Raw genomic sequence first — 1,031,706 nt, 5'->3', positions numbered from 1 at the left:
CATTGCGTGTAAAATGGGCAGGGGCTCCATCATGCTGGTAGATAAGCCGTAGTCGTGTTGCAAGGGGGACGTCCTGCAAAAGCTCAGGCAACTGATTTTGTAAAAAATCGAGATACGCTGCACCGTTCAGCCGAGGAGGCAAAAACACGGGACCAATCTACAAATCAAGTAAGTCGAAGAGTTGATATTAAAACGTAAATTAATCCTAATCAGATTTTTTTAATTCTCAAAAAATTAAGAAGTAAAATGGTAATAAGTACTTACGACGATATTTCCTATGATTCCACCCCAAACATTTATGCTCCATCGATACTGGAAACTCGTCGCCCGCGTGAGGTGAGGATTTTCATGAGCCCAGAAATGATACTTATGTTGATTGAGCATGCCATTTCTAGTAAATGTACACTCATCAGTCCACAAGATCGTATTAATGAAATGAGCATCAGCACGTGCTTGGGCCGAAAAACCGCCACAAAAATTTACACGGCTCTGGTGATCACGAAGCAGCAACTCTTGCACGCGCCGATAGTGGTAAGGGTGCTTCCCGTTATCCGCTATAACAGCGTGGACTCTGCTAGGGGTAACATTCAGCTGGCGTCCGACAGCACGAACTGATGTTCGAGGGTCATTTTCGAACATGTCCTCAATCAACTCTTCCATTTCTGGCACTAAAACCTCACGTGGGCGACCAGCATCCCCGCGAAATGGTAAAACGTTGCCCGTTTCCATGAAACGACGGTGCCAAGCACCAATCGTTTCTGGATTCGGATGACGACGAAGAGACCAACGAGCACGGTATTGGCGAGCAGCTTCTTCAAGATTTCCTCCGGCAAGATAAAAAAATGAACCATCTGCGTGTAACCCTTGATTGCGTAGTTTTGCACAGCACGATTCATCACGACACTCACAAACGATTACAACAGACCAAGGCAACCTCCTTGCGCGGAATGATAAACAAGAGGACGATCGTTTTTTCATGAAAAACAATGCCCTAATGAGCCTAGCGGATTCTTAAGAAAGTTATTTTTTGTAAGCAAGTCAGTCTGACCTGCACGAACATGAACGCCCGCTTACAGGATAATTTGAATGCAGGCACTTCGTGTACCGAATAAAAAAAATTGACATCCGACGGATTCGACCATAAGATATAGAAATCCAGAGTTTTCAACTTACCAATGTAGCTAAACCATGGTCTTCATTCGATTCCACAAAATACAAGCATAACTAACTTCTTAATAACAAATTTAATGTAATAATTAATTTAAAACCTCCTCTTCCTTCGATAATAAAAAATCTTATCTAACACGCTAACCATGCTGAACCTTGCCGCCTACATTATTTTTTAATGCTGAGGACGTTGGAGAAATTTAGAATAATTACGTTGTCATCTTAGATAATAATGCGATCAACGTAAGAGCTTTGCGATGAATGAACAAGCTCGATGCACGGTATTTAAAATTTTTTTTTCATTCATTTGTCATGTGGTACTACATTTACCAAGAGGTTCAAGACCTATCGAAACGCTGATTAAAAAACAAGCATAATCATCCGCGCTAAGCCATCGCGCTCAACACGTGAGATTTTATTACGTTTCTAAATTACTTTTAATTTTTTGGTTGATAGAGCTTTGTATTGATTAAATGCTGATCCATTTTCAGTATAACGTTACACGTTAAAGAGGTGTGCTGCATAAACGCACTTGACAAGTTTATTCTTGTTTTTATTTATTAATTTTTATTTATTGCAGTTAATAAAACTATAACGTTTGAGGAAATAAATAAATAAGACCAAGTAAATGCATGAGATGCGCTTCTCTTTTCTAAATATTTTATTTTTATCTTAAAGCAGTATCGAAATTTAGTAGATGTTGCTTGAGAGATTAAAAAGAAAGGTAAACAAAAATAAAAATTGGGGCTTCTGCCTATCTAACACGCTTACCATGCTGAACCTTACCGCCTACTTTAACTTTTAATGCTGAGGACGTTGGAGAAATTTAGAATAATTACGTTGTCATCTTAGATAATAATGCGATCAACGTAAGAGCTTTGCGATGAATAAACAAGCTCGATAAACGGTATTTTGAATTTTTTTTTCATTTATTTGTCATGTGGTACGACACTTACCAAGAGGTTCAAGACCTATCGAAACGCTGATTGAAAAACAAGCATAATCATCAGCGCTGAGCCATCGCGCTCAACGCGTGAGATCTTCTTGCGTTTCTAAAAATACTTTTAATTTTTTGGTTGATAGAGCTTTGTATGGATTAAATGCTGATCCTTTTTCAGTAAAATGTTACACGTTAAAGAGGTGTGCCACATAAAAGCACTTGACGCGATTAATCTTGTTTTTATTCATTAATTTTTATTCATTATAATTAATAAAACTATAACGTTTTAAAAATGAAATAAATTAGACCAAGTAAATGCATGAGATGCGCTCCTTTTTTCTGAAAATTTTATCTTTATCTTAAAGTAGTATGAAAATTTAGTAGATGTTGCTTTATAGATAAAAAAAAAAGGTAAACAAAAATAAAAATTGGGGGTCTGCCTATCCAACACGCTTACCATGCCAAACCTTACCGCCTACTTTAACTTTTAATGCTGAGGACGTTGGAGGGATTTAGAATAATTACGTTGTCATCTTAGATAATAATGCGATCAACGTAAGAGCTTCGCGATGAATAAACAAGCTCGATGCACGATATTTTGAATTTTTTTTTCATTCATTCGTCATGTGGTACTACACTGACCAAGAGGTTTAAGACCTATCGAAACGCTGATTGAAAAACAAGCATAATCATTTGCGCTGAGCCATCGCGCTCAACGCGTGAAATTTTCTTGCGTTTTCTTATTACTTTTAATTTTTTAGACGATATAGCTTTGTATGGATTAAATGCTGATCCTTTTTCAGTAAAATCTCACACGTTAGAAAGGTTTGCTGCATAAACGCACTTGACGCGTTTAATCGTAATTTTATTTATTATTTTTTATTTTTTTTTTTTCCGTAAATCAGACTAAAAAGTTTGATGAAATAAAAAAATTTGTTCAAGTAAATGCGTGAAATAAGCTTCTTTTACAGTATTTAAAAAATTAAAATTTTAATTCCAAGTAGTTTAACGTTAAAAGATCAAGTGTTTTACTGAGTATTCGAGCTTAACGCATGAGACCCTCTCACATTGTGGTTTTTTTTATCAGGCGATGCATGTTCAAAAAAATTTGAATTAAATTGTTTTTCTGTGAAATTTACTGAAAAAAAATATGCACTGTATAAGCGTAGTGGACGTGCGTAATCATTCCTTAAAAATCAGATCTCCGGTTAAAAGACTTTGGCCTTGCTATTTGAATTTTGCGCTGGTACGGTAACTGATCAAATCTCTGCAATCGGTAACCTTGTCTCTTGGCATACCTATTACTACCTTCCCGGTTAAAGAGTTTATGCGTAGTCGCCCCTCCACAATGCTTAGGCCCCGTTTCCTGAGGCTAAGTGCTCTGTGATTGGAGGAATCGATCGAGTATTAAATTAACAATATCTCGTTAATTATCTATCGAATCCAAATTTTGTAAATAGCTTTTTGTAAGCTTTTGATGAGCTTTATCTCGTGATATAGTTTTCCGGGCTCAAAATCAGAACGCCCTGTATATAGCTTCAGATCCTAGTGAGCAAAATGCAAAAGCTGAATAGGAGGAGGAAGGAGGTCAGTGGTTTCCCCAAATGTGACCGGCAAAATTGCGAGAAATTCAAATTAGCTATATGGAGCAAGACGCAAATCCCTAGATTACTCGACACAATTTCATGCACCATAACTTAATAAACTAATTCCGAGCTATTCAACCCAATAACCCAATCTGCCAGTAAGCAGCCTCATAAGTTTGAATGACTAATGAAATTTACTAATCAACAAAGCAATCGCCAATCCCCACAAGACCCAAGGCACTTACTGGTTTCTTTGATTATTTATGATGAATAAAATAATACCGCAAGTGCCTATCCCCCTCACAACTAGGGGCGTGTACTGGTCGCTTACTTCATTTACTATGAATAAAATAATAACACAAGCGCCTATATCTACACAACCGGGGGAGCTTACTGGTTGCTTCAATTATTTATGATTAATAAAATAATTACGCAAGCGCCTATCATCACACAACCCCGGGTACTTACTAGTCACTAACTTAAATTACTATAAATAAAATAATAACGCAAGCGCCTATCCTCACACAACCAGGGGCGTTTAATGGTCGCTTACTTAATTTACTATAAATAAAATAATAACGCAAGCGCCTATTCGTATTCAACCTGAGGCACTTACTGGTCGTTTTAATTATTTATAATTAATAAAATAATAACGCAAGTGACTATCCCCACACAACCAGGGGCGTTTAATGGTCGCTTACTTAATTTACTATAAATAAAATAATAACGCAAGAGCCTATCCCCACACAACCAGGGGCGCTTACTGGTCGCTTACTTAAATTACTATAAATGAAATAACGCAAGCGCCTATCCCCACATAACCAGGGGAGCTTACTGGTTGCTTATACTATTTATGATTAATAAAATAATAACGCAAGCGCCTATACCCACACAACCCGGGGCGCTTACTGGTCCCTTACTTAAATTACAATAAATAAAATGATAATGCAAGCGCCTATCCCCACACAAGCAGGGGTGGTTACTGGTCACTATAATTATTTGAAATCGATTGAATAATGCAAGTCTCCCGGGCCATGTGGGGATTAGCGTTCACATTATTGTATTTATTGTAAATAATCAAAGCAACCAGTAGGCTCCCCGGGTTGTATGGAAATAGGTGCTTGCGTTATTATTTTATTTATAGTTAAATGAGTAAGCGATTAATAAGCGCCCTCGGGTTGTGTGGGGATAGGCGCTTGCGTTATTATTTTATCAATCATAAATAATTAAAACGACCAGTAAGCGTCCTGGGTTGTATAGGGATATAGGCGCTTGCGTAATTATTTTATTCATCATAAATAATCAAAGCAACTAGTAAGTGCCTTGGGTCATGTGGGCATGGGCGCTTGCTTTGTTAGTTAATTAATTTTATTAGTCATTCAAACTTATGAGGCTGCTTATTGGCCCGATGGATTATCGGGTTAAATAGCTTGGGATTAGTTTATAAAGTTATTATGCATGAAATTGATTCGAGTTATCTGGGTATTTGCGTCTTGCACCTCATAGCCAATTTGAATTTCCCGCAAGTTTGCCAGTCACATTTGGGGAGAACCACTGTCTTCCTCTTTACTTCTATTCAGCTTTTGTATTTTTCTCACTAGGATTTGTAGCTATATGTATGTAGGTCGTAGTGACAAAAATGCAAAATCTTATCGTCCTCACCCAACACTGTTTGGCAAAGGCAAAGAGGATCTTCGCATACCCCCCCCCCGCTATCAGATCTTTCCGTTGGTAAAGTTCCAAAGCCCATCAGAGCAGAGCTACAGCAAAAGTATAGAGGAAGACTTATTTCTCTTGTGAATAAAAATGCAAGCGCCTATCCCCACACAACCCTGGGCAATTACTCGTTGCTTTAATTATTCATAAGACATAAAATAATAATGTTACGCCAATCCGCACACAATCCAGAGCGCTTACTGATCGCTTTGATTATTCGTAATATATAAAATAATAGTGCAAGCGCCTATCCCCACATAACCCGGGGCGCTTACTAATCACTTTAATTATTCATAAAATATAAAATAATAACGCAAGCGCCTATCCCTACACAACCCAGGGTGCTTATTGGTCGCTTACTCAATTTACTATAAATAAAATATTAACGCAACCGCCTATCCCCACACAACCTGCGGCCCTTACTGGTTGCTTTAATTATTGATAAAATAAATATAATAACGCAAGACCAATCACCGCGCAACCCGGGGCACTGACTAGTTACTTTGATTTTTCATAATAAATAAAATAATAACACAAGCCCCTATCCCCACATAACCCACGCAGTGTGCCGAGATCGTGCTGAGAACTCGCGCACACTTGTGCGCAGCCGGCCTCCGATTGGCCGAGCGACTGCGCGTCTTCTGAACGTCCGAAACTCAAAGACACAGCGCTCAAAGCCCGAACACATGAAACCCAAATGCCTAATCTCCAACGACCCAGTGCGCTTACTTGGCCTTACTTTTATTTTATTAATAATTACTAAAATTCCAAGCATCTAATCCCCAACGACCCAATGGGATCACATACCACGATTTATTATTAATTTTAATATCAAATCGATTTCGGTTGATATAAAAAATTAATAACAAAGAAAAGAAAGTCTCAGCATAATCTGGAGTAGGCCGAACTTACAGAATCATAACGACTCTGCACACTTAAAAGCTTTGCTTCCTAAGGGAAAGAAGAGTTAAACATCTGAGTAAGTACGATTTATACTAAATTGAGAATAAAATTTAAATAACACAAGTAAAGGGTAAACTACGGTTGATACTATCAACATATGGAAGTTTGTAATTCCTTATGTCGTGTAGTGCACTAGCTCAGTTGTTTACGAAGTATATTTGGGAACCAGAAATTGTGAGTTCGAGACTTAAAAATTTTTTTTTTTCTTCTTCATTTTTTTCTGTGTTCATAAATACATTCAGATATTTATTTATATATTAGTAACTATATACAAGCATGCATGCATAATAATCTAATTCGAGTAACGCAATAACTTCTGTTCGCACATTTAAAAAAAAAATTTTTTTTTATCTAAACTTGAAGGAATTTAATCATCGCTAGCTGACCAATACGTTCATTGCCTTCACTTTTGTTTATTTAATAAATAAACAAAGCTTTAAGCAGCTAATACCCAATGACTCAAAGCTATCGCTTGGCCAAACATTCATTTATTTATTTATTAATCATTTAACATTTTAAGAGTCTTAGCCTTAGTAAGTTGAAGCGCTCGCTTGTGTGCGCTTTCATTTATTTGCGAAATATGTTACATTTCGAGAGCGTATTCTACTGTCAAGTAATTCGAAGTGCTTCCCTGGCCACAGTATTAGTTATTTATTAAGTATTGATTCGATCGTTTCAGAGCCTTCTCCCAAGAAATTTGAATTGCTCGATTGTGTGCGCTTTTATTTATTAAGTAAATACACTCATTTATATAATAAACTTAACAATTATAATAACTGAATATAAAAAGCCTTATAAAGTTATAATATAATTTAAGAACTGTTCTTATGTTTGCTTATGTTTCTTTTTGGTTGCTACTTTTTTAATTTTTTTCTTTATTACACAGGTTTCTACCCCACCGAAGAGGTACCGTCTATAGCGCGTTGGATTTTTTATTGAAACTATTGTGTTTTTTGCCAAAGTGTCTAAAGAATAATAATATTTTGACATTTTTTTAGAATACATAACATGTCATATTTTTAGTTTAAAAAAAATGTAATTCAGTTTACTTACACATTAGTTTCAACTGTGGACTTCCCTCGCCAAGAGACCTTTTTTTGACTTATCCATCTTATTTCTAATTCTTTGGTAATGTTAACTTTCATATGTTGATAGTATCAACCGTAGCTTACCTTTTACTTGTGTTATTTAAATGTTATTCTCAATTTAGTATAAATCGTACTTACTCAGATGTTTATCTTTTCTTTTATTTAGGAAGCAAAGCTTTTAAGTGTGCAGAGTCGTTATGATTCTGTAAGTTCGGCCTATTCCAGATTATGCTGAGACTTCCTTTTCTTTGTTATTAATTTTTTATATCAACCGAAATCAATTTGATATTAAAATTAATAATAAATCGTGGTATGTGATCCCATTAGGTCGTTAGGGATTAGCCGCTTGGAATTTTGGTAATTAATAAAAAAAATAAAAGTGCGGCCAAGTAAGCACACTGGGTCGTTGGGGATTAGCCGCTTTGAATTTTGCTTACCAATAAATAAAATAAAAGTGCGGCCAAGTAAGCGCACTGGGTCGTTGGGGATTAGCCGCTTGAGATTTTGCTTACTAATAAATAAAAAAAAGTGAGGCCAAGTAAGCGCACTGGGTCGTTGGGGATTAGCCGCTTGGAATTTTGGTAATTAATAAATAAAAAAAAAGTGCGGCCAAGTAAGCGCACTGGGTCGTTGGGGATTAGCCGCTTGAGATTTTGCTTACCAATAAATAAAAAAAAGTGAGGCCAAGTAAGCGCACTGGGTCGTTGGGGATTAGCCGCTTGGAATTTTGCTTACCAATAAATAAAATAAAAGTGCGGCCAAGTAAGCGCACTGGGTCGTTGGAGATTAGCCGCTTGAGATTTTGCTTACCAATAAATAAAAAAAAGTGAGGCCAAGTAAGCGCACTGGGTCGTTGGGGATTAGCCGCTTGGAATTTTGCTTACCAATAAATAAAATAAAAGTGCGGCCAAGTAAGCGCACTGGGTCGTTGGAGATTAGCCACTTGGAACTTTGCTTACCAATAAATAAAATAAAAGTGCGGCCAAGTAAGCGCACTGGGTCGTTGGAGATTAGCCGTTTGGAATTTTGTTTACCAATAAATAAAATAAAAGTGCGGCCAAGTAAGCGCACTGGGTCGTTGGAGATTAGCCGCTTGAGATTTTGCTTACCAATAAAAAAAAAAAGTGAGGCCAAGTAAGCGCACTGGGTCGTTGGGGATTAGCCGCTTGGAATTTTGCTTACCAATAAATAAAATAAAAGTGCGGCCAAGTAAGCGCACTGGGTCGTTGGAGATTAGCCGCTTGAGATTTTGCTTACCAATAAAAAAAAAAAAGTGAGGCCAAGTAAGCGCACTGGGTCGTTGGGGATTAGCCGCTTGGAATTTTGCTTACCAATAAATAAAATAAAAGTGCGGCCAAGTAAGCGCACTGGGTCGTTGGAGATTAGCCGCTTGAGATTTTGCTTACTAATAAAAAAAAAAGTGCGGCCAAGTAAGCGCACTGGGTCGTTGGAGATTAGCCGCTTGAGATTTTGCTTACCAATAAAAAAAAAAAAGTGAGGCCAAGTAAGCGCACTGGGTCGTTGGGGATTAGCCGCTGGGAATTTTGCTTACCAATAAATAAAATAAAAGTGCGGCCAAGTAAGCGCACTGGGTCGTTGGAGATTAGCTGCTTGAGATTTTGCTTACCAATAAATAAAAAAAAGTGCGGCCAAGTAAGCGCACTGGGTCGTTGGGGATTACGCATTTGGGTTTCATGTGTTCGGGCTTTGAGCGCTGTGTCTTTGAGTTTCGGACGTTCAAACGACGCGCAGTCGCTCGGCCAATCGAAGGCCGGCTGCGCACAAGTATGCGCGAGTTCTTAGCACGATCTCGGCACACTGAACCTACGGCGCTTAGTGGCTGCTTTATACCCCAGCGGAAATTTGAAAACGTAACAAAATGTTAGAAACAGTGAACATATGTAATAATATGCCGTAACCTGCAAGAAAATATAAGGAAACTGTAATAGTCTTATGAATTTCGGACGTTTCTTACACTTTATTATGTTGTGTTACGTTTTCTTACATTTACTTACGTTTTAATATGATTTTTCACATGCTGTTACACTTAGACTTTTTTATAATAGTTACTTAAGTTTTCTTCATTTAAGGCAAATTTTATTCGAAAATGTAAGGAAATGTGTCTAAAAGTTGTCAATGATAATAAAATTTAAAAAAGTGTAATAAACTGCAAAAAACTGTAAGCTGTTATAAAACATTACAGATGACAACACTTCCTTACAGTTTATTAGAGCTTACTACAGTTGCTTTTTCACGAGATTCATATGTCTTTTTAGAATTATAATTAAATGTAACGAATCGTAAGACAATATGTTGAGTTCTAGTTGACTATAATAAAACGTAACAAAACGTAACAAACTGTAACTGTGGTCCGAAATCCAACCAAACTGTACATTACATTACAGAGAGTCACGATTTGCTACGTTTTTTCACACTAACTTTTTCCGTTGGGGTATATTGGTAAAATGAATATAATAACGCAAGAGCCAATTACCACAACACTCCATGTGCTTACGAGTCACTTTGAGTATTAATAATAAATAAAATAACAACTTTTTTTTTTTTTTTTTTTTTTGAAGGAGCGTGGAGGGAAAAATTTCCAGAGACACCCCGGCCATTCTGGCGGTAGTGTCGGATTTACCCGGTGTGCCTACCGACTAAAAACTAACCTCCCCGCATGGGACAGGTCCGTAGGACCACTCCCCTAGAAGACGAAAGGGCATAAGAGGAGAAAGAAGAAGGAAAATAACGGAGAATTTCGGAGGCCCGCTCTCAAAGGGATGAGAGGAGGGGCACTTACACACTTGGGCGAAGCTCGAAAATTGGCTTGCGCCGGAATAGAGTTGAAGGAAATTAAATTTTGTGTTATTGTATATGCGTGTAATGTGTGTGTGTGTGTGAGTTTTTAAGTGTGTTTGTGTGAGTCCGCTGTGTATTGAGTGAATGGGAGCGTACTTGTGTTTGGTGTAAATGTTGTTAGTGTTTAAGGCCGTAGAGGATACGGCGGGCAGAATGGGTGCTCCTGAAGGGAGCGTGCGAAAGTTGAAGTCGCGAGTTTCAGCGGATTATGGAGATGCATCCGAAGGAAGCATGGGGGATTGAAGACCTAGAGTATTCTGGGGATCCTCAGGGTTCTGAACGAGAGCGCATGGACGTCTTATAAGGTCGAAACGACCGGGTTGGATGTTTGCTAGTGCGGCGATGGTGGGGTTTGGGTGGTCCGTAATGGCGGTGCGGATTCTAGTCGCGAGGGCAGGGGCTGCTTTGATTGGAGAGACGATGTTGAACTCCTTACAGATTTGAGTATTCCTGATGTACCACGGAATACCCAGGACCGACCTCAGTATCTTCGTGAAAGGGCCTTGGATGCCCTTTAGTCGGTTTTCCTTTACAGCGCCCCACGTAGGGATCGCGTAGGTGATGATGCTCTTGATGATGGCGTTGAAGGTGCGCAGCTTGGTCTTCTGGGAGATTGCTTTGTTGTTAAAGAAAGACTCTAGCTGCACAAAGGCTCCGTATGCCTTGCCGCGGGTACAGTTGATGTGACGACCGCATGTGAGTCGCCAGTCTAGCGTGACGCTGAGGTACTACTAGCTCCAGTCGACATCTACTCCGTTGACCCTTATCTTCTGCAATTTCTTCCTGGGATTTTTCCAGGAGACGAACATGACTATAGTCTTTGCCTCATTGACGACCAGTTTCCAAAGACTATACCAGTTGAGTAGAGTGATGATGTGCTCGATTAGAAGGGTGGTGCACCGAGAGTGTTGTTTTGACGTACAGCTGACCGCGACGTCGTCTGCGTAGACGTACGTGTTAATGTTTTCGCGCTGGGGCAGGTCGTGGCAAAATATGTTGAAAAAGGCGGGTGAGAGTTTGGAGCCTTGGGGGACTCTGGAGATTATTGGGCGGGGTTCGGAGAAGGAGTCGCCTACTTTAACGCGGATGCATCTGTCCGAGAGATAGGATTTGACGGTGCCGATGAGGTAGTATGGAAAACCTAACTGTATAAACTCGTACAGGAGGCCCTCGTGCCAAACTCTGTCGAAGGCCTGCTGTACATCTAGAAAAGCTATCGCGGTGAAGTTTTTGTGAATGAGGTTATCGGAGAGGTCTTTGGTGACTCTCAGAAGCTGGTGAACTGCCAAATGTCTGGCTCTGAAACCGTACTGCACATCAGGAAGGATGTTTTTTTCCGTGGCGTGCTTGTTAAGGCGGGCGAGGATCACGCTTTCGGTGATTTTACTGGGTGAGGAGAGTAAACTAATGGATCTGTGGCTAAAGGGGTTGCTGAGAGCTTTTCTCGGCTTCGGGAGGCAGATGACCGTAGCCTCCTTCCACGCGATTGGGAAGTAACGAAGGCGCATCACGGCGTGTGTGATGTTGAAAATCACCATGATGAATTTTTGAGGGAGGATTTTCAGAACGCTGTTGGAGATTCCATCTCTGCCAGGGGCTTTCCGGGTTTTAGGGAGTGAATGATGCATTTGATTTCGAAAGGTGTGCAGTGTTCGAAATCGGGGTTGTCGAGGACTTGATGCTGCACCGTGTGGGTGATTCTCGCGTGTTCCTGAGCTAACTCTTCAGGGCTAAGGTTGGGGGAGCATTGATTTTGCAGCGAATCTGCAAAGATCTCTGCTTTATCTGAATCTAACAAGTAGAGTTTGTTCCCTTGTTGAAGGGGACGGGGGACGGAAGGCCGTTTGTTTCGAAGTTTTTTAACGATCTTCCAAGCATTTCTTGGGTGGGACTCGAAAACTTGGGACTTGACTTCCCTTTCAAGGGAGTTAAGGTGAGCTTTTAGTTCGGGGATTCTCTGTTTCTGCCAGAGTTTCTGAACTCTTTTCTTTTCTTTAATGAGAAGCCTAAGGTCGTGTGGGAGTTTAAGTACGTGTTGGGGATCTGTGGTTGTTGTAGTGGCGTCTTGAGTGCACCTATTTAGTTCGTCCGTAAGTTCGTCAACTGCTATTTCGAGTTCCGTTTTGGATGTGATGGGCCGGCATTTGAATGGAGAGGATTCTAGGTTGTAGGCAAGATGGACCCAGTCTATGCGGCTAGTGGTAACGGGAAAGGTGAGAAGCAATCTAGGGAGATCTAGGTAGAATGAATTATGGTGACAGGTGAGGTCAGGACAGGTTCTTGGTTCCGTAAGGATGGTCAAGTTTTTCCTTAGAGAATACATACATGGAGGAAGCATTGTATGCTCCAACCGCGAGACGAGATGAGAGAGACAAAAGACAAAAAGCAGTACAACCTTTCTCTCTCTTACACGCCTCTGATTGGTTGGCCCCCTTCCGTATATATAGGTATAGTCGTATCCCAACCAATCAGAGGCGTGTAAGAGAGAGAAGGCTGTACTGCTATTTGTCTTTTGTCTCTCTCATCTCGTCTCGCGGTTGGAGCATACAATGCTTCCTCCATGTATATATTCTCTAAGAGTTTTTCGTTAGGAATATGTTTAGGATGTCGGGGTCCTGGTCTGGGGAGCTTGGATAGTGAGTTGCTTCGCTCGGAACCTCAATATTGATGTTGAGGTTACGCAAGTGTTTGAGAAGGGAGCGTCCTTTGAGATTCTCGTGTTTGCACCCCCACGATTTGTGCTTGGCGTTCAAGTCGCCAGCCACGATCGTAGGGATATTGGAGTCAAACTGCGAGTTTATGCATTGGAGGGTAGCATTAACCGTGGGAGGGGAATAGAGGCAGATGATTCTAATGGAAAAGGATGTAGTGGTATATACTTCGACTCCAATTGCTTCGCAGTTGGCAGCGTCCGTACTGATGACTCGATGGCGGATGCCCTTGCGGACAAGAATAGCCACTCTGACATGTGATTGATCGCGTCTGTCTCTTCTGTGGACCGTGTAGTTGTGTATGTAAAGTAACTTTGTGTTGTCTAGGTGTGTCTCGGTTATGCATGCAACGTCGATGTCTTTTGTCTGGAGTATGTGTGTGAGTTCAGTCGTTTTGTGTGTAATGCTGTTCACGTTCCAGTTGAGTAGTGTGAAGTCTCTATCTATCGTGCTACTGTTCTGTTTCCCTCTAGTTTGGACACCCTTTGGTCGAGGCATGTCAGCAGAGTCACTATGGAGTGGAGGATGGTCTCGGTTGTGTGGGGTGTGTTGAGCAGAGGAGTTTGGGGTTGTGCTCTGGTCTGCTGTTGAGAGGATGTCGCGTTCGCGTAAGACATCCCCTGGCGGGTGGTGGAAGAGTCATGGGCTGTTGAATGGAGGTTGGGTTTCTCAAAAGGGGGAGGAGGCGAAGTGTTTTTTTTAGGGGCATGGGCTCCTTTGTGAGAAATTTTGGGGCAACCCTGGAAAAAGGCGCGGTGCTCACCGTTGCAGTTTGCGCAGCGAGGAGTAGCTTGGGTGATGTCCTTTTTTGGGCAGGTTGCGGTGGCGGGGTTTGCGCTGCAGAAATCACAGACAAAGGCAACGTGGCAGTAGGAAGCCGTGTGGTTAAATTTCTGGCAGCGACGGCATTGGGGTATGTCGTTGGACTTGCGCTTCTCTCCCATTCGGACGGAAGTGCCCCCGAGTGACCTGAGGTTGTAGATGGCACGGGAGTTCGGGTTCGACGCGTCATGGTACACGGTGACCAAGGACCAGGTTCGGTCACCCTTTGTCATGCGTTAGACGCAACGGGCAGAGGGTACTTTGTCCTGGATCATGTCCAAGATTTCTGCTTCCGTGTAGCCAATAGTAACTCCACGGATGACGACCGCCATTTCACGGTCCTCGTGAAGCTGGTGTGTGGTGAACTCGACCTTTTTCTCGTTAAGGTCGAGGACGATACGATGTAAGCTGTCGACGTCATCGGGGTACACGCAAGTACCCTGGGATGTGGTAATAACGCGGCGGATAGGGATTTTCTGCTCGGTGAGGGCTTTGTTGATTTTGGGCCTGAGTCTTTGGTCCAAGATCGTAATGGGAGGCAGGGCCTTTTTTAGGGGATACTAGCAGTCTCCTGTGTTTCCGCATGCTCTGGGTGACCGTTGAGCGCATTTTTCCCTGCTTGGGAGGAGCTTAATGGGGGTTGGGATTCGCGAGACTCTTCAAACTCCATATCGGAGAGTTCGAAACGAGAGAGTGACACGTTGGTCACTAGTTTTGTACGCCTTCCCTTTGCGGCGGGTTTCTTGACGGTCGAATTTGTGGCGATATTTTCCATCGGCCTAGGGCTGGTCATGGGAGGGGGCTGCTTTGTTTCTGAAGTGAAGGGATTTAGCAGGTTAAATGGGTCGCGGTTTGCGGGTGACGGAAATATGAAATCCGGAACTTTTACCGGGGTATTTTTCGCTGCACGGGGGGACTTAGCATAAATAGCCGCGATAATGTTGTCCTTCTCCTTGTTGGATTGGACAAGCTTAGCAATTTGCTGGTTGGATTGTTCCAGCTGGATAAAGTAGTCCCTCGTAATTTTCTCCAGGTACTCGTTCCGCTGCCGGAGTTTGGCGAGTTTGGCTGCGATTTTGGCCAGTGTATCACCACGGGAGAGCGGGCTGTTTTCCCGTTGATTGATTTGTCGGTTGACGCGGGGGTCTTGTCTATTTGGCTCGAGGGATTACAGATCTGCTGGCCAGCTGTCAGTCCTGCTGGACATCAGAGGAAAATGGAGGGTACTGTTGACACTCGCTCTAGCACTGTCACTTGCACTATGGAGCGCGGGCAATTCGGAAGATGAGTCTGTTTCGGATAACAGGGCATCAAAAGAGTTGGTCATATTGACCTTGGATTGTGGACTAGCCACCGCAGTATTTGTTTGACTATACCCATGAGAAAGGCAAGTCATACGGGCCACCCCTAGGGGCGGCGTGTACGCGGGTGATAGATGTAGAGGAAAAATAGTCGAGAGGCACGAAGAAGTCGCAGTTAACGAAAGAGAGAGAGAGAGAGAGGGCCCTGAGAAGGGCCGAATGGAGAGAGCTCAAATCTGAGTAAGAGCGATCCGTAACGGGCGTGCGCAGAAAGCGTGTGTTCGGTACAAGCGCTCGAGCAAGACTGAAAAATAACCACGCAAGCGCCGATTTCCACTTAACCAGGGGCGGTTACTGGTCGCTTTAATTATTAATAATAAATGAAATAATCCTAGTGCCAATAATTTGCGCTTGCGTTATTATTTTACCTATTATAAATAATCAAGGCGACCAGTAAGCGCCCTGGGTTATGTGGTGATAGGCTCTTGCGTTAATATATTTATTATATCAATAATTAAAGCAGCCGCTAAGAGGCCTGGGTTGTGTGGTGATCGGCGCTTGTGGAGATTGGCTGCTTTAATTATTTACTATCAATAAAATGATAAAATCAAGAGCCTATCCTAACACAACCCTTTCAATATTCATAATAAATAGAATAATAACACAAGCGCAAATACCCACACAACCCAAGGCGCTTACTAGTCCCTTTGATTATCCATTGTATATAAAATTATGACAGAAGTGCCAACATCACACAACCCGGGGCTATTACTCGTCGCTTTAATTATTTATAATAAATAAAATAATAACGCAAGCGTCAATCCACACACAACCCGGGGCATTTAGTGGTCGCTTTGATTATTTATTGTAAATAAAGTAATCCAAGCGCCAATAATTTGCGCATGCGTTATTATTTTATCCATCATAAATAATCCAGGCGACCAGTAAGCGCCCCCGGTTGCGTGGGGATAGGCGCTTGTGTTATTATCTCATTTATTATATATAATTAAAGCAGCCAGTAAGCGCTCCAGGTTGTGTGGGGATTGATCCTTGTGTTATTATTTCATATATTATGAGTAATCAATGCGACCAGTAAACACCCCTGGTTGTGTACGGATTGGCTCGTGCGTTATTCTTTTATACATCATAAATAATTAAAGCGACGAGTAATTGCCTCGGGTTGTGTGAGGATTGACGCTTGTGTTATTATTTTATTTATTATGAATAATTAAAGTGACTAGTAAGCACCCAGGGTTGTGTGGAAATAGGCGCTTGCGTTATTATTTTATATATTATGAATAATTAAAGCGACACTAAGCGCCCCGGGTTGTGTGGGGATATGCGCTTGCATTATTATTCACAGGAGAAATAAGTTTTATCTTACACTCCTGCTGTAGCTCTGCTCTGATTAGCTTCGGACGAACGTTTTCCAACGAAAAGTTGAGCGCCGGAAGGATGCGGAGATCCTCTTTGCCAACACTGCTGTGGGGAATTTAGCTTTAAGGCCGTGGACGCGTCAATACATGGGTGCGGAACTAGCCAACGGAACGTCACTGCGTCTGAAAAAGAGGTTTTCCCACCATCGGTTTTGCAAGTGACGTTTCCGTTTCCGTTAAACAAAAAGCGCATCGTGCACATGGATGTGGAACTCGACGTAACGTACCGACGGAAGTTAGCGTAATATTAATTTAACATAACATTTACCATACTTTTTTGATGCTTTCGCGTTTGATTGTACTCATAGTAGTGTTAGCTGTCAGTAAATGCCAAAAAAAGACAGTCTTCTGATAATCATTTTTATTAAATACACCATATTCAACTATACTTGCTTGAATCCTTCATGACCATTGGCTGCTACTCTGACGCAACGTATTGTTCCGCGTCCATGTACACGATGCACTTTTTGTCTGACGGAAACGGAAGTGTCACTTGCTTAATCACCGATGGTGGGGAAACCTTTTTTTCTGACACAGTGACGTTCCGTTGGCTACTTCCGCAGCTATGTAACTGCGGCCTAACTTAAGTAACTTGCATGAGTGGAAGTCAATCCTTAGTCGACACTATATATATACTTAAGGAGATTAGGGAATATCATTCAGAGAAGCGAGGAACGGGTCGTGCCTCCTGCTGGGGCTTGCATCTATATACAGTAGGGACTTCAATCCCTACATTGGTGACCCCGACGTGATCATCGTCGTTGCAAGTCGCAGGGCTCCAGCTGCGTGACACAGGAGACGGAGGTTCCCGATTTCCCTCCGTGAGCACTCTCCACAACCATCTCTTCGACGCTTTGCAGCAGAGATGGAGAGTCTTGGCAATTACACAAGCCAGCATCACAACGAAGCCACGCGAAAAGCGTGCCCCGTCACGTGAGTACGATTTGCCCTGCCACCAGGTACCACTTCCACCAGAATTACAACCTTAGCAAAGCCACGCGTGAAGCGTGCCACACTGTTCAGGGTCGCTCCTTCTCGTCTGTTCCCCTACGACGACATCATGCTTGAGGCGTGTATCATTGGGCAGTCCAGCCTCGTCTCGCTATTGCTGAGAGGCAGCATTCGGGCAAATTAGCAACCATGTTCTCGTTAAAACTACCTTGCTTCCAGTCGTCGTAATCAAGCATGTGTTTGCCAAATTTCCAGGCTAGTGGTCAATCTACGAAGGCCCTGCTGGCCAGGTAGTTAGTGAAATGTTCGTCCTGAATTACAATTTTTTAATAATATTTAGTTATTTTCAACAAAAGTTTTTTGGGCTTGCTTTGTAAATATGTACGTACTCTTACTCCAGCTTTTTAGCTCATGTCTTTTTAAATATATTTTAGCTTGCGTTTTCTTGTTACGTAATTTTGCGATAAGTGACGAGTATTTTGTGGAGTGTGAAGTTATTTCCTTTTGACCGAGACTTCTTATGAATTATACTGCACCTGCGTGTGCAATGTTAGATACGTTGTGTTTGTCCTTCACACTCTCCACCTCGATGGCTATAGAAAATCAAAATCAACAGCTCGAGACTGACCTTGCGGCTGCTAGAACAGAAGTTGCGCGTTTACAGGCTTCTCGGAAAAATACGGGCGTTGATCGTCAAAACCCTAAAAACTCAGACGTAGGGGTTGCTGCCCTGTATCGACAGCCTAAAATCCCGAATTTTTGTCGAGATAACCCCCAGACGTGATTTTTGCAGGCCGAAATCACTCTGCGAAATGCTGGCGTTCGGAACTCAGAGACTGAGGCCGATTGTATTGCTGATAAGCTGGACCTGATAGCCCTTCAGGTGATTCAGGAGATCATGACACGGGAGCACGCGCTCGCTGATATTTTCGATTTAGTAAAAAATAAATTTATTTCTACCATTGGGTCCTCAGTGGAGGAACGTTTGCGTAGACTTGTTAAAGACCAGGTTCATAGTGACGGTAAACCATGTTTGGCGCTTAATGCGTTGCGAGCTCTTTACGTTAAATGCGATGTTAAAATATTAAAAACGATATTTTTAGAGCAACTTCCTGCAAAATGTAAAGCCGCCTTGTCACTTTCGGAAGTTGTTGATCTTGATAAACTGGCCGCTTTAGCTGATAAGTTGTGGGGGCTTGAGGTACAGAATTGCAGGTGAGTGCCGTGGCATCACAGGCGACGTTTGAAAAGCTCAAGGCTCAAATTTCTCGTTTAGTTTCGGAAATTAAAACCTTCAAAGCGCACCGGAACAGGTTCAAGTCGTGTTGTCGATTCAAGTCAGTTACAAGGTCGATTCCTATTGGTGGTAACGAAAAGGCCGGATTCGAATCAAAGTTTTCTTGGTTACATGAAAAGTACGGTTCGAAGTCTCATCGTTGCTTTTCGCCGTGTTCTTGGCAGAGTTCGGAAAACTGAGGAGTCCTCGCCACGTCTGAACAGTGCGCGAGGATCGACCTTCTCAGAGGCTTCATAAACGTAATGGCGGATCAGGTCTTATTTTCCTCATCGATACTGGTGCTGATCGAGGTGTCGTTGGTACCCAGAGATTCTTCGTAGTCATTAAGGCCTATACTGATCTCAAGTTTTTTGCTGCTAATAATATAATACATCAATTTAAACCTCCGGAGAGGTGCAGCTAACCGTAGACTTGCGTCTTAAAAATCCGTTTTGTTGAACATTTTGTGCTGCCACGGTTCCTTATCCGATTATAGGCCCGGATTTGCTTCATTATTTTAGTCCTCTTGTAGATGTTCGTAGATGTAGACTTATGGATCCAAGTAGTAATACATCCTCTTGTGGTTTTTTTAAACAGGTACATCTTTTTTGTTGGTGTTACGACTTCTGATGAAGTTGCTAAGTTGCTGTTCGAGTTCCCAAAGGTTACAGGACACAAACCAGCAAAAAAAATTAGCTCTCCGGATGTTTTCCACCATATTATTACAAAGGGTCCTTCTATCACGGAGCGCATCAGAAAGCTGACCCCGGATAAATACTAGGCCGTTGAACAGGAGTTTGAGCATCTTGTTTGGTTATTGTCGCCATTTAAGTAGCCCATGGGCTAATCCGTAACACCTAACAAAAAAAATGACGGTTCATGGCGAGTCTGCGGCGATTTTTGAAAGTTATTATAGCGTCAGAGAACCCGATTTACGAAACGTATTGTTAACGTTTCACAAAATTTATCTTTGTAGCGCTTGTATACATTTATAAATTTACAACTTAAGTTGTAATGTATTATACAAATCAGTTAATCGATAGACCAAATATATTGTAAATGAGGGTGCTGTGTAAAAGCTTTATGTATTATAAGAACTTAATTAATCGATAGACTGTTCGACTGTGATTACACAATGTAGAAGTCATGCGTTCCTACGACTGCTCCCATTAATTGCTTAAAACATTGAATGTTTAAAAAAAAGTTACTGTCATAACTTGGGGAGAGTACTGTGGGGAATTTAGCCTTAGCATTAGCGGAAGTGAATCCCTAGTCGACACTATTTACTTAACTGCGTACAGCACCATATCCAGTGCTTGTTCTATCGCCTACCCAGGTGGTTCTCGTGTATAATACTTTTTGAATAAATATGTGGTTCATAATTAACCAGGACAGTTATAAGTCTTATAATGGTACCCCGTAACAAAATTTCTGCGCGATATCCTGCAAGATATCCTACATGATATCTTACAAAATATCCTACACGTAATCTTATAGGATGTCGTGTAGGACTTCTTGCACGATAGTCTACATGATATCCTACACGATACTAACTAAGATTTTCGGCAACTAAAAAATAAAAAAGTATACATTGTAACCCATGTAATTATAAATTTTTTCTGCTAAAAATCTGTTAGAAAAGCTAATATAATATGTAAAAAAAAAAGCATCTCTTTGCTCCAGCTAGAGGATATAAACCTGGTCCGGAGGACTCGTTATCCAGGGTCTTACCCACTTTGCCAGAGCAGATTAGACACTCGGAAAAGAACTTACGTTCTTATCAGGTACATTTGAAACTTATGTTTATTACTTTATCATTTCGTAAATAATATTTGCCATCTTGGTTACCTAATCGATAATTAACATTTTATAAATTTATAATTTACACCGTTCCGTGTCTCGTACCACGTTCGTCAACAATAAATCTAGTAATTGATCTTACAACTACTTTTTGTTTACGGAATTTACTTATACTTTACTAATCCCACCTGGAAAAGAAAGACGGAATTCCATGTGTGATTACTTCTGTAATACCTTCAGGAAAGCCCTGTGGCATTACATAAGTAAATACACTCATTTATATAATAAACTTAACAATTATAATAACTGAATATAAAAAGCCTTATAAAGTTATAATATAATTTAAGAACTGTTCTTATGTTTGCTTATGTTTCTTTTTGGTTGCTACTTTTTTAATTTTTTTCTTTATTACACAGGTTTCTACCCCACCGAAGAGGTACCGTCTATAGCGCGTTGGATTTTTTATTGAAACTATTGTGTTTTTTGCCAAAGTGTCTAAAGAATAATAATATTTTGACATTTTTTTAGAATACATAACATGTCATATTTTTAGTTTAAAAAAAATGTAATTCAGTTTACTTACACATTAGTTTCAACTGTGGACTTCCCTCGCCAAGAGACCTTTTTTTGACTTATCCATCTTATTTCTAATTCTTTGGTAATGTTAACTTTCATATGTTGATAGTATCAACCGTAGCTTACCTTTTACTTGTGTTATTTAAATGTTATTCTCAATTTAGTATAAATCGTACTTACTCAGATGTTTATCTTTTCTTTTATTTAGGAAGCAAAGCTTTTAAGTGTGCAGAGTCGTTATGATTCTGTAAGTTCGGCCTATTCCAGATTATGCTGAGACTTCCTTTTCTTTGTTATTAATTTTTTATATCAACCGAAATCAATTTGATATTAAAATTAATAATAAATCGTGGTATGTGATCCCATTAGGTCGTTAGGGATTAGCCGCTTGGAATTTTGGTAATTAATAAAAAAAATAAAAGTGCGGCCAAGTAAGCACACTGGGTCGTTGGGGATTAGCCGCTTTGAATTTTGCTTACCAATAAATAAAATAAAAGTGCGGCCAAGTAAGCGCACTGGGTCGTTGGGGATTAGCCGCTTGAGATTTTGCTTACTAATAAATAAAAAAAAGTGAGGCCAAGTAAGCGCACTGGGTCGTTGGGGATTAGCCGCTTGGAATTTTGGTAATTAATAAATAAAAAAAAAGTGCGGCCAAGTAAGCGCACTGGGTCGTTGGGGATTAGCCGCTTGAGATTTTGCTTACCAATAAATAAAAAAAAGTGAGGCCAAGTAAGCGCACTGGGTCGTTGGGGATTAGCCGCTTGGAATTTTGCTTACCAATAAATAAAATAAAAGTGCGGCCAAGTAAGCGCACTGGGTCGTTGGAGATTAGCCGCTTGAGATTTTGCTTACCAATAAATAAAAAAAAGTGAGGCCAAGTAAGCGCACTGGGTCGTTGGGGATTAGCCGCTTGGAATTTTGCTTACCAATAAATAAAATAAAAGTGCGGCCAAGTAAGCGCACTGGGTCGTTGGAGATTAGCCACTTGGAACTTTGCTTACCAATAAATAAAATAAAAGTGCGGCCAAGTAAGCGCACTGGGTCGTTGGAGATTAGCCGTTTGGAATTTTGTTTACCAATAAATAAAATAAAAGTGCGGCCAAGTAAGCGCACTGGGTCGTTGGAGATTAGCCGCTTGAGATTTTGCTTACCAATAAAAAAAAAAAGTGAGGCCAAGTAAGCGCACTGGGTCGTTGGGGATTAGCCGCTTGGAATTTTGCTTACCAATAAATAAAATAAAAGTGCGGCCAAGTAAGCGCACTGGGTCGTTGGAGATTAGCCGCTTGAGATTTTGCTTACCAATAAAAAAAAAAAAGTGAGGCCAAGTAAGCGCACTGGGTCGTTGGGGATTAGCCGCTTGGAATTTTGCTTACCAATAAATAAAATAAAAGTGCGGCCAAGTAAGCGCACTGGGTCGTTGGAGATTAGCCGCTTGAGATTTTGCTTACTAATAAAAAAAAAAGTGCGGCCAAGTAAGCGCACTGGGTCGTTGGAGATTAGCCGCTTGAGATTTTGCTTACCAATAAAAAAAAAAAAGTGAGGCCAAGTAAGCGCACTGGGTCGTTGGGGATTAGCCGCTGGGAATTTTGCTTACCAATAAATAAAATAAAAGTGCGGCCAAGTAAGCGCACTGGGTCGTTGGAGATTAGCTGCTTGAGATTTTGCTTACCAATAAATAAAAAAAAGTGCGGCCAAGTAAGCGCACTGGGTCGTTGGGGATTACGCATTTGGGTTTCATGTGTTCGGGCTTTGAGCGCTGTGTCTTTGAGTTTCGGACGTTCAAACGACGCGCAGTCGCTCGGCCAATCGAAGGCCGGCTGCGCACAAGTATGCGCGAGTTCTTAGCACGATCTCGGCACACTGAACCTACGGCGCTTAGTGGCTGCTTTATACCCCAGCGGAAATTTGAAAACGTAACAAAATGTTAGAAACAGTGAACATATGTAATAATATGCCGTAACCTGCAAGAAAATATAAGGAAACTGTAATAGTCTTATGAATTTCGGACGTTTCTTACACTTTATTATGTTGTGTTACGTTTTCTTACATTTACTTACGTTTTAATATGATTTTTCACATGCTGTTACACTTAGACTTTTTTATAATAGTTACTTAAGTTTTCTTCATTTAAGGCAAATTTTATTCGAAAATGTAAGGAAATGTGTCTAAAAGTTGTCAATGATAATAAAATTTAAAAAAGTGTAATAAACTGCAAAAAACTGTAAGCTGTTATAAAACATTACAGATGACAACACTTCCTTACAGTTTATTAGAGCTTACTACAGTTGCTTTTTCACGAGATTCATATGTCTTTTTAGAATTATAATTAAATGTAACGAATCGTAAGACAATATGTTGAGTTCTAGTTGACTATAATAAAACGTAACAAAACGTAACAAACTGTAACTGTGGTCCGAAATCCAACCAAACTGTACATTACATTACAGAGAGTCACGATTTGCTACGTTTTTTCACACTAACTTTTTCCGTTGGGGTATATTGGTAAAATGAATATAATAACGCAAGAGCCAATTACCACAACACTCCATGTGCTTACGAGTCACTTTGAGTATTAATAATAAATAAAATAACAACTTTTTTTTTTTTTTTTTTTTTTGAAGGAGCGTGGAGGGAAAAATTTCCAGAGACACCCCGGCCATTCTGGCGGTAGTGTCGGATTTACCCGGTGTGCCTACCGACTAAAAACTAACCTCCCCGCATGGGACAGGTCCGTAGGACCACTCCCCTAGAAGACGAAAGGGCATAAGAGGAGAAAGAAGAAGGAAAATAACGGAGAATTTCGGAGGCCCGCTCTCAAAGGGATGAGAGGAGGGGCACTTACACACTTGGGCGAAGCTCGAAAATTGGCTTGCGCCGGAATAGAGTTGAAGGAAATTAAATTTTGTGTTATTGTATATGCGTGTAATGTGTGTGTGTGTGTGAGTTTTTAAGTGTGTTTGTGTGAGTCCGCTGTGTATTGAGTGAATGGGAGCGTACTTGTGTTTGGTGTAAATGTTGTTAGTGTTTAAGGCCGTAGAGGATACGGCGGGCAGAATGGGTGCTCCTGAAGGGAGCGTGCGAAAGTTGAAGTCGCGAGTTTCAGCGGATTATGGAGATGCATCCGAAGGAAGCATGGGGGATTGAAGACCTAGAGTATTCTGGGGATCCTCAGGGTTCTGAACGAGAGCGCATGGACGTCTTATAAGGTCGAAACGACCGGGTTGGATGTTTGCTAGTGCGGCGATGGTGGGGTTTGGGTGGTCCGTAATGGCGGTGCGGATTCTAGTCGCGAGGGCAGGGGCTGCTTTGATTGGAGAGACGATGTTGAACTCCTTACAGATTTGAGTATTCCTGATGTACCACGGAATACCCAGGACCGACCTCAGTATCTTCGTGAAAGGGCCTTGGATGCCCTTTAGTCGGTTTTCCTTTACAGCGCCCCACGTAGGGATCGCGTAGGTGATGATGCTCTTGATGATGGCGTTGAAGGTGCGCAGCTTGGTCTTCTGGGAGATTGCTTTGTTGTTAAAGAAAGACTCTAGCTGCACAAAGGCTCCGTATGCCTTGCCGCGGGTACAGTTGATGTGACGACCGCATGTGAGTCGCCAGTCTAGCGTGACGCTGAGGTACTACTAGCTCCAGTCGACATCTACTCCGTTGACCCTTATCTTCTGCAATTTCTTCCTGGGATTTTTCCAGGAGACGAACATGACTATAGTCTTTGCCTCATTGACGACCAGTTTCCAAAGACTATACCAGTTGAGTAGAGTGATGATGTGCTCGATTAGAAGGGTGGTGCACCGAGAGTGTTGTTTTGACGTACAGCTGACCGCGACGTCGTCTGCGTAGACGTACGTGTTAATGTTTTCGCGCTGGGGCAGGTCGTGGCAAAATATGTTGAAAAAGGCGGGTGAGAGTTTGGAGCCTTGGGGGACTCTGGAGATTATTGGGCGGGGTTCGGAGAAGGAGTCGCCTACTTTAACGCGGATGCATCTGTCCGAGAGATAGGATTTGACGGTGCCGATGAGGTAGTATGGAAAACCTAACTGTATAAACTCGTACAGGAGGCCCTCGTGCCAAACTCTGTCGAAGGCCTGCTGTACATCTAGAAAAGCTATCGCGGTGAAGTTTTTGTGAATGAGGTTATCGGAGAGGTCTTTGGTGACTCTCAGAAGCTGGTGAACTGCCAAATGTCTGGCTCTGAAACCGTACTGCACATCAGGAAGGATGTTTTTTTCCGTGGCGTGCTTGTTAAGGCGGGCGAGGATCACGCTTTCGGTGATTTTACTGGGTGAGGAGAGTAAACTAATGGATCTGTGGCTAAAGGGGTTGCTGAGAGCTTTTCTCGGCTTCGGGAGGCAGATGACCGTAGCCTCCTTCCACGCGATTGGGAAGTAACGAAGGCGCATCACGGCGTGTGTGATGTTGAAAATCACCATGATGAATTTTTGAGGGAGGATTTTCAGAACGCTGTTGGAGATTCCATCTCTGCCAGGGGCTTTCCGGGTTTTAGGGAGTGAATGATGCATTTGATTTCGAAAGGTGTGCAGTGTTCGAAATCGGGGTTGTCGAGGACTTGATGCTGCACCGTGTGGGTGATTCTCGCGTGTTCCTGAGCTAACTCTTCAGGGCTAAGGTTGGGGGAGCATTGATTTTGCAGCGAATCTGCAAAGATCTCTGCTTTATCTGAATCTAACAAGTAGAGTTTGTTCCCTTGTTGAAGGGGACGGGGGACGGAAGGCCGTTTGTTTCGAAGTTTTTTAACGATCTTCCAAGCATTTCTTGGGTGGGACTCGAAAACTTGGGACTTGACTTCCCTTTCAAGGGAGTTAAGGTGAGCTTTTAGTTCGGGGATTCTCTGTTTCTGCCAGAGTTTCTGAACTCTTTTCTTTTCTTTAATGAGAAGCCTAAGGTCGTGTGGGAGTTTAAGTACGTGTTGGGGATCTGTGGTTGTTGTAGTGGCGTCTTGAGTGCACCTATTTAGTTCGTCCGTAAGTTCGTCAACTGCTATTTCGAGTTCCGTTTTGGATGTGATGGGCCGGCATTTGAATGGAGAGGATTCTAGGTTGTAGGCAAGATGGACCCAGTCTATGCGGCTAGTGGTAACGGGAAAGGTGAGAAGCAATCTAGGGAGATCTAGGTAGAATGAATTATGGTGACAGGTGAGGTCAGGACAGGTTCTTGGTTCCGTAAGGATGGTCAAGTTTTTCCTTAGAGAATACATACATGGAGGAAGCATTGTATGCTCCAACCGCGAGACGAGATGAGAGAGACAAAAGACAAAAAGCAGTACAACCTTTCTCTCTCTTACACGCCTCTGATTGGTTGGCCCCCTTCCGTATATATAGGTATAGTCGTATCCCAACCAATCAGAGGCGTGTAAGAGAGAGAAGGCTGTACTGCTATTTGTCTTTTGTCTCTCTCATCTCGTCTCGCGGTTGGAGCATACAATGCTTCCTCCATGTATATATTCTCTAAGAGTTTTTCGTTAGGAATATGTTTAGGATGTCGGGGTCCTGGTCTGGGGAGCTTGGATAGTGAGTTGCTTCGCTCGGAACCTCAATATTGATGTTGAGGTTACGCAAGTGTTTGAGAAGGGAGCGTCCTTTGAGATTCTCGTGTTTGCACCCCCACGATTTGTGCTTGGCGTTCAAGTCGCCAGCCACGATCGTAGGGATATTGGAGTCAAACTGCGAGTTTATGCATTGGAGGGTAGCATTAACCGTGGGAGGGGAATAGAGGCAGATGATTCTAATGGAAAAGGATGTAGTGGTATATACTTCGACTCCAATTGCTTCGCAGTTGGCAGCGTCCGTACTGATGACTCGATGGCGGATGCCCTTGCGGACAAGAATAGCCACTCTGACATGTGATTGATCGCGTCTGTCTCTTCTGTGGACCGTGTAGTTGTGTATGTAAAGTAACTTTGTGTTGTCTAGGTGTGTCTCGGTTATGCATGCAACGTCGATGTCTTTTGTCTGGAGTATGTGTGTGAGTTCAGTCGTTTTGTGTGTAATGCTGTTCACGTTCCAGTTGAGTAGTGTGAAGTCTCTATCTATCGTGCTACTGTTCTGTTTCCCTCTAGTTTGGACACCCTTTGGTCGAGGCATGTCAGCAGAGTCACTATGGAGTGGAGGATGGTCTCGGTTGTGTGGGGTGTGTTGAGCAGAGGAGTTTGGGGTTGTGCTCTGGTCTGCTGTTGAGAGGATGTCGCGTTCGCGTAAGACATCCCCTGGCGGGTGGTGGAAGAGTCATGGGCTGTTGAATGGAGGTTGGGTTTCTCAAAAGGGGGAGGAGGCGAAGTGTTTTTTTTAGGGGCATGGGCTCCTTTGTGAGAAATTTTGGGGCAACCCTGGAAAAAGGCGCGGTGCTCACCGTTGCAGTTTGCGCAGCGAGGAGTAGCTTGGGTGATGTCCTTTTTTGGGCAGGTTGCGGTGGCGGGGTTTGCGCTGCAGAAATCACAGACAAAGGCAACGTGGCAGTAGGAAGCCGTGTGGTTAAATTTCTGGCAGCGACGGCATTGGGGTATGTCGTTGGACTTGCGCTTCTCTCCCATTCGGACGGAAGTGCCCCCGAGTGACCTGAGGTTGTAGATGGCACGGGAGTTCGGGTTCGACGCGTCATGGTACACGGTGACCAAGGACCAGGTTCGGTCACCCTTTGTCATGCGTTAGACGCAACGGGCAGAGGGTACTTTGTCCTGGATCATGTCCAAGATTTCTGCTTCCGTGTAGCCAATAGTAACTCCACGGATGACGACCGCCATTTCACGGTCCTCGTGAAGCTGGTGTGTGGTGAACTCGACCTTTTTCTCGTTAAGGTCGAGGACGATACGATGTAAGCTGTCGACGTCATCGGGGTACACGCAAGTACCCTGGGATGTGGTAATAACGCGGCGGATAGGGATTTTCTGCTCGGTGAGGGCTTTGTTGATTTTGGGCCTGAGTCTTTGGTCCAAGATCGTAATGGGAGGCAGGGCCTTTTTTAGGGGATACTAGCAGTCTCCTGTGTTTCCGCATGCTCTGGGTGACCGTTGAGCGCATTTTTCCCTGCTTGGGAGGAGCTTAATGGGGGTTGGGATTCGCGAGACTCTTCAAACTCCATATCGGAGAGTTCGAAACGAGAGAGTGACACGTTGGTCACTAGTTTTGTACGCCTTCCCTTTGCGGCGGGTTTCTTGACGGTCGAATTTGTGGCGATATTTTCCATCGGCCTAGGGCTGGTCATGGGAGGGGGCTGCTTTGTTTCTGAAGTGAAGGGATTTAGCAGGTTAAATGGGTCGCGGTTTGCGGGTGACGGAAATATGAAATCCGGAACTTTTACCGGGGTATTTTTCGCTGCACGGGGGGACTTAGCATAAATAGCCGCGATAATGTTGTCCTTCTCCTTGTTGGATTGGACAAGCTTAGCAATTTGCTGGTTGGATTGTTCCAGCTGGATAAAGTAGTCCCTCGTAATTTTCTCCAGGTACTCGTTCCGCTGCCGGAGTTTGGCGAGTTTGGCTGCGATTTTGGCCAGTGTATCACCACGGGAGAGCGGGCTGTTTTCCCGTTGATTGATTTGTCGGTTGACGCGGGGGTCTTGTCTATTTGGCTCGAGGGATTACAGATCTGCTGGCCAGCTGTCAGTCCTGCTGGACATCAGAGGAAAATGGAGGGTACTGTTGACACTCGCTCTAGCACTGTCACTTGCACTATGGAGCGCGGGCAATTCGGAAGATGAGTCTGTTTCGGATAACAGGGCATCAAAAGAGTTGGTCATATTGACCTTGGATTGTGGACTAGCCACCGCAGTATTTGTTTGACTATACCCATGAGAAAGGCAAGTCATACGGGCCACCCCTAGGGGCGGCGTGTACGCGGGTGATAGATGTAGAGGAAAAATAGTCGAGAGGCACGAAGAAGTCGCAGTTAACGAAAGAGAGAGAGAGAGAGAGGGCCCTGAGAAGGGCCGAATGGAGAGAGCTCAAATCTGAGTAAGAGCGATCCGTAACGGGCGTGCGCAGAAAGCGTGTGTTCGGTACAAGCGCTCGAGCAAGACTGAAAAATAACCACGCAAGCGCCGATTTCCACTTAACCAGGGGCGGTTACTGGTCGCTTTAATTATTAATAATAAATGAAATAATCCTAGTGCCAATAATTTGCGCTTGCGTTATTATTTTACCTATTATAAATAATCAAGGCGACCAGTAAGCGCCCTGGGTTATGTGGTGATAGGCTCTTGCGTTAATATATTTATTATATCAATAATTAAAGCAGCCGCTAAGAGGCCTGGGTTGTGTGGTGATCGGCGCTTGTGGAGATTGGCTGCTTTAATTATTTACTATCAATAAAATGATAAAATCAAGAGCCTATCCTAACACAACCCTTTCAATATTCATAATAAATAGAATAATAACACAAGCGCAAATACCCACACAACCCAAGGCGCTTACTAGTCCCTTTGATTATCCATTGTATATAAAATTATGACAGAAGTGCCAACATCACACAACCCGGGGCTATTACTCGTCGCTTTAATTATTTATAATAAATAAAATAATAACGCAAGCGTCAATCCACACACAACCCGGGGCATTTAGTGGTCGCTTTGATTATTTATTGTAAATAAAGTAATCCAAGCGCCAATAATTTGCGCATGCGTTATTATTTTATCCATCATAAATAATCCAGGCGACCAGTAAGCGCCCCCGGTTGCGTGGGGATAGGCGCTTGTGTTATTATCTCATTTATTATATATAATTAAAGCAGCCAGTAAGCGCTCCAGGTTGTGTGGGGATTGATCCTTGTGTTATTATTTCATATATTATGAGTAATCAATGCGACCAGTAAACACCCCTGGTTGTGTACGGATTGGCTCGTGCGTTATTCTTTTATACATCATAAATAATTAAAGCGACGAGTAATTGCCTCGGGTTGTGTGAGGATTGACGCTTGTGTTATTATTTTATTTATTATGAATAATTAAAGTGACTAGTAAGCACCCAGGGTTGTGTGGAAATAGGCGCTTGCGTTATTATTTTATATATTATGAATAATTAAAGCGACACTAAGCGCCCCGGGTTGTGTGGGGATATGCGCTTGCATTATTATTCACAGGAGAAATAAGTTTTATCTTACACTCCTGCTGTAGCTCTGCTCTGATTAGCTTCGGACGAACGTTTTCCAACGAAAAGTTGAGCGCCGGAAGGATGCGGAGATCCTCTTTGCCAACACTGCTGTGGGGAATTTAGCTTTAAGGCCGTGGACGCGTCAATACATGGGTGCGGAACTAGCCAACGGAACGTCACTGCGTCTGAAAAAGAGGTTTTCCCACCATCGGTTTTGCAAGTGACGTTTCCGTTTCCGTTAAACAAAAAGCGCATCGTGCACATGGATGTGGAACTCGACGTAACGTACCGACGGAAGTTAGCGTAATATTAATTTAACATAACATTTACCATACTTTTTTGATGCTTTCGCGTTTGATTGTACTCATAGTAGTGTTAGCTGTCAGTAAATGCCAAAAAAAGACAGTCTTCTGATAATCATTTTTATTAAATACACCATATTCAACTATACTTGCTTGAATCCTTCATGACCATTGGCTGCTACTCTGACGCAACGTATTGTTCCGCGTCCATGTACACGATGCACTTTTTGTCTGACGGAAACGGAAGTGTCACTTGCTTAATCACCGATGGTGGGGAAACCTTTTTTTCTGACACAGTGACGTTCCGTTGGCTACTTCCGCAGCTATGTAACTGCGGCCTAACTTAAGTAACTTGCATGAGTGGAAGTCAATCCTTAGTCGACACTATATATATACTTAAGGAGATTAGGGAATATCATTCAGAGAAGCGAGGAACGGGTCGTGCCTCCTGCTGGGGCTTGCATCTATATACAGTAGGGACTTCAATCCCTACATTGGTGACCCCGACGTGATCATCGTCGTTGCAAGTCGCAGGGCTCCAGCTGCGTGACACAGGAGACGGAGGTTCCCGATTTCCCTCCGTGAGCACTCTCCACAACCATCTCTTCGACGCTTTGCAGCAGAGATGGAGAGTCTTGGCAATTACACAAGCCAGCATCACAACGAAGCCACGCGAAAAGCGTGCCCCGTCACGTGAGTACGATTTGCCCTGCCACCAGGTACCACTTCCACCAGAATTACAACCTTAGCAAAGCCACGCGTGAAGCGTGCCACACTGTTCAGGGTCGCTCCTTCTCGTCTGTTCCCCTACGACGACATCATGCTTGAGGCGTGTATCATTGGGCAGTCCAGCCTCGTCTCGCTATTGCTGAGAGGCAGCATTCGGGCAAATTAGCAACCATGTTCTCGTTAAAACTACCTTGCTTCCAGTCGTCGTAATCAAGCATGTGTTTGCCAAATTTCCAGGCTAGTGGTCAATCTACGAAGGCCCTGCTGGCCAGGTAGTTAGTGAAATGTTCGTCCTGAATTACAATTTTTTAATAATATTTAGTTATTTTCAACAAAAGTTTTTTGGGCTTGCTTTGTAAATATGTACGTACTCTTACTCCAGCTTTTTAGCTCATGTCTTTTTAAATATATTTTAGCTTGCGTTTTCTTGTTACGTAATTTTGCGATAAGTGACGAGTATTTTGTGGAGTGTGAAGTTATTTCCTTTTGACCGAGACTTCTTATGAATTATACTGCACCTGCGTGTGCAATGTTAGATACGTTGTGTTTGTCCTTCACACTCTCCACCTCGATGGCTATAGAAAATCAAAATCAACAGCTCGAGACTGACCTTGCGGCTGCTAGAACAGAAGTTGCGCGTTTACAGGCTTCTCGGAAAAATACGGGCGTTGATCGTCAAAACCCTAAAAACTCAGACGTAGGGGTTGCTGCCCTGTATCGACAGCCTAAAATCCCGAATTTTTGTCGAGATAACCCCCAGACGTGATTTTTGCAGGCCGAAATCACTCTGCGAAATGCTGGCGTTCGGAACTCAGAGACTGAGGCCGATTGTATTGCTGATAAGCTGGACCTGATAGCCCTTCAGGTGATTCAGGAGATCATGACACGGGAGCACGCGCTCGCTGATATTTTCGATTTAGTAAAAAATAAATTTATTTCTACCATTGGGTCCTCAGTGGAGGAACGTTTGCGTAGACTTGTTAAAGACCAGGTTCATAGTGACGGTAAACCATGTTTGGCGCTTAATGCGTTGCGAGCTCTTTACGTTAAATGCGATGTTAAAATATTAAAAACGATATTTTTAGAGCAACTTCCTGCAAAATGTAAAGCCGCCTTGTCACTTTCGGAAGTTGTTGATCTTGATAAACTGGCCGCTTTAGCTGATAAGTTGTGGGGGCTTGAGGTACAGAATTGCAGGTGAGTGCCGTGGCATCACAGGCGACGTTTGAAAAGCTCAAGGCTCAAATTTCTCGTTTAGTTTCGGAAATTAAAACCTTCAAAGCGCACCGGAACAGGTTCAAGTCGTGTTGTCGATTCAAGTCAGTTACAAGGTCGATTCCTATTGGTGGTAACGAAAAGGCCGGATTCGAATCAAAGTTTTCTTGGTTACATGAAAAGTACGGTTCGAAGTCTCATCGTTGCTTTTCGCCGTGTTCTTGGCAGAGTTCGGAAAACTGAGGAGTCCTCGCCACGTCTGAACAGTGCGCGAGGATCGACCTTCTCAGAGGCTTCATAAACGTAATGGCGGATCAGGTCTTATTTTCCTCATCGATACTGGTGCTGATCGAGGTGTCGTTGGTACCCAGAGATTCTTCGTAGTCATTAAGGCCTATACTGATCTCAAGTTTTTTGCTGCTAATAATATAATACATCAATTTAAACCTCCGGAGAGGTGCAGCTAACCGTAGACTTGCGTCTTAAAAATCCGTTTTGTTGAACATTTTGTGCTGCCACGGTTCCTTATCCGATTATAGGCCCGGATTTGCTTCATTATTTTAGTCCTCTTGTAGATGTTCGTAGATGTAGACTTATGGATCCAAGTAGTAATACATCCTCTTGTGGTTTTTTTAAACAGGTACATCTTTTTTGTTGGTGTTACGACTTCTGATGAAGTTGCTAAGTTGCTGTTCGAGTTCCCAAAGGTTACAGGACACAAACCAGCAAAAAAAATTAGCTCTCCGGATGTTTTCCACCATATTATTACAAAGGGTCCTTCTATCACGGAGCGCATCAGAAAGCTGACCCCGGATAAATACTAGGCCGTTGAACAGGAGTTTGAGCATCTTGTTTGGTTATTGTCGCCATTTAAGTAGCCCATGGGCTAATCCGTAACACCTAACAAAAAAAATGACGGTTCATGGCGAGTCTGCGGCGATTTTTGAAAGTTATTATAGCGTCAGAGAACCCGATTTACGAAACGTATTGTTAACGTTTCACAAAATTTATCTTTGTAGCGCTTGTATACATTTATAAATTTACAACTTAAGTTGTAATGTATTATACAAATCAGTTAATCGATAGACCAAATATATTGTAAATGAGGGTGCTGTGTAAAAGCTTTATGTATTATAAGAACTTAATTAATCGATAGACTGTTCGACTGTGATTACACAATGTAGAAGTCATGCGTTCCTACGACTGCTCCCATTAATTGCTTAAAACATTGAATGTTTAAAAAAAAGTTACTGTCATAACTTGGGGAGAGTACTGTGGGGAATTTAGCCTTAGCATTAGCGGAAGTGAATCCCTAGTCGACACTATTTACTTAACTGCGTACAGCACCATATCCAGTGCTTGTTCTATCGCCTACCCAGGTGGTTCTCGTGTATAATACTTTTTGAATAAATATGTGGTTCATAATTAACCAGGACAGTTATAAGTCTTATAATGGTACCCCGTAACAAAATTTCTGCGCGATATCCTGCAAGATATCCTACATGATATCTTACAAAATATCCTACACGTAATCTTATAGGATGTCGTGTAGGACTTCTTGCACGATAGTCTACATGATATCCTACACGATACTAACTAAGATTTTCGGCAACTAAAAAATAAAAAAGTATACATTGTAACCCATGTAATTATAAATTTTTTCTGCTAAAAATCTGTTAGAAAAGCTAATATAATATGTAAAAAAAAAAGCATCTCTTTGCTCCAGCTAGAGGATATAAACCTGGTCCGGAGGACTCGTTATCCAGGGTCTTACCCACTTTGCCAGAGCAGATTAGACACTCGGAAAAGAACTTACGTTCTTATCAGGTACATTTGAAACTTATGTTTATTACTTTATCATTTCGTAAATAATATTTGCCATCTTGGTTACCTAATCGATAATTAACATTTTATAAATTTATAATTTACACCGTTCCGTGTCTCGTACCACGTTCGTCAACAATAAATCTAGTAATTGATCTTACAACTACTTTTTGTTTACGGAATTTACTTATACTTTACTAATCCCACCTGGAAAAGAAAGACGGAATTCCATGTGTGATTACTTCTGTAATACCTTCAGGAAAGCCCTGTGGCATTACATATGGTTTTCCGTATGGCATTACATAAGGAGTTTTAGCTTGGTTATGCCATATGTAATTTCATTTTAAAAAACACATAGAATTACAAATTGGAAAAAGGAAAAAAATTTTGTCATCTAGAAATAGCTGCAGAATACTGCAATGCGTCATTTACTATAAGAAATAAATGTTACCATCAGGATGATAACTCAAAAACAAGGGGATTCAAGTTATATTTCAGGAATAAAAAAAAAATTTTTTAATTAAATTTCTTTATAAAGAAGTAAAATCAGCTGAACCCCCTTGTTTTAGAGTTATCATTCAGATGGTAAGATAAATTGATAACCGCAAATAACTTATTATGGTATTTTGCAGTTATTTCTAGATGATAGAAATTTCTTCTTTTTCCAATTAGTAATTCCATGTGTTTTTCCATATGGAATTACATATGGCATCACCAAGCTAAAACCCTTTATGTAATGCCATATGTAAAAACATGTGCAGTGCCATATGGCTTTCCGGAAAGTCCCACAGAAGTAATTCTACATAGAATTCCGACATTTTTTTTCAAGTGGGGGAAGTAGTCAACGGAGCGTCACTGCGTCAGAGAAAAAGGTTTCCCCACCAACGGAAAAAAATATCGGAATTCGATGCAGAATGACTTCTGTAATACTTTCAGGGGTGTAATCCACAATCGCCGCCAGCAGTTACATATGTAAGACGTGACAACGTTGCGTGGTTAAGGGCGCTACTGTCGATTTACTGGTGATGTGATCCGCAATCCGGCCAGCAGTAAAGCAGACGACGTCAGTCTACTTGGTCTTTTTCGTGACATTTTTGCTGTGATCCCGCGCAATTCCGCCAGCAGTAAAGCTGTTATTTTTATTTTTGTTTTTGGCACTTGAAACTATTTTTTTTTGGTCTGCGTGTTTGCTTACGTCTAGCACAATATGCTTTGTTTACAATCAGAAAATGTCACGAAAAAGAGCAAGTAGACCGACGTCGTCTGCTTTACTGCTGGCGGGATTGTGGACCACATCACCAGTAAATCGACAGTAGCGCTCCCAACTACGCAACGTTGTCACGTCTTACATATGTAACTGCTGGCGGCAATTGCGGATTACACCCCAGGAAAGCCATATGGCATAAGACTTGGTTTTATATATGGCATTACATAAAGGGTTTTAGCTTGGTGATGCCATATGTAATTCCATATGGAAAACACACATAGAATTACTAATTAAAAAAAGAAAAAATTTCTATCATCTAGAAATAACTGCAAAATACCATAATAAGTTATTTGCGGTTAACAATTTATCTTACCATCCAGATGATAACTCCACAACAAGGAGGTACAGCTAATTTTACTTCTATATGAAAATGAAAACATGGAATTTTTCAATTTTTTTTTTATTCCTGAAACATAGCTTGAATCCCCTTGTTTTGGAGTTATCATCCCGATGGTAACATTTATTGCTTACAGTTAATGACGCATTACAAAATTCTGCAGTTATTTCTAGATGCAAAAAATTTTTTTCCTTCTTCCAATTTGTAATTCTATGTGTTTTTTCAAATAAAATTACATATTGCATTACCAAGCTAAAACCCCTAATGTAATGCTATACTTAAAACCATATGTAATGCCACATGGCTTTTTTGAAGATATTACAGAAGTAATCACACATGGAATTCCGTCTTTTTTTTCAGGTGGGCTGTTGTTCATAAGTCTATTGCGCAGGGCAATAGGGCTATATCCTGCAGCGCAATAGACTTAACTCAGCCGCTTATGGAGAAATTCCTGTCCTGCTCGCTCTGTTGCGCTTCATGTGACTGCAGCCTTGGGTGTAATCCGCAATCGCCACCAGCAGTTACATATGTAAGACGTGACAACGTTGCGTGGGTGGGGGCGCTACTGTCGATTTGCTGGTGATGTGATCCGCAATCCCGCAAGCAGTAAGCAGACGACGTCAGTCTACTTGCTCTTTTTCATGACATTTTCTGATAGTAAACATAGCATATTGTGCTAGACGTAAACAAACACGCAAACCAAAAAAAATCGTTTCAAGTGCCAAAAACAAAAATGGAAATAACAGCTTTACTGCTGGTGGAATTGCGCGGGATCACAGCAAAAACAGAAATAACAGCTTTACTGCTGGCGGGATTGCGCGGAATCACAGCAAAAATGTTCAGCGTTGGGTTAGGCGGATTCAAAATCGGAACTTTTTCCCTAAATAGTATATATAGGTATACGATCTAGGGAGAATGTTCCGTCGAGCAGACAGCACAGCAGTGAAAGGGCATTGCCAAAGACACGCGGAAATTAAAAATTGTAATATTAATAACAGAAGTGCCTATCACCCAGTGACCCGGGGCGCTAACTGGCCACTCTTTTAAATAAATAATTAATAATAACACAAGCGCCTATCACCCAATGACCCGGGGCGCTTACTGGCAACTCTGTTAAACAAATAATTATTAGTAAATAACACAAGCGCCTATCACCTGATGACCCAGCGCGCTTACTGGCCACTCTTTTAAACAAATAATTATTAATAAATTACACAAGCGCCTATCACCTGATGACCCAGGGTGCTTACTGGCAACTCTGTTAAATAAATAATTATTAATAAATAACACAAGCGCCTATCACCTGATGACCCAGGGCGCTTACTGGCCACTCTTTTAAATAAATAATTATTATTAACACAAGCGCCTATCATCTAGTAACCCGGGGCGCTTACTGGAAACTCTGTTAAATAAATAATTAATAATAAATAACACAATAATTATTCATAAATATGTCAAGCACCTTCTTCCTGATGATCCAGGACACGTATTTGCAACACTCTTAAATGATAAAAAGTTGATCGATAACATATTAAACATATCACAATTTTGATTGCTTATCTAGTACGACAAAGATCTTTTTAATTGGCGCTCTTGTAATTACTTGATAATTTAGTATTCAAAAGTAGCCAGTAAGTAGCCCGGGTCATTAGGTAGATAGGCTCTTGTGTTATTATAATAATTATTTATATAACTGAGTGGCCAGTAAGCGCCCCGGGGTATAAGGTGATAGGCGCTTGTGTTATAAATAATTATTTATGTAACAGAGTGGCCAGTAAGCGCCCCGGGTCATCAGATGATAGGCGCTTGTGTTATTTACTAATAATTATTTATTTAAAAGAGTGGCCAGTAAGCGCCCCGGGTTATTGGGTGATAGGCGCTTGTGTAATTAGACCTTATTTGAATCTCGTGCGTCACTTTCATTACTATTGTTTTTTTGATCTAGTGATTTCCCACGTCAGAGAGGTTGGGTCCTAGAGAATTCCCAAATCTCGCTGGAACTATATCCCATCGCTGCATTAGACAACCTTAATCACCTACCTTTATCTTACTTTACAAATCGTACATACACGGAAAAAGAAATCAAGCATCTGTAGCATGAATACCATCCATATATCGACAGTGTGAGATAAGTATTGGTTAAACGCATCGGTTCACATAGCAACACTGTGCGATACAGGTAGGCATGTAAACAAATATTGCTTTTCAGATTCAGACGGTACGAAACATTTTAGATGTTTCCTACATCTGATTCAAAGTAAGCTATATACTGTGATTAGGGTCCCATTACAGTACTCCATTTTAGTGACACATTAGAAGGAACATAGACGTACAAAATATAGACTGCTTATTGATTACCCCAAACTAGTAAAGTATATGTATCTGAGCCTTCGGGGGCTACGGGTGATATTAAATAAAAAAAAAAAAAAAGTATGTCTATTGCATATAGTCTACTGTATATAGAGGTATAATCAGAGATAAGTAGAGAGATTGCCAGTGCCTATGTTAAACAGTGTGCCTACGTCAGCGTTGGGTTAAGAGGATTCCTGCAGCAAAAATTACGGTCAGTAACATAAAAGTTACTGTCACTAACGTACAAATCTATAGAGTGTTGAAAAAGCGAAAAGGCAAAGAAGGAGGAGGCATTCCAAAGGTTCTCGCCAGTGCTCCCAAATGTGACTGGCAAACATGTAAGAAATAAAACAAGCGCCAATCCCCAAACAACCCGGAGCGCTTACTGGTCCCTTTACTTATGTAAAATAAATTAAATAACACAAGCCCAAATCCCCCAACAACCTGGAGTGTGGACTGGTAGCTTTGTTCAATAATTAAATAAATTAAAAAACACAATCGCCAATTCCCACACAACCCGGAGCGTTTACTGGTCCCTTCATTTATTTAAAATAAATTAAATAACACAAGGGCCCATCCCTGCAAAACTTGAAGCGTTTACTGGAAGCTTAGTTTATCAATTAAATAAATTAAATAACTCAAGCGTCAATCCCCACACAACCAGGGGTCTGATCGGGGCATTTGATATCTCGCAAAAGTAAGCATTTTTGTCGATTATCGGCAAAAATTCCTAAACTGCGCATGCGCATTATTGTTATTTTTGGTTGTTTTATAGGGATTATCGAAAATAATACTAACTTTTGCAAGGTATCGAATGCCCCGATCAGACCCCCGGAGCGCTTACTGGTCCCTTCATTTATTTGAAATAACTTAAATAACTTAAGCGCCAATCCCCACACACCCCGGAGCATTTACTGGCAGCTTTGTTTATTAATTAAATAAATTAAATAATACAAGCGCCAATTTCCACACAACCCAAAGCGCTTACTGGTCCCTTTATTTATTTAAAATAAATTAAATAACACAAGTGCCAATCCTCACACAACCCAGAGTGCTTTCTGGTCGCTAAAATAATAAATAAAATTTATTAGGTAACAACGCAAGTGCTTATCACCTGACTATTAGGGATACTCACCGGTCACCACTGGTTGCAGTTAAATTATTATTTAATGCTTTTTAATACTAATTAAAGCTACGAGTAAGCGCCCAGGCTTCAGTAGTGATTGTCGCTTGCCTTATTACTTTATTAATTGTAAAATAAGTATGCGACTAAAGGGATGAATAAATGAAGGGACCAGTAAACACTCCGGGTAGTGTGGGGATTGGCGCTTGTGTTATTTAATTTATTTTAAATAAATAAAAAGACCAGTAAGCGCTCTAGAATGTGTGGGGATTGGCGCTTGTATTATTTAATTCATTTAATTAAAAAAAAAAGCGGCCAGTAAACGCTGCGGGTTCTGTGGGGATTGGCGCTTGTGATATTTAATTTACTTAATTAATAAACAAAGCTGCCAGTAAACGCTCCAGGTTGTGTGGGAATTGACTCTTGTAATATTTAATTTAGTTAATTAATTAACAAAGCTGCCAGTAAGCGCTCCGGGTTGTGCGGGGATTCGCGCTTGTATTATTTAATTTATTTAATTAATAAACAAAAATGCCAGTAAACACTTCAGGTTGTGTTAGGATTGGCAATCGTGATATTAAAATTATTTTAGATAAAAAAAGTGACCAGTAAGCACTCCTGGTTGTGTGGGGATTGGCGCTTGTGTTACTTATTTTATTTTGAATAAATGAAGGAACCAGTAAGCGCTTTAGGTTATGTGGGGGTTGGCGCTTGTATTATTTGATTTATTTAATTAATAAACAAAGCTGCCAGTAAACATTCTGGGTTGTAAGGGCATTGGCACTTCTATTATTTAATTTATGTTTAATAAACAAAGCTGCCAGTAAATGCTCCGGGTTGTGCGGGAATTCACGCTTGTATTATTTAATTTATTTAATTAATAAACAAAGCTGCCAGTAAACACTCTGGGTTGTGTGGAGATTGGTACTTTTGTGGTTAATTTATTTAATATAAATAAAGGGACTAGTAAGCTCTCTGGGTTGTGTAGGGATTGGCGCTTGTGTTATTTAATTTATTTTAAATAAATAAAGGGTATAGTAAGCGTTCCAGGTTGAGTGGAGATTGGTGCTTGTGTTATTTAATTTATTTCAAATAAATACAGGGACCAGTGAGCGCTCTTGGTTATGTGGGGATTGGCGATTGTGTTATTTAAGTTATTTTAAATAAATAATGGGACCACTAAGCTCTCTGGGTTGCTCGTATATTGGCGCTTGTATTATGTAATTCATTTAATTAATAAACAAAGCTGCCAGTAAACACTTCAGGTTGTGTGGGGATTGGCGCTTCCGTAGTTTAATTTATTTTAAATAAATAAAGGGACCAGTAAGCGCTATAGGTTGTGTGGAGATTGGCGCTTGTATTATTCAATTTATTTAATTAATAAACAAAGCTGCAAGTTATCGCTCCAGATTGTGTAAGGAATGGCGCTTTTGTTGTTTATATGAATTTAAATAAATAAAAGGACCAGTAAGCACTCCGAAGTGTGTGGGGATTGGTGCTTGTGTTATTTAATCTTTTCAATTAATAATCAAAGCTGCCAGTAAACACTCCGGGTTGTGTTGGGATTAGCAATTGTGTTATTTGATTTATTTAATTAACTAACAAAGCTACTAGTAAACACTCTGAAATGTGTGAGGATTGGCGCTTGTATTATTTTTTGATTCAATTAATAAACAAAGGTGTCAGTAAACGCTCCGGGTTGCGTAAGGATTGGCGCTTGTATTATTTAATGTATAAAATTAATAAACAAAGCTGTTAGTAAGCACTCCGGGTTGTGTGGCGATTGGCGATTGTGTTATTTAATTTATTTTAAATAAAGAAAGGGACCAGTAAGCGCTCCTGGTTGTGTGGGGATTGGCTCTCGTGTTATTTAATTCAATTTGAATGGATGAAAGAACCAGTAAGCGCTTTAGATTGTGTGGGAATTGGCGCTTGTATTGTTTAATTTATTTAATTAATTTACAAAGCTGCTAGCAAACACTCTGAAATGTGTGGGGATTGGTGCTTGTATTGTTTAATTTATTTAATTAATAAACAAAGCTGCCAGTAAACGCTCCGGGTTGTGTGGTGATATGCGCTTGTGTTATTTTTTTTATTTTAAATAAATAAAGGGACCAGTAAGCGCTCAGGGTTGTGTGGGGATTGGCGCTTGTATTATTTACTTCATTCAATTAACAAACAAAGCTGCCAGTAAACGGTATGGGTTGTGTGGGGATTGGCGCTTGTGTTATTAAATTTATTTTAAATAAGTAAAGGAACCAGTTAGCGCTCCTGGGTGTGTAGGGATTGGCGGTTGTATTATTTAATTTATTCAATTAATAAAACAAAGCTGCTAGTAAACGTTTCTGGTTGTGTGGGGATTGGCGCTTGTGTTATTTAATTTATTCTAAATAAATTAAGGGACCAGTAAGCGCTTCTGGTTGTGTGGGGATTGGCGGTTGTGTTATTTAATTTATGTTAAATAAATAGAGGGACCAGTAAGTGTTCCGTGTTGTGTGGGGATTGGCGCTTGTATTGTTTAATTAATTTAATTATCAAACAAAGCTGCCAGTAAATGCTCCAAGTTGTGTGGGGATTGACGTTTGGATTGGTGTTTGTGTTATTTCTCACTAGTTTGCCAGTCACATTTGGGAGCACTGGTAAGAACCTCTGGAATGCCTTTTTTTCTTTTCTGCCTATTCGCTTCTCCAACACTCTATGGAGTAGTATGTTAGTGACATTCATTTTTATGTTACTAACCGTAATTTTTACTGCGGTAGTCCTCTTAATTTAATCATGGCCAATGTTCCGGCGCTGATTTAAGTGCCAATCAATCGTGTTCAGCAGAGAAACTATGCAGACGTCTTCCACTGGCTTGCAGCTTATTGGCTCGGCTCGCGAGGAGAGGTAAGGGGAGATGAGTGAGAGAGATTCTTCGGACCAGGTTTAAATCACCTCAGTGGAGGTAAAAGATGCCTTTTTTTGTATTTACCTATTTATATTAGCTTTTTTAACAGTTTTTAAGCAGGAAAAGTTTAAAAATTCACCATGTATGTACGTAGATAGTAATTAAATACGTTTAAACGACTGATACACCGACTCTTATAAGAACTTAAATAACAAATTACATGCGATTTTGTGTAAGTTCTTGGTTTATAGGCAAATGTCAGATCGTGTAGAAGTTCTGACATAAATTCTATTTAAAGAACTTATATGAAAACTTACATAAAAACATATGTAAGAAATTATGTAAGAAATTACATAAGAAATAACATAAGAACTTGTGTAAGAATTTTATGACAAATTTTTAGCTGGGTTGGCTGGCGGCTTGTTGGCTTGGCTTGCGGGGAGAGGTAAGGGGAGATTAGTGAGGGAGACATGAGAATCTAAATGTGTGTCCATCGGTGATGGAGAGAGCAGAAGCTAAACCTATATGTATATGCATACAACGGGCTATATATCTATAGCTATAGTTGTACACACTGCTCGTACGGAAAAGAGCTGCGCGTAATAATTTTCTCGCTTTTCCTCCCTGAAAGAAAGATGAGCTTTTTAAATGCAGTTAATCATTCGTTTAACTAATAGAATAAAAACATAATTGTCAGGTTATTAACAATTTTTTTTTTATTTTTAAAAAAATGACAAGCTCGACGCAATTAGTATATTATTTTGCTTTATTAATAAATGAGTGCCTTTACCCCAATAACCTAGTGCGCTAAATTGTTCTTCACTGTTATGATAAGTAAAATTATTAAATAATAAATAAAGGCATTCACTACAACGACAAGGTACGCTTAAATATTTTTTGTACTAAGTAATATTACTTACAAATAGACTGAACACCTTTACCCGAACGCCCTATTCCACTGACATCTTTATTTGTCAATTTATATTTTTTTACCATTAATACATAGCTTAACGGCAATAATACAATAATCCTTAAACTAAATCTGAAGCTTCGAAACTTTACGATAAACTAATGTAACTTTTAGTCTTATTAAACCCTAAGCGTTAATAGCTCAGATGGCTAGAGCAGGAGGGTGAACTTTAGTTTTGCGGCTCCGGGTTCTAATCTCACTCGGTGCAAATTTTTTTTTTTTCATTATTACAACACTGCTTTAAATGTTTCACACTTCTTTTTAATGATTACTTACGTAATTTGTTTTACCAGTGACCAAAAACGTTTTTTTCAATTACTTTTAAACTACAGAGAAAACGTGATTTTTTTCATAATAACCTATTACAGGTATAACCACAAATAAAAATGTAACGACTTTCTTTTTTGATAATTACTTCTTTATGAAAAGTAATTAAAAAAAATGTTTTTGGTCACTGGTAAAAAAAAATACGTAACTAACCATAAAAAAGGAGTGTGAAACATTTAGAGAAGTGTTGTAATACTAAGAAAAAATGTGAGATTAGAACCCGGAGCCGCAAAACTAAAGTTCACCCTCCTGCTCTAGCCATCTGAGCTATTAACAACGCTTAGGTTACAATAAGACTAAAAGTTACATATTTTATCGAAAAGTTTCGAAGCTTGAGATTTAGTTTAAGCTTCATCGTATTATTGCCGTTAAGCTAAGTATTAATGGTGAAAAAATATAAATTACCAAATAAAGATGTCAGTGGAATAGGGCGTTCATGTAAAGGTGTTCAGTATATTAGTAAGTAATGTTACTTAGTACAAAAAATATTTGAGCGTACCTTGTCGTTGTGGTGAATGCCTTCATTTATTATTCAATAATTTTACTTATCATAACATTAAAGAACAATTGAGCGCACTGGATTATTGAGATAAAAGCGCTCGTTTATTAATAAAGCAAAATAATATACTAATTGCGTTAAGCTTGTCACTTTTGCAGTGACCCGGGGGGACAGCAAGTTAATAATTAATTGATTAAATGAATTATTAAATGAATAACAACACACCCTAAAACCCAAGCTATTCAACCCAGTAACCTAGGGCACAATAAGTTAATAATTTGTTGAATAAATAAATAAATAAACAAATAACCACATAACCTAAGACCCAAGCTATTAAACCTAATGACCCGGGAGCAGAAAACTAATAACATACTAATTAAATAAGTTAATAAATAAATAACCACATAACCTAAAACCCAAGCTATTTAACCCAGTGAACCAGAGGGCAGAAAACTAATAACGTATTAATTTTATAGGTCAATAAACACACAACCTGATAACCTAAAACCCAAGCTATTTAACCCAGGGTCCCGGGGGGGCAGAGAATTAATAACATACTAATTAAATAAGCCAATAAACAGATAACCTCATAATCTAAAACCCAAGCTAATTAACCCAGTAAACCAGAGGGCAGAAACCTATTAACGAATTAATTTTATAGGTCAATAAAACAATAACCTCATAACCTAAAACCCAAGCTATTTAACCCAATGACCCGGGGGGCAGAAAATTAATAACATACTAATTAAATAAGACAATAAACAAATAACCACATAACCTAAAACCCAAACTATTTAACTCAGTGAACCAGAGGGCAGAAAACTAACAACATATTAATTTTATAGGTCTATAAACAAATAAGCTTATAACCTAAAACCCAAGCTACTTAACCCAGTGAACCATGGGGCAGGAAATTAATAACATACTTATTAAATAAGTCAATAAACAAATAACCACATTACCTAAAACCCAAGCTATTTAACCCAGTAAACCAGAGGGCAGCAAATTAATAACATAATAATTATATAGGTCAATAAACAAATAACCACATAACCTATAACCCAAGCTATTTAACCCAGTGACCCGGGGGGCAGAAAATTAATAACATAAAAATTACATAGGTCAATAAACAGATAACCACATAACCTAAAACCCAAGCTTTTTAACCCAGTGACCCGGGGGACAGCAAGTTAATGATTAATTGATTAAATAAATCATTAAATGAATAACAACACACCCTAAGACCCAAACTATTCAACCCAGTAACCTAGGGCACAGTGAGCTAATAATAGTTTAAATAAATAAATTAATAAACAAATAACCACATATTCTTAATCCTAAGCTACTTTACCTAATGGCCTGGAATGCAGCAATTAAATAATACATTGATTGGATAAGTTATTATTATAAAAAGCTTGAGTTTTAGGTTTTGTTGTTATTTAGTTACATATTTATTTATTAAATAAATTATTTACTTGCTGTCCTCCGGGTCACTGAGTTAAAAAGCTTGGGTTTTAGGTAATATTTTTATATATTTAATAATTTATTTAACCATCATATTATTATTATATATATTTAATATGTTATTCATTTGCTGCCCCCCGAGTCATTGGGTTAAATAGCTTGTGTTTTAGGTTATGAGGTTATATGTTTATTAATTTATTTATTCAACAAATTATTAACTCATTGTGCCCTAGGTTACTGGGTTGAATAGCTTGGGTTTAAGGGTGTGTTGTTATTCATTTAATAGTTTATTTAATCAATTAATTATTAACTTGCTGTCCCCTGGGTCACTGGGTTAAAAAGCTTGGGTCTCAGGTTATGTGGTTATCTTTTTATTGACCTATATAATTATTATGTTAATAATGTGCTGCCCTCTGGTTCACTGGGTTAAATATCTTGGGTCTTAGGTTGTGAGGTTATTTGTTTATTGACCTATAAAATTAATGTGTTATTAGTTTTCTGCCCCTGGGTCACTGGGTTAAAGAGCTTGGGTTTTAGGTTATGTTGCTATTTATTTAATAAATTATTTAATCATTATATTATTATTATTATATATATTCAATGTGTTATTAATTTGCTGCCCCCCGGGTCATTAGGTTAAATAGCTTGGGTGTTAGGTTATGTGGTTATTTGTTTATTGACCTATATAATTATTATGTTATCAATTTTTTGCCCCCCCCCCCGGTCACTGGGTTGAATAGCTTGGGTTTTAGTTAACTGGTTTTTGTGGATTTGCCCATATAGCCAATTTGAATTCCACGCGCTGTTCCGTCGCTGCTTTTGAGATCACTGCTTGAAAGCTGTGAGAAGAGCTAATATAAATAGGTAAATACAAAAAAAAGGCATCTTTTACCTCAACTAAGGTGATTTGAACTTGGTCCGGAGAATCTTCCTCACTCATCTCCCCTTACCTCTCCTCGCGAGCCGAGCCAACAAGCCGCCAGCCAATAGAAAACGTGTGCATAGTTCCTCTGCAGGCCACGATTGATTGGCGCTTAAATCAGCGCCGAAACATTGGCACACTCTTTAACATAGGCACTGGCAATCTCCCTACTTAACTCTGATAATACTCCTCTATACCGTAGACTATGTGCAATACATATATTTTTTTTTTTTTTTTTTATTCATCATTACCCGTAGCACGTAGGCTCAGTCAGATACATATACCTCACTAGTTTGGGTTTATCAATAAGCAGTCTATTTTTTGTACGTCTATGTTCCTTCTAATGTGTCACTAAAATGGAGTACTTTAATGGGACCCTAATAACAGTATATAGCTCACTTTGAATCTGATGTAGGAAACATCTAAAACGTTTCATACCGTCTGAATCTGATAAGCAATGTTCGTTTACATGCCTGGATACAGGTATAGACGGTATAAGATGCGCTCAAACGAATGTAGTATGGTCTGCTAGCGTATACATCGTGACACACACGGTCGTAGACAGAGATTAGTAGAGAGATTGCTGACTGCAATGCTACGGTGCGAGTTCACTTTTGGCCACTGTTTCGAGCGCCCCGTCGCGGCCAAGCGGTCGAACCAGGCACACATATTTTTTTTTTTATTTGAGAAGCGTGGAGGGGGTATACCGAGTGTGTGCCTACGGATTCGCGTGGAAATGGGCATGTAGGCACATACTTTGGAGACGCGTGGAAGGGGTATACTGAATATGTGCTACGGAGAGAGGAGTGGTGTGTGGTGCATGGAAATGCCGACTACAGCTATATAACTATATATTTATACCCGCGTAAATCATAGCGAAAGAAAGCGACGAGTCTTTCTTGCTATATACATACTAACTTCTTAAATAAGGTCTTAGAAATTAAGGGGAAATAGAGAAGAAAAAAAGATTTCACATCTAATATTTGTAAAATAAAAAAACCTGTTTTAATTTACAATTCTCTATAACATATTAAAGTATAAGAGAGGCTAGCCATATTATTTTTCGAAAATTAAATCATACAAATAAATGTTTACGCAATTGGAAGCTCAGACTTTCAAGGCATTTATTTTTTAGTTCTTCTTATATACTTTGGATTTTCGTTTAGTACTTCGTATCAAAGTACGTTGAAAAAATATTTAGCTTGAAATATTTTTTGAGGTTGATAGTATGGCTATAAGCACCTTAAATATAAATTATTATTTTTACTTATCATAATCGCTATGAACTGTAGGCCAAGCTCCGGAGGGTATCACTGAACATATGTGACTTTAGGTTATATAAGGTCTGAAGCTTGTATAGCTGAGATGGCTAGGGTTTATGCCTTCGACGGCATATTTTGGCGATTTGGGGTTCAATTCTGATTGCCTTTGGATTTTTTTTTTTTTTAATATAATTCAGTATTCTATTTAAATTTCTTATTGCAACTTTCATTTTAATTTATGAATATTGTCAACACTTTTTTTCGGACACGTTAAAAAAATTTTATTTTTAATACTGTGTCACGTACATAGAATCCTACGCAACAACTGACTATTAAATAATTTATTACGTTAATAGTTATAGCTGGCAAGGCTAATTCATAATTTTAAAGGTAATAATTTGAATGATAGTTACATTGATAACTAACTAAATACTTGGTAGATTATATAAATCTTTATGTGCGTATTCGTATGCTTGCATGTGTTTGATCTCAGACTTTTTGACCGATGTCAATGATTCAGGACTCAGAAGGATTACTTTTTCATATTGTTACGATGGCTTGGGAAAAACAATCGTCATAGCTTTTTAAAGTTGTCATACCTCTTGACGATTTCTTGATTTTTTTAAGCAGATTGTTGTATTATTCAGGTGAAAAAAATATTCTTATACATATTTTAGTTTTAATAAGGGAAAATTCAAACAATTACATTTTTTTTAATCTCTCCATACGTTATACAGTTTCATTTTGAACAATAAAACAATTTTTTTTCTTTCGATTCATGCATTCAAGATTAGTATTTCAATGAGATTTATAGAACAATTCCCTAATTTGTAATTTTAATTACATTCTTAACAAGATCTTATTTCATACAGTACGAAAAAACCACATTTTCTATTTTCGCACACTCCATAAGAGTTTTTTTTATAGGATAATTTTACTTTAATGTGATAAATATTATGATTTCATTGACAGGTTTTACACATCTGAGCTTGTAATTTATATATGTACATTTTAATACTTACTGTAGCTAAAAAAAATAAATGTAGTTTGGTTTGTTCTTAAATATCTTGTACGATTGTTTCATTACAAAAAACTTTAGATTGCAATAAATGACTAAAACTTTTAATTTGCTACTCAACATAATTTAATATTGTTAAATAAATTTCTACCTGCAGAGAAAATACTGAAACATTTAACGATATCAATAATTTTATGATACCAAACAAATGATTTTTAAGGTTATGAATAAAATTTAAATGGTTTCAAACTTTCCAAAAATTATAAACATCCAGTTTTTAACAGAAAATAGCCAAAGGCCCAAAAAATTTACTTTCGTTTTTATAATTTTCTCAACAATTATTACCAGTAAATTTCTACAATAAAATTTTTTCAATCAAAAAAATGGGTGCTTAATATTTTTATGCTGTGAGCACATAGATATTAAAATTATATCAAATCCTACAATCTAAATTGCACTAGTGGCTTTGATAAATTCATGCAAACTTTACATATTATTAAAATTGATACAACAATTTTCTTGTTTGTAATATCAATTTAATTTTCGAAATAATTTTATTTTATAGAGCTCGAATTGCTTAATTTTTATTTTTTTTTTTTTTCCATAAAGTGTTTAGATCTTTTATTTTTTTTTTCATCAAATAATAATTTTATTTTAATAAAATAAATACTATGCTTTCCTCAAAAAATTTAACTAGTCTAACGTTTTATTTATATGTACTTTTAAACGCTTATTTGATTATTTTTTCGATTTTTTTTATTGCTGAGAAAGCAGTAATATGTTTTTCGGTAGCGATTTACAGTGTTAGATAATTGTGTGAATTCTTCCCAAATTTTGCACTGAAAATTTGTTTATTGGTAACATTTTACCCTCTAATAAAAGAAATTATGTGAAACAATAAGCTTAGATTTTTTTTTTTTAATATAGAAATTTGTATAAAAAAATTAAAATTTTTGATTAACAAGTCATTGGAAGCTATTGAGAAATACAGAGTAAAAGCGGAGTGCTTTCTGGCATATAATCACATAAATAAAGCAATAATTTGTATTGATATAGTAGATCGTACATACTCCGTATGATGTGGTAATACGCTTTTCTATTGTTAATAAATGTTGTATTAATTATTCAACAACGTGGCCAGTAAGTGACCTATGTTACATAGAGATTGACCACAGTGTTATTAAGTTATGCTTAATTATTATTTTCATATAAACATACATACTTCTATTGCCAACTTGAAGTTAAAGGAAAAAAAATTTACTCAAAGAAACCCTTTTTTTCCTCTTGATTTAAAAAAGCTCTTTCATGTCTTCTACTCTGAAAAGACTATTTCTTGCGCTGACCCACCGACATTATTCAGCGATTCAGAAAATTGTAAGACTAAAAAAAAAAATTGAACCACATCCTAAATTATGAATAAAAATCGGGCCTTACTTTCAATAAACAAATTTTTAGTGCAAAATCTTCAAAAATCCACTCAGTTTTCTGACACTCTAAAAAGCTACCGTTAAATGTTTCAGTATTTTCTCTGCAGGTAGAAATTTATTTAACAATATTAAATTGTGTTGAGTAGCAAATTAAAAGTTTTAGTCATTTATTGCAATCTAAAGTTTTTTGTAATGAAACAATCGTACAAGATATTTAAGAACAAACCAAACTACATTTATTTTTTTTAGCTACAGTAAGTATTAAAATGTACATATATAAATTACAAGCTCAGATGTGTAAAACCTGTCAATGAAATCATAATATTTATCACATTAAAGTAAAATTATCCTATAAAAAAAACTCTTATGGAGTGTGCGAAAATAGAAAATGTGGTTTTTTCGTACTGTATGAAATAAGATCTTGTTAAGAATGTAATTAAAATTACAAATTAGGGAATTGTTCTATAAATCTCATTGAAATACTAATCTTGAATGCATGAATCGAAAGAAAAAAAATTGTTTTATTGTTCAAAATGAAACTGTATAACGTATGGAGAGATTAAAAAAAATGTAATTGTTTGAATTTTCCCTTATTAAAACTAAAATATGTATAAGAATATTTTTTTCACCTGAATAATACAACAATCTGCTTAAAAAAATCAAGAAATCGTCAAGAGGTATGACAACCTTAAAAAGCTATGACGATTGTTTTTCCCAAGCCATCGTAACAATATGAAAAAGTAATCCTTCTGAGTCCTGAATCATTGACATCAGTCAAAAAGTCTGAGATCAAACACATGCAAGCATACGAATACGCACATAAAGATTTATATAATCTACCAAGTATTTAGTTAGTTATCAATGTAACTATCATTCAAATTATTACCTTTAAAATTATGAATTAGCCTTGCCAGCTATAACTATTAACGTAATAAATTATTTAATAGTCAGTTGTTGCGTAGGATTCTATGTACGTGACACAGTATTAAAAATAAAATTTTTTTAACGTGTCCGAAAAAAAGTGTTGACAATATTCATAAATTAAAATGAAAGTTGCAATAAGAAATTTAAATAGAATACTGAATTATATTAAAAAAAAAAAAAATCCAAAGGCAATCAGAATTGAACCCCAAATCGCCAAAATATGCCGTCGAAGGCATAAACCCTAGCCATCTCAGCTATACAAGCTTCAGACCTTATATAACCTAAAGTCACATATGTTCAGTGATACCCTCCGGAGCTTGGCCTACAGTTCATAGCGATTATGATAAGTAAAAATAATAATTTATATTTAAGGTGCTTATAGCCATACTATCAACCTCAAAAAATATTTCAAGCTAAATATTTTTTTAACGTACTTTGATACGCAGTACTAAACGAAAATCCAAAGTATATAAGAAGAACTAAAAAATAAATGCCTTGAAAGTCTGAGCTTCCAATTGCGTAAACATTTATTTGTATGATTTAATTTTCGAAAAATAATATGGCTAGCCTCTCTTATACTTTCATATGTTATAGAGAATTGTAAATTAAAACAGGTTTTTTTATTTTACAAATATTAGATGTGAAATCTTTTTTTCTTCTCTATTTCCCCTTAATTTCTAAGACCTTATTTAAGAAGTTAGTAAGTATATAGCGAGAAAGACTCGTCGCTTTCTTTCGCTATGATTTACGCGGGTATAAATATATAGTTATATAGCTGTAGTCGGCATTTCCATGCACCACACACCACTCCTCTCTCCGTAGGCACATATTCAGTATACCCCTTCCACGCGTCTCCAAAGTATGTGCCTACATGCCCATTTCCACGCGAATCCGTAGGCACACACTCGGTATACCCCCTCCACGCTTCTCAAATAAAAAAAAAAATATGTGTGCCTGGTTCGACCGCTTGGCCGCGACGGGGCGCTCGAAACAGTGGCCAAAAGTGAACTCGCGCCGTAGCATTGCAGTCAGCAATCTCTCTACTAATCTCTGGTCGTAGAGTGTGGAGCCCATGCGCAAAGTGTTTCGTGTGTACTCATACTGATTTTGAATGAGAGACATGCATGAGATGCACAGGCATCTCAGGTATCCTACTTGCCTATCATGGGGTTGGTCTTTTTCACTGTGCTTACTAAGGTATACTTAATCTATTAGAATACACATTACTGTAAATTCAAGGGCTGTCCTATGATAAAATATTACGTAAAAAAAATTTTTTATATATTTATATGGCAGAAAAATCTTAATAATTTGATGTAATCAAGACTTAATAATTGACAATTCTTTGGATATAAATACGTAGTTCCAACTTCTACTGATATTAACTGATGTGATTGCTATCATAGTACATAATTAGTTGAATCCATCATTTTAACACATAGTGGTAACAAAAAATGATTTTTGTATTTACCTAAAGTAATTTTAAAAAATTTTACAAATACTATGAGGAATATTTCTATTGACTTTGTCATACTGTTTAATCTTTTCGCGCTGGCACGGGTGTTTATTAATTTACCTTTTGCCGTATAACCTTCAAAATTGTAACGTATACTGATGTTGTTTCGGTGATTCTCCGCTCTCTCTCTTTCTCTCTCTCTCTCTCTCTCTATATATATATATATATATATATATAAATATATAATGCACTCAGCGCAGGGTGTTGACAAATAAAGTTGAGCACAATTCACATGCAGTACACTTGAACAAAATATTAGTAATTAATGATGAACAATCGCCACACTAATTTAGTACTCATTAAAGAAATAACTATTACCTTGGTTATTCATCATTTTACACATAAAATCACACGAGCATCACACATATCACATCAGTATATCAGCTGTAATGAATGCGTATTGCAGACCGCGTATGTTATGTATAGGGTATGCCTATATAGCTCCCACTCGAATTCAGCGTGCGTACACGCGAAACACTTTGCGCGTGGGCTCCACGCGCTACGACCGTGTGTGTCATAGTGTATACGCTAGCAGACCATACTATATTACTTTGAGTGCATCTCATACGATCTATACTTGAAATCCAAGCATTGCACACGTGAATCGATAGTCACACTAACGCAGTATAAATTCTCATGCTACAGCTGCTTGATTTTTTTTTTAGTGTAGAGTTGTATCAGCTACAGTTGCAGTGTAAATATAAATAATAAACTATAGCGTAAAATTATACATAGGTACACAAGTTATGAGTGTTTTCCATCAAGTCCTATTTAAATAATGAGTATTCTTATCAGTGTTTCTAACTACCCAAGCGTTTTCGCGCACACTTGTGCGCAGGTTTACTCTCTCTCTCACACACTGACCAGGAGTAGGGGAGCGCCTTCTCCTCAACTTTAACTTAAGCCCCACCTCTTTCTAACAGCTTAAATATAACATTTCATGATTAGATCCCAAGTCCACGATGGGGCAATTGGATAAGCATTTTGCCCACACGAGACTCTGCACAGCCAAGTCTTCGATTCCTGGCCAATGCAACTTTTTTTTTTTTTTTTTTTTTTTGAAAATATAAATAAATGATAAAATGGAGAAACATTATGGCATTCAAAAACACGCTGGATAAATTTCTGCTTTATTTTATAAGAAAAATTATTTATCATAAGATTACATTAATTATTCGTTTAAAAGCGCCTGACAAAAAATAATAAATAAGCAGAGTACGATGTGTTAATTATCCTGCTTTATATCAAACAACTACTAAAATTGTAAGTATGAATACTGTATTTTTCGTGCATGACATGCGTAAATTCGAAATATCGCAAACCAGACCAGCTTGATATAAATGTACATAATAAGCAATAACATACAAATAAACAAAAGGTATAATGCGCGCTTTTTTCTATTAATGAGTGAACTGTGTGAGGAGAAAATTATGTAGTCAATTTTATGTATTAAGTGATAGGGCGTGACAAGTCGGTTAGCGGACGATAATGCGCTTTCGGCGCGGAGATGTTTGTTTTGATTCAGCGGCTTCTGCACGCCGTTTTTTTGGGAAGACGCATAAAAATAAGACATAACGATACTGTTTCCACACCACCTAGCGGTAAGTATCTCGGCGCGTTTTTTTTTTAAGAAAAAATTAAAAAATGTTGATATAAATATGGCGAAAAAATCTCGTTACGTAAGAAGTTCAATTTACAGTGAATTTATATTTAGCTAAAGAATTATAAATGAAGTTTTAATTTTTTCTTTGAGTGGTTTCCCTCATAGGCCTAGTCCACTCTTGATCAGATATTAAAATAATATTTTAATTGATGAATTGAAGCGGCAAAAAATAATTTATCTTTGAAGTACTAAATGAAATAGATAATTATATACATTACACAAATTCCGATATTTTTATACAGGCAAATAAATTTCTAACTCATGCAATAACAGTAACAACCAACACCATCCCCAGTTATTAATTACTAAACGAATAGATCATATACTAATCGCAAAATGACTAGGTAAATAAGGTACACGTTTACAACATACAATACTATATTACAGAAATGTACATAATACTGTTGGTTACTAAAGTAGAAAGTAAATAATTGTATTAATATTTAAATTATTATTAATTATGAACGTCTTATTTTTGAGTGACTTTCGTTTTGTGCTTATACATTTTTGCATTAAATAAATTAAGGTGACTACTGGAAATTTTAAAATTTATTGAATTAATACCGGCGAGTGGAAAATAAGATCTTATAAAACATATTGCATTTAATACATCAACATCCATTTTATTTCGTTTTTTAGTTTTAACATCAGTAACAATGGAAAAAATTCTTTCAGCCTCGGCATTAGAATGTGGCAAAGTTAAAACACTATCAATTAAAATTTTTAAATTTTTAAACAATAAATTTCCTTTTTTGCAACGCGTATCAACTACTTTTTTCCAAAATTCGTCAATATTTAAATTACATAATTCATCCTCAATATGGCCAAAACATTTTGGTAATAACTCGAATTCGTCTTTTAATACATCAAAATTAATATCAGTGTATGGAAAGAATTTTTGAAGATCATTTACTATATTAGGATATTCGTTCCAAAACTCTTCACTCAAAGCATTTACAGGTTCTAAAAAATTAAGCGTAATCAAAACGTCGTCATTCTTAAAAAAAGTTTTTTGAATTTCTTGTAATGCTGTCACATAAAATTTTAAACAGTTTCTTCGAACTTCTAACTCATCTTCTTTTGAAATACCTTTTAAAATTGAAGCGCACACTGTACCAACATTAATATCTTCCAAGGATTTGAAGTCTTCATCATTTACTTTACTACTTTTGTCTTTAACAATTCTTTTCACTGCATTTTCATTCAGAAAATTAGAGCAAACCGTGTGTAAAATTTCTGAACATGAACTACTTAATTTATGAATAATTGTACTTTTTGTTTGAAATTTTGCGTTAAATGTATTAAAGTGAATCAGACTATAATGCAAAAAATGTAAGTAAGCTAAGACCTTTTGATCAGTTAATAATCTGTAAATATTTTTCGGTGAGCTCGATTTTTCTTCATCATTTTTGCAGGGTTGATTTTCGTGACACTCGAGCATAAAAAAATACTCTAAAGCTGGTAAATTTTCGACAACACGGTCGGTGCAATTAAAAAGGGAGAGCCATCTAGTATTAGCTAATTTGAGAATTTTTTTTGTTGAAACTTCATAAAAAATTTGAAAATCTTTAAAATTTTGTGACCTTTTAGAACTATTCGAAAAATACTTTGAAATCGCCTTAAGCAATGATTGGCACTCCGCAGGAATATTCGCGCAACTCTTTTTCGCAACTAAAGCAGAACTGTGACAAATACACGGTAGCAAAATTAAGTTTGGAGATTTTTGTTTAAGCAAAGTGTAAAAAGAATTCTTAGAACCGGTCATTATACTCGCATTGTCGCAGCCTAAACTAGTAATATTACTAAGAGGAATTTCATTATCATTAAAAAATTTTTCAAACGAATTAAAAACTTCCTTCGCGCCGCACTCTCTTGCATCTAATTCAATCAAAGTTAAAAGATGTGACATAACTTTACCGTTGTCTGGACTAACGTAATTTACTACTATACATAAAATTTTTTTTAAAGAAATTTCCGTGGATTCATCAACCAAAACCGAGAACCGTTGTTTTCTCAATATATCGAGAATTTTTGTAAGCTCGTGTGCACTCAAAACATTTTTAATTATGCTTGTGCATTTATCTTTTTTCATTCCCATTTTTTCAACTATGTGAGGTTTTTTGCACATTTTTTGAATAAAGGGAATGAAATCGTCAACAAGTTGAATCGGTACGTTGTGTTCTGCCAAAAAAAGAGCAGTCATTAACTCAAACTCTTTGACTTGTGTGTCGATATCTACATACTCTTTATCTTTAAGGGTTCCATTTTCCCTTGCAACAATAAGATTATCTCTGTGAGTTTGAGTCCCAGCGTGCCTAATCAAATCTTGTCGGTTATAACAGGTAATGTTAACACAACAAACAAAGCAACGAGCAGGTTTATCAATATTTGAAGGATCTTTGCAAAGCCAATTGAATTCATTTTCTTGTAGCCATGCATCTACAAAAATACAAATTTTTTTTCGTTTTTTTGCTGTGTCATCATTACTAGAACTTTCGGGCTTTCGCTTTAAAGTCTTTTTTTCAACTGAAGACATTTTTTAAATATTATTAGTATATCAAAAATACTCAGAAAAATTATTTTTGAATAATTTGAAAAAAAAAAACTACGTTAAAAAATGATCAGTACAAACTAACAGAATTTATAATGTAAAAATTTTTGTTTAAAAAAATTTAAAAAAAATTAAAAGAACGCCATTAACAAGACTCTTGAGCTCCAACCAAAACTTTAAAAGTATGAATAACAGGTAAAATAAAAAAATCACGTTGATTTTCTGGGAAATTTTCATAAAGCTATTTGCATTATATTGAATACTTAAAATAAAATCAGTTTTCTTATTAATTTGATAACAGTATGTTATAAAAAAAAATTTTTTTACGTAATTTAATATCACTTATAGTATCACAGAAAGTTTTATCAACATAAGCTTATATTAATTAATTTATATTTATGTCTACAAAAAAAGGTCTAATTTCAAAAATATTCTTAAAAATATATTACTTTCTTGCTCAATTAATAACATGAAAAATAAATCTCTCACCTGCAAAAAGTTAAAATTATAAAAGTACACTAATAAAATAGAATCAATATATCTTCAGGTAAGACCAAACGAAGTGCGTTGAAGGTAAAAGTAACTTAAAATAATTTTTTGTATTAATAAAAGATAGAAAATTCACCAGACATCAACTCAATTGCACATGAATATACCCCAGAATCCTTGAATGCACTGCATGCTATTATCAAGGTGTCCAAGCATTACCTTACATATTTTTATCACATGCACCAACACGTTCACAAGTTACAAAATACACACTATGTTAAAATTCAGCCGATGCAAGCACTATGTTTTACTATATATAATTTCACTTCTTAATAATATTCAGAAATCGAGAAAATACACGTCATTTATAAAGCACATGCACTTAGATACTTATAAACAATAATAATCACGTAATACAGCGACAGTACATGCACTACACAATGCATCGTGTACGCTGCATTAACAATCTTAAAAAAGTATTTAGGTTGAACGTCACAAATAAAACATCACCATGCACCAACTATATACCTACAATATTGCAGCCAACACAATACTTAAACAATTTACTTAAGAACTGCTAATTTTCCAGCTCGAAGCAACTATCAACACAATTCTATGATAAATATCAAGCTATAAACATTAAAAAACCGTTGAACTACCCAAGCAATCTAAACCAAGAAAACATGCTTTCTTGAGAGCTACACGACAACTGACGAACTGACGTAATGAAAACAAAAAGCAACAGTCTGCATGCACGAGCGCGTCTTCCCAAAAAAAACGGCGTGCAGAAGCCGCGGAATCAAAACAAACATCTCCGCGCCGAAAGCGCATTATCGTCCGCTAACCGACTTGTCACGCCCTATCACTTAATACATAAAATTGACTACATAATTTTCTCCTCACACAGTTCACTCATTAATAGAAAAAAGCGCGCATTATACCTTTTGTTTATTTGTATGTTATTGCTTATTATGTACATTTATATCAAGCTGGTCTGGTTTGCGATATTTCGAATTTACGCATGTCATGCACGAAAAATACAGTATTCATACTTACAATTTTAGTAGTTGTTTGATATAAAGCAGGATAATTAACACATCGTACTCTGCTTATTTATTATTTTTTGTCAGGCGCTTTTAAACGAATAATTAATGTAATCTTATGATAAATAATTTTTCTTATAAAATAAAGCAGAAATTTATCCAGCGTGTTTTTGAATGCCATAATGTTTCTCCATTTTATCATTTATTTATATTTTCAAAAAAAAAAAAAAAAAAAAAAAGTTGCATTGGCCAGGAATCGAAGACTTGGCTGTGCAGAGTCTCGTGTGGGCAAAATGCTTATCCAATTGCCCCATCGTGGACTTGGGATCTAATCATGAAATGTTATATTTAAGCTGTTAGAAAGAGGTGGGGCTTAAGTTAAAGTTGAGGAGAAGGCGCTCCCCTACTCCTGGTCAGTGTGTGAGAGAGAGAGTAAACCTGCGCACAAGTGTGCGCGAAAACGCTTGGGTAGTTAGAAACACTGATTCTTATACATATGAGACTGACAAAATCAATCGACATTAAATTTCTTGTCAACTATAAACAAAGTTTCGAAAGTACTTAAAGTACAACAAAGTACGGATTTAGAAATAATGATTGTTGCTTTAAAAAATTTCAAAACAAATAAAAACTATTTAAAAACCGTACTAAAATTTTAATCCAACAGCTTGTACACTGTCATTTAGATGTCCACCGTCAAATCAATTTCATCTATCATTTAATTGAGTCAACATGTTTTTTTAAGAAAGAAAAGTAAACTTTAATGTGAGCACTTAATTTGTATTCATTTCTTGGTTATTATATAATAGTTCCTCAGAATTAACTCGGGAGTCACATGTTCATGTTGTGAACTTGATATCAATTGAATGAGAGATATTTTCAAGGTTAAATTTATATATCTTTATTTATATAAAATTTCTATTTATCTGAGGGTTATATTTTGTAACTATACACGTGATCAATAATGCCGTAATAAAAAATTTTCGTGAAAATTAAGTATAATCCGTTTGAAATGAAGCATGACTTTTGTTTAATTAGAATATACAATTTTGTGTCACGTACCCATATGTGTCCGTATTCTCATATGTACATATTTATACCTATCGATTAAAAGGTGGTTATGTTATGTCAATAGAGACAGCCTACTTAGGGCCTACTGATCGTCTACTTACAATTTCTGTTCGGGTTGTACCTGAAAATCGCCTTTCAAAAATATAGATATTGTAATCTTATCTATAATTTTATCTATAATACCTCATCTATTGTCTTAGATGAGTATTATAGACAAGGTTATAGCGTTGGATAACCGTTAGATCATCAGTACGGGAAGGTCATTTTCTCACATTTATTATTGAATTCAAAAATTTCCGGAAATTTTAATTTCGGAATAAATTATTGGGTACATTTTTTTTGTAGTCGGTCAGTCGATCAATCGGTCTGATTCCTCTAGAATGTACATCTGTACACATAGTGAGTATAGGTATACTTTCTTGGGGAATTGGACCGACTGATCGACCGACCGGCTATAAAAAAAACGTACCTATTGTAAAGAAAGTTAACTGGCAAAGTTGAGGCTTGGTTCTGTTTTTTTTTTTTAAGGTCGATATTTGGGTACAATAACATGCATTTTTAATCTTCTGCAAAAAGCACTTCCAGTTTTGACTTTCTATGTATTGATATTTGAGTCTTTCTCGCCCTCCATATAATATATATAAGTTTATTTCGTTGATCTTCTGGGGCAAATGAAAACACTTAGTTTAAGCGACGTTTCGTCGACTGGTGTGTCGACCATTTCAGGCTTTATTAACAATAATAAATTATTACAATGACTAATATAAACAACAAATACATATAAAGTAGATAAATAAATTACCTTAATTTAAACCGTGAAAGACAATTTGTTTAACGTATCGAGCAAATGGCTCACACGCAAGTCAAACTGGCAAAGGCCCCAATGTACCCCGCTTTTATAACAAACACACACACACACACACACACACACAAGCATATACAAGTTTTGCAGTGCGATGACCCGAGCCCTCAGTTCACATATCACATTATCAGTATACAATTCTGAGAACGTACATAGTCTTTAAAAACGTACAGAATTAAAGAAACATCGATAAGTGCGACTTTTATTATAAACATCTTCTTTCTTATTTATATTATGAATGTTGGAGGTAATGTGTAACATTTCAGAGATCAAACGTTTACCATAATTCGGCTCTTTGTCTAATATTTTTATATTGTCCCACTCAAAATTATGGTTATTAGAAATTTGGTGTAAAGTAGCTACCGATTCCGGTTTGTAGTTGTTTTGGTGTTCTCGTTTTCTCTCTTTTAAAGCTCTCTTCATTTTACCTGTATATTTTGCTGTACAGTCACTGCATGAGATTTCATATACGACGTTAGTATTATCCAAAGTATCAGTAGTATCTCTTCCCAACTGTACAATATGATTCAATTTTTTGTTTATTCTTGGAATTACTTGTATATTGAATTTTTTTTAAAAACGTATCTTACCAAAATTATTTGGAAAAAATGGTAAGCTTATAATGGTTGTATTTAAAGGTAATTGCTCTGGAATTTTCTCTGTAACATCATTATTGATCTTACAAAGTCTTTTCTTAATATGTTTATTAATATAATGCTTAGGATGACCATTCTCAAGCAGCATGTTTCTTACAATTTTCACGTTTTCATTATGGAATAAACTGTCAAAGAGTGAAAGAGTCTTATGGACTCCCGAAAATACATAAAAAAAGATATTCCTCTTACACCAATTATTTCATTAACTAATACCACAACCTAGCCGACTGAGCCACCGTGCGGCGCGTGCGCTCGCATATATAGATATCATGCAAGAAGAATCTAGATTTGTTCAAGTCCATTTCAGTTCGGTTCGATTCTCTTAACAAAACATACCTATATATGGGTGATTCTGCCGTAAGTTGCTCGGATCGACTTGAAAAATTTTTTAAAAAGATGTTGTAGAAAAAAAATTTTTTTACGGTATTTCTACAGTACAGAACATGAGGAACAAATATATAAGGTAATGCAACTATAAAGTTTGCTGGTAAAAAGTACGACTTCCCTTTCCTTGAGTATAACCCCTGTTAATTTGTGATGGTAACAATCGGCTAAGAATATTATCTGTACCGAGGAAACTCTAAGATTAGGAACCAACACACAAACAATGATTGTGTTTATATGTTGGAGGGCGGGTTTGTTGCCCTGTGTAAAGGAGCGAAATTGCTCAGATTGCCGATTATATACAATACTTAAAAAATAATTATTATCAAGTTTCAAAATTTATCTGTTGAATAATTAATTAATTCCTGCACCATATACAGCAATTGTTTATTAATTATTACTTTATTGAATTTTCCTGAATATTCCCTTAATTTAATTAATTTAATAATTTAACATCTTTTCCAACTTATACAACATTTTTCTAATCTAATATCTTTTTTATTTTATTCCTGTCCCTTTTTGGGATCCAGATAATATTCTCAGTTTATATAAACGATTTCAAATCTTAACAGCTATTTTTCTAGTTTTTATCTTAAACTATAAAAAGGAACTCGCAATCTTACGTGGAGGGGAAGGTTTGCTTAAATAAGTACAATCAATTTATTTTTAATTATCTTATATTTATTCAATCATAAAAATATAATGTTAATGTTAATAATAAAAAAATATATAATATACTCGATAATTTACTTAAAATTTATCCGCCCTTTTAATAGAGAATTTGACATAAATGACAATTTGAATTTTCCCTCCTTAATATCTCTGCTTAAACACGTTAAGTTAGACTAATACGAATTTTTATTACAACCGCGGAAAGTTAGTGTTAGGTTACTACCTATCCGACCAAGTCACGTAAGGTTAGGTCGTTCTCAGGGCCCTTGGGTGTCTTGAGCACTGCTCAAGTCGTCGACCCAGGAACTTCGCCTAAGAACGTGGTCGCTAACCCTAGTGCCTCGACTTCTTGGGGATGCGTCGTCTCCACGCTTAAAGCGGTCGAGCACCGAAAGTCCAAGTAGGTACCGGTTAGTGGAAGTGTTACCTGTTGGTGGTGTACATACTTACTTTTCAGCTATCGGCCTTCGTATTTCGTCTCTTTCTCTCCCTTCGTGCTCGTCGCGGTATTGTACCGGTGCACGGGAAAGTTCCAAGTCTGGGTGAGCAACGGATATACCGCGTCCCAGGCTCGCTGGAAGAGGAACTGCTTTTGCATTGCGCACTGGTGCCTTTTATGCTAACGTTTTTTCCTTTTGAGTAGCAGGTTTTCCCTTCTTTGGGTGAACGCGCTCTAGCGTTTTCTTAACGTACTAGACGCACATTCCCCGCGCGCGGCGTTCAAATTTGAATTTTCGTGTTTCAAATAGAAATGAAATATATGTATAAAAAAAAATGTGTACTGTTGAATTGTCTATGAGACGGATTTTTTATTACAAGAAAATATAATAAATAGAAAAATATAAATGTAAAGCGTGTATTATAAATTCTAGGTGATGGAAGTGCCCCCTTGCAAAAGTTATACGAAATTTTATAAAAGTCAGTTTTCATCGATTTTCAAAAAATTTTATCACTCTCTAGCACGTGTAGCTAATCTCCTTTCACAGTTCGAGTGCTCTAACTAAACTCAAATAAAAGCTCGATTTAAGACCTATTGATTACAAAAAATTTTGTTCGATTATGTGCCTCCATTCAAAAGTTATAGCTATTTCAATTAAAGCGTAAATATCGCTAATAATGTGATTTTGGCTAAAATTAAATATTTTTCATAGAATCTCTACAACTTTTCGTTCGGGGCATAAAATTCAAGTTTTTTGTTTTAATAATTAGGACTATGTTTTTGTTTTCGTTTAAGCCCAGATAAATCCACCTCATAGAGTGCACCACTTGGCTACCAACGTTGGAAGTAACACCACCGTTTTTGCATTAATGTAGCAAAAACGGGCAATTGGACTTAACCCCGAGACGTATGTCTCGTCTTTTAGCTCAGCAGTGATGAAAAAGAAGTTTGGCTGGGATTGATTGCTCTATGAATCGAAAAAAACGACACTTTGGGGTGAAGTAGGGTCGGAATGAAAAAGTTCGGAATGGAATTTTTAAAGTTTGTAGTGCTCGTACGAGTCATGGACACATTCCATGACTTGTCCACGCATAATTTATTAAGTAGCCTCAAATGCAATAAAAAAACTGTAGTTAGCGTCCCTGTACGTGCTCACCAAGTGGTTATTGGTAGAATCGTAGAACTCGCGAACGAAAGTAGATAGATTGATAATTCTTTTTGGATGTTTTAGTTCACTTAATGCAAAATATAGGAAAATTATAGGGGAGTATAACATACATTGTTCTAACCTCAAAAAAAAGTCCGATTCTTGGTTATTTTCCAGAATAATCAAGAAACAGGCTCAAAAAAAAACGTAAAAACTGAAAAACATGTAAAAGTAAATACATTGATGCCATTTTACCCGAATATTAATTTTACAGAGATTTTATTTCTTATACTGACTCAACATAAACTCAATACACGCATGAAATGAAAATATGCTACTTTGTTAAAAAAATCATTGTAAATCGTCCTAAAAAAATTAACATATGAATTGTTTTTCCAGATACAAACATAAATCCCAGAACAAACCACTGTAGAATCGGAATTTATATTATTTTCCTGTTTTATAACCTAAAAATTTATTAAATCTTATGTTAGGAAAAAAAGGAAATTTTCTTCTATATTTAAAAATATTGCCTTACTGTAAAAAAATTTGTGTTAAACAATACCTATTTATGTAGCAAAGAAGAGAACTATATCTACAACAATAGTGAAAGTGACGTCGATGAATTAGAATCATTTAACGAGTGTGATGAGAGTTATGATGACATGTGTATATAATAAAAACGCTGGATAATTAGATAATTAAAAACCTGTTTTTTAATAATTTTTGAGTCCTCGTTTTTGGTGAACGAACGTCCAAGTATTACGTCATATGTTTGCGCAGAATCGGGGACTATACGTAATGCTTGTCTACGTGGCTTCAAATTTTCGTAACGCATGATCTCAGTGACTGTACCGGGCGACTGAATTTTTCCTCCTCCAAACGCTTCTAACACTGAACAGAGATTAGTACGTCTAAAGCATGCATTATTCACAGCTGATTCGCGTATAGTACAGACAGCTGAACCCACATCTACTTGCGCGGTAAAATGGTGATCGCCAAGCTGAATTTTTCGAATAAATTTATCTCGCGAATCGTTTTTATTCCCCGTATTTAAAATAGTCACTTCGGTAATTTCAACAGTGGAACGTTTATCCTTAGAGTTTAAAATTTTGTTTGGGCATCGCGACGCAATATGTCCCGCTCGTTTACAAACAAAACAAGAAATCTCGCGCTTCGCTTGAATACAATTTCGTGCTATATGTCCTACATTACCACAGTTGAAACACTTAACGTTGGTTCTGCGTACAGACTGCTTAACCGCCTTTACTGCTTGGCATCCAATAGCTCCACCATATGGCTGGTTTCCCGCAGCTGTTGAAGTTGCGCCGCCTTAAGTCGGCGTCTTCCAAGAAATGGCAGGCACTTCCGCGTTTCCGAACTGCTGTGGCTTGGCGACGTTCTTCTGAACGCGTGTTTCGGCGATTCTTCCTCGTCGCCCCTCCGAAATCTGTTCGACTCTTACTAAGTCCTGCAGCATTTCGTCAGTTGACTTATACGTTTGCCCAACGGTGTGTTGAGCTAATGCTTGGGACCAAAGTCCCACTGCCACCTCATCGCGAATTTCTTCCACCGAGAAATTTAGTCCATCGCACAGCCACACTTTATCCAAAAAGTAATCTTGCAACTTTTCATTCTTACCTTACGTTCTGACCATCATTAGCTTTAACTTATCACTGTGCGAGCGTTTATACGTGAAAGCACCAGTGAAAGCTGTCTCGAACGACATAAAATTTACTACGGCATCTCCCTTCGTCATTAGCCACTTGAGTGCATCACTTCTCAATCGTGATTTTGCGGCGCAATAAGCCATCTCATTAGTCCAGCCATACAACTGTTTCGCGTTGACGACGTCCCTTAGCCAGACGCGTGCTCGCTCCAGTCCTTCGCTTTCGTGGAACTCGACAATTACGTTCTGAGCACTCGCGAGAGATAGCAGCTGCCCAGTTCCGCCCCCATCTTGGCGCGAACTCGTGATTTGCGACTGATTTTACAGAACCCTACACAGTCGCGACATCACCTGGGACAAATTTTCCGATGTATCTCCTCCCGATCGTTCTGACTGCTGAGATCCATCCCCTGGATTTCGTAACTTTTCCTCCAGTTCTCTGATTCTTGCTTCGTAGGCACTCCTCTGTTTTTGCAGCTCGGCCTCTAACACCTTTACGTTCATCTTTTTGTTTCACACACAACATCTTCTATTTCACTAGTCCTGCGTTCCTCTCACCACTTACTTTCCGAACGAAACCTGGTGGTATCCCACTTCTGATTTTGTTATGAACTACACAAAGCCGCACCAGGGTTGTCGGAAAAGGTCCAGGTTTCGATCCCATCCCTGGGTCCAGGTGATAAAATAACTTACATAAACGCGTTGTTGTGAATGCTTGAGTAATATATTAGTTTAAAATCATAAAAGAAAAAGGTTTTACAAAGATTAGAAAACGTTATAGAATCGCCAACCGTCATTTACCATCTCATCCGCACACCCGCTCATGTCTCGCGCTCCTACCTTCCACTCCGCACACACTTCGTCGAGCTACCATTCTCAATCGCACCGCAGCGCCACCGTCGGGAGCTAGGTTCTCTCACTCTCTCTCTTACTTACATATTCAGACTCGTTCACTCTATCCTTAACAGATTGTACTTATTTGCCTTGGTAGCATCAGCGCCAGCATTATTATCAGCTGGATGAGAAAACATAGGGGCTAGAATAAAAGTACACAGCAAAGAATTTAGTTCTATTTAAACTCTGCTTCACGAAACGACATATAAGTATGTGCTTTACTTTTCACATACACTCACCGTCTTCCTACGGTCGGAATTTGTTCTGATTTATTCTGTTACCATATCAAATTAAATTAAAAAACGTTATTTTACTCTGTCTACCTTATACTCACTTACGTTTTACCCTAGCACCTATTTTTACCCTTCCGGCCAATAGCGGCGCTGGCGCTGATGCTACCAAAGCGAATATGAAGCACTATGTACAGTTATACACAGCGTTGGGTTAGGCGAATTCAATATCAGAACTTTCAACCTAAATCGTAAATATAGCTATACGATCTAGGAAAAATGTTCCGTCAAGCAGACAGCACAGCAGTGAAGGGGCATTGCCAAAGAAACGCGGAGTTTAAAAATTGTAATATTAATAACACAAGTGCCTATCACCCAATGACCCGGGGTGCTTACTGGCCATTCTGTTAAATGAAAAAATATCAATTGTTAACACAAGCGCCTACCACCCGATGTCCCGGGGCGCTTACTAGTCACTTTATTGAATAATAAAGTATTAAACAATAGCACAAGCGCCTATCTTCCGATGACCCGGGGTGCTTACTGGCCTCTCTATTGAATAATAAAGTATTAATTATTAACACAAGCGCCTATCACCCGATGACCCAAAGTGCTTACTGGCCACTCTATTAAACAGAAAAATATTAATTATCAACACAAACGACTATCACCTTGTGACCCGGGGCACTCACTGGCCTCTCTATTAAATAATAAAGTATTAATTATCAACACAAGCGCCTATCACGCGATGTCCCAAGGCGCTTACTGGTCGTTTTATTAAATAATAAAGTATTATTCAATAGCACAAGCGCCAATCACCCGATGATCCGGGGTGCTTACTGGCCTCTCTATTAAATAACAAAGTATTTATTATTAACACAAGCGCCTATCACCCGATGACCCAAAGTGCTTACTGGCCACTCGATTAAATAAAAAAATATTTATTATTACCGCAAGCGCCTATCACCCGATATTCTAGGGCGCTTACTGGTCGCTTTATTAAATAATAAGGTATTGATTAATAACACAAACGCCTATCACCTGATGACAATGCGTGCTTACTGGCCACTCTGTTAAATAATAAAGTTTTAATTATTAACATGAGCGCCTATCACCTGATGACCCGAAGTGCTTACGGGTCGCTTTAGTAAACGATATATATTATTAATAAATAGCACAACCGCCTAATACCCGATGACCTGGGGCACTAACTGGTCTCTCTATTAAATAATAAAGTATTAATTATAAACACAAGCGCCTATCACCTGATGACCCGGGGCGCTTGCTGGTCGCTTTATTAAGCGATATATATTATTAATTAATAGCACAACGGTCATTAGGTGATAGGTGCTTGTGTTGTTAAGTAATATTTTATTATTTTATAGAGTGACCAGTAAGCACCCTGGGTCATCGGAAGATAGGCGCTTGTGCTATTAATTAATAGTTTATTATTTAATAGAGAGGCCAGTTAGCGCCCCAGGTCATCGGGTGATAGGCGCTTGTGTTGATAATGAATACTTTATTATTTAATAGAGGCCAGTTAGTGCCTTGGGTCGTTGGGTGATGGGCGCTTTTGTTATAATATTACAATTTTTAATTTTCGCGCGTCTTTGGCAATGCCCCTTTACAGCCGTGCTGTCTGCTCGACGTTACATTCTTCCTAGATCGAAAAAAGTTCTTATATTGAATCCACCTAACATAACGCTGGTTTTACATAAAGATATAAGAAATAAAAACTGCTTGTTCCCATGTACGACGCTGAAGCACAAGTAGAAGGAGACACAACATCGAAGGTGTGTATCTGTCTCTCTCGTGCACTCCCACTTTTGGCCACCAGTGAGAGAGGCAGATACCCACATTCGATGTTGTCTTTTATTTCATACGTGCTTTAGTACCGTACAATGTACATAAGAACGAGCAGTCTATACTTCTTATGTCTATGCAGTTACACTTGAACCGGCGAACCCATATCCCTATGTAGGTCGAATCGTCGAATGTCGACCTTAGATTTAGAGACATTGGAATATAGTTTATAGAGTGTTATGACCTGGCTCGCTGTCATAGACAATGGAGATGTAAATGGGACTCTCCATTTTTCAAATGGTCTTAGATGATAGGTCCGTTACACGATTAGGCACGGAAGTGCCAGGTCGATCGGATTTTTCTAGGTCGGTCGCTGGATGCCTGGGCAGCCTGGGTCCTCGATAATTTGAATGAGTACAGTCCCGATGGGGAGAACACCGAATTTTTCCCTGGAGATGATTTCCAGGTATCCTGAGTACACTTCGGAATGCGATTACTCACTTGATCTGTCCTGATCGATGGCGAAACAACTACAGAGAAAACACTCACTGTAGGTTCTTGGAGGGAGGCCTAGGAGGCGCCAAAATAGAGCGTCGCAAGCTTAGCCTGGGACAGAATTTCAATTTCAACTCTCTTACTGCGGGAAAATCCAATGCCTTTTATACCCTGTGAGTCATGCCAAAAGTCACTTAGGCCTCTTGTTTGTCCTAATTTGTCCTTTAATTCCTGTGATTAAAGCTATTGTTGTGAGAATCTCTTCAAAGGTATAAGTGTGTGTAGGCTCAAGACCAAGCTTATTTTGGCTGAGGTGAGTCATGCTGGTAGTCACTTGTTTACTCAAAAATCCCGTTAGTCTAAAGGTCAGGCTTGTTTACGTTTGGGACGGGTCGTAACATCAGTCACGCAAGCCACTTATTCACGTTAAGCCGGTTAAGCGCCTAGTATTTTGAAGGCCAAGCCAAATAGAGTGAGGTTCCGCGCCAGGCCGAAAGAAAGCGCTAGTGTATCTAGCGCATTTTATAGCCTTTTTAGAATTTATTTACAGGCACATGCTCGCTAGGTTTGTGAAGCCTCTTCGACGCAGTCTTATAAAGAAATAAGCTTTTTTTTTTGCATAAATTAATCTGGAAAACGGTTAGGCAACTTTATTTCACACAATCCGCAGTTTGGGGCTCTTTTCTGCAGATGTGTGATTCCGGCCTAACGCTGCAGTCACATTGAGTGAGCACAATACAGCGTGCAGGATAGTTGTCTCCATAAGCGACTGTGTTAAGTCTATTGCGCCGCAGAATCGGGCTATCCTGCAGCGCAATAGACTTAACACAGCCGCTTATAGGGTGTAATCCGCAATCGCTGCCAGCAGTTACATTTGTAAGACTCGACAACGTCGCGTGGTTGGGGGCGCTACTGTTGATTTACTGGTGATGTGATCCGCAATCCCGCCAGCAGTAAGGCAGACGACGTCAGTCTACTTGCTTTTTTTCGTGACATTTTTGCTGTGATCCCGCGCAATCCCGCCAGCAGTAAAGCTGTTATTTCCATTTTTGTTTTTTTCACTTAAAACTATTTTTTTTGGTCTGCGTGTTTGTTAACGTCTAGCACAATATGCTTTGTTTACAATTAGAAAATGTCACGAAAAAGAGCACGTAGACTGACGTCGTCTGCTTTACTGCTGGCGGGATTGCGGATCACATAACCAGAAAATTGACAGTAGTGCCCCCAACCACGCAACGTTGTCACGTCTTACATAATATGTAACTGCTGGCGGCGATTGCGGATTACACCCATAGTTATCGGGACAATTCTATCCTTCATGCTCTATTGCGCTCTGTGTGACTGCAGCCTAAGAACAAGTAGGATACATTCTTCTACGCACAATGGTGTTAATGGTACTGACACAAGATAGTCGTGGGCATAGAGTTATAGTCGTAGGCATAGAGGTATAGGGTGTAATCCGTAATCGCCGCCAGCAGTTACATATGTACGACGTGACAACGTTGCGTGGTTGGGGGCGCTACTGTCGATTTACTGGTGATGTGATCCGCAATCTCACCAGCAGTAAAGCAGACGACGTCGGTCTACTTGCTCTTTTTCGTGACATTTTCTCATATGTAAACAAAGCAAAGCAGACGATAGAATGTCGGAAAATGTCACGAAAAGAGCAAGTAGACCGACGTCGTCTGCTTTACTAATGGTGAGATTGCGGATCACATCATCAGTAAATCGACAGTAGCGCCCCCAACCACGCAACAATGTCACGTCGTACATATGTAACTGCTGGCGGCGATTGCGGATTACACCCATAAGAATAGAGCACGCAAGCGGTATGTCAGCCTGTAAGCTGTAAGTGGCAGCGAGATCAGCTTAGAGAGAGATAGCTGCACATAAGAGGAATCGTGTCATTGTTTAGCCAAGCGCTGTGATTGGTTGACTCTCTCTCCTGCTCTCCCGATCACGCAAGGTACTAAGGTAGAGCAGACGGTCAGAGAGGGATAAAGCTCCCCTTATTCAGTCTTTTTTTTCTTAGCTGATCACGTGCAATTCGCAAATCGCCAGCGATGGGATATAGTTCCGGCCAGATTTGGGAATTCTCTAGGACCCAACCTCTCTGACGTGGGAAATCACTAGATTAAAAAAAAAACAGTACCGAAGGTGACGCGCGAGATTCAAATAAGGTCCAATAACACAAGCATCCATCACCTGATGACCCAGTGTGCTTACTGGCCACTCTGTTAAATAAATAATTATTGATAACACAAGCGCCTATCACCTGATAACCCAGGGCGCTTACTGGCCACTCTGTTAAATAAATAATTATTAATAACACAAGCGCCTATCACCCAATGACCTGGTGCGCTTACTGGCCACTCTTTTAAATAAATAATTATTAGTAAATAAAACAAGTGCCTATCACCTAATGACCCGGGGCACTTACTGGCCACTCTTTTAAATAAATAATTATTAATAAATAACACAAGTACCTATCACCTAATGACTCGGGGTACTTACTAGCTACTATTGAAAAATAAATTATCAAGTAATTACAAGAGCGCCAATTAAGAGGATCTTTGTCGTCTTAGATAAGATATCAAAATTGTGATATGTTTAATATGTTATCGATCAACTTTTTATCATTTAATAGTGTTGCAAATAAGTGTCCTGGATCATCAGGAAGGAGGTGCTTGACATATTTATGAATAATTATTGTGTTATTTATTAATAATTATTTACTTAAAAGAGTGGCCAGTAAGCGCCCCAGGTCATCAGGTGATAGGCGCTTCTGTTATTTATCAACAATTATTTATTTAAAAGAGTGGCCAGTAAGCGCCCTGGGTTATTACGTGATAGGCGCTTGTGTTGTTAATAATTATTTATTTAACTGAGTGGTCAGTAAGCGCCCCGGGGTATTAGATGATAGGCGCTTGTGTTATTAATAACCTTTTATTTAACAGAGTGGCCAGTAAGCGCCCTGGGTCATCAGGTGATAGGTGCTTGTGTTATTTATTAATAATTATTTGTTTAAAAGAGTGGCCAGTAAGCGCCCTGGGTCATCAGGTAATAGGCGCTTGTGTTATTTTTTAATAATTATTTGTTCAAAAGAGTGGCCAGTAAGCGCCCCGCGTCATTGGGTGATAGGCGCATGTGTTATTCTAATAATTATTTATTTAACAGAGTGGCCAGTAAGCGCCATGGGTCATCAGGTGATTGGTGCTTGTGTTATTTACTAATAATTATTTATTTAAAAGAGTGGCCAGTAAGCACCCTGGGTCATCAGGTGATAGGCGCTTGTGTTATTTACTAATAATTATCTATTTAAAAGAGTTGCCAGTAAGCGCCCCGGGTTATTGGGTGATAGGCGCTTGTGTTATTGGACCTTATTTGAATCTCGGGCGTCACCTTCGGTAGTATTTTTTTTTTGATCTAGTGATTTCCCACGTCAGAGAGGTTGGGTCCTAGAGAATTCCCAAATCTGGCCGGAACTATATCCACTCGCTGCAAATCGCTCACTTGCGTGCTCTATTCTTATACCTCTATGGTCGTAGGTCGTAGGTCGTAGGCAAGGTTTAAGATAAGACAGGGCACAAAAAGTACCATCTTTGCCGAGTAACAATTTTGTAGCACTACCAAGTTTTCCACCAGGTGGATCAGTGTCGAAAAGGTATTATCATATATACATGTGTATATATATTACTATATAAATATAACTGCAGTTTCAATACGTATGTACATATGTACACTGGCCGGACATTGATTCGTTACGCGCGAAATTTAAGAAGTTTTTAGAAAATTTTGAGCACCAATGTCCCGTAAATACTATAAGTATTACCTATTAGGTAATGGTAATGCTCTACTAAGTTCGTACGGTAATGCAATTATCCATGGTACAGACGAAAACGCCTTACCTACTTCATGTGGTAATCTGGTAATTTGTCTTGATACGAAATTTGTATGTATACTGCATGGTGACTTTTGTTTTTGTTGGCATTGCTTTGGAGTTTTGGAGTAGAATAACAAATGTCGTGAATTATGGGATTGCTCTAGCTAAAATTATTTGATTGTCTAATTTTGTCTTAATGTGCGATATATTTTTTTCTTATTCAATTACAATTTCAACACTTGTCTTGTACCTTGTATGACTGATCCTGAAATAAAACACTGTACACAAAGAATTTGTCCTTTAAATTATGACACTCTGTACTTAATAAATTATGTAAAATTTTTACTTATCTGAGAGTGTTTCAAAGTTCAGTGGGTTGATCATTATCCGCTCCCACTCAAACGTTCAATTAGGTATACTCTGTTATTAGCTAGAGCAATCCCATAATTCAGTATATACATAAATTTCGTATCAAGACAAATTACCACATGAAGTAGGTAAGGCGTTTTCTTCTGTACCATGGATAATTGCATTACCGTACGAACTTAGTGGAGCATTACCATTACCCAGTAGGTAATACTTATAGTATTTACGGGACAGCGGTGCTCAAAATTTTCTAAACACTTTTTGAATTTCGCGCGTAACGAATCAATAGATTCGTTCACCTTACAATCCAGGGACGGTCGGGGACGGTGTGAGCGAGTCGGAGACGAAAGTGAACAAGTGCTCTTCTCCGATCGTCCGCGATCGTCCCTGACCGTACGCGATGCGTAGTTGTACACGTTAGGTTAGATTAATGCTGTATGTAAACAATAGTTTGTAAATAAAGAAGTGCAAATACAAACAAGTTTGTTTACTTTTTGCATTAATCTAACCTAACGTGTACAACTGCGCATCGCGTACGGTCAGGGACGATCAGGGACGCTCGGAGAAGAGCACTTGTTCACTTTCGTCTCCGACTCGCTCACACCGTCCCCGACCGTCCCTGGATTGTAAGGTGAACGAATCTAATGTCCCGCCAGTGTACTACCTGAACAGAAATTGAGTTCAGGCACTGAACAGGTCCTGGACAGGTGCTTAAGCTGCCTGCGCAGGACCTGCTCAGGCTGCTGCACAGGCAGCCTTAGCTCAGGCAACCTGGAAAAATATTATCCAGCCCTGAACTGACTTTTACGCAATTAAATAGTTAAGTTATGTTACATAAAAAAAAGTTTTATAAACAGAGAAGTTGATTTTAGTTAAGTTTTATATGAAACAGGTGAGCTGGGAATGTGATGTTGCAATATTGTTAAAAGTTTATCCATGTGGCTATTTGCAATAAAACACTCTCTTTTCCATTTCTGCAGTTGTACACACAAATCACGAACTTCATCAATATTAACACTTGTTTTTTTTTTTTTTTTTTCTTACTCTGTCATTAGTTGTGTTTAATTCTTTAAAATTTTCTTGCTGAATATCGCTCTGAATATCTTGCTTATCAAACTGTACAGCTGAGTTATCACTTATATAATCTGTAAGTATAGCTTTTTTTCATTATTTCCGTTAAATCCGTTTGGTTTTTTTTTTTCCGCAATTTTTCTTTTACAAATAATTTGCATTCTATATCTATTTCGCATCTTTCGTTGAGAATAATGGTTTTGCTCCATATTTTAGATTAATTGAAAAAAAAGTTAAGACTGTACTGTAGTAGCAGACAGTTGATGTCAGTTCAGGCAATAGCACTGGACCCATAGAGATATTAGAATAGAGTGCGCAAGATATACTGCTGCCAGTAAGTTAGCCCGTCTGACGGTGCGAGAGAGACAGATGCGATAATCTCTCTCCATCTCTCTCTAGCCGATCGCTGTGATTGGCTCTACTCCCTCTCCAAGCGCTGAATGGCTGGAAAACAGAGAGAGACGGAGGGAAATTCTCGCATCTGTCTCTCTCGCACCGTTTGACGCAGTTTTCAGGCATTAGCGCCATAGAGGTATAAGAATAGAGGAGAAAAGGGGGCGTGATATGCGACAGCAGAATTCGCTACGTAACGAGGCATCTGTCTTTGTCTGGCAGTTATGTTATTGGTCGAGTCATACATGAGATTGAATTCACTGTAGGATTCAGGACGAAGAAGTAGCCAATAACGTGGCTTTGGCAACAAGGACAGATGCCCCGTTACACTTAGTTATGCTGTCGCTGCCGCTAATGGGCTAGTATAGCGCTTTTCCCCTCTATTCTTATACCTCTATGATTAGCGCACTCTATTCTAATATCTCTATGACCGGACCTGTACAGGAACTGTGCACAGCCTGAACTCACATATGCAGAAAATGCCTATCTTGCCTGTGCAGGACCTTCACAGGCAGTCAGGCAAGCTACGGCACATTTCTATTCGGGTACCTTTTTGACACTAATCCACCTAGTGGAGAACTTGGTACTGCTGCAAAATTGCGACAGACCGCACAAAGCATAGAGGTCTCACACTCACACCACCTGCTTTATTTTGTACCGTGGTCGTGGGTGCTAAATGAGTATAGAATATAGATGATACATGAATGAGAGGAGTCAACGTGATCGAATTTGTATGGTTCTAACTTTTAAGTAATTTTAGAAGTGATTCACAATTTTGAATATTTTTTCTTTCAGTACACAAAATTTTTAACTCAACAGAAAAATGCATTATGACTTGAATAATAATTTTATTAATTATTTGGCTCTGTTGTGAGGTACCTTATTGTAAAAATATTAAGATTTTGCCAATGAAATTTAGTTGAGGTGGTCATCTTACACGTACTTTTGGTATTAGAAAATTAAAAAAGAAATGTTTTCCCTTATAAGTATTTTGTTTTATTAACGTAAACTAACCAATTGTGCTTAAACGAAGTAATGGCAAATGTTACACAGAAATCGGTTACATAGTATACAAGGGTATTTGAGGCACCTTTTGGCACAGGTTGGTTTCATAACAACATTTTACATTAATCTATCATGTAAAGCTGATGCAAACCATGTAAAATTACGTGTTAATTGATAATATTGGAGAAATGAATATTCAATGATTCACTTATTGCTTGTTACTTTTAGTCGTTCATTCATACAAATTAAAATTAGCACTTTGATTGCATTGACTCACTATTACTTTTCAAGTCGATGTAGAAATAAATGTTTCATTTTGAAACAAATAGTCCATACTAAGCGAATTCGTGCAATAAATTATTGAATAAATAATACAGCTCTGTACTTGAAATTGTCTGCAAAATGACCATACCAACAGAGGAATTAATATTTTTACAAGTATCAATCTTCGAGTCAGCTCAACAAAGAGCCTTTTCCGAGGCAGTAGCAAAAGAGAGCCATTCTAACTTATTGGCAGGAAAGACCTTCTCAAACTTAGGCGGCGGTCACATGGAAAGCGTAACGCGTACCACGTAACCATTTGAGCCCATAAGAAAGAGAGAGAGAGGTAAAATACGCAAACCTCTCTCGCTCATGGGTTCAAATGTTCTTTCTAAACTTTAGGGCAAGAAAGAGGCTTTTCAAAAAAAAGTTTTCTTACAGAGGATATCCGGAACCAGCGGTTCTCAATCCAAATTGATGTAAGTTGAGAATCTCTTTTTCGTTGCATGAGCAGACGATGCGAAGACACATAAGAAACTTGGTGACACTGATGCAACTATGCAACATGTAGCCACCGATCTTACTATATATATGTACTCTGGCCGGTAGGGTAAGGTGCCGCGAGGCGAGTATAGAGACTTTCTGCATTTGTGTTTACATTTACAATCAGGTTATGTATACGACAACACAAATGCCGGGATGATTCCGATTTCTGTGGCGCTAAGCTATATATAGATATATTTGGTTATTGGATAGTAAAAGACAGAAATATCAGGCGCCACAGAAATCGGAATCATGCCGAAATGCCGAATAAAGTAAGAAATTTTAAAATGTTTAAAATGCGCCGTATCCCAGAACAAAGGTAAAAGTGAAAACTATTTGGATATTTGAAAATTTATGCGTAAATGCAATACTTAAACAAATTATTTAATATAAAGTTTTTCTATCATTTTTGTTTTTAATTTTATTTTGGCTCTGTTCGGAAATGATGGGTTGGTTAAGTATTAAGTTGGAACCTACCCCCACCCTAGCTTAACTAACCGACCGTGTGTTCGCACATGTAAACAATAGTTGATCAGCTGATCACGTATTGGCGCACTTTAAGCGCTTTTGTGGTTAAAGAAAGGACTTAAGGGGGCTTGGGCGTTTGGTGTCGTATCTATTGAGGGGCCCCTGTGGGGTATTTGTCATACAAATGATCCTTTGTAATATTTTTTTTATAATCATTTTGATTATACACATGTGTTAACAAAATAGCAATAATACGCGGAAAAGTCATTGGGAAAATCGATATTAAAAAATTTATTAGTTTTCCCGAGGTACCTTGTGTAAAGATGACGGCCCTGCCACGACAAAGCTGACAGCACTGTACTCTCTTGCTCTCATCTGCTATTATATACCTATACTTGTGTTAGACTCAAATTTTCATGCTTGTATGTTTATGAATGTACAGCGCATGCGTACTTAAAGTACCTGAACAAAACAATTCTCATGTTCGATGTTTTCCTCGCTATTTTCTCAAAATTTAACGTGTTGATCCTATTCTTTTTTTTAAATAATAGATTCTTTATACTTTCAAGTACATGTACCAATTTAATGTGTGGGCCCACAGCTTTTTATTGCGGTAAGGTAGTCTATTGAATTTCGGGTTCCGTTAGGTTGCGTGTTGAAATGACGAATTTTCACAAGCGATTTTCTCGAAAATAAATGTGTTGACCTACCTATTTTGTTTTCCTAAAAAAATCTAGCAAACTTTATCTATATAATCTCTGAATTTCAGACCTAGCCAGCATTTAATTCAAAATCGCCCAAGCCTCCTTAAAAGCGCTCAAAGTGCGCCAAAACGTGATCAGCTGATTAAGGGGGCTCCAGCGGGAGGAGTTAGGAGGTCACAGGTAGCCTAATTGATAGATAAAAACACACTGATTCCAACGGTGTCCTTATTTACCCCTCTAACCCTGGAAAATTTTAAGATATTTGCTCTCAAAGTTCGTACATTATACATAGCCTCTCATAGAGCAACGTGAAAACATCGGTATTTTCTAACAATAATTGAGGAGTTACATGTCAGGACTGTAACTGTGTTATAGAAAAACATCTCAGCTTTCAGATGGTACCTTCAAAAATATAGGTAACCCTGGAAATATTTGAGATATTTTGTAAAGTATTGATCAAGTCATTGAATTAGCAGGGTCATGCCGGGATGCCATCTTGTTGTTGGTAAGGCGCGCGCTTTTGAATATTTCAGAATTACACTGCAAGTACTTACATAAGTTTCATGTCATTTGTAACTCTTTTTTAATCGTGTTCTCCTATGGATTACTTACACATTTTTTTTTTTTAAATAAAATAGAACATTGAAAAATTTTAACTGCAATTATTTTTTATATTATCAAAAATTGCGTCAATAATTTTTTTATTTGAAATAACTCTTACTTAATTATTTACACTCATAGATAATAATGAGGTGATGCCATTTGTAGGATCTTTTTTATATGTATCTACTAATACTTCTATTGATATCGATTCTTTGGCCATTTTATAAATTATCTTATCATTAATAATACATTTTAATACAATGAATTTTTGTTTGTTATCATCAATTACTTTTTTATTTCTTTTTTGCTGTTGCAAAATTATTTCAGCATCCTGAAAGTCTTGATGACTCTTACAGTGATGTGTGATTTCTTTCATTTTTTATAACACAAAAAAACTAATTCTAAATAAAACGCTCTGTACGTGACAGAAGCTGCTGTTTGTTTACCATAGGTACGGACACATCATATATATATGGGTAATTCTTTTACAAATCGAACGGATTTTGATAATAATTAATCGGCACCTCTTCGATTTGGCTGAAACTTTTTTTACGGATTCTATGTCGAAAAAAAAGAGATACGTGTCAGAGGAATTTTGTTTTCTTTGCATATTTTCGATAATAGAAGTGATCGAACATTTGAGAATGGCAAGTTTTTTAGCTCGGAGACTTATTTTCTTAAATTCATAGTTCCGAATCTTTAAGAGCTACAAAATTATCACCAATTGCACTTTTGTAGCTGATGGATTAAACTTTAAGAAAAAATTTTTGTTTACAAAAAATACTAACAAATTTAAATTGTTATTAACAATTTAATTGTTAAAACCGATTTTTAACAAACGCCCCCAAAAAGAATCAAGTTTTTAGTAGTTTCATCGCATTTTCTATCAAATTTTACGTCAAAAACATGTTTTTAAAATATGGTACCATTCCAAATATTATTGTTAAAGTATTAATTTATGTAGCGCGTAACGGCCAAAAAACGATTTTTTGCTAATAAATTGAAATCTGTTCATCGTATAAAAAAAAGTTAAATGTAAAAATTGTAGATAATTGACAGATCTACAACTTTCGTGAAAAATTTTTTTTGACATAATCTCAAAATTTCAAATTAAATTGCAAAAAATGTAAAAAATCAGCTTTGTAATAATTATTTTTTGGCAATTTGTATAGAAAATAATTTATGTGTAATTTATTTTGAATCAAATCTCCTGACATGTTAGAAAACCTATCTTGATTGAAAACAAAATTATTATTAAGCTTTGAAAAAAAAATCTATCCAGTGCGTTTGAAACAAATAATATATCCAGCGCGTCAAGTAATATCTCCCTGTTTGTTGTATTAGCCACCACTGCCATGAAAGACTTTGATAAATAATAATCGATGATAAAAAAATATTTTAGTAAATTAAAAAAATCACGTAATAAAAAATAATGTAATACTTCTTAATATATAATATGTACTTTATTGAAATAACGACATTTATATAGTAAAATTAGCACTCTCCTTGACAGTTTAATAGTATATTTTACTTGAAAATTTTCACAACATTTTTTTTTTCATGCAATGAAAATATCTTAGCTTCTAATTCTTGACAAGATATTGGAATCATGCAATGATATTTTAGGGTTCCCTTTATTGTTTTAGCTATTGTAAATCGTTCTGATAGTAATTTTCTTTCTTCTTCGTGCTCATCATTTGTAGAATAGCGACAAGTAATGTTTGGCAGTGATTCTGTCGCCCAATTGAATAGTTCTCGTGGCGTTCGAATGGGATTGTTTATCCTCTGAAGACTCGCTCTGGAGGCTAGTCGTTTTAAAGTTCCACCTATCCCGTCACAGGGTCCTTTACCATGTGAAGTGGGAAAAAAATGCCACTCTGCAGCTATTTTGAAGTCTTCCATGTGATACGTAAGATTAATAAAGTTCTTCCTATTTTTATATTGTCCACTTGCTCCATCGGACATATATATTATTTTTTGTACACCTGGCAAATTACTTTTGATGAATTCAATCAGTTGTCTTTGGTAGAGATGAACGGCAACAGTATCATGATTTAAGCATTCAGAAATGCAAACAAAACTTATTATTTTTAAACTTATTATTAAACCAAAAAACCATGCAAGAAACAATTATGAATGCTAAAAAACGAAGTTCCAAAAACAAAAATAATTTTAAAATATGAAGTAAATCCTACATGTCAAAGTTACGCACTGGATAGATTTTTTTTCAACGCTTGATAATAATTTTGTTTTCAATCAAGATTGGTTTTCTAACATGTCAGGAGATTCGATTCAAAATAAATTACCCATAAATTATTGTCTGTGCAAATTGCTAAGAAATAATTGTTGCAAAGCTGATTTTTTACATTTTTTGCAATTTAATTTGAAATTTTGAGGTTATATCAAAAAAAATTTTTCACAAAAGTTGTAGATCTGTCAATTATCTACAACTTTTACATTTAACTTTTTTTTATACGATGAACAGATTTCAATTTATTAGCAAAAAATCGTTTTTTGGCCGTTACGCGCTACATAAATTAATATTTTAACAATAATAATTGGAATGGTACCATATTTTAAAAACATGTTTTTGACGTAAAATTTGACAGAGAATGCGATGAAACTACTAAAAACTTGATTCTTTTTGGGGGCGTTTGTTAAAAATCGGTTTTAACAATTAAGTTGTTAATAACAATTTAAATTTGTTAGTATTTTTTGTAAAAAAAATTTTTTTCTTAAAGTTTAATCCGTCAGCTACAAAAGTGCAATTGGTAATAATTTTGTAGCTCTTAAAGATTCGGAACTATGAATTTAAGAAAATAAGTCTCCGAGCCAAAAAACTTGCCATTCTCAAATGTTTGATCACTTCTATTATCGAAAATATGCAAAGAAAACAAATTTCCTCTGACACGCATCTCTTTTTTTTCGACATAGAATCCGTAAAAAAAGTTTCAGCCAAATCGAAGAGGTGTCGATCAGACAGGTGTTCGATTTGTAAAAGAATTACCCATATAGATGATGGTGCTCGCTTATATATACACGTATGTATAGATATATACTCACAGAAGTGATACCAACTAACCGAATAGTTTTCGGGTTGGTACCAGTGCTCGCTGGAGCCCCCTTAACTATTGTTTACATGTGCGAACACACGTTCAGTTAGTTAAGTCGGGGTGGGGGTAGGTACCAACCAAAAACTTAACCAACGTATCATTTCCGAACAGAGCCTATTTAAAGATAATTGTAGTCTTCCTTAAGTATTTAAAAGTTAAAGAATTTCACCGAAACCATGTTCTATTAAATTATTGAATTTTCAAAAATAGAACAACAATTATCGTACATGCATATTGATTTATCATAGAAGTTGATGACCCCTACTAACAAAATACCAACACGATTTTTTTGCCATATAATTATTTATTTATTAGCATGTATTTATTATTTTATTTATTTACTTATAAATGAAAATTTACTTGGGCAAATTTGAGCTGGGCTTTTTTTCGTGACCGCCGTCTGACTGTTCTGTACTCAGTGAGGAACAGAATGTTGTAGTGTTGCCAAGTTGCTTGGGACGTCTGCTTCTCTCTCGGTGGAGGCCAGATGAGGTGTTATTAAAATTATCGTTACTCAATAATTAATATGGAAAGGCCTATAAGACTTGTACTCATTTTTTTCCTTAGGAATTTGTTTATTACATAAAATTTTTTAGGGAAAATACTGCGAAAATTCGGCAAGTTATGCTCAAAAGTGTGCGTTTTTTTTCGCAAAGATTATGGCTATAGATATACTGCACTGTTGAATCGACAATCTTTAAAACTGAATAGTTCGCAATTTGGTAAGGAAACACCTGTTGAAATTTTGCACACGTGTGAATAACACTTTCGTTTCACACATACTTCAATTTTAGCAAATTCTTATAAAAACTACTATACCCGGAGATCGTCCTTAACTTGAGTGTAAGTTGCTAATACATTAAATATACATATAATACAAACCGCTTTTAACGTAATATGTATATTATTGACTCGACGTGCTTCTCGACTGATAAACGTATTATTAAATGATTTTGAGCACAAGGAGATCAAGTACATGTACTTATAGAGTTCAAATCATTTTAAATTCCTACTACACAAGTATTTGGACTACCTAAGATCAAAGACTGTCTTACAATAGTTCCAATGTGCAGTGAACTCGTAAAGCACAAACATGAGAGCCACGCTGTCTATAGTTTGTGTGCGCACACTACGGCCAGAGATAAGTAGGGAGATTGCCAGTGCGGCACTGGCAGTGCCTATGTCAAAAAGTGTGCCGATGTTTCGGCGCTGATTTGGGCGCCAATCCATTATGGCCAGCAGAGGAACTATGCACACGTTTTCTATTAGCTGGCGGCTTGTAGGCTCGGCTTGCGGGGAGAGGTAAGGGGAGATAAGTGAAGGAGACATGAGAATCTAAATGTGGGCATCGGTGATGGAGCTAAACCTATATGTATATGCATACAACGGGCTATATATCTATAGCCATAGTTGTACACTGCTCATACGGAAAAGAGCTGCGCGTATTACTTTTCTCGCTTTTTCTCCCTGAAAAAAGATAAGCTTTTCATATGTAGTTGATCATTCGTTCAACTTTAAAAACAAAAACATAATAGTCAGGTTATCAACAATTTTTTTTTTTCATTTTTCAAAAAATGACAAGCTCAACGCAATTAACACATTATTTTGCTTTATTAGTGAACGAGTGCCTTTATCCCAATAATTCAGTGCGCTCAATTGTTCTTCACTTTTATGATAAGTGAAATTATTGAATGACAAATGAAGGCACTCACCACAACGACACTGTGCGCTCAAATATTTTTTGTACTAAGTAATATTATTTAGCAATATGCTAAACGCCTCGACCTACACTCCCCATTGCGCTGATATCTTTATTTGTCAATTTATATTTTTTCACTATTAATACATAGCTTAACGGCAATAATACGATAAAGCTCAAATTAAATCTCAAGCTTCGAAACTTTACGATAAACATATGTAACTTTTAGATTCCTCTTACCCTCAGCTTTGATAGCTCAGGTGGCTAGAGCCGGTGGGTAGATTTTAGCTTTTTTCTTTTTTTTCATTACAACATTACTTTTAATGTTTCACACTTTTTTTTATGATTACTTAGGTATTTTGTTTTACTAGTGACCAAAATTATTTTTTTAATTACTTTTTATGAAAAAGTAATTATAAAAAAAAAAGTCATTACAGCTTTGGTTGTGGTAATACTTGTAATAGTTTATTATGAAAAAATGAACGCTCTCTCTGTAGTTTTTCCGGGCTTGAGACCGGCACACTAAATGTGGGCAAATTATGCGCGCATTTTTTTTTTTTTTTTTTAATATTTGTTGAGTGCTCGACGAATTTATTGAAAATACTACTTTCAGACAAATTTAATAATAAAAACTACTGATTCAGTACTACAACGAATTAATAAATACTCCGAATTTTTGTAACTCTTACAATTTGAAGTACTGATTTGTTTGTTGAGTTGTTTTCCGAAAGCACTATAATTATTTCGTTAAGCGATTATTTTACGACTCGAATTTAAAAGTATACTACAATTCTCAGTGATGCATACACTATGTACATAATCATAAAAATAATAGATATCGTGTAGTGAACAATATTTTTACAGAAATTTTAATTCATGACTCCTATCACACACACCAGCGCATCCTATCTCGTTTCATCCTATTTAGAGTGAGAAATTATTTCAATTTATTTCGGCTAAGAATTATAATAATGATGAAAATAATAATAATAATAATAATAATAATAATAATAGTAATAATACTAATAATAATAATAATAATAATAATAATAATAATAATAATAATAGGAATAATAATAATAATGTCTAGTAAATTTTTTAGATAACACAAAAACAGTCTACATTCTTTGCCAATGAAACAAGTAGCATTTTCTACTTGACTTTCTAAGACATACTAATCAATCATTTTTAATGTACAAAAGATGAAAAAAAAGTGTTTTGTTTATAATTTTTAAAAAAAGTTTGAAATCACTTATTAGGATACTTTCGAGCAATTCAAGAATTCGTTAACGTCTTTAATTGTAATGCAAACTAAAATATGAAATTAAAATGATCAACTTCACTTGAAAAGCTTTTACTCCGTGCGTCAAATTATTTTTGTAGCCATGAATGGAAAAAAAAATTTTGTTTTTGAAAAAGAAAAAAAATCTTGTCACTGGTAAACCAAAATACGTAAGTAATCTTTAAAAAAAAGGATGAAACATTTAAAGTAATGTTGTAATAAAAAAAATATAAAATCGGCTTCGAGTGAGATTAGAACCCGAAGTCGCAAAACTAAAATCTACCCTCCTGCTCTAGCCACCTGAGCTATCAAAGCTTAGGGTAAGAGGAGTCCAAAAGTTACATATGTTCATCGTAAAGTTTCGAAGCTTGAGATTTAATTTAAGCTTTATCGTATTATTGCCGTTAAGCTATGTATTAATGATGGAAAAATATAAATTAACAAATAAAGATATCAGCGCAATGGGGCGTTTGGGTAAAGGCGTTCAGCGTATTAGTAAATAATATTACTAAGTACAAAAAATATTTGAGCGTACTGTGTCGTTGTGGTAAATGCCTTCATTTATTATTCAATAATTTCACTTATCATAAAAGTGAAGAACGATTGAGCGCATTAAATTGTTGGGATAAAGGCGCTCGTTTATTAATAAAGCAAAATAATATGGTGATTGCGTTGAGCTTGTCATTTTTTGAAAAATGAAAAAAAAATTTTTAATAACTTGACAATTATGTTTTGTTTTTATAGTTGAACGAATGATCATTAAGATATAAAAAGCTTATCTTTCTTTCAGGGAGGAAACGTGAGAAAAGTAATACGCGCAGCTTTTTTCCGTATGAGCAGTGTACAACTATGGCTATATATATATAAGGTAAATTCAGGTAATTCGGGACACTTTTCAGTAGCAAAATTTTCATCTCCACTTTTTTTAATGTCCCTTATTTTTTAGAATTTTTTAAAAAGATTTTACCTGTAGTCGGACGTTATTTTAAGTAAAAAAAAAAAAAAAATCTTGTAGTGCTTTTCTAAATGTTGAAAAATATGTTATTTTAAATTTTTTTGTAATTAAGCCTTTGCGGGACATATGTACGCCAGATTTCAGCTTATTCTGGACACCTATTAAGTTAAATCGGGACACATGTAAGATCTTTGTTTTAAGAGAGTGTATTTTATATTTTGATCAGTTTTAAAATTATTGAGTAGTCTAACAAATCGACTTTTTTCAAGAAATATAAAAACCAACGAAAAGTCATTTTGTACAAGATTTTAATCTTAATTTTATTCACTTAAACGTCCAATAAGTGACAAAATATGAAAAAAAATTAGTTAGGCAAAACTTCTTGTTATATTTTAAGTTTTGATTGTAAAACTTTCATTTCGTGAATAACCAAGGTTCGTCCTATTTCATCAACTTGTTTTTCGTAATTATGTATATCTGTTCTCAACTTTTGTCTGTTTTCTTCATTTTCTTCCAATTTTATTGCGTTCTTAATTTCTTTTATTTTTTTAAAAATGTCTTTTTTTTTGTTTGATTAGAGACTTTTTTTTTTCTTGTAAACTTTTATTTAAAATTGATTCTTTTTTTTTTTTCATATTTCTAGCTTTTGCTCTTTTTTGTTTATTCTGTAATACTTTTTGTTCCTTTTATTTCTTTTCCGTTTCTTTCTTTTCTAATTATTAGTTTCTCTAATTTCTAATTTTCTTATTAGTCTGTAGCAAATACTTTTGTACAGAATCCAACAGCAAACCTTTGGTTACTGAAAATCCTGTAGTAGCACAATAAATAATCCAGTTAACAATTTGATCTTCGTCATCTTTTGAAAAAAAAAATTGGATGTCCTGCTTTACTGTCTATTGGTGATAAGCCCTTATATATTTTGCAAACAACGTTGATTTTGGAATATCAAAAACCCTAGAAGCCTCCCTCACTGTGAATTCCCTTACAATAAGTAAATACTTATATAAGTTGAGATTACTTACTGTTTACAGTAGTATTAAGGTTATGATGTTTGTTTACATGTCGCATATACCTTCAATTGACTAAGTACACTTGAATTTTACGTGAAAACTGTTCCCCTTGATCTAATAATACACTTAACTGTTTAATTAAAGTGAAAAAAGTTAATTAACTAGTACTTTTTTACTGTATTGACTAAAAAATGAAAGTTGTGCCTAGCGAAGATATGATGTGTCCAATAATACCTTAAGGAGTGAAAAACGTTAAGGTAAGTCGGGACACACCGTCCAGAATTGGCTCATCAGTATCTTACTTGTGAGGTAATGTGGGACGCGCAATTTTAAATTATCAAAGTTGTTTTCATGACACTATTTATGAATAAATTATTTCAGGAAACACTACACTAATCGTTGGAACATTTTCCGCCTACTTTCCATCTTATAAATCTTTTTTTAATCATATATGAGTATACACGGTCATCTCCCCGGCACGGAAGAAAACTTGGTTGTTTACGGCTGCCGTCAGAACACCTTACAACATTTTTTTTCGCATTACTCTTTGCTATTAATTATTTTACTTTTTCGTTGCTTTAGATAAATAAAGGCTTGAAGAATATTGGGATTTTTTTTTTTTTCTTTAAGACTTGTTTATCATTTATAAATACAGTTTTTAGTCTGTGTCCCGAATTAGCTTAAGAATTTGAAGTGTCCCGAATTACCTGAATTTACCTTATAGCCCGTTGTATGCATATACATATAGGTTTAGCTTCTTCTCTCTCCATCACCGATGCCCACATTTGGATTCTCATGTCTCCTTCACTCATCTCCCCTTACCTCTCCCCGCGAGCCGAGCCTACAAGCTGCTAGCCAATAGAAAGCGTGTGCATAGTTCCTCTGCTGGCCACGATGGATTGGTGCTTAAATCAGCGATTGGTGCTTAAAACATCGGTACACTTTTTAACATAGGCACTGGTAATCTTCCTACTTATCTCTGCTGCGGTGCAGCATTGAACTATAGAAGCTTGTGGATTTATTTCAAAGGACAATTCCCTCGGGAGAAATGTCCATAGCAACGGATCGCTTGCTATGTTTGAATTTGTATTTGTCAATTTGAATTTCATTTAAGTGACAGCTTTGTTTTTATGTCACACTGAGCCACAAAAATATGATAAAACACGCGATTTTGTCATAAGAGCACGTAATCAAAGCAAAAACGGAAAGTTTTTTCACGTTTGAAAATTCTTAATACAGTAGAAGCTTCGCATACATGATCGTTCCGTATGGCGTTCTTCTCATATCTATAATATTATTATATATGATTCTGGAATGCACCGAGCATGTACGACGGGTTACCGAAAACGAACCTTACAGTTGTAGAGTTTTAAAGAGTGGGTACTTGGTTGTATATCGGCTTTCGTTTTCCTACAGCCCCGAGGAGGTCGATATGTGTATCTTCTACGTTATGTCCGTTTATGATAACTTGTGACAGTCTGGGAAATAATTAGCAGCCATGATGTATTGTTATTTGACGCTTACTGACATTTTTATTTAATTGGTCAACATTTATTTTCTGATATACAGTCATAGTTTTTTTTTCTTACTCAAAGGGAAACCTTTGTTACAGTGAAAATGTTCAAGTAGCTATTTTTTATTTCTCTCATTATTTTTGAAGTCCCTAAATACGAAAAATATGTTTTTAAGAGGATATCTATAAGTGTGTTGGTATGTGACACTTTGTAGTGACGTTATAACTCTCGAAGGATGGCAATTATTGTGCTGAAATTTTGTATAAGTACACTTGTTCCACTGGAAATAAGAGCTGCACACGTTTTTGTGCAAATAAGTATTTAATGAGCAAAAAATAGGCTAGAAAAAAACATTGATTTCTAGTATATATTTCAATATTGGGGCGATCCGACTGAGCTTACAAGTTTGAAGAAAATTGAGATATTGGTAGTGGGAAACATTAAAAAAAAATTTAGAAACGATTGATTTTTTTTTTATAGATAATCGAAAATACAAAATTTTATTAAGATATCTTTGGAAATGAGATAACAATTCATTTGTTTTTTTTTTACGAGATAAGTTGAACAACTTATAATAATTTAATAAATTTATTGATTACACAACAATAATAATAATAACAACAATTAATACACAAGCTTATTATCGTATTAACATGGTATATGTACAAAATTTTACAATCTTAAATAAAACAATTGTGTTTTAAAACATTTTTAAATCAGTTCGTGATTACTAACGTTAAAAAGTATAATCTTTGTTAAATAAGGAGGAAAACAACTCTCAAGAGACAAATAAAAAAAATTAGGAATTTTTTTCCAATAGAACTGAAAAAACACAAAAAATCGGTAAAAGGCTCTGTATGTCTTCAGCAAACATAAATTACCTAACGTATTGTAGAAACTATAGATTTGAATACATATTAAATATTTTAATTTAATCAAACGAAAAAATTTCGAGATATCGATTCGGCCTAGAAAGAAAAAAAATTTGGACAGAATGCTGGAAAGTCGTCATTTTGTTATATACAGTACTAAGAATGTTACAAATACTCTGTAATGCTTGTACAATACACAGCCTTTTACCAATTTTTTATTTTTTTTTCGATTTTTTTTTAATTATAAACTTTATTTCTCCTATCATTTTTTTTTCTACACAAAAAAATTTAAGCTGGGACAGCTTAATTATACGCGTTGTGGCAGCATGAACAGTATGAACTGCAAAGACATAACATAGGTATTGGTGCAGGAAACATGGAAGAAGAACCGCACGAGCTGCCATGAGATCATGATTGCTTAGGCTGATAAGGGATTTCTCACAAGTTTCGAGCTCATGTGGTTCTTCTTCCATACCGCTTACGCTAATACAACACGTATAATTATAAATTATAAGCTGTCCCAGCTTAAAATTTTTTCGTATGGTATACCCTTTAAAACAAAAAAAACTTTTAGTACGTCCTTTCAGTTAAGTATAAATGTAATCGTCATCCATTTTTTTTTTCTTATTCTTTATGTTTTTAGATCTTTTGCTTAAGTTTTTCTTTTCGTCTTTTTTCTCCCTTTGACTTCGTCACAGCAACATTTTTCTTTTTCTTTTCCGGTGCACTGATTCGCTTCATTGGTTTGGGATCAGCCTGTCCGCTTTTTTCCTTAAATCGATAACACACAACAACGTCATAATAATCATTAATTAATATTTATCTATTATATAATGTAAAATACAAAAAAAAGTTCAGGCATGAAATTTTTTTATAGTTTTACGAATTCAGTCTGGGAGCCTTTTATTTGAAAAAAATATTTAAGATTAAAGAGACTCTGTGCAATAATACTGTCAATATCAGTCAATTAGTGTACTTTCTATTAAATCTCTCAGAACCCTCCTCATTTTCATCATCCCAATCTTCTTGATTTTTGTAGCTATCTATGAATACATCTCTTTTTATTCAGTTTATATTATATGAATCAATTACATTATATTGATTAAATTTTATATAATTACTGCGTAGTCTATTAAGTGCAGTCGGAGTCCAACTATGAAAAAACTTTAAGAATTTAGAAAACATTGATATAAAATTAAGGAAATAGGAAAAGTTGTACTTAAGTCCTCAAGATCGCGATCTTTTTAACAGTAAAAAGATGTAACTGCTATAACACGCATTCTTCTTTTGAACGTTTATAAAAAGTTTTGCCTATTTTTTTAGTATTCGTTATTAAAAAAAAAAAAAAAAAAAAAAAAAAAAAAAAAAAAAAAAAAAAAAAAAAAAAAAAAAAAAACGAAAAAACGAAAAAACGAAAAAACGAAAAAAAAAAAGAAAAAAAAACAAAGAAAATGTCAAAACGCCGTTAGACGTACAATCGTCTCAATAATTAAACGTTATAAGAATTTATTTCTGAAAAAATGTTCTCTTCCGCCTTTTTTTCTTTGGTCAACAGAAGTCTTCAAAATACTTTTAACGAGGAGGGACCACTTCTACACCTGGAAACTCTACACATTGCGTTTAACACAATGATGTTCTGCACAACACAAAAAAAAAAGTTAGTACACTCCAATCTTATTGTGTAAAAGTCACATTAAGTTACTGCACAAGTGTATAAAGGTGATTTAAAATATCATTTTTCTACACAATGCATTCTACACAAAAAATTCTACACAGACTACGTTCAACACATCAACTTCTTCTATAACAACACAAGTGTGGAAACGTGGTGTGTGTTCAACACGCGTGTAGGACATAAAGTAGTGTATATTGTACTCGTGTAGACTCTATATCACAGGGGTGTAGATATACTCTACACAAAATTAAAACGGGTGCATGTATTCTACACAAGTGTAGAAAAAATAACTTTGTTCAGCACAAGCTTAAAATCAAAACTAAAGAACATCCAAATACACACTGTGTGGCAGTGATGGAAGTTTCTGTAGGCTATGTATTTCATATTAAATTATTTTGGTATCATTTTTAACCCATTTTTGTCACCAGCGTTATTAAATTAGTTTTTGTATAGGAACTGTAATACTTATAGTTTAATAAGATACACTATAATGATCCATTGCTTCCAAATTATAGGAAGGTATTAGCGAGTTATATATTTCAAAACTGGTCAACACAGATTATTTATTTTACATTATGTTTACTTGTAATCTGAGGTAAGTCTAACATGAAACTATAAATACTCTTGAAAGCTGTGTGAGGTCATAAGGTAATTTCAAAACAAATGAGGTTCTACAACTTTAAGTAAAGTTGTATGAAAATCAACTCGTTTAGCATGATGTCTATATAAAAAGTAACAATTCTTAATAATAAGCATACATCTCTTTTTGGCATACTACGGATGACGTATCTACTATCATTAAAAGACAAAAAAAAAACCTCAATAATGCTTTCGCACAGTGGTACGAAAAACCGTATACGCACTACGGCCAGAATTAAAATGCCTATGATCACCGTTTTATGTTGATGTGTCTTAGTGTCTGAGTAGCAGAAAAAATTATATTCATACTTTGAAAACATAGTTTATTGCGTAACGCGTTCAGAAGACTCCAATCTACGTACCGAGTGGTTTGCGGCACAAGCCTAGTGAGAGTGCTGGAACGAGGTTTGCAAAAAAGCTCTTTCGAACGAGTTACGTATACTACTTTTTTGCCTGATAACCCAAAATGAAGAGAGGAAGGTGCTAGTTTTAGGTTAGAATGCGGAAAAATATATATTCATAATCTCATTTTGATAGAAAAATTGTTTGCTTAGTACCTACTGAGATAGTGTTAGAGAAATACCTTTTTGAGACCTCGTTTAAAAAACTCACAGATACTGCAGGATAAAAAATATTTTTATATGTGATTAACCTAGACTTTTAAATATCCGTCTTCAGGAACAGCTAAATTTTTTTGAAACATTGTTTAAAAAATTTGTAAAGTGAAAAAAATTGGTTTTTTGGAAATAGCATAAAATGTATATACCGTACGAAAAATTGGTCTACATGTAAAATGTAGCTTTGAAAAAGATCGACAAAATAAATAAAAATGATTGCAATAGGTCATTCTGTTGGTCCGCAAAATTAAAAAAATCACTAAACTTAGTATATACTTCGATTGTTAATAACAAATAACCCCTTCACTCAAATATTTCCAAAACAATTGGAAGTTTTGTATCTTGATGGCATTAATCAACGCTCAAAATTTCAAATTGATATACATAACAGATATCGTGAACAGTCATTTGCTTACAACAAAGATGCTTCCGTAAAATAATAAAATAATACTCGCAAGTAGTAGAGCTGAAATGGAAGGATCAGAAGGCCAATTGGAAATAGCTATAAATTACGAGGAAGAGGAAGAAATAGATAATTAATTATTTATAAAACAACACTTTCTTACAATTAATAACAGCAATGTATATATCACTCATATATCACAGGAAGTTGCATATATATGTATCTACATATTTTATACACCCTACGTAACATTTTATAAAAATAATTTTCACAATGGACTACATTTCATATGCTCAATAATATAATGATAAGGTATGGTATTATTATAGTAGTCTTATGGACGTACCGTATAAGGGACCGCGCCCGCCACCGAACTAATTTTTCTTTTTCATAATAATTAAAATATAACGGTACTTTTAAATTAGAGCAATTCGGTCATTCTGGGAGCCAATAATACGTTACATAAGAAAATTTTGCAATCAATATGGGAATAAATAAAACACTAATAGATAAATTATAATATTTATTTATTATTTCAAACTAGCAAATCGAATAAATGTAACTAGAAACAATTTTAATTACTAATTGACATAAATTCTCGTAGGAGCCTTTGTAATGGGTTCCCTACAAATAGGGCAACACTTTCTTCTTTCTGATTGGGTCATCATTTTGGCAGTGCAGTGTTGACAAAGGCACATATGTCCACACTGAAGAGCATGGGTCACTCTCCGACCAACACATACGGAGCATTTTCCTGTATCTAAAATAAGGGGGCGTTAGTATATTTTATAATAATAATAATATTAATTTTAAGAATTGTATGGAGGAACGTTCTATGTAACATTATCTATATTAAATATTTTTGTATAGGCAGTACTAATATATCATTCCCATGATTATTAAGATTTCATGATCCACAAAACTTATTTTTAAAATTACGATATTAAACCAAATGTAGTGTTCCAATTTTCATTGTTTTGAATTATCGAAAAACTGCATAAGTACATAAAATAACAGTAATAATAATAACGATTAATTAAAACTACAAATTATTATAATATTAAACAATATTTATAGTAATAAATAACATGTGTACAATGGTAGCCCACTTTTCCAGATGGTTATTTGTGCAGAAATGGTACCTCCCTCGTTATATTTTCTACTTTCAACCACATGTTCATATTTGCGAAATCATTATTTTCTGCGATTATTTCTTTTCCGTCATTGCACAACTGTCTAAGCAAAAATTTTGTCGTTTTTTAGGGACCGTTCCCTGCTATGTAATACATCTAATATTAGTTGTAAAGATCGAAAATGTTTTCTAGTACGTTAAAGAACTTCAGATAGTTGACTTTTCAGCAGAAACGATATTTTTTTATATTTTTAGTTATTACTGGGTTTTTTTTTTTTTTTTTTTTTTTTTTTTTTTTTTTTTTTTCAGGTTTCACGTTAGATTGAAAAAGGAAAATATTGACCGAAAGGTTGAATTTTAAGACAAATAATTCATTGAAACGCATACTAATTTTAAATAATTTTTCACCGGGATTCAAAACAATCGGGCAAATATGGGCTACCTTAGCTTATAGAGTACAACGAGATACTGATCGATAAAACAAATGTTATAAAGCATATCTTTTTATACCGGTTTTTAGAAGTATATTATCGAATATCGAAAGTTTCAGTTATAATATATACAGATTTATTATAATTAAAGTTGAACGTGGCTAGGCCTTTAAAGGAAGTAACTACATTGCTCGTTTGAATACTATTGGCCTCATTATTCATTTAATGTTACTAAATTCTTATAATGTATGTGGCATTACTTTCCCTTACATTAGACTTAAATTTTCATAAAATTTATTCCATACTTATAAATTTAATTACATTTGCAAACAAGTACTAAAATACTTCTAACAATTTTTTTTAACAAAAAATAGTACTGTGTATAATGTACCTTCATTACCTAACCCACATTAATATACTAAATTCAACAAAAAAGTAATGAAAGTGCAAAATTGATCGTGCACTTTTTCCCCTCAACAGTAGCATTACTATGTAACGACACGTGCAGTAAGAAACGCACGTGGGTACTGACAGTTTGCTTATCTGGAATTAAAATAATTCCAAAAATGCAATACTTTCCCCTTACGGTTGGCGTTAATAACGACGCGAGCAGCAAGAAGCGCTCGCGGGTACTGTAATGCGATCGGTCATAATTTAATAGGGAAAATAATATTTTTGGTAAATTTTTCAAATGTTGTCTTTAATTCATGAGAGCTAGAAGAATATTTGCAATTGTTAATATAACTTTAAAATAATAATAATTTGTAAGTTTGAGTAAATTTTACCATTTTTACTTTTTCTATAAAACAGATTAATTAAATATTAACGCGTTTACATACATTCAATTAGACATTGGGGGTGTAGGACATATAATATGAACAAATTTACCTTATTGGGTACCCTAAACACTTGTTAACATCCTACTTTCATCAAAATATTCACATATACTGTTTTGAAATGAGCTTTTTGTTGGATTTAAGAAAAAATAGTCATTTACTTTAGTATAGTGGTGGATCATTACAAAAATTATTAATATATTTAGCCTGATGCGAAAAAAAAAGTTTTTTTATGTAGATTAGAAAGGTTTCTTTAACTTTTGGAAATATACAGTAAAATCAATGTTTATTATTTTTTTCAAACTTATTGTTGATTATGTAAATAAGGACTTCCGATGCTTACTGCTATGTATTATTGTTATATATATAATTGATTTTTTATTACGAGCTCGACTTATTCATTTTTGACATTATTTGTAGGGCCCTTACAAATTATGTATTGTATGACTAAGTCGATTTTGGACATAAAATTCATATAAGCTATAATATTTGCGTATAGTACATACTTTTACTATTATTTACGTAATTATTAGTGTAAGTTTTATTATATATATATTATTATTTATATTATGAATGTCATAGTTGGTGTCATTAACCGAAACTAATCTTATTGATACTTAAATGTTGCAAAATAGTTAGAGCTGCGATATATTTTTCGTAGGAAGGTTAAACAAAGTATTATGCCAATAATGTTCTTTTTCCCCTCAACGTTGGAACAATCGATTGATAGCTACGCATGCAGTCAGAAACGCACGCGGGTACCAGCAAAGTCTCTTATAAACATTAAAATAATGTTAATAATGCCTTGCTTTCCCCTCAACGTTGGCGTTTACAACGACGCAAGCAGTCAGAGACGCTCGCGGGTACTAAAGTCCAATTCAGAAGCATAATATTCATCAACAAATAGTTAATTTTTGAAAATTATGAAATTTATATAATTGTTTATTTATCATTATTACATAAAAATTTTTATCATAATTGTGACATTACATACTTTGAGAAAAATTTACAGTAAAGAAGTTAACATGTGTATTATTTTTAATTATTATAGGACTATGTTTTACATTGAGTTTAGTTTTTAATTGTATCATAAGACACTTTAAGGAAATAATATTCGTACACTAAATTTAAGTTAAGGCATGATCAATATAGTCCAACCACGATTAACCGTAATCGCCACAAAAAATGTGATAACTTTAATATATATTTTATATTGATACAATATGCTGTTGTACCGTATCGACATGAAAAAAGTAAGATTTTCCATTTTTAGATGATTTTGTCACAGAATATAGAGAATAATAAAAATAAAGTTATTGACAACCATGGCAATGACAGCTAGTAATTGCTTACATTTTTGTGCTATGGAATGTTGAGTAAATGTTAAGTAATATTATAAGTGTATATATTAGATAATAATATAAAAAATCGAAAATTATATATTTGATGAATACTAGTTTTTAAGAATTTAACTATTCATAAAATAAACTAACTTGTAATTGCACGGAAGTTTCAGCGTTCTTACGACTTTATTTAAATTAATGTTTGAACTTCGATTAAAAGCTTATAGTAAGGTTTACTATCGCAGTCCCCTTTTGTTAGTTACTTTAATTAAAAATAAAATATAGTCAAAACGTTAATGATTTACAAAGCTATTTTTAAATTAGATAATAATTTACAGTTGTATAGTTGGTGAAAATTGGAATTTTTATAAAATTAGAATTTGTTGAAGAATATATTAATAATCGCAGTTACTGATTTGTTATATTTCGTCTCATACTAATGTGGCAAAAAAATTAATTGACGCAGTAATTTTTTTTTGTGCTTTTTATTGAGTGGAATGTAGCAAATGTCAATTTTTGTTGAACGACTTAAATTCTTAACTTCATGTTTAGATACGAAACGATGTTAATTGTGCGTAATCAATGTAGTAAGAACGCTGAAACTTATGCTGTGGCATGCAATTACCTTTTTTTTTCCTCTTCTCGTCTTCTTTCGGCGTTTAACCGGTCGCTCCTCAGTGTTTTTCTCTTTATTTTTATTTTTCGATCTTCTTCGCTTTCTTTTATTTTTTGAATGAGCTGCTGCGCCTGCTAATGAGAAACAAATTATTGACTGACATACTTAATCAAAATAAGATGGTGAAAAAATGCACTTGTCCTTTTGGATCTTTGAAAGGTTAACATAACGACGCCCCTTACGCAGACTATCACAACTCAAATATTTTGAATGTTACTTTGAATGAAATAAATATGATTTGTGCTAGTCTTCATAGGGAGCGTCATAAAAAAATCTAATTATAATATGCCTTATGGCGTAGTGCATCACAAAATGTTTTTGCCATTTTCACCATTTATTAATCCATCCCCTATTATTTTCAGAGGTTTTATTTCAATGTAATTAATTTTAAATAGCTCACTATTTTCAATTTATTTGTCTATTTATCAAAGAAAACGTATTGGTATAATCACTTCATTCTATTCTTATCTTAAAAAAAGAGAATGTCACGTGTCGTGATCGATGCCTTTTGTTCGTTACATAATTGGCCGAGACTAATCGAGAGCGGGAAAATTTTGAAAGTGAAATTATTTGAATAAAATAAAAATCAATTTAAATTACTAAATATTATTAAGTTTAAAAATCATGAAAATAAATTGACATTAAGACTTTAGGGGTTGGCTCATGAAGCGTGCAGTGGAGGGGCCCTCAGTTACATCAAAAGGAGTAACATTATTTGTAAAAATAACGTTTGTAATTACCAGTTACTCCTGGTCCCACATCATGGTCATGATTACTACTCCCAGTATTCAATACTTCATTTCCATCTCTGTGATTTCGGGCATTATTGGCGTTCTCTGTAAAATGAACCCTCTTATAATTATCGTTTTACTACTTCAGAGGTAATGTATATAATGTAATTCAGGCATTGATAGTCAAATCTGTATTGAGTAATAATATTGTGAGATGCTAATTTTCAAATATCGTTATAGTTTTTCCATGATGAAAATATTTGACACTTACGTGCCGTACTTGCATCAGCATAGCTCTGTTCTACATAAAGCATACTATAATATACGCAAACATAATATTACCTAAGACATTATCACCATTTAAACGAATCATATCTTCACCATTCTCATCATCATCACTGTCATCATCTGGAATTCCATATTCGTTATGGTACACTCTACGAATTTCCGCACTATCAGAACTGTGTAGAGATATGTTGTCAACATCTATATCATCATTTTCATCTACAGCGATCACACTATCCTCCCCTTGACGAAGTTGACGGGGTGAAGTATTACCTGAAGATTGGGCTTCATCTCCTTCAGATGCCTCAGCAACTTCCTCCTGAACTTCATCCAAGTTTTGTGTCACTTCTACCTCTACTTCCGATGAACTTTCGACGTCCTCATTAAAATTAGCTTGCTGACGTACATGTAAGCCCACCTGCTGCGGAATTACTACTGGCCCTTCTTGTACAGGTGGTGCCACTGACTCTGCAGCATCTAATTCGACCTGTTCCCCTGCAAACGGCTGGGGAAGTTCTTCCCCATCTTCTTCGACATCTTGCAATGCTAGAGGTGGCTGAATTTCTTCAGCATTTTCGTTTTCTTGCTGCTGCGGAGGTTCAATATCCTGTGGAGCCGGAAGTTCATCTTCTTCGCCTGAGATATGTACACATATATATATATATATATACATTGCAAATAACATTACAGTTTGAGTATTTTTTTAGAAATATGAATTACAACCTACCTAAATTCTGAATATCCCTTTCATGATTTTGACCTCGCCCACGTCTTCCTCCACGCACTTGTCCACGCCCACGTCTTTCTCCACGCCCTCGTCTACCTATGCGTCCTCCTCTCGGACGTTGAGCTTGTCCACGTGCACGACCTCGCCCGCGCCCGCGGCCACCTCGTCTACCCCTAAACCGGCGATCTCCTACGCGTTCTTCGATAGGTATTTCTTCTTCATTTTCATTCGGAGGGCGGATGAGCATAGCATTTTTAATACGTACTGCCCTATCCTCAGCTATATTTTGTACCAATGCGCCATTGTTTTCGAAGAAAGCTCCTTTAAAATGTTCGAAAAAAAAAAACAACAGAAAACTTTTAGAGCATTTGAATTGCGCTAATAACTGATAAATTCTAACGTTTCCTGCATTCTACTATGTCGTATGCAATCTTTATGTAAATAAATAAAAAAAAATTCCTTTTAAATAGTAGGATTGACAATATTCGTAGAAATTGGCGTATATTTATTACAATAAATCTTGTTTTGGTTTGTGAAAAAAAACGCATTATTATTTACTAAGCCGTTTTCGTTTTCATTTCTTGAATATTATAATAATGTTTGCATATCAATAGATTTACTACGTGTATTTTTATACATACTATATATGTCCGTGACGTATTGACTATTTAAGGCATTTAGAGAATAATTGCTACGGTTTCCAGGAGATAAGGTGATGCTGAATGGGGTTACAAGGTGGGAGCAAGTAATGGGATTTTTTGTAATATAAATTATTCATGTATACATATTAGTGCAAAACCCTACTATACCTTCACCCGGATCACAAACAAAAACTTGCTGCAAACTCTGCACAAACTGTTGGGCTTCGCGGATCTCGTCATTCAAATCCATCGCTTGGTATGCAGCCAACTGTTCCTCGAACGGCACTAGATATAGTATGAAATGATTGGTTTCTGATGTTATGCAATAATTTCATATAGATACATACATCTGGGATGATACTGAAGCCTCCTCATAGCTACTAACGAAGTTAAAAACGTCTCTACACTGATTCTGTAAAAGGATACACGATCATTATTGATATTACGCGTTTAAAATGTAATATGTTTCTTGCTTAATTAACTTTGAAAACAACTTGGTACAATTCTAGTTATCATATATAATTGTAAGAAATGTTTCTGCTGTCTGCAATTGTTATAAATATTATATTTTATACTATCAATAATAAATTTACCTTCCATTTTTCACTCGAGCTTGCAAATTTAAAACGGCACGATCATTTAAGACGTTCAGCTCTGGTTGATTGTCCCCGAGAAACAGACCATTTCTGACTCGATCGTAGTTTACATTCGTGTCAACCATGATTTCAAGTAAATAGTCTGAAAATAAAATTGTTGAAATACCATAATTTAAATCAAACAAACAAATATAAGTGAGGCGAAGAAATATCTCACAACGAAACTCAAGTATAACTCATATAATCGTTTTTCTAATCAATAACTTTTTTTAACTTTATTACCGTATTTATTGATAAAATATTAAAGTGATAAAATAAGTACACGAATATGACACGTGTACTTCGTTCCCAGTCAAGTACAATCAATATTTTAAATTTGCATACAAAAAAAAAAAAATTACTACGATTACGGCATGGCATTTTATGTATAGTATTTATGTAAATACTATACAGTGAAACTATCCGTGATAATATTAATAGTGAAGGTATAATCATTTTATACTGTAAATCTTTACGAAATGATACGAACCGGTTTGAAGACATTAACAGAATTTTATGAATCACAGAACAATATTTTTTTTGTAAATTATATTTTATTTGTCTTTTGAGAAAAACATTTATACCGTGGGCGTTTTAAAAAGACTGAGGTGCCCTTGATAAAAAAAATCGGATTTGCCAAAAACGTGCAACCGGCTACAATGCTAGGCAATGTACCGTAGGCACTTCTTTGCAAACGCACTTGGACCTAGGGGCCGCGCTGGAAAGATACACACATACGACAACTACTATTTTTAAAAGTGTGAAGTATGATAAACAAACAAACGTAGTAAGGTTATCGGTAAGGATATTGTTTATCCAATGACATATTATATTTTGCCTCCAAATTCCCCTATTTCACTCAAATTTACGAGTAATAGTTGTTTTTTAGAAACAATAATTAGGTTACCCCCCTCCCTCTAACGACAAAAATTGTTCAAACGCAGTCTGAATGAATATTTATTTAATTTGAATCTGATTACGCTTTATTGAATTTGAGCCTGAAATATCACTTTCTTAATGATATGTTGCAAGTTGTTGGTTTTTGAAATTGAAATACAAAATTTTATTAACACATCAGAAATGCCATTTATAATCCCCAAAAACAATTTTGAAAGAATTTCAATTTTCACGTTTATGTTGGAATCGTTATTGTAATTGAATCTAATACAGAAGTAAATACAACCGTTTCAAAAATTTTCGCATATCATGTCATTTGTACTAATAATTCCCTTGGCATTGAAATAAAAAATTGTTAAGTTGTGAAGTTTTGTGTCATTCAACATTTTACGTATCAGAAGGTCTTTGTAATATTATATCGTTAAATCCTTTTTTTGATAGCTACAAGACAAAGGAATGTTTCAAATGCATAGATTTAAGAAAGTCATTTTCATATCTATATAACATTTAATAACCTATTTATTTCAAAATTTATGATAGCTGTGCTGTTGATTATTTACAACAATAACATGGTTTGTTATAGTCAAGTTCTTATCTCAATAAATAAAACACTAGTAATAATCCTACCTATAAACAGAAATAGTCTGGGGTGATCATGGCACTTTCGATGCATGAGCCGGTGAAAGGTTTCACACAGATTTGTCGTTCTCACTGCCAACGCATAGATTGAAAATACAGGAGCGAGAGGTTCCCAAGTTCTTCTTAAATACCGAAGAAATCGTGTAACTCGTTCATACACAACTTCGTGGTTAGGAGCTTGCCTATCTTCCTCAGCCTTATTTTCGAGCACAGTGATGCCAAGTGGGATAAGCTCTTCCGGAAGAAAGGGCAGAGCAAGTGCCGATTCAAAAAAATCCACGTACACAGCGTCTGGCATGCGGAGAGTATTGCACCAGTACTTGATTAAACACTACAAAAAATGGGCAATCATTATTAATTACTTTTATCTTTTATTATTCGAATTCTGTATCACATAAGTGTGAAGTTAAGAGTAAGATTTGTTTAATTAAAATTGTATATCATGACTACAAATACTACTTTTTTTTTTAATATAAAATATTTCATGATTTGAATGGATGTTTTAGTCACCGAAGAATGGATACCACTAAGTGCCTCAATCTCGGCTGTGATTCTATTATCATTATGGTGGTATAAGATACTGTAATGGATACATGGATACAATTAGATCTGTTCTTTTCATTATTATTTTTGTATCATAACAAGACAATGGTGTACTTGATAACATGATACCTACAGTGTAATTATTAAAACGTATATTTTAAGTTTCAAGAAATATAAGGTCGTATCTCAATTATCTTCAGTATTATAATCAAGCAACGTTTCATACTTCACATTTACAATAATGCTTCGTTTCATCACACACTGTTTTCATACCTGTTTTAAGTGAAAAAGGCATCCAGATATGCGTGCATTTGGGAACTTCTGCCGGACAGAATTTAAAGCTGCAATTTCAAAGTCAAGTAAAAAGCTATTAACTCTTGATATTTCCGGAATGATTTGAAAAATCATGTCCCACATAGCGTTATACAACGCAGTCGTACGTCTACTGCACAGGACGAAAATTCCTGGAAACCTCTATAAATAATAATTTTGTATTACAAAATAATACACAGATTTTTTTCTACTTAATGCTTATAGAGTGAGGTTCGTAATAGACAAAATAATTGTACATCAATATAAGTTGTTAGAAATACGTATAGATACTTGTTAATGGCCTATGATTTTTTTACGTAGTGAAAAAAAAGTGTTGAATCCATTGCGTTGGTTTTTAATTATATCGATTTTATCGAATTTCAAAAGTTATTCTTTTTTTAAATTTTTGTTTTGATGTTTTCTGCTATTTATTTTTTTTTTTTTGATAAACAAACAATTTTTAACTTACTAAAAAATAATGTATTTGAAAAAAGAAAAATCATATTGGGAGTGTGTAGGAGTGTATCAGTGCGTATCTTTAGAATCAATTGCATCTGAAAATCCCTTTGCTCAATGTGATTGTATTAATTTTTTGTTTGTTATAAGGGTTACATCATCAAGAACACGAAATTCATGTAATTATTGATTTTATTATTTTGATTTAATCGATTTTCAAAAATTGATTTAATATTATTTCATGATTTATTGCTGTTGTAAGTTGTTTTATATGACATTTTTGCATCGTAAAAAATTTTCTACAAAGAGATGTTATGTTCGGATATAAATGAAATACATAATGCATTGTGTGCGAGTGGGGGATTCAGTAAATTCGATTTAACAGAAATACGTAGGATTCCTTTGAAATATTTAGATGGAACAAAGTTAATTATTATTATAATTGAAGTAACTTTTTACTAGCCTAGTGCCAAAGTAACTTCATCGGGGCCCTAAAGATGAGGCAACTTTGTCATGAGGCTCGTTCCAGCTCCATACGATTATTGGTTAAATGTTCTTGCGTTTATATATATATGCGTAGAAGTACACGCTGAGACTAAGTCGATAATCGAAAAAGTATATACAATGACAAAAAAAGTTGTTACACGTTAGTTATGTTTTTTGATTCGGAAACTGTCAACTATTTTTTTTTTTTTAATGATAATAGAAATTTCAACTGTAAAACTAATCTAATAAATCTAGATCTTACATGATCCAAGCGACGAAAGTGTATTGTATACAGCTGAGACATGTCATTCGGATGCCTTGGCAAAATCTGTTAAAGGTAATACAATTTATTATTTGATTTACAGTAAATTACTATCTGCAATGAACATTACCTTAAAAGTTCCATCAGCATATAACTGGGTGCAACGCCTTAAAGGTTCTTCCATTTCGGGGTTAATAAATATGAGAGCACAACCACCATCAGCTGAAGTGGCCATACCTCTATATATACCGGCGACTGGTGGATAATTCCTCAAAGTCACATCTAGGTCACGTACAGTCGCTGGCGTTACCGGAACATTCTTCTGCCTTTTCCTTTTCATTTGCGTCAGTAAAGTCTTGATTCTAAAATGGCCAGCTGCATTTCTAAACCTGACTCTAAACATATTTTGTACCATGAAAAAGTAACTTATTCAGTATTTAGGAATATTCGTTTTTCAATTTTCAACTTTCAAAATAATTCAGCAATTTTTATGCGCCTAAATATTGCTACGAATATTAGATAACAAAGAAGCGAATCAATTATTAACGCTTAAAGAAATTTGAGGTACAGAATGTTACTTAATACAGTTTAATTGTAATGAAAATAAACAAATTTATTAAATTCAATTTTTTAGATTTGTCATTCGATGAGATTTCCATTTTTTGCAAAGATAGTCAAGTTTTGTAATTCAAAATGAGATGGTTGAAACAATTTTCTTCTTCAAATCTAATTTTAAAGCTCTTCGAAGAGACGAATGAAAGACATGAAACACTAATCTCAAAACAAAATTGGTCTAAATTACATTTTTATCATTGAAAACATTCCATAAAAAAAAGGAGATTTAATGCCATTGACAGCAAAAATGTAGTATTGTATGTTGCCTTTTGAATTTCCTTGAAGCTATTTGAAGAAGTACACGTAAGAAATTAAAATTTATCAAGTAAATCATTACTTCTTCCAGCTACTATGCAAAAATAAAATTATAATTCATTATTTTTAAAGCTCAAATCATTAAATGGGTTTGCCTGCTATAACATATTGAACTTTGTTTTTTAATTATGGATAACATGATAAAATTTAATTTTTTACATATACTTTTTCGACTAGCGTCGAGGACCTTCGAAGAGCATCATAAAATACTACATTTAAAATTTGCGTCAAAGGGCTTTAAAATTAGTTTCGAAAAAGATAAATAATTTTTTTAACCGTCATATTTCGAATTATACATCTTATCTATCTTTAGAACATTTTGAAATCTCATCGAATGATAAATACGAAAAATCGAATATTAATAATTTTTTTTTTTTTCATCAAAATTAAACTGTTTTGAGTAACGTGTTGTTCCTCAAACCCTTCGAAAAATAATAATTAATTCGTTTCTTAGATACTCTTCACAGCAAAATTATAGTATTGTATGATACCCTTCGAAGCTTATCGAAGGTATTCAAAATACATGTTACAAATTCAATTCTACCTAACAATTCGTCAGTAAAAAAATTGAAATAAAATGTATTTAAATACGCGATAGCAGCCAAACTCACATAATGCATTTAGATCTAAAAATAAATAATTAAAATAATTACTTTTGGATAGTATAGCTAGGAGAAGAAAAAATTTGTGCATTTGATCGTACGGTTCTTTAATGCAAGCTTGAAGAGTATCACAACAAATATGTCTACTGAACTCTATTTACTAAACGACATGGATACTTTGGCAACCACATAAGCAAGATAGATTAAACCTCATTACTTTCCCGTTACCCGATCGGAAGAAAGAGAAGAAGATATAACGAAAGAGAAAGCTATATTCTGCAGTGGACATTGGGATGTTGTAGTCCTATAGTATATTTTAGGTTAGTTTCATCAGTACACGACGCACGTGTGTATTACAGTGTATCATTAAAAATTATTATGCCCTATGATACTTTGTTTTCCTTTGCTTCTTCCAATTTCCATCAGAGCAGGAGTACGCGAAATTGTAGTACCCCTCAAAGTTGAACATTGACGGATTTGAACGATCTTACGGTTTCAAAACATTTTGTAATACTCATAGTACAATTAAACATCATTTTAAGTTAAAAAAAATATATATATATATAATTTGCTTATAACAATTATTTGTTCATTAGGTTTATGTTGTTAATATGCTTATTGTTAATATCATTCCACGCTACCCTAAATTAAAAAAAGAAACATCAAAATCGGCTGGAAAATAACAGAGTTATGACAAATTTTTCTCGCTGCCCTAATTTGAAACTCGTTTGATAAAAAAATCAACTGTCCTCTAGGCTAAACAATGAGGTTGTATCACAAACAGCTTACGGCCAGTAGAGGCGCTGCCGGTCACAGTCAAGATGGCGACTTAATGTGTACAAGTGTACATATAGATGCTTGTTATAATAAGTTATATGTAAAATATGTATATGTATACTTGTACACATGAAGTCGCCATCTTGACTGTGACCGGCAGCGCCTCTACTGGCCGTAGGCTGTCTGCGATACAACCTCATTTGAAGACGCACTGAAATTAGTACTCGTTAAATATTGTATTTTGACAGCAAAAACGGGCCCATTTGAATTAGGACTTGATGAATTTACGAAATTTGATATTTTTAAAACACAGTTTCAATTTCCGCCATAAATAAGTATAAATAAATATTTAGTGCATTAAACAATTTAAAAATTATCTTGGCTTCGAAATGTCCCAGAACAACTTTTTCTTTTTTAATTTGTCTTAAATTACCAGAAACTCAAATATTAAAGAATCATGCTGATATGTTTATTTGTTGTAAAGTTATTGGCAAAACACGCAGCTCGAGAAAGTAGCAACATTGTTAACGCCATTTTAACGGTCAAAATTATTTAAAAGTGATTTGCCCACAAAAGATTCGTTAAATATACGTCTGACGTCTAAGGAAAAAAATGAGCCTGGTTAGAATTTTTTTTGGATAATGTTAATAGGTCAATGAACAACCTCTTTAATTAATTAATAAAATTCCTGAAAAAGTATGAAATATTTTTTCATGAAAATTTTTTTGTAAGTTGAGAGTAATGAGTTACATATTTTTCTAAAATTTCAAAAGTCTACTTTTTGCTCTCTTAGAATAAAAAATAATTCAAATTGCCGAAAATTTCGGCATTTTTTTGCAATTCATTTGAATAAATAATGAATGAAATTCAATCGACCAGGTCCCAAATTAACCAGTTTTAAAGTACCTACAATTTCACATAGGGAAAAAAAAAATTCTATTAACTGTTTTTGAGTTATTTGAAAGAAACTCCGATTTTCACGTTTTTTCTACTTAAAAGTGACTATTTAATGATGTTCGGTTTATCCAATTAGGGAGGAGCGTTAGGGTTGTTTTCCTTAATGGTAAATACATCAATTTTTCACCATACTGCGCAGGGAGAAGGAACTTTCGTCCCACTTCGCGGGACGAAAATTCTTTCTCCCGGCGCAGGCTTGGTGAAAAGTCATATACGCACCACGTTCGGAAGTTAAGAAATGTCCTAGATTTCACGTTAACCACCCTCGGCTTCGCCTCCGGCGTTAATTCACGTGAAATCTGCGACATTCGTAACCTCACTCACTAGGTGCGTAATATACTATTTATGCATGGTTATCTGAAATGAATTATTTCCGTTTGACGTAATAATTTGTCTAATTATCCTGGGCTCATAATCTTATGTGCCAAAGGCAAGGCTGCTCATGTATTTATAGCATCACGAGTCTATGTGCGAGAGAAGCATACAAATACAAACTATGGATTTAATGGATTGAGTACATATATTGTATATTAGCAACGCAGCGACATTATGCCTTGATCGCATCAACTATATATATATGGAACAAACGCATAGCGCTGATGGAGTTTTCTCAGGTGCTGCGTACTTGCGTCTACATAAGTGTCGCGCGCGCGTGTGTGTTACCTATACCTATATGTGTACATACCTGTATCCTGTTTACACTGTTGACAGTGTACGTATATATATATAGGTACTAGCATTCGGCATTTGGCCATCGTGACTGACGGCATCTGCTCTAAGTTTGTTAATTTAGTGTATTAAAAATTAACGAATAAACATTTATGACGAAAAATACTACTTCATAAATATATGTTTAGGATAATATTGTTTTATTTATTTCTCTTGTTCGATACATCTCAACTACAAATGACTATGTTGCAAAAATAGTATTATGATAATTTTAGCTTGTTCATCATTAAAAAAAAAAAAAAATCAGAATATACAATATTATATACAATATATGTACTCAATCCATTAAATCCATAGTTTGTATTTGTATGCTTCTCTCGCACACAGACTCGTGATGCTATAAATACATGAGCAGCCTTGCCCTTACGCATAAGATTATGGAATTAACGCATGCGCAGGTGGTATGGGCTCACCACATAGGTGATTTGATGCTATACCATTTTTTTCTCTCCGTGTTTAAGCGTTCACTAACGAGAGAGTATATCATATATTATTATACGCATGTTGGCTGCTATCGCATCCATATACATTTATATATAATGTGTCAACGTGTTGACGGAAAGAAGTCAGCTGAGTAGCTACGAGGTGCCAGTATCGCCAGCCCTATACCTATGCCGGTGCCCGTGGCACTGGCGTACGAGCTGCCTTGGCACCTCGTATTGCCGTACCTGAACATCATCATCCAATTGTGCAGAAGAGAGTAAGCGACAAATACATAGGGGTATAGTTAGTCTGTAATACATCGTTAAATATATACATATTTAGTGTGTATTGGTGAATAGGATTTTTTTTATTGGGATGTATTAGGTGTAAGTTCTTGAGCACGCGGTCATGCACTCGCGCGGGTGCTAGGTATGTATACTAGGTATGTAGGTACACAAATGTATATAGGTACACACTAGTATACCCGTAAGTATACGGTATACGTGCGTGACGCGTAGGTGCATACTTAAAACTTATATTAATATTCGTGTACCTCTCGCACAGTTAAAAGATAGCGTTATGGCGCCCGTACGCCAGCGACCGAGGCACCAGCATCAGGTATATGAATTATAAGAAATACTGGCACCTCGTACCTATAATAAGATATAGCCATAGGTGCAGTTGACCACTTTTCTCCGCACTACTCAGTCGTCAGTAACGAGTCGTCATACGTCTATGTCGCTACTAGATGCTAACCGAAAAAATATGTAAACGGTGCAGTTCTTAACCCCCTGATAGTGATTGACCGCCACGTATATTTTCAAATGGCACGTGTATATAAAAATATACAAATTACACAGTGGATCAATCACTCCAAAGGTGTCAATAACTGCAACGTTTACCCCATGTATACCATGACGGACCAGCGCTGAGCTAGACGAAACTTGTCATGAGTATTTCGAGGCCGAGACATATGGAGAGAGTTGTTTTTGCGTCGAGCAGCACAACCGAAGTGACTCTCGCTAGCCGGCCCATGCTCTTGACTCGGCCACCCGATGGCGCACCCGAGCGTCACGCCGTGTCGTCCAACCGAAGCCGATGCGCTGTTAGAGGGGGAAGGCAATGCTGGTAGGGCAGAGAGAAGTTCTCTCTTACTATTGCGAGGTAGCGAAATTCTGAGAAAAAACTCGACGCGCCTGGCGATGCTTGACAGATCGTGTCTCTACAAAACAATGCTGTACTTTTTGAAAAACAATTATCACGTGCAGCCATTATACACAGATTACTGCAAAATAAAAGCCACGAGAAAAAAAATACCTCAACCACTTAAACACATAGGGATACCAAAAAAATTTTGTCAATATGTAGATAGTTGATCAGGCATACACGTTTCTGGCAAAGTAGAGAAAAAATTGAAAGTTTTCATGTACTTACTCTCGACTTGTGCGATTAAAAATGTCGACAAACGTATCATGCGTGGTCCTGCACTGCTCGAAGATAGCTGCCTTAAATTCATCTTTCTCTATTGTCAAAACATCCGGTACATGCCCCACATGTTCCACACGGTATTCGACGGATCGATCTTCGCGTAAATATATCATTCCAGGACAGCCAAGAGAAGAACGTGAAGCACAGCGAAGGTATCGCGGATTCCTAGTATCCGCATGGTACAAAAATCCATTATTAAAAAATCGAACGGAATCGATCCGTCGACCAGGAAACTCCTGGATCTCTTCCATGAAGGGATATAAAATCGCAAAATCGCAAAATCACAGGCAAATAATACGACTGAGGATACGATGTCAGCCCGCCTAATGAGACTGAACTCTATACTACCGGAACACTTGTGTCTCATACGAGAGATGAACTCGCACTGACCGCCTCGCGCAAACTGTTTTTTCAACTAATAACCAAGAATACTACCAACATAATTGTGTGTGTGTGTATACCGCGGTGTAAACGTTTTTCACATGAACCATATGCGTTATAGAAAAAAAGAGAATGCGCAAACAAAAATAGCAGGTGAAAAAAAAAGAAAATTATTAGAATATATGGGGCTGTTCTTATCTTTTGATGGGGTGCAACTTATGAGTTTCAACTTCAAACTCAGTAGCTATAGAAATAATGCCATGTGATTGGCCATCATTCGTCGTTACAGTTAGTAACTTAGTAGTGAAAGTGTATATATATAGATATATATATATATACACGTAACTTTGTATACCTATATAGTTGCGACTGTTACGATTCACGAGCGTTGCGGTGGCGAAGCGGTCTCTTTATACCTATACATACCAAATACAAAAAAAATTTTCAATAGATATATATTATACAATAACTCTCATGTTATAGGTAATCTGAAACGAAGCTTTTATCGAGCAGATTACATATGCTATTGTTATATGTTGTTATATGTTATATACTACTTTGCACGTTTTTTTTTAATTATTAATGTTTAATTTATTTATACATATATACGTGTGTAATAATTCTTTTAACAATTTATTATTTTAAAGGCCACTGAGTTTGAAACATATGAATTTTTTGTCCATAAATATACACGCATAAACAAAAAACAAAGAAAATATTTTATATATACGAGTGAGTAGCGTGAAAAGAAGTAATCAGCTGTACCTACTTATAGGTACTAGGTGCCGGTAATCCTTATTCGCTGTGTGCAAGTTGAGTGCTACCCCCATTTTGCCGGATTTTTCATGTTAATTTAAATGGGAGAAAATTAGTTGACGCGGCCACCACTGGCGGATTTGCCGGACGATTCCATTATACTGCATGTAAAAGTGACAAGTGGCGCTAGCCCTCCCCTCCACCAACTGGCACACAGCGAATAGGTGCCAATGTTTCTTATAGGTATATACCTATGCCGGTGCCTTGGACAGCGACATACGAGCGCCCTAATGTTATCTTTCAATTATGATAGAAAGTTTCATTAATTGATAAAAATTTAATTATGCCAAGGACAATTGTCCGTATGGCAAAAAAAGTGTTGTAAATGTTGTACATTGTAATTTAAGTTAACATAATCGAGCATGACAGTTTCTTAAGTTATATCGTAGATAATATTTTGCAGTGGTGACTTGAGAGTGAGCGATACATACATAGGTGTAGGGGAGATACGGGTGCGGCTGGCAGGGCGGGTAGACTTGGCACCGCTAATTTTTCCTTGATAATAAAAATTTTTTTCTTAATTAACACAAAAACTGTCATTCCAAACATTTTTTGTATTCCTCACTCACTGAGAAATCACGAAATCTAATAGAAAATTTTAAAGATAATTTCAAAATTTAAAGTAAGAAAATAACGATCCATTGATTTCTTTTTATTGGAAAAATAAAAATAAAAATGTTTAAGCTTATAAAACACAATTTATCTTTTACATTAGGTCTTCAGCTTTAATTTGCGATTTTATGCAATGTTATTGGATGCAAAGGGAAAAAGTTCCATTAGTTTTAAATAAATATGTCAGGTGGGACAGTACCTGGTACCTATTTGCTTTGTGCAGCAATTTAAAATAGCGCCACCTTCAGGGAAAAATGTGTCGATACTAACTAACAAGAATACACCGTCTTTTGAGGACAATGATCTGTTACAAGCGTTTATTGCAACAATAATATATCTTTAACAACTGACGTAATTTCTTTAAGTGTTGAGTATACTTTTGAGCTGAAAAATTCCTATTTGACATTACCCAGGAAAAAATAATTCATAAGAACTTATATAAGATCTTAGGTAAGATCTTATGTCAATTCTTATATACGAACTTATATAAGATCTTCTTTAAGAACTTACAATTGATTATCGACCAAGAACTGACATAAGAACTTACATAAGATCTTATGTCAGTCCTTATGGAAAAAAAAACTCAATAAGAATTAAAAAAAAAAAATCTAAAAATGAAATTTTTACACGGTATAACCGCTTCCTACGGGCTTACCATCCGTATGATAACACCAAAAATGGGGTTTTGAAGAACTTTCCATAAATTTTCAAAAGAATAAATAAATAAATATAATTTACAAGTTTTTCAAAAAAGCATTAAAAATACTTCAAAACCCCATTTTTGGTGTTATCATACAGATGGTAACACCGTAGAAGGCGGTTATACCGTGTAAAAATCTCATTCTTAGATTTTTTTTTTTTAATTTTTATTGAGTTTTTTTTCCATAAGGACTGACATAAGATCTTATGTAAGTTCTTATGTCAGTTCTTGGTCGATAATCAATTGTAAGTTCTTAAAGAAGATCTTATATAAGTTTATATATAAGAAGTGACATAAGATCTTACCTAAGATCTTATATAAGTTCTTATAAATTATTTTTTCCTGGGTACATTAGTAAACAAAATTTTCCTCCCCACATGCTTGTATTTTGTGAGTGTATTGCAGTTTGCCTTGAATATCAATTCATTTCGTATGTAGAGTACTTTCAAGCCAGCACTTTAAAAAATGTTTACTGTGCTCACTCGTACATTATAATGCATTTCATACGAGAATTTTTTTTTTCACGTATTATGAAAAAAAGCATTTTTTACTATTAACTTGGTATTTGGGACTGAAAAAATTTATTTTAGTTGTTAAAGATAATTTTATTGTTGAAATAAACGCTTGTAGTAGATCATTGTCTATGAAAGGCTGTGTATTCTTGTTAGTTAGTATCGAAATATTTTCCCCTGCAGGTGGCGCTATTTCAAATTGCTGCACGAAGCGAATAACGGGAAACGACTGGCGCGAGCAGCGCTTTGCTCGCTGCAGACGAAAAGTAGTAGTAAGTAGGCATACTAACCTAATCTAAAATGTAAGTAAAGCACAAGTCATAGTTTTAGTGAGTCATAAGTTTTAGGTTATGGCAGTTTGACTATGCTAGTTCTGATCCACTAGTGGGCACAACTGGTAGTTTCCTGTCATTTTGTTAGTCTTTTAATAAAGAAAAGAAGAGTTCCATTATTGTTGATTTCACGATTCCATTACTTTCTGTAGATGCTAATCTGTAAAATGCATTTTTTATAATTTCGAAAAATTATAATATAAAAAAACAGTAATCTGTTAAAGTAAGAGTGCCAGCCACACCCGCTTCTCACCTATTGTGGATAGATACGTAAAAAATATATAGGGTACCTATGTTCGTTTGGTGTACTCTGGTTTACTCTGCCCAGTAAGGCCGCGGTTACATGCGGCGAAAATTGCCAGCGGGACGTCACAGCGGAATCACTAAGCCCACGAAAGTGAGAGAGACATCAGAGTATTTACTATTCCGCTGTGACGTTCCGCTGGCTATTTCCGCCCCATGTAACCGCGGCCTAAGTCGGAGTTCACGTGACCAGTGTACGGAATATCGTTCGGATGGCGAACAGCTGATTTTTTCAGTAAAATCACGTGATCTCCAACTACTGCGTAGTTATTGGACACATCAAACGAACATCCCCATAGAATTGAAAAAAAAGTGTAAGGGCGCGTTCGAAAAGTACCGTTCGTTACCTGGATCGTTCGTTCCAAAATAAAAAATGAATGTTAATTGATTATGGATCGTGTACTCTGTTGTTTCCACAACTCATAGAATTTTCGATACATTTTTGGAACGAACGATCCAGGTAACGAACGGTACTTTTCGAACGCGCCCTATGAATATAGTATTCATAGGATATAGGAATATGTTTTCAAGTACGTACGACGCAGTCACGTACGTATACCGTATACGAACGGGTATACTAGTGTATACCTATTTACATTTGTGCGCCTATATAACTATATATTCACATATTAGTAGACCAGATTACCAGTGTTTACGCGCGTGCCCACGTGAGTGCGTGCATAGGTATGGGGCTGGGGGCTGGGGATACTGGCACCTCGTACCTATTCGCTGTGAAAGTGAAGACAGCCAGCGCTTGAGTCGGCGATTTTTTGCAACGCTGGCTGGATAGCGGACTATTTCTACCATGCAAAATCTAGAAAAAATATTCATTACATTTAATAAAATTTTTGTAAGGTTGAGCAAGTACTATTAAAAGATCATGTGAACAATCTTCTTGACTACAAAAGATATGTGAAGTGATTTTAGTGCTTGTATAACTCATATGCCTGTAACAAAGTCGAGCAAAATAGTTCGATGCGACTACTAGAAGAAAACGTGACGTCAAATTTGATGTATGTGACTGTCAAAAAATACAAAAAGATTAGTACTTACTCAACCATACAGAAATTTCATTAATTGTAATAAATATTTTTCCTAGATTTGGTATGGTAGAAATAGTCCGATATCCAGCCAGCGTTTCAAAAAATCGCCAACTCGAGCGCTGGCTATTTTCACACTCACAGCGAATCACGGAATAACCCAATGTGTAAATAAACAAAAATTTCTGTGCCCTGTGTTTACTCTCGCTCTTTCTTTTTTTACTATGGTTTATGTTACAAACGATTCAAAGTACGGCTACCGTAAGAACCTGTCGCCATCTCTTGTTCACCAAGATAAATAGAGTATGCACCGTTGTGTCCGTTGCCATTTAGAGATTTAGGACAAGTGCCGGGAAGTAATCATGTTCACTTGGGTGTACTACCTTAATGTACTTAACAAAAGGACATAATAATAGTTTTTACGCTGTAAAGTTTTAATTTATTTTTCGGTTACGCCTTCAGCTGCGCTCAAGTTTTAGTTTTCGGTTAAATGGCTTCAAATTCGCACGCCAAAGAAAATCGTCGTATCTCCGTCATTTATTGCAAACATTTTCATTGAAACTTGGGGTAGCGCGACGAAATATTAACAACTAACACATCAACGTTGTTGATCGATTACTAATAACATTATTATAAACAAATTAAACAAACAATTATGGGGCGGTTCTTGTATGCGATCTAAAAAAATGTAATTACAGCACAACGTGTACGAATCCATAGTTTGATGAAACTTTTCTATCACTTTGCGATAGCTTATGTTTTGATTGCGCTTCCTCTTTTTTTTTAAACCTTACTGTTACGTAACGATCATTAAAGACCAGTTCTTCAAGCTGGGTAGTCTCTTATAAACAGGTTACTAAGCGCACATCTTTGGAAGCATCGTATATCTCACTTAAAAAAATCCCCCACAATCACGTTAGTAGTATTGTTTGTTTGTAGTCAGAAAGAAATTTGGCGCGAGGGTGTCAGCAAAAGTTTTTTTCGGTAATACATATGGTAAATTTTCTAACAAGGAGGGAAAGTGAAACTTCCGCTGGCATCTTATGGCTACTGTATCCCCATGTGAGAAATAGTATTTTTCTCCATTTCCGGTCGAAAGAACGTTAAATAATCGGCCAAGAGAAAATGAAAATCATGCTTGCTGCTTGCAGGTTAAAATTTGTAAGGATATTATAATAGTCATTTACTTGTTTTTGATGCGTGCCTTCAGGTAGTGTCGAGGCCTATTCAACATTTGCGGCACGAGCGCAGCGAGCACTGCTGGTTGGAGGCGGGCATAGAAAATACATGAACAAGCAAATTACATGTAATTTTTTTTTTTATTTCAGAATAAAAGTTAAATTAGTGAATAAAGTATTTGAATTTATTACCGTTTTATATGAATTCAGATTCTTTGTCGAAATCTTTGATCACTTCTTCTTCATCTGTAGAACCGTCCTCATCAGACATCGCAGATTGATTCTTCATTTTAATAGTGTAAAGAGCTTCTTGAATCTGACGTACCTCTGTATCGTATGTGTGGTTAGGCTATTATAAATATTGCTGACAAAGCTTTCTCCCCTTCGGTCGCGCGAAAAAATTGACGCACGCACTGGAAAGGAAAAACTATACTTACGCTTGTATGCTCACGCACTTTCCCTAGAAAAAAAACCATCAGTGCGTTTACATGCTATATATGTAGGTGGTTGCACTTACACTTTTCTTAGTTTGAAATCCGAGTGCTTGTTGGCTGACTTTGCTCAGAAAAAACGACGTAAGTGCCCTTACGGTTGGCCTCCCCTTGCGTTATTTTACAAGTTTGTGTCACTTACGCCTTTTTTTGACCAGTGAAAAGGATTTTTAATCGATTTCATAGATCTTATTTAATTATTTTTAATAATTAATATAAAATATACAATTTTTTAAAACGCCATTACATGCAAAATTTGTGACGAATTAATTGTTATCGTACGCTTTTTTTCCGTGGGACGGCAGCAGCAGCTTTGTCTTCGTACAATACTATTTGCATACTATTAGATACATTATTAGACTTATAAAAAAAATATAATCACTTGTCCAACCTGGTAAGCTCTCGGAGTAAATTTATTCGCTAGTAATTTTCTAAGTAGCACTGTCCTGTATGAAGCCTCTATCCTAAGAATACGAAACGGGAGATGCCATAACGTTTCTGTAATATTCACAAAGACTGAAATCTATACGAAGTCCAATTTCCCCGGCTAGTTAATTGGAAAGGTTGCTGAAATATTTCTAGCGTTAAGTACCTTCGCAACTGAAGTTTGTAAAGGGGAAACTCCCTTAATCGACTGAATGTAAAACAATGTAAACCAAACAAACGTTTGCCCGTACGAGATTTGACTCCCAAAGCGAAGCCGAGAAGAGGTATTAATGAAAGTTGTTACTTAACCTAAAAAAAAAAAAAAAAAAAAAAAGTAAACTGCTGCTATCTCTTAGGTCCAATATTTTCATGTATACATCATTATTTTGCACTGCTACACCTTTTTTTTTATGTATTGCTGACTTTTGACACGTTATTGCTTTTGAAAAATATTTATTTTTAATATATAACACGTGTTTGTCCCTTAAGGTTTTGATTGTTAGTTTAAAATTTTTATTGTAAAAACTGCATGACTAACCAAGTTTCCACACAAACTGTAACAAATTACATAAGTACTATGAGTATCTGCAAATAATTTGAGCCTGATTTATGTAGACGTGAAGTATTTTTGTTATACTGACGCGTTGAACGTAAGCAACAATCATTTAAAAAGCTTTAAAATAGTATATTACGTACCTAGGCCAGAAAGTGGTAGTATTACTGACAGCATTGGATTACCAGCTGAGCTGAATGCGAAGTTATATTTATGTCACGAAATTGCAGCAGAATGCACGAACTTTTGGTGGGAGTGTAAAAAATATTAATGTAAAAATCAAAATTAAAAGATAGTGGAGGCAAAATATTTATCAAACGGTGACAAGAATCTTATGAGAAAAATAGTAAGCCTTGTTGAATTAAAACATGTCTAGGTAGTCATCCCTAATAGCACAGGACTTTTTAAAACGTTTTTAACAACATTTTAGAAACATTTTTCCGACTTCACAACGTTTTCAAAACATTTTTTAAACATCATGTGCTATTAGGGATATGTCATAAAAAATGTACTTAAATGTCACGGACACCTTCCCCCTCACACACGCACACACAATTATATTTATTTTTACGTGAATATGCTGTTTATGATGCGTGTTCTCTTGGGTACATTAGAGCCAATCCAAGAAACGAACCCGCACATCAAGGACAAGTTAAAATGATATAAGGACAAATATAGCTTCAAATGATAAATATCTTTCGATTCAATCTTACATTTCGAGCAACATGATAAAATAACTTTTAGGTATATGCGAAAATCAAGGAAGAAATAAATACGAATGAACTATGAGTTAAGATGAAACAAAAAAAGTAATATTTTATTCAAAGGAATTATAATAAGTAGATAATAATAATAACACGGATAAACGAAGGTAATAATTGTTTAAACACTACTTGGGGAAATCAAAGTATTCGAAAAGGTTTCAGTATTTAATTCAACACAGAATCATTGCAAAAACGATCAACCCCATTTTAGTTGCAAAATGAAAAAAGGCGACTTAAAACAAATTTCTAGAGAGCCAGGCAACTTGCACGGGAAGCGTGCAAGACTCGAAAATTCAAAAGGGTACCAGGGCGGGGAGACACACACATAACATATGCTTCTTTGGTGAAAATATAGCGGTATTTTAGCCTCTCTAAGAAATTTAATGGTAAAACGTTAATAAATAAAAAAAAAACTAACTAACGAAAAAAAAAACAGGTTTCCAAAATCGGGAAAATCCTTAAAAAAAAAAAAACACTGAAATCTAAAAATTTTCCCTAGCCATATTTGATATGCAAAAGAAAAAAAAATACAAGAAAAATTAAATTCAGTCCAATAAAAATTAGTCAGAATATCTGCATGGAATGTTGAACTCCTAAAAACATCCTTCGAACATTACAAGCTCTTGAGTTTTTTCGGAATTCCCATTTATATATGGATCTTTTCCATATTCACGACTTTTTTTTTCTTTCCCGTAGACTTTACGATCATCTGGGGTCTGATTGGGGCTTTCGATATCTCGCTTAAATGAGAAATTTGTCAATAATCCTTAGACTGCGCATGCGCTCCAAAATTATTTTTATCAGACCCCGATCAGACCCCTGCTATGAATGATATAGACATCGAAATTGTATCTTTCGCGCATTCACAAACGGTCTCAAATGCATTCCGCGAAGATAAGTATTTCTCGCACTCTACATTGCAATTGCATCATACATTATGATATACATTAAATACACGCCTGCTTTCCTGCGAACATATAGATACACCTAACATTGATTGTCTAAAAAAAATTTCTCGGTATATCTTTCGATGGGGTTCGAACTCACGTCTCTCAAAGTTGCTCTCAAGGTAAACAGCATCTCAGTAGGTACTAAGCAAACAATTTTTCTATCAAAATGAGATTATGAATATATATTTTTCCGCATTCTAACCTAAAACTAGCACCTTCCTCTCTTCATTTTGGGTTATCAGGCAAAAAAGTAGTATACGTAACTCGTTCGAAAGAGCTTTTTTGCAAACCTCGTTCCAGCACTCTCACTAGGCTTGTGCCGCAAACCACTCGGTACGTAGATTGGAGTCTTCTGAACGCGTTACGCAATAAACTATGTTTTCAAAGTATGAATATAATTTTTTCTGCTACTCAGACACTAAGACACATCAACATAAAACGGTGATCATAGGCATTTTAATTCTGGCCGTAGTGCGTATACGGTTTTTCGTACCACTGTGCGAAAGCATTATTGAGGTTTTTTTTTTGTCTTTTAATGATAGTAGATACGTCATCCGTAGTATGCCAAAAAGAGATGTATGCTTATTATTAAGAATTGTTACTTTTTATATAGACATCATGCTAAACGAGTTGATTTTCATACAACTTTACTTAAAGTTGTAGAACCTCATTTGTTTTGAAATTACCTTATGACCTCACACAGCTTTCAAGAGTATTTATAGTTTCATGTTAGACTTACCTCAGATTACAAGTAAACATAATGTAAAATAAATAATCTGTGTTGACCAGTTTTGAAATATATAACTCGCTAATACCTTCCTATAATTTGGAAGCAATGGATCATTATAGTGTATCTTATTAAACTATAAGTATTACAGTTCCTATACAAAAACTAATTTAATAACGCTGGTGACAAAAATGGGTTAAAAATGATACCAAAATAATTTAATATGAAATACATAGCCTACAGAAACTTCCATCACTGCCACACAGTGTGTATTTGGATGTTCTTTAGTTTTGATTTTAAGCTTGTGCTGAACAAAGTTATTTTTTCTACACTTGTGTAGAATACATGCACCCGTTTTAATTTTGTGTAGAGTATATCTACACCCCTGTGATATAGAGTCTACACGAGTACAATATACACTACTTTATGTCCTACACGCGTGTTGAACACACACCACGTTTCCACACTTGTGTTGTTATAGAAGAAGTTGATGTGTTGAACGTAGTCTGTGTAGAATTTTTTGTGTAGAATGCATTGTGTAGAAAAATGATATTTTAAATCACCTTTATACACTTGTGCAGTAACTTAATGTGACTTTTACACAATAAGATTGGAGTGTACTAACTTTTTTTTTTGTGTTGTGCAGAACATCATTGTGTTAAACGCAATGTGTAGAGTTTCCGGGTGTAGAAGTGGTCCCTTCTCCTTTTAACGTGTGTTAATTGTAAGCACATACTAATTTTTATCTCTTCGAAAATGTCATCGTCATTGTATCCAGTGACTTCATTAAAAAACTTCTTGGCAGTCCACGGTGGATTCGACTCGAGTTGCTTCCAAGCGTTTCCTATGACTTCGTAACGAAACTTTTGTTTTGCTGTTTGTGTTGATGTGATCCTCATGTTCTTAGCCCGTTCTAAGTCTCGACCTTTCCTTGATTTTTATAAATTCTTCAACAATATCGAAAATATTATTTCATACATCTTTTACTATTTTTGACGATCTATTCGATGTATGCGTAATGCGTATATACTGTTTTTAATGAAAAACTGATTTAAGTAATTTCACATCAATATTGCAAAAAAAATTTTTATTTAACTCATGCGTATGCGTTGTCGCATTCGTGCAATTTTTATGTTCTCTTTTATATAGACTGGGCGCGTGTAAACGCCAGCGCTGCCAGGTGTTTGAAATTCGAGTCAAGGTGGTAACTTAAATACATAGTGTGCATAAACAACGAAGGAAGATTGTAAGATGATGAAGAAGATGACCTTTTAGGAACAATTTTTTTTAAGTGCAAAATAATGCTTCAGTGAATAACGAACGTTTGTTTTTTATGTCCACTGCATTTCTGTAAGAGTTGTATTGAATGTGTAAGTGTCGCAATTATATCCCGTCACAGCTCACTTGTGGACATGCGGTGGACGTGGAAAATATGACAACGTTGTGTCTGCAAAGTAAAATTCGAAAATAAGGCCACACGAACGAGTGCATCGATCGCACGAGTTGTATACAATACATTGTGTGGTGAATGTTATTCGTAATGTAAATTTATAAATATAAGAATGAAAATCGGTAATGCTTTTTTTTCGCAGTTTGGTGCGTAAAATTCCATTTTAAATACTAATTTTAGTTCGTAAAATGAAATTTTACCGCACTGAGTACGTAAAATGAGTGTGTAGAATAAAAATAAGTGGGTATAATGAAGTAAGTGCGTAAAATAAAAATTAGTGTGTAGAATAGTAATTTCCAGAGTTTGAACAATTTCTTCCAGTTTTTGAATAGTAGTAGTTTTTCCAAACAAACAAATGGGTTTTAGAAATTTAACACCCTCATTGCAAAAAGTATCGTATGCAACCCGTAAAACGCATTCTTGCACTCGTGCGATCGACGAACACTTGTCTGTGTGGCCTCGCCTTTGACTCTTGTCCTGCGATCGTCACTCGTGTGCTACGCGCACTCGTATAACGGTTGATGGGCACTGATCAACGGTTTGGTCGCGATTCGTGCACGGCGGTCGAACTCGATGCGTGAAATCGCGTTTTACGACCTAGTTGCATAATATACTATAAAGTGATTGTAAATGAAAAAAATGTGAAAAATAAATAGTGTTTCAATTGAAAAATAATGTGCGTATACATCGTTTCACAGAACTGTTTCAGAATTCACGCTGTTTTACATAAAATATCAAATACTCACGGATGAATGTGAATCCACTTGGGTTTGTCCGTAGAATAGCATTTAAAATTTTGTGGTAGCTCTCCAAGTAATTGTTAGTGCGATCTATCACTTTGTAAACCGTAAAAGTTTTTGGGCCAACTTTATTTACCGAAAAGCCTTTGTTGTAGTTTTTTTACATAGCTTTTTCACATTTTCAAATTGCGGGGATCGTCAGCAAATAGTTTTTCAGCTTGTTCTTCGATAGCTGTTACAGCTGCGTTGACTTGATCGGACGGTAACAAGGCGACACTGATTAGTTTTTTTATAATCAGAAGATTTAGGATTTTTGTCCTTGTTATTCTTGCTTAAGAAAAGTCTATAGTTTTTAGACTTGGCTTTTCTGACTAAGGCCTAAAATTAAATTTTATGTATTTTAGTATTAAGATGATTTTTAAGCAGGGACTTACAAAAAACAAAACTTTCGCTTCGTTTGGTTTCCCAAGACGGAATCAAAATTTATATTTCTTTTCGTTTCGTTTCTTGTACTTAACGAAACGAAAGTTGAAAAAAATTTCGTTTTGTTTATGACTCACATTACTATAAAAGTGAATAGTCAAGTTTTTTGAAGTTGTTTAGTAATGAAATGAAAATTAAAACGAAACATGATTCATCTTGTTATTTTGTTTTGCAAACATAAATCTGATTCTGAAAAATTTTATTTAGTTAATTTAAAAGAAAATTTGTTCTGAGTACGGGTGTCAACAGAATGAAAAATAAAAATTCTATGGCTTTCCTAGAGGCGAAAATGTCGAAAAGTTATTTTAATTAACGCTTAAAAATCGTTCTTGTAATGGATACAGAGCTAGGGGAACAAATTTTTTCGTCTTCTTAACTGCTTACGGGTCATATTCGATGTCTCTTTTATGTAAAAAAATTATGTTAAGGGATAAAAAACCCAAACTACATAGTTGTTACGGCTATTTACTGCCCCATTACAGGAAAAATTAAAAAACCACGATCTTAAAAACTTGATCGCGTGAGTGGAAAACATTGATATACGCAGTTTGGGTTGGGCGCAAATATCTTCTTAGGGGCCGTCCATATATTACGTCACGCTATTTTTGCCACTTTTTGAACCCCCCCTCCCCTCCCACCTTGTCACACTCTGTCACGCAGGTCTCATACCCCCCCTCCCTCTTGTCACGTCACGATAACGTTTATATTTTTAGTAATAGTTGGATATTTTTTCAAACTTTAGTTTATAAAAGCATTTTCAGAACAATTTAAGCTAATTAAGTGATTTAGTTTCTTAGAGTTTACAAAAATAAAATCAGACTTAGATAATAAAACGCAATCCACTTTTGAAAAAAAATCGTTATCAATCATCGAACTGTCAATTTTGCATAAATAAAAAAAAAGGAACATTGTCAGGACGGAAAAGGAAAAAAGTCTCCGGCAGTTCGTGTATTGTCACCCGAAGTAAAAACAATGTGAACTTAATTTATTTCACCCCATAAAGTGAATACGTTATTTTCTTTTATGACTAAAAGGAAGAACATCAGATTAACTTTACATAAATCTTACTGGCATCAAAATATGAAGATCTGTAGCATCTTAGGATCTAACGCTTCATATTTCTTATGGTACAGCTGATTTTAGATGATTTAAAACAAATAAAGGTACCACTTGTATCGCGTAAATTTTACTTAGGTAATACAGTGGAGACCTTTGATTAAGCTTAAACAAAATCTGAGTTCAAATACTATCGTTTCAAAAAAAATTTGTCCAAATCGATGCTAAAAATAAAAAGTTATGGAGGTTTTGCGTTGAATAATGAGATTTTTAAACAAAATGATAAAATAGATATTTCATGGAAATCTCATTGCTTAATTTGGAACCACTGTAACTTGTGGGTTTTAACATCAATTTCGACAAACTTTTTTTTTAATTGATTAGATTTGTGTTCAACTTTTATTTATGCTCAACCAGGAGTCACCAGTTTTCATAATTCTGTCCAGCTGAGCTATACGCAATACAAGTGGTACCTTTATTTTTCAGAAATCATCCAAAAATGGCTATAACTTAAGAAATATGCAGCGTTAGAGTCCAAGACTCTATAGATCTTCATATTTTGATGCCAGGATTATTTCTGTAAAGTTTCAGCCAAATCTTTGACCCGAAGGTCCAACACTTTCCTTGTAAGTTGGCATTTCATTTGGACCCAGGTGTAAAAAATTCTTTATTTGAATAAAAATTATTTTTCATTTTCTTTAAATTATTCGAAAAATACATTTTGAGTCTGTACAGTACTATAAACTCTTATAGTCCTCTGATCAATTTTTTTTTTTTTTTTTTTTTATTAATAATGAAATAATTTTTTTAATTGTTACGTCGAAGAGATAGTAGTAGTATAAAAAGAATTCTTTCTTTTTGCATATATTGCCATTCGACGTCAAACTAAAAAACAAAACAAATGGACAAACGCTGTTTTTAATAATAAATATCATATGTATGACAAAATACGTGAAAAAATTTTCATGCGAACTTCATAGTTATACCGACGAAGGAAGGTTGCAATTTTTTTACCTGTGTCAAGTAACAACTTTCGGCAATCTGCCTAGCATTCGGGTGCATTTCGATTGGAGCAAAAGCAGAACCTACGCTGGTTGTCACGTTTGCTGTATTCTGCCGGAGCGCATCATTGTTGCACGGGTCAACAGGGACATGAATAATGTTAAACTGTATCAAACAATGGTCGAAAATTATAACCATAAAACGCATAAAAATTTATGTGTTACTCAAATGCAAAATTAATCTGCAATTTTTTTTTATTCTATAATTGTCGCTTCATTATTACACTTGTGATTTCTTACCTTTAAATAACTACATATTTAAGGTCAGCAGCTCTCTATTACAGAAAATAAGTTAAAACGTGAATTATTATCGGGTTCGTGATTATGTACAAAAATTTATTTTCAAACGTGAAAAAACTTTCCGTTATTGCTTTTTTTACGTGCTCTTATGAGAAAATCAAGTGTTTTATCGTGTTGTTGTGGCTCAGTGTGACATAAAAACAAAGCTGTCACTTAAATAAAATTCGAATTGATAAATACAAATTCGAACATAGCAACCGATCTGTTGCTATGGACGTTTCTCCCGGGAGAATTGTCCTTTGTGAGAAATGTCCATATCTCCAGTGATCGTGCTCTCACAGCACAAAGTCTGGGCTCATCTCATGTGGATAGTATAGGTGTATACTAACGTGCTTTTGCAGTGCAAGTCTTTTGTTACTTTTGTGTTTACATTAATATATAGTGTAGTAAGACAGTCCACTACGGTTAGTGATAAAAAATGATCATTTTGTAGCGACCAGATACGGTATTTAAATTGAAAAAAAGCAACTTAAACTGTATATTTTAAATAAACTAGGGGGCTTTGCCCCCTATGCGCTTCGTGCGCCAACCCCACCAAACTTTTTTGATTATACATATTTCTAATAACTATTTAATCTAAATCGAATGATTAAATTTTTAAAAATAAATTTAAGTTGAAACGAATAAAACGACCTCAGATAGCCAGCGCTTGTCTACCTAATCTCATATGTACATTTAAATGTACCGTCTTTCGTCACTCACGACCAATCAGATCACGACGTATTCTGTCAACAGTCACGTGATACTCATTCTTTTAGGATAGATTATTCATTACACAAGAAAACATTATTTCGACCCCACCGCCCTCAAATTTTTTTATTCGTGTCACCATTTAATAAAATATCACGTTTATGAATTATTTAGTTAACTAGCTGTTCAAAAGGATCTAAGACTCGAAGAAAAATATCTATTAGATCCATTTACTATACTAGTGTATTGAAGAACAAAATTTATATTAGTAGTTGTGTTGTTCGAACAACTTTGGTTAAACTCATTAGATCTTGTTTTGCCCAGCACAGCTCTCTCAACTAACATAAATTGTGGTCTAAGGTATGTCTTGTATAAATAAATACAATATAATTAAAATTTTTTTCAATAATTTTTTGAAAGAAGTTATTGAATAGAATTGTAAATCTGTTTGTACATACAAAATTACTTAAATTTTGAATACTCCTTTTTGTTGTATACTAAGTTTTATCTACAAATTACGTTTGGAAAACGTAGTTCCACGAAAGTTTTTTGATAAAATTTATTGATATTATAGTTAAAACGATTCGAATGAAAATGTACTTTAATAACTAAATGTAGTCAATCTTTTGATGATTTTTAAAAAACATATCGAACACCCGTTATTGTTGCACTAAAGTATTTTCAAATACTGTAAAAACTTACGCGATGTAATCTGAATAAATAACTATTTTGTTGAAATAAAACATTTTTTAAATCTTCGTTAAAAAACTATTTCCGTTTTATATATACATATACTCACTGTGGTCATTGGCCGAAGAGGTATATGCACGATTTTGCTTTCTCAGCCCAAAATACGGCATTGCAGAGCTTAACGAAGCTTTGAACGCGCAGAGCCCAGACTTTGTGCTGTGAGAGCACACTCGCTGAGCTCTAGGGGCTTCCCTCCACAAGCTTCTACAGTTCAATGCTGTGCCGTACTGTGGACGCACAAACTATAGGCAGCGTGGCTCTCATGCTTGTGATCTTTCTCAAATCTTGACTCTCAAATCTTTGATCTTAGGTAGTCCAAATACTTGTGTAGTAGGAATTCAAAATGATTTGAACTCTGTAAGCCCACGTACTTGATCTCCTTATGCTCAAAATTATTTTCCGTGTACTAAAGCGCCTCGGATCAATAAATCTAAGACTTGACTTGCATCTTAAATATTAGGTAAATTAATTTATGTTGGTAATTATTTAAAAAACACCTCGAAACTCATGAAGAGACGCACTTTTTGGTAGATGAAAAGATTATTAATAAAAAAAGGAATTTTAAATTTTAATTCAATATTAAGACAACAATCGTGAGGAAAAATAAAATTTTTACTGTTTTAGCGGGTTCTATAGCGTTTAGTAAATAGCATGTGTGTGTAAATATATGTATAATAGTAGTTAGTGGAACTAGAAGCACAATTGGTGTAGGCTCTTTACAGGTTGAGATGTATCTGAGTTTGATAGTAGTAATAGCGGATAATTATTATTATTGTTAGATGTGTGTAAATGTATAAAGTTTATCGTTATCAAAAGTATTTACAAAATCTATTGACTGGCATGTACAGTTGTTTAAGCGCGATCGAACAGCTACAGAAAACGAGATGAAAGCAAACATAGATTTAAGTGGTGGTATTTTATCTGCATGTTACGGAAAAAAATCACCCTTAGATTTTAATGAAGAAAAAGAGATCTTAATGATATTATAAAGCAAGGAATAATCTCAGATGACTACCTTGATTTTTATAATGGCATGTTAAATATTTAACGAATAAATTTTTTAGTATCATACATAACAAATTAATAGTATTTTTTAAGAACATATATGTAATATAGGGTACTGCTGCTTGTCTGTACAGTTCTATCCGGTTTTATCTGTCATCTGAATTATTGTTAAAATAGTAGATTTCTTACCTAGCGTAGAAAGTACAATTTGCGCCGCAGCTGTTGTATGTTTGTGCCCGAGGTGAAAACGACATTTTTTGTATTGAAGGCTTACTTTCAGCCCGCCGATTACTTTCCGCCCTAGGGTGGGAGCGAATGTTTCTTCCTGCGGTCGAGTAATTGGTGGTCGGAAAGTGTGCCCTAGGGATCAAAGCACTGTGCCTGAGGAACGAAATAGTATACTACGCACCTATAGTGAGCGAGGTTAAAAATGTCGCAGATTTCACGTGAATAAATGCCCAAGGTGAAACTGACGGCGGATAACGTGAAATTTAGGACATTTCTTAACCTCTGAACGTTGTGCGTATACTATTTTTCTGCATACCTTCGCCAAAAGGGCCGATTATCTGTTTTGGAGCAAGTCAGATACAAAGCACTTTTTATGGGGATATGAGGAAAAAAATTTTTTCTGACCTCGGGTGTTTTTTAGGGTCGGTTGTGCCCTTGGTAGGATGAATAGGATTCGCCACATAAGTACCATCGCTCCGCGGCTACCTTACGTCTCTCGGGTCGCAAAATATCCCCAGAGAGGACGGCACTTATCCGATTAAAACTACTATTTCTATTTTGGGCTACTTTGAGGGTTGGGTGTGCCCGCGATAAGAAAAATAGGGTTCGCACCTGGTGCACATCCAACCAGGGCAACAAGGATTTTCTCGGGCCTGCTGCTTGCCCTGGCGACATGCGCCACCAGGTACGAAAACTACTATTAAAAAAAAAAAGAATATGACTATGTAGGGGTAAGTGTACCTATCTCCGTGCTCTGCCCTATTACCGTGGATTTTGAAAAACTGATGATTACTTGCTCAAAATAAGAAATGTTTCATATAAAATAATTTTTCAATTTTAATAATCTAAAATGACGTTAATGTAGATGCAATTCAAACAGAAATATTTGTGTATATTTTGAGTAAATAATTATTTTCCACGGTATTCGGTACAATGCGCTCATTAACTGATTATGTACGTATTTCCGCGGTGAGCGTACGTAAACATAACCCTATACTTACAGAACGCACGACAGTTAACACGTATAAACAATTAGTAGGTAAAAGCACGTCGATCTAACGTAACCAAGATGAAGAAAACTAAAAAAGGCAAGAAAGGCAAGAAATCGATCGAAATAAAGAAAAACAAAAAGTGTTACTCTCCAGAGACATAAAAATCAGCTTTGAAAAGTATCTATTCTGGAAAATCTATTGCTGAGTGCTCAAAAATGTATAAGATTCCTACTAAATGAATAAGCAAGTACAAAAAAAAGTAACATTTTTTTAAAACAATAAATAAGTCATGTAGAAAATGCAGGTAAAATTTGCATTTTTTTTGATATTCCGCAAATACAACTTTCTTCACCCACGGTAATACGGACACGGTGATTGGGACATCCGCGGTAATACGTACACGGTAATAGGTACACAACCACGGTAATACCAGCATACCGTTTTTATTCGTTTTAAAAATATTCTACTGCAGTCTTAGCTTCATAAATTTTTTTTAAATATTCCGTAAGAGATTATGTAAGATTTAAAAAAAAAAATATTCCAAAAAATTTTAGTATACCATTTTTTATGGTGCATTTAAGTTGGAATTTTCAGTACGTGCCACGGAGATAGGTACACTTACCCCTATACAGTTATTTACTGCAATTGACATCAAAGTAGTGCTTAAAATCATATTTAATATACTTCAGGAACAATGATAGTAACTATTCTAATTTAGAGCAAATAACGCTTTATTAGTTATTAATTTTTTCATCTGCCAAGAAGTGCGTCGCTTCATGAGTTTAGAGGTGTTTTTTTTAATTACCTACATATTTCACCTATAAGTTCGTCAATCGAGAAGCAAATTGGTTCAATAATACACATAATACGTTAAGGTTTGTATATCTATATTAATTGTATTATTAACTTAAAATCAAATTAAAAAAACTTTTTTTTGAAAATGCTCTTTCTTGCCAGCAAGTTTGAAAAGGCTTTCGCTTGCTCAAAACTTTGAAAAGGCTCTTTCTTGCCAATAAATTTGAAAAGGCTCTCTCTTGCCATTGCCTCGGAAAAGGCTTTTTTTTTGCGCTGACCCGACGCAATAGAAAATATCCTATTTTTTCATTATGAGTTTTGAATGTAAGAATGTTCCAGAAATAATTTTTTTCTCAAAAACAATCTAGTACAAACAGATGACAAGTTTTTTACAGCATTTCGTTATGAAGGAAAAAAAATTTTTTTAAAAGCACAACAGATTGCTACCCTTTTTTTTCGATAACATCCTTCTTATTGGTTCTGTTCATTTTAGGATTATAAATTAGGAGGCGACTGCAAATTTTCCGGGCTATGACTAGGAGGAGGAAAAGTGTGTAGGCAGGTATATTATAACAAAAGAAACTTAAAACTATTGTACTGTTGGGGTCAAATTCACTGCGTTTTTAGCGTAAAATGCGTTTCACCAAAAGTATATGTACCGACAAGCACCGAGAAACATACAAAGCTGTAATCTAGTACCGGTAAGGTAGAAACTCTGACACGTTTTTACTTATTTAACGTTAAAAAGTAATCTACGCTGTACACGTGGGAAAAGCAACGTGCATAAGTAATATAAGTTATTACATTGTTTTATAGTTTACCAACAATAATTAATGAACGAGCAATAATTATAATTGCTTTTACCGCATGTAGCCGAAGACCTAAACCCAAAATACTTTTTCAAATAAGCCGTAAATTTGTACTCCAAAGTTATGTTGCACTTTTCTGCATAAAATTATGAAAAGGTCGTATAAGTGTCTCGAAAAAGAAAACTGCATCAAGTCTCAGGTATATGCCTTTGACTTGGGTGACAACGTACGCCCGGGAAGAAATGCCATACTTTCTATACTTGTGGCGTAATAAAATATCGGCATTCTCTACAAGGAAATTGCCTTCCAAGCCAAAGGCAAGGGTGTCACTTACGCAGACGATAGCAAAATACTTTTCCTGTAAGCAGTACATGCGATTTTTCACTTGGGAGAAATATGTCACGTTGCTTCCTGAAACAGAGAACAAAGTTGTAGTTTCCACGGTGGTATGAGAAAAAAGTATTTTAACATAATCTGCGTGGAAATGCGAGAGCTTCTGGTAAATGAATTCTGGTAAGCAGAAAATGTGAGTTTCACCTAAGAAGTTATGATGCCCTTTAGACCCCAAAATCATGGAAAAACGTTATGTTTTGACGGATATGGGTGAAAAATCGTACTTATTTGTTACATGGTACGAATCTACGGCATCAAATTCCAAGTATTTGATTCCTTCCCTGTCCTCCTTCCTTATTACTGTTAGAGCATTAAAAAATGTTTTTTGCAATAAAAAAAAAAAAAAAAAAAAATTAGCATTGATTTATAAGGTGAACTTTTAATGACTCTAAAGAAATTTTTTCATTAAAAAAATACATTCATGTCTAATCAACCTTGCGTAATTATTTTAACGATCCTCTCTACCCTTAACGTCAGGTATGCGTAAGACACCTCCCTTTCAAAAGCCTCACATACCATAGTTATGGCCCCAGAATTACGAGTGGGAGCAAACAATTTTAGAATGGAAGAACGGACGAATATAGCGCTGATTTGGCTCTATTTCGGTGCAAATAACTTTAGCGTAAGAAATTACCTGACTGGCCTAAATGTCAAGTTAATGGAGGACCCACAAAAATGGTACTAGTCGCTTCTCTGGCAAACGTTTTTTATCAATTATGTATGCTAGAAACCTGAGTGGCGGAAATTTTAAGATCATCTAAGGGGGATAATTTACCGTTTATGCATCGGCAATAAGATATGATAATTAGCGTTGCACCCGAAAATCAGGGAGAAAGTCCCTCATTTTCGACGTGAAAGTGGTAGTTTTTGTATGTGATGGTGCATGTCATCAGAGTAGAGTGGGTGTAAGAGAGTGTGGCTCAAGTGTCTGAAAGTCACTAATTGGCTCCGCCATTTTCGGGATTAACTGGGAAATACCTAGCCAGTCGGGTACGTGTATATTTATGCGTGTAAATCTGTGTTTCCCTCTTCACTACTTCTCTCAGCTATGCGGTCCCTAAACTGGCGTCTTCAGTTACACTCCCTTGTACCCACTCTACATTAGGAGAAGCATCAGGACTCTTTGTGTCTGCCTTGGTTGGGTGCCCACTAGGTGCTAACCCTATTTTTTGTAACAAAGGCACACCCAACCCTCAAAAACGCCCGAGATAAAAAAAGGTAATTTTTTCCTTCTTGGATGATTTTCAAATTACCGTCATTCTAGTTTTGAGCATATGTTATTTTCAAAAAACTTTTGCTCAAATAACGGCTGGTACCATTTTGGTAGGGGTCCTGCATTAACTTGACGTGTAACTTTCATTACGTGAAATTAACGTAATGATCACGTGATATTTTTAAATTTAATTTCTTTGTATACATAAATAATGCACTAGTATATACAATGCTTTACTTTTTTATTTTTAATTTTTTTTTTTCTACCGCCGTAACAGCCTATTGACCTAGTCACGTGCTTTTAGTTATTATTATACTCATAATTACAATAACTCTTGTTGTTTGACGATGGTAGCAAAAGTAACGGATATCAAAAGCCTATAGAGATGAATCATCGTAGATTTCGTCTACCTGTCGAGGCTTGCGGTTGTGTACGTACAGATCGAGAGTAGTGCTGGCTTGGATCTCTTTCTGTATATGAGTTCTTTTGTCTTTATCAAACCTTATTTACATTTAAACGTCTGTGGTGCTTACTCCCCACAATCTACAAAATTATTCCTATCATATTATTAATTATGTTAATTGCATACCCATAATGTTAAGAGAAAAAGTTGAGTATTATATACTAGTAAATATCGATTAACTGTAGAACTGTACAATCCGTTTATTAATATATACATATACATGTAAGTTTCAAGTCTTATTTTTAGGCTGAAACTTCGAGTATTTAGAAAGTCAGCTGAATAACTCAAAATCAGACACACGTTGACGCAAAATAACTGTAATTTTAATAATATCAATAATTGTAACCGTCAATACACAATATTTGAATGAAAATAACGTTTAATTGTTGATTACCTGAATCAACAATTGTGTCGGGTTTTCGTATTCAAAACTTATAAATAACATTATTCACAATTCAGATATCTGTAACATATCTAATGTTAACATCTGAAGCGCTTGTCGCTAACTGACTGAAGTTTGCAGACAAAGCGAGGCAATAGCAGTGATGGTGGTTTTGCTCGGCTTTCGAAAACGACTTGTAGGAATTATGAGTCAAGCAAGCGATTAAGTTTGTGTATTCTCAATTCAACTAAAGGCCCCTTTCTTCAAGAACAGTAGGCAGGAGAAGGTCAGTAAGGTATCATTTTACTCTTATGAAAATTATTCAAGTTTTTCTTTTTCTGACCAACATCTATTTTGTAAATGCAATCAGAAACTTTTTTCATTATTTTGAACGGACCTGTCCGAATTGGGTCTAAATTTTTTCTGTTAATTTTATTACCATTCTGAATATAAACCAAATCATTTTCTTTGTATTCTGTGTTTGTTGTATGTTTATCATAATATCGTTTATTTGTGTTATGGTATCTGTTAGCATTTTTCAATGCTACCGATCTATTAAAGCTAAGATCTCTATTCAAACGTTTATTTAAATGTTTTGGAACCATTGAGTCAACCTCCCCCGTAGACAAATAATTCAGCGAGAAACCTGTTGATCTGTGTCTGGTATGATTACATTCTTGAATACATTGTTCTGCAATGGTAGACCACGGTTTATTTTCATTTTCATATATTCTGAAACGGATTCTATTTATTAAAGTTTAATTTGTTCTATCATTCTGTCCGTTGAAAATCAACTGTATATTTTTCTGCTTTCAATAATTTTCAAATTCTACGGACATCATCTCCAGATATTGATCTTTTAAAATCATTTCAATATTTCCTTTTGTTTCAACCGTTTTTACAAGATTAATAAAATCCTGTGCTACTTGTGTTTTTGACGTTAAAATGAATGCGTACCGAGTTAATTGATCCATTAAGTGTAAATATTTTTTTGGGGATCTGTTTCCACTGAAACCTCCTATCGTATCCAATGATAGTATTTCTAACGGATATGATGCTGAGCCTAATTGTAACAATGGTGCTTTAAAGTTACCAAACCTCGTTTTATTTTTTATGTACGTTTCACAATTCCTGAAAATAATTTTAATATGCTTTTGTATATTCTTGAAGTAAATGAACGGTGTGATCGTTAATGACATTTGTTTTACACCAATATGTCCTTGCGAATCATGCAGTTTTTTTTAGTGTTGTTAAACCAAATTTTTCTGTTAAGTATATTTTCTCTGTATCATTTAGGATCTTATCAATAATGTTATCTTTTATTTTTCACTATTCATCACGAATCAACTCTTTTTAATCATCCATGTTATTTTCTTATGTTAAAAAATTTACCATCTCTATTTTTGATGCATTATCGTTACTGTCATCAGATAAGACTGGATTTCTTGAAAGACAATCAGCCTCCGAATTATTTTTACCTGGATTATACTGAACATCAAATTCGAATTGTGAGACATTATAATTTAGAATGTGTAAGAGGTCTGTGTCTGCAGTTTTTTATATTAAAATTTTGTAAGGGCTTGTGATTTGTGTACACTTTAAAAAGTTGGCCTATTAAATAATACTGCCAATATAAAATGGCCTCTTGCATTGCTAAAAATTCAATGTAAATTGCTCCTTTTATTTTTGCGATGAATTTAGTTTTCCTGAAAAATAAAATACTGGTTTAATAGATCCGTCTTCTTGGGGTTGTTTTAAAATTGCACTGACTCCTTCTAAACTAGCATCTGTATAACTATACATTGGTTTACTTGGATTAAGTATTGCTAAAATTGGTGAAGTACACAGATATAATCTTTTATTTTTGTAAAGTTTTCCTTACATTTGTTTGACCATATGAAATTAACATCTTTTCTCAGAAGATTATGTAAAGGTTCCAGTATAATTTCCGATTGTGGAATATATTTTAAATAGAAATTTACTTTTCCCAAAAACTGTCTGAAATGCTTTTTGGTTTTTGGCATGGGAAAATTTTTTATCGCAATTATATTGCCGTTAATTGGCTTTATGTTATTGTTCGATATTAGGTTTCCTAAGTATGTCACTTTTTTTTGTGCAAAACGGCATTTATCCTTATGTAATTTAAAACCGTGTTCTTGTAAAACTTTCAATGTTATTTGAATATGTTTCAAATAATCCGAATAGTTTTTAAAAAAAACCAGAATATCATTTATATAATTCATGGCAAAAAAATCGAAATCATTATTTCTTATTACATTCGGAAGAATCCGTTGAAATATAGCTGGAAATGATTTCTACCCAAAAGGTAAACATTTCCACCGGCAATGACCATAGTGAGTCACGAAGGCCGTCTTGTGTTTATCTTTAGCTCGTAAATAAATAGTCCAGACGGCTGAATTGATATCTAGTTTTTAAAAGTGAATACACTTTTCTACACGTACCATGAGATGATCAATTCTAGAAAAAGGTTGGCCTTCAGGAATAATTATTTAATTTAATTTATGATAGTCAGTACACAATCGCGACTTTTTCCCCTCATCTTTTTTATAAGTCAAAGCGACTGGCGCGGCATATGGACTATACGATTCTTTCACGAGTCCTACGTTTAACAAATTTCTTGTTTGTGCTTCTATTTCTATTTTATCTGAGATATAGTATTTATATGGTTTCTTTAAAATATATTTAGATTCAGTTAACTTGACCGTCGCCTCGAAATTTTTTATTGTACCAATATTGAATTTTTCCTAAGCAAATATTGCTGCATGGTTTCTTAAGAGATTGTGTAAATCATTATTATTACTTTCATGTTTCAGCATTACGTTCCAACTTTGGTAGTCTGTGACATTTACATTTTCGAAAATTGAATCCAAGCTCTGAATAATTTTTAAATTCCCATTCTAACATAAATTGAACTCCTTGATACGATCCAAACCTATCAATAAATGATCCTCAAATAAGTTGTTTTGAATAATAATAAACGAAAATTTTTTCTTCGTATTAAAAAGCTTTAAATCTACTGTGACTGTTCCATTGGCATGTATTAAACCATTTAATGTTTTCATCATTTTGATCCCACTTATTTCGTTTTTTAACTGTAACTTCTTATAAAAATCGTAATTCATCAATGACACATTGTCTCCAGAATCGTCCAGCGCTATTGCCTTGGTATCGTTAACGAGTAAATTTAATTTTATAAGTGGGATCGAATTTAGTTTTTGTTTCTGCTGATTTTTTCATTGGATTTGTTTTGTTTTGACATATGTTTTCCGGGTGGTATCTATTCGCGTAACCAATTTTTTCGCAAATACGACAAGGTATATGTATTTTTGTTTTTGTTCATGTTCTTCCAACGCGGGCTTTCTCTTATCTACGTCTGTGTTTATAGTTGGCTCGAGTGTGGGTAATATTGACATTAAGTTTTCGATCGTTAGGAAGTCTTTCTTATTTTCTTATTTAAATGTGTTCTAATGGATTTTGATAAAGCCAGTACGATAAATTGGTTTGAGACTTTATACTAAGATCTGGAACAACGTTTATTAAAAGATTTCTCTTTTTTAACACAAAATCTAAGTGATACCTACCCAGCCAACAGAAAAAGAACAGCGTTAATTGAAAGATTTCTCTTTTTTAACACAAAATTTAAGTGATACCCACCCAGCCAACAGAAAAAATAAGCTTTTTCAATTTCGTACCGAGATATCTCACCGAATGTATCCAGAAAAAACGTTGCCCAATAATTTCAAGGTTTTATCAAAACGCGAGTTTTAAATTAAATTGAAAACCAATCCAAGGCAAGCCCTTCCAAACATGTTTTTAAAGCCTCTGGAAATTGTGATTCGACGATGTTCAATCTTTGGCACTCAAGAATAAATAAATCTAACCGTGACTTTATATTTTAATCTGTACTTGAAAATTTTTAAAGTATCATATTGTTTGCGATAGATTTTATTGGATTATCGTTCGTAGGAGTAGGCAATGGGTTGTTCATGGAAGAGGGGATCATCAGCTACCTCCAAATAATAACCGTCAAACACCACATAACCTTCCTCATACAAAGATTCCTCTTTCAATTTCCCTGTTAACATGATTCTACTGAATTTCCCTCTTGCATTGAGGCTCTTCATCGCCTCCACTATCACCGAAGATTTTACCAATTCTTAGTGTTGAAAGATTGGCTGAATTTCTGGTAGGGAAAAAAAAACTCTTCTTGTCCCAGGATTTGAATGATCTTTACTTTCACGATAGTAATTTTACCATCCTCAGCTTCTGAAGTAGGGAGAAATTTTACTTTGACTTTTTCTCCCACAATTATTTGTCATATGACACCTAAATCTACTCTAAACAATTTTGATAATCTATTTTCCAGTTATTTATTTGTATGGGTAATTCTTTTACAAATCGAACGGATTTTGACCTTCACCTCTCTGGTTCAGCTGAAAAATTTTCTCCAGTTTCTGTATGAAAAAATAAGAGATACGTGTCCGAGAAATTTTTTTTTATCGCCTATTTCCCATTTTATAAGTTATAACAAATTTCATATAAGTGGTTGGAGACTCATTTTAAACAATGTATAGCTCCGAGTCCTTAAGAACTACAAAAATTTTACCAATGGCACTTTTGTAGCTAAAAAGTTGAACTTTAAGAAAAAAAATGAAAAAAAAAATTATCAACAAATTAACATTGCTAATAAACATTTAATTGTTTTAATCGACTTTTAACAATTGCCTCCAGAATGAATCGAGTTTTCATTATTACCGTCGTATTTTGCGTCAAATTTTACGTAAAAATCACGTTTTTAAAATATGGAGACCTGTCAAGTGTTATTGTTAAATTATTAATTTATGTAGCGCGTAATGGTAAAAAAACTGTTTTTTGAGTAAAAAATGATAACTGTACTTTGTTTCGAAAACAGTTAAAAGTAAAACTTGTAGATAATTGAAATATCTACAACTTTTGTAATCACCAATTGTCAGTATAACCTCAAAATTTTGTATAACATGCAAAAAGCGAGAAATCACCATTTTATCACTTAGTAAGTATAAATTTTCAGTGTAATTGAATCATGAGTGATGTGTTTTTTAATCTAATCTTCTGAATGATGAAAAACGAATTTTCATTAAAGAAAAAAAAAAAATCACCAGTAGACAAAAAATAATAATAACAATGATCGGCGTAACAGCAACAAGTAAACTGTTTTTTGTTTTTCAAATTTTTTAAATGCTCTTTTGTTTTTTATTGTTTTATCAATATTCTGCGTTTATATAAAAAGTAGATTTTTTATCTCTTTGATTTTTTGAAATTTTAAAATTTCACGGGTAAGCCTGCCTACAGTACGATCTATGATTCAAAGTATTACCCACGCAACTCGCGAACATTCCCCGTAATTCAAGTTTATTTTGGTCTGCTACCACGGCATATTCTCACTCGTTGTAATTTAAAGTTAAATAACTTTAATTTTGTAACAATGCCATGGAAAGAGGCACGTAAAATGCATGATACTAGTTATCGATGAGACAAATGTTTTAATCCTTCTAATCTCGAACATCCAACAGCAAACACCTCTGATTTGAAGACAGTAAATCAAAACCAACTTTTGAAACTGGACTTGGTAATTTTTTTTCATTTGCATTACAACAAAAAATTAGTTCATTTTGCCGCTTAAAGTTATCAAAGTTGAAAAAAAAGATACAAAAGAGAGTGAAAATGAACTATTAGAATTGGTGCGTACAATGTTTTGATTATTGTATTGAGTTCAGACATACCTTACCTCTCGTAGAATTTTATGTCGATGTTTTAGTCTAATTTTTTTCTAGACCCTACAATAGAAGGATTCTTCAAGTAAAGAATCTGATATAAAAGTTGGGAACAGTAACGGTACATCTGGATTTCCGGGAGAAATCCATCTTTGTAAAGTAAACGAGTGGATTTTTTCAACAAATGATTCAGCTTCTTAGAATCTTTGCCCATCAAAAATCACAAACTGTCGTCGAAAAGGTATTTGAAAGAAAAATCATAACAAATATCGTCCGTAATTGATAAAAAAAATTCTAATAGAAGCCGAGATGATCCAGATAATCTTGAAGCAGATGACGACGAGTCCTCAATAATAAGTGTTTTGCAAGAAAGTTCCAATACTTTGACTGACCGCGTTCATTAAATTAAAATTTTGACTATTTTTGATCGTGGTCTCATATCAATTGAGGACACATTTTCTTCCACAACTCGTCACATGATAAGCATAGCAAAAAATATTGCTCGAGATCAGGGATTCATTGGGGATCCAAACACAAAACAACATCCATCTCTAGATGATAATGTTATTGAACAATTGTTAGCTTGTACCAGTCTAACGACTGCACTCAATGTATCTAATTATTACTAGTACGTATCCGACTAAGAAATGTAGTGTCTCAAAGTTTGCTAGCTTAAAGCCAAAATATTGTGTTTTGGCAGGTGCTTCTAATACTCACTCTGTTTGTGTATGTCCTATACATGAAAATGTTAGTGTATTAGTGAGTGGTTCCAATTTTAAATCACTTACTTTCGGTTCTGAGCTGCCTTTGATCAATTTTAAGGGTTGTTTGGATCATATGGTATGCAAAAAAAAGACTGATAGTTATTTAATTTCTCGTAGGAAGTGCCCAGGCGTGACAAGTGTTATTGAGCAACTGGAGGAAATTTTTGAAGAAAAATTCATTGAAATTGTTACCTACAAACAATGGGTTACGGTTGAAAAAACCTCATCTCAGACCCTAGTATCTCCAGTTGATGAATTTTTACAGAAGTTGAGTGAAGGTTTGCAAAAGTTGTTGATTCATTCATCTTTTGTTAACAAACAAAGGAATTTTTTATGAAAAATAAACTGAGAGAAAACGAGTGTATCGTAATTTGCGACTTCTCAGAAAATTATGCTTTTATAATTCAAAATTCGGTTCAGGGTATGCATTAAAACAATGATCAGGCAACCGTACACTCATTTTCAATTTGTTATAGAAATGACTTGGATAAATTAAAAATGTCGTATCAGTTTTGCATTTCTGAATGCCTAAATCACGACACTATTGCCGTACATCTATATCAAAAGCAGTTGATTAAATTTATTAAAATAAATTTACTGCGTGTTAATAAAATAATATACATGTCTGACGGTGCGAGTGGACAGTATAAAATAAAAAAGAACTTTCTCAATCTCACTTATCACTTTAAAGACTTTAAAATAGCAACAGAGTGGCATTTTTTTCCCACTTTACATAAAAAGGGGCCATGTGACGGAATAGGCAGGACTGTAAAACGACTAGCTGCCAGAGCAAGTCTTCAGACAATTAACAATACTATTCGAACGCCGCGAGAACTTTTTGATTGGGCCACAGAATCACTGTCAAATATCATTTGTCGTTATTCTACACATGATGATTACGAAGAAGAAAGACAATTAGTGTCAGAGAGATTTTTGAGAGCAACAACGATTAAGGGAACACTAAAATACTATAGCATGGTTTTACTATCTCGTCAAGAATTAGAAGCGAGGCTGTTTTCTTTGCACGAAAAAACAAATATTGTAAAAATTTCTAAGTGACATAATTTTGTTCTGAAACTGTAAAAAAAGTTTTACTTGTACATGAAAATTTTGTTACATCTATAAATAAATATTAAGCAATCATAATGTTTACTTGGTTATTATAAGACATTTTTATCAATTCGATAAAATATAATTTCTTCAGTTATTATTGCTCATCTCCGTTTTACAAATAAGAAATTACTTTTAATAAATGATAAAATGATGATCTCTCGCTTTTTTGCATTATAATACAAAATTTTGAGGTTATACTGACAATTGGTAAATACAAAAGTTGTAGATCTTTCAATTATCTACAATGTTCACTTTTGCTTTCTTTTAATACGAGGTACAGTTATCATTTCATACTCAAAAAACAGTTTTCTTACCATTACGCGCTGCAAAAATTAATAATTTAACAATAACAATTGACAGGTCTCCATATTTTAAAAACGTGATTTTTACGTAAAATTTGACGTAAAATATGGCGGTAATAATAAAAACTCGATTCATTCTGGGGGCAATTGTTAAAAGTCAATTAAAACAATTAAATGTTTATTAGCAATGTTAATTTGTTGATAATTTTTTTTTTTCATTTTTTTCTTAAAGTTCAACTTTTTAGCTACAAAAGTGCCATTGGTAAAATTTTTGTAGTTCTTAAGGACTCGGAGCTATACATTGTTTAAAATGAGTCTCCAACCACTTATATGAAATTTGTTATAACTTATAAAATCGAAAATAGGCGATGAAAAAAAATTTCTCGGACACGTATCTCTTATTTTTTCATACAGAAACTGGAGAAAATTTTTAAGCTGAACCAGAGAGGTGAAGGTTAAAATCCGTTCGATTTGTAAAAGAATTACCCATACAAATAAATAACTGGAAAATAGATTATCAAAATTGTTTAGAGTAGATTTAGGTGTCATATGACAAATAATTGTGGGAAAAAAAGTCAATGTAAAATTTTTACAAAATTCGTTCGCAGTTTGGAAAATAATGACTTATATAAATGACGACGACGACGACGACGACTACGACGGACTTCACTTCTGTAGAAAATCGTTAAAAGTCAAACCCAAGGTTATCTAAGCATTATATTAAAATACTATTACAAATTAATATGCAAATACTTAAATCAAATTTATATTCAAAAAAATACAAGTATTTTAATAAAATTGCTGTTATTAAACTTCTTTAAAACTACAAAATTAACTTTTTAAGAACACATAGCAATGAAAATTATTAGTACAATAAACTTGTAACAGGAGTATTTGGAGCTATGATCATTTTAAAATCAGAGAATATTGGGGATTAACAGTTAAAAGTGTATACAAAAGATATACGAAGTAGTAAACTAAGTATTTAGATAAAATATTACAGTATGTTGATCAAATGGTTTTTCCTTTACTTTTTTCATCAAGAGAACTAGAATGGAGCATTTGCTATAAGCGAAAAAATTGCATTCGAACGATAAATTATCTAGTACTACAGATATTGACAATCATATTTAGGCAAAAACTGTACTTAATTCGTACACGAACATTTATACAAAGTTATCCATCACTAACCATACTTTTATAAGGAATATGCCCTTATTGACAAAAAATAGTAAATAAATAGTAAATACCAATGTGAATTTTAAGAACTCACAATGTATTATAATAATAAACCACATAATTCCTTTCTTTAGAAATTTTCTTTAAGAAATAAATAAGAATGACAAAAGTACCCTCCTGGTGTGGACTGAACAAGCTCAAATGGTAGAGCAACTGACAAGTAAACAGGAGGTTGTGTCTTTGATCCGCGCCCGGGAAGGATATTTTTATTATTCTTCTTTATTTCTTAAAGTAAATTTCTTGAAAAAGAAATTATGTGGTTTAGTATTATGAATCTTAAGAATATTGCACACTGAGAAAAAGGCATGTATGGAGGATATAGAGTCCTTGTCTAGTATCATATACCTACAAATGTATCATGTTAATTAAATAATTATCTAAATGATAAATTCATTATGTACTGTTAGGTATTTTTGTCATGTAGTCATAAATTATGATTAAGCATTTGATATCAACCAGTACCGTGAAGTGTATGGTATGGAAGGGAGGAGGCTGAAGGGTCTAGGGGCCACTTAAAATGTAAGGTTATGAGGGGGGTCTTTATTTCCATAGGATATGTGCTATTTGGTTAGTTAAAGGCGTTAATTTCGAGTTTTTCCCTTATTTTAGGGGGGGGGGTGGCTCAAGAAAGTGTTTAAAATTTTTCGGGTTAACGATAGATGTGAGGGGGGGGTTTGGAGAAATGGGTTGTCGAGTGAAAGAAGATGTTGAGCCTTACGACGCTGGAGGACCTGCAGAGGCAGGATGAGAAATAACTGTGCAAGAAGGTCGAGGTTCACGCTTCCCAGCGCATCCAGTATTTGAGAGGAGGACGGCAGCAGTGCTCTAGAAAAGGTGAGTTTCGCCGCCAGGACGAGCTCAGTTGTGACGAAGAGTTCACTTAGCGGCACCGGTCATCGAGACCCATTTTTGGGTCACTATTAGGAGAACAATAGAATATTTGTTCGTTCGTACACTGAGAGAACGTTGGTGACGTTAAAGTGCTAACTGTAGTTACAATAGCATACTAACGTCGAGGTCCGCACGCTTCACCAATTTTGGGAGCGCTCCGCACCCAAACGGTAGTGTACGTGTACCAACACGCGGGTCAAGACCTATACCTTTTTGTTCGCACAGAAATTACGCCACACAAGATAAAGGACTCGTACTTCCGTTTTAGTGCTAGTACTTTCTGATTTTTTACACAATGACACTCTTATTACGTGAAGTATTTGCGGTACGTCTCTAATGATATTGCACATATAGAAGCATAGATGTAAAGGGCTATATAACTTTGTATAATTTGAGAGTAAGAACACAGGACTCCATCGATTAATTTTGATCTGAAATGGCTTTTTCTATTTAATCAGAAGCTCATAACTGCAGAAGCAGAAAAAAATATTTAATCCTTTTTTTTAAATAAATTTTTTTGATCTTAAGGTTGCTCCCTACCGCTACATAGCACACAATGTATATAGATTTATCAAGATGCCTGATTAAATACAATAATAAAGAGACAGTATAATATGAAATAGGGGTACTTGTAAAGATAGAGAAAAATTATTTTATAAAATTATCAATATTTAATTAAAGTAACATCAGTAATTTGAGAATCATACTTACAAAAGACAGGAATCGTTTTCTTTCTTTATCTGATTTCAATTTTTATTAAGCTTGCTCTACTCCTAACATAAGGTGCTAAAAACAATTGCATCTATGTCATTACGCATTAAGTATTTTAAAAAAATTTTTATGATGACAGTGATTGTTTTTAATGCCAAAAATTCCACAAATATTTCTGGTGTATCTTCTTGCAACGTATTATGAGTTTTGTAACATATTTTTAATGGTTTTGTTGAAGAAATAAAATGAACATAGATACGTCCTATTTTCAATAGTCATTTACACGTGCTATAAATTTTCCAACATTGATTTACCTTCATTCGAACGAGAAACATCGAAAAAACTAAAAATAGAGGGAACAGTTTCACATTTATTAACAGTTTTTTTTTTCATTGCAACAATGTTTTGTTAAATGTGAGGAAGTGAACAAAAATTGTTATTTCTAGTCTTCCTTGCTTCCTTCTAAAGGTAATGCAAATTTTCTTAGATTCAGAGGTTGTGTGCACACATGACCATGGAACACCTGTCCTGTTTTATTTGTAATCTTTACCAATCATAGCGTATTTTTTAATGAAATTAATACCGTAAATTACATGAAGATACATCTTGAATACTCAAATTTAAGGTTATGTTCTTACGCAACTAAAATTCTTTATTTTTCCGCCACAAAGTTTTTTTTGGAAACATGTAGAATTGTTATTTTTAGTTTATCAAGCTTTCTTTTCAAGATACAGCGTATTTTTTTAATGCATGGAGGTTAACTAATATTTAAAAAATCCGTTAAATATTAGGATGTAAGGAGGATATGCAAGAAACGTTCAGTTATTAAAAAATTTTTTCTGTATTTCACTAATTACAATAATAAGATTGATATAATGTACATTTGTTAAACACACAAATGATATGACATTAGGACTGCGATGAATACAGACATATTTCGAAGGCTGATGATGCATTCCGATCTATTTTTTTCTATGGCTTGAGCTTAATCTCAAAGAACAAAACAGATCCTGACAGAAAAAATGCTATCATTATTAAAATCTAAAAACACAACAGGAGAAAACCTATCTCTGGTCGAAGGAATTGATTGTTCGTCGATGGATGATGAATGTCGAGATGACATGACGACGGATTATGCACCGGGTGGAGATGAAATATATACTAATAGTGATACTACTGATAATGATGATAATTGTGATGATGATAATGATGATAGTGATAAATAAAGTTTGTAATATTAGATTTAAAAATGTGTAAAAATAAATTTACAACTAAAATGCATGAGAATCGTTTCTTTTTTAAATTAACAAATAAACTGATAAGAATTTTAATAAATACGTTAAATCTTCTACCGTATATAAATATATATATATATATATATATATATATATATATATATATGCACTGAATTAAATAAATGTATATGGGACATGCCACGTCAACACAAACGCTCAAAAAATAGATTTTGCTTCTATCTAGCGCAATCAATATTACTCATTGAGAAAACAATCCCCTAATTTTTTCAGATTTTTTGACCCACATCATGACCGTCAGTGACGGTCACAAAATCGGAATTTTCCTCTCTGGACCGAAAATCATTATTTTTTCTCTGGAAAATTAAAAAAAAAATGTACAATAAAGGGCTGGTTTTCAATGTATTTTTTCTCGTAGATTAAGATAAAAATATCGAAAAAATGTTTGGGGTGGTTTACACCCCTAAATTGCCATTTTCAAGTTTAAAATCGAAATTTCGAAAGCTATGCCATGATTTTTTTTACTTTTTATTTTTCATTTTTTAACTTTTTTGATCCCCTTTTAACTCGTCAAAGTCGCATACTGGGCGTCACCCGTTAACTACTCCCAAAACAATGGTTGAGGGCAAAACTCTATGAATTTACCATTATATCTTGTTGAATAACACAAAAACAATCAAATTTGGTATGTATTCCTACGTTTTTGAGGTCGCTGATTACGAATCAAGGGTTAAATTTTCAAAAAACAAAATGGCAAATCTAATATGGTGGCAAATTTTTGTAAAATTCAAAAATTTTTAGATTCTAAAAATACCACTGTAATCTAAATTGAATTCTACGTAAAGAATGTATTTTGTATATTTTTTATTAAAGTCGCCATTACAGAAAAAAAAATTCATTCAATTTTCTTCAATAATAGTTAATGTATTCATGATTTACAAATTTCAGTTTTGTTTATGACATGTTAGGATTCATTTTTATAATTGATTAATAACTTTGTCATTTTTGACACTGGTATTTCTCAATTCTCTAATATTATTAAAGATCCAATCGACCGGTAATAATGTATTGTGATGTGTCGTGTCCTGCTTGCCTAGCCGTCAGCAGCAAGACACGGTACATCTAATATTTATTAACAATTATTCTTAAGGGCCATTAGGAGAGGTGGATAGCTGGCATTCAAACACATACAATGAAGGAAAACACATCTATTTATATATAAAGATAATGTGTTTATTCTGACAATGACTATGCATGACGTACAGAAGAATCTCAACGTCCAGCCATCCGACAAGACCTATCAACTAACAACTCGGCCCTGTAAGTCCGGCAGTTGCTGTTCGGCACAGTGCTTTCACGATAGGGACAGGATTAAGGGAAACAGGCCTACCGTTAACACTCCTGTGGCGAGGTACACCGCAACTTGACCACGGGCACTGGGAGATCCGTCTGGCAGGCGTCAGCACTCGGATGGCACGAGTCCCAGCAGAAGCCGCGTGTATACGCCTGCAACCGGTTGGGTCAGCAACAGGTAGCCGTGGCTGCGTCTCCTGTTGTCGCCTGATACGCAGCTCGCCTCACTCGCTTACGCAAAACGCAACCGACGTATATGAAAGTACGACTCTACGGCAAGCAGACAAGAGTGAGAGTGTCTCTCCTCCCGGCCTGCTGATCCGTGCTGCCTTGGCACCTCAGCCACTTACACAGGTATTTGTTGCGTTGTTATACACACACACACACCAGGTGTTACCCACAGTCGGGAATCGGTTGTGTTGCCCATAGTAGGGATGGATACCTATGTATGGGTTTGGGATAAGGTAGGGGTAGTGCGCACTGTACTGCCTCTCCTCCTGTCTGCTATCACAAAACCGGTATTCTGACTGTGACGGTGACTCGTCACGTCACAAATTCCCCTTCGCAAACCCTGGTTTCATCCTGATTTTTATGTCCTATAGGGTGTGCGTTCGAATCTAGCTAAATGCCCTATCCGGATGGATGTGTAGGATGACGTAGAGTATTTGTTTGCGTATAGTGTAGCAGATCGTCTACTTCTTCAGGATTTAGCAGGAAATACTGGTCGGCCTAAATTAGCGGCCTTGTTGGTGTAACGAGCGGTGTACTGTCACGGTATTGTGTGTGGTGTCAGTGGAAACACTAGTTATTAGCACTCCCTACTGTCGGATGGCATGGTGCAGGTGCACTCGCTTGTGCTTACAATTGAACTTAAAAGTAGCTTACGACAACCAGTATCGATACATTCCTGGCTGTCGGATATAAAAACAAATAAAAGAACTGACTGCAGCAATAGATAACAGTGCCTAAACTCAACCAAATTATAAATCAAACAACAAAAAAAACTTTTTTTGAAACAGGAAATTAAGAATGCAGTGAAAATTGCGTGATATTATAATCAACAAAAAAAACTACGTGCCTATTCGGTGGGGCAGGATTATTTGTTTATCTCATCATGTACATGTATTACAAAAATTAAATTAATAAAAACTTTACTCTTTTTTTTTTTTTTATTTTTACGAATCCATAACTCAAAAAAAAATGACTTCGTCCTTTTTGATTAGATAGAGCCGTAAGGGCTCTTTCCTGCTTTCACCGTCAGTGCTCTAGTGCTATTCGCACTTAACAATTTCACTTACCTGCCCTTCGGTACCTCCCCGTGCCCAAACTCAGCCAATACCTTGGCTGGTAACATAAAAAACGGGGAAAGAGTGCAAAAAAAAAATTTTCAACTGGCAGTGGCAGGAAAGTAAAGAAACAGGTAGGCAAACGTAAGGGAACAGAAAGATTCCTTGCTATACTAGGTAAGGAAGCCAATGTTGTATGCCGCTGTCTGTTTTAATCACAATAATTAGACATAAATTCGTTGCGTGATACCGTGCTACTCAGTGCGCTTAAAAATAATATTAAAATTTACATAAAATAAAGGTTTATTGTTCGTTCATTTACTTTTGTGTAGATAAATAATATGCGAAGCCTTTATCTTCAGGTTAAAGGACTATATTTAAAGAAAAATACAGAATAAAAAAAAAAAAGTAATAGCAATTCGTAGAAGTAAAATAAAATAAATCCTCCATTTGGGATTGGAATCGGAAAGCAAAAAGAATAAGAAAAAGATACAAAAAGAAAAAAAAAAAATTTTCTCCGTAGGGGTAGTCATTGTACGCTCCTCAGCGTGGCATGTTGGTGCCCGCCTGCCTTGCCTGGCTCGCCTTTCTGCTGCCCAGAGCTCACGACAATGTGTACAGTTTGTGATGCTCACACCTTTTTTTCCACATTTGTGGCAAAACTTTTTCGCTGGTTCGCGCGTCGTACACTGTACATAACGATGCTCCAGATCCCCGCAATTCCAACATCCCAGATTCGGAACCGATATGGCCTCCGGAGTCTGCACCGTCTCCTCTCCCAGGAGGTCAGCTTCTGGGATAAACGGTGGGGGTCCAGGCATTCCCCTTGGCCAAGTTACCCGCATGTCCATGAGTCGTGGAATCCCCGCCGTTTCTGGAATCACCTGCAGGGATGGCGGTACTGCTCGTCGGGGTGGGCAGGCCGGCGCCAATTCTGTCAGGGGCACGTATCCTCGCTGTGCTAGGTGGATCTGTCTGAGCACCGACTGGATCGTCTCCATGTCCTCTACTGGCCGAGGTCCCTCCGCCGGGGTGTTGGCGATCTCCAAGAGCTGCTCCAGCCTCTTGGGGCTCAGTTTATCTACCGGCTCCGGGTCGGGGCGGATCTGGCGTGTAGTGATTCTTGTGGGCGCTTGAGTCGGGATCAGTGGTGGCAAGTCATACCCTGGGGGGGAGGGAACCACATCTGCCTCCATTGGTGTGGGTGGCCCCTCGGCTCTGGGACCTGGTAACTGGCCGTCGATCTGGATCGGTGCCCTGGGTTGTGGTCTCCTTTCCACAGGTGGCCTTGATTGGATGCCCAATCGTGTTTGATGGATGACTCTGCTTGGTTGTCTCCGCTCCTCTCCGCTTGGCTCGTGGTACAGGTCGTCGAGCCGGGGATCCCGTCCTCGCCTCGATGCTTCTGCCCATGCCTTGCGCCTAGTTGGTTGGCGCCGGATTCGCTGCCTCTTATGATTGGGGTCTGTAAGGATATAGCTCACTTTAGATTCATTGTCCAATGAATGGCGTAGGGGTGTGTACCGCTTGAGGTCATTAATATGAGTTTTTACTACTTTTCCTGTCGCGATGTCCCTCACTTCCACTACTACGTCCGAGAGCAATTGAGTTACTATACAGGGACCCACAAATTTGGGTGCGAGTTTCGCGGCAAATCCCTTAGTTCTTGAGGATAGTACGTGTTTTCGCCGCATTACACTGTCCCCCAATGCAAATGATTCTGCCCTTCGCCCCTGATTATAATATTTCGCCTGCTTCTCTCGCGCTAACTCAAGGTGCTTCCCTACCAAATCCCTAATCACTTCTAAGTGGCTTACCCTATCGGCCCATAAGGAGGTATTTGTTAGGTCTAATGGCGCAGTTGGTGTGTCGCGTTTCGGAAGGGCTACAGGTGGAGGATTTCGGCCAAAGTTCAGGAACGTCGGGGTGAGTTTCGTGGACGCTTGCTCCATCGTGTTCATTGCAAATGCAAACTCTTGCAGGTGTATATCACACAGCCGGTGATCCTTATCCAAAAATGAGTTTATCATCGGGTTCAAGGTGCGAATTACACGCTCTGCCGGGTTGGCCTGTGCGTGGTATGGTGGGATGGTTGAGTGTTCAATGCCATAGTTTGTAGAACGAACGGTTGCGTAAAGTCGGGCCTCGATAGGACAGGGGCTTCGGTTAGGGCTTGTTTGAGGCTCTCAAATGCTGACTGCTGCTCCTCAGCCCATTGCCATTTCATGTCTTTGGACATTAGCTTCGTTAGGGGCGATTTCTTTTCGGCGAGATCGGGGATAAACCTGGAATACCATCCAATCATTCCTATAAATCTCTTAAGTTGTTTGAGGGTGGTAGGTGTGGGATATTCTAAGATTAGCCGGACTTTGTCAACATCCGTCCTAAGTCCTTTCCCGTCCACCACGTATCCAAGGTACTTAACCTCTCCACACCCGAATTCTGATTTTTCTCGGTTAATCACGAAATTCGCCTCCTTTAATGCCTTTAATACAATTCTCAGCCACTTGACGTGCTCTTTGAACGTTTCTGTGACGATGATAATGTCGTCCATGTATGTGTACACGTATGGTTCCCACTCCGGTTTAATAATTTGGTCCATGATGGTCTGGAATGTAGCTGGGGCGTTTGTCAGTCCGTAGGGCATGCGCATGTATTGATATAACCCTCTACCGGGTACAGCAAAGGCTGTGTATTCCTTGCTGTTCTCATCCAAGAGGATTTGATGATAGGCCTCACTGAGGTCGATTTTTGATATATACCTTGCCCGGCGCAATTTGTCCAGAATATCATCCATAAGTCGCATGGGGTACGCGTTTTTTCGCGTAATTTCATTAAGTTTCCGGTAATCTATACAAAACCGAAACTTTTCGTTGGCTTTTGGCGCCAAAAGCGGACAGCTGCACCACGCGCTTTCCGATTCCTCGATGATATTTTCATGCAACAAACGGTCTATCTCATCGTACGCAATCTGCAGGACTTTAGGTGCATACCGTCAAGGACGTTGTTTAATTGGGGGGTGACCTTGTACGTCAATGCTATGTTTAGCTACGGTAGTTGCGCCAAGCTTGTCTGGTCGAGGGATTATCAATTCATCTAGGATTTTCTCTAGCTCGTGCTCCTCAGTAGAGGTCATCGTTACCAATCCCCCCGCAGCAGCAATCGCTGCTGAACGTATGTGATCGCCATCTTTACCCTTAAATTCTTGCCAGGGACTTGTGGGGGTACGCCATACATCCTTACCATAATCGACGGTAACTTTGAAAGTTCGTAGGAAATCTATCCCAAAAATGGCTTCGTACTCTAATTCGTCCACTAACCCCAACGTTATTGTCTCGGTAGTTCGCCCGATGGTTAATGGAATGCTTACAGTGCCTTGAACAGCCAGTACTTTGCCGTTTGCAACAGAAATTGTTGCACGACAGGGTTGAAAATTCCTCACTCGCCTAGTGATTTCTTTTCCCAGGTAACAGTGCACTGCGCCACTATCCACGAGGGCTTGCATTTTAATACCTGCGACATCAAGCGGTAAATAGTAACGAGGGTCCTCAGCAAGTGCCAAAACTTCTATCGCCCTTTCAGTTCCATATGTCCCCCACCCAAGTCCTCGACTTGTGGCGGACACCTCATCTACGGTCGACGATAGGAACCTCGGCCATTGCCGCTCCTTCCGTCCTTTGCTTCGGAGATGGGTGTTCTTTTTAAACTTCCAACTTCCTAGGCCCCATTTGTACATACTGTTGGCTATGGAACTGATTCTATTCATCGCTTCGTTTGTCCAGTATATTATCGTTGTTATAACTTTGGCCCCATAACTCATGAAACCCAACAGAGCCATTTGGAAAAATTTTCCCAGTCGATATACCTGCCGATTACTACACCTCTGTACATCGCCTAGTTTCCCTACTAGCCATGTCATAAATGTCAGCACCGCAAGTCCTATTGCTAAAGAAATTTTCGAAGTCACCTGTTGGTCTGTATGGTTAGCTGCCTTAATTACTACTATTTCTATTTCATTTGGAGTCGCGTATTGTTCCGGTGGGGCAGCACCGACTCCTACTGCCCCCCTCCTCTGGCGTTTCCCGTTCTTTTCGTATTACATTTGGGGCACTTGTAGTGCTTATCCCCTATCTTGCCGCATTTGGTACAATATTCTCGGTAGGGGCAATCATTATGCCAGTGTCCCACATTTCGGCAAATAAAGCACGATCGGTCCCTGTTATCTGTAGTGGTATTTTCACCAGGGGTTTTCGCGTTATTGCCAGTTGACTTCTTCTCTTTAAAAGCTGAAGCCTGCGCATCCTGGTGCCGTTCAGCTGCTTCTTGTCTTTCTTGCATCATATCTTTCAACGGAGCTAGCATTTCTTCAAGCTGCTGTTGCACAGTTTTATGCTGCTTCTCTGTCTTATCCTCTCCGCTCAGTGGGGTATTGGTTGTTGCCGTTGACGCTTTTATATCCTCGACGTTAGGGGTGAGGGTACTTGATACTGCCGCTATCTTCTTTGGTGTAGTCTGTTTTCGGGGAATGAAAGATGTTGCGGGGAACAAACTATCCTCGGGTAGCAAGGGTGGGCGGTATTCTCTATCCTGTTGCTGGGTTAATTCAACATTTTTGCTCAACAGCAAAAAATCGTTAAAGTTGTTTATCTGTGCCCTTGAAATTTTACCGCGATAATAAGGATGAAGATTCCTGTATGCCCGATTAATTTGTTCGTAGAGCGGCAGGGGTGGGTAAATTTTATCTAATACGGTTCGCAGATTGGATGGGTAACTTGCTATATCCTCATGCGGCGCCTGTGTGCGTCTTTCAGCTTCTTTATTCACCCTACCCTGTAAATCATTTATCCCATATTGTAGTTAGAAAGCGGTTATGAATTCGCCTATAGAACGCCAGTTGTATTTTTCCCGTTGGAACCAGTTGTTTGTTTCTGCGTCAAACACTGCTGGTAACACCCTTAATAATTCCTCTAGTAACAAGTTGTACGTCATCACGCATTCCCATAGTTGGGTCAAAAAATCCTCAGGATCATCTTTATCACGTCCGCGAAATTCAACATTCCAGTGGGTCAACAAATCTAGCGTGTACCTTTCGCACCTAATTTGTGATTCGCGCTGGTGTGCTGATATTCCCACGCCTGCTAAAGTTAAATTATGTTGACTATACCCTGCGTTAGTGCTGGGAATATCTCCATAAGTGCCTCTGCTTTGTCCACCTTGGTTAGCTGAGGTCGAATTGCAGTGATCTTGAGGCCCCGTGGTAAATCGATGTTCGTGAGGAAAATTATTTGGGCTATGACTTTGTATCTCTACGCGTGGATGACTGATGCTGTCAGTTATCGGTAACTGCATACTCGCGTAATTAAGGAACGAATGTAAAGGTACATTTTGCGTTTGGGCTGTGGGTGTTTGAGTCTGCGGCGGCAGCGAGTGTACCGTTGAGTGCGCTTGGGGCACGTTTGACATATCGTGGGGTACGTGTTGTTGTGTGTGGCTATTCGTTTTACGCATTGCTTCCGCGTACCCCATTTGTGCGCTTGTGTTGTGATCTCGAGATGCCAAGCCTTCATAGTTATGGTCGGTAGGGTGTCCGTCTGACCACTTTACCCGACGTTCGTTTGCAGCACTACACTCTCTATCCTCAGATACCAAAGCTGCTTGACGGTTATTACAACTGAGTGCCATAAGTGTATTTTCGCCCATCCTTAGATCTGTTCTTTGTTCCTTGTGCCCAGTCCCTATGTTTTCTCTGGCAGCTCTATTTGCCCCCAAGTTACGTACAGTACCTGCTGCTAATACTCGTGACGGTCTACTCGTAGGTTCCCGAAGTATCTCTTGTGGGGGCCACTCATACGACCCTCTGTAGGGTTGTGATGCTCTGTGTGTATGTGATGGTACGTTTTGTTTATCTCGTACTACCGATTCCATATTCAATTGATCACTTTGCTCCCTCACGGAATTGTTGAGTTGCAGGTGACGATGTGGTGGCTCGATCCTCTCGTGTGACACTTGCGTCTGCCTCCGACGATTCGTCGTATCTGAATTGTGTTTCGCGGCGTTCCGGCCTATACTCCATGTCTGAAAAGTCTATAGTCGAACTTTTTTTCTCTACCCGTGTGACTTCATCTATTTCCTTAGTCCATGTTGCAGCTGTTGGTCCTATATATTTTCTGTTCAAGAAACGTTGTAATCTATCTCTAACTTCCGGCGTGGTTCCATTACTTTTTAACCCTAGCAATAATAAATACTGGAATATTTTCCCGTCCGTGTATTGTTTAATTGTGTCCTTGATTACTTTATTTATTGTCTCATGGCTCAGCGCTTGAAGTTCGTCCCCCCCTGTTACGCTCGCGCTGAAGGAGAACTCTAAATCCTCTAGTGAGACTGTCATACTTTGTGTGTAGAACGCTAGGGGTCACGAAATAAACAAAGCCGAATGGTCGAGTATACACGATAAGGTCGTATTAAATCGCTTGTATGGGTTGATGTTATGCTGTGTATTTACAAGTAGCTTAAAATTATTAAGCTACTGTAGGGATTATCCCGAACAAATTCTTTACAACATAATATATTGGTGTTGGTACGCTGCTAACTAAATGTAAACACTACCGTCTTCAACTTTCCCTTGTTATTAACTTTTCGATTGGTATATCACATACAATCTACACTACACAGTAGTTAATCCTGTACAAGACCGCACTTGAAAAATAAAAGAAAACACCTTGTTTTTATTTCACCACGCGCTAGCAAAGGTAAACGGTAGGGAAAAATAAATGATCAAATTTTAATTTGATAAATACACAAATTATTATCAAGTAATGAGTACTGTTAAAATTTAAACTTTGTTAAAGGAGTAGCACAAACAATGCGCTGGCAACCAATTTATATATATATCTATTAAAATGTTAAAAAAAAAAAAAAAAAAATTTAGCGTGAAAATAATATTCAATATAGCGTGCACACAAAACGGCCGTATAAGAGCACCGTGCCGGACAATTGCCTAAACAACTAGTCGAGCGCCATGTAATGTGTCGTGTCCTGCTCGCCTAGCCGTCAGCAGCAAGACACGGTACATCTAATATTTACTAACAATTATTCTTAAGGGCCATTAGGAGAGGTGGATAGCTGGCATTCAAATACATTCAATTAAGGAAAACACATCTATTTATATATAAAGATAATGTGTTTATTCTGACAATGACTATGCATGACGTACAAAAGAATCTCAACGTCCAGCCATCCGACAAGACCTATCAACTAACAACTTGGCCCTGTGGGTCCGGCAGTTGCTGTTCGGCACAGTGCTTTCACGATAGGAACAGGATTAAGGGAAACAGGCCTACCGTTAACACTCCTTTGGCGAGGTACACCGCAACTTGACCACGGGCACTGGGAGATCCGGCTGGCAGGCGTCAGCACTCGGATGGCACGAGTCCCAGCAGAAGCCGCGTGTATACGCCTGCAACCGGTTGGGTCAGCAACAGGTAGCCGTGGCTGCGTCTCCTGTTGTCGCCTGATACGCAGCTCGCCTCACTCGCTTACGCAAAACGCAACCGACGTATATGAAAGTACGACTCTACGGCAAGCAGACAAGAGTGAGAGTGTCTCTCCTCCCGGCCCGCTGATCCGTGCTGCCTTGGCACCTCAGCCACTTACACAGGTATTTGTTGCGTTGTTATACACACACACACACCAGGTGTTACCCACAGTCGGGAATCGGTTGTGTTGCCCATAGTAGGGATGGATACCTATGTATGGGTTTGGGATAAGGTAGGGGTAGTGCGCACTGTACCGCCTCTCCTCCTGTCTGCTATCACAAAACTGGTATTCTGACTGTGACGGTGACTTGTCACGTCACAGTGTGTATTATAAAAATAAATTCTTATTAATTTTTTTCTATGTAACGGCAACTTTAATAAAAAATACACAAAATACATTCTTCACGTAGAATTTAATGTAGATTACAGTAGTATTTTTAGAATGAAAAAATTTTTGAGTTTTACAAAAATTGGCCGCCATATTAGATTTGCCATTTTGTTTTTTGAAAATCTAACCCTTGATTCGTAATCAGCGTTCTCAAAAACGTAGGAATACATACCAAATTTGATTATTTTTGTGTTATGCAACAAGATATAATGGTAAATTCATAGAGTTTTGCCCCCAACCTTTGTTTTGGGAGTAGTTAACGGGTGACGCCCAGTATAGACGTTGACGAGTTGAAAGGGGATCAAAAAAGTTAAAAAATGAAAAATAAAAAATAAAAAAAATCATGGCATAGCTTTCGAAATTTCGATTTTAAACTTGAAAATGGCAATTTAGGGGTGTAAACCACCCCAAACATTTTTTCGATATTTTTATCTTAATCTACGAGAAAAAATACATTGAAAACCTGCCCTTTATTGTACATTTTTTTTTAATTTTCCAGAGAAAAAATAATGATTTTCGGTCCAGAGAGGAAAATTCCGATTTTGTGACCGTCACTGACGGTCATGATGTGGGTCAAAAAATCTGAAAAAATTAGGGGATTGTTTTCTCGAAGAGTACTATCGATTGCGCTAGATAGAAACAAAATCTATTTTTTGAGCGTTCGCGTTGACGTGGAATGTCCCATATTTATACAAACATGTAGACAATTCAGATAAGCGTTTGGAAGTCAGTATTGCTTAATGCTGAATAAGAAATTAAAACTCCAATCACATTGTATATAATCTATCTCGAACCAAATAAAATAAAAAGAAGGGAACAGAAATACGGAGTCTAAACACTAATATCAATTGCTAGAATTCGTTGAATAATTCGCCAGTATTTTCAAGTCTCTAATGTGAATGATAAAAATCTGTTTTGATTTAACTTGGATAAGTTAGTAGTTGTATGTAGAATAGTACCCAAAGTATAGTTTTGGTTTTTTTTAGTTGTCTTTAAAATATAACTTTAAAAAAGATAGCATCGAATCAGACACTGACATTGTGTCGTTGCTATTAAAATAAGATAAGTTAATTTTGAAATTCAATTTCTAAGAAAAATCCGGTCTCATTACACCTTATCAAAGTAGCTAATCTAGTTGAGTTTAAAAATGAATTGTTTCCCACTACAGTTACTGTGTAAGGCCAAATGTATGTGCATATAAAGCTTTGCATCAATATATGAAAAAGTATAAATTCGTCATTCAATTAGATGTATCGTGCTTTCAATGTTAAGGGCTATAGAAATAAGATCTAAAAAGTTTTTTTAAATTCATCCGTCCTAAAAACAATCAAAACGTTCTAAAGGGAGAGGAGGGGCGATCTGTAAGATACTAAACGAAAATTATTCATCGATTTAACGAAAGGAAATATAAGATATGTATTTTAGTCTGATACGTTTTTCTTATAATCAAATAGACTATAGATTTTAATAAATTTTATTTGCTGTGCGATGAATAGGGAGAAATGCTCCAAATACCGAAATACAATATTTTTTCAGATTTTTGACAGACAAAAAAATGAAAAGTGCTTTTATAAGTAAAATTCAACAGAAAAAAGCCAAAATATGGATGTACTCATTACATTCTGTCTTTATCGATAGAAAACCAGTAGATTTTCCGACCTAACCATAATAATGTATATATATGTACATACACCTCATTTGCATGTACTGAACAGATTTTTTTAACCCTGAGAGTTGGATCCTTGTAGCCTATTATCTAAGGAACAAAACAAGCCTAAAATGAGGTGGATGGAGTGAAAATTCGTAAAAAGTAGGAACTTTAGCCGTTCTGGGGCTTTGTGGAATAAAGTGGATTGAATCTTACTGCAATTTGTACAAATTGGTTGATTTCTTATGATATTCGCCGCCATCTTGGATCCAACGTTTTAAACTTGGCTAATAGGACCCTGGATTCGTAATTAGCGATTCATAATCACCTTGTCAATCAAATTTGACACAAATCAGTTGATTTTTGATAATTTTTGCCGCCATTTCGTATTTGGCTAACCTGACTCCGAATTCGTGATCAGCGACCCGAAAAACCCCTGAATACTGAATTTGGTACAAATTGATTGATTTTTGATAATTTTGGCCGCTATCTTGGATCCGCCACCTTGAATTTGGTCAACCTGACCCCGAATTCGTGATCAGCGACCCGAAAAATCCCTGAGTACCAAATTTGGTACAAATCAGTTGATGTTTGATAATTTTCGCTGCCATCTTGGATCTGCCATCTCGAATTTGGCTAACCTGACCCCTAATTCGTAATCAGCGACTTGAAAAGCCCCTGAATACCAAATGTGGTGCAAATTCATTTATTTCAACCATGTTTTTATGTACCCTGAGTAATCGGACTACCGAAATTTAACATATGTATACCATTTTCACATATATATATCGAATTTTTTAACCTCTAAGGGAAACTGATCCTTGGAGCCTATCTTCTCACGAACAAAATGAGACCAAAATCAGGAGGATCCAAGAAGTCAGGGGAAGCAAGAATTTCGATTGCTTTTTGGGCTTTCTGGACCACTGTGCAACGCAAGGTATGGTAGCCGTTCCGTTCGGGACTGCAGCGTCACCAATGTTCTTTCAGTGTACATATCGTCCTAAAATTGTTGATCTTGTTTTCGTATTTCGTATTCTTGGTTATTTGAATTTTATGGCGATAAAACATTAAATTTTCAAAATAGGCGTACACACGATTATTCGAAAAAAGCCTTCTACAATATATATATACCAAAACACGGGCTTTGTGGAAAGTTATTCTCCTCATCTCACGTGATTTGAGACGACACTTTTGAGTGTATAATGATAATAGTGCATTAGCGTCTTGAAAAGTGAATTTCATGAGCCTAACAAATGTAAAAATGTGTATTCAAAAATAAAAAATAAAAAAACTAGGCGTGAGGGGTATATGGACCCCTGGTCGGAACGAAGTTCCACTTACTTTTTTGTAGACGTTGGCTATGTACAGTCATAATGTGTAGGATAAAAGTCAAGTTGAGGAAATGAAAAATTTAATGTAAAATATATTTATCATGTATATGATGAATAACGATAACTTACAGAAACAGCTAAAAAAAACACATTATTAAGAGTGAATCAGCTTAGTAAATCAGCCAATTGACGTATGTATTAAGTTAAACTACAGTAATGAATTTTTTTTTGTGTTCGCACATATCCTACGAAATCAGGAAAAAAAAAAAAACATAAATTGACCAACAAGTAGGTTTGTAAAAACACATTATTTAAACAATTATTTGACAAAAACTAACAATCTAATTTAAAAAATTTTTTATTGTGCAACGTTATATCTATGTTTTCTTACGGTTACTTTTAAATTAGGATAGTAGTTTTTTTTTCTACGCTGATCGAAAGTTTTTGGTTCAAATAATTTTTTTACGCTTGTTACCATTTGTGTATTATACACTCTTAATCAAAAGTACAAAAATGAATTTGGTTAAGAGTGTAATAATACATAATAAATTTACAAAGACTATTCAGTTGAAAACTTGATGACAAAAAGATTGGTGGTCGTAAAATTACTCTACGAACAATAGAAGGAGAGGTGAAAGCAAAAATCTAAATAAAAAGTTGGCAAGAAATCATACATTTTTAAATGAATAAATGAAGTTAACTTTTGATTAGGACAAAACTGTTTTTCTTGTATTCCTGGAAAAATTCTGTAGGGAAATGAACAACTTTTTCTTTACTAAAAAACATGAGATTGAATCGTATTTTTATATGCATGTGTAGGTAGTGCCGACAGTACGGGGTGGGGGGAGGAGGAGCTACTGGCCGAGTACAACCGAAGGAGGCTAAACCAAAGAGAGCCGTTCGGTCCTTCGGTGCGCGCGCACAAAGAGAGAGACAGAGAGAGCTGCGTGCGGCAATGTACATAGATTTATACACGGCTGTATTTCTATAGCGGGGTCAGAAAAAAATCTTGTTACACTTTTTTTGGTCTAGCCCCCTTGCGCCCAAAACTCATAATGCTAAAAAAGGAACTTCGTTCTAAAAAAAAGTGGTATGGCGTCTTGACATGGCTTGTTTGTTTTCGTTTATGTGTATGTGAGTGTTACATCCCGAGTTGATACAGATTATATTAGAACTAAAAACTATCCGTCCGTTAAAATTCAGATAAGACATGTTGTGAATATAAAGCAAGCTCATATGACAAGAGGAGCTCGTACATCATTTATGTGTGCGCGTGTGTGTATAAGCTTTAAGGTGAATGCTTCATAGTATGCTGACATAGAATACGGCCAGCCTCGTTGTAAAAATGCATGTATGTATGAATGAATAGGTACTTGCTCATTAATTGTTTGATTCTGATAATGTATACTAAATTAAAATTTGTTATTTACAAATTACTTCATTATATTCAAAATTAATTGTAAAATCCTCGGAAGGATTAATTTCAAAATTTGTAAACTTACTGTCACAATTGAACTTGTATTTGGTGTTCTTATATTGCTGATGCAAGTATTCATCATTACTGACGCAAAAACTCAATTGCACTTGTCAAAAAATGCGATTGGTACTGTTGTATGGTTATTTTCTAATATGTAACATCATCGTACGACTGTCAACGCAGTCTGCAAGAACATCGCTCATTGGTTGACCTAATTCAACCAAAGTCCTCTTTTACTCTCTCTGATGCTATAAAAACGCACCATCAAGAGGAAAACAGGCTCTTTTTACGTCTGTCACCTGTCCTCTGAAGTTTTAGTCAAGTCTTGACTCTCGCAACTCGAGAGTACCTTATACACGGAAGGCATAACTCGTTGGCTGAGGCAACTCAAGTGCGTATCGAGAAAATCAAAAGTATCGGACTACGCTAAGGAGTGAGGTACAGCAAAGGAGGCCCGCTGAAAGTGATTCCGGCGATAGCAGAGAAAGCAGAAATCGCAACATCCTACTGGCCACGAACTCGTTCGTGTAGTTTAAGGAAACACTGACAGTTACAGCACGAAGCAATAGGGAACTTCGAAGCAGCAGTAACAACAATCAGTGGTAGATGTAAGTTGCTTATCAGTAATAAAATTTACACTGAACCTTGTTAAAGTGACCCGATGAAATTGTATTTAAAATAACAAATTATTATTAAATTACTTTCATAAAGAAATACATCAATTTCTCATATTATTTAAATAAAGATTTTTATTTAATACAAAAAAAGAACATATAAAGCTCACGAGCTGAATTGTAAGAATCCCACGAATGACACTTAAATAAAATAGTTGAGACCATTCTCTGAACAAGCCCGGTCATAGCATGAGTATGCTTGTGTTCAGTTGCTTATATATAGATGCGTGTGCTTGGCCAACCGCATGAGTGAAACAACTTATATTTAGAGCAGGAGTTATCCGGATAACGCCATTTTGGCAGACACTATAGTCCGTTTTACGTTATAATACCTAGATATATGTATTCGAGTAAATAGAAGTGGCGCGTGCGGTTTTGTTTGGTAACATGCGTGTGTATATATGTATATATATATATCAAAATAGATATGTTTTACACTTAATTTTTAATTAAATTCTAGTGCTAGTGAGATGAATTTTCAAAACAAATCAAATAAATAAATTGAATATTTAATTTACAGACGAACTAGTTTTCAATTCCTTTACTCAATTTGCCAACTAGTCTTTGAATTTGAGTAAAACTCATAAATAAGAGGTTGTAAAAATGTCAGAGGACAACAAGAACATTGCGTTAACCACGTTAAGTGGAACAATGTACAGGCTAGATCTGCATTTTTATAATATAAGTAATACAAGGTTGACCGATTGAATATGCCGCCGCAGTATAATACTAGTATTTGTGTAATTCTTAATTTAAACTAATTTGTCCTTTTAGTGCTTGAAAAAATTATTTAATTATTTTTAAGTGACATGATTTTTTTAACAAATATGCCGTGTGTGAATACTGTGTTTGTGTTTATTCAGCAATCAAATTAAGCAATCAAAAACTACCAAACATGTGTTCCATCGCTCAGCTGAGATTACATTTACAAATAAAATTTGAACCAAAATTAATAAATTCTCTTGATATTTTCATTTTTAAAATTGATTCTGGTTTATCAACAAAGGAATTTTTAGCAGTATCAGATACATTTGGAAACGCTCATGGCACCTTGCCTGTAGTTTTTAATACAGGAATGAAGAAACAAATCGGCAGCGGTTAAGTTTGTCATGGAAATCTGCCCGGGCAAATTAAAAATATAATCGAAATCGGAGTCTTCCAAATCGATAAGAACAGTTTGATTATCAATTCGAAGGCTGACGCATTTAAGCTAGATTTTACGGGTCTTAAGTTTAAGCTGCGAATCATATCTGACGTAATAATTAAACCTGGTACCAGTGCCGTCTTTATCCCACTTATTTGGTGTGAGGATGAAGATCAGCAGCACTTCAGCTAATTTTTTCCAAGACCTGAACGCGTCGTAAGCCAATTGTGGTGCCATGGTACAAACGGACTCGGTGACGTAAATGTTCATTTCAATTAATTGAGAGCTCGTGGTACTCTGCACTTTTAATTTCTGAAAATTTGTGTAATAAGTTATCTATAAAAATTGTTTTATCCCATCTCAGTGCTGTGCATCGCCAACAAATATAAAGGGCAAAGCCAAGAAACAGGCGAGCTAGATGTATATACACGGATGCCCAAGCAGAAAAGGTTATGGGTATATACATGTGTATATATACGTGTGTATCTCTCTGTGTGTGGTTTTCGACTGTAGCCATTGTGCCGACGACCGTAACGGTGACGACTGCACACAGTGTACACTTTTCTTTTTGTAACTAAAGCAAATACATACTAGAGTTATTGTCAGCCAATCATCAAATTTTGCATGAATAACTAATTGCACTAACATTCATATATAAAAAGGGTAGAGTACCACGAGCTCTCAATAAATTGCAATGAATATTTGTGTCACCGAGTCTGTATGTACCATGGCACAACAATTGGCTCACGACACGTTTAGGTCTTGAAAAAAATTCGCTGGAGCGTTGCTAGTCTTCACCCTCACAGCCAATACGTATAGAGGATGTTAAGTTGATAAATTTAAAATTGATTAAATCAAATGCAGACATAGAAACTCATGAGAAGAAAACCAAAATGTTTTAAACAACTATAAATAACAATGTTGTAGATCTTGGGCAAAGTCGACTGAATAAATCAAATCGAATCAAATCGATCAATCGAATAAATCAAATGATTGCAATTTTTGTAGCACCTGTTCGCAAACATTGCGAATAGAACAAATTGTTTATAGAATCGATGTTCCAACACATTATTTCCACCATTATTTCCAACACAAGTATATATTTATAATACAATTAAATTATAATTCATTTTAATTTTAGCTTTTCGTTTTTCTCCGTTGTTTTAAACATTACCTTTCGCGGCATCGGTAACTGAGCTGTGAAATTTACGGGCGGACACTGATGGATATAAGACTTAATTCACCTCTTTATTTATGCTATAAGGAATAAGTTAATCAAAACTAGAACTTAAAACCTCTTAAAACACTTTTTAAAAGCTTATGTAAAAATTGCTTTCTTTTTTTTTTTTAAAGTGAAAAAACAACAAATCTTCAACGAGCTGCCACTTATATCCTAACTGTCAAAATAAACCAAATACAAATCAAAATACTCTAAGAATGTACGAATTTTGAAAATAAATAGAAACCACCATCTTAACCAATGGAATATTAAAAAACAAAAATAAAAACAAATATTTGTTTAAACAGACTCATGCCACTTTATCATTCACAACTAATAAGAAAACAAGTTTACTATTGCCGTAACAACAGGTTTTGACCTTCTTGGATGAATAATGGTTGAAAACAGTTAATTTAACTATTTGATAATAAGACTCTGTAATGATCATTAGAATTTGCGACAAAAAATTTTTTGATTTATGTCGTGCTAGAATGATTTTTCAGACCACTGTGCGACGCGATTCGATGAATCTATCCTGTATAGCAAGTTCTGCTTGGTTTCTAAAATCATTAGGTTGCCCTTTCAATCGATTCTAAATAGATTGACTCAACCCTTGCAAGAAATTCATTTCAATCTTATGGGTACTATAAAGTCTCAAGACATTGCTGAAAGGATATCGTTTTGTCTCGGTTATTATTCATGACTTCTGTTGATTGGCCATGGCATACCCAATGAAATCAAAAGATGAAACTGGTTCGTGTCTTGAATCATTTGTAAAGATCAAATATGAAATGTGTCTATCAGAGTCCTGAAGGTACCTACCGCCATTTGTAACAGGTAACATTTGTAAAGTCTGTCTGGAATATTCTAGGTTATGACACTAAAGTTTGCTATCTGCGATCTGATTAAGTCACCGAGCTTACTAGAGAATACACCGTTGAGTTTCTGACTGAACTAGGTGCAGAATTGTATCTTGCAAGCCTAGGCACTCTGAAATTCAATCGTGGAGCTGAGAGATTTAATCGAACAATTTAAGGAAAAACAAGATCTCTCATGTTTGACTTAGGTTTACCTGAGAATATGTGGAACTCAGGTCTTAGCACCGCCGTATACACCTATAATCGAACCCCTCACAAAAAAAATAAAATTATAAGTCCGTGAGAGAAATTTGCCCCAAATAATAGTTTCAATATTAACCGATAAAAAGATTCGAATGTCTTTCATATATTATGATCCAGAGAAAAATCGGCCCCAAATTTGCATGCATGGGTCGACGAGTCATCTTGATTGTTTACACTAAAATGGGATGTATATTTCTCAGACTGGAACATAGTAAATACTATAAAAGTCGTGACGTTAGATTCAATGAGAAACTAGTGTATTGCGATTTTCATTAAAGAAGTAGTATTTAAAACTGGGAAATGGTGGTAAAATTGATAAACAAAGAGAAATGGGTAGTAGAAGTTAAAAATTTGGTAATCAAAAAATGGAGAGAGTAGAAGGAAAAAGAGGCAGACCCAAATTCTTGATAACACATTTTTATTCTGCTCCAGTATGCCATACGAGTTTTGCGAATATATTTGAATTGATGCAATAAAAACTAAAGACAATGATGATCTTAATCAAATTTTATTTTCTGAGATCGACACAAGTATTGGCCTTTGCAATCAAATATATTATGCTCTCTTGGCTGATATTAATCAAGTTACAGTTTCCTACAAAGAAGCCATATCTTGGGCCGAAAAAGACCCATAGGAAAAAGCAATAAAGGAGGAGCTCGATTCGATGTCTAAAAAACAGGTTTGGACCTTATTTGATCGACTGCATTTGTCTACGGGAGGAAAACGGCCAAATTTGATGTACTCTAAATGGGTCTTCAAACACAAAGTCAACCAGGATAGTTTGGCCAAATTCAAGGCTGTCGTATTGATAAACTGTATGAAGTCTATTCTACTTAGCTAACCCTACTCGTCTAAATGTAGCCTATTCAGTGCAAGTCCCAAGTCGTCACCAAGTCAATCCCACTGAGGAAGATTGGAAGTCAGTGAAACGAGTTTTTAATTATTTTAAGAGTACTGGATATCTTAGTTTAAACCTCCGAGCTCATCTTGACAATTTAGAGGTTTATTCAGATGCTAGCTTTGCGGGCTGCAAGGGATCTTTGACTACAAGTGGATATGTCATTCGACTTTTCAGAGATTCGATAGGCTGAAAGATCTATAAACAGTCTTTTGTTGTACTTTTCACCTGTCAGGTGGAGTATATATTTATGAGTAAAGCCTGTCAGGAGCTCATTGCAAGAAACATTTCAACTAACTTAATTCGAAACTTTTGCTTTGTCCCCATGTGTATCTAGTGTTATAATCAGGCTGCAATTTCGGCAACTAAAACTGGGAAGGGGAGGACAAATTGTGACACATGACTGAAGTTTGCGAGCAGCATGTAGTAGAATGCGTCGGGAGAAGTTTAGTCGAAATTTAATGGTTTCAGTCAAAGTCTCCAATTGCTGAGCTTACTTGATTTGAATTTGACTTGTATTCGTAAAATAGATTATCTTTCATATCTAAGATTGATAAATACACAGACAGGAGGAGGTGAAAGGATTGTATAGTATATACGTCTATGCGTCTATAGCTACAACATATACATATATCGTCCGATACTATATAGTTATTTTGGTGGGGCGGTCCACGCATTCCCCAAGATCCCTATTGCCCCTCCACAGCCACTCTTCCCCATAGCCCCTCTTAACCCTCTTACAATACAAGGAAAATTATTTTTATTTCTCTGTGAATTCAATCCAACAAATTTGTGTGAACCCCCACACTCTCACTACCCGTCTACTTCCCACCACGTAAATTAAATACCCCCCACAGGAACTTGGAATTGTTAGAATACATATAAATTTATATTGTTTAGAGTTGACATCCACAATAAAACACCGCTTGGTTTTCTTGAGCAAAAATTTTTTTATTTATGTAATAGTCAATATTTCGTCTCGTCATGAAGACCTTCTCAAGACTCTAAACACATTGACACATATATTGGCTTATTATGCATAAAATATAGAATAAAATAAGAGTAAAAATATTATACGTGTAGTACCTCTCATTTTTTTTGACTTCTCTCAGTTTCTACTTCAACATTAACATAAATAACAAAAATATTAAAGTAATAGGTACTGAAAAAAATCAATTACAAAGAAAAATCATAGAAATGTTAAACATTTTTTCCTTGGACCATAACATCAATAGAAAAGAGGACTTAGATAAATTATCTAATACATACAAATATACCATGCCTCAGTTTAAAAAGAAACAACAAAATAATAGTACCTTAAGTCGAAACTAACACAAGTGTATTAATCCGTATTTATATATTCCTTGTAACTATATCTACGCTAGATGAGCGCACGGTGGCTCAGTCGGCTAGGTCGTGGATTGGTACGTGGGGAAACCGTGGTTCGATTCCCGACCAGTGCGACTTTTCGGGCAAGTATCCCTGAGATCTTTCACATGTGCTTTTTCACCACGCAATGCTCCTCGAGGAAGGTTTAGGCGACCTTCTTGCAGCAAAAATTGCCTAATTTCCCCCTACCCTCTTCCCAGTAATGGGAGGCCTCCCATGCCTTTCCTTGTCCCTTTCCCAAGTGCTAAGTGCCCATAGTAGCGCCCTTATTAAAGGAGTTGGACGTAGAGCACTATAATATAAAAAAAACTATATCTACGCTCACACATTTATACACAGCCCTCACTAACAGCTAGATAATCAAACTCGACCGTTAATGTATACATGTGTATGAAGACTGCGTACCTTGTAATCTCATTCCCTGTTTGTCCATCAGTGTGAACAGTCTACCTACAGTTTATTATCATAAAAGGTTCTCTCCTTTATTTATAACATGGTTTCTGTGTAAAATAAAACTGTTGATCTATAGTGCATGAGGTTTTCGTGCAAAAAAGTGATAGGTGCTACATGTATTATACCTTTATTCTTATTTTATTTCATATTTAATGTACGATAAGCTAATGTATATGTCAATGAGTTAACAGTCTTGAAAAAATCTCCATGACGTCTCCATAGTGACATCTACTGTACGGCATAGATACGACTCGTATAGGACACGGTGAGAGCAAGAGTATGTATAGTAAAGAGGTATTAGACTGATTATGGCCGTTGCTTAGTACGTAGGCTCGCGTCTTGTCTACCTCAGTGTCGTGAGTGTAACTGTAGGAATCGTTATTAATCTTTATTCGTTATGTTAAATAAACTTATTTGTTAGCTAATCCGTTCTCTTCCTTGTGTTTGCTACTTCACCATACATTGATTTTATTAACAAGAATATTTTGAGAAAATGTTATGATAATCCTGTTTTAATAAAAATATTTAAAATGTGGATACATACGGAGCAATTTGTCTACACAACAGCCCTCCCCTACATCTTCTCACAAAAACTTAGACTGTATGATAAAGATACTTTATAATAAGGATATAATGGAATTCTTACCCCTATAGCTCCTCGATATCCCCTCAATCAACTTTTAATTTACTGTGATATTACTTTACGATAGGGACAAGAGAAGCTAATTTGCCACCCCCTTCATGAAAAATTAAAATTTTTTTTAGTTATCTGTTTTTTTAAATATTTCTCGACTCCTCTCCTACACTGTATATCAACTCCAATTTTTGTTTTTTGCATTTCATCAGTTTATGTCTAAAAACAATGAATTTGATCAATATCAATCGAAATTTTTTAAACAAATGTATTTGATAAGGTGAACAGTCTTAAATGTATATCGAATTCTGTTAATTCACTCGACACAATTCTTTGTCATAGGATTCGTAGAGCGCGCAAAGGCCGTGCGCTTGCATTAAATAATTATTTTTCCAAAAGTATTGCTAAAATTATAAAAATTGCCATGTCTTAATATTTTATTTTGTAATTTTACGCGCTAATATTTTTAATGAAATAACTTATAACTTTTCGATGAAAGATTGTAAAATAAGAAAAAAAATAGTAACTTTTTAATGTTACTTATCAATTTCAAACTGAAAATAAGGGGTTGGTGCACGGAGTGCACAGGCACGTAGCTTCAGTATTATACATATACTACTAGTGGCCCCCCGTCTCGGCTTCGCCCGAAACTTACTAAATAGGACACCGTAGTGTGTTGACATGTAATGTGGAATGTTTTCAGTTAAAAATTTTACATATATTCCTGACACTTATCAGAACAAAAATCTTCTTATTAAAAACATATTTGTTTGGAATCTATACAGTTTATTTGGTCAAATAATAAGCTGTAAAAAATAAAAACAAATATAATTGTGCTGAAAAGTACGGTGCATTCTTTATTTCATAAAATAATCGTTGGTCATGAGGAGCCGTTGATTTGCAGTTTTTCCCGTATAATTTACGAAAAGGGCTATTTTTTAAAGCTGTTAAGGTTTTAAACTCCCAAAAAATGTATGTTAAAAAAAACTTTTTTTTCTCTTATCTCACAACTTTATTACCATAGCAACAAAGTCCTGGAGCTTAATCCCTACATATTTTATTACCTTAAAAACACAAATGCATTTTCTACTTATTTAAAACTCTGAATTCGGATCTTTAAAGATTTAAGAGATTACTGTCAGGGTACAATAAAAAGCTGATCTCCCAAGTAATGAATTCTTTATTTGTCGATTTTGATGGTGCTGTTCCAATCTCGATAAATTTTCTGCGTCAGTTTTTTGAAGCCTGAAATTGTATTTATTAAATACATTTGAAGTTTTTTCTTCCAATTCACCCTCTTATGACTTTTGTCATGCATAAGACTTTTGTGACCCCTGAAGGCTGTTTTCTGTAAACTTTGTTAAGTTCTAATATATTTGTTGGCAAGATAGTTTGACGTCCGATGGCCCTAAAAAAGGCCGGTGAGCTTCTTAAGTAAACTCTTTCTTGACTAAAGTTTGCAGCAATTGTGACTGCCTGGATACCTCGGGGTGATCTTCTCAAGCCTGCTGTTGAAGCCCCAGAGTGATCAGGAAAAATATTACTAATTCTGAAGCGTTGGAGCAATTTGTCATGACCTGACTTGTTCAGAGTTTGGTCTTAACTGTTTTATTTAACTGTTCAATTGTGACAGTAAGTTTACAATTTCTAAATCAATCCTTCTGAGGATTTTACAATCAATTTTTAATATAATGAAGTAATGTATGAATAACAAATTTTCCATTTGTATACATTATCAGAATTAAACAATTAATGAGCAAGTAACTATTTATTTAATCATACATGCATTTTTACAATGAGGCCGGCCGTATTCTATGTCAGCGTATTATGAAGCATTCACCTTAAAGCTAAAACACACACCCGCACACATAAACGACGTACAAGCTCTTCTTGTCATATGAGCTTTCTTTATATTCACAATACGTCTCATCTGAATTTTGATGGACGGATAGTTTTTAGTTATAATATAATTCGTATCAACTCGGGATGTAACACCCCCCCCCCTAGATTGTTGCTGCCCTCGGCAACTACATATCGATCGAGAATTCACACGAGCTGACGAGACGAATTATTATAATAGATATAAATTTATGTTTTGCTTTCATTTTATTTTCTACATCTTTTTTTTTTTTTTTTTTTTAGAAAAATTAATGATCAATTATATTATACTCTTGCTTTCATCGTAAAGCGGTGCAGGTATGAAGTTGTTGAGTTAACATGCGTGCGTTAGGTATTAATCAAGCTTTGTGTTTTATCCATATATTTGTGTTTTGTTAGTTAATTGACTAAAGTATTATATTTATGGTGTATGTAGAATGTTTTCCAGCGTCATGCAGTGAATATAGTGGTGATAACGTTTATTGATACTGTAGGATAGTGGTTTGGCATTACCGAAGATTAGGTAAAGGAATAGAAGAGGAGCCATGTGATTTAATTTTTATTGCTGATTTTCTTTTAGACTTTCTTGGCTTGAGATCAAACATTCAAAGTTTTTCTGGAAATCAAATTTAATGTTAGTAATGTCTAATTATTGAATTCATGAGTAAAATATTTTATTATATACATATTTTTTTTTTAATTTGTTTTTTTTTCCGACATTTAATAAATTAATAATGGCCTTGTATCGGCAAATAATCATCTCTCGTTCTGTCGGGAATTTGTGGTGTTGGATTATTTACGATTTTTCATACTTTTTTCGGAGTATTATGTTGTGTTATAAAAATTTGAGGCTCATTTGATCCACTCGGTTGAGCTCTATATACAAATTGTGGTAAATAAGTGGATTTTTCTTTTAATTTAAAAATACATCTTAATAAAATTGAGGCAACGACTGCTGTAACAATTATGTTTACCATTAGGCTTCCAAAATCTATTGCTGTATTTCGATAGATAACTTGTTTTTTTATCGCTATATCATCTAAGGTTTTCTCCATTCTAGTTAACGCTATTGCATCATTTGACTCTGTCCATTTATTTATTTCAGTTTTTTCCTCCTCTTGTAGATCAAGAGTGAAGTCATTATTGCCGATTTTGACTGTTTTAATATCAGGGAGGTTCAATAAATTTGCTAAACTGTGGGGAAGCTCTGATCTATTGCAGTAAGTCTCTGTCAGTTCTAGTGTTGTGACTCCATGTAGGGTGTAGCTGGGAGCATGAGCAATACAATTACTGTTGATCGTTAGTATTCCCGTACAGTGTAATTTTATTTTAGTTTATTGTTTAATTTAAGGATTACTTCCCCAAAATACTTGTATTGTGGTAGTATTTTGTGCAGACTGTAACCATTGTTTGGTGGTTTTTAGTCTTATCCAATAAATTGCTGTTGACTTATACAATGCTATTTGACGAAATTTTATTGCGTTTGTTGATGGGTTCATAAACAAAGAGAACTCACAAGGATTATTTATATTATCTTCAAAAATGGGCATATCTAGTCGGCAATATAAAATCTTTTTATCTTTAATGCAATTTTTAAGAATTCTTTATCGGTAAGGAAACAATTTTGAAGATTATTGCTTACAATCACGTTACTATGGCGGGCCTCAATGCTGACATATCCTTTTAAATCTAAGTGTAAATTTCTTGAAACTGAAATCGAGTGCATGGCATAATTATTGAATTGTTATTTACCTATTAGTGAAAAACTAAGTTTAACTGCTAATCTACCTTCTGTTATCACTGTGTTTGTCGTGGAAATTGCGTTTAGGCGTTCAAGTGTTACGGTTAAATCGTCCCATGGTAGCCTATGCTCTTTTTTGTATGAATTGATTTCATTACAAATTTTTGATAGTTCGTTTTGTATTAATAGTGGATGTAGGTGTCCTTGTGACGTGCTTTCCACTGCACTGATAAGCGTTTTGTAAGAATTTAGTACAAAAAAAAAGGATTTTTTAAAAGAGTTAGTCCGTTCTAATACTTCTATTTTATACTTAATTTTTATACTATCATTATCTTACCGGCATACTTATTTGATTAAACTTTCCAAATTTTTTTATAACTTTTTTATTATGTCTTCTATTTTTTCTAATTTTATATGTAATTTTTTAAGATTTGAGCGTACAAGTCTGAGCGTATGAGTCTGTTTTGCTTTTAAATATGATATTGTTTTTCTAGAGTTGTAAAGATTATTTATATCTGTATTTATTTTATCTCGATCATCCGCATCCATAGATCTGAGAATTTTTTTCGAAATCCACCCCACAAATTCTAGTAGTGCTCGTTTCATTATTATTTGGCTAGGAATAACTTTTACTATATTGCTGGAGTTAGTTTTTTTATGATGTATTTGTATTTCAGGAGCAAAAAATAGCTTTAAATCTTTGTATGTTAATTTTGTTAATTAAATCATATTATTTAACATGTATCTAAGTATTGAATGTTTGCATTCTTGATTTTCAAGCTCTCTAGTATACTGTTTAAAGACTATGTCAAGCTTTTAATGGTATAGTCCAGTTTGGTCTTGAACGCTACGAAAATCTAACGTTATACTAACGTGCCATTTGGTACGAATTGGTCTGTTACGACTTCGTTAGTGTATATGAAATACATACCTGGATCATTTGCTAAATGCATGTTGTCGTTATGTTTTTCAGGTATCTCTTTCTTACTTTTTATAATATCAGGCCTTAGCGTTAGCGAAAGCAGAAAGGCAATGTTTTTACTTAACATGTTGATGAGATCAATCTGCAACAACAAAATAATTAAATTTTTTTTTTTTATCCGTAGCGGTCTTTTAATTTGTCAATATGTTTTTTTATTATTCTTTTGTTTCATAATTGTAATATGACGTTATTATCACTATGTGGTTTCTAGTTTTGGAGATTTGGTTATAAAATCTATCTAATTTTTGTTTTCGCAGTTTTTTGAGCCCATAGACTGTCATTTCAACTTCCAAGTTTTGTGGCTTTGACTTATTGTCATATCATGTTTTTGTATTTTGTTTTGATATTTCAAGTCTGTCACAAGCAATTTCTTGTATTGCACGTAAATAGTGGGCAAGCTCACTTGCATATAAGCTGTATGTTTCTAATTTGAATGTGTCTGGAAGTTGATTTTGGGAACATGGCTGTCTACCAAAGACAAGTTCGAAAGGTGTAAAACCTGTTGCTGGATGAACTGAAGTGCTATACTCATAAATTGTGAAGGGAACAATTCTATCCCCGTTATTTTTGTCTTTAGCGTTAGTTCTCAAAAAATCATTTGATATAGCGTGACTTCTTTCTAATAAACCATTTGATTGTGGGTGATATGCACTACTAAGAGCTACGCGGAATCCATTAATTTTTGATACTTCTGTCAATACTTGAATAATAAAACCAGAGTTTCTACAAATCTGATGATTTAAAATTCCCTGATTTTTCCTGGATTTCCAGGCGTAAAATTCAAAATTGTTAAGGATTCTTAATCGAATTTGTTTTGTATGTAAAATGATAATTTGAAAAGTATCGTTAGTTGTAATGAATAAAAGTTATATTAAGTTATAGCAATAATAAATGAATAACTAATAAATAAATCATTATTAATCAACTTGATTCAAATATATTTATTAAGAATTATTACAGATATTCGTAATTATATTACGATTGCTTTTTTAAATAATACAGCTCTTCTTCGATTTTTTGAACTTCTCTGGCACTGTCTTCCGCTATCTTCTGTTTCTTTTCCTCTAAACTATCAATTATTTGCTTCTTTCTTTTCTTTTTATTCTCTTCTGATAATTCATTTTCTTTTTTTTGTCTTTGTTTTCTGAGATCTTCCTCCCACAAATTTCTTGAATTTCGAACAGAATGTATCATTTTTTTTGAAATTATAATGTTTTCAATGCCACCAAAATCGTGAACGCCATGCCAAACGTGCCTCAAAGCAACAATTGACTTTTCTTTTTGATTGTCATACAAGCATTCTTTGTTGACAGAAAAGCCTCGTTCAGGCGTGGCATTGCTGTGAAACAAAATGAAAGTTATCTGTAAAACTTTAGCTAAATCCTCAACACCCTCAGTATGGCCTAGTACTGTCATCCAAAAGGTGTCAAGTTGGTCTTTTTTTCGGTCGAGCACATTAACAGCCTCTTGAAAATTGTGAGTATTTATTACTTCTTTGAACGTTCTTTCAGCTTTATCAGCTTTTAATTCAGTTATCCTATTGCATTCAACGAATATAGCTCATGCCTTATTTAGTCTGGTAATACTTATGGACTTATTTCTAGTAACTAACTCAGGATCGCAGAAACTAGCGTATCTAACTAAAGGAAACTTCCGAGGTGATTTTTCTAAAATTTTTTTAACTATACTGATTAAAATTAAACGACATTTTTTTTGGAATACTGCATGATTTTCTTGACTCAATCCTTTACAACTGCGTATTGCTGCTCTAGTCTTATGTCCTAGATTTAATTTACCTAGCGGAATAAAATTGTCTTCCTTATTTAAGTCACTATTCCCCAAGTTATTTTCAGACTCAATCACTTCACGTTTCACAAATCTATCCAATAAATTGCTAACTATATTTTTTAGATCTGAATACAGATACGGAAACATAGGCTTGTCAGCTTGAAAGTCACATAAAAATCCTTCTAAATCAGCAGCAATAGTAGCAAAAAAAGCTAACTTGGGCTTCAGTAATGGGTCGTTTAAATGCTCTGACATAACTGTAAAATTCTCATTAGTTTTAACGCTGTTTTGACATTTGTCTTTGGAATTTTCAACGTCTTCTTCATATTTTAGCAAACTACAAAGTTCTTCTTCAGCCTTTTTAGCTGTGATTACATTTTCAACCCAACGAGTACTACAGAATTTGTGGGGTCCACTTGATTTAGAGTACTCCATGTAATCTCCTCTTTGACCAGATGAATGGCTAAATAAGTAGTAAATGGAAGTCAAGAACTCGTGAATTTCCCACTGGCTGGCAATAAATTAAGTCTTGAACGCGTTATGAACAATGTGTAAGCCACACGAACCAACTTCAAACAATCTGTGATCACTTCCTTTAATAAGCTCACCTTGAAAATCGTTAAAAAATTTCCAATTCACATTAGGTCCGTCCATAGATATTTCTGTTTATTTTGCAAAGTTGAGATTTCCTATGTGCCTTTGAGTTCGTTCATTAAATCAACTGCTTTCGTGTGAGTAAGAAACGCTGATCCTACGTATTTTGTTTCTACTTGCATAATTGCATTTTTCCAATACCTCGCATGCATATCCATTTGTTCTTTCTTCGTTACTTTGTTGAAGCATTCATCAAACGAAACAGTATAAAAATCTCTACTTTGAATTTGACTTTTAGTTATCTTTATAAAATATGGTCTTAAACCATAATAAATATTATACGCTAATTTATCTTTTGCTAAACTTATTTTGTTGGAGAAGTCCTCATTGAATTCTTTCATCATCCTTTTCATTGCTTTTACAGACTCTGCACCTTTGTTTAAGGAAATGTGATTATAAATTACGTTTCTTATCCAAATGATCTCAGCTTTTGTTAAACTGTCTTTTGAAAAATATCCAACAATACTATTAGAATGATTAACTGACGGTAATGATGATTGGCTTGTTTTCGAGACTTGTGGCGTACTTACATTTTTTGAAACTGACGTACTGGATGCATCATTTTTTGAAAAAAAGTCCTGAATATTCCTGGTTTTGCTTGCAGTTTCTTTTTCTGTATGTTTAATACCTATTTCGTGACTTTTAACGGCAGCTATTCCCATATTACTCAACTCGAAAGTTTTTTTGCATAAATTGCAGTAAGCTTGGTATTTACTTATTTCTGATGGTCTTACCCATTTATAATCTTTTGTCCACTCTGGATTTAACATAACTTTAGACTGACCAGATATTTTAATAGTTTCAATACTGTAGAGTCTTGCAATTTATAGTTCATTCATGTTGTAGCCAAAATAAACACTTTTATACATATATAAACCTACGAAGATCAAATAAAAGAGTCTTATTCGAAACATAGTAGAAATTATGTGTTATTGACAAATAATTTAACTCACCTTCTTTAAAAATCTTGACTAGCTCACTTTTTTTAGCTCACTTTTAAATCCGTTTCTCATTCCTTTTTTAACAATGCAGTAACCTAAGAACAATTTAAAATTCTCAATAAACGAATGTCTAGTAACACAAAAAAACTACAATAAACTTTCCTTGTATAAGATTGTTAAAATAATTTAAGAGAAGAAAAAATCTCATAGGCGTGTATTATCTTATGATTATTTTTTACACAACAGTATAGGCAGATAAATTAATTAAAAAAATACAAGATTTTGCACAGGAAGTATTACTGTTAAACGTACGTAAGGATTTTATATTTTTACCTAAAAATATTATTTAGTTACGAAAATCAACATAGATTTTTATAATGTTTAATACTTCTAGTAGTAAGTTATATACGTATGATATATACGTACTGCCCACTTAGTTGCTAACCTGCAAAAATGCAGGACAAGAGAGTAGTAATGCTAAAATCTCTTTTTTATACATTTTTTCTAGATAACAGCAATAACACTTTTTTTCGGACAAAGTAAAAAAAGTTAACAATGCAGCAAATATTTCTTACAGACTACCTAGATTAGTCAGATAGAAAATAAAGTAAAATAAAGTAATTCTAAATAAGTAATAAAGCATGTTATTTTTAATTTACTTCTATCACCCATTGACATTTAACGTCTGAAACCGACCATAACCTACAATTGTTTCTTATAATGACAACACAACACCCACCGCTACAGCCAACGATTTATCTTGTTGCTTTTCTTTTTTTTCTCTCGTACGTAAAGATCACAGCATTCTATTGAACTTGGCGTTAAGCCATCGTTGATCTCAAGGTACAACATATAATGAGGACTCGAATACTTAGATTAGATAGTCACATGTTGTTTGTTTTGACAGTCGACGTAACTTGAGCGGTGAAGCTGCGGTCACATAGAGTACGGAGACCGTAAACGGAACTTATACAAGCCTATCAGAGATCAGAGGGAGAGAGAGGAGTGCGCTGTGCAGAAGCTATCTCCTTATCAATTTTATAGATTTAGGCTGCTCTTACATAAGAACGTGCGGACGCGTGCACCCACGTTTTCGTACGCTTCGTACACATCGAGACATTCGATATTCGTCGATATTCTAGTAATAATATGGTAAATTGTAGTACTATACTAAAATTTTACTGTAGTGTCGATCAGTGTCGACTTGGCGAGTGTCTCGACGTGTGCTACACGCATGCGAACGCGGATGCACGCGCTTATGTAGGTACGGCCTTAATAGATAAGTTCCGTATGAAGGCCCTACGATCTGACAGATAGCGTACCGTAGCTAAGAGAAAATCTCCAACATGCCTGTCTATACATATTAGTCGTGTATATATAACTTGTAGATATGGATATACTTGTTGTAGGTGATTTTCTCTTAGCTACAGTGCGCCATCTGTCAAATCGTAGGGCCCTCATACGGATTTAGTACTCCGCGTGACCGCAGTGCAAGCACACCATAAGTCAGAGGCGCCAACATCAAACAAAGCTCAAATTTTTGAATCCATTTACAAATAATTAGATCTAATTGATAAATGCATGTACCTTATAAATAATTCAAACAATTCCAAATCTTTTTTCTAGGCAAACACATAAGACAAAAAGTTGACACAAGTGAATACGAAAAGAAAAAGTTTTTTATCTATAAATACTTTGTTAATTTATATATGACTAGGTGTTAAACTTTTGAAAAATTACTTTTCCAGGATACCACAGTTAATTCCCTGAGTTTTCCCGGTTTCCATGATATAAAAAAAAAATCCCTAAGAATTCCCGGATTTCCAGATTTTCCAGGATCCGTAGAAACCCTGGAAACGTTTTGATTTGTCACTGAGAATAATTCTAGGAATGTCGAAAGTTGAAATAAAATATGGTGACAAAACATCGGCAGTAATTATTGCTTGTATATAAGGAACAGGAACCACAATAAAAAATTTTTTAAGTAAGCATTACATTGTTAAAATGTGCTTATTTCCGGATGTACTCCGCAAAAAAGAGCCTACTGTATCTATTGTGACTGTATAAAATACTTGTGATGGTGTGTCTGTGATAACCATAGGTTCTCTGGTTTTTGTGTGGACTAATTTTTGTTCCTGGTAAATTTTACATTTTTGTATGCATTTACCAATGTCTTTGCTCATTCCCTTCCAATAACATTTTATCTCTCATTCGTCTATAAGTTTTTTCTACTCCTCTATGACCTCTGAATAAGCTAGTATGACATTTAATTAATTCTTCCTTTCTGTCTTCAAGGGTTACATAAAAACATGCGTTAAAACTAATTTTTACTGTAAAGGTAAGAGGATGTAATTCTTCATATAAAATTGATGGCGATTCTTTTCTAGGGAGATTATTGGTGAGTTTACCTTTTCTGGAAATACAAGTAGTGTTAACTCCCTTTAATGATACAGCATTTGCAAGGTTTTTAAAGCAGGTTTCTAAAATGCTAGTTTTTATTTCATCACTAAAGTTTGTGTTCACGACAAGTAAAAATGCGATTTTGGTTTTTCGTAGTCATTAAGTTTCCCGATTTTGGTTGATTATCTTAAAACTCTTTTTTAGATATAGCTCTTATATCTGATAGTAGTTTAATGTTTATTGATTTTAAATCTGCAGTTTCAGGAATGAAACGGATGTTATAATCCTTGCTGTAAGTTAAATTTTCATGAGTGCTAGAAAATTTTAATTTATTTGTTTTATAAGTTATATTAAATGGACTTCCATAAGTACTTATATTTCTTGTTACTTTTTCGCTACGAGCCAAGTTTCAATTCTGATGTATGGGTTTTAACGCTGCAATATGGTTTACTTGCAGTAAAAAAATTTGATTAAAAGTGCTTTTGGTAACGTTGTCTGTTTTGTTTTTTATATTTTTTGATTGAGATAAAATTTTGGCTTTTTCTTTACCCTTATTTTGTTTAATAGGTAATAAAGTTTTTCTGTATAGTTCATCATTAGAGTTTTGTAATTTATTTTTGGTAGGACTATTTTTGTGTGACTTAATTCGATATTTGGCTCTTATGGGATATTTGTTTTAATAAATTTGTTCATTATTCCATAGATCCATGTATGTACTATAGTAGGAGAAATTGAATTTTGAGGTGACGATAGAAGTGAATTAGTTTGTTCTTGATTTAAGTAACTGCCATTACGACGTTCGGTAGGATATTTAGGTAAAGATTGTATTTTTTCAAGAACGCTGTTACTTATTACTTCATTTTCCTTACTGTAACTATCCCACCACTATGAGTTTTGATTCTATTCTTTAATAAATCTTTTGCTGTTGCAATTTTTAGTACTGTAAGTATTAATTCTTGAATCTAATAACTGCTCTTTATTTTTATTTATATAGTTAACTTAATCTTGTACAGAGCGTCGAAAAGTAGATAAAATTTTGGTTTTATTGTAGTTAAATTTAAGTTATTAAAGTCATTGGCTCGGGATGTACTGGTTTTGACTGGAATATTAGTTTCTCTTGGTGAAAAATCTACATTTTTTTCGAGTATTTCTTTAATTTCGCTGACCCCCAAGTTTTCATTACTAGAGTTTTCCATTATATTCTGAGGGGTCTCTTCTGCAAGTGCATTTATGAAGCTTGGCATAAATGATCGTTCTTGTAATGGAATTGGCGCGTCGGATTGTGGGTCACTAAACTGCGAAGTAGACGTGGTTTTGGGTTTAGATGTCGAGTCTTTTATTTGAGCGCTTGGTATTTTTTTTCTTCGTTCCGCTTTCATTTTTTTTGCTATTGTAGGTGCTCTTAATCAACCTTGTCCGCCTTCCATACCCCGAGGTATTTTCAATAGTGTATCTCTAGGTTTATTTTTTCTTACTCTAGGTGCTGATTGTATGCTTTCAGTGGTATCGGAAGCTTGTCGAGCTATTGAAGGTTTAGTTTGTTTATGTTTTATAGGTAGCAAAAGAGCTTTTAATGATATTTCTTCGTCCGAAGAATTATTTTTATCACTTTCGTCTTCAATTCATTCTTTTGAATTTCTTGATAAGGCGTTTGCATTTGTATTTAGTCTACCAGGTTTGTACTTATAAGTATAGATATAACCTGGAAGTCTTGCTCTCCATTTATTTAGCCTACTCATAGGATCTTTGACAGACTCAATCCAGGATTGTGGCTCATGATCTCCGTAAACCGTAAATTTCCTGCCGTATAAGTTATATCGAAAATATTGAATTGCTATAACTACCGCTAAGCATTCTTTTTCTGTTGTAGAATAATTTCTTTCAGCTTTATTTAGAGTTTTAAACATATACGCATTTGGCCGGTATTTACCTGGTTCTCCTTGGCATTATGAGGCCCCAACAGTTATATTAGATGCGTCTGTTAATATGAATGGCTTATTTAAATTAACGCAAGCTAACACAGGTGCTTTGCGTAATATTTTTCTCAACTTGCCAAAGCTTTTTCGTTGAGTATCTGTCCACTCAGATTTTTGTCCTTTCTTTAACAAGAAAGTTAAGGGCTCTGCAATTTCTGCAAAACTATTAAAAAAACGGTGGTAACAGTTTGCTAACCTTAAAAATTGTCTAACATTCGTTTGATTTTTTTATTTCGGAAATTTTTCAACAACTTCCAATTTTTTTGAATTTGTTTGATTCCGTAACTTCCTTTTTTATATCATAAATAAGATACTTCTGGCATTAACAATTTACATTCATCAAGTAATTTAAAATCTGATTTCGAAAGTTTTTCAAATAAATAAGTAATTTTTGTCACGTGATCTTTTGAAGTTTTTGAACATACAATCATGTCATCATTAAAGATGAAATTTTTAATGCTTTGCGGTCGTGATAAAATTACGTCCATTATTCGTTAAAATATTGCAGGTGCATTGCACAGTCTAAATGTCAATCTTACATATTTATAATGACTATTAGGTGTGCTAAAAGCAGTTTTATGTCTATCTGCAGGGTCAACTTCTATTAGATGGAACTTTCATTTTCTTTAATATTGCAGTAATGTTTGGTAGTGGATAGGCATCAGGGATGATTTTTTCATTTAGTTAACGGTAATCTATTACGTATGTGTATTTTTTTGTTTCATCAGGTCCTTGTTTTTTAAGCACTATCCAGAGAGGACTACTGTAAGAGCTGTTTGATTTTATGATCATACTGTCTGCTAAAAATTTTTCAACTTGAGTTTTGATTTCTTGGTGTAATGATAAGGGGTAGCGGTATTGTTTGACATATACAGGATGGTCGTCTGTCGTAGGTATTTTATATTTTATAATAGAAGTACGAGGAGCCGGGTCGCCTGAAATGTAACACAAGTGAGCGTAATTTCCTACAATGTTTCTTATTTGTGATAGACTAGCTTTTGAGAGATAAGGTCTTTGTAGCTTATCCATTATAAATTCAATGCAATCTTTTATAATGTTTATATCGTTGTATAGTCAGTGTCAAAAAAGTCTATAGATTCCATGAAATTAAAAGGCTTGAGTTTGTGTGCAGGTATATCTATTTTTATCGGCTCATCTTTTGGGCTTATAGCTATTGTAAAACAGTGACTTTTTTGCTATCTACTTTCGCCTCGCCTACATAAACTTCGGGTTCGGTAGTAATTCTACGAAGATAAATAAGGCTGTTGATCTTGTTTCTAGTCGGTAATTTAGTAGCTACTCTTGTTCTGGCTGGTAAATTATAACTTCTGTTTTATTTGCTTGAAATCCTTGAGAATTATGATAAATAGTATTGCGTGGGGGTGCGTGTATTTTATCCTCGTCGTGAAATAGAAAAACAAACTTTTCAAAAGTCGATTCAAAATTTTGTTGAGTTATCAGTCTTAAGAGTTTATCTTGTTTTTTAATTAATTTTATAGAGTTGATTTTATTATCTCGGTATAGAAAAGGTATAGGTATAATTGAGTTCAATACTATCAATGCATTTGATCCATAATTGATTCTAGCGTTTTCTTGTATAAATAATGGATCTCCTTAAATACATATATTGCATATTGGAGGTTCTGGACTTTTAACGTGAAATTCCTGATCTATATCGAATAAATTTACCGCTATGGTACCTAAAGTATCTATTTGCTGTGGAGCTGTTCATTCTATTTCAATTAAGTTATTACAATTTGTTTCTGAACCATTCTTTAATGCGTTATAACTGATGTTATTTACTTCTGCACCTAAATCTAATATAAAAATTTCCAAATCTTTCCAAAATGTTTCGCATCGTAACTCAACTGCTGGTGAATTTCTATTGTTCTTGCTCGGAAGGCTCTGTAGTTTTCTTTGTTATTATTGATTTCGAACGCGTCATGAGATTCAAACTCACAGTCGCGTCCAACCGGCTAGTCTCGCTCTCGTTTGTGGGAGAGTTAGGGCAAGAGTCTTGGTATCGTTCTTGATTATAATTTTGGTATTGTTTTTGGTTGTAGTATTCAAATGGAGTTTGTTGATGGCAAGTGTAGCCTTGAGTATAAGGATGAAGATAATACATTTGTGGGTTGTGAGGTGGATAAAAGGTGGTTGTTGAAGATATGGAAGTTCTTGGATATTGGGAGGGTAATAATAGTGATATGGTTGATTATTCCAGGATGGTGGTGGTGAACGGCTTGGTTGCAGAGTTCTTGATTGAAATGTAGGTGCGTACCTAAGTACGGGATATACAGTTTTAGACTATACTCATCGAATTTATGTTAAGTTATCTTGACATAATTTTTATCGTAATTATGTGGGAAAGAATTTTAATTGTTTGTTAATGGGTCATTAAAACTGACAAATTTTTTCTGGTTGTCGAACTGAGTAAAGACAGGAACATAAATTTCGGTAATTTTCGGTACTGTAGATTTAGAAGTCGTAGAAATAAAGGTCGGGATTACGGCCTTGTAAACGTACTTGGCCTAATTTTATACTGGTGGGCAAGTGCGTTTCTTAAGTAAATTAGCTTCTAAAGCTTTGTGGACATCTTTGGGTTTCAAAAGTGTGGTAGTTGATTTTCACGAGTCAGGTAATTAATATACGTTTGTAGTGCTAATTTTACAAGTTGTGATTTTTGTGTTGTCTTGACTTTGTCAGCAGTCAATTTAGTCAAAAGGGCTGTTGAGGTAGTTTTTGTAAGAGGAATTATTCTGTGATAAAAATCTCGAACTGTTTTGTTTTGTATTATTGTAGTATTTCAAAATTCTGTCATGTATTCATGATACAATTTGGTTGGTGAAAATTCTTGTTTTAGATGTATTTCAACTGTTCAATTGATGCAAAAGTAGAACCTACTAAACTCTCTCGAGCTTTGCCTTTGAGTCTAGAAATAACTGTGCAAATGTATATAGGTTCTTGAGCGGCTGTTATTAGAGTTCATCCATTTTCTACATTTTGTAAAAAGTCTTTTAAGGGAGTCGAGTATCCATCATAAAAAGGTATGTGTTAAGATGCTTGATTCATGCACATTAATAAATTAGTCGTACTTAATCCTTGTCAAACATTTACAAACTGTTGTTTAAGAGAGTCGTCCACTGATAAGGTTTGTCCTCTGTCTTCGGGCGTTTTTTTTATTGTTTTTTTTATATTCATTCATATATAATTCATGTAAATAATTATAATTTTTTTTTTTTTTTTCAACAAAACTAAGATGTAAAGAACACACAAGGAATGCCAATTTGTTATGACCTGACTTGTTTAAAGTATGGTTTTAACCGTTTTATTTTGGTGTTATCCGTGGGTTTTTTACAATTAAGCCCTTGAGCTTTATATGTTTTCATGAGTCAAGTAAAAATAATCATTTACATAATATAAATGATTTAAAATAATTTTTAATTTTATTTCTTTTATTGAAACAATTCAAGATAGTTATTATCTTAGCTACAGTCCATTCAGATCACTTTAACAAGATTTTGATGTCAATTATATTACTGATGAATAACTTACATTTATCGCTGATTGCTGTTACTGCTACTTTGGAGTTCCCTAATGCTTCGTGCGGTAACCTTCAGTGTTTCCTTAAACTACACGGCCTTTAAGATGTTGCGGTTTCTGCTTTCCTTGCTATCGCCGGAATCACTTTCGGCGGACCACCTTCATTGTAGCGCGCTTCTTGGCGTAGGCCGATATTATTGATGCTCTCTAATTGCACCTGAGTTGACTCAGCTAATACGTTATAAGGTACTCGCGAGTCGTGGGAGGCAAAAGTAGACTAAAACCTTAGAGGACAGGTGACATACGTAAAAAGAGCAGTTTTTTCTTTAGATGGTGAGTTTTTATAGCGTCAGAGTGAGGAAAAGAGACCTTTAGTTGAATTAGGTCAACCAGTGAGCGATGTTCTTGCAGATGATTTTATTTATTAGGAAGTAATAATGCAACAGTACCAATCGCATTTTCTGCCAAGTATGATTGAGTTTTCAGCATCAGTGACGATGAAAGTTCGCATCAGTAACAATAGAATACCAAATGCAAGTTCAAGTGTGACATAAGCTTACAAATTTTGCAATTATTCCTTCTGGGAAGTTTACAATTAATTTTGAATATAATAAAATAATGTGTTGATTACAAATTTTAAAATCGGCATACGTTATAAGAAGTGGACAATCAATGCGCAAGTAAATTATTTATTCATACATACGATACGATTTACGGATTTATACATATAACCTGCAATTTCAATACATACGTGCCTTCTTACAAAGAGGCTGGCTCTATTGTATGTTAGCATATTATGGAACATTCACCGTAAGGCTATTACACACATACACCTATAAGTGACGTATCAGCTCCTCTTCTTATATGAGCTTTGCTCTCAGTCCTCACGAGAACTCCTATTCCACCTCTGCCGCCTTATATCATCACTAATAAACGGTTTGAAGATTCTTTAGTGTTTATTATCACAAGTCTTTTTGTTACATATTTTTCAATGAAATTTTTGCTTTTATTGTAATATTTTAAACAATCTCAGAAATATATTTATTTCTACAAGCTACTGAGTCATCAACGTATGCGATGAAGAAGAGTCGGTCTTACCGCATGCGTTTTGTAAACTTTTCTATCAAAAATTTACTAAATTGTTTAGTACTAAATATATAAAAAAATGAGTGATTATTGGTGACCCCACGGGTGTGCCAAATATTTGAAGATCAATTTTATTGTCAAGGGTGATAAACGTATTATTAAACAAGCATTCTGTCATGCTATTACTATTCGCGAAAAAAAGGTTTTATGCTTGAAGAATGTATACGACATGCACGACTTTCAAAACTCTTAAATCCATGGTCGCATGCAACATTCGTGAACAAGAACACAATATCCACCGTCTCTAACACATAATCACTAGGACTTTCTACTATTTTAATTCTATTAACAAAATTTGCACTATTATTTACATTGTATTTTGATTTTAGTATACAGTATTTTAAACTATCTTAGATTATTTTGGCAAGATTATAAGTTGGATAACTAGGTAAAGAGATGATCGTTTTAGTAGGATACCATTCTAACGTATTTTTGGGAGACCTTAAGCTTCCCTTGTTTATATGTCTGTTTGTGTAATCTAAGAGTTCCTGTATCTGTGATGTGAGTATTTGTTTCTATTCATATATTGTAATCGATTGTTTACATCTTTCTGAAGTGCGCACACCTTTTTTTAGTAGATTTTCTTGAATTTTTAGTTATTTTTAAACTTTGTAAGAAAATATTCCCAATTGCAAAAAAAATTAATAGCATGTTTTTAATAATATGTTTTTTTCTTTCATTAAAATCTGCTCTGAATGACAATGTTCTTATGATGTATACTGGTGTATACATTTGTGTCAAATTCACAATATTTGTTGGTCGATTCAATAGTGTTATTATATTTTTTAGTGCTGCGGAGTAAGGGAGAAAGAAGGCTGAGGGTAACGCTATGCCATTTAGACGAGGCGAGGCGAGTGATAGAGAGAGAGAAAGAGAGAATTGAAGTTTATTAAGATTGACGGCTTATGCCCTGTACAACTATCATACATTACAATATTTTATTACAGAGTGCAGCATAAATATGCCGTATAAATATAGCTATAAAATAAATATACCTATAAAAAAATAGGTAATGTCCAATTCATATGTTCATCTCTTTCCAATTCCCATTTTTTTTTCTCTCTCCACTATCTAGGACTAAACGCAAATAAGAGTAACAGTACAAATTAACGGCGTAGAACAATAAAAATAAAATTCTTGATATAAAATAGTGCATTTAACATCACATGTGTTGGGACATAGTGCGCTACATAGCTATAACATAACTGTTGTTTAGCGTTATTCGGATTGTCGTAATGCGTTCCACATTACCGCTTCCGCGATATGAAATTCTCTGCTGTGTCTAAACGTACGCGATTAATATTAAGTTTATAAGGTGCGCGCTGCAGCGAAAGGGTATGATTTTGAGTTTTGATTCTTAGACAAGTAATCTGGTTTGGTGCTCGTAAGGATTCTCGCAATATGTCTGAGTGTTCAGTATCAAACCATGGTTTAATATGGCGTACTCCTACACCTCAAGTATTCAGGTGGAATATTTTCCCACCTTTTCTTGCCTGCGACGAATCGTATGGCCACATTTAGCAATTTACGCATTTTTGTCTTTAATTCGCCCGATCAACCTATAAACAGTGGTGCGCATTAGCTAAAATATGGCAAGATAAGAAACTTGACCAGCATTAGTCTCATGTCAAAGGATAACGCTGGACTACATCTTTTGAATCTGTTTAGAGCCCCGTACACCTTTCCCGAAGTCTTTATGCTCTGCTCCATAAAATTCAGGGTGCTATCGAAAGTAATGCCGAAGAGGCTCAAGCTAGGGGTTGTTCTAATTGCAACGCCCATCGAACAACAGATCTGGCAGATTTTTCTCTCCCTATATAAGCACAACTCCCCGACCACATCGCCCTCATTTTGCCTGCATTTCTTGAGAAAATTTCTTAAAATAAAGAAATTATGTGGTTTAGTATTATGAATCTTTAGTATATTGGATATTGAGAAAAGGGCATGTATGGAGGATATAGAGTGTTTGTTTAAAAAGTGCCACCATCTATGCAAATGCGCCTCTTGATACAGTAATTCAAGATGTAACAACAATTACTTGTATACCTACTGGTCGTACAGAACTTATACTAAAATAAATGGTTTGCTAATCGCCGTTGCTTGTTTAGGCAAAGGTACATTTTATTAGAGAATAATACCTACACCAGTACGTTTGCCAAGACGGGGAGCCAATTGCTTTGTAAATTATATTAATAAAAAAGTTGGGTTGCTAATCGCGAACACTTGCTTACTTAAATATACGTTTCATCGACTACCAAACTACCCTAAAAGAATTTAAACTTCCAATCGCCGATGCTTGCTTGGCTAAGGGAAAATTTTTGTATAATAAATCTCTAACAAACTGTAAGATCGCTGATCGCTGATGTTAGATTGATCGAAGGTAGTCTTTGTTTTCAAATAATTTGAAAATTTAATTAGCTTTTTCATCGGTTACACTTGCTTACCTAAGGAGAAACTATTATAATAACAAATGCTTCAAAATAGTTATGTCGCTAATCAACAATACTGGCTTGCCTAAGAGCATATATTATTTGTTATTAATTTTGTTTATAATTAATATTAAAATACTATTGAGTTCTGAATCGCCATTGCATACTTTCCTGATATCGTATTTTATTTATCAACAATACTAAAAAACTGTTGGATTTTTGACTGCCGATATTTACTTATTTGATAACACATTACATTAATTATTAATAATAAAAAGCTATTAGATTCCTAATTACCGTTACTCACTCGCCTAAGAGCGAATTTAATTTTTAATAATACTAAAAAACTATTATGTTTCTAATCACCAATGCTCACACTCCTAAGAGCGTATTTTATTTATTAATAATCTTAAAACCTGTTCGAATTTTCATTGCCAACGCTTTCACCCTAAAATTGTCTTTTATTTCACAATACTACTTATAAACTATTGAGTTTCTCGTCGCCGTTGCTTACTTCCCTAAAAGCGTATTTAATTTATTTATTATACTAAAGAACTATTGGGTTTCTGGTCATCGACGCTCACTCGCCTAAGATTGTATTTTATTTTTTAACTATACTAAAAAACCTTTTGGTTAGTAATCGCTGATGCTTACTCGCCTAACACCATATTTTATTAATAAACATTACAGAAAAACTGTTGAGTTTCTCATCACGGATGCTTACTTGTATAAGGGCGTATTTTGTTTATTGGGTCTTGGGTAGTTCTTAACTTTTACTTATATTTATTCGATTACAATTAATTTTTCTTATTTAAACTTTATACTTACTTACTCGTTGTTCTTTAAACTGCTTAATTTATAATTAGTTTTATCATTACAATAACTATCATTGTTATTATTCTTTGGTTTTATTACATCTTCCATAGTTGTTTTGTGAATTCGTACATCTTCCTCTTTCCTTTTTTTTTACATGGAATCTTTTACATAAGATAATAAAAATTTCCCACCCAATTTTCGAATTATTATTACATATGTATTTATTCTAATCTATGTATAAACTAACTAGTTCTCCACCTATTTATTTACTCATTTTTCTACATACACATGTAAATGTTTGTTGAGAAAGGCACTTTTCATCTTTTTTTAGTTTTTGTTGTTGTTTTTTTTTCTGTTTACAAAAGCCCTATTTATGCTTTGATATTGAAGTGAAGCGATTTACTTAGCTTAATTATAATTATTTATTTTGATGGTAGTTCATTACTACTGGCCGGTTAATCACTCTATGGCCGTTCACCCCGTACTCCAATGAGTGTAGGTTGCAGCGCCATAGGATTAATTGCATTTTCGTTTCTTACGACGTTGTTTCTGTTTTTTCTACCTGTAAATATTTTGGACAAGTATAGTATTTTTGTGGTTCCCCACTTCAAAAAGGATACAGGATGAGCGACAATGTAATAAAGAAAGAGAAAGTGTGTAGAGTAACTACTTAACTTTTTCATCCAACGTACCAGGGTAAACATGATCTGTGGATTACTTATCATGTTAATAGATGTTTTTTATGAAATAATTATGTTTTGCGACTTTTTATCTCATATTTTTGCTTTACATATATCAAAATTTTATTTTTCTGTCACCGACTTCCCACAATGCTTATAATATTGTTCTCAATACACATCATTGTAATGTCCTCATTCAAATTACATACTTTTGCGGACCATAAAGGATGTCTTAGTTACGTAAGTACAGTCACATTTGTTTTTGTTTTGCTTAATATTAATTGACGGTGCTCTCATATCTATTTTAATTATTTTTTTTTTTATCTGAGGCTGTGTGTATTTTTAGATAGGGAATTTATAGGCATGTCGTTAGAATTTTGAGTAAAAAATCTATTGGTTTTTTGTTTTCGTTCTAGGATGAATGGCACATGTTTAGCACCTCTTTCGTTTTTTTGTTTTGTTCAATAAGACTTTAATATTTGTGTTCTTGATTTTCTTTAACGTTATCATTCAACCAGCTGGTTTTTGCACTAGTTTGTGTATGTTTTTTTTCTCAGCCATGGTAGGGCTGAAATTAGCCGATGACGGAATCTGCTGTTTTAATAGTAGGGTGCTAAATTATTCCGGCAACTTATGCCTTATGACTATTATGGATTTTGAGAAATCATACCACAGTTGTATCTGCTTAGGTTGTAATGACTTCGCTTATGAGAAAGATATACTGTTTTCTTGAGTACCGTTCTTTTCCATAAATACACGTATATATGTGTACATATGTATTTTTTGTTAAGAGTTATTCTCGTCTCATTGTATAAAATGAATTTCTTTTTTTCCAGAAGTTTCAGTAGTTTTTATTTGTTAATCACTCTTTAGTTTAATATCATGAGTAATTAGGCAATCTTACTTTTTTTTCTGCGATCGTAAGTCAAACGATTGCTTAAGTTAAACAATAATACATTATTTTATCTGCTGATGGTGTTGGTAGGTAGAAAATATTAGGCTCTAGAAATGAAGCAATTGAGAATCTGTGGCTGAGTGCCCAGATAATTGTAATTTTCAATTGCAACTGCATTTTTTCATAATTGGAATCAAAATAGCTTGAAAATATTTTTTTTCTTCAAATTCATCTCATATTTTTTAAAATCTACTCATTACACAGATCTAAACTGGGTTGAATTTACCCGTAAGTGTATTTGTAAATATATTGTTGTTTGTTTTTTTTTTGTACTGTTACTTTCGTTTTTCTCTTATTTCTTGTTATTTTTTTCAATTTTTTTTTGTTTGTATGGAAAGACAATAGTTTTTTTTTTTTTATAAAAACATTTAATTTTTTTAAATATAAATAATGTCCCTTATTGATTATAACAATTCATTATATACAGTTCCAAAATATGATAGACTAATTATCTGTCCAGAAACTTGTCCTTCGGAATGTTGGGTGCACAGCCATTTGCCGTATAAAAGTTTTTATCTTAAATATTTCTATCTTTTTTCTCTTCTGATATGCATAGTCATTTTATTATATTTTTCTATACTACAATTATTAATTATAATGTTTACCTTTTCTATGTGTGTTATAAATAGTCTGGAATTTTATTTTACTTTTGTTTTACTTTACGTGGCGCGTCTAGGGGCTGCAGATAATAAACGGTAAGTTACACACATACATATGCGCTGTTTTTTTATGACTCTTATTTTTCTAAGTTAATTACCAAATTTCGCGGTGTATCTGGAGGCCACGAAAGATAAAAAAGTTCCCAAGAGAGAAAGTGCTCGTTTTCACCTCTGTTTTTTCTTTATATTCGTCTATAATACTATTATTTGTAAGTAGACGTCGAAGTAGGGAGGGAGTAAGTTGGTCTTAGTCGGTCCTAATGCCTCTTAGTCCCTTTCATTTTTCTTTCTCATCTCTTGATGTAATCTCGCTTTCTCTCAGGCGCGGAGCTTTCAGTACACATGCTTTCTTTGTTTTGTCCACAAGTAAAATTCATATTTTTTTGTTTCCTTGTAATTCAACATTGTGGTTTTTGTAATCAATGCTGACTATTTCGTACGGTCTCTCGTATTGATCGTCAAATTTCTCTTAAGACGATTCCTTTAGTACATATACCACTTCACCTTCCATTAAAAAGTTTGTGTTTAGCGTTCTATCATAGTAGTACTTTGACCGGTATTTTTTTGTGTATGGGTCATTGCTGCCAACGTTCAGGACTGCGCGAGCAAACCCGTTAATTGTTGCAGTAACTCTGTATACGTTTGGCTTCTTAAGGCTTGACGGGGGGTTTGCATGCTGGCCGAATATAAGTTCGTAAGATGTGTAGTCCGTGCTCTCATGCTTTAACGTATTGTAAGCGAAATACACAATGGCAGAAGCTTGTCCTATTTCTTGGTCTCGCTAACGTAAGTTTTCAAGTATTCTGTTAGAACGTGGTGCATGCGTATATTTGTACCATTGCTCTGAGGATGCAATGCCGTGCTTCTAAGTCTTTTAATTTTGAATAATCGCTTTAGCTCATCCATCGTTTTATTTATAAAATGCGCCCCTCGGTATGATAATAATAATTTTTCTGGCGCTCCAAAGTATGCTAAAAATGTATCCGTTAAGGATTTTACCGTTTCATCAACTCTTGTTCTTTGTACCAGTGTTAGTACAATAAACCTGGTCAGCCAATCCTGTATTGACAGGATATGTGTACAGCCGTTTGTTGAATGCTTATTAATTGGTCCGTAATAGTCAATCGGGATTTTCTCAAACAGTCTGCTGGGCGTGTCCGTAATGAGCATAGCTTGCTTTGTTTTTACACGTATTAGTTTCTTAATCTGATAGGACCTGCATCCAAGTATAAATTTTCTTACTTCGGCCCTCATGTGTTTTCAATAATTGTCCCTCACTATCTTATTGTAGGTCTTGTTCATCCCTTTATGACCTCCGATTGTTGATTCGTGGTGCTTCTTAATAATCTTACATCTTTGATTCACTGGTGGTACAACTAAGGTGTTCATGTAAAAGGTCGCTATGACCTTGAGGTTCTTGAAAATTTCCCCAAATTGCTCCATAAAGTAGGTCCATTGGCTTATGTTGAGTATTACTAAGTCTCGTATGACGCCTGTCAATATTATTTTATTAATAATTACGAGTGCCTTAACTAACGTGATGCAGTTCTTAATTCAATCCAATTTTAGCGCAGTCTCTTCAAAATACGATTTAATATACATTTGCATTACTGTGACCTTTCTCACATCTCTTGTTATGATGTCACTAACCGTCTTTTTTTATTATTTAGGACTAGTGGGTCTATGTATCCGCGTTTATAAAGGGTGTCTATCGTTTCTGTATCAGGCAGGCTTTCTGTTATCGTTACGAATACTAGATTATCTTAATAATAAAATCGGTGATATTTTGCCTGATGCATTCTTTAAAATGGCTGTATACCTGAGTCCTTTGCCGATGGCCACAGTGGTTTTTCATGTGGTAACTGTTTTCTGAAGACTATACTTCTTGAGCTGTTAAAAGTTCGATAATGTTTTTTCTTCGAGGCTTGCTTTTTCTGGTTTGCTTTCCGATTTCAGTCCTTCCTTGTTCAAGCCGGCCTTTCTTTACTTTTATTATTTAGAAAGTTTGAGCTACTTAATGAGTTGGACGGTGATGGTAGATCGGGTGGTGGCGTGTTGCCATCTTCATGAACCCTCTAATTCATGGAGTCATTTTCATTATGCTTCGTTTCTTTATCTCCTTTTTCTTTTTCCTCCAGTGGCTCATTTGCCTCACTTTTCCAATTCATATCGGTGTTTGATTCGTCACTGATGATTAGCGATCCCGTTTCCAGTGGATTTCGTTCCTCTTTGCTTTGCTTATTTGACCTGAAGTGGTTATTAAGGAGATGCAAGTGTACATACTTCTTATTATCGTTTATCGTGAAACTTTCAAAAATTTCACACTTCATTCCCTTCTCAGTGCCCTGAAGATGTATACAAACGGTCATCCTGAATTCTGGCCTGAACCGAAACATGTAGTTATCATTACCATATTCTGTCTCAAATTACAGGATTTTTTCTACCTCGTTTGGCTCAACATATCTATTTTTCCACTTTGAGCACCGTAGGACATTACTGAGTTTTCGTGCTGTCAAAAAATAAGTGAGTTGAATAGGCAGTTACCTGGTTTTTTAACTAGAAGCTTCTCAATAAGTTTAAAATTTTTATTTGGCTCCACGCAGTTCTTTTCTGAACTACGTTTGCTTATATTTTCACCTCCTGTTTTAATTTCAATTTTATGATATTTATCCATGCAATAGCTCATTATCGCTTTCGTTTTATTATTATTACCCGATGAGTTTTTATTTATTTGTGGTGATCCATGCAAAGTGCCTTCCTTGCTAAAGTAGTTATCTCTATCTCTCGAGCCCGTTGCCTCCTTCAAGGGCTGTTAAGGTATTATTACATTAATACTGGTTCTTTTTGTCAGACTGCTTGGAGGTCGATCAGTGGTAGTATCGGATTTCCACGCATTTACTCTGGTGCTTGGCTTACCTTTAAAATTTCGGTACTTGATATATAGTCTAATTTTTGCTTAGAAGTAATTTATTTAGTGATCAAGTATCGCTCTAATTTTTTGATTAATCCAGTGCCTTCTCCTGGACTTCCTTTTGTTAGTGTACGCCGTTGAGATTCTCTTATTTTTTAATTACTTTTCTATTCAGCATTCCACTCTACGCTCTTTTTTTCGGTATCTGTTGGCTCCATTCGATTGTACGTAATACAGTTGGCTGTTGCCGGTTATTCTCTTGGAGCTTATCTTGCGCATAAGCCTGGATCTTTCGGTCACTCTTCTCGTCTCTTTTATTCTTATTTTAGGTCGACATACCTGCGTCCGTACATGTATTCTCTAGGGTATCTACAGGGTCGAGGATTGTCTTTCTCTTTTATATCAACTCTGCATCCAGACCTGTCTGTGCTTGTTGGTGACCCTGGGGCTTATCATTATTCTCATTTACTTCTGCTTACTAAATTATGCTTTATAATATCTTACATTACGCAAAAATTATTTTAACTTATAAAGGTATGATTTGATATTTATTTGACAGTTTAATTACCCTACTCTCTTACTTAAACAAATTTATTAGTAGTGATTAACAATTATTCTACAAATTATTGAATATACTTCTGAGAAAACTCAATTATTTATAAAAAAAATCGAAATAACATTTTCTTTTACGTAAGTATTTAGGGTTCCTGCTGCAAAATCCATTCGATTATTATCAATTCATGTCGAGGACTCTAACCGAATTTATTAAAAAATGATAATAAGCCTACATCAGACGTAAATTGTCAAAGTTCTTTAATAAATTTTTTCTCACTCCTCAGTATCTGTTGTAGTAAAATTTAAAACGAATATTTTCATGACAAATTGCATGATTTTCAGAATTTCCAGCTTAAGGAATACCTGTATTATCGTGTAATAAACTTTATAATTTATTATTCATAATATGCATTATGAAGAGATAAAAATGTTATCATATGTATTATCATAGCCCACATAATTATGTAAATGCCATAATTTTATATTACTAGAATTTAAATAAAAATATAATTCCTAGTTTTAAGTTTTCATTTCTGTTAGCAGTCCAACTGCCCACTGTTTTTTTCTTTGTGCATGTAAGCTAATTTATTATCGGTCAGACCCTGCGATAAGATTTTTTCTCCACCATTGCTTGAAGGTCCTATTTAAGTATTTATTTCTCTGATCTTTTTTTGCGATCTGAACTACTTGTTTACGTGGCTTATCTTTTTTCTCTTGTTTCTTATTTAGTAATGCTGTTTTACTCTTCATAGTTTTACTAGTTACTGGTCTCTCTGATCCTGAATCTGCATCGCTGTGCTCACTGATTTTTAACATATTTGATTTAATAACCTTACATGGCTTCTTTCCTTCTACCATCTTGTTTGAATCGTTTGAATAGGATATTTCTATCTGCCCCTTTTTATATTTTCTAATTATGTTTTTTTCTCTTCTTTTCCGTACTTTAAATATTCGTGTGGGTGTCGCGTTTATGTCACCATGATCTTCTTTTTTCTACTCTCTGGCAAGTTCATATTACTCTCCTTGTGGCAGTTTGGGGTTTTTCTCCATCTTATATAATCAGTTTTGGGATGATGCGCTCGGTACCTTATTGGTTTTGCCTGGTCTATAAATAACGTTAAACCCAGCCCCTTAACTCTGTCTTTAAAATATTAAATTTTATATTGGGTTGTTTTTGAGTGTTCTAAGGGCTCATGATCAATAATGACCATAAATTTTCGTCCAAATAAATATGGTCTAAGCTCTTCTTTTGCGAATAATTTAGCTAATTGCTCTTTATCATTGGCCTGATAAGGCAGTTTACTCCCTTGAAGGCACCGTGATATGTACTCATACGGTTTCTCCCTTTCAGTTTTTCTGAGATTTAGTATCGCTCTTCTTGCCTTAATAGAGGCATCTGTTGTTAATCTTCTGTAATATCTAAAGAATCTAAAAAATTATTATTTGCATTTGTAAACCTTGGATATTTTATGCAGCTTGTATCGTTTTTTACATCCTAACCTAACTCTTTATTTTCTCCAAGGGTCTGTGCTGTTTCAAACATCTGTATAAAGGCTCTCCCTAATGCTCCCACGTCATCTCTATTAATATCGGATGAGTCAGCTTTTCTTGTGGTCTCGTACTCCAACAAGTCTACCCCTGAGATTGGTACATTGATTGTTTTGTTTGATATGTTTAAACACTCCTCACACCTCACCATTACAGTTTGTTGCAATAAAATTACCGAACAAAATGCCCTCTCTAAGTTTCTATATCGCAATCCAGCCAATTTTTATTTTACTGTGCGACTTTTTTATACATGCAGTTATTATATATTACTTGCCTTGTTTTTAACACAATTTAAAAACTTTCTGTTTCTTGTAGTGAAATTTCGATTTAATTTAGTTAAAGTGCCGAGGGCATTTTGTTCGGTAATGCAGTGTTTTCGGTATTTATCTGGCTATTATAAAACATAAAAATATCCCATCCTATGATGCCTTCTGCCTCTGTGAGAGAATTATGAAGGAGCACATATAGAGTACGCATAAAGTTTTTGAGAGGTAATCTTATGGATCCCAAATTTTGGCGAGCTCTTATAGCCTTACGGCTTATTTTTTATTTTTTTCCTACTGTCTAACGCTACTCAAACATCGAGACAATTTCTCTTTAATTATTAAGATTTCCGCGCTGTCAGCATATTATGTCGCACTTTTGTTTACATAAAGATTTTTAAGAATTACTGTAGGTGGTTTATGTCTTATCTTAGATAAATTTGTTTTTACCGTGCGAAATAGCTGATGCTCATCTTTCCTCTTAGCCTTGGAATTTTCTTCCATACCCTTAAGTTATTTCATTATGGCTTTTGCGTTGCGTTCAGGTTTCAAAGATATTTTTGTGTGTGTTCTATGTGACGTAATACATAGTACTTGCCGTCTCCTCTGCTTCCTGACTGAGCATCAATCGATTCTTAGTTGGCGACTGTTCTTTCTATACACGTCGTAGCTCTCCGATACCATATGCTTACTATTATCTACGCCTTTGTCGAACGCCCTTAATTTTCTCTCGTTAATTTCTTCATTTATTGTGCTGTTGCGTTTGGCGATTGGGGAACATATCGATTTCTTTATTCCCTCGGTCAGTTTTTAGTTCTTAATGAATCCATTTTCCGCGTCCCGCCCTAGTTGTTCGCACCTGATAGTAGAATGTGTATTGAACTCTCGGCAATATAAGCACCAATATTTGCGGATATCACTTCGTTCATCTGCATCCGCTTTTCCTACAGGCGATTCGCTATTTACAAAGCCTACATTACATTTCGTTGTCTTGTAAAGTCACTTCCATTATATTTTTTTTTCTAATGGACTATTGTTTTCCTATTTCATTGTCAATAGTAATAGCCGCTTCAATGGCTTCTTCAAATTTTTCCGGCTCACAGCCTGCTACATTCCAGCTGTAGGGAGTACTTAAGCCATAGATAAAGTGACTTAACGCTTTTTTGTCTGACTTAATTTTTGCCGCATCTTTCTCTTTCTCGGTTTGTGACATATAGGGGGCTGCCTGGTGTCACATCATAATTCTGTCATGAAGCCGTTGGATGCGTCCGCAATTATTTATAACTGACTCATTATCACCCTGCGTTATTGCTTTAAGTTAAGACCATAAGTTTTCGATTCCTCCTGTGTTGCCGAATTTTCTGGAAAGGGCTGACAAAAATTCGTCTGTAGAATTGAATAGAGATAAGCGTATGTCGAATTGATCAGCTGCTGACCTTCTGATCTGCTTTGTAAAATTCCGATAAAATATTTTTGTAATAATAGAAGACCGTCGATTTTGTTACATTAATTATTTATTCGAATAATAAAAAACGTGAAGGGACTCCGTTAATTACAGGCATACTGTTTACTCTGTTGTTTAGGTAGTATATTAAAATTCGACCTTAGAGCCAATGGTATATATATTTGATGCCTAGCACTAGGAGAAAATGGCATAGTTAGACATTGTGTATGATTCCGTATGTTACTTTTAATCCTCTGAAAAATTCTGATTGATTATCTATCGGCTGGTCGTTTAGTAGGTCAAACAAAGAAGAAGGGTATGCTACATTTGCACACGTGTTACCGCAGTTTTCCTTGTATCCAAACTTTTGCCTATCCGTCCTATTGTTTGATGTATGGTAGTTTTAAATTCTGTCATTTGAATACAGAGGTGACCAGTCATAGAATGGGATAAAAGGTTGTTCAACATTCGTAGTTTCTTGTTCTAATATTTTGGTATGCTTTTCATTATAACTCGTTTTGTCAAGCCCTTACATATTTACTTGATTTTATTTTCTGTCTACAACTATTTTCTCTTTAATCGCACTCTCCTTTTATTCTAATTTTTTTGGTCCAGTTTCCAACACCTTTATTCCTACTGTTTCAGTTGTTGCCTCTGCTAATTTTGTATCAAGATTTTTCTTAAATGAAATTTTTGGTTTTGTGTTTTCATATATCCTACGTAAGGATTTAATTTTTTATATCTATTTTTTTCCAGAGTGTAAGCCATTCGGGGTCGTGCTTAAGCATAACCGTCATTGTATCTGATTCTACCTGTATCATGGAAAACGTATTCTCAACACCGCTCTGCATTGTCTAATTCATCCCCGGGGTGAAACATTATTATTATTATTATTTTTTTTTTTTCATGGGTAGAGTGATGTACGCTTGGTTATATTAGTCAGTATCAGTTTACGCACAAAGAAAGGCAAGAAAGAAAGAAAAATTCCTATTTTATTCTCTATTTATTATTTTTATTTTATTGGCTACTAGAACGAGTGAAACTAGCCGTATTCAGTTTATTTATTATCACATTTTTTTGTACGTCGTTTCCTTTCCGAAACAACACTGAGAGGCAATAAATACATGTATTCAGGAAGATAGAAATAATTATCACTAACTTTGAGGCAAGGGACAAAATAATGAGCGTCAATATAACACCAGTCATCCTTTTAATGATGGGCCCTGTTGAGAATGGTCGTTGACCCTTGTCTTTCCTTACTTGCCAGTGAATACAGATAATCTCCTTAGTTTTTCTATGCCTATTGTTGCACTGCACTAAATGTGCTTCCTGATGGTCACCAAAAATTTTGAAGTATTACGTGTAACACAAGTAAAAAAAAAAACCGACCAAGCCTACTCCACACTTAGCACTAAAACTTACGTGGGAGTCCAAAGGATTAGGATGCTTTATAACAAGACGACAGTTAAACTTGATTCACCAATTAAATGCTGTATTCCCTTAAGGTAAGGCATTTGGCGGTCTTGAGTTACTTATCACGACTATCCTCTTTCTATCCACGTTCTCAAGCCCTGTGGCCACTGCTACGGGCTTTTTTATGCTCTTTCCTTTCCCACTCGAGCTCCTTCTTTCTACTAATAGCTGTGGTCCATCCCAGACAAGGAAAATGAGACTTTAAGAATAATCAATAAAATTTGCATGTACGTTGAAAGGTCTTGCAAAGATTTTAGTTTACCAGAGCCAACCAGTTAAAATTTTTAAATGTTTTCTAAAAATCAATGAGAAAACTATAAAATTTCATTAAAAAAAAAAAATTTAGCTTATTGTTTCTGTCATTAAATGACAATTCAATAGAAGGTTCTAAAAAATTGATGGCAAATGAAAAATGAAATGCTTCATTAATGGACCAGGATGTTCTGGTAAAACATATTGACACAAGACACTAATTCACTATTTTATATCAATTGAAAAAAAAGTTTGATTCATAGCTTTGATAGGTATAGCTTTAATATTATCACCAAAAAGAATGACGAGTCACAGAACGTTTAGATTAAGTACTATTAAATTTTTCTTCAACATTGAGAATCTAATAAAATAAGCTATGCCGAAGGATAACAGTATTTAAAATATATTGCAAAGGATGTAACAAAAAAAAATAAAGAACAACTTTATTGAGTTATAATAACGGAAAAATCTGTGAAATTATTCCTTATATTGGGAAGGGTGCTAGGACGGTAAAATTTTTTTTAATATAGAGGTGGGCTGTAGGGGGTGGCAGAGGGGTTGCTGGGGGCACTTAAAAATGTGCAGGGCCGTAAAAGGATGGTGTTACCAAAGAAAAGGAGATTCTTAATGTATTAAAATAACGGTCGGATCAGAGGACTTTTTCTTCATATTGAATAGGAGCTGTGGACCGGCTGTGGGTGGGTCATAGGGGGTCTTAAAAATTGTGTGGGGGGGGGGGAAGAGGACGGGGTAGGCTTAATGGGCTCTGGAAAATGTTTTATTAGAATAAAATAACATTTACGTAGATCGAACTTTTTGTTTTGTGGTTGGTAGGGGAGGGAGGCGTGGATTTAGCTATAACTAGCAGACAAATTCTAGCAGCAATACCGTTAACTAACAAATTCCACTTGGAGTACGCTTAAATAAGACCAGGTACTATTCTGGTTTAGTTCAATAAAAAGGTACATATTTCTAGTCTTAAGTGTAGCCCAATGAAAATTTTTCATTTGACGGTATGTTTACTGTAATTTGTTTATGAATGTACTTGGTGCTAAGTGGCCAACATATGATTATCGTGCGTATTGGTATGTGTGCACATGTAAAGCTTCCTATGAAATATTCCCTGAATAAAATGCATTCTGTAAAGAAATGATGTTTGGATCTCTATATATCGTTTCTTGAGACTTCACAAAATATTTTTATTTTCAAACGTAAATCATTTTTTCTAATATTAATTCATTTTTATTGTTATCTTAATACAAACAGACTTAATACTTCGACTACTACCGTTTGACATTGCATCAAAAGATAGATACGACGCTCAGATTGTTACTTTTATAAAAAAGTTTACCTACGTAAAACACGGAATCTAAAAATTAACTGGTTTTTTTGCAGATGTGTAGTGACGTCGGTGTATTTAGTTGAATATTTTCTGTCAAAATGTATATTAAGGTGTGTGGCTTATACAAGTCTTATTATATTCATAATAAGTAATTATCATTTAATGTGTTTTTTTATTTGTTTGCATATTATCTGCGTAATGTTTAAGTATCAAACGTTACTTACTAACAGAACTATGTCATAAATGTGGAATGTACATGGCAAAGTGACGGTAATCATGAAGGTATTCTGCGTGGTGAGTTCACTCTTCCGTAGAAGTAGAAAATCATATTTAAAATGTACAAAATTATATTCAATGTTATCAGTTCTGATATTGTTAATTCAACCAACTTTACTTTTGAAGTGAAACTTCTTTAAGCGTGCGTTATATGGGGAGTTAAGCCGTGAAACGAGCGAGCGAATGGCTGTGCACATATATATCAATGTATATATATGTACGTATACCAGCTGCGCTGCAGGCAAGAAATCTGTTTGCCTGTCTTCATTCCTCTCTCTCCCTCCCACTCGTATGCGCACAATAGTGCGCCACAATTATTCTATTTATATATATTATATAACTTCTCTCTATCTCTATGTATAAAATAGACAGTCGATCCGAAAAATCACCAGCACAAGCAAATGGATTAATAATTAAGCGGTCAGCCATCCGACTACCAATCACGGCCAACTCTGTTTAACTTTTCAGATCGACGAGACTGAGACTCTACCGCTGCGCCACCGTGTCGGTAGTACATGGAAAGATCGAGTTCATTGAAAATCTCCTACTACAATATTTGATCGTAAGAAATACTAAACCAACGTTATATATGTTGCTTACTAACACAAGAATTTTTAGTGTCACCTTATGTGGTCTTAAATTTCGTACCGAGTATATAGGTTTTAAGATATCAGTACAAGTATTTAGTGTCAGTGGTACGGTTTTTTCTCTTGCCAACAGTAGCTATAAAAAATAGATGTATCCAATAGGTGTTTACGAAGTACTATAGTGCGCAGAGCAGTATATTTTTTCTTGCGGTATGCATTTTTAATATACCTGCAAGTATATGAAAAATTATAATTAAAAATTATCCATATTAATTGTAATATTATTTTTATGACAGTAAATGTACCAGTGTTAAAAAAATAAGTGACAGTAATTAGGACACTGGTACAGTGATAAATTGTTAATGCTGTTACTATAAAAATCAAAAGTAACCTCAAAGTGGATCATGGATGACTTTGTTAAAAATATTCTAGTGAGTTGAAAATTACAACATCGTACTAATATTTTTTCGTGTGAGTAAAATTATTTAATCACTTACTTATTTACATGAGATAATACTGTACCCAGTATTCATATAAACTTACCTACAGTAGAAAAAGATTTTACATGGCTAACGTATTTGAGCGTAGGTTTTAGACGGATGTGGTACGGGAAAAAACCGTACCAAGCTATGAAAAACTCATAACTAAGTGTAGTAGGGTATTTTCAATGAACTTGGTCTTTCCGTGTGGATATACCTACTGCTGCATGGTAGAAATCGTAATGTGGTTGTGATACGGGCGAAACTGGGCCTCCGTTACAGGAGAGAGGCTGTCAGGTAAATGAAGTCTGACACAAAACATCGCTTGATCTCTTTGAAGTCTTCGAAAAATACAGTAAAAATCTTTTTTTTCCTATTTATCTTTTCGTGTATATACATGTATGTATAAGAACGTACGTAAAATATTAAATATGTACAATACGACAACCTGACTTTTAAAAACAAGAAAAAAATGCTGTATCTCGAAAGGGAAGCTAAATTGGCTAAAAATAACGATTTCTACGGGTTTCCTAAAGGGGATCTACATGATCGAGGTGCACAAGTAGAGAGGGGTTAGACTATAACAAACATAACCTTAATTTTTTTATTTTCTGACTGTATCTTGAAAAGAACAAGTCAAAAAAAAATTTTTTGTTTAGCATGGCATGTTTGGGTAATTAATACGGACGTTGACATAATCTTCGAAAAACTTTTGATACAATATAACCTCTCGGAATTAGAAAAACAGTCGTATCTTGAAAAGAAAGCCAGAAAGGCCAATAATAATTCCACGTATAAGAAATAACTATTGAGGTGCAATCGTAATAGTCCTGAAAATAATAAGTCATATCCCAAAGGCAAAGCTACAACCTTGATATCCTACCTATGAATTAATTTATTTTCCTGTTCTCGATAATGTATTATAAGAAAATTTTTTACGTGACCAAAACCGATATTTTTTTATTAACTTCGAAATCAGTAGAAGTTAGTTAGGCACGGGTGAATTTTAATATTGAATTATAAGTTATTATAGAAAACGAATGGAATGAAAAATTACAATTTTGCAATAGAAAATAGCTATATGTCTATTGTTTTTTTTTAATCTTCATAAGAGATAGTGGACTATTTTACTTTTCTAGTAGCCAAAATTTTAAAAAATTAGTATTTGTCGTATACAATAATTCCAAAAAGAATTTGTTGTACACATAAAATGTCATATCAAATGTACGAAACTTAATTTTGAATAAAAGTAATTTTAGTTCCGCGTTATAGAACTAAAGTACTTTCTTTCGGCGCGTTATAGTAAAAATTTTTGTTTTATTCTGCATTACATGACCCACAATTCGTACATGTATTACGTATATCATAGCAAACATGGAGGTACTTAGAATTGGCGAGTTGTAACATAAGTAACTTAAGGTATATGTATTCTATGCACGCGCGAGCTCGAATATGTAATAATATTAAAAATTTTACTATTTTAATATGGGATTCTTAAAGATCTATTGAAATAAGGTGTACTCTAATTTTCTCAGTTTTTATCAATCCGAGTTTAATAACATTTAAGTTGGAAGTTTCACTTCTGCTGGTAATCCCGAAATCTACACCTGGTTTTTGAAAATATCTCACAGGACTTCAAATAATGTGCATTATTTTAAAACAGTATCAGATTTAAAATATTTTTGAATTTTATCCTTTTCACTATTTTTTTTTTTTTTTTTTAAATAAGCGTGTGTGTAGTAAAATAACACATCACCTAACTTGTTCCTTTGGAATTCTGTGGGAATGTAAGCAAGTTGTTATTATTAACTACAGTTACTTACTATTACTGAAAACCTTCGCTTTAATGACGTCTTCTTTGACAATGAACACTAAAGCATTTATTCGTTCTTCGACCGACTACTAGGTTTCTTTAATTTTTCTATCCAAAAAATCATATCCATTCTTAATTGCCTAGTCACGTTTTATTTGCTATTTTTGTAGTACAAATCGTTTCCATCTTTATTTAGTCGAATGTCGTGCCTTCTTCTCTTACTTCGAGTTTCTATTTGTATTTGCATAGTTTGAACTGAAATTTTTAGGATTATTCAAATATAAACGTCATTTTTGCGCTTTCTTGGTTGATAATAATTTATACACATCTCGATTTTGCGTTAACATTAAAGGGATTCACCAATGTGCGTAAAAATCAATAAATGAAACATTACAAAACATAAAAAAACCAATGTTTGACAGATTTGTTACAATATATATTTATTTTGAAAGAACATTCATCTTATAGAATAAATTAACTCTGGAGAAAATTACGGATTTTATGCATTTATTGTACAATGACCCAGGATGAGAAAATTCCTTGAACGAGCAATGCAGGTTTTGACATATTTTTTTGACTTTTTATTTCTGGATAAAATTAAGAATAACAACTATCAGTATGACAAATAGCTTCCTCAAACTACATTTTTCAGCTTGTTAGTCTAATTTTAAATCATAAGTTCTTATTTGTAATAATAAAAATAAGTAACCCTTTTTCAATCTTTCATAAACTATTTTATTTGATTTCAAATAATAACTATAATAACTACTGTTTTAGACAGAAGCAAAAATGTTAGTCATATATTTTTCGTGAGTTTTATTACAGGGTGAATGTGGCTACTACTGGTGTTTTTTCCAACTTACTCGAAACGAATAAATCCATTAATTAATTAATTAATTAATTAATGGACATTCATTAATGCTCAGAATAATTAATCATTAATTAATGGAAAATACATCATAATTTATATGAAAGTAAATATTTTTATTAGGCAATATGCATCTGATACTGGCAGCCTGCTTTAATTACTGGCACGTTTAATTACTAGCCCCCTAATACAGTCAAACCATATTTTATCCAAAAAAATCACATGTAATCAGAAGTGACGATATGAAAGTATGTTGATCAAGTTTATAATAATAAACACAAGAAAAAAATTAATACTTTTATTTGTTTATTAATTTATAGAGAGAACGTGCTGCAGGTCCAATTACGAATTAAATAAAAAAAGTGTGTTTTCGAGTGCAGTACGTACATTGATATTTACAAGGATTTGATCTCAAATTCATTATAGATAAATTAAGATGTAAGATAAAATCGTAAATAATTGTGTGTAACTTTATAACACACATAAATGTGTAAGAGTATGTAAATGAATTGTAACAGAAGCTGTACGAAAATAAAAAGATCAGGCGAATGTTTGTTAATGAGCATAGTTTTCGTCAAATGTGCAGGTAAGTTGACTAGTAAATAGATGTAAGCTAAGAAATAATTAAATACATACTGTAAACTCAACATCAGTGAGGAACAATACAAAGGTGGGAGAGTAGTAGGATAGGGTGAAACAGTCTATTGCTGTGGTAGTAAGATTTGACAGAGATATAGTATGAATACATGTATTCTATGTGTTTTAGGTAAATTTTGGATAATGTCGTTGAATGAACGTCAGAGGTGGGGAATACGGGAGTAAAAAAGGTAGTTTATAGTATAGGTTTGTTCTATCATGTGTCAAGAATTTCTGAGGTCGTGTTGGGTATTTCTAACAGAAAAGAGTGCAAGCAACACAAGATCGAAACAGTCAATGAAGTTATAGGTAAGTTGATAAATAAAAATTGCGTCGTAGTAAATTTATAAATCTTTACTGTTGAGTAGTGAGTAATAAGATAAATAAGGAAGATAATTGTGGTTAATGTATGCCATAGGAGCGTTTGTTTTGTAGTAAGCAAGTCTGAGACTGCGATGAAGTATACTGTCAAGTTAAGAAAAGTTTTGCTAAGTACATGGGGACCAGATATAATTAATGCATAAGTTAAATATGTAAGTATTGAAAACTTAAACACGTGCACGATGGACTCTGCTAATAACAAATCACACGTGGTTCTTTGTATAAAGCCCAGAAGCTTGTAGCATTTAGAAATAACTTTACTGATGTGGTCTTCAAACGGCTCTGAGGTAAGAGTTACACCAAAATCAGCCAGTGAATCGATCCGTTTTAATTTGTTATCGTCAACTGAATATTTTATTAACTGATAAAACATTGCACTTATCATTACGAACCGATAGTTCACTGCTAAAGCACCACAATACCGCATTTGAGGGATTGAAATGTAGAAGTAGAGAATCCGAATGTAAAGGAATACATTTAAAATTTTGTCTGCGTAGATTAGGCAACATGATTCAGTGGAGTGCTATAGGAAGGCTATTCATGACCAATGTAAATAATAGTGGACCGATGAGCAAGCTCCGTGGTATCTTAGAGACACACTCATTTGATAAGGTGCCAAGAAGGCCAACTTTCAAAGCTCTGCCTGTAAGAAACGAGGCCAGCCATCAGTATAGAGTATCACTGACGCCAAAAGAGTTAGCTTGAGAAAGAAGTATATTTTGGGAAACGCTATCAAAAGCTTGAGGCATATTAAAGAAAATGATGTCAACCTGTGTACCTAACTTGAATGCAGATAAGACAAAATGGCTAAGCGTTAATAGGTTTGTGATAGCTGAGTGATCCTCAGAAATCCCGGGCTGTTATTATGAGATATGTGATAAAAGAAGAGCAGAAAGTTTATTGTACTAAGTCATCCAGCAATTTTGTCATGAGAGTCGGAAAAACGATAGATCTGTAATTATTAGCCAGTCGTGCTCTTAGAGATGTATACGGAAATTTTATATGCCGGTTTCCCAGGATGTGGAAAGACGCCTTCAGCCAGAGATTAAGAGAAAAGTGCAAGAGGGGTGACAAATACTTGAAGAATAATCAATAATAAAAGAAGATGGAATAAGGTATGGACCTGATTCATTTAAATTTTCTAATTGTTAGAAAGCAGCAAGAATATTTAAAGGATTTAAAGTGATTAATGATTAAAGTAGGAATAGAGAAAAGATACTTTAAACAGAAGAGAAATGTTTAGCGATCAAGTTGACTTAGCATCTGGAAATTAATTATATTTAGATTGAGCCTTGATGAACTTCTAAAATTGCCGAATGCTAGATTTAACGCCCAATTCAGATTTCACTAAGAATTTTTTATGTAATGTTTGAGAAATTATTAGGTTTTTAACTGTTAGTCTCTTAAATGTAATTAAGTTTGCCAAAACATTGGTATGCTTCCAAACCTGATGAGCACGTCTTTTATGATAGATCAGGTCAAGCAGGTCCTGTGTAAGCCGTATGGGTAACCTGAAATGTGTAGGACATTGAACAGAATCGATATTATCGATGAAACCGTATAAAATATTGCAAAATAACTAAACACAATCCTTAATAGGTATCTCGTGGAACAGTTGTGGCAAAATTACTTCATCAAGTTTTGCACAAATGGTTTGGTAATTACAGTTCTGAAACTCCTTGTGGCTTGTAGTTTGGTTAGTTTTAGAAGTATTGTAAGCTAAGTAGATAAATAATGTGCTGGTTGAATTATATTGGTCAGGTAGAATAATTGTTTCAGTGATGTAGGTGGTAGTAACGAGGCCGTCGGGTGCAAATAGAAGAACCAACAATAAGTCATCACCAGAAATAGGATTAAAAATTCATTGACTGTCTAGAGTGTTATAAATGTTGAAAATATGGAAAGTGTCTCGAAGTCCATCCAAGGGAGTTCAGTCTGTAAGATGCAGAGAAAATGAATAAGTAATTAGTCCAAGAACATTTGGCCAAATAAAGGTCACCACAAGGAAAAAATTTTCAGGGGGAACATAATCTCATAAGTGATTCTACATGGTCATGAAGTTTAGTGTAGGCTGCTACAGCAGAGTCTGAAGAAATTGAGACCGGTTTTTGAATGTAGTTTAACGCAGCACTCCGTATACGTATGGTCAGGCACTGGGTGGTTATTTCTAACGGAATTCGATTTCATGCCTGTCCCGTCTGTAGATATTGTAGTTGGGTAGAGACATTTTTTCAGACAAACCGTCAGGTTAATGTTGGTAATTCAAATATTCAATAATAAGTTTTTAGCAATAACCTCACTCTCTGTACCTTTACTTTAACTAGTTTGAGATTTAAATATATTATTCAGAATGGCATTTGAATATCTGTTAAGTCCACCCTCCATTTCTGTGGCATTGCTGTCCAAAGTTGCAATATTGAAAAGGAAAGAGCGACTCCTTACTGTGGCCGATTTATCTCGAATATCCTTGAAACTCTGAGTAGCAGGACAAAATTGGTCTAAAGCCTTTAGTCTTTTTCTCATATTTATTACAGAGGTGAGTTTCCAATGTTTTAGTGCGTTCTTAGCTTATTGACTTAAGTCTTGATGGAGGTGTTGCTATCATTAACCTTGTGTCTTACGTATGTAATTTTAAGAAGTATAGAGTTTATAAAGCTTTTTATATTGTCAAGCGTAGTGTCTTCTACATCATCCGTTTAATGTGGCATGTTAGCAGAAATTCTTCATAGTTGACAGTAGCTAAGGAGCTCTGGATATGAGGACACTGTTTCTACGACTGACGTAAGACTGGAGGTGATCCGTCAGAGCACAAGTATATATCACGGAAACAGCGGTACACTTTCGTAGGATTAGTCACGACACAAGCTGCACAAAAAATGTGGTAACCCTTGCTGCAGTACTGACAGCGGAAACCAATGATCTCCAACTTTTTGCAGCAGCCACAATCTTGGCAAAAACCAGCACAAAAGGCAGATTGAGGTAAGGAGTGAACTGTGTGCAGTTAAAGCATTTGAATCTAGTAATGGACAAGTTAGTGATTATATGTGCTGTGCACAACGTTTTTCTAACTCAGCTTTGAAATCAGCAATCTTTGTTTGCAAATGATTTTCTTTTTTGTTTTTTACTTTTAGTAAAGCTCTCTCTTTTAAACTATTTTTTTGTTTATTCTTACATATCTTTTTCGTCAAATAAGTTTTACTTTTTACTTTCCAATTTATCTCTGCTTTTTCAGGTAAGCTTGTTGTTACTTTTGCAATTAATCATCTTTTTTTTTACACAATTTTTATTTTTCTTGCTGGTTCTTTTTCTTATGTTTCTTCATTTTTTTAATGTTTATTTTTATAGTTTTTCTTGATTTAGTTGTTACCACAAAGGATTTTTAATGACTATTAAAATTTGTAACCTAAATTTACATTTATGAATCATTCTTAATGCACCTTCAGAAGGCTGATAGAGATTATCAGCAAGAGATTTGAACAGTTGAATAAATTTTGGGTTTGTCCAATCTTGCAAAGAACTTTGAGCCTCTTGCAGTGGACTTTCAAGTATCAATAGAGAAAAATAAAAAAAGGAATAATATTAAGCTGGGAAGGATTCTCTTTTAAGGTACACAGCGTCAAGATCGAGAGATAATACGCTTATACAGAACGTAGTGTAACTAATAACGAGAGGTCATGTTAGATTAGCCAGTAATTGGAGTAGTTCCTATTATTCCCACATCCACCCTATAAGATTTATTAGGTCGTTACAAGAGTAATTTAAATTCTTCCATGTTTTGCAATGTGTATTTAGTTATATGAATTATCACCAATAATTAACGACATATGTAGCGTTTTGATTAATGACTTTTTGCCACTTTCTGGTAGAACCATAATTTCGTGAGTGTAGAACTTATTGAATGATAATTTTCTGCGTTTCACTTTACCTTTAATCTAAAACTGAGGGTTATGGAATGTAATCCTACACTTCCTTACAGGCTGCAAGATCAGCTGAAAGTCCAGCTACTTATCAGTCTATAGGTAAAAAGAGAGAGAAGATATTGTGTTTGTGAAATTTATCATGATACTTTTATTTTTATTTTCTTACGTTGGGTCTCTGTCTCTAATGCCATCAATCAACTCGTAACTCCATGCAATATGTGACTGCAACTTCTGACGTGCCATCAAATTACAATTTCAGCACTTTAACTCTGTACGACCCTTCGGTATGACAATTTCTTTGGTATTATTAATTTTTTCAAAGAGGCATTCTGTGCAATTTCATTATACTTATATTTTTATTGAAATATTACAATTGTAATTTTAACAGGTTCCTTCATATTTGAATAGTGTATCTGAGGATTGAATTAATCAATTAAAAACTACACTCGATGAGCAGCAGAAAGCTACCAACTAAAACGCTGAGTGAAGAAATGCACCTTGTGTGGAGCCTTAGTTAAAACTTCTTTGTCTTACATGCTATGGGGCTGGTACTTGCTGACTTCATGTGTCTAGGCTTTACTGCTTGCTCCGGTTGTCTCTTGACACTTCCGATAGCCAAGAAGTACACAGTCAGCTTTGTTAAGAGACGACTTCCGTTAAGTTTGACTCTTTTAAAAGTATTAGTATTTGTATCATCGAGGAAGAAAATAAATATAATATAAAATAGAATAAAATAAAAAATTAATTTTTTCGCGCTAGTCGTTACTTAATAGCCACCCTTTCTTAAAACTATCGCCGTCGTCGGTGAATATATAAGTATAGTTATTTTACATAATGTTATGGTTCAACCAATTTTAATCTCTAAGCATTATGCAAACAAGGTTATAAACTTAATTACAAATATAAATATATATAATGCTAGTAACCTATTTCTAAAAAGATAATATGATTTATATTGGGTTGATAATTTGGGCATTGTATAATGAAATGATTGTATTAGGTTTAATGATAGGTATGTGAGTTAAGGTATCTTTATACTCCCGTAGAAAGGAAGGTTTCACTTTTTTTTTATATTCTATCTTTATCGTTTGTCTTTTTTTTTTTGATGTTTTTTTATTTGCATTACCTCTCAACGTTAGTTCGCGTAAACGTTCGAGAATAGTGTTGTGCCCTGTTATACAACACAGTTTATGGTGCCAGTCATATTTGACGAGGCTGTCATTCTTATTACACATATTGCATCTTATTTTTATTTCAATTTGGATCGTACGCAATATACTATGCAATTGTAAATTGCATTTATATACATTATTTCCACATGTGTGTATTGTTACGCTTTGTTCTTGGTTGCGTGTCCGTTGACTATGGATAAACTGAACTCCGTGATTCCGACGTTCGTTATATGCCCTAATGTTTGCTCCTTCTAGGCAAAATGTGGCAAATGCCATGTATAAATCCTACCCATCATCTCTCGTGGCTATGATTTTCATATAACTAATATCATTGAGTGGGCCAAAAGTCATCAATTACTTGGTCCACTCGTCAGTTGCAATTACGACCTGTACCTTCATCACTAGCCTTGGTGGTAATTTTTCGGTCGTGCCGCTTCAAGTGTCCACAACTAGAGGCATATTCGTTGTTGTTGTGGTTGTAGTTAATTTGGCAATAGCGTTAGGCTCTTTTTGTTAGGTTGTAATGCAATGCATATCTATCTTTCGCATTGCCTTAGCTTCATTATCCTTATCATATTTAATATGAACTGATACAATGTTTTTCCCGCTTTAAGGTTTGTGAAAAAAATAAATATCTTGTATATACCGCGTGGATATTTAAAGAACTCCGTCAGGTATTTGGTGTTATAAGGTTTCTTTATTAGGACATGTAATTTCCCATTTGTACGTTTTCTAGTACGAAGTGAAGAATAGATATTTCTTTCTCTTTGTCGTATGCTTTGACCGTAGTATTTTTATATAATCTAGACGTTCATGGTGTAGATATAGGTGGTTCTTGCACTGGGCTGCTCTTATAAGGCTTAAACTGGGCCGTATACTTGTAAAAACTGTTTTAGTTCTAGTTTGTTTATAGAACCCTTGATCACAAGGTTTAGGATCGTTCTGCAACGTTGGAATAGCGCTTTTAGGATTTATGTATCTTACTTATCCTTGAGATAATCTTACCCGCCAATTTCCAACGGCATAATAATATTCTAGGGTACCAAATTGAAAAAAATGGTTAAAAAAATCTACTTCCCTTTTTGTTTCTTGTATATCCCACGGTAGAAGACACATAAGAGTTTTTGGATCGATGTTTGGTATATCATTGTGGCTTTTTAGTGATGTTGGTAAAAAAATTTTTTCTACTTGATAAGTAATGGATTTCATCTTACAAGTAGAAAGTGTCTAAACTTCTTGTCTGATATTGAGTGTTTCATCAGGTTTTTGATTAAGTAAAACACTATTGTAATGTACATGGTGGTTATAGTTCGATGTGCGTAACTATGTGAATTTGGAAGTATGTGCATTTCCTTGATGTTTTTCTTATTCTCTTATTGTTCAATAACTACATGTGAAGGATGATCTATGTTGACTTTGTCTTTATTGTTATTTTAGAGTTGGGGTGTATCGTTAAGCCTGGAAAGAAAATAGTATCAAATTACTATTGATTTATGAGTCCATTTCCAATACTTTAGACGTATGACGTGAGAGTATCAAACTCCGTGTCTTCATTACAGGTCTAGTTTTGGATGATTTAGATATTTTTTGTTTCTCATCAACTTTCGACATAAAATTTTATAGTTACTTAGGGTTCTATGTTCAGTGGGTTGATGGTGCATTTTATAAATTTTCTTAAGACACTACGTTTTATAGTCTTCTTAAAACAACTTTATGTTTTGCTGATGAGTATTGCTACTATAAATATAAAAATCCTAGCTTTAATGACATTACGTCTTGAAATTAGAAAAAATGTTTGGTCCTCCTTTAACATTGAGGTACGCGTTTTCTCCATTTAACTTATTATATTTCGTACATTTAATTCTAAATCTGTCGATACTTGTTCATGAAAGTTAAGTTCTCAAATTGATTTTATAGTTATATGGAAGGCATTAGTGTCTTTTAAGGATTCATTTTATACAGTTATGTTCAACTTCACTTCTACTTGATAGGTATATTGTATCTGAGTGATAATCTTATGTTCACCAGCTAAGATTAGTTTGTGTGTTTCCCGTATACTCATTATCTTTTTGTAAAAAAGCTATACCTTATAGCCTCTCTAAGTTATCCATTTAATAAGGGCAGATTTTATAAGGGCAAGTTCTTTTAACGATTTTATAGCAGAGCACATATAACCATCTACTCTTCTATCACATAGGTTCAATGTAACTTCGTTTAATCGTAAATACAAATTATGGTCTGCTGCTACTACTGCTAAGTAAGGATACCATGGTTTTATGTAGTATCTTTGGCCGCGGTTATACTGATCACGAGAACCGTTCCCATCGTCCTTCTGGCGCAGGAGCGCAGAGCCAGATTTTTGGCTGCTGGGACAACATCATACAGGAAGAGAGAGTGCAACGCTGACAGCAAGGAAAAGCATTAAGCATTAGTGGTGCTTGCATAGACTGCAGCCTACAAAGAAGAAGGACTTAGTGGATACGGATGGTCTAATAAAAACATCCACCAAGTCCCACACTACTGCTGTCCCTGCAGTGTATCTCAATGCATTTTTCCTCCCATCACTAAAAAAAACACCAGATGTGGGTCTTGGGACCTTCGGCAGTAGTGGACCTTCCAACTCGTATGTTAAACTTAAAATAATAGGTAACGATACTAAACTTAAAATAATAGGAACTAAGCAAACTGAGAAAATCAAAGTATATCTAATTCCAATAGGTCTTCAAGAATCAGATATTAAAATAGTGAAAATTTTAATATCATTACGTATTCGTATTCGAGTACGCGCGTTTATATATACAGACTGAAATTGAGTAGAAATGTTGTTTGGGAAGGAATTTTCGATTAAGATGAAGTACACTTTTTGAGAAGGAAAATAAATTAACGAATAGGAAGTCATCACATAAATTAAAATAACATTATTCAGTAGTAGCATATGACATGACATTATTATATTTCATTATGTTACAATTTTTTTAAAAATCATTGAAGTTGAAATTTTGATTCAGGATAACTATTAATAACATTTACCTAAATAAGATCATTCCTTCAATGTTCTGAAGCAAAACTGGTTTATTTTTGTGTTTACTTCGAATGGGTTCTGAAAAACAATAATTCAAAAGAGTCAAATCTTAAGATTCTGTACTAAAAATCTTATGAAAATAAGAGTTATGTATAAAATAATCAGTTCTACGTATTATATAGTTGTTTCTTAATTCGTATACATAAAAAGTAATAGGTTTGAAACAGACGGGTTTTGAAAGAAAAAAAAATGACTAGTAATTGCATAGAAGTATAAATAATTTATGATTGAATTGCTGTATCTATTAATGATTATTTTTTTCCTTCAAATCGGGCATCAGGGAGTTCTGTCTCTTTGTGGTTTTATAAGACTACTGGCGATGACCACCACGGTTTCTATTATTTTTTTATTATTCGAGTTTCAATAAATCTGTGTGATCGTATCATATCATACGATTACACGTATTTATTTAAAACTCAATGTAACAACCAAAAAAAGGTCAACGTGCCTCAGATTTTATACTCATAAATATTTATACAAAGTAATATATATATATATATATATTTTCGATGTTTTTCGTACTCGCTGTTGATAAGTATAAAATTAATCTATTTGCCTCCTCGGTGGTACGTAACGTTAGATTTAATCGATTCCCTTGAACGAGTTTTCTGGAATCATTATACATTTTGTTTATTTTTGTCGATTTGGATTTCACATGCTAAAGAATTTGGAAGCTTTATTCGAAAAATGTTTTTAAGGTTATAACATTAAAAATTATACACGGGTAGGTGTACGTATGTATGCATACGTATATAATTGATTATGTGGCAGGATTTTCTTAACTGGTTATCTTAAGCCTTGTTCTACATTTTCTATTACTCGATTGGAATTGAAAAAAATTTAGATTTAATTAACGACAGCTTTTAACATGGTTGAGTCTGCTTATTAAGGTTCACGAACATCGCTAAAAAGTTATTTATAGTTTAGTTATTAAAAATAATTAGAAATTGACGTTATAATGTGCAGAAATTGTTAAAACCGAAATGTACTTCATTTTTTTAAGGCTGTTGCCATAAGATAGATTCAGTTTGTTCTTATGCGTGGGTATCAAAATTTGGTACACCTATTATTTGTAAAGTTTATTGTAGTCAATTATTTATTTAAATGGTTCAAAAGCATTGCTGAAGTTTGAAAAATTTTGATTTTTTTTTATTCTGCGAAAAAATGTTTGCATGTTTTTAAATATTGAAAACTATGTTTGTAACAGTGCTTGAGACACCAATAAGATTTTTTGTAAAAATATATTACTTAGTTAAGAGCAATTGCATTTGTTAATAAAAAAATCGAATATTTAACGATACTTTGTTTTTTGCAGTCGACAAAACGTGAATAATTCATCATGTGCAAGAGTTTTTTTGACTTAGATTTATTGAGTGACATGGAATACTTTATTGTCTTTGTAAAAGTTGGATACTGTTCAATGAAGCTAGCATATGTAAAATAAGAAATTTAACAGGATGATGAGAAAGCTTCGTGCCGAAAAATCAACAGGGGTTTATTCTCAAAACTACACTTGAATTAGGATAGTATAAAACTATTTGTTTAAATCAACTAAGCACTCATCAAAGTCGTATTAATATTATAAAGTATTTTTTAATTGTGATACACATTAGCTTCATTAAGTTAACAGAGTTTGTTTGCACCTACTACTTCTTCATAAGATTATTTAATTTGCTTCACCTATATAAGATTAATCTAAACAAGTAGTATCGTTTGGAAAAGTAAAAAAGTCTCTGTATAAACTACTTGAAAATAAGTATAAATCGTACATTACGTCACTAGTTCACAAAGTACAAACATGAGCGCCCGAAGGGCGTGCTTATTGTCGGTTGGTGCCCGAGACGCGTATAATGTTTTTCTTACCGAGAGCGCAAAGTTCAATTTTGCGCTGGTGGGTACACTTTGCGCCCAGTAAATCACTTTGGGCCTGGAGGGGGCAAAAAGCTCTTCTGCCCGTAGTCCCAAAGTAATTACGAGGTCGCAAAGTGTGACCCGAGGGTGCAAAGTGGCAGTTGCACTTTGTGCCCATGGTAAGAAAAGATCAGATAAGTTTGAAGTGTTAAATTGAAAATTTTCCAATTAACTGTCAGTCTATAAAAGTTGTAAAATGAAATTTTATGAAAACTGAAGTTTGGGTTTTTTTAAGCAGCACACTTTTTTTTTTACAATTAATAGTATTATAATGTTTAGTTACAGTTATATACCAAAGCCAGACCGAGTCATTTTTATTTTGGATTAGTAAAATATGTGAACCTCTTTATTATATACATGAACGTCATCTTATATGTTAAGTATATAAAAATTTTAAAGCAGTAGATTAATATAATTGATATGATATTCATATACACCACTAGTCGAACGTCAAAATTAATATCATTTCACTGATTTCAATTCTATGAGTTACATAGGAAATACACGAAGCACAAAAAATACGAGCACTTGATAATTTCTAGAACTTAATTACTCGACTTAGCTTCATCATGCTTTTTTAAAAAATTTCTTTTATCAACATATCAAACTTACCTAATCCTACATATTTATTAAAAGGTAATTTTCACCGAGCTACATTGGACCTAAAACTTGAAAAACTATTAATTTTTTTAGGTTTCAACGAGCTCATTCTTAATAAAATTAAGAAATGTTAAATTTGATGAATATTCATAAGGTGTGTGGAGTAAAAACTTTGCTGCAACTGCTAAAACAATTCGTAAAGTTAAATTTAAACTTTAAAGTTCTGCCTTATAAGTTAGACATCAACAATTCAACAGTTCTTAATGCATACTCTAAATAATTAAAAAAAAGTCAATCATAAAATAAAAAAATTTGCGATAATTTGATCCACTAATTAATCATTTTCAGTAATCTCTTCAGTGGTTTCTGCTTCAAAGTTCATTGGTTGTATTACTGTTACCTTTATAAGTGATTAACATTTCGAACTATGAAGATCAGAGAACTTGATATGAAATTACAGACATTATCAACGTTTGAAAAACCAAAAATCTATTTGGAACAGTATTCCACTAGTTCACACATAGCTTCAAGAATGTTATATGTAGCTCAAACTCAGTTTTGTGATATTGAAAATCAGTGTGTTGCTGATTTAGGAACTGGCTGCGGAATTTTATCATTAGGAGCCTCTCTCTTGGGAGCTGCATACGTCATGGGATTCGATATCGACGAAAGTGCAATAAAAATTTGGCATAAGAATCGTCAGAAATTGAAAATGCCCATAGAATCTATTTGCTGTGATATAATGTCTTTCTTACCAGGTATGCTACATATACAATGAAAATTATATGTAACTGTAAGAATTAATAAAAATAAATGTTCATTGTTCAAATTGTTTATTCAGAAAAACAGAGATATTTATTAAAACGATAGTAGTCATGAAAAAAAGATTGCTATGTAAGCTATCCTCTCTATGCAAGCATATCTGATCACAAAATCCCTTAACGCAAAGAGTGTAAGCTCTTGTTCTAACAATAAAACTTTTTCTTATATCGAATAAAATTATGTTTTTTAAATAAGAACCTAAGCCTAGAATAATCAGTTGCACTTATTTTTTATATTTTAATCAGCGTTTGGAGCGAATATTACTACAAACAAAATATTTATCAGGTAGTTGAAGTGCAACGATAGAAAATTTTCGTTTGACAATCACAGCAAATATACTATTGTCTTAAACAATAACCGTGGCTTTTTTTGGAAGAAACATCAAGCTTAAAAAAAAAATTATGACTCTGGTTCACGAGAAGTTGTCAATTATAGTGATGCCTGTGCTCTATAAGTGTTTGTTGACTACTGAATAAAAATGCTGCATGGGGTAGTAAACTTAAAGTCGGAGTTCCTATATCTATATCCTATTTCGCCATAATACACATTTTGCAGCATTTATTTTGATATTATATGACTGCATATACAATTTACATATATGACAATATCAATTCAATCAACATCTAATAATTTTTCGCGCAGTGCATCAAGGTAACAAGACATGGCATAATTAATTACACCTATAGCTCTCATTCAAAATTTCTGTGAGAACACACAATACCTTTTGAACTTGGGCTTTGTTTTAAAACATTCTTTTAGTTATTAATAGATAAATTACTATCGTGCACGTAGAAAAAATAAACTAGACGAGTAGAATAAACTAAAAACTTTTTGTTAATTTTAATAAGAAAACTGCTTGGAAGAACACATATTTTAAACTAATTGTTTTGAAAAAGACAAGTTTCTTTTATGATACACACAAATTATGATTCTAACATGAATTCAAAAAAAGATATACGAGATGTTTTTAAATTTTGTGGGCAATACACATTTGATCATTAATTTTTTTTGTATTGATACATTCGTCACGAACATATGTTCACAGTTTAAACTATACTGTATGTTAAGTTTGTTTGTGAGAGGCATAATGGTTAGGCGTATTTTGCGTGCTAGGCGACTTTTTACTGTCAAAAAAATGGATCAAAGAATTTTCATCTAATTTTGTGTGAAAATGAAATTAAGCGCTCCAAAACACTTTAAATGTTAAGAGTTTCATATGCTGAAACTGTTCTGAACAAACAAAATTTTTCCAAGTGGTACAAACTCTTCCAAGATGTCCGGGAAAATGCCAATGACAATCATCGCTTTGGACACCCAGTCACATTAACAACTGATAAAAACGTTCAAGCTGTGGCGAAAGTTTTTTTTAAAATCGTTGAATTATTATCAGAGAAATCGCTTAGGATGTTGGCATATTGGTTGGCTTGTGCCATGAAATTTTTTCGAACTTTTTGGGCATGACATGTGTGTCAGCAACGTTTGTTCCAAAACTGTTAAATTTCGGTCAAAAAAACCATCGGATGATCATCGTTTATGAGCTGTTAAACGTTAGTGATGATTCTGGTTTGCCCAAAACGCTTATACTGGGTGATGAATTATATGATTCATCAGTATATGGTTATGATATTGACACCCAACCCCAATTGCTCCAATAGAAGAGCCCAGGTTAGTTAATACCAAAAAAAGATGCCAAGTTCGATCAAATGTCAAAGTTTTCTTACTGTTTTCTTTGATTACCGATGTGTAAACCACTCCCATGAGTATCAGGAATTCTTAGCGTATGGCCGTGCGGTCAACAAAGAGTATTATCTTGAAGTTATGTGCTGCTGGCGAGAAGCAATTTTAGGGACACGTCTGGAGTTGTGAAAAACAATTAATGGCATCTGCATCACGATAATGCCACTGCTCCCTCATCCTTGTTTGTAAGAGATTTTTGGTAAAAAAAGATACCACAACTACACCTCAGCCATGATATTTACTGGATTTGCCTCTCTGATTTCTTTTTGTTTCCAAAACTGAAAGACCTATGAAAGAGTGAAGATTTGCAATGATTGAGGAGATCAAGACTTCATCGCTGGAAGAGCTCTGGGCTATACCAAAATATGTTTATGAGAAGTACTTCGAGGATTGGAAAAAGTGTTGGCACAAGTGTATGCTATCTAAGGGAGATTACTTTGAAGTGGAGAACATAAACATTGATGAATAAATAAGTTTTTTTTTTTTTTTTTTTTTTTTTTATACAAGTCATCTTAATTTTTGAATTCACTTCATACATGCAATTAACACCTATGTTCCACTGCTTAATAAACTTTAAAATGCAGTAAGTTTAATGATAGTAGTTAACATAAATACGTTTTTAAATTAGTTTCTATGTTAGCTGATCATGCAACCGTTACCGTGACATCTATGACTTGTATGGTGTTTACCATGGAGATATGATCTTATTAAAGAATATCTGCTTCTTGAGGTACTTATTCCATTTTTTACTACAAATGTATACAATTTGTGTATAAACAATGATCGTCTCAGTGTGTTTTAATCTATTTCTCATTTTTTTTTATCCATTCTGATAAAGCTGGCACATCGAACAAGCGAACTATAGCGTAAAATTGCTCATAACAACGGAACAAAAGAAAATCTTACTATTTTGAGTAATTATTCATAGTTTAGCCACCTACGGATCGCTCGATTAGTTTGGCAACAAAAATAACGTTTATTGTGTAGGGTCAGAAAAAATTAACCAAAATTATTAAAAAAATAATCTGTGGTTTTAAAATATTTTCTTTAACTTTAGTAGAACATATAAATCTTTTTAACCTTTCCTTTTCTTGTTGTAGTAAGGTTCACGTTCTGATCCAGTTCTAGTGAATACATATTTAAAGCACGCATATCTGAGATACTTGACCTTAGATAAGGTGATATTTATCTCCTGAGCTTTTTCCTAGTCTTATTTTTTGTGCTCCGATTTGAGAAGATGCTCAATTCAGTAAGTTATGTATTTTCAAGGGCCTAGTTAGTAACATTCATAGGCCAGACCTCTTAATGCATGTCATCTAAACGAGACTAAAATTTTTTTACAGTTTTTGTGTATCGAGGTAGTTTTTATTTAGGTTTGATACAGAATTACGTTTTATTGAAGACAATAGTTCAAAATGTTACTTTGACGCCTGCTGTAAGCAACAGTATCACGTTCTCAGCTGGTGTTTTTGGATTTCCCAAATAATAAACTTTGGCTGTTATGGCTGCTTAGACGAACAGTGCTGCTACATACAAGTTAAATTAGTAAGTTATAAGGCAGTATTAACTATAAGGGGCATAGCAACAGTATATGTCAGTTTGAGTACACTAAAAATAATTTCGTACTATGAGAACACCAGAGTTTAAATTCTAAGAATTTAAAAGTACCCTGGGTTATTACAGTATAAGTATCTGTCTCATCAAACGTCAAAATTAGTACTCTAGAGAACAAAACAGTTCAAAATTTTACAAACCAAGCATTGTTTATTTCAGAGTCGAATGTTTGAATGTGCTCATATTGTTTGTCACTGCGGTGCAGTAGACTGTAAGAGCCTACACGGAGAGAACTCTGACACTACGTTAGTATAGGACTCTGCGTACCGCGTTTGTATACAGCAGTGCATACTGTAGTAGGCTCATACTGTACTCATGTTGCATCTTGCCGTGCTATGTTTGCTCGGGAGTCATACCAAATTGGTATAACTCCCAAGCAAACGCAGCACGGCAAGATGCTATAGTAGTACAGTACGAGTCTACTACAGTGCGCGCTGCTGCATACTCACGTAGTACACAGAGTTCTATACTATCGTAGTGTCAGAGTTCTCTCCGTGTAAGGAGTAGGGTGCCATGCCACAGCTGGATCGTTTGTAATGTTAGACATTGATCGCTAAAGCAAAGCTCACCGCAACTTGCAGTTCCTTGTATGTATACATATATACACGTGTGCGAAAACATATACCTATCAAATCGCCCACAGTTAGTTGTTAATAAAATAATTCGATAAAATTTCTGAACAAATATACACATAACGAATTTTACGAGCAGTTCAGGCAAAAGCACCGTAGAACAGAAACTTGAATATTATATCTTATTGCACGGTAAAAATTTTTGAAAATTTCGACCATCAGACACAAATTGATTTTGAGTAATATTTTTGCATCGTACGTTGCTATTGATTTTTTATTAACTGTAACCTTAAATTCAAAAGTGTGGTATCAAAAACTTATATTATTGCATGCACAAGAAATACGTCTCTTTATTTATTTTATAAATTTTTCTTATCAAGCAAAAACGTACTTCTTTATTATCAAAATGACAAACTGCTACGGTATCAGGTGTATTGCCTTTGTGGTTTATTCGTTAAAGGTACAGTAAGTTGCGGTACGCTGAGCTGTAGCATTTTAGTGTCTAATAGTACAAACGATTGAGCTGTTGCGACATACTCCTTAGGCTGTCACAGCCTTCCGCAGTTCCAAACCGTATCGACACAAACATTAGACCTTATGAAAAGCAATGCTTTATTCGTAACAGCTCAAGCTGTTTCGTATTCGAAGACTTCGATTTTTTGAGCGCTGTCAGAATCCTGTACCCATTGGGTCTGTATAAAATCAAAGCGTTTTTTTTTTGTAGCAGATGATGTTTGACAACGTGTTTTGATGCACTTTTTATTTCGAGTTGCATATTTTTTAAATTCAAAATAAAATATATGTTCTATTAAAACCTTAACATTTTGACGTTATTAGGTATCAATAACGCTGAGCTACAGCTTGTATTAATAATTGTGAAAAAAAACTCTATTAAAGTAGTTTTCTAAGGTATGGAATGTCAATGTATGCTCATTTTAAGATTTCTAATTTTACTCCCGAAAAGTTGCACAGACTCCTCAATTAACCGCCAGTCAATGTAATTAAATCGCGTATATTCGCTATGCGCCTATGTCAGGTAGCGCCGTTGAGTGAGAAAAATTATCCCTTGCTAAGATCACCAGAATGCACGGAGCCTTGTAAGAAAATTTCTTAATAAATTAAAAAAAAAGGTTATTAAGAGTGAATTTACCTAAATCAGTGATTTAAGTGTGTATTATATTAGTGTGCAGTAATAAATTTTGTTTGATGTAGTCATGTGTACTACAATAGCAGAAAAAATTAAAACGTGGATTGTGACTGTAATAACACAGCATATCTGTATCAGCTTGATGAGCTGACTTCTGTATTACTTAATGGAATAAATTAGCTCTATTCTTTCTCCATTAATAAAATGTGTTTTTGGCTAATTTGAACATAGTGTCTCTAGCTAATCGATAAAAAATCTCATTTAATCTTATCTGATCCCTCTCTGATGGCTTGTCACTATGTTATTTTGGTACATCTTTGCCCCTGAGCATCTTATCTGGTTAATATGTTCAACTTGTTATCTAAGACCTGTACACATCCATCCATGTGAAAATATTCGATCATTATTTCCGTGTTGAAAATACCCAAGCCGATTCTACTGATAAACGAGCGTCTAGTTGCTAACCTTTCGTGCTTTTCTAAGATTTTTGATCACTTGATGACAGGAAAAATTTATGATTTGCTTGAAGACCGCTTCTTCCTTTCTAAGCTACAATCAGGGTTTACACGTGGATATAGCACTTAGTCTGCCCTGTTGAAGGTTACTGATGATATGCATGCAGGGTTTGATCGTGATCTTGTGACTTCAACGGTATATTTCGATTTTTTTTGGGTCATCAATAGTATAGGATATGCAGCTTTACTGCGTGCACTTGGTGAATCCCGAATTTCAGGTCATGTAGTTCATTTCATCCATTTATATGGCAGCGATAATTCCTTGTCCATGTTACGTCTTTATACTACGTTAACAGATAGATTGCCGAGGATGTCAGAGGTACCACAAGTATGTTCGGCTAGGCCTATGTTATTTTTGGTTTTTACTAATTATGTACTGTCAGTCTTGCGTTATAGTAAGGCTTCGCTTTTAGCAGATGATTTGAAAGTATAGATCCAGTGCGCACTGTCAGAGTTGGGTCGTAACGTGAAGTTTCTTGCGAGCAATATGAGAGCAGTGGTTGATGGGTCGAGAGAATGGGGGCTGCCTTTGAATGATGATAAGCTCATTGTGATCCTGTTTGCATCATTACAGCAACACATGCTTCAAGATAATGCCTTATTGCCGCCTTAAATGATGGGTTTTACTGTAACTCCCTTATCTTCTACTGTGTAGAGCCTTGAGTAACTTTTCTTGAAGATCTTTCATAGAATAGCCATGTGTAGCGTGTTTGTTTGAGAGTTTATGAGGTACTTCACTGATTACGATTCAAAGAGGGTTTTTTTCGACTTAGATTCCGAAAACTGTAAGCTTGGGCTTTAGTGCAAATAAGAAAGTCTTTAACCAGAACTGAGATTTATTGGCATCAAGATCGATACTGTCGAGGTGTTTCAGACGCTCTCTGTAAAGATTGTTACGTTGCTTGAGCTGGACAAGCTTTGTGATGGTATTCTTAAAATTAGTAAGATAGTATCTAAAGAAAATTCTGCTGTAGGTAAAATCAGTCCTGGCACTTTAGAAAATTCTGAAGATTCTTTCTTGGAATCCCTTACGACGTTTATTGTCTGTTTTAAATTTACATTTATTTGTAACCATGTTCTAAATGTTTCACATAAATTTGGGGACCTTGAGTACACAAAAATAGACCTAACTGCTGACACTATCATAATTCTTAAGTTTTGCAAAAATTTATTAGACAATAAGTATAAACTTTTTATTTAACTTGAAAAAGGTAAATTAGATTGGTTGTAAAAATGTTTGGAACAAAAATGGTACCATTTATGTCTGAAAAAAAGATTATTCAAACAGAATAGTAATAATACACAGTGAGACAAACTAATCAAGATTAAATTGACTACAATATCTGCCGTCGGATATCAAATGTTGAACGGGAGGTAGCCTTTGTATTCCACATCTTAACGCGAACTTAATAGGTGATCATTACTACAATACAGTAGCATTCTTAACAAAACACAGCGTCGATATAGTAATGTCGACATTATGATGTCATGGGATCCAGACTTGTGCGAAATAGCGGGGGCTGCTTTCTAAAACAGGAATTCGTAGGTATATAACCGGTGGTGGAGTGGTTTGCTATTGAAAGACTGTTCTTTTCAAATATTAAAAATTTTAAAAAGTGTACACATAAACGTGATCAAACATATGATACTGGAAGTCTCCAATGCTTCAGGCAAAAAATTACTTATTGCTTCAGTCTACCGGCGCGCGGCGTCCTGGTATTTCGTGAGATTTTTTAATGTCTTTCATCGTTTTGTCCAGTCATATTGCAATTTCATCATTTTAGGTGATTTAAATGTGAACTCTTCGTTAATAATTCTTTCAACATCAAAGAGTCTTGGTAACTGAGCACTCGCTATATTTGGTGTCGTTTGAGGCAATGCATCACATAGCGAACACGTATCCATGGCTTGACACTTATTACTGATTCAGCTGGTAAGATAAATTATCACCTGTAGTTTCTTTTAACGTTTGCGTAGAGGAATGGATAGCGTTTCATTGCAACTTCACGTCATTGATGATTACGCTTCTATCTTGGCTTTTTGTGTACGGGTCCTTAAGGTACTTTTCAGAGTCAAAAACATCTGCAAAGTGTCTGTGCCGTGGAAAACGGTTGAAATTAAGGCTGAATTCAGAAGGTGCGACATAATATATTAAAGCTCTAGGAGATCGTGGGACCCACGAAATATGGATGAGTATAAGGAGTTGCGTAAGAAAATTAAAGTCGATATAAGGAGGGCTCAGAATGCCTACCTCCGAGATAGACTGAACAGAGAGTGCGATAAACCTAACTTCTGAAGAATTTTTAGTCTTTTCGGGATTTCTGCTTGTAGGCCACAATTATCCTTAGCATTTTTGCTGGTCTCCTCACTGTTTGACTTTTTTTTATTAGTTGCAAGTGCAAGCCCTTTTTAGTTTTTGCCGGAGCTCAATGAAATACTTCTCCTAGTGACCGACCTCCCGGACGGGTATGACAGTTGCTTATGTATTGTGCGAATTTATCTTAGGGTCGTGGTAGTTATGGTATCTCCCTAGACTATTTTTCTGGTGCTTTTCCAAATCCTGCAGTGTATCTTAAGCATGTTTTGAATTTTTCAAGATTAAAAGTTTGTACTCTTTTTTACTGTTACTACTCTTGAACGAGTGCTCAAGAAACTCGTCTTGTAGTAAATCTCTATTATATTTCTAAAGTTTTTGATTATATTAGCTCCCAACAAACGTATTATTATGTGGAAACAAAGTCGTTACTTTTATCACTTTAATTGAATCTTAGGTGTAGTTATAGTACCCGATTAGCTCTTATTAGAATATTTGACAATATTAGTCCTGGTATACATTTAGCACTAGTAACGCTTTTAATGTATTTTAATTTTTATTGGCTGTTTGACATTATTAGACATGCGATATTGCTTTGTTTGTTGCTAGATTTCTACTTCTTAGCCAGTGCCGTTAGATGGTTACACTCGTGTTTAAGTCATCGCACGGAGGTGGTTTTGCAGCTGGATGGTACACTGACTGATGTACGTTCTATAACTTCACGTGCACTGCAAGGCTCCTCTTCGAGCCCAGTATTATTTTTAATAATTATTGTAATGTATCGCGAATGCGTATACGTAGTGGTTGTGTTCGAGCGTTGACGAGTTCACGATTTTGTAACTACGAGCTTGTTGTCAGGACGTAGCAGCGTATGACTGCTGTGAGACTGCCGACCCGGCAGATGTACCAAGTACGGTGCTGTGTAGTACAATGCCTCTTATCTTGATTGAAAACACTTAATTATTTATTAACCTTGTGTTTTTACTTAGATGCAGCCCCAATACATTACAAATTGTGATGAGGAAAATTTTGAAAAAAATCCTCGTAATGTAAGTGGCTGCAAAGTGCGTAGTATATATAGTGAAAAGGCTTATGGCGGCAAGTTGCTTACAGAGATAAGAATATTTTGTTTCAGGATTTCGTTATAAAATAAAGTATATGAAGTCGAAAAATAACAAATATTGTAATGCTCTTTCTTGATTACCAATCAAAGACTAAATCGAGATCTTTGATAACGATTTTTTTCCTTTATATTTTATTAAAATCGGAATTTTAATGTAGATTGGAAAATGGAGCGTTCAGAGACTTTAAAAGATGAAATCTAAATAAAGTTGTATTACACACTAAAGTTAGCTAACCTAACTCAACCTAAGATGAACTAAAAAGTTTTGCAAATAAAAAACATGAATTAAACGTTGAGAACGATTGTCTATTCTGGAAATGTTGCATTGTTATTTCAAGCAAACTTGGACCAAATATCTTGAAGTTGTTACATGCGTCACACATCGGCGTCGTAAACATGAAAATGTTTGCGAGATCATACGTCTGGTGGCTGTGGTTGGATTATGGTGTCGAAGAATCAGTCAAATAGTACTAAATATGTTCGAAAAACCAAAAAAATCCTGGCAAAGCACTGCTCATATCATGGCCTTGTTTAAAGAATGCATGGTCGAGCATTCATATGGACTTTTTAGGTTCTTTTCGTAACAATGTATATCTATAAATCATAAACGCACATTCAAAATAACTGAAAATGATAAATTTTGATAGCAATACAAAATCGCAACGTGATATTAAAAAATGTAAAATGCTTTTCACAAGACACTGACTACCAATACGCATCCTGAACGATAACAAGAGACAATTTGCTAGCTCAAAATCCAGGATTTGTTAACAAACTGGAAATTCAGCATACGTTCTCACCACCTTATCAACCAACTACAAATGGTACTGCGGAGAATTTTGTCAATTCGATAAAATATAAAGAAAATAAAAATATAAAAGGGAGAGAGAGTCTGAATGATGCTATCGATTTGTTTTTTTTCGATGACTGAAATTTCATGCACTGCAGCACAGGCAAAAGTCTAGCGTGGTTAATGTATTGATGTAAACTGCGTACACGTTTGGATGTACTATGCTCAGGGGTAACTGAAAGTTTTAATGAAAAAAGTCAGCGTGCCCAAAGCAATTCACACGGATCTTGTAATGTTGACTTTGTATTGTATCAAAATAAAACGATCACGAACTACAGTGTAGACAGGAAAAAGTGTGTGCCAGGAGTGATTGAAAAACAATTGTCCCCATTGACTAACATTGTCACAGGTGAGCCAGAAACCGTGTAAAAGCGAGACAAAAACCAAATCGTACATGCAGAGCCTGCATACTAGTTGTGTCGTTCCACGCCCGTTGCTGCTAAGTTAAAGGGCAGAGAAGTGTAATGTATTGCAAATGCGTATACTTATGTCCGAACGTTGACGAGCTCAACTGATCATGTAATTACGTTCTCGTCATTACGATGTCGCAGTATGTGACTACCTTGGGACTGCCCACTTAGCAGATGCACCAAGCATGGCACTGTTAAGTACAATGCCTTTATCTTTATTAAAACCACTCAATCATGAACCTGTGATCTTATGTGCATGCCATCCCAATACATTATACTTATAAACTTAGTTTTGTCTGTATTACTATTTTCTAGTGCAATGCTTTTTGCAGACGATCTTTCAATTTATATCAAATATAGGCCAGTGGATCTAAATATAGGTATAGAGCAGATAAACTCCGATATCGGCCTGTTGAGGAGTGGTCGAGGAAATAGGGCCTCGTCCCAAACGATGGAAAAAATTCATGCTGTGCTTTTCGATTCCATTAAACTCCACTGACGTCTGTCGTATTTTTCATAAGCTAAAAAGTTTTTGGAGCATGTTGGATATTTTACTGGCTCTTCAAGCAGACTCTAGTGGGAGGATGGCATAGGATGCGCTCCCCGACTAAGCTTGTGGTTCGTGTCTCTTTTGCTTGGAATTCTAGACCTCAGCCTCAATCTCTAATATCTAATAAAAAAAATTTATAAAAAAATCTAATCATCAATAAACTTTTACTTTTTAAATGTTTGCATGATAATTAAACTTTTTTAACATTATTTACAAGTAGTGTTGAATGAAATTTTTTATATACTAAAAAAAAAATATATATTAATATTAACAACACTCAGTAATAAGTCTTTTATGGTGAGGAAAAGAAATGGTGGTACAATTTATAAATCAGTAGTTTTAAAGTGTTTTATTAATATACGTAGAATTTGCTTGTTTGATATAATCATTATTTCACCATTTTTATCTTTTCTGGTACATAATCAAATAACACTCTCATCTTCTTCCCTCTTATGAAGCTGCAAAAGTGACTGATAAGTAACATCTTGTTTGACAATATTTTTTGCATTTTAATCGTAATAACTCCGTTTAACTCATTCGAAAACACCATGTTTGCCTTAATTTAATTGTCGCTTCATTTTTTATTGAATTTTCTTAGAATATTTTTGAAAGTTTCAATAAATTGTCTTTAGCATTAAAGACATTTACGAGCTTTCTTAAAATTATAACATCACAAATGGCGTTGTGTAACACTAGCCCTTCTTCTGATTTTAAAAAATCGGTAGCAAGATTTTTTAATTTAAATTTCGCACGACCTATTCAATCATCGAGTAATTCTCTAAATATCCTGAGAGTCTCTGCAAAATCAGAAATAATTTGAAAATTTTTAAGTAAACCATGCTTTCTAATGTGTGGTCATAAAGTCGCTTATCAAAACTTGCTTTATGAGCAACTAACTACACTTTCTTTGATTCTGCAGATAAATCTAAGAAATATTCAAAAGATGACAATACTTCAGTGATTGTTAAATTTCGAATTGATGTATTACAGAGGTATAACTCATCATTAATTTTGTTGAAACCCGTAACTTTTATTGCTCCATAACTAATTTCTTATACCAGATTGATACATACGTTAAAAATGTTGTGATTACATTTCATCACAATTTGAATAATATCCACGTCAGCTTTGAATCTAGTAGATTCTAAATCGAAATAAACAACTTTGTCTGAACAAGTAACTTAATCACATATTTCCTCTTCTGAACTTCTTTCGGCTTCAAAATTACATTGACTCGTGTATGTCACACCTTCTGACTTTTCCTTATTTTTCTTTAAATTTTCAAGTTCTTGCTATAACTTTAATCTCCGTTCTTTACTCGAAACTAATTTACTTTTTACTTTTCTTGAAACTCTTTTTTTTTTTTTTAAGGAATAACAGCTTTAGTAGTATTTTCTCCTACAGATAATCCGACCGCTTTTTTATAATTTATAATGCAGTTTTCACCTTAATTCAAAACGTACACGCTATCAGGAAATCTAAATCATTAGCCACGCTTGTACAAAGATATTCATTTTTTTTTACCTTATGAGTAACGATATTATTAAAAACTTCATTAATTTGACTAGATGCCGATATTGAAAATGTATGAGAAGTTAAAGCATATTTCAAAAAAAAGTTCACTAACTTATTGTACAAATCGTTATCTAACAATAAAACTGTATGCTTGATTCTAGACTTGCACCAAGAACTACAATTTTTATAACGACCGTATAAAAATATTTCTGTTTAGTCGAAAGCGACTTAAATTCATAGGCTGCCTCGTGAACGATAGAGGATCAACCTCGCAGCATGCCAAAAGTGGCAGCACACCGAGTTCACAGAAAATTGATCACATATTCACACATGCAAGCGCCTGTTAATTCCTTTCTTACCTTTATCCTTTTCCTACTTTTGTTTCAGTCGGTACATTTAATTGCTCTATTGCTAACTCTCATTCTGTCTCTCTCGCTATTCTCTCATTAGCTAGACATTTCTCTCTTCTTTAATCGTTCTCCACCAATCTATCATGCATACTAGAGCTCCATATCTCTTGTTATCTTTATGCATTCTCAGGTCATAGGCCCCTCCCCCTGTCGTAGTTGATTTATATCATTCTCTCTCTGTCTTCCATGGATTTTCTTTATTTACAGGTCCTGATGACTGCAGCGGGTTGGAGAATTAAGAGGGAAGGAGGGTCTTGCTACTACTTAGGGTGGTCGTGCCGGGTCAGTTCCGAACTATCTGTCTATACAGAGTGGTCTACAGTTGTCAACTGCGATCTCGAGTATTTGGCATAGTTGGGTAAAATATTCATCCTATTGGCTTCTTCATTTTTATCATTATCATCACGCACACGGACATCTGGGTGTCACTATTTTGGGGTTAACTTCTCTCATGCTTGCATTCACTTAATCATCATCGCCATCTGCATCATCTTCAAGGAGCTTGGCATACTGCGAGTAAAGCATGGTGAAAATCTGCTTTACAGACCGTGTGACGTTTGGCAATTCGAGAGTTTTTCGAGACACGTGCAGACGCGCACGTATACGCTTTCTACAAACATACACACGTATTCTCTCTTCATTCCAGGCAACTAGATCTTAAAATTATTGTTCAACCTCACTTGTTTGTATCTTTTGTTATTTTTTTCTCTCTTGGATTTTTCTCTTCAGAGTTTTTCCCTTGAGTCACGAGATATATCTTCGTTCGTGGCTTATAATAAGTGCATTTTTTATATATTTTACTTTTTTTAGTCCCATCCTACGTTTAGATAAATTTATTAAAGTTGTTTTTTTAAGTAGGTTTTAAATTAAATTAGACTGAAAAGAGATAAAATGAATTATAAGAAAAAGACAAATAAGTTGAATAAGTGTACATAAGATTTAAAACAAGGTAAGTTAGTAAAAATTATATACAACATGTAAGATAAATAAAGTAGGAGTTAGAAGCTACAGAAATTTAGATGGTATTCACTCCCTGACACATACGATACACACATTCGCTTAGCTGTGTAAATGGGACGATACAATATTAAACTAAATTGGGTTATACATAAGTACATAAATCACATGAAATATGGACATTAACAATGTGTCATAAGGTCAGTTCAAGCATGCCAGGTGCTCCCATACTGCCACCTTGAACCTAGCCAGGTTGGGGAGTGCACGAATTGCGAGAGGGAGGGAGTTCTAGAAGTTGGTGCGGTACCCACAGGCGGTGAACCCAAATCGTCCTTGCAGCTCTTGACTCTCCTTCGAAATTCGATCACAGGTGAAAGATGTGCTAAAAACTCTCAACGTAAACGAAATGAAAAGACCAATAATTCGAGAATTCTTGTGACAGCAACAGAAAATACGTTTTAATATCACGTCGGGGTCACAATAAATTGTGGCACAGGGGTCTTATGCCACTCTAATTACTGCGTCTAAGCGACGCAGCCGTCGGAGTCATCAATAAGATATTACATAGGGAAACAGTGAAGCAAATACAAAGGACAAAGTACAAAACGCGAGAAAGGTAACACTACGATGCAAATCACAAGACAAACTTATTTATTTAAGGGCAATAATTTAACAGCTAAAATATGAAACTACTTCACGATAAATGAAAAGAAATTAATTGTGAAAGCATTTACGTTAATTGACGAGGGATAGGATGGGTTTGGGTTGAACTAAATAAAACTGCTGCTTATGAGCCATTGATAAAGATATAAATTATGCCACAAAAGAGGAAACTTTTACGAGAAAACCCCCTACAAGGAAAAAATGACCGATACAAAAATGAGTATAACAAAGAATAACAACCTGGTTTGAATTAGTGTGTAAATGTGGAGGCGTCAATGTGTAAGAGTGTAAGCGTAAGTGCGTGTTCCCACTGTTATCCTTCTTGTCTTCGTAATACGGTTCCGCGAGTGCGGACGTTCGCCGTGGGTGCTCACAGCACGTGGTGAGTGTTGAAGCGGGAACTGGCTGTATTTTAGTTTCGGACGAACAGAAGACGAATTGATGCGAAACACTTTAAAGCGTCGTGGTGCAACGAAAAAACTTCTCAAAAACTCAAACGAGAAAATTGTCCAAGACAAGCTACGTACACGATTTCTCAGAAAACAACTGGAGACCGCTCTGTATAGAGGCAAGTCTTAGACTGGACGAGGCCTACCCAATTTTTTCAGTGGCACTACCTTTTCTCTCTCCCTCAACACCCCCCTTTCTAAAGATGCGCGCCAATTAGCAGAGGTGTTATTCATCTCGAGTGTCAATCGGGTGTTGGGACGCAAATAATGCCGAAGATGGGCGAGGCAGACTAAGAAGTTGGTTTTGAAGGGGGAGTGAGAACGAAAATCTACAGTGAAATAAGAAACGCGCGTAACGCGTATGTGTATGAAGTAAATGAATTTAAGCGCGGTCTTATGTGTTGATGAGGACAAACGTGCTGTGAGCTTCGATCCTTCTCCGGTCACGTGGTGGTACTTGATTTAGTCGCGTTTGACTCAACAATTTCTTTACATGTCTAACTACTTCCTTTCAGTTCAAATGTTTGTGCGAATCTCTTAAGTTAAACAATTCATCACTAAAATTCTTTACAAATGATTTGTATGAGAAAATTAGTGAATAATAATATTTAGGTTGTCTTTTTGCACAGCAGATATTATTGAACTGTCTGCGTCACGGATAATGCACCTGGCTTGTTATCCAGCTTTTTTTAAAACATTGTTGTGGCTTATCAGTTCAATGCCAGTATCTGCTTCCATGGCCTTTACACTTCCATGAAAGTTTATCCGGCAATCGTGATGTACATTAAGCCCTGCATTGCATGTGCGACTTTTCTGATTTCTCGTTGTATAATCGAGTACTTTACCTGACAAGAATCCAATTATAGTACTGTAACTGTTCAAGCTATCATAGCTTTGACTATTGCTACGTTTAGTCCAATCAATATCGAAGGAAACTATAATATTCATAATTTCGCCTAGAGCAGAATCAAAGAATCTTTGTGGTTTAGGACTTGAGTCAAGGTATAAAGATTGTAGGATGTTCAAATTTAGGTATAAATCTAAGGAAATTTCAGGTGACCTAAAGAAAATTCATGTAGATTAACACAATAAAGTATAAATTTATTTTTATTTAAAAATTGTATGTAGAGTGGTTTAAATCAAGCATGCCAGATGTAAAAGTATATAACTTTGTATGTATGTATGTATATACGTATAAATCTGAAATCATAATTATTTGTCACAAATATCCAAATTGAAGAATATAAAAATTAAAAAAAAACATAAAAAATGTGACACCATTGTGTACGTACTGAAAAAGAATCGCACATGAATATGTACAATACACTTAATTCACTGCCCATTATTAAAGGTTCATCCCTACAAATCTTTAAGTAGATTTTTTATGCTATCTATAACTAATTTTTTCTCTTCCATCGCAGCTCGTAAGCAGCTGGATGAAGCTTCAGTTTGAATGCTGCTTTTATCATTGCCTCGTACTGCTTATGCAAACGATTCAAAATAGTTGGTAAACTCGCACAAGCAAGTATTTTGTTTATATTTGCGTTTTTAACACCTGCGTATACAGCACCTAAGCATATAAATATATAAACATTATCTTACCAATATATCAAGCAAAATTGCTAAAACTGTTACAATCGCTAACCGCAAAAACTACTGAACCGATTCTGCTGAAATTTTGCATACTGATTCTTGATAATTTCAAGATGATTTTTAGCATAGTTCTTTTCTTGAAAAAATCAATAACAATAGCGATAAATAAGCTCAAAATTTTTCTAAAATAAACTAGCTTTGCGCTTTAGTTCAGTAGGATCCGCTAGCTTGTGTCAAGGTAAAATTGAAGCTACCTGCAATCAAAAATAGTGAAGAGTGGACATAAGATGCCTCATCGAGCTGTCGATTATAGTGGTCATTCATTGACAGTACACCAAGAACAGAGTTCATAGTCGTGCAGCTGGGCGTCCCGGCTACCAATGACACTCTTTTATCATGAGCAAGTAGCATAGATCGATTTTCACACTGGATCGCCAAGATAATCGAGTGCCATGGGAAAATAGGCATTCGAAATGTCAACGTCTCCAGGGAATTACCAGGAGACGTTTCTAGCCAGAGCACTATAGATATTTAAGAGTTTTGTGGCCGTTCAACCATCTGGACTGGTGTCATCCCATATTTTCTACTTCAAATGCAAGCTAGGGAAGACATTTCTGAAGAATAAGAGCAGCCACAGTGGTCTCCTTCTTAGTGGTAATCCCAACGGCATACCTACAGAGAAGGTATTCTCCAGAGTCACCTCCCCGACTAACGATGAGCGATTCGTTATCCGGGGAACGACCTAAAGACGCGATATTCTTTGGTCAGCGGCATACCTCCCTCTAGTACGGTATTCATACATAGAGACTCCAAAGATAAGAGTCAAGATACTCGCAGCTGGCTCTCCATCATCAAGAATAACAATAAGGAATAGCTGGAAGTTTCACCACTGGCCGTTTTCAGGAGCCATTATAAGTATTTAAGTTCCCTACTTAACCATCGATCTCATCGGTTCTTTTAAGGGCCACCTAAGTTAAAACTACCTTGACAACAAATACATTTTTACTACCATTTCCAAAAGCGATTCGTCGACTAAAAGACTATGTTAACTAAAGACGGCCACTATTGCACTAAGTCAGTCATTCACTGGCAGTCATCACGAGCGGTGTTGTTCTTCGCAAGGCTAGGAACCTTGGTGAATGTCGACCCTACATTACCCTCTCGACTGTCAGCATTCAACCAGGAATTATCAATCCCCTCCAAGGTCTGTGCTTAGACAACTTAACAGCTGTGAAAGTAAAATAAACGTGAGAAAACGGGACAGTCTCCAACGGGCAAGCATCATGAACTAATTTTTCCACCATAGATCACCAAAATAACTGAGTCTGTAAAAAAAGGAGGTGCTTTAGACACCAACGTCTTTGACATTGTACCGAGAGACGTTGGAAAAGAGTTCTACAACTAGCTCTAAAGCTACAAACGTTGTAGTTTTCCTCCCAATCAGTTTGGTGCTACAAAAACAGGCCAGAAAATATCACTCTGAGGTATAGAGGCAATTATGTTTGCTGGAAACTTAAGTCAATAAAGAGTTTACTTAAGAAGCTCGCCGGTCCTTTTCAGGGTCATGAGACATCGAACTATCTTGCAAGCAAATACATTACAACCTTATAAAGTTGACAAAATAGCCTTTAGAGCTCAGCAAAGTATTAACTATGCTAAAAGTCGCAAGAAGTCGAATCGGAAGGAAAATTTCATATGCGTCTAATGAATACAATTTTAGGCGTCGAGAAAATGACGCTAAACATTTATCGAGACTAAAGTATCATCAAAATCGATAAATAAAGAACTCATTGAGCGAGACATCAGCTTTTCACTATAACCCTTATAGTAATCTCTTGAATCTTCTAAATTTTTAAATAGGCAAAATATGTATTTGTATTTTTGGGGCTATCAAAAATGTAAATATCAAGCTCTAGGACTTTGTTGCTGTGGTAATAATAATATTAGATGAGAGAAGAAAATTTTTTTTTAATTATACATTTTTTGTGAGTTTTAAACCCTTTCAGCTTTAAAAAATAGCCCTATTAATAGATTATATGGGAGGAACTGCAAATTCACGGCCTTTTAAAGCCAACGATTATTTTATGGCGTAAGGAACGCCCGGTACTTTTCAGCATAATTATATTTTTTCTATTTTCTTACAGCTTATTATTTGACCAAATAATCTGTATGAAGTCCGAACAAATATATTTTGTTTTAAGAAGTGTCAGGAATAGATGTCAAGTTTTCAACTGAAAACGTTACACATTACGTATCAACACACTACGCTATTTTATTTAGTGAGTCTTGGGCGAAGCCAAGAGGTAGGCTCGCTAGGTATTATATAAACTTACTGATTAAGTTACCAAGAATTATTTTTTTTGCATGAAATATACTTTATTGCATATCTTTTATTTAATAAGAGTTTATACCAAATAAACAGTTAACAAGAGATTTATTACATTATGGTACGGCACTTCTGTATTGAAAACTTTCCTAGTGCAATAGATGCAGGTACTTGTGATTTTCTATTTTCACTCTTATCACTTATTTTCACTTACGTTGTTTTCTTACATAAATTGCATTTGATTACACAGGCCCACAAAAAAAACAAAAGTGTCTGTGCAATTGAACAGACCTATATATTTTTGTGTACTTTTCGACGCTGAATCCGAATTTGCAATAAAAAAGTAGGATCCAGCTACTTTTTTATGGGGTTTTGCTCGAAAAACCTTTTTTTTTACAGTTTTTTTCATGTTTTTTTTTTTTTTAAAAAAAAAAAAAATTTTATTTTTTGTCTTTAAAATAAAATTCTACGGAAAAAAATACATCAAAAACCATGTTTTGAATTTTTTTTTTTACAGAAACTTTCATCCACCATACTGCGAAGAAAAAACAGAAAATTGCAAAAAGTAAAAATTTGCTTCAAATTCGATTAAAATGACATTAAAATTAAGTTTTACGATTTTAAACCGATTTATAAACATTTATGAATATCGCTATACATAAGTTCTAAGTCTTACTTTATGATCAAGAGTCGAAAAAAGTGCTAGTTTTGTGATTCATGTAGTGGAAAAGCTCCAGAACAGTATCCAAAACATCGATTTTATGAAAAAAAAAATCAACTTATCACGTTTATTGTCCACTTACGCTGACTAGGAGTTGTTTTTTGAAAAAATAATTAAAAATTCGGAATCAGCGACTTAGAAAACCCTCAGTAAAGTATTTATAATGTTTATAAATCGGTTAAAAATCGTAAAACTTGATTTTAATGTCATTTTAATTAAATTTGAAGCAAATTTTCACTTTTCGCGATTTTCTGCCTTTTCATCGCCGTATGCTGGGTTAAAACTTCTGAAAAAAAAACAATTCAAAACATGGTTTTCGATGTATTCTTTCCCGTTGAATTCGGTATGAAGTCAAAAAAATAAAATTTTTCTTTATTTTTTTTTATTTACAAAAAACCATCTAAAAACCGTAAAAAATGAGGTTTTTCGAGCAAAACTCCATAAAAAGGTAGCTGAATCCTACTTTTATATTGCAAATTCGGATTCAGCGTCGAAAAATACACAAAAATATATAGGTCTGGTCAATTGCACAGACACTTTTGTTTTTTTTGTGGACCTAATAACTATTATTAAGACAGAAGGGAGGCCTACACACATTTCTTTAATCATGTTTGTCGAAGATTAAACGGATTGACACTCTACATCTGGGATTTTCTCCAAGGACATACAAATAAGCTATACGCTTTCTCCTACCCTTTTCAGCTTATTTAAAACTTCTTTGATAACCTTTTTTTTGGAACAAGCTACCACCACAAAACTTGAACTATGCGTGCAACCTCTAACAATCTTATAAAGCACTCATCTTGTAACATTACGACGCAGAGGTACATTCAAGAATGTGAATAATCAATAATTTCAACATTCTTTAATGCGTATGTCCACCAGAAGTATCATACACAATTTTTACAGCAACTTGTACTTAATGTAAAATCCGTGGGATCAGCAGTTTTAACCATCGATTTCTGTGTAGTTATTCCACCATTACTGAGCTTGTATCGATGAAGAGTAATTAGGTTAAGTTCTGATTGGTCGTTTGAATCCCTAACCTGACGTATCCTTCTTAAATGCAAGAGTATATAAACTCCGTGCACATAACAATTTTTGTCTTTTCCATTTTATCAAGTCCTCCAAAATCAACTATTTATAGTTACTTTTCATACAACCTTTATATTGGAGAGTGAGTTCTGTTGCAAAATAAACAAATTGAATATTGAGGAAAATTTAAATAGACGACGCATGACAAAGACTTTCACAAAGACGTGAGGTAAAGAGATGAATAAGATGCGCTACTACTGTATGACATAAGACATAAACTTGAATAGTAGGTTAATGCCAGCTCGGTGTACACCACTTCATACGTATCGCTTGGTAAAACCTAACACCACAACGCTGAGTCAACGATTTAAAAAAAGTCTACTGCAAGTAAACGCAAATAAAGCCTTTGGACTGACGGCTGGTTCCTGACGAACAAAAATTAAATTTATTTGTTTGTAGAACAAATCTACGAGTTTCACCCTTTACTTTTAGAAGTTCGTACGTAACATGATCATCAGTGAAACTCTGTTTTAGCAGCATGATCTGTAGTCTACTTTGCAAAATTTTTGAACACGACTACTACGTCAGCAAAAGCAAAACTACAAGCCCACTAGCAACGTTGCCAGACTTGGATCAGATACATACAGAGATGCGTAGAACTTCGATTTCGTCATTCTGCGCAACAAGTGGATGAAAAAAGAGCGCAGTGGATTTCAATTTATCCTTGTTTGCGTACAAGACAGTATGGTCTGTACGTCATTTCGTTGAATGGAGTACTACTGCGCCGAGTAAACTATCTTAAACAGTTGTGACGGTGGCCGCTGCTATAATAACTTATAATCATAATATGAGTTATAGTTATAGAAATTATAATAATAATAATAGTTATAATAATAAGAATAAAAATAGTAATAATATTTATAAAAATAAGACTAAAAATAATAATTACGATGGTAATAATATTATTTATAATAATAATAATATTAATCATAATAGTAATGATAATAATAATATTAATTTAAATAATAGTAGTAATTATAATAAAAATAATAATAATAATAACAATAATAATAATGATAATGATAATAATACTAATAATAGTAAAAACAACGTCCAATGGTGGTACTGTCAAATTTTGAATTTATTAAAAAACAAAACGACGTTTCGGCCGTTTGGACAACGTCCCGGCCCTCATCAGGTACAAAAATCTATGAGTAATAAAATTCTTTGCAATACAAATTTAAGTGAAATATAATAAACGCAAATTAAGTTACATGTATAACATACCTCTGACTCTTACGAAAGGGATGTAAAATCGTAATGTAGTCAGAGTTTCAAGCTAAGTTGCTTTTATACCCTGCACATACACAAATGACATAGTACACGCACGTAATACAATCAAATAAGAATCGCAAGCAGTTCCTTGAGACGCACATAAACAGTTCATGTTTTCTTAATACTATGAATGAAAGGGGTCCTCGAATCATGTATATAAAGTTAGTCACCTTTCTTAATTGACATAACGAGAGACCTATAACAATCTTTCAATTTTTCTGTATCTTGTTGTCTGTTAATATTATTATTAAAGTAATGTATATTTAGCATTTCGGAAAAAAGGCGCTTTTTGTAATTTTGTTCTATGTCTAAAATTTTAATATTATCAAAATTAAAATTATGTGTAAATTCAATGCTATGTTGTGATAGTACCGATGTATTCTTTTTTTTCTCGATGTCTCTTTTGTGTTCTGTCATTCTTAACTTTACAGCTCTCGATGTTTGACCAACATAACAGCAGTTGCAATTCGCACATGGTATGTGGTAAACAACATTTTTTTTATCGAGTGGCTCAGTTATATCTTTTCCAAGTGTATCTTTTACTAATAATAGTAATTGTAATAGTAAAGGTCATCATAAAAATAATAGTATTGCGTCTACCACGAGTTAACATGATTGAGTTGACGGGTAGTTTTGACTGATTATAATGTTGCAAACGTAATTCAAAATTTTTCGTAGAATTTTGTTTAACTGGTTTTTCACCGCTAGTCGTTGGAGAGAAAGTCAAAATACATGCCACGGGGAAAAATAAAATCCATTACATATTTTCGAGGCAGGTATGTGGACTTTCTCACGACAAATCTGAGTCAGGAAAAGGGGAAAGAGTCAAGACTTTCTGGTTTTCTTTTACATTCAAAAAAGTAACAAAATCTAACGAGTTTACAAATTAGGCTATTGCAGTTGGGTTATAAAATTGTTAGTGTTATAAAAAAAAGTTAGTTGGTAAATTATGCGTCTGTGAATATGAATGGTAAAAATTGGATAATGCCTAGGAAGTTTATAAAGTTGCTCTGCTAGGTTTACCATAGTTAACAGTTCTACATGTAATATATGGCTGTTGCTCACTATGGTGTAACATAGACGGGTTGTTTTGTGTCTTGACTATATGTATTAATTCTTAGTTATTTTAGCATTGTGCTGCAGCTACGAGAAAATTGCAGGTCATTTACTTTTTTTAGATGCATGTTGACTACAGTTCTACATACTTTCAAATAAAAATGAAAAATTCTGAAAGAATGATGGGGAAAAAAAGTGCTAGTTATTGTAGTTCACTGACAATACACATGCCAGAGGAAATGTCGTACCTTTGTATCTTGTAGCGTAATATACTATAAATGCTATCAACTGTGACGTTATACTTGCCACTTTTTTTCGGTTTTATTTTATCTCCTGAATCAATATTATAGTATCTTATATTTCTAAGTGGCAAGCTATTTTACAATATTTAAAAAAAATCTAGAACTTATTATAAGTCAAAGTGTAAAAATGGATTTTCACTTTCTTAATAATCCTTTTTATGATCGTCTAATTTGATTTTGGTGTTTCATATTATCAATAGTGGTCATAAAACCATTTTGTTTGGCTTAAGTTTACTAATGGTATCTACTCTTAATTTGTTTATTAGTATGTGCGTCACTAAATTTCTGATATCTAGAAATAAACATTTTTTTTATAAGTGTATAGCATATTCTTAATATGGTTTTATACTGTTACGTAACATGGTTCTATATTTCTACATTCTACATTTTTATTTTTTATTTAAATTATGAGAAAGTGCCTGAGTAAATTGTTTTGGACTTGCTTTTAAAGCCTCATAGAAACTTAATCGTTTCCTTCATTTTATACGATAATTTCTTCTAGTACTTTTAAAAATTCTATTACAATAAGCGTATTATTATCACTCAGCATTGCATTGTTATAATATGACAGATTGGTTCATTATTCTCTACAAAAATAAAAACTAGCAATTGAAGTTTTACGTTTATAGGTAAGTTCTTCACTACATCAGCAATGGAAGTTAATTCGGAATGGAAGTTAATTTTTTAATTTAATCTCTAAAAAAAAAATTTTGTGAGTAATTTTCTGCGGGGCTTTTATATTGCAGCTTATCGCTTTTTTCAATTTAAATATTTGTTTATGGTAACTCATTAATTAGTTTTTGTGTATTTTATTCGTTATATACATAAGAAAGCGGTACATTCAATTAAATTATTTCTCTCAAAACTGAAAAAAAAGTTTTACGTAACACCCTTAAACATATAAATAAATATCTGTTTAGTTTTTATTAAATTGATAATTTTAAAATATATAAGTAAATAACTGTTTATTTAATAATTATTTTTTTTTCAAAATATTTTCAGGCAAATTTTAAGATTATTTTTATCTTTGTTTTACTACAAGTGTATTTTTACCAGGTTTTATAAATTGAATATTTAATTTTTACTGCGTTTTACTTTTCCAAAATTGATGCTTTCGTAAATAAAGTAATTTAAAAAAAATATGCAACATTAATTCTCTTGTAATGCTATCCTATTTGCAGGATGTTTTTTATGTGTTCTTTCAGATTCATACTGAGGATATTATATAAACCAATAAGAGTTTGGGTGTGAGCGTATGTGACAGATACGAGCTTGACATTGGAGATATTCTTAACGTAGAGAGTTGTTGTAAAACAATTGGCTAAGTTTTGATGAAATCGGATAGTTTTATACTGGCAAGTCGGAAACTTTGTTCTTTTTTATCTGTATTATATATTACACGTGTTTGTTTATTTATATTAAAGTTTTTTTTCTGGGTTACTGCGAAAGCCTATTGGCCTAGTCACAAGAGCCACGTACTCACCACCTACGTTGGAGGTGTATTGTCACCCCGATTTATCAATCACCTAACTGATATCATATCCATCATACCATAAGAAAAAAGAAAATATCTCTGGTGAAACACCTTACCCGTGCTCTTTGCACCAATGGTGCATTGAATCCACTCGTCACTGTCCAGCCTTTTCCCGGAGAAAACTATATTTAAAGACTTCCAAAAATTACATTGAGCTACGTTGAGCTATATATACCCGATGAGATGAAATGATACCTAATCTGGCAAGTGGTAACGTTGTTAAATACTGACAGCATTTGACACTTAAGGATTACGAATTTTTATATATTTTAATAAGAATCTCACTTTTCATCCTAGCAACACTAATCGATTTATTATTCTAATCATAGATTAAAATTTAAGATAAGCATGAACCATAAGTTAGGTAAACACATTTACAAATATTTCAGTCAATAAGATTTTTGATTAAAAGTAATATTTGCATGTAACTTTGATACAATATATTATTTTTACTGTTTCATATTATTTGAATAAATGTACTTTTACTATCATACCATGGTATAACATTCATCTCGCATTTTTCTTCGATAAAGACCACTTGGATGCATTGCACAAGGTTTTAGACAACTTACAGACGACAAGCTTAGAGATTAAAAGTGAACGTTAGAGAATGTGATTTTGCAAAATGTGATTGGAAATCTCAGGTTTTGCCATTCATGATGGTAAACTTACTGAATAAAAACAAAAACTAAAAGCTCTTGTAAAATTACTAATACCGAAAAATCAAAAGGAGTTATTGTCGTTTCGGGATTTTGTACTATATTATGAGCGTTTTCTACCTAAATACACCACTAAATTTAAACTGTAACAATGTAAACATATGATTGTAAATGAAATATTCAATGCTATAAAGTACATTATTAGTTTAGAAATAAAATTGCAAGCTATAAGTTAATTATGATTAATCGCAAAAACGTATACTTGTGGCGTCTCACATCTCTCGCGCTTCAGGCTCTACTCGCCAGGTGGCCAAGCCCCTAATAGTTCGCTCCTGTCAAGCGGCGAAATTCCCTCACGATTACTATATAAGCGCGATCGAGATAGTGTAAGCCCACACTTCTTCTGTGTCTAAGGCAGGGAGCACGTCATCAGCCTTACTGATGAGTCCTGGCGTGCTCTCGGGATGAAACACCTTTTTCTCTCTTATAGACGACCTCTTCGATCTCCATATACTTTCATGTGATGCATCAAAATTCTTGGCGACATTATCGCATCGCTATTCGAATGGCAAAGAAAAGCTGATCATATTTGGATCAAGACATATACCCAAAAAACGGCAAAATGACTAGTTAGGTTCATCGGGTAGGATTCTTGGACCTTACACACTTAACTCGAACTTCTGAAAATCTGTGTAAGTAATTGATATCACAATAAAACTTCAGGTGATCTTTTACTATACTAATCACGATAGCTTAAACAGGTACAGTAACATAGCTTTCTAAATCCTAATAGCCACAGATCCCAGAAATGACTGCTAAATATATATGTACACATAAATAACTAGTGGACTACAAAAATGGGCTATCATTTCATCTCACTTTACTTATAACATCAAGTGTATAATTACCAAGAAAAATGGTAATCCTAACGTGCTGTTAAAATTACCTGTAGAAAATAAAACGACTGATTTTAGTCATTTTTTCCGTTTGATCAATTATGTGAAAGAAAAACTTAAAATTAAAGAGCAAAAATAATAGCTCAAAAAATTGTAAAACACAAAATTTATAATATATTCACACTTTTGACTTCAAGACGCAAAAGGTGCAAAAAAGAGGTGTAGGAGGAGAAAAAACACTAAATTTTAAAACAACACAACAATTTAATGTGAACTGATATTGCTTCGAGTATAGGTTCGTTGAGTTGAGTATACTTATTTGCTAGGAGGTAGAAATGAGAGTGCGTGAGCCAACGACGAGGTGACACGCATAGCGCGTGTAGCTCAAGATCCTACCACTACTGTCTTCTTGAGGTGACTTGCTCTGAAGACCGACTAGCTATGGTATACGCTCTCTGCTGAGAGTTGCAAATACGAGACGTGTAAAACATGAATGAAAAACCAAAAAAAAAATATTTTTTTTGTTACAAGGCCACATTGAAAGGGCAAAACAAAATATAATTTCATTGTAAACACAAATATTTTTGTAATGGTAGTTAATAATTCAAGTCAATAGTTTTGATGATTAACTATATGCAACGTTTCGGTAGCTGTTTGCTGCCTTCATCAGGCATCTGAAATGATTTATTGAGTATTACGACTCCCCTTTCTTTGAGTATAACCCCGGTTAATTGGTGGTGGTAACAATCGGCTAAGAATATTATCTGTACCGAGGAAACTCTAAGATTAGGAACCAACACACAAACAATGTGAGTGTTTATATGTCGGAGGGCGGGTTCGTTGCCCTGTGTAAAAGAGTGAAGTTGCTCAGATTGCCGATTATATAAAATATTTAAAATAATTATTATCAAGTTTCAAAATTTGTCTGTTGAATAATCAATTAATTCCTGCACAGTATACAGCAATTGTTTTTTGATTATTGCTTTATTGAATTTTCATCGTTCCTTGAATATTCCCTTAAGTTAATTAATTTAATGTCTTTTTTAACTTACTCAATATCTTTCTAATCTAATATCTTTCTTAATTTATTCCTGCCCTTTTTTGGGTACAGATAATATTCTCAATTCATATAAACGATTTTATATCTTAACAGCTATTATTCTAGTTTTTATCTTAAACTATAAAAAAGGAGCTCGCAATCATACGTGGAGGGAAAGGTTTGCTTAAATAAGTACAACCAATTTATTTTTAATTATTTTACATTTATTCAATCATATGATTTTAAGGAAATCGTATCTTCAATTTCTACATGTATTGATTATATTTGAGTAATCGCGATTATTTACGTTAATAATGAAAAAAGGAAATGTATAATATACTCGATGGTTTATGATTTACTTAAAATTTATCCGCCATTATTTAATATGACAATTTGAATTTTCCCTCCTTAATATCTCCGCTAAAACACGTTAGGTTAGGCTAGCACGAGTTTTTATTACAACCACGGAAGGTTAATGTTAGGTAACTACCTATCTTACCAAGTCACGTAGGGTTAGGTTGTTCTCAGGGCCCTTGGGTGTCTTGAGCACTGCTCAAGTCGTCGACCCAGGAACTTCGCCTAAGAACAGGATCGCTCACCCTCGTGCCTTGACTACTTGGGGATGCGTCGTCTCTACGCTTACAGCGGTCGAGCACCGAAAGTCCAAGTAGGAACCGGTTAGTGGAAGGGTTACCTATAGGTGGTGTGCAAACTTACTTTTCAGCTCTTGGCCTTCGTACTCAGTCTCCTTCTTTAACCTTGTGCTCGTCGTGGTAATGTACCGGTGCACGAGAGAATTTCAGGTCTGGATGATCGCGGATCTCCGCGTCCCAGGTTCGCTGGAAGAGGACTACCATTACATTGCGCGCTGGTGCCTTTTATGCTAACGTTGTTTCCTTTTGAGTAGTAGGTTTTTCCTTCTTTGGGTGAATGCGCTCTAGCGTTTTCTCAATGTACTAGACGCACATTTCCCGCGCGCGGCGTTCAAATTTGAATTTTCGTGTTTCAAATAGAAATGAAATACGAATATAAAAAAAATGTTTACTGTTAAATTGTCTATTAGACAGATTTTTTATTTCAAGAAAATACAATAAATAGAAGAATATAAATATAAATTTTAAGCGTGTATGATAAGTTCTAGGTAAGAAGTCCCCCCTTGCAGTATAAAATACAAACACAACAAAGTTAAAAAAATTGTAAAGCTTATACCAACTGTTTCATAATAAGGACAATTTTAGAAACTTTGTTGTGTTCGTATTTTATACTTAATGAATTATTATTTCAGACGTCTTGTGAAGGCGGCAAGCAGCCACCGAAACGTTGTGTATAGTTAATCATCAAAAACTATTGACGTGTATTATTGACTACCATTACAAAATTACACATGTACAAGTGATCACAACAACATTAAAACGCAAATAGACAAATGTATTCTCTACTTCGGAATCGATTATATTTTTTTCAATCAAAATTAACCAAAAATGTTCTTATAGTTATTATAACAAAAATAAATAATATGATTGATAATAGAGTGTAGGGGATGTTTGTCTTTAACAAAATTTAAAAAAAAGAAACAGAAATACGTACAGTTTAAAAACACAAGAATGTTAGTTGCTGTAAAAAGCTTTATTTTGTATTAAAAACATATTTTATCCAGTTATAATAAGGTTATAAACTAAAATTAGCACCACTTTACTTAAAAACAGCGCAATTTTTAAGATAGCCTAATAAACGCAGATCCTACAAGATAGTTAAAAATTAAGGTTACTTAAAACTTATTAAATTTTAATGGTTTTGTCTGTCACTATTGTTTCTTTTAATTTCAAATTACATTTTTTTTTTCTAAATTATTGAAAAGTATTAAATTTCAGAATAAAAATATTAAGAGTTTTGTGTCATCGATCAGGCCAAGTCGTACCTTGATATAATTAAACACATGATATAGTTATGAGGTTTTATACTTTTTATCTTCTGGAACCGTGTGACATACATGTTTTTTGAAAAATCGTATATTTATTATGACATTTTATTTTGTATTCTTTTGATTTAAATATTTTACATAAACAACCACTACGCTGATCGTGCTAAGGCGTTCGGTAATATTGACTAGTATGTATTATAGTCATAAGATTTAGTACTTCCTATCTTTTATAATAGTGCATATCAGAAATTTTCTTAGTTATATATTCAAGAGACACTTAAATTTGGGCCCTATTTATTTTTCTCATAATCAGTAGAACATTACAAATGGAAATAAACTGTAGATTAAACATTATAATACGATTACGTACTTGTACTCACTATCTAGAGAAATAAAATCACGAATATGATTTTAGCCTTTACAGTAAGAATCAGTAAGAAATGAGCAGTGGTAGCAAAAGCAAAGGAAGCCCAGTCATATACCCCTTTGACTAATTTTTTAAGTTTTGCATAATACGAAGAAGTTTCAGCGGTAATAAGCGTACCAATTTGTTCAGATGTAATATTTTTTTAACAGAAAGTAGAGTTATTGAAACGTATGCATTAATTTAATTGTATGAACATATGCCAACACTTAACCAAAAGTATAATTTTTAATATTATCTGAAGTTAACAGTAATTTACAATAAAATAATCTAACTGCAATATTTGGAATACTGTTTGGTGTCGTATTTTTGGAAATAAAGAAAAAACTTTCTTTAATTTTTTCCATTTATATTTTTTTATATAAATTTTCAATTTATATGTTACTGTTATAAACAGTTCTGGTCTACCAAATTTTCTACCACGTTTAAAAAATTTTTAGAAATATTAGATGCTCTATAAGTGATTGCATTTAATAACTCTTAATAAAATTCAGTCTTAAAACCTTTCCGATCATATCTTATACGATTAAAATGGATGTATTTAATCCCGATACAAGAATTTATAAGTAAAAGTTAATTTAGTATTCCCCCTGTCATAATGGACTAAAATTCTCGTAGTTTGATCTGTAACATGTCTGTTTCCATAATATTAAAACATAATAAGTTTTTCATTTTTGTTGAGTAATTTTTAATGAAACCAGTACTTCTGTTAAAATCTACTAGAGAAAGAAATATTGGACTCACCTTCCGATCAGTAAAAAAAAAAAGCTTACTTTAAAATATTTCCTTAGAATAATTATCTGGTATTTCTTTAGGGTATACACATAAATAAAAATTTATAAAAGTCCCAAGTATGAAATTATACTATTTTTAAGTGCATAATTTATATAACGATACAAGAGAAAGTATAATGTAGATATCAAGGTAACGAATAATCGAAAATTACTACAGTTTTTCAGTATTTTGTGAGCAACAAGTACATAGTTTTTAGTCCTATACTCAAGACATTTTTGTGTTTTTTTATAAATCCAGAGACGAGTTAGCGGACCATTTTAAAAGATGTGTATTTAACTTATGTCTATACTGGTGAAAACTAACAGGTGTACATATATATATATATATATATATATATATATATATATATATATATATATATATATATATATATATATATAGTATGTAAACTTACACATAAAAAAATGTTGACAGGCTGATTAAAATGCAATTACCCCAGACAACAATTTGGCGGAGCCGAAAGATTAATAGCTTGTCCAGCGATCTACAGTTTATTTTGGTTTGTTACTTCATTTAGATTATGAGAAAACAAAATAAGTTTCAAATTTGCTTCTCAAAAATGTTACTTAGCAAACTTTTGATATGCAGAATTCTGAAAGATTGAAAGTACTATATCTTATAACTCTAATACATACAAGTCAATATTAGCGTGCACCTTGGCATAATCAGTGGCATAATTGTATGTATGAGGTATTCAAATTATAAGAAAAGAAATAAAATATCTGAATACTACGACATAAATTACTTGATATTAAGGATTAACTTAGCACAATCAGTGGTGTTAAGTTAATTTGACAGTTAGCTCTCAAAATTTTGTACTTAAAAAAAATTTTTTTCCAAGACATTAATACTATCTGAAGGTTAAAAGTAATAAATCTTATTCCTATAGTATATGTTAGTGGATATTATGGTACGACTTGGCGTTATCAACAGTGTACAGATTGTGGTATAATTTTTATTATAAAGATCGGTATATTTTAGTAATTCTCCGAATAAAAAAAGGAAAGAAATCAAACGCAAAACATTAGAAGTATTACATTTTTATCTTTTAAGATGCGTAATTTGATATTATCGTGCATTTAGGGCATTCTCAGCAACGTAAAGCTTGAAAAAAAAGTTTCTTATAAAAAAAATAGTATTTTAAAACATTTTTCCATTACGACGTGTAAAATAATAAATTCTGTATTTTCTATAAATTTTTTCCTCAAAAAGTTCAAGACATTTAATACCAGATAGCTCGTTGAAACACATTTTCCTAAGCTTTCAAAAATACTTAGTCGTTAACAATTCCGTTTCTAGTTTAGTAATTAATAATTCTGGAAGAAAAAACGCACGAGAACTTATGACTGTTGTGATTGTTTATTGATATTCTTGCACGTCTTGGTTTTATCCTTGTTGTACTTCATGTTATAATAGATTTGATCTAAATTTGAGTATTTTTTGAACATTTTTCCGAAGAAACACTAAAAACTGTAATTTTTGTTAGACAAAAACAGTTAATCGTATACCTTTTGTACGTACTTATCATTACTATAGTACGTATTGGCATGTGCAGTAGCGAATAGCTGGTTATAATTAATTTTTCCCGAATTTTAGTATTTTCAGTTACATTTTAAAGGAAACACTGCAAGTTGTGAATTCCAAAAAAAGACAAGTAAGGTTATATTAATGTTTTATGTACTTACTAGTTTTACCGTACGTCTTGTCATTTTCAGTGGCATACAGCTCGTTACAATCGTATTCTCAAGAGTTTTGATATTTTCTTGTCATTTTACGATAAAATACATCTAACTAACAATTACTCGAGATAAAGAGTACAAGTCCTCATTACCGTTGTAAGTGTTTATTAATAGTACTGTATGTCTTCGTATTACAAGCGTCATACAGCTTGTTGTACTGAATTTTTCCTGATTTTGGTAACTTTCAGTCATTTTTCTAATGAAACACCAAAAATTTAGAATTCCTGAAGATAAAAAAAGTTAGATTGTGTAACTTTGATATTAACTAATAATTATTTCCGTGTGTGTCTTACTATTATCAGTGGGTTATAGATCATAATGAAAGATTTTTTCCTTATTTTGATATTTTTCTGTCATTTTTTCGATGCATTATTAAGAATTATTGATTCCGGAAAACAAAATGTAAATAGAGCAAATAACTGTCGTATGTACTAAGTGATACTACCGTATGTTATGTCATTATCAGTGGCGTACAGCTAGTGAAAAAGAATTTTTCTTTATTTTGGTTTTTTTCAATCATTCTTCTAATGTAATACTGGAAACTGTTACTTTTAAAAGACGAAAAACACTTAAACTTATTAATGTTGTATGTTGTAACCGCAATTTTTGCATGTCTTATCATTTTCAGTGGCGTACAGCTAGTTATAAATATTTTTTCACTTTTTAGTATTTTTCTGATGTAACACTAGAAATTGTCAATTCCGTCCAAAAATTAGTAGAATTTACCAGTGCTATATGTACTAATCAATACTTTCGTATGTCATTTTATAAACAGTTGCATATAGCTAGTAATAAAATATTTTTCTCAGATTTTGGTAGTCTACGGTAATTTTTTCAATGTAACAGTGAAAATTATTAATCCCCAAAGACAAAATGTACCTAAATGGATTACTGTCGTATAAACTAATTAATATTTTCACATTGTTTGTCATTATCAGGGACATACAGCCAATAATAAAAGATTTTTTCTACATTTTGGGATTATCTTATCATTTCTTCGATGAAGCACTAGATAATGTCAATCCCCGAAAATGAAAAATAATAGACCGTATTACTAACGCATTTACGAAGCAATATTTCCATATGTTATATTATTATCAGTAGCGTTCAATTAGTAACAAATTGTTTTTTTACATTTTGGTATTTTTCGGTAATTTTTTCTTTGTAACACTGGAAATCGTTAGTTCTGAATGACGAAAAATACCTACAAGTATCGCTGTTGTATGTAATATTCAATATAACTGTACGACCTGTCATTATCAGGGAAAAATGCTTGTAATGAAAGATTTTTCCCACATTTTGTTATTTTTGGTCATTTTTCTTATATAATAATAGAAATTCTTAATCCCATGAGATGGAAACACTAAAACTTATTCGTTCTGTATGAACTCATTGATACAATGTTATGCCATATCATCATTACTAGCGTACAGCTAGTATTAAATGATTTTTCCTACAAGTTGGCAGTTTTTGGTCATGTTTCTTATGTAACACTGGAAATTTTAAATTTTGGAAGGAAAAAAATACGAAAACGTATAACTGTGGTCTGTTTAAATCGTAACTATTGTATTTCATGTCATCATCAGTAGTGATTACAATTCGTGTTTTTTAAATTGTAGTTCTTTTTTAGTGTAATTTTAACAATAAAACACTGTATATCTAATCTTGAAAGATGAAACTGATTAAGTTTCAATAAATGAGTTTTACGAACGCCACGGTTGTAATTACGTTTTGGATGATTTTTTATTTCTTAAGTCATTTGCAGGTGCGTATACAGCTGTTTTCAACTTTGTTTGATTACTTGGTTAGAGATGTCATTGCTGTATCGTTATCGAATTTATGTTAGAGTTTAATTTTTATGGTTTTCTTATAGTTTATTGTATAGACAGAGGCTTAGCTCGGTTTATATTTATTATTCTTATCTTATTTTAATAGATTTAAAGGCCTAAATAAATTATTCACGCTTGTTTACAGCTATCTATATTTAAACCGTTATATTTTAAGGGGGACTAAGTTTTCTGATCTTGAAATTGGTGAGGGCTTTTCTTTTAATTTATTACAGCATTTTAAACGTTTTAGTTAGGAAAAAAAAGCAAAATACTTGTTTTTTTCGTTGCATGCAACGTTTCAAACTTTAGAGTCATGGTAGAGCTTTTCTTTCTTGCATAAAAATCGTACATTAAGCTGTCAATTTCTTTATCTTCACATTGATTATTGGCCACCTGAGGTATGAATTTGCTTATACTTTTATTACTACAGTTCCAAAATGCGATTTATGTGATTCTGTTTCATTTTGTTCCCTTCGACTAAATGTACGCGGACATACGCAGTAAAGAATGTTGAAATTGTTAATTGTTCTCATTCTTGAATGTAGTAGTGCGTTTTATAAGATTATTTAAAGATTGCTATTTGATGCTTACTTAGTTAGAGTTTTTCAACGGTAGCTTTGCTTAAAAGATAGAAGATATGCATCACGCGGTTGCAGACGCAGGTAAATAGTTTAATGTTTAATAATTAATCATTGAGCATTGGCTTTTTATAATTATAGAACGAAATTAAGTGTTTTGAAGTAATATGTATTAAATACATGGCATGGCATATCACACCTTTTTAGGAGAGCACACCCAAGATGTACAAGGGACAAAGGTTGCGTAGTTGTTAACTTTGTTCTTTTACTAGGCGCTTTAGTTATAAATAAATCATTGATAATTCATACAAGTGCCTTACCTATGAAGGTTATATTGCTTATTGATTACTAGATTATAAAAAAATTGAAGATTATTAATATGAATATCAATTTTCTCACAGCCTATGGCCATTATTGGTTACTCTATTGATTAATTAGTCTTTGGTAAGCAACGTCACCGTCAAACACCAGATAAAATTTTACTTAATCAGGAAGACTAAGAAACAGAAACGCACCATCTGTAAGAACACAAGTGCCCGAGCGGTTAGCAATCTCAAGCATCAGTCCAATATTATTATTCATCTTTTCTTAAAAAATACTCCTCAGAGTGCTCCACAAGCGCTAGTATACTGTTGTGCATGCTATATGCTTAAATATCGAGCTTCCTTGTTAGGCAGATATACGTAAATCCCTTACCTCCAAATTAAACTTTCTGAGGTACTTATAGTGACCAATAGTGAGCGTATTATATATTTTAAGCTTCTGGCAAAATTTTTGACGTGACGATAGACTAAGCAATTCCAAACACTTGTTATCGGGGCTCAGTTCTGTGTGCATTTGCAGTTCGTATATATAGTACATGGCAGAGTTCAAGAGTCGCTGCATCTCACGGTCAAAATAGCACGACCGATCTGCATAAATATGGCAACAGTACTCTAAATGCAGTATTACTAAGGCACACGCTAGCATCTCGCGAAATTGTGTTGACAGTATCCCAACTTTATAATACAGTTTATGTAGGACGCCACGAACCCTTAAACATATGCGTGAGGTGTCAGTGTTTTAAGTTAAGTCCTCGCTATAATTAACTCTCAAGTTCTTTACAGAGCTGATTTATCTTAAAGAATGACTGCTGACATAAAGGGGTAGTACAGATTAAGCGATGCGCATGTGGTGCTGCGTCAAGGCATACAGGAACGCGTAGATTTTGCCTTTATTAAATGTAAGATCATATTTCTAAAATTAACCAATCACCAATTGAATATTCTTGTTTAGAATGTAGATCATCTCAGATATGTCTCGTGGCCGTCATTCAGTTTACGCCTGGCTGTCATCTGCAAAATAACATGGCCTTACAACACATAGGACTAACGCAATTGAATTCACAGACACGAGAAACAATATGGGGAGCTCTAAGAAGCCCTGTAGAACACCGGAAGTCACAAGGCTAGGCTAAGTAAGCTCTCCTTCAGATCACAAGATAGCAATGGAATGGTTAGACAGGTATGCAGGCAGACATTGTATGGCTTCAGATGAGAAGTAAGACGCAGCCAATGTACGTAGAATACCCAGATAATAGAAAGTGTGAATCGTGCGGTGAAAGTTAAAATATATCACCATTGTTACCAGTACGCACTCTATTCTCTAGCAAATATCTTTTGATACCTTTAGCAAAGTTGACTGCATATTAAATGTGCTCTGATTGCTATGGTAAGATCAAGGAATTTGCGTCCAAGTAATTGTAAATGTCATTGATTACCAAATATCCAAAAGTCTCAGCCAAATGTGAAGTGTTAGCAATCGGACGGGTATCTTCTGTTTGTTATGATTCCCTACTTTAGGTAAAGGCCCTATAGTTATTAAGGGTGGGTATACATGGCAAATGTGTAGTAATTTAACAAATTAAATAAATGTTCAAGGTATTGAGCAACGCTCCTAAAAAAATCCCAAGATAAATCTGATGGAATTTATAGACTATGACAACGATGCAATTACACTTCGAAATCTACCTGAGAGTAAGACGAAAACACGAAAATGCAGATGAAACAGTAAAGGCGTCCAAGGCTTAGTAGACCTCAAACTAAAGCGACCCAAAATCCGCCAACAATAGGATTAATCCTCCGTTCACGACACAAATTTTGCAAATAAGTCTCTGTAAAGGGTCGTACCGGAATTTCGTTGTCGGAGAATGCCTCCATCAACAAAAGTCATTGTGGCATTTTAAAAGAAGTGAATTTGAATAAAATTAGAAATTTTTGTACGTTAACTATTGGGTGTAAGTAATCTAAAAACTTATATTTTAGTAAAGAAAAAGTGTTTTGTCACACATAAACTTATTGTCTGACTCCCCCTCCCTCAGCATAAGCATTCGTATAATTCAACCAAACATCCCCTCCCCCTAAAACTGTCCACAGCATTTGGGTACGACACCTTGACTGCTTAACAGATTTTTTTGTTTCTTTACATAGGGCTCTACATTGAGCTTTACTCTGATAACCATTAGACTATTACGCCGTATTATACAACTTATCACGTCATTTATGCCTCTCGTAAACCTCAGATGACATCCATAACGTTGGCACTCTACGAGGAATTCTGCTCTTAAGTATTCGAGTAGTGGAGTGCATAGCTGTTGAATATTTTAAAATATGTTGTCAGTACCAACCCCTTAGGTTACCTGTATTCGCTACGTGCACAATTTTGAAGCAGCGCCAATCAAGGAAAAACGAGAACTATTGGCCTCGCAAGCAGAAGGCAACATTCGCGATACGTGCTATATATAGAACTTTTGTTTTCGTCTTCGAAGTCAGAGCTTCTGCATTTTTGCCGGTTACGCCAGCTAATAGCTCTAAAAGATACACAATATAAGATATATTCCATTGCATTTTAATCAAGCAGTTTCAATACATGCATGAGTAAAATGTGTAGTTACTACTCATAATTTTAGTAAAAATTTAATTCTTAGAAATATTGCAGATGCATAAAAACACAACTTTCTTATGTTAGTAATGCTTAGCAGTCTGCTAGCAAAAGACAAACATATCGTTTAGTTTTACATAACGTTTAGTTATATGCTAATGCATAGGTATTGCTGTGATCGCTTTTTAAATTGAGCACATAGCAAATACTACAGTGACGAGAAACTTTAAGTGAGGCATAGTGATAACCTTTACAAGAATCAATTCCGTTTCAATAATTTGACATCTTGGAGTCTATCAATATTACTTTTTTTTATTAATAAATATAAAAATTTTCTCTATGTAACTTTATTTTTGGTTATTGGAAAGCTCGAAAAGAAAGAGTACGAAAGCATCTCGTGAAATTTCATGGAGAGACTATTTACGTCTCTAGCAAGCGTAGATAAATTTCTATACAATCGTACTACTTTGAGACCGTAGTCACGAGTGTTCTTTGACTGTATGTGTATGATGAACGAAAAGATTGTCTTTCTATCGCTCATATCATCAACACGTACCTCATCAGAGGTTGCCGAGACCCTGGAAATTTTCTTTTCATTTGATAGTTTGTGGATTTCAAGTACATCAATCGTGAACTTAAGAAAATTTAGCACCTTGAACACTTTAGTGGAAACTGATGTTAAGGTCTCTGTAGAGTCAGTGGGCATACCCACAACCCGTAGCTTGAGCATTGCTACAACATATAAAAGCACCTTCAGCTTTTGACTTTCCCTCTCATGCTTCTTAAGATCCCAACTGTTTTCATGCACAGCGTATTGCTTAGCTTCAAGCATATTTATGTGATGATAACACATTGCTGACTATGAAGAAATCTCTTGTATTTTTATATTGTGTGACTCGATGAACCGAAACAGAGTACCACTGACTCGTTAGATAAAGAAATGATTACGCCATCTAATAGGCATACCAGCCTAATCACAGCTCTGATTCTCATCACGATTCGCACTATCAACAGTACCCAGGTCATTCCATAAACTTGGAGGGCCCTCTGAAAATTCATGCGTTTGGCCATCCCTCATTCTTAATTCAAAATCTTTAAGGTAGTAGTCGAGCGCTCTACAGTGCGTGCCATACTGCACTGTAGTATATGCATAGGTTATGAGGTCCGCAATATACAGCTGTCTTTTTTCTTCTCATGCAGCTGCACTAAAGCTATCAATTTTGCCAGGCTCGTATTAAAAAACTATGTCGCTGAGCCCTTTCAAAGTTTAACTACAGTTGCTTTATAATATGAATTATATCATACTATTTTTTTGGAAACATTGTAAGAAGCGTTTTAGAGATATGAGCAATTTCGTTTACAAATCGACCCCCAATCTGGCACTTTCCTATACCTTCTGTGTTAAAAGTTCAACGTTAAAACTTTAATATCTTTGAAACCATACCACCCGGCCTCTTTAAATTTTGGCTCATAATGAATAATTGCTATCTTAAGCCATATACAAAATTTCGGGAAAATCGTAAGAAAAGTGTTTCTGGTCGACTACTACCTTAAAGAAACCGAAAGATGCCTAGAAAGATGGTGAAAGAAAGACCATCGGTCATAAGTATAACATATATTTTGTTGAGATTGACCTTTGTGGTCTTCGATACAGTATAGAAGGCAGTAACGTGTATCGAATTATTGTAGTATATTATAGTACAATATGATTAAAAATTTTGTTACATCCTGAGAGCAAACATTACCAGATTTTCGTCTCGATAGATCAGTCAAACTTTTTTCACGTACTAGTCATTTCACGCACAGACACAACACTCCCGTAACTTAAATAACAGGCATAGAACAAACAACCAACCTCTATATTGATTGGTTATTGGTATTTTAATTTCTAAGACTCTTCTTAGCTTTTTCCGTATCAGAGATCTTTATGGTTTTTAATTTTCTTTCCCTAACCGCACGATGTGCGAGTTTTTCGTGAGGGTCTCTCGCAAAGTTTCCCTCAAATGACTCGGTTATACATCCTACTGCGCACTATTTACAGAGCGCAGTGATTTTCTCAAGCACGCCCCAGCTATTATTAAGTTTAATGGGAAGATATTTTCCAATAAACTATCTTATTTTGCTGTACTGACAATGTAACGTCACTTGTTGAAGCTCTTGTAATAGTAAACAATACAATAAAACACAGTAAGACGACGCATGCTTCAATGGTTAATAATCATCACGTAAAAAAAGAAAGAAACTACTGACTCCGTAAGGGCTTTTACATTAGTTACATCAGTTTTCAACAAGATTTCTACGGTGCTAAATTTTGCTTAAGTTAAAAAATGATCTTAAGATCCGTAAGAGATCTAATGGGAAAAAAATTGGAGAGTCTTTATATTATCCGATGTGGCACGTGTTGGTGATGCGAGCGAAAAAAAAAGCTTTTCGTTCACAGTACGGGTTAAATCGGTAAAAACTAGCGATTACATTCTCAACATTGCACGACCAAATAATAATTTGATGTAGTCTTACTAGAAACGCAAAAAGACCGTGAAATTTTACGGGTGCCTCCGGATTCTTTTTTCAAGCTTTATTAACAAAGTGAAGATAGAGCTACAGAGATGGAATGTACATATGTATTGATAAGGAAAGGTAGCATTTATTTACCCAAACATAAATAATAAGAAGAGTCAAAAGTTGCCTTGAAGATTTATCTATGAAAGTAAATCTGACTGTCTTGACTACGGCCTGACTGTAACAGGTATACTGATTGCTGGCCAGTTCGCGTTGCGCACCTCACCGCTAACTTAGTTAGAGACCATCGTGAGATTATTAGGAAATTTTTTGGTAAAAATAGTGTTCACCTTTTATGTTTATCTAAAATCTGGTTCTGTCCAGATGCTCTTCTCTCTATGGAATACCAGGATTGTTCTTACTAATCGTAAACTTTTAATGCTGTTTACGATTCAAATGAATTTTTGTCGTATTTATTTATTTGATTACATACTTTTAACTTTTAATTGCTGATTACTACATTCTTACATTTGTTTCTTTATATTACCGTAAAATGTTCTACTACTATGGAAAATGTTAGCAAAGACTTTCTCCAACGTTAAAAGCAACGTTTATCTTTTATCTCGCTAATTAATTATTTCTTATATTATTTTGTATTCACTTTACATACATACTTGATATTTGCTTCTCTTAATAACTTGGCTAGAGATCATTATGACACTATTCAGGAATTTCTTGTTAAAATTAGTGTTAACGTTTTGCACGCATCTTAAACCTGGTTCATCCTAGCTAGATACTGTTGCCTCTTTAAAACACCAGTATGTCATCTACTAAAAATCAATCAAGTAAGTTATCAGGGCATCGGTTAGCAACTGGTGTTACCTAGTAATAAGCTCTCATGTTGTAAAGTAATGATTTCTTGATTAATAAGGTTTTCTGTTATCAACTCAGGTTAAATAGTGTTTGAAGCTTATTTTGTGAAGTATTGCTTCTTTAGTTAATAGAATTAATAGTAGGAACCATCAGATCTCTAGATTTTGGCTCTCGTGTTATTTATTAATCCTTTTTTCAATAATAAAATGGTTAGTCAGCTTCTCAATTTACCAAGTACATGGTGCTTTTGTTGATACGTGATTCTCTATAAATAAAAAAATGTCCAGTAAGTGCCCCAGGTTATCTAGTGATTAGTGCTTATCTTGTTACTTTGTGCTTTATTAATCAATAATTTAACTATGAACCAGCGTAAAACACTTGTAAAAAGTACTGAAGCACTTGTATTGTTTCTGGATTTTTAAATAATATCTTAAGTGAATAGTGCTAGGTTCAAGTAATCTGATGATTTACTATTGTATTTTTTATTAATGTTAAATAATAATTTATCAAAGTGGCCAATAAGAGCCTTCTTAAGGGCCTTACCCAATGATCGGTACATACGTTGCTTGTTAATGTCCTGTGATGGTGAGATACCGTCGAGCCATCATCGGTAGGCTAGGACCGATAGGGAAAGAAGGAAAAGGGAAAAACGGAGAGGGCAGTTAGGAAAGGATGGAAAGGGAAGAAAAAGCCGAAAAGGGGGAGATTAGCTTGGGCCAGCGAACGCGCGTGAAGCGAGTTTTTGTTGGGGGTTGCGAGAAGCAATTTCCTCAAGGCAATTTCCCCCGCGAGAAACGAATTCTGTTTTGGAGGACGTGAGACGCGTCCTCTGGAGTGTTTCCGTTCCTGCGATTGTTGTCGTGGCGGCTGTGCTTGAGCTGTCCCCGGTACAGTGCTTGGTGCTGAGTGTCCGGGTCCTGCTGGGATAGCAGGCGACGCCGGACTCAGGGTCACTGAGGCCGATACCGTCGATCTCGGCCTTCGAACGCTGCCAGTAGGGACGCCTACTGACCTCAGCGTAACCGCTCCACTGCTCCCGTGTAGGCTTGGCCTGCGAGAGGCATCGTCGGGGAGCGACCCCGCTTCGCCGTAAGTACCTGCCAACAGGCAGTTTATTGTAAAGGGCAGCGGCCCTAGATTAGCCCGCGTTGTCTGCCCGGTTCGCGTTTTCGCGCCGCGAGCACGTCGAGCAAGCGCGCTCGACGTGCAAGAATTACACAGACACTCGCGAGCAATATTTTGTATTTCAGTTTATATTATTTAATTGAATATACTTCTTATTTTAAATTTACACGCGAGTGCTTCCTTTTGTGTGTGCCCGATTCCCGTGTGTTGTATTAAAGTCGTCGCGAGAGGCGACGACGTTCAAGGTCGCCGCGATACCTGATTCCGCAGCGGTGTCTTGGCGAACGAGACCCGCAAAATATTTTACAGGGAGTGTCACCGTTGGGTATCCGGGCAACACAGGCCCGGTCGAAGTGGAGAGACTCCGCCTCGTTAATACGCATCGTGCACCCCGTAACAGTCCTTATTTTTTTATGAAAAAGATAATTAGTGCCCTAGGTAACGAGGTAATTAAGTTACCTTTTGTTTGACATTTTAATTGTAAAATAATGTTTCACAAATAAATTAAGTGACAAGTAATTGTTCCAGATTATATGGTAATTGGTATTAACATTGTTAATAATAACTTTGTTCATTAAAATGGCAAATAAGTGACCCAAGTTATTCATCAGTAAGCTTTATTATGATTGATTTTTAGTATAAGTTTATCAAGCGGCAAGTAAACGCCTCTGGTTACCTGAGTATTGTCGCTGATTTTAAGTTTTTTTTTTCTTTTCCTTAATCAACTATCAAGTAAACGCTCAAAATTACTTGGTTATTAGCGCTTATGTAATCATATAAAGCTTTATTAGCTGAAAAAGTGTCTGGTGTGTTCTTATTGTTTGCCTTTCAATTGGCGCTTACAATATTTATTGCTTCTTATTGACTCATCTAGTGTTCAGTAAGCACTGAAGATCATTTCAATACCGATACTTCTATTGTTTTTTGATAGTTTAATTTTTAATTAGGCTTGTAGTAGGTGACTCATAATATCTAAGACAAAGCTCTCGTGTTATTAAATGTTACTTTATTCATTGATCAAGTTTTACTTCACTTCCTTCAGTTTATTAAATGAACAACGCTTATGATAGGTTAATTATGTTCTTAATATTCATTAACTAGTAGATACGCCTGAGACTCATTAAATAAATCACCGTAGTTGTATTAACATTAAGTGTAAAAAGTTTTTAGTTAAAAATTTTACTAAATGTAATGACTAGATGTCTTGACACTTCTCAAAACAAAAAACTTGTTATTAAAAACATTGTTTCTCGGAATCCATGAAGTTTATCTAGTTAAATAATAAGCTGTAAAAAGTAAAAACCTAATGATAATGCTGTGAAATACCGTGCGTCTCTTACACTATAAAATAATTGTTGGCCCTAAAGGGCCGTTAATTTGCTGTTCCTCACCTTATAATAAAAGAAAAAGGCTATTTGTCACAACTGCAAGAACTTAAAAGACAAAAAATAAGTAGTTGAAAAATTTTTATTTAAATCTTACAACTTTGTTACCAAAGCAACAAAGTTCTAAAGCTTAATCTATTTATTTTCTATTGACACAACAATACGAATGCATATTATTATACCTATTTAAAAATCTGAACGATTTAAGTGATAACTGTAAAGGTTATAATGTAAAGCTGATGTCTCACGTAATGAATTATTTATTTGTAGGTTTTTAAGCTGCTATTTCGATCTCAATAAATGTTCTGCGTCAGTTTTTTTATGCCTAAAATTGTATACATTAGAAGCATTTAAATTTTTCCTTCCAATTTGCCCTCTTGGGATTATAGGCATGGTTACAACTTTTGTGAGACCTAAAGGCTGTGTTTTGTCAACTTTGTTAAGTTGTAATACATTTGTTGGCAAGGTAATTTAACCTCGAATAGCCCTAAAAAAAACCAATAAGTTGAACTCTTTCTTGACTAATATTTTCAGCAAACGTGACTGCTTGTTTGCTTCAGGGTGATTTTCTCTGGCCTGTTGTTGTAGCTAATTGGGAGGAATTCTACAACTTCTGAAGCATTAGAGCTAGTTGTAAAGCTCTTCCCCAATGTCTGCTGGTATTATGCTGGAGATGTTGCTGCCTAAAGGACCTTCTTTTTCTGCAGAGCTCCGTCGCTTTAATCTGAGATGAGGAGATAAGTTCCGTTGGAGACTGTCCTGATTGCTCATATTTATTTTTCTTTTATAGCTTCATTGTTAGGTTTACCCAGTGCAGACCTTAAAGAGGATCGGTAATTCCTGGTTGAATGCTTAGAGTCCAGAGCGTAATATAGGGTCGTCGGGGCCAGCCTCACGACAACTCTGCTTGTGACGTCTGCCAGTGAATGACTGACTTGATCTACCAGTATTCAACTTTACACAGTCTTTTAGTCGACGAATCGTTGCCGAAGGTAGTAGTAAAAATGTATTTGTTGGTAAGTTAGTTAAACGTTTGATGGCCCTCAAAAGAACCGATGAGATTGATGACTAATTAGGGAACGTAAACACTTATTATGCCCTGTGATATTTTTGTTATTCCTTATTATAATTGTCGATGATGGAAAGCTGGCTGCATATAGCTTCACTCTTACTTTTGGAGTCTCTGACGACCATGTTGGAGAAAGATATGCCGGTCGCCGCTGCCCGAAAAATACATCATACTCAGGTCGCTTCCCAGACAACCAACCGTTCAGCGTTGCTTGAGGAAGTGGGCTTGAAGAATACCTCTTCTGTAAGAATGCTGTTTGGAAGAACTACTTGGAAGTAGGATGATGAAATTTCTAGTTAATGAAACTACCCGAACTGAGTTATTGTTGTTGTAGAAAAGTCGGCTCCGGTAGCATTAGGTAGATTGAATGAACAACCACTCAACCCCTAATTATTAGAGCAGACTATACTTTGGCAAGACGTCTCTTAGCATAACACTGGAGCCGTAAGCGTTCAGAATGCCTCTTATTTTTTGCACTCCTTAATCTTGGTGGTTTGGAATAGAATTTGACGTTAGTCGCGTGTCCAGTGAAGAAAAGTGTTGTTGGTAGTCGGTATACCTAGCTGCACGACTTACAACTCCATTTTTCATAAACTATTGTGAACGATAGTATTATACAGAAATTTTCTTTACGATGTTAGAACCAGACTCACTTAGTTCTTTTGCAGGCAGCTTTGATTTTACTTCTATGTCACTTCGCGGATCCTACTGAACTGAAGTAAATAGATAGCGTAATTTTGTAAAACTTTTAACTTATTATTGCTTTTGTTATGACCAGACTTGTTTAAAGTATGGTCTTAACCTTCTTATTTTCATGGATCTCTTAGAATTCACGTCGTGAGCTTTTTTTTTTTTTTTTTTTTTTTGGTTAAGTAAATATATATTTATTTAAATAGTATGGATTATTTTTATTTTTATTGAATGTTTAATTTTTTTATTGGAACAATTTAAAACAGTTATTCTTTAGATACAATCCATTCAGATCACTTTAACAAGATTTTGATCTCGATTGTAGTACTGATAAATAACTTACTTCTATCACTGATTGCTATTACTGCTGCTTTGGAGTTCCCTAATACTTCGTGCAGTAATTCTGAGTGGTTCCTTAAACTACACAAATGAGTTCGTGGCTGGTAAGACGTTGCGGTTTCTGCTTATTCTTCTATCGCCGGAACCACTTTCGGCGGGCCTCTTTCATTGCACCTCGATCGATTTTAGATGTAAATTTCCTTTTGTTTTCTTTTTGTTGTAAAAATGATTGATCAATCATTTTACACTCCTGCTTTTATTGTAAAGCAGTGTAGGTATTCTTTTGTTAAACAAAATTGCATGCTTTAGATATGAATTACGTGGTATGCATTTTTTAAATATATTATATATATATATATATATATCTTCCTATATTATATAGTTAACTCAGTAAGGCATTCCACACAAACCCCCCCACTGCCTCCCATTGGCCCCCAACCGCCCCCCCACCAACCCCCCACAATATAAGGTAAAAATCCGTTATTTTCTAGCTTATTTTGACAAATCGTAGTTTTTCTCAAAACCCCCCACAGCCCCCCACAGCCCCCCCACCGACCCCCACACATTTTTTCATGGCCCCCCACAAAATATTATATGAATAGTATCGAAGTATGGTATAAGTCTTTATTCAAGCCAGGGGGTTCAACCACGTACGGCTTCATGGGATAATAACAATGTATGTTTTAATATTTAATTAAATAGTAACAGATTACTGCACAATACTATAATCGGCTAGACTTAAATACAATCAATTGTATTTCGATTTACTGGATCCCTTGGTTTCTTTGTAAGCATAAAGTTTTTGGTGGGCTGACTTTTTTTGTTAGCATTTTGTAACGTTGCATTTTGTCAGCCCTGTCAATGTGTTAAAGTCTATTACCACATTCCTACCAAATCACATGGAAATATTGTATAGTATTTTTTCTCAAAACATCCCACATTCACTGTACGTTATACAACTAAGTACGTTTAAAAACCAACTTATATAGAGTTAACAATATTTTGAAACCAAATAATATATACACATATATTGGTGCGCATACTTATTATATCATCATTACTTATACAGTCCTTTAATACACAACTCTTCTTTTTACGTACATGAACTTAAGTTAAATTTAGAGTATCATTAATATAAACAATGAAAGTTTCGCATCACTTTAAGAGACATCTTATAAAGCCTGATTAAACCACGAAGACTTACGTCCATTTCTATTCTGTTTTAAATTAATGCTGAAATTGGTACAATAGATGAACACGATATACATTTATGATATGTATTATTAATAAATAAATTTTACCTATACATAAAAAAATAATAACTAATAATAATTAAATCACGTTATAAATATTAAATACATTATTACATTCAAAAATTTCTTTCCAAACTATATTTTCAATCTCTAAACTGTTTTCTCTATCGACTTGAACAAAAATTCCAGTTTTATTTTTGCATCTTGATAAAGCCACATATAATTGACCATGAGAACATAAAGGTTTTTTTAAGTATGATCCCACATTATCAAAACTTTGACCTTGAGACTTATTCATAGTCATAGCAAATGCTACAACTAATGAGAATTGTTTTCTATATAAAATAAAAGGTAGCGATGAAGTATTTCCAGTATTTAATGTAATTCTTGGAATAAAAAATTTATTACCAATTTTTTCTCCCTTTACTATTTCAACTTATACGTTATACTTTAGTAATTTAGTAATTCGCAATCGTGTGCCGTTGCATAATCCGTCTGATATACTCAAATTTCAAATTAACATTACTATTGTACCTATTTTTTATTTAAGTTCATGAGGTGGCAAGCCTTTACGAATGTTGTTTAACATTCCTACGGGAAAATTTTTATAAATATTATTATCTGATTTATCAACACCCTTATATGTTGCAGTATCGATGCTGTAATAAGTTTGAGTTTCCCCTTGTAATTTACTTAAAATCTTCTTGTTTAAAAAAAAAGTATATTCATTATGTGAAGTTAGTATCACGTTATTGTCAAAACAGTTGCTGTAATTACCAAATATTTTGGTACAGACATCATCTGTTCTCCAGGATTTAGGAATGTTAAATGTTTCTATGTCCCCTTTTCTAATTCTTAACAATAATTTTGAAAATTTGTTATTACTACAACGGATGTTATTTTGTAATCTTAAAATTTTGAAGAAGTTTCATAAAAATCATGATTTAATAGTTTCTCCTATTATTATAGTTCTATTACTGTTTTTTATAACTGGAAGGATTTGTCAAAAATCTCCTCCTAATACTATTAATTTATCACCAAAGCAAAGTTTTGTATTACACAAGTCTCTCAACGTTGTATCAACGATTTCTAGAGCTTTTTTTGGAATCATAGAAGCCTCGTCCGATATTATTAAATCAACTTTCCTTAATTTTTTTTTTAGTTTTAAATTCTAAAAATACGTTTTTAATATTATCTAAGTCTAGAGGTAAACGACAAGTGATTTTAGTGATTTTGCAAAATCATCTACTTTATTTAATTCAAACCAAGCTGTAATGACAAATCATCACAAATCATCAGGAATCACAAATTCTCACTAAAAATTTGACGTGGTGATATAATTTTCCAACAATTACTTTACTGTGTAACTGAAAAAGTTAAGAATAAATAAGAATAAATACACAAGAATTATGAAAATGTATTTCTTATAAAATATTCAAAAGTCGGGGGGTTGGCGCGCAGTGCGCGCAGGGGGGCGTAAGCCCCACTACTATATATATATATATATATATATATGTGTGTGTGTGTGTGTGTGTGTGTGTGTGTGTGTGTGTGTTAGTTTAATGATTGAAGTATTAAATTATTGGTGTAGTTATAATCTTTTCCAGTGACATGCAGTGAGTATAGCCGTGATAACGTTTGCTTATACTGTAAAATTGTGGTTTATGCAATACCTGAGAGAAGGTAAAGAAAGAAAAGAGAGGCAATGTTAATAAATTTTTTATTGCTGACTTTCTTGTAGACTTTTTTAGCATGAGATCAAACATTTAAAGCAGTTCTGGAAGTAAAATAGAATACAAGTAAAATAATTACTAAATACGTGAGTAAATTTTTATTTTTTATTTTAAATAGCAGCGCTTTACATTGTCAATACGTTTGTTAATTATTCTTTTCTTTTCTTATTCAAATATGACGTTATTATTACTATGTGTTTCTTTGATTTTAAAAATTTCGTTGTAAAATCCATCTAATTTTTCCTTCCGGGGTTCTTTGAGCACATAGACTATCATTCCAACTTTCAAGTTTTGTGGCTTTGACTTATTATCAAAACGTGATTTTGTATTTTGCTTTCATATTTCAAGGTTATCACGAGCTACTTTTTGGATTTAACATAAAAAGTGGGCAATGTCACTATCATTCGAGCTGTATGTTTCTAGTGGGAATTTGTCTCGTAGTGGATTTAGAGAACGTGCCTGTCTACCAAAGACAAGTTTGAAAGGTGTTATGCCTGTTGCTGAATGAACTGAAGTATTGTACTCATGCATTGCAAAGGGAGCCATTTTATCCCAGTGATTTTTGTTTTTAGCGTGAGTTTTCAAATAATCTTTTAACATCGCGTGACTTCTTTCTAATGAACCATTTGATTGTGGGTGATATCCACTAGTGAAAGCTAAGTGAAATCCATAAATTTTTGATACTTTTTTTAATACTTGTTTAATAAAATGTTTTGATTTGTCACTAAGAATAATTATAGGAATGTTAAAAATTGAAATAAAGTATCTTGACAAAACGTCGGCAACAGTTATTGCCTGTATATTACTAACAGGGACTGCAATAAAAAATTTTGTAAGTTAGCATTGCATTGTCGGAATGTGCTTATTTTCAGATGTACTTTGTGGAAAAAGGCCTACTGTATCTATTCTGACTTTGTAAAATACTTCTGATGATGTGTCTGTAATTACCATAGGTTCTTTGGTTTTTGTGTGGACTAATTTTTGTTCCTCGCAAATTTAACGTTTTTGTACGTATACAGCAATGTCGTTGATCGTCCACCCCGAACAGAAATCTTATTGGGGTGTTTGGTAGGACCTTTTGAGGATGCTTAAATAGCCTAAAAAAGGCCTACTTTTAAAGTAATGTGGCGTACAGTAGGTCCTCTTGTGGTATCCTCAATAATCGTATACCTAACCAATTATAAAGTGTCTCTATATATATATATATATATATATATATATATATATATATAATACACACAGTGTATGAGGAAGAGAGAATGAAAAACACGTGACATTATAAAACAGTAATTTTTATATATCATAGAAATTTTATGTTAATTCTAACTGATAGTATACACAAATATACCTATTTTGTTTATTGTTGTATTATAATATTGTATCAAAATAAATTAAACTTTACAAATATGAAAAATGAGTTATAAACCTTTCTTAAGATTTTCATTAGATTCATTTACATTTTCTTTATTAAATCTGACAGCTCTTCCTCCTTGCCAGTCCTTAGAATTTCTGAAAATGCAGTTAATAGAGTGTTTAAAATTAATTTTTCATCAATTTTTTTTGTCCTTAGGTAAGTGTAGACTGTAAGAATGTATAAAAGCATCTAAAACAGTTAACATATTCTTATCACATGCATGGCATTAAACCGATAAAAATTAACTAAAAGTATTATGTAAACTATTGCCTTGAAGTATGGAACACAACTTAGTTTCCTTAAATCTGATTTTTCTTGCTTCATCCTCTGAGGAGTGTAATCCTGAATTACTTCTTTAGTCAAAAGTTTTTTTATAATATGTATTATCAAGTATACTATTATCAAGCAAGTCAATATTGACGTTAATAGCACACTGCCATATTTTTCTTAAAACAGTATTTTATTAAATAATATCTGTGTATAAGACACACTGATTAAAAATTATATCAACATACTTATTAAATCTTGTTTTACTTTGCTATTTTCATCATCGATTTCAACTAAAAAAGAAATAAAGTTTTTTTTGGTTCGTAATGGAAACTCATGCTGCTTGTATTTACAACTGAATTTATGAAATCTTAGAATATTATTTAATTGATTGATTAATTGTCTTTTGATTTAAAGAACTCTTACTTTTTCCAAATTGTTTTGGATGTCATATAATTCTGCCTCCACTGTCTTATGAATATATTTCTTTAATTTTGTCATGCCTTTTCAAAATTAAAAAAAATAAAATATGAATACAATAATGTACTCAAAGTATGGTTATTTATAAAACAGAGTAAGTCTCATTTTTACCTGTCAAATTACTTTTCGTTAGCGGTTGATCGTCAGTTAATAGAGTCCGTGTTGAAGCATTTTTGAAAATTTTGGGATTTTCACTATCAACCTCACAAGCTGTAGTATTTCCTGAGTGACCTTTTAATGAAATGTCTTTAACTGAGTATAACATGAGTTGAAATTAAGTTTTTCTTGTACTTAACACGATTAAAAATTTCAAAACTGATTTGTAAAACTTACGACTATTCATTGGTTCAGATAGATCGGGTAAAGTAATTATTTGATTTAGTAATTGCTTTTTGGTACTAAAATTGTCTTTATTTTGATCTGATGCAGGTCTCTTTTGAGAAATATTTTAGTTTGGAATGACACATTCTAGTATTTGGCTTTGAATCAATATTCTTTGCAGTTGCAAATGAGCTTGAGCTTCTTTAAAAGTGTATGCAATTTAAAAAATAATTAAAAATAGAAAATAGATTATATTATTGAAAAATATAGGAAATCTCATTACCTGCACTTTTTAACATTTGGCATCTAAATATGGGCCAACTGTCGGGAGGTTTAGCGCAGCTCAGTTTAAACTGAGTTAAGGACTGTTGATCATCCTCTTAGTAAGGCGGTGCCATATATTTAATGCATGTACCTCCTGTCTCATCTCCCAAAATAAATGTTCCAGGAACAACTAAAGGCTCGTTTAGGACTGGATGATTGACTGGACGATTTTCACTACAATAAATTTTTTCCCAACATCCATTCGTAAGATGAAAATTAGTATTTACTACACTCTCAATAAATCTTTAGAACCTAAGGATGCATGTAGTTTTTTTACCTTTTGAAAATAAATAAATTTGGTAATATCTCTTCTTAACCTAACCAATAATGTTTTGCATACTTTTTTTCACACGTTCGATACTAGATTATAAATTTAGCTTAACTGAGTTGCGTAGTAATATCACACCACTACTCAGATACTTGAGAATACTATTAATTGTATACCTGAAATTACTTTATTAACAAAGAGTATTATTTTCATCTTAAGATTGCACTGTAGATGCAACCAAGCTCATCAAATGTCAAAAGCAGACGGCTGATGTGCAGAGTCCAAATGCAATGACAAAAAGTGCGTTCAGAACTTAGAAATTTTTTATGAATTTACAAAAATTGTTTTTTCTTTCGACATAAAATAAAATTAGTCATTACAAATAGATTCTTGATTATGAATTTTTAATGCAATAACGGAATCACATGAATTTCTGGAGTGTCGTTTGGTTACTCAAAAATTCTTATAAGCAGCATTTTTCACGACACATCTGTAACTTTTAATTCAATCTGCTTATTGCGACTGCTATCGTTGACTAAGAAAGTATTTAAAAATGATGAATTTGTTGGATACGTATAAGCAGGCCCAACAATGCCAAGTTGCTCTCCAATCACTTGAATATTTTTAAAAGTGTCATCTATTCGTGATATCATTTTTTGTATTTTAATGATTTTTGAATCACTTGTCATTACAATACTGTTTGGCTCTTTGGTGCTTAAACTGTATCCTTTACATGATATTTTTTTAATAAAAGAAGATCCATCACTATTATGAGATTTCAAAATCACACATTTATCTGTCAACTCATTATTTTCAATGTAACCAGAAACTTTCTCTTCAATTTTGTTGCAAAGCTGAGTAAGAGGCTTGTAACCATATGCATATCATTTTTTATTGATTTTGAGGCACCCTCAAATTCAAAGGCTGTTATGTCACATAAAGGACAATGCATGTTCCTAGCGTCATCAGCCAGGTGTATCAAATTATAGATGTTTGAAACTAGAAATTCTTTTTCATACAGCTCGTCGAAAGTATTAACAAACGTTTTGAGATATAAGTCTGCATGATCCAAAAACTTTTCACTGAGTGTCAAATATGACAAAATTCTGCATGCTATATGGTACAGCAAGAAATGGTCATACAAATATCGTGGAAGGATGTTTTTTAAGACAAACACCGAACTGTAAAGATGGAAAAACCTGTACTCTGTAGCTATCCATTTTGAAACATCACCCAAAGATCTTGTTGAACGTTGGAACTCACTAGAAACTTGATCAGATAAGTTCATCAGCCGTTGTGATACTCTCATTAAGTCTTTTCTAGAAAGCTCACTATTTTTTGAAGACATCCAAAGTCCACTCAGTAACTTTTTTGTTACTCCAAGACATTCTAGATGCGTAATTTCCAAAATAAAATGATGTATCATGTCAATTTGCTCTATTTCAATGAAAGGTGAAATTTCATAAAGGTGATGTTCTGGATCTTCTTGCATTCTAAATGAAGCATCCTTTCTTTTAAGGTAATCTTCTGATGAAAAAACCACACGTTTTTTTGTAATATTCACCCCTCACTATACAACGTTCACAAGAAGGGTATCCTGTATGCCTTTTGATACACTTTACAAATGAACGAGCAGGGTGATCACAAATAATGCAGTGCACAGTTATCTTGTAATGTATGTTGTAAATTAACACTCCATCATTGAGTAACTGCTTTAATTCCTGAATAAAATCATTCAAAAATCTGTGATCAGATTTTGGCTTACCTATACCAAAATATACAGCTATGATAATAGGCTTATAAGTTGTGACATTTTTAACATAAATTTCACCTAATATAGGTAAAAAATCGTTAGAACTTAAATTGAAAATTGATAAAACATCTACTTGAAACTGCAAAAAAATTTGCCTGTTAGTATGCAAATCTTTTTTTAAAACTGTTTCAATTGATCAGCAATCCCAATACAAACAAGCTGTGACGAGTTATTTTCGTCATCTGGATAAAATTTTACAATTTTATTCTTCAACTCGTGATTGATTTTTAATAAAGTTTTTGCTGTCACTGGAAGTTCTGGGTAAAATATCTTCAATCGCCGTAATAACAAATCTATTTTTGAATGTTGAATCTTACTCTCTACAGCCCACTGCCGTAATTCTTTAGTTATACTTGGTTGTTCTTTTCCTTTTTCTTCAAAGGCACAAGTGACATATTAAGGAAATTTTTCATTCTCAAAATCATTGCAATCATACTTAGTATCTAATTTTTTTTTTTATTTGTAGTATTTATGCTGCAAGTTTTTTTAGTATTTTCTGAAACAACAACTTCACGCACACAAACTTGATCGGGCTCATAGTTTATTTCAGAGTCAGTACTTATTATTTTCTTATCCACTCCAGATTATTTAAAAAAAAGGTACTTCCTGGCTCTTTGTTTACGGAAAAATATATGTCTATTAATTTTATTAGACATTCTTTTCTTTTTAAATTGAAACAGCATTTCATGAATTTTTCACTTTATTGTATTTATTTCTGCTCTGAAAAAGAAGTTTTGCATAGAATAGAATATAAATACTAGGTTATTAAGAATGCCTAAAAAGGACCTCGCGTATGCCACGTTACTTTCCTAACGTTGTCCTCGGTAGGTAACCTACTTAGGTCCTAACGAACTAGCGAGGTTACCCCAATAGATTTTTATTCGGGAGTCCTCTAGGATCTCCGAATAAGCTTGTACAACATTCGATTAATTTTTCCTTTCTATCTCCTAGAGTTAGATAAGGACATGCGCCAAAACAAAATTTTTACTGTACGGGGAAAGTGACGTAATTCTTCGTATAAAACAGTAAAAATATACAGTGATTTCGGTTTTTTGTAGTGATAACGTCTCCCAATTTTGGTTGAACGTCTAATAATTCTTCTGATGTAGCTTCTATATCTGATAATCTTATTAATCTGATCTTAGTGTTTATTAATTTTAAATCTACAGATTCAGAAATAAAATGGATGTAATTTTATTTGGTGTAAGTTAAATTCTCGCGAGTACTCAAAAATGTTAATTGATATGCTTCATAAGTTGCATTACATAGATTTTTAGTAGGGGTTACATTTCTTGTTACCTTTTCGCTACGAGTCGAGTTCCAATTTCGCTGTATAGGTTCTAACAGTAAAATATGCTTGCAGTAAAATATTTTGATTAGAAGTTTTCTTGGCATCGTATCCAGTTTTATTTCTTATGTCTTCCGATTAAGAAAGGTTGTCTCTTTCTTCACTACTATTTTGTTCTATTCGCTTTGAGTGCGATTCCGAAATCGTGCCCCCACTGGGCACTTTGAGAACTATTGGTCGTGATTAAAGAAGGACAATACTATGATTTGATTTCCATATGCTTGTAAAGAAAAGACAGTTAAAGGTTGGCCATCTGGTGAATCGAGCCAAAAGCTCGAAAACATAATAATTACCTTTTCTGATTACGACCAACCGTTTTCAGAGTGCCCCGTGGGGACGCGATTTTGGAATTGCACTCATAGCGAATAGGTGATAAAGTTCTTCTGTATAGTTCATCATTAGTATTTAGTTATTTATGTTTGGTAAGACCATTTCTGTGTGATTTTGTTGGAGATTTTGCTCTTAGGGAATTTCCGTTTGCAATAAATTCGTTCATTGTTTCATTGATTCATTCATTTATTACAGTGGGACAGATTAAATTTTGAGGTAATGAAGGAAGTGAGCTTATTTGTTCTTGATTTAAGTAACTACCGTCATGACACTCGGTAGTTAACTGCTCTTAATAAAATCAGATAACTGCTCTTTATTTTTATTTCTATAGTTTACTTAATCTTGTACAGAGCGTTAAAAAGAAGATTGAAATTTTGGTTTTATTGTAGTTAAATTTAAAGTTTCTTCGTCAAAAGAAGTAAAGTCAAATTTCTTTCCTTTCTTTAACAAGGACGTTAAAGGCTCTGCAATTTCTGCAAAATTTTGGACATAACGACGGTAATAGTTCGCTAATCCTAAATACTGTCTAACATCTGTTTGATTTTTTGGTTTCGGAAATTTTTCAACAGCTTCTAATTTTTTTGAATTTGGTTCGATTCCGTAACTTCCTTTTTCATGTCCTAGATAAATTACTTCTGGCATTGACAATTTACATTTGTCAAGTAACAATTTTAAATCTGATTTTGAAAGTTTTTTCAATAAATAAGTAATTTTTGTCACATGATTTTTTAAAGCTTTGAAACATACAATTATGTCATCAAAATTATGAATAACTTAATGCTTTGCAGTCCTGACAAAATCACTTTCAATTATTGTTGAAATGTTGCAGGTTCATTACATAGTCCAAATGTCAATCCTACATATTTATAATGACTGTTAGGCGTGCTAAAAGCAGTTATATATCTATCGGTAGGATTAACTTCTATTTGATTGAGTCCACTGACTGGATCGAGAATGGAGAAATAATTTGAGCATCTGATTTTCTCGTATATTTTAGTCATGTTTTGTAGTGGATAAGCATTGGGGATGGTTTTTTCATTTAGTTTACGGTGATCTATTACTAATCTGTATCTTTTTGTTCCATCAGGTCCTCGTTTCTTGAGTACTATCTAGAGAGTACCACTGTCAGGGCTGTTTGATTTTGCTAAAAATTTTTTTATTTGACTTTTAATGTCTTGATGTAACGATAAGGGGTAGCGGTATTATTTAACGTATACAGGACGGCTGTCTGTCGTAGGTATTTTATGTTTTATAATAGAAGTACGAGGAGCTGGGTTGCCTGAAATGTAAAATAAGTGAGCGTAATTTCCTTTAATTTTTTTTATTTCTGATGGACTAGCTTTTGACTGATAAGGTCTTTTTAGATTATCCATTATAAATTAAATGCGATTGTTTATATCGTTTAAATCGTTATCTTTGAAGTCAGTGTCAAAAAAGTCTCCAGATTTCATGACATCAAAAGGCTTGAGTTCGTGTGCATGTATTTCTATTTTTATTAGCTTATCTCTCGTGTTTGTAGCTGTTGTAAAACAGTGACTTTTTTTGCAATCTATTTCTGACTCGCTTATATACACTGCAGGTACAGTAGTAATTCTACGAAGATAAGCACGGCCGGTGATCTTGTTTCTAGTCGGTAATTTAGTAGCTACTCTTGTTCTGGCTGGTAAATTATAATTTCTGTATTTATTTCTTTGAAAGCCTTGAGAATTTTTATGAATCGTATCGCGTGGGGGTGTGGGTATTTTATCTTTGTCGTGAAATAGTAAAATAAAACTTTTAAAAGGTGATTCGAAATTTTGTTTGGTTTTCAGTCTTAAGGTTTTTTCTTGTTTTTTAATGATTTGATCATCTCGGTATAGAAACCGTGTAGGTTCATTTGGATTTAATACTATCAATGCATTTGATCAATAATTGATTCTAGCGTTTTCTTGTGTAAAGAACGGATCTCCTTAAATACATATATTGTTTATTGGAGGTTCTGGACTCATAACGTGAAATTCCTGATTTGTATCGAATAAATTTACCGTTACGGTACCTAAAAAGTGTATTCGCTGTGGAGCTAATTATTCTAATTTAATTGGATCATTACACTTTATTTTTGCACCTGTCTTTAATGCGATATTACTAATGACATTTACTTCTGCGCCTGAATTTAATACAAAACATTTCGAATCTTTCCAAAATGTTTCGCATTGTTACTTAAACGCTAGCGAATTTTCTATTGTTCTTGCTTCAAAAGCTCTGTATATTTGATTGCCATTATTAATTTTGGACGCGTGATCGGATTCAAACTCGCAGTCGCGTCCAAACAGCGAGTTTCGTTCTCGTTTTTTGGAGAATTATGATGAGAGTCTTGGTATCGTTCTTTATTACAATTTTGATATTGTTTTTGATTGTAGTTCTAAAATGGAGCTTGTTGATGGCAAGTGTAGTCTTGAGTATGAGGATGAGAATAATACATTTATGGGTAGTGAGGTGAAAAAAAGGGTGGTGGTTGAAAATAAAGAAAGTCTTGGAAATTTGGAGGGTAGTTATATAGGTGAGGTTGATTATTCCAGGATGGTGGTGGTGTATGGCTGGGTGGTGGAGTACTTGATCAACGTTGAGGTGCGTAGCTAAGTATGGAATGTACAATTTTTCGATCATACTCGTCAAATTATTGTTAAGTCATCTTGACATCATTTTTATCGTAAGTATGCAGGAATGAGTTTCTATTGTGGGTCAATGGGTCATTAAAACCGATGTTTTTTTTTTTTGTGGTCGAACTGCGTAAAGACTGGAACAGGAATTTCTGTAACGTTTCGCACCAAAGATTTTGGAGTCGTTGAAGTCGAGATCGTGGGTACGGGCTTATATACGTACTTGGCCTAATTGTATACTGGTGGGCAAGTTCGTTCAGTAAAAAAAGCAGCTTCTTAAACTTTGTGGATATCCTTAGGTTTCGAAAGTGCTATACTTAATTTTCACGAGTCAGATAAACTATTAATAAACGTTTGTAGTGCTAATTTTTCAAGTTGTGGTTTTTGTATCGATTTTAGTTTGTCATCATTCAATTCAGTCAGAAGGGCTCTTATGCTATTTTCTGGGAGGGAAATTATTCTATGACAAGAATTTTGAACTGTTTTGTTTCGTTTTATTGTAGTTTGTTGAAGTTCTGCCTTGTATTTATGATACGATTTGATTGGTAAAAATGCTTGTATTGACTTTTAAGTCCACTGCGCGAGGCTCTCAGGATTCGGGAAAAAGCCTGGAAGGATAACAAGAAGGAAAAAGCACTAAACACTTTGTAGAGAAATCAGAATTATTATTTTTTATATTATACCGTCTTTACAAGCTTTTGTTACAAATAAGTCTTTACTGGCTAGAGACTAGCGATCAACTGAACTGGCCTGATGCGCAGCATCGGGACTCGCGTATGCATAGTACATATATACGTGTAAAGATGGCGCTATATATATATAAACTCTTATTCTAACACTCCCTTCAGTTTAATGGAGCGCCTATCTCTGGACGGTTTTAAGAAATAAGTAATATAAAAAGAATAAATTAAATGTATCAACGAGTCAGCTTAAATCTCGCAGTACTTTGGATCTTTGGAGTCTGCTCACTGATGGTTGTTACCTAAAACAGAATTCAAATTATAAGGATTAGACGCTAATGATTAAACGAAATTCACTGTCGTGTAGTTCTAATAGTCATTTAGTAATTTTGCAGTCATTTTCTCATGCAATTCAATCAGTAAAGCTTTAGTAAAAATGTCGGCAATCTGTTCTTCAGAGGCAATCCACTTGATTTCTATGAACCCATATTTAGCACATTCTTTCACATAATGTTCTCGCACTGATGACATGCGTCTAAGTTTAGTTCCTCCATAGGACTTGGCGCTGGCTTCGGCTGCTTTATTGGCACACCACACAGTCATAGGATATAGTGTGATATTTAGCACCACTGTCAAAGTGTTTCTTAGAGCCATGAGTTCTTGACATGCCTCACTCATAGCTATATATTCAGCTTGGCAGGTTGATAACGAGATGTAAGTTTGTTTATGCGTTCTCCAAGATACAGAGTCGCCAAATAATTTCATGACGTATCCACTCGTCGTATGCGAATCTTTGCAATCTGCGAAACTTGCGTCCGAATAAGCCGTCATGATTTATGTGTTTCCTTTAAAAGTCAGTCCTTTCTTTCTAGTACCATTGAGGTAACGGAAAACTCTCTAGACCATTTGTCTGTCTTGTTCTGTGGGATTGATCTGATGTCTTCTTAATACGTTCACTGCATAAGATATATCAGGTCAAACAGTGTTTGCTAAGTGCAGCAAACTGCCGACTGCTTCCCGATATGGGAAATCTTCTGGCCTATTCACACTTTGCTCTTCTTCATTTCCAGATTCTTCTCTGTCTCTTCGTTGCTGATTTATGACTTGTCTCGTCACCATAGGTGTTTTGCACTGTCGTGCATTGTCGAAACCAAACCTCTGCAGTGTTTTGTTCGTATATTTGTCCTGGGTTAAGCGAATGGTTTGATTTCTTCTGTCTCTGTCGATTTGTATTCCCAGGAAATTGTTTGCTTCCCCTAGATCTGTCATTTCGAATTCGGCTTTAAGCTTATCACTTACTTCTGTAATTTTATCGACATAATTGCTTGCCATCAGCATATCATCCACATACAGAATCAAAAATAAAAATTTGTCCTCACATCTCCATATGAAAAGACAGGGCTTACTTGGGTATTCCTGGAGTCCTATTTTTGTAGCAGTCTCTGAAAACCTCTCATACCAATGTTTGGGACTAATTTTAAGACCGTACAGGGATCTCTCTAACTTGCAAACTTTGGTTTTTCTTAACTCTTGGGCACACAGAACACCATCTGGTATTTCCATGTATAAATCGTCATTCAATGTACCATTCAAGAAGGCAGTCTTTACATCAAGCTGTTGTGTTTTCAAGTTATATTTGTTTATGACTGCCAGTAAGACTCGAATTACAGTTAGTCTTGAGACTGGAGCATAAGTTTTCAACAGATCATATTAGTTTCTGTCTTTAAATCCATGGATCACTAACCTGGCTTTATATTTTATGTTTCCAGAGTTGTCTTCTTTCCTTTTCAGAATCCACCGGAAGTCAATTATGTTTGGTTTTCTGCCTTTGCTATCACTCATTGGTTTATTTACAATTTTCCAAACGCAGTTATCGTTCATCGACTTCAGTTCTTCTTCTATAGCTTTCCGCCATTCTGTGCTTTGTTGTTCAGAGCATCTTGGTAGCTGGTTGGATCTTTGCAAATTTCTGCTAAAAATGCATGATATACTTCATCCTGATTTTGATCCACAGAGCAGTCTTCTTCATTGAAAGTTTTCTGTCCAAAGCTGATTTGATTATTTGAATCATGGGGCACCTGCAGTCCTGTGAAACTAGTGTCATGTATTAGCTTCTGTCGTTTCGCTGGTAAGAGCTCTTCCGTATTTCCTGAACCAGATGTTTTCGGTGGTCGTCCTCTCTTTCGTTTGACGATTTCTCTCTTCGTTTTTGTGCTCTCTTCCGTGTCTTCGTCAAACTTCAGGAGCCAGCTGTCGTTATCAACTGTCCTTGTAACTGGTTCCCAATTCATTGCACTCAGAGCCAAGTCCCATATGTTCTCTGGGAGACTGGAGTCGAACATGTAGACTCTTGTCTTCTTTGCGATTGTTTGGTTGAAGCGTTCTGCCGTCCCGTTGTGCTCCGGTGTATCCGGGCTGGCTAACTGCAGTTCGGCCCCCAGTTTCTTTAAGACCTCTCGGGTATGGCCACCAGTGAATTCCGTACCTTGGTCAGACCTCAGATAGCAGAATTTGGCGTCATACCCCAAGATGTTTCTGGCGCTCTGGACAAAATTTTCTAGGAAAATCCCTGTATCACTTTTAGCTTTCATTGGATATGCCATGGCCATTCTTGAATAATCATACTATTTCTGTCACTGTCCCTTTTCTGTCTTTTATTTTGGTTGTTATTTTCACTGTCATGCTCCCTTTTTCCCCTTTTATTTGTCGAGTTTTTTGATCCTTGTCCGTCCTATTTTCCCGTCTTTTGAAATCCCAATTTAAATTTTTCTTCTCACCTGATTTGGCACCCCTGCAATTTTTCTTATGCTCCATGAGGTTCCGTTGAAGCCCTCCGCAGGAGTAGCATTTTCTCATTCCTGCGTCGACCGGGCAGTTATAGGAATGGTGCCCGTAGTCATTGCACCGATAACACCGGGCATTATCGTGGGTTGAGTTGGGCTGGTGCACCCGTAGCGCTGTTGCAGGAGCAGTTCCCCCAGTAGCTCCGGTCCTCAATCGTCTCGACTCTGTCTTTAAAAAGAAAGATTTCAATCGGTCATTCTTTTTCCTTGCGCATCTTCAATCACAGCGTCGACAGTTTCAATCTGCGATACGTTATTAACGATGGCATTATAGAATGCGTCACGTATTTCTTCTTCGGACAATGGTTGTTTTCCCTATAAATTTTCGTAGCTTCTGAGAAGCTCTTCAAATTTATCAACGAAATCGGACCCTGTCATTTTATTGGGGAAATACCGAAAAGTATACAGTTTTCGTCTAATTTCATTTGACGATAGGTTTGATTTTTCTAGTCGTTTCTTTTGATTTCTTTCAACTTATTGAGCAGTTCTTTGGAGTCGGAATAATGAGCAGTCTTTAGATGGTAAAAGTCATCAATGTGATTGATTATAACATGTCGCACCCTTTCTTTGTGATCATTTAATTATTTGGCAGACAGAAATGCGGGAAACTCAATGGTATCATCCAAGAGGACAATAGTTTTTTAATCTTTAATTCTGAAAATAATTTATCGAGAAACAATTCTATCTTTGTTTTAGGACTTAATTTATAATCGTAACGGGACGGTGAGTCCTTATTTATCAGTTCGAGTTGGAACCTTTCACTTCGATCAAGATCAATCGTTCTGTCATGCAGTGCTCAATTTAGGGTTCTTTCCGAGAGTGGATCAATTTTGTGTTTACGATTTTGATTTGGTGAAGGTATTGCAGTAGAGTTTAACGCGTCTACTCCAAAATTTGATTGACCTACCTCTTGAGCTGTCATAAAGTGTTCCAGTCGTTCGGACAACCTGGACATTGTCGCAACTGCCTCTTCTAAAGCCCTTATACGGGCGGTGGCCTCGGTCGTGGTCTGTACAGCACTCTGGTGCTCCGCCCTCTGCCGTTTTTCAAGCCAGCCTATCCGGCGTCTCAGGCTGTCCCTTTCTTCCGTGGTCGCACTCCTTTCAACTAAAAGTTAATTTTTATCAATTGCCTGTCTTGAGTAGTTATTGATATCTTGTCTTTGAGTAACCAGTTTATCTTTTTCTCTGTCGTATTTAAAATTAACGTTTTCATTTTTTATTATTTTCGGCTTTCCCGAGATAGTTGAACTCGCTGATTTCTCTTTTGGAACTCTGTCACGATAATTACCGAAATGCATTTCGTCAACACTCTCATCGTCCGTCCTTTTATTAGTCAGAAGTTCAGTCTTTTGCAATTCAGTCGTTTTAAACAGTGCTTTCTTTGAATACCTGGTCGAGAAATCAAGCGCGTCCAAAAATTTTGGGACTTGCAAATTTTTAGTCCTTTTTGCAAATAGGGAAACAACGCCGCCAGAGTTTCTAATTGTCCGTGATATTTTGTCAAACTCTGAGGGCTTAAAGTTACCTTTTGAGATAGCTGCGATCGATTCTTTCTTATTCGCAAATATAATTAATCCGTCTTCTAATTTTACAGATAAATCTCTTACGAGATCTTCTCCGCAAATATCCGCACCGAGTTGGAAAAGTCGCATATATACGCGTCGATCATATCTTCATCTAAAATATAGCCGTTATTACGTAAGTTTACCTATTTAGTTCCAAGAAGGGATACAAATGGAAATGTACAAGCGTGCGTAAACAATGAGACACAGTTGTTCACGAACACAGCACACGTGACCACTTTGCGTGCGAAGAGCATGCAGGTTGGGCCGCCCCTTCCCTGCGCACACGTAAACCGTAGAACACATACAGTCCGGCACGTCGGGATATAATTAAAGGAAGAAAAGATGGCGCATGAGCTGCTCGTACATGCACACACATATGTAAACACAACACATGCGCGCGCACTACGGGACTACAAAGAGGAAAGAAACGAGCCTACCGCCATGATTGCGCCGCGGTGACGGAGTTCTGGCACACAGGTGTGGCTAGGCGTCCCCGGTCCCAACCCGGTGCCTCGGCCGCCCGCGACAGCAACCACGGACAGCGCCGCCAATCCGTCCGTGCGCTGACTCACCTCCTCTTCCGGGGCTAGGCCCAGCCAAAAGGCAACAAATTTTAATCACGAAAAATGACTGCCCCTTAACACAATTACAACACAGGACTCACTATTACCTTGGCATGCTGCGTCCTTCATAGTCCTGCCTCTTTCCTCCTGTCCTTGCATCCTCGTCTCCTCTTTGAGCGGTGACACAGCTCTTGCCTCCTTCACGCCTTCCGCCGCACCTTCTAACCCAGGTGGGGCCACCTCGCTGTCGTTGACCGACGTCTCGCCGTCATTCGCTGGCACCTCTGCCTCGACCCCGATCATATTCACTGGCACGCTGCTTTCTTCACTTTCACTCATTTTAGTAGTTGCTAGATGGAAAAGAAAAACGCGTCAATCCCGGCGCAAGTGCCTTATCACAAAGAAAGCCCCGCGCAGTAGAAGCGTGCCTGGGCCCATAAACTATTGACTTTTAAGTCCACTGCGCGAGGCTCTCAGGATTTGGGAAAAAGCCAGGGAGGATAACAAGAAGGGAAAAGCACTAAACATTTTGTAGAGAAATCAGAATTATTATTATTTATATTGAACTGTCGTTATACCGTCTTTACAAGCTGTTGTTACAAATAAGTCTCTACTGGCTAGAGACTAGCGATCAACTGAACTGGCCTGATGCGCAGCATCGGGGCTCGCGTATGCATAGTACATATATACGTATAAAGATGGCGCTATATTTTAACTCTTATTCTAACAGCTTGTTTTAGACGTTCTTTTTAACAATTAATTGATGCTAATTAAAACCTATTAAGCTCTATTGAGCTTTGCCTTTAAGTCTTGAAACAACTGTGTGAATGTACATAGATTTTCGAGTGGCCGTCATTAGAGTTCGTCTATTTTTTACGTCTTGTAAGAAGTCTTTTAAGGGAGTCAAGTATCCTTCTTAAAAGGGTATGTGTTGAAATGCTTGATTTATGCATATTAATGAATTAGTTGTACTTAATCCTTGTGAAACATCTAAACTGTTGTATAAGAGAGTTGTCCTGTGACGAGTTTTCTTTACTATTTTCGAGAATTTTTTTTTATTTATTTATTTCTCCCTTATTTATTCATGTATAATTTATGTAAATGTTTTTTTTTTTTTTTAACAAAAATAAGATTTGAAGAACACACAAGGGATGCCAATTTGTTATGACCGGACTTGTTTATAGTATGCTCTTAACCGTTGCATCTTCGTGGGTCTCTAAGGACCCAGCTCGTGAGCTTTATTTGTTTTTTTTTAGTTGAGTAAATATATATTCATTTAAATAATATTGATAACTGTAATTTCTATTGAATGTTTCATTCCTTCATTGAAACAATTTGAAACAGTTATTCTTTAGGTACAATCCATTCAGATCACTATAACAAGATTTCGATGTCGATTATATTACTGATAAATAACATACCTCTATCACTGATTGCTGTTACTGCTGCTTCGGATTACCCTAATGCTTTGTGCAGTAATTTTCAGTGGTTTCTTAAACCTCACGAATAAGTTCGTGGCCGGTAAAATGTTTAAAATTCTGCTTATTCTGATACCGCCGGAACCACTTTTGGTGGGCCTCTTTCGTTTTACCGCACTCCTTAGCGTAGACCGATACTGTTGATGCTCTTGAGTTGTCTCAGCAAACACGTTGTGCCTTACGCGAATAAGATACTCGTGAGTCGCGAGAGTTAAGAGTAGACTTAAACTTCAGAGGATAGGTGACAGACGTAAAAAAAGCAATTTTTTCTCTTGATGGTGCGTTGTTATAGCGTCAGAGCGAGTAAAAGAGGCTTTTGTTAAAATCCGTTCAACCAGTAAACGATGTTATTGCAGACTGCGTTTACAGTAAAGCAGTAGGCTTGCATGATAATGGTATATGTTATAATTTTATATATTAGGAAAAAAAAAATACAACAGTACCAATCGCATCTTTCTGACAAGTACGTTTAAGGTTTTTAGATCATCGATGATGTAAAATCACATGAGCAATGAAGGTCGCCAAGTATAAATTTAAGTGTTATAGTAAGCTTACAAATTTTGAAATTAATCTTTTTTTGGGATTTTACAATCAATTTTGAGTGTCCTGAAATAATGTGTAAGTTACAACTTTTAAATTGGTAAATATTATTAGAAATGGACAATCAATGCGCAAGTAAACTATTTCTTCATACATACAATTAAAGCTAATACACACACACACACGCATATAAGTGACGTATGAGCTTCACTTGTTATCTACGCTTAGTGTATACACACAATCCGTCTTGTATGGATTTTACGGATGAATTATGAATTGCATTTTGACTTGACTTATGATATGATTTGTCCGTATCAACTCGTGATGTAACACTTTTGTTAGTAAGTTTTGTAAGATAAAAATGACACTAAATCCATCTAGGAAGTTTCAAGTATCAACATGCAAAATTTTAACAAAATTGGTTAAGTAGTTTTTTATATAGCTATTACAACGATTTTTGTGACTTTGCTTTACATATTCATACATACGGTAAAATATGGCCAGTGAGGACTACTGGGTTAATAACTGATTAACGCTTTTTTGTTCTCAAAATGAAACTTTTATAGCCACGTATGAGAAATCTAGTGGTGATTAAAATTGCCCGATGCAACAAAAAAAGTGTCCATCTGGTTTTTGGTTGTATGGAGAGAGCAGCGAGTGGGGAGTGGGACACGGAAAGGTAGGAAAGAGTAGCGCGCATGCACATGAGGAGTTGGGTAAATGTTGTAAATTTTGGTGGTAACTTCATTGTCAAAATCAACACATACTGACTATAATATTTTATGTATGGTGTTACTTGGTCAAAAATTATTAGCTATTATTTTAACTATAAATTATAGCTGTATTTACAGCTACAATTACCTACAATAATAGCTATAATTGACTACAAAGTAGCTATAATCATGTACAAATAACAACTATAAAAAGTTACTGTTTACAGCTATAAATTTCTAGGGAATTTTAATTAACAGAATTAATTCAATAATCTTTTTTTCATAAAAGGTGATATTATCCGTATAATAACACTAAAAGTGGGGGGTTCAAGTATTTTTGAACAGTAAACGAAAAAATTTTAACAGTAACATTTTTTTGTTTCTTCGTTTATTGTTTAAAAAATTTTGAACCCCCCACTTTGAGTGTTATCATACGGATAATATCATCTTATATGGCTGATGTACCTTACAAAAAAAAGACTATTGAATAATATCTCTTCATTAAAATTCGCTAGAAATTTATAGCTGTAAACAGCTACTTTTTATAGTTGTTATTTGTACATGATTATAGCTACTTTGTAGTCAATTATAGCTATTGTTGTAGGTGATTATAGCTGTAAATACAGCTATAATTCATAGTTAAAATAATAGCTAATAATTTTTGGCTATGTATAGCCAAAAGTAAAGACAATTTGAATGTGCATACATAACGCAACGATATTACATAAATGTACATGCATAACATATAACGATCTCCCTTTCTTTGAGTCTAACCCTGATTATACAACGTTATTAAAATCGGCTAAAAATTTTGTTTTTCTTTACTGGGGAAACTCTAAGATTAGGAGCCAACACACAACCGATATTCAGGATTGTATGATGGAGGATGGATTCGTTTCTTAGTGTAGAAAAGTGCGATCACTCGGGCTTCTGATTGTTTGAAAAAAATTTCTGAAAGTGGTTTTCATTAGATCTTATATAATCTTGTCGAATAATATACTAATCCCTGCGGAGTGGGATTGGCTCAGTGGTAACCGTGCTTATTACTGATACAACGCTGTTCTAGAGTTCGTGGCTTCGATTCCCGGTGAATAAAATTTTTTTTCAAAAACTGTTTTCATCGAGAAAAGTTATTATGTAACCCCGGCTGTTTGGAGGCGGATTTTTTTGTAGAATTCTTCTTCAGAGTAATTTCAGAGTTTTTTTTTTTCATTCACAGGTCTTTATGGCTGGGTCAATGCGAAACAGTGTAAGGGCTATAGGTAGGGATTAGTGGATCCGATGCCAGGCGTCGGGCAGGGATCGCCGGCCTTACCGGCGAGGAGTGGTCCCTGGAATTTTGGGCTTCTCTGGGGATGCTTATTAGCCTGGATCCGATGCTTCGGCAGAGAGCGCTGGCTTAACCAGCGAGGAGTGGACCTCCTGGAATATTATGGAGTCCTCTCTAGGGAAAGGCTACACAGTGGCGAGTAGACCCGATGCACCATTGGTGCAGAGAGTATCAGCTTAACTGGCAAGGTGTTCCATCGGAGATACTTACATTGTGCCGATGGATTCAGGTATGATATCAGTAAACAGGGTTAGAAATGGGTGCGGCAATGCACCCCCCCCCACACATAGGTGGTGAGTGGGTGGCCCCGGTGACTAGGCCAGTAGGCTGTCGTGTCAACCTGGTAAATATATATACATATATGTATACTAATTCCTGCAATGTTCACAGTGATTCTGTCTGATTATTACTTAATTGATATTTTGATTTGATAAAAGTAGAGTATACTCATTCCTTTTTTTTGTTATGTCACTTTATATTATTCTAAGAAATTTTTTTATCACCTCTTTTTCTGCAAAAACAGAATTCTTAGCCTCTTTATATGACTTACTTTTGTGGCCATTTTGAGCTTGAAGTAAAAATCTTTTAATATAAATTTTGATTTTTAGTTTAAAGAAACAAGTAAATAAATTTTTTAATGAACTACCCTTCCAAATTTTTAAATAGACTCAAAGAATCTTAAGACTAGCGATCACCTGTAAAGTGGTAGGTATATCAAATAAGTATCATTAATTATTTCCTCTGTGCAATTATTCTTTTTTATTTTATAAGAAAGTTGTATTTCAATTACTATATAATTGACTAACAGTAATGAAACAGTAAGCTCAATTTTTAAATTAAATTAACAATCTAAATTGTTTTATTTTAATTTAATGTGCTGTAGTCACGGTAAAACATTTTTAACTTTGCGCTTGAATAAAATTACAGTTTTAATTTTTATTTTATGTATCTATCAATAAGGACATTTAAATTTTTCTGCCTAAATTTTCTTCTACTGACACTGGATTAGACATGGTGAATTATTAATCCATCTGCGGATTTTTAGTACGGGCTTGGTACCTATTTGAAGGAAGTCACGTAGAGCTAGGTCGTCCCCGCGGCCCCGGGTGTCTTGAGCATAGCTCAAGTGATCGACCCTGGTACTTCGCTCGAGGAGCGTCGTTGCCATCTCTAGTGCTTCGACTACTCGGGGGTGCGTCGTCTCCACGCTTTAAGCGGTTGAGCCCTGAAAGTCCAAGTAGGTACCAGTTAGTAGTAGACGCACCACTGGTATACTTACACTCATGATATCGGTGTCAGCCCTTGTACGTTATGCTCTTGTTCTCGACGTGTGCTCACCGCATTAACTACTGGTGCACTGGAGAGTCTCAGGTCTGGGTAGGCAGCGGGTGTCCGCGTCCCAGTCTCGCTGGAAAGGGATAATTTGTCCCTATGTGTCGGCGTCTTTTATAGTCGGCTTGAAGATGATTCGCCGCCGCAATCGACGCTATCTCTCTGCTCAAAATCAATTCTACGTTCCTGTGCGTAATCGACAACGAGTATCGTGTCCTTCGTGCCAACTCTTTGAATTTTTCTTGGTGAATTTCGTATTCTTGTTAGAAGCTTTAAGTATAAGTTAAATACATAAAAGGATATAAGTACAAATTATAAGTTTCTTCGTAATAAAGAGTGCCTCCTTGCAGTATTCAAATTTATTTATGTATGAAATCTTCAATGTAATTGCAAGAATTAGTTGAAACTATTTACCACATTTTTTATGGTATGTTTAGTGATACGAAAAAGTTAATCTGATCGATGTAATAGGTTTTGTTTTCTTGCTATTCGTATTTTTATTGTGCTTATAATTTTCAATTAAACAATTTTCGGAATATGGTGTAGTCGTGCAACCTTATTTGTACGTTAAAAGTATGCGTTTAAATTAAAATAATCACTGAATCCTGTGCAGTTGTTATTATTATATGTTGATACCTTACGTTATATACAACGTCGGTAAAAAGCGTATCCTGTCTGTCAAATATTTATATTTATATTTATATTTATGTAGCGGTACGTTCTCAGCAATAAACTCAATTTGCTGTAATTTTTTTAAGGAACTAATTTTTTCTTTGTTATTTACTAGTTCTGATTTCAGATGACGTTTATTGACAGTTGTTATATTTATTTTGCATTTTTCAAGAATATTACTTATTTCCTCAAAATCTATAGAATTAAAATTAAGTAAATAAAGTTTTTTATCTTCTGTAAAAGCTGGTGCTAATTGTTTTAGTATCAGCTTTTGTGTACTTTTTCAATTAAACTATCTATAAGAGTCTTGTAACCCTTTTTTAGTACTTGTACGTTTCTTCGTAACTTACTTTTGTTGACGGTACATATAGAACTCTGTGCAAGAAAAATGGCACTTTTTTAATTAGGTCTGAACTGTCTAAAGCTCTGTGGCACCAACGTATCTCTGAAAGTAGATTTTCTATGAACTTCGTATTTACAATGCGTCTATGTCAGGTGGCGCTGTCAAGTAAGAGAAATTGTCCCTCGCTGAGATCACCAAAATGCACGGAGCCTTACAGAAAATTTTTTTAATCAAATAAAAAAAAAGGTTATTAAAAGTGAATTTACCAAATAAATCAGTGATTTGAAAGTATATTCTTTTAGTGTACAGTAATGAATTTTGTTTGGTCTTGTCATGCGTACTGCAAGATTTAAAAAAATCAAAAATATGGATTGCGACTGTGATATCACAACATGTATAAGTGCATAGACATACTTGCACTTGTGGGAACTCAAGTGCTGCTTACATTTATCCATTTGTCACGACACAGTGTTTAATAAACATTAACAATAATGACAGGTTAGGTTAACTTTTTTACATTTGTATTACATTTTCGTGGATTACTTGTGTCCTTTAAGCTTTATACTAGTGCAAGCTGGATGTTAGTTATTACAGTCGCAATCCATGTTTTTATTCTTTCGAATGGTGTTGCACATATGACGACAACAAACAAAATTATAAGACTAGTTGGTAATTATTATCATTTTTACTGCGCTTTTTAATTGTGTTGATGTTTTGTAAGGTATTAATTGTTTTATTCCCAAATTTCATAGGAAAAAAAGGATTGTAACATTATTTATAAATTTAAATAAAATGTAAACATAAAAAGGAAATAAACCAGAATGATGAATCGCATAACAAAAAAAAATCTGCCGACAGTTGGAATCGATCCTTAGATAGCACAACAAAAAGAGCAGTGACATAAGTCCTAACCATCTTAGCTATCAGTAGTTTGGGTGAGAGAGATCTTGAAGTCGCATATGTTCATTGACAACCTTCAGAGCTTGTTAGACAGTTCATAACCATTACGATGAGGAAAAATTATAAATTAGAGGTTATAGCTAAACTGCCATCCTTAAAAAATTGCTGAATTTTTTTTCAAAATAATACTGAATTTAAAAATAAGTACTAAGGTCCAGGAAAAAAAAAAAAAAATGTTTTGAAATTTGATTGTATACATAGCAAGAGTTAGTTAAATATATATAGCATATACTGGTTGCAGTCAAAAGAGAAAAACTCGTGTCATTGCTTGCTTTGGCTGTGCGCTCAGATATATAGCTATAGTCGACGTTTCCGCTTCTGTCCTCGTAGGCACACATTCGGTATACCTCTTCCATGCGTCTCCAAAATGTGCGCCTACATGCTCATTTCAACGCGAATCCACTCCTCTTTTCGTAGGCGCACGCTGTTGTATACGAATCTCGCACTCTCGTAAAATGTGCACCCGGTTCGACGGCTGGCCGTGGCGGGTCGCTCCGATCAGTGCCAAAAAGTAGTTTCACCTCGTAGCATTGGCGTTAGCAATCTCTCTACTTATCTCTGGTAAGAGTCAGAGGTATTTTATACGCTTCACTTAGCTCGTGGTTATTTTATACTATTAAAATTTGTATTGTAAAGGATATTTCTTATTACTCATAGTATTTTGTACCTGACAAGGGTTGGGACGTTGTACAAATGGCCAAAACGTTATTTTTATTTTTGAATAAATACAAAAATATGACAGTACCACCACTAGATGTCATTTTCAATTATTCACCATTAGTCTTTAAACGTCTGAGTTGGCTAAGCACGTATGTTGCTAATGCTTTAGAAATAATAATGTCTCTTGTATGGACTCTAGGGATCTGGTCATTGGCTTTTTTTTCTTACTCATGCATAACTAAGTAGTAAACTTATACATAATGTCCCTAGGTTACCATAGTTGCCTTTTTGATTGATAAAATAGTCATAAAATTTAACTTATATTTTTATTGGTTTTTTTATGAGCTCATAGAGTAACTGGTTAGCGCCTTAGGTCAAATAGTGATTGATACTTGTGTTATTTATCAAAATATAATTTATCAATAAAGTTTCTAGTAACTGCTTGCGTTACCTGGAAATAAGTTCTCGTAATGTTAAGTTATCCTTATTTGTTAATAAAAAACACGCTAGCTTGATTTCTGGTATGTGCTTTTATAGTTGTTAAATGCTTTTCTTGGTAATAAAGGGACTTGAAAAGGTACCAGCTTACCTGACTATTAGCACTCGTTTTAGTTATTGTTATTTAATTTGGATGACCTGGTGATTTGTGCTTATGTCGATAATCAATGCTTTTGAATTAAGAAAATGGAGCAACAACTCACACATGGCAGAAATCTGCCTTTTTGCAACCATTTATTGGTTATCAAGAGCAAGAAACATGCAGACGCGTACTGAGTAACCAATAAATACTACAATCAATAAAGTTTCTTCGTTTTTTTTATTTTTGTCCCTATGTTTTTTCTGTGAACTTTTCTGCCCTTGTAATGTCTCGTTTCAGAAATTTCACCCTTAAGTGTCAACATATATCTGTGTTTGTGGCTTAGAAACTGTATCTTTTTTATTCACCTATCCTCTTCTATTTTTCGTTCAAGGGAGGTAAAGGCCGTCAAAGAGTAATTTAAAATTTATTACAATAAAAGCAGTTACTTATTCAAATGCTTAAATCAATAAATTTTCTGTTACAATTTGGTACATATCATTGTGATAACTCTTGTTTTATTTTCATCGTGGATTCCCTTTTTTTCCTGTAAAAAATTAGTTAGCTTTGTTCTTTAAACGCTGTCAGCAGGGAGGCATAGAATTCACAGTTCAAAATCAATCAACATATTAATCACTGATAAATTACACAAGTGCCAATAACCATGATAAAGTATTGATGAAAATACGATTGCGAATAATCAAGTAACCTAGGTGGTTGTGGGTTATTTTGAATATTACTAAACAATTAACTAATTACATAATCACATACTACCAATTTACCTTGACCCTTCGGGACACTTTATTAATTTATCTTTATAAGCGCTAATGACCAGGTTACTGAGGTGCTACTTAGTCACTTTATCTATAATGATAACTATAATTAATATGTCGACCCTGTGCTGGCGTGGGGGAGGAGGCCAGACTCGATGCGGTGACCGGGGAAGCTCGGGTATCTCAACTGCTGATAAAGTCGTACGTCCGAGAACAAAAAGGATGTGGCGAACCTTTTAACTAAGGAGTCTGGCCATTGAGAGGCTATATGGAAGGCACTTTTAGTGCATACCAGCCGGTACTCTCTTACGAGGCCGGGATTTGGGGATTGGCGGTTGTCTTTTCCTGGCTTGCGGTTGGGGCTCGGCATGACATGAAAAAACCTCATACCTACAGTTAACCAGAACCCCATTACCTAGTTTGCTATTTCTGGGAACTTCTCAAAAATAGTTCCTAGCCAACGGCAGAAGGCTCGCCGTGTTTGCCGTGCGGTGCGACCCGTGAGTGGCCAAAGGGAGATCCTGGGCAGTAAAACGATACCTAGGTCTGGTCAATCGGCTAACACTGGGGTAACCGCGGGGCGGGGGTAGGCTAATCTTGCTGCTACTGCGGTCTTGCTGGCCTGGTAGGGGCCTGTTGGGCTGGGGTGGCGTGGGAGTGGTGCAGCTTCTGCTCGGCTCTTGCCCTTTCTCGGCTTGGTGGACCTTTGCTTGGGCTGGTGGGATTGCTGGCCTGGCGTTGCTGGCATGCCTTGGCTGCTCGGTTCCTCCAGTGTGGTGAGTGCGTTCTGCCACTTGATGTCTGCCGGAAACTCTCCAGAGAGTGGATTGCTTTATGGTTGGGGTGTGATTCTCGAGGGAGTGGAGGTGGGCTAGCGTGGTAGGGCGTGCTATATCTCGGGGTTACCCACCTGGTCTGAAACCACCCTTCAGGCATGTGTTGGGGGTGGACGGCAGCCTCCACTGGCTGAGGGATCCAGATTGGTCGGTGGGGATCCTGGGACGAATGTCTTATCTGCATCTTGCTTTAAAATACTGGAAAAGTTTGTGTCAACCCTGACTGCCTTGTGCAAAAGGTTTGGTAATACCCAGGGTGACATTAAGACAAATGTTGAACTTACGGAAAAAATGTTGGACAATCTCTCTCACATTAAAGAAAAGCGGAGGACAAATAACTCAACATTCGAGGGGTTGGAAATTAATAGAAAAGAAAAAAGGGAGAGGAACATTGATGGAGGAACCCCCAGTCCAACTGATGCTGAGAAAAAACTACGGCATAATATCGGTAGGAAGCTCGGCTATAATATCTGGGTTAACTGCAGATTCGGCCCTGCAAAAAATAGACCTGAGCGCTACTTCAGATGCCTGGGCTATGAACATCTTGCGAGCAACTGCAAGGGCACATGCTGAACTGGGGCATGTTGAGGGTGTGGGAAAGGGGTCATCAGGCCAGGACTTGCCCAAAAAAGGACGCAACTTGCTACCTATGCCTAGAAATGACCCCGACACCAGACCTGCACCATGTGGCTGGTTCTGTAAAATATGTGGCCCTCAATGCGGCTGAAAGAGACAGGCGGTCGCAATGGCGCTAATCCTGCAGGGTAACTTAATTAGGTCTTGGCTCTCGCAGACACTGCTGGACCAGTACTCCCGGGACTGTGGTGCTGGTTTGCTCATGATAAGTGAGCAGTACACTGACCGTCCTGGGACATGCTGGTATGGTGACCTCGCGGGTACGGTGGCTATAATGGTCCGCGATACGCATAAGTTCCCAGTCTCCAATTCTGGAGCTGAAAACGGTTTCGCGTAGATCAGAAGTGGCCGCGTTACCTATGTAAGTTGCTACATCTCCCCTAACATACCGATTGGTGTCTTCCGGGGGCAGCTTGCTGCACTCGAGGATGCCGTTCGGGTGTTTGTGGGGATGGGCGACGCGGTCCTAGCCGGTGACCTTAACGCCAAGGCCACTGCTTGGGGCGAGATGCAAACCGATTCCAGAAGGCGGGCGGTGTTGGAGATGGCCGCAAGCCTCGACCTCACTACCAAATAGTCGAAAAAAGACTAAGCGGCTCAGGATCAGTAGAGTTGATGGAGCCAGCGTTTATGCAGGAAATAGTTGGCACTCTGTTTCTTGCCCACCCGGAGGAGCAGTGTGACAGCTGGGCCATAAGCGACGAGGCTCCCCTGTTTACGCAGATGGAGTTGTCGTTGGCTGCGTCAATCTTGCCGGGACGTAATGCCCCAGGTCCGGACAGAGTGCCTAATGAGGTCCTAAAGATTGTGGCGAGGGAAAAACCATTCGTCCTGCTAGAAATTTTCAACGCTTGTTTTTCTGGATAAGGGCAAGGGTCCACCTATTACTTCATCATCATTCCGGCCCTTATGTATGCTGGATAATGCGGGAAAGTCAATGAAGAAAATGCCCCGAGCGCGTTTACGCCGGGTAGTTGACCTAGCCAATAACCAGCATGGCCTTAGGGTAGGGCGATTGACATGCCACGCGATAGCCGAGGTTCTGAAGGCTGTCGATCGGTCCTGGTAAGCTCCCTACAAGACAAGGAATGCCTGTGTCCTGGTCACGCTTGACGTCAAGAACGCCTTCAATTTGGCAAGATGGTCTGACATTAGAGAGACACTGTGGAGACAAAGAGTACTGGACTACATTAGAATGGTTCTGCATAGTTATCTCCAGGATCGAGTGCTCCAATACAACACAACAGAAGGGCCAAAGGAAGTAAAGGTAATGTCAGGGGTGACTCAGGGCCCTGCGCTCGGCCCAGACCTTTGGAACCTTGTTTACGATGAACTCCTGCACTTGAAAATGCCTGACGGGGTCAAGCTCGTTGGCTTTGCCCACGATGTTGCGCTAATTGTAATAGTGAGATCACGAAAGCAAGCCAAGCGGAGGATAGAGTGGGGTACTTTTAGGATGTCGGAGTGGCTGGGGGGCCACGGCTTTGAGCTTGCTGGTTGGAAAACGGATATGGTTGTCCTCACTAGACAGCGATGGTTTGATGACAACTTTCGTGTGAGCATTGCGGGTGCGGCGATCTGTGAGAGCCCCGAAGTCAGGTACCTTGGAGTGTGGGTTGATTCGCGACTCACATTTAAGGTGCACATTAGGAGAACCGTGGAAGAGGCCATTGAAGTAGCTGAAGCTCTTTTGCGATTGATGCCAAACGTCAGTGGGCTACGGGAGCCTAAAAAAGCTTTCCGCATCAGTGGCGAACTCCATCACTCTGTACGGCGTGGAGATCAGGGTGGGGTCGCTGGCGATGCGGTGGGCCTGAGACCAACTTACTTCGGTACAGTGGATGGGGTCACTGCGTGTTGCCTGCGCGTACCACACAGTATCTTCCGTCGCAGTAATGGTGATCGCGCAAACCATACCCATCGTACTTTTGGCGAAAGAGCCAAGAGCCAGGTTTCTTTCGGGGGGGACCGAAGACGAGGCAGCCATGATGGAGGAGCGTGTGCGAAGCTGGCAGCAGGAGTGGGATGTGGCCGTGGTGGGCAGATGGACGCACCGGCTCATACCAATACCGCGCCCATGGTTGGATCACAAGCATGGTAAAGTTAATTATAACCTAACTTAGCTGCTCTCTGGCCATGGGCAGTTTAATGCCTATCTCAGCCGCATAGTGGTGAAAGCAACACAAAGTTGTGATTACTGCCCTGGGGTTGATGATACAGTAAAACACACGTTCTTCCAATGTGTTAGGTGGCAGGGGCAGCGACAGCAACTGGAGGACCAGCTGGACTAGCCCGTAATGCCCGAAAACATCGTCAATGTCATGCTAAGTGGCATGGACGCATAAAGGGTTGTCGATGAGTTTGCCCAGTCGGTCATTAAGGGGAAGAAGAGAGAGAAGATGTAGTAGGCATAATTTAAGCGTACCCAATCTGCGCTGAGTTTAATTACTTATCAGCAAGGAGAAGCATCAAGCCAAAGGAATGGCGCTTGCAAAACAGAGGCCAAACTCGAGAGCTAGACAAGGGTGCCGGTTCTCACGAACCTCAAGTCCTGAAAAGGACTTGAAAAGAGCGGCACCTCTAGCAACTGATGGGCAAGCTTGCTGAAGTAATGCTAACGTGGTCCCGGGGTGGAACAAAAGCCACGCAGCATAGTGGGGGGAATTTAGTTGGTATGGGTGGTCTAAATAAAAGAAAAAAAAATCACCGAGTCCCACACTACCGCTGTCCCTGCGGTGTGCCTAGATACATTTCCCCTCCCTCCACAAAAAAAACCACTACCACTACCACAACCACTCCCGGGTGGGGTTTTGCTGGTTTCTCCATACCAGGCGCTTTCCCAGGTGGCGGATAGGGGCATCCTTCTTAAGATAAGAGGTGATAATAGGCAGTTGGGGTGGCTCTCTGTGGTGGTGGTCGTGGGCGTCGATTAGGGGGTGTGTGTGGCATTTGCGTGTGTTTCTGTAGAGGTGTGGACGGAGTACTTGTGCTTTCTGTCTTCATCGATGTTGATGCATGGGCCGCTTCTATTTGTGCTTCTTGCGTTTCGCTTTCTGCTGCCGCCGTGGATGGCACATCAATGCTTGTTGCGGGTCAACAAAAACTAGCTCCCGTCATGTATTGAAGTAAGTGGTGGTTAAAACATTCTTTTTAGATAAATGTGACACACTTTCACTAAAAAAAACACAGGTATACTTACGGATTGTCCCAGGTTGAGAGTGGTGGGGCCTTTCCCGGGCTTACGTTGGAGGCTTGGTGGCGGGTTAAGCTGGACGATGAGGCTCAGGTGTGACTGGTTAACCATATCTGATATGCCTGTACGCCTTAAAAACAAAAAAGACCTGGTGGGCTGATTAATCTAGGCTCACTCCCACTGAAAAGTCTATATAGCGACACTTTAGTGCCTTACGCCAGCTCGTTTTGTCGGGTTGTCTGCGCCGGTCGTGAGATTGTACACCTGACGATTGTCTCACTGAGATGACTGTAGGGTATTAACATATACATAAATTACACACAAACATTATTCTTAGACTTGTTAATCAATGCCATGGCAGTCTCCGCAGGTGGTACTGAGGGAGAGTAATGACTTTCGCCCGACCCAAACATGTAGCAGTTCTCTCTGGTAACAGAGAGGGCTGCTGCTCTTGTTTCAACCCTTTCCCAATATTCATTTTAAAAAAAAAGGGTAGTACTGGCCTTCGCGGGGCCGAACGCCATTAAGAAAGATGCCAACATAAAAAACGTCGATGCAAAACTTGTACCCCAGGTAGCAACCTCTCTGAGAGGATCCGTTGGCAGTTCCGATCCCGTGAAGCCTGGGTGACTGCTGCAGGCCCCACAGACTCTGGCGTGGGGAGAAAGGGGCACAAAAACGTGTCTCATGCCCTACAGAGACTGCCTAATGTTCCATGGCCCTTTTTCACAGACAGAGGACGAAGCGTAAGCCTGTCGAACGTAGGCACCAAAGACAGTAAGAACAGCACTATGTCAGTATTTAGCAAACAGACCCAGAAAGACTTTGCTTTTTAAAAAAAATGGTGCTAAGCTTAGAGTAAAGTGACAGCAAGTGACTAATAAAGTCTAATCAGCAACTAGAGAGATTACGGAGACGCTAAAAGCAATCAATGGTAAGTATAGAGACACAGCAAACGCTGTTAAAACTGCGCTTAAACACCTTCGAGGGCTTTTTTCATAAAGAAGAAGCGTTTTTAATTCTTGGAAGGCGTCATTTGAATCCCTGAAGTAGAGGAAACTAAGGCGAGATAATTTCTGATGGCATGTATAGAAAAAAAAACTCTTAAACACTGCCCTAAAGAAAATAGAACAAGCTTAAAAAAAAACAGGAGCCCATCGGACCGCCCTGAGAAATGCCAGCAAACCTTCAAAGAAAAAAAAAAAAGGTAGTGGTGAACAAGAAGAAATATTTTTAAATAACAAAACAAGCCAGAAAAAAAAGTGGGCGCGACACCAACAGTAGTACTGAAGATGGCCGAAGGGCAGACTTTTGCAAAGGTGCTAAGGATGATGGAGGCGAACTTTGACCCTGATGAGGCTAATGTGGCAGTCCAAAGTGTTGTCATTACAAAACAAAGGAGACATAATTATAAAGGCCAAAGGTATAGAGGATGCTATGGCATTATCACAGCAAATTGAAAAGTTCGTAGCCGGACAGGGTTTTGTCAAAATAAGCCTGAAAAAAGTAACACTAAAGGTCCGAGACCTGGATGCTATTCCAGAGAAAAACAAGGTAAAAGAGGCTTTCGCTAGAACTTTTAGACCGAGGAGATAGGATCCAGAAGGAGCTCTCTTAAAACCAAATGCCAGAGGACAGAGGCTGGCGTTCATAACAGTGGACAAAACACCTGCCAGACTATCAAAGAAAGAAGGCGGGTTACAAGTCGGCTTCGTCCATTGCCAAAATTGACGAAAAATTTTAGTAATAAGATGCTACAAATGCCTAGAGTACGGACATGTCTCAGGCAGCTGAGGAAAAAAAAAACAGATGTAAGCTTTCTTTCTGGTGTGGAAGCTCAAACCACCATAAAAAAGAGTGTCCAGGCCCAGCATGGCGCTTCCTTTGCATAACAACAAACAGCAAGCACCAAGCAGGCCGTGGGAGCTGCCCTTTATTTAGAAAAGTGCTAGGAGAGGCCAGGAATAAGGGTTAATCATAACAAAAACAAGGCAAACGGGCTTTGAGTTTAGAGGCAGGCTAATGTAAAGCCACGCTGCTCTGGATTCTTTTACCTATCAGCAAGGGAAAGCATCAAGCTTAAAGTGGTGCTTGCAAGATCAGCGGCCTACTATAAAACGCTAGACAGGGTGCTGGTCGTCAGGGACCCCCAACCCTTTTCAGGACTCAAGAGTCCTGGCAACTCTAGCAAATTGTGGTGAGTTAGCTCATTAACGCTGTGAGACGCGATGGTCCTCCTCATGGCTTCACGCTGAAGTAATGCTAGCGTGGTTTCGGGGTAAGAAAAAAACCTCGCGGCATAGGGGGGGGGGTTTAGTGGGTATGGGTGGTATAATAAATAAAATTTACTAAGTCCCACATTACCGCTGTCCCTGCGGTGTGCCTCAATGCATTTTTCCTTCCCTCCATAAGAAAAATAATTATAAAAACTACAACTACTGCCAATTCTACTACTTCTACTATTACTACTACTACTACTACTACTGCTACTACTACTACTATTACTACTGCTACTACTATAACTACTTTTACTACTACTACTACAACTACAACTTCTACTACTACTACTCTCAGGTGGCGTTTTCGCTAGTTTCTCCATACCGGGCGCTTCCCCGAGTGGCGAATAGGGGCATTCTCTAAAGACATGAGGTGACGATGGGTAGCTGGGGTAGCTCTCTGTGGTGGTAGTCGGGGACGTTGGTTGGGGCGCATGTGTGAAGTTCGCATGTGTATCTGTAGTGGTGTGAACAGGAGACTAGTGCCCTTTGTCTTTGCCGGTGTGGAAGCATGGGCCGGCTCTGCTTATGCTCCTTGTTCTTCGCTTTTTGCTGCCGCCGTGGATAGTACTCCATTACTCGATGTGGGCCAACAAAAACAACCACCCGTTGTGTATAGGAGTAAGCGGCAATTAAAACCTTTTTTCAGATACATGCACCACACTTTTACTAAATAAACACAGTTATACGTTTGTTCTGGGTTGCGTGTGAAGGGTCCTTTTCTGGGCTTGCGTTAAAGGCCTGGCGGTGGGTAAAGCTGGACGATGAGGCCCAGGTAAGTCCAGAAAACCACATCTGATATGGCTGTACGTCTCATAAACAAAAAAGACGTGGTGGGCCGACCCATCTCAGCTTACTACCACTGAGGAGGCTATATGGCGGCACCTTAGTGCCTTACGCCAGCCCGTTTTGTTGGGTTGTCTGCGCGATCGTGGGACTGTACACCTGCCTCTCGTCTATTAACATATACATACATTACACACGAACACCATTCTTAGACTTGTAACTCAACGCCATAGCAGTCTCCGCGGGTGGGACTAAGGGAGAGTGGCGACTCACAGCTGGCCCTAGCAAGTAAGCAGTCCTCTCTGGTAACAGAGAGGGCTGCTGCCTTAGCTTCAACTTATTCCAAATACGTTTTTCTAGAAAAAAAAAATGGTGCTGGCCCTCGCAGGTCAGTATGACACTCAAAAAGATGCCAAAATAAAAAACTTCGATGCAAAACTAGTACTTTAGACGGTAACCTCTCTAAAAAAATCCACTGGCAGTTCCGATCTGATGAAAGCCCTGGTGACTGTCGCAGGCCCCAAGAATTCTGGTAGGGGGGGGGGGGGCACAAAGACGTGTTTCATGGCCAACGGGAACTTCTAAATGTTCCATGGCCTTTTCTTACAGGCAAAGGACAAAGAGGAAGCCTGTCGAGTATAGGCACTAAGGACACCTAGGACAGCAACGTGTCGGTATTTAGCAACTAGACCCGGGAGGAGCTTGCCTCTTTAGATGAGAGTTTTGCTAAGCTCAGAGTTAAGTGACAGCAAGTGGCTGATAAAGTCTAATCAGCAACGAAAAATATTACAGAGACGCTACAATAAATCAACAATAAGTACGGCAACACAGCTAACGCTGTTGAGAATGGGCTCAAAGCCGCGCTTAAACACCTTCAAGCGAAAGAGGTGCTAAAAAAGGCTTTTTTTATAAAGAAAAAGTGTATTCAAACGCTTGGAAGTCGTCATTTCCATCCCTGCAGTAGAGGAAACAAAGGCAAGATAATTTTTGACAGCATATACAGAAAAAAACCCTGAATACTGCCCTTAAAGAAATAGAAGGAAGTAAAAGAAACAGGAGCCCATCGGACACCCTGAGAAACGCCAGCAGACTATGTCTTCAAAAAAAAAAAAAAAAAAAAGTAGTGGCAAACAAAAAGAAATTTTCCTGAATGACAAAACAAGCCAGAAAAAAAAGTGGACGCCACAACAACAGTAGTGGTGAGGATGGCTAAAGGATAGACCTTTAAAACGGTGCTGAGGACGATGAAGGCGAACTTTGACCTCGATAAGGCTAACGTGGCAGTATTGAATGTTGTCACTACTAAAAAAGAAGACATTCTTATTAAGGCCAACAGTGTAGAGAATGCTACTGCATTCTCACAGCAAATTGAAAAGTTGGTAGCCGGACAAGGTACTGTCAAATTAAGCAACAGAAAAGTGACATGAGAGGTCTGAGACCTTGATGCCATTGTAGAGGAAGATGAGGTCAAAGAGGCTTTCGCTAGAACTTTTGGACATCAGAGCCAGGAGCCAGAAGTTGCTCTATTGAAGCCAAATGCCAGAGGACAGAGGCTGGCTTTAATAAAGGTGGACGAAGCATCCGCCAGACAAGTAGAAAAGAAAGGCAGGTTACGAGTTGGCTTTGTAAGCTGCCGAATTCAAAGAAGAATTGAAGTAACAAGATGTTACAAATGCCTGGGTTATGGACACGTCTCAGGCAACTGTAAGAACGAAAACAGATCCAAGCTTTGCTTCTGGTGTGGAAGCACAAACCTTTGGAAGAGTGTCCAGGCCCTTCATGGTGCTTCCTTCGCCCAACAACGGACATCAAGCTCGAAGCAGGCAGCGGAAGCTGCTCTTTATTTAGAAAAGCCCTGAAGCAGGCCAGGAATAAGACCAAAGCAGGATCAAAATTAGGCAAAAAGGCCTTGAGTTGAAAGACAGGCTTATGTGGACCCACGCTGCGCTGGGTGATTTTTACCTATTAGCAAGGGAAAGCATTAAGCTTATAGTGGTGCTGGCTATGTAGGCGGCCTACTATGAAGCGCTAGATAAGGTGCTGGTCCTTAGGGACCCCGAGTCCTTTTTAGTACTCGAGAGTATTAGCACCTCTATCAAATGGTGGCAAGTTAGCTCGTTAATGCTGTGAGACGCGATGGTTTCCCTGGTGGCTCCACCCTGAAGTAATGCTAACGCGGTTCCGGGGTGGATCAAAAGCCACGCGGCATGGGGGGGGGGGTTTTAGTGGGTATGAGTGGTCTAATCAAAAAAATCCACCGAGTCCCACACTACCGCTGTCCCTGCGGTGTGCCTCAATGCATTTCCCCTCCCTCCCCAAAAAAAAAAAAATAAAACTACTCTTACTACTACTACTACTTTTACTACTACTACTTCTACTACTACTTCTACTTCTACTCCCGGGTGGGGTTTTCGCTAGTTTTTCCATACTGGGCGCTTCCCCAGGTGGCGGATAGGGGCATTCTCTTGAGACATGAGGTGACGATAGGCAGCTGGGGTTGCTCTCTGTGGTGGTGTTCGGGGGCGTTGGTTGGGGGGCGTGTGTGGCGTTGGCATGTGTATCTGTAGTGGTGTGGACAGGAGACTAGTGCCCTTCGTCTTCGCTGGTGTGGATGCATGGGCCGGCTCTGCTTGTGCTTCTTGTTCTTCGCTTTTTGCTGCTGCCGTGGGTGGCACTCCATTGCTTAATGCGGGCCAACAAAAACTAGCACTCGTCATGTATAGAAGTGAGCGGCAGTGAAAACATTCTTCTCAGATACATGCATCACACACTCTCACTAAACAATCACGGGGACACTCATGGATTGTTCTGGGTTGCGTGTGGTGGGTCCTTTGCTAGGCTTGCGTTGGAGGCCTGGTGGCGGGTAAAGCCGGATGATGAGGCGTAGGTAAGTCTGGGTAACCACATCTAATATGGCTGTACGCCTCATAAACAAAAAAGACGTGGTGGGCTGACTAATCTGGGCTTACTACCACTAAGGAGGCTATATGGCGGCACATTAGTGCCTTACGCCAGCCCGTTTTATTGGGTTGTCTGCGCGATTTCGTGACTGTACACCTGCCTCTCGTCTTGCTTGGATCACCGTTGTGTACGAACAAATACAATATTACACACGAACACCATTCTTACAATTGTTACTCAACTCACGGGCAGTCCCCGTGGGTGGGACTAAGGGAGAGTGGTGACTCCCGGTCGGCCCGAGCAAGTAGCGGTTTTCTCTGGTAACAGAGAGGGCTGCTGCCCTGGTTTTAACCCTTTTTTAATACTCATTTTTAGGAAAAAAAGGGTAGTGCTGACCTTCGTGGGTCAGTCCGCCATTAAAAAAGATGCCAAAATGAAAAACGTCGATTTAAAACTTTTAACTTAGGCGGTAACGACTCTGAGGAAATCCGCCGGCAGTTCCAATCCGGTGAAAGCCCTGGTGACTCTTGCAGGCCTCACGGATTCTGGGGGGGGGGGGGCAAAAAGACGTGTCTCATGGCCAACAGGGACTGCTAAATGTCCCATGGCCTTTTTTTACAGACAAAGGACGAAGAGAAAGCCTTTCGAGTATAGGCACTAACGACACCGAGGACAGCAACGTGTCGGTATTTAGCCACTAGACCCAGGAAGAGCTTGCCTCTTTAATAAATAGTGTCACTAGGCTCGGAGTTAAGCGACAAAAAGTTGCTGATAAAGTCCGATCAGCAACTAATGACTTTACAGAGATGCTACAAATTATTAACGATAAGTACGCAACACAGCGAACGCTGTTTAAAATGGACTTGAAGCGGCGCTTATGCATCTTTGAGAGGCAGAGGTGCTAAGAAAAGGCTGTCTCACTGAAGAAGATATGTAAACCAACGCTTAGAAGTCGTCATTTAAATTCCTGCAGTGAAGGGAACAAAGGAGAAATAATTTTCGACGGCATATACAGAAAAAAACCCTAAATATTGCCCTAAAAAAAAAAGAACGAAGTAAAAGAAACAGGAGCCCATCGGACACCCTGAGAAGTGCCAGCAAACCATGCCTCCAAAGAAAAAGAAAACAGGCAGTGCCAAACAAGAAAAAGTTCCCCCGAACAAAAAAACAAGCTAGAAGAAAAAAGTGGACGCCACAACAACAGTAGTGGTGAAGATGGCTGAAGGACAGACCTTTGCAACGGTGCTGAAGACAACGAAGAAGGCGAACTTTGACCCCGATAAGGCTAACGTGGCAGTCCAAAGTGTTGTCACTATAAAAAAAGGAGACATACTTATTAAGGCCAAAGGTGTATAGAATGCTACTGCATTCTCACAGCAAATTGAAAAGTTGGTAGCTGGACTGGTCACTGTTAAAATGAGCAACAGAAAAGTGACATGAGAGGTCCAAGACCTTGATGCCATTGTATAGGAAGATGAGGTCAAAGAGGCTTTCGCTAGAACTTTTGGACATCAGAGCCAGGAGCCAGAAGTTGCTCTATTGAAGCCAAATGCCAGAGGACAGAGGCTGGCTTTAATAAAGGTGGACGAAGCATCCACCAGACAAGTAGAAAAGGAAGGCAGGTTACGAGTTGGCTTTGTAAGCTGCTGAAGTCGAAGAAGAATTGAAGTAACAAGATCTTACAAATGCCTTAGATATGGACACTTCTCAGGCAACTGTAAGAACGAAAACAGATCCAAGGTTTGCTTCCGATGTGGAAGCTCAAACCACTGGAAGAAAGAGTTCCAGGCCCAGTTTGGTTCTTTTTGTGCCCCATAACGGACAACAAGCACAAAGCAGGCAGTGGGAGCTGCCTTTTATTCAGAGGAGCCCTAGAAGAGGCTAGTAGTAAGGCTTAAGCCGGACGAAAATAAGGCAAAAGGGCCTTTAGTTGAAAGGCAGGCTAATGTGGACCTATGCTGCGCTGGGTACTTTTTACCTATCAGTAAGGGAAAGCATCAAGATCATAGTGGTGCTTGCTAGATAAGTGGCCTACTATGGAGCGCTAGACAGGGTTCTGGTTTTTAGGGACCCCGAGTTCTTCTTAGGACTCGAGAGGATTAGCACCTTTATCAAATGGTGGTGACTTAGCTAGTTAATGCTGTGAGATGCGATGGTCTCCCTGGTGGCTCCACCCTGAAGTAATGCTCACGTGGTTCCGTGATGGATCAAGAGCCACGCAGCATTGAGGGGGGGTTTTTGTTAGTGGGTATGGATGGTCTTATAAAAAAAATTCACCGATTCTAACACTACCGCTGTCCTTGCGGTGTGCCTTATTGCATTGTCCCTCCCTCCACAAAAAAAAAAAAAAAAAAAAACTGCTACTACTACTGCTACTACTACTACTACTACTACTACTACTACTACTACTTCTACTTTAACTTTTATTACTTCTACTACTACTCTTCGTACTACTACTATTACTACTACTTCTAGTTTTAAAGAGATCCTGTAATATTGAGATGTAAAAATGAAGAGAAGGGCAGGAATAAGTGAATCACCTTTCTTTCTTTTGACGCATTTAAGAGAGCAAGCCTGATGTGGGATTTCCCAACTTTTAAGCGGCTAAACTAGAGCTGCTTCAGCTTACTAGATTTTTGGCCTTTATCATTTTTTAAAGATGTTTTCTCACCTTTTCTGCGTCATTTTCGAGCCAGTGCGTGACCGGGGTCCACGTTTTCTTATAAAAAGATTCGCAGGCTCTGAGAATAGGCCACTATATGTGTATTATTAGAAAATGAATTTAATGGTTGTTGATAAATCACAAATCCAATAAGACTCTAAGAGGTTTACAAGCAATATTGGTACATTTATCATTGTATCAGTTGGCGCATATGTAGATGGTGGCACTTCTATGTGAGCCCTTTTAAAAACAATCCATGCCCTTTTATGATACTTAATATACTAAAGATCGATAGTTAAAATTCACAAACTTTATTCAGAATTAATTACAAAAAAAAAAAAAATATCTTTCCTGAGCGCGGATCGAACACACAACCCCCTGGTGCGTATATGATCATTTCCTAGGAAAATTTATGAACTTTCATTATCAATCTTTAGTATATTTACCATCAAAAAAGGGCATGGATGGCTTTAAGAGCGCTGTCATAAAGATGCCACCATCTAAATATGCGCCAATTGATACAATAAAAAATGTATCAATATTGCTTGTATACTTCTTAGTCATATTAGATTTTTGGGCAGTATATGTTATCCCTTCAAACGGTAGACTGAGTAGTTAGAGTCCGCCTTTGCTACCTTCTAGTCTACCAGAAAATGAGGGAATAGTTTATTTTCATCTTGGGATGGTCGAGTGAGTAGCTAGAGTGTTCCTTTGTTACCAGACAGTCCTTCACGAGCGTATTTAAATTTTGATTTCGGCCATTTTTGTGCTGGTTTGCCACATGTATAAGCATTTTTTTTCAAAATGAAAGTGAATGTTTAATATCTTTTCAGTTGTTTTGATTTTTTATCCATTTTTCGGCTCTGGCATGAAATCTAACGCGCACTTCAGTACTTGCTACAGTAGTTTTACCCACGGAACACTGTAAAGTAATTCTATCAACGCATGGGTAGATTTAAGACGAGTCGCAATTAAAAATACAGTCGGCCACTTTTACATTATCTCTAGAATCGATACCTTTACTCTTAACGGTACTAGTAGTGTCTTGATCGCTAACGGGACATCATTTAGAACCCCACTCTGACTATGAGTAGACTTGTGAGTAGTATTGATAAACCTCAATCGTGCTGTGAGTGAGTGCATCGGAATACTGCATAACAGCCACTTTGAGTCGTTTCATCTCGATTTCCGTCACCCGAGTACAGTTGCTTTCGTTTGCAAATACCCTATGGCTTAATTTAAGTATCGTTAAGCCCCGTGTCCAACGTTCGTGCCCAGCGTGAGTCCCAAGTTACTAAGCGAAAGCTTAGACTGGAATAAATTGTTGTGCTGACATAACCGTACAATGACTGCTGAAATCACAGCATTTTGTAGACGACGAAAGGTGCGAGCGTGGCTTTAAGTATGCCCAGATTATTAAAATATTAGTACAAAATTTGTCAGTTGTAAATATCGCCCAGGTAGAGTCAGAAACACGACTAATTGAGTATAATGGTAATGTAAAGTGCCAAGGACGCCGTAGAGCGGGTCTTACTATGGCACAGGGACAAATCCCTGCGGCCGTCAAGCCCCACTAAGTTTCATGGACGTACTGGAGTTCGCTCCCGAGCTAAAGGTCACTAGTGTGCTCAGGCCTACGTGCAGTGTGGTAGGTCTGGGGCCGACAAGCTCTAAGAGCGTTCCGCGTCGTCGAGTTACAACTTAAGTGATACGCTCAAGACGGCACTGTAGAAAAGTCGCTCTACCTAGGCGATATACGTGGATGCAATACGAAAAAGTACTATGAGGCTTAGCACTACTTGTAATTATTAATAAACACCATGCTTACTATACATGTGTAGCGTGTTATCCGTTATTAGAAGTTAAAATTATCATGCGATTATGATAATCTGTGAACCAATTCTGTAACTGCTACGCCAGTAGAAAAAGCCACCGACGATGGTATAGGAGCGTGACAGCTATTGAAACACTGCGCGAATGGAGGGGAACAGGAGGGGATAGAGCGGAGAGATATAGGTACGTGGAGGGGTGGTAGTGAGTGTAACTGGTCTGCGAGATCAGAGGTTCTTTGAACGTGGTTGAGAGAGGTGCGTATACTGGCGTAGACGCGTAATGATTTCTCCAGTAAATATGAAACCCTTCATTCATATGCACATTTTTTTTTTCTCGTTCTCCTTTGCCTGTCAACTAATTTAGTGTTAATGTATAATATTATTGAACTTTCTACTACGTTTAATTATACTACTATTATTTTTATGAATTAATTTGTATTTACTGCGCAAAACTAAGTAATACAAATTTTTTTACTAAGTACTTAACGTATTTAATTTTATGTATTCTACGATTAAAAAAAAAAAATATACTTTTGTTGAAAAAGTAAGGTATCGCTAAATTATGAATAAGTAATAAGTATGTTGAATTATGATTTCGTATATTTTTCTTTTAATGTATTTATTCAGAATAAGGAGTAAAAATTAGTCACGATGGCGTCACGAATCTCACATGAGATTAGCAAAGTATAATTGTACCTAATAATGTTTATGCTTTATACGTGCATCTATTCTTATCAAGTCCACTAAATGCCATATTTTTCAAGGAAAATACACCAAGCAGAAGGTGTAAATACAGTTTTTAAAGTTTTTCATTGGAAAATAGATTTTTTGTGATAAAGTGGAAAGATCGTGTCGTATTTACCCTAGAATTATTTTTTCTGCTTTTAAAATGTTCTACTTTTAGTACATTTTAAATACAATTAGTTTTAAACGATTTTCTCAGTTATGAATAAACTGCATGTAACGACTGTTTTTTCTGGACGGTAGTTGGGTATAACTGTTTAAGTAAGAAGTACGACAAGTCTTAATATAATTTGTTTTCTTGACAATTTCGCTCATAAGTTTTCTCCCTACATTTGTAACTATTATCTTGGGTACGTCGCACAAAATTGTTTGCTTCAAATTTCATATCAAAGAGTACTCTTCTTGAAGTCTGAGTTATGCCAGAATTTGTGCTGATATAATATATAGATAAAAAAATTGATAGTGACATTTCTTTTGTAAAGGTTTGCATCTAGTCTTGCCCAATAAATGTAAATTGGTCATAGTACGTTTAATTCTTTAGCACACTGTTAAATAATCTTAAATATTTTTTAAATTCTTATAGCACTAATGTTAAATAAAGTTGTTTGCATCCTTAACATATAGTCCATAAAAAAGTCGCAAAAATAAATATTGCATTTTTTAATTCTCAATTATTTTTTGTTCTAAGAAAATTGGGATGTTAATTTTATTATTTTTCAGGACATTATGAAAATTTCTTTCACACTGTTCTAATGAATCCACCGTTTGGTACCAAGCACAATCATGGGATGGACATACAATTTTTAGATGTTGCTTCAAAAATATCGTGTAAAGTGATATATTCACTTCATAAGACAAGTACTCGAAATCATATTCTTCAAAAAGCTCAGCAATTTGGTTTGAAAAGTCAAGTTATAGCAGAATTAAGATTTGATGTACCTTCTACTTATAAGTTTCATAAAAAAAAAAGTGTTGATATAGCAGTTGATTTTATAAGATTTTCAGTCAATAAATAGGTGTCATTCAAATTTTATCCCTTGTGCCAATGACAAATCTTTTCCATAATTAATTGTTACTGTTGATCTTCTCATGTACTGTTTCCATGCATCACTACCACTTTCACGTCCTCCTCCTGTTGATTTTTCTCCTCCAAATGCACCACCTATTTCAGCTCCACTGGTTCCAATGTTTACATTGACGATTCCACAGTCAGATCCTTCTGGACCTATCCACTAAAACATACAGCCACATGAATATATGTATCAATATATCTTAAAAAAATGAGTGATATTGTAAGTATAAAGGTTACAATAAAATGTGTATTGGGTAATTCTTACTTGAAGTCAATAGTTGAAAAATATAGAACATATAATTATTTACAGAAGCATTTCAAGTCAAGATGGATAGTTGCCCTTTGGAACTTCGCACCCTCGAGAAAAAAAATAATACATGAGACTTGAGTGCAAACGTACAGCAATCACACCCCAGTGACGTAATGTATTATTTTTTTTAAATGAAAATATGCTTATATTAAGTGTACAAACTAATTGTTGGAGATTCACAAAAGATGTTGTAGCTAGATAGCTTATTAAACTGTATTGGGTCACCTTTTAACTGCATTAACATAAAAGCATCATAATTTTTCTCTTTTAAGCAGTATATGTTATTTTGGAGGAGTAGAAGCATTTCGACGATTTTGTAACAGATAGAGCCAACTTAAAAAACTAGTGGAAGGAGTCAAATTCAATTTATTTAAAAAAAAGCAGTCAATTTAGATTTGGCTTAAAAAGGCAGTCAACTCAGGTTCGGGTTAAAAAAGTAGCTAACTTGAGAGTAAGTTTTTTTTATCAAGTTTTGTCATGGCTGCTCTGACATCTATAATATTGATATACCTATGTGAATGAACAGATATTTTATCATTGAATGATTCAGAAACACAATTTATGTTATAATGTTGCGTACTATATTTATTTAATTGAGTGATTCACTAATTACTAAGATATAATTTGTTTCAAGTGTTGTTTAAAAAACTTAATACTTTTTTAATTTTCAAACCTAATGTTAAATAAGAAACTTATTAAAACTACAAATGAAATTTTTTCATGAATTTAAACAGTTATTGTAATCTTGAATTTTCTTTCTTCTGTGAAACATAATAATCTATGCCAATGCGACGTCATTTTCTTGTAAGATGACACCACTCTGACACAGTATTTAATTGAATTTTTTAGTTGTATTCTTTGATTAATGATATAGACTGAGTCTGATGAGGTTGGTGTTAAGACCAACGACACGTTACTCGAACTAACACCTGATTTTTTGGAGTTTTCATTTGTACTCCCAATTTATTAGCTCTTACTGATCGTGTGCTTAGGCACTGACCCTCAAGTCATCATGGAAACCACTGAGAGCAGAACGACATGTTGAACAAACGACATAATTCTTTGATTAATGTTTAATCAACGAATTGTTTCAATTCATAGACATAGTTTGATAATGTCATGCATAAAAATCCTATTATCTGCCAAGTATTCGTACATACGTACTTTCGTACACAACGTCACAGCCATATTTACGCAGCGTTTTATTTTCCTTCTATGATCGTAGAAGACTTGTAAATGATAATTTAATAAGTATAGTGCACTCTATTAAATGAACATTAACTTTTTTTCTGAAATATTGGATAATCAATAAATCTACGTTCCTTTTGATAGGTATGCCTATATTGTAAATGTCAGTGCCGCCATGACAGTACTTGATAAAAAAACTGACTTCTTAATGGCCGATTCAACCTGATTCTCATTTGACTGCCTTTACAAGTCGAATCTGAATTGAATACCTTTTCAAATCAAATTGAAGTTGACTCCTTTATCATGAATTTTTTGAGTTGGCTCTGTCTTTTACCAAGCCATTAAACCAGCATTTTTTTTGTTTAAAACATGTCAAATGATGTGCCAACAAAACAGTATTTTGTTGCATTTTTTTGCATCGAATTGTGACTGTGGATAAAAAGTCGATCTACTACAATAACTCAAAGTGCAGGATATCATAGGGTTAGCTGGACCACTCGTTAACTTCAATGTACAAATCGAATATTCATAGCAAGAAGCTGATGTCGTGAATCTAGTGGGGTTAGTGCGGAGTGATTTCTGATGAGTTATTCCATCCTTGTGAAACCATCATTAAAAATTGTTAAAAATAATCATTAATGCATGTTAGCTGACCATTAAAGCTTAAACGACCCCAAAATGAAAGAAGACATGAGAAAGTGAGTTTTCAGCACAAAAACCATCGGCCTTATGTTGCTAAAATCATCAGAAAACTTTGCAAGTACTTAATTGGGATGACATTCACCACCCATCGTATTTTTCAGACATTGCTTTTTCCGACTACCACTTGATCTTTTTTATAGTTTACTAGCACCCCCTGCTCTCATGTCGGATTCGCCCAAGACTCACTAAACCGAACACCGTAGTGTGTTTACACGTAATGTGAAACGTTTTGAATTAAAAATCTTACATCTATTCTTGCCACTTGTCTGAAAAAAATTCTTCTAATTAAAAATATTGTTGTTCAGGATCCATACAGTATATTTAATTAAAAAATAAGTTGTAACGGTAAAAAATTTAATAATGCTGAAAAGTACCGTCCGTTCCTTACGACGCACCGTAACATAATTTTTGGCCCTGAAGGGACGTTTATTTGCACTTTTTCACGTTATAATGAATAAAAATAGGTATTTGTTGAAACTGTAAGGACTTGAAACAGACAAAAAAGTATGTAACAAGAAAACTAATTTTTCCAATCTCACAACTTCATTATCAGAGCAACGAAGTCCTGGAGCTTATTCTCCATTTTTTATCGCTACAATGAATATAAATACATTTTATTCTACCTATTCAAAAATCTGGAAGAGGTAAGTGATTACTGTCAGGGTAATAATGAAAATCTAATCTCTCACTTAATGGATTCTTCATTTGTCAATTTTGACGCTGCTATTTCAATCTTGATAAATGTTTTGCGTCAGTTTCTTGACGCCTAAAATTCCATACATTTAAAGCATTTAAAGTTTCCGTTCCAAATTACCCTCGTGCGACTGTAGGTATGGTTGATACTTTTGTGAGCCCTATTGGCCGTTTCTTGTCAATTTTCTTAGGTTCTAATATATTTGTTAGCAACGTAGTTTGATGTCTGATGGCCCTAAAAAGGACCACTGCACTAAACGCTTTCTTGACTAAAGTTCCAGCAAACGTGGCTGCCTGGATACCTTGGGGTGAAGACTATGACATCTAAGGCATAAATACAAATAAAATAATCGATGGGATGCCATAGGAACTAGAAAATATTTAGATGAAGTGTACGAATTTTATTGATACCAAAATGGAAGATAAACAATTTGAGAATCGAAGAACAAAGCCAGAAGAAGTTATAAAAGTTATACATGTTTTTTTAAACGGAAAACGCAGAGCAACATGGTACAAAGAAGAAAGCTATTTTCAAACTTTTATTGATAAGTATAACAAATGTGTAAAAATTTAATGTACTAAACGAAACTCAGAAACCATTGATTGTTTAATCAATTATTTCAGTTGAGTTAACAATCACTTTGATAGAAGATTGAAAAATAATGAAAAAGAATACAGTAGCAAAGGCATGTATGATTCATTATATACAAAGGAGTTGAATTTAGTCATGCCCACTATTTGTACACAAATTAAACAGGTGCAATAGGTTAGCTACAGATCTACGTAGATGCCGATTGAATTTACGATACGGCCCATAGGTTCTACAAATAGTAGTATACTTAAAAAGTAGGATGATTGCTATTATATGTGACTATAAAAAATCCTATGAAATATTTATGGGCGAAAAGCCTAACGTGAAACATTTGCAAATCTGTGGCAGAGTTTTGGTAAGAAAGCCAGAACAAAAAAACGAAGTAAATGATGCAGCACCGTTAGGAATTTTAGTTGGTTATGCAAAAAATGGTTACAGCGTTTTATTAAATAATCAAGTTATAGTTACTAGACTTGTAAAAGCAGTTGATAAAAAAATAATCATGATTTGTTTAAATGAAAATTTCGAATTAAATGAAAAAGTAGACTTATTATATACTGTCGATCTTCACTTTATTCGTTAAAAACGTGTTACAGCTGTTTTGGTATCACAGTACCTTTGTCAGACAAATGTACATCAAGACTTAATAATATTATACAGCGTTCTATCAAGAACATACACGCTGCGCCATGGTCGACAATCAGATACAAGGGGCTATATACATACCTACATTCATAAATTCATACGTACACACACAAATGCATACATTTTGTATGTAGTCAATAATACTGGTCATTTCACAGCTAAGTTTAGTAGAGGCGAATTATTCAAATTTAATATATCATTCAATAAGATATTAGAGTCTTTTAATTTATTAATTTCTAGTGCTTCTAATGCATCTAATTTTAATCCTTTGTTACATGTGTGTAAAATCTTAAAATTGTTATTGTAAATATGATTACATTTAAGAATGTGATTGGCATAACTAGACGTATCTAGTTGTTTTTCGTAGGCATTTCGCAAAATTTCGAAAATGAAACAAAGTCCAAACAAAGAAAATAATAATGAAAATAACTATGTAAATAAAAGTGAATTTAAAAATAATAATAGAAATGAAACTACCATCAAAAATAAAAACAAACAGCAACGACATTCTGAAGAAACAGACATAAATAATGAATTACGAGTTAGAAAGTCGGATAAAAAAGAGTCTAATATAAAGATATGGTAATTCAATTATACACATTATTTATGTTACTGATATAAATGCTAATTCACCCAAAACATTTAAGAAGGTGATAAATTCTGAAGATAGTAATAAATGATTAGAAGTTATGAATAAAAAATGGTGAGAAGATAAAGAAATTCTAGATGTTTAATGAATTAATAAGAAAAAAATAATAAAACATATAAAGCTACGTTAGTAGTACGAGGTTTTCAGCAAAAAAAATATATTGAAAATGTTTATTCACGAGCAGGAACAACCCAGACGTTAAGAATCTTGTTATTATACTGTTGTCAAAATGATTTACTTATTAGACTAATAGATGTCAAAACATTGTGTCTTAGTTAAAAAAATTATGTCTGAAATATTTGTATATCAACCTAAAGGATATAAACCAATGGAAACAAAGTTTGTGAGTTAAATCGAGAGTTTTATAGATTAATGGAAAGTCTTAAAGTATGGTATAAAACATTTCATAAATTCATAAAAAATTTCATCTTCAAACGAAGCAATTATGACTTTTGTCTTTATATTGATAAAAAATCATTGAATCTAATCGATATATTATTTTTAGATGACATAATACTTTGTAGTTAGGATTTTGAAAAGATAAAATTAATGGAACAGACTATGATGCAAAAATTTATTACTAAAGACTTGGGAAAAATTATTTAGGTATTGTAATTAAGTATTTGAAAGACAAGGGCGTTATTTAGTTCATTAAGAATTATTGACGCAAACTTTTAAGTTAGAAAATAAACAATTATATTACACCCTTATTGAACAAATTTAAAGTTAAAAAAAGCTAAATATTGTGAAGAAAATGTAAAATATAGAAATTTAACAGGATAACTTTTATATAAGTGATATTTTTTGTCGATGTATAACAATTAGTGTTAATTATTTCAGTAGATTCTAAAATGTTTATAATCAGATGCATCATAGATATGCCGTGCGAATTCTAAGATATTGAGTTAAAATGAAAGAGATAAAACTTAAATTTGACTGTAGGAAAAAAACCTTAGATTGTATGGTCGATTCCGATTATGCAAAAGATAATGTTGATATAAAACTCACCATAGCACACGTAAAAACATGTATGATTCTGCATTATTTTGGAAAAGTCATAAACAAAACGATGTAACACAACGTTAAACATTTGCGCACTACGCAGCATTGCCAGATGAGGTCACAGAAGTGTTGTTTATTAAAAGCATGTTAAGTGATTAATAAGATGTTAAATTTGAGAACATGTACGATAACTCAGGTTTATTTATTAAAGCGAAATGTAACGGTTTTGCGAAAAATTTAAAATATTCTCGAAGTGTAGTGTTATTACGTAAACGATAATTATGAGAATGAAAATATTAATGAAATGAAAATTAATCCTCAAAATAATTTGAATGCTATTTTAACAATACGATTAAAATAGTTATTTACGTAACAAGTGCGGAAAAGACGATTTCCCACTCGAGTAGTGATTGACTCACACGAGTGCCGGAGTTGACGGGAACGAGTACCAGTTGAGTACACGAGTGCGTAGCACGAGTGTGATCGCAAGGTACGAGTTACCGTCACCGGCCACGAGTGCGAGTCTATCACACGAGTGCGGGAAATCGTCCCGCACGAGTTGCGTACAAGTTTTTTCGCAATGTGTGAGGAAAATAGGTATAAAATAGGTTTGAATTTTGATTTCCAGTGTGTAGAAAAATTTTTTTCAGTGTGTGGCAAAACCTTTTCCACACACCTTTTCCGCACACTGTGCGGCAAAAACCTTTGCTGCACACTTTTTCCACACACTGTGCGACAAAAACCTTTGCCACACACCTTTTCCGCACACTGTGCGGAAAAACCTTTTGCCGCACACCTTTGTCGCACACTATGTGGGAGAATCGATTTTCCACAATAATACCAGTGCGGAAAACACCCATTTTCCGCACACTATTGCGAAAAAGAAATTTATAATGAACAGGAATTTTCTTAAGTTTTCGTGAAAATAGAAAAAAAAAAAAATAAATTACAAAAAACAAGACCGTAAACTTATGGAAGTGCGTATAAGTGAACAGTTAAAGTTTTGTTAATCATGAATTATACGTTCATAGTTATGATGTACGCATATACTCTTACGTACAAGTTTTGCTTATTAAATGATGAAAAGATAGTCGTCAATGTACTCTCGATATAGTCAACCGCTCACGTACTCAAGCAGAGAATAGTCGCTGTATCTTACTGAAAAATTGCTCGTCATATGTTGAACTGATAAGGGGCCTGTATCTATATTTTAATAGTATAAAATTTATTAATAATCTTAATACGTTTTTTTGTTACGTGAACTCACCCCTTGTTTATTCCAATCCAAACGTTTTATTAGTCACATTTGTTATCATCGCATCTCTCATATGTTTATTAATTATCATATGGAATCATATAAAGTAAGGTTAATGAACTTCGTGGTAATTATGTACGTTTTTTCGTCCAAACGTGCCATTAATATTTTTACGAGTTTTTAAAGAAAAGTTAGAAAAATATTATCAATAACAGTATCACAAAGATACTTTTTGTTATTCCAAAAAAACGTTTTATTTTCGTTTAAAATCTTATCCACTTAAATCAAATAGCTTCAAATCTATCGAATTTTATTGACTGCTTGCACAATATATTCTAAGAATGAGAAAATGCATCAATTTGCAAATAGTTTTTTTAAACATAAAAGTATAGTTGTATCTTTTAACATGTTATATTTAAGCTTTTCACCATTTTTATCATTAAGAAATATTCTGCTTTAATGATGTGACTAAAACTTAAATTTAAAAATGCTAGTCTATGTAACGTCGATACTTTATTGCGCTTTCATAAAATAATCTGTTATCCTTTTTGGTTTGAGCAAAGTACTTGTTGTACAGTGAAAACAATAATGTTTATGAATGTTAAGAAATTACTTTATTTTGCAACACTATAGAATATATGTTACATACTTAATGCTGTTCGTCCTATTTTTAAATTGTCTATAGCTTTAAAAATATTGTCACCTTAAAAATATTTCTTAAGACATGGTTGAAGGTAAAGGTTACGTCAATCAAAAGGTGTATTACCGTTTACATTTATTTGGAATTTGAAATCAATTGGAGTTTTGCAAGTCGACTATAAATTAATGAAGACAGGGCATTTAACTCTTAGATTTACCGAAAAATATAAAATAGAGAAGTTTCATTTTAAACATAACTGTTAATATTCCAGGAATCATTTGTGGATCGAGGAAAATGAATAAACACACTGTGTATTAGTTGATAGGTTTCATAAAGAGATAGTGAATATAGTTGTAATAATGATACCCAATGCAGCCAACGACAAGCCGCTGCTTACATGCATGGCTGAATGCTTCGGCATAGCCGTATACAGATTCATATTATTTTCTGATTCAACCTTGATAATATTGGTTGTTCCATTTAAAAAACTCTTATTGAGAAAATAATAATGTACTTCCATGTATTTTGAATTTTTCGTGAAGTTACCAAACTTAGCTATGCTTCCAGCTCCATAATCGTCTTTGTAAATTTGAATTGGTTTCTCTAACTTTAAATAGAAAATGTCTATCAAATCTTTCATTAATTTTAATTTACTTAAGGCCTCTGGTAATGCAACATATTAAGCTAATGTTCATGATTTTGTTACACTGCTCTGTTTACGTGCTTTCCAATAAATAACATTACCAAAATATCTTATTATGTGATCAGATGTAGATTTCCTATATTTATTATCACTTGCCCAATCTATATCTACATAATAGTCCGGAATATTTACACTTTCATTTTTCTTGTACATTAATTTCGAATAGCTAGTAAGGTGTACATACTTCAAAGCTTTCATCACATACTTAAAGTATGTTTCATAATAACAATTTTGAAATCTGCTTAAATCGTTTACGATATAACTTATATCAGGTCTCTTTCCTGAACTAATATATAAAATTTTACCGGATTTCTTTACTTCAAACTATTTCTAACTTTTTCACTTGTTCTAGCTTTAAGTTGATTTCCATTGATGTATTATATTATTTAGTGTTATCTAGTTTGTACTTATTTGTCAAAAATTTAATATAACTAGTCTGACTCAAAAATATAACATTCTTCTTTAGATTGTAATTAATATTAATTTCAAATAATTCTTTACTTTTCTCAAATCCTTCATGCAAAATCTTTCTGACAATTTTCTCTTAATCACATCAATAGTTTTTTGGCTTTTACAGCAAATTAAGTAATCGTCAACAAATAAAATAATGTAGGCTTTATCTTTCCGATTGCACAAAGAATGCGAACAGTTGTCTACCTTACTTTTTTCAAATCCATAGTTTTTTATTAATTTATGAAAACATTTAAGCCAAGCTCTAGGGCTTTTTCTTAAACTGTACGATGCTTTTTACAATAAACATACCTTATTAGAATTATTGTCAAAACCTTGTGGTTGTATGACATATACGTCTGATTTAACTTTTCTATTTAAGAAAGCAGTTTTAACATACATCTGATCAATGATATAATTTTGCTTTATTGGCAACAAAACAAACGATTCTTAAAGCTTCCATGTTAGCTACAAGAGAATTAATACGTTTAATAACTTCCTTTTATTGCAACCCATTCAACTACTAACCTAGCTTTGTATTTATTTTCTTCCGTTTTTAAATGAACCCAATTTACATCTCAAAGTTGCTTATCTTTTAGCTAATCTACCCATATACAGTTCTTATTTTTATTCGAATAATCTATTTCTGTTTTTATCGCATTTATTTAATTATCATAATTAAAACCTTAAGGATTTTCTGCACTACAGTAATTAACATAAATAATATTATACACATAATTATCATCATACCTAGCTAGATGACTCACATTTCTTTTTGATCTATTATTAATATTCTCATATTTTAGATTTTTCGAGTCATTCTTACTGTTGGTAAAATTCTCATGACTTTCATTTTCTGCATATCTAAATTCATTACTAGACTCAGATTTATTATCGAACATTTTATTTTTATTCTCCGTTTTTTTGTCATCGTTCAAACCATTGCAATATTCATCTTTTTCTGTGATATCTACATGTGTTGCTTTAATAACTATATTAATTATCAAAATACGATGTTTTACATTTTTATAAGCCACAAGGATTTCTAAATCTGCTCCCCTATTCCATTCAGACCTTTGTCTCTACTCTAGCACACATGCAAATACTCTGCTTCCATGCAATTTCAATAGCCTGACATATGACAGCCGCTTATTTGAAATAGCACTGCATACATATTTAATGGCTTTCACTTCTATCAGTTCTCGAATCTTCTAGATTTTTCGATTCTTCTTCTTCGTAAATATACTTCCTTAACACCAAAATGTCATTGATCAGATTTACAAAAACTTTTTCTAAGCTTCTCAGTGTTAGATTGACATTTTTTTATCAGAGATCACTTGCATGTAATTTCTTAAATTTAAAAACTTGAACGGCCTACTTTGAAATTAACAGTATACTTTCAGAACTTTTTTTCGATTTTCCAGTGTTGGATGTACACAGTTATCACATGGAACTACGTTCTTCTACCATGTTAATGTACGAGAAATTATTCGTGCATCGAGGAAAATAAACAAACACACTTTTTATAAGTTGATACGTTTAATAAAGAGATGGAGAATATAGTTATAATAATGATACACAATGCAGCCAACGACAAATGTCTGCTCGTATCCATGACCGCATGTTTCGACGAACAGACGAGATTCCTGACGCCTACGTGCGTCGTCAGAGCACCAGGTGCCCAAAAACTGTATGCTAACAGTTGTCTAGAGATGGTGATGCTAGTCCATCTCTCTTACGTTAGTACAATATAAACATAGTCCCAGTATAAATAAGTTACATTCTCAATTATAACTTCTTTGTTTGACGCCCTTTTAATAATTATGAGCTTACTTTGAATGATCTTTGTTGATTAAAAATTTTTCCTGAGCAACTGTACAATTGAGAAAAATTTTATATAGTAGCAAATAAAACTGAGAATTTATTATTCATACATCCATTATGAAGCGAATGTATTAACCAAACTATGAGAAAAGAAGTAAAAAGAAGAACTGAAAATTTAATGTGATCATAAACAAATGGATATCTTGTTACGCATTGTGACTGATTTTTTTAACAATTTCAAAAACGAAATTTACAATCTTATTAACGTATAAAACAGAAGATCCAAAACCGTTGTAATCACTTACCACGAAAACCGCTCAACCGATTTTAATGGAATTTCACATACTGATTCTTGACACTTCCTAGATAGTTTTCGTATTATTTTTTTCTCAAAAAAAAAATTAATAATAGCATTAATGAAGCTTAAAGTTTTTAAATACTGATTCTTGACACTTCGTAGATAGTTTTTGCATTGCTTTTTCGAAAAAAAATTAATAATAGCATTAATGAAGCTCAAAGTTTTGCAATAATAACGCTAATTTTGCGCTTTAGTTCAGTAAGATCCGCAAGGTGTCATCGAAGTAAAATTCAAACCACTTGCAATAAAATTCAGTGAGTCTGGTTGTAATGGTTCCAAGCAGGATGTCTAATTTCATTGTCGTTCACTACTTCGCAGGCAGTAAATGAAAAATAGAACTCTTTATTGTACAGCTACGTATTCCAGCTACTGATGACACTTTGATAGTTTGTGACATGCTGGCGACCTACGCTGATTTCCAATCTAGATCGTGAAGATGATCGAGTGCCATAAAAATAAAGGTGCTGTAAATGCTATCGTCTATGGCATACTAGACATCTTTTGTAAAAACAAAAAATAAAGGGGAAGAATCTTAAGGGATTCGTATAGTCACATCTGCTGGAAATATTAGTAGCCTCTGCCTGAAAGTAACACCACTGGCCCTGTTTGGAGCCATTATAAATCTTAACGTTTACTAAACTATCACTAACCTCACCGGTCTAGTTAAAATCTAACGTTAAATTATCTCGCCAATAAATATTTTTGTAAGACTATTGCCGAAAAATATTTTAAAGCAATTATTATCGTATTTTTATATTATCGTATAATATATTTATACTGATAATTTTGAAACATACTATATAATAGAGAATGGAATGCACAGATACATACACACATATATACTAGTAGTACTTTGCCCCAGCACCATTCGCACACCAACTCCCCAGAAATAGATTATGACTAAGTTTTAATAACTCTTTTTTGCCAAGTCTTTTTAAGTATTGATAACCTTACTTTCTACTATTGCTTTGAGTTTTCACGATAGTTATTATGAAGTAGATATTACAAAAATTGTTAAAGAAAAAAAAATTTTCAGATTTTTATTTCATTCCACTGTATGAAACTTCATTACTGATTGCATACTTTGGAATAACGACAATTTTTGCATTGTTTTTTATTTTACAAAACATTCAAGGCAATAAAATATAGAAAAACATGAAAATTATTTTACTGAAGGTTTTGTTTCTAACGAAGAAACTGTGCTATTTATAAATAAATTAAATTCTTCAATTTGAAGATAAGTCATGCTAATCGTTTTGATTACCCATCCAAGAAAAAAAACTTTTACATTAATAATAACGCTTCTAAATGGCTTCTGCTGATATTGCAATGGTATTGTTTTCAAAGGGAATAATCAGTTGCAGAACCTTTCCTTAACCCTTTAAAAAAATAGATAAAGTTGATTGAATAATTTGGAAGAGTTTTCCATGATTTCAAAAAAATCTTAGGAATGGTAGACAAGGCTTTGCGTGATCCATGTAACACAAACACACATTTAAAAAAAAATTTATTATTGCAAGAAGATAGATCTGCCAAATTTTCTTTGTCACAGAAAGCAGTAATAGAACTATAGTAATAGCAATAACTGTTAAATTATCATTCTTACAAAAAATTTTTACACTTCAAAAATGAGTAAAAATATTCATTTGACAGATGTAAATTTTTGTAATTGTTATTAAAAATTAAAAAAGGCAAAACTAGACCACATAAAATTTTGACATTAGGAAACTTAAAAAAATATGTATAGAAATGCATCAACTAACTATAGTATAGATCGTGCAACTTACGAAGGTGATGATATTGATGACAGTACTATTTATACTAGTTCTCTCAATTGCAGTTTGAAATAGTATTCAAAAAGGTATCTTGCACGTTAGACTAAGTTTGGAAGTAAGAGTAGCAGTTATATAAATTAAAAATTAAATTATATGCGGTGGTTCGTGCAATAGTATAAAATTCAGAAACACAATGTCACTCTAGTATAATATTAAATAAGAAACAATAATTGAATGCAAACTAAAAAATAAAGTTGATACGTGAAAAGCAGTTTTTAATACATGTAATTTATCGTCAGTACTTTTGATACCGTAAAGAGCGATTTCTTGTAACTTAGCAACTATGATGATAATAAGTGACATGAACACACCTTTGACAGCATTAGTTTATATTTTTTAAATTCTTTACTTGCCTACGGAAAACTTTATGTAGCGTTATCACAATGCAAAACTAAGAAAAGCTTACTCATGTAAAATATAGGTGATTATAGTTACAAAATAGAAAATGTTGCGTAGAAGGACATTTCGTGTCAAAATGAAAAAAAATTATTAGCTTTAAAAAAATTAATAATGATATAAGACGTCCTATGACAGTTGGTTCATAATTAAAATAACGTCCAATGGTGGTACTATCCAATTTTGTATTTATTGAAAAACAAAACGATGTTTCAGCCGTTTAGACAGTGTCCCGGCCCTCATCAGGTTTTGTTTTTCAATAAATACAAATTTGACAGTACCACCATTGGACATTATTTTAATTATTAACTAACTGTCATTGGACGTCCTACATTATTATTTGTAAACACTGTACGTCCTTGATATTTACATCGGCATCTACACTGTGCTGCTATGAAGAACACCAGATTGAAACAACTACTAACCATCTTTACCAGTAGGAAGTTTGAATCGCTTTCAAGGGTGCTTGACTGCATACGTGCATGCTTCGGTAGAAATTGTATAAAAGCAACAAGATTTTGTACCTGATGAGGTTTTTGAGATTTTTGTACCTGATGAGGGCCGGGACATTGTCCAAACGGCCGAAACGACGTTTTGTTTTTTAATAAATACAAAATTTGACAGTACCACCATTGGACGTTATTTTTAAAATTAATAATGAATATTCAATGCAAAATCGTTGAAAAATCAATCGAAAAAAACAATAATTGACGTGTTTAGTTTTCTTTTAATAAAAGTTTGCTGCAGAAAAGTCAAATTTTTTCATAGTTGTGTAGGGCTACTGGTAACAAGCACAACGTTTATTATTATTTTATAAAAATGTAAAAACTTCAACATCACCTGTCATCATAACATGTTCTATGTTCTATAGAACATGTATGTACAAATTTAGCATATTTGAATAACAATATCAATTCAATGAAAGCCAGCCCACTGAATGACTAATAGTTTAAAATATCATGTATAGTGATTTTAAAAATAATTTGTATAGTTAAAAAGGTCTGTACATTTATTAGAAAAATTATTTCATTATTATTTGTAACTACAAACAGCGGCCACAGTATTACAGTGGTTTAGGTTGTGGTTCTTATGGCACGAGAGCTTGGTAACACAGGCTTCTAAATTTTAGATCCATTTTTTTTACTTGGCTCGCACCCTAAGAAACCAATTGCTCATGTGCGTATTTCAAACCGTGATCTGATAGTTTGGAAGCCACGTAAAAAGGTCGCCATTGCTGTGTAAGTAGTTAATTTTATTAAATCTGAAGTGCTTTTAATATGCCAACGACGGTAGAATATATATATATATATATATATATATATATATATATATATATGCAGAGTAATACAGGAATGCCGGGAACATTGGGCATTGTTATCAGAAATGGCTATAAAACATATGTAAAAAAAAAAAATTGTAACTATCAAGCTCACCTGTTTGCCTTATGACCAGTATCAAAATAACAGTGTAGGGACATGGTAAGCTACAAAAAATTGAGTGTGGCGTCTGTGAGAAGATCCTTAGTGGAGTGCAAAGGAGCTGTGGAATGCTCAATAAAAAACGGAATCTGTCAAATAAGGGGAAAAAATAATATAAAAAAATTTTTGGGGGGATGTTGGAAGAATTTTGATATATTCCACTTGAATTACTATATAATGTAGCTATGACATACATCATACATCACACAGTGCTATGAGTTTGAGGTGACTACAAGCTCCTCCTACTCTCTCTCCTAAATATTAAAATTTTCTTTGTCTTACCCTTTCGATTTCAGCAAATAAAAATTGAGTTTATTAACCACCGTTGCCCCCAGACCTCACCCAAAGACTCCCTACTTAAATTAGGTAATTTTGTGTGTGATGGCTTCGTATTGCGTTGTTTCTTAATGTAGCTCTCTACATAAGTAAGGTAACTTTTTTTATCCGTGAAATTTATCTGATTTTAAATAGAGTTAATTAACCTCCGCATTAGTAAGTGGCAATACCAGTACCTTTAACTTAAAAAGTTACTAACAGTCACATAAATATGGTGTAACGTAATTTAACCCATGAGTAGCCAAAAACCACAGTTAAAAGAAAACGAGGTGTGCTTACTTACTAAACTAATTTTAGGAACGTCCATAGACATGTAAATAAAAAACTGCTTATCATAAGCAGGGGCTGCCGGCAACTCAAGCCTGCTTAAAATGAAAAGAATTTAAGGACAATCAGACAGTCAGTAATTATCTGAGTTACTCTTTCAGAGTAAGGGTATTCAGGAGATCTACATTATTAGCCCAAAGGTTGTAAGAAAAGAAAACAAATGTCAGTTCCTACAGAAATTGATTAACCTTATAACTTGTAGAGATCTAAAGTGATTTGTTTATATTTTGTATTTGCAGAGTTTTTTGAGTGCACAAAAAGCGTTACCATCAGTAAATTTTGGGTTGGAGGGGTGCTGGTATCACTAACTATTAATTGTTACTTGGTTCCGCTAATGTCAATGCACTCTCAGCATAAATTAATAATTATATGAGTATTGTTGTTATTTTTGTTTGCTTATTAATATCAGTAGAAATCAGCTACAAAGAAGGAGTGATGATACTAGCATCTTTTATTAAGAAACTTGTGGCCAGTATTATTTTAAAATGCAAAAAGTGAATTAAATCTACAATAAAATTAAAAATAAGGAATAACGTACACTTGAAACAATTAAAGTAAAATCAATTGCAGTGATATTCCTATTTTTAAGAATTTAGAGAGTTTCTAAACTCCTTTCGTACTCTGTTAACAATTTATTTTAAAAATACAAAATATTAAGTCATTTTTATGATTCGTTAGGAAACGAAGTTGGTGTAATAAGTGAACGGGGGGCAAGCTAAAAGTGTCACTCTAGGAAAATCTTGTGACATTGAACGAAGTGTTTTACTCTTTATGTAAATATGCGATACTTTCCTTTTGCCCATACTAAAGAAAATCCGTGTAGTACGGGACCCGTGCAATAACTGTACGCAAGCTAAAAATTCGCATGGATGATGCTATACTCCTACTCCTCTTACACTACTCTTACTCTAGTTCAGTGCTTTAGAAGCACGGGTTCCATGCAGCTATTTCACGAGAACTTGAAGGGTGACTACAAAGGCATTCAGTATATCTTTACTTCGACCTCCTTTTCTTCAAGTACCATTGCGGTAAATAGAAGATAACTAAGATTAATAAGAATTTTATTGTTACCAAGAAAGCTACAAAATTACTAACCAACATACAGTCAATGTCTGTGACATTATGTTGGAGAACGAGTTCGTTGCCTAGTATAAAAGAGTGAAGTCACTTGTATTGCCAGTTCTATTTATAAAACAAAAATCTCAAAGTAGCTTTTATCAAACTTTGAATTAACTTCTTAGATAATCTATTAGTCGCTTTAATATCAAGTGATTATTTTCGACTATTGCTTTATTAATTTTTATTCAGTAATGTAAATTAAATTTGTTTCCTTGTATTTTTAGTTACTTCTTAACGTAACTATTTTTTATCCTAAACAAATTTGCTTATGTTTCTTTATGAAAAGTGAAATTCTTATAAATAAAAATTTAATTTAAAAAAAAAAATCGATTTCTTTGCTCATTGCAAACTAAAGGATAGGTATTGCAAAAATAACAATTTTGAATTCATTAATTTTCAAACTTAAAATAAAATAATGACAAAAATAAAAATGTCTTATCAACTTAGAATCTGACTTACAAATTAACTTCAAGTAATATTATTGTTACGTCCGAACTTCAAAGCAAAGGGTAGAACTCGTAGATTCGTTCTATAAATAAATCAATTTAATTTGTATTCGTCAGGAACCAGCCGTCAGCCCAAATGCCTTATTTGGTCTTCCTTACAGTATGCTTATCTTTTAAATCATTGACTCGGCGTTATGGTGTTAGGTTTCAACGAATGGTATGCGTAGAGAGGTGTTGGTATATCGTACGCCGAGCTGGCGTTGACCTACTGTTTGAATTTATCTGATGTAATATGGTCATAGCGTATTTTATTCGTCTCTTTATCTTACATCCTTGTAAGGTCTTAATCATCCGTTATGTGTTTAATTTTTCCTTGGTATATAATTTATTTATCAAAGTAAAATTCATATTTCTATCAATTAAAATTTCGATTCTTAGCATACTTTATAAAATTTAGTAATTGGAGTAATTTAATTAAGAAAATAAATATAATCAACCAAGTTATGTCTTATCTGATGATTTAATAATTCAGTGATGCCGAAAATAATTAATTTTACAAATAATATAAATTATGAAGGTTCAGATTCGCGTTTACAATATTTTAACAAGTTTTTATTTTTCTTAACTTAACTTACTTCTATGATCGTTGGTTAACCGCTGCTTGCGCGCACGCAGTCGCAAGATCTTACAAAGTTGACCACAACGATGATCTTAATCCTACACGAGAGTACTCGTGGCGATGGAAATAATTAGGCTGCTGCTTTTAACGTCGGAACCCTTGTCGACGGTCCTTTCTTGTTCCTCCTTGATTCACTTTTTAGGTGAGTCTACAGTGGTCTGGGTTGCTCGAGCTTTTCTCACACAGCTTAGTCATCGAACTAAGTCTTGCATTTGCTTGAAATGCACGCTTTTAACACGCAGCTTAATTACCGAACTAAGTCTTACATCCGCTCAAAATGCACTCTTTTAACACGTAGCTTAATCACTGCACTAAGTCTTACATCCACTTAAAAGACGCAACAGAACTCACTCTCCAGCCTTTGTAGTTACTTTAGAGCACTTGATAAAAGAAAAATGGCAATTATTGGTATGTGCAAGGAGTTTTTATACTCTTACATTTAAAGAGGACATGTCAAATTGGGGATCTGAACGACCAATCAGAGCTTAACCCAATTACTCTCAATTTACACAAGCATTAACGTGGTGCAACAACTATACCGCGAACAATGGTAAAAATCGCTGATCCCTCGGTTGTTGCATTTGGTACAGTTGATGTTGAAACTGTTCACGACATTCGCTGTGGATCATTCTCAGTAATAAATGTTAAAACTGCTGATTGTTTTTTAAAGGAAGTAAGTTATATGTCACGAGATTGCAGAATTAGTTATACAGCTCAATGTTTAACAATCGCTGAGCATTCGCTTTTTGTAAGTTTTTAACGGAGTTGTGTATTTCGAAAATAATGAATATTAAGTATTTGACATGGGATGTGTCTATATGACTTGCAATCACCTGTGTTGGGGTAAGTTTGAATAAGTGAATGCAATCAGAAATTATATTAATCGTCTTCTTTATTAAATTTATTCAACTCTATGTTTGGGCTGACAGTAAAGTAATTATATATTCAACCGCTACACTAGTCACTTACATTTATTAAGATTGTTTGAGCTCTCCTCAACGAGTAAGTAGTTTATTATAATAAGTAGTAATTATTATATTTAGAATGATCTTAAAATTTATTAGAAAAAACTTCGACGTCAAAATAATATTTAATAATAATATTTAACTTTAGTTTTCCCACACAAACTGTAAATAATTTTATTGAGAGTGTAGTTTATTTATACTGGAGACTAAGTACATATTGTACTGATGTAGCAGAGATGGACCAGCGGTGCCATCTCTGGACAACTGTTAGCATACAGTTTATGGGTACCTGGTGCTCTGACTGATAAATCTTGTCTGTTCTTCAAGAATGTGGTCAGACATGCAAGCTGCCGTTTGCTGTATTCCATATCGTTACTATAACTATATTCTGTCTTTATTAAATCTTATTAACTATTAAAAGGTGTGTTTACTTATTTCTTACGATCCATGAAATAATCCCTCGTAATTTAATATGGTTGGAGCTCAGTGGTTACATGTGATTGAAGTGTAAATCCAGCACTGGGAAATCGAGAAAAAGTTCTTGTAAAAGTGTAACGTTATTTTTCACATATCCTGATCAAGTTTTAAAATTTAAGAGATTGTATATGTAGGTGTACACTGTTAAAAAAAGTGTCAATCAAACACTGAGAAGTTAAATAAAAATTTTTGCAAATGTGATCAAAGAGGGTGTTGGAAGAGTATATTCTTAAGGTGTAAGAAAAATCGAAAAATCTAGAAGGTTTAAGAGAGGAAATGAGAAATTCTAAAATGGCGGAAATTTCAATACCTGTGTTTGATAGCAAACTTTACGCACACTGTAAGAAAAAATTCATGATATTTTCAAAGTTAAAAAAATGTGCAACGGTGCTAGAAAGAGAAAAAGTATCAACGGTCAAAGAATACGAATGGGTTAATAACGACTTGAAGGCCATGAATTATATTTACAGTGATATTTCAAATAAGCAGCTGGAATTTGTCGGTGATTTGGACACGGCACTCAAGATTATGAAAAAGTTTGATGCTATGTATTTGAAGAAATCAACAGCTTTACAGATAATATGCTAGAATGAACTGGAGAAAAATCAAGTTAAAAGATTTTCAAGAATCATTAGTTTTTATTAGTAAATTCGAAAAATCAGTGAACGAGTCGAGTGATTCAGGTGCTACAGTGTCAGAAAAAGAAAAAATAAACTATTTATTAAGAACGTTTACCAGAATTGCTCAGTTATATTGACGATTTGATAGACACTTTAAGAGAAGAAGATCAGACTGTTAGTTATGTGAGTAATCAAATAAAAATGTTGGAAGTTAAAAATAAAAGTAAAAGTGCAAGCGCGAAATTGATTGCTTTTGGGTCGAAATCAAAAGGTCACAAGAAACTAAAAAGAGCCTGTTACGGCTGTTGTAAAATTGGACATTTCAAGAAAGATTGCCCAAACGGCGCGCATCAAGAAGCTTCGAGAAGCAGAGGCAAATGGTTGAGCCGACAATGCAGAGGCCACACGTTACAACAGCATACTTGGCAACAAGGCAACGGCTCACTTGGATAGTGGTCAGCGATGCAGTCGAGTATGTTGCAATGAACAGTGAACGTAAATTTATTGATTTAAGAAATCCAATAAATACAGGTGATGGTAGAAGTTTAAAAGCGACAAAAGTAGGATAAGTTTCAAGTTATTTTAAAGTTTATGATAGATTTATTAGAATTGGTACGTCGAATGTATTTTACGTAAAAAATATGACAGTAAATTTAATTAGTCTTGCTAAAGTAACGGCGGAAATAAAGTTGTTGCTCAAAATAACATGGCAAAAATTTATAATAATGAAAGTCTGCTTCTAGCTACAGCGTATTGAATAGATAAATCATACAAAACGCAAAGTGGAATTCGAAATAATGACAAGATTACCGTTAATTCTATTTTGATAGAAAAATGTCATCGTATCTTGAGACATGTAAGTTTTAAATATTCAAATATGTTGTGCAAAAATATATTGGCTAAAGAATTGCCTAAAGAAATTGAAAATGATTATATGAAATGTGCTGTTTGCATTAAAAAATAAGATGCATAGTTTACCATTTGAGAAAAACAGACACAAGGCAAAAGATATTTGGGAAATAGTTCATGCTGATTCAAATGGTCTTCATAATACAAGTAGATTAAATAAGAAAAAATATTTTTTAACGTTTATTGATGATTGTAGTAAAATTGCTAGAGTGTATCCGATTAAATACAAAAATAAAGTTTATTATTGTTTTGTTTTGTATGTTGATAAAGTTAAAAAATTAAAGGAAAAAAAATTAAAAAGTTAAGACGTGACAATGGAAAAGAGTATATCAATAAAAGAGTTTTTGATTTAGTTAAAGAAAAAGAAATAAGTCTTGATGCACGTCCACCGTATGTGCAGGAATTGAATGGTTAAACTAAAAGATAACATAAAAATATTATGAAAATTGCTAGATGTTTATTAAGTGACGCTAGGATAGATAAAAAATTTTGTCCGGAAGTTATATGGGCAGTAGTTTATTTAAAGAACAGGAAAATTGCAAATACTGCTGAATTAAAAACACCTTCCAAAATCCTCCTTAGTACTAAACCTGATGTGAGAAGTTCGAAAATGTATGGAGGCAGAGTATTTGTACGTGTGCCAGAATAAAGACGACGGTCTTAATGGGACAGGAAAGTAGATTTGGAAATTCTTGTAGGTAATGAAAATGCAGGATACAAAATTTTTATTAATAATAGAGCTATCGTATCAAGACATGTTAATGTCATTAAAAAAGATCGATATTGTGTTGGTTTAAAAGGTAATAAACTGAAAAATGAAATTTTTTTTTATAATAAGTCTAATCCAAGTGAAAACTTTGAGGATGCTTAGTATAAAAATGCAATGATATTACCGAAAGAAAAAATGAATGTCAAAATCAAAAAGAGAGAAATTTCAACAAAGGTCGAAAAGAAATGTTGAGCTTCTAGGAAGATCTGATGAGAATTATGTGTATAAAACTATCTATGTTAGTTATTGTAGTGCGGAAAATCCTAAAAATTTGGATGAAGCAATGGAAAGTTTTAAAACTAATAATTTTAAAAATGCGATAAAATGAAACATAGATTGTTCAAATAAAAATAAGACTTAAATATTGCTAGATAAGCCAAAAAATGAGAAAGTTTCAGATGTTATATGGGTTTGTTCAAAAGAGGATGGAAACAAATTGAAAGCTAGGTCAGTAGTTAGAGGGTTTCAACACTCGAAGATTATTTAAGATATTAATTGTCCTGTAGCTAGGTTGCAAACTTTAAAAATTCTGTTACCTTGTTGTTGATGACAAGGTTTAATTATTGATCGGATTAAATGGGAAAGTTAAATCTGAGATATATATCAAACAATCACAAGGTTTTGACACTAACTCTTATAAGGTATGTATATTGTAGAAAGCATCGTACAGTTTAAGAGAAAGCCCTAAAGCTTGGTTTGAATGTTTTGATAAGCTTATAAAAAAATTAGGATTTGAAAAAAGTACTTTTTACTGGGATATGAAATTAGTGTGTAAGAAAAAAGACAATGTTAATGTTGTAGACTTGTTTGTAGATTTAGATTGGACAGGTTATAATAAAGATAGAAAATCTAGGTCTGGTTTTATAATAAGATTTTTTGGTAATGTTACTTATTTGAAAACACGTAAACAGAGTGATGTAACAAAATCATCAGCATCAGCTAAATATGTTGCATTGTCTGAGGCTGTAAGCAAATTCAAATTGATAAAAGATCTTGTAGACATTTTCTATTTGAAGTTACAGAAACCAATTGAAATTTATAGAGACCATTCAGGAGGTGTAAGCATAGCAAAGTTTGGTAGTTTTACGAAAAATTCAAGTATATCGAAGTACTTTAACTTTTTGTAAATGAGAGTAACTGCAATAAAACAATTGATATTATTGAAGTTAAATCAAAAAATAGTATTGCGGATATTCTAACAAAATCTCTTAGAAAGATAAAGTTTGAAACGTTAAGAAGCATGTTAAGCTCAAAAAACTGAATAAAAGAAACCAATGTAAATATGAGGAGGCGGCATCAAGAATGTAATACATTCATACTGGCGATAATGTGTATGTTATAGTGATGTACGAGAGATGTATTAATGGCGCCATCTCTAGACAAATGCAAGAAAACAGTTTTGCGGATTTGTGGTACTTTGATGAGGCACGCTGGCTAATAGATCTCGTCTGTTCGTCGAAGCATGCGGTCATGCATGCAATCAGCTGTTTGTCGTTGTCTGTTTTGTGCATGACGATATCACAATTACATTATTTCTTTATTAAATTTTTTTACTATAACAAGGTGTGTTAGTTAATTTTCTATGATCTACGAAATAATTCATTGTATATTAACAAATTTGGACACTGATTTCAAAATTTTTCGTACCTTAATACAGGCATTTAGACTAGCGGCACTATCGGTGCAGCATTGGTAAAAACTCGTATTGTCCCTATTTCCTACGTGCAACAATCTAAAACTGTGCCATCTGTATGGCAACAAGAGGCGATACTTGATAACACGATTACATAGCCTATTATGGGCTGCAAACCTTCTTACTTGTTTTTTGTAGTTTTAATGCATTTTTGATATTTTAAGTTTCGATTTTGAGTGTTGAGAATTTGTTTTAAACAGATAATAACTATTATTTAAAAAAAAAAAAACGTAGAAAAGTTATGTAACAAAAAATTGTTTTTTATTTAAAATCAACAAAATCAATTCTTCATCCTGAAAATCCACACCTTATGTATCAAAAATGCAGTAAAACTTAAGAAAAACATCATCAAAGTTTGCTACACGTAAGAGACTTTGTATTTATGTCATCCAGCGTCGATTTTTGTTGCTGTATAGGTAGCGCTGATTAGGATTTCTTCAAACAGCGAATGGAATTAAGTATAAAAACCTTAGATCTCACGTTAGTTGTTAGACTTGGCTTGACCTTAGGCGACTATATACGTGTGATCTGAGACTTACTTTACTTTTGCTTCTTGTGGGTGTGTAAAGCACTATTCGTGTATTTGATACGATATGAAATATATATACAATCAGTTATTGTTGGAATCTTTGTAAGAGACAAATTAAAATTTTCTTATAACTTTGGCCACTATAAAATTAAAACAATTCGCCTCATCTAATTAGGATTAAGAAAAATAATAATTTTAAAACTCACCCGTGCTTTTCTAGTTTCTACTAATCTGAAAATTAATAATAATAATATAGGTTTTAGTTACGTGACAATTACTCTAATATCAGGTGATAAAAAATCGAAAAAAAAAATTTATAGTTAGGATAAGTTGGATGTAGCTTTTCTATGAGATATAAATATTATTATTGTTTAAGTTTTTACGATTGTTGTCTTAATCCATGTAACTCATATTTTTGAACCTTGATACTTATTTCCTATACGTTGAATTATTTTTAGCCTATTTGGCTCCACTTTCGAGGTACGAACGTTTGTCTTATTTTGAGACGTTATGTGGTAACAAAAGTTTTTCGAAGATTTTGTAAACGTCCGTATTACTTTTTCAAATATGCCATACTCAATAAAAAAAAAAAATTTTTTTTGACTTGATTTTTCAAGAAACAATTAAAAAATAAGAAATTCAATATTACGTTTGTGCATAATCCAACTTTTCTCCATTTGTGCTCCTCGATTCTTTAGTTCTTTATTCGGAAAACGCGTCAAAATTATTATTTTAATTATATCTCGCTTACTCTCCAAGATATGACTATTTTCTTAGTTTGAGAAGTTATGTTGTAAATACGTTTTTTCGTAGATGTTGTAGACGTGCGTATTAATTTTTGAAACATGGCATCAAAAAGAAAAAAAAATTTTTTCAATAGTGTTTTTCAAGACACTGTGGAAAAAAATTGAGGTTATGTGTGTGCATAGTCCAACCTTACTCTATTTGTCTGCCTTAATAATGTAATTTCCCAACATGAAACTGACAAAATTATCCTTATAAGCCAATTTTTCTTCCCTTCTGAGATACAACGTTTTTTTCTTATGTTTCCAATGGTTAGATTGTCGTATTTTACATATTTTATATACTATGTGCACGTTTATTTACGTACGTATACATACGGACAAAAGGATGTATAGGAAAGAACAACGATCTTTACTATATTTTTTCCTTGTAGGTTTCGAAAAGATAAAGCGACGTTTTGCGTTAGCCATTCTTTACCTGATAGTACCTTAGTTATAACAAAGGCCTTGCTTAGTCCTTAATATAGCCACGTTACGATTATCACCATGTCGTTATAGGAATAGAGAAGGCTGTATTATACATATAGATAGAGTCACTTTGTCGCAGCAAAGCAGTTTGTGCATGCGAGAGAGGGAGAGAGAGAGAGAGAGAGAGAGAGAGAAAGAGGTGGACAGTCAGATACTCTGCGCTGCAGTCAAATAATACTTCCATTATCCTGTATAACTTGGTGCATACAAGTTAATGTAAAAATCTCCTTATGGCCATCTAGGAGTTGGTGCGCTAAGCGTAAAGGACCAGAGACCGAACTGTAACCCACACACCCATCTCCCTTCATTACGTACTTATTTAGGAGGAGCTATCCACACACCCCTATTTCAGCCCTCTCTGAAAATCCTTTAAATAAGGCGAAATTCCTTTTGTTTACATAAAACAAATCCAATTAAATTTTAGCTTAAATCACCCTTATTGTCCCTCTGCCTGCTTTGGCCCTCATACACTATTATTGTACCGCCTCAACTCCTTCTTCAGCCACTCTTAAAATAAGGTAATTTGATGTTTGTAAAATAAACCCAGTTAAATTTTAGTAAGCTTCTGTCATCCCCTTATTACTCTCGTTGTTTTCATGGCCCTCTTACCCCCCCCCCCTCTTAAGAGAAACGCGATTCTTTTTATTTGTTTTGCCTTAATCATTTTCATTACCACCTGCCCCCTACCCCTCCCTCATAACACGCAAAATTCTCTTAATTTGTTTTGCCCTCTCACCATCCTCACCCCCTTTTGGAACCTTGTCTATATAAAAATAAATCTCTTTAACTTCCCTACAAAATAGACCTATTTGAATTTTGCCTGGCAAATCAATGATGTATAGCCTTAGCTTTACTCTTATTTCTTCATGTGTCAGTATCACATTTTTCTACTTCGTCCAATTTCCCTCATTGTCATTTAAAACCAACCCAACAAAAGTTGCGTGTATTTTTATAAATTTTTTCCACACCACCCATATGGCAAACATCCATTGGCAAACATGCAGGTGCATTGGTTTTTTTCTTTATTAGGAAGATTATTTTATAATATAATTTGAATACACTTGCATGTATGACATAATATACGCATGTATTATCATAGTTTATACTCTTGTGAAGTAATAATAACCGTGGTAGTAATTGCTAATCCGTCTTTTGAAGAAACCATGAAACTGTGTCTTATTTTCCAAATAACTAGAATATTTGTATTTTCATATTCATTATAACTTAAAAACTTTTCAATGCAGTGTAAAAACAAGCAATAATGTATAATTTAATACAATTTACTAAATTCCATCCCTGTGAACTGTATACAATGAGGTAGAAGTCATGTAGATATATTGTAACAAAAAATAATAAATAATCAATAACGTCCGCATAACTCATAATTTGCCCACATAATTACTTTGCGTACATAAAATTGTCCGCACAAGACACCTATTATATGTATATAAGATTTAAAAGTTTACCTTAGACGAGTCGGTCATCTGTCCTACTGGGTACCTTTTAGGATGTAGTGATTGTCTGAAGCACGTCCTAGTTATTAGAAAGTTTAATAAAAGGATCTTTTTGAATAAACCATCCAACTTGCTATACCAACCTTTTTAAGATAAACAGTACTTTTACCCAATGAACTTGCCAAATGTTCGCTTTTCTTCGAAAAGAAAGCCACTTGAGGTCTAGACATTACCAGATAAATTCACTATTCGTTTTTGTTACTTAAATTAGTAATTTTTAGCATCCTGGGTACTAATTTCATTAAAAAGCCCGAGAAAAAATAATGATAATTTTCGACCGAATTTTTAACCCATGACCCTTCGTATGAAAAAATAAAATTGCAGAATCATAATTGTATAGTTAAAAAAAGTGGGGATTGGGTTATTGGGTTATGTTTATGTGTCTATCTTACAACTTCTTTCAGTGAGCCTTTCTACACACCTTCGCACCATATTTTTTCCCGACATACTTCTTTCACAAAATGAGAGGAAATTCATTCTTTGATATCGTATTTACTAAGTTCTCTTATACTGCCCTACTAACCCCTAGAAGCTCTCAGAAGCAACCTATGACACCTGACATAGTAAAATATTATAAAAATACTTTACCTTTATCTATTTACTGTATTTATTATTAAGTTTTCTGCAACTTCTCTGAAATTATACGTAAAAATAAAATCACTCAAATTATTAATTTTAATTTAACAGAAAAGACTCACATACTTGGGGAAAAGGAGATTACTTGAAAAAAAAAGAACGAAAATGGTAGAGATTAGGGATATTGGCTTCAATCGCGATACAGAGCCTCTCACTAGCCTTGCTAGCCAAAATCATGCGAAAATTCTTGCATGTAAAGAAATGGCTTAGAGCATATATTTTTATTCGTATAGCTACTTGGCGTGTATATTGGCAGGCTTTTAAAAAAAAAGTGAGTTAGAAGCAAACTATTTTAACCTGTAGCTCGAGTTAAGAGATATATGAATAAGGATAAAAATTTTAATAAATAAACAATTTTTCTTGTTCTTGTAAAAACAGTTGCCTAACTTTTTTTTTTCCTAATTGCCCAGTAACTCCCTGAGTTCGTTGTATATTTTGAGGGGGATAAAGCAATGGCGCACATCTTAGAGGTAATCTTTTTTTACGGAATATTTTGTTTTTATTGAACTACTTAAATATTAATTAATTACATAATAATTCAAACTTAAATTTGAACTCGAGTGTTATGAAAGTAATTCTTACAAAGTAAGATAAGTGAACACTAGAGAGTGTTTATCCAAAAAATGAAAAACCTTCCAGAAAAACAAAGGGACGAGCATGTAGAGAACCCTGAATAGTTCTGGAGCAGCAGTCTATCTCTTGGCTAGGACCCTACTTTTGGTGATGCCTAGTCAAAATAGTTCACTGCTTGCGAACTTAGAGCGCTAGCACGTGCAAGCAACAGAGGAGTCTGCCACCGAGACAGTTTGTGGACCATCCTTGGCTGAGCTCATCACGGTTGGAGTCAAGCTAGCAGTAAAATCAATATTTTTTAGGTGTCTACTGGATGATTAATTTCCTCGTGTAAAACTCACTAGCCCCAGTAAAAAAACACAATAAAAAAAGTGCTTACACACAAAAAAAACATTTAACACAAAACTCAGAACAAAAAAAACCCAAGACATAATAAAACCAAAACAGCCTACAAAAAAAGATACACAACAAAATAAATAGCAACACAAAGAAAAACATATGCTCACACAAAATGTATGACGAAACACTATTGCAACTCTCTGACGACAAATACGCACATATGTATTACAAGCTGAACATACTAGAATAGTTAACAAGTGTAACTTATGTAACCCATGCCTATCACTCAAACCTTACCTCCTTCCTGAAAACATGTACACTACTTTTAAATCCTACCATTTGCACATCAACCCTGAACTTAATCTTTCTGATCCACCTAGTATCACATTAACAGACCCATGCACTATAATAATAAATCTAAGTACTGCGTATTTGTTTGGAAGATATGCCGAAACCATCGATAAGAAAATGCGAAATGTTGAGACGACTTTCTCAAATAGAGGGGGTCATTCATCATTGCGTGTCGCATACCAAACACTACGCAACCAATCTCACACATACGCAAGTACGGAACCAATCATCACACAAAAGCTGAAAGCAGAAAAAATCTCATTAGGAGCAGCTCTCACATGTACAATGTTAGGTGCCTACATGCGTTAGCCAGCACTTTCACCCACTACTCGGATAACTTCATCTTAGATATAGTGATAAATGCGCTACAAAACAGTTCTTAATTCATTTCCGAAATCACCACCGAACACCAAGCAAAGCAAGCTTTCAAGGTAACCCTTAGAAACTCACACAACGATCTTTAGCATCATAAACTAAGAAATGTCATATAATACTCCAAATGGGACCAAGCTGAAGCTCGCGAACGAGAGCAATTCTTAGTTAGTACAGGTGACATTTGTAATTTGTAACAGGTGACTTTTGGAGCAATTTGGGAGGAAAAGGCTATGAACAACATACAAATTCTCAAGGGTATAAATTTTGTCTCCTGGACATTAAATCATGAAAAGATTGTTGTACTTGCACCATTTATTTTTTCCAAGGTAATGGAGATGACATCAGCGTCGTATGCCAGCTTGAATGCTTCAACCTTGTACATCATCAGATCACACGTAGCGATATTTACCTTCACTGTAAATCAACTTCGTACAAATTTGACTTCAGTATCGTTGTCCAGAGAAAATAATTTTTCTTTCTGTTCTCTCCTGCAGTTCTACTTTAATCACTACCTCAAAGTCATCATTAACAACTTGCATTCCTATGAAGCTAGCATTCTTAAAATTTATTATTAGATTATATTATTAGATTATCTTTAAGATAAGCTCAGCTTCCAAGGCTAAGTGTGAATCCATTATTAAAGGAAACAAATCAACGCTTAAATGTCATCTTTACGGCACTTTCTTAACAGTAACTATAATAATAATAATAATAATAATAATAATAACAATAATAATAATAATAATAATAACAATAATAATAACAATAACAATAATAATATTAATAATTATAGTAATAATAGTAATAATTATAACAATAATGATAAAACAATAATATTAATAATAATAATAATAATAACAGTAACAATAATAATGGAACAACTTGTACAAATTATAAAATTATAATCATACAACAACCTTCCAATACAATACTTGTCTCACAAGATAACTCTTAACGATAACTTGCACACATTGTAAAGATAAAACATTATTTCATGCTCAAATTTTATCAAAACATATATGTGATACGTAAGCCTGCATTATTAAGCATAAACTCGCCTGGTGAGTAAAGACATACGGGAGGTGAGTCTCGTTTAGGGACGTCCATCCACTGTCTGTAACAAATACCATACAGTGTCCCTTTTCTAGCGGCCGCATCCATGAATTAATACCAACGCCCGACCGATCAGTTGCCTGCTCATCAAAAATCTTCGCTCCCTATCTTCATCCCCACTAAATTCCACGTCTGGCCTAGGCTTGCAGCTGCATTTTCTCCAGGAGTATGTTAATCAAATTCATCTCAATTTCCTGACTCACCCCCAGTGCTACCCACGGTTATTGATCCAATTTAGAGTTACAATGGGATCGTGCCCTGCAGGCTTATCCTCTTTTCTAAAGAAGCAGCTAACCAGTAAGCAAGTAACATCTACTAATTCAACGAGGCATATTTATAAGTATTCATTTAAGTGCTTCAACGACCTTTATAATATTTGTGAATAAATAAAATCAAGTTCCTCTAATTATTAAATTGAGCTTTTTCTTCTCACAAAATAAATGATGAACAAAATATCTGAGCTACTTCACTGCCCATTGCAGAAGAGCTGTTGATGTTGAATCGTCCATTATACGCAAAGATACTGCTAGTTGACTTTTAAGTTTTTTTATTTCATTCAAACACTGCTTAACACAAACACACTTGCTGTTTGCATGCTGCACGCTGTATTCAAATACTCACGTGTAAAAGTTGCGTAGTAGAGCCATGGCGTAACACCTTGTAACCAGGAACTCAAAGCACCTTCCTCTTAGACTGTATTACGATTAGAAGAGGACATGATTATTTATTCACAATTTTGACAATTCTAAAAACAGATACGGAAAATACATTATAAGAACTTAACATAAAGCACGAGCAATATATGTGGCAATGAGGGTGCAATTATTAGGTAGTATAATGTTACTATCAGCAGGAATTCAAATCCAAAAATGAAACTCATGCACTTACTGCACTGAACTGACGTTGTAAATATTATTTATTTATGTTGAGGGTGCGATACTCAGAGTGAGTTTCGAGTGGGATTAGACGTGGACTATGAAAGGCCGACCGTGCATGGAAATAATACTCAAAACAATAAATAGTTAAATCAGCAATATATTATACACATTTAACTTACATCCAATTAAAAAATTAAATCGCTACGCTATTTTGACGCAATAATAATTCCGCCGCGGAATTAGACAATATTAATAATTAGATCAGGCCGCACGCGGCGTTCTCGTATCACAGCAATATACAATGACAGTGACGAGTTATGGCGACATTTACTCAAACCGCGAGATCATTGCTACTGTGTTGTGCGGGTGTGCGTGGCTTGCTGCACTCGGGGTAGATGAGTTTGCAGCGTTGTAGGTCAGAAGGTAAAGCTCGTGGCCATGAAGTGGCAGAGTAGTTTGCTCGCTGCTACAGTCTGGGTCCTCTATTCCTTAGAATGATACACCTGACGACAGAGCAGGACTCAGCCGTCGGTGCTCAGTCCGATGAAAAGGGTATCTCGAGACAGTGTGGTGTTCCAGACAATACACCGGACGACGTGGCAGAACTGAGCCGTCGGTGCCCAGTCTATATGAACGGTGTCGAGACAGCGTATCAGCCCTCTTCGATGCTCCTTCATTCGCAGTCCCCGAGCAACAGGCCGAACCCACACGGCTATTTTGTCAAGCCACTATAGGTAGCTGTTATGATAGGTGGGGGTTCGCTATCGGCCCCCACTTCCCTCCCCGCATAGGGCACACTGCACACCACACACAACCTTACAACGTGCGTGTTTTAAGATGCTTAAAAATATACACAAGGTAGTGGATGCGAGTTTTGTAATTGCAACAAAACAGTATGGTATGCTAGATGTGCTTCAAGGTGTTGACCAACTTAAAATGATACATCAGTGGGCAAGAAATGCAAAGTCGAAAAAATAGCACTACGAGATTAAGGCAGCACACCAAGGCAATGAATTATTTCAAAATACATGAACGACGCCAAAAACTAAAAACAGTAGATAAAAAGTCTGTCGGTACAGAGGAATATATTACCTATAGGTTATTAGCATACTAAGAAGTTAGATAAAAGTTTTCGTTGGAGTATAAAATGAAAATGACGCAGGAAAAGAAAATAGACACGTCTGAGTACTAAAAAACCTTCTGCATTTTATCTTAATTTTTATCTTAAACATTTTATTATTTACGCTGAAAAGAAGCAATCCTCATACATATCATTTCGTTTTTTTGTTTAAGTTGTCTGGAGTTATATGTGAGACCCAAGACATAGCCTTTTCTATATTATTTATGGCTAGCACACTTACCACTAAGCCATAAAAGCCCTAAGTAAGATATATTCATAACTATGAGTTATAAAAAAACTATGTCAAAAAATACGTAGAGTAAAGTCAGATTAAAATCATTAAGGTAGTGGTGGTTGTCAAGAGCTTTATAATGTAAACAACGTACTTTAGTATTATAGAATATAAGATTTATTGGAAATACAAATATTTTGTGGACCATTGATTAACGTTCTATACGTTATCGGTCCCCACCCTTTACAAAGCTTTCACATAGCTTTTTTCACACTCCCTTTTCGTCTAAATGGGGCATGTGATTTGCACGTATTCCCTACTTGATTCTGTGGCTCAGGAGCCATGTATTCTAGCAGCTTTTTAAATTTATCTACACGGAGGTATAATTTGGGTTGAGAGAGCTTGTACACTTACTGAACTAATATAGCTCAACGCAATGAGGCTTTCACTGTCCTATGTTTGTGTTGATACAGTTTGACGCACCGCTAAGCTGTAAGAGCCTGAAGAGAGGGGGCGAGCGAGCCCAAGGCTTTGGACTCTCTCATGACAATCTCGGAGGCTCACGGCCTGACGATAAATAAAGATATATACACAGACAGAAAAAGAGTGTGAGATGTGCAGACACACACGTATTACGTAACTGTATGTATAATACCTATATATACGTATATGATACCTACGTCCACAGCGACATGCATGGCTAAAAATTATAATCTTTTTAATGTTAAGATTATGAAAAACAATTATTTTAAATAAATAACATAAATTTTGAAGGAAAAATAATAACCTCAGTAATTTTGTATACAGTTATTATTTCTGTAAATTAAAAGAATGATCCGTAAAAAGATTTAATTAAACATCATATCTAGTTGCTACGTACATTTCACCATTAAGTTTTACGCATACGCAAGGCTCAATATTAAGTAACATTTTAAAACAACGTAACTGTTTCGTTAGTGTATTTATTGTCACTTTAAAAGTATAGTAGTGGTGTTTAAAATATAACATATCCATTTGCCGAAGTGAAAAGTAAATATCACCAAAAAAATAATAAATTTTCGTAATTATACTGAACTAAGGACCATCATCACTAGCATTGCTAATAATTACACTAATAAGTGTAAACTACTTAAAGAAAAACATTAACAAGCTATACATCGTGTTAATAGTTAAAACGGCCGCAGCTGATGCGAGTCCATGCTTTGCACGTCGTAAGAAAAAGAAATGCCAACATATGCACATATGTACAACATTAGTGTATAGCGCTGCACACCTTTTCCCTCTCTCTGACTATATCCATGCATATATACATCTATATTTATCGTTAGATTGTGAGCCTCCAGGATTGTCATGAGAGAGTCCAAAGCCTTGGGCTCGCTTGCCCCCTCTCTTTGGGCACTTACAGCTTAGCGGTGCGTCAAACTGTATCAACACAAACATCGTACTGTAGTAGCCTTACAGTTGGTACTGAGTAAGCTTGATGTTGTGTTGAACTCTGACTACACAACTTTTGCACTCTCTCAACTCAAATTATACCTCCGTGTACTAGCCAAGTACAGAAATTCTAATTGAACCTCCTTTTTGAATATTAAAGATATCTTAATTATTATTAAGGTTTGGTTGATTATCATGAAGGCTTTATTAGTGAAGTACAAGTTAACTGGCTTTAGAATAGTACATTATATTGTTATTAATAACAAAAGTAAAATAACATGTAAATTGTTTGTTGAAAGAGCTAAAAATGTTTTAACTTAAAAGTATGCATGACTAAAGTATTTCATATTTTGAATATAATGACTTCTTTGCTTAAATATATATGTTTTTATGTTAATTACAGTAATTTTTGCATTCTATTAAGGCCAAACTGGTTAGATCATGTTATTTTAATAATAAATTGTTTGGAGGTGCTTTCTCCAACAAGTTCCGGGCGTAGAAAGATTCACCAAAAGAACTATATTATATACGAAGATATTTACATATCAGGGGGCTTTGCTTCCTTCCCGCTACGATCGCCAATCCCACTGTGTGCAGCTGTAGCGAAGTGATAATAGACTATTTGATAGAATTTGCCAATCTTGGGAACGTTCGCAATATTTTAGGGGCATAGAAGGATTGCGTGGATGGGCTTGTTTTAGTACGTAATAGCAGTGGTTGCTACGGCAGTGGTAAAAAGAATGAGTATGCACTAAAGACTTTTGGGTTGACCTTCGACAACCTCGGAAATATTTGCTTAAATTGCTGATTCTTGTTCACGGTAGTGGTGGTGGTGGTAACGTGAGAGGTAGTGAAAAAATTTTATTTTATGTATATACTAGTAGAGCTCCACCCTTGCGTTAATACGTACAGTAAACTTTGTTTAGTTTTTGACAGTTAACACAATGCTTACAATGAGTATACATCAAAGTAGGTTTATCACAATCATAATCATATCAAGTGCTTGTGGCTTAATCCAGATATTTTAAGAAAAATACTGAGTGGTATACTATTGCATTTACAAATCATGATACCGTGTTTAAGTACATGTGATTTAGAACATTGTTTGACTTATCTTTTGTTGACGAGGACGTTAGTGGAGACAAAGTACGGAGCTTACCGTACCTGTGTATGAATACCAATGAAAAAATATGGGTTTTAATGAAAAAATTTATTGTTTTATATAATTATTTGTTCCAAACAATAAAAAAAACTGTCTAAGCAGTTGCATTATTTCGATCACTCATAAGATCAAACGTATCTGTAAATATTTTATATTGACTTAAAGAAAAGCTAGGTTTTATTAAAATTTAATAATTGAGTAAAATAAACAATTTAAATCCTTGTTCACAATCAGACACAATTAAGAATAAAGTTACTTTCTTATTGTTTAGGAACTTACATAACTTTTCGTGTTTACTGAACTTTAACTAACACCTTGAATTAGATTAAATAAACACGATTTTTTTCTAAACATTCTACGATGTTATATTTTTAACAAAAAATTTATACTTGAAGCAAGAACAAATGTACTTAGAAGCACTGCAACAAATAAATCAAACATGATATCTCCAAAGAATTGTACATTTTTAATCACATTAAGTAAAGTAATGGGCGCAATATCCTTAAGAAAATTAAAGTATATAAATACATAAAATTAGAAACTTTAAAAAACAACTATAATTGCAATGGGTGTCAATAATCAAGATTCTCAAACTAGTGGTATTTTCAAAGAAGCAATAACTGTTATGTTTCATTACCAATCAAGACAATTTTTTGCATGTTTCTCAATTTTGAAAGATATTAAAGGTGATAAAATATTAAATGAATATTGAAACTGTTCATGAAAGCTGTTGTTTATACTAAAAATAATTCTGCTCTTTGACACACTAACTAAATTTTAGAATTGGAGAATACATCATGCAAAAGCTTTCAGTTACCCATATTACAACAAATGAAAGATACAAAGAATTTTATAGATGAAGAAACATAAAATAAAATAAATAATATTGGGTGAGGAAAAAAAAACTTTAGTTCTTCCGAATGTATTGCATTAGAGTCACATCATTTTCATTAAATTTTGCTTTTTACTTTCAAAAAGGGAAAAATGCAACGCAGATTCATCAAAAATTGTGTTGTGTTTGTGGTGATATGTACTTAAGTAAACGCCAGTGTCAGCATCATTTGCTCGTTTTCATTCTGGTAATTTCTGTAATAAAGATTAACTTCAGACTGGTTGGCCAATGGTTGAAAAGAATAATGAAGTTCATAAAAAAACAAGGTAGACTGACATATTTTATCTCACAACATAGCTACGGAATTGAAAATTGACTGTCAAACAGTTTCGAAGTATTGACATAACGCTGGATACTAAAAAAATGAGCTCGAGCCATTTTTTAAACAAATGATTACGAGTGATAATAAGTGGATCATGTACTACACTTCTAGGCAAAAATATTGGGTGTTGAATCCTGGAGAGGTTCTACAGACAGTTGCAAAGCTTCTATTTATGCCAAGGAAGGTGATGCTGAGTGTTTGGTGGGAGTAAAAAGAAAATTGTTATAAGCTGCTTGAATCGGGTCAAATAATCAATTTGACTCTCTACTGTCGAGAACTAATATGATTGTGGCAGGTGATATAAAAAACGGCCAGAATTGATTAATTGTAAAGGCGTAGTCTTCGATTATGACAACGCTAGACTACACATTTCTTTAGTGACGTGACAAAAATTGAGAGAGCTTGGGTAGAAAATTTTAATACATCCATTTTAACATACTTACAAATAATCGATGCAATAAAAACAGACGTACAATTTATATTGTATTGAATAGAAATACACACGTTTAATAATAATAATTGAAGTAAATAGAAAAAGAACTCACATAAAAACGATTAATTAACATTAGTACTTGCTTGATATATATTCTATTACTTACAATGATAACCGACTTGGAAGTAACGTTGAAAATTCTTTTTATTTATTTTATTAATATTACAAGCTATTGCACATACAAATACATACAAATTAGCCATTACCAATACCAACAGCCCCTATCGCCACACGTATTAGAAAATTAATTTTTTTTTTCCTCTTTTATTCTCTTCCTTAAGGTGGTTCATGTAACATGAAACTGGGCTATCAAAGTAGAACTTGGAGAGATAGTTTATGAATTTATCATATATCTATCAACGAAATTTCCGATAGGCTTATGGAATAAAACCACGAGAACGAGACGTTTGAAAATCGTCGTTGAGCACTTGTATAACACGGGTTCTTATAGACGTACACAATTTTGTCACCGTAAGTCATGCAATAACTTTTCGTTAAACTTGGATAGGATGACCAAAAACTAGAGTAATAAACTAGAAGTCATCCCATTTGTAATGGTTTGTTGGAAACTTTACGTTATAAGAAAAAATTGAAAGATATTAATTAAAACGCAATTATGCATTGCCATTTACTAGGTTAAAAGCATAGGTGAGTGTCGACTGCTAATTTTTTAAGGTTAATGGCAATAACACAAAATAGTTTTTGAGAACTTTTATATTGGATATTGTGATGTATAATGTAGCATGGGTGCCTCGTTTCATTTAATTAAGAATATTTAATAATAAATTTATAAATATTGATAGCTTCAACAAAAATTATCTATTTAGTTGCACATTTGACTTTGGAGTTGTGCATGAATCACCTTAACTGCATATTAAAATTTTTTCTCTTTTCTTCACTACACATATATTTTTTTTTAATACAACAAACTTTTTTTTAGACTTATCTTCTCTTTCTCTCTTCCTTAATAATTCTCTTTTTTCCCTTACACTACAACTAAAAATTTTTCAGGTAATAGGTGCTTGTACCATTAATTAACAATCTTTTATTCAATTGAGTGGCCAGTAAGCGCCCCAGGTCTTCAGAAGATAGGCGCTGTTAATATTTAATACGATACACGATATACCTAACTGAACTACAACCTTAGTTAACAATCTGTTGTTAAATAGATTAGCCTGTTAGCGCCCCAGATTATTTGGTAATAGGCGCTAGTGTTATAAATTGATAATGGTTTGTTTCATAGAAAAGACAGAAAATACCCCGCATTATCAGGTGCTTGTGCTATTAATTTACAATCGGGTTTTAAATAGAGAGGTCATCAAGTGCTCTGGGTCCTTAGGTGACTGGCACTTTTTAATAGGAATGACAGGAAGCGACAGGGCCATCGGGCGATAGGCGCTTGTAAAATCAACAACAAAAAACGATTGCTCAACTGATTCACCGGTAAGCGCCATGGGTCACTGGATGATAAGCACTTGGGTTCTTAATTAACTAAAGTATTGTTTTATAGAATAGACAGTAAATGCCCTAGATCTTCAAGTATTTGGTGCTTGAGCTAGTAATTAGCAATCTGCTTTTAATATAGTGTCCAGTAAGCGCTCCAAGCCATTAGATAATTAGCTATTGTGGTAATAATCAACAATCTATTTTCGAATGGAGTAGCCAGTAAGCACTGCAGTTTATCGGGTAAAAGGCACTGCCGTTATTTAATAATAATCTATTATTCAATAGAGTTGCTAGTAAGCGTCCCAGGTCATTGGGTAAAAGACACTGAGCTTATTGATAATTAATCTACTATTTAATAGAGTGGCCAGTAACCACCCCCGTTTATCTGGTAATAGGCGCTAGTATTATCAATTAACAATATATTACTCGATAGAGTGACCTGGGTCATTAAGTTATAAGTGCTTCTATTAATATTAAACAATCTACTGTTTTATAGCGTAACCAGTAAGTACCGTGGCTTATCGTGGAATTGGCGCTTGTGCTCACAATTAATAAAATCTAATTTTCAAAGAGTGGCCTGTAAACGCCCGGGATCATCGGGTGATAGGCGCAGGTATAACAAATCAACAATATAATGTTCAATAGATCGGCTAGTAACTGCCCTGGGTTGTTGGCTCAAAGGCACTAAAGTTATTAATTAACGACCTACCGTTTAATACAGTAGCCTTTTAGCACCTTGTGTCATTGGATAATAGGTGCTTGCATGATTAATTTCCAATTTTTACATAATAAGATGGTGAGTAAGTGATGTAGATCAAAGAGTGATAGGTGCTTGTGTTATTAAATAACTCATAATTATTTTATGTTAGTAGAGTGGACACTAAGTGCCCTGGGTTACTGGGTTATAAGGTTATTCATTACCCTTTTCATCGATAGTTAGGATTTAGTTAAAGGAAAAAAGTTCTACTAAGCCAATAACGTAGCTGTGTTTTAGTAATAACTCAGTTAGTGGGAAGTGCTGCGCTTTAAAAATAGAATAAGTACCAGAGAGGCTGAGTGTTAGTGCTTCTTTCATGGTTGTTGGAGCGTAACTAATCGGTTTTTTCCACATGTAAGAAAGTGATGTTTGTTTTAAGAAAAAATTAAGGCAGAAGTAACCACAGTTCTAAGAGTTAAATTATATTACTTGTGATAATAATTTTCCTAACTAACTTTTATATGTAACATTAAGGCAGTAGGTGGCTGCAGGTATCCAAAACTGCAAAAAAACAAAACATTATTACCACGTTTTAGGTAAATGAACAAGTAGATTCCAGATCCATTGTTATCATTAAAAAACATGGACTGTCAGCAGGTATAGTGTTTCTCATCAATACTACACAAAAATCAAAAATGTTCTTATATTCTTATAAAAAAAAAAATTTAAAACTGTTTTATTAAATCTATGTTAGTCAGAGCTCGATCTGGTACTTTCAATTCTTTGAATTTTTTTGAAGGTTCTTATTTTAAACCTTTTTTAGCGTAAGGATTTAAACAGACTGCTAATCCAATTTTCTGAAGTCTTGGATAGAGACCTTTTCCAAGGGCAATAGCTTCTATGATTTGATTATGTCTCTGACTTTCTACTAGCTAGTTTTTGGCTGACTACGCAGAATTAATTCTTTCTATTATTCTAGCTATTATATTGGCTGTAGCACCGGTTATATTTAAACTAGCAAATAAAGGAATCAAAGGTAAAGCTTCATCAATTTGTGTAGGAAGGCGTTATTACTACGAGCACTTTTCAGAGCACGGCTAATGCAATCTCAAGTACTTTTGCTTTCAGTATTAAAGTCTTAGATGATAGCTTGAATAACTGCACTTAAAGCACTTCATGGTTTTTCCCTTGACCTACCCTTTTTTTTGTTTTCATTTGTTAATAACCTGTTTTTTCTCCTGCTTCAAGCTCATACCAAATTTATTTTTAATCTTCATAGCTCCAGCCACAGAAGCAGCTGTTGCTGTTTTACTACTACGTGAATCTAAAGCTTAGGTAAAGTTATCTACGCCATGTCTGGCTATTGAATCTTGTCAATTTTTTAAGTAAGTGTATATCATGCTTTTCGTACGCTGCAACCATCAGATTTACTCCAGGATTACTCTAGCAAAATGCTTGGCAAGCTCTGTACCTTGACTGCAGTACTGATAGCCTGGAAAATGAAGTACTACTGGTAAAGAATTTATGATCTTATTTATTAGACCATGCCCTCTCGTACGATGCATGACGATGCCTAATCTTCAGAAGTTAAGTCATAACTGAGAGTTTGAAAAAATAAGGTATATATTCAACATTATCGTGCATTAATGAAAAAATAACGTTTTACGTCAGTTAGTAAAGGCGTGAGGGGTAGTTAAAGATAAGTTCAGACTGTGAAATTTTAAAAAATGAGGTTGGAACAGTGCTTAGTGATACTTTCAAATTAATTACAGTCTTTCAAGTAGAAATTTTTGCCAAAACTGAGAAACACTAAAGTATTAGTTATAATTCTGTTTCCCACGATTTTATGCATAGTAAAAACAATAAAAAAAAATAAAAACATAAGAAATACAAACAAAAAAAAATAAATAATAAAATGAGTTAACAAAAAACATAAAAAGCTTAGTGGAGGTTATATATTACTCTAGTCTGCCAATAGTGGAAATAATGATGATGATATCGACGTGAATAATACTTTATAAGATTAATCTGTTAGTTCTGACCAAGTAATTAAAAATTTATTAAATAATTTTGATTAACAAATACTTAATCGAAATCAGTAAAATTTAATATATTAAAAGTATGCAGTACAAACAAAAAGTTAATTGTAGAAGCCTAGTGATTTGTAAACAGACGTAAAAAAATCGTATTCAAATAAACGATACAAATTCTTCGATAAATCCTTGGTTAATAGTGCTCCTTGTTAATCAGCTTTCTAATAAGTCTTTGAAAGTATAACATGATTTTAAGTTATACATCATAATATAACTCACTTTTAATGTTCCTTATCCAATAAGAGGTAAGAATCAATTAAAAGGGTAACCAATCAAGAGGGAGAAGTCGTAAGAATTGTGAATATATGTTGGATTTCTCAAGAATTGACATAACGCTATGACATGATTTGAAAATAGAAGAGCATGCACTATGATATATAAGAAGTTATTGCTGTCAATCAAAATCATTTTACTCTTAAGCAGAGATAAAAGTACGATTAAACTAAATAAACAGTAGCTTAAATCATCTTTGGGTAAACACCGTGTAAAATAATAGGATGCAGTATGGATAGAATATTTTATACCGTAAATAATTGTGAATATTCATGCATATTTACACATTATATGTAATTGATGAGTCTTAGATTAATTGCCGTGTGAATTGTGTTATTCAGAATGGATCTTACAGCACTCTAAAATATTACTAACAGTTTTCTCTCAAACTAAAAAATATTTAAAACTTATTCCTTGTAACAGTTAAATGACATCGAATCCAAATAAACAATTTACTAAGCTAGAGTCAAAAATAATTGAAAAACTTATTGCAGAGATTTAAAATGATCTGAAAACTATTATAAACTTTGCTCTTGTTTGAAAAAAAAACTTTATAAGAAATGGTTTATTGCTAAAAATACAAAATATATAACAATCTTAGTAATCAAAACTTATAATAGATAAATAGACTCTTTTATACTCGTTCAACTATAATAAAAACTATTAAAACCAATTTGAAGTAACGGCATAAGCATCAGTCATCAGCATAACCATCATAATACACATTATGATTATCAACATAATTGATATTATAATCAATATCATCACTACCATCAACATTGTCATTATCATTATAATCATTATCCTAATCATTTTCATCATCATCATCATCATTATCATCATCATCATCATCATCATCATCATCATCATCATCATCATCATCATCATCATCATCATTATCATCATCATCATCATCATTATCACCATCATCTTATACATTATCATTATAAGTATTATTATGTCATCAATATTTTTACATTCATTATAAAAACTATTAAAATCATACTTATGATTATATTTATCATTATAATTATCATTACTGTTGTCTTTATAATTAATATCGTATTTAAGGTCATTATCATCATCATCATGGACATCGTAATTAAAAAATTTGATTATTGTTATTACTATTATCAGTATTATTATTTTTATAAATATAATCGTTTTAACAATATAATTATAATTATTATCAGCAACCTTACTACCGTTATCATATTCATCATAAGCATCATCATCAGTATCATCATATTTATCATCATGATCATCATCATCATCATTATCATTATTATCGTGTTTGTCCCCATTATTATTATCAGTATTATACTTATTCTAAGCATGATCGTTAACATTATACGTATTATGGTCATTATTATCATAACATTATAATGATATTTAACATTATTGTTCTTAAAATTATATTTATTATCATCATTTTCATAACACTTGTTGTTATTATTATTATTATCATTATTGTCTTTATTATAAATATCATTACTAGCAATATTATCTTTAGTATCAACATAATTATCGTCGTTATTATTAACATCATTATTATATTTTTGATTTTATCATTATTATTACAATCATCATCATCCCCAGCATTATTATTCTCGTTATTATCATTATTATCATTGCTGTCATCATTGCCATCATAACTGTAAATTTTATTATTACTATAATTATTATTATTATCATAAAAACTATTAAAATAATTAACATTCTTAAAATTATCATAACTGTTATTATTCTTTTAATTTTTAACAATGTAACTTTTATAATTCTCGTTATTCCAATCCAATTATCATCATCAGGAACATAATCCTTATTAACGATATCGTAATCATCATCATATTTATTATTGTCGTCCTCATAAATATTATGAGCATTTTAATAATCATTAGAGTGGACATTCAAATAACTATCACTATGATGATTATCGAAAAAAAGTTTTTTTGATCAGCATTTCATTATTACTATCATTACTATTTATATCATAAATATTATAACTATTGTTATTATTAATATAATCATTATTATCATCATTATCATCATCATAATCATCATCATCATCATCATCATCATCATCATCATCATCATCATCATCATCATTATCATCATCATCTTATAAATTATTATAATGAGTATTATTATGTCATCAATATTTTTACATTCATTATAAAAACTATTAAAATCATTCTCATGATTATATTTATCATTATAATTATCATTACTGTTGTCTTTATAATTAATATCGTATTTAAGGTCATTATCATCATCATAATCATCAATCATCAGAATGATTATTATAACTATTATTATTATTATTATCATCATTATAATAATAATTATTATAATTATTATTTTTATCCTTATTATCCTTGTCATCATCAGAGCAACCAAAAAATAATAACCTTGGACAATATTATCTTAATAGTTATTATCATTTTCACCTTAGTCACTATAACTATTATTTGTACCATGATCATTATTATTATGACTGTCATTATCAACAGTATCATTGTCATTATCATTATTAACGTAATCGTAATTTTTGAAATGATAATTTTTAGAATTATAATTATTACCCTCATTGTTTTGACAAATATCATTTTTATTATTCTTAACGTCCATATTATAAACAAAATTTCTAGCAACATTGTCTTTATCATCAACATTATTGTTAATATTTTTATTTATATCACCTCTTGTATCAAATATATTATAATTATTATGATCATTAACACCATCACGTTCAATGACATTATCATAGATATCGTCATTGTTATTAATATCATTATTTTCATGATAACCATAATTTTTATCACTATAATAAGTATTATCGTCACCATCTTAAAGATAATTGTAATAAACATCATCATCATCATTATCATTATCATTATCATCCTGCCCACCATTATCATTATCATCAAAAAAAAATTTAACATTATCCTTACAATTATCATTAACTTTCTTATTATAATTATAATCAGTATCGTAAATATTATTGTGCTCATCATCATCATTGTTAATATTACATTTATTATGATAATTGTCAAAATCATACTTACAATTTTTTTTATTATCACTATTAGTACCACTGTCATTTTTATTAATATTATTATTTTTATGACTATTATCATCATCCTAAGGATTATGATTACTATTTTTATCATTATAATCATCCTTATCATCATTATTTCTATCGAAATAATCATGATCGCAAACAAAATTATGTTTATTATCATCGTAAATTTTATATATATCATTTTTTATTTTTTTTTTCCGAGGTCGTCCAGAATGCCTTTATGCATGTTAGAAGGGTGTACGAATCCTCCCCTGTCTAAGACTCGTTATGATCATACCCACTAAACTGGCAAGACCTTTCGCCTGGGACACCCGGCTTGGAATCTGCTCTCGAATTTACACTTCAAGCCGGGGCCACGGAGGCTTAGCCCCTGGTTCAGGCTTCCTTGAGTGTTTCGTTACCAACTTGTCTTGTAACTTTTGCGTCCTCTAGGGTATTTTCTAGTTTCCGTCATGCATCCGAGCTGCTCTTCTCTGTTTACTTAGAGGGATGGAGCAAAATAATAGGAAGATACTCCCCAGCGTGGGCTCAAACCTGGCTACCCCCAACAAAGGTGCAAGGAGCGCACCCACCGTAGAGCTCGAGGGGCAGAGACCCGGGCCACCATGGTTCAGCCGCTCATCGGTAGGACGGTGATAAAGCAAAGCGGTTCTCAGAAGCTTGCCCGCAATCAAGCACCCACGCAAGCCCTCATACCGCACACCAACTGCCCTGCGACCACACCCCAGAAGCCAAAAGGAAAAAAAAAAAAAAAAAAAAAAAAAGTGAAAGCGAAGCACCCCAAAGCATGGGCCACCAGGCCAAATCCGCTCATCGGTAGAAAGGTGATATAGCAAAGCGGTTCTCAGAAGCTTGCCCACATTCAAGCACCCACGCAGGCCCCCATCCCGCACACCAAGCGCCACGCAGCTACGCCCCAGCGGCCAAACCCTCAAGGCCCCGCCACGTCCCCCCTGAACCCCCCAGGCACCGCAGCAAAAAATACAACAACAAAAATAACCTTTGTCCGGCCTTTGGTCTGTTTTTGGCCCTTTGATAAAGACGTCTGTGTTTGAGACATTGGCACCTCAAATTAGCAATTTCCTTGCTCCACCAGTAAGTTGAGCGTTTGCCGTTTCATCTTTTTTCCTGGGCATAGAGTCCCTGCTTGCGGTTATTAAGGAGTTGCATGGTTGCTTCGGGGAGCTTCTGTACTTTTTTTGCTGTGTTTAGGTTTTATTCATCGTTTTGAATAGCAGCATTGCTATTCTCAACTTTTTTTGCTAGTCGTTCTGTGTCCATCTTCTTAACATTCCATCCTACTTCGCGTGCTATGCCTCTTCTGTCTATTGTATTGGTGATTTAAAAGACAACATATTGGTGATTGCTGCCATTTTCGTCTTTGATAACCTGCCATTTCTTCAATCTTGGCGCAAGGCTCTCTGAAGCTAGTGTAATGTCTGGTATTGATTCACCATATCCTGGCTTTCGAAAAGTCGTGGTTCTTTCTTTGTTTACAACAACCAGTTCTAGCCTTGTTGCCATATCTAGGACTGGTCAGCCCTTAGAATTTCTTGTAGGCAATTTCCATTCTACTGCTCTTGCATTAAAGTCCTCAGCAACTATAAGGTTGCCTTCCATGCCATCCCTGATAGTATCTTTAAGGTAACTTATTCTTTTCCTGTATTCTTTGATACAAGTGTTTGGTGAAAAGTAGCAGCTGACATACCGTATGCTTTCACCTTTTAACCAGATAAAATGTCCTTCCAATTCACTTGCATCTTGGCAGATTTTGTCTGGTCTAGAAACTGAAATGGCCGACATATTTGTTGCGTTGCTATGCCACTTAGGTGGCTTAAGATTCTTGTACTGCTCGTTCATGAGCGCTATGTCTACCTTTTTTGACATAATATTACTGGCAAATGGGCATCTGCGTCAATTGCCCCGTTCATGTTTCCTTGGAGAACTCTGGGCATTATGTCGGGTTTTTTTTTTCTTCTATCCAGGACCTGTTTAAGGGCCCTGCACGATCCAGATCCAGGCACACAATTTGTGTTTTCTCCTTCATGCGTGGTCAAAGACATCGTGGTTCAGCCTTGCAGTCCTTGAATTTGTGTTTGTCTTTACCGCATCTCCAGCAGAGGCCTGATTGGTCCGGGCCTCTACAGTCGTATCTTGTGTGCCCATATCTTAGGCACCTGCAGCATCGCTGAACGATAATCCTGCGCCTTAGTCGGCACGGGATCCAATCCTCTGCTGTCGTTTCTTTCCTCAAAAGGGACAGAGAGCCAGCCTCGTCCATTTCAGCCAGCGCCATTCTTTCCTGCCATCGGTTTGGCGGTAGCATAGCCACTTTAATCTCGCTTGGGTCTTCTTTGGTTTGAGCAGACTCTGGAATGGCTGCTAAGACTTTCTCTTTATCGGCGACTGCCTCTTAGTCAAGTACCTCCAAGGTAACTCTAGGTTTCCTTGATTGTACCTTTTCTGCGGTACTAATAACCAGTGAGATGGCCTGCGTCAGCTTCTCCTTGTCTTTGGTGCTTTTGGCGAGCTTCACCAAAATTAAACCAGTCTTTGTGCTGCGTATTTTGATAGGTTCCGCGCCGCAGTCTCTCGGGTTGACCAGGTTACGGAATGCTGCGAATACTTCCGCGAGTGACTTTTCTTCTGCTGGTTTCACAAGGATGGCCTTGTTTCTTTCCTTTGCCATTCTCCACTTTTTAATTTACTTTATTGGCTAACCTTTGTTTCAAATCGGTGTGCTACCTACTGGCTTCTTTTTAGCAGCCACTGGCTCCTTGTGGCTTACAAGTACCTGCTTTCTTTCATTTACGACTTCTCTCCACAGTTCGTCGTCGTCATGGTCGTCGTTTTTGCTTTTTTTTTTGGCTGCCTGTCAATTGCTTTTTCAATATTTTGGAGGACGTCTGTCATTCTACCTTATACTTTTTTCTCCTCATTTTCTGTGTCGTTGAAGGTTTTCTGTAGGGGAGCAACTACCGTTGATTCAGCCAGTGTCAGCAGATGTTCATTCTGGCTATTCTGGGCTATATCCTGTGGTTTATTGGTCCAATCGTTCAACCAAATACCAGTTGTCATATGCTTTATGATGTTTGAAAGCATAGCACTTTCGTGCTGGACGCCTTTGTGGCCTTCCCCAGAATCCGTGAGGCCAACACCAGTCACCCAGGCTTTCACCAGGTCGGAACTGGTGGCGGATTTCCTCTGAAAGGGTACCGCCTGGTGTACGTTATTTCCATAAGCGTCACCCATGATTAGTTATATTCAGGAACTAACCCTATATTTTTTTACGAGTTTTTTTTCTTGGCGTTTTAGTCCACGAGAAATATTTTATTTCGTTCCAACCACCCGCGGGTACAAGCTCCAAACACCGCAGCGTCTCGAAGCCATACACCCATGAAGAGCTTGCCTCCATTCGCCACCCGAAGAGTACGTGCCCCATAGACTTACTGCCTCAGCCCAAGGGTCATATATGAGGCATTTCACGTCAAATCGCACAGGCTGCGCGCGAGACCACTTTTCATGCTTTGATTACAGTATCAAATTAATGAGGAAGATAAATCGGAGTAAGCATTTCCGACGTATTTTAACCTCAGCTTTTCAATGAAATTATTAAAATTACTAAAAAAAGTCAACATAACCTTAAAAAAAATATAAAACATGTTATATCTTCAAAAGGGTGTATTACTATTACATTATTCGAAAAATCTAACGTCAAAGTCTATGCTCTCGTGCCGCCGCGACGGACGGCCTGGCCGGTGGGGCACGGTGCGGCGCTGCATGCGTGCTATATATAGCAATTTGTGACCCACCGAACCGAGAAGTCTGCTTCTTTAGCCTTAAATTATTAGTTGATGTTAATACAGTATTATTTTTTACAATAATTATTTAGACATATCAATAATAGTGTTGATATCAGGCGCGGTTCTCCTCCTCTGAGTTCATTTACAGCAGCAAAATTTTATTACTCTATTAATCGTGATAAAGGTTACGGCATCAAATAATTCTGAGATTTGTTTGCTTGAATAATGTATTTTGTGAATTTGCTATTCTTTGTGGAGTTTATTGAATTTTGAAAAAATTTGGTAACTACAACTGAAGGTTCAGAAGTTGTCTTTTTAATAAAAAGTAAGGGTAAAATGATACCAGGAACTCTTCGGAATCACGCATTTATCCCTCTTGATGAAAACACATTTAAGCTGCGTCATACATCTTTAAGTTCAATATTTCAAACATTTCCGAAAATTTCCAATCCAAAAATTAAAAAATCTACTTTCAAGAAAACTGCAAAGGTAAAGAAAAATATTTAATTGTTTTTATACGATACAATAATATATTGCATAGTGTACAGTATTGAAGTTGAAATTAAAGTTTAAATAAATACAAATTGTTTATTATTATGTAAACATGTCAATACTTTATTTTATTATAAAACATTTATTAGGAATATTGCGTTGTTTTCAAACGTAAGATATGGTACGAATGCGGCGCTACGTCCGCCGCCAGGCCGTCCGTCGCGGCGGCACGAGAGCATAGACTTTGACGTTAGATTTCTCGAATAATATAATAGTGGACACTCTGAAAATCACTATACCAACGTAAAAAAACCTTCTCTTTCGTTTTAGATATTAAAAAAAAGATTCGAGACACCCATTTACAGATATAACATGTTTTATATTTTTTTGAGGTTATGTTGACTTTTTTTTGTAATTTTAATAATTTCATTGAAAAGCTGAGGTTAAAATATGTCGGAAATGCTTACTCCGATTTATCTTCCTCATTAATTTGATACTGTAATCAAAGCATGAAAAGTGATCTCGCGCGCAGCCTGTGCGATTTGACGTGAAATGCCTCATTGTCTTGATTATTGGTAATACCATCATCATTATTGTCTTTATTTACATAACCATCATCACCATCACAATCGTTGTAATCACAATTATCAACATGATTAGTATTATCGTCATAATTATCACTAAATCTATAACTATCTATGACATTATAATTGGTAAACTTAGTTTTATTCTTCTTTTTATTTGTAATAATAACAGTTTTATCACTATAACTATCTTTATTGTTAATATATTTCAAAGAATTATTATGTTTATCGTCAACATCATTATAATTCTTATTATTTATATCACCATTTATATTATCTAATTCATCTTTATCATTATCATCATCATCATCATCATCCTCATCATCATCATCATCATTATCATCATCATCATCATCATCATCATCCACTAGGTTTGCCACTTGGTGAAGCTAGAGAACGAATGTTCTTTGTCATCTTTGTCGTAGCTGCAGTACTTGCAAGCAGACGTCTGTGTTTTCCACATATTTTTCAGGTACGAACGAAAATACCCATGATTTAAGAGAAATTAAGTAAGGTAGTAATCTACATCCCCATGTTTTGCTCAGTCCATTCCTTTACATTTTTTATCAGGGCTGTTATCCATCTACCTTTAGTTTACTCTTGCCATCTGTGTTGCCAGCGTTCCCAAGTGATTTGCCTAGCGTTTTTCTTGGCCTCCATTCTTCCTAAATCCTGCTCCATAAGGTACCATAATCGTCTTTCTCTCGCAAGAAGGTCGATGAGGATTATGCCTGCTATGACTATTATCGCATACTCCGAGACTATTCGATAGGCGCAGGCTATCTTTAAGGCTCCTATTCTTTAAACTTGGATAATTTTTACTCTCTTGTTTTCGACGTTTATTTCATGTTGCCAAATCTTAGCCCCGTACAAAGTAATAGACTGGGCCGTAGACAAAAGGAGCCTGTGCCTTTCAGGCTTTGGACCTCTAAAGTTTGGCATGATTTGGCTTAATGCTGCTACTCTTGCTGCCGCCTTGTCTGCTGCTTACCTAAGATGGCTCCAGAACGTAAGCTTTCTATCCAGCGTAAACCCTAGGTATTTTACGGCATCCTTTAACGTTACTTATTTTTTTTGTACCTTGAAGAACATTATGGTATCCATCTCTTTTCACGTCAACAGTACCATTTCTGTCTTACCTGCTGCAACTTCGAGTCCGTGGTTCTCCATCCATGGAGCCACTCTCCACATAACCTGGTTAAGTCGTTTCTGGACAGGTTCCATTGTGCGTTTGACGATCACTACAGCATTATCGTCCACGTATCCTATCAAGAACGTCGCCTCTGGCATTTCTTGGCGAAGTAGTCCATCGTATGACACGTTCCAGAGATCAGGTCCAAGTATGGATCCCTGAAATGCCCCGTCAGTTATCTTCTTTTTTGTTTTGCCTTTTGTTTTCGTATAGGTTAAGAAGCGGTTCTTGAGTTAATCCCTCAGCACTTTCGAGAGATAGTGTTCTAAATGTGTGTTCAAGAGCGTGAAGCATATTTTTTTATCTTGCTGAGTTGAAAGCGTTCTTTACATCTAAAATCATCAGAAGAACGAGGGGTCTTGCTCCATGGCATATGTCTTAAGTGCTCTAAACTATTTTAACCACTTTTTCTACTACTTCTATGGTAGCCCTTCCTTTCCTGAATCCGTACTGCCTGTCAGATAAGTCTCCCGCGTTTTGTATGGCCTGTAGGAGATGGGCCTTAAGCAGCTTTTTGTATAATTCTTCCCCGTGTCCAGCATACATAACAGCCTAAAAGATGACGAGGAGTTAGGCTCCCCTTGCCTTTATCGATCAGTACTAGCCGTGCGTTTTTTCAGGGGGTTGGGAACAACCTCTTCCGCAAACATGCATCGTATAGGCTTAAGAGCAGCTGTTGGTGTTTTTCACCACTGTCTCAATGACTATTGCCGGTATACCATCCGGTCCAGAAGCTTTCCCGTTTTTCACCTATCCGGCTGCCAGCTTCAGTTTCTTTTGTGTAAGTCAAGGTACATCTTATATGAGCTCCAAGTCTGCTTGATCCTCAAGTTCTGGATGCATGGGGGTTAGCGTATCTACCATATGCCTTATCGTATCCGCGTCTTTTTCCGCAGTCTCTTGTATGCCCATATTCCAGGCATCTGTAGAATCGCTGGACGATAATCTTGCACCTTAGGTGGCACCGAATCCATCCCACTGGTATCATCCTTTTCGGCCATTCGGCCATTCTTCGTCTATTTTGACCAGCGCCAGTCTTTCCTGCTATTGATTTAGCGGTAGCATAGCTACTTTAATTGCGTCTGGATCTTCTCCAGTTTTAGCGGCCTCTTAGATTACTTCCATAACTTTCTCTTTATCGGGGACTGCCTCTTAGTCCAGTACCTCTAAGGTAACTCTAGGTTTCCTTGATTGTACCCTTCCTGCGGTACCGATAGCCAGTGAAATGGCCCGCGTCAACTTCTTTTTGTCTTTGGCACTTTTGGCAAACTTTACCAGAATACAACCAGCCTTTGTGCTGTGTATTTTGGTAACTTTCGCGCCACTGTTCCTCGGGTCAACCACGTTACGGAATGCTCCTAGTACTTCCGCGTATGACTTCCCTTCTGCTGGCTTCGTGAAGATGGCCTCGTTCCTTTCCTTTGCCTTTCTCCGCTTTTTTATTACCTTCCCTGGCTAACTTTCATTTGGATTTGGTGTGCTACCTTCTAGTTTTTTCTTAGCAGCCACTTGCTCCTTGTGGTTTGCAGGTGTCTGCTTTCTTTTGTTCACGACTTACCTCCACAGTTCATCTTCGTCGTCGTCAATCTTACTTTTTTTCGATACGCTCCGATCCTCGGTAGCGCCATCGTCTCTACCTCTTTTTTTTCAGAGGCTGTCTTATCACACGAGCCGGCAGAGGTGTCCTCAGCACTAAAATCTCCCCCACAGTCTTCTGGTGGCGAACCTTAAGGTCCTTTACAAGCCCACAGATTTTTTATATTTAAACTCTGGCTTCTTTGACTGTACTGCTGACGTTTGCTTGCCTATCAATTGCTTTTTAATACTTTGTCGGATGTCTGTCATCCTACCTTGTACTTTTTCCTACCCCTTTTCTGTGTCAGTTGGAGGTTTTTTGTAAAAGAGCGACTACTGTTGATTAAGCCAGTGCCAGCTGATGTTTATTCTGACTATTCTGGTCTAAATTCTGTGGTTCGTTGGTCTGATTAATTAATCAACCTCCAGTTGTCATTTGCTGTCAAATGTTAGAAAACATAGCATCTTCGTGATAGACGCCTTTGCGGCCTTCCCCAGAATCCGTGAGGCCAACACCAATTACCCGGGCTATCAACAGGTCGGAACTGGTGGCGAATTTTCTTGGAAAGGTTACCACCCGGGGTACGTTGTTTGTATTAGCATCACCCATGTTTGGTTTCATTTGGAAACCAGCCCTGGATTTTTTCACGAGGTTTTTTTCTCGACGTTTTGGTCCATGGAAACTATTTTATTCCGTTTCAACCACCCGCAAAAAGATTGCCTTTATTCCACACCCAGAGAGCAAGCGCCCCATAGGCTGACTATGTCAGCCCGGGGAAGTATTGTTGATATTACCGTTGTCATTATCATTATTTCTAATATCGTCATTATTATGACCATTGTAATTGTTAACATAACTGTTATTATTATTATTGACGTAATTATTATTATTTAAATCATTATCATCATTTTTACCATGTTTATCTTCATCATCATTATTGATATTATTATTTTTATTATCATTATTATTGTATTTATTATGATTTTTATTTTTATTTTTATCATCATCATCATTATCATCGTTTTTGTCAGTATAATTAGTATCGTTTTTTTGGTCATTGCCATCATTATCATTATTTTATTGCTATCATTACTTTTGTTATTATTGTTATTGACTTTATTTTTGTTAATATGATTACTATTATTATTATTATTTTTGTTATTACAATTATCATTACTAATATCATTATTATTCGTATTGTTATTATTATAATAATAATTATTATTATTAGTATGGTTATTATTAATATCATTGTTATTATTATTATTATCATTTTCATTACCATAATCATCACTCTTATTGTTATCATCATCATAATTATTATTTTTATATTTTTAATATTACTTTTTCTATTAATCTTATTTTAATTATTATCATCATTTATATCATTATTTTAATAATTCTTATTATCATCATTATCATTTTTGTCATTAACAACAACATTATTGTCATTATTTTGAGCTAGAGCTCAGTGGGGCCTTTCATTAGTCCTTCTAGTTTTTCTTGACTTATTTGATACGACATAAAATCACTTACTTAAATCGATCGAGTTGAGGACACGCTAGAAATAGATGACACCTCTACAGAACGATTATAATTGACAAAGATGTTGTGAATGTTTTGAAAGTCCTCATAGTTTAGAGCATTTGATTTGGTATTGTTTAAAACTAGTGAGATATTTTAATAAATTAATAATTACTTTATTATAAGAGAAAATAGATCTTTCGTTCAGTATTTTGGTTATGGTGTTCACTGCTGATGTGCAAGTGCTTAGGAAGATGCCCAACTTTTAAAAAAATAATAAATTTTGACTGTTAAATGTAAATTTATAATGTTTATTATACAAGGGGAATTTATCTACCATGAAGTCAAAGGGCACTATCATGATACTTTGCCACTCCTAAGCTCCTTTTTCTTCTTCGGTGTATATTCACGGCTGTGCCCTCTTCTTCTGCTTGACAGCCAACTAGAGAACCAACGGACATAGTGTTGTACTGACTTAATTTGTGTATGGAAAGCAGTGTTGCTGAATTGCCAGTGTCAGACATGGAGAGAAGCGGTGAGAAGCCACAAGAGCTGTGCTGGGAGAACGATTGATGGAAGAGAAGGAGTAAATTAAGGTTGATATTTGGTAAAACGTTGGAGACAGCTGGGATAGCCACTACGTTGAAAAAAGAACTTAGTTTATCTGGCACATCTTGTACTCTATAGGCGTAATATTTTCTACCTATTAAACTATTACTTAATTCAAATATGTTTTTGGTTTAATAGAATTCCTAACTTTTAATTTAATTTTTAATATTTGTTAAAATGATTATAAATTTTACGTGGCTGATCAAGTGGTAGTTATTCCAACTGACAGTTATAAAATCCAATACATTAAGTGATTTTTAATCAATGTATAAAAACCGTAAAATAATAATATTAGTATAGAGTCAAGTAATAATACTCTTTGTTGTGTTATTGAGCATAGTCATATTATTTATTTCAGATCAAAAGATTCTATACGGTGACTACTAGATTTTACTGAACAAGTACTGCAAGATAATTTAATTGATGACTTTGACTCACCTGTATCCATTATGCATTACTAGTAGAGCTTCTGTAAATGGGACAAAAATTCATACAACCAACGAATTTTTTTTTGCACTACCTCCAGAATACCAAATTATCGAAGTTCCATTATAAATAATTTATCAACCTGTCATTAGTTAAGTCATAAATCACTTTTAATGATGCATAGTCGATCAAGATGGTAACTTAGTCCATCTTTGTGGAGAAGTCATAACGATAAAATTTCACAATCAACCTTCATCGCACTGGGTATCGTTTATTATCACTAAAAATATATAAGCAGCTTGACATGTTTTTCTGCGCTCAGTCAACAGCAAGCTTTCAAATCGTTCAGACATTAGAAAGGACAATGGAAGTGTCAAAAATTGATAAATCAAAACATACAGTTTTTCTAAAGTCTGTAATTAAAAATGGAAGATGTAAGCTAACGTTCAGATTTTGTACCCTAAAGACGGATGAAATTACAGGTAGTCAGTCTCACTTCACGTTTGATAAGTTTACCGTGTATTATGAAATTCATGCTTATCAACTCTATGCATCTTCAACATATATTAGTACTGATAAAATTCGTAAAGCAATGTAACATCAAGACCTATGCCTGCTACCATTTTACAGTTCTTTATATATTTATGATGTTTTAGTTAAAGCAAATGGTACAATGACGGCTATAGAGATAGATAAGTATAAAAAAAGCATGTTCAACAACTCCCATAAAAACAATAACTGACGCTCAATCCCGACCCAAGTGTACTAACTGAAAATGATGGTTAGCTTAGTACTTTCAATAAACTTAAGAATAATAATTACTATATTCATCTCTTGTTTTTTCTCAGAATTGTTATTGGTTTTGCTGAAAACTATCGTAAAATAGTTGTTGATGTTAAGCATAAACTTATACTCACAAGATCTGGAAATGATTTGAATGCAGTTTAATGCGGCTCATGCCTAACGTTGCAATATCAGATACGCATAAAATTCGTACATTTAATTACTTACATACAGATAAGTTTGTATCGACGAGCTTTTAAACTTAGGACATTTCTGAACATCTACTTTTACATCCACTACATTTGAAACATTTATAGATGGTCAAGACATTCTATTAGTTAAAAAAGCCATGCTATAGTATATAAGCCTTTCGGGAGAATTGTAAAAATCACAGAGGTCTTAATGCAAGCCAGTTCTATCATTGCAATATAAAAAATGTAAAACTATATTTTAATTCAAAATATTATTCTTATGGAAAACTAAATGTTGGTACAACAAACTATCATTTTGTCTTATTATACGATATCCATGCAAACTTCCAGAATTCATATTAGGATCAAGATCGTACACCTCTGTTAAGCAATTATTAATTTCAACATGCTGTACCTTTGACTGTCCTTGACTGCTCTTAAAAAAAAGAGTCGTTAAAGAATCAAAGATGTGCTATTAGAATTTAAGTTACATGACAATTTTCCTGACAAGATTACCACTTATTACTTTTCCTTACCAGCTTACTGCTTAATTTTACATAATTATTTAGATCAGTAGAGTCCAATGAGTGGGGATGTTAAAAAACTTATGTGAAGCCATAAAATCCGTTGCATGGCACTAAAAATATTATTCATCTGTTAACTACTATGAAAAAAGGTCAGAGAAGTTAGATCAGAGAAGCAAAATAAAAGGAAGAACAAAAAGAAAATAAGTGAAGACAAGAAGAGTAGGAAAAATTTAAGATGAGACATGCTGAAGAATGTGAAGAAAAAGAAGCTAGGTAAAAATCAAGAGATCATAAACATTGTAAGATCTGTTACAATGAAAAAAATCAACTTGCTAAGAAAGATATTTATTTATCAAAAATCTCATAAGCCAACTATTTGCAAATTTACTACTGATATTAAATACCGGAAACTCTTGACCATGGATGATAATAACAGAAATAAAAAATCCTGGCTGAAAAATTTTAAACAATAGTTTTCAACTAATAAATAATTATCATTTCGAAGCCTAAAGTTATGAAAGATTTAAACAATAATTTAAGGTTTTTATTTGGAAAAAAAGTAGGAAATGAGATATATGGTAGACATGTAGGACTTTAAAAAGTCTGGTAATGATTACATACTTAAAGAATCATCTATAATTTCTCGCTTCATCTGAACGATGCTGGAGCTTAAATGTATTTTTTTTAAAGGCATCCTTTACTTGGGGTAAATCATCACAGAAGTATGAAGATTAAAACTTACATCGTAAACTTAGCTGTTGTGGCCTTGCCTGACATTTAGTTAATACAAAGTACACTGAGACTCGAAATATTCTACGAGGAAGTATGAAAGATGCTAGAAAATTTTTATGTAAATGCAGAACTAAAACAAAAAAGGCTTAAAAGATGTAAATTCAAAGTCATTGATATGAAAGATTATGCTTTATTCGAGCTCCCAAGATAAGTTACTACTTACCCTCATTATAATGGAGCTTACAAATGTAATTGTGCTCTTTACAATATCAAATACATAAAAAAGATCTACTTACATACATAATAGAAACATAATAGTAATGACAATAAGATGGTTACAAGGAGAAATTTACGAATAATTTATAAATAATTCATACACAATACCATTTCTACTTTAAAAACATGATTTTTATGTTTTAGTTCAAAGTAAATTTGATGAGAGATAAGAACGAAAATGTGTTAAGATTTATTATTTTACCTTAAAAAATTTTCTATTAATATAAGTCACAAACTCTATGAAGAAAAACTATATACATATGATACTATCTATTGGAGAAGCAAAAAAATTGTTTATTTTATCTAATTGGTAAGAACGTAAAGGTGTGTGTAGTACCTTTATCTTTAATTGTCTTATCTCTAATTCAAAGATAAAAAGAAAAGATACATACGGGAATCATAAGTAAATATTCACATACATGTATGTAGATGAATATGTAGATGCGTACACTTATTACTTTGAAGAGGTAACACTTAGTCGTCATTTCTTTTAAATATAAGCGTATAGTTTGATCTCATATTCATACGTGGGTAATTCTTTTACAAACCGGACAAATTGAGGCAAAATCTGACTGACACATTTTTTATTTTGCTGAAAATTTTTTTTATGAGTTCTGTATAAAAAAAACACCTATTGTAGGATTTTTTATTTACATAGAGGGGGTCGAAAATTTTTTAATTTTGTGATTTTTTCCTTTGAGACTCATTTTTAAGCACTCATAACCTTGGTTCTTTTTAAGCTAGAGGGAATTCTATTTTTCACTTACAAAAAAAAAAAAGTAAATTTCAAGAAAAAAATTTTTACAACAAAATTTGTAAACAATTTTATATTGTTTTTAACAATTTAAATGTTTAAATCAATTTCAAACGAGTTCCTAAAATTAAACAATTATTTAATGCAACCATGGTATTCTACGTCAAATTTTCTATAAAAAAACACGTTTTTAATTAATGAAGAAATTATTGTTACTAGGAGAGACATATTAATTTATGTAGTATGGTACGTCGCACAGTGGGATAAACTGATATTTTTCATTTCAAAACTATGTAAACTTCCTTAGAAGAAATATTTTTTCATGAAACTTTTTGGATCTTATAGGTATGATGACAAGGAATAACAGAAAATTATAGAGAAATGTAAAATATGAGATCCTTACCTACAAATTTTGGATTATTTCAGAAACTTTTCAATTTAATTTTTTTTTTTTCTGTTGGAAAATAAATTTTAGAAAGCTAGTATTATACCTTAATATTTATTTTACATATATATTTCTTATTTTTTAAAATAAGATATTAAAATTGCGTCTAAAAAGTGACTTTTTTGTCAAAATCAAGCATAACACCAGAAAAAAAAAATTTTCTTCAGAAAGTTTTAAGAAATGTAAGTGTTGTGGCTGGGAGAGATAACTATTAAAAATATATAAAATAACTACTCAATGATATGGAAAAAAAGAATTGAACTATATACTCATCTGGTATTTGGAAATTTTTTTTGCGTTTTAAATATTTTTTTTGTTCTTTTTTCCAACATTAGTGTTATATGCAGCGATAGATGAAACAGGGCACAGTTACATAGCTTTTAGCTTTAGTTGCAAAGCCTTGACACGGAGGTACACTTATTTGCGTATTACAACGGGCACCAAAATAGATGAGTGTATTAAACTCAAGCGAAGTGCATTACCATCCTTGCTTTATCCAGTCCACGCATTCCGAACGCACTTATTCTATTGATTCTCATAATTTACGTGTTCGGGGCTTACTGTTGTAAACTCTAGTCTACTGTCTGTATTACACATACTTATGGCCGAACTTTAGGATACATGCCAAATAGATTCTTAGAACTCTCAGTAGGTTTTGTTTTATCAAACGTAAAAAGAAGGAAGTATTCCCGTAGGACAGTCATGTAATGTGTGTGCTAAGTAGAAGAGTTTTTATCGTGAATATAAGTGATTAGTAAATATCGGCAAGTAAGTATTGTGTATGTTCTTGGTGCTCGTATCATACAGTTGCTGCCGATAGGTTCAACAATTATTCAAAATATCGTAGGAAACTTAACAATTCACATTTATTGCATAGAGAGTGAACGTTTTTTATCAGTCTATAAAGTTCAGAAAAGTACATTTATTCTTTGATTTTCCTAATGCTAAAACTTATAGAGCTACAATTACAAGTAAAAAAGAACCTTAACCGTGACGTTATCCTGGTAAAACATTAATTGTAATGACAATTAGTCTCGTCATAACCTTACTTGTGCACATTTGGGCTTACGAAAACGTATATAACTTGTATATACTTCAAATATTTGCAGTTTAACGACTAAATTACAATATCCTACATGATTCCATTTGTATTTCTTACACATCGATATTTTGTGAATGAAAAAAAATATGAGCTCAACAGAATCGTTGTTGAATGTGTTTGTAGATTTTCATTTTAGTGATTATGATTTGTACTTTGTATGACTTCGCACTGAAAATGTTTGAGCTTACGTTGATGTTAGCTGCAGTATGTACTATTTGTATGTAAGAAATTTTTACTTTTGTTGATTTAAGTTAAAGCTGCATGTCATCGAAATATCTTGGGACTCCTTATATCAGTGTTGAGCCCTTATAGAAAAATTGTATTTTTTAAAAACTTGAATGATCTATAAGTAATTTTATTAATTAACAGTTTGATGGGTGTTTTAACGAAAAAAATTACAAATGCTCAATAAAAATGCTTTAAGAAATAAAATGAATCAGGACAAAATTTATTGCAATTAGTCTTAATTATATAACGATAGGTAATATCTCGTGCCTATGAAATAAAACTTAAATGTTTATAAATAGTTTGAGAAAATTCAGTATATTAATTACATTTTTCCATCCACCGACTACTTCATTTCAATGATTTATTGAACGCTGGTGAAAAGCATTTCTCTCGTAATATCATTATTTAAAAACAAGCAAGCACTAGTTCTGAGCAAAATGAGTACACTGTGTATTGAAATTTATAAAAAGTATTACGAATGTTATCCCTGAGCGAAAATAAGCCCCACATTACACAAATTGATTGCTCATAGTTGTGAGATCGCGAAAAAGTTCCCTTTACCTTTAGCATATTATTCTGAAGATTCTAGTGAAAGCTGGCATAAGTATTATCGCAGAAATTAGACTGCACACGCACGACGAATAAGCAGGAAGCTTAGAATTCTAGACGTCTTTAATAGGGCAGCTCACATGACAGACCCGATCATTTCATTAGAGTAAAGTAAAAGCACTAATATAGTCTCTACAAAGTTCTTTTTAAACTTGTAAATTTCAGTGTAATATTATATATTACCATTGTTAAAAAATCATAATATCCTATTTCTCCATGTAAATGTAGTAATTACTTCGGAAACTCTAATTACAGTTGTATTATACGCTGGGGGAAAAAAGATTACATAATGAATTTGTCATTCTTAAACTTGTTGTATTTACTAAGCAAAACAATTATTTTATTTTTTTATCAATAGTTAGATTCAGTTGTACTAATTATTAAATTCAAACTAAACAATTTTATCTTGTTTCAAACTGAGAATACAGTTGCAAGTTATTTACCAGCTTCTTAAAAATACTTTTAAGCATTTGTGTACATCATCACGAAACTTTTATGATATTTGACATTTGATTAAAATTACATCTTGAATTTTAGAGCAGTAAATTACATGATACTTTCTTGATCCCTTTAATTACAAAAGCAATGAATACTTTTCAATAATATGTTGCCACTTAGTACATCTTATATGGCTATTATTTTGAATACCTAATGTAAAGTAAAAAATGGACTCATTTGTCTCTTTACTATGGTATTAAAACAATATTTTAAAATTTAGTATTACTTTCCTTAATGAATTTTAATATCCGTAATGGTGAGATAGACTGATTATTATGCGAATGTAATCAAAATAAATAATATAGTTAATTTTTGCAAGGTTATTGGAGAATAAATTATGTTAGAAATAAACGAAAATAGTCATGAAAAGTATTTTCATGTAAAAGTGTTATTTATGAAAATTATTAACCGATGTCAATCATGAAATTATAAACATTTACAGGAAGAAGAATGATGATATAAGTGACACGCAAACGGAATCCGATTAAGAGTGAAACAAGCACGTAATAATTTAAAAGCATCCATGACATTATCGCAATTCATCGTTCCTCTCTTACTATCTGATAATAATTATCAAAGGCATCAATTTGATCAAGCTACTTTATATTTCTGAGAAATCTAATATTAGGAGAGTGAATTAACAGAACAAGAAAGAATTTTCAAAACACGAAAAAAATTTCGAAATACCACATGAGTATATAGGTTAGTTTTTTTTATATCATTGATTAGTTACTTATTACTCCTAGCCATAACACTTACACTTTTGAAAACTTCCTCAAAAAAATATTTTTTTTTTGGATTATGCTTGTTTTGACAAAAAAGTCACTTTTTAGACGGAATTTCGATACCTTGGATACCTCATTGAAAAAAATTAAGAATTTATGTAAAATTAATATGAAGGTATAATACCAGCTCTTTAAAATCTATTTTCCAACAAAAAAAAAAAAAATCAAATTGAAAAATTTCTGAATTAATATGAAAAAATTGTAGGTTAGGACTTCATTTTTCAAATTTCTCCTTAATTTTTTGTTATTCCTTGTTATCATACCTATAAGATGCAAGAACTCTCATGAAAAAATATTTTTTTTAAGGAAGTTTACATAGTTTTGAAACGAAAAACATCAGTTTATCCCACTGTGCGTCGTATCAGTGCGCGGGCACCTCTGCACGCCTCTTCTTCTTACCCTACATCGTCTTTTTCAATAACATTAATGGTTTTCAAAGTTATAACACGTTAGTAAAAAAAAAAGATGTATTAATTTTCATTTTTAAACATGACTTATAATCAAACATATGCCTGTTTAAAGGTTTTTACAATTGTTGTTTCATCATTTAATGAAAACATATTTGCTTCTAGGCTCTGAAGAGAGATCGGTATCATGGAATGGAATCGTAAAGTGCCTTTTATTATTAAAGCTCTTTGAAATTGTTCTCACAATATTTGTTCTTGCTTATCTTACTCATTATTAGCTTAATAACGACACGTTATGCTTTGCAAATCTTCTGTTGCCCAAGTGAATAATTCGTGGAGTGTTTGAATAGGATCATCTATTTTTAAAAGACTAGCTCTGGCAGCAAGTCATTTTATCATTCCACCTATTTCATCGCATAGTTCCTTGCCATGAGACGTAGGAAAAAATGCCATTCAACTCATATTCCAAAATCTTTCTACATAATGAGTAAGATTGATAAAGTTTTTCTTGTTTTGGGACTGTGCGCTTGCACTGTCCAAAAAATATAGTAATTTATTAACCTCTTTTCAATTAGTCCTAATAAACTCTACAAGTTGTTTAAAAAAAAAAAAAAAAAATGAGCAGCAACTGTATTACGATACAAGCATTTAGAAATGTGATCAAAACTTTAGTTTTTTATTTTTCAAGTCCAAGAATTCCATTTGTTTTTTGACCTAAAAAGAATGAATCAGAAATTTTTCAAGCCATTTCAAGCCATTGCTTAAAAGTTGTAAAAATTCATCTCCACTAGGTATCAAAGTTTGTAGTGAAGTTCCGTCTTTTGTCACGCACTGTTTGTATTACCCATTTTTAATGAATTTCTTATCGAAATTTTGTTGTGATTCTTTAAAAATATTATCTACACCAGGAACTCATCGTATAGTCCCAAAAAACAATTAGAAGATTGAATATCACACGCCGTACAATCCAAACAATTATAATTAGTTAGTGGTTTTTCGGAGTCAACTGTGATATATCTTGAATTCGCTCCATCTATCATGAGTTTAATATTTGCATGTATTGGACCCACACACACCGAATGAGCCACTGGCTTCCGCCAGTACACAATGTTTAGATCGTATGCTAGCAAACTTTGAAAAACTACACTTTATTATCAAGTACTCTTTTCTAAACAGTTTATACGATTCTTTTAAATTATTTAAAATCAGCCGTTTTTGCATATATATTTTGTAACCATTTACTAATGGAGATGAAATCTTTTTTATCAGGTTTGATTTGTGGGTGTTCATCAGATTGATAGAAGTTTATTTTACTGTTAATAATATCCACTTAATAAGATGGGTGGCTTTTGGGACTTGGAGTGCCTAATATTTCTTTATTTTTAGCAATATTTTTTGCAACAGTTATTATGTGGTAAGTAGCTGTGGGAAAGTTTACCTGGATTTTCTGATAAGACCAGTGCCTGAAAACAGTCAAAATTTTGAATTTATGACATTGGTCTGTACTAGTGTTAGAACTTTCTTGTAAGGTTCTTATAATTGCGACATCTGCATTAACTTTATTAACATTATCTGGATCATCGATGTTTGCATGAAAAGGTTTCTTTTTAATCGTTTTGGTAATTTTTAAAACTTTTTCCTCAGAATAACGTTTTTATTTCAATTTAAGTTTTTGAATAGGTAATGATCCCAAAAAATGCAAAGTTTCATTCAAATAATCAGCATTGTCATTCAATAACTTTTGGTTTTTACCTGAAGATCCTAAAGTTCGATTACTACTTAATTGTCCATCAGATGCTTCGTTAGATGACTCTAGTTCATCTTCTTGCTGTAGAGAATAAAACATGATTATAAACACCCAAAATTGATTAAATAATATGTATACTCTCTTTAGGTTTCATGACATATAATTATTACTGTTTCAGCTTCAGCCATATCTTCATTTTTTTAAACACTTTTTGAGATGCACAGACGACGGAAATCGAAAATTCTTTGTCGTTAAGCTTCAGAAGTCTTTCGTACATTAAGTTGACGTAGTTAATCTGTAGTAACTTTTCGCAATCGCGACGCTTTACTTGAGTGACCTCTCAGATTCAAAGGGTTGAAACATCTGTCAGTGCGAACGTTCGTGCTTATTGTTTTAGGCATCGTGCTGGTATTCAACTTTTTCCGCGCACGCGCGTGCACGTGTGTGTCAGCCAAAAAAATCGAGACCATTTGTCGCTTTCCTAAAATACACACACCTAAGATCGTTTTGTAACCTATAAATTTAGACACGTTAGTCCAGATGAGACAAAAAACCTCAAGCAGGTTTCACAAAAGTTTTTATCAACTACCAAACAGAGATCAGAAAAACTATAAATTAAAAAAAAATTGACTAACCAATTCTAATAATAGCTTTCACATAAAACTTCTAATGCTTTCACAGAGAAAAAAGGTTGTTACTCTAACGATGTACTTCATACACTGGAAGTTGCAGGCCAACATGCCAGCTATGGTGACCAGTATATCTTTGACACGTGTTGCCATGTATAGTTTATTCGTGATGAAAATTTATCAAATTTACAAGTTAAAACCAATGATGAAACGAAAAAATAAACTTATTGTTTAATAACCATTTGTTGAAGTGCACGACTATATGGATAGGCTGTAGGTATGCGCGTCTGCGCGAGCGTATGTGTGTGTGTTAGAGGAGAGGCACGTACAGCGACAGTCAGGTGTGCGTCCAGTTCTGATTTGACCGTAGTCAAGTGCACACGTAACATTTAGCTCTCCTTTGCATTTTATAAGTCTGTGCATTTAGAAAGTCAGTTATAGTCGGTCGTCAGTTAGTCTTTGTAAAGTCAGTTAAATAAATCAAGTTATAAATTAAAATCTGTTTGGTCATCTCCTCGTCTCCTCACCCAAAACCCTTCACCATTAATATTATTGAAAAAAACGATGTAAGGTCTGGAGAAGAGGCATGCAGAGATGTCTGGGCGCCGTTATGACGTGCTGTGCTACATAAATTAATGTATCTCTCACAGTAATAATTATTTCTCCATTAACTAAAAACATTAATTTATAGAAAATTTAACGTAGGATATGATGGTTGTATTAAATATTCTTTAAATTTTGGGGACCATAGTTTGAAATTGATTTAAACGTTTAAATTGGTGATAACAATATGAAATTGTTTGTTAATTTAGTTGCAAAAATTTTTTTCCTAAGACTTACTTTATCATCTTTCAAATGAAAAAAATTCACTCTAGTTTGAAAAGAACTAAATTGATGAGTGTTTAAAAATGAGGCTCCAAGGCAAAAAAATGAAACTCTTAAATTTTTAACTCCCTTTGTTTGAAAAAAAAAAAAAAAATAAGAAAAAAAATCGAATAAGTATTTTTTTAACGTAGAACCCATAAAAAAAATTTCAGGCAAAGAAAAATGTGATGGTCAGAAAGGTATTTGGTTTGTCAAAGATTTACCCACATACAAGACACCACTCTTAACTACGGGCTAATCAGAGAGATGGAAGCTGTGTGTAACCCTTAGCACTTCGTGTAGAGCCCTGGCTGTCTACGTACGGTTGCTCGCGTGGAAAGAGATTGAGGTTTTGTGTTGGATTGAACGTTTGCTGGTATGGGTCTAGTTTATTTATTTTTGTAGTAAAAAATAACGGTTATTGTGAAATAGTACGTAGTTATACTCTTGAATCACTAAAGTAAGAATTTAAACTATTGACGTTTATTGACTTTTTGTGCTATAGTAAACCTTAATGGTTTCAATATTTAACTCAAACGTTAAACAATAATTTATAGTCCATTCAAAAGAAGATCATATTAAAATGCAAGCTTGCTAGTTTGGATTTCAATATTATTTAATGACAAAGGAGCAAGTGAGAGGAGTCTGTAGATATGTATAAAAGAAGATAAGTTAATGTATAACTAACAGTTGTTTCTTTTCAGCAGAAATATCATAATTTCTTATTTATATAGGATAAACGATATTTGTAAGTTGATGAGCGTACCTTAAATAAGTCTGCCATATTTTCTGTAAAAAGAGAACTACTAAGGCCTTGTTCAACATTATTATTTATCGCTATTGCTTCTTCTAATGAATTGACGTTAAACACATAAACGATAGGTGCAAATGTCTCTCTTTGAACTACTTCTGCATCTGGCTCTAATCCAGACACTATGGTTGGCTGTACATAGAATCCCTTTCTATTAATTCGTTTTCCCCCAAATTCAATATTTCCACCAATTTTAACAATTTCCTTTATAGTATCCTGCAAATTAATAAAAATCATGAGAAAAACAATGTGATTTTTTTATTTATTTTTTTATTTAAAAATTATCTGAAATTCGTGCAAGTCTTTGTTACTTGTGGAATCACTTGAGAGTAATATTTAGAATAAGACTTCTTAGTTCGTTTTTGTTTAACAGTTAAATCAAATAATAATTACGTTTTTATAACTAAAATTTTACAATATAGAATAAAATAATCTATATCTATGGTTAAACTTAATTTGCTTTGAAAAACGTATTTATCTTTATGTATTTTTTTCTTTTTGCCATAATACAGGTAGCAATATTTTAGCCTGTAGGATTACGAACTATCTAGTTTGTAAGACCTCATGAGCTTTATCTTCTTAAAATGCACTCAAAGTCTTTTTCTAAAAAGTAATATATCAAATAAGTAGAAAAAAATTATGAAAATTATTGACTATATTGTCTACGTATACAACATTATAGACTAACAGTGGATGATTTTTTAACTTAGAAAATTTTTGTTTACTTTTTCTCTACAAATATAACTTGATAGTTGATATCTACAATATTCTTTAAAGAAACTTAAGTAAGCATTAACCAAATCTTAGAAAAGTCCCTGATAATACAAATAATCGTAGTAGGAGTAACAATAAGAGAAGAAAATGTTATGAATAAAATACACGTGATATCGGGAAATGTAACTGACCAGTGGAGAGATAAAAACTATTATTATTTGTGGTCAGGTCTGCAGAGACTGTATCATTGTATGTAATAGCCAGATATTTAACTTTAATGTCAAATAATTTTAAATACCTATTGTTACACTCATACAACGAAAATGACGTTTCATTAAAATCAAGTAGTGCTACATACAAACGGTATGATTTATATTTTATAAGGTAGCTGTTTAATACATACACGTGCAAGCGATAAACGTGAGCTGGCTACGGCATCAGTTGTGAGCTAGAGTCAATGCTCTTATGAAGGCGTACGTGTATATATACATACAACATTTGTGTATAGTCAAATACGTATGAACAACACTGGACGGAAATCTTACGTTCTGCAATTACCTCAGGCAAGCAGTAAACAAGTTGTCAGGAAGGAGAGCGACTTTAAACTGAATCATGCCAAACGTCAGAGATCCAAAATCCGTAAAATACGTACATCTTATGTTTACTTCCCTGGTCTTTTATACTGTATGTGGCGGAGATATGAGGGGATGAAATAAACGTCAAAAGAAAGAGAATACAAATTCTTCACGGTCAAAGCATAATCTACAATAATCTCCTTGCATACGAATAGTGACTCAAACATCATACAGAGCAGAAAAAAGAAAAGGAGAAAGAAGAACAGAAAAGTGCGTCATCAAAAGGTCTGTCGTTACTACTGTACTAATCCTAGGAGGGCTGCTTCCAACATTTTCCCTCAGCTTCGTCGAGAGTCCTATCCTGTCATACAATGCTGTCTTTGTATCAAAATTCTATCTGTGTCCCTATGACGAGCTGTTCGTATCTTGCTGTCACAGATTTTCTATGGTGTTGGTTTGGCTTGTTGATTACATCAATAATTTTTTCTGGTTCTGAGTCATTTGCTGTAAAACAAACGTCTAAGGATTTTTCTGGCTTCCATTAGCTAGTAATGCTTCCTCCAGCGTCAAGTGAAATTGAGGCACTTCACGAGATTCACCTCTGATGAAGATCCCAAATGGGCACTCAATCAATTTCATTATAGACATACTTGTGAGTTTTTCCGAAGGCAAGCTGATATCCTTGCTAGCCCTTTGAGCCGTAAATAGTCCCATCGCCTCTATGCTGTCTTTTTTGTTGTTACTTTTTTTCCCTCCCCTTTTGATGGTCAGCATAGGAGAAGATATTTCTAGCGCAGAGACAGTAGTTAGTAAGATGTAACGGCTTGCGGTGAGTAGCAGTGATCTCTGTCCTTATATTTTCTCAAAGATTGTAGTCTTCTTCCCAGTTTCGTCATTATTAACGATTTTGCCTATACAACTACCATCGGGTTGATGTCACTGCTTCTGAGGTCACAACTTTTGGTGGTAAGCAAGTGTCTGTGAGCTCTCTAGAGCAATGGCAATTCTTGTCAGGCTGTCCTTGTTGTCCCTCGTATATCAATTAAGTTTTTTGTCTTGATCTCTGTCTTTGTCGCTGACTTCAGGGTAAAAGGAAGTCCTGTTATCGTAACTATTAGCTTCAGAAACGCACTGCTGGAGTAAGTGGCCTTACATTACAGCCTTATCTCCTGTGATACTCAGTTTGTCGCAAATGTATTTCAACGTTACATATAAAAATACGCTGAATTGCAAGATATAAGAGTTGATGTATTCTTAATGTTCTTATTAATTTGTCCATTTCTTTAACACACTGAGCCAATTTAGAACAAAGGTACTATTACATCTCAGTGTCAACAATCTGCAAAATAGAGTTAATGAAGTCGTCCGAGTGTACAGGTATGTCTTCGGTTAGAGACAGTATCTGAGTAGACGATCTTGCAGAGTGTTCTCATCTCCCTTGCCACTAAACTTTATAATTTACAACTGTCATTGCTGCTTCAAAACCGTAGTCTCTTGCAGATTGGCCAATACAGTCCTACCTATTCGAGATCCTTGGACCACGCGATATATAGCTTGAGCATTTGCATCCATCTTCGCTTCTGCCACACTCCTATAAATCTATGTAAGGAGACTTAATAGGACTAGCTAATTTAGAATGGTTGCATGGCTCACGTATGTCCAGATGGAGACTGAGAGATCCACGATTTCTCAGTTAGATCAACTCGGCTTACGTACATCCACTTCACTTTACCTTGAGTGGGGGTTGTTCGCAACAAGGCCGGAGCCTTGTCACATCATTAGTGAAATCCTTTAATTTTAAACATCTTAGAAAAGTAAATTACTCTTATTGGGAAAAATGTGACTACAAAACAATTACTTAAGGTGCTTTTTGTTGTCACAGTGTCCACTAACAAATCTCGTGACTACTACGTTGACTCGTCAGTGCATGCGGCACCTTCGAGTTGTGCGGAGATTTAGATGTTGGACCATAGATGCCCTGCTGCTCGTAAGTGTAAAAATTATCGTGCAGATACTTTTCCCTTGACCTTCTGAGGCTCTACCTTGAGAGATTACGACCCAGTGCTAAATATCCCAAACAGCCCGTAAAGCGAATGACTCGGTGTTGTAATGATTCGGTCCCCTATCACTCTTTTCCTCCTGACCTTTAGAAATAAGGACATGTATTGTGTTTGTACTATAAAGGTTGTTTCGTTCGACAACATACTGTCGGTCGGGCCCCCCTCCTGATCGTCTCGGCGCTTCGTTATGCCGCTGCCACTGGCATCGACGGCCTGTACCGGGACCAGTTCAGTTCGTCTCCTGATACACAGGTTCACGCATCAGCTGGCCAGCTACACGCCTCTGCCAGCCAAGCCATACCGTCAGCAGCCAGCAAGCCACTTAAGACAGCTAGTCCACCAATAATATCAGCAGAGCATAGCACGCAGAAAAGTGCGCTATTCATTGTCGCCGGGTCCACTTCCCTTGTATTCAATAAATAAAGAGTTTCTCAAACATTGGTCCTTCGAGCTTACGCTGACAAGAGCAACCAGCCAGACACACCTCATACCAGCGGGCAGTCGATGCGCGACGCGAAAAAAGACTCAACTGTAACGTTATTATACCCATCGTTCCGCTAAAGTTAACGATTGCGAATAGTTTTTTTAATGCAAAATGGGTATTTGTTAGTAAAGTGTGCAAGTTTCAAAGTTCTACGCTTTTCACCGTCGCATAGGGATTTTTTTAAAAAAAAAAACCTAACTTGGCTCCACATGATCGTATCATGAAAATTTTTTTTTTTAATTCGTAAAAAAATAAGTACAATGCATTGCAGTTAGTTATATACGTGCAATTATCAAAATACATAAAAAAAATGCAAAAAACCAATAGAAAAAAAAAGTCCTTTTTTTGGAGTCCGATTAAGCTCTGAAAAATTGCTCCAGCATTATTTCCTGACGTCTATTGAAGTTTTTACGAAAGGTGTTTTTTTTCGAAAAAATGCGATATTTCGAAAAATTTTTAATATTTTTGGCTAAAAAGACAACTGAAGGTTTGTGAACCAAAAACTCATAATTTAACCGAATACCAACTTTCATATCTCAAAAGAAAAAAAGTTATTATTAAATTAAAAAAAGACGATTTTCAATGGTTTTTCAAGTTTCCTCAGCAGCTACGCAATCAAATTATATCCAACGCGCGTCAATCGATAGGTTTTTTTAAGATCTACAACTTTGTCATTTAACTTTTCGGCACTGGAGGTCAACTTTTTTTTCAAACGCGGAAAAAGTGATTTTCGGACTTTCACGAATTTCTTAGGTTAACTCAGCCACCGAATGACCGAAAAAACAAAACGCTATGTTTCTTGAATCATTTTCTTCTATATCAACGTATTTTATGTTTTCTGCTAACACTAATGTTAAATTTAACATTAAGCCTTCGTAGATTAATTGGCCTAATGGACGCCACCACAAGACGTGCTTGGGAAGACGAGCTGGAGAAGCTAGAGATTTCCAGCGACGTGCCCGGTGATTCCTGGGCCACCTTTACCATGCTGGCTGCGTTTCTGCGGTGCAGATGCCGCACTCTCAGCTCCGTAGAGGCTTCTCATCTAGCGCGCTCAGCTGGCTCCGCCGGCTCACGAGGGCCCTCCTTGACGCACGCAGGGCGCAATTTCCGCTCCCTCACGACCCAGGAGGCCCCAGCGAACTGCCCGGCTTGTCATGAACCCCATTATCTCGGGCATTGCGGTCAGTTCCGGGATCTGAATCCAGCCGCCAAGATGCACATCGTATTCCAGGAGAAGTTATGCTTTAACTGCCTGAAGCCAGGGCACTCCCTGCATGACTGCCCCTCCAAGTTGGTCTGCCAGCGCTGCCAGGCAGCGCACCACAGTCTGCTGCACGACAGCCGCAAGCACCAGTCTGAAGCTCCAGGATCTTCGGACCCACCCAAGCATGCGAAGCTGACCAGCTCCGATCTCCTCAAGACTCCTGATGAGTCCCAGCAATGACTCGTGGTGCTTCCGACCGCGCTCGTCCAACTCAGCGACGGCCGGGGGCCCATCGTCACCGTGAGAGCACTCCTCGACCCGTGCTCTGAGATCTCGACCATCTCTCTCAAGCTCGCTCGCCGCCTAAAGGCCCCTTTGGAGGATTCTAGAACCAGCGTATCAGGCATCGTCGGCGAACACGCCGTAAGGTTGACACTCCACGCCAGCCTGCGCCTGATGCCAGGGGATGGCACCCCCAGTTTGCATCTGAAGGCTCTGTGCACACCCCACCTCGGTATTACAACTTCTGCAGCCCCGCTCGACCCCAGAATCCAGCGAGTCTGGGCCAGCTGGCAGGACCTCGCTGACCCTGACTTTGGCCTTCCTCGTGCGGTCGATATTCTCATCGGCGCCGAGGTCTACAGCCGTCTGCTGCGCCCTGGGTACCGTCAGCTTGGAGAGATCGTCGGTCAGCATACAGCACTCAGCTGGGCTCTAGTCGGATGTGCTCCTGTGCGCCCCTTGGACAGCACCGTCGCGTGTGCGGCATTGCATGATGAGCTGGCTCCACCCTGGCATCGTGAACTTATCATGCTTCTCCAGCGCTTTTGGGAACCAGAAGAGGTGCCCTCCGTCTGCCACCGCGCGCCCAATGACATCGACTGTGAGCGGATTTTCGTCAACTACCGGCGCGACGTGGACGGTCGTTATATCGTGCGTTTGCCTAAGAAGCCTAATGCTGCACCGCTCCTCGGCGATAGCCTGGCTAGCGTACTGGCCTCACTGCGATCTCTACACCATCGCCTCCAGCGGGACTCAAAGATGGCGATCGAGTATAACTGCTTCATGAGCGTGTACCTCGCCCTCGGTCATATGAAGCGGCTCTCTAGCCAAGAGCTCTCCGAACCGAGCAGCACGGTCTGCTACGTCCTGCACCACGGCATCTGGCAACACGGGGACCTTGGACCAAAGTTGCGCGTCGTGTTTAACGCCTTGTACCCAACCTCGAGCGGCTACAGCCTAAACGACATCCTGCACTCCAGGTCAAGACTCCAGGCCGCACTACCGACAGTCCTGCTGCCATGGCGAAGACATCGCGTCGCCTTCTGCAGCAATGTCCAGATGATGTTCCGCCAAATCTGGGTCAACCCGCGAGACGCAGACCTTTAGCGCATCGTCGGGAGCCTCGATCCGAGTCAGCCGCCTGTACACTATCAACTGCGCACCGTCACTTATGGCACGATTTGCTCGCCCTACTTGTCACTGCGTGTGATTCCACAACTCTGTCATGACAAAGGACACTTGTGGCCAGACGCCGTACCTGTCGTCATGAACGATCGGTACGCGGATGACATCCTCTCGGGTGCCGATGACCTCGAAACGGCCCGGCAGCTTCGGGATCAAGTGATCGGCCTGCTGCGCTCAGGCGGATTTGCACTCTTGAAATGGGTCGCCAATGACGCCGAACTTCTGGCTGACCCCACCCAGGATGCTCACCTGCGCCCTACGTGGCGTTAACTCAGCGACGCCGGCCTCGTCAGCGAGCTTTGCATCAGCTGGGACCCAGCCTCGAATACTTTCCGGCTCACACCCGTGGCAGCCCGAGAACAGGATACCAAGCGGAGCATCCTTGCTGGTCTCGCGAGCCTCTTTGATCCTTGCGGTTGGCTCGCGCCAACCGTACTCCAAGCCAAGCTCCTTGTGCAAGATCTCTGGCACGCCCGGTTGGATTGAGATGAGGTCGTATCTGCATTAATGGCTCGTCAGTGGTCAGCTTTCACCACTGAGCTAAAATTAATCTAAGGCTTCTCCATTCCACGTTGGATTATATCTTCGGCTCCGTCGAAAATTCACCTCCACGCCTTTTCAGACACCAGCCACCGCGCGATGGGCGCGGTGGTGTACTCCCAGATGCAGGACTCCTTAGGCCAAGTCCGCTGCCACATTCTGCTGGCCAAGACGAAACTTGCGCCTATCCGAAGCCTCAAGCCGTCAGCCACGCCCCAGGCCCGCATGACGATTCCTCGCCTTGGGCTGCGTGCTGCGCTGCTTGCTGCGAAACTGCTGTGCTTGATCGTCAGCGAGTGGAACATACCTATTGAACACTGTTACGCTTGGTGCAACTCCCAAGTCATTCTACGCTGGCTCCGCTCCGCTAAGCCGACCAACCACGCTCTCGTTGACAACTACGTCACCCACATCCAGGAGGTACTGCCACCGCACATCTGGCACTATGTGCCTACTCATGACAATCCTGCCGATGTGGCGTCTCGAGGCACCGATGCCCAGACTCTACACCACCAGCAGACATGTTGGACTGGCCCTTCCTGGCTGTCCGAAGGCCCTGATCGTTGGCCCCAGGAGCCCTCCAAGCCACTACAGCCCTCACCTCCTCGCCTCTGCAGCGTCACGCAAAAGGTCAAGTTCGACCTTCTCCGACTGTTCTCCGATCTGGGCGTCCTCCTGCGCACCCTCACCTACCTGCGTCGGTGGGCGAGACTCCATCTCGGCCGAGCTCCTACACGACCGATGCTCTCAGCACCGACGGCTACCGAGTTGACCGATGCCTACCTCGCTTGCGTGCGCTTGAGCCAGCAGCGTGCCTTCTCTGACGAACTTGCACTGCTTCGCACGGGCCGTGCCCTTCTCAAGTGGCACCCACTTACATCGCTCGCAGCCTTCGTCCATACAGACGGCGTTCTGCGTATGGGCGGTCGCCTCCAGCACCTCAAGATGACCTTTGCAGAGCGACACCCACCCATCCTTGACGGCGCTTGCCCTCTTGCCACGTTTACGATCGCGTGGGCCCATCACCGAGCACTCCACGGGGGCTTTCGCACCACCACCACGTACACCGTCAAGCGTGCTTGGATCATCGGTGGCTCCCGGAAAGTCAAGGCTTTACTACGCAGTTGCGTTACTTGTGCTTGCCTCCAAGCCCGATCAGCTGTCCCTCCCGCGGTCACGAGTTACTCCCTTCCGCGCCTTCGGTCGCACTGGGATCGATTACGCCGGGCCGTTCCACGTCCTCGCAGCTAAGGGCCGAGACGTTCGCACCACGAAGGGGTACATCGCCATTTTTGGCTGTCTCACCACGAAGGCACTACATCTGGAGCTCGTAGGCGATCTATTAACCGTCTGTTTTCTTGCGTCTCTCACCCGCTTCTGACGTCATGGAGCTGGAATAGGGCACACGTGTTTTTCACCTCTCGTTTTCTGGCACGTTTTGCTGTTGTTCTAGAGGTCCGGGACTTCGGTCCTGGATGCAATACTGCCTTGTGTTGAGGGCTAGTGCCACTGTGCTGTTGGTACCCGCAGTGGTCCGCTCTGTCGACCACCATGGCCTCCTCCCAGGATAGCCATACTTTTAACCTAACCCAAAGTGATACCCCCGCTCAATTGCAGGCCAAGAAAAGTTACTCGAGTGTTGTTTTCTCTCCGAACAAAAATCAAGCTGTTATTCTGGATTCCGTTGAAGGTGTTTCAATCGATGAATATATTGATAAGCTTGAAGCTATTATTGATGCAACGGCGATAAGGTTTATTTCGAAAATATCAGGAGGTAGAGTTTGTATTTTTCTTAATGGAGAATCGGCTGTCCTTTCAATTGTCAACAAAAGCGTCAATATAGCCGGAGTGTCTCTCAAAGTTCGTCCGCTGCTAGAAAAAAACAAGAGAGTTGTCCTCTCCAATGTTAACCCGGTTATTCCGCATGAAGTTATTGTACAAGCCCTTAAAGCTTGTGGCATCAATTCTGTGTCTGGACTCAGCTACATTAGAGCAGGCCTAGCAAAGCCTGGTAGAAGCCATATTCTCTCTTTTAGAAGACAAGTTTACATAAAAGAGGAAGATGAACCAGACCTACCTGACTCTTTGCAAATTTCCTACGAAGGAACAGCCTACTGGATCTTTTTGAGTACTGAATCCACGACGTGCTTCCTCTGCAAGCAGAAAGAACACGTAGCCAAGTTGTGACCGTCGGGTACCTCAGACAAGATTTCTATGGATCAGGTCAGTGAAATTGAAGGGATGTCCACTGCTTCTATAAATCAACAATAGTCCTCCTCTCTAAGCAACTCTACACCACCGTTTGTTGTGCCTCAAGTGCAGGTGCCTAGTGAAATGGCTGCCAAGAAAAGGTGTCTAACCTCAGGGGGTTCCAGTAGTGACATAGCTAATGCCCTAGAGGTTCCTGTTGTTGATGTTGAAAAGAGAGACGGGACACCCCCCAAGCTCAAAGGAAACCTCCAGGGAGCTTTCAAGGGGAAGAAAGTCGTCAAGAAGGTCAAGACTGAAGAAACTCAAGAAAATGGATTTCTTGGCTTTGGAGGCATACAAGATGTGTTAGAAAGAGACCTGAATCGCGCCTGTCTCCAATTGAGCTTGGCACCCAAGTTCACTGGAGATGAGGTCCTTCCTATAGAACGCGTTAAGGAGCTCATACTGGCTTCAAAGAGGGGTAGTCCAGATGTGGTGACGCTGGCAGATGACATTACAGGAAACCCGGAATCCTTGTTTGATACATTGGACAGCCTTTATCAGATCGTTACCAAGATTACCTGGACGACCATAACCAAACTCAAAAAGAAGCTGAGGAAGAGGAGTCCCTCGGTGTCCAGCACAGAATCTGCTGCCAGAGGACAAGAGGATAACAACTTCTCCTTCGAAGCATTGTGTCATGAGACCTGCTAAGCCCTTAGATAGTGCTTCTCTCAGAATTCTGTTCTGGAATGCCCGCAGTGTTGAAAACAAGTGGTTTGATGTGCTTAGTGTGATAAACGGTTTGGATGTGTTTGTCTGTGTTGAATCTTGGTTAAAGCCCAAGTTCAATAAAAAAGTTATGGGTTTTAATATGTATAGGTCTGACAGGACTCTCTCCAAGGGAGGAGGCATTCTCTTTTTAATTCGAGATAATCTCTCCTTTTCCGTCCTTCAAGATATTAAGTTACCTTGTGTAAATGTAGAAATAAGTGGCATCAAAATAGAGAACTTGGCTGCCCCCTTGGATGTCCTGGCCTGCTATCAAGTTCCTAATATTACATTACCTCAGTCTCAGTGGGAGGTGATAGTTGGTAACACAGTGTCCAGGCTAAACTGTTTGTTACTTGGCGACTTCAACGCACATAATCCAGCTTGGAATTGTATCAAGTTAGATACTAACGGTGCTAAATTTAAAAATTCTATGGACAAGTCAGATCTATTCCTTGTTAATAATGACACTATTACTCATATTGATCCTCGCACTGGACCTGAATCTAATCTAGATTTGGTCTTAGCTACCCCCACTGTGGCTGATAAAATTAGACTTGAAGTCTTTAAACAGACATGGGGATCAGATCATTACCCAGTATATTTAGAAATTGGTATTAAAAAGCATATATATGACAGGAAGTCCTTTAGAATAACTACTAAGCGTACTGACTGGAAAATTTTTGTAAAAGAACTAAATGCGTGCTATGACTCTTTTTTAGATGTTTCTTATAACAACATGTCTGCCTGTGATAAATATGAATTTTTCTTTGATAAAATTAAAACGGCAACTGTTAATGCTTCCCCCTCCAAAAAAGGCAGCCCCTCCGAAGGATCTAAGCAACAAAACAATCCTAATCTATGATGGGACTCTAAATGTCACAAGGTTAAAAGACTCAGAAGGGCTGCTTTCAAGAGGTGGGAGTTGACTCGTAATCCAAAAAACTGGTGCGAATATAAGCGAGCATGCGCTGTTGCCCTGAAGACTTTTAGATTTAAGAAGAGGGAAAGCTTTAGGAGGTTTGCAGAAAGCCTCAACTTCCGAACCAGTCCTAGTTATATCTGGAACAAATGTAGAGTTCTTAAAAACCGATGGGTCAATGATTTTTCTCCTCCTGTGTCTCAACAATTACAAAAGATACAGGCAGAGGAGCTTTCTGATAGGCTTGCACCTCCTTGGGCTTCATCGAATCCAACCTGCTTGCCCCAATGTATGGATAATAAGTTTTTCCAGGCTCCTTTTAACTTCTTAGAGTTTAACGTCTCTTTAGATAGCAAAAACATCAGGTCAGCACCTGGCCTGAATGGAATTGATTATGAGATGTTGGTTAAATTACCACCTAAATTCAAACTTCTTCTTTTGGACATTTTCAATGAAATGAATTCAATGGGTGTCTTTCCTGAAGACTGGAAGAAATCATACATCCACTTTATTCCTAAACCAAGTGGTACTGGTGTCAGGCCCATTGCTCTGACCTCATGTGTTTGTAAACTCTATGAAACTTTAGTTAAAAATAGGTTACAGTGATGGGTAGAATATATGTCATTCCTACCTGCCACCCAGCACGGTTTTAGAAGGGGCAAGTCGTGTGCTGACAGCCTTCTCAATATCAGACTCAGTATCGAGAAGGCTTTCATGGAAGGGCAGCAGGTTTTTCCTGCTTTTTTCGATGTACGTTCAGCCTTTGATAATGTGAACGTGGATATTCTTCTTGATCAGATGGCCACATTGGGCTGTTCTAGTAATATTTTGTGCTTTATCAGTCATATTACGCATACCAGGTACTGGTACTCATACTTGAATAATACAGAACCTAGGTTTTCTCATCGGGGGGTACCACAAGGGGGAGTATTAAGCCCCCTACTGTACATTATTTATGTTTCCTCAATCTTTCGCGATCTGGATGATCGGGTATCCATCCTTCAGTTTGCTGATGACATTGCAATGTTTATTGAATCTGCAAGTGCCGAGGATGGGTGCCCTATCCTGGAGGGTGGAGTTGAGGAGGCCAGCGGCAGGCTCTCCGACCTTGGCTTAGATCTTGCCCCTGGAAAAACTGTGTTGGTTTACTTCAATAAAAAAAACATTGTACCTGAAAGCGTAGCTATTAATGTTAATGGCGTTGAAGTCCCTTTATCTGAATTCGTTAAATTCTTAGGTATTTATTTTGATTATAGACTAAACTTTAAGAAGCAAACTGACTCAGTCAGATGCCGATGTTATAAAGCTTTACAAATTATTAAGTTTCTTTGCGGTACGTGGTGGGGCAGTGATCCACTACTGCTGATTACTTTGTACAAAAGTTATGTCCGGTCAATTTTGGAATACGGTGCTATTGCATACTATGTCTACAACCACTCTATTCCCCTAAAGCTTGAGAGAATCCAAAATGCTGCCATCCGTATTGCATATGGATACCGTATTTCTACTCCAAATAATGTGCTGATTGCTGAATCTAAAATGTTAACTGTTAAAGAACGCATCAAGTTCCTACTTAAAACTCATGTTTCTAAGGTTTCGGCGGGCTCACATGTATACCTGTATAACAAGATCATTGAATTCTACAACTCTTTTAGTGCTTTTCCTGGTAAAGGGTCTTACTTCCTGGGGGAGTGTATCTCTGGCGTCTTGTCTCTAAGAGGGCATATTTGCCCTACTATCTTTACTAAACCTAAATTCTCCTGGAATCACAAGGTTAACGATATAGATCTTGACACGGGTAAAATCTACCAGGACCATCCGGAGGCTAGAGATGCACTTTCTCTTTGGTTGCAGAGCCTTGGGAAGCTTCATATTTATACGGATTGCAGCAAAATTCTGGGAAATGATCATGCGGGTGCGGCCGCTGTCTGTTCGGCACTTAATGTGGAAGTTGCCAAAAGCGTTTTTAAAGAGGCCTCCATATTCACTGCGGAATGCATTGCTATGTGCGAAGCAGTGAATATTGCACTTACTCAACCTACATCAGATTTTCTCGTTCTCTCGAACTCCCTTAGTGTGTTGCAAGCTTTAAAATCTTCCACCTTTAATATGCTTTCCAACCCGTTCTTAGACAAACTCAAGATCCTAATTAACCAATTCTTGTCTACTGATACCTCAGGTACCATTAAGTTTATGTGGATTCCGGCCCACCTTGGCATTCCGGGGAACGAGAGGGCTGATGAGGTTGCTAAACTGGCCACTATGTTCAACCATTGTGATTACAAGGCTGTACCATTTTCTGATCTCAAAGCTTGTTTTAAGAAAGAGGCCAAAGACTGTACACTTAGGTAGGTGTTAGAGGCCGGTCAAGAAAAGGGAAAGTTATTCTTTGAAAAATTTTACAACGATAGATCTACTCCCTGGTTTTAAGGCATAAGCCTGACAAGGAGTCTTATCGTCACGATAAATCTCTGTCGTGCAAATCAGTACAATCTGGCTGCGTCATTAGCGAGAGTTAATATTGTTAATGAATCGAAATGTAAATGTAAAGACTCCAATGAAGATTTGGATCATGTCATATGTCAGTGCCATCTATACGATGTTCCGAGAATTACCTTGTACAACAGTTTGGCTAAGTTAGCTTACTTCCCCCCGTTTCATTGTGACGAATTTCTGTATGATCCTAACTTTAAGGCTTTCAAACAAATTTGTAAATTCCTAGAGGAATGTAAATTAAATATTTAAATTTTTATATGTGTAAACTTTGTAGCTATAAAAGCCTTTAAGGTCTTAATAAAGCTTATTTCCAAAACAAAAAAAAAACAAAAACTAACTCTCACCCACTTATCTGGTCGCCGGGAAAAACTGGCGTTCACCCTGGCCCGGACGGCCTCGTGCGCGCTGTGACCGTCCGAACGGCGATGGGAGAATACACCAAATCAGGAAAGTCACGCTGCTTCCGGTGATAACCCAGACCACCTCTCAGCCTGCATTGCCCGAAGGCGAAACCGCTCTGGATACGGCGGGCGGGACTTGAAGTTTCGTTCCTGGATCGAGGCGGGCGGGATGTTTCGTTCGACTACATACTGTCGGTCGGGCCCCCCTCCTGATCGTCTCAGTGCTTCGTTATGCCGCTGCCTCTGGCATCGACGGCCTGTGTGGGGACCAGTTCAGTTCGTCTCCTGATACACAGGTTCACGCATCAGCTGGCCAGCTACACGCCTCTGCCAGCCAAGCCACACCGTCAGCAGCCAGCAAGCCGCTTGAGACAGCTAGTCCACCAACCATATCACCAGAGCATAGCACGCAGAAAAGTGCGCTATTCGTTTGTCGCCGGGTCCGCTTCCCTTGTATTCAATAAATAAAGAGTTTCTCAAACAAAGCTGATTTTGCAATACTTGTTATACCTGTGCTTTAGCTGTACATCCATATTCTGATTTAGTGAGAGCAGTACATGAAAGATGGGCTTGCGAAGATCTCTACCATCAATTACATCTGCAGGTACCATGCCTCCCCCTTATTTCTAGAGGAGTAGACTCTTTTTTTATGTTGGATAAGGAAGTAAAAACTTATTCATGCGAGGCAACAACTGTTTTTTTAAAGTAGAAAACATTATAACTATTTGTTTTGTTCGTTGTGACGCGTATTTTGTCGATAGAAAATTGCGTAAAGGTGTGCCACTAGCTGTGAAGCAGCTTAAACCATATAATTATTTTCATAGATTCCACCTTCTGTGCTTTTGTCCTCTCTTTATAGCTTTCGTTTGATTTCGAGCTTGTTTATTACTATATTTTTCCTTAGGACTTTTCCACAGTATGTCTTGAAGGTCGGCATATAATCTCGTCTTTGAGGAGCTTGTCGTCTTTATTAGTTCTGTAACCTCTTCTACTTCATTTCCTTTCAAGCTCTTGCCTTTCATTATTGTAGAGGCTAAAGTCATTCAAGACTGTGTTTTGGGATTTCTTGTGCTTTGCCATACTTGCAGATTGGTTTATCTATTAAGCCAAGCTTCCATAGCTTCGAAGCAAAGTATACATTATTATGAAAAAAACTGTGATATGCAGTAGTCTGGTTTGAGCCATGTTATCTATTTTTTTCTTGACCGTATTGATGAATTCTTATTATCTACCCTTTTTCTTTTTGCGACCACCTGTTCTCCCACTTATAATTTACCCATCTTTCTGGTGCTTGATTTCTACTGTATCACTACGTTTATTGTATACTTATATTCAGCTTGGAAGGTTGTTTTTTTCTTACTTTGTACAGGTGAAGTTGGTATGTGGCAACTAGGTCTATAGGTTGTTCTCCAAAGAGCACTTGGAGTGTTACGGTTGACATTTTTCTATGAGCCTTTGTCATGGATACCAGAGCTATTCTCTACATTTTCTTCAACTTCTGTTTGGTTTTCACGTGGAGGAGGTCACCCCATGCTCTAACAGCATAAATAATATTACGATGGAGACCGTCTTATACAAGGCCCGGGTAGTGCTGTTATTCAAGCCACAGTCTGCCGTACTCAGGCTTTCTCTATTTCTAAGAAATTTTTCCAAAGTTGCTGCAAATAAGTGAAAGCATGTTATCTACTTTTTACTTTTTTAAGCTGTTGGGTCATAAACTAAACATTTTGGCCGTGATTCTGCCCAGGATACAAGTAAGTATAAGAATTTTGTGATGTGAAACATCCAATGGCAGGTAGTGAATAGCCACGTGAGGGGAAATATGCAACAAAAAGTCTGGTCCACTCCTTTGTTACTGCTCACCCCACGATTGTGGCATCCCCTCTCATTCGCGTTTTGTCTTTTTCTCTCTTTCTCTCTCTCTTGCGTAACATGGTTGGTATAGGCTCCTCTGCTGACGCTATTAGGTGGTTCCACTGGTGTTTATCTGGTCGGTTTCAGGTAGTGCTGGATATTCAAGATAATTCTACAGATTTGTAGCAGCTCAGCCTATAGTAAATTGATAGGCTATTGTACACTTAAACCGTACATGAGCTGAAACTAGCTGTAACTAGCAATCACAAGTGGCAGCTCCTACAACTTACGGTAAACGAGCTTTTAGTTATAAATAGTTATCTATTTTTTCCACACCACTCAGGAGGCAAATAAATCAATTTTATACTTAGCAACAACAAGTAAAAAAAACATCAAATATAGTTATCACTTTATATTAATATTAATACTGATAAATAAAATCTGAGTCATGTTGACTTTTTTTTGTTTGTAGTATTTCGTTCTCCCATTGAGCTTCATATAATTACGTTTAATCGTATGACATGATATGATCACAAATATTTATTAAACTCAATTAATAAAAAAATAATAGAAACTGTGGTAATCATCGCCAATAGCCTTATAAAACCATAAAGAGACATAACTACCCAACGTTCTATTTAAAGAAAAAAAAAATCATTATTAGATATAGTAACTGAATAATAGTTTATTCATACTTTTATGTATTCACTTACAGTTTTTTCTTTTTCAAAAAACCTGTCTTTCTGAAACCTATACTTTTTATGCACACGAATTAATAAACAACTGTTAAATACGTGGAAGCCATTATTTCATACACAACTCTTAATTTTATAAGATAAAATTTTTAAAACAGAATCTCAAAATTTGATTTCCTTATACTATTGATTTTCAAGATGTTTATGAAGTAATCATGAAAATAAACCACTTTTGCTAAAAAACATTAAAAAATGAATCTTATTCAGAAAAATGTTATAAATAGTTATTCTAAATTAAAATTTAAACCTCAATAATTTCTAACAAAATTGTAACATAGTAAACTATAAACATATCATGTCACCTGCTACTACTAAATAATGTTGTTTTAATTTATGTGACAATTTCCCATTCGTTAATTTTTCTTTTTTTTTTCAGTGTATTTTCTCTTAATTGAAAACAACACTTTTTCCCAAACAACATATTCTGACTCCGAATTGTTTTTACATTTAATTTGCATAAATATTTCTTCTTTAGTTTTACAAACTTCATCGAAACTGTCCCCTTTAGATTTGGTAATTTTTTCAGTGAATACCAAGACTAAAGGAAATTGTTTTCTGTCAAGTATGAAAGGTAACGACAAGGTATTATCTTTATTTAAAGTGATTTTTGGTATGAAAACTATATTTCCTTGTTTCTCTCATGTAGTAATTTTAGCTTTAATATTGTACATAACAAATTTTCTAATCTTTATTTGTCTGCCGTTGCACAAACCGTCTGCTATACAAAAATTTCTTACTAATATAACTATTGCTCTAACTTTCAAATTTAGTTCATGCGGTGGCAAACGTTCTCGAAATTGTTCAATATTTCAATAGGGAAATTTATGTATTTGTTTTCATCCCATTTATTGACACCTTTGTACGTGGCATGATCCATGCTATAACAAATTTGCGTATTTCCTTTCATTAGATTTAAAAATTTTTTATTTAAAAATATAGTGTACTGGTCAAGACAACTCAGGATAACATACTGAATGAGAATTAGTAATTTTTACTTGATATTTAAACATACATTCTTTTTCTTTGTGATATGAAGTAACAATATGTTTTATATAAAAAGGGTTTTCTCTGATCCTTCAAGACCATTTATAAAATAAATCTTCTTAATAATTTTACACGCAATTTTAAAAATATCGTGCATGTGTTTGCAGAATGCAACTTTCTCTGCGTCATCATTATTTTGAAGGTCAATTTTAAACGGTATAGGTAAATTGAATGATTTACATGATTTATCTTTAGGTCCGAAAATTTCCTTCATGCGCGGAAAAGCATGATTTTCTTTATTATGAATGGAATTTTCACAAAAAAATTTTTTATACCTTTTCCGAATTTTCTCATCTTGTTTGTATACGCTCTGATATTAAAAACCATGCAAAAAATTTTTTTAGTTGATGAGGAAGCATGCAAATATTAGCTTCTTGGAAAATATCATCAATCAGTAAATCATACTTAGTTAAGCCCATGGCAATCGTAGTATCTTTGAATGTTTTATATTTCATAGCTTTATATGTTTTAAAATTTCTAAATAAAGTTGCTTCATTTTTTCATTCAATATTAATAAAAAAAAAAATTTGCTTATAATATTTTATAATACTATGTTTAATCTTTCTAGTGCAGTCTTTTTTATTTTCCTTTTCCTTCTTACCAAAATTTTTATTTGAGTATTAGAAATGTAGTTCTCTGGGATATTAAGATACATCACAGATGTTGCAAAATTATTAATTTCATTTAACTTAAACCAAGCTGTTAGATGCGTTTGCCATTTCTTTATTATCTTTTTAATTTTATTTTCTTTGAAAATGAATTTTTGTTTATTTCTTAGGTGCACAGCAAGATTTACAACTTTGTGACTCCTACCACAAACGTGATATTCTTGTCATTTCCATGCTACTTGCATGGAACTGAAATGCATACCATCAACATAATTTTTTATTTTATCTAGAATTTCAACATCAGAATCACCCAATCTCTAATTTCAAGAAAAGCTCTATCACTACCTTTACGAATGTAGTCGTATACGTATTTTATGCTTTGAATAGATGCATAATATTCGACGTTCATGCGGCATCTTTATTTTTTTAAACAAAATTTTATCATACGGTAGAACCATTGTCAACTGTTATTTTATGTTTATTATTAGTCTTTTATACGTGACTATCTAAATGATTATTTGTTCTGATATATTGTAGATAACCATTTTTTTAACGATGTTATGTCAGCAAATGGTTGAGGAAATATTTTGATACGTTTATTGGTGAATATATTTCAACATGATTTTTCTTTAGTGTGAGGAGCGTGAAGTATGTGTTTAAGAGCCAATTTGGCAAGTTTCTTATTGTTCGAAAGTATTTTTGCTGATGTAATTTTATTAACATGTTTAGGTTAAATAGTTTTATTGTCAGGTTGTAGTATTACGAGAAGATATGCATGTGGTGAGCCACGTGTTTGAAATTATGTAGAATAAACATAGGGCATTATTTTCCTGAAGGAAGTAATTATATCAAATCAAAAGTAATTATTTCAATAAACGAGTAAATATATAAAGCTCTTGACATTTGCGTATTGCTCTAAAATTTCAGCTGATGAAAGGTTAGCTTATCAAATAAATTTTTGAACTTAACTATGATCCGGTAATGGAGAGTCAGCGCACTAAACGTGCGGAGGGTTTAAAAAGTATAGTTGTATGATCTTACATTTCCTAAGCTCACCCTGACTAAATTTATGTTTTTTACCGGTTTAATTTAACAAAATTAAAATAGGTCAATTAACCTCTAAATCAATAAGTGAGAACACAAGTACTTCTAACCATGCAACTTATTGCTAGTACTATATTTTTATACGTATATATATTTTTTTTTTTTATATTATAGTGCTCTACGTCCGGCTCCTTTTTAATAAGGGCACTATTATGGGCACTTAGCACTTTGGAGAAGGAAGGGAAGAGGGATGGGAGGCCCCCCATTACTGGGAGGGGGGTAGGGGGAAATTAGGCAATTATGCTACGAGAACGTCACCTAAACCCTCCTCGAGGAGCATTGCGTGGTGAAAAAGCACATGTGAAAGACACAGAGGTACTTGCCCGAAAAAGTCGCACTGGCCGGGAATTGAACCACGGTCTCCCGCGTGCCAATCCCCGACCTAGCCGACCGAGCCACCGCGCGCTCATACGTATATATAATACATATATCTTACTCTTTTAATGAAGGGTTGTAACACATCTATTCATATAGAGAATATATAATCTATATACATATACATATAACACCTTACATTACATGTACAAGTATTATACAAATATAAATGTTAAAAAACATATTTAAATTTTTCTGACTCCAAGAATCGAGCCCCTAAACTTTGTATTGGCAGTCACGGATCTCATCAATTATGCTATGTAGTACGCCGATCTGGTCTGTGTTTTTATTTCTTATATTGAATACCAAACGACAAACTGCTGAATCAAAAAATTGATCAATAAATAGTAAGGCGCTTCTTATATTATACGTAATTAAGCCTGCTGATTGCAAATAAAACATTTAAAATTATTTTTAAGTGATTAGGTAATATTAAAATTTTGTTTTAAAATTCATTTTGCTTGTACCTTGTTAACAATTGGAGATACGGAAAAAATAAAAACACTAGCATGTAAGGTGAAAAGTTTTCTATTAACAAGTACTCTTGCTCTTTTTTGACAAGCGTAAAATGTTAAGAAAAAAATTTTAAAAAGGCATTTTAGCAGTATTTGTAAGAGTAAGTGAAATAGAGAGAGCCATAAATTGTCTTTTGTTGCTTTCGCTATCATTATTGTACATCTACAGGTGAGCTTTTTTTATTGCTTTTGTTAATCTTTTATTTTAGCTGGAAGAAAACAATAAATGAATATTAGAATTAAAATTATGTTTTATTATTTTTAGAAAATTTTCTTCTTCGTTAACAGAATTTTTTTTAAGTATTAGAATTTGACCATAATTTTCAACTTTCTTGGTTTTTTTAAATTGTATTGACCCAAATCCCAAATAGTTTTTGAAAGATTTATTTCATTAAATAATTATGGGATGATCCCAAACAATCAATCACGAAATATGGTACTACTAATAATGCCTTATTTCCTAGATATTTAGACAATATTCAGTCGAGTGTATACACTACATATTGTTCTTCTTATGAGCCGATCCTTACTATGACAGAAAATAGATCAGAACCGTCTACAGTTTTATTTGTTGTACGCGATGATAATTATTAAATTTAAAAATGGTACATAACGTCACTAGGGCACAAAGTACAAACATGAGCGCCCGAAGGGTACGCTTGTTGTAGGTTGGTGCCTGAGTTGCGTATGATGTTTTTCTTACCAATGACACAAAGTGCAATTTTGCGCCCATGGGCATACTTTGCGCCCAGTAAATCACTTTGGGCCTGGAGGGTGTAAAAAAACTTTTCTGCCCGTGAGCTCAAAGTGATTACAAGGGCTCAAAGTGTGAGCCAAGGGTGCAAAGTGGCAGTTGCACTTTGGGCCCATGGTAAGAAATAGTAGTTTTCCTACGAGTTTGAAAAGTCTTTGTTTGCGAACCAAGAGGTTTGCGGCCCGAGCCGAAGGCGAGGTCCGTAACGAGGTTCGTAAAGGAGACTTTTCGAACGAGTATCGGAAAACTGCTTTTTTGCCCGAGGAAGTACCAGCCTTGCAAAACCACCCGAGGGTGGAAATAACAGTTTTCATCGGATAAGTGCCGTCATCTTCAGGGCTATTTTACGGCCCAACTGACTTGCGAAGCAGGGCTCGTGGGACGTGAGGTAGCTTTGAAGCAATGGCTTTTATGCGGCGAATCCTGTTTTTCCTACCGAGGGCACACCTGACCCTCAAAAACACCCGAGGTCGAAAATAGTAGTTCTCGTCGGATAATTGAAAATCATTACGTTCAAAATACTACCAGAGATCCCAGCGAGAGATATGTCGTTCGTTTGCTGTTTCATGTAGATAAAATAGATCTTGGTAATTAAAAAATTACAGCATTACCACAAGTTTATTCGCTTGAAAGACATTTAAAAGCACATCCTGAACTTTGAACCGAATATTTTCGAGTTGTGCAAAAATATATAGACCAGAGGCATATGTTGATCGTCCAAAACGGAAGTAAACAAGGTTATTATATGCCACAACATCCAGTGCTCAAGCCATCGAGTTCTACTACCAAAGTACGAGCCATTTTTAAGGCCTCTTGTAAAACCGATATAGGTCTTTATGATGATAGATCCAAGATATACTTTTTAATAATTTATTGAGATTTCGGACTTACGCTTTTGTCATGACCGCAAACATAGCATAAATGTATCGTTAAGTTTTGGTTAATTCTCGGGATCGAAGGTATCATTTATTTTGGTATGATAGCAACGGACAAATTCAGCCTCTTAAAATGAACACAGTTACTTTTGGAAATGCTTCAGCTAACTTTCTAGCAATCAGGACAAAGGCACAAAATTTTCCTTAGCACGGACCGTTTTAAAACGTCATTTTTATGTTGATGATCTTTTCACTGGTTCGAATTCACTCGAAGAAATGTGACAAATATGAGAGCAGGTAATTCGTTTGCTAAATATCGCCAGCTTCGATATTAGAAAATGGGTTTCAATTGATCCATATATTTTTGATAACACCGAGGAAGAGTTATTTTGCGAAGAACAAATTTAAGAGTCGATTTCCAATTCAAAGACACTCGGGATTGTATGGAATTTAAGATGGGATGTGTTAGCTTTTTCAGTCAGGCCTATAATCGCGCAAAAAATAAATAAAGTGGCATATTCTCTCAGAAATCGTGAGAATTATTGATCCGTTAGGTTTGATGAAACTGGTTATTTTCGCAGCCAAGATAATAATGCAAAAGGGTTGGTATGTGGAGATCGATTGGGATAAATCGGTTCCTGGCGAATTGCACACTTCTTGGACAAGGTTTACCAACCACATCAGATTAATACAAGATCTTATGGTAGACTGCAAATTATTGATTGATAGGTTTGTCCAAGTAGATGTTATTGGTTTCTGTGATGCTAGTCAATTAGGTTATGGTGCTTGTCTTTATATAAGATTAGTAGACGAGGATTTTAAAGTTATGGTAAATCCTGCATGTTTTAAGTCACGTGTAAGACCTATTTGAAAAGTATCATTTACCATACCTTACTTAGAATTATGCAGAGCTTTACAGCTCGCTAGATTATTTTGAGACAGTTATAAAAAGTTTGAATTTCCTATTCAAAATATTATCTTTTGGTGCTATTCAATTATCGTACTTCACAAATTTACAAAATTACCCCATGATCTAGAAGTTTTCGATGCGAATCGAGTAGCGGAAATTCAAATGCTTAGCAGTAAAGTAGAATGGCAACATGTGCAATCTGCTGACAATTCCGCCAATGCTTTATCTTGCGGTCAAACTCCTATTGAATTTTCCTAAAATTTGAATTGGCTTTCGAGTCTTAATTTGCTAGCAAAGTCTGAATCGCAGTGGTCTAAAAGCATCGTCATTACAGCACCTGTCTCTATTCCACGCAGTAACTGCTTGGCTACTGTTGTTCAAAATAATCTCTTTTCAAGATTCTCCGATTTTAATCGTTTGACTAGATTCATAGCTCAAAGTTTACAATTTCAGATTTCAAATCGGCATTTTCGTAAGAAAGATATCAGCGTGGAAGAAACGTTGAAAGCTGAAACGGTCATTTTATGACTCTTGCAAGCAGAGCGTTTTTTGTTAGAAATAAATCTCGTTCAACAAAGAAAAGTATCGCATTTAAAAGCTTTTAATAATTTTTTGGATGCAGACGGCATTTTAAGGGTGGGTGGCTGGCTTTGAAAATCTTCGGGCTCCAGCGATTATAAATAATCCCGCACCGGCATTTAGCAAAGTCGGTACTGATTTTTTCGGTCCAACATTCATTAAAGAAAAAAAGTTTCAAAATCGTAATAAACTAAAGGCCTACGGTTGTGTTTTTATATGCATGAGCACAAAAGCAGTGCATCTTGAAGTTATTAGTGATCTTACCACTGAAGGTTTTCTCGGAGGTCTTAGGCGTTTTATTGTCAGTCGAGGAACTCCAGGGCATGTATTTTCTGATAACGGTTCTAATTACATCGGAGCGAAAAATAATTTAAAAGAATTATACAGTTTTCTGAGTTTCAGAGATTTTCAACGTGATTGAAACAAATACGCCGTGCAAAAAAGTATCATTTAACATTTTTTACCACCTTTATTGCCGCATTTTGGCGGTCTTTGGAAAGCTACACTTAAGCTTTTTAAGCATCATTTGAACAGAGTCATCGGTAAAAAACTGCTTACTTTTGAAGAATACTGTACATTATCTACTGAAGTCGAAGGTGTTGCAAATTCACGGCCTATTTGTTTTTCGTCATCCGACCCAAATGATCCACAAGTTCTTACTCCAGCATAATTATCAATAGGCAGGCCTAGTACTCTGTTTTCCACTTATGACTTTGTTGACATTCCGAAAATCGTTTGTCCTCTTGAAACTTTATTTCGAGAGCAAGAGAAGATTTTTGGAAACGATGGTATATTGAGTACTTCAATGAATTTTAAAAAAGACAGAAGTGGTAGGGAGAGAAAGGAAAGATCAAATTAAATTCAGTTGTATTTCTGATGGAAAAAAATTGCCTGCACTAATTGGAGGCTGGGCGTAGTTGTTGAGATTCACGCTGGAGACAATGGTGTAATGTGTGTGGCTTTAATGAAAATAAAGAACGGAATTTATAAGAGAAATATTACAGATCTTTGTCCATTGCCAGACAAAGAAGTAACTAAATCTTAACAGAATTTTTCATACGTTTTTTTTGCAATAAGTATAAATTTTTTGTCTTAATTGTTGAAATATTTTTTTCTTAACATTAAAATTTTGATACCAATTTTTTTATTAGCTTACTGTTTTCAAATAATATCTTTTTCTTATATTAATCATGTTTGAAAGTATTTGTACAGTAATAATTGTAATGCAAACACTTAAGTTATTTGTTGTTAAAATAAATATAGAGTTCAATTAGTTTATATTGTAAACACACTTGATTACACATTACAATCTCACCTTCATAATACCATCTTTAGGGTACAATACTTACCTCGCTTATCCTTTTGTTTTGCGACCGTGGGGGAGTATGTTTTGTAGATCAGTAGAAACAGTTGAACATGTTAGACCCGTTGAATTTGTCATAAGCTATATTCAGACTGTAAAAAAAGGTAGTTAAAAAATTTGTATGCACTCGCTTTCTTCACACTTTTTTGAGAAGCTCAAGCTGATATAGCTGTCTCTTCCAACCCACAAAAACTTGATTTTTGTAACCTAAACCTTTGTCTGATCTTTGGTTGCCCACGGCGCCTCAACAACATGTACCTCTAGACTAAACATTTTCGTGACGACGAAAACGCGGTTTTGCCTGGCCACCAAATCCGAAACTCAGAGCAAGGGCTTGCCTTGATTAACCTTTCCCCATGGAAAAGAGTTAATCCACAACCCAACCGAAAGGTATTTTTCTCAATTTACACATCATTTAATGCATTCTTTTGCATCACATACATTTAAGCTTATATTTTATCATTGCTTATGATCAGAATGTCATTTTTTTTATTTAAATGAACCAAGTTTTTTTGCCGAAAGGTTTTTTCCTGTCCATGATGTTTTTTATTGACTTGATAGCAGTAAAAGTTTATTAAACTTTAATTATGTAAGTGACAGTTAAGAGAACGACGCCTGATCCCTAGGGTATTACTCTTTTTGTTACACAAATACATATAATTAAATGTTATAGTTAATTTATTTAATGACTTATTCTTTAAGAATTTAAAAATTAAACATCGTCACATATGCAACGAAGGTCACTACTTGAAACTGAGAAAGTTGTAGTGCTAGAAATATCAACAAAATACTTCAGTACTAGCTGCTTATATATCAAATAAATTAAGGCACGTAACTGTTAACACATAGAGTGCACATAAATTTTTGGCTTATGTTTCCGCATGCTAATTGAAACAGAAAAATTGTCTGCCCTGTCTTTATTTAAATATAATGAAATTTAACAACACATTAGTAGTGACAGCTACTTAATAGTAATAAGCTGAATCTCAACTACTCTTTAAACCACGAATAAATTAAGAAGAAACGTTACCTCAAGCTTATTACAAGATTCATCAGATCTAAAACAACGTTTTGCACTTACAGTCATACAATTTTTAAGGGCTATCGTTTAAGAGGACATATTTTTTATTAGTTTCTAAAAGTCTTAAGAAACTTCAGGAAAGCGTAAATTAACTAAGTGAGGGTCTCGAGACCACCAACAGATGTAAAACATAAGATAATACGTTATTAAACTTGATGGTATTTGATTTTCTATGATCGAAAAGTATTTATTTTTTTCACCCTAAATAATCCTTATTTCATAATTTTTCATAAAAAAGACAGTTTACTCACAATAACGTATTTTTATCAGTGAATATGATAGGTTAAGGAAAAGCAAATATTAAATTACATCGATATTTTTTTATTCTTTATCACAAACAATATGTTATAAATTGCCATGACCATAAATTCAAATGTGATTTGAATAAATCAGCCTTCTTTGTACTACAATACTTTATAGTAATAGAAAGAACAAAAAATTAAACTTTCCGACCTTGGTCTTGTTTGAGGGTCGCAAGTGCCCTCGGTAGGAAAAATAGAATTCGCCACATACTCGTCAGAAAATATATGTTGTGACGTGGCAAGTCAACGTCACCATAAAAGCAGGCGTGTAGCAATAGCAGACAGGAGAAGAGGCTGTAAAGTGCTTGCGATCCCTACTCGATTTAAGGCCCCGGTACCTACACCTATCCTTACCACGGGCTATACGGCCAACACTCGACCGTGCGCAGAGATTGGTATGGGTGTACACAGACACACACGGACGGCTGGAAGACCGAGGCGGCACTGATCGGCGGTCCGGCAGGAGAAACACTCTCGCTCTTGTCTGCTTACCTTCGGGACGCACCTTAAGAGGTTACCGAACGAAAAAAAAGACGATATGTCGGTTGCGTGTGTGAGTTCCAGTTAGACGTGCTACGTACCAGGTGACAACAGAAGGCGCAGCAACGGCTACCTGTTGACGACTGGGCCAGCTGTGAGTGTCCCCACACGCCACGACTATCGAAGATTGTGCCATCTGAGTGCTGACTCCTGCCTAACGGATCTCCTGGTGACCATGTCTAGAGCTACAGCGTACATCTGTACCGGAGTGAGAACCGTAGGCCTGTTTCCTTCTATCCCGCCCCTACCGCAGGGCTGGGTTTGAGTTTGCTAGGCCATGTCAGATAGCTGAGCGATATGATTCTGTTGTGTATTGAGTGTAGTGGTTGATGCGAAATAAAAGCACTGTTTATATGTGGAAATAGAGATGTCTTCCATTAGTACACATAAAGGTGCCCACTATCCTTCCAGTCCTGCCGAGAAATAATTATGTGCTGTGTCTTGCTGCTGAATGCAAGGCGAGCAAGGCACGACCCCTAACAATGTATCGCTTACTTTTGTCCGAAAAATTACGTGAGATCTTGGGCTTTCAAAGGGCAACAAGTCTTTTCTTGGAAAATAATGAAATTCGATCAGTTCATCTAGCAAATCTTGCCAATGTTTTACCATTGATGCTCATAATTAACAGCAACATATGTGAACCATACATTGTAAGAGACGTTTTATCGCGTTTGTCGTGAGCAGTGTCCATTACGCCTTTAAGGTGATGTGTACGGTTGCATCAAAAATAAAATTTTCTCACCACCCATGTATATATCATTATTGTTAAGCTCATTTCACAACATTAAATTTAACATACGGGACCCGATTGGTGCCCCTATACCATTCGACTTTGGAACGCAGATGGTAATACTTTCCTACGAAGTCTACTTTATCGCTCAAAGTGGTGGTGGTGGAAGTCTGACCACAATTCATGGAAACAGTGGAGGAGATGTTGGATGATTTACGTTAGGGTCCCTTATCAACAAGGATTTGAAAGTATTGGATCATTTTTTGTCAAAGTATTCCGATGAGTTTTACCACTTATTTAACGAGGTGCCAAAGCTGTTGGCAAATAAGCTGTTCGTGCAAGTATGAACAGTATGTTTGACGTCACCATTAAAAATATAGTTTTTGAAGAGACATTTTACACTCGTGCGATGAAGTCTGGTGATACGCTGTAGAGAGAAGGTGAGAAAAAATTGGACAAGTTTATGGAAGATTCGGGATGTAAGGTTGAACGACTCAACGAACAATTTTAGTTGCAATTGCTTCATAGAACTGCGCAATTAAGGCGTGTTGGTGTAAGAGTAAAAAGAAAAAAAATTCAGAAAACGCGAGAGAAGACAAAAAAAAGAAAAAGAGAACAACAAGAAGAAGAAAAAAGGACAGAGAACTGCAAGAAACGTTCCTAAAAGTTTAATTTTTAAAAAATGGCTCTAATACACAGTTACTCTTGCGAGTTCATATAGTCTGAAATTTTTTGTTTGATATTCCGCTGACTCAAGCAATTATTGAGAAATCGCACTTGATTTAATACAAGTCGAAATCATGCGATGCTTAGACTTCGTGTCAAGTTGGCTGTCAATAAAGATGAAGAAGTGAATACTGATGTAGCATCCGAAATAACAAAGGTGGGACCAATAAATAATATAATGCATTTTCTGTTCAACCAAGTCAATGTATTTTTTAATCAGAAACCTGCATCAGCTGTTAATAACGTGTACGCTTACAAAGCATATTTGGAAACTTTATTGAATTATGGACTTGCGGCAAAATTATCCAACTTAACGAGTGCATTATAGTGCAACTATATGGCGACAAAGATAGACGATGTGTTGGATCGCAAAGCGAGACTCGTCAATCGACATACATTACTACCAACAAAGAAATCGATTGATCTGATTGATCATCTTCATTGTGATGTATGTAATTAGGAAAAATTACTCATCAACGATGTGGAGGTGAGAATGCGATTTGTAAGATCTCACGATGCATTTTGTCTTATAGATACTTCAAACTTGATTTCCGTTCGCATCGAAAAAATAAATCTTTTAGAGAGACCCCATAAAACAAGTACTACAATTGTACAGTCATTGCACTTTAATACAATCATTGCACTTGTAGAGGTTTAGAACTCTTAAATAAATTAATAAACGTCTTTACCTTTGTTGTTACTTATCTAGGACCTACAGTAGATCCTTATAAATCACATTTCATTTTGATGTCATAAAAAAAATTTAATAAAAAAATATTTCAGACTCTTACTATTAAAGAAACCTATTGTTATACAAAAAACACCCGTACTAAGCGAGAGAGAAATTTTAACTTTTCTAGTAACTGATAAGTGGGGAAGCTCTCTCTCCACGCTTAAGGTTTGAAGGAGAAGTCAACCGTGGGGGGGGGGTATGTTCCCCACCCCGCATGCATCGTCTTTGCACATCATGGAAAGCTCTTTTCTAGGTAGTGGGGGTTTGTTGTGACGGGCCAAGGTACTGCAACAACTACTGATGTATTTTTTCAAAATTGTATAACAACTAACTGTATTGTTATTCAAGCTAGCACCATAACAATGAGGATAAATTTTTTATAGCCAGAAGAGCCATTACAGTTTATTTAACAGCTGCAATACCAAATTTATTGAAATTTTTTCCAACTGATAAATTAGTTATCATAGTAAGATAAAGGATATTTTTTTAAACTATTTGAATTAACTCAGACATTTTTGTTTTCTAACGCTGCATAGTGAATTAAGGGTAATTCGACAAATAGCAATAATAAGAGTGGAGAGTAGTGATACTGATGAAACAGAAATCAATAAAGGCAAACAGGACGTTTTGTGGATACTGGAGTGAGTAATGCTAAGAAATAGATAAGACAAGGAGCTTACTGCTAGGATTCACTATCTGCCTGGTGTAAAGATGCAATTAAGTCCTAGAATTCTACAGACTATTGGAATATAGACACATTGCTTGTTATTGTAATATGGAAGACAGATGAAAGCTATGATTTCAATATCACAGCTACAGCCATTGCAAAAAAGCTTGAAGAACAGAGGCCAGATATTTTGCTTGTAAAACAAAAGGAGCCAAACACGTAACAGGCAGCAACAGCTGCCCAGCCTGCAGGAAGATATCAGATGTTACCATAAAAAGTGGGATTAGGGTATAGGCAAAGTCTTGAAGCCCTAAACTGGATGACATATTTCAAAACCAAGTTGTACTGATTTACCTTCGTCATTTGCAAAAGAAAGCAATAGAACTGATGTATTTGCAAAACAGAAGGTAACATGATAAAGAAAAGAAAGCATGAGGATGGTGTTGACTCCAAGATAAAAGTCTATTACAATGATTAACACTTCGTGGCTTCCACTTGATGTTTGAATGTAAAAGCAAATTTCAAGCTTGGGGCCCCAAGATAAGGTCTTGCTGTTTTAGTGGGTACTCACTCTGCATTGTCATGAGCATTGAAGTAAAAAAGAGTATTGGGTTAAGGATAAAGCAACTTTGTTTTTCCCTAATAGATCATGTTAAAGTCGCATATTGCTAGTAATACTTATTTAATGAAAATAAAAATAGTCGTAATAAAAACAAAAATTACAAAAGTAGTGATTACAAAAACAATAACAACTCCTTCCATGGTACGTAAGACCTAAGACCCAACGATCATTTTACTTTATTTTGTATATGGGTAAGCGATACACAATACGAGCTGTCTTCTGGTGTTGGCTACATACATCGTTCCTCCGCATTATGGGGGCTTTGGCAGAATAGTTGGCAGCTTGGATGATAAGGCATAGATATTTCTAGGTAACCGTGTCTGATAAGGTTGTACGTCTTTTTAAATGAAAGGCCACGGTAAGCTGAATAATACCGTTTGACTGCTACTGAGAATACTTCATGGCAGTGCATTACATGATTTTTTCAAATGTCGAAGAAGACAAAGGGTTAGTATTCCTGATGGCTCTTCTCTAAAGTACTTATCTTAATCCATTATAAATGAGCACAATACAAACATTATTGAGAAAATACAAATTAACACATTAACAGGGTAGTCCTTTGCGTTTGTATGCTTTCAGTTAGTACAAAAAAAGGCAATACGGTCACTCACTGAGCAGCGTGAAATACACATAGTTATAAATACCAAATAAAAAGAAGATTTAATAATAGAATTCCTCTATGCAAGGCGTATCAGAACCCGTGGCTATATCAGTGGGATAAAAGGTGTCGTCATTATGTGGACACATAAAAGTAGGGGTGGATTGGACTACCATTTGTAGTACTGTAACCAAAGGTTTGAGACGATAACTTTGGGTACAAGACAATTACTAAGAAGCTCTTGATTGTTGTCTAGCCATCAATGTGTGAAGCTGTTGAACATAAGAAGTAAAGTGAGTAATGTCGGTAATGTAATACCAAGATTGATCTGGAAGGCACAAGCAGCATAAGAATACACCTGACTACGAAGAAGTTCAAGAAATACTAGGTTCTTATAGAACTTAAAATAATGATCAAAGACATAATGGGAGTAGCACAATAACGAACGTAAAAACCTGAATGCCTATTAAAAAAGGTATAATAGTGGATTAAAACCTACGACATAAGTTCTAGGACAGCTGTAAAGCAACAAAAAAAGACGGAAGATAGAGAAGAAGAAGAATATACATCGGAAAAAAATGAGAAAATAACATGCTCAACAATATCTAAATTAGTAAAAGTGTGCTAACCAGCAAGCGTAATAAACAGGAGGCCCGAAGCTCTGACGGAGACCCTTAGCCACCTTTCAAAAAAATGAAAGAGGTCAGGGAGAATCAGGATCTTATCCCTAAAAATACAGTTTACAACAGTAAGAGTTTCATACGACATGTTAGAAAAAAAAGGAGAAAACTTTTTTTTCTCAAGTTGTGGAAGTACGGAGTTTTGCTGAGATCTTATAAAAGATAAAAGTAAAATAACAGTTAAAGTAGTTTTTTCAACCAAGAGTCAATATTTTTTTCTTAAAATAAGTCAAGCAACGGATACATAGGTCTTAGTTAGTGGTATAGTGAAAACCATGAAATGGCTAGGATCAGTAAAGAAAAATAAGAAAAGGTTGACGTTTAAGGTGTAGGACTTAGATGCAACTAGGCATGTAGAATGAGTTTAATAATTACTATGAAAGATTTCTGGATTTTTATTGCAAAAAGCACAGTGGCACAGCTAAAAGCTAACACAAGAGGGTGAAAAGCAGTTCTAGAGAAATCTGGAGAAACTGATACCCAAAAAATAGAAGAAATGACAAAAAACCGGTTGCTGTTGAACACATACAGTGTGCTTTAATGTTTTTAGCTACAGCTTAGGGTACGAAAACTAATGGCTCAAAATTAAGATGAAGAGGGCAGTCAAAGCTCTGCTTACATCGCAGTAGCTACGATCATCATAAGACTGAGTTTGACATAATTTATTTGAATTCCAAGAGTAAGAAACACCCGTATGGTAGAAGTAATTTTTACAAAATATTATTCTAATTACAAATCTAATATTTCTTGAGAAGCTTTTTTAAAATGCATTGATAAAAATAATTACAATCATGACAGACCAGTAAGGGCGCAATAAGTTCGCCTACAATTTACATTAGGTGTGAATCAGCGCGTAGTAGCCAGTAGAGGCGAAAAACACCTTGAGAGAGACGCCCTTGTTCGCAGATACAGTATAAGAATTTATCGCAATAATACATTAAATACGCAATAAAGAAAAGTAAAATAACCTTAGTCAATTAATCATTCTCTAACACCAGCTAACATATATTGAAAATATGCCATTTTAAACGAACCGAGCGTATTCCTCAACCTTGTGTAGACTGGTATTTAATCACAGAGTTACATTGCACGCTGGGAGAAAAATTGCGTGAAGAGCCTGAAAAACAGATCGCTGGGAGTCGCTCAGAACGTCAAAGATCTTTATTTGGTGGTGCAATCGTAGCATACAGATAACTAGGCTCACGCGTGGTTAATGTCTTATAAGCAGTTACTGCCAAAAAACAATCACGCCTGGCGCTGGGTCCAAGTCACATTGGAGAATGAAAGTAAACCTATTAACTGTATTAAAAAGCCCGTCTATCTTAACACTGAGATAATCCACCGTACACCAGACAAGCGTAATAAAAGTGCGGAACAACTAGGCTGGACACAAGCATTGTCTTAAAAGAGCTGGATAAGAACCCCGCGTAGTATCGCAAACAATAAAGTACCCCATGTACTCGCGAGCAAATGAATGCTACGTGCGCATTCCAGCTCAAATTCTCCGCAAGTATAACACTAAGTGTTTTCACTTTCTTGATGGAAGGAATCACTTGTCCACCAGCTGTAAGTGGTAAAAGGAGCTTCGTATCAATGCGCACCGTTGGTTTCGACAAGTTCCCATTCTGAATTTTTAAGCTGTCTTTCACGTAAGCTCGGTAAAGTAGGTATATGACGATATTGCTTGTAGGTCAGACATTAAAAATAACGTTTCGTAATAGTATCTAAGTGGAAAGAAAAGAGTTAAAGAATCCTAATTATAATAGTTTTTACTGTTAATATCACAGTTATTATAGTTATTATTAGGATTGTTATTATTGTTACTATTATTATTGTTATTATTATTATTATTTTTTTTTTCTGAGGTCGTCCAGAATGCTTTGATGCACGATAAAAGAGGGTACGAACCGCTTTTCTGTGTGGGACTTGCAGTAAACCTATAAGTGCTTATTTTTTGCTACGGTGTTGATCACGATGACAACAAAATACCCACTAAACTGGCAAGACCTATCTCCTGGGACACCTGGCTCAGAATCCGCTTTGGCATTAATACTTCGAGCCAGGGTCACGGAGTGTTGACCATTGACGTGGTCTTCCATCGGAGAGTTGTTACCGTCATGACGTTGCCTCCTCTTTCTTCCGTCTGGTCGTCTGCTGTTTTGCGGAAACATCGATTTTCGTTGCCCTCTCTTGTGGATAGCTTGGGTAAGTCACCGCAGCTTGGGTCTGCAATGGACATCTAGCTCCCATTCTTTTAAGCTCTATCTGCATCTAGTAGGCACCTTACCTTTACCCTTTTCTAGTACCTTTTTAAATACCGGGTAGCTGCCACTATCTGCTCCATGTTTGGCACTTTCTGTTCGACTAGCAAAACATCAGGCCTCCACCTTGCAATCTTTTTACGGTGATTACAGCTGCCAGATCGAAAACATAACTTTGACCAGTCCTTCGTCTTTTATTCACTCCTAGCATCGTCACTATTTTCATCTGTAGCGATCAACCAGAGATTCTACTCAATAAGAGTTCAACATCAGCCTTCTCAGTAATAGAATCCAGATCCCGCATTTTAAGCGTTACCCTTTTCTCGTCTGTTTTACAGCGATAGCATCTGAAGCACCTTAAAGTTATAAGTCATTTTTTAAGGTAGCTAGTCAATCCTTAGTGTATGATTTTTATTTCTTGTACATTCAAGAAAACAGCCTATTGAGCGTTTACTAGAGATACTTTCAGACATCTTATATTTGCTCTTAGCAATGTCACTGTTTTTCCCTGCAACAAGCATCCAGAAATTCTCCTCAGTACAATGTCAACACCCTCTTTTTTCGTAATTAGATTTAGGTCTTGTATTTCAAGAATAACCGTTTTCTTGTCTTTTTTTTCTGTATTTTTTTGAATCTCTGCATTGCCGTATTACTTTTCATGTATATGAAACTATCATTGGCGTGTTAAAAAACTGCCGTGGATTTATCGTAAGCCAGTCACTTACTCTGTAATGGTGACTGATATTTTACATGGCTTCTAAACCATCAGACTACAGTTGGAAATACGCTTATGAGGAATAAGTTCTCTAGAGATGCTAGCTAAGTGAGTGAAGGCCACATCTCAAACTCGTGAGCATGTATTACCAAGTCCCTGAGCTATAAGAATTGCAGCCAAAATCACTGTGCTACCGTGGCCACTCTCGTTGTTTTATAACAATTCTAGTCCTTTCATAGTCTTAGTAAGAATTCTGGTAAGGAATTCTCTATTCCTTATTCTTCTGTTCTTGAAAAGTTGATCTCTTTTCTTAGTTGTTGCAACTCCATTAACTGTGATCTTAGCCTTTTCCAGTTTAAAAGTTGATGTTGTTTTTTAGAACCTTAAGGAAGCTCTGTCCATTTACAATCCTGATAAAAAATTTCTGCTTTTTTCTGGAATATTTTAATTTTTTTCTCTTACAGCCACCAACTTCGAAATAAGCTACTGTTTCTCTGCAACTTTTTTTTCATCTTAAGGAGGTAGATTGATTGTCTTCTTTGACCTTCAGGGCTTTTGCACTGCTTACCTGCTAGCACGTTTTTCATGAATCTGGTGTAAAGCCAGGATGTTATCTTCTTTCTTCTGCTGAATCTGTATGTGTTTCTCATAAAGTTACCATCTACTTAGTCAAGATCTTTCATAATCTCTCTTGTCACTTTGTGGTTGTCTTAGAGCGAACATAAATTGATGTTAAATATATAGCGCTGTTTTTGTAAAATTTTGTTTCGGCCACTTTTATTACATTTTGAATTCTTGTATTTAAGTCCATAGAAATAAAAATCTTTTTTTTTAATATCAAAAATTTGTGTACTTTTTTGGTTTGCATCATATTGCTTGCTCCATTTTCAGTACATAACTACTCATTGCATCTATGGTTAGGTCTAAATGTGAATTCTTACCAAGTGCTTTTTTTATTCAAGTTTTCTCTCTTCCACCTTTTGAATGCAACGCCACAAGGCAAAGCCTGGTCTACAACTATCTCTGTGTGATTGCATGATGACAACGCTTATCGTCCTATTGGCACAGCCACCCATGCTATGGGTCCTGATGCCACTTACACATCCAATCGTGACCTCTATGATAAGGATTCATTAAGAATTTGTATCCAATTTCTAATAAATTTTAAGTACAAAAATTAATTCCGTACTTAGTATCGCCTGATATGTTCAAATGTGACAACTTGCCATTATACTAGCACATCTTTTTGTGATGCAGAGCATACAGGGTGATAAAAAAACGACATTTTTTGTAGCGAACTTGTAGCTTTCAAATGTATACCCCAGATTAAGTCTAAGAAGTTTACCAGTCATAATAGGGGATACTACCTAACTCTAAAATTGACATCATTTTGGCAGTGCATTATTTAGCTATCTAGATCGATCTATAATTTGTAGCTTGTTTGTACGGGATTTGTAATGCAATAATTCGTTGAATTAAAGTCAAGTTGGCTAAGAAATATTAGCTGTCTCATTAATATTCGTGTCACCCATATCCAATCTAACGACAAAAAAAATTTTTATACTAAATTAGACGTTTACTATGCTCTCAATAGGATAAATAGAGTTCAGACCTGGTGCACATCAAATCAGGGGAAGCACCAGGAGAGAGTGGGGCTTTGTTCTACATGAGGCCATTCAGCACACCTTACGGGTGCATACTTATGCATGTTATATTGCCTTAATCTTTCCCTCATAAGAGATTATTTATTGAAATTATAAATTTTAACAAGAACAGCTAGCTTATTTTTTGCTTGACTGCACCTAACTGCAGATTTAGGTGACTTTTTCAAAGCATCCAAATACTGTACCCTAGAAAGACAAAACAATACTCTTGGAACTCTCTAAAATCGGGAAATCTAAAATGCTGCTATAAATCTCGAAAAAACATGCACTAGTTGAGAAGGATGATCTAAAACGGCTAGTAGAAGTGCATTCTGTTTTTCTCTAGCTGAACCGTGATTGGTCGAGCCAACGGTACAGTAGTTTAAGGAAAAAGCGTTTGATGTAAAGTTAGATTAGAGCAGACAGTTTTTTCTCATTATATGTCACCTAATACTTTGATTTCGAATTAAAGTCAATAAAGCTTCAAGTCTTGTTTACCTGCAGATGCTTGCATTATAAAGATCATAAAATTTCTATAGTTTTTGAAAGAATTTTGACGACTTAAAAAAATACTATAAGCTAAAGTGTCACTTCATACTGACACCTTAGGAATCTGATTGCTGTTGATAATAAATTGGAGTATACTATTGTAATTTTTTACATAACATACAACAAAGAAGAGTGTTTTTACTTGCATTCTAATTTTTCTTTAACTCACTTTCTGGAACTGGACGTTAGTTTGTATTGTGCGTAGGTATGAAATGAAACGAGACCATAACCTTCTTTAAAAATGATTTTACTTCTATAAGTATTGAATACGTATTGCATCTATAATATTTATTGTTAGTATGTTTCTGAAACACATTAAAAAAAATTTTTTTTTTATTTAATGATAAACTTGAATAATAGAAAAATAGGAAAAGTAATAAATCTCTCTGTCTTCTAATGTTGTTTACTTACAAGCCAAGCATGGATATTAAGGATTATGATTGTTAGGTTCGATTGCAACATTTTATAGTCACCGTTACTTTTAAGCATCGAGTCGCAAACTGCGAAAACAATCAAATTGAGCCCTTAAGCCAGTAAGCTAATTATTACGGGAAAATAAAAGTACCCAAATTTTTATTAACTTTTTGAAACATATAGCTTTTTAGTTTCCCATATTGTAATAGTGAGCTTCTACATAAATTTGATGGAAAATTAGCTTCATTTTACAATAAACGTTAAGAAACAGGGTGAAAATTAATTTTTCTCAAAAAACCACATTTTGAGTTGCATAGTAAAATTTTTAGCATCCAAAAATTGTACTATCGAATAGCTAAAAAAATTTGACATATAAATATATTTTTTACGTTTTTTTTTTTCTTCTAAAAAGAGTCTTATTCTAAAAAAAAAAAAAAAAAAAAAGAAAAAAATCAAAACCCGTTCAATCAAATTTAAAAATTTGCAGTTGCCATCTTGATGAAGTTTTGAGACCAGAAAAGAATAGATTGTTATTTTTTTTACATACAAAATTTATTTGAAAACATATCATCTAATTCTAAACATTTCTGGTACCAACTTGTCTGATCATTAAAGAACCCATTATATTAATACACATACTTTAAGCCTGCATTAAAATGAGATTCTTCATTTTAAAAGTATGCTATACCAGCAAGTCATCAATAAAAAATCTTAATGCTATTGATCTTTTATTTCAAATAAGTCTTTTTATCGGATCTGCATGGACCAGGGGCTCTGTTTTGTACTTTTTCTCTTATCACGCCAGGGGTTGTAGCAGTGGTCAAGGACGATCAGAAGATGTTATAAATTTTAAACATTTGTGTAAGTTAGGGGGGAGCAAGATGTGTTGGCTGCAGCAAGACCGAGTAAAATACGCACTATTTGTTCACTACTCATGCTGTGCAGCAATATACTTTATCAATCTTGAATACAAATAGAAAGTCTCTGTAATCACAATGGTTCACGTTCTCTAACATTATAAATTTATGACACACAAAACTGTGAAAGTCTTCAAGTTAACATGAATAGATTTTCATTATATGTAATTAACTATATAGCTAGGCCTAATAAACATACTACGTGGAATACGATCATCTCTTTCACAAGACCTCCAGTAATGGCGAATGATTTCATATTACTTTTCTATCAGCTCACTCTCATGGCTCTTGATTGTCATTAGGAAGGAGGGTCATAGGTAGCAACTGCTTGTTGATCAATCATTCACTCTACCACATGCACAAAGCACTTTACCAGGTTTCTGCTCTAGGCGATGATACATGCTGCCCAGATGAAATCTTAGTTAGTTGTTTGGGCACAGAGCAGGCTCATACACTCGTTAAAGATACTACCAGAAAGCTTTGTTACTATTCACTATGTGGTAAGCTTCATTGTTGTTAAGTTTGGCTACATGTGCGGCGTCACGCAAGCTAGGGCCCCACTTTTGGCCATTGAGCTAGACAGTAACAGCCTCTGCTTTTATAGTAGAGAGTGGCTATTGTCGTTACACGTGTGTTTATGCCATGTGCCTATATGTGTGTCTCATAGCCAGCGTTGACAATTTGGCATTCGGTTTTCTTTGTGCATGTGGGTAAGTGGCAGTAAACTTGGAGCAATAGGGGCAAGAAAAAGTATGACGTACGAGAGGGCCAAGCGAGGTAGCTTCTCTGGGTACACTTATCACGTAGGTGCGTCTTCCCCGTACATGCCATATACGACAAGATACATTGAAGAGACAGAAATTCTATTACCTATGATACCCTCGGTGCTGACCATACGTTTAGGAAGAGCTTGTGACACGTCTAATTACCTTGTACAGGACGTACAGGTTATATAACCTAATGGCCACTTACCTTCTCATGTTCAAACATAGCCAGTACCTTGGTTAGTAAACTGGAAGTATGACTTCTAATATATGCGGTGAAGTGGAAATTTGGCAATCGCCTTCAGCGTATACTGTGTAAAACCTGTTTTCCTGAGTGTTTCAGAGTGCATATTAGGATATTAGTTAAAATACATAGAGAGTTTTGGTAATTACGTATTGAATTTTAACTAACTCTTATTATTATTTAGAGATCTGAGTATGTTATCAAGCATAGTCATTAATTTTATGTAAAAAAAAGTTAATAATAAGTCCGAGTAGAAAATGTTCATAAAAGAAAGTCAGTTTGAAACATAAAAGGTGAGAAATCAGGTCAAGCCAGCACGAGTGATTTGGTTAAGGCAGTTTTTGGTTTGTTGGAAGCCTTTTGCTGTCCTTTAGCCAATTCCCATTTCATTTTCTCAGATATAACATTTGTCAGTGGAATTTTAAGGTCAGCTAGTCCTTAGATAAAGTGGGCATACCAACAGTCCATGCCAATAAATCGCTTAAGGTGTTTTAGGTTTGTTGGAGCCTTATACTTAACAATGGGTGTAAGCTTATATAGGTTGACTTTGGGATCATACTTATTAATTTTGAGCCAAAGATGTTCTACTTCAGCGCATCGAAACTCCAACTTTTCTTGATTGATTATTAGGTTGGCATCATTAAGGGCTTTTGAGTATTAGGCTCCAACAAACCTAAAACACCTTAAGCGATTTATTGGTATGGACAGTTGGTATGCCCGCTTTATCGAAGGACTAGCTGACCTTAAAATTCCGCTGACAAAGGTTATATCTGAGAAAATGAAATGGGAATTTGCTAAAGGATAGCAAAAGGTCTCCAACAAACCAAAAACTGCCTTAACCAAGTCCCTGGTGCTGGCTTGACCTGATTTTTCACCTTTCATGTTACAAACTTACACTTTCTTTTTAGGAGCATTTCTTACTTGGATTCATTATTAACTTTTTTTTACATAAAATCTATGACTATGCTTTATAACATACTCAGATCTGTAAATGATAATAAGAGTAAGTTTGAATTGAATATCTTACTTCCAGTTATATAAATAAAATAACCATGAATATTTTTATGAATAAGCGCGTTTCTTTCGCGTTTTCAGCAGTGTGGAGAAATAAATGAAAAGATATGTTAAAAATTTTATGTAAAAAGATTGATAAGGTCGTTAACGGTTGATAAGGTATCATTCTAAAAAGAACGTTAGTCAAAATAACGAGCACAACATTTGCATACACTTACAATGTTTTATATATGTGTATATATATATATGTGTGTGTGTGTGTGCATGTTGTATGAAGCGATTTCAAAGAAAACTATGACTGTATGAATCAACCTACATAACATTAAAACAACGAATGAAACGTCATATTAACGAAAGTTATGAAGGAAGTAACACAACAAAATACCGACATGAATCATCATCGCATGTACTAATTTAAAACAAATCACTTACAAAAACCATTATCCTATGTGTATGCTTACTATAACACTAAGCTTATTTTTGATTTTTTAAAACCAGTAAAAAAATGAAAACCACGAATCGACGACAATGCATGGAATTAATTTTAATATAATCAATTACGGTTGGAATATCACATTAAGAAATAGTCATGAAAGTAGTTATACGGAAAAATTTACAGTTGTTAATAATAATCACTCATGTGTAACATATAGGACCACATCATTATTTACTCTTTCAACTGCAACACATATGTAGATAGTAATTAATATTAAACAAAGTTTATAATGTGGCACTATGAATAATCAAACGTTGGTCTAAAGCCTGATAAGCGCAGAGAGAAAGTTTTAAGTATTGGAATACATAAAAAGCGTTAGAATTTTCTGACTTTAGTATTAAACAAGTATTCAATACTTCCCATAAATGGTAAATCTTCTTTCATAACAGGAATTCATTGCCCATTTTGAACGTTAATTGTTCAAAAAAAGAATTTATTACCATTACGAACCACAGTTTTCATGATTTTGTTTTATTTTTACAAAATTAGTATCAGAAATACTTTGATCAACTGATGATACTTTTTAAATTAAGAAATATTTCATCTGGATAAAAACCATACACCTAGACTGACACTACGCTAGTAGTAATGCATTTAATTTAGGAGAAATTAGATCGGTTGAATGCTTGGACACTGTTTTCTGGCATGTAGCTATTTGTATCGAATCCCAGTATATTTCATTTTTTCATAAACAATAGTGTTAAAGTATTACTTCTGTTTATAAGTACATATTTTAATGATTAGTATTATAATAATCTGGCTGATAGTTGTACGAGTGAAACATTTATCAGAATCACAATAATGTTCAACTGATAGTCAAGAAATATTAGATAAAATAAGTTAAAAAATAATTCCGTATTTATTATTACAAGTATACTATCAATTTTATTTTGTCAACATAAGCTCATTTATCAATAATGTAGCAGCACCCGTTGGCACGTTGCACTATCTGTGGCTGACTTGATGGTGGGTGGAAGTATGTTATGTAAGCAGCTGAGTTATAAATTCCTATCATAAGTATTTTGATGCACATCAAAGGACTGATATAGCTTTAGAGCTAGGTACTAGTTTTGTTATACGTATAAATACTTTATAGTGCGGAAAAGTTTACGTTGGTGAACTCTACTTAGCATCAATTAACTCATTCTACAGTTTCAAAGTCAATTTGATCAAAATTACAAGCATTTCTTAACAAAAAGTTAAGCGATTACCTTCTACGTTACGAAATTAGGAGTAATTCGTTTCAGTAAGCTATAAAAAAAAAATTTTAGCTACGCTCATTTTCATGTTTTGTACATAATAGTATTCTCTCTGCTTTTGCAGATGCAAACGCAATTAGAATTAACGTTATCAAAACAAAATAGAGGTTATAAGGTAATTAAAAAATGATATCTACACAAGCTATTGACAACTGTTAAAAATCAATGGAAATTAAGGAAAATCGTACCTAACCTACGAATAGTTTATTGGTCAACTTTTGGTGGTTCTTTATAAGAATTAAGTAACTTACAGCAAATTATATATGGTATCGAAAATACACCAAAAAAGGCTACTCTAACATGTTAAAAATGTATGCCACTAATTGGAAACCGTGCATAACATCAAAAAAATTATTTTTGATTATTTGGTACGTACCACCTAAAATATTGTAAAAACCCTTACGGAACCGTAAAGAGCTCTAAAAAACACATCTTAGTAAGCTATTAAAAAATGTTAAAAATATTATCAGCGATGAAAAACTTAATTATAATTGCAAATAGATAAAAAGCTTGTTATCGCCTTAAAATCAAATAACAACATCAAAAACCGCACAATACAAATCCATACTATACATCTTACTCTAGTTAAGGGAGAGCAGAGAATGTACGGGAAGTTGAAAGAAGCTGGGGAGAGCGGAAAGCTAGTTGTCACCTCAGAACCATAAAACTATATGGTATAGAAATATATGTGTACATATATCTTCTGATATAATACAGTTAACTGAGTGAGGCGTTCCACACGACCCCTTACTCCAACACACCTTTCTACTGCTCCCCAACATACCCCCCGCCAAATAAAATTAAATTTCGTCATTTTCTACCTTATTTTGACACATCAGGGGTTTTTTCACTTTCCCCCCCCCCACTACTAACCACCAGCTCAATTCTTTTATTTTTTTATCCCTACTACTCACTTACCACTTTTTCGGACCCAACATCTACTTGTATACATACATGTACACTTATTATTTTATTAACAAACTACCATGAGGCATAAAGTTTTAAAATAAACTAATACATGTATGCATAATTTTTAGTTATTATAGTTTGCTAGTAACCTACATATATTTATATATATATATATATATGTTTATGAATAGTGACTTATGCGGACAATTACGTGTATGTAAAGGTTATTATGAGAACACCCAAGATCCAGACTTCAAGCGAATACTTCAAAGAGTTAGTTAAGACTCTAACAAAGATGAGAACTATCACAGCAATGAACAGGCAAAGTTAAGTGCAGGCAAAGTACTGATCAAAATAATACTACAACTAAAAACTAAATGCTAAATATTTCTTATAGGAAGAAACAATATATGTGCCAAAAGAGCCAGTAAAGAATAAACACTATTTAGAATACGAGAGTCGGTATGAAATAAAAGGTATTGATTATCTTCAGAAAAATGTAAAGCTTTAGAAAGGGGGCTAAATAAGGTAGTCTTATATGAAAAAAATCAAAAAAGCATGCATTTTAAAAGCCCCACCAAAAAATTTGGACCGTAAAGGGAGATCAGCGAAGTGAGTCTTAATTGTCAAATAGGAATCAATTAAGTTGGTGATTAAATTTTTCGTGACCCTTGACCCAATGTAAACGTACATTTATATATATGTTAGACTCAGATAGACACGCTCATGGAAAAATGAAGAAGCGATGATAATGGGCAGGTAAGCAAGTAAAAAAAAAAGGTTCGTGTGAAATCAGCAAACAAAACGAGTATGAATAAACATACGAAAAAAAGTTTTTTTTCTAACCAATTGACATAATTATTGTTTCAGGAAAATGAAACTTAGAAAAGTGAGCAAGGAGAGAGGTTTTCAGAGGAGTGCATGACAAGCCTTAAAAGGAAGTATGGGTGTGACTTTGCCTTATAAAAGCAATGTCTTGCATTAAGATCTTTAATTTTATAAGTTTTGATCATTCTCATGACACACCTTCTTACCAATCTCTTTCTCACGTAACAGTAGACAGGCGATGCTTCTATTCTACTTGCTTTATAATCCTATAAAAATGGCTTGATATTCGATAGAGTTTTGCTCTTATTAGAAGATGGGCTTAGAACGATTTTTTTGAACTGTATAACAGACTGTGAGGAGGCAGAGAGAAGAGAAAAAAAGTTTTACTCAATAAAAATAACGGAAAAACCAATTTTATTTTACCCTTAGTAAAGAGGAGCTGAGGGTAATTTTCTAAAACTGTGAGGGAAATTATATAGGGGCTGATAGGTGGACAAACAAAAATATAACCAATCAAAAACGACGTAAAAACTTATAGAATTATATTTTATTAGGAGGACGGCTGAGGAGTCTAAGGAGGGATCAAGGTGGATAGACAGGTGTGGCAAATGACCCTTTAGAATGACATTATTTAGAATTAGAACATTCAACAATTTCTAAATTAACTTTTGTTCTTATCCGTTTTTTTCATTTAATAGTAGTTTTATTTTTTGAAATATCCTATAATTTTATATTAGTTAATAATTTGACGAAAAGCTTTATTACAGTACTAGGAGTTTTTGTTACTTACATTTTTGTATAAGTTCGGTAACTTATTTATTTCTTTGGGGTGAGTTTTATAAGATTTACAATATTTTACACTGAATTCTTCATAGCACAAAAATTCAATTGTAAAATTTTGTTTTGTAGTAAAAGAATTATTCGGTATAAACTTATTTCAACTGTTGATTTCTTATGTTCTTTTATTGAGTTCTGTGTAAAGTGTTTACTTCATTGTTGTATGCACAACCCCATGCAACAATTTCGTATTTTAATATTCTATAAAGGAAGGCGTAATACTTTTTTTTAAACATTGAAGTCCATGCATTAAGTAAATTTATAGAATATGTAGATTAAGTACTTGCATTTTTTATAATAAATTTTGTGTTCTTGTTCCACTAAAGATTCTAGTCAAAAAGTAAGCCTAAATACTTACTGTATTGTACTCTCCTTAAACTAGTATTATTATAATAGTTCTGATATCCACTGTTAATAGTATATACTATCACAGTAATTTCGGAAAGTCATGTAAACAGTTTTATTTGTGTTAAGCGACAATTTATTAAAAGTAAGCCAATATAAAGCCTGATCAACATATGCATTCATTTTGTTTGCAATTTTTTTCCAAGTGTCATCAGTAAAAATAATTACTGCATCATCTGCCTACGATAATACAAAACCCAGTAGCACATATATACATATATTACAAACATATATATCAACAGATAATTTATATGTCACATAAATAACAATAAGCCAAGGATAGTTCCTTCAGAAACTCCATTTGATTTATACACTTTTCAATCATTACATACCCTAGTCTAACTCTCTGTACGCTATTTGATATTGTCTGCACGTAAATAATATTATAAATGCTCAAAGTAATCAGACCTCCTTACTAAGGAAGAAGGATAACACCATCCAGTCACTCATCAGCAAGCTGATTACATTTACGATCGACGAGTACCCATTATAGAAGGAAGCGGGACACAACAAGGCCTCTCCCGAGGATTTACCCAGCAGCCGAGCTAAGGAATCCATCTCTACCTACCTTGCATAGCTGACTCTGTCAGCAGATACTACAGATGAGGAATCTTTTTCCATGGAACATACACATTTCAGTATTTTAGAAAGAGATCTTAACTACAAAGAGCCACCCTACATAACTTCCTCTCTCTCTCTTGGTTCAGAAGAGCCACCGTCTAACATGTTACTAAGATAGCTTTTGATTTTTCAGTGTGCATTACCTCAAATACCATAGCGATATAATTTTTCTAGAAGAATTAAATAATTGACTGTGTCAAAATCTTCGACTAGGTCCATGAAAGTAATTTCTATTGGTTTTCTTTGGTCTAACTTTTCATGAAATACTGTAGTTACATAACTTAGCGCATTTCTTGTACCTATATTCTTCGTGAATCTTAATTGGTTGTCTAATATTATTTTGTTATTGTGTAGGAAGGTAAAACATCTGACATGTAAAATTTTCTTAAATAATTAGGCTATGTCTTATGTAACACTTATTGGTCTGTAATTCAAAACTTTTTTTTGTTACCAGCCCTCTACATGAAAATAAACTCAGATTTTTTAAGTGTCAAAGTCCATATTTTATTTTGTATACATATACTTAGAATATAAGCTATTGAATCGGCTGCATGATCTACTTAATGTTTCAGTACTTTTGTATGACTACAATCAATTCCACCTTTTCTATTCTCTAGTTTAAAAGTTGTTATCTTTTATTTAAATATTATTTATTTAAAATTAAATAATTAAGCTCACGTTCATAGGTGAGAGCATCTTATCTAATTTCGTGGTTTTGAGATGAATGAAGACAACTTTTAACTGATTGTGTGGAAGTATTTGTAAACTTAGTTTGCTTTGTGTACATTAAGATTCAATCGTTTTATAGTTTAATCATGTATGTCACTTATCTCAAAATGAGTGTGTTTTTACTGATTTTATAGTTAATTTTAGTCCAAAGCTGTTTACATTTTTCTTAGTTTTCTATTAATAATTTGTTTTTCTTATTTGTTTTTTGCTTTTTTATCACTTTATTTAACACTTTTACATAATTTTTTCTTAATTCAATATACAACCTTTGTTGCTGTAAGTTATTATAGCATGTGAGATTTCCTGTTTTTTTTGTGCTGAGCTTTATTTTTTATCGTTATACTTTTTTTTGTTCTTAACTTATTCCACATAATTTTGTAAAATAATAATTAAGATATTCAGAGCTTCTTAGGGTTCATGCATTTGATTTATTGTATTCCAATTAATTGTATTTCCTACTATAGAGAGTTAATTTAGATATAACTGAATGTAAATTTTTTAGCGATGAATTCTTGGTTTTTATTAATTTCAATGAACAACGGATACTAATCAGGTGTTAGTGGTGTTAATTTAAAAGTTATTGCTTGGATATAATTATTGTCATAAAAATATTATTAATATAAGTACCTGTTCCACTTTTTTTGGTTGTTCTAGTAATTACCACGAGACTAGGGTAGCATCCGTTTTCAAGATGATCAAATCGACATTACATAAAAATCCTGTCGCATTCTAGTATGTAATACTTCGAATTTGTTAATTTCAAACACAGTAGTGCTTGCCCAAACTTTCTGCTTTATGTTAATAATAATGCTGTTAGCCTTATTTATTCTACTAAAATTATAATGGATATAATATCTGCTTACTTTACAATACATATAGTGGTCAAGATTCTACAACTCAACACAAACAGTAACTAATGGTTTTATCTTGAGTATCTTGACGAAGATTTTAATTTTTCAATATAAGCGTTAGGACTTCTAACATTCAGGTATAAAGTTTGATCATTAACATATTTATCTTTATTGAGCGATTCAAAATCTGAATACGAATATTTCGTGTATTACTAATCCATTCTTATTATCTTCTAAGAACCCCATGTTGTATTTTTTGTAGTCTAGTTGAATGTAATAAAAGTGTTGGTATTGCTGTATTCTGATAAAACGTAAGAAAAGTAGTGATGTAATGTTTTGATGCCATCTGACTTTTTGAATTGCAATGTGTATTTTGTGACGTTGATCTTCTACTGCAAGCCCATCAGTATTACTTAAGAAGGTAAGGAGTTATCCGTTGTACTTATATATTTTCTTATTTTGTTTTGGAGTATTATACACTTTGTAGAATTATTTTTATAATGATTTGTATTGTACTTTAAGTTATATTTATTGTTACTATTATTAGAGTTTCTACAAATCAACAATGTACTTTTGCTATCCAAGTTCTCAGGATTCATTGCACATTTCAGACAGTCTTTCTTGTTACTGCACTGTAAGCCATTACGTCTCAATTTATCACAGTTCTAATAAGGTTTTATGTTGATTAGGTCATAGACTTGATAACTATAATAGCCACCTAGAATTTTATTTTTATTTTCGCTTATCTGCTAATAAATTTCTTATGTCTTCTCTAGAGTCACAGCAGTAGTATTTTTAACTTTAGTAGTATAAATGTGTAAGACTTACGTTTTAGTTTTATGATGACAAAAGTTTCTTGTATTAACGTCATTCACAATAATCATATCATCCACGGCAGTTAATCAATTCCTGTTACTTTTATTTTAAAATTGTTTTATTTATTAGTTATAATTTTACCGTTGTTTTGTAATGACTGTTTTAAAAGGTGTTGTTCGTAACACTATCTAAATTCTTACTACTAACTATCAGTTCATTGTTTTTTAAGAAGAGGTTCTTTGATTTAATATTTTTTGCGTTGAAAAAAATTTGCTTGACCCTTTTTGTTAAGCTTTGAGTTCGCCCATTTTCTATTACAATGCTGTTTTTACCATTTTTTTTAGTATTCTTTGTTTTTTAGTACGAGTTTGAGTAAATTATCTGAGTAAAAAGTTTTGTTCACTTTGTCCATACTCTTCCGTTTAATTTCGTTGAGTAATATTGAATTTTGTTTCTATTCATTTATTAAATCTTTCAGAATAATGTTTTTCTTATGACTTGTTTGTTTAATTGTTTTAACAATATATTTTCTGTTTTAAGTACCTCAAATTCTGCATCGCGTCTAATGACAATAGTATAATGTGCTCCTTGTGATCTGTCAATCTTTTTTTTTAGCAATTCCTTTCTTATTCCACCAGTTTTTTAAATTTTATCTCTACACTAATGATTTTTGCTCTAGTATTCAGTTCTTAATCATCTAGTTTTATGGTTGTATTTATACTATGGTGATCTAAACATATTCCCAATCCTTTACCCACAAAACCACCTGAGTATTTATCGACATTTGTTCTTCTTCTGACGCTTCAACTGATTTATGCTTACAGTAATGGTGCTACAACAGTACTCTTATTGTAAAAATATGTTTCCTCGTGTAATTGATACATAATTCAAAATTACTAAAGTAAAAGGATTGTGTTAAATAATTTTTATCATTTTGTTACTTTTAATTTCTATAAATTACCTTTAGATTTTTACATGTAACGTAAATCATGTTGAATTGTTTCAATGACAAACATTCTTTAAAGTTGTCAACGAACCTACAATAATGAAACTAGTCTTTTGCTTTTCATTTTTTTTTTTTTTAATTATTACACATTAAATTTTATGAATCTTATACCTGTTAGACAGCACTTCCAACGAGTCTTTTAAAATAAATAACGCCATCTTGTTAAATAAAAAATTGAAAACTGACGATTCAATCTCCATAGGGCATTTCTCCAGACGCCCAAAACCATGGTAACTATGTTTTAGCTAACAATTATTACGTTTCTTTTCAGGCCTTATCTATCTCAGGGACCAGGGGGGTGAGAGGTAAGGAAAGAATAAATACTGTTGGTGTAAAATCTTCTTCCTCTAAGGGCAGGATTGCTACCTCTTTAAAAAGAAATTCGCTAAATATAGTATTCAAGCTTTTAACATCAATCATTGGTTAAGTCATTTTTGTATTTACACTTTGTTTACAAGTTGGATGAAAGGATGACTTAATTAATACCTAAGCAATTAAAATATAAAACTTTATCACAGCGAGCAGAACTGATGGATTACAGCGAGTGCACCTCTTACCCTGTTGAACTGCTAGAGCATGACTGACTGCATCGTGAGAGTCTTATACAATGTTAGAGGGCGTGCGTTAAATTCAAATAAAATACATAACAGCCATCTCAACGCTAGTAAAATTAACAGTCAACTTAGATTAATACTTACACATTATAAATTTTTTTTACACTATACATGTGTTGTATTTTTTTTATTGCAGCACCACTAGGTAGAGCTTTTACCAACATAAGCTGCAGTGGATCAAGAGACGGTGTAGCAGATTAGCTATCATGTTCAATACTATAATACAGAGTCTGTGTATTTATGTATATTACTCCCGTTACTTATGTTTATCGATATTTGTCACTCAAATTTATAAAGCTCATTTATATGAGACTGCAAGTTAATGGTTGGTTGATAAGGATTGTGTGTGTGTGTGTGCGTGTGTGTGTGTGTTTGTGTGTTCGTCTGTAATATGGCAGAGCCAATCAGAAGAAGCTCCCGCTTGTATCGTACTGTCCCTTGACCCAGCGCTCGTAAGCAAATAGGATGAAACATATGAAAAAGTGAAGTAGGAATCAGTTAAGTGTCTCTTAACACTTAGTGTCAGTATGATGCTTACGCCAACTATGTACCCAATTTTGTATTTAGCAGCAGCATGGTTTAAAATTTAATGCGGTATTAGTAGTAGAATGAGTCTTAGAAATAAGTAACACAGAGACTATTAAAGTCAAGTTTCTTAATTTCTAAAGAATGTATTTTTTAGATAGCTAATTTGCATGAATGGTTAAGAAATAGTGTTCATAAACCTATTGCAAGTGACAGTGGTGAATTCCACGAACAAGGTTCCAGGGGAACTCTATACTTTATTTTAAGTTTAGAAGTAAATGTAAATGAATATCTGGTCATTTTTTTTATTGCAAAAAAGGCTTGCGTTAATTTTAAGAATGTAGATAACCAAAGCTTTAGATGGAAAATTCTGTCAACACTACATCTCGGAAGTGTACATGCGAATCCTGCAGGTAAAAATGAGAATCCAGTCTCGAATTATAAGAAATATTAAAATGATTATAATTTCACTAGTATGACATTTTAATGGTATTTTAGTTAATAAATATTTTTGGAAAAAGAAAAATGCTTTCAAAACTTTTTTCTAACTCGACAGCTGAAAAAAGCCCTAAATATTACATTTCTCATTTACAGAAAGTCACTATATACAAATGTATGATTAGGAAAACACAAATTAAGAAAAATTTAACATCTTAGATGACAATTTCAATTATTCTGCATCGACGAGAGAGGTAGAAGAAGAATAGGATGATGCAGAAGAAATTAATCAAGAAGAGAGTTATAAGACGAATCACAATTTTAACCGTGCTTATTATGAGATTATGAAAGAGGCATATAAAGGAGAAGTCATACGAAGAAGAAGATGAGGAGCCAGAAGAAAACTTGGAGAGGAGTGTTAGTCGTACGGATATCAATGAATACTATTGTTATTATGTATGGGTTAAAGATTTATCTCGGGTTGTAAGAAGCTCTCATACTCAATGAAAAGATAAATTATACATTTGCACTAAAAATCTAGTACTATTTATAGTATACTTAGACTCTAAATGTTTATTAAAACCTGTATACAATAGTAAGTGAGCAATACAACACCATTTAGTATTATGTGTTGAGAATTACGTAAATTGCAATTTTAACGATACTTAACTATTATACCCTCTTTATAGAAGACCAGCTACAGGAAGTAAAAATCTATTCACGGTGAAGTATGGTATATCTAGACAGTTTTTAGAAAAAAGAAGTAATATCTTTTGTCCACGACAAAATATCACATTTTTACATTAAAAAATGGCTTTTAACTAGTAAGCAACCTTTTCTTCTATTGAAATAAGCAAACTATCTTTTCCATTAAAAAATAATAAAATAGTTAATTTTAAAACTTAACAGGACCGAAGGACACACAGGAAAGAAGGCAGTAGTCGGACATGGGAAAGCATGACTTGGACAGTAATGTTAATTAAATGGGGATATCACCTTAACGAGATTATATACGCTTTAACGATAGTTACGCTGCTTGTAACTTCATTAGTTAAATGACTACTACACAATTTTATTGCAAAAGTTACGTATCGTGACCACTTCTAATGGAGTTTAAGTACTTGCAAGCTTTTATGCCGTTATTCTGTAACAAAAATCGTGCATTATGTATTTTTAGTGTGTTTGATTACTGCATAACACAAATATTAATATTATACAATGAAGGATAATCTAGGACGGTCCAGAAATTCAAATGAAGAAAAGTGCCACATCAAATCAATTGTTTATTTGATTATAATAAAGTTTTACATTAAGAATCTTGATTATGTACTGAAATATTGATCTTCTAAGTTCGATTACATTTTTTCTACTGTTATGTACCTTAATTATTGTAGATTAAACTAAGCTTTACAGCTGTTAGGCTGTACTCTCCTTTACCTTACGTAAACGAAAGAAAAATACGCTTCTTTTCTAAAATTTGTCACGAGAACGAGAGAACCAAAAATTAGATGTTTGGCGTAAGCAAATTCTTTGATAATATGTCTGTTCAGTGTGGCCGAAACATTTATTGAATAAATATGTAAGTTGAAGTGTGGGTGCTGATTGTGAATTGTAGGGAGTGCTTGAGGCACCTACTTAGGTGGGGCTGTTGATATATCTTAAAGAGCCTACCATGAGGGGCCTAACGTCAACAATTTTTTATTGTTATAAGGATATTTACTCCACATATGACTTTTTAATTGTTTGATTTATTGAAAATACAAGCATAGAGTAAGGGAAGTAAGAAAAAAGAGCTCTAAGAATTTTCCGAAAAATTTCAAGAAACTTTGCCTTTATAAAAAATTTCTTTATACAAAAAATTATACGATGCACCTGTAAATACTAAGGATTATATACGTGCTTAAGCTCTATAAAAAATAATAAATGTAGTTAGTCTTGGATGGTATTGAGATTTATACCTCAAGATAGATGATCTTGTAGCGGGATGCAGGTGTGGAAGTGGGAGGTCCGTAAATAAAAGGACAAAGCTTAATAAGCAAAGTGAACGTTTATTCAAAAGAAAACTGACGTAAGTGCGTGCTCACTGCGTGGCGACAGTCGAGAGACCAACTGGCAGCGAGGCGCAGCGCTCGCTCCGTCGCTCGCTTCGTACCGCGAGCGTACGTACATATACATGCGTAGGTACTGTCGATAACCTTTTAGCCGATAACACGAGAGAAAAGTATTACATGTATTGTTTTAACACCCTCTCTGCTTGAGTGTTGTCGGTTGTACGCTCAACTACATTTAAATTTTTACACAGATAATTGAATTTTTCATGGCTGAGCGCTTTTGTCATGATGTCGGCATATTGCTCGTTTGTGTTGACATATTTAGGAATGATTGTTCCGTCTCGCACTTTTTCACAAATAAAATGATAACGGACGTCGATGTGCTTTGACCTTCTATGAAATTCTTGATTCTTAGTTAACTTAATTAAACTTTGATTGTCCATGTATAATGTAATTGGGTCTACACTTCCACGTCCGATATCGTGTAATAGTTTTTGTAGCCACATGGCCTCTTTTGTTGCTTCGCTAGCTGCAATGAACTCAGCCTCCGTCGTACTTAGACTTACGCTTGTCTGACGCTTCGACGACCATGTTATACATCCACCACCCATCATATATATATAGCCGCTAGTCTAGCGTCGCGTATCGTGGTCGGCGGCATAGTCCGCGTCTGAGTAACCTACGAGTACATCGTTCGTATCGCTTGCGCGGAACAAAATTCCAAAATTTTGTGTGCCCTTGAGATATCTCAAGATACGCTTGACGTATGCCCAATGCGTTTCATTATGATTGTCGAGATATCTGCTCGCTACACCGACTGCGTATGCTATGTCCGGCCTTGAGACCATGGCTAAGAACAAAAGTGAGCCGACGACTTCACGGTAGGGGACAGATATCTCGTTTGTTTTGTCAGGGCTCGTCAGTCTGACGTGGGGGTCGGCTGGCGTTCGCATCGGATTGGCATCGAGCATATTGAACTTTGTCAAAATTTTTTGAATATATAATTTTTGATTAATAAAAATCGAGCTTGAATCGCGTGTAATTTCCATACCAACAAAATAGTTTAGAGGACCGGTGGTTATTGCAAATTTAGACTCGAGAATTTCTATCAATCTTTTTAAAACTTTAATGTCCTTTGCGAACATCAAGCCGTCGTCCACGTAGAGGGCAAGGTAGACTTTTACTTTATTAAAAATTCCGATATAAATACATTTGTCAGCACTGCTTTGGACAAAACCTAAGTTTCTTACAACGCCGTCAAATTTCTCGTTCCAGCAGCGCCCCGATTGTTTCAGGCCGTAAATGGCTTTATTCAGTTTCAAGACCAAATTTTCGCCCTTTACATTTAAACCGTCCGGAATTTTCATATACGTAGTTTCTTTCAACTCGCTGTTTAGATAAGCGGTGCTAACATCGAATTGTACAGCTTGTAGTTTTTCGCTCGCGGCTATCGCGAGGAGCACGCGCACAGATTCAAAACGAACAACGGGTGAAAAAATGTCCTGATAATCGATACCGGCTTCCTGCAAAAAACCTTGGGCGCACAATCGAGCTTTGTATCGAGGTGGATTTTCACCGTTTAAATTTTTTATTTTAAACACCCATTTGAAACCTATTGCTTTGCGCCCTTCCGGTAACTCGGTAACTTCCCACGTGTTGTTTTTCTTGTGAGCTTGTAGCTCCTCGGCGATCGCGCGTCGCCAAAGATCGGAATCTCCGCGGTTCAGTGCTTCTTTAAAATTTTTCGGCTCGTCGAAAACGGTAATACAGGCTTCATATTTCTGTGGAGGTCGCCGCTCTTCGCGAGAGCGCAAGTTGTATGGCGCTTGGTTTTGAGGCGCGGGGATCTCGCCGTCGTCCGGTGGGTTCTCCGGTGGATCGTCTCGCGGATCTATTACGTCATCATCCGGTTGTCCCTCGTCGGGCCGCTCCCCGCTGGGATGAGGAGATTCGGGGCGATCCTCATTCTCTTCCTCGGGCTCTTGACTCTTATAGTTGATTGAAAAATCTACGCCGGCGTCTCTTGTACCGACGGACAAGCTTTCGTTCAATATAACGTTTCTCGAGACCGTGACGCATCTAGTTTTAGGATCAAATAGCCTGTAATTTTCGGACTCGTTTTCGTAACCTACAAATAGTAGTTTTCTTGACTTTTCATCAAATTTCTTGCGAAAAATACCCGGTATAAATTCATACGCATCGCAGCCGAATGTGCGTAGATGAGAGACGTTAGGCTTTTTGTTATACCATAGTTCGTAGGGGGTAGCGACAACGCAACGGGCGCCAAGCGTTCGATTGAGAACGTATACCGTGGTGTTGACCGCTTCCGCCCAGAGGCGCGTGGGCAAGCTCCTCGCGGCTAGCATAGTGCGCGCGCTCTCTACAATCGTTCTCATCTCGCGCTCTGCCCGCCCGTTCTGCTCGGGCGTATACGGCGCCGAAGTAACATGCCTAATGCCTCTCGCCGCCAAAAGTTCTTGAACATTGTTATTGATGTATTCAGTGCCGTTATCCGAATGTAATACTTTTATTTCTTTGTCAAAATGATTTTTAGTTAAAATTACGAATTTACGTAACGCTTCAAAAGTATCACTCTTATGCTGCAAGAAATACACGACGCGAAAACCTGTTGCTTCGTCTTTAAATAATAAGAAAAATTTCGAATTGCCGACGGACGCTACCTGCATCGGGCCGCACAAATCGGTATGAATGACCTTGTCGGGGGTATCGCTAACAATTTTCTTATTTTTCTGAAAAGGCAATTTGAATTGTTTACCTAATGGGCAGGCCTCGCAAAAATACTCGTCTTTGTCTCGAACGTTCATACCGGATACAGCGTCATTTTTTAGCATTTTTTCGATTGAGTCGCGGCTTACATGGCCCAGGCGCTCATGCCAAACATTGAGTGGCACTGAAGACACGTAATTAACTTCGTAACGAGATTCGGTTTTCATAAGCATGCGCGTCAAATTATTATTAAAGCTAAGTCCCTGTGCCATCAAGCTCCCGTCATTCGAAAAAATACTCGCGCAATTTTTGTTGAGAATTACAGAGTAACCATTCGACGTACAAACTCCAGTAGACAATAAATTCTTATTCATAGTGGGCACCAACAATACATTGTTTATCTCACCGTCGAGCCATCTGCCGCCGACGAAGCGTTTAATAAGGACTTTACCGCGCCCCTCTACAGCTTTTCGGGTTCCGTCGCCGAGGTACACAAACTCGTCTCGGCTCGGCTGGAATTCCACGAACCAGCTCCGCTGGCAAGTTATGTGCCGAGACGCGCCGCTGTCGAGTAGCCAACACTCACTCTCGTCGATTTCGCGAATCCAGCTATGCTCGCTGTCGGGTAAACAAACAATGTTGTGGGAAAAACTCGACGGCTGAGATACTATAAACGCAGCCATGTTCGCGGAAGCAAAGCCTGCATTGCTGTTGCCCGAATTTTTGCCGTCCGGCTTACCGTTATTATTCGACTCTTCATCGGCGTTTTTGTTAGCGTTGTTCGCGCGCTTTCTCGCGTAGCAAAATTTGGCGATGTGCCCCGATTTACTACAAAAATTACGGCCTCTTGCACGCTGTCCCATGCCGAGATGAAAGCATTATACTTCGGTGGAAGAGTGCTCAGAATTTTCGCCATCACCATGATGGTCGAGACCTCCTGGCCAATGTCCTTTAGCTGACTGGCGATGTTCTCCACTTTGGCGATGTGTTGAGATACAGAGTCAGTTGGCGCCATGCGGTACTCGTGGAACTTAGTAGTGAGCGCCAACTTATTGGAAGCGCTTTTTTGCTCATGAATGCTTGACAATTTTCGCCACATTTCATTCGAACTCACGCATGTCACCAAATAGTCAAGTTGCGAATAGTCGACCGACGAAGATAACACAAACATGGCTTTGGCGTCCTTCTTCGTCCAAGCATTCAAGTTGTTGCGATTCGCTTCTGTATTATCTGGCTTCACTTCTCGACCTTCAACCATGTCCAGCAGCTCGTGAGCGGTTAGTATAGCCTTTATCTGAAACTTCCAGAGCTGGAAGTTTTGTCCGTTAAATTTTGGGATGTTTTTCACGTCAGAAATGTCGGCCATCTTGACGCTGATGATAATCTCCCAAAGTAAAATAAACTCACTTAATACACACAGAAATATGCAGCAGGATAACAGTCAGTCATAAAGAAAAAACGCGTCACACGAGCTCCTTTTAACAAAGGATCCCAACAGCACACTGGCTAAAGCCCTGGGCCCATAACCTGTAGCGGGATGCAGGTGTGGAAGTGGGAGGTCCGTAAATAAAAGGACAAAGCTTAATAAGCAAAGTAAACGTTTATTCAAAAGAAAACTGACGTAAGTGCGTGCTCACTGCGTGGCGACAGTCGAGAGACCAACTGGCAGCGAGGCGCAGCGCTCGCTCCGTCGCTCGCTTCGTACCGCGAGCGTACGTACATATACATGCGTAGGTACTGTCGATAACCTTTTAGCCGATAACACGAGAGAAAAATATTACATGTATTGTTTCAACAGATCTTCTTTTAGCAAATGTTTTTGAAAACTTTAGAAACAATTATCTAGAGGTATAAGAATTAGATACTGTACACTATTCCACAATTATTAGAGAAAAACTAGGTCCGAGAAAAATACGATAACTTTTAGTTCTCATGATAACGAGAAATAGAATGTTACTCCTGTGACTGACTCGTCATCTTGCGAAGATGATAAAATAAATCAAGAACTTAACAGCGAACACGAAAAGAGTGACAATGGTGAAATACTATATTGTCAAAAGGAAAGGAGAGAAGAGAAAATTATTGTAGTAGAGTCACCTCACGTAGTAGAAGAAACCTCATTTCAAAAAACCACAACTACTACCACAGGCTGTTTGATCAGACTTGCCAGCCAGTGATATTAGATCATTGACCGTCTAGTATTTGAAGCAAGGGTAATAGACCAACTACAACTTCACAAGAGAGCAACTACGGGGATGGAAAATTATACAGAACTTTTATCTTGATAAATGGCAAACAACAATTTTAAGGTAAATATAAATTGTTATTTTCATTCTTATATTTATTTATTTAGTTTTTTTTTTTTGATATTAAAACTTATTAAAAATTTTTGGTGTATTTTTTTTACAGATGCTCGGTCTGGCAGCTTAAAATGGAGTTGCTTCTCAAGGCTTCGTTCTATGAAAAAAATCACTGAGATGATAGGTAAACATAACTGTCTGGTCAAAAAATGTTAGAAAGTAAACCCAAAATATGGAATGAAAGTCACTGTAAAATTCAATGACGAGTTATTGATATTTTTATCTAGTGCAGTGTTAAAGAATATCGCCAATTATCCAGTCCTGAAAAAGAAGCTTTTCATAACTTATAACGGTTGTTACATTTAATTTTTAAGTGTACAGGATAAATAGTTTTTATAAAGATAACTAAAAAAAATACCATGTATTGTATTTTTTCCATACGAAATCGTTTAATAAATTAACTCCTTTACAGTTTATATTTTTATTTATTTAATTTTTTTTATGCGTTCACTATATATTTTTTATACATTATATTTCCTTGAATTACAATTGCTTTTTTGAACTATTATGAGTAGCCCCAAGAAATTAGCTGCTTCTGATGATTTTCCAAACTGTTAGTAAATGGTTTTGTTAGTCCTACGCGGGTTATGGTAAGAACTTTTTTCGATTAGTTAGTCATACAAAATTTTTCAAGGACTTGTTTAGTATCACTTGGACATACTTCACCAACTTTTAATTTTGACTTTATTAGTTTTTATTAAAAATATACATTTTTGTACAATATTATTAATTTTACTTTCATTAACCACTGAAGTATCTTTTGGCTTTACACCAATCGTTCACTATTTTTTATTATCGTTAGTTCTCAGCTGTTGTAAAAGATTAAGCCTTTTATAATAACTTTTTGCGTACTTTTGAGTTTGTACATGTGACAAAAAAAAGTTTTTATAGTACAAGATCACCCAATGCATAAAACAGATCTAATGATAATTGAAGTGGATGGATTCAACGTTACCCTACTATTTTGAGCAGTGGGTATACATCGAATACGATCCCAGAGCTTTTTTTACTTCTCAATTCAATGGTTAAGGTAGAGTTGAGAAATTTTTTAACTCTACTCTACTCATACTTCTGCTACGTACACACAATGTCTCATGTATGTACACGTACAGAGCAAACAAACTAAGCTATTAAGCATTCAGATTTTCTTTAAATTAACAATCACTTGCACAGTCTTATCATTACATGAAGTGTTATGATAAGCTGATATTCCTCATATGATTGAAAATTAATTTTTTCTTAATTTTACTCAAATTTTTCAAGATAGTGCATAAAAATAAGTTATTTTATTTCATTTGGCACTGAAGCATACCTTTAGATCGAACGTTTTCGTTACTATAGACGCTGATGTGAATTTTTTCATCCCCTCCCAGTTTATTTTTGAAGAAAATAGACGCCTAAAGATTACCGTACGTGGAGTATAAGTTTATTTTGTATTTTCGCATGAGAATTTGACAATTCATTTGGTAAAGCTCTTCACCACGATCTGTTTATAAATTATTTATAACATTTTTCTCAGTAAAAAAGAATTTTATAGTGGCAGTCATATCTGTATCAGTATTATTTTTTACAGGCAGGGTCTATCCATACTTGAAAAATACATTTTTGACACAAAGCTTCTTTTTAGACAAGTAAGAGGAAATAGGTCTACTAGTAAGCAATTAAAGCGATGTTTTAATAGACATAATATTAAGTTTGCAGCGTAAACTGAATATAATTAAAGAGATTTCGACCCAGATTTCTTCTACAACTCCAAAACGCCGTGAGGAGGAATAGAAAAAGTAGTAGAAGAGCTTTATAAACCTACGGTAAGCAACTGAATTCAGCAACAGTTTGATGTTCGGGACCTGGATAAGACATGTCAAGCTAATATTGTCAAGATGATACCTTATACTGGTAAAAATAAAAGTTATGGATATTTTCTGACAGTCATTATAAGACAAGTCATTATTACTATCAGCAAATATCTATAACCTTTACTTTCACGAGTATAAAGTATCGTCTCCACAATATTATCTTGACATGTTTTATCCAAGCCCTGAACACAAACTTACTGGCAAAGTCAGTTGCGTCTCGTAGGTTTAAAAAACTCTTCTACTACTCTTCCTATCCTTCCTAACTGTCTTTTGAAGTTATAGTAGAAATCTAGATCAAAATTATTTTGTTCTGACGCTGCTAATTTAATATTGTTCCTTTGAATACCTCGTTTTAATTACTCAGTAGTAGACTTCTTGCTTCTAACTCATCTAAAATGGAACTTTTTTCTTTATATAAGGTTGTAGGATTTATAGCATTTTTTGCGTAGATAGCTGACGCAAGATTGCAAAATCTTTTATTTTCTAAGTCACGTTGACCATCTGAGATAAGCTTATATCCATTTCCAGGAGGATCTTGACTACCTTTATATTGAGCTGATCTATGTCTAAATATATCATTGCTTATTTTAATACTAAAGTTTAATTTACTAAGCAAGCTTACCTTACAAAGCTTCTTAAAGGTTAAATTTATTTTATTAGTGCCCTATCTTAAGTTATAACGTCAATCACGACGTCATTTGTGACATCGCAAAATACGTTATTCATGACGTCGTTAATGACATCACATTGACGTCAATATGACGTCATTCACAACGTCGCAAAAGACGTACTTTACGACGTCTCAAATGACGTGATTTACATAGGTTGTTGCTTAACAAAGGGCTGTTTTAAGGCATTTGATGATCTTAGAGGTGCTACCATTAGGATGGTAACATTAAAACAGAGGGATTCAAAAAGTTTTTGAATTTAGAAAGTTTTTTACCTGTTTGAGAAAAAAAAGAAAATTTTTTTTTTATCATAAAAAATACTTGAACCCCCTGGTTTTAGTGTTACCATCCTGATGGTAGCACCAGAAGGCCATTAAATGTCATAACTTGAGATAGGGTGTAACTGGGCTTACGTGCTGATATCTCTGCCACTAGCAATCTTAGTCGATTAACTAGTTCGTCACGGTTGTTCCAGTAAACGTGGTCTACTCGTGTGTTAAGCTTAGCAAATAAAAATTCAAGTATGATGGCACTTTTGTTTTTTAAATGTATGAGTTTAAATAACGGGATAATAACATCATTAAATTTTTGCTGTTGTATGGATAAATAGTCTCATTTTTTACCTTACTTCCTTTTAAGCGTACTAAAAATTTTTAATAATTTTTATGTATCAAGATTAATGATAGGATGTTATACATGCTCTAGAAGAATGCTTTTTCATGTGGAATTTAAGCAACCCATTAGTCATTTAATGAACTAAATGCTTGATTAGAATTAAAATATTTTTAAAATTAACAGAACAATTACGACGTACATATTGTCAATTTTTTCATCTCATAAATTCGATATTATTCTGGCTTATTTCTATTAGGTATTCAAAAACATAAATTGATCTACAAAATTTTATCATTATCATGCACTTCATCATTATTACAATTACTTTTTTCAACATCAGCATCACAGTTTTTTACAGTATTATCCGATGAAAAAGTATCCTCGTCATCTTCATTGTTACTATCAGCCAATTAAAATATTAATGTGTCGATGTTATTTATTCGTTTAGAAGGCTCAGAAGGCTTGACAAGTTGTTTAGATAGAGATTAAAATCTTTGCAATACGTTTTTTCTCCTTTGTATTGTATGAAACGGATCAGTCATAGGTTTAGAAGTCTCACCAATTTATTTTGAAAAATTTTACTGTCCTGCCTTTAAGAATAGATGCTTACATTTAATATTTTGATTTGCTTTTTGAATTTGTTAAAGAATGCGTTTTCGTTATAAAATGCATCCATGTTTACTATTTAAGAGTTAACAGAAGGCTGATGAATGCTTAATGAGAACAAGTAATATTTGTTACGAAAGAGTCGAATCCTGTCCTGTATCTCCAATTATTTAGATAACTAACTTTGTATATTACGACAAGCCCATACTACACAACTTTCCAATATTTAACATTTAATTTTTTCAATACATTCTATCAATATTAACATGACCATTATACATGTTTTTTAAATTCTTATTATCTTGTCAAAATATTACTAAGAAGATTACGTTATCTCTGGCTTAATGCTTTAGAACTGCTTAAAAGTGTTAAAAAGTCTATGGTTACAAGTAAATGTGATCGCAAAGTTTTAATCTCTACTTTAGAGAGTGCTTGAGCAGCCATGAAAAAAGCTGGTGATAAGAAAAACACCAGAACACCACGCATATTACACATAATTTAAAAAATTAGTGGTTTCTTACCGTACATTGTACCCACATTCAAAGATCTAAGCACTGTAGGCTCCTGCACATGGTGTGAGTGGTATACGTAAAGCAATAAATGAGTCAAACAAAGCCAAGAAATAGGTTTCTTACCGTACATTGTACCCACATTCAAAGATCTAAGCACTGTAGGCTCCTGCACATGGTGTGAGTGGTGTACGTAAAGCAATAAATGAGTCAAACAAAGCCAAGAAACAGGTTGAAGAAAGTGCCAGACGTAATAAAAAAAAGTTAAAATTGTTTTACTTGGTAAGAGCCTCCTCCTAAAACCGTGTGAAAAAGGTTTAGGACTAAATTTAAAACCATGAAGGGGATAAGAGAAATAGTTCAAATTAGAACTACTTAATGAAGCTTTTACAAATATACATATTATAAATTATATGAAAAAATATTGAAGCTACAACATTTTTAAAGAGGACTCATAAAATAAGATATGTTATCCAGTGATTTATATTAGAATAAATCAGCTATTGTTAATCTAGATGTTGAATAAGGTCCCGATACTTATTGTATTGCATACAAAAAAAAGACTTGACAACGTACAATATTTTAACAGTTCTAGTGGTCTACAATCACCACTATATTTAATTTTGTACCACAGCGTTAGTACTCTTAAGTAAAATTGTGAAAGATATAAAAAATTTAATACGTATTACTGTGGTTATGTCTGTCTAAGATCTTAAAGTAATAACCTTATCTGTAAGCCTTTATAAGTAAGGTATATGCAAAAATTTATCATTTATTGATTAAACGTCATTAAAGACGCATTAACTTTTAGATTGTCTAGTACATCATCCGTTTTCAAAGCACAGTATTTTAATCCAATTCACTGCAAAAAAGTTACGTTCGTCTAATGATCTACACCTAAAATCAATGAGAATTATAATAAATCTTACGTAAGTAAAGCGGTGGTAATTTTACCAACGAGTAGCTATAAAATTCAAGATATAGAAAATTGTTTCATCCACATACTAACACCTCAAGATATTTCAACAAGTGCAAAGCCAAAAAAAATAGGTTTCGTATACTGATGTTGTGTAGCCATCCAATTAATTTTCTGCTAGAAGACTTGTTGGGATCAGTTTTTAGTTTTACAAAACGCATACTCGCTTTAAACAACACTCTGGAGTCAGATAAACCTGCTGTGATTCTTAAGGTAAATGCACTTTAAGTTGAGCGTATTCCTTGGTGTAATTTGATGAAAAAGCATGAGTGTAAAAATTTATGGCTTGAGCTCTACTATCATGGATTATATTGGAAATCTGGTAATATAAACTACACTTGAATAGGAAATGCGCTACTAGATAATTTTGAAGATGTAAGGTACATTTTTGTAATAGCAGAATTTAAAAAAAGGTGTCTAAAAAAAATGTCTAGCCATGCAGTAAAAGTACATATGATAGTATGCGCAAAGGTTATCAAAGAACATGTTTTTATCCAGCATTACAAAAATATTTAGAATAAGTGAATCAAACCGCAAGTGGACGATTTCAATGACAACAAGAGATGAAAGTGAATTATTATTTAGATCAATGACAGTAAAAGTCTTAATATAAGTGTATAAATAGGTAAGTAAGCCAACTATGAATTAATTAGGAGTTATCGGTAACTTTTAAGTTTAATATATGTTAAGCTTTGATAACGCAAAAGGTTTATATAAAAAAAAATTAATTCAAGTAAGTAAAAGGTAATAACAGAATAAAGTTAAGTTACAATCATGTACGGACCAGGCTATAATAAACCAAATAATCAAAGCTGTATCAGTACTGTTCAGTTTATTCAGCACAGCTGTGTCATCCATTTATTGTAAAAGCAGTCTTGTTACTATTGAGTCATCTGCTGTCGTATTGGTAAAGTTATCCATGATTTGTAAATAAAATTTAAAAATTACATTTAAGTGAATTAACCAAACCAAACAAAGTCAAAGTAGCTTTATTCAACTTTTAAAGTTATAAGTCTACAATGATTTTATCTAACTGATTTTTATTTGTAGAATGAAAATGAAATTTAGAAAAATTTGCAGTATTATAGGATGTGAATTTACATACCTATGCTGAATATCCGAGTGCTGAAGTGTTTAATTTCTTATGTTTATGGAGATAGTGCGAGGAAATATTTCATTAAATACGACAGATTAGGATATAAAGTTTAATGGTTTACCATTTTTATTTGCCTAGGGGTGCATGTCAGTCACGAAAATCATAATTTCAAGGCAACCGATAAAATCCTTTACTTAATTGGTTATTTGAGCTTTACAAACTTAAATAGCACTAGGTGTTTTAGCAATGAAGGATTGAACAGTTTTAAGTTTAGTTGCCTTGACATTCGAATTTTAACCACGTTGTTCAGTTAGTACATAGTTGATATGTAGAAAAAGGCAAGAAGAAGCACTTATTGAGCAAATCTAGTCACTAAGAATGGTCACAATAACAGTGAAAAACAAAAGTAAAGTAGTAAGTTTCATTTATATATTCTGAATGTAAACAAAAATTAAAAAGTAGTGACTGTTTGTATAAGAATTTAATAAGAAAGTAAGATCGAGCAGTCGTGACGTAAATTTGAAGTACAAAAATTCCAACCACACAAATAAAATGTCAACACATTAAGTATAAATACGCTCTTTAGCACTAAGTAGTGTGTTAAAAGAGCAACTTAACTGTTAAGGTATTTTGAAAGTCAATCTAATACAAATTCGTGCAACAATCACTATGTAAACCTCTGGCATCAGTAATAGGAAAAATTCGTACCAACACGATAAGACAGGAGTAACTCCTACATCAATCACTCACATATACATCAAATTTTCTTTAGATCTAGGTGGTAAGGTGATGTGAACACATAAGGCAGATCAGGGTCAAAACTAAAAGTATAGGCTTATAGAGCTGCACAGCAGGTTGAACAGAAAAATCACGACAGGGCGGAGAAGCAGCAATCACAGTTAGAAGTGACATGCAGTGCAGAGTAAATGCCGAGAATGGTTGAATAAAGGAGTGTGCAACGACTCTAAAACAAAAACGCCCGAAGGCATATAAGGTGAAAATCAGAACTGAAAATAGACTTAACTTTAGACACAACCACTATCACTTATGGCTAGAACAATACTGTGAAAAAAAGTTTAAGCATGACGTTAAAATAGAGCTTATAACTGAAATAAGAGTTAGAAAATAAGGTCTTATTTTTAGAATAGTCGTTAATAGTGCGTTCAAATCTTTACTACTACTTATTTTATATAAGAAAATAATTTTTCTTAAGATGATAACTTCTAATTTCATTTATAAATCATGAGGTCAAAGTTATGGCAACTTAGGCTTGCACTTAGAAAAACTCTTATATTTTGGTGGCTGATCATATGTGTTTGTTTATGGATGTAAAAATCTAAAAGAAGTACTTGCACAAGTAAAATATAGGAATACTTCAAAAATCACAATTATGGATGATAAACATATGCAAGAAAATTTTTCTGTGAATCAATGAAAAATTTTTTTTCACAATATGTGTAGCTTTTGAAAGAAAAAAAAAAGTCAAAATTATTTTATGTAAATTAAGGCTGCATACATAACTTTTTTTTAAACCATAATTTTTTTTTCTTTAGAGACTGTAAGTTTCTCCTTATCCGTGTTACCTCAGTGTTAGTATAGTTATATGAATATAAGAAGACTTTGTTTCGTAGTTATCTAAAAAAATTCAGAACATTAACATATACGATCCACGTATGGTGGAATTACAAAAATTTTTTTTTCATGTATGAAACCATTAATTTTAATAATACATTTTTATTTTCTTCCAGAATTACTCAGCTCGTTTCAATTTAGAAAGAATAGTTAAAATGTATACATTTGTATATATTTCTTAATATTTTCCTGACATTCTGATAAACTGAGCGTATAACGGTTCTGCGTTACTGTGCTCCTATGCATAAACATGCTGTAGTCATTTGATTGTAATAATAATTTATTCACACAAAAGTAGAGATAACTTACTTTACATGGCTTCTTAACCATTGGACTACAGTTAATAACCTATAATTTAAGGAATACGTGTCCAAGTCAGGTGAGTAAAGGTCCAGTCTTGAACTCAGAAGTATGTATTACCCAGCTTCCAAGCTACAAAAATCACAGCCTAAGCCACTGTGCCACTGTGGGCGTTATATGTATATTAGTTGGTCTTAACCCCTCTGTGCAATGCAGACACCAAACCCTCAGAAAAGGGAAGGGTTCTTTGAAGGCGCAACTCTATGGTAGGTATTTGTTCCTTAGGTGTTAGGGAAGCGAAGCTTCTTAAAGAAAGGTTTTTGTACTTGGTAAAGACTGTATCAACCTGTTTAATTTAACCATAAAACAATAAATAATTGAAGCAACAGATACAAGGTAAACTATGAAGTAGTGATTTAGGGTCTTGCATTACCTGTTAATAAGCAGTATAGTAATTTACTGTTTTTTGTTAACTAATGAAGCAGATATTATCTGTTCTAGGATACACTTCGTCATTTTTGCTGAAGTTATCAACTGATATAATATAAACTTACAGAGAAGCTATTGAATGTCCCCAGTCTCCGAGTGATGCATGTATCAGTTGTGACTTCTTATTTTAGTAGTTCATGGTTGCCATAAGGTATTTTCAGTGACACAGTCATGTGCCTTTAAGTAACTTTTAAATTCTTTCTGAATAAATAAAGTGGCCAGTAAGTACTTTGAGTTACCTCTTAATTGAAACCTGTGTTATTAAATACTGCTTTGTAATAAATCAAGAGGAAACAAAATTCCATGTATTGCCTAGGGATTTATGCTTATGAAGTATAAAAGCTTTAATGATTAAAAAAATTGTTAATAAGCGCTCGAAGTTATCTGGAGATGTGTGCTTATGTTATTAAGTAACGCTTCATTGATTAAGTGAGCTGCAAAAAAGTATCCATTTTACTCTATGGTTAGTGCTAACGTTATTAACTAAATCCTTATGAATTTAGAAATTGGCCTGTAAGCACCTGAAGTTACGTGGTATTTGGCTCTTGTGCTATAAATTAATGTTTCATATAATGAACACAGTCGCCAGTCAGCACCCAAAATTACATAATGATATGAGCTAATATTTTAAATTAATATTTTAATTATTCACAGAGTGTTTAGCAAGAGTTCCATGTCATCTCGTGACATGTGCTTCAATTTCTAATAAAAGTTTTATTAATTCACAAAGAGAGAAGCAAGTGCCTCAGCTCACCTGGTGATATGCGATCCGATTTTCTTATTAATGTCTTATTCATTAACAAGGTGGCAAGTAAGTGCCCCGAGTCATATGGTAATTTTCACTGGTATTGTTAATAAATGTTTTACCAAATATAATGTGGCTAGCCAGCACTCCAGGTCACCTGGTGATATGCGTTTGTATTTTAATAAATGTTTTGTCAATTAACGAAGTGGCCAGTAAGTGCCCCAGGTTACTTAGTGATGGGCACTATAACTTTTTTTTTTTTTTTTAAATAATGAAGCCATCAATTGCTCTAGGTTACTTAGTTATTGTTGCTTATACTTTAAATCTAAGAGAAGTAGTTTGCATATTACTCAAAAAGGTTTTGCAATTTTATGTTTCTTTATTAATTTTCTTATTTTTTGATTAAACATATATTTAAAACGTTATTTGGTGAAATTTGTTTGACATGTTGTGTGGTTCAAGAGGTTTAGTGTACTAAGTTCTTAGGTAAAATAGCTTACGATTTAGTTATTCGGTTTCATTTTGTTTAAATTTTCCACTAGGTGTACGTTAACTCTGGTCATGTGGTACTCAACGCAACCGTGCGCTTATTTACTCCCTTTCTGGCTTGCTTACTCACTCACTCGTTTGTTGCTACGAAAGGCACCTACCAGTACTGAGTTTCAGAGTGACGCAATTAGGCGTTTTCGCTTCCCTCGTGCCCTTAACGTCCGAAATGAGAATGTTCTGTCCTAAGCTCTACCACTTGCAGCACTGCTGCAATAGGGCCGTCATGGCGTCTTAAATGCATATAGGTAGTGCTGATTATCTTTGGACTTAATGATGGATGTCACATCGTTGTTTACATGTACATAAGTCGTGACTCCTGTGACCATTTGCTTGTGATTTTTGAAATTTAAGATAGAGTTTGATTCAGTATTAACCTATCAATGAATTTTTTTCTATTACCTGTAAGACTAGCGTTTTCTTTTCTTGAATCTTCTTTTCATTTCACAACTGTCATCAAGCCACACATTGAACCTACTTTAACATTATTCATTTAATATTGCATGCCAGTTTGCGTTTTCTTACTTATGACTATATCTGTACACATACTTTTAACACAAGAATGGTAGATATGTATTTGAACATCTGTATGTACAGTTAAGATGCCATGATGGCTCTCCAACAGCAGCGTTGCAGGTGGCAGAATTTGGGGCCAAAAATTCTTATTCAATCATAGCAACAATAAATATGAGGCATTTAAAAATACAGCTTTTGCTATAAATTTAGTTATTAATAATACTAAAATTGATGTAAATTTCAATAAAGCTAGTGAAAATATTCTTCTCATTAAATTATGAACACTCCTTGCGTGGTGTTTATTTTCAGAAAACGTTAATGGCAATTATATAAGGGCAAAATATAAGAGTTATTTCACAGGCAACTTCATTTATTATAAAAAAACCGTGATCTTTTCCACGTACTTTAAATTTATTAATCTAAAAATGTTTTATGTTTTTTTTAACATACACTCCAAAAAAAAAAAAAATATTAAACTACAATGATGATACTAAAGACTTTGCATTTTAAAAACAAACCATTGATTTAATGTATATTCACTTATGCGATAAGCAGGAAAACGTACAAAAAACGTTGAAAAAGTAGTAATGATACTAAGAAATTTGAAAACAAATGACGGTTTTTGCAATGGTACACAATTGCAAATAATAACATGGTTGCATTAGAAGTAACGGTTCTTGTTATGGTATAAAATTGCAAATAACAAAATTACTCCAGTTTAATATAAAACAAAAAAAAAAATTACTAAATTACAACTGGAAAAAGCAGTTTTTGCAAAAAAATAACTATAAATACAGATAACTTACGATCCTCACATTTTACAGCATACACAGAGGCAACTTTTTTCACATGTAGCATTTGCACATAAAAACTCATAAATAACAAGGACAAGATTAAGACAGTATTGTGTTACGTAGGAAAACGGTGGCTTGTAACGCAAAATAATGAGAACGTTTTATATTCGACTTTTGTTTATTTTCTACGAATTATTTTCTCTATTTTCTTATTTAAAATAGCTATAGCTTGGTTGATATTCTCATGGTTGATCGTCACACCGTCTCTTGCGATAGTAATTCTGCTGCTTGTACCTGTGAAAATTTTAGCCAAGTTTATTATTAAGGGATCCCCTTTTTAAAAAGGCACGTTGATAAGAATCATTATAGAGGAAAAGAAAAAGGTGTGTAGCCTAACTACACCAAATTTTTGCACCCAACATACCTGGGTAAAAATGATATCTGCATAATTACAAATTATGTCGAATAATTTCTTTTATTAGGTAATTATATTTTACACTTTTTTTACACATACTGGTGCTTGACTTGTACCTAATTTCTATTTTTGCATAGCTGATGTTCTTGTCTATAAGATGCTTATATTAGTTTTGTTATTTGTGACTAACAGTGCTGTCATCGCTATTTTAAACAGTTTTTTTCGTTATTTTCGTCAGACTAAGTGTATTTTTGGATAAGAAATACATTGGTCGTTCGTTGAAGTTTTTAGTTGAATATTTATAGGTTTCTTTTTCTTAGGATAGAAGGTATATATTTGATCTATTTTTTTACTTGTCCAGCAATACTTTAACACATGTTCTCTTGATCCCCTTCTACATCACTATTCAATGAGCTGTATTTTGTCTAACTGCTGTGTAAATTTTACTTTTTTCTATGATAGGGCTGACATTGACCGATGATGGAGTTTGTTGTTTCAGTGGTAGGTTCACTCAGTTATTTTAGCAACTTATAGCTTATGATTCCTACAATTTTTTTGGAACTCTACTGCAAGTATCTTTGCTCTTATAATATTGTGACTTCGTTTATCAGACATATGTAGTTATTTCTTCAGTACCACTTTTTTCATACAGATACGCATGTTTGTTTACATGTATGTTTTTGTTTAGTTATACTCCAGTCTCATTGCTTAAAACAAAATTTTTTTTTCTCAAAAAAATCTGAGTACTTGTTATTGGGTGATCACTTTTTAGTTTAATATCATGATCAAATATGCAATCACAAGTTTTTCTCTGTGATTGCAGGACAGACGATTCCTTAAATCAAACAATAATCCATTCAATTCTTCCGTTCATTTTATAGGTAAGTAAGGAGTCTAAGGATATTTATAAAGTAATCAAGGAATTATAGCTAAGTTATCAATCAATACAAATTTGAGATTGCAACTTTATTTTATTCAAGTTATTTTATATTTCTTAATACAAAATGACTTGAAAAAATCTTTTTTCTTCTAAGTTCACCTATTTGATATCTTTTAGGACCTACTTACTACACACATCTACAAGAGACTACACTTACCCGTAAGTGTATTTGTAAATATTTTGTTAATTTTTTCTTTTTTTTTGCTGTCACTTACGTTTTTCTTTCATTCGTTATATTTTTCAAAATCCTTTTTTTACATTAAAATACAATAATTGTTTTGCCTATAATTTTGGTAAATAAATAAGGTAACATACAATTTTGTTATAAAAATAATATCCTTTATTGTCTGTATACTACTATACTGATTATATTTAGTATTATTATTTTTCTTATTATTGTAAGTAAAATTATATTTATAATGATTATTATTTTTTTATGCTTATTATTACGATTATTACTACTATTACTACTATTACTATTATTATTATAACTTGTCATATTGTTATCGAATCGTTGGTTGACCTCCGTAATTTGTCATCAGCTAGTGGCTTGGAGTGGAACGTAAATACATTTTTGTATGAAATTCTTCAAGTTGAACTCGAATTTCTTGTCCTTTGAAAGAGTATCTTCATCCTATGAATTGGTCTTTACTGTGCGAGGCTGATTATGTGTCATCAAATTATCCCTTACACTTTCCAGTGGATCTCTCAGTAGTCGATTTGTGGTAGTATTGGATTCCCATGCATCTATTCTTATGCCCAGCTTTCCTTCAAAATCTCGGTGCTTGATGTTTAGTCTAACTTTGGTTTGAAAATTGTCTACAGAATTATCAAGTGTTTCTCTGATTTTTTCATTTAATCCAGTGCTTTTTTCTGGAATTTCTTTCGCTTGTGTAAGCCATCAAGATTCACTCATTTTTCCATATACTTTTTTTTTAAGCATTTCACTCTGCTCTCTTTTCTTCGGTGTGTCTCAGTTTGATTTGACTGTACTCGGTACAGTTGACTGTTGCACATGATTCTCTTGGAGTACATTTTGCGCTTAAACCTGGGCCTTACGCTAACTCTCTTTCTCCCTTTTATTCTCATTCTTACTTGATATACCTGTGGCTGCATTTGTTATCCCTACAGTGTCTATTGCCTGAAGAATTCTCTTTTTTTTTTCTGCCACTTCTGCAGCCAAATTTATGTGTGCCTACCGGTGATCCCAGTGCACATCTTTTAACTATATTTTTATGATATGTTCCATTGCAGTTTTGTCGTTTCCTTATATTTTTTGCTCACTACGCTGGATTTAGATAACTAAAAATCTTAATGTCTTCTTGGCTCAGATTTTCCGTTCAAAACTATCAGTGTGTTACAGTTTACTACAATAATTTTCTTTGACATACCTTCTGTTTGCGGCGTTATTGAAAAATTGGATAGATGCCTATGAAATGTATCCAGCTACCTTTTATGGGTTTTGCGTTGTATTTTTGGTTGCCCCTCTAACTCTGAATAGGTGTGCTTGTTATTCCTACTTCTTTTACTACATTCTCTTTTTTGCGCATGTAGGCTAATTTATCATTGGTCGACCACTGCAATAAAATCTGTTCTCATTATTGCTTAAGGATTCTGTAAGGATGCTGCAATCTGCCCTATTTTTTACATAGCCTATACCATCTTCCTTGTTTTTTATGGGGCTCTGCTCTTTTGCTCTTTATGTTTCTACTTGTCACCAGCCTTTCTGATTCTAAATCTGCATTGCTGTACTCATTGATTGTTGACTTATTTTTATCATTGATCAGAGCCAACTTAATAAATTGTATATAGTGAAAGCTGCTTCAATAGTCTCTTTTAACGTCTTTGTCTTAAATCCTGCAAGATATTAGCTGTACGGAGTCCTTAAACTAGACAAGAACTGCATCATTGCTGCGTATCTGACTTTTTTTTTATGCTTCTTTGTTTGCCTACGTCAAGTACAGGCTCACCTTACGAGCCATCAATATACCATTGTGCAACCACTGAACTCGCCCGCAATGTTTTATGATTGTTTCGTTATCCTGTTGCGTAATATAGTCTTAAGTTTTGCTGAAAGTATCTAAACTTCTCCCGTGTTACCAAATCTCCAAGAAAAAGCCAACAGAAACTCGTAAGTAAAGTTAAATAACAAATATCGCATGTAGAACAGATTGTCCTCTAACCCTCGCAATTCATTTCCTAAAAGTCCTTTCAAATATATTGATTTGGGCAAGTATTATTAACTTAAACTTTAATAATATTTAATTCATCTAAATAAGAACTAACTTCCCACTGTTATCTTGGTTCCCCTTCTCTTAAATTAAAATATTCAACCCCCCCCCCTCCCAGATTATCTAACGTGGCAGCACCGTGTGTTGCACGATCTGTTTTCGAGCTCTAATTTTTCTCTTTTAACAATATTTTAAGATTTAAATTTTTGAGCAGTTTCACCATGAGAACTCATGTCACTTCATTTGCTTTTTTTCTAACGCGCATTTAATTTGGGATGGTATTCTAAAATAATCGTCATTGCCTGGAATTCTTGTCAAGTTTCGGGAAGCACGCTAGCAAGCTCCGTTAACGTATTCTTTTTCAGTGTTTCTTACTGAGACATTTTTCTTTTAATAATGTGTATTTAAATGTATTGGATAATTAATTTTTCTGTAGAACTGTGAGTTACAATTCATCGTTTTATTTCTTACCACATAGAACGTATGGATTATTATGTAACTTTAGCATGGAGTAAAATAACGCATATAAGTTAAGAAAATAACACACTAATTTATCGCTGTTTGTCTCACCAATATTAGTTTAAAGCTTCATTATCATGAGAGAAATAAAAATCCCTGGAAAAGATAAAAGAACAATAAAACAATAATACTTAAACGACTTATTTTATACCCAGAGACAAAATGGACACAGTTAGTAGGACGATGATCTGTACACTCGTAATAATAAGTCCCCGTTTGGTAGCAGACCTTGGTACGATAATGTAGTATACTCCAAATTTTTAGTATAGACCTTTCTGTGTCTGCTTGATCTGTCCATGTTGAGTCAGTGATTTTGTTTAGATGATTACCCCTGCTCAAAACGTCCAATGTTGTATGCTTGTGACACAGCACGATGTGTGCTACCTGATAGTCGCTTTTAATTTTCAAAGAGTAGAGTATTAGATTCTCAAAAAATATCTTAACTTTGGTGACAAAAGCCAACTCTACATTTAGCACTAAGCTATTACGTAAGAAAACGAAGGCTTGGGGTGCATGCAAGATAATAAAAATCTTTTGTATTCGACAATCCTCTATTACTTACATTGGTGAGGGAAGAGTGTATTATTGACCGACTCTCTACTCTCTTGATGGACTGTCCTTATCTTTTCTACTTCTCTATCATTTAAAGTCCTAATTTAAGAGGGAAGCATGGACAAATAGATATATGCTATCACAGCACACAAGCTAGGTAACAATGGCTCACGTTTGTAAGAAAAGTATATTTCTTTGTCCCAGACAATTTAATGGAGTGTTGTAACAAGAAAAACTAGAAAATAAGATATTTATATAAATATTTGGTGACATAAATAATTAATAGCACGGAGGAAGCGAATTAGAAGTCCTTCAAAAAGCTCTGAAAATATCGAAATGCTGTGACCTCAAAAAAAAAAAAAAAAAGAGAACCAGTGGTAGAAAAAGGAAAAAGGTCTTTTCTAATCATCGAAGAGCCCAAAAAAACTTTCACACGATGACCAAAGTCCTGGTAAAGGTTGGAGAAGTAAAAACCTTTGCAAGGGTACTTAAGTTAATGAGTATTGCCTTCTACCTCAAATAGACAGAAGCAGTAGTCTAGAGAATTATTTCCACCAAGAATGGGGACTTGCTTCCAAAATCCAAAGAAGTTAGGAATGTCGAAAAATTTTCTTAATATATGGAAGAGTAGTCAGTAGTGGGCCAAAAAATATTGGTTATTACTGCACAAAAAATAACGCTTAAGATCCAAGATTTTGACAGTATTGTCGAAAAAGGAGAAATCAAGAAATGTATTAAGACGATTGTTGATAATCAAAACTAAGATTCCAAGGTTCAGCTCCTTAAGGTGGACGGTAGCGAACAAAGAATGGCGTTGGTAATCCTTAACGAAACAACTGCCAATGAAATTGAATGTATAGGCCATGGCAAGATTGGATTTGTCCCTTGACATGTTAAAAGTAGGTCTGTGATAACAACGTATTTCAAAACTGTCAGGTTTATTCCATGACTATAAAAAAAGCTCGATTAAAGTTGCGCTTCCAATGTGGAAGTTGCAACCACTTTAAAATAGACTGCAGTTGTACAGCATGGTGTGTCTTTTGCAAGGCAGGGGACACGAAACACGATGCTGGCAGTGGAAGCTGCCTAATCTTTAGACAAGCGCTAGAAAAAACCAGGAGAAAAGCTCAAGTGGCAGTAAAGTATGAGGGGCAAATTTTTCAAGAGTAGTGTGAGCTAATATGGACCTACGCTGCGATAAGTACACGTTACTTGTCAGCTAGAAAAAGCATCAAGCATATCGCAGCGCTTGCAAAAACTGCAACCTACTTAGGAGAGCAAGACACGAGTGTTACCTCTCAGAGACCCCAAGTCCTATCCGGACTCGAGAGAATAAGCATCTCTAGTTATGGTGGCGAGCTAGCTCAAAACGTTGGAAAGCGTAGCATCACTGGAGATGTACGCTTTATTATTGCACTTATACCAAAAGATACTGGTGGAGACTGCGTTTTTTACTGTAACAGTAACAGTGGATTTGTAGCCTTCCCCACCTAGGCATGGCCCAGCACGATAGATCACTTCTACACCTCCTGATGGTAACGAGATTGATCTTTTAGGTTTTTTTTTTTCAGACATACTATCCTTAATATTAATAAGGCAAGCCGTTTTGCTAACAAGTTCGAAATCTTGTATTAGCCAATCAAATTATTTTTAAGGTTCAGTTGTAGTGTGCTAATTGGGGTCGAATGTTACACTGTCAATTTTTGTAACTATGCATATTTGATACACATTCTTTTTTATAACCCTTTTTTTACGCCTTATATTGTTGGAATATTGTCAACAAGTAATTTCGGTAGTGTACTATTCTCTATTTTAGTGATATCGGTACAATCTACCTAGTATTTAGTCAAAAATCGCTCTTTATCTTCCTCCATCCTATCTTGTATGATATTAAGACTTGCTTTAAAGTGTGAATTCATTGTGTGCTATAGTTTTTTACATTCCAATTCTAACTGCAGTTGTCTCAAAACGATTCTGTTTAAGTGCAATTAGTTAGAAAGTTATCGAAATACCCTAAACTATCTTCGTTAAGAAATTCTATCTTTAAACTGAGATTTGATGTTCCACGCTTAATCATCAGGAAGTTATCGGTAGAGTTAAAGTTAACATTTATTAGTTGCTTACGTGCTTTACATGCAAAAATAGAGGTGCTGAATTGATTTACCTTGTGTAGATGACTTTTGACCAAATCTCGCGTAGAGCCTCTATTTTTGTTTGTTGAGGCGCTAGACACTACTTAAACCAAGCTAAGAAATCTTCTTATGCACTTCTGGTGTCCTCTCTCTCTCTCTCTCTCTCTCTCTTTTTGAAGGTCCTTTTTGAAAAAAAAAGAAAAACTCTCATGCTAAGAGTTTATTTCGTGTGTTTATAAAAATATGGGTCTAAATGTTTTGGGAGGTTCTTTACGTCAGTTTTATTTTGAGATCGTTATTTGCACGTGCTATTTTTTCATGCATACCATCAATTTTTTTATTTAAGTTATTTTTCTATCTAGCATATATTTAAATTTTCTATTTATAGTTAATGTATCGATCGAATCCATCTCTTTATTTTCCAAATCTTCAAATTTACCATCCGTAGTTGAGGATGTTAAGAGACGCCTGTTAACGTAGGTAACTTTCGACGACGTCGACAAGTTAGGGTAGCTAGAGTTGTCCTTAAGTGTATTGAATTGGCCACTAAGATCCAGCAACGACGAAGATGATTTATTTATGAATTGAATTAACGGGTTGCAGGCTCAGTTATAAATTAAATAACAGAAAAATTTTGCCTAGTATAGCACGTACAATAATGTTTTTAAAGCTGCAAGATCATATTCATGTCAAATAAGTTAAGACGTAAGATATATATGCGTAATAAAATAAAACAAATAAATGTATGACAGTATATAAACGAAACAAACTAAAAGCAGTACAAAAATGGAAAATAAGATGACTGCTAATTAATACTGTAGTTTTTGTTGGAAGCGTAAGCTAGTTAACTAGCAAAAAGATGAAGAGTGATCCCTGAAACATGGGACTTCTTCAAGGATGCTAATTAGCCTGGATCCAGTATTTCGGCCAAAAGCGTCTGCTGAACTGGTGAGAAGTAGATATTCTGAAATATGGAGTCCTTTCCAGGGAAAGGCTACACAGTGGCAAGTGGATCCAATGCACCATTAGTGTAGAGAGTGTCAGCTTAACTGGCAAGATGTTTCACTGGAGATACTTGCACTGAGCTCATGGATAAGGTGTAAAATCAGTAAAAAGGATGAGAAAGTGGGTGCAGCAATACACCCCCACACATTTTTTTTTTTTTTTTTTGTGAAGGGAGGAAAAATGCATTGAGGCACACCGCAGGTACAGCGGTAGAGTGGGACTTAGTGGATTTTTTTTATTAGACCACCCATATCCACTAAAACTCCCCCCATGCCACGTGGCTTTTGATCCACCCTGGAACCGCGTTAGCCTTACTTCAGGGTGGAGCCACCAAGGAGACCATCGCGTCTCATAGCATTAACGAGCTAACTCGCCACCAATTGCTAGAGGTGCTAATGCTCACGAGTCCTGAAAAGGACTCGGGGTCCCTGAGAACCAGCACCCTTTCTAGCGCTCCATAGTAGGCCGCTAGCATAGCAAGCACAACTATAAGCTTGATGCTTTCCCTTGCTGATAGGTAAAAAGTACCCAGCCCAGCGAGGGTCCACATTAGCCCGCCTTTTAACTCAAGGCCTTTTTGCCTTATTTTCGTCCTACTTGGGCCTTACCCCTGGCCTTTTCTAGCTCTTTTTTGAATGAAGGACAGCCTCCAGTGCCTGCTTCGTGCTTGTTGTCCGTCGTTGGGCAGAGGAAGCACCGTGCTGGGCCTGGACACTCTTTCTTCCGGTGGTTTGAGCTTCCACACCGGAAGCAAAGCTTTGATCTGTTTTCTTCTCTACAGTTGCCTGAGACGTGTCCATATCCCAGGCATTTGTAACATCTTGTTACTTCAATTCTTCTTCGTGTTCGGCAGCTTACGAAGCCAACTCGTAACCTGCCTTCCTCTTCTACTTGTCTGGCAGTTGCTTCGTCCACCTTCATCAACGCCAGCCTCTGCCCTCTGGCATTTGGCTTCAAGAGAGATACTTCTGGCGCCTGGCTCTTAAGTCCAAAAGTCCTAGCGAAAGCCTCTTTGACCTCATCTTCCTCTACAATAGCATTTAGGTCTCGGACCTCTTATGTCACTTTTTTGTTGCTTATTTTGACAGTACCCTGTCTAGCTACCGACTTTTCAATTTGCTGTGAGAATGCAGTAGCATTCTCTACACCTTTGGCCTTAATAAATATGTCTCCTTTTTTCGTAGTGACACCACTTTGGACTGCCACATTAGCCTTATCAGGATCGAAGTTCGCCTTCATCGTCCTCAGCACCTTTGCAAAGGTCTGCCCATCGGCCATCTTCACTACTACTGTTGTTGTCGCATCCACTTTTTTCTTCTGGCTTATTTGTTCATTCAGGAGAATTTCTTCTTGTTTGCCACTGCCTGTTTACTTTTTCTTTGGAGGAATGGTTTGCTGGCGTTTCTCAGGGCTGTCCGATGGGCTCCTGTTTCTTTTACTTCGTCCTATTTCCTTTAGAGCAGTGTTCAGGGTTCTTTTCTGTACATGCTGTTGGAAATTATCTCGCCTTTGTCCACTGCCGGGATTGAAATGACGACTTCCATGCGTTTGAATACACTTCTTCTTCATGAAGAAAGCCTTTTCTTAGCACTTCTTTCTCTTGAAGGTGTTTAAGCGTGGCTTTATGCCCTTTCTTAACAGCGTTCGCTGTGTTGCCGTACTTATCTTTGATTAATTGTAATGTCTCTGTAATATCTTTTGTTGCTGATTAGACTCTATCAGCCACTTGCTGTTGCTTTACTCTGAGCTTAGCACCACTTTCTTCTAAAGAGGCAAGCTCCTCCTGGGTCTGGTGGCTAAATACTGACACGTTTCTGTCCTCGGTGTCGTTGGTGCTTATGCTCAACAGGCTTCCTCTTCGTCCTTTGTCCGTTAGAAAGGGCCATGGTATATTAAGCAGTCCCTGATGGCCATGAGACACGTCTTTGTGCCCTCCTCCCCAGAATCCGTGGGGCCTGCAATAGTCACCCGGGCTTTTACCGGATTGGAACTGCCGGCGGATTCCCTCAGAGAGAATATCTCCTGGGATACAAGTTTTAAATCGACGTTTTTTTATTTTGGCATCTTTTTGAGTGCCGTACTGACCCGTGAAGGCCAGCACTACCCTTTTTTCCAGAAATAAGTATTTCGAAAGGGTTAAAAACTAGGGCAGTGGCCCTACCTGTTACCAGAGAGGACCGCTTCTTGCTCGGGCCGGCCGGGAGTCGCCACTTTCCCTCAGTCCCACCCATGGAGACTGCCCTGGCGTTGAGTAACAAGTCTCAGAATGGTGTTCGTGTGTAATGTATGTACAAGTTGGTACTTAATGGTCATCCCAGCGAGACGAGCGGCAGGTGTACAGTCCCACGACTGCGCAGACAACCCAACAAAACGAGCTTGCGTATAACTAAGGTGCCGCTATATGGCCTCCTCAGTGGTTGTAAGCCTAGATTAGTCAGCCCACCACTTTTTTTTTGCTTATGAGGCGTTCAGCCTTATCAGATGTGGTTACCCAGACTTACCTGAGCCTCATCGTCCGGCTTAATCCGCCGCCAGGCCTCCAACGCAAGCTCAGGAAAGGACCCACCACACGCAACCCCAAACAATTTGTAGGTATCTCTGTGTTTGTTTAGTGAGAGTGTGGCGCATGTATCTGAGAAGAAGGTTATAACTATTGCTTACTTCTATACACGACGGGTGCTAGTTTTTGTTGGCCCGCATCAAGCAATAGAGTGCCACCCACGGCGGCAGCAGAAAGCGAAGAACAAGGAGCACAAGCAGAGCCGGCCCATGCATCCACACCAGTGAAGACAAGGGGCACTAGCTCCCGTCCACACCACCACAGATACACATGCCAACGTCACACACGCCCCCGACCAGCACCACAGAGAGCAACCCCAGCTGCCTATCGTCACCTCATGTCTTTAGAGGATTCCCCTATCTGCCACCCGGGGAACCGCCCAGTATGGAGAAACTGTCGAAAATCCCACCCGGGACACCCCCACACATAGGTGATGAAAAAAAAAAAAAATACTTGGAAGTAGATGTAAGCTAAGAGCTAGTGATGTAAATACTGTTAACTTAAAATCAGCGAAGAAAAATAAAAAGGTTGGAGACTGGTAGGGTTAAATGAAACTAGCTACTGTTTCGAGAGTGAGATTTGACGAAAATTGTTTTTAATACGTGTATAATATCTGTTTAAGGCAAGTTTAGGATTGTAGTGTTAAATAAACATCTAAGATGGGATATAGGGGAGTACAAAAGGGAGTTTATAGTATATGTTTTTTCTGTAATGTGTTAGGCATTTTTAAGGCCGTGTTATACAATTTTAACAGAGAAGAGTAGAAGCAGATCAGGACAATCAATGACGTTATGAGTACATCGAAAAATTAATAGTGCGTTGTAGTAAGTATGTAAATTTTAAGTGTTAAGTAAAAAGTAATAATATGGATCAGGATAATAATTGTGGTCAATTAACGATTTGGAAGAATCTGTTTTGTAGGAGGCAAATTTAAAAGTGCAACGAAGCATACTGTCAAGTTGAGAAAAGTTTTGATAAGCATGTAAGGACCAGATAATCGATGCATTCATTAAATCTATATGTATTAAAGACTAAAGCAATTGTATTATTGACCCTGCTGATAAAAAATCACGCATTGTTCTTTGTCTAAAGCTCACAAGTTTGTGGAATTTGAAGATATCTTTACTGATGTGGTCTTTGAAGAGGCTGGAAGTGAGTGACCATCAGAAGGCGAAAGTTACACCCAGATAAGTTAGTGATTGACCCGTTCGCTGTCATCAATTAAGTAATCATAGTGTGATGTGGTTTGGCTTTTATTGACTGATAAAACCTTGCACTTATGTTTATAATCTGAGAATTCACTGGAAGAGCACCACAAGGTTGCATTTAAGAGATCGAAATGTAGCAGTAGAGAATTTAAATGTCAAAAAATACGTGTCAAATTGCTTATGTCCTCTACATTGATAAAACAAGATGATTTCATGTGGAATGTAAAGGAAAGTTATTTATGACTAATGTAGATAATAGTAGACCAATATGCGTGCTCAGTCTAACAAGGCGCAAAGAAGGCCAACTCTTAAAGTTCTGCCTGTAAGAAATGAGACCAGCCAACTGTATAGAATATCGTCGACACCAATAGAGTTAGCTAGAGTAAAAAGTATGTCATGGGGAACGCTATCAAAGGCTTGAGCCACATCCAGAAAAATAATGTCCACCTGTGCAGCTGACTTAAATGCAGATGAGGCAAAATGGCTAAGGAGTGTTAATAGGTTTGTGATGGTTGAGTGACCCTCAGTAAGCCCGTGCAGTTAGTGTGAAATATATGATGGAAAAAGAGCAACAAATCTTTTAGGAACTAGTTTATCAAGCAGTTTTTGTATGAAACGTGGCAGAACAGTACGTCTGTAGTTGTTAGCTATGGGGATCTTAGATTTGTAAATGGAAAATACATATATCAGTGTACAAGCATTTAAGAAGACACCTGCAGTCAGAGATTAAAGAAAAAAAGTGCAAGTGGGTGACAAGTACTTGAAGAATAATTAATAATAAAAGAAAATAAAATAAGGTCTGGACCTGACTAGCTTAACTTTAGTAATTGTGAGATAGCAGCAAGAATATTTTAAGGGGTGAGAGTGAGATTATTTCCAATAAAGTACTAAATGGTTGGAATGAGAAAAGAGGATACATACTTATAAACAGAGAAGAATTGCCCAGTGATTAAGTTGCACTTAGCAATAGGAGTAGAAGCATGGACTGTTTTAAGACATATTGTATCTGGAAATTACTTGTTTGTAAGGTGAGCCTCTTTTTTTTCTCTTTCTTCATGTATGTATCGAATAAAATAATGAAAAGCCATGTGTGGAGTAAATGTCTTTACTTTAATAAAATATTGTTGACGATTCGCCACTCAAGGAGGCTTTTTCAAGATATATCAACAGTCCTACCTGAGTTAGTAACTTAAGCCCTCTACACAATCTGAAATTTGCGTCAGAACTTCAACTCTAACTTACTTGCTGAGGAAATATGAAAGTTAAAGTGTGGGTGCCGATTGCGAATAGGGGGTAGTGCTTGATGCATCTACTCAGATGAGGCTGTTCATTTATCTTGAAGAGGCCTTCTTGAGGAGCGAGATGTCAACAAAATTTTATTGAAATAAGAACGTTCACTTTACACATGGTTTTTTTAATTATTTAAGAACTTCCAAAATTTTTGAACTACAGATCTTAAGCCTAATTTCGACTTCAGTATAAATTTTTTATATAATTTTCGAGAAAGCTTTAGACATTTAGCTCTAAGTCTCTTAAATGTCATCAAGCCTGTCAATACTTTGGTATGTTTTGAAACCTGATAAGTACGTCTTTCTTGGTGGATCAGGTCAAGCTGTTACAGTGAAAATGATACGGGTGACCTAAAATGTGTGACACGATGAACAGGAACGGTGAGGCCGTAAAGGATATTGTAGAATAACTAAACGCAATCCTCAATAGATTTTTCGTGGAATAGTTGTGGCCAAATTAGTGTATCAAATTTCAAACAATCGGTTTGGTAGTTACAGTTTCTGAAGTTACTATATCTTATAGTGGGATTACTTAAAGAAATATGGCGAGCTAATTAAAAGCAGAATGTTCAGGGTTAGTGATGCTAGTTCAGTGAAAGAATTATTTTAGTGACTTAGGTGGTAGTAACGAGACCAGCAGGTGCAAGCAGATGATTGAGTATGTAGTCATGACCAGAAATAAGATAAAAAAGTTGTTGAAGGTCCAAAGTGTTACAAATGTTGAGAATATGGGAAGTGGCTCAAAGTCCGTTCTGTAGGAGCATAGCCTTTAGCCTTTGCAGAGAAAGTGGATAGTTAGTCCAATAAAATTTGGCCAGATTGAGGTCACCACATATTTAAAATTTAAAAGAGAGATACAATTTCATGAGTGACTCAACATAGTCATGACATTCAGAGTAGGTTACTACATCAGAGCTTAGAGCAATGTAGACCACTATCAAAATTAAGTCTAACGCAGCACCCCATATACGTACAACTACGTACTCAACGTCAATTTTTAACGGAATTTGAATAAATGGTTTGTTTTTTTCTACTGCCACTAAGTCACCAACACCACGTCTATGGATTTTTTCAACTGCATGTTTGTCCTGTCTGTAGATATTGAAGTTGGGTAGAGGTAGCTAGGAGTCAAAATTATATGGTTTTAATCAAGTTTTAGTAAAGATTATTAGGCCTGACGTTGTAGAAAGTAAAGATAAAGTGAATTCCATCGTAGAGAGCTCATTTCATAAAGATCAAACATTTTTATGGTACACAAATATTTTGCCACTGTTACCACTGTTAAGACGTTTGTGTTTGAATAAAAGGGCTTTTGATTATTAATAAAAATTGAAGTGCCACTAATCAATTTCATTCTTCTCGTAATAGCTTAGCTGTACCTCTTTACTTTATCCACCAGTTGTGAAAGAGGAGCTTGCTGTGCCCTGGTTTTATCAGAGGTGACGTTGACACGCTTAGGTAACTAAGAGAGTTAAGATTTTAAATGCATAATATCTCTCCTGCTAGACAGAGAGACTAGAATAGGCTTTTGCCTGGCTGCAGATAAAAATTTATTCAGACAAACAATCGGTTAAATATTGGTAATTTTAATATTTTCTAATAAGTTCCTAGCAACAACCTAACTTGAACTAGTTGGAGGCTGAGAAAAATTATACAGGATGGCATTTGAAGGCCTGTTTAGTTCATCCACTATCTCTGTTGCAAATCCATCTAAAGTTGCCTCATTGGAAAAGAAAGAGCAGCTTTCTACTGCATCCGATCTGTTTTGAACATCTTTGAATCTCTAAGCAGCAGAAAAAGATTGCTCCAAGGCCTCTAGCCTTCTATTTATATTTAATACAAAGGCTGGTCTCTAGAGTCTTTATGTTTTCATATAGTTTATTAATTTGAGACTTGATGAGGGTGTTATTAGCATTAACAGTTTGTTCTCCAGCTAAGTAATTTTTGGAAGTTAAGAGTTCATTAAGCTATTAATATAATTAAGCGTAATGCCTCTTACAGTATTCGTTTGATGCAACATGTGAGCAAAAGCAGATTAACTGTCAACAGTGGTTAAGATACTTTGGGGATCAGGATTTTGTTACTTTGACTGATAAAAAACTAAATGTGATCCGTGTTACCCACTGCTTGCAGTAATCGCAATCGTCAAGGCTAATGTAGTAGAAACCAGCACAAAAGGCAGACTTAGGTTAGGAAGAGACTCTGTGCAGTTAAAGCACCGGAATCTTGTTTAAAAGACAGAAGCGACACTCACCAACAGCCACCAAGAGTTTGAAGCACAACATAAACATCTTAAAATAATTTAGCAGTCCTTGGAAAAAAGCCAAGGGACAGTGGGTGCTTGGGTACCCAAGTATGAAGTTATACTTCTATGAAATTATATGGCAAACAATATAATTTTGAGTAGAACATTACCTTCTATAAAAAAATGTTGTGTACAAAGGTGGTGCAATTATCGTGGGAATGAGTATACCTATGTTCATTGGGTGTGATTTTAACTAATATGTAATTAGCTTAAAATTATTAACAATATATCACGGCACAAAACAATAAAAATAATATATAGGCTGGCCAGTCCAAAACTGTGCATTTTTATCAAATTTTCCGGTGATTTTAGAACAACATTCTACTGCCTACGCTAATTACATCTGTAACGTCACGCCCACATCTATCACATACGATCCCAAGTACGTCACGAGGGGTGGGGTGAAGGGGGAAAAGCAAAATCCACTTCCGTCACACTTTTTCTCAAGGTCGAAATCTGAAATCGTTGATTTAGCCCCCCATATAACGCGCTTATAGAAGTATAACTTCAAAAATTGTTTTAAAAACAATGGACTAGGCAGATCTTATATGTGCTGCAAACGACATGACATTCATAATATATACATATTTACAAACTTACCTTCTGGCTTGCTTGTTATCATCCCGATGGTTACTCCTCGGCTAATGTGTTTTGCGTTTTTTCAGAAAGAAAGACAATTCAATAGCCTTTTCTATTAGCAGCTTGATTTGACTCTCAAAAGGCTCTAGGCTTATTGCCAGTGAGGGTGTAGTTGAGAGTGTTGAGTATTAAGGGACCAGGACACTTGGATTCAGTGGGGTGGTCCAGATCCTTTCTGTTGGATCACCTACAGTGGTCACACCCAGGTGCCTTTGGGATCCTTCATACAAATTCTTAAGAAAACTATGTAACTACATTCCTGGCTTACAGCATTATATGCACAGTTTGGATTATTTCTGAGATGCAAGAATTTTTCTCGTAAAGAGTGGTAAATAAATCTTTTAAAAAAATTAGTCATTTATTATTGTAATAGCTTTGTTAGTAGAGTGACTGCCCCGTAATTAATTTACACTTACCACCACTGTTTATGGTACACTATATAGACGTAATCCTAGAGTTAAAAAAATTTTCATAACTGACTTATTTTGAAATGAATGTACAATTTTTTGATGACTTTTCATGAAGACATTTTTTTTTGTAGGGTAGTAAAACAAAGTTCATTTAACTATTTTTTTTCTTATTACAGTACAGGAGAACGTACTATGGTTTAGTAGTGTAGTCTACTCTTTCTTATTTGCTTTTTCTGTGATAAAATAAAACAATTGAGGTTTTTTTATTTATTTTTTTTAATGTACTTATGCTTGTATTCTGTGTTAGTTTTTAACAGTAGTGAAATTTTCTAAGCACTTTGCATAATATTTCTTACTCTTGGTCTTCAAATTAAGTATCAATATGTAAAAAGCAATATATGGCAACATCTAAGAAATCTTTAATTTTGGAATTAGTTATTGATATTATACTACAGTAATAATGAATCATTAGACTGGTTCAAATTATAGATATTAGAAAACTATACCTCGTAAATATCAAGTGAATGTTGGTTGTGCAAAGGAGGGTATAAGGTTGCGTTGTCTAGAGGATCACCGATTCGGCCCAAAATAAACCTATATGCTTCTTTTAATTTGTCTGAAATAGAATGAAAGCATTTAAATAAAATTTAATTTATTTAGATTTTGTTTCCGAAGGATGTACCTATGAACTGTCTCTCAATATTACGATGTAATATTAATCGTCGTGTTGTGGTGCACCTTTGCCCAGCTGTTCCAATACATGAAAAAGCAGTTGCTTTGATGGCCATTTCCATGTTGAGATCATCTAAAACTGATAAACAATTTTTTTTCCATTTTTAAATGGGACTTTGGAACAAAAAAAATTTTATTTATCATTTAAATTATTATTTACAAGATAACAGAAAATTGGTCCAGACAAATAAAAATCAGATTACGTTATAACCTTCATTACAAGTTGCTCTAGCTTACTAAAATTGAATTACATGGTTATTTAAGGGCTAACTTTTATTTGAATTTTATTTATATTTAAATTAAAAGTTTCAAGAGAATTATAGTAAAGAGTAACACATTGAACTCTAAAAATGTGTATTAATAATATTAAGTTGTAAGAAATATATTTGTAAACTACTATAGTAACTCACAATAGATGAATTTTTTTACTCGTCAGTTCAATATACCTGATAGAAAGCCAAAAATGCTTTACTTGCAGCATTCCAATATTGCTTGCGCAGTCAGTTCTATGTTTTCTTTTTTTATCAGTTGTAAATTATGATAATAACTGCAGATTTTTAGATTAAAAAAAAAAAGCTATTTATTTTATAAATTGTCGTAGCTATTTCATTCTTTCGGAATTTTCCACACTGGCTTGAAAAACATTCAAAGCAAGGACCAACGTGAATCTAGAAAGAAGTAAATCTTCTTGGAGCTTACTCGTATCTGCTGTACTCAGTAAAATGCACACTGGCTTATGCTGACTGGAAATTAAAAGCTTATTGAACTTGTTTTTTTAAACTAGTAAAAAAAACAAACTTCAGAAAATGATGGAGGCAGTAGTTGAAAATAAGATTCAACCTTAGAATAGTTGAAAGTGGAAATGTAAAGTATGAGATAAAATAAAAACATAATTAAGGAGTACAAACACAAACCTCCATACTGTACTCATTAGACCCGCAAGAGGCAACAGATATATGTATAAAAAGATGACAGCTACGATACAAGTAGCAAAGCAATATCCCGTATGTGTAACCAAACGTGCAGTTGCCCTTAAGTCTACCTGTAGAAATAACATGTTGTATGCAAACAAAGAAAAGTCGTATTCCGAAGGTAAAAGCAAAAATGATTTTAAAAAATAATTTATAATGTATTTCCACGGAAACGATAAAACTGATACAACTGTAAAGATAATAATATGTTTTATAAAAAAAAGTATAACTTTTCTCAATCGCATATAACAATAAGGATTAAAATAAAACTTTTTGACTTTTTTTTAAGTTGTTTACTTTCAGAACTCAGCCAAATACGATGTAGATGATCATAATGATATAAAAAAAGTTCGTATACAACTGCAAAAAGTCAGGTCTTCACATTATTAACGTTATTCAGATCATTTTCGTCTCATTCGACTTAGAACTCCAAGCCCACAGCATTAAAAAAAAAATTCAATTTAATCCAAATAACAAAGTACAATAAAAACCATTTCCTCTTTTTTAATGATATAAAATTATCGATTTGCTCACTCTTCTATGTATACAAAGTAAATGAACTTATATAAGTGATTTTGATCTAACCTCTAAGATACGACTTGGCTTTGTTAACACACAGTAGGTTGATTCTGCAGGTAATCGTAAGGGTGTAAGGGCGGAAGTGTAGTCAGTTACGCGAAACAGATGTTAACATTTTATAAAAGCTTAAACATGTATTTTTGAAGATGCATTATAAGCAAAATTACCCCTTCATTGCCCTAGTACCTTCGTCAAACATTTGCAAGAGTACAATTTTGCAACCTTATCGATTTTAATACTTTAAAAATGTGTAAGAAAGACCAAAAAAACCAAGCCATCTATTACACATTACCCTCTTCTTAGTCTTGCGATTTAAAGAGCGCGCCCATACTGCTGCTTTCAACATAAGTCATTAACACTCAAAATCCTCTTAGCACAAAAAACCAATATTCTCTCTAACAACAAGGAGTAATAAAAAAAAAAATATATATTTATATATATCAACGAAACAATCTGGCATATTTTTGCGTTTATATTATCAAAGTAAACAATCCATAAATCAAATAATATTTTTAAAAATACGTGTGAGCTCACGAAAAGTGCATTAATGTTGTTATTTTCCAAATCTGTCTTCTCATTATCGATATTACCTTTATCATTATTGCCATATTTACTTTTGCTACTTGAATTATTAACATCAACTTCATTATCACAATCATCATGATAATCATCAACATAACCATCATCACCGCGATCATCATTGTTTTCATCATCATAAATACCATCATCATCATCGTTATCATCATCATCCACATCATCATCATCATCATCATCATCATCATCATCATCATCATCATCATCATCATCATCATCATCATCATCATCATCATGATCATCATCATCATCATCATCATAATAATGATTATGGATGTTATAATTACTATTATGATTAGTTTCATTACATCTTCATTATTATTATCACCAGCACACTTATTTACATTACTATTACTGTTGAATTTAGTATTTTCATTATAATCTTCGTTGACGTCATTATTATTACTATCATTACGATCAAACATTACTATCATTATTATTATTGTAATCATCACAATTAATATTAATATGTTCATCGGTAGAAAGGTTATATAGCGAAGTGATTTAAGGAAGTCTGCACGCGTTTAAGCACCTACGCAGGTACCTATCCCACACACCGATTCCCCCGTGGCCACGCCCCGGTGGTCCCACCACTAAAGACCCGCCACCACCTCCCCCTAAACTCCCCGAGCACCGCAGCAAAAACGCTAACCCATAACTTTACGATTTCACTAGATCCACGCGCATACCACCTTCTCTCAGTTGTCCAGGAAGCCGTCCTCCTTTTTGGCCCGGAAAACTGTATGTATGTATTGGTCTACTGCAGTCCATCTTTTTTTGTTGCGTAGCATTTTATATATGATGTTGTTGGGATTTAAAGCTATCATCCTTTCTTGCAGCACGTTTCGTTCGGCTTGCCACTTGATGCAGTCAAGAACGTATTTTAATATTAATTTTAATTTTGGACCTGAACATTAAAAAACTTAAGAAGAATAACAAGTGAATAAATAGCTTTTGATTCTGAGACCAACATTGAAAGATAAGCTTAATTATCGTCATTATAAGTAACCTAAATATAGCTCCCATGCTCTTTATTCTGCAGTTAGATAAACAAGTCATAGTTTTACAAAATCCCAATTTAGACAAGCTTTAATCTTCTTAAATATATTAAAATACATAAATATAAGCCTTCGAAGCAGCAATAAACATGGCTAGAATAAAAATACAAGCTTTATTTGATTACGGTCAATCGACAACTTTCAGTAAAAATAATGAAAAATTGCGCAACATAGTAATTTTTTTAACAGTTGATTACTCGAGTTCTTTTTATATTAAATTTATATGTTAAAAAAAAAAAAAAAACTCCGGAGCAGTTGTCTGACTACATTTTTTTCTTTGATTCCATGTAGATGCAATAACTACCATCTCGTTTTAGATAGAGTAAAACGTTAAACATTCGAAAAGGATTAATAATTTCAAGTAACTTTTATTTTAGACAGATGCCTTGCAATACATTTTGGTGCTTTTTTTCCTCATTTCTATTCCTACCTCTCTAACTTATAAATCGGGTAGTACAGCGAAGAACTAGAATAAATACAATTGTGATTGGGCAACCCTTTCCAGAAATTTATCCAAGCGTCCTTCCTTTAACTGTTAGAAGATGTAACTACAGGAGCTTGTAAAAAATATATGGTTATATACAAACACAGCAATTTAAAAAAAAGAATTTGCGGTATTTCTTAAGAGACGCATGTCTTCCTATGGATTTTGAGCCACTGATTCCGAATTTAAAGTCGAAACAGCACCTTCCTGGATAAGTTTTTAAGATAACCTCGAAAAACCTAATTTTTTAGTATGTGATGGAAATACGTCGTTTTTATTTGGATTTTACACTGCTGAATTAAAAAATAAAGTCACATTCTTATAAATACTAATAACTTAGCAACATAACTTTCAAAGAAAAGTATCAACTCTTGTTTGTAATTGCTGGAGCACTGTTTACTTGTAGATTTTTAAGGCGTGAAACCTAGAATGTTTAGACAAAAAAAAAATAAAGTATGGTTACTTGGACTTCTGTTTTTTTCATATTAGGAGTCACTGAGTTTAAAACTTTTAAAAAAATTTTATTGTCATGACCAGCTTTTGACATAACTTCAAAAAACTTTATTATCAAATGTAATGTGTGATTAATAAATATGTATTATGAGAATTTTAGCTACTTAATTAAAAATCTAACTCAGTAAAGTAATAGTGGGGAAAATGTGAAGAAAATTGTCAACAAATTTCTTGAAAGCAATTTGTAAGGTATCATCGTCATTTTATACATATTTTGTACCAAATTTTTTACTCAATGTCTAACCTGGGTCTTTTCTGAGTCCACTACGTTAAAAAAATTTTAAAATTATGCTGTAATATTAGCACCTTAAGCACTTGAACATGAGAATTTTTAAGGTTATGTCTACTGACAATTGTAATAAACGATATAATTTCTAAAATATTTAAATTCAGTGACTTTATATGTATAAAAAAAGATCGTTTTTCCAATTAGGTATACTTTTATTTAAGTGTAAGGATTTCAGATTCCATGCCTCAAAATCTACGAGTGTACAGTGCTCAAACAAATAAAAACAAGAGTTGATACTTTTTTTTAAAGGTTATGTTGCTAAGTTATCAGTATTTCTAAAAATGTGACTTTATTTTTTAAATCAGCAGTGCAAAATCCAAAAAAAACCACGTATTTCCATCACATACTCAAACATTAGGTCTTTTGAAATTATCTCTGAAACTGATCAAGGAAGGTGCTGTTTTAACTTTAAATTCAGAATCAGCGGCTTAAAAGTCATAGGATGAGATGTGTCATCAAATGATAAAAAGTACCGCAACTTTTTTTTGTGGGGCTGTCTTATCGGTGAAATTACATTATACAGTAGAAGTACGTATATGTATGTATGTAACAAGAAGAGCCTAGACCAAAAAATTATATATTTCGTAGTAAGTGGGTGCTTGAGCCCCCACGTATAAAGTTCCACTTCTGTGGCAGATAGTAGACAAATGTTAGTATATTTTATTCAGAATAATGTTATGGTGCAGCTATTGCTTGAATAAGGATATTCGGTAATCGAATGTGGTTTTGATTTGTGTTTTAACATTTAATAAATCAGTTAATAAACAATAAAAAAAAATTTATTTTGCAGATTAAAAAAGAACAAAGTCGTTTGATTATTTTAAATTAACTGAATATATACTATATAGCATATTATATAATAATAAACGCTAGTAACATCTCTAACTCTGAGCTGTTATCTGTGACATACGCTAACTTATACTTTCTTAGTGACATATATGATCCCACAATATTTATCTAAAAAAAAAGCTTAAAAAGCATCTTGTAGTATCGCTTTATCTTAAATAAAAAAGTAACATGATAGTGAACGTAGCTTATCTCAGAAATGACGAAGGACCATTACGTAGCAGTTATGGACTTCAACTACCTATTTCACTATTCAGGGGGGTGACTCTGACTGTTTTTCAAGCGAAGCTTTTTATAGGACGCTTGGGATCTGGAGTGGCTGTCATTTTTCCGATGATTCCCTTTACCGAAAACCAAAATACCGAAGATCGAAAAACCGAAAGTCATTTTGAAGAAAACAAGTTTTCCGCATATTAAATAAGCCGACGACCACATAACCGAGAGTAAAATTAGTCGAAAATCAAATGAGCGAAAATCCATTTATCCGGAAATATATTTTACAAGAAAGTTAATTTACAGAGAGCCTATTTTTACGTAGGTTCGTTTTACCGAAAGTCAGTTAAGCGAAAGGTAAGCTATCCGAAAACCATTTATCCGAAGGTTCAACTATCCGAAAATTAAAAAAACTATTTATTTACGTTTATAATAAAGTTATAGAGTATATCAAAAGATTACAATGAATAAAGAAGTTGTTTAAGTGAGGAGAATAATTGAACATGAACAAACTAGTTATTTTGGCGGAGGGAAAAATTATCTGTGTGAATAATTATTTTTTGCCTTGTTGCGCAATACACTATGGATGAAAGGTAAGCTGATTAACAACCTTGTCTGCAAAACATTTACTATCTAAAATTAGAACGTTAGTTTATTTAATAATAAGAATTATATTATCCAATCCAAGCAAAATGATTCAAACCACACTTTAACATTTAATTACATGATCACCAGTTTGAGACTCGGCCTTTACTCACTTGGCTTTCACCTCTAGGAAACTTATTTCTTAAGTGCGTATTTCTAGTCCTGATCTGATTGATCAGAAGCCATTGATGTCACAAGTACATCTGAGGCGGTTTTTTTACTATGCCAATGAATATAGCATACAGGCATAGTTCTCAGAAATGGCTGTAAAATACTTAAAAAAAAAAACTACATTCGTGTTATGACTGCTTGTCTTGAATAAACATTTCAAGTGCAACAAATAAATAAAAAATTACAATACACACGTTTGATTTACATACCGCAAAACAATTAGGAATGGTATAGACTGCAAGATAAAAAAATTTTTAGTTATTTTTCTGTATATGAATTTCCCTTTGTTTTACAACAAATTTTTTTCTGTAAGATAAAAAATGTTGTAACTTTTATTCTGATTCTGAAGAGAAAAGTTATTATCTTTTGCTGACATCATGCAATATTATACATAATCCAACAAAAATCGATTCTTAAATAGAGTTACAAAGTTGTTGTCGGTTTGAGAATTACAAATTATATATTTTTCTTAGATACTTGTGTAGAAAAGTAGTAAAATCCAAAACAATCCTTCATCAAGCGTGAATATGCTCAAATTATCGTTGTTTTAGATATGACAAAATAAATCAACATTCTGTATGAACTGCAAAGGTAATTACATTTTCAACCATTTTTAAAAGTCAATTTCTAGGCGATTTTACGCGTTTTTTGTTGAAATTTGTTGTTAATATCTACGTTTTTGCTTATAATTAATGAAAAAACAAAAAAAATTTAATTGTATTAAGTACCTGTTTAATATTTTTATTTTGATGCAATTCATACTAACTAAGTTCAATAAAACATTCTAAATTGAAGAAAAAGAGGGACGTTATTTGAAGATGCCTGAATGAGAGGCAATCATCTTATCTGTATGTGGCCATTGTGGATAACATTCTAATCACACTATTTACATCTATAGAACTTTCCTATATAAACCTTCTGGTAAGCGTAATATGTGCATTTATCTTTATTACTTACAAGTGAATCAAAAAATACAGGTGTTCCGTAATTTACTGACTGAATAATGTTTGGTAACAATCTGGTACTTCATGTACTTTTTCTTTTATTTACTCTGAACATTTTTATCTGAAGATTTTACTTCTTAGAGATTTTCCAAAAAATTTCAGAAAATACCTAAAAATTTATCAACGAAACGAGATTTAGAAAAAAAAATTATATTAACAAGATGTCATAAGACGAAATTTTTAAAATTCGAGAATACACATAAAATCTCGTGAAATTTTTTTGTCTCGCACAAAACGAAACTGACCTTCTACGTATTATATGGTTGTACGTTACTGGGGTATTTACAATATATGCATCACCGTAATACTACGCATTACAATGCCTGTTCAACAATACATTTTTTCTTACGACTGTAACATATATATTTGAAATACATCTGCCACACTATACGAGTACCACTGTCTTAAATCAAAATGACAAATCAATATTGAATCATTGGCTGCTGTATTTTACTCGGTTACAGTATACGCGGAGAAAAAAAAGGGTAATGAGACTTTTATAGGACGTCTAGTCCCTACCTGTCGGTTTTCATCTGCGACAAGAGTGCCACACCGTGTTAATACGTGAAATCAATTAATCCTGGCTAGTTAATTATCCCGCTCAGTCGCGCTGCAGCCACGCTGTATGACAACGTGCGGAAGTGTTTATGCAGAACAACGTGCAGTAGCCGTCTGTTATCTCGTATGTCGTATTGAACTGCGTGTTTTTATTCGCATTGTTTAGTTTTTATAATTGTTCAAGAAAAAAAAAACATTAGATACTTTATTGTACTTGGTTGCAGTACACACAGAGAAAAATAGGGTGATGGCACTCTCATACATCGTCTAGTCCCTACCTGTCGGTTTTCATCTGCGACAAGAGTGCCACACCGTGTTAATACGTGAAATCAATTAATCCTGGCTAGTTAATTATCCCGCTCAGTCGTGCTGCAGCCACGCTGTATGACAACGTGCGGAAGTGTTTATGCAGAACAACGTGCAGTAGCCGTCTGTTAACTCGTGTGTCGTATTGAACCGCGTGTTTCTATTAGCGTCGTGTTGTTTTTTTAATTCTTCAGAACAAAGTTACCGCATTTATTGTCGCTTCTGTGCATCAACAGTGAGATGAAGATGGCTATTGTGACGAGAAAAAGGAAAGATGCAGGCAGGAAAAAAATTTAAAAAAGAGGAAAATACTCTTCCAAATTACAACGACTTCTTGACAACAAACTGTTTCAACAGAACAAAAAAGAAAACGGGATACGGTGAGTAATTTTTTATTCCATTTCACAACATTCTTCTTATTTGCATACATTTTGGTACAAAGACAACTATGGTGTGCAAAGCGGTGCAGAGCGTGTCTCATGCTTTTTACATGCAACACCGCACACTTTTCTTTTTCTTTCTTACCTTACTCTTTTATATTATCGTGGGACGTTTTTAAGTTTCGCCTCTCGCTAGTGGGAAGCAAGTCAAAAAACGCTTTTCAAAAATACGTGTTTTCCCTCACGGATTTTTTCTTATCTTTTCTTAACAGTTAATGCATTGTACTGCGATACAGTACAGGAAAACGAGAAAGATGATGCAGAAATTGAGCACATGCATCTATTTAAGTACATGCTTGTACAGACATGGTCAACACTATAGAATCGCGCGGTATAAGACAAGCATTGCCGTGGAATACACTCTGTCTCTCTTATGCACGTTCTTCTTATTTTGAGATCGATTTACGCTTCTTTAATATATCTGCACTTAATTTCTTTGTGATGCATATACACGTTTCGTACTGTGCACGCATTGTTTACTTTTGGTAAAGTCGCGTTACCCGTAACTATAACTGACCTACATAACAGAGATGGCGGGAGAAAGAAGCAAAGAGAGAGAGAGAGAGCTAAGCGTTGGCGTGCACGGGTCAACTAGAGGCCGGTAGGGGCGGGGCGATGGTCTGGCGGAGAAGTAGGAGATGTGGAAGAAGGCGTGCATTACCAGAAAAAAGTTGGTCACGCGGTGCTACCAACAAAACATAATATAGCCACATACCCTCGCATGTCGCGTGCTTATTTTAAATGAGCAGCAAATTTACAATGCGAGTCATATTCATCGATACAAATTTTGAAGTGCGGCGGCCTCAGCTGTAGAAATACGACAGTGCGCTCAACCGCACTATTGTCCTGCTAGTATAATGAAGAGAAATTTGATTGCTGCATCTCTTTAGTTTCGTTTTATTGTTGCTTTCTTTCTTGCTTCGTTGCGCAAGAAATATCTCTCGCTGCAGTCCATACCCCCTTCCGGTGTTTATAAGCGGAATCGGATACACCTATAGCGCATCGACAAAGACAGTGACTTATATACTGCGGCAATTACATAGGACCACATCAGCCGCATCGTTCAGAAATAGGAATACGTCGAAGTTTATTTCATGGATCCTACATTATAACTGTTCTTGCTGTCAATAGCGCGACCCGGTCACAATTTTTTTAATTATACCATTTTAAAAAACATAATTAAATGAGGCTTTTTCAATAAAATCAAATGTTTTTTTGAGCCATTTTCAATAAAATTAGTCATTTTTTATACGTTGCATTACTTTTGAATTAAAAATTTCCAAATTTTTAAATATGCGTTATTGTCGATTTTCAGAGCATTTGATAACATAAAACATAACATGTTTGCAAGGTAGACCGCGTGAATAACAGCTATGAACTTTTCTCTAGAATTACCAAAACAGGAAATTTACAATAAATACATCGTGACACAGTTTTTGGCAGTTACGATTTTTTTTAGAGAATTTCAGCTATGCTTACACACAGCACTTTTTATCTATATATTTATATTTTCGGTGTGGCGCCCTTTGCCTGTATCATATATTTCAATACACTACTGTGGAAAGGCAGCGAGAAAACGCCTTACACTTATGTGTGTATGTATGTGTCATAAGTATTATCTCAAGATTTCTTCGACAGAGTTTACTAAACGTGGGTTCATTTTGTGTGTTTTTGAACACCGATTACCGCTTGAAAAAAAAATTTTGATTCCGTAAATTGTTTAATCTTTTTTTTTTTTTTAATTTTATTACTTTTCGACAATAGGATTTTTCGTATCACTAGATATTCAAGAAATTTATCTTTGTTTTATCAAATTTAATGATCGAAATAAAGAAGGATCTTTCGTTAATATACCAAAAAAATACGTACTAGGATAAGATTTAAAAAATGTATTTGGGTGTAAATAGGGAACACGTATAAATAGTCATACCTCAGGATTTCTTTCCCCATTTTAAATGAATCAGTGCTTATTTTTTTTTATTTCGGATACTAATAACTATTTCAAATAAAATTTTAACGCTTTTCTGTAGGCCTTTTTTTCATTTCAATAACGATTATTGAATAAAATTAACTTTTTTAGAAAACAGTTTTTCAACACAATTTTCATGCTTTCAGAAAATTTCTACATACAAACATATAAGGATGGAATTCCTCAAAAATATAAGGATATGCGTGGTGTACCTTACTAAATAGATTTTTTTAAATTTATCGTACTTTCCGGGTGACTGACAATAAACATCTTTTAAGATAATACATTTCTTTATTGCTGTTTTAGGACCTGTTTGCGATTCACACAATGATAAATAGTTAAAATTTAAGGCCTCAAAATAAAATTTCGACAATGTGGTTGTTTCTACCATCAGCTGGCGCTAGTGTGCCCTCGTAAGATTTCCATTGGAGTATACCTATATATTAAATGGATTTCAATTTAATTCCATTAAATATATCGGTATATTCGTATAGAAATACAGCGTTAGGTAAAGAGGATTCCCGCAGTGAAAATTACGGTCAGTAACATAAGAGTTACTGTCACTAACATACCAATCTAGTGACTGTTGGAGAAGCGAATAGGCAGAGAAGGAGGGAGCATTCCAGGAGCCGTACCATATAACTTTTTTTCACTTCGCGGGCCTATGTTATAAGATAAACCGATGTACAGAAAAATAGTTACATGGTACGGCCCCAGAGGTTCTCACCAGTGCTCCCAAATGTGACTGGCAAACATGTGAAAAATAACACAAGAGCCAATCCCCACACAACCCGGTGCACTTACTAGCCGCTTTGTTTATTAATTAAATAAATAAAATACCACAAGCACCAATCCCCACACAACCCAGAGCGCTTACTGGCCCCTTTATTTTTTTTTAATAAATAAAATGATAAGACAAGCGCCCATCCCCACACAACCCGGAGCGCTTACTGGTCCCTTCATTTTTTTGAAATAAATATAATGATAAGACAAGCACCAATCCCCACACAACCCGGAGCGCTTACTGGCCGCTTTGTTTATAAATTAAATTAATAAAATACCACAAGCGCCAATCCCCACACAACCCAAAGCGCTTACTAGTCCCTTTATTTTTTTTAAATAAATATAATAATAAGACAAGCGCCAATCCCCACACAACCTGAAGCGCTTACTGATCCCTATATTTTTTTAAAATAAATTGAATAAAACAAGCGCAAATCCCCACACAACCCGGAGCGCTCACTGATCCCTTTATTTTTTTTAAATAAATTAAATAAAACAAGCGCCAATCCCCACACAACCCGGAGCGCTTACTGGTCCCTTTATTTTTTTTAAATTAATATAATGATAAGACAAGCGCCAATCCCTACACAACCTGGAGCGCTTACTGGTCCCTCCATTTTTTTTTAATAAATTGAATAAAACAAGTGCCAATCCCCACACAACCTGGAGCGCTTACTGATCCCTTTTTTTTTTTTAATAAATTGAATAATACAATCTTACTAGTCCCTATTGATTTAAAATAAAATTAATAAAACAAGCTTACTGGTCCCTTTATTTATTTAAAATAAAATAAATACCACAAGCGCCAATCCCCACACAACCCGGAGCGCTTACTGGTCCCTTTATTTTTTTTTAATAAATTGAATAGAAAAAATGTTAATCCCCACACAACCCGGAGCGCTTACTGGTCCCTTAATTTTTTTTAAATAAATATAATAATAAGACAAGCGCCAATTCCCACACAACCCGGAGCGCTTACTGGCCGCTTTGTTTATTAATTAAATAAATAAAATACCACAAGCGCCGATCCCCACACAACCCGGAGCGCCTACTGGTCCCTTTATTTTTTTTAAATTAATATAATGATAAGACAAGCGCCAATCCCCACACATTCTGGAGCGCTCACTGGTCCCTTCATTTTTTTTTAATAAATTGAATAAAACAAGCACCAATCCCCACACAACCTGGAGCGCTTACTGATCCCTTTATTTTTTTTTAATAAATTAAATAAAACAAGCTTACTAGTCCCTTTATTTATTTGAAATAAAATAAATAATACAAGCTTACTGGTCCCTTTATTTTTTTAAAATAAATTGAATAAAAAAAGCGCCAATCCCCACACAACCCGGAGCGCTTACTGGTCCCTCCATTTTTTTTAAATTAATATAATTATAAGACAAGCGCAAATCCCCACACAACCTGGAGCGCTTACTAGTCCCTTTATTTTTTTTTAATAAATCAAATAAAACAAGCGCCAATCCTGACACAACCCGAAACGCTTACTGGTCGCTTTATTTTTTTTAAATAAATTAAATAAAACAAGTGCCAATCCCCACACATTCCGGAGCGCTCACTGGTCCCTTTATTATTTTAGAATAAATATAATGATAAGACAAGCGCAAATCCCCACACAACCTGGAGCGCTTACTGATCCCTATATTTTTTAAAAATAAATTGAATAAAAAAAGCGCCAATCCCCACACAACCCGGAGCGCTTACTGGTCCCTTTATTATTTTTAAATAAATTAAATAAAACAAGCGCCAATCCCCACACAACCCGGAGCGCTTACTGGCCGCTTTGTTTATTAATTAAATAAATAAAATACCACAAGCGCCAATCCCCACACAACCCGGAGCGCTTACTGGTCTCTTTATTTTTTTCAAATTAATATAATAATAAGACAAGCGCCAATCCCCACACATTCTGGAGCGCTCACTGGTCCCTTCATTTTATTTTAATAAATTGAATGAAACAAGCGCCAATCCCCACACAACCTGGAGCGCTTACTGATCCCTTTATTTTTTTTAAATAAATAATATAATACAAGCTTACTAGTCCCTTTATTTATTTAAAATAAAATTAATAATACAAGCTTACTGGTCCCTTTATTCATTTAAAATAAAATAAATACCACAAGCGCCAATCCCCACACAACCCGGAGCGCTTACTGATCACTTTATTTTTTTTTAATAAATTGAATTAAACAAGCGCCAATACCCACACAACTTGAAGCGCTTACTGGACCCTTTTTTTTTTTTAAATTAATATAATGATAAGACAAGGGCCAATCTCCACACATTCTGAAGCGCTTACTGGTCCCTTTATTTTTTTTTCATAAATTGAATAAAACAAGCGCCAATCCCCACACAACCTGGAGCGCTTACTGATCCCTTTATTTTTTTTAAATAAATATAATGATAAGACAAGCGCCAATCCCCACACAACCCGGAGCGCTTACTAATCCCTTCATTTTTTTGAAATAAATATAATGATAAGACAATCACCAATCCCCACACAACCCGGAGCGCTTACTGGCCGCTTTGTTTATTAATTAAATTAATAAAATACCACAAGCGCCAATCCCCACATAACTTGAAGCGCTTACTAGTCCCTTTATTTTTTTTAAATAAATATAATGATAAGACAAGCGCCAATCCCCACACAACCTGAAGCGCTTACTGATCCCTATATTTTTTTGAAATAAATTGAATAAAAAAAGCGCCAATCCCCACACAACCCGGAGCGCTTACTGGTCCCTTTATTTTTTTTAAATAAATTGAATAAAACAAGCGCCAATCCCCACACAACCCGGAGCGCTTACTGGTTCCTTCATTTTTTTGAAATAAATATAATGATAAGACAATCACCAATCCCCACACAACCCGGAGCGCTTACTGGCCGCTTTGTTTATTAATTAAATTAATAAAATACCACAAGCGCCAATCCCCACACAACTTGAAGCGCTTACTAGTCCCTTAATTTTTTTTAAATAAATATAATGATAAGACAAGCGCCAATCCCCACACAACCTGAAGCGCTCACTGATCCCTTAATTTTTTTTAAATAAATTGAATAAAACAAGCGCCAATCCCCACACAACACGGAGCGCTTACTGGTCTCTTTATTTTTTTTTAATAAATTAAATAATACAAGCTTACTAGTCCCTTTATTTATTTGAAATAAAACAAATAATACAAGCTTACTGGTCCCTTTATTTTTTTAAAATAAATTGAATAAAAAAAGCGCCAATCCCCACACAACCCGGAGCGCTTACTGGTCCCTCCATTTTTTTTAAATTAATATAATTATAAGACAAGCGCAAATCCCCACACAACCTGGAGCGCTTACTAGTCCCTTTATTTTTTTTTAATAAATCAAATAAAACAAGCGCCAATCCTGACACAACCCGAAACGCTTACTGGTCCCTTTATTTTTTTTAAATAAATTGAATAAAACAAGCGCCAATCCCCACACATTCTGGAGCGCTCACTGGTCCCTTTATTATTTTAGAATAAATATAATAATAAGACAAGCGCAAATCCCCACACAACCTGGAGCGCTTACTGATCCCTTTATTTTTTTAAAATAAATTGAATAAAAAAAGCGCCAATCCCCACACAACCCGGAGCGCTTACTGGTCCCTTTATTTTTTTTAAATAAATTGAATAAAACAAGCGCCAATCCCCACACAACCCGGAGCGCTTACTGGCCGCTTTGTTTATTAATTAAATAAATAAAATACCACAAGCGCCAATCCCCACACAACCCGGAGCGCTTACTGGTCTCTTTATTTTTTTCAAATTAATATAATGATAAGACAAGCGCCAATCCCCACACATTCTGGAGCGCTCACTGGTCCCTTCATTTTTTTTTAATAAATTGAATGAAACAAGCGCCAATCCCCACACAACCTGGAGCGCTTACTGCTCCCTTTATTTTTTTTAAATAAATTATATAATACAAGCTTACTAGTCCCTTTATTTATTTAAAATAAAATTAATAATACAAGCTTACTGGTCCCTTTATTCATTTAAAATAAAATAAATACCACAAGCGCCAATCCCCACACAACCCGGAGCGCTTACTGATCCCTTCATTTTTTTTTAATAAATTGAATTAAACAAGCGCCAATACCCACACAACCCGAAGCGCTTACTGGACCCTTTTTTTTTTTTAAATTAATATAATGATAAGACAAGGGCCAATCTCCACACATTCTGGAGCGCTTACTGGTCCCTTTATTTTTTTTTCATAAATTAAATAAAACAAGCGCCAATCCCCACACAACCTGGAGCGCTTACTGGACCCTTTTTTTTTTTTAAATTAATATAATGATAAGACAAGGGCCAATCTCCACACATTCTGGAGCGCTTACTGGTCCCTTTATTTTTTTTTCATAAATTAAATAAAACAAGCGCCAATCCCCACACAACCTGGAGCGCTTACCGATCCCTTTATTTTTTTTAAATAAATTAAATAATACAAGCTTACTAGTTCCTTTATTTATTTAAAATAAAATAAATACCACAAGCGCAAATCCCCACACAACCCAGAGCGCTTACTGGTCCCTTTATTTTTTTTTTATAAATTAGATAAAACAAGTGCCAATCCCTACGCAACCCAGAGCGCTTACTGGTCCATTCATTTTTTTTTAAATAAATATAATAATAAGACAAGCGCCAATCCCCACTTAACCCAGAGCGCTTACTGGCCGCTTTGTTTATTAATTAAATAAATAAAATACCACAAGCTCTAATCCCCTTACAACCCGGAGGGCTTACTGGTCCCTTCATTTTTTTTTAATAAATTAAATAATACAAGCTTACTAGTCCCTTTATTTATTTGAAATAAAATAAATAATACAAGCTTACTGGTCCCTTTATTTTTTTTAAATAAATTGAATAAAAAAAGCGCCAATCCCCACACAACCCGGAGCGCTTACTGGTCCCTCCATTTTTTTTAAATTAATATAATTATAAGACAAGCGCAAATCCCCACACAACCTGGAGCGCTTACTAGTTCCTTTATTTTTTTTTAATAAATCAAATAAAACAAGCGCCAATCCTGACACAACCCGAAACGCTTACTGGTCCCTTTATTTTTTTTAAATAAATTGAATAAAACAAGCGCCAATCCCCACACATTCTGGAGCGCTCACTGGTCCCTTTATTATTTTAGAATAAATATAATGATAAGACAAGCGCAAATCCCCACACAACCTGGAGCGCTTACTGATCCCTTTATTTTTTTAAAATAAATTGAATAAAAAAAGCGCCAATCCCCACACAACCCGGAGCGCTTACTGGTCCCTTTATTTTTTTTAAATAAATTGAATAAAACAAGCGCCAATCCCCACACAACCCGGAGCGCTTACTGGCCGCTTTGTTTATTAATTAAATAAATAAAATACCACAAGCGCCAATCCCCACACAACCTGGAGCGCTTACTGGTCTCTTTTTTTTTTTCAAATTAATATAATGATAAGACAAGCGCCAATCCCCACACATTCTGGAGCGCTCACTGGTCCCTTTATTTTTTTTTAATAAATTGAATGAAACAAGCGCCAATCCCCACACAACCTAGAGCGCTTACTGCTCCCTTTATTTTTTTTAAATAAATTATATAATACAAGCTTACTAGTATCTTTATTTATTTAAAATAAAATTCATAATACAAGCTTACTGGTCCCTTTATTCATTTAAAATAAAATAAATACCACAAGCGCCAATCCCCACACAACCCGGAGCGCTTACTGATCCCGTTAATTTTTTTTAATAAATTGAATTAAACAAGCGCCAATACCCACACAACCCGAAGCGCTTACTGGACCCTTTTTTTTTTTTTAAATAATATAATTATAAGACAAGGGCCAATCTCCACACATTCTGGAGCGCTTACTGGTCCCTTTATTTTTTTTTAATAAATTAGATAAAACAAGTGCCAATCCCTACACAACCCAGAGCGCTTACTGGTCCATTCATTTTTTTTTAAATAAATATAATAATAAGACAAGCGCCAATCCCCACTTAACCCGGAGCGCTTACTGGCCGCTATGTTTATTAATTAAATAAATAAAATACCACAAGCTCTAATCCCCTTACAACCCGGAGGGCTTACTGGTCCCTCCATTTTTTTTTAATAAATTAAATAATACAAGCTTACTAGTCCCTTTATTTATTTGAAATAAAATAAATAATACAAGCTTACTGGTCCCTTTATTTTTTTAAAATAAATTGAATAAAAAAAGCGCCAATCCCCACACAACCCGGAGCGCTTACTGGTCCCTTCATTTTTTTTAAATTAATATAATTATAAGACAAGCGCAAATCCCCACACAACCTGGAGCGCTTACTAGTCTTTTTATTTTTTTTTAATAAATCAAATAAAACAAGCGCCAATCCTGACACAACCCGAAACGCTTACTGGTCCCTTTATTTTTTTTAAATAAATTGAATAAAACAAGCGCCAATCCCCACACATTCTGGAGCGCTCACTGGTCCCTTTATTATTTTAGAATAAATATAATGATAAGACAAGCGCAAATCCCCACACAACCTGGAGCGCTTACTGATCCCTTTATTTTTTGAAAATAAATTGAATAAAAAAAGCGCCAATCCCCACACAACCCGGAGCGCTTACTGGTCCCTTTATTTTTTTTAAATAAATTGAATAAAACAAGCGCCAATCCCCACACAACCCGGAGCGCTTACTGGCCGCTTTGTTTATTGATTAAATAAATAAAATACCACAAGCGCCAATCCCCACACAACCCGGAGCGCTTACTGGTCTCTTTATTTTTTTAAAAATAAATATAATAATAAGACAAGCGCTAATCCCCACTTAACCCGGAGCGCTTACTGGCCGCTTTGTTTATTAATTAAATAAATAAAATACCACAAGCTCTAATCCCCTTACAACCCGGAGGGCTTACTGGTCCCTTCATTTTTTTAAAATAAATATAATGATAAGACAAGCGCCAATCCCCACACAACCTGGAGCGCTTACTGGCCGCTTTGTTTATTAATTAAATAAATGAAATACCACAAGCGCCAATCCCCACACAACCCGGAGCGCTTACTGGTCCCTTTATTTTTTTTTAATAAATTGAATAGAACAAGTGCCAATCCCCACACAACACAAGGCGCTTACTGGTCCCTTCATTTTTTTAGAATAAATATAATGATAAGGCAAGCGCAGATCCCCACACAACCCGGAGCGCTTACAGGCTGCTTTGTTTATTAATTGAATAAATAAAATACCACAAGCGCCAATCCCCTTACAACCCGGAGCGCTTACTGGTTCCTTCATTTTTTTTTAATGAATTAAATAAAACAAGCGCTAATCCCCACACAACCTGGAGCGCTTACTGATTCCTTAATTTTTTTCAAATGAATTGAATAATACAAGCTTTCTATTTCCTTTATTTATTTAAATTAAAATTTATAATACAAGCTTACTGGTCCCTTTATTTATTTAAAATAACATAAATACCACAAGCGCCAATCCCCACACAACCCGAAGCGCTTACTGGTCTCTTTATTTTTTTTAAATAAATTGAATAAAACAAGCTCCAATCCCCACAAAACCCGGAGCGCTTACTGGTCCCTTTATTTTTTTTAAATAAATTGAATAGAACAAGTGCCAATCCCCACACAACCCGGAGCGCTTACTGGTCCCTTTATTTTTTTAGAATAAATATAATGATAAGACAAGCGCAAATCCCCACACAACCCGGAGCGCTTACAGGCTGCTTTGCTTATTAATTGAATAAATAAAATCCCACAAGCGCCAAACCCCTTACAACCCCGAGCGCTTACTGGTTCCTTCATTTTTTTTTAATAAATTAAATAAAACAAGCGCTAATCCCCACACAACCTGGAGCGCTTACTGATCCCTTTATTTTTTCTAACTGAATTGAATAATACAAGCTTCCTAGTCCCTTTATTTATTTAAATCAAAATTTATAATACAATCTTACTGGTCCCTTTATTTATTTAAAATAACATTAATACCACAAGCGCCAATCCCCACACAACCCGGAGCGCTTACTGGTCCCTTTATTTTTTTTAAATTAATATAATGATAAGACAAGTGCCAATCCCCACACAACCCAGAGCGCTTACTGGTCCCTTCATTTTTTTTAAATAAATATTATAATAAGACAAGCGCCAATCCCCACACAACCCGGAGCGCTTACTGGCCGCTTTGTTTATTAATTAAATAAAGAAAATACCACAAGCGCTAATCCCCACACAACCCGAAGGGCCTACTGGTCCCTTAATTTTTTTAAAATAAATATAATGATAAGACAAGAGCTAATCCCTATACAACCCAGAGCGCTTACTGGCCGCTTTGTTTATTAATTAAATAAATAAAATACCTTAAGCGCCAATCCCCACACAACCCGTAGCGCTTAAAGGTCCCTTCATTTTTTTTTAATAAATTGAATTAAACAAGCGCCAATCCCAACACAACCCGGAGCGCTTACTGGTCCCTTTATTTTTATAAAATAAATATAATAATAAGACAAGCGCCTATCCCCACACAACCTGGAGCGCTTACTGATCCCTTTATTTTTTTTTAATAAATTAGATAAAACAAGTGCCAATCCCTACACAACCCAGAGCGCTTACTGGTCCAAACATTTTTTTTTAAATAAATATAATAATAAGACAAGCGCCTATCCCCACACAACCTGTAGCGCTTACTGATCCCTTTATTTTTTCTAAATGAATTGAATAATACAAGCTTTCTAGTCCCTTTATTTATTTAAATTAAAATTTATAATACAAGCTTACTGGTCCCTTTATTTATTCAAAATAACATTAATACCACAAGCGCCAATCCCCACACAACCCGGAGCGCTTACTGGTACCTTTATTTTTTTTAAATTAATATAATAATAAGACAAGTGCCAATCCGCACACAACCCGGAGCGCTTACTGGTCCCTTCATTTTTTAAAATAAATATAATGATAAGACAAGCGCCAATCCCCACACAACCCGGAGCGCTTACTGGCCGCTTTGTTTATTAATTAAATAAATAAAATACCACAAGCGCTAAACCCCACACAACCCGAAGGGCCTACTGGTCCCTTAATTTTTTTAAAATAAATATCATGATTAGACAAGAGCCAATCCTTATACAACCCAGAGCGCTTACTGGCCGCTTTGTTTATTAATTGAATAAATGAAATACAAGAAGCGCCAATCTCCACACAACCCGGAGCGCTTACTGGTCCCTTAATTTTTTTTTTAATAAATATAATAATAAGACAAGCGCCAATCCCCACACAACCCGGAGCGCTGACTGGCCGCTTTGTTTATTAATTAAATAAATAAAATACCTTAAGCGCCAATCCCCACACAACCCGGAGCGCTTAAGGGTCCCTTCATTTTTTTTTAATAAATTGAATAAAACAAGCGTTAATCCCCACACAACCCGAAGCGCTTACTGGTCCCTTTATTTTTTTTTAATAAATTAAATAAAACAAGCGCCAATCCCCACACAACCCGGAGCGCTTACTGGTCCCTTCATTTTTTTTAAATAAATATAACGATAAGACAAGCGACAATCCCCACACAACTTGGAGCGCTTACTGGCCGCTTTGTTTAATAATTAAATAAAGTAAATACCACAAGCGCCAATCACCACACAACCCAGAGCGCTTACTGGTCCCTTTATTTTTTTTAAATAAATATAATAATAAGACAAGCGCCTATCCCAACACAACCTGGAGCACTTACTCATCCCTTTGTTTTTTTTAAATAAATAAAATCCCACAAGCGCCAATCCCCACACAACCCCGAGCGCTTACTGGTTCCTTCATTTTTTTTTAATAAATTAAATAAAACAAGCGCTAATCCCCACACAACCTGGAGCGCTTACTGATCCCTTTATTTTTTCTAAATGAATTGAATAATACAAGCTTCCTAGTCCCTTTATTTATTTAAATTAAAATTTATAATACAATCTTACTGGTCCCTTTATTTATTTAAAATAACATTAATACCACAAGCGCCAATCCCCACACAACCCGGAGCGCTTACTGGTCCCTTTATTTTTTTTAAATTAATATAATGATAAGACAAGTGCCAATCCCCACACAACCCAGAGCGCTTACTGGTCCCTTCATTTTTTTTAAATAAATATTATAATAAGACAAGCGCCAATCCCCACACAACCCGGAGCGCTTACTGGCCGCTTTGTTTATTAATTAAATAAAGAAAATACCACAAGCGCTAATCCCCACACAACCCGAAGGGCCTACTGGTCCCTTAATTTTTTTAAAATAAATATAATGATAAGACAAGAGCTAATCCCTATACAACCCAGAGCGCTTACTGGCCGCTTTGTTTATTAATTAAATAAATAAAATACCTTAAGCGCCAATCCCCACACAACCCGTAGCGCTTAAAGGTCCCTTCATTTTTTTTTAATAAATTGAATTAAACAAGCGCCAATCCCCACACAACCCGGAGCGCTTACTGGTCCCTTTATTTTTATAAAATAAATATAATAATAAGACAAGCGCCTATCCCCACACAACCTGGAGCGCTTACTGATCCCTTTATTTTTTTTTAATAAATTAGATAAAACAAGTGCCAATCCCTACACAACCCAGAGCGCTTACTGGTCCAAACATTTTTTTTTAAATAAATATAATAATAAGACAAGCGCCTATCCCCACACAACCTGTAGCGCTTACTGATCCCTTTATTTTTTCTAAATGAATTGAATAATACAAGCTTTCTAGTCCCTTTATTTATTTAAATTAAAATTTATAATACAAGCTTACTGGTCCCTTTATTTATTTAAAATAACATTAATACCACAAGCGCCAATCCCCACACAACCCGGAGCGCTTACTGGTACCTTTATTTTTTTTAAATTAATATAATAATAAGACAAGTGCCAATCCCCACACAACCCGGAGCGCTTACTGGTCCCTTCATTTTTTAAAATAAATATAATGATAAGACAAGCGCCAATCCCCACACAACCCGGAGCGCTTACTGGCCGCTTTGTTTATTAATTAAATAAATAAAATACCACAAGCGCTAAACCCCACACAACCCGAAGGGCCTACTGGTCCCTTAATTTTTTTAAAATAAATATCATGATTAGACAAGAGCCAATCCTTATACAACCCAGAGCGCTTACTGGCCGCTTTGTTTATTAATTGAATAAATGAAATACAAGAAGCGCCAATCTCCACACAACCCGGAGCGCTTACTGGTCCCTTAATTTTTTTTTTAATAAATATAATAATAAGACAAGCGCCAATCCCCACACAACCCGGAGCGCTGACTGGCCGCTTTGTTTATTAATTAAATAAATAAAATACCTTAAGCGCCAATCCCCACACAACCCGGAGCGCTTAAGGGTCCCTTCATTTTTTTTTAATAAATTGAATAAAACAAGCGTTAATCCCCACACAACCCGAAGCGCTTACTGGTCCCTTTATTTTTTTTTAATAAATTAAATAAAACAAGCGCCAATCCCCACACAACCCGGAGCGCTTACTGGTCCCTTTATTTTTTTTAAATAAATATAACGATAAGACAAGCGACAATCCCCACACAACTTGGAGCGCTTACTGGCCGCTTTGTTTAATAATTAAATAAAGTAAATACCACAAGCGCCAATCACCACACAACCCAGAGCGCTTACTGGTCCCTTTATTTTTTTTAAATAAATATAATAATAAGACAAGCGCCTATCCCAACACAACCTGGAGCGCTTACTCATCCCTTTGTTTTTTTTAAATAAATTAAATAAAACAAGCGCCAATCCCCACACAACCCGGAGCGCTTACTGGTATTTTTATTTTTTTTAAATTAATATAATGATAAGACAAGCGCCAATCCTCACACAACCTGAAGCACTTACTGGTCCCTTAATTTTTTTTTATTAAATTAAATAAAACAAGCGCCAATACCCACACAACCCGAAGCGCTTACTGAACCCTTTTTTTTTTTTAAATTAATATAATGATAAGACAAGGGCCAATCTCCACACATTCTGGAGCGCTTACTGGTCCCTTCATTTTATTTTAATAAATTGAATGAAACAAGCGCCAATCCCCACACAACCTGGAGCGCTTACTGATCCCTTTATTTTTTTTAAATAAATAATATAATACAAGCTTACTAGTCCCTTTATTTATTTAAAATAAAATTAATAATACAAGCTTACTGGTCCCTTTATTCATTTAAAATAAAATAAATACCACAAGCGCCAATCCCCACACAACCCGGAGCGCTTACTGATCACTTTATTTTTTTTTAATAAATTGAATTAAACAAGCGCCAATACCCACACAACTTGAAGCGCTTACTGGACCCTTTTTTTTTTTTAAATTAATATAATGATAAGACAAGGGCCAATCTCCACACATTCTGAAGCGCTTACTGGTCCCTTTATTTTTTTTTCATAAATTGAATAAAACAAGCGCCAATCCCCACACAACCTGGAGCGCTTACTGATCCCTTTATTTTTTTTAAATAAATATAATGATAAGACAAGCGCCAATCCCCACACAACCCGGAGCGCTTACTAATCCCTTCATTTTTTTGAAATAAATATAATGATAAGACAATCACCAATCCCCACACAACCCGGAGCGCTTACTGGCCGCTTTGTTTATTAATTAAATTAATAAAATACCACAAGCGCCAATCCCCACATAACTTGAAGCGCTTACTAGTCCCTTTATTTTTTTTAAATAAATATAATGATAAGACAAGCGCCAATCCCCACACAACCTGAAGCGCTTACTGATCCCTATATTTTTTTAAAATAAATTGAATAAAAAAAGCGCCAATCCCCACACAACCCGGAGCGCTTACTGGTCCCTTTATTTTTTTTAAATAAATTGAATAAAACAAGCGCCAATCCCCACACAACCCGGAGCGCTTACTGGTTCCTTCATTTTTTTGAAATAAATATAATGATAAGACAATCACCAATCCCCACACAACCCGGAGCGCTTACTGGCCGCTTTGTTTATTAATTAAATTAATAAAATACCACAAGCGCCAATCCCCACACAACTTGAAGCGCTTACTAGTCCCTTAATTTTTTTTAAATAAATATAATGATAAGACAAGCGCCAATCCCCACACAACCTGAAGCGCTCACTGATCCCTTAATTTTTTTTAAATAAATTGAATAAAACAAGCGCCAATCCCCACACAACACGGAGCGCTTACTGGTCTCTTTATTTTTTTTTAATAAATTAAATAATACAAGCTTACTAGTCCCTTTATTTATTTGAAATAAAACAAATAATACAAGCTTACTGGTCCCTTTATTTTTTTAAAATAAATTGAATAAAAAAAGCGCCAATCCCCACACAACCCGGAGCGCTTACTGGTCCCTCCATTTTTTTTAAATTAATATAATTATAAGACAAGCGCAAATCCCCACACAACCTGGAGCGCTTACTAGTCCCTTTATTTTTTTTTAATAAATCAAATAAAACAAGCGCCAATCCTGACACAACCCGAAACGCTTACTGGTCCCTTTATTTTTTTTAAATAAATTGAATAAAACAAGCGCCAATCCCCACACATTCTGGAGCGCTCACTGGTCCCTTTATTATTTTAGAATAAATATAATAATAAGACAAGCGCAAATCCCCACACAACCTGGAGCGCTTACTGATCCCTTTATTTTTTTAAAATAAATTGAATAAAAAAAGCGCCAATCCCCACACAACCCGGAGCGCTTACTGGTCCCTTTATTTTTTTTAAATAAATTGAATAAAACAAGCGCCAATCCCCACACAACCCGGAGCGCTTACTGGCCGCTTTGTTTATTAATTAAATAAATAAAATACCACAAGCGCCAATCCCCACACAACCCGGAGCGCTTACTGGTCTCTTTATTTTTTTCAAATTAATATAATTATAAGACAAGCGCCAATCCCCACACATTCTGGAGCGCTCACTGGTCCCTTCATTTTTTTTTAATAAATTGAATGAAACAAGCGCCAATCCCCACACAACCTGGAGCGCTTACTGCTCCCTTTATTTTTTTTAAATAAATTATATAATACAAGCTTACTAGTCCCTTTATTTATTTAAAATAAAATTAATAATACATGCTTACTGGTCCCTTTATTCATTTAAAATAAAATAAATACCACAAGCGCCAATCCCCACACAACCCGGAGCGCTTACTGATCCCTTCATTTTTTTTTAATAAATTGAATTAAACAAGCGCCAATACCCACACAACCCGAAGCGCTTACTGGACCCTTTTTTTTTTTTAAATTAATATAATGATAAGACAAGGGCCAATCTCCACACATTCTGGAGCGCTTACTGGTCCCTTTATTTTTTTTTCATAAATTAAATAAAACAAGCGCCAATCCCCACACAACCTGGAGCGCTTACTGGACCCTTTTTTTTTTTTAAATTAATATAATGATAAGACAAGGGCCAATCTCCACACATTCTGGAGCGCTTACTGGTCCCTTTATTTTTTTTTCATAAATTAAATAAAACAAGCGCCAATCCCCACACAACCTGGAGCGCTTACCGATCCCTTTATTTTTTTTAAATAAATTAAATAATACAAGCTTACTAGTTCCTTTATTTATTTAAAATAAAATAAATACCACAAGCGCAAATCCCCACACAACCCAGAGCGCTTACTGGTCCCTTTATTTTTTTTTTATAAATTAGATAAAACAAGTGCCAATCCCTACGCAACCCAGAGCGCTTACTGGTCCATTCATTTTTTTTTAAATAAATATAATAATAAGACAAGCGCCAATCCCCACTTAACCCAGAGCGCTTACTGGCCGCTTTGTTTATTAATTAAATAAATAAAATACCACAAGCTCTAATCCCCTTACAACCCGGAGGGCTTACTGGTCCCTTCATTTTTTTTTAATAAATTAAATAATACAAGCTTACTAGTCCCTTTATTTATTTGAAATAAAATAAATAATACAAGCTTACTGGTCCCTTTATTTTTTTTAAATAAATTGAATAAAAAAAGCGCCAATCCCCACACAACCCGGAGCGCTTACTGGTCCCTCCATTTTTTTTAAATTAATATAATTATAAGACAAGCGCAAATCCCCACACAACCTGGAGCGCTTACTAGTTCCTTTATTTTTTTTTAATAAATCAAATAAAACAAGCGCCAATCCTGACACAACCCGAAACGCTTACTGGTCCCTTTATTTTTTTTAAATAAATTGAATAAAACAAGCGCCAATCCCCACACATTCTGGAGCGCTCACTGGTCCCTTTATTATTTTAGAATAAATATAATGATAAGACAAGCGCAAATCCCCACACAACCTGGAGCGCTTACTGATCCCTTTATTTTTTTAAAATAAATTGAATAAAAAAAGCGCCAATCCCCACACAACCCGGAGCGCTTACTGGTCCCTTTATTTTTTTTAAATAAATTGAATAAAACAAGCGCCAATCCCCACACAACCCGGAGCGCTTACTGGCCGCTTTGTTTATTAATTAAATAAATAAAATACCACAAGCGCCAATCCCCACACAACCTGGAGCGCTTACTGGTCTCTTTTTTTTTTTCAAATTAATATAATGATAAGACAAGCGCCAATCCCCACACATTCTGGAGCGCTCACTGGTCCCTTTATTTTTTTTTAATAAATTGAATGAAACAAGCGCCAATCCCCACACAACCTAGAGCGCTTACTGCTCCCTTTATTTTTTTTAAATAAATTATATAATACAAGCTTACTAGTATCTTTATTTATTTAAAATAAAATTCATAATACAAGCTTACTGGTCCCTTTATTCATTTAAAATAAAATAAATACCACAAGCGCCAATCCCCACACAACCCGGAGCGCTTACTGATCCCGTTATTTTTTTTTAATAAATTGAATTAAACAAGCGCCAATACTCACACAACCCGAAGCGCTTACTGGACCCTTTTTTTTTTTTTAAATAATATAATTATAAGACAAGGGCCAATCTCCACACATTCTGGAGCGCTTACTGGTCCCTTTATTTTTTTTTAATAAATTAGATAAAACAAGTGCCAATCCCTACACAACCCAGAGCGCTTACTGGTCCATTCATTTTTTTTTAAATAAATATAATAATAAGACAAGCGCCAATCCCCACTTAACCCGGAGCGCTTACTGGCCGCTATGTTTATTAATTAAATAAATAAAATACCACAAGCTCTAATCCCCTTACAACCCGGAGGGCTTACTGGTCCCTCCATTTTTTTTTAATAAATTAAATAATACAAGCTTACTAGTCCCTTTATTTATTTGAAATAAAATAAATAATACAAGCTTACTGGTCCCTTTATTTTTTTAAAATAAATTGAATAAAAAAAGCGCCAATCCCCACACAACCCGGAGCGCTTACTGGTCCCTTCATTTTTTTTAAATTAATATAATTATAAGACAAGCGCAAATCCCCACACAACCTGGAGCGCTTACTAGTCTTTTTATTTTTTTTTAATAAATCAAATAAAACAAGCGCCAATCCTGACACAACCCGAAACGCTTACTGGTCCCTTTATTTTTTTTAAATAAATTGAATAAAACAAGCGCCAATCCCCACACATTCTGGAGCGCTCACTGGTCCCTTTATTATTTTAGAATAAATATAATGATAAGACAAGCGCAAATCCCCACACAACCTGGAGCGCTTACTGATCCCTTTTTTTTTTGAAAATAAATTGAATAAAAAAAGCGCCAATCCCCACACAACCCGGAGCGCTTACTGGTCCCTTTATTTTTTTTAAATAAATTGAATAAAACAAGCGCCAATCCCCACACAACCCGGAGCGCTTACTGGCCGCTTTGTTTATTGATTAAATAAATAAAATACCACAAGCGCCAATCCCCACACAACCCGGAGCGCTTACTGGTCTCTTTATTTTTTTAAAAATAAATATAATAATAAGACAAGCGCCAATCCCCACTTAACCCGGAGCGCTTACTGGCCGCTTTGTTTATTAATTAAATAAATAAAATACCACAAGCTCTAATCCCCTTACAACCCGGAGGGCTTACTGGTCCCTTCATTTTTTTAAAATAAATATAATGATAAGACAAGCGCCAATCCCCACACAACCTGGAGCGCTTACTGGCCGCTTTGTTTATTAATTAAATAAATGAAATACCACAAGCGCCAATCCCCACACAACCCGGAGCGCTTACTGGTCCCTTTATTTTTTTTTAATAAATTAAATAGAACAAGTGCCAATCCCCACACAACACAAGGCGCTTACTGGTCCCTTCATTTTTTTAGAATAAATATAATGATAAGGCAAGCGCAGATCCCCACACAACCCGGAGCGCTTACAGGCTGCTTTGTTTATTAATTGAATAAATAAAATACCACAAGCGCCAATCCCCTTACAACCCGGAGCGCTTACTGGTTCCTTCATTTTTTTTTAATGAATTAAATAAAACAAGCGCTAATCCCCACACAACCTGGAGCGCTTACTGATTCCTTAATTTTTTTCAAATGAATTGAATAATACAAGCTTTCTATTTCCTTTATTTATTTAAATTAAAATTTATAATACAAGCTTACTGGTCCCTTTATTTATTTAAAATAACATAAATACCACAAGCGCCAATCCCCACACAACCCGAAGCGCTTACTGGTCTCTTTATTTTTTTTAAATAAATTGAATAAAACAAGCTCCAATCCCCACAAAACCCGGAGCGCTTACTGGTCCCTTTATTTTTTTTAAATAAATTGAATAGAACAAGTGCCAATCCCCACACAACCCGGAGCGCTTACTGGTCCCTTTATTTTTTTAGAATAAATATAATGATAAGACAAGCGCAAATCCCCACACAACCCGGAGCGCTTACAGGCTGCTTTGCTTATTAATTGAATAAATAAAATCCCACAAGCGCCAAACCCCTTACAACCCCGAGCGCTTACTGGTTCCTTCATTTTTTTTTAATAAATTAAATAAAACAAGCGCTAATCCCTACACAACCTGGAGCGCTTACTGATCCCTTTATTTTTTCTAAATGAATTGAATAATACAAGCTTCCTAGTCCCTTTATTTATTTAAATTAAAATTTATAATACAATCTTACTGGTCCCTTTATTTATTTAAAATAACATTAATACCACAAGCGCCAATCCCCACACAACCCGGAGCGCTTACTGGTCCCTTTATTTTTTTTAAATTAATATAATGATAAGACAAGTGCCAATCCCCACACAACCCAGAGCGCTTACTGGTCCCTTCATTTTTTTTAAATAAATATTATAATAAGACAAGCGCCAATCCCCACACAACCCGGAGCGCTTACTGGCCGCTTTGTTTATTAATTAAATAAAGAAAATACCACAAGCGCTAATCCCCACACAACCCGAAGGGCCTACTGGTCCCTTAATTTTTTTAAAATAAATATAATGATAAGACAAGAGCTAATCCCTATACAACCCAGAGCGCTTACTGGCCGCTTTGTTTATTAATTAAATAAATAAAATACCTTAAGCGCCAATCCCCACACAACCCGTAGCGCTTAAAGGTCCCTTCATTTTTTTTTAATAAATTGAATTAAACAAGCGCCAATCCCCACACAACCCGGAGCGCTTACTGGTCCCTTTATTTTTATAAAATAAATATAATAATAAGACAAGCGCCTATCCCCACACAACCTGGAGCGCTTACTGATCCCTTTATTTTTTTTTTTTAAATTAGATAAAACAAGTGCCAATCCCTACACAACCCAGAGCGCTTACTGGTCCAAACATTTTTTTTTAAATAAATATAATAATAAGACAAGCGCCTATCCCCACACAACCTGTAGCGCTTACTGATCCCTTTATTTTTTCTAAATGAATTGAATAATACAAGCTTTCTAGTCCCTTTATTTATTTAAATTAAAATTTATAATACAAGCTTACTGGTCCCTTTATTTATTCAAAATAACATTAATACCACAAGCGCCAATCCCCACACAACCCGGAGCGCTTACTGGTACCTTTATTTTTTTTAAATTAATATAATAATAAGACAAGTGCCAATCCCCACACAACCCGGAGCGCTTACTGGTCCCTTCATTTTTTAAAATAAATATAATGATAAGACAAGCGCCAATCCCCACACAACCCGGAGCGCTTACTGGCCGCTTTGTTTATTAATTAAATAAATAAAATACCACAAGCGCTAAACCCCACACAACCCGAAGGGCCTACTGGTCCCTTAATTTTTTTAAAATAAATATCATGATTAGACAAGAGCCAATCCTTATACAACCCAGAGCGCTTACTGGCCGCTTTGTTTATTAATTGAATAAATGAAATACAAGAAGCGCCAATCTCCACACAACCCGGAGCGCTTACTGGTCCCTTAATTTTTTTTTTAATAAATATAATAATAAGACAAGCGCCAATCCCCACACAACCCGGAGCGCTGACTGGCCGCTTTGTTTATTAATTAAATAAATAAAATACCTTAAGCGCCAATCCCCACACAACCCGGAGCGCTTAAGGGTCCCTTCATTTTTTTTTAATAAATTGAATAAAACAAGCGTTAATCCCCACACAACCCGAAGCGCTTACTGGTCCCTTTATTTTTTTTTAATAAATTAAATAAAACAAGCGCCAATCCCCACACAACCCGGAGCGCTTACTGGTCCCTTCATTTTTTTTAAATAAATATAACGATAAGACAAGCGACAATCCCCACACAACTTGGAGCGCTTACTGGCCGCTTTGTTTAATAATTAAATAAAGTAAATACCACAAGCGCCAATCACCACACAACCCAGAGCGCTTACTGGTCCCTTTATTTTTTTTAAATAAATATAATAATAAGACAAGCGCCTATCCCAACACAACCTGGAGCGCTTACTCATCCCTTTGTTTTTTTTAAATAAAAAAAATCCCACAAGCGCCAATCCCCACACAACCCCGAGCGCTTACTGGTTCCTTCATTTTTTTTTAATAAATTAAATAAAACAAGCGCTAATCCCCACACAACCTGGAGCGCTTACTGATCCCTTTATTTTTTCTAAATGAATTGAATAATACAAGCTTCCTAGTCCCTTTATTTATTTAAATTAAAATTTATAATACAATCTTACTGGTCCCTTTATTTATTTAAAATAACATTAATACCACAAGCGCCAATCCCCACACAACCCGGAGCGCTTACTGGTCCCTTTATTTTTTTTAAATTAATATAATGATAAGACAAGTGCCAATCCCCACACAACCCAGAGCGCTTACTGGTCCCTTCATTTTTTTTAAATAAATATTATAATAAGACAAGCGCCAATCCCCACACAACCCGGAGCGCTTACTGGCCGCTTTGTTTATTAATTAAATAAAGAAAATACCACAAGCGCTAATCCCCACACAACCCGAAGGGCCTACTGGTCCCTTAATTTTTTTAAAATAAATATAATGATAAGACAAGAGCTAATCCCTATACAACCCAGAGCGCTTACTGGCCGCTTTGTTTATTAATTAAATAAATAAAATACCTTAAGCGCCAATCCCCACACAACCCGTAGCGCTTAAAGGTCCCTTCATTTTTTTTTAATAAATTGAATTAAACAAGCGCCAATCCCCACACAACCCGGAGCGCTTACTGGTCCCTTTATTTTTATAAAATAAATATAATAATAAGACAAGCGCCTATCCCCACACAACCTGGAGCGCTTACTGATCCCTTTATTTTTTTTTAATAAATTAGATAAAACAAGTGCCAATCCCTACACAACCCAGAGCGCTTACTGGTCCAAACATTTTTTTTTAAATAAATATAATAATAAGACAAGCGCCTATCCCCACACAACCTGTAGCGCTTACTGATCCCTTTATTTTTTCTAAATGAATTGAATAATACAAGCTTTCTAGTCCCTTTATTTATTTAAATTAAAATTTATAATACAAGCTTACTGGTCCCTTTATTTATTTAAAATAACATTAATACCACAAGCGCCAATCCCCACACAACCCGGAGCGCTTACTGGTACCTTTATTTTTTTTAAATTAATATAATAATAAGACAAGTGCCAATCCCCACACAACCCGGAGCGCTTACTGGTCCCTTCATTTTTTAAAATAAATATAATGATAAGACAAGCGCCAATCCCCACACAACCCGGAGCGCTTACTGGCCGCTTTGTTTATTAATTAAATAAATAAAATACCACAAGCGCTAAACCCCACACAACCCGAAGGGCCTACTGGTCCCTTAATTTTTTTAAAATAAATATCATGATTAGACAAGAGCCAATCCTTATACAACCCAGAGCGCTTACTGGCCGCTTTGTTTATTAATTGAATAAATGAAATACAAGAAGCGCCAATCTCCACACAACCCGGAGCGCTTACTGGTCCCTTAATTTTTTTTTTAATAAATATAATAATAAGACAAGCGCCAATCCCCACACAACCCGGAGCGCTGACTGGCCGCTTTGTTTATTAATTAAATAAATAAAATACCTTAAGCGCCAATCCCCACACAACCCGGAGCGCTTAAGGGTCCCTTCATTTTTTTTTAATAAATTGAATAAAACAAGCGTTAATCCCCACACAACCCGAAGCGCTTCCTGGTCCCTTTATTTTTTTTTAATAAATTAAATAAAACAAGCGCCAATCCCCACACAACCCGGAGCGCTTACTGGTCCCTTCATTTTTTTTAAATAAATATAACGATAAGACAAGCGACAATCCCCACACAACTTGGAGCGCTTACTGGCCGCTTTGTTTAATAATTAAATAAAGTAAATACCACAAGCGCCAATCACCACACAACCCAGAGCGCTTACTGGTCCCTTTATTTTTTTTAAATAAATATAATAATAAGACAAGCGCCTATCCCAACACAACCTGGAGCGCTTACTCATCCCTTTGTTTTTTTTAAATAAATTAAATAAAACAAGCGCCAATCCCCACACAACCCGGAGCGCTTACTGGTATTTTTATTTTTTTTAAATTAATATAATGATAAGACAAGCGCCAATCCTCACACAACCTGAAGCACTTACTGGTCCCTTAATTTTTTTTTATTAAATTAAATAAAACAAGCGCCAATACCCACACAACCCGAAGCGCTTACTGAACCCTTTTTTTTTTTTAAATTAATATAATGATAAGACAAGGGCCAATCTCCACACATTCTGGAGCGCTTACTGGTCCCTTTATTTTTTTTTCATAAATTAAATAAAACAAGCGCCAATCCCCACACAACCTGGAGCGCTTACTGATCCCTTTATTTTTTTTTAATAAATTAAATATTACAAGCTTACTAGTCCCTTTATTTATTTTAAATAAAATTAATAATACAAGCTTACTGGTCCCTTTATTTATTTAAAATAAAATAAATACCACAAGCGCAAATCCCCACAAAACCCAGAGCGCTTACTGGTCCCTTTATTTTTTTTTAATAAATTAGATAAAACAAGTGCCATTCCCTACACAACCCAGAGCGCTTACTGGTCCATTCATTTTTTTTTAAATAAATATAATAATAAGACAAGCGCCAATACCCACACAACCCGGAGCGCTTACTGGCCGCTTTGTTTATTAATTAAATAAAGAAAATACCACAAGCGCTAATCCCCACACAACCCGAAGGGCCTACTGGTCCCTTAATTTTTTTAAAATAAATATAATGATAAGACAAGAGCTAATCCCTATACAACCCAGAGCGCTTACTGGCCGCTTTGTTTATTAATTAAATAAATAAAATACCTTAAGCGCCAATCCCCACACAACCCGTAGCGCTTAAAGGTCCCTTCATTTTTTTTTAATAAATTGAATTAAACAAGCGCCAATCCCCACACAACCCGGAGCGCTTACTGGTATATTTATTTTTTTTAAATTAATATAATGATAAGACAAGCGCCAATCCTCACACTACCTAAAGCACTTACTGGTCTCTTCATTTTTTTTTATTAAATTGAATAAAACGAGCGCCAATCACCACACAACCCAGAGCGCTTACTGGTCCCTTTATTTTTTTAAAATAAATATAATAATAAGACAAGCGCCTATCCCCACACAACCTGGAGCGCTTACTGATCCCTTTATTTTTTTTTAATAAATTAGATAAAACAAGTGCCAATCCCTACACAACCCAGAGCGCTTACTGGTCCAAACATTTTTTTTTAAATAAATATAATAATAAGACAAGCGCCTATCCCCACACAACCTGTAGCGCTTACTGATCCCTTTATTTTTTCTAAATGAATTGAATAATACAAGCTTTCTAGTCCCTTTATTTATTTAAAATAACATTAATACCACAAGCGCCAATCCCCACACAACCCGGAGCGCTTACTGGTCCCTTTATTTTTTTTAAATTAATATAATAATAAGACAAGTGCCAATCCCCACACAACCCGGAGCGCTTACTGGTCCCTTCATTTTTTTTTAATAAATTGAATAAAACAAGCGTTAATCCCCACACAACCCGAAGCGCTTACTGAACCCTTTTTTTTTTTTAAATTAATATAATGATAAGACAAGGGCCAATCTCCACACATTCTGGAGCGCTTACTGGTCCCTTTATTTTTTTTTCATAAATCAAATAAAACAAGCGCCAATCCCCACACAACCTGGAGCGCTTACTGATCCCTTTGTTTTTTTTTAATAAATTAAATATTACAAGCTTACTAGTCTCTTTATTTATTTAAAATAAAATTAATAATACAAGCTTACTGGTCTTTTTATTTATTTAAAATAAAATAAATACCACAAGCGCAAATCCCCACGCAACCCAGAGCGCTTACTGGTCCCTTTATTTTTTTTTAATAAATTAGATAAAACAAGTGCCATTCCCTACACAACCCAGAGCGCTTACTGGTCCATTCATTTTTTTTAAAATAAATATAATAATAAGACAAGCGCCAATACCCACACAACCCGGAGCGCTTACTGGCCGCTTTGTTTATTAATTAAATAAATAAAAAACCACAAGCGCCAATCCCCACACAACCCGGAGCGCTTACTGGTCTCTTTATTTTTTTCAAATTAATATAATGATAAGACAAGCGCCAATCCCCACACATTCTGGAGCGCTCACTGGTCCCTTTATTTTTTTTTAATAAATTGAATGAAACAAGCGTTAATTCCCACACAACCCGAAGCGCATACTGGTCCCTTTATTTTTTTTTAATAAATTAAATAAAACAAGCGCCAATCCCCACACAACCCAGAGCGCTTACTGGTCCCTTCATTTTTTTTAAATAAATATAACGATAAGACAAGCGCCAATCCCCACACAACTTGGAGCGCTTACTGGCCGCTTTGTTTAATAATTAAATAAATAAAATACCACAAGCGCCAATCACCACACAACCCAGAGCGCTTACTGGTCCCTTTATTTTTTCAAAATAAATATAATAATAAGACAAGCGCCTATCCCCACACAACCTGGAGCGCTTACTGATCCCTTTATTGTTTTTAAATAAATTAAATAAAACAAGCGCTCATCCCCACACAACCCAGAGCGCTTACTGGTATTTTTATTTTTTTCAAATTAATATAATGATAAGACAAGAGCCAATCCTCACACAACCTGAAGCACTTACTGGTCCCTTCATTTTTTTTTATTAAATTAAATAAAACAAGCGCCAATACCAACACAACCCGAAGCGCTTACTGGACCCTTTTTTTTTTTTAAATAATTATAATGTTAAGACAAGGGCCAATCTCCACACATTCTGGAGCGCTTACTGGTCCCTTTATTTTTTTTTCATAAATTGAATAAAACAAGCGCCAATCCCCACACAACCTGGAGCGCTTACTGAACCCTTTATTTTTTTTAAATAAATTAAATAATACAAGCTTACTAGTCCCTTTATTTATTTAAAATAAAATTAATAATACAAGCTTACTGGTCCCTTTATTTATTTAAAATAAAATAAATACCACAAGCGCAAATCCCCACACAACCCAGAGCGCTTACTGGTCCCTTTATTTTTTTTTAATAAATTAGATAAAACAAGTGCCAATCCCTACACAACCCAGAGCGCTTACTGGTCCATTTATTTTTTTTTAAATAAATATAATAATAAGACAAGCGCCAATCCCCACACAACCCGGAGCGCTTACTGGCCGTTTTGTTTATTAATTAAATAAATAAAATACCACAAGCGCCAATATCCACACAACCCGGAGCGCTTACTGGTATCTTTATTTTTTTTAAATTAATATAATGATAAGACAAGCGCCAATCCCCGCACATTCTGGAGCGCTCACTGGTCCCTTCATTTTTTTCTAATAAATTGAATGAAACAAGCGTCAATCCCCACACAACCTGGAGCGCTTACTGGTCCCTTTATTTTTTTTAAATAAATTGAATAAAACAAGCGCCAATCCCCACACAACCCGGAGCGCTTACTGGCCGCTTTGTTTATTAATTAAATAAATAAAATACCACAAGCGCCAATCCCCACACAACCCGGAGCACTTACTGGTCTCTTTATTTTTTTCAAATTAATATAATGATAAGACAAGCGCCAATCCCCACACATTCTGGAGCGCTCACTGGTCCCTTCATTTTTTTTTAATAAATTGAATGAAACAAGCGCCAATCCCCACACAACCTAAAGCGCTTACTGATCCCTTTATTTTTTTTAAATAAATTATATAATACAAGCTTACTAGTCCCTTTATTTATTTCAAATAAAATTAATGATACAAGCTTACTGGTCCCTTTATTCCTTTAAAATAAATTAAATACCACAAGCGCCAATCCCCACACAACCCGAAGCGCTTACTGATCCCTTTATTTTTTTTTAATAAATTGAATTAAACAAGCGCCAATACCCACACAACCCGAAGCGCTTACTAGACCCTTTTTTTTTAAATTAATATAATGATAAGACAAGGGCCAATCTCCACACATTCTGGAGCGCTTACTGGTCCCTTTATTTTTTTTTCATAAATTGAATAAAACAAGCGCCAATGCCCACACAACCTGGAGCGCTTACTGATCCCTTTATTTTTTTTAAATAATTATAACGATAAGACAAGCGCCAATCCCCACACAACCCGGAGCGCTTACTGGTCCCTTCATTTTTTTTAAATAAATATAATGATAAGACAAGCACCAATCCCCACACAACCCGGAGCGCTTACTGGCTGCTTTGTTTATTAATTAAATTAATAAAATACCACAAGCGCCAATACCCACACAACCCGAAGCGCTTACTAGTCCCTTTATTTTTTTTAAATAAATATAATGATAAGACAAGCGCCAATCCCCACACAACCTGAAGCGCTTACTGATCCCTATATTTTTTTAAAATAAATTGAATAAAACAAGCGCAAATCCCCACACAACCCGGAGCGCTCACTAATCCCTTCATTTTTTTTAAATAAATTGAATAAAACAAGCGCCAATCCCCACACAACCCGGAGCGCTTACTGGTCCCTTTATTTTTTTTAAATAAATATAATGATAAGACAAGCGCCAATCCCTACACAACCTGGAGCGCTTACTGGTCCCTCCATTTTTTTTAATAAATTGTATAAAACAAGTGCCAATCCCCACACAACCTGGAGCACTTACTGATCCCTTTTTTTTTTTAAATAAATTGAATAATACAATCTTACTAGTCCCTATTGATTTAAAATAAAATTAATAATACAAGCTTACTGGTCCCTTTATTTATTTAAAATAAAATGAATACCACAAGCGCTAATCCCCACACAACCCGGAGCGCTTACTGGTCCCTTTATTTTTTTTTAATAAATTGAATAGAACAAATGCCAATCCCCACACAACCCGGAGCGCTTACTGGTCCCTTTATTTTTTTTAAATTAATATAATGATAAAACAAGCGCCAATCCCCACACATTCTAGAGCGCTTACTGGCCGCTTTGTTTATTAATTAAATAAATAAAATACCACAAGCTCTAATCCCCTTACAACCCGGAAGGCTTACTGGTCCCTTTATTTTTTTTAAATTAATATAATGATAAGACAAGCGCCAATTCCCACACATTCTGGAGCGCTTACTGGCCGCTCTGTTTATTAATTAAATAAATAAAATACCACAAGCTCTAATCCCCTTACAACCCGGAAGGCTTACTGATCCCTTTATTTTTTTTAAATAAATTAGATAAAACAAGTGCCAATCCCTACACAACCCAGAGCGCTTACTAGTCCAAACATTTTTTTTAAAATAAATATAATAATAAGACAAGCGCCAATCCCCACACAACCCGGAGCGCTTACTGGCCGCTTTGTTTATTAATTAAATAAATAAAATACCACAAGCTCTAATCCCCTTACAACCCGGATGGCTTACTGGTCCCTTTATTTTTTTTTAATAAATTAAATAAAACAAGCGCTAATCCCCACACAACCTGTAGCGCTTACTGATCCCTTTATTTTTTCTAAATAAATTGAATAATACAAGCTTCCTAGTCCCTTTTTTTATTTAAATTAAAATTTATAATACAAGCTTACTGGTCCCTTTATTTATTTAAAATAACATTAATACCACAAGCGCCAATCCCCACACAACCCAGAGCGCTTACTGGTCCCTTTATTTTTTTTAAATTAATATAATAATAAGACAAGTGCCAATCCTCACACAACCCGGAGCGCTTACTGGTCCCTTCATTTTTAAAAATAAATATAATGATAAGACAAGCGCCAATCCCCACACAACCCGGAGCGCTTACTGGCCGCTTTGTTTATTAATTGAATAAATAAAATACCACAAGCGCTAATCCCCACACAACCCGAAGGGCCTACTGGTCCCTTAATTTTTTTAAAATAAATATAATGATTAGACAAGAGCCAATCCCTATACAACCGAGAGCGCTTACTGGCCGCTTTGTTTATTAATTAAATAAATGAAATACAAGAAGCGCCAATCTCCACACAACCCGGAGTGCTTACTGGTCCCTTAATTTTTTTTTAATAAATATAATAATAAGACAAGCGCCAATCCCCACACAACCCGGAGCGCTTACTGGCCGCTTTGTTTATTAATTAAATAAATAAAATACCTTAAGCGCCAATCCCCACACAACCCGGAGCGCTTAAGGGTCCCTTCATTTTTTTTTAATAAATTGAATAAAACAAGCGTTAATCCCCACACAACCCGGAGCGCTTACTGGTCCTTTCATTTTTTTTAAATAAATATAACGATAAGACAAGCGCCAATCCCCACACAACTTGGAGCGCTTACTGGCCGCTTTGTTTAATAATTAAATAAATAAAATACCACAAGCGCCAATCACCACACAACCCATAGCGCTTACTGGTCCCTTTATTTTTTTAAAATAAATATAATAATAAGACAAGCGCCTATCCCCACACAACCTGGAGCGCTTACTGATCCCTTTATTTTTTTAAAATAAATTAAATAAAACAAGCGCCAATTCCAACACAACCCGGAGCGCTGACTGGTATTTTTATTTTTTTTAAATTAATATAATGATAAGACAAGCGCCAATCCTCACACAACCTGAAGCACTTACTGGTCCCTTCTTTTTTTTTTTATTAAATTAAATAAAACAAGCGCCAATACCCACACAACCCGAAGCTCTTACTGGACCCTTTTTTTTTTTTAAATTAATATAATGATAAGACAAGGGCCAATCCCCACACATTCTGGAGCGCTCACTGGTCCCTTCATTTTTTTTTAATAAATTAAATGAAACAAGCGCCAATCCCCACACAACCTGGAGCGCTTACTGGTCCCTTCATTTTTTTTAAATAAATTGAATAAAACAAGCGCCAATCCCCACACAACCCGGAGCGCTTACTGGTCGCTTTGTTTATTAATTAAATAAATAAATTACCACAAGCGCTAATCCCCACACAACCCGAAGCGCTTACTGGTCTCTTTATTTTTTTCAAATTAATATAATGATAAGACAAGCGCCAATCCCCACACATTCTGGAGCGCTCACTGGTCCCTTCATTTTTTTTTAATAAATTGAATGAAACAAGTGCCAATCCCCACACAACCTGGAGCGCTTACTGATCCCTTTTTTTTTTTAAATAAATTATATAATACAAGCTTACTAGTCTCTTTATTTATTTAAAATAAAATTAATAATACAAGCTTACTGGTCCCTTTATTCATTTAAAATAAAATAAATACCACAAGCGCCAATCCCCACACAACCCGGAGCGCTTACTGATCCCTTTATTTTTTTTTAATAAATTGAATTAAACAAGCGCCAATACCCACACAACCCGAAGCGCTTACTGGACCCTTTTTTTTTTTCAAATTAATATAATGATAAGACAAGCGCCAATCCCCACACATTCTGGAGCGCTCACTGGTCCCTTCATTTTTTTTTAATAAATTGAGTGAAACAAGTGCCAATCCCCACACAACCTGGAGCGCTTACTGATCCCTTTATTTTTTTCAAATAAATTATATAATACAAGCTTACTAGTCCCTTTATTTATTTAAAATAAAATTAATAATACAAGCTTACTGGACCCTTTATTTATTTAAAATAAAATGAATACCACAAGCGCCAATCCCCACACAACCCGGAGCGCTTACTGATCCCTTTATTTTTTTTTAATAAATTGAATTAAACAAGCGCCAATACCCACACAACCCGAAGCGCTTACTGGACCCTTTTTTTTTTTTAAATTAATATAATGATAAGACAAGGGCCAATCTCCACACATTCTGGAGCGCTTACTGGTCCCTTTATTTTTTTTTCATAAATTAAATAAAACAAGCGCCAATCCCCACACAACCTGGAGCGCTTACTGATCCCTTTATTTTATTTAAATGAATATTATGATAAGACAAGCGCCAATCCCCACACAACCCGGAGCGCGTACTGGTCCCTTCATTTTTTTGAAATAAATATAATGATAAGACAAGCACCAATCCCCACACAACCCGGAGCGCTCACTGATCCCTTTATTTTTTTTAAATGAATTGAATAAAACAAGCGCCAATCCCCACACAACCCGAAGCGCTTACTGGTCCCTTTATTTTTTTTAAATTAATATAATGATAAGACAAGCGCCAATCCCTACACAACCTGGAGCGCTTACTGGTCCCTCGATTTTTTTTTAATAAATTGAATAAAACAAGTGCCGATCCCCACACAACCTGGAGCGCTTACTGATCCCTTTTTTTTTTAAATAAATTGAATAATACAATCTTACTAGTCCCTATTGATTTAAAATAAAATTAATAATACAAGCTTACTGGTCCCTTCATTTATTTAAAATAAAATAAGTACCACAAGCGCCAATTCCCACACAACCCGGAGCGCTTACTGGTCCCTTTATTTTTTTTCAATAAATTTAATAAAACAAGCGCCAATCCCCACACAACCTGGAGCGCTTACTGATCCCTTTATTTTTTTTAAATAAATTAAATAATACAAGCTTACTAGTCCCTTTATTTATTTAAGATAAAATTAATAATACAAGCTTACTGGTCCCTTTATTTATTAAAAATAAAATAAAGATCACAAGCGCAAATCCCCACACAACCCAGAGCGCTTACTGGTCCCTTTATTTTTTTTTAATAAATTAGATAAAACAAGTGCCAATCCCTACACAACCCAGAGCGCTTACTGGTCCATTCATTTTTTTTTAAATAAATATAATAATAAGACAAGCGCCAATCCCCACACAACCCGGAGCGCTTACTGGCCGCTTTGTTTATTAATTAAATAAATAAAATACCACAAGCGCCAATCCCCACACAACCCGGAGCGCTTACTGGTCTCTTTATGTTTTTCAAATTGATATAATGATAAGACAAGCGCCAATCCCCACACATTCTGGAGCGCTCACTGGTCCCTTCATTTTTTTTTAATAAATTGAATGAAACAAGCGCCAATCCCCACACAACCTGGAGCGCTTACTGGTCCCTTTATTTTTTTTAAATAAATTTAATAAATCAAGCGCCAATCCCCACACAACCCGGAGCGCTTACTGGCCGCTTTGTTTATTAATTAAATAAATAAAATACAACAAGCGCCAATATCCACACAACCCGGAGCGCTTACTGGTCCCTTAATTTTATTTTAATGAATATAATAATAAGACAAGCGCCAATCCCCACACAACCCAGAGCGCTTACTGGCCGCTTTGTTTATTAATTAAATAAATAAAATACCTTGAGCGCCAATCCCCACACAACATGAAGCGCTTAAGGGTCCCTTCATTTTTTTTTAATAAATTGAATAAAACAAGCGTTAATCCCCACAGAACCCGAAGCGCTTACTGGTCCCTTCATTTTTTTTAAATTAATTTAATGATAAGACAAGTGCCAATCCCCACACAACCTGGAGCGCTTACTGATTTCTTTATTTTTTCTAAATAAATCGAATAATACAAGCTTACTAGTCCCTTTATTTATTTTCAATAAAATTAATCATACAAGCTTACTGGTCCCTTAATTTATTTAAAATAAAATAAATACCACAAGCGCCAATCCCCACACAATTCGAAGCGCTTACTGGCCGCTTTGTTTATTAATTAAATAAATAAATTACCACAAGCGCCAATCCCCACACAACTCGGAGCGCTTACTGGTCCCTTTATTTTTTTTAAATTAATATAATGATAAGACAAGCGCCAATCCCCACACATTCTGGAGCGCTCACTGGTCCCTTCATTTTGCTTTAATAAATTGAATGAAACAAGCGCCAATCTCCACACAACCTGGAGCGCTTACTGATCCCTTTATTTTTTTTAAATAAATTATATAATACAAGCTTACTAGTCCCTTTATTTATTTAAAATAAAATTATTAATACAAGCTCACTGGTCCCTTTATTCATTTAAAATAAAATAAATACCACAAGCGCCAATCTCCACACAACCCGGAGCGCTCACTGGTCCCTTTATTTTTTTTTAATAAATTGAATTAAACAAGCGCCAATCCCCACACAACCCGAAACGCTTACTGGACCCTTCAATTTTTTTAAATTAATATAATGATAAGACAAGGGCCAATCTCCACACATTCTGGAGCGCTTACTGGTCCCTTTATTTTTTTTTAATAAATTGAATAAAGTAAGCGCCAATCCCCACACAACCTGGAGCGCTTACTGATCGTTTTATTTTTTTTAAATAAATTAAATAATACAAGCTTACTAGTCCCTTTATTTATTTAAAATAATATTAATAATACAAGCTTACTGGTCCCTATATTTATTTAAAATAAAAAAAATACCACAAGCGCAAATCCCCACACAACCCAGAGCGCTTACTGGTCCCTTTATTTTTTTTTAATAAATTAGATAAAACAAGTGCCAATCCCTACACAACCCAGAGCGCTTACTGGTCCATTTATTTTTTTTAAAATAAATATAATAATAAGACAAGCGCCAATTCCCACACAACCCGGAGCGCTTACTGGCCGCTTTAATTATTAATTAAATAAATAAAATACCACAAGCTCTAATCCCCTTACAACCCGGAGGGCTTACTGGTTCCTCCATTTTTTTAGAATAAATATAATGATAAGACAAGCGCCAATCCCCACACAACCTGGAGCGCTTACTGGCCGCTTTGTTTATTAATTAAATAAACGAAATACCACAAGCGCCAATCCCCACACAACCCAGAGCGCTTACTGGTCACTTAATTTTTTTTAAATAAATATAATAATAAGACAAGCGCCAATCCCCACACAACCCGGAGCGCTTACTGGTCCCTTTATTTTTTTTTAATAAATTGTATAGAACAAGTGCCAATCACCACACAACCCGGAGCGCTTACTGGTCCCTTCATTTTTTTGGAATAAATATAATGATAAGTCAAGCGCAAATCCCCACAAAACCCGGAGCGCTTACAGGCTGCTTTGTATATTAATTGAATAAATAAAATACCACAAGCGCCAATCCCCTTACAACCCGGAGCGCTTACTGGTTCCTTCTTTTTTTTTTAATAAATTAAATAAAACAAGCGCAAATCCCCACACAACCTGGAGCGCTTACTGATTCCTTTATTTTTTTCAAATGAATTGAATAATACAAGCTTCCTAGTCCCTTTATTTATTTATATTAAAATTTATAATACCAGCTTACTGGTCCCTTTATTTATTTAAAATAACATAAATACCACAAGCGCCAATCCCCACACAACCCGGAGCGCTTACTGGTCCCTTTATTTTTTTAGAATTAATATAATGATAAGACAAGCGCAAATTCTTACACAACCCGGAGCGCTTACAGGCTGCTTTGTTTATTAATTAAATAAATAAAATCCCACAAGCGCCAATCCCCTTACAACCCGGAGCGCTTACTGGTTCCTTCATTTTTTTTCAATTAATTAAATAAAACAAGCGCTAATCCCCACACAACCTGGAGCGCTTACTGATCCCTTTATTTTTTCTAAATGAATTGAATAATACAAGCTTCCTAGTCCCTTTATTTATTTAAATTAAAATTTATAATACAAGCTTACTGGTCCCTTTATTTATTTATAATATCATTAATACCACAAGCGCCAATCCCCACACAACCCGGAGCGCTTACTGGTCCCTTTATTTTTTTTAAATTAATATAATGATAAGACAAGTGCCAATCCCTACACAACCCGGAGCGCTTACTGGTCCTTTTTTTTTTTTTAAATAAATATAATGATAAGACAAGCGCCAATCCCCACACAACCCGGAGCGCTTACTGGCCGCTTTGTTTATTAATTAAATAAATAAAATACCACAAGCGCTAATCCCCACACAACCCGAAGGGCCTACTGGTCCTTTAATTTTTTTAAAATAAATATAATGATTAGACAAGAGCCAATCCCTATACAACCCATAGCGCTTACTGGCCGCTTTGTTTATTAATTAAATAAATGAAATACAACAAGCGCCAATATCCACACAACCCGGAGAGCTTATTGGTCCCTTAATTTTTTTTTAATAAATATAATAATAAGACAAGCGCCAATCCCCACACAACCCGGAGCGCTTACTGGCCGCTTTGTTTATTAATTAAATAAATAAAATACCCTTGGCGCCAATCTCCACACAACCCGGAGCGCTTAAGGGTCCCTTCATTTTTTTTTAATAAATTGAATAAAACAAGCCTTAATCCCTACACAACCCGAAGCGCTTACTAATCCCTTTATTTTTTTTAAATAAATTAAATAAAACAAGCTTACTAGTCCCTTTATTTATTTAAAATAAAATTCATCATACAAGCTTACTGGTCCCTTTATTTATTTAAAATAACATTAATACCACAAGCGCCAATCTCACACAACCCGGAGCGCTTACTGGTCCCTTCATTTTTTTTAAATTAATATAATAATAAGACAAGTGCCAATCCCCACACAACCTGGAGCGCTTACTGATTCCTTCATTTTTCTAAATAAATTGAATAATACAAGCTTACTAGTCCCTTTATTTATTTAAAATAAAATCAATCATACAAGCTTACTGGTCCCTTTATTTATTTAAAATAACATTAATACCACAAGCGCCAGTCCCCACACAACCCGGAGCGCTTACTGGTCCCTTTATTTTTTTTAAATTAATATAATGATAAGACAAGTGCCAATCCCCACACAACCTGGAGCGCTTACTGTTTCCTTTATTTTTTCTAAATAAATTGAATAATACAAGCTTACTAGTCCCTTTATTTATTTAAAATAAAATTAATCATACAAGCTTACTGGTCCCTTAATTTATTTAAAATAAAATAAATACCACAAGCGCCAATCCCCACACAATTCGGAGCGCTTACTGGCCGCTTTGTTTATTAATTAAATAAATGAAATACAACAAGCGCCAATATCCACACAACCCGGAGCACTTACTGGTCCCTTAATTTTTTTTTAATAAATATAATAATAAGACAAGTGCCAATCCCCACACAACCTGGAGCGCTTACTGATTCCTTTATTTTTTCTAAATAAATTGAATAATACAAGCTTACTAGTCCCTTTATTCATTTAAAATAAAATTAATCATACAAGCTTACTGTTTCCTTTATTTATTTAAAATAACATTAATACTACAAGCGCCAATCCCCACACAACCCGGAGCGCTTACTAATCCCTTCATTTTTTTTAAATTAATGTAATGATAAGACAAGTGCCAATCCCAACACAACCTGGAGCGCTTACTGATTCCTTTATTTTTTCTAAATAAATTGAATAATACAAGCTTACTAGTCCCTTTATTCATTTAAAATAAAATTAATCATACAAGCTTACTGGTCCCTTTATTTATTTAAAATAACATTAATACCACAAGCGCCAATCCCCACACAACCCGGAGCGCTTACTGGTCCCTTCATTTTTTTTAAATTAATGTAATGATAAGACAAGTGCCAATCCCCACACAACCCGGAGCGCTTACTGGCCGCTTTGTTTATTAATTAAATAAATAAAATACCACAAGCGCTAATCCCCACACAACCCGAAGGGCCTACTGGTCCCTTAATTTTTTAAAAATAAATATAATGATTAGACAAGAGCCAATCCCTATACAACCCAGAGCGCTTACTGGCCGCTTTGTTTATTAACTAAATAAATGAAATACAACAAGCGCCAATATCCACACAACCCGGAGCGCTTACTGGTCCCTTAATTTTTTTTTAATAAATATAATAATAAGACAAGCGCCAATCCCCACACAACCCGGAGCGCTTACTGGCCGCTTTGTTTATTAATTAAATAAATAAAATACCTTAAGCGCCAATCCCCACACAACCCGGAGCGCTTAAGGGTCCCTTCATTTTTTTTTAATAAATTGAATAAAACAAGCGTTAATCCCCACATAACCCGAAGCGCTTACTGGTCCCTTTATTTTTTTTAAATAAATTAAATAAAACAAGCTCAAATCCTTACACAACCTAAAGTGCTTTCTGGTCGCTGTAATAATTATTAAAATTTTTTAAGTAACAACACGAATGCTTATCACCTGACTATTCAGGATACTCACTGGTCACCACTGGTTGCGCTTGAATGATTATTGAATGCTTTTTAATAATAATTAATGCTACTAGTAAGCGCCTCAGCTTATGTAGTGATTGTTGCTTGCCTTATTACTTTATTTATTGTAAAATAAGTATGCGACCAGTAAGCGCACCGGGTTGTGTGGGGATTGGCGCTTGTCTTATCATTATATTTATTTTAAATTAATTAAGGGACTAGTAAGCGCTCCGGGTTGTGTGGAGATTGGCGCTTGTTTCATTCAATTTATTTTAAATAAATAAAGGGACCAGTAAGCGCTCTGGGTTGTGTAGGGATTGGCGCTTGTTTTATTCAATTTATTAAAAAAAAATGAAGGGACCAGTTAGCGCTCCGGGTTGTGTAGGGATTGGCGCTTGTCTTATTATTATATTTATTTCAAAAAATAAAGGGACCAGTAAGGGCTCCGGGTTGTGTGGGCATTGGCGCTTGTGGTATTTTATTTATTTAATTAATAAACAAAGCGGCCAGTAAGTGCTCTGGGTTGTGTGGGGATTGGCGCTTGTTTTATTCAATTTATTTTAAATAAATAAAGGGACCAGTAAGCGCTCTGGGTTGTGTAGGGATTGGCGCTTGTCTTATCATTACATTTATTTAAAAAAAACAAAGGGACCATTAAGCGCTCCAGGTTGTGTGGAGATTGGCGCTTGTCTTATCATTATATTTATTTCAAAAAAATGAAGGGACCAGTAAGCGCTCCGGAATGTGTTGGGATTGGCGCTTGTTTTATTCAATTTATTTAAAAAAAATAAAGGGACCAGTAAGCGCTTTGGGTTGTGTGGGGATTGGCGCTTGTGGTATTTTATTTATTTAATTAATAAACAAAGCGGCCAGTAAGTGCACCTGGTTGTGTGGAGATTGGTGCTTGTGTTATTTCTCACATGTTTGCCAGTCACATTTGGGAGCACTGGTGATAACCTCTGGGGCCGTACCATGTTACTATTTTTCTGTACATCGGTCTATCTTATAACATAGGCCCGCGAAGTGAAAAAAAGTTATATGGTACGGCTCCTGGAATGCCCCTTCCTTTTCTGCCTATTCGCTTCTCCAACACTCTATAGATTGGTATGTTAGTGACAGTAACTTTTATGTTACTGACCGCAATTTTCACTGCGGGAATCCTTTTCACCCAACGCTGTTGAAATATTACCTGGGCACACTAGCGCCACCTGATGCTAGAAACAACCCTATTAAGGATTTTTGTTTGCATTGGCAGAAGTTTTTTAGTAATGATAATTAATTAATTTATTTTCTAATACTGACTCATTCAGTAAGAAGACAGAGTGAATTGATTTTAAAGCAAAACAAAAGAAACAGTAAGATTGGTTTAGCTGAGCATAATGCTACCCCGTCACTTCTAAACTGTATCAAATAAAAATATATAGTTTTTTTTATTATTGTAATGAGTACCGCATGCAATTACGATGCGCAGTAAGCCAAACAAATTTTTATTTTCTTATAGTACATTTTTTTTTTTTTTTAATTACAAATTACGTAAAAACCTACGTTTACACGTGTAAAAAACCGTTTTTTCTTAATAAGTTAAACAGCATATTGTACAAATAACACAGTGACACTTTATTTCGCTGACAGTATAAATGTAGTCATATTTACGTTTTAGCACCAATATATTAATAAACAACGAAAAAAATCATACAGCTAAAATACTATGATCGCAACCAATCGAAATGTACGAAAGAGAATCGTATGTTTTTTTTTTCATTTCTAATGGAGAGAATTTTATGCCCCATAACTGGAGTATAATTCGTATCTCATCTCAACTTATCCCTGGTTGCCTAATTTTTTAACCTAGTGGTGGCAAGAGACCGTTATAGCTGTGTATATAGCTGTGTTATAGCTGTGTTCAGTCATACACTGAATGTTGACTGTAAATAAATATGTTGCCCCATTATTTATTGAAAACATTTTTTTTTAATATTATAGAAGGTTAATACGTAATTTTAATGTGGTTGTGCTTTGTAAAAATGTTTTATGTTCATACCTTACCAATGCTCCAAAAATCGAAAAATCCGCATGTTGTATAAATTTGTGAATTTTCAATGCAAAAGCGACGTTGTCTATGACAAAATAACCAAGAACTAGCAGCACTAGCAGCATACAGATAGTTCTTCTGTTTGCTTTAATAAAAATGATTATACTCAAAACCTGATTGCGAAAAGATCTGTGACAGTGCGGCGAATTTCGGCCCATCGACAAATATAAATACTCAAAGTCTTTTTTGTTTCTATTTTTATTGCGCATTATTTTTACTCAAGGGTTCTTGTTATCGTCAGGCTAAATAAGGTTTCTTGTATAACAGTACAAAAACGTTACTATGCATTTTTAACTAACTTTTTTCGGCATTTTTGTGAAGGCTCACAGACAGCATACACGGGCTAGAACAAAATATGTTATTACTAATTTTATCTGATAAAACGTCATAACCACAAAAACCGTACGTCATGTCCCAGATTCTACATTACTATTCTCTCTCGGTATTTTCGCATTGTTGCTTAGGAATCATAGTTTTAAAAAATGATTTTTTACTGAAGAGACACTTACTTATTAATGCAAAAGAGACAGAAATACGACAAAGCAAATAATTATTTAAGGAGTCATGCAATCGAAGCTCATATTTCGGTATAACCCTCTCACGCCTCATCTAACTCTCACACTCAATCTCTTTCTCTCTCTCTCCCTCTTTCTCTAACTCCTTTTCTAATTTATCTAAGGGATTTAAAATTTTTTTAGATATTATAAATGTGCGACACAAAATTGTCGTGGTACAGCTTTCCGGGAGGAGCAGGGACCAATACAGCTTAGACGAAAGCACTCTGACCACTGTTTTAGTAACGAGGATCAGGAAAAAGTCGAACAAATGAAAGAGTGGTTAAAGGTACAATGCCAAACAACATGCACAAAATTGTTCAAAATCTTCCAGAATGCTGAAGAAGAGTAAGATAAAAAACTTATTACAAACGTACAACTACATAATTTAAAATATTAAAAAACCAATAGTTTATGAATAATGACTGTTTCCGTTAATGTCATAATTTAGACTATCTAATTGTTATAAAATTTTTTTTTTAGAAAAGTGCTAATCTTATATTAACATCAGTATTGAAAATTTTTTAGCTGAATATACTCAAATTTAGCGTCAGAAATTTTAACTCAGTACTTTAAGTGTGACCCGTTTAACATACGTGTTTAATATTTGTTAGTAATACGTTCATAGTTGAGTGTTAAAAATCTATGGTGGACATTCTTTCCCAATATAATACAAACACCTATTTCAATAATCAGTATGTGAAGTACATCTGTTAGAATACACGTTTAATATATTGGTAATATGTTGATAAATAAGCCACAAATGTATTTTGCAATACAAATTTTTTGATTTAGCTTTTTTATTAACAAATTTTGGGGTGTATTTGTATCACTTCGTGTCAAGTAATTATTAAGCAATGAGAATTATCTTTCTTTTTTAATTTCTCTTATACCAGTCTCTTTATTATTACTTGTTTCTCACCTTCTCTCAACCATTTAATTAGCTTAAACGTTACAATACAAGACTAGAGACATGAAGCTGAAGCTATTCGACGGACTTAGCCGACGTACTATATAGAGCGGCCTTAAAAATATTTTTTTTTCCAAACGATAAAAAGATAAGAACAAGTAGCTTTTTCTGTATCATCAATACCATATATTAAATACTATTTCATGTCAGGTACTTATAACTGTTATAAACAATAACAATCCATAAATTAACTATCAGAAACGCGCAAAAAAATCGTGTTCCATTGATAGATCCCTTACAACTTTCTTCCAGATTATAGGATTACCGTGTAAATTAGCACAGCTTATCTTCGTGAACCTACTAACACTATCTTATCAGTTTCACGTAGGCGAAAAACTTCATAATAATCTTATTAAATAAATAAATAGACAAAATCTTAGAAAGATAACAAATTTTCGTATTTTTACACCATAATAAATCCATAATATAGTGTTTGTAGGTATATAGAGATAATCTGGCTAAGTTTTTACGGTAATCCTATCATTTGACTTATAGCTATAGTCGATATTTCACGAAAATTTGGATTTTTTGAGGATTTCGTCTATTTATTTATTTTATAAGATTATTATTAACTCTTTTGCCGACGTGAAACTGATAAGATAGTGTTAGTAGGTTCACAGAGATAAGCTGTGCTAATTTACACGGTAATCCTATAATCTGTAAGGAAGTTGTTACAGATCTATCAATAGAACACAATTTTTTTTGCACGTTTCTGATTGTTTATTTATGGAATATTATTGTTTATAACTGTTAGAAGTACCTGACATGAAATAGTTATTAATATATGTATTGATGATGCAGAAAAAGCTATTTGTTCTTGATCTTTTTATCACTTGGAAAAAAAAATATTTTTAAGGCCGCTCTATATAGTACGTCGGCTAAGTCCGTCGAATAGCTTCAGCTTAATACTAGTGACATATTTCTTGAAGAATAAACGTATTAGTAATTAATTTTGAAAAAAGGGATTTACGACCTACATATTGCGATAAAACCATCCTAATAACATCCGTGCAACTATCGATTTATTTTAGATTTAGGGATGCAGCAAAATTCGTTACTTATAAAGGAATGAAATCGACAATGAGAAGATGGAGAAAAGAAGTGTATCCTGCAAATCCCCCATCGATGCGCAACTGGGTGCAGGACATCGATCAAGGATATTACGATAACTTATTCAAGGGGTCTTCAGTCGAAACAGTTTCTAATCACGTTATCGAAGATCTCGACGGAAATATTCATATTTTTTTTTACAATGACGATTTCATCAAAAAATACGGGAACTCAGCAATATTACGTCACTTGTTCCTCGATGCCACTTTCAAAATCACTCCTTGTGTTCCAGGAGCTACACAAGTTTTTAATATTGTTGGGGTGGTGTCCGGGCACGTAAGTTATTATACTTTAATCGTTTTATAACTTTCAGATTTGCTTTCTATGTGTTGAATGATTTTTTTAAATAAATGTACAGTTCTTATTTTTAAAGATAAATTTATTTATTTTAGATAAAGATAATTTTTTTTAATAATTTTTAATTTTTAACAATGAATGTTGGTCTTTTAAAATTTTTCTGAAATATCGTATGATACATCATAAATCTGTATTTTTGGTACTCGATTCAGTGTTGATCAATCTAATGTTACAAACAAAAATGCTAATTTTGAATCGTTCATATCTTTTTAATGAATACGTTTACACGAAGTATGTTGAAGAAGTATCGCGAATTTTGTATTTTTCCCAAAACTATTTATTTCTGTATATGTACCTCTGTTATCTTCCCTAAAGTAATCCCTTTCAGATTTAATATTATGCTAACATTTTTTCGAATCCACAAAGCATTTAAAAATAAGTGTGATGTCCCGTGACTTTGAAAAGCATCCCACTACGACCGAGTTCTCACGTACGTGCTTTTAAGTTTATTATGCTTTGAACCTAGTAATATAATCTTTTATTTAAGGACGTTGCCTAGTTATATTAAATAATAACTGAATTTTTTTTTAATTGAGAATAGTAATATTTATACGATTCTGAATCCACATTTTTTTTTTTTACGTGTCTTTTAATATTACATATTGAGAAATATCACGATGAAAAATCGTGTTTAACATTGACTCGTATGTTACGGCTGCTGAATGATTATAAAAAATTACGATTTAGAAGTAATACATGTCAACGAAACTTACGTAATTGATGAACAACTATTCAAGAAGTAATCGTGTAGAGTTGTAACTCGTGTGACAATAATTTTTTATAGATTTGAACATTAAAATCTGTTTAAATCCCTTCACAAATCACACATTACGTTAGTATTCTACTATGCTTATCCATTGTATTCAAGGTATCGGTAATGTAGTTAGCTACCAAAAAATATATTAACTAGGTAACGTCTTTAAGGATGGTTAGGAGGATCGTGGTAGAGGTAATTGGAGAAGGGCTCCCACCCCGTGCTGCAAAACCTCTTTTACCACGCACTTCCACCCTCATCCAACGAACTGAATACTCTGTTTGAGTTGTATACTGGTTATGTTTGAAATATGTAATAACATGCAAAAAATTTAGTGTACCAAATTTAGAAATAACAATTTAGCGATAAACATAATTCTCTTCCGTACCGCAGTATTTTTGCAAGTTTTTTGTCCATATAAACAAAAAATTGAGGTGAGCTCATATAAGGATGGATTTTAAAAAGCTTGACTTTGACGTTCATTTGTGTTAGAAAATGACGCATACTAAAACTTTAAAAAATTAAAGGCGATGCAGGGTACTCTTAAGAATATAATCCTCAATTTTTATATTGTTCTTCTGATAAGTTGATTTTTCCCACGTTTTATTAATGTCAGAAGATGTCACCCTTCTGTGATTTTCAACAAAAATATTTAAAAAATGCTATCGTAATTGTGTAATTGCCATGATATTTCGAATTTCAAGACGTACAGTACGTTTCATGCTATTACTACAAAATCTAACTTTCAGAAAAACTAAAAGCATAAGAGTTCACGCAGCGCGCTTCGAACAAACTAATGTTTTTGAGCAATATATTATGTTTAATAATTATTTATCGATATCCATATACATCTCACCATAATTATGCGGTTAAAAAATATTTATAAAAATTTGTTTCTATTTCTCAACAATTTTTTGTGAACAAACAAATTGTTAATTTAAAATGATCCCTGAAGCCTAGCATCTCGTTCTACAGGACATTTGTCAAGTACTACTGTCAAAAAATTATACTTCAATAAACAAAATCAAACTGTCATAAACGCAGCAGTTGCTCAATATACTTTTTTTTGTTAATCATCGAAAACTTTTTTTTTTATTATTAATCATCATTGTATCTTTTAGTGGCTTTAAAAAGAACTCTGCTGACAATGGCATTGCAGGTGGAGCGTTTGGACCGCGGTAAAACCATTTCCAAGTTACCCCGGTTCCAAACTATGTACAAGCAACAAGAACTGCTTCAGCGTAAATATTTTAATAACAAAAACCTACTTTTCAAATCATTATACCCATATATGGCGACGACTACTGGCGAAAGCTTTATTTGAACTTCGACCATTGTGCGTCTCCAACCGGAATACACAACAGTCAGAGGTTAATCCACATCAACTAATTTTAGTAAACTAAATTTTTAATCGATACTTATGTAAATTAACAGTACAGCCATTATAGTACAACATATACATAATTACAGGGTGATCATGCGTTAGGGACTAAATTTAGTCGGGGGTCCTGTACAAATATTACTTATATTGCTGCTAATTCGTAGCTGAACTTGACATAACAAAAATTAATATTGAAATTTGGATGTATCAATTTTTTTGTTTTAATAGTACTACAAGCAGTAAAACGGATTTTGTCACTTTAGCGATAAAAAAATTAGAAATTACTTGAACTTATTTAACGCAATTACATAAATAAAATTATTAACGCAGATAACATGGTTTTCGAGTTATTTATTTTTTAACATATTCTCGTAATTAAAGTAAATAGCATACTTTTTTTTGAAACGTTGCTGAAAACCTACTGATGTTATGAAATAGTGTCATTGCTACCAACAAACAGTCTATAGTTACCTGTATGGTACTTATTTTTAATCGTTCATAACTGTTGTATAAGTATATGAATCAGTATAATGTTTTAAGTTTATTTTTTGTAATATTAAATTTTTTTCATGGCGGCTTTCAAAGGCATAAACCTTTGATTAAGCTTCAGTAAAGCTTTGTTGGGATTACTCAATGATTACATTATTTTACTTTTAATCAGTCTAAAGCTCCCTACAGTAACGTAACTGACATCGGTGGAAAATCGACAATCAAGCTTCGCGTTTTGTATATACCATACTAGTTTTTTAAAAGATTTGTAAAAATATTTTCCGAGTTATTGGTGAAAATGTAAATGTCGCGATGACGTTCACATAAGAGCCTGTGTACAAGATCCTAAGTTTGCAATTTTTTTTTCAAAAACTGTGATGCTACGATTCCTGAAATTAGAATATGTTGTTAACATATTAAAAATAAACACAGTATATTTTTTTGAAGACTTTCGTAATAAATTTGTTTTTCGCTCTAACCCCTTTAAGAAACAGTGCATAGAAAAGAGAATTTGTCTTTTAAAACTCACGAGTACCACTCGCGTATCGATGAAAAATAGAGTTGAACCCCAGTTACTTGATGCGGAATAACCCACATATGCATATATGTACATATAACTGTTTTATTTGTTAGAATGGAGGCTTCTACAACAAGGAAATATAACGAATGAGCGTTTTATTAATGCTGTGTCTTTACTAAAAGGAAACATCAAAGAAAGAATCGAACGTGATTCTGCCACAAACGTACCACTTACAATTGGCGATGTCTCTCAGGCAGAAAAAGAACAGCTATGGCCAGAAGTACATGGACGTAAGTGAAATATGAAATAATGATTTAAGGTTGTTGTTTCCCAATTTATAGAAGTAGATATGGAAAATTTGTCTGTTTCTGTCAAATACCATATGACTATTATAATATCTATGTGCAATACTGTATGATGTAAGAAATTTATAATTCGCTATGTGCACTAATCTGAAACAGCACCAAGAGGTGATGTTGGATAACACGATGACATAGCTTGTTATGGGCTGCGAACGTTGTTGTTGTTGTTGTTTTTTTTTTGTTTTAATGCATTTTTGATACTTAAAATATCAATTTTCAGTGTCAAGATTTGTTTTTAACAGATAACAACGTTACATACAAACAAACAATAATAGAAATTCTTAACACTGAAAATCAATACTTTAAGTATACAAAATGCATTAAAAGTACAAAAAGCAATTATCAAAGCTTGCAGCGTATAAGAGGCTTTGTATTCGTGTTTTCCAGCATCGCCTTTTCTTGCCATTTAGGGGGCGCTGTTTTAGATGACTGCCCACAGAGCGAATAGGTATTTGTCAAGGTTTTCTTACGTATCCATCACTACATCGTATAAATTAAAAATCTCCACTATTTTTATCTGAAAGTATACAATTTTTATCCAAATTAAGTAAACAAAAGGGAGTTTTTGTTTTTATAGGAATAATTTTGTTAAAGAAGTACTCCAGCTTTTATTCGTTGAAATTGGAAAAACTTTCTATTTGTAAGATACTACTACCGTTCCTTTTTTTTTTTTTCAAGGACACGATATATTGTTGGGACAATAGGTAGAAAAGTTGTTTAAAAATGTACAATGCAGCTGGTATATCTGATAGTGTCACACATTAATTTTGCAATGATTAAATACTTTTTGACTGAAGGATTATACAGTTTCGTATGTACACATATATACTGGGAATCAAATACCTTGATGAAAGCATTTTGCAATAAATTCGTCAAATTTTTATGGTTTATTTTTAAATTAGCTGATCCAGATTTTAATACAGACATTATGGTTACCGTGATGGAGGACAAGATGTCAAAGGCAGTGACAAGGCTGCAGAAAAGACGAGAGAAAAAAAGGTTGGCGGAAGAGCAACTTGCTCAGGAAAACAGAGCCGACGATAATAACGAAGGTATGGATGCTTTTGAAATAACAGACATTGACGAGGAATGGGATGCTCGGCTGGAGACCATTCTTGGGAGAAATTGTGAAGATTCAGGAATGGGAGATGATGAGTCTGTATTCTCCGCCCTTGAACCGTTCGTAGAAATCCATCAAGGATCACATGAAATTCAAACAGATTACGTGACATCGCTTCCTGCTCATCAACATCCTTGTTCCAATTTTCCGCAGCCAAAGGCAAACGTCAACCAAAGTAAGTATATAAAATAGTATTTGAGGGTATTCAGTATATCCATAGAGATCTATCTTACCGACTAACTAATTTGGGTCAAATTTAATTGCTAATTGATTATACATTTACTTTTATGTAAAACAACGAGAAGGGGCACGCAGCAAATATTTCAATTCATCAATCAAGCCAAAGTATATTGTTATCGGTAAAGAGTACAAAGGGAAAAATGATTTTCCGTGTTCTCGAAAAAATCTTCGACTCCAACACTGAATCGGAAAATCATTTTTCATGACAAGTAGCGCACCAAATAAACTGAAATTTTTACAGATACTGTAAAAATCATAAGTGCATGTTAATTGAATTATAAGCTGTGTGTCCCTTCTCGTTGATTGACATAAAAGTAAATGTATGATTAATTAGTAATTAAACTTGACCCAAATTAGTTAGTCAGTAAGGTAGAGCTCCATGGATATACTGAATACCTTTAATGTAATACGTCGTATTATGATCAGTGACTGTTATAGTATATACAAACATAATGTTATAGGAAGTGAACCAAAGATTTTAAGCAATAAAGTGTTCGTACCTAACCCAAAAATATTATCGCAATTAAATAAGATACGAGCTGAAGGTAATACATCTTTGTTTGATTTTTTTTTAATTTCATACTCTACAAATATACGTTACTTCGTATTAATGCTTGTAGGAAATGGACAAATCGCGGGAAAAAAGAGAAAAAACGTTAACAAACGTCAGAGGGCTAATAATAGAAAAATGAAAATAGGTAAATACTCAATATTATAAAAATTGTATGTAGAATCGTTAATTACGATGCATGTTAGCAAAATCATAATTTGCAGATGCATAATTTATGCTGTAATTATTATTACTTCACATAAAAAATCAACACTACAGTTGTTGATTCTATCTTAAAATTATAAAAAGTAACGTACCTGTAATATTTTTCCTAGAAACTGCCAAAAATTCGAAGTCTGCATAACGTGCTTGCTGCTGTGGCCCGAAAAGGTAATGTTTGATTACTTAGTCTCTACTGCAATGTTTAATGAATTTTAAGTCGTTAAAAGTAATGTATATATTTATTTATTTTTCGTGCAAACAATTTATTTGTAACACACATGAAAAATACCTTTCATTAGGTGATTTAGTAAGTGTCGTAAAATATGAAAGATACTTAATTTGCTTCGCATTGATTTTTAACGTAAAATTTCAATATTCATTCAATGTAAAGTGTAGGTGTATTTAAATAATACGTTTTAATTTAACTTTTATTCAGATGCTATATTGTTTTGGTATTACAATTACAATTTTTTAGTGTTTTTCCATCAAATATCACTCATGTGTTTGTACGTGAGAGGCAGTACGATAGAAAGTACATAATAATCACATGTGTTTGGTCGTGTGGTAAGGTTTCGACGTAATGATTTTTTTTTTCGTCATAACGTTTAAAAATGAAAAAATCGTAACAAACTGATCAAATGTATAATATTTATCCACTACACGTTACTTTTGGGAATATATTAATTTTTTTAAACTTAGTTTCGTAATTTAACTTCATGACGTAATAAAAGTGTAGAGCAAAAACGGCTATAACATCATTGGAAGGGTCTTAATTCTTTACGTGTGCAATTAATATAGCATGAGTACATTAAACAAGCGATATAATTTGTAACTGTAAACTACAATCGTAACTGGTATTGACTATCCTTTATGAGTATTACAAGAATAAATCAGACTAGCAGACGTAGAGAGGGAAAAGGGGATGTAAGGGGAAATAGTACCGTTGCGGCACTGACTTTGTAATTATATGGTAAATGTTACTCAACAGAAACATTTCTTCACCATGTCCGCAACAACAAAAAAATTACTTAAAATACATTAGATATTAAACTATCTTAAAAAACGTTCTTGCTAAAAAAAATTCGGCTGTTACAGCGCATTAAGTAATTCTGAATTTGTAGTTAATAATTAGATTACCTAATAACTTACACTGTAAAAATAACCCAATTTATTATCCCTTCATTACGATCTGGTTTTTGCTGGTCCTGATGAATCGGTCTACAATGAACAAAGAACGGCCAGACGCCTGATTTAAAAAGGTTAAATTTATACCCGAAAAATTTTGACCAAAAAACGAAACGTTACCTTAGTTACATATTATTTATCTACATAAGTAGATTATTCCAAACTTGTAGTCTTAATAACTCACAAACGGTCCATGCAAGTACTAGAAGCACCTCCCTCACTGTGAACAATATATTTTTCTTACATCTGACTATTCCCCTGGGGGGGGGGTAGACTAACCTGCTGATATTTATCATTTTATCTTTCTCCTTACCCCATTCCGCCACTCCCCTCTACGCCGCGCCGTGTCATCATGCTATACCAGTAGTACCCTCTACACCTCTCCGCACCACGCCACTATGTCTTGCGCCAGTCCCTTCTCCTCCGTAACATATAGCACCATACATTATATATTTTCATTATTTTTTTCTTATTCTTTGACTAATTCACCTTAAACACCTAAAAAAACACTTTCCTCGCGATTTTAACCCCCCGATCTTATTAACACGAGTCGAGTACCTTACCCGCTTTGCTAAGAGCAATCCCGACATAAAAAAAAGTCTGTTTCTTCTACTTATAGTGCGGTTAATAACTTATTTTTAACGTAAATATGTATTTACTGATTATAAATTGATTTGGCTTAATTAAAAACTACATCGATTAATAAATTATGTATATAATTCACAATTTGTGTTCTTCTTATGTCATTTTATTATTTTTTTTTTTAAACTTGCAAACAATATTTTTAAGCAGCAACTGTTATATATATTTATAAATACATATATTTATTATTATCAGTATTTCGAAATTGTTAAAAATTTTTCAAGCATTTTTACATTTTCTTCATCTTTTTTCTATTAATGTTGTATTCACACAAGGTACTATGACCACATTAATTGAAGTTAATGACGCTTTATTCTTTCACAATTTTTTTATTCGTACTAAGGTGATTTAATGACTTAAGAACATTCACCACAGTTAGCGGGGACAAAGATCACAGTGGTGAGAAGAGCGCAAATATGCAGTAACGCTGACAATTATTTTGTTGATAAGAATATACCTACATGTACGCTATCACGTATACTCGATCCCTTCATTCTCATCGTATTAAAATACCAACTTGTGGATCCATTTAAAAATTCAATATGTTTATCTAGCAGTACTATATCAAACAAACAAAAAATGGGTGATTTCTAAAGATCATTTCCTAACAAATACAACTTTACGTGATTTCTCCTTAAGTTGGCATGTTCCATTGTGATATTTTTTAAATTAAACGTACAAAAACGGGACATACCAACGATCCGCATATTTTAAGGGTATTGTTGATGCTACAAAGAATATGCGAACGACGTTTCAATAATATCTATCAAAAAAACCTATGTGTCATGAAGTCCGAAGGCAACATTCACAAGCATGTAATACTACCCTATTGAAGGTATAGCGGTACTACAAGATGTTTTTTCTTAGCATTTTAGATATACATGTATTGTGGGTATTAAATACGCGACTAAGAGTGAGCATGTAAGCGTGTGTGACAGATGCGAGCGTAACGTTAGAGATGTAATCAGCGTAGGCGGTACGAAGTTTTTCAAAAATCATCGAAAGATTCGATGAAAGTGCACAGTCTTGTACTGGTCAGCCTGGCAGCGCGTAATACCATGGACTTACTTTAAACTTTCCTTATCTACGAAAAATATTCTTCATAATTCTTTATTTATTCGAATATTATGTATCAGTGTCACGTAACCGCATTAGGAAAGTAAAGTACGACAACGAAAAATGGACTCGGAGAATACGTGAAGGTCAAATAGTTATGGCTGCGTATGTGTGGATTCTCTTGATGTCTTTCATAATAAGCTTCGAGGTATTCGCCAGATGACGGAGCACTGACACTTTTCAATAAATACGTTTATCGTATCTTTTGCTAAATGTTAGAAAACTCTTTTGACCTTTACAGCTTTCAGTATTCATTCAACGTTTCGTTACTTACTATCCATTGAGATTTGTAACAATAGGACTGCGTGGACCAGGGTGTAGTATTACATAAAAAAAAAAGTTTTTGTTGATTTTTTTTTTATATTTTACTGTAAAGGGTTGGAAGTGACAACAGAACTTAATCGGTTGACGTTAAAAGTATAGGAATAAATTATTCAACAAGTTTTTATTGATAAAAATCTCTTGTATCAGTGTCACGTAACCGCATGAGGAAAGTAAAGTACGACAACGAAAAATGGACTCGGAGAATACGTGAAGGTCAAATAGTTATGGCTGCGTATGTGCGGATTCTCTTGATGTCTTTCATAATAAGCTTCGAGGTATTCGCCAGATGACGGAGCACTGACACTTTTCAATAAATACGTTTATCGTATCTTTTGCTAAATGTTAGAAAACTCTTTTGACCTTTACAGCTTTCAGTATTCATTCAACGTTTCGTTACTCACTATCCATTGAGATTTGTAACAATAGGACTGCGTGGACCAGGGTGTAGTATTACGTAAAAAAAATAATTTTTGTTTATTTTTTTTTTATATTTTACTGTGAAGGGTTGGAAGTGACAACAGAACTTAATCGGTTGTCGTTAAAAGTATAGGAATAAATTATTCAACAAGTTTTTATCGATAAAAATCTCTTGTATCAGTGTCACGTAACCGCATGAGGAAAGTAAAGTACGACAACGAAAAATGGACTCGGAGAATACGTGAAGATCAAATAGTTATGGCTGCGTATGTGCGGATTCTCTTGATGTCTTTCATAATAAGCTTCGAGGTATTCGCCAGATAACGGAGCACTGACACTTTTCAATAAATACGTTTATCGTATCTTTTGCTAAATGTTAGAAAACTCTTTTGACCTTTACAGCTCTCAGTATTCATTCACCGTTTCTTATTTTATTATTCTCTCAATTATCATGATGTTGTATATAAGTGCATATTCATTCTGTATGTGGCAAGGTATGATAGTTTTAAATGTATGAGGACATCGAATCTATTGTAAATAGTATTCAAACTCTGTTGACATTAGTTGCTTGCCGTGTGTATAGAACGTTAAGCACTGCATTTTATCATCAAGTTGGTTTTGTACATTTAAATGTATCAATGTCGTTAAATTTGCATATCGTTGTGGATTACTTCATACATATGTAATTTTTATTACAGTATATTTAAGTAATAATTTTTATAGAAATCTATAATCATTACTATTACGAGAGTTTAGGTTTATGGTAATGTAAATAACGATTGGTACTGGTCAACAACAATCATTTATGCATATAATTGTAATGACAGGACAACCTAGTGATTGGCCTTTCTTGAACAGTATGTCATAAATGTATTCTAAAAGCATATGTTGAAGATTTTTGAAAAATATTTCGTTATTCTTCAATCATGCTAAGATGTTTGTTGTTCTTTATCTCACAAATTATGTATTTTACCATATTACGGTCTTCTTTTAATACATAAAAATATTATAAATATAAAGATTGAAATTGTTAGTGTAGCGTATAGAATAGGTTATATAGCAGTTAGCTATCCCAAACAGTAGGATACAACCTTTAGTAGTATCTGGTGTACCCGAATCGAAGTAGATAATTTCATAAATTCTTTGATATTTATAATATTTTTATCAATTTTCACCTGTCTTCTTATTTGTTAATTGAAAAATTAATTATGATTGTATCAGTATGCTGTACAAAGTTATGTGCAACAAAAACCTGATTCAAGTCCATATTACATAATTTATCAATTAATGTATAGAGGTCATTTTTACAAGTATGAATTGAACATAAATTGAAAGTATGGTAACGCTTAGGTAATAGTTTCATGAAATTATCATATTTATGTTTTTTCTGGAATTATGACGTTTAGAGTACTATTTTCAATTTATTTAGTTCGGTTTATTTAGAACAATTTCGTGAAATATTTTGTAACATTACTTTTGCGACTGAACAAGGTCTTTTACTGTAAGTGTTTTGAACATTTGAGACTATGTACTGTAATCACAACGATGGCAGTACAATGGCTCAATTTTTTCTTATCGAACGCACAGCATGTTAAAAACACTGGAGACAAGAACATATTTTGTCTCACTTCTATTTTGAGAACAGTATATAGAGAAGCACATAATTAAACACGTCAGTGTTTATATGTACAAGTTACCTTTTGTTCAGCGCATTATGTCTTGTATGTAATATTTCTTGAAGCTGTGTGATTGAAATTTTATAATTCATTTTGCATTTTTAAATATATTATCAATAGCACAATAATGAAAACTATGAAAAAGATAACGTTGAAGGCATACAAGAAATTAGTTGCTTTAAGCGCGCAAAGCAATGAATTTTTTATTTGTGCTTGCAATGTTTTTTTATCATGGTATTGATTAATTGTCGTAGAAGCGAAATTATTGATTTTGTTTGTAATGATTATAGATTTTAACGAAATTTCCGCAACAATAACTTCTGACAATAGCAGTCACATTTCCGAAGCGTTAACATAACAGATGTTGAGGATACAGAAAAAAAACATCTTTGTCACACTAGACCTACTATTTCTGATGATTGTACGTTACTTTAATACTTTTAACTATAATCGGACATGTTTATAATAAAGCACCCATGTTTATAATAAATGTATCTCTTATATAATAATGGTGAATGTTTCCTTCATTACATTAATAAAGTGGATATTTTTGTATGGTGGATTCTACGATGAAAGTTGCCCCCCTCCGAGTGCTTAAAATCTTGATAACCCAATAGACTTCCCTCTGTTATCGGTTGCAATTAAAATCACAAAAATTAAGGAAATGGTCGAATGATTGCTGTTATAACAATTTATAGTATTGGGAGTGTAAATATCAATTAAAAACAATAAACTTCATGTGGATGCGAATTATTAAGTCTATGTTTTTACAACCGGCCCCCTGATGAGAGTCTCCGCATCTGCTCTTGTACTTTTGCATGGATAACTAATAGCATACGTTGTTGTACTTTCGAATGGAGCAATACTAATGTAGTAACAATTCTGAACAATAAAAACTGTAGTCGTGTCACGTATATTACACAAGTATTGTTGCGTACATTGTGAATAAATGCAGCTTAAAAAAGATTGTTTTTGTACGGCTGCCGATTACTACGAAACTATTATTATGCGATACGATCTACTCATGCTACAGAAATTGCACATATAAACTTTTTATGAAGGCTACGCTGTGATGCATTGAATGAAATATTTAAATTTTAAGTGTAACATATAAAACTTGCAAGTACTTGATGAATCATAACGTATGTGCATATCCTAAGAACATGTACATTTGTAGCTTAGAATGAACAACGTTTTGGGAAAAGATTTATTAGTAACATAGTTTTAAAATGTTTAAACGATATAATTCGTAAAATTTGTTTCGAATTAACAAGTACAGTATTACATGAAGTTTTATCTTGAACTTTTATTTATGATTAGTCGAATAAGTAGGGAAAAAATCATATTAGTTTATTCAATTTGGTGTTTTGAATGGAATAATTGATTATACGTAATTTTTCGGACTCCTTGAAAACATCAATGAAGTTCCGTAGTCGAGAAAATTAAGGAAACCCTATCCAAATGACTTCAATAATGTAATAGTTAATTTAAATACGTAACTTTTGAAATTTTTTGCCTTTTTCATAAAAGCTCAAGTATAAAAATCAGAAATGTAGATTGATTTTCTCAAAAACTGTTTTTAAGATTGGTCTGACTTTTTGGCGTCACATTTTTAATAACGCAATAAATAGTTTTCAATATTTTTGTATCACAACCTTATCGTATTCACTTCATGATTCAACCTTAATATTATCCAAGACATTTGATGATACGTTGTACAATCGCTGTAGAATGAGTCAATTACAAAAATGTGTACATGGGAATCAGTAAAGTTAAATGGACACGTTTTCATTTCACCCTACAAATGTGTCTTAAAGTAATTCATTTAAATTTTTGCATGTGGAACTAATTTTTATTTTTAGTTTTTTGTTTTAGGAAGAGACACACAGCAAAGACGTTATCAAGATCTTCAAAGAAAAATTGCTTCAAAAGCCTGACCTATAACAGTACAAAAGCGAGTTGTAAATACATGAAGTTATTCGTGATAAGAATAGTCTGTATCAATTGTCATGTAGAACCCTAGCAGATGTTACTAGAAAAGTATAAAGTAAAATAATTTAGGTATTAATAAAATGTAAGATTCATCATGTAAAATTGTGTAATGATTTTTCAGACTTATCGATTTGTTTCACAAACGTTTGTTGTTGTACCTATTCACAAATTGAAATGATCTGTAAGATCACAATATGTATATATATATATGTGGGAGCGCGCGGTGGCTTAGTCGGCTAGGTCGTGGATCGGCACGCGGGAGACCGTGGTTCGATTCCCGGCCAGTGCGACTTTTCGGGCAAGTACCTCTGTGATTTTTCACATGTGCTTTTTTACCACGCAATGCTTTTCGAGGAGGGTTTGGCGACCTTCTCGCAGCAAAATTGCCTAATTTCCTCCTACCCCCCTCCCAGTAATGGGGAGGCGTCCCATCTCTTTCCTTGTCCCTTTCCCAAATGCTAAGTGCCCATTGCAGTGCCCTCATTAAAGGAGTCGGACGTAGAGCACTATAATATATATATATATATATATATATATATATGCGATTCTGTGATACTATAGATATAGTCTATTTGGAGTAAAAAAGTTGATACATTTTCCTTCTTGTAGGAAAAAATTTGTTGTAAACAAAGGGTAATTCATGTACTGAAAAGTAACTACAAAGTTTTTTATCTTGCAGTCTATACCATTTCTTATTCCTTATAGTTTTGCGGTACGTAAGTCGAACGTATGTATTGTAATTTTTTATTTATTTGTTGCGCTTGAAATGTTTATTGAATACACATAGTCATGACACTAATAAATAGTATATTTCTTACCTAGGGTAGAAAGCACAACTTGCTCGCCCGAAGGGCGCAATTATTTTATGTTTATGACCGAGATAATAAAGATATTTTTGTATCAAGGGCGCAAAGTGCTAATTTGTGCCCGTGGGCAAATTTCCCGCATGACAACTGTTTTCCGCCCTAGGCTGGGAACAAACTTATGGCCCGGCAAGGCTCAAATGTTTCTTCCCGCCCGTGGGTGGAAAGTATTTAGTGGGCAAAAAGTGTGCTCTAGGGCGCAAAGCACTGCGTCCAAGGGACAAAGTGGTAGTTTTCGTACCTGGTGGCGCACGTTGTCAGGGCAAGCACCAGGCTTTCTGGGATGAGCACCAGGTGCGAACCCTATTTTTCCTACGGAAGGCGCGCTAAACGTCCAAAGTTTTAAAAAAACGCCCAAAGTGGAAAATGGTAGTTTTCCTACGAGTTTGAAAAGTCTCTGTTTGCGAACCGAAAGGTTTGCGGCCCGAGCCGAAGGCGAGGTTCGTAACGAGGTTCGTACAGGAGACTTTTCGAACGAGTTCCGGAAAACTGCTTTTTCGCCCGAGGAAGTACCAGCCTCCCAAAACCACCCGAGGGCGGAAAAAGTAATTTGTGAAAGAGTGTGTACTCTTGTCTTATTATTCTATCATCCATATATGCGTATTCAAAGAGAATGAGGTTAGTTTGGCAGAAGCCATTAATTCGCTGTACGTCTACCACATATACGATAGTAGAACCGTACGAAGGAGAAGTTTAGAAGGGTTAATCCCCCTCCTTCCCCCCCCGAGCTCCAAATAACCCATGTATTATGCATCTACATGTAACAGGAAAACCTTAATAATAAAACGTAATAATGCTCAAAAAACTGAAAGTAGAATAGATTAAAAAAAAAAATTCAGGGATACTCCTAAAACTGTAGACTATAGTTTTACATAAAGTTTATCCGAAGTCGGAAATGTGTTTCCGTCGGTAACAAAAAACTATAATTCAAAAGTGATGTCTCAAATATGTTTTGACCAAAACAGTGTGTTGAAAATTTTCTCAAACTTACAATTTTTTGGGCATACATTTTTCTTTTACACTTTAAATGTACGAGTATGAAATTTTAAGTCTACACATATTATAGCAGGAAAATATACAACACGATTTGTTAAAAAGCTTGTTAACAATTTTATTCATATTGTTATATTAATATGGTCGAATGCAAACGTTCATTTATTTAAATTTTTGTCTTCTTTCGTTTGGAACATGTTGTACAATACGCGTATTTTCCTTATACTTCTCACGTTAAATTCTAAACTTTGAAATACCACAATTAATAAATTATGCAATCGAAAAATGTAAACAAAAATTTTGACGAACTCATGGCATCATGAGATAACTCATTGAATGTTTATATTATTGGGGAATTAAATTTTAACCGTACTAACCACCTTAAGATCGTATCATTTTATAATGTATTGGCAAGAAGAAAAAAACGTAATTCGATTCAAATCTTATGTTAAGGGGACCAAGTTATGTTAAAGTGTGGTTTGAATCATTTTGCTTGAATTGGATGATATAATTCTTATTATTAAATAAACTAACGTTCTAATTTTAGATAGTAAATGTTTTGCAGACAAGGTTGTTAATCAGCTTACCTTTCATCCATAGTGTATTGCGCAACAAGGCAAAAAATAAATATTCACACAGATAATTTTTTCCTCCGCCAAAATAACTAGTTTGTTCATGTTCAATTATTCTCCTCACTTAAACAACTTCTTTATTCATTGTAATCTTTTTATATACTCTATAACTTTATTATAAACGTAAATAAATAGTTTTTTTAATTTTCGGATAGTTGAACCTTCGGATAAATGGTTTTCGGATAACTTACCTTTCGCTTAACTGACTTTCGGTAAAACGAACCTACGTAAAAATAGGCTCTCTGTAAATTAACTTTCTTGTAAAATATATATCCGGATAAATGGATTTTCGCTCATTTGATTTTCGACTAATTTTACTCTCGGTTATGTGGTCGTCGGCTTATTTAATATGCGGAAAACTTGTTTTCTTCAAAATGACTTTCAGTTTTTCGATCTTCGGTATTTTGGTTTTCGGTAAAGGGAATCATCGGAAAAATGACAGCCACTCCAGATCCCAAGCGTCCTATAAAAAGCTTCGCTTGAAAAACAGTCAGAGTCACCCCCCTGAATAGTGAAATAGGTAGTTGAAGTCCATAACTGCTACGTAATGGTCCTTCGTCATTTCTGAGATAAGCTACGTTCACTATCATGTTACTTTTTTATTTAAGATAAAGCGATACTACAAGATGCTTTTTAAGCTTTTTTTTAGATAAATATTGTGGGATCATATACGTCACTAAGAAAGTATAAGTTAGCGTATGTCACAGATAACAGCTCAGAGTTAGAGATGTTACTAGCGTTTATTATTATATAATATGCTATATAGTATATATTCAGTTATTTTAAAATAATCAAACGACTTTGTTCTTTTTTAATCTGCAAAATAAATTTTTTTTATATTGTTTATTAACTGATTTATTTAATGTTAAAACACAAATCAAAACCACATTCGATTACCGAATATCCTTATTCAAGCAATAGCTGCACCATAACATTATTCTGTATAAAATATACTTACATTTGTCTACTATCTGCCACAGAAGAGGAACTTTATACGTGGGGGCTCAAGCACCCACTTACTACGAAATATATAATATTTTGGTCTAGGCTCTTCTTGTTACATACATACATATACGTACTTCTACTGTATAATGTAATTTCACCGATAACACAGCCCCACAAAAAAAAGTTGCGGTACTTTTTATCATTTGATGACACATGTCATCCTATGACTTTTAAGCCGCTGATTCTGAATTTAAAGTTAAAACAGCACCTTCCTTGATCAGTTTCAGAGATAATTTCAAAAGACCTAATGTTTGAGTATGTGATGGAAATACGTGGTTTTTTTTGGATTTTGCACTGCTGATTTAAAAAATAAAGTCACATTTTTAGAAATACTGATAACTTAGCAACATAACCTTTAAAAAAAAGTATCAACTCTTGTTTTTATTTGTTTGAGCACTGTACACTCGTAGATTTTGAGGCATGGAATCTGAAATCCTTACACTTAAATAAAAGTATACCTAATTGGAAAAACGATCTTTTTTTATACATATAAAGTCACTGAATTTAAATATTTTAGAAATTATATCGTTTATTACAATTGTCAGTAGACATAACCTTAAAAATTCTCATATTCAAGTGCTTAAGGTGCTAATATTACAGCATAATTTTAAAATTTTTTTAACGTAGTGGACTCAGAAAAGAGCCAGGTTAGACATTGAGTAAAAAATTTGGTACAAAATATGTATAAAATGACGATGATACCTTACGAATTGCTTTCAAGAAATTTGTTGACAATTTTCTTCACATTTTCACCACTATTACTTTACTGAGTTAGATTTTTAATTAAGTAGCTAAAATTCTCATAATACATATCTATTAATCACACATTACATTTGATAATAAAGTTTTTTGAAGTTATGTCAAAAGCTGGTCATGACAATAAAATTTTTTTAAAAGTTTTAAACTCAGTGACTCTTAATATGAAAAAAACAGAAGTCCAAGTAACCATACTTTATTTCTTTTTTGTCTAAACATTCTAGGTTTCACGCCTTAAAAATCTACAATTGAACAGTGCTCCAGCAATTACAAACAAGAGTTGATACTTTTCTTTGAAAGTTATGTTGCTAAGTTATCAGTATTTCTAAGAATGTGACTTTATTTTTTAATTCAGCAGTGTAAAATCCAAATAAAAACGACGTATTTCCATCACATACTAAAAAATAAGGTTTTTCGAGGTTATCTTAAAAACTTATCCAGGAAGGTGCTGTTTCGACTTTAAATTTGGAATCAGTGGCTCAAAATCCATAGGAAGACATGCGTCTCTTAAGAAATACCGCAAATTCTTTTTTTTAAATTGCTGTGTTTGTATATAACCGTATATTTTTTACAAGCTCCTGTAGTTACATCTTCTAACAGTTTAAGAAAGGACGCTTGGATAAATTTCTGGAAAGGGTTGCCCAATCACAGTTGTATTTATTCTAGTTCACCGCTATACTACCCGATTTATAAGTTAGAGAGGTAGGAATAGAAATGAGGAAAAAAAGCACCAAAATGTATTGCAAGGCATCTGTCTAAAATAAAAGTTACTTGAAATTATTAATCCTATTCGGATGTTAAATGTTTTACACTATCTGAAACGAGTTGGTAGTCATTGCATATACAAGGAAACAAAGAAAAAAATGTGGTCAGACAACTGCTCCGGACTTTTTTGTATTTTTTTTTAACATATTAATTTAATATGAAAACCTTATTATCATGGTGTAATGGACATTTATTGAGAATATTGAGAAACTTGAAACAATACTGAGTTCTAAAAAATTTTTCATCATGTCCATTTATTTTTGTGTTTACCATACTTTGACGTTGTCACGCCTTAAGTAACAAAAAATTACTGCAATGTAAAACACGTTTTCGAGTAGGGCTATTTTTATGATGCCGAACGTACTGAAAAAGAGGTAAACGATTAATAAAAATGAACTGTCTTGATGTATATTGGTTCTACCAAATATTTTTCCTGCTTTTAACGCTTATTTCTTGATTAATTTCTAGGAAAGTTAGATGGTCATGTTTTTGTAACATTATGTAAAGAAATATACAGCAAAATTTGTGAGGGTTTTTGTTAGAACTTTTTTTCCTTTCCATCATATCACCTACGCGTAAACTCCTAGGTTATTTTGGACGGTATTTATATTGAGAATTGTAATACATGAATTTGATACAAACTTTATAGCTTTGCCTAATAGTGGCTGTAGGTGACTTGATCCAGATTATTTTTACATTTTTCTCCCGTCCTTTGTTTCCGCCTCCATTACTACCACCATACTAATGTATTTGATGGTAATTTTTTAAGTTTTCTTTGTAAATTAACAAAAAAAAATTTCCTTCCAGTGAGTCATCGTACCACACGCTGACTTACAACTAATGAAAATTAACAATAATTTTGAGTTAATGGTTATCTGAAATTTACTGTACGTATATTTAAAATGATAATATTTTTCATGTATCTTATTATTGTAGATTCGTGTTTTCTTTGTACTCATTACATACAAATAAGTTTATATCAGGTTTCCGAACAAAAATAATTTTGCCATAGTATATCATACAGCTGGGAGAAGGCACTGTTGTAAAGTCAGAGGACCACTAATTTGCGTAAGGTTTAAGCATGTATCAGACTACGACTGGGTGCCTGCGAAGACAAATCTGTTTTATACAATAAATACTTAATAAACATAAGCACTTCTATCAATAAGAGGACTCCAAGAACAGTGAAAATGATACGAAGAATTAATAAACTCCAAGGGCTTACTGTTCAGTCTTTTACTAAGTTGACAACGTTTCGACTGCACGTAAGGCAGTCCTTTTTAAGTCTCTGAGTTTAAATAATTGTAATGAAAATAAATATTACAACAACTACCATAAACTACAAGTGTAAGCAATTAAATAGAATAAATGAACTTACAAATTATGTAGAGCAACGTCCACTTAATATTAAATAATATCTATATCTGCTCTAATATAACCGACTGAATTTTAAACTGTCTGAATATAATATTATGTAGGACTAGGTACATGTAAGTAACGACACACATGAATATCGAAAGATTGTATACATGTATAAAACAGTGCGAATTCAAACACACGATAAAACTCTAATTTGTATTTTTAATTATTTTACACAATGTTTGATATAATATTCAAGTACTGTACTGAAATTATTAGTGTCAGTTATCGTATTTACAGTATTTAACTTAGTGATATATACCATTTCTGATATTAAACGTCTGTAATAACAAAATTCTTGGTCGAGTACTTGTACTGAATTGAAGTTGAAAGTGGGGCCATAATCTCTCATATGTGTATACACTACAGACGAATCTTTCTCGTTTTTACAATCGCGTTTATGTTCTTTCGTTCGAGTATCAACAGTTCTACTAGTTTGTCTCACATAATGTTTATCACAATTTTTACACTTGAAACCATAAGCGGAACACACTTTGTCGATGGTGTCAACGCTATCTTTTCCTAAATTATTTAAGAAATTAAATTTACAAACAGATTTAAAAATTACTTTTATATTTAACTTATTAAAACCTTTTCTAAAAATTTTATCACAGTCTTTTATGTATGGTAACACTACAAAATCGTTAGGTAAGAAATTCACATTATCACATATGGTCTCGCCCGTTGATTGGAATTTAATTTTTTTCAAACGAACTTTTGTGTATTTAGTAACAAATTCTATCAGATAGTTGTTAACCTATAAAATAATATAAACTTTTTCTAAATTTTGTTTGTGAAAAGATTCATCAGATAATTTAATGGTACGGTCAACCAAGAAAAAGACAACACCTATTTTTTGAGATACAGGTGAATGTGAAAAACTTTACATTGGAATAACTCAGGTAACATTGAAACGAATTGATTTCAAAAAGATACACACGCAAACTCATATTTAAATTATTTTTCACATTTAAATTTTTATTACTCTCAAAAAACTAATATACTGTCACCTTGATCTTTTCATCAAAACTTGATTATTAGATCTTCCTATTATCCAACTTAAATCTGGACTAAGCTGTATTTAATTTCTGTCTACAGCCAATTTACATTTTTTTATTTTTAATCTCAAATTGCCTTAACCACACAGAAATTGTATTTTTTTGTAGTAAAGTACAGAAAGGTGTCAACAAAATCGGTGTGAAACAAAAGCTGTGAAAGAATTTTCCATAATAATTTGCCATGCTAGTTAAAAGTCTAGCTTAATTAATAGTTTTATGTGTCTTATCTGTAATTTCTAGTTACATATGCGCAAATCACAATCAAGTAAAGTGAATTTATGACCCACTAGTAAATTGGAATATATTTCTGAGATCCTAAATATGGAGTGATTAAAATCCTTCTGATGTTTATCTATAGTTAGCGTACAGTTTGTGCAAGCCCCGATTTTGTCGTTTAATTTCAACGCAGGTAATAAAGATGGGCTCCGTACATTTGTAGCCACCTGATCTACCATTCAAAACTCTACCCACCCATCCATAGCAGCCATAGCCTGGTTTACCCCATCTTGGAAAGCAAAAGGTATACGTACGGGCTTAATGAAGATAGATTATGCATCATTTTTTAGTTCTAAATCTGTCTTGCCTCCACAAAAAAAAAGAAATTTTTTATCACATGGATCTTTAATTTCTGATTTAAGTTTTGTAACCTTAACTATGAGACTGTTTTTGTAAAAATTTTTATTTTATTTTTTTTAAGACGTAGTGTTTTTATTACATCTCTACCCATGCGAAAAATTTCATCCTCCCTTCCTAAAATTAACACCTCTGTACTTGATGTATCTTCGTGGCTCACCTTAACTCTAATTTGGCCTAACGGTGCAATTTTATTACTGTCGTATGTTTTTAATACTAATGTCATTTTTTTTCACTGTAAATGAGAAAAGTTATTTAGATAAGTAAAATGAGAATAAATAGAAGCACCTGCACCTGAGTCGATTTTAATTCCAATTTTACGATCTTCTAAATTGATGGTAACTAAAATAAGTAATTTAGAGCTGTTACTGTCAATAATCAATACACCTTAAAATTCCCCTGATTGAACAAAATGTATAGGATTATTTTTTGATTTACTTCTATACGACTCTGCAACATTCTGTAGACTTTTATTTTTACACACTTGCAATAAGTGACCAACCTTTTTACACTTATTAGAGACATAAGATCTCAACTTACCTGTTGCAAAATCACGATTCACACCACCACAACGTTTATACACCGCCTTTGCCTTTACCTTATTTTTTTACCACCACAAACGTCATCTTTCTTTGTGCGAGGACCACTCTGCACAAAATCACTTGTGTTCACCGATTAACCACTGTCAGCTATCAATTTGTTGGTATCTGTATGGGGCCAAATTGTAAAAGTTTTTATTACTGATTAGATTGAAACTGCAATTTTTTTATGGTAGCCCGTAGCATAATTGTACGTTTCTTCTTACACAACCATTCTAGAATTTATCCTGGTATTAATCCAATGACAAAATTATCTCTTACACCTTAATTCAACAGTAGATTGAGTTTACGATCAGCTGCTATACTTTTCATTCTAACAAACTAGTTCTTCACTGCCTCACCATCTTTTCGTTTTATTTCTTAAGAATTCTTTTTTTTTTTAGGTACAGAAGCTTAAGGAAAATACTAAGCACTAAACATTATGGACTACTCTTCCAACATCTTTTCCTTTTTTGAATTCACTTAAGAAACTCAATACCGTATTCACATTTGCTCTGCATTCGGGTGTTGGGAGGCCCTAGTTGAATTCAAACTGTCGCTGCCACTCTAAAACGAACATTTTTTTCTTCCTTGTTCTTACGTTGCCAAGTTTGTTGCTGCTCTCTTTCTGTTCACTTTTATGGTGTTTCTTGACTGCTCATTTAGACTCAGTTTACACTTTTCACCTAAACAGCTTACGTTTTTGCCTCATCGCCGAATGTAGTGTATTAAGATGATCACAAATAATAAAATAGAAGTGCTTATGTTTATTAAGTATTTATTGTATAAAACAGATTTGTCTTAGCAGGCACCCAGTCGTAGTCTGATACATGCTTAAACCTTACGAAAATTAGTGGTCCTCTGACTTTACAACAGTGCCTTCTCCCAGCTGTATGATATACTATGGCAAAATTATTTTTGTTCGGAAACCTGATATAAACTTATTTGTATGTAATGAGTACAAATAAAACACCAATCTACAATAATAAGATACATGAAAAATATTATCATTTGAAATGTACGTTCAGTAAATTTCAGATAACCATTAACTCAAAATTATTGTTAATTTTTATAAGTTGTAAGTCAGCGTGTGGTACGATGACTCACTGAAAGGAAATTTTTTTTTGTTGATTTACAAAGAAAACTTCAAAGATTACCATCAAATACATTAGGAACTCATAACGATTTATTATTTCAAATCATAACTAATGAATGTAGATTCTCTATTTGATTTTTAACAGTCAAAGTCTGCATGCGCATTACAAATGGTTAACTGATGAAGTTATTTTGAAACTTAATATTCTTTGAAATCAAAAAAGAATGAGCCACAATTTATTAACATAGTAATAATACAACAAATATTGTTTCTTTGTGTATGGATAAGAATACTCTTCAAATATAACAGATGGTTTACAGTAAATCTTAAATTGGTAATTTATGTGTTATTTAATATACTTCACCTACTCCATTGACATGTATAATAGTTTCCTAATATACACACACATACATGTGGCAGCGTCCAGTCGAAAGCGGACCACCAGAAGTGGCGCGCGCGGCATTTTTTGGCCAAATTTTCTTATTTTTAACTTGCCAAAAAACCAATAACTTATTTTTAAAAAATTAATACAACATATGAAATCAAAGTATTTTTTTCTCCTCTTTCCAATTTTTACTTTTTTCAAAAATACCAGTTTTGAGGTTAGAATCCAGTTTAGGTTTTATGAAAAAGACACTTTTCCGACCTTAAAGGCAACTTAAATCGAGAAAATAAGTACACCAATCGAAAGAGCAAGTCAAAATTTATCGATAATGACTTTAGGTAACTTGGGGAATTGAAAATTGGGCTCCCTGAAAAATTCCGAGAGAAGTGTGGGTTTGGCCGAAATCGGCACAAGAAGCACTGCAATGGTATTACACACAGATCATAATCGCTTATTTTGCATTAAAAAAAGACTTAATTTATAAGCAATAAATCAGTGTATTTTTTATCATCAGCTTACACAAAATAAATTAGTAATACAGTATAGATAAGATTTGGTCCCGATCAAAAAAATTCAAATTGTGGCGCTAATAAGTTACGTTTCGATTTTTACTTTACACTTTTTTCAAGTTTTTTTTCTTATGGCACACTAAGCTAGCTTTTTTCTTTTTAGCTTAACTTTTATTTCTTTATTTTCTGACTTTTCTTTGGTCCTGCTCTTTGGTTTCAAAGCAGCATTTGCTTTTTTTTCACATGCTTTATTGGCAGATGAATGTAAGCTTCACCTAAGGCAGAAAACTGATGAATCGCTAGACGACTGTCACCATTCTTATTCAATACAGTTATCTTGTGGAAAGGTAAGATACCATTAAGGTATCAGGCTAAAACACAATTTTTAGGGCGCAATGAGGCAAACGTACTAAAGCCATTTTTTTCGTTCAGATTTTCTTCCTTAAATTTGAGGTACAGCTCTCTTGAAGTATACAACACAAGCCTCTTTCGGAGATATCCTTTGGTTTCATCTTCTTTCTTGATACATTTTGTATCCTTCAACCTGGGCATTGGCTGACTGTTATCATCAAGTTAAAAAAAAGTTCTTACTCTTTCATGAAGCTCCACGATGATGATTTGCGTTCTTGGCTTGTCGCTTGAGTTGTTGATGCATCATCAATATTTTTAGATGTTCTTGACAATTGACGAGAAGAAAAGGTAAGTGCAGTACTTTCAAGTTTACTTCATAAGTTGGAAAGTAGTTTAGCGAGAAATGATTTTTCACTGTTCAACAATGTTTCATCTTGAAAACGACGTTTTAATTTACTTACGATCAAAGAGTAATTATTTAAAGTAACTTGATTGTTAAAAGTCACTGCCTCAGTTATTTTTTTCCGGCAAGTTTCACAAATTTTCGCATCGTCTCTCAAATTCGGGAAAAATAATTTCACGACCGCAGGTATAACACGAACTGTTAATGAATGTTTTACTTTTTCCCTCAAGCGATTACAGCAACTCTGTCGAACTTTTGTTCTAGGTTAACATTATACTTTGGAGACAAGACGACTATTACTTGTTCGTTGGTAACTTGTCAGCAGTATAACCTATTTTCACCATTAAAAAAGAGAAGCAGAAGAAAAAATATTTACAGTGAAGTATAGATTAACTAGCGCCACAATTTGAATTTTTTTGTCAGCGCCAAATCTTATCTATACGGTTGGACTAATATCTTTTGTGTAAATCGATTATAAAAAAAATAAATTCATTTGTTGTTTGTAAATTAAATATTGTTTTTATGCAAAATAAACGATTATGATCTATGTGTAATACCATCACGGTGCATTTTGTACCAATTTCGGTCGAACCTACTCTTATCTTGGATTTTTCAGGAAGCTCAATTTTCAATTCCCCAAGTTACCTAAAGTCATTATCGATAAATTCTGACTTCCTCTTTCGATTGGTGTACTTATTTTCTTGATTTGAGTTGCCTTTTAGGTCAAAAAAGTGTCTTTTTCATAAAACCTTAACTGGATTCTAACCTCAAAACTGGTATTTTTGAAAAAAATAAATACTACCATCTGAAAGAGGAGGAAAAATTACGTCAATTTCATATACTGTATGAATTTTTTTAAGATAAGTTCTTGGGTTTTCTGCAAGTTAGAAATAAGAGGTTTCGGCCAAAAAATGCCACGCGTGCCACTTCTAATGGGCCGCTTTTGGCTGGACATTCCTATAAATATTCCTATAAATTAGACTGTTTAGCAAATTAATGAGTTCTATCAACCATCACTAAAGTACACTGTTAGAGGTGCTGCATTACTTACTAAGAATTATCATACAGTTTTTATTATTTTTGGTAGAAATTCAAACATAAGTTTTGCATCAACCGATTCCTTGCTATAAATTCATTTTCTACAAGACAAGTTAGAATTCAGCCCGGTTAATGATCGTTATTAAGCAACAACTAGAAACGAAACCCCTATGGATGCTGTTTTTTCCAATGTATTAAAAAAACATAATCACAGTTGAGTCATAGTAAGCACTTGCTAGTGCGCTTCCACTTACCGTACAAGCTGGTCAAGCCGTTTGCCACTTTTCCGCGTTTGCGCCTTATAACTGTTTAATGAGATACAGACTAAAACATAAAATTTCTTTTTTTTCAAGCAATTTTCTTTATTTTTATATTAGTACACAATTAGAAACTCTAGTTTTGTTTTTTGTTTGTATATAATAAAAAAGGCTGATCCAAAGTCAATGCAATCGAAAGTGAACTCTTACCGTTTTTTGTGTTATATGCAGTCGATCCCTCAAGTAGTTTATGCCTTGCCTTAAAATTCCCTACTGTAGCTGACAACCTCTCCCAAGCTCATTATCCCTATGGATATTAAAACATGGAAAAAACATGGTGGTTTGAACATGTGGAAGGAAGTCACACGAGTTAATTACTTTCTCTGCATGCCTCTGTGAACGCGTCGTGTGATTTTCGATTTTTTCGTGTTGTGTAGCTGCTGTTGCCGTACAGTCATACACTAACACATGCATTCCCCGATCTCACACACTTACATAATCTACTGTTTACGCATCGTTTGTATGGAAGATATAACACACACTCATATAGTCGCGTTGCCTTTTACTGTTCTCCGTGTAGTAGGTACGTATAAAAGCATACTTATGTGTTTTTGCACACATCAATACTAATTTGAGTATGACGTTGGGTGAACCTTTCTAAGCAGTGCATGGGCACTGCTAATACACTATTCTGTTGTCTTTGAGAAGCAAAGCTGCTCAATTATATTTTTCTTAGTAGTGCTATTGTTATTATTGTGCTCTTGCACAGACACGATATTACTTAATGTTATACCTTTAAACACAACGTATGTCTTCAACCTGATCTCTTTTTGTCTCCATCTCTCTTGTTCCAACATTAGATAGAACCATTATACTGTACAAAAAAAGCTTGTTAGTGTTGGGGAGTCGCCACTTATTAACGTTCAACACAAAAAAGTGTTAGCGTTGTAAAATAAAATATCATGCAAAGAGAAATTAAGTATCAACGTGCTTACGTAGAAGACACTGAGCTACCATTGCTGTTGCATAAGTGTATTTATTTTTGAATCTTTGTGAATTCTGCTTATTTAACTAATGAATTTTAGTTATTGCTTGAGTATCACTATAGTAATTGTACTTAAGATTTTTTCAAATTACTCAATAATAAGCTACTTTTATTGTTTTTATTGACAGTGCTAAGTCCTCTGTGACTCATATCACTTTATTGGTAAAAAAAAATGAAAATTTAGTTAAAATAACGTAGAGCTATCAAATTTAGATTAAGTTGCTCTTATATTATATTGTAAGTCGAGAAGGTTAATTGGCAAATAAGACGCTTAATCACTAGGCCTATTATTTGAAGGGTGTAAGGTATGTAAAGAAACATTTTATCTATGTAAATAACACTTAAAAATTAAGGTTATGATGTCATTCGTAAAAAGCTGAGTTCATTTTGTAGAATTTAACACTAACGTAAAAATTATATGATTGCTGAGTATATGCATAGCTACTGATAGTCTCTCACTTGGTTAGAATACTAACTAAGGTTTGTATTCTCCAATCTGGAATAGTTTAATTTAACGTTTGTCCTTAAACTTTTGGGTATCCTGTTAACCAGTTTTGCCAAAGTCAAAATTTTTTCAGAGATAGTTCTTATTTTATTGAATCCTTAATTAAGAAATAATACTTTAAAAATAAAAGGCAATTACTTTAGTCAACTTAAGTTCTCCAACAAAATAGGTAATTATTTTATCAATTTTAAAAATGTAGGTCACACAGAAGTGACTCATGGCCCAGCACTCACTGGGCAAAATCAACTCAATGCTGCTTTTGAGCAATTTAAGCAGGTTGGTATGCGCATCGACAATTTCACGCCTCTTATTTTAAATCATATTTATATAAAAAATGACACTTTTACTCACGGAAAGAATCACTACTACTCAAACTATGGTGAGTTTATTGATCATCTTAACAAACTTTAACAGTCATAGGTTCTGAGATGGATCATTTCTCGTAAAGCTGGCAACACAAACCTTACATCTACACATGTGGCAGATAGCTATGTTTAAGCTTAGAATACTCAGTGGGAATACCACGACAATAAACTTCGTCTAGCTAGTAACTACATAAATTCGATCCTGAGTGCCATGCGCCAGTCCTATAAAAAATGGGTCGGTAAACGAACTTAAAAATCTGACTAGCGATACTGTCAGGCCGATTGTTTCCTTAGGCCCGATCACCTCTAAATCTGCGTTAGGCTAACTTCTTTCAAGGTCTTGATACGATCAGTCATACGCTAACGTAAATCATCAAACGACTTTTTACATCAGTAATGAGGAATCCTCTACATTTAATTTACTGCAAAGATTTTGAAAAGTTTAAGAATCATCACCTAAGTCTACTTTGTTCATAGCTAATGAAGCAAAGCGTGAGAAATTCTTCAAAAGGACTTATACTCAAGACCTATCAGGGCGATTTTTCCTCAAACTTCTTTTTCAAAAATCTCGTAAGACTTTCTATGCCTCTCAAGCTGAATCTTTAAAAAAAGATAAATTATGTTCTTCAAGATTGAGTTGCACTTTAAGTTTCATGATCAGCTTCGTAAGTCAAACAGTTAATTTATGCGGAAATATATAAATCTCATATACATGGTTCCAGTTAATGCTTACGATAGTTTAGTGTGGTACCTTCATTATCTCGGATTGCGGCGTGAGTTGAGTACCATAACCAAATTACGGGTTCTGTCGCTGCAAGTGATGGCTCTACCTCTAATTTTAGTCTCTATAGCAAAGAGAAATTCTTATAGAGCTTATTTAATCACATTATAAAATGGCTTAAGAATAGAGTAGTTATTTTGGCTAATACAACAAAAACATTTCGAAAAATTTTTTGTCAAGAATAAAAAATGTTAATCAAAGTCACTTATAATATAGTCTACTTATCTTTTTTGGCTTCTAAGGTAGTCAAAAAACTTGCGTTCTTATTCAGTGACGAGTTGTGTTTCGAAGTTTGAATACTAAGGAAAGAAGCTTACGTTAATAATAACTTTTTGTCTGGCATTTATTATGTACCAGAAACACTAAATAAGATAGATGAAATAACAAAAATCACAGTTTAAGGTTGTTTCTAGATAAGAATATAATAAAGCAATTTAGCCCAACTTCTTGAAAATGTACTGCCCAAACTTCAATCTATTAGGGCTCTGGATTTATCCAAGAGTGATGTAACTACTTTTGTTCTAGGTCTGAAAGGGAAACCTAGCACTGTCAAATTTTATTTTTGAAACAAGCTTATTAAAAATGACATCGTTTGAACTAAACGTACTTTCTTGGCTTTAATAGCTTGGTATTTTGATCCACATAGTAAGATGTCTTCTGTCATCATTAAACCTAAAATAACTATGCAGGAGATTATAGTGCAAAAAACTTCTTAGGATGAGAAATTACCTCCTGAGTTTCACAAGGAATAGAGCAATTAAACTTTGAAAGCACCGTCTTTAAGCCTAATTAAAATTCCTCGTTGAAATAATTTCAAGCCAGACTCTAAATGTATCGAAATACACGAACTTATAGATGTACTAATGTGAGAATATGCTGCAGTCTTGTATACTCACATTGTTATCAAAGACGGTACTTTTGTGATACTGAAAATGATCCAAACCAAGGTGGTACACATAAAAACTTAGTGAAGTAGACGTTCATCTTTGGACCAATTCAAAGAATGTCTTATATTAGCTTAATTCTGTGCCCTCTCCTTGGCCAACTTTTATAGACAATCGGTGTTCTGATACCATGACTTGAGTGCTCAAAGCCCACTGACACCATGGTGCCACTTAACTAAATGTAATAATAATAATAATAATAATAATAATAATAATAATAACAATAATAAAATTAAAATAATAACAATAAAAATAGTAAGAATAACAATAATAATAATAATAACAACATTAATAATAATAAAGTAAAAACTAACGGAGCCGTAAGAAATAATGCCTTTTCCTTATTATTAAATGAAAATCAATGGTGCAACGGGACAGAAATTTTGCGTTTCCAAAAATCGTAGACCCTCAGCAAAAGCTGGCCAGTAAGACATTGGTTGAACGCCACCTTCAAGTTTGTTAGCAAGCATTTAGAAAACATTTTGTTATGGAAAATCGTTTTCCTAACAACTGTAATCATGACGGCGTGACTACACATAAAGTAAATGAATTACGAAAATACGATTTCCATAAGACCAAATTTAATAACTTATTAGTTGGAAGTTTCACTTCTGCTAGGGGGTCCCACCACCCATATCTGGTTTGTAGAGGCAGAAAAAACTAAGATCTTTTTCATTTACATCTAACTTTTATAGGCAACATATCCAAAATACATGAATAGGCGTTCATACCAACGCGTGACGCGACGTTAGAAGAGGTCTAGTCGTGTTATGGAGTAAAAGCACGAACTTTTTTTACCACATAAGGATTCAAAGCACTAACATGCTGAATTTTCCCGCCCACATAATTATCACTAACGGTCAAGTAAGAGAACGACACTGATGTAGTATACGGCATAGAAACTAATCTTAGAGCGTTTCGCTGCTTTCGAATCCGTAGTGCTCTCTCACCTGCTCACTAGTGGTAGTTGTAAGAACGCATAAATTCAGCATTCTGGCTCTTCTGCTTGATATCTACCTGTGAATATGTGAGACATATTTGTGTACGTATTGTAAAGGGGAGTTTATTTTAACCAAGAAGCTTATAATTTTTCCTTTTTATTTTAGTTTTCATCCTCTTATTTGCTTTGCTTTTTTTAAAATAGTTAATAAAAATAAGTTGAATCTGCCAAGTTGAAATTTGAAGAGTCAGCGCGAAGCATATAATGTGCACTGTCAATTACGTGCAAAAAGATAGATAATATATGCGTAGAGATGATTTGCGCAGAGAGACAGCGAAGATTATGGTGGTGAATTATTTGCAAGTCATCTATACCAGGTGCTAATGTACAAGAAAACCTGCTCCTTTTATAGTGAGCCTTAAACGTGGAGATCTACTGCCTCCCCAGACCTGAAACTCCTCCGTATAGCGATACTCACCATGACGCACAAGAGACTAGAGAAAGAAAGACCAAGCAGTAGAGACACGAGGAATAGCCACCACGCGGACACTCGTTGGGCGTAGGACCTGGGTTGATTACTAAAGCCGTCGTCAAGACACCTAAGGGCCCCGAGGACGACCTAGCCCTACCTGACTTTTCAGGAAAATCATAACATCCATGACTAACTCTTCATGGCTGTGTTAATACTTTACCCTAGCTCAACCACGTATCGGTAAAAGAATTCTTATGTGCTGGAAAATTCAAAAATACTGTATTTATAGTTTCGAAAGAATTTAAACAAGAAACGTCATTTGATTTTTGTATCCAAGCGTGAAATTTCAATAGTCTCTCAGTAATTTAAATTCTCTGGAATAAAATAGAAACAAAATCAGCGTGTGAGACTCGGAGTCCCCTGGTAAGAACGAAGTTCTCGCATGTATATTCTATAAAATACAAGGTTCGTAAATAAATGTCAATTCAATATTTTTTTTTTCGTGGGTTACGGTGGTAGATGTCTCCCTGCACGTTTGTCATGTATAAAAAGCTCGGGAACCCGTCAGTATTTAAAAGCATTAATTTTTATTTTTTCAACCGAATTATAATTGTAATGGTTTATTTAAAAAAAATGATTATTGAGTATAAAATATTTTATTTTGTAAATAAAAACGAGAAATAAATTATGAGATATGCTAGTAGTAATTTGTTAAAAGTATCGTAATTTTTAATTATAAAAATACAAAATGTATTGATGCAAACGTATTAAAAAAAAAAATTGAAATTTAGTAAAAAAATTTAATATATTAATTACAAAAATTAGTAGTAGTATTTGTTTCTCTACGAGCGAGTGTCCAAAAATATATGTGCATTGCGTAATAATGTTTACGCAGGGAAGTGAAGGTGCTAACACACATACTATCTCCTTAATCACCTTTTTGTGGATTCCTCGGTATGCGCAAACACGCGTATTAAATGCTGTCTCCCTTTATTTATTTTTTAAATTTTAATATTCAAATTTTCCATCAATTTTTTATTGGTTATGTGATTGTCACATCTGGGCTTGAATAGCTATGAGAGTTGTGTGTATGTGTGTGGGATAAAAAAGTGCTCCCATTTTCTTGAAGAAGATCGGTTTGCAAAAATTCTTATTGCATTCAATTTATAATTAAACTATCTTAAATTTGGATTTGTTAGCAGTATCGGCTTATGAGCAGGCAACTTGGCAACTAAATGTACACCACTCGTGATTTATAATCAAACACAGACAAGTTTATTATCACTATCTTTAGGCTTAACTATCTTTAGTAGAGTAGCAAAAATGAACAGAAAAGTTAGGATCAAGTATAAAGGTTATACGAATACAGAGAGTACGTGTACGAACAGACTGACTGACCACGTGAGAGTGAACAAACTGTAGTTACTTGACGTTGAAATGCAGTGTCATGGCGTCTCTTCTTCTTGCTGTTGTGCATGCGTGATAATTCAGTTACGAGTGCCAACAGTATATCTAACACTCTTTCCCGTTCGTATCTGAATTTAATAAAATAAAAAGAAAAGACATATTTGAACATCAACACTGAGTATGAATGAATTATTAATCAGCTGAGAATGTGGAGCACATGGGCTTCTGGGTCACTCATTGTGGTTGATTGCGACGAGCTAAAACATACACAGAAAAATACATTAATCGGCATGTCTACTATCATTATGCATCTATTATCAATTTATTAATTTCATTTTCTCAAGTTCAAATTTAATTATCATGCAATTTACACTAATTCACATTCAAAATTTCTTTCGTTAGTCTTTTATGCAGTTCAAACGGCAGGGGTTTCGTAAAAATGAGTGCTAGTTGTTCCTTGGATGGAATCCATTTAACAATTATTCTTCCTCTGGATACACATTTCTTAACGTAGTGAGCCTTTATCTCGGTCATGTGTCTCAGTCTTTTGCCATCATCTATCTTAGCACTTGCTCCGGCGGTTTTGTTGTCATACCAAAGGTCCACAGGCCACAGAGTATATGACAATCTTAAGCTGATTGAGAGTTCCAATCCTATCAGCTCCTGACTTGCATCACACATCGCCACGTATTCTGCCTCGCAACGAGGCAGAGTAATTGCTTGAGATTGCAACGTAATTTTGTTTTCTCGTCTCCCAAGCAACTGTATCGTCATACAATCTTATGAAGTATCCATCTGTCGTAATTGAGCCCTTACAGTCTGCCAAACCCGCGTCTGAAAAGGCTTCCAGTCTATTTTTCCGGCCTCTAGAGGTTAATCCTAGAGTTCTGGTGTGTTGTAGGTATCAAAAGACTCGTTTGACCATTTTCCAGTCGTCTTCAGTTGAGCAGATTTGGTGTCTGCTTAGTACGTTCACAGAGTACGAGATGTCTGGTCTGACTGTATTAGCCAGATACAGCAGGATTCCAACTGCTTCTCTGTAGGGTACATTTTCTTGAGATTTAGTTTTGTTCTGTTTTATAGTTTCTTCCGATTTTTCTCTGTCTTTTCTTTGAAAATTCAGGACTTGGTTGGTCACCATTGGTGTTCTTTGTGGTTTTGAATCATTAAGTCCAAATCTTTCCAGAACTTTATCTATGTAATGTGTTTGTGTAAGTGATGTTGTATTGTTTTCTATCTCTTTCCACTTTGATGCCTAGAAATGTGCCAACCTCGCCAAGATCTGACATTTCAAACTCAGATTGCAGACCAGTCTCAATTTCATTTATTTTGCTCACACAATTGCTGGCTATCATAATATCATCCACGTATAAGATCAGGACTAGAACTGTTTCTCTCCATGTATAGAGACAGGGCTCGCTCGTTTGTGACTGTAGTCCTAATTTAGATGCAGTCTCGCGAAACCACTCATTCCATCTTTTTGGGCTGATCTTAAGTCCATAAAGAGCTTTCTCCAATTTGCAAACCTTAGCTTTCTTGAAACTGTCGTCATCAAGCAGGCCTTCAGGAATCTCCATGTATATCTCTTCTTTGATAAATCCATTCAAGAAAGCTGTCTTGACATCAAGTCTCCAGATTATATCTATTGATTATTGATACTACTGATCTTACAAGAGCTAGCCCAGACACTGGGGCGTAGGTTTCTTGCAGATCGTACTTGTTCCTATCTTTGAAAACACGAATTACCAATCTCGCTTTAAACTTCGTGCTTCCATCTTTGTCCATTTTTCTCTTTAAAATCCATTTAGAGTCGACGATGTTTGGCTTGCCTCCTTCAGCGTTCATGGTTGGTCTTTTTACAAGTTTCCACACTTGGTTTTTCCGCATTGATTCCAGTTCTTTGTCAATTGCTCTTAGCCATTTATCGCGATCCGGAGATGCGACAGCTTCTTTGTAGTTAGCGGGATCTTTGTTCAGTCCATCAATCAGGGCATGTGTCATTTTATCTTCAACTTCTGTGATTAAACAATTAACATCACCCTTCGATTGAAGCAGTTTATCCAACTTGTATGTGTCGATGGCTCCTGCAAAGCTTGTATCATTTATTCTTGTGGGTTGCTTAGGGTTTTCTTGACCAAGCTCTCTAACTTTCTTGGGCCGACCACGCTTTCTCTTGACAACTGGTTCTTCCTCTATTTAAAATGACTCTTTAGGGCTAGTCTTCACATTGGGCGCAAACTTTTCCGAAGGGGCTATCATATCGTTAGACCGGTGAGGTGTCCGATTGTAGGCATATACTGCACTGCCCAGGGTTATGTCCCACATGTTCACCCTGAGCCCAGAGTCATACATGTAGGCTCGCACCTTGTTTTGTAAGGTACGATTAATTCGTTCTGAGACTTCATTGTGCTGAGGGGTGTCTGGACTGGCCAACTGAAGTTTTGCTCCCTATCTCTGAAGAACTTCTAGCGTTTGGCCTCCTGTAAACTCCGTGTCTTGATCGGTTCAAAGATAGCATATTTTTGCATCAAAACTCAGCAGGTTTCGTGCGCTTGTCACAAAATTGTCCTAACAACAACGTCCTGCTTCACATTTTGTTTTCACTGGGTATGCCATAGACAATCTTGAGTAGTCATCCGTGTAGACGATTATAAATTTTTATCCTTTAGGATAAGTAGCTGGGCTGATCGGTCCCATTATATCAGTATGAACTATCTCGAGTGGTTTGGTTGCCCTATCTCTTCTAGTACTGAAAGGCAATCTCTCGATTTTAGCAACTTGGCACACATAGCATGTTGTAATGAAGCTGTCGAAGACGGCCTTATTTAAATCTTTATTGTCTGGACACTTTCTTTGCAGCGTCTTGAAATATTCTGCTAAGGCATGTCTGAATCTTACATGCCAGAGCATGGCTCTGTTATTTCTTTCAAACATTCTGTACTTCTCTGTGAACGGGCTTTGAGCTTCTGGAATCTCACCAATCATAAGGTCATCACAATTATTGATTTTTCTATCTTTAACAATTTTCTTAAACTCAATTTGATAAGAGCTCTGTAGATTAGCTCTTTTTGACTCATCGTTTGAGATTCTAGGGCAGCTCTTATTATTAGTGCTGACTTGCTAAACCTTCTCAGTCATTGCTTTCGGGAGATTTTCTACCATTAAACAGTCTATTATTTCTTTACACTTCTTATTGTTACTTGTGCTCTGGCCATCTTGCAGTAGTTCTACTATCTAGTTAGGACTCTTGTAGACACTCGAAACTATAGTCCTATTAGAACGCGGATCTAATATGTCCAGCTTTGTGTTATCGAGGTGTATACTCATGCCCCTTTCAGCAAAACAGCGAAGCGACAGCAAGTTTCTAGCGAGCGCCTTAGCGCATACAACTCTATCATGGACTATCTTGTTTTGGTTATTTTTACCCGAAACGCACCTTTCCCTCTCCGCTCTCAAGTCTGCAGAGGAATCTTTGTTCGTGCATTTGATTAATCTTTTTAACAGTCATTAAAATTTTTGAAATAGAGTTTGGCATGAGCAAAGTGTTCTGTAGCGCCTGAATCTGCTATGAACTTAATTTTATTGCAACCGTTATTTCATGTTTCCTCCGTGCGCGTAGAGTGCAAAGTTTTCGGGTTAACAGCAAACAAACCACTGCATGCATTAGACCTAGGTATTTCTATATTATTTTTACCTTCTTCGCCTTGTTTCTTGTTATCGACCTTGGATTTCTTGTTTATACGATTTGTATGCTGTTTTTCAGGATTCCGTTTATTACTATGTTTAAAATTATCATTATTTTTACTACCATCAGTGTTGCGTTTGAAATCCCATTCGTTACTTTTGTTAGAATAACCTCTGCACCTCCCTATGTGCTCTCGCAGGTGCTGCACCACCTGAGGTTCTGCCCTTTTTTCGGGCAGTCCCTCAAATAGTGCCCGTTATTATTGCACTCGTAGCATAAAGTGCTGGCGGTAGCCAAGTTAGCAGCAGTTACATTGGTAGTTGGTCGAGAGCCTGCCCCATCTCGGCTTGGCCTAGCGCTGGTCCCACCTCGACGCGGTCCAGCGTTCGCCTTACCTTGGCTTCCTCTAGCACCCGTTGTTGGTCATGGGAGTGACTCTTCTGCCTGCTGTTTCAGGATATATTGTCTTAAGTACTTAAAACATAAGCCGTCCTCGTTTTCGAACAGCCTGTTAAAATCGGCTATTTTTACGTCCAGTACTCCGTTGATAATCGCATGATAGAAACTATCTCTTTTCTCATCTTCGCGGAAACTGTTAGTTTTACTAACTAAGGTAAAGGCACTAGTTACTGGCCGCGACCAGTACCTGGCCACTAACACCATTTCATGAATAATAAGAATTAACTTTAATACTAATTCGTGCCAGGATAACATTACTGTAAGAACTTATAAATAATTCATTTTAAAGTGCAATGAAGATAGTTTTTTTAGTTCAAGACTTTACAAAATAATTTTGAAAAAGTGGTGGCCTAGTACAAGAGCACTTGTACATAAAATGTGTACATAATCTTTTTTCTGCGAGCACTAGTAGCAAACCACTTCGATTTATGTACATTTAGCATGGGGTGGCCAGTTACTGGCTCTTAAATTTGGGCCACAAAAGCAAATTTTTCTTTTCAGTGGCGATGTACTAAAGCATCTGACATACTCAGATTATTATAAATTATTATTGTCTACGGTCAGATATACTACTTCTATTTATCGTATGTTTTGAAATACATTCATAACTTTCAAATGATACCTAACAGAAGTTGAAATTTTAAAAGCTGTTTAAAATATATGATGTTCTTTTGATAACAGCTACTAAGTGGTCAGTAACTAGTACTTTTACCTTAGTTCAAAGTCACTTACCAGTCCTTAAAAAAATTCACAAAATTTAGTAGCACTTTGCTTTTTGGGGTCAAATCTAACGGAATGTATTTTGTTGCGTATTTGATATGCGCTCATTCTTATGTCACTCCTTTTCATATCTTTAATTTTTTGTATCATTATTGATAGATCAGTAATGTAATATACTCTGTTTTAGTAATCTAGGGACAACCTACCTAGTATTATGTTTACGGCCTGTTCTTTATCTTCTTCCATTTTTCTTTGAGTAATATTCATAGTGTTTTCCAGTTTGAATCAACTGTGTAAAACTGACTGTAATTGTTTTAAAAATGATTTTTGTTTAGTTGCATTAGTAAGGGAATAATTAAAGCACTCTAGGCTATCTTTATTGACGACTTCTATCTTGGGACTATCATTAGGCACAGCGCATTCAAACATCAGCGAACTATCAATGGAGTCGGAGTTTAGGTTAATCAATAGTTTACATAATTTAGGTCCCGGAGTAGATGTGATAAATTTATTTACCTCTTGTATTTGACTCTTGGCCAGTTCTCGCTCAAGAGCCTCCATTTTCCTTTGTTAAGTGGCCGAAAGCTGCTCAAACTCGGTTCAGAGTGTCTCTTGGGCCCTCCTATTTTCCTCCCTTTCTTTTTCTAAGGCCTTTTTATGTTGGGAGGAAACAGCCTCAAACCTCATGGACATCCAGGAGCTCTGCTGGTACCTCTCTTGTTCTTAAAATTTCTTGATTTCCTTGATATCTTTCTTGACCGGTTCTTTTCATTAGTTCTTTCTTATATTCATGATTTGCATTTATTTATGTAAGCTTTCTAGCTCTTTCTTTAGGTTATCTTTCCTGTTTTGCAAGTCTTCAAATTGGCTGACAAACGAACCTAAATCTTTTGCTTCTCAAATCTTTAACCTTGTCGTGAATTGAGGTATCGGTAAAATTTATCTTTGTATCTCTCAAATCTTTATTCTTATCTTTAGGAAAGGTATTAATCAATTTTATTTTTCTATCTCTCAAATCTTTGTTCTTATCTTTAGATGAGGTATCTATCAAATTTATTTTTCTATCTTTAGGGCATTTCCTTTGAGTGCGCTGTTTAGGAACGAGTCGAATTTGACCAGCACATTTTTCTATCAAATTAAACAGGTGTAACATATCTGAATTGTGATGTGCATCTCCTCCCATGTATGCAACAGTTTTATCATTTATGAAAAACATGGCCAGGTTGTTTTTGCGAGTTACGACCACCTCGTCTAGTTCCCCTAGATCGTCTTCAATCTTTTTATATGCATCATTTATCCCACTAATGGCATTTTGACCTAAAATTAACGGGGAATAAAAAGGCAAAAGTACTTTATTTTATGTTTGCGTGCGCTTAAGGCGAGTGGTTTCCTTGTAGAAGTGACACGGAGATCAAGCTTGAGTAAATCTGAGGGAAAATGGTGCTAGCATCATTTATGACAGGCATAGAGACAGAAAACTCAAATGGCCGATTAACAGCATTTATTTAACGACGCGTGCCACCAGCCGTAGCATGAGAGGACGTGCATGCTCAGTTTGGCTAAAAGCAAGCCATAACCAAGGTGCGCACCTCCTCTCCTCGCCTCGAGGCGTCCCCCTTGGTGATGACTGGCAGGTTTAGCGAGAAACGCGTCTCCTTTGTCACGATGCGGGCCCTTTCCTCACATAAACAAACGCGTGCCGGCTCTCTCGAGTTTAGCGAATCTGTAAACAAGGAAATCCTTCTAATTAAGGAAACCTCAATCATGCAATCTTAAGTAAGCTGTCTTGTTTCATCTTAAGGCAAGACACAAATGTGTTAAGGAAAAAGGTAAACAAGCATTAGTTAAAGCCAACAACGCTTCACGTTAATACCGAGTCTTCAAAACAATATATATTTTTAGTACTTACTGCTGCTTACTCTCTTTTTGATGCCGTCCTTTCTTATTGCTCCACCCAAGGCCTCGAAAGTTGGCCCATCGTTCGCATCTCAAGGTGATTTGGCTGCTGCACCTTCATCCTGACTCTGCTCTGCCACCTCCTGGGGCTGACCCTCGCCCTTTTTGGAGGAAGTTGGGGTGAGAGGACTGCCAAGCTCTTTCGTCTCACAGTGCTCGCCTCTCGACACAGAGCTCCCGGTTTCTCCTACCATTACGTTAACACGTAAAAAAAACAAAAGGAAAGCACACAGGGAACGCGCAATGAGCTCAAGCGTGGAGCGGTAAGAAGAAGGAAGAGAGAGAAAGAAGACGCGATCGAGCAAATTCTACACCCACACTACAATTAAGGGCCCATAACCTGTTAGTAGTATGGGTTTATGAGCAGGCGACTTGGCAAATAAATGTACACCACTTGTGTTTTATAATCAAACACAGACACGTTTAATATCACTATCTTTAGGCTTAATTATCTTTAGTACAGTAGGAAAAACGAACAGAAAAGTTAGGATCAAGTATAAAGGTTATACGAATACAGAGAGTGCGTGTACGAACAGACTGACTGACCACGCGAGAGTAAACGAACTGTAGTTACTTGACGCTGAAGTGTAGCATCACGTCGTCTCGTCTACTTACTGTTACGCATGCGTGATAACTCAGTTCCGAGCACCAACAATACATCCAACAGGATTTTTTTATTTCCTTTTTTATTAATTCTCTTTAGCAGCGAAAACGAAGGTGCACGCTTTTTTCTTAAGCTCTCTGGCTGATGGGACCCTGCACTGGATGGCTTTCTCTCTTCGTATGTCGCCACACCTGCCGCTTCTACTGTGTCTCCTCCCCTTCCTTTAGGTTCACTCTTTTTTCTTACACTTTCTAGCTGATAGGTAAAGTCCCTGTGCTGGCTAGCTCTTTTTGTCTCTCTCAGTTGCCACTGTTATTTTGTACTCCCCTCCTTACTCTCTTTAGGTGTACGCTTTTTTCTTATTCTTTTTGGCTAACGGATCCATCGCTAGCTGACGCTCTCTCTCTCTCTCTCTCGTTCTCTCTCTTTCTCTCTCTCTCTCTCTCTCTCTCTCTCTCTCTCTCTATTTGATGCTTCATTCTTTCTTTATGATCTCTCCACAGCTTTTTTCATCTCATCCTACTAGCCCTCTAATGCCTTCTTAATCTTTTACACAGCCCCTTTTGGTATCTTTTATGTTAGTATCACATTAGCCCTTTTATCTATATTCGCCTTTTCATTACTGTTCTTGCATTTTCAACTTTAATTGTCAGTTTTGTTTTTTCGCTTATCTTTTGTTATTTACTTTACCTTTTGTTTTGTTTTCTTTAGCATTAGATCTCAATACTTGCTTTCAACTGTAGTTTTTGAACTCTAATTTTAAGTTTGCCAGCAACTATGTAACTGAACTTTGGCCAGATGGAGATCTTCCCTAAGGCATACTAAGCTTCTAAGCACTTTAAACACGCTCTCTTTTTCCATCGCCACTGATACTCCCCGATCAGAAACTTATTGAGGATACCTACACTGAATGGGAGGTCTTCATGAGGTATGCTTCCTGAGGACCTACAGAGACGAAATAACGAGGTATTGTGGAGGTATCTTCCTCTTTAGGTATCCTCAATAGTCTAGCTTAATCTCTCGAGGTATAATATTTATAGATGTACAACACGTGTAAATGCACAAGCAAAGTATCTTTTTATCTCATTTTTAGAGTAAAAGGAACTACAGTGAGTAAATTTTGGGGGCTAAAATCGATGAGGAGATATGTGATTCCTCCAACTACAAAGAGTGCAAATATCAAGTTGAGGACTTTAGAACTGTGTGTGATGTTATTCCAAAAAACACTTACAAATTTTATGATTTAAATCTAGGAATAGAATCGAATATTGAGTATGATGAGCAGCATGACAATGATAATTGTAATTTACATAGCTCCAATGCACCTATAACAGAAAACCTTAGCATAGTTAAAGAATTGAGGCAGTGGGCTGTAATGTACAGTAAAAAATTTATCACACTAAAATAGATGTGCTATCAAAACGTTAAAAAAAAATTCATCCTCAAATTCTAACTACAGCAAAGACTTTGATGAAAAATAATTGTGATTTTTAATTAACTATGAGTCTGCATGATATGTATACGACAAAAGATGCTTCACATATAGTTAGGTATACGGCTTTTGAGGATACCTATAGAGGGCCTGCACTAAGCCCCGTTATTTTGCCTTCGTAGGTCCTGAGTGGGATATTGAGGTATCCAACAGAGGGACTCCCGATACCCTTAACAATATTTCTGATTGGATCTTTGCCCCCCCCCCCCCCCAAGTGCACACTTTTTTCTTATACTTTCTAGCGGCTGGATTCCCGTTCCCAAGCATCCTTATACACAGGAAATACATGGGAAGTATATATCCTATCGTAACCCGCAAAAAAAAAATTCGTTCTAGAAATTGTTTCCTTATTTAAATTTCGCTAATAATCTTAATCAATATAAGTGAGCGATTTAGTTGTCAAAGGCACAATTGGTCTTTAAAAATGAAATAAATTACAAGTTTTTTGAGAATCATATAATAGCTTGATTTTATCATTTAGTTTAAAATTTTATCAATTGCAAATTTTAATGTTTTTTATCAAGTGTTAAGTTTAAAATGAGCTACGAGATGGATTTATATAAAAAAAAATTAAGTTTTAATGCATAAAAATAATACCTGAAAAGATATAAATTAATTTATACAATAAAAAAGACTTACCAGAAGAAATCGTAACAAAAAAAAATATAAATAAATTATTATGATTTACTTTTCAATGAAAGAAAAAATCAATAAAGTAATTGTAAAAAGTAATCCATGTATATCTTTTAGAGATTAATGGATTATTTTACAACTCAATTGGAATTTTGATAAAAATCACTGTAAGATATTTTTCATCATAGAATTAGCAACCCAAGCAACTTTGCTCTTTGACACTGGGTTATACACCTGCCTTTTAACATATAATCACAGACATTAATTGTGTGGTAGGTCCTAATCTATGAATTTTTTCGGTTCAAATAAAATTCTTAGCTCTTGTTTGACTATCACCAAATAACAAGGGTTATACTGAAAAAAGGTCATAATATTCTTTTTTTCTACGGGTTACCGTGACAGCCTCTTGACCTACTCACCAGGGATACTCACTTATCGCCCATGTGTGGAGGTGTATTGCCGCAACAAATTCCAAACTCAATAAAATCATACTTAATTTACTTTATTGTATCATATGGGCACAGCGTAAGTATCTCCAGTGAAGCCCCTTGACAGTTAAGCTGACACTCTGCACTAATCGTGCATAGGTCCCACTTTATCACTGTGTAGCGGTTCCATGGAGAGGACTCCATATTTCAGGATATCCACCTTGTTAAAGATGGACGATAGTAAATGGACTGTATAATTTGAATTTTAATTACCGCCATATAAGTAGCAAAGGAGAGAGGGAAGATGAGGAAGTTTGTTACAATGACCCAGTCGTCTCTCACTTTATTAAAACACTGAACTCCAGGTTCAACGAAAACTAATTTATTCAATAGTCATTAACTCCTCTTTACACTTAAAAAAAAAAATATTAAATGCCTAGAATTTATAAAAAGTTATTGAAGGGAAACTAATTTAACTCGGAGCGCAAGAGCCTAGCAGTCTTACATGCACGCGCACATACATTCATACAAGCTTACACATATCATCTTATTCTCTCTTACTCGCGAGCAGTAGTCAGTGGACTACTTTACATAAGCTTACGATCGCGAATGTACTTGAATATTCAACATGCTCCCCGACTTTGCTAAACCGAAGGGGGAGCTACAAGAAAAATTGAAAGTCTTTGATTTAAGCTAACAGAAATCGATCTAACAATTTTTTAACTATTACAATAAAAGCTCTAAGGAATATGAAGTAAAATAAGCAACAATGGATCACTAGCTTCATAATTAATTAAATTAAACGCAAATCTACCGAACTTTTAAAAATAAAGGCTCACGTACTACGATAAAAGAACGCCTTCTCTTTTACATATCATTCATCATTCATACGCAAGAGAATAAGTTTAGTCACTGGTCGCTCGAGAGTCGCAAGGATTAAGCGAAGTTTAACAAAGCGGACCAAACCATCTCTGCCAGAAAACACCTCCACACATATATCAGCGAGAATCGATAGAACGAACAGATTGCCTACCTCGAATCACCCAAAACTTCTGTCTCAGTGTAGTGAGAGTGAGTTGCGTACCCCCATGAAGCGTGAGAAGATGATATTCACGTATTATAAGGTTAACAAAGTGATCACCCAGTTGCGAGATGATGGGATCCTTGCTAAGGTCGGTGAGACACGATCGACTCAATCTACCCCCTACGCGAAGTGATGAATCAATTAATACTGGTTTGAGTGGAAGGGGAGGACTATTTAGAGGTAGAGTGACGACAGTATCGCTTTCTCGGTTAGTTAAAGCCAGAGTATTCTTAAGGATCTTATATTCTGGTTTAAAATACATTTGATGATACCGAATGAGAATAAACTCAGCACTTTTCAACTTATCAGAACTGAAATCGAGGCTTTCGGTCTCAAGAAGACTACGAGTTTGCAATCGAGAAAGGCGAGAATTAAAAGCTATTGTGTTCTTTGAGGATCGTCGATAAAGCATGAGATGGTAACTTTAAAACGGAACTCTCAAATGGACTTAGGAGGGTAAAAGTTCCAATGTGGGATAGATATAGACTTTATCTCATCAATTTCTCTGAGCCAATGGACTCAGTGTCTTAAAATGTCACAAGGAATCTCTGCGTCCCAGTCTATCTGCGCTAGCCAAAGATCTTGCATGATAGTTTTAGCATAAATAGTTGTAGGAGCTAGCCAACCAAGTGAATTAAACAATTTTGCAGTAGTTGATAGTATAGAGCGTTTGGCTTAGGCTTGAATAATTAAAGGAGCATTGATATTGTAACGAAAAACATCTTCTTTAGGGTACCAAGAAAATCTTAATACAGATACCGACGCTTCAAAACCAGAAAATTGATGAGGATTAGAGCTGAGCATATGTTGTTGCAAGCCATATAATACATTAGGCTCATTAGACGCCCACTTCCGAAGAGGGAACTTGCCAGTGTCAGCAGCTACGATAAGCTCATTTACCTTTTTAGTCGCGAAGACCACGTCATGCTTTCCTGAAAGAATATCATCTATATAGACTTCTTGAATCAACACTACAGAAGCCAATGGAAATTTAGAAGCGCAGTCACTAGCTAACTGCTTAATAGTTCATCAAGCCAGGTATGGAGAGCAAGCGAGACCATACGTGATAGTATTAAGTTGGAAGCTTTTTAATTGAGCTCAAAAATCAGATCTCCAAACAGTGAGTTGAAAGCAACGATCAATCTTACGGACAAGCACCTGCCTAAACATATTTTCAACATCGGTTACGAAGGCGAATTGGTAACAATGCCATCTCAATATTAAGTCAAATAAATTGGGAAGGAGGTTGGGACCGACATGAAGGAGGTCATTAAGAAAGATACCGTCACTAGTCCAAGAGGAACCATTGAAGATAGTTCTAAGTTTAGTGGTCAAGTTAGATGGCTTGAGGACTCCATGATGAAGGAGATACCAACCTTTTGGAGAGGGACTAGCTACCATGTGACCCAACTCTTCATACTCTTCCACAAACTTGATGTAAGCGTCTTTCATAGAAGAATTCTTGGCAAATCGATTTTCTAATGAATTCTGAATCGATACGGCTTGATGATGAGTATCGACTTAATCTACCCCCTACGCGAAGTAATGAATCAATTAATACTGGTTTGAGTGGAAGGGGAGGACTATTTTAAGGTAGAGTGACGACAGTATCGCTTTCTCGGTTAGTTAAAGCCAGAGTATTCTTAAGGATCTCATATTCTGGTTTAAAATACATTTAATGAGACCGAATGAGAATAAACTTAGCACTTTCCAACTCATCACTGTTGGCTAATTCACATTCTAGAAGCAATCTGGAATTTACTTACGAACCTGCTGCAGCATCTGGGTAAATTGCCACTCAACGGCGAAAACTTAAACAATGGAAGAAACGCCACTGCACCAAACCCACCACGTTATCAGCCAATACTAGTGAAGCAACTCACTAAAACAATTTTCATAGCCTCTATTACAGCCACTGCACCTCCCAAAATCGACACACACTGATACCCTATTACACACGGACTTTGAATCTTATTTTTAGTCATCCATACTTTAAGCCAAGAAACACAAATTTAAAAACCCTTTTAACATAGAGCAAGAAATAAACAAATACCTGAACCAAGCTTAAAAATGAAATTTTCTCAATTATTTGAATGATAATAATTTCGACAAAACAACGTAGAAATAAATCAAAGACTAATTACTCTAACAAAAACGATCATGTACTACAGTTATATATCAGAGCTAGTAAAAAAGCGCAACAGAACTACCCAGAAATAATAGAAATACCCTAGGAACGTAAAAAACTAGCAATAGCTTGTTTTGTTAAAGGGTTTGAAGCCCCAGTAGATCGCTATATGTGCCCACCCGCATACTACTGAACTCTCAAAGAGTGCCAGTAACATCCTGAGCGAGTTAAAAATCACTTCAGAGATTTTAGAAACCTAAAGCTACAGCAATACTTAGATATATAACTATGAAACAAAAAAAAGGGGAGAATAATTTCCCTTTTTTTACTAAGAATATCTTCATTTCATTTTTAGATATCAGAAATATCCTTCAGTTATATTTTAATTACAATCATGACAATGACAAGTGCCGAGGTAGTACCTGAATTTTATTAACCACACTTTAACCTAGGACCACTCTTAAACAAATACAAGATATGAAGATAATAAGCAAATTTTGGTCCATAGAGACTTACATAGGCACTAAACATCTTATAGAAGCTCACTATGACCTCACCGACATTTAAAAAAATTTCAAAACCACCCTTCTGGAAAAAAACGTCTATAATGACTCTTTGTCGTACAAAATAGAAGAATTAGCAATCAAAATGCAAGAACTAGGCAACCTCAACTATATATTCTACAGATCATTAACATCGTTCGAAGCTAGCACCACAGCGACTTATCCTAAAGAAATTAGAATTTTCGAACATGTATAATCACCCGTCAGTAAACCAGCGCTAAACGCGAAAAATGCACTTATTACATAGACAATGAAATAAATTAAAGCAAGAAAGCAGCTACGAAGTGACTAATAAACTTAGAGGCAAATCATACTGAATTTAAAAAAAGAGCAAGCACACCCACTAAGACACAAGCGCAAGCAGACGTCTTGATACTTCAAACCTATCACATCTTCGTCATCTTTAAAAGTCTCATAGAAAAAATTAACCAACTCAATGCAACAAAATAAGTTTATATTTTCAGAAAAATTAATACAGTATGTTAGTTATTTTATAAGCATTGTTTTCCAACAAGAAATTCTGATCCCGGTTCGAGCAATAAATACTCAATCCTTATATAAATACAGTCAACTCCGATTTCATGTAATGAACAGCAAAATTATAATACAATTTATAATTCCGCTCATACAAGTGATTAATTGTAAGCTATTTAAGTGTATGTAACTGCCAGTATTAAAAAAAATAAATAGACGCAATAGCACGATAGCTGCTTGCACAATACCCACAGCAGATTATACAGCGCTAACGAATGGTCATCGTAAAAACTATTTCATTGATCAATTAGAACAAAGTAAATGTCTTTTTATTAACGTTCATTTCTGCAAATTACTAACGCGTGACATCAAACTCAACTCTTCTGGAATAGAAGTACTCCGTAATCCTAACAATATCGATCTCTACAAGTGTCATATACAAGTATTGAACGCTGGGCCGTCTTATATTATAAGAACATACAATCTTTTCCCTCTGCTTTTTTTGACAGAACATAAACTCAACATTTCTGTCCTTTACAGAGAAAGTAAATATCACTCGCCATCAGTTGGATATGGCATCATAAGAACAAACGATACGTAAACAGCAACATAATCATGCCACCTCTCACCCTTACGATGTATAAACTTGAAAAAATTTCAAACTATACTAGTACGTATTTGCCACAATAACAAACGTATTTTACAGCTGATTCGAAGACGCAGGCAAATATCATCATAGCCGTGACAATACTCCTGATAAGCTTAATGCTAGTCCTATCAATTCTCAGTGTATGTTACGTAATTTTCACTAAAAAGACTTTCGAAAAACTAATAGCAAAGCTATACTAAAACAACATCAGCTATACACCCATTGGTAGCATCAACCCTGACTTTCTCTGTGACTTTAAAAGCCCAATATGCACTTCAGAAAATAATGCAAACCCCACCACCAAAAGGACAGAGAAAATTTCCGATGTCCTAAACTTTCCTCCTACAAGAGTTGCACACAGCATAAGATCCATACATAGTAATGGGAAACGAGTCAAAGTCATAGAAGCAGTCATAAGAGAGGTAGTGCACTATTTAAATGTTTACAAAGACAATCTTATGACTCTATGACGATAACATTAACACCTCCCGCTGTGATGGCCACCTGAGATTCCAAAATTCACAAAAAAAGTCCCAAGAAAATGGGAGTGGCCGAAATGCACAACCAATACCCTCGTCATCTAATAAAACTTTCCAGTAGCTTAGTCATTTGTCCCAAATTTTCCTAAAGTTAAGACCATCTTTTTCCAGATCTAATTAACGTAAAGAAAGCAAAGCTTGTTACGCTCGCTTTTTTTGTATAACATGCAAACAAGGGAGTCCAAGCGGTATTGAAATGCGAGCACATCAAATTTTTCTCATTTTTTTTTTAAGTCCCTGAAACTTATCATACCTTTTATTTCTTAACTCCAATATCTGTTATCCGTAAAGATGGCTCCAATTGCGATCTTGACCGAAGATATACTGACATCTAAAATCTGCGTGACAGTCGTGCTAACAACGTTAGCATTCTGGATTTTCATACGAACGGCTACGTTGGGTTACGAGCGCAGAAGAAGAATTGAAACTAAGACAGTGAACTGGAGGAAGAAGCCGGTACCCACAAAAACCAACATTAAAAAAATACCCACAGAAATATACCAGGGCTAATAGGTCCTTTGGGCCCTCAATTACGGTTTGGGGCTACTCGACCACGAGGAAAAAAATCTACCGATGGAGCTATTTAGAGACAAAATCCATTTCGTGGTGAACGAACTCCTGAGCGAGCAGGAGTATTTCAGAAAGATAATTCAGAATACCAGGTAGAGCCTTGCGCTAAACAAGGCAATGGAACGTGGGCTTAACAGCCAGTTCATGCATCGGGATATAAACGCATTACCGGGTAATCACCGAAACGATACGTACGAGCTGCGCTGCCGATAGGCAGCCACCATCAACATGCAGGAAGTAACATACGGTGAACTATTAGAAAAAGACAATCTTAGTGGGAGTAAGGGCCTTGCCAACTGCCCCAACTATGGCGAATGCCAGGAGTGTAACGCATGTTTACCAATCTATAGATCGTGTACACAGTGTTACAACAGGTATGTTAATTATCATTTGGAGGACATCTAAGCCGCATGCCTCTTTAAATATGCTAACAAAGAGCATGCAAAAGACCTGCCCAATTGAAAATATTGCTAGGATTGCGAAGGACCTTCGAAGCTTAGCGCCATAGTCATTGTTCCACTAGAATTAAGAACTACGCATGATGAAAATGTATGAATTTTTTTCACAGCCATTGAATATAAATAGCACCGTGTATTTATGATGATGATAATAGTAATAAAAAAAATAGGAGAAAAAAGCTCATACACAAAAAAAATCAGAAAAATTGAAACACAAAATAAAGAAACAAAAAATTACAAAAACAAAAGAAAAACAATCAAATTAAGAACATGAATTTTCAAACACCAAAAACTGAGCACAAGAAACACAAAAAAAATAATAATTAAAACAAAAATTAAACAAACAAACAAATTTATGGAGACACAATGAGAAAAAAAAAAAAAAAAAAAAAACGACAACAACAACAAAAAAAGACGAAAAACGAACACATACAAAAATAGAGATACAAAGAACACAACTAACAAAAAACACTAACAAAATAATTAAACAAAGGTATGACGGAACGCTATTGTAATCCTCTGACGACAAATCCACGTATGCATATTATAAGTTGTGGCCACTAGTATAATAATATATGTAGCCCGTTCTCCAACCACTCAAACCTTTTCTCCTTCGTAATAATATGTCTGCCACTTTCAAATCTCACAATCTGCACACCAACCCCTAACTCATTTGTTTTTTTATCCACCTAGCAGCACATCAATGGATCCATTGACTATAATACTAATACTGAGCGCTGGATATTTGACGGGAAGATACGCCAAAACCATCGCTGAAAAGATACGAAAAATCGGGACGACTTTCCCAACTAGAGGAAATGACTCATTACCACTTGTTGCATACCAACCTAGACGCAACCAGCCTCACATGCATACAGGTAGGATACCGACCATTGCCCAAAAGCTAGAAGCGGAAAAAATGTTATTCAAAGCAGCTCTCTACATCTATGGTGTAAGACAAATACGTGCATTGGACAGCACTTGCAAACGGTACTTGGATAGCTTTATCGAAGATATGGTAATAAATATATTACTGGATGGTTAAAAATTAATTTCCGAAGTCACCATTAAACACCAAACAATTCGAGCATGCAAGGTAACCCTTAGAAACTTAAGCAACAGCCTTCAGCATCGTGAAGTAAGAAATGTCATAGAACACCCCAAATGGGATCAAGCTAAAACCCGTGAACGAGAGAAAGCCACGATTAGCACAGCTAGAATAACATACGGGTCTTTAAGAGCGGTTTCCATTAGGAGGTAAGGGTTACGAGCAGCATGTAACTTCTCAGCGATGCAAAATTTGTCTCCTAGACATTAAACCCTGAAAATATTTCTGTGCATGCACCATGTATCAGTTCAAGGTAATGGAGACTACACCATTGCAAGATGCCAGCTCAAGGGCCCCAACCCAGTACACCACTGAAACATACATAGTGATGTTTGCCGTTAATGAGTCCACTTTCAACAAATTTGACTTTAACATCGTGGTTCAGCGATAACCACCTTTTTTTCTCCTGCTATCCCATCTAAACATGTCATCATTACTGCCTCTTTACACTATTAACCTAATACCATCGTAATTTACTGTAAGAATATTCTTAAGAATTTGTACTGATAATAGAAATTAAGCGCATTTACGATAAATGACTATATCTATTGTGAAGATGTCAATTTTAAATGCAATTGTAGAAAGTAATTACAGAAAAAAATAATAGTTATAAGATTAATAAAAAATAAACAATAAATAACCCAATATTCATCACAACATATAAAATAATAATATCCCAAAATACCGTATCCTGTATTATAAGAAAATAAAACAATTGTTAGCTATTAACTCACATTATAATACTAACATGTTAGGACAATATTCCATCCAAATGTAACCCTAGCTATATTCAAATTATGTAAAACACATCTATGAAATACGAGCCGATCTTACCAGGCACGAACTTTCCCGGCAAGTAAAAACTGAGGGGGAACATGTCACGTCTAGTGACATCTACCCACAGTTGGTAACAAATATCATACGGTGTTTGTTGCCTAGTGGCCACACCTACAAACCGATATCAATGCACGCTCAATTGATCGCGTGCTCACCAGCCATTTTCGCTCCTTCACTCAACCCCCGCCAAATTTAACATCTGGTCTACGCCTGCAGCTGCAACTTTTTTCCAAGAATATGTTAATTAAATCTTCCTTTTGTCCTTGATTCATCCCCGGTCCTACCCCTGATCATCGATCAGATTTAGGGTTCAAGTAGAACTACGTCCTGCGGTTCGCTCTCTTTTCTTGGAGAAACTGCCGATCAACAAGCAAGTAGCGGGTATTTACTAAAGCAAGTTACATTGTTAAGCTTCCGTCTAATTGTTGGAACTATTATTATAATATTTGTGAACCAATAAAGCAAGTTTCACTAATTATTCTATTGAGTTTTTCATTTCTCATAATACATTACTGGCTTAACATATAATCTACTCCATAGTTTGTTGACAAAACTTAAGGTGAGCCATAAAAAAAATATTTTCTAAAAAAGGGAGTTGTTTACTACGTAATACAGTCTTTGAGTGTTAAAGATACTTTTATTACAAAGATTAGGTAGCTTGCCATCGAACTTACTTTTTATATAAATCGTTTGATTTCACATCTGTTCGTATACAAAAAAATCAAAAATTTTTTTTCTTAAGTTTAATGTGACATCTTGTTAACAGAATGTTAAGTTTTTTTCTAGTGCATTCTTCTTTTTCTTACAACAATGAATCAAATCTCTTATTTACAAAAAACTCTAATAACCTAAGGTAAAAACTTGTTAAACAAACAAGATGACCTCAAGGTTGGCAATAATCAGTGTAGCCTTGTTTTTATATGAGCAATCCATAGCAATATACTTTAAATGTAGTGCAAACAGTATTATGAGAAAATCTAGAAACGTAACTTGATTATTTTCAGACTGAAATTTGACAGATTTGTCCGATTGCAGGTATTTTTAAAAATTTCTTAGTCATGACCAGTATCTTCAGACTTAAAGAAATTTTAAAAAGTTTGTAACTGAGTATTTCTGTAATTTTACCTACCTTCTTATACTTTCTTAGGTGAATTTTATATATTGCTTTGACTACTGTACTCACATGAAAAGGAGCATCATTTTCGCATTGGCAGATTACCTAAGATACTTAATAACTGTCAAAACTATCTTTATATTAGTAACTACTTATATAGAGTCAATCACATTCAAAGCTATGAAAGTGTTGAATATTTTATAATAATAAATAGGTTATTTCACTAAAAAAGCGATATTCCATGAAACCTATGTTTCAAATTGAGTTGGAACTTTTTTCAAACAGTATTAATCCATTTACCTAAACGCAATTTTAAGATAGAGTTCAAAAATTTTTTCGCGTTGTAGTAAGGTTGTAAAAACAGGCTGAAATGTCATTATGTACAATCCAAAAGTATAAGATATTGAGCACCTTATCTCATAGTTTAGAACAAAAAAAATTTTGTATTCAAGTAAGGGACATCTTATTTGTAAAGCCTACTATTGATAATTTTGAATTCTGCACCATTAGCTATTTAATTGGGCCAAGTAATTAATTATCAGACACTTGGAATAAGCCGCTTTGTATACTGGAGTGTACAAGAACACTGTCGTTTTCTTGCAGCCTTAAATTTTCATTTGGCTATTTATATCTTCGTCGCTAAGTCAGAGCGTTTTTTCCGATAAAATAAGCGGTCATAACCGTAACACTCCTAGTCTCCAAGACATTCAAAATCAAAGATTAGATGGTTATAGTGTAAGAAAGGGTATAGAGTGCAGAATTGAAAAACAAAGTTTTGTTGAAAAATTTCGTCTTAGGGCTTCACGATCGCAAAAAAAGTACCGTTACGGTGATTATGCATTATACTTTAAAAATGCATTGATATTAATATGAGTTTATAATAAATGATCATAGAATTGGGCCCAAAAATTTCAAACTAGTTTGGACAGTATGTAACTTTGAAGAAAGACCTTTCAAAATTTTAATTAGGGCGTAAAACTATCGCATTTTTTTAAGAATAACCCGATTGCCATCAAAAAAAGAGTTTTTTTATTGCAAAAAATATTTTTACGTCAAATTGACATACTTACCGATAATAGCATTATTACCGCCTAATTCAAGAATAGTTTTTCCAAACCGTTGTTGCACTTCTTGAGCAACTTGTAATCCAGACGTGGTACTACCAGTAAAAGAGATGAGTGGTAAACTGTAAACAAACGGCTTATTTGTTATAAAGACCAGCAGTAAATAAATTATCTTGTGTAAGTAAAACTGCTTAATTTATAAAATAAGTATATTTCATCTTTTACAGGTAAAGTGTGTTCGAAAAACATAATTAATTATTTTCACTGTGTAAATGACTATGTTATGATTTTTATCAAAAATTGTTTTTTAGGACTAGATACTGAAAGCCAGCATATAACTACCAAACTCCTTTTTTCTTCCAGAAAATCTTTTTTTTGATTCAGATGTAATAATAGGTTTTTATCGCTAATTTTATACACAATGTAATTAGCTATTTTATTATATTTTTATTGTGAACTAATAAAACTAGTTATGCATATATAAGCAGATCCATCACACAACTATTCTACAATACTTCAAAATTTTATCCTAAGGCAGCAGCAGATATGAGAACAGCGAAAAAAAAGACGATGAATAAACAGCCAAACAGTACATAAAATAATCGTTACTGCATAGCATTTCACACAATAAATCGATATAAGCTGTCTACTTACAAGGTCTATATTGCGTACCATTACCGTGATGCCAAAGAACGAAATATTGAAATATTGAATTTAAAACTAGTACAGAGCTATTTTAGTTTAAGTACAACTTTTTTTAAAATAAAATTCTGTGACAATCTAATTTTAAAATCATGACACTGGTTTTCAGAAGTTAGCGCAATTTCAGTATATTTTCCATGTTTTTTTCTTATAATCCATCTGTCAAGACAAATATTCATAGTTCTAGAAGGTTTAAGACGGCATCAAATGGCAGCTGAATTGATATATTATGCTGGATCAATATGGCTGAGTGATAAGCTTTTTTTTTTTTGATAGTATAAGACGTCCAATGAAAGTTAGTTAATAATTAACATAACGTCCAATGGGGGTACTGTCAAATTTTGTATTTATTAAAACACAAAACGATGTATCGGCCGTTCGTACAATGTCCCAGCCCTCATCAGGTACAAAAATCTATGAGTAATAAGAAAATTCTTTACAATACAAATTTTGGTAAATACAATAAACGCAAATTAAGTAAAGTATATAACATATCTCTGACTCTTACGAAGGGGATGTCAAATCTTAATGTATTTAGAATTTCAAGTTTCGTTGCTTTTATACCCTGCACATACACAGATGACACAGTATAAGCACATAATACAATCAAATAAGAATCGCAAGCAGTTTCTTGTGAAAAACGTGTAAATAGATCACGTTTTCCTAATACCATAATTGAAAGGGGCTCTCAAATCATGTACATAAAGTTAGTCTCCTTTCTCAATTGACTTAACAAGAGACTTGTAACAATTTTTTAATTTTTCTGTATCTTGTTGTCTATTAATATTATTATTAAAATAATGCATATTTAACATTTCGGAAAACAGGTGCTTCTTATAATTTTGTTCTGTGTCTAAAATTTTTATTTTATTAAAATTCAAGTTGTGTGAAAATTTAATTCTGTGTTGTGATAGTACAGGTGTTTCTTTTTTTTCCTCTATGTCTCTTTTATGCCATTTTAAATTTTGCAACTCTCGATGTTGCAATAAATATTTTTGCAAATAAACATTTTAAAATTACAAAAAATATCATTTTTTAAGTAAACTAGGTTATCATTTCATAGAAGCTTTTATTTCAATGCTCGGGGAGAAAGTCCATAGTAAGATGTCAATGTATATTGATTACTAATTAAATAGTTAATTTACCTTAATTTTACATTAAATAACAGAAGGTTGAGCCAAATTCAGAATCAATGCTCATTGCTTAGTAGCAGCTCGATAAACTTTCGCTGTTCTAGCCAAATCAATATTTTTTTATTGTGCTAAGTTATAAAACTAAGACTAGATAAGTAAAGAATCATATGTTGTTCAGCTAAAGTTAATAAGTGTTAAAAATTTATTAAGTTAGCCATACTAGTGACCAACGAAAAATAATTTTCAACTTAAAAGGCATCTTTTAAATTTAAGCACTTATGATGAAATTTCTTTGTAATTAAAATTATTAAAACCTATTTAGTACCAGCCGTATATACATAAGGTTAAAAATACTCTTAAATACGCAAGAAAACTTGTAAGCACTTTAAGTTTAAAAAAAAAACATGTTTTGATTTTAACTAAAATCAATTCTTTTTTTGATAATTGTGAAAAGAAATAGCTTATAAACTTTTCACGAACTTTTTTCTCACCCAGTGTTAAATTAACGATGAAAGTCTAAAAAAAATGCTTTTTAAAAACTAAACAAATTTAGCTTTTGTTATTGTGATGTTTGCTATGTTGACAGAACATCGAAAAATTTTCCTGAATATGGAATGATGATTTATCAGTACAGTTATTTTAATATTATTTTAGCATTACTGTGATGACTTCGTGGGTTGATAGAAAAGCATTTGAAAGGGATAATTCCAAAGAGGAAGTGGTTTAAAGACACATGATTTAGTGTAAAAAGTTTAAAAATACTAAGGGAAGAAAAGTACGTTGCTAAAAATGATGGGAAGAAACACAAAAAGTACATGTGATTGAAGATAAGTGATAAATGTGTGATAATATGCAAGTCCTATTTAGAATTCAAAACAAAGTCAGTTGATAATTAAAGTTGATGCAAAAATAATTCAACTTTCGTTGTTCTAACTACAAGGTATACCTCCCCTAACCTTGTATTAGAGCTTTTTTTCGTTTCACAGTTAAATTTAGTTCGTTCGTATGAATACAATGGTCAAACAAATTTTAAAAGCATAAGATTATCTGTTAGAAGATTGTCTCCGTGGATCCATGAAGGTAAATTATCAGTTACTTGTTTAGTAAAAGTATCTTATTTGTAAAATGAAGCTAATTACGTAAACTTTTTGATACCAACTCTACCAAAGAATCAATGTGTATAAAATTATTATCTAGAGTAATTTGAACTATCCGTCTCCTAAATTTGTCAACTAGTTAAAAGCTGTCATAAGTTTAGTTGACGACATGAATTAAGGCAAGCTTACATTTTTTCCTTGGAATTGATAGAACTAAGGAGAAATATTTCTTAAGAACAACGTTATGATGTTGACATTTGGCTTTGTATACTTTGTTGTGATACAGGCAATTAAATAAAAATTGCTTAAGCGATCTTAGTTTCATCATGAGCAAAGTATAAAATCTTTTTTGTCATTAGAAAGGTATTCTTTAAGATCTTTTCTTATATTATATTATGGAAAATTTTTAATCCTAATGTTAGATCATAGAAACAAATTGAAACTGAGAAGATTTTTTTATATTTATCTTCTAGTCATTGCCGTACATTACCTACTTAAAATAAATACAACGGATTTCTGATAGATATTATCATAACATCTCACTCATACTCACTGCAGAATAAAAAGTATATACGTGTTAGAAAAATCTCAGTGTAGTATGTAATCCAATAGAAGAATCACATAAAACTGGATTTGTAAGGAAATGGTCTGTAGAAATTTTTCAATCTTGTTTGTATGAAACATTAATATGACATTAACTAATTCATTTTCAAATGGATCAACCAGTGGTAATTTTAATAAAATTATTAAAGAGGGGGTCAAGTATGCGTAACAGCGTATATGTAGATATTTTCATTCGACAAAAGTAATTACCAGCGATATTGCGTATTTTCGCCAGTCTTACCCCTCTGAAAATCTCATTCACGCTGCTTACTGTAATAAACGTCCTTAAGTAAAAAAATTACGTTAGTCCCAAGTAACAGATTTTGACGGAGTAAAACAGAACAAAAACTAATTAATGTATTGATAGTACCTTGTATAAATAAACCACTTATAAAAAAAAATGTCAAAAAATTGTGAACTCATAAACATTTTTTTGAAAATATCAGAAAAAATAAGAAAATTGTACGGACAATAATTTATTCATTATTTCATCACATATAGAAAAGTCACTACTTATAAATATTTATTTCTGGATTTTGTGGATATTTTATTTCTCTATATAAAAAGAGTTAGTGTGCAGTACATTGCTAGTTTAATTCTTGAAAAAAGTGTTTGTTTTCATTTCCCTACGAAAATTAGGTGCAAAGTATAAAAATAAAGCGAAAATATTTTATTTCTATGCATGTTTTATGTATTATAGTAAGTTTTGTCAGATAAAGTAAAATAATTACTTCTGTTATTAATTTTCTTAACGTTATTAGCTGAGAATATTGATTTTAAAAGTTAAAAATTTTAATTTTACATGTAACTTCATAATATTAAATTAAAAAAGCCTTTTTTCAAGTATATATGTCCCTATATGACAAAGTTGTAAGAACGGAGCTTTTCACACTACCCCCGTACCCCCTGCAGCTCCACTACCCCCCATAACCCCCGAGAAATTAAGAGAAAATTTGATTACTGTCAATGATATTTTAACCCAACAAAATAAGCCAAAATAATAGCCAAAGACCCCCTGAGCCTCTTGGCTCCCCCACAGCCCTTTGCATAATTGTTAAAGCCCCCACAACCCCCTGAAGCCTCCCGTATCCCTCTCACAAAATAAGAAAAAATTCTGCTAACTTCGTAGTTATTCTGACCCATTCAAAGTCTCCCTTATTGTTTGTAAGCCCCCCCACACATACCTGCAGCTCCCCGTACATTTTTAAATTGTATTACATTAGCATCAGTTGACTAAATATTAGATAGTTGAATTATAGATCTACTGTCACTTGTCATAAGCTAGAAAGGGTCTTTGTCAGTAATACTGCGTGACAGAATAATTATTAATAAGCATGACAAAATTAGTTCAAATCTATTTGTGTAAGAAAAACTATGGCTTTTCAAAATTTGAGAACTAAGTAAGCATTTTTTAGTATAAGCTTTTAAAAAATCTAGATGCTATTTATAGATAATTTATAAACAGCATGTATACAACGTTAGTAAATTTGTTGTAACTATTTTATGACGGTACCCTACATTAAGAACATAGTAATGAAATAACGCAAAGTTTTATTTAACACCCTATACATGTTTTTTCGTTTAGTATTCAGTCTTTGCAGTATCTATGGACATGAAATTTTCCTACACACTCTAAATCTGTTTTATTTACATTTCTTACTATTGGCCTTACAATATCAGCTCTATAATGATCAATTTGCGCTTCGTATATGTTACTGTCTTTTTTTTAAATGTAATCTACGAATTTCTGCACAACAGCAGGCATCAACTCTGACGAATGACTTAATACATGTGAATAACTGATTGAGGGGCTAGTTGGGAGCATAAATCTTGATGTCTTGCAAGTTTCTGCTGTCTGTGGTAGAAAACTTTTTAATGTCTGCAAATGCCGATTTGAATGCACTCTAGTCCAAAATGTTAAAAGGATATAATTTTAATCTGACTTTTTTTTATACTAGTAAAGTTTTAAAAAACACAGGATGAAAAATGTTTAGAGTTCATAAGACACGTTTTCGTACAAAAAGTTCCATCGACAATGTTACTATGACAGTGTTAATTGAAATACTACCACCTAACACTGAACTTCTTAAATTTTTTTTGCTCCACCTTATTAAAATATGTCTGGCGTTTTAGTCATTCTTTTTTAAACAAACAGAAAATAATCAAAAAATTCTTAAAAGCCTAATCCATTACTCGTATAAAACAGAAGCATCAAACAAAACTGACTATGTACGTTTAAGGAAATGTTTTTTGTGATGTGTAGGACATTTCAACAAAGTTACTCATAATTTTAACGAAAGCAAAAAATGTATTACAGTACATATGGCTGAATGCTATAGTTATCGAAATTTTAACTATATAGTTAACTATATTTAATATATTAGAACGTGTATCAACATAAACACACTGTACGCCTGGCTTTGAATGATCATTAGAGTTAATGACAAGTGCTATCGGCTTCGCCCGCACCAGTGGGATTTGAGTGGCTTAAAATACACCGGTGGTATTCGTTGTAATGTTTGACAGGATTTGCAGTATCTGTAAACTGTTCATTACTTTTGCAGAGCCAAAATTTCTATAAATAAGGATTATTTCAAGCACATTAATATTTTTAATTATTCGTTTTCAGTGCGGGATGCATACACTACACTTGAGATAATAAACGTTCTTAAGGTATGTAGTAAATCTCATACTCCAAATTTATTACTTGCCAAATAGCTATTTTATGTTAGTCATACTAGCTTTTGAAGCCCCCGAAGTAAATTTTTTTCGCAGTTCTTCCAATATCATTTCAAAATTTTAAAAATTAATATCAAAGGTACTTCTTCCACAAAATAGCCAAGCCTATGATGATTTCTAGATACGCAATTATCATTTTACTGTGCCTCCTTAATTAACATTCATCAATAATATAATGGCAATATTACCTTATGCACGAAAAAAGTGTTGTTCGAAGCAACAATAGCTACTTTGTTTGGCACCCCTACGTCTTTTTTAGTTAAACATACCAACAGAAACTTAGCAGGTGTACTGACCTATTTGAGCAGTGACTGTGAATGTAAACACACAGTGGCGACACATATCCAATAAAGTTAACTATATTTTGAAACGACGCGTTGACTTCAGGAATATTCTGGTACTCAGCATACACCATACATTTAAAAGACGAAATTCTAGCGTCGGCAAATCAAACGTCTAATCAAACGCTACCGTGTTTCATCAGATTTCAATTAGAACATTCATTGGCTGATGTATCTGATGTTGAATTGAAACCAAAGAGGCAGTCCTCATAAAGATAAAGTTCGCGATCGATGTGATTTTCTTCATTGAAAAAGTGAATACCAGTGTTTAAAACGAGGCATTATAATTATTTATAAATGAATTATTTAATTTAAAGTTTGCTTAAAGTATTTTGAAAGCAATCGAAACGCTGTTAATAATTAAAACAAGGGAAATAACTAGTAAAGTGATGCAAATGTACAGGGGGATGGTCATTATAAGTTTTATTTTTAACAAAACCAACGATTATTCCCATAAGTAACCAGCTCATAATAAAATCATCCAAAGTTTTGCTATAAACACGATTGTGCATTATCACAGCTTTTACTTTGACACTTGTAAGTGGATATTTTTTCGCGCACTTTAGAAGAGCTTTGGCATGGGCTAGTAAAATGGTTGAGCTTATTTAACTGCATCTCACTAAAAGATTCAGATTTTCCTCTTTGATTCAAAGGGAAATCAAATTTAAGGTGTGTATGTATCAAACTGCATTGCAAGAACTTACTTATTACATTGTCTTTGCAAAGCTGTTGATTATTAAGTTCTTTTAATTGCATAAGTCGTAGTAAAGATGACTTATAAGATCAATTGAGTTCTTTTATAATAGTAATAGACGTCGCTTGACAAGCCCCCAGCATCTGACACATTGTCCTTCTGTGCCGCCAAATCGTTGCTTTACATTGCAATTGTGCAGTGAGAGGATCTTGCGGCAGAATTATGGTCCATAATATGATTTAATAAACTTTTTAAGTACGCTTTGTAATTGTATGAGTTTTTGTAGGTGATACAGATTTCTGATAATAGAACAAATTGACTTGATTCAACGAAGAATGCATGAAATTACTTATTGGTCCCACCTTAACGATTACAGATGCTGCGTTAGAATACAGATCTTCTTCATCCTCACTCACGCTCAAATGGACTCGCAGACTGAATGTAGTGTGGGCGAGATGAATGTATTCATCACTACTATTTGGTACAACTAATTTGATCGGTGAATCATCCCTGAGCGATGTTATCGGTTTGTACTAAATTCAGTGCTTTTCCTCAATAGTTTCTCAAGTCATTGGAGTACTAAACAAAAGAAGCTTAGACTTTAATTACTTACACGAGTAGCTGGGTAAGAGAGCTAATTGTACTTCTTATTTAACTTTCAAGAATCTCTGTTTTGTTGTTTTCTTCTTTTTGTCTTATTGGCACTTTCTCTCAACCTTTTTTTTAATCCTTATGATGTTCTTGCCTTAATTGCATAGTTCTATAAAACAATTTTAATTAAAAAGGCTCGTTGAGTAAGCCTACTTCATATCCCCAACCTTTTATAAGTTTGTCCAATTTTTTTCTGGCTTTACTGTTTAGCCTATTACCAAATTCTATCACACGAGTGCGCAATATCTTTTAAAAATTTATATTTCTAGTGGTTACATTATAAATAATGTTTATACCTGAATAGATAGCTTAGCTGCCAATAGCTTTGGAACCTTGTTTAATAAGTGATAATCCTCCTTCAAACACTTTGGCAAGAAACGATCTAATATCTCTGTGCTCTCACTAAAAGAGAACCCCACGTTTATGTGTCCAACACTTCCTCCACTGTTTCACTAAATTGCTAAATTGTGGTCAGACTTCCACCACCACCTTGTGTAATAAATTAGTCTTTCTAGGAATCCGTGATTTTCAATAAACTCATTTAACGTGAAACAACACCATCAGCGTTCAAAGATTGTCCCGTGCGAGAGATGCGTACAACTCTAAGCTGTTCCAAAGTTCAACTGTTTTCGTAATCTCTGATGCAGACACTTCTCGTCTTACTGATATGAACTATATATATCTAACGTATGAACTATATATCTAACGTTTTACTTGGGAATCTTATAAATAAGTCTGCCACAACGTAGCTTTATGTTTTCAGGTGTTGCACAACATCCTACAAAGTCACGTCAGCTGACGTCAGCTTAATCCACATACGTTTTGTGCCAGCATTGGCTATGATGGTCAGAAGCTTGGTGCTTTTCTTTGAGATCATTAAAGCCTTATCCTTAATTTTTCAATCTAAGTCTTTCAATTTTGTTTTTCCTGATTTTGATTCGAAAAGAGAGCTGTAATATTATCTAAATCTGAATGTAAACAAGAATTCCTGTGAGTGGTTACTTCTTCAAAAAGTAGTATTGAGGCGATACCAACTCATACCAAATTTTTTACCAAGAGAAATAAAATAATATACTATAGTTTTGTATAGGAATGTTTTTCTGAACTAATAGAATCATCAATAAAGTTAATTCTGTCTTTTTTTGCCAAATTGCTCCAGAAATTCTTGATCTGTATTTCATTTACCGTAGGTATATTTAAACATTTGTGTTTAAAGTGCAATTTCCAGATAATATTTATTTTTTTCAATAATCGATTATTATTTTCCTAAATCTTGAATTAATTATCGATATAATTCTTACTAGAATAATCTTTATATTTTTTCTCAATTTTATGACCTCGTATATTCTCTGAAATTGAGAATAAAGTAAGAAATTTCTGGAATTGATAAAGTACCGTGACAGTACTAGCTTCTTAAAATATATTTTTTATTTTTAAGTCCCGATTAATGTATTTCATAACTGAAAGATGAAATGAAAGATTAAATTCATTAGTCTTTTGTTCTTTCTAGTGGGCTGGCACGCAGTGTGCATAGATGATTGAAGCCCCACTAATATACATGTCTAACAGTTTATGGCTTAATCAGTGGTGACACTGAGCTCAACTGGGATTTACTAATACACGGCTTGAAGGTTAAGTTTAGCAACAAACTTGTGATTGCCACGCTTAATGTTGTTTTGTGCGATGGTATATCCCTATTGCCATAATCTTTCTTTCACATTTTTTATAAAACTTTTAGCTATTTCATTATAAATGTTTAGCCTTCGTTTGTGGGCTGTATGCTACTCTGTATTCAACGTTCCCTGCAGCTTTTTCTTCTTATGGCAGATCACTGCCCTACGTAGCCATGCATACAGCTTTCTAACCATGTTTGATACAAAACATTTTAGAAATGATGTTTTCAGGTGTTATTGCTACGCCAAGCCTGTACGTTAACTACTTTCATGGTGACATTTTTCACACACAAAAAAACGTGTGTTTGATGGTATTATTTAAAACTGGGCAGTAAGTGTACCTTGCGAACGCTACCATCACTTCGCGTTAGAGGTAGACTTCAAACTGACCGTACCTGTAGAGGAGCTGGGTGTGGTAGTAATTGAATTATCTGTGTCCTCTCTCTCTACCCACAGTTGCAAGAGTGGTATAAGCTGGTGCACCCACTTATTTACAATAGTCAAATTCCACTCCTATTGCCATGTTGACAGCGTTTCTTTTTATTCTATCTCTATCGCTTTCATTACTAGAGCACAAAAATTTTCTCTGCTATTTTAGCGTAAATATTGTGACAGTGATTGTTCGTGCAACGGTAATAACCATAACGGTGGCGAAAATAGTAGTGTAGTAGGTATACGCAATGTTTAGGGATTCGACTTGCTGCACCAAAGTAAGGCACTTTCAGATGTTTCGTCTTGTCAGCACTTCTTCACACTACCGTTTTGTACAACAGTATCGAGTTGGAGACTAACGCAATCAATTATCTTTCTGCAGGCCCCCAACGTTCAGCTACCTGTGTAAGTGCTCCCACCACCCTAGTCCGCTGCTTTTTTGTCAGCTGCTCTTTTGATGTGCTCCCAAAAGACAAGCCAAGCGTCGACTTAGACTCTTAAGTAGTGCATCAACGTGCTCATGCATATTGTCTCAACCGAAACTTTCCTTTTACTATCTCTGCCTGGTAAGGAGGGCTATCTTCGTCTTTTGGATTACTAGTTTAAAATTGTGATATCAGAGCTACTGCAACACTATTGCGATCACCCACCTCTAGATTAATTGTCAATAGAAATAGTGTATAGTTATTTTAGAAAACTGTTGATCTTACACTACCGCTCAACATGGCAGTGGTAGCATCTACAGCTATCGTCAATAAGAAATATTTATTCTCAAAAGAACAGTGGTGGCCCTCAGGCCTATCGAGAATTTTAAAAGTTTTTTGTATTCTTACGTTAAAATTAAGGCATATATCACTACTCAAAATGCAGTGGTTAACGTTAAACCTATTACGAATTTAAGATGATTTTTGTTTTTTCGCTTGAACTTTAGAGCATACATTGAACTTAGAACGGAGTGGTAGCCAATCAAAGATTGCATATATCCCTAACATTTTTACGTAATTTTTTGGCGTACACCAAGAAAGCATTGGTACCCTCTAGAAACATTGTGAATATAAAACACTTTTTGTTTCATTACCTTAACTCTAGGGTATACGTGACCATACAAGACGGCAGTATAAACCTCTAGATCCTACGTAAATTTAAAGTATTTCTTCGGTTTTAATGTTATTCTTAGGGCATACAAGACTAATTAGCAGGACATTTAAACATCTAGGTCCATTGTGAATATAAAATATTTTGATATCAATCTAACACTCCCAAGGATAGGAAAAAGTATTTCTCTAACACTAATAATATCGAGAGAGTGGTCAGTCAGCACGTTTGATCTAAAGAGCGAGTAGAGAATGTAACTAATAAGCCAATAATCCAGTAGTGAAATTGAATACAAAAGCTAAAATGTGAGTAAATGGCACGTGAACAAGAAAAATTATGTACAGACAAAGATACACAGTATTTTCAAAAAAAATTTTGTTATGATAACAAGAAAAGTAGTTATAATAAAAAAAATTCTAGATGACTTGAACAAAGAAAAAGACGACAAAATGGCTGAAAGAGCAAAAATCGATAGTATTGTTATTTCTGTATTCGACGAAGAAGAGTCGAGCCATTAGAAATTTATATCACTGATGCTACTAGAATTCAAAAAATATAAGCAACAAGCTCTGTGAGCGAGAAAAGTGGCAGTCACAGAAGTCACAGGAAATGAAAATGACCTTAAAGCAAAAGTAATAATCAAAAGTACAGTATTAAATAGACAACTTAAATACATAAGAGAGTACGAGACACCTTATAAAGACGAAAAAAAAGTTGCTGGAGGAAATATTAAAGAAACAGCAAAAATAAGATATTAGATAAGAGAGTTGCCAGCAAAATGTAGATGCATCAAAGACTATATTCATATAGGGCCTGAAGAGTAAAGAACACTAGAATATGAAAAAAAATAAGATAAGAAAATAAATAAAAAAAATAAAAGTTAAACAAAATATTGAAAATAAAAAACAATTTTAGCACATTTCATACAAAAACACAAGGAAATGACTATGGATGTGGTCGTGTGGGATACATAGTTAGAGCATGTACCAAGATGTCAATTTAACTAGAAGCAGTACACACAAAAGTAAGCTACACGCAGCAAGGCAGAAAAAATGAGCAATAACAACAAAGAGGCAGAGACAGAGGCCAATACGTACAAGGTGACAAAAGATGATGAAGTAGAGCCCGAGACTACAGCAACAAATCAAAGGGATGATCGTATTAACAGCAAAAAGAGGAGTGAGAGTCATTGGAAGATTTTTGCCGAATAGTGAGAAAATAAGAGCCATAAAAATAGAAAAAGTTAATATGTATTTTCATAATCATACGTACAAGTCAAATAAAGAATTGGATAATGCTCATTTTGTAAAAGGTATAGAAAGAAATATGCTTTATGTATCGCGTAAAGGTAAAGATAACAAGGTAGTAGTAACAGAAAAGTTTGTAAAAGTATATTTCCAATCCTAGGCTACAGAAGAGGACAGTTTTTATTTGATAGAGAGTTTTCTAAGCAAAAAAGAGAATACATCGATACATAGCTCAAAAGAAAATAAAAAAAATATAAAATATAAAAAAAATATATAAAAATTAAATTACGTAAACTTGCTACATTTAAATAAATTATTAATAGAAAAATAAATAATGGAGTACTAGAAAAATAAAAAAGAATTTAAATACAATGTTTTCTTTGTATAAAAAGTGTAATGTTGAATAAACCATTTCAAAATGATACAAAAAAGGCAACAGAAATTTTAGAAGTTGTACTCAAAATTGAGTGCGCCTCATTGTAAAACCAGTTATAAGGGAGAAAAGTATTTTTTAACTTTAATTGATGAGTATAATAAATGTTCAAAACTTTTTTGTTTGAAAGAAAAATCAGAAACTATAAATTATTTCATTGATTATGGTAATTTAGTTAAAAATTGGTTAAATGAAAAGATTTAAGAATTTTAATATGATAATGTACAACAGGCAATCGTAGCTTCTAGAACCGTTGCTGATTTAAAATATTTCTAGTATTTTTACCTTCTTTCTAGAGTGGTAGCCTTTAGAACTATCGTGAAATAAAAAAAAAATTTGTATCTTCATGAGAATTTATATGCATACACGATACTCTTAGATGGTTGTGATAACCTTTAGATTCACTGTAAATTCAAAATATGTACGGGCTTACTCAAGATGCCAGTGGCAGCATCTAAATCCATCACAAACTTTTGAAATTTTTTATATTCTCACATAAAGTCTATTCAATACACTACTACTGAGGATATCAGTAATAATGTCTAGTTCTATTGCGAATTCAGAATTTTTTTTTTCTAGCATAAAGTCTAGGAAACACATGATGACTCAAAAAGGCAGGAGAAAATTCTAAGTTCATTGCAAATTAAAACAATTAATGGTTTTAACTTCAACTCTTAAATATGCCACTACTTAAAGTGGCAGTGGTAACATCTAGACCCATCGCGAATTCAAAACATTTTTTGTAATCCCACGTAAACTCTTAGTTATATGCAACCTTTTACTACAGCAGTTATAGACTCTAGATCCATCGTAAACTTAAAATAATTAATGCTTCTTAACGTGAACTTTAGAACATGCACCACTACTGGAGACAGCAAAGGTAGCCTTTAGAACTATCGCGTGCTTAAGTTTTTTTTGTATCCACACGTTATCTGAGTGTACACTAATATTTGAGATAGCAGTCAAAACTCTACTTTCACTATGAATGTAACATATTCCTTATTATTTTTGCTTAATCTCTAGGGCATATATCACTACTCAAGACAGCAGTAGAAGCTCTTAGACCTATTATAAATTTGAATTATTATTTGTTTTTACACCTAAACTTTAGCACCTACACAACTTCAGCACGTACGCACTTCTCAGGACGGCAGTAGTAGCCTCTTAAACCTTCTAAGATTTGAAATAATTTTGTGTTTTCTTACATAAACTTGAATGCGTACTCTACTTTTCAAGAGAGCAGTGATAACCTTTAGATTTGTTGCAAATGAAACAATTTTTTCGTTTTTCACGTCAATTTTAGGGCTTACAAAAATATAAACTAGGCTGTTACTTGTTATACCGGCACAATCCAAATCAAGCACACGTCCCACTCTCTGCCTACACGCAACCGTTTGCGGATAACCACGGCCTTACACGATGCTCTAGGGGTTCTGTACAGCTTCCTTCTCTCCAGTTAGCTTGTATGAAAGAGTGTTATTTCTTACGTATAGATGAAAGTCCCAACCATACTAACCATACCCTCATCGTCATGAGGTGTGACGGATAAGTGCTTACATTCTAAGGTAATATATGTACACATTCACATGCTCATCTACATACATATACTTGTGTACGATGCGCGTATATAACTATTTTCTTATTTTTTAAATCAGAGATGAGAGAATTTACGATCGAAGACCCAGCTCTTACCGATGAGATAAAGTTAATAATTTTCTTACTTCTCTAAAAGATTAAATAATATTTATTGTTAAAATCTTTTATTACTTTAACGTTTAAAATATAATAATTCATTAGTATAGAACTTTTCTGTGAGATCTTTTAATTAAGGTTTTTTTTTTCTGTCATTACTATCCTTGGTTGAGAGTTTTTGATATTGAAAACTAGTAATTAGTTTGCTAATAGTAGGCTTATAAGATATGTTTACAGATAAATATCTTTTTAGCAAGTTGATTTTTTTGTTTAAGAAGATCTCACAACATGTATCATCTTTTGATTTTTTCATAGATTCTTGTTCTTTCCATTCTTCAGCCTGTCTTTTTTGGATTTGATCCGCTCTGCTTGTCTTACATTATTCTCTTCTTCTTACCTGGTCCAACTTATCTGACCTTTCTCAGATTTGGCTAACAGATAAATAAATAAATAATGTTTGTAGTGTTATGCATCAGGTCTTGTAGCCTCACATAAGTTTTTCTGACATCCCCACTCATTTGACTGTGCCAAACAATACGATCATGTGAAAATTAGCAGTAAGCTGATGTATTATCAAGAATATTGTCTCAGGATTTAAATCCTAATTGTACATTAATGGGAGCATGCTTTAGCAACTTGTTTTATTTGGAGCAGTCAAGGACAACCATGGGTACAGCATATTAAAATTGAAATTTGATTAACAAAGGTGCTCGATCTTTACCAGATAAGAATTCTGAAAGTTTGCATACTTGTATATAACAATACAAAATAAATATTTGTTTTATTGATATTAAGATCCTTATAAAGATAACATTGTGACTTTAAATACAGTCTTACATTTCTCATATTTCAATGATCAAACTGGTAAGCATTGACACCTTTCTGATTTTCACTATTTGTCTAAAAGGCTAATATAACACAGCGCAATTTTTCCAACTGATGAGACGTCTGGAACGTCTAAATATGTTTTGATATAGTAGGAAAAAGTGGATATTAAAAAGGTTTCAAGTTTAATAGCTCATAGATAAAGATTTATAAATATTTCTGCAAATAATTAAGTAAACAAATTTTATTCTTACCTGACATTATAACGTAGGGCATAAGCCGTTCAAGTTTTAATATTTACATCTTAAAGTCTTCCAAAGTTGTCACTTCATCAGATTCAACAGCAGAAATTTAACTCTTTAAAACTGCATTCAAATCATCCTTAGATCTTGTGCGTATTAGTTCATTCATTACATTACAAACTATTTTACGAAAGTCTTCAGCAAAAACAAAGATTATACTGATTGTACGTATTAATATTTCCTCTATCATCATCACGGTAAAATCAAGCTTTTTTATTATTTTAAGTGTTTATACATATTTTGACAAAAACTTTAAGCACAGTTGTAAGAGTTAAATTATTTATATTGCTTGTAATTATACTAAACTGTATCCAACACCTCAATACAACATTTAATCAATAGGTGGCTAAGAATCCATGAAACTGTTGTAATAAACATCATGCTGGCCAGATTCTTGATGAGTTCTAGGTTTATTTTTATTGTCAAGATTTACCATAGCAGTTTCATGATGCCATTGCCCATCATTTGGTTAGTTATTTCGCTTAAATATTCCATGGAAAAAATGAATTTGTTCAATCTTAGGAAATTTTATTAAATTTATATTTGTTGAGCCTCATTAGAGTGATAATACTTTTTTAGAAAAATTTTTTTTTTATCCTTTACCTAATGGATTTAAATATACTTTGAACCTCGTTTTATGAGGTTAAAGATACAAACCTTTTTCTAATGTAATAACTTCCATAGGTGTATTATGTCTTTAATTTTTGCAAGTTGTTTTTCGCCTATTTAGACACGCTAACTGTCTTTCTAATGACTGCAATACCATTTGCCGAACCACCAGTTGCACTCAAGTCAGCAAATAAAGATATCAGAAGTAAATCTCTACTCATTCGAGCAGCAAGGTGTAAAATACAAGGAGTTTCACTACTCTTTTTACTACGACACTTTTTAACTGCATTGCAAGAACATTTTAAAGCACTACTGATCGAAAACTTTTGCTCTTAGTATTCATTTGATGTCAGGCAGCTTTAATTACTGCGTTTATAGTAGTTTTTAGTGCCTCATTTATACTGCTCTTTTTTTTGAACCTCTTTTTTTTCTGTTCCAAACCCATACGGAATTTCCTTTTGAAGCTTCATTGCACTTGTTACCAGAACGGCAACTGTTTTTTTACCAACACATAAATCTGGAGCCTTAACTCTTTGCCAAGCTCTCTCAGCTAAAATTTTATCTGCATTGTTTTTAGTTTTAAGATCGTATCCATTTCTCGTAAGAGCTGTATCATGCTTTTTGCACGCTGCACCCAGAGCATTTACTCCAAGATCATTAATGGTGAGGCATTCCACAAGTTTCGTACCTGAACCACAGCACTAGTAACCTAGCAAGTAAGTTACTATAGGTAAAGAATGGATGATTTTATTTACAAGACCATAACCTCGTTCACAATGTTTGATTTTTTTTTTGATGGTTTGGCTATGGCTGAGTATTAAAAAGAGAAAACTATTATTCTTATACTCATCAACTTAACTACGAAAAATTCAAGAGTATAAGGTGTAATATTATCTTATCTTACAGCTCAGTTGTAGTTACTACATTATACAGTACAGATACGAAATTTGAAGAACAGTCTGTAACATTACAAGTTCCAAATTTTAATGCTATAGTAAAACAAAAAGTCATGCTAATTGACATGGCAATATTATTCCACACAGTATTCGTGCTGTATTTTGAAGTCCATCTTAGTGTGGTAAAACTAATAGCTTATTAGTATTGATAATACATTCCAAAGAACTATAATTTGAAAATATGTATGCATATTCTAAATCAAAAAATCAACTAAAGTACACATTTTAAAAAGAGCTATTAGAACTTACATATGGTACAAAGTACTTACCATTCGGTGAACATGTAGGAGTAGTCTCACCAGATGATGCCTTACTTAACTGTATTATGATTATCGATGATATAACTTGTTGAAAACTTGTTGATGTAAGGGACTTTTTCTGCATAGGAAGACATAAAAATGTAGACTGTTTTTATCTTCGTCAGTCATATACTTAAGTACCAAGATATCTTGTCAGAGACGACGTGAATGTTTTACCTTTATTTCGATAAGATAAAGTTTATTTGAGACATGTGTAACATGATAGTTATAATGATCATGTTAATTCAGATGTGTCATACTATAGGTCTATGTGCCTTGGCTTTATACGAGACTCACTGAATGAAAAATGGTTTTGCGTTGACACATAATGTTAAATGTTTTTAGTTAAAAATTTTACTTTCATTCTTACCACTTCTCGAAGTAAACAACTTTTTATTAAAAACATTTTTGTTCAGAACATGCGATTTATTTGTACGATTTTTGTACATGCGATTTATTTGTACGAAATGAAAAAATGTAATGAAGCTCAAAAAAATCGTGCGTTTTTTACGCCATGAAATAATTGTTGGCTCTAACAGGTCATTGATTTTCACTATCTCACATCATAATAAATAAAAGTTGCTATTTGTTAAAACTGTAAAAATAGAAAATGGACAAGAAATATATAATCAAAAAACTATTTTTTCTAATCTCACAACTTCATCACCAGAGCAAAAAAGTGCTGGAACTTTATCTCTCCATTTTTTATCACCACAATAAATACAAATACATAATATTCTTTCCATCTAAAAATTTGGAATACTTAAGCAATACTGTCAGGGTTATAAAAAAAGCTGATCTATTACTTAATAGATTATTTCTTTGTCGATTTTGACACTGCTGTTTTAATCTTAATAAAAGTTCTGGATCAGTTTTCCGATGCTTAAAATTGTATAGATTTAATGCATTTAAAGTTTCTGTTCTCATTCAACCTCTTACAACTATAGAAATGGTTAAAACTTTTGTGCAAAATTGGCTCTAGACACCAGGTTGGTTTGAAGAACGGCCATGAAATTCCAAGTTGTTAGGGTAAATTGCGCTATAGCTGGGCATCTACTGGTATTACGCTGGAGACATTAGTGTTTAGAATGCCATTTATTAGTGGAACTCTTTAGTCTTGGTGCATCGAGATGGTATTCGACGTGAGTCACGTGTACATTGTGTACTTTTGATTGCTGTACTTTTGATGCACCGCTGGTAATCATGAAAATCGTTAACTTAATAAATAATAATTAAAATCACACCCAATTAACGTAGGTATACTCATTCCGACGATAATTGCACCATCTTTGTACACAATATTGTTTTAAAGCAGATATTTTTGTACTAAAATACTATACTATAGGTCTATGTGCCTTGGCTTTATACGAGACTCACTGAATGAAAAATGGTTTTGCGTTGACACATAATGTTAAATGTTTTTAGTTAAAAATTTTACTTTCATTCTTACCACTTCTCGAAGTAAACAACTTTTTATTAAAAACATTTTTGTTCAGAACATGCGATTTATTTGTACGATTTTTGTACATGCGATTTATTTGTACGAAATGAAAAAATGTAATGAAGCTCAAAAAAATCGTGCGTTTTTTACGCCATGAAATAATTGTTGGCTCTAACAGGTCATTGATTTTCACTATCTCACATCATAATAAATAAAAGTTGCTATTTGTTAAAACTGTAAAAATAGAAAATGGACAAGAAATATATAATCAAAAAACTATTTTTTCTAATCTCACAACTTCATCACCAGAGCAAAAAAGTGCTGGAACTTTATCTCTCCATTTTTTATCACCACAATAAATACAAATACATAATATTCTTTCCATCTAAAAATTTGGAATACTTAAGCAATACTGTCAGGGTTATAAAAAAAGCTGATCTATTACTTAATAGATTATTTCTTTGTCGATTTTGACACTGCTGTTTTAATCTTAATAAAAGTTCTGGATCAGTTTTCCGATGCTTAAAATTGTATAGATTTAATGCATTTAAAGTTTCTGTTCTCATTCAACCTCTTACAACTATAGAAATGGTTAAAACTTTTGTGCAAAATTGGCTCTAGACACCAGGTTGGTTTGAAGAACGGCCATGAAATTCCAAGTTGTTAGGGTAAATTGCGCTATAGCTGGGCATCTACTGGTATTACGCTGGAGACATTAGTGTTTAGAATGCCATTTATTAGTGGAACTCTTTAGTCTTGGTGCATCGAGATGGTATTCGACGTGAGTCACGTGTACATTGTGTACTTTTGATTGCTGTACTTTTGATGCACCGCTGGTAATCATGAAAATCGTTAACTCAATAAATAATAATTAAAATCACACCCAATTAACGTAGGTATACTCATTCCGACGATAATTGCACCATCTTTGTACACAATATTGTTTTAAAGCAGATATTTTTGTACTAAAAATTATATTGTTTGCCATATAATTTTATAGAAGTATAACTTCATACTTGGGTACCCAAGCACCCACTGTTTACTGGTTTAAACCTCTAACGATGAGATTGTGGGGTAAGTTGGTGTACAGAGACACAACATCAAAAGAAACCAGACAGAACTATTCAGGTATATCAATATTAAAAAGACTTTTTACAGAGAATTTTTGACAGTACGTTTAGGTTTTGGAATGTGCTTTGTTCTGAATTTTGAAATAAATTTATCTAGCAAATAAGTAGGTAACCCTATTAATAAGACAATAAGTTGGGCTAGCATGTTATCTTTGTGTACTTTTAGAGTTCCATATGCCCTCGACTAAAGAGTGTTGTCAACCATAGAGACAAAACTCTTTGGTCCACGTACATTCTTTCAAATATTTCACTGGTCCTACTTTTTCAACAATGTTTTAACTAAGTTTTTTTGTCACCTTCAAGGTCAACATTGTGTTTATTGTATTGTAGTTAGTCAATCCAACATGCTTTTCCTTTTTTATTACATTCAGATTTATTAATAATAACAACAGCACCATCTTTGTCAGATTTTGTTACCAAAAGGTTATGATTATTTTTAAAAAACGTTTATTAAGAAGGATATTGTTTTGTACTTGTTTGTCAATATATGTGAATCTGTTATTGTTAATACACCATTTGGTCATAATTCTATTAATTCTTTTCTTAGTTCATGACAGTAATGATCGTTAAAGTCATTTAAAGTTATACTTGATTCAAAACCTTTGATAACTTAAAACAAATGTTCCTTGTCAATGTTTATATTGATGTAGTCAAAATTTTGGCCTCAAGATAATATATAAGGAATTTTCTATGGTATGTTAATATCAGTCAAGTTGATAATTTTATCAGTATGTTGTGTATTTCTATAAATATCGAATACCTTATTTTTATTAACATTTTCAAAGTCATTTTTGTCTTAAACAATGATCAAAACTATGGTTGTTTTTAATATTAAAGAGTTTGAATGTTTTGTGTTGACAATTGTTAGTAATATTGTACTTTTTTATAAGCTTTTTTTTTTGTTTTTGGAAGAAAAAACTATTTTTTTAGTGTAAAAAATTAGTTAAATTATAAATGATTTGTTTTGGCTGAAATGGCTCTAATAAAAAAATGAGTTAATTTTTTCTCTATCTAAAAAATTTGTGTATCTGTCTGTATCGTCAATTTTAATATTTAACATTTTCTTTCAAACATTTGTTGTGTAATTGATCTAGTCTTCTATTATTTGACATTAATCGTATCACACATTGATACACAGTTCCACTAATAGCTAGATAGTCAACCTTGACCGCTAATGTAAACCTGTGCATGAAAACTGCGTACATCGTAATCTCATTGCCTGTTTGTCTGTCAGTGTAAACCATCTACCTACAGTTCACGATCAAAAAAGTTTTCTCCTTTATTTATAATATGCTTTCTGTATAAAATAAAACTGTTGGTCTATAGTGCGTGAGGTTTTTGCTTAAAAAAGTGAAAGGTACTACACATATTGTATTTTAACCCTTATTTTAAATTATATTTTATGTATAATAAGCTTATATATACGTGAATATGTTAACAGTCTTAAAAAGGTCTCTATGATGAAATATTGACTAGTATAATAATAAAAAAGTTTTTGCTCAAGAAAAACCAAGTGCTGTTTTATTATGAAAGGAAAATACTTTTTTTTAGGTTGTGATAAAAGCCTAATTCTTCCAAGAAAGCATATAGAAATTTTTTTTCTGATCAAATGTTAATTACATCAGCTCTAGTTATAGAAAATTACGGGTATTATTTTTGAGTCTTGATAATTAAGATGGTATTTCTTATGAATAGGACCACGATATCTGAATTAAAAAAAAATATTATAATCTTTGTGATATGGTATGTTAAAAAAGTATGCTAATTTGGCAGTGGGATGACAATAATCTATAACTTTTATATCATTTTAGCTCAGTGGATGGTTGCATATGTAACACAGGGAAGCTTTATTATATGGAAATTATTCTTCAAGTGTCAAATTGGGCATTTTTATGAGGATTTTGTATCATTCTTTTAGTTTTAAGGCAAAAGACAAAAAAAAACGATGAAATCATTGAGCAGGTGTTTTATTATTATTTTCGTCACCTTTCCTATAACTTCTGTGTTCTGATTTGCTATCATCGTTAAAGCAGTTGACAAAATAACTAATTCTGAATGCTCCATGACTTTAATCAGCACGATTGCTTTTCCTAGGTTCTGGCAAACACTCAAAGTCCGCATATACCAGGAAAGGTACTTCGTTTTTATATAAAATATTTTTAAATAATTATATACAATCTTTTTGATTTCTATAAGGCAGTTATAAAAATAGATATAATCTTATATTTCTATAACATATAATTTTTATGTATAATTTTTCACTTATTCAAGATTGTGCAATTAAATTCATGCTTTTCTAACTTTTGTATTGATAAAAAGTAGTAAAAGCAACAATCAAGTTTATGTACTGCATGTTAATGTTGAGATAAGTGTTTACATACCCATTGAGATACGTTTTTGATCCAAACGTAATGATAATTATATTCGTCATTTTAATGCTTATGACTTATATTTATATTATCATCTTCTTAGTAATCTACTCAGAGGCTTTCAAGAATTACAAGATTCACATGGGCTTTTTTTTAATTCATTGTCGAGGTAATGGAAAAAACATTGTGAACATTATTCTTTTTCTATAAGAAATATTAGTTCATTGATACTTCATTTCATTCTTCAAATTTTTTAATCTACTTTTAGTTAACAAGGAAAATGAATGTATGACTTATAGAGAGAGAATAGCCCATCGAAAACACTAAAAATCTCTGTTTACTACATTTTTTCCAGCATTTTTGTTTTTGTATGGTCTGGTATGTCTATAAAACTGCATAGGATTTAGTTCATTATTATTTACAACTAAATTTTATAATTTAGTGCAAAGATCAGCCTGATTTTTTGTTACTAAAAGCATCCATATGTCTTTTCTATTGGTTGTTATAAGTTCGCATAAAACCACTCATTTAGAGATATTGTCTGAAAAATAGCGTGCAATTTTGTATGAAAGTATTTTAAAAAAACATTCTCAACATCATCTTTAACTGTAAAATATTCAGCTATCAGCTCTGTAGTTACTTGTAATTCTTTATATTCACTCATAAATTGATGTATCCGTTTTACAAACTAATATTTGGCGTCTTTAAAAAACTTTTTTAGATCTAGGTATTTTAAATTAACGATCAAAGCTGTATTAACACGATTTTCAAGTGCACTATTATCGTTATTTAAGTTTACTAATTTATTATTTTCAAGAATTTGAGCTAATATTACTTTTAATATACCTGTATCTTGGACGCTAATTGCAACACCTGCTTCTGTCTTACCTTTACCTTGGACGCTTATTGCAAAGCCCGGTTTTTGTTTCTTTTCTGATGTAAATTTGCGTTTATTTTTAAATACCTCAACTGCTATTGTCACATTTTGCTCACTGTCTGACGAAAAAACTTTAGGTCCATCAATAACTTTGTTGCTGCCTATACTATTTTTAAATAGTCATAAAGAAATTATAACGTAGTTTTGAGTAGAATCACAGCTGACTGAAACTTTTTCTGTTTAGACGTTGTTTATTTGCATCTCTTACTGAAGGTCTTAGCATCTTTTAGTATTACAAGACTACAATCTAACAGTCTTTGAATTTGAGTAACATTTACTTTACATTTAAAAACTTATTGATTTAATTGCCATACGCAGGCTGCTGAGTCCTGAAAATCCTGTACAATAGCTATAATTACTTGCAGCAAAAAGCTTAGTAATTAAATGAGTTAGTTAAAATGAGCAGCTTTGTCCACATTAACTCATTCAGATATCCATAAACTTTATTGAAACATTACATTTGAATAGTAAAGGAAATAAATAAATGGGTGTACCTGCGCGTGTTGTGTGTGAGTGTTTTTATGTGTAAGTATGTGTATGTGTGAGTATTATGTGTGGATATCTGTGCATGCATTGTTATACGTGTGCGTCAAAAAGAAAAAAATAAAGCTGATCTCAGGTCTAGGGGGAGGGGGAAATCTCTTTAATATTATTCAGATGTCCAGAAAGAGAGAAACCTTGCGCGTGTCGGTGAATGTTTGTATGTGCATTTGTGTGAATATATGTATGTGTGGGTTAAATTTTTTTTTTAGCTAGAAGTAACTGGCATTTTGTCAAAATAAAAGACTCAGGGTTGAAATGAAATGGAATATATTTATAAAATTTAATAACACAGTCAAATAATTACATATCTTTCCAATATTCGGAAAAAATCATCAAAATAATGTACACTATTCAACTTTTTTCTTAACATCAATATTTTTTTCTATGTATTTAAAATTAAGTCTATTTCTTTTCTATTATTTTGCACCCATAGCTTTCTTTACGTAAGCAGTTGGACACTTTTTTTTTTGTCCAATTTTTTTAGTTGTTCAACAATTCTTAATTGTGCATTTAGTCAAATAACTTCACGGGAACTTATTCACAATTCCTGCTGTTTTAGCAGAATTCGAACTTTTGTATCCAATTTTTTAAAATCTTTTTCCGGCCATTTCTTGATCTTTTCAGGCAATGGTCGAATAAACAAAAGTGACTGCTGCATAATAGTTCATATTGTTATGCTTTTCAGTAACAATAAAAAAACACGTTACTTTACAAATGGAACCAAACTTTATTGGTAGAAGTGAACAGACGTAATTAGCTTGAGATTATGATCTCGCCTAATTTACTATTTTTCAATCAACAACAACATTTAGCAACGTATGGCAACATTTATGATTGCATGGCAACTTATACGTTCTACGAATTTTCTTAAACCGTATACCCAACATTGTCCCCTTCTCTTTTAGATTGTCGTTCTAACAATCACGAAACTTAACCCCATACAGTATTCTAAAATATTACTCTTATTTTCTTTCGTTCAAATAACAGGATATTAATACTGCTCCAGGATACAGAATAACTTTACTTGAACCCTTTTTCAAGTTTACGAAGTACATTACATTCAACTGTAAATCCAACTTCATTCGATTTTCTTTTTACAGCTGCAGAATGTTACCGTTCAGGATATCATTTTAATAACTATGAATTATTAAAATAACTACTATTTATTTATTTCAATTGTTTTACATAAATTTTATTTATGAATATTGCACACAGTTTCAATTTTAAACTTTGCGCTAACTAGTACCACCTATTGCTCACTTGGTGGCAACTACTAGTTTTTGTTAAACATTGCAAGTAAGAAAGTCAAATTATCCTCCCAGATCACCCGATCTAAGCCAATGCTAGGTTCTGACTTGCTCGACGAGACTTACGTTACGGCAGTGGCTAGAGCACTAATTGATATTAATAAAACATCAATGTTTACTACTACATAAAACTCAGTGTCCCAATGCTCTTTTAATCTACTTTCGCTAACCACTGTCTACACTCTTTGGCACCATCACTTAAAGACTCAGTGAATCAGACAAATACACTAGCAAAGGCCTCTTCTCGACTACCGCGAGTCACTGCCAAACCAGCCATCAGTGGAACCAGCCCCAGCGGTGGAATCGGAATCCAGAAGAAGCACTACCTTACCATGCATAGGGCCTCTAATCCAGCCTTATCACCGTTGATTTATCTCTACGGCCAATTCAACATCCTTGGAGAGATTTCTCTCCCACCCCAACTTCCTTTCGCTGTTTAAAGCCATCCAAACCAGCTGGCTGGTTTCAACAAGGACTTTAAATCTCTACCTCGACGTCATCATCAAGTTACCGAGCATCTTTAATCCTATTCTATCTGTTTCATTATACTATGCCTCGTTATTCAAGGTAATGTGAGAGGTAGGTTTACAGTTAAATTTTTTGTATATTAAATAAGAAATGACGTTCCATGGATACCAATTCACGTCTCTACTCTGACATTTGACCAACATCTCCAGAAAAGTAAATCATGCAAAATAAAACCAAAGTAGAGTAGTAAGAATTAATTTCTTCTGTGGAAAATCGCAATTCTGTTTGCATATATTATCTTTGTCTTGTCTTTAGGTGACTTTCTAATGGCGTACAAAACGTCATTAAATTTCTTGACAACTTTAAAACGAACCATTTTTATATCTCTGCAGTTTTGGACTTTTTCTTTTAGTTCTTTGTAGGACAGAAGACCAAACTTATTGTCCTTTCGAAAAATCAACTTTTCTTGCTCGTTTATCGTTATTGGTCTTAATCTTGCTAGATGTTACAGCTATAATCGTTCTCGTCAAGTCATAAATTTTTCTATTTTTTCCTCAGCTTTTGTACATAATTTTCTGGTGACGAAACTTCAACACAATCATACAGAGGAGGTCGTCTCATCAGATTCAGTAGAAGTCAAAAATCATTACCAGTGGACATCTTAGCTTAAGAGAACCCAGTCATCATATGTTTAGAAGATCTGTAAGCTAACAAAAATATTCAGATCCAAGAATCCCAATCTTTTCGGTGTTTGCTTACGAATTTAGATAAATAATCAAAGATCATCTGATGTTACCGTTCCACCTAATCATTTAATTGTTGGTGTAAAGATGTAGTTCTTGTTTTCTTGATTTCAAGAAGTTCTGCTGATTTTTTTACTAGACGAGAATCGAAACTTGAACCCTGATTAGTATGTTCTTTTAAAAGAACATCATGATAACCAACTCTTTTACCACCAAAAATTTGAGTTATTGTTTTGTCCTCACATTTGACTAGGAGAGAACTTCCACCCATTTGTTCAAATGATCCATCAGGATGAAGAGATATTAATAATCTAAGAAAAAATTCAAGAATGTACCTAAAATATTAATCTAAAGTCTCTCAAAAGGTACTCCCAAATTATAAGCTTTCATTTCATTAATTTATTTATCTAATAGGCCCCTCTTTATAACACAAGTCATACACGTACGTCACGAATTATCAACTACCTTTTTACAAATGGCCCAGTAAAACATTCTCCTAATCTTCTCCAGTGTCTTCTTGATTCTAAATTGTCCCCTACTGGTGAATCAGATGCTTCTTATAGAACTTTATGTATCTTTTTTTTGAAATGGCTAATTGTAAAGTTTTAATCCTCAAGTTTGTTGAAATCTATTCTTTACATAAAATTCTATCCTAAATAATGAATAAGTCCCATTGACTACAGTGTACTTTTGTGGATTCGTCTTTAGATGCAAGTTGCTGCCAATCTGGTTGAGTGTTAGTTCTCTTATTGTCAGTAATTATTTGTAGTGCCTCATCTTCCATTTGATGTTTTCGCCAATCTCATCTTATTTTTTAAATGAAAACGATTTGACCAATTGTTTTAGCCTCTACTTTGAACTTTTCTGCAACTTGATGGCAGTACTTGCAGGATTCATCTGAACATGGTTATCTAGATAATCTATCTGCATCATCTGCATTACCGTGAATTGATTCTCTCCTATGAAAAAATCTCGAACTTGTACTGACCTAACAATTCAACCCATCTAGCTAGCTGGCCATTCAGCTCTTTAAAAAATAACAGCGAAGTTAAGGAGAAATGATCCGTTCTTATTACTTATTTCTCTCCGTACAAGCAACAATCAAAATCATTCACTGACTCAACAATCGCTGATAACTTCCTACAAGTTACACGATAATTCTTTTTCAACGGACTGTACACTCGACTATAATGAGCTACAATCCTTTCCTTATCGTCTTAACTCTGGGATAAAACTGAACCAATGCCACAATCTACTGCATCGGTATCTAAGATAAATGTACAATCTAACCTAGAAGAAGCAAAAATGGGAGGAGATGTAATAACGCCTTTTAATTTAAGAAATACTTTCTAACTTATTAAAGATCATTGAAACTGCGCGTTTTCTAATGCCAAACTATGTAGAGGTCTAGCAATACTTGAAACGTTTTTGACGTATTGTATTTAAAAGAAGCAAAATCCTAAGAACTAACGTAAGTTTATTTTTGTTTCTGAAATCAGCCATTCCAAGACAGTCCTAATTTTTTCTGGATCTGTCTTCTTTCCTTCTTTTAATACCATTAGACCAAAAAATTCAGTTGCTCTTTTAAAAAAAATCGCTTTTTTAAATTTATTTAAAGGTTACCTTTTTGAAATTGAATAAGCACGCTCTCTAAATTCACTGATATTTTTTCAAATGAGTCTGCTAATACTACGATTTCATCTTAATAAATTTGGCACTTTGTGTACAACAGTCCTGTAAGTACTTCTTCCATAAGTCATTCAAAAGCTGCTGGTGCATTACATAATCCAAATGTCATAAGTTTGGAATGCCACAACCCTTGTCCAACAGAGAGAGTTCTTGATTCTAACTTGCCAGTAGCCACTCTTTAAATCCATTAGAAAGACCTACGATTTTCCTGATAATATATCCAATGTATTTTTAGATCGTAGTCAAGGGTATGAATTTTTTATCGTTGTTGCACTGACATTTTGGAAGAAAACACTAAATTTTGTACAACCATCTTTCTTTTTCTTGAAAATGACTGGAGAATACCACGAACTTGATGATTTTTCAACAACTTCTTGTTTCTCCATTTCTGTTATAAGAGTGTCAATTTCTTTGCGCTTATAGATAGGGGCTTCTCTTAGTGCCTGTCTAATTTGCCTTGTTCCTTTCTCCAAGTGTATCTCATACGCGACCTGATCTCATATTTATACGTAATTATTATCTTCGAAAACATCTGCATATTTAATTAGCAAGTCTGCAAACTTTGACTCCTGGTGATAATTCAACTCTTCAGAACTTCGATAAGAAATACCCTAAAAATTAACTAAAACGATTTCTTGCAGATTTATAATCCGTCAATCAGGGGCATTATGTTTATCTTGCAAATCTATTTTCTCAAAATCAAACTATAAATTTTTAAACCTATCTTATCTCCTGTTGAACTTATTTTATCAAATAAATTATTTTCAAGAGTACAATCATCAACTATATCGACAACATACACAAATATAGCAACCTCGTGTTCTCCTAGAACCATAAACGCCTTAACCCTAAACTTCACAAGAACATCTTCACCTGTTTGAATTCTTAGTGTTACAGAATAATTTCAAATTTCAATACCTACTGAATTTACAATGTTTGAACTCAAAATAGTTACATCAGAACCAGAATCTAATACAAAATTTTAAATTTTGTTATTTGATGTACCTTTGAACATAAATTTACTGAAATTTTTATTAATTCTTCTGTTATTTAGAATCAAATGTAAAGAAGCTCATTTGCTCACTGTTAAACTCGCTCGTGGTAGTTCAAGAAAAGTTAGTTTTCCTGTTGATTAAGCGCATACAGTTTAGAACAATTGTACCTCACGTGGCCTTCTTCACGCAATTTCAGTACTGAACGTAGGTAACATTCCAGGGTTTCCTTTCCTGACTTATTCCTGGATTGAAATTCTATTGCACTGTTCTTTATATTCCTGCAACCACATTAGTCCCATGAAGTCTCATATTTTCTTCAAAAATTGCTTTAACCTCAACTGTCCGTTGAGAAGCAACTCTTAATGGTTAAATTTTCTTTAATTCAAGTACTTCCATAACAGAACTATCAGGAATTCTAATGATGGACAGTGACAAGCAATTTTATTTTAAGTAACGAACAGACACTCAGGGTGAACTACTAAAACTAGCTTTTGTGAGTCAACAGCTAAACTTGAAAAATCTTCATCGGGTTTTTGCTTCCTATTCTGTAAATAAAAATAACAGATTACTGCTACATTCTAGATTCAAAACAAACCTCAAGTTTTGAAATCAAACTTAACAGTCCCTTCGACCCTGAAAAATTATTAAGCACCCATCTCGCTTTTCTATGTAAACAGAAAATAATAGCAACTATTTTCCTATCACCATCCCAACCATTTAACTTGCTGATCAGACCAAACTGATTGAAGAAATCTCTTAACAGATAACTGCTGTTATAACTGCCAATCTAAACGTTAAAAGGTTGAAATGAGCCTGTCACTAAGCCGTTTAAAAGGGATTGCCCAAAAAATGTACGTTGAGTCGGTAGACTATGATGTTGGAGGTGCTTGTGACAATAGTGATGGTAGACTGGCAAAAGATTTTTAGAAATACGTATCTGGCTTATGTTACAGATTTGTTCGCCTTAACATGTCGTGTTTTCCCTCTGTCGTAACAATTATTTGTTCAAGAGAATGTCCCATTCAGCTAAAAGGTGTTCTGCTCGGTTTGTAGACCCACGATCATCTCCCTATCATCTGTAAGAGTTGACCTGAACTGCTGGAGTGTCCTTTTATAAACTTCGTGTTGTTTGCGCAGCGTGTCTCAATTTTTTACTGTATATTTCAAGTTGAACCAGCAAATCGTCACGATTTCTCTGCAGTTCGACCAGTTTACCTTAAAATTTTCCTATCGATTGATTCTGGTTTTTTACAACTCATCTTGTGTTTTACTGTTGCTTCGGTCTCTTCCATTGGTGTGTATCTGACGCAGGATTCTTGAAACTCAAAATTTTTTAAATTCGTATCCTTGATGAGCCCTTGAAATGTTACGCTTATCAATAATAATTAAAACACGTTACTTTGCAAAATGAAACCAAGTTTTATTGACAGAAGTAATCAGCTTGAGATTACAATCTTGGCTTAACTACTATTTTTTGAATTATCAACAACACCTAGCAACGCATAGGTTTTTGATCACGTGGCAACTAATACGTTCCATGGCTTTTTAGAACCATGTACCCAAAAATATTATTTTAATGATGATGGCACTATCGAAGCTGATGGTAATAATAGTGGTGTTCATGACGGACGAGCTGGAGGTGGTTGCTTGCATAGCTCCATGCACTCGCTGCATGACATAGGAGATGACTTCTATTGGTGCAGGGACTACCTCAGTTTATTTTTTCTCTGATTAAACTGGATTCTGACGAGTTGGTTCGTCTTTTTCTTTTATTCCTTTTCATCAAAGATCCACCGTAAAGGGCCATCTGTTTAGAACGGTGAGATTGGTGGCAGTAGAAAATAAAATTCTTGCAGACTTAGTCGAAAACATCCTTAAATAAACTTAGCATCTGCGTTATAAGAGCGAAACAATTTTGTGAATTTGAAAATGGGTTTACATCACTGAGTCAATTAAATTGAAAAAACTCAAAATTTTTTTTTCTAATTTTTTTTTCTTTTACTGTTGTATCTTCTGTTGATGGATTTGGTGGTCTGAATGTTTTTTGAATGTTTTGAATGTAAATTTTTTTTTTGGCAGCTCAGATTTTTTTTGATGATTCTTCAATAATTTTTTAACTATTGTAAAGCTGCAAAAAAAAATCAGGTGTGGGTCTTGGGACCCCCAGCAGAAGTGAAACTTCCAACTCAAATATTAGTAAACTTGGTGTAACAGAAACTAAGAACATTTGATCACACCTAATTTTAATAGGTCTTTACGAATCCCAATACGTATTCGAGCACGCACGGGCATAAAATATATATACTTATGTTACATGTAAATCGTGAATTCTAAGTACTTCCATGTTTGCTATGATATACGTATTAATTTATGTACAAATTGTTGGTCATGTAACGCAGAACGAAACAGACATTTGTCCCATGACGCCCTGAAAAAAAGAACTTTAGTCCAGTTATGGGGTAAAAAAATCCGTTTATTTAAAATTACTGTTCGTGCATTTGATATAACAGTATATATGAAGAACTTATTCTTATTTAAATCATTGTATCTGACCAATAGAACTTTTTTAAAATTTTGGCTATCTTAAAAGAAAAATAATTCACTCTACCTGATTGAGATTAAGGAAAACAATGTACACATAGCTACTTTTTTGTTTTCAAAGGTGAGATTCTCGTATTATATATATTTAATACCTTATGCACGTTTTCTTGCATACATGTATACGTATAAACATGTATGTAATGACCGAAACGTGCAACACGTACAATATATGTATACGAAATACATACGCATGCTTTGCCTCTGGTAAAGGTACAGTTGTCGTTTTTCTCTTCTTTTCTGTTTTCTCTATACCTATACCTCAGCTTGAGCAAGCACAACGGCTTAGTGTTAGCTTAAAAACATACATACTAACATAGCTATAATAAATGTATACATATACAGGTATGGTACCAGCGCGAGGGGAAGGGGGCAAGCGGCGTACATACGAGAAAAAGAGAGACGGAACGGTAGACAATAGAGTGACATGCGCTTCGAATGAGAGGGACAGAGTGGAAGGAAGTGTATAAGAGAGAGGAGATTGAGGAGAGGGCTTGGACCACAGGTTGGGTGGCTACGTTTTTTCGTAATGCATTTCCCCTCTTGTGCCCGTACATAGCCCAACATAAGAAGTTTCACTTCAAAAAAATTAGAAGACGTTAGCAAGTACTATGTCAGCAATGCAAACTAAGTACACTATAAAATTAAAAAAAAATACCATTCTCTATCTGAGAAAATGATAAAATGTACACTCAAAAAACTGTTACGATGGAAGAAAGTTAAAACATTCTTTTATCATACATTGTAGTAAGAGAAGATTAAAGCAATCATTGTAAGACAGATAACTTACCATTGCTGCTGTATATGTCTCGTGGAATACTCTAGTCCTTTTTGCAACTGTATGGTGCACTATGTGCTACTGCTAACAGTCATGGCTATTTATCTCAATAACCCAAGTAATTTTTTTCCTAAATGCTGATGCAGGTATAATAGTTTGTGTCAAGCTAAAATGAAAACAAATTATCCAAGCTCACAACAGAAACAAAAAATTTTAAAAGGCATTGTAAATGAAATATATGTAGTAGATGTAATGAATTCTTAGAAGGAAAAGTAACTCTAAGTTTAGAAATAAAAATAAGGGAACGGTAAATGTTCTAAGAAAAAATATTTTAAAAATATCATCACTGGTGAAATTTTTGAAAAAAATAGTCTTAGTCAAGCACGTATAAGAAAAAGTTGAAGTAATTTACAAAAGGCAGTTTTTATCAAACGTATCCACATAGATATAATAAGCTATGAGAAAAAAAATTTTTAGTTTGAAAAAAGAATTGAAGCAGGTAAAGTAAAATGTGTCAGGGAAAACATAAAAAAATTTTTTTACTACGAAAAGTTCTTGAGAATAATAGTTTTAGTTGACCAAGTATGAAAAAAGGTAAAAATAACTTTAGAAGTAGCGATTTATTCAACTAAGTAAGAAAAAAATAGGAAGAGATCTTACATTTTCAGATGGAGGCAATCTTACCTTTGGTGCGCTAAATGTATGTACCTCTTGAAAACTGCTTCCACTTCTGCTGCTTTTGATTTGGCTGTCATTGACATTTTTTTTTCTTCAAAAAATAAGCTCCTAATTTAATATTTTCCTTCTTCATACTTGTTGGTTTCTTAAACGCTATTGTAGTAGTGGGCAAATTTATTTTTCCACAAAAAGAAAATCAAGTGCATGCCTTACTTGCATACGTACACATGCCTGTATTAGGTGGGAATATTTGAGAAGTAACGTACAATGTCCCCTACTCACGAATTTTCGTACAAGGATGGTTCAATGGATGAAAAATGCAGTCCTCCCTTCTCATTAATTTTTACATGTGTAATGCTGTTTGCATTGAAAGAAGAGGGATAGTAGCAGTCATAATTTTATCTGCTTATGATACTCCTAATTGTTTAGCGTAGCTGTTGGACTCCCTATCTATACAGGGTACCAGTTCCTCAAAAATTAGTTTCTTCATTCATTGTCATGTATTTACGCCAAGTACCTCTTACGCTCATTTAGCGTTTGGAGATGGAAACCTGTAAGCAGTTGTTTAGAGTCTTTACAAACTACCAACGTTCAGAATGCACGACCATTCGTCTCTGACCATCTATTGCCCATGTCACAAGATAACTCTCAGGATGTAAGACTGCTCATATTTGACTGCCATTAACCATTGTCACCAATCGTAGAAGAGCAGAATAAATTCGTAAAATATTTACAAGGCTATGACAGCAATGGCAATGATTTATTTTGGGAGGAATAAGCCTTTTAACCTGTATCACCGTTATTACTCGGTGGTCCTTTCGCAGCGATAATACAGGTAAGTCCTATTTCGCCGTTCACGGAAGAATTAAACAAGCAGCATGAAAGAGCTAGACGACGGCTATCACTACCACCCACTGCATTGCCACCCACAGTTGATCTCACATGGTCACCACAATTTACAAATTTCTGTACTTTAGCTGAGTAACTTCCTCATGTATCAATAAATACGTATTTATTTGTTATTAATTTTTTTACTCTGACAATTTTTTTATTTATAATGTAGGTGATTTTTCTACTCAAACACGCTCATTACAGTTAGCAAAAAAAAAGTCAGGTGAGCTAAGAGAAGTGCAGGTATATCTTATTAAAGTGAGAAAAAAGTGCTAGACATCTACATATCATATTAATAAATACAATTTTACGTGACTGTTCCATATGGTTACAATATGTGTAAAGTTGTGATTTTTATAAACAGAACATATAGATATACGTGATAGATATACGTGATAGTTAAGCGATCTGCAATAACTTGTTAATATTTTGAATAAATGTTTGATGTTTACATAATATTCATTAAAAAAACTTATGTGTAATGAGCGCCTAAAGACACATTAACTGGCATGTAATTCTACCAAGGCCATCTTTTATTGTTTGGAGGCCCTAGACCTACTTAGAATGGAGGCCCATTCAAAAAGACGCAAAATCTTAAAATTTTTCAAAAAATACTCCAACTTTAATCATTATGATTTTTCTTTAAAATAAGAATTAACTAAATTACCATTATTTTGTATATCTTAAATTTTTTTTCTGTTAACTATGCTGCACAGTAATTATATTTAGTTATACATATACTAGTAGGGCTATGCTCCCGTCTTCACGCTTATCTTCTTGTTTTTGGATATCAGTTGAATTCTCATTTCTTAAAGTTTGTCTCTTAAAACTAGAAAAGTACATAAATCTTTTTTAAGAAGTTTAAAAATCAAGACAGAGATTGTGAGAATATGATAAATACTTTTTTATAAGTTTTTAAGGCAACTTCTTAGCTGGTTTATAACCTCAGAAATTATTGAAGCATTTGTAGAAACATTGTATCACATCACCATACTATGAGATACTGTCTTCCATTATTTAAACCATCAATTAGTAAAACTTAGAACTAATATTCGTTCAGTTGCCAAATTATTATTAAAATTATTATTAAATATCGCAAAAGAAAAAATTGAAATATTGTAAGTGTGAAATAAACATGAATCAACTGGTTTTTGAGCCAATATTTTTGGTAAAGACATTAACTTTTTCAATAAACTAAGTTAAACTTACTTATTGGAAAGAATACAATAACTGTTAAAAGAATAAAATTTAAGGTCATGTAAAAAGAGAAATAAGAACGAATTATGGTATAGATTATTCTACTACCAAGGGTGTTAGCAAATACTGTAGTGACATTTATATAAATTACCCACTTGAGTTTCTAAATAAAATTTAGAAAGGCTTATCTTCACATAAGCCTGATTTAAAAAGTGAAACATTTGTTATTTTGATACGAAATTTAAGGACAGTAAATGACTTACGTAACGGTACAAGACTACAGAATACAAAATGGCTCAAATAAAATATTAAAGCCACAATTATAACTGAAAAAAAAATTTTAAAACAAGTTTTTATATCAAAAATAACTCTGAATACCTGAAATTCATCATCATCACCTTTTATTTTATAGAGAATACAACTTTCCTTAGTTTAAGCGTTTTATATAACTGTAAATGTATCTTGAGGTAAAATTTTTTATAATATTAGATTATGTTCAGGGAAGCCACTGTTTCGTATACTCAATTATACGGCATGCTATCTAAATACAAAAATAAAAATAAAACTTGTCTCCAAATAGAACGTTGTTACGTAGGAAAGATATTAGTAAGCAGGTGCTTCGCGGGAATGATTAACACTTATTACTTTAAGGACCTTTATTTAAAATACTGTAATCATAGGCAAGCTAGCGCCAATATTTTCTTCGAAGGATCGTCGTGTACTTTCCTAATAGACTCTCTCTTTGCTCGCGCTTCCCTTCCCTTGGCCCTAGGGCCCCTCGTTACGAGGTTTGAGGAGAGGGAGCGTAGAGTCTCACCTATACTATCGTACGTTACATTGTAAATTAAAAAAAACGAACCTTAAAATTGAGACGTAAACTAATCTAAAGTAGATAAGAAAGCCAAATTGAATTGTATTGTTAAATGTTGAGATCATTTTTACGATGGTTATTAAGTTTTAACAAATGTCTCTAATTTTAAAAGAACTTTTTTTAAATCCTTATTTATTAAAAAATTGAAATTTTAATGATAAAACATTAAATAATAACATATATACATTTATCAATTTATGAATAATCTGTAGGTAAAGTTTTAAAATAATAAGATTTTGTTGCATATAAATTTCTATCCATCGTATATTGCGTATTATCTAGGTTGGAGACAATAAGGTAAACTATATTGAAATGTTTAACATTTTCTAATAAAGAGGCAAAAATGATTTAAACCTGTTTGTGGGTAAAGTTTCGTGAGCCAGGTCCGCAGTTTATTCTTTTTTCTTCTACGTTGTATTTCAATGATTAAGTAATCCCTAATAAATGACCATAACATAAGCCGTCTGATTTATGTAAATTTCTAAATAGCATTACTTTTTTACTTATTTTGGAACTAAGTTTATGTTGTGTTAAAACCTTACACACACTATTTAACACTTTCATTGCAAAATTAGTATAAATATTACTTCTTATTTAGCAGCCTCTTTATACGATGGGTTATCTCTGCTATACTAGGTTTGAGTTTCCTCAGTTAACTTTTTACGAATTCTTGTATTTAATAAACTGGTATACTTATAATGTTATAGAAGTATACCTTTACCTAACATTATTTGAGTCAACAAATATTTTAAAACATACGTTAATTAATTTCCATTCCTCATAATATAAGTGAATACTGATTTCGAAATTGAAAATTACAAATATGTACAATAAAAAAAATTTATTAGCTTTCTTAATACAATGATTTGATCACTGCTTTTTCTAAATAAAAAAATTGGACCAAAATAGTTTTCTAAAATTTATTTTCGAATAGTGGGGAGTCCACAACGAGCCTTGAAAAGGAACACACGTACGACTTTTCCTTATAAGTGCAGTATTTCTAATGAACTTCTTTAACTTAATAAATGCTGATTGTTCTTGTAACGCACTTTCTGAACAGTCACTTTTCCACGTCACAGTATGTTTATTTTATTTAAAATAAGTGTTCGATCATTTCTTTGAGATATTTTGCTAACGGTACCTTTTCCAATGATTTTCATTATAGTTCTTCTTGTTTTTCCCATAGTTGTAGCTTTGTTGTTGAAGGAAAAATATTCAGCTATGTTCTTCTACTCAATAGATTTTACAAAAAAATCATTTTTCTTTAATGACATCTTTGCTGTTTGTGGCGTTTCATAGTTTTATACTATTTTCAAAATTATTGTTATCAATTATTAGTTTTTGTTTTCTTTTCAAAGTAAACTAATAAATTGATAACAGTTTAACTTCTAGCACAAGTTATAAATGATTGTACTCCACAAGCTTCTTTTATTAGACTAACGTTTTTAACATCAATACAACTCCCCATTTGATTGAATTTTTCAGTTTTTTCGTCTTTTTATTTTTAAATTCCAATGCATTCTCTGTCAGTAACTCTATAATTGAAGTCATAAATATATCTTACGCTTTCAATTGATGCACAATACTCAACGTTAGTGTAGTTTTAGCATATCATTAATAGAAATTTATTATAAGTAACAACTATTTTATCATCTACTGACATTTTAACCTCCGTAGAAGTTTTGTTAATTTGTTGATTAGATGTGTAATTTGTTTTTTCGTATTGTAGGTAACCATTTTTTTGTATTGTATTTTAGAATGTTGTTTGTTTGTAAAAGGTTTTGAGAAATTTTTTTTTATACTTCTGATTAGGATAAGCCGTACGAGGTCTTCATTTTGTATGAGGACGATAAAGCATGTATATTGAATAATTTCGTAGGTTCCACAGTACGCAAAAAAATTTATGCAGAAACGAGTGTATCAATTTGTTAAGGCGTGATAATTTTTTAACAGTACGTGGAAATATGAAAATAAGTGCATAAGGTAGACTACGTTTCTAAAATTTGATTACATAGATGCATGGCAACAATTGAAAATATTATTTTCAATACTACCTTAAACCGGTAGCTATTTAAAATAAAATAATTTAACTATATTGTTTAGAATATGATTTTGTGTAATACTTTTTAAAATTTCGATAGAATTTATTTGAATTTTTTTGATTTATAATAATATACTACTGCTATAAATAATTCTGGTCTAACACATTTTCTTTTGATAGCTATTCTATGCTGATATTTCCTGCTTTTGCATATTTTTTGGACTTGCTTTGGATTTAGATAGCAGTATAAAATAATTTACAATTTTTTTCATTTGTTTCAAAATTCTCAAAAGCATTAAATGCTCTATCACTTATTGTATCTTATAATTCTAATTGAGACTCAGTTAAAAAATTTTCGATCATATCTCAAGTAATTAAAACGGATATATTTTATTGTGATATGAAAATTCATAAATAATTGTTGAGTTAATCTTCTTCCAAATTATTATTGACTGAATGTCTTAAATAACGTTGAAATAAAAGAAGTATTCTATTTATTATTAAGTTATTTTAAATGTAACCAGTACCATATTTAAAATATTCTAGAGAAAAAATAATAAATTTACCATTTAATTAATAGAATGAAAACGCTTTTTAAAAAATATTTTCTTAGAACAGTTCTCTGATATTTTTTTAGGGTACAAACATAAAATAAAATTTTCAGAAAGTCAGAGTTAAAATTCATGATAGCAACACATCCAGGTGTTAATTATTTACTGTATTGATATTTTGTGAGCATATTTTCATTAAAAAAATTATTTTGTTTTATTGACACATGTGATTTAATATTAATTTTTTTACTTTTTGTCTTTTTAATTTTTTCGAGTCCTTTGTCAGAGTTTAAATACTCTCTTTGTTAAGGTTCTATTTTTTTCAAGAGAAAATTCTTTTGATTTATCTTACAATGGAGCTGTGTTTTATTTCACGGGGTTCATATAGAATTTTTTACACAAACAGCTGTATAATATTAGTTTATATATATATATATATATATACACATATATATACATAATTGTAATTCCGCTGTAACTGAATCAAATCGTGTCTAGAGCTTGTGCGACAATTTTAAAATAAAATTAATTATAATTGCAGTACCAAAACATGTTAAGTGTTATAAATTCTTGATAAGTTACACATGTATCTAATTTTTGTTTCTCTCACAAACAAAAATTGCTTAAATAACCTCATAATGTCAGTTCCAATCCTGTCCAAAAGTCATCTTTTTAAACAAAAGATTCTCGTTTACTAAAATAAAGTTTTTTTTCAGAATTTTTTCACCTACATTTAAACTTTAGTCATCATGAATTATATTTATACTAAAATTACAACTATTTTCTGTTAAATATATGCACTAGGAGGTAGTGAATTAGCTTCTTAACACTTTAAGTAATATATTTAACAACAGAAATAGTGATTATTCAAGATTACAGGATATCCTTTCTCATTGTACCAAGAAACTCTACAGAAGCGTGCGTGCGTGAAAACGGCCAAGTTCTGCCTTCCTACCCTGTATTACTGTACAAAATATATGTACACATACATCATCTAGCACTTATAGTGTCTAAATCTTAATTTCAGTATCTTAAACAACTTTACATTCAACATATATCTAACTCTTATCAACATATCTGCTGTTTTTTCTTCTGACTCAACTTTTACAATGTTATATTCGTGTTTTGCATACCTTTAATTTACGAAGTGATAATAAGTTTCAACGTATTTCGACTTTTTAGTAAAACTTTCAAGCCTAGCTATACTTATCATACCAAAATTGTCACCATACATTGTAACTGGATTGAAAACTTCAATATTCAAGTCAAGTAATAAATCTTTAATAACTTTTAATTTACTCACACCCAGACAACGCTACAAACTCAGCTTCTATTGATGATTTTATAACATTTTTCTGTTTTCTAGATTTCCAATACATAACATTTCGATACTTTCTTATTACGCAGCCTATCGCTGATTTTCAATGAATTATATTATCAGCTTAATCAGTATCAACAAAGCAATGAAAAATATTGTTATTACTTTTTTCTTATACTAATTGTGAATCAACTGTTAAAAATAGATATTTTAAAATCTTTAAAGCATATTTAAATCACACTTCTTTCCTAATTTTCCAATATAGTACTTCTGGTCAAGCGTCATTTTTTTTATTTTTTTAGTCATAATTAATGCTAATACCAAAATTAGTGCTCATTTTACCTAAATCTTTCACTTAAAACTTCTTACACGAAAATCTTTTTAACAATAATAAATTCAAACGTTCACTTTTTTTACAACTAAAACTAATTAAATAAGTATGAAAACACTAGTACTAAGCTTTTGGGCTTTCTCTTTGTCCATACAACGCTTTATCTAATTTTAAAACCTTATAAGAGCCATCATTATAGCATTGTGGCTGTTAAACATATACTTAAGGTTTGACTTGACCATTCAAAAATGCTGTTTTGACATCTATTTGTTTAATAATTAAATTATTTTAACAACAATAGAAAAGTAAAATTTTTAAAGTTTACTTTCTTGCAACTGGTGAATAAACATAAATTAAATCATTTTGCTAGCATACTCTTACTACTAACCTAGCTTTAAAAGCGTTGTTATCATTTACAGTAAAAACCTATTCTAAATCTAATTTTTTTTAATTTGGCTTATTTCCAAAAATCAAAGTCCTATTTTTGTTTTAATAAGGTACTTTTCTATCTATTGTCTTTCTCCGATTTTCAGACTCATAACTACTCATCGCATCATTATAAGAAACAGGTGTTTCAAGATTTGTATAATTCACATAAACAATATTACTATACACAAAAATTTTATCTCTATATCTATCAGGCTTTTTTTTTTCTTAGTTGACCGTCTTAAATAAGAATTCTTATTTTATCATTGCCGTTTGTATTTAAACTGCCATTTGTGTTTTTTCATTTATTGTTATTCAAAAAAATTTTTCTATATCGTTTTCTTATTTTAAACCAGTGCTATTTATGCCATACTCGTTAATATGAACGCGTTTTGCAACTACTATTTAAACATTCATCAGAACGCTATAACTAACATTTTCTTAACTGAAAAAAATTCCAAAGTCTGCTTTTTTGTTCCATTTTAAATTTTTTTGTTCCTTTATTATTTTTACAAAAACTCTACTTCCATAAATTCTTAAATTGTTTATACTAGACTTTTCCCCAAATACAATTTCAAAGGATGTTTTATTATTTTTGACAGTATTAGTGATAATTCTATTTCTTAGATAAGTTGCTGATCTAACTATTTCTAGTCGAAATATATTATAAACCCTCACTTTTTTTAATAAACATGTAGACATATCCATTATATCTCTGTTATATTTTTTGGCCGTTCCATTCAATTCATGTACGTAAGGTGGATAGGGTTCAATAGATAAGCCTTTCTCTCTTACAAAATTACTTATATCCTTATTTTCATATTCCTTTCCATTATTACATATTAGTGTTTTTTTTTCTGTCTTACTTTCAATTAAATTTACATATTTAACAAAACAATTGTACACTTGATCTTTTAATTTAATACAATACACTGTAGCTACTTTACTGTAATCATCGATGAAACTCAGAAAATACTACTTGCCATTCAAACCAGTAGTAACATGAGGTCCATTCAATCAGGATGTATAATTCCTAAAATATCTTCGGCTTTTGGCCTGTTATTATTGAATGTTAAATTATGCATTTCGTATTCCACACAAATCACACATTTTAAATAATCAGTATCTAATTTCCTAAGTAAACCGCCAATCATTTGCTTATCTCCCATTGTTTCTAAATAATTAATACTAACGTGGCCTAGTGTTCCATAAAGTTCTTCCTTTTCTGTTATCCTATTCTCTGTCATTGAGTTTGACTCACTATACATACATTCATTTGCCGTATGATAAATTATATTATTTTTAATAGCTAACGCAATAAAATTTCTACTTCAATAAAAAATCTTTCATATATTTTTTATTGATACAACTTGATTTCCTCTTCTCTTTCAACTGTTACTTACTAAATTTCTATCCTTATTTTTCAACATTTTTTATCATATTTATTTTACTTTGTCCATAAACATTAAGGTTGTGACTAATATTACCAACTTTTTTGCTTTGAAAGAACGACCATCACCTACCTTTACATTTATAGGCTCTTTCAATTTATCAGATGCGTGAAAATATTGATCATCATTTATAACATGCTCTGAACGACTGCTTTAAAGTAATCATTCAATCTTACTAGTACAGCTGTTTTCTTTAATACGCAACTCATTTGGTCTTTTCTCCAATTCTGCATTACAACTACTCACGTTACCGACTTCGTTTTAATGTCCTAGATTATTTTGCTGCCTCGTTGACGATGTTAACTAGAGCCTTTTTACCAGCTCCACTTGAACCTGCAGAAGTTATTTATCACAAGACACCAAAGCAACACGTGAAAATTAAAAAATTCTAACCACGGACTCAATCAAGATTACAAGATCTCCTCTCTCATAGTACTCTTCAAGAGCATGGTTGCGCGGCAATAGCCATGTTCAGTCTGCCTTTCCTGTACCACTGTACAAAGTATATATTCATATCCTCTTGCACTCATAGTGTTCATGCTACATAATAGATGCCACTAAAAATTGAAATCACTGGGACTAGTAAGTGAATTATTTCTCGCTTTTCGTGTGTACAAATACTTTGGTTAGTTCTGACCCTTCTCTGGAGCAGCCACTAGATTTTCTTGAACAGGTACGCAAACTGTACTTTCTTATACTATTAAGCGATAAGTGGTACTGTATAAGTGAAAAAGTCAGCGCGTTTTGTTCGCGTACAATCTGAGAGCTCTAAAACTCGAAATGTCAGTTTTGCCGCCATGAAATTGATAATCAATCGTATTTAAGTTTCTTTACATTTTCAGGTCTTGGGTCACTGAAAATGCAATTTCTCATCATTGCATATTTATTCATAACATAGTTTTGAGACTTTTGTCGTAAATGTAATGTAGACGATAATGGCAAAAAACAAAAGAAGAGAAAACTAATAGCCAGCAGTAATTGGTCAACGACTATCGAAACGATAGTTCGCGTCAGCTTTGGAGCTCTGGCACTGAATAGGTATGTACGTACATCATATATTCGGTTTGGTTACCAGCTTGGTGTACACCAAATTTCAACACTCTTATCGGTTATGTGATGTCAGTGACGTCCTTGTATGTATATTATATTACGGAGCGAATGAATGTTAACGATACGTACTCTCGATGTACACGGAGAAAAATATTTCTGTAATTTTTGTTCGTCCATGTTTTACCAGTAAAAATAATAGTGGTATGTTTCTCCATTTACGAGTGTATACTACTGTGTACTGAACAAAAATGTGTCATTGATTTGAAGTAAATAAAGTACATGAAGACACTGTATACTAAGTAGATTCAGAATCGAGGATGTAAAATGTGCACACGCATGATTGTAATTCCATATCATCATTTTGGTATTGGCACTTACTTTATCACTCACATTTCATTAAATGACAGAGAAGCCCAAAGACAATGGTTCCAAAAACGAGAAATTGCATTATTGCGAAAAAAAAGGATGAGGCTGCGAAAAAAATTAAAATGCAACTGTGGTCACAAAAAGCTAAGAAGGGAACAAATTCATGTGAGCAGCAAAAGTCATTAAGAATTCAGACCATTAAACAGGTAGAGAAAAGGTGTCTTAAAAAAAGCGTAGAAACTAAAAGGCAAACGTGCAAGGATAAGGAATAATCTACAGGCATATAAAAAATACTGCCTGAATGAGAGGGAAAGAAAAAGAAAAGCAATAGCAGTAGGTAAAATAAAAACTATTTCAGATTTAAAAGAGATCAACAAGCAAAAAAAAACAACAAGAATAAAAAAGAGTTTCTCAAGCAAAAAAACAGGAGGAACAACAGGCTGTAAAAAACTGTTTTAAAATCATCGATTTGCCTAATAAAAATCGAAGCCAAAAATAAATGCTGACAAAAAAAGTAATTGCCAAGAACGTAGCTGTTACATAAAAAAAATTAAATCAAACTTTAAGATTGTTACTCTAGAAAAGAATTATGCTCTCCACCAAAAATGTGCTTGATTACAAGATTAATAATCTTTGAGTAATTCATTAAAATCAACTGTTAGGTTATTTTTAATATCAAAAAAGTTCAAGTAAGAAAATCGAACAATAATTGATATTCGACAAAGTCTCTCGGTGGAAACTGAAAAATTCATATGCTTTTTTTTAAAAAAAAAAAAAAAAATAATTTTATAAAGCAGCAGGAAAAATCGTAAAAAAATATTGATGTCTGCGAAATTTTTGTACCACAGCAAAAAAAAATTTAGCCAATATTCAAGTACTTTAAAAAAAACGAAAAATCAAGGGTGGATTTTACAAAACAAAAAAAAAATTGAATTTTTTTTTTGAGAAAATAGTTGCATTGATCTAAGTAAAAAAAATTTTAAACTGTCGATGATAAACAAGTTAAATAAGAATATATCAATGCTAGCTTGAAAAATTCTTACCTTCAAGTTTTTCAATGAAACATTTGTCAAATTAAGCTACTGTAACTTTTGTAAATATCAACCGATAAATATTATGGCTCTGAAACTGGATGCTAGAGATACATGTGCTTGTATCATTTATTTGAACTTTCAATTTCTTATTGATTGTCTCTATTCTAATTAAGTAATAATAGAAAAGATCACATACCAAACAGTTAAAGCACTAGTTTGTTCAGACATTACAGACCTTACAGAAATTCAACGAGGAAGTAAAATACTAAAAATGGGTTACTTAAAAAAGGAATCTGAGTAAGTGCAAAAACAGATAAAGACAAAGTAGTTAATGTGTCAAAAAAGAATCAAACTAACGAAGACTTCGAAAAAAGTGGTAAATTTATTGCAAAGTATATTATCTAAACTTTTTATCCATGAACATCGAATTTTTCATCAAGAGAACAGCTTTGAAACTTTGTGTAACTCTCTGAAAGAAAAAAGAAAAAAGTCAAGTACAGAAATACAATCAGTACACTTTGGAGCCTGCTGACAGCAAATTACAATACACACAGTTATATTTTGCCACAAAACAAGTGTCAGAGGTTTCGCCACAGTTTCTAATAGTTTTTAATATGATGCTCCAGATCTATTAGCACATATCTGTAAGACTTTAGATCGATTCTTGATTAAATTACCTACGATTACGACAATTTAAAATAAAGCTATTTCGTTAATATAAACATGTTGAAATGTATCCATACAAATTGAAACAAATCCAATTTTTAAAGTTGCCAAAGACAACTAATTTTATTCATGTTAAAAGTTTTAAAAAATCAGGTAAACCTAGTAAGTAAAAGTTTTAATAAAATCAATTTATAAAATGATTGTCAGAATTTCCTAAGATACTAATGCAATCGTATCTAATGAGCATGGGCCAATTAACGAGACAAAATTTTCGGAACCCAATGATGTAATATTGTTTCCTTAGCCGAAAACTCAGAAATTTTAAATAATAAGTTAGCAAGGTTTTTTTTGTTTTAAACATCACTTATATGAACTCTGTAAGTAGTAGAGTAAAAAATCCACTTATTTACAAAAATTAAAAAAAAAGTTACAAGAGTGTGGAATCAGGACAACTCAACCATTGTTTATAATTGCTTCAGTGTTTATAATAAATGTGCAAGCAATGTGCAAGTGTGTAAATTAAAAAAAAAAGAGGTTCGAGCCTCAGACTATGTTCACACTCACATGCGTTCAAATAGACTGTTGTGCAAACTGAATGTACTAAATTATCAAAACATAAAAATAAAGATAAAGAAAGGTGTCTTGAACTTGTCCCTTTTATTCTTATATGCCCAGTGAGGATCGTATTTTAAACATTAATTAAAATTAATACAAAAAAAACCAGTGGACAGTGGGTGCTTGGGTACCCAAGTATGTGCCTATACTTCTTTAAAATGACATGGCAAACAATATAATTATTTGTATAAAAATACCTTCTATGAAACAGTATTGTGTGCGAAGGTGGTGAAGTTATTATGGGAATGAGAGAACTTGCGTTAATTGAAAATGGTTCTAATTAATATTTTGATATTTAATAAACTAACAATTATAAACGATATATCATGGCATAATACAATACAAATCTTGACTGGCTCATACAAGATCCTGTCATACACGCTCACACATTTACTCCTAGTCCATATTAAATAGAATTGGTTGACAGAAAAAAAAATGAAATTCATAAAAATAGGAATGTGAGTTTTCATGTGGTAGCGTTGTGTGGTTTGGAGAAGACCGGAAGTAACCCTTGATTAAGCATATTCACATTGAATGCATTGATTAACTTAGAAAATCCTAGGGCTTTTTTTAATTATCACTAAAAGTTTAAGAAATAATTAGAGGTCTTGAAATTTTTTTCAATAATTTTAATAATTTCTGAAAATATTTAGAGACTACCGGGAGTCTCAAAGGTCTAAAGCTTTATTCCGAGACCTCCGAGAGTCTTGGCAATCTTGACATTTTTTAAGACTCCAAGAGACTTTTGGAAATTTTTTGATACGAGACTTTTTAAGAGGAGACCTGGAAAATGTCAAGACGAGACAAGAAGTATAGTTGAAAAGCTTGGTCTCACACTTTCCTAGTAGATCATATTTTTATTTTTATTTAAGATTTCATTTAAATTCATAATATTATTAAAATTTTATATTTCATACTAACAGATGGGTCTGAGGAGCGTAGAACAGTTACAGAATATTTGACAGACTTTGGACCCTTGAAAGATATTAAGGTAGGTTAACGAAACTATTGCTTGCAAAAAGATACATCTTTTTTCCATGATAAGAATGTTAAATATACAAAATTAGCTTGAATTTATAATTAAATCAAGACACCGAAAATAAGATTTTTTCATTTATCTCTCTTTCATCGCAATTTGTACAATGGAAAAAGGGTAAGACGAGATTGGCTTTCTTATTCTTCATCGAATATTAATGTTTATTGTTTTATTTGTCATTTATTTTTAAATGAACAAAATAAGTTGACAGTTTATGGATTTAATGCTCGATTTTTGTCTTATACTGTCAACAATCAAGAAAATCGAAACATTACTCGATTTGTGTCGATTCTACGCCCGATGATTCGCACACAGATCAGTTAGTTTTCGTAGTTTACTATTGTTCGAAATTGAACTCAGTAAGACAGTGGACTGTATAATTTTTATATTGCACGCCGGATTTGGGGGAGCGTGAAAAAGGATGTCATAAAAGGACACAATAATAAATGCACACCACACTTTTCAACACTTTAGCCGTTTATTGTAAAAAAACAATCCCCCTATTCAATTTTACTTTAACAAGTCATACTACTTGCTTACTTGCAAGATAAAAAAAGGAAGAACTAATTTATGATTCAGACAGAGAAATTACGTGTCAATCGAAAATGTGAATCGTTTTAGTTACAGAAATCTTACATAAAAACGATACACGTAAAAATTATAAACACGAGCGCAAAGCGACTTATCGAAAAGGGCGTTTGAGACTGACAGACGATAACCGCAGTAGCAGCAAGCTGCTGGACAAAGGTAAGTATAAACAGAGTCTATTGGTGTATTAATAGACGCGCACGCACTTATGATTGGCCCTTATAGGTAAGAGAAAATCCTAAAGCGCGAGATTTCAAATCTTATGAACTAAATTTTCTATTTACATCAGTACAATGGTACTGATGTTGCACATAGTCCCAAGGTTGATAGATAGAAGTGTAACGAATGTATATCAACAACAAGTCTTAGAAGGACAAAAGGGTGGATCGCATTACACTTACAAAAATTCGAAATAATGAAAGATTTTTTTTTTAAATATAATGACATTCAGCCGGTAACAATCAGTACTACTGATGTTTTACATAGTCCCAAGGTTGATGGACAGGAGGATGGAATAATATACAATTAAGTACCGTGTGAATAAAGCAGTGAAACGCTTTCCACGTACAATAGCAAATAATTCAAATAATAAAATAAAAAAAAACATAATAAACCAATTACTGATAATTTTATAATCGCAAGGTTTGTGACTTTTAGATATGAGATTTAATAATCATAATAGTAAATGAAAGAAAACAAATTGATCTAAATAAGACTAATTATTATTGTTTCCTGACTCAAGCTCAGATACGGTACGCAATAATATTAGTTTGTGTATTGGCATTACAAAACTAGATGAAACAGTTCTACTCTTGGCGACTCTGACAAGAGACTTGGCATCCTTATAGACTTCAACAACCATGCCTAAAGGCCATTTACCAGGTGGAGAAGACTCGTTTTTTATGAGCACGAGATCACCAGGCTTAACCGAGCGTTGAGGATTCAACCACTTGCAACGACTTTGTAAAGTGGAAAGGTATCCAAGTGACCACCTTTTCCAGAAGACTTGGAGAGATTGTGTCACTAGCTTCCAGCGTTTAAGTGGCGATACCTTTTCAGAAGAAATATCGGCCTCTGGCACAAGAAATGAAGACCTCATTATCAAAAAATGAGCAGGGGTAAGAGGATCAAGCTCAGAGGAATCATCATTAAGGCGAGCCAAGGGCCGAGAGTTGACGCATGCCTCTATTTTACACAATAAAGTAGAAAATTCAACTACTGTCAAAATCTGATCGCCGACTACACGCTTCAAATGATGTTTAGCGGATCTGACTGCTGATTCCCATAAACCTCCAAAATGTGGAGCAGAAGTAGGAATAAAGTGCCACTGTGTACCTGATTTACCTAATTCATAGGCAAAATTAGGGTCACGACTACGTTCTACCAACATTCTTTTTAACTCAGTATCAGCACCGATGAAATTCGTGCCATGATCACTGAATAAATCAGTGCAGTGGCCATGTCTAGAAATAAATCCGTGAAAGGCAGCTATAAAGGCCTCCTTTGTATAATCCTCTACAACTTCAAGATGTACTGCACAAGTTGAGATGCAGATGAAATCTGCAATGTAACCCTTGAAAGTTCCTTTACCCTTGTGTTTTGACAAGCGTATTGGAAAGGGGCCAGCATAATCGATCCCTGATTTTTGAAAAGGAGAACTCTGAGTAACACGAGAACAAGGCAAGTCTCCCATTAACTGAGTTTGTGATTTAGACTTATATCTTTTACAAGTAATGCAACGAGTAAGCTCAGCTCTTACAGTCCATCTACCACTTACAATCCAGTACGTTTGACGAAGTGTAATAATCGTCAACTGCACTCCACCATGTAAAGATAATCGGTGATAATAGTCAATAAGCATAAATGTCAACTGATCTCTATCTGTTAGTATCAAGGCATGTTTGGCATCATCATCAAGAAGGGCTCTACTCAATCTACCCCCAACTCTTATCAATCCGCAGTTTGTAAACGGCGTAAGATTGAGCAAACGGCTAGATCGAAGTAGTGGTAAGCTATTTTCTAAACTACGATCTTGATTTTGAGTTAGTACCTTGAACTCAGCGGAAAAGTGACATTGTTGATGCAGATAAACTAGACACAGTCTAGCACAATCAATTTCTGATGTTGAAAGGTGAATCGAGTCAACTTCAATTAAAGAATACAAGTCTATAAACTGCAAACTAGCCTGTAAAGGGGGCTTAAGATCTCCAGCTATAGGGAAATATAAATTCTTTTGTTTAACTTTATGTAAACAACGGTATGTAAAACGAAGGCAATATGCTGTTACTCTTAGCAACCGTTCCCACTTGGAACAACGAGTTAATAGAGTCATATAAAAGGACTCAGAACTATTTACAAAACTATTCACAGAAGGCGTTGAACTAATTACATTTATAGAGGTTGGGGCAATCATTTCTACTCCAAACTCTGGATAGTTAGGGTGCAATTCATGGAGAATCTTAGGGCACTGAAACCAACATATTTGATTCAGCAATTGGCCCAGAAAAAAGCTACATCAGCTGGATTTTGCTTTGATGTGATATAATGCCACTTAGCATATGGAGTCAATTCATGAATCTTTGAACCCCTATTAGCTATGAAAACTGGCCATTTAGAAGGAAGTCTATTAAGCCAATATAGTACATTCCTAGAATCAGACCATATGTAAACTGGTACTTCTTTCAATGAATTAACATCAACGAAATGACTAACTACTGTGGATAACAATTCTGCAGCACATAGCTCTAGTCTTGGAATACTTAGCGCTTTAATCGGAGCTACTTTCGTTTTGGCTAATTAAAGATGTACAAAAATCTCACCCTCACGTATAACGCGTAAATAAACAGCCGCTGCATAGGCGTTCTTAGAAGCGTCGGCAAAACCATGAAGTTCGAGAGATTCACAATCTAGCGAAAAATGATTCTATCTAGGTATCCGAACTTTGTTCAACAAAGGTGTTTTATTTAACCAATGAGTTCAGGTTTTAACCAAATCAGGTGACAGAGAATCATCCCAAGACACTTGCAACAACCAAAGAGATTGAAATAGTATTTTAGCAAAAATTATGGTTGGAGCCAACCATTCTAAAGGATCAAAAAATTTTAACAACTGCGCTAGTAAAGTACGTTTGGTCCAGCGAACGGGTGTGTCAACGTTTACTGTAACGCAAAATCGAAACTCGTCACTACTAGGATTCCAATGTAAGCCTAAAACAAAAGCAATTGGTTCATCATCACTTAGGATCTTTGGCTTACTTGATAAGTGGCTTACTGGTAACTCAGCTATCAACTCAGATGAATTGGCTGACCATTTTCTCAGTGGAAATTGACCTAATTCACACAATTCAATTAGTTGCTGACATTTAATCTTAGCATCTTCTAACGTATGGCTACCAGACAAACAATCATCCACATAGAAGTCTTTACAAAGAACTTGAGCAGCTATAGGATAAGATTCAGTGCAATCCTTGACAAGTTGCCTTAAAACACGTTTGGCCAAGTAAGATGAACTTGTCAAACCATATGTAACAGTGTTTAAGACGTAAGATCGAATAGGTACAGATGCATTAGGTTTCCGTGAAATGGCCTGAAACTCATGATCTTCAGGAGCTACCAAAACTTGTCGGAACATTTTCTCAATGTCAGTAGTAAAGACGAAGTGGTAAAATCTTTATCTGATAATAATATCAAATAAGCTAAGCAACAAATTCTCTCCAGAGTGTAAAATGGAATTGAGTGAGGAACTAGAATTACAAGAAGCTGATCCATTAAAAACTACTCGCAACTTGTTGTTTATAAAAACTTCATGATGAGGTAGATAACAAGCTGCTAATTTGTCAACTGGTAATTCCTTTATATGTCCCAAAGATATATAATCAGACATGAATGCTGAATGAGTATCATGTAGAGACTTATCTCTCACAAACCTCCGTTCTAAATGGTGAAAAACTGCCAACGCTGATTGGTACGATTGTCTTTGTAGTTCAGGAAGAGTTTTAGGATTAACTTTGAAAGGAAGCCGTACATCATACTGCCGGTTGAATCTTGAGAGTGTGAATTGATGAAAATCTCATCACAGGCTATCTCGTCTTTACTCAAAATGTTTCGAGGATTGAGAGGTTTCTTAATAATCCAAAACCGCTGAACTAACTCATCAAGCTGAGTTTTCTCAACATTAACCATAACTAATGATTTTTGTGACAAGTTGGATCCTGAACCAATGGGCATCTGACCCGATAACAACCAACCAATTTGTGAAACAGAGGAAATTGGGTAGTCAGGGGCTAATTTGCGAACTTCCTGACCGATAATAATTGCATGGATAGATGCATCTAACAAAATATCAATTTTATCTAAACTGTAACATTCTGGTTTTGCTAGAATTACATCCTTCCCATAATCTTAATTTGCCAAACGACTACCTAGAGGTGGTTCGTAGGAAGAAATTTTTGGCACGACTAACGCATCAACAAAGTGCTCAAAACCAGACTCAAAATGAGGCCTAAATTTGAAAGCAACTGATTTACTAGCGTCCATGGAAATTAGTCCACCCACTCCTGACAGAGTCGTACTAACTGATCCCGGTTTTAAATGCAGCATATCACAGAGAGATTTAGTAATAAGACAACTCTGTAAGCACTGATCAATGAAAGCTCGTACCAATATGCGAGATCCATCAGTGGCATACACGAAAACACGAGCAGTAGCTAAAAGCACCTTGGGTGAGACGATTTTATTACTACTACATGACTGTACATTCACACTAGACTCTGAAGAAATCTGAGCTTGGTTTTTTACAGTAAATGAGTTCGTCAAGTTATTTACAGATTTTGATTGCTTATTTTTAGCAGAGACAGATGTAGAGCTGGACTTATCCCCTCTGTGCATAATGGTGTGATGCTTTTAGTTGCAGTGTAAACACTTACTATTACCAGAGTACTCCCGATTAAGGTGAGGACCAAAACAATTGACACAGAGACGATGGGACTTCAGAAATTTCCATTTATTGCTCCACTTCTGTGATTTAAATGAATCACAAGAGACAAGATGATGTTTTTGATTACAAAATTGGCAAACAATGGAATCTGAAACAACTGTCTGATGTGCAGTAACACCAGATATAGGCTTACCACAAGGAAATCCTATATTTTTAAACGGAGTTGTTGAGCGAATATTTACAATCTTATTTACAGGTTTACAAGGAAACGATTCCATTGTAATGATTTGTGCCGAAATGAAGTCTCGTAGTTGACCTAAAGTAGGAGGATCACTGCTACTACCTAACATTTTTTGCCAATCCTTGTTCGTTTGAAAATCAAATCTACTAACTACAAGAGCGATAAATATGTCAGCATCTCCTACTGCTCTCTCTAATGATATCAAGGAATCAACAGAACTTATCATCTCCTTAGATATGCGCTTCATTTCAGAGCAAGAACTGCCTTTCATAGCTTGACAACTGAGTATAGTAGTTGTATACGTATTAATGAGACGACGTTTATTATCATAATACCGGGTTATGGTATCCCAGGCCTGTATATAACTTTCTTTAGACAATGGTATATTTTTAATAAGGTCTAAAGCTTCACCCTTTAGATGCGCTCTAAGATGTTGATATTTAATAAAAGCTGGTAATTCTTGCTTTCTATGGACTATAGCCCTATAAACATCGCGAAAATTCTCCCAACTAGCAAAATCACCATCAAAGGATGGCAAGTCTATTGGAGGTAAAGAAGAGAAACTAACATTAAAACGAACTTACATTGGCATTAGCAGGAGGTAAGGTGCCTGTTGGATTCGAATGATCATTAAGTGAATAGAAAAAATCGTTAAAATCACCCTGAACTGAATAAAAAGTATTCTCCACTACTTCATAGCACTCATTTTTAAAATAATCATGAGTTGTTGGTAAAGGTTTTATATACATAATATCATCATGAGGAGATTTAAACTGTTCAAAAGTATCTCTGAGTTGTTGAAGCCTAGAGTCAGCCTGACCCATGGTCATTTTTACCTGGCCAAGTTTCTTAAAGTTTGTAAAGGAACCTTTAATTTTGTTAAACAGTTTAACTTGTACCTCATAAAGGTTATCCCTTTTGATAAGATAAATTTCAATTCAAGTGGTAAATATTCAATAAATAAATACAAATTGCGCACCGTAGCCAAACTTGAGTCCGACAAAAGCTTACTGATTCAACAATAACGCTAAACGACGGTAGTGTTCTTAATTTTTACAAGTGCTTACATAAAGTTAAGTTCGCAAAAATATATTCAAGTCAATTGGTAAACAAAAAAACAAATAAACTGTAAGGAACTAATATTACAAACCACAAAATATACAATTTTACAAACTGTGTAAACAGGACCAAGTATTCGTAGTTATGTTAAGTTCAAAAGACATGCTGGACTTGACAGCAGCGGTGCTAACTCAATAGCCTGTATAAGTTGGCAGCAGCACACGCTGAAGATAAAAGGACCCGTGAAGCCAGCAGCAGCAACAGTGTTGTCACAATAGCCTGCAGAGGCAGGCAGCAGCACACGCTAAAGACGACCAAAGCACGAGCAGCAGCAGCAGTGTTGTCACAATAGCCTGCAGAGACTTGCAGCAGCACACGCTGACGACGAAAGGACCTGTGGAGCCAGCAGCAGCAGCGGTGTTGTCACAATAGCCTGAAGAGGCAGGCAGCAGCACACGCTGACGACGACCAAAGCACGAGCAACAGCAGCAGTGTTGTCACAATAGCCTGCAGAGGCAGGCAGCAGCACACGCTGACGACGACCAAAGCACGAGCAGTAGCAGCGGTGTTGTCACAATAGCCTGCAGAGACAGGCAGCAGCACACGCTGGTGACGAAAGGAACCGTAAAGCCAGCAGCAGCAACGGTGTTGTCACAATAGCCTGCAGAGGCAGGCAGCAGCACACGCTGACGACGACCAAAGCACGAGCAGTAGCAGCGGTGTTGTCACAATAGCCTGCAGAGGCAGGCAGCAGCACACGCTGATGACGAAAGCACCCGTGAAGCCAGCAGCAGCAACAGTGTTGTCACAATAGCCTGCAGAGGCAGGCAGCAGCACACGCTGAAGACGACCAAAGCACGAGCAGCAGTAGCAGTGTTGTCACAATAGCCTGCAGAGACAGGCAGCAGCACACGCTGATGATGAAAGGACCCGTGAAGCCAGCAGCAGCAGCGGTGTTGTCACAATAGCCTGCAGAGGCAGGCAGCAGCACGCGCTGAAGACGACCAAAGCACGAGCAGCAGCAGCGGTGTTGTCACAAAAGCCTGCAGAGACAGGCAGCAGCACACGCTGACGACGAAAGGACCCGTTGAGCCAGCAGCAGCAGCGGTGTTGTCACAATAGCCTGCAGAGGCAGACAGCAGCACACGCTGACGACGACCAAAGCACGAGCAGCAGCAGCGGTGTTGTCACAATAGCCTGCAGAGGCAGACAGCAGCACACGCTGACGACGACCAAAGCACGAGCAGTAGCAGCGGTGTTGTCACAAAAGCCTGCAGAGACAGGCAGCAGCACACGCTGACGACGAAAGGACCCGTTGAGCCAGCAGCAGCAGCGGTGTTGTCACAATAGCCTGCAGAGGCAGGCAGCAGCACACGCTGACGACGACCAAAGCACGAGTAGCAGTGAGACCCCTTAGTAAACAATGGACTCGCTCGCACCCAACGACAAACGAATAAAGAAAAGAGAGAAATAGATATGGCTTTGTGTGTGTGTGTGTGCGTACGGACTACGCGCGAGCGCGTTGACCGCGTCAGCCTCGTCGCCCGAGAAGAACGCAAAAAGAAGCCAAGATGGCCGATAAAACGACCACGTGTCTTACACAAAAGAAAAATGTCCTACACCTATGCTTCACCTCCCCACATCTAGCTCAAAGGACCATGTTCGAAATTGAACTCAGTAAGATAGTGGACTGTATAATTTTTATATCGCACGCCGGATTTGGGGGAGCGTGAAAAAGGATGTAAGAAAAGGACACAGTAATAAATGCTCAACACACTTTTAAACACTTTAGCCGTTTATTGTAAAAAAACAATCCCCCTATTCAATTTTACTTTAACAAGTCATACTACTTGCTTACTTGCAAGATAAAAAAAGGAAGAACTAATTTATGATTCAGACAGAGAAATTACGTGTCAATCGAAAATGTGAATCGTTTTAGTTACAGAAATCTTACATAAAAACGATACACGTAAAAATTATAAACACGAGCGCAAAGCGACTTATCGAAAAGGGCGTTTGAGACTGACAGACGATAACCGCAGTAGCAGCAAGCTGCTGGACAAAGGTAAGTATAAACAGAGTCTATTGGTGTATTAATAGACGCGCACACGCTTATGATTGGCCCTTATAGGTAAGAGAGTATCCTAAAGCGCGAGATTTCAAATCTCATAAACTAAATTTTCTATTTACATCAGTACAATGTTACTAATGTTGCACAACTATAAAACTGATGAAGGCCCTATTAGGCGCTTTTGATTATTTATTCTTATTTAGCAACCCAAGTCTGGGTAATGGAATTCAGTTTTTCGTATTTTTCCACATAAAAATAACATTTTTATTCAAGACAACAGAGAAAAGTCATATGATAATGCCTCGAATATATCCGGAAAATGTTTAGACTTGCAATCCAGAATCAGAGAAATTATCAAACATGCTACTCATATTTCTTACGTTGGCCATTCTGTAAATTTAGTTGGTACTCAATCAGCTAAGTGTGTTCCGAAAGTCGTAGCTTATTTTTATTGAGTGCAAACACTATACACATTTTTTTTAATTATTAACCAATAGATGTCAACAACTTTTGTCTAATGTATGACCAGAAAACAAAACCCTAAAATTTCTTATAACAACTTGATCGTCACCTCGTTGCGATGCCGTAAGTGCTTTGCTAAATGGTTGTGATGAAATATGTATAGTTCTTGAAAAAGTTACATTAGAACAAAACACAGCTTAAGAAATGAAACACAAAGCGCAGTCATTGTTTAAAAATTAAAAAAAAAATTTTTAAATACACTTTCAACTACAGCGTGGATTGATCTTTCCAGTCGTATAAACGATAATAATGTAACTTAAGAAAAAAAAAAAATAAATAAATTTACAATTTGCTACTTCCTTATGAGCATCTTCAAATTTGTATTAATATGATATAAGAGATAAGTTTAATTATTTCTTAGTAGATAAAAATTAACGGTTAAGTACAGATATTATATTAAGTACTGATTCGTGCAGTCAAAAAAAAAAAACTAAGTACCAGACTAACTTATTTCAATGGACGTTCCGAAGCAAAACCTTTTAGTTCCAATAATAAATTAAGAATCAAAATTGTTTTTCTTACTATTGACTTGATTTGCACTGATTTAAGGAAAAGACAACAAGTTTAAAATGAATTGAATGAATTTTATATTTTTTACGTCGCTTCCAAAAACCAGTACCAAACAGATTGAGTAAGCTCGTGAAAACTTGGCAAACGTCTATAATAAAGATGTTTCAGAAAAAAACTCAGTTTCTAAATGTTTACATTTTAAACATTATTAGAACGAAACTTGTAGCGATACTAACGTATTAATAATTTCTGATTCGTTTGATAAAATTAAAAAAGATTTCATATAATATAAGTTCTACTTTCATATAATATATAAGTTCTACTTTTCCTCATATTGAAATTTGTTTACATATATATTTAAGTTTCGTGACAACTGATTGTACTGGCAAGTGCTCATTCTCTTATTTAAAATTTTTAAGAAACGATATAAAAATTTTTATGACTGAGTCAAGGCTAAAAAATTCATCTATTACGTGCATCGAATCAGATTTATTAAAAGAAATAGATTCTTATTAGTTGATTAATGACTTTTGGCTAAAAATTTTGTTAATTCCTATTACGACTGACTCAAAACAACTATTCAGTTAACTATGAGAGAAACTATTGAAAGAAAAACAAGAAATACACAAAGAACAAAGCCTGGAAAAAGTAGCCATAGAATTTACGATTCAACAATTTGATTAAAAAAATTTGAATGCTGTTCAGTCGATAACTTCCTTTGAAAAATAATGAAAACGACTTCAAATCATTTTAAGTAAGGCAAAAATACGAATTTTAAGATCATTTATAAACAGTAGTGCCATAGATTGGTACATCTGTACATTGCTTAGGCTTACATTTGAATCAGAATAGAAAAATTGGAAAGATAGTTTTTGTAATACGTTTGCTGGTAAAGGCTGGCTCCTTATAATATACTCAATGCAGTTTGGATAGCAAACAGGCTCATTACTTGGATACTCTATATAAAAAAAAAAAAATTTCTACTACAGGTACACAAAACCTTCACAACAAAGTGGAAAAGTTGGAACATTTAGTAAGAAATATTTTAAAACAAATCAAACCAAACCATACACGAAAAAAAAAGTTAAGAGAATAATCTGTCAAGTTTCTAGGAATAATGGAAAAGAAGTGCGATAGTACCCGAAGTCTGAATGCCGGTTTAAAGACCAAGACAACAAAGGTATTAATATTAAGCATGTACATAATCTAGGATTACAGATAAAACTAAGCAATAACGATCTAAAAAACTAATAGTTCCACTATCACCTTATGAAAGTAATCAATTAACGTTAAATTTTCTACTTCGCAGTTTTAAGACAAATTTTATTATATATTTTCAAATTTCGCTTAGTTCATACGGTTATTAAATTCTTTTTTTATAAGCTAAATTATGATGTAGGGCAAGGAAGCTACATGAAATTGTAAAGGTGGTGAGGGAGAGTAGGAGAGAAAAAAAACATTGAAAAACTTTTAACATTAATAAATAAAGACATGAGATTTGAATTAACTTTTTACACGGACATTAGGAGCGCATACAAGGACTTTTTTAACTATAGAATGGTCTAAGACAGTCACTTTAAACATCTTCCCTTTTTTGTTAGCCCCTTCCCAATCTTCAGCCCTCCTTAAACTACCCTCAGTCCACCCTTTAAAAATCCCTGTCTAAACCTCTGAGCATACCCTCTAATAAACACTTTATTGGTTTTCAGTTTATTTTCATTAGGTAATATTTTCATTTTTCCCCTTCAGCCCCCTCTTACATTTCTAAACAACCCCTCTTTAGCACCCTTTTTTATGTAACGAAAAGTTAAAAGTATTTTAAATGGTAAATAAGTCAATAAATTTTCAAATAACTTCATGACATGAATGATACATAATGGACTAAAGTTAAATTTTTTTTGTGAGACAATAATCTGTATATGTTAGTATTATTCTAATTTTTTACCGAGTATATCTATTGAGAATCTATTTCTTAATTAAAATTCGAATACTGTTTGATGATTTATAGAGATAGACATCTATTTGTAATTTATAGAAAAATTTAAAGTTATTAATATTTTCAACGTGACGCATGCCAGATGCATGTAAATTATAAGAATCGTTATATTCGACACGAAAAAAAAACCATCAGAACTTTATAATAAGAAATACAATATGTGTTAGGAAACATTTAAAAGACAAGCACATTTTAGTCATCTACGGGTTTTCTATTAACAACATCCAAACCTTATTTGAAAACCTAAAAAATAATTTTTCAGAAAACATAATTCAGAGAGTTAAACAAATTTGTAGTAATAATAGTAAAAGGATCTAACTTTATTTTGTTCAATCAAAATAAACTAAGCATTGTTTAAGTATTTCTAAAATCTATTAACTATTTCTCATCCTTTTTTTAGCACTATAGGAGCCTTGTCCTAAATAGTCACTTTTACTTCACGTAACTATTGTTTATCTGATTCAAACTGTAAAAAAAAAACATTTCTTTTTTGTACAAGTCCAAAGAAAATCTGAAAGTTTTGATAGTCGTTATTTTCTTAGGAACTAGCCCACGCTACGGAAAAAATTTTTTTACTACGACGAATACAATTGTAAATGGATGTTTTTGTGGAACTATGAGTATCCAATACCTGTCTACGCCATAGACAATTTCTTACTACGAAAAATGAAATTCCTTATTCACGATCTATATAAACCATGTTTGTCCTGAACCTTTTGGGCCATCAAAAAAGAAAAATTCATTTTTTTATTTACATACAATTTCAAAAATTTTAGTTTAATCTTTACTTAATTTAACATACATAAAATTAAACATTTAAGTAAAAGAACAAATTTTGTCAAGTAATCATTCACTTTTACAAAAATTTTTGTTAGTATGGATGAATTCAAAACTCTTCATTGTTTTTTTTTAATTTCAGTATTTTTCTTTTTTTAATGGTTAAGGTACAATAATATAGCAAATTATTTTTAGAGATTGAAATAAAAATTTTGTGTATAAATTTTTATTAAAGAAGCTTTTATTTAATTTAATTATTAAATTAACACTACCACTGTTTTGCTTTAATTTAGATTACAGAGATAGTGAAAGAACAGAGTGGGAGATGGCATGCAGAGCACACAGGAGGCAGAGTGTATATACTAAAAGTTTACCTTCTCTCCCTTCACGCTTCGCTCACAAACCCCTGACGTAAAGTGTTGAAAACTCTTTAACACTTTGTATTTCGTGAGTTCTTAAATAATAAGAATTTGTTTGTACTACTTTTTATGCATTGTTTCGGAATGTTAAAGAAACATTAATTACAAAATTTCATTCATTTAAGTATTCGTTACCAAGTAGGAAAATAAATCTAAATAATACTTCCAAACATTTCCTTGCTTGGTTTTTTATTTTAGAAAACATTTAAGGTTATAACTAAATATAAAGAATACTGCTTGAAGGATTTTTCTGTAGCACAAAAGAGATAAGTCGAAGTAAGAAAAAAAACGACCGAATTTTACTTTATTCTGTGTTAAGAGTAGTGAGCCAACGTGGAGTGTATCGGGGGTGTTGGGCGATCGTGGAAGGTTTATGTGTAATTTTCTTCATAAATAGTTATACAATGTAGATAAATATAAAAAAGCTAATAGTGTACATAAAAAAGTATAGAAATTCTTAATCATTTTCCTAATTTAGAGTTAAGAACAGGGAGTTCTGTCTCTGTGAGGTTATGATACAGATAAATTTGACAAACGATTTACTTTATCTTTTAAAAACAAATTATCTTTTAAATACAGTAGAAAGTATAGTATTAAAAATATAAATAATAAATTTTGTGATGGTAGTTGATAATACAAGTCAATAGTTTTTGGTGGCAAACGTTTTGGTGGTTGTTTGCGTCCTTCATTAGGTGTCTGAAATAATTTATTGAGTATAAAATACATACTTAACAAAGCTTACAACATTGTCCCAATTATGAAACAGTCGGAATAAACACTAACTTGTTGGTTAAAATTACTGTATAAATCGCACGTAGTGTCTGTCAATATTCATAAAACACTTTAGGGTGTCAAGTCTAGTATGTAAACAATGCAAACATAACATATTTTCGGTTAGTTATAACGTATATTGAAAGTAGAATTTCTGAATCAAGTAGTGAAATGCAGTACCTTGCTCTCATTGCATAAGCAGTAAGAATATGTTTCATGATAATAACCCTATTAATCTAGTATATTAATCTAATTATAACATATAAATGTCGTGTACAAGATCAATTGTCTTGATTGAGATACCTCTAATGTTGGTGAGACTAAACACAAAATCTTTATAAGTGTTGATGAACACAAAAAAAAAAAAAAAGACGAAAAAAAATTTTGTCAATGAGATATATTTTGCAATTTGGTCATCATTTTGATTTTGAACAGCTAAATATTTTAGATAAAGGAAGTAATTGAAACAAAAAAAGAATTTCTGAAATGGTATATATTAATTTACAGAAAAAGTCCATTAATGAAAAAAAGACACAAAAGATTTACATAATATAGAGTCCTCTTTTACATAAGCTAAAAAAATTGTAATAATTATTAATCAAGCAATAATCCTCTACAGCTTTTGTATTATGAATCAATAGTCCATCACTAAAACATAAGCATATTTATATTCACGGATCTCACAGCACTATGTATACTACTGCTTTTAAGTATATACTCTACACACATTTACGCTGTACAGTATCTTACCTTTATGATTCTATGTCATTCGAATCTAGTCATAGAAAGTCTTTAAGAATTACTGTAATATTTGAGTATATTTTTACAAATTTTGTAACGATAAATGTAGTAGCTACACACAATTCAATTAATTATTGCCATAGCACATGTTGTTTTGACTGCTTATGCGATAGGAACAAGGTACTGCGTTTCACTACTTGATTCGGACATTCTACTTTTAATGTACGTTATTGCTAACACAATATTTATTATATGTTTGTATGGTTTACATACTAGACTTGACACCCTCAAGTGTTTCATGAATGTCAACGAACACTATGTGCAATTTTTACAGTAATTTTAACCAGCAAGGTAATGTTTATACCGACTGTTTTATAACAGAGACAATTTTCTAAATTTTTTTGTGTATATATTTTATACTTAATAATTTATTTCAGACGCCGGAAAAAGGTGGCAAACAGCCATCGAAACGTTGTGTATAGTTAATTATCAAAAACAATTGATTTGTGTTATTGACTGCCATTACAAAGTTATACATACACAAGTGATTAAAACAAGATTATATAAATTATTAATGTTTAGTATGTTGGGAGATGGCCATCAGAGCGGGATTTTAGAAAAAAAAAAAATGTTAAGCTATCGGGAGAAACGGTCAAATTGTACTTTATATGTGAAGTGATTGTTACTGAAACTCCTGCAGAGACCTCGGTTGACCCCAACCCTACCCCCCACAAAATTAAATAAAATTTAGTCTTTTTCTCCCTGGTTAGCTTACTTTTTGTCTGGAGATCCCACTACACCCCCCAACCCCTTTAATGCCTTTCAACATACCTCTGTATGCCTTTTGCAGAATTTTTTTTCTACTCCTAACTTTTCTCCACAGATCTCCATATAATTTTCAGCACCTATTTACCTACATTTATTAATATTATTTTACTGTTAAATTCATTGCATTATCGAAGTACGATGAGCCATAAAAGCTCTTAATGGACTTAAAGAAGCATATCTATATGCTGCTGGATACTATTTGCTGGTAAGATATATGTGAATAACAAATTTAACGTACACGCATGATGTTTTTTTCACTATGATTCATATTCTGTATTATTCAGACATCCCACTGCTTTTAACTGACCTCACACATACTTGTTCATTGACTTTCAAATAAATATTTTAATATATTTTCTTACTCTACCTGGAACGCATATAAATGGATTCTATACATAAAAAAATTGTTAATTTATATGACAATGAAGGTTATTAACTAATTTATGTTAATTTTTCAATTCATATACAAGTATACAGCTCTTTAGGGGCTTAATTTTTTTTTAGTTTTAATGGTGACAAACTATGTAAAACAATTTTACTTTCTACTTTTTTTATATGACATGAAACCACGAAGGTATTGCGCTATTAGTATGGCTAATATAATTTTACTCACACAACTAGTAAGTAATTTGGTTAATATTTATTGGGCTGTTTGAAGCAAAAAATTTGTAACGAAGTTTTGCAATAATTTTTGTTTAAAAAAAAGTATAAATTAATTTCAACTATCTTTTTTTTTAAATGATACAAATTTAAGAACCTGCATTTAAAGCCTAAATTAGTAGGTTTATTTGGAAACTTTTTACTAATCCGCATCGAAATTTTATCATGGGGAAGAGAGTACCTGGTATCGAGTCAATCATTATAAGTGGAAGAAGAATCGGATCGAAGAGGGCTTCTTTCACTATCACAGAAGGACTGCCAGGATCTGGAAAAGTTCTTAAAATAGAAGATACATACAGATAGTTCCTTATTATTGCAAGGATTCCAAGCAAGTTTGTCTTGTAGATGTATCTGTTATGACCTGGAAAAGGATCATGAAACAAGAAAGAATTGTTGGGATTGGTGCATAGAGCTCCACTAGTATATATAAGTATTATCTTACTAATACAGATCTCACATGCTTTAGAGGTATGAGCTTACAACATTGAAAACTTACGCCAGTCAGCATTAGTTATTAAAAGCCTGCATAATTAAACTTTTTACTTCTAGAGAATCAGCATAAGTCAGAATTCTTATACGTTCAGACGTATATATAAATATTATTCATCTTATATTTAAATTTCATTAATAATACATGTGCATTAATGAATATGTACGTAGGTATACGTATGCATTAAAAAGATATATGTGTATCAACATCTATACTACCCCCAAGTAACTGCCACACACCATTACTTGACCTTAGTTTTCATCACCACCCCCCAAAAAATAAAATACAATTTCTATTTTTATATGTATATATAATGACAGAAAATAGTATATTATGCATCTAGGCAGTACAGTAGGCTGTGTAAGCCCAGCAAGTAGCTTGCACCTGAATGGAGCGAGGTGCATATACGATTTTTTAACGTACCTGCTGAAAAGCTCGTTTAGTGGAAGCAGTGAGAAGGGCAGTTGGCAGTGGAAGGGGGGGAGTTGACTAAAAAAAATTGATCGATTAATTGAGCGAGGTAATCGTGGCGTGGCAGCAGAGCAGAGGTGTGCAAGTGGCGTTGCCGCAGGTGGGCTATTGAAGCCTGAGCGAACGAATGAACGAAGCGAACGATAGAGGTTATAAGTGTATCTGTATAAATTATTCTAACCTTTCGTTTGTTCGTTTGCTCGTGCTTCAATAGCCTTTCAGGGCTTGGCGTACGACGCTCAAGATTGCATGCAGCTGATGCAGTGCACCTATCGAAGTCCGAAGCGCAGTAAAGTGCAGTGCCAGCACAGAGCAGAGTTGGCTTTGCTTTGCTTTTTTGCGGATCTTGCGTTGTGCGCGACACAACCGGCTACAGAGGCTAATATTCTTATATACATATGTGCTACTGAAGGAAAATAACGCCTAGGACTTACATGAGCCACTTTATCACCAGTAGACTGTGCTAAAATAGTGAACTTTACGACAGGGTAAATTAGGAATATTTTTCAAAATCTCCACTGTCCTCGCATGATCCCGCAGACTCTAACTAAAACACCACAGATCTCTTACTGCTCTCATACATTTTTTTTTTCCTTTACAACGTCCACAAACCCTACACTATGGTTGGAGAACTTTACTAAGACCCTACTAGCTTTTACGAACTCTGACATATACACCAACATACACACACACCTGCACACACACAAAAACCTTTTTTTATGTTCTTTATTTTAAACAACAATGAGGCATAACTTTTCTGTTACTTTTTTAATTGAATTTACTATGTATAATGTATGTACAAATTTTGTACGTAATTAAATTACAAAGAACAATTTTATGTATTTAAAACATACTTTTGTACCGTTTATATGTATTTATTTGTAAAAAATGCTCTAAGTAATAATAACATGTTTCTTTTTTTAGGAGGCTTATGCGAAGTTGCCATACTTAGTTAGGGTACTATTTTAGATTCTTACAGATTTGTGATTTATAATATGTACAATAATAAGTATGCAGTAAGTTTACATAATACTAACTTTTAATAACTTAGCCTCATGTTTTTCTGTACACTGTCTAGATGGCAAATAGATGGGCCTCATACATATGCATGAATAACAATTACTACATTTATACTGTTAATATATTGAGGGGCTTATATTCCGTGGATCAGGAAATAAGCAAACACACCTTATAATCGTTAATAAGATTAAATAGAGAAAGAATATAATTATAAGAATGATACACATTACAGCCAACGACAAAGGGCTGCTTGCATGCGTGACCGCATACTTCGACGGACAGACGAGATATCTCTTGCATCCGTGTTCGAGCGAACACAATTGCAACTTGCCAGAGATGGCGCCCCTGGTCGATCTTTTATACTTACACATATATATCTGTTAGTATAAATGTTCAATATATGTATATACTCAACACGTCTTCTTACATTTATACCAACAGAACTTATTCATTGAACCAAATTTAACATACTCCTAAAATTTTTAAATTTCAACCTTCCAAGAGATTTCGTAAAAGTATTTGCTGTATTACTTTCTGATTCTACTTTTACTATATCAATAATTCCTTTTAAGTATTTTTGATGAATTTAATGATAATGCACCTCGATATATTTCAAATTTTTTGTAAGATTTCTAAATTTCGCGATGATTAAGGCTCCTGAATAGTCTTCATAAATTTTAAACGGTTTATTCAACCTTGACTTAAAAATTTCTACCAAATCTTTTATCATTTTGAATTCTCTTACAGCCTCTAACAAAGCAACATACTCAGCTGAAGTCAAAGACTTAAATACACTGTTTTGTTTTCACGTTTATCAATACCCCACATTTCCTAAGAATCTTATTATACAGCCCGATGTATAGTTTCTCTGAAGACTGGCACCTGCCCAGTCTGAATCGGTAAAGCAATCTTCTATATCTGCATTATCATTTTTTTTGTACATTAGTCTCAAATCTCTTGTAAAGTACACCTATTTCAAAATCTTCATCGAGTACTTACAATGTGTTTCATTATAACAGTTTCTAAAATTGACTTAAATAATTAGCGATATAATTTACATCAGTTCTCGTACCAGAACTAACGTACAAAAGTTCGCCAATAAAATTTCGAAACTTCAAATCATTTCTAACTCCTTTTGCTTATTCTAGCTTTAAATTTATTTCCGTCGGTGCATTATATAATTTAGCATTTTCTAGTTCAAACTTAGTTGCCAAAGATTCAATGTAACTTGTATGACTCAAAAACATTACATTTTTCTTTACATTTTTATAAACATTTATTCTCAAATAATTTTTTAATTTTCCCAAATCCATTATCCAAAATCTTTTTGATAATTTTTCCGTAATCACATCCACAGTCTTTTGACTTTTACAACAAAGTAATAGATCATCAACAAATAAAATAATGTAAGCTTTATCTTCTCCATTGTTTAAAAAATATAAAGAATTGTCTTTTTTACTATTTTCAAATCTAAAATTTTTTTTTAATTCATCAAAACATTCAAACCAAGCTCTAGGACTTTCTCTCAAACCATACAATGCTTTAAGCAATTCACGTACTTTATTAGAATTGATGACAAAAACTTGCGGTTATTTGACATATACCTCTGATTTAACTTTCCCATTTAAAAACGCTGTTTCAACATCTATCTCATCAATAACTAAACCTTCTTAGCAACAATATGATAACTCAATTTTTAAAGTTTGCATCTTAGCTACAGGAGAATGAATATCTTCGATAATTTCCTTTTGTTGAAACCCTTTTAAAACTAACCTAGCCTTAAGTTTGTTTTTATCTTATTTTGAACAAAATTATTTTGCATCTAAAACTCTCTTATCTTTTGGCTTATCTAGCAATATTTAAGTCTTGTTTTCATTTAAACAATCAATTTGTCTTTTGATTGCATTTTTCCAATTATCAGATTCAAAATTTTCCATCAATTTATTAAAACTTTTCAGATTTTCTGCACTACAATAATTCACAAATATCGTATTATATACATAGTTATCATCACATCTTTCTGGACGCTTGATACTTTTTTTCGGTCTACTATTAACATTGTTTTCTTTTTGACTTTGACATTCATTTTCTCTTTCAGTAATATCACTGTCATTTTCGTACTCATCATCTTTAAATTCGTCGCTAGACTCAGATTTGTCATCTACAATTTCATTTTTATTTTTTCATTTATCATCATCTTCATTTCTTAATCCAACACAATATTGATCTTTTTTAATGACATCCACATGTCTTGCTACGATAACTCCATTATTAATTAAAATTCGGTATCCTACATTTTTATAACCTACAACAAGTCCTATATATGCTTTTCTATCTCATTTTGACCACCTTTTCAGGAACACGTACATATACTCTGCTTTAATACACTTTTAAATGTTGAACATTAGGTTTCATACCAAAGAACAACTTGAAAGGAGTTTTTAAATCAGCAATATTTGCAAGTGTCCTGTTCGTTCAATATGCTGCTGTGCAGATAACTTTAAGCCAAAATGTTCTGTTTATTCTAGCTTCAGATAACAAACATCTAGCAATTTCCATAATACGTCTATTGTATCTCTCAGCAGTACCATTCAATTCATGTACATTCGGTGGATAAGCATCTTTAATAATATATTTTTTTTTTTACTAATTCAAAAATTTTTTCATTCACGTATTCCTTTCCGTTGTCACACCTCAATCGTTTTATTTTTTTCTTGGTAATATTGTCAATTTTTTTTTATATGACACAAAACAATCATAGACTCGATCATCTAATTAAATTAGATATACTATAGCTACTTTGCTATAGTCAGTACTAAAAGTTGAAAGATATTTTTTCCCGTTTCATCCAGTAGTATTATGAGGCCTATTTAGATCAGTATGTACTATTAATAAAATTTCCTTGGTCTTTTGTCTATTACTATTAAATGGTAAATTGTGCACTTTATTTTTCATACAAATAACGCATATTATATAATCACTCTCAAGTTCTTTTGGCAGACCTTCCGCTAGTTTATTTTTTTATAAAACAATTCAAACATAACAACAACATAGATCAAAAATTTACATGTCCCAAAATACGATGCCATCTTTCCTCTAAAGTAATTTTATCATTATTTTTGGTTCTCATGGTATTAACGGTAATCTTATTTTTATTTCGAATTTAACTTTGCATTCTGTACAATTTATCTGTTTTATACGTGATATCTAAAAGCACACCCTGACTGTTATAAATTTTTGCCGTATTATTTTGAGCAACTACTTTATTTTTATCGGTAACTTTTAATAAACTTAATAAATTTTCTCTTGTTGCTTTAACATAGTACACATTAAACATTTTTATTCTCACTGATTTATCGTACACTTTAAAATGACTTAAAATTTTTCCTATTTTAGTCGCTTTTAAACTTCTACCATCTTCTATATTTACGTCAACCAGATTTTTTAATTTAATAATATTTACGAAAAACATCATCTTAATTTACCACATGATCAGTGCAACTGCTATCTAAAAGCCAGCCAATACGTTTACCTTGCGTTTTGCTATGCATTACAGTAGACTCGACGATCTTCACAGAAAAGGAGCCAAATTAATTGTTGCCTTGCTGCCACATTTTTTGTCGCGATGCGTAGCCTCTGCTTTGATGCTCCTTGTTGCGTGTTGTTTCCACGAAATTGTTGGCATCCACCCTTCTGTGCTCAACCTCTATAGCCAGAATTGTTTACATTCTGGCAATCTTTCTTGTCCAATTGCACCACAGCCGTCACAGGCTCTTTCTTAGCTTTTTTTTTGTTTCTCGAGATTTTTTGATTTTGACACGAATACATTCGATTTTACGCTTACACCAGCACTTTCACTTCTATTTTTAATTTCCAAAATTTTCATTTCATCGATCACATAACTAACTGCTTGATCCTACAGTTTTAACATATCTAGTAAATTGACAATGTAACTACACGATTCTCGTAACGTTTTTAATAGATGATTCAACTTTTTTCTTCATTTACAGCAGCACCAGCTGCTTTCGACTTATTTACTGATTCTTCAAATTCACCAGTAAAAACTGATGATTCTTGAAAATCCTTTAACCTGAGTTTCTCCAGCTTATTCCAGTATGTAATCTGCAAGGCCATCAATTGCTTTAAATACATGGCATCAAACTTTTACATTATCATGAATGCCGTATCCAAATCATCAACAAATTCCAGCTGCTTATTTAAAATAGCACTGTCAATATAATTCATGGCCTTCAAGTCGTTCTCGGCCCATTCATCTTCTTTGTCCGTCGATACTTTTTCTCTTTATATTACCGTTGCATACTTCGTTAACCTTAAAATTTTAGTTATCCTTTTGTTCCAGTGTGCATAATCATGCCCATCAAACATAGGTATTGAAAGTTCCGCCATTATAGAAATGCTCGCTTTCTCTCTTGGATCTTCTAGATTTTTTGATTCTTGTCTCTCCTTGAAAATGTACTTTTTCAACAACATCATGTCTTCAATCACATTCACCAAAATTTTTCTTAAACTTCTCAGTGTTGGATTGACACTTTTTTTTATCTGTGACTAGTTGCATATAATCTCTTTAATGTTTTAAGCTTTAATGGAACACGTGAATAAAAACGGTACACTTTAACATGAACTTTTTATTTTAGTGTTGGATTTACACTTTTATCACATGTAATAACCGAGCTGCTACCATGTTAATATATTCAGGAATTTATTCCATGGATCAGGAAATGAGCAAACACACCTTGTTATAGTTAATAAGATTTAATAGAGAAAGAAAAAATTATAAGAACGATACACATTACAGCCAACGACAAACGGCTCCTTGCGTGCGTGACCGCATACTTCGATGGACAGACGAGATATCTCTTGTACCCACGTTTGAATGCTAAGCATCCACATATATCACATTATTGCAGCTTGCCAGAGATGACGTCCCTAGTTGATCTTTAATACTTACACATATATATCCGTTCGTATAAATGTACAATATATATACGTAACATATACAACTGAGAGTAAGATCATCAATCGATTGCATTTTAATTTATTTTTAAGTATGAAGTTTTTTATGAGGCAAGTTTTATTGTTGATATTTGTGATAAACTGTAAATAAAATTTTTTACACTACCTGAAAGGTGGACTATACACACGAACAACTAGCAGTTACTATATGTAAGCTAATAGTAGGATCACAATTCAAGGTGTATCAACTTCATTTTAATTGATATTTGAGCTTAAACTTCTTGATACGCTAAGTTTTTATTTGCTAATGTTAATTATTAACTATGTAAAAAGTTGTTGAATAGAGTATGTAATTTTATGACATGATACTAATACATACTTCATTTCAATTTCACTTGGTTATACGGTAATATATATAGTGGAAGTATCGTCCGGTCTAATCTGTTTATTATTGTAAGTTAACTAGTGACCCCCCTGTCTTGGCTTTGCACAAGACTGCCCTTCGTATCTATTTAAAAATCTGGATAACATTTGTGATTAGTCATCAGGGTTGTAACGGAAAACTTATTTCTCACGTAATGGATTCATTTTTTGTAGATTTTGAAGCTGCTGTTTCAATCTTAATAAATGTTTTGCGTGCATTTTCAGACGCCTACAATTATAAACATTTGAAGCTTTTCTTTCAATTCGCTCTCTTGCAACTACAGGCATGGTTGAAACTTTTGTGAGCCTTAAGGCTACTTTTTGTCAACTGTCCATTGCCCTTAATAGGACCAGTGAGCTAAACTGTTTCTTGACTGAAGTTTCCAGCAAATGTGACTACCTAGATACTTCAGTGTGATCTTTTCTGGCCTGCTGTTGTATCACTAATTAGAAGGACAATTACAAAGTCTGAAGCGTTGGAACTAAATGTAGAGCTTTTTGCCAACGTCTCCTAGTGTGACTCCAAAAACTTTTATGTTCAAACCAACTTTTTTTTGCAGAGCTCAGTTGTTTTGGTGATCTAAGGTAGGGAGATTGGTTTATGAATCTTGCCTCTTGAAAACTGTCCCATTTGCTCAAGTTTATTTTTCCTTCATAGCTTTACTGTTGGGTTCATCCAACGCAGACATCGAAGAGGATTCGTGATTCCTCGTTGAATGCTTAGAGTTGAGAGGATAATGCAGGATTGTTAATAGTCAGGGTATCCAACTTCGTGGCTAAAAATTCTGCTCGTGACGTCTACCAGTGAATGACTGACATGCGTTAATAGTGGTTGGCTGTATATAGTCTTTGAGTCAACGAATCATTGCTAAAAATGTAATAAATGTAATAAAGATGTATGTAAAAACAACGTCCAATGGTAGTACTATCAAATTTTGTATTTATTGAAAGACAAAACGACTTTTCGGCCGTTTGGACAATGTCCCGGCCCTCATCAGGTACAAAAATCTATTACTAACAAAACTTCTTTACAATACAATTTTTGGTAAGATACAATAAACGCAAATTAAGTTGAGTGCATAACATACGTCTGACTCCTACAAAAGGGATGTAAAATCGTTATGTCGTCAGAGTTTCAAGTTTAGTTTCTTTTATACCCTGCACATACACAAATGACATAGTACACGCTCATAACACAATCAAAAAAAAAAAAAGCAGTTCCTTGTGAGACACACATAAACAGTTCATGTTTTTTTAATACTCTTAAAAAAAAGGGATCCTAAAATCATGTACATCAAGTTAGACCCCTTTCTTAATTCACTTAATGAGAGACTTACAACAACTTCTTAATTACTCTGTATCTTGTTGTCTATTAATATTGTTATTTAAGTTATAGTATTATTACAATAATTAAAGTAATGAAATGTATATTTAACATTTCAGAAAAAAGGTCCTTTCTGTAATTTAGTTCAATGTCAAAAATTTTTATTTTATCAAAATTGAGGTTATGTGTCAATTCAATGCTATTTTGTGATAGAACAGATGTATCTTTTTTTCTTTATGTCTCTTTTGTGTTCTGCCAGTAAATGACATTATTTTAATCGAGTGACTCAGTTACATCTTTTCCAAGTAAAAAGAAAGTATTTGTTGGTAAGGTAGTTGAACGTTAGATGGCTCTTAAAAGAGTTAATAAGATAGATGGTTAATTAAGAATTATAAATTCTTATGATAGTACTAAAAAAAGCCAGTGTTATAACTTTAAGTCATTCGTTCTTATTATTATTTTTGATGATAGAGAGTCGGCTGTGGGTAGACTTTTACTCTCAGAGACTATGCGTATGGAGACCGTACTGCAGGGTGGTATGCTGCTGGCCGAAGAATATCTCATCTTCGGGTTGTTCTCCGGATAAATAACAATTCACCGTTGGTTGGAAAAGTGGGCCTAGATATTACCACCTCTGTGGGTATGCTGCCGTTAGAACAAGCCACTGAGGAAATGTCCGATGAAACTTCCAGTTGATGTAGCTGCTCGAACTTCTTTAAGGTGTTTTCCCTGGCGTGCTGTTGTGAAAAAATCTGCTCTGGTAGCACTAGGTTAGTTGGAAGACCAGCCTCAAAACCCTGAAGTGTTAGAGCAGACTGATTGGGACCAGAAACGTTGACACTCAGAATACCTTTTATTTCTATCACTTATTAAGGTGGTTCTTTCGTGACTTTCGAGTCAAAGGTGTAACCATCAAGTTGATATTTATTAGTGCTGCTTTAATTTCATACGATAATTTGTTAATACTATTTATTTAGGCAAATAAAGTGCTCATTCAGAATTTTAGATTACAATAAATGGATATAAAAGTTCGTAGAAATAATTATCTAAAATTCGCGATTATCCTCAAAATACGAGTAGTGGAGGCTTTCCTATGCTTTCAACATAGGGAACGAAAATGTATGCCTGTGTTTCTTTCAATATCTTTTGATTTAGTCCGTAAACACATGTATTTCAAGATAGCAGTATATTTGGAGTTGCGTAAGCTGTATTGTGTCAGTTTTTTACTTTATTACGTTTAGTAAATAAATAACTAGGCAAAAACTTACAGTAAAAAATAATTGGTTGCTATAAGAGAACATGTTTGGAATTTAATTTTCATTTATGATTTTCTTGCATTTATTTTCGTCAGCCTACTCTGAAATTTAGATAGGTACTATATTGTAACTCAATAAATGATTTCTCAAGATTGCATGCCATTCTGTTCATAATCATTTCATAAAAGAACCACTTTAATCATAGTGATATGAGATGGAATTTGACGTAAGTCACTTGCCAAGTGAAGAAGAGCGTTCTCAGTAACCACGATACGCAGCTGCAGAGTTCACAAGCTTTTCTCTTGATGCACTGCCAGTGAGCGACTATGGTATTCGAAAATTTGCTCAGGGATATTATAACTAGACTTGCTTACTCTTATCGCAGGTAGCTTTGATTTTGTTTGTACACCACGTGAAAAAGCTAACGTATTTTTGGAAAACTTTCAGCTTATTTTTTCCATTTGTTATTGATTCTTCTAAAATAGTAGCTATATTAAGACCATCAGTGTAAAGAATCAGTGTAAAAAATATAAGCCAGATCAGTTGAGTAGGTTTCGCTGTTAGCGATTACAACGGTTTTTGCGACTTTGTTTCATACGTTAGTATGAGTAACAGAGAAAGTAATTTATTTCACGAGGCAAATCATAGAATTTTAGAGGTTATCAAATTATAACGTATTATTTAATATATCATTATATTTGTAAATACCATAAGATTAAAAAAAAAATTGAAAACGATTGTATAAATACATCTTCTATGGAAACATCATTTTATTACACGAAAAAGTATGGCAAATTAAATAACTGTGTAAATTGGCGTGAGAAGCACGCAGGGGGTAAGGTCTTGATAGGACATACATCGATATAAATTGAGAGAAAAGATCTAATACATACTCTACGTACTTCTAACACATGTTTTCATAATAGTGGAAGTTTTCAATCCATACTATTAACCTACATTATCGCATTTAAAAAAGGGAGTTTTATGTAAAATATCGCACACATGAAGCATGGTCTATATTTATGTACGATATGTATTGTTAACGGATCTCTAGGAGGAGACCAAGAGAAAGTCATTATATGACAGAAACCTTCTTGATATAACTAGTACAAGTGCTTTAACGTGATCAGTTTTAGTGAGGATCTTAGATGACTACGATAATAGGTACCTATTATTTACAACGGTGACTTAGTTTTACAAGTAGTTTTTGCCTTGACTGTCGTGTTCTTAAAGAACTACGTATATCAATACCTTTATTTGTGGTGAGGTAGCATTTTGTCAGATTTTGAAAGGAAGAGTTCTTAAATATATGTGGGAAAAATCAAGTTTTAAGGTACGATCCTAAAAACTATCCTTACTACATTAATATATGTATTCAAAATGAGAAAGGGATACAAATGCTCCAAGATTTAAGTTAAATTAATTGTTTCTTTAAATTTATTCATTCTAAGATAGTGCAACAAAAGTTTATGTCTCATGAAAATGAAAAAAATAGTATAATTCGCAGTAACCGTACTCTTTTGTTTTTGGTAGAGCCATAGTAGAAGGGCAGTGAGATGTAAAGCTTGAACCTACTACTCACTGATAATTTCTCATTTAGACTGTTCACTGACTCTTGATTGCTTATTATTACCTTAGCTTTCTTTTTCTTAGTATAGTGTTTCTCCTTCTTGTATCAAGTAGAGAAATATTTAATTCTAATTTTGGACTAGACGAATAATTTTTTCCGTCACATTATTAATATACAGGCTATTCAAATGAATGAAAATTTGATATATGCTTATGCTTTTTTTCATTCCACCATAATAAACAGAAATCGTTACTTTTCTAAAGTACAGGAAAAAGTTGTATTAATATTTACATTTTAGTTTTAAGACTTTTTTCCTAAGTTTTAAAAAGTTTTATAGATATACTTATTTTTTCTGCCTTAAGATAACCCTTACGTTTGCTTCATTGCTAAGTGTGACGTTATAATCATCCAATCATCACCACACATTTTGACATGATATTTACTTTATATTTAATTGATTTCTTACAAGATTCTGACTTGGTTTTTGTTTGATTGTGCCCTGGTGCTAACTTATTTACTTACACCTAGTAATGAATATTACCTGATTCTGCAATAAAAATCTAGTTAAAATGAACTAAGAATTATGTGCAAATCTGATATCCATTCAGTTTATACCATATCTGAGCATGAGGTGAGTAAAAGCTGAATGTTATTGACCGTTATAAAAAAACTTATCTCTGTGTACATTCAATACTTCATATAAGCTGGCTACAGTTCTACACTTATTAGTATTTTCTTAGATGTAGCAGCTACTCACATAGTTATTTTTCAATAACTAAATATTTTTACTTATGCTCATTAGGTATTTGTTTCCAAGGATGATAAGCTTTACTATGTACGATTGTCGGCAATGTTGTTGCCTTGGCTTACAAGTTAGTGTAGAGTTATTTAAAAGAAACCAAAGTCTAGCCAAAGTAAAAATATTATTTATACTTTACCTTTTGTTAAAAGCCAGAGCTTTTCCTATATCTGAGCCTCCAGTCACAAGAGTTGCAATTGATCCAGAAATGTTATGACGATTTAGTATTCTGGATATGATTTTAGTCACAGCTATAGATGATAGTGAAGTTGTTGGTGAGCTTTTCCAAACTGTGGTGTTTCCACATACCAAAGCAATTGCATTATTCCATCCAAATACCTAAAATAATTCACCAATAACGTTCATTTAAAATTTTCAACAAAAAATATACATGCAATAAAGAAGTATTTGAAAATGTAGAAAAAAAAAAGATTAAGGAAGTATTGACTAGACGTTACTTTTACGCGTCATACTTCAAAGAAAACTAATTTAATCAAATAAAACCTTTTTAAATATATTTCGTCATTTTTTTTCACTATTTAACTGTAAATTAAATAGTAATTAATCATAATGTATCCTTATATTCTTTCAAATAATGTTCCATACGACAGAACTTGACACCAAGGTTTATTGATTTATATGTCAATTTAATTTTCTTGACTATTTTTACTATTTTAAATATAACTTGAGATAAAATCTAACAAAAAATGTATTCAATATGACTAAAAAAGAAAATTTAATCCATTTACTGACACTTTTAACTAAAAAATCATACAGCTATAGAATACTGCCCACAAAAGTAAATACTTACGAACGATTTTGACGTTGCCTAAAAATATGGAAATATAGTTTTTAATAAGATTTCGAAATAATTTATAAATTTCTTAAAACAAAAATCTTATTATTTAAAAAAAAATGACTTTCCCAAATATGACATAGTCTCCTAAAACTTTTTACTTTACAAAATAAGTTGCTTGAGTATATTTTAACATAAAATATTTATTTTCCGGCAAGCTTGACTTCTTTAACATAGAATTACTTCAGCAGTTAATGTTACGAACTTAAATTTATAAAAATATGTATAAAAAAATTAAGGCGATGTTTTATATCCTTACTTACTTATGAGTATTTTACTTTACGAATTCAGTATAACTAGTTATTTTGAGCTCATCTTTCTTTTCGGTTGAGATACAAGCCCTTTCGTATATCTTTTTTCCAAACAGTTGTTTTCATTAAATATGTGCCATCGTCATTTGTTTCTAAAGCTATTTTGTAGCTTAAAAGACCTAAGGTATCCACGGAGCAATAGCACTTATGTGGAAAATTCAATTTTTTTTACATGGGCTCACCAGCATTTTTAAAACCTTTGAGGTAGGAAATGTTATTGTTCTTATCAGGGGTACAAAGTTTAACTGCCGCTTTGTGCCCTCAGGTATCACTTTTTGCCCTTGTTATCACTGTCAGCTCACGGGCAGACTTTTTTTTAGCTCTCTTTGGGCCCAAAGAATTTTTTTGCATCAGGGCCCAAAGTAATTTACTGGGTACAAAGTATCTACGGGTACAAAGTCGCACTATGTGCCCTCGGTAGAAAATCAATATACCTGACTTGGGCACCATCATACAATACTGCCCTCTTTAAGTGCTCGTATTTCTACTTTGCTTCCAAGTGACGTAATGTACTGTTAAAATTGTGTAAAAATGTTAGTTTGAGAATAACATTTTTATCAGAATCAGGCAATAATAAAAAAAAAGTTTCACGTGAGTCTTATCTCTTTTTAATATAGGTATAACAAAAATTATTTTAAACCTACGTTTATTCCTTCATATGAATAACTTTCAATCGTTTATTGTGTTTTAATACTTAGGTCAATTATTCGTATAATTTTTAGTTTTTGGTATTTTTTTTACAGATGAAAAGCAACGCTTTATCTACTTAATAAGCTTATGTTACTATTTAATTTATACTTTAAATCTTATGCAAGCTAATAAAATATATTGACAGTGCAATACACTAAAAAAATATATTTAATCCACTTAACGTATCTCATTATAAGGCTGTGTTAAGGTTTGGAAGGTTTGTGTAGAATGCGTTACAGAAACAACTGTATAGTGTCAGTAAACACACAAACACACACACACACACACACACGTACGTGCGCGTGTGTATATATATATGTATATATTTCTATATAATATAGTTGTTTTAGGGTATTCAGCCTCTAACCCCCGTTCACCCCCTTCCACCCCCATCTATCCCCCATCCATCCCACTCAAATTAACTTGTTAATAATTTATTTTCTTGCCGTTTTGATAATTCATTACATCTCCTTCTATCTCCCTCAATCTTCCCTTATGATTACGAATAACTACAAAATGTAAGTTGATTGTAGATAGATGAAATTTTTTTTGAATTATTGAAATATTTTGGACCAAGCAATACGACATTTTTTCAATTATATTACTAAAAGGGATAACAAGTCATAGAACATTTTTAATTACCATTAGATTTAAATAACATTGACGGTTTTTTTAAATACGAAACTAATCAAAAAAAATCCCGAGAAGTAAATGTAATTATTGAACACGAAGCTTCAATGATCTCTAGAAAAGCCTCGGAAATAGTGAATAAAACTGTGAAAGATTTATGTAATAATGATTTTCCATTCAGTGAAAAATAATTCATTTTAGGAAGCAATTTTAGACAAATACTTGCAGTTATAAAGCATGGGTATAAAAGTTCTACCATTTTATTTTATAGTTTTTACATAATTACTCAAACAATAAAGTATTTATTTCTATGAAAACACTTGCAAAGGGATGGAAAACTGATAATATTTGTAACCAAATGTATGGGGATGGTACAAGCAGCTGTTTAAAAAGAGTCATTTTGACCCCCCATAAGGAACGCTCGTTTATTTTAAATAATCAAATTTTGAGTTTTATTAAGGGTCAGTACATACTTATTACAGTATAGATTATGCACAATATGAAGGTAGTGATTACTGTAAAGATACTGTAAAAAAATTTTCGAAAATAAACTCTGAATTATATACATGAAGGATAACCCCTTCATGTTTTAAATGAAAAAATACACGCTATTGTTACGTTAATAAGAAATTTGAGTTTATTTGATGGTTCGCGCAATGGCACTAGACTACGTATAACAAAAATATTAAAATATAGTTTAAAGGCAGAAAAAATAACTTGTCAAGAATATAGTAAGAGAGATGTCAAACCGAGAATCACTTTAAATATCAGTAAAAATATTTTTACCGTCAATTATAGATAGAAAACAGTTTCTATTAGTTCTAGCTTTTCCCATAAAAATAAGTTAATTACAAGGTCAAAGCTTCGACAAATTAGTATTTTTTTTTATAATAAATCTTTGTTTTCTCTTGGACAACTGTACGTATTAGTATCAACATCTAAAAATCCTTAGAATATATTTATATAAAGTGATCCAGAAAATCAATCAAATATTAAAAATTTCGTATGGCCAGAGGTTTTTAATCATTAAGGAATCAATTAATTTTTTGTCAAAGTTTGTTCTTTATAATTTTTTTTTTCTGTAAAAAATTTAGTTTTGAAATAAATTTTAATTTATTTTGAAAATTAAAGTTTAAGCAAGTAGAAACAAAAAGAATTACTTATTTATAACGATACTATATTTTTAAGTTCTTACTTAAAAAAAAAAAACAGAAATACTGACACTACAAAAATTTTTATGTATGTTATAACTTCGACCTATATTCTGAAAAATCTTAAAGCTTAGTTAAAAATTAATCTTACGAAATTCAAGAATAGGACATCCTTTAATTTTGGATTCAAAGTTTTACTATTACAAAAATCGTCCTAAACTTTAAACGCAAAATTTAGAATATTATAAATTTTGTAATTCCATTTTCAAAAACAAACACTACATTACTACTGTAAAATTGTTTTTATTTTTGTATAAATAACTTGAGACTTAGTCAATTGTGTAGACTGTATAATTCTCAGTATATAAATATTGCGAGTCTTATTTTGAACTAATTTTTGTAATCTCATTTACAAAAAGATTGTTGAAATTATAATTTTTAATATTGATTAAAGAACATTTTTAATTAATATTTTCATACACACATGTACATTCTGCTATTACAAAAAAATCTTTATAATAAAATTTCCATCTCTGAATACCTTAACTTTAAGTCTATGTTGTATCGACCATATGATAAAATATAGTCATACGAACCTGTATGTTGTATGTATATTATAATAAATTAAAAGATTCGCAACATCATCAAGAAAAGTAGAACAAACTAAATAAAATAATGTTACAGAGATAAAGAGATAACTTGCTCGTTGTACTCAATTATATAACAAGCTCATCATTCCGTAGATTAAGTTAATGCTTGGGAAGATGGCGCGCTGGGGGCACATCCCCACTAGTGTATATATATATATATATCTTCCTATATTATATAGTCATAAGAGTTAGAGCGATGTTTTGAAATTAATTATGATCAATATACATTTATTACATCTATAAATTTTAAGTAACAATTAATATAATTCGGGTATTTTTCCCTACTTCGTAAATCTAATTTGCAATTACGGGGGTTGGTGCGCAAAGCGCGCAGGGGGCATATATGGTTATAAGAGCTTAGAAATATCTATTGACACATACAGCATAGACAGCTCATTTAAAAAAGGGAGCCACTATAAGAAATAATAAAGCTCACCAGCAAAAATTCAAGGGCACATCTCTCTGTCTATATTAACTTTACCACTTTTATTTAAAATTAGCAGCTTGTTCTTTATATTTCTTTAAAAACATACCAGTTATCATACCCCAGCGTAAAAAATTTATTCCCGAGTATTTTCAAAAAATGCCATAGTCTTCCGAATTCTATAAAATATACTTCAGCATATTATTTTCATACTAACAATTAATTTTATTATATTTTAAAGCCTTGAAAAATATTAATACAAACCTTATTTTGAAAAAATTACACTTATAACACAATGAAAGGGGGGGTTGGCGCGCGGAGCGCGCAGGGGGGCGGAGCCCCACTAGTATATTTATATATATACAAGTAGGTCTTCGCATCCCTGTAAAGCAAAAACGTAATGTCACAAAAAAAAATTTGTTAAAATTTACAAAATTAACGTAGAAGCATTTTTAAATAAAAAAAAAAACTTTTGTTGATCTAAAAATTTTGAATATTGTGGCTCTGTACAAAGTATGAAGTACATTTATGACCACATTCACACAGGTTAAGTGAATAATGAATCATTCGTGGAAGTCCAAGATGTTGATAATGAGAAAAAAAAATGATAGCTGAAATTATATTAAGAGTCAATACTTAGGTTTAATGAAAGCTGCGTAAGGATTACAAGAACTTTCGATTTGTTGTTCAAGTCATTACATAATTATTTTAATAATTTATTAAAAAAACAAATAAAAATTTTTTTAGATAAAAAAAAGGATCTTAAACATGATAGAAAAAAGGCAAACACCACAAACAGCATATATCAAATTGAAAAAAAAATTGTAAATTTTGTACAATTAATAAGATATGTTAACATTTCTAAGTATAGTACTTTAAGTAACCAACTCACAATTTATAAGAAACGAGAGCATATAAATTTGAAAACACTAGTAAAAAGATCATACATAGTTTTTTCTAAAGATTATACAAGATTTATTTCTAAATCCATACTAAATAAAGTAAGTGGAGCAACATTATTTAACAGCTTACAAATATTTAAAGAGATAATATATCTATCACTTAAAAAAAGTGCAAAAGCTATAGATTTAATCAATCGTGACAGCGTAATAGGTGACATTTTTACAAGAGCTTGTACAGTTATGTTATAATATTAATAACGACAATTGTTTGCCTAGTTTCTTATTGCAGAAAACATCCAAGAAAATAAGATTTGGAAAACATACAAACATTATTTAAGAGAAGATTTCACAGACAGAAATTCAAACCATGGACTTTTACGTATAAATAAAATTTTACAATTAAAAGACAAGTCACGTGAGATTTTCAATTACAAAAGTCGATATGGAATAAGCTAGTATCACAGAAAAATTATCTTTTGCACTCAAATATTTCCCTAATTTAATTTATAATAAATCAAACGACAGTCAAATCACGATTTTCAAAATAAGATATAAACAAAAATGAGATTATTGCAAGTGAAAAAGAAGTACTATTTGTTCTAACATTTTTTGTATGCTTACTTTTTAAAAACTGTCATTTTACGTCCCTCTCGTAATAAATACACTTACTTTCTTAATAATATATCCTGAATCTTGTAAAAGAGGAGTTAAAAACATATTAATCCAAACATATAAATTCAAAATTGGAGAAATTCTTAAATTCATGTAGAATTCAAGTATAGTTAATGGCTTATGTAACCACACAGACTAACAAATCACAGAATAACTTAGATACAATATTTAAGCAGAGATTATAACTAGGGAAACGATTCAACAACGAGTTTTTATACAAAAAATTAATATAAAAACTACATTTTAGTCTATACAGAAAAATTTGGTAGTTTTTAATACAGAATGAGGTAAATTCTTATTTTTACCTTATACCGTTTACTTCAATAAAAACTAAATTATGCTGTATTGTTGCACTCAAATATTATTTTAACGTATATTATTAAGTTCGATTTAATATCTTTAATTCAACAAAAAACTTCTTCTAATGATTGATTTAAAAAAAAAAATCATAATTCTAGTAGTAGAATATTAATTTCGAATATAACCACGTATGTATTTAAATTATATGTCTTATATTTTCTTACATAATATGAAGTTTTTTTTTTTCATAAGAATTTTTTTTTATTAAACATTTCACACTATTCAGGTTAAAAATAAAAGGGTAACGTTTATTAATGTTTTTGAGACACTCCAATAAACAAGAAAATATGATTTCCATCGTTTCATGGTAAATAAAGCCACATGCAACGTCTCCAGTTTAAGTATTCTATAAGATTATTTAGTGTCTTTTGATTAATTGCAAGGTTTTAAGACCATGTTTTTATACAAGTTCAATAATGCAATAACTGAGGTTATTTAAAATTAAAGAAGAAAAACCTGCTTTGTATGGATCTACTTCAAAAATGGCGTGTAAATATATGCTGAAAAATTGTATGGATAAAACAATTATTAAGGAAGTGTAAAGAACTGGCTAAAGATGGCTAGAAAAAATGTTAAATTGCTAAAAAAATCTGTTTTAATATTGGAAGGGGCTAAGAAGTATTTCTTAAGACGTGTAAGGATAGTGTAATGGGAGTTGAAAGCAGTTGTATGTCCAAGAAAGACATTACCGATATAATTTTTTCTCATTTGCACATGCTGCTATATGATGAGTGAGAAAAGTTCTCTAAAACTGTGAGGGGGGGCTTATTAAGTTATCCAGTTGTTAAGTTATATTATTGTAAAAAAAAAAGGGCTAAAGAGGGGCTAATCGAACATTTTACCTAATAAAATTAAGGTTACAACAGATTCAATTTCACTCGAATTAGAAGATGGGCTAAAAATAAGTAAAAAAGGACTATGGGGAAGAGGGGGGCCTTTAAAATGGAGTCATGAATTTGGAAGGGTGCAAAAAATTAGAGAGAGGCTAAATTACAATATAATTTTATAAAAATACCGCAATAACTGAAATAATTAAACCTTATTAGACGTGACGAATGAGAGAAATAGAGGATAGACGTGTCGATTAAGTCTCTCAAATCATGGTATAATATAACAAAATATATATTTGCTTTTTATGTAGTAAAATGTGAAAGATATTTTACATAACACTCTATCCTTATCCCCCAAAGTATCTACCACGAATAAGGAAAAACTTCATTTTATGTGTAAAATACTATAGCCCTATAAATATTGTGTCAACTGCCATCATTGCTCTCGAGTACCCAACCTACACAATTTTCCATGTCTCGTACTCCTCTTCACTGCACCACCATGTACATTTTCTCGTTCTTCACTGCACTCTATCTGTCTTCATGAATTTTTTCTGTAAAATAATTATTAAATATAATATTCCACTCTATCCATTTAAGAAAACACTTGTACATTTTCAAGAAAAAATGATTTCTACCAAAAATCAATTTTATTATACAAGAATGAGTATTTTCAGAATTTGAAGTTTGCTCATCTATTTTTTCACTTCTCTACGGAGGTAAAAATATAGACTTTATGATAGTGTTATGTAGGATTAAGGAGCTGGTAAGGAGGTGCGTCACGAAAAGAACTTAACTCGTTGGTCAATTATTTATTAGCTTCTTGAAGGCAGAAGTGTGTGTGTGTTTCGCGCGGTGTTTTCTACTTATCGTTCGGTCTCTTGCCTAAAAGACGCTCGAGTGCCCCGATTCGTGTATCACAGGGCCTTATATGAGCTCGTTTCCCCTATTAGTATCCTTTACTAGCGTCGCGTCGGCTTGTAGTTACTAGGGTGAGTAAGTATGATATGCCCAGCATATCGTATGTAACAATAGCAAATAAAATATACAATTTTAATTATTGATTTATTCTTAACATACACATATCTATGCATGCATACATGTATATGGGCATTTACAAAAACCGAGAAATTCTTACGTTTTACTTAAATTTACGTTCTACGAAATTTTTCTATTATCCTTTTCAAGTTATGTAATGTCCAAACCAGTAAAAAACTTATAGCCCTAACTCTACAATCGTTTAATAACGACTAAATGAATTTTAAGAGAGTGTTACAGTACTTTTTTAGCAATGATGAAGGTCTAAGATGAATTTTCTTAACGAAATCTTGTTTGTCACATCAGCAATGATTTCAAAATAACTACTTGGCCAAATTAAACCATATGAGCTGCGCAAGTTCAAAGTGTCAATTATAGGCTTTACAGATAAAGCGTTTCATAGTTAAGAAAAAGTTTTTTTCTGTTCTTATCTATCAGATAAAGTGCTCAACAACTCAAACTTTGAGAAAGTGCACATAAAAAGAATTAAAAAATCAACGTCTAGGCACCAGGAGCCACAAAATTTTCCTAATGCTTTGCGTTATAGTAATGACAATGTAGCCTGTTTTATAAGCCTTACGACCACGTACAAAACTTTTCTAACTCAGTCTTTTAATGCATTTAGAGTGAGTTGGCTTACATCCCTTAAAAAAAGTTCCAATTCTCGATAATTTGATCTGCTATTTTAAAACATAGGCTTCGTGTAGTGTTGCATTTTTTTGTAAAATGACCCGTGTACTAGTAGGGCTTTGCCTTTCTGCCTGTACGATAACGTGACACATTGTGAATTGCATGCAAATTATAAATTTAATCTTATTTTAATAATTATAATTCTATGTAATAGATCAACCTTTTTATAAGGAACTCTTACATGATATCAACACAATAATGGTTTTCAATATTTAATTTAAATATCTATGATATGCAAAGACGTCTCGAATAACGAAGAGCATAAATCATAGGTTTCAACGATACTCCATATGATAAGACTTAAGTTGCTCTTAGTTTCGTGCAAAGCATCTACAAACTACAAAACTAAAAGTCTTCCGAAAGATGGTAATGTGAAGGGATTGACAAGAAAAAATTCAATTGCAAAATCTCAAAACGCCGGTTAGTAGTATATAACTAATTTGTCGTCCTTGAGGCAGAGCACAAATATTCGTGTAGTCCATCACCATAATGAGCTACGTAGTTACAACAATAAATTTAAATTTTGTAGTCAATTTGTTTGTTTTATAGACAAAAAAAAGTGCATGCATATTATCTACTAAATATTATGTACAAAAATTAGAAGCTGACCTTAACAGCCCTTTTATTAGGTCCCTTTACAGTATTTTTGGATAACAAAGTGAAATCAAAGAACTAAGAAAAACTAAATACTTAAAAAAAAACTACCCATTTTCGGTTTGCAATAGTTTGTCTCCTTAAAACCCTTAAAAGTAGCCAAACAGAGATGTGCCAATGTTGTAAGAATCATTCTTTTTACGGACTTACATGGGTAAAGAATACGTGAATACTTGTGTAATTAGTGGGAGGACAATTAATATCGTGATAGAGTTTTGCGGGTGGTGTGTGGAGGGTTTTTAAGAAATTTTACAAGAAAACTAAACAGGTGAAGTTAACAGTGCACCCAAGCAAATTTCACATTTTTATATGTGGGGTCTGTGATTGATCTGACGAGTGTTATGTGAAATGACTTACACAAATAACTTTAAAACTATAAAACACACAGACATCCTCACAAATATAAGTGTATATGTATGTTGTAAGCCTTACAAAACAATTTTAATAACATTAATAAGTACATATGTTTACATAGTTTTTGGTGCATTAATTTTTTTTGTTGATGACATCATACAACTACGTACCTCATTATTATAGTTTTAAAATAGTAAAAACCGTAAATATACTGCATTTCTTAAATATATTATTTTAGCAAACTCCGATACTTAGATTTACCAAGCCACAAATAAATATGTTTTGACTACTTTTCATTCAATTATAAAAACAATGTGATAAATTAGGAAAGGTTTTTGGATGTTTTTGTTTTGCTAAAGTTTTTGTACTAGAGTATATTTTTTTTTTAAAATCACTCCTTAAACAATATTTTCTTGAACAAACTTTTTTTGTTTTTCTATTTAAATTTATACATTAGTTTTACTTTGGCCTCTTAATAAAATTATGTAGAGTGGAGCCATAAAAATCTTTTTTTAAGTACAGACCAACATTGTCCAAACTTTAACATTGAGATTTAACAATAGTCATATTAAAAAGTTCAACTAAAGAAAATTTTGTACTATATAATACAAACAGCAGTGAAAAAATATTGTTTATATTAGTAAATATTATTATAATGAAAATTTTTTTAAAATTATTTCTTCAGTTATTGTTTCACCTTCTATTACATCCTTCCATATTTAATTTTTCTTATCAGTGTGCTAGTCAACAAACCACGTGATAAACTTTCAGTTCAAATTTACATTACTTTCATAGGATTTCTACAAGAAATTTTGTATGAATCCTAATATCTGATTTTTCAGCACTTTTAAATATGCTTAATGAGTGCTTTGATGTAATAAGGATGCATTGTCAAAAGTTTAAAATTCTTTGTGTGAAGTTAAAATAACATTATTTTATGATTAGTTATTGCTCTTAAGTATTGATAAACAGACATACTTATTATTCCATGTTTTCAAAATGATAATCGTTTTATTTTTACCCTTCTTTAATTTTTGAAAATAATTTCGATTATGTGAACGAATCTTTTCGAAGTTGTACTTTTATAGGCGCGTTCTGCCCAACAGAGTAAATTAATGATTTTAGATTGTGACAAATGATTTTGAGAAAAAATGTAACGAAAATTGACTTAGCTTGATTCACCCCCTTTGCCTCGCTTCTTTTACGTACTTCCGGTACCCTTGAACCACCAAAATTATCGCACCACCCTACACAACATCATTTCACCACACAACCTCACATAACATTGATGTACCACACACTTAGAACTTTACTTGTTTTATCTTTTTACAAATTGATTAAAAAAAAAAAAAAGAAATAAAAAAAATAATGAAAAAAAGAAAAATAAAAAAAAATAAAAAAGTTTCCAATAAAATTTAAACCTTCAAAATCTTGCATGCTGGCTAAGACCCTTATCAATTCTGCTATGGGCGTGTCTGGTATAAGAAATTTGAATACTCTATCTTATTGTTCAGTTCGTTGCTTATTTTTAATGTAAATTGTTATTTACTATGTATTAGTTTATTTGGTTTAATTATAAATTGAATAAATAGATATTTTATTTAATAAAATATATTTTTTAAGTACATGTTTCGAAAATTTCAAAATAAATATATATTAGCAGAGCAGCTTTCATATAATGGAATAATAATTAGTTATTCATTCATCATTAGTTTGTTACTTTAAAAATAAATATATAAATTTGATTCTATAACTTTTTTCGATATTACTAAATTCGTCCTTAAAGTTATAAGTATGGTCGAATTCGTCCCCAGATCATTAAGTATTTCCTTATCAGTTGCCAAATTCGTCTCTGAGTCGATAAAATGTTACTTATCTGTTACCGAATTCGTCCTGGAGTCGTTAAAACTTTATCATAACTCGAGAGATTCAGAACAGTATTGAAAGCTTACTATGTGGTTTGCGATATTGTCTGAGTTTTCGTCTGAAGGGTCTTGTGACTGGAGAGAAAGCTTGAGAATCTTGCCTGGCTGGGTCCGATCAGGTGGCTGTGTGAGTTGGCGAGAGGACAGAAGCTGGAGCCGACATCCAGGACCAGGAGTCCATTAACATCGAAGGTCAAGAGTAAGCTAGTGAGTATGTTTTGGCTGTTTTTTTGAGTTGTGGCTGTATAGGGTGCGCAAGAGGCGTGACACCGTAAAGAAGACATTACAGATTCTTTACGCATATGGTGAGTGGCTGTGGGGGGAAAAAAGACTGGTGGCTATACGCAACACATGATTAGGGGAAACATGGGTTGCGAGATGCACTTCGTGCCCTCCTCGAATATAGTGGGTATTGATTCTGGGTTGCGAGTAGTGGCTTCGTGGGGAAATAACAGTGGCTCCTTGGGGGCATCGTTAGTGGCTCATTGGCAGGAATCTAGTGGCTCGTCAAGTATTAGCTACTTGATCAGCGAATAAGTTTTTCTAATAACTGCTGTGCAGGGCACTTTGGATTTTGGCGTCAGGGTACGACGGTTGCTTCAAAGAGGCCGAAGCCACACAGCTGAACCCGTTGTATTGTTTTCAGGCTAGTAGTGTGCGTGGGCTAAACTGGCTGGGTACAATGTTACAAAATGGCACTCAACGAAAATCCCATGTGTTAAGGATACGTGAGAGGTGAAGTTTCACTATGGAAGTGAAAATTAAATTTGGATACATGAGAGGTGAAGTGTCACTACGAAAGTAAAAATTAAATTTGGCTACGTGAGAGGTGAAGTTCCACTACGAAAGTAAAAACTGATTTTGGCTGCTTGAGAGGTAAAATTTTGCTAATAAGAAAATTGTTTTCCGCTTCTTTAAACTATTATATCTTGCGCACACTTGGTAAGATTAGGTTTAGTAATGAATTACAAACTGTTGAAGTGGCTGCTATAGTTATAAAATTTGGAATTACGTTCAGTTTAGGGGGAGGGAAATCTGCAGGCTATGCTACAGTGTTAGTGGTAGTAACTTGTACAATATGTAATGGGGGAAAAGAAAAGTGAAAGAGTACGGAAATGTGTAGTAAATGTAGCAGCCAGGGCAGCTGTTCTCTCTGATGAATTAGTAAGGGCCCGGGAAATCGATGAGAGCTTCAGCACAGAAATTTTGAAGCCTAGTCAGCAGTTTGGACGAATGCGGGACGGTAAAGCTGAAGATTTTTTTTCCAGGTTTTTGTGAAGATAAGAGCTTGAGCACAGAAATTCTGAGCCTTAGTCAGCAGTTCAGACAAATGTGGGGTGGTAAAGCTGAAGAGTCTGTATTTGGGTTTTGTGAGAGTGGAAAGGTGAACGTAGAAATCCCATGATCTAATAAGCAGTTCAGACGAAGGCGGGATGGTAAAGCTAAGAAATTGTGTTTAAGGCTGGGTAAAGGTAGAAAAGGGTTGGTGGTCAGTTACCAGTGGGGAAGAGGGACTGCTGAGTTTGTAGATAAAAGACATTCTTCCACAAGCATTAACAAATTTAAGGTATAAGTTGCTAAATTGGTATGTATTCCAGGTATGGATCCAGTATCCTATGGTTCTGGGATAATGCCATCGTACCTGGACAATTTTGAAAACTGGCTGTCTACGTGAGAGGAGACACCGTAGATGCTGCTTTGGTTTTGGTAGAGGGGGCAGCTCTTCTAGGTTGGCAAAGGCCGGTTCCCCCTTCGATAGTATTGAATGTAAAGGAGATGGAACTCAAGCAAAAACGGCTTGCCAACCTCTGGGATTTGACGGAAGTGGCATGTTTGGTTGAGGTTCAATTGTCAGAGTTACCTCTGCCGACAGGAGATTGGCTGAAAAAAAAAATTGAAAGCGTGGTTATAATTCCCCAGGAAGAACCAAGCGAATGTCCTGTATGCTCTCCAGTGCCGGTGGATCTGCTTGATACTGGCATAGAAGGGCCTCCCAGGGACCTGGTGGTCACGACAGTTGATGAGGAGAGGATCTCATTATCTGCTCCTTATTCGGGACTACCAGTTCTTGGGGATCGATGGGAAGAAGGGTGGGAGCCATAGCACGAAGACCAAGCTGTCTTTACAATTGACCTGACTCCAGGGCCAAGCCGAGGTTCTTGCCGAAGAGCTCGGAAAAGGGCAGGATGCCAGGGGTTCAACTGGGCTGAGGCCAGTATAGAAATATAGCGGGATGAGGGATTTGCTGAAGTGGGTCTGCCCATTCGTCATCCAGAAGTCACGCATCCACTGGCCCAAAATTGTTGAGTGCAAGATTATTCCGCGGAAACGCAATTCTTAGAGCCTGGGAGATGATAGAGTGGAGGTCACGGAGGCGTCAAAACTTAAAAATTTTATTCTTTTGCACATGCACTTAGGTGGTTCACGAAACATAAAACTATACATGCTATTTTACAACTAAAATCACAAAAAAATTATTTTTAAGTAATTAATAGTAATTAAGTAATTAATTTTAAACTGAAAAGGCTCGATTATTACATTCAATTCGAAGTAAAATAAGTTTCTCTGTATAATGGTTTTTAAAATAGGGACATAATCAAACATAACCTTACTTATTTAGTTGTCCGTATTATGAAACGAACTTTAAAAATGAAATTCAATTCCATTACAATCAACAAGTTGGCATGAATTGTAATTGTATCAAAAGAAAATGTGTCATTTGAGCAACGTACTCAAGTAACTTCAAATTAATACCCACGAATTACTTTATAAAGGAAGTTCCATGATCAGGAAATGAATTATGAATATTGGGACAAGCCTTTTGGTGTTTTTTCATAATAGAGACATACTAGATGTTTTAATTTTATTAGAAAAAAACATTCTATTTTGCATGAAAATAATATATAAAAATTACAATAAAATACTTAAGTTAGAGCGATTGAAGAAAAATTAAAATCACTAGCTTTAAAGCATGCCCGCTTTTTTAAAGACAATAATACAGAAAAAAATATATATTGATTTTTTTTCTTAAAACTTATTTATGTACATGTATGACTTAAATATCGTTTTATGTTTGTAATTTTAAAATCTAGAGGTTTGAAAATGTAATATTTGGGCAACAAAATTACTAATTTGTCGTACGAATAACTGTTCTGTTAGTATTTTTGCAACACAAAATGGCTCAACAATTTTCGAAAAGACAGGTAGGCTCCTAATCTTAGTTACATGCATATAGATAATAGTGAGGCCTTACACTCTAGGGCACTTTGCATATTAACCACTTGTGAATAAGATCCCCTTGTTTTACATAACCATAGGCCTCGAAATAAAAGGCAAAAGGTTTAAAACTGAGAAATTTTTTCTCAATTAGATAACTTGAATTATAAGAATTATTGCAAAAAGTACACATAAAATAATAAATACCTGCTACAATGAGGTATCAATAGTTGTTATGAGAAAAACTTCCTATATCATACTGCAGTAAGAAATGAAGTTAAGTTAATAATAAAGATATATTTAGAAGGTCATACATTTATTTCGTATAATTTATTTTGATTTTCATTATACAGAATAATGTTTTAAATATAATCAATGATATTTTTATGTTTAAATGTTTAATCAGTTTATGCCAATTAATAAGCAAATAAACCACCGAGTAAAACAATGTCATAGTGTTATATATGTTGAAACTTTTTCTCTTAATATTTATTTATGCACATATATTCTCAAGTATGATTTTATGTTTAAAATTTAAAAATTTTTTTGTTTAAAAGTGTAAATTTAGGAGTGAGAAAATTACCAATTCGTTTTACGAAGAACTATTGTAATAGTGTTTTTGCAACACAAAATTACTCAATGATTTTCTAAAAGACAGCTAGGCTTCGAATATTAATTATATTTATATAGATACTAGTGAGGCTCATACTCTTCGTTCATACTCCTGCGCACTTTGCGTACTATCTTTTTGATAATGACGTGTGATACTTTACGTAACCATGGGCCTTGAGATAAAAGGCGGAAGATTTAGAACTTAAAACTTTTTTTAGTAAGATACCACAAATTTTATAAGTAATTGCAAGAAGTACACAAAAAAAAAAATACCTGTTACAATAAGGTAAAAACAGTTGCTCTAAAAAAAAGCTTAAATCGCACTGTGGTAAGAAATAAAGCAAAATTAATGATAAACGTTAATGAAAAATGATTATTTAAGTAAATAACACAGAAATACAGTTTTTGTAATGTGTTTACGATTTATTTTTCTAGTAAATTTTGTTACTTATCAGACTCATTTTTTAGTTATATCCGGCTCAGTTAACAAAAATATTTTAATACCTTATTAAGTTTACATTAGGATCAATATGAAGTAAATGTTATAATGAAATTAAATATTAAACACTTACAAATACTGAGATATCGATAGGACTAACTAACCACGATTCCCGAATTAATCATTTTTTCGGGAAGAATTTATCGTCCTGATTTCTTGTTAAGTAACTAAGACAATTGCTTTTTTGTTTTTTTAATGTCAAAAAACATCTAAGGTGACAATCTGCAATAAATATAGAAAATTCTTAACATACAGTCTTAATAGCATTTAATGTCATTTTTCTTTCTCACATATAACAAAAATTAAAGGGTTAGGAGACTAATCAAGTAAATACACAAATGATTTAAAGTTTGTTAACCTTTCAGGGCGAAATAAAAAACTTATGTCAAGTAAGAACGAGACAAATATCCTCCCCAAGTATGGATCAAACTCACAACCTCCTGTTTACTAGACAGTTATTCTACCACTTAAGCTTTCGATAAGCCGTACATCCACTTGCACCGTATATTTGGACAAGTTTTCGTTCCTATCGTGAGCTGCTTTTACCTCCAGCTCGATTTTTAAGAAATAGATGAGAGAATGATTCTTATACTTGTAGGTAAGTAAGAAATTAAATTTTGATTAAATGTATGGCTCCTCAGTAGCTTAAGTGGTAGATCAACTGTCTAGTAAACAGGAGGCTGTGTGTTCAATTGGCACTGAGATGGAATATTTTTTTTGTTTTTACTTAACATCAAGCTTTTTTTGGCTCTGTTAGATCAATAAAGTTCAAAAAATTTATCTATTAAAAATTTGGGACGAAAAAAATATACTATTATCATTATAAATCAAGTTAATCTTTTAACTTCCTTGTCTTAGAGAAAAAAAGGTTTAAAATTATAGCACTGATAAAGTATTATTTATTAAAACAATGTTTGTTTTTATAAATAGAACTAAAATAACAACCAAATATTTAACTTTGTTAGTAGATTAAGAAAATTGTAAAATTTATTTAATAAATGTTTCGGTTGCTAAAGAGAAACCTAATTATTCAACACATTGATTTATTGTTTTGTTTTTGAAGGTTAAAAAAATTTATCAATAAACTAGACTATTATTGCTTTAATAGTACAACCCGAAGTCACATAACTTTCTTAATATCTTTTGTTTTGACCAATATTAAAAGTATATTGTTATGAAATTGAATAGAAAAATAAGCAAAAGGCGAAATAAATTGTTTGGAAAAAATTGTTAATGACTTTAAAAAAAGTAAGCAAATGATCTGTATTACAAGCATATCTAAAAAAAAGTATTTTGTATTAAAGAAAACCATAAAAAAATATTAAAATTATAACAGAAACTTTCAAGTTATTATTTGAATAAAAAAACTTGCAAATTTACTTACGAAAAAAAGATATTCGTCTGCGTAATCGAAATTATTTTAAAAAATTGAAGAAACGAAAAGAGAAAACGATAATCGTTTGTAAAACAAAATAACATAATCTGTTAATTCACATTTAAGAGCTACAATAATTAAAAAAAAAATAAAATTTCATCTTCACGCAAAGAATTTTTTTTAAAAATATTTTTTAGATATTTAACAAAGAGTCCTAATTGTATAAAAGCATACATTAACCGTCTTCTAAGATGTTAAAAAATTAGATACTAAAATTCATACAAAATTTCTTGGAAAATTCCTGTAGGAATTCTAAGAATGCTTTACATCTTAGAAACTAGTTATAAAAATAAAAAGTAAAGTAATCTTACGGTGAAAACGAACTTTTTTTTTTGGGCACCCTCGCAAATAGGCTAAAAGGGAAAGCAGTGGAACATTTTGCCCCGAGACTGACGCAGTTTACTATAGTTGAAGAGTTCATCAAAGAGCTCTCAAACAGATACTGCAGTATGAATAATGCAGACTCGCTCATGGCAAAATTGAAAATAATAACCCAGCAAGATAGTGAAGCAACGAATGACTACGGGGGATGAGTACAACAATTATACAATAGATGAACAATGTTATACGATTCAAACCCATACTTTTCCCCAATTTCAAAACAGGCGATGAAGGCAAACCTAGAATCTGAGTCGGTAAAACAGTTTATTTACGGATAACTTCCATCTTTTAGTTGGAGAATGGCAAGATCTAACCCGAAAACTCTAGGGGAAGCAATAATACAGGCGTTAAAAATTGAAAGTGGCCTTAGTTTACGGCATGCAATACCAGTAAGCACACTGCCCACATGCAATAAGACAACAACAGAGTGGGGACCACTCGTAAACCTAGCAAGAAAATAAGAAAAAACAGCAGAAAACACTAAGGGAGTACAAGGAACAGCAGCAGTAAAAGAAAAACGCTGTATATACTGTGATGGCCGAATTGGGCATTCAGTTGAGGAATGCCGAAAGCTACTAGCGGTGATAAGTTATAGAAAAGCTTCGAAAGAAAACGGAAGGGAACTGAGGGGAAATTGTAATTATTGTCAAAAACCGGGACACTATGCGAGAGACTGCCGCTTGCGCAAGCAAGACAGGGAGGAAGAGGAGAGACAGCGTAACGAGAGGCGTAACCAACCCATAAATAATACTCCTACTGACAGGAATGCCTATAGCTACAGGGGTAGGAATGATAACTATAATAATAATAATTATATTAATTACGACAGGGGTTATAACAATGGCCCAATGGAGCCAAACAATAGTAACAACAATCACAATTACAAATATAATGATAACAACTCCAGAGGTTATAATTATTACGACAACCGTGGCAACGGTGACGCATACAATAATTATAGCAGGTGCACATTCAACCGCTATGGTAACGGCTACAGAAATCAGGATAGCAGGGATGGCTATAATAGGGATCTAGTTAGGTACGGGCTGCCACAGGAGAGGGGCCCACAACAGTGAAAAAGTGACGCATACACTCCGGATAACAGAAGAAACCCTACCGTAGCTTTAAAGTCGCAAGATGTTCGGCGAGGTCCCCAAGCGTCGAGCATCAACTAGAGAAAGAGATAGAAAAAAAGTGTGTCCGGTGAGGAAGAATGTGTGAGAGAGAGGCCGAAAAAGGCGGAGAAAGAGATAGTAAAGAAGAAGATGCACAACAGCAGTCCGAGTACTTACACAGTGCAAGAAAAAATAGAAAGTAATACGGCAGAGCAAGATGACACTCCGATACAACGGAGCGGTAAACGCACAAGAAAAGGCAGGAGAACCCGCAAGAAGAGTAATCGGACAAAGCCGTCGGACACACATGTAGAAACCATGATGATGATGAACCCAAGCTCTCAGAGCGCAACGAAAAAATAGAGCAGCTTCCCAAGATAACTATAAAACTTGCGAGAACAGGGCATATGCCACCAACGGTTCAGTTATAGGGACCACAGTTAAAGAATGGAAAGGCGTTTTTTATGCGGATACAGGCACAGAGATTTCGATTGTAAAGGTTAATTTTCTAAGCACAGACATGCTAATAGACAGTAGGTATCGAGTACCTATTATCGGCGTGACTCACGGAGCACGCAAAACGTTGGGCACAGTACAGGCATAGTTACACGGATTAGAGTGCCCATTACATGTAGTCCCCCATGACTTCCCAATTGACGTGGAAGGAATCATAGGGTGGAATATTTTTAAGCAATACTGGGGCCAGATAAGCTCTGCCGAGAATACGATTAAATTGGATAGCGTAGCCACTGGTAAGGCTGAAGTGTTTTAAAATACCTGCAAGATCGAGTCAAATAGTTTATGCACGAATAAGAAAAAGCAAAAATAATTTAGAAAATGGCTGGATATCCCTCCAAGAAATGGAGGAAGGAATATTGTTCGGGAACCTTATAGCCAGGAACGTTAATGGTAAAATAGTCACAGAGTGCATTAATACGATTAACGAAATAAAATACGTACCTGTTCTGGGAGTAGAGCTGCTAAGTTACGAAGAAGTTTATCGGAAGCACTTAGACATTGATGGGGACAATGTGGAAAGCTTGGGGGAAGCGGTTATAAGGTCATTTAACGAAGAATTGGGAAGTGATGAAGAAAAAACAGAAAATTTTACAGAAGACGAAGAGGAGTTAGAGAAACGAGAACGGGTAGATAAGATAATGCAACTCGTAGATGCAGCCGGTCGTAACCATGAAGAAAAAGAATATGTAAGGAATCTAATTGAGTCAAATAAACAAGGAGAGCCGAACATACATGATTTATTAGAGGGAAGGTCTGATGAATTACGGGCTCTAGTAATGATTAGCATGAAAATGCAAGATGTAGAGGGAAGGCCGGGAATGAGGATTGACTTGTAGGAGTTCAATGAAAAGCACATAAGGCCCCCACCTGAATCACCACCCTCACCGGATCCTTAAAGCATTGGTAAGCTATTGACTGAAGAGAACATTTAGTAGCAATGAAGATATTTTTGTAGCATTGTTGTCAGCTCTTGTATCTAGGATAAAAGTGTCTTCACTTTCATTCAATTGTGAAATTGTAAGTCTTACGGTCGGTGCATTGCCAATGTTCTTTGCAAGGGACACTCGGGCGATTGCACACATTGGTTCGTCAGTTGACGCTGATTCAGAAGAATGGCCTGGTTTAGGAGAGCTGAGTCTGAAATTTTGCTGATTATTGAAGGAGTGCGACCTTGAGCAAAAGCTTGTGTCATTTCGCAATTCAAGTGATATCTGAACGTTTTTGCAAGTGCAGGTGTAATTTCCCATTGAAGAAGTAGACGAGTTAACAAATACATACTGCAGTAAGCTTGTGTAAAAGGAGAAATTAAAATACGTTAATAATTCGTTTTGGTGTTGTAGCGGTTGTATCGGGCCAAAATTTTGATGATTTTTCCACGAATCGCTTAAAGGCTGATAAAACTGCGTTTCATTCGATTTTTGCAACAATTTTACAGTTTGATTAGTGGAGTCATTTTTTCGATATTGAAAAACTGAGTGTGATACTATTCTTCCGTCTGAATTAATCGTAGTTGGAAAAATTTTTGTGTCGTGAGGCTTGTAATAATAAGCTCTATGATATTGTTCGAGTAACTGTACCCTTGTAGCTACATCTGCTACCTTGCTTATATCGTAAAGTGTTTATTCCATTATATAAAAATAATTCTAAAAAGAGATAAACAAAGACAATTAAGAAATTTAGAGAAACTTTAGAGTTACTTATTGAAATGTTCCTTGATATACAATTTATTCATCAAAGTAAGAATTACGTGTCAATTAACTAGAGTTTTTAATCTTAGAATTATTAAAATAGTTTAGTAATTGGAATGTATTTGAATTCAGAAAGTAAATTTAATCAACAACCAAGTACTGTCTTATCTGATGATTTAACAAATTTAGAATAACTGGAACTACTTGATTTAACAAATAATATAAATTAAAAAGTTTGAGATTTGAATTTACAATGTTTATACAATTTATAATTTTCTTAATTCAACTTACTTCTATGATCGTTAATTAGCTACTGCTTGCAAGCACGCAGTCACTAGATCTTACAAGGTTGACCGCAACGATGATCCAAATCCTACATGAGAGTACTCGTGGCGATGACACTAATTAGGCAACTGATTTTAACGTCAGAACTCAAGTCGACGGTCCTTTCTTTCTTGCTTCTTCTTTATTCACTTTTTAGGCAAGTTTACAGTGGCCTTATTTGCTCGAGCTTTTCTCACACAGCTTAGTCACCAAACTAAGTTTTAAGTCCGTTTAAAGGACGCAATAAAACTCACTCTCTAACTTCTATAGTTACTTTGGAGCACTTGATGAAAGAAAAAAGGCGAATTTTGTTTAGTGCGAGGAGTTTTTATACTCTTGCATTTAAGAAGAACACATTAAGTTGGGGATCCAGACGACCAATTAGAGCCTAATCTAGGAACCCTCGACTGACACGAACACAGTTGTGGTGCAATAATTTACAGTATTCGATGGTTAAAACTGCTGATCTCTCGGATTTGATTTTAAGTACAAGTTGCTGTTGAAGTTGTGTATGATATTTCTTGTGTACATCTGCAGTAAAGAATGTTAAAGTTGTTGATTAATCACATTACTTAGTGTATTTGTGCAACTTGATTTTGTAAGATGCGCGTTTTTTATGATTGTTCGAGGTTGCATTCGTTGGTCAAGTTGTGCGACGGTAGCTTGTTTCAAAAAAAGTAAGTTATATGTCATGCGATTGCAGGATCAGGTATACCGATCGATGGTTTGAGTCCACTCAGCTTTTTCTTTTTATAATTAAAAAACGGAACGTCGTGCTCTGAAGCAATAAATGTAAAGTACAAGACATGTCACAATAGCTTAGAAATTCATTTATCATGAATATTAAGCTGCGAAAGTAAGCGATAAATAGATGAAGTATTTTTAATCAGTTATGGCAAACTGTTTATTGCTTATTCATCATAGACTATGTTTCAAAGAGACCCTTATGTTTGTCTATTACAATGCTATTATAGCATACTCCCAAATCAGATATCTGAAACGTCTGAAATGGTTCAGACCGTACGAATCCGATACTCAACATTTGAATGCAAAGCTGGAGTGGAGTAGGCTCAGGTGGCAACTATTCAGTTTCCCAAAATTTTTGCAATTATTATAATAAAGTAGATTTTCTACTACTGAAGTTAAAAGACTGTGGATGACTTACTTCCACGTACGATTTATTGTATGAAGAACTGAACAGAAGCCAACTGAATTGTCAAGTTAAAATTTAGGATCCGCAAGCTGTGAGTCCTTAAGATGCTAAAAATTTGAAGCTTAATAAGATGATGACGGTCAATAAGATGAAACCTTGTCAACCAAAATATCATTAACCTTATGTTGAAAATCATAGCAGGAGTGGGGCTTTATCTGGTCGCTTACTTATCTCTTAGCTACAGCAAACACTTTAGTACTTGAAATTTTAACGTTAACTCTATACGGTAAATTCAATAATTGAGAGAGTGGTTTACAAGCTAATGACGATTGGGTACACGAATTTACAATTGCTCTAACAAAAATTTTTCGTCCTGACTCATGACGGAGCCACTATATATATTCTTGTGGTTGCTAATAGTACTGACTTTATTAATTATAAAAACTAAATAGTCAAAACAACTTGAAAAGTGAGTGTATCCTTCGCTAGGAGTATGATTATCAACTAACTTATCCTTTTGACCGTGGTGTAGCAGTATATGATGCTTCTAGTGGCATACATTGCAAGTGCTTGTACCTTTACAGATTTGAGTGGCATGAAAACCTAAATAGTTAAGGCAGAGGTAGTTTTTAACTAAAAATGTATTTTATTTTGCTTTATAGTTGACTTAAATGTTAAACAAGTACGAATACTTACATTAGAATTACAACAAGGGCATGGAACTTTAGATTTAAGAATATTTGTTTGATAAGTCACTTTCGTGGACGAACTCCTTTACTTTTTGCCTTGCTTATGATTTCGAGCGGTTGTGACTTATTAAGATATCAGGCTATAAGACCCTAAAGTCATTAGTTGGTAATTTAAAAATTGTGTTTTTAAGTGTCACTTGCAATATGACGTTACAGAAAAACCTAATGTGAATTAAGTTACCCTACATACTTTGTTAACACATTTTTACTTCATTTTTTCAAAAATTGTATTTCATTGAGAATGCAGTATTAGTCATAAAGAGCAAGAAAAGCAGTTAATTAATAAATAAATAAGTATTTGGCTTATGAGAATCGTAGTAATATTGTAATGAGTTATTAATAGCATCTTATTTTTTTCTACAAAAATCTTTTTAGCTAAGATTTTTTGTAAGTAAATTTTTTTGCCATTGCTGTTGTTTTTTTGTAACCCGTCCCAGTTTAAAAGTTTATTTACGGGTGTTACTTTTAAACCAAATTTTTATAAATACATTTTTTTAGGCATTCATTGTATTGTTGTATTTTTGTAATCTAGGAGAAGATTGCTCTAACAAGCAGATCCAGAATTAAGAATGCCTACTATTAAAGATTGACTAAGCTAACAAATCACTTTGATATGCAGATCCAAGGTAGGAGTCGATAGACAGCTTACATTAGCAGATCTAATGTTAAGGTGTATGTCTGTACGTTAAGTATAAGAGATTACTAGTTTTCATTTTATTACTATTATTTATTGTATGATTTTATTTCATCTTTTTTCTCTATTTGGATGACAGTTAAACTGTTTTCTTGGTTATTTTATTGTTAATTTATTAATATAATACATTTTTTATTCTTTAAATTTTCACAAAATACAACACATACTATGATCATCCGCAAATGCACAGCATTTACGCGTCTGCGCGTAACACGCTACAAGAGGAATTCCACGTCATTTATTTATATGTTCTATTTAATGGTCCTAATTGTTTTTTGAGGAACAAAGAATAAACAAACGAAGAGCTAGAGACCGCAACGATGCTCTGCTATCAAATTATGTTGAATAATTATTACCAATCATTTAACTATGCATTTTATTTAAATTAAAGGTTGTTGACTGCAGTCTTACACTTTTTACAGACTGTTGGATCAGTAGACAGTCCAACTATTCATTTGTAGATATAATAGAAAAGAGGAAGAATTTTGGGTCTTACGATATGCATGTATTTACGCACCATTTCTCCTTCAACTTGTTTTTTTCAGTTTGCACCATTTTATGCTCTATACATGTTTTTGCTTTTTACTATGCAATGAGATTATCAAATGTGTTTAACATGTAGTAAGAAATCACTTTTAATGAGCAGTGGAAGGCTACTGACTAGACAATGCACAAATAAATGGACGTAACGTGAAGCTTAAGTCAAAACTTCTTTGTCTCACATACTACCATACCTGTTAATTTGTTGACTTGAAGTAAAAAAGAAGAGAAAGGATAGCAGGAGAGAAATCTAGGAGCAGACAGCAAAATAACCTAATGCACAGCTATATGTACAGCTGAGTTATTTAGTGTAGGGTTATCAATTAGCTTACTAAATAATTTTTAGTACGGCAAAAACTTACTTAGTTTGTAAAAAGCTCTGGATATCTTAACATAAAAAAAATAGGTTTTCCAGTAACAGAAAAACAAAATAACTGTGGTTGAGCACAATCGGTGTGTCATTAGGGCTTAAAACAGCTACAAAATGCAGTGATTATTTTGATCTGATTCTTTTACTGAAACGGATGGATACACCAGAGTAAAATGTTTGTTATTCAATCTAGTTTTTTTGATGGAGTTAAATAAATAACAGTCTAACCAATCATCTATTGTTGAAAGCTGAGATATTGGGAACTTCAGTTACAAAAAAATATTAAAAAACAAAGAAATTTCAGTGAAAAGACTCGTTTGTAAAGTTGAATAATGGATCCTGTTAAGTTTATGATAACATTTTGCAGTCTAGAAGCAATATGAGTGAAAATTAATTACTTAAAAAACACAATCATGCTGCTGTTGCTACTGTAGTTGTGGAAAATTTGTATTATGCTTTAAGTATAAAAGCATAAGACATTGTGAGGCCAGCAACCAAAGACTTTTGTCTTTCATCATCTGCTTAATTTGATGGTAGGCTCAACAAAAAATCAATAAACCTAGATGATTGGTACAAGAATACAAAATCAGATTTTTCAGACGTAAGCTCATTAGTATTACATAATGGAAGTACAAGTATTTATAATAATAAACTAAAAAAACCTTAGAATCTGTAAAATTAATTTTTTATTTTGTGATACAATGTAAAATATTATGTTATGTAAAACTTGATACAATGTGTATGTATTTGCCTTATAAGTGTGTCAGAATTTGTAGGAGTCAGTAAAGAGTCAGTAAAATTTACGAGAAGTCATCTGGGGGGGGGGACAGGAATCTATGAGACGTCATGTATGATCTAGATAAATCGTGTAGTAGTTGGAGGTAGTCTGTGCATAGGGCTCGTGGGGGGGATGTGGAATGCACTACACAAGTAATTATATAATACAAAGATGTAGACGTATATTTTTGTCCTTCATAGTTGTATAGATAAAAATGAATTGGAAGTTTACCCGTACTACCTATTTTTTTTCTCAGCCACCCTTAACTGCCCCACAATATATGCTTGACGTAATTTTGAGCCTAATTTTATTTAGGCTAGTGTCCCTTTACTTCTCACACTTTACCTTAGCTTCCCTCACACACTCTTATTCTACTTGTTAGCTTTACTGTTGTCCCATTGGGTATCCATTCATTGATTTTTAAATAATATACCTTCAATCAATTTAAGTAATTTTTCTGTCATCCATCTTTACCTTTTTCAAGATGAATCATTTTCAATAAAATTAAAATATTCTGGAATTCCCTCACTTATCTCTAAACTAACTCTACATGTTTTTCTTTAAGCATTACAATAAAAAATGTTTTTCAATTTAAACTTTATAACACACTATAGGAGATGCTTCATCGATGAGAATTACGTCCTTTCCATAAGAAACAAAAACTCATCGAACAGGTACAAAGTTGTTTGTATGTAGAGTGATTTTGTTAATACGAGCAAACAACCAAGCATCTTAAATTAGTAATCAACTAAAAAAGATGTCAATTTTTTACTTTCAACCTAAATAAATAAGCATTGACATTCATATGCTTTTTTAAATGTAAATTATTTGTAATTTGAGCTCTCAGTGCATCTAATAAATAAAACGTATAAAGAAAAACAGACATGAGAAAGTATCGATAAAAGAAAGGATACAAAGAAGTGTGATAGAGAAAGGTAAAAATAATAGAATGATAAGAATAAAAATGGTTGTGTAAAACTAAGAGTCAGAATCTACAAAACATTATCAGATCAACATAATTAGCCATCAATAGATGGCAGTTGTTGAGGATGCATTCACAAATATAGGAGAGAACTAAGAGTGAGAAGTGGTGGTTATCAACAATGGAGAATTAAAAAGAGAGCAGTAACTTAAAGGTAAACAAGACAATGGCAGGAAAGAAGAAGCGCTAAGAATATCTAATAAGAATAAGTAAATAAGAAACTTGTTCGAAGAAAAAGTATCAAGTCAGAGAGGCTCTGAACAAGGAGCTGAGAATAGCTAGGACGATTCTAAGTAAAGTTCTAAGCCAAGAGATAAACTAGGTTTACTTAATTTACCAGAAAGAGAACTGACAAGAGTAAATAATTTACAGAAAGTAGAAAAACTCATAATTGCCAAATTAGGATTAAAACTAGTTGTATGAAGAGATTTAAATACAGGAACCGTTTAGAATAAGCAGATATCAAGGAAGGAAGGGCTGTTAAAAAGAATTGAAGTAAGATGTAACATTTAGCAGTAATAGATGTTATTATTTTAATAAGCAAGAAATATCGATTGATAATACAAGAAGTTATTTAGTGCAATTTTTAGATGAAGGAAAAAAGTGCAATATTTAAGCGATGGATAGTTATGATGTCTCTCACCCTCTACATAATGTAATTGACAAATTTTTTAGTTGATCTTATGGAGAAAACTTTGAAATAAAAAACAGACACAAGACGTTTTAACTAAAAGATCAAATAAGAAGTTATTAAATTACTTTAAGTGATAAAGGTGAAAAAGTAGGGAAAAAACGAAAAAATCAAGAAATATTAACATACATAAGGGATTCAAAATTTAAGTATACGATAACTATGCAAAAAAATAACAGGAGACAAAAATAACATTAGCTTAATTAAAAAGTAGAAATACATACAAACACAAAGTACGTTACTTATTATTAAAAATGCAGAGTGTCTGGTACAAGTAAAACGAGGAAAAGAAGGGCTCGAACAACAACAAAACATATAAATATAAATATTATAGGGATAAAAACAGGAAGAAGGAATTCACATGAAATTGACTAGTATAATGAAATATGAGGGGTATAGTAAGGAATGAGTAAAACAAAAACTCTTCATACGACAAGAAACTTGGGTAAAGACAACTTAGATAAGAAAGTAGTAGAGATAACAATAAAAAAAACTCAAAGGCATGACAGAAGTAAAATTAAATGGAAAAGAAGGATTTAAAGAAAAGATTTTGGGAGGAATTAAAAAAAACACAGTCAAATTCATATAAGATGTATTGTAAATATGAAGCAAGCTCATATGACAAGTGGAGCCCGTATGTCATTTATATCCGTGTGTGTAATAGCTTGAAGGTAAACGTTTAATAATATGCTGACATACGGTACAGCCAGCCTCTTTGGAAGAATGCACGTATGTATTAAAATCGTTTTATATGCATGAATGAATAAATCGTATTGTATGTATTAATGAATAAATAACTTGCGTATTAATTGTTCAATTCTTCTAACACTGATTATAAAATTTGTAATTAACACTAGTGTGCTATTTCATCATATTCAGAATTAATTGTAATATTTCCAGAAGTATCAATTTCAAAATTTGTAAACCTACTGTCACAATTCAACTTGTATTTGGCGTTCTTACATTGCTGATGCGAGTTTTCGTCATCACTGACCAAAAAAACTCAATCGCACTTGACAGAAAAATGCGATTGGTACTGTTGTATTGTTATTTTTTAATATATGAAATCATAACATGTAACATCATCGTGCAAGCCTACTATTTTGCTGTCAACGCAGTCCGTAAGAACATCGCTCATTGGTTGACCTAATTTAAGCAAAGGCCTCTTTCACTCACTCTGACGCTATAAAAACTTACCATCAAGAGGAAAAATCGCTCTTTTTACGTCATTCACCTGTCCTCTAAAGTTATAGTTAACTCTTGACTCTCGTGACTTGTGAGTACCTTATACACGTAAGGCATAACGTGTTGGCTGAGGCAACTCAAGTGCGTATCGGGAACATAAAATGTATCGGACTACGCTAAGGAGCGAGGTACAGCAAAGGAGGCCCGCCGAAAGTAATTCTGGCGATAGTAGAGGAAGCGGAAATCGCAACATCCTACTGGCCACGAACTCATTCGTGTAAGTTAAGGAAACACTGATGGTTACAGCACGAAGCATTAGGAAACTCTGAAGCAGCAGTAAAAATAGTCAGTGATAGATGTAAGTAAAATTTTAGTAATAAAATTTACGTCAAACTTTGTTAAAGTAACCCAAGTTAATTCTATTTAAAAGAAAAAATTATTATTCAATCACTTTAATAAGGAAATATATTAATTAAAATTACCCATATTATTGAAATAAAGATTATTATTTAATTAAAAAGAACAAATAAAGCTCACGAGCTGAGTCCTAAGAGACTTACGAATGACACTTAAATAAAACGCTTAAGACCATACCCTAAACAAGTCTAGTCAAAATATGAGAATAGATTTTGTCAAAAAGAAAAAAAAATAGATTACCAAAGATGCAATTAGAAAAAATAGCAGATAATTATAGTGATGGATTTGAGTGCGTAGGTAAATAAATAGAAAATTAATTCAGATGGAGTGATTAAGTCTAGATTGTGATGTTATAAATTATTAAACAGGAAAGTGATTAGATTTTTGGTACTGTGCAAAAAGTAAAATAGAACTGTAAGAACTAGAGACACCAAAGGAGATTAAGAAGAAGAAATAATGTTGATACGGTAAAGGGATAGCTAGGTGCTTGACCTGATTTTTAAATTTATAAGGCACTTGATACAAACGTTAAGTATAAAATAAAAGACTTATTTACATCACCTTTTAACAGAAATCAATCATTTTAATTGGACAGTCTTGGAAGATAGACAGACAAGCAGTGCTCTATTAGGACTATAATAGATAGCTAGGAAAAAGATTGATTTATCCAAATTAAAAAAAAGCAACTATTTAAAACAGAGAGGAAATATGTACAAAAACTAATGTAAGTACTGGTGAATAATGTACGTAAGCTCTGCACATAATTAGAAACATTTCAGAAGATATAGAAAGGCTTTAAGGAATTAAAAAAAAAAGAAAAGTGGTGTAGGCAGCTTTAGGAAAACTAACAAAGTCTAATGATGCTTTAAATAGACAAAAACTGAATTATAAAAAAGCGAGAGTCACAGTAATAAAAGCAAGAAAAGTTGGGGATGAATAGCAGAGGAGATTAAAGCTGGGAAAGTATTTTGAAATCAATAGCTTTAATCAGACCCAGAAAAACTTAAAAAGATACCACAGACAGTAAAAAAATAAAATACGCATTTTAACAATATACACAGTAAAACAGTAAATTTACAAGAGAATATAAAGGGAGGCATGATAAAGTAATCTAACGAAACGAGGACAGAGGACAGAAAAAAGTCAAATAAGAAAATAAGTAGTAATAAGGTTTTAATATACAGAAAAAGTAAGATTTACGAACACAGTAAAAAAAGCAGACTTTCATAACAGCTTTGTTGTCAACTAAAAAGAGATTAATAATTTCGGAAAATTATAAAAGCTTCACAATGTTTCTGGAAGCTGTATTTTTCATATTTAATCGAAAAGTTCTGAAAAAATTTTAAACTGTAAGAGAAATACAGCATGAAGATCATTAAATAACTTACCTTAAAGTTATTATAAGAAACTTGTTTTTAATAAATATTACAGAAAACCATATAGTCGTCATGACGGGACTTATTTACTGTATGGTCTTAATCATTTTGATTTAGTCTATAGCTGGTTTTAGTTAATGTATTATTTTATTTGAACAATTGAAAATAACTTTTCTTATTCTAATTAAATTTTCTTGATTACAATCAGTTCGGGTTACTCTAACAAGGTTCAGTATTAATTATATTACTGATAAATAACTTACATATATCACTGATTGTTGTTTATTCTACTTGAGAGTTCCCCAATGCTTCGTGCAGTATTTTTTAGTATTCCCTTTAACTACACAAATGAGTTTGGAGCTGAAAAGAAGCTCCATTTTCTGCTTTCTCCACTAATGCTGGAACTACTTACGGAGGGCCTTCTTTCTTATCCCTTGCTCCTTAACGTAGTCCGATACTAAAAATGTTTTTAAAATGCACCCGAGTTGCCTCAGGCAATACGTTATGCCTTACATGTATAAGGTACTTGTGAATCGTTGGAGTCTGAATATCACTAAAACCTCAGAAGATGGGTGATAAACGTAATGAGAGCACTTTTTTCTCTTAATGGTGCATTTTTATAGCGTCAGAGTGAGTAAAAAAGGCCCGTGCTTACAAGTCAACTAATGAGCAATATATTTGCGGACTACGTTGACAGCGAAGTAGTAGACTTGCACGATAATTTTTTATGTTATGATTTCATGCATAATGTAATGAAAATGCAACTGAACCAATTACCTTCTCCTGAGAAGTGCGATTAGGATTTCTGGATCAGTGATGATGAAAGCTTACATCAGCAATAATAAAAACACCAAGTACAAGTTGACGTGTGACGAATAAGTTAACGAATTTCGCAATGGATTCTTTTAAGAATTGTACAATCAATTTTTATTATAAATGAAAAAGTTTGTATGTATATGAAATAATTTGTTCATTACAATTTCTAAATAAGTATACCTTATTCAAAATGGACAATCAATGCGCAAGTGCACTATTCATTCGTACATACAATATTATTTGTGAATTTACACGTGTAAGGTATAATTTTAATACATGCATGCACTTTTGCAACGTGGCTGAACGTATTAAATATTAGAATATTATAAAATATTCACCTTACAGCTATACGCACACATGCATGTAAGTGACGTATAAGCTTTTTTTATCATATGAGCTTTTGTATATACACAGTATATCTTGTATAAATTTGACGAATAAATTGCGTTTCTACTTATAATATGATTTGTCTGTATCCATTAAGGATGTAACACATCACTTCGTAGATTGTTGCCCCCTTAGCAACTGCACATTAATCAACGACTCACATGAATTAATCGGACAAGTTATTTTATATAATATTGATTAAGATGTTAATACGTTTTATTCTTTTTTCTCTCTTTTTTATTGTTGGAAATATTATTGATCTATTATTTTCTACTCCTGCTTTCTTTATAAAGCAGTATGGGTATCAAATGGTTAGGAATACATAAGTGCGCTAGGTAATAATAACATTGCATGCTTTTTTCTCTTCCTATATATATGGACGTGATTCTGCAGTAAGAGACCAATTATGCGTCCAGAGCTTATGCCACTACAAGAAACTAAATTTAAATGTTTAAATTGCGTTAAGTTATGTTACAAGTGTTAAATGTTGTTGAAAAAACTTTTAAGTTGATATATTTTCTTTACGAAAAGATAATTAAGAAAATTCAGTCAAAATATCACTTCCATATCCTACCCTAATCTCATTTTTGCACCTATAAGCTCTTACTTTGAAAGAAAATAAGCTTTTCTGCCATGTCCTCGCATGTAAATTGTTAAGTACAAGTGTTATATACTTTATTTATAGCATAATTACATTTAATTTAGATGCATACGCTAGAGTTATTATCAAGTTCTAAATGTCCCACGGTTCTAACAAAAACGTCGGTTATAGTGAAAATCACTTGAAAACCACACTGTTGCATTTTGTAACAACTTCTAATTGTCACATTTCTAGTATCATATTATAACAAGACAAATAAAAAAGCCATAGCTGTCAACAGTTCCAATCTCTTTAAGTATTAAACATTTTAGTTTTCCATTTTTATGTGTACAAAAATTTGGTCACTTCCGTCCCCCCCTGGCTCCAGCACTCTGTAACTCATACAAGTAAGAAAAACTTATTTTCTTGTATCATTCATTGGAATCAGCTGATTTGTAAAAAGAAAGCTGTTTACGTTAGGTTTTCGAGACAATGGTACTCAAAAGCTCGAAATGTCACTACCGTACCCCTTAAGAGTAAAAGTGACTCTTTTTCTAGTTTTCGTGCATTGGAACTGGACGAGATTGTTTTTCCAGTGCTGTCAGGATAAGTCATGGGACATGTGTCATGGGAAATGTGTCTGAAGTATACATTTTTTAGTGGTGTAAAATGGGCTAAAAAGACCATTAAAATGACAAACCAGTAGACAAAAGGTGCTTGGGTACCCAAGTGTGAGGTTACTTTTTTATAAAATTAAGTGGCAAATAATATAATTATGAGTATAAAAGTACTTTCTATGAAACAATATTGTTAACAAAGGTGGTCCAATTATAGCGAAAATGAGTGTACCTTCGTTGATTGGGTATGTTTTCAACTAATATTTATTTAGCTTATGTTCACAAGCACTATTAAACGGCAAAATATGACAAAAATTTTATGTAGGCTGGCCAGTACAAGACTGCGCATCCATTGAATCTTCCAATGTTTTCAGAACAACCTTCTACTGCCTACGCTGATTACATCTGTAACGTCACGTTCAAATCTATGACATACACTTTCACATTTATTCCTAGTCCATATTTGATACCCAAAATACAATTTAAAAAACCTATGGAGGTATATGACAATTTATCAAGAACTGATAACAGCTCGAGTCTTTATCTCATTTGCTTCATGTGGAATTTATTGGAGAGGTGAACAGCCTTGAAGAATAAAGGGGACAGAAAAGTTGCGGGAATGTTTGAGCATTATTATTAGAGTACACAAAGATACTTATGCAATAAAATAGTAAACCTTTTTTAATTGTCACATTTATTGTAACGACGCCAAATGTATTGACATGCATGTGTACCGTAAACTGCGCTGCATACAAGTGTGCATGTGTGTGTGAACAGGTACATTATTGTTGAGCGAAGATGCATGAGAGTGCACTAATTGGTAGGCCTCACGGATCATTCAAGCTTGACTCCAAGTGCAGTACAGATCAGAGAAGAGTTTAGCATTTTCGTAAAGCAAACAAGGTCGAGACGAAAGGTAAACGAGAAGAGAAGAGTTAACGAGAGATTAAGAGAAAGGCCACCAGAGTTTTATTCAGCCAGCCAGCTCTGCCCTCGTATTTTAACTGTACCCCAGACCACCTCCTGGACAACTTGGACCAGATCTGCTGTGGGATAAGAACTCCCTTAAGGATAACCGTATGTGAGCGAACACCGAGATCTGGAGACCATGCCCAGCGTCGAAGGCTGTCCCAGAGATATAATAGCAGCGAAGTGTCGTTGTAAGAATCAAGTGTGTAAAATTTCGTGGGTGTTGCGGGTGTAAGTTGACAGAAAGCCAGGCGGGACGCGGATAAAGGAAATCGGATAAAGCTTGTGAGAAAGAGAGAGTGTGTGAGTATGCTTGTGCTTGTCGTGTAGATAGCGTCAGGTCACATTGAGAACTCCGGGCCTGGACGCTCGCGTATCTGTTTGTGCCGAATGAAGTAATTTTTTGTAATTCAAGAGTTTCATCTTTCGTATTATTGTTTGCATGCTGCTTTTTGGACAGCAGAATTTATAGGTAGTGCCTACCGTTCTTCCCTAGGAGAGCAGCCTGCTTCTTAACAGGACCAACCCTGGCAGGACTTTCTCTGGGAACATAGAGTTAAAGAGCCAAGTAGTGATCGTCGTAACCAGGGGGAATATGTTTTGTGCTTCAGGATCGTGTGGATATTGAAGAGTGGAGATAAATTTCTTTGGGCGTTGTTTTGGTATCGCTCTGGCCGTGACACTAAAGTGTCTCAGAGCATGGAAATACGTCACAAACCATTCTGTACTAACGTTTTCTCTAATAGCGTAGTATAAACATGCCAGTGAATGTCCCTCCAAGACATTTATAACACGTATGTTCTTTTGATAGATATTATTAAAGTGAATCATCTTATGTTAGGCTGAGAACAGCCGCGTGAGGGACGATTCGTTACAACAAAACTTAGTCACTTATCCTGCAGCCCAAGCCCTCTCCTTAATTTCCTCCGTTATACAATCTGTTCCGACTTTCTCTTTTGTAGCGCATGACCCTTTACTGTTTGCCACTCCATTTCTCTTTTCCTCGCATGTACTTCACTTGCTTTTTGACCCTCACACTGGTATTTTATTTATACATGGGCAAAATTTTATCAACTGCCCCAGTGCCATCGCAGACAGGCCGCGTGAGCAAAAAAGACGACTTTCTCATCGCGTTGTTTAAGCCTGAGAAAATGTTTTAAAAATTACAAAAGCATTAATTCGTAGGCACTTTTTCTCAGTTTTCTGATAATGCTATCAGTTTTCACGAATTTTTACTCTATAACCTATAAAAATGCTAATGTTGGTAAAAATGCGTTAAAAATCATGATGTACAATTTTTATAATTTTTTTAACCATCTAGATTATAAGATAAGACAATTTTAGTAAAGTAAAGTCAATAAAAAAAATGGGTTTTTTTAAATATTTTATGTATTGGACCAATGAATTTATAGGTGCAAGTCACCGCGTGTCACGGGTGGATGCTACGTGCCCGCCACCGCTCCTAACGCTGCCACACACCGCAAGAAACTTTTATTAATTCATTTTTTAATGATATAAATATCAGCTAATAAATATAGACAAAAATTTTGTAATAAGTTAATATGTAAGTAACAGAATAATATTTAAATATTAACAGTCAAGAAGTAATAAGTTAACATCAATAAAGATAAAATTTAACTATATTTCTCTGTACTCTTCAGCGTATTTACTTTAGTTTTCTTTTCTTTTGGTCAACAGAAGTCGTTTTCGGAGCCATCTTGCGCCCTTTTAACTTAAGAAATATTGTATATTTATTACTTGCATAAGTATTTTTTAGCATAAATTTATTATCACCAGTAGGTAAAAAAGCGTGATAATTCAAAGTCCCTGGAATAATTCTTGCGTTTAAAATTCGACGTTTTAATATTTTGGCAGTTTCTTTGTAGTCAGTCTTACTACTGACAAAAATTGTCATATCCTTGCAATATTTTTCAGGCCAATAAAATAAATCTCCTTGCGTCAAAATATTGTTCTCTGCCGAGAGCTACAAACTCGATCGTCGAGCACCACGTTTTAGATTTTTTACTATTCCCGCACATGCTCGTTTTCCATGGGCTGTGACGTAAAAATGCTACGCTGCTAAAATGCTAAAATTATTTTTATGATTTCAAAACAGATAAAAATTTGTTTTGTTTCATAAGTGTTGTGCTACGCCACGCCGTCATTTAAGTAGTGAATTTTCTTTGGATGAAAGGGGTTTAAATATAACACAGGCCCACAAAATAAAAGATGTCAGTACCTTTGACCAAATATACTCTTTATAATTTTATTCAACTGAAAAAAATACGTAAAAAATCGTGTTATAGTTTTTTTTTTTTTTTTTTTTTTATTAAATTTGAATCCACTATTCAGCGTCGAAACGACTAAAAAACCGCGATAAGTCACAATTTGCTTCAAATTTGGTTAAAATGACATTAAAATCTAGTTTTACGCTTTTGAATGAGTTTATACACATATTAAAAATACTATACCAGAGGTTTTTGTGGTCAGTAATCATGAATTTTAAGTCAGATTTTTTGTAATGTACGTTAAAGAGTGTAAAATGTGGAATATATATAGTGATTTTCTTGAAAATTGCTGTTTTAAATACCGTTTTGAAGTTTTTTCACGACTTGGTATATAAAAATAATATTAACTTGGAATGTTAAGTATAAATTGAGCTTGAAATTAATCATGAGTGACTCGAACAAGCACGCGTTAACGTATTTTCGTTATTTTCAAGATATTGTCGTATTAAATTGGTTTTCGCTTACATTCACATTTTTCATTGAAGCTTCGAAATAAAGGGCTTCTGCCACGTTTTCGTCTCCTTCTTGGAGTGACATTACTTTTTATGATCCAGCAGTGACCTGATAACATGTTTATTCTCCACTTTACTTGAATTCAAATTTTTGTAAGTCTTGCTGAAACCTTTTACCTTTCTCTCCACTGAGGTCACCGTTATTTTCAGGAAATTTATCAATATGTAAATCAAGAAAATAAAGTTTTAAGTTCATTCGGCAGCCTCATCTCTGGAAGTAACGTATTATTTTTTTTACAATATTTATGTAATTCTCATCTTTTGTGTTACCTAAGCATTTTATTGACACCTCTTTAAAGCTTGACCATGCCGCTTTTTTGACATCATTCATAGTTGGGTCAAAGTTTTTATCCCTGAATAAAGTACAAATTTTAGGACCGTCAAAAATTTCTTCCTTTAATTTAGCATCAGGTTTTTGATGAAATACTTTTTCTACGTATTTGAAACATTGACCATCCTTATCCAATGCCTTGACTAATTGTTTCATCAAACCAAATTTTATATGGAGAGGAGGTATCAAAATTTTGGATGGATCCACGTTATCATGTTTACCAGATTCTGTTTTTTTAATTGGATTTAACAAATTAACAAATATGCGTCTATTCTATATAGTTCGATTTTTTTAAGCTTCTCATAAACTTATTGTTTAAATAAACTTTATTACAAACTTTATTAAACATGATTATGCAACAGATGAGAAAGATTTTTATAAATCCTCCTCAAGTGAAAAAAATCTTTTTTCAAACAGCGATGAAGAATATGTTCCTGTTAGTTAAGAGCGAAGTATTGAAAAATTTGATCAAAAAAGTCTCTATGATTTAATTAGAAAGATGGGTTTAACCATAGAACAGTCAGAATTACTAGCATCAGAATGAAAGAGAAGAAATTTGTTGACAAAGGGTACAAAAGTAAGCATTTACCGTAATCGAGAGAAAAACTTCCGTAAATATTTTGAGGAATATTCAAATCCAGTATACTGCACTGATGTAAAAGGACTTATAGATAAGTTGAAACCAAACGTTCACAAATTCGACAATTGGCGACAATTTATTAATTCATTAAAGCGCAGCCTTAAAGCTGTTCTTCTTCACATCACAAACAAGTATGCCCCTATACCGTTAGCACATTCAAATGTACTGAAAGAGAAGAATTGTGATCTTGAATTGCTCTTGACGAAAATAAAGTACGAGAACCACAACTGGAAAATATGTGGGGACTTAAAAATTCTATCTATGATACTGAGACAACAATCTGGATTCACAAACTACCCATGTTAGTAGTGTATGTTCAATAGTAGAGATAAAAAAAAATCACCATAGAAAAAAAATGTGGCCACCAAGAGAATCATAGAAGCCCGGAAGACAGAAAATTTTTAAAGAACCCCTCGTGGATCTGTCCAAAATTTTGATACCTCCTCTCCATATAAAACTTGGTTTGATAAAATAATTAGTCAAGGCATTAGATAAAGATGGTCAATGTTTCAAATACGTAGAAAAAGTGTTTCATCAAAAACCTGATGCTAAATTAAGGAAAAAAATTTTCGACGGTCCTGAAATTCGTACTTTATTTAGAGATGAAAACTTTGACCCAACTATGAATGATGTCGAGTAAGCGGCATGGTCAAGCTTTAAATAGGTGTCAATAAAATTTTTAGGTAACACAAAAGACGAGGATTACATAAATATTGTGAAAAAAATGGTACGTAATTTCCAGATATGAGGCTGTCTAATGAACTTAAAACTTCATTTTATTGATTCACATATTAATAAATTTCCTGAAAATAACGGTGACCTTAGTGAAGAGCAAGGTGAAAGGTTTCACCTAGACTTACAAAAATTTGAACGCAGATTTCAAGGCAAGTGGGGAATAAACATGTTAGCAGATTACTGCTGGATCATGAAAAGAAATGTCACGCCAAGAAGGGGACAAAAACGTGGCAAAAGCCCTTTATTTCGAAGCTTCGATGAAAAATGTGTACATAAGCGAGAATCAATTTGATACGACAACATCTTGAGAATAACCAAAATAGGTTAACACGGGCTTGTTCGAGTCACTCATGATTAATTTCAAGCCTAATTTATACTTAACATTCCAAGTTAATATTATTTTTATATACCAAGTCGTGAAAAAACTTCAAAACGGTATTTAAAACAGCAATTTTCAAGAAAATCACTATATATATTCCACATTTTACACTCTTTAACGTACATTACAAAAAATCTGACTTAAAATTCATGATTACTGACCACAAAAACCTCTGGTATAGTATTTTTAATATGTGTATAAACTCATTCAAAAGCGTAAAACTGGATTTTAATGTCATTTTAACCAAATTTGAAGCAAATTGTGACTTATCGCGGTTTTTTAGTCGTTTCGACGCTGAATAGTGAATTGAAATTTGATTTAAAAAAAAACTATAACATGATTTTCTTTGTATTTTTTCCTGTGGAATTGAATTACAAAATTAAAATTACTTTATTTTTACTCTCTTTATTGTGTTTTGAAAAATTCTCAAAAAACCTCAAAAAAAAAGGTTTTTTTCTCATAAATCTCAAAATATCTTGCGGCAGGCTATTTTTTCATAGCAAATTCAGCATCCAAAAATACACTAGAAAGAGTATATCTGGTCAAAAGTACTGATATCTTTTAGTTTGTGGGCCTGTGTTATTGTAAAATCCCTTTCATCCAAAAAAATTCACTAAGTGAATGACGGCGTGGCGTAGCCCAACACTTAAAGAACAAAACAAATTTTCATCTTCTTCTAAATCGTGAAAATGATTTGAGCATTTTAGCAGAAGTTCGCAAAAGCAAGCATTTTAGTAGACTATCGAGTTCGTAGCTCTTGGCCGAGAACCATATTTTGACGCCAGAAGATTTATTTCATTGAGCTGAAAAATATTGCAAAGAAATAACAATTTTTTTCAGTAGTAAAACTGACTACTCAGAAACTGCCAAAACATTAAAACGTCAAATTTCAAACGCAAGAATGATTCCGGGGACTTTGAATTATCACGCTTTTATATTTATATTTAAACCCACTGGTGACAATAAATTTATGCTAAAAAATACTTACTTAAGTAATAAATATACAATATTCCTTAAGTTAGAAGAGCTTCAGATGGCTCCAAAAACGACTACTGTTGATCAAAAGAAAAGAAAAATAAAGTAAATATGCTGAAGAATACAGAAAATATAGTTAAATCTTTTTTTTAATAATGTAAACTTATTACTCCTTGACTGTTAATATTTAAATATTATGTTGTTACTTACATATTTACTAATTACTAAATTTTCATCTATATTTATTAACTGATATTTATATTATCAAAAAATAAATAAATGAATGTGTCTTGCGGTGTGTGGCAGCGTTAGGAGTGGTGGCGAGCACGTAGCAGCCACCCGTGCCACGTGGTGACTTGCACATATAAATTCATCGGTCCATCACATAAAATATGAAAAAACTTTTTTTTTATTGACTATACTTTAGTAAAATTGTCTTGTCATTCACAATAAAGTTTAAAGTATGTTTAATACGACAACCTTACCTTTAAAAACAAGAAAGCGCTGTATCTCTAAAGGGAACCAAATTTGCTAAAAATAATAATTTTTACGGGTAACGTATAGGAGTACCACATGATGGAGGTGCACAAACATAGACGGGTTGGACTATGCACAAGCATAACCCTGATTAACTCATTTTTAGACTGCATCTTAAAAAGAATGGGTAATAAAAAATTATCTTTTGCATGCCGTATTCGGATAATGCACGAATAGAAAATTTTAAATAAATGAAATTTTTGTCTCGCATGACTGGACAAGAGCACCTTTTTTGAGAGCACTATGGTAAAAATTTTTGTTTCATTCTGTAACAATTCGTACGTATATTAATACATATAACATTGCAAACATAGCAGTACTTAGCATACGCAAGTCACATGTAACATGAGTATATGTATTTGATGCTTGCGCGTGCTGGAATACGTAATAATAATAAAGTTTTTACTATTTTAATATAAGATTCTTGAAGAGGTATTGAAATTAGGAGTAATCTAATTTTCTTAGTTTCTGTTATACCAAACTTAATAATATTTGAGTTGGAAGTTTCACTTCTGTCGGGGGTCCCGAGACCTACACCTGGTTTTTGAAATGTCAAACACATATTTGAAAGAGCATAAAAAGTACTCTTAAAAGTTGTAGCTTGTTTGACTGTATTATCATTTCGTATATGTTTAATTTAAAAAAATTTCAAACCTTTTAAAATAATCACGTAAAACGGCATTTATATAACCTGTCGGAATCTCCCAATTTTTTGCGTAGAAAAAAATACTTTTATATAAACCTATCACATTTCCAAACAGATTCTTTGGTTGGTTATAATATGAATTTAGAAAAAAGGGAGCACGTATGCGTAAAAGCATGTGTGTGAGTATGTGAGTACATCCGCATGAGAAAAGCAATTGCTAGTTTTACTGCACATATTAGTGTTCCTCTCACTTCTCTGAATTTTTCCTTCGCTCATTATATGAAGAACGTCCTTAAGTCAAAAAAATCACTTTAATTGTGGATAAAAAAATTGTTGAAGAATGAAACACAATAAAAATTAATGATTGTATTTGTACAGTACAAGAAATTTTTTTTTGAATTTTCGAAAGTTTTGAAAAAGTATCAAAAATTGTATAAGCAATTATTTATTTATTGCTAGGGTAAAAAATTTATTATATAAAAATAAATATTTATCATCATGTGGAAAAACTATGATACTAATGTATACTTTTTTTTAAGTTCTTGAAAAAAACATTTAACTAAAGAAGTTAGTTTGTGATATATATATATATTATATGACTTTGTTTATTTATAAATTTACTCAATATTTAAATCAAATAAATAAATACACAGTAACCACGAATCTTTCGACAAGATGCAGGAATTATATTCATGCGTTGGGATTGCTCATGGCAGAGTGGATAAGATCCACGACTAGTAAGCACAAGATCGGGGGCTCAAATCTCTTTAGAAACGGGTTTTTTTTTGTTGAATTAGTGATAAGAAAATGAAATAATATCTATAAAATTTGTCGTGTGGTGGCGTTATGTGGTCTAGAAGAGACCAGAAGAATGTCACGGTGGACGAGGCGAAGGGCGGCGAGTCAAGCAAAATCTACTTTCGTCCCACTTTTTTTTAAGGCTACCAATCTGAAATCGTTGATTTACCCTAATGCATAACGCGATTATAGAAGTATAATTTAAAGAAATTGTTCAATTTGGTACCACCAATTAAAAATTATAAGGATTGTTTTAAAAGTAATAAATTTCTGACAAAAATCAACGGAAACTTATTTTTAGTGATTCTTATCGATCCTTTTTTAATAGCTGTAATACTTAAATGAAAGAAATAAATAGAATAACATTTTTTTTAATTGATAGAGTTTGATCCTAGCTTTTCTTTCATTTTCGTTAAAACACTATAACCATGTAAGCAGCTCAGTCACACGTATCACTAGCAGAGTTTTTTTCCTAAAATTGACTCAAATTGACTGATACAAAATACCGTGTATCTTTTGACCCAAAGGTTTGTAGTAGAATTACTTTAGACATTCGTTGTTAATAGTATTTGAGGTACAACTACTATAAAATGTAATTTTTTTAAGCAATTTCTTTTGTGACATTTGTTTAAGGCATTTGTAGCCATTTGCAACAGAATCACTCAAATATACATAAATATTGTATATATATATATATATATATATATATATATATATATATATATATCGGTAATATAAAAATACGTGATTCTGCCGAAAGTGGCTTAAAATTCCTTAAACAAATATACTTCTATGTTAGTTGAAGGATTGAAGTTTTAAATTAATGGTGTAGTGAGAATATTTTTTAGTGACATGCAGTGAATAACCCGGTAATAACTTTTGCTAGTACTGGAGAATTATCGTTCATGCAGTATGAAAGAGAAGTTTAAGGAAGAGAAAAGGATTGATGTGTTGAAGTTTTCGTTGGTGATTTCCATGTTGACTTTTCTGGCTTGAAATCAAACATTTAAAGCATTTCTAAAAACTACGTGTAATATTAATAATATATCGACACCTTGTGCAAAAACCAGCCTAGTTCAGATTTTTCGATGTTACTTTAAAAGGGAAAATCTGAAATGGGCTAGTTTTCGTCCGAGGCATCGATTTATATGTAAATAATTACTATGTGTGGGAGTAAATTTTCTTTTTAAGATTTAGTAACAGTAAGTACGTTCAAATAAGGTAAATTTTTCTGGAAAACGTTCTAGTACATCTTGATACACTCGCAATGGACTTGTCGATGAGCACTTAATGACAAGGGTGTTTATTTACTGTTTTTGGTCAGACATTTGATGAATTTATAGTGACCTAGCACTGTCAAGTAGTCATCAGTTTTTTAGTTGGCAATTATTGGTGCTGAATTTTCACAATTTTTCATACTTTTTGTGGTGTAGTATGCTGCATTATAAAAATTTAAGGCTCATTTGATCTATTTGATTTAGTTCTGCATACGCATCATGGTAACTCAGCTTACTTCTATTTTGATTTCTTAAAGAATGTTAATAAAGTTGAAGTAATGACTATTGCAATAGTTGGGTTTACTATTAGGCTTCCAAAAATTACCACTATATTTTAATGAATTACTTGTATTTTTATTGCGATATCTTCTAAGATTTTCTCTATTCTAGTTAACGCTGTTGCATCATTTGATTCTGCCCATTTATTTATTTCGTATTTTTTTCCTCTTGTAGCTCAAGTTAAGTTATAACTGCTAATTTTCATTGTTTTGACATCAGAAAGGTTCAATAAATTTGCGGAGCTGTAGAAAAGCTCTAAAATATAGCAGTAAGTTTCTGTCAATACCAGTGTTGTTACTCCGTGCATGGTGTAGCCAGGAGCATAAGCAATACAACTACTGTTGATTGTTAGTATTCCCGTACTTTGTAATTTCATTTCAGTTGATAGTGTAGTTGATGGATAATTTTCAGACCAAACTTGTATTGTAGTAGTATTTTGTGCAGAGTACAACCATTGTTTGGTGAATTCTAGTCTTATAAAATACATAATTAATGATTTACATAATGCTATCTGACATGTTCTTGATGCTACTGTTGACGGGTTTGAAGATGAAAAGAATTTACAAAGATTATCTGTATTATCTTAAAAAGAGTCATATCTGGTCGGCAATATAAAATTTTTTTATCTTTAATGTATTTATTCTAAAAATTTTCGTTGGTAAGGAAATAGTTTTAGAGGTTATTGCTAACGATCAGATTACTATATCAGAGCTCAATGCTAACATATCCTTTTAAATGTGAGTGTACATTTTTTTAAACTGGAATCGAGTGGATGGTATAACTATTGATTTGTTCTTTACATATCAGTGAGAAACTAAGTTTAACTGCTCATTCACCTTTCATAACATCTGCGTTTGTTTTGGACAGTGTGTGCAGGCATTTGATTGTTACAGTGGAATTGTCACAACGCAGCGTATACTTTCTTTGTACAAATTGATTTTTAAAAATTTTTGATGGTTGTTTATTTTGTATCTCTAGAGGATGTAGGTACCCTTGTCAGGGGCTTTTCACTACGCTGATGAGTGTTTCATTAGAATTTAGTTTCAAAAAATAGGGATTTTTCAAAAGAGTTAGTTTGTTTTAATACTTCTACTTTATACTTAAATTTTCTGTTATCATTATCTAATTGACATGCTTCCTTCGTCATAAACTTTTCATTTTTTTAAAAAGTTTTTTATCATGTCTTTCTTTTATTCTGAATTCTACATGTATTTTTTCGAAATTTAAATATACAATAAGACCCTTTCTTGCTTTTAGATATTTAGTTGTTTGTAAAGAGCTGTAAAAATTATTTATATCTGTAATTATTTTATCTTGATCATCAGCATTCATCGATTAAAATATTTTTTTTTTAAATCACCCCACGAATTGTAGGGGTGCTCGTTTGATTATCATGTGGCTAGAATTAACTTCTACTAAATTTTTCCATTTTTTTCTTGACTATGTATGTATTGTATTTTAGATGCAAAAAAAGTTTTCAATCTTTGTATGTTAAATTTGTTGAACAAATCATATTGGTTAACGTGTATCTTAGTATTAAATTTTTTAATTCTCAAATCTTATGTACTCTAGTACATTGTTTGAACCCAGTATTTAGTTGTTTATGGTAATGTTATGAGTTTTTATTAGATAGTTATTATTTAGTTCATTTTGGTCTGCAACACTACGGAAATCTATCGTGATAGTGATGCGCCATCCTGTATGACTAAGTCTGACGTCGTTAGCGTACTCATAATACATACCTAGACTATTAACTAAAAGCATGTTGACCAAATTTTTTGCAGGTGTATCTTCCTCACCTGTTATAAAACTAGACCTTAGCGTTAGCAGAAGCAAAAGAGCAATGTTTGTAAATAACATAGTGATCAGATCAATCTGCATCAACAAAGTAGTTATCAATTTTCTTTTTTTACTGGAAGCAGTGTTTCACTGTTTAAAAATGTTTTAAATACTTCTCTATTTTTTTATTGTAATATAAAATAATTATTGCTATTTATTTATGTAGTTTTGAAAACTTCCTTATAAAATCTATCTCATTTTTCTTTCCGAAATTTTTTGAGCTCATAGACTGTAATTCCAACTTTCGAGTTATGTGGCTATGATTTATTATCAAAACGTAATTTTGAGTTTTGTTTTTTATATTTAAAGTCTATCACGAGTAACTTCTTGGAGTGTACATGTACAGCACGCAAGATCACTGCTATATTAGCTGTATGTTGCCAGTTAGAATTCGTCTGAAAATGGATTTAGAGAACGTGCCTGTCTATTAAAGACAAGTTTAAAAGGTTTAAGGCCTGTTGCTGAATAAACTGAAGTGTTTTTCTCATGCATTTCAAAGGGAACCATTTCATTCCAGTCATTTTTATTTTTAGCGTTAATTTTTAAGAAATCGTTAACATAGCGTGGCTGAAAAAAACGAGCCATTAATTTGTAGGTGGTGTGCTTCAGTGAGAGATGAACGGAATCCAAATATTTTTAATGCTTCTGATAATACTAGATTCATTAGATTTTTCAATTAGTTGCTGAGAATAACTCTAGGAATCTCGGAAGTTAAAATAACATATCTTGACAATACATTGTCAATAGTTAAGCCTGTGTAGTAGGAATAAAAGATTTTAAAAGGAACTGCAATAAAAGGTTCCAAGTAGCAAATTATAATTTATTCAGTAGTAAGAAATATTTGGATTAACTATCTGCAGCTGTCACTTACCTGAAAAATAATTTTGTTAACTATACAAATGTCATGAAACAGTGGAGCTGCTCATCGTTGGCATGTTCTCGAGTAGTAATTAATTATATTATTACAAAAAATTAAAAAACAGTTGGTCTTGTTATTGCCTGCATTTACTTACTTTACTATTAATAAGCTTATTATAAACAATATGAAAAATGTTTGATAATCCATCACCAGCACTCGCCTGCTAAAGAATTTATTCAACTATTATAAAAATTTTAAAAACCAGTGGATTATTACTTGCTCTCCTACAAATATAATATACATTTTTTTGCAGTTTCTGGTAATAATTTAATGAACAAAAGAGTGATCAGACATTAATAACGGGGACTGATCTATTCCTGATTAAAAAAACAAGATGTCATAATTTTATTTTTTCTCGGGATACTTCTACACTAAAGTGTAAAATTTTTTCTATTGATAATCTGGCAACACTGTAGCACAAAATTATTTTTTTTTTGCTTTTAAATGAGACTTTTAGTTTACGTATTGTATTATAACCTCTTTACATTCAATAACAAATGTAATAGAATAATGCTGTATCACAGTTAAGCGTTATTTTTAAGAAATTTATATAATGATGAAGAAAATACAAATAATTAGCAAATATTATGCAAAGTCAGAAAAATATATATTAAACTCTATGACAAATAGACAAAGATCTATTTGATACGCAAAGTCTCCTGCGTTCATACTCAGTCCTTTACTAACTTTGCTATAAGCGGTCCTACTATGAGAAGCAAGATTTCTTCTTGAAATGGTATACTTTATGTATCATTCTTTATATTTCACAAATAGATTCATTGATTTTGACAGCATTTGTTCTTTTATCATTTTTCCATTAGTTAATTCTCTGATTATTTAAGTTAAGGACGTTTATCACAGTTAACAGGGAAAAAAATCAGAGAGGTAAGAAGAGCACAAATACATGCAGTAACGCTAGCAATCATTTTCCTCATACAAATGTACTTACATACACGCCTTAACGCATACTAGACCTTTTTTTTTTTAATTATGTATTAAAAAACATGTAGATCTATTTGGATATTCAATAGGATTATCTTAAAGTAGTTTCGTATACGAAAATAGATTAAGAGATTTCTACAGTGCATATAAATGCTTATTTTTCTGATTCTATGTTAAGGTTACCCGTTAAGTTACCAATCTTTCAAATGGAACGTCCTGAAGGGACATTAAGTGGTATGTAATACTACCCTATTTAAGAAAGCAGTGTTACAGGGTGGTTTTTGTTAACCTCCGCAATTTTATTGAATGTTGGGCATTGAATGTGGATTAGAATAAAGTATGTGAGCATACATGATAGATGTGAGCGAGACATTAAAGTTTGTAGATAAGATTGTAGTCTTGTACTAGACTTATACGTAATGTAGGTACACTCATTATTATCATGATCGCACCATTACTATATTTAAAAAAAAAAAAATATTTCTACTAATAATAATATTGACTGCCACATAGTTTCATAAAAGTATAATTTTATACTTGGGTGCCCAAGCATCCACTGCCAACTCGTTCTTTAATTTAGAGAATACTTAAAGAATTCTATAAAAACTCTATTATTAGGAGATGAGTTGTTAAGTTCACATATTATAACGAATTCCTAGTCTATGTATGAATTTATCAAATTTACCTCAGCACAAACTCAATTTATTACCACTGAGGTTGAGCATTTAATTTTAAGTTATGCAGGAATCGCAATTAACGAATAAAACGTGTATCAAATGGCGTTGACTTGCTCGTAATTTTAAAGGCTTGGATGATCTTATTCTTGCTGTACCAGTCAGTGTGGATTGGCTACAACGACAGCACATAAGTTGTGTCAAGTAAGCGGAAGAGAGTCGTGTGCAATGATTTATGGCCTTGCAGGCCCGTGGAGTAACGCTATTAGTTGCACAATTTTACATTCGTTTCTAGCACGCGAGCATGCAATATGTATACAAATGTGTAAAAACTATTTCTTGAGATGTATGTTTTAATTTTATAAGGATAAATAACACATTTAAGCAGTGCTTATACGAGAATATTAAGCCCTAGTACATAAAAAAATGATGACTAATCATACCTACCCGACTCTTACTGTGTTACCAAATCCCCTATATAGTTAGAGTAGCAAAGAGATATTTTTGAGCTTGTTGCAGTGTGAAATAAAATGCTGCAATATGGCCCTTATTCTCACTTATTTAGTAGAAAGTGGAAGAAGAGCTTGGCCATTGAGATGAAGAAATGAGCAGAGGTTTCATCTTGCAGCGTTTTCTCTTGCACTACCATACACAGGAGAGCCAAGCTTTATGTTGAATTCGTTAGGTTTATACAACCTTATCCTTAGAACTCTAGTATAACAATTTCTTGAGCAATAATTACTTTATACATTGTTTGGGTGGGCTAGTGAGTATGGATCAGTTAAGTGGGATGACACGTTGTGCGAGTGTTATATACAACTACTGTGTGAATACAGAAGCTGTGAGTTACTCTTGAATGTTCGTAGCGATTTGTTATGTGAAAAACACAAAATGCGTATGATGCTTGTGTGAATTCTAAATTTAAATCTTTATTTCTACTTGCTATATTTTCTGCAAAAAACTATTTTGCACTTCATCTTAATATCCTGTTTGTTAAAACTGTTTGAAAATTTTCTGAGTTGAAAGTTTTGAAGCACAAAGATTTTCATAAGCAAATGTATTCTACTAAACGAAGAAATCGAAAAAACAGTATCTTAAAAGAAATTTTCAGTGCAATTTTTTAAATCTCAGTATGGCATTTTATTACTACAACTGAAAACTTACACCTAAGGACTAATTATGGTTTGAATAAAATACAAGAAACTCTATGTTTAGCATGTAAAAAACAGTAAACTAAATGTACTACAAAATCTTACTGCTATTGGAAAATTAAATGCTGTTATTATTCCAATGACTCCTAGAGGATTCCAGTTTTCTATAAGTATATGTTGGCTCCTCTCTGACGGAATAATTTTTCCTGGTAACATCCTTGATAGACCAACAGCATAATCACAGATATCTATATACTCTTGAACTTCTCCATAACTCTCAGAAAGTATTTTACCTACAACAAAATTAAGTTTCATGTAAAATACGTTCAGTAAAGCTGTATAAAGAAAGATCTTTTATTTATACAAATAAGTACATAACACTTAACATGTTAAACTATACAATGTATAATATGACATAGATAATACATAATTCATTTTTAGGATTAGATACATCTGGATATGCTTTTCGCTTTTCCATGAAAGTGTGATTAACATATTAGTGTTTTCGATCCATTGAACTTTTCTTGTATTAAGTAGCAAAAAATATTGTTGAGGTCTGATAGACACAGAAGTTTTTTTGAACACTATGCCATTATTATTCTTTTATTTGTGCTTAAGGGTGAGTTTATTATCATCACATCTTTCCTATGATTCCCCAGGTCCCTTACAGTATAATAATATGTGTTTTTTTACAAGCCCCCACAGCATCCTCTTGTTATATATTTTTTACCTCCCTTAAAGAGATTCAGGGCCCTAAAAAAATTTATAAATAACATTACTGTTAATAAGCGTATGATACTACACTTAAATTTATTATTACTTATCCTAGAAAGACGGAAACAGAAAATTTTAATTTCGTGCAAATTGCTTAGCATTATTAAAAATGATTAATTATTTATCATATTACATTATTTTAGGTGCATACAATTTTTAGTTCTTCTATCAATACTCCTTCATGCAAGTATGTTATTTTTAAAAAATATATCAAGTAGTGGTGTACATTGATTGTACACTGTACGTCTTGACTTATAAAATTCATTGTACTAGCCAGTAAAAAAAGTAACAAGTTATTTTCTGAACATTTAAAAAAAAAGTACAAACATTTACATTTCTTGAGAAGACAACTATCTGAAACATTGTCTGGAATTCAACTGAAAATTATGACCAAAGAGAATTGACTCAATGGCATCAACACTTTTTCAATACCTTCCTATGACTCTTACTCCTTCTAAATAAAAATTAAAAAAAAACAAAAGAAAAGCATCTCCACACTGCTTATTTGTTATTAAAATTTAATCTTATATGAGTAAAAGAATAAACTAGCAATGATTTGGAGTGCTTAGAGCTTAATAAGGCTATTATTAAAGATAAGACGTTGATATTAAAGTAGTTATAAAAACAAATTCAAAAAAGAAACAGTCAATGCATTCTTAGCCTTATCATTTGTTTTTCAAGATCCACAATCTCGTTGTTGAGATGAATATTTCATAGGGAAAATAAAACAGTACGTTTCTCTTCGCTTGTTGATACTTATATTGTTTTTTTTCTTAATACTAGTAATCGTGACATATTAAGGCCACAATTACACGGAGTGGGAGAAGCCATCAAAATGCAACAGCATCATAAAAAATAGTTTATCCACTTTAACTTTAATGTATAATGCCACTTTTTCCTCTTTAAAGAAAGAGTGCATTGTGCACATAAAATGAATCGAAGTAAATTGTAACGAGAACTTCACCAAAACAACGATTTAATTTTTTTCTCAACTAATCATAGTAAGGGATTTACTAGATAATACGCTTATTGCTATTGCAATTATATTAACATTTTAAAAATTAAAAAAAAAACAATTTATCATTTATAATAAATGTACAACATAATATATTTTTTGGTGCAAGGTTTTTTTTGTTAGTAGCCACCACGAGGCTCCCTTTCTGGTCGGTGTCAAATAAACAATGTGCACTATCTCTGACAGGAACACAACGCATAGTAATGTAAGGTATAAATACAATTAAATCTTTTCATTATAAAATTAGCCTTATTTTTTTATGATAAAAAGTTTATTTTTTTAAAAGTAAGTGTTACCGTTTGGAATGCACCAAGAGTGCTTGAGTTATTTTAAATAATACAACTATAGAGATCTTATTATCAAAATACATCGTAAGTCTTTTCTTTTGTAGAAAACAAGTTTACAAAACTTTACTTATGTTGTTATGGTAGCTAAAAATTTTCAATAAAGCTTAAGATAAAAGCGAGGGATCCTTGTTGGTCAAAAAATTTTCATATATCATCAGAGAAATTTACAAGGACATAGTGACAGTTTAATTAAAGTAAACAGAGAGAATGATTAAGGATTATTTTAAAAACTTAACAATGAAGTTTTTCAAAAACTTCTTGATCTTATGGGGCCGCAACTATCTTATAAGTAGCATATCAAAATTCAATATTACTCGCTAATCACTTCCAAATCTGTTTAAAATATATTTTCCACTGTTATAAGTCAGTTATGAAGTATAGAGGAAGCTTACAAAAACTATTTTAAATAGGCCAACAAATAAGTGGTATAGAGAAGCTGCGCTGTAATTTCGTAAGCATTTGAATTACTCACTTTACATAGAAGTCATAAGCGACATGCACGATATAGTTAAAGTATTAATCACGTATGATGTAGGTGTATACTTTTATTATAAATGAAAAGTATTTTTTAATCAGTTACCAAATACATGTTAATTTTTATTATTTAAGTGTTCTGCAATGTTCACCCTAGATCTTTTCACAACAATAATAGATGCAGTATAAGTTTAATGGCAATGGCAAAGGGCCATCACAGATTTCCGATTATTGATGTTAAAACTAAATGACGCTGCAAAAATGAAGGTTGTTTCAGGGCTTGTGCTAGTCACAGCAAAGAGGCACTAAAGTGCAAAAAGTTAGGTGTATGAGATAAAATTTAGTGTAGTTTTATGCGATCGATTCATTGGAACGCCAGTAAACTATATCGTATTAAATTACTAATGAACATTGAGAGGTATGCATTTTAAATAAATGATATCCATTTTATAATTCAATTTGAAATGAATCGTAAAAACTGAATTCATACTTTTTCTAATAGTAGTTAAATAAGTCTATACCCATGATCCAGGGGTTTTGAGGTTGACTAAGCGAAAATATCACGACACAAACGGTCTGAGAGGTACCTCGTGCCCAGAGTTAATAGTATTCTTGTTACCCCTACTGATTACTATCGTTATTTGTACGGATTTCCACTGTTTAAACACATAAAATCGTAGAAAAAAAAAGTTTACTGAATTCAAATGTGCTAGAAAGACGAGCTAAAGACACAACTGTAGTAACTAAAAGTGATTCATCATCATATTGCTTTTGTAACAAGATTTTGACATTACTTTTTTTAAATGAAATGTGTTAGACTTAAAACTAATATAGTATCAATTTTAAAATAAACTATCAAATATACTGTTTAAAAATACTCTTTTATTATAATATAAGGAATAAGAATTATAATAATAATAAGATCTAAAATAATAATAATAACAACAATAATACTAATAATAATAATTATTTTAATAACAATATAAATTAAAATAACAATAACAGAAATAATTATACTACTAATAACAATAAATCATGTAAATAGTTTCTTTACAAGAAACCCATTTATAACGTTAATTTGAGGATATATCACCTACTCTCTAAATCAGGTACGATAAAAGTCGTTACTGTCGTTTTAATCGTAACAAAGAGCTAAGAAACTCTTAAATAAGTTTGTTTATCAAATATTACCTTGGAAAAATAAGCATAGGTATTTAGCAAGCCAACTGCTTACAAGTATTATTCATCAATGTAATAGGCGCTTGGGCAAGCAAGCATCGTCAACTAGGAACCTAACGAAAGTAACATTCTGTTTACTCACAATACTTAAAAAAATGAAGTTGCTAATTTTTTTCATAGATTTTATTCTTTGTCAATAACTTCAAGGCATTGCTCTTATTTCAGAATTGCAACAGCTTCTTCCTAATTTGTGGCATCTTTATTAAAATTAGTAATCAAGAGATATCCTATTTCTTTATTTATTACCAAAATCACGTTTCTCATGTAATATTCCATATTTAACAATTCATCCACTTCAGTTATATCGGTAACACTTGCAAAACCCATAGCATTCTTACAAGCTAGTCTATTTATATTTTTTAAGGAGACAATCCCTTCTCCATTTGTCATTTTTTCTTTCTTTTACCACATACTAAGCCTTTTTTTTTTAATTTGTTGGGACTGTGTTTGCCAAAGGTAATGAACCATTCAATGTATTAACGTCTATCTGGCAGTTATCTAAGTTTGTTACCTTATATATTTCATAGTTATCTTTAAATACCGGTATTTCGTGGAAACATTCGGGCTTTCATACAATTTTTCTGTTTTTGGTGAACTCTGTACCCTGATCAGTTCTTAAACAGTATACTTTGGCTTTAAAGCCTAAATTACGCACAATCTTTACGAAATTGTCCAGGCAACGTCTGACTATATGCAGAAATGCCTGAAGTTGTCTAAAAATAAAGTAATTTTCAACAGCAAACTCACTTTTCCTTATTATTGAGGATATTAATAGTTAAATAAAAAGAGTTTGTTCCTAGTTGTACCGTGACTTAGGGGGCAAAAAATAAGGAAACCACTAATTTATATGAAATTGAAAGTAAAGTCTATAGTAAAAAAAAAATTATATTGGTCACTCAAAACAAAATTTAAATTATTAATACATTTACAAAATCATAAAACTAATATTCAATAATGATTATGTAATAATTCAAAATAGCTTCTACAATATGGTGATAAAAATGATTAAAATTTTGGGAAAACTTCTTATGTATTTTTAATAAATTACATTTGATACTAAATATAAACGTTATTTTTCATTTTTAATAAAATTGTATTAAAATGGCTTATGTCTTTACATATTAAAAATAGCGTCTAGTGCAAAGTGATGACTGATGTATCTTTTTAAGGTCCTTGCGATGTAATTGTCAAATATCATAGCATACTAAGTAAAATAATATTTAATAGACTGCGCCGTTGTTAGTGCAGAATGTTAACAAGTATGTATGTATTTAAAAGTCTACTTATATAGTATAATCATTTTTAAGCTTTATTGTAAACGAGTACGTATAGCCTTGTTATTCAACACAATTATAAAACGTTGGTACGGTAGTAATTCCGCATAGAACCCCTAAAAAGCACAGGATCTAAGTGATAGGCCCAAATTGCTAAGAGAAGGTTGCCCATCCATTCACGAGGGGCATTGCGTGGTAAAAAAACACATTTGATGATCCACAAAGTGACTTGCTTGGGAGAGTCGAGCTGGCCAGAAATTAAACCATAGTCTCCTGCGTTTTGACCCGCAGCCTAACTGACCGAGCCACCACGTGCTCACAAGTGTTATTATATACATACATTCATGTCAATATGTACGTATGTAAAAAAATATAATAATAAGAATAATAATAATATAAGTAACTTATATCGTCTTTCATGAAAATAAAAATTTTAATGTTTCATTAGGTTAAATAATTACATTTTCGTTAAACTTATGAATACAGTTTTCAAGTAAAATTAGTTTACAATAGATAAGATTAAGCGAGTAAGCATCAGCATTGAATTAGCAAGTAAACAAAATCTTATTTCAGGTAAGCAAGCATCGATAATAAGAAGATCAATCACATTTAAGTATGGTTAACTAATGACACGTAGCTTAAAAAAAAACATAAGTGATAAGCAACACAACTGTTTTTATTACAGCAGCTAAATATAATACTTTATTGGGTAAGCCTAGAGTTGCTGAACCAAAACCATACTTAAGCAAGTAAAAATTAGTAATAACCAACCTAACCACAACTTAAACAAGTTACTTAATGAAAATTAATCTAATTAAAACAAGCGGAAGTGGCAAGAAACCCAACTATATTGAGGTATTATTCACTAATATAAAAAGACCATAAGAAAAAAGTATGAGTCGTTACCAGCACACCTGATTACAGAAAAGTGACCCAACATAATACAACCTCCAAAAAGGCAGCAATAATAAGAGGTAATTTAACTAATGTGTAGTATTGTTAAATTATAAAATGACCCTGAGATAAGCAAGCAAAGTAAAGTAAAACCTTACCGTTTTTTCAAATTATTAAACAATAAAATGTAGTTTTCAAAAAGCAAAAGTCAACTTCCGAACAGTTTCCAGTAAAATACACTTACAGATTACAGAAACAAACCAACTAGTGTTAAAAAGCAGACGAATCTAGTATAAGTTACTAGCAAATTAAATCTTTATGCAAGTGAGTATTAGGAGTACGAGAAATTACCGTAATAAAGTATTTTTTACTCATGAAATGTGCCTTAAAGCAAGACAACAAAATAAACAAGCAACATAACTGCATTAAACCCGTTAATCAACAAACTAAATACTCGGTAATAAAGTATTTGTAATAGTAATCTAACTGTACTCAAGAAAAACTTAGAAAGATAAAGCATGTAACAAAAAGTATTATCATTATCAATATCATTATTATTAGCTTCATCATAACCATTATCATTATCACAATCATGATTATCATTATCAACACTATAATTATTATAACTATTATCATAATCCTAAATATTAATTTCATTGTCATCAGTTTTAACATCCTTAGCATTATCAGTATCATCTCCGATTTTAAAATCAACAATACCATTGTTCACGAGCATATAACAATCGCAACTGTATTCATAATCAACATCATCGACATCGTTGTCATCATTATCATCATCATCAGCATCATTATAAGGTCATCATCTATTTAATTATCATAAATAATAAAATGTTTTTTCATTATTATTGAAATTATTATTTTAATCATTAACAGAACTGTTTTGATCATTGTTACTATTGTTACAATAACTATTATGAAAACTATCCTCACTGTCAATTGAACAATTATAATATTTTTATCACTATAATCATCATCCTCACTATTATAATGATTATTATAATCATTTGTTAGTATATATCAGTGCCCTCCGGTGAATTTGGAAATTCAAAGTGATCAGTGATCCGTTGGGGGCGAAATGTAAGAAAATAAATAAATACAAGTAAAGTGTATTTAAATTTTCCTGCGTTGATTTATTGATGCGCAACGTTTCGCTGACAATATGCGTCAGCCTCATCAGGCGCAGGTACGCGAAAATTCGTAAGTTTGGTTTCTATTAAATGGTAAATTCGACAGCACGACAGTTGACGAGTAAGTCAACCAAACTTACGAATTTTCGCGTACCTGCGCCTGATGAGGCTGACGCATATTGTCAGCGAAACGTTGCGCATCAATAAATCAACGCAGGAAAATTTAAATACACTTTACTTGTATTTATTTATTTTCTTACATTTCGCCCCCAACGGATCACTGATCACTTTGAATTTCCGATTATTATAATCATTATCATTATTATTATTGTACTTTTTATTGAAATAAATATAAATACTATAGTTATTAATTCAAACATAATCTTAAACATCATTATCATTACTTTTATGACTTGGATTTACAATATAATTGTTATTATTTTTATCCGTATTGTCATCATTGTCAACATTGTCAAAATTATTACAAGTATCATCATCGAGATAGTCGTAATCATAACGGCCATCATCATCACTACTATCATCATCATCATCATCATCATCATCATCATCACCATCATCATCATCATCATCATCATCATCATCATCATCATCATCATTTCCATCATCTTTATCATCATCATCATTATCATCATCATCATCATAAATATTATCACCATCATCATTATCGTCATCATCATCATAACCATCATGGTAAGAGCATAATCTTGATTTTCATCACAATTGGTGACATCTTTTTTGCTATTATTATGATAGTTATTTCAATTATTATCGGTATCACTTTAATCATTATTACTTTTGTCACAATAACAAATATAATTATTACCCTCGTTATCATTAAATCAATTAAAACATTTACTATTAATGTCAGCATCATCCTCGAACTCATAATAATCATTGTCATCATACTCAAAAATTATCATAGTCATGATTTTTATCGATATAAATATGAATCTCATAATTATTAAATCGAACATTTTTACTATCATAATTGGTTCAAATAAAACTGCAAATGATAATATAATTGTCATCATTATCTTTTGTAATATTATCATCGTCAGCATTTTTAAAATGATTAAAAGTATTCTTATTATTAGTGTCGTTCTTATTATAATCATCATCATTATTATAGTAAATATCATTATTTTCATCATCATCATTATCATCATCATCATTATCATCCTTATCATCATAATCATCAACATTATTATCATTACCATGAATATTATAAGCATAATCGTCATTATTATTATTATCATTATCACTATACATTATAAACGTCACTATCATTATCGCCATCATCATCATTATCAACACTATTTTTTTCTCTTTTTTTCCCCGAGGTCGTCTAGAATGCCTTTATGCACGATAGAAGGGTATACGAACCCTCCCCTGAGTGAAACTCGTTATGACTATACCCACTAAACTGGTAAGACCTTTCTCCTGGGATACCTAATTTGGAAACTGCTCTCGCATTTACACTTCATGCCACGGAGGCTTAGCCCCTGGTTCAGGCTTCCTTAAGTGTTTTGTTACTAACTTGTCTTGTAACTTTTGCGTCCTCTAAGGTATTTTCCGGTTCCCGTCATGCATCCAAGCTGCTCTTCTCTGTTTACTTAGAGAGATGAAGCAAAATAATAGGCAGATGCTCCCCAGCGTGAGGCCAAACACGGCTACTCCCAACAAAGGCGCAAGGGGCGCACCCACCACAGCGCTAGAGGGGCAGAGACTCAGGCCTTCGAGGTACAGCCACTCATTGGTAGGACAGTGATGTTGCGAAGCGGTTCTCAGGAGCTTTCCCGCATTTAAGCACCCACACAAGCCCCCATACCGCAAACCGACCGCCACGCGGCTACACCCCAGAAGCTTCCCCCCCCCCAAAAAAAAAAAACGTGAAAGCAAAGCACCCAAAAACATGAGCCACCAGGCCACAGCCACTCATCGGTAGGAAGGTGATAGAGCGAAGCGGTTTAAGGAAGTCTGCACGCTCTCAAGAACCCTCGCAGGCCCTTTTCCCGCACACCAAATGCCCCGCAGCCATGACCCAACGGCCCCAACTCCAAGGCCTTGCCGTTCCCCCTAAACCCCCCAGGCATTGCAGCTAAAAAAAAACCCCACGCCCCCCCTCGATGGAACCGGATCCACGCTCGCTCCACATTCACTCAGTCGTCCAGACAACCATCCTCTTATTTAGCCCGGAGAACTGTATGTGTGTATTAGGCTTCTGCAGTCCGACTTTTTTCGTTAAGTAGCATATTATCTATGATATTGTCTGGATTAAAGGTTCCGATCCTTTCCTGCAGTACGTTTTGTTTGGCTTGCCACTTGATGCAGTCAAAGAACAAATGTTCTGCGTCATCTTTGTCGTAGCCACAGTATCTGCAAGCAGCCGTCTGTGTTTTCCGCATCTTGTTGAGGTACGAGCAGAAATACTTACGATTTGAGAGGTATTGGGAAAGATAGTAATCTACTTTTTCATATTTCCGCTCTGTCTATTCATTGTTATTTTGTATCAGGCATGCTATTTATCTGCCTCTAGATTTCTCTTGCCATCTATGTTGCCAGCGCTCTCAGGTTACTTCTCAGGCGTTTTTCTTGGCCTCGATTTTTCCTAGGTCCTGCTTTGTAAGGTGCTTTAATCGTCTTTTCCTCGCAAGGAGGTCGATGGAAATTACGACCGCTATCACTATTATCGCAGACTCTGAGACTGTGCGATAGGCGCACGCTATCCTCAGGGCTCACATTCTTTGAACTTGGCCGATTTTCATTTTCATTATTTCGACGTTCATCTTATCTCCCCATATTTCAGCCCCATACAAAATAACAGACTGGGCCGTAGACACAAGAAGCCTGTGTTTCGCAGATTTTGGACCTCTAACGTTCAGCATGATTCGGCTTAATGCCACTTTTCTTGCCGTCACCCTGTCCGCTGCTTGCCTACACGGAAAGAACTTTTTTCTTGAAAATCCCCTACTACATTTAGTTACGAGTTTTTAATAGCTTAGTAAGTTTTTTTCCCGTACCAGGTCCGTCTAAAACCTCACGGAAAGACCGAGTTCCTTGAAAATCCTCTACTATACTTAGTTATGAGTTTTTTATAGCTTGGTACGGTTTTTTCCCGTACCACGTCTGTCTGCAACCTACACTTAAGTATGTTAGCCATGTAAAATCTCCTTCTACTGCGTTAGGTTAGTTTATATGAACACTAAGTACGGTAGTATCTCATGTAAATAAATAAGTAATTAACTAATTTTACTTTCATGAAAAAATATTAGTGAGACATTGTGATTTTCAACTCACTAAAATATTTTTAACGAAGTCATCCATGATCCACTTTGAGGTTACTTTTGATATTTATAGTAACAACATTAACAATTCATCACTGTACTAGTATCCTAATTAACTGTCACTTACTTTTTTAACGCTGGTACATACATTTATTATGATAAAAATAATATTACAATGAATATGAATAATTTTTAATGTACCTACAGGTATATTAAAAATGCATACCACAAGAAAAAAAAACTGTTTTGCGCACTATAGTACGTCGTAAACACCTACTAAATACATCTATTTTTCATAGCTACAGTTGGTAAGGATTTGCTAGTATATATCGGTGCCCTCCGGTGAATTTGGAAATTCAAAGTGATCAGTGATCCGTTGGGGGCAAAATGTAAGAAAATAAATAAATACAAGTAAAGTGTATTTAAATTTTCTGCGTTGATTTATTGATGCGCAACGTTTCGCTGACAATATGCGTCAGCCTCATCAGGCTACAAAATTAAAATTAAAAACACACAATGAGTGATCTGGAAGGCTCAAACACAAAAATACAATAAATTTATTGTAAATTGTTACCGCAGATACGCGAGAATTCGTAAGTTTGGTTGACTTACTCGTCACCTGTCGTGCTGTCGACTGACAATCAATTACAACCACAAGCCAGCGCTTATATAGGCGGAGCCGCAAAGGTAGACGGTAAAGGGCGATGAACTCGATCGGGACATTTAAACTTTCGTAGTAAAGGAAGGTATGCTCTATTAAAGGAAAGCACATCCTCCTTTCTATTGATGTTGTGTTTATCGAGTTTTATATAGTGTTTATCCTTGACAAAGAATCCAATTATAAAAAAAGAATTATTTCCGAAATGCTTTATATAAAACTCGATAAACACAACATCAATAGAAAGGAGGATGTGCTTTCCTTTAATAGAGCATACCTTCCTTTACTACGAAAGTTTAAATGTCCCGATCGAGTTCATCGCCCTTTACCGTCTACCTTTGCGGCTCCGCCTATATAAGCGCTGGCTTGTGGTTGTAATTGATTGTCAGTCGACAGCACGACAGGTGACGAGTAAGTCAACCAAACTTACGAATTCTCGCGTATCTGCGGTAACAATTTACAATAAATTTATTGTATTTTTGTGTTTGAGCCTTCCAGATCACTCATTGTGTGTTTTTAATTTTAATTTTGTAGCCTGATGAGGCTGACGCATATTGTCAGCGAAACGTTGCGCATCAATAAATCAACGCAGAAAATTTAAATACACTTTACTTGTATTTATTTATTTTCTTACATTTCGCCCCCAACGGATCACTGATCACTTTGAATTTACAGTTGGTAAGGGAAAAAACCGTCCCACCGTCACTAAATAATTGTACTAATATCTTCATACCTATGTACTTGGCACGAAATTTAAGACCACTTAAGGTGACACTAAAAATTCTTGTGTTAGTAAGCAACAATTATAACATTGGTGTAGTATTTCTTACGATCAAATATTGTAGTAGGAGATTTTCAATGAACTCGGTCTTTCCGTGTAAGGTGGTTCCAAAACCTAAGCTTTCTATCCTGTGTCACCCTTAGGTATTATACGGCTTCCATCGTCATTACTTCTTCTTTATGAACCTTGAGGGGGATGATGGTATCTATTTCTTTTCTCGTTAATAGGACCATGACCGTCTTTCCTTCTGCAACTTTGAGTCCGTGGTTCTTTATCGATGAAGCCACTCTCCACATAACCTGGTTGAGTCGTATCTAGACAACTTCCATTGTACGTTAAACGATCACTACAGCAGCATCGTCTACGTATCCCAACAAGAACGTCCCCTTTGGTATTATCAGTCTGATGTCGATAGCACGACAGTTGACGAGTAAGTCAACCAAACTTACGAATTCTCACGTACCTGCGCTTGATGAGGCTGACGCATATTGTCAGCGAAACATTGCGCATTAATAAATCAACGCAAGAAAATTTAAATACACTTTACTTGTATTTATTGATTTTCTCACATTTTGCTCCCAACGGATCACTGATCACTTTGAATTTTCAAACTCACTGGAGGGCACTGATATATACTAACAAAAATCAAACGTTTTGTACAGCCTGTAGAAACCAGGCCTTGAGCAGCTTTTCATATAACTATTCAGGCGTATCCAGCATGCAAAAGGGTCTGAAAGATGACGTGGAGTTAGGCTCTCCCTTGCCTTTATTAATCAGTACCAGCCGTGTGTTTTCCCAAGGGATTAGAAACAACCGCTTCCGCAAACATGCATTGTATAGGTTTAAGAGCAGCTGTGGGTGTTTTGCCATCACTGTCTCAATGACTTCTGCTGGTATACCATCTGGTCCAGAAGTTTTTTCATTTTCAAGCGATTTAGCTGCTAGCTCAAGTTCCTTCTGGGTGAATTAGATTACCTTTTCTATGAGCTCCAAGTCTGCTTGATCCTCAAATTCTCGATGCGTCAGAAATAGCGTATCCACGATATGTCTCATAGCATCTGCGTTTTTATTTGCAGTTGCTGCAAGTCTTTTTAGTTTTTTCATAGCTATCTAGTATGCTCTGCCCCAGGTGTCGTTATTTACTTTCTGGCACAGAGTCTGCCAGCACTGCTTTTCGCTGTTCCTAATAGCAGCTCGCATTGTCTTTTTTGGAAGCTGGTATTTAGAGTACCTTTGCTGGCCTCTGGTCTGTTTCTGGCTCTTTAATAGAGGTGTCAGTGTTTGAGACATTGGTGCCTCAATGTCGCAATTTTCTTGTTCCACCAGTAAGTGAGCACTTGCCGTTCCACCTTTTTTTCCTGAGCATGGAGGCCTCGCATGCGGTTTTTAGGAGGTGCATGGTTGCCTCGGTGAGTTTTTGTACTCCTTCTGTTGTGTTTAGGTTTCGTTTGTCATTTTGGATAGCAGCAATGCCATTTTCAACTTTTTTCGCCAGTCGTTCTGTGTTTATTTTTTTGACATTTCATTCTGTTTTGCGTTCTATGCCTTTTCTGTTTATTATATCAGTGATTTTTAAGACGATATATTGGTGATTGCTTCATTTTTCGTCCTTAGTTACCTGCCACTCCTTTACTCTCGGCGCAAGGCTCTCCGAAGCCAGTGCAATGTCTATATTGATTTGCCAAATGCTGGCCTGTGGAAAGTTGTGGTCCTTTCTTCATTTACAACAACGTATCCTAGCCTTGCCACCATATTGAAGACTGCCTGGCCCTTGAAATTTGTTGCAGGCTTTTTTCATTCTACTGCTCTTGCGTTAAAGTCTCCAGTGATCAAAAGTTCGCCTTCTATGCCATTCCTGATGGTATCTTCGAGGTATTTCATTTTTTTTTCTGTATTCCTCGATGCTAGTAGTTGGTAAAAAGAAGCAGCTGACATACGTGATGCCTCCACTTTTCAACTAGACTAAATGTGTTTTTGACCCACTTGCATCTTGGTGGATTTTGTCTGGTCCAGGGACTGAAATGGCTGACATATTTGTTGCGTTGCTGAGCTACTTAGGTAGCTTGAAGTTTTTGTACTGCTTGCTTATGAGCTACGTCTACCCTATCTTCACATAATATTTGTGGCAGAAGGGAATCTGCGTCAATTGCCCCGTTCATGTTTACTTGGAGAACTCTGGGCATCCTGTTGGGTTTTTTTTTCTTCTGTCCAGAACCTTTTTAAAGGCCCTGCACGCTTCAGATCCAGGCACATTCTTAGTACTTTGTCCTTCATGCGTGGATTCACTGCAGAGAATACATCGTGGTTCGGCCTTGCAGTTCTTAGCTCTGTGATTATCTTTGCCGCATCTCCAGCAAGGGCCTGATCGCTCCGGGCCCTTACATTTTTTTTTGTGTTTCCATATCCTAAGCTTCCGTAGCATAGCTGGACGATAATCCTGCGCCTTAGTCGGTAGCGGATCTAACCCACTGCCACTGTCCCTCTTCTCAAAAGGGAGAAAGCACCAGCATCGTCCATTTTGGCCAGTGCCATTCTTTTTTTACCATCATTTTGGTGGTAGCATAGCCACGTTAATTTTGCCTGAGTCTTCTCCAGTTCTAGTAGCCTCTTGGATGGCTGCTAAGACTTTATCTTTATCTGCCTCTAAATCTAGTACGTCCAAGGTAACTTTAGGTTTCCTTAATTGTACCTTTTCTGCGGTACCAATAGCCAGTGAGATGGACTGCTTCAGCTTCTCCTTGTCTTTGGTGCTCTTGGCAAGCTTCACTAAAATACAACAAGCCTTTAAGCTGCCTATTCTCGTTACTCCCAATACTTCTGCGTATGACTTTTCTTCTGCTGGTTTTACAAGGATGACCTCGTTTCTTTCTGTTGCTGTTCTACGCTTCTCCATTTCGCTTCCTGCTTACCTTTGTTTGAAGTCGTTATGCTACCGGCTGGCTTTTATATAGCAGCCACTAGCTTCTTGTAGTTTGCAAGTGCCTGCTTCTGTTCATTTACGACTACCCTCCACAGTTCGTTGTCATCGTTATCGTTGTCGTCTTTTCTTAATACGCTCCGATGCTTAGTAGTGCCATCGTCCCTACCTCTCTTTGTCAGAAGGTGTCTCATGACACGAGCTGACAGAGATGTCATTAACACTTACATCTCCCGTAAAGTCTTTGGGTGGCAGCCTTTAAGGTCCTTTGACATCCCACAGATTTTATCCAGGTAAACCCTGGTTTCCTTGACTGTGCTGCTGACGTTTAGCTGCCTGTCAGTTGCTGTTTTTATACTTTGTAGGACGTGTGTCATCCTACCTAGTACTTTTTTCTCCTTCTTTTCTGTGTCGTTCAAGGTTTTCTGTAAATAAGCGACTACCGTTGATAAGGCCAGTGTCAGCGAATGTTTATTCTGGCTATTATGATCTATATCCTGTGATTCATTGGTCTGATCGTTTGACCAACTACCAGTTGTCAATTGCTTTTAGATGTTCAAAAGCATACTACTATCGTAATGGACGCCTTTGTAGCCCCTCCAAGGATCCGTGAGGCCAACGGCAGTCGTACGAGCTCTCACCAGATCAAAACTGGCAGCAGATTTCCTCTAGAAGGTTACCACTTAAGGTTCATTGTTTTTATAGCGTCACCAATGTTTGGATTCGTTCGATAACCAACCTTAGATTTTTGACGGGGTTCTCTCCTCGGCGTTTTGGTCCACGAGAACTATTTTATTTCGTTCCAACTAACCACGGGTACAATTTCCAACAACCAAAGCACCTCAGAGCCATACACCCACGGAAAAATTGCCTTTATTCGCAAACCGGAAAGCACGCGCTACATAGGCTGACTGCCACAGCCTAGGGCAAAATTTACAGTAATACTATCAATATTATTATCAATATTCCCCTTATCAACATAATAAACATCATTATCATAACTTTCATTATTATTATTATAATGATTATTATCATCATTGTTTTTGTTATCATTATCATGATTATTATCGTCATCATAATTTTTATGATCATCATCGTTATCATCGGAATTATCTTTATTTTTACTATTATTTTCTTTATTATCCTTGTTATGACCATCATCAACATTATCGTTATTATCGTTGTGTTTATTATTATCACCACAAAAAATATTATCATAATGATAATCATTATGATCATCATTATCAGTGTCATTATCATTATTTTTATTATCATCATCCCGAAAACCTAAATTACTATTATCGTCATTATCACTATGATTATGTTTGTTATCATTACCATCATCATCATTATTTTCATCATCATCATTTTCATCATTATGATTTTTATCATTAATGTCATTGTTATTATCATTATTATTATCATCATCATTATTATCAACATCATCATTCTTATCAATACCCTCATCATCATCATCAACATTGTCATTATTCTTTTCGTCATTCAAATTATTCTAATTAGCATTACCTTTTTAATATTATCATCGTCATTATGATAATTGTTATAATTGTCATTATTATTATTATTATCATTATCATCATTAGTTTTATGCTTATCAATATTATTCATATTATTATCATTGTTATTATTAAAACCATTATCATCATCTTTGCTATCATCATCTTATTATCATCATTGTCATCGTCGTCAACATCATTATTACCATCATTGTTATCATTATCATCATTATTGTTATAATTACCGTCATTGTCATTATAATGATATTTATCATCCGTGTTAATATCATCATAAGTAACATCATTGTCACTTTTTTTTATATTTATTATCATCATCGTTGATATTGATGCTATCTTTATCATTATTATTGTTATTATCATTATAGTAATTATCAGTATCATCATAAACATTATTTATATTATCTTTATCATTATTATTATTATTATTATCTTGATCGTTAGCATAATCATTATCATCATTGTACTTATTATAAATAATACCAATATTATCATTCTTTTCATTATCATTATTGGTAATATCAAAACAATTGCTATCATCATTATTTTTATTATTATCTTTATTATTGTATTTATAATCATTATTATTAATATTAAATGTATCACTATTACTATCATTATCATTGTTATTATTATTACTATTAATATAACTATTATCATTGTTAATATCATTGTCATTGCCATTATCATTATTAACATTCTAACTTTTATCAACGTTATCATCGTCATTATTATCATGGACATAATTATCACCTGAATCATCACCATTTCTTTCATCATCAAAATAATCATTAATATCATTAGTATCACCATTTTTATTGTTATCATCATTATTCTTATAAGATATATAATTATTGAAATGATTAGTATCGTTATAAGTATGTTCATTATTATTTTTATTATTACCATAATTACCATAAATATTATTATCTTTATTATTATGAACACTATAGTCATAATCATAATCATTATACTCATCATCAATGTCATTAATATTATGATCATCATTTTCATTATTATCATCATTATTTTCATCATCAACATCGTGATTATTATCATCATCAGCATCACCTTTATTATTAATACCATTATCTTCATTACAACCCTCATCATTATCATCTTTTATAATTTTTATTTTCATGTGCATAATAACTATCACCAACATCGTCTTTGTTTTGGTTTCAACTATTATTATCATCAATATCATTATCATAATCATCATTATTATTATCACTATTATTATTATCATCATTATTATCACTAAAATTATTATTAGTATTACCATTATTATCACAATCATCACCATCATTATCACAAGCATTATCATCAATAATATTAAAATCATTATTAAATTACCTACCATCGCCATAATCATCATTTTTCCATAACTGACCTGACAATCATTATGATCATTATTAACATTATTATCATAATTATTGTTACCATTATCATCTTCTCAATTATTATTATAAATATAATTATTATCATAATCGACACCATTATCATCATCATCTCTTTTATTAATATTATTATCACCATTGTTATCATTATAATCATCATTATCATTATCACCATTATCATAATTATTATCATGATCATTATCATCATTATTATTATCCTTATAATTACACTTCTTATTGACATTACTGTCATTATTTTTATTGTCTTGTTATTTCTATTATTATTATTGTAATCATCATTATTATTATTGTAATTATCATCGTCAATATCAAAATCATCTTTATCATAATCATTAAATTTATCATTTATATTATTATTACCATCACTATTATCAACATTATCGTTTTTTATTATCATCATCATTGTCATTTTCATCAATATTGTAATAATTAATATTATCTTTATTATCGTTGTTATGATTTTCAACATTATGATTACTATCAGCATTAGTAAAGTCATTATTGCTATTGTCAGTATCATCATCGTAATTATCAATGTTAATATCATTGTTATATTTATGATAATCATTATTATTATAATTCTCATTACTATTAATATTATCATTATCATCCGCAATATTATTATCATCATTATTATCATAATTAACGTCATGATTCTTATCATAATTATGATGATTATTTTTATCATTATTGTCATTAACATTATTATCATTATTATAATTATTATCATCATCATTATTCTTATCATAATTATAACCATTAAAAGTTATTATTCTTATTATTACAATTATAATTCTCATTTTTACTATCATCTTTATCATTATTATTATCATCTATATCATTATGACCATTATTATTAAAATCCTTATAATCATAATCGTCATTTATGTTATGATTGTTATCATCATCATTATCTTTATCATGATCATCATAACTTTTATTATTATCATTATTAACTTTATCAACAATACCATCATAATTATTATCATCATCATTATCGTCATTATTATCATCATTATTGTTATTATTATTTACATCTTTATCATTATTCTCATCATTATTTCTATCATAATCGTCATTTTTCTTACCCATATCATTGAAATTACTGTTATTATTCTCACTGTCTTTATAATTATTGTTATTAATCTCATTATTATTATTATTTTTATCATTATTATCATTGTCAGCGTCAATATCAAAGTCATCGTTATCATTATCATGATCATCATTATTATTGTTTAGTATCTATCATCCTTATTATAATAACGATTTATACTATCGACATTATTGTCATTATTGTTATTATTTTCTTAAATATTATTATCAATATTATAATTAATAAAATCATTACAATTATCGTTATTATTATCTTTAACATCATAATTATAATTAGCATTATTATCGTTATTATTGCTGTCGTCATCATTGTTATGGTAAATATTATTACTGTTAGTATTATTATTATTATCATTATTATTTTTATTGTTATCACCATTATTATTCATGTCATAGTCATTATTATTATTTTTATTATTATTATTATTATTATTATTATTATTATTATAATTATCATTATTATGATCATCCTAATCTTTATCATTACTATTATTACTATTGCATTTATAATTTTTATGATGATTGTTGTCATTATCCCAATAATAATTATTATTATCATCATCATTCTGTTTCTCATGATTTTTGTTACAGTCATCATGATCATCGTTATTATCCGTATTACAATTATTATCATTTTTGTCAATATTCTCTTTTTCCCATGTTATAATAATTTTAATTAAAATTCTTACTATTGTTATAAACATTACTAACTCTTTTACCATCGTCATTATTATCATCATCGTTAGTATCAAAATTATCTTTGTCAACCTTTTATCGTTACCATAATTAATATTACTATCATCATTATCCTTATAACCCTCATTATCATCATTTTTATCATTACTGCTGCAATTATAACTATTACATTTATTATTGTTATCGTTATTATCATCATTATTAACATTAATATCGATATTATTATTACTATTGTCATCATTATTATTGTCACCATCATTATCATCATCATAATCAGCAACATCATCATCATTATTATCATTCTTATTATTATTATCATCATTATCATTATTATTATCATCATTATTATCATTATTATCATCATCGTCATCAATATAAATATTGCTGTTATCATCATCACAATTATCATCATTATTATTTTACTATCATTAATATTATAATTATTATTGTTAAATTTATTAGTATCGTTATAATCCGTATCATAATCATGAATACTATGATCATCATCAAAATCATCATTATCGTCTATTTGAATTTTATCGTTAACGTTATCATTATTGTCATCTATTTTATGATTATTACTCTTAATATTTTAATTATCATCGTCAATATGACTTTTGTCAGTATTATTATCATTCAGATGTTTTATTATCTTCATCATTATCATTATCATTATTATTATCATTAACATCATCATTATCATTATCATTATTATTATGATTCATAATATTATTTTTCTTTTTTTTTGATTCCAAGGTCGTCCAGAATTCCTTTCAGCACGATAAAAAGGTGTACAAACCCTCCCCTGTGTAGGACTAATTATGACCTTACCCACTTAACTAGAGATATCTTTGTCCTGGAACATCCAGCTCAAAATCTGCTCTCGCATTTACACTTCATGCTGAGGCCACGGAGGTTTTTTCCCTGGTTTGAGATTCCTTTGAAGTTCAGTTTTCAACTTGTATTGTAGCTTTTGCGTCCTTTAGAATATTTTCCAGTTTTCTGTCGTGCATCCAGGCTGCTCTCCTCTGTTCACTTGGAGAAATAGAGTTAAATAATAGGCAGATGCTCTTCAGCGTAGGACCAAACCTAGCTGGGAGGAGAAAGAAGCACACCCAACGTAGAGCCAATGAAGCAGAAACCCGGGTCTCCAAGGTAGAGCCACTCATTGGTAGGACGTTGATATAGCGAAGTGGTTCTTGGAAGCCTGCCCGCATTCAAGCATTCACGCAAGCTCTTATACTGCACACCGACCGCCACGCGGCAACTTTTCTACAGCTGTAAAAAAAAAAATTAAAAAGAAAATGCGGAAGCAAAGCACCCAAAAGCATGGGCCACAAGGCTGCAGCTGCTCATCGGTGGGAAGGTGATAGAGCGGAGCAATTGAAGGAAGTTTGCACGTGCTCAGGCACTCTTGCAGACTCCTATCCCGCACACCAACCACCCCGTGGCCACGCCCCAGCGGCCTTGGCCCCAGCGACCACCACCACCTCCCCCTCTGAACCCCCCAGGCGCCGTGGCAAAAAACTAAAGCCCACACCCCCCTTGATGGCACCAGATCCACGCTCGCACCACCTCCACTCAGTCGTCCAGAAAACCATCTTTTTTTTTGGCCTGGAAAACTGTATGTATGTAATGGGCTACTGCAGTCCACATTTCTTCGTTAAGCAGCGTTTTATCTCTAACGTTGTCGGGATTAAAGGTTCCAATCCTTTCCTGCAGTACGTTTTGTTTGGCTTGCCACTTGATGCAGTCAAAGAACGAAGAATCTGCGCCATCTTTGTCGTAGCCGCAGTACCTGCAAGCAGCCGTCTGTGTTTTCCGCATCTTGTTGAGGTACGAGCGGAAATACTCACGGTTTGAGAGGTATTTCGTAAAGTAGTAATCTTCTTTTTCATGTTTCTGCTCTGTCTATCACTTGTTATTTTCTATCAGGCGTGCCATCCATCTGCCTCTAGATTTTTCTTGCCATCTATGTTGCCAGTGTTCCCAGGTTATTTCTAAAACGTTTTTCTTCGCCTTTATTCTTCCTAGGTCCTGCTTCGTATGGTGCTTTAATCGTCTTTCTTTCGCAAGAAGGTCGATGGGGATTATGACCGCTATTAACATTATGGCAGACTCTGAGACTGTTTGATAGGCGCAGGCTATCCTCAGGGCTCACATTCTTTGAACTTGGCCGATTTTCATTTACTTTATTCCGACGTTCATCTTATCTCCCCATATTTCAGCCCCATACAAAATAATAGACTGGGCCGTAGACATAAGGAGCCTGTGTTTTGCAGGCTTTGGACCTCTAACGTTCAGCATGATTCGGCCTAATGCCGCTACACTTTGAGTCAGTGGTTCTCCATCCACTTAGCCACTTTCCTTATAACCTGGTTAAGTCGTATCTGAGTCAGTTTTATTCTGCGTTCTACGATCACTTCAGCAGCATCGTCCAAGTATTCCTCCAAGAACGTTCCCTCTGGTATTTCTTGTCAGAGATGTTCATCGAATGACACATTTCAGAGGTCGGGTCCAAGAAAGGAACCCTGAAATGATCCTGCAGTTATTTTCTTCTTTGTTTTGCCTTCTGTTGTCGTAAAGGTCAATAAGCGGTCCTTAAAATAATCTCTATATACTCTGAAGAGATTGTCTGGTGTTCTTAATGTGTATTTCAGAGCTTCAAGCATGTCCTTTCATCTTGCTGAGTTTAAAGCGTTCTTCACATACAAGGTCACTAGAAAAACGAGAGGTCTGGCTTCATGGCATACGTCTCAAGTGTTTTGAACTGCTTTCACTACTTCTTTTACTGCTTCTATGGTAAACCTTTTTTTTCTGAATCCGTACTGCCTGTCGGATAAGTCTTTCATGTTTTGTATGGCCTGTAGAAAATGGGCCTTGAGCAGCTTTTCATATAACTTTTCAGGCATATCCAGCATGCATAAGGGCCTGAAAGATGACAGAGAGTTAGGCTTTTTTTTGCCTTTATTAATTAGTACCAGCCGTGCGTTTCTCTGAAGGTTGGGAACAACTCCTTTCACAAACACGCATTGTATACTGTTTGCAGTTGGTGCAAGTTTTCTCAGTTTACCGACCACTATCTGGTACGGTCTGCCCCAGAGGTCGATATTCATTTCCTGGCACAAAGCCTGCCAGTACTGTATTTTGTGGTTTTTAATAGGAGCTCGCATTGTCTACCTTGCAAGCTGGTACTCACGAGTTCCTTTGTCTGGCCTCTGGTCTGTTTTTGGCCCTTTGATAGAGGCGTCTATGTTTAGAACATTGGCGCCTCAATTTTGCAATTTTCTAATTTCACCAGTAAGTTGAGCGTTTGCCGTTTAATCCTTTTTTTCATCAGCATGGAGGCCTTGCTTGCGGTTTTTAGGAGTTGCATGGTTGCCTTGGTGAGTTTTTGTACTCTTTCTGCTGTGTTCAGGCTTTGTTCGTCGTTTAGGATGGCAGCGATGCCATTCTCAACTTTTTGCACTAGTCGTTCTGTGTCCAGCTTCTTAACATTCCATCCTGGTTTGCGTGCTATGCCTCTTCTGTCTACTGTATCAGTGATTTCGAAGACGATAAATTAATGATTGCTGCCGTTTTCGTCCTTGATTACCTGCCATTCCTTCACTCTTTGCAAACTTTCTCTGAGGCCGGTGTAATGTCTAGTATTGATTTGCCAAATTTCGGCCTTCGGAAAGTCGTGGTTGTTCCTTCGTTTAGAACGACCAGTCCTAGCCTTGCCACCATATCTAGCCCTGCCGAGCTCTAAGAGTTTGTTGCAGGCATTCCCCATTCTACTGCTCTTGCACTAAAGTCTTTAGCGACCAGAAGATCGCCTTTCATGCCATCTATAATAGTATTTTCGAGGTATTTCATTTTTTTTTCTGTATTCCTCGATGCTAGTAGTTGGTAAAAAGAAGCAGCTGACATACGTGATGCCTCCACTTTTCAACTAGACTAAATGTGTTTTCGACCCGGTTGCATCTTGGTGGATTGTGTCTGGTCCAGGGACTGAAATGGCCGACATATTTGTTGCGTTGCTGAGCTACTTAGGCAGCTTGAAGTTTTTATACTGCTTGCTTATGAGCGCTACGTCTACCCTACCTTCACATAATATTTGTGGCAGAAGGGAATCTGCGTCAATTGCCCCGTTCATGTTTCCTTGGAGAACTCTGGGAATTATGTGGGGCTTTTTTTTCTATCCAGGACCTTTTTAAAGGCCCTGCACGCTCCAGATCTAGGCACATGATCTGTACTCTGTCCTCCATATGCGGATGCACTGCATAGGACACATCGTGGTTCGGCCTTGCTTTGACGGCATCTCCAGCAGAGGCCTGATCAGTCTCGGCCTCTGCAGTCGTATCTTGTGTTCTCATATCCCAGGCAACTGTAGCATCGCTGGACGATAATCCTGCGCCTTAGTCGGCACCGGACCTTAGTTGTCCCTCCACTCAAAAGGGGCAGAGCGCCAGCCTCATCTATTTTGGCAAGCGCCATTCTTCCCTGCCATCGGTTTGGTGGTAGCATAGCCACTTTGATTTTGCCTGGGTCTTCTCTGGTCTCAGCAGCCCCATAGATGGCTGCTGAAACTTTCTCTTTTTCTGCCTCTAACCCAAGTACGTCCAAAGTAACTTTGGGTTTTCTTGATTGTACTTTTTTTGCGGTACCGATAGCCAGTAAGATGGCCTGCTCCAGCTTCTTCTCGTCTTTGGTGCTTTTGGGGAGCTTTACCAAAATAGTACTAGCCTTTGTGCTACGTATTCTAGTAACTTCCGTGCCGCAGTCTCTTGGGTTGACCACGTTACAGAATGCTCCCAATACTTCCGCGTATGACTTGCCTTCTGCTGGTTTTATGAGGACCACCTCGTTTTTTTTCTTTGCCGTTCTACGCTTCTTTATTTACTTTCCTGGCTTACCTTTGTTCCAAATTGGTATACATTTTACCGGCTTCTTCTTAGCAGCCACTTGCTCTTTGCGGTTCACAAGTGCCTGCTTTTTTTATTTACGACTTTCCTCCATAGCTCGTCGTCGTTGAAGTCGTTGTTCTTGCTTTTTTTTTATACGCTCTGATCCTTGGTAGTGCCATCCTCTCCAACTCTCTTTCTCAGAGGCTGTCTATTTACATGAGCTGGCATAGATGTCCTTAGCACTTAAATCTTCCCTACAGTTTGCTAGCAGCAACCTTCAAGGTCCTTTAAGATCCCACAAATTTCTTTCAGGTGAACTCTGGCTTCCTTGACTTTGTTGCTGACGTTTGGCTGCCTGTCAGTTGCTTTTAAAATACTTTGTAGGACGTCTGTCATTTTACATAGTACTTTTACCTCCTCCTTTTTTGTGTGGTTCAAGGTTTTCAGTAGGTAAGCGACTACCGTTTATTAAGCCAGTGTCAGCTGGTGTTTATTTTGGCTATTCTTGTCTATATGACATGGTTCGTGGGTCCGATCGTTTAACCAACCACCAGTTGTCATTTGCTTTTGGATGTTAGATAGCATAGCACTTTCATGCTGGTTGCCTTTGTGGCTTTCCCCAGAAACTGTGAGGCCAACACTAGTCACCCAGGCTTCCACCAGGTATGAACTGGTAGCGGATTTTCTCTGAGTGGTTACAGCCTGGGGTATGTTAATTTTATTAGCGTCACCTATGTTTGGTTTCATTCAGGAACCGACTTTTGAGATTTTACGAGGTTTACTTCTAGGCGTTTTGGTCCACGAAATTTATTTTATTTTGTTCCAACCACTCCCAGGTACAAGCTACAACCGCCGCAGCGCTTTCAAGCCATACACCCGGTCAAGCTTGCCTACTTTCTCCAGCCAGAGAGCATGCGCCCCATAGGCTGACTGCGTCAGCACAGAAATAATCATTATTTTTATCATCATTATCCTCATCATTCCTATGGTTAATAAAATATGTATCATGATAATTATTATGATCATCACTTCTAATATTATTATTTTTCTCGTAAACATTATCATTATTACCTATATTATAACCACTGCTACAATTCTTATTATTATTATCTTCTACATTATTAATACCGTTATCATCATTATCCTCATCATCATCGTAATTATCAATATTATTATTGTCATCATCAGTATGATAATTATTATGATCATTACCATCATTGTTAATATGATAATTATCATCATCATCGTCATAATTATAATCATCATTATCATCATCCTCATTATTAGAGTGACCATAATTATTATTATTGTCATCATCATCATCACCATCATCATCATCGTTGTTATCATCATTATTAACGTCATCATCGTCAACATCAGTACCAACATCATTGTCATCATCATCATTATCATTATTGTCGTCATTATCTTTATCATTATTATCATAATAATTATTATTATCATTATCCTCATTATAATAATTATTATCATCATTATTTTCATCATAATAATTATTATTAAAATCATCATAATATATATCATTATTGTCATCATGGCACATATAATTATAATTATTATTGTTTTTATTACTAACATTATAATCAGTATCGTCAGCATAACTTTTATTATTTTCATAATCATCACCATCTTCGTCATCATCATAAACATAACCATTGTTTTTGCTACTATCGTCAACATCATTATCATTATTATTATTTTCATCATTATTATAATCATCGTCGTCATCATCATAATCACCTTTATGATAATCTTTATCATTATTATCATTATTATCATTAACATCTCTATCATTATTATGATAATCATTCCTATTCACATTAGCCTTACTCTTACAATAATTATAAGCATTGTTATTATAACCATTATCATTACCATCATCCTTATTATTATCAACATCAGCATCATCATTATTATTATCATCATAGTTATCATTATCGTCACCATCTTTGATATTATTATTGGCCTTTTTATCATCCTCCTTGATATTATTATTAGTATTATTATCATTATCATCAATGTTTAAATCATCAATGTTTACATAAATATTTTTATCATTATTATCCATAGCATTTTTAATATTATCAATATTAACATTGGTATCATCATCATCATCATTGTCATCATCAAGAACGTCAACATCATTATTATAACTATCATTATCATTTTCATCATCATCATCATTATTAATAATATTTTTATTATAATCATCGACAACAACATCATAATCGTCTTGAATATCAATATTATATTTATTATTGTTATCTTTATTATTATCATAATCATCATTTCCATAATCATCATCATCATCATCATTACGATCATTTTCATCATGATCATCATTATAAATTCCGACATCTTTATGATTATCATTATGATAATTAACATTTCTTATCATCATCATGTACATTATCCTCATTATTATTACCATCACCATTTTTGTCATTATTGTTCTTATTATCATCGTCATTTTCAAAACTATTTTTAATATTTAGATTTTTTTATTATTGTCATAATCGTTATTAATGTTTTCAACATCATGATGATAATCATCATTATTATCGACATTATTCATATTATCACTATTAATATTATTATTGTATGAAAAAGTCAAGGGCCAGTAAAGCTCCTGGTCTTTGATTGATTTTTTTCCGGGACCGGGAGCACACCAGGTTGGGAAAAGGACGTTAGGCAATGAAGGGGCGCCATAGAAGGTGTTCAAATAAAATGACACACAACACTGCACTTATTTTAAATAACATTAAACACAACCAAATTACTTTATTCAAGCAACCAATAAAATGTATTATATGACCTAAAAATCACTATAGAGCGTATTGGATCGAATCACTTGATAATAGAATTAGAAAACAATCGCAGTAGATAAGAGCTATTAAACTAGTTGTGAACAGAGAGGTTAGTAATAAAACTGAATTTACAGTGGTGTTCAAATAACCGAAAAGAAAAAGATGGCAGAGTTATGCCGGTATACGTGTGGGCAGCGATACACTTGAAAAGGAGCTGCAGGAGCAAACACGATGAAACACGTCTGTCTGCTAGCCATGTACGATGGAGACTCATCCGCACATCGCGTGTATCAGTGCACACGTTGCGCAGCGCTACACTCTCACACATGCATAAACACACGCATACATCTAGTCCTATAGTCACACGCTAGAGACTCCTAAATACAATGCAGTTAGCTAAGGAAGTCTATATTTTGTTTAATGCGCCCAACAAAGCCCGATAAAGATCCTGATTTTTTAACAATTGTTATTCTCATTTTCATTATAAGCAACATCACAATCATCGTTATAATAACAATTGAAGCATTCTTATTGTTATTATTGTAATAATCATCATCAGTATCATAATTATTATTACTAATATTACAAGCGCAATCTTAACTATAAAAACCATTGTTATAATCATTGCAATCATCTTTATCAATATAATCATTATTATTATCATTATCATTTAAGTATTAATTATTATAATCATCGTCATAATTATACTTACTTTTATCATTTTTATAATAATTATCATTATTGTTCTAACTGTTAATTTCATTATCACTTTTATTGTAATTATTATCATCATTATCATGATCGTCGTCACCATTATTATCTTTATTATCAACATTATCATCATTATCATCATCATCTTTATCATTATCATAATAATCTTTATCATTATTATCATCATCTTTATCATTATCATCATCATAATCATCATCAGTCTTATTATCGTCATCCTCCTAACCTTCATCAATAACATTTATATGGACGTCATGATAATCTTTATTATAAACATCACAATAATAATAATAATAATTATTATTATTATTACTATCGTCAACATCACTATTATAATCATCGTCATTGTAATTATTATCAAAATTTTTTAAATCATTATCTTTAGTACTGTCATCATCTTAACTATCATAATAAATATTATTATTATCAATATAGTCATTATTGTAATTTAAATCATTATTATTCTTAACATTTTTAATATTATAAACTTTATTATTATAAACATCATATTAATTATCATAATCATCGTTGTCACTATTATCAATATTACTATAATAACCACCATTATTATTATTATCATTATCATCTTTATTTTTATCATTATTATTATTATCGTTATTATGGTCATTATTTAAATTATTATTTTTATTATTAATGTAATTTTTAGTATCATTATTATCGTCATTATCATTCTCGTTAACAGTTTTATTATAATTATTATTATTATTATTATTATTATTATTATTATTATTATTATTATTACCATTATCATTATCATTCTTACCATCAGTATTATTACCTTTATCTTTAACTTCATCATCCTCATCAATTCTATCATTACTATTGCAATTATACAATTATAACAATGATTATTACCATTGTTACTGTCATCATTATTATTACTATAATCATCATTGATATTTTTATCACGATTATCATTATCATTCTTGTAATCATTACCCTTATTATAATCATTATTATTATTATTTCTATCGTCATAATAATTATCATTATAACAATCATTATTATTATAATTATTATTATTATTATAATTACTATTATTATCATTATAATCATTATTGTCATCATCATTGTAACATTTTCTACATTATTATTGATTGTGTTTATACAGTCGTGATAGATATGATTATCATCATTATTATCATTATTATCATCATCATCATCATTATCATCATCATCATCGTCATCATCATTATTATCATCATCATCATCATAATCACTATTATCCTTATTGTCATCGTTATTGTTATTTTTGTACTAATATAATAATTATTATTACTATCATCATCATTATTATTATGTTTATCATTATGATTAGTATTTTTTTCATTAATTTTATTATTATTATCATCATCGTTATTATTTTTATCACCGTCATTATCGTCATAATTATCATCATCATTACTGTTATGATAAATATGATTATCATCGTCATTATCATGATTACAATGATTATTATCGTTAACATTATACATATCAATATAATCATTATTATCATCATTATCATCATCATCATCATCATCATCATCATCATTATCATCATCATCATCATCATCATTATCATCATCATAATAATCATTATCATCATCATCATCATCATCACCATCATTATCGTCATCATTATAATTGTAATAATTATTATCATCATTATCATCATCAATGTCATCATTATGATCATCATCATCACGATCGTTATTAATATTATCATGATCATATATTTTACTATTAATAACAGTAACATTATCATTACGATCGATATCATCATTATCATTACTATTATTGTTATCATCATTATTATCAACATTATTTCGATCAACATCGTTAGTAGTATTATTATTATGCTTATTATTATTATTATCATCATGATCTTTCTTATTACCATCATTATTATCATTATGATTATTACTGTCATTGCGATTACCATCGTAATTATTGTTATAATTTTTATTATTATCATCATCATTTTAATTATTATCACAATCATTATAGATATTATTATCACTTATAATATCCTTATTATTCTAATCAAGGTTACTTCAGCATCATAGCCATCATAATTATGATTATCATTATTATTATTATTGTTATCATCATCGTTATCATTTTAACCATCATCCTCAACATTATCGTTTTTGATTGTCATTATAATTATTATTTCTATTATTATAATCATAATTTTTTTTGTTCATATTATAATTTCCATCACTACGTCGTCATTATCGTTTTTTTAACTATTCTTATTATTTTAATTATTATTTATTATATTTTTACTATCACCATTATTTTCATCGTCATTATTGTTATTGCTACTATTTATATTATGATTATTATTACTATTACTATAATAATTATCATTATTGGCTGTACTTTCATCATTATTACTATCATTGTTATCATCATCTGCACTATCGTGAAAATTATTATTAGCGTTAGTGTTATCAGTATCGTCAGGATCATTATTATAATTATTTCTAATAATATCATTATTATCATCATTTATATTATCATTATCAATATTATTATAATTCGTATTATTACAATTGTTGTTATTATTTTTACTGTCATGATGTATATAATATAACCATTGTCATTATGAACATTATCGTTATTATCACTGTAATCGTTATCATTATCATCATTATCATTATAATTGACATTATCGTTATTATAATTATTATAATTATTGTTGTTATTACCATAAATATCATTAGTGTCACCGTCAAAACTATTATTATTATTGTTATCTTCAGTGTCATCATCATTATCGTCATCATCGTCATTATCATTTTCATCATTATTGTTATTATAATTATAATCATTATTTGTATCGTTATCATCATTATAGTTATCATCACTATCATCATTATCATTATCATTATCATTATTGCTATTATCATTAACCATGGTAGTATTATTATTATCGTTAGGATCATTATTATCATTATCTCTCTCAAATTTATTATCATTACTTATATTATCAATAGTATTATCATTATCTAATTACTGTCATTATTGCTATGATTTTTACCGTTATAATAATTATTATTATCCTAATTATCATTGTCATCGTAATGATCATTATCATGACCGTTATTATTAAAATCACTATCATTATTATCATCGTCATTATCGTCAATTTTCTAATCATTATCATTGTTATTATAACCATTAATATTGTTTTTATTACTGTCAATATTATTAATATTATTATCTTTATCATCATCATCATCATCGTTATCATTATCATCATCATCGTCATCATCGTCATCATCATTATTATCATCACTATTATAATGATACTTGTAGAAATTATGAATATGTCGTCATTTGCAATATAACTGAAAAAAATAATGACAATTTAATTGTAAATTTCAGTCATAATAGTGATAACGTTAAGGTTGATGAAGATGTTTAAAATAATAATCATAATTTTTATATTCATATCGATAAAATAAACAATGATAAGAACGATGACTTTATTGTACTATTACAATAATAAGAAAGTTAATTATAATAATTTACATTATTATTATTAATTATTTTACAATGAGGTTAACTATTATAGAAGTTATAGTAACTAAAGTAATTATTATTAAAACGATACTATTGATAGCTAAAATATCAATTAGAATAATAATCAAAATAGTAATTACCATTAATAACAAAAAACGATTTTATGACCTCAGAATAATAATGTCAATAATGATCATGATAATGATGTTGATAATGATGTTCTTAATAATAATTATGATAAATGTACTGTTTTTGTAAGTTGTCCTTACAAAAATGTTTGTTATGTTGATAATTATATTTATATTAAAATATAAATAAAATAACTAATCACCATCATAATGATCGTTATTAAAATATCGCCATCATTATCATTATTATTATTTTTACTATCATCATCATAATCGCCATTATCTTTGTTATCATTCCTTTTATTATCATCATCATTATTATCATTATTATTATCATTATTTTCATTATTATTATCATCATAATTATAATTATTATCATCATTATTAATATCATTATCATTATTATAAGGTCATAAATTTGATTTTTGTCATTATTGGCTTCGTCGTTTTCAGCGTTATTATTATAATTATTGTAACCTTTATTAGTGTTATTTTTTTTATTATTACTAGAGTCAAGATAAGAATTACAATCATTTGCATTATCATTATCATCATTATTGTTATTATCCTTGCTGTCATAAAATAAATGATAACACTTACTATCCTCATAATTATTATCCTCTATATCATAATAATTATTTGTTGGGTGAAGAAGGTGAACGCAAGAATTTAAAGAAATAGAGAAGTTGGAAAGACCCTAGGAAGATCGATGAAAATAGTAACCACTCTACACTGGAAAAAAGTTGATCGCCCTGCGCCACCGAATACAGTCACGCGGTGCACTTACTTTCTTGGTCGCGCCGCATGCCTGTTTTGGGCGCGCGGTGCACCTAAAGTACCTGGCGCGCGGGACAACTAAAATTTAGATGTGAGTGCACCGCGTGACTGTATTCGGTGGCGCAGGGGACCAAATTTTTTCCAGTGTACTTATAGGTGTTAACGGTAGTTTAGCTTCAAGCGATGATACTTTGTCCAGGAACTGGAGCTATGAAATATAATCCTTAAATTAGCTGCATTAACAAGCATAGTTATTACTTTTTTTTTCTTACGGTTCAAGCTTGGTTAAAATTGTTTAATTACTTATACACGTTGGGGTCACGTATTGTATATTATGAGAAGGATTCTGTTTTTCACAAAAATCGAAAAACGAACTAGATTTACTTATTGGTACAACACTTGGCTGTCTGATCGACTATCGATCCGATAAATGTATTGATACGTACATAACATCATTGTTTATCTGTTGGACCAAAGTCTTAGGCATACGAATAAAAAAATCTATTGTCAACGAAGAGTATCTTTGCAAGGTAAAATGTATTAGATTTAATCGTATCAATACTTAAAAGATAAATTTTGACACAGTTTACGAACTGATTTTATTGGATTTATCAGAACTTACCGTGTCAAATAATGCTATACGACGAATAGCTTTTAATGATGTGATAACGCAATCTTGAACAAAAACTTGCAAATTAGTTGACGATAAAAAGAGAGTTGTAACTATTAATGCAAGTTACCTATACGGTTATAAACACAGCACTAACGTATGCATTTTGCATTGTGATGACATAATTAATCTATGGTATAATAATGGAGTAGAAAAAGGGGAAAAATGCAGTCACTTAGAGTACGACCGTGGCCTTTAGTTTAATCATTAATTTTTAATGGTAAACGCTTCGACATCCAGACAATAAGATGGGTCCGAAACCAAGTAAATTAATTTTTATTGCAACTTATCTAAAAAGCGATGATGATGATTGTGGAGTTGCACTTTTAGAAAAATCGTTTAAAAAAAATAAATAAACAAAAAAGGAAGATACTCTTTTTAACACGTTATCTATGACCGAAAAAAATTTCATCATTTGAATACTTTGCAAAAACTTTACTATGAAGTGTCACAACCAACAGCATACGCAGATAAAAACAAACTCGCGATTGATGTAAAAAATAAGTTCTTACGATCGAATATTATTAGTTGGCTAGAGAGTTAAAATGTCTAACATTTGCACAGGGCCATTAGAAGTTATTCTTCCAGAAAAAGCTATGACGTGCGTACTCTGAGGCCTTGTGGAAAGCTGATTTAATGGATTTTAAAGCCTCAAAAACTCACAATGGCTACACTTACGTCCTTGTTTTCATCAACGTCGTCAGAAAATAAGCTTAGGCGAAGCTTATCAAGGATAAAACATTGAAAAACGTCGTGAAAGCACTTCAACATATTTTATCAAGAAGAGACGATGGTACAACAATGTGTTTCTTAAAAAAAAAGTAAAGAGTTGGTAGGCCATTAAATGCAGTCTGTTTTATAAGCAAAAAAAATTGAATACAGAGTCGCTTGTAGTCCACAGACGAAGGCAGTGATTGCAGAACGTTTTATAAGAACTATTAAAGTGATAATATGGTGATAATTTGTACACACAAATAATCTTCGCTTTGAAGACGTTCTTCCAAATATAATAGAGGCATTCATGAACATATATGGTGTCAGCTGACGTGACTTTGCACAATGTTGCGCAAGTACTTGAAATTATAAGGCAAGATTATGCAAGACGTATTCATAAAAATCCAGAGTAGGACGTTAGAGATTTATTCTGTATCAGTAAAACAAACAGTGCTTTTGACGAAGGTTACAAAAGTGGTAGGACTTTAGAGTTGTTTAGAATTGTACGTATCTCTTGCACGTGCCAACCTCCAGTATATTTTTTCGAGATTTATCTGACAAAGACATTAACAGTTTTTTTACAAAGAAGAGTTGAACAGAATGCAAAAGGAGTTGAATAAGAGCTCCTTCAAGGTCTACAAGATATTGAAGTTTAGGTGAAGATTATTCTAAAGAATATTTTGCTAGCTGGAAGGGGTTATCTGAAAAATTAAATTCCTGGGTGAAAGAAAATTATTTAAAGGATATTAAATAAAGAAAAATTTGACGTTGTGTTGCCTAGTAACCGTAGCATGTAGTGTTAACCTAATAATAATACTACGCATTACGTGACGAGATTACATTAGCAAATGAGTTTGCAAGGTCAATGGATTGTTAGTTAAGGATTTATTGCACGAAGCCCATCCATCAGATAATATAACCGTGCCTCAAAGATAATGATGGCTCACATATACAGATACGTTCAATTTGCATGTGTGGTCAGTCCGTGCGGCTATCTGTGTTACAGATTCTGTTATGTCTGCTACTCTTCTGTACTATACGTCATAAAAATACTACTACAGTTGAAAAAAAGTTGTTTAAATGAATGTAGAAATCCCATCTGATTATAGTTTCTGAAAGATCAGTTGATAAAAAGTTAATGGTTATAAGCAATAAAAAGGCCAGACTTCTAACTAAAAAGTTACAATGGACTATGCATAGAGCACTTTAAAAAAACTGGTCCAACTAATGCATCACTTTTGGGTGAATTTTGATGTTTTTATACTTTTCGTACGCTGTCAAATCAAAACAGATTATGCATGACAAACAAATCTAATGCAAAAAACACTAAAGAAAAAACAAAAATTGAAGTATTGTATTTCACAGATAATTTAAAAGAATTCAATTATGCCAAGGACTTGCATCGTCAGAGTTTTCTTGGAGTAAAAGCTTAAACTGTGTGAATCATAAGAATAACTTAGAATACTGTTTCTCTGGTGAGAATGTTTTTAATTGTAAAAAAATTGTGTACGATGAAACAAAAATTATTGAACTGTTTGCAAAAGATTCATAACCAAGTGATACTGGAAAAGGAGAGGCAGATAAACACGATCATAATACAAGAAAGACAGTAGAAAAAGTATTTCATAAAAGTATCAAAAGAAAACTAAGCTTTGATATAAAAGAGTTGAAACATAAATCTTTTTAGTTGGACTATGAGTCATTTTAGAACTCACTGGGTTGGAATGTTTTTATAAATTAAACTTTACTGTCATAGTTTAGGTAAAAAAGTAAGTCGTGTAAAATGTTGAGGTAGTCGTTCAAGTGGGAGATTATCCATAGAAATCAACTATTTTTGACTCAATAGAAACCGAGAAAAAATTGCACCGTCAGTGAACTCAGTAGATATTTTAATATTTCTAAATTAGCAGTTGGAAATATTTTCAAATCATGGATAAAGTATATGGTATATTAGTAGTCAAAAATTAATATCTAGCCAAGTAAACAGTTAGTTTAAGAGTACATGCCTGAAATTTTTGAAAAAGATTTTTCTAAAATAATAGTAATACGATAAGAGTAATGGAACTGAAATTTACGTAAAAGGGTGAAACAACTGTAAATTTCAGCAGCCTAATTTCAGTTATAATAAGAACAACACAACTGTCAAAACAGTGTTGTGAAGCACATCTAAAGGACTTCTTTGCTACTATAGTGATTGCTCCAGAGGTTTCAGTAGTGATCGTCCAGCTGTTGACACAAGTAGTTTGCAGCAGCTGTGTGAGCTAGAAAATTTTACCATGGCAAACCATGAATTTTCTGTACAAGATATATTTGCTCTTTATGGAATTACGGTGGCTACATTCTATTTACTAAAGTCAAAGGATACCTGCCTCTGAAAGTTCTATTATGGAAACGTAAGCTGTCTTGTTACAGATTTTATATTATCAAACAGATAAAAGGTTTCTCAAAGACTTGCATAACTTCATCCACTAAAGTCGATTTTGGATATCTTTCTATAACTACAAAAATAATAAAAAAGCACTTTATGTTGCATAATTGTAGAAATTGCATTATGAAAAATAATTAAATAAGTATTGTAGTTGAAATATTTTATGTACTTAATCTACCTTTGTTAATAATCATTTTATTAAATGGCATAGAAATTTCAGAACAAGTAACACGTTTAATGATTACATCAATTTTTAGAAAGTAAATAGTACCGTAGTATCAGTCAAAGTATGTATCCAAAGTTTCTTGCTCCAAAATTTGTTGTAAAAATTTATTAGCTTTGGTTGCATTTTTTTAGTGAGTTCATTATTACTGGAAATACATGAATGAACCAAGCTACTAAGGGTATACATCAAAACATCACAAAACAATCTTACTATAACAATCATTTCTCCTTATACCTGATATTATTACTGGTGATTCTGTTTTAAAAAAAAACGTCCTGCTGCTGTTTTATACATAAAAGGTACTGTATCTTTTAAAATAATTAAGTACCTTACTGAATCGGAACATTTAATGTGAACCACTGTTGTGTCGTTTGTTAAACATGTCGTTCTGCTTTCAGTTGTTTCCATGATTACTTAAGGGTCAGTGTCTCAGCACACGATCAGTAAGAGCTAATTTGGGAGTACGAATGAAAACTCTAAAAAATCAGATGTTAGTTTAGGCAACGTTTCGTTGGTCTTAATGCCAACCTCATTAGGCTCACTTTATTAACAAGGAAAACAAAAACAAAAAACACAAAATTTTTTCTAAATTATTGGTTTGATCGAGCTCACCAATTACATCCTTTCCAAGAATAACACACTGTCCAATTTATTTTGAGTAGTAGGGTAACATTGTATATCTAATTTTTTTTAAGTTTTTGAAAAAAATTTGAAAAATAACTGGTTGTAAGGACGACAAATTTTTATTTTAGCATTTAGATTATCATTTAGTAAAAAGTTATTATTATTATTAGCATTATTCATTTGGTGAAGACTTTTCTTGATGTACTCTTGTATAAAAAGTTTATTATAGTTATTACAGCGTAGAATTCTCTAAGCCATGAGAACATTCTTTGTGTGGAAGGATTTATCGGATAAAAGAACGGCTCGATTAACCAAACCGTATACAGCATTGACTTTTAAGGATAGGGGATGGTTGGAATTAAAATTCATTATTCTATTGGATAAATTTGGCTTAACGCACCAATTTGTGGTTATTTTCAAGTTTTTATGTGTAATTGTAATGTCTAAGAAATTTACGGAATTTTTTTTTTCTACTTTGCAAGTGAATTTGAGGTGATTGTCTTGTTCATTAAAAATCTGTAATAATAGTTGTGCCTAATCTTTGTGTTCACGTATGAGAGTGTCATCAACGTATCTCTTATATTTAAAAGAAACGCAATTATGATTCTCTTTTAACAAGCGCAGGGCTTCCTTGGAATCCGTCCCCAGATCAGAAAGAGGTTAACTTCAGGAAGGATTTTTCTCACAAGTGGAACACCTTCTTGGACTGTCGCTATCTTCAAAACTTAAGACCTTGCAGAAGCAACACAGTAACTTGACATATTGTAAGGGCCAACTGACTTTTCTAAGAAAGTGTAGGACACAAAATTATTTGCCTATACACATTGAACATCTTAAAAGGTACGTAAATATCTTTTTCTTTCACAAGTTGTCCTATAATTTCTTCATTAAATTGTTATTTACTTAAAAAATTCAAGCCTGCACAAAAACAATCGTTGACTTTAAAGTAACAGTAATAGTTACAAAGATAGCAATATAAAAAATGCATTAACCTATTCACAAGATCTTTTTTCTTTCTCGAAGAGAAGCCTTTAGTTCTCAAGCTCACTTTTTAACTGATTCACGGTCAGTATTCCGTACTTTGAATTTAGTTTAAAATTGTTTACCATTTACTCATGTATAAATTCACAGACTGACCACATAGAAACCGAATGTAACTGTGTATGAGAGCCACCATTATCTCTAAGACATGGTTCCACTATTATGCGGATGAGCTTTTTGCAATACACCCTTTTTGCAAATTTGCAAATTTGCAAATAACAGAGATTCAATCACCATTGACGTTTGAATATGTAGTAAAAGATAGCAAAAAGGAAAATTATCGTAAAATGCAAACCATCGCTACAAAACTACTGACATGCAGAACATCCTGTGATTTATGTAGATCATTGCATACACCCTGGTCTGTACGCGAATATTGAAGAAATAATACTATAAATCGAAAGTTTTGATATCACGTGAGATCACGTGGTTTTCAGTTTTGAAAGATATGGTTGCGTAATGGTTAAGTTAGTCTGTTCCAAAATATAAGCAAAAACATGTATCACTTGCTATTATTAAAAAAACTACGCAAGACCTAGGGCTTTAAAAATGTTCCTGGGAAATAAGTAAATTTGATCTGTTTTTGCAAAAAATCTCGCCAACACTCTACCACCAACGCTCATAATTTACAGTAACATCTGCGAGCCATACACCATAGGACACGTGCGATCGCAATTATTGCAGGCCGTGTTGTTGGACCTTTAAGGTTACGTGTACAGCTGTATGAAAAATAAAATTTTTCTACCTCTTGTGTATAAACCATTATTATTTAACTTGTTTCACAACATTGACATCGGTATAAGGGATCTGATTGGTAGACTTATACCATTCGACTTTGGGATGCGGATGGTAACACTTTACTTTAAATGAGTCTATTAAAATTTATGGAGCCCTACGAAGATTACTTTATCGCATAAAGTGGTGGTAGTGAAAGTGAAAGTCTAACCATAATTCACGAATACGGTAGAGGAGGTGTTACGTAAACTCAATAACGTAAGGTCTCCCTATCAACAAGCACATGGAGTTATCGGATCATTTCTTGGAGGAATAATTTGACGAGTTTAACCATTCATTAAACAAAGCACCAAAGCTTTTGGCAAATAAAATGTTTATGATGTAACGGTGCGAAAAAAAATTGTAATCGTTGCTTTGAACAATGACTTTTTCGCATGCAACATTTCCTTGCCACTTGCAAAAATCGAGTAAGGAGGTGGACGAACTACTTGGTTGTCTCAGCATCTTTTTTTTCTTGATTTCTTTGAAGGTAAAGTATCTCTAAAAGTAGATTTCAAAATTTTGAATGATACTGAAAGAAACTTACACAAAATTTTCATTAGAGGTTGCAAAAAGTGGTATGATTTGCACAAAACTACGAATTATGAAGTCCTAAATTTGAAATACAACATCGACTGTATGCCTGTAAAAGTCTTACCAGTGTTGGAGTATGACATGCATCACGCATTGAAGTGAGGATATTCAAAATGTTAATGTGCCTTGAATTATGCTCACAAATAAAAGTCTTGGCTTTGTTAACATAATTTTGACAAAAAATCATCAAAAATAACCGAAATTAACTACACACAGTCTGCCGACACTGCAACACCTTTAACAAATCTCTTCGCATACTGTGTGGGTATTCCCAGCAGGTCAGATCTCATGTGTGTGGACGAAACCAACAAGGTTTATCATAGACCCTGACAATGATACAAAGCCAGATACTCATTGGGTTGTTATGTATGCTTATAAACAAGGTAATGGCTTTTATCTTAATTTCTATGGTGTACAACCGTAAATGACATTATTAATTTCTTATTCTTACAGGAGTAATGGATTAAGTCTTAGAAAGTTTATTGACAATTTGTCCGATGATTTAAAAATAAACTATATGTTCACTAGAAGTTTTATTTCGTTAAGATGTAACGAAAGAAGTATAAATTTTATATCGGGTAGTGATGAATGTCTAATGTAATGCTTACAACGTAGTTGTATAAAATGTCAATGCCATGGAATTTGATTCTCTGCTTTAATTCTGCATCATTGTAATTATGTGCTTATAATTTGTAGTTTTGGGCATTCTAAAAAACAGTAACTATGAACTGTTGTTAATTTTAAGAAATAAAAACGTCATGTTTTTTAAGCCTATTTCTAAATGTATCCTAAAAAAGTCACTGTCAGCATTTTTATACTCTTGCAATTATACTCGTTTTTCAAGTAATACCATTCAAAATGCTTGGTGGTGCAGTTAGTTTCGACAAGCTCAAACGTGATTTACCATCTTCAAGCGTCTTTTATACCCCTAATTTTTCAAATAATGAGTAGCATACATTTGTACCTTAACAAAAAGCAGCTGCCAGTCTCCACTCAATTATCCAACAGTTAATACATTGTAATGAGGAGACAATGGAGCCTACAAAAAAAAGAGTCTTGAAGAGAGAAGTTTTGGATCTGTCAACTTCAAAGCAGCATTAACAATCATCACTCTCTCAGATTGTTTGAAAGCTCTACTGATTATACAAATCATTTGGTAAAAACTAACCGTTAGGATTAAATACGAAAAATTGTTGGACAACGATTGGAAATCTATCATTCATCTATTGAGCATAGATTTTGAATGGATTTCTTTCACAATTTTGAGTTAGAGCGAGTTTAAATTGGCTTTAGCCTATGATTTGCATAAATTGACTGTACATTGCGTTCAATATTATTCACACACGTTTAGTGAAATATCAGATTGTATGCCTATTGTAGCGCAGGAGTGGATAAACGTTATTTTAGCAAAAGATAGTAGCGTGCGTAAAGCACAAAATGCTTACTACACACTTAAAATTGCATAAAATATTGTGAGTAATTTGAATGATAACGATTGTAGAGTATGTGCAAAAACATTGTATCACATGAAGTCGTAAAATAAGAGACTTTGACAAAAGATGTCATAAGTGATATTAAGTCTAATACTGCGTCTTTTTATGCAAATTCCGTTGTTAATGCTAATTTTTTTTTTTAAATCAATACCTACTTACGAAGTGGATTTATTTTTAAGCTTTATTGTAAACAAGTACATATAGCCTTGGTCCAGTAAGGCACATTGTTACATTATATTGGTACATATACAGTATTGATTACATGTAACAATTATTAGTTACATTTTCGCATTGTTGGATATTACAGTTGATGTGGTTTCGTTGGTAAGGTGATAATGTCGCTAAGACCACCTCGAGAGCGAAGGATCTAAGTGGTAGGTCATTATTGCTGCGAAACGGTCCCTTCATGAGGAGCATTGCAGGTGAAAAAGCACATGTGAAAATTCACAGAGGTACTTGCTCGGGAGTGTTGCACTGGCCGGGAATCGAACCCGCAGTCTCCCGCATGCCATTCCACAAACCAGCCGACTGAGCCACCGCGTGCTCGTTGTTGCTGTTGATGTTGAGAATTATAGAAAAAAATAAACTTTTTTAATTCTTCTTGTTGTTATTTATTCTTAAACTAACTTTTTTTTCTTAAAACAATGCATATTAAAACATGAAAAATAAGGAAAGTGTAAATGTCCTCACAGTATCATTGCTTATCAGTAATTAGTATAATCAACCAAATACACACAGAGGATTTAGCCAATCATAGCAGTGGATTGTTTAGAACATGTAAGAAGGGGTTATGTACGATGACCTGCCTAGAAAATCTTCTTATTCAGGTGTAGAAGGAGGCGGTACTTACTTGTTGACGCTTTAAGTCAATCGAATTATTGGCTATCATACGCGGAGCAACTGCCACAAATTTTGCCATGGTTGATAGTAAAGGAAAGGAAAACTAAATAAACTCCAAGAACAATTTTCTACTCATGGAACAAAATTGACTTTATTTGTTTTATCTTTCAAAAGGCCTCGAATAATATAGTTGCCTGGCCGCTCGCAAAACACACACCTTTTATCTCTTCTGAGTAAATTTACAAAATACCTGCGCTGTGTTACTAATCTCGCTCGCAGATGTTGAGGTGAGACGAAGGCCTTGATTTGACGAAGAAAAAAAGATGTATTTGTCGGTGCCTCCAAAAGACTGCTCGTTGCTGATGAAGTCCACGGCAATTGATAAGTTGTAGTTTTGTCGCTCTCTCGAATCTCCAAGTTTGAAGAAGAGTCGACTCCGTGGCTTCCCAATCGCTTGCTCCGGCTGAACAGAACAAAAAAACTGAACTTAAATACGCTTCGCACCATCGACTACTTTAAGAAATTTTCCCCCACACATAAGGAAAAGCGAGCTATCCTTGTCTAGTTAATACCTAACAACGCACAGACTCACACGGAGAGAGCATACCTACTACTCAAATTACAATTTTACTCTCTACTCTTACATCTCTCTCTCTCTTTCTCATACATACGAACATTACTTTTATAGTTAGTATACGGTGGCACAGTGGCTCCGTTCGAAAACTTTTACCTGGTAGTGGGGATTTATCATGACGGGCTACTGTGTCGTAAAAACTACTATCATTTAATGTGAATGTTCGAGAAGAATAAATTTTTAATAACACTGTATTAGATGAGTATTGTATATGGAGTCACTGCAGATAACAACCCTATGAACAGATTATAAAAGTAAAAATCTTCTTTTCTTACAATGGGCCCAAAGTACAACTGCTGCTTTGCGCCCTCAGGTCACACTTTGCGCCCTAGTAATTACTTTGGGCCCACGAACGAAAAAGTATTTTGTGCCCTCCAGGCCCAAAGTACTTTTTTACCCTAGAGCCCAAAGTAATTTACTGGGCGCAAAGTGTGCCCACAGGCGCACAATTTCACTTTGTGCCCTTGGTAAGAAGAACATTATACGTGACTCAGGCACCAACCTACAACAAGCGGGCCTTCCGGGCACTAATGTTTGTACTTTGTGCCTTAGTGACGTGATAGTTGTTTTCATCGAATAAGTCCCATTATTTCTGGTGCTATTTGACGCACAAAAGACTAACTGCCTCACAAAATATGACTTTGTAATGTAGAAAGATCTTACACGTTTAGTTATTCTTGTTTCTAAAACTCTAAGAAGTGAAGTATGTAGGGCAGATGGTGGAATATCAATATAAATTTAATGGAGGACGAGAGAATAATTGACAGTGAGTGTAAAAGAGCATGTAAAAGCGTAAAGAGAAAAAAAAAATTTGTTCTTTAAAAAAATTATGTGAAAACTCGAAAAAATTCTCTTTGTTTTATAGAGAAACTAGCAGCCCCCCGTCTCGGCTTCACCCGAGATTTAATAAATAAAACACCGTAGTGTGTTGACATGTAATGTGAAACATTTTCAGTTAGAAATTTAACACATATTCCTGATACATCTCAGAACAAAAATCATCTTATTAAAAACATTTTTTTAGAATCCATATAGTTTATTTGGTCAAATAATAAGGTGTAAGAATTCAAAAATATAATTATGCTGAAAAGTACCGTGCGTTTTTTATGCCATAAAATAATCAGTGGCCATAAGAAGCCGTTGATTTATAGTTTCTCCCGTGTAATTCACGAAAAGGGCTATTTTTTAAAGCTGCTAAGATTTTAAACCCCCAAAAAAATTATAATAAAAAAAAAAATTTTTTTTTCATATCTCACAACCTTATTACCAGAGCAACAAAGTCCTGGACTTTAAACCCTACATTTTTATTGCCACAAAAACACAAATACATTTTCTACTCATTAAAAAATCTTAAGTAGGATCTTTAAAGATTTCAGAGATTGCTGTGAGGGTACAATAAAAAGCTGATCTCTCACGTAATGGACTCTTTAATTGTCGATTTTGACGCTGCTGTTTCAATCTCGATAGATTTTCTGCGTCAGTTTCTTGATGCCTGAGTAAAATTGTATTTATTAAATACACTTGAAGTTTTTCTTCCAATTTACCCTCTGGCGACTTTTGGCATGCTTAAAATTTTTGTGACCCCTAAAAACTGTTTTCTGTCAACTTTGTTAAGTTCTAATATATTTGTTGGCAAGATAGTTCGACGTCTGATGGCCCTTGAAAAGACCCGTAAGCTTCTTAAGTTAACTCTTTCTTGACTGCAGTTAACAGCAATTGTGACTGCCTGGATACCTCAGGGTGATCTTCTCTGGCTTGCTGTTGAAGACCCAGACTGATTGGGAGAAAAATTACAAAGTCTGAAGCTTTGGGGCTAGTTGTAGTGCTCTTTCTCAACGTCTCCTGATATAACGCCGAAGACGTTGGTGTCTAAAGCATCTTTTTTATTCGCAGATTCAGTTGTTTTGGTGATCTTAGATGGGGAGATTGGTTAGTGATACTTGTCCAGTGGAGGCTGTCCCGTTAGCTCAAGTTTTTTTTTTTTCATAGCTGTTATAGGTTTTCCCAGCGCAGATCTTGGAGAGGATCAGTGATTCCTGGTTGAATGCTTAAAGTCGAGAGGGTAGTATAGGGTCGTCGGTCGCCGGGTGTTCCAGCCTTGCGAAGAACAACTCCGCAGGTGCCGTCTGCTAGTGAATGGCTGACTTGGTTTAATAGTCACCATCTTAAGTTAATATAGTCTTTTAGTCGACGAATCGCTTCCAAAAATGGTAGTAAAAATGTATTTGTTGGCAAGGTAGTTTACACTTAGGTGGATCTAAAAAAAACCGATGAAATTGATGGTTAAGTAGGGAACGTAATTACTTATAATGGCCCTAAAAAGCGCCAGTGATGAAACTTCCAGGCTATTCTTTATTATTATTGCTGATGACGAAGAGCTGGCTACGGGTTGCTTGATTCTTACCCTGGGAGTCTCGATGTACGGAGACTGTGATGGAGGGAGGTACGCTGCTGACCAAAGAATATCTCGTCTTCGGGTCGTTTTCCGGATACCCACCACTCATCGTTAGATGGGGACATGTGGGTAAGCGCGTTGGGGACGCGGTGACTAAGAAGGTAGCCGTTGTGGTTGCCCGTGCCCCTGAGAGCTGTTGTCCCTGGCTTACATTTGTAGCCAAACATTCTCTGACTGCACCAGGCGGGATGGTGGGACTGCCACAGAACTCTGAATAGTTGGTGCAGATTGTGCTCTGGCTAGAAATGTCTTCTGGTATTCGGCCAGAGACGTCATCAGTTGTAATTAATTTTTTTTTTTTATTGCACTTGTCCAGATTCAGGGTGAATGGCAACCTAGGTCTCTTTCCCCTTATAGAAGAGTGTCGTCCGTAACCGGGATACCCAGCTGCAAGACTATTATCTTCATTCTCTATGCAGCTCGTTGAACTGCCGAAGTACGTATGCATTAAATACGTGGACGCTCTGGCGTATTATAACCACTATTATTTAATTTTGTTGCAAGTAGCCTCGATTTTATGTCAACGCCACCTAGTGGATTTTTCTGAATTAAAGTAAAAAGCTGGCGTACTTTTAAAAAACTTTGGGCTCATTTATTGCTATCGTTATTTAATTTTTAAAATAAAAACTATACTAAAACCGTCTCGGAAGTATCAAGAATCAGTGTGCAAAATTTCAGCAAAATCGGTTCAGTAGTTTTTGTGGTTAGCGATTACAACGGTTTTAGCGAATTTGCTTTATATATTAATAAGATGACTGGAGTGTCATAGAAGTGCCTGACGGGGCATAGGAGATCGTTAAAAACAAGGGAGGGAAAGCTCATTACCCCCTATGTCACCACTGTAAAGTGTAGGGATATACGAGTACATTAAAGTGAGGTTCTGTCTTCTTGCTCGCTTCGTACAGCAACTCCGTACTACTAGATCATGATTAAATATAATGTTCAACTATCATATGATATTTTAATCTTTTTTAATAACATTGTTTATTAATAACAATGTCATAATTTAATATTGGTACGTAATTTCTGGTGAATCTTACTAGTGGTAAAGAACAAGTGTAGTGTGTTAATAACAGAAGGAATCATAATATATTTTTACCTATTTGAAGAATTTATTAAAGGTTTTAAAAAAAAAGTAAACGTTCTATCGTTGACGGTTTTTTATTAATGCTATTAAATATAGATAAAGGTAAAATAAGCAAAATTTCTGTTAGTAAATAAAAAAATCGTGTTTGTTTGAAAATTTATAATAGTACAAATAATACTTTTTTAAACAATTTTAGTTTAACAACACACGATGAATACACAATTTTATTGAAGAGAAAAGATTTGAACAGTACTTATGGTAATAATAAGGCTTATTGCAGCATTAACTATACGACCCATAAAGATATTGATCAAACTGATAATAATATACGTTTGAATTTTTGTGTGAAAACTTAGAATAATATAAGTAAAGGCCCTCCCATCATGTCAACTGTATTAAATAATGAATTCAATAGTAATGTTAATTTATTTATTGATTAAAAAAATCAACAAGCAAGAGCTTTATTTAATTTATAATAAAATTAAAAAGTAACACAAGATTACGATCTACCATCAACGCTTATAAGTAACGATCACGTCTACTATCACCCCACACACTGCATTATCCACCTCTTAAAGACAAAAATATTACTCACATTTATAATCTTAGCAGTAAGATAGTTCTATACTCTCCTTAGGCGAGGTAACGTAGAGCTGAATGTATCATCGCTCACTGAATTGGTTTCGAACAAAGGTCTTACATTTCTTAACGTGTATCAACAATCTCGACGTACGAATAATTAAGTGACCGACATACAACCAAGATTTCCTGCAAGTAATCCAAACATAAAACAACTGTGGTTCTAGATACGGAGCTAACAAACATCTAATAGGCGAGTCTTTGACTAAATACGCGAGTAACCGTGATCCATTGGCGATATAAAAGATCCACTTCTGAATGACACAAATCTCACAAATTCACGTTGTATTTTTTAAATCTCATTTATTGCTTCCTGTGAGTACAGTTTCCAGATCTGGGAGTAATACAATGGGCGAGGCAATACAAGGGTTCTATACAGATAAGCCAGTGTGCACACACTAGTAAAATTTCTGCAGCTTCTCATAAAAAATCTCAAGGCTCTGTATGCCACTGACGTAACAGATAATTTGTTCGTCAAAAGTAAAAGAGTCATCAAAGAGGATACCTTAATCAGGAAAATCAGTAAGTCTTGTTAAGAAGTACGACCTCCTTAGACGCAGAGAACTAAATCACAGCGCATGTCCTTACACTGGATCCAAGGCATGTAAAAATATCCTTTATATCATTAACGGAAATAAAAAATTTAAAAAAATCTTAGTGTGACCTCTGAGAAACTCCCGATTTAACTACTGCACCATTAAATACAGCCCCATCCAAAGCAACAACCTGCTTACGCTTAGTAAGGTATGAGATAAATCCCTAAAGCAGAGATCTCCCAAGACCAAATCTACGTAATTTTTGGACTAAATCCTTACGGTATATGAAATAAAACGCTTTTTCATAATCGATATGTATCAAATTCACCTGGTCCTTTACATGCAAAACCTCTCCAATATTATCGCAATACATTCGCAGATTAGTAACAGTAGAACGCCTATGCCTGAACGTATGCTGCTCATCAACCGATACATGACCTATTATCACTTACTCTTAGAAAAATAAGTTTATCAGAAAACTTAGCCACAGTGCCAAGGATTAAAATAGGTCTATAGTTTTTAATACAAGCTTTTTTATCGTTTTTAAATACAGGAATGACCTGAGATAATCTACAACATTGCGGCAGGCAACTAGTTGCCAACGATTGGTTAAAGAGAATCATAAGAGGCTCAGAGAACACACAATTGCAAGCTTTCATAAGAGATGCAACTTTCACCATAACAATAAATAAATCACAAGGACAAAGTCTTAATAAGATTAGACTTAACCTTGAGATAAAACTTTTTCTCATGGCCCATTGTACGTTTTCCTTTCAAGAGGATGTCAGAGCACTTTTTTTCTAACTGAACATTTAGTACAGTGCATTTTTATACGGTTGTATGTGTTTGACGTTTGTTTAATTCTCTGTATGCTCAACTTTGTAAGCGAATAAATACTTAACAATTTAAAAAAAGTTAAACAACTTTTCTTCCTCCTAAAACATTTTTAAAACTTTTTTTTTCTAAATGATACAAGATATTATTTGAACGCTTTATGAATTACGAATTGAAAATGACAGTATGATTAATTTTAAAAATTGTAGAAAACACAGATCATGTGTTTTTGTGACAGGCAATCAACTCGTGCACTTGTGTAATGTGATATTTTATTTGTAAATGCCCATTTTAAGTACTTTTTTCTACTAAATCAAACGAGTCTAGTGCAGAACGTACAACTTGAGATAAAAAATATAATCGTCCATTAATATCAAAATAAAAATGTGATCGTCAATATAATTGATAGTGCACTGTAGATTAAATCCTACTATTTTAAAACAAGCTGGTCCTAAAGAACTGACGTTTTTACAAGAACAGTAATAGAAATAAATTTAACTTGAATAAAATGATAAAGAGTTTTTGATAGTAGGCTCCAAAAATATTTTTCCATCAAAAGTTGTTTTAAAATTTCTTATACTTTTTAGCAGTAAAATTTCATATAATGATAGCATAATTGGTTATTCCTTATTAATTTCATTAAATTTCTTTGTTAAACGTGTCATAAATACAAATATGGGTAGTAGAAGAAGCCACCATAACGCAAAAAGTCTTATGGAAACAAATTTTTTATGTTCATAAGGACAAAATACTAACGTTTCACTTATTCTAAGGCATTGCCCTGCATTGCTAGCGTTTCAACGTCACTGGTGATTGTGTCTAGTTGGTCAAACCTTGCTGTGATATGACCGTTGTATTTATTAGGATTGATCGATTGATTGTGCATCGATAATCTTACATTGAGACTTTCCTTACGCAATAAATTTGTTTTATTTGTAAGCTAGCAAGTCTACTACTGGCGATAAATAGACCTTTATAAATAGAAAACTGTTGTTATTAGTTTGCCGTTAAAAGAAACAGCAGTAATAAAAATTTCCATTAAACGAAAAAAATTATGACAATACCAATAGCTATCATGAGATAAGAAACGGATCTTAGAGACTCATAAAAGATAGTATTTAACACAGTCAAAAGTGATGTTTTTATTAAAATGAAGGGTGAGCATGAACATCATGCATAGAAAGCACCCATGTATCGCAAATTTCTCTACAACTTTCATAAATAACTATTTTTCATGGAACGCTAAATTAATGCCTGACTTAAAGCACATCAGTTACTCTAGGTTCTTAGGCAGTAACTGTACAAAAAACCCAATAACACTAATAACTTGATGTATTCTCTCTTGATGGTTGCTACGCAAGAGCTTAGAAATATCTATCTGTGCAGAAATAACTATCACTGGAATGTATAACTTAGGTTGATAAGACAGAGGAGGTAGAGTATGTTTTTCGTGTAGATCCGTGGGTTCAACAGAACACGTAGATTTGGCAAAATTCATTTTTCTGGACGTATAGGTTTCATGGGCTGTAAGTTCGTACTTAAATAAGAGTTTGAGTGAGGGTGAATCAAAGGTTTTAAATTGTTGCTTACTGAAGATGTCCAGACATTCTATGTATACTTTGGCACGGTGTATCCCTGTTAGAATAGCCAGGGTGAATAGTAAATATTTAGTGTGCTATTATTATTATGTGCCAGCTGTCACTAGTAGCATTTCTTACTAAAGGCCAAAGGTGTATTCTCATGCACATTTAAATTTGTAGAGTGTTTTGATACACATGATAGTAAAATGTATTTACTAATAAATCTTCTAAAACGCTTTTCATTATGAATCCTAGATTCTGGTATTCAACGACCATCGCTTTACTTCGTAATTTCACAAGTTTCAAATATACACGTGTATCAATACTGAAATTCAAGGCCACACTTAATTCAATCAAACGATACGAAGAATATTAACAACTACACTCAACGAAAACAATAAGCATATAGCAGACACCATTGACTTACATGTTTCTTTTAATTTTTCAAATCTCTGTTTAAAAATTGTAGTGAAGTAGTACTACCTACGGTAGTCTACACACTGCGTTGACATCTCCCTTTTCTTGCACAGACTTTTTTAAACACTTATGCCCGGGTGCCAGTGTATTCATGATCACAAAAGTATTTCGAACAACTAAGAGAAATGAAAAAAAAAAAATCTATTACAAAAACGAAAATTTTTTCAGATGGCTGGTACAAACACTTAAAAAAATTGAACTTTTAAAAAATCAAACACCATGCCTTGGATCTGGTTACTCGTGCACTTGACTTTGACAGGCATACTTTGGGTTAAGTCATACGTTTATCATATACTCTTTCCCAATCACGTGCAAAAATGTTAAAATTAATCTTAAATTACTATACACATTACAAAAAATATTACTCCACTTATACATACAGCCTTTGACTTGTATCTTCAGCTGCCGTTAACTACAAGCAAATAAGAATAAGAAAATGCTTACTTCTAAACTTTAATTTATACTAATGTTAATGTGACTGAATAGGTACTAGTAATAACTCTCCTGATGTGATTGTAAGGCTGACAAATACCAAATGGCTCGTTGCAGGGTCAGGACAACCGACTGGCTGGAAAACATTTGGCATTGCACAGTGTCAAATTCACAAAGTTAAACTAAATTTACAAATAATAGTGTCGTATAAAAATACAAACAAGTGCAAATAAGGAAAAGAATAAGAGATAGAGGGATGGTCAATCCCAGAATAATTTTCTTAGACGCTCTCATAGGCAAAAAGAGGCAAGTCGTAAAGACACTAAATGGTGAAGGTGACTTATGCCATAAAGAAAGACAGAGTGAGAGAGAATTAACTCTAAAGGTGTCAGTTACTACAATTTTAAGTTCAATTTTTTAAGAATTCTAATTCTGCTTTACTTTTAATACTTTTTTTTGTAGATCTGCAGTTACCAGAAGACAGTACAAACTTCTCGTTGTCACAAGTTCCATAATAAGATAAATTAAAATAAATATTATTTTTTTATGATTCGGCCAATAAAAGTTTTATATCTTTACAAGCTCTCAAGAATATTTGCTGTTTAGATAAGACATACACAAAAATTAGATTTCAAAAGCGTCATAACAGTATATTGACGGTACCCCTATACTTTATGTGCTCGTTTGATTTCTATACAATCTGTTAGAATCAATAATAAAAAAACTGAGCCAGTACAGGGAGCTACTGAAAGAATAGTTATGTAGCAAGAGAATGATGCTAGTGAAAAGTGTTAATCAATAAGTAAAATAATCAAGTGGATTTCATATGCTTGTTCGGTAAGACGAATTTGATCTTAAGTTTGATAAAGTTTTTCAGATAACAAATATTGTAGTTGACTGTATTATGTAAGCTCAACTAAAAAAAAATACAGCAGTAATTAAAATTAATGTCCAACTTTGGTTTTTGGAGAGTTTAAGTGTACATATAGAAACAACATTCAGTTTTTTAAATTTTTATTGATTTATCACGCAATACTGCAGTAACTTCCCTGTGTAAGCTTATCACATCAGCTGCATGTCTCTCTGTTGTCTTCTGTCTTCTCTTTCTCTCTCTTTCACGCACTTGTGCTTCAGTATATACCATTATACATCATCTTCAAGTTTCGAAATTCTTTTTTGTTTCCTTTTACATAATCTACAATTACGGTGTTTCTGTTGATAAAAGATTGAACGACGATACCTTTATAATGTAGTAAAAATAACTTTCTACATGTAATTTAAATAATTACAAATTGTAAAATAACATTATAAAACTATTTATTGCTTATATTTCAAAATTGTAATTTTGGCCCCCAATGTTCAACATTTATAAGGCTAAGATTTCTGTATCAAGATTTTTACTTTTGTTCTTTTTTGTCTAAAGCTTTTACAAGCAAAATTGTAAGCAGACGAATACGTCTGAAATTCATGAAAAGTTATTCAAATGGTAAAGTAAGAGGAGGTACAGCTTTTTTCCGATAATTTATGGGACAGCACGTGTAACCTTATCTGAAAGATAACGTTGCAATTTTCACTCTAAAATCAGGGAGAGTGGGCATGTGTATTTCTACAAAAGCAAAAAGAATCTTATTTACATCTCAATTTTAGAGTAATAATGATTCTCACCCTCTACTTAGGGTCGAATCGAGATACTCAGGTAAACAATGTCGTCGAATATACACTCAGGCTATTCTGCATCATGCGCACCCGCATACCTACAAAGAAGGTATCAACGCCACGCTGTGCTAGTAGAAAATTATTGAGATATTCCACATAGCGCTAACACCGTCTGCAGGTAAGTTCATAACTATGGAGAGAAGGCTTTACATCAGACTAAAGATAAAGTATTATATTACCCACAACCTTGTGAGCTGGTTTTCTTTTTTAAATTCTATTGAAACTTTGTCAGATCTACTCTCAGAGATCATTTCAAGCACAAGGAACGCAAAAATAAATGTACAGTTTTGTCAAAACATTTTCTTTATCCAAGTCAACACGTTCATTTTTTAATCTTTAATTATATCTCCTTGCTTATATCTTCTGTATTCCTACAAAAAAATACTTGCCTTTTTTTTCTAAATGCATAAATGCATGAAAACTTAAATGCGCGAGTGCTTAAATTTAATTTCTGCATGGGAAAACGATATAAGAAGACTCTGGTTTTCTTTATATCTGCCTATTTTTTATGACAAGTACGTAGAGTTTAAAAATAAATATTAGAGATTGCAGTTATATCAACTAGTATTTGCAAATATTGAAAGATCTGGCACTCTACAAACATAGGATATATGCAATAGAAAATTTTCAGAGAATAAAGAATGAACAAGTTAACTTCAGTAACAAAAATTCTATAAGGCAATTTTTTTTTTTTTTTTTTTTAGCAGGTTACTACAACAACCTACTGGCTTAGTCGTGGGGGCCATCTACTCACCACCTATGTGGGGGGGGGGTGGTGTATTGCCACACCCATTTAACAAACCATTTTTCTCATATCCTACCTGAATCCATGGGCACAGTCTGAGGATCTCCGGTGGAACACCTTGCCAGTTAAGCTGACACTCTCTGCACCACTGGTGCATTGGGTCCACTCGCCACTGCGTAGCCCCTACCCAGAGAAGACTCCATTATTCCAGGACGTCCACTCCTTGCCAATTAAGCCAGCGCTCTCTGCCGAAGCATTGGATCCAGGCTAATTAGCATCCCCGAAGAAGCCCCATATTTCAGGGACCACTCCTCGCCAGTAAGGCTGGTGATCCCTGCCCAACGCCTGGCATCGGATCCGCTAATCCCTACCTACAGCTCTAACAATGTTTCGCATTCACTCAGGCCTGAAAACCTGTGGGGCAAGAAAAATACCCTAGAATTACTCTGAAGGAAAATTCCACGGAAAAACCCGCCCCGAAACAGCCAGGGTTACATAGGAACTTTTTCCGATGAAAACAGTTTTTGAAAAACTCTGCATTCACCAGGAATCAAATTCACGACCTCCAGAACTGCGTTGTATCAGTAACAAGCACGCTTACCACTGAGCCAACGCCACTTCTCATAACGCAATTATACGTGAACTTTTGCGTAACTTATGCTTGAACCGAACTTCGAGACTAAAGTTGATAAAAAATTTGACAGTAACTAAATAAAATAATTAATCCTGAATAGCACTTTAATTTTAGTTTGATAAAAAAATTTTTACTCTACAGTTTTAAGATCGCCTGTAAGTAGCGTTAGTTCAATGAAGGAAATTCCAATAAGGAATGCATACTAGAACTTGAACTCAAGAGCTTCTTTGGTAGACTTCAAAGGTTTACCGCAATATGTAAGAATAGTAGGCATGGTGGCGCTGAAAAACACAAGCCTTATTTTGGAACTTCCAAAATTTATTACCTCATGACAATGTACAGTTAGTGCTTCAGTTAAGTTTAAATCCTAAGACATGAGGTCGTTCAACCACGACCGGCTGATTAAAGCATTTGCCACTTCAAAATACTTTACCACAGAACTAATTTTTTTAAACTGTCAGCAAGAGATCTAAACTTAATAATTTCATATGATTTTAGGTAGAACGTGCACCTTATAATCTTCTTTTCCATAAGATGATTATGCATAAGATCGAATAAGCTTCAAGGGATTGCTTGCTGAGTTACGATAAACTCTTTTCCGGAATTTTATTGTACGTTTGTAAGAATAGATACATTATAAACATATGACTAACAGAATAACATATTTACATGACCTTTCATAACTGAGTACGTGATAAAAAAGGTGGATGCTTGTGTGTTCAGCTTATTCGATCAGTACGTCCCATTTTAAACTTTAAGAATGAATTTTATTAAAGTAGTCCTTTTACCTACCAATATCAGATCCAAGGGCTTTTGACTAATGCATAAAAATTTTTCAACTCTGTTATTGGATTTTCTACGCTGTTAATTAATTCTTGTTAGAATACTATTAGTTTTATTTGATACATTACAATTTAAAGCATGGGTCTTAACAAAGCAAATGTAAACAAAAAGACGTATTGCATCAAATGTTGGTCAAAGAATGAAAAGAGGAAAAAAGTTAGTCTGACACATTTGATCTTAGAAACTCATTAAAAATATTAGTATCTTTTGGATGCAACCTGAGCTCATGTATTAGTAATACTTCAGCAACTTGCTTAAGATAATTGTTTTATCTTACACGATCAAAAACAAGCAAGTATACATAAAAACAAGCAACAAAACTATTCACTAACATTATTGTAAGACTTAACATTTATAGTGAAAAGCAATTTGTCAGGAATCTGTTCTGCATCTTGTCCTAGGATAGTGCCCTTAACTCATACGTCTTAAAACGTGGTCAAGTCCCGATTTCATATTTTTGTACCCTTACTCTTCACACTGTACCAGATACAATAGTATGTCTTGAAACATTATTCATGTATAATTTTAATAGGCTTTTACCTGGCTTCCTTCAACACTGACTATCATTGTGTTAACCGACGGGAAAAAATGAAAATCTGAAGAACTGAAATTTAAACAACTTAAGGAAAAAGAGTTTAAAAGAAAGAGTATTAAAAGAAGAATGAATACGTAATGAAGTTCATTGTAAAAAAAAAAGATTAGAAAATATTCATATTAATTTAGATAGAAAATTCAAAAATGTTCTAATTTATCATATTTTTTTACCATTACGTAATTAATATATTCCTTTACATCTCATACGTAGTGGACGTATGTACCTGATGAGGGTCGTCATATTACATCCCAACGACCAACACGTCGACTTTTAGTTAAATATTAAAAAATTTCAAAAGTACTATCATTCGACGTATTATTTCAAAAAAAATATCTCTTTGTCTAATTTTTGTAATAAATGTTTCCATTTTCAAATAGATGACTACTTGGATTTTCCATACGTAGTTTATTGATTCAGAAGATCAAAACTCTATACCTATAAGACCCTTATTGGTATATCTAGATAAATAAATGCAGATGAAAAACTGAAACTTTTAAAACTACACCGAAATTTACGTAGACGAGCACCTATATTAAAAATTACATATATAAAATTCAACATGTATAAAAAATAGACACTTTATGTATTTATCCTACTTCAAAATGTATGCAGATTAAAATACTGTGTAAGAAAAGTTTACATACATTTTCACATGAAAATCCATGCAAATTTAAATGCTTTATGTACAATGTACACGTGTATATCAATGTGGAAATTCATCTTAATCAATAAGAAAATCCATACAGATTAAGCATATGTATGTGACAAAGCTGTACTCGTATATTTACGATAAAATTCACTTAGGTTTAAATACTTTAAGCAAAAAATAAATGTTGAAATTAATAACAAATCCTATCTGAATCTGAATTTACGCAGAATTTATCTCAATCCACTTGTAGTTATAGTATGGTTAGGTATAGTTGTTTTCATACATGTGCATATAAAAGTTAATGTTCTGATCGTAGTTTTTGTACATAATGTACATATAAATTCATATCAGGTATGTTACCCACTCTATGGCCAAGAGGTAGGCATAGTAATATAGCACGTTCAAGATGCAGGTTGGTGTCCCATCACTAGCATATTACTTTTTATTGTATTACGGCTAATGTTGTTAATTGAATTTTAAAGTTTGACTCATTTCATCCAACTAACATACAAACATGTTATTGAGATTTCCAGTTTAATTAAATTATGTATGTTTGCTTAATAAACGCTAAACATACGTTGAGCTAAAATAAAATCCATAGTGTAATCTACAAATCCGTGTTAATTTATCATTGGTTCAGCATTGGCTCAGTACTAATTCAGCGTTGATTTAATATTAATATCAACGTTGATTTAGCATCAAATCAACGTTTAGATTTTTGATAGAACTTAATGATTTCAAGTTGCTAAACCTAACTTAATAGACATAGAGCATCTAACCTGACAATGCCCCTAATTTGCACATTCTCATTTGAGGAGACGGCAAAATCCATGGATTACGTACTTTCTTGAAAATGATTAAATACACTGATAGGTACATACACACAAATATGTATGCTCATGATCTACTCTTTCAAACTGATTCTGGAACATGACAAACAATAAAAAAATAAACGTTTGTACATGTTAATTGATCATATAAAATCGTTGTAAACAATAACAAGAAAAATTTAACATCATTAAAAGGTATTTCTATGGTACGTTTGTACAATAGCTGTCAGAAAATATAAAATTTAACTAGTTGTAGTTTAAAAAAAATTTTTTAAATATTTTTTTTTAAATTTGTCGTATCTCTTCCCCGGGAAATCACTATCTGTCTACAGTGGCAGAAATAATTAAACACATACCAGACCGCAAGTAAAAAACTGAAGATCGTTAGTTTATTGACTATTCACTGACCATATAAGACTTTTTCTACTTGTGCAGCCTGAGTATCCCAATGATCCTTTGGGCCTAGAAGCAATAAGAACTACTATTCTGCACATATCATGGACATAGCTATTTTACAATGTGTCACCTTGTAATATTTTTTAAAGGCTTATAACTTACTAATAATTTTTATAAATTTTTTTGTTGAAACAGATACTGGTTACGAAAATGGCTTTTTTTTAATGGTAATACAACTTTGAACCATGATGGAAATCAAGTTCTTGGTAAAGTGGTCGTGACACATGCAAATGAATGAAATATTTCTGAGCTTAAATATGATAAAATTTTTTCCGAATAGAATACGTAGTGTTTGTTTGTACCGTATATCCACGAAATTACGTGGATATAAGGAACACGCATGCACGGTAGGCAACTTTAGTGTCTGGTTCTTGTAGGGTCCAAATTTTTTTTTTCCGAACGAGCGAAGCAAGCGAGGCGCATGGGTTTTTGTGGATATAAGGTGAGAATAGACACAGCGAATAAAATAACCTTTAAAACTTGCGTGATTAGTATAACAACCACAGAATCATTTTTCCAAAGCGTGGTATTAATAAATGTTACAGTGGTTCCAGCGTCACTGACAAAACCATTTTAAAATGTAGTGTTCTAATGAATTTCATTCCGAAAATATTGTTATTTAAACTCAAGACACTTTTAATTTTTCTTACACTGACTTCTTAGTGTCCTTACAATACATTGCAAAAACGATTTCTCTGATAAAAGTTTGTCTGCCATGGGTAACTGAGCGAACCAGAACATAACAATTTAAAAAATACGGTAAATTAACTCAATGAAGGCCTTAGTTACTGTGAAGACACCAACAATGTAGAAGGTAATAATTAAGACATATACCTTGATGACATAAGTTTTGGAAATATTAAAAAAAATTTCGGTTAATTTTAGATTCTAATAACTATGTCACCGATCATATATTTTTCTTTGTTAGTTCTTTGCCATGTTATTTATGCTTGCTTCTACTTCAATTGGTTCTAACTCCGCTTCGATTTGCTTCTCGATATTTTTGCCCCGCTGTCTCCAGTCTATCCTTTTACCTTTTTTTTCGCTTTCCTGGTCTGTCTCACTGTTGCTTTGGTAACTTTCTACCAGCCCATGATAAGAGTTCACTGTGTGAGGGAGTTGTATAAGAGTAGTATAGTATGCGTTATTCCTAATACCCTCTAGATGTAAGTGATAAGACTCAGTATCGTTTGTTGCGATGTAATGTGCGCAAATATAACTCTTATTTGTCAGTGCCAGCTAAATATAAATATTTTTTTTGAGTTCATGGAAAAAAAGATAAATGTTACTATTATTTCCGTATGTTGTTTGCAATTCTAATTTTTTTTGCCTCGTTTGGCTCTCTGTATTGTGGTAAAAATTTCCAGTTGCGCAGCATTGCTCGCATTTTGCTGATCAACAGATGAAGACTAAATAAAAATATAAAGCTGTGAAATAAATAGTTTCCAGGTAGGTTGAATCAAATTTCTGAAATATTCACCAGGATACTACAAGGTTAAGGGCATTAGTGAGTTTCCCTTTGCTCTTTTTTTCTTAGACACTCTAACCTTCTATCTGGTAATATGGTGGTCTCCATTGGTTCACTGGGCTCATCTCTTGCTTAATTTTCACACTTATTTAATTTATTTTCTTTGTTTTGGATGGAAACATTGTTATTAACTTTTTTTTAATCTGTGGTGCCACATATTGTACAAGTTTGATTTAATTAGGCTCCCATACGTAAATTCTCATTCCTAGCCTGACTTCTACGTCATGTCTTTTGATTTCAATCACTACTAGGGCCCAAAATTCATCGGGTTTGCCTTCCAATAAATCATGTATGTTTGATCTGTTTGGTGCTCCTAAGGTCATTGAAGGGTCATTATTTCTATTCCGTGTTGCTTTTTCTTTTTCTGCCAGTTTTTTTGGTTTTTATTGATAGTTTAAAATTTATAGATAGTTAAAATATATGATTAGATTAGATGGCGTAGACATACCACTGTCAAAGTTGAAGTATTTTGAAAAATTTACAAGATCCAAACAAATTATTTATGCTTGAATAAAGACAAGCAAGAATAATGCAGAAAGTGACTGGATACCCCTCCAAGAGATAGAAGAAGAAACATTGTTTGAAAACCTTAGAGCTAAAAATAATAAGGGCAAAGTAATTGCAGAATGTATAAATATTAGCGACAAGATAAAACATGTGCCTGTTCCGGGAGTAGTGCTAATAGAATCTGAAGAAATTTATCAGAAACACTCAGAAGACATTGAAAGGGACAATGAACGAAGCTTGAGGGAAGCAGTGATACGGTTATTTAATGAAAAAACAAGTAATGTCGGTAGAAAAAAGGAAAATTTCACAAAAACTAAGAGAAACTAGAGAAACTAAAGAAATTAAAATGGGTTGAGAAGGTAATGCAACTTGTAGACATAGGTAGCTACAACCATATAGAGAGAAAACATGTAAGAAAACTGTTCGGTCTTGACGGCGAACCTCTCGAGGCAACACACTCGTTAAAATATCGAATCATAACGACGTCAGACAAACTTACTGTAAAAAAAAGATGTAGATATCTACCGGTGATAACAGATCGAATGAAAATTGAAATAAAAAAAATGCTTGGTCAAGGAATAATTAAACCCTCCAACAACCCATATAACTCGATCACCTAGATAGTGGAAAAATAACCGGGGCCAAACAATGAAACAAGGGTGAGGGAAGTCACAGATTTTTTAGTACGAAGTGAAGTTACAGTGGGTTTATGTTATCCGCTACTGTTTTAGAGTCATATCTTAGAGAACCTAGCGTCAGCATGTTACAACACGGTAGTGGATCTCAAATCAGGATGTCTTTAGGTCGAAATATACAATGATGATGCACATAAGACAGCATTTTTAGAACCTGATGAGCATTATTGATGAAAAAAGAGGCTAATAGGGGTGCAAGAGCTCGCCAAACACATTTTTAAGGGCACTTGCATTAGCGCTTGCAGAGTTACAAGGTCACAAAATAGAAAAAGTATCTTGACGACATAATGGTCTTTGCCCTTAATTGTAAGAAACATGGAAGACGATTTATGAAACTGTTTTATTAGCTATGAGCTGCAAATCTCAAGATTGAACAAAAAAATATTAGTTTTTGAAAAAACAGCTGAAGTGCTAAGTCACATTGTAAGCAATAGTCAGATAATGTCGGACTCAAAGAAATGTGAAGCAACAAGAAATGACCCTTGACCAAGGAATAAAAGAACAGTAGAACAGTTTTTAGGATTCATGAGTTTCTAAAGGCGATTTATCAAAAATTATGCACAAATTGGCCAACCTCTATCAAAACTTTTGAAAGCGTGCACTGCGTATCAATGAGACGACCCAAATGAGCAAGCGTTCAAAATCCTTGAGGATATACTGTGCAGTGGATCTGTGCTTATCGCTTCAGATTTGGAGAAATCCTTAATCGTAACGACAGATGCATCAGACTTTGTGCTGGGCAAAATCCTTTCTCAGAGTGGGATAGGAAAGGATAGACCATGCGAAAACTTATTGCGTTGTTTAAAAGAAAGTAAGCTTCGTTATTCTACGTGTAATATTCATCGAGCAGCATCGAGAATGTAGATGATAGTTGTGTAGCTGGGTATCTCGGTAATCGACGACACTCTTTTCCAATGGACAAGTGACCTAGGTCTACTTCCACCCTAATCCTCCAGGATTGACGAGTGCCACCAACAAAAAACTAATCATACTAATAAAGTCTCCGGTGGAATACCAGGAGACGTGTCTAACCAGAGCACATTTTGCAGGTGGCCGTTTCACCATCCAGCCTGGTGCCGTCAGAGAATTATACATTACAAATGTAAACTAGGAAAGATAGCCCTGAGGAGCACGGGCAGTTTTAGCATTTTAGCTAAACGGTTTGCAACGAAAGTTATAAAATCTTTTGGATCTTTTTTAATCCAGAATGGAACCGTTGCCGAATCCGACCAAAAAGTACACCTAGTAGTCGTAAAATCGTGTTCATTTTTAATTAATACAGATAATTCCGTCGCTAAAAAAGCTCCTTCTAATTCTAATCTCGGTGTCGTTAGTCTTTTCGTTGGAGCTACGCAACTTTTTGCAGCGATTATGGACGTGTAAAAGAGTTTTTTCCAATTCAAAAACGTCAGTACGCAACTGAAGCATACGCTTGCTTATAAGCGTCACAGAATACATGTAACTCGGCATTTCTCTGTTGTGAATCATGTATTTGATAGCACGAAAAATTTGATAAAAAACGAGCTGTTGGCAATCGTACTCGCTACGAAGCAATTTAGACCTTATTCATATGGATGCAAGCTTACAGTGATCACGGATCATGAACCTCTGAACACTTCCATTTGTTAAGGAAACCAGACATTCGGTTCCATAGATTTAAAGCAGAACTTCGAGGCTATGAATTTGAGGTTATACATCGCCCAGGCAGAACAAACAGGACACCCAGCGATCTTTCACGAAATCCGATTATACACAAAGGTGTAACAGACACAGAATGTCCTAGACAAGAGCTGTATGAACTAGCCGATCAATAAGGAAACTTAGGGGAAGCCAACAGTAATAGACCCTTGACTAGAGTTTTCAAAGATCGAGCAAATAAAAAAAAATCCCAGGAAAACCAAGAAAGGTGAGAATAAAATTCACAAATCCAAAAGCATCCCACAACGACAAGAAAAAAGAAGAAAAACGACCAAGAGATAACCAGGACAGTAGGCATCATTACATAGTCTCAGAGGAGGATACTGATTCTGAATTAGAGGAGCTGGACAGGGAGAATTCACAGGATTAGAAAATGTCAAGAAACGAGAATGGCTTAGCATAGAAATACATATTCTACAATAAACTACTATGTTATACGTTCTATGTACTTCTAAGTTTACTATAATACAAAAATCAATACATGTAGAAGTTTTTACATGTGTGATGCAAAATAAAGCCAATATTTTTACCATATTGTGATAAAAAAATATATTTATTCCTCGTTACGCAAGGCAAGAATTTTTTTTATCTAAAATTACTATTTGTGCATCGGATATGACATTATAAATGTAATATTAACTTTTGTTCAAATTTTTGTATTGGACAGTATACAAGTTTTTTTTTTTATTTTGGCTACAATTTAAGTAAAACAATCTACTCTGTCTGATGGAGATTAGGAAAAACAAAAGACATAGCTATTTTAATCGTAAAGTTGTAATATTTCATTGAATCTATTTTTTATAATCATTCATAATGTAACATTGAAGTTCACCCATGCTTTACTAGCTTTTATCAATCTTAAAATTAATAATTATAACGTAGCTTTTTGTTACGTTACAATTTTTCTTACAGTACATCGTAAAAAATAGATAATAAAACAATTTATTGGTAGGATATGTAGGATGTAGCTTTATCTTTGCGGCATGACTTTAATTTTTTTTATAATTATTTTTATTGTTTACATAAATTTGTGTTACGCATATTTTAGTACCTCAATGATTATTTTCTACACATACGATTATTTCTCGCCTATCTAGCTTCTCTTTTGAGTTACCCTTTTTCGATCAATTTTGAAGCGATATCTGAAGTTAAGTGCGATTCTATGAAATAGGGAAGGAGACAAGTAAGAAGCAGTAAACTGGCTAACAAGTAAGTTTCAGCAACTATACTTCTTTTATTTATATTCTCTTAAAATGTAAAAATCTGAAAAAATATGCGTACGAAATGAGTCTATTAGTAAGTTCAAGGAAAAAAGCATTGTTTAAAGAGAAATATACGATAGATCATTATTAAAATAAAATAATACATAACTTCTGAAAGATTTAACTGCAGTTGTTTGAAATACAAAATTCAGACCAGACTATGGGTAGACGGGACTGGCTAGAAGAGCGTGGGTGATTTATGTTTCGTTAAAATTCTTATGAGTCAATAATACATCAAGAAATGATTAGTTCATAAAGGAAAAATTCTTTTCTTCTGGTTCTTAGAGGGGCATTGTTACAAAATATTTGTCAAGCTAAATATTGTTGTGGGCATCACATTATACATAATTGCTCAATCTTTATGCTATAGTACTATGCTATTCTAATATTTTGATGGCTTCCCCAATTTTATTATAATTCTATCCAATAATTATATTATAATTCTATAATTATCATCCAACTAAAGATACGTGGATCTCATCGTGTGTTACGTACGGTATCATAGCTACACGTACGTGCACCCCCTTGGACCTACTGAAGACAGTTGTAGTTCAAGAGTAAAGGGATAAGTAGATAGGATGATGATATGAGCTCGCTCACTGGTACAAACTGATAAGAAGGAAGGTCTTACTCACGCGACGCATATCCACTCTTGGGATTTAAAAAAAACATACATAGTGTCGTGACACAAAGTGAATAAGGAACTGCTACGAGAGTGATCGAAAAAACAAGGAGCTGCCAAAGTAGAGATAACAGCAACTTTAAATTAAGGACCAAGGTAAAAGAATACCCGGGACTACAATAGAAGATCGAGCAAACAAGGATATTATGGTTTTGGTTGCCATTATTCTAGGACCACATGGTAAGTGCTTAAGATTATAAGTAAACGAGCATATTAATGCTCTCCCTGGGGCTCTGCTAACGCTTTTTGTGTAATACAAATTTATTTTTGTTGTTATATTCATTTTGTGTTTAATATTCTCCCCATAGCATCGGTAGCACGTCACTAAAGTAATTTATCATGTGCCAAATATTGTTGTGGGCATCACATTATACATAATTGCTCAATCTTCATGCTATAGTACTATGCTATTCGCATATTTTGATGGCTTCCCCAATTTTATTAAAATTCATTTAAAAATCTTACACTCCACAGTTTCTACCTTATGCTAGGACTTTTGAAGTAAAATAAATAGAAAAAGTATCATAACAATGTACCATTATTATACTACTTTTGTTTTAAGACAACTGTAAGATGTTGAGAAAATATACCAGTTTGATAAAGAATCAACAAAGGGGCAGCAGAAGGGCATAAAGTAGGCCAAAGGGGGGGCCAGGAAAGATGGGTGGCCAGGGTCAAATGAGAGTTGCCAGGGTTAGCAAAGGGTGCCAAAAACATAAATTTTGGAAGGTCAAATCAAGCAAAATAAGACGATTTTCTTAGGGGTAGCAATGAGAGAATAACGGTGGTGAGAGGATAATGAGGGTTGCTAGGGGAAGATGGGGCTTAACTAACATTAAAATGCTCACAATATTTTTTTGTTAAAAAATATACATCCTCATCTTCCAATATTATATATTTGAGTGAGACTTTTTCAGGCAGACATTAAAGGAGGAGCTAACCCGTAAAACGAATGAGCCAAAAGGTAGCATGTAAATATGCACCACAGAAAATTTGTTTGTCAGTCTCTCTTCCTCTCTCTCCCTCCCTCTTGCATGCGCACAATGGTCTACCCTAGTTATTCTATCAACATAAATAATGAGGATTCTCTCTATAGGACTCTATACCTACTACTGCTCGATAAAAATCGTAAGATGGCTGTAATACGACATAACCTAAGCCTCTGTTATAGCTGTGGTACTATCAGATAAGTGATTCCTGACACAAAACGTCCCTTGATCTTTTCTTGGTCTTCAAAAAAGATAATAAATATCGCTCTGCTTTTCTATTGATCCTTTTACATGTGTATATATATATTCGTAAAAGAACATGCGTATAACATATCCATAACACGTTAACCTACTCTTATAAAGCAAGAAAAAACGCTGTATCTCAAAAGAAAAGCAAAATTAGCTTAAAATAACAATTTTAAGAGATTTTTTAAGGGGAAACTGCATGATCAAAGCACACAAATATTAAGAAATTTGACTTTGTACAAACATAATCTCAATAACCTTTTTTTCGATTGCTTTCTCAAAAAATAAGCTTCTTTTTTATTCTGTACTTTAAAAATAAATATAGACCGATAGAAAACTTACATTTACAGGTTCTTTTCGAAAATAACTACATGCTTGATGCACATAAGCATAGAGGGGGGACTAAGCGCAAACATTACCTAAATTATCTTGTTTTTTGACCAAATCTTTTGAAAAAGCAAGTTAAATAATTATTTATGAGTATGGCTTGTTTGGAATATTATTAAGAAAGTTTAAAAAATCTTCAAACAATTTTTGGTCCATCACAACCTCTTAAAATTAGAAAAACAATTGTATCTCGGAAGGGAAGCTAAATAAACAAAAAAAATCTTAGATATAGAGAATAATCATTCAGGCACAAAAATATATGTTACACTAATTTATACAAACAATCAAAATAATTACAAAAATAAAAAAAGTCATATCTCAGAGATAAAGCTGCATTCTACGTATCCTACCAGTAATTTGTTCTATTTTCTATTTTCTATCATGTATTTCAGGAATAGTTCTCACGTAACAATAAGCTATGTTATTACTATTAATAATTTAAAGATTCGTAAAAACTAGTAAAGCAGGAATAAATTTGAGTAATACGTTATAAATAATTATAGAAGGTAAATTTGATAAAAATAAAAACTTCACAAAAAAACTAGCTATGTCTATTATTTTTACTAATTTTTATCAGATAGAGTAAATTATTTTATCAAATTATGATACGTTGACCTCCTTCCTTTTAAATTGCAATATGTACATTTGTTATAGAAACCTCGCGCTTATTTTGAGAGTGAAAATTGCTGGAGTGCAAAAAAACTTTGTCACTTAAAAATTACAAAGCAGTAAACAAAGTTATCCGCTTCGGCCAGGAGTCGAACCTGGGCCTCCTTCTTGCCAGGAAGGTGGGTTAACCAACTTCGCCACCGAAGCCTTGGCAGACACCCTTTTCCACTGCTCTGCTAAGGCGTGTTCTTAGGTCAAACGCTGATATTATAGACATTAATGTTATTAATCGATGGGTAAGTATTATGTCAAATTTTTATACATCAACCTCTTTCTATCTAAATTGCGCTATGTATATTTTTTATAGAAACTTCACGCTTATTTTTAGAGTGAAAATCGCTGGAGTGCGAAAAACTTTGTCAATTATAAATTACAAAGCAGTGAAAAAAATTATTCACTTTAGCCAGGAGTCAAACCTGGGCCTCCTTCTTGCCAGAAAGGTGCGTTAACTAACTTCGCCACCGAAGCCTTGGCAGACACCCTTTTTCACTGCTCTGCTTAGGCGTGTCTTTAGGTCAAACGGTCAATTTGACATAATACTTACCCATCGATTAATAATATCAATATCTATAATATCGGCATTTGACCTAAAGATACGCCTAAGCGGAGCAGTGGAGAAGTGTGTCCACCAAGGCTTCGGTGGTGAAGTTGGTTAACGTACCTTCTCGACAAAAAGGAGGCCCAGGTTTGACTCCTGGCCGAAGCGGATAACTTTTTTTACTGCATTGTAATTTTTAGTTGACAAAGTTTTTCGCACTCCAGCAATTTTTACTCTTAAAATAAGTGCGATGTTTTTATGAAAAATACACGAAGCGCAATTTAGATGGAAGAGGTCAATGTATAATAATTCGACATAATACTTACCCATCGAATAATAACATCAATATGTATAACATCGGCATTCGACCTAGACACATGCCTAAGCACAGCAGTGGTGAAGGGTGTCCAACGAGGCTTCGGTGTCGAAGTTGGTTAACGCACCTTCCCGGCAAGAAGGAGGCCCAGGTTCGACTCCTGGCTGAAGTGGATAACTTTTTTCACTGCTTTATAATTTTTAGTTGACAAAGTTCTTCGCACTCCAGCGATTTTCACTCTAAAAATAAGAGCGACATTTTTATGAAAAATATGCATAGCGCATTTTAGATAGAAAGAGGTCAATGTATAATAATTTGACATAATACTCACCCATCCATTGAAACCATCAATACCTGTAAATTGTTTTACTTAAATGGTAGCCAAAACTACATAAAAACTCAGTGTGGGTCTCGGGACCCCAGCAGAAGTGAAACTTGCAATTTAAGTGTTATTAAGCTTGGTATAATAGAAACTGAGAGAAACAGTTGACACCTAATTTCAATAGGTCTTTACAAATCTGATATTAAAATAGAAAAATTTTATCACTATTACGTGTTCGAGCACGCGCGTGCATACAATATTCATACTTATTTGACATGTGATTTAAACACTGTAACTACTTTTCTGTTTGCGATGGTTAACGTATTTATGTAACTACGAATTGCTAGTCATGTAATGCAGAAAATGCAGAAAAATTTTCAGCACAGTGCCCGAAAAAATGGTACTTTTGTCCAGTTACGCAGGACAAAAGTTTCTGTTATATAAAATTTCTATTTGTGAATTTGATGTGACATCATATACGTACAATTAATTCTTGATAGAATCATTGTATCCATTAAATAAAAATTTATTTTAATTTTGGCAACCATGAAAGTAAAACAATTTACTCTTTTTAATTAAGTTTAAGGAAAACAATTGACATACAGCTTTTCTTCATCGTAAGGTTATAATTTTTCATTCAACTACTATTTGAAGACTTTTTAAAATTTAATATTAAAATTTATATAAACTTATAACTAATTTTTATGCATCTCAAAACTAATAACAAGAATATAGGTTTTGATCACGTGACATAATACATGATTAATAATTTTGAAACTATGACAACTGTTTGTATGAATCCATGTAACAACTGTTTGTATAAATCCATGTAACATATATTTGCACCTCAATAGTCATTTTTTATACGTGGAACTATTTTTGGCCTATCTGGCTTCCCTTTTGAAATTTTTTTTTTTTTAATTTTGAGAGGTTATGTTGTGGGAACGATTTTTTGAAAATTTTGTAAATGTCTTTACAAATGTTTTAAATACGACATAGAAGATAAAATGTTTTTTTCACACATTTTTTCTAGATTCAGTCACAAAAAAGAAATAATTATGGTTATGTTTTTTATATAGTCAACTGCCTTCATATTTGTGCACCTTGATCATGTAGTTCCCCTTAGAAGATCCCGTAAAAATTGTTATTTATAGGCAATTTGGCTGACTTATCAAGATACAGCTTTTTTTTTTGTTTTCAAAAGTAAAGTTGTCGCGTAATACATATTTAATACTTCATGCACGTTTTCTTATAAACGTGTATTCATATAATCATAAATTTAATGACCGGGACGTGCAACTCGTACGTATAAATACATACAATATTCATACGTATACTTTGCTTCTTGTATAGGTACAGCTGTCTTTTTTTCCTTCTATATTCTTTTTCTCGATAGCTTTACCTCAGTTTGAGCAAGCGCATTTGTTTAGTGTCTACTCGTAATGTAGGAACATACATAGTAAGATACCTATAATATATGTATACATATATAGGTACAGTAGCAGGGTGAGAAAAAGACAGAAAGTGGCTCACATGCGAGGGAAAGAAAGACGGAGAAGTATACAGTAGATTGGCGCACGCTGCAAAGAGAGAGTCCTAGTAAGAGAGATTGTAAGGGAGGAGATTGAGGACAGGGCTTGAGCCGCAAGGTGGGTGGCTACGTTTTTTTGTAACGCATTCTCCCACGTAGCTCTTTACAGCCCAACATAAAAAGTTTTACTTTAAAAATTTGAAAACTGTTTAATAAAAAACTTCTAAGAAGAACTAATTGTACATATAGAATACCATATCAAAAAAACAAATAGCAATTTTGAATAAAAGAAATTTTCGTTTCATGTAACAGGACGAAAATACCTTTTTTTCGCGCAATATTATGTAAATTTACTCTTCGTCTTGCTTTACACGACTAATAGTTCTGACATGTAATGATTTTTGTATCATAGCGAACATAGAAGTACATAGAATGCGTCAATCATGTGTAACATATAGTACATAAAAGTGTATGTGTTCTATGGACGTACATGCTAAACACGGAATATTGTTAAATTTCAACTATAATAATATCGGACTTTCAAAGGCCTAATAAAATAAGCAGTGTTTTAATCTTCTTAGCTTTTGTTATACCGAGCTTACTTATATTCGGGTTGAAAGTTTTACTTCTGCCAAGAATGCCTAGACTTAAAATTCTTATGTATATTATTAAACTTGCATAAATCTTCTTTTTTGTAAATGTTATTCTTTTGCAAATCAATATGTATCATTTCTGATATAATCTGCCTATTATAATTACTTTCATTATCTAAAATACTGACATCACGTTTACTAAAAGTATGATTATTTTTCAGGGCATGTACATACACAACCAAATTAGAACTCGGTCTCACTCACTGTTACCTTCACTGGCAGACCTGGTAATGACTGACTTTTAGTCCCATTGACTTAACACTTCAAAAACTGAGCAAGGATACATGCCTATGTTCTACAATAGGTATGTTGATGATACTATACTATGTGTCCCTAAGGATGCTGTGGATCCTGTTTTGGAGGTGTTTCATGTCTATTTCCACATTTTACAGTTTTTATATAAAAAGCAAAACAATAATAAAATTAACTTTTTAGATACCACTGTAATTATCAATAACAATAGAAAAATAATCACCAATCGGTTCTCCAAACCAACATCTTCATGTAGATTTCTTAATTTCATCCCAAACCATTTCATTAACTTAAAAAAGAATACGGTTTATAATCTGGTTGATCGTGCAATATTACTCTTACATAGACGATTTCATTATAGTAATATTTAAAAAGTTAAGGACTCATCAAAATTAAATAATTATCCTCGTAAATTTTATAATAAACTTATTAATAACCGTTTGCGTAAGTTTAACAACAATAGTAAGACTGATAACATTGACAATATAATCAAAGAAACAAAGAATTGCCATGATTTGCTAGTATATATCGGTGCCCTCCGGTGAATTTGGAAATTCAAAGTGATCAGTGATCCGTTGGGGGCGAAATGTAAGAAAATAAATAAATAAAAGTAAAGTGTATTTAAATTTTCTGCGTTGATTTATTGATGCGCAACGTTTCGCTGACAATATGCGTCAGCCTCATCAGGCGCAGATACGCGAGAATTCGTAAGTTTGGTTGACTTACTCGTCACCTGTCGTGCTGTCGACTGACCAACACGACAGTCGACAGCACGACAGGTGACGAGTAAGTCAACCAAACTTACGAATTCTCGCGTATCTGCGCCTGATGAGGCTGACGCATATTGTCAGCGAAACGTTGCGCATCAATAAATCAACGCAGAAAATTTAAATACACTTTACTTGTATTTATTTATTTTCTTACATTTCGCCCCCAACGGATCACTGATCACTTTGAATTTCCAAAGAATTGCCATGTTACAATGTTTTTTTATTTGAATTCACACCTTTTTAAAAAATTTAAAAAATTTAATAGTAAAATAAGATACAGAACAACAAATTTATTTATATTGAATCACTGTTAATACTTTACTGACACTCCTTGCTTTTTTCTGTTGTTTTTTTTCAAAAAAACTGTGTATTTCTAAGGAATAATTGAATCATATTCATAAACGTGTTATCATTAATTTTTTTATAACACGGAGTATAAAAATACATTGACTTTATTTTGTTCCTCAGTATATATGTATCACTAAATAGTTTATTATACTATGGAATTTATACTTGTAATTTATACTTGTAGTGACAGTAAAATAATTGAATTTACTTTCTGCCCTTCTCTACTGACTAGTAGGTATAACAAGATGTTTATGGAAGTTACTTTAAAATATTGTATACTTTTTTTTAACTGTCAAATAATCTTGGTTCAATGTATAATAATTACCTTTTTTGATTTTCTACGCTACCTTCCAGGCAAATTATTATACTTTCTACTTATCTAACGTCTTTTCTTTTTTTTAACCAACATAGTCCAAATTTTGTCCTTCTTATTGATTATTAGTCATAGCAAATGTTAAAACTTAAATAAATTACTTTCTTTACGGTAAGGAAGATAAAAATAATAAAAATAATTTCTTGCATCAAGACTTTAAGTTTTATTTTCAATTTAGTTATTGCTTTTGCTTTTTATCATACAAAAAAAAATTATGTGACTCTTTATTGTGTTTATGTAAAAAACTGTCAAATATGCATGAATTTCTCATTAATATAACTAACGCTTCAACTTAGGAATAAAGTCTATGAAAGGTCCTTTTTCCATAATATTTTAAGTCTAAGTTAAAATTTTTTTAGAAAAATCCTTATCGAAAAATTCTGTTATCTTCTTAGTTTTATGATCCATAGTATAGTAAACTAACACATTTCTGTTTCGTTAATTTTTAATTCTGATGTTGAAAAAATAAGTATACAATATGAAAAATTTGTAGGACTGTATAAGTGATAAATATTGTTTTCACATATTTCTTCATATTTTTTGTTCAAATCCTTAGTATCAATTTAACCAAATTCATCTTTATCAAACAACTATTTATAGATAATGGAAAAACATACAAAAAGTTTAATACAAATATTAGTTTTATATTCTTAGCTTCTGACTTACTGCTATTCTTGTTTTTTACGACAGGTAGCACTTCCTAAAAATTTTCTCATATTGCAATTCACGGCCTTTTTAATTTATGTTTGTTTTACACTCTTCACGCAAAGAACTGCCTACTGTTTCTTTAACTTTTTGTATTGTCTTAGTTCACAGGTAAGTCAAAAGTTATACGACTAGTTATTTATTTAAAATCGATATCTATAAAATACCAATCCAAGTAGTTTATAAAATTTTAATACCTCGAGCAATAAAAAAAAACGAACGTTTTGTACAGAAAAGTTTTCTAAACCTTCTAATTATATCATCATCCAACTAAAGATACGTGGATCTCATCGTGTGTTACGTACGGTATCATAGCTACACGTACGTGCACCCCCTTGGACCTACTGAAGACAGTTGTAGTTCAAAAGTAAAGGGATAAGTAGATAGGATGATGATATGAGCTCGCTCACTGGTACAAACTGATAAGAAGGAAGGTCTTACTCACGCGACGCATATCCACTCTTGGGATTTTAAAAAAACATACATAGTGTCGTGACACAAAGTGAATAAGGAACTGCTACGAGAGTGATCGAAAAAACAAGGAGCTGCCAAAGTAGAGATAACAGCAACTTTAAATTAAGGACCAAGGTAAAAGAATACCCGGGACTACAATAGAAGATCGAGCAAACAAGGATATTATGGTTTTGGTTGCCATTATTCTAGGACCACATGGTAAATACTTAAGATTATAAGTAAACGAGCATATTAATGCTCTCCCTGGGGCTCTGCTAACGCTTTTTGTGTAATACAAATTTATTTTTGTTGTTATATTCATTTTGTGTTTAATATTCTCCCCATAGCATCGGTAGCACGTCACTAAAGTAATTTATCATGTGCCAGAAAGATTTTGGATCGTGAAGAAAATTGATCCGGTTAAAAGTTAGAAAAAAATTAATGAATAAATAATACTAAAATTAGACACGCAATAACAGTTTCAATGGAATGGGCTCATTATCGTGAAAGGGAAAAGCAAATAATCGTACAGAAAATTCATAAGTATTAAAGTACTCCCATACGCAGAAAAAAAAAGAAAACGGAAAAGAATCATAGAGTTTCTAAAAAGTAATGCAATATATGTTAGGAAGGGAGAAATTCCCATGTATCTAGAAAGCAAGTCAGAATCAGAAATGGTGACTGTATTTTTGGAACATAGCCTGGAATTCCTAGAAATTGGAAAAATACGAACAAAAAACAGTTCTTTTTGATGCTTAAGTAAAAAAAATGAAACCGAGTATTGTGAAAGAAAAAGTGAAACAAACAGCAGGGTAGAGTTTGAAAAATTACAAAATGGGTAATAACCTAGGAGGTGAGTCATTATTGAAGGACGTCGGATATGGAGATGGAAAGATAATAAGCGTCTATACGAGGGACGGTGCAGTACACGCGGGAAACACACTTGGAAATTTCAGTACTCAACAAAAAGCAATACAACTTAACACAACTCATCGCAGATTCCGGAAGAGTTTATAGCACAAGGATACGGGGGATTTGCACGTCCCCAGCAATTAGGTATTTTAGGACCTGTCAACAAACTAACAAAGGTATGGAACTAGAGTGCAGGATACCAACAAAAGGCATCGTTATTTGATCTTCTATTGCGTAGCAATAATATAAATGGAGAATTTCTACACGAACAACATCTGCTTCAACTAGGTATGGTAAATACCAGCCCCATAGCACACCAGCAAGCCAAATGCATACAGCCTTTGAATGCACACAGCATACAAAATTATCTAAATTGTGCATCGGAAGGCATCCCAATTTTCAATGGGGACCCATGTAACTTCCTGCTCTTTTACTGGATGGTACCGATAGCAAAAACAATAATTCTAACAAGTAACAATAAGTTTTGACTAGCACTCTCATGTCGATTTCAAAGCATGAGGAGCACCAAAATGCTGTTAGCAGAGTTGAAAATGTTAACGCAGTACCCAGTGAATTGATTGCACAGTACTGCAGTGGGGCACGAAGTTTATTTAATAGAATTATGATGACTCATGATTTAAATCCACACTTGGGAGAAATAGAGGATACAATACAAAGAAAAAATTAAGATAGGGAAGCGACTAAACAATTTGTGTATGACCTTAGGGTACCATGAAATTGGAACATAGCTAGACTGAGGCTGGTAACGATAGAGAAAGCTATAGAAGCAGACACAATCATAGACAACAAAATGGGCTTGCGTAACACGGGACAAGAACCGTATAATACAAAAAAGTTAGCACAGAGATAAAAGATATTAAAAATAAGTGCAGTATCAAGCAATAACGCACCAATAAAACGCACAGACACAGAGTACGTAGGGAGTGGAAGCCGATAAATGGTGTTTATATTATAGAGGACTCTACATACACTCTACTAAGGAATTAAAAAATTTGTATGACGATGTACTAACTGGAAAATTACCAGGCCCTGATAAACCACCCGACAAATCGCACGAGGGACTATGTTACTGGATGGAACTCATCCTATGTTACGTGGAAGAATAGTCTCGAATTCGGAGGTTATAATAATTGCTATACACAGAAAAAAATATGGGAATGATAGTTCTAGGCTCTTGATGATAATATCTATAATAATAATAATGACTACTATAATAGTAACTATGATAACAACAATAATGATCATCCTTACGTCATTCCACGGCCACGAAATGGTTTTGCAGGTAATTCAAATAGGCTAAACAAAGCGAATGGAAATTTTAATAATAAAAGCAGATATAATACTATAAATTGAGGTATGGTTACAGAGGAAGGTATCAATATCGAACGGGTTATAATAACCAGGCCCAACAACGAGGGAACGAGGCCACAGCTCATTTCAGGAAGGAGTCGCAAGACGCAAGAATAGGCGCAGAGAGTTTTAATTCCAACGATGCTTGATATGCTCTTAAAACATCAAGCATTCAGCAATAGGCAATAAAGTGATAAGCGTGCTCAGTAGTTGAGGGGCAACAGGCAAAAGTGTAGGCAACACAACGCACGAAGGTGCATACACATGGCAGGTAGAGACATAAAAGTTCAATAACAGTACACTGAGCTTAAAACAGCCTGCAAGAGAACTGGCATATAAGACGGCATTTTCTATTATAGGCGGGTATTATCAGTAAAAGAAAGTGCCAATCGGATGTACGGACTCGCCCAGTATACTTCTAAGAGCGATGTTACTCGCCTTGGTGGGTCTACGACAGCGTGAAATAGAGGTGTACCTAGATGACATAATAGAGCCTTTAGGCATGACATAAGTAAGCCTTTAGGAACACGGAAGACGCTTTACTAAGCTTTTAAATTGCTTAGCAAAGGCTTACTTGACTATCGAACCTAAGAAATGCTAAACGGGAAGTAAAAGCGTTAGGGCATATAGTTGGGGATAGGCAAATAAAAACGGAAGAAGATTCAGGCAGCAAGAAAATATCCGAGACCTACTAATGCCAAAAAAATTAAACAGTTTTTTGGATTTGTTGGCTACTACAGACGATTTATCAAAAATGATACAAAAATCGCTCAGCCACTCTCCAAGCTCTACAAAAAGAAGCACAGTTGAAATGGGAGCAGCAGCAGGAGCAAGCCTTTAAGAAACTTGTTGAAGCATTATGTAGTGAGCTGGCAGTCATTGCACCTAATCTGGATAAGCTCTTTATAGTAACTACAGATACATTAGGTTACGCAATAGGGGTAATATTTAGCTAAGGTGAACTAGGAAAAGATAAACTGTGTGAATATGATTCATAAATTCTCCGAGGGAGGGAATTACGCTACCCGGCGTAGGATAAGAAGCTGTAGGCTGTAGTGCTCGCAAAAGAACAGTTTTAGCCGTATTTATTAAGAGCAAACTTACAGTAGTCACTAATCATGAATAACTAAAACATTATTATACGTCAACGAAGCTTGGCATATGATTTAACAGGCTGAAAACCAAACTACGAGGCTACGAGTTTGAAGTAGTATATTGGCCAGGCGTTTTAAACGCAGCATCTGATGCACTTTTCTAAGATCCAGTAATAGGAAAAAGAAAAATAAATACTGAGTGCCCACGCCAAGAACTGTATCAGCTAACGGACAAACAGGAGAAAAAAGGGCCAGCCGATAGTAGTGGGCCTTCAGCACACATTTTAAAAAAATGAGCGACTAGTAAGCAGCGTAAAAAAGGAAAATACGAAAAAAAAAAGATTGTGTACTCTGATTCAGAGGATTCATATAAGAAGGTGAAGAAAGAAGACCAAATTTTACTGAATGGAATAGTAATAAAAGTAATTTGAGAATAGATGGCCAAGCTGGTGGTGAAGGAGAGTACAAATCCGAGGGAAAAGTAGAAATAAACAAAAAATTAAGCAAAAAAATAAGGAAAATAGTGAAAGAACGAGGTTGCCCAAGGAAGAATATTATAGTTAGTAGTTGAAAAACAGCAACAGACATAAAAGCAATGGATTAAATCTCTTTACAAGGGCTGGTGAATGATAGGTTAGCCTATGTACGAAGATCAATTAGCCCACCAGTGATTGAGAAAAATCACGTGATACCAAAGAGACGGAAAACTCGTCAGCGTCAGTTAGATATACTTACAAGAAAGCAGGCATCGTTTTCTATTACAGAACGCAAAGAAAGTGCGTCTAACGATATTATTGTTGCAAATTATGAAACACTAGTAATAATCAATAGTGAATCAGAAAATCATGATACGGGGCTCAATTATTGGGGCTGACAGTTAATACAAGCAAGCTTGCCGGCCAAAGAGGCAAAGAAAGTTAAAGGTTATAAAGAAATGGATGATACCCGAGACTTAATAAAAAAAGACGAGGTAGCAGGAGATACCGAGACTTCTGACAAGGGTGTTTTCAAAGACAGAGGCGTCAGAGTATCAGAGAGAGCTGATCAAACACGAGAGAGATCGAAGGAAGAAGAGAGTAAGGTAAAGCCTTTACAGTGCAAGCATAAGCTACTAAAAGGGTGCACAGGAAAAAATAATTACTTGAGCGACAGAATGAAAACTAGTGCAACATGTGAAAAAGAACGCATTGGTTCAGGTACGTCAGACGATGAAGCAAAAAAAATACAAGAAAAAATATCGAGACCGATCGCTACTGCAGGGGATGATCTTATCATCTATGATGACGGAAAATGAGGCTATATTAAAAAGGAACCAGGATTTCAGAAAGGGGTAAAAATGACGAGTAGACCAGAAGCAGTACTGATTGAGGAAAGAAAGCGAAAGTTGCGCAAGTGACAGCTTTATACACTGAACAGACAAAATTCGAATTTTTCAATCATGCCACTAATAACAAGAACTTTGAAGAAAAGTGTGTTAAAAGTGGCCGTTGGGATTGGGTGACTTTGTGTGGGGAAGGACGGTTGGATAAGATCAGAGTCACTCTCAAGTGACTCGAGCCATCCCTTTAAGTCGAACAACGATGGTGGCACTGCTTCCGATGTTGTTGGTGTTGTGGCTCTGTTTGATTCATTGGAATCCAACTCATTGGAGAGGTGCGACCATTGGGCGGTAATTCGTAGAGGCCACGACGAGTTGGTCGCCAGGTTGACTAGTGTGTGTCTAGTTTTTTATTTTTTATTTTTTTATTTATTTAGTTATTTACTACATTATTACAAGACATCATCTCTCCTACCCTTGCCGGGGTCTTTTGGACTCGCCTCGGTGATCTTCTCGATGTCGAGAAGTCTCGAGATCTTGAAGTAGGGGTAATACCTGGACTATCCTCTAGATGAGCGGCTTGGGAGCCTCCAACACCTCTGGGCTCGTAGCTGGAGAGGGTGTAGTAGGGAAAGCGGCCGTCGGGGGACAAAGGTACTTGGTGTAAAGGGGGTGGTTCGTACCCTCTGAGTGGGATCACTTCTAGTGGGACCAGTGGAAGGTTGGGTTATATAGAAAATATAGACAAGAGTCTTATATTAGTACAGTGATATTTATTGAATATGTACTTATCTACCACTGCTTTAAGTCAATTGAGTGGCTTAAGAGATATGCATTACACGTATTTGCAAATCTCGGATCGATTCCAATCAGTCGTTACACAGTCCGTCTTATATACTTAACGTAGCTTTCTTACTTGCGATTTTCGCTAAAGACTAGTGGTCGCCACCTGGCAAGCGATAGGTGGTACTATCAAGTACTAAGTTGGAAGTCAGAGCTGCGCGCGAAATTTCAAAATTCAAATTTATGTAGAAATGATCTAATTAAAGAAAAATAATTATTTTAACGTACAATAATTAATAAAATAATGCCCCGGATGGTAACAAGTTTAATAGCTAATTGTGGCACACTACAAGCGTCAAATAGTACAACAGCAAAGAACGTTGATGAAGAAAAAAGTAGGTCAGAAAACCTCTCAGGGAGCACAGAAACAAGCCTAACTCCAACAACAGAGGTGGGCAAGAAACCGGATATACACTATTTGTGACAGGGAAGATCAGACGAACTGAAAACAAGAGTTATGATTGATGTAAGAAGGCGAGATCCAAGGGGAAGGCCGAGAATGAGGATAAATGTGTGGAAGCCTAACGAAAATATACCCGAAGAAAAAGCGTCACAGGAGAGAAGAAAAAAAACATACCAAACGTTGCGTAAAATTGATGAGCAAGTCAAGTTTAAAAAATCGAGGGATCGAACAGTAAAAAAACCCAACTTAGCATCAGACACAAATACGCTGACAGACAAGTGGCTAGAGTAGATACTTTAGTTAAACCATAATACACGAACAGAGACCAACGAATGCATTTAACCTCATAAAATACTTCCTCATGTGCCAGGACTGCCGTACAACCCACTGAAAAACTGCCTATTTCAAAGCCTTATATTGTTATTTAATTCTTACTTCTTGACTGATGAGCTGAGAATAATATCAAAAATTTTTGAACACCTGTTAAGAAGTAGAGAGCCACAGAAAGCAGAAAATATGCAAAAGATGCACACAGAATACGGAAATGGGAAATATATATATGTGTGTTTTTGCAAGAATTCTAGAAAAAATATGTGTGTACACCTCAAATTGAACCGGGAAATTTGTGTTAATTTTTTTTGTTCGTTGCAATATGTACTAAATTGCAACGAACAAAAAAAAGTTGGTCACTCACACTTAGAGGTTAACGGCAAGAATAACTAAACATGCCCTTCATACAGAATTCTAACACGGAATCAAAAAGTGATTCACATAACGATGATAGCAGTAGTAGTAAAAGGCATGATAAATGCATGAGTGAGCCAGTACTAGACGAAAAAACAGACAAGCGTAAGGAGGGAAGGGATAGTAAAATAATAAAAGTCAATCAAGAATGGACTAAGACCTCACCGAAGAAGGGACGAGCACGGATATGTATACAAAAAAACAGAGAGAAGACAAACAGCCAACTTAACTAAAAACTAGCAGCGATGATGAAAAGTCTAAAATCACAGTGGAGGGAAAAGTAGAGCAGGTTAATGAGTTAAATAACGTGTCATGCAAAATGGAGAGTAAGAATATAAATAACAAAGTCATATTTACTCACCATCGACGGAAAAGTACATGGTAAGCAGAACATGCTTGTCAAATAAAAGGCTGCTATGGGCACCAAAATAGCTGAAAGATTCACCCCTGTGCCAAAAGCTAAAGAAAAACAATTAGAATTATTAAAGATCTAGCTATTTTTAATCTTACCCAATGGGGGTACTTTGTCGACATTTTTGAAGAAGTATTTAAGGACACTTGATTAGCCTCCGTGCTCTATACTAACGCACTGATAATTGCCCTGACGAATCATAAATTGAAAATTACTAGAGAGTACCATGAATCAGTAAAAGGCAGGCACAGAGGTATGAACAAAATATATAGTAGGATCACGAAAGACTACTCCTGGAGAAATATGCCCCCAGACATAAGGCAAGTCATTTTGGGGTGCCCCTCATGTCAGACGAAAAAATATGCCACAACAGAGAATATCCTACGTAGATGAAATGAAAAAAGCATGCGTAGTAAAAGTCCTGACAAATAATGCAAGCATGAAAAGAAACACGGAGATAAAAACTAAAACTGCTAACTTCGCTTAAATTTTCACAGCTCCCGGACGTACCGTGAAAGTACAATTAAAATCGACAAGAGCAAAAAAGTTATTAATAAATATCAATTTAGGAAGACATGTAGAGGCATATTCAGGGTATAATAAGGGCAAGGGCAGTAGTTTTATTGAGAGAAATGAAAATAAAACAAGATATTAATCATTTAATTGCTTAAGCAGAATCCAACTAGAGCACGTAGTACTACTTCTTATATAAAAAAAATGTCTTTATAACATTATTGCCGTCAAAAGATTTATTATATAATAAGACTGTAGTTTTTAAACGTACAGAAAAAACATAAGTTCTACACTACAAAGACGCAGAGGCATGCAGAACGGCAAAATAAAACTCGAAAGGCTTAGATTAATACAACAAGTTTTTTTAGTTTTCATGTTTTGTACATTAAAGACAGGAAAATTCATAAATGTCATTAAAAACTTTTTACAACCATAATCACGAATGAAAGAGGCCTAACGGACATAACAGGATACTTCAAAAGGATGGAAAACCTTCTAGAACAGTAGCTGATACATCAACGTCATCAACAAATTTGTGTAATGTGGGGCTCATTTTCGCCCAGGGATAACATTCGTAATACTTTTCATAAGTTTCAATACACAGTGTACTCATTTTGCTCAGAACTAGTGCATGCTTGCTTTTAAATAATAATATTACGAGAGAAATGTCTTTCACCAGCGTTTCATTTAGTTCAAGAACTTCAGCAAATTTTTCTGGTTCTGTGAAGCATTTTCAAGCAACGTTACCGTTTGTAGTGGTACCATGCCCTTGAAGGACTTGGTCAACTCGTACCTTGAACTTTTCGTAAATTCTATTTCGTACACTTTGAGTTTGCTCATCTGCCTTTTCTGAAATAATAGGGATATTGCTATGCAAACTAATATAGTTAGGTTACTGATTTGACACTTCAATTTTCTTAACTATTAAAAATATTAACTTTTTTGCAAGATGTAATAGCTATATTTGACGAAAGCCAACTTCGTTTATAATCAATAATATATATATTTAAGAATACTTTTTACATATCATTATATTTCTGAAGAAACATTGTAAATTTAAATCTTCTAACACAGTTATTTATTAAAATATCCAATAGCAATCAATTTTGGACTTTACATGGAAAATCCAATCGTATGTGCATGCTGACTCAATTACTCAAAATGATGGTATGTGTGTTTTTACATGAATATCCATGAGTAAATGATAGTTATTTATAACTAAACGATTGATCAAACTTGGAAGGTACAACCTTAAGGACACATCAAATGCAGCTGAGTGACAAACTTGTCCAATTGTTTGGATTTTAATTTAAAATAAAAAATTGTATTGCGTCACTTAAATGAAGTACTAAGCCCTGCTGTGTAAGGTCTGAAAAAAGTACAATTTTTCTTTTTAAATTTCCAGTGTGATAACGTGGCCCAATTATGACAATTACGTCTTGCAATTTTCATTAGAGAGTAATATCTCGTATCCTTTATTTAGTTACACTCGAAAGATACACATTAACTACAATTACTGCATTTGCTACGAACTAACGAAAAGATGAGTTTTTCAATTTATATTTCACCTTTAATATTAGCATTAATCGTCCATGTTTGCAAAGAAAGTCTGTATGATATGTGGGTAAGATTTTCAAAAGCTTTTATTTCAGACTAAGGCCAAGCTCCATAAATGATTCATCAGTGGGATGAAAATCAGTTAATACATCCTTATCAAATTGAGAATTAGTGGAAAAGCAAATACTGCATTTACATGTAGCTTTGCTTCCTATGATTGCGTTTACACATTTTCAGTCTAGTAATGTAACAAAAACTTTAAATGACAATTCTGCTTCTTGTCCATTATCTAACTAAAATGCATATGATGTAAGTGTGGATACTTTACGGTATTATACTTTGTAAGTATAGACTCCAGCGTTTCTTTCTCGAATGCAATTCGTACTGGTCTACAGAATCTATAACTCTATGGGCTTGGATTCTTTCACGTGCAATAAGCTGTAACAAAATAATTTAGTATTTATATAACCAAAATAATCTCTACGATAATTCCTAAATTTTGTGCTAAGACAGCGGTTTTTATTGCCCAAGCATCATAATGTATTAAGGACGCCCGATAATTAGATGTTGCCCTCACTTAGAATAGTCTAATACATATATTCGAAGAGATCAAATGACAAAGTAATAAGGCAGATATTAAGATACGAGTATAGTTTTAAAGACCCAAGAAATTTTTCTCTTATGAAATTTTTGGCATTGTTTACGCAGATATTATCGATTATATAAAATTTACTACTTGTGTAGAAATATTTATATTCCCAACTAAAATTACTCTAAATAAGGCCTTCTTCAAGTCATGAAATTTTTTATGACAAATTTTTCACTGTGCAAACAATACAAACGATAAACAGTCAATTTGCTTACCATTAGATCTAATTTGTAGTTTAACAATGAGCATACTAGAAACAAACAAAGATTGCAGAGGATCTTGATTAATTACATTTGAATCGGTATAGCCTTGCTGTGGGTAACAATGACCAGCAAAGCTATCAAACCCAAGTGTCACAGTTAGCTGCAAGTGTTGTAAGTCCTGTTTACTCCAAGAAGTTGCTACTGCAGAACATAGTTGTTGGACTGTTTTATTTGAAATATTCTGGATAGAAACGCAAATTTCAACTTTTGTATGTATATCATAGGGTAATGCGAGGCAATTCTTCATCTCTTTTTGTATCATAGAGTAAGAAGGGTAAGTATTACATTTTTTCATACGCAAATCCCAGACTAGAGCTACATACGACTTCTTCCTAAAATCATGTTCACAGTAAAACGCAAGAGTTGATTTAGGAGAATGCCTGTATTCAGCAATTTCAGTACTTGGCTGTACAGTATGATCTTCAACTTTCATCTCTTCTATATAGAAATCTTTTCTACTTATTTCTTTATGAGTATCATTTTTAGCTAGGTGAATTGAGCATCACTTCACAGCTAATTTCAAAAATTCGATATTATAATTGACATAATCCATCACTTCGTAGGCTCGCCTATATAAGGTGCTCGAACTGGCCTTTACTGTTTTAATACGTGGTCATCATCCTTTACCAGTACCCTTCTTCGTTGTAGGGGGACGTCCTTTTAAAACTTTTTTCTGTCTACTTTTTTGGTTAGGTGGGTAGCTTGGCATTCTATTTGTAAGAGAAATTTGAAAGTTACTCTACAATTATAGACGTATACGTAATGAAAAACAGTGTTTTTAGATAGGTGAAAAAACAGCAATTATGAACGTCCATTCAGTATATCATGTTAAGTTAATATACTGACTGATTTACAGACTTACTTACTTTACAATCTCACTTTGGTATATGTTAATTAATTATCAATTTTCATGCTATTTACGTTGATAACAATATTAATTATGTGCAAATTAGGAGAACACAGTTTCAACTAAAAATCTCTATCATAATACTATCTAATTCTTACATTTATTTTTCCCTCACTATACGCATGTCATCGAAATAAAGTTGTGCTTGCTCGGTTTTTCTAATTGTCAGTTTCGTTCATTAACTCATTTTATCACGTCAAAATAGCTGTTCAATAAATCACTGGAACGAAGTAGTCGGTGGATCACAAAATGTAAATAATATACTGAATTTTCTCAAACTATTTATGAACATTTAAGTTCCATTTTATAGGCACGAGATGTCAACTTTCGTTATATAATTAAAAGAGATTGCAATAAACTTTGTCTTAATTTTTTTTATTTTTTAAAGCATTTTCATTAAGCATTTCCAATTTTTTTCGTTAAAACACACATCAAACTGTTGATTAATAGAATTATTTATAGATCCTTTAAGTTCTTAAAAAATACAATTTTTCTATAAGGGCTCAACATTGATACAAAGAGTCCCAAGATATTCCGATGACATGCAGCTTTGACTTAAATCAACAAAAGTCAAAATTTCTTACATACAAATAGAACATACTGCAGCTACTATCAACGTATGTTCAAACAATTTCAGTGCGAAGTCACACAAAGTACAAATCGTAATCACTAAAATGAGAATCTATAAACACATTTAACAGCTATTCTGTTTAGCTAATTCTTTTTTTCATTCACAAAAAATCGATGTGTAAGAAATACAAATGGAATTGAATAGGATATTGTAATTTAGTCGTTAAACTGAAAGAAATTTGATGTATACTTATATTTCTTAAAGTTGCATACGTTTCCGTGAGCCCAAATGTGCACAAGTAAGGTTATGACAAGACTAATTGTCATTACAATTAATTTTTTACCAGAATAACGTCGTAGTTAAGATTCTTTTTTACTTGTGATTGTAGCTCTATAACTTTTAGCATTAGGAAAATCAAAGAATAAATGTACTTTTCTGAATTTAATAGACTGATAAAACGTTCATTCTCCATGCAATAAATGTGAATTGTCAAGTTTCCTACGATATTTTAAATAATTGTTGAACCCATCTGCAGCAACTGTATGATACGAGCACCAAGAAAATACACAATTTTACTTGCCGATATTTACTAATTACTTATGTCCACGATAAAAACTCTTCCACTTAGCACACATATTACATGACTGTCCTAAGGGAATACTTCTTTTTTCTTACGTTTGATAAAACAAAACCTTTTGAGAGTTTTCAAAATATATTTAGCACGTATCCTAAAATTCTGCCATAAGTATGTGTAATACAGACAGTAGGCTTGAGTTCACAACAGTAAGCCCTGAACACGTAAATTATGAGAATCAATAGCATGAGTTTGTTTGGAATGCGTGGACCGGATAAAGCAAAGATGGTAATGCACTTTGCTTGAATTTAATACACTCACCTATTTTAGCACCCGGTGTCATACGCAAATAAGTGTACCTCCGTGTCAAGGCTTGGTAACTAAGGCTATAAGCCATGTAACTGTGCCCTGCTCTATCTATCGCTGCATATTACAACAATATTGAAAAAAGAACAAAAAAAGAATTTTCAAAACACTAAAAAAATTTCCAAATATCTCATGAATATTTAGGTAAATTTTTTTTTGTATCATTGAGTAGTTATTTATCAATCCCAGTCACAAATCTTACACTTTTAAAAACTTTCTAAAGAAAATAATTTTTTTTTTAAGTCATGCTTAATTTTGACGAAAAAGTCACTTTTTATACGCAATTTTGATACCTTTTTTAAAAAAATGACAAATATATGTAAAACAAGTATAAAGGTATACAACCAGCTCTTTGAAACTTATTTTTCAACAGAAAAAAAAAAAAAATTAAAAAATTAAAAAAATTTCTGAAATAATCAAAAATTTAGAAATTCAAAGTGATTAGTGATCCATTGGGGGCGAAATGTAAGAAAATAAATAAATACAAGTGAAGTGTATTTAAATTTTCTTGTGTTGATTTATTAATGCACAACATTTCGCTGACAATATGCGTCAGCCTCATCAGGCTACAAAATTAAAATTAAACACACACAATGAGTGATCTGGAAGGCTTAAACACAAAATACAATAAATTCTAATGTAAATTGTTACCGCAGGTACGTGAGAATTCGTAAGTTTGGTTGACTTACTCGTCACCTGTCGTGCTATCGACTGACAATAAATTACAACAACAAGCCAGCGCTTATATAAGCGGAGCCGCGAAGGTACACGGTAAAGGGCGATGAACTCGATCGGGACATTTAAACTTTCATAGTAAAAGAAGGTATGCTCTATTAAAGGAAAGCACATCCTCCTTTCTATTGATGTTGTGTTTGTTGAGTTTTATCTAAAGCATTTCGGAAAGAATTCTTATTTTGTAATTGAATTCTTTGTCAAGGATTTTAAAGTTATACCAATCGAATTCATGGTCAAAATTGATTTGGTGTGCACAAACAATGGAATCAGAGTTCTTAATTTTCATATGTTCACTAATGCAGACCTCCGCTGCTCACTTTGTTTCACCCACAAATGACAATTGTTACAATAAAACTTATATATTACAATTGTCTGTTTGTGTTTATTCGTTGTATCTTTTCCTAAGCAGACGATATGCTGCAGTTTATTGTTAATAAGAGGGTAAGTGTGAATATTGTAGGGTTTTAACATGGTTGAAATTATTTTAAAATTATTGTCAATGTATGGTATGCCAATTTTGCAGAGAGGGTAGGTGTTTGTGGTGCTTCTGTTATGATTACTATATTTGTGTTTTTTTAATCTGACCTTTATGTTTTTATTAGTAAAGTTAAAAGGGTAATTGTTTTTTATCAACAGGTTTTTCACCCTAGCAATATTTACACCGTGAAAACGTGTACTGACAAGTAAGATCGCCCTATCAACTAAGTTAAAAACAATATTTCTTTTATAGCTAACTGGATGACCAGAAAAATAATTTAAGATTCGTCCGGAAAAAGTAGGTTTTTCAAACCAGTCAAAATTAAAATAATTAGAATTTCTTATTATTTTCAAGTCGAAAAAGTTGAGTTTCTTGTCAATCTCTATTTCATATGTAAATTGTAGTTTGAGATGATATGAAACAAAATGTTTAAAATTTGGTCAATATGGTCAACATTAATGAAAAGTAATACATCATCTACGTAACAAAAATTAAGAAATGGAATAATGTTATAGTTATTTTTCAAGATGGAGAGACAATCATTTTCCAGGTCATCCATTACAAGGTCAGCAAACAAAGGTGAAATAGGAGAATCCATTGGCGTGCTGAAAATTTGTTGATAAAAAATGTTGTCAAAAGTAAAAAAAGTATTATTGAACAAAAATTCTGTACATTGTCGAATTTCATTTTCCGGGATTCGACATTTGTTCATAGTGGTCACAATACGTCGATCGATGCTCCGTAGTACCAACTTTAGAGGAATATTAGCAAATAGGGAGCTGACATCTAAAGACATTAGTCTATAATTAGAAGTGGGTCTAATATTTTTAATTCGTTTTTTAATTCAAAGCTATTATAAATGTGTGATATTGAAAAGTTGACTGACTTCTTGAGTTCATCGTAAATTACTTTTGCTAGAAAATATGTAGGGCTATTGATATGAGAGACGATAGGACGTAAAAGGGCATCGACCTTGTGAATTTTCGGCAAGCCATTAAATTTATCTAGAGTTGTGTCTGTGAGCGACAAAGCGTTGGGATAGTATGTTCTAGAAAGGAAGCCGTTGGAGTTGAGATTCTTTAAAATGTTAGAGGTTCTCTTTTGTAGAGAGTTTAATGGGTTTTTGAAATAATTTTATACGTCGATTTATCAGATAGTAAATTATGCATTCTTTCCGAATAGTCACTTTTTTTTGATAAACCGTAACGTTGCCTTTGTCAGCAGAGGTGAAAAATATATCGGAATTTTGTTTAGAAAATTTTTTGTTGATTTTAAATTTTTTGCATATTGGTGGTCCTTTCTAGAAATAGCTGGCTTTGGTTTACAAGCATTACCTAAATATTGAGATACTTTGTCATGGGCTTCGGTCTTCACTCCATCGTTCGTATCGAGGTGTGAGAGACCAAGTTCTAGGTTTTTGATAATACATAAAAAATCGCGTTCACGAAAAGTTGATGGGAGAACGAAATTCGGTCCAAGAGATACAATTTTGGCGACATCTTTAGGAATGGCTATATTCGTTGGATTGTGTATTGAATCATTGTTACGAGTTGTGGTGTTTGTTTTCGGTAAGATTTTTTAAAAATCTTTATGCAACGTATGATTAGATCTACTGTAGATAGTATTTTGTTTGATGTTAAAAAAATTATAATGTCGTTCACGAATATTGTAGTCTTATTTTAATGACGTGATGTGATCTTTTAAACGGGAAATTGAGTTTTGCAAAAATCTTATATGTGTGGTAATGTCACTGATTTTGAAGTTCAGAAGTTTCTGACAGAAATATAATGTACTTTTGTTGAAATCGGCATGTATCGGTTTGCAACGAAAATCTGTAACTATTTGATTAAATATTAAAACATGCATTGTTATTATCTTATAAAGCTATACGTGGTTGAACCCCCTGGCTTGAATAAAGACTTATACTATACTTCTATACTATACATATAATATTTTGTGGGGGGGTTGGTGGAGGGCGGTGGGGGACCATGAAAAAATGCATGGGGAGAGTTGGAGGGGGCTGTGGGGGGTCGGTAAGGGGCTGTGGGGGGTTTGGAGAAAAATTACGATATGTCAAAATAAACAGGAAAATAACGAATTTTTACCTCAATTTGTTGGGGGGCGTTGGGGGGCAAATGGGGGCAGTGGGGGGTTCGTGTGGAATGCCCCACTGAGTTATTATATAATAAAGAAGATATATATATCTATATTTACGCATACGCATAAGCAAATAATGTACCTACATCTATAGAATAAAGTCATTTCGTGCAGGGCCATTACAAGTTTTCTCCACACCCCCACGCCCCACAGTGGGCAAATTCGGACTTTTTTGTATCAAAATCGTAAATCTCGAGACACGATAAAAGTATCACTGCAATTTTTTTTTAATCTTACAGGTAATTGGACTGGGTGTACAGGAAAACTATAGGCAATAGCATAATATTGTTATAAATAATTTTAATTTATTATAAACATTGGAAAAATTTCTATAAAAAATTAAATTCTTCATAAGGTTCAGGTTTCTGTTTTTACTACAATTTTCTCGAAATTTACCACAGAAGGTTTTTTGGGGTCACTGATCACGATTTTAAGGTTAGTTTTTGTAAATTTTAAATGGCCGATCCAATATGGTGGCGAAAAATCGGGAGTTTCATAAAAATTTGAATTTAATTGTTAAAGTTGTTATTGTTAGATTTCTGGGGTCTCTGATTACGAACCTAAGGTTAGTTTTTTTGTGAATTCAAAATGACCGATTCAATATGGTGGAAAAAAATCGGGAATATTATAAAAATTTGAATTGAATTGTTAAAGTTGTTATAGTTCAAGTTACTCATACCAAATTTAAGGTAAGACTTGTAATGAAAAAAATGGTTGATTCAATGTGGCTAGCAAAATTATGCATTTTTCGGAATTAAAATAAATGAATTTATTTTATTAATAAACGTACGTAATGAGTTATGTTCACATGCTATAATCTTCTATATAGGTATATGCGTATTGTTCAAGCAAGGGCTTGCGTAACATGAGTTGTATGCACGAAATTCAAAATGTCCAATCTTAAATGGTGGACAAAAATGTCTGTATAAAATGTCTAAATATAAAACTGGTTTGTAACTACAATCAAAGTTTTTTTTTTTATTACTTATAGCGAATTGGAGGTCTGATTTATGTGTTACCATACATACGATTTTATATGGCCGAAACAATCGTGACATTACGGTGTTTGTTGAACGTGCCGTTCTGCTCCCCATTGTTTCCATGATTTCTTGAGGTTTTGTGCATAAGCACACGAACAGTAAGAGCTAATTTAGGAGTAAGAATAAAAACTCCAAAGTCAGGTGTTAGTTTGAGCAACGTTTCGTTGGTCTTAACGCCAACCTCATCAGGCTCAGTCTATATCGTTAAGACGATATAGACTGTAACGATCGTCTTAACGATATAGACTGAGCCTGATGAGGTTGGCGTTAAGACCAACGAAACGTTGCTCAAACTAACACCTGACTTTGGAGTTTTTATTCTTACTCCTAAATTAGCTCTTACTGTTCGTGTGCTTATGCACAAAACCTCAAGAAATCAATCGTAACATTGTTTGAAATTTAAAACAAAATATTAGGTGAAAGAAATAGAAGAATTTTAGTTTAATCACGAACTTTTATCTATGTAGATTCAGATAAAAAGTTAGGGACAGATGTGGAAAAATCCTATAAAAAATTTATTTCATGTTTTTTTTATAAATAAATACAAATTATCACTTACTAGACAAGCCAGAGGCGCTTGATGCGTTTTCCTTGAATTACTGGTGAATAGATAAGCTTTGGCGATTTCAGCATAGCCCCCCTCCCCTCAGTAGCCCCTATCGTGGTGTGCCCCTCCTTATGGCGGTGGCCCCTCTTGTGGCGTGCCCCTCCCTGTGTCTTCGACGATGAGTTGGACTCCCCTTGCAGCCAATGGGCGCGCGGGTCTGGCAGGCTTGAATTTGCATGCGCTGCGATGCGCATTTTTCGCCTACAGCGCTGCTTGAGATTGCGCGCTCCGTTTGAATATTTTGTGCAGATTGTGCACGCGTTGGGTATATGTTTTTTTTTTGTAAGCGAGTGCGTTGCACGATGATGTAGGACGTGAAGGGGTAGGAAAATAATTGTTCAACATTTTTATTGTTTATTTTAGTTAATCTGTTTATTTTAAACTAAAAAAATTTATATTTACAAAACTTGACTTACAAAATATTTTCAATTTTCATTTGTTTGAACAATAACTATGAAGAATTTCTTTTTTTTTAATTGCGCTTACAAGAATGAATGGTCAAGTCTGTAATTCTTTCAATTTTATACTTTTTCCGACTTTGCATCCAATCTTTAATAGCCAAAGCAATTTTTACCGTAAATACTGGATCAATATGAAAGCTGTGATGTTTGCATGGCTCATAGTCTTATACAAGATTTTTAAGAACAGGACACCCATACACTTCAATATTAATAACTCTAAAAAAAAATGTTAGTATTATTCGTAAGAAAAATTAATTTTTTCATTTTCAAGGTATTTTTATTAAGCTAATAATTCATAAAATACATACTTGGATGGTTGTATGTTTTGTTACTATTTTTTCTTTTCACAACCTTTGACATAAGCTGTTCCAGCATTAATCAGCATGCGCTTGAAATTTTTTATTCCTTTCATGTGAGAAATATCACCAAAATCCCAACTTAGACCATGGAAATTAGCTCCTAGCCATTTGTTATGGTTTTTATATTTTTTTGGTGGATGCTCAAAAGGAAAAGGTGGGTTAAGCACAATAACAACTGGCAAAGTATCCTTGTTAAAGTCAACAAATGAAATTTCTTTAAAAATAAAATAGTTGACGAGGCTTTTAAAGCCCTGAAAGTTTACAATGTACTCCATTTTAAAAGGAAAAAGTAACCGATGCTACTCGGTCTAGTGTGATAAAGTGAATGAAGTCGAAAGCTTGATGTGGTTCATAATAGGTACGTTTTAGCTTAACGGATAAGTGCGCATTAAGCATGCGCAAAGGCTTCTACTCCTTCCCAATTGTGTGCACCGACTGAAGCGTTGTCGGAGTTTGCGCGCGCCATGTGCAACTGCGCAAAGACTTCTACTCCTTCCCAATTGTGTGCACCACCTGCAGCGTTGTCGGAGTTTGCGCGAGCCATGTGCGACACTGCTTGAGTTTTCATGCAGCTGATGGGCGAGCAATTTTAACAGCTCCCTTTTACTTTCCCGCACGTTGTCCAGTTTGCACGTGCCATGTGCCACATGGCTTGAGTATTCATGCTGCTGATGGGCGCGCGCCTTTAACAGCTTCCTTTCACTTTTTCGTGCTAAGTGCAACACTACTTTAGTTTGCGGTACAGTATGCGTGCGTTACCTGTAGCGTTGGTTGAGTTATTGCGTCTTCTTAGATATTTAAATATATTTATTTTGCACATACGATACTTACACAAAAATATATTTTGTAGGATTATGCGCATTGTGTTATAATATAGGATGAGGAATCAAAGGGGAATAATTGTACAAGACTTTATTTATTTTTGCCTAGTGTATTTTTGATGAAAAATATATACAAATACAAAATTTCATTTATAAAACTAATGTTACTTATACTTAAATAAATTGACAAATATTAAAAACTTTAAAATTGTTAAAATTAAAAGGAAAGTCTACGACAGTGCTTTTTTTATCAGGACTGCCTGCTTCGTCTTCGAAAGATTTTTTTTTTTTTCACCGTACTCATGTCATGCAGCTCTGGTGAAGACAATAAGTCAACAATACCGTGAGGTGTTCCTGAGAGGTCAACTAATGGTATAGGCTGTGGCAATTCCGTGAGGTCAACTTCTGGAATCGGTTGTGGGGATCTCGTGCGATCGTCTACGGGTATCGATTGCGGTGATCTTGTAAGACCCCTTCAGATATCACCGGTCTTGTGAGGTTCGCCTCGAGTGTCGGTGATCTTGTAACATTTACCTCGAATATTGGTGACCACATGAGATCTGCATCAGGTGTCGGCCTATAGACACGTGTTGGCAATGTACGGTTATGTTCTTCAAGTATCGAAAAAGATGCTTGAAGACACGTATGGGTAGAAATAAACTCCTCAGCATTGTCTGAAAACAAACAAATAAACAAATTTTAAAAATTAAAACAAAATGAAACTTTTTATTAAAATAAATATTCTAATTTAATCCTTTATACTACTTACCGAAAAAGGAAGCGTGTAACGATGGTGATAACGATTCATCGTCTAATGGTGTTTCCAATCGTCCAAACATACTTATCGTTGTAAGCTGTCTTGATCCTGGCAATGTGTCCTCGTTGAGAAGTGCTTCTTCTACCGAAACGATGTTATTTAGGTGTGGAGAGCATGTTAAAAAGTTACCCTCTAAGTCTGAAACAAGAAAAAAATTAACATTTTCAGTCATGTTAAAAATTTTTATTACATCTTAAAGCCTAAGATCTTATTTTCATAAATAAACTTACCAAAAAACGTGATTTCTCGCAGTGGCAATGTAGATGACTGAGCCGGTCTTTTAATATGAGCACATATATTGAATTCTTCTGTGTATAGGACTGAGGGTGATGATGGCGATGGATCTAAATACCTCATTTAAATCCTGTTTGAATATTTCGTATGCTGGAGGTTGATCCTCTTCATCCTCCAAGTCCTGCACAAATTCCTCGGACACTAAATCCTCCAAATATTTCTATTATAGTACTTCAATGTCACTTGAAAATTCTTCATTTACAGGAGCCATTTCAACAGACAAGATATCTACTGTTTAACTGGAGTGTGACTGATAGTTTCAACTAACTGTTTTCGACTAACTATTTTGAAGCACAACCTCTCTTTTAAAGACTTTGGTACTGCTACTCTGACAATTTACTTCTTCTCCATTTATTTTCTCATGCGCAGTATGAAAAACTCAAACTAGTCTGGTGTAAATTTGCTGAACCCCCTTCCCCTAAATTTTCACCCACGCTGTATGAGAATTCACTATCCTTGGAGATAGAAATTTGTATCTTGTAGTGAGCCAATGAGAGAACTAGAAAAAGACATAGTTATGCCTTCCCCTTTCCATATGCACATCAAAGGTCTGTGGTTGGGAAGAAGTTCCCCTCTCCATAGCATCAAATACTTTAAACCAATAGGAAAATTAGAAAAAGACAAACATTTTCTCCTACTCATTCTATCATATGCAAAATCTTCAACTTATGGAAAGTGGCTTTCCTCTTCCTCTTCTGCCATAGTGTTGGAGAGCAATCTCTTGACCTTCGCCACGTGCTTCAGTTACATTTTTAACATCAGCGACAGCAGCCGAGGAGAGAAAGAAGTTACACTTCAGGATACTTCGTATAACGCATCAACCAACGCTCTCAAGTGTGAAGGTTTTTGTAATATTCTAATAATCTTTTTCTTTTAAGAAAATGAAATGTGTGATTTTTTTTTTACTCAAGACCTATTAATAACGTCATGAATTTAAAATTTTTAAAAAAGTTTCTCACTTTCCTATAAATAGCAATTTAATTAAATCTTTTAAGTTTCTATATTTCTCCTTTTTCTACAACAATGTGGTTGCAAGCTATTTGACTCAAGACGCAGAAATGATGTCTAGACGCAAAAATTATGTCACGAGCTCAATTTCTTTTAACTACTTGTCTTCTTTCTATTCTCTACCTTTACTTGTAACATTAAGGAAACATTAAAAAAATCTTGTTATTCGACTCAAGACGCAGAAATGATGTCATGAGTTCTTTATTTCTCTTAATTAGTTAACTTCTTCTTATTCTTCACCTTTCTTTTTTTTTTTAGTATTTTAAAAAGTATTTACAAAAAAAAAATTTTTTCAGCATTAACATGGTGAAAAAAACACGAAAGGATGATATCAGAAGATATCAAGAACGTCTGATTTTTCGTGCCTTAGGACGCAACGTAGAATATTAAGAAAGGCAGCTCGTAGATGATGATTTTTCAGAAGTAGCAGCACCACTAGAAAACTCCCCAGCTGTAATCATGGATCCTTTTCTAGAGATACCTTCCACACTACTCAAGGATCCTTTTCCAGAAGTAGTAGTAGTGTCAACAGAGCAACCTATTGCAGCAAAAATACCAACAGAAGTTGAAATGTTCAACATATCAACATCCACAGCAGTAACAGGTACTTTTTGTTATTTTTTTCTGTCTCTCAACATGTTGTAATACATAAAATTAACTTATTTTGTACTTAATTGTTTTAAATATGCCAATGCAATTCGATAATCAATTGAAACTTTCACGATCAACATCATGGTGGCTCTCTCAGCAGAATTGGAGTGAATTTATTGACTTGGTCGAAAACAGTGATTTCAGTATCTTACCTCTATCACCCTTACTGCCAACAGCAGCAGCAAGTGTAGTTGTAGAAAATGCAACACCTATACCACTTGCGTCAATGCAACCGCCACTACTACAACAACAGCAGCAGCAGATTTCATCACCACTGCCGTTGCCTAAAAATCATGAGGTATGGTCTCAAGAGGATCAAAATATACTTATGATGCGAGTTCGAATGTCATTGAAAAAAGAAGAAATAAAACTTCTAGATAGAGAACGAAAAAAAATGATTCATGAAAGAAAAAAAAAAATTGGAAAAATACAGAAGCAGCAGGCTTTGGCAAAAATAAAAAAAAAAGAAATAAAGGTGATTGAAAAAAAAAGAAAATAAATGCAGATTTATTCAAGACTTTTACTCGAAAAGAGGAAAAAAAGAATAAATAGACGAAAAAATTCAATACCACAAAAATGTATAACTATTGAATGACATGTACTCTAAAAAAATTTTTGTAATCGAATGAAACTTACTTATAAAAAATACTTTTTTTTGTTTTCATAGAAATTAGAACCCATTTTTTTCAGTACAAGGTTGTCTGGATTTTTTTAAAAACAGTTTTTGAATGATTAAAATAATTTAATGCATGTTCAAAAAATTTGAACTTGTTATTTATAAATTTAAAATCACCCCCCCCCCATGGGCTGATTTCTAAGGATATTTAGGGGCAGAAATCACCGAAGCAGCTCACTTTTGTGCTGTAGCTTAAGTAGTTAGCAACTTGCTAGCCATGGCTTCGGTTTAATATTTTAAAGATGTGGCTCACTGCATCTGGTAATCGTTTCAACAAACGATAAATAGCGAAGTCGATGCGAGTCACATTCAAAGACTAATATACACATGTCTTACAACTATTAAGGATAGCGATATTTTTAGTTTAAGAAATAATTTGACAACATCGGAAAAACAAAAATTAATATCTGCAGCTGTATTATTAAAAACTGTTTTACAACTGCTTTATGATTATTTGGAGGTAACAAAGTCGAAAAAAATGTTTATGAATGAACCTGTTGTTTTCGAATCAGATAGTGAACAAAAGCCTAAAGTTTTTGCATCTGAAAGTGGTCAAGAAGATGTGTCAGATTGAGACAAGACATTTAGAAATGAAGATATTGGATGTGTTCAAGGTGAAGGTGTAGCAACAGCTTCAAATGATGAAAATGCTGCGGCAGTTAGTCTTGATGATGTTAACAGCGCATTTGAAAATCGTATTACGACAACTTTAATAGTTAATTTTAAATACTTGAATCTTAAAAAGTTTCTCAAAGATGCTGAACAAAAATTTATTCAACGAATCCAACGATCTCTTGAAAAACATTAATTGCGTTGAAAGTAAATACCATATGGACTGCTGAATATGTCATAATTGAAGATAACATCAAGGATATTGATTTAAAATACTTTAATACAAAATTACAGCCCATGTCCCAGACCACTGATAGACAACAGTGGTTTGATATAAACGTACGACAGTTAATTGAGAAAAAAATGGATGATTTTCAAGATAAGGAATCTAGCTGGTCTCTACACTCGATTTTAAATTTGGTAGTTAATATGAATAAACTAAATCCTATGCAAGGTAATTCCTTCATAGACTTACCAGACTACGTAAAAAAAAAAAAATGCTGGTGTAAATGTAGTAAACAAAGACGACCAATGCTTTAAATGAGTTGTTTTATCAGCTCTTCATCCACTAAGCAGAAATCCAAATCGTGTCTCTAACTATATTAAATATGAAAATGAGTTAAATTTTAAAGGTATTGAGTTTCCAGTTATCCCGAAGAAAATCGTAAGGTTTGAGAATCAAAACAATGTTTCAATCAATTTATATTTTAAAAAAAAGGGTCATACATTTGATGTTTTCCCTAATTATTTGACTGCAAATAAAAAAGAAAAACATGTGAATGTCTTACTTGTCGAAAACTTCTATGCAGATGATGAAGAATATAACAATAATAAATGCGACTCCGTCGTAAAGTACAAATATCATTATGTGTGGATAAAAAATTTATCACGTTTAATACGAAAACAGTTATCTGAGCATCAACATGCAGCAAATATGTGTGATCGTTGCTTTCACTATTTTTGGTCCAAGCAAAAGTTAGAAGCTCATGAAGTTGATTGCAAACATTTAAATAAGTATAACATTACACTGCCTGATAGGAGGAAAAATGAGCATATACTTGAATTTAAAAATCTTACGTTCAAGAACCGTGTACCTTTTGTTGTATATGCAGACTTTGAATGTTTGTTGGTACCTGTTAATGATGTTCACGTCTATCAAAGATATAAAGCCTATAGCATTGGTTATTTTCTCGAATGTTGTTATGATGATAGAAAATCAGAATATAAAAGTCTTAGATAAAGTGAAGAAAATGATGATGAAACACCTGCTCAATGGTTTGTTAATGCTCTTTATTCATAAGCAATAAAATTAAAACATTTGTACGAAAATCCTCTTAAAATGATCTACTTGACATCCGAAGAACAAATTAAATTTGACGAAGCCATTTTATGTCATATTTGCAACTAACCTTTTAGTTCAAATTATACTAAAGACAGAGATCACTGTCATTTTACTGGAAAGTAAACATCATTTCATTAAACTTAAAATTTTTTTTTTTTTCTTTTTTTTTAATAATCATGAATAGTTTGAAAAAATTTTTTTTTAGATATCGTGGTCCAGCACACGATAAGTGTAATATTAATTATCAAGACTCACGAACGATACCTGTAGTTTTCCATAACCTAAGTGGTTATGATTCGTATTTATTTATAAAAGAACTTGCAAAGTGCTTTCCAGGAAGAATTTAACTTTTACCGCAGACCAAAGAAAAATATATTTTGCTTACAAAATATGTAGAGGATACTGATATTAATCTACGATTTATTGATTCCTGTAAATTCGTGGCTTCATCGCTTGACAAATTATCATTATATTTAAACGAATTGAAAATATTAGAAACAGTGTTCACAAATGACGATAAATATACCATAGACCAATTTAGTTTATTAAAAAGGAAAGGCTTTTTTCCTTATGATTATACTTCTTCTTTTAAAAAACTTGGTGAAAAGATGTTACCGTCAAAACAAGATTCTTATAGCAGCTTATACGAAGCTCATATAACTTATGATGATTATGAACATGCTAAAAACATCTGGAACATATTTAATATTCAAACATTTGGAGAATATGCAGATTTATTCTTAAAGACTGACGTTCTGCTGCTTACTGAAGCTTTTGAAAATTTTCGGAACAATTGTCTTGCAGCCTATAGATTGGATCCAGCTCGTTACTATACAACACCTGGCTCAACCTGGGATGCTATGTTGAAGTATACAAAGGTTAGACTTTTTTATGATTTTTTGTTAATTTTAAAAATTTTAAAAATATTATAATTGCAGGTAAAACTAGGACTGTTAACTGATATTGACATGGTTATGTTTATTGAGCGAGACATTTGTGGAGGCATATCTTAATGTTGTAATCGATATGCAAAAGCCAACAACTTATACATGAAAAACGTCTATAAAAATGATAAAGATGAAAAATATTTAATGTATTATGACGTAAATAACTTGTATGGCTGAGCGATGACTCAGCCATTACCTTATGCAGGTTTTAAATGGATTCAAAATATAAGTTTTTTTAGGTATTTTGAATGTTGCTGACGATGCTGAAATTGGTTACATACTTAAAGTAGACCTTGAATATCCTAAAATTCTTTACAATGCTCATAAAGATTTACCATTCTGTGCTGAGCATATGACGCCCCCAGGATTTGAACAAAATAAACTAATGACTACTTTGTATGACAAAAAGCCATACGTGGTACACTATCGTGCACTTAAACAAGCTGTAAATCATGGTCTTCGTATAAAAAAATTACATAGAACTCTATAGTTTAACCAAAATTCGTGGCTAAAGAAATACATTCACTTAAATAGGAAAAAGCGTCAAAATGCACAGACTGATTTTGAAAAAATGTTATATAAATTAATTAATAATGCTGTTTATGGAAAGACTATGAAAAATGAACGCAAAAGAATTGATGTTAAACTCATTAACAAGTGAGAGGGGCGATATGGTGCAGAGACGTACATCGCACGACCGAATTTCCACACCTGTGACATATTTGATGAGCACTTTGAAGCTATACAACTACTTCGTACAGATGTCTGTATAAAAAAACCAAAATATGTTGGGTTGAGTGTCTTAGATTCATTAAAAACACTTGTATACGAATTTCATTATGATTTTGTGAAAAATAAAATAGGAGACCGATGCAAACTTTTGTACACAGACACTGATAGTCCTGTGTATTAAATAACAAATCAAAACATTTATAATATAATGTGTGAAAACATTGAGAAATTTGATACTTCAGACTATCATTCAAATAATGAGTTTCATTTGCCTCTGGCTGATAAAAAAATTGTTGGTTTGATGAAGGACTAGCAGCCCCCCGTCTCGGCTTTGCCCGAGACTTACTAAATTAAAAACCGTAGTGTGTTGACATGTAATGTGAAACATTTTCAGTTAAAAATTTGACACATATTCCTGATACATCTCAGAACAAAAATCTTCTTATTAAAAACATATTTTTTCGGAATCCATATGGTTTATTTGGTCAAATAATAAGGTGTGAAAATTCAAAAAAATATTTATGCTGAAAAGTACCGTGCGTTCTTTATGCCATAAAATAATCGGTGGCCATAAGAAGCCATTGATTTACAGTTTCTCCCATTTAATTCACGAAAACGGCTATTTTTTAGAGCTGTTAAGATTTTTAACTCCCAAAAAATTTATACTAAAAAAAAATTTTTTTCTCATATCTCACAACTTTATTACCAGAGCAACAAAGTCCTGGACCTTAAACCCTACATTTTTATTGCCACAAAAACACAAATACATTTTGTATTGTTTAACACAAAGATTTCAGAGATTGCTGTGAGGGTACAATGAAAAGCTGATCTCTCACGTAATGGACTCTTTAGTTGTCGATTTTGATGCTGCTGATTCAATCTCTATAAATTTTCTGCGTCAGTTTCTTGACGCCGAAGTAAAATTGTATTTATTAGATACACTTGAAGTTTTTCTTCCAATTTACCCTCTTGCGACTTTTGGCATGCTTAAAATTTTTGTGACCCCTAAAAGCTGTTTTCTGTCAAATTTGTTAAGTTCTAATATATTTGTTGGCAAGATAGTTCGACGTCCGATGGCCCTTGAAAAGATCCGTAAGCTTCTTAAGTTAACTCTTTCTTGACTGCAGTTAACAGCAATTGTGACTGCCTGGATACCTCAGGGTGATCTTCTCTGGCTTGCTGTTGAAGACCCAGACTGATTGAGAGAAAAATTACAAAGTCTGAAGCTTTGGGGCTAGTTGTAGTGCTCTTTCCCAACATCTCCTGGTATAACGCCGAAGACGTTGGTGTCTAAAGCATCTTTTTTATTTGCAGATTCAGTTGTTTTGGTGATCTTAGATGGGGAGATTGGTTAGTGATACTTGTCCAGTGGAGGCTGTCCCGTTAGCTCAAGTTTTTTTTCTTTTATAGCTGTTCTAGGTTTGCCCAACGCAGACCTTAAAGAGGATCACTGATTCCTGGTTGAATGCTTAGAGTCGAGAGGGTAGTATAGGGTCGTCGGTCACCGGGTTTTCCAGCCTTGCGAAGAACAACTCCACAGGTGATTTCTGCTAGTTAATGGCTGACTTGGTTTAATAGTGCCCGTCTTTAGTTAATATAGTCTTTTAGTTGACGAATCGTTTCCAGAAATGGTAATAAAAAAGTATTTGTTGACAAGGTAGTTTACACTTAGGTGGATCCTAAAAAGAACCGATGAAATTGATGGTTAAGTAGGGATTGTACATACTTATAACGGCCCTAAAAAGCGCCAGTGGTGAAACTTCCAGGCTATTCTTTATTATCATTTCTGATGATGAAGAGCTGGATACGGGTTGCTTGATTCTTACCCCGGGAGTCTTGATATATGGAGACTGTGATGAAGGAAGGTACGCCGCTGACCAAAGAATATCTCGTCTCTGGTCGTTTCCCGGATAACCAACCGCTCATCGTTAGACGAGAACATGTTGGGGACGCGAAGACCGAGAACGTAGCCGTTGTGGCTGCCCGTGCTCATCAGAGCTGTTTTCTCGTGCTTACATTTGTAGCCACAAATTCTTTAACTGCACCAGGTGGGATGGTTGGACTGCCACACAACTCTGAAGAGTTGGTGCAGATTCTGCTCTAGCTAGATATGTCTCCTGATATTGTGGCAGAGACGGCATCAGATGGAATCAATTTTTTTTTTTGATCGCACTCGTCGAGATTCAGGGTGAACGAACATCTAGGTCCCTTCCCCCTTCGAGAAGAGTGTCGTCTTTAACCGGGATACCTAGCTGCAAGACTATAATCCGCATTCTCTATACAGCTCGTTGAACTGCCGAAGCTCGACTACATCACTACCGAGACGCTCCGGCCTATTATACCCACACTTATTTAATCATGTTTCAGGTAGTTTCGATTTTATGTCGACACCACCTAGTGGATTTTACTGAACTAAAGTGAAAAGCTGGCGAATTTTTGAAAAAATTTCAGCTTATTTGTTGCTATTGTTATTAAATTTTTTAAGATAAAAACTGTACTAAAACTATCTAGGAAGTATCATGAATCAGTGTGCAAAATTTCAGCAAAATCGGTTCAGTAGTTTTCGCGGTTAGCGATTACAACGGTTTTAGCGACTTTGCTTTATATATTAGTAAAATGAATGTAATGGAAAAATTATGCTTGAATTTGTAGGACTATGAAACAAAATGTACAGTGTAAAAATTGAAGATCAAAATTCATTAAAGAAGGCCAGAGGCATTAAAAGTTCAGTTGTGAAGACTACAAGAACTTTTGATGATTATGTAACATGTTTGTGTGAAAACACTAGTATTACACGAGAGCAAAAAAATATAAGATCGCATCATCGTCAGTTTTTTACTAAAAAAGAGACGAAAATTGCACTAAGTGCTCATGATGATAAACTATTTTTGCAACCTGGTTGTACAGATACCCTACTATGGGGTCATTACAGCATAGTGGGAGAAGAATTATCTAATAAGAGGGCAGGATCGATAAAGGGGGTAGCCAATCAGGTAGCAGAAGCTTCAAGAGATTTTATGTATTGAATCACCGAAAAATAGACCGAACACTAGCTGATGAGCCTGCAGTGGAGGGGTTGGTGCTATGTAAGGAGTTGTCTCAACCAGCTGGTTATTGCCTAGGCAAGCTCATTCTACACTCCAGCAGAGGTTTTAGTAAGGTTGAACTTAATTAACAGACGCTGACATCACTTTTAAGTGAACCACCGAGTAAAAAATCTAAATACAGTCAAGGTGATATACTTTATTTTATACTAAATATTTGTGCATATTTACTCAGCATATGTTATGTACGAATATTTTATGCTAAGTTCCATGTCTTTTATTTTGTTAAAAATGGATCTTGCAGCACTCAACAAAATCTCTGACAGTGATTTTCTCCCTACGAAGAAACTTTCTAAATTGATTCCTTAACAAAACTACATGGTGTCAAAACTAAGAAAAGTGTATACTAAATTTGGACCTAAGATAGTTGCAGAACTTGACGATGAATTTCAAATTTTTCTGCCGACGAAAATAAACTCAGCTCTATTTGAAAACAAAGAATTTTATAATGAATTGTTGGAGGCTGTTAATAAATTTAAATTATTTATAGTGTACAACAGAAAACACATTAAATTTTTTTATGCATAATGTAAAAAAGGTGAAAAAATAAATAACAATTTTTTTCCAAAAATTTGAGTATTTATTTAAAATATTCTTACTACGTAGTATTTTTAATATTACTTAAAACATATAAGAATCTTATAATTTTTTTAACTAACGTAATTTTCCAAAAAATTCTTATTTATTCGTCCAACTATTGTGAGTGCTGTCAAAACCCAACCATTTGACAAAAACTTGATTGCCACGTCTTCGAAGAATAGGTATACATCAGGATGCTTTGTTTTCTGCAGTTCTTGTTCGTAGAAACCTCCAGAAATAGGTTGATCTTGGTCATCTTTGAGGTGATACGTTATCGGATTTTTTGTGGCTACTTACATGATGGTAAATATTTCCGTCAACCAATTTGACGTATATCCTTTTTTAAAAGTTTGTTTGGTTTTGTTCACTCGTACTTTATCACCAATTTTAAATTTAGACTTAAACTTATTGCTATTTCCACATTTTCTTTTTGACTTCTCCCAAATTTGAACTTTATTTTCAGCTACAACATCTTTTGGTTTCGACCAATTGTTCGGTGCATTTTATTATTATAAAATTTAATTAACGTTTGTAACAAATTTAACCATTTATAATCATAACCATTTGCCTTGCAAACTAAATTTTTTCCACATCAAATCTTTTAAAGTACCATTGAATCGCTCGCATATAGACGCTTTCAGATTGCTATACGTTCAGTATAAATTTATTTTATATTTCTGCATAAGATCTTGGAAGTTTGCATTATAGAATTCTTTGCCACGATCAGTTTGCACGTTCATGGACACCCGTCCTTTTTTTAATATCGAATGCATTACTGCAGTTACTTCTTTGCCGGTTTTTTCTTGACACGTACAGCCCATGCGTACTTGGAGAAAACATCTATTACAGTGAGCATATACCGATAACCTTTGTTTTTACGAGCGTGAGGCTGCATCTCTACAAGGTCTGCTTGCCATGTTTCGTCGAAGCCACGTATGTTAAATTTTCGGCGAGGATAGTTACGCCTGGCTGCCTTATGAAGTTCCTCAATGATTTGCTCCATGTATTAATTGTCTAGGTTTAAGTTTTTTGAATCAGCTTGAATACATGGGAATTTTTTTTGCAAGTTGTATAAAAAAATTCGAAATTTATCTATTTTTTTTTCAAGTCTTTTAATTACTTTAATTAAGTAAGCATAATTTACAGCATCTTGAGGCTGTTTTAGTGTTTTAACATTGCACAGCCTTTTATTATCTAAGTCATACTGTCCATCTGCAGTAAGTTTATATCAAATACCGGGAGAACCTTGGCTACCACCTTCGGTCCTACCCAATTTTCGACCGAATACATCGACACTTATTTTGACACTGAAGCAATGATTATATGCATCAATCTATATATATGTATATATTCTCCCTCACGAAGGTCTTTGATAATTGATATAATTTCAGTGTCATGACTTGTATTTCCTGCCAACTTTTCAGCTATCAATAAGCGTAAGCGATCTACTAACTCATTAGGATTATTCCAGTGTCTATAATCTACTTGTTGCATTATTCGATCAGTTTTATAATGAGGTAGCAGCGATCTACCTTTTTTACGAACCGTGAGATCGAACATTGGAGCAATCATTTTAATAAACTTATTACTATTATGGGTTTGTATAGCTCCGTTCTTTTTAAACCCTTTTCTGTGAACATTCAACATTTTTAATAATACGTTGTATTTTTCAAAATCCTCCTGTGTCAACAGAGATTTATTAGGATGCTTTTTAATGAGTAGCTTCATTAATCCCGGAGTCATTGGATACTTTAAATCGTCTATTTTAATATGATTATTTTCAAATTCTATTCACGAATCGCCAAGTTTGTAAGACTTATTTTCTTTCCGCACTCCATACTTTAAGTCTAAAAAATCTTTATGATTCTGATCAAGTATTTGTAAATAAAAATTATTTAATAAATTTTTATGACTTGAACAGAATCATAAGATTAATGTTAAATAGTATTATTTAAATCAGTATCATCGTCACTTTTACTAATGGCCAACTCGAATGTTAAATCATGATCACTAAATTTTTCTCAGTTTTTATTTTTTTTTTGTTGATTCACTGTATCAACTTTATTACTTTCTTCATCGTTTTTATTATAAAAATAATTGTGAGTAACATAATTATTTTGGTGTTTTTTTGTTTTGGCGACAATTTCCATTAAAGGGTCTGTTATTGGTTTAAAAGTTTTACTAAGTACTTTTTCAGGCTCATTTTTCCAGACTTTAACAGTCTGTGCTTTTCTTGAACCGCCTCTCGTGCCTTCACTAACTGGCTTAGAACGTCTTTCTCTTGTTGATACATGATGATGATGATCCAATGTCTTGCAACACACTGTAACGATTGCGCTAGGTATGTCCTAAATTTATGGCGAAATTATCAAAGCCTTTTCTGTAGCGTACATTATTTATTTGCCTATCCTTGTTTATAACGCCAAATCCATGTTTATTATCATTCCAGCAATTGGAGCATAAATTTTTAAATTGAATGTATGGCATGTCTGAATTTTAATGATCATCATACACATTCTTCAAATTAACTTCATCTTAACGAAATAAAACTAAAAAGTTGACATTATCCCTTACAAGATGCTTTGGCACTTGAGCATATGACTGGCAAAGATAGAAGCAGTCAACATTTTTGTATCTACTCATGCAGAAAAAGGCCCTTACATTATCTTGTTTTTCACAGGCTATATCATCAAAAATAATTATAGAATTTGGTAAAGCATCATCTGGTGAGACTACAGTTTTGTGTTCACTGAAAGGTAAGTATTTCACACGCACTATAGGTTCCAATAGTTCTTTTAAAAACTTGTACTTTGGTTGATGTAGTGATTCTGAATACACGTACACATTTTCAATCTTAACTCCATTGGGATGCACGATTAGAGCTAATAAGCTATTAGTTTGACCGCAATGAAATGGACCGCAAAATACTGCGCGAATACTGTCAGGGAGTAGTTCGCCATGTCGATTTGAAAGCTTTTCTTGTTTTACAATGGCGTCAAAATTAGGAACTTATAATTTTATGGATTGCTCTTTAAACTCCATGTCTATACTGTATGAATAATAAGTTCAAACTAATTTTTAAATGAAATAGTACAGTACTTATATAGTTTGAGCTCTTTACTTGTCAATAAATTTCTCTACTATGAATAGATTATTCATTTTCTCGAACGCTTAGTCATAATCCAACCTCTGAAGACTAATCATCATCATCATCATGCGTCGTAAAAGAGGACACGATCTTATAAATAAAGTCATAAATTCTTTACTAGAAGAGCTTCATTTGCCTGACTATCATTACTGCGGTCCAGGTACTAAGCTCGTTAAGCGTCTTGGTAGAGGCAATCCAGGGGTAAACCCGCTGGATGCAGCGTGCAAAGAGCATGATATATCGTACTCAAAAAATCGACAAGATTTTAAAGCCAGACACAAAGCAGATGCAATTTTAGCTAAGAAGGCTTGGCAAAGAGTTAAAGCTTGAGATTCAAGTGTTGGTGAAAGAGCAGCAGCTGCCCTTGTGACTGGCGCTATGAAGGTTAAAAGTAAATTTGGTATGGAATTGGAGCAAGAGAAAAAACAGAGTATTAAAAAAAGGAAAAAAAGAATGGGTAGGTCAAAGAAAAAACAATGTAGTGCTTTAAGCGAGTTATTAAGGCTGCCTCGCAAGACATGAATACTAAAAGCAAAAGTGCTCGAGATGTCATTAGTAGTACTTTGAAAGGTGCTCGCAGTGCGTTAAAAAACTTGGGAGGTAAAAAGCATGTTCCGATTCCGCGCATCTAACGCCTTCCTACTCAGATCGGTGGAGCTATACCTTTGATTCCCTTGTTTGCTGGTTTGAGTGCAACCAGTTCTATAGCCAATGGAATAGCTGGAATGATGGAGAGCATAAATGCTGCTAAGTTAGACAAAAAGCAGCTAGCAGAAAATCAGAGACATAATCAAACCATGGAAGCTATCACACTTGGAAAAGGTCTTTATTTTAAACCGCATAAAACTGTATTAGGAGTCTATTTAAAGCCTTACGCTGGAAAAGGTTTGAAAGAAAAAAAAAAACCTAAAAAAAAAGTTCAAAGAAATAAAATTACCTGATCGAGCTCTAACCAACAGAGATTTGATAAAATATTCTAAAATCTTCAAAATTCCTTATTTTCGTGGAGTATTCATGAGAAAGAGTTTACCTGCTGACGGTCCATGGTTTTGTAAAACAGCTATAGTGAATCTTGATGATGAGAATGGACCTGGAACTCACTGGGTGGCTTATCGAAAACATGGTAATAATGTTGTGTACTTTGACAGTTTTGGAGATCTGCAGCCACCTACTGACTTAATGTTGTATCTGAAAGTTAGTAAAGCGAAATCTAACCATAAGCGATATCAAGAATTTAACTCCTACAACTGCAGTCATTTGTGTTTAAAGTTTCTTTTAAAACAAATATAACTTTTTTACATGGGGAGAAACCATTTAGTTACACTTCAAAAACCATGAAAGAAACATTAACACAGCCTTTCTGGTACTTCTTCTTTTTAGAAGCACAGTATTTTCCACCGATTGAGTTATCACCAAAATACAACGACGTTCTTGGCTTAGTAGAACTTTTGTCATTCAACTCCATCCTAAATATTGATGAAAATTGTAATAAATTTTAAGTCAGCAATCAATTTATTGTATTATCAACAGGCAGTTATAAGATTGAAAATATTAGATTATTTTTGATTGTGGTATTACAATCTCGCAACATAACTCTCGATATCAAGCTAAACAATAATACGCTTCAAAGTGTTATCAAGTGCAGTCATACTATTGATTTAAGACCTCAAGATTCTATAGGCCGTCTATTAGGTTTTACTCAGAGAGTTCTAAAACATAATACCACTTATATTTTAGACTTAACTGTAGTTATTCTAAAAATAAACGCATTAAGAGTTAAATGTAACATCACAAGTGGAGCTTACATAAACAGTCACGAAGTACATATGATTCATGAATTTTTTCCCGCTGTACCACCCGGATATAAGATTATTGAAGTTCTATCACAAATAATTTATTTACCAATCATTGTACGTATCATTGATCATATACCACTACGCATTGTAGATCAGGATGGTGATTTAGTGAATTTTCGTAGAGAAATCATAACTATAAGATTGCACATGAAACTCTCTCCGTAATGGGTATCACATATAATCAGACAAATCATATAGGCAGCTCAATATGCATCCCAGCGCTCAGTAAACAACGAGCTCTCAAAGCGTTGAGACGTCAGAGAACAAAGTCCTTCAAAGCATAGAGTTCTCCAAGAAAACGATTGACACATCAAAAACTAACTCATTAAAACATTCAGTTTATAAAATTCTCGGTCTTAAAATAAAAAGCCCTGGTGAAGACTAAATTGGATAAATGTTGTATACAAAATGGATGAGATTCTAAGTATTCAGTCTTCAGTCGTATTTGACAAATCTATTGCGCACTATGAGATTCATGCTCATCAGCCGTATGCATCATCAACACATGGCAATAGTGATGAAATTCACATTTCAATCCAACATCAAGACTTGTGTTTTTTACCATCCAGAAGTTCTTTACATATTTACGGAAGATTGGTCAAAGCAGATAAAAATACAGCAGTAACAAACACCGCATCAATAAATAACGCCATTTGTCACTTATTTGAAAAAATAAGATATGAGATAAATGCTATAGAAGTAGACAAGTGCAAAAATGTTGGACTAACAACCCTTATGAAAAATTGGCTATCGCTTTATCCTGATCAAATGAAATCTATGATAAATGCTGGTTGGCTTGGCGTTGGAGAAGAAGAAGATGATAGTTTAACTAATAATAACGGCTACTTTGATATTATACTTCCATTCAATATGATGTTAGGTTTTGCTAAAGACTATCGTAAGATAGTTGTTAATGTAAAACATGAGCTTATACTTACAAGATCAAGAAATGATATGAATGCTGTGTTGCAAACTCTGCTCAATGTTGCTGATCTGGCCACCGCAGCAACTTGGGAAGACTTTAAAATAGTAATATTGAAACTTGAATGGCTTATGCCTTATGTGGTAATGTTAGATTCTCATAAAATTTGTTTATTAAATTATCTGCAAAAAGACAAGTTTGTATTTATGAGTTTTTGAACTTGGGAATTATATAAGTATCCCCTCTTACCTAGCACATCAAAACATACTTGGGCAGTCAAGACATCTAATCAGTTGGAAAAGCCACGTTATATTATTTTAGCTTTTCAAACAAACCGAAAAAATTAGAAAAATTTAAGCGCTTGTATGTTTGATCACTGCAATATAAAAAATGTGAAACTCTATTTGAATTCACAATATTATCCTTATGGTGATCTTGATCTCGATATGACACGTAATCAGTATGCGTTGCTATATAATATGTATGCTAATTTTCAAAATTCATAGTATGGCAAAAAAACACCTTCATTAGGCAAACATCACTTTCTTAATCAGATACATTTAATCGTCCTTGATTGTTCCAAACAAAACGAGACATTAAAAAAAGTTCCAGTCGATGTGAGGCTAGAATTGGAGTCACATAACAACTTTCCTGTTAATTCATCTGCTTATTGCTTAATTTTACATGATCGTATCGTTCAGTATAGTCCAATGAGTGGGGATGTCAAGAAACACATGTAAAACTATATAAACCCGATTTATGGGCTCTACGAGCATCAGTTTATTTTCAGTTATCATGGATAAAGGCCGGAGTAACAGCTGGAGTAAAAAAGAAGCAGAAACTAAACGACGCCAAGAAGAGTGGGAAAAATTTATGAAGAGAAACGAGCAGAAGAAACAAGACGCAAAGATTAAAAAAACAAAATCTGTGGGAAAATCGAATGATAAAGACTGTGTAATTGTTTGAAAAATCAATTTGTTTAATAAGACTTTAATTAATATGTCGCATAAACCGAGTACAAGCAATTTTACTACTAATGTTAAGTATCAAAAACTTTCAACTAAGGACGATGATGATGAAAACAAGAAATCTTGGCTGAAAAACTTCATTGATAAGTATTTAACCAACAAAGGATCTTGTCCTAGTAATGAAGGTTATGAAAAGATAAAAAACAAAACTAATATCATAATAAAGGAGAAAATGGAGTTGTTTGTGGACATGCAAGGTTTCAAGAAACCAGGTAATGATTATGTGCTCAAGAAAGTGGCTATTCTTCCACTCATGCAGGTCCCACCGATGCAGGAGCACAAGTATTTCTTTTTGAAGCACCCTTCAGCTGGCAAAAATTTCCACCAAAATATAAACATAAAAATTTATACCTTGAACTTTACTATCATGGACTAAGCTGGGACTCGGGAAAAATTGAGTACACGGAGATAGGTAATATTTTAAGGGAGAATCTTGAAAATCTTACTTATATATTTGTTATTGGAGACCTGAAATAAAAGTGGCTTGAAAGATTTGGCTTTAAAGTCACTGATATGACTATGACTATCCACCGTTTGAACTTCTAAGGTTAGTTACTACTTGTGCTCATCACAATGGAGCCTACAAATCTATTTGTGCTCTTCATAATGTCAAACGAATAAAAAAGTTTTATTTTAATATGGAATAGGTTGATGTTGATGACGACGACGATAGTCACATGTGTCTGTAAAAATGTATTGTACTTAGAGAATAAGATGTTTAACAAATTATTTTGCAAGTCTGAGCATTTTTCAAGTCTAGTTTTGTAAATATAAGTTTTTTTAATCTAAAATAAACAGATTAACCAAAATAAACACAAAAAATGCTAAACAATTATTTTCCTACTCCTTCACGTCCTACATCATCGGGCAACGCATTCGCTTACAAAAGTAAATACATACACCCAACGAGCGCACAATCTGCACAAGAAATTCAAACAGCGCGCTCAATTTCAAGCAGCACTGTAGGCGAAAAATGCGCATCGCAGCGCACGCAAACTCAAGCCTGCCAGACCCGCGTGCCCATTGGCTGCAAGGGGACTCCAACTCATCGATGAAGAGGGGCTGCCGCGGGGAGGGGCACGCCGCGGGAGGGGGCCACTGCCATAAGGAGGGGCATGCCGCGAGAGGGGGCCACTTCCATAAGGAGGGGCACACTGCAAGATGGGCTACCGAGGGGAGGGTGGCTGTGCTGGAATCGCCATAGCTTATCTACTCTGGTGCATTAAAGATTATTCATAAATTTTATTTTATTCCTGTTATATATTCAAGAATAAATTAATATACAAGTTTTTACAATGAACTTTGACATAACTATATCGTAAAAGCTTCAACTAAAAACCTTAGCAATATTATTAGTTTTTTTATCCGTGGTTTTTCTTGAATATGGTCATGTAAGCATCCCCAGCCAATCACATGACAAATAAAAGGCTTTACACAAAATAACTTACCTTTTTGAAATAGGTTTTCTGATTGCGCTCATGAGTGTTCTTTTCTCAACTCGAGAGAATTTACTTTAAAATTAAGCAGTTATAAGCGGTTTTTTATTATTTTAAATGTACAACAAGTTAGGATGAATCTCAAAGCTACGTACTTACATTTTCAAATTATAGCAAGTAAAATTTAATATAGTAGCACTTACTTGCGTTACAAGCATATGCTCAATTTATAGTTCAGCATTCAATAAGATTCTACTAGCGTGGTGGCAGTTTATGATCATGGTTGCTGGTAAAAAGTATTTTTTCTCTATAAATTTTAATCATGCATATTGGTATGCCCAGATCATTGTGCAAAAAAAAGTTAGAAGAGAAAAAATTCATATGACTGTGCATAGAGCAAATAATTAAAAAAAAAATTTTTTTCTAACAACCACATACCTAAACTGCCACCACGCTAAAAGAATCTCATTAAATGCTGAATTAAAAAATCAGCATATGCTTGTAACAAATATGAGTGCTAGTAAAAATTTGCTGCTTTTCTAAAAAGAGTAAGATAACTTTTAAGTAGGAATAAGCAAGTTTTACTGTACCATTTTTTGTTTCTTATTTTACTTGCATCAAATATGTAATCTTATGTGATGAGCTTGCGTTGTGTGTTGATATGCAAAAAGAATATTCTTACAATAAATAATATAATATTAGGACGAAAAATGAATCAAATAATATTTGTCAAGCTCTGCATTAAATATTGGTATGTTCGGATTTTATTAATATATCTTCAATTAAATCTAAAAACTCTTTACGAATAAAATATGCATTACTACAAGTTTTTACTTTCACAAGTAAATTTTTCCGTTTTTTTTTAATGCTGGTTCAAACTGTAAGGTTTTTTGCTTCTGTAATAGTTTAAACTGTGAAAAGATATGTAACTTATAACATCGACTTAAGCTTTCAGATTCAAAAATTTCATGTAAGATTTTTGCTTAGATGAATACAAATGCGTATATTTTGGGTATTCGCATAGGCCTAAAGTTAGTCTTATTGTCAATAAACATTAGAACAGACAATGAGCTCAAATGTTAAAGGAGGCTGGCCTCGAAAAAAATAAAAAATTAGCATTAATACTGGTCGAAAACGGGGAAGCAATAAAGATGCGTCTTGAATGACTGTACATCGACGTGCATTGGAAATTGCAACAGCGGCTGAGAGTAACATATCAGTGTTAGAGTTAGCTGTAAAACAAGCTAAAAAACATAATGATGATAAGTTGTCTGAAAATAAATCAAACATTCTTTCTGATACGAAAAGAGACGACATTTACTCGAACAAATCCACATTGCCTTTTTACATCAAACATGATTACAGCAAAAGAAAATATATTGCATTAGTGAAGGACGGTAAAGAGCATGGCAGCCAAATTTACCCAAGTTACAATAAATTTAGCATTCCTATGAAAGCATGCAAACCTAATAAATCCAGTATTTCTGAAGTAAAAATTTGTACACCGTTGCAAAGCATATTGAATAAAACTGGAGAGCGTTTATGTAACTCCGTGGCTTTGGATTGGTCAAAAGATGCTTTGAAGAACATGAAGCCTCATGTAACTCTGGGTTTTGATAGCTCCTCTGGTTACAACAACAGTCATCAAAGATTTGAAAATAAATCCAATGAGAAATTACAAGCTCAGTATTCTCTTTTTGTAAGCAGCTGTCTTATTATACAGCTGAAATGTTCAACTAATTCAGGTATTTCTGAGCTTTGAAACTGTATTAATTTGAATGAATACAATGTTTTAATATACAAAATCATAAATCATAACATTATTGACAATTTTATTTCTGATAAAATTACTGGTTAAACCAGAAATAATGTAAAACAGTAATAAAATTATTAATATTTCAAAATATTATAAGTTCACTTCTGCAATTACAATTTTTTTATCTTGATTTTATTTTCTTTACTTTTTATTAGTTCAACACATTTTTTATTGTCTGTATATTGTCTCTTTATTGTCTTTTTTTGATCTTGTTTCGAGAATTAGATACAAGAGCGAGCAAACTGAAACTTTAGGAATTCAAAGTGATTAGTGATCCGTTGCGGGCGAAATGTGAGAAAATAGATAAATACAAGTAAAGTGTATTTAAATTTTCTTGCGTTGATTTATTAATGCGTAACGTTTCGCTGACAATATGCGTCAGCCTCATCAGGCTGCAAAATTAAAATTAAAAAGACACAATGAGTGATCTGGAAGGCTCAAACACAAAATACAATAAATTTTGATGTAAATTTTTACCGCAGGTACGCGAGAATTCGTAAGTTTGGTTAACTTACTCGTCACCTGTCGTGCTATCGACTGACAATAAATTACAACAACAAGCCAGCGCTTATATAGGCGGAGCCGCAAAGGTAGACGGTAAAGGGTGATGAACTTGATCGGGACACTTAAACTTTCGTAGTAAAGGCAGGTATGCTCTATTAAAGGAAAGCACGTCCTCCTTTCTATTGATGTTGTGTTTGTCGAGTTTTATATAAAGCATTTCGAAAATACTTCTTTTTTTGTAATTGGATTCTTTGTCAAGGATTTTAAAGTTATCCCAATCGAATTCATGGTCAAAATTGATTTGGTGTGCACAAACAACGGAATCAGAGTTTTTACTTGTCATATGTTCACTAATGTGGACCTCCACCGCTCGCTTTGTTTCACCCACATATGACGCAGGACAATTTTTACAATAAAACTTACATACTACATTTGTCTGTTTATGTTTATTCGTTGTATCTTTATCTAAGCGGACGATATGCTGCAGTTAATTGTTAATAAGAGAGTAAGTGTGAATATTGTAGGGTTTTAACATGGTTGAAATTTTTTCGAAATTATTGTCAATGTATGGTATGCCAATTATTATGGAGACCTTAGATAATAATTACAAATTTCGTAAGTTACACATACAATAAAGAGCATCCTTAAATGAATTTTCATAATAATGTTAATTCATATGGATTCAATTTCAATCATTACGCCTTTCTTAAGGTAATATTATTTTGCAATTCATAAGTTTCAAAGTGTGTTCATTATTTTTCAGACGATTTAAAAAAGAATGTTTCATTATTAAAGGAAAAATCTATGAAAAATTTCATGTTCGCATAGATCAAATTTTGCAAGGTCGTGGGACTTATAATACTGGTAATATCGCGAGGTGATGCTTTAAATATCCATAAATGTTTGCAGAATGCCTAGGAATTTTATCGGAAATAGTAATTGATATCGCTCTAATATTATCAGCCTTTAAATACTGTAAGAATTTAAATTTGGAAGAACTGGAACAATTTTCACACGAAACGTGAAACTTATACTACAAAACGTATCCGTTTGCAAGAATGAGTCCTACTGTTAACAAATTGTTAAAGCATGGCTGTGCCATTGCAAGCCAATTTTCACTACCCATGCTTTTTTATTCTGAAGACGCGAACGAGTTGTGGCACAGGTTGTATCGTAAGAACCAGACCTCAAACGCACGACAAATATCCAGGAAAGCAAAATTATTAGATATTTTTAATCAAGCCCTTTAAAGAAAATCGAAAAATGGTTGTGCAGCTTTGGATATCAGAAGATTCCTCGCAGACAGGTAAGTCAAAACAATAAGATTGCTGAATTCATCACATATTCATAAGTTCTTGTTCTAGTGAGAAAATTGACAATGACAAAAGTTATGATAAAAGATATAGTGATGATATAACCGACTTACAGAGTAAAGCTGAAAGAGATTATAAAATGTTATTAAAGATTATATAGAACTAACTATTTTCTTATGTTAAAAATACTTATTGAAAAATATATGATCAACTCGATTACAGTGAAGTATGTATTCTGTTTGATAGATTCTTCATCTATTACCTTATTATTGGCCTCAAGCAAAATTTTACAAAATTAATAAGAAGCTCTCTTCATTTTTGAAAATCCTCTTTATGCTATTATTGGTATGTTGTACATAATAATAGATAAGTTAGTAGATTTTTATGGACATGCAACATTTAATTTTAAAAAGGAATGTTACATCTAAAACTGAAGAAAGAAGAAAAAGTCAATTTACTGATGTTCTGTCATATATTTAGATGTTTTGATTTTGCCTGCAAAATAAGAAAAGCAGTTATTAATTAAAGTTATCGAATATCTGACCTTGAGTTCTTATCTGAATCCACATAGATAAAAGTTTGTGAGCGAACTGTAATTCTTCCATTTCTTTAACCTGAAATTTTGTATTAAAATTCAAACAATGTTACGATTGCTTTGGCAATATTAAATTGTATGCGTGGTAACACATGGATCAGACTTCAAATTCACTATAAGCAATTAAAAAAAAAACCTTGATTGTAGTTACAAGCCCGTTATATTTTAAGACATTTTATATAGACATCTTCGTTCAACATATTGGATGGGACATTTTGAATTTCGTGCATACAACTCATGTTACGCAAGCCCTAGCTTAGACAATACGTATATACCTATATAGGAGATTATAGCATGGGAACATAACTCATTACGTACGTTTATTAATAAAAAAAATACATTTATTTTAATTCAGAAAAATTCATAATTTTGTCGGCCATATTAAATCAACTATTTTTTTCTTCACTAGTCTTAACTTGAATTTGGTATAAGTAACTTAAACAATAACAACTTTCACAATTAAATTCATATTTTTATAATATTCCCGTTTCTAGTCTACCATATTGGATCGGCCATTTTGAATTTACAAAAAACTAACCTCAGGTTCGTTATCAGAGACCCCAAAAGCCTAACAATAACAACTTCAACAATTGAATTTAAATTTGTATAATATTCCTGGTTTTTTGCCACCAAATTGGATCGGTCATTCTAAATTTACAAAAAAACTAACCTCAGATTCGTAATCAGAGACCCAAAAAACCCAACAATAACAACTTTAACAATTGAATTCAAATTTTTATGAAATTCTCAATTTTTGCCGCCAAATTGGATTGGCCATTTTGAATTTGCAAAAACTAACTTCAGAATCGTGATCAGCGACCCCAAAAATCTATCTGTGGTAAATTTTGAGAAAATTTTATTGAAAAAAGAAATTTTATAAAAAATTTAATTTTTTTATGGTAATTTTTTCAATGTTTATGATAAACTATAATTGTTTATAACAATATTATGCAATTGCCTATAGTTTTTCTGTATATCTTGTCCAATTTTCTGTTAGAAAAAAAAAATCATAGTGATATCTTAATCCTATCTCGAGATTTACGATTTTGATAAAAAAAAATGCGAATTTGCCCACTGTGCACCCTCCACAGCCCCCCACCAAAAAACTTCGTTATAAATAGCTCCCCCGCAAAATAAGGTAAGATTTAATTGTTTTATACGTGATTTTGACACAGTTTAGAATATGCTAGCCCCGCAGTCAGGCCCCCCCTCTTACGCTCCCCAAAGCCCCCAACAGGTTTTTTCGCTCCCCAAAAGACGCCCAAATTTTCATACCGTGACAAGCATTAGAATAAAATCTATGCACTTGATTGTTCCAAACATATTATAATAACGTTACTTAACTTGTATTACGTAACGGATTAAAACCGAAGACTTCTTAACAGAATACAGTATGCAACAAATTCATGATTGTGAAAATAAACTTATAATAAAATCCCTGAAGAGGCTGAAACAATAATAAATAAATGTTCCTTAAAAATGACATCTGAAAAAATCACTGTCTAGACTGCTGACCTCATGGATGAATAATTCCAATAAGAATCATCGATTGTACTCAAAAAATGATCTATGTGTATATAGTCATTATTATAATATACAAAAACCCTCAGTCCCTCCACAAAAAAAGGTTGTTTACAAATGGCCCCCCACAAAATTAGGTTAAATTTGTTCGTTTTTTACGTCATTTTAACATAGCGAAAAAATTTGGTAGACCCCCCATTAGTCCCCTCATGCCCCCAACATCATTGTGACGTGCCACGCATTGTTATCAGTTTTTTTTCAGGCCGTCTATAAGGCAAATAGATACACTTTACACTTGAAAAATCTTTATGCAACAAATTCTATCAGTTATCAATTGAACATATCAGTTATATTAACTTATAAAATTCAACTCATATACGTAGAATATATACAAATATATTTACATTGACAAACTGTAAAGCTTAACAGTCTATATTTAATAAGTGTAAAATGAAGGCCACGTTATACTTTTTTTTCGTTTGTATCATTTAAGCACTATGTAATTTTTAATGATCAGAGCATATATTTTTATGACATGATAAACATGAATGCATCATCCAAAGACCTACATGATTAAATAATTAATTTTAACTGTGGAAGTTTGCCAAACAACTTCGTGTCTTCTATCACAAATTGGAAATCATAGAAATTTCCATGCAGCCTCGATTAGACTTAAATATCTACCATCCACATAATTTTTAATTATATCTTAAATATTTTTGTCACAATCGCTAGTTTTTTATAACTCAATATAAGCTTATTCGCTGCTTTTCTAAATGTTGTCATAAATATATTTAATGCTTTGTATTAATACTCAATGTGACATTTATAAAACATTGACATTTTATCAGCAAATATTTGTCAAATGGTACAACCCTTGAATTATCAAATTGAATTTTATTTTTATTCTTAAATTTATAAATATGATTTTGAAAAATATTAGTTATTCATTTACACTGTGGGTAATTATTCTTTTTAACATTTGTGAATACTGAAAATAGTATAAAAATTTTTTTTGTACATTTATGATTAACATTATCTCAACACGAACTTTTCTTACTGTGAAGACCATGGAGCGTATGCTCAATTAACACTTTGGTGAGCTTTTTGTCATTTGAATCTATTTCAGCTGACATAGTTTTATCTATATCTTAAGGTGTTACCATTTAATGATCTGGATATAATGTTATAACAATTGTGCATGTGGCAGTTCACGTTTCATTATAGACTCTAAGCAATCGACCCCAAGGAAAACCACTAGGGATTTTGCTAAAGTCTAAGCATTCTTATTTAAAACCAGGGGGTTGGCGCGCAAAGCGCCCAGGTGGGGGGGGGGAAAGCCCTTCTAGTATGCATATAAATGTTACTGCTGTCACTAACTTAAATCGTGTCCAGAGCTCGTACAACGTTTTGAAACTAAAATTAATTATGCTTCCAGTGTCAATACATGTTAAATGTAATAAATTCTTAATTAAATACAGATATAACCAACTTCTTGTCCCTTTAACCAAGAATATTGCAAAAATTACCTCAAAATGTCAGTTCCAACCCTTGTCCAAAACTCAACTTTTCCAACAAAAGACTCTCGCATACCAAAATACAGGTTTTTTCCGGACTTTTCGCATCTACATTATAAACTTCAGGTATCATAGATTACATTTATACTCCAATTATACATGCATTTATCAAATAAGTAAGAACGTGTAATACATTATTTTTGTCCCTTGATTTACATGAATATTAGGATCAGCATAGAAATAGCTTTAAAAAACGCTTAATTTAGTACTGCAATGCCCCCTCATGCTTATTTTTTGAATTACATACTGACACTAAGAAATTGCACTGGCCAATGCCGCTTGAAATTAAAATCGCTGAGACCGGTGAGTAAATCCTTTCTCGTTTTCCGTGTGTGCACATACTTCGGTCAGTTCCATCCCTCCTCTAAGGCAGCCACTTGAATAGGTACGTAAATTATACTTTTATATACTGTTTGGTGATGACAGATACTGTATCAACGGAAAGGTCAGCGTGTCTCGTTTGCGAACAATCCGAGAGCTTTAAAGCCTGAAATGTCGGTTTCGACCCTGGTTGTTTTAATCCCCTGAAATAAGCCAAACTTTCCAACAATTCTTACTGTCCACTTCTCTCGAGGAAATAGAAAAGGGAGAAATTAGCATTGGAATAATAAGACAGGACAACTTAGAGGAAAATTATGTAAGGCAACCACAAATCCACAGTACCACATTCCACTCCACAGTACCACATGCGTCTTTCTGTTGTAAATGAATCACATTGCCGAACGTACCGATGGATAGAGGAAATACGATATTTTTGTCACAGAATGATAGGTTCTCCTATATATACATTTACCTCTGTCAAGTATATCTTAAATATAAGTTCTATGTTGTCAGTAAAGAAATATTGCAAAAGAAAAAAAAAACATGCAAGCATGATGAAATAAAAGAATCTAGCACATAGAATGCAATGGCATACATGTAAAACTCGGATTATAATCAACAAGTATCGCAATATGTACAGGTAAAGCCACATTCCCAACTAAACTTGCCAAAATTTAGTCTCATCCTTTCGTTAGAATCATTGTTTTGGAGATGGCCATTGCAGGTATGAAATATAAGGATTCAAAAAGGGTAATCAGGAGCCACACGCTAGTCATGGTTCAGAAGATTTTTTTCCTTCCCTTTTTTTCTTTTCCCTCTAATAATCTAGGCATTTATTTACAAAAAAGGGAACGTAGCTAACCTAAGAGATAAAATCTATTATATGTTTTAGAAAAGTAATTGTACTGATATGTAAGGAATCGGAAGAAATAGAGCTATCCAAGAAGGATCCGGGGATATCAGTAGAAAATATGGCCCAATCAGTCGCGTCTACATGAAAAATTATATGGTACGTAAATTGGGATCAAACAGTCAGAGTAATAGATGCATTAATGAAAGCGAGCAGGCAAGTAGAATAGGAAAGTAGAGTAACAAAAAGAAAAAAAGACGACTGCATAAGGTGCATGAAAACGGTTACTCGCAAGATCATTGAAACGCTGCAATGTGTTGAAACAGCGTACAGAGCAGTAGTGGGGCAGGAAGTTTAAAGCAAAAGAGAAACAGTACAAGTACTCCTGGGGCAGATATCGGAATCTAATGAGGATATGATACAGGAGTTGGTGAAATCAGATTTAACAAGCACGACCGATACAATGAAATACCTCAAAGAACAAAAAAGAGTTGCAGCGTTCGCTTATCACGAACAAACACTACAAATGTGGAAGAAATACGAGGATAAGGCAAAAAAAGTAAAAAAAAAAGGGCTTGGAATATTTTCAGATTAGGTCAGTGGATATGATAGAATGTCAGAAATAATCAAAGAATTCGAGTGGCTGGCCGACGAACTAGCAGTGAAATTCAAAACAGCAACGAATTGAACTTATTTAGAAAATCAAAGAATATCGCATCTACTAGAAGCAGCTTTAAAAACGATATTAAAGGTAGAAAGATTGGTAAAACAGTTAAGACTGGATCTCAGAGTCCCAGGAGACAAAAGCACAACGATAATGGAAAGAGTACGAGAAATAGCCGAAAAAGTGACGGTAGCACTTAATAAGAAAAAAATACATCACATTAAAATACCATTAGCAACAAAAGAAGAATTAAACCAGCTCAGAATAACACCATTACCTATAGAGCAAAAAGGGTTCAACATAACAATTATTGTGGCATACCTACAACCAACGTACGAATATATAGTAGGTAGCATGAGCAAAAAACAGTTTGCTGCGATATCCCGACAATCAGTTGACCAATGTAAGAAACTAAGTCAGGTAGATTTATGCACACAAGTAGAATTGATACAGGAGGTGGAAAAAATTACCACTGCAAGATATGGCTCATTCTAGGAGAAGCAATAAACAACTCAAAGGAGTGTCCAATCGTTTTAGCAAAATTAAAAGGTGTGTACTGGACTCACCTCGACGCGAAAAATCAGCACACGTTCAGCACCAGAAAAGAATAAAAGGTACATGTTTAATGCAAGCACACAGAACATGGAACGATGAAGGTGTCTCATGCTGAAGTAATAGACTTGGAAAAATACTGCACAGCCCAAGAGTTGGAAACGAGACTTAAACAGAGTCAGAAGGGTGAGAGTCACGTCGTTAACTTTGAAAGCCTGACTCTGAACTTTAAAGAAATTATACAAAGGATGAAAGGAGTAGAAGAAAATGAGTTGCTTAACCTAATAGAAATGGTAATAAGAAAAAGGACTACAAGATCTCTGGAGCCAAGAACACGGGCCCGGAGAAAAATTAACGATGGATAATAAGCTAAGGAACATAGTTCCAAGGTTACGCGAAGTAGATCAAACGGAAAAAAAGATTTTGAAGTGGGAAGAATATGCATAAATTGTAGCATAAATAGCCTTAGGCATTGCGGTGGGGTCGTTTGGATTTTTAAAATGGGCCCCTTACTACTACATTTGGTTAGAATTCTCAAAGGTAGAAGAAACAGATCTGGTAGAGAAGACATGGCAGAAAGTGCAGTGACAATGCAACCAGTAATGTTACAGAGCATTCAAGGATCAGGTAGACCAGTCACATTGCAAATCTGAGTGCACGTAGAGATCAGAGGCGCACCATCAGCAGCTCACAATATTTTACGTCCTTGTGCATAAGAAGAAAATATAAAGAAGCAATCGCTGGACAAGTGATAATAATAGTAATTGTGTGTGTATGTGTGTGTGTGTGTGTGCAGATGTGACTTATGCAGACAATCACTTGTATGTTAGGGTAATTATGATGACAAAAGTGAAATCATGCGGACGTCCGCATCATCTTACTATGTTATTCATATATATCTTAAAAGCACGTAAAGTTTGCCTTAATCACTTTCTACAAACATACATATATATATACTTATGCGGACAATCACATGTATGTATAGATTATTTTGAGGACAAAAGTGAAATTATGCGGACTAATGTTATACATAAAAACAAAAAGCAATTTATAATTTAAAAGTTCAAGGTCAATTTTGTCATATTATACCTAATACTTTATTTCCTGGTAATGATAAAGAACCATCTTGCAGTCAATTATTTATACATGATGATGCAGTAGCAGTTAAAAAAAGATTTAAAACAAATAGAAATTTAGTAAAAGACATCTTTAAATTTTAACTGACATTTTATCTAAAAATCCTTTTGCTAAAAATTACAAACACTTAGACCAAATTGCAAATATTCAAAATTTACCAAATTATTAAATGTATTTTCTTTGAAAAAATGATAAACAGAAGCATAAGTACAATAAGCCACTAGTACCAGAATGTAGTGCAATTATTTTTTCAAATTCAGAAATAATGGAAAATTTCGATTTATGTGTTTACTCTAAGGATTTACCAGAAAATGTTCCATCACACACATATTTTAATAAACTTTCTCACTTTGGAGATTCCATGATATTTCCCCTGATGTTTCCCTTAGGTGATTTAGGCTGAAGTACCAATTATAATAAATATTCGCAAAATGAATTAGATAAACTTGCTCTCTTGCAGTATTATCTTTAGAGATTATTATGTAGAACAAGTTCTAGGCAATTTTGTCTAATACTTTATTGTGGGAGACTGACTCATTTGTCCATACCATTGAACTCCCAAAATGGGGAATACCCCATGCACACATTCTTATTACTTAAAACGATAACAATAAGTTAATAACCTCTGAACATGTAGACACATACATTTCAGCTGAAATACCCACTTATGACGAAAAATTGAAAAAATTGGTTATTAATTATATGCTCCATGGATGTCATCCCAGTTATAGTCCGTGTTATCAAAAAGACGATAAAATTTGCAAGAAATTTTTTCCAAAATCCTTTACCATGAAAACGAGATTTACAAAAAATGGTTCTCCAGAATATAAAAGATCAACAGTACTAATGATAACAATATTAACAGAATAAAAACCGGAACGTTCAAATTTTTATTAATAATTTAATGGTAGTACCATATAATAAACTTTTGTTAATGAAATACAATTGCCACATAAATGTAGAACGTTGTGCATCCATTCAAAGCATTGAATATATTTTCGATTACATACATGAAGGTGATGATAGGGTTTTTTGGAAAATTAAAAAAGAAAATGAAAATGAAAAAAAGAAAATGAGTCCGACAATGTAGAAATATTTGATGAAATATCACAATTCATTGATGGTAGATATTTAAGTTTTATGGAGGCAGCATGGAGGCATCAAGAATTTTCTCTTTGTGGTAGGAGTCATTTCGTATTTCATTTACCTATCCATATTGAAAATAAACGAAAAGTTGTTTTTGAAGAAAATGAAATAAAAAAATTACTTGAAAAATGGAAAACTCCGTCAATAGAGTGGTTTGAATTTAATAAAATTGATAGTTTGGTTAGATCCATTGAATATGACAATATTCCTAAACATTACACATTTAATAGTCAAAAGAAGCAATGGGTTGGACGTAGTCGTTTAAGGACAAATATTGCTATTTTTAGATTAAATGTCGTTTCCCCCAATGACCAGGAAAGGTTTTTTTGAGAATTAATATTAAATTAAGTTAAAAGTAAAAAATCCTTTGCAGATTTAAAAACATTTAACAATATAACCTATAATACATTTAAAGAAACAGCTATCAGCATGGGGTTAATAGAACACGATTCACAAATTGACCTTATTTTCGAAGAAGCATGCGACGTCATGTTACCAAAACAACTTCAAAAATTTTTTGGTTGGTTTATAATGTCTGAAAACTTTAAAGGTAACGTGATTTGGAATAAATTTAAGAAACTTTTTGTTGAAGACTCTAAGGATAATAATAAAAATAATGCACTCTTACATTTAAATGAAATTTTTTAATTTGAAAATTTGTCGTGTAAAGATTTCAGTTTACCAGAACCAACGAAATCGATTAAAAAAAATGATACTGTCAACTGCAGTAAATGCATATTTTGTAAGAAAAAATTAAATGAAATGCTTGCTGACTTAACTCAAGATAAAAAGTTAATTGTTGATAAAGTTATGAAATTAAAAAAAAAAAAATTTTTTAATGGTGGTCCTGGTGGTTCTCAAAAGATTTTTTCAAATAAAACACTGATTTATTATTGTATTTTAATTCATAAAAAGGTAATTTCAATGGCTTGGACAAAAATTGCTTCAATTTTACTTTCAAAAGAAATGACGAGCCACAGAACGTTTAGATTGCCCATGAATTTTAGTACGATAGAAACTGCATTTTTAGAATTAGATTCAGATAAGAAAAATTACGGGAGGCAAATGTAATCATTTGGGATGAAGCCTCGATAATACAGAAGAAGGCCGTGGAAATCGTTGATAGGACTTTAAGAAACTTATGCAATTCCACCGATGCTTTTGGGACTAAATGAATCATTTTAGGAGGAGATTTTCGTCAAATTCTTCTGGTAGTAAAAAATGCTAACAAAATTGCTATAATAGGAGACTTCATTAAGTATTTCCATCTTTGGCCTCTGCGTCATATACTACGATTAAATAAAAATATTCGTTTAATTGATAAACAATTTTGATCATTTTTGTTAGACATTGGGGAAAAGAAAATTTAAACTTTTACAATACTAGATAAATGGAAAACAAAAGACATTTGTTTAAAAATTTTTTATAAAATCAACGATTCTTCATTAACATCTCACAATAAATACACTAAAGTTTTGAACAAGAAAATCTTAATTTACATGAAAGGCAACACTAAAATTCATTACAGCATTAATTACGTAACTCACTAAGGAGTTGACAAAACATGTGATAACATAAATGTAAATTTTTCAATAAAATTTTTAAATAATATCAGAGAAGGTCTTCCACCACACAAATTAAAATTAAAAATAAATGCTAGAGTAGTGTTAATAAGAACTTTAAGTTCATCAGACGGTCTTTGTAATGGCACAAGATTAAAAATAATAAAATTATTCAAGTATAATATAGAAGCAGAAATAATAACGGGAAAATAAAGGAAGCAAATTGTATATTCCTAGATTAACATTGAATACTGGCACCTCATCATCATTACCTTTTGTATAGTATAGAAAACAGCTTCCCTGTGTATTAGCATTTTTTATATCTATCAACAAATCACAAGGACAAAGTTCCGATTCCTTAGGATTGTATATTAAAAAACCTTCATTTTCTCATGGACAACTATACGTTGCTTCAACAAGATGTAAGAATCCGAAAAGAATTTTTATTCAAATTAAATACGAGAAAAAATCAGAAATTGAAAATATTGTTTAGAAAGAGATTTTTCAGTAGTTCAAACATATGTAACTTGTATTTATTTTACATAACAGTTTTTTTTAGGAATTATTAAAATTTTAACATCACTGACATATTCAAAAGCCATTTATATAAAAGCCAAGGTTAGTCAAGGTGGCAACTGACAATCAGTGAATATGTGTATATATATAAAAATTTTTAATGATTTTAAATAGAATTTAAGTGTGTATGTTAAAACGCCTTGCATCCAGTTCATCTTCACATGCGTCAAAAGACTAAAATCATCACGATGGATCTAGACATTGGTTCTTCAGTGGTATCAGCAATAATAGCAAATATCAAAAAGTTTCCTATATAGATAAAAAGAGTGAAGATGCAACTTGACTATCTTATTTCATGGTCAAAATGTATGCACATTAATGATGTCTTATTAAAAAGTTGCGTCTATGTTAATCTTACTTTCTGGTCAATATCTGTCCTAGTAATTAAGCCAATAAGTCATAAAAAATTTTTTCTGGTACACTTTATCTGGACCTTAAACTTGAAATTTTTACTACACAAAAGTATATAAAAACAAAAAAGGTTGATAGCTTTTTTTTTATGAAAGAAGTAAAAGTATTTATTGATGCGAAAAACTTTATCGTTATCATAACTTTATCGTTATATATAAGTTTAACAGTTATATGTTAACTTCTTTGTCCTAGTTTTTGTGTTATTATGATGTTTTTAGTATCTTTTTTGTATCATTAGGATAACAGGTATCAGTTAAGTAGAGATAAAATTGTACTCTTTGTTGAGCCTTTTTATATGATTCTAGAGTAAGAAAGAAGGAGATCTCATGTTACAAAAATAACAGATGGTTAACAATCTGCTTACTAATCGATGTATATAGTAGGAACAGTTGGCAGAGATAGTCATGGCCCATATTATAAGCTTTCGTTATTAATTGACTTTGAGTAAGAGAATAAAACAGTACCAAAAATTTTCGCTGACATAAAGACTCAGACCAGAAGTCGTGTAAGTGAATAACAATAGTATAAGTAAATTATATTTTTTCGGTATGATTCACAAATTACAAGCTAACTAGAAACAAAAATTAACTCTTTACGTAAAGACATTAACAGACGCATTTATACAGTAATGCAGACATATATACATACATACATACAGCCATATATAAATCCATACATCAAGGACCATACATTATGTATGTCAGCATATTGTGACATCACTGTAGCGCTGTTCAAATTCCAGTATTCTATGCACATGATCAGTGACATAAAAGATGTATGTACATGAATTTTTCTTCATAAAGCGTAAAAATTTCTTTAATTACTTACTTGCAAATTCATTGCAGGAACAGGGTACGTAATAAGCATACTACTTTGGCCTTACTTATGGTATTACATAATAAGAAATAGTTACTTTTTTGTCTTACACAAACATAAGATTTTAATAAAGAGAGCCCATTAATTACAGAAGAGAGGCTGTAGGCTATTATACAGGAAATCTACCCAAAATTATATTGGCATAAAATAAGAAAAAAATTTAAAAAATCTTCTTTCTAATTGTAGACAAAGCTGTAAGTTAGCTGATGAGAAACTTGAGACTTTGGAAAGGAGTCATTCTATGCTCACTTTAATTAGTGTGTATAATAAGAGAATAAATATTCAAAAATAATTCTAATGCTCGTTAGTGAGTCCGAGATCTAATGTCAATTAATGTATTAATATTGCTTGAATACTTCTTAGAGTCATATTAGAATACATATCTTTTTTCTCTGGTGCGTGAGTCCTAATTTAAGCTCTTTTACGTGTTCATTACGCAAGCAGTTATTTAAAATCTCAGACCTTACATTTTGCTCTTTACTGTGAATAATTACATTTTTTTGGCTACAGCTACTCGCACCTTCAACCATTATTCTTTATGCGATAGTAAAGCCTTTATAAGCTGCATAAACAGATTCATATACTCACAGAAAAAAAAAGGTGTGACTTATCGTCCTCTTCAAACTAACTACACCAAATTCCACACATTTTTATCGCTAATTTATTGTTTATATCTGACCTTGAGTTTTTTGCTTGTAAAATATGCATAACATAGTTTTCTTTGACAGTTTATTTTACAGTTCTGAACCAAATTCTTCTGAGACATTGCATACAAAGCTTTTTTTTATTAATAAATTCTTTGAGAAAAATATTATTTAATTATGTGTGACAAAAGTTTGATAGAAATATCTTGGTTTAAGAAATAATTATTATCTATAGAGATGATGTACCCATGTATTATAGTACTTTGACAACGATGTACAAACGCGATTTACAACATGGTGTAATGTCAGTAACCTATCATTCATACAAAAACTAAGAATTTTTTTCCACTTCTTTAGAATTGCCCACGTTTCTTTAAAAAAATTTGAATAGTAATTATAACAAGGACTCAATTGCATCTAGAATGAAGTTCATCACCTGCTGCTCACTCGTAACTGCTGTACTAAAAACGTTGGCCAATGTTATCTGACAATGAAAAGCTAATGAAATACTATTTTATATACAAGTAAAGTACATAAAGCAACTTTAAAATAATGAAGAATCAACTATAGACTAACATAAAACAAAAATAAAGTTGAGTAGTAAAAACAAACACCTGCATACGAAATTTATGAGAGCAACAGTAAGCAACAGCTGTGTATTCAATGGTGTGAGCTACTGTTAATTTATTAAAATAATATTGTTAACCTTTCATCTAATTTTCACCATTCATTTTTGCAGATGCATGACTTATCGAGTTACCCCCACTATTACATTTCCGATCTCGTAAGCCACCTGTAATTTGGAAACTTCATTGTTTATTTACTTTTTCAACACGTAAAAAAGGATGGAAGGGTCATGTCACCTATTATCCTTTCCCCTCTTTCTGGCTCAGAGGTGACAAGAAAGAGAAAGTCCGTACTGCTGCCTCTAACATAAGTAACACAATTTCTGAATTCCACCATAAACCAAATCCCCTCTCTAACATCTGGCAGTGAAAAATAGTTGTTGACCACATCTCTACCAATTATTCCAAAACATTTTTACAATAATATAATTTTTGAAACTGGCCGTAAATCTAATTATGCTAACAATGAAGAAAAACCGTTGGCTTGAAACAGGCGCAGTACTATTGTTATTTCTATTATCATCTTTATCATAACAACTACAATTATTATATATAATTATCATTATTATTATTATCATTATAACAATAACAAGTCTTATTATGATTATTGTTGCAACTTTTATTACTATTATTATTTTTATTATTATTATAACTATTCTTACACTTTTATAAACGTAAGTAAAATTTTTGAAAACATACATATTTTTTTCTCATCACCAAGAATCATACACACAAATTTTCTAATCCTTTTTTCCGAGTTATACTTATTTTATAACACAAATTTTATAAGCATTTAGTACAACAAGATAATAACATATTGAGATAACTTCCAATAACAATTCGTATCCAAAAATGTGAATCTTACCCATTTCCAGAGAGATTAATTTACCAAGAGGAATTTGATATCTTCTTAGCTCATTACCGATTTGACGAACAACTTCTCCGCGTTTTGGAATTGGAAGAGACCTCCAGTAATACCATGCTTTTAACGATTTTTGAATTGCCTTTATAGTCTCTTCTACAGTGGGAGTCTGAATTTTAGCTATAACAGACTCAGTTGTTGGTGAAATACAATGAAGAATCTGGAAAAATCGAAGTGTTTTTAGTAATATTACTCATTTTTGTTCGAGTAAGACTAATTTTTGTCATTTTAAAGTTTTCTACGACCATCAAATATAAAAAAATGTTGTTAATGTTCTAGAATTCTTTCTATAAGTAGTTTCTATGTATATAGATTGACTCTTTAAGGATATCCTTATGCAATAATATAAGAATTTCCATAACTTTTCTTTTGCTTATGATAAAAAAGAAAAATTGGTATTATAACCAGTCTTAATGATACTATACATAACTTTTTTTTTAATTTCACAAGTTTTCTTTCTAACTTACTGCATAACAAAGTTGTTATGTACAAAATGCACAATGCATTTTATGCATTCAATTCGTCATTTAGGTTATAACAACTTGAAAAAAAATGAGAAATAACTCTGAAACAGGCATCCTAGAAAAATTAGACGGGCTTGTAGTTACCTTTAAGTAATTATTAGAAGCATATGAATTATTTAACAAAGAAAAAAAGCACAGGAGCAAAAAAAACAGGAATCAGCTTGCCTTTTTTTTTGTTGTCTTAAATAGTAGAAATAAGAAAATCTAAATTGGTTTAAGATTTGGGTATGGATCATTCAATTTATTTAAATAATTTTCTGTCAATGATTTTGTCCAACGCAATAAAATCTCTCAGGATTGACGCTTTCATAATACTTTATTAGCATAATGGCAAACGTTAATGAAAATTGCTTGTTCTAAAACGTTCATTTGTTGTTTGGAAGGTTGTTCAAAAACGTCTAATAAGGCTTGTTTTACTTTTGAAAAGTTAAATTTAAAAACTTTTATTTTAGGCAAGTTAAATTTTTAACAACTAGAATTATATAAGAAAATAAATAAATACAAGTAAAGTGTATTTAAATTTTCTGCGTTGATTTATTGATGCGCAACGTTACGCTGACAATATGCGTCAGCCTCATCAGGCTACAAAATTAGAATTAAAAACACACAATGAGTGATCTGGAAGGCTCAAACACAAAAATAAAATAAATTTTTTTGTAAATTGTTACCACAGGTACGCGAGAATTCGTAAGTTTGGTTGACTTACTCGTCACCTGTCGTGCTGTCGACTGACAATAAATTACAACCACAAGCCAGCGCTTATAAAGGCGGAGCCGCAAAGGTAGGCGGTAAAGGGCGATGAACTCGATCGGGACATTTAAACTTTCGTAGTAAAGGAAGGTATGGCTCTATTAAAGAAAAGCACATCCTCCTTTCTATTGATGTTGTGTTTATCGAGTTTTATATAAAGCATTTCGGAAATAATTCTTTTTTTATAATTGGATTCTTTGTCAAGGATTTTAAAGTTATCCCAATCGAATTCATGGTCAAAATTGATTTGGTGTTTTGATAATAAGAAATTCTAATTATTTTAATTTTGACTGGTTTGAAAAACCTACTTCTTCCGGACGAATCTTAAATTATTTTTCTGGTCATCCAAATAGCTATAAGAGAAATATTGTTTTTAATTTGGTTGATAGGGCGGTCTTACTTGCCAGTACACGTTTTCACGGTTTGAATATTGCTAGAGTGAAAAATCTGTTGATAAAAAACAATTACCCTTTTAACTTTATTAATAAAAACATAAAGGTCAAATTAAAAAGACACAAATATAGTAATCATAACAGAAACACTACAAACACCTACCCTCTCTGCAAAATTGGCATACCATATATTGACAATAATTTTGAAAAAATTTCAACCATGTTAAAACCCTACAATATTCACACTTACCCTCTCATTAACAATAAACTGCAGCATATCGTCCGCTTAGGAAAAGATACAACGAATAAACATAAACAGACAAATGGAGTATATAAGTTTTATTGTAAAAATTGTCCTGCGTCATATGTGGGTGAAACAAAGCGAGCGGCGGAGGTCCGCATCAGTGAACATATGAAAAGTAAAAACTCCGATTCCGTTGTTTGTGCACACCAAATCAATTTTGATCATGAATTCGATTGGAATAACTTCAAAATCCTTGACAAAGAATCCAATTACAAAAAAAGAATTATTTCCGAAATGCTTTATATAAAACTCGATAAACACAACATTAATAGAAAGGAGGATGTGCTTTCCTTTAATAGAGCATACCTTCCTTTACTACGAAAGTTTAAATGTCCCGATCGAGTTCATCGCCCTTTACCGTCTACCTTTGCGTCTCCGCCTATATAAGCGCTGGCTTGTGGTTGTAATTTATTGTCAGTCGACAGCACGACAGGTGACGAGTAAGTCAACCAAACTTACGAATTCTCGCGTACCTACGGTAACAATTTACAAAGAAAATTGATTGTATTTTTGTGTTTGAGCCTTCCAGATCACTCATTGTGTGTTTTTAATTTTAATTTTGTAGCCTGATGAGGCTGACGCATATTGTCAGCGAAACGTTGCGCATCAATAAATCAACGCAGAAAATTCAAATACACTTTACTTGTATTCATTTATTTTCTTACATTTCGCCCCCAACGGATCACTGATCACTTTGAATTTCCAAATTCACTGGAGGGCACTGATATATACTAGCAAATAACTAGAATTATAAGGCAAACGTGATAAGTAGAATATATTTATAACTTAAGGGTCAGTGAACATCGTATAAAGTTAAGGATCAAATGACACACAGTTGATAACTTCAAGTATACAGCTACAATAGGTCATTATTACATTTTCTGTAAAATGAATATGTTCAATAGTTATAGTATTAAGCTACCACATGTATATGTTCACAGCCTGTATAGAGATAACCTTGAAAAAATTACTTCCTTGTAAAGAGATGGGAGACCTCTCATTACAGAAGGGGGTTCAAGGAAATTAGGTAATTATGCTGCGATAAAGTCGCATAAGACCCTCCTCGAGGAGCATTGCGTGGTGAAAAAGCACATGTGAAAAATCACAGAGGTACTTGCCCGAAAAGTCGCACTGGCCAGTAAGTAAACCGCGGTGCCCTGCTATCCATGATCTAGCTGACCGAGCCACCACGCGCTCAATTAATACAAATATATCTTCTATGAAACAGTATTGTGTATGAAGGTGGCACAATTATTGTGCGAATGAGTAAACCTACGTTAGTTAGATATGATTTCAATTAATATTTTGATATTTAATAACTAAAAAATTATAAACCATAATGTATAGCACAATACAATATAAGCAATATGTAGGCCAGCCAGTATAAGACTATGCAGTTTCATCGAATCTTCTGATGATTTGAACATAACTTCGTACTACCTACGCTTATTATATCTTTAATGTCACAATCATTAAATTCATTTATTCTCCATATTACTTGCCCAAAATATATTTGTATGTAAAAAATTAAAATAAATCATTCTGTAGTACCACTTCCTCCAATAGCATAGTATCAGATTCCATTGAATGTCCCGTCTGGACGTTCATAATACATACGCTCTTTTTTTGATAAATATTGTTCAAACTTTAAACGTTAATTAAAAAAAGCATTAGAAGAAGGTTAACTATGGGGATCTTAGGATAGTAGGGATTCTAGGATAGTAGGGATTCTAGGACAAAGGAGATTCTAGCATAATAGGAATTTCAATCTACTAAAATGAAGTATTCCCTTCGCTGTCCTAGAAGAACTGTCCAGTTCCACTGCTAAACTTGCTACTTTCTGGTGTCGTGGTTAAAAAACAGAAAAAATGTATGCATAAAATTAAATGAAAAAAATCAATAAGAAAATTGAAACAATATAATAAATCATTTATTAAACATAATGTTTTGAAAAATAAAAGTTAATTATTTTAGTTTTATTTATATCGTTTATATCCATTTCATGGACTCAGGCACATCTAAGTAAAACTTATTGTACATTCTCACGTCATGATGCGTACAGTTGGCATTTTACGCCCCATTGTGATGTGGGCTAACGTTGGCTATTTCTATTTCGTTAGTTGGAGCATAAACCAAATCAGTAATATCATAAGCAGTGAATTTGATCCAACCATTTTTTGCTCAACGCGCCAAATTATGCCCTTTTCTAGCATTGTATAGGTGTTCCCAAAGATATGTTCCTACAGTATTGTACAGAAAATTTTCCATCTTCCACGGCAAACCATGGATATACTATTTTAACCATAAGTTTTCTTTTCTGTATTTTTCTGAGAGTCGTTGCCATAAGAACGGCTCTTTGAAGAGAAATACTATAGGTTTACTATCAGAATGATGTAGTAGTATAGCTAACTCCTTGAGAACTTAATAGTTAACAGCCTGTTTAAAACCTTGTATATCAACTATGTAATCCATTAGTCTCAAAAGCTTAGGATCTTTTTGATATTTGATGTTCGCTTCCCTAATGGGTCACTATTTTTTATTACTTTTTTCTGATTCTTTTTTTTTTCTTCTACTCAGTCCACCTTACGTGTCAATGAACTTTTTACACTCTTTATATTTTCTATCTTACTTTTTTTCTCCGCACTCTGATCTTGGCCCATGATGGTCGGCTTGTGTGATATATGAATAGCCTTTGCAAAAATACAACAGTTTTTTTTTTATAATTAGATTTTTCTTCAGATTTTTTTCAGCCAATTCCCTCTCCTCGCGTCTCTTCTTAAATTTTTTCAACCCTTTAATTTCTAATACTTTGATAATTTGACAATTTTTATAAATTTTTATTCACTCCACGGTTTCTTATATAATTTTCACATGTAACACAAATGGTATATGACAATTAGCCAGACATGATAAGCAAATCAGCAACTTATACTAATACATTAATCCACAAAATTAATAATCACTTACTTTCTTAATGATGATGATACTACAGCTCTAATCTACTGCAAGTAATACTTTCATAATATTCTAATTTTGCAGAATAAATATTTGTCCAACGATTTTCTTCAAAATAAACAATTAACAAACGCGGGTCATTACGGCATCCAATCGCACCATAGTCGTTGTACGTGTATCACGTCAAATTGTCATACATCAGCTCTCTGGGCCACAGTCTTTGCCAATCTGGAAATGATACGACATACCCCTGGCAACAACAATATCGATCATCGTACAATATCGCTTCTATTAACACATTAAATCCTGATGGCTGTGTAAACTAGTATTTACGTAATCAGCGTAAATGTTGTAAGAGAAAAAAATTTTGTACAGATGGTGGTATACAGGCTTTTTGTAATGCTGCGTAATCTTGTTGACCATCTACAACCGTACCCTCAAAGAGGTCCGTCGTCTAAGTTTGAAGCATTTTAGTATCTGACCTCTTTTTTTCTAAGTTCGTGAGTCATTTTCTACACAATGTTCCAGAACCTTTTTACATTACACTCCTACACCACCATTAAAGATATGTGCAGAAACGCTACGTATAATAATCATCATACAGAGAAATATAGTAGGCTCTAGATATAAGATCAGAGGAAGATTGCGCAACCAATTAAATCGTCTTAGCAAACTACGTATCAGCATAGCACATTGCCACTCTATGCACAAGAGTCAGCACATTCATGAGAGTAAGATGCAAAATACACTTTATGTTATAGAAGGTAACGATTGTTTAAAAACTACGATTCTCTTATACTGTGATGATTAATAAAATGAGATGTCTTCCAACTCACGGGGGAAAAATTGACTAAGCACAATTTCTTGCAAAAATATTATATTAATAGCACAAAGAAAATATCCAGCCTACAGTGTCGTTTAAACATTAACAATAAAACCTATTACAGAAGCTAATTTGAGAAGCGTGCTCAAAGCAGATATACAAAGATACTAGTAGTAACGATAAAAAACATTTCGATATGAAAGAAGAAAGCGGAAAAGAAGATTGTTATGAAGTGAAACATAGTAGAAGTAGCTGTAGTAACAGTAGTTTTTTTTTTTGTTTTTTTTTTGTGAAGGAAAATGAAACCCAGTGAGTCATACCACAGGGACAGCGGTAATCTCTGACCTGCAGTATTGGGAAGTAGAAGCGTCACTTTAAACTTCATACTTTAATGACCAAAAGCCTCCAAGAAAGCCTTCTTAATCTCTTTTTCCTTAAGAATAGCATCTAGTTCTTGAACTTCAAATGTCACCTTTTTATTGCCTATTACCACCATTTATTGTCTGGCTATCGACTTTTCAACGGGCTGCAAGAATGCAATCTGATCTTTAACACCTTTAGCTTTTATAAGTCTCCTAATTGGTATTGATAATACTTTGGACTAAAACATCAGCATTGTACGGATTAGAACTCGCCTTCATTGACTTGAGCACATTAGCAAGAGTCTGCCTTTCAGCTACTTTTACTAATACTCTCGTCGTTCCATCTACTCTTTTCTTCAGGCCTTTTTTTTCGTTCAGGAAAACCTCTTCTTATTTGCCTCTGCCTGTTTTTTTTTTTTTGGAGGACATGGCTTGTTGGCGTTTTTCAGGGCTTTGTGATGTGCTCCTGTTCCTTTTAACTTACTCTATTGTAGTGTTCAGAGCTCTTTTCTAAACATGCTGTTGGAAACTATCTCGCTTTTAATCTATATACTGCAGGGATTCGAAGCACGACTTCTAACCTACTATAAGCCTTTCTTCTTCATAAAAAAATCTTTGTCTAATCACCTTTACTTCTTCAAAGTGCTTAAGTGTCGCTTTGAAACAATTTTTAACAGCGTTTGGCGTGTTTTTGTACTTTTCATTGATTGCTTTCAGCGTCTCTTCAATCTCTCTTGTTGCCGATTTAACTTGCACAATCTGTTGGTGTCGTTTTACTCTAAGTTCAGCACCATTGTTTTCCAAATAGGTAAGCTCCTTCTATTTCTAGTGGCTGGAAACTGTCATGTTGCTGTCTTCGCTGACGTTACTGCCTATGCTCTAAAGGCTTTTTCTTCGTCCTGTATCTATAAAAATAAGCCATGGAACGCTTAGCAGTCCCAGTTAGACATGAGACACGTCTTTGTGGCCCCCTCTCCAGAATCTGTGGGGCCAGTGGTAGTCACCCGGGCTTGCACCAGATTGGAACTACCAGACAATTTTCTCAAAGAGAGTATTGCCTGGGGTCCTAGTTTGACGTTTTTTTTTTTCTAGTTTGACACGTTCTTGATTTTAAGTTCTCCTTGATCGGTGAAAGGGAACATTCCCTTTTTTTTAACAAATAGCTTTTGGAAAGGGTGAAAACAAGCGCATCAGCCCACTTTGTTGCCAAAGGTAGCCGCTCCTTGCTCGGGACGGCCAAGAGTTGCCACTCTCTCTCAGTCCTACCCACAAAGACTGCGCTGGCATTGTGTAAAAAGTGTAAAAAAAATTATTGTATGTAGTAAGAATCCATGTAAGAAAACAAAAGTGTCCCAGCGCGACAAGCAGTAGGCATACAATTTCACAAGTAAAGCAGAGAACCGACCAAAACGAGCTGGCGTAAGCAATACACTGAAACTGCCATCATGTAGCCTCTGCAGTGGTAGTAAGCTTGCATAAGGCAGCCCACCATATTTTATTTATTTATTTACAAGGCGTGCTGCTAAATCAGATATGGTAACCCGGTATCATGTGATCCTCATCGTCCCGCTAGGCCCCCCTTGCCAGCCAGAGGAAAGAACCACCACCTTTACCTCGATACATCTCATAAGCTTTCTTGAGTAAATGTAGCAGGAGGGTAATGCCTGTATCTGAAAAGAATGTTATAGCCACCGCTTACTTCTATACATGACAGGGTGGTACGCCGTTGGCTAAAAGCCCCCTCACCCGACTTAGGCTGCAAACAGTACGGTCTTTAACGAGGTAATGCATACAGGGAGGGAAAGTAGCAGTAGAAGTAGTAGTAGTAGTTCTTTTTTTTTTTTTTTTGTAGAGAGGCAATGCATTAAGACACACGGCATGGACAGCGGTAGTGTAAGATTCGGTAGATTTTTTTTTTATTAGACCACCCATACCCACTAAAACTCCTCCCATGTCACATGGCTTTAGTTCCACCCTGGAACTGCGTTTGTATCCGTTTGTACTGCAAAGCCGTATCCCATTTGGTTACCAAAATTTACCTAAGCCTCATCGTCCGGCCTTACCCATCGCCAGGCTCCCTACGCCAGCCAGGAAAAGATCTTGACGCACGCAAATCAGAACGACCATTTAGTATACCTGTGTTTGTTTAGTGAGAGTGTAATGCATGTATCTGAGAAGAAAGTTAAAATCGGCGCTTACTTTTATACATGACAGGGTGGAGATTGGTTAAGACCTGTCAAGGTTGCCACCACACCAAGACAGCAGGCTGATTCTTAGTGGCTTGGACGGGGGGTCGGCCCTTGCCAGACCTCCAAGTCCAGATGGTTTTCATTCGGGGATCCAAACAGCTCTCTCCAAGCTTAAGTCCCTACACGCATACACCACTTATACTCTCATTAATTTTCCAAGTTCCTCCTAGTAATAGTAGCAGTAGGAGTAATAGTAGCAGTAGGAATATAGGCACTAAGTAGTAGTAGCAGTAGGAGTAGTAGTAGTAGAAGTAGCAGTAGTAGTTTTTTTTTTTTTTTTCGTGGAGAGAAAATGCATTAAGACACACGGCATGGACAGCGGTAGTGTAAGACTCGGTAGATTTTTTTTTATTAAACCACTTATACCCACTAAAACTCTTCCCATGTCACATGGCTTTAGTTCCACCCTGGAACTGCGTTAGCATTACTTCAGGGTGGAGCCACTAGGGAGACCATCGGGTCTCACAACCTTAACAAGCAAGCTTGCCACTCGTTGCTGGAGATGTGAATCCTCTTGAGTCCTAAAAAGGACTCGGAGTCCCTGAAGACTGGCACCTATATCTAGCGCTTCTTTGTAGACTGTTTTCTCACCTTTTAGCACTTATTACCATTGCTGGCATACTCAAGGACCCCTTCTCCCTGCGCAGAAGCTATCTCCATTTCTTTCTTTCACCGAATGACAGACATGACAAAGTCATCCACTGCCCTCCATCCATCTTTGGTGCGTAGCACCTCAGAGATAATGGTTTCGGAAGTGAGTGCCACGCCCAGCTTGTCCATCAGCTGCTGGCACTCATGGTACTATTTCTCACACATGAAAAACGTATGTTCAACGGTGTCATCCAACGCAGGGCAGTAAGTGCATCTGGGTGATGCTATGAAGGTAGGCATCAAACTGGCCATGCCTGGAGAGGAACTGGGTGAAATAGTAATTTACCTCTTCATGTCCTCTTTCCACTTATGGCTGCAGGTGGGGAATCAACCGATGCGTCCACCTACTCGTACCAGACTGACTCCAGTCCTGTTGCCATGTCGTCAACATTTTCTCCCACCTGTTACCATCACTTTTGTCACCGGAGCCCAGGAATTTTTTTTGCCACTCCAACGCATGCAACACAATGGGAATCGTTCGTGATATTACTATAACGGTAGTGGAGAATACGGTGTGATAGGCGCACGCGATCCTCAGCAATCTGACGCGCTACACTGAAGTGAGGCGCTCTTGGATATATCTTCTTGCTAGCACGTCAACCCACACCTTTACGCCGTACAGCAGGATCGAGTTGGAGACCAACGCAAGAAGCCGTCTTTTGGCTTTCCACGGGCCCCCAACGTTTGTCATTAACCGTGAAAGCACCTCAAAAACCCTAGCGGCTTTGTCAGCTTCTCTTCTGATGTGCTCCCAGAAGGTGAGCCGTTAATCGATCCACACTCCTAGGTAGCGCACTACCGGACTCGTGCAGATTACCTTACTTGCAACGTTCAGGCAGTAAGCCTCCCCGAACCATCTCTGCCTGATGAGAGCAACCATCTCCATCTTTTTAATTGACAGCTCGAAACCGTGATCCCGGAGCCACTCCAACACTATCGTGACCACCCACCATATTTTGTGCTCAGCCTCCTCTTGGGATCTCGCTATGATATCCAGTGCTATGTCATCAGGAAAGCCAGTCAGCTTGACCACTGGAGGCATTTCAAGTCACGAAAGTTCATCATAGACTAGGTTCCAGAGGTCAGATCCAAGGGCAGATCCCTGCGCAACCCTCGACGTCAGACGCCTCTCTCTTGGTCCATCTTTTGTATCGTACCGGAGAACTCGGTCCTGAAGATAACTATCTAGGATCTTTCTCAGGTAGACCGGTACATTCTGGTGCCTTAATGCCCTTATTATGTCAGATCATTTTACCGAGTTAAATGCATTCATGACGTCGAGCGTCACCAAAACACAGACGCTCCTCTTTTTATGAGAGGGTTTCCATGCCTCCTTAACCGACTCAAGAACCTATGCCATAGCCATAACCATCGAGCACATTTTTCGCAACCCTTACTGATTTTCTGAGTGGCTGACTTCTCCTCTTAAGCGTGTTCTTATCAGCTTCTCAAGCATTTTTCCACAATAGTCCAATATACCTAAGGATCGGAATGACGACTTGACCGGGGGGGGGGGTTTCCCTCGTTAAAAAAAACAAGCCTATGGATCTTTCAAAGCTCGCTAAACAGTCTAGCACGTAGGCACGCATTAAACATGTCCATCAAAATGTTCGGTTTCTCCACAGCTATGACCTTAAGGACTTTAGATGGCACCCCGTCCGGGCCAGGGGCCTTTCGTCCCGGCGTCTCCAATGCCACCGACCTCAATTTATCAAGGGTAAAGAGAGGCACTTGGCCTATACTTATGTCCTCTTGCTTCTTATCGGGATGCTCCAGAAAGAGACAGGAGACTACCCTCTCCAAAAAGGAAGGTTTCATCGGCAGCGTTGGGTTGGAGCCACGCAGTCTTTTAAACGCGATCTGGTAGCCCAGGCCTCAGGTATCTTTATTCACCTCAGCGATGAGTTCGCGCCAGCATCGATTCTTGATCACCTTGATCATCCTCACCAAGGCCTTTTTCGTGTTCTTGTACGCGGCAATAGCTACCTCGACGTCTTTGCGAGTTCTGTGTCGCTGTGCAAGACATCGTAGGTGCTGCGCCTCTTGGCAAAAGTTTGCAATTTCTTCGGTCCATCAGTAGCACGAGCGTTGACCCTTTTCGGCCAACCTTTTGTGCATACATGCATCGCACCATCCCTTGACCCATCTCATAGTGCTGCTCACGAGTGTCTCGACCTCTTATGTATTTATGATTTTGTTCAAGTCAACAGAAGGGGGTGCACTTATCATGGCTTTCTGCAGCAAATCTTGATTCAGTTTTGGCAATTCCACCCAGTGACGAGCGTTCAGATTATTTCTTGCGAGCTTTCTCCACAGCTCTCGTTTAACACAAAGCTGACTCACTGGTAATTACTAGCCACCAGAACTTTCAAGTCAGTCATCCATGCTGCCATTTGTGACGACACCAGCAGAAGATCGATGATCGTGTCCCAGTTACCCGGCAACCCGAACGTTGCTGAACTGCCAGAGTTTATGACGATGAGATCTAACCTTGCGGCCATTTCTAGCACCGCCCGCCCCCTGGATTCGGTTTTCGGCTCCCCCCAATCAATGTCCTTGGAGTTGAAGTCGCTAGCCATGACCACGTTACAATTTTCCCCACACACGTGAATTACGAAACAGCATCCTCGTGTTCAGCAAGCCGCCCTCTAAAGATGCCAATCAGAATGTTATGGGAAATATAGCAACTCACCCATAGTACACACTTCCACATCTGATCCGTCAGAATGAAAAATACCTAAACGATTATCGTAAGTGAAAAAATGTTATATTAGGTTCTTTAAATTCAGAAAAATTTCAAAGAAGTAGTAATAGTAGTAGTAGTAGTAGTAGTAGTAGTAGTAGTAGTAGTAGTAGTAGTAGTAATAGTAGTAGTAGTAGTAGTAGTAGTAGTAGTAGTAGTAGTAGTAGTAGTAGTAGTAGTAGTAGTAGTAGTAGTAGTAGTAGTTGTTGTAGTGGTAGTAGTAGTAGTAGTAGTAGTAATAGTTGTAGTTTTTTTTTTGTGGAGGGAGGGAAAATGCATTGAGGCATGCCACACAAACAGCGATAGTGTGGAACTTGGTGGATTTTTTTTATTAGACCACCCATACCCACTAAAACCCCCCCCCTCCCACCATGCCGCGTGGCTTTTGATCCACCCTGGGACCACGTTAGCATTACTTTAGGGTGGAGCCACCAGGGAGACCATCGCGTCTTACAGCATTAACGAGCTAACTCGCCACCATTTGCTAGAGGTGCTGATCCCCTCGAGTCCTAAAAAGGACTTAGGGTCCCTGAGGATCAGCACCCTGTCTAGCGCTCCATAGTGGGCCGCTTACCTAGCAAGCACCACTATAAGCTTGATGATTTCCCTTGCTGATAGGTAGAAAGTACCCATCGCAGCCTGGGTCCACATTAGCCAGCCTTTTAACTTAAGGCCCCTTTGCCTTATTTTTGTCCTACTTAGGCCTTATTCTGGGGCTCTATTAGGGCTCTTCCTAATATAGGGCAGCTTTCACTGCCTGCTTTAAGCTTGTTGTCCGTTGTTGGGCAAAGGAAGTACAGTGCTGGGCCTGGACACTCTTTCTTCCGGTGGTTTAAGCTTTCACACTGGAAGCAAAGCTTGAATCTGTTTTTGTCCCCACAGTTGCCTGAGACTTGTTTATATCCCAGGCATTTGTAACATCTTGTTACTTTAATTCTTCTTCGAATTCGGCAGCTTACAAAGCCAACTCGTAACCTGCCTTCCTCTTCTGCTTGTCTGACAGTTGCTTCGTCAACCTTTATCAAAGCCAGCCACTGTCCTCTGGCATTTAGTACCAAGAGAGCAACTTCTGGCTCCTGGCTCTTAAGTCTTAAAGTCCTTGCAAAGGCCTCTTTGACCTCATCTTTTTTCCTCTACGTTGGCATGCAGGTTTTGGACCTCTAATTTCACTTTTTTGTTGCTGATTTTAACGGTACCCTGTCTGGCTAACAACTTTTCAATTTGCTGTAAAAATGCTATAGCATTCTCTACACCTTTAGCCTTAATGAGTACGTCTCCTTTTTTTTGTAGTGGCAGAACTTTGGACTGTCATGTTAGCCTTGTCAGGGTCAAAGTTCGCCTTCATCGTCTTCAGAACCTTTGCAAAGGTCTGTCCTTTGGCCATCTTTACTACTGCTGTTGTTGTCGCGTCCACTTTATTTACTGGCTTGTTTTGTCATTCAGGAGAATCTCTTCTTGTTTGCCACTGCCTGTTTACTTTTTTTTTTCCAAGACGTGGTTTGCTAGGGTTCCTCAGGGCTGTCCGACTCCTGTTTCTTTTACTTTGTTTGTTTCCTTCAGGGCAGTGTTCAAGGTTTTTTATGCACATTCCGTTGGAAGTTTTCTCGCCTTTATTCCCAGCACTTCAGGGATTTGAATGACGCCTTTTAACAGTTTGTGAACACTTCCTTTTGAGAAAAAAAGTCTTTTCTTCTCGCCTCTGCCTCTTTAAGGTGTTTAAGCGCTGCTTTAAGCCCATTTTTAAAAGCGTTTGCTGTGTTACCATACTTATCATTTATTGCTTGTAGCGCCTCTGGTAAATCTTGTGTTACTGATTGTATTTTATCAGTTACATGCTGTCACTTTAGTCTGAGCTTAGCACCTCCTTTTTCTTAAAAGGCAAGCTCCTTCTGGGTCTGGTTGCTAAATACCGACTCGTTGCTGTCCCCAGGTGTCGTTAGTGCCTATACTTGACAGGCTTCTTCTTCGTTCTTCGTCCATGAAAAAGGGCCATGGAACATTTAGCAGTCTCTGTTAGCCATAAGAAACGTCTTCGTGCCCCCCCCCCTCCCCAAGAATCTGTATGGCCTGCGACAGTTATCTGGGCTTTTACCGGATCGGAACTGCCAGCGGATTTCCTCAGAGAGGTTACCGCCTAGGGTACAAGTTTTGCATTGACGTTTTCTATGTTGGCATTTTTTTGAATTTCGTACTGATCCGTGAAGGCCAGCTCTACCCTTTTTTCTAAAAATAAGTTATTGGAAAGGGTTAAAACCAAGGCAGTAGCCCTCTCTGTTATCAGAGAGAGCTGCTACTTGCTCGGGCCAGCTGGGAGTCACCACTCTCCCTCAGTCCCACCCGTGGAGACTGCCCTGGTGTTGTGTAGTGTAAGTGCGAAAGTGGTATATGTGTGTAGTGTATGTATATGTTGGTAGACCACAGTTGACACAGCAAGACATGCGTCAGATATACAATTACACGAGTGGCGCAGACAACCCGCCAAAACAAGTTGGTGTGCCACCATGTAGCCTTCTCAGTGGTAGCAAGCCTAGGTTAATCAGCCCACCACGTCTTTGTTGTTTATGAGGCGTGCAGCCGTATCTGATTTGGTTACCAAAATTTACCTGAGCCTCATCGTCCGGCCTTACCCATCGCCAGGCTCCCTACGCCAGCCAGGAAAAGATCTTGACGCACGCAAACCAGAACGACCATTTAGTATACCTGTGTTTAATAAGTGAGAGTGTGATGCATGTATCTGAGAAGAAAGTTGAAATCAGCGCTTAATTTTATACACGACAGGGTGGAGATTGGTTAAGACCAGTCAAGGTTGCCACCACACCAAGACAGCAGGCTGATTCTTAGTGGCTTGGACGGGGAGTCAGCCCTTGCCGGCCCTCCAAGTCCAGCTGGTTTTCATTCGGGGATCCAAACAGCTCTCTCCAAGTTTAAGTCCCTACACGCATACACCACTTATACTCTCATTAATTTTCCAAGTTTCTCCTAGTAATAGTAGCAGTAGGAGTACTAGTAGCAGAAGGAATTATAGCACTAAGTAGTAGTAGCAGCAGTAGGAGTAGTAGTAGTAGTAGTAATAGTTTTTTTTTTTTTCATTGTGGGAGGGGAAATGCAGTGAGGCATACTGCTGGGACAGCGGTAGTTTAAGACTTGTCAGTTTGTTTTTATCAGACCACCCATACCAACTTGAACTTCCTCCATGCCACCTGGCTTCCGTACTCCTCTGGAATTGCGTAAGCATTACTTCAGGGTAGTGCAACCAGGGAGAACAACGTATCTCACAGCATTAGGGAGCAAGCTAGCCACCAGTTGCTAGGAGTGCCAATCTTCTCGAGTCCTGAAAAGGACTCGGAGTCCCTGGAGACTAGCATTCGTGCTCTAGCAGTTCTTTGTATGCTGAAGTCTTTGCAAGCGCTACTAGACGCTTGGTGCTTTCTCTTGCTAATAAGTAAAACTACTAAAAGCAGCACGAGTTTACACAATTTTGTTACGGAAATAGTTCCCTTCTATGTTCTCCCCTGAGTACCGTCTAGGCGCATCTGTCAATAGCTCTCCAAGTATCGTTGCCCCTTAACATGGTGCCAAGGATATTCTCAGGTGTGATGAACTCACTTAAACGGTTTCCATGCCAATGCTACTGCTCGCGCCACCTTTTACACTCAAAAAAAGTGTGCTCTGCTGTATCATCTCCCTAGGGCAGTAATCGCAACTAGCTGTTAGTCTTAACACCATGCAGCGAACATATGCATTAAACTGTTCATGACCGAATAAGGTAGTGATTAACCTCGCCATGGCTAGGCTCGAGCTATAGATGCAGGGCTGTTATAAGCGGGTGTGTTAACTTACCCACAGCGATCGTTCCACTCCTGCTGCCAGCGTCGCGTCGCACGCTCTATTCCCTTATGTCATCATTCAACTTTGTTCCACCTGCCAAAAATCGGACTCTGCGCTCCTGTGCCAGATGTACTGTAGGCATGGTTCTCACGATCACCCTCACTGTGGCCAAAGATACTGTGCGATACGCACAGGCTACCGGCAAGGGCTTGATCTACTGCATTGATGTTAGGTGGTTTGAAAATCATGCCACCGCTAGTGCATCCTTTTAGACGTTTAATCCATACATTATGATGAAATTCACCACCAACGCGAGAATTCTTCTTTTAAACCTTTGTGACCCGTCGAAATTCGGTATCAGTGGTGACAGAGCCCCTTTTACCTTCAAGGCCTTTGTAACGGTTCTCCTAATGTGTTTCCTGAATATGAGTCAATTTAAATCGAGAATCGGCTTACACGCCATAGTACCTTACTGCGAGGCTCTCACAGATCACCGCACCTGCGACGTTTACACAAAAATGTTAGCCAGGCCATCACTGCCTAGTGAGGATAACTATTTCCGTTTTGTGGCCAGCCAGCTCGAAGACGTGGTTCCCTACCTATTTCGACACTCTGGAAGTCCCCCACTGAATTATAAGCTCAGCTTGGACCCAAGATCTTGCTAGTTTAATCGGGGTAATATCGTCCATGAATCCCACCAGCTTTACTTTTTCGGGTATTTTTAAACGCTTATCGTACACGATGTTTCAGAGGTCCAAACCCAGTGTAGAGGCCTGAGCCATCCATGAAGTTAATTTCTTCTTTTGTGGTCCCTCCGTTGTGTTGTACCACAGAACACGGTCCACCCAATTTGTCTACTTTTAAACAAGCATAAAACACATTTAGCTTAACATATGGTTTCTTTACTTCCACGATCTTAAAGACTTCGTCTCGAAATAGGTACTTTGAACCTAGGGCTCTTCACCCCAGCAGTGCCAGTAAGACCACTGACTTTTCCATTTGAGTAAACAATAGAACCCTGTTAACTACGGCAGTCTAAGTTCTCTTCTTTTTTAAATGTACTGGAAAAAGAGTCCCAACAACATCCTGCATAAATGACGGTTCTATGAGCCTAATCAGTTCCAAGCCACTTAGTCGTTTTGTGACTATGTGGTAGCCCAGGCCCCAGGTATCTCTGTAGACCTTGGCAACAAGCTTACGTCAACAACGGGTTTTGTTTTCTTTGATTGCCCTCATTACTCTGATCCACGCAAAACCTCTCCTGGTTCTGGAGTTAGAGACCGGAAACTTATCTCCATCACAGACCACTATAGCCACCGTACCCGTCAGGTCACCCTACCAGCATGCCTCCAGATGGTCACAGTACTGTTCACTCAATATGAGCCATACTGCTCCTCAGTCCTGGAAGCACTAGTCCATCAGTCTCTGTAAGAGCCAGGACCTCCGCAAGTTGGCCTGCATGATCTTTGCCATTTATGGTTACATGCTCCCTCAGCTGCCTTTCTCGCCCTGTATCCCACCGATCCAGCAACGTAGCAGAGGCCCAGCTTAAAGGCCATATCCTGGCACAGGTAGCACTTCACTTTCTTTTGGGAAGATCCACTATTTTAGATCACCCATACCCACTAGAATCCCTCTTATGCCACGTGGCTTTTGTTCCACCCCAGAACCGCGTAATCATTACTTCAGGGTAGAGCCACTACAAAGACCATCGCGTCTCACAGCATTAACGAGCAAGCTAGCCCCCATTTGCTAGAGGTGCCAATACTCTTGAGTCCTGAAAAGGACTTAAGGTATCTGAGGACCAGCACTCTGTCCAGCACTTTATAGTAGACTGCTATCTTAGTCAGTACCAATATGAGCTTAATGCTTTTCCTTGCTAATAGGTAAAAACACTCAGTACAGCGTGGGTCTACATTAGCCTATCTTTCAACTCGAAGCATTTTTGCATCACTTGCATTCTGTTTGGACCTTTTTTTTGGTCTCTTTTAGCACTCTAATGAATAGAAGGCAGCTCCCACTTCCGGCTTCGTGCTTGTTGTCCGTCGGTGGACAGAGATAACACCGTGTTGAGCCTGACCACTCTTTTTTCTGGTAGTTACAGCTTTCACACCGTAAGCTAAGCTTAGACCTATTTTCTTCTTTACAGCTGCCTAAGACATGTCCATATCCAAGGCATTAGTAACATTTTGTTACTGCAATTTTCCGTCAGATTTGGCAGCTTATAAAGCTGACTCTTTACCTGCCTTCACTGTCTGCTTGTCTAGCAGTTGCTCCATCGACCATTACCAATGCCAACCTCTGTCCTCTGATATTTGATTTCAAGAAAGCTTCTTTAGATTTCTGGCTATTCATTCCCAAAGTCTTGACAAAATCCTCCATAACTTCGTCTTCCTTGACAAAAAGGCCCAGGTCTTAGTACACCAGTATCACTTTTTCGTGCTTATATTGATAGCTCCCTGTCCAGCTACAAACTTTTTAATTTGCTGTAAGAGTGTAATCGCATCTTTTACACCTTTGGTTTCCATAAGTATGTCTCCTTTCCTTGTGATGACAACACTTTTTACTGCAGCATTGGCCTTGTCAGAGTCAAAGTTGGCCTTTATTGACTTTGTGACGTGGTAGCTAAAGCTATCACGTCACTGTATACCTATATTTCGGGGCAAGTCATCGGCGGCGACCGAGTCTTAGAGTAACATATATATTTTCTATATGTAAATCTATAACACATTCCTAATGTGTGTTCTCGGTGCCGCGAACTACGAGCCAGAGGAGAGAGAAGGACCGAAGACCAGAGAAGGGATTGAAAGGGTGTGTGGTATGATTGGGTGAGCATGTGTGTAAGAGAGAGAAGAAGAGAGAGGCGAGGGCTCGCGACACGTCAGAGAGGTTTGAGCCCCGAGCGGCCGCGTCAATTCCTTAGTTTTGGAAACCTCCAAAAATTTACCGGTTTTTAGGCGTGTTGGAGATTTTTCGTATAAACGAGAGGGGCGCGCGCATCTGTCGAAGTGCACTGCCATAACGAGTCAGTACCGCGAGAGCCATCAGAGAGAGCAGAGTCAAGCAGCCACGAGAGAGAGAGAGAAAATAGAATAGTGACGAGTATCCGCGAGACAACAACGCGAGAACCTTTAGAGCAGAGTAGACAAAACAGAAGTATTGGTGAGAGATAGGGAAGTGATAGGGCAGAGGAAGAGATCGAAGAGAGCGGGGTCAAGATCGGGTGTCACGAGAGAGCAGCTGAGGCTAGGGAAAAGGAGAATTTGCGAGAGACCATCGGGCAAGAACAACGGAGGTCGCCCGAGGCCGAGAGCACGGCCGAGCCGTCACGACGAGTGAGACGAGTTCCAGGTAGTCGTACCCTGCATAGATAACCAGGAGGTAAGTGTGCTGTAAATAGTGCACCTGGTGGTATACGGGATAGTGTTGGGACGATCCGAGCGGGCGTGGGTGAGTGTGTGTAGGCATAAAAAGGGGGTGTAGTCGTGGGTAGTGGTGGTGTCAGGGTGTAGGGCACTAGAGAACGGTCAAGAGATAAGAGGTGTGAGTGGGATTGTGTGCGAGCGTGTGCGTGTGAGGGAAAGATTTAGGTACGGGTCACCGCCAACCGGACAAGGGTTAAGGTCGGCGGAAGACGACCAGGAGTCGCTCAACCCAGGACATCTACCTTGAGGACATTGGAACTATATATGTAAAGGAAATATATTTCCTTCATTCAAATCTGCCGCGCTTCACGCATAGTAATAGTTTAGTTTTAATATTGTAACATTTAGTTACAGTTTAGATATACTGATAAAGAGAGATAGAAAGAACAGGAGATATGAAAACACGTGTATAAAATTTTCACAAACAAATTAAGATTAATAAAAAGTTTATAAAGATAGTGTAAAGGTATAAAAGTAACAGAAGGAATAAACTTTAATTGTCGTTTCTCTTGTTACAGGTAAGATTGTAAATATTGTACATAGAATTGTAATATAGGAAATAAAACTTTTCATCTCTTGTTACAGAGCAACAAATTGAGTTTTTATTCTTGAAAATCTTTAACGAATAATAATAATAAGATAATTGTCTTATAAAACGACAATTCTAGTAATAATGGCCAAAAGATTACAGTTTGAATTCTCACTGGTGGCATCACCAAAAGATTCGAAGTCAAATACCATGATCATAACCTCAATTACAACAGAAGAGGGTAAAAAATACATTCTACCAGAGGATACTATATACATAGGCACTCATAAGGAATTAATGAAGACAGATAACTTCAACAAAGTAAAAAACAGCTTAAAAAAGAGACGTCAAACGATGAAAATCTGGATTACTTTATCACCGGATTTGGAACCAGTTTATATGGATGATGATGGTAATGTACAGTTCATGGATATGTATTTAGAAGAAGTAGAAGAACAGAAAAAAAATGATAATTTGACTGAAATATTAGAAAAATTAGTGGAAACCACACAAAAAAAAGGTAATGAGCAAAATTTTAAAGATATTTCAACAAAATTAATAATTGAAAAATTTAACAGTAAAAATCCGAATGCAAAACAATGGATGGAAAATTTTGAAAAAGAGTGTACAAGATTTAATATAAGTAAAGATGAAACAAAAATAGAAGTATTAAGACTGTTTTTAGAAAAGAGTTGCCTGGATTGGTACAGTTCTATGATCACAAGACTCACAATCGAATCGACCTGGACTGAATGGAAAAAAAACTTTCTGGAGGTGTTTGCTAATAAGGGTTGGAGCACGGTAACGTATGCCCTTGCTTTTAGATACAAAGAAGGATCGTTAATTGATTATGCTTTAAAAAAAGAAAAACTTTTACTGGACATGAATGAAAATATCGATGTGAAGACGTTAGTTGCTCTAATAGCAACTGGATTACCAGACTTTATCATGAACAAGATAGACAAAGATGAAATCAAAGTATCAGCAGATCTATTTAATGAAATCAGAAAATATGAAAGCCTAGTAAGTAAAAAAAGCTTTTCAAAAAAAAAAGATGGAAAGACAGAAAACAATAAAAAAAATGAAGAAAAAAAGCCATGCAAAACATGTGAAAACTTGAATAAAGGTATCAGATATCATCCTGAAGAGTCATGCTGGTTCAAGACGAAGGATAGTGATTCATACAGAAGCAATATATCCAAAGTCATTGGTAATAATTCAACTATGGAAGTACAATTGAACACAGAAGAAAAAAACTAGAAGTCACACCATTAGTTAAAGTTAAAGTTTTAATAGAAAATAAATTGAATTTAGAAGGGACTTATGACACAGGGTCTCAGGTCTCACTAATAAATGCAAAATTTGTTCAAATTATGAATGAAACTAATATTAATAAAATATATTTAAAGACGGCTAATGGTGTGAAAAAAACAAAAGGTATGATAACTGTTAAAATAAAAATTTTTGATATTGAAAAAGATACAGATATACATGTAGTTGAGAGAGATGACTTTGAAGATTTTATCATTGGATTAGACATGATAAAAAAATTCAACTTAGTTCACAATGAACATTTAGAAATTTCACAAAAATGTGAAATGAAAGATAAAGAAAAAAAATATATAGAGAATAAAATAACTGTATATTCAGTTAATTTTAATGAATACATACAAAAAGATGAATTTGAAATAAAGATAGACCATTTAGATAATGCAAAGAGATATAAGATAGAAAAATTAATTGAAGATTACAAGACAGTATTCGCAAAAGATAAGTACGATATCGGAACAGTCAAAGACTATGAAGCACATATAGATTTACTAGTCGATAAATATTGTTGTAAGAGACCATACAGATGCACAGCTGATGACAGAAAAGAAATAGAACAACAAGTATCCAAATTATTAGATAAAAATTTAATAGAAGAATCATATAGCCCTTTTGCAGCCCCTGTAACGTTAGCGTTTAAAAAAGACGAAAATAAACGGTCCAGACTATGCATAGATTTTAGGGATTTAAATAAAATCATAGTACCGCAAGCTCAACCATTTCCTTTAATAGATGATTTAATTATAAAAACCAGAAATTGTAAGTATTTTACGACGTTGGATATAAATTCAGCTTTTTGGTCGATTCCCCTACGCATTGAAGACAGAAATAAAACCAGATTTGTCACTCAAGAAGGACACTTTCAATGGACATGCCTACCATTTGGACTAAAGACTTCACCAGCGATTTTCCAAAGAATTTTAAGCAGTATTTTAAGAAAACACAAACTTACAGAATTTTCAGTAAACTATATAGATGATATACTAATATACTCTTCAACTTTTGAAGATCATATAAGTCATATAGAAAAAGTGTTAAAAGCAATAATAGAAGAAGGATTTAGATTGAAATTCGAAAAGTGCACGTTCGCCTCTGATTCGGTAAAATATCTAGGTCATATAATACAAAACAATTCGGTTAGCCCACTTAAAGATAATTTAGTTTCAATCAGAAATTTTCCTACTCCGAAAACTCAGAAAAATATAAGACAGTTTCTAGGAAAAATAAACTTTTATCATGAATACATACCAAATAGTGCAATAATTTTAGATCCATTACATAAACTACTCAGGAAAAACGAAAAGTTTGTTTGGACTGAAAAATGTCAAAATTCATTTAATAGAATAAGAAATCTTCTATGCTCCCAACCAGTATTAGAAATATTTGACAACAACTTGCCAATAAACATTTATACTGATGCATCATTAGAAGGTATTGGTGCAGTATTAAAACAGAGACAACCAAATGGAAAAGAGAAACCAGTAGCATACTTCTCAAAAAAATTAAACGAAGTTCAAAAAAAAAAGAAAGCAATATATCTAGAATGCTTTGCTATAAAAGAAGCTGTAAAGTATTGGCAACACTGGCTTATAGGAAAACAATTTATTGTATATTCGGATCACAAACCTCTGGAGAAAATGAATATAAAAAATAGGACAGATGAAGAATTAGGAGACTTAACTTATTACCTGTCACAATACAACTTCGAAATAAAATATATACCAGGAAATAAAAATATAGAAGCAGACTGCTTGAGCAGAAATCCAGTATTAGAGCCAGAAGAAAATAAAGAAGAGGATTTAAGAATAATAAACTTATTAAAAATAGAAGACATTAAGACGGATCAACGAAACAATATAACAATAAAAGACAACAACAAAAGACTGATAAAAAAAAGTGATATATTTTATAAAAAAGCAAAAAACAAAGAGAAAATAATTTTATCAGAAGAGTTGAGTAAAAGATTAATCAAAGATGTACATGAAACGTGGTGTCATATAGGCATTCGACAGATGCAAAAAAAAATTAGCCCTTTATACACATCGAAAAACTTGACAAAAAACATAAAAAATATTTGTAAAAATTGTGAAATTTGTAAAAAAAATAAGTCAAGAGGTCAAGGGAAATATGGACTACTATCGCACCTAGGCCCAGCATCAAAACCTTTTGAGATTGTTTCTATCGACACCATTGGAGGGTTTGGTGGATCCAGATCTACAAAAAAATATCTCCATTTATTAGTGGACCATTTTACAAGGTATGCGTTTATTGTTACTTCAAAAACACAAAGTGCATGTGATTTTGTTAAATTAGTCAAAGGAGTATTGGAAACAGACGGAATCGGAACAATCCTCACGGACCAGTATCCCGGGATTAATTCTAAAGAATTTAAAGAGTTTCTAGAAAACCATAAAATAAGACTGATTTTTACATCAGTAAATACACCTTTTTCCAATGGTTTAAACGAAAGACTGAATCAGACATTAGTAAACAAAATTAGATGTATAATAAATGATCTAAAAAAAAAAAAGCCTGGACGACAGTCGCCAGAGAGTGTGTTGATAAATATAATGAAACAGAGCACACAGTCACAGGATTCTCACCGAAGTATTTGCTAGATGGCACTAATGTATCTACTTTACCAGAAGAACTGAAGAAAAAAATTGATAAAGATGATTGGATCAAAGATAGAAAATTGGCACATGAAAATACTATTAAATCTCACAATTACAATAAACATTTATTTGATAAAAACAGGAAAAATCATGAATTTAAAATCGGAGATAAAGTATACATAGAAAATGGCAACAAACTAAACAGGATGAAATTAGATGAATTATATATCGGCCCATTTGAAATAATAGATAAAATTTCAAACTCTATATTCAAAATTAATACAGGAAAGAGAAAAGCTGAATCAACTCTATTTCACGTAACCAAGTTAATTCCTGTCACAAAAGAAGGGGACACAACGGATGAAGAAACTGTCGATTAGATATAATGATATTAGATTAAACACATTGAGGATTTTCACGTCGGAGGGGGGAGATGTAAAGGAAATATATTTCCTTCATTCAAATCTGCCGCGCTTCACGCATAGTAATAGTTTAGTTTTAATATTGTAACATTTAGTTACAGTTTAGATATACTGATAAAGAGAGATAGAAAGAACAGGAGATATGAAAACACGTGTATAAAATTTTCACAAACAAATTAAGATTAATAAAAAGTTTATAAAGATAGTGTAAAGGTATAAAAGTAACAGAAGGAATAAACTTTAATTGTCGTTTCTCTTGTTACAGGTAAGATTGTAAATATTGTACATAGAATTGTAATATAGGAAATAAAACTTTTCATCTCTTGTTACAGAGCAACAAATTGAGTTTTTATTCTTGAAAATCTTTAACGAATAATAATAATAAGATAATTGTCTTATATATATATATATATATATTTATACAGAGAGAGAGAGAGAGAGCGAGAGGTGGGACTTGTACAGAGTGGAGAAGGGAGAATAAATAGCGCATGCGCTGTGAAAGTGAAACCAGGGAGTTATTGTTTTTTTGTGTATTTGGTGCCCCAAAGTCCCCTTCTAGTTTCCTTTTTAGGAGTGTTCGGCGTTCCCGAGCCGAGCACTGGCGGCAGACCTCCCGGAGGAGAGGAATCCAGTGGAGAGAGACGAGAAGGAGTAAGTAAGCGAGTTTTGTGAGGGAATTCGGGACGGCGGTTTTTCCGGCCGAAAAATTCTTGTCACAAATGGCATCCCTTGTGGGGAAGTATGCTGCAGGATTAGGAAGGGACTTCCGGGGCTTAAAGTTGGGGTGAGATTTTAATGTGTGGGTAAAAGTGTTGACGAATTAAGAGTGTTGCTCGGATCGGGGGAATAAATATTAAGCAATAAGGCAATAAGTAATTTTAAGAATATTTTTCTTTATTTTTATATATATTTATATACACACATATGTGTAAAATTTTCTATATTTGTTTGTGGTGTTTAGAGACCGTCGGCGACAAGTGCGGGTAGGCGACGATACGCAAACAGGGTATCGTCGTTAGGTAGGGTCGTTCAACATTCGGGGTTTTCTGAGGTTATAGTATAGGAAACGAAATGGCACCGCATGACGAAACAATGCAGGAACTTATAAATACACGGGAGCTGCGCGCACTCAGGCGTAGCATCAGGAAAATGCCACTAGAGGCACTAGAGGGCGAATTGTTTTTCAGGGGATTTAGTACCGAGGGGACGGAGGCCGCTGTGAGGGATAGGTTTCTCCAAGTATTGATGTTAGAGATGGAGCCAGATGATGAAAGGGTACCCTGGTACGAAGAGGACGTGCTTGCGGACGGAGAGGAGGGGAAATTAGAACACAGCACTCCGCGGACGACCCAATTCAGTACCGCCGGCGAGTTGATACAGAGGGAGTTATCACGTGGGGAGGGATCAAACTCCGAGAGAAGAGAAAGTCCGGTGTCTCCGTCGGAGCCAGTGGCTACGGATTCAACGAGAGAGACCCAAGGGTTAGTGCCAGGGAGACGGGGGAGCGGAAAGGCGAGCGCGAGTGAGGCCGAAATAGAGGATGAGTTACGGCGATCGGATGAAAAGGGGGCAAATGTATATAGGTCACTGACAGAGTCTAGGATACAGACCGTGACGAAGACGACGTACACGACGACGTATACGACGCCCATCACCACGTCAGTAATAGGGGGGGAGAGTAGATTGAAACCAGGGAGGAATCAGATGCGAACGATCACGATTGATCCTAACCTGCAGAAATTGTTGATGGCCGGCCTCCAAGGGGAGCAAACTTTCAGGGCCACCACCCACACCCTTGGTGGGTGTTTCCCTGCTTCGCAGGGGCTATCCCAAGAAATGTGGAAACATCTCGCGAAAAATCTTTCTAAGTCGACACTAGGGAATATAGCACTTTTGAGAACTCCACAGGGACACCAGAGGGCCAATCAGGCAGCGTCAGGGGATAGTCAGGGTTTTATAGGGGGTGACAGGGATACTGGAGAAACAAATCTGGCAACCTCAAAAGATAATCGGGTACCACCTAAGGGGAATAGGGGAACCCCGAATATTAAATCAATCACTCAACAGTCAGTATTGAAGAGATCCGCGCGGGACTTCACCTTACCCAGCCGAACTGAACGGAGCGAATATTTTACCCCCGAACAGATAGAAAAAGGGATTGATTTAAATTCGGAGGAAGACGGCTAAGATAGCGAGGGGAGGGCTAGCGATCAGAGTCACGGTGCCGAGGAAAAATATAGGATCGAGTGCGCGAGGATCAAAAGAGAGTTGGCAGAGAGACGCAGAGCAGAAGATGGGAGAAAAGGTTTTTCGAATAAGCCAGAGTATATTAGGACGAATGAGGGTCAGGGGGAGGAACCGACGAGCGAAGAGTCGGGTACTGAGGAAACTCAGTTCAGAAGATTTTCGCTCCTCCGAAGGAGGCCGGGGTATAGAAAGTCAACGAGGGGAGTCAGCAATGCCAGTGGGGTAAGGAGAGTGACCAAGGACATGGATCAGGGTGGCTCGGGAGGGGATCAGCGTAGCTTAAGGAAGCCACCTCCTCTATTCCAGGATAGGAGGGTGCAGCCGAATAATCACCAAAAGCCAAGCCTGCAGAGCAGGCGTTTAGGAATGACCCCCGACAACGACCTCCCCCCGGAGAGCTACAGGCACTCAGACCACCGAGGGACGAAATCCTGGCCGGAACTACAGCCCGGCCAGAGGAGATGAGCAAGCTCTCCAGATGGGTGGCGTGATGATCGACGCGAATCCAGAGGAAATGAGCGGCGTACTGAAGATCGGGGACAGCGCAGGCCAAGCCTCAGGGCCGAGGAGACTCCAAGCGAGCGAAGTAGCCCCACGGAAGGTTATAGGACAAACGGTCCCCGATCTCAGGCGGTCAAACTTCTCAAGGGTTGGGGAGTGAAGTTTTCGGGTGAGGATAGAGGTGAGGATGCTGAAGAGTTTTTGGAACAATTAGAGGACTGTCGAGGAAGCGTGGAATTTAGCGACCGAGAACTCCTGAACGCATTGCCTTGCGTGTTATCAAAGGGGGCGAGCCGCTGGTTCCGTACGGTTAAAGGAGAGCTGCGATACTGGGAGGAGTTAAAGGTGTCTTTCAAGAGACAGTTCATTGGATAATATGACGAAGAGGATTTGTGGGATGATTTGCGCCGCCGCACCCAAGCCAAGACCGAGAGGATTGCGGTGTTTTTATCGAAATTCAAATACATCGTCTCACGATTTACGGTGCCACCCTCTACGAGATCTGTAGTAGAACTGGCGCAACGGAACTTGTTGCCGGAGTATCGCCGGGCGATGTCTGACAGACTGGTCATGAGTCTAGATGATATCGAGACTTATGGTTTGTGGTGGGAGAGACAGAAGGAGCTGGACAGCTGCTATGTCCCGCCCCCACCAGCGGACAAAATGCACGTACCCGGTGCAGGGTTCTCTGGAGCTTCAGTTGTCAAGACTAATATCGCGTGCGTGGCTGACGCCAGTGAAGGGGAAGAGTCAAAGGGGGAGAATGCGTCAACTAAGAAGACGGGAAACAAGGGGAGGAAGAACGGCAAGGTAGGAAATAAACAAGTGAGTGGAGATGGTGAGGTTAGGAAGGAGACAACGAGCCCAGAGGGAAACGTATCTCCGTTCTTTGATCTACCTCCAGAGTTAATCGCGAGTTTCGCGCAAGCCCAGAACCGTCCGCTGTGGGCCCAGTATTGAAAGCTGATACCCTGGAACAATCAGGCGACCGCGAAGTCCCCGACTAACGTCAAGGAGGGGGGCCAGCTGACGGGACAAATGGCCCACGGGGCTCAACAGGGAGCCGTCCCTAAGCAGACGTCCAGCCGAGACGAAGCTACGGGAGGAAGTGGGTTCTATACCACGTGCTATACCTGCTGGGCCGTGGGTCATCGTTCCGCACAATGCCCGGAGGTGCTGTGCTACACGTGTGGGAACAAAGGACACCTGGCACGAAATTGCCCGTCGAAGAGACCCCCTGGGAATCCCGAGCCTAAGCCAACAGTCGAGTGTCAGGTTTGTGGTACTCCAGGAGTAGTCTTCTCGTCCTGTCCCAAGTGTGTGTTTTGGCGAAAAACAATGGGAAACGGGGCGTGCGGGGGCCAAAATTAAACGAGTTAACTTCTGCAACCCCCGCGCTCCGTCCGAGGCGAGATTTAGAGAAGAATAGGACTGAGACGAGATATAAGGGAGAGGTTGAGAATGAAGTAAGGAATTCAGGAATATTTGAGGGGAGCGAAGGACAGAGAACCAACAGCAAAAAAACGTGGATTTTGGGAGCAGATGGCCAATTGGTTTTGGTCCCTAGGAAGACTCTCCAAGAGCCACAGAGTAAGAGTAAGGGCAAACAGACGGGGATACCGTCAGAGGATGAGCGAGTGCAAGCGACTAACGATGCTCAGGAAGCGGCTGAATTCTCTCGGAAAAGTTTAGACTGGCTGAGAGAAAGGAGCGTGGAACAAGCGTTAAAGTTAAGAGAAGCTGCAGCAAAAGAGGAACCGAAGGGTAACTACGGGGGGATGAGTGAAAGGTTAGAGGTGTGGTCTCCAAATAGGGATAGAGATATGGGGAAAACGAGGGGGATGTTGGTCGCGTGGAAAGACCGAGATCCAATATGGCAGTCACGGGAAAGAGAGTGGAAACGAAAAGTGAACGAGAAAAAGGAATCGGTTTGGTACACGAAGGAAGTATCGGGTCTGGACAAAGACGGCAACGTCCGAGAGGATAACTTTGAGGGGGATCGAGACTTAAAAACGGAAAGAGTTCGTTATAATGAGAAAGTCTTCGAGCCAGATTCTGAGAATGCTAGGACGACCACAGATTGGGAAATCAAGCGACAAGAAAAAGGAGAGAAGGTTTCGACTTCCAAGAAGGAAGGTGAGCCTCAGCAGATCAACGTAGAGGATCTTCAAGATTTTTTCGATAAGGTCTTTGAAGATAAGGATAGGGACATTTCAGGGAAACGTAACCAGAGTGCGGTTCTTTCGACAACTAAAGTAGTGCCAGACAGCTGTAGATTAGGAGCGTCTAGTTTGTTTGAGTTGGAAGGCGTACAAAATACAAGAAATAAGGTAAAAGATAGAGAAGGACATTTAGCCGAAGGAGGATCGTATGAAAGAATTTTGAGTGCGAAGAGCGAAAACCTACCGTATCTTTCGGTGAGGTGGGGAGGGGAAGAGTACGGCGCTCTTCTAGATACCGGAGCTCAGTCTTCGATTATTGGACCCTAATTAGCGGAACGATTCAAAGAACATTTGGAGCCAACTAATGCGGTAATTGTTGGGATTAACAATACTTTCTCTAAAGCATTGGGCACTTTAAGAATTAGTTGCGAAATCGATGGTCATAATAGAGAGATACCAGTTAAAGCGGTTAACGAAATTAATCAAGATATAGTGTTCGGACGCGATTTTCAGGAGGCATTTGATCTAGATCTACGGTTGAGTCGGGGGTTATTTCGAGTCTTTGAGGGAGAGTGGCATCCATTAAAGGGGTTAGGGAATTCGTCAGAAGATACGGTATGTGTCGATTGTACTAGTATTAAGAATATCTCGACCAATTAGGGGATGAAGGTGTAGGCTAGCGTAACAACACCAAGTCGCCGACGGTCTATATTAGAAATGAGACGAGAGAAAGAGCAGTCGTGAGCAGGGTGCATGTGTCATAGCAAACGAGATGATTAGCTTAGGATAATCGAATCCTGGGAGGTAGGGGGGAATTTAGGATATTCTGGCGAGAGTCTGCTGGTTTCGTTCGTTTTTTTGCAGATAAGGTGAAGTCAACCCAAGTCCAAGGAGGAGTAAAGATTGAAGAGAGAGGGAAGGAGAACAGAGAGAGGGATAAAGAGTTGAGAGAAATGGAATACTAAGAGATGGTGAACCTGTGAAAGGGGGGAGAGTGAAGGAGCAGAGAGAGGGCGGAGACACCAAAGAAAGAGAGAGAGAAAGAGAGAGAGAAAGAGAAGATCAAGAGAGAAAGAGAAGATCAAGAGAGAAAGAGAAGATCAAGAGAGAAAGAGAAGATCAAGAGAGAAAGGAAAGATCAAGGAAGAAAGAAAAGATCAAGAGACCAAGAGGAGATTAAGGGAGGAAGAACTGTATAAGCAGGAAATGGGGGAGAGAGAGAGAGAGAGATAGAGACGAATAACGGAAACGCTGGGTCAGATTAATAATTATTTATTTTCGGAAACCCAGGGACCCATATAAGGAGAGACCAGGAACCATCGCTAGAGTCCTGAGGTAAGCGTTGTTTCGTTTTAAAATAAGGTAGTCGTCGATGATTTACGGCTTGGACATTCGGGGGAATGTCTAGCCTAGGAGGGGGACTTGTGACGTGGTAGCTAAAGCTATCACGTCACTGTATACCTATATTTCGGGGCAAGTCATCGGCGGCTACCGAGTCCTAGAGTAACATATATATATTCTATATGTAAATTTATAACACATTCTTAATGTGTGTTCTCGGTGCCGCGAACTACGAGCCAGAGGAGAGAGAAGGACCAAAGACCAGAGAAGGGATTGAAAGGGTGTGTGGTATGATTGGGTGAGCATGTGTGTAAGAGAGAGAAGGAGAGAGAGGCGAGGGCTCATGACACGTCAGAGAGGTTTGAGCACCGAGCGGCCGTGTCAATTCCTTGGTTTGGAAACCTCCAAAAATTTACCGGTTTTTAGGCGTGTTGGAGATTTTTCGTATAGACGGGAGGGGCGCGCGCATCTGTCGAAGTGCACTGCCATAACGAGTCAGTACCGCGAGAGCCATCAGAGAGAGCAGAGTCAAGCAGCCACGAGAGAGAGAGAAAATAGAATAGTGACGAGTATCCGCGAGACAACAACGCGAGAATCTTTAGAGCAGAGTAGACAAAACAGAAGTATTGGTGAGAGATAAGGAAGTGATAGGGCAGAGGAAGAGATCGACGAGAGCGGGGTCAAGATCGGGTGAAACGAGAGAGCAGCTGAGGCTAGGGAAAAGGAGAATTTGCGAGAGACCATCGGGCAAGAACAACGGAGGTCGCCCGAGGCTGAGAGCACGGCCGAGCCATCACGACGAGTAAGACGAGTTCCAGGTAGTCGTACCCTGCAAGGATAACCAGGAGGTAAGTGTGCTGTAAATAGTGCACCGGGTGGTATACGGGATAGTGTTGGGACGATCCGAGCGGGCGCGGGTGAGTGTGTGTAGGCATAAAAAGGGGGTGTAGTCGTGGGTAGTGGTGGTGTCAGGGTATAGGGCACTAGAGAAAGGTCGAGAGATAAGAGGTGTGAGTGGGATTGTGTGCGAGCGTGTGCGTGTGAGGGAGAGATTTAGGTACGGGTCACCGCCAACCGGACAAGGGTTAAGGTCGGCGGAAGACGACCAGGAGTCGCTTAACCCAGGACATCTACCTCGAGGACATTGGAACTATATATATATATATATATATATATATTTATACAGAGAGAGAGAGAGAGAGCGAGAGGTGGGACTTGTACAGAGTGGAGAAGGGAGAATAAATAGCGCATGCGCTGTGAAAGTGAAACCAGGGAGTTATTGTTTTTTTGTGTATTTGGTGCTCCAAAGTCCCCTTCTAGTTTCCTTTTTAGGAGTGTTCGGCGTTCCCGAGCCGAGCACCGGCGGCAGACCTCCCGGAGGAGAGGAATCCAGTGGAGAGAGACGAGAAGGAGTAATTAAGCGAGTTTTGTGAGGGAATTCGGGACGGCGGTTTTTCCGGCCGAAAAATTCTTGTCACAACTTAAGCACATTAGCAAAGATCTGCCCTTTGGCAATCCTCACCACTACTGTTGTCAATGAGTCTACTTTTTTTTCTAGACTTTTTTGTCGTTCAAGAGAACCTCTTCTTGTTGACCTGTGTCCCTTTCCTTTTTTTTTTTTTTTTGACATGGCTTGCTCGCGTTTTTTAGGACTGTCTGATGAACTCCTGTATCTTTTACTTCGCTCTATTTTCTTAAGGACTGTGTTCAGGGTTTTTTTCCGATCATGCCGTCAAAAATAATATCACCCTTATTCTCTCCATAGGGATTCAAAGAACTCTTCCTAAGCTCTTGTAAACACGTATTTTTAATGCCAAAAGCGTTGTCTAATTACCTCTGCTTCTCTAAAGTGTTGAGCGCAAATTTAAAACCCTTTTTAAATGCGTTAGTCGTGTTTTCATACTTTCCATCCATTGCTTCCTGCGTCTCTTAAATCATTTTTCTTGTCGAATAAAATTGCTTAATCTGCTGCCGTCATCTTACTCTAAGCTCAGTACCAGTGGTTTCCAAAGAGGTGAGCTCCTTCTGTCACGTTGCTGCCCTCACTGACGTTACTGCCTGTGCTCAAAAGGCTTCCCCTTCATCCTGTAAATAAAAGAACAGGCCGTGAAACGTTTAACAGTTTCACTTGGCCCTGTCTACGTCTTTGTGATCCTTTCCCCAGAATCTGTGGGGCTATCGGCAGTCACCCAGGCTTGCACTGGATCAGAACAGCCGGTGGATACCCTACAAGAGGTTACAGTCTGGGGTACTAGTTTTAAATTGAGATTCCTCATTTTTAGTTCTTCTTGGAATTGAATTGACCAGTCGAAGCCAACACTCCTCTTCTTTCCGAAAATAAGCGTTTGGAAAGAGTGAAAACTAGGGTAGCAGCCAACTCTGTTCCTGAAAATACTCGTTTCTTGCTCGGGCCAGCCAGGAGTCGCCACTCTCCCTTAATCACATCAGCGGAGACTGCCCTGGTATTGTGTAGAGAAAAAGTGAAAGCAGTGTATGTAAATAGTGTATGTATATGTTGGTACGCCACAGTCTCAGCGAGCCATGCGCCAGGCATACAATTCTATGACTGGCGCAGACAACCTGTCAAAACGATCTGGCGTATAGAGGCACTTAAAGTACCAACATGTAGCCTCCTCAGTGGTAGTAAGCCTACGTTGGTTAGCCACCACATTTTTTTTAACATAAGGCGTGCAGCCGTATCAGAAGTGGTTACCCAGACTTACCTGTGCCTCATCATCTGGCCTCAGCCGCTGCCAGGCCTCCAATGCAAGCCCAGAAAAGGCACCACCCCCGGAACCCGGGACAATCCGCAAGTATACCTAAGTTTGTTTAGTGAAAGTGTAATGCATGTACCTGAAAAAAACATTATAACCGCCACTTACTTCTATACGCGACGAGTGCTAGTTTTAGTTGGTCCCTATCAAGCATTAAGGCACCACCCTCGGTGGCAACAGAAAGCGAAGAACAAGAAGCACTAGCTGGGCTGACCCATGCATCCATATCAATAAAGATAGAGGGCACAAGTTCCCCGTCCACACCCCTACAAATACACACGCCAACGACACAAATGCCTCCCAACTACCCGTCATCACCTTATATCATAAGAGGATGCCCCTATCTGCCAACCGGAAAAGCACACGGTATGGAGAAACTAGCAAAAACCCACTCGTGATTAGTAGTTTTTTTTTTTTTTTTTTTTTTTTTGTGGAGGAAGGGGTAATGCATTAAGGCACACCACAGGGACAGCAGTAGTGTGAGACCCAGTGGAATTTTTTATTAAAACACCCATACTCACTAACCCCCCCCATGCTGCGTGGCTTTTGATTCACCCCAGAACCACGTTAGCATTACTTCAGGGTGGAGCCACCAGGGAGACCATCACGTCTCACAGCATTAACGAGCTAACTCGCCACCATTTGCTAGAGGTGCTGATGCTGTCAAGTTCTACAAAGAACTCGAGATCCCTAAGGACCAGCACCTTGTCTAGCGCTTCATAGTAGGCCTCCTACTTGGCCAGCACCACTATAAGCTAAATGTTTTTTCTTGCTGATAGGTAAAAAGTACACAGCGCAGCGTGGATCCACATAAGCCTGTCTTTGAACTCCAGGCCTGTTTGCCTCATTGTGATTCTGCTTAAGACTTATCCCTGGCCTCTTTTAGGGCTCTTCTAAGTAAAGGGCAGCTCTTGCTCTCTCTTTCGTGCTTGTTGTCAATTGTTGGGCAAAGAAAGCACCGTGCTGGGTCTGGACACTCTTTCTTCCGGTGGTTTGAGCTTCCACACCAGAATCAAAGCTAGGATCTGTTTTCGTTCTTACAGTTGCCTCAGTCGTGGCCGTATCCCAGGTATTTCTAACATCTTGTTACTTCATTTCTTCTTCGAATTCGGAAGCTTACAAAACCAACTTGTAACCTGCCTTTTTTTATCTATATATATATATATATATATATATATATATATATATTAATAATAGTATTATATTATTATTATTATTATTATTATTATTATTATTATTTTGAATTTATTTATTAATATTAATTAAATAATTGAAATATAAAAAATAATAATATATAAAATTCAAGATTTTTATATATTAAACATTTTTTATATTAATATATTTTTTTTTAGACAAATAAATATTTAATTATTGTTATATTAAATTTTTAAAAAATTTATTTTTAATTATATATGTGTTCTAAATAAATAAATATTTTATAATTAATAAATTTATATATATATACTATTAAACGTAAAAACATGAATTCAAATTAAAAAAAAAAAATTAATTATAATTTAACTAAAACAGTTAAAATTGATAAAATTTCATTTTAAAAATTAAATTAATAATATTAAATAAATTTATAAATATAAATATATTATTTAAATTAAATTTATTATCTACATTTTTTTTAAAAATGAATATTTATTATTATATTGTATAAATATTTCTTAATTTATGAATAAATTTATTTAATAAAGAGATAAATAATGAATTGTCAATATTTTTAATATGATATTATCATCAATGTACCCGTATAAAATATTCTAAGGTAGGTACCGTTGGGGCAGGATTCTATCTAAAAAATATTATTAAACGAAGAAATTTTGAAGAGTATACTGCAAAATATTGATCATTCCTCTTACAAGGTATGTAATCAATGTACCCGTATAAAATATTCTAAGGTAGGTACCGTTGGGGCAGGATTCTATCTAAAAAATGTTATTAAACGAAAAAATTTTAAAGAGTATACTGCAAAATACTGATCATTCCTCTTACAAGGTATGTAATCAATGTACCCGTATGAAATATTCTAAGGTAGGTACCGTTGGGGCAGGATTCTATCTAAAAAATATTATTAAACGAAGAAATTTTGAAGAGTATACTGCAAAATATTAATCATTCCTCTTACAAGGTATGTTATCAATGTACCCATATAAAATATTCTAAGGTAGGTACCGTTAGGGCAGGATTCTATCTAAAAAATATTATTAAACAAAGAAATTTTGAATAGTTTACTGCAAAATATTGATCATTCCTCTTACAAGGTATGTAATCAATGTACCTGTATAAAATATTCTAAGGTAGGTACCGTTGGGGCAGGATTCAATCTAAGAAATATTATAAAATGAAGAAATTTTGAAAAGTATACTGCAAAATATTTATCATTCCTCTTACAAGGTATGTAATCAGTGTACCCGTATAAAATATTCTAAGGTAGGTACCGTTGGGGCAGGATTCTATCTAAAAAATATTATTAAACGAAGAAATTTTGAAGAGTATACTGCAAAATATTGATCATTCCTCTTACAAGGTATGTAATCAATGTACCCGTATAAAATATTCTAAGGTAGGTATCGTTGGGGCAGGATTCTATCTAAGAAATATTATTAAACAAAGAAATTTTGAAGAGTATACTGAAAAATATTGATCATTCCTCTTACAAGGTATGTAATTAATGTACCCGTATAAAATATTCTAAGGTAGGTACCATTGGGGCAGGATTCTATCAAAAAAATATTATTAAACGAAGAAATTTTGAAGAGTATACTGCAAAATATTGATCATTCCTCTTACAAGGTATGTTATCAATGTACCCATATAAAATATTCTAAGGTAGGTACCGTTAGGGCAGGATTCTATCTAAAAAATATTATTAAACAAAGAAATTTTGAAGAGTTTACTGCAAAATATTGATCATTCCTCTTACAAGGTATGTAATCAATGTACCTGTATAAAATATTCTAAGGTAGGTACCGTTGGGGCAGGATTCAATCTAAGAAATATTATAAAATGAAGAAATTTTGAAAAGTATACTGCAAAATATTTATCATTCCTCTTACAAGGTATGTAATCAATGTCCCCGTATAAAATATTCTAAGGTAGGTACCGTTGGGGCAGGATTCTATCTAAGAAATATTATTAAACGAAGAAATTTTGAAGAGTATACTGCAAAATATTGATCATTCCTCTTACAAGGTATGTAATCAATGTACCTGTATAAAATATTCTAAGGTAGGTACCATTGGGGCAGGATTCTATCTGAAAAATATTATTAAACGAAGAAATTTTGAAGAGTATACTGCAAAATATTGATCATTTCTCTTACAAGGTATGTAATCAATGTAATTAAGTTTAATTTATTTTAATAAATATAGAAAAAATGAATTTTATTATTTATTTATTAAATTAAACTAATTAATTAATTTATAAAATTTATATTAAATAAATATATTTTAAACTTTAAAGGTTTTAAGTTTAATTTAACTTAAAATTTTCATACAATCTTATAAATAAAAATAAATATTAATGTGAATAAAAATATTAAATTTATATTATTGATATTAAATATTCCAAAATTAATAAATTTGAAATTTAAATTTATTTAATAAGAATATATTATAAAAAAATAATAAATGATTCGACTGTAAAAAAATAAATAAAGTAAAGAAATTATTATTATACATATTAGTAAATAAATTGATTTTATATTAAAGTAATTATTTATGAATATTCATTTACTAATAAATCTAGTAAAAGGAGGAATTATTGCTAATGATAAAATTATTAATAATAAAAAATAAAATATAAAATTAGAAAATTTTATTTATTCTTATTTCAAAAGTAAAATTTAAATTAAAAATATAAAAATATATATTTATATTCAAAGTAATAAAATTATAAAATAAAAAAAAAATTATTTTAATTTTTTTATTTGAAAATATTAATATTAATATTCAAAACACTGGAATTATTAAAGAAAAAGATATAATAATTTTTAGAGAATATCTAATAATTTTGATTAAAGGAATTTAAATTAAATTAATTATAATTATTAAAAAGAAAATTTTTCCAATATAAATAAATAATATCATTAAAGAAATAAATTTCTGTACTGAAGAATTTAAATTAAAAAAAATTCAATTTAAATATTTATTTTTTTCGATATATCACATATAAAAAGGAGGGAGACCTATTTTTATTATTATCCTTATTATTGAAAATATTAAAATTTGTTTATCAAAAAAATTTAAATCAATTATAAATAATGATAAAAATAAAAATGAAAAAAATTCAATGATTTAATTAAAAAATAATTTATTAAAATTTTTATATTTATCTGGTTAAATATATAAATAGAAAGAATAAAACATAATAAATTTAATTCTATTACTATTTAGATAAAAAAAGATGATTTAGAAAAAGAAATTGGAAAATTAGAAAAAAAAAATTATAGGAATAGAAAAATAATAATAATATCTAAAAATTTAATGGAAAGCCTGACTTAAGGAATATTTTGATAAAATAAAACATTTAATTATTACTTAATTAATTCCATTATTAGTTGAAACCAAAATAAAGGTAAACTATTGTTTATAATTTTATTGAAATTTAATTTCCAATTGATAGTGTAGCTAATTAAAGCAAATAAATTGTAAATTTATTGATAAATTTTATTTCGTTATTATTTTATATTAAATTGTTTGATACATTTAAATTTATAAAATTTAAGAAAATAATTTATTTTATTTTATATATTAATTAATATATCAAGATATTTAAATTTCTAATTCATTATATAAATATGAAATTTTTTTTATCTTTAAATCTAAATAATTATAAAAATGATTTATTTAAATTTGCAATTTAATATTTTTAAAAAAATTATTAGACTTTTTTTTTTAAATAAATGGATAGTATTTATCAAAATTTGAAGTCGAAATTAAAATCGAATTTTTTAAATTTATTTATGTATTTAAATCAATGTCAAGCTTCTTCAAATCATTCCATATATAATCCTAAAATTAAAATAAAAAAAAACAAAATTAACAAATGAAATTAAATAATAACAATTTTGAAAATTTATAAATAAAAATGGGAGTACAATTGCAATTTCAATATCAAAAATTAAAAAAATAATTAAAATTAAATCAAATTGTAAAGAAAAGGGTATCGATTATTTGAAATTGAATCAAACCCACATTTAAATCTTGATATTTTTTCACGTTCTTTAAATATTTTTTTCGATAAAATAAAATTTAATCCTAATATTATTATGATAATTAGAATAATTATAAATAAAAATTAAATTATTTTTATTATTATTTACATTAAATTTTAAACTTTTTAATTGTAAATTGAATATACTTATTTATATTATGTGAATTTAATTAATAAGATCAAAAATAAACTAAAATACATAAAAATAATCAAACAACATTAACAAAATGTCAGTATTAAGCAGCAGCTTCAAACCCAAAATAATGAATTCTTGAAAAATTTTTAATATTTAATTGAAAAAAATTAATTAATGAAAAAATTGTTCCAATTAATACATAAAATCCATGAAATCCTGTAGATATAAAAAAAATTGATCCGTATACTGAATCTCTGAAAGTAAAATAAGCAGATAAGTACTCTTTTAATTGAAAAAAAGAAAAATTATTCCTAGAAAAATAGTAATAATTAATCTTAATTTTCTTTGTTTAAAATTTATATTAATTAATGAATGATGGCATCATGTTATAGAAATCCCTGAACATAAAAGAATAACTATTTAATAAAGGGATTCTATGAGGATTAAATATTATAATATTTTGAGGAGGTCAATTTTCTCCAATTTCAATTCTTGGAGATAAAAATATTTAAAAATAACATCAAAAAATTCTAATAAAGAAAAAAATTTCAGGAATAATAAATAAAATCATTCCTAATTTAAATCCTTTTAATACTTTTAATGTATGATAACCTTGATATATTCTTTCTCGAACTACATCTCGTCATCATTGGTATGAAATAATAATAGACAAAATTGAACTTAAAAAAATTAATTTATAATCTATAAAATTAAATCAATATACATATCTAATTGATAAATTAAAAATTGAAAATGATATCAAAATAGGTTAAGGCCTTGAAGTGACTAAGTGGAAAGGTTGGAATAATATTTTTTTCATAATTTGATTCTCTTCTATATAAAACTCTTAATACCGAAAATACATAAGCTTGGATTATTGAAACACTTAATTCTAAAATAATTAATAATCTTTGTCTTATTAATATAATAATTAATAATATCATTCTTAATGAAGATTCAGTTGAAGAAATTAAAGTTATTCATAAATGCCCAGAAATTATATTAGCTGATAGCCGTACTCTTAATGTTCCAAATCGAAAAATATTTCTTAAGGATTCTACAATTACTATAAAAGGTATTAAAATGTTTGGAGTTCCTTGAGGAACTAAATGAATGAATATATGATTAGTATTTTTAATTTATCCAAATAATATAAAAGATAATCATAATCTTAATGATAATGATATTCTTTTCACTAAGTGTCTTGATCTAGTAAAAATATAAGGAAAGTTACCTATAAAATTATTTAATAAAATTATTATAAATAATCTAATTAAAATTAATAAATTTATAAAATTTAATTTTTTTTTTAATAATATTTCAAATTCAAAATTTAAAATATTAATTACATTATTCAGTGCTCAATTTATTCGAGAGGGGATGAATCAATTAATCATAGGAATAAATAAAAAAATATAAATTCTTCTTATAAATAAAAAATATAAATGATAATCATATTATTGGTCTTATTTAAGGAATGAAAAATTATTAAATTAATTAATTATTTAAATTTAACAAATTTATGTTATAAAATTAACTCAATTTTTATTTTCTTTGGTATCTTAAATTTAAAGAATTGATTTTTTAAATTACAAATAGTAAGTTTTACTTCAAATGAAATATTAATTATTATTAATTCAATTTATAAAATTTTTAAATGTATTTGATTCTAATACAATTGGTATAAATCTATGATTAACTCCTAAAATTTCTGAACATTGACCGTAAAATAATCCTGGACGATTTAAATTTATTCTTATTTGATTTAATCGTCCTGGGATGGCATCTACTTTTATCCCTTATCTCGGAACAGTGAATAAATGAATTACATCTATTGATCTAATTATAAATCGTAAATTTAAATTTATTGGAACAATTAATAAATTATCAGCATCTAATAATCAAAAATTAAAGTTTTCTATATCAGAAATTATAAAAGAATCAAATATTAAATCTTTGAAGTCTGAGTATTCATATGATCAATATCATTGATGACCTAAAATTTTAATTGATAAATACGGATTAAAAATCTCATCTCTTAAATATAAAATTTTTAAAGATGGAATAGCTAAGAAAATTAAAAAAAAAATTGGAACGATAGTTCAAATAATTTCAATTAAATGACCTTTAAATATAAATTTATTTAACAATTTATTTAATAATATAAAAATTAATATATACATTATTAAATTTATAATTATTACAATAATAATTATTGCATGATCATGAAATATAATTAAATTTTCTATAATAAAAGAATTAGAATCTTAAAGTATAATGTTTGCTCATAAAGAAATCAATTAAAGATTTATTAAAAATTTTATAACTTCTAAAAATAAAATGATTTATATAAATAAATCTTAAATTTATTGCACTAATCTGGCATATTAGAAATTTAAATTAATTAAATAGAAATTTTTGGGACTTCATAAAAAGAATGAGATCTAGGGGGATAAGAAAATATTCAATCAATTGAATTATTAGAAATTTATATAAATAAAATTAAAAGTATTCTTATAAATCTTTCTAAGATAATGTAAAAAAATATCAATGTTCTTATGAATGAAATTAAAGATCCAATTGAAGAAATTATATTTCAACATACATATGAATCAGGATGATCTCTGTATCGTCGTGGTATTCCACTTAAGCCTAAAAAATGTTGGGGAAAAAAAGTTATATTTACTCTTAAGAATAATAAAAAAAATTGAATTTTTAATATTATTTTATTTAATAAAACTCTAAAAATCAATGGATATCAATAAATAAATCTTCCAAAAATTGCAAATACTGCTTCTATAGATAAAACATAATGAAAATGAGCTACTACATAATAAGTATCATGAAGAACAATATCAATCGAAGAATCAGAAAGTATAATTCCTGTTAATCCTCCTAAAGTAAATAAAAAAATAAACCCTCATGATCATAAATTTGTAATATTGAATTGAAGTTTTATTTCATTTAATGATGCCAATCATCTAATAATTTTAATTCCAGTAGGAATAGCAATAATTATTATTGCAGAAGTAAAATTTGCTCTTGTATTTACATCTATCCTAATAGTAAATATATGATGAGCTCAAACAATAAAACCTAATAGTCCAATAGAAATTATAGCATAAATTATTCCTATAATGCCAAATACTTCTTTTTTTATTCTTTCATTACAAATTATATGAGAAATTTCACCAAATCCTGGTAAAGTTAAAATATAAACTTCTGGATGACCAAAAAATCAAAATAAATGTTGATATAATACTGGATCTCCCCCTCCAACTAGATCAAAAAAAGAAGTATTAAGATTACGATCAAATAATAATATAGTAATTGCTCCCGCTAAAACAGGAAGAAATAATAATAATAAAGTTGCTGTTAATAATATTGCTCAAGCAAATAAAGGTAATATCTTTAATTTAAAAATTTTTATGTTTAAAATTGTTGAAATAAAATTAATAGATTCTATAATAGATGAGGCTCCTGCAATATGTAAAGAAAAAATTGATAAATCTACGGATGAACCTATATGTGATAAATTAGAAGATAAAGAAGGGTAAACAGTTCAACCTGTTCCTGTTCCAGATCCAACAAATAATCTAGAAATTAATAATATGATTCTTAAAGGAAGTAATAAAAATCTTATATTATTTATTCGAGGAAAAGCTATATCAGGAATTCCTAAAATTATAGAAATTGAATAATTTCCAAATCCTCCTATTATAACAGGTATAACAAAAAAAAAATTATAATAAATGCATGAGCTGTAACTAAAGAATTATAAATTTAATCATTTCCAATTAAAGATCCAGGATTTCCCAATTCTAGTCGAACTAAAATTCTTAATCTTAAACCTACAATTCCAGATCATATTCCAAAAATAAAATATAATATTCCAATATTTTCATGATTAGTAGAAAATATTCATGTTTTCATTTATTTATATAGTTTACATTTTAAAAGCATTTTATTTTTAATATAAAAATAGAAATAATTTTTATAAATATTTAAAAATATAAATATTTTCTCAATATTTTTATTATTGAATTTTAAAATAAACTATTTCAATTTAAATTATTATTATAGATAAAATAAATAATCTAATTATTATTACTTAATTTATTAATAAACTATTAGAATAAATTTCAAAATTTATAAATTTTAAAATTTTAATAATTAAATCTTCAAAGATACAATTGATTATTCCTTTATCAATTAAAAAATAATATTTTTCTATTATTTTTAATAAAAAAAAATTCAAATGAAAATTAAAATAATATAAAAAATTTATTTTTCCAAAAAAAAATATAATAAAATTATTTCTAACATGGTTAAATTTAATAAATTAAATCTTAAAATAATTTAAATCAGACATTAAAATAAAATTTTATTTTTTAAAATGCAAATGAATAAATTTCTGCAATATTTATAAAAATTATCATAAAAAAATATTTTCCGAATATAATTGAATTAATTATTAAAATTATCATAGAAAATTTTATAATTTTATTATCGTTACAATTAAAGTAATTTATAAAATTTATTTTTTTATTTATTAAATAATAAATTAATTGAATAGAATATATAACTGTTAATATTGTTCTTATAATTAATATAAAATATAAAAATAAAAAAAATAATTTATAAAAATTTTTTCTAAAATTAAATCTTTAGAATAGAATCCAGAAAAAAATGGCATGCCACATAAAGAAAAATTAGAAATTATTATTATTATTATTGTTATTGGCATTAAATTTATTAAATTTCCTATAAAACGAATATCTTGATAATTATTTATTGAATGAATAATAATTCCTGAACATATAGATATTATTAGTTTGAATATAGCATGAATAATTAAGTGAAAATAAGCTAAAAGATGAAATTTTATTCTATAAATTACTTATATTAATCCTAATTGTGACAGAGTAGAATATGCAATAATTTTTTTTAAATTATACTCAAAATTTGCTGATAAACCAGCTATTAGTATAGTAATTATTCCAGTAATAGTAATATAAAATATTAAAATTCTATTTTTATATATTAAATTATGAAATCAAATTAAAATATGAATTTCTGCCGTTACTAAAGTAGATAAATGAACTAATAATGATACTGGAGTTGGAGCAGCTATAGCTGCTGGAAGTCAAGAAGAAAAAGGAAATTGAGCTCTTTTAGTAAAAGCTTTATTTATAACTAAAATTAATAATATTTTATTATTGAAATTTAAATTTATAAGATTTCGAGACCCATAAATTATTATTAATCTAATAGATAATATAATCATAATATCTCCAATTCGATTTATTAAAATTGTTAATATTCCAGAATTATAAAAATAAAAATTTTAATAATAAATTACTAAAAAATAAAAAACTAAGCCTAAACCGTCTCATCCTAGAATTAAAGAAATTATATTTGGTCTAATAATTATTAACAATATAGAAATAATAAAAAAAATTCTAAATAAAAAAATCGAATATTGTATAAATAATTATTTATATATTCACAACAATAAAATATAATTATTGAAGAAATTAAAAATGCAGTCAATAAAAAAAAATAGTAATTTAATCTATATAAATTAGTATGTTTATTGATAAAGAGTTTATAATTATTAAATTTCATTCAATAAATAAATTTAATTTTATAAATATGAATATGTGACCAAAAATAATTATTAATAATCTTATTATCAAAAAATAAATTTCTCTCAAATAGTATAAAATAACGTATTTAAAACAAATTTTGTAAGTTTGATTTCACAACTCAATATTTTTAATTAAATTATTTAAATTAATAAAAAAAGTTAGTTTTTTTAATTAATAAATTTAAAGGTTAGAAATAAAAAATTATTAATAAATATTCAACTATATTGTTAGAATTACATTTTAATAATTTATTATTTCATATTTCATAAAAACAATATAAAAATAAATAAATATTATAACATGCTCTGAAAAATATTCTTAAACTTAAAATTAATATAATTGTTTTCCTTTATCTTATAAAAATTATAACGATTATGATTTCTCTTAATAAATTTAAAGAAATTGGTGAAGCTATATTTTTTATACATAATAAAAATCAAAATATTATTAATGATGGTATAAAATATACTTTTTTCTTATTTATTATTACATTTCAACTTTTAGATCGTAAATAAAGATAATTAACTAAAACAAATATTCTTGATTAACATAACCCATGAGCAATTATTATTATTAATCGACCATAATATCTTCAAATTTTTATTGAAAATAATCCAATTAATATTATTCTCATATGGACGACAGATGAATAAGCAACAATAATTTTTATATCATAATGTCAAAGACATAAAAATCTTAAAAATGTTATTCCAAAAAATCTTTAAATTATAATTAAATCATTGAAAATTAAAAAATTGATAATTATTATTACAATTATTTCATACAATCCGTATCCTCCTAATTTTAATATAATTCCTGCTAAAATTATTTAACCAATAACAGGAGCTTCTACATGAGCTTCAGGCAATCAATTATGAAATAAAAATATAGGTAATTTTACTAAAAATGCTCTTAATATTAAAAAATATAAAATAACTATTTAAAATTTATTTAATAAAATGATTTCTGAAAATATAAAAAATCTTATTGAATTAAATATTTTTAAAAAAATTTATAATAAAATTAACAAAGGAAGAGGAAAAAATAATGTATAAAATAATATGTATAAAGATGCTTTAAGTCGTTCAGGTTAGTATCCCCAACCTATAATTTATTAAAAAAGTAGGAATAAGACTATATTTAAATATAAAATAAAATATTAATAAATTAATTAACATAAATCTTATTAATAAAACTAATATCAAAATAATTAACGAAAATGAATAAATTTATATATTTAAATTTTTTTTTCTTAATATAATTACTAATCTAAATAATAATTATGTTAATATAATTATTATAAATCTTTTTTCATTAATTATAAAATAAGAATAAATTATAATAAAATAATTATTTTAATTAAATGATAAAATATTAATAAATAAAAATGTAAAAATTAAAATTCTAAAAAATAAATATATATCAATATAAAAAAAAATTATAAGTTAAAATTAATGTAATCCAATAAATTAAAAATTTTATCATGAATTTATTAACAAAAATTTAAATCTGTCTCTTCCTTTATTTCGAATGAATAATAATAATAAAGTCAAACCTAAAACTCTTTTCCAAACAACAAAAATTAAATAAAATAATATTAAATTAAAAAGATATATTGCATTTACTGCTGATATTAAAAATATTATTAATCTTAATATTTAAAATTCTAACCTTATTAAATTTAATATTAAGTTTTTATATAGGCAAGAATATAGAAACAATAAAATACTAAATATAAAAATATATAAATAATAATTAAAAAAAATAATTCAAAAAAAAAATAAATTTATCATTGATCTCCAGAATAAATATTTTAAGATTAAACTACTTTTGAATAATTAATAATTTAAATAAAATATTAATTTTGTAAATTAAATTTATAAATTTCAATTTTATATAAATAAATAACAATAAAATTTTTAATCGATATATTTATTATAAATTTATTTTTCTTACCTTTAATTTTAAAAATTATTAACTCTTTACCTTTTTATTATAAAATATTTTATCCTATAATCTTTGGGTCAATTCTTTTATTATACAATATAATATGTTAACTAAATTTATTAATTTTTAATAAAAACAATTAATGATCATACATTAGATTTTTAATTATTGTAGGGGGGATAATAATTTTATTCTTATATTTTACTAGATTTATTGATAATATAATTACTTCAATAAAAAAATCGATTTTTAAAAATTTTATTATCAAATAAACAATTACATTTTTATTTTTTACTATTATAATTTTGAATGTTAATAAATTTTTAATTTGATACAATAATTTTAACAAAATTTTTAGGATATTAATATTTAATAAATTAAATTTCATTGATATAAATTCAACATTATTATATATATATATAATATAAATTTAAATTTATTAATTTCTATTATTTACATTTTAATTGTTTTAAGACTAATTGTTAAATAAATTATTCTAAATAAATTTACTTTACGTAAAATAAATTAAATGAAAAAATCAATTTTAAATTTAAATAAATTATTAGGAATTATTAATTCAATAATTGTAATTTTACCTACTTCTTTTAGTATTTCTATGATATGAAATTTTGGTTCATTATTAGGGATTTGCCTTATCATTCAATTAATCACAGGATTATTGCTATCTTTACATTATTGCTCTATTATTGATTTAGCATTTAATAGAATTATTCATATTATACAAGATGTAAATTATGGATGATTTTTCCGATTATGCCATATAAATGGAGCTTCTATATTTTTTATTTGTTTATTTATTCATATTGGACGTGGGATTTATTATAATTCATTTTCTTTCTATGAAACATAAGACTCAGGAATTTTCATTTTTTTAATTACTTTGATAACAGCTTTTTTAGGTTACGTACTACCATTAGGACTAATATCTTTTTGAGGCGCAACAGTAATTACAAATTTACTTTCAGCTATTCCTTACATTGGAAATTCTTTAGTTTTATGATTATGAGGAGGGTTTTCTATTAATAATGCTACATTAAATCGATTTTATTTATTTCATTTTATTATACCATTTGTAGCATTAGCTTTAGTTATTTTCCATTTAATATTTCTTCATGAAACTGGTTCTTCTAATCCTTTAGGATTAAATAGAAATTTTTATAAAATTCCTTTTAATCCTTATTTTTCAGTTAAAGATATTTTAGGATTTATTTCATTTTTTATTATTTTTTTATTTATTTGTTTATCAATACCTTATGGATTATCAGATCCCGAAAATTACAATAAAGCTAACCCTAAAATTACCCCCATTCATATTCAACCTGAATGATATCTTTTATTTGCTTATGCAATTCGTCGTTCTATTCCTAATAAATTAGGAGGAGTTATTGCTTTATTACTATCAATTTTAATTTTGTTAATTATACCATTTAATTTTAAATATGAAATAAAATCATTTAAATTTTATTTTTTAAATCAAATTCTAATTTTAAATTTTGTTGGATTATTTATTATTTTAACTTAAATTGGAGCCCGTCCAGTTGAAAATCCCTATATTTTTATTGGACAAGTTTTATCAATATTTTATTTTTTATATTTTTTTATATATTTTTATATTTCTAAAAAATCTGATTTATATTTAAATAAGTAATTATTTAGTTTTTTAAACTATATGTTTTGAATACAAATGTAAGAAATTATATGTAAATTTATTTATTTAGATGCTTTGTATAACTGCAAATGCTGGCACAAAGTAATTTCATATTAATTTTATATCTATTTATCAACTTATGAATAATTAATCATTCTATATATGAAGTTTAATATAAATTATATAAATTTACTTATATCATAAAATTTTATATATACAAATTAAAAACAATAAATTTTTAACTAAATTAAAATTTATAAAATTTAATTTTAATAATTTTTTTTTTTATGTAAAAAAAAAATTTTTAATAAACTTAAATTTTCATTTTAAGAAAAAAAATATATTTATTTTTAAATTATGAATTTAAGGACTTAAAATTAGTCTATTTCTCAAAATTTTATTATTTAACTAATTAAAAATTCAATAAAATAATATTTTTTAGATAGAATCCTGCCCCAACGGTACCTACCTTAGAATATTTTATACGGGTACATTGATTAGATTGAGAGAGCGAGAAAGAGAGCGGCTGGAGTGGTGGGGGGCTCAGAAATTTCGTGTCGCTCGAAAAAATTCACAACGTGCCATAAGAAGTTTCACTTCAAAAAACACTGCTCTCGAAACTTTACTTGACTACCAACATCTTGAGATGCATCTACCTGGATAACAATTTTGGGTTCGTGGAACAAAGCTATCGAAGCACGTTGAGCACGGTGATGTGGGTATAAATCCCTTTGACAAAGCATGTCATCAGCACAACCTTGCCTACACTACGGAGAAGAAGGGCCATCGTCTAAAAGCCGTTCAGGCGTTAATTGAATTTGCATTTTTGCGTATGCTTGCTGGAACAGCACTGCCAGATGAGCGAACAGCCAATTTATTGACGTCATGCTGCGTGTGTAGCAAAATTAAATTTCAAAAGTTTTTTTTGCTCATTCAGAAAGAAAGTTTTTTTGTATTACGAAGTTCTACAAGTGGTCATTTTAATCTTTGAAATATTTTCTCAAAAACGGTCTATGTATATTGATGTTTTATTTATCGTTGAACTGCTTAAAATTGCAAAAAACCGAAAAAACCTTTTTCTAAATCATGATTTTCTTAATATTTTTTCATAATTTTCGATTTTCTTCATCATTTTTGTAAACAGTGAAATATATATTTACAAAATATAAGTTGCTTTTATGTAAAATTATTACAGATAAAAAAATTTAACTACAGTTAGTAGTACAAACCCCATGGAAAAGCCTAAATAAATAACAATGCCTTTGGTTACATAATACATCAACGCTGAAGTACAACTATAATAAAAAAATTTTTTTTAATGCACTCTTGTAAATGGTTAAGGCCCACCAAAAGTGGCTGAAGGAGAGAAAAAAGTGAGACTGGGCCAACACAGTAGCCAAACTCGTTGTTCAGTTACAAAATTGTAGAAATCACGGTAAAAGAGATTATTTGAAGGTTAGGAAATAATTTAAGATTTTCAAAAGCTTAACTTCGAATCTCTTTGCTTTTTTTGTGGTGAAATATGTGATGAATATGAGCATGAAATACGTTTCGTAACAAACAAAACGAGACAAAATATTATCGAGACTGCTGAACGACGTAAGGCTTCAGATGTACAATGTAAATACGTGCTCGCTTGATTTCGTAATGTACAAGATTTGCTTTCTGAAAATGACCGGTATCATAAAAATTGTATAGAGAATTTTTACATAGAGAGTCCTTTAACAAATAGTGGTCGTCCTGTAAGTCAGAATACAAAAGATCTTATTGCAATAGATGTATGATTAAATCAATTAAGATTTTAGCTTTACTCACAGGCAACTAACAAATCTACTTTCAAATCAGAAGAACTTTCTCCAATTGACGGAACTGCTGCGCAACGCTCTTGCAGAGTAAATTACTAATTACAATCTTGGTTAAGTTATTTTGACAGCGGATGTGATAACAGAATAGCAAAACAGTGGGGCTAAAAAGAACATGAAGGCAGACTAGTGTCAGATTTCTCTGAGACGGTTTAGACTTAATTCTCGAAACATTATTAAAAAGTATGAGATGCAGCTGTAAAAGTGAATATGATAAACAAAGAAATGGCTACCGAAAATATGGTTTGAAATGTACGAATTTATGCACTAATTGTTATGAGAACTGTTATGAGAACAGAAAAAAAGGAATTTAGAGGAGACTTTCGATGAAGTGGCATCAAGGAAACATCGAAATTGAAGACCCCACGGGTGTCGATGATTTTGAAGGTCCTACTAAAATTTCTACTATGGTTGACGAAGGAGAAGAACAGCATTAATGCAATTAATTTGAATTTAATTAAAATTTTATTTTCCGTAAATTTTTGTAAAATGGCGTGTATATACGTTTAAAATCAGAACAACTTGTTGTAAGAAATAATGAAAATGGTGCAAATGAATTAAGTTTTTAGTGTAATAATATTATTTAAATATTATTACGTCTATCATTCAGTATTACCTAGTTTTTGTTTGAAAAATAATAAAGAAAATTGAAAATTATAAAAAAATATTGAGGAAATCGTGATTTAGAAAGGCGTTTTTTTAATTTTTCGCAATTTTAAGCAGTTTAACGATGAATAAACAATGAACTTATGTAAGCTATTTTAAAGAAGACAATTTAAAGATAGAAATGACCCTTTATGGAACTTTGAAATACAAAAAAACATCAAGACAATTGTTAGTAGAAAGTAAGGGTATCTTTTTCGAAAAGTGTATATAACTCTGAAAATAGTCGTATCCTAAACTGCAAAAAAATCATTCTTATTTAAGATAAAAAAATACTTTTACAAATTTTTATGCAATTTAGATCATTTTTACGCAAGAAACAAGTTAAATACTGAAAAACCGGTTTTTCGCTATTATGACGGTTCATTCAAGGTTGTGTTGAAAAGTGTTTGCTACAAAAGTTTTATATTTTTTTACCATTTACATCTTTTGTGTAGAACAACTTTCGCTAAGAAGTCAAGTTTTGTCGTAAATCGCAGAAAACCATTTTCAACCCCTAAATTGCATTCCAATTTCACCATTTTAAATAATATTGTGTTTACAATTTTTTTTCCTTTTAAGCTGCAGCCTTATCAACATTTTGAATCTGGTCCTTGCGTACTTTTTTTTCAAAATAGTATAGGCATTAGCCAACAAACTTATTAGTGCTGTAAAAGATACATTTTTGCAATCGAACATTATTCGTTGGCTAGAGAGTCAAGGTACCTCTAATTCACATAGACCCACAAGAAATTTCTTTTCCAGAAGAATCTATATACGTGCGTAACTTTGGGAATGTGTGATAGCTAATTTAATGGACTTAAGAGCTTTAAAAACTTATAATAAAGGCTACGTTTATGTTCTCATTGTCATCGATTTCATCAGCAAATACGCTTGGGTGGTACCTATTAGGGATAATACATCGAAGAACTTTCCCAAAGCATTTCAACATATTTTATCAAAAAGTGACGATCATACATCAATGTGTCTCCAAACGTATAAAGGTATAGAATTTGTAAGTTGTAAAGTGCAATCCATTTTACGAAAAAATAAAACTAAAAACAGAGTAGCACATGGCTCACAAACAAAGGCTGCAATATCTAAACGTTCAATCGAGGCTTCGAAGACATTTTTCCAAGTACAATAGAGTCATACAATCGCACGAATCATTCGTCGAAAAAGATGGCGCCAGCTGACGTGACTTTGCACAATGTTTCACAAGCATAAGAAAACATAAAGCAACGTTGTGACAGGTATATTTATAAAAATTTAAAGTACAACGTCGTAGATTTAGTTTGTATTAGTAAGACGAGAAGTGTCTTTGCCAATGGTTATGAAAGTGGTTAGACTTTAAAGTTGCTAAGAATTGTAAGTATTTTTTGTATATGACCACCTTCAATGTATTTTCTCAGAAATTTGGTTGACGTAGAGATGAACGGCTTTTTTTACAAAAAAGAGTGAAGCAGAGTGCGAATGGAATTGAGCGAGAGCTTGTTTGAGGTTTATAAGATATTGAAAAGTAAAGGTAAAGAACATTCTAAAGAATATTTCGTCAGCTGAAAGGGGTATCCTGAAAAACTTAATTCTTGGGTAAAGGGTAATTATTTAAAAGATATAAAATGAAAGAGGAATTCGACGTTGTGTTGCCTAGCAACAGTAGTATGCAGTATTACTCTGATGATACTACTGTGCATTTCATGATAAGACTACCTCAGAGAATTAGTTTTCAAGATTGATGGAGTGTTAGTATAACAGAGATGCATCTACTATTGACGTTTTAATATGCGATAAAAGATAACGAAGGAAAAACTATCGTAAAATGCATACCATGGCTACACAGTAATGTACATAGAGAACATCCTCTTATTTATGTAGATTATTACATACAACCCAGTCTATACGCAAATATTGAAAAAAATGATACAAGAAACCATGAGTTGAGGTACCAAGTGAGATCACGCTGATTTCAGTTTGAAAAGAGGTAGTTTCATAGTGGCTTAGTTAGTCTGTTCCAAAATAATGCACAGTAAATGCATGTGTTGCTTATTATTGTCCAAAAAATTACACAAGATCTTAGGATTTTAAAGTGAAACAAATCTTTTCTTAGAAAATAATGAAATTCGATCCATTTAACCAGAAAATCTCACCAATGTTTTACCGTCGATGCTCATGATTCATAATGACAACTGTGAGCCATACATTGTAGGAGACGTTTAATCACGTTTGTTGTGGGTGGTATCGTTGAATTTTTAAGGTTTCGCGTACGGTTGTATCAGAAAAAAATTGTCGTACCGCCTATGTACATACCGTTATAGTTTAACTTACTTCACAATGTTGAAATCGATATAAGGTATACGATTGGCATCCTCATACTATTTGACTTTGGAACGCTGATGGTTACCATCAGCGTTACGCTTCACTTTAAACTGATCGATGAAAAATTGTGGAACTACGAGAACAACTTTATCGCACCAAGTGGTGGTGGTAGAAGTCTGACCACAATTCATGAAAACAGTGAAGGAGGTATTAGACGCCAATACATTGGGGCCCCCTATTAATGAAGACATAGGGGTATCAGATCGTTTTTTGCCAGAGTATTTCGACTAGTTTTATCACTTATTAAACGAGGTGCCAAAGCTATCGGCAAAGAATCTGTTCATGCAGGTATAAACATTATGTTTGACGTCACCACTAGAAGTAGACCTTTCAAAGAGTCATTTCCCACTTGTGTGATAGAGTCAAGGCTTGGTTGGCGAAGGAGTAGAAAAAAAAATAAGATAACGCGCAAGCAAAATAAAAAAAAAAGAACAATTAAAAGAAAAAAGAAGAAAAGGCAGAGAACTGCAAGAGATGTTTTTGGAAGTTACATTTTCTAAGAATGGCTTTCTTACACAGTCTTCTGCACGAGGGCTCTGAGTCTAAGCTTTTTTGTTTAATACTTCACTGACTTAAACATTATTCGAGGGATCGCACTGGATTTCCCGTAAGCTGATATTGTCATGGATGATTCACCGATCGAATTTGTCGTACCAGGTAATGGTGACAAATACATTGATCTTGCACACACGATGCTTAGTCTTTGTTTCAAGTTAGCCGTCAGTAAAGATGAAGAAATAAATACTGATCTATTATCTTAAATCACAAAGGCAGGACCGATAAACAATTTTATGCATTTGTTGTTCAATTAAGTCGATGTGTTTCTCAATCGAACAACTATATTATCTTCGAACAAAAATTATAAAAAATGACTCATCAATAACGGCAAGGTGAGGATGCACTTAGTAAGATCTTGCGAATCACTTTTTCTCATAGGCACTTGAAACTTGGTTTCCGTTCGTTTTGAACAAGCAAATCTTTTAATGAGACACGTTAAAATAAGCCTATCTATTTAATTAGCTCATACCAAAGCTCTGTCAAAAAGTACAGAAAAATATTTGCTTATGCGTGTTGAAGTAAAACCTGTGACAATACAGTTTGAAATTCATAGCAAAACTTTCGATGGTATTATTTAGGGCCAGTCACCTAAGCGGATAATTATTGATTTCGTTCAAAATCAAGCTTCTAATGGCGGTCGTACTTTAAATCCGTTTAGTTTTCATTATATCAGTATAAATTTTCTTTGTTTGTACATTGACGATGTTAAAGTTCCTTCCATACCATTACAGTCGGACTTTCAAACGAACAATTTATGTGTATATGCTTATGATACCTTGCTTTAGGGTACTGTCATTTACTTTTTCAATGGAGGAAATCACATTAATCGCGAATTTTATCCCAACAGTTACCGTCTCTTTGCTTTCAATTTAACATCAAATTTATCAGACAACAAATGTTTTTATTAGAGCCTGATTAAACATAATAACGTTAGATTGGACGTTTGATTTGCCAACGCTCTAACTTCGACTGTTCGTCGTATAGTGTACGACAAGTACGAGAATATTCTTGAAACAGTTGCGTCACGTCAAATCATGGTCAACTTAAGTGGCTAGATGGCGCCACTAACTACATATACTCACCCTTACAGCTTGAACACGACAATCGTCTTTTGGTTTAGTTTTTGTTCATATGGTCGACCTTCTATGAATCGCAATTGACCTTTCTTTGCTTAAGACATTACATAGTATAGTGAAGAGCCTATACTGTGACTGGAGTATATGATGAGGTTGATATATATCTGTTATCTGGAGCAAATTCCGACGAATTAGTAGCTGGGTGTGTTGATTAAAGTCACAGTCGGTTACTTAACTTCTTGATTGCAATGTTAATTGGTAGTATTATGCAGTAGGCGAGGATGCTTTACATCTTACAATCTTTACACACCCCCACTACTATCGAAACTCTCCGTTGGAAAAGTTCCGAAGCGAATCAGAGCAGATCTACAGCAGAAGTGAAGGGGATGACATATTTCTCCTGAGATTTCTGTATACTAAGTCGTGCTAGGTCATTTGGCAACAGGGCTTCCAAATCTTTCAAACTAGTGACGCAAGAACATACTAACCAACGACCCAGGGTGCTTACTGGCAACTCTATTAAATAATTAATTATTAACTGATAACACAAGCGCCTACTACGCAATGATCTTTGGCACTTATTGGCCACTCTTATAAGTAAAAAAATGTTTAACAATAACGCAAGCAACTATCACCCGATGACCCAGGGCAATTATTAGCCACTTTAATAAATACTTGAAATATTAAATAATAACACAAGCGCCTATCACCCTATGACCTGCGGCGTTTCCTGGCCACTCTAAGTAATAATAAAATCTCAAATAATAACGCAAGCGACTATCACCCAATGACCTGGGGCGCTTACTGGTCACTCTGATGAGTAATGAAATATTAAATAATAACGCAAGCAACTATCACTCAATGATACGGGGCAATTACTAGCCACTCTAATAAATAATAAAAATGTTAAATAATAACATAAGTGCTTATTACCCGATGACTTGGGAAGTTATTATTCAAGATTTAATTATTTATTAGAGGAGCCAGTAAGTCCCTCTAGTCTTAAGGTGATAAGCGCTTGTGTTATTGGTTAATAATTCATTGTTAACAATGTGGCCAGTAACCAAAATCATGGGGTGGTAGGCGTTTGTGTTATTATTGACCATTTTTATTATTTATTAGAGTTGCTAGTAAGCACCCTGAGTCATCGGGTGATAGACGCTTGTGTTATTCAATAATGATTTATTATTCAATAGAGTGGCCAGTAAGCAGCTAGGGTCATAGGATAATAGTAGCTTGCATTTTCTTTTATTAAAGTGGCCAGTAAGTGCCCTGGGTCTTCGGGTCTTAGTTGCTTGCATCATTATTAAAGATTTAATTATTCATCAGACTGCCAGTAATGGCCCGAAATCATGGGGTGGTAGGTGTTTGTGTTATTATTTACCATTTTTATTATTTATTAGAGTTGCTAGTAAGCACCCTGGGTCATCGGATGATAACCACTTGCGTTATTATTCAAGATTTTATTACTTCTTAGAGTGGCCAGTAAGCGCACTGAGTCATTGGGTGACAGGCTCTTGTGTTATTTTGTATAATATTTCAGTCATTTATTAGAGTGGCTAGTTAGCACTCTTGGTCATTGGGTGATAGGTGCTTGTGTTATTATTCATTAGAGTGGCCAGGATGTGCCTGGTTCATCAGGTGGTAGTCGCTTGAGTTGTTATTTAAGATTTAATTAATTATTAGAGTGGCCAGCAGGCGCCCCTGGTCATTGGGTGATAGGCGCTCGTGTTATGAGTTAATAATCAATTACTTAAGAGAGGGGCTAGTAAGCACTCTGGGTCATTAGTTAATATGTGTTTGCGTCATTAATTCAAAAGATTTCGGAGCCCTGTTGTAAAATGACCTTGCACGACTTAGCATATGGGTATCCCAGGAGAAATAAGTCTTTTCCTACATTTCTGCTGTAGCTCTGTTCTGATTGGCTTCAGAACTTTTTCAACGAAAAGTTCCGATAGTGATGGGGCTATGCAAGGATTCTCTTCATAAACAGAGTTATGGTGCTGATGTTTTATGTGACATTCCTGCGAGATTCGTAACGTTTCATGGAAATGAAGTGAGAGGAGGTACTGCCGTGTTGCTGTCACGCCTTTATTATAATGTTCTCAATCCTGCGGAAAAGTGTATGAGGTTTATCTACATCGATGTTTTACAAGTTTGAAAAGCTGTTTACGAAGTATGAGACATAGTTTATTTTATATGTGTTCGTGTTAAAGATTTTTGTACACCAGTATTAAATTAAACGTTGTTGAAAGTCAGTGGTTGGAAGCACATCTTATAACTTGCAATTTTCCGTTAATTATTTAGCATGTCAGCATTATTAATTTTTTTTGTTCAAGTTGTAAGCAATACAATAAAAGAGTACAATTTTAAGGAAAAGTATACTTTAGCTTGAAAAACAAATTTTGTAAGACTGTAAGTGATTATAAAAACTTGTTGTCTTTAAATAGGGATTAGAGTTTGGATATCATTCGTGTTAAATTATAGACATTTCTTATATTTAACTATTTTGAAAAGAATTTTAGTTGTAAAAACCAATTAAATAAATTTATTTATGTACGTTCCAACTACTAAAACTATTCTCCTACAAAATTGTTACGATCTGATCTTATTGATTTATTTTTTAATTAATTATATATGTGATAAGAAAAAAAAATACATTTTTAACGAAGATTATACAGTCATAATTATAAGTTAATTGTATTGGCAGGATTTGACTGTTAATTTAATTAAATTATATGGAAATAATTTTTCATATAATTATTTACAAAAGCAAAAAAAAAAAATTTTTTATATATATCTTCCTATATTATACAGTTAACTCAGTGGAGCATTCCACACAAACCCCCCACTGCCCCCATTTGCCCCCAACCGCCCCCCCACCAACCCCCACAAAATAAGGTAAAAATCCGTTATTTTCTTGCTTATTTTAACATATCGTAGTTTTTCTAAGAACCCCCCACAGCCCCCCACCCACCCCCCACAGCCCTCCACCGACCTCCCACACAATTTTTCATGGCCCCCACCGCTCCCCCACCAACCCCCAACAAAATATTATATGAATAGTATAGAAGTATGGTATAAGTCTTTATTCAAGCCAGGGGGCTCAACCACGTATGGCTTGATGGGATAATAACAACGTATGTTTGAATATTTAATCAAATAGTTACAGATTACTGCACAATACTATAATCAGCTAAACTATAATACAATCGATTGTATTTCGATTTACTGGATCTCTTGGTTTCTTTGTAAGCATAAACTTTTTAGTGGGCTGACTTTTTTTGGTAGCATTTTGTAACGTTCCATTTTGCCAGCCCTGTCAATGTGTTAAAGTCTATAACCATATTCCTACCAAATCACATGGAAATATTGTATAGTATTTTTTCTCAAAACATCCCACATTTCCCCACCTACCCCCTATGGCCCTCCCTCTGACCCCCATGAATTTTTTCATGGCCCCTACCGCCTCCCCACACCACTTTTTTGGAACCTGACCGTGATCATATCGTCTTTACCTATCTTTGGACAAAACTGTCTTATTGCCGAGATTTATTTTATCGTCAAGAAGAAATTTAAAGTCATAAATTGATTCATAGGAGGTTGTTGCGCTAAACATCATTATTTATACAACTAAGTACGTTTAAAAACCAATTTATATGGAGTTAACAATATTTTAAAACCAAATCATATATACACATATATTTATGCGCATAATTATTATATTTTCATCACTTATATAGTCCTTTATAACACAATTCTTTTTTTTACGTAATAAACTTAAGTTAAATTTAGACTATCATTAATGTAAACCATGAAAGTTTCGTATCACTTTATGAGTCATCTTATAAAGCCTGATAAAACCACGAAGACTTACGTCCATTTCTATTTTGTTTTAAATTATTGCTGAAATTGGTACAATAGATGAACACGATATACATTCATAATATGTATTATTAATTAATAAATTTTACCTATACATAAAAAAATAATAATTAAATCATGTTATGAATATTAGATACATTATTATATTCAAAAATTTCTTTCTAAACTCTATTTTTAATCTCTAAACTGTTTTCTCTATCGACTTAAACAAAAATTCCATTTTTATTTTTGCATTTTGATAAAGCCACGTATAATCGACCATGAGAAAATAAATGGTTTTTTTAAGTATAATCCCACATTATCAAAACTTTGACCTTGAGACTTATTTATAGTCATAGCAAATGCTACAACTAATGGGAATTGTTTTCTATATAAAATAAAAGGTAATGATAAAGTATTTGCAGTATTTAATGTAATTCTTCGAATAAAAACTTTATTGCCAATTCTTTCTGCCGTTACTATTTTGCCTTCTACGTTATTCTTCAGTAATTCAGTAATTCGCAATTGTGTACCGTTACACAATCCGTCTGATATACTCAAATTTTTAATTACAATTGCTATTGTACCTATTTTAAATTTAAGTTTATGAGGTGGAAATTTTTCACGAATGTTGTTTAACATTTCTACGGGAAAATTTATATAAATATTATCATCTGATTTATCAACACCTTTATAGGTTGCAGTATCGATGCTGTAATAAGTTATAGTTTCCCCATGTAATTTACTTAAAATCTTATTGTTTAAAAAAAAGTATATTTATTGTGTGAAGTTAGTATCACGTTATTGTCAAAACAGTTGCTGTAATTACCAAATATTTTGGTACAGACATCATCTGTTATCCAGGATTTAGGAATGTTAAATATTTCTATGTCTCCATCTCCAATTCTTAACAATTATTTTGAAAATTCGTTATTACTAGAACGGATATTATTTTGTATCTTAAAATTTTGAAGAACTTCCATAAAAATGATGATTTAACAGTTTCTTTTATTATTATAGTTCTATTACCGTTTTTTATAACTTGAAGGATTTGTCGAAAATCTCCTCCTAATACTATTAATTTATCACGAAAGCAAAGTTTTGTATTACACAAGTCTCTCAACGTTCTATTAACGATTTCTAGAGCTTTTTTCGAAATCACAGAAGCCTCGTCCCATATTATTAAATCAACTTCCCTTAATTTTTATTTTTTTCAGTTTCAAATTCTAAAAATACACTTTCAATATTATCTAAGTCTAGAGGTCAACGAAAAGTTCTATGACTGGTCATATCTTTTGGTGGTAATACAGATGCAATTCCTGTCTAAGCCATTGACAAAATATTTTTACCTCTAGAAATAAAGTAATAAATGAGTATAAGTAAGTTTCTCCGGATTCACCAGGACCATCTATGAAATATACTCTTTTATCTTGTTCACAAATAGTTTTCAAAATTTTTCTTTGATATTCATTTAAATTTGTGTACATTACATCGAACATTTTTTTACTGAAAGATATTTCCTCAATATTGCAATTATTTATATAGTTGCTAATGGTTGGTGTCGGTAAACTAAAAGACTCACATGATTTACCTTCTGATACCAAAATTTGAATAATATGTAGACGAGTACAATTATTATTATCATTATCGAAGTCTTCCGTAAAATATTTTTTACATTTATTCCTTATTTTATCTCCTTGAATGTTTTCTGAAATCGAAAACCAAGCAAAAAATTGTCTTAACTGGTATAGAAACATAATTGTAATGGCTTCTTTAATACTATTGTCAATTTCAGAATCATGTTCTATTAAACCGATTGCAATTGCAATATCTCTGAAAGTTTTATATGTTATCCCATTATATTTTTTAACGTCTTTAAACAATATAGCCCCATGTAATTTTTTTAAAATAAGTTTAAAAAAAAAGCCTATATGATCTTTTGGAGATACTATGTTTATTCTACCTATAGCAATATTTTTCAGTGTAACTTTCCTTTTTTTCCAAATTTTAAGTTTATTGTCAAAAATGTAATGTTCTGGAATGTTTACATATTTTAGTGATTTTGCAAAATCATCTACTTTATTTAATTTAAACTAAGCTGTAAGGGGTGTTTTATAATTTTTTTATTACATTTTTGATATTATTTTCTTTAAATATGAGTTTTTGTTTATTTTCAAGATGAACAGCTAGATTCACAACTGTATGACTTCTACCACAAATTAGATATTCTTGAAGTCTCTAAGCTGCTTCTATTAGACTAAAATGTCTAGCATCTACATAACTACTTATTTCATCTACTATTTCTTCATTTAATTCGTTTGATTTTCCTATTTTAATGTATGTTTAATATCATTAATTAACGTGAATAGAATATTGGATTTTATTAAAAATTTACGTGTTTTTTTATTTCAGATAATAACTTAAATGTTTCGAGATAACTTGATGTATTAGGAATCACAAATTCCCACTTAAAATTTAACGTGGTGACTTTAAATTTATCGTACTTCAACATATATCATTTTCCAACAATTACTTTACTGTGTAACTAAAAAAGTTAAGAATAAATAAGAATAAATACACACAAATTGTAAAAATGTATTCCTTACAAAATATTCGGAAGTTGGGGGGGTTTGCACGCATTGCGCGCAGGGGGGCGTATACTACTGTATATATACCCCACTAGTATATATACATGTATCTTATGTGAACAGTAAGTAAGGGAAGTCTCATTAACGAATTTTTTTTAGTAACAGCGCTTTATTTTGTCTCAATGTTTCATAATGATTTTTTCATTCTTGGCTTTAAGTGTTAGATTGTTACTGTATTTATTGATGTTGGTAGTTTTCAAAATTTCGTTGTAATATTTGTCTAATTTTTTTCTCTAAGGTTTTTTTATTGCGTAAACTTTCATACCTACCTTTAAATTCTGAGGTCTAGCATGTTTATCATAATGTGGTTTACTATTATGTTTTAATTTCATGAGCTCAACAGACGCTCGTTGATGCATGTCTTTTAAACATTGGATCAAGTCAATAAGATAATTATTATAAGACTGTATTTGATTTTCAGTTGAAAATGGATTTGATGGGCGTGCTTTTCTGCCGTACACTAATTCATGTGGTGTGAACTTGGTAGCTGTATTTAGTAATGTATTGTCTGTCAGTCAGCCCGCGCGCGGGTCGGCAGCTCAGCAGGAGCAGTACACGTGCAGAACGAAGGAGGGCGCGCGTGCCGTCATCTTGTTGGACGTTGATCGCGGGAGACGAGCCGAACAATCGACCCGCATCGCTCCTGGAGCCACATACTAGTCGCCGTCCGCCAAGGTGGGTCGGCCGTCTTGACCATTAGGGGGTGGCATTGGTGGACCAGGGTTCGCTACGGGGAGTAAGGCCAGTTTGACAATCGATCACACGTACAAAGTCGCTGTTTTTACGGTGACCGCGCGCACCAATCTATCAGGACCAGGCTGGGCCCGAATGATGCGACCTAGCGGCCAACGACCGCTCGATTGGAGTAGGGTGGCGTCCAGTAGGATGACGAAGTTGCCGACGGCAAAACTTCGGTGAGCAACGGTTGACTTCGGCCTCTGCTGGAGTGTATTAAGGTACTCTCCGCTCCAGCGTGACCAGAACTGAGCCCAAATGGCTCTTACGAGGTCCCAATGCAAAAGAGCATCAAAGTTCTCAGTGGGAGGCCTGGGCTGGATGATGGAATCAAGTGGGGCTCCAACAAGGAAGTGGCCTGGTGTAAATACCTCGAGGTCGGAAGGGTCGCCAGAGAGCAGTGTCAAGGGCCTTTCGTTGAGCACCATCTCAATTCTAACTAGTACGGTGAAGAATTCTTCGTAGGTCAGGTGACGGGAGCCCATTACGCGTTGGAGGTGGCCTTTGACTGACTTGACGGCGGCTTCCCAGAGTCCGCCGAAATGTGGAGCTCCAGGGGGGATGAAGTGTCAAGCAATACCTTGCGAAGCGAGAGAGCCGGCAACGAGGTCCCAGTCAATCTCCGCAATTTGTAAGGCCTCGCACTGCTCCAGATCAGCGCGGCGAAGGCAAGTGGCATTGTCTCTCCAGAGTTCAGATGGTATACCGCGACGACCGGTGAACCGAGCGAGAATGCCTAGGAAGGCGGCTGTGGAGAGATCACCGACGAGCTCGAGGTGTAGGGCCTTTGTCATCATGCACACAAAGACGGCGATGTAACCCTTCGTAGTGCATATGCCTCGTCCTTTTGACGCAAGTACTGAAAAAGGCCCGGCGTAGTTGACACCCGTGCAGCCAAAAGCGCGGGAAGGTGTGACTCGTGAAGCGGGTACGGGGGCCATCATCTGGGTCGTGGAGCGAGCCTGGAGTTGAGAGCATACGACGCACCACCGCAATTGAGCCTTGATTCTGCGTGGGCCACCGAGAATCCATGCACGCTTGGCCGCGTAGGTGCTAGTGACCCTGTATCCGCCGTGAAGAGCTCGAGTATGGGCCCAAGAAAGGACCAGTGAGGCGAGCGATGAGGCTCCGCTAAGGGTCGGTGGATACCGCTCTTCGTAAGGCAGCGAGGAGAAACCCAGCCACCCTCCGACGTGCAGAACGCCGTTGGTGTCGAGGAAAGCCGTAACAGAAGTCAAGGGGCTCCTTTTCGGCAATCTCTCGCCGTTCTGCAAACGCGCGCGCTCTTCGCCGAATATTTCCGATTGGCTTAAACGGACGCAGGCCAGGAAGGCATCTTGAAGCTCGGCGGAGGTCAGTGGTGAGAGCACCGGCAGGACAGGTGGGCGACGCAACTGGCACCGGATCCACCGATGAGTGCGCACGAGAACGACGAGTAGAGTGTGAATCTTGAAATATCATTCAAGTATGCTAGGCTCAGGCGGATGGGTGGCGTAGCAGGCCAACGTCATGGGTGTCACCGCTTGAAGTGCTTCCTGGGGCCAGGCTCGGTCATTGTCGGTGAGCCACGGCGGACCGTCCCACCACAGGAGTTGTTGTCTGAGACCAGACATGTCCGTGCTTCGAGTAGCCACGTCGGCTGGATTGGACTGCGACGGCACGTACCGCCAGGCGCTCGAGGGTAGCGTGTCCTGTATCTGGGCCACGTAGTTGTCAACGAGGGCGTTGTTGGTTGGCTGATCGGAGCAAACCCAGTGCAGCACAATTTGCGAGTCACACCAGGCGTGACGGCGATCAATCGGAGCTGCTCGTTCTTCGGCCGTCGAGCGCAGAAGCTTAGCAGCCAGCAGGGCGGCGCGGAGCTTCAAGCGAGGAATGGTCATCCGGGCCACGGGCTTGGCCATTGGCTTAAGAGTGCGGATGGGCGCCAGCTCGTGCGAGCGAGGAGGATGTGGTAGCGGACAGAACCGTCCGTGGCCTGGAGTATAGAGTACAGGACAGCAGCCATCGCGTGGTGGCTAGCATCGGAAAATACGTGCAGGTGAATGTCCGCTGACGCGACCGTTCCGATTCAACGAAGCAGGGATTGACCAGAGATGGCTTGGAGCTCGGCGGCAAAGGCAGTCCACCTTTGATTCATTGACAACGGAGCAGACTCGTCCCAGTCCAGGTTGGCTCGCCATAAGTCTTGCAGCAGGAGTTTGGCGTTCAGCACGATCAGCGCAAGCCAACCGCATGGATCAAACAGGCCCGCGAGCGCTGCGAGCATGGTCCTCTTGGTGGTTTGGTGCTGGATGAGGGGAGGTGTTAGCAGGAAGCAATCTGACGGTGGATCCCAGCTCACACTGAGCTCACTGACGAGACCTTCAGCGCCAAGCTGACACCAAGTGGGCCGCAGGCTCACGTCGTTGGGGAGGTCGTCCAGCAGCTCGGGTACCCACTTGCGCTGAGGAAACCCGCCGGCTTGCAGAAGTTCGATTAGCTGGTCACGAATATGTCGGGCCGTGGCGATGTCGTCGGCACCGGAGAGTATGTTGTCGACGTAACGGTCGTTTATCACCACAGGAACTGCCTCGGGCCAACAGTGTCCTTCGTCCTTGCACAACTGCTGCGCAGTGCACAAGGAAACGGTGAGCACAAAGCGCCGTAGGTGACTGTTAACAGCTGGTAGTGCGTGGGCGGTTGGTTTGGATCAGGGCTCCACAAAATACGCTGTAGGTCGACGTCACGCTTGTCAATCCAGATCTAACGAAATATCATGCGGACGTTGCTGCAGAAGGTGATTCGTTGTCGTTGCCAGCGCAGGAACACGCTGGGGAGCGCGGTCTGCAGCCTAAGGCCCGCGAAGAGGACGTCGTTTAAGCTGTAGCCGCTCAATGTCGGTTTCAAGGCGTTGAACACGACGCGAAGCCTGCGGCCCTTATCGCTGCTCTGCCAGATGCCGTAATGTTGGATATAGTGCACTGGTTGAAGCGATGCCGTGCGCAGATCGTCAGGCAGCGGCCTTATGTGGCCCAGAGCGATGTACTCTGCCACAAATTGCACATACTCAGCACCCATCACTGGGGTCCGCTGGAGGTGACGATGCAACAAGTGAAGGGCGGCCATGGCACTCTGCAGGCTGTTGCCGAGCAGCCGCACACTGTCGCTCTTCAATGGCAAACGAACGACATAGCGGCCATCCAAAGCACGATGGTGATTGAGGAAGATGCTGTCGCACTCAATGTCCTCTGCAGCGTGGCGGCTGACTTGCGGTACTTCCTCCAGCTCCCAAAAGTGCTGCAGCAGTGCAGCCAGCTCGCGATGCCAAGATGGTGTGCCGTCCATGTGCAGTGTTGAGCCAACAGTAAAGGCTTCCGGCTGCAGGCCAGGAGCACGGCCAACGAGGGTCCAGCCGAAGATCGTCTGCTGACCGATAATGTCGCCCCGCCGGACAGATTCCGCCCTCAATATGCGGCTGTAGACGTCGGCACCGAGGAGCAGGTCTACACGACTAAATGTACCGAATGCGGGATCGGCCAGAGGCTGAAGATCAAGCCACTGCTCGGCCACAGATGGGTGCAGAGGAGCGGACGGCGATACAAGCCCGAGCTGAGGTAAGCAGAGTGCCGCCAAGGTAATTGGCGGCGCATCTCTGCCTGGGTCGATAGGCCCGAGTTCTCGAGCGGACGACCGACTCACCTCCTACTCCGGAAATGCTCGCATTGGTGTGCTCCAACATGGCTTTGAGCCGTCGCACCAGGTTCGCAGAGACGATCGTGACCTCGGAGCACGCATCGAGGAGGGCTTGGACTGTCGCGCGCCGGCCGGACGGACTACTCAGCTGGACGAGAGCGATTGGTAGCACGGCAAGTCAGGAAGAGGGCGACGGGCCCAGGTTGTTGGCATGGGTTGCACCAATGGGGTCGGCCTTCGGCCGTTTGGTGATGGCAGACCGTCAGATGGGTCCGATGGCCGTCGACGGCTGCTGTCGTGAAGCAGGCTGTGGTGCTGTTCTCGGAAGTGCTGACAAACAGATCGGGAGGGGCAGAACTTCAACAGGTGGCCCATTTGGAGGCAATTAAAACATAGTGGGGCTTGGTAGACCAGGTCTCGCCGAGCGTGCGCGTTGAGGCCTTGTAATGGGTTTCGTAGCAGGACGGGCACAGAGGCAGAGCTGCGCCGGTTGCGAGGGAGCGATGGTGCCACCCAGAAGATAATAAAGCTGGTAGACGGATGCTGGGCGTGCTCGCTGGCCGCTCTGGGCGAGATGCTTCAATGGAGCTGAGAGCGCGGCACTGACGGTGAAGAAAGTTCGTCATGGTGGTAATAGTCGCAGTCTCAATTCCAGCCCTTGTGTTGGCGCCCTCGAGCTGCTTGAGCTCAGCCTCCCAGGCACGCCGGGTAGTCGGATCCATGCCGATCATTGCACAAGAGATCAACCAGTCATCTCACTGGAGGACAGGACGGCCCAAAGCTTGCAACTGGTCCCGATGGTGACCCAGCGTATCAAGAAGGCTCCACAGACCTCTGGCTGACTCGTCCCTTAAAGGCCTGATGTTGCGTAGCGCCGTTAGATGGTCATGTACTACGAGACGGCGGTGTTCAAACTGTGCCTTGAGCGCGGCCCAAGCAGTCGAGTAGTTGGAGCCAACGATCTGGATCGCGTTGAGGGCTGTTTTGGCATCTCCCTCCACGAGAGACTTTAAGTAAAATAGTCGCTTGACATCGGTAAGCTGTTGATCGTTATGCCCTAGCGCTCGAGAGAGGTCCTGGAAGCTCTCCCAGTCTTCTCTTTTCCTGGAGAAGGCGGGAATACTAATTCGGGGCAAGCAGGGTCCACAATTCGATGTAGCGCGCCCGGGGTCCACGCCACCGTTGCCAGGGGGTGGTACGAGGGTGCTCCTTGCGTTGTAGAGGTGTGCGCGTGACTCTATGTACACAGCCTCCGATGTCGAGTACATTTGGGTTAGTGACTTCTGCTTCTCGGGAGGAGGCGTCTCGATGAGCTTCAGATGATTGACCTGAAAGTTGCTCCAGTAGCCATCCAGAAACTCAAGCCTCACTTCGACGAGGCCGGTGGTCCAGGCCGAGGGCTCAGTTTGCGTGACGGCCAGCGCGAAACGAGCGATGACGTCTGACAGAGTGCATTGGGCGCCAAATAGGTTAGCCCAGCCTTTGTCGGACCTGAAAGAGCAATCATGAGCTTGACGGTTGCACAAAGCTGCTATTGCCATCAGGCCGAGCCTGGTTTTGTCCTCACTTCCACAAATTAACACGCATGTGTGCGGTTATACTACGGGGAGAAGAAGAAAGAGCGAGAAAGAAAGAGACTCACACCTTATGTACACACGCACACATGCACATACGCACCCACACGTCCATGCGGGCGCGTAGACGCTTGCGTGCATCACGCATTGAGAAAGAGAGGTTAAATGCTAACCTTGACAAACCGCCCGTATTGCGTTTGCTCCCGTCATGACAAGGTATAGGTACACCCTTAAGGAAGGCAATCTGGCCACCCGCCGCTACTGACGAAATAACCACTACCAGTGACACGGCTTCATGTCTGCCGTGGCCGTATGTATGACAAGTGCTGGACCATGGGCTATGTGGTGGCCGCGGCAGCCTTGTATTCAACTTGTAACGCGGATGCTCGTGAGGCACGTGTTAATGGTGGCACGACCTCGTCGTGGCCATGATAAGGCAACGTAAGCCGGACCATGGGCATGATGGCGGCCGCGAAGGCTTAATACAACCAACACTTTGATATCAGTAATAGTATACTCACATTATGTTGTGTGCTGAATGCTCTCCTTGGTTTACAATGGTTGCTGTTTGTTTCTTACTCACTCGGAATGCGGCTCGAAGGACCAATGTTTAGCATTGAAAATCTTTGGAAAATCAAAGTGATCAGTGATCCGTTGGGGGCGAAATGTGAGAAAATAAATAAATACAAGTAAAGTGTATTTAAATTTTCTTGCGTTGATTTATTAATGCACAACGTTTCGCTGACAATATGCATCAGCCTTATCAGGCGCAGGTACGCGAGAATTCATAAGTATGGTTGACTTACTCATCACCTGTCGTGCTATCGACGAAAACGAGCCGAACAAGTAGTAGCTTTCGTTTTTTAGAAGCTTGCAAGCATGGTATGACTACGTTGCAATGAACTGTTAGATTAGGGATGGTAAAGTGTATAGGGGTCTTAAGATTGAAATAAAAAGTTTGGGCTACACTTGTTAGTATATTGTTTCAAAAACTCTTTCTATTATCGCTGAGTACTAATTTAAGCACTTCATATAAGGCTACAAAAAGCCTTGCCAGAGCGTTTGTGACTGTGATAGCTCGGATTTTGGTTGTAGCTACTGCTACACAGTATTTTGAAAATAAACATTGTATAGTTTATATATGTTTATCACAAGATATTGTTGTTGCTAACGGTCCTACAGTATCGATGGCTATTTTTAAGAAAAGTTAATCTGGGGTATCATAGGTATCAGTTAGTATCATAGGTTCTTTTGTGTTTCTCCGTCTAAGTTTTTTGTTCTTGGCAAGCTTTTTATGTTCGTATAAAATTTGCAATATTTTATTTCATACCTTCTTAGTGATACAATTCTTGTATAAATCGATAGGTTTTATTTATACCTCTATGCCCACCTAAGAGACTGTTGTGGCATTCTGTTAATTTCTTTTGTCTTATTTCGTTTAATAAATAAGCGCATTTGCTGAGACATACAGTTATTTGAATGTTTACATGACTGAGTTCTGTATGAATTGCTGCGAGAAATATTTCTTTGGGTGAATCGTCAGTCATTTCACCCTTTTTGGATATTCTTAATATTTCTATATTTTTGTTTTCTATTGATTTTGCCAAGCCTGCTACACATGAGTGAAGATTTCAAAGTAATATTCCATCCTTTTCTTTTCCTTTAACAACCAAACAGAATACTAATTAATTTTTATAAGTGGTTGTTATTACGTCACCTTCTTGTGGTTGCATTTTATTTAGTTCGTATTTTAAAATATAATTTAAATATAATAATAATTCATTGGTAGAAGTATAAAGTGTTAAGCCAGCCGAAATAAAAGTTGCAATGTTGTCTCTTGCATGTGTTAAGCATTTTCGTGTGCTTAATATTTCGAGGTGATCCAGTTCTGTACTCATTGGAGGTCTAAGTGACTTACTTATTGCGTTCAGCATTCTATTGCTGTTCCAACATTCTGAATGCAGCTGTAGGATGAGTAGACGGTATCAAGTTACTCTGCTTTGGAGCGTGACGTTGTTTTATAAATGTGTCTTGCTACTTAGCACTTAAACGAGAAGGTATATTGGGTAAACTACTATGCAATTTGTTTTTCTCTATGGCTTTTTTACTATCTTCTTGCATAATAGTAGAATCCTTAGGATCTTCCAATAGTCGTCGACATCGTCTCCTATTAGCGTCTTATAGGTGATTTTGACTTAATCGGAAAGCTTCTTTCTTCTGTAGAATTCTCAAAATCACTGAAATAGTCTGACAGAACGTTAGATGAAGTTTTTAAATTTTAAAAACTTATTTTTCGGTTGGCTCTGGTTCATTATTTGCTGTTGCATTTATCAGATCTGGCAGTACGTCATAATCCCAATATAAAGATGGGTCAGCAAGATTTTTAATTTGTAAACTATTAGTTAAAGGATATTTTTTATCGTTATTTTGATCGGGACTGCTTTCCCAAGCATCTTCATGCCTTGATCTGTAATAAGTGAATTGCAGCTTCGGATTTTGTTTCGTTTTAGCAACCATTTTGTCTTCTTATGTACTTGATGAGTCAGTGCCAAACTTAAATCCAACTGATTTATGAGGTGGAGTTTCAACTTTTGTATTTATCAAGATCCTGGCAGTTGATGGTTGTGCTGATAAATTAAATACTCTCTCTAAATCACTGACTCCAGTAATAGCCTCTTGTTGTGATTTATTGTCACTTGTGGTTAAAACTGATGATGAATCTGGTTCTGTGTTTAATTTTTGTGTCATGACGATTGTAATACTAAGATACATTTTTGCAACTGTTGCAATTTTTGAGCGGTCGTTGACCTACTGCTTGAATTTATGTTTCATGTAATGCAGTAGTAGAGTATCTTGTTCGGCTTTAAATTTCACGATCTTGTACAAGTTTTTGTCATACGTTATCTGTTATGCTATTCCTTCACATTCAATTTATTTACTGAGGTAAGACTTATGTTTCTTCAATTTAGAGTTTTGAATCTTAGAATATTTAAAATAATTTAATAATTCAGATATTTCAATTATTTAAATAAATCAACAACCAACTTATGTCTTATCTGAAGTAGATAAGCTATGCCAGTTCTGGACTCAACCACCCTAAGTTTGTAGGGGAAAGGGAAAGAGGCAGCTCGTGCTGTTGTACGAGTGGTTTTGGTGATGGGGGAAAGCGATAGGGCGTTAGCTCGCCAACAGCTTGCACTGTTATACGAGGGATCTAAATTACGGTGGAGGGGAGAACCACGTAAGCAAGTTATTTTTTCTCTCTTGCTCCGATGTTAGATTTGTAAATGGGGAACACTGCGTGCATAAGCTCTCTTTTCTTGCTTTTACCTTGGGCAGCATAGATATATCTATCTTGCTCAGCAGAGTGCTCTTTCTTTCTTCCTTCTGCTGTGAGACAAGGGTTCAAGCACTGTATGTATGTATGTGCATGTATGTATATATGTTCATCCTCCCATGCACACGCTTACGTATACATCTGCACAGTTTCATGCTCCTACGGTATACCGTACATGCTTATATGTTAATCTTGTACAGGCACATGCGTACAAGAGCAAGCGTACGCATACATTGCACGTGGACGTATGTATGCTCACGTGATATTGTGCATGCTCACGCGAGCGTATGCGTGCTCACGCGATCATACGCGTGAACCGCGCGCGATCGTACGTCTGCTTGCACGAGCCTATGCGTGCTCACGTGATCGTACGCGTGTACCACGTGCGATCATAGGCCTGCTCGCGTGAACGTGAGCATATTCATGTGATCGTAAGCGTGCATCACGAGAAAGCTTACACGTGAGCACCACATGCAAGCGTATGCATGCACGTACAAGCATACAAGCTCTCACACGAGGATATCTTTATTTATAATTATTAATAATAATACAGAAAGCTACATACCTTTGTGTTCAAAAAATTTGCATATGTGCATGCTGCTGTTGTTGACCGTAGATCTCATCCATGCTCTATAATATGCAAGCCCTCAATAACTCAGTTGATTTACGATCTCATTGGTATGAAATGGTTAATCATAGTGTTTTGTTGAAGACTTGAACTTTTAATTTTTTTTGTTTTAATTTATCAATTACATTTTTTTAAATATAATTTTCAATTTTTTTAAGCAAGTTATAAGGACAGATTGAGTAAGGGTAATTTAAAGAAAAATATAATGTGTTCGTTTATAAGATTTATTAATCATAACTGTACTTTAACATGTTCAAGTAAAAATTTTATGAACTATTTCTAACATTTTGCTGCACAATTGACGACATCCTTACCAACAAAGCATTCTGGAACTTATTTTTTTCTAATTTGTAATGTTAGTAGAAACTATAACCCTTATCACTTTCATACGTCCAGGTTTTTAGAGATAAAGTCTTAAAACCATTCTTTCAGTAAGTATGCTTTATGTAACACACGAAATCACTGTTTGCTTTAAAAATGCTGTTGTGCATGTGTAAGACATATGGATAAAGAGTTATCCTCAATTTCTTTCAAGTAAGGACAAATTGTTGACGAATCATAAACTTCACGTGCTAAGAGGGAACTAACGTGCTTTGCTTTACCATTTTTGCAATATGAGGATCGATTAAATATTCCTATGGTTTTGACAGTCTTTTATGAAATATAATTTGCCATCCGCTTTTTATAAAATTAACTTTTATAACCATCCTACGACTTCACATAATAAAATAAAATACGCTTAAACGTAAAATTTGTTATTTCTTATATGTTGTTTAAATATCTTTTAGCAAAAACTGTTTAACCACAGGCAGTTGGACCGCTCATCATAATTGTTTACGGGTGTTGCCAGTGAGTATCCATTATGACAATATTTGTTATACTTATACTTATTAATTTTCGAAAAGCTTGTACGTTAAATTCTAGGTGATGGTGTTTGCGATGGTACGGTGACGTAGCTAATACTTCTACGTATACATGTATACTCACATATATAAAAATACATCTACGCATGGGTTGGTTCAATGAGTGTGCCCCAGCTAATTTGTCTCTACGCTCACATTAAATGCCACTTTCTCCTTTTCTCAACTACTCTCTTGGGAAAATGGAATGAGCATGCAGCGGAAAAACATTACCTGACTTGGTATTAAACTACAAAAATGATCAACTCGTGTACTTTTTTTACTTTTATTACTCACAAAGTTGTAGTATCTTATTCGGATTTCGGAAGATGCAAGTCCTGAATAGCTTAGTTGGTTAATGATTTTATTGGCATGAAATGTTGATTCAACTCGTGCTCTTCGGGAATTACATATTATTTTTTTATTTACATATTATTTATTCCCAATATTTACAAGTATGAAATTTTTAAAAATAAAATTTTTGATAGGGAGCCTCTCTAAAAAAACACAATAATATTAATTACAACGTTTAGTTGCAACATCTTTTTAAAAAATTACAGTAAAAATTTATCGTTTATTTTGTATATTATCACTGATACTATTCACTATGACTTGACAACTGGAAAATGGTGGTTGTGAACTTTCACTTCTAAGATTCCGCAAGGCGTTACAATATGCATCACTATCCTGCGATAATGCTTTTCGAGATGAAGTCTTGATGATTCATTCTTATAACAAACATGCTCTATGCAGTGCATAAAATAACTGTTTCTCTTCGAAATGTTTTTGCGCATGCATTAGACATCTCGGTAAAGCAATTTTTTTTTTTTTTCATGCATTATTATTGAGGTATGAATTTGCGATAAGTCATGAACCTCATGTTTTAATAACGAACTTATGAACTTGGCTCCATCATTACCATGCATGTAAATTCTCTTGAGATTTTGAGTGAGTGAAATAAGGCAATGTTTTAAATCCTTTATTGTGATACCACCTTTAAAACACTATCTCGTAAGCTTCTAGCGTGTGGAGATTGTTATTTTTCTTTATATCGTAAGGTTAATCTTGAAATGGGTCGTTTAGTTAACCAATGACCGATGACGTTTGCGTGTACCACTGCAACCTCTTTTGGTATAAAATGCCTGTTAGAGTCGTAAAAACCTTGGATGTCTATGACAAAATTTATGATAATGAACCACTTCACTCTCTTGTAATATTTGTTCTGTGAACAAGATGTTTGGTTCGTGGAGAAGCAATCAGTCGTGAATTTTTTTACCGACGAAAATAGCGATTTATTTTTTTCTTCTCATCATCCCTGTTAAGAGATAGGGTCTTTTTTTGTACAGTACCCTTTCCTGTCTGACTTCTTGTAGACATCATGAAATACTAAATAAAAACCAGGTTGCAACATGCGTTTATAATATCTTTCTACATAATGTAGTGACATCTTCTTTATATGTTTGAGTTTATTAATAAAAATACTGGTATGAGATTAACTGTATTAGAATATTGTGTACGCAAACTTTTTTTATAACAGTTATTTTCTTGTCTCCCCTCTCCTTCTCTTTCTCTTACTTTTATCCTAATTTTTATCTTAATCAGCACTTTCAAAAAATATCATAAAAATAATTGTCTTATGAGTAAAAGAGATGAAAAAAGCAAGTGACACACGTTTTAAAAATATAACCATCGTCGTCTCTTCTTCTTAGTATATAATTCACGTTTAGTATTGAAATTTTATAAAAAATCTAAATTTAGGAAAAAATGAATGGTTTAACATTTATGTTGGAAAAACACTTGGCTTATTAAAAAGTTTCTTAAAATTATATGATTACGATATTTTTTTTCTTCATCTTGGTGCATACCAACAGACGCACACCAGTTATTTTGACAATTGTCATTCTCCCTGTTGTTGTGGTCCAATAAGAATCAATAAAATTTTACAATAGGATTTTTCTATTTGTTTCTTGTCAGTATTTGCACCCGTAAATACAAATAAAATCTGAAATGGTCAGAAACAGATTTTCTGTATTATTTATTGTAACTAGGACATAATGAAACAAAAATAATTTGACAAATTTAAGTCTTACCATCTGGATGGCAACATAAAAACGGGGAAATTAAAGTATTTTATACACAAATCGAAAAAAAGGTTGGTTAATAATTTTTGTTTCAATTTTGTAAGAAATACTTAAGTTCCCCCTTTTTGGGGTGCCATTCAAATGGTATGTCATGAATTTGTGTAATTATTTTTGTTCAATGATGTCCTGTTACATTAAAAATCTGTTTTTGACCGTTACAGATTTTATCTAGATTTACGGGTGCAAATACCGATAACAAACCAATAGAAGAATGCTATTGTAAAATCGATAAATTTTTCATTTGTTTTTATTGGACCGCAACAATTGTATTGCTATCACATCAATATCCGTTATTATATGTTTATAAAAAGGTGACTTATGCGGACAATTACATTTATGAAAGAGTAATTATAAGGATAAAAGAAGAACTATGCGGACGTCCACATAATTCCACCATGTTATTGATGTATAAATAAGAAGCACGTGAAGTCTGCATAAGTCACTTCGGGCCTATTATCTATCATACTTGAACTTTTAAAATAGCTTATAAATTTCACATAAAACATGATATCTAAAAGTGTTTTCATGATGTTTATTTTCTTATACAATTGTCTGTTGTTGAATATCTGCTGTTATTTTTTTTAATTCTATCCAGGTATGAAATACTGAGTACCACGATAAGCCTTGGAACGTTAGGCAAAAAGTTGCAAAGTGTAAAAATTTAGGAAATTTACAATTTTTTTTACAACATAAATATTTGAATAGAGAGCAGTATGTTCAAATAATGTGTAAGAGATCTATAACAAACAAATAAAGGTATTGAATTAGTTCAAGCAAGTAATTTTTATGTACATAAGAACAAATTTTTTTTTAAATTTATTTTTCAATAACCTCAGTCTATGTCTATGTTTAACTATATCAATCTATTGTTTGTAATAATTTTTTATGAAATGACTGTTGCGACATTTATAAATTACACCGTCATCATGCTGCTCTTCATCTAAACGTCGAACTTCATGAAAATAAATTCTTATACTTCGATTTGTATCAATTAAATGCAAAAGTTCTAATGTTGTTATATTTAAAAAAATATTAACATCTAATAGATTATTATACGATACAGTGTTAAACTGATCGTCCAGTTTTAAACTTTCAACGGGTTTTTGAAGCCTACATATGAGGTTCAACTTATTAAAATACTCCAACACTCTTACATATTCGAAGGATATCTCAATACAATAAAGCTTGGATAAAATTTCATACATTTCACGATACCCTTCGACTTCTCCATCTGCTTTGAGTTTAACAAGTGTATATAAAAGAAAAAGCTATGCTAATCTTTTTATAGAGGATTTATGGGGTGGATAAAACTTGCACGTCGGCCCAAAACAACAGTAACGATGAAATTCACAATTCCCATCCACACAGACTTTTTTGATTTTGCGTACGGTATCTATAACAAAAATAATTTATTAATTTCCATTTATTTTTTCATAACCAAAAGGATACGATAAGGTTTCTTAGATAAACTGCCGCTTTTTTAAAACTATTGCACATCCTTTATTTTTATTACGCCTTATTACTTCATGTATGTCAGACATCCTAATCATCGTATTTTTAATTCTTATTGTGTTATCTGATTCTACGTTCTTATCTTTCCATTGTGCGACCATAGTTACAATAAAATCGAAATTTCTGTTTAATGAATTTCCGTAATTTAATTAAATACTCTTAGTGTTGCATACATCATGAAACCCCACACTAGCTGTACGCATGCAGTACGCATAAAACTTAGGACCTCCTGAAACAAAGGTCTCTATACATGGTCCTTCACCATACACCTCTAATTCATCTGTTATCTGTACTAATAATGAGGTATTAGATAAGATATTCACTAACATTTTCATTATTTCTTGTACATATTACTTAGTCTGTACGTCCATTGAGAGTAACCTAGGGATGTACCATTTTTATTATCTACAATATATATAGTATTATAAGTTAACCATCAAAAGCCTGACACTTATATGCTATGCAGGTAAACAAAGTAAAAGTTTTACTTTCAAGTTTCACTGCAAAATCAAAAAAATTTTTAGGTACTCCTCACCCTTGAAAATAAGCTGTTTAACATCACAAAAGTCGATAATAGCGTGGGGATTTTTTTCTATCTCATCTATATATGCATTGCATCGTACTTGCTCCATGATAAGGATCGGTGAATGTATTCACGTATTGGTGGTATCATGTAATTATATATCTTGACACGTCAAAAAGTCATAAAAAAATAAAACAATTCTCAGTCATTAAATTATACTTTGATAGATTGCATACTACATAAGGTTAATGTCCCTATTTGTGGAATATGTCCCTATTCATGAAATATAAAAATTCATGTATTTGTTATACAACCCAGTTAATAAAAGAATTGTGGTAGTTTTATATTTCATGTGTCCTTATAAATTTACAAGAAAAATTTCATTTGACATGCAATAAATGACCAATTTTAAAGATAACTCTATGAATAAAACCAAGTTGTACGTAACCTATCTTTAAAACTGTACGTATTCTGGTACCAAACTTCAACGAGTTATGTATATACTTCTACTTAACAAACAAACGATATAATTATTCTTATTAAATAAAATAGTGTTATGCAAGTGAAAAAACGTTAACTGTCTTAGAATATTATACTAAATTTATGTTTTTTAAAGATCTTATAAATAGGGACATAATATGAAACAATAGGTACAGCGTTTCATAAGTATGTACATTTTAGTCTTATACTCTTTATATAAAATAAAGTATTTTTACAGCCATTTATCAATTTAAGAACCATAAGTAATAATTATAACTTTAAAAATAAATTTGTAGCACACCAGCACTAATATCAAAATTTCTACTGTTAAAGCTCATAATTGAGAAAAAAATTAAAGATGCAAGTATGATCAAATTTGTGGTCATGATAGTGACGTTAACCTTAGCATGTTAGGCTAATGAACACTTTTATTTTCTTTGCAATATTTTTTTGCAATCATGCTTACCTTTTGACAAATTTATAAATTTGTCACAGATATTATGTACAGTTGTTGTCTTGCAAATGGTTTTTATCGCGTGCTTAGAGGATTTAGTTGTCGAAAGAGAATTTTTAGCTTTATGATAATCAAAAATTTCTGACCATGAAATTTCTACCCACAGTCCGTGGGTACGTAGTTTTTCTTTTTTTTTAATTATTTGTATTACTGCAAGTAGAATTTTGATTTTAGATAGAAAAGAAAGACACACAATCATTACTTTCTACATAGTTGAATGATTTTTCACATGTAATATAAAAATAATTCAACTTTTAGATAATTTAATTTTTATTAAAATTAGTGACTTATATTGTCGTAAAACATAATATTTATCAATAGAAAATCATATACATGTGCCATAGCTAAATACATATTATCTCCATTACGTGTCACTTAAATGCCTGTTGTACTTAAATTATTAAATACTTCTTCCAGTGCACCCCTCCCTTGGGGAAGTTTGACGTATGTAACCTCATCTTTTTGCGATGTTCATGATTTGTTTACCGTTCAAGTTTTTGCTTAAGTTTCAGATATCTTGAAAATTTGAAGTAGATACTCACCGATCCTTCAGTTAACGCTTCTAAGTGCAAGTTTATCCCCACAAGATAATGACTCGTAGTGTAATTTCTGTAATAACTGTAATAAATTTCTGAAGAGCATTCTCAAGCCATTCCAAAGTATTCACTGTATCTGTTGGCTAGGTAATTTTAAATTTTATAGCGTGACAAGTTTCTTGAATGATTTTATAAAATTTTTTTATCGCTATCTAACATGATATGTTTTGTAAATCTTAGTGTGTCCCATTCATCTTCGGTCTGCATGGCAACGCTTGCAACACCTCTTTCATCTTGATGCTCGTAATGTCATGGAGATGCTCCTGAGGTTTTTTGATGGGAGCACTCTTATTCCTATCCAAGGCTCCCAGATTTTTGGGAGTTCACCGCATGCGCAGTGCGCAATCATCCTCTCTCCATAGAGCAAGCTGGAGCAAGAGAGCCCCCCTACTGAGATCTTTAACCTAAGCCCCGCCCACTTCTCACAACTTAAATATGACACCTTGTTATGTAAGAGTACAATCAACGATAGCCGCGTGGACTAAGTCTTTTGCCCCAGCCAAATTTGCCAGCTTTCGAATCTTACTGATAATTTTTTTTTTTCCATCTGCACAATTTTTATACGTTAGCTTTTTGTATCAAAAAAATATTTTGTTGGTTTGTTGCATTTTGTACGCTTAGTACATGTGACGAGTCGTCACTATAGACAATTTTAACAAAGCAAAATAATAAATTTTTTCTTTTAGTAAAAAAATTGCTTGTAGTTTTATTTTTATTTTTGTTTTTATTTTTTTTAATACTGGCACATTTACTATGGCCATATTACGCGCGTGGTAATTTATTCACATTCACGTTCTAAATTGAAAAAAGCCCCGCAAAACAACAGAGAAAGCGTGCTGTAATAAACATACTCTGAGCGAAAAAAATTTGTTTATTTATTCAACAACAACTAAAAATTCATAGATTTTATTAATTATACTATCTGAAATTAGCATAAATTTTTTTAGTATTTTTTGTCGAGTGTTTTTAGGGTACATATGGAAAAATATTGAGAAATCGCAGCATGAGCTTTTATGGTAATCCATATTTTTTGACGAGACGTATTTCCAAAAATAAATACTTGTAGCGAAGTAAGTTAAAAATGATACACCAATCGAAAAAATGTACGTGCAATTCGGGACAGATTAATGTATCAAACAGCGTTGCTTACCGACCATAATAATGTAATAGTGAATTACATTAACAATGATCAAGACGTGTCGTTTGGTGATTTCTAAATACTAAATAATTCTTTAATTCTTATTACTCGACGCTTAACTCACTAAATAGTAATGTTTTGATTTCCTTAATAAGTGACGAATATTTTGTTTTATAATTTTACTTACCTTGTCTTGTACATAGTACTTTTAAAAATTATGTCTTAGTATTGAAACGTTATACATGAGTTTACATAATTAAATGAACGTGTCATGACACTTGATGTATAACGTACATTGAAAAAAAAAAAAAGAAACTACGAGCATTTTTTTAATAAAAAAAAAAAAATTATTATTTTGCTTTGTTGAAATTGTCTATAGTGACGACCCGTCGCATGTACCAAGCGTAAAAAAGGCAACAAACTATAAAAATATTTTCTTAATACAAAAACCTAACGCATAAAAATTGTGCAGATGGGAAAAAAAAAAAAAAAAAATTATTAGTGAGATTCGAAAGTTGGCAAGTTTGGCTGGGGCAAAAGACTTAGTCCACGTGGATATCGTCGATTGTACTCTTACTTGACAAGATGTTATATTTAAGTTGTGAGAATTGGGCGGAGCTTAGGTTAAAGGTCTGGGTAGGGGGGCTCTCCCGCTCCAGCTTGCTCTATGGAGAGAGGGTGATTGCGCACTGCGCATGCAGTGAACTCCCGAAAATCTGAGAGTCTTGTTCCTAATTTCTCAATGTATAAAATATAAAATAGTTGTAATGAGAAAGCAATACAAAAGTTTTGAGAATTTTAAGTGTAAAATTTATTATTTACCTGTGTTGGTGTCACGCGTTATAGTTACTCCTGACAGACCAGGTGTCAGATATCTCCTCTAGTGGACAGTCAGGTTGGTTTTATACATAATATTTTAAAACAAATTCGATTTGAGAGTTAAAATTATTAATAGAAATAGACCTATCTATAAATATTTTAAATTATCTGGAAAAAATTTTTTTTTGTAAGGATTGTCACCCCTGATGGTTCAGGTGTACCATCGTCCAAAGGGTCTTACTGCTTTCTTTTGAGTGTGCCGTTATTGTTTGAAAGATTTTCAGAATCTTCAAATTATATTTTGGCAATTCACAAGGTATTATATTTAATTTTTTTTCCCAATCATGAGAAATTTTGTAAGCATAAAAATTTTTGTCAAACTGTCATGCATCACTTACCAACTTTATCGTACGCCTTGTACATTTCCTTTGTCATCCTGTTGTTTCTATCGTTAGAAAGTAAACACTCTACCGTGATGGCTACCGTGATGTGATGGCTACGGAACAACGAATAAGATATGAAGGGTAAAACGTTATCTCATGAACCCTCTCCAGGTAAATGATTAAGAACTCCTGCAACACACCTAATAATTCGTTAATAGAGTATGCTGGTAGCGTGTTCTTGAACCACTTTACACAGTATACTTTACGTGTATCTTCTGACACTATGGTCACATATCACGCACAAGAACGTACGATCCTAAACAAAGCAGTGATCATGGATGCATCTGTTTTTTACTTTTTTTATACACATGTAGAAAACTAAGAAAAACTGCGTAGCTACCAAAAACTAATGCAACAGAACTGTAGAAGTACACTGTTACAGAACTTAAACAAATTTAAGTAAAATGCAAGAAATACACGAACTAAGAAAAAACGGTGTAGCTAGAAAAAACTAATGCAATGAAACAGTAGAAACAAACTGTTACAGAATTTTCATAAGTTTAAAAAAATGCAAAAAATACACTGTATAAAACTTTTAAGTAAATTAAGAATGGAAAAGACTCTAAACGAGGTGTATCACGTAAGGTTATTGCAGCGTATCAGCCAGAAAATATGATTCGACTGAGAGTGTCAGATAAGGACTGATTTTCTTTTGTGTTTTTTTTCTTCTCCTTACTAACTTTTATACTTTCTTCTTTTTGGCCAAAATTTTTGACAATGTATGATTAACGTTATAGGTACACACAGTCAGGTGGTCCACTCTAGTCATAGTCTGAAGAATTCTTGAGTTAAAGTTTGGGAGTGAATTAATACCCTTAAGAAGCTATCGCTCACTTCCATCGTGGTTACTTACTCTTCTTCATATCACACTCCCGCTGTCATCACTTAATTTTCACTATAACTGTTCGCAGGTATTTTTTGGATGAGTAGGTGAGAGATGTCCTTCAGGTTTAAGGATGTTTGATGAAATTTTTCTCAGCATTTTATATGGTGAAATGAAGAACATACTGTCGCTCCTTATGAATCAGCAACAGCTATTCAAGTTTGTCAAACGCAAGGGTCATACTTTTGTATGGACCCGTTAGTCTTCGTTACTACTTAGATGATAGCTGACAAAGATAATTTTCACAGTGCCCGCAAAAATTTGTTGGTAAAATGATTTTTAATTAAAATTAACTGTGTCGTATGAATCCGTAAAAATGGCTTGTGTTGAATCAAGGAAATTGTATTTTTTATCGCGTGATAGCGGTAAACATCCAGCAGATTTTATTAATCTTACACAAAATCAAAAAAACAACGAAAGCGATAAAATATCTACTGCACTGGTATAAATGCATTCGTATCCACTCAACAGGACGGCTACGAAAGAAATCGTCGTAGGGATTCATTATAATGTAAATCGTCAGTGTTTTGAGCCTTTGTTGTAGCTTTCCAAATGTCAGTTTACAGGAAGTGTCATTATAAATGCACATGTATGCAGTGAGCTTAATAAACATTTTGCTTCTATAAATGATTACTTTAACGATAAAAACATTAATCAAATGGAACGCATACAAGTGGATAATAATGAAATGATATTCACATTATCTTACGGAATAAAATTAATAATTTTTGATAAAAACAAAATTAGTGACAGACCAGATGGAAATAAAAAAAAAAAATTTTTTAAACGTACGGTTAAACCATTGTCATGCAACACGGTAGCTTCTTAAGACTCACTCAAGCTGTCATATGTGTGGATGAAAGACTACACCATATCGAGTGAGCAGCAACGATAGTTGATAAGTGCAAGGAATTTATAGTGAATGAGTTAATTGTTTTATTGGAAAGTATAACTCTAGTGAAAAAAACAAGTGTATCAAGTTTTGATAAGTTAATTAAAGAACATTACTTAACTTTACGAAAAAATATTAAAGGAACTCTTTATTCTGCAATTGATGATTTTTTTTTAAGCAAAATTTTAATATGGTATTCTTAGAGTTAACTACGTACTGCTTAGGTATACTTTTAAATGACATACATTTTACATTAAATAGAATAAATAACATTGTAGGACATAAGAACATTTTGTTTGACGTTTCGTTTCATAATATTGTTAATAGTTTCGCAAACTATTTTCAAAATTTTTACATCACCTCCAAGACATACAAATATTGTTAGGTAGTGTGGGTTATACGACTCCTCTACTTTTACCTGCGTTTTCAGTTTCATGGTTAATCAACCTTTATAACCCTAGAGCCTTGAACCCTAGAGAACTGTTTCTCGAAATGTTCACACATTCCAAAATCAAATTTTAGTTTTTTCAACACTGCTTTCTCGACACTAGGGTTCAATCCAACTTTTACCCCCGTTAGTGTTTAGTCATACGAAAAATGTATTTTGATACTTTTTCTACGCATTCATATGTCACAAGTTTCTTAATCGGAATTATGAGAGTTTGTCATCGTTAATTAGAGAAATATTTTATACACAAAGCCTCTGAAAATGTTATTTTGCGTAAACACATGCCTACAGATAAAAGGATTCGAAAACAAAGTGTAAAAATTTTTATAAATCATAAAATTAAGTTAAGAAGAGTGTGTTAAAAGTAGCCTTTGGGGTGGGTGACTTTAAACAAGGGAGGTGTAGTTAAACGCTGTCACTTCGGGAGAGCCAAGTCGTCCTTTCGTTGACGAACGATGAAGGTGGTATCGCCCTGACATCATAGGTGCAGTGGGTACGCTAGCTTCGTCGAAGTTTAGAGCGTTGAAGGAGGGTAATGTCAGAGCCGTAACCTTTTACAACCTAGTTGACTTTGCTGGGGTTTTCGATATCACCTTGAAGATCGTCCCGATGTTGAGAGATTTCTGGGTCTTGGACCAAAGGCAATATATGTATATATATATATATATATACTTATGAGGCGTGAGAGAGAGATAGGAGGGGCTTATGGCAAGGCTTAAAGAAGGTAATAGAGTGGTTGAGTGTACAGTGATTTTTATTGAATATGTACTTTTCTACTACCACTGCTTCGTATCTTTTAATTATACCAAGTAAGTGATTCATGCATTGCACGTATATGCATGATCTGAGGCGATCTTGATGGTCGTCATGCAGTCCTTCTTATATACTTTACGTTGCCTTCTTACTTGCGATGTTCACTACAGACTAGTAGTTACCACCTAGCGAGCGGTAGACGGTACTATTAAATGCAAAGTTTGAAGTCGGAGCTGCGCGCAATGTTTCAAAATTCAAATTTATGTAAAACGATCGAATTTAAATAAAAATGGTTATTTTAATGTATAATAATTATTAAAATAATACCCCAGACGGTAACAATTGTTTGGTACAATTTTCGTGATGTAATGTGGAATCCTGACCAAGAGTGTAATAAGCCTGCTTCGTTCTGCAGACTGTCTTACACATAGACAATTAAAGAAAAAAATGTGTGTGGAGTACCATCTTTGTTGTATTGTCAAGACTACAGAAGGATCTATGCTAAGGTGAAAAGGTTTACTGATCTTTTTTAAACTACTGTTACGGAAACAATTTTTATGTACATTAAGATTATCAAACGATGTTGAACATACAGTTTGAGAGATTACTGTGAAGTTACGGAGCCGCAACTTTTGTGTCTATAAGGTAAATATACTTAAAGTAAAGTGTGAAACAAAGGGGTGGGAAGAAAAGTGTCGCAAGCTTTAAGTGTGTTTCACTGTGAAATGTGAACTTGTTATGTTTCCAAAAAATGTGTTGGAAATATAAATTTTTTTGGAGAAAAATAAGTAAGCTAAGAAGTAGATATAAAGCAACACATTTTTTCTAGTTTATAAGCGCTGAAGAAATTTTTTTATTTATCAGGTGCAAAAACTATACTTAAGCGTTTTTTGCTTATTTTTTGAATTTATTTGTGCTTATATGTAGACATATAATGTATGTTTCTTGTAAAATATGTGTATTGAATAAATTTCAAATAGTTTTTATTTAAATAATCTGGCTAACAACCCACTCCTAATACGTTAATAATAATTAAAAAAAAAAAAAAAAAAAAAGAAACAAATTACTATTACTGGCCAGACAACGTTGAAAATTGTATTTGAATTTCTTGTGATACCTTATGCTCTTTTCTGTGCACTGCGCACTTATTGGATTATCGACTTACCAAGTCACGTAACGTCTGCAAAAAAAAAAATTTTTTGTTATGAACCAAGCTATGTCGGTAATTATATTCAAATTACGCGTAAAACCTAGCGCCCTTATTTTAAAATTCTTGAGGCTATTGAGTTATTGGCCTTAAACCCCTGCCTCTCTGGTCACGTAAATCTAATTAGTTGAAAAACCACATTACGTTATTTAAGCTGTTAATAATGATCCTAATCTTACACAAAAGTACTCGTGGTGATGACAATAATAACGCTGCTGCTTTTTACGTTGAAATCTAAAGTCGATAATCCTTTTTTTCTTGTTCCCCTTGATTTACTTGGAAGGAAAGTTAACAGTGGTCTAATTTGATAGAGCTTTTTTTACACAGCTTGGTCACCGAACTAAGTCTTACATTTGCTTGAAATGCATGCTTTAAACACGTTACCTAATCACCGAACATAATCTTACATCCACATTAAAGACGCAACAGAACTCACTCTCCAACATATAGAAGTACTTAAGAGCACTTGATAAAAGAGAAAAGGCTAAAATAATTATGTGCAAGGAGTTTTTATCCTCTCGCTTTTAAGAAGGACACGTCAGGTTGGGAATTTAAACGAATACTTAGAGCTTAACCTAATTACTTTTGATTGACACAAGCACAGTCGTGGTGCAATAGTAGGTAAACCATGGCGGTTCTGGCACCCCCCTAGCTCCCCCCCTGAGGCAGTGGTAAGAGGAGAGGCTCTAGCTATAGCTGTGGCTGGAGAAGAGGCGGTGGAGGAGAGGCGGTGGTGGGGGGAGAGGCTGATCGGGCGGTAGAGGAGAGGCGGTGGTGGGGGCTGATCGGGCGGTGGGAGGAGGGGCACGGGCGGTGGGTGGTGCGGACTACTCAGATGGTAACGTCAAGGGAAGGGGTCATCTTCCGGATGCTGTGATGTCAAATGGTATTGACAGCTTAATTCCTTTCCAACCGCGAATCAAGCTCCGACGTCATCAGGATGGGTCCGAAAGGTGTAGGTGTGACAAGCCCAACGTACAGTGCGAGAGGAAGATGATCAAGGATGAACGTGTATTTCTTATCAGTGAATGTAGCGGATCGCGTATCCCGTTCAGCTGCGACTAACGTTGGCTTACTCAACGCAGTACCTTGCCAAGTAATGGAGCTATTATTTCTTATCTATACGGATGTGTTAGCCGTGGCCGATGACTTTTTGCTTCTTATTTATAGGCCTATAATGTTCCAGTGTAATATTTTTTTCTTAGCAAGAGCGGGTGCAACAAGTCATGCTAGGATACACGTATGTGTAAGCCGTGGCCGATAACTCTTCGCTTCTTATTTTGGCGTATAATGTACCAGCATCATATGTGGATGTAGCAGATCGCGTATCCCGTTTAGCTGCGACCAACGTTGGCTTACTCGACGCAGTACCTTGCCAAGGAATTCAGCCAGCTTATGAACTTAAGTTCAAGATTTTGAGGATAGTATGTAAATGGATTTTAATAATAACAAAACTTTAATTTTTATCAACATATATTCATGGTTAATAATTTTTTTTTTTCAATATATCATATCCATCTTTATTTGGATAAGAGCAAATATTTTCGGAATAATAATTTCCCTTCACTTTTGGTTGAGATACCTCAACGTGCTTTTCTAAAAGAGGTTTTCGGCTATTTTTATCTTCCTCCTCCTCCTCCTTCTTACTGAGGCTCTCATATTTTGGTTTGCTAAAGATCGGACCCATGTTGTTGATGTTGCCTGATCTATCGTCACAGGATAACTGAAGCAATACGCAAATTCTTATCAGCGCTTACTCCTCTTCTTCGCAGTACCTTGCCAACGAATAGAGTCAGTTAATACGATAAAGTAATTTTAATCGGCGCAGTAATAAGGAGGCGTGAATGAAAAAAATCGACATAGATTCATGAAGAACTAATTTATTGCATAAGTATTGTGTATCAGGTGTACATTGATTAAAAATATCGTTTTGTCGTTGCTACTCTTTTAAAATCCATTTTTTTTAAAGCTGTAGCATTCTTCACAGCACAATGAGCTGAATCAAATTAGTGATTCATGCATTCGATATCATCCATACTGAATTGTAGCAAGAGTGCTGCTGCCCTGTTTGCTGTGTCTATTTTGACGAAGTCTACTAATTTGTTACTTAAATTTTAGGAGGGATCGTGGCACAAAAAAACTACTCAATTTACAAATGATTAATTAAAATCCTCCTAAAAAAAAGATAATTTTGCTGAGTTTATCGGAACGGAGTATAGGAATGAACTATAGGTGAAATAAATTCAAAATGCACTGATTATGAGCCACGAACGAAGATATACTTCGTGGCTCAAGGGAAGAACTCCGAAGAGAAAAATCCAAGAGAAGAAAAATTAATGAAAAATACAAACAAGTGAGGTTGAACAATAAATTTAAGATAAACTTTCTGCAATCAAGAAAGTGTACTTGTGTATTGCGTGTAGAAAACGTATACGTGCGCATCCGCACGTGTCTCGAAAAACTCACGAATTGACAAACGTCGCACGGTCCCTGAAGCGGATTTTCGCCATGCTTTATCCGCAGCACGCCGAGCTTCTCAAAGATGATGCAGATGACGATGATGATAGAAAAAGGAAAGCGTGAGAGAAATTAACCCCATAAAGGTGACTCCGAGATACACGTGTGCGTGATAATGATGAGGAAAGATGTAGAAACCAGTAGGACGAATATAATACCCAACTATGCCAGATACTCGAGATCGCAGTTGACAACTGTAGACCGCTTTGTACAGACAGATAGTTCGGAACTGACCCAGCGCGCCCACCCAAAGTAGTCGCAAGACCCCCCTTTCCTTTTTAATTCTCCTACCCGCTGCAGTCGTCAGGACCCATCAATCCCTTACACCTTATGTAAAAAGCCGGGAAAAGAGAGAGAGAGAATGATGTAAGCAATTAAGAGAGGGAGAGAGACCTACGACCCGAGGACACTTAATGGGAGCAAAGAAGATGGAGATGTAGATGCATGATAGAGAAGAAGAAAAATGATTAGCTAATGCGAGTATAGAGAGAGACTTAAAGACTTGGCGCGAGAGCTATTAATTGTACCGACTGACACAAAAGGAGAAAAAGGATAAAGGTAAGAAAGAAATTGAACGGCGCTTGCATATGTAAATATGTGATGAATTTTGTGTGAACTCGGTGTATTGCCACCTTCGGCGTGCTGCGAGGTTGATCCTCCATCGCTCACAAGGTGGTCTACGAATTTTTGTCATTTCGACTAAACATGCTCCCCCCGTTGCGAGAGAAGGCGAGCAAATCGAAAACATCATATGTGTAGCGTATTCGAAAAAGTGCTTACTGTGCGAATCGTACGATGGTGTAAGAGTGTAGTGGTGTGTAAGTGTGTTTACAATTCGAGCGATGTTTACACAAATCGGTTTAATATAAGACAGACAACATGATCGAAAATTTAGTCTTCTTCTTGTGACGATGAGATCGGAAGTGGACACAACGATGTGACGTTGCGTTTGAAGCTCCCTTGCTCAGTTTTAACGGTGACGACTCGTACGATGCCATCAGCGCCCAGGTGGATCTCGATGACAACCCCCAGCCGCCATCGCATGCAGGGTTGATTTCTATCGATGAAAAGGGCGACGGAATCAATACCGATCTCGTGATTGGACTTGCTCCACTTTTGTCAACGTTGAAGTTCGTGCAAATATTCCAGGTGCCATCGCTTCCAAAAATCTTGTCGTGCTCTTGTGATGAAACGCCATGCCGACATTCTACAAAAATTGTATTTTATTTTAATCTATAACTGCGTCTTAGATCGTTAGCATATAAAATATACGTGCAAGAAGTTGAGACTTTCCTGAAATACTGTGCCTCGACCAGTCATTGTAACTTTGTTTTTATAAAATAGAAGATTATCTATCTACCACTGTTATAGTTGCTCCAACTGTTGGTTTTTAATCTGACTGTTGCTAATACCACTAGTGTGAAAGAAAAAAGATTTGAAATGTTTTATTAGGTAAGGCTATATTGAGATAGAGTAATAAAAAATGTCAGAGAAAGTCTTATGTATAGTGGTGAAAAAACTATCATGCACTACTACTCAATACCCTTTTTTACCACACTTTAAGTTTATTACACACTAAGATCAGTTTTATGGCAGCAGATGTGTCATGCAATAGGATTATATTCTTTCAATGTGTTTGAATAACCTACCGTTTCAGAAGATAAATCTTCTTCTGTCCTTCACGCTGTACCTTGAAAGTTCACAGCAGCATAAAAGAGTATAAGTATCCTTTTTAAAATATAAAATCATGTGCAATGGATTCGCATTGCTTTTAGCCATATAGTATGAGCGATATGTCCTCCATGTATTTCTCTTCGTAATCAGTTCCGGATACACACGATTTACTTGATCCAATGCAATGTCCCACAACTGAAAAAATCTATAGTGATTTTTTCACAATAAAATTTCCACAATCACGTTTTGTCTCACATACTTGAATGGAAATCGTTGACGAGATCTTAACGTTAACAATGCGTCAAATCTGGGGTTTTCTATTGGCACTGTTGCACTCTCGATAACGGGTGTATGAGTATCGTGGGGGACAACCACTTCCTCGCTTGGAAACATCTCAACGACTGCAGCCTCTACCAGCAGATCTTTTTGTTATAAAAAATTTTAAGCTAGTAGACTTGCTTATAAAATTACAATTTAGGGTGATATTTAATACGTCTCAATAATAAGAGAGCCAAGCATGGTGTAGAACTCATTATTAAACATGCCAATGCTGAAATAAAAAGCGGGTACGTGTTTTGATACGTAAAAATATTTCCTTAATAGTGCGCATATTTATAAGGTGTTCATACTGTATTATGCGATTGCCTATTTAGAAAAGGGAGTCTCTCTTTCAGTTGCATGAGATGTGACAGACGGAGCGATAAGAGCTTAGTCTATGTGTTATATAAATAAAAGTGACCTGTTACCATGGCTCAATTGCGAAGGTACGAGTATTAAAAAGTGTATCAGTCTGCAAAAGAGCAAGTGATGGATCTTACACGAGGAAAGCTCTGCTGAAGTATATAAAAAATAAAACTGGTATAGATGTGACTGCAGCTATGAAAACTATAATAACAGAAGGAAGAGTTCAATCTAATTTGCAAAACCGATCGTGGTAAAGAGTTTTACAACGCAAACTTTCAAGGTCTCATGAAAAATTACATACTCTACGTACAGTAATCTTAAGGCATCTATATGTGAACGATTTAATCGTACCCTAAAGCATGCTATGTGAAAAAAATTTAGTGTAAGAGGTAATTACAAGTGGCTCAATATTTTACAACAGCTGATAACTTCTTACAATAATCGAAAACACCAAACGATTGGTGTGAAGCCAAAAGATGTTTCAGTAGCTAATGAAAAAATATTTTACAAAAATTTATATATTCGAAAAAGGAACAAAATTAACATTGAAAGATGGTGATAAAGTACGTGTGAGTAATACTAAACAAGTTTTTGAAAAAGGTTATACGCCTAATTGGTCGACAGAAATTTTTACTGTTACCCGAGTAGCACCAACAAAGCCATTCACTTACCATTTGGAGGATTATCAGCAGCAGCCAATCTCTGGTGGCTTTTACGATCAAGAAGTGCAGAGAACCAAGTATCCTAATACTTACCTTGTTGAGAAAATTTCACGCTGACGAAAATATCAAACTTTCGTTAAATGGTTTGGTTTTGACAGTGCACACAATAGTTGGATTTAAAAAAATCAATTATAATTTTAAAAAAATACAATGTATAGAAGATACGAGAGAAGATATATGGCAAATGCATGGAAAAAATGAAGTAAGTAAATATATTTGAATTGTAAAGACACTAATTTATTAAAAAAAATTTTTTATGGAAAATAATGCAACACATGTTTTTTTGCTATTTCCACAGAAACTATTTAACCTATTCACTTGAAAATTAAATATGAGAACTATTATAAGTTATAAAGAGCTTCATTTTCTGTATGGAATCTAATAAATTATTATATAGCACTTCATTATCAACTATGTTCTTTGACACTTCACTGGGTAAAAATATTTGAAACTCGTCATTGAGTTCCACAACTACTTTTATTCCATATTTAGTATTAACTTTCTTTAATTTTGTAACCATGTAGCTGTGATTTACTATCATCTTGGTGATTTTCTTGCACGGGAGGAAGCCTTCAGAAGCGACTTTATTTAAAGCTGCTAGATTGGACATCTGTAACAAAGAAACATAAATTTTTACTAATTTTAATATTTATGAAAAAAAGATAAATGGGTAAAAAAAATGGTTATGAAGAAAACAAATTTATATTTACCTCAAAATTGTTTTTTACCCTTTTTCTTAACAGGAGTTCTTCAAAATTGTCTGTCTTCACACTTGTTCTCTTGTGAGGTTGTTGTTGGACGATACCCTTTGCTTCAAATACTAAACGATCGATGACTTGTCGTTGCTGTTTGGCAACTCTGATCAAACTGGCCTGCCGTTGTTGTTGAGGTTTTTTATACCAGGTTTTTACTATCACATAAGGGAGCTCTACTATAGTAATTCCCCCACTCGTTTCTTTTCGACAAGTTACTTTGAGCTCATTGTCGTCACCCTTTTGTTCTTCTCTGTTACGTTCTTTATTAATTTCATCATTCTCGCTGGACGATGAGTCAATCATAGAGGTAACATTACATTGCTCGCTATCATGAAAACTCAAAGTTATTATATTTCGCTCATTGTTTTGCATTTGATCAATGATACGCTTATTTCTTAGTTGCTCTGGATGTGAAGGTTCCTCTATTTCTTTTCGTGATGTCGTCATGTTGATCCCTCCTTAAATTCTCTCTTCTATACAAGCTGTTTTCCATCTGTCCTCTTCATTTTTTTTTTCTTCGCCTCCATCCGTTGTTAATCTTGATTTTCTATTTATTATTTTATGGTCACTCGGTGACGTATTACCATGACTTTCATTTCTTGGACTTGTTATTATGTTTTCCCTATCTTCCTTAGCTTTCTCTTCTGCATCTCCATCCCGCCGTTTTTGATTTACTTTATCATGCCCCCAGGGTAATGTATTAGTGATATTAGGAAAAATACATCGCTTATCATCACGAGAGCTAAGAGCTATTTTTTTTGTTTTTCAGTATAAATCTTGTGCAGACGAGATCTAATATTAATTTGCTCTCACTGAAAAACAAAAAAAATAGCTCTTAGCTCTCGTGATGATAAGCGATGTATTTTTCCTAATATCACTGATACATTACCCTGGGGGCATGATAAAGTAAATCAAAAACGGCGGGATGGAGATGCAGAAGAGAAAGCTAAGGAAGATAGGGAAAACATAATAACAAGTCCAAGAAATGAAAGTCATGGTAATACGTCACCGAGTGACCATAAAATAATAAATAGAAAATCAAGATTAACAACGGATGGAGGCGAAGAAAAAAAAAATGAAGAGGACAGATGGAAAACAGCTTGTATAGAAGAGAGAATTTAAGGAGGGATCAACATGACGACATCACGAAAAGAAATAGAGGAACCTTCACATCCAGAGCAACTAAGAAATAAGCGTATCATTGATCAAATGCAAAACAATGAGCGAAATATAATAACTTTGAGTTTTCATGATAGCGAGCAATGTAATGTTACCTCTATGATTGACTCATCGTCCAGCGAGAATGATGAAATTAATAAAGAACGTAACAGAGAAGAACAAAAGGGTGACGACAATGAGCTCAAAGTAACTTGTCGAAAAGAAACGAGTGGGGGAATTACTATAGTAGAGCTCCCTTATGTGATAGTAAAAACCTGGTATAAAAAACCTCAACAACAACGGCAGGCCAGTTTGATCAGAGTTGCCAAACAGCAACGACAAGTCATCGATCGTTTAGTATTTGAAGCAAAGGGTATCGTCCAACAACAACCTCACAAGAGAACAAGTGTGAAGACAGACAATTTTGAAGAACTCCTGTTAAGAAAAAGGGTAAAAAACAATTTTGAGGTAAATATAAATTTGTTTTCTTCATAACCATTTTTTTTACCCATTTATCTTTTTTTCATAAATATTAAAATTAGTAAAAATTTATGTTTCTTTGTTACAGATGTCCAATCTAGCAGCTTTAAATAAAGTCGCTTCTGAAGGCTTCCTCCCGTGCAAGAAAATCACCAAGATGATAGTAAATCACAGCTACATGGTTACAAAATTAAAGAAAGTTAATACTAAATATGGAATAAAAGTAGTTGTGGAACTCAATGACGAGTTTCAAATATTTTTACCCAGTGAAGTGTCAAAGAACATAGTTGATAATGAAGTGCTATATAATAATTTATTAGATTCCATACAGAAAATGAAGCTCTTTATAACTTATAATAGTTCTCATATTCAATTTTCAAGTGAATAGGTTAAATAGTTTCTGTGGAAATAGCAAAAAAACATGTGTTGCATTATTTTCCATAAAAAATTTTTTTTAATAAATTAGTGTCTTTACAATTCAAATATATTTACTTACTTCATTTTTTCCATGCATTTGCCATATATCTTCTCTCGTATCTTCTATACATTGTATTTTTTTAAAATTATAATTGATTTTTTTAAATCCAACTATTGTGTGCACTGTCAAAACCAAACCATTTAACGAAAGTTTGATATTTTCGTCAGCGTGAAATTTTCTCAACAAGGTAAGTATTAGGATACTTGGTTCTCTGCACTTCTTGATCGTAAAAGCCACCAGAGATTGGCTGCTGCTGATAATCCTCCAAATGGTAAGTGAATGGCTTTGTTGGTGCTACTCGGGTAACAGTAAAAATTTCTGTCGACCAATTAGGCGTATAACCTTTTTCAAAAACTTGTTTAGTATTACTCACACGTACTTTATCACCATCTTTCAATGTTAATTTTGTTCCTTTTTCGAATATATAAATTTTTGTAAAATATTTTTTCATTAGCTACTGAAACATCTTTTGGCTTCACACCAATCGTTTGGTGTTTTCGATTATTGTAAGAAGTTATCAGCTGTTGTAAAATATTGAGCCACTTGTAATTACCTCTTACACTAAATTTTTTTCACATAGCATGCTTTAGGGTACGATTAAATCGTTCACATATAGATGCCTTAAGATTACTGTACGTAGAGTATGTAATTTTTCATGAGACCTTGAAAGTTTGCGTTGTAAAACTCTTTACCACGATCGGTTTTGCAAATTAGATTGAACTCTTCCTTCTGTTATTATAGTTTTCATAGCTGCAGTCACATCTATACCAGTTTTATTTTTTATATACTTCAGCAGAGCTTTCCTCGTGTAAGATCCATCACTTGCTCTTTTGCAGACTGATACACTTTTTAATACTCGTACCTTCGCAATTGAGCCATGGTAACAGGTCACTTTTATTTATATAACACATAGACTAAGCTCTTATCGCTCCGTCTGTCACATCTCATGCAACTGAAAGAGAGACTCCCTTTTCTAAATAGGCAATCGCATAATACAGTATGAACACCTTATAAATATGCGCACTATTAAGGAAATATTTTTACGTATCAAAACACGTACCCGCTTTTTATTTCAGCATTGGCATGTTTAATAATGAGTTCTACACCATGCTTGGCTCTCTTATTATTGAGACGTATTAAATATCACCCTAAATTGTAATTTTATAAGCAAGTCTACTAGCTTAAAATTTTTTATAACAAAAAGATCTGCTGGTAGAGGCTGCAGTCGTTGAGATGTTTCCAAGCGAGGAAGTGGTTGTCCCCCACGATACTCATACACCCGTTATCGAGAGTGCAACAGTGCCAATAGAAAACCCCAGATTTGACGCATTGTTAACGTTAAGATCTCGTCAACGATTTCCATTCAAGTATGTGAGACAAAACGTGATTGTGGAAATTTTATTGTGAAAAAATCACTATAGATTTTTTCAGTTGTGGGACATTGCATTGGATCAAGTAAATCGTGTGTATCCGGAACTGATTACGAAGAGAAATACATGGAGGACATATCGCTCATACTATATGGCTAAAAGCAATGCGAATCCATTGCACATGATTTTATATTTTAAAAAGGATACTTATACTCTTTTATGCTGCTGTGAACTTTCAAGGTACAGCGTGAAGGACAGAAGAAGATTTATCTTCTGAAACGGTAGGTTATTCAAACACATTGAAAGAATATAATCCTATTGCATGACACATCTGCTGCCATAAAACTGATCTTAGTGTGTAATAAACTTAAAGTGTGGTAAAAAAGGGTATTGAGTAGTAGTGCATGATAGTTTTTTCACCACTATACATAAGACTTTCTCTGACATTTTTTATTACTCTATCTCAATATAGCCTTACCTAATAAAACATTTCAAATCTTTTTTCTTTCACACTAGTGGTATTAGCAACAGTCAGATTAAAAACCAACAGTTGGAGCAACTATAACAGTGGTAGATAGATAATCTTCTATTTTATAAAAACAAAGTTACAATGACTGGTCGAGGCACAGTATTTCAGGAAAGTCTCAACTTCTTGCACGTATATTTTATATGCTAACGATCTAAGACGCAGTTATAGATTAAAATAAAATACAATTTTTGTAGAATGTCGGCATGGCGTTTCATCACAAGAGCACGACAAGATTTTTGGAAGCGATGGCACCTGGAATATTTGCACGAACTTCAACGTTGACAAAAGTGGAGCAAGTCCAATCACGAGATCGGTATTGATTCCGTCGCCCTTTTCATCGATAGAAATCAACCCTGCATGCGATGGCGGCTGGGGGTTGTCATCGAGATCCACCTGGGCGCTGATGGCATCGTACGAGTCGTCACCGTTAAAACTGAGCAAGGGAGCTTCAAACGCAACGTCACATCGTTGTGTCCACTTCCGATCTCATCGTCACAAGAAGAAGACTAAATTTTCGATCATGTTGTCTGTCTTATATTAAACCGATTTGTGTAAACATCGCTCGAATTGTAAACACACTTACACACCACTACACTCTTACACCATCGTACGATTCGCACAGTAAGCACTTTTTCGAATACGCTACACATATGATGTTTTCGATTTGCTCGCCTTCTCTCGCAACGGGGGGAGCATGTTTAGTCGAAATGACAAAAATTCGTAGACCACCTTGTGAGCGATGGAGGATCAACCTCGCAGCACGCCGAAGGTGGCAATACACCGAGTTCACACAAAATTCATCACATATTTACATATGCAAGCGCCGTTCAATTTCTTTCTTACCTTTATCCTTTTTCTCCTTTTGTGTCAGTCGGTACAATTAATAGCTCTCGCGCCAAGTCTTTAAGTCTCTCTCTATACTCGCATTAGCTAATCATTTTTCTTCTTCTCTATCATGCATCTACATCTCCATCTTCTTTGCTCCCATTAAGTGTCCTCGGGTCGTAGGTCTCTCTCCCTCTCTTAATTGCTTACATCATTCTCTCTCTCTCTTTTCCCGGCTTTTTACATAAGGTGTAAGGGATTGATGGGTCCTGACGACTGCAGCGGGTAGGAGAATTAAAAAGGAAAGGGGGGTCTTGCGACTACTTTGGGTGGGCGCGCTGGGTCAGTTCCGAACTATCTGTCTGTACAAAGCGGTCTACAGTTGTCAACTGCGATCTCGAGTATCTGGCATAGTTGGGTATTATATTCGTCCTACTGGTTTCTACATCTTTCCTCATCATTATCACGCACACGTGTATCTCGGAGTCACCTTTATGGGGTTAATTTCTCTCACGCTTTCCTTTTTCTATCATCATCGTCATCTGCATCATCTTTGAGAAGCTCGGCGTGCTGCGGATAAAGCATGGCGAAAATCCGCTTCAGGGACCGTGCGACGTTTGTCAATTCGTGAGTTTTTCGAGACACGTGCGGATGCGCACGTATACGTTTTCTACACGCAATACACAAGTACACTTTCTTGATTGCAGAAAGTTTATCTTAAATTTATTGTTCAACCTCACTTGTTTGTATTTTTCATTAATTTTTCTTCTCTTGGATTTTTCTCTTCGGAGTTCTTCCCTTGAGCCACGAAGTATATCTTCGTTCGTGGCTCATAATCAGTGCATTTTGAATTTATTTCACCTATAGTTCATTCCTATACTCCGTTCCGATAAACTCAGCAAAATTATCTTTTTTTTAGGAGGATTTTAATTAATCATTTGTAAATTGAGTAGTTTTTTTGTGCCACGATCCCTCCTAAAATTTAAGTAACAAATTAGTAGACTTCGTCAAAATAGACACAGCAAACAGGGCAGCAGCACTCTTGCTACAATTCAGTATGGATGATATCGAATGCATGAATCACTAATTTGATTCAGCTCATTGTGCTGTGAAGAATGCTACAGCTTTAAAAAAAATGGATTTTAAAAGAGTAGCAACGACAAAACGATATTTTTAATCAATGTACACCTGATACACAATACTTATGCAATAAATTAGTTCTTCATGAATCTATGTCGATTTTTTTCATTCACGCCTCCTTATTACTGCGCCGATTAAAATTACTTTATCGTATTAACTGACTCTATTCGTTGGCAAGGTACTGCGAAGAAGAGGAGTAAGCGCTGATAAGAATTTGCGTATTGCTTCAGTTATCCTGTGACGATAGATCAGGCAACATCAACAACATGGGTCCGATCTTTAGCAAACCAAAATATGAGAGCCTCAGTAAGAAGGAGGAGGAGGAGGAAGATAAAAATAGCCGAAAACCTCTTTTAGAAAAGCACGTTGAGGTATCTCAACCAAAAGTGAAGGGAAATTATTATTCCGAAAATATTTGCTCTTATCCAAATAAAGATGGATATGATATATTGAAAAAAAAAAATTATTAACCATGAATATATGTTTATAAAAATTAAAGTTTTGTTATTATTAAAATCCATTTACATACTATCCTCAAAATCTTGAACTTAAGTTCATAAGCTGGCTGAATTCCTTGGCAAGGTACTGCGTCGAGTAAGCCAACGTTGGTCGCAGCTAAACGGGATACGCGATCTGCTACATCCACATATGATGCTGGTACATTATACGCCAAAATAAGAAGCGAAGAGTTATCGGCCACGGCTTACACATACGTGTATCCTAGCATGACTTGTTGCACCCGCTCTTGCTAAGAAAAAAATATTACACTGGAACATTATAGGCCTATAAATAAGAAGCGAAAAGTCATCGGCCACGGCTAACACATCCGTATAGATAAGAAATAATAGCTCCATTACTTGGCAAGGTACTGCGTTGAGTAAGCCAACGTTAGTCGCAGCTGAACGGGATACGCGATCCGCTACATTCACTGATAAGAAATACACGTTCATCCTTGATCATCTTCCTCTCGCGCTGTACGTTGGGCTTATCACACCTACACCTTTCGGACCCATCCTGATGACGTCGGAGCTTGATTCGCGGTTGGAAAGGAATTAAGCTGTCAATACCATTTGACATCACAGCATCCGGAAGATGACCCCTTCCCTTGACGTTACCATCTGAGTAGTCCGCACCACCCACCGCCCGTGCCCCTCCTCCCACCGCCCGATCAGCCCCCACCACCGCCTCTCCTCTACCGCCCGATCAGCCTCTCCCCCCACCACCGCTTCTCCTCCACCGCCTCTTCTCCAGCCACAGCTATAGCTAGAGCCTCTCCCCTTACCACTGCCTCAGGGGGGGAGCTGGGGGGGTGCCAGAACCGCCATGGTTTACCTACTTGCAATATATTTCCGTAGTACTTAATGGTTAAAACTGCTTATCTGTTGGATCTTACATTAAGTACAAGTTGCTGTCGAAATTGTAAGGTATCAACGGTATCGTTATTTATACGAAAACTAAAAAATGGTGAGACGATCAATCGCGAACGGTTATTATATTCGCCGTCCTCTGGATCAGTTTATTGATTGCTTTGTATGCAAATCATTGTCAACTCATAATAATCAGTTCAGTTCATTCTGATATGATTATTGAAGGAATGGTATGAACCGAATTCATGAGCACGAAGAAGTTTTTCTTTGATTTGAGTGGGTTTTAGTATTTGTCAATTGACTTTCAAGCCCAATGCTTTAAGAATATTTTAGGGGGCCTCCATCTGTAGTTGCTTAGGACCTCGCAATCTATAACGACGGCACTAAATACAATGCGATGTTTTATTATTAAAAATGTAATTTTAAAAAATAAATTGGTATTTGAAACAATCAATATATTACAGAACTGTACAGTGAAAATGATATATAGACGGTCTAGTACAAGATTGCATTTTTATCTAATCTTCTAATGGTTTTAAAGCAACTTTCTACTGCTTACACTAATTATATCTGTAACGTCACGCTAACATCTGTCACATATACGCTTAAACACTCATAACTAGTCCATTTTTTATACACAAAATATTATAACTTCGAGGAAGTTAAGAAAAACAATCTTGTGTATCTTTTTTTTCGATAGGATAGTATTACACGCCAGTGAATGTCTCTTCAGGACGTTCATCACACATAGGTTTTTTTGACAGACATTATTTAAATATCAAGCGTGTTTGAAAAAGCATAAAAAATTTCCACAAAAGTTGCAGCTCGTTTGACTGAACCATTATTTTATATATGTTAAATTTTAAAAAGTCGATATTTTACTATCTTAATATTAATATTAAAATTTAACCTAATGAAAAAATCACGTTAATGGCATTTACATGACTTAAAAAATTGCTTAATTTTTCGTTACAAATATCATTTTTACATAAACCTATCAAATTTCTAAATAGACCCACAAGTGAGTTTTGAAATGAATTTAGAAAAAGGATGTGAAGTGTCCGTAATAGCATGTATATAAGTACATACATATAAAAAAAAAAAAATGGCTAGCTTGACTGCACACATTAGCGTTTCTCCCACTTCTCTGAACTTCTTCCCCATGAACTATGAAAAAAACATCCTTAAGTCAAAAAGTCACTTGAATCACAAATGAAGAAATTGTGAAAGAATGAAACAAAATAAAAATTAACTATTGTATTTGTACAGTACAAAAAATTTATTTTTAATTTTTAAAAATTGTAAAAAATTAAAATTTGTATCAACAATTGTTAATTCTAAATATTACAAGTTTATTATATAGGAATGAAAATGTATTCATACATTAGAATGCTGCTTTGCTGAAATACACTAATTTTCAAGTTTTCAGGAAAAACATTTTTAAAAAGTTATTGTAGTAAATATTTTATATAATTATTAATTGTACAATAAGACTAGATAAATAAATTCACGTTTAATACAAATTTACGTAAAAAAATCATTTACGAACTTTACCGTATCATATAGTAATCAGATTTCTATTATTAGGACCGTGCATAGAAAAGATGGTAAGGGTACGAGACTTAAGTGCCATAAAAGGGAAGTTCAAATCTCTTTAGAAACTGGTTTTTTTTTTTATTTTTTTTTTTATATTGGTTTGAATAGAAAAAAAAAAAAATTAAAAATTTATAAAATTCAAAATGCATGGTGCAGTGTGGTAGCGTTACGAAGTGTAGATCGGACCAGAAGTACGTTACGGGGGACGAGACGAAGAGGGAAGAATCAAGTAAAATCCACTTCCAGCCCAATTTATTTTAAGGTCAAAATCTACAATCGTTGATTGACCCACGCGCATAACGCGCCTATAAGAGTATAACGTCAGTAATACAATGTAACTTTGTTTTAATATCTCCTTCAGATAATCAAATTTCACAAATTTGCTTCTCAACGATGTTTTTTATTTCAAAATTATTAATATAATTTATTTTGATATAAAATACATTTTGATTTTATGCATCTTGATGAAGAGACGTATAGTTAGACATGCAAAGACAATCATTTTTCTTGAATAAAAATCTAATATTGTCAAAACTTTGACCTTAAGGTCTATATAGTTATGAAAACTGCCTAGACAAAGGGCAACTATTTTTCTATAAAGTAAAATGTAATGACGACAAATTTTTTATATATAAAGTTATTTTTCGTATAAAAACTCTATTTTAAATTTGCTCTTTAATTATAAATTTTAATTTATTATTGTTTTTAAGTTATTTCGTATTCCGTAGTCTTATATTATTCAATGAGCCACTGACTATACTTCATATAACATATTAATTATTGCAATTTTTAAATAATGCTTATATAGACGTGAGCATTTACTAACTTTATTTAGAAATTCTATTCGAAAATTGACATAAACATCGAAATCAGATTTATTAACACCCTTGTTAGTATCATAATGTATTATGTAATACGTTTTCATTTCTCTTTTAATATGATTTACAATCTTCTTCTTTTGAAAGTAAGTATACTCTTTATAAGAAATAAGTTTTACGTTATTTATTAATATATTGAAATCTTTACCAAAAATATTTATTTAAACATCAGTTGTTTTCTATTTTCGTATTCTTTGCAATTATTTTCTTTTTGATTTTCTGATTTGTAATAATAATTTTGTAAGCAATTTGTCAAATAAGCGAGTATTAAGAGTATGTTTTATTATTATTCACTATATCGTATTCAAACTAGTGTCTAATGTTAAAACATACTTTTAATATGTACACTTATTTATTATTATACACTATTTTGTATTCCAAATAGTGTCAAAAGATGTAATGATTTTATACTTTCTCATATTAATATGCTTTTATAACTACTTTTAAAATTTAAGACAATCTTTTTTAGATCTCCTCCTATAATAATTAATGTTAATAAAATTTATTTTTATAATGTATATTTAAATTTTATCAATAATGTCATGTTCTTTTAGCTATTTTGAAGGCTTTTTTGGGGATCACAGAGGCATCATTTTATGTAATCAAATCTACATCTCTCAGTTCTTTTTCAGATTCCAATTCCAAGAAAAAACTTCTTTTATTATTCAAGTCTTATAGTAAACAAAGATTCCAGTGTGCGAGTAATTGAACTTATTAACATTTACCATCCAATACAACATTGCCAAGGGAACTCGACTTTTCCAGTTAAATTTACGATTTGTAGAAAATTATTATCCACAGTATTTAAAAAGAAGTGCTACCTCGATCAGGACTTTAACCTGAAACTCTTTTCATACCAGAAAAGTGCACTACAGTGTGCGAGTAATTGAACTTATTATTATTTTCTATCTAATACAAGATTGCCAAGGCAACTCGACTTTTCCAGTTAAAATTACCATTTGTAGAAAATTGTTATCCACAGTATTTAAAAAGAAGTGCTACCTCGATCAGGACTTCAACCTGGAACTCTTTTCATACCAGAAAAGTGCACTACTAATTTTAATATCAAGGTCTCGGTGATTCCTCTTCTCAATTGCTACATTTTAAACTTTTTAGGCGATTTTTCAGTCTAACGCCTTGCTCATATGATACGTAAGAAAATGAAAATTGACTCTTATCTATTGATGGGTATGTATTAAATGCGTGTAATTAAAATTACCAATATTTTCTATCCAATACGATATTGCCATGGCAACTCGACTTTTTCGGTTAAAACTACCGTTTGTAGAAAATTGCCATACGCAGCAATTTAAAAAAAGTGCCCCCTGGACCACGCCTTGAACCTGGAACTTTTTCTTACTCGAAAAGTGCATTACCAATTTTGCCATCAAGGAATCGGTGTGTCTTCTTCTTAATTGCTACATTTTATACTTTTTAAGCGATTATTCATTCTAACGCCTTACTGATACGGTATGTAAGAATATAAGAATTTGCTCGATATTTCTCATTCAACACAATATTCCCAAGGCAACTCAATTTTTTCCGATAAAATTGTCGAGGTGGCACTTTTTTGAAATTGCTGCGTATGACAATTTTCTACAAACGGTAAATTTAACGGAAAATGTCGAGTTTCCTTGGCAATATCGTATTGGATGGAAAATGTTGATAAATTCAATTACCCGCATTCATTACTTACATGTTGATAAATTAGATTAAATTATAATATTCTTACATACCATTTTAGCAAGGCATTGGACTAAAAAAATCACCGAAAAAATATAAAATGTAGCAATTGAGAAGAGGAGTCACAGAGACGTCTATGGCGAAATTGGTAACACACTTTCCCGATACGAAAAAAGTTCCAGCTTCAAGTCCTGGCTGGGGTGGCACTTTTTTCTATTGCTGCGTATGACAATTTCCTACAAACGGTAGTTGTAATGGACAAAGTTGATCTGCTTTGGCAATATCTTACCGGATGGGAAACATCGATGAATTTAATTACTGGTGTTTAATACTTACTTATCGATAAATTAGAGTAAATTTTATTATTTTTCCATACCATATAAACTTTTGTATGATTTTTCATTTCTTTAGAAAGTAACTTTCATTATATACCAGTCTATTTTATGCTATTTCTGTTGTGTGAGGTTAAGTTTTACTAAATGTTAACTTTCCAGTGAAAGATTGATTCTTATACTGGTGCAAAAGACAATTTCATGTTAAATCTTATTATCATCTATCTATTGGGTTAAGTTACAGCTGGTACATAAAATCGTTAAAATAGCACAATTAAAATACCCATATCCTCACAATAAAGAAATTTAACAAAATATTTTGCGTCCTAACAAATCATAAGATTTTTTTTTAATATAAATTTTTTGGAGGTTTAAAATTCAAACAGCTTTAAAAAATAGCGCTTTTCGTGAATTACACAGTAAAAACTGTAAATCAACGGTTTTTTATGGCTACCGACTATTTCGCGGCATAAAGAACGCACGGTACTTTTTAGCATAATAATTTTTTTTAATTTTTACACCTTATTATTTGACTAAATAAACTACATAGATTAAAAAAAAAAATATTTTCAATAAGAAGATTTTTGTTCTGAAATGTGTCAGGAATATGTGTAAAATTTTTTTCTTCAAACGTTCCACATTACATGTCAACACACTACGGTGTTTTTTTAGTAAGTCTCGAGTGAAGCCGAGACGGGGGGTTGCTAGTGTATGTATTTACACATACATAAATATACACAATTTTTTATTTTTTATTTTTGATTATAACTGATGACCCTAATAATTGGAATTATTTATTTATTTGATAAGAAGTTTAGAAGGTAATTTATTTAAATGTCATTTTTATTAGATTATGTATTCATTAATTTTAAAGCCTCTTCAGTATCTTTATTATAAGTTTATTTACAGAGTAATAAATTAATGAAACTTTTAATTTTTCTTTCAAATCTTTGGTTTAAATGGCTAATAAATAGACCCTTTTAACAATACTAATTAAAGTTTATGTATGAGTATATGTATATAATATTTGTTACTCCACACCTCTCCCAACAAAGGTATAGGTGTAATACGACATTGCAGAGTGTATTGACATACAAGCAATTCTTGTTAACCAATACAAGTTAAATTACGTTATAATATAAGGTTCCACAAAAAATTACAACTGGAGAAGGATACTTATATTTTCTCTTTGACGCAATGACGTTCTGCTATCTTTTTTCTGCCCATGTAACCCTGATCTTTAGTATGGATGTAATAAATTTGTTTGTGGATGAGCTTGTATGAGTTTGGACTGTAAATATATATTAAATATGTTTAGAATCATAGGGTGCATGCATTTTATTTTTATGTCTCGTGCATTAAAATAGTGTGTAGGCTGTAGAGGAGCTGTAAAAGGCTCAAAAAAACCTGTGGATGGCTGTGGAGGTCCTATAAGGCGTAAAGGGGCAAAATGTGGGGCTAGAGTATTTTTATAGCTATGTCAAAATCAAGTAAAAAACGATCAAATTTTGCTATATTTTGTGGGAGACTATTTTTAACGAAATTTTTTTTTGATTCCTTGAGGTTTAGTGCATAAGCACACGACCAGTAAGAGCTAATTTAGAAGTGAGAATAAAAACTTTAAAGTCAGGTGTTAGTTTGAGCAACGTTTCGTTGGTCTCAACGCCAACCTCATTAGGCTCAGTCTATATCGTTAAGACGATCGTTACAGACTGTTAAATTTTTTTTTTGGTGAGCTGTGGTAGATATGCAGGAGCATTTGGGGCAAGGGAAAGGATTCTGAATGCTCCATACAAAACAAATATATTATATTAGTTCATATATATACTATTAAGTGCTCTGTGCGCCACCATCATAATTTTTAGATATCAGCTACATTCTTTATTTTTTCAGTTTGTCTTTTAAAATCAAAAGAATACAAAATATTTGTGAAGTTGTTTAAAGATCAAGAAAGAGGCTATGGTAATTTCATAAACAGAGTTTTATGAATCTATAAGACAATTTTAAATCTAGCTTATAACCTTAAAAATGTGGTCGTGGTGAAGCAACGATAGAGTTGTAGTTCCGTCGATCTCTGAGGTTAAGGTAGTAGTCGACCAGAAACACTTTTCTTACGATTTTCCTGAAATTTTGTATATGGCTTGAGATAGCAATTATTCGTCATGAGCCAAAATTTGAAGAGGCTGGGCGGTATGGTTTCAAAGATATTAAAGTTTTAACGTTGAACTTTTAACACAGAAGGTATAGGAAAGTGCCAGATTGGGGGTCGATTTTTGAACGAAATTGCTCATATCTCTAAAACGCTTCTTACAATGTTTCCAAAAAAATAGTATGATATAATTCATATTATAAAGCAACTGTAGCTAAACTTTGAAAGGGCTCAGTGACATAGTTCTTTAATACGAGCCTGGCAAAATTGATAGCTTTAGTGCATCTGCATGAGAAGAAAAAGGACAGCTGTATATTGCGGACCTCATAACCTATGCATACACTACAGTGCAGTATGGCACGCACTGTAGAGCGCTCGACTACTACCTTAAGCGGCATTTAGCGCGAATAGTACTTTTATGGTTGATCATTTGGTCACCATTCAAGTCTCGCCATTTCGCCTGTGCTCTTGGTTTTTGAAGGTCAATAACCTGTTTCTCTAACGCTTCGTCTACGTGATCATTGGTGTGACTAAGTTGGTCCAGATGTTTAAATACGTATATAAACATCTGGTCATAACTTAGGTGCACCGATGGCTAATTAACACTATGCTTGGGTAAAAGAATGCCATGTCTGAGCTTACGGGCGATGATGAATAAAAAAAAAAGAAATAAATCCTTAGAAATGATCCGAGTATTCGTAAAAAGTCTGACAAAATTTCAAAGATATTTTTCATTAAGTAAAAAACTTAATACTGCTTCCAGGAAAATGGTTCTAATATTAGAGCAACTAATAAAAATATTAAAACTGTGGTTGCTCGCTTTGGCTGTAAACTACGTCTGATACTAACAAAAATCTGTCATTGCTTGGAGACCAAACGCAGGTGCATGAATATGATCGAATAACAAGACAATTCGTAAATCTTACCAGAGTTAGGAAATCTTATGATTTGTTAGGACGCAAAATATTTTGTTAAATTTCACTATGGTAAAGATATGGGTATTTTAGTTGTGCTATTTAAACAATTTTATGTACCAGCTGTAACTTAACCCAATAAATAGATAATAATAAGATTTAACATAAAATTGTCTTTTGCACAAGTATAAAAATCAATCTTTAACTGGAAAGTTAACATTTAGTACAACTTACCCTCACACAACAGAAATAGCATGAAATGGACTGGTATGTAATGAAAGTTACTTTCTAAAGAAATAAAAAATTATACAGAAGTTTGTATGGTATAGAAGAACAATAAAATTAACTCTAATTTATCGATGAGTAAGTATTCAACGCCAGTAATTCAATTCATCGATGTTTCCCATCCGGTACGATATTGCCAAAGCAGATCAACTTTGTCTATTACAACTACCGTTTGTAGGAAATTGTCATACGCAGCAATAGAAAAAAATGCCACCTCAACCAGGACTTGAAGCTGAAACTTTTTTCGTATCGAGAAAGTGTGTTACAGATTTCGCCATAGACAGACGTCTCTGTGACTCCTCTTCTCAATTGCTACATTTTATATTTTTTAGGTGATTTTTTTAGTCCAATGCCTTGCTAAAAAGGTATGTAAGAATATTATAATTTAATCTAATGTATCAACATGTAAGTAATGAATGCGGGTAATTGAATTTATTAACTTTTTCCATCCAATACGATATTGCCAAGGAAACTCGACATTTTCCGTTAAAATTACCGTTTGTAGAAAATTGTCATACGCAGCAATTTAAAAAAAGTGCCACTTCGACGAGGACTTTAACCTGAAAATCTTTTCTTACCAGAAAAGTGCACTATCAATTTTATCATCGAAGTCTAGGTGATTTCTCTTTTTAATTGCTACATTTCATACTTTTTCGGCAATTTTTCAGTCCAACGCTTAGCCCATTTAATATGTAAAAATATTAAATTTACTCTTATTTATTGATGGGTAGGTATTTAATGCAAGTAATTGAATTTATCGACATTTTTCATCTGAAACGATATCGCCAAGGAAACTAGACTTTTCAGTTAAAACTACCGTTTGTTGAAAATTGTCATATGCAGCGATTGAAAAAAAGTGCCACGTCGACAATTTTATCGGAAAAAATGGAGTTGCCTGGGGAATATTGTAGTGGATAAGAAATGTCGAGCAAATTCTTGTATTCTTACATACCGTATAAGTAAGGCATTAAAATGAATAATCGCTTAAAAAGTATAAAATGTAGCAATTAAGAAGAGGACACACCAAGACCTCGATAGCAAAATTGGTAATGCACTTTTCGAGTAAGAAAAAGTTCCAGGTTTAAGGCGTGGTCCAGGGGGCACGTTTTTTAAATTGCTGCGTATGGCAATTTTCTACAAAAGGTAGTTTTAACCGAAAAAGTCGAGTTGCCATGGCAATATCGTATTGGATAGAAAATGTTTGTAAATTTAATTACACGCATTTAATACATACCCATTAATAGATAAGAGTGAATTCTCATTTTCTTATGTATCATTTGAGCAAGGCGTTAGACTGAAAAATCGCCGTAAAAGTATAAAATGTAGCAATTAAGAAGAGGAATCACCGAGACCTCGATGGTAGAATTAGTAGTGCACTTTTCAGGTAAGAAAAGAGTTCCAGGTTAAAGTCCTGATCGAGGTGGCACTTCTTTTTAAATACTGTGGATAACAATTTTCTACAAATGGTAATTTTAACTGAAAAAGTCGAGTTGCCTTGGCAATGTTGTATTGGATGGAAAATGTTAATAAGTTCAATTACTCGCACTCTAGAATCTTTGTTTACTATTAGACTTGAATAATAAAATAAGTTTTTTCTTGGAATTGGAATCTGAAAAAAAACTGAGAGAGGTAGATTTGATTACATAAAATGATGCCTCTGTGATCCCCAAAGAAGCCTTCAAAATAGATAAAAGAACATGACATTATTGATAAAATTTAAATATACATTATTAAAATAAATTTTGTCAATATTAATTATTATAGAAGGATGTCTAAAAAAAATTTTCTTACATTTGAAAAAAAGTTATAAATGCATAGTAATATGAGAAAGTATAAAATTATTACATCTTTCGACACTATTTGGAATACAAAATAGTGTATAATAATAAATAAGTGTACATATTAAAAGTATGTTTTGACATTAGACACGAGTTTGAATACGATATAGTGAATAATAATAAAACATACTCTTAATACTCGCTCATTTGACAAATTGCTTACAAAATTATTGTTACAAATCAGAAAATCAAAAAGAAAATAATTGCAAAGAATACGTAAATAGAAAACAACTGATGTTTAAATAAATATTTTTGGTAAAGATTCCAATATATTTATAAATATCGTTAAACTTACTTCTCATAAAGAGTATACTTACTTTCAAAAGAAGAAGATTGTAAATCATATTAAAAGAGAAATGAAAACGTGTTACATAATACATTATGATACTAACAAGGGTGTTAATAAATCTGTTTTCGATATTTATGTGAATTTTCGAATAGAATTTCTAAATAAAGTTAGTGAATGCTCACGTCTATATAAGCATTGTTTGAAAATTGTAATAATTAATATGTAAACACGAAGTTTAAGTATAGTCAGTGGCTTATTGAATAATATAAGACTACGGAATACGAAATAACTTAAAAACAATAATAAATTAAAATTTATAATTAAAGAGCAAATTTAAAATAGAGTTTTTATACGAAAAATAACTTTAAATATAAGAAATTTGTCGTCATTACATTTTACTTTATAGAAAAATAGTTACCTTTTGTCTAGGCAGTTTTCATGACTATATAGATCTTAAGGTCAAAGTTTTGACAATGTTAGATTTTTATTCAAGAAAAATGAGTGTCTTTGCATGTCTAACTATACTTCTCTTTATCGAGATGCATAAAATCAAAATGTATTTTATATTAAAATAAATTATATTAATAATTTGGAAATAAAAAACATCGTTTAGAAGCAAATTTGTGAAATTTGCTAATTTGAAGTAGATATAAAAACAAAGTTACATTGTATTACTGACGTTAGACTCTTATAGGCACGTTATGTGCGAGGGTCAATCAACGATTGTAGATTTTGACCCTAAAATAAAGTGGGCTGAAAGTGGATTTTACTTGATTCTTCTCTCTTTGTCTCGTCCCCCGTAACGTACTTCTGGTCCTATCTACACTTCGTAACGCCACCACACAGCACCATGCATTTTGAATTTTATGAATTTTCAGTTTTTTTTTTTTTTTCATCCAAATTAATATAAAAAAAAAAAAGTAAAAAAAACAAAAAACCAGTTTCTAAAGAGATTTGGACTTTCTACCTCCGGCGCTTTAGTCTTATACCCTTACCATCTTTTCTATGCACGGTCCTAAGAATAGAAATCTGATAACCATATGATACGGTGCAGTTTCTAAATAATTTTTTTACGTAAATTTGTATTAAACGTGAATTTATTTATTCAGTACTATTGTACAATTAATAATTATATAATATATTTACTACAATATTTTTTTTTTAATGTTTTTCCTGAAAACTTGGAAATCAGTGTATTTTAGCAAAGCAGCATTCTAATGTATGAATACACTTTTATTCCTATATAATAAGCTTGTAATATTTAGAATTAACAATTGTTGATACAAATTTTAATTGTTAACAATTTTTAAAAATTAAAAATAAATTTCTTGTACTGCACAAATACAATAGTTAATTTTTATTTTGTTTTATTCTTTCACAATTTCTTCATTTGTGATTCAAGTGACTTTTTTGACTTAAGGATGTTTTTCAAATAGTTCATGGGGGAGAAGTTCAGAGAAGTGGGAGAAACGCTAATGTGTGTAGTCAAGCTAGCCATTTTTTTTCTTTATATGTATGTACTTATATACATGCTTTCACGGACACTTCACCCCCTTTTTCTAAATTCATTTCAAAACTCACTTGTGGGTCTATTTAAAAAATTCGATAGGTTTATGTAAAAATGATATTTGTAACGAAAAATTAAGCAATTTCTTAAAATCATGTAAATGCCATTAACGTGACTCTTTCATAAGATTAAATGTTAATATTATAATCAAGATGGTTCAATATCGATTTTTTAAAATCAAACTTACATAAAATAATGGTACAGTCAAGCGAGCTGCAACTCCTGTGGATATTTTTTATGCTATTCCAATACACGTTTGATATTTAAATAATGTCTGTCAAAAAAACCTATGCGTGATAAACATCCTGAAGAAACATTCACTGGCGTGTTATACTGTGCGGTTATCTGGGGAACGACCCGAAGACGAGAGATTCTTTTGTCAGCGGCGTACCTTCCTCCATCACAGTCTCCGTACATCGAGACTTTCAGGGTAAGAATCAAGCTACCCGTTGCCAGCACTTAATCATCAGGAATAATAATAAAGAATAGCCTGGAAGTTTTACCACTGGCGCTATTTAGGGCCATTTTAAGTATTAACGTTCCCTACTTAACCATCAATTTCATTCGTTCTTTTTAGGGGCCACCTAAGTGTAAACTACCTTGCCAACAAATATTTCCGGAAGCGATTCGTTGACTAAAAGACTATATTAACTAAAGACGAGCACTATTAAACCAAGTCAGCCATTTACTAGCAGACGTCACCTGTAGAGTTGTTCTTCGCAAGGCTGAAAAACCTGGTGACCGACGACCCTATATTACCCTCTCGACTCTAAGCATTTAACCAGGAATCACTGATGCTCTCTGAGATCTGCGTTTTCTGGGTTTCCAACAGCAGGCCAGAGAAGATCACCCCAAGGTCTCCAGGCAGTCACAATTGCTGTTAACTGCATTTAAGAATGAGTTAACTTGAGAAGCTCACCGGTCTTTTTTAGGGCCATTGGATGTCGAACTACCTTGCCAACAAATATACTAGAACTTAACAAAGTTGACAGAAAATAGCTTTTAAGGGTCACAAAAATTTTAAGCAAGCCAAAAGTCGCAAAAGGGTGAATTGGAAGAAAAACTTTAAATGTGTCTAATAAATACAATTTTACTTAGGTGTCAAGAAACTGACGCAGAGAATTTATTGAGATTGAAACACCAGCGTCAAAATCGACAAACAAATAATCTATTAGGTGAGAGATCAGCTTTTTGTTGTACCCTTACAGCAATCTCTGAGTCTTCAAAGATCCTCTTTTAGATTTTTAAATAAGTGGACAATGTATTTATATTAAAAAAAAATTTTTTTAAGGTTTAAAATCCAAACAGCTTTAAAAAATAGCACTTTTCGTAAATTACACAGAAAAAACTGTAAGTCAACGGCTTCTTATGGCCACCAATTGTTTTATGGCATAAAGAACATACGTTTTTTTTCAGTATAATTATTTTTTTTAATTTTTACACCTTATTATTTGACCAAATAAACTATGTGGATTCCAAAAAAATTTATTTTTAATAAGAAGATTTTTGTTTTCAGATGTGTCAGGAATATGTGTAAAATTTTTTACTTAAAACGTTACACATTACGTGGCAACACACTACGGTATTTTATTAAGTAAGTTTTACAGATAAACTTTAATTAGTATTGTTAAAGGAGTCTATTTATCAGTCATTTAAACTAAAGATTTGACACAAGAATTAAGAATTTCATTAATTTATTACTCAGTGAATAAACTTATAATGAAATTACTGAAGAGGCTTTAAAATTAATAAATACATGATCTGATAAAAATGACATTCGAACAAATTACCTTCTAGACTTTTTTTCAAATAAGTAAGTGATTCCAATTACTATAATCAAAAATGAAACATAAATTAATGTGTATATTTATGTATATGTAAATCCATACACTAGCAGCCCCCCGTCTTGGCTTCGCCAAAAATTTTTTTTCTCATATCTTACAACTTTATTACCAGAGCAACAAAGTCCTGGACTTTGAGCCCTACATTTTTATTGCCACAAAAACACAATACATTTTCTACTCATTAAAAAATCTTAAGTAGGATCTTTAAAGATTTTAGAGATTTCTGTGAGGGTACAATAAAAAGCTGATCTCTCACGTAAACTTTTTAGCACAAGATAAATGCAATGGTTCCTCGCAGTCAATACAATTATTATCGTCGGTAGTAATTAAATCGCAAACAATACAATGCAAATTCACATTATTAACCATTTCGTTATCTTCAGTTGCTTCAGCTGCTACAAGCATATCGTTTGTCGATCGCGTCACTTTTGCATTTGATAGGATCGACTCCAATTGTTCTTCATCCGTCACGTTAATGAAAATTTACGGCGTCAAATGTGTGTTTTGCAAACCTATCTTGGGAGCACAACCAAACATAGCTTCATACGGAGATCGTTTTATTCCGCTGTGAAGACTTTTATTTTTCATAAACTGAACGAATTTTAGTCCGGCACTCCATCGAGTACATTTATTCTCTAAGTCGTTGAGATATTTTGTATATCTTGATTGGTGCGCTCGACACTTCCTTGGCTCTGACTATGTCGGGGCTTACCGTGAATAATATTTAAGCCAGCACTGAAAAAATTTGAGGCAGGCAGCTCGCCCACGAGGGAACTGTCCTTTCCCCGATATACTGTAAGCTGTCAGCCCGTTGTTCAGGGAGAGCTGCTTCCCTGTTCAGGGCTCACAGCTCGCCATCTCATGGCAAGCTCTGTCCAATAGATGGTAAAGCAGCTCAAACAAATTCAGGGCAGGCAGCTCGCCCACGAAGGAACTGTCCTTTCCCCGATATAATGTAAGCTGTCAGCCCGTTGCTCAGGGAGAGCTGCTTTCCTGTTCAGGGCTCGCTGCTCGCCATCTCGTGGCAAAGATGGTAAAGCAACTATATAGCCTCGCAAAAAGCGCGGCCGGTGCGTGGTATCATCCTACTTTACACATATAGTCACTTAGCTCGTTGCATTACCTTTGTTGTTGTTGTGTCTTTATGCTAAAAATATTTATTTTATTGTGATAAAGTGTCTTCTCAATAATGGATGAGTTTTTAAAGGAGTACGACTATGATCACCTGTGGCATCTTTTTATTGATAGGTAATATAAATATATATGCGTAAGTAAATCGTAAGTGTACGAAAAAACAGTTTAGGTATAGACATTTGCCAATAATACACCCTATTTTCATTAGATAAATACATTTTTTGTCTTAAATAAGAACATTTTACTATCCTCATCTTATTATCTTTGGGTATCCTCCGCAATAAGGTGGCCAAATGGTTGATACATAAAAAATCTCTCGACAGTGCTTTTTATACAAGAGGTTATCTTTTACAATCCATATTTTGAAGAGTGTTTATAGATAGCCCAAAAAGCGAATGTAAAAGGTACTCATCGTACATACATGCGAGAATTCACAACATACAATTGCTATTGGTAGTAAACATACACAACCTCGAACGTATTGTACGAAAAGAGATCGGAATCTGCTCCTATAAATGTGAAAAAATCTTACGCTGTTTTTAACTTTCGCGTACACGATTCTTACTCGTCATATATATACTCTTTTATGAATTCAAACCGACTTGGCAATAGGAACAATACAACTATTTATATAACATTAAATCCTTGAGAGTAAGCAATCCTGTATTTTTTGTGTGTGATTTATTTTCTAAACTTTTGATGTAAAGTATTTAATCTTCAAAAAAATTCACTCCCAGTAAGACAAATCATACTTGCCTTTGCCCTATATATTTCTACACTAAAAATTTCCAAACATTGTTTTAATTTTTTAATTCTTTTCCTATGCAGATAAAGATGTTGAAAACAGTTTATTTTTTTTATTGTCTCAATCTAAGTTGGTGGAGACATTAGGTACACATATTGATCATGAGAAGCTCATGAAATTTATATCAGACTATTCTTTCGCTAAAGGAGCTATATCACATGGGAGCATTCTTCAAAATGTTCTTGTAGAAGAAGTGGAAAATATTAATAAGGCACATCTAGTTAATACAACGGATGGTATCAAAATTATTCTTTTCAAATCATGACAAATATTTTTTAATAATTTAGTTAACTTTGATTGCCTAATCAATCGTTAATTTGAAAAGTGTAAGTCCTTAAGCTATTAAAGAACTTTTATTTTAGATAATCTTGTGTATAAGGAAAATGATTTGTATCATTTACTTAATAGTACGTTAAGTGGAAAGATAGTATTGGAAAGATTCAGAGTGAAACGGGATCTCGATTATTAGAGGCTAAAAAATATTATAATTTTAAATAAAATCAAGGACAATAACTTTGAGTGAGTCAAGTAATAGTTATTGGTACATTATTTATTGATTAAAATCAAAATCTGTTAAGATGAATAAAATGTTATACTTTATTATGTGAAATATTTTATGTCTGTATAATAAAATAAATAATAAAAATAATACTAAAATTTTGAGACTGTTTTCTACTTTTAATGTAGCTTGCATATTGTAATTACCTAAACATACAAGCTTTCAATCATTGAAAAATCAAAAAAAATTTTAAACCTTAATCAAATAAAAAAACTAGTTGCTTTTGATAACCTGAAAAATATATTCAGTCATTTATGTATTTCATTTTTTACATAAACATGCACAACATAGAGTGGTTTTTTATCAGTAATTGATTAAATTATTATTATTATTTTTTTTTTATAATAATTTGCTTTTTAACGGAAACTGTATACAAGAACTATAATATATACAATTACAGCTAATATATTTTTTACATTTTACAGAATCTTACCAAATGATTTTATGAAACTACGAAGCAAAATACTTGAATTCTTTCCCACTGAAGAAATTGATTATTTTTATACTCGGTCTCGTGTAAATGCTACAACCAAAAAACAAATTAGTGCAGCTGGTATCTTGTATAATCATTATAAACATCTTAGAAGTGAATTAAAGTATGCATATATATATATATATACCACCTGCCGCCAATACAGTGAACAAACGGTCATCTGCGAGTGAATTGGATGAAGGTATTTAATAATTTTTAGTGTTAAAATACGTCATTTTTTCAGTTTCTCAACCTTTATTTTCATGCCTTATATATTTTTATCTCGTTTATGTAGGTCTTGAAAAACATTCTTGACTCAATAATACTGATAATATTTATGCTGCAGAGGATATTATTCAAGATTGGTATGCAACACACGAGGATCGTCGGAATTTTTTAATCAACGCTCGGGGAAAAGACAATAAATTATCGCTAAATTATTATTTTGACACTTATCCATGCATCAAACCCCCTTTTGAAATAACTTTAGTACCTTTTACATCAGCTAATTATTTAAATTTATAATGTTTAATATGTGTGTGAAGTTTCTTTTCGGATGATTATTTTCCGTGTACTTCAATAATTTTCAATTTAATCTTTTTTTACTTTAAATATTACATTTTAGCTAGAAAATGACTTTGCCATAATTATAAAAGAAAAAAAAGAATTTACACATGATGAATCGTTTGTGGATAATTGGCCAGATTTAGCAAGCAAAGTTATCGATTATTGTAAACATTCAAGAATTAAAGAAGTCGTTGAATTTGTAAAAGTTTACAAGGATCAACTGAAAGAAAGTAAATAAAGTAAAAAATAGGATCTTTATAGGTATTCATTAATGGACAAATGGTAACAGGGTATATAAATTCTCATTACAGAAAAAAATCATCCGATACTAGCACACTATATTTAAATAAAAGAAGAGCACTAAATGTGTGTAAAGTTTTAATCAAAAGCATTTTAAATGGGATTGTAATGAAAATGTGGATTGTCTCTTTGTTAAATCGTTTCATATTGTGAAGGATTATTAATCATTAAAGTTTTGTCAATTTACGTTTTTGCATTTGTTCTTTATGATCTATACAATGAATATTAAATATATTTTTAATTGCATTCTTACTTTTATATTAATGCTATATGCTGATCTAAACTTGCCGAGAAAAATTGTTCAAAAAATACTGATATCCACATCCAATCTAATTCAAAACATCATTTTGCAGCCGCTTTTAAAATATGTATTACATATTTTGCAAAAAGAAAATGTATCAAGTAGTTGTATCGATAAAATTTGCGCATGCTTTAAAAAATGTAGCTCAGTGTTTGATAGCTTTTCTACTGAAGCAAAGAGGTTTTCGATTTTGAAGCAAAGGGGGTTTGTTGATTTTCAACAATATAAGATTGGTGAATATTATAAACAAATTATTATTGGTAATAAAAAAAAAATTGTTTCAAAACCAGCATATGGAGTACACGTACCTTTAAGAGAGACCCTAAAAATATTTTTAGAAATAGAAAATACCCTTAGTGACATCTTACAATACATGAAGGAGTTGAGCCAAGAAAAAATCATAATTTCTAATATTATCCAAACAAAAAAATGGTCTGGGGTTTGTTCTGAAAACAATGATAATATTATTCTACCTTTCATTCTTTTTTTTGATGAAATTGAAACTCGCAACGCATTAGGGAATCGTGCAGGTAATACTAAGTTCGGTGCTATATATGCTACAATAGCATATCTTCCTGTACATATAAAATCAAAATTAAGTAGCATACTTTTTGCTGCTCTTGTGCACTTTACGGATTTGAAAAAATTCAGCAACGATCGCGTTTTTTCAGCTATAATTAATGAAATTAATTTTTTACAATCAGAGGGAATTACAGTTTCTTTTGGAAATAAATTTGTCACTGTCAAATTTAAATTAATTTCAATAATCGGTGACAACTTAGGCTTAAACTCTATTTTTGGTTTCGTAGAGTCTTTTAAAGCTACTTATTTTTGTAGATGTTGTAAACTTCATTATAAAGAAACTGAAACAAGCACTGTTGCAAATCCAGAGAAACGAAGAACTAAAGAAAATTATAAACTAGGTTTGGAAATTTGTAATTCGTCTTTAACTGGAATTGAAGAACCTTGCACGTTCCATAAAATTAAAGATTTTTATGTCGTGCATAATGTCAGCATTGACCTTATGCACGACATGCTGGAAGGTGTTTGCGTGTGGTATTCTCAATTATTTCGTATTTGTAAAACGTTACCTTACATTACAGGCTTTGAATGATCTGATTCTAAATTTCGATTACGGTAAAGCAACAAACAAACCAGCGAAAATAAAATATAATAAATTGACTAATAAACTTGAATTTAAAATGAGTGCTTCATAAACTTTGACATTAGTACGATATTTTGGCCTAATAGTGGGTCATTTAATCTCAAGAAATGATAAACATTGGAAACTATTCCAATACATGCGTCAAATTTTAGATGTTCTTGTTTCACCAAGAATAATTTCATGTTTCTTAAAAATATTGGAGAGTTTAATAAAAGATCATAATGCATTGTATATAAAACTGTTTGGTACGTTAATGCCCAAATTTCATCTTTTGACCCATTACCCCATGATACTGTTATCAAATGGGCCAAGTATTAATATTTGGTGTATGCACTTTGAGTCCCGACATAAGAAAATTAAATCCACTGTAAACCCAACTGCTTCCACAAAAAACTTATTAATAACGATTACAATAAAAGAGATGTTAAGGATGTGTAATATGATGCATAGTGTTCATGATTACGATAAAAATATTGTGCAAAATATAAATGAAAATAAAAAAATAGTATATGTAAATACAATTACTGTTTGTGACATGACATGAAAAAAGAATGTGCGTGGTTGTTCAATTAAATAACTCTGAAAAAAAATTCTGTGAGATTCTTAAAATTAAGGTAGAAAACAAAAAAGTTTTGTTTTATCTAAACTTTTATACTGAGATAACATTTGACAAGCATTTTCATGCTTATTTATGAAATTATAATTATTAAAAAAAATATGGCTAGCAAACAAGGATTTAGCTATAAACGAACCTTGTCTATCGTTTAAAAAAGATGGAAAACGTTATATTTCTATTGATTATATTTTATAAGTGTTATAATCTTATAGCTCTTTAACTGAAATAAAAATGTTAAAAATTGGACTATTATTAACCATTCACTGTATTTCACAATATTAAGTCAGTTTCAAATATAAGTGACCAGATTTTCGTCTATTGCATGTTAAACAGCATTCCTGCAAAAATGGTAACGACGACTGCCACGGCTCGGGGCAAGCTGCGCGCCCCGAAAGCGGTCATACGGACTATGAGGGGGCGCAGCCTACCTTCCCAGAGTAAAGTATCCTGCCCCGAATTTTGTCAGTGAGGCCATACGACCTGTAACAATAACAATAACATAATGATAATCGTACAACATAAGAGAAAGAAGCGTATATTTTTGTACTATCTTTATTCACCTTTAGTTCATCAATACTTTTGTTTACAAATTCGTGTCCGTTGTCACTTTGCGGAATACAGGGAGCTCCAAAGAGAAGGAATATATCTAAAACCTGTGATGCAACCTCCTCGGCCGTTTTCGTTTTAAGTGCACGTAAAACAACAAATTTCGTCATGTGGTCTTGATAGACGAAAATAAACTTTTATTCGTCATCAGGCTGAGACTGAAAATCAATCAAGTCTTTTTGGCATCTGGACTTAAAATGGTGTGAAATTATTGGTTTCACCACAATTCCCTTCTTGATTCCCTTTTTCTTCTGTTGACATGGTTCACACAAATTCAAACATAAGGTCAATGTACCAAACGTTGGCCACCTTAGTAGGCCAATTTCTAAAATGCTCCATAAATATTAAAAAAAAGCAAAATTTCAAGTCTTTCTGGGTATTATTTGATAGTTATGATACTATTCTAAGCTGCACGTAGAAGAAATGATTTTTTGCAAACTCAGGAAAAAAGTATTTATTTATTATTTGACTTGGTCGAATGTCCCAATTCTTGGCCACTGTAGAAAAAATTTGTCCCAGTGGCCGAAACTTCAAGTCCCAATAACTGGCCAGTCGTATGAATTGCACGCAATCAACATTGGCCAGTTATTAGGACACACTAAAAGTGAGGTTACGTTGACAGATGTCCCAAAGCCTGGCCAGCCGACCAAAATCACTTTCTAGAAACACTTTTTTCTAATTTCTTGGTTAAAGTATCATCAAGATAACTTTTAACAATGAAGTGTATATAATTTTTAAGCGTGAATCTTAAAAAAAAAATTTTTTACAGCTGCAGAAATTCGTGCGAATCGTTCAATTGTGATTGTGGCCAGTCTTTGGTACCAATTTTTTAGTGGCCAAGCTTTGGTACATTTACCTTAATTGAATTTGATCACGTGTTATGTTCTTATACTTTTTACTTATTTCATAGATCATTCGATCTCGTCCGCCGTGTCCGATTGACGAATGACTATCATACAGTACGTCAAATAAATCTTCCATGGCACAATAACACTTAATATCAGCATTCGCTTCACTAATTGATAAAATTAACTTTTCGCGTCCTTCAACGTTTAGCACATCGTAGTCTTGCAGCAACCAATAATGTTGTGAAGATTGACCAGTCTCTTTGCACTTTTCTTCTTTAACTTCTTTTATTAGGTCTAAGATTTTCACATTACTTAGTATAACCCAATTCGATTTGCTGTCTACTGATTTCAGTTTATTCTCAAAACGCTGCCTCCTGATTTCTTTCGCTTCCTGAGCCATTTTTGAGCCAGTCCTCAAACTACGACCGTGTACGTCGAAAGTAAACAGCAAACTGAGAAGTAATTCGCTAATCAACGAGTATTTGTTGATAATTTCATACTTTGCCGGGTATCTCTTAGGCATTCTATAGAATGCCTAGGCAAAGTGTGAAATATAGACTTATTCTATACTTTGCCTAACTCTGTTAGGCATTCCATAAAATGCCTGATTATACACTTAGCCAGTTATATATACATTGTATACTTTTTTTTTATATTATAGTGCTTTATGTCCGGCTCCTATAAAGGGCACTACTGAGGGCACTTAGCACTTGAGAGAAGGAAGGGAAGAGGGATGGGAGGCCTCCCATTACTAGAAGGGGGATAGGGGAAAATTAGGCAATCATGATGCGAGGAGATCGCCGAAAAACTCCTCGAGGAGCATTGCGTAATGAAAAAGCACATGTGAAAAATCACAGAGGTACTTGCCCGAAAAAGTCGCACTGGCCGGGGATTGAACCACGGTCTCCCGCGTGCCAATCCACGACCTAGCCGACTGAGCCACCGCGCGCTACAACATTGTCTACTTGCTTAAAATAGTAACCAGTTAATATGCAACTGTATTTACAGGCTACCCACATATACCAAAAGAAATAAAAAAGAAGGTTGTATGAGAGCTCTCGAGGACTTAATATTGTGTTTTTTATATTTTCTATATAGCTATATCTTTGCCACAGGATTCTCGAAGCTGTACACTTCAAAATATTAAAAATGACAGTATTTGACAATGGCAATAAATTAAAAGTTTTTGTAATAATGGATATTGACTAAGAAAAAATAAACAAAAAAGAAGATTCTATATTTAGTGATACTGCAATGTTTGTACAATTGTTGTATAAAAAGACCGATAAAGGTATTATAAAAATGGCTGACTCTAAAATAAAAACCATACCAACACGTACAGTAAACACAAATAATAAAAAGTATCAGCTTATGAATAAAGTATTTTATCAAGGTCGTTTATTAAAAGGTTATTCTACAAATATGTAAGGTCATCAAATCAGTGGTTTCATGTCCACCGCAAGGATTTATCCAAAACTTATAACTGAATAGTGCTAAGGATCCTTAAATATTATATTTGAAGCAAATTTGAATTATTTTATAGAATTAAATGCAAAAAAAAAAATTCAATTACAAAATTACTGGAAACAAAACCATTTTATTGAAAAACCATTATTTATAAATTTTATTAGCTCTTATAATTCATTTTTATTAAGACGGGTTGACTTAAGAAATCTTTAACACAAAAGTGAAGTTTTCACTATTAAAATAACTTCCATCTAAACTTAATGGTTAGGCGAGTTGAATGTTTATTTAATATCTATCTAATAAAGAATCATGGCTACAAAACTAATATCTTAATATAGTGATATGTTGTACAGTAGTTATTTTTTTAGTAGAAACTGGGAATTTTGGGTGCTTTTGTTTTAACATGCAGAATATATGTAACGCTTTTCATTTCAAAGTAATAAACTAAATTAAACATTTGTTAAGTAAGAAAATAATCAAAAAAAGGCAAGTTTGTTGCCTTATAAAAGAGCTGTTATACCTAAGAAATAATTTAATAATAATATAGTAAATATACATTAATATATAATATAATATGTTGAAACCACAACTTGGAATACATATACCATAAAAAATGCTGTATTTCAGAGAAAAAGTAGAAAAAGCAAAATTAATAATTTTGTACTAATATTTAAATGGAACAATTAAATTTTTTGTGTCTCAACAATATCTCTGAAGGTTAAAAAAAACATACAAGAAACATGTTACACATTGCAAATGAACACAGAAGTTGAGAAACTGTTAGTTAGCAGTTTAAGTTTAACATAACGTTGATAATAATAAAAAAAAGCATAACTTTAAGATCATGCTAAAAACATGAGAAAAACAACTCTTATAGGGTTTAATGGGACAAAGAAAATATTGTGATGCACAAATAAATATAGATTAGTCAAAATGCAAATACAACATTAGAGTTTTCTTTGACTTTTTCTGTACTTTTTATGATAAAGAGTTTGCCATTATAACACATGCAGAATGTGACAGTGAACGTGCAAAGAATGTTTTTTAATAGTTTTATGGCATCATAACCTTTAAAACCAGGTGATTGACCTTTTATCTTATGAAATAACTCAAGACTGTAACATATGAGCATTAGAGGTAGTTATTGCTTATGTTGCTTAAGATATGCAAAAAAATAAAAGTTTTCTTTTCTGTAGCTTTAGTCCAGTAATAGACTGTTACTATTATTACTGCCACTGGGAGTCCTAAGACTCACAACTTAGTTTCATTCGAGTTAAAAGCCACATAATTAATTTAAAAATGATTTAGACTATTAAAATTCTTCAATAATAATTCGAGAATATAGTGATATTAAACTTCTGATACCCAACGTACTTGGTGCCACGATCGTAGGTCGCAGTAGCACACAACTTTTTTTCGGGGTTCTAAGTTTTTTTTAAATACTTTCCTTGCTTAAGAATATAGTTTTTAAAAAATACTGTTATACATTAAATTTTAGTTAATATTCATTAAAAAAATCAAACTTTTCTCATTGTAAATTCGTGATTACCATTATGAAGACCATAGGAGAAGTGTCAGTAAACTCTACTGTTGATAAAAAACTTTTTAATGTTTTGCTTATTATAAATTCAATTATTAATACCTTAAGCTTCAATGTCTAAAGTCTTTCAGATAAGGATGCACGTATTACAAAGTTATTAGTATATTGACTTCATTTGCTTAAGTACAAAATTGGTTAAAAGGAGAAATAACACAATCATGTACTATAATAACTAGTCACCATCCTTATAATTGTTTTGAGACTCCTGGCACAGCTAAAACTTTAAAACAGCGTATTACTAATATCAAGAAATAAAAAAAAAATTTAGATATCAAATAATTTTTTATGTAGCACTTGTGTTAGTTTTAAAATCACTAATTAATAGTACTTATGAATGTATAAAGTATTACTCATTTTTGAGTAATTATAACCTGATAATATAGTATTTTCTGTGCAGAAATTATGTTTATGTATGGTCGTTACACCTATGTTCACCACTTTTGTATCAATAGTTAAAAAAACTTTGGGATCATGCAGTTTTAATGCATGAGTGACAAGGGAGTTGTATGATCCAACAACCGTTGGCAAGTTTGTTCAAGAAAACTTTTGTTTAAAGTTTACACTGTAAAACATTTCCATAATATTATTCTAAGAAATAGAAAGATAAAAGTTTCAGCTTTTAAACTAAAATCGTTTTGGCACAGGAGCAAAACCGTCTCTATTACGGCCCTGAGTACCTACAACTGATAAAATTCTACTGTACAGTAATACGTTTACAGGTATTTGGTAACTCGTAGATTAATTTTCAAATTTTAGATTCAGAAATATTTTACTTAAAAAAATACAAATTTTTTGAATGTACTTGTTTTATTATGTTACTTTAACTTTAAAATTTAAAGTAATAAACTTAAAAAAGTCAGTCAGAAAGAAGTCATTGGAAAATATGTAGCATGTATCTCAGCATTTTTCTTAGAAAAATTGTTCATCTGGAATTCAAGTTAAAACGTACTTGATTACTCGTCATATTTTCTTTGCTTTAGAGGGAAAAACTTTTATGATATTTAAAGTTGTAATAAAATAATTTTGGAAGTTTGATAAGAATTTCAAATTGCTTCGTCATATCTTAATTGAACCCGCATCAACGTACTCCTACACAAATTTTTATGCTAGAGAACAAAACTTTTCTTCAATACTTAAAGTTTAAGTGGCTTCTAACAATACCAGAAAACGCATTGTTTTATAGCTAGCAAATAACTAGAGATATAAAGTTTTTTAAAACTATAACAAAGTGTAAAAGAAGATGTGTGGATACATACTTGTCCAGTACCACCCCAACTTCCATCAAATAAGCCAGGGTTTTCATAATCAATTTCAAGCTCTCGTAGAAACTCATATTTCTGACTATGTGTTGAAAATTTTAAGTTTCTACATAAAATACTTCGATAAAAAGGTTTAATCGTAGTGACATAATGCATTATAAAAAAATATTGAAGAAAATATAAAATATGTAACTTCACGTTTATTAGCCAGGAGATTTAAACACAAATTATATTGATCTTTTAAAAATCGTACATGCTATTTATTCGTATAACATATATCTTAGATCTCTAAAAGACAGATTCAGTATTGAACTTATGTAAGGTAAATGTGCATGTGATATGGAAAAGCTGAAGAGTTACAGATAAGAATAACACACACAGCACATGTGATAATGTGTCATGATCAAAGGGAATTGAGAAAGATTTACTTGATTGTGTACATTATAACTTTTTTATGACTATTTTGTACCTATGCAATTATTTGAAAACAGTTTTGTAAAAATCATTAGAGCTCACTTCTTAATGTACCAACATTCATTATATTTTAGTGAATCATTCCATCATTAATCCTGAGTACTAATAGCTAGTAGTTTCGTACTATTGTAAGTTGCTTTTTTTCTCTACTATTTCCTCCGTTAGTTTAAATAAGTTGCAAGATAAAAGAAGCGAAAAATTTTCTTGAACTTTTTTCAAGTAATGCCTTTTTATTAAAAAAAAGGAGAATTTAATACGAGGGAGTTTTGAAGCCCTTCTTTAATCAAAGGCTGATTTTAACGTATAAATAAAAATGTTATCACACAATACATAGTATTGATGTACAATAGTAAATGTAGACATAGAAATCGTCTTCAACAATGTGATCTTTCGTATATAATTATTTATTATTTAATACTTTTACCTTCAAACCATAAGACTTTTAATAAAAATTCCTCTATTTTTCTATAGTTGATATTTCTAACCATTAAATAATAAATTTTTCACAAGCTTCAAAGATAACAACTTAAAGAGGTGGAATTACTACTAAAGTTTTTCAGAGGATAATGTTGTTTGTCAAATTTTTCAACTGCTTGATTATTAATGTCTAAGAATACCAAAAAGTTAAGATTGTTTAGTCATAATATACTGTATTTACCAATAAACATTTTTTGTATAGTTATTAAAATATATTTGTAGTAGAATAGGGCTACACAAGGTATATCCCATTTAAAGTAAGCTGAAGTACTAAATTAATTTTTTTTTGACGGGGCAAGGAGAATAAATTTTTTAAAGACCCTTGGATTATGACCAGCTCTAGTGCTGAATTTATACAGGTGCCTACTGATTAAAAACTTAAATTTTTTCATAAAGCCAGTCCATAAGGAGTAGTTTTTCGAGAAGACAAAAAGGACCTGAGAAAAAAAACTATGGAAAATTAAGGAGACTTTTCGAGGCTAGCTTGCTTACAAAGGAAGAAGAGGAAGGGCAGTTACGCAACAGGCCAAAGCATTGAAGTACTGGGGTTCTTTCACGGCTTTCGATATCTCGCAAAGGTCTGTATTTTTTCGATAATTCTTAGACGGTGCATGCGCTTAACCATAATTTTACTTCAATTACCGAAAAAAATACAGACTTTTGCGAGATATCAAAAGCCGTGATAGAAGCGTAACTTTACAAAAAATCTTAGGTGAAAACTGATAAATGTATTGATGAGACTCCTATAGATTTACTAGTCTAACCTCTCCTTACTAATTTAGTAATGATTGATTAAGAGAACCAATGCCTCCACATATTAAAAACAGAATTTAATTTCAACTCTTTAATTAACTACAGATATGTAGATATAATATAATTTCGTGCATATCATCAAGTTACATTGATGATATTCTTCAAATTTTTACTAGTTATTGATATGTTACAACTTATTTATGGGACAAATAACGATAATTTCACTAACTTTTAGATACAACAATAATTGCAAATATCAACAAAAAAATTATTACTATTTGGTTCTCAAAATCTTCCTTACCACACAGAATTCTTTTTTTATCAAACTATCTAATCAGATTTGTGAATTAGTTTTACATTTGCACACTGTATTTTATTATGATAATATTAAAATGTTTAACATTTATTAGATCGTAATAACTGTCTACAAAATTTGTACAATTCACTTGTCAGAAATTGGTTATACAAGTATAAACACCATCATTAAGATGATAAAATAAATAATATCTTATCTAGTGCTCATAATGCTTAATTGTGACAATTTGTAACATGTTTATTTTTTAATAACAACCATTTTGATACAGCAAAGAATTAAAAAAAAGGTTACTGACCGATACTGGAAACTAACTATGCACGTTATGGCTTTGTACGTCTTGATGAGAATAAAACTAATTTGTTAGGTTATATCGACACAGTCTATAAGTAAAGGCGTAATGATTGTGGTGTTGAGTATGTGAAACAATTAGGACGCTCGGCACAGACTACATATAAGAAGCACACTTGCTCTAATAGTTAATTAGTTGTAACAACACACATAAAAGGATTTAAACACACACTAGAACTAAGTAACTTAACTTGAGTGCTATGCTCGAAAATATCACCAATGGCGTTTAACCTAGACAAATCATTATCAATTCTGTGTTTATAAGCATTCAATTAGTCAACTTTCATACTGTGCCTAATATAAATTTAGAACTTAGCAACTGCCATTGCAAGTAAGTACTGGAGTTTTGATGAAACTACATTCTTATATTATATTATAGTATCAATTGTCTAAATCAGCATTTTACTAATTATGGGTCTTTTAATATACAGAATACTAAGGTTTGGGTCTTTGATTGCCTGGCAGAAGTAACACTTACCAACGATATTTTACTGAACTGGTTGTTATAGATAGTATTTTTGGCTTATCTTGTTTGACCGTTGTGACGTAAGTATCTAGTTTATGAAGGTTACAGTGCCATCACGTTATTAGGATTCATCTCTTGTACGTTTATTCTAATATCATTCATTGTCATACGTTCAGCATTAGCTTTAAATTTCTAATTTTTCTACAAAAAATTGACATGACCTCTCCATTTTGGTTCAGTGACAAGGGTCCAAACAATTTTTTATGTTCGATACGCATAGATATACGTATCCACACATATATATACATGTATACACATATAATATTTCCTGCAGTCGCTGTAGTATTTCCTGACTCAGATGATACGTAAGTCAGAGGTTTGCACATACCACGGAGTAACGTCAGATATGATGTTAGAAAAAGGCGCTCCCAAAATAGAAGCGTTTCCAAAACGCCAACCCTTCTTATCATTAAATAAAATATTGCTGCTTGAGCATTTGCAGATTTTTTTAGCTGTGCAGTGCCAAACACAATGTAAGGTATTATACACATTTTAGATTTTCACACAAATAATTATTCATCCTCTTCTGTATATTACATCAAAACCTTAACTCCTTGTATATTAAATCAAAATAAGTTTGACTATCAACTTTATACTAAATAACTTCTGAAATGATTTGTGATGAACAATTAACGACAAGTTAAAGCTGAAGTAGATGGCCAAAAAAGTTTATAAATGATTCCTACTAGAAGCCACGGATTGTACCGGAGTAATTAATGTGGTCAAGTGTTGGGCATTAATAAAATAGCCCATGAAATGGCAATGGTCAGCACAGGCATATTTCCCAAGCTATCATGCATACTTCGTGCACCCAATTCTTATATGCAAATGGCTCTATATACATCGTCCGCTTTGCAAGATAAGAAGAAAAGGCTGAAGGATCAGTATACTACAGTTTCAGTTAAAATATTAAGTAATCATTTATATCTTATTTATAAAATACTAGCAACCTTGTCTCGGCGTTGACTGAAATTCACTAAGTGGAGCACCTTAGTGTGTCAACATTTCAAAAAAATACTTTCTATTTGTCAATACCTTATAACTTTGCATCTACTCTTGACACTTCCAGAATAAAAAAAGTTCTAACGATAAAAATTTTGTTAGAAATTGAAAAAGTTTTCGTCAAATAATATGTTGCAAGGAAGTAAAAAGAAGGAAAAAAATGATACTATAAAAACCATGAGTTAATTACACTATAAAATAGTTGCTGATCCAAATGATGGATATTTACTTGCACTTTTTAACGTTATAATATATACAAAGGGCTACTTGTTGAAGCTGTAAGAGTTCAAAACAAATATAAATTTACGATTAAAAATTTTTCTTCAATTAAAAAATTATACGACCAGAGTAACAAAGTTCTGGATCTTTATGTCCTTATTCCTTAGCACTAGAATAAAAACAAAGCCATGCATATTATTGTACTCACTTAAATAGCTAAGATATTTGAGTGTTTGGTGTCAGTGTCATGATAGAAATTTATTTGCCAATTTTGACGCTGCTGTTATAATCTCAATTAATGTGGTGCGTCAGTTTCTTGATGCCTAAAATTAAATACATTTTAAGCATTTAGAGTATTTCTTACCATTTTTCTTCTTGCAACTCTAAAAAATTTATAATTTTTTGTGAATCCTTATGGCTGCTTTTCATCAACGTTGTAATATATTTGTTGCCAAAGTGGTTCAAGGCTTTATGGCCCTTAATAGGACCAATAAGATTAATTTCATCTAAAAGAGGTAATGCTTAAAACTCTCTCTCTCTCTCTCTCTCTCTCTCTCTCTCTCTCTCTCCCTCTGTCTCCCACTCTCTGCTACTCTATTCTATTTCACTTGTCATTTTTTCTGTAATTCTTAAATTCTGATCTCTACGCTCTACTTTTTCGGATACTTCGTACCATACTAAGTTTGATAAGCAGTTGGCCTGCAGAGATGCGCAAGCCATTTCATTTGTATCTCAAAATCTTTAAGGTTCCTAAGAACCGGCAAATAGTTAGAGGTTTTAAAAACTAAATCGTTGATACAATAACCTGATGTTGAGTGCGTTTGAGAGGCATCGCAAGCTTATACATCTCGCTTTTTCCTTTGACTCACATGTTCACTCAGTTACACCCCAAAATATTTAACTTTTATGGTGTCTTCTGTCCCTCTCTCTTCTCTTGGCTCCTTGTTTGTGGCAACAAGAAAACACATTAAATGATGTGTCATGAAGCAATACATGTAACATGTCTATATTATAATAGGACCCAGTAGCCACTGATGACTTGCCCAAACATATGACTATAACGTGACATGATAGCTTTAACTGAACAGCTGTTAACAAATACTAGTAGCCATAAATGTTAAATGTAAGATACAATCTTTCAGAGTGGAGTTTAAGCGGGGTCAAGGGTGGGGAAGCTCACAGCATTACCGACAGAACGTAATACAGCATATTCTTATGGAATACATGCATCCATCTTATAAACCTAACAAAAATTTTCATTTTTATTTCAAAAAATCGTGATTTTTTCTTTATTTAGTATAGATACTGACAAAAATCAGAGGATCATATGAATCTGAAGTATTTGAAGTATCAAAATATATTTTTTATTGATTTTTTAACTATTGCTAAGGAATGTCATGTTTAGGTCACAACATTGTTCCTATGACAGCCTATGTTAAATTGTTTATTTTTATTTTGAAATATCTTAATAACTATATGGTTAAGATCGCCCAAAAAAAGCTCGTTTGTTTTTTATAACACATAAAATGAATCAAAAACTAAATTAGAGCCCCCAACTATTGTCAATAATATGTATCCAACCTCCTTAAGTAAAGTTTCCAGCAATTATGGCTGCTTGGAGACCTCAGCATAGTCTTCCCTTGAATGGTTTTTTAGCACATATCCAATTAGAAGGAGAACCACAACGTTTTGAGGCATTGGAATTAGTGATAGTGCTTTTTTTCACGTCTCCTAGTACTACGCCAGAGACATTAGCGTCCAACGCACCTTCTTTTTGCGTGGAGCTCAGTTTTGCTTATCTCAGGTGGAGATTAGATCGTGTTGCTTGGCTGTTGAAGACTGCTCCATTTGCTCAAGTTTGGTTATCATTTATAGCTTTACTGTTTTACTATTAGTTTCACTGAGCGTAGATGTTGGAGAGGATTGAGAGTTCTTGGGTGATTGCTTGAAGTTGAGTATGCAATACATGGTTGTCAGTTGTAGGGGTTCCTAGCCTAGCCAAGAAAAATTTTGTTTGTGACATCTGCCAGTGAATGACTAAGTTGGTTGAAAAGTGGCCAAATTAACATAGTGTATTAGTAGGTAAATCATTGTTAAAATTTGCTTTCAGATATTTTTTTGACATGGTTGTCAAAAAAATATTTATTGGCAAGGTAGTTTATAGTTAGATGGCCCTTAAAATTCGTGAAATTGATGGTGACTTAGTTAACGTAAAAATTTGTGACCCGCCTGAAAAGTTCTGAAGCTAACAATATTTCCAGCAAATGTGGCTGGCCAAACTGATGAAGGTTGTTCTCATATTGGCTAACTGTTATAGCAAGAGTTTTTAGCAGCATCAGGTTGATTTAAAGAAAAACTAAACTATTTTTAAGCTATACAGTTAACTGTGCTCTGATCAGACGTCTTCTGGCACTACGCTGGGGACGTTGCCAGAATTTAGCCAGTATCTCTATACACTATACACTACATTTAGCTCTACATTGTTACTTTAACTGCACTACAGTAACTCCACCTCACACCACGTGAGCCACAAGCACACGTTTTCTATGTCCTGTTCATTCTGGACCAGAAGGGAGCTTTTGCTTATCCTAGTCCATACTGAATTATAAACTCATATTTAATCCACAATCTTATGCTACTCTACCAATTTTCTCTCTCTCTTTCTCTCTCTCTCTCTCTCTCTGCGTATACTCTGCTCTACATGAAAAGTAATTTTCTACTATGAGAGCACCAGAGTCTGAACTCTAAGAGTTTAAGAGTACTCCGGGCTATTAGAGTACAAGTATCTGGCTCAAAAGACATTAAAATTAATAATTTAAAAATACAAAACTGTTTAAACTTTTAGAAACTAGAATCTTCCTCACTGGAAAAAACACCCTGAAAAATAATCTCAAATGTTATATCTCGTTGCAATGTAAGACGTTTCGTAGATTTTGACCGTCAGACATGGGTCTTATTTGTGTAACATTGTTGCACCGTTCACTGATATTGATTTTCGATGTATCAAAACCTTACATATTAAAAAGTGACACAAAAAATGTATAGAATACATTAAAAAATAGTTTGTAATTTCTGGATTACAAAAATAAAACGTCAAAATAGTATGAATTTTGTGTGTTTTTTTACCAAAAATGATACAAATTAATAAACAAACCAATAGTTAGATAAGAGTTAAAGTAGTATTCAAATTCACACTATTTGTTAATTTTTAAAAAGACTTTTGTTTCAAATTGAACTTACACCAACTGTGGGTTGTATATCCACACATTTCGTACAGGGAATACATTTTATACATAAAAAAATTGTCATCTTTATTTATTTTATTGATTTTTCTTATCATGCAAAATGGGCTCATTTATCATTAACATCATGAATTATGACTGTTCTAGGTATATTGTATTTGTGGTCTATTCGTTAAAGGTACTGCAAGTTGGAGTAAGCTACGATTTAGCGATTGTTGCCTTTCTGTTTGAACGATTGAGCTGTGGCACTCCACTTCTCAGGATCTCACAGACTGCTGCAGCGCCAAAGCATACGAACAATAATATTAGGTTCTACGATACACAATGCTTGGTTTGTAACAGTTCAAGATGTTTCGTATACTTGAAATCTGTTTTTTGAATGCTAACAGTCATTGGACTAGTCCAATACACTTAAACTGTCAGAGTCTAGTACCCATTGGGGCTGTAAGAATTAAAAATTTTTTTCGTGAAACTGCTCTGTCTCTATCTTCTCCACTCACTCTTTCTCTCTCGTCATTTTCTTTTCTCACGCACTTTCTCTTTCCACGCTACTCTCGTTCTCTGTCTTTTTTTGAAGTATCTACTTTCATGTCTACTTTTCAGTCTAGTTTTAAAACTAGTTACAGCACTCAGTCAGCTCTCAGAAGCATTTTTAATGATGTTCAAGCACATGCTGATAATAAATAAATTACTCTCATAATATCAACCGATATTTTGCGAGCTTTTGACCCTGTTAATAATAATTTGTTTTGTGGAAAGCTGATTTCATTCGTCCTATCCAATAAGGCCAGTGTGTGATTAAAATTCTTCTTAAATAAGAGACTTCAGTTTGTAGTTTATGGGCGTGCTGCTTCTGTTCCTTTGAAACGGTGAAGCGGAGTTCCTTAAAGATCTATTTAAGGGCCATTGCTTTTTTCCCTATTCATCAACGACGTATCTGATATCGGTGACTGATCACATCACTTATATGCTAATGATTACTGTTTTTATATACAAGATCCTTGTGATTCACCTCAAATTGTCCTCAAAGCCAACTTCATTCTTCTGAATCATCGATACATGGGCTGTTGTATACGATATTCTTACTTATGACATAAAGATGCAAACCATCTTGTTTGGCATCTGTCGCTTCCAGACAAATGCAAGACAGTGAAGCGACCTAGTGTTGTTCTGAGTAATACTGTACAAGTACCAAGTAATTCTCATAAATTTCTTAGTCTTATACTGGATTTTAACTTAACTTTTAAACTGCAAACTACTGAAGTGGCTAGTAAATGCTACATAGGTGTGGCATGCCAAAGTAAGAATGCCTATTTTTTACTAAAAAGCAATAATATAATGCTTGTAAGAGCATTAATTTTCCAGCATCTTGATTACTGTCCAGATCTTTATCTAGGTCTCTCTGAAGAGCTTAATGTAAGTCTGAGTATGTGTATTAATGCTGGCTTAGAATGTGGTGAAGGCTTAAAAAGTTTGAGCATACAGAACAAGTACATAGAAAATATGGAATTTTAACTTGTAAGCTTTGTGTACAATTTTTATCTCTGTGCTTTTTTGCATACATTCTTAAATCAACAGTGCCCTTCTACTTGGCTAAATTCTTATCAATTGAACACTTGACGTACCTTCTTAAATAGTCTTTCTTAACTCTCTCTCTCAACCTCTTTTCTACCACGAGCCCCTTAAAAATTGTAAGAATCTCTGGAACTCTTGCTATTCACACTTACGTGCTCAACTTGACACTAGTTCCCAAAGCAAGCTCTCGCCTTGTTCATGTCCGCAACTGTTGCTGCTGCTACAAATCGCAGTTAGTCTCAATCTACCAGCTACTATGTATGTTCAGGTCTCCTTTGCGTCTCCTCGTCCTTTCTAACTAAGTCTACAATGTCTCTGTAACCTAGCTGGTTGTTTGTTGGCATGCTTTTTCTTTTTTCTCATCGTATATACAGCTTACAAAAAACAGAAAAAGTCGGAAAAACATAAATTTTAATGTTACGTATATAAGTTGCATCGGACAAAGAGTTTTGAAACGTTGAGGACATTTTTATATCGTTACAGTTTACCATGGTTGGCAATCCCAGGTAAAAATCTACGTAGGTCGTTTGTTTATTGCAAACTATCAGAGTAACATCAGTAGCTAGAATTTTTAGCTGCACGACTAACAGCTCTGTTCTTAATGTACAACCAGTAAATTAATACGGTTGCAGATATTCTGCTCAGGAATATTATCATCAGACTCAATGAATTTGACTGCAGATGGCTTTGATTTCACTTCCACACCACCTAATGAATTCTACTAATTTAGGTCGTAAAGCCAGCTTTTTTCCTCTATTGTTATTTATTTTTTCAAGGAAAAAAATCATTCGACAATCATCTAGGAAGAGTCAAAAATCAACATGCAAAGTTTTAGTAAAATCGATTAAATAGTTTTCATGATTAGTGATCACCATATTTTTTTGGGACTTAGCTTTACATATGAGCGAGACATAACTTTTGTAACTTTTGAACAAATATAATTAAGTAAACTGAATTATCTCCATCATGTACATAGTATAAATTATTATCTTTCTCAGTTCGCTTGACTTCTATTTCTATTAAATACATATCTGAACATTCATGCCGTATCCACGGGCTTTCACGCAAACCACACAACGCCTTTTTCAGTTTCCATTCTTTATTTGAATCATCACTTAAACCTTCAGGTTATTGAACATACACTTTAGACTTCATATGCCTGTTGAAAACTGCACTTTCAACATCTAATTAATTAATTATCAAGTTTTTATTCAAACAATTATTCAAAAATATTTTTAATGTCTGAGTCTTTGCTGCTAAAGAATATATATTTTCTAGATGTTCTCTTCGTTCAATCCCTCTTCCTACTAGTCTAGCTTTATATCTGTTCTTAGTTTTATTTGTATAAGCCCATTCAACACTTATTATCTTTTTATTATTTGGCATTTTGACTAAATTATACGTGCTAGTATTTTGTATGCAATCTATTTTATTTTTCATTGCTATTTGCCAATTCCCACTTTTACTACAACTCATCGCTTTCGTTATAATTTAGTGGTGTGTCAGCAATCGAATAGCTTACATATATACGCGTACTATAGCTGGAAGGATCATACCTATCAGGTTGTCTTTAAGATCTACTTCATCTTCTGACCGGTACAATGTTTTTATCTTTTATGTTCCTATTTCAATTTACTGTTTTATTATAAAATACTTCATCATCACTTATATCTTCCAAAAATTTATTTCTTTATTTTCAGAATTATCATTATCAATTTTATTAGTAATATTCTTATTTTCATTAAATCCTCCAAGCTTAGTACCTTCTTTAACTATATCTACATTTCTAAAAATTATTTCTTTTACCATTGAACAAAACTCTATATTTTACTTTCTCGTATCCTACTAATATTCCAACTTTAGCTTTTTTATCTAATTTGCTTTTTATTTTTGCATCTGGAATTCTTACATATATCCTATTTCCATACGATTTCAAATTGGTATTATTAGTTTTTTTGCCCCTTAAAATCTCATAAGGAGTTTTATTTATTGGTGTATTTGCTATTGTTCGATTTCTTTAATATACTGCATTTTTACTGCTTCAGGCCAATATTTTTTATCAATTTCAGCTTCTGCTTACAAGTACCTAGTTGTGTCAATTGTTGTTCAATTAAATCTTCTAGCCATACCACTCAACTCGTGAATATTTAGTGGACATGTATCTAAGAATATACCTTTGTCATTCACAAAATTAAACATATTTTGGTTCAGAAATTCTGTACCATTATCACATCTGATTTGTTTTACTTTTCTGTATGTTAAATTATTTTTAAAATTCACACAATTAATAATACAGTTGACTGTTTTATTTTTGTTTTTTAAAATGTATACTTTCGTCCATTTACTGAATATCAACCATCATAAGAAAATACTTTTGGTTATTAAAAATATCTATGTGTGGGCCACATAAATCTGTGCGTAAAATTTCAATTACATTCTTGACTTTACGTCTATTATTTTAAAATTTTTAATTGTTTAATTTATTTTTAATACAGATATAAAATTTCGAATAGTCATTCTCTAAATTCTTTGGCAAACCATTGAACGTGTTATCGTTACTTAAGATATCCAAACATTTAAAGTTTACACACCGAAGTATTCTATAAAATTTCTCTTTCAATAACATATTACTATTTACATAACATGCTTTTTTTATTTCTTCATTATAAGCGACAGTAAACAATTCTTTTTTTTTATTATAAATTTTTGTAGTACTATTTCGAGCAATAACTTAAAAAGTCTTAGCATTTTTTCCAAAACTTATTAAATTTTTATTCATATCTTTTACATTAATCATTCAAATTCGTTGAATTCTATTATAAGTACAAAATTTTTTAATCAAACTACCTATTTTTGTTGCTTTTAAATTTCTGCTGTTTCCCACCTCAACATTAATAAGATTTCCTAACGGTTTGCTTTTAGCAAAATAACTACTACTATTAATTACATGATCTGAGCATCTACTATCAAAAATCCATTCAATTGGGTTGTTTTTGTTATTGACGATATCACAATTATTTCCATGATTATTATTCAAATTTTTCTCTACCTCACTACATAAAACTTTTTTATTAAAATCATTGTCTCTATCTCCACCGTTGCTGTAATTCACGTTAGCATTCGTATTTTCATACCTTTGTATTTTGATTTTGTTATTAGTGTCCTCTTGTCTGAAAGATTCCTCTACCTTATGGGTTTTTTCCATGACCCCTGTAGTTTCCACTATACTGCTGTTGTTGCCTATTAAAATTTTTTTATTGTGGGCTTATATTATTCTTATACAAATCTCTGCCTTGATTTCTTGTATTTTGATTCAACCAACACTTATTTCTATAATGTCTAGGCTTACGGCACTTACAATATTTACTTTAAATGCGTTAGAACCTTTTTGCTTTCTATCTCTTTCTTTATTTGTTTTTATTTCATGCATTTTAATTTTACTCTTCATATATTTAACGTTTTTATATTTTTTTTTAAAACATCTATAAGGTCACCTATGTAATTCAATGATGATGGCAATACATTTAACATGTAGCCAAACTTTTCTATCTCACTTAAAATTTATGATCGTTTAAAAAAAATTATAAAAGTTTTTTGTTTCATTTACTTTAAAAAGTGCAATTTTCGTCAAAAATTTTTTATCACTGTGAATTAAAATTTTTACTAGATTCTTATAACCTTTGATTTCAATTAATAGAAAGAAAAAATAAATAGAAATCTTTACCTTAGTTACATACAACTAATTATCAGAGTAATTTAATCTTACCTAACGTACTGCTGTTACTTGCATACGAGACTTATGCCCCTTAGGATGCTGTTGACTTCTTTAAACAATTTGTCCTTTGCAGGTAAGAAATATTGTTGTATGGCATAATCTTCTACGATGACATATCTGCTACTACGAATGTATTATCTACACTAGTAAATATAACTATAGATCCAATTTTCGCAACATTTAATACGTGTAATAATCAACCTGTAATTTAACAAACCGTTGAGCTCCAGCCCTTGTTTCTCAATATTTTTGCTTAATAATACTTAGGCACTTTAAAGGTAATTTTGCAATTATTTTTTTCAACATGTTGATCACAGCTTTTATTTACATCAGATTTATGTGGCACAATTTTCATTTTTGATTTTTTCTAATAGAATACGCTGTTTGTTTCATAAGACCTGGTGTCTTACGACCTTTAACTGCTTTATAGCCAACTCCTAAAGAAGTAACATTGTTCATTCAAACGAGCAAATGTGAGAAAATATGTACACTTATAGCACTAATTTTTATTCATCGTTTGGTTCATTGGTTGACTCTGTTGAAGCAGTCTTTGAAAACCTCAGTCTTTTTTCATCTTTTTTCAGAATTGTCATTTTCCTAGTTGCTATACAGTAAAAAACATACACTTATACATAATATACATAGTTATATATAGACTGCTTAATACTTTTTTTAACATAATACACAATTTTTTATCAAATGCGACTAAGTCAAACGTTTGGACGAATGTCTTCGTTCAAACATTAAAGAATTAACAAAGAGTAAAGATTCTTTTTCGAATGACTTATCCCCCATAAGCAAAATTTTTATTTTCTTTAGACTATAATGATCATAATCAAGATTGCAGTCCAGAGTGTATAACTGCTCCCGGTCGTAGTAAGAAGTTGTTTTCGAAAAATCAGTTTCACTAGTAGGAGAAAAGTGGATAAAAACTTTTTACCATTTACAATATTCGTTTTTTGTAATAATATTGTGTATAAAACGTAAATAAAAGAAAAACATTTAAATTTATGTAAAAATGGAACAAAATAAGATTTTAATTAATAATCCGTATGTATTTCTTTAATTCCTTAAATTTATCGATACAAGTAAAACTGTTATACCATTTTCTTTAAATATTTTTGTAAATTATAATTGTTTTCAAGATAAATATCACATTTAACATATAAATGTGCATTACATAAACGTAGAATAGCAAGCTCTACAATTATCTTTGTTTTGACAGGAATTGATAACACAAGCTGTCGTTCAGTGTCAATCAAAACCTTGATCGATAAAAGTGTTACAAATGTTTGATAATGTAAAAGTTGTACGTGTCATTTTTTTATAGTTACACTCACAAAGAATGAATAGTTTTAATCAATAAAATTTTGATTTTGACTAACCAAAAAAAAATTTGCTTTTGACCGTAATTTCTATGAAACTTTAGGTTCAACAGTATTTTTATAAAAAGAGTAGGTTACGAAATAACTGTTCCGGTATTTTGTAGCAGTTAAGTTGCTAAAAAAAATTTTTACAAATATTCACGTGACCTCATTAGGCATTATTTACCCTGTTACAATCATTAAGAAATTTTGTTATGATTTACACATGTACTAAAAATGCATATTAACGTTTTATGTTAAGGTTGTGTTGTTAAATTCGTTAACGTTATAGTACGAACGAATATAAGGTTTTTCATTTTTTCTTTTAAGTCAAATTATTTTATTATTATTTTGAGTTTACATCCACAATAAAACACCACTTCGTTTTCTTGAGCAAAAATTTTTTTTTATGTAAGATAAGCATAAGCAAGTAGTGTTTTATTATGGAAGTAAGTTCTAAATAGTATTCATGTTATCATAAAACGAGCCAGTGGAAGTTCTGAAGGAGTCACACTTTTAAATTTTTTTAGTTCCTGAAAAATTAACATTTAAATTATCCATCTATACTGTTTAAAATGAAACAAATTTTTAAAAGAAAAAGTATCCAAAAAGAATAATAGACATAATAGTTAACAGACAAAAAAAGCTATTCTACGAAAATATGAAAGCTGATTTTAGTCGTACATTGCATCGTTGATTCTGCGTTGATCCTACGTTACATTTATGTTGATTTCTCGTTTAGTTAGCATTAATTTAAATTGATATTGATAAGCTTGTAACTTCTATACTATCAAGTGCATTATAAGTCAATCTTCATTCAATGCTAAATCAGTATTGATTCAATACGGAATCATCATAGGATCAATGGTGTAACTTACGACTGATTTCAGCATTGAATAGTCATTGGTGTTTTCGATAACGTAGTTTTAAGACGCATTTTTATGGTCTGCTGAAAGCCGGGTACAGTGTACATGACGTCATGAACCATGCACATATTTAAGCGTGGGTAAATAAGTTCAATCGTGTAAAACGTACCAAGCGTCAAGTTAGTAAGTACATGAAGAACAAGTTTAGGTGATCCTGGGACAATTCAACGGATAACTTTATTTCATCCTATGTCAATTACAATTTTTAACTTGAGTCACGGTTAAAATTCAGGAAATAGTACATTTTATAGTCAGGCCTTATTACTTTTATAGCCAAGCTTTGTAGTTTTTGTCCTTTGTCAAGGTAAAAACTCCTTTCACTCTCTCTATAGCAGCGCTGCAGCGTACCACCAGACAAAAAGTTTGACCACCCCAACGGAAAAAGTTAGTGTGAAAAAACGTAGCAAACCGTAACTTTCTGTGATGTAATGTACAGTTTGGTTGGATTTCGGACCACAGTTACAGTTTGTTACGTTTTGTTACGTTTGATTATAGTCAACTACAACCCAACACATTGTCTTACGATTCGTTACATTTTATTATAATTCTAAAAAGACACTTGAATCTCGTGAAAAAGCAACTGTAGTAAACTCTAATAAACTGTAAGGAAGTGTTGTCATCTGTAATGTTTTATAACAGCTTACAGTTTTTTGCAGTTTATTACACTTTTTTATATTTCATTATCATTGATAACTTTTAGACACATTTCCTTACATTTTCGAATAAAATTTGCCTTTAATGAAAAAAACTTGAGTAACTATTTTGAAAAAGTATAAGTGTAACAGCATGTGGTAAATCATATTAAAACGTTAGAAAATGTAATAAAACGTAGCACAACATGATAAAGTGTTAAAAACGTCCGAAATCCGTGAGACTATTACAGTTCCTTACATTTTGTTACATTTTCTTGCGGGTTACGGCATATTATTACACATGTTTACTTTTTCTAACATTTTTTTACGTTCTAAAATTTCCGCTGGGGCAGACCTGGGAGGAGCTTTCCTCTTTAGAAGAAAGTGTCACTATGCTCAGAGTAAAGTGACAGCAAGTTGCTGATAAAGTCCAATCAGCAACAAAAAACATTACAGAGACGCTACAAATAATTAACGATAAGTATGGCAACACAGCGAACGCTGTTAAAAATGGGTTCAAAGCCGCGCTTAATCATCTTCAAGAGAGGCAGAGGTGCTCAGAAAAGGCTGTCTTACTGAAGAAGATATGTATACCAACGCTTGGAAGTCGTCATTCGAATCCCTGCAGTGCAGGAAACAAAGGCGAGATAAGTTCCTACGGCAGGTACAAAAAAGAACCCTGAACACTGCCCTAAAGGACATAGGACGAAGTAAAAGAAACAGGAGCCCATCGGACAGCCCTGAGAAGTGCCAGCAAACCATGCCTCTAAAGAAAAAGAAAACAGGCAGTGGCAAACAAGACGAAATTCTCCCGAACAAAAAAACAAGCCAGAAGAGAAAAGTGGATGCGACAACAACAGTAGTAGTGAAGTGTAAAAAAACGTGACACAACATAATAAAGTGTAAAAAACGTCCAAAGTGCATGAGACTATTACAGTTCCTTACATTCTCTTACATTTTCCTGCGGGTTACGGAATATTATTACACATGTTTGTTGGGAAAGAAGGTTAAATAACTAAAGTAGTTTTATTATAAATTACGATCATCCAAAAAATAAAAAATTCAATGCTTACATGTTACGCACGACTTACTAGGCGGAATGCTCTTGAGCGACAAAGACATGCGAGCTATACAGTAGCGCTATACTGTGCACAGCACACGCACTCACAAACACATGCACCTATACGTACTCATACACAACCCTACAGGCGCGTCATACATTACAAAGGTATTGTTGATCATTTACAATACGATCCGTACATCCACTGTCCAACAACCATTCAATCTCATTCACATTCTTATTTACGCTTTCACTGCACTGATTTACATTCACATGCACTTCTTGTGTTGCCCATGACTCGTGCGATGACCTCTGTTGCTGCTCGTTGTTCTCTGCTTATTGCTGGTATCCATAACTTCTACTGCGACCTCGATTGGTTGAGCCTCTGCCATAGCCTCTGTACGACCCTCATTTTCCTCTAGTTGCCCCTTGGTGTTGTTGTTGCTGTTTCTGCCAACAATCCTTTGCATGATGTCCAAGCTTTCCACACTTGAAACACTGTCCTTTCGATTTTACATTAAACGTGCTAGCATTTGTTTTATTAACAGTTTCACTTTAATTTAATTTTTTCTCATGAATTTTTGATTTTACAAGTTCCACTGCTCTTTGTTGTTCTGGTACTAAATCCACAAAATCTCCAAAATAAGCAAAACTTGTAGGCAACGCTTCTATCATATGTTTCATTTTTTTTCTTCTGTCAAAGTGCCACCAGCCTTTTTAAATTAGTTGCATGCCTTCTCAAAATCAATAAAAAATTCTTCCACTGTGTTATAATTTTTTAATTTTATCTGCTCCAACTTATTTCGGTTAATTATTTGCAATGTTGTAGATTTCGTTGAATATAAACTTTCTCATTTGTTCATCATTTGTCACATAGTCGTGCATTCTTTTAAATATTCCAATTGCTTATTTGACACGCAATTCATTAAAATTGCTCTCGCTTTTAAATCAAGTTTTTTCCATGCTGCTTCTTCTATTGCTCCTGTTTCGGTTGTCGGTCTTTCTCCTAGTGCAGGTTTTTCACACTATTTATATTCCAACACTTTTAAAAGCCTAAATTTCCACGAACTATAATCTATTCCATCAAAAATTGGAATACGTATAGCTTCAATTTTAGCAAAATCCTCCATTTCTTCTTTTAATTTTTTTTCAGTCTTCACTTCAATGATAGCCTTCAAAATTAACACTTTTTCCAATATTTAAAAAAAAAATTTTCTTACATAATTTCTCGTATCTCTATCAATTTCAAATACACAGTTTTTACTATTTTCGCTTAAATCATTATTTTCATCATGTTTAATCAATTTATTTATCCCTTTATTAATTGTAAACATTTAATTTTACTTTACATATTACTCGTGTTTGACCTCACTAACGTGCTCTGTACTCACTCTACAAGTATCTCGTGTACCACTCTTAAATCCGTTTGCATCACTTGTTTAAATCAACATTCTTCACTTTTTCTTTTTAATTAAATTATCTTTATTCTCTTATATTCAATATTCTCCCAATAGTTTTCTAGTCTTAACTCTTTTTCGCTAACAAATCACACTCACTTATCAAGCACGTTTTTACATTTTTGGAGCACATGTTTTCCCCCTTAATTGCTTAAAATAACTTTAAAAGTATACTTTCAGCAATAAAGAGAGGACCACCCATTTATCAACCACGCTTTGCTACCATGTTGGGAAACGAGGTTAAATAACTAAAGTGGTTTTATTATAAAAAACGTTTATCCAAAAAATAAGAATTTTAATGCTTACATGTTACGCACGGCTTACAAGGCGGAATGCTCTTGAGCGACAAAGACATGTGAGCTATACAGTAGCGCTCTACTGTACACAGCACACGCACTCACAAACACATGCACCTATATGTACTCATACATAACCCTACAGGCACGTAATCATAGATAAAGGTATATTCTCAACACGCTTCCTTACCTTCATACTATATTATTACAATTTTAATTATCAATGTTCACTTTTTCTAACACTTTTTTACGTTTTCAAATTTCCACTGGGGCAACTATCCACTTTGACCACACAACCTGTTGTCCGCGAGCACGATCGACACGGTATCCGTACCCTCGTGATTATGAATCAAAACTTTATCTTAACGTAAAAAAACCTTTCTCTTGAACGAGTTTCTTGCGTGGTTAAGTTTGGAGATAACTAAGCTCTGGCCATAATAAAATCACAATTGCAACCAGTTTATGCCCTTTGAGTCAAGAAAAGTCCAGCCAGCTTGATACGGTGTACCCTGGTACTTTCATTCTTCAACCTCTACTTCATGAGTTCGTAAACACCATACGCCCCGTATGTATTCGATACCGTATCAATCGTGTTAACGATCATCAGGTTATGTGGTCAAAGCAAACAGCTGGTTTCACTTTCCCTCTGGCAGAGCGCTGAAGCGCAACTGTAGAGAGAGTAATGAGAACTTTTACCTTGACTGACGATGAAAAATTGAAAAGCTCTGCTATAAAAATTATTAGGGCTGACTATAAATCTTACTACTCCCTAAACTTTTACGTTACGCAAGGTATACATTATAGTTGAAACAGGATAAAATTTACTCCATCATCAGATTTTTCCAAAATTACCCTGACAATCAGGATAAAAATTCACCTAAACTGGCTCTTCGTGTAACATAGTAGACAACGATTTAGAAGGTTATGCTATCTGTGTTCGTATATTATTGTAACGTTGCATTTTTTCAGCCCTATCGATGCTTTTACGTTTACGAGAACCTGTCCCAATGCAACACTCTAAGATCACCTCCAAACACCTTCAAACACCTACAATACCTAAAACGCCGAAATACTCCGACTCAACACACCTTCCACTGTACTCTTTAATGCCACTGATTGGCTCAGCTCTGCTCCCCCTTTAATAACTCTTCAACTAGAGGAGGCCTCACCACAGACTGTTGGTTAGGAGGCAGACAGCTTCCAAGGGAAATGACCAGGATAAACACTTTGTATTCTTGTACGAATGAATACACTAACACAGATTTCATTTTAGACTACTCTTTATTAATTTACATCAGATGAACACTTTAAAAGAATCGACACTTTTCCGACGCTAACTCACAATTCACAGACTTATACACACCTTTTTGCACTCATACTCTAACATTTGCACTCCTACACACACGCACACAACCCAGAGAATGACCAACTTCGAGGTTACGAGAATCTGGCTCAACCGCAAGATCACCTGATCACCACACAAGCCATGAGCCACCTTACGGATTCACTCCACAACGAAAGCATACACTGCACATCCTCTCTTACTCTGCAGAGAGTCCTACCGTCGTCTATACCAGCTTGTCAGTCGAGTCTCAGACGATGCTGCAAACGTGCATACACATACACTGCCTAATATGTCCTACTGCAACAGATAGGTGGTCCCTAACCCACTGCTAAGCTCAGACGACTCTTTGAAAATGAACACACACTCTCAATACACATCTTTAACACGTAGTGCTATAGCTTTCCGTCATTCTGGATAGATTGGCTCGCCCACATTTCTCTCTCTCTTTCTTACACTTTATCCTCTCTCTTTCTCTTAGCAATCTGAAACCCCCGTTTACACTCATCACTCTAATTCTTAACATCAAGGAGATTCACCATATCTTCAACGACACACATTTATCTACACGTTTGCTTTTTACCCTCACCCTCGACTTATCATGCACACGAATACCTCCGACGCCACATACGAAGTCCATCTCTGACAGTTCCCCAGCAGTCGTTAACTTTCCCTTGCACTACGCCAATATACCTCCAGACAAAACATTTCCAGGGTGGATGCTGTCGTCGTGCCCTCACAGTATTGCCCAGTGCCCTCAAGCCACCCGTAACTGCACAGTCTCTAGCCAAGCTGCAGATAATGCCTTCTGTAGGTTGCTATGAGCTAGTGCAATGGAAGAAGGTTGGACGTCATCTCAATGGCACACATGGATTACATCTTTCCGTCTCAAAGGCCTGCCAAGGAGTCCTCTCAGACTTGCTGCTTGCAACCTAGTGTCTTGGAATCTTCTCTATCTCTGTCTTTTTCCTACTCCTCTCATACAACCTAGCTCGTACACGGCCCATCTTTCCCCCTAATTATACGTTAATACTCATACACACTCCTTATTCCAGGAGCAATACTATTTACAAGAAAAGACACTGTAAAATACAACTAATAGTTATAATAATTGCCTCAAATCAACAACACATATATTACTATTTTCCTATTGAATTACACTAAAATTTACACATACACCTGGGCGCACAATTATAATATTATCACTTAGAGCCCTTTGATACACACTTCTTCTACATATTCATATTCCTTACTCTCGCCCTTTTCTTTGATTGTCTTACTAGCTATATATCTCTATCTGCTACATCTCTCTTATACAAAATATACAATTAGGCACGCTAATATGGGCATTAAAAACGATCCTCAGTAATCACAATATGTACTAAGTAAAGTTGTAGTGCATTTCGGCTCAAAATAAAAAATAACTCTGACATATTTAGTCCTGGCGCTAGGAGGGGTTGAGCATAAAATTTTAGGTTCCCTCAAGTACCTAACGTATTTATATGTTTTCGGGGTCACTGCTTCTAAATTTTGAGGGTACCAGGCCTAATTCTGGTCCCATTTCAAGCTAGGGCCCATTTTGGGCCCAAAATCGCTGTTTTTCGACTATTCACGGCAAAATGTATAATTTTTGCCTTTAAAACATTGTTTACATCAATAAAATGTTTTCTAAAATAGTTTTGTTATTTCTCACTTTTTTCCCTGCAAAAAAAACCGTACCAATAAGCCTTCTACTTTATCGCGATGCGTGATACACATAAGCTAAACACTTATTTTTAGAAAAAGATTGATTATTTATTTGTTTATACTTTTTGAAAATATTCATTCTCTCAAAGTAATACTCATATAAACTATTACTAAGAAGCTTATTTTATTGGTTAAAAAATAACTTTATTTATTGTTGAAAAAGTAAATAAAAAACGCTAACAGTTTTTTCACACAATAAAAATATAAAATTTAAGATACTCAGACAACAATTTGTTTCGAAACAGAAGTCTTTCAATGATCCAACAAAATAAAATGGCTCAGAAAATAATAGAATTAGCAAAAGAGTGGAATTTTAGTTTGCGTCAATTATTTACATTCGAGTTAATAAGAAATAATTATTTGTTTACTGAAAGTAGTAGTATAAAAAAAGAAAAAAGCAAAAGCGATCTGACAAAGGTATTAGAGGCAAAGGCAGAAATTGAATTTATTGTGAAAATCCATGACCTTACAAGTTTTACCGTAGTTGTAGATGTTATGCTTGTATGTCGAACATTACAAAGGAAAAACATGGAAACGTTTAAAGATTTTTCAGTTGCTTTTTGCAATTCTGTCTCTTCACGATCAAAAAAAAAAAAATCTATCGAATTGACTTTATTTTTGACTCGTATTTTGAAAATTCTGTAAAATTTGCAGAGAGATTACAAAGATATAAAAATGAAACGATAGACTAGCATAGTATTAATAAAAATGTACCTATGCCAAAACAAGAAAATTTATTTTGGGGATCCAACAAAAACAAAAAATTATTACAAGACTTTCTTTGGAAATACGTATTAGAGAACAGTACGAAATATTGGCCAGGAATAGAAATAATATGTAGTGCAACAGATAAGAAACCTTGTGAAATCAATATTCCGTACGACTGTAATAAATTACAATCATTACACAGATATGATATCGAAGAACCTGATTTTAAAATTATTTTTCATGTATACCAAACATGCACAGATGGAAATCGCAAAATGTTAGTTTTATCATCAGATACAGATGTGGTTGTTCTATTGTTATACTATTGGACGAAATTCAAAGAAAAAGGTTTCCAGGTAAAAATATTTTCATTTTCAAAATTTTTCATTTTTTGTTAAACACTCTACACGTATAAATACATGTTAATGTTAGGAACTTTGGATTAGTGTGGGTGCCGCTGCGAAAAAAAGATTTTTACCCCTTTATACTTTAGCTAAAAAAGTCGGATATAAATTGTGCTCCGTACTTCCAGCTTTGCATCATCTCACTGGTGCGGATTATACCAGCAAAGTTGGCACCAAATATGGTGCTTTACAAGCTCACCCTAAAATATTTCTCACCACTTTTGCTCAAAGTTTTTTATCATTTACGTATTTAAATAATGGATTTAAATTTAAGAACTATATTGTATTTTAAAATGATTTTAACAATTTTTTGTAGGTGTATCTGATTTGAAAATAAATTTATCCGTCTATAAAGCTGAACAATATTTTTTACAAGTTATTAAAAAGAACAATGTATGTACAACGTTTGACGATTTTAGTTATTGGATGTATCACTTTACTAATATAGTTTTTATTCATGAATTCCCACCAACAAGTCAATCGATAAGAGTGCATATTTGGAGAGCTCTGTATGTAACATACTCTCAAATTAATTTGTTGCAATCTGATGTCAGGAAATTAGATCCTTCTAGCTTTGGTTATCTTATTGAAGAAAATAATTTAGTACCGGAAAAAATAAATATATTATACCCATCCGTTGAAGACTTACCACCGAAATGTAATTGTAAAAAATGATCTACAAAACAATGCCCTTGTAGATCAGCTGGAATTTCTTGTATTTCATTTTGTGTATATAAATCAACAAATACTTGTAAAAATATATTTGAGGTAGTTTAACTATTTACATTTTCTTAAATTAATAAATATATTAAAGGCTTTTAATTTTTTAATATAATTTGGCGGCCTAGACGAAGAAAAACTTAATTTAAAAGGTCCTGTTTAAAATAACATTAAAAAATATGAGTTAAGCTTTTCTTCGCCTGGGTCGTTATCTGAGTAACATAACTACTACATAGCAACACTTACATTGATTTCTTTGCTTTGCAGCCTAAATATTAATTCGACAAATAATTTATACATATCAAAACTATTTTAGAAAACATTTTATTAATGTAAACATAATATTTGAAAGGCAAAAATTATACATTTTGCCGTGAATAGTCGAAAGACAGCGATTTTGGGCCAAAAATGGGCCCTAGCTTGAAATGGAAACAGAATTGGGCCTGGTACCCTCGAAATTCAGAATCAACGACCCCGTAAACATATAAATACGTTAGGTACTTGAGGGGACCTAAAATTGCATACTCAACCCCTCCTAGCGCCCATTTTTTAAAGATCTATTTTCAATTTTGTTTGTAATATACCGTTGTACAACGTATTTAAGTTTTAGAAACTACTTTTTCTTTTTGTTATTTATTGACAAACAAGGTAACTTAGCAGGTGTTTTGATTATTTATTGTAAAATATTTTAACTATTCCATTTACGTGCAGTAAAGTGACGTCAGTATGTACACTGTACGCTGCTTGTAGCAGACCCATAAATATGTACGTTTATCTTGAGTACTTACGTATATAGTAAGGGAGGTGTAGTCCAATTAAAAAAAATTTTAATTTTATCTTGGGTTATGCATGAGTAACTGTTTGTAAGTGATAACTTATAAGTTTTAACGTTAAATGCGTACAATAATAATGTATTTTTGCTTGTAGGAGGATAAAGTTGATGGCGATAGTGATCATAAGTGTGATGAACTACTGCAAAGTACCGTTTTGTCATCTGAAATTCAACTAACAGTTTGGTTCGACTAATTTGTTAAAAATAATCAATAATATTTATGAAAAAAATATTTTGCTTGACACGCGTTATTTATTAATTAAATTATATTCATAAATGACACTTCTTACCGTGCATGGAGTAGGTCCAATATGTTTTACCTATGTAGAAACATTTGAAAGATTAGGTCGATCAATTCGATGTTACATTTGTGATTCTATTATTGATGCCACACATCCATCAAGCTTGTATTTCTTTGCATTCCTAAATCCATTGTGTGCTATAAAAAATCATCTCCAACTCCTCGAAAAGTATTATGATTTTGTAGTTTTGGAAATATTGTTAGAAAAAAAGGGTTTATTCGAGACATTTATAATAGTAAACTGCGTGGAAGATTTGTCAAAAATTTACCACACGAATCTAAAAATTCGTACGCAACAGCACTTTTTAATACTGACAGAGCTCCAGTTTCAAAATCATCGAATTATTCTGTATGTCCCATGTATCTGTTGGTAAATAAAATACCTATTGAATATCAACTCAGCAGCGTAATTGTATGTGTACTATATTTTTGTTTAAAAAAACCAGAAATAAATATATTTATGTAAGTTTTTGTAAATGAATCATTTATCGATAGTTGGCATAATGTGCTAAATAAAAGAAATAGATTGATGCATAAAAGTTTATGCCTTGGTAGCATGCGTGGATAGGATTGCCAGAGCACCAATGAACGTAACAGTTCAGTTCAATGGGAAGTATGGGTGTAATTGGTGTCTTCACCTTGGAATGTTCTGTGGGGGTTCCATGACAAATTCGCTCCTTAATAAGGCGGTTGAGAAAGGAGATAGATATTCAATGATTCTATATCCTAAAAAAGCTCTTTAGAGTGATAAAGTGATTTTTAGAGTTATATCAGCTTCTTCATTACTCTATTTAGATAAATTTGATATTATTGACAGTTTTGTTCCAGCATATATGCACCGTATTCTTTTTGGTGTCTTAAGACAGTATATAGAACACATATTAATGAATATGATAGAAGATTACATAATACATATTGATAAATTATTACTTTACTTTAAAGCTTCAAACCATGTTGGAAGATTAAAAAGATCTTTGTCCCATGTAGTCAATGGAAGGCAAGAGAGTTAAGAAACCGGCTCTTATAGCGTACCCATTTTAGAAACCTCAGTATGCAAAGATATCTTGCAACATTTGTGTCTTCTTGTGCAATCTATGCGTAAATGCTTGAAATCAGAGATAACTTTGTCACAATTAAACACTGTCATTAAATTATTGTTGAAATATAGTAGGTATTTTTTTATTTATTAGTATGGCGGCCATCATTCATCAAGTCCTTCACATAGCAAAAAACGTGGGCACAATCAGCCTTTTCATTTGAGTCAGCAAATCACGATTTAAGGCAATATATTCGGCCAAAGGAGTTATTTGTTATGTAATAAGACACATATCTTGCAACAATATATAAAAAATCTTAAAAAAAGTGTGTACCCTAACTGTCCAAAAACATTAAGACTCATGAGTAGTATTGGTATTCTAAATACACAAAAAGTATCTACAGCACACGGTTAATATATTCTTTGGTAATGAAAAATGTTTCAAGCATTCAGAGAGAACGGTCATAACTGATATTTTGTGCAGCTCACTAATATTCTTAAAAACGTTATCTGAAGTGTATGTTTTTTAAACTTTAGAAAAGTTCAATAAGCGGTCTTGTAATCACTTTGCTCGAATGTCCAATGGAAAGTTTATTCGTATAAGACAAACTGCTTAGGACTTTAGTAAGAATAAGAAATATTTAATGTTGTAATGTAAGTAAATAAGAACAGTCTAGTCCAAATGCATATACACACGTAAAAGATGACCACAAAGTGTACGCGTAGCACCAAGTAATAAGTAAGTCAAGCCCTAGCTCTTGTCGTAAGCGGTCGCTCTTTAGTCGTTAAGGTGACAATGTACATTAGGTAATAAGTTAATTTCTCAATACATTTTTATACTTAAATCACTCCCTTTTATTATTCACAATATAATAGCTGACTCAGTAGTTAGGACATCTATTTTTTTTTTCACGTACTGCTTCATCGGTCCGTGAAAATCAACCAAGCATGAGGTCCAGGTAAAAGTGTTAATCCAAGACAAGAAAATTAAAGCAATTATATGCAAGTAATCATAAATAATAAAAGTGTCAATCCAGTCTTAAAAACAAAGTACGTAATGAAGTAACCAGTAGTCCAATGGTGAAAGTTAAGTGCAAAAGGCGAAATAAGTAAATGACAACTGAACAAGAAAAATTAAGTGTGGACAGAGACATAAAACATTTAAGATAAAGATCTACAAAAATAACAAGAGATGTACTTATAATAAAGAAATTTTTAGACGAGTCTGGCAAATATGTAACAAACAAAATGTCCAATAGAGTGAAAATCGACGATGTCGTAATTCCTGTATTCAGCAGAGAAGAATTCAACAGTTGGAATTTTAGATTGCTGGTGTTACTAGATTATAAAGAATGTAAACAACAAGCTACCAGAGAGAAAGAGAGAGAACAAACGCCAAAGCTGAACTAAGTACATGGCAACTGAACAAAAAAAATTAAGTGTGGACAGAGACATAAGATATTCAAGAAAAAATTTTGTAAAAATAATAAGAGAAGTACTTTTAATAAAGAAATTTCTAATCTACAGTTAGCGCCAAGTAATACAGTAAGTTAAGCTCTAGCTCTTGTTGCCAGTGGTCGCTCTTTTGTCGTTAAGGTGACAACGTGTATTAGGTAGGGAGCTCATTTCTTAATCTATTACTATACTTAAATCACTGCCTTTTATTATTCCCTACATTTAATTTGTGATGTATTAAAAGTCAGATCATGTGTATTGTTGCATTATAAAAAAATTTGTAAAATATTCTGACCCAATACATATCAACACAGGAGAAATCGTTAAAATATATTCATTTATTGAATCACAGAAGGACCACATTATTTTATTATTAAATATGTTATTCTACTAGTTTTACAAGCTATTAAAAAAGATTTAACATTCTGCATACAGTGTAAGTACTATTTGAGTCATTTTTTTTATGATTATTTTTGAAAGAGTAAATTTTTAAGTGGCGTTTTTAATTCAAAAATAAAATATTTTGTACATTGTGTTATTAACATTATTACTAAATACATTGTATATTTATACCAGTGTAAGTTTATAGTTATAGTCTACATTTGTGTAATTGCAAGCTATTGGTTCTTTTTGTATAAGAGTTCTTTTGTCTTAATTAAATTTTATTTACAGCTTAAGATCTGCGTTAGCTCATTTTCCAAAATGCAAAAAATAATACTCTATTATTTTAACAGTTATGTAAATGGTATACCCATGGTGTTGAAAAAAAAAACAGTATCATATAAAAGTAAATATATATTGACTGTAAAACAATCGATGGTTAAGATAAGTGCAATCATTCAATTAAAAAATATATTGTGATAGAAGTAAAAAAATAATTTTACGTGTTTAAATTGAAAATTAAAAATTTCCATGAATAATATAATATTTATAAGTATATAGGCTTTTTACATCTATTACTTTTGCTATTACTATTACCATCAAAATTAAAAGTAATTGTAACAGTGCAGTTATGGAAAGCATTTTTTACTTGTAATATATTATTTGTATATAAATAAAATGAAATTTACTAATATCACGTAATCATCGAGTAATTTTTACGTGATAAATTTGTCGAAAGAACTACGTTAATTTCATGTTACTATCACGAAAGTAGCACATGAAATTAACGTGACTATTACATAATGCGTACGACAGGGTCGTAGAAATATACACGTGACTATCACGTGATTATCACGTAAATGTCACGTGATTTCTGGAAGGAGAGTTATTGTAGACTAGTCTCAAATCTCATGACAATTTTTGCTATCGCAAGTTTCTGAAAACGTACAGAAAGTTATAGAGATACGTCTAGCCTTTTCACATAAAAACCTAAGAAAAAAAAGTTCTCAATCCTCTTATGAAAAAATATCATTGATGTTCTTACTAAAAAAAACAAAGTGCAAATGTACTTACTAACTTATATTTACTTGATATTATATTAATATTTCTTCCTCGTTACTGATTAAAAGCCGCTTGATCAGCGGTTTTAATTGGTACATCACCTTTATGACCGTGGCTACTTCTCCATCATCTTTGAACAGGTGTACCCTTTCAATTGGTGACGGTTTTTGAAATGAAGAATCCTCAGAACCATACACCGTTGATGGTCCTTTGAGCATTACTTCGAATTTTTTCACTATCTCACTTATATTTGGCAGCTCAATGGGTGCTGCTCTAGAGGTTGAAGTTTTTTGTAATTTTTTTGCGGGTGGAGTAGTCTGAGTTGCGATACTCCGTTTATATCCCAGGAGATCCTGGTTAAGTTGGCCATTGATGTCCCTAAGACTGGGCATCAGGATTTTTCGGCGTTTGCCCCGTAATTTGCTTCAATGCATAGTAAGTATCGATTTTTTTAACAATGCCTCATTTACTAACGTAGAAGCATGAAACATATCCAGGTAATTTTTTTACTGCACTTTCTGGTCATACATCATGACGGTTCTGCGTTACGGGAACAACTGACTGCTAGGTGCCCTTTTTTTTATTCTTCATGCAATTTTGGACAGTAATAAAGACTTTTAATATTATGTATTTAACTTGATAGTTTTGACTATCGTTGCTCAAATAGGAAAAAGAAATAGCGATTTATAGCCATTTATATTACATTTGTCTTGTAATTATGTTAATGTACAAGCTGCTAACTCTGACTTCTTTTACACACATGTATATATACGTGTATTTATATATATATATATATATGCGCACGCGCGCACGCGTGTGTGTGTATATGTGTGAAATGGCTTCAGGTTGGATACATTAAACTTCTCTCGTTCCCGATTATTTTTTTTATTGCACAGTAAACAAGTGTCCCCCAGTTCTTTTACTTCAAAAGGCACTGTATCAATTCAAAAAAATTTGTCAGATTGTTTGTTTTTTGATTATTTAATACATTGAGAGCTTTTATTAAAACTAGATCGTTTGTATTAAAGGATTTATGTTTTATGCTTACATTCTTACTAGCAGCCTTGGCTTTACCCGAGACTCACTAAATAGAATACCATAGTGCGTTAACATGTAATGTAAAATGCTTTTAGTTAACAGTTTTGCATCTACTTTTGACACTTCTCAGAAAAGAAATCATCTTACTTAAAATGTATTTGTTTAAAATGTATAAAATTGATTGGGTCAAGAAAAAAGCTGTAAAAAGTAAAAAAAAAAATAATCATGCTGAAAAGTACCGTGAATTACTTATGCCATAATATAATCGTTAAAGGGCCATTGATTTGTAAATTCTCTCGTATAATTTACAAAAAAAGCTTTTTTTCAAAGCTCTAAGGCTTTAAAGCTTACAAAAATTATTTATTCAAAAACTTTTCCTCCTATCGTAAAACTTCATGACCAGAGCAATAAAGTCGTGTCACTTAATCTCTACATTTTTCATCGCCAGAAAAATACAAATACATATTCTGCCTATTTAATAATCTGCTTTGTTTTTTAGTTTGACGTCGAATATCAATATATGCAAAAAGAAAAAATTCTTTTTATACTACTTCTATCTCTTCGGCGTAATAATTAAAAAAATTATTTCATTATTAATAAAAAAAAAAAAAATTTGATCAGAGGACTATAAGAGTTTATAGTACTGTACAGACTCAAAATATATTTTTGGAATAATTTAAAGAAAATGACAATTAATTTTTGTTCAAATAAAGAATTTTTCACACCTGGGTCCAAATAAAATGCCAACTTACAAGGAAAGTGTTAGACCTTCGGGTCAAAGATTTGGCTGAAACTTTACACAAATATTCCTGGCATCAAAATATGAAGATCTGTGAAGTCTTAGACTCTAACGTTGCATATTTCCTAAGTTATAGCCATTTTTGGATGATTTCTGAAAAATAAAGGTACCACTTGTATTGCGTATAGCTCAGCTGGACAGAATTATGAAAACTGGTGACTCCTGGTTGAGCATAAATAAAAGTTGAAGACAAATCCAATCAATTAAAAAAAAAGTTTGTCAAAATCGATGTTAAAACCCATAAGTTACAGTGGTTCTAAATTTAGCAATGAGATTTCCATGAAATATGTATTTTATCATTTTATTTAAAAATCTTATTGTTCAACGCAAAACCTCTATAACTTTTTATTTTTAGCATCGATTTGGACAAATTTTTTTTCAAACGATAGTATTTGAACTCAGCTTTTGTTTAAGCTTAATCAAAGGTCTCCACTGTATTACCTAAGTAAAATTTACGCGATACAAGTGGTACCTTTATTTGTTTTAAATCATCTAAAATCGGCTGTACCTTAAGAAATATGAAGCGTTAGATCCTAAGATGCTACAGATCTTCATATTTTGATGCCAGTAAGATTTATGTAAAGTTAATCTGATGTTCTTTCTGTTAGTCATAAAAGAAAATAACGTATTCACTTTATGGGGTGAAATAAAGTAAGTTCACATTGTTTTTACTTCGGGTGACAATACACGAACTGCCAAAGACTTTTTTCCTTTTCCGTCCTGACAATGTTCCTTTTTTTTTATTTATGCAAAATTGACAGTTCGATGATTGATAACGATTTTTTTTCAAAAGTGAATTGCGGTTTATTTTCTAAGTCTGATTTTATTTTTGTAAACTCTAACAAACTAAATCACTTAATTAGCTTAAATTGTTCTGAAAATGCTTTTAAAAACTTAAGTTTAAAAAAATATCCAACTATTACTAAAAATATAAACGATATCGTGACGTGACAAGGGGGAGGGCGGGTAAGAGACCTGCATGACAAAGTGTGACAAGGTGGGAGGGGGGGGGCTCAAAAAGTGGCAAAAACAGCGTGACGCAATATATGGACGGCCCCTAAGAAGATATTTGCGCCCAACCCAAACTGCGTATATCAATGTTTTCCACTCACGCGATCAAGTTTTTAAGATCGTGGTTTTTTAATTTTTCCTGTAATGGGGCAGTAAATAGCCGTAACGACTATGTAGTTTGGGTTTTTTATCCCTTAACATAATTTTTTTACATAATAGAGACATCGAATATGACCCGTAAGCAGTTTAGAAGATGAAAAAATTTGTTCCCATAGCTCTGTATCCATTACAAGAACGATTTTTAAGCGTTCATTAAAATAACTGTTCGACATTTTTGCCTGTAGCAAAGCCATAGAATTTTTATTTTTTATTCTGTTTACACCCATACTGAAAACAAATTTTCTTTTAAATTGACTAAATAAAACTTTCCAGAATTACATTTCTGTTAGCAAAACAAAATAACAAGATGAATCGTGTTTCGTTTTCATTTTCGTTTCATTACCAAACTCTTTAAAAAACTTGACTATTCACTTTTATAGTAATGTGAGTCATAAACAAAACGAAATTTTTTTCAACTTTCGTTTTGTTAAGTACAAGAAACAAAACGGAAAGAAATGAAAATTTTTATTCCGTCTTGGAAAACCAAACGAAACAAAAGCTTTGTTTTTTGTAAGTCCCTGCTTAAAAATCATCTTAATACTAAAATACATAAAATTTAATTTTAGGCCTTAGTCAGAAAAACCAAGTCTAAAAACTATAGACTTTTCTTAAGCAAGAATAACAAGGACAAAAATCCTAAATCTTCTGATTATAAAAAAACTAATCAGTGTCGCCTTGTTACCGTCCGATCAAGTCAACGCAGCTGTAACAGCTATCGAAGAACAAGCTGAAAAACTATTTGCTGACGATCCCCGCAATTTGAGAATGTGAAAAAGCTATGTGAAAACTACTACAAAGGCTTTTCGGTAAATAAAGTTGGCCCAAAAACTTTTACGGTTTACTAAGTGATAGATCGCACTAACAATTACTTGGAGAGCTACCACAAAATTTTAAATGCTATTCTACGGACAAACCCAAGCGGATTTATATTCATCGGTGAGTATTTGATATTTTACGTAAAACAGCGTAAATTCTGAAACAGTTCTGTGAAACGATGTATACACACATTATTTTTCATTTGAAACACTATTTATTTTTCACATTTTTTTCATTTACAATCACTTTATAGTATATTATGCAACTAGGTCGTAAAACGCGATTTCACGCATTGAGTTCGACCGCCGTGCACGAATCGTGACCAAACCGTTGATCAGTGCCCATCAACCGTTATACGAGTGCGCGTAGCACACGAGTGACGATCGCAGGACAAGAGTCAAAGGCGAGGCCACACAGACAAGTGTTCGCCGATCGCACGAGGGCAAGAATGCGTTTTACGGGTTGCATACGAAATTTTTTGCAATGAGGATGTTAAATTTCTAAAACCCGTTTGTTTGTTTGGAAAAACTACTACTATTCAAAAACTGGAAGAAATTTAACAAACTCTGGAAATTACTATTCTACACAATAATTTTTATTTTACGCACTTACTTCATTATACCCACTTATTTTTATTCTACACACTCATTTTACGTACTCAGTGCGGTAAAATTTCATTTTACGAACTAAAATTAGTATTTAAAATGAAATTTTACGCACCAAACTGGGAAAAAAAAGCATTACGGATTTTCATTCTTATATTTATAAATTTACATTACGAATAACATTCACCACACAATGTATTGTATACAACTCGTGCGATCGATGCACTCGTTCGTGTGGCCTCATTTTCGAATTTTACTTTGCAGACACAACGTTGTCGTATTTTTTACGTCCACCGCATGTCCACAAATTTCTAAAATCCATTTGTTTGTTTGGAAAAACTACTTATTTGTTCCAAAAAGGTCACCTTCTCCATCATCTTACAATCTTTCTTCGTTGTTTGTGCAGACTATGTATTTAAGTTACCACCTTGACTCGAATTTCAAACACCTGGCAGCGCTGGCGCTTACACGTGCCTAGTCTATATAAAAGAGAACATAAGAATAACATGAATGCGACAATGCATACGCATGAGTTAAATAAAATTTTTTTTTGCAAGATTAATGTGAAATTGCTAAAGTCAGTTTTTCATTATAAACAGTATATACGCTTTACGCATACATTGAATGGATCGTCAAAAATAGTAAAAAATGTATGAAATAATAATATTTTCGATATTGTAGAAGAATCTATAAAAATCAAGGAAAGGGCGAGACTTAGAATGGGCTAAGAACATGATGAGGATCACATCAACACAAACAGCAAAACAAAAGTTTTGTTACAAAGTCATAGGAAACGCTTGGAAGCAACTCGAGTCGAATCCACTGTGGACTGCCAAGAAGTTTTTTCATGACGTCACTGGATACTTCTGTTGACCAAAGAAAAAAAGGCAGAAGAGAACACTTTTTCAGAAATAAATTATTATAAAGTTTAATTATTGAGACGATTGTACGTCTAACGGCGTTTTGACATTTTTTTTTTTTTTTTTTTTTTTTTTTTTTTTTTTTTAATAACAAATACTAAAAAAATAGGCAAAAATTTTTATAAACGTTCAAAAGAAGAAGGCGTAGCTGCCGCGTAAGCTGCGTGTTATAGCAGTTACATCTTTTTACTGTTAAAAAGATCGCGATCTTGAGGACTTAAGTACAACTTTTCCTATTTCCTTAATTTTATATCAATATTTTAAATATTTGATAAAAATTACTGTGAGGGTTATAATGAAAATTATTAATTATAAATAACAATTATAATGAAAAGCTGGTCCCTCACATAATAAATTTTTTATTTGACAAACTTGATGTTGCTGCTACAATTTTGATAAATGTTGGGCGTCAGTTTTTTCACGTCTAAAATTGTATACATCTGATGCATTTAAAGTTTTCCTTCCAACTCACCCTCTTACGGATTTTTGTATGGTTAAGACTTTTGTAAGCCCTAAAGACTGTTTTTTTATTATCTTTAATAAGTTCTCAAATATTTGTTGGTAAGGTAGTTTGACGTCTGATTGCTCTTGAATGGACTAGTGAGCGTATTACGTAAGCTCGTTATTGACTGAAGTTTCCAGCCAATGTAACTGCCTCTTTACCTTAGGGTGGTCTTCTCTGACCTCTCTTTGCAGCACCAGACTTATTAGAAGAAGAACTAGAACGTCTAAAGCGTTGGAGCTAGTTGTTAAGCTCTTTTCCAAGGTGTCCTGGTATTACGCTAAAAACGTTGGTTTCTAACGTACCTTTTTTTTTGCAAACTCACTGGTTTTGGTGGTCTTAGATGGAGATATGTGTTCGTTATGCTTGCTCATTTAAGACTGTACCATTTGCTAAAATTTATTTTTCCTTCATAGCTGTTAGGTTTGCCTTGCGCATACCTCGAAGAGTATCAGTAATCCCTAGTTGAATGCTTACATTCAAGAAAATAATATAAGGTCGTCGGTCACTGGGATTCCTAGCATTACGACCAACAAACCCGCTCGTGACGTCTGCCAGTGAATGACTGACTTGGCCTAGCAGGGGCCAACTTCATGTAGTCGTTTAGTCAACGAATTGTTGCTGGTTATATAAGGAAAAATGTATTTGTTGGCAAGGTAGTTTAATGTTAGGTGGCCCTAAAAAAACCGTTGCGATTTATGGTTAAGTATGGAACGTAACTTCTTATGATGGCCCTGAAAAGGGTCCGTGATAAAACTTCTAGCTATTCATTGTTATCAGTCTAGACAATAAAGAGCTGGCTACGCGTAGCTTGGCTCTAACCCTCAGAGTCTCGGTGTACAGAGACCATGCTGGAGGGGCGTACGCCACTGGCCAAAGAATATCTTATCTTTGGGTCGTTCTCTGGATAACCAACTGCTCATCATGAGTAGCGAAACCGGATCTAGAGAATATCCTCTTTGTGGGTATGCTGTTAAGACGAATTCTAAGAAGGAGACTGTTCTGGCTGCACAGAGCTTTTTCCTGGCTTGTCGTTGTAGCATAATTTGCTCTGGTAGCCTCAGAATGGTTAAAAGAATGTTCGTGAAACCCCAAAATGCTAAAGCAGATTGTGCTCTGACTAGACACTGGAGAAGTGAGCATTTAGAACACTTTTCTATTGGTGGTGCTCGTCAATCTTTGTGATTCAGGATTAAATTCGACGTAAGTCGCTTTTCCGTCACAGAGAAATGAACATGACTCCCAGCACTATGCTTCACATACTACCGATGATCGACAGTGATATATAGTACTTTGCTTAGGGATATAATAAGTAGATTTACTTAATTCTATTGTAAGTAGCTTCGATTTTTTTTGTTTGCCACCTACTGGATCCTACAGAACCGAAGCAAAAAGCTAAAAAATTCTAACAAAACTTCAATCTCATTTATTGCTCTTGTTATTAATTTTTTCAAGATAGAAACTATACTAAAACTATCTAGGAAGTGTCTAAAATCAGTGTGCAAAATTTCAGCCAGCTTGGTTCATTAGATTCTGTGGTTGGCGTTACCATGGTTTTAGTGACTTTGCTTTATATATTAAGGTGGCTCATCACGATGGTGCCGTATCAAGCAGGGGCACCGGGGGGGCTTTTCTATAAATTATAAATTTACTGAATATAAACCAATAAAAAGACAGTTAGTGGTTTGTGCCATGTCTTATTCATGATTTATGAGCAAAAAAATGCGGAAAAATTCCGTAATTGAAATAGTTACTATTGATAGGGTATCGAAAAAGCTGCGTACGTCCCTATCCAAGCAGACGAACTCGCGCGTGTGCCTCAGCTCCAGCACCTGTCAACTTTCTTATACTTGTTTTGTGTGTATTTTTTTACCAGTAAATATTAAATTAAAGAAAACACAGAATCACTTCATAACGCTGTGGAAGATGTGCGAGTTCTCAGAAATTTGTTAGTTAAATTAGAAATAAGTGATGATATTATAAGGGAAAAGTCTCAAAGTATTTCTTATATTTTGAAACAGAAAAACGAAGAAGCAGCTGTTTCTTTGAATAAAGCGTCTTTACTAGAGTACAAAAATAATATTTCGAATGGGATGATGCTGAAAATGGCTAAGGCGCAAGTAAATAAATCTATTTTAATTGAAGTATTTACGAAAAGTGGAGAAAAAGGACTAAGGCTTTTTTTAAGCGAGAATGTTGGAGAAAAGCCACGGGTGACTACTAACACAAAAGTATTAGACAAAATAAGCCAAATATTTGTTTGTAATGAAAAGTAAAGAATATTTTATTTGATTGGAATTTATATTATTTATGGCGTTATTGCTATGTTGTCATCAAATGAACAATTAATATAAAAGTTTTATATTCAACTATTTTTTATTCAACCTATTTATTTAAATTATTGTTATTTAATATTTTTACACAAAGTTTTTGCAATAATATGCGTTAAAAACCGAGCATGACATTCCAGTTTTAGATGTAAACAACATTTTTACAATTTTTTTGCCCACATTCTTATATATGACATTTGAATCTCCCGGGCTAGCGCCAAGAATCAAAATTGAGGTTATCCTGCGGTTAGAACTTTCAAGACTTTATATCTTTTTGTTTTTACCGGTAATCTTCACTCATAAATCTAGGCAAGGGTCTAAAAAGATTCATAGCGAGGATTTCATTTGATTTGTTGGATAAAATTGTTTGTGCTTTTTCAGCTTGTATATGTCGTATATTTGGTTTTTTAACGTACTGTACACTTACTTAATAATTCGTATGAGTGTTGCTTTAACTGAGAAATTTAAAAGTCTTTTCATATCTTAACTTTTTTTTTGAGTCCTATATGACCGTATACCATGCGTGAATTATTTATGAGCATGTTTCAAATGTTTTGAGAGAATATCATTTTTTTATTCTCATAATGAATTTCACACAAGTTATTGTTTCGATTAAACTTAAATGTTGTACCAAATTTTTTATGAGTTTATAAATTTTCAATGTATTTGTCTTATTTTTAGAATTCATCGAATTTTTTTAATGACGTAGTTATTTCTTTATGAGGTTTGTCTGCTTAAACAAAAGCAACAATAGCATCACTTCAAGATTTATTATATAGATGTATGTATCTGCTTTAATAGTCAGCTATAAAATTTTTTAAATCAGAAATGTATTCCAGTTCTAAGTAGTAATGATGTGATTCCAATACCCATCTGCGTAATGTCAAGTATTTAAATTAACAGGTTTTTTAAAAAATTAAAGTGCTTGATGTTGTTTCCACAAAAATTTTTGAAGGAACTTTTAAATAAGGATTTAATTCTTATATGGACCAAACTGTGGCTAGTATTCCTTTTTTAGTTGAACTGTAGTTTAATTCAGGGCCTTTCAGTGTTCTACTGATACAGCTTGTTATTTCTTCTATATCAACTTCGTTTAGTTAAAAAAAAATCACTGCTATGGCAAAATCACTTGCGTTAGTAGTTATTATGCAGGTAGGTTTAATGTATTCGTAGGAACCTTAGAATGATTTTAGTATTGAATGTTTCTTTTATTTTGTTAAATTCCTGTTAATGACTTTCTTCCCATATAAAAAAAACTTTTTTTTAAAAATAAATTCATTTGTGGAAATGCATTTTTACCAATAAAGTGTACAAACTAATAAATCCTTCAAAAGCTTGTAGTTGCTTTATTTTTCTTGGTGCTGTAAAATCTTTAATTGTAGTTTCTTTATCTGGTTCTGGCCTAAAACCTTTATTGCTTAGTAAACATTCTAAGAAAAATGATTTTTGTTGAGAAAAGTTTGATTTTTTGAATTTCAATTCAAGATTGTACTAACATAATCGCTTGAAAATAGTCTCTTTGTGTTGCAAATGCGTCTGAAAATTTTTTGATATAACTGCTTAGTCATCCACGAAAACTACGATACAATTTTCTAGATTAGTCATACCCCATCCATATTGCTGCGAGCTCGGTGCTTCAGCTGTGATTGCTGCTGTCGCAAGAAGACATCTAAATATTGTACGGTAATTTTTGATTTCTTGTACGATTTTTTTAAAATAAATTTTCTTAACTCATATCTCCTTTCTTGTTAAATTTGTAAAGGTTGCTTTTGTTTAATAAAAGAACTTTTTTTTATGCCGCAAGGCATTTTTTTCCGCACGCTTTGATCTTTCATTTCTTTGGTTCAAAGTATTTAATAACTGAAATAGCCATTTTTACCCTGGAATCTAACCTTTCCACGTGTCAACAGAACAAAAAAAAAAATTTGCTCATTATCACGTAACAGTCTTATTATATTAAATTTGAGCATCTTATCTATTTTATTTATTTGCTCTCTATATTTTAAGGATATTGGATACAGTTTTTAGAAGAATGAATTTTAATTTTTAAGGACCATATGAATAATTATTTAATGTCGTTAAAAAAGTTAAAAGGTACTAAGAATCTTGATGATCGACAAATGAATCAATTATAATTTATTATATTAATTTATATTATATACTGGGTACTTTATAATTTAATAGATGTTATCCGTTAATTCTATACCATGTACTTGTTTATTTTTAGTGTCTTTGAACATTTAAATTATATGAGTTGTACTTAACATTTTCTTCTGCTTTTTTCCGTTTAGAAAATCCAAGTTTCTAAAGGTAACTATAATTTGTTTCTCAAATTAATGAAAAATTTCGTTTTTGAAGTTCACTTTGTAATATTCTTACGAAGGATTTAATTTAATCTCATCTGTATTCTTATGTTTTTTATAAGCATGAAGAATTCTTTTTTCACTTAATAGGTTATAATAAGTTATTATAATAAGTTGTTATATTTCTAATATTGGTACTATTTTTAGTGTATTTTTAAGATTGTTGATTAGGATTGTTTTAGAATATGGTATTTGCACTTTGGTTACGTGTAGTTGGAGAAGTGCTGTTTGTTAAGATATTACGAGAGTTCTGATTCTTTTTAGTTTGATCTTGTTTAATGTAAGGGTGCCTCACTTTATTATCATAATATGTCTAAGTTTTTAATTAATTATTATTTTTATTTAAGATTCAAGCCCCAATAACTAATTTTAGGCTATTGTCAAAGTGGTAAGACATCAAATACATAAAATCGGATTTGGCAAAGTCTATTTTCAAGACTCTTGCGAAGCCGAGAACGTTTGTTGCGTAATCGACGCACTTTGATTTTTATTGATGGTTATATTTTACAAATTTTATTTTACGTGTGATTCGTTTTTGAGTGTTGTTGCTGCAGTACCGATGATTGAGTTTTTTTTAGAAACATTTAAAATTATCCGTTGTGTCTTCCTGACAGTACCTCTAATTTTGAGTTGATTCATCTAAACATTGCGAAAAAATGTGTTTCAGATTGTGATCCTCTGGTTGTAAGAATTCAAGATATTTTTCTGAGTTTGATAAAAATTTTATTGGCCTTTTTCTGTCGTAAGCTTTCAATTAAGGCAATGGAATGTTGTGTGATTAAGGTATCGATTTAACGTTTGGGCCTATACTTATTTTGTTTCTTATTTTTTGCTCGGGAGATTTAATTTCTATATCTATTTCTTGGCACTTTTACTTATTTGATCAAGACATGTTTTCTTGAAAGCTTTAAGATCATCATGAGGAATAATAGTTTGTATAATTTGAATAAATTTTCTTTCATGTTTTTGATACAACCTCAAAAAACATTTTAACATCTACTATTTGCTAAACATTATATAAACGTTATACATAACGTTGAATTAACGCATGTTCATAAAAATTGAAGTTCTGAAAATTCCAGATTTCTTTCGGTATACTTTCCTGTGCGTCTGCATCTAGGGCACCTTCTCATGATGACGGTGGGCAACTGAGAATGCCCGTTATCCAGCAAAGTCCCTGGATCACGGCTAGTAAGCGGTCCTGACAGACGCATGCAAGCGTTTTGTGATGCAGAGTGTTAGATCCTCAGTATCGGTGGCTGGTCAGGGTGGGAAAGTAGGCCTGTCAGCGTCGTCATCATACAACCGCAGCTCTACATCGGTTCGTGACATGGCCAGTGTAGAGTTTAGGACTACAAGAAAAAAGAGCAAAGTTATCTTGACAGAACACAACTGTGAGTCAGAGCACAATGTGTTCTGTCATAAATCCTCAAAGTTTGAAGTAATGTCCCTACGGAAAGTCATCGATGATGATATTCGAGATACTTACAAAGATATTTTTGGTTTGGATATGGGAGAGTCCGAAATTGAATGCTGGGCTCCTAACATCATATGTAACTGTTGTTGGAAAATGTTTGGCAAATAGAAAAAGGAAACAAATACAGAGAACATCAAATTGTCCGTTTCAACGATATGATAAGGCCCTTTAAATGCTGATAACTGTCTTTGTTGTTGCAATAATATTCAGGGGTATAATAGTCAAATAAGAAAAATTGTGTACTCATCTGTTTCATCTGTTGTAGCTCTAGTACCAGCTATAGTCAAACACAGCTGTACTTATAATGTGTATCCACACGAGATAATTGCTGATACGATGGAAGTCAATGAAAAAATAGAAAAATAGATACGGATACAAAATCGGCATCTGAGATGAGTGATAAGACAGATAGTAACATAGATTATGGCTTAAGCTCTAAAAACCAAAATTAAAATCGCAACCTGTGTTAAGCGATCTTATACGGAATTAAGGGTTAGCAAAAGATGGTTCAGAATTTTTAGCATCATTTCTTAAAGAGTACAATATGTTGGAGCCAAAGATAAAAGTCTCTTTTTATATAAACAAAGAGAAGCAATTTTTAAAGTATTTTTTAAAGGATCAGGATTATTCGCTTGTTTATTGTACAGACATAAAAGACTTCATTAACGAGCTGAAACCAAATTATTACGATGCCAAAGATTGGAGACTTTTTATAGACTGATCGAAGACGAGTATAAAAGCAGTTTTGCTACACAATACAAACACTTATGCTCCAGTTCCCATTACACATTTTATTATTATGGAGGAAGAATATGTGAACATGGACATTCTACTGCAAAAAACTAATTACGAGACTCATAAATGAAAACTTTGCGGTGATCTTAAGATTATCACTATTTGACTTGGGCAACAGTCAGGATTCACGAAATTTCTAGATTAGTTCTGCTTACGGGACAGTCGTGATCGTGAAAATCATTATGTAAAAAAAATATTGGCCTACCAGAATATCACTCACACCTGGTTCCCGGAATGTCATTCACAAATCGCTAGTTGATCCAAATAAAATTCTTATTTCTCCCCTTAACATCAAGCTGGATCTAATAAAGCAGTACCTTAAAGCGATGGATAAATCTAGAGCCTGCTTCCAATATCTCGTTACTTAATTTTCAAAGTTGTCTGAGGCAGAAATAAAAAAAAAGGTTTTTAATGGCCCTCAGATCAGGATGATATTTCAAGATACTGCTTTTATTAGTACGATGAATCAGAAAGAAAAAAAAGTCTCGCAAAGTCTTAAAGCAGTTTTTCGAAATTTTCTTGACAATAAAAAAAGCCCTAGTTATAAAAAATGAGTTCATAAAATGATTTCTGACTTTCAGAACCTTCAACGTTAAATCAACTTTAAACTACATTTTCTTCATTCACACCTTGATGAATTTTCTGATAACCTTGAAGACTTTAGTGAAGAGCCGGGAGAAAGATTTTACCAAGATATTATGGTCATGGAAACTTGGTATCAGGGACGATAGGATGTAAATATGATAGCTGATTTTTGTTGGACGCTAAAGAGGGACTCGAAGGAAAGTCGGAAACGAAAGCGTACTTCGTTGCACAGATCGTTTGAAGAGAACAGAACGTGATATTCCACAAAGAAAGAGATTGACTAGAGCTTTAATTTTACATCACTAAATCAATTTATTGATTAATACACATATTTGTTAGTTTATACTTATTTATTTATTTACATATTTAAATTTATACATTTCTTACATATTTGTATTTACATTACATATTTATACATGGTTAACTTTCTCATATGTTTTTAGTGGATGTTGAAGTGTTTTCTGAGGTTATGTCAAAAACGTGACGTGCTAGGGTGAAACTGACGACGGTTTTAAATTTAGCGACTCAAAAAACATACAGTATAAATAGTCAGACCCCCAGGCTGGAAAAACTTTTTTCGTATAATTTTAGTGGATTTTAAAGTGTTTTTTGAGGTAATGTCAAAACGTGACGAACTGTGTAATTATACTAATAACTAATAACTAATAAAATAATACACTGAATGGTAATATATTATACTTGCGAATGAGTCAGTATATATATATGTTTGTGTATTGAAGCTTGATTCTGCTGTCAGCGCTTAAGGAGATTTATAACACTTAGACCTTACAAATAAATTCTGCTAAATATTTCAATAGACATTGGTCATAACTTAAAAATATCTTATATAAAATCTCAGACCATTTGACTTCACTGATTTTAAAATATATAATGTTTTAAGAACTATATGTTGAACTGTAACCTTATCAGAAAGTACATTAAAAATTAATTCATAAAGAGATGATTAGTAACATTTAACCAATTCTTTAAGAAGACTGTGATAAAAATATTTTAATAAAACTTTTGGTGTTTCTATAAGTTATTATTCTAAAGAAAAATGGTCTTAGAGTATACATATATTTATGTAGTAGTGGGGCTACACCCCACTTCATTCTGAAATGATGACAATAGACGTTGCTTAGTACAAAATCAAACATCTCAAGATAGAAAAATGCTAGGAAAATAAATATTTTTCAAAATTGTAGGTAATAGAATTGCTAATCTTGAAAAATTGTAGTTGTGTTTCAATAATGATAACTTGACCTAAAAATCAATTAGTTTCTGCCATTTTTTTCTGTAGTCAATAAGACTGTGTATTTTCAAATACTTCTTTAGTAAAAAAAAGAGTACGAAAAGAGAAATGTTGTCGTTTTTATATACAATTACACCGAAAAACATTTTTTTTTTTTTACATAACCTTACATTCTTCTTAAACGATAAAAACAGAGGTGGCTTAGCATATAATCGAATACGTTAAGATAGACAAACGCTAAAACAAAAAATTTTATTTCAAACTGTACGTAATCGAATTGCCAATTTAGAAAAATTTTAGTATAGCGTAGATTATGACATTCTTACCTAAAAAAAGATGAGTTACTATAATTTTTTCTTTAGTTAATGAGACTGCTTATGTTTAATTACTTCGTTGATAGCAAAGCCGCACGAACAAAAAAATGTTATCGTTTTTGTGTACAATTTCACCGTGAAACGTATTTAATTGTTCTAAAATTATGAAACCACGGTTCATTGGCACAAAATAAAATATCTTCGGATAAAAAGTGCTAGAAAAATGAATTTTTTTTTAATTTTAGAAAGTTAAAGTGCCAATCTAGAAAAACTATAGTTGAGTTTAAATAATGATAACCTCACCTAAAGATAAATAAGTTCCTTCCATAAGTTCTTTCCTCAGCCAACGAGACTCCTAGTCTTCTATTGATGAAAATAATTAAAAAATCTGTTAAAGAAATTATTATTAACTAACATGTTCATTAATACATAAATAATTATTTTATTGGAGGTACAGAAAATATACAATACTTTTAGAAGTAGCAGGATCGGTCAGAATTGAGCCACTGTACTTCAAATAGTTTGTTTCATACATCAAGTTACAAGTTTTTCTTTCTGTATCAAAAAGACCAACATTTAAAAAATAGTCTTAAAGCACGCATTAGTGTTTTGGGATATTACTTTGGTAAAGAAGAAAAAAAAATGCATTTTGACCGGAGAACCTTAGTCTCTGTTATAACATGAAGTTAATGTTTTATGTTCCTTATTTGTAAATATATGCAATCTATAAGTGCTAAATTAATTTTTTTCTTTTTAGCATCGAGTAAAACTTTTTTGCAGCTTTTTTTTATATCAGGAAAAGAAAAATACACTGTATATTCATATATTAAAAGTGCGATGACTGTGAAATATAGATTCTCTATGAACATAAATGCATTTAATGTTTATTAATAGAAATGAATAGACCTAATACGTACTTATAATTTAAGTTTTTCTTTTGATGCGAAATAACCGTATGACTGTAGCTGCGCTTTGTAATCGTATTATTTTTTTTATTCTTCATTGATGTTATTGAGAAATAAATTGAAAAAGATTAAGTATTTGTGCCTACAGTGAAAACATAAATTAAACAATTATAAACGTTAATAATATTTTCATTGAAATTTTCGTCAATCACAATTTGTCAGTATACTTTATTGAGAAATATTTGGAAAATTTTTAATTTTGATTCCTGTGATCTTGAAGTATAACTGATAGTAATTATATGACGGTATTGTTGATAATATTTATTGTTAAATCAAGAATGAGAGTTACTTGTAAATTTAAAACGGAGTTGTATATATACATTACTACATTGTAAACTTATCTTAAAAAAATCAGATATGAAACACTCGTTAAAAAAATTCAGTTTCTACAATTCTACTCTTGAAACAACCTGCAGAGAGAAAAAGACTTTAAAATAGCCCTGAAGATTGAGAAGATATAAATTCTTAAAAAGCAGCACAAATGAATTAAATATAATTATGTTTAAAAAATAATGTAAGATATGCGTCACCTACTAAGAGAGCTAGCATTTCCTATGAGAAGCGGAAGATAACTAAGAATATTATTGGACGAAATTAAAAAATTTTCGAATGATATACTCGCTAAATGTCATTTAAGACCGAGAGCATAGTTGGCTATAAAAAAAATTATTCAACTACATTTCGTGTCTTATCAAAAGAGAATGGTATTGCAGCTTTAGCATCCTTCGGCATTTTTTCAACACCATATGTCAATGATAATGGACAGTATTTTGTTCTAAAATTATTAATGTTTAATAGTTATAGCAACGTAAATTCAAGAAAGCCAATTAATGCTTCAACTTACTGATGTACTGTACAAGAGCAACGTTTACATTTCATAATAAAGATAAAGATCGATTAGTTTCTGTATCACGAAAAAATTTATCTTTATATCTGACTAGCAGCCCCCTGCCTCGGCTTTGACCGAGACTTACTAAATAAAACTCAGTACTTAGTGTGTTGGCATGTAATGTGAAATGTTTTCAGTTAAAAATTTTACATCTATTCCTAACACTTCTTAAAACGAAGATCTTCTTATTAAAATCACATTCGTTCGGAATCCATGCAGCTTATTTGGTCAAATAATAAGCTGCGAAAATTAAAAAAAATATAATCATGCTGAAAAGTACCGTGCGTTCCTTATGCCACAAATTTATTGTTGACCATAAGGGGCCGTTAATTTGCAGTTTTTCCCGTATAATTAACGAAAAGGGCTATTTTTGAGAGCTGTAAGGATTTAAAACTCCGAAATATGTATACTAAAAAAAAAATTTTTGTTCTTATCTTACGACTTTGTTACCAGAGTGACAAAGTTCTAATAACTGTAAGGGTTTAATAAATATCTGATCTCTAACGTAATGGATTCTACGATTCTTCGATTTTGACGCTGCTGTTTTAATTTCGACAAAATTTCTGCGTCAGTTTCTTGACGCCTAAAATTGTATTTATTAGATACATTTAAAGTTTTCCTTTCAATTCACCCTCTGACGACTTTTGGCATGCTTAAAACTTTTGTGACCCCTAAAGACTGTTTTCTGTCAACTTTGTTGAGTTCTAATATATTTGTTAGCGAGGTAGTTGAACGTTTGATGGCCCTAAAGAAAACCAGTGAGCTCCTTAAGTATACTCTTTCTTGACTGAAGCTTACAGCAATTGTGACTGCCTGGATATCACAAGGTGATCTTCTCTGGCTTACTATTAAAACCCCACACTTATTGGGAAGAAAGTGACCAAGTCCGAAGCCTTGGAGCTAGTTGTAGAGATCTTTCCCAACGTCTCCTGGTATAACATTAAAGACGTTGGTGTCTAAAGCACCTTTTTTTTGCAGATTTAGTTGCTTCGGTGATCTGATGTGGGGGGATTGATTCGTGGTGCTTGCTCATTGGAGAATATCTCGTTGGCTCAAGTTTTTCTTCCCTTTATAGCTGTTAGGTTTGCCCAGCACAGACCTTGAAGAGGATCTGTGATTCCTGGTTGAATGCCCAGAGTCAAGGGAGTAATATAGAGTCGTTGGTCAATGGGGTTCCCAGCCTTGCAAAGAACAACTCCGCTCGTGACGACAACCAGTGAATGTCTAACTTGTTTTAATAGTGGCCGTCTTTAGTTAACGTAGTCTTTTAGTCGACAAATCGCTTTCGTAAATGGTCGTAAAAATGTTTTTGTTGTTAAGGTTGTTTAAACTTATGTGGCCCTTAAAAGAACTTATGAGATTAATGGTTTAATATAAAATGTTAATACTTATAATGGCCCTGAGAAGGGCCAGTGGTGAGACTTTCAGTTATCACTTATTATTAGTCTCAATGATGGAGAGCTAGCTGCGGATATCTTTACTCTTATTCTTTGAGTCTCTGTATACGGAGACCGTACAGGAGGGAGGTACGCCGCTGACCAAAGAATATATCATCTTTGGGTCGTTCCTGGGGTAACCAATCGCTCATCGTTAGTCAGGAAAGTGGGCCTAGAGAACCTTCTCAGTAGTATGCCGTTGGGACGACTGGATATTGGGACGGACGTTAAGAAGAAAGCTGATGTGGCTACCTGTGCTCTTTAGGGCTGTCTTCCCTAGCGTACGTTGGTATTATAAAATTCTCTGACGGCACCAGGTCACATCTTGGAACGGCCACATAACTCTGAAGTGTTGAAGCAGATTGTGCTCTGGCTAGATACTCCTGGTATTTCACTGGAGTAGTTATCAGTATGATTAATTATTAACTGGTGGCACTTGTCAATCCTGGAGGATCAGAGTGAAAGTAGACCTAGGTTACTTTCCTAGTGGAAAGGAACGTCATTGGTAACCGGGGTGCTCAGCTGCACGATTAAGAAATACATTCACGATGCAGTTCGGTGAACTGCTGAGAAAGGACTATACAATCTTCGGCAACGCTCTGGCCTATTATAAATACACTTGTTTTATTCTGTTGCAGGTAGCTTTGATTTTATGTCAACGCCACCTAGCAGATTCTACTAAACTACCACGATAAGCTGGCGTCTTTTTAAAAAACTTTGAGCTTATTTATTGCAACTGTTCTTAACTTTTTCAAGATAAAATTTATACTCAAACCATCTAGGAAATGTCAAAAATCAGTATGCAAAATTTCAGCAAAATTGGTTCAGTAGTTTTCGCAGTTATAAATTACAATGGTTGTAGCGACTTTGCTTTATATTAGTAAGATGATATTCAAATTTCCAAAACACAGTCTTTTGTAGCATTTAATGAGCAAGTTATTCTGAATTAAACTGGCTTTCATTGATTTTATATTAAACCACCTATAATTTTCAATATAGAAATTAGTACTTGGAAATAAATAGCTTATCAGCTACCCTTATATATCAATAAAAACTAATATACAAAATAATTACGGACGCTAAGTCCAGGATCATAAACTTTGAAATGCGAGCTAATCATTTCTCAGACAGTATTTATGAGTAATATTGATCGAGTAATCCCACTAACTACTACACAGTAAAAAATAGAAATGTACTTGGAATTCTGAACACTCAGTGAAAGCTAGAATTCTTAGAAAATAAAAAAAATTTCCGACATATTATTCATCAACTATGTATAATTTAAGAAATCTAACAGTTTCTTGTTCAGTTCAATAGTCAAGGAGTTGCTAGCTAATTATAAGCAACAAAATTTATAAATTATTAAAAATCTTCGACCCATTGTATCCAATACTATAACCTACATAAGACATGTCGTTAAACTGAGAATTATTATTCTTAGTAATCGTCAACAATTTTTGTACACTAATGTAATGTATGATATAATAATGCAAATCAGTTTCATTAAAATTGTATAAATATTCTTCGTTATGGGTTATTTTTAAACATACAGAATCTTAAAAACACACTTCTCAGTGAAATTGTACATAAAAATGACAACATTTTCACTTTTGAACGCCTTTTTAATCAAAGAAGATACTTAAAACAAACAGTTTGATTAAAGAAGAAAAAAATGACAAAAACTCATTAATTTTTAGGTTAGGGTAGCATTATTTAAACTTTCTATACTATATTTTAAAGATTGTTGATTCGATTACCTACAATTTAACAAAAAAAATTGTTTTTGTAGCATTTTTCTATCTTGAGACATTTACTTTTGTACTAAGCAACCTCTATTTTCATTGTTTTAGAACATAAGCGCCTCCAGCCCGTTAACCTCCTGATAGTCTAATATTAGTTTAATACTCTATTTTTTAAATTTACCTCTTAATATTAAGAAAAACACAAATCTTTGTTCTATAGTTAAATAATCAAAGAAAAAATATCATGATTTCGATAAATAAGTCTTCATAAATTCATGAGTCTAACTTTTGCTCAGTTTCTGATCTCACAAAATTTATCTTCTGAAGAAAAAAAAAGTTAAAAACGCAATTGCTACAATAATCACAAAATTTGCTTAAATAGGTTTCTTGATTCTTATGACAGCAAAAAAAAATAAATAACGTAAAAGAATGTTATGCCATAATATCAAAAAGAATATTCTTAGTACAAAATGTATACAACGTTTCGGTTGTATATTGACAATTCTTTTCAAGCAATAAGTAAGCAACGTCGAATATTCACTCAGAAATACATATAACAAAAGTTATATATCGTCGACTTGAAAATTAACGATGTAGTTCTACTTACTATATAAAGTTTCGGTTGTATGTTGACAACCCTCTTTGAAAAAAAAGTAAGCAACATTTCGGTTGTATTTTGACAACCCTTTTTAAGCAAGCTATAACAATGGAAAATAAAAATTAACTCACTTACAAATCACATAAATCATACATAAGTCAAAAAAACGGAAGCAATGGCACAAACTCTTAAAACTTACAAGTAAGCAACGTAAAATGTTTACTCAGAAATGGATATAACAAAAGTTATATTTCATCGACTTAAAAATTAACGATGTAGTTCTACTTACTATATAAAGTTTCGGTTGTATGTTGACAACCCTCTTTGAAAAAAAAGTAAGCAACATTTCGGTTGTATTTTGACAACCCTTTTTAAGCAAGCTATAACAATGGAAAATAAAAATTAACTCACTTACAAATCACATAAATCATACATAAGTCAAAAAAACGGAAGCAATGGCACAAACTCTTAAAACTTACAAGTAAGCAACGTAAAATGTTTACTCAGAAATGGATATAACAAAAGTTATATTTCATCGACTTAAAAATAAACGATGTAGTTTTACTTACTATACAACGTGTACTGATAGTCATATTACATGTGTACAATGATTGTAACGTTATAAGGCACATTTCTAGTGACAAACAAGTGTCAAAAAGGCACAGGATTTAAATAGTAAAAATAACAATTATTAAATTCAAATATTTAAAACAAAAATAACATAGTAGACAAATAATAAAATGTTGTTAAATGGAAAAAGTGGTTATCAGCCTGAAAAAAGCTATTATAAAAGTTTAGTTTTAGAAATGAATCACATTAAAAAACGATCAAGTAATATTAATGAGACAAGTGACATACAAAACTTAAGTTAAATTTTTAAAAAATACACTGACGAATTGATAGGCTAATAACCAGTTTTTCCATTTAACAACGTTGTATTATTTGTCTACTATGTAATTTTTGTTTTATACATTTAAATTCTTTAACTGTTATTTTTATTATTTAAATCCTGTGCCTTTTCGACGCTTGTTTATCACTAGAAATGTGCCTTATAACGTTACAATTATTGTACCCATGTAATATGACTATTAGTACACGTTGTATAGTAAGTAAAACTACATCGTTAATTTTTATGTCGATGACACATAACTTTTGTTATATTTATTTCTGAGTAAGCATTTGACGTTGCTTACTTATTAGTTTTGAGGGTTTGTGCCATTGCTTCCGTTTTCTTGACTTGTGTATGATTTATGTAATTCGTAAGTGAGTTGTTTTTTATTATCCATTGTTATACCTTGCTTCAAAAGGGTTGTCAATACACAACCGAAACGTTGTATAGTAAGTAGAACTACATTGTTAATTTTTAAGTCAATGACATATAATTTTTGTTATAATTATTTCTGAGTAAACATTTGACGTTGCTCACTTGTAACTTTCAAGAGTTTATGCAATTGTTATTATTTTCTTGACTTGTGTATGATTTATGTGATTTGTAAGTGAGTTGTTTTTTAATTTTCCATTGTTATAGCTTGCTTGCAAGGGGTTGTCAATATACAACTGAAACGTTGTATAGTAAGTAGAACTACATCATTGATTTTTAAGTCGACGACTTATAACTTTTGTTATATTTATTCCTGAGTAAGCAATTGACGTTGCTCACTTGTAACTTTTGAGAGTTTATGCCAATGTTATTATTTTCTTGACTTGTGTATGATTTATGTGATTTGTAAGTGAGTTGTTTTTTAATTTTCCATTGTTATAGCTTGCTTGTAAAGGGTTGTCAATATACAACTGAAACGTTGTATAGTTAGTAGAACTACATCGTCAATTTTAAAGTCGACGACATATAACTTTTGTTATATTTATTTCTGAGTAAACATTTGACGTTGCTTACTTGTAAGTTTTGAGAGTTTATGCCATTGTTATTGTTTTCTTGACTTGTGTATGATTTGTGTGATTCGTAAGTGAGTTGTTTTTTTTTTTTTATTAATATTGCTTGCTTAAAAAGGGTTGTCAATATAAGATCGAAATTTTGCTGACTTCTTGCTTAAAGAGGGTTGTCAATATACAACTGAAACGTTGTATAGTTAGTAGAACTACATCGTCAATTTTAAAGTCGACGACATATAACTTTTGTTATATTTATTTTTGAGTAAACATTTGACGTTGCTTACTTGTAAGTTTTGAGAGTTTATGCCATTGTTATTATTTTCTTGACTGGTGTATGATTTATGTGATTTGTAAGTGAGTTGTTGTTTAATTTTTCATTGTTATAGCTTGCTTGCAAAGTGTTGTCAATATACAACTGAAACGTTGTATAGTAAGTAGATTTACATCGTCAATTTTTAAGTCAACGACGTATAACTTTTGTTATATTTATTTCTGAGTAAATATTCGACGTTGCTTACTTCTTGCTTGAAAAGGATTGTCAATATACAACTGAAACGTTATATACACTTTGAACTAAGAATAAACTCTTCGACAGTATTCTATAAAATTCACTAACATAAAAAATTTGATTAAGTTCTCTGAGTTAATATTTAAAAAAAACTTAAAAAATTAATTAAATACAATTTTTTAATTTTTTTTGTTATATTTATTTTTACTTTTAATTATTAAAATTAATAAACCTCAAAACTTCATGTAAAATATGACAATAGCATCTCCAGTTTTAAAGTTTTTATAAGTAATGAGACTTAAAAAAAAGTAAATTTATACATACTACAAAAATTCGAAGACTAATTTGTCACGTTCTACCTTGTTTTTCTAAAATAGATAAGAGAAAAATATTTAAACAGTGTTAGTTATATATGTATGGTGATCAAGTAGCAATTTAACAGAAATCAAATTCAACTCTTAGCATAATCTTATTTAAGAATTTAAGAAAGCTTTGACTTTTACTACAAAAAAGTCCTACAGCTGAAAATTATAAACATTTAAATTAAATTGCTAATTTCATCAAATTTCTATTTACAAAAATTTTTTTCATTTCATAAAAGTATAAAAAAAGCATACCTACAATAAACAATGAAATCATTGCTTTAGACTCAGGATTAACAAGAAATCTTAATTAGTCCACGTGTGCTATGGATTTACAATAAAACTATCTAACATTTTTTCATTAATAGTTGTATTAAGTAATTTGGGATGAAGTGTTTGTGACTGTAAACATTGTTTAGACCGTAAGAATATTTATGATAATCCTATTATGTTCCATTACTATTTATGGAGATTATGGTAAATAGCAAATGTAAAAAATCATTGTCCTATATTATAAGCCAAAACGACTCACTACACAATTTTGATCCATTTATACAAGTTGATTCAGTATAATGAAGTAAACAACTTAAGAAATAATAATAAAAAAAAACTAGTCGTGGACCCCATACAAGCCTCCAGTGAAACGAAGTTCCATTCGCTTTTTTGTATACTTTTGCTACATACAATCACAATGTATATAATAGAATATCAAGTTAATGAAGTAAGAAAATTAACGGTCAAATATATCGTATATTATTCCAATAATAAATAGGGATAACTAACAAAAACATTTTTTTTAAACTAGGAGTGGGTCTCAGGAATCCTGGCAAAAGTTAAACTTCCAACTTAAATGTCATTAAACTTGGTATAACAGAAACTAAGAAAATTGGATTATACCTTATTTCAATAGGTATTTAAGAATTTCATATAAAAGTAGTAAAAATTTTATTATTATTACGTGTTCGAGCACGCACGTGCATAAAATACATATACTTGTGTTACATGTAATTTAAACATTCCAAGTACTTCGATTTTTGCTATGATATACGTTGTAATATATGTAAGAATTGTTGGTCATCTAATGCAGAAAAAACGAAATAAATTTTACCACAGTGCCCGAGATAAAGTACTTTTTGATACGTGGGAAAAAAACTTTTTTGTATAAAGTTTTCATTCGTGAATTTAATGTGGCATTATATATTGACAACCAATTTCTGTTACAATCATTGTATCCGACAAATACAAATTTATTTGAATTTCAGCCACCATAAAAATGAAACTATTCACTCTATCTGATTCAGATTAAGAAAAACAAGAGACATATAGCTAGTTTTCGTTGTAAAGTTGTAATTTTTTATTTGATTTGTTTTTTATGAATGTTTATAATTTAATATTGAAATTTTGCACGTTCTTATAACTCACTTCTACTAATCTGAAGGATAATAACAAAAACATAGGTTTGGTCATGTGGAAATTATAGTTATAATACATGATAAATCAAAGAAAATAAATCAATTTATAGCTCGGATATTTAGGACGTAGCTTTGCCTTTGAGATATGACTAGTAATTTTTAGAATCATTACAATTGTTTGTATGAATCTATGTAACATACATTTTTGTACCTCAAAGATTATTTTTTATACGAGGAACTATTTTTGGGCTACCTGGCTTTCCTTAAAAAATGTGACTTTTTTTGAAATTTTAAAAGGTTATGTTGTGACATAAATTTTTCAAAGATTTTGTAAATGTCCATATTAATTTTTTAAATACGGCATAGGAAAAAAAATTTTTTTTCAACCACTTCTTTTCAAGGTTCAGTCACAAAAAGAAATGGTTATGTTTGTGCACAGTCCAACCCCTCTATGTTAATTTGTACACCTCGATTATGTACTTCCCCTTTGGAAAACTCGTAAAAATTGTTATTGTTAGCCAATGTTGCTTTCCTGTCCAGGTACAGCGTTTTTTCTTGGTTTAAAAAGTTAAGTTGTCGTATAATACTTATTAAATACTTTATGCACGTTTATTTCACATACATGTATACATATGTGCATGTATGTAATGATTGGAACGTGCAACTCATATAAATAATAAACATGCGTTTACTTTGCTTCGAGTATAAGTACAGCTGTTGCTTTTCCCTTTTATATCCTTCTTCTCGATAGCTTTACCTTAGTTTGAGCAAGCGCATCAGTTTTTGGTTTAGTGTTTCATCGTAATGTAGAAACATATATACTTAGATACCTATAATATATGGATACATATATAGTTATCGCAGCAGCACGATAGGAAGGGAACAAGCGTCGTACATGCGAGAGGAAGAGGGACGGAGCAGTAGACAGTAAAGTGACGTGTGCTGCAAAAAAGAGAGACGGAGAAAGAGGTAGAATGTGTCAGAAAGGAGATAGAGGAGAGGGCTTGGGCTACAAGATGGGTGGCTACGTTGTTTCGTAACACGTTTCTCCTCACGTGGCTGTTCACAGCCCAACATAAGAAGTTTTACTTTAAAAAAAGACATCGTTAAGAGTGGATCCGTAATTGTAGAATGTATTAGGTTCGAGTACAGTAATAAATATATTTTGGTGCTCTTACTTGTAAGTATTACAAGATCACAAAAAAATAAAAAGATAAGAAGGTGAATTATGACTGTGTCAACACGACAGCTTCACTATTCTTATAAACCAACAATTAAATTTGTGATAACACTTTAAAGTTTTACTTTAAAGTGTTAATTAACATTTAAATAATAATTATTTACCAACTTAAAAAAGCTTTTTATTTCGCAATTTTATATCCATGTTACAAATAGTTACTTTTAAATTAACAAAGTAGTTTTTTTTTTACACTGATCAAAAGTTCTTTAGCTTAAGAAATTTTCGCCCTTTGTTAGCATTAGAGTGTTATATAAAAAAAAATTGAATTTTTAAATATGTTTATTTTGTAGGAAGCTTCATGGCAAAGAAGTTTACGGTTGTAAAATCACTCTACGAACAGTACAAGTGAAGATAAAAGCTTAGAACTAAATAAACAATTGGCAACTAATCATACATTTTTTAAGAAATAAATGAAATCAACTTCTGACTTAGACAAGCAGGGGGGCTGAGATTCACTTTTGTTGATATAACTATATAATATAAGATGTATGCATGTATACTCGTACAAGTGAAACAGTTCTCAGCCTGATGCCACCGCATGCTTGCTCCTCCTTCTTGCTCTTTAGTTTTTCCCCGCTATAGTGTATAAAGCTGTATACGTTACTTCAAGTTGTTCTCCGTTTCTGGGCGTGCACAGTAGCACTCAATGACTCTCTTATATTCATTGTAAATAAAATAAATGTATGGTGATATACCAAACACAATGAAGAAAACGGGTTTACTGATAAATGTGTTCATTTAGCGTAACAAAAAAAATTAATAACAATCCTAACAGTTACTCTAATGACACTGAGAAAGACACAACGCAAGCATGTATATGTTGCAACGGCCACAATCAGTCTAATATCTTTGTACTATACATACTTTCGTTCTCATCGTATTCCGTACAAGTCGTATCTATGCTATACAGTAGATGTTGCTAAATGTAACCGATATGTGGGAAGTAGAACAAGTCCCCTGTCGAATATATATGTATACTGTAGCTGTTACCACAGCAAACGAATATACCTACAACGATACTGTAAAGTCAGTCTGCTCATATCTGCCCACTCTTGTCTCTCTTACCACAATAAAGCTTTCTAGTCACTTAAGCTTTACATGAACCAGAGTTATTCTCCTGCACTCTCTCTCATCCTAGACTGTTCTGTTAGAGTGGAGCTGTCCACAAGTACCTACCTAACCAGGTTACGTCAGATATACATTAACTTACATTCTAAAACGCATTTCTAAATTTATATTTTATTGAACATTTCTCTGACTTTTTAAAACTTATAACGTCTTAATGGCTTTATCAGAATATCTGCGAAATTTTCGTTTGATTTAATTTTACTACATTGATTAAATTATTTACACAACTTTTATTTACAAAATAACAATAAGTTTCAATGTGTTTAGAATTTTTTGTAAAGTTAACGTTCTCACAATACGTACAGCACCACTATTGTCTTCATAAATTTTAATTGGCTCTTTAAACTTAATTCTTAAATCACTTAAAATAATTCTTATTACTCCCAGTTTGCTTACTCTTTTAGATAATGCAACATACTCAGCTTCAGTTAATGATTAAATAACACTGTTTTGTTTTCTCGATTTTTAAAAAACTGCATTACAATATAATCTTACAATAAAACCTGTCATAGATTTCCAATTCACTACATCTTGCTGACCATTTTGCTGACCATAACGTGTATTTTTGTTGGACTGATCCTCGTGATCACGCTACTGTTGCTACTGCCAACTGTCGCCCTAACAATAATCACCATATTTTCGTCCAGCTCCTCGACCGTGATTACTACGATGCTGTCAATTATGTTTCTGCTGACTCGGACACTCTTGCTGCTGCACACTGCCTCTTTGTTGTTGCTGTTAAGGCCATTAGGATTTGTTGGTCATGTTCGTGCTTGTAGACTAATCTTCAAAGTGTCTTATCTTGCCACATTTAAAACATGCTTTGTCCTTTTTCTCTCTGATTTGAACATAGTTGTATCCTTGGTACTTCTTTCTTCTCTCTCTTTAGTGTCAATCATTTTGATCTTATTTTTAACAAATTACACTATCTGATACGATTCTTTTAAAACGTTACTTAGATCATTAATATAACTTAACGAATTTGGTAAAGATTTCAACATACACCTTAATTTTTTTTTTTTTTACAGACCATTGCTCCTGCACTTCTCAACTCATTTATAAGTTTCTTAAACTCCATGAAAAACACTCTTGAATTTGAAAAATTTTTTCATTTTAATCTTTCCAATTTTTTCCTTACACATGTTTGCAGTGCAGTGGATTTTTTAAGATACATTTTATCAAACTTATTCATAATGCTCATGGCCATTTCTTTGTCCTTGATAATTTTAAATTAATCATTTGAAATTGAACAATATGTATGATTTGTTACTTTTAAGTCTTTTTCCAATCACTGTTCTTCTTTGTCCATTTTCTGTTGCTCTCCTTTCACCACCTCATTATATTTTGTTAACTTTAAAAATTCGAAATTCCATTCTTCCAAAAACTATAATCTTTATTGTTGAAAACTGGTACTTTTGTATCTTTGGCCATCTTGGCTTTTTTTTTTTAGATACTTCTATTTTTTCTGAAAAACAAGCATTTTCACTATCAACATACGAGTGATCACTATTTTAAACAATTTTCTCAAATCATTTTTCGTTGAGTTAACACCTTTTCTTAACTTTTTGATATAATTAATGCACGTGTCTTTTTCAAAATTCATCGACTCCAAAGAGAACCATGAAAATCAAAATCAAATGACACTGCAACCACGGACTCAGCTACTATGTTAATAAAATTAATGTATTGTGAGATAGCCAACGCAAGAGAATGGACTGACTAACTAATATGTTTCTTTAATATAGCAAAAAAAAATAACGATCCTTACAGTTACTCTCATGACAATGAGAAAGACACAACGCAAGCGTGTTCACCCAGCAACGGCCATAGTTAGTCTACTACCTTCTTACAATACAGATTATTGCTCTCATCGTATTCCATACTAATCGAATCTATGCCTAACAGTAGAAGTCGCTAACTAAAACAAATATAAATTTACTAATATTCTTATATTCACCTTTCTTTGGTTCTACTCAGACAGTAGCTTCTCCCCACGCCACGTGCAGTCAATACTACCTACACATTTATCGTGGTCCCTGGAAATGTATACGTTGGCTGTAAGAGTGGCTGATAAGTCCATTTCTTGTAAGCAAAGTATACGATTTGATCTTAGGTTTTTTTAATAGAAAAAAATTGCTAATTTACCTTTACGATCTTCTTAGAAATGTAAAAAGAATAATTTTAGCCTGATCGAACGTTCACTTCATTAATTTCCTTAAAAATACACGAACAATTACCAATTTAATAATTAGTTTTTATTGTATCTCTACTTCTATTGCTCGTAGATAAATATATAAATTGTCAATTACTTTGTCATCAAATTTTCTACAAAGCAGACACTTTGAGGAATGTATTTTATTTTTCTCACACACTTATAGTTAGAAAGTGCAAAACTAAGTTGTTTATACTAAAAACTTCTATCAGCGTAGAAAAAAAGGCAACCATGTTCATTGGAAAGCAACCGACAGAAAACATAGATTTGACAGTGCATAATGAAAAGCTATTTGTTAAATTATAAAATATTTACTAGTTTTTTTTAAATATTTTTTAACATAAAATTTTAAAGTAATATTACAAATTTATTGGTTAGTTTACAAGACTAGTTGTGTTATTATGTTAACTAAGTCACAACTTATGTGTTTAAAGTTATACTTCTATGGGCACGTTCTAAGCTACCGAGTAAATCAACGATTTTAAATTGTTGACTTTGAGAAAAAGTGTAATGAAAGTAGATTTTGCTCGACTCTTCCCGTTCACCCCACCCCTTTCGATGTACTCTTGTTCCCCCTACACTACCTAACATAATCGCGTTACACCTAGCCACACAACATTATTGCTCAAGATCATAACACCACACCACACCAAACATTTTGAATTTTACTTATTTTTTTTTTAACGAATGGAAAAAAAAAAAATAGTTTCTTAAGAGATTTGAGCTCCCCATCTCTTGCACAATGGGCCAATCCTTTACATACTTTGCTATAAGTGAGCCCAATAATGGAAAACTGATTACTTCATTTTATCGTACAGCTCGTAACTTATGTTAAAACTTTTTTTTTGGTACATTTATTCGTCAAACATTTAAAACTAAGTATATATATATATATATATATATATATATATATATATATATATATATCTTCCTATATTATACAGTTAACTCAGTGGCGCATTCCACACAAACCCTCCACCGCCCCCCATTTGCCCGCCACCGCCCCCCACCAACCCCCCACAAAATAAGGTAAAAATCCGTTATTTTCTTGCTTATTTTGACATATCGTAGTTTTTCTCAAAACCCCCCACAGCCCCCCACCGACCCCCACAGCTCCCCCACCAACCCCTCGCACAATTTTTCATGGCCCCCCACCGCCCCCCCACAAAATATTATATGAATAGTATAGAAGTATGGTATAAGTCTTTATTCAAGCCAGGGGGCCCAACCACGTATGGCTTGATGGGATAATAACAATGTATGTTTAAATATTTAATCAAATAGTTACAGATTACTGAACAATACTATAATCAGCTAAACTAAAATACAATCAATTGTATTTCGATTTACTGGATCTTTTGGTTTCTTTGTAAGCAAAAAGTTTTTGGTGGGCTGACTTTTTTTGATAGCATTTTGTAACGTTGCATTTTGCCAGCCCTGTCAATGTGTTAAAGTCTATAACCACATTCTTACCAAATCACATGGAAATATTGTATAGTATTTTTCCTCAAAACATCCCACATTTCCCCACCTACCCCCTATGGCCCTCCCACTGACCCCCACGAATTTTTTCATGGCCCCTACCGCCACCCCACGCCACTTTTTTGGAACCTGACCGTGATCATACCGTCTTTACTCATCTTTGGACAAAACTGTCTTATTGCCATGATTTATTTTATGGTTAAGAAGAAATTGAAAGTTATAAATTGATTTATAGGAGGTTGTTGCGCAAAACATCATAATTTATACAACTAAGTACGTTAAAAAACCAATTTATATGGAGTTAACAATATTTTTAAACCAAATCATATATACACATATATTGGTGCGCATAATTATTATACCATCATCACTTATATAATCCTTTATTACACAATTCTTCTTTTTACGTACATTAACTTTAGTTAAATTTAGACTATCATTTATACAAACAATAAAAGTTTCGTATGACTTTATGAGTCATCTTATAAAGCCTGATGAAACCACAAAGACTTACGTCCATTTCTATTTTGTTTTAACTTAATGCTGAAATTGGTACAATAGATTAACACGATATACATTCCTAATATGTATTATTAATTAATAAATTTTACCTTTCCATAAAAAAATAATAATTAAATCATGTTATGAATATTAGATACATTATTTATTCAAAAATTTTTTTTCAAACTATATTTTTAATCTCTAAACTGTTTTCTCTATCGACTTGAACAAAAATTCCATTTTTATTTTTGCATCTTGATAAAGCCACATATAATTGACCATGAGAAAATAAAGGTTTTTTTAAGTATAATCCCACATTATCAAAACTTTGACCTTGAGACTTATTTATAGTCATAGCAAATGCTACAACTAATGGGAATTGTTTTTTATGTAAAATAAAAGGTAACGATAAAGTATTTCCAGTATTCAATGTAATTCTTGGAATGAAAACTTTATTACCAATTTTTTCTCCCGTTACTATTTCGCTTTCTACGTTATACTTCAGTAATTTAGTAATTCGCAATCGTGTACCGTTACATAATCCGTCTGATACACTCAAATTTCGAATTAACATTACTATTGTACCTATTTTTAATTTAAGTTCATGAGGTGGCAAGCCTTCACTAATGTTGTTTAACATTGCTACGGGAAAATTTATAGAAATATTATCATCTGATTTATCAACACCTTTATTTGTTGCAGTATCGATGCTGTAATAAGTTTTAGTTTCCCCATGTAATTTACTTAAAATCTTATTGTTTAAAAAAAAAGTATATTTATTATGTGAAGTTAGTATTACGTTATTGTCAAAACAGTTGCTGTAATTACCAAATATTTTGGTACAGACATCATCTGTTATCCAGGATTTAGAAATGTTTAATATTTCTATGTCCCCATCTCCAATTCTTAACAATAATTTTGAAAATTCGTTATTACTAGAACGGATATTATTTTGTAATCTTAAAATTTTGAAGAAGTTCCATAAAAATGATGATTTAATAGTTTCTTTTATTATTATAGTTCTATTACCGTTTTTTATAACTGGAAGGATTTGTCGAAAATCTCCTCCTAATACTATTAATTTATCAAGAAAGCAAAGTTTTGTATTACACAAGTCTCTCAACGTTCTATTAACGATTTCTAGAGCTTTTTTCAAAATCACAGAAGCCTCGTCCCATATTATTAAATCAACTTCCTTTAATTTTTTTTTTTTTCAGTTTTAAATTCTAAAAATACACTTTCAATATTATCTAAATCTAGAGGTAAACGAAAAGTTCTATGACTGGTCATATCTTTTGGTAGTAATACAGATGCAATTCCTGTCCAAGCCATTGACAAAACAATTTTACCTCTAGAAATAAAGTAATAAATGAGTGTCTTATGGAAGTAGGTTTCTCCGGATCCACTAGGACCATCTATGAAATATACTGTTTCATCTTGTTCACAAATAGTTTTAAAAATTTTTCTTCAATCTTCATTTTAATTTGTGTACATTACATCGAACATTTGTTTACTGAAAGATATTTCCTCAATATTGCAATTATTTATATAGTTGCTAATGATTGGTGTCGGTAAACTAAAAGACTCACATGATTTACCTTCTGATACCAAAATTTGATTAATATGTAGAAGAGCACAATTATTATTATCATTATTGAAGTCTTCCGTAAAATATTTTTTATATTCATTCCTTATTTTATCTCCTCTAATATTTTCTAAAATCAAAAACCAAGCAAAAAATTGTCTCAACTGGTATGGAAACATAATTGTAATGGCTTTTTTAAAACTATTGTTGACTTCAGAATAACGTTCTATTAAACCCATTGCAACTGCAGTATCCCTGAAAGTTTTATATGTTATTCTATTATGTTTTTTAACGTCTTTAAACGATGTAGCCTTATGTAAATTATTTAAAATTAGTTTAAAAAAAAGCCTTCATGATTTTTTGGAGATACTATGTTTAATCTACCTATAGCAATATTTTTCAGTGTAACTTTCCTTTTTTTTCAAATTTTAAGTTTATTGTCAAAAATGTAATGTTCTGAAACTTTAACATACTTTAGTGATTTTGCAAAATCATCTACCTCATTTAATGCAAACTAAGCTGTAAGGGGTGGTTGATAATTTTTCATTACATTTTTGATATCATTTTCTTCAAATATAAGTTTTTGTTTATTTTTAAGATGAACAGCTAGATTGACAACTGTATGACTTCTACCACAAATTAGATATTCTTAAAGTCTCCAAGCTGCTTCAATTGGACTAACATATCTAGCATCAACATAACTACTAATTTTATCTACTATTTCTTCATTCCATTCGTTTGATTTTCCTATTTTAATGTAGATTTAATATCATTAATTAACATGAATAGAATATTGGATTTTATTAAAAATTTACGTGTTTTTTTTTATTTCAGATAATAACTTGAATGTTTCAAGATAACTTGATGTATCAGGAATCATAAATTCCCACTAAAAATTTGACGTGGTGACTTCAAATTTATCGTATTCCAACATATATCATTTTCCAACAATAACTTTACTGTCTAACTGAAAAAGTTAAGAATAAATATGAATAAATACACACAAATTGTAAAAATGTATTTTTTATAAAATATTTGGAAGTTGGGAGGTTAGCGCAGTGCGCGCAGGGGGGCGTAAGCCCCACTAGTATATATATATATATATATATACTAGTGAGGCTCCGCTCCCCTGCGTGCTCCGCGTGGCTACCCCCACTTTTATTGTGTTATAAGTGTAATTTTTTCAAAATAGGGTTTGTATTAATAATTTTTAAGGCCTTAATAAATGATAAAATTAATTGTTAGTATAAAAATAATATGTTGAAGTATATTTTACAGAATTTCAAAGACTATCACATTTTTCGAAAATACTCGGAAATAAATTTTCTACGCTGGAATATGATTACTGGTCTGATTTTAAAGAAATATAAAGAACAAGCTGCTAATTTTAAAGAAAAGTAGTAAAATTTATATAGACAGAGAGATGTGCCCTTGAATTTTTGTTGGTGAGCTTTATTATTTCTTTTAGTGGCTCCCTTTTTTAAATGAGCCCGCTATCCTGTATGTGTCAATAGATATTTCTAAGCTCTTATAACTATATATGCCCCCTGCGCGCTCTGCTCACCAACCCCCGTAGTTGCAAATTAGATTTACGAAGTATGGAAAAATACCCGAATTATATTAATTCTTACTTAAAATTTATATATGTAATGAATGTATAGTGATCATAATTAATAACATAAATTTTTAACTATCACTTTTTATTTTTCCTCACTAATATCAGCTATTACTATGAGATTAGTAGAACACGATTTTCAAAACAATATAATTTTTGAAGAAGCATGTAACGTTATGCTGCCTTTTCAACTACGAATATTTTTCGCATGGTTTATTATGTCTGAAAATTTTTTTGGTAATATTATTTGGAACACATACAAAAAATTTTTCATTAAAAATTGTAAAGATGATCAAAATAAAGCTCTTTTACATGTAAACGAAATTTTTAATTCTGAAAATATGTCTTGTAAAGATTTCAGTTTACCAGAACCAACAGAAACGATGAAAAAAAATATTGATACTGACGATGATGAAAGAATATTTTGTAAACATAAATTCCATGAAATGTTTTTACAACTCAATTATGATGAATGTTGAATTTTTCAAGAAATAATAAAATTAAAAAAAAAATTTTATTCATCGATGGTCCTGTCGGATCTGGAAAAACTTTTCTATACAAAAGATTTATTTATTATTTCATATCAATTAAAAAAAATTCTTACAATGGCTTGGACAGGTATTGCTTCTACTCTGCTTCCAAAGGGAATGACTACATACACCACTTTCAGACTTCTTTTGGAATTAAGCACTATAGAAAGTGCATTCTTCCAGTTTGAGCCAGATAAACAAAAATTACGTAATGTAAAAGTAATTATTTTGGATAAAGCTTCTATGGTACCAAAAAAAGCGTTAGAAATTGCTGATAGGACTTAAAAAGATTTATCTAGTGGTAATAAACCTTTTGAAAATAAAATAATAATTTTAGGTAAAGACTTTCGTCAAATTCTCCCAGTAGTAAAGAACGGAAGCAAAATTACTATTGTTCGAGAAACCATAAAATTTTCCAAGTTTTGGCCTTTATTTAATATTTTCTATTTAAAAAATAATATACGTTCAATTGATGAAAAATTATCTTCATTGCTACTAAATATAGGAGAACACAAAATTAGAACTTTTATAATTCCTCAGACATTGAAAACAAATGATACGTGTTTTTAAATTTTAAATAATGATGATTCTTTTATAAGTAAAGCTATATTATCATCTCACAATAAATACACTAACTTTTGGAACAGAAAATTAAAAATAATATGGTAGGAATATTAGTAACGTACTATAGTATTGATAAAGCAAATCACAAAGAAGTAGATAAATTAGACGATAATATTTTTACTAATTACTCTACAGAATATTTAAATAGTAGTAAAGAAGGTCTTTTTCACACGAATTAGATTTAAAAATCAACGCTATTGTTATATTAATACGAAACTTAAACATATCTAAAGGACTTTGCAGCGGTACAAGATTATGAATTACAAAATTATTTACATACAACATCGAAGCTGGAATAATCTCAGGTAAAAAAAAAGAAAATAAAGTCTTTAGTCTAAGTATAACAATCAATACAAACAATTCTTCTTCACTACCATTTATATTGTACAGAAAATGATTTCCATTTATCTTAACTCTTTCTATGGCTATCAATAATTCTTAAGGTCAAAGTTTTAATGCCTAAGGGTTGTTTTTTAAAAAACCATTATTTTCTAATGGGCAATTATATGTTGCACTGTCTAGATGTTGAAACCAAAAAAAAATTTTTATTTCAATTGAATCAGAAAACCAATTTGAAATTAAAAATATTGTTTGGAATAAAATTTTAGAGTAACAAAAAAACTATTCTATAGTTCATTACTATTCTTATACTTTCTTGCAAATTTTATCTTCCATCAAAAAAGCAAATTTCAGTACCGTCTAGTACCCAGATTTATGTAATCATAAGCAATCCGTTTTTTGTTACATGTTTTCGGATACACCATCATGGATGCAAAATTTTATCAGTGTGATAAATGTGACTTAAAATTTTCAAATCAAGAGTGTCTATCATCGCACGAAAAAATTCACAAAAAAAAATTTTTTGTATGTGATCTGTGTAGCATTATAATATTAAACAAGAAAAACTATTTGCGTCACACAAAGGAATGCCGAAACATTGAAAAAATTTTTAAGAGTATTAAATGCAAAAAAAGTTAAAAAAAAAATCATCACTTACAGAGACATTTGAAAAGTCATGGAAAAAACGTTCAAAAAAATATTTGTCAAAATTGTGGAAAAAGTTATGTACGGTTAACTTAATTTTTTATTTTTATTATAAAATCATTTTAACAAGCTCCCACGCCTTAAAAGAATTTCGGTGCTCTCTTGAGATCCTAAACAACAATTTAAAATATACTGAGTCAATGTTTAGTATCAAGCTGTCTTACAATCATGGTAACAAAAGAAAGTGAATTTACGGGTGTACGGTAGATGGTGCGTTTACCCCTAAAAGCAGAGCACCTAAAAAGACATTTTAGAGTATGTAATTAAAGAAAAACATTGTAAGTAAGATAATTGTAACAAAATTTGTTGTTATGGTCAAATAAAATTATATTTGAAAATTAGACTACTTGTAACGGTTAATACACAAGGCTTGACTAATATATTTACATTATACATAGGAAAAATGGAGGGGAGCTGAGAGGGAGCTTAGGGGGAGCGGGGAGAGGTGGGGGGAGCGGGGGGAGCAAAACCTCGCTCTAACTCTTACGACTATATAATATAGGAAGATATATATATATATATATATATATATATATATATATATATATATATATAACCCACTTAAAAGCAAAAAAAAAGTATATTAAAAAAAACTTTTTCTTGCATTAGAGTTTAATAAGGCTTTTACTCGCTCAGAAGTCTGAAAAGGCTCTTTCTTGACGCAAAGTTCAAAACTACTTTCGCTTGCACGAAATTCTGAAAATACCCTTTCTTGCCTTTGATTTTAAAAGGCTCTCGGTTGATCATAAATTTAAAAAGGCTCTTTCTCTCTCTCAATTTTAAAAAGGCTCTTTCTTGCTATTGCATCTGAAAAGATTTTTTGTTGCACTAACCCGATGAAATTAGGTCACTTCGACATCGTCATGGTCTCGATTTTATCAAGGGTAAAGTAGCTGTAAAAGTAATTTTTTGAATTTCAAATAATATTGGAAGAAGTAGAAGAAAAATTCACGTCAGAGATTGCAAAAAGTGGTATGATTTACGTGAAATAGCTCTTTGTCAATTAACAAATTTAGAATACAAATTGACCGTCCATCTTTAAAAGATTTATCATCGAAAGTGTATCGGATATATCATGAATCATAACCAAATCGTCAAAAATATAAGTGTGCTTTAATGAATGCTTGTTAACTAAAATCTTTTCTTGTGATCGTTATGGACAGCTTAAAAAAATCTACAGATCCTGTCAGAAATCACAACTTATACCACTGGTGTGTTCCTAGCCCAAAAGGTTTCCTAAGTGTGGACGAAACTGATAGCACTAGTCATATGATCACAGACAACCAGGTATGCATTTGGTTGCTATTTATGATGATGCACCTTCCAATGGTTTATATTTCGATAGCTACGGGATCCAATCTTATGTACTGCAGCACATTAATTGACAATTTCCTCGCTGATTTAAAAGAGAATGACAAATTTGCCAGACGTGCTTTTTTTATGAAGGTGCTGTCAAGAAAATTTGAAAAACTTGGTATCTGGTGACAGTGGATGTCTGGTAAAATGTTTACAAAAAAGTTGCAAAAAAATGTTTTTGATATAAGTGAATTTATAAATATACTCGTAAATTGTATTCGACGCATTCTTAAACATCTAGTGACAGATACTAATGTTTCATAAATATTAACTCCAAAAGTAAACGTTGTAAGCGTTTTGCGATCCAACCTCTGAACATTTATAGACTGTAAAATATTTTATACTTAGCGTTTTTTATTCGCACGTAATACACGATCATACTATTTTTAATTAACGTTATCCTGAATGTGTTGTCAACGAAATTTGTCATGCTGAAACGTGACTTACCACTTCCAAACGTTTTTCACACTGTCTTTTCCGAGATACGGCTAGTATAAAATAGTCGGATTAGTCATTAGTCTCTGCTTGCTCGTCGTATCGATAATACAATTGAACAGAAAAATGGAGTTTAAAAACAATAGGGTAGAGGCGTCAGTAGCAATCGATCACTCGAGCATAAAACAGTATTAACAGTCACCTCCACAGATTTTTTGCAAGTATTATGAGTTGAAGAAATCATTTGGCAAAAAATACCGTAGTTGGTCTGGAATATAAAATATTACTCGATAACGATTAGGAGGCTGTAGTTTGTCTATTAAGCACAGATTTTGAAGTAATTCCTTTTAAAATTTTGAAGTGGATTGAATTCAAATTGGCGTTTACAGACGGTGATAGTATTTTACCACGGACGACAGCAACTTGCAGAACATCAAAATTTATGGCTCCATCTAGCATTATTTAATACTGTTGCACTTAAAAAGAATTTTAATTCTTAAATAAATTAGTCTAATGCACACTACATCCTTAATATTCAAACTATATTTTGATGTCATGAAAAAAAATTAAAAAATATTTCGGACTTTTTCTATTGGAGAGACCTATTATTATTATTATTTAAAGAATACCCATAGTGATCGGGAAAAAAAAATTATAACCTCTTTCGTATTTCAGAAGAGAGTGAGCCATCTCCTCACGCTTAAATTTTGGAGGAGAACCTAACTCCGACGTAGGTGCTGGGAGTTGGTTGTGATGGGCCAAAGTATTATGACAATACTATAATAAAGCTTGTCGTTTATCACAAAAGTTTTGACCCACTAAACCGCCATTTGTGATTAGAAAATCGTTAAGGATCACATAAAAATTTAAAGGTCTCCTTTGTACAGTCTTATACGCTGTTCCTCTAGTTAAAACTTGATGGGGCGTGATTCCAGTATGATTAATAATTTTACTAGTCTTCACTTGTGAATACTGTTGCAACCAACTACACTATATAAGGTTTCTGGCAGCACCAAGTTGGAGCGTGATTGTGATAAAGTAAATTTTCTCTTCTGGGACTTACATTCTTGTGCTTGTAGGCTCGTTGTCTACCCAAGTCCCTGGTACGTACCAACGTCAACTGTTTCGATTTGGTTGCTCAGTTTACTACTTGCGCTTGAACATTTAATAAAGGGGTTGAACGCTGTCTATAAGGGCTTACCTCTAAACAACGATTGGGGTGAGACACCTAAGCGTTTAAATAGTGCTGCCAACAGTTAACCTTTGGTTGGTACTGATTCAAAAAATTCTTATTCTAATAATGAGGATGAAATCTTCGTTCTTTACGATTATCATAATTATTTTTTTGGAGAGACCTATTATTATTATCACTTTTGCCTTTTCATTTTCATTTTCCTTATCATTTTCTTAATCGTTGTTGCTCTCAAAAATCTCTCCGACACTAATTTCCTTTCTTCTTTGTAATCATCATTTGTAGGATAACAACAAGTTATATTTGGCAGTGATTCTGTGACCCAATCAAAAAGTTCTCATAGCGTTTGAATGGAATTGTTAATTTTCTGAAGACTTGCTCTGGCCACTAGTTCTTTTACAGTCATGCCTATTACGTCACACGGCCCCTTTTCATATGAAGTGGGAAAAAAATGCCACTCTGCTGCCATTTTCAAGTCTTTAAAGTGATGAGTGAGATAAGGAAAGTTCTTTTTATTTTTATACTGTCCACTCGCACTGTCAGACATGTCTATTATTTTATTAACTCACGTAAATTTACTTTAATAAATTCAATCAACTGCTTTTGATATAGATGTATGGCAATAGTGTCGTGATGTAGGCATTCAGAAATGCAAACAAAACTTGAAATTTTTAATTTATCCAAGTCATTTCTATAAAAAAATTAAAATGGATGTACTTTTGCCTGATAGTTGTTCCAATGTATACCCTGAATCAAATTTTGAATAAAGAAAGCACAATTTTCTGAGAAGTTGCCAATTACGATACACTTGTTTTTTCTCAGCTTATATTTCATCTGATTTAAAAAATCCCTTTGTTTGTTAACCAAATATGGAAAATCATTAGTTTTGGTGACCTTTACTTAACTTCTGTAAAAATTTATCAACTGGAGATATTAGGGTCTGCAATGAGGTTCTTGCAACCGTAATGCATTGCTTGTAAGTAACCATTTCAATACATTTGTCTTTAAAAATTTCCTTCAGTTTCTTAATAACATTCGTCACGCCTGGGCACTTTTTACAAGAATTCAAATAACAATTAGTTGTTTTGTTTTCGCATACCGTACGATGTAAGCAATCGTTATAATTGATCCAAGGCAGCTCAGAATCGGAAGTAAGTGATTCAAAATTAGCACTACTCACTAATAAACTCACATTTTTATGTACATGACATACGCAAACAAAGTTAGTACCAGAAGCACCTGCTAAAATACAATATTTCGGCCTTAATCTATCAAATTTTGTTTAAAAACTTTTTAAAATTTCAGACAATTCTTTCAAATTATTTAATACTAGTCTTTTTGAAATAGATACTGATTTGCTGTCTACTTTCATCGAAATGTAATCCTCCGTTCCGGGCACATTTTAACTGTAGTCGTCAGACTGGTACAAGCTAACAATTGTATCGATAACATTATCATCTAGAGATAGATGTTGTTTCAGGTTTCGATCCCCAACAAGTCCCTTATCTTGAGCACCATTTTTTGCTATGCCTATTATGTGACGAATTGTGGAAGAAAATGTTTCGTTAATTTTTTTTTAAGACCACGATTGTAAAATAGTCCAAATTTTAATTTTCTAAACACGGTTGGCCGGAAGTATTGAAACTCTCTTGCAAATCACTTATTATAGAGCACTCATCGTCATTTGTTGCAAGATCATCTTGATCATCTCGGCTCTAATTAAAAATTTTTCTATTAATTGCGGACGATATTTGTTTTGATTTATCTTCCAAATACTTTTTCGACGATAGATTTTGGTTTTTAATGGGCAAAGATCCTAAGGAGCTTAATCCTTCGTTTAAAAAAATCCCCTTATTCACTATGCAAAGATGAAGTATCTCCCGAAAATCCAGATGGATCGTCACTGCTCCCAACTTTTATATCAGAGTATTCACTTAAAGAATTCTAATTTGGAGGGTTCAAAAATAAATCCGACTAAAACATAGACATACAATTCTACGAAAGGTTAGGTATGTCTGAACTCAAAATTATAATGAAAATATTGTAAGTACCAATTCTAGTAGTTCATTACACTTTTTTTTGTATCTTCTTTTTTAACTTTGATAACTTCAGGCAGCAAAAAAAAAGACTTTTTTTCGTAATGCATCTGACGAAATCTCCAAGTCCAGTTTCAAAATTTGTTTTTGATTTACTGTCCTCAAATCAGAATTAATTGTTGTTGGACGATTAAGATTTAAAGAATTAAAACATCTATCTGATCGATAACTAGTATTTTGCGTTATACGTGCTTCTTTCCGTGGCGTTGTTACATAGTGAAAATTATTCAACTTTAAATTACAACAAGTCAGAATATGTCTTCGTAGCAGACCAAAATAAATGAACAGCTGATCCAAAAATTCAACAAACTTATAGTACGGGGAATGTACGCAATAGTGTGGGTAACATCTTGAATTATAAATCGTACTGTAGGCAGGCTTCCCCGCGAAATAAAAAAATTTCAAAAAATTAAAGAGATAAGAAATCTTTTTTTTATATAAAAGCAGACCATTTATAAAATAATTAAAAACAAAGAAGCAATAAAAAAATTTGAATAACACAAAACAGTTAACGTGTTCATGTTACGTTAAGCATTGTTATAATTATTTTTTTGTCTAGTCGTTAATATTTTTTTTTTTTTAATGAAAATTCGTTTTTCATCATTTAAGAAATAAGATTGGGGAACGAATCACTTATGATTAAATTTTAATCTAAATTTAAACTAAATTAAAGATGAAATGGTAAATTCTAACTTTTTTGCATGATAATACAAAATTGTGAGGTTATACTGACGAATGTTGAATAAAAAGTTGTAGATCTTTTATTTATTTACAACTTTTACCATCAACTTTTTCTGATACGAGGTACAGGTATAATCTTATACTAAAAAAACAGTTCTTCTTACCATTACGTGCTACATAAATTAATATTTTAACAATGACAATTAAAAAGTCTCCATATTCAAGAAAAAAAAAATTTAACGAAAGATTTGACGCAGAATTCGATAATTAGCATAGTAAATTTGATTAATTTCAGAAGCAGTTCTTGAAAATATATTAAAACAATAAAATTGCTTATGACAACATGAATTTGTTAACTGTAATGTGTAACTTTTTTTTGCTTTTTTTTTTTAAGCTCGACTCATTAGCTAAAAAAGTGCTATTGGTGATAATTTTGTAGCTCTGAAGGATTCAGGGCTATACATTGTTTAAAGTGAGTCTCTAATCACTATTATGAAGTTTATTGTAACTTATAAAATCAAAAATAGGCGATGAAAAAAAATTCTTCGGACACGTATCTCATATTTTTTAAATGTAGAAACTGGAAAAAATATTTTTCAGCCAAACCAGGAAGGAGACGATTAAAATTTTACCAAAATCCGTTCAGTTTGTAAAAAAATGACCCATATAGATGCACAGGCCATATAAAAAAAATCCTGCGCTATATACTCCCTTGCTTGAAGTATATGATATTATTTGTGCGTGGTCAATTACACTCTCTTACTTCAGTTTCTGGGCGTACACATGGTTCCCTTGTTGTTCTGTCAGCAGTCACGTACCTATAAAAATAAAAGCAAACTCATTGCACATGCATGCGTTAAACAAATGCTAATAGGACAGATATAAACATACTGATATACACACGAACATACATACACGTATGCTAATAAAGAGATGACTAATGCAGCAAGTCATATATATATAAGGGTAATTATAAGGACAACAGTGGAAGTATCTGGACGTCCACATAATTCAACCATGTTATTGATTTTAATAGTAGAAGCGCGTAAAGTCTACATAAGGCACTATCTATAAACATACATATGTATATATATATAAACATATATATATACATTAAATGATTTTTTCATTACTTGCATATAACTGTGATAATTGTCAAGAATTTAATAAAACATTTTTTGAATACAAATAAACGAAACAAAATAATAGTATAATCTTTTTTATCACTAACACTCATAAAATGTAGAATAAAAATGGATTGAAAAAAAGAAACAACGCACGGAAAGCAAGTTATACAACTAATAAATTGGTTGAGAAGAAGAGAGAAATTACTTTATCACAATCACGCCCCATAATGGTGCTGCCACAAACCTCATTTAGAGAGGTTGGTTGCACCAGTACTCTTGAGTGAAAACTAGTAAAATTATTAATCATATTGGAATCACACCCCATCTAGTTTTAACTAGAGGAAAAGCGTATATAACTGTACAAAGGAGAACTTTAAATTTTTATGTAATCCCTAACGATTTTCCGATCATAGATGACAGTAAAGTAGGTCAAAACTTTTGTGATAAATGACAAGCTACATTATTGTATTATCATGATTTTACAGTGGTAGTTGTTGCAATACTTTGGCCCGTCACAACTAACTTCCACCACCCACGTCAGAGTTAGCTTCCCCTCCTAAATTCAAGCGTGGAGAGATGGCTTCTTCTCTTTTGAAATACGTAAGAAGTTATCATTTTTGTCTCTCGATCACTATGGGTATTCTTTAAATAATGATAATAATAGATTTCTTCAATAGAAGAAGTCCGAAATTTTTTTTAATTTTTTTTCATGACATCGAGATAAAATTTAATTAATAAAAAAGTAATGTGAATCAATACTATGTGTTCTAGAATTAAAATACTTTACAAGTCCAATAGTATAAAAGACGCTGGTTGGGGCCATAAATTTTGATGTCCTGCAAGATGCTGTCATCCATCGTGAAATACTTCTCAATGTATGTGAACACCAATTTGGATTCGATCCACTCTGAAATTTTAAAAACAATCCCTTTAAAATCTGTGCTTAATAGACAAACTGCAGCCTTCTAATCCTTATCAAGTTATATCTTGTATTCCGGACCTACTAAATTAAAAAAAATGTAATCGTGCATTACGTGCGGATGAAAAACGCTGAATATAAAATATCTTACGAACTATAAATGTTTAGAAGTAGGATCGCAAAACGCTGACAACATTTACTTTTGGAGTTTATATTCATGTAACATTAGTATCTGGCACTAGATATTTAAGAATGCATAGACTACAAGTTGCAAGTATAGTCATAATTTCACGTACATCAAAGACATTCTACTGCAATTTTTTTGTAAACATTTTACCAGACATCCACTGCCACCTAAATCCAAGTTTTTCAAATTTTTTTGGCAACACCTCTATAAAATAACACGTCTAGCAATTTTGTCATTCTTTTCTGAATCAGCGAGAAAATTGTTGATTAATGTGCTGCGGTACGTAAAATTGCATACCGTAGCTATCGGAATATAAACCATTGGTAGATTCATCATCGTATACAGCAACCCAATGCATATCTGGTTGACTATAATCATATGACTAGTGCTGTCAGTTTCGTCCACACCCATGGAATTTTATGGACTGGAAGTACACTGGTGGTATAAGTTGTGATTTGCGACAGGATCTGTAGGTTTTTTAAGCTGTCCATAACGTTCGCAAAAAAAAGATTTTAGTTTACAAGCGTTCATTAAAGCCCACTTATATTTTTGATGATTTGGTTATAATTCATGATGCATACGATACACTTTCGATGATCAATCTTTTGAAAATTGACAGTTAATATTGTATTTTAAATTTAATACTTGACAAAAAGCTAATTCACATAAATCAGACCAATTTTTGCAACCTCTGACATAAATTTTTCTTGTACTTCTTCTAATATCATTCAAAATTAAAAAAAATGTTTTTAAAGCTACTCTACCCTCGAAAAAATCGAGACCATGATGATGTCGAAACAACCTTATATCGTCGGGTTAGCGTAACAAAGAGTCTTTTCAGATGCAATGGCAAAAGAGGGCTTTTTAAAAATTAAGGGCTAGAAAAAGCCTTTTTAAATTTATGATCAACCGAGAGCCTTTTTAAAATCGAAGACAAGAAAGAGTATTTTTGGAAACCCGTGCAAGCGAGAGTCTTTTCAGACTCTAAGGCAAAAAAGAGCCTTTTTAGACTTCTGAGCTAGAAAAAGTTTTTTTTTTTTATCTATAATGCAAAAAAGAGTTTTTTTTATAAACTTTTAATAAACATTGCATTTAATAATGCTGTCACTTTGTTTATTCATACGAAATCACATGCAACAATCACCACATAATCTTGAGCTCTAATTAGTCACTTTGTGATATAATTAAATAACACAAGCGCAAATCACTACACAACGTGGGGCGCTAACTGGTCACCTTGTAAATTAATGAAATATCACAAGCGCCAATCACCACACAATCTGGGGTTCTTACTGTTCACCTTGTTAATTAATGAAATTACGCAAGCGCCAAATACCACACTACCTGGAAAGCTTAACGGTCACTTTGTTAATTAATAAAAAATTACAGGCACTAATTACCACACAACCTGGGTTGCTAACTGGTCACCTTGTTCATTAATCAAAAATTACATTTACTGACTGGCCATTGTGGTTATTAATATCATTTATTAATTTATTATGCAAGAGCTTATTATTAGACTATTTAGGGCGCTCACATCATTCTACTAATTGCACTTTATTAGCGCTCAAATAATTATTTGATGCTTTCTAATAATAAATAATTTGAATAGGCACTCTAACAATAACAGGCACTTTTGTTATTTTGCATTTATTAACAAAGTTATGACTAAGCACCTCGTTTGTGTGGTATTTGGCGGTGGTATAATTATGTTAATTACCAAGGTAACAAGTCAGCGCCCAGAATTATGTGGTTATAAGTGCATATAATATTTCATTAACTAACAACTTCACAAGTTAGCGCCCCAGGTTGTATGGTGATTGGCCCTTGTGTTATTTTATCAATTAACAAGATGACCAGTAAGCGCCCTGGGTTGTGTGGTGATTTGCGCTTGTGTTAATTTTTTGTATAATAAAGTGACCAGTTAAAGCCCCAGGTTATGTGGTCATTAATACCTGTAATTTTTTATTAATTAACAAAGTAACAGCATTATTAAATGCAACGCTTCTAACATAGGAAAAAAAAGCAAACTTTTGAGACTCAAAAATTAACTACTACAAAAAAATACTTACTCTCACTTGTGCACTCGTGTGTCTGTACTTACTTCATAACATTTTTTTCTGAATGATCTAAATTAAATAAAGGATAGTTACTGTAATCTGTACTGTTCGCACGGTGGCGTTCTGTTGTGAAATAACATACAGGTACACACCTATGTACCACGTATATTACCCAATAAGTATCAAAGAAAAGAAAAGTTTAAAAAAAAAAACTCTTGTTTTTTTTTGCCTTAGAGTTCGACAAGACTCTTGCTTGCACAAGATTTCAAAACTACTTTTTCTTGACTTTGATTTTAAAAAAGATCTTGGTTGATCGGAAATCTAAAATGGCTCTTTTTCGCTCTTGATTTTCAAAAGGCTCTCTTTTGCTATTGAGTCTTAAAAGACTCTTTGTTACGCTAACCCGTTGATATTGGGTCATTTCGACATTATCATGGTCTCAATTTCTTCGAGAGTTTAGTAGCTTTAAAAGTTATTTTTTGAATTTTGACTGATATTGGAAGAAGTACAAGAAAAATTTACGTCAGAGGTTGCAAAAAGTGGTTTAAATTACGTAAAATAGCTCTTTTTTAAGTAATCATTTTAAAATACAATATTGACTGTCCATCTACAAAAAATTTGTCATCGAAAGTGTATCGTATGCATCATGACTCGTAACCAAATCATCAAAAATATCAGTGTGCTTTAAAAAATACTCGTAAACTGAAATCTTAACTTTGCGAACGTTATGGGCAGCTTAAAAAAACCTACAGATCTTGTCGCAAATTACAACTTATACCACCAGTGTGCTCCCAGTCCATAAAATTTCATGAGTATGGATTAAACTGACAGCACTAGTCATATGATCACAGACAACTAGGTATGCATTGAGTTGCTGTATACGATGATGAACCTTCCAATGGCTTATATTTCAATAGCTACGGTATTCAATTTAATGTACCACAGCACATTAATCAACAATTTTCTCGCTGATTCAGAAATGAATGACGAAATTGCCAGACGTTATTTTATAAAAGTGTGACCAAAAAAATTTGAAGAACAAAAAAACCGCATACCAAGTGAAGGTGACCAGTAAATGCCCTGGGTTGTGTGGTGATTGGTGATCACTTCGTTAACTAATAAGAAATCAGATGCACCAATCACCACTTAACCTTGGGCGCCAACTGGTCACCTTCTTGATAAATGAAAAATCACAAGCACTGTCTGGCCATTGTGATTATTGATAATATTTATTAATTTACTATGCAAGAGCTTATTATTAGACTATTAAGCGCGCGTACAACTTACTAATGATTGCGCTGTTTAAGCGTTCAAATAATCATTTGATGCTTTTTAATAATAACCAATTTAAATAGGCAGTTTCACGAGTATGATAACAGGCGCCTCTGTTACTTTGCATTTATTAGCAAAGTGATAAGTAAATACTCCAGTTTGTGTGGTAATTGGCGCATGTAATATTTTATGAACTAAAAAATTCACAAGTTAGGGCCCTAGGTTGTGTGTCGATTGGCGCTTATGTTATTTTATAAATTAACAAGGTGACCAGTAAGTGCCCTGGGTTGTGTGATGATTATCGTTTGTGTTATTTTATTATTTAACAAGGTGACTAGTAAGCGTTTACGATTTTTTATTCATAAACAAAGTGACAACATTATTAAATGCATCGGTTCTGACATGGAAAAAATAGAAAGAGCTAATTTTTTAAACTCAAAAAATAACTACTTCATAAAAATACTCACTTTTATTTGTGCACTCGTGTGTATATACTTGCTTCGTAATATTTCTCTCTAAATGATACAAATTAAAAAAAGGATAGTTACTGCAATCTGTAGTGTTCGCACGGTGGCGTCCTGTTGTGAAATAACATACGGGTATACACCTATATATTACGTATATTACCAACTAAAAATCAAAGAAAAAAGAAGTGTTTTATCAAAAAACGTTTTTTGCATTAGAGTTTGAAAAGGCTTTTACTGCTCAGAAGTCTGAAAAGGCTTTTTCTTGCCTTGGAGTTCGAAATGACTTTCACTTGCATGGAATTCCAAAAATACTCTTTCTTGCCTTCGATTTCAAAAAGGCTCTCGGTTGATCAGAAGTTTGACAAGGCTCTTTCTCACCCTCAATTTTAAAAAAGGCTCTCTCTTGCCATTGCGTCTGAAAAGACTCTTTCTTACGCTAACCCGACGATATTGGGTTGTTTCAACATCATTATGGACTCGATTTCTTTAAGGGTAAAGTAGCTTTAGAAGTTATTTTTTGAATTTTGAACGATTTTGGAAGAAATACAAAAAAAATTCACGTCAGAGGTTTTAAAAAGTGGTATAATTTACGTAAAATAGCTCTTCTTAAGTAATAAATTTAGAATACGATGTTGACTGTCCATCTTCAAAAGATTTGTCATCGAAAGTGTATCGTATGCATTATGCATTAAAACCAAATCATCAAAAATATCGGTGTGCTTTGATAATCACAACCTGCTCTAATGCTTTGGCTATTTTGTGGATGTTCAACTATCTAACCAAGTGCTGTCAGAGAGTTTTTGATTACAAATGAAAGCCACAGGGGACAGCCTTAAAGAATACGGGCAGCCACGGCTTTCCTCTTTGTGATCGTCCCAACGGGATGCATACAGAAAAGGTATCATCCATGCCCACTTTCTTGATTAACGATGAGCGGTTGGTTATATGGGGATTGACCTAAAGACGAGATATTCTTTGGTCAGTAGCGTACTTTTCTCCTCTAGCGTCTCCGTACACAGAGACTCCGTACATAGAGACAAGTTTAAACTATCTTGCCAACAAATATATTTTTACTATCGTTTCCAGAGACGATTCGATGACAAAAAGACTATGTGAAGTCAGCCACTATTAGACCAACTGCCGATCGGAGTTGTTCATCACAAGGCTGAGAACCTCGATGTTCGACGACCCTATATAACTCTTTCGACTCTAAGCATGTAACGAGAAATTACCGATCCTCTTCGAGGTCTGTGCTGAGTGAACCTAACAGCTATGAAGGAAAAATAAACTTGCGCTAACGGGACAGTGTTCAACGAGCAAGTATCACGAACTAATATTTCCACCTTAGATCACCAAGACAACTGAGTCTGCAGAAAAAAAAGACATGGAGACAATAACGTTTGCTGGAAACTTCAGGCAAAAAAGAGTTTACTGAAAAAGCTCACCGATCCTTTTCAGGGTCATCGAACGTTGAACTACCTTGTTAACAAATATATAACAATCTAATAAAGTTGTGAAAAATAACTTTTAGGGCTCACCAAAGTCTTAACTATTCCAAAAATTGGAAGAAATCGAATTGGAAGAAAAACTTTAAATGGATCTAATGAATACGATTTTAAGCGTTAAGAAAATGACGTTATTAAAATCAGTTAACTAAAAAATAGTTTGAAAAAAAACTCTCAATATAATACTGCCGCTTTCCGCTAAAAGCAGATAAACGTCTTATTATTGGTATTTTTACTGTTTTTATGTTGTAGTATTAAATAAAGAAATGAATTTTGAATTTTTTGACTTCTTGGTTGTATAAAAATTATATACGATAAATAGTAAAAAGTGGTGTTGAGATGCTTTCAAATTTAACAAGTTAATACCTTTGACGGTGCAGTAGCCTCTGATCAAACAATACACGTTTATAAGCAATGTTCCCATTGCAGTTTTCTTTGCAGATTTTTTGTCATTAACACTTAAAAAAATTTTTTCTGGCAACGCGTTCAAATACGGCAAAGTTAAAATATGCAGAACTAATTTTTTGAGCTTAGGAAACAGTAAAATTTTATCCACATCCTGTTTTTTGCAAAAGATTTTACTCCGAAATTGATAAATTCCAAGAGATTTTAATTTTACGACTTTTTTTTCAGAAAAAGCATAACGATTAGTTTCTCCATTCGATACTAGCAACTAATTTATTAATATTTGGAAGACACTTGTCTTAAAGATCGTGCAAATCGAGAATCGTTGGTCTAACTGCAGGATCAAAAACGTTTTTTAGCTGTAAAAAGTCTAATTTACTCAAAAAATTGTCGTTTATAAGAAAGAGCCTTAGCACTTCTTTAAACAATCTTTAATAATACTGCAAACAAGTATTTTTCACAAAATTATTACAGTCGGAATCGATTTTTTTTATTTGGCCTTACACTCTGGTCTGTAATAGACTGAATTAACAGGCAATAAATTTAATGCGTTATAAAGATCAGCAGAACGAGGGTTTTGGAAATGTTTGGGAGTCAAAAAATTTAACGCACGCTTTTTAAACATCATGTTGCAATTCTTTGACAGAACGTGCAAAACTACTTTCAACGTTTCGAACTTTCAACTAAAATTATTGAAGTTTTGCAAGACGTACAATAAGAATAATATAATGCTTTGAAATATGTCAGACTTCATCAACAAAAGCAACTTACCAACAGTCTTCGCCTCTTTCAGACAACTCAAAACTTCTACGATTACAGATTGCCACAATGGAACCCAGTTTTCCACAACGCGTTCTACACATTCAAACACTTCATGCCATTTAGTTCCACTTATTTTAAATATCTAATTTGTCTTCACTTTTGCGTCCCTCCGAAGTTCTTTGAAAACTGTAAATCGTTTTGGACTTTTTGACAAGTAACTTGCTATCCTTTGTAAGAAAAAGTCTACATCTGTAGAAAGACACGCATAACTGTGTTTTGCGATGGCAGCAAATAAATAAGAAAAACAATTCATAAGCACAAAAATATGTGACAGTTTTTTCAAATAACTAGCGAATGAAGTAAAACGACCGATCATAATATTTGCATTGTCACATGCTAACCCAACAACATTATCTCACGGAATTCCAAACTGTTAAAATTTATTTTTAAACGACTCAAAAATTTTATCTGCCAAAGCCAAAGTTGCCTTCAGTGCAATAAAAATTAAATGATGACCCACGATCTTGTTTAATGTAAAATTATAATATGGAACTGCAATACTGAAAAGTTTTTTACTGCTGTAATCTGTACTTTCATCTATCAGCAAAAAAAAAGGAACTTTTTTCAGGATTTCTACTACTTTTAGTTCAATTTTACGAGCTAAGACATTTGCTATAAGTCCCAAGTATTTCGTACTACCAACCAACATAGGCTACGTGGCTTCAGGATTCTCAGACATTTTTCTAATTAAAGGAAGCAAGTCATTTAAAATGTGAATGTAATGTTATGATGATTGAAAAAAAGACTTGAGCTGAGCTCAGACTGTTGAGACTGTTCCTTTTTCGATACGAATGCTATCGCGGGTGCAAAAAAACTTACCATTGCTTTGCCATGATACTGTGTGCAAGTGTGCTTCAACGTTTTTTTTCTGCTGACATAAATATCTACTTGATAAGCTAAGCATTTAACTTTACCATCAGTATCATATGATTGAAAGCAACTGTAAAATATTTCACCTCATAACCATTCTTTATTAAAAGTCTCCAGTTTTTTTTCACTTCTCAGAACGTAATGCCTTGGAACTTTCACGTTCGCACACGCGAACCATTCTGTTATGCAAATTTTGCAACATATCAGCAACAAACTCTTACCTTGCTACTCCTAATAGAAGTTTATGTCCAGAAAACCACGCGAGCTTGCAGCAGCAATGCACATGAAAGAAAGATGCAGATTATTCATGCAGTGTGTTGTTTACAAATTAAGAAAATAGGTCTTGTACACCTATATTTAAGAAAACAAATGCACGAGAGTCTGCGAGCTAAAAATTTACGCTGGATACGAGCAAAAAGTAAACAAGACCAGTAGTTCACAGTCTTAAAAACCAAGTACATGCGTTAAAGTCTTGTATCTACAAAATACGTTACAGTTTACGCTCATGTTTCTAATAGTCCTTTGGCTTAAGTTGTTATGAAAAATAACAATTGTTATAGTAATACAAATAGTGAAAGAATCCTTTTTTTGGTTGTTGCAGTAGGTATAAATTATACCACTATTTTGATTATGCAATATGTTAAACAAATTTTTTAATTTTGTTGCATAGAACTTGCTGTCTTCATTTTTATTTACTTTTTCTTATCTCATTTTGTACTTTAATGTAAATAAATAACCACGCGCGTAATGTGTCCATAGTAAATATGCCGGTCTCGAGCCCGGAGGAACTACAGAGAGAGCGTGCTTTAATAAACATACTCGGAGCAATAAATTTTGTTGTTGTTTATTTATTGTTTATTAAGTAAACAACAATGAGGTATACATGGATTTTATTAATTGTAATATCTGAAATAAGCATGAATTTTTACGAAGGATTAGCCCATACCTTCGTTTGTGCTATATGGAATACGATTCAGCTCCCTTGCACATGCAATTTTAAATAACATGAAGTTGGCAAAGGGGATTTTTTTTTTCGTTAGACTTATGAAGGTTTGTTATGCGTGAGGGTAAATCAACAACTTTAGATTTTGACTCAAACCCCACACTTTGAATTTTATTTCTTGTAACCAATTAAAAAAAAAAAAAAGGTTTCCAACGAAATTTGGACCCCTCACCACTTGCACACTGCATGCAGTATTGTATATACCATATGGCCACGGCCCTTACCCACTTTGCTATAAGTGGGCCCTACATTAAAGAACAAACCAATTACTTATGTTTATCTTACAGTTCATAACTTATTTCCAATGAAAACTTTCAATCATTGTGTAATCATTCATTTGGTTTCATTATACGTTAGAGAAATAAGGTATTTGATAAGTTATTTTAGTACGTGTTTTTTTTCAAAAATTTGGAACATTCATTTATTTACTATGAATTTCTTACTTTTAAAAGAAATAAATAAACTATTGTTCATACAATTTTTTAACATTTTTTCAGAAGTTTCTGAATAAACAAAAAAAAAAAATTTGCGTACTGTATAAATACAATAATTGATTTTTACTGCGTTTTCTTTTTTCACAATTTTTTCTTTGAGATTGAGAACACAAACTGTGTGGGAGGGGCGCAAATATATGCAGCAACGCTGGAAATTACTTTTCTTATACGGATGAACTTACGTACACGTTCTTACGCATACTTGACTCATTCTTTTTTGTGTTACTAAGAAAAAAAAAAAAAAAAATTATAAATCTATTTAAACATAAAACAGAATAGTCTAAAAATAACCTTTTATACACACAAAAATTTAAGGGTTCGTGCAGATCTTACAAATGCAGTTTTCAGTGATTTTTTCGTAAGATTATGTGTTCAACTGCAAATTTTTCAAATTAAACATGTAAAGGAAGGCACAGTTTAACGATGTGCGATTTTTTTCGGCTTTTTCTTATGGTATTTTAAGTATACTTTTGATGCTTGAATAATATCTGTCAAAAAAATCTAAGCGTAATGAACGTCTGAAGACACATTCACTGGCATGTACTAATATGCTTTTGAAGAAAGTGATATTACAGGATGGTTTGTCTTAATGTTTGAGATTCTACTATATTTTGAACATTAAATATGGACTAGAAATAAGTGTGTCAGTGTATGTGATGAATATGAGCATGACGTTACAGTTACATATGTTGTTAGCGTAGGCAGTAGGAAATTGTTTTGAAACCATCGGATGACGCGATGAAAGTGCAGAATCTTGTACTGGCCAGCCTCCATTTTATTTTTATTGTATTGTGCTATAATATATATGTATATATTGCTTATAATTGTTTAATTATTAAATATTAAAATATTAATTAAAATTATAGGTAACTCACATAGGTACACTCATTTGAACAATAATTGCCCCACCTTTGTACACAGTATCGTTTCATGGAAGGTTCACTTATGTTTATAATTATATTGTTTGCCATATAATTTTCTAGAAGTATAACTTCTTACGTGGATACTCAAGCCTTCACTGTCCACTGGTTTTTCAAAAGCTTGAACGAAATATTGTCTAGCATGTGATAATTTCTTGATAATAACATGCACTGAGAAGCCCGAAGTGGACAAGTCAGTTACTCTGGATGTAGAAACTACAGACCCCCCTTGGTATACCACACTTGACAAAGACAAAACTGATTAACACAGATAGACAGAAAATTAAGGGAAAGCTTAAAAATATTAAGCCTAAAGAATGGTGAAGGCAACATGCCTATTTGTTAAAAGATGACTGCATTGAGCCACCTTTTCTTTATAAACCATCAGCAGTGCCAAAATCTGGAAAAGAAGCTAGATTTAAAGAGTACGGATTGAACAGAGATACCAGTTTGTTTGATTCACTAGCTAAAATGAAGGGTGAAGTTGAGTACAGCAACTTTATCAAAAGCATAGGTTTTATTCCACTTTCGATTATGTACTGGTCGTTTCAACAAATTGATTTATGTAACGACATTCGAAGAGATTTGAAACGTCCTGTTTGTATCGATTCAACTGGATCTGTAGCTAAAAATGTTTTCAGAAACAAATTCTGATTCCATTTACTGGGATAGTCTCTTACTTACGTTGACAATGTAATCATTCCTGTGGCATAGATACTATCAGAAAAAAATGATACTAGTACTTTATGTAACTTTTATGTTAATGGTTGAAAGCTGGTGTGATTCCTGCTCGAAATATATGTTTGACATGAGCATGGCTTTACGAAATTTGATGAGTTGATGATGAACAACTAATGTTGCTCATTTAATAAATGCATTCATTCCATGGGATTGCTCTTAAAAAGTAAAGTTATAAAGTTAAAGAACTTTTCAAACATGCTGTTAGCTATTTAACTTCAGTGTCTGATTTTAATAAGTTTTGCACCGTAATAAAACATATTTTTATTGTTGCAATACCAAAAATTACGTAGAAATTGTAAAGAATTAGTTAAATTCTCAGCAGGTGTGCTAGCCATGTACAACATTCCTGCAATCCTGGAAACGTCAGATATCTTTGATGTAGAAGACGATTTATCTGCATTTAAAAATAATAATATTAAGAATTGCCTAGATGAGTTGATCGAAGAAATATATAAGAAATATATAAGAAATAGACTTGCAAAGTTCAGTCCAAGATTTTGATTTTAGTATCCAAAGCAATGACTTCTATTTGGTAAACCTTGGACGAAGATTTGAAGATTGATGCCTTTAATTTTCATACTGGACAAACACAATGAATTTCTTTTTTAATTCAAATAATGTAGCAGCATTAGGTAGAGTCGAATCTTACTTTAGGGATTTCAAAACTTCAATTACCAAAGAAACACCTTTGAGATAAGACTTGTTAGTAGCCATGCATTGCCGTCAAATTGTTAATGATACCAAATTTACCAAAGGAGCATTAACAAATGCTAATCTGAAAATAAGTTTAAAAACAATAGAAGAGATGGAAAAAATTAAGAGAACGAGAGTTGGAAAAAAAAATACATGCCAATAAAGACTCATTTAGGATTGAAAATTGAAGAAATAAATGTGGACACAATAAAGATCAAATAGGTTTTGATCAAATTTCCATTGACATGGGTGATTTTTACTAAGAGCCCATTTCTGAAGGTGTAGCGAATGTTACAAAGGACACTACTGACGAAAGAAATCTTGCAATCCTCACATTAGATGGTACTCAATTGATTGACCACAATTATATTAAAGATCGAGCTAGGGAAAATGGTATTCTGAATTGTGTAAATAACATTTCGCTTTCTTCGTCTTGTTATAAAAGCCAAAGTACAGACAATCCGAAGAAACAGAATATTGTTGAGTCATCAAAAACGTATGTTGCAGACACTAAAGAAACAAATGCGTTAACCACCTTGGAAAACGAAAAACAGTGAAGAGGATATCTAACACTAGATCCAGAATTGCATTTAAAACTATAAAAACCTTCGAACAATAAGAAAGCTAGGAATAAAACTGTTCTCCATAATGGAAAACTATTTAAAATCTAAATTAGTAGAATGTTCAAAGATAAGTTTCCGAAACACTTGTGCATATAATGCGTTATTTGGAAAATTGAGCAATACTTGTTGTTATACAAGAGTTTTTAAGGATTTAATTAAAAATTAAAAAAATATCCCTGTAGCTAGTCATTATTATTTCTTTTTTTACTACTATATTGGATAACAGCATCTCAGGACCTTCTAATACTACATATACTTTCCGGGCTAATATTTCGAAATCCTTACTACCCATTGGAAATGCTGAAATCAATTGTCAACAAAATATTCATCGTCTATTTGAAAGATTACTGAACCATTGTTATAGTTTGACTGAAATTTCAGAGTGCAACGTATACCAATGAACAGAGAACGTCGGGAAATTTACTGTATCTAATTGTATCTGACACCAGCATTGTTAGAAACGAATTCAGTAATTTTGGAAAAATGCTGGAGGATTATTTTTCAACGAAATTTTTACATTGCACATCGGGCAAAAGCTCACATTCCTCTGTAATACAATACAATAAAGGTCCATATTTTTGCATCGATACAGATGATGCTTACATTGAATTTTTATACAAAACATATCTAGAACTTTATGAAACAAAGACCAGTAATAAAATAAACTCATTCACCCATGAAAATGTAGAAGAATCTCCCTTTAATCGTCAAGACTTCAATTTAGAAACTAACCAAAACTCGCCTTTAATGAAGAAAAGTAAATTAAAGCATATTCCTACTACACTATGTATTAACAGTTTGGCTTACGTACTATGTGTTGCAGTACAATACAAGCCTCATGTAGTAGAGCACTACATAGATTTTTGTTGCAGTGTTAATAATGTGTGGACTAAAAAAAATGACTTGTGCAAGTATAGTCAAAAAGTTTGTGGGCCAAACTCACAAATTAAAACAAGCATACTTTTTTTTGCTAAAATTGATTAAAACATTCAAAATCTTATCCTCATAGAAACCAATTTACAACGTATCAGTACAGTAAATAAATTATCATTATTATTAATTACTTGAGTAAAATAACACTAAACAGTCTTCAAAAGATGTTTTACTATTAATCAAACACTGATTAGTAAAGGAGATATTCAAATTTAAATAGTACACTACTTAGGTATTACTATTTATTTCTTTTTTTCTTAACAGAAAAAAAAGTTTTTGTTAATCAAAAAACGTACATGTGATCATTCAAAAGAAGCTTCGTTACAGTAAGCATCAAATTATTTAAAAAAAAACAACTAGAGCTTACAACGTAAATAAGCTTACAAAGAATTTGTGACTTAAAGATAATCCATCTACTAAAAAATGTTTTTTTTAATTTCACACTAGTATTCATTAAATTTCTCCTTTTCTCAGACACTTAACTCCTAAAAAGTTACGCACATGTATTATCAACAAGGACAGGAGTATTAGTATTACTACCACAAAAAATAATACGTTCATCTCCAACTGCGTTTTTTTCACACAACTCACTGCATCCAAAAGTAATTAAAAAACAAACGCTGATTCAAAATTTTTTAAGAGAGCTTAGTAGTTACTAGGGGCCTTGAAAACTTCATTTAATGTTTGATTTGCCACTTGTTTGATCAGATCCATATTTTTTGCGAACGAAAAAATAATTTTGAGTAAAGAATGCAAAATTTATGATGATTAAATTGATCTTTGAATTTATGAAAACTGAGTACTTATCTAACGTAGCCATTTTAATAAAAAGCATTGGTCTTAAAGAAGCAGAAGCAAGGGTAGAAGCAATACAACACTAAAAAATTGTTGCCAGGCTCTGCGTTGACTCTCTGTTACTTGCCTTTTTTGCAGAAATATCGATTCTCTATTCGTTAAGAATAAATAGAAATAAAGAAAAATAATATTTAAAGTTAAATTGTAATAACATTCTGGAACATAGAAAAAAAAAAGTTTAGAAGCATTTAAAGATTCAGCAAGTGAGAAAAAGAAATGACAGTATGTTTGGGGAGATGGAGTAAGAATAAGACCAGTCATACTTCTCAAAGTGCTCGAAGAACCGCGCCAGCGCTCTGATGTAGCACTTGCAGAACTTCTGGACGCAAGAGAGGTAGACCTGATGGATGTTGGTGCTTCGCTTTATCATTCCTATAATCAGAGCAAAAGGGGAACTTTGGGATGGCCAAGGAATAGGGCAACAGCTTCGAGATCATCTTTCCACCGTACCGCTCCATGATGATGGTGATGATGATGGCTAGCAGGTTCACAGCACTCTACGGCTGTTTGAGCAGGATGATGTTCTTCAGATTAATGATGATACAAATTTCCTGGATCATCTTCTTGTGATCGATTCTGGCCTGGTCTTCTTCGTCGACATCCAGGATGGCCTGCCCAAAACGCTTTGGGTACGTACTAGGTGTTCTCGAGCAAACTTCATTATTGATAAAAAAATCCTGGCTGGTTTTAATACCTGACAGGTTAATATCAGGTAAAATGTCACGTATCCTTGGTGACACAAGTAAAAATCTGGGTGATGTGTACACAGTAACTTATGACTTTACTATTTATGATAAAAACGCTATGTATCTTACCGACTTAAAGGCAAAACTTTTTACCTTGTAATATTGAGTAAGATTGAACTATAGGATTACATGAAATTTCTTATTAACAATTGTAGTTTATTCAATACAGCACTTATAAAAAAAGGGGTATGTAAACATTTCTGTAACTTAACCAAATAGTAATGTAGTGTAAATGTATCTATGATCTAGTATAAAATATAGATACGTTTATATAAGCTTGGGTTTGCTCTGGACATATCGTTTTAGATACTTGAATAAATCTTCTGCATGCGATTTTTGTATGTGAATTTTACGTATAGCAATAGCGCATCACTTGCACGTACTTTCTTATGGCGTAGTAGTAGACTAGTAGCGTGTTAGTAATGAGCTAGACAGTCCATAGGTCCCACTCTAAAATTACGTTGACCGCTGTGCTAACACAGATATTATGGTGGTGAGTTCTATATTCACCTGTAAGCGGATGCATACGGTCTACAGAGAAAACAAAATTACTGTTTTGGTCTTACATCTTTCTCCTTTTCTGATTGGCTTATGTTCTGCTGTATCTATTGATATTTTAGGTTAATACCTCTGAAGAGCCGTAGATGTCACTACACTATGATGTTAAAAAAAAATTATATAAAAATAGCAAAAATTGGGATCAGAGAAAGAATGTGAGCAATGTAGCTATACAGCAAGTGCCCAGTATATATTAATATCAAAGAAAAAAATTATTAGGACACCTCAGTATCATAAGTACTAAGACAAAATTATGAATGATAATTTAAAAAATAGTGAATGTTTCATTAATAGTTAACGTCGAATGTACAATATGTAGCTAGATTTTCACATATTATCAATAAATACGTAAGAAAGTGTTGCCTTACTGGAGCTTCCTTGGCAAGAGAGAGAAAGACCAATCTTAAAAAAAGACGGAGACCATCAAACTTTTTATGTGTAAGAAGTGTGGCAACGTTGCACTTGTGAAGCAGACAAAAAATTGGGGTGGGCATTAGTTTTCGTATAGGTAAACAAACTAAATGTCGCAATTTATCATGCAAATTAGTTCCTGTACGTATATGTTAACGTATTTCAATTTAAAAAAAAAAAAAAAACATTGGTAAATATGAATCAAATAAGTTTTTTGGAAAGCCAAAAGAATGACAGAGAAAGTGTACAATAATTAAGTACGTATGGTTGAAGCTGGTAAGAGATCATGCGACATTCAAGCTAAACATACTTTAACTTAATGTATTACTGCTATTTTGCTTCTCATCATACTTGAATATCATACAGTATCGGCTTTTGCAAGTACTTATTACCAGTACGTACAAGTAACTGGTAAAAGAATCGTCAATGTATCCCATCTTGCTAGAAAACTTACGTGTCAATAATGCAATAGTGTCTTGTCCCTGCAAGATATAAGCCAAGAAAAGCGATCTGATCTGGCTTCCATTTTTTATGTCAACTGTTAATTGTGTTCAAACATGAACATCATTTCCACTGACACTAGGCATGAAGCAGCTGACCTAAAACATTTTAATGTAAATACAAGAATTGTTATGGGTACATAACTACGTATTTAAAACTATAATAAGCTTGTTTACTTAAGTGGTCTGTGAGGGAAACACAACCATCCCAATATATGTATCTGTATATAACCAATTTGAGTTCAAGATGAGACCCCTAAACACTGGTTGTCCAGTTTACTAGAATGTAAACAGCATAAGATTGATGTAATTGCGCCAGTAAAATAGCTATATTGCCTACTTTTAAGTGTATTAGTTCACGTAATAGTAGCCAATTGCGCCAAAATCTGCAAATCATTTGAGCTGCATAATCAAAGCCGCTGACGCCATTGCTTCTCTTGGGGTTATTAAAGGCTCACGCCAGCCTATGTTAATGACTTTTGCCATCAGCAACAAGTTCAGCACATTAACAAGGTAGCTTTGCTTTTCAAAACTGAAATTATACCTATACACTTGATTACTACTTTTTCCATAACACAGTTCACTTTACATATTACTCTGGCTTAACGAGAGATGGAGTGGCCATTACAGCCTCTTAGTCTTCCTTGTCTACCAGTGACTTTAATATTGTGTTCCTTGGGTAATGAGCAAATCTCTGGGACAGTGTGAACCAGAGCTACTCTCTAAGTGAGGTAGCTAGTTAACCTGTGGATCTTCAGGGCAGTGTGAACTTGGAGCGATCCTAGAGCATTGGCGACTTACTGCACCCACTGGTAGCACAAGAAAGTCAATAAACCAATACATGTTAATATTACAAAATCCAGAACGTTGTGTATCCCGATTAAGAAGTATTGTAAATCTGACTACGTTCCTGCACACTCCCAATGAGGTATCTCGTAATACGTATTAGGGGTAACATGAACCCAGCTCTATACCTTCAAGTCCTAACTGTCTTCTATCCTTCTTGAAGGTGAATCCAGAAAATACCAATATAGATGAATGTATAACGTAACGTGTAAAAACCATTTATAAAAAAGACATAGTAAATTTACAATTATTATATCTTTGTAAAACCACGACCCAGATAATCGGCACTCAACGTTTTTGGCACGTGATGTAATCATGTACTGGAAAAAAAAAAAAAAAAAAAAAAAGGAAAAGTAAAGTCTGACTACAGTCAAATATTTAGAGTTTCACATTTTTTTAAATTTCAAGAAGAACTACTATTTTTACATCGATAATAGAGGAGATCACTCACTCTAAACCTAATGAAAGTTGGAATGGAAAAAAAACGTAGAAGAAGAGCTACTATCAGTAGAATAATCACAAAATGCCGACATAAATGGAATAAAAAGGAAAACAAATACTTACGAGCCCATTTAAAAAATCTAAACGTAAATGTAAAAACATATTTAGAAGAAAATTAGAATATACAGGGACGTCTTACAATACTTTTTTTTGTGTGGCTGTATAATTTTTATTATTATTCAATCGTTTTACAAAAATTGGATGAAATATCACGCGCAGCTTAGATTTCAAATTTTGCTCTTGATAGTACCAGCTACCACTGGATAGGTGTCAACTACTACTTTCTGGTAAATGTTGCAAGTAAGAAAGTAGCTTATAGTATATAAGAGGGGCACGAATTCTCGAAATCATCCTCCTGGATTACCCGATCTAAGCCAAATCTAGGTTCTCACTCACTCGACGAAACCTACGCTACAGCAGTGGCTAGAGCACTCTTTCATGTTGATAAATAAGCCATGTTGACTACCATATAAAACTTAGTGGCTTCATGCTCTTCAAACCTTCTTCTCACCGACCATTGTCTTCATATCTTGGCACTTTTACCTAACGGCTGAGAGAAGCAGACAAATATATTGGCAGCGAGCTCTTCTCGACTACCATGAGTCACTGTCAAACTACTTATTCTGTCGCATTATGGCTAGAGCCTCTAAATTAGCGTTCTTACCGTCAGTTCATCTCTACGGCCAATTTAGTATCCTTGGGAAGGATTCTCGCCTATCCTGACTCCCTTTTGCTGTTTAAAGCCATACACCTCAATAGGGTGCTTTTGTCAAATCGTTAGGCTCAAGCTTTTTTTAAATTAACAATTTTTAATTAATTTATCTATGTTTTAATTTTTAACATGTATAACAGGATATACTGAAAGAATGATGACGATAATTCCCCTCCTCGCTTACACAGAATTGTCACCTAATATTAGCTAATTGTTCGTGGTAATTGCTGTTAGGACCTTCATCTGATAAGCACGTTTTTTATAAATTTATTGGAGATTAAATGGTCAAATTTAATTAATTATTGCACAATGCCTTCATTTCTAATGTCATATTTTTTGGTTTTCTTTTATTAATGTCAGAATGAGAGTGATAACAACGTTGGTTATTAATAGTTTTGTTTTTTCGTGGTTAATAACCGCAATAAGGTACTGCAGTAAGTAACAATTTTTTACTAAAATTGAATAGCTACGTGGTAAATTCAACAAATGTTTATAAGGTTAAAACCCTTTTTATATTATAATCTTTATCATCTGGTGGAATTTCCAGTAATATATGAAAAAAAAACTTTAAACTGTCACATCGTCATGGCATACAGCTTCTTTATCTCTTGTGCAAGTAACTGTAGCTCTATTTTCATATCTCAAATCTTCTTTGTATATAATAACTTACTATACATAACAATATGATCCTCGACAACGGCCCCAGTCAATATACTCATTATTTCAGCCAGGATCGTTGCGACAGTAATATGTGCCCTTCAAGTACAGTTCCAACTCAGTTCTTAGTGCATTAGTACTCTCGTAGAAGATCGCAAAATTAGAGGAAGTGTATGCTTATCAGAAAGTCTACGCTGTTTAAGATGTAAAGTTTTCATAACTTTTTTTTTCACAAAATAAACCTTAGCAGAAGCATACGCCATCTATTCCCCCCTTTAATCTGCAGCAAAGTGTCACGTTCATTAGCTAAAGTGTACAATGGTTTATTAAAAATAATAAAAATGTAGGGCGCTGATTTCTATTGTGAGTTAACAAGTATTTTAATTTGACAAGTATATCTAAGCTCGTCATATATGTATATATATAGACTTACTCACTCAATAAGTTAGACCGAGTGACCAAAAAAAACATACCCCGGCAGCAACACTGTGGAGAATGACTATTTAAATTTTAAGAAATTTACATCATTACTATTTTGATTATCGATAAGGATGTTTATAAAGCTATTGGATGTTGATAAGCTAACCTGGTAGCATTGTTTGCTAAACTTGTCTAACGTTAGAACTGCATACAGTCTGCTTCTGCAGATTTGCGAAATACTTCTGACAGGTTAGGGATCACATAGAGAGTAGAAACACAGGGAATTTTACCATAAAAGGGATGGTTATCCTGTTATATTTTGTAATTATGTTAATTTTTACCACAATGGTACATAAATTTTTACTGTCGCTATTTTTTTGTATCTAAAAATTTTTCTGAAATTTGATATAAGTTTTCTGTACCACAAAGCTTTAATTTGCCCTTAAAACAAATACACAGTTATTGTATCACGAGGGATAGGCCTGTCATTTAAGTAATATTATTAAATTTTTTTATAATGAGTCAAATACTATATTTAGGACTTGTCATTGGAAATTAATTTATTATATTTGTTGACTTTATAACACGTATCGTTTCGTTGTCACTGAAAGGTAGTGACGTCCAAAAAAGTAGGTTCATAAGCACCAAAAAAGAAGAAACATCGTCTACAAGGTTATCTTAAAAATTTTGCCAAAAATTTTAAGGTTATCCTAAATCCTTTCTCAACTTCTCTTCATTATTTCATTTCTTTTTTACTGATCTAATCCAAAAATATCTTACGAGGCAATGAAGAGGATACATGAGAAAGTAAAGAATCTGGCGATCAAACCTTAGAGTAGTGAAAAGAAGTCAAGAGAAGTTAAGAAAAAATGAGGGGAGGAGAGAAAAGTTAAAAAATGTAAAAGCAGAGCACATGAGTAAATAATTTGAGTCATGGGATTGGGTAAGCTAAAAACTTTGGGTTATCATCTACTCTACTTTCCATATTCTTGTGCCTTACTTCCAACACTTCTATCAGTTACTCCCTTATTTTCTTTGCTCTTTTCGTGTTCTTTCTGTTTCTCCTGAATTATCGCACACTGTTACTTTCCATTTAATGTGCTGATAAGTTTGTCACAGGAACTATGAAATAATACTTCTAGAATACGTTAAGCATTTAAGTAAAAATTATGGAATTAAAAACCTAATTTTTTTCTATGTTTCTGTTGTATTGTTATATCAAGTTATCTCTTTTAAAGCTTCTCAGTGCTCAGAATGCTATTAAAAGGCATAAAAAACTCTGTGTGCTTAGAATATAACTTTTTTATGTGATATTGACACACTAAAAAAATGTATAGTAGAATCAATAAAAGAAGTTGAATATTTTGTTGTATTAATATTAAAAAAACAAGACAGAAAAAAGTTCTTAAACGTTGTCAAAAAACTAATATTATTCTTCATCAGTGTATTAGCTCGTTTTAACTAAGTATTGTATTCATAAAAGTCATTTGTAAAACTTGTTCATATGAATTAAATCTATTTATGCTTCAGTACAAAAACTCTAGTCTTCGTGAAAAAAAAAGATTATAAAAGCATTAAATAATAATTGTAATTAAATAGTCATAATAGTGGTTATAAAAATAATATTATTAATAATTAAAGTATTATAAATAAATATCGTATAACGTGTAAATTGTTAATAAAATGTACTCTTCGGTGAAAAAGTATTGGAGATTCGCAACCCTCCTATTTTTTATGTTAAAAAATTAACAATAAATGTCCTGAGGCGATCAAGCACTGGTCATTGGCAACCCAATCGTGTTTTGTAGAGTTCGGTAACAAAACATGTCTTTAAGCTAGCAAGCACAGACTTCAAATCATATCACCTAATTGATCCAATAAAACTTTTGAATTATTTTTTCATCGACAAAGCATTGTAATTTAATTACTTCTTGTAATTCTTAACATATTTTTAAATTAAATACCAAATGGCATAGTACATTGTGATCCTTAAACTTTTGTAGTATAAGAAACTCATCATCTTATAAGCAAGAATTTTTAATAAGAAATCCAACTGTTTTTTAGTATTGTTAATTAATTAGCTATTCTCATGGACAAGCCAGCACTGTCAATTTAAGTTTGTATTATTCTTGTTAACGTAAATCAAGAATTAGAAAAGTATGCATTATTGAAAACTAACCTAATTCTTTTGCAGTACTGTTAAAAAAAAAAAATACTTTGGATCTTAAATGTTTTTTGTATTATTTATCAGTAAAATCTGCCGCTAGGTGAGCAAGCATCGGCAATTAGCAACCCAACGGAGTTTTAGTATAGTTGGTAAATAAAATGTATCTTCGAGCAATTAGAGATCTAGGATTGGTGACTAAATTATTTTTTACTGTTATTTATAAATAAAATGTTCTGTTAGGTTAACAAGCTTTGGCAATGAGCAGCACAATTGTGTTTTAGTATAGTTAGTTAACAAAGAATATTTTCAGGTGAGCTAATACAAGCTCTTCTATCCACAAAAGCAAGCCTTACCTATCCACAAAAGATTTCTTATTCATTTCCTTACTGATCCGTTTTTCTAGAACTTACTTACTTTTTTAATTCTCAACGCAGCTTCCAATTAAGCACTGAACTCAATATTATTATATAGTCTTTCAAACTAATATGAGTTTGAAAACTCATTACTTTAAAAACAAGCGTTTTCAGTACGGAATCCAACTGCTTTTTAGTATTCCTAATTAATTATGTACACTCACACACAAACAAGCATCAGCAATTAGAAATTATAGCTTATGGTATTCTTTCATGTATTAAACAAATATTAGAAAAGTGAGCATCAACGATGATATCCTTTGATCTTTTTTAGTACTTTTTTTTAAAATAAATAAACTGTTGCTGTGCAAGTACTTGTTTTGTATTTACTAATAATACTAAAAAGAGTTAGGCTGCTAGTTGACAACGTCTACTTATTTAAGGATGTATTTTATGAATTTACTATACTGATAAAAAGTGGTTGTTAATCACTTACATTTTTTAAATACTCAGTCTTACATTTAATGCAAAAGCAACATTATACAGAGCGTTATAACACTTAATATTTATACATCAATTTATTATTAGTTTTAGTGAAATAAGAAGTTAGACACAAATCAAATATTACAATTTTGGGCTACACTTATTCAAATGTATGAACTTAAATTTAAGATAAAGAGGTAAATAATAATTTATATTTTAAAAAGCAATTCTGTTAATACGTAGCTGAAGCTTACTCCGTGGTATTTCATTTAAAAGTGATTTAAAGGTTCATTAGCATTAAGGACCATAAAAAGAAGTCTTAAAATTTTTCCGTTGATGAAAAAATGAATTGTAACTTCTAGAAATCAGAAAAATAATATAAATTCCTTGAAAATCCTTAATAAAAATTTAAAACTTTCTAGAAGTATCTTATAAATTTAGATTCGTCTTCTACCACTTAAAAAATCAAAGCACTAGTGAAAATCCTTAGTTACAGTGAAAAGTCGTAAAAAATTGTGTAAGTTACTCGAAATTATTTTAAAAAATTCCGAGCTCTTTATCACATTTTCGGAGTCCCCAGCATCTCGTAAATAACTTTGACGGCCAATTTTTACTAATTGGTTTTAGATAAAACTAGTACACTGTTAGAAAATATTATAAGTTTCAGGACAACGTTTGAATATGTGCTGTATCCATTGGTTTTACGACGAATTTTCAGTGTGATGTGTCGAAAGCATTGCGTCAAAGGTTTTTCTTAGTTTCTATTGTCATCGTAACCCACTTCTTACCCTAATCCAGATGAATTTTACACGTATATAGGACGGTGATAGCTTTAGA

The 1,031,706-nt window shown here is 34.0% G+C and overlaps 2 protein-coding genes and 1 non-coding gene across 3 annotated transcripts; 1 reads left to right on the top strand and 2 right to left on the bottom strand.

The window, feature by feature from the left end:
• Positions 1 to 75,208: 75,208 nt before the first annotated feature.
• LOC106645396 (Methyltransferase like 5) lies at positions 75,209 to 304,487 on the top strand. The gene is made up of 3 exons (XM_089594935.1): positions 75,209 to 75,549; positions 214,387 to 214,796; positions 304,175 to 304,487. Exons 2-3 carry the CDS (start codon positions 214,466 to 214,468, stop codon positions 304,468 to 304,470), a joined length of 627 nt encoding a protein of 208 aa, XP_089451061.1. The 5' UTR covers positions 75,209 to 75,549; positions 214,387 to 214,465; the 3' UTR covers positions 304,471 to 304,487.
• On the bottom strand, positions 304,096 to 936,073 carry Aldh7A1 (aldehyde dehydrogenase 7 family member A1). Its single transcript, XM_089594934.1, has 9 exons — positions 935,699 to 936,073; positions 813,097 to 813,313; positions 685,393 to 685,580; positions 636,275 to 636,474; positions 560,654 to 560,769; positions 455,479 to 455,607; positions 455,303 to 455,412; positions 369,964 to 370,224; positions 304,096 to 304,686 (listed from the first exon to the last, which is right to left on the bottom strand). Exons 1-9 carry the CDS (start codon positions 935,855 to 935,857, stop codon positions 304,474 to 304,476), a joined length of 1,593 nt encoding a protein of 530 aa, XP_089451060.1. The 5' UTR covers positions 935,858 to 936,073; the 3' UTR covers positions 304,096 to 304,473.
• On the bottom strand, positions 751,047 to 751,119 carry TRNAA-GGC (transfer RNA alanine (anticodon GGC)). Its single transcript has one exon. It is a non-coding gene; the product is annotated as a tRNA-Ala (tRNA).
• Positions 936,074 to 1,031,706: the final 95,633 nt, after the last annotated feature.

This window comes from Copidosoma floridanum, unplaced genomic scaffold (genome assembly GCF_036245765.1).
Source record: "Copidosoma floridanum isolate Cflo_tuat_1 unplaced genomic scaffold, Cflo_Japanese_pri ptg000021l, whole genome shotgun sequence".
NCBI classification, from domain to species: Eukaryota; Metazoa; Arthropoda; class Insecta; order Hymenoptera; family Encyrtidae; genus Copidosoma; species Copidosoma floridanum.
The sequence above is the reverse complement of the archived record's forward strand: the minus strand, read 5'-3'. Positions and strand labels throughout refer to the sequence as shown.

Bases quoted from the DNA above. Each gene is read 5' to 3' on its own strand.
- LOC106645396 (XM_089594935.1), top strand. From the start codon at position 214,466: ATGAAGATCAGAGAACTTGATATGAAATTACAGACATTATCAACGTTT. The intron at 214,797-304,174 runs GTATGCTACATA...ATTATTTTTCAG, and splicing joins TATAATGTCTTTCTTACCAG to GACATTATGAAAATTTCTTT.
- Aldh7A1 (XM_089594934.1), bottom strand. From the start codon at position 935,857: ATGCATTATGTCACTACGATTAAACCTTTTTATCGAAGTATTTTATGT. The intron at 560,770-636,274 runs GTAAAGTATAAA...GTTTGTTTACAG, and splicing joins GCTCTGGCTTTTAACAAAAG to TTTACCACTCATCTCTTTTA. The intron at 304,687-369,963 runs GTACGCTCATCA...TGTATGTTTTAG, and splicing joins ATATGGCAGACTTATTTAAG to TGGATAGGTCCAGAAGGATC.